The sequence below is a fragment of the Apodemus sylvaticus genome, chromosome 17 (assembly GCF_947179515.1).
Source record: "Apodemus sylvaticus chromosome 17, mApoSyl1.1, whole genome shotgun sequence".
Taxonomy (NCBI): domain Eukaryota; kingdom Metazoa; phylum Chordata; class Mammalia; order Rodentia; family Muridae; genus Apodemus; species Apodemus sylvaticus.
This window is the reverse complement of record NC_067488.1, coordinates 734,017-1,887,449: the sequence shown is the minus strand read 5'-3', so window position 1 is coordinate 1,887,449 and position 1,153,433 is coordinate 734,017. Positions and strand designations below refer to the sequence as shown.

General features: G+C 39.2%; 3 protein-coding genes and 1 non-coding gene across 4 annotated transcripts; 2 read left to right on the top strand and 2 right to left on the bottom strand.

Moving 5' to 3' along the window:
• The first annotated feature begins 152,526 nt into the window (after nt 1–152,526).
• Nucleotides 152,527–157,972, top strand: Tspyl5 (TSPY like 5). Its single transcript, XM_052161334.1, has one exon. It carries the CDS (start codon nt 152,586–152,588, stop codon nt 153,813–153,815), a length of 1,230 nt encoding a protein of 409 aa, XP_052017294.1. The 5' UTR covers nt 152,527–152,585; the 3' UTR covers nt 153,816–157,972.
• A 113,914-nt stretch (nt 157,973–271,886) lies between these two features.
• Nucleotides 271,887–838,784, bottom strand: Cpq (carboxypeptidase Q). Its single transcript, XM_052161283.1, has 8 exons — nt 838,611–838,784; nt 760,707–761,160; nt 702,883–703,090; nt 642,629–642,836; nt 519,410–519,521; nt 421,139–421,230; nt 378,925–379,126; nt 271,887–272,291 (listed from the first exon to the last, which is right to left on the bottom strand). Exons 2-8 carry the CDS (start codon nt 761,137–761,139, stop codon nt 272,128–272,130), a joined length of 1,419 nt encoding a protein of 472 aa, XP_052017243.1. The 5' UTR covers nt 761,140–761,160; nt 838,611–838,784; the 3' UTR covers nt 271,887–272,127.
• Nucleotides 408,882–409,008, top strand: LOC127668269 (small Cajal body-specific RNA 14). Its single transcript, XR_007974045.1, has one exon. It is a non-coding gene; the product is annotated as a small Cajal body-specific RNA 14 (non-coding RNA).
• A 15,771-nt stretch (nt 838,785–854,555) lies between the features above and the next one.
• Nucleotides 854,556–974,530, bottom strand: Sdc2 (syndecan 2). Its single transcript, XM_052161522.1, has 6 exons — nt 974,519–974,530; nt 961,965–962,270; nt 870,488–870,599; nt 863,800–863,933; nt 855,366–855,501; nt 854,556–854,792 (listed from the first exon to the last, which is right to left on the bottom strand). Exons 1-6 carry the CDS (start codon nt 974,528–974,530, stop codon nt 854,629–854,631), a joined length of 864 nt encoding a protein of 287 aa, XP_052017482.1. The 3' UTR covers nt 854,556–854,628.
• Between the last annotated feature and the right edge of the window lie 178,903 nt (nt 974,531–1,153,433).

The following is a 1,153,433-nucleotide window of genomic DNA, read 5'->3' as shown; positions in this document are numbered from 1 at the left end:
CTTGCCCACTTTTCCCTTACTGGTTTTAATGTTCCTTGGTTTGGACTTTTGGTGTTTTGATTATTATGTGATGGGAGAAATTTCTTTTCTTGTCCAATTTATTTGAACTTCTGTAGGCTTCTTGTTTGTTTATGGGCATCTCTTTCTTTAGGTTAGTGAAGTTTACCTCTATAATTTTGTTGAAGATATTTACTGGTTCTTCAAGATGGGAATCTTCACTCTCTTCTATACCTATTATCCTTAGGTGTGGTCTTCTCATTGTGTTCTGGATTTTTCCTGGATGTTTTGTGTTAGGAGCTTTTTGCTTTTTGCATATTTTTGACTGTTATGTCAATATTTTCTATGGTATATTCTGCACCTGAGAGACTCTCTCTCTCTTTCTCTCTCTCTTTTATTGAATATAATTTTCATTTTATTCAAATGGTAAAGCCTTTCCTGGTTTCCTCCATCCCCCAAAACCCCTGATCCCTTCTCCTTCCCCCTTCCAGGTGTAAGCCTCTCCACTCAACCCACTCCTACCTCTCCTTCCCGCAATTTCCCTTTGTTGGGGCATCTATTAAGCCTTCACCTGACTAAGTCCTTCCACTGATACTTGATAAGGCATTAAACTGCCACACTTTTTGCTAGAACCATGTGTACCCCTTGGTTGATGGTTTAGTCCCTGGGAGTCCTGGGGCATCTGGGTGGCTGATATCACTGTTCTTCCTATGGGTCTGTAAATTCCTTCAGTTCCTCCGGACCACCCTCCAACTCCTCCATTGGGAACCCCATGCCCAGACCATGATTGGCTGCTAGCACCTGCCTCTGTATTGTGTAACGTTCTGGAAGGGCCTGTCCGGAGACAACCATGGCATGCTCCTTTTGATACCCACTTCTTGTTGTCCATAATAGCGTCTGGGTTTAGTGACTGTTTATAGGATGAGTGCCCAGGTAGGGAAGTCTCTGAATGGCCTTTATTTCAGTCTCTGCTCCACCCTTTGTCTCCTGTATTGCTCCTGTGAGTATTTTGTTCCCTTTCTCAGAAGAACCAAAGCTCCTCTACTTCAGTCCTCCTTCTTCTTGAACTTCCTTTGGTCTGCCAATTGGAACTTGTTTATTTTGGGCATTTGGGCTAACATCCACTTATCAGTGAGTGCATACCATATGCAGACTTTTATGATTGGGTTACCTCACTCAGGATGACACTTTCTAGTTCCATCCATGGAGCTAGAATTTGCCTAAGAATTTCATGAATTCATTGTTTCTAATGGCTGAATAGTAGTCCATTGTGTAAATAAACCAGTTTCTGTATCCATTCCTTCTTTGAGGGACATCTGGGTTCTTTCCAGCTTCTGGCTATTATAAATAGGGCTGCTATGAACATAGTGGAGCATGTGTCCTTATTGCATGCCGGGGAATCCTCTGGGTATATGCCCAGGAGTGGTATAATGGGTTCCTCTGGTAGTATTATGCCCAGTTTTCTGAGAAATGGCCAGACTGATTTCCAGAGTGGTTGTACCAGCTTGCAGCCCCACCAGCAGTGGATGAGTGTTCCTCTTTTTCCACAACCTCTCCAGTACCTGTTTTCTCCTGAGTTTTTGATCTTAGCCATTCTGACTGGTGTGAGGTGAAATCTCAAGGTTGTTTTGATTTGCATTTCCCTGATGACTAAGGATGTTGCTTCTCTGCCATTCGATATTCCTCAGGTGAAAATTCTTTGTTTAGCTCTGTACCCCATTTTTTAATAGTTATTTGGCTCTCTGGAGTCTACCTTCTTGAGTTCTTTGTATATCCTGGATATTAGTCCTCTGTCTGATGTAGGGTTGGTAAAGATCTTTTCCCAACTTGTTGGTTGCCATTTTATCCTTTTGACAGTGTTTTTTGCCTTACAGAAACTTTGTAATTTTATGAGGTCCCATTTGTCAATTCTTGATCTTAGAGCATAAGCTATTGGTGTTCTGTTCAGGAAATGTTCCCCTGTGCCCATGTGCGCAAGGCTCTTCCCCAGTTTCTTTTCTATTAGTTTCAGTGTGTCTAGTTTTATGTGGAGGTCCTTCATCCACTTGGACTTCAGCTTAGTACAATGAGATAAGAATGGATCAACATTGTTCTGCATGTTGACCTCCAGTTGAACCAGCACCATTTGTTGAAAAGGCTATCTTTTTTCCACTGGATGGTTGTAGCTCCTTTGTCAAAGATCAAGTGACCATAGGTGTGTGGGTTAATTTCTGGGTCTTCAATTCTATTCCATTGATCTACCTGCCTGTCACTGTACCAATACCATGCAGTTTTTAACTATGTTGCTCTCTCTAGTACTGCTTGAGGTTGGGGATACTGATCCCCCCAGAAGTTCTTTGACTGTTGAGAATAGTTTTAGCTATCCTGGGTTTTTTGTTATTCCAGATGAATTTGAGAATTGCTCTTTCTAACTCTATGAAGAATTGAGTTGGTATTTTGATGGGGATTGCATTGAATCTTCATATTGTTTTTGGCAAGATGGCCGTTTTTACTATATTAATCCTGCCAATCCAATAGCATGGAAGATTTTTTTTTCCATCTTCTGAGGTCTTCTTCGATTTCTTTCTTCGGTGACTTGAAGTTCCAGTCATACAGATCTTTCACTTGTTTGGTTAGAGTCACATCAAGATACTATGCATCTTTGTTTGTGGCTATTGTGAAAGGTGTCATTTCCCTAATTTCTTTCTCAGTCTGTTTATCCTTTCAGTATAGGAAGGTTATGGATTTGCTTTAGTTAATTTTATATCCAGCCACTTTGCTGAAGTTGTTTATCAGCTGTAGGAGTTCTCTGGTGGAGATTTTTGGGTCGCTTACGCATACTATATACTTATACATAAATGGTGATAATTTGATTTATTCCTTTCTAATTTGTATCCCTTTGACCTCCTTTTAGTGTCTAATTGCTCTAGCTAGACAAGGGCAGCCTTGTCTAGTCTCTGATTTTAGTGTGATTGCTTCAAGTTTTTCTTCATTTAGTTTGATGTTGCCTACTGGTTTGCTGTATATTGCTTTTATTATATTTAGGTATGGGACTTGAATTCTTGTTCTTTCCAAGATTTTTATTATGAAATGATGCTGAATTTTGTCAAATGCTTTTTCAGCATCTAATGAAATGACCATGTGTTTTTTTCTTTGAGTTTGTTTATGTAGAAGATTACATTGATGGATTTCCATATATTGAACCATCCCTGCATCCCTGGGATGAAGCCTCCTTGATTATAATGAATGATCATTTTGATGTGTTCTTGGATTCAGTTGGCCAGAATTTTTGCATCAGTGTTCATAAGGGAAATTGATCTGAAGTTCTCCTTCCTTGTTTGGTCTTTGTTTGGTTTAGGTATAAGCATTATTGTGGCTTCATAGAATGAGTTGCATATTTGTTCCTTGAGTTTCTATTTCATGGAATAGATCGAAGAGTATTGGTATTAGATCTTCTTTGAGGATCTGATAGAATTCCATGATAAACCCATCTGGTCCTGGGCTTTTTTTTTTGATAGGAGACTATTAATGACTGCTTCTATTTCCTCAGGACTTATGGAACTATTTAGATGGTTTATCTGATCCTGTTTTAAAGTTGGCACCTGGTATGTATCTAGAATGTTGCCCATTTCATCCAGATTTTCAAAGTTTCTTGAGTATAAGCTATTGTAGTAGGATCTTATGATTTTTTTTTGAATTTCCACAGTTTCTATTGTTATGTCTCCCTTTTCATTTCTGATTTTATTAATTTGGGTAGTGCCTCTATGCCCTCTGCTTAGTATGGCTAAGGGTTTATCTATCTTGTTGATTTTCTCAAAGAACCAGCTTCTGGTTTTGTTGATTCTTTGTATAGTTCTTTTTGTTTCTACTTGGTTGATTTCAGACCTGAGTTTGATGATTTCCTGCCTTCTACTCCTCTTGAGTGTATTAACTTCTTTCTTTTCTAGAACTTTCAGGTGGGCTGTTCAGCTGCTAGTGTATGCTCTCTCCAGTTTTTTTTTTTTGATGTACTCAAATTTATGAGTTTTCATCTTAGCACTTCTTTCATTGTGTTCCATAAATTTGGGTATGTTGTGCCTTTATTTTCATTAAATTCTAAAACGTCTTTACTTTCTTTCTTTCTTCTTTGACCAAGCTATCATTCAGCAGAACACTGTTCAAAGTCAACATGTACATGTGTTTTCCATTGTTTTTGTTTGAGCTTAAGATCAGCCTTAGGCTGTGGTGATTTGATAAGGTACATGGAATAATTTCAATATTTCTGTATCTGTTGAGGCCTGTTTTGTGACCAATTATATGATCAGTTTTGGAGAAGGTACCATGAGGTGCTGAGAAGAAGGTATATTCTTTTGCTTTAGGGTGGAATATTCTATAAATATCTGTTAGATCCATTTGGCCCATAACCTCAGTTGGTTTCACTGTGTCTCTGTTTAGTTTCTGTTTCCAGGATTTGTCCATTGCTTAGAGTGGAGTGTTGAAGTCTCCTACTATTATTGTGTGGGGTGCAGTGTGTGCTTTGAGCTTTATTAAAGTTTCTTTTATGAACATGGGTGTTCTTGTATTTGGAGTATAGATGTTCAGAATTGAGAGTTCATCTTAGTAGACTTTTCCTTTGACCAATATGAAGTGTCCCTCCTTATCTTTTTTGACAACTTTTAGTTGAAAGTCAATTTTATCCAATATAAGGATGGCCACTCCAGCTTGTTTCTTGGGACCATTTGCTTGGAAAATTGTTTTCCAACCTTTGATTCTGAAATAGTGACTGCCTTTGTCACTGAGGTGGGTTTCTTGTTTCTTGTATGCCAAAATGTTGGGTCCTGTTTACATATCCACTCTGTTAGTCTATGCCTTTTTATAGGGGAATTGAGACCATTGATGTTAAGAGATATTAGGGAAAAGTGATTGTTGTTTACTGTTATCTTCTTAGTTAAAGGTAAAATTCTGTTTGTTTAGCTATCTTATATTGGATTTGTTGAAAGATTACTTTACTGCTTTTTCTAGGGTGTCTTTTCCCACCTTATGTTGGTATTTTTACCCATTATCCTTTGTAGAGCTGGGTTTTTGGAAAGACATTGCATAAATTTGCTTTTGTCATAGAATGTCTTGTTTTCTCCATCTATGGTAATTAAAAGTTTTGCTGTGTATAGTAGTCTGGGCTGATATTTATGTTCTCTTAGGGTCTGTATGACATCTGCCCAGGATCTTTTAGCTTTCATAGTTCATGATGAGAAGTCTGGTGTAATTCTGATAGGTCTGTCTTTATATGATACATGATTTTTTCTCTTACTGCTTTTAATATTCTTTCTTTGTTTAGTGCATTTGATGTTTTGATTATTATGGGATGGGTGGAATTTCTGCTCTGGTCCAGTCTGTTTGGAGTTCTGTAGGCTTCTTGTATGTTCATAGGCATCTCTTTCTTAAGGTTAGGGAAGTTTTCTTCTATAATTTTGTTGAAGATATTTACTGGGCCTTTAAGTTGTAAATCCTCACTCTTTTCTATACCTATACTCCTTAGGTTTGGTCTTCTCATTGTGTCCTGGATTTTCTGGATGTTTTGGGTTATAAGCTTTTCGAATTTTGCATTTTCTTTGACTTTTGAGTCAATGTTTTCTATGGAATTGTCAACATCTGAGATTCTTTCTTCTATCTCTTGTATTCTGTTGTTGATGCTTGCATCTATGACTCCTGAATTCTTTCCAAGGTTTTCTATCTCCAAAGACATCTCACTTTGTGGTTTCTTTATTGTTTGTACTTCCATTTTTAGATCATGGATAGTTTTGTTCAGTTCCTTCACTTGTTTGTTTGCTTTCTCCTGAAATTCTTTAAGGGATTTTTGAGTTTTCTCTTTAAGGGCTTCTACCTTTTGACCCATGTTCTCCTGTGTTTCTTTTAGGGATGTTTGTGATTCCTCTTTAAGGGATTCTAACTGTTGACCCATGTTCTCCTATATTTCTTTAAGGGAGTTATTTATGTCCTTTTTTGAAGTCCCCCATCAGCATCATGAGATGTGATTTTAAATCTAGCTCTTGCTAGAGTATCCAGAATTTGCTGTTGTGGGAGAACTGGGTTCTGATGTTGCCATGTTGCCTTGGTTTCTGTTGGTAATGATTTTGCATTTGCCTTTGGCCATCTAGTTATCTCTGGTGTTAGCTGGTCTTGCTTTCTCTGATTGAGACTTCTCTGTCCTGTAGGCATTTGTATCTGTACTCCTGGGATTCCCTTTCTCTCAAATGCCCTGCATACAGCTGGTTCTCCAGGATGTATCAGGAGATGGCGTCTTCCCTGTTTCAGACTTGGCAAGGGTCAAATGCCCTGCAGGCTGCTAGTTCTCAATTGTTCTGCTACTGCCAGTTTTTGAATGCCCTGATCTTGCCAGTTCTCTAGAAAGTATCAGGAAGTAGGATCTTCCCTGTGGAGGAAGTGGTGCAGGTCTACCACATCCAATGGAATGGGGTGGTAGTGGGGGAGGAGGGAGGGCTAGAAGGGATAGAAGCAGTGTTGTGATCTGGAGGTTGCTGGGTAATGAGTCCCAGAGTAGCTCTGGGCCTCTAGAGGTGGGGGTGTTCTTATTGAATGCCCTGCTCCTGCCAGTTCTCTAGAAAGTATCAGGAACTAGTATCTTCCCTATGACAGAAGTAGCTCAGGTCTACCACATCCAACCTATGATAATGAAATTAACCAGTCAATTCTTAGAAATTCTATGGCCACAAGCATTTCCCCCTATTTTCTAAGGAGGAAGAACATTTGGCTGGCTTTATAAAGCAGGGGTATGTTTAGGAGTAAAAATGCTGGGTCTACACTTTCTCTTCTTTCCTGAAGATTAAATGGAGAAGTCCCAGGTTCCTGGAGATAGAGATTTCTATTTAAGTAAAAAGCAATTAGGCATCTGAAAAGCATTCTTTGTTTTTCCATAAACATGTTAAAGCTCTAGCTTTTGGAAGAAGTGCCTCTATCACATACCCACATATAGTTTTTTTCTCTTTATACTTGTAATGGCCCTAAGTTTTATATTTAAACTTATGATTTTTTTCATTTTTAATAGGAATATTTATTGTTTGGAAACATCAATGCATTACTTATTGCAAATGGAAGAGAGCATATTAGGATAGTAGACACTATCCTAATATGTGCAAAGTAAGTGTATCTAGACTGAGTTAATATGTTCAGACTGGTGGAGGGCCTTCCTTCAAAGAGTGTAAGGGGGCTGCTATGACTTTCCTGGCTTTGATGCAGGAGTTGAGGTTAATGTTTGGAGGATAAAGCCATTGAACGAGAGATCTATTCTGAGAATCATCTGGATTTTCATATCAGTTAAGCAACTATTCGCTAAGGGGTAATCACAAGGGGAACACTGTTTTGGAGATTAGAGAAATGCAAACATGACTTAGGTTATTTTTTGTTTGTTTTAAAGATGTTTTTCTATTTTTAGGAAAGAAAAGACTTGGAAACAAGGAACTATACAGAGAATAAAGTAGGAGAGGATCCACACATAACACCGGCATATTCTAGATTTAGAGGGTGGGAAGAAGATCATATCATGAAAGAAACTTCATGAAGTTGGGAAACCGGGATCAAAGAATGATTCATCCTCCCTAGAGTGATGGGTCACTGTGTGTGGGTCACTGTATGTGAGTCACTGTGTGTGGGTCACTGTGTTAGTCACTGTGTGTTGATTACTGTGTGTGGGTTATTGATTTGTGAAACCAGATGAAAGGTTAGCAATTCAGGTGACACTGTAGATCATCTGCAACACTAGGCCCAGGACAAAGACTGAAATAGAAATAGAAACAAATCTCCAGGATCATCCCAGCTTCCACATCAGATTCCTATTAGTGTTCTTGGTATCAGAGCAAAAGTCTTGCCTTCAGGGATTGCCAATGGACTATGTGTAGCTATCTGATCACATAAGCCAACCCAAGAGAAAAGCGGCACTACAGGCAGAGATAATTTTATGGACAGTGTAACCATAGTGAGCCTTATCTTCCAAGGGCTTACAGTAGCATACAGGATTACACAGGAGACAGAAACAAGAGCAAGAATTGGGGCTCCATGAAAGCAGCCCAGACTATGTTGGTCGAACTATGGTCCTATTGATTATCATTTTAGAATCAACTGTGCAGAACTTCATTTTTTCCAAAAGAGTTCTTGTTGCTTCAGGAGGATTTTAATCTTTAAGTTGTTCATCAATCAGGCCTGTCTCTGCGCACCAAAGTAACTATAGAGTAAGATTTGGGAGAATTCAGAAGGAAGGACATGAAATAAGATAGTTAGGTGAGTAACTAGGCTCTGTCTTAATAGCTAATAATTTATTAAATGTATACATATGCAAGAGAGCTATATAAAATATGAAGTTTTAAGACCAAATGGGCTTAAGTATTTTTTTTTAATAAGAAAATGAGGAATGAGAGCAAGAGGCAACTTTAAAGGGAAAGTAAATGATTTTTACAAGAAACAAATGAGTCAAAAGAACAGACAGTAGTTTGTGTATCATTTTCTTTGGAAGCTGTTTTAGTTTCTTTTTCCCTGTTGCTATTATAAAATGCTCTGACAAAAACAACTCAAGGGAGGATCCTTTCAGTTTCCATCTGTGCCTGGGACTGATCCTGTGCCATTATACTTCATACCCAAATGCCATCAGGAGAGAGCTGGTCTCCCCAGGAGTGCTATCAAGCCTGTGAACACAGGTAAGACCAATGCTTCTGCTCAGAGGGACCTGCTTGGAAACTTCAGGACACAGGAACTGAGGAGCAGCCTGGGACCACATGTTTCCTGCTTCCATCTGTGCCTGGAACTGACCCTGTGCCACAGTTCTCCATATACCCAAATACCGGCAGAGGAGAGCTGGACTCCCAGAACTGCAGATACACCTGAGAGCACAAGTAAGACAACCACTTCTGCTCAAATTCCTGGCCCAAGAGGGACCATCCCAGATCCATCAGGATAGAGGAACCTAGGAATAGTCTAGGACAGGAACCTTCTGGTTTCTGTATGCAATCCAGAGATGACTGTGTGTCATAGCTCTCCATACACAAATTCCTCCTGGAGAGAACTGGTTTCTCAGGAGTTCTGATACACAGACTTGTAGAAGGGACAAGCCACAGTCAGAGACAGCAAGACCAGCTAACACCAGAGATAACCAGATGGCAAAAGGCAAGGGCAAGGACATAAGCAACAGAAACCAAGGCTACTCGGCATCTAGAACCCAGTTTTCTCACCACAGTGAGCCCTAGATACCCCAACACACCAGAAAAGCAAGACTCTGACTTAAAATTACAGCTCATGATGATGATAGAGGAATTTAAAAAGGACATAAATAACTCCCTTAAAGACATAGAGGAGAACACAGGTAAACAGCTAGAAGCCCTTAAAGAGGAAACACAAAAATTTCTTAAAGAATTACAAGAAAACACAACCAAACAGAAGAAGGAATTGAACAAAACCATCGAGGATCTCAAAATGGAAAGAGAAACAATAATGAAATCACAAAGGGAGACAACTTTGGAGATAGAAAACCTAGGAACGAGATCACGTATCATAGATGCAAGCACCACGAACAAAATACAAGAGATGGAAGAGAGAATCTCAGGTGCAGAAGATACCATAGAAAACATTGACTCAACAGTCAAAGAAAATGTAAACTGCAAAAACCTCCTAACCCAAAACATCCAAGAATTCCAGGACACAATGAGCAAACCAAACCTAAGGATAATAGGCACGGAAGAGAGTGAAGGTTCCTGACTTGAAGGACCAGTAAATATCTTCAACAAAATTATATAAGAAAACTTCCCTAACCTAAAGAAAGAGATGCCCATGAACATACAAGAAGCCTACACAACTCCAAATAGATTCGACCAGAAAAGAAATTCCTCCTGTCACATAATAATCAAAACACCAAATGCATAAAACAAAGAAAGAATATTAAAAGCAGTAAGGGAAAAAGAGCGAGTAACATATAAAGGCAGACCTATCAGAATTACACCAGACTTCTCACCAGAGACTATGAAAGTGAGAAGATCCTGGGCGGATGTCATACAGACTCTAAGAGAACACAAATGCCAGCCCAGACTACTATACCCAGCAAAACTCTCAATTAACATAGATGGAGAAACCAAGATATTTCATGGCAAAACCAAATTTACACAATACCTTTCCACAAATCCAGCCCTACAAAGAATAATAGATGGAAAAGTCCAACACAAGGAGGGAAATTACATCCTAGAAAAAGCAAGAAAATACTCTTTCAACAAGCCCCAAAGAAGATAGCTCCACAAACATAAAAAATAACATCAGAAATAACTGGAAGGATTTTTGATCAGAAACTCAGACCTCACCCATTGTCTCAAGCAACTGTTGTTGTGAACACATGGACGAAGAACTAAGTAGAGTTAACACAGAGACTATGTGAGTGTCAAGGCCCCACAGGGCACCATCTTCCTGTGCTTTGCTCAATCTTGAAATAAAAGTAGGTTAGCAAAGCAGACAGGCCTTCCGCAAAAGCTAGATCCACACTTAATATGAAGACTAGCTGATTTTTTAAATATTATATTAGATATTTGCTTTATTTATCTTTCAAATGGTATCCCCTTTGTGTGTTACCCCTTCGAAAATCCCCTATCCTATTTTCCCTCCCCCAATTATCCCCTCCCTCCAATTTCCTGACTTGCATTCCCCTATCCTGGGGAATCGCCCCATTCACAGCACCAATGGTCTCTCCTTTCATTGATGTCTGAAATGGTCATCTTCTGCTACATATGTAGCTGGAACCATGGGTCCCTCCATGTGTACTCTTTGGTTGGTGGTTTAGTTCTTGGGAGCTCTGGGAGTACTGTTTGTTACATATTATTGTTCCTCCTGCAGGGCTGCAAACCTCTTTAGTTCCATTGGGGACCCTATGCTCATTCTATTGGTTGGCTGTGAGCCATGAATATTTTGATCCACTTTCCAATAAGGATCACAGTATCCACACTTTGTTCTTCCTTCATCTTGAGCTTCATGTGGTCTGTTAGTTGTATCTTGGGTATTCCGAGCTTTTGGGATAATATCCAGTTATCAGCAAGTGTATACCATGTGTATTCTTCTGTGATTGGGCTATCTCACTCAGGATGATATTTTCTAGTTTCATCCATTTTCCTAAGAATTTCATAAATTCATTGTTTTTAATAGCTGAGTAGTATTTCATTGTGTAAATGTACCACATTTTCTGTATCCATTCCTCTGTTGAGGAACATCTGGGTTCTTTCCACCTTCAGGCTATTATATAAATATAAATATAAATATAAATATAAATATAAATATAAATAATATAAATATAAATATATAAACATAAATAAGGTTGCTATGAACATAGTAGAGTATGTGTCCTTATTACATTATGGGTATATCCCCAGGAGTGGTATAGCTGGGTCCTCCGGTAGTGCTATGTCCAATTTTCTGAGGAACAGCCAAACTGATTTCCAGAGTGGTTGTACCAGCTTGCAATCCCACCCCTGGGTTTTTTGTTATTCCGATGAATTTGAGAATTGCTCTTTCTAACTCTATGAAAAATTGAGTTGGAATTTTGATGGAGATTGCCTTGAACCTGTAGATTGCTTAATCCTGCCAATCCACAAGCATGGGAAATGGGGAAGAATACCTTCTGAGGTCTTCTTCAATTTCATTCTTCAGATATTTGAAGTTTTTGTCATACAGATCTTTCACTTATTTGATTAGAGTCACACCAAGATATTTAATATTGGTTGTGACTATTGTAAAGGGTGTATTTCTCTAATTTCTTTCTCAGACTGTTTATCCTTTGAGTATAGGAGGGCTACTGATTTGAGTTAATTTTATATCTGGCCAGTTTGCTGAAGTTGTTTATCAGCTGTGAGTTCTCTGGTGGAGTTTTTGGCTTCACTTAAATAAACTATCATATCATCTGCAAATAGGGGAATTTCAACTTCCTTTCCAATTTGTATCCCTTTGACCTCCTTTTGTTGTCTAAATGCTCTGGCTAGAACTTCAAGTACTATATTGAATGGATAGGGAGAGAGGACAGCCTTGTCTTGTCCCTTATTTTAGTGGGATTCCTTCAATTTTTTTTTTTTTTGATATTGGCTACTGGTTTGCTGTATATTGCTTTTACTATATTTAGGAATGGTCCTTGAGTTCCTGATCTTTTCAAGACTTTCAAAATGAAGGGATGTGGAATTGTGTCAAATGCTTTTTCAGCATGCAATGAAATGATCATTTTTTTCCTTGAATTTGTTTATGTAGTGGATTACATTGATGGATTTTTGTATATTCAACCATCCCTGCATCCCTGGGATGAAGCCTACTTGATCATGGTAAATGATTGTTTTGATGTGTTCTTGGATTTGGTTTGCAAGAAATCTATTGAGTATTTTTGCATAGATATTGATAAGGGAATTTGGTCTGAAGTTCTCTTTGTTTTGGGGGTCTTTGCCAGGTTTTGGTTTCAGCATAACTATGACTTTGTGGAATTAATTGGGTAGTGTTTCTTCTGTTCTTATTTTGTGGAATACTTTATTTTTTTTTTTTTTTTTTTTTTTTTTTTTTTTTTTTTTTTTTTTTTTTTTTTGTCTTTTTTTTTTATTTGATATAATTTATTTACATTTCAAATGATTTCCCCTTTTCTAGCCCCCCCCCACTCCCCGAAAGTCCCGTAAGCCCCCTTCTCTTCCCCTGTCCTCCCTCCCACCCCTTCCCAGTTCCCCGTTCTGGTTTTGCCAAATACTGTTTCACTGAGTCTTTCCAGAACCAGGGACCACTCCTGCTTTCTTCTTGTATCTCATTTGATGTGTGGATTATGTTTAAATGCGGTATATCTACACAATGGAGTACTATTCAGCCATTAGAAACAATGAATTCATGAAATTCTTAGGCAAATGGATGGAGCTAGAGAACATCATACTAAGTGAGGTAACCCAGACTCAAAAGGTGAATCATGGTATGCACTCACTAATAAGTGGTTATTAACCTTGTGGAATACTTTAAAGACTATTGGTATTAGCTCTTCTTTGAAGGTCTGATAGAATTCTGCACTAAACCCATCTAGTCCTGGGGATTTTGGTTGGGAGACTTTTAATGACTGCTTCTATTTCTTCAGGGATTATGGGACTATTTAGATGGTCTTTCTGATCCTGATTTAAGTTTGGTATTTGGTGTCTGTCTAGAAAATTGTCCATTTCATCCAGATTTTCCAGTTTTGTTGAGTATAGGCTTTTGTAGTAGGATTTGATGATTTTTGAATTTCCTCAGTTTCTGTTGTTATATCTCCCTTTTCATTTCTGATTTTGTTAATTTGGATACTGTCTCTGTGCCCTCTGCTTAGTCTGGCTAAGGGTTTATCTATCTTGTTGACTTTCTCAAAGAACCAGCTCCTGGATTCGTTGATTCTTTGTATCATTCTTTTTTTTCTACTTGGTTGATTTCAGTCCTGAGTTTGATTATTTTCTGCCATCTCCTCCTCTTGGGTGTATTTGCTTCTTTCTGTTCTAGGGCTTTTAGGTGTGTTGTTAATCTGATAGTGTAAGCTCTCTCCAGCTTCTTTTTGGAGGCACTCAGTGCTATGAGTTTTCCTCTTAGCACTTCTTTCATTGTGTCCCTTAAGTTTAGTTATGTTGTGAGTTCATTTTCATTAAATTCTAAAAAGTCTTTCTTTCTTTCTTTCTTTCTTTCTTTCTTTCTTTCTTTCTTTCTTTCTTTCTTTCTTTCTTTCTTTCTTTCTTTCTTTCTTTCTTTCTTTCTTTCTTTCTTCCTTGACCAAGTTACCATTGAGTAGAGTGTTGTATAGTTCAATTCTTTCTTCTGTTTGGTTGTGTTCTCTTGTAATTCTTTAAGGGATTTTCGTGTTTCCTTTTTAAGGGCTTCTAGCTATTTACCTGTGTTCTCCTCTATGTCTTTAAGGGAGTTATTTATGTCCTTTTAAATTCCTCTATCATCATCATGAGATGTAATTTTAAGTCAGAGTCCTGTTTTTCTGGTGTGTTTGGGTATCCAGGGCTCACTGTGGTGGGAAAACTGGGTTCTGATAATGCATAGTAGCCTTGGTCTCTGTTGTTTATTTATTTATTTTTTTTGCCCTTGCCTCTCACTATCTTTTTATCTCTGGTATTACCTGGTTTTGTTGTCTCTGGCTGTGGCTTTTCTCTCCTGTGCTCACAGGTGTGTTGTCACTCCTGGGAGCCCAGTTCTCTCCTTGTGGTATTTGGGTATGGAGTGGTTTGACATGGGATCAGCTCTGGGAATCCATTCCTTGCTTTTCTTCATGCAATGGGAATTATTCTCTTCTTTGTTAGAGAGATTTCATAGAGTGTCCAAAATGATTGCATTTATTTTTTTTTTTTGTAGAAATCTTTCCACCAGTTAGAGAAACTTCAGTCTGATTACTTTCCTGTGCTTATGAGAGGGTATGCGAAGGTTGAAGAGACTTTGATTTTGAGTCATCTTCTAAGATTTGCAGTTTTCCTTAGTTTAGAATGCTCAGCATACCAAAGAACAACATTTGGAAGTCTAATAGTCTCCTGAGCAGGATTAAAATAAATCTATATACATTTTTTATTGTATAATTTCAGTGAATTTCTTGAACAAAAATAGAAAGATCAGAGCTAATCTTTTTTAGTAAATTTTTCTTTCATTTATTATATTTGCCTTTTCTAGATTCAGCATTAGAGCTGAGGCATGTGATAATTGGCTATGAGTAGTGAGGATGAAGTAGATCCTGTATAACCATTTGAAATCTCTTACTCTTGATTGGATAGTCCTATAGTGTCTTGAATAGATCCAGGCTTAGCTTAAAAGACAAGTGTCCCTTATATAATAAAATTTCAACTCTAGTTAAACATTAGAATCATATAGGGAGTTTTAAAATTCTGACTCCTCACATCTCTATGAATAAGTCTTGGAATTTGGGACAGGCATTAGTATTTTATTAGAACATTCTTCTGATGACTCTAATGTATAATGATAGTAATTAATTTCTACTTAATTTTTCCTAGAAAAATTCAACAGTCAAGATATACCTAACACTTCCCCTTTTAATACATTTTTTCTGAGTTCTGGGTGAAAAATCTAAATGTGTTTTCTTGGTCTGAGTTCTTAGCCAAGAGTCATGTAGAAGTAACAGTCACTGAGGTTACAGGAGTGATGGTAGGGATGGTGTATTTGCCAGCAGAGGGGCACAGTGCTTTTTACTCATAAATATTTCCTCAGAGATTCACAATCTGACAATGCTTCCTTCTATCAACACATCATTCTGATTAGGTGAACAGAGTGTTGAGCTCAGGCATTTGGAATAGATTTTTTTTTTTCTGCCTAGACTTTTATGTAATACTTCTCAACATTATGCAGACTCCTACATGGGGCCCATATTTCAAAATAAGTCTGTTTTCCAGGAACTTTTTTTCACATTATTTTCAGTTTTTAAAATTTATTTGATATATTCTTTGTTTACATTTCAAGTGATTATTCCTTTCCTGGATCCCCCTCCCCCAAAGTCTCATAAGCCCTCTTTTCTCCCCCTGTTCCCCAGTCCACCCCTTCCCACTTCCCTGTCCTGGTATTCCCCTACACTGCTGCACTGAGCCTTTCCAGGACCAGAGACCACTGGTCTCCTTCCTTCTTCTTGGGCATCATTTGATATGTGAATTGTGTCTTGGGTATTCCAAGCTTCTAGGCTTATATCTGTTTGCCAGTGAGTATTCATTTGAGAATGGGTTACCTCACTTAGGATGATGTTCTCCAGTTCCATCAATTTGTCTAAGAATTTCATGAATTCATTGTTTCTAATGCTGAATAGTACTCCATTGTGTATATATACCACATTTTCAGTATCCATTCTTCCATTGAGGGACATCTGGGTTCTTTCCAGCTTCTGGGTATTATAAATAGGGCTGCTATGAACATAGTGGAGCATGTGTCCTTATTACATGCTGGGGAATCCTCTGGGTATATGTCCAGGAGTGTTTTCCAGGAACTTGATATTTTGACTTGAATCTTTTGCATGATTTAAAAAAAAATTCCAGACTTTTCTTTGGGTAGAAAAATCCAAATTCGAAATCTAGAACATAATTATTTTCCTGCTGCCTGAAGTTAAAAAATTAAAGGGAATTCTCTCAGCAAACACTACCTCATGGGAAGAATCTCGTCCAAAGTCATAAGTATTTTGGTTCCACAGCTGCAATGTGGGAAATTACTTTAATTAATGGTACCCTGAACATATATTCTAATGTAAGCCATTCAGGAACTAGGACTGCACTTTCTAGGCCCTCTTGCTTTCAGGTATGGCCATGTCACTAAGTACTGGTCAATGGGATAGAAACAGAAGGGATATGTCTAAAGGAGACACACAAAATCCCTTAATTTTGATTTTTTCTTGCAAGACTGGCATGTGGACTTCCTTGGTCATGTGGTTGAGAGCAAACTCACAAGACAGAACAATAGATTTTTATCTTGTTGAAACTATAACAGTTCTGACAATTCTGAAGATAAACCAAAGATACTCTTGTGGCCTTCTCGTCGACTATTAGACTACTAAGATAATAAAACCCATAAATTAGAATTTCTCTAGGAGTCTCATGCTAGGTTAAAGCTGGGTTCTGGTGTGGAGAGGAAGGAGCTTGTCTCCTGGAAAATAATTTCCTACAGAGATGACAGCTTGTCAGACAAACTTGCAGGTGGCACTGGAGCCCAGAAAGTGTGACGAGGCAGCGAGCAGCTGACTCCAGCTATGCTTATCTCCTACGTCCTATTTAATCCTAAACCTCACGTCAGGATCCTGAAATATATATTTGCTGCTAGTGAGCCTCCTTGTTCCTCTTTCTGATGTGGTCTTATTGAGTCAGTCTTTTTTCCTGCTTTTCACTGTTACTTGGTTTCTTTAACTGGCCTATTGGGGATGGATGGCCAAGTATAGTTTGTTACAGCTGCCAGGGCCTAGGCTCTGACCATAGTAACTTCAACAACAAAACCAGTGTTATTTTGAGCCTCTGTCACACACAGCACAATTCCTATTCTGTTATATAGTCCCTCAGAGTCATTTTGATTTTATAGATAAGAACTCACCACAGGGTGACCTCAGATTTACTGTATAGCTGAAGTTGTTCCTCCTTATCTACCTCCCAAATGTTGGAATTACAGGTATATAGCACCATGCCAAGATTTCAACATCATAAATATTATGAAAATATATTCTATAGATACTTGACTCCAGGAAGGGGAACTGAGGAGCAAATTTGACTTTTAATTTGGTTATTTCATCCCCAATATTTGTATTAAAGTTGTCTGATTTACCTTAAGGGTAAATGACAGTGCGATGGCATAACATGCGCTCAGCATACACAATGTTCTGGATCCAAATTGCATTGCTCTAGAAATCTTATAGTCTGATTTGAATATATCATGTACCAATGAAAAAATAACTACACGAAAACTAAACAATACATGGGTGTTGATAGTGTCATGTTAGTCTTAGATATATTTAAAACCACAGGTAAGCAGAAGAGAAAAATGTATCAGAAGCAAAGTTTATTACTCTAAGAAGAATAAAAGGATGGCACTCAGGATTTGAAAAGAAGATACTCTCAAGCTTCAGGCATAGTTCATGTGAGAATCATTTATTTAAAATGAGACAGTTGCATCTATATGATTTCTCAGAAGAAAGGTTAGGTTTTAAATTACATGCATTAGCTGCTTTGCCAAAGCCATGCTTCCAAAGGAAAGAGAAATGAGGAAGGCTCTAGAATTGTGGGACAGCATGTTCCACACCATTCCGTATCACATTTGGCCACCATTTGTCCTTGTCTGAGTTGCCAACAATGATCTTTTTGGATTTCTGTTGAGAACAGTGGCTCAATTGTATATTTCATAAGGCACACCTCACTTTCCCCAGAGAAGACAGTCTGCAATATAGCATAGTTAGGAAAGAAAGTAATGAACTGTCAGAGAGGGCAGGTTAGGAGCAAGTTACCAGCTGGCCCTGTCTTCAACCATGTTTTTATTAAGTAGCTATACCCTTTCTGTCTCAGTTCTTTTTGAAATTTATATGCTCCCCTCAGGGTAATAAATGTAATGAAGGCGCTTGGGGGATCTAACCCATTCCCACAGGCTCCGTCTTTCCTGCCACAACTTAGGAAAGACCTGATGGATGCTCCAAATTTACTCCATTTCCTGTTTCAATTCCAGTGCAAACTCAGATATTTCAAGAATACAAACTTTAGCAAAACATATGATACAAAGTTACAGATGGTATTTAATTCCACCCAGAACTGTATTTGGCAATACTACATGAAGTTTTAAAATATTTTAGTACAGAGATGTAAATGTTCTTGTGAATGTTGTCTTTCCCAAGTCATGTGCTTGACTCATTGTCAAATGAAGAGCTAGAAGTGTAGTTCTGTTCCTCATTAGCAGCAGTGTAGAAGTAGGGGATGCTCATTCTCAGGGTTCTGAGTGCTATTTTGATGGCAGGCTTTATAGACCTTGATGTGGGTGTAGGTGGCAGAAACTGTTCCCACAAGGTGAGAGAATGATGGATTTGCTGACCTATTTGTTATCACCACTGAACCCAAGGGAAACTAACATGCAGTTTCTCAGAAAACAAGTATAGAGGTCAAAGCATCTTGTTCATGAAGATCACCAAGTTGGTCCCAGAACTGAGCTCCTCAATCCAGGACATATTATTTTGATCCTTTCCTTTATAAGGAAATAATTTAGAGGAGAAAATGTAGACTAAGCTGATAAAAAGGAAAGGAGGACAAGGTGTAAGAGTTAAAGAATTAAGAGTCAGTTATGGGAGCAAAAAGGCCTGGCTCCAGGATGTGGCCTCCTCAGGTTCTATAGCCCCAGTGCTGTGAGTCACAGCTAAGTCAGCCCCATTGATTCTTGGGTGCCTCTTCGATCCCAGGTCTCTGTCACATCCTCCAAATGCCTCCACCCCCACCTCTGCCAGTTGCAGATTTCAATTCACTTCTCATGGCCATATGACCTTGTCTTCTGTCTTTCCGCACACCTGAGGAGAAGGGGAGGTCAGTGATTGTGGTAGGGGGTGACTTGGAGCAGGGACAGCAGTTAGGATGTAAAGTGAATAATAATAATAATAATAATAATAATAATAATAATAATGATAATAATGATGATGATAATAATAATAGCCAACAATAATCTGGTGGGGGATGGATTTGTAGCTCAACATCCAGTTACAAGATCTTGGCCACTTTTGGATTTCATCATCTATTAGTGAAATTCTCTGCAGTATAATTGCATGGATGCTACAAGTCCCTGATATGCAATTAAGCAGGCAACATTTTGTTGCTCAGAGGGCAAAAAGCAAGGCTACATGCCTCCTGAAATTATAGATAAAAATATAGGTAATTTATACCTAAAAATTATATATAATAAAACAAGATGTCTCTGGTACCTTAAGTGGCTGGTTTCTTTTAAAACGGGCTTCATGGAAATACTGGGACTGCTTAGCCTAGCACATGATACATATATGTTGGCCAGAGAATAGACTTGTATCATATATGGAATGCAATTTAAATGAAGTTAAATATAAAAAAGTATATAAACACACATGAATATAAACACACAAATACACACATACACACTTGCACATATACAGAAACACATGAATAGACACATACACACATATACACAATTATACACACACTCACACAGACACACAAAGACATACACACACACTCATACATACAGACACACAGACATATACATAGATTTACAGACATACACAGACACACGGACACACAGACACACAGACACATGCACACATTTTCTTCTTAGTAAAACGACCAACTCTGGCATTGTCTTTATAGTAAAGGCACACTATTATCCTCAAGACTGCAGGAGAATGAATTCAGTTTACTTGTTAATAGCTCATCTCAAACTTGCTGTGTGCCTTGGAGGACAGATCTAATTGATGATACATTTCTTCTTTTTTCTGTTTTTAAAATGCCTGAGCATATGTTGAGAAGGTTGACTGAGGTTTTAGTCTTCATGTTACAAATAAGGAAATGGCCTCCAGCAGGCTAAGTGGCTGCTCACGGTGATCAGCCAACTGTCACGGGTTAGGTCTCAGCTCCCTCTCTGTGGTTCTGGCCAGGCTGTGTGCTCTTGGGCACTCATGCAGCAGCGTGCCACTCCTCGTGCTTTCATGGCAAGTGACCTACTTATGACTAGGCTCATCACAAAGAAGCCTAAGTGGACACACCTCAGCCTTTAAGAACAGTTAATGCCTTCTCCTTTCAAGATGAACATATAATGGGTGAAATTACTATCTACTGTACCAACTTCTAAAAAAAAATCATCTTAGTGGCCAGTACCTCCCACTATACCCAGGAGCTCTTAGGTCTTCTTGAACCCAAAGAGCTCTCAAGTTTTCACCTGTACCTCAAACAATATACCCAGATAGACATCACTAGATATGGAAGCTGTGTTAGTTCAGGCTGCCGGCATTTCCTTCATTACATCCTTTATAAAGTATATGAGGTGCGGGGAAACATTTTAGTGAATGAGGACGTGATAAAACTGATGAATTATAATTTATTTGAAGGGGAAAATGGAGGTAGAAATGCCATGTCATTAAAAGAAGTGAATGAGGTCTTGGGTAAAGGACAGAATGTGATGCAGAGGGTTACTGTTCAGGAAGACACCCAGAGGCTAATATGTAAATGGAAAATTTTGGAAATATATTGCCAATCAACTCAGGTCTCTATATGATGCCTTTCAAGACTGGTTAAGTCTAAAGATTTCCTTCTTGCTAAAGTAGATAATGTGCAAGATTCGAAATGCAAGCCCTTTCCTCTGTACCTTCAAGACTGCCTTTGCAGCATATTCATGCACGTTGCTGTTTACGTTGTTTGTGTTTTCAGCTATAAGAGTCGTGGGGAGTTGGCATTTGCAGTGATTGCATATTTTGAAATTCAATAATATATGACATGGAAGTCATTGAGAGTCAGTAGTTAAGTTTGCTGTCTACATCTTTCCAGTATTCAGTTTATTTCCGATATATTTTCTGGTTCTAAAAACCAAAGCTATTAATTTCTCATTATCAAACATAGAAAAATATACCATTTTTAATTAATAAAATTAGTTTCTATTTGTTAACATTAAATAAATATTGAAAAAATATCCTGGGCATAGTAGGTGCATGCCTTTAATTTTAACTTTTTTTTTCTTGAGACAGGGTTTCTTTGTGTAGCCCTGGCTGTCCTGTAACTCGCTCTGTAGTCCAGGCTGGCCTCAAACTCAGAAGCCTCTGCCTCCCAAGTGCTGGGATTAAAGGCGTGCACCACCACCACCTGGCTAATTTTAACTTTTGAGAGGCAGAAGCCAGTGATTCTTTGTGAGTTTGAGGTCAACCTGGTCTACATAGCAAGTTCTGAGCCAGGCAGAACTATATTTTGAGACCCTATTAAGAGGTTAGAAGGGTTTGGGAGAAGCTGGGGAGGAGAAACTGTAATCAGAGTATATTATATAGAAAAAATATTTTTAATAAAAATAGATAAATTCTAAAAGCAAAAAAAATGGACAAATATTTCAAGAGTATTTGTAGAGTCACCCTATTTCCAACTGTTTATTTGTCATTGTTCTAGTTTCTTGGTAGAGAAAGCATCGATTTTACTGAGCCTGTAGAAAGGAATGACAGAAGTTAGTGACAAAGCAAATGAGCAAAGGGCCATGGAAAGTGGCACTGCCATGGTTTGTGTGTGGCCAAAGCAGGGAGATGAGGGTCTGATTCAATGCGCAGACAGAGGAGCAGACATTCTGCAGAGGATCAGAGCTGCAGTTTCCCAGGGTCAAATCAAGCCAAATGGTGGACTCTTTGGTTTGATCCCACTCTTTAAAAGGGCTGTAGAAATTCAATGATTAGTTTGCATGGGTGGAAACCAACACATGCATCATTGTCACATGCAGTGAAGAATCAGCACAGAGGAAGAAAGGATGGAGCCTCATGTTTGATATATTTATTTGAAAACTCATATTTATTTATTTTTAGTAATAGAAATAAAATGAGAGAATATGAATTTGGGTGGGTGGGGAGGTAGGGAGGACCTAGGAGAGGTTGGAAGAAGAGAAAATATGATAAAAATATATTGCATGTAAAAAATAAAAAAATAGGTCATAATAACTCAGTAATAACATAATAACTAATTTATAAAATTACTTTATAAACTACCACTAAGTATGTTGTTTTAAGGCATATTTTTATTTTTAGGCATCTTTTCCTCATATTTACATGCTGCTAATGTGGAAAACCATGTGTTACTGAAACTGAAGAAAACACTTTGCTCATTTTGTTAGCTGTACAATCACAATCTCCATACTCCTGTCATCTAGAAACAAAATAAAACATTAACAAAATAAAATCCAAAACAGGTGCTGGAGGAAGCTCTTTCTAGTATTGGAAGGTGCTATGCAAACTGCTAGAAGAGAAAATGAATAGTCCTATCCAACAGTGAAAACTAAAAACTATAATGACTGGCCAGCAGCATATTCCTACTAGAGCACTAGTGGCACTTTTATCTTAGGAGTAACAAACTACTATCTAATTAGATCTAAGGTCCACTTAATAGGAAGTAATTCATTCCTGGTATTGTAAAATTAGCCACATACCCATAGACCTCAGAGGAGATCCCATTACCACTTTTTTTCTAGACTGATAGGATTTTTGACTGCATTGTAAATACTTAGAAGCATACTTAAATGTTGATTCTACCCCTTATCAAAGCAGCTTCTTTTTGCAACAGATGGAGACTATTACAGAAATCCACAAATAGTCAAAATGCAGAGAATATGTGGCCATGGGAGAACCCAGACACAAATGATACATTTATAATGCAACCTGTATCCCAAGGTACAGGGAAAATTGTGGAAGAGGAGATGGAAAGATTGTAAGAGACAGAGATCCAGAGTGCTTTGTAGGCTTAGACTTTTTACAATCTACTTTAATTAGGGTTCTTAAATGTGTTAATCTCCCTTTCAGCCCACCACTCACCAGAGGTAGTGGAAAGGAAGTGTTAAAAGGTCAAAAGTGTTGAGGTTTTGTCTTTTCCTGTCTATTGCAATGCTAAGTGTGGGTCCCCAAGACCTGCAGTCTTCACATAGCTTCTGGGACCCTGCCCCAACTTAATTCAGATTGGTGAAGAAAGATGCCAACAGCTAATAGTTGGATAGAAGAGACATAGGTGGGGTTGAGGTTTGTGGGGCTTGCAGGAGAGAGAATTATGAAAAGGAAGAAGAGAAGAAGCCACTATGAAAAAAGAAGAATGTGTAGGAGGGAGAAGGAGAGCTGACATGTGTCAACAGCCAAGAGAATGTGTGCCCAAAGGTTGCCCGATTGGGTTAAAAGCAACCCAGACCAAACATAGTAAATAGTAAGTGATAACTTGGGGTTATTGATTAGAAAGCATATTCTAACAGAATAAAGGTAGGCAGCTGCCTAGATATTGTGCTAAGACATATTTAAAAATAAATATAAAGGCTGTGTTTCTTTCATCTGGGAACACAAAATGGTCAAAGGCAGGGAAAGAAGTCCTGTATTATTTAGTACATAAAAGAGGAATGCAGACCTGTTTAGAAATAGTTCTTTTGGGTGATTCCAATCTTCATTGTCAGGATATTGGCATTTCAGTTCACATTCATCAACAGTGGCAGCTCAATCCACCTGCAAACACCATTCAAAAATCAGCATCAGCATTTCAGTCCAGAACAAACTTCGAGGCTCCGCCAATCAACAAAAATCCACACAGAAACAGCAAGAAGTTGCCAAAACACCATCAGAAATTCTTTGGTGTTCCTCTCTATGAAGTCATGACAAACGATGATCAGTGAAGAAGTCAAGGTGAATCAATGCCACACTGTGTCATCCACTGTCTGTTGGGTTATATTTTGTCATGTGTCCTCTCAAGTGTCTGGTCTAGCAAAATATCATGTACCCTTATTTTTCAGAAAGGTATCAGAAAAACATGTGTCTGTTCTCAGCAAAAACATCCTTTCATAAGACAGTTTCCATAGATACTCCTCCCTCCTCCTCTGCCACCACCTGTCCAGTTCGTTCAGAGGTAGTAGACCCCTGCCAGGTCTGCCACAGGGAAGACCCCATTTCCTGATACTTTCTAGAGAAACAGCAGCATGTAGGGCATTCAGTAAGAAACACCCCCACTTCTGGAGGCCCAGAGCCTCTGGCTGGGACTCACCACCCAGCAACCACCAAAACCCACCCTCCCTCCAGATTACCACTCCCCTTCTGTCCCTTCTACCCCTTCCTCCTCTTCTGCTACCGACTGCCAGTTTTTTTTTTCCTGATGTGGTAGAACCATGACAGTTCTTCCACAGGGAAGACCTCATGTCCTGATATTTTCTAGATAACAAGCAGCACGCAGGGCATTCGAGAACCAGCAGCACACAGGACATTTGACCCTTGCCAGGTCTGCCACAGGGAAGACTCCATCTCCTGATACTTCCTGGAGACCCAGCTGAATGTAGGCCATTTGAGAGAAAAGGAATCCTAGGACTACAGATACACAGGCCTGCAGGACAGAGAAGCCACAGTCAGAGACAGCAAGACCAGCTAACACCAGAGATAACTAGATGGCCAAAGGCAAAGGCAAGATCATTACCAACAGAAGCCAAGGCAACATAGCAACATCAGAACCCAATTGTCCCATAACAGCAAATTCTGAATACTCTATCACATCGGAAAAGCAAGAGCTGTATTTAAAATCACATCTCATGATGCTGATAGAGGACTTCAAGAAGGACGAAGATCATTACCAACAGAAACCAAGGCAACATGGCAACATCAGAACCCAATTGTCCCATAACAGCAAATTCTGAATACTCTATCACATCGGAAAAGCAAGAGCTGTATTTAAAATCACATCTCATGATGCTGATAGAGGACTTCAAGAAAGATGTAAATAACTCCCTTAAAGAAATACAAGAGAACATGGGTCAAAAGGTAGAAGCCCCAAAAGAGGAAACATAAAACTTCCTTAAATTCAGGATAATATGGGTCAACAGGTAGAAGCCCTTAAAGAAGAAACACAAAAACCCCATAGGGAATTATGGGAGAACATGGATCAACGTGCAGAAGGTCTTAAAGAGGAATCACAAAAATCCCTAAAAGAAACACAGGAGAACATGGGTCAGCAGGTAGAAGCCCTTAAAGAGGAAACATAAAAATTCATTAAAGAATTTTAGGAAAACACAAACAAACAAGTGAAGGAACTGAACAAAACTATCTAGGAACTAAAAATGGAAATAGAAACAATAAAGAAATCGTAAAGTGAGATATCTCTGGAGATAGAAAAATTTGGAAAGAATTCAGGAGTCATAGATGCAAGCATCAACAACAGAAAATAAAAGATAGAAGAAAGAATCTCAGATGCTGAAGATTCCATAGAAAACATTGACTCAACAGTCAAAGAAAATGCAAAATGCACAAAGCATGTAACCCAAAACATCCAGGAAATCCAGGATACAATGAGAAGACCAAACCTAAGGATACTAGGTATAGAAGAGAGTGAGGATTTACATTTTAAAGGTCCAGTAAATATCGTCAACAAAATTATAGAAGAAAACTGCTATAACCTAAAGAAAGAGATGCCCATGAACATACAAGAAGCCTACAGAACTCCAAACAGACTGGACCAGAGCAGAAATTCCACCCATCTCATAATAATCAAAACATCAAATGCACTAAACAAAGAAAGAATATTAAAAGTAGTAGGAGGAAAAGGTCAAGTGACATATAAACGCAGAACTATCAGAATTACAACAGACTTCTCACCAGAAACTATGAAAGCTAAAAGATCCTCGTCAGATGTCATACAGATCCTAAGAGAACATAAATGTCAGCCCAGACTACTATACCCAGCAAAACTTTCAATTACCATAGATGGAGAAAACAAAACATTCCATGACAAAAGCAAATTTACACAATATCTTTCCAGAAATCCAGCTCTGCAAAGGGTAATGAGTGGAAAATTCCAACACAAGGTGGGAAACCATACCCTAGAAAAAGCAATAAAGTAATCTTCTTTCAACAAACCCAATAGAAGATAGCTACACAAACAGAATTCACCTTTAACAAAGAAGATAACTAAGCAACAATCACTTTTCCTTAATATCTATTAGCATCAATGGTCTCAATTCCCCTATAAAAAGACATAGACTAACAGCCTGGATATGTAAACAGGACTCAACATTTTGGCATACAAGAAACACACCTCAGTGATAAAGGCAGTCACTATTTCAGAGTCAAAGGTTGGAAAACAATTTTCCAAGCAAATGGTCCTAAGAAACAAGCTGGAGTGGCCATCCTTATGTTGGATAAAATTGACTTTCAACCAAAAGTTGTCAAAAAAGATAAGGAGGGACACTTCATATTGGTCAAAGGAAAAGTCTACCAAGATGAACTCTTAATTCTGAACATCTATGCTCTGAATGCAAGGGCACCCACATTCATAAGAGAAACTTTACTATAGCTCAAAGCACACATTGCACTCCACATAGTAATAGTGGGAAACTTCAACACTCCACTCTCAACAATGACCAAATCATGGAAACAGAAACTAAACAGAGATACAGTGAAACAAACTAAAGTTATGGGCCAAATGTATCTACAAGATATTTATAGAATATTCCACCCTAAAGCAAAATAACATACCTTCTTATCAGCACCTCATGGTACCTTCTCCAAAATTGATCATATAATTGGTCACAAAACAGGCCTCAACAGATACAGAAATATTGAAATTAGTCCTTGTACCTTATTAGATCACCATGGCCTAAGGCTGGTCTTAAGCTCAAACAAAAACAATGGAAAAAACACATACATGTGGACTTTGAACAATGCTCTTCTCAATGATAGTTTGGTCACAGAAGAAATAAAGAAAGAAATTAAAGACTTTTTTAGAATTTAATGGAACTGAAAACACATCATATCAAAACTTATAAGACACAATGAAAGCAGTGCTAAGAGGAAAACTCATAGCTCTGGTTGCCTCCAAAAAGAAAATGGAGAGAGCTTACAATAACAGTTTGACAGCACACCTGAAAGCTCTAGAACAAAAAGAAGCAAACTCACCCAAGAGGAGAAGATGGGAGGAAATAATCAAACTCAGGGCAGAAATCAACCAAATAGAAACAAAAAGAACTATACAAAGAATCAACAAAACCAGGAGCTCATTCTTTGAGAAAACCAGTAAGATAGATTAACCCTTAACCAGACTAAGGATAGGGCACAGAGGCACTACTCAAATTAATAAAATCAGAGAAAAGGGAGACATAACAACAGAAACTGGAAATTAAAAAAAAATCCTAAGATCCTACTACAAGAGCTTATACTCAACAAAGTTTGAAAATCTGGACAAAATGGACAACGTTCTAGATACTTACCAGGTGCCAATGTTAAAACAGGATCACATAAACCATTTAAATAATCCCATAAGTCCTGAGGAAATAGAAGCAGTCATTAATAGTTTCCCATCAAACAAAATCCCAGGACCAGATGGGTTTAGGGGGCAATTCTATCAGATTTTCAAAGAAGAGCTAATACCAATACACTTTAAACTATTCCATGAAATAGAAACTCAAGGAACACTACCTAACTCATTCTATGAAACCACAATAATGCTTATACCTAATCCAAACAAATCAGACCAAGCTCCATCATGAACATCGATGCAAAAAAAAAAAAAATCAACAAAATTCTGGCCAGCTGAATCCAGGAATGCGTCAATACTATAATTCACCATGATCAGGTAGGCTTCATCCCAGGGATGCAGGGATGGTTCAATATATGGAAATCTATAAATGCAATCCACTGTATAAACAAACTCAAGGAAAAAAACACATGGTCATTTCATTAAATGCTGAAATGACTTTTGACAAAATCCAGATCCCTTCATGATAAAAGTCTTGGAGAGATTGGGAATCCAAGGCCCATATCTAAACATAATGAAAGCAATGTATTGAAAACCAGTAGCCAAAATCAAATTAAACAGAGAGAAACTTGAAGCAATTCCACTAATATTGGGCACCAGACAATGCTGCCCAATTCTCTCCTTATCTATTTAATATAGTACTTGAAGTCCTAGCCAGAGCAATCAGACAACAAAAGGAAGTCAAAGGTATACAAATTGGAAAGAAAGAAGTCAAAATACCACTATTTGCAGATCATATGATTGTATACTTAAGTGACCCCAAGACATCCACCAGAGAACTCCTAAAGCTGATAAACAACTTCAGCAAAGTGGCTGGATATAAAATTAACTCAAACAAATCAGTAGCCTTCTTTTACTCAAATGATAAACAAGCTGAGAAAGAAATTTGGGAAATGACACCCTTCACAATAGTCACAAATAGTATTACATACCTTCGTATGAATCTAACAAAGCAAGTGAAAGATATGTATGACAAGAACTTCAAGCCTCTGAAGAAAGAAATCGAAGAAGGTCGCAGAAGATTGAAAGATTTCCCATGCTCATAGATTGGCAGGATTAATATGGTAAAAATGGCCATCTTGCTGAAAGCAATCTGGAGATTCAATACAATTCCCATCAAAATCCCAAATCAATTCTTCGTCAATCTAGAAAGAGTAATTCTCAAATTCATCCAGAATAACAACAACAACAAAAAAACCAGTATAGCAAAAACTATTCTCCACAACAAAAGATCTCCTGGGGGAGTCACCATTCCTGACCCCAAGCTCTATTACAGAGCAATAGTGATAAAAACTGTTTGGTATTGGTATGGAGACAGGCAGGAAAATCAATGGAATAGAACTGAAGACCTAGAAAAGAACCCACACACCTCTGGTTACTTGATATTTGACAAAGAAGCTAAAACCACCCACTGAAAAAAAAAGCCAGCATTTTTAACAAATGGTGCTGGATCAACTGGAGGTAAGCATGCAGAAAAATGCAAATTGACCAATTCTTATCTCCTTATACAAAGCTCAAGTCCAAGTGGATCAAGGGCCTACACATAAAACCAGACACACTGAAGCTTATAGAGGAGAAAGTGGGGGAAAATCTTGAACACATGGGTACAGGGGAAAAGTTCCTAAACAGAACACCAATGGCTTATGCTCTAAGAACAACAATCAACAAATGGGACCTTATAAAACTGCAAAGCTTCTGTAAGGCAAAGGACACTGTCAATAGGACAAAACAGCAGCCAACAAATTGGGAAAAGATCTTTACTAATCCTACATCCAATAGAGGGCTAATATCCAATGTATACAAAGAACTCAGAGTCCAGAGAGTCAAATAACCCAATTAAAACATAGGTTATAGAGCTGAACAGGTAATTCTCAACTGAAGAAACTCTGAAGAAACTCTGAAATGGCTCTGAAGCATCTAAAGAAATGTTCAGCATTCTCAGTTATCAGGGAATCGCAAATCAAAACAACATTGAGATTCTACCTCATACTAGTCAGAACTGCTAAGATGAAAAACTCAGGGAACAGCAGATGCTGGAGAGGATGTGGGGAAAGAGGAACACTTCTCCATTGTTGTTGTGATTGCAAGGAGGAAAAACCACTCTGGAAATCAGTTTGGCAATTTCTCAGAAAATTAGACATAGTACTATCCTAGAATCCAGCTATACCACTCCTGGGCATATACCCAGAAGATGCTCCTACATGTAATAAGAACACATGCTCCATTATGTTCATGGCTGCCTTATTTATAATAGCCAGAAGTGGGAAAGAAGCCAGATGTCCTTCAGCAGAGGAATGGATACAGAAAATGTGGTATATATACACAGTGGAGTACTATTCAGCTATTAAAAACAATGAATTCATGAAATTCTTAGGCAAGTGGATGGAACTTGAAAATGTCATCCTGAGTGAGGTAACCCAATCATAAAAGATGGCATGTACTCAGTGATAAGTGGATGTTAACCCAAAAGCTCCAAATGAACAAGCTACATTAACAGACCACAGGAAGCTCAAGAAGGAGGACTCAAGTGACGATTGTTTGGTTCCTCTGAGAAAGGGAACAAAATACTAACAGGAGCAATAAAGGAGACAAAGTGTGGAGCAGAGACTGAAGTAAAGGCCATTCAGAGACTGCCCTACCTGGGCACTCATCCTATAAACAGTCACCAAACCCTGACACTATTATGCATGACAAGAAGTGCATACCGAAGGAGCATGCCATGGTTGTCTCCAGAGGGGCCCTGCCAGAGCCTTACACATACAGAGGCAGATGCTAGCAGCCAACCATTTGGTCTGGGCATGAGGTCTGCAATGGAGGAGCTGGAGGGTGGTCCAGAGGAGCTGAATGGGAAGAACAGTGATATTGGTCACCCACATGCGCCCCAGGACTCCCAGGTACTAAACTATCAACCAATGGGTACACATGGTTCCAACCAAAACTGTGGCAGAGGAATGCCTTGTGGGGCATAAGTGGGAGGAGTGGTCCTTGGTCAGGTAAAGGCTCAACAGATGCCCCAACAAAGGGAAACCTGGGGGGTGGGGGTGGGAGGTGGGAGTAGGTTGGGTGGAGGGGCATGTACTTGGAGGCAGGGGTGGGAGGAGGGGTTGGGGGTTTTTGTGGAGTGGGGAAACTGGGAAAGGTTTTAGCATTTGAAATGTAAATGAAGATTATTTTCAATAAAAACAACAACAAAAAAAAACAGTTTCCAGAAAAACATTACCTGAGTCTTCAAAGAAACTGTAAATTTCCACTTCAGTATTAAAGTGATACATAATTTATATGACAGGGAAGCTTCACCTATGAAATCTCAATAGCATAGTTGCCTTAACAAAACCTTCACAATAACATCCATTGACATGCTAATGTGGATGTGGAAATTTCAGAAAGTCCTACCCTTACATGAACTTCTACTGAAGAAGAAACTTAAGGGTTCTTTGGAAAGTCAGTTGTCTTGGATGTTGTTTTGTTAAGGCAACCAGGTCAAGGAATGTTTTGCTGAAGCAGACACAGGTAAAAGAGTGTTCTACTAAAGTAAGCACATGAACACATGTGATGAAAGTATGTCTGCTTTACATTGTGCAGTTGAGCTTCATTTGTCAGGAATCCATAGAAAGAAACACACCAAGAACCTTCTGGTGCTGTGCTGCAGTTTCTTGCTGCTTCCACGGACTCAGGCTGATTGGCAGAGTGATGTCATCTGATACACATGCATATGCTAAGGCAAGACCTTTGGTGAGGCAAGACCTGTGAAGGGCATGTGATGTTTGGAAAGATTATTAATGGGACTCCATAAGTAATGGGCAGTGAAGGAGGTTTGCATAGCTAAATGCTTGTTGGTTTTACATCTTCACTGATCTTTGCTTCACTGAGCATAGCACAGCTGAAAACTTTTCCTGTGTCCCTGGTTCCTCCTGCTGACTTGTGCTGATTCAGCTGAGGCCGGCTGTCTCTGCTAGGTAGAGTCACTACTGTTGATTTGCGTTTGCTATCTCAATTCTGCTGAATTGGAGTGCTGTTGAATTCATAAAGTGTTTGTGAGGGGACTGAGCTGCTGCTGCTGACTTCTGACCTGAACTGCTGATTTCCTGACAACACGGATGGGAGTTGCTCTGAAGAACCATTTTTAAACAGGTATCTCCTCCCAGATTCATTCTTTTCTACTACCTCTGGTGTGTGGTGGGCTAAAATGGAGGTTAAAACTTTTAAGAACCACCGTTAAAATTGGATTTGAAACAACTTGAAGTCATTATATACAGTTAATCAGTGTCTGCTGAGATAGAAAATAAGTTTCTTCAAGGACAAGCTCCATGACAGGATATCCTATCTGAAGTGTTCAATCATAAACACACCTACATACCAGAAATGGCTCCAGTGATGTGTATACGGACACATATATACACCCCCCCACACACACACAGAGGGAGAGGGAGGGAGGGAGGGATGGAGGGGAAGGAAGGGAGGGAGCTGGAGGGACACACACACACACACACACACACACACACACACAGAGAGAGAGAGAGAGAGAGAGAGAGAGAGAGAGAGAGAGAGAGAGAGAGAGAGAGAGAGAGAATTATCATTGCCAACTTAGGCAATTTGTCGAATATTTGTGTGAGCACAGACTGCTTCCTCAACATGAGTGTCTCAGCACTCACCAGCATAATGAGTGGGGCACACTCCAGTATCACCAAGGAAATATCTAGTTGCCCATGAATTACCTTATGGATTCATTATCTCTTCTTACTGTTACTTTTAAATTTTATTTATATTTTCATGCAATATATTTTGATTAATTTCTCTCCTCCGCAGACTCCTCCAATGTCATTCCCCTCCCTTATCCACCCAACTTTATGTTTTCACTTTCTTTCAACAAAACAAAACACTCACAAAATTAAAATCAAAACAAACAAAAAGCCAATAATGCAAAACAGAACCAAACCAAACCAAAGTGAAACAAAAAGTCTGCTTTAAGCTCTATAGACTTGTGTTGGTCACTACTCCATTGGAGATGGGTGGGAGGGAGAGAGAGAGAGAGAGAGAGAGAGAGGGAGAGAGAGAGAATGAGGAGACTGGGTTTGGCTTGGTTTCTTTGAAACTTCAAAGCCCCACCCCCAGTGAAATACTTCCTCCAACAAGCCCACTTCCTAATCTTTTTAATCTATTCAGATAGTAACACTTTGTGGTAACTAAGATTCAAATATATGTGTCTATGGGGGACATTCTAATTCGAACTACCACACACATCCTTCCTTGAATTTTAAATAATTTCTAGGTTATTAACAATATTTAACATGACATAAATGCCATATAAATTGCTGCTTTCAGGAATGATGAGATGGAACGAGGATCTGCCCATGTTCAGTGTGAGCGTAGCCCTGCCCCCCACCCCGTGCTGTCTATATGAGGTTGGTTAAGCATGTGGATACAAAGGCCACAGATTTGAAGGCTGCATCTTCTTGGCTTTACAACAGTGGTCCATAACCTGTAAACATGACTTTGTTTTTTAGAATTAATTTATAATTGTTCATATTTTAATATTATAATTTTGAAGCTATATGTTGAAATTATTTGTTTTCTGAGATCAGATATTACTGAGTAACCTAGACTGGTCCTATGGGCTCAAGCAATCCCACTTAGCCTTCCAAGTAAGTCTTATACAGCCTTATATCACTATATCTGATGCAGTGTTTGTTTTGATGAGTAAAATATAAGTTTATTTGAAAACAGTACAAGATTTAGAGGAGTGTTTTGATCTATTATTTTTCCCAGTTGATGTTACTTTCTTCATTACTGTCATGTTGGAGTTGAAGATCCCTGATTCAGACCTAAGAGGTACAGGAAGCATCACAGCTATGAAAAGTTCAGACGTTTCTCAAGACTAATTAAAAGTTTCAGTAAGATTGCCTGAAGACAGGCATTGGCAGTAGCCTTGCTACTCGCTGTTGCTGGTGTCTATTGGAATGAAAAGGATTCTTTCAGGACACATGGGGCACCATGGGTACTGACTTGACTCTGATTTAGTATAAGACTGCATCAAGAGCTAAGCCTGGAGGTATTCTAAACTGCTTTCAGGTCAGTAGAGACCTACCTAGCTGTTGAGAGTGATAGGGTTTGTGCTGATGTGGTTTGTCATATTTCCTGTGTTTGTGTAAGTGCATTTAATAATTTTAGCTGGAAAACTTATATCAATTCTCTTTTCCCTCTGACTCAATTTCTCATGGTCCTTCTTTCCTTCCCTCCCTCCCTCCTTCCCTTCCTCCCTCCTTCCCTCCCTTCCTCCCTCCCTTCTTTCCTCCCTCCCTTTCTCCTTCTCTCTCTCCCTCCCCCTCCGTCTCTCTGTCTCTGCCTCTGTCTCCCTCTGTCTCTCTCTCTCTGTCTCTCTGTCTCTCTCTCTCTGTCTCTCTCTCTCTCTCTCTCTGTCTCTCTCTCTTTCTCTTCTTTAAAGACAACATCTGTTTGAACCTGGGGCTCACCAATTTGGCCAGTTTGTCTGAACAGTGACTTCAAGAGTTCCACCTGCCTCTGTCTTCCAGCACAGAGGTTAGAAACTCATACAAACTTGAGGATTCAAACTCAAGTCCTGTTGTCAAGTGCAGCAGACACTATATTACCTGAGCCTCCTAGCTCCCATTCATTTCTTAATCTGTTAAATGGAGAGATTTGCATCTCTTTTAATACTTAGAAACTATATGTACAGTTAGACATTATTTTAATTAGTTATTTTAAAGGTGCCAAGAGATGTATAAAGCAACTTTCCTGAAACTACCCTTAGTGACAGACTAGAATTCATTCTTTTCACTAGGAAAACTAATTAGTATTCGAGTTAAATACTATGGAGCTGCATAAAAAAGTATTAGGCTCCCCTAAAATACCTTTCACTCTTCTTTAGAGCACTGCTGTAGAACTTCTGCAGGGTGTTTTGAAGACAGAATATGTCTGGAAAATCCACATTCATCACATGGTATATGGTCTAGGCACCACCTAAAAATATTAGACTCTTCCCTGGTGTTTTACTTTGGGTTGCTATTTCTATGAAGAGATACCACAACCAAGGCAATGCTTATAAAGGACAGCATTTATTGCAGTTTCAAAGAATCAGTCTATTATTATCATGGTAGGAAAATTGGTAGGAAACATGATGATGGAGAAAGAGCTGAGAGTTCTACATCTTGAAGAGAAGGCAGCCAGGGGGGGGGACTATCAAAGCCTACCCCCCACAGTGACACTTCTCCAGCAAGGCCATACCCATTCCAACAAGCCCACACCTCCTAATAGTGCCACTTTCCATGCTGAACATATTCAAACCACTAAATCTAGGGATTGGAAATAGAAGGAACTAGGGAAAGGGTACTTTAATCATGTAGAACATATATTTCCTGAATACTTATGTGCATGCCAGAACTTTGGAGAAGCAAATATGGAGGAGAAGGAGTGTCTTGGCCTTTATCTTCTTTTTGAAGTAGGCAGCCAATTGCACAGACAACTATAACAAAGCAACATTAACATTCAGGAGATTGCCGCAGGCATAACCAGTTGTCAGGTGAGTGTTTATTTCTAGATTCCTTGTCTTCCACTTCATGGAGATCCAAAAAACCTAAATATATAACTTTATGGTTTCCCTTTTAGGAAGGTGTCCATGTGAGTAGTCTTGCTGATAGAATATAGGAAGAAGAGGCAGTTTGGGAGAGTTTTACTTTTCCTTTTGATAGTGAAGAAAGGAAGGAGCTGAGACTGTAGCTTGGTGGTGATCCTGGCACCCATGACTTGTATTTAATCCCTCACATCCTAAGAAAATGGAAGGAAGGTTATCACTAATGTTAGTTATTTCCTTTCTCTTTATCATCAATAAAAATTGTTATGTCAGGGAATCAGTCTTTGTTTTGTAAGCATTTAATGAAAGACTAAGACACAGAGATTCTAGACTTCACATGATCCACTTACTGAGTCAACACCAATGGTGAATTACTACTGTAATATTTGAAAGTTAAACTTTGATTTGGACCCTTATAAATTGGAAGTAATTGTGTGTATTTTCAGAAGACATAAAGCATATAAGTATTCTGGGAGGAATCTCTACCTTCAGAGGCAAGAAGAATTAACTCCTATTCAAAGGTATAGATTTAAGAGTCTGCATGCTGTAAGTTTAAGTTCTGATGCTTATGAACTGTGAGACCTTAGAGAAATCATATAACTTTTGTAGCTGAAATTTCTAAATTTGAGAAACATTAATACAGGGGTAGGGGCGCATCAATTTCAGTGATGCAAAAATTAAATGAGTCTAGAAAGTATTTCCCGTAGTGTCTATAATGTGAAAATTTCTTGACTGGCTCTATAATAAATATCCATTTTGATATTTTAGTAAACGTACAGAGAACACACACACACATATTTAATACATACACACACAACAGCAATTTCCTTGTTATATAGAATGAATGTATATGTTTGTGTAGGCATATGTGCATGCACATATGTATTTGTATGTGAATATGTATGTGTATGTGTATATGTATATCTCACACATATATTTAATAACATGCATGTGTCTACTACTACATTTCAGATGCCCAGGAAAATTATTTTGAACAAATAACTTAGCATCTAGTCAACAAGAATCTCTAAGCAGAGGCTAAGGCTATGTTTGATTCAGAACACAGGACATGAGTACCTCTTTGTAGTGGATTCTACCATCATCTTTTATTCAGGGTTGAGATTCTTATTTCCCAGGTGCTGAAAGCTATGGCATGGCCATTTTTTTTTCAAATTGTTCTCAGCCAAAGAAAAACATCTCACTTGAGGTCAAATGTCCCTTCCTGAGGGCAGTCTACATCTAGTGCTAGTCAGCACAGGGTTATAAATAACAGGCACCTACTATATCTTGAGAGATCTATAAAGGGAATCGCAGTTCCAAAGATCTGGAAGTTTCCATGGAGGTCTTTGTTATGACTGTTTCCAATTGCTTTCAGACAAGTCATGTTCTCTCTTTCTCAGAGATGTTGATTCTGAAAGTACTTTCCAGTGTTTTTTTTTGTTTTGTTTTGTTTTGTTTTTTGTTTTTTTTGTTTTTTTGTTTTTTGTTTTTTGTTTTTTTGCAGGCACATCTCATTTCACAAAGAAACTGAAATTGTTTGGTTCTATTTGTATCCTTGAAGATGAAGACAGTATTTTCTCTCTGGGCAAATTCCTGGCTTGTATGTATATGTGCTTACATTTTGGCTTATGTGACATCATTTCCAGCTAAGATGAACCAGCTTATTCATTCCAGCAAAATATTTATAAACTGGCCACATGCATCAAGCTCTGTGCCAGGCTATGCCCCTGAATCTGTGGGCTTGTTGAGAAGACAGTCATTATTCAAACAAGTACATATGCCTTTTAAGACACAACCATGACAAGTCTGTAAAGGAGAGAGTCACAAGAAATTGAGTCTCTATGGAAGGGGCAGAAAAACATTCTAAGAACTGAGTAATGAGTAGAATGAACTAGCCAAAGAGTGAGGGAAGACCATTCCAGTCAGTAGATCTGGTCTTTACTGGTTCTTGGTAAGAAGCAGTTAATGAGAACTTAAAGGGGGGAAGGATAGCCACAATTTAAACCTAGGAGAAGGCTGTGGAAGGAAGGTCTTCTCACTCACTGCCTCATGTAGGAGTGATTTGATTAGCTGAAGGATTCACTGTGGTCTACTTTTACCAGTCATTCCTCTACTTTGGAAAGGACTACAAGTGACATCTACAGTCAGTAGGTAAAACCAGAGTCTTCTGTTTTTGTTGAGATGGAGCTGCCTGTAGTAAACTTGAATCCTTTGGTTTTCTGTGGGAGGATCTAACCACAGAGAGTCGATCTCTGTCTAGGTCAGCAGTTATTTTCTTGGGGAAAAGCAGTCTGCCAAGTTCTGGTTTCAGATAGTCACAGTGAAAAGAAATGGTCACGTTCAGAGAGAAAATGCAGTTGGATGTCAGAAGCCATATTTCTTCAACCCACCTTGAACAGAAATCAGATTATGGTCTCCATTGTCTGACTTCTTTCTCCTATGTCTCTATTGGCCAACGCTTGGGTGAGGGAAAAAGATGTTATTTATGGAGTCCTCAAAGATTCCAGTGGGTATAGGTTGAGACCATACTGTTCATCAGGGTCCAAGCCATTCAGAGCCTTTTAGTCTTCACCAAGAAGTTTAGATTTAATAAGCAATTCAAACACTTGAAAGGTTCATAAGCAGGAAAGAGCCCTGACCTAATGAACATTTTGAGAAGATACTTCTTGCTCTTGCAGAATGGGAAGGGAGATATTTAATCTTTGGAAGTTCTTTCTGTCTTTGGACAAAATCCTACAAATTAGAATGGGAATATTGGAACAACTGACACAGCAAGAGAAGAGAAAGACTGATCTTGTCAGAGCAGATAGCATCTGAACCAGGGTTCAAGCCCAAGCAGGGATTCTTTAAACTAGCTTGAGAATGAAGCCATTCCAGAACTCATACAAGGGCCACGGACATGGGAATGGACATATCTGGGATGGTCATATTCTTTAGAAAAATAAAATGTTAAGTAACCTAGTCTCCAGCATGGGTTAAATTTCCCCATTTCATATTTTTTTCTATTGAAAATAATGACCAGGTAATTTTTTCAAAATGTCTATTCTATTAATTCACTGCATTCATAAGATGTTAAGACTTTAAATGTTTATCATTTCTAAGTAAACCAGAATAAACACTTTTATCATAGATGTAGCTAATGACTATTAATACTTTTTAAAGACCATAAAGTTCTCCCAAATTTTAGTACAGGTAGTTTTATTGTATGTTTCATCTAGCAGATATTTTTTTTTAAAAAAGTACATAGAAATAATCGTTTCCATCTAAGTAAATATAGTATACCATGTTATCAATCTGCCAAATCAAAAGTGCTTGCCAAGCTGAATAAGTTACAAAGAAGTAATAATTCTGGGTTACACATATTGTGCAGTGTTTTTAAAGTTCTTAAGAATTACCCACTAATGAGTGCCATAGTGGAGGTGACACTTCCCAGTGCTCTAACATGCTCAGCATCATAGGATCAAAGGTGCTCCAAATTGCCCAGGATCATAGGATCAGAGGTGAGGATGACATAACATCTGTCCCAACACCACTGGGCATAATTGGAACCAGAGGAATCCAGGGACAAAGGAACCCCGCCCCCCCCCACCAGTGCCATGGGTATTTTCCAGTCTGGTCTAGTTTAACTTGGGTGGAAACTCTGCAGCCAGTCCCATAACAGCCAGAGGAAGCTCTACTCCTAGGCACTCTAACACACCCAGGATCACAGGAGTGGCAGAACAGCTGGGACAGGGTCCTTCATCCAGGAGCTAGGATGTTCCACAGTCCTCTGTACCAGGGGAGAGCTGGTCTCCCAGGGGTGCTGAGACAGCCATGCAGACCCACAGGAGAAACAAGCTCCAGTCAGAGACAGCAGGACCAACTAACACCAGAGATAATGAGATGGCAAAAGGCAAATTCAAGAATGTTACCAATAGAAACCAAGGTGACATGGCACCATCTGAACCCAGTTCTCTACAACAGCAAGTCCTGGATACCCCAAACTAACCAGAAAAGCAAGATTTGAATTTAAAATCACATCTCATGATGCTGATAGAGGACATATGTAACTCCCTTAAAGAAATACAGGAGAACAAAAGTAAACAGGTAGAAGCCCTTAAAGAGGAAACACAAAATCCCTTAAAGAATTACAGGAGAACACAACCACACAGAAGAAGGAATTGAACAAAAATGGATCTAAAAATGGAAGTAGAAACAATAAAGAAATCACAAAGAGAAGCAACTCTGGAGATAGAAAAGAGATAAGAAAGAAATCAGTAGTCATCAATGCAAGCATCACCAACAGAATACAAGAGAAAGGAGAGAGAATCTTAGGTGCAGAAGATACCATAGAAAACATTGACACAACAGTCAATGAAAGTGGAAAATGCAAAAAGGTCCTAACTTAAAACATCCAGGAAATCTAGGACACAATGAGAAAACCAAACCTAAGGATAATAGGTATAGAAGAGAGTGAAGATTCCCATCTTAAAGGGCCAATAAATATCTTTGACAAAATTATAGAAAACTTCCCTAACATAAAGAAAGTGATGCCCATAAACATACCTGAAACCTACAGATCTCCAAATAGATTGGACCAGAAAAGAAATTCCTCCCATCACATGATAGTCAAATCACCAAATGCTCAAAACAAATAAATAATATTAAAAGCAGTAAGGGAAAAAGGTCAAGTAACAAATAAAGGAAGACCTATCAGAATCATACCAGACTTCTCACCAGAAACTATGAAATCTAGAAGATCCTGGGCAGATGTCATACAGACCCTGAGAGAACATAAATGCCTGGGAAACTATACCCAGCAAAACTCTCAATTACCATAGATGGAGAAACCAAGATATTCCATGACAAAAACAGATTTACACAATATCTTTCCACAAAACCAGCTCTACAAAGGATATTAGATGGAAAACACCAAAACAAGGAGGGAAACTACACCCTAGAAAAAGCAAGAAGGTAATCTTTCAACAAATCCAAAAGAATAGAACCACACAAATATAATTCTACATCTAACAGCAACAATAACAGGAAGTAACAATCACTTTTCCTTAATATCTCTTAACATCAGTGGATTCAATTACCCAATAAAAAGACATAAACTAACAGACTGGATAAATAAATAGGACCCAGCATTTTGCAGCATACAGGAAACACACATCAGTGACAAAAACAGTCACTACCTCAGAGTCAAAGGTCAGAAAACAATTTTCCAAGAAAATGGTCCCAAGAAACAAGCTGGAGTAGCCATTCTAATATATAATAAAATCGACTTTCAACCTGAAGACATCAAAAAATATAAGGAAATACTCATCAAAGGAAAAATCTACTAATTCTGAACATCTATGCTCTGAATGCAAGGGTACCCACATTCATAAAAGATACTAAAGCTCAAAGCACATATTGCACCCCACACGATAATAATGTGAAACTTCAACACCCCACTCTCAGCAATGGAGAGCTCATGGGAACAGAAACTAAACAGACACACAGTGAAACTAACAAAAGTTATGAATCAAATGGATTTAACAGAAATTTATAGAACATTTCATACTAAAGCAAAAGAATATACCTTCTTCTTATTAAACCTCATGGTGCTTTCTCCAAAATTGACCATATATTTGTTCACAAATCAGGCCTCTACAGATATGAGAAGATGGAAATAATTCTATACACCCTATCAGATTACCATGGACTAGGACTAAGTCTGGTCTCAAATTCCAACAAAAGCAATTAACACACATACATATGGAAGCTGAACAACATTTCTCTCAATGATAACATGGTCAAGAAAGAAATACAGAAAGAAATTAAAGACTTTATAGAATTTAATGAAAATGAAGGCACATCATTCCAAAAACTTATATGACACAATGAAAGCAGTGTTAAGAGGGAAACTCATAGCTTTAAGTGCCTTTAAAAAGAAACTGGAGAGAGCTTACATTAGCAGCTTGACAGCACACCTGAAATCTCTAGAACAAAAAGAAGCAAACACACCCAAGAGGAGTAGATGGCAGGAAATAATCAAACTCAGGGCTGAAATTAACCAAATAGAAACAAAAATAACTATACAAAGAATCAACAAAACCAGGAGCTGATTCTTTATGAAAATGAACAAGATATATAAGCTCTTAGCCATACCCACCGGAGGACACAGAGACAGTACCCAAATTAATAAAATCAGAAATGAAAAGGGAGACATAAAACAATGGAATCTGTGGAAATTAAAAAAAATCATCAGGTCCTACTACAAAAACTTATACTCAACAAAATTGGAAAAATCTGGATTAAATGGACAATTTTCTAAGCTCATACAAGGGGCCAAAGTTAAAACAGGATCAGGTAAACAATCTACACAGTCCATAACCCCCAAAGAAATAGAAGCAGTCACTAATAGTCTCCCAACCAAAAAAAGCCCAGTACAAGATGGGTTTAGTGCAGAGTTCTTTCAAACCTTCAAAGAAGACCTAATACCAATACTCTTCAAAATATTCCACAAAATAGAACAGTTACCAATTCATTCTATGAAGCCACAATTATGCTTATAACTAAATCACGCAAAGACCATAAAAATAAAGAGACCTTCAGACAAATTTCCCTTATGAACAGCGATGCAAAAATAGTCAATAAAATTCTTGCCAACCAAATCCAAGAACACATCAAAATGGTCATCCACCATGATCAAGTAGGCTTCATTCCAGGTATGCAGGGATGATTCAGTATATGGAAATCTATCAAGGTAATCTACTATATAAACAAACTCTAAGATAAAAACCACATGATCATTTCATTAAATACTGAAAAAGCATTTGGCAAAATTCAACATCCTTTCATATTAAAAGTCTTGGAAATAACAGGAATTCAGGGCCCATACCTAAACATAGTGAAAGCAATAAACAGCAAACCAGTAGACAACATCAAACTAAATGGAGAGAAATTTGAAGCAATCCCACTAAAATCAGGGACTAGACAAGGCTGCCTACTCTCTTCCTATCTATTCAAAATGGTACTCTAGCAAGAGTAATTAAACAACCAAAGGAGGTCAAAGGGACACAAATTGGAAAGGAAGAAGTCAAAATATGACTATTTGCAGATGGTATGATTGCATACTTAAGTGACCCCAAAAATTCCACCAGAGAACTCTTACAGCTAATAAACAACTTCAGCAAAGTGGCTGGATACAAAAGTAACTCAACCAAATAAGTAGGTTATTCAAAGGATAAACAGGCTGAGAAAGAAATTAGGTAAACAACACCCTTAACAATAGTCACAAATAATATTACATGCCTGGGTGTGGCTCTAACCAAGCAAGTGAAAAATTTGTATAAAAAGAACTTTAAGTCTCTGATGAAAGATATTGAAGATCTCAGAAGATGAAAAGATCGCCCATGCTCATGGATTGGTAGGATCAATATAGTAAAAATTGCCTTTTTGTCTAAAGCAATCTATAGATTCAATGCAATCCCCATTAAAATTCCAAATCAAATCTTCATAGATTTCATAGAAAGAGCAGGTTGAATATTCATTTGTAATAACAAAAATTCCAGGATAGCAAAAATTATATTCAAAAATAAAAGAACTGGGGTAATTACAATCCCAGATATCAAGCTGTATTACAGACAAATAGTGATAAAAATATATTTTATTGGTACAGAGAGAGGCAGGAAGATGAATGGAATAGAACTGAAGACCCAGAAATGAACTCACACACCTATGGTCACTTGATCTTTGACAAAGGAGCTACAACCATCCACTGGAAAAAAGACAGCATTTTTAATAAATGGTGCTGGATCAACTGGATGTCAAGATGTAGAAAAATTGACCCATTCCCATCTCCTTGTACAAAACTAAAGTCCACATGGATCAAGGACCTTCACATAAAACCAGATACACTGAAGCTTATAGAGGAGAAAGTGGGGAAGAGCCTTGAACACATTGTCACAGGGAAAAATTTCTTGAACAGAACAAAGGCCTATGCTCTAAGATCAAGAATGGATAAACGAGACCTCATCAATTGCAAAGCTTCTGTGGGGCAAAGGACAATGTCAATAGGACAAAATGACAAGCAACAGATTTGGCAAAGATCTTTAACAATCCTACATCTAATAGAGGGCTAATATCCAATATATACAAAGAACTGAAGAAGTTAGTCTCCAGAGAATCAAATAAACCTGTTAAAAAAAATGGAGTACTGAGCTAAAGAAAGAATTTTCCACTGAGGAATATTGAATGTCCAAGAAGCACCTAAAGAAATGGTAAAATCCTTAGTTACCTTCCTTAGTTATTAGGGGAAATACAAATCAAAACAACCCTGAGATTCCACCTTACACTAGTCAGAATGTCTAAAATCAAAAACTCAGGTGACACCAGATGCTGGCAATGATGTGAAGAAAGATGAACATTCCTCCAAGCTGATACAACTACTCTGGAAGTCAGTTTGGTGACTCCTCAGAAAATTGGACATATCGGGGCCTAAGGAGCATATACCCAGAAGATTCTCCAACATGTAATAAAAATACATGCTCCACTGTGTTCATAGCAGCCTTATTCATAATAGCCAGAAGCTAGAAACAACCCAGATGTCCTTCAACAGAGGAATAGATACAGATAATGTGGTGTAGTCACACAATGGAATACTACTCAGCCATCAAAAATGACGAAGTCATGACATGCCTAAGATAGGCAAATGAATGGAACTTGAAAATGTCATCCTGAGTGAGGTAACCCAATCATTATAGAACACATATTGTATGCACTCACTGATAAGTGGTTATTAGCCCAAAAGCGCAGAATACCCAAAATGCAATTCACAGACCAAAGTGTGAAGAAGGAAGACCAAAGTGTGGGTGTTTCAGTTCTTCTGAGAAGGAGAACAAAATACTCACTAGAGTAAATATGGAGATAAAGTGTGGATCAGAGACTGAAGGAAAGGCCATCCAGAGACTGTCCCACCTGGGGATCCATCCCAATAAAGTCACCAAACCCCGACACTATTGTGGATGCCAAGAAATGCTTGCTGAATAGAGCTTGACATGGCTGTCTCCTGAGAGGCCCTGCCAGAGTCTTGCAAATATAGAGGCAGAATCTCTCAGTCAACCATTGGCCTGAGCATTGGGTCCCCAATGAAGGAGTTAGAGAAAGGACTGAAGGAGATGAAGGGGTTTCCAACAACTCTATCAACCAACCAGACCCCCCAGAGCTAACAGGGACTAAACCATCAACCAAGGAGTACACATGGCCCCAGCTGTATATGTGGCAGAGGATTGCCTTGGCAGGCATCAATGGGAGGAGAGGTCCTTGGTTCTATGAAGGCTTGATAGATGCCCCAGTGTAGGGGAATTGGGGGCAGAGAGGTTGGAGTGGGGTAGGTGGAGGAACATCCTTATAGAAGTTGAGGGAGGGAGGATGGGATAGGGGGTTTCTGAGAAGGGGAAAAACTGGGAAAGTGGATAACATTTGAAATGCAAATAAAGAAAATATCAAATAAAAAAACATTAAAAAAAAGAATTATCCACTAACACAAATCTCTGACACTTAAGAGTTGGAAGGTAAATTTCACAGTAATGTAATTTTAACTTCCATTTACAGTCATTTTAAATATATTACTATGATGTTTATGTCACAGTGATGCTTTCCAATGTTCACAATTTGCAGTTTCAATTTGTACACATGTAACTCACTAATATATGCGACAATTCTTACTATTGTAAACTATCCCTAAGAAGAAAATAAACCATCACCTTACATAAAACTATAAAAATGGTCTGACTTAAAACAAATTAATGCAACATGATTTTTCCTATTTGAGCTGTTTTCTAAATAGCAATGTGTAACTTTGCCTATTTAATGCATGACAGCTACAACTTTATTCACTGGAAAATTATAATTTTATTTACTTCTCATGCTATGAAAACCTTCAGTGTTGGATCAGGTTTGGCTGAATATATCCAGAATGATCTCCCTAATATTTATATTGTAGCTGTTTATTTTATGGTTATTTTTATTTTTTATTATTTATTTTCTTTTTTGTTTTATTTTTTTTATTCGATATAATTTATTTACATTTCAAATGATTTCCCCTTTTCTAGCCCCCCCACTCCCCGAAAGTCCCATAAGCCCCCTTCTCTTCCCCTGTCTTCCCTCCCACCCCTTCCCACTTCCCCGTTCTGGTTTTGCCGAATACTGTTTCACTGAGTCTTTCCAGAACCAGGGGCCACTCCTCCTTTCTTCTTGTATCTCATTTGATGTGTGGATTATGTTTTGAGTATTCCAGTTTTCTAGGTTAATAACCACTTATTAGTGAGTGCATACCATGATTCACCTTTTGAGTCTGGGTTACCTCACTTAGTATGATATTCTCTAGCTCCATCCATTTGCCTAAGAATTTCATGAATTCATTGTTTCTAATGGCTGAATAGTACTCCATTGTGTAGATATACCACATCTTTTGCATCCACTCTTCTGTTGAGGGATACCTGGGTTCTTTCCAGCATCTGGCAATTATAAATAGGGCTGCTATGAACATAGTAGAACATGTATCCTTATTACATGGTGGGGAGTCTTCTGGGTATATGCCCAGGAGTGGTATAGCAGGATCTTCTGGCAGTGAGGTGCCCAGTTTTCGGAGGAACCGCCAGACTGATTTCCAGAGTGGTTGTACCAATTTGCAACCCCACCAGCAGTGGAGGAGTGTTTCTCTTTCTCCACACCCTCTCTAACACCTGCTGTCTCCTGAATTTTTAATCTTAGCCATTCTGACTGGTGTAAGATGAAATCTTAGGGTTGTTTTGATTTGCATTTCCCTAATGACTAATGAAGTTGAGCATTTTTTAAGATGTTTCTCCGCCATCCGAAGTTCTTCAGGTGAGAATTCTTTGTTTAACTCTGTACCCCATTTTTTAATAGGGTTGTTTGGTTTTCTGGAGTTTAACTTCTTGAGTTCTTTATATATATTGGATATTAGCCCTCTATCTGATGTAGGATTGGTGAAGATCTTTTCCCAATTTGTTGGTTGCCGATTTGTCCTCTTGATGGTGTCCTTTGCCTTACAGAAACTTTGTAATTTTATGAGGTCCCATTTGTCAATTCTTGCTCTTAGAGCATACGCTATTGGTGTTCTGTTCAGAAACTTTCTCCCTGTACCGATGTCCTCAAGGGTCTTCCCCAGTTTCTTTTCTATTAGCTTCAGAGTGTCTGGCTTTATGTGGAGGTCCTTGATCCATTTGGATTTGAGCTTAGTACAAGGAGACAAGGATGGATCAATTCGCATTCTTCTGCATGCTGACCTCCAGTTGAACCAGAACCATTTGTTGAAAAGGCTATCTTTATTATTAATTTTCTATATTCTTTGTTTACATTCTAAAAGCTTTCCCCTTTCCCAGTCCCTCCCCCCATATGTCCCATAAGTCCTCTTCTCTCCATCCATTCTCCTCCTTTTCAACAAATGGTGTTGGCTCAACTGGAGGTCAGCATGCAGGAGAATGCAAATTGACCCATTCTTATCTCCTTGTACTAAGCTCAACTCCAAGTGGATCAAGGACCTTCACATAAAACCAGACACACTAAAACTAATAGAAAAGAAACTGGGGAAAACCCTTGAGGACATAGGCACAGGGGAAAAGTTCCTGAACAGAACACCAATAGCCTATGCTCTAAGATCAAGAATTAACAAATGGGATCTCATAAAATTACAAAGTTTCTGTAAGGCAAAGGACACCGTCAAAAGGACAAAATGGCAACCAACAAATTGGGAAAAGATCTTCACCAACCCTACATCCGATAGAGGGCTAATATCCAATATATACAAAGAACTCAAGAAGTTAGACCCCCAGGGAATCAAGTATCCCTATTAAAAATGGGGTACAGACCTAAACAAAGAATTTTCACCTGAAGAAATTTGGATGGCCGAGAAGCACCTTAAGAAATGCTCAACATCATTAGTCATTAGGGAAATGCAGATCAAAACAACCCTGAGATTTTACCTCACACCAGTCAGAATGGCTAAGCTTAAAAACTCAGGAGACAGCAGGTGTTGGCGAGGATGTGGAGAAAGAGGAACACTCCTTCACTGCTGGTAGGATTGTAAGATGGTACAACCACTGTGGAAATCAGTCTGGCGGTTCCTAAGAAAACTGGGCATGACACTTCTGGAGGACCCTGCTATAGCTCTCCTGGGCATATACCCAGAGTATTCCCCAGCATGCAATAAGGACACATGCTCCACTATGTTCATAGCAGTCTTATTTATAATAGCCAGAAGCTGGAAAGAACCCAGCTATCCCTCAGTGGAGGAATGGATACAGAAAATGTGGTATACATACATAATGGAGTGCTATTCAGCAATTAAAAACAATGGATTCCTGAATTTTTTAGGCAAATTTTTGGAACTGGAAAATATCATCCTAAGCGAGGTAACACAATCACAAAAGAATACACATGGATTGCAATCATTGATAAGTGGATATTAATTAGCCCTGAAGCTCTGAATAATGAAGATACAATTAGCATATCAAATGATTCCCATGAAGAAGGAAGAAGAGGGCCCTAATCCTGGAAAGGCTTGATCCAGCATGGTAGGGGAGTACCAGGACAGAGAAAAGGGAAGGGGAAAGATAGGAGAAATTTATGGGTATTTAAAGAGGCACAGAACACTAGTGGAGAGATGATTTCAAGCCTAGATATTGGTCTAAGCAGCAATATGCTTGGAGAATTGTACTAAATCAACCCAGAATGAAAGCTGGGACATGATCACAGAGAGAATTCTAGAAGGGCAACTTCTAAATGAGTCAGACCAGAAACCATGCATTTTGTTTCAATGTGTGCTTCTGAAAGGTCCGTGTTTTCTCTCCATTACATTTCCAGGATAGTTTTAGAGTTGTAATGATTGCAGATAAACATCCATCAAGCCTGCTTTCCCATCATGCTATCTCCAGTGCATAACTTGCTTGTCTCGGTTGCCCTGGACAGCTCAACATCCCTTCCTGCCCTATGTCACTCACCCTTTCTTTTGTAAGTCTCTCTCTGATTTGCTTTAGTCCTTCAATCCTCTCTTCAAACCCACCCTACTATGCCTTCTGGTTTCCTTGACAGACTTTAGGAAAATCCTTCAGAATATTGATTTATTTTCTGAACATTTTCTTCATTCTCTTGCATTCCACTCAAATGGTGTGAAACTTTTGCCTCTCTACCTTTTTCCTGCTGTGGGCATGGGGATATCATCCCCTTGCTGTTCCCTGGTGCCTTCCAGGCCTTTGCTCTTCCCTAGTGCTCTGGTACCCATAGGGCTCTCCTATGTCCTTTTGCTTCATCTACCTTACTTGTCTGGACGCAATTCTTTACTGATGATTTTCATACCGTCATGTGACTGTTTCTACCCTCCACTTTTCTCATCATTTTCTGTATTTTGAATAGCCACGTAGATGATTGACCTAACCCTTGGCATCATCTAGGGTACTAAAGTCTGTCAAGGAAACCAGAAGGCATAGTTGGACGGGTTTGAAAAGAGGATTGAAGGACTAAAGCAAATCAGAGAGAGACTTACAAAAGAAAGGGTGAGTGACATAGGGCAGGAAGGGATGTTGAGCTGTCCAGGGCAAACGAGACAAGCAAGTTATGTATTGGAGATAGCATGATGGGAAAGCAGGCTTTTATTCCATGAATGTGCAATAGATTATGCGCCACTCATTCTTTCTCTTGCTTACCAGCTTAGTTACATATTTTCACGCCATTGACTCCTTCACCTATCCCCTTCCCCCTGGCACCTCTTGGATGTCTCTCAGAGCTCCAGCCTACATTACTGCCTTTACCTTCTCCTTCCTGCTTATCCAGGTGAAACCCCTATGGGCTTCTCTGTGTGCTTTGTTGCTTCTAGTGGACCTCCATTGGTCATCCCTGGGTTGGTAAAATCCCAGCCACAGCTAAATCTGACATGAACTGGCTGTCAGTCATGCCTAGGAGCTGCATTACTTAACCAGACTATTCATATCACAGCTTCCTAGAGAACCACTTCAGTCTTTGCATTCTCTGCTTTTAGACCACCACTGTTTTGTCCCTACCAATTACAGCCTTATTCCTTTCTTCATGAAGAAAATCAAAGCAATTTAAAGAGAATTCTAGTGGGCTCCTCTAACATACTGGCACCCATTCCTGTGACAGGCCTCCTTTTGTTGTTGAAGTAGAAGTTCTTCTCCCTCCTGAGGCTGACTTTCTATCTGGGACATAGCCACTCTTACCCACTCAAGAAGTTTCTTCCAGTAATCCACCTTGCTTTCTCCTGTATTACACATATTTCTCTTTTGTTTTAGCGACGCACAAGTGTACCGCAGTGCCTTCTAATCTTTAACCTTACATCTTGCTCAGGCCAATTTCATTCTTACCTTTATGGCAGTCTCCTTGGAGCAGCCATCTCTGGGGCTTTCTCTGTTCCTTTCTTTGTGTTCTCTGCTGAATTTACTCCCATGAGGCTTTGCTGCTCATTACTTCACCCCAACTCCATGGCTACACTCATCATCTAATAAGAATCCTCGAGTTCTTATCTCAATGTTTTAGTAGCATTCATCCCCCCAAGAAAGGAGTTTCTTGAGGATCCCTCCCCTTAGCACATGGAAACCAAGTCTTGGGTTGCTTCTGACCTCACTGCCCATACTTTCCTGGTTTCACCTATGGATTCCTCTCTTCATACCTGATCTCTGACAGTTGGATCAGACTGGAGCTCCTTTTGAGCCTCTTTTCTTTTCTTTAGTGTACACTCAGATTCTGTTTATTATTTAACTTACTGCTTTTGGGAGGGAGGTTTTTTGAGACTGATTGTCTCTGTGTAACCTTGGCTGTTTAGTAACTCATTCTATAGACCAGACTAGCCTCAAACTTAGGGATATACTCTGACTCTGCCTCTGGCTCTGGCTCTGGCTCTGGCTCTGCCTCTGCCTCTGCCTCTGCCTCTGCCTCCTGAATGCTGGGATTAAAGGCATGAGCCACCACGAGCCACCACTATCCAGCCAAACTACTCATTGCTTTTTTTTTAAATTATTGATATATTTATTTACATTTCAAATGATTTCCCCTTTTCTGGACCCCCACTCCCTGAAAGTCCCATCAGTCCCCTTCCCTCCCCCTGTTTTCCCACCCAACCCTTCCCACTTCCCTGTTCTGATTTTGTTCTATACTGCTTCACTGAGTCTTTGCAGAACAAGGGGCCACTCCTCCGTTCTTCTTGTACCTCATTTGATGTGTGGATTATGTTTTGGGTATTCCAGTTTTCTAGGTTAATATCCACTTATCAGTGAGTGCATACCATGATTCATCTTTTGTGTCTGGGTTACCTCACTTAGTATGATGTTCTCCAGCTTCATCCATTTGCCTAAGAATTTCATGAATTCATTGTTTCTAATGGCTGAATAGTACTCCACTGTGTATATATACCACATTTTTTTTGCATCCACTCTTCTGTTGAGGGATACCTGGGTTCTTTCCAACTTCTGGCAATTATAAATAGGGCTGCTATGAACATAGTAGAACATGTATCCTTATTTCATGCTGGGGAATCTTTTGGGTATATGCCCAGGAGTGGTATAGCAGGATCTTCTGGCAGTGAGGTGCCCAGTTTTCGGAGGAACTGCCAGACTGATTTCCAAAGTGGTTGTACCAATTTGCAACCCCACCAGCAGTGGAGGAGTGTTTCTCTTTCTCCACATCCTCGCCAACACCTGCTGTCTCCTGAATTTTTAATCTTAGCCAGTCTGACTGGTGTAAGGTGAAATCTCAGGGTTGTTTTGATTTGCATTTCCCTAATGACTAATGAAGTTGAGCATTTTTTTAAGATGTTTCTCCGCCATCCGAAATTCTTCAGGTGAGAATTCTTTGTTTAACTCTGTACCCCATTTTTTGATAGGGTTGTTTGGTTTTCTGGAGTCTAACTTCTTGAGTTCTTTATATATATTGGATATTAGCCCTCTATCTGATGTAGGATTGGTGAAGATCTTTTCCCAATTTGTTGGTTGACGATCTGTCCTTTTGATGGTGTCCTTTGCCTTACAGAAACTTTGTAATTTTATGAGGTCCCATTTGTCAATTCTTGATCTTAGAACATATGCTATTGGTGTTCTGTTCAGAAACTTTCTCCCTGTACCGATGTCCTCAAGGGTCTTCCCCAGTTTTCTAGACATCTAGATTCTGGAAGCTTATGACTTTACATATCACTAAGGACATTATGACTACCAGGAACCTTCTCTCTCTCTCTCTCTCTCTCTCTCTCTCTCTCTCTCTCTCTCTCTCTCTCTCTCTCTCTCCTCTCACAAAAATCAATTAACCTGGGCTCCCTGATGGACCAGACAGGCAGTGTCAGGTACACAGAGATATCCTGAGTCTAACATCACTTGGGACACAGCCTGTCAGGCTTCTGCTTGTGCCAATAAGTCCCATAAGCCCTCTTCCCTCCACCCATTCCCCAGTCACCTCCCTCCCACTTCCCTGTCCTGGTATTCCCCTACAATGCTGGATCAAGTCTTTCCAGGACCAGGGCCCTCTCCTTCCTTCTTCTTGGGAATCATTTGATATTTTAAATGTGTCTTGAGTATTTTCCCTCATTTAGCTAGTAATTTTCTTTATTTCTTTTAATTTTCCCTACTGTCAGGGTGATGTCAGCTCTCATAATGAGTTATGTAGTGCCAATCCACTTACAAGTATATTACTTTAAATAATCCAGGATTTGTGTTCTTGATAACACTTCTATTAAAATTACCCGAGCCCACTCTCACTATTAGGGCAAATCTCTGATAATATAAAAATATTATTAAATGATTATGAGTTCACTAAAAATTTCTCACTTCTTGAGTCATATCCACACAGACACACAAAGAAACCCACAGATGTACAGATACACACAGAAATACACAGATGTACAGACATACATGGACACAGACAGACAGACAGACAGACAGACACACACTCATACACACACACACACACACACACACACACACACACACACACACACTCCAAGTGAACTGATCTTGCTCCTATCTTCCCTGTGTTAGGATTATAGCTGTAAGTCCCCACACTCAGTGTGTGTAGTGGTGGGGATTGAATCTGGGTTCTCACACAGGCACACAGGCTAGAACAGCCCACTTTCTGTGGAAGAAAAATATATGTTATATGTATATGTGTGTGTGTGTGTGTGTGTATCCTTTTTTCTTCCACAGATTTATGTTTACATTTCCTTTTTAGCATTTCCCCCATAGTAAAATATGCAACATAAATTTATTATTGTAACATCATTTAAGCACACAGTCCAGAGGTTTTAAATGTATCCATAATGTTGTATGACCTTAACAGTCATACATCTTCTCACTTTTAAACCTGCAAAATTGAACTTAGTCCTCATTAAACAATTTCTCATTTTCCTCTTACCTACTACCCCCTGAAATCTACTGTTTTGCTTTCTATATTTCTGACTTTTAACTAATCAAAGCACACCACATAAAAGGAGTCATATAGCATTTGTATTTTTTGTTACTGGCTTATTTCACTTAGTACAGTTTTTCTGAGATTCATCAAAAGACACTATGTTGCAGAATCCTCATCCTTTAAAGGCAGGCTGATGTGATTTTATGGATATATCACATTTTATCCTAATCAACCCACCTATTTATTAATGAAGATTTATATACTTCTTCCTTTTGGCTCTTTTGATACTTCTGTCACTCAAATCTGCTTTTAACTGTGTCTAGTGAATTTTTCATTTTAGTTATTATAATTTTCAGACTGAGAAATTATCTTAAAACTTTCTATTTTGTGGGTATTTTTTATTTTCAGATTTTAAAAATTCATCCTCAGAATATATCCCTATTGTTAAGTGGTACATGAGATTCTGCTGGTTTATTGTTATTTTCTTTATCTTTATCTTTGTTTACTTTTGAGAGCATCTTCAAAACAGCTAATTGTTGTCTAGGAGAGCTACCTCCAGGTCTTCTGTGGGTCCCCTTCTCCTTTGAATGGGTCACTTTCCCTGCTTCTTGGTATGCTTGTGATTTTGTTGTTGTTGTTCTTGAAAATAGATTATTTCAATCTAATATTTAAATCTAATAGTGAAAATCAGATTCTCCTTCCCAGATGTCTTAATCACTGTTCTATTGCTGTGAAACGACACATGGTTAAGGCAACTGCCATGCAGGAAAGCATTTCATTGCGTGCTGCTTACAGTTTCAGGGACTTAGACCACGATAATTATTGCAGGGAGCATGGAGGCAGGCAAGCACAATGCTGGTGCAATGACTAAGAGCTACATCCTGATGCATATGCTGGAGGTGAGCTGTAGTAGGAGGGGCATGAGTTTTTGAAACCTCAAAACCCACACCCAGTGACACACTTCCTCCAACAAGGCAGCTTTATAGAATGTCATTAGGAGTTATTCTGTTGTTCTGTTCTTTTAGATCAGTATTATTTGGCTTTACCTTAGGTTCCTAGGCTGTCTTATCTCCGGTTCTTGGTCACTCAACAGTGTCCAGTATAGGTTCCATTTTGTGGAGTGGACCTTATGTCAAGGAAAATTGGTTGGTACCTGTAAATAAAATTATAAATTGTGGCTAGCCTGTGTAAAAAAGACACACAATCAATTTTCTCTCAAGCAACTCTGTAGGCAGGTATAGCCAGAAGCACAGGGAACACAGGAGTGGCAGAACAGCTGGGACAGGGTCCTTCCAGGCTCCATCTGCACCCAGAAGCTGGGTTGAGCCACAGCCCTCTGTGCCAGGGGAGAGCCAGTCTCCCAGGGGTACTGAAACAGGCTTGCAGGCCCACAGGAGGGACAATCTCCAGGCAGAGACAGCAGGATCAATTAACACCAGAGACAACTAACAGAAACCATGGCACCATTAGAACACAGTTCTCCCACAACAGTAAGTCCTGCATACCCTAACACACTAGAAAAGCAAGATTTGGATTTATAATCACAGCTCATGATGCTGATAGAGGACTTCAAGAAGAACATAAATAACTCCCTTAAAGAAATACAGGAGCACACAGGTAAACAGGTAGAAGCCCTTAAAGAATTACAGAAAAACACAAATAAACAGGTAAAGGAATTGAAGAAAACCATCCAGGACCTAAAATTGGAGGTAGAAACAATATAGAAATTACAAAGGGAAACAACTCTAGAGATAGAAGACCTTGGAAAGAAATTAGGAGTCATAGATGCAAGAATCAACAACAGAAGACAAGAGATACAAGAGAGAATCTCAGATGCAGAAGATACCATAGAAAGCATTGACACAACAGTCAAATGAAATGCAAAATGCAAAAAGCTTGTAACCCAAAACATCCAGGAAATCCAGTACACAATGAGAAGACCAAACTTAAGGATTATAGGTATAGAAAAGACCAAAGAGTTCCAGCTTAGAGGGCCAGTAAATTCTTTCAACAAAATTATAGAAGAAAACTTCCCTAACCTAAAGAAAGAAATACCCATGAACATACAAGATGACTACAGAACTCCAAATAGATTGGTCTACAAAAGAAATTCCTCCCATCACATAACAATTAAAACACCAAATGCACTAAGAAAGAAATAATATTAAAAGTAGTAAGGGAAAAAGATCAAGTAACATATAAAGGCAGATCTAGCATAATTACACCAGACTTCTCACCAGAGACTATGAAAACCAGATCCTGGCCAGATGTCATACAGACCCCGAGGGGACAAAAATGTCAGCCCAGACTACTATAACCAGTAAAACTCTAAATTACTATAGATGGAGAACTCAAGATATTTCATGACAAAAATGAATTTACAGAATATCCTGCCACAAATCCAGCCGTTCAAAGGATAATGAATGGAAAACACGAACATAAGGAGGGAATCTACACACTAGAAAAAGCAAGAAAATAATCTTTTAACAAACCAAAAAGAAGAGAGCCACACAAACATAACTCCACCTTTAATAACAAAAATAGCAGGAAGCAGCAATCACTTCTTAGTATTTCCTAATATCAATGGACTCAATTCTCCAATAAAAAGACGTAGACTAACAGACTGGAACCAATATTTTGCTGCATACAGAAACTCACCTTAGGCACTAAGATAGACACAGTCTCAGAGTAAAAGGCTGGAAAATAATTTTTCAAGCAAATGGTCCCAAGAAACAAGCTAGTGTAGCCATTCTAATATTGAATAAAATTGAATTGCAAGCTAAGGTAATCATAAAAGATAAGGAAGGACACTTCATATTCATCAAAGGAAAAATCTACAAAGATGAACTCACAATTTTGAACAACTATGTTCCAAATACAAGGGCACCCACATTCCTAAAGATACTTTACTATAAATCTCAAAGGACACATTGCACCCCACACAATAATAGTCTTATCAATGGACAGATCAGGGAAACATGAACTAAACAGAGACACAGTGAAACTAACAGAAGTTATAAACCTAATGGATTTAACAGATATCTATAGAACATTTTATCCTAAAAGAATATACCTTCTTCTCAGCACCCCTGGTACCTCCTCCAAAATTGCCCATATACTTGGTCACAAAACAGGCCTAAACATATATAATAAGATAGAAATAATCCTATACATCCTATCTGATCACCACAGATGAAGGCTGGTGTTCAATAACAACAAAAACAACAGAAAGTCCACATACACATGGAAACTGAACAACATTCTACTCAATGGTAACTTGGTCAAGTAAGAAATAAAAAAGAAATCAAAAGCTTTTTAGAATTTAATGAAAATGAAAGCACAACATACCCAGACTTATGGGACCCAATGAAAGCAGTGCTAAGTGGAAAACTCATAGCTCTTGAGTGCCAGCAAAAAGAAACTGGAAAGAACATACACTAATAGCTTGACAGCACATCTGAAGGCTCTAGAACAAATACACTCAAGAGTAGTAGACAGCAGGAAATAATGAAACTCAGGGCTGAAATCAACCAAATAGAAACAAAAATAACTATACAAAGAATCAACCAAAACAGGAGCTGGTTCTTTGAAAAAACCAACAAGACAGATAAAACCTTAGCCTTACTAACCAGAGGATACAGAGACAGTATTCAAATCAGCAAATTCAGGAATGAAAAGAGAGACATAACAATAGATACTGAGGAACACCCCCACCCCAAAAAAATCACCAGATCCAACTACAAAAGCCTATACTCAACAAAAGTGGAAAATGTAGATGAAATGGACAATTTTCTAGATAGATATCAGGTACCAAAGTTAAATCAGGCTCAGACAAATTATCTAAACAATTTCATAACCCATAAAGAAATAGAAGCAGTCATTAATAGTCTTGCAACCCAAACAAGCCCAGGACCAAATGGGTTTAATGCAGAGTTCTGTTAGACCCTCAAAGGTGACTAATACCAATACTCTTCAAACAAAAAAAAATCCACAAAATAAATAGAGAAGGAACACTACTCAATTCATTCTATGAAGACACAATTACTCTGATATCTAAACCACACAAAAACCCAACAGAGAAAGGGAACTTTAGACTAATATTCCTTATGAATATCAATGCAAAAATACTCAATAAAATTCTTGCCAATTGAATCCAAGACCACATCAAAATGATCACCCACCATGAACAAGTAGGCTTCATCCTAAGGATGCATGGATTGTTCAATATATGGAAATCTATCAATGTATAAACATTATACATTATAAACAAACTATATAAACAAACTCAAATAAAAAACCCACAGGATCATTTCATTAGATGCTGAGAAAGCATTTGACAAAATCCAACAGCTCTTCATGATAAAAGTTCTGGAACGATCAGGAATTCAAGGCCCATACCTAAACATAGTAAAAACAATATACAGCAAATCAGTAGCCAACATCAAACTAAATGGGGAGAAACTTGAAGCAGTTCTACTGAAATCAGGGACTAGACAAGGCTGTCCACTCGCTCCCTACCTGTACAATATAGTACTCGAAATCCTAGCTAGAGAAATTATCCAACAAAAAGAGGTCAAAGGGATACTAACTGGAAGGGAAGAAGTCAAAGTATCAACTACTTGCAGATGATATGGTAGTATACTTAAATGACCCCAAAATTCCACCAAAGAACTCCTAAACCTGAAAAACAACTTCAACAAATTGACTGAATATAAAATTAACTTAAACAAATCTTCTTATACTCTTCTTATAACCTTCTTATACTCATAGGATGAACAGGCTGAGAAAGAAATTAGGGAAATGACACCCTTCACAATAGTCACAAATAATGTAAAATACCTTGGTGTGACAAGCCAAACAAGCGAAATATCTGTATGACAAGAACTTCAAGTCTCTGAAGAAAGAAATCTAAGAAGATCTCAGAAGATGGAAAGATGTCTCACGCAGGAGATTTTTCCATCCATTGGCAGGATTAATATAGTAAAAATGGCCATCTTTCCAAAAGCAATCTCCGGATTGAATGCAATCTCCATTATAATTCTAACTCAATTTTTCATAGAGTTAGAAATTTGCAATTTGCAAATTTATCTGGAATAACAAGAAAACCCAGGATAGCAAAAACTATTCTCAACAATAAAAGAACTTCTGGCAGAATCACCATCTCTGACCTTAAACTATACTACAGAGCAATAGTGATTAAAAACGGAATGGTTTTGGTACAACAACAGGCCGGTAGATCAATGGAATAGAATAGAAGACCCAGAAATGGACCCACATTCCTATGGTCACTTGATCTTTGACAAGGAGCTTAAACTATCCAATGGAAAAAAGACAGCATTTTCAACAAATGGTGCTGTTTCAACAGACAGTTAGCATGTAAAAGAATGCAAATTGATCCATCCTTAACCAGATACACTGAAACTAAGAGAAGGGGGCTTACGGGACTTTCGGGGAGTGGGGGGCTAGAAAAGGGGAAATCATTTGAAATGTAAATAAATTATATCGAATAAAAAAAATTAAAAAAAAAAAGAAAGTGTAGTAGAGCCTTGAGCACATGGGGGCAAGGGAAATTTTTCTGAATAGAACACCAATACCTTATCCTCAAAGCTCAAGAATTGACAACTGGGGCCTCATAAAATTGCAAAGAGGGTTTGGTAAGCAGGGTGAGGGGGATGGGATGAGGATTTTTGGAGGGGTGATAAGGAATGAGAAGTGTAAATAAAGCAAATATCTAATTGAGAGAGAGAGAGAGAGAGAGAGAGAGAGAGAGAGAGAGAGAGAGAGAGAGAGAGAGAACACAAGTATTTTATTTAGAATGGTCAGATTTTGGAGCTATTCTTATGTCCAATCATGCATCCCTTTTTACTTGCCATTTCTCCTGCTCATGGTCCATCTCCTCTTGTTGCAGACTCTTCCTCCTGTTGTCTTCTTTCTTCTTCCCCATCTCTAATTGCAAACCCCAGCCGGGTAACTGAAACCTGCCTACCTTTATCTACTGCCCAATCACAGGCTTTCACCTTTTACTGATCAAGTAACTTTGGGGGCAAGGCTATATAACATTACTTGGTATGTGTGCAGATCTCCTTGTTAGGGGACAACCAGATCTCAGGGGCCAGCATTTGAATAAGTAGCAGCTTCAGACCAACCCAAACAGGTTACTCACTCAAGTTTTGTTATTGATGGATTGTGTGGGAGAGTGTTGGATCAAGTGGGGAAAGGGAAGGGAAGGGGAGATAGGATGAGGGGGGGATTTTGGGCAGCAACAGCTAAAATTTAGGGCTATTTGTGGGGCCATATGAAAGCCTAATATACTAGAAGATTCTTAAAACATACATATATAAAGCTGATTTAAATGAAATCACCAAATAATTATGGAGCAGAATCCTAATTGTCCATCTCTTGTCAAATGAAGTTTCCAGTCCTGGGAATGGGTTATATCTAATTGAGTTGTTGGCCCAAGGAGACCTGAAGGAACCCCCAAACAACCCACACTATGCTACAATTATAAGTTGCTTTCAAAAAAGAGTTGGCAAGGACCCATTGCTTAAGATAACATGTCCACCACACATTCTTCCATGTTAAATGTGGAGAAAGCGAGCTGGTGCCTACATAGACCCTTCATCTCTATGTTTGAATGTCTTTGGTACAGGAAGGTACACTGCCAACCCATCCACAAACCTTCTATAATGGTGTCCTGCCTGCAAGATATCCTAACATTTAATGTCTCTCCCCAAAAGGGTTCTCTGGCCCTTTAAATTTCCTGGAAGTCACTGCAACCAGTAGAGAACGGGCTTGCAATAATAGAAGGAAAACAGCAATGACTGGCATGTGTTTGTTTCTATGTTTTTGATGAGAAACAGTAATCATTGATCATTGTTTGATAACATATGAAATATTAATTTTAGTCTGTCTTGGATCCTGAAAGCTTTGAGCAGGTTGTTACATGAACCGAATAGGACTCTTAACCAGGGGATTAAGCATAGAGGTAAATATTGGTTACTATGATAACAGTTTGTCTCAGGGTTTCTGTTGATGTGACAAAAGATCATGACCAAAAACAACTTGGAGAGGAAAGAGTTTATTTGCCTAATATAACATATGAATTATCATCGCTTAAGTCATTCAGGAGCCTGGAGGAAGAAGGCGATAGTCATGTAGTACTCTATTGGCAGGCTCTCTAGGGCTTGCTCAGACTGCTTCTAACAGACCAGGACCACCAGCCCAGTTTCTCCAACCACAATGGACTGTGTCCTCCTGCGTCAGTCACTAATTAAGAAAGTGCCTAACAGGCTTGCCTGCTTTTAGTTTGATTCTAGGAAGGCATTTATTTTCAATTGAAGTTCCCTTTTCTCAGATAACTTTAATTTGTATCAAACTGTCAAAAAACTAGGTAGGCCAGAGCTAAAATTAATTAAAACAGCCACAATATACACAAAGCTTCCTGTGAAAATTTCAGGCCTTTGACCAAAGTTTTATAAAATACTTATGCACCATCTAACTATTTTTTTAAAGATTTATTTATTGTATGTATGTGAATACACCGTGGCTGTCTTCAGATACACAACAAAGGGCACCAGATCCCATTATTGATGGTTGTGAATCACCATGTGGTTGCTGAGAATTGAACTCAGGACCTCTGGAAGGGCAGTCAGTGCTCTTAACCACTGAGCCATCTCTCCAGCCACCATGTAACTCAGTTTCAGTCAATGACAAACTGAATATCAATGATGGTTCCATACAACTATGCTACTTTATGATATAATATCTATCATAGTACATGTGCCAGGAATGTACTCTTGTGCCAGGAAGCTGTTTGTGAGCCCCAAAGAACCACCAAGGAGCTGATTCCAATGCAATTGTATTAGGGTCTCTTAATTACAAATTCAAGCTTGGGATCTTTGCCAACCTTGACACAGCAGGATGGGAAGATGGAGCAGACCTGAGCCTTTGTCGGGAAGTAGCAAGCAAACAAGGGGGTTAAGCCAACAGATGGATGCTTTGAAGCAAAGCCGTGAACAATCACACATGTTGTGAAAGTACATCTGAAACAACCAGACTCATCGTTGATTGACTGTTGTTAGGAAGTAGTTATAGAGTGACTTTTGGGTACGGGTCAAGAACAAGCCATGGGGTCTTTCCTAGTACTTTTGTGGGACTTTATAGTGGCTACCCCCAGTTCCCCATCCCCCACTGCTACATGCCTCAGTTCAGTTTCCTGACCCTCTCTACTTCTCCCATCTCCTGTACCTGCTCCTGCTCCTGCCTTTCCCTCCCCTCCTCTCTCCCTTCCAGATCCCTCCCTCCCTCTACCTCCCATGATTATTTTATTCCCCCTTCTAAGTAGGACTGAAGCATCCACATTTTGGTATTTCTTCTTCTTGGGTTTCATATGGTCTCTGAGTTGTATCATGGGTATTCCAAGTTTTTATTTTTTTCTAATATCTAGTAGAAGAGAAAGTAGGAAAGAATCTTGAACACATTGGCACCGGAGAAAATTTCCTGAACAGAACACCAAAGGCTCATGCTCTAAGATCAACAATTGACAAATGAAACCTCTTAAAATTGAAAAGCTTCTATAAGGCAAAGGACACTATCAATAGGACAAAACAGCAACCCACAGGTTAGGAAAAGATCTTTACTAATCCTACACCCAATAGAAGCTTAATATCCAAAATTACAAAGGACTCAAGAAGTTAGACTCCAGAGAACCAAATAACCCTAATAAAAATGGGGTATAGAGCTAAACAGAGAATTCTCAACTGAGGAATCTCAAATGGCCAAGAAGGACCTAAGGAAATGTTCAACATCCTTAGTCATCAGGGAAATGCAAATTAAAATGACACTGAGATTCTGCCTCACGCCAGTCAGAATGGCCAAGAACAAAAACTCAGTTGACAGCAGATGCCATAGAGGATGTGGAGAAAGAGGAATACTCCTCCATTGCTAGTAGGATTAAAAGCTGGAACAACCAATCTGGAAATAAGTCTGGCAATTCCTCAGAAAATTGGACAGAATACTACCTGAGTGTGGGACTGTGAAAGGTAGCCTGTTTTCTGGTAGATCTAGGTTTAAACCCTGCAGACACAGCAGATAACTCTGCAAGTTATAGAGTGAAGGTTGCCACACTCTTAGACACTAGGCTCCTGACATGAGGCCTCAGCTCCATAATTCTGTGGCCACCAGTCATGTAGGGCAATGCCCCAAGCCCTTGGTATTCTGTCTGGACTCCACCCCCACAGTTACCTGGCAACAGCACGGTAGGCCTGGCCTCTCTCTCTCTCTCTCTCTCTCTCTCTCTCTCTCTCTCTCTCTCTCTCTCTCTCTCTCTCTCTCTCTCTCTTTCTCTCTCTCTCTCTGCCTTTCTCTGCCTCTCCCAACCTCAGGCCCACCCTGAGAAAGTGGGGTGTGGTGTGGTTTCACTCATCACACCTCTCCACCAACAATAAATGCTTTAAAACCATGGACTGCCTCTTCTCATCTGGATCTGCCATGCCAGAGCAATGGAGCAGGTCTTCTTCTAAAGAGCTGTGTCTAGTATCATGCAGGAGTCCTCCGCCCACCCCGCTTCCCTCCCTCCCTCGCAAGCAGCTCACCGAGCAAGCTAAGGACTCTTGCTCCCAAGGATCCCAGCATTTCTTCCCCATTCTTTTCCCTTCAGCCCCGGGTTAGAGCCATATTTTTGGTTCCTCACTCTGTTCTCATCTCTTCCACAACATCCATCAGCATCTGTGGTGTCCAAGAGCTAGAACCTGCCATCCCTGGCCTCTGTGTGGCCTGGGGCACTTGGAGCCTGACTCTGGCAGTTTCACAGGGACCTCAGACTGTGCTTCCCCATCCCCAAGCATGGTCCTGCAGCTTCTCACATACCAGTGCCTGCCCAACGGTAGAGTGGCATGCATACAGTCAAACTTCCCGTGTCAGCCTCGCCCGGTGGCCCGAGCCCTGGCCGGATGTGGGCCACCATTTTAACCCACAGCTGGCACTACCAACGTGGGGCAGTACCAGCTAAAGCAACCCTCAGCTTCTCAGCTGGAACCCACACACAGAGACCTACACTGGAACTCCAGATTGCCCAAGACTGTGAAGAATCTGACCTAGTTCAAAAGACCAGGCTTTCCTTTGATCTCTCCTCTCTTTTTCTCCTCTTTCCTTTCTCTCTCTCTCTCTCTCTCTCTCTCTCTCTCTCTCTCTCTCTCTCTCTCTCTCTCCTCTGGCCAGCTTCTTCCCCACATGACATGCTTTATTGCGCCAGCATGGTGGGTCCACATGAGAAGAAGCAGTCGATGGTTTTAAAGCATTTATTTTTGGTGGAGAGTTATGGTGAGTGAAAAGTGGAGGCTGTAGTATTGCTTGAGGTCTGGGATACTAATTCCCCCAGACGTTCTTTTACTGTTGAGAATAGTTTTAGCTATCCTGGGTTTTTTGTTATTCCAGATAAATTTGAGAATTGCTTTTTCTAACTCTGTGAAGAACTGAGTTGGGATTTTGATTGGGATTGCATTGAATCTGTATATTGCTTTTGGCAAGATGGCCATTTTAACTGTATTAATCCTGCCAATCCATGAGCATGGCAGATTTTTCCATTTTCTGAGGTCTTCTTCGATTTCCTTCTTCAGAGAACTGAAGTTCTTGTCATATAGATCTTTCACTTGTTTGGTTAGAGTCACACCAGGATACTTTATACTGTTTGTGGCTATTGCGAAGGGTGTCATTTCCCTAACCTCTTTCTCAGCCTGCTTATCCTTTGAGTATAGGAAGGCAATTGATTTGCTTGAGTTGATTTTATAACTTGCCACTTTGCTGAAGTTGTTTATCAGCTGTAGGAGTTCTCATAAAATTACAAAATTTCTGTAAGGCAAAGGACTCTGTCAAAAGGACAAAACGGCAACCAACAAATTGGGAAAAGATCTTCACCAACCCTACATATGATAGAGGGCTAATATCCAATATATACAAAGAACTCAAGAAGTTAGACCCCAGGGAACCAAATAACCCTATAAAAAATGGGGTACAGATCTTAACAAAGAATTTTCACCTGAAAAAATTCGGATGGCTGAGAAGCACCTTAAGAAATGCTCAACATCATTAGTCATTAGGGAAATGCAAATCAAAACAACCCTGAGATTTCATCTCACACCAGTCAGAATGGCTAAGGTTAAAAACTCAGGAGACAGCAGGTGTTGGCGAGGATGTGGAGGAAGAGGAACACTCCTTCATTGCTGGTGGGATTGTAAGATGGTACAACCACTATAGAAATCAGTCTGACGGTTACTCAGAAAACTGGACATGACACTTCCGGAGGACCCTGCTATAGCTCTCCTGGGCATATACCCAGAGGATTCCCCAGCATGCAATAAGGACATATGCTCCACTATGTTTGTAGCAGCCTTATTTATAATAGCCAGAAGCTGGAAAGAACCCAGATATCCCTCAATGGAGGAATGGATACACAATATGTGGTATATATATATATATATATATATATATATACACAATGGAGTACTATTCAGCAATTAAAAACAATGAATTCCTGAATTTTTTAGGCAAATGGTTGGAACTGGAAAATATCATCCTAAGCGAGGTAACACAATCACAAAAGAATACACATGGAATGCAATCATTGATAAGTGGATATGAATTAGCCCTGAATCTCTGAATACTGAAGATACAATTAGCATATCAAATGATTCCCATGAAGAAGGAAGAAGAGGGCCCTAATCCTGGAAAGGCTTGATCCAGCATTGGAGGGGAGTACCAGGACAGAGAAAAGGGAGGGGGAAAGATAGGAGAATGGATGGAGAGAAGAGGACTTATGGGACATGTAGGGGGGTGACTGGGAAAGGGGAAAGCTTTTAGAATGTAAACAAAGAATATAGAAAAAAAAAGTACAGGCTGGCCATGGCCACATGGAGAGAGGTGGAGCCAGAGTGTGTGTGAGAGAGAGGCAAGAGTCAGAGAGGTAAGAGTAAGAGTACGGACAAGAGAGTAAGAGAAGGAGGAGACCCTTTTTATAGTGGGCCAGGCCTAACTGGCTGCTGCTAGGTAACTGTGGGGAGAAGCATACCTAGCTGTTGCCAGGCAACTGTGGGGAGAAGCATACCTGGCTGTTGCCAAGTAACTGTGAGGATGGAGTCCAGACAGAATACCAGGGGAAATATCTCTCATTTATTTTGATCATCATCACAAGCAACTTGAGTAAGAAGAAGCCCTTCTTCTCTGGGTCAGTTACACTGCTTACTTAGTCTGAATTTTTATTGGCATTATATGATCTTTAGTACTCCCACCAGAATGGCTCATTACGCTCTGATTATGGCATTTCAAATCTGTCTTGCAACTCCAAACTCTTCTGCATTTTTTCTACCAACCAGTTCCAGAGGCCTGAGAACCACGCGGCCAGGCTTACCACAGTGCTGACCCCATTTCTTGGTACCAGTTTTCCACACTGGTAATTTTCTCAGCACTATAAATAAATGCCTGACATGAAGCAGCTTGAGAAGGGAAAGGTCTATTTTGGCTATGGATTGATGGGCTGCAGGGCATCATGGTAGTGAAGGCAGGGCCATTGGAACTGTTCATGGCTGTGGCAGAGAAAGTGTGAGGTGACTCAACATCATGTCTGCAGTCAGGATGCTGAGAAAATGCCTGGACCAGAACCAGGTTATAAAGTTTAAACCTCTCCTCCCTCCCCCAAGCAGTGACTCACTTCCTGTTAGACACCACCTCCAAACATTTTTGTGTTCTTCCCAGACAGCAATGTCATGTGGAACTGTGAAAGCATTTTACATTCTGACCATAACAGATTCCAGTCTGCAGGGCAGTTTTTTCTTCATAAATACTTTGTCATTACTTTCTTAACTGGTCTTTTCTCAAGAGTCATTTTCCTTTGTTTTTAATGGATGTGATGTTGCTAGTTTCTTATGTTGTACTCAATCATTACAAATGTAACAATTCAAGTCAACACAATTGTATATTGCCATGCATTTTCAAAAATTAGTGTAGAACTGGCCTTTCTGGGTTGAAGTCAAAGTATTCAAAGACTATTCCATCTGCAGGCTCTGAGAGTGAAACTCTCTTTCTTGCCCCTTTCAATCATTTTCTGTCTAGCTATATCCCTTAGCTTGTCTGTATTCCATGTGTTAAAACGGGTGCGGCTATGGTGTATAAGAAAGATAAAAGATGCAGAGACCCACAGCCAAACATTAGGCAGAACTTGGGGAGTCGTGGAAGAGTGGGAGGAAGGACTGAGGGCTCAAGGACTCCAAAAGAAGATCTTCAGAGTCAGCTAACCTGGACCCATGGGATCTCACAGGGACTGAACCAAAGAGCATGCAGGTGCTGGCTAAGCCCCTTTGCATATATATAGTATATGTGCAGCTTGGTGTTCATGTGGGTCCCCTAACGATTGGAGCGGGATCTGTCTCTGACTTTGTTGCCTCCCTTTGGATCCCTTTTCCCTAGCTGGGCTGCCTTGTCTAGCTTCAGTGGGAGAGGATGTGCCTAGTCCTGCTGCAATTTGATGTGTTATGAAGGGGCCTTCCCTTCTCAGAAGGGAAGAAGAGGGGAGAATGAGGGGAGAGGGTTTGAGGGTAGGACCGGAAGGAGAAGAAGGTGGTGGTGGGGGGCTGAGATCAATATGAAAGTGAATAAGTAAATGAATTAAGGGAAAACAAATATGTACTTTATATATTGAGTTTCATCCTGTAAAAAATAGTAAAAAATAAAACTATGCATTGACAAAAAAGAAAGAAAAAGGCCCACAACTAAAAAAAAATGAATTAGTTAATGTTTCTACAAAGCCAGATAAAGAATCTTGGTGACCTTAGAATTCAGTGTCCCCACATCCAGCAGATCCCTACAGTCTCTGCTTTGCCGCCACAGTTCCAGTTACTGCTGTAGTTTCCACCCATTTTCCCCTCTGGGGACACTTGGAAATACTGTTTGTGTACTTGGGTACACTGCAGATGGCACCTTTATCACACCCACAAGTCTGCCCCCCTCTAGCCACAGAAAGGTTCTGAAGATGTAGACATTATTCAGCCTACCTCAAGGAGCTTTTACTCTATACATTTTTAATTTGTTTCATCTTTTGAATTGCTGAATTTCTTCTTTTTCTTTTTGTGAGGAAAACTAAGATTTTAGAATTGTTGAAGAATATTGAATTTTAAATGATGACAATAGATAGCAAGAGTGTACTTCGATTGTCAAGGGTGTATTGCTTATGGAAGGCAAGAGAAAAGCTTGTATTTTAGAAAAAGAATGAATTAACAAATGTTTATATAAAGCCAGACAAGAAAAACATTAATACCATTTCACGTAAATTGAAGCAGCATGGTTCACAATGTTAAAAGTGCTTCTGCCATGCCTCTGAGGCAGGCTGAGGAGTAGTTGATGTAACTGTACAGGGTAATAATTAAGCACAACCCTGGAATAGACAGTGGATGCAAATAGTGACTTTTTTAGCAGTATGGGCCAAGGGCTCTCTGCTGTATTTTAACACATCAGCAAAATAGAAGAAAAATATTAAGCCACCCATGAAGCTTTTTGTCTTGGATCCGTGATTGCTTGTTCTTTTGTTATTTATCTTTGCACCAGAAGAGTGTTGCATTTTATTTATTTATTTATTTGCCATGGTCAGGGTTCATAATGGATTTCCCCATGGTTGGTTTTCTCAAGTAGATTTCACTATCAATCTATAGTTGGCCAGCTAGCGTGATAATCTGGATATTTCCTGGAGAGCTTGGCTTCCACCTACGGGCATTCCTTGTATGTGCTCCAGGAAAGTAGTATCGGTTCTGAATGCTCCAATTGCTTGCATCACTGCTGTTTCCTGTGTTTGAACAGAGAACTGAAATCAGTGTGCACAGTATCTGAATATCATTTAAGCATGATAGACTGGATAAAGAATTATAAAACCCTTCGGCCAGCTCATCTCTTTGTGTTTTGAAGTTCATATTACTTTGTGTTTCAAACAATCAAAGTATAAACCATTCCAGGGACATCAAATGTTTTTAATTTGCCCAGCTTTAAAATAAATTAATGGTACATGCAAAACACGTATTAACCTATTTTAATTTAATGAGAAGTCTTCCTGGGTTTTTTCTTACCATTTTTTGGTATAATAATCCGTTTACTTAGGAACATATCTGTCAGAAACAACATTACCACTTATAAAATAAATTATAGACTTTCTAGAGTTTCAACAAACTAGTCAAGCTGCTTCCTACATAGAGTCTTCACCACTATGTCTCAGAGTCTTTGGTACAGGAAGGTACATGGCAAGGTACCAAAGGAGAAACATAAACACAAACCAAGCTACTAACCCTTTGATCTACAAAGGTATCCTGCCTGCAATGTACTTTAGCACGAAAATGGTGGCACAAAGCTTGTGACTGTAGCAAACCAATATCTGATTTTACTTAAAGCCAATTCCACAATATGGGACCCATACCCAAGCTTGAGTGGTCAAGAACCTGAGTCTAAGGTAAAACCAAATACTACTGTTCTACTAAAAAATCCATAGCAATGACATGACATTCTGCTATATTTATAGATCAGTACTGTCTTAGTTAGGGTTTCACTGCTGTGAACAGACACCATGACCAATGCAAGTTTTATAAAAGACAACATTTAATTGGGGCTGGCTAACAGGCTCAGAGGTTCAGTCTACTGTCATCAACACAGAAACATGGCAGCATCCAGGCAGATATGGTGCAGGAGGAGCTGAGAGTTCTACATCTTCATCTGAAGGCTGCTAATGGAAGACTGACTTCCAGGCAACTAGGGTAAGGGTCTTAAGCCCACACCCACAGTGACTCACCTATTCCAACAAGGCCACACCTCCTAATAGGGTCACTCCCTGTGCCAATCATATACAAACCATCACAAGTACCTTGCTCAGCCATTAGAAGAGAAGTGTCTTTCTGCATCAGATGAAAAAAATACAGAGACTCACAGCTAGACAATATGCAGAGGGAGAAACCTTGTACCATTCAGTCCTAAATGGGATGTCTCTATCAAATCTTTCTCCTCAGCATTCAAGGAAGCCCACAGAAGAGGAGACACATGTTAATCAACATGATCAAAGCTCATGTGAACTCAAAGAGACTGAGGCAGCATGCATGGGGCCTGCAAGGGTCTGCACCAGGTACAGCCCTAGAGCCGAAAGAAGTGGACACATGCTTCCCATGCCCAACCCAGAAACCACTTCCAGTTGATAACCTTGCAAATGAAAACTTTGTTTTCTTCAAGGGAGTCATATTGGGGAAACAAAACTACTCTTAAATGTAGGCTTCATGCCCAGCTGTAGAAGACAAACAGAGAATGAACCCAATGGCACCTTTGAAAGTTCCTTCGTTTCAATATGTCAGTTGAGGCTTTCAAAAAATTATCTTATTTTTTGTTTGTATTTTATTTATATACTTTTATTTCTCTCTTTTTTATCCTACAGGTACTTTGTGAATATGTTATAGCTTCCAGGTTACTGTTTTTATGGGAGCCCTTAGTGTGCAAATGAGCAGGTCTCTGTGTCCATCTCTGCTTCTTGTGTTTTTTCCTGTACTCCTTTCCTTTATTTGGCAAGTTATTTTTTGTTTTATATTATCTTATTTTTGTTATAGTCCTATAGAAACCTGTTTCTTTTCTAATGAGAGACAGAGAGGGGATGGCTCCAGATGGGAGGTGAGGTGAGGATAAATTAGAAGAAGTAGAGAGGGGAAATTGTGATCAGTATATAATATATTAGAAATAAATCTATTTATAAAGAGAAAAGGGGACTAGAAAGGCAAGCAAAAGGAAAAAAAAGAGTTAGGGAGGGACACATGAGAAACCCAGGCCATGCCAGGTTGGTATAGCTAGAGCAGAGATGGAGATGGAGATGGTGACAGCTGACAGTTAAAGGAAGGGTCCAGACAGGAGATGCTTCCCAGCATGATAAGGAATGTCACTGGCTTCTGAGAGCAATGGGGGACAAAGGATTTAAAGCAGAGGAGTTTCAAGATCAGGTCTAAGTTACCATGTTCACCTGGGGTGCTGTAGAGAATGAACTTCAGGGTTGGAGACCAGAGACAAGAAGTTCCTTCAGCAAATCCATGCTGCATGAGTAGATACCAGGAGGTTGATCTCAGAAATATTTGGGAGTCCTTAGAACCTGTGGTTGAGGAATGAAGAGGAAGAGAGGCAAGAGTTATCTGCAAAGGAATGACTGGTACTCCCTTTAAGTGGAAAGAAACCATTGTTTCTACTGCTAACTTAGGACAAAAATCTGTACTCATTTTTCAAGGAAGTTTTTTTCTTGCTCTGCACTCAGTCTTAAAATCATATACTATATTCTCTCTCTCTCTCTCTCTCTCTATATATATATATATATATATATATATGTATATATATATATATATACACACACACATACACTAGAAAGTGACATGATCCCAAGATCCTCTTTAGGATTTGATATTTTTGTCCACAGATAAATGATAGTTAAGAATTGTATATTAGGGTTTCTTAGACGATGGGTTGAAATCAATAAAAGATGTGTCAGTAGGCCTTGGATTCCTGGGACTTGGAGGCAGGGCATCTATATGTAGTCTCCACCTTGTGTGATTTTGGGGAGTTATGTGAGCTCCTTCAACAAATGTCTTTAAATATTGACACTAGAAAATACCATAGTCCACATATGAATTATTTATACTGCCATTTATACTTCCAAATTATAGTTCTTTTATAAAGTAAAGATTACGCATATATCAAAATATACCTTGATTGAATCAGATCACATGCATGCTTCATAAACAATCACATGAATTGCTGGACATGTTGGAACCCTGTAAAGCTGTGCTACTTGGTGAATGGAGCAGACGTGTTGCAAACAAGACAGATGCGTGCTTTTTACTTGATAGTTGAGGTGTTGGCAAGTTGGGTGGAATGTGTCTGCAATGGCTGCCTAAGGTCTCTATTCCTGATAGTCTCTTCTGTACATGTGTGGAATAATGTATTTTTGTCTATGTGGGAGCAACTTTTAGAGACCATACTGAGTAAAAGATGACCAATCTAGTCCGGCAAGCTTGCTTGTCAGCCCTCCCCTCTTTCTCACTCACTCATTTGCTTACTTTTATACTCTTTGAGCCTGATGAAACAATCCGCCATGTTGCGAGCTTCCCCACTCAAGGTCCATTTAGAAAGAAACTAGTAATGGCCTCTAACTGTGGACTCTGAAACCAATAGCCTAGAAAGATGAGTCCTGCTAATAACCATGTGAGTGTGAAAGTGCATTCTCTGAAATTTTGTCTGTCTATTACATAAGAGGGAGCAAAGCCTAGTGACTATCGAATCGTATCAGCAATAGACACACTGAGGTTAGGCATGTGACTCCCAAAGGGATCCAGTTATAGCAGAATACACTTCTCCAGTTGACTATGAATTGGTAAATCATGGTGGTGGAGGAGGTGGTGTATATTGAAATACCACCGTCCTAATCAGTGTTCTATTGCTGTAAAGAGATACCATGACCATGGCAATTCTTTATTTTTATTAGATATATTCTTTATTTACATTTCAAATGTTATCCTCTTTCATGGTCCCACCCCCCCAAAAAAAATCCCCAACCCATCCCCTCTCCCACTGATCACCAGTCCACCTACTCCCACTTCCCTGTCCTGGCATTCCCCTGTACTGGAACATCTAGCCTTCTCAGTACCAAGGGCCTCTCCTTCCTTTGATGTCCAACAAGACCATCCTCTGTTGCATATGTGTCTGGAGCCATGGGTCCTTCCATGTGTACTCTTTGGTTGGTAGTTTTGTCCCTGGGAACTCTGGGATCCTGGGTGGTTCAAATTGCTGTTCCTTCTATGGTGCTGCAAACCCTCAGCTCCTTTCTCTAGCTCCTCCATTGGGGACCCTGTGCTCAGTTCAATGGTTGGCTGAGAGTGTCCCCCTCTGTATTTGTCATGCACCGGCAAAGCCTCCCAGGTGACAGCTATTTTAGGCTCCTGTCAGCAAGCACTTGTTGGTGTCCACAAGACCATAGCAATTCTTATAATAGAAAGAATTTAATTAGTGCTTGCTTACATTTTCAGAGGCTTAGTCTATTGTCAGCATGGTACCATACAGGCAGACATGGTGCTGGAGAAGGAGCTCAGAGTCCTACATCCTGGATGAGAGAGAGAGAAAGAGAGATTCTGAGTCTAGCTTGGGCTTCTGAAACCTTCAAGCTCCCCCCCCCCCCACCCCAGTGACCTACTTCTTCCAAGGAGACCATGAATCCTAATCCTTTCAACTAGTGCCACTCCATATAAGCCACAGTTTTCTCTTTTTTCCCAATGTGAAACAATAAGGGCCTTTATTACAAGCTCACGAGTAAGGTCTCTCAGATTCTCACCATCACAATGGGTCAGAATGAGAGCTCAGAGTCTAGGAGTTCAGGATTTTTATTGTGGTTACAGCAAACTGGGGGAATTTCCATATGAGTCAGCAAGTTAATATTTTTAAAAATTGTGTTTCTGGTGTAATCTTCAGGAACCAAACATGGGGACAAAGCTACCTGACAAACAGGATGACTAGGTCATGTTCTCTGCAGGATGTCTTAAGTTGTCTATATGGACCTTGCCCCCGCTATTGCAGCCTAACTAGCTGTTGCTAAAGGCAATCCTATGGGTTGCCATAGGATGCTTACTCAGGAAGACTCTGATTTTCTTCCTGGAATTGGAGGTTAGGCTCTGTACTCACACAAAATGGAGTTGCTTGAGCTTTACACTCCTAGCCGTCAGCACGGTTAGCTGACATAACTACTTTATTTATAGATTCTCTGGTCTCATGTATTACTGTGGCCATGGAAACTAAAACACATTCTAAAACTAACACATACTGAAAGGACAGAGAATAATACAGCCTAACTCTAATGACCCCAAGAAGTCAGAAGTTTAAAATGCTATCTGGCTCCAAAGAAGCTCTAACTCCAGTCTTCTAAGGAGGCCCAAACACTTCACATTCCAGAGCCCGCTCTTTGTGCTCTTTGTTAGAAACTAGGTAAAAGGTCACAGTCCAGAGAGCGCCCTTTAAGAACTAGGCAAAAAGACCTTGAATAGGTGATCCTGGCCCTGTAAGGTAACTGGAAATGAGCTAATTATTTGCTTATCTTGCTTCTCTAAACTGCTTACACCATTACCCACATCCAGGAGTTCACATAGCTATAGACCTCCAACAAAATAAGAAACTAATTGGTCTATGGAGAGCAGGCTCTGATAATTTAAACTGATTGGCCTAAAAACTATAGAGTGGTACAAATCAATTGGTTCGCACCATGCAGGCTCTCGATGCTAAGTAATGATTGGTTTATGATTTGTGGGCTTTGTTATAAACTTATAAAAGCTGTTGCAATTCTGTACTCGGGGTCCACAGTCCTCTACCCCTGCGTGGTGTACAGCTGTGGAACCCAGAATTCTTGAATAAAAAAACCCTCTTGCTATAGTTTCGAGACTGTTTCTCACGAGTGATTTGTGTGTTGCCTTCTGAGGCATGGGATGCTGGGGCACCCTCGGTTTTGGGGGGTCTTACAATACCTTGAGAAACAAACATTTATAATCAACCAGGAGTGCCTTTTTCTGATCTTTGCAGTATCTTTGGATAACTATCAATGCCAAGAGAAATTAGTGCTGTGCCTTCACGTGACCACTTGACCACACATGCTCCTACAGTCACTTGATATTTGATAAAGGAGCTAAAAACATCCAGTGGAAAAAAGACAGCATTTTTTATTTTTATTTTATTTATTTTATTTGTTTTTTTTTTTGGATTTGGTTTTTACGAAACAGGGTTTCCCTGTGTAGGCCTGGATGTCCTGGAGCTCACTCTGTAGACCAGGCTGGCGTCGAACTCAGAAATCCGCCTGCCTCTGCCTCCCAAAGTGCTGGGATTACAGGCATGCACCACCACCGCCTGCTTAAGACAGCATTTTTAACAAATGGAGCTGAATCAACTGGAGGTCTGCATGCAGAAAAATGCAAATTGACCCATTCTTATCTCCTTGTACAAAGCTCAAGTCCAAGTGCATCAAGGACCTTCACATAAAACCAGACACACTGAAGCTTATAGAGGAGAAAGTGTGCCCTTGGACACAGGGGAAAATTTCCTGAACAGAACACCAATGTCTTATGATCTAAGAACAAGAATCAACAAATTGGACCTCATAAAACTGCAAAGCTTCTGTAAGGCAAAGGACACTGTCAATAGGACAAAATGGCAACCAACAGGTTGGGAAAAGATCTTTACCAATCCTACATCCAATAGAGGACTAATATCCAATGTATATAAAGAACTCAAGAAGTTAGACTCCAGAGAACCAAATAACCCTATTAAAAATGGAGCACAGAAAAAAATAAGGTACAGAGCTAAACAGGGAATTTTCAACTGAGGAAACTCAAATGGCTCTGAAGCACCTAAAGAAATGTTCAGCATCCTTAGTTATCAGAGAAATGCTAATCAAAACAACCCTGAGATTCCACCTCCCACCAATCAGAATGGCTAAGGTGAAAAACTCAGGGGACAGCAGATGCTGGAGAGGATGTGGGGAAAGAGGAACACCTCTCCATTGTTGGTGGGATTGAAGCTGGCACAACCACTCTGGAAATCAGCTTGGCAGTTCCTCACAATTTTCATTCAAGCCACAATACCCACTGTATATCCAGAATCTCCCATAGCTGAAGAGAATAGGAACAAGGTTGCATTTGTATTATTTATATCCACAAAGAAATCACAAAGAAAAGATCAATCATTTCATTATTTATCTTAAAATGTAATCAATGAGTGTTAATTAAATGCATGAATAATGAAATGAATGACAAGACTATCAGAGGCCAACTCTGGCAGTGTGTTCAGTGATCTAAGGAAGAGATGCAGGGCTGGAAATTAACATAAAACAGACATACACATACACCTGGTGAAGGAGGCAAGGCTCTAACAACTTTATTTTTTCTCCCATAGCTTATATCCCCCAGCAAAATTTCTCAAGCAGTATAAAAATCACAATGTGATTACATTTTATTTTGCTTTAAGTTAATGATTACAGTAAGTGCAGGTAAAAACCATGTTCCCCAATACCCTTGCATGATTAAACTTTTTACATATTACAGTAAAAAACCCAAATTATCCCTAAGAACACATATACGCTCATGTTTAAATAACTTGTTATAGATTGAGAGTAAAGGGTAAGCAAACAAGGTATTTTTCTCAGGCAGTTCTTTTCCTGGCAGGCTGAAATTTGTGGTTACAAATAAACGATCAATCATTTTATTATTTATCTTAAAAAGTAATCTTATAAACAATCTTAAAATAACCAAAAATGTAAACTTTTATATAAAAAATAATCAGTCATTTCTACTTTAAATCTTCTGGGTGCCTATCTACCCATTAACATTTTTTTTTATTAAAGCATATCAGGAAGCTGAGGGCAAAAATGGGTACAAGAAACTAATCATCATATTGTTCACCAGTCCAGCTTTAGCAAGAAAGGCACATCAGCTGGGCTGTCATTATTTCTGTTCCCTGACCTCAAAGAATTCCCCTGCACACCTATCAAGAGTATGCCATTCTGAGCTTTAAATTGTTCCCCAAGATTTTCTACATTAAAGCTACTAACAAAAACATTTTACCCTAACTTTAACAATAACTTTGACCTAACTTTAATAACAATTTATATCTCCAAGTTCTTCCTGAGGGTGGAATATTTATCTGTTCCATAAACAATACTTGGAAAAAATCAATCACTATTATTGTAAGCACCAATGACACTGCCCAGTGAGGGACTGGAAATCCCCTTAGAGTTTTCAGACAACTCATAGATTATGAGAGATGTGATGACCACGAAGACAACAAACAGAGTGCATCTCCATAACAGTAGAAAAAAGTCCTCAGGACACTTAGTCCTCTAGGCTCTGCCTCTCTGAGGTGCATCCATCCTGATTTTGCTAAACATTGGCCAGCTCTGCATGAGTCCTAAAGCTGTTTGCTCTTACTCTTGCATGGCCCTGGGAAGAAGACCTTATCTTACCGGGATGTCTGGCACTTTCCCAGGAGACATGAGGGCTTTAAAGGGATCCTGGATCTAGAATAAGAAACCATCACAGATGTTCATTTGCTGATCCTCCTTACCTGTAACTCAGGTCAAAGGCTAGTATTCTCTGGCCTCAGTATTCTCATGTGCCAAACAGGAGTCATTGTCTTGATTATCTGTTGGATTGCTATGAAGATCAATGATGTCCTGAATACAAAGTACTTTGTAACTGAGAATGCCAAAAATTGTTAGCTGTTAGGAAATTTGTAGAAACTAGTTTAAAACACTATTTCTCTTAAGTTTTTCCATTCTTCAACTAGGAATTTTTTGATGTAACTCCAATTCATAAAATAAGTTTAGGATATAAATTTCATGCAAAATCTATATTCCAATAAATTTTACTTTTAAAATTATCTGTAAAAAAAAGTATTCTTGTCCCGCACCCAAGAATAGGATGCTTTATTTTTCTTGTGTCTTTAGTCACCTTTGTAGCATTTTGCAGGTTTACAAATGGAAAACAAACTTTTTCAGATGTACTTTCCACAAGTAGGGACATTGTCATTTTGTTTTTATACTATGTTGCTGCTTAGTTTTGTCTCCATGAGTTTGTTTTGTACTTATTGAGATGGCAGTAAACATGTTTACTGACTAAAGGAAGCAGAGGCTTTTAAGAGGGATTCTGGTTGTGTATTCAGCTGTGTTAATGCCCAGGGAACCAGGTCTGCATCATGGGAAATGCAGTAGTAGGCTCTGGATAGCAGCCATGTTGGCCTCACAGGAAGTAGAGAGCAGGAAAGGACAAGATCAGTCTTTTTGGAGCTGCAAATGCTGAGACTCTATCCTACTGTATCCAGAGCTTCCTTTCAGAACACATTCAAAATACATGATAGACATATGTTTTTTAGCCTTTTTCAGATCGAGTCATCAGGTTCCCATGAACGGGTTTACCATGTGCCATGACATGAGTTTAGAAAACGTATCTCACATAGCTTCCCAGACATCATAATGTCCCTGACAAATAGCTAACTTTAGCAGGACTCAGATCAAAATGAGAATCATCTACAGAGCTAAATCTCTATCCCTGCCTCATATCTCTTTCATATGAGATAGGAATTTCTGGTTTCTTTGGAGACTCAGTTGTGCCATGTGATGTTTTTCTGGAAACTGTCTTATGAGGTGTTTTTTGCTGAGAATAGACATGTGGTATTATTATGGAAGTAGCATGGAAAGGGGGCATATGATATTTTGCTAGAGCAAACGAGGGAACACATGATGTTTAGATAGGTTATAAATATAACCTAATAGACAGTGGATGATGCTGGGTGGTATTGGTATACCTTACCATTCTTTGCTGGTCATTATTTGTCGTGACTTCATAGAGAGAAATGTCACCAAAGAACTTCTTGTTCTTGTTTCAGGAGCTTCTTGCTGCTTCCTCAGACTCCACTGATTGGTAGAGTCTCTGGGTTTCTTCTGGATTGACCTAGTGCTTCTGATTCATGAATGATGTTTACAAATGGTTGATATGGTCTTCTAATTTGTGTAAACTGAACTGCTGATATCCTGACAATGCAGATTGGAATTGCTCCAAAGAACTATTTCTAAACAGCTTCACATGCTTCTTTGCTTTATTAACCTTTCATTTCTACCACCTCTGGTGGGTGGTGGGCTAGAAGGAAGGTGAGAGTATTTAAGAAGCCTTATTAAAAGTAGGTTTTGGAGTATTCTGAGAGCAGCCTTCAGAGGAAGATATAGAACTCTCAGCTCCTCCTGCACTATGCCTGCCTGGGGGCTGCCATGCTCCGGCCTTGGTGATAATGGACTGAGCCTCTGAACCTTGAAAGTATTTAAATTCAGCGTGCAGAATGAGGTGGAGAAGATAGTTTACTACAGAAGAACATGAGATGTTCTTGAGAGAATGAAGATCTGGTTTCTTTCAAAGATATCAAATCAGCAGCACTTTATCATTATCTCACGGTGCCAAAGAAGAATATTGGAAGTTGCAAGGATCTAAATAAAGATCGCATAGAAATGGTTGTTGCATAGAAATGGCTGCTGGAAAAACCATGCTCGAGAGGAATAATTTCACTGGCTGTACAGACGTGAGAATGGGTTTCCACGTGCCTCCTTTCTGCTCCATCTCTCAGCTGCACCTTCCTGTGATAGCACCACTAAGAGTTTGGCTTCTTATCAAAGCTGGTTTACAGGCATGATTTGTACCGGTCTGTCACAGTTGATTATTTTCTTGAAAATCTCTGAAAATAAAAATAGGAACCATGGACTCACTGACAACCTTACCTGACTCAAAGAAGCTTTTGGTTTGCTCTCTTTGAAGGCTAATTGCAGTGCTGAAGGTTTGCTGGCTTATACATAACACTACCACTGAGTAGCTTTGCATTTTTTCTGAATATCTATTTTTCTGACATAGTTATGTGAAAATTTTCTCACCGATTTCTTTGTTTTAATGCTCATTTTTGTAAGGATTTATGCTGAAGATACTATAGCTAAAAATCCATTTAATACAAATTATGCTAATCAAGATGCATCCTTTTTTTAAAGTTCAAGTTTCATTTATTAATGGTTTTAATTTGTGATGAATAAATTGGCATAAAATTTTGAATCGTTATTACAGTGAAGGAGAAAAATTACCCATTTTATGATAGTTCAGTAGTCTTACACATGAATTTTCAAAATAAAGAATACCATACTACCAATATTGATAGAAGCAGTTATGTATGTATCATTTTTAGCTGGTTTCACACACACACACACACACACACACACATTTCCCCTTAACTATAGGGAGGATATTTTTTGAGTCTTCAGTGAGTACACAAAACCCAGGACAATACCAAAATCCATAATATAGTCTGTGCTTTTTCATTATATGTATACCGTATATTTTATAACATGTGTAGTAAGATATTAATAATAATAATGTCAATAAAATAGAAGTTACAAGAGTCTTTAATTAAAATACTGCCAATTTTCATGATTGTACTTTGTTGCAATATTAAGTTGAACTCTGATGCTATGACAGTTAATCTTATAAATTAGGTGGGAGCTATAAGTGAGTAATGTATACAGACTGTGTAGATATTACTCATCCCAGCTTGAATAGAGTTGAATAGTGTGAGGTTTCATTTTTCTGTGCAGAATTGCATGTAGTTTACAATACTGGCGTGGATTGTTTATTTCTGACACTTTCATTTACTATTTGGGGTTAACCACGGTAACCAAAACTATAAATGTCAGCTCACCAAAGGTGAAGGTTTAAATTAGAGGGAATTTCTTTAATGTACTTTTAAATGAGTCTTCATAATAACCAGCAACATGGTTATCTTAACAAAACTTATGTGCATTTTTCCCTGTCAAGAGACAAGGAAGAAACACATATTTATTGATGTATGAAAAGTGACAGAAACTGTTGTCACATGGTATATTTTTATCAAAAGAAAATGAAAGTAAATAGTTGTTAGATCAACTCTTATTATGAAAAAGACTTGATTGGAAATAGAGACATAGGTAAAGAAGTTTACCTTGATAACATAGTGCTAATACTACTGGTATGTCATTCAGTGATAGTTTTTATTGGGAGTTGTTCTTTTTTTTTTATTTGATATATTCTTTATTTACATTTCAAGTGATTTTTCCTTTCCTGGATCCCCCTCCCTGAAAGTCCCATAAGCCCTCTTCCCTCCCCCTGTTCCCCAATTCACCCCTTCCAACTTCCCTGTCCTGGTATTCCCCTACATTGCTGCACTGAGCCTTTCCAGGATCAGGGGACTCTCCTTCCTTCTTGGGCATCATTTGATATGTGAATTGTGTCTTGGGTATTCCAAGCTTCTAAGATAATATCTGCTTCTCAGTGAGTGCAACCTTGAGTGTTCTTTTGAGACTGGGTTATATCACTTAGGATGATGTTCTCCAGTTCCATACATTTGTCTAAGAATTTCATGAATTCATTGTTTCTAATGGCTGAATAGTACTCCATTGTGTATGTATACCACATTTTCTGTATCCATTCTTTCATTGAGGGACATCTGGGTTCTTTCCAGCTTCTGGCTATTATAAATAGGGCTTCTATGAACATAGTGGAGCATGTATCCTTATTACATGCTGGGGAATCATCTGGGTATATGCCCAGGAATGGTATAGCTGGCTGCTGGGGTAATATTATTCCCAGTTTTCTGAGGAACCACCAGACTGATTTCCAGAGTGGTTGTACCAACTTGCAACCCCACCAGCAGTGGAGGAGTATTCCTCTTTCTCCACATCATCGCCAGCACCTGCTTTCTCCTGAGTTTTTAATCTTAGCCATTCTGACTGGTGTAAGGTGAAATCTCAGGGTTGTTTTGATTTGCATTTCCCTGATGACTAAGGATGTTGAACATTTCTTTAGGTGCTTCTCAGAAGTTTGATATTCCTCAGGTGAAAATTGTTTATTTAGCTGTGCACCCCATTTTTAAGGGGGATATTTGACTCTCTGGAATCTACCTTCTTGAGTTCTTTGTATATCTTGGATATAAGCCCTCTGTTGGATGTATTGTTGGTAAAGATCTTTTCCCAATTTGTTGGTTGCTATTTTGTTCTTTTGACAATGTCCTTTGCCTTACAGAAAATCTGTAGTTTTAAGAGGTCCCATTTGTCAATTCTTGATCTTAGAGCATAAGCTGTTGAGGAAATTTTCCCCTGTGCCCATGTCCTCAAAGGTCTTCCCCAGTTTCTTTTCTTTTAGTTTCAGTGTGTTTGATTTTATGTGGAGGTTCTTGATACACCTGGACTTGGGCTTAGTACAAGGAGATAGGAATGGATCAATTTGCAGTCTTTTGCATGCTGACCTCCAGTTGAACCAGGATCATTTGTTGAAGAGGCTATCTTTTTTCCACTGAATGGTTGTAGCTCCTTTGTCAAAGATCAAGTGACCATAATTCTGTGGGTTCATTTCTGGGTCTTCAATTCTATTCCATTGATCTACTTGCCTGTCATTGTGCCAATACCATTCAGTTTTTACCACTATTGCTCTGTAGTATTGTTTGAGGTCTGGGATGCTGAATCCCCCTGAAGTTCTTTTACTGTTGAGAATAGTTTTAGCTATCTTGGGTTTTTGTTATTCCAGATGAATTTGAGAATTGCTTTTTCTAACTCTGTGAAGAACTGAGTTGGGTTTTTGATGGGGGATTGCATTCAGTCTGTATATTGCTTTTGGCAAGATGGCCATTTTTACTATATTAATCGTGCCAATCCAACAGCATGGAAGATTTTTTCCATCTTCTGAGGTCTTCTGAGGTCTTCTTCGATTTCTTTCTTCAAAGATGTGAAGTTCCTGTCATACAGATCTTTCACTTGTTTGGTTAGAGTCACACCAAGATACTTTATATTGTTTGTGGCTATTGTGAAGGGTGTCATTTCCCTAATGTCTTTCTCAGCCTGTTTATCCTGAGTAGAGGAAGGCTACTAATTTGCTTGAGTGAATTTTATATCCAGTCACTTTGCTGAAGGTTTTTTTTTTTTTTTTTTTTTTTTTTTTTTTTTTTTTTTTTTAATCAGCTGTAGGAGTTCTCTGGTGGAGTTTTTTTGGGTTCCTTATGTATACTTTCATATCATCTGCAAATACTGATAGTTTTACTTCTTCCTTTCTAATTTGTATCCCTTTGACCTCCTTATGTTGTTTAATTGCTCTGGCTAGAACTTCAAGTACTATATTGAATAAATATGGAGAGAGAGGGCAGCCTTGTCTAGTCTCTGATTTTAGCGGGAGTGCTTCAAGTTTCTCTCCATTTAGTTTGATGTTGGCTACTGGGTTGTTGTATATTGCTTTTATTATGTTTAGGTATGGGCCTTGAATTCCTGTTCTTTCCAAGACCTTTAACATGAAAGGATGCTGAATTTTGTCAAATGCTTTTTCAGCATCTAATGAAATGACCATGTGGTTTTTTTTCTTCGTTTTGTTTTGTTTATGTAGTGGATTGCATTGAAGGATTTCTGTATATTGAACCATCCCTGCATCCCTACTTGATCATGGTGAATGATAATTCTGATGTGTTCTTGGATTCGGTTGGCAAGAATTTGGTCGAGTGTTTTTGCATTGATATTCATAAGGGAAATTGGTCTAAGGTTCTCTTTTTTTGTTGGATCTTTGTGTGGTTTTGGTATCAGCAAAATTGTGGCTTCATAGAATGAGTTGGGTAATGTTCCTTCTGTTTATATTTTGTGGAATAGTTTGAAGAGTATTGGCTTTAGGTCTCCTTTGAATGTCTGATAGAATTCTGCACTAAAAACATCTGGTCCTGTGCATTTTTTGGTTGGGAGACTGTCAATGACCACTTCTGTTTCTTTAGTGGTTATGGGACCATTTAGATGGTCTATCTGATCCTGATTAAATTTTGGTAGTTGGTATCTGTCTAGAAAATTGTCCATTTCATCCAAATTTTCCAGTTTTGCTGAGTATAGGCTTTTGTAGTAGGATATGATAATTTTTGGAATTTCCTCAGTTTCTGTTGTTATTTCACCCTTTTTATTTCTGATTTTGTTAATTTGGGTACTTTCTCTGTGCCCTCTGGATAGTCTGGCTAAAGCTTTATCTATCTTGTTGATTTTCTCAAAGAACCACCTCCTTCTTTTGTTGATTCTTTATATAGTTCTTTTTGTTTCAACTTGGTTGATTCAGCCCTGAGTTTCATGATTTCCTGCCTTCTACTGCTCTTGGGTGTATTAGCTTCTTTGTGTTCTAAAGCTTTCAGGTGTGCTGTTAAACTGCTAGTGTATGCTCTCTCCAGCTTCTTTTTTGGAGGCACTCAGGGCTATGAGTTTTCCCCTTAGCCCTGCTTTCATTGTGTCCCATAAATCTGGGTATGTTGTGCCTTCATTTTCATTAAATTCTAAAAAGTCTTTGATTTCTTTTCTTATTTCTTCCTTGACCAAGATATCATTGAGTAGAGAATTGTTTAGCTTCCATGTGTATATGGAATTTCTGTTGTTTTTGTTGCTATTGAAAACCACCTTTATTCCATAGTGATCTGATAGGAGGCATTGAATTAGTTTGATCATCTTATATCTTTTGAGGTCTGTTTTGTGACCAATATATGGTCAATTTTGGAGAAGGTTCCATGAGGTGCTGAGAAGAAGGTATATTCTTTTGATTTAGGATGAAATGTTCTATAGATATCTATTAAATCCATTTGGTCCAAACCTTCTGTTAGTTTCACTGTGACTCCATTTAGTTTGTGCTTCCCTGATCTGTCCATTGAAGAGAGTGGGGTGTTTAAATGCCCTATAATTATTGTGTGGGGTGTGATGTGTGCTTTAAGCTTTAGTAAGGTTTTCTTTATGAATGCAGGTGCCCTTGTATTTGGGGCATAGTTGTTCAAAATTGAGAGTTCTTCCTGGTAGATTTTTTTCCTTTGATGAGTATAAAGTGGACTTCTGTATCTTTTTTAATGACTTTAGTTGAAAGTCTGTTTTATCTGATATTAGAATGGCTACTCCAGCTTGTTTCCTGTAACCATTTGCTTGGAGAACTGTTTTTCAGTCTTTTACTTTTAGGTAGTGTTTGTCTTTGACATTGAGATGCGTTTCCTGTATGCAGCAAAATGTTGGGTCTCGTTTATGAATCCAGTCTGTTAGTCTATGTCTTTTTATTGGGGAATTGAGTCCATTGATGTTAAGAGATATTAAGTAGTAGTGATTGTTGCTTCCTGCTGTTTTTGATGTAATTTTTATGTTTGTGTGGTTATCTTCTTTTGGGTTTGTTGAAAGAAGATTACTTTCTTGCTTTTTCTTGTGTGTAGTTCCCCCCCCCCCTTGTTGGTGTTTTCCATTCATTATCCTTTGAAGGGCTGGATTTGTGGAAAGATACTGTGTAAAGATGTTTTTGTCATGAAAAACCTTGGTTTCTCCATTTATTGTAATTGAGATATTTGCTGGATATAGCAGTTTGGGTTGGTATTTGTGTTCCCTTAGGGTCTGCATGACGTCTGCCCAGGCTCTTCTGGGTTTCTTTGTCTCTGGTGAGAAATCCAGTGTAACTCAGATAGGTCTACCTTTATATGTTACTTGACCTTTTTCCCTTACTGCTTTTAATATTCTTTTTGTTGTTGTTGTTGTTTAGTATATTTGGTGTTTTAATTATTATGTGACTGAATGAATTTCTTTTCTGGTCAAATCTATTTGGAGTTCTGTAGGCTTCTTGTACGTTCATGGACATCTCTTCCTTTAGGTTAGGGAAGTTTTCTTCTATAATTTTGTTGAAGACATTTACTGGCCCTTTAAGTTGGAAATCTTCACTTTCTTCTATGCCTATAATCCTTAGGTTTGCTCTTCTAATTTTGTCCTGGATTTCCTGGATATTTGGGGTCAGGAGCTTTCCTCATTTTTCATTTTCTTTGACTATTGTATCAATGCTTTCTATGGTATCTTCTGCCTCTGAGATTCTCTCTTCTATCTCTTGTATTCTGTTTTTGATGCTTGGATCCATGACTCCTTACTTCTTTCCTAGGTTTTCTATGTCCCAAGTTGTCTCCCTTTGTGATTTCGTTGTTGTTTCTACCTCCTTCTTTAGATCCTGGATTGCTTTGTTTAATTCCTTCATCTGTTTTGTTATATTTTCCATTTGTTCTTCAAGGGCTTCTCCCTGTTTACTTGTGTTCCCCTGTATTTCTTTAAGGGAGTTATTTATGTCCTTCTTGAAGCCCTCCATGTTGCCCTCCATCATGACCTGTGATTTTAAATCCAAATCTTGCTTTCCTGGTGTGTTGGGTTATCCAGGACTTGCTGTTGTGGGAGAATTGGGTTTAGATGGTGCCATATTGCCTTGATTTCTGTTAGCAATGTTCCCATGTTTGCCTTTTGCCATCTGGTTGTCTCTGGTGTTAGTTGGGCCTACTGTCGCTGTCTGGAGCTTGCCCCTCCTGTGTGTCTGCAGGCTTATCTCAGCAACCCTGGGTGAGCTGCTTTCCCCTAGCACAAATTGCTGTTGTGCTTCCGAGTTCCTGGGTTCAGGTGGAGTCCTGGTGGGGTGTGTCCCAAGTGATTCTCTACCCTGGTGAAACCTGCCTACCAATCTGTTGCGCAGTCACAGAAGCAAACACGGTGGCCTAGACCTACTCTCTTGTAGTTGTATTTGGGTATGTACCTCAGTAGCCCCGATCAGCTCTGGATGCAGGCTGTGCTGGCTGTCTCCTCCTTGCTGGCTTCTGGGCGTATAGCTGGCTTCCTGCACTGCTTGGAGATCTGGGAGTTGTTCTTGGGGTTATCAACAGACACAGTAGTGACTGAAGAGAGATGAGGTGGTGAAAGCCAATTCTACATTGTGCTAATGTCTAGTAGTGTTATATCTGTGTGCAGCAAGGAAGAAGCATAAAGAGTAATGCATTATACAAAAAAAAGTAAGTTTTGGAAAATAAAAATCCACAGTGCTCACAGTGATAGACTTTTTTCTAAATGTTCAGCTTTTGTTTCTTTTGTTGTTGTAATTATTATATCCAGTTTACCTCTATTGTTTTTCTAATCTTATGGCTAACACAGACTGGCTTATTTATCTGAGTCCACTACAAAGGTAAGAATGGAATACATGTTCAGTAAATATGTCTTTGGAATAAATTGGTTAAATGATGAATGGTGACTCATCTTCAGTGGAGCACACAGGAAGAACTTAGAGGAGAGGAGGAGGCTGAGTGAGTCAGCATTTCACTGGGCCAGATGCAGAAGGTATGGGTAAAAACCCTCATTTTGCTCTACAGGCAGGGGCTGACATCAGTGGACTCCATTTAGGCACCACTCTAAATCAGTAGGTTTCAATCTGTGGGTCTCAACCTCTTTGGCAAAACTCTATCTTCAAAAATATTTATATTTCAATTTACAACAGTAGCAAAATTACAGTTATGAAGTAGCAACAAAAATACTTTTATGGTTGGGAGTCACCATAACATGAGGAACTGTACCAAAGGGTTGAAGCTTTAGGAAGGTTGAACACTATTGTTCTACATGATTATTTTTTCCTAATCACTGCTCAGTGTCAGTATGGTTCATTTAAGTGTTCATGCCTAGGGCCATCTCTTCTTTCACAAATGCCCTCATCAAAATTTTTTTTTCTATCGGCACTGAATTTGTTTTCTGGAGGAAAGTAATTTAGAAACTGCTCATCTTGCTCCATAACCAAGGAGACCAAATATACTTCCAATTTTAAAGTACCAATCAGATGATCACCTTGCAATAACACTGATGGTCTCTGGCTCCTTACCAACTCATACTACGCCTTAAATAATTGTGCTCATCCCATTCTCAAGCCGAGGGTGGACGTGGTCCTTGGAGGCTTTACTACTCTCCTAGCTTACTTGGATGTCAAGAATAATCACAAAAACATGGAAAAAAAGATTTAAACTCAGAGTGGTTCAAGAGTCACAGCAACACATGCTGGAATCTATATTAATTCTGCCATTTCTCTCCATAATTTATGGTGCTCAGCTAAATGCATCTGGGATCCTTTAGGTGACATTTCTGAAAACTAACTCTTGGCTCCTAGAACTCAGAAATGGATGGTTAGAAAGACATGATGCTGGAGGAAGTCTAGGCTTAAGATTTCTATTCTTCAGTGCTAGCTCTGATTATATGTGAAAACATCATGTGTATACCCATTCTTGGGGAGGGATGGGATTTCAGATTTGCTTCACAAACCAGCTAGGACATGGAATGTTCAGGACATATCAGGGTCTGTTTTCTAAGATCCAAGTATCATTTATTGTTGAAAGAAAACAATTTTAGATTATATGACAATAGGAGCCTTACAACTTGCATGGGGACCTCATCTAGGGGATGATGATCTTTACAACAAGAGACAACTGTTAAATTGATAGTTACTGACAGGAATTAGTAAGACATGCCAAAGAGAGAGAATAGGCTTTTCATATTAATGTTAATTTCTGACTCCAGGAAGGAGAGTAGTTCAGGGGTGGGGGAGCACAAAAATGCCGACCAAGAAACATTAAATGTCACAGAAGAAGAGAGGGATAATGGAGCTAAGGACAAAGTGTGGTTTCAGATAAGCCTGACAATGAATTCCTTAGGTAAACAAGTGAAACACTGCATGCTTTAATGCTGACCTTGTGATTGGAGTCTAGGAGGCAAGACAGAAAATCATAAGCACATATTAATCATCTATCTCTTTCAACACTAAAAATGATTTTGACTCACAAATATATAAGGCCATGGAAGAAGCCAGAAGGATTGATGTGGTGCCCAAAAATTTCTGAAGGGAACTACTGTCCTGTAAATAGAAGAAAATGGAGAGCTAATGGTGGGTCTAGACCAATGGACAACCTTCCTAAACCTATAACCCTTTAATACAGCTCCTCATGTTGTGGTGAGCCTCAACCATAAAGTCATTTTGCTGCTATTTCATAATTGTAGTTTTTGTTACTGTTAAAAATCTTAATGTAACTATCTGTGTTCTCTAATGGTCTTAGGTGACCCCTGTGAAAAAGGGTCATTCAACTCCCAAAAGGGTCACTGCCTACAGTTAAGGATATTATTCTAGAGGAAGGACTACTCTGGGATTCTTCTAGACAAATGGGAAGAGGCCAAAAGTAATAGGGGCCTTGCACCTGCTCCTAACTAAAGTAAATTGTTGATGAGCTGCTGGCTAGGCGAGCTGTTTGGTTTAATTCCCCCAGGACCCTGTGAGTATAGAAAATCACTGTGTGTGCAGGGTGGACCAAGGCTGGTGATACGGAAGATGCCAAAACACTGGGAACTGGCTAAGAAGTGTCCAGATTGTCTCTAAGTTTGGGTCCCACGGAAGCTGTGATTCCTGTAGTGGACACATCCTCAGGGGTCAGGAAAGAGAGCCTTCCCCTGGGTATCTAGGCATTACTCTTGTCACAAAGAACTCTGTGATGACTCCCTTTCTCTTCTGGAGGGGTCTAGCTGAATTCATGGATAGAGTTGTTTGGATCAGCATTAAGGTAAAGGGAGTGAGGTGGTTTGTATACACAAAGTGTAAGCAGGCATCCCCATCAGTAGTATAAATCCTCAGTTAGCTCCTATGTTTATGGCTTTAGCTGATGAGGTCACCTACCCAGCTGGCTTTGGTTGAAGTTTCCTGTGCCTGCTTTGCATTTAGTAGTTAACCATGGCAGTGGGAAGAGTTTTGCCCATTTGCTATCTAGGGAACATATGGCCAGCTCCAGAAAGCATCAAGACAAAAACCAGGTTTTGTGTGTGTGTGTGTGTGTGTGTGTGTGTGTGTGTGTGTGTGTGTGTGTGTGTGTTTATGTATCTCCACCACATTGAATGCTATTAAAAATAGGCTCTTATGAGCTTGCTGCCCCAGTTGTACAGCTGATTTTTTTTGGGGGTGGAGTGGGAGAGAGAGGAAAGAAATAGAAAGATATTTAATCACTAAAAGCTAAAAAGAATCCCCAAAGGATCAGCCTTTAAAAGCAACTCATCTTTTTTTGCTCAGAAAAATAAGACGGGAATATTTATTTTAGATAGAATCAGAAGATAAAAAATAATATGCAATTCTAACTCCCCAAATTACTCTCAGCTGTTATGCTGGGCAGATATCTAGGTTTTCACATTTAATCATGTGGTCTATGTTGTGGCAGTAACAATGACAAGTATTGAACATCAATTTCTCCACATCAGGTGTTACGTTAATTGTTTTACATATGATTTCTAGCTTGATCTAAGTTATTTCTCTTGATGACAGCAGTATTAACCATGGTTTCCATGTATGACATGAAGCTTAGCAATGAGACGTATTCTGACAAGGATTTACAGGGTAAGGGCTAGGTATGCATGACCCCAAGACCTGAGAGCAAGAAGATGGTTATGAAGGGTTTCCCCTCTCCTTTTACTGTTTTGACTCTATCCCTTCTTTCCAATTCCTAGTCCACAAAGAATCCCATAGTAAAAACACAACATCTCCTCCTGTTCACAGGGTTATTACTCTTCCACAGGGTACTGCAAACAGGAAGTGGAACATTGATCAACTTCTGCATAACATTTATTGAACCTGTGCCACATAATTTGCATTTTTGAGAGACAGACTTGTTTTCTATTTTTATTTTGATTTTATAAATGGTCTTGAATCTTTCTGATGCTTTGTAAAGTTCAGAACTGTGGAAAAGTCAAAGGTACACCCAAGAGGCTGGTACCTCTTCAGAGCTAACATTAGGTCTTGTCAATGAAAACCAGATATGAGATAAAAAATACTGAATAAAGGTTGATTAGATAATATCAGAAGAAAATATTAGTGAATTTGAAGCCACAACTGTAGAAAAATGGGGAGGCTAGAGTTCTCCTTCCCATTCCACCTTTTCAAAGCCTGAGTTTGTTCCCAAGATCCAAGGCTTTGATGTGGTTCAGTGCTGTTAAGATCTGTTTAGCACAGGAGATGTGTCCTCCATATGACCTAGCTTTGTTTACTGAGTTCTTAACTATTATTTTAAACTCACATTTTTAGTCAAGAACGAAGTACTAGTTAGCCTTATTTCTTCTTTTGAAAACTTAGCTCTCCATTACAGAACTTACGTATAAAGAGAAATTATTCAAAACTTGAAAGTGCAGTCAAAGGGTTACTACATGACCTTTCAATGTTATCTAAGGTTGTGTTTCTGAATGTCTGACTTGGTAACATTAAAACAGGGGGACTTAGCCCAAGGCCAGACGAAGTAGAATTTCAGAGGGAAAGGCTTAGGAATCAGTAATTTCCAACAGTTTTAGAAGTACTGATCTTGAAACTTGCAGAAGAGTCCTCTTACTCTCTAGAGAAATGCAGTGTAGTTTGTGCTGTTAATTTTGACTTTCATCAAAAGTTTTACCAGTTTCTATTGAGATTGACATTCTGATTTACTCTGTTCATGTGGTGAGTTATGAGGATTGCTTTAGAATTTTAAAGCAGACAGACTTTTGTTCTTGAAACAAATCTAACCAGACTGTTTTATATAATACATTTGCCTATGCTAGCCTTCATCTGCTAATGTTGTTTTTTAATCATGAGAACAATTTTGCTTCTAACTTTCCTGTGTCACATTTGATATTCATGTTATTTGCGACTCACCATAGACTGGGACAATACACACTATTTTATTATCATATTACTAAAGAAAGTATGTGTGTTGTTCTTTGTCACAATGATGGAAGAGAAAGCATGTATAGAAACCAGTACCAAGTTTGTAGGGGTATTTCTGTGAGATACTTGACTGTGGTATTTCAGGAAAACTGTAGAATGAGTTTGTAACTTTGGGTTGGATAAGTCATTGAATGCTCAGAGGTTAATGAGCTGTTGTGGGAAGTTGGAAAATAATGCTGAAATAAGTGCAGTTGATGGAGGCCTGGTTTGTGAAATTTCAGAGGGAAGTTTCAGAAGTCTCTTAAAAATTCTCATCAGGGCCATTAAATATTTTGAATTAAGAATCTGTGCTTTTGATCAGTTCAAGATGAAGGCCTCAGATATGATTAACAAGAGAATCACAGAAATGAAATATTTGCTTAGTCCAGACACTTGATACTGGTCACCTGGGGCCAAATGTACAGCTGTGATTAAGAAGAGAACAGCACCACTGATGCAAAATATTTTGGGAAATGTTTCCTCAGAGTTAATACATATAGGCAGCTGGATTGGGCAATGTGTGGGTTGGACTGGTTTTGACAGCATGGAAGCAGAAGGATATGAAGGGGTCATGGACAGCAGCTGAGGTTTGGCACTGTAAGAGGCCATTACTAAAAGTGCATCACAGTGAGAACCCAGGACTGAAGGGATCATGGAGACAGGATGGGTATTGACACCATGTGGCAAGATCAGAATCCATGAAGATGGCCCAGGAGAGGCTATTGATCCTTGTACAGTGGAGATACAAGGACTATGGGACAACTATGAATAATAGCAGCAGCTCTGGAGAAGAGCCAGCCTAGTCTATGAGACAACCTATTTGTACTATGAGTGGCAGAGTCCAAAACAGGGAGTGGCTAAAGACTGTTGGAGCCCACTGTGAAGACTGAGAGTGAATCCCAGAAACAGAACATTGGGGTGACGGGTTTCAATTTAAAATATTGGAGTTTTACTTTGCTTTGGTCTCATCGTGACTGTATACTGGGTTTTTCTTATGAAGTAAGAAAGTTTGTTACTTAGTATATATTGGATATTAGCCCTCTATCAGATGTAGGACTGGTAAAGATCTTTTCCCAATCTGTTGTTGCTGCTTTGTCCTATTGGCAGCGTCCTTTGGTTTACAGAAGCTTTGCAATTATATGAGGTCCCATTTGTCAATACTTGATCTTAGAGCATAAGCTATTGGTGTTCTGTTCAGGAAATTTCCCCCTGTGTGAATGTGCTCTTCATCATTATCTTTTCAATTAATATCAATGTATCTGGCTTTATGTGGAGATCCTTGATCCACTTGGACTTGAGCTTTGTACAAGGAGATAAGAATGGATTAATTTGCATTTTTCTACATGCTAACTGCCAATTGAACCAGCAGTATTTGCAGAAAATCTTGTCTTTTTTCCACTGGATGGTTTTATATCCTTTGCAAAGATCTAGTGCCCATAGGTGTATCTGTTCATTTCTGGGTATTCAGTTCTATTCCATTGATATACCTGCCTGTCACTGTACCAATATGATGCAGTTTTTTTAAAATCAGAATTTCTCTGTAATACAGCTTGAGGTCAGGGATGGTGATTCTGCCTGAAGTTCTTTTATTGTTGAGAATAGTTTTCGCTATCATGGGTTTTTTCTTATTCCAGATAATTTGGAAATTGCTCTTTCTAACTCTATGAAGAATTAAGTTGGAATTTTGATGGGGAATGCATTGATCTGTAGATTCAATTTTTTACTATATTAATCCTGCCAATGCACAAACATGGGAGATCTTTCCTTCTTCTGAGATCATCTTCAATTTATTTCTTTCAAGACTTGAAGTTCTTGTCATACAGAGTCACACTAAAGTATTTTATATTATTTGTAAATATTGTAAAAGCTGTTGTTTCCCTAATTTCTTTCTCAGCCTGTTCATTCTTTGAGCATAGGAAGGCCACAGATTTCTTTGAGTTAGATTTATCTCCAGGTACTTTGCTGAACCTGTTTATCAGGTTTAGGAGTTCTCTGGTGGAATTTTGGGGGTCACTTAAGTACACTAACATATCATCTACAAATAGTGGTATTTGATTTCTTCCTTTCCAATTTGTATCCCTTTGACCCCCTTTTGTTGTCTAATTGCTCTGGCTAGGACTTCAAGTACTATATTGAACAGGTAGGGAGAGAGTGGGCAGCCTTGTCTACTCCCTGATTTCAGTGGGATTGCTTCAAGTTTCTCTCCATTTAGTTTGATGTTAACTACTGGTTTGCTGCATATTGCTTTTACTATGTTTAGGTATGGACCTTGAATTACTGACTTATCATTAAGGTGTGTTGGAATTTGTCAAATGCTTTCCCAGTATCTAATGAAATGATCATGTGGTTTTTTCTTTGAGTTTGTTTATATAGTGGATTACATTGATGGAATTCTGTATATTGAACAATCCCTGCACCACTGGGATGAAGCCTACTTTGTGGATGATCATTTTGATGTGTTCTTGGATTCGATGGGCAAGAATTTTATTGAGTATTTTTGCATTAATGTTCATAAGGGAAATTGGTCTGAAGTTCTCTTTCTTTGTGGGTCTTGCATGGTTAAGGTATCAGAGTAATTGTGGCTTCATAGAATGAATTGGTTAGTGTCCTTCCATTTCTAATTGGTAGAATAGTTTGATGAGTATTGATATTAGGTCTTCAAACCTCAGATGACAGCAGATGCTGGCAAGGATGTGGAGAAAGAGGAACACTCCTCCATTGTTGGTGGGATTGCAAGCTGGTACAACCATGGTACAAATGAGTTTGGCGGTTACAGCTATATCAGGCCCTGGTCAGCAAGCACTCGTGGGCATCCACAATAGTGTCTGGGTTTTGTAACTGTACATGGGATTGATCCCTAGGTGGGGCAGTCTCTGAATGGTCTTTCCCTCAGACTCTGCTCCACACTTTGTCTCTACATCTCCTTCTGTGGTTATTTTGTTCCTGCTTCTAATAAGGACCAGAGTTTCCATACCTTGTTTTCTCCTTCTTCTTGAGCTTCATTTGGTCTGTGAATTGTATTTTGGGTATTCCACGTTTCTGGGCTAATATCCACTTTTCAGCGAGTGCGTACCATGTATATTCTTTTGTGATTGGGTTAACTCACACAGGATGATGGTTTCCAGTCCCATCCATTTACCTATGAATTTCATGAATTCATTGTTTTTACTAGCTGAGTAGTATTCAATTGTGTAAGTGTATACCACATTTTCTGTATCCATTCCTCTGTTGAGGGACGTCTGGGTTCTTTCTAGCTTCTAACTATTATAAATAAGGCTTCTATGGACATAGTGGAGTATGTGTCCTTATTATATGTCGAAGAATCTTCTGGATATATGCCTAGGAGTGGTATAGCCAAAACCCTCCAGGGGAAAAATAAAGCATTTTCAACAAATGGTGCTGGTTCAACTAGTGGTCTGCATGTAGAAGAAAGCAAATTGATCCATTTTCCCTGTACAAAGCTCAAGTTCAAGTGGGTCAAGTACCTCCACATAAAATCAGATATGCTGAACCTAATAGAAGAGAAAGTGGGAAAGAACCTTGGACATATTAGTACAGGGAAAACTTTCCTGAATGGTACACCAATGGCTCAGGCTTTATGATCAACAATTGACAATGGGACCTCATAAAATTGAAAAGCTTCTGTAAGGCAAAGGACACTGTCAATAGGACCAAATGGAAACCTACAGATTGGGAAAGGATCTTTACTAAGCCACCATCGGACAGAGGGCTAATATTCAAAATATACAAAGAACTCAAGAAGGTAGACTCCAGGGAACCAAATAACCCTATTTAAAAAATGGGGAACAGAGCTAAACAGAGAATTCTCAACTCAGGAAGCTCAAATAGCCGAGAAGCACCTCAAGAAATGTTCAACATCCTTAGTCATCAGGGGAATGCAAATCAAAACAACCCTGAGATTCCACCTCACACCAGTCAGATGGTTAAGATCAAAAACCCAGGTGACAGCAGATCCCAGCAAGGATGTAGAGAAAGAGGAACACTCCTCCATTGCTGGTGGGCTTACAAGCTGGTACGACCACGTTGGAAACCAATCTGGTAGTTCCTCATCATATTGGAAATAATTCTACCTGAAAACCCAGCTATATCACTCCTTGGCATATACCCAAAATATGCTCCAACATATAAAAGAACGCTTGTTCCACTATGCATATAGCAGCCTTATTTATAATAGCCAGAAGCTGGAAACAACCCAGATGTCCCTCAACAGAAGAATAGATACAGAAAATGTGGTACACTGACACAATGGGATACTACTCAGATATTAAAAATGATGACTTCATGAATTTTGCAGGCAAATGGGTGGAATGAGAAAATATCATCCTGAGTTTCTGAGGCAGTAACTGTCTAAGAAATCCCTAATAATTATGGTTCCCAGGCAAGAAATACCCAATACTTACAACTGTGATTGGGCAGTGGAAAAGGAAGGTGAGCTGAGAATTTTTGATCAGAGTACAGAGGGACAGAGGAAGAGATGGAAAAGAAGAGACAAGATGGAACCTATAGGAGATGAAGAGAAGCCAAAACTACACAGTCTCAGGAGCCATAAGTATTTGGGGTTTCTTAGATAGATGATTAAATAATAAGTAGGATGCGTTTACCCCATCCAGGTGTTACTGAGTTTTGTAACCCAGTTACAAAGTAGTACACATGACATGTACTTAGAGGGTGCCACTCCTCTCACCACAGAATAATTAAAATGCCAAATGCACTAAACACAGAAAGAATATTAAAAGCAGTAAGGGAAAAATATTAAGTAACATATAAAGGCAGACCTATCAGAATTGTATCAGACTTCTCACCAGAGACTATGAGAGCCAGAAGAGCCTGGGCAGATGTCATACAGACCCTAAGGGAACACAAATGCCAACCCAGGCTGCTATACCCAGCAAGTCTCTCAATTACCATAGATGGAGAAACCAAGGTATTCCATGACAAAAACAAATTTACACAGTATCTTTCCACAAATCTAACCCTTCAAAGGATAATGGGAAACACCAATAAAAGCTGGAAAACTACACACTTTTTTGTGTGAAAAAGAGAAATTAATCTTCTTCCAACAACTCCAAAAGAAGATAGCCACACAAACATAAAAATTACATCAAAAATAGTAGGAAGCAACAATCACTGTTCCTTAATATCTCTTAACATCAATGGACTACATTCCCCAATAAAAGGATATAGACTAACAGACTGGATACATAAACAGGACCCAACATTTTGCTGCATACAAGAAACGCATCTCAGTTTTAAAGACAAATACTACCTCAAAGTAAAAGGCTAGAAAACAATTTTCCAAGCAAATGGTCTCAGGAAACAAACTGGAATAGCTATTCTAATAGTCAATAAAATAGACTTTCAACCAAAAGTCATCAAAAAAGACATGGAAGAACACTTTATACTCATCAAAAGAAAAACCTACCAAGAAGAATTCTCAATCCTGAACATCTATGCTCCAAATACAAGGGCACCCTTATTTGTGAAAGAAAGTTTATTAAAGCTTAAAGCACACATTGCACCTCACACAATGTGGGTGACTTTAACACCCCACTCTCCTTAATGGACAGATCAGGGAAATACAAACTAAACAGAGACACAGTGAAACTAACAGAAGTTTTGGACCAAATGCCTTTAATAGATATCTATAAAACATTTCATCCTAAATCAAAAGAACATACCTTCTTCTCAGCACCTCATAGTACCTTCTCCAAAATTGATGATATAATTGGTCACAAAACAGACCTTGAAAGATATAAGAAGATCAAGCTAATCCCATTCTTCCTATAAGATCACTATGGAGTAAGGGTGGTCTTCAATAGCATACACTAGCAGCTTAAAAGCACACCCGAAAGCTTTAGAACCGAAAGAAGCTAATATATCCAAGAAGAGTAGAAGGCAGGAAATCATCAAACTCAGGGCTGAAATCAACAAAAAGAACTATACAAAGAATCAACCAGGAGCTGGTTCTTTGAGAAAATCAACAAGATAGATAAACCTTTAGCCAGACTAACTAGAGGGCACAGAGACAGTATCCAAATTAACAAAACCAGAAATGAAAACAGAGATATAACAACAGAAACTGAAGAAATTAAAAAAAAATCATTTGGTCCTACTACAAAAGCCTATACTCAACACAACTGGAAAATCTGGATGAAATGGACATTTTTCTAGACAGATACCAAATACCAAAGTTAAATCAGGATCAGACAGACCATCTAAATGGTCCCATAATCTCTAAAGAAATAGAAGTGGTCATTGACAGTCTCCCAACCAAAAAAAGCACAAGACCAGATGGTTTTAGTGCAGAATGCTATCAACCCATCAAAGAAGATCTAACACTAATGTTCTTCAAACTATTCCACAAAATAGAAGCAGAAGGAAGACTACCAAAATCATTATATGAATGCACAATTACGATGATACGAAAACCACACAAAGATCCAACAAAGAAAGAGAACTTCAGACCAATTTCCCTTATGAATAATGATACAAAAACACTCAATAAAATTCTTACCAATCAAATCCAAGAACACATCAAAATGATCATTCACCACAATCAAGTAGGCTTCATCCCAGGGATGTAGGGATGGTTCAATATACGGAATCCATCAATGTAATCCACTACAAAAACAAACTCAAAGAAAAAAAAAAACACATGGTCATTTCATTAGATGCTGAAAAGCATTTGATAAAATTCAGCATCCTTTCATGTTAAAAGTCTTGGAAAGAACCAGAATTCAAGGCCCATACTTAAATATAGTAAAAGCAGTTTACAGCAAACTAAATGGAGAGCAACTTGAAGCAATCCCACTAAAATCTGGGACTAGACAAGGCTGCTCTCTCTCCATATCTATTCAATATAGTGCTTGAAGTTCTAGCTAGAGCAATTAGACAACAAAAGGAGGTTTACGAGATACAAATTGTAAAGGAAGATTTCAAATGATCACTATTTGCAGATGATATGATAGTATAATTAAACGACCCAAAAAAACTCCATCAGAGAACTCCTACAACTGATTAAAAACTTCAGCAAGGTGGCCGGATATAAAATTAACTCAAATAAATCAGTAGCCTTCCTATCCTTAAAGGATAAACAGACTAAGAAAGAAATTAGAGAAACGACACTATTCACAATTGTCGCCAACAATATAAAGTATCTTGGAGTGACTCTAACCAAACAAGTGAAAGATCTGCATGACAAGATATCCAAGTCTCTGAAGAAATTGAAGAAGACCTCAGAAGATGGAAAGATCTACCATGCTCATGGATTGGCAGGATTAATATTGTAAAAATGGCCATCTTGCCAAAAGCAATATACAGATTCAATGCAATCCCCATCAAAATACCCACTCAATTCTTCATAAAGTTAGAAAGATCAATTCTCAAATTCCTTTGGAATAGCAAAAAACCCAGGATAGCTAAGACTCTTCTTAACAGTAAAAGAACTTTTGGGGGAATCAATATCTTAGACCTCAAGCAGTATTAGAAAGCAATAGTGTTAAAAACTGCACGGTATTGGTACAGTGACAATGTGCCAATCAATGGAATAGAACTGAAGACCCAGAAATGAACCCTCACACCTAAGGTTACTTGATCTTTGCCAAAAAGCTAAAACCATCTAGTGGAACAAAGATAGCCTTTCAACAAATGGTGCTGGCTCAACTGGAAGCTAGCATGCAGGAGAATGCAAATCGATCCCTTGTCTCCTTGTACAAAGCTCAAGTCCAAGTGGATCAAGGAGCTCCACATAACACCAGACACACTGAAACTAATAGAAAAGAAACTGGGGAAGACCCTTGAGGACATGGGCACAGGGGAAATTTTCCTGAACAGAATACTAATAGCTTATCCTCTAAATCAAGATTTGACAAATGGGACCTCATAAAATTATAAAGTTTCTGTAAGGCAAAGGACACTGTCAATAGGACAAAATGGCAACCAACAAATTGGAAAAAGATCTTTACCAACACTACATCTGAGAGAGGGCTAATACCAATATATACAAAGAACTCAAGCAGTCGACTCCAGAGATCCAAATAAGCCTATTAAAAATGGGGTACAGAGCTAAACAAAGAATTTTCACCTGAGGAATAAGGGATGGCTGAGAAGCACGGAAAGAAATGCTCGACATCTTAGTCATCAGGGAAATGCCAATGCAAACAACCTTAGATTCGTTTTGAGGTCTAACCTCACATCAGTCAGAATGACTAAGATCAAAAACTCAGGAGACAGCAGGTGGTGGAGAGGATGTGGAGAAAGACACTCCTCCAGTGCTGGTGGGATTGCAAGCTGGTACATCCACTCTGGAAATTAATTTAGTGGTTCCTCAGAAAACTGGGCATATTACTACCAGAAGACCCTGTTTATACCATTCCTGGGCAATCACAAAGGAATAAACCTGGTATGCACTCACTGAAAAGTGGATATTAGAAGTATTCCAGAAGCTTGGAATACCGAAGACACAATTCACATATCAAATGATGCCCAAGAAGAAGGAAGAACAAAGTATGGATACTTGGGTCCTTCTTAGAAGGGGTAACAAAATACTCACAGAAGGAGATACAGAGGCAAAGTGTGGAGCAGAGACTGAGGGAAAGACCATCCAGAGACTACCCCACCTAGTGATCCATCCCACATACAGTTACAAAACCCAGACACTATTATCAATGTGCACAAGTGCTTGCTGACTGGAGCTGGATACAGTTGTCACCTGGGTGGCTCTGCTAGTATATGACAAATTCAGAGGGGGACACTCTCAGCCAACCACTGAACTGAGCACATGGAGGAACTGGAGAAAGCACCCAAGGAGCTGAAGGTGTTTGCAGTGCCATAGAATGAACAACAAGATGAACCACCCAGTACTCCCAGAGCTCCCAGTGACAAAAACATCAACCAGAGAGTGCACATGGTGTTACCCATGTCTCCAGATGCATAGGCATCAGAGGATGGCCTTGTTGGACCTCAAGGGGAGGAGAAGCCCCTGGTCCTGGAAAGGCTCGATGCAGCAGTGTAGGGGAATGCCAGGACAGGGAAGCAGGAGGGGGTTGATTGGAGAACAGAGGGAGGGGAGATGTCTTATGTGACTTTGTGGGGCAGGAAAGGGGAAATCATTTGAAATGTAATAAAGTATATTTAATAAAAAGAGGAAAAACAGTTTCTGTTGTTCATCTTTTTTTGGAGGCTATCACAATGCTAGTTAGACCTTTATCACATCCCAAGTTTCTTTACTCTGCTGTCTTTCCTTGTGGTACTTCAGTTGTGTATCATTTGTTGACATCATCCATTTTTATTAACTTGTTTTATTGTTACCAGTCTGTTGTAATATACCATTATGTTTGCAATTTTAGTTGTTGCAATTTTAAATTCTAAAATCATTATTCCATACATTTATATGGGGTCTAGTTCTCTGGTGAAATTTTCCACTCTGTCATTTTTTTAAAAAAAAATCACAGGTAATTATTTTAAATGTCCTTAAAGCATTAATTGGCCTGTTTTTATTGACTAATAGTCCTCTTGGCTTTCATTCATATAGTTCTTTCTTTCGGTCCCTCTTATTAAAGGTCAGTATATGTACATGTGACTTTAATTAATGCTTTTTTCCGTTAACAGGAGTATTTCTACCAGTTGATAAAAAGGGATGACCTGGTTTAACTGAAAATTATGGTTATTCAAAGCTGGATTTTAACTTTGTGATTAGTAATGCATTTTTGTTCCAGTCTTCTTCCCTAAATCAGCCTTGAGGGTCTCATTCATGCTTTCTGTGCATTGTCCCAGCAAAGTTTGCTTTAGGTCCCCAGCACTGGTAGCATCCAAAATATTCTGAAGAGCATTTTCTTTCTGATTTGTATGTGGTACAGCCTGAAAACCAGCAACTTCCCCATTAGAAAGAAATTTTGGACAGAAATTTGAGGCCAATTTAGCTGTTGTTGTCTTTTGCACCCAGATCTGATGAATTTCAGATACCTAACACTACTGCCCCCCTCTAGCCACATGAAACTAGCAAATCTCTGAGAATTTACTTTTTTGTCAGACTTGACTGTGTACAGACTGGCAAAGAGGAGAGGTTCACAAAAATGCCCATCTTCTCTTACTGAGGTCTTAGTCTGGCAACATTTGCCTGCCTGAAGTGATTATTGACATTTTTGTCAGTGGCATCTGCCTTAATCATGCATTCAGCACTGACAACCAGCTTAGTAGGGAAGGTGGTCTGATGAAGGGTGTTCTCTTCTAGCTGGAGACTGAAGGTCTCTGTAATCTATATGTAAAAGATGAAAATTTCATCTGTTATTGAACGCTCAAATTGACAGTGAGTGACATATTTTTTATATGTGCCTCTAGGCATGCCTACTTCAAATGTAACAACATGGTGTGTGCAACAGGGTTCTCTTTGTTTCTTTGGGAATGTAATGACTACACAGAGTTTTATAATACTCAGAAAACAGCAGAGATAACTTTTCATCAGGAGACCATTTTGTAAATTGCTTTGAGGAATTCAAATGTACTGTGCAGTTTGAACAGGTGTTCTGTAGAAAAAAGATTCTTTTCCTGGTTAAATTGCTTTGGGAGATAATAGTTAAACAGAATTTCTTTACAGTATCTCTGAGCACTGTGAATATTATATGATTTGTAAGACTGCAAGCAGAAGTTATGTAGAATTTCCTAGAATTATTTGACCAAAGAGCCCTTTCAAGAGTGACTCATTGGGTAAGTATCACTTTACATACTGTAGTTTGAAAAACACTGGTTTGAGAGGAAAGGAGGTAGGCTGAATGCTCGATGGTTGCTGGCCGTCAAACTTATTCCTCATGTGATGTGCAGTGGGACATCCCATCTCTGATAGTTTTCTCTCATTCAGAAAACAAAGAGGCTCCTTTTGGGAAGCTCTGAAGTCCAAGCTTTTCTGTGATATTGAAGGCTCTGATTGTGTCACACCGTGTCCTCCCTACTCTCCACGTGGACAAGCATCTTCTCTTTTATACATAATGATGTCAACCTGAAGGGATGGTTTTGATCATGGAGAGACATTTATTATCTCCGAATTTGGAAAATATTAAACTGAAGAGATCATGTAGAAAACCATCTCTGACTCTCTAAAATATGTAACGCTGTACCTCTGAAGCACAGAGGAATATGGTTTGCTTACTGAAGTCATTGTAGGGCTTACGCTGTTTGTGCATATTTACTCATTTTGGTGAACTTAATCAGCTTTCTCATGTTTCATAGGAAGCAGGAGACAGGAGAATAGTATTCAGGAGGAGGCTGGAGATTTAACAATAGGCTCGTTCTCCATAAAGTCTAAAAGTTTAGGGTATTGCCCCCCTCTCTCCCTCTCCCTCTTCTCTCTCTCTTTCCTTTCTTTGTTTCTTTGTTTCTTTGTTTCTCTCTTTCTTTCTTCTTCCTCCCTCCCTCCCTCCCCCTCTCTTTCTCTTTCTTAACTTTTTATTGATTCTTTGTGAGTTTCATCTTGCACCCAGTCCTGCTGCTCATCTCCCTGTCCCCTCATATCCTTTGCCCTTGCATCTTCTCCTCAAATAAAAAGCACCTAAACAGACAAACAACAAACAACAAAAACAATGCATAGGAAACATCTCATTGTGGAAGCTGTAATGCATCAGTGTGCCCTACAGTATACCCCTCTGCCCACGTATCATTGTCTGCAAATGTGCATTGCAATGAGTCATTGGTCTGGTTTGAGATCTCTTACTTCTGTGACACCACCAATATTGGATCCTCATCAAAACTCCTAATTATCCTGATTATCCTGTTTTTGCCTTGTGTCATGGAGATCCTGAGCTTTGGAGAAGCAGGACTGACCCTTTCAAACATTCCAACCATTTGCAGATGATACAGATTTTGGGGTGGGCCAACTTTATTTACATTTCTAATGTTTTCTTCATTCCAGGTCTCCCCTTTGGGAACCCCCCCTATCCCATCCCTCTTTCACTTGAGTTTATTAGGGTGCTCCCCCACTGAGCTACCCATTCACATTTTCCCTGCCCTCCAATTCAACTACACTAGGGCATCAAACAACCTCAGGGCCAAGGGCCTCTCCTCCTACTGATGGCCATTGAGTGTATCTGGTTTTATGTGGAGGTCCTTGAACCACTTGGACTTGAGCTTTGTACAGGGAGATGAGAATGGATTGATCGGCATTCTTCTACATGTTGACATCTGGTTGAACCAGCACCATTTGTTGAAAATGCTGTCTCTTTTTCCAAGGGATGGTTGTAGCTCCTTTGTTAAAGGTAAGTGACCATAGCTTTGTAGGTTCATATCTGTGTTTCCATTGATCTACCTGCCTGTCACTGAACCAGTACCATGCAGTTTTTATCACTATTGCTCTGTAATACAGCTTGAGGTCAGTGATGGTAATTCCCCCTGAAGTTCCTTTATTGTTGGGAATAGTTTTTGCTATCTTTTTTTTTTTTAATTCCAAATGAATTTGAGAATTGCTCTTTCTAATTCTATGAAGAATTGATTTGAAATTTTGATGAGGATTCCATTGAATATGTAGATTGCTTGAGGGCAAGATGGCCATTTTTACTATATTAATCCTGCCAATTCACAAGAATGAGAGATCTTTCCATCTTCTGAGATCTTCTTTGATTTCTTTCTTCAGAGACTTGAAAGTCTTGTCATATAGATCTTTCACTTGTTTGGACAGTAACTATTGTGAAAACTGTCATTTCCCTAATTTCTTCTTTCTTCTTCTTCTTCTTTTTTTTTTAGATATTTTCATTTACATTTCAAATGTAATTTTTGAATTTCCTCTTTGAAATTCCCCTATCCTGTCCCTACTGCTCCTGCTTATCAAACCACCCTCTTCCCTGTCCTGGCATTCCACTACACTGGGGCATTGAGTCTTCATAGGACCAAGGGTCTCTCCTCTCATTGATGTCTGACAAAGCCATCCTCTGCTACATATGTGTCTGGAGCCCGTCATATATATGTACTCATTGGTTGGTGGTTTAGTCCCTGGGAGCTCTGGAGCTACTTGTTGGTTCATATTGTTGTTACTCCTGTGGGACTGCAAACCCCTTCTGCTCCTTCGGTCCTTTCTCTAGCTTCTCCATTGGGGATGCTAGAGTCTAATGGTTGGCTGAGAGCATCCACCTCTGTTTTTGTCAGGCACTCAAAGAGCCTGCAGGAGACAGATATATCAGGTTCCCGTCAGCATGAACTTTTGGCATCCACAATAGTTTCTGGGTTTGGTTACTGTATATGGGATGATTCCCAGTCTCTTGATAGCCTTTCCTTCAGTCTCTGCTCCACACTTTTTAATCTGTATCTCCTCCCATGGTTATTCTGTTCCCCTTTGTAAGAAGAACCAAAGTATCCATGCTTGGGTCTTCCTTCTTCTTATGCTTCTTATGGTCTGTGAATTGTATCTTGGGTATTCCGAACATCTGGGCTAATATCCTCTTATCAGTGAGTGCATACTATGTGTATGTGTGTGTGTGTGTTTTATTGTGAGTGTGTTACCTCACTCAGGATATTTTCTAGTTCCATCCACTTTCCCAAGAATTTCATGAATTTCAGTAGCTGAGTTGTATGCTGTATATTGCCTTTACTATGTTTAGTTATGGTCCTTGAATTCCTGATCTTTCCATCATGAAGGGATGTTAGATTTTGTCAAATGCTTTCTCAGCATCTAATGAAATAATCATGTCTCTTTTTTCCTTTGAGTTTGTTTATATAGTGGATTATGTTGATGGATTTCCATTTATTGAAACATCCTTACATCCCTGGGATGAAGCCCACTTTTCATATAGATCTTTCACTTGTTTGGACAGTAACTATTGTGAATACTGTCATTTTCCTAATTTGGATCATGCAGGATGATCATTTTGATGTATTCTTTGATTCAGTTTGTGAGAATTTTGATTATTTTTGCACTGATATTCATAAGGGAATTTGCTCTGAAGTTCATTGATGGGTCTTTCTGTGGTTTAGGGAGCAGAGTAGTTGTGAGTTCATAGAATGAATTGGGTCGTGTTCCTTTTCTTTCTGTTTTGTGGAATAGTTTGAAGAGTATTTGTATTTGGTCTTCTTTTTTTTTTAAAAATTAGATATTCTCTTTATTTGCATTTCAAATGTTATCCGCTTTCCTGGTCCCTCCCAACGTTCTATCTCATCCCCCTCTCTCACTGTTCACTAACTCACTACTCATGCTTTCCTGTCCTGGCATTCCCCTATACTAGGGCATCGTGCCATTTTGGGGCCAAGAGCCTCTCCTCCCTTTGCTGTCCAACAAGGCCATCCTCTGCTATATATGCAGCTGGCACCATGGGTCCCTCCATGTGTACTCTTTGGTTGGTGGTTGGTTCATATTGTTGTTCCTCCTAAGGGGCTGCAAACTCTTACAGCTCCTTCAGTCCTTTCTCTAGCTCCACCATTGGGGACCTTGCACTCAGTCCAATGGTTGGCTAAGAGAAACCATCTCTGCATTTGTCAGATACTGGCAGACCCTCTCAGGAGATGGCTATATGAGGCTCCAGTCAGCAAGTGCTTGTTGGTATCCACAATAGTTTCTGGGTTTTGTGGCTGTATATGGGATGGATCCCCAGGTGGGGCTGTCTCTGCATGGTCTTTCTTTCAGTCTCTGCTCCACACTTTGTATCTCCTCCCATGGGTATTTTGTTCCCCATTCTAAGATGGATCAAAGTATCCATACTTTGCTCTTACTTCTTCTTGAGCTTGGACTCACTGTGGTGGGAGAATTGGGTTCTGATGATGCCAAGTAGCCTTTGTTTTCTTATGTTCTAGTCCTTGCCTCCTGCCATCTGATTATCTCTTGTGTTATCTAGTCTTGCTGTTTCTGGCTGGAATTCTTCCCTCCTGTGGGCCTAAAAGCCTGTGTTAGCACTCCTGGGAGTGCAGATCTATCCTGACAGGACCTTTGTACAGAGGGCTGTGGAATAGCACCAGCTCCTGTGTACAGATGGAGACTGAAAAGGTCCTCTCCCATCTGTTTCTGTGCCCTTTGCACTCCTGGAAAGTCCATCTTTGAAGAGTTATTGGAGAGAAAGTGGAGATGTCACCTCTGAGTCCCAGAGTGGGAGCACTCCTGAGAGATCTCTTCTGGCAGGAACTGTGTACAGAGGGCCGTGGAACAGCCGAAGCTCCTGGGTACAAATGGTGCTCTCCCCTAATTTCTTTCTTAGCTTCTTTATCCTTTGAGTTTATAGGAAGGCTATTTATTTCTTTGAGTTAATTTTATATCCAGCCACTTTGCTGAAGTTGTTTATGAGCTGGAGGGTGTCTCTGACAGAAGTTATTGGGTCATTTAAGTATGCTATCACATCATCTGTGAATAGTGATATTTTGACTTCTTCCTTTTCAATTTGTATACCTTTGACCTCCTTGTGTTGTCTAAGTGTTCTGGATAGAAGAGCAAGTACTATATTGCATAGATAAGGAGAGAGAGGGCAGCTTTGTCTGGTCCCCAATTTTAGTGGGATTGTTTCAAGTTTTTCTCCATTTAGTTTGATGTTGGCTATTGGTTTGCTGTATATTTCTTTTACTATGTTTAGGTATTTCTGATCTTTCCAATGATTGTAACATTAAGGGATGTTGAATTTTGTCAAATGCTTTCTCAGCATCTAATGAAATGATCATGTGGTTTTTTTAAGTTTATTTATGTAGTAAATTACATTGATAGAATTCTGTATATTGAACCAACCCTGCATTCCTGGGATGAAGCCTACTTGATCATGGTATATGTTCCTTTTGATGTGTTCTTGGATTAAGTTTGTAGGAATTTTACTGAGTGTATTTGCATCAATATTCGTAAGGGAAATTGATCTGAAGTAATATTTCCTCGTCGGGTCCTGTGAGATTTTGGTATTAATTTAACTGTGGCTTCATAGAATGAATTGGGTAGTGTTCCTTCTGTTTTGATTTTGTGGAAAAGTTTGAAGAGTATTGGTATTAGGTCTTCTTTGAAGCTCTAACAGAATTCTGTGCTAAACCCATCTGGTCCTGGCCTTTTTTTTTTTTTTTTTTTTTTTTTTTGGAGATGTTTAATGACTGCTTCTATTTCATTAGGGGTTATGGGATTATTTAGATGTTTTATCTGATCCTGATTTAAATTTGGTATTTGGTATCTGTCTAGAAAATTCTCCATTTCATCCAGATTATCCAGTTTTGTTGAGTATAGGATTTTGTAGTAGTATCTGATGATTTTTTTTTAAAATTCCTCAGTTTCTTTTTTTTATATCTCCCTTTTCATTTCTGATTTTGTTAATTTAGATACTGTCTCTGTGCCCTCTCACTATTCTGGTTAAGGGTATATCTATCTTTTTTATTTTCTCAAAGAACCAGCTCCTGGTTTGGTTTTTTTCATTGTATAGTTCTTTTTGTTTGTACTTGGTTGATTTCTGCCCTGAGATCAGTTTTTTCCTGCTGTCTACTCCTCTTGGATGTATTTAGTTCTTTTGTTTCTAGATCTTTCAGTTGTGCTGTTAAGCTGTTAGAGTATGCTCCCTCCAGTTTCTTTTTGGAGGCATTCAGAGCTATGAGTTTTCCTCTTAGCACTGCTTTCATTGTGTCCTGTAGGTTTGGGTATGTTGTACCTTCATTTTCATTTAATTCTAAAAAGTTTCAGTTTCTTTATTTCTTCCTTGACTAAGTTATCATTGAGTATAGGCAGCATTGTTCAGCTTCCATGTGTATGTGGGTTTTCTGTTGTTTTTGTTGATATTGAAGCCCAGCCTTAGTCTGTGGTGATCTGATAGGAGGTATGGGATTATTTCAGCCTTCTTGTATCTGCTGAGGCCTGTTTTGTGACTGATTATATGATCAGTTTTTGAGAAGGTACCATGAGGTGCTGAGAAGAAGGTATATTCTTTTGTTTTAGTATTAGATGTTTTATAGATATCTGTTAAATCCATTTTGTCCGTAACTTCTGCTAGTTTTCCTGTGTCTCTGTTTAGTTTCTGTTTCCATGATCTTCCATTGCTGAGAGTGGGGTGTTGAAGTTTCCCACTATTATTGTGTGAGGTACAATATGTGCTTTGAGCTTTAGTAGTGTTTCTTTTATGAATGTGCATGCTCTTGCATTTGGAGCATGTTCAGAATTAAGCATTCTTATTGGCAGATTTTTCCTTTGATGTATATGAAGTGTCCTTCCTTATTGTTTTTGAAAACTTTTTGTTGAACATCAATTTTATTCAATATTAGAATGGCTACTCCATCTTGTTTCTTGGGACCATTTGCTTGGAAAATTGTTTTCCAGCCCTTTACTTTGAGGTACTGTGTTTCTCTGACACTGAGGTGTGTTTCTTGTATACAGCTAAATCTTAGGTCCTGTTTATATATCCAGTGTGTTATTCTATGTCTTTTTACTGGGGAATTGAATCCATTGATATTAGGAGATATTCAGGAATGGTGATTGCTGCTTTCTGTTATTTTTGATGTTATTTTTATATCTTTGTGTGGGTATATTCTTTTGGGCTTAAAAGATTACTTTCTTGCTTTTTCTTTGGTGTAGATTCCCTCCTTATGTTAGCCTTTTCCATCTATTATCCTTGGGCTGGATTTGTGGAAAAATATTGTGTTAATTTGGTTTTGTCATGGAATATCTATGGAGAGTTTTTCTGAGCATAGTAGCTTGGACTGGTATTTGTGCTCTGTTAGGGTCTGAGTGAGCTCTGACGAGGATCTTTGAGCTTTCATAGTCTCTGGTGAGAAGTCTAGTGTAATTCTGATAGGTCTGCCTTTATATATTACTTGACCTTTTCCCCTTACTGCTTTTAATATTCTTTATTTTGTGCATTTGGTATTTTAAATAATATGTGATGGGAAGAATTTCTTTTCTGGTCCAATCTATTAGGAGTTCTGTAGGCCTCTAACATGTTCATGATCATCTCTTTCTTTAGGTTAGGCATGTTTTCATCTATAATTTTGTTGAAATACTTACTGCCCATTTAATTCGGGACTCATCATTCCCTTCTATACCTATTTTGCTTATGTTTACTTTTCTCATTGTGCCCTGGATTTTCTGGATGTTTTGGGTTAGGAACTTTTTGCATTTTGCATTTTCTTTGACTGCATTGTCAATGTTTTTTATGGTATCTTCTGCACCTGATTTTCTCTCTTTTATCTCTTGTCTGTTCTTGGTGATGCTTGCATCTATGATGCCTGATATCTTTACTGGGTTTTCTATCTCCAGGGTTGTCTCTCTTTGTGATTTCTTTATTGTTTCTATTTCCATTTTTAGATCCTGGATTGTTTTGTTCGATTCCTTCACCTGTTTTTTTGTGCTTCCCTGCAATTCTTTAAGGGCTTATTGTGTTTCCTATTTAAGGCCTTCAAGCTGTTTACCTGTGTTTTCATGTATTTCTTTAAGAGAGTTATTTATGTCCCTCTTAAAGTCCTTTATCATCATCATGAGATGTAATTTTAAATCAGAGTTTTGCTTTTCTTCTTTGTTGGAGAATCCAGGGCTCACTGTGGTGGGAGAACTGGGTTCTGATAATGCTCAGTATTCTTGGTTTCTGTTGCTTATGTTCTTGTTTTTGGCTCTTGCCATCTGGTTATCTCTGGTGTTATCTGGTCTTGCTGTCACTGACTGTGGTTTGCCCCTCCTGAAAGCCTATGTATTGGAACTCCTGGGAGACCAGTTCTCTCCAGGGGGAATTTGGGTATGGACAGCTGTGGCACAGGGTCAGTTCCAGGATGCAGATGTAAACTGGAAGGAGTCTTTCTTAGGCTGTTCCTTTTGTCCTGATGTCCCCTAGAGGGTGGTTCCCTTTAGGATCAGGAATTTGAGCAGAATTGTTTGTCTTATCTGTGCTCACAGGTGAGTCAGCACTCCCGGGAAACCAGCTATCGCCTGGTGGTATTTATGTATGGAGCACTGTGGCACAGGATCAGCTCTGTGTGCATATGGAAACCCATATGGATCCTTTCCCAGGCTGTTCCTCATTTTCTGTGACCTGAGAGTTCTGGGTAGGTCCCTCTGAGCAGAAGTGGTGGTCTTACCTGTGCTCACAGGCTTTTCAGCATTCCTGGGATACCTGCTCTCTCCAGGCAGTATTTGGATATGGAGCACTGTGGCCCAGGATCAGCTTCTGGGTGCAGACAGAAACAGAAAGCCTTTTCCAGTGGTTTTCCCAGAGAGTGTCTAATCACTTTCCAGTCATTCAAGACTTCTTTAACTTTTGAAATAAACCTTTCCCACTCTGTGGTGAAGTCTGTGATCTCAAACATTTCTGACTCAGGCTCACTATCTGCATCTTGTGGAGCAAAATTTTGTCATCTTAACTATGAAACCTTGTGAAGAAGTTTTTCCTTGTTAATTTCTCTATGTCTGTTTGGGGGTTCTAAATGTCTCTTGTGTTCCTTCTTTGTTTCTTTGTTTCTTTTTTTTCCCTTTGGAAAATTTCCAATTATAATTGTATTTAATAGAATCTCTATGAACTTTAAGTTTTCTATTTTGCTTTGCTTGTGTATTTGAAACAGAGTTTTGCTGAATTCTAAGCCACCAGTGACTCTCCTCCCTAAGTCTGCTGAGGGTTGGGATTATAGAAAAGAGTCACTTCACACAGAGGCCTTTAGTTTTTATCTCATCTCATTGTTGTATTAGGAGCTGGTATTAAGTTTTGTCTCTTGATCTTATTTCTGAACTCTTGGACACTGCAATTATTCTTCAGTTTGTTTTCTTTATTAATGTTTAAATAAAATATTTCCTTGGTTTTGTTCTCCATTTGAGATATTCTTCCTGTTGCTTGGTCAAATTTTTTGGCAATAATTTCTAGTGTCCTTTTGAATTCTGCCTGAGCTCCTGCTTGAGTTCCTACCCTGACTTTCTTCAATGATAACCCATGACCTGGAAGTGTGAGCTGAAACAAGTACTTTCTCCTTTAAATTGTCTGGGTCATGATATTTAAGACAGCAACTGTGAAGAAAAGTAGACCCTGAACATAATAAATATTATATATGGCAAACCATGTAAAGGCTATATATGACAAGCCAAAATGATATTTAATAGAGAGAAGCTGAAAGAATTTACTCTTATATCACTAAAAAGCAAAAGATCTCTGCAGTAAAACCTTTAAGACATGGAAGAGAAAAACTAAAGACATTAGAAGATGGAAATATCTCCAAATTCATGCATTTGCAGAATTAATGTTATAAAATGATCTCTAGATTCAATGCAATTTCATCAAAAATTTCACTGACATTTTTCACAGAAATGGAATAAACCAAGGATTTTGGAGGTAGCTTAGTTGATAAATTGCTTTTTTTTTTTTGCTTTTGTTTTTTAATATTTTTATTTTCTATATTCTTTGATGAAGACCTGAGTCTGATTCTCAGTTCTTACATATAAAATAGTTGTGATGGAACATGCTTTTAATCCTAACTAGGAATGAAGAAGTAGGAGGATCCCTGGAGTTCACACCTTTGCTGGTCTAATTCATAAACCCTATGTCCTAGGGAGAGGCTTAGTCTAATACAAACAAAGTTGATAGATTCTGAGGAATGACAGATAGCAGGATTGCTCTCTGATTTACATATCAACAAGGGCTCATGCCACACCCTCCTCTACACAGAGCAAAAGAGTCCTAAGAATCAAATGGAAGCTTTAAAGACTCTGAATAAGTAGAGCAAATCTAAGTTGAAGGTGCCATTTTGGAGGTATCACAATATCTTAAATTATACTACAGAACCATAGTGACAAAGGCCCTGTGAATTGATATGAAAACAGACATAAATCAATGAAATAGAATAGAGGACCCAAAATAAGTTCACACAGCTTCCATTATGTACATTTTGGTAAATGCATAAAAACACTGCACCCATTTTAAGAAAGTATCTTTGAAAAATGGTGCTGAGAAAATTGGATTTCTATATAAAGGAGAATAAATCTATATTCCTATCTCTCAAACGGTGGTGAGGCTATGGAAAAGTGTTGCCTGTTTACTGTTAGTGAGTATAAGCTAGTGCAGTCACTGTGGATCCAATTTGGAGGTAACTGAAGAAAATAAAATTAGAACTGGCTTGTGGCCCAGCTAGACTCTTCCTAGGATATACCAATGAACTCTAAGTCAAAACAACACACCAATATGGCATATCCATGTTCATTGTTGTCTTACTCAAAACAGCCAAGAAATAGAACAAGCCTATGTGTCCATCAACAGCTGAATTAATAAAGATGTTGTGGAATATAAATACAATGGAGTCTTATTTTGCCACAATGAAAAGGGAAATTGCCATTTGTAGGGAGATTGAGGGGGGACACCATTATATTATATTAACTTAAATAAGGTAGACTTTGAGATGAAAATAACTTGTTTTATCTTAGAATCTAAACTTACTAAGTGTGTGTGTGTGTGTGTGTGTATGTGTGTGTATGAGTGGGTGTATAAGTTATAAATGTAAAAAATGGGCAAATGGTGGTGATGGTGGTGGTGATGGTGGTGGTGGTGGTGATGGCGGTGGTGATGGTGGTGGTGGTGGTGGTGGTGATGATGGTGGTGGTGGTGGTGGTGATGGTGGTGGTGATGGTGGTGGTGATGGTGGTAGTGGTGATGGTGGTGGTGATGGTGGTAGTGGTGATGGTGGTGGTGATGGTAGTGGTGATGGTGGTGGTGGTGGTGGTGGTGGTAGGACCAGTAAAGGTGGGACAAGAGAAATGGGAGAAAAACAGTAGGGGAGAGATTAAGGGTTAAGGTGTAAGAACACAAATTCCATTGAGTACTTGTACAGTTGAAAGATTTGCTCATCTTGAGGGGGTAATCATTTTAGCATAGTATTGTTTCAAATTCTAGGGCCTTATGGTATCTTAGGTAGTATCCAGAGTTTAGATATGGCTGGAGTGAAATGAATCTCTCCTTTTAAATAGAAAAATAGGGTGTATGGTATTAGACAAACAGAAAATGAATTTTCAAGATGCATTGTGGGTATAGGAAGACATCTAAACTTTGTGGCTTATTATATCTAAAAACTGAATAAGTGGCAGCAAGCTTCAGAACATGAAGGTTTAGTTTTTCCCCTCAATTATGGTTAGATAGGATTTTTATCGGGGTCCAGGTGCTCCATATCAGGCTGTTCTTATCAGGCTCCATATCAGCATGTTCAAAAGTCATGCTGCTGGATTGAAAAGAGAGCCTACACAAGGACCAATTCACTGAGCTATGTCTATTGTCAAGGTGAACACAAGCCTGGTTTGAGTGGGTGTGAGAGCTTCTTGTGCCCTTGTGTTCTCTTCCTGAAGGAGTTTTCAGTGTGTTATTACCATCGAAAATCATTGGGACAGAAGCCAGGAGCCCAAAGCCTATTCAGGCTAATCATCTCAGTGTATTTAATCACACGACTGTCAGCCTTAGTGTAATCACAGCCAGAACAGGTGATAAATAGTTTCAAAAATGCTACTATCAGGTTCTGTGTTTTCCCAGTTGATGTGACTTGTTTCCTCTTGCAGTAGAGATGATTTTACTGCTATAAGCAAGGAGATCCTCACAATAACTTCAGGAAAAGACTACAAATATGTAGATCATAGTTTCTCCTTTCCGACCAAGAGAGCCATCTCTAATGGAGCATCATGCTCTTTCCTGCTAATTCCAGATAACTGCAGGTAACTGAACCCAATGCTCAATATTTATAGTTCTCATGTGAGTTAACATGTGGTACTTATTGTGTCCCTGACTTTGTGCTATTATGTTCATAGCCCTGTTCTCTCACTTTTTCCATCCACTATCTATCCATCTACCATCCATCCATCCAATATTCATCCATCCATCCAATATTCATCCATCCATCCATCCAGTATCCATCCATCCATCCATCCATCCATCCATCCAGTATCCATCCATCCATCCATCCAGTCAACTTCAGGCATGGACAGGTGGTACACTTGATTGTGTTGAGAATAGTCCAAGTCAGCAGTTAAGATGGTTCAAATAAAATGAGTCAAGTACTGCCCTCCCTTTTTTTTTAGTATTTGATTCAGTTATATAATGAGAAATTTGAATTAAATAAATTCCACGGTTCATTTTCACTCAATGATTTTATGAACAAATACTTCAGAGTCCATCTAAACATGGACTAAAAAAATAATATTTTTTATTTTTTTAATTCATTTATATTTCAAGTGTTATCTCCTTACCAATTTCCCTCTCTTCCAGAAAGCCCTCTGCTATCTCCCCTCCCCTTGCTTCTATGAGGGTGTTCCTCCACCCACCCACCTACCCACTCCCATATCCCTACACTCGATTCCCCTACACTGGGGCATCTAAGGAGTACACATGGCTCTGGCTGCATATGTAGTAGAGGACAGCCATGTCAGACATCAATGGGAGGAGAGCTCCTTGGTCCTATGAAAGTTTGATAGATGAATATTATTTTTAAGTAATATCATCAGCTGTTTCTTCCCTCTAGGAGTTTGTAGCCCAGACAGTGAAAAACTAGCTGTTAGTTCATTATGGTAGGTAATTCTTTTTTAATATATTATTTTATCTTGAATATTTTATACTTGTGTACACTGTATTTTGAGCATCCCCTCTCTCATTCCTCCTTCCAGTTCTACCCAGATCCACTCCCCATCCCAATTCCTTCCCAATTTCATTTCCTTTAATGTTTTTTAATAGCATATTGATACCAATTTGTTCTGCCTACATAACAATAGTTAGTAGGCCATCCATTTGATCAGGGAAAATTGGTAGATATTTTTCTGGCAGTTCTGTTTCTTTGTTTCATAAGTCAGTTTACTTTTTGGACCAAAGTAGTATGGATTCATATAAGCAAAATATCAGAGTCATGCTTGTGCCTCATGAATCAGTTTCTTCTGAACCAGCAAGATGTATGCCCAGTTGCTAGGCTACTATCTCAATTTTATTGATACTCTAGCGATGTAATCAACTGCTCTTGCTTGCTTGCTTAAGAGATGCTTCAGTGAACTTCAATTTATAATATAGCATTCCATCTGATCTTTCTCCTGTGCTGAGGGGAATCTTCCTCATATCTGATATGATATCATGGAGACAATCTGAAAGGTCACAAGGGATGGTACCATGACATTTACTCTTTATTTCTTTGGTTGGCTACCAAACTGAACAACATATTTAAACATTTCAAAATGCAGTGTGTGTGTGTGTGTGTGTGTGTGTGTATGTGTTGTATATGTGGAATGTGTGTATGTATGTGTGTGTGTTGTATATGTGGAATGTGTTGTGTGTGTGTGTGTGTTGTATATGTGGAATGTGTGTATGTGTGTGTGTGTTGTATATGTGAAATGTGTTGTGTTGTATATGTGGAATGTGTGTGTGTGTGTGTGTGTGTGTGTATTGTATATGTGGAATGTGTGTGTGTGTATGCACAGCATCTTCCTGGCTGTGAAAGGACAATCTCAGATGCTGATCCTTAGGCACCTTTCACCTTTAGTTTAAGACAACATCTCTCATTATTCTGGATTTTACTACATTTGCCAGAAGAAAACCATGCTTCTAAGGCTCCCTCTGTCCTTATCTTGCCATCACTAGATTTAAAGGTGTGTACTACCATGCCCACATTTTTTAAAAAACGATGGTTTCAGGGATCTGAAATTTGGTCTTTCTGCTTGTGAAACATGTCCTTTGACGACCAAGTCTTCTCCCCACCTCCCAAAATGCAATGTTTAATGAACTGAGTTATGTTCTGCCTATGTTAGAGAATCAGCAGACCATACTTTTGCTGATGTTTCTATTTTTATTTTCATGCCTTAGTTAATCACTGGCTGTCTTATTATTCATTTACTGAGCTGATTCATTTCCTTTCCTTTTCAACAAAATTTTGAGTTGGATTTCTGAATTCAATGTGGGAATTTTAGTCACATTAAAATGGCAGGTTTTGACCCCAGCATGATTGGGTTTGATTTTAGTTTTCAAAGATAATTTAAGAAGGAAACAACATCCTTTAATAAGGTCAGTTACATAATCAGATAATTAGTCTGAGCACAGAATGTCAACACTGCTAAGAACCTCTAAGTTTATTACTTTAGAGGTATTTCAATGTGGCACATACCATTTAAAGAGAACTTCTCTGTCATAACTTTTCTGTTTAAACACAAGTCCAAACGATTCATTCCATGATTCCCTGATAAATATTTGTTAGGGCACTGGATGAAAAGCCTTTCCCCACTTCACAGACCTGTGGGGATTCTCCACACTGAGAATTAGTATAAAGATGGAAGTCACAGTTCAATTTAAAACTGACAAAGAAACTGCTTTTGACGTTCTGGCTGAAAGATGGAAAGTTGGTAGAAGATGTTGGTAAGGAAATGGATAGATCAAAAAGGGTACAGGGGCCCCACAACCCCATTTTGGTCCTTTTGAGGACTTGGAAGTATTGGTTCTATTTAATGAAGAACATGTTGTTTGGTTGTTTCTGGGTAGAGGATCACAAGGCTGTATGTACCAGAAGACAGAGACTGGTCATAAATGTTCCATTTTAATCCAGCCAGAATTCAAAACTATGTAAAAAGTGTTCTGGATATTGTGGTAATTATTTCAATCATGTAATCACCCTGTTTTTATTGAATCTCTATTAAGCATTTCTAGACTTTGATTCCTTTGGGAAATAAAAGATGATGAATAACTTATTGTACTGGCTGGTTTTGTGTGTCAACATGACACAGGCTGGAGTTACCACAGAGAAAGGAGCCTCTCTTAAAGAAATGCCTCTATGAGATCCAGCTGTATGGCATTTTCTCAATTAGTGATCAAGGGTGGGAGGGCTCACTGTGGGTGGTGCCATTCCTGGGCTGGTATTCTTGGGTTCTATAAGAAAGCAAGCTGAGAAAGCTGGGGGAAGCAAGCCAGTAAGCAGCATCCCTCCATGGCCTCTGCATCAGCTCCTGCTTCCTGACCTGCTTGATTTCCAGTCCTGACTTCCTTTGATGATGAACAGCAATGTGGAACTGTAAGCTGAATAAACACTTTCTTCCCCAACTTGCTTCTTGATCATGATGTTTGTGCAGGAATAGAAACCCTGATGAAGACACTTGTGAAAGTTGGTGGAGCAGCTAAAACCCAGCTTTGGAAGTTTCAGTAACAGAGTGCCCAGAGAGGTCTGGAGTCCTCCTCGGTAATAGAGTAGGCAAGGGAAACTAGATGACCTCTGAGTACTGTTCTCTTCACTCCTGCTGGGTCTGTCCTCATTTAGGTGTCTGTGAGGTGGGACATAAGAGGTAAGGTGGGGCATACTCAAAGTTTCAGATGAAGCAAAGCAACTCCTTGCCTTCTGCTGGTGATCTCTGGTGAACTTTGCAACCATATCCTTCAAGGGAAATGTTCCTGGGAAGAATTTTTCCCTGTTGAGAATAGGTATAAGTACCTGTGGAATAGGTACCAACCTATAACCTCTGTGAGCTGTTAGGAAAGCTGAAGTAAGAGAATAACAGAGATCAAACTGGAAAACTAAGTAAGGTGCTGCCTTAAAACAAAAATGTAAGTGCTGGAGACATGGTACGGTAGTAAAATACCTGCCTAGATGGCTTGGCTTCAATCTTCATCATCTCAGAAAAGATAATGATAATGATAATGATAATAATAATAATAATAATAATAATAAATAGGAGGGTCATTTTTATATTGGATAATTTTTTGGTGGCTCTGAAGTTTGGATTCTAGGCATGCATATGGAGACAATATGGATACAGATAAGACAAAGAAAAATCTGACTAGAGCTCAGACATGATCTAACTGCTAAATTAACCATCTCTGGAACTGCTTAGTGAAGACATCTTGCTAGGGAGATAATAAACACCTATAGCATGTGTTATCCCAATCTACTTTGCTTTATTGTTTATTGAACTTGCACTGTCTAGATGAGGAAGACAAGCTTCTAAAGGAAGTTCTCAGCTGAGTCTTAGGGCTTCTTGAGATTCAATAGGCAGTGATCAGGGGAAAGACGCTCCTGTCAGCTGGAGACACAAAGGGACTGAGCTGTGAGAACCATGTTCATCCTTATAAATGCTTCAGTGTGACTTATAGCAAGAGATGAGCTATACAGAAATACACTGTGCACCAGGAGAAGAAACTTTGCTTTTATCCCCAAAGTCAGCTTTACTTTATACTTATGCAGAACTGATCATCAAATACAGGAGAGATCAGGGAGTTGGTGGTGGCATCAGATAATAAGCAATATAATTTCAATAAGAAATGACAAACAATGCTAGCCAACAACAAACACAGAGGAGGCAAGTTCTGAAGACATCAGAGGCAGGAGGATATATTCAGGTTTAATTTCATTTTTGTGGGAGACAGATTGTATGGCTTTCTCTCTTCTCTCTCTTCTCTCTCTCTCTCTCTCTCTCTCTCTCTCTCTCTCTCTCTCTCTCTCTCTCTCTCTCTTTCTCTCTCTATCTTTCTCAGATAAATATTTATCTAAGTATGTGGGCACAAGCCATAATATAGATGTTGAAGTCAAACTATTGCTTAGGGAGTCAATATTCTCATTCTCCCATGAAGGTCCCAGAAACAGTACTTGGCAGAAAATAACTTTAGCCTTTGGGCCATCTCACCATCCCCTGAAAGACCAACTCTTGAGTGTGATGAATGGGGTTTATTGAGACAGGACATTAATAAAGAAGGAGGACAGGTTGCAGTTGTTGTTCTGCATAGAGGAAATAACTAAGTGTGTGATAGTTTACAGCTACATAGTATAATGTCCTGTCTCTCTCCCTATCTCCGTGTGTGTGTGTGTGTGTGTGTGTGTGTGTGTGTGTGGCATGGGTGTGTATGTATGTATACATGTGTAGGCCAGGGCTGATGTTCAGATTCTCTCATCTAGAGTTCATTACTGATAGACTAGATTAGCTAGCTATGATGCTCCAGGGATCCAGTCATCTCTTCCTTCTGATGCTAGTGTTACAAATTCCTGTGACTATATCTGGCTTTTACGTGGACACTGGGGATTTGAACTCAGTTCTTCCTACTTACACAGCAATTATTTTATTGACTGAGTCAAGGAATACATTGAAAAATGCTACTGGTTTTGGCTAGTAGTATTTTTCGTATTTGGTTGCTTAAGGTATAGGAAGCTGTCATTTGTGACAAATTGTTTGGTGCTAGTTTTAACATTTACATCATCATTCTTGGTAACTGAAAACTCTTTGGAGCCAGAGAGCCAGATCTGTTTTACACATCACTGAATCTCCACTGATCAATTAATTGCTATGAGTGTAGTAGGTACTCACTAAGCACACAATGAGTGAGTGAGTGGATGTTCATCTTGGCATGTTCAGCAGTGCTTACATCTATGAACCAAGTATGGTGGAGGAAATGACAAGGCTGATGCTTGCCACAGTTCCTTTCTTGCATTTTTACAGTCTGGAAAATGATGCCATCCACAGCCTTGCCACTGCTTGCGAGCTGATATAGCTTTGTACAGAATGGAAGGAGACTTGGAATGTGTGTAAATTATTTTCATTGTGTAATAAAGATCTAACATAAATAATTCAAGAGGTAGAAAAGATTATTTTTGACCATGATTTCAGAAGTTTCACCCCATGGCTAGCTGGATCCACTGCTTTGGGCCTTACAAAAGTCAGACTATTTGGGTGAGTATGGTAGAGGCTGCTTACTTCATAACAGCCGGGAGACATAGAAGATGATCTGTGTGGGGGAAGGCTAAGCTGCACTGTTTGAAGACATACAACTGGAGAGCCCTCTTTCTAGCTGTGACCACCCTTCCATAGTTCTAACACTTTCCAGTTTCATATCCAATGTCTGACTCCGTCAGTGGATTAAACTATTGTCCTGACTGTCTTTATAAATTCCTAAAAAGGATTACCTATCAGTGTCTTTTTTTAATTAGTCTTCTAGGTTATAATTCAGTTTAATCAAGATAATACTTACAATTAATGACCATAGAATGGGGCTCTTAGGGTAGAAAGTATAAGCCAGTGTTTTTCAGTGGGAAGGCAGCATATTTGCAAGCAGCTCCTCTAACTTTTGTTCAGCAGGCCCAATAGTTCAAACTATTGTACAAATAATGTGATAAAAAAGGTTAAGTTTAAAAAAAAGGTTAAGCTAATTTGGGTTTTTGAATTTTTTATTGAGCTAGCATGTCATTTTTGAACTTGGGGTTGTTTTGAACAAAGGAACTGTTATAAGAAGTTAGGTTTTTTTTAATGGAATACAAGCTCTATGAGATCAGAAAAAATATTATTTTTCATTCTTTCATGTATCTAATCAATATTTGGCTTTCAATATGTACTTTCTGATGAATAGCTGAATGAATGAAATAGTGAGTGAATAACGGCATGTTTGGCCATTTCCCAGTAAGCTGTGTGCTGTTTTCTCTCAAATCCAGGAAGCAACACCCTTACCATTCTAGATCGTCATCCTTTGATGCTCTGACATGATGTCACATCCTCCATTTCTAGACTTCATGAGGGAAGAGTTTTCATCTAAACTTCCTTTTGAGTTTTCCCCAGTACCTACAAAGTCATTAGTACATAGAAAATATTGATTAAAAGTAGAATTCATTCACTCAAAAATGTTGGTTTAAGTTTGGGAGTTTTGGGCATTTTGCTAGGTCCTACTGATGCCATATTAGCCAATACCCAGTTTCTCAGCCGAAGAGTTTCTACTTCAGGAACCTACCAGATGGTAATGACGACATCACTAAAACCTACAGTAGTTTGTACAAATACCAGGAGAAAAGGTCATAAACAAGAATGGTTCATTCTGTTTCGGGGTGGACATGAGAGTGGCAGAAGGTAATTCAGAAGCAGCATCTCAAAGAGATGCAACAAAAAGAGGACAGAGAAGGGAAAATATATAGGTTGCCTAGGTTGGACAGCTAGGAAAAAATGGTCAATGTGGAAAGTGTGTGTGTGGCGGGTGGGGGGTATTAAACAGAGATGAGAGCCAAAATTACAAAAACAAGAAAGCAGGAGAAGGTACAGGTGTGTTCAGAACTGTGAATGCCAGAGTATAAACCCATGAGTGATGACAATCAGATCCCAGCACTTCAACGCCATATCCTGTTGCCTAGAAAGTACCCAATTGTCAGCACTGAAGACTGAGCTCTGCTTTCTCAGTTCTTTGCAAATAATGACTTTCATGCTTCTAGTCTAATCTTTCTCTAATCTAAAGTGTCTTGAGTTTTGTGCCTGATACTAATCTAAGTGATTACACTTTTCTCCTAATACTGACCTGGTTTCATGACACATAATTCCAATTACTAAATCTTGTTTTCTTTGAAACAAAAAAAGAACTGCATAAGAAACTGATCATTGTATCTGTTGAAGGAACCAAACATTTTGTGGTAAACATGACCATTTTAAGATCCAAACTGTGATCCCTTAAGGGAATTTGTATCCAAAGGGCAGTGCTGTAGACAGCAGATAGCAGGAAGCACTTGGGATGCAAATACTAAATGCTTAAAGGAAAGCATCTCTCTTTTTAAAACATAGCCAAATTCAGAGGAGAGAGAAGTGAAGTTAAAGTCCATCCTTGGTTTGTGATAAAGGCCCATGTGGCCAGAGAGTATAACTTATGAGTGAAAGTATCCTTGGCTTCTTGAATCAGAGTTATTACCTTCCTTAATGAAAAGAGAAGAGAAAATACATTTTCTCATAATGTATTTCTTCTAAGTGGAACTCATGGTTAACTGGTTTTGCTCTGATTTTTCTGTGAGCAGAGAATGGAGAAGAAAGCTTGCAGGATAAGTCAGTCAGCTTTGTTCAAACAGAAGACATATAAGAGAGAAATGAAGATCATATTTTAGTGTATGTGTATGCATATGTGTGTGCATGTGTGTGTGCATGCATGCATGTGCATGGGTGTGTGTGCTTGTAAGCTAACTTGGCCCATATCACTTATCTTTACAATTATGTCTACAATAGAAAAACAAACATCTTATAATTCTTAGGGACCAAAACCCACCAACCAAGCAAAATAAAAACTAATAAAATGCTAGCCCAATAGGACTCCTTTTACTGCCTGACAATGCAATAGGTAGAACCATGTGTTTATGTATGGCTTGAATTTCAGAGCTTTGGGTCATGTCCTTGAGAATATATATTACAAGCAGCTTCTGTATTCTGTGCTGGTGATTTGTATGCCTGTTGGATCCCTCTATTGCAGAAGGTGTGTATCCAGTTTTATGTTGAAGTCCTTGATCCACTTGGACTTGAGTTTTGTGCTGGGTGATAGATACAGGTATATTTGCATTCTTTTTACATTCAGACATTCAGTTAAACACCATTTGTTGAAGAAACTATTTTTTTCATTGTATAATTTTGGTTTGTCAAAATCAACTCTCTCTCTCTCTTTCTTTGTGTGTATGTGTGTGTGTGTGTGTGTGTGTGTGTGTGTGTGTGTTTATTTCTGGGTCTTTAATTCTATAGCATTGGTCAGCCTTTCTGTTTTTATGACAATACCATATGGCTTTTATTACTATTGCTGCTTTTTACTACAGCCTGAAATCATGGATAGTTATACCGCCAGAAATTCTTGTATAGGATTGTTTTGGCTATCCTATTTTTTTCCATATGAAATTGAGAATTTCTTTTTCAAGATATATAAAGAATTGTGTTGGGATTTTGATGTGAATTGCATTGAATCTGTAGATTGTTTTTGGTAGGATAGTCACTTTTAGAGAAATACATTGGTATAGAAGACAGCTTCCTGAATAGAATACTAGCATCTCAGGCACTAAGGACAACGAGACCTTATGAAACTAAAAAGCTTCAGTAAAGCAACAGACACATCAATAGGACAAAACAGCAGCCTATAAATTGGGAAAGATTCTTCAGCAACCCTACATCTGACAGAGGGCTTATATCCAAAATATATAAAGAACTCAAGAAGTTAAAAACTACCAAATGACCCAATTAAAAATGGGGTACAGAGATAAATAGAGAATTCTCAACAGAGGAATGTTGAATGACCTAGAAGCACTTAAAGAAATGTTTCACATCCTTAGTTGTCAGGAAAATGCAAATCAAAATGACCATGAGATTCCATCTAACACCTGCTAGAATGCTAAGATAAAAAACACAAGTGACAGAACATGCTGGTGATGATGTGGGGCAGAGGAACACTCCTCCATTGCAGGTGGGGATAGAAATTTGTACAACCATTCTGGAAATAAATTTATCATTTTCCCAGAAAATTAGAAGTAGTTATACGTGAAGACCCAGCTATACCACTTCTGGGTATATACCCAAAAGATGCTCCACTATACCACAAGGACACATGCTCCATTATGTTCAAAGCAGCTTTATTCATAATAGCCAGAAACTGGAAACAACCTAGATGTCCCTCAAATGAAGAATGGATAGAGAAAATGTGGTTAATTTGTACAATGGAATACTACTCAGCTATTAAAAACAAAGACAACATGAAATTTATAGCCAAATGGTTGGGACTAGAAAATATCATCCTGATGGAAGTAACCCATACCCAAAAAGACATGCATGATATATACTCACTTATAAGTACGTGTTAGCCATAAAGTACAGGATTACCATGCTACATTCCACAGAGCCAAAGAAACTAAGTAACAAGGAGGGCTCAAGAGAGGATGTTTGAATCTCACTCAGATGAAGAAATAAAATAGACATTGGAAGCGGATAGAGAGAGATAACTGGGTGGAAGAAGAGGTGGGGAGGGAGCAAAGGTGGGGAGGGAGCTCGGGTATGGATAGAGTGTGAATGGAGGCTGAGAGGGCTGGGAGAGAGAAGGGAAATTGGTGTGTGTTGGGAGGTATCTCTAGAACAAGTTGTGGACCTGGGACTGGGGAGGCTCCTGGGAGGATCTGTCCCTAGCTGAGACTCCTACCAGTGGGCGATAGGAAGAGTGAAGTGGCTACCTTCTGTAGCCAGGTAGGACTTCCAGTGGAGGGATGGGGACACCAACCCACCCACAAAACCTTTAACCTAAAATTTGTCCATCCTACAAGATATGCAGGGATAAAGCTGGAGCAGCGTAAGGAAGTGGCCAACCAATGACAGGCCCAACCTGAGATCCACCCTAATGGGACAATGCCAGCCTATGACACTATAAATGATAATCCACTATGCTTGCAGACAGGGGCCTGACATAACAGTCATCTGAGAAGCTTCATCCAGCATCTGAAGGAAACAGATGTAGAGAACAAGAGCCAAACAGAGAGTCTTGTAGACAACTCAGGGGAAGGACTGAAGGAACCAGAGGGGTCAAGGACACCAAAAGATCTACACGGAGCCAACTAACCTGGGCCCATCAGGGCTCACAGAGACTGAGCCACCAACCAAAGAGCAGGCGTGGACTGGATTAAGGCCCCCTACATATATGTAACAGGTGTATAGCTTGATCTTCATGTGGGTTCCCTAACAATTGGAGAGGGGGTTACCACTCAGACTCTGTGGATTCCTACCTGTTTGGCTCTCCACATGTACTTATGGAAATCTGCCATGTTTGTGGCTGTGCTTGGTGGTGATTTTGCATAGTGAACAAGTATAAGATAGCCTCTTCTAACCATAAGTCACCAATCAAGCCAGATGTCAACATTTGAAAAGGAAACTAAGGCGCCATCTCTCTCTCTCTCTCCCCACCTCTCTCTGTTTATTTATATCATATTTTTTCCTTTTTTATTAATTTATTCACTTTACATCTGGATCACATCCCCTCTTCCTTCTGTCTCCCAGACCCACCCTCCCATCCTGTCCCCCATTTTCCCCTGTCCTCCTCAGAAAGAGGAAGACCCACATTACTCCTGGGTACCACATCAATTTGCATAAGAACTAAGCACACACTCTCCCACTGAGGTCAGACAAGGCAGTTTGTACAATGTTACTTATATCACTTCCTTCATTTCCTGTTCTTATTCCAGTTTCCATGTCCTGCTTTCACTCCCTCTCAAATTGGTGGTCTCTTTTTGATTAATATAGTTACTGACATGCAAATGCATAAATATAAAACATAGCCTCATGAGTCTGCTTAGTGTGGTTTGTGTAAATAACACCTGAACAGTGATAATATCAATAGACATACTGATACAGAGGGGGAAATCTCAAGAGTTTCTACCCCTAGACAAAGAACTAAAGGCTGTTGAGAGGGACAATAGTCTTCCCTGGCCCTTAATTGGTTATCATTACAAAGTAGTCAGTTCTGCAATCCTATGCAAACCACCCCATCTATTTCTGTCTTGGTTTGTTTCACTATGGTTTCTTCATTTGAAATTGATGAGATTCTTGGGTCTACTTTTCCAGTTCCATAGTCAGCACCTTTGTTACATTGATGAGTCTACCTTGAAACTCACAGCTTATTCTCCAGAGAAGTTAAATGAAGTAATTCTCCATCCAATCTGTCTGCAAGTCCATAATCACCAGGCAGAACTGTTGTACACACCTTTGTGTGGTTTCTTCAACTGCTTTTCTTGTAAAGTCTTCCTAAATACCATGCAAAAGTTCCTTTACTGAGGATTCCTCTGTGAGTGGGGCCTAGAATGCTCTTCTTTCTGGCTCTATTAGATGGACTGCTTCTTTCTAACCTGTTTGAATGGGCTGGGTATGTCTCTTCTTTTTTTGACCACCAACCTTGTTAGTAAGCTCCTAAGAAAGAAGTCCTCTCCCTCCTGGTCAATCACACCACTTCCTTTCATTCACCTTCTATTCTTTCTCTGTTGATGGTAGGATGTGAAGACACAAACATATTTGGATACTGTCAGTGCTTGTGAGAATTTCTGATCAAACTTGCCATAGAAATCAGTTTTTGACTCAGACATCTTAAAATTTCGGTGTTTCTGGAAGCAATTTTTATTGATTTATTTTTTTCTTTGCTATAAGAAAAGTGAATATTTTATGTGAAAAGCTGGTTCCTACTCCTCATTATGTATTCATATTGAGGTCTCTTTTTAGCCATTTAGAATGTCAACATTGTTGAGAACCCTGAAATGTAAAATGAGAGCCAGAACTATCTAATTAATAAATTTGGAAAGAACTTGAGCCATTTTGGTCTTTGGATCAGCCATCTATATCTACATTTCCCTTCCTCATCCACGACCATGATTCTAAACTATAAAGAAAGTTCAGCACTTTGAGTGGTTGATGCTCTGCAGCCATGAAGAACTGATCTGCCTTTGTAGCCTGTAGACTTGGCCATTAAAATGGCTGTTATATTATTACTTCAGCCAGTTTTAAAATTAGCTTTGAGTGAGTTTAAAAGGTTCTTTTCCCTCACCAAATTTGAATTCTTGCCACAGCAATTCCTCTTGATAGAGGCCAGGTCAAGGTCACCCCAGAGGACACCACATTCATTATTACTGTGGTGGGGAGAAATCTGAGATTGCACCTAAAATTTCTAGCTCTCCATATACACACCATACATATTCCTCCCCCTGGTTGTGATAAGGACCCATGCATGTTGAGAAGATGCTATACCTGTGACTAGGCTATATTCTGAGTTAACCCAGAATTAAAGGACAGATTATTCTGGGTGGACATTACTTAAGTGAAAGCCTTGAAAAATAAGATACTTTTTTTTAGCCTGAGAGAGATGCTAGTCTTGATGTGTGCTGCTTTTGAAAAGACACAGGAGCTGAATATTGCCAAGAACCCTGTGCTCTTAAGACCGTTCACATGGTGCAAAAGCTTTACTGCATGCCTGGTAGTGCCAGGGTCTCCCTTTAAATCAGAAACTAACGTTATCTTGTACATAATACACATGTAACTTTCCAAACATTACCCATTTTGTAAAATAAAAAGCTGTCTATTTCAGAATTCCCCTGTTATTGAACGAAGCAACAGCAGCTCATCTGAGAACCAGGTGTGGTGCATTTTTAATATAGGTGTTTATATTTATTTGCCTTTGATATCGAAATAATCGCTTGAGGAAATAATTCATTTGATTTACCAATATTACAAAAAGCCACACAATCTTCTCTCCAAATTTTTATTTTCTCATTTAAAATTATATTGCTTTTGGAGAGAAAAAAAAGAGAGACCATTCATGCCTCCACTGAGGCCCCAGTCCTAGCCAGTGGCTCGATGTTCCTCTGAGTTCTGACTAGAAGATCCAGTTGAGTTGTGCTGGCCTGACAAATGGAAACATGAGATAATAATATTTATTGCTTTGAATTTCTCAGTTACTATTCATTTGTTATGCAGTAGTTGAAATCTGGCATCCATGTGTGAGACAGTCCCTGTTACCTGTGTTAGGGTGAGGTATTTCTAAGTTCTTGTACAAAGAATCAAAGCCATGCACACAACTAGCAAAATAAGAAGGAGTTTTACTCAAAAGCAATGCACAGAGGAGATACCTAGGAAGGAGAAACGGGCTTCTGCAAGATTTGTCTAAGTGTTCCTGATGAGTGCCTGGTGCTTTGTTTAAGAGTCCAGAAGGGGGTGGAGTTGAATTCTAAAAGTGGGGTGTGAATGACATTCTGATTTGATTGGTAGACTGGATTATGTAACCCTTCATTTATTGTGCATATCCTTTCCCATGATGCATCTAATTTTAGTCATATCCATAGGTAAAAGATATTAAATGGTTTAAAAGATATTTTAAGGTTTGTTCATAGGATGCCATTTAACTTACTGCACATGACTTCATTCATAGGACACCACGTGCCCTAGTGCACATGAACTTCAGACTGCTCTAGTTCATCACGCTGCTTTCCTTACAGAATACTTCAAGATGCTGGCAGCACGAAAGGCGACACCTAAGAGGGCTGTCACAGTGTTACTAGGGGTTGTTTGTGTGGAGTGATGGGTTGCTTTGTTTGGAGAAGGGTTTGTATTTGTTTCTTAGTTCAGTCAGGGTACCAGATTGCTAAGCAGTTCTTGAAAAACACCTGTATTCCCTTAATTATATATATATAAAAAAATAGCTGCTGTTGACTCAAGGCTGAAATACTTGCATGGTCTGAAAGTTGTGTCCTTCTCTCCATTCATGTATTGAAGCCCTAACCACAAACATGGAGATCTTTGTAGATGACAACTTTGAGAGATGATTAGACCCCCAGAAAACTAGTTTATCTACTCTTTCTTGTGAGAAAGCAGTTATAAGGAGCCAGAGCAGGGGTCCTGATTGGACTCCATGCCCACTGGCATCTAGATTCTTCATGTCTCACCTTCTAGACCATCAAGAAATAAATCTGTTAATCATAAGACATAAACGCATAATCTATGTATTTTGTCACAACAACCTGAACAGACTAAGAAAAAAGCTTAAAGCTGCCAACCTGAAATTGACACTTCTTACCTTAAAACATTAATATGAGCAATTACTGTCAAAACAAAGGATAATCTCATCAATATAACAAGGGCCCTGATGTTTGAATCTCAGCTCTCAAGTTTCAGGCAATGCAACTTCAGAGAAATACTTAGCTGTTTCCTGCTAAGATTTCCTCATCCATGAAAACATGATAATAACTTTGTTGGAGAATTATGAGAACTCAGTGAGTCAATCCACAATGCTATAAGGTTGCCTGACTCATAGAAAATCATTCTGACTGTTATTTGCATGATTTCTTATTCATGTGACATCCCCTTTCCTTTCCCAACACACAACACGCAAGAAAAACAGATGGAAATCAAGAAGCATGCTAGTCAGTTCTAGTCCAGATATGTAAACTATGCATTTAGAGTAGCTTTTTCTGAGTTACTGGTTGATGGGCAAGGCACTGCCTCTGAAGGTGGTGCCATCCTTGGGCTGGCAGTTCTGAGTTCTATGAGAAAGTAGGTTGAGCAAGCCATGAGAAGCCAGTAAGCCAGGAAGCAGCACTGTCTATGACTTTTGCATCAGCTCCTGCCTCCAGGTCCCCTGTCTGTTTGAGTTTCTATCCTGACTTCCTTTGATAATGAACAGTCAGATAGAAGTGTGAGACAAATAAACCCTTGCGTCCTCAAGTTGCTTTGGTCATGGCTTTTCACAGCAATATTAACCCTAAGACAAGCTTGTACCAGTTGATTAGACTAAGGTATTGATGTGACAGACCTGACCATGTTTGGGGGAAGACTATGGCAGGAATTTGAAACTTTTGGCTAGAAAAGGCATTGAGCTGGAAGTTTAGAAGACAAGAATGTTAAGAACAGTGCAGAAGAGAGAGGCTTGGCTTAAAAAGTTTGATATAGAAGTGTAAAGGCAATCAAGGCCACTTGCTATTTTGAATTAAGATTCTGTCATTCCAGTCAGCTAGGGCTTATGGATCACCCATAATTAACATGAGACCACCACTATTGAAACCTTCATATTACTGAGACAGTTGATGCTGGTTAGCAGGAGCAAAGATGTTGGTAGGGATTAAGAAAAGACCTGTATCATTGAGGCGAAATCTTCTGGGAGGTGTTTCCTCAAGATAAGTACTCAGAAGGTATATTCCAGAAGCAGCCACCGTTGCAGTGGCGACTGAACTTAGTAACCCATATGGTACGGGTTGTGAAGGCATGAAAGGGGGAGAGAGTAGCTGAGGTTAACACTGTGTGGTAGGGATGAAGTCCCAGAAGAAAGCCCAGGATAGCCTAAGGATCAAAGTGCAGCCCACTTGTTGCAAGGAACCCCAGCAATTTTGGAGATGCCAGTGTTAGAGGACAATGACCAAGAACAGAATCAGCAGTGGAGTGGAGCCCACCGAGCTGTGTGTGCTGCAGAGGGCAGAGCTGGAGAAGTGAGCCAAGGCCTTGGAGGCTGCCAGAAGGTTGTAAGTGAAGCCCAGGCAATTGGAGAGTGAGTTATTCACACCGTCTGAATTAGATTTTGCTTCCTTTAGATCATGATTTTGTCCTGATTTTTCCGCTCTTAAGAAAAGTATTTAACTTAATTTTTAAATTTTTAGGATCACACAGCTGAAAGACTGAACTTTTCAAGGAGTTTTTGGATTTTTAAGTAGATTAGATATTTTTAAGAGATGAAACTTTTAATGTTCTTGAATTTGTAAGGATTGTGCGACTTAAAATTATTTATGTTTTCTATAATAGTAAGGATATTGATGTTTTCTCTTGGAAGTACATGAGAAAGGAAATGTTCTAATTAAAAATGATTTGTTTGTTCTAATTAAAAATGAACCTCAATTCAACCCTAAGATATTTTCTTAATGAGTGACCAATGGGGGAGAGCCCAGCCACTGTAGATAGTGCTGTATCAGAGGTGGTGGTCCTGGGTTCTATAAGAAAGGTGAGAAAGCCATAAAAAACAAGCCAGTAAGCAGCACTCCTCCATGGCTTCTGCATCAGCTCCTTCCTTTGAGTTCCTGCCCTGCTTCAGTGCCTGCCCTCACTGGTTTTGATAATGGAGTTTTTTAGAACTGTGAGTGAACCTTTCCCTCCACAAGTTGCTTACAATATGGTGTTTCATCACAGAAATAGTAACCCTAAGACAAATTACATTTGAATCTCACAGATTTGAGCACATAGGGATAATGAACAAAAAGTTTTTCAGTAGAGAAGTTATCAGCAGGCAGGGAATCAAAGGATTGTCTGCTATATACATTCATGTGGTGAGTGGTATTTCTTTCATCCTATTTGATTCAGACACACAGTCAAAAAAGTCCAGCTGGGTCTAACTTATCACATTAAAAATATAATGATTTTAAAAGGGGAAACCTACCTGCCTAGGTTTAAACCCTTTCTATTTTTCAGTTATGCATGTTTACATTTGTAGGGGTGCATGCATGGAGGTAGTTGCACAAGTGGATTGGAGTAGAGTTACATGTGTATGTAGAGATTTGGAGTTGATATCCAGAATCTTGGATAGCTCTTCACCTTATTTGAAGCAAGTCTTTCAAATCAGAGCTCACCAAACCTAGCTAGATTAATGTGCTCAGTAGACTGGGATGAGATCTCTACCTCTGCTTTCTTAGGCTAGAATTACAGATGAGCTAGTTTGCCCCTTCTCCATTTAAATGAGTTCTGGGAATTTAAATTCGGGTCTTTCTGTCTGTGTGGCAAGGGTTTTAATTCACAGTTAAGTTGAGTCCTTTCTCTAGCCCTGCTCTTTGATAATGAATAGTTTATGTGGCTGGGAGTTCTGTGCTTCAGAAAAATGGAACCAAAGGAACTAGCAAATCTAGATATACAAAAAGGATAAACATTTGTCCATTCTAACCAGGCTATGGGATCTGGGATGAGTGCTGAAAGATGACAAGAAGCATAGCATTTATTAATGTCTGTATCCTCTGATTGCTAGACAACAACATCGTGTGTGCCAAGAGGCTTCTAGCTACACTTTCACAACAGCTGCTGCTATAGGTATTTAAAAATGGCGGTTTACAGAAGACAACAGTGAGGCTTGGACCCCTTATGCCTCTGAGCCTTGAGGAAAGATAATAGGATATGGAGTGAGGATTGAAATCCTGATCTGATTGTGAAGTCAGTGCTTAGCAAGAACACCATACCATATGCTCATCAAGACATGGGCCACTATCCATCACACCCTGTCATCAGACCTGAAACCTTTGGACATGACTCTCACTATTCTTCCAGAATCAATTTCCTTGCAAATGAGAAAGTGGAAGTGACACCAGTGGGCAAGAAAGGATGGATGGATAGGGAGTGCCAAGTGCAGGTGGGAAATACTAAAAAGATGGCTTGTGTCCATGACTCTGCAGATGTGCCATGGCTTCTGGTGACAGACACCCATTTGTCCCATGGCCAAATTGTGTGCCTTGGCTCTGCAGAGCTGGAGTAGTTTGGAGCCAAACTATCTATTGCTCAGTGACCAAAGAGGTGCTAAATGATAAAAATCAGCAAGATGAAATCAAATCTTCCACTGCAGTAGAAGAACAAGAGATGTCACATGGTCATTTCTGGGTATCTTAGAGCTTATTGGACTGATTTCCAGTGACTAGCAGGGCCAGAGAGTCAACTGCTTTAATATGTGGACCATAAAGTCTGTCTGTCCTTTGCCAAGGAGTAAACAGCCAGGGTGGAAGGACTCACGGGTCAGTCATTCAACTGCTATTAAAGCTGAAAGTAAAGCACAAGGGAGACACCCCCCCCCCCAATGTTACAATATTTTCAGCTAGAGAGTAAAATCGAAGACCTTTATTGTAAACCGTCTTAATCCTGTTACTAATTTCAATGGGACAATAGACCTTTTGAAATATTGCCTTTTTAGCTGGTACCATGTGTACCCTTTGGCTGATGTCTTAGTCCCTGGAAGCCCTGGGGCATCTGGGTGGCCAACATCTTCATTCTTCCCATGGGGCTGCAAATCCCCCAAGCTCCTCCAGTCCGCCCTCCAACTCCTCCATTGGGAACTCCTTGCTCAGTCCAATGATTGGCTGCTAGTATCTGCCTCTGTATCTGTAAGGCTCTGGCAGGGCCCCTCCAAAAGATAAGCATAACAGCCTCCTTTAGAGAAATGAAGAAAGGGAGAAGGTACTGTCTGTGAGATTGTGCCTGGAAAGCCTGGATGACCTGAAAAGAGTAAGGTCTTTGACAATGTTGCTGATCTAGAGAGAGAAGCATTAGATTAGCTGCCCCCCCCTTGATTTCTTGTAAATCCTAGAAGCCTGAGGGCAAGGAAACCTGGTAAGGTAATCAGTGGACATAGTCTTCCCCATGTTACAGAGCAGAGTGAAGGTAGATCTAGAGAGCCATGCAGAAAAAAATATACTTAACTCCTAAACTAAACCAAAGACAGACAGAAGCCATGCAATTTCAGTCTATAACTGCAGGCTATTCTGTAAATGGTGCATATTTTATTGTCACACAGCAATGCCATTTTGGCCAGCAAATAGCACCCAAATCTATTTCAGGATTTCTCTTGAATTGTGAATGTTGAATGAGAAAATGCTTCCAGGAAATATATCTTCAATGCTTAATTTTCCCAATTCCCATTTGCCCTAATAGTAATTTGGGTTGAAGTCTCTTGTAGTAGGTTTTGAGTCACAGATTAACTAAGACTAGAGAAAGAATTCCAGTTTACTTTCCTTCATATATTTTGTGTGCTTGAAATGGAACAAGATTAAGATTTTAAAAACACAATTCTGTTTTCATTTTGAGGGAAAGATAATCTATTGAGCTATGAAGTATTTTTTGTTCTAGAATTGACCAGCATTCCAAGATATTAATTGGAATAGAGCAAACAACTCCTTTGGATATATTCTACAATATATCCCCAACTTCTAGCATCATGTCTGGATTTTAGATTATTTGATATCTTCCTTTCAAGATTTGACCACAGGGTCTCACTTATACTAAGCAAGAACTCTATCTCCCCAGCCTTAAATGTTTTCTGATCAAACAAAAATTTACTTAAAATGAGGTCATATCGACATTAACAACATTCTGCATATTAGTTTTAATAAAACATGACAGAACTGCAATACATGACATTATGAAGATTGTTTGACTTCTCCAAACCACAACAGTGGCTTTGTATGTATCACTGAATAGCCAAGACTAGTTCTTGAGCTGTGGGTCAGTCATTTTGATGGTTCCTATAAGTACAGTCACTGCCAAATAGAAACTTCCCAATGAGACCCAAAGTGAAATAATTTATCCTTTCAGATTTCTGAATATACAGAAAACCTAGATTTCTGACCAAAGTAGGCACAAGAATAGTCATGTAGGTAGGTTCACTTTATGTAGCCATCTGATTTACACACATCTTCATTTTGGCATTCTCAAATTTCAGCCTCAAGTTGGTTGGAGATTTTTCTAGGATCCAGCCTGCATTGTCTGTCAGAATCCAGGAGCATACACAATACAAAGAGGACAAAATGAACATCTGTTTTCTGATAGCCTGCTTTGGTTGAAAAGCCTAGAATCCAGCATCTCTTAACAATGACTCAATTTGGAATATTTTTAGTTTAGGAGATTAAATCAAGCCACCTACTAAGAAGGTAATCTATATGCTTGATTTTCATTAGGAAAAAGTCTCTGTCTCATTGCCTATTTCTCTGTCTGTCTGTTCATCTGTCTGTCTGCCTGTCTGTCTCCCTCTCCCTCTCCCCCTATCCTCTCCCTCTATTCTCTCCCCTCCCCCTCCCTGTCCCTCTCCATCCCTCTCTCTCTGTCCTAATTTCCTTTGTATATAAACATTATCTCTTCTGTCCTCTGTGTAGTGATGTCATCATAGCTTTCAGAGGCTGGAAGCGTGGGTACCAGGCATTGCTGATTCATCTCTGTGATTCATCTTTTTGAGTCCTGGGGCTGGGAAAGGAGTGCTGTTGTTGAATATCCTTTCCTTGGATGCCTCTTTAATTCTATGGGTATTCATCTCAGGCTTTTTCAGGTGAGCTGTGCATATCTGGGAACTTACATAGCTTCCCCGAAGATGGGCAATCCCAGTGTTGAAGTTCTTAACCTCACTCACACTGAAGCCGTTTATAGTTCAGGTAGCCAGCAGGGTATCCAGCCCAATCCATTCAAGAAAATCATACAACCTTCTCAGCTATGCCACACCTCTTTGTTTTAAGATCAATTATTATAAATTATTAAATTTGTAAAGATGCTTTTAATTCACTGTGATATAAACCATGGGTCTGATTCTTTTTAATTTTAACTTAGAAATTTCCAGATAACAGTAGTCACTGTTTTGGTTATTTTTCCTCCCATTCTTTTCTTCTCTTCCAGTACTACCTCCTGTCCCCTACTTCTAACGTAACGGTTTCCAGCTGTGTAACATTTCATTATGATTCCACCCCAGCCTTTTCTGTAATATTCAGTTGGACTCTTTCCAGGTTCCACATGAGCCACTTATTTATGCCAAAGCATCTGGACTTCAATGCAGCCCTGTAACTACAACAAGGCAAACTTATGAAAGAGCTGACAGTCAGCTGGCTGGCAGGCTGCATCGTCCCGGAAGCCAGAGAGGCATTTATTTTAAAGGAGCATGAGGCAGGCAGAGGGATGGATCTGAGGTGCAGAGGGGACCCACATGAAGTCAGAAGCTCATATTCTGCCAAGCTATGGTTTTATGTATGCTTATGAATGCAATATCATGGGAGCAATAGGCTTGGGATGCTTTTAAAACAGGGTGCTGCTGTTGCAGAATTAAAATAACTCACTGGCCTCCATTTGTACATCTGAAACAGAGATATCAGTGGCCAGTTTTCAACAATGGAAATGTGAACACTCAGGTCAGGAACTCAGGAGTTGTGTAAAACTAAGGACCAAAAGTCTGATTGCTGCTCTCTACCTGCTGTTTTCATGATCTTAGTTAAGCCGTGTTTGTTGGCTTCTATATCTATATCTATATCTTTATCTATACTTTCATGAAATAGAAAGATTTAATAATTTGTGGGTTTTCAAATCTTTTAAAAGTTCAAATAAAAGTCAAAGTAGAATCCTTAAATAGAAACATTGAGTTGGATTATATGTGCACTCAACGCTATTGTGAGAAGTTGTGTTAACTTACAGAACAGCTTTACTATTGGCCACTGAAGTTCACACTCAGAGGGAGGTATGGATGTCAGACATGTGCTTTTCCTCAGTTCAATTATCCTGACTCAAGAGTCAGAGAGCAGATCTCACTTTTTCACCTTTGCTCCTTCTGTATTTTTAATTGGCAGTTGGGCTTTTCTTCCTCTATATTATGGCTACACTCTTCCTTTTGGCTTGCTAAATACTTTGCCAGTCAGTCCTCTCTATTTAGTCTGAATGAGCAATTTAGAATAAGGGCCTTCTAGGTCTTAGGCAAGTCCCAGTGATGAAGGGAAGCGTATGTACCAGTATGTGTTCCCCTTTGATCATTTTGGGAAAATTTTATTGAAGACAGAGGGTTTCTTGAAAATAGTTCAAGATATATCAGATAAGGTCCATTTACCACACCAAATACCTGAATTCTATGAATTGTTTCAGGGAAGCATTTTCTTCATGTAGACCAGAATCTTAAAGGATTTGGGGCTGGAGTGAACCTTTGAAGACCACCACACTCCTCTTCTGTATGAAGCAGCTCCAAACCAATGCAGTTTCACTAGTTAGAGGAAGTCTCCCTTGAGAACAGGTCATAACTCAGAGAATGCAAATATCTTCGGGGGGGGGGTACCTTTGTCTTTTTTGGAGTGTTGAACCACTTTACGCATGAGGAAGGAAATTTTCTGCCTTTCTAAAAAAACCTCCATTTATAAAGGTGGCTACTTATACATAATCCCAAATGGCCCAGAGGTGAGAGTATGCCATGAAGGAACACTTTCATCATCTGGACTCTGGGGTGATTTTAGTGGCAAGGGATCACCATTTTCCAGTAAGGATCAACATATCCACACTTTGGTCTTCTTTCATCTTGAGCTTCTTGTGGTCTATGAGTTGTACCTTGGATTTTCCAAGCTTTTGGGCTAATATCCATTTATCAGCAATTACATACCATGTATGTTCTTTTATGATTGGGTTTCCTCTCTCAGGCTGATAGTTTCTAGTTCCATCCATTTGCCTAAGAACTTCATGTATTCATTGTTTTTAATAGCTGAGTAGTACTCCCTTGTATAAATATACCACATTTTCTGTATCCATTCCTCTGTTGAGGGACATCTGGGTTCTTTTCAGCTTCTGGCTATTATAAATAAGGCAGCTATAAACATAGTGGATCATGTGTCTTTGCTACATGTTGGAACACCTTATGGGTATATGCTAAGGAGTGGTATAGCTGGGTTCTCAGGTACTAGTATGTACAGTTTTCTGAGGAACCACCATACTGATTTCCAGAGTGGTTTTACCAGTTTGCAATCCCATGAGCAATGGAGGAGTGTTCCTCTTTCTCCACATCCTCTCCAGCATTTGCTGTCCCATGAGTTTTTGATCTTGACCATTCTGACTGGAGTAAGATGGAATCTCAGGGTTGTTTTTATTTGTATTTCCCTGATGGTTAAGGATGATGAACATTTCTTAAGGTGTTTCTCAGCCATCCAGTACTCCTCAGTTGAGAATTCTTTGTTTAGCTCATACCCCATTTTTGATAGGGTTATTTGGTTCTCTAGAGTCTAACTACTTGAGTTCTTTGTATGTATTGGATACTAGCCCTCTATCAGATGTAGGATTGGTAAAGATATTTTCCTAATCTATTAGTTGCCATTTTGTACTATTGACAGTGTCCTTTGCCTTATAGAAACTTTGCAATTTTATGAAGTTCCATTTGTCAATTTTTGATCTTAGAGCATAAGCTATTGCTGTTCTATTCAGAAAATTTTCTCCTGTGCCCATGTGTTCAAGGTTCTTCCCCACTTTCTCCTCTACAAGCTTCAGTGTATCTGGTCTTATGTGGAGGTCTTTGAGGGTTCATTTCTGAGTTTTCAGTTCTATTTCATTGATCTACTTGACTGTCCCTGTACCAATACCATGCAATTTTTATCACGATTGCTCTGTAGTAGAGCTTGAGGTCAGGGATGGTGATTCCAATAGAAGTTCTTTTATTGTTGAGAATAGTTTTTGCTATCCTTGGTTTTTTGTTATTCCAGATAAATTTGGAAATTGCTTTTTCTAACTCTGTGAGTTGGAATTTTGATGAGGATTGCAATGAATCTGTAGATTGCTTTTGGCCAGATTGTCATTTTTACTATATTAACCCTGCCAATGTATAAGCATGGGAGATCTTTCCATCTTCTGAGATCTTCTTCAATTTCTTTCTTCTGAGACGTAAAGTTCTTGTCATACAGATCTTTCACTTGATTTGTTAGAATCACAACAATGTATTTTATATTATTTGTGACCATTGTGAAAGGTGCCCTTTCCCTAATTTCTTTCTCAGCCTCTTTATCTTTTGAGTATAGGAAGGCTACTGATTTGTTTGAGTTAATTTTATATCCAGCCACTTTGTTGAAGTTGTTTAGGAGTTCTTTGGTAGAATTTTTGGGATCACTTAAGTATACTATCATATCATCTGCAAATAGTGATATTTTCACTTCTTCCTCTCCAATTTGAATCCCCTTAACCTCCTTTTGTTGTCTAATTGCTCTGGCTAGGACTTTGAACAGTATATTGAACAGGTAGGGAGAGAGTGGACAGCCTTGTCTTCTTCCTGACTTCAGTGGGATTGCTTCAAGTTTCTCTCTATTTAGTTTGATGTTGGCTACTGGTTTGCTGTATATTGCTTTTACTATGTTTAGGTATGGGCCCTGAATTACTGATCTTTCCAAGGCTTTTATCATAAAGAGGTATTGGATTTTGCCAAATGCTTTCTCGGTGTCTAATGAAATGATCATGTCTTTTTTTCTTTGAGTTTGTTTATATAGTAGATTACATTGATAGATTTCTATTTATTGAACCATACTTGCATCCCTAGGATGAAGCCTACTTGGTGGGTGATTGTTTTGATGTGTTCTTGGATTCGGTTGGCAAGAATTTTATTGAGTATTTTTGCATTGATATTCATAAGGGAAATTGGTCTATAGATCTCTTTCTTTGTTGGGTCTTTGTCTGGTTTTGGTATCTGAGTTTGTGCTTCATAAAATGGATTGGGTAGTGTTTCATCTGCTTGTATTTTGTAGAATAGTTTGAAAAGTATTGGTACTAGGTCTTCTTTGAAGGTCTGACAGAACTCTGCATTGAACCCATCTGGTCCTGGACTATTTTTTGTTGGGAGATTATTAATGACTGCTTCTATTTCTTTAGAGATTATAGAACTGTTTAGATCATTTATCTGATCCTGATTTAACTTTGGAACCTGGTATCTGTCTAGAAAGTTGTCCAATTCCTCTACATTTTTCACTTTTGTTGAGTATAGGCTTTTGTAGTAGAATCTGATGATTATTTTGGATTTCCTCAAAACAGCCATGGCTCACAGCTAATCCATAGAATGAGAATAGGGTCCCCAATGGAGCAGCTAGAGAGAGGACCCAAGGAGCCGAAAAGGTTTGCAGCTCCACTGGAGGAACTATAATATGTACCAATCGGTATCCCCAGAGCTCCCAAGGACTAAACCACCAACCAAAGATTACACATGGATGGTTTGATTATAAATGGGGACAATTAATGTTGTTGCTTGCTTCTTTATAAACTTTTATTTTGTTTTTAAAATTTATTTGAGTGATAGAAGGCAAGAAACAGGAGTGATGCTGTCATTACATTTCAATTCCCAGGGGCATTTTGCTACATCTCTGCTCTTCTCTCGGTGTATGCAAGGAAAGATGCTCAGGGACTTCCAGAGTCTCTAATGTTCACAAATCTGTGGAAGGCAGCTGGTGTCCACCATCATTTCCAGGACTGTTCTGCTGCAATGGGTTTCTTTAGCAGTATGCAGGGGCTTGGCATTAAAAGTCTATGTCTCTGAGAGAAGCATAAGTATCCTGTTGTTTCAAACTATAAATCATGCCCTTAACCATATAATTGCAAAATGGAATCAAAACATAGTTCTACTGCTTAATTTGCTTATATTCTCTGTAAAGTATAAGATTAACATGTGGAAGGAGTTTTTTCTACATGTTAGTCAGAGAAAGAAGATCTTTTTCCTTTCTTATTTGGGGCTTGTATTTCTGGGCTTTTTCCTACTCCCTCTTCCATAGATAGATAGATAGATAGATAGATAGATAGATAGATAGATTGATAGATAGATAGATAGATAGAAATAGAGATATAGACATAGACATATAGATATATAGATAGAGATATATAGATATATAGATAGAGATAGAGATAGATAGATATAGATATATAGATATAGATTAGATTTAAAGTTAGAAGAGCTCTGCACCTCAGAGGTATCCTGTTCTGAGTGATAAAAGGCAAGAAACAGGAGGGATGCTGACTTATTGAGCAGTGGCCCTAGAGAAACTTAAGGTTCCAGTTCTTGCATTTTCCACCCGTAGTATCTGAAATCTCAGCACTGGTCAGAGTGGTCTTGGGGTAGACTCCTGCTGTTTTATTTCAATTCAGAATTAGAGCTGGAAACTTTCACAAATTTACTGCCACACAAACTTACTGTATTTAATATTTTGTCTAAACATAGCTAGACACATTTTTTAGCTAGACATTTTATGAATTAGTTCTGAATCATGCCCACAACCAGATGGAGCTTGCTTTTTTTTCAAGGAAGACAAAGCATGAGGTTTGCTTGTCTAATTATGAAAAGCACTGGCCTGAGCAATTACTTAGTTGGTATTCTAATTGTCTTAATCTGTGAATCAGAGGGACCATATGGCCAATTTGATCAATTATACAGGTATTGATTAAGTTGAGGAAGAAAAAAAATGTACCCAAAGAGATATCATTAGTCACTCAGGCTGCTACTTACGTCAGAAGCCTATTAGTTGCTCTATAAACATTTGCAGATATAGTTAATGAGTACAGTTAAGGGGACAGATGTTGTTGAACTATCTAGAAAAGCCTTCATGCTGTAGGGCGGAGAAAACATTTGTGGAGTCCACATTATTCATGGTAAGAAACCAGGGGTAGCATGGAATCTTGTGTGTGGAAAGAAAACCTTTAAAAATAGAGGTCAGGGGTTGGAGAGATGGCTCATCCAGTTAAGAGCACTGACTGCTCTTCCAAAGGTCCTGAGTTCAAATCCCAGCAACCACATGGTGGCTCACAAGCATCCATAATGAGATCTGACACCCTCTTCTGGAGTGTCTGAAGACAATTACAGTGTTTTACATATATAATAAAAATAAGCAAATCTTTTTAAAAAAGAGTGAACTTTAGTAAAAATAGAGGTCATCTTTGAAATTAAAAATGTTCATGTAGAGAAACTTTACTTGGCAATAAATACTACTACTACTATGAATAGTAATGATGATAATAATAACAAATAATTTCTTCTACAAACTGTTCTCCAGGTAACAGCAAGTCCCCATCTGCTTTAATACCTAAGGCAGATCCCAGCTGTGACTCCAGCATCATATTTGTTTTCAAAGGCATCACTAGAGTCTCTTCTTTCAAGCAATTCAAATACTATCCAGACATTTGTTAATGATTGCATGTGAAATTTCAGAAGGGTGAGGGACAGGGCTGTGAGGGGGCATCTGTAAGCTGAACTGAGTTTAGTTTTCAGTGGATTTTACATAATGAGAAAGTCCTCAGGAAAATGGGTGATTTCTCTGCGGCAACAATCACATGGGACTGAGTGGTACCTGCCAGCCTGAGCCAGGATATCCCTGTGCTCACACTTTCCTAAGGTCATGTGATGGGCCTTTTTCTCCCTCTGACCCTGCCCTGGAACCCTGATCCTGGTAATCACCTCCTACACTGTAGAGAAACAGAAGCACAGAGGACCTCTGGTAGGCAGATGAAGTTTTAACTTCACCAGGACTCAGTCTTAATTGTAGTGGGGAGGTCTTGGTAGAAAACAGTTTAAAACAATAGTAATAACTTCTTCAGCCATAATTTTGTGAAGAATTCAAGGAAAGGAAAAGTGATGGAGTGAGCAGAGGAAAAGAGGGAAGAAATCACATATCTCTCAGCAAAGCTCTGTACCCCTCTGGCAGTAGGGGGCAGACAGAATGCTCTAGTCTATTCCTTGTGTGATGTCTACTACAGCTAACACCCAGGCTCCAGGCTCTTCTCAAGGTGAAAAACCATCACAGTGCATGCAGAGGCTAATTGTGTGTTCTTTAAAGTCTGTAACACTTTCCTTTGGTTTGATGATTTGGAATTTGGATCTGAACCACTATGGATTTACTTTTACTGAATGCTGTCCTGCTCACTAGTCTATAATGGTGAGACTTACAGGATATGGTCGATGGAGATGGAGATTGTTAGAATTTCACAAAGGCTTCTCATCTTACTGCTTAGTATTGCAAATGGTTGTGTCTTCTGTAAGAAGCTATTCTTGTCCTCCATCCCAAATAATAATACTAACATTATAAATGTCACTACCCACTGCATCCTCTTTCTATTATTGGATGAAAGTTTAGAATCAAGCTCACGGCATATCACTAGAAAGAAGATGAGTACAAATGGAATGGAGGTATTTGGGTTCTTCACATGTTGTTTATTCTGGATTTCCAAGCTCTTGAATTTCCTTTGTCTTTTGTTTACCTACTAACTTTTAAGGGCTTTTTCAAAAGTCTTACTACAGTGGGGTATTATACTGCAAAATGAATTACCAAAATGGGCATTCTAGAAGACAAGGAGTATCTTAAGTTAAATTAGCGCAAATAAACTAAAATGGAGCAATGAACCCCAAGCTTAATTGCAACATAAACTATTAAACCCCAAGATACTTGCCCATTAAATAAAATTCAGCATAATTACATCATTACACATTCTTCTATGTCTTTAATGTAAATTCCTAGTTCATTAGGGTCAGGGTGAAGTCTTCTAATGGGCTGTTTCACCTTCATTATTTTCAGGCTGGTATATAACATAGGTAGGTTACCAAACAGTTCATTCTCAGTCCTTGCCTCAAGACCTAACTCCATTCAGATTCCAGTCACTCTCTGCAGCAATGTGCTTCCTTCTGTACCAAGTGTGATTCATGCAAAATGTCTACGGATATGAGGGAGAGGTGATTTCATTATACCACTCTTTGCCAAAATTTCCTGGAGCCCAAGACACTGCAGGTCCAGATCCTGATGGAATGTTTTCCTTCTATCAACTTTTCAAGTAGTGATTTTACAACCTCACTTTCTTTTTTCCTATAGCACATTTCTGTACTACTAATTGATGTGTTGTAGTTGGGGAATGCCTTAGTTACCATACTATTGCTGTGATAAAACACTATGAATAAAGTGACTTATAAAAGGAGACATTTAACTGGGGGCTTGCTTACAGTTTCAGAGGGCTAGTCCATGAACATCATGGTAATAGACATTCAAGCATGGTGATGGATCAGTAGCTAAGAGCTAATATCCTAATCTTCAGAGGTTGGGGAAGGTGGAACTGGCCTGGTCTTTTGAAATTTAAAAACTCATAGGTGACTCCATGTGACACATATTCTCCAACTATGCACTCTCCCTAACAGCTAGACCAGCCAGGATCAAGTGTCCAAATATATGGATGCATGTAATAACATATACTATTTATGACTATAATACCAGCAAATACTTTTGAGCAACATAAAAGGAGATGAAAATGAAGACAGAACCATGTCTTATTGTTTGCTTGTTGTTGTTTTTTTTTTTTGCCATAGACATCACACAGCATTGATGACTGAGAAGAAATTTATTTAGGGTTTGGAAATTGTTCAGAGTTATTTACTGCAGAAATAGCTTTAGGGCAATTCAGGGAAAAGGTATTCAGCACTTATCCATAAGTTAAGTTTGGCTTTTATAACTTCTGATCTGCCTGGAGAAAATGCTTGCCTAGATGAGAAGAATTCAAGAACACAATAAATTAAAAAACAATCATTCATTAAAAGCAATAACCTTGCTAGGTCCGATAGTTCAGGCTTTTACTCCCAGTTATTCTGAAAGATGAGGCAGGAGGATCACAGGTTCAAGACCTGCCTGGTAGTACAGAACAAGTTCAAGGCTATTCTGGGCAATTTAGTGAGGCCTTTTATCTCAAGATAAAAAGTCAAAATGAAAGGACAAGGAATACAGATCAGTGGTAGAATGCTTAGATGGCACGCACAAGGCCTGGGACTTATTTATACCTAATACGCTATTGCCCTTATACCCTAATACCAATGAACAAATAAACAAAGTATGCTCAGTAAGTGAAGGTTTCGTGCTTACCCTTCTATGCTCAGTCTATACCCAACAAATGGGAGATTTTCTTGTAGAACGCTTAGTTTTGTTTGTGCAGTAAAATTTACTTGGAATATAATAGCTCTCGACATTTTCTGCCATGGTCGTGTTTTACAAGTCCTTCATTTCCAAAGATTTATTTTAAAAATTCATTCTTGCATGTGGGAGCGGTAGGGTATGTGTATGGGAGTGCAAGTGCCCATTGAGATCAGAAAGAGAAGTTGTATCTCAAGGAGCTGGCGTTACAGCTCTCATGAGCCCCTGATGTGGGTGAGCGGAGCTTATTCACGCTTAACTGCTGAGCCATCTTTTCAGCCTCTTTTAAGCCTTCTTTGAATAGTTTTTGATATTATAAAAAATATAAATAAATTAGATAGTGGGTATGGTCTAGACAATAACATTGTAGTAAGAATGCATTTTCATAATTGCAATATTTACACAATTGGGGTGAACTTAAATTGGCCATTCTAGTGGCCCAGATAGATATAAACCAAGTAGTCATTTGAAATGGTCTCTGTTTACTTCTTTTTATGACCCAAGGACTAAGAATTATCCATCTTGTCACTAATGAAAAGAACTGCTGTGTATCTCCTCTCTTTGCTGGTCTCTGCTGGGTTTATCTGAACCAACGGGTTTTTGAAATCTTTTAATTCCATGTATATATCAATGAGACATGTTCCCTACAGAGTTCTTTGTTGTTCTTTATTCTGAACCATCTGTGGCTACATTGCAAGACCCAATTAGCCTATCTGATCATAGCCAACCTTTATGCTTTCTTGGTTCACAGAATTTATGGCTGTTCTTCTTCCCTTTCAGGTTCTGAGAGGTGTGAATAGGGTCAGTCGTGGGCGTCAGGCCATTTCAGAAGCCCATTTGTTAATGTTCCCCCTTTGCCCCATCACACTTCTTTGGCTGTCCTTTATTGGTGGGAAGCCCTCAGGTAGAACTTGTTTGAACTCCATTTGCTGAGGATAATTTCTCCTTAATCTCACATCTTTGTCTTATTGAAGAAAAGGAATGGAGGGGGGTGTTGTTGGCTCCTCAAGAGTTAGGACCCCTAGAGGGCCACTGTGTGAATTGCTTTTTGGAGATTCTATTCCAGTTTGTCAGTCTCTGGATCTCCTCCAAGCTCTTTAACCTCAGATTGGATAAAGGTCTTTCTCTTTGTGCAATGAAGAAATGGCTCATAATTCACAACGTACTTTTCTTCTATTGTAAATGTTACAAATTCTATGCAATTGCAACTCAAGACAATTTATGATTTACCATATATGCACATACACATATTATTCTAGGTATAGGTTACTATTGCTATGATGAAACTCTGTGACAAAAAGCAAATTGGGGAAAAAAAAGTTTATTTGGCTTACACTTCTACATTCTTGTCCATTACTAAAGGCGTCAGGACAGGAATTCAAAAGCAGGGCAGGAACCTGGAGGTAGGAGCTGATGCAGAGGTCATGGAGGTGTGATGCTTGCTGACTTGTTTCCCATGGCTTGCTCAGCCAGGACCACCACCCACAATGGGCTGGGCCCTCCTCCCACATCGATTACTGATTGAAAAAATGTTCTACAGCTGCATCTTATGGAAGCATTTTCTCAGTTGACGTTCTCTCCTTTCAGATGACTCTAGCTTGTGTCAAGTTGTGATACAACTACCCATCACACACACATACACACACACACACACACACACACACACACACACAGAGAGAGAGAGAGAGAGAGACAGAGACAGAGACAGAGACAGAGACAGAGAGACAGAGAGATACATGGATTTTTTATGGCATAATAGCATTGAAGCATAAACATACATATATATATATAATATGTATATTCATATTTATATTCAATGCTATTATGCTTTTCCTTCTCCTGGTCTATTTTGGAATTCAAACTCGTACATTTAGTTTAAAATTCTCCACCCCCCCCCCAGGTATTTTCCCTTTTCTAGCCTAAAGAGCTTATTAAAATGTTGTTGTTACAGAATAAGAAAAGATTCCAAGAAAGAAAAACACACATGGAAATACTTTAAAATATTCTACAGCTGCTTACATGAATGAATTGAGATAAGTTTGGTGGTCTACTATGGATTTTAGCCTTTGGGGGATCTGAAAAATCTAGGCACATTGTTTAAGATTTTGAGATTAGATAGTTTGGATATTTACCATAAGAGGTTAAATTTGTTTCTCCTTTTCTTGGCTTTGAAAATATTCTCTTGGCACTGATTTCTTTTCCATGCCCTACTAGAATCTGGACGTTAGCTGGCAAAATTCCCCACAGCGTGCAGTACTCACTGCCATCTGACGGGGCTTGAAGTGTCCCTTTAGGGAAGAAGAGAAAAACTCCATTGCTAAAAATGTCAAGTCTGGCATCCTGAAACTCTGCTAGTGAGACTGTAGGAAATGTTGTTCCCTTGGCTTGAGAATAGATTGGAAGTCTGGGATGTCCCTGAAGAGTACTCTGCAACAAAAGGGACTTTTGGTCAAATGTACAGTTTAAAATGTTCCCATAGGTTGATTTAAGAATATAGCTTTTACCAATAGTTTTGCTTCTGTGGAGAAAAGGAGCTACTTTGAATTTAAAACATCAGTTATAAACTCTTTTTAAAAACTCTGCTTAAAGAAACAACCCTGAGATTCTACCTCACACCAGTCAGAATGGCTAAGATCAAAGATCTTAGGTGCTGGCAAGGATGTGGAGAAAGAGGAGCACTCCTCCACTGCTGGTAGGATTGCAAGCTGGTACAACTACTTTGGAAATCAGTTTGGCAGTTCCTCAGAAAACTGGACATAGTATTACCCGAGGAACCAGTTATACCACTCCTGGGCATATACCTAAAAGATTCTCCAGCATGTAATAAGGACACATGCTCTACTATGTTCATAGCAGCCTTATCTATAATAGCCAGAACCACCATATTCTCTCTGGTGACTGAGCAGGCAGGTATAGCCAGGAGCACAGGGAACACAGGAGTGCCAGAACAGCTGGGACAAGGTCAGTCCAGGCTGCTCCTGCACCCAGGATCTGGGCAGCTCCACTGCTGTCTGTGCACCTATCCTGCCAGGGAGAACTTCTCTGCAGGGAGTGATTTGATTCCCAGGTTTAGAGATGAGGCCACCATCTTCTCTCAGGTGACTGAGCAGGTGGGTGCAGCTAGGAGTGCAGGGAACACAGGAGTGCCATAATACCAGAGAGAGGGTCCATCCAGGCCCCACCTGTACCCAGGAGCTGGGAAGGGCCACAGCACTCTGTGGCAGGGGAGAGCCAGTCACCCAAGGGTGCTGAGATAGGCTTGCAGGCCCAAAGGAGAGACAAGTGCCAGGCAGAGACAGCAGGACCAACTAACCCCAGAGATAACCAGATGCTGAAAGGCAAGCATAGGGAAGTTACCAACAGAAATCAAGGCAACATGGCAGAATCCGAACCCAATTCTCCCACAACAGCAAGTCCATGATACCCCAATGCACAAGAAAAGCAAGATTTGGATTTAAAATCACAGCTCATGATGCTGATAGAAGGATTCACAAAGGACATAAATATCTCCCTTAAAGAAATACAGGAGAACACAAGTAAACAGGTAGAAGCCCTGAAAGAATACAGGAAAGCACAACCAAACAGATAAGGGAAATGAACAAAACTATCCAGGATCTAAAAATTGAGGTAGAAACAATAAAGAAATCACAAAGGGAATTAACTCTGGACTTAGAAATCCTAGGAAAGAAGTTAGGAGTCATGAATGCAACAACAGAATATAAGAGATAGAAGAGAGAATCTCAGATGTAGAAGATACCATAGAAACCATTGACAGTAAAAGAAAATGCAAAATGCAAAAAGCTCCTGACCCAAAACATCCAGAAAATCCAGGACACAATGGGAGACCAAACTTTAGGATTATAGGTATAGAAGAGAGTGAAGATTTCCACCTTAAAGGGTCAGTAAAAGTCTTCAACAAAATTATAGAAAACTTCCCTAACCTAAAGAAAGAGATGCCCATGAACATACAAGAAGCCTACAGAACTGCAAATAGATTGAACTACAAAAGAAATTCCTCCCATCATATAATAATTAAGACACCAAATGCACTTAAGAAAGAAAGAATATTAAAATCAGTAAGGAAAAGAAAAAAAAAAGCACTAAGGGAAAAAGGTCAAGTAACTTATAAAGGCAGACCTATCAGAATTACACCAGACTTCTTGCCAGAGATTATGAAAGCCAGAACATCCTGGACAGATGTCATACAGACCCTATGGGCACACAAATGACAACCCAGGCTAGTATACCCAGAAAACCTCTCAATTACCATGGATGGAGAAACCAAGGTATTCCATGACAAAAAACAAATTTACACAATACCTTTCCAGAAATCCAGCACTTCAAAGGAAAATGAATGGAAAACACCAACAAAAGGAGGGAAACTACACACTTGAAAAAGCAAGAAATTAATCTTTTTTTAACAAACCAAAAAGAAGAGAGCCACACAAACATAACTCTACCTCTAATAACAAAAATAACAGGAAGCAACAACCACTTCTCCTTAATATCTCTTAATATCAATAGACTCAGTTCTCCAATAAAAAGACATAGTCTAACAGAATAGGTACATAAACAGGACCCAACATTTTGTTGCATACAGGAAACCCACCTCAGGCACAATGACAGACACTACCTCAGAGTAAAAAGTTGGAAAATAATTTTCCAAACAAATGTTCCAAGAAACAAGCTTGTATCGCCATCCAAATATCAGATAAAATTGACCTTAAAACTAAAGTAATCAAAAAGTTAAAGGAGGACACTTAATACTCATCAAAGGAAAAATCTAATAAGATGAACTCTCAGTTCTGAACATATATGCTCCAAATACAAGGGCACCTACATTAATAAAAGAAACTTTACTAAATCTCAAAGCACACATATACCTCACAAAATAATTTTGGGAGACTTCAACACTCCACACTTATCAATGGACAGATCAGCAAAATACAAACTAAACAGAGAAACAGTGAAACTAACTGAAGGTATGAATCAAAAGGATTTAACAGATATCTATAGAACATTTTATCCTAAAACAAAAGAATATACTTTCTTCTCAGAAACTCATGGTACATTCTCTAAAACTGACCATATACTTGGTCACAAAACAGACCTTAGTGGACATAAGAAGATAGAAATAATTCCATGCACCCTATCAGATTGCCACGGACTAAGGCTGGTCTTCAATAACAACAAAAACAACAGAAATCTCACATACACGTGGAACCTTAACAAAATTCTACTCAACGATAACTTGGTCAAGGAAGAAATAAAGAAAGCAATTAAAGATGTTTTTGAATTTAGTGAAAATAAAGGTAAAACATACCCAAATGTATGGGAAACAATGAAAGCAGTGCTAAGAGGAAAACTCATAGCTCTGAGCATCTTCAAAAAGAAACTGTAAAGAGCATACATTAACAGCTTAACAACATAGCTGAAGGCTCTAGAACAAATAAAAGCAAATACACCCAAGAAGAGTAGACAGCAGGAAATAATCAAACTCAGGGCTGAAATCAACCAAGTAGAAACAAAAAGAACTATACAAAGAATCATCAAAACCAGGAGCTGGTTCTTCGAGGGGAAAAAAAAAACCAACAAGATAGATAAACCCTTAGCCAAGCTAACCAGAGGGCACAGAGACAGTATCCAAATCAGCAAAATCAGAAATGAAAAGGGAGACATAAAAAACAGATACTGAGGAAATCCAAAAAAATCATCAGATCCTACTACAAAAACCTATATTTAACAAAAGTGGGAAAACTAGATGAAATGGACAATTTTCTAGACAGACACCAGGTACCAAAGTTAAATCAGTATAAGATAAATGGTCTAAACAATCCCATTACCCCTAAAGAAATAGAAACAGTCATCAATAGTCTCCCAACCAAATAAATAAATAAATAAATAAATAAATAAATAAATAAATAAATAAAAAGCCCAGGACCAGATGGTTTCAATGCAGAGTTATGTCAGATTTTCAAAGAAGAACTAATACCAACACTCTTCAAATTATTCCACAAAATACAAAAAGACGGAACACTACCCAATTTGTTTTATGAAGCCACAATTACTGATATCTAAACCACACAAAGACCCAAGAAAGAAAGAGAACTATAGACCAATTTCCCTTATGAATATCAATGCAAAATTATTTAATAAAATTGTTGCCAACCGAATCCAAGAACACATCCAACATGAGCAACTAGGCTTCATCCCAGGATGAAGGGAGGGTTCAATAAATGGAAATCCATCAATGTAATCCACTATATAAACAAACTCAAAGGAAAAGAGCACATTTCATTAGAAGCCAAGAAAGCATTTTACAAAATCCAATACCTCTTCATGATAAAAGCCTTGGAAAGATCAGTAATTCAGGGCCCATACCTAAACATAGTAAAAGCAATATACAGCAAACCAGTTGCCAACATCAAACTAAATAGAGAGAAACTTGAAGCAGTCCCACTGAAATCAGCAAGGAGACAAGGCTGTCCACTCTCTCCCTACCTGTTCAATATACTGTTCAAAGTCCTAGCCAGAGCAATTAGACAACAAAAAGAGGTTAAAGGGATTCAAATTGGAGAGGAAGAAGTGAAAATATCACTATTTTCAGATGATGTGATCTTATACTTAAGTGACCCCCAAAATTCCACCAAAGAACTCCTAAACCTGATAAACAACTTCAACAAAGTGGCTGGATATAAAATTAACTCAAACAAATCAGTAGCCTTCCTATACTCAAAGGATAAAGAGGCTGAGAAAGAAATTAGGGAAAGGACACCTTTCACAATAGTTACAAATAATATAAAATACCTTGTTGTGATTCTAACGAATTAAGTGAAAGATCTGTATGACAAGAACTTCAAGTCTCAGAAGAAAGAAATTGAAGATCTCAGAAGATGAAAAGATCTCCCATGCTCATGAATTGGCAGGGCTAATATAGTAAAAATGGCCATCTTGCCTAAAGCAATCTACAGATTCAATGCAATCCCCATCAAAATTCCAACTCAATTCTTCATAGAGTTAGAAAGAGTAATTTTTTTTTTCGAGACAGGGTTTCTCTGTGTAGTCCTGTCTGTAGACCAGGCTGGCCTCAAATTCAGAAATCCACCTGCCTCTGCCTCCCAAGTGCTGGGATTACAGGCGTGTGCCACCACACCCAGCCAAAATTTTCAAATTTATCTGGAATAACTAAAAATCCAGGATAGCGAAAACTATTCTCAACAATGGAAGAACTTCTGGAGGAAGTACCATTCCTGACTTCAAGCTCTACTACAGAGAAATAGTGATAAAAAGTGAGTGGAATTGGTACAGAGAAAGGTAGGAAGTTCAATGGAATAGAATTGAAGACCCAGAAATGAACCCTCACACCTATGTTCACTTGATCTTTGACAAAGGAGCTAAAACCATCTAGTGGAAAAAAGATAGCCTTTTCAACAAATGGTGCTAGTTCAACTGGCAGCCAACATGTAGAAGGATGCAAATCGATCCATTCTTATCTCCTTGTACAAAGCTCAAATTCAAGTGGATCAAGGACCTCCACACAAAACTAGATACACTGAATCTAATAGAAGAGAGAGTGGGGAAAAACCTGGAGCACATGGCTATAGGGGGAAACTTCCTGAATAACACCACTAGCTTATACTCTAAGATCAAGAATTGACAAATGGGACCTTATAAAATTGCAAAGCTTCTGTAAGGCAAAGGACACTGTCAATAGAACAAAACAGCAACCAACAGATTAGGAAAATATCTTTACTAATCCTACATCTGATAGAGTGCTAGTATCCAATATATACAAAGAGTTCAAGAAGGTAGACTCCAGAAAACCAATAATACTATTAAAATTGGGGTATAGAGCTAAACAAATAATTCTCAACTGAAGATACTGGATGGTTGAGAAGCACCTAAAGAAATGTTCATCATCTTTAATCATCAGGGAAATGCAAATCAAAACAACCCTGAGATTCCACCTCACAACAGTAAGAATGGCCAAAATAAAAAAAAACTCAGGGGTCAGCAAATGCTGGAGAGGATGTGGAGAAAGAGGAACACTCCTCCCTTGCTGGTGGGATTGCAAGCTAGTACAACCACTCTGGGAATCTGTTTGGTGGTTCCTCAGAAAACTGGACATATCACTACCAGAGGACCCAGCTCTACCACTCCTGGGCAGAGGAGAAACCAGAGGGGAAACCAGGAAAGGGGATAAAATTTGAAATGTAAATGAAGAAAATATCTAATAAAAAACTCTTCTTAAGTTGATATAGAAGTGCCATTTATATGCAGAGCCTGGAGATACAGTGAACGTAAAAATGGGCCCCTGATATGGCTCAGCTGTGCTATCCTGACACTTGAGTTCAATCCATAGAACACACATAAACACAAACACACAAACAACAATACCAGAAACTCAATGTAGTGGCTTTCCTGCATCTGCAATCTCAGTATGCCTGTGGTGAAACAGGAGGCAGAGACAGGCAATATGTCCAGAAACTCTAGCAAGACAGCATAGAGTACACAGAACAAAAACAATAAGAAAGACTCAGTCAACAAAGCAGAAGGAGGGAACTTACTCCCCCAGATTGTCTTCTGACTTCCACACCTGCACTGTGTTACAATTACACTAACACACACACACACACACCAGATAAACAAATGTATATACTTTAAGGATTATATATAAAAACCCCAAACTACTGGCAGAGTGTAGCAGAGTGAAGTTTATAGGTATCATGGGGGACAAAAAGAAATCATAAATGGAAAAGAGTTGACAATTTCAAATATGATGGCTTTAACTGTGAGAAATGTAAGTATAAAGGGGCTCAGATCACGTGTGGGAGACTAAGCATTTAAAGAAGAAGAAAGCAACAGCACAAAGTTTCTGAGGCAGGAGGCCAGAGTATTAAAGAAGGTATAGGACAGAAGGTTAGAGAGGAAACCTGTTAGAGCTGGAGACTTGCAGGCGACTGCAGGTCTTTTGAGAAAGTTAGGACTCACATGTATTCGGTTGGTTTAAACTAGTTCCAGAGCACCCTCCCTTATCCCAGCTTCTACACTTAAAATTTAATGTGTATAAAAGATGCCAGAGAGCTTGTTAACATTCGTTTCTGATCTAGTAATTCCGAATCTTGAGCATACATATCCTGCCCAACGGCTGGGCTTACTTCTCTATTCTTCACTGCGAGGATGTTGCAGTGTTTGAACCTGGAATGTACACTTAGAATGTTTCTCTTCACACTGGCCATGGATTCTCTCAGTACTCATTTTCCTGTAGCCCGGCTCTAGAATCTGAGGTTTCTCTAGGAGTGCCAAGGCAGGTTGTCCGGCTGCTTCTCTGTAGGCTATGAAAAGTTTCTAGGGCTACCTTCCCAACTACTCCTGTAAACCCTCTGCCTCAAAAACCTCACCTGGAAATCCTCCTCTACTCCTAGAATGGCATTTTTGTTCTATGGGTGTCCTATCCCAATTATAGGAGCTTGGACTCAGGACTGTTATTTCTGGCTGTGGACTGGGATTCGCAGTGCAACTAACTCTATGTAGGCCTGAGGCAGCTGGAGGACTTGGGCCTAGGCAGAGAGTTTGGAATCTGTCAACAAGCTGAACAGCTTTTCTTAGGAGTCACCACAGCCATTTGCAAAGGGCCAACAGATTTTGGTAACATAGGCCAAGGCTGCTTCTCCTTAGCTGTATAGTCTCTGGACTGTTCCTTATTATTCCTCTCCTTCTCTCCTCCAGCTCTTCCTCTTCCTCACTAAGGATTGAATCCAGAACTTCCTACATGCTGAGAAACTGTTTTATCACAGTAACACACAGAAATGTAAGACCAGCCTTCAGTTGCAGTTTTATCAGGAAACCGGGAACAAGAATACCTCCTTCACGAACAGAGATAATGCAAAAAAAAGTATTCAGTAAAATGCCTTGTGTGTATAATTATACAATATAATTGTTGTTGTTGTTGTTACTTTTTATTCTTTCTAAGTCATTTTAGATAAGCATTATAGTTCTGGCGTTCACATTCCCTAGAGGTGAATTGCTGGGACAAATCTTACAATAGAATAATTATATGATGAGACAGAAATGTCGACAACCAATTAATTATGAGAGATGTCACAGAAAATAACAGAAGAGGAAAAATATTTAGAAAATTGATGGAGATTGGTAGTGGGTGCCTTCACAGTACCACTGTAAGGGCACTGGCTCTGTCTTATGGCTCTGTCATGCCTGGGGACATGCTTGCTATCAGTGGTAGAAGATGAGTCAGCAACACTACCAAGGCCAAGTACAAGTGGAAACTAACTTTCTAACAGCAAAATAAGACTAAGGGGTGAGAGTGGGCTGGTGCGCAGCCGCTGCGCGGAGCCAATCACTAGGCACACTGGGTCCTGACGTGGTGACGTCATGGTTGCCATGGAGAGGCCAGCTCCGTAGAGACCCCGGGCTGGTAGCGGCTTGGAAACCTTGTCGTCTGGCACCATGAGCGGCCGTAGTAGGGGTCGAAGGTCTTCCCGCGCCAAAGGCCGGGGCAAGGGTCGGGCCAGAGCTCGGGTCCGGGCCCCTGCCGAAGACGCCTGGAACGACGAAAAGCGGCCTCAGAGCCCGCTGCTCGGGGAGGACGCCGAGGCCGCGCAGGTGCAGGCCGGCGCTGCTCAGGGAGGCGCGGAGCCAGCCGAGCCCCGGGAAGAGGCGGCCTGCCGCCTCCCGCTGGACTGCGGCCTGACGCTGCGGGCACGGGCTGCAGGCGAGCGCGAGCGCGAGCGCGAGCTGCCGGTCCCAGATCCGGACCTGGAGAGGGCCACAGCCCTCGCCGAGCGCCTGACCAGCGACACCAACTTCTTGGGAACCGTGGGGGCCTTGGCGAAGCTGCGACGCGGTTCCCGCATTGGAAATCGGCGAGTCCCCGGGAGGAAGGCCCCAGACACTCGGAGCGCCGCGGGAAGGAGATCTCAGGCCACAGTCAGTGGGAAGCCAAAGATGCCATGCGCCGCTGCTCCCGTGGGGGAGGAAAAAAAGGTGACAGAGAAGCATGCTGGGTTAGGGTCCCCTGTGACAGTAGGCAGCATGGATACCCTGGAGACGGTCCAGCTAAAGCTAGAGACCATGAATGCGCAGGCTGACAGGGCATATCTCAGGCTTTCCCGCAAGTTTGGCCAGTTGCGACTTCACCACTTAGAGCGCAGGAACCTTCTCATCCAGAGCATCCCTGGCTTCTGGGGGCAAGCATTTCAGAACCACCCCCAGCTGTCGTCTTTTCTGAATTCCAAAGATAAGGAGGTATTGAGCTATTTGAATAGACTGGAGGTGGAAGAGCTTGGCCTTGCCAGATTGGGCTACAAAATCAAGTTCTACTTTGGCCGAAATCCCTATTTCCAAAATAAGGTGCTCATCAAGGAATATGGGTGTGGTCCATCCGGTCAAGTAGTGTCTCGCTCAGCTCCAATCCAGTGGCTCCCAGGTCATGATCTACAGTCCCTAAGCAAGGAAAACCCAGAAAACAACGGTAGCTTCTTTGGGTGGTTTTCAAACCACAGTTCTATTGAGTCTGACAAGATTGTTGAGATAATCAACGAAGACCTGTGGCCTAATCCTCTACAGTACTACCTGATCAGTGAAGAAGCCCGTGGAGAGAAAGGAAAGGAAGAAAGGTCAGGTCCTGCAAAACAGCCAGCACGGAGCCCTGAGCCTGCAGGGAGGCAGCCCAACTGACCGGGCACAGATCTGCCCACCACTTCCTGTTGGGCTGACCACGTGGGTTTGGTTGTCTGCCTTCAAATGTGACATTTGTGATAATCTTTGCTTCTCCATGGCCTCACCTTGTCACAGCAGTGTTGCGTGTGTGACAGCCTGACTGTCTGTGAATCAGTCACTTGTGATATATGCAGCTTTTCTCTACCGTATCCAGCCCCTGTTCTTAGCCCTGGCCTTTCCCACTTCTCTTCCACGTGGACATTCTGAGTCCTTGTCCAGATGGATATTCAAGCTATGCTGCTTCGTGGCCAGTCACTGGGCTTTGTGTCCATTTTAGCCATGCATGTTATCAATGGCAAGATTTTCCATTGCCATCACAAAATGAAGCCAGTGCTTTTATTCTGTGGCTATAGAGACACCAATCAAGGTTCTTCATATTTTGTTTCCAACTTCAGCCTAGGGTCCAGCAAACCATTGGGTGTGGATGAAGACAAGGGAAAACAGGAGTATGTTCTGTTCACATCGTACGTCACTAGTGAACTGTCATCAGAATTGGCCATGCCTGGTTGCAGTCAGTCCATTCACTTTTTGGCTAAGTCAAGGTTATTGGCTCCAACTTGTTTATCAAAGACCTCAAGAACTGCCTATGGACCCAGGCACCTTCCCAGTGCATGAGCTACAAACCTACCTTCTGCAGACTTTAGGAAACCTACTGGTTGTCAGACTGGTGGGCAGCCTGGCATTTATGAACATTTGCTTGTTGCTATCATGTTGTGAGTCCTGAGAAAGGTAGGGCCTTGGGCCACACCTTTATCAACTGGATATCTGTGCCATTTTTCTGATTCCTGATTCCTGATTCCTGGGACAAGAAGGAATGCCGAGGAAGAGAGACTTCATTTCTATACCTGTGTTTACATCACACCTCATTCAGCTTAGTGTCCTTCCCTATCAGCCTACCTCTGGACTTCCTGCTTCCCACTTCCTACTTCCTATTCTCCTTATGAACCCTCTCCCAGCCTTTTAAAATAGCATCCCAGCGCAGACAAAAGAATCCTCAGCTAGACTTTTCTACATACAGCTAGGAAGGCAGAAAGGGGCTTCCTTTGCCCACTCCTGAAGTAGGCTAAAATAGGATGAAGAAGACCCAGAAGGCCTCAAGAGAGTCTGTGGTCAGACATAGGTCCTGCATCTTGGGCTTGTTCTATAGTTCTAAAGTTGTATGTATCTGCTAGAATTAGAAACCCTAAGGCAGCAGTGTTGTGATCTCTTCTTGTGTCTTCTGTCTGTTCCCTTTTAGGACCTAGGGGCTGCTTCCTTTTGTCTCATTTGATATCCGCCTGGGTCCCAGCCCACCCCCCACCCCCCACCCCCCGCCTGGGTCCCAGCCCCCAGCTTTCCTGCTCAGTGGTACTTTGCTGTCTTTGCTTCTCAACCCAAATGTACTCACTGTGGGAGAATCCCAAGGTGTTCCTGAGGACAGGACAGGCAGGACCTGTTTTAGATATTTCTGGTAAGTGTGCAGGCTGAGCTGGACCCCTCTCTTCCAAGGTTTGTCTGTATCCTGACTGATCTTCTGTGGAAAGTAGAACTCTGTAAGCAGCCACCATTCTAGTATGGAGGACTTCATTCTAACTTTGACTCAGTGGTAAGGAGTTAATAGGCAAGGGAATCAGGGCAAGATAGGTATGAGCCTGGTATTGAGTGGGTCAGTAAAAACTTGATAGAAATGCCTTGTGAAGCTGCAGAGATAGTGATCCTGTCTCTCAGTGATGAAGGTGACAGAAGAGACCTTACTCAGGGTTGGGAAGGGAGAGTTAAAGGGGTTGTCGGTAAACAAGATGCCTGCACAAGGATGGATTCAGAGTTCTGGGCAATCTCCATCCAGAAGTAGTGTTACTATATTGGGTAGAAGGTGCATCCTAATGTGTGTAAGATTATGCTAAATGCTGTCTCTTTGGCCTCTAAGATTTTAGCCCTTTTTGTATTTTTGCCTAATGAGGAAAAAAGCTGTATAACTTGCTTTTGCTCTCTATTATGTAAATTTCCAAAAATAGGAGTGAAGATAGTGGTCCCTGGACCCTGTGTACCTTCTGCCTAGAAGCAACGAGTAACCTAGTGTCATCTGTAGCTTCTTCCTCCTGCATTTTTAGTGAGAGACCACGTGCATATACCAGTGCTTCTGGATCTGCTTTGGGAGACTGGGGCATTGGGATAAGATGTGCACTCTCATGGTCACAGTAAGTCCATTAATGTCAATTCTGTGTGAATTTATGATTTTTCCAGAAGTAGGACTCATAAATGAGTCTTAATTAGTGGAACTCAAAGGAGAATTGATGAGGATATTCTACTCTCTGCCGTAGTTACAAAAGAAGAGACCATTCTGTTGTAAATCTTCCTATGACCCTGATGTAAGGTACTTGAAATGAAACCTTTTCTCCCATGTAACATAGAGACTTGCATGGACTGTTAGGATTGCTGTGTTCTGTGAAAATAATCAAATCCAGCATAATATTCTCACTGGTTATTGTAGCTGATAATTTGATATCCTGGTAATAATGTGATTATTTCCCTGTTCCTAAGTGGCATAAATACTTGCAAGTATGCATGTACAATGGAAAAAAATAAAAAATTCTTGCATCACTGTTCTATTTAATATTGCAAAGTAGGAATTGGAGGGCTGTGAGGCAGGGGCTGAGCAGAGGCAAAGAGCGAGGGGTGTGTGCTGGCCTAGGTAAGCAGAGCCCAGGCCTCAGGCCTCTGTGACAAGTTACACAAGAATACTTAAATTCCTGCTCCCCAGACGGGGCCCAAAGCCTGACATTTTGTGTGGCTCTAGAGGAAGTAAGTAGTCTTGTTTATAATGAGTTTTCCAGGCACTTCTAATGGGAATTCAATATTTCTAACATCTTGTGAATTTGAATTATGTAGAGAATCCTGCTAGGTGGATTTTGACTTAGGAGTCAGCAGAACCAGGACATATAACAAGCTTCCAGGTGATTAATTGCTGGTGGCATAAGGACTGCAATTTGAGTTGCAACTAAGGTGATTCTAGAAGCCCTTCAAAGAACTAATAAAAAAAAAACAGATAAAAAAATTTTTAAGTCCATTCAAAATAGAGTAATAGTGTTCAACTGTGGTTGTATATTAGAGTTAAAAGGGAGATTTTGAAAAGTACCTCTCTTAGCTTCACACAAAGGCTAAGTGAGAATAAGGAAAGAGATTGGCACAGTCACAAGTGACTCCAAAGCTTTCCAGGTAACTCAACATACTGTTTCAGAGTCAGGCTCTCTGACGCCTCTCCTCTCACATCCAGAGGAAGGAAAATCTCCATCTGAAGCCATCCTCAGTGATGGCCAAACACCATAGAAAATAATTAGAAAAGGAGCTTGGTTTTTAACTGACAAGAAAGTGGCCTTAGGAGCTGGCATGGGGGCTCCCTAGGGAAAGGTTCTTGCTATACCTGAAGTGTGATCCATGGGACCCACATAGGCGAAGCAGTGAACCAACTCCTGCAAGTTGTCCTCTGACTTTCACATGCATGCCACCGTGAGCCCATCCCCCATACGGTAAATACAAATGTGATGAAGAGATAAACTTATATGAAGGTTAAGATGCTGCGTACACGGAAAGGCAGTGTGTGGCACACAGAAGGTGTTGCAGTGTTGGATGAACAAATAAACGTGGGTAAATGTACTAAGTGTGTTCATTGTTTCATATGTACTGCTATATTAGTTTTCTTCCTGCACAAAGTACCACAGACTAGAGGCTACAAAGCTAAAGGAAGTAATCCCTTAGTTCTGAAATCCAGATGCTCAAGATTAAGGGTTGCCAGGCTTTCTTTGGAGGGCATCAGATAGATTTCTTTGTGTCTTCACATGGCCTTTTTGGTATGTCTTATGTCATAACTCATCTTCCTCGGAAGCAAGCCATATATAACTGCGGTCCACCCCAGTGACTTTAAATTCCATTACCCTTTTAAAAAAATAGTCGGTAGATAGTCTGAGGTGCTGGGAATTTGGTCGTCTGTGTGAATGTGGTAGTGGTAGAAGAACATTATCTAGTTGACACCGTTGTACAATGTACATGTTTTGCATAGTATCCAAGGCTTCTTATCTTGTTCCAGGTACTTTTACAGAAACCTTATGGGGTTTAGCGTAATTCTTTCCATACTTTTATAAGGTATAAGGAAATAGGATAAAAAGAAAGCTTAGAAAATAATTTGGGTCAGATCCCAGCATTAAACAGTCTGGTTGAAAAAGCCATACCCATTCTTACAGCTCTTAAATGTAAGTTAGTTACCAGAATACATTCTCGCCCATTTCCAACTACTTATAGAGACAGACTTGTGAGCAAAATTATTTTCTAGTATAAGGATGACCATCACCCACCCTAATGCTCAGAGACCTTATGAGATGAGGAGCTAGTGCCTGGACAGGAAGTTGAGCAGGCTGTGTGTAGGTTAGGGGCAACAACTCTGGGGCTCTAGCTGACTGTTTACTTAGGAAAATGCAGGCCTCTGGTAGCTATGTCTCCAAAGAGAAGTGGGAATGAAAATCTGTATGCAGATTTCCTATACTTGAATATTTTCAAGTAATTAAAAAGCACATTTGCTTATTTTGTGTGTATTCGTGGTGTGAGTGTACCCCAGGTGTGAGGGGTCAGAATTGTCACATTTGTCAGAATTGGGTCTTTCCCTCCCCCACGGGATTGAACCCAGGTTGTCAGGCTTAGTGGCAGGTGTCATCGCTATCTAAGCCATCTCATCAGCCGTAATTAAAACCCAGAATTTTTCTTTAAGCATTTTAAAAATAAGTGTTGCATTAGATTCTCCTTCAGTCTCACTGTCCTCACTGCTGTCTCTCCAGTCATCCTGGTAAGTCCCCCATTCTCCTTTTCTCTTAATGCCTCATCTACTCTTTTGGTCCCATTCAGCACTACTTTTTATCTGATGCTCTCCTATCTAGATATTTTAGTTTTATCCTTATTTTCAGCCATTACTATGCATACATGTATACAAACTAGAATCTATGTAAAAAGGAACTGGGTATGTTTTGGTTTTATGAGTCTGAATTACCCTGCATAATATACTTTTCAGATCCACCTTTTTTTTTTTTTTTTTTTTTTTTTTTTACAAATTTCAATTTTCTTTATGGCTCAATAAAATTCCATTGTGTATATGTACTAAATATTCATTATCCATTTATCTGTTGATGCATATTCAGATTAGTTCCTTTTCTGGCTATTGTGAACAGACCAGTAGGCAAATATCTATCTTTTTTCTTCTGGCCAATATGTAGAGTGTAGAATGAGTAGGCAGCTGCTTGTGTTTTTCAGGTAGGAGTGTACAATTAGAACTTATGCAGAATCCCCATGGCATTCCATCTGGGTCCCATCTAATTGGGCTTATGTCTCTGCACAGGTGCAGAGCCTATACTTTCCAGCTGGACCACTTAAAGCATTATATTGATCAATTTTCTGTCACTATCGTGGAGTACTTAAGGCTGGATACTTTTGCAAGGGAAAAGATTTGTTGCTTATGGTTTTGGAGGCTTTGGTGCAGCTCCTCCTGTCTGCTTCTCATTTTGGCCAGTGACATCATGGTGGAATGTATATGAGAGAGAAGTCACATGATAAAACAGCGAGCTAGGGAGGGCCAAGAATCAGGTATATCACAACTCTGCTTTTTTCAATATCACATTTTTAATTAACAAATTTTTAAATTTTGTTCTTGATATCTTTACCATAGTTTATAGAGCAATGTATACCTAATATAATAAGAAAAGGACAAAACTATAACAGATACAAAAAGGGCCTTAGGAATGTACATCTAATTGACATCTTATTGCACTAATCAATAACTGTATTTTTTTGTAAAACATGGCTATGACAGTCCTGAGGAATAAAGGTTTTCAGTTTAAGCTGTAGTAACATTTTTGATTCCAGATTTTTATAATTTTTAAAATGTATTTGGGATGACTTTCTTAAAGTAACATGTACTTTTCCTGACAACTTCTCTCTTTTTTTTGGAGAGGAGTTTATTTCATCTTATATCTTACATTATGAATGGTAGTCAGGACAGGAAATCAAACATGAACTTGGAGGCAGGCACTGAAGAAGAGGTCATGAAGAAATAGAATTACTATCTTGTGCAGACTGATTTCTTATTCCAGCTGTTCAGGGATGGCACTTGAAATAATGGTAAATCATCAGCTAAGGAAATACTCAATGGCCTATTGCCTGCTAGACAGTCTGATGGAGACATTTTCTCAACTGAAGTTACCTTTTCTCAGTTTGACTCCTGCTAGACAATATATGATAAAAAAAAAAGAAAGAAAAAAGAAGGAATGAAGGAAAGAAAGAAAGAATGGAGAGAGAGAGAGAGAGAGAGAGAGAGAGAGAGAGAGAGAGAGAGAGAGAGAGAGAGAGACTTTTTCAAAGATCCAGCTCCTAGTTTTGTTGATTCTTTGTATAGTTCCTTTTGTTTCTACTTGGTTGATTTCTGCCCTGAGATGATTATTTCCTGCTGCCTACTCCTCTTGGGTAGATTTGCTTCTTTGTGTTTTAGAGCTTTCTACTGTGCTGTCAAGCTGTTAGTGTATGCTCTCTCCAGTTTCACTTGTAGGCACTCAAAGCTATGAGTTTTCCTCTTAGCACTGCTTTCATTGTGTTCCATAAGTTTGGGTATCTTGTGTCTTCATTTTCATTAAATTCCAAAAAAGTCTTTGATATTTATTTCCTCCTTGACTAAGTTGTCATGGAGTAGAGCATTGTTCAGGTTCCATGTGTATGTGGGCTTTCGGTTGTTTTTGTTGCTATTGAAGCCCAGCCTTTGTATGTGGTGATCTGATAGGAGGCATGGGATTATTTCAGCTTTCTTGTATCTGTTGAGGCCTGTTTTGTGACTGATTATATGATCAGTTTTTGAGACGGTACCATGAGGTGCCGAGAAGATATTCTTTTGTTTTAGTATTAAATGTTTTATAGATATCTGTTAAATCCATTTGGTCCATAACTTCTGCTAGTTTCACTGTTTCTGTTTAGTTTCTGTTTCCATGATCTGTCCATTGCTGAGAATGTGGTGTTGAAGTCTCCCACTATTATTGTGTGAGGTACAATATGTGCTTTGAGCTTTAGTAGTGTTTTCTTTTATGAATGTGGGTGCCCTTGCATTTGGAGCATGTTCAGAATTAAGCATTCTTATTGGTAGATTTTTTCCTTTGATGAGTATGAAGTGTCCTTCCTTATCTTTTTTGATAACTTTTTGTTGAACATCGATTTTATTCAATATTAGAATGGCTACTCCAACTCATTTCTTGGGACCATTTGCTTAGAAAATTGTTTTCCAGCCCTTTACTCTGAGGTACTGTGTTTCTCTGACACTGAGGTGTGTTCCTTGTATACAGCTAAATCTTGGGTCCTGTTGATATATCCATTATGCTATTCCATGTTTTTTTACTGGGGAATTGAATCAATTGATATTAGGAGATATTCAGGAATGATGATTGCTACTTTCTGTTATTTTTTATGTTATTTTTATATCTTTGTGTGGGTATATTCTTTTGGGCTTATTGAAAGATTACTTTCTTGCTTTTTTCTTTGGTGTAGTTTCCCTCCTTATGTTAGCCTTTTTCCATCTATTATCCTTTGTAGGGCTGGATTTGTGGAAAGATCTTGTGTAAATTTGGTTTTGTCATGGAATATCTTGGTTTCTCCCTCTATGGCAATTGAGAATTTTTCTGGGAATAGTAGCCTGGGCTAGCATTTGTGTTCTCTTAGGTCTGTATGACATCTTTTAGCTTTCATAGTCTCTGGTGAGAAGTCTGGTGTAATTCTGATAGGTCTTCTTGACCTTTATCCCTTACTGCTTTTAATATTCTTTCTTTGTTTTATGCATTTGGTGTTTTGACGATTATGTGATGAGAGGAATTTCTTTTCTGGTCCAATCTATTCGGAGTTCTGTAGGCTTCTTGTATGTTTATGGGCATCTCTTTCTTTAGGTTAAGGGAAGTTTTCTTCTATAATTTTGTTGAAGATATTTATTGGCCCTTTAAATTGGGAATCTTCACTCTCTTCTACACCTATTATCCTTAGATTTGGTCTTCTCATCGTGTCCTGAATTTCCTGGATGTTTTGGGTTATGAGCTTTTTGCATTTCACATTTTCTTTAACTGTTGTTGCCAACATTTTCTATGGTATCTTTTGCACCTGAGATACTCTCTTCTATCTCTTATATTCTGTTGGTGATGCTTGCATCTATGACTCCTGATCTCTTTCCTAGGTTTTCTATTTCCAGGGTTGTCTCCATTTGCAATTTCTTTATTGTTTCTATTTCCTTTTTTAGATCCTGGACAGCTTTGTTCAATTCCTTTACCTGTTTGTGTTTTTCTGTAATTCTTGAAGGGATTTTTGTGTTTTCTCTTTAAGGTCTTCTACCTGCTTATCTCTGTTTACAGGGGTTATTTATGTCCTTAATGTTCTCTATCATCATCATGAGTTGTGGTTTTCAATCAGAGTCTTGCTTTTCTGGTGTGTTTGAGTATCCAGGGCTTGCTGTGGTGGGAGAATTGGGTTGTTATGATGCCAAGTAGCCTTGTTTTTTATGAGTTATATTCTTGCCCTTGCCTCTTGCCATCTGGTTAACTCTGGTGTTATCTGGTCTTGCTGTCTCTGGCTCTGGTTTATCCCTCCTGCAAGCCTGTGTATCAGTACTCTTTGGAGACCAGATCTCTCTGGAAGAATTTTGGGTATGGAGAACTGTGGCACAGGGTCAAATCCAGGGTGCAGATAGAAACTGGAAGGATCCTTTCCCAAGCTGTTCCCTGGTTCTTGTGTTCTGATGATGCTTGGCAGGCCCCTCTTTGGCCAGGAATTTGAGCAGAAACGTTGGTTTTACCAGTGCTCCCAGGTTTGTTAGCACGCCTGGGAGACCAGCTCTGTGGCATTGGGTCAGCTCCTTCTCTGTGTTTTTCTTTCCCAGTTGTTTCTGTAGGTTATTTTCATTATTCCCCAGGTCTAGTTGAACAAGGACTATGGTCTGAAATTAGCATATAAAGTGAAGGTTCTGATGGACAGTCATCCCTTGCATTTCTCTTTTCTGAGTGTTCCAGTAGTTGAGTAAAATGTTGTAGACCAAAGATGGGGGTGGGGGATGAAGGCTGAAGAACCTGTTTACTCTCTAGCAGGCTGAGTCTGTGTTAAAAAGTACTGACTTCTGTGTTCCATACAAACTCATTTGGAATCAGGAAAGAGCAGTAAATATGAAATCTCCATTGCTCATCTGAGTGAGCCATGGACCTTGAGAATGGTTGATTGCTTAATGTTTGTCGATGTGGGTACCCCTACAGTGTAGGGAGGCAGAATTTTAACAGAGAACACACACACACACACACACACACACACACACACAGAGAGAGAGAGAGAGAGAGAGAGAGAGACCTGAGGTTGACTGTCTGGTCTCAATAGGTCATTATAAACAATTGAGCAAAGCTAAAGCCTGGATTACTGCCCATCCCCAAAGCCAGGCATAGGGTCAACCCCACCCAAACTGCAAGTACTGGTAATAAGAAAGGGATGAAATCTTTTCCAAATAAAAATAAACCACCATTCTAGTACTAGAGGCAGATGGATGATGCTGGACTGGCCTAAATAATAGTTTCCCACTAAACAGAAGCTATCCTTAAGGAAGTAGGTGTGGGTAGGACCAAAACCCTGTTATTCATATAGGGTCTGGATAGGTCTCAAACATCAGGCACTATCAACTCTTTAACCCTGCCTTTTCCCACAGTGTGACAGTCTTTGTGTTGTAGGAGTCTGGTTGCCACTTTCATAACCCACACAGTCTAATCCCTATTTAATTATTGTTCTTCTCTAAGATTTTTGTACTTTCTCTTATTATTTTATTTTGGTGTTCCCTTTAGGAACAGATAATCCAAAAAGTGGCTCCTGTCTGGTAATGTGATACTGAACAACAGAAGAAATGAGGGAGTGGATCCCACTTACAGATGGCAAGGGCGTCTTCAGGGGGCAGAGAGATGGGACCATGTGACATGTGCTAGTGCCTGAGAACTTGAAATAGGATTTTTCATAGACTTTCATCCCTCACCATTCATGGTAAATTGGTTCCTGAACAATAAGGACACCAAAATTGGAAGATGCTGAAGAAGTTCCTTATATAAAATAGAGAGGAGTTTGGAAGTCGTCTGCACACACATTCCTGTATACTTTTAATCATTCCAAGATTACTCACCACATATTCCAGTGTGAAAGCTATGTAAACATTTGCCACACAGTTGGCAGCATGGATGATAGGCCTGTGAAGTCCCATGAGAAGCTATTGGCTATGATGGCTGGTGTGTGTGTATGTGTGTGTGTGTGTGTGTGTATGTAGAGGCGGCAGTCAGTTTTATTCACTGTTGTGCCCCCCTGTGAGGCTACCTGTGTTGTTTAGGGAATAATGACTAGAAAATGCTCATGCACATCAGTATAGACACTATCACTGCTGACCTAATTACAGTTTGCAGTCTGAGTTTTTGGAGCCCTGCTCTGCACATACCATGCGTATGGCAGGCTGCCTGCCTATACTTGAGAGTTTAGTTTTTCTTACCACTCACTTCCCAGGCTCCTGTCTTTTACCTCACCGTCCTCATGGCTCCTGCTCTTGCTGCATGTCTGTAGCTACCCCTTCCCTTCTCTGCAGTATGTTCCAGATTTGACAGGTTATGTGTGAATGGTTACTCCTCATAACTGTAGATGCAGAGGGTTTACAGATGGACGATTATCTTCCAACACTGAGGTGTAAGACTGGCCATGGTCACACAGGCAAAGTACCTGAGACTCAGAGAAATGGCTCAGTTTATCTCAGCATGTTGAGCAGGAAGTAATCACCTTGAATTTATAATAGCATGAAATGGGCTACTGATGAGAATTCCCTCCAAACACGAGGAAGTAAGTCAGAATGGGACATTTGTTTCACACTCCCCCTCTGAAAGGCTCAGGAGTCATTTTGGAGGAGGAGTGAAAAGATATTAAGGTGGTGGACATCCTTAGGGAAGCAGTCAGTATTTGCCAGACATGGCACTGTTGTGCATGTAACTCATAGTGATATGCATCAGCTGCATAAGATCAAGCCAGCAAAAAAAAAACCCAGCATAGATGAAGACAAGCCCATGAAGTCCCACCCCAGCATGGATGATAGGCCTGTGAAGTTCCATGAGAAGCTATTGGCTATGATGGCTGGTGTGTGTGTGTGTGTGTGTGTGTGTGTGTGTGTGTGTGTATGTGTGTGTGTGTGTAGGGGCGGCAGTTAGTTTTATTCACTGTTGTGGCCCCCTGTGAGGCTACCTGTGTTCTTTCAGTAGAAATTGATGATGCTACGTAGACTCAGTAAATGTAAACAAAACAAAAAACACATGGAATTTGGAGGGAGGGTGGTAAGAAGAATTGGAGAGGAATTGGAGGTGGGGGAGATCAGAAACAAGTTTGAGCAAAACACATGAATGCGTGGAATTTTTAAACAATAACAAAAATTTTAAAATAAAACGTAGGTCTGAGAAAAGAATGTGTTCTTGGTGGATTGGACCCGCTTCCTTCTGGACTTGGCTGTGAAGAAGGAAGACATGAGAGAATCAACAGAATTTTAAGGCGTAGAGAGATGCTCAGGGGTTAAGGGCTTTTGTTGCTCTAGTAGAGAATCTGGGTACACCCATGTTAGGTTGCTGACAACTGTCTGTGACTCCAGCTCTGTGGGATCTGATACCCTCTCCTGGTGTCTGTGGGCACTGGCACTCTCCTGAGCACATGCTGCTGTCCCTGCACCCCAATACACATAATTAAAAACAAAAATCTTAAAAATAATGAGAATTTTAGACAAACTTCTCCAGAATGTGTTTTGTTGTTGTTGTTGTTGGTGGTGGTGGTGGTGGTGGTGGTGGTGGTAGTTATTTTTAAGTACAGGGCAGAAATGACAGTGCCAGTAGCAGGATACAGGAGAGGCAGGGTGATTTGGATTGGGCAGCTAAGAGTTCAAGAGGTGACCTTGAGCTAAGTGAAAAAGACCTAGGGAATACTGAGGCATAGAGAGAGAGAAAATAGAAAAAAAGAGAACTTTTTTTCCAATCCACCAAGAACACATTCTTTTCTCAGACCTACGTTTTATTTTAAAATTTTTGTTATTGTTTAAAAATTCCACGCATTCATGTGTTTTGCTCAAACTTGTTTCTGATGTTGATCCTAGGATGGGGTTAAGTGTGGAAGGAAATATATGCTGGTCTAAAAGGAGAGCCTTTCCTGTGCCAAGGCAGGGCCCTGGGGCCAGGGCAAATTGTCTCAGACCTTTGAGCTCATCTGTGGCCAAGTGAAGCTCTGTATGGAGCTGGCTGCAGGAGGATGGTGCCTTGGGAAGATTGCAGGAGAGTGCGGGCTGTGCGGGGGAAGCCAGGAGCTTCAACAGACATTACTTCTCCTTATTCTGAGAAGCAGAAACTAGAGTTTATTGGAGAACCAACTTCCCGGAAGGCTCCTTCAGGAGAAGGGGACCCCGCCTTGCCTGTGGTTAGGGTAGAATTTGTTCTGCTTCCTTTGTGGCGTTCCTCCCCAAAGCTGCATCCACACTTAAAAACGAGTAAGTATCCAGTTTCCAGCCCAACTTACGAGAAGGGGTCTGTTCACTTGAGCTTTATTCTGACTTTCATAATGCTGGAAGAACATGAAAGAGGGGATATCTCAAACAAAAAGAAAACCATTTAAACAGCCAGGGAATTTGCTTTGGATACTTTCTAAAGGGTGTAAACTGGAGAGTCGCTAGCCTGTGGAGATGCTCATCCCTGGACAGTCAACAATCAATGAAAAGTGATCCAAAAGTGTTTCACATGGAAGATTCTCCACCAAAAATTGACTCCCAATGCTTTCACTCCATTTTAAGCACAAGTATGGGGACTTCCTCATAGACACATGGACAACTCCTTACCTTGTGGCTGGCTAGGGCAGTGCTAGTAGGTGCAGCTGGAGAGAGAGGCCTGTATTGCAGAGTGTGGTCTTCCAGAGCTTGGTTTCTCCCTGTCTTGTTTGTGGGCCCCTGCTTTGCATAGTCCTTGCTTTGACTCCACTGCCTCAGAGCACTTGTGGATAGAAGTGGGTCCTCTACCCTTTGCCTTTAGAAGAAGGTGCTACTGCTACCTGTGCCTCTCTTCTGAAAAGGTTTCTGTCTGTTTGCCTTCATGGGAAGGGTAAGAGGCCCACTAGAAATCATAGTGACCTATGAATCCACAGGAGCTACCATGGGGAGTTGTCTGTCATCCCAGTATAGGGCTTTTTAACCAGCCACTCCATGCCTCCAATCACCTTGATAATGTGTTGGACCAGAGTGGGTTAGAAGTCGGAAGGAGCAAAGGAACAGGACAGAGGAGTGGCAGTAATTAGTCCACTGGCTTTACAACAAGACACAAATGTTTGAATCTTGGCTGCAGGATACTGGGCAAGTTGTTTGACCACTCTGAGCACCATTTTCCTGGTGGTATATGAGGGAGAGTGAACGTGTCTTTATGGGTGCAGGATAAGGTCAAAGGTTGATTTGGGGTATCTTGTTCAGTAGCTTTCTCACTTTATTTTATGAACAGGATCTCCCACTGAACCTGAAGCTGAGTGATTAGTTTAGGTTGGTTGGTCATTGAGCTCCCGGGATCTACCTGTCCTGACTCCTCTGCATGAGATTGCAGATAAGGGCTATTTTACATGGGTTCCAGGGATCTGGACTCAAGCCCGTATGGTTTCACAATTATTTTACTGACTGAATTGACTCCCTAGTTTTCTAATCCTTAATCTCATGATAAAATGTGTAGCCTACTTAAAGACTTTAGACGTTTTATATCCCACCAACTACTGTGTGATTTCCAAGAAGTCTCTTGAACACAGACCTTTAGGTCATAGTTTGTGAAAATCCGAACCTGCCTTCAGAAATGGGGCTTACGCTCTGGAGGGCTTGGTAGTTGTAACTGCTGGTTCTCACTGCTACTCATGTCAGCCCACACTCAAAACTCTGGACCTTCAGCAGTTTTGAGAAAAACAACTCATCCAATCCCTTTATGAGTGTATATGCTTGGCCCTGGGACCATGGGAAACAGAGCAGTGGCAGCTTCCTGTCTGTCTCATCCTTGTTTCTCCCATTCCTCCACTCTTGTCCCTGTAGATTACTGAGCTTCTCTCGATTTTCAGAATACTGCAGCTCTCCCCATTCTCACCAGTGTAACCAAGAGCAAGAACAGATTCCACCAAATGTCTTCAAACACATTAGAGAAAGTTGCAAACTACCTTGAGTTAGGTCCTTTTTTATAGTACATTTATCAACACTAAGTAGCAGGAGGATGTTCTGTTACCTTAATGACTCATATACAGTCACCCACATTTATGACCATTTGAAAAAAATAAGATTGTGCATCTAATCACCCAAGAAAGAATATTTACAGGTTGGTGGATCAAAGAGCAAATTTGCTATCCATACATCATCATTTAAATCCATAGGCATCTGTTTTCTTTCTGACTCTCTGGAAGAGGAGCAAAATCTTCCTCATACCCTTTACATGAGGAGACACAATAATTCTTTTATTCACTAGCTGGGTACTGGCATGTATGAGTTCTGAATAGCATTTGAGTTGAGACCAGCTGGGTATCTCTCAGAATTTCTTCCACTCTTCTTGCATAGTTATTCTTCAGCTAAAGTTTAGCCAGGGAAGATGGACATCCAAAAGGAAGATGTCATTCTATAATTTTCTTTGCAGATGACAATGTAATGACATTTTGTCTCCTGGGCTGACAGTAAAAATGCTGGCAGCAGCCTCCAGGAACTTTCCTTTAAGACAAAGCAGCGTAACCACTTTCCTCCCTTTGTCCTATACTTCTCTCATCTGCCCCTTCTCTCATCTCAAATGAGTGTGGGCTGCAGCCTAACCACGGAAAAGCTGGGGACTGGAAGGAAGCCCAGGCTCCTAAAAGTTTTGTGGATTCCCCATGTCAGCTCTGGGCTAGAGTCCTCTAGATATTTCTGTGAAAGAGAAATAAACATCTGTGGTGCTTAAGCCACTGATTTTTTTTTTTGCATCTTTTTGATCCAGGCTGAATAATTATCACACCTGATGTCATGCTGACTGACTCCAAACCGTAGTTGGTTTGCAGAGGCTCTGGGTTCCAGGTTCTTGCTGGATATTGAGGAGGTTTAGATTCTCTTTAGCATACAGGATTTCTGGAAGCAGATCTGATGTGGTATTGGCCCTTTGGATATTTTATTATAGGATGTCATGTGTGAGACAGAGAGGAAGCAGAATATAACAAAAGAAGAGGATAGCCAGCAGTGTTCATGGAGCTGTGGAGCATACTCCCTACAGCAGTATCTCCACCATGACTCTTATGGGATGTCGGTTTCCCAGACAGGTAAGGGATGCCTTTGGGTGAAGTCTGAAGAAACTAGTAGCTGAAAGCAATGGGCCTTTCATTCTAGCAAAGGCTTTTTGGCAGGCTAGTGTTCCAGTATATTTTTTCAGTTTTAACATGGGGATCATGATAATGCCAATCTTGCATAATTTCAGTCAACTATTGTAGTTGCTTGTCTCCTGGAAACCAATTTTGTTGTCTTTAAGCACACTAGGGATACTCTGCCTGTCAAGATGTCTGGGTGGGTGTGTTCTTTCACAGTAGACCTGACCCTGGCTGTTGTTGATAGGATTAACTTCCCAGGAATGTCAGTGTCCACAGCCCTCAGTTGGACACTGAAGACTGTTTTATTGACTCTGTCCTGATGCCCACTCATCTGTTTCATATTAAATTGTGATCAGGGTTGAGAACAACATGGTCTCTGAACAAAACCAGTGAAACTGAATAAGGGCGAAGCCTGGAAAAAGAGAACTGCTGAAGGAAGTTCAGTCATTCCACTCTGAGGAGACAGGACATGTTTAAGCCTTATATCTCCCTATTCTAAAACCTCAGCCCAAAGGTCCTATTAGTCAGAAGCAAATCATGTCAAACCTAGACCTCGTTTGAAGTAGATGATCAGAACGGGACCTTTCAAAGGCTGTCACAGGAATGGCCCCCAGTGAGTTGTGCCTCCTGGTGTCAGTGTGCTTGTGCAGCCTTCAGGCATGGTGACTGTGGCACTAGACGTGTGATTTGTTCTTGGTCACTAACATACTACCAAACAGAAACTTGCTTAGTGTCTAGGCGCTGGGATTTGTAAAGTTAGGACTTGCCTCATAGGAGAATGCGGAAGTGGGTGGAAGAACAGACCTCCTACCGAAACCCTTCCAACCCTCCAGAAATAATGAATTGCTTTGCCTGTGACTTTAAAAAAAAAATGATGTGAAATTCATATAAGATTGGGTCTTTTAGGGACTACAGTTGTATGGCATTTAAAAGTACATTTATAATGTTGTGTGACCATCACCTCACTAGTTTTAAGACATTTCCATTTCTTTAAAATCAGCTATTTCATTAACTAGTCACTCTTCATCTCCTCCCCCATCTAACCCAATCTGCCTTTTTTCCTATGGAGACAGGTTTTTGTAACTGGCTTCTTTCACTTAGCATGATGCTTTCAGTATTTATCCACACTGTATTAGGTATCAGTACTTCACTCCTGCTTGTGCTCTACCAGCATATCAACCTCATGGTTAGTCATAGCGTTGTTCAAAGGAGGAAAACCATCTTTCAAGTGATGAATGGATAAATACAAGGTTATATATATATATATATATAATATATATATATATATGTGTGTGTGTGTGTGTGTGTGTGTGTGTGTGTGTGTGTATGCAGTAGTGGTGAAATTGCTGATAGTTTAAGTCATGGAGTTCAGATAGTTTCTTATAGTTTGTCTTAAAAATGGTTCAAGCAATAACAAGAGATACCAATTCTTAGATGGCCCATATGTCATGAGTGTGAAACACTTTGGATATGTGATACTTTTGTTATAAGAACTCTATGGTTTAGGGACTAATAGTGAGTCCATTTAATACATAAGAAACCATAAAGATTATTTTCCTAGTTTAATCTAGATAGTCTGACTCTAAAGCGCACATCCTCAGGTTTCATTCTATACAAGGTAATCCTTTGAAACAGGCCAGAACCTTGGACTATCTGAAGACATGAACATGTGTCTGTGCTCTGAAAGAGACACAATTTCATAGAATTAATGAAATTTCATGAAAGTTATGGTAACTATCACTTGTAGAAATGAAATTAAAATTTGAACCATATAAAATTGTGATATGTGATTATGACTCAGAATCATTGAACTTTGTAGAAATAATTGTCTATAAAATTGTTGGAAAAGTACAACCATAATAGTATTTAAAATAACACAAGATGATCAATAAGAATGTTTATATAACATGTCCATGGAAAAACTAGACTTCAGTTAAAATAAATTCTGTTAAATACAATATGGATAGAGATAGGAAAAACTGGAAAAGATTTAACAGGACTACTTAAAAGAATTGTTCAGGAATTAAATGGTCTTAATGGAATTTCCTTCAGAAAATCTTTTCAGTACAAATCCATGAAGACAAAAGGGTCATTGAAATGGTGCTGCTCTTAGTAAGAAAGGACCCTAAGGACAGAACATCTTTCTGAATCAGAGCATCGTTTGTTTTTCATAAAGATCCTCTGAACAGGGGGACGTTCTATCTAAGTAAGAGCCTGTCTAAATGGGTCCCTCAGGAATGCCACACTGGCTTTCTCTGATCCTGAGATGTAGAGTCAGCTGCAGAATGCTGGCAACTTACTCCCCATTCAGGGATGTAGGAGATTGACCAGTTGAGTCCCACCCTCTTTAGTTTCTCCTGTTTGGAGGCAGGGCACAAAATAGCAGACAGAAAAACTAGTTGCTCAGAAAATTTGGTGTAAACATTCCATAGCAAGAGCCTTCACCCCTGAGAGAAGGAAGAACATTTCAGAGCTGTGGTCATTTGAATAACAGTGAGAGAGCAACTGGAACCCAGCCAGCAGCAATGCTACACAGCAGGCAGCTTACAGGACCAGAGCGGTCTGAGATCCACTAGAAAGGGGACTGGGCCTGGTTACAATGCTCCTGGACAAAGGGGAGAAGTGTAGAGAACTTATCAATTACTTTCCTAGGGTCCACAAGATCTTCACAGATTATGAGAATATTTATTAGCTATTAAAACATAAATCTTCAAAGCCAAAATAAATAAGTAATTATATGTTCTTTTAAAAGTAACATTGCATCATCTAGCAATGGATGTGTAGAGGTCTCATTAGGTTACTTATAAGTATAGTAATTGTAATCACAAAAATAAAAGTATTTTTAAATTTGAAATTTATGAAAATGGAAGATTCTTTAGATTTTCATTGATAAGCATATGATATATAATAATGTGAATAAATATATTTACAATCATCTGTTTTTATATATGAAGATTACTGATATATTAAAATTTACTTGATATGACATAGGAATGACACATGGCCAAATGGGAGGGAAAGGCAGTTTACTCATTAAAATAATTGAGTAGGGTCTAAAGTTAGTGGCCTTGTCAGTTAGCATTGAGTCTTGATTTTCTCTTTTCTTATTTTTTATTTTAGTTTATCGTTTCTTTTCTTTCATTCATTCATTCTTTCCTTCTTTTCTTTCTTTCTTTCTTTCTTTTCTTTCTTTTTTTTTTTTTTTTTTTTGGATTTTGGATATGTTTTTTTCAAGACGGGGTTTCTTTGTATAGCCCTGGCTGTCCTGGAACTCACTCTGTAGACCAGGCTGGCCTCAAACTCAGAAATCTGCCTGCCTCTGTCTCTCAGAGTGCTGGGATTACAGGTGTGTGCCACCACCACCCGGCTAGTTTATCATTTCATTTTATTTTATTTTTAATGGTTTGAGAGGTTAAACCCAGGGCTTGCGTAAGCAAGACAAGTACCCTAAAACTGAGCTACACCCCAGACTATATTTTTTAATTTTATGTTTTCCTTCATTTGAATTAGCTTTGAGAATTTTGTACAATATATTTCGATAAAATTTACCTTCCTTCCCCAACTTCTCCCATATATACCTCCCATCTCTACACACCTAACTTTTTGTGTCTTTAAAAAAAAATATCCATCAATCCAATTTGTGTTGCCCACATATCACTGGATGTGTGGCCTTCTACTACAATGTGGTTTATATACCAGGGACCATATCTACAAGGAAAAGCGACTCTCCTTCTAGAACCTATAAATTTCTTAGCAGCCATTAATTGCCAATTTTAATAGCTTCTCAGCTAAGGATAAGATCTTGTGCCAACCTTCCTTTTCCTTGCTGAGATATTACGAGCTTGAGTTTGCACAGGTTTTGTATATATTGTGACAACTATTGTGAGTTTATATGTGCAACTGCCCTGCTGTGTTAAACTCTAGAGCAGTGGTTCTCAGCCTTCCTAGTTCTGTGACCCTCCTACTACAGTTCATCATGTTGTGTTGACCGCCAGCCATAACATTATTTTTATTGCTATCTTTTAAATGTAATTTTGCTACTGTTATGAAATGCAATGTAAATATCTGCCTTAGGTGATCCCCATGAAAGGGTTATTCAATCCTCAATGGGGTCGAACCCACAGATTGAGAATTGTTATATTAGAGCCTTTGTTTATTCCTACAAGGAGATGGTTTGGAAGAAATTAAATAAGATAATAGGAAAATATTTAGTTCAAAGCCTATAGGTCATAAAATAGATACTCAACTAAAGGTAGCACTGCTTCTTTCTTTGTTACAGAAATTAATTAGTTCCTCTCATCACAGTTGCAAATAGTCAAGACATGTCTTCTACCAGTTTGAAGTCTCTACCATGGGTTCTCAAACCCATGGATTGAGAACCACTGTTCTAGAGGATAACCAAATGTAGGGTTAGATTTTTAAAAACTACTTTAATAAGGGTTCTTAAGCACTTTATCCTCTCTTTTAGCCCACAACCCACCAGAAGTAATGGAAAGGGAAGGTGGTTAATATGGCAATGGGGGATGTTGACCTGTTTAGAAATAGTTCTCTGGGGTGATTCCAATCTTCACTTTCAGAATATCAGCAGTATAGTTCACACAAATTGGCAGCAGTAGCTTGATCTACTTGCATTCATGAATCAGCAAGGCAGTTTGATCCAGAAGAAACCTTGAAGCTCTGCTAATCAGCTGGAGTCAACAGAAGTCAAGAAGCTGCTGGAATATCATGAGAGGTTCTTTAGTGCATTTCTGCTTACAAAGTCATGACACGTGATGATCAGCCAAGAAGGCAAGACCAACCAATGCCAGAGCACTGTCAGTGAAGACCAGGGTCAGCAAAGCCCAATGAAAACCAGCAGAGTGGCAAGAGGAACCAATGCCCGAGTGTCATCCACTGCCTGTTGCGTTATACTTAGACCCTTTCCAAACATCATATATCCTTTCAAGTGTTTGCCCCAGTGAGACACCACATGCCTCCTTTCCAAGTAACATCCAGAAAACACCACGTCTGTTTTCAGCAAACCATCCTCTCACATGTCTGTTTCAGTAAAGCATCTTCTCATTAGACAGCTTCCAGAAAAACATCATATGACACAATTGAATCTCCAAAGAAACCAGAAATTTTTACTTCAATCAAAGTATTGGTAATACCTTGGTAAGTTTCAGGGAAGGGTTGGTCTATGAGACTTCACTGATCAACTACACTTAAAAGAAGAAACCCATTCCTGGCACTGAGCTTTTTATTTGTTAGTTATGGTTTTTAGTACGTGAATTGTTGTACTGCTCCATTTAAACTTTTTACATGTGTATGTACAATTAGGAAGCATCTACAATAGTAGTTTTTTTGCCAGTGTTCTCCTACTGTAAAGAGACACCATGAACACAGTGATTCTTATAAAGGAAAACATTTAATTGGGGTTTGCTTTTAGTTTTAAATGATTAGTCATTATAACATAGTCATAACAGTCATTGTCATCATAGCAGGGAGCACAGCAGCATGCAGGAAGACATGGAGAAGGAGCTGAGATTTCTACATCAAGATCTGTAAACAGAGGAGAAAGGCTTAGAATGGGCTTCTTGAAACCTCGAAGCTCACCCCTGGGACATACTTCCTCCAAAAGGGCCATATTTCCAAATACTTTCAAATAGCACCACTCCTTGGTGACCAACTATTGAAATCTATGAATCTGTTGGAACCATTCTCATTTAAAACAACACAGTAGGTTTCTATGTGACTTTTTCAAACGATCTTCATAGTCACTTATCCACTCATTGTCTTCCTTCTTTTATACTTCTTTCTTGAGGCCAACATGGTCTAAGCAATTAGAACTTGGTAAAATATTAGAATACAATTACCAAAAAAAACCCTTACAAATGTAGTTTTTAATACTTTCAATGTAGATTGTTATTTAAAAGTATGGTTGTTACTAAATGGCGTTAAAGTTCTCAAAGCAAAATCTAGAAATGGAGTGTTTCAAGTCCCCTATCAAGTGTTCCTATAATCTCTTTTGGAGTAATAGGAACACAGAAGCAGGATGAAGTCATGGCAACAGTCCACCTGTCCTCTCATTTCAGGAGATTCTTCCTATTCAAGACATAAGGGGTATAATATCATTAGAGAAGCAAGGAAGAACTCTGGGAAGAGGAACTCACGAATAGAGCTCTTTTTAAATTCTATATCTCATGAGGGAGCAGACCTGGGCTGTGGCATGAGAGGACAGCTTGTGTGTAGGATATACACTAATGTTGAGCAGTCATTACTTAGACCACAGGAGCTTTTGTTGACCTAATAAATACCCCCATAAACATAGTGCCTTTGCTTTTCAAGCAGGAGAAGTATAAATTGAAGGCTAATACAATGGATGTTGATTTCTGAGAGCCTCACACAGTTTTTTCTTCTTCTCTTTCATGCTGATCTTTTGGAGCAAACAATCAACTAATATAACTTCTGGAGAGAACATGAGAGTTCCTGGTTCCCTCCACAGTACCTACTCCTTTGGAAAGAGAACATCTTCTCTTCATTCTTTAGAAACCAAGTAGAATGCTTCCCTAGTAGATGCTGAGAAGTGAATCCTCCAGACAGCAATCTTGCCGATTTCCTAGGGGTGTTAGGTGTAGTTCATTCTTCACCCATTGTTTTCTTAGGTGTAACATTGCAACCCCTTTGTGTGAACCCGGAGAGGTCCTCATGGCAAGGCCCTCATTCTCTTAGCCATATTCCAGGGACTCTCATTCTCTTAGCTATACTCCAGGGGCTCTTCCATCCTCACTGCACTCACCTCTTTCTTTTCTCTTCCTGGACTTGGAAGCATTATAATAGCAGGCTTCTACCCTTGTAGCACACAGAGTTGCAGGCTAGGGAGGGGAGACCTTACAAGGAGAGATATTAGCTCATTCTGTCTTTGGTGCTAGATGGGAAACTATGCCCTGAAGCATGTACTGCAGATCAAGACTGTGTATGAAAGGCCTGAGAGGTCATTCTCATGGTTGTAAAATAATTACATTTAGGAGTCCAAGATACAGACTGTGGACATCCAATTCTATTTAATTTGTGTATTAAGTGACTATTATGTACCAATTATGTTATCGTGTGTATCTTTCAGGGTAAGGGTGGGGAGGGGTGAAGAGGCCAGCTACTATTCTATGCCTTCTAGTCATGTGGAGGGTCACTGGGTCCTCCGACTGAAAGAGTGCCCTTATGAGAACTTAGAGATAGCAGAGTGACTTGCCAACAGTTTGATTACTGGGACTAAAGCCATTTTCCAACAAAATCCATTTGTTGTGTTGCCATATCTCCACCCATCACTTGTTCCCTGAAGAGTGGCAGAGACGAGGGAGACACAGAAAGCTACAAAAATTAGGTGGAAATTTAAGATCAGGACTTAGAATACTTAAGTTATTTGCATTCTTCAGAGAATTCTGATTAAGCTTGCACCCTGCAAAGAAACATTGTTCTATCTTTTTCTAGAATTTAGAACTGTACATTCTGATTTTTTTACTATACCTCTCACTCTGGCCCCTACAATGCAAGTTACCTTTTACTTATTTTATTTTATTTTATTTTATTTTATTTTATTTTATTTTATTTTATTTTATTTTATTTTATTTTATTTTATTTTTAGAAAAGCTTGTCTGGAAAGTTCCCCAGGCTGGCCTTGAACTCGGAAATCCGCCTGCCTCTGCCTCCCAGAGTGCTGGAATAGGGTCCAGTCTTAGAAGAGTTATCAGTTTCCTTGCTGTCCAGGGTTTTTGGCACCATCTGTGGATAGGAAGGAGCAGGTACAGTAGAAGCATCTGTGTCTGTGAGAACAGTTTGGAACATCTGTGGATTGCTTTTCTGGAGCTGTCCTGGATGTTGATTTTGAGTAAACACCTGGATCTGATAAGATGCTGAAATATACACATATATATTAGAGGTAGAGAAGAAAGTTAAATATGTTTGGGAGAAAAAAAAATCTAAGGTATACATTTGAAACCCTTGGGTCTTGGTGATTGGGGTGAGGAGAAATCTAATCCCAGGGAACAGGGGAGGAATCCTACCCTCTGGATCAGGAAGCAGGTAGAAAGTTAGGCTATTGATTGGCAGCTGTACTTACCCAGATGGAGTCTCTTTGATCCATGAGAGGTAGATCTGAGTGGGTTTCTTGGAGCTTAGAAGTTTACAAAACAGATAAGTTTGTTAACAGCATGAACAGTCTTTAAGATGAGCTCAGGGAAGACAAAAATCTTTTGTGGAGCAGAAGAAGCAAGAAGAGCTTTTTCCTTATGTCTAGAAGACTATATATATATATATATATATATATATATATATATATATATATATATATATTTAGTATAATGAGAATCATTTCAAGTTTATATTTAAAAGACAAAGAAAACTCAAAACCGTGCTGACCTTGTGAATATGATAGTTGATCATATAGTTTAGTATGAGAAACACCTTATGACTATAATTAGAAGGCAATCAAAGGAAACTTGTATTTGTAACTGTGATAACTGATAGTATAGATTTAGCATGAGAAACACTTTAAGTCTATAGTTAGAAGACAACCAGAGAAATATTAAATTTGAGCTTGTAATTATATAGTTGGATCATATAGCAGAATGTTTTATTAGATTTAGGCTAATTTATAAGAACTCCATTGGCAAATGTCAGGATAGTGGCATAACAAAGGGAGGAAATATGAAGCATTTAGTCACTGGAAACTGAGTTTAGATAAGGAAGTAATGGAAGGTTGCCTCTGTGAAAGGTTACATCTGAACTTGTGAATACTTTATCATAAAGCTTGTGAGAAAGGCAGACCTGTCTTCCTTTGATAAGAGGTCTGGTAGTCTTCGTTAACAAATTGACTAATGAGCTAATCCAGTGGTATTACCTCCTTGAGGTAAGGAGCTAGAGGTTTGTTTTCTAGCTGTAGTTAACTTAGCTGTCAATGTTGTCAGGAGTTGGGGAAGAATAAATCATAATCTAAGCATCATATCTTATTAAAATGACAGAGCTTGGTCAGTAGTCCTCTACCTAAATAGTTTCCCCAGGTTCTGTAATCTAATCTCCATTGTAACTTGGGCAGAGTCAGTCTGGACATCAAACACAGAAGTCAAAAAGCTTTTTCCTGGGGGCGGGGGGGGGGGAGTAACCTGGGAGAAATGGCTTACTTTGTCTTAGGCAATATGAGACATTTAACTAAGTGTTCTCTGTTCACAGTTTAGTCTGAGCCCTAGCAGTGGGCAAGGAAATGGTTCAGTATTTTTTAGTGGTTATCATACCACAATCCAGGTAGTCTTGTCACTGTGCCCATATCTTCTCAGAGAACTTGGAGAGGGGATCACTGTCAGGCTTTGGAAGTCTCTGTCACAACAAGCTTAAACATTAGCCCTATTTTTTAGTAGATTTCTGACAAGATTTAGAGACAGTTCTAATTAAGTATATCTGAGTTAGACTATCTGTGTTTAATTATTTGTACTAGAATGTATCTAGTAAATAGAGTACATTGTAACTTAATAGCCTTAGCAAAAACAAGGGTAAAAATATATTTAAGGCAGTGGTCTTTAACTTAAGGAGTGATCTTTAATCCTTTTAATTGTTGTAAATCTTTAAATTAATGTTAAAATCATTATTTACCAAGACAGAATAGAACAAAAACCTTAGTTGGAAAGTGTCTTTGTTGTTCTAAAGACAATGAAGTGGGAACTGCACATAACAAAGATGGGGTAGTCTGGGACTGAGTGCCTTAACCAAGGTGTTGCTGAAGCTACAACAAGTCATGTGACCACCCTTAACTAAGATGATGTTGAACTGCGGAGCTCTACCTGTGGAGCAAAGTCATGTTACACCTTCAAACAGGGCGGCAGCAGTGTTGTGTATCTTAGAGTGAAGTGTCAGAAGCATGGCACAGACCATCATAAAGACAAATCTAAGCAGCGCAGTGTGAGGGGCACATGCGTCAGCTTGGCGATGGGCTGCAGCTGCCAGCGGGAGAAGGTGTAGACAGCCACTTGACTTGGTGTCAAGCCATGGAGCACTGGGTAGTGGGACTGAGCAGGACCCGGGGTGGGTGAGAGGTGGCTGTAGCTGAGCTCTGTCTGACTCTCCCCCTGCTCCACCAGAGCATGCTAAGACCAAATAAGATCTGGAAAGTGCAACAAAGAGTCAAAGGGGCAAGGGGCCAGGAGCCAAGAGAAAGGGGGAGGAGTGGCCAGCAGAGAACGTAAGGGGTCCTAGTCACTGTCATGGAACCAGCAGCAGGAGCTAGAGAGAGAGGGAGGCGGTGGAAAGCAGGGTGAGTTGGTTTCAGTAACGCCTGTATATAGGAATCCTTTTTGGTTTTTGGATTGCTGATAATAATTATCAAGGTCTTTTAAAATGGTAGGTTCAAAAGCACTGTTAAGTAGCCATTTGGAGTCATTATCTAACAGATAACTGGAGAAGACCTGATTGCAAAGGTGGATAAATCTGGAAGTCTTTAAGTCAGGCGCTAGTTTTAGAGGTTTGAGGCAAAATACCCATTGGGTGAGTAGAAGCTAGCAATTTGCCCAGTTCCAGTGTTTAGAGGACAACTGCGATAGCTAGAAACCCAGCCAGGCTAGATTACCAGGTCATCGAGTGTTGAACTGGGGACCTGAGCTTGGACCAGTGCCTGAGTGGCAACGAGGAGAATGGTTCATCCCAGACCTGGGATTTTTGTACTGAAAACTACATCATTACTCTCTGTCTCTCTGTCTCTCTGTCTCTCTGTCTCTCTGTCTCTGTCTCTGTCTGTCTGTCTCTCTCTCCCCCTACCCCCATGTTCATCCCAGGCCTGGGATTTTTGTAGTAGTCAGAAAGAAACGGGGGTGGGAGGAAGGGGGCTGGAGGGGGAGAGAGAGAGAGACAGACAGTCAGAGACAGAGAGATAGAGACAGAGAGAGAAGGCCAGTCATAAAGACTGGATAACTCCATTCCCCAAGTACCCTAGAGGCTGGCCAGCTCTCTCTTAGGACCAGGAGCCTTTTATGCTGACCAGTGGTGGAGAAGGAGCTTAAGAATTTACAAGCATCTGGATGGATAGGTCTAGAGAGCGATCTGATGGCTGAAAGTCCATGTGGTGGCGGGCTTGTAAATCTAAGTTTCAGCAAGTGTGAACCTGCAAGTTTTTAAATCCGAGACATGAAACCCATGTTGTGTTTTAACAAAAAGGAGCCAGGATGTGTTTGATAGATCTTGGTATGGTTAGGTGGGAGGGGTGCCTTGGCGGACCCCTTGGGGCGGTATCCATATGAAAGGTATAGTGTAGAATGGAATTTATATAGGACATGGGGAAGGGCAGTTGAAAAGGGAGTAGAGACAGGGAAAGACAGGGCACTGGGCAGACTGGGGGAGAAAGAGAGAGAAGAGGCTGGCCAGGAGCACTTAGAAAGAGAGGGGCAGGGGGAATGGAGGAGGGGTAGAAAGAGTTCAGGGGTAAAAAGAGAGTCAGAGAGAGAAGGGGCAGAGAGAGCAAGGAGGGACCAAACAGTTCCTTCTATAGCAAACCAAGTACACCTGACTATTGCCAGGTAACTGTTGGGATGAGCCTAGAAGGAATGCTAACAGGGATACTAAGGCCTTCCTTAAAGAGCTGATAATTATCACACAGTCAGTGCTTGGTTGGACTATTATTCCTAAGTGCTAGAAATAGAGACCAGTCAACAGCAGGGGTCTAAATAACATCCAGGCTCATTTTCTTTCATCTAGATTTGGTATCTGGATAAGATACCTAGGTAAATTCAGAATTTATCTAAAAGCCACTGGCTACCGTGGTCTAGGGTTAGGGTTCCGTGTTCTAATCAGAAAAAGCGTGAAGAGGAAAGAAGCAAACCAAAGGGAATTTGAATCCATTTAATTTAGAGAGGCCCCACCAGATCATCTGTTTTTATTGGTGAACCATAATTTCAGAGAAGCTGAGCCATGACATTTTAGCTTTGTCCATTGCTTCTCGGAAAATACTGAGCAGGCAGTAGGCATGAGTACCACACAATCTTTCATGGCAGGTAAACTCTAGGCTGGGTCAACAGTATTGTTTTGGAGCCTGGTATGATGTTCATGTGGGTCCTGGCTCATTGGTATTTGAGCAATGTTACATTGGGATATGTATTCTTATTTTTTTTAGATCAATCTGTAGTTATAAAACTAAAAGGCTTATAATCTTCCTTTGGGGGCTGTTTTAAGATTTAAATGAGAAAAGTCGTGCAAAGCTCAGGGCAGAGCCTGCTACTTGAATAATAGATGTTGACTGGAGGTAACCTTTCTTTGCTGCCCAGCAGGATGGACTCTTTCCTCAATGCAGGCTTTGAATACCACTCATTAGATGCAGCTCACAGTGCAGATCCTCTGGCATAAACTGGTCCAGTAAACTGCTCTGCTTTCAGCTCTCAGCTGCAGTGAGACCTGAGGCAGATATCCGACAGCCCAGGACATCACTCTTGCTCCCTAAGCAGCAGGCAAAGAGGCTCCAGGCAGAGGACAGCTCTGAGTCATGGGGATGTAGACGTGGTGAGGGGCCCAAGGATCTGGGTAGAGGATGCTGGGCTCTGAAATAACATTAGTTCAATGGTGTTTGTGTCAAATACCTAGCACAGAGCATAGTCCCTTCCGGGTTATATCTGTATCTGCAGGAAGCAGGGATTGAGAGGCACTGGGTCTGAGTTGAGCATTTGAAACTTCAAACACCCACCCCTAGTAACACTTTTTTCCAAGCCAGGCTACTCCTACTCCAACAAAGCCATACCTTCTAATCTCTGTCAATTAGTACCTCTTCCCAATGACCAAACATTCAAATATATGAGCCTCTGGGGACCATTTCTATTCAAACCACCACGAGGGGAGTAGCTTAAGCATATGAAATCCTCTTCTCTGGTGGGTGCTTGTAGGTTATTTGACCTAAGACATTGCTCAAGTCCCAGGAGGTAGAACTAGCTGATGCGTGGACAGTTTGGGTCACTTGAGGTAACAAAACCATGATGACAGAATTATGATTTGAGCTCATGGTTGCCTGGCAACACTCAGAGATTCAATCTTGTGTACACACTTGTCAAATAATTGCCTGGGAGCTTAAGTACTAAGTACTGAGTACTGAGACCTTTGAGATGCCTAATTTTTCATTCCCAGTAATGCTGAAGATGTTCCTATGGGTACTAACAATAGCATCATTGTCTCTTTAAAGATTTCATCAAGGTTGCCTGAAACTTCAACTGTATTGATGGGCATTTGGTTCTCCTAAGTTTAGGGAGGAGACAATAAAGGCATTGGTGGGGGAAAAGTGTATATAACTGGCAAGCCAGAGTCTGATTCAGCCTCATGACCAGAGAGCCTGGACATTCTCCTCTCCTATTGATCTTTGATGTTTCCTTTTCTGGGGCACTGTATACCCAGACTGTTAAACAGGAATCTATCCTACCTCACTTCATTCTTGCTGTATTGTTTCTAAGTCATCTTGGCTTTGATTCTGACATAGTGATATCCAAACCTTGGCAGCTCATTTCTTTCCCTCTTTTGGGCTTTAGGAGGCTGTCAATGCCATGTCCATGTAAGAACATTAGAAAATAGTGAAAGTAGCAGTACCTATTCTATAATCACATAAGATTCTCATTATATAATAATGTTTGATAACATAAAAAAATAAAAATAGACACCTGAAAGTGAGTATACTTAAAACACTGACCAAAGCAGATCATAGAAAACAGGAAAATAATCCCCAAATCAAACAATAATTAATTTAAAAGTTAAAAAATAAGTTTATGTTATATTGAACATTATATTGCATATACTAGTTTATACTACCAGCTAATTCTTAGAGAATGAGCAGAGTAAACTTGCTTGCTTGCTTATTTGCTGTGGAGTCAGGGTGACTCTGTCTGTGGACCGTGGTGGCCATTAGCTTCTCTCATCCTTGAGTGCTGGGACTTCAGATTTATACCACAGAGCTGGTAAACTTAATTTGGATATGAAAACAAAAACTTCCAACAAAATTATTTGAGTGCCCGACATTAAATTCTTTATACTTGAATTTTGCAACATGATCCCAAACAAAACACTATTTACAAAATTCTCACATTTGATTCTGTCCTTTCCCACAAAGCTTCATTTAAAGTTATGATATCCAAATAATTTTCTTTGCTGCATCTTATTAACTTTACTCCTTTTCTCTCTTCCTCAGAATCTGACTACTTCCACTCTAACTCCCTGGTCTGTGATATTTTTGAGTTCAAACCCCCCTGAAGAAAGAAAGACCTCTACACTCAGTTTAGACTATAATTAGCCATATTTATAAAAACTAGTGATAGGACCATAATCTCAAGGACAAATCAGACATGTGCAACTCAGAAGCAGGTTAAGGAAGGGTTTTAAAGGCAAATACCAGAAGAATTTCTTGAATGTTTGCATAAGCAGGTTACAAAAGCCACAAAAGCAGTTACTCATATCATAAAAAGTGAATGGTCATGGCTGTCCATTTGAGGGCTGGACTAAGGAACTGACCTTCCAAGAGCTTGAGTCAGAGACAAAATTAGGTAGCAAGATGGATGCTAAGCATAAAATGGAGGGTTTTTTAGTCATCACAGTAGTGACTCTGCCTGAATTGAGCAAACTTTTGCTTCACTTCTATTGATCTCATGAACTGGCCAGATCTGCAGTTTTAATTGACAAATGCTTGCATTATGTTCACACATATTGTGGGGCAGTATAAGTATGAAACTATGAGACAGGAAAGAGTACTTCCTTCATGGTAAAGTGCTTTGGAATAGGGATCAATTTTATAAGTACTGTTAATATAGTAGGAGAGACCTTTGCCATTTTTGTGCTACCCCATATTTTCATACATCATGAAGTTCAAAGGCACTTCCTGTGCTAAACAGTACCCTTGTATTTGTGAAGCACTTGGACATTTCACTGTAGCTTCGCTGCCACCCAGTGAGGAACCATCCTTTTCCCTGTGACTTTTGAAAGCTGAAATGGTTCAAGTAATATACCCCAATCCTCCAAATTTTTGAAAAACAGAGCCACAGTTGGCCCCCTGCATTGGAAGTTGGAAATATTCCCTTTTTCTCTGACTGGTTACAATGGTAGTTTATCCATAAAAGTCCTAAAATACACATATTAGAAGCAATATGTAAGATTCACTGATACCTTCAGATTAGAAATAAAAATGACCCCGGCATGCAATAAGGACACATGCTCCATTATGTTCACAGCAGCCTTATTTATAATAGCCAGACGCTGGAAAGAACCCAGATGTCCCTCAATGGAGGAATGGATACAGAAAATGTGGTATATTTACACAATGGAATACTACTCAGCAATTAAAAAGAATGAATTCATGAAATTTTTAGACAAATGGTTGGAACTAGAAAATATCATCCTAAGTGAGGTAACCCAATCACAAAAGAATACACATGGAATGCAATCACTGATAAGTGGATATTAATTAGCCCAGAAGCTCTGAATTCTCAAGACACAATTAGCATATCAAATGATACCCAAGAAGAGGGAAAGAGAGGGCCCTGGCTCAGAAAAGAGTTGATCCTGCATTGTAGGGGAGTACCAGGACAGGGAAATGGGAGGGGGTGATTGGGAAATGGGTGGAGAGAAGAGGGTTTATGAGACTGATAGGGAGGGGGAAACCGGCAAAGGGGAAAGCATCTGGAATGTAAACAAAGAATATAGAAAAATTTTAAAAAATGTTTAAAAAAAGAAATAAAAATGACAATCCCTTGAAATTCCTTGATTTAATCTTAAGGTTTGCTGATGTATTTTATATCACATACTGCATCAGCTTGCAGTTTCCTCATACTTGTACTTTCCTTCTGGAAGTCTCTGGACTTGCTCACTTACATACCCAGCATAAGAACTGCAGATCTGGAGTTGACAGAGCCCTGATACCCTTTGTTCCTTTCTCATAGCCAGTGGATTCCTACAGAATCTAATCTCTGATGTCTTTTAGGTCTAGCTCTATATCCAGGTCAGATTTCTTCAGTAGCAAAGCTTATTCTTTAGCCTTCTCATAATCAAGTGGCTCCTTAGCTTGTAACAACATCCATTAAAACAGGAAGCATTCTTTGGTACAGAAGTGCTGTTTAGTTCACCTTGACAATATCATTTCATTAGGATCAACAGCCCTCTTAATTATTGACTGTTCCTTAAGCAATAAGATAATGCTTTATTTATCAGGATTTTATCTTCTTGTTGTATAGACAAGGCCCTCTGGTCTACCCAACTCAAATTACCATGAAGAACAAAAGAACTCCATATTTCTGCAGCACTGGCTGTCCATTCATTACAGTTTGCTTTATTAGGCTATCATAGTTTGGAACTATTAGGAAATAGGTAGTAGACTACCAGTGAAGACTGAGACATGACTACTGGCCACAGTGTCCCTGGTACTCTAAGGCAGTTGAGAGAGGGAGGAATTGGTACTTGGGAAAGTCCTAAGGGAAATTTGAGAAAAGAAGGTTGGTTTACTCTGTAGTGGTTTAATGCTTGGCTCAGGGAGAGGCACTATTAGGAGGCATGGCCTTATTGGAGTAGGTATGGCCTTTTTAGAGTAGGTATTACCTTGCTGTATGTCACTGTGGGCATAGGCTTTGAGACCCTCCTCCTAGCCACATGAGAGCCACTTTTCTTCTAGAGAAGCCTTCAGATCAAGATGTAGAACTGTCAGCTCCTCCTGCACCATGCCTGCCTGGGCACTGCCATGCTTCCTGCCATGATGATAATGGACTGAACCTCAGAACCAGTAAGCCAGCCCCAATTAAATATTGTCTTTTATAAAAGTTGCCTTGGCAACCAACAAATTGGGAAAAGATCTTTACCAACCTTACATTCAACAGAGGGCTAATATCTAATATATACAAAGAAATCAAGAAATTAGACTCCAGAGAATCATTATAAATCCTATTAAAATGGGGTACAGAGCTAAACAAAGAATTCTCAACTGAGGAATACAGAATAGTTGAGAAACACCTAAAGAAAAATTCAACACCCTTAGTCATCAAGGAAATGCATGTTAAAAATTCCATCTCACACCAGTCAGAATGGCTAAGATGAAATACTCAGGTGACAGGAGATGTGGAGAAAGAGGAACTCTCCTCCATTGCTGGTGGGATTGTAAACTGGTAAAAGCACTTTGGAAATCAGCTTGGCAGTTCCTCAGAGAATTGGACATAGTACTATTGGAGGATCCAGCTATACCACTCCTGGGCATATACCCAGAAGATTCTCTAGCATGTAATAAGGACACATGCTCTAATATGTTCATAGCAGCTTTAATTATAATAGCTAGAAACTGGAAAGGACCCAGATGTCCCTCAACAGAGGAATGGATACAGAGAATGTGGTACATTTACACAATGGAATACTACTCAGCTATTAAAAACAATGAATTCATGAAATTCTTAGGCAAATGGATGGAACTAGAAAATATCATCCTGAGTGAGGTGACCCAATCACAGAAGAATACACATAGTATTCACTCACTGATAAATGGATATTAGCCCAGAAGCTCAGATTACCCAAGATACAATTCACTGATCAATTGAAACTCAAGAAGAAGGAAGATCAAAGAGTGGATACTTTGGTCCTCCATAGAAGGGGGAACAAAATACCCATAGGAGGAGATACAGAGATAAAGTGTGGAGCAGAGACTGAAGGAAAGGCCATCCAGAGACTGCCTCACCTGGGGATCCACCCCATATACTGTCACCAAACACAGACACTAATGTGGATGCCAACAAGCGCTTGCTGGCAGGAGCCTAGTATAGCTGTCTCCCGAGAGGCTCTGCCAGTGCATGACAAATACAGAGGGGGACACTCTCAGCCAACCATTGAACTGAGCACAGGGTTCCCAATGGAGGAGCTAGAGAAAGGATCCAAGGAGCTAAAGAAGTTTGCAATGCCATAGGAGGAACAACAATATGAATCACCCAGTACCCCAGAGCTCCCAGGGACTAAACTACTAACCAAAAAGTACACATGGAGGGACCCATGGTTCCAGGTGCATATGTAGCAGAAGATGGGCTTGTTGGACATCAAAGGGAGAAGAGGCCCTTGGCCCTGTAAAGCTCGTTGCCCCAGTACAGGGGAATACCAGGACAGTGAAGTCGGAGTGGGTGAGTTGGTGAGCAGGGGAAAGGGGAGGATGGGATAAAGTGTTTTTGGAGGGGAAACCAGAAAGGGGATATCATTTGAAATCTAAATAAAGAAAATATCTAATAAAAACGGTTAAAAAATAAAAATAAAAATTGCCTTGGTCATAGTGTCTCTTCATAGCAATGGTAACCCTAACCAAGACATTCTCCATGTAATATAACTACTTGTGGCTGATGAAGGGTTCTCCGTCTTTTCTTTCCAGTGATGTGACTGCTAGAGCTAGGACTCCCAAGAATCATCTGATTTTTCTGCTTCTTTTAAAATGTTGGCTCCAAATGTGTGGTCTTGGGTCAGGAGGACAGAGGAGTTATTATCGATGGCCAAGACACCAGAGGTATGCACAGCACTTCAAGTTTTGAAGCATTTCCAAAGCCTCTGAGAAAGACAAAACAAAATTTCATTTAAGAACTATAGAATTCACAGCAGTTGGATCAAGAGCCGATTGTGGACATGTTCTCAGTCTTTACTGGGCTCCTTTGTGTGGAAACTGGCATCGCGTTTGCATCTTGTGAGCAGATGAGCAAGCTCAGAAGAACTTGAGCTGCCGTGTATAAGCCAGACACCTGGAGTCTTCCCATTAGGAAATTGGAATGGACTTTCAACAACAGGCTTTGGGTGACGATGACTGTCTCTGAGGCACTGTACAACTGGACACTACAGGTGGCATCATTCCTACCTCAGTTGTCCGCCCAGCAAGTCCAAACTGTGGGAAGAAGAGTGTTGCAAACGGTGAAGAGAAGCAGAAATGGGGCAGCACACGGCTGGGCCTTGACATTTTCTTACTTCAGCCTGTACTTCTCCAGGGCACCCAGGAAGCCTTCCAAAACATTAAAAACAAGACAGTGGCTCCTGCCAGCTACTATAAACCCAGCCAAAAAAACTGACCAGACAGTTATTTGATAAAATATATTTTCTCAGAAAATACGTTAATGGTAACTGCTATTGTGAGAAATCTTGATGTGTTTCATATACTGTAATGATGTCTTTTCTTAATGATAATGTTTTAGTAGTTTGGGAATCTGTTCTGTGTCTCCTAGGGAAGAGGATGGATTAGTTAGCAGAAAGAAAGCCAGTAAAGCACTCAGCTCAGCACTGTCCACACAGTAAGAACTTGCTTCTTTCTTTGATTTTACCACTGTTCTAGTTTGTAGATGATATTTTTCTCCAAAACGATATTAAAGGTTTGGTTATCATACAGGGGATTCAATCATTGACAGGTGGTTGAGTAATTAGGGCACTGGCCTCACTTATGAGTTAATCCATTGATAAGTTGTCAATGAATAGAATTTTAGGAGCGGGGACTTGGTTGTAGGAAGTAGGTCACTTGGAATGAATCTTTAAAGGGTGCACTTTGCCTTGGTCTCTTCCTGTCTGCTTTTGCAGACTGCTCACAATGAGGTGATTGGCATCCTCTATCAAATGTTCTGGTTGCCTTCTTGAAGCAGCAATGCAGTGAAGCTTATGGACATTGGCCGGAAGCCTTTGAACTGTGAGCCCAAATCAGCCTTCCTCTTTTAAGTTGTTTCAGGTGTCTTCATAGTAATGAGTAGCCTGTACTATATGGCCACATTCACTAAAGTATTCCCAAAGCCTATCTTTAATGGAAGTATTTGCCCTGCTTTTTAAAGTGGTCCCACAAGTACCCCATGTATTGAATTGAGAAGCCCCATGCCACGACTCAGACCCAATGGGTGGAAGTTTGAGGGGAATGCTTAGACAATGTATAGCTAAACCCAGTGTTTATATAACTGCTTTAGTGAATCATGGGGAACACAGACCTTTGAAGATTGTAAAATAGTGCCTCTAGCGAGACATGACATGTTTGACAAAATGTCTTCTTTTTCATTTATTTGTCTATCTATTTTTGAGACAATTTTTTTTATGCAGCCAGAATGGCTTTGAACTCTCAGCAATTCTCCTGCTTCCATTATCGGTGCATACCACTTTGCCCTACTGAGGCCATGCCTTATTAATATAAAACTATTCAGGAAAGTTTAAGAATTTTTTGCTCTAAGGATCAAAATATCAGGAGATAAACACGAAGGATAGCTTCAGAGCGGTAGATGGATTAACGGTCCCTGGCTGGGATCCTGTCAGTGCTATGATTTCTCACTATCATTCAGACTTTATTCTGGACCAGATCCAGATTTCAGTTATGAAATTTATCATCTAACTCTCATAGAGTTACTGGAATGGTGCTTCTCAAGCACTCCCGGGGCCGACATGCACGGATGCCTGTGCCTGTGTCACTGCAGTGAAAAACTGTGTTTTCCTTTGCTTTTCACCACATGTGACACGTCATTTGGCTAGTTTCACTACATGTGACATGTCACTTGCCTAGGCCTAGATAGTTTTATTTGAAACGGTGCTGTTCCCATAAACCACAATTCCAAACTCTTAAACAAAAACGAAAACATGATCATCTTTTGGTTTGTTTGATCTTGCTGACGTTATTCCAGGGTCTACAATCTTACTCCTAGAATTTCCAACAGCACTGAAGTCACTCATTTATATGACTAACAGTGGGGTTGACTTTGTCAAGAGAAAGATTTTTTATATAAACATGTATTAGTGTATAGACACACACACACACACACACACACGCACACACACACATACACCCACACACCAAGAAAGAGAGACAGAGAGAGAGACAGAGACAGAGAGAGACAGAGACAGAGAGACAGAAAGAGAGAGTGAGGTGGGGAGCACTACTGGTTTGACAGAAGTGTGGGTCATAGCACAGGTTCATTCATTCTGTCTTTGTTGAATTAGACCTTGACACCCTCACATCCTAGTAACAAAGTCTCATGAGAGTCAAAATTTGTAAGAGTGTAAGAAGTGCATAGCTGTAGCTACGGCAGTGGAGAGGGCTAGCCCCAGGCATCTGCTCTGTCAATAAGAGCAGAAAAGAACTCGAGTTCATGCTGTGGCCTTTTGGTTCCAACTCTGCAAGTTGTTAAATTTTCTTCTGCCTGTTTTCTCCAGCAATCATTCTGAGCTTTGAGTCCACTGAACAGTCAGTGCAAGTGGCTTCCAAACTATAGCTCCTGCAAGGCTAGGTGGAGTCCTTGGAGGTGCCACCCTCTGTGGAGTAAAATGTATCGCAGCAAAAGCTTTGCGTGCAAGGTAATGACCCCATGAAAGAGCCGTGTAGCATCTTACAATGTCCGATGGCGAGGAACAGTCTTCAGGAGCACAGGCTATCACTGGTGTGTCCTTTCACTGTAGAGGAGAAAAATCTAGGCCATGACACCAACAGAGCCAGTCATTTCTTGGAACTGGAGTATAGAAAGTCAAAATTCCAATATTGCCTTCCTGGTCTAGCAAAAACGGTTCAATTTGCTTGCTGTTTTCATACTCCTTGAAAGCTCGGTAATGTTTGACAAGCTGGGCTGTGTAACCATGGAGACGCAGATTTACCAGGCATTTTGCTAGGCAGGACACCAGACACCAGACTCTGTTCAAGCATCCATTTCAGACCCTAGGAAGGCCATGGGACCTGAAATGTATTCTCTTCCCTTGCTGTTCTGCAGTCTTGCTTTTCACGGTTGTTTTTCACCTGCTCCATAATGAATGTCTTAACGAGACAAGGAAAAAGCCCTTCATTCCCAAATCTCCTACAGGGGCCAAGAAGCTGCTGCTCTGTCGGAGAACACACTGATGATCACACCAAGATATCATGAGTAACTGTGATACTCTTGAAGAAGGGTGTTGGTAGCCACAGGTAGCTAGTGACAAGACACCTGAAAATTACTTAGTGTTTGAAATCTAGACAGGCCTATGGCAGAAGAGGAAATCACTGAAAAGTATCTGGCAAAATCCTGTTCCCTTCACAGTGGTCTCCAATGTGGTCTGTCAGTGATATAGGTAGGAAATCTTAGGCTGCCATATGTCTCCCGTTGGAAGACTTGAAGGATGAGACTGGTAACTTGATCCACTAAGAAGAAAAAATAAATATGAGTTTTGCAAAATATTGAGTTTACTGCTGATCCTCATCTAAATTATAGAATAGATTATTCAATAGACAGTTGCGAGATCCTTTTGAAAAAAAGCTAAGGCAGCTGGTTTTGGTGGCCCACAACTTTAATCCCAGCACTTGGGAAGTAGAGGCATGTACTGTCAGTTTACATAGTGTCAGTTTACAGATTGTCAGTTTACATAGTGAATTCTCTCTAAAAAACAAACCATTAACAACAAAAACAATAACACCCAAAAAGCTAAGGAGTCAGAAATATATGGCTTGCAAGTTTCTTTCTTTCCTGCCAATATTGTATATAAGGGAAGCAGTGAATAAAATTGTTTATTAAATAAGACAAAGTAGATTGGAAATGAACAACAATAACACAAATGTAGTCTTAAATTCATCAGAGCCAAGTATGAAAAAAAATACTAGGGAAAAATAAATATTTTAGTATCTGAGGGGACAGAATGATCACAAATAGTTCAGTCCTGGGAGTTCTGAATCAGAACAAAAGAGCAATTGTCAGGTTTTCCCATTCTCTCAACATTTGTCCAAAATAAATAGGAGAAAGAGAAAGAGAGAGAGAGAGAGAGAGAGAGAGAGAGAGAGAGAGAGAGAGAGAGAGAGAGAGAGAGAGAGAAGACAGAGCCAGACAAAGACAGAGACAGAGAGATGAGTTAAGGGGAGAATAGTGCTATATGAATTGATGTTTCAAAAAATTTCCTAGCTCTAAATTCTATGTGGAATTTATTGCATGAAAATTGTAGTTTGTAAGGAATACCAAACAACAAAAGATGTTTCAAAAGATACAAATAGAGCTTTTGATACCATTTCTCTGTGAAAGCTGAAGAATTTGTATTGAATTATAACTTAGGTAAGATTTTTTTTTTGCAAGGAGCCATTATAATACAGAGTAAATAAATGTCTTTAGAGACACAAAAAGGAAACATATAAATATGGAAACTGTTGGCACAGCTCTCTCAAACATCCAGTTATGGAGAAAGTAATAGAAAACGTGACACTGAGAAATGACAGGTATGTCCAAAATCCGTATATTTGATGATGGACAAAGCTAAAAGCATTATATCTCAGACTTGTTGGATTAGTTTTAATATTATAAAACATAGGAATTTGATAAGAATTCTTACTAAAGAGTGTGTATAGGAAATAGTGTGTCAAGTTACTGTTGCAGAAGACTGGTTTTAAAACATTGGTCAGTAATGACTATATAAGTTACTTCTTCATACCTTGGAAGTTTATTTGCCAAAGTATGGATAACGTGACTTACTTTGACTTCCAGTGAGAATTAGATGCCATAGTAATTAGGTACTGTTACCTGCAAGTAGCAGAAAGCCCTAAGGGCAATCATTGAAGTACGCGGTTCCTTTTCCTTCATGCTCTAGACCACTGATGAAGATCCCTCTAATCTTGTTCTCTACCATGATTGACTTCCATTCCTGCTGTCACCCCACAGTCCCAAATGGCTTCTCCCAACACTGGCTTTGCATTCTATCAGGTCAGGAATGCCGTTGAAGAACACTGCTATTTAAATCACTTTGGCCAGAATATCATCAGCACAAGGTGACTTCAATGTGACCCTAGGGCAATCTGGGACCAGGTAGTAGAAACAAAGACAAGTGCAGCATATGTTAATGTCTTGAAAAAAAAAGTTGGTGTAAATATATATGAGAAATCCATCTGGAACAGAAATTTAAATCACTCCTCTGTATTTTATGCAGACCAGTCAAGAAGCCAAGGGTCCTATTACTGACTGGGAAGGAGATGGAGGAAACAGGAATGCTGGAGACAGATAACCACCTCTGACACAGAGATACATGGAACTATGTCTGATGTAAAGTGGGCGTTCAGAAAATGTGGGACTTCTCTCCCCTTTCTTTATACGGTAAAGCAAAACCAGAGGTGATTGCAGGGTGATTGCTGGTAGAGCCCATATTTGCTTTAGAAGTAAAACATTGCCAGCTAATTCAAGCTTATGAACATACATGTACTTGATTACGACATTAGAGATTAGAGGACACCTAATGTATGAACAAGAAAGATTTGGTCTTCATTTTAATAAGAACTGTGTTCTTTTCACTCATACAGTCTTGTCTCAGGGCTGCAGAAAACCACTTCTGAGTGTAGACTCACAGCCTTCGAAACCATGAAAGATAAGTTTCCATTGTTGATAAGTCAACTTAGTCAATGCCACTTTGTTCTAGTAACTGGAGCTAAGCCAGGACGTATTCAGACTGTTGTCTACCACTTCTTCCTCATTGCAGACACTTTCACATACATATAACCGAGCAGGGATTATTTTTCTGTCATTAGCCCAGAGTTTCAGCTTCTCAAGGTTATTCTGAATTCCTGGACATTAAGTCTTTCCAACTGTTAAAAAATTTTCCAAATACTATGGCAGAGAGAGCATGAAGTACATCACAGAACTCAGTCTCTTGAGTTAGAGGTAAAATAAGGTGGGACCAGAGCCGAGTCTTTTATAGGATGTAGAAGTCGAATTTGCTTTGTCTTATAAGCATTATTATAAAATTACTTTACAGGCTTTGGTGAAGGAATATTTTCTTATGAGAATATTAAACTTGCCCTAGAGCCACATTTTCAGATTAGCAAAGTCTCAGTTTGGGCCTCCTGCTGCCTCTTATCTCCTACCCCACTCCCAATACATCCTTTATAGCAACAAGAGCACCGTGAAAGCATACAACAAGTATGTACTCCCTGAAAGCTCAAATGGCTTCTCATCAGAGAACTAAAGCTCTCCCCGGGATCAAAAGGCCCTAATCCAGCTCTTCTTTGTAGTCTTTGACCACACAGTGGTAGGCTGAATGGTGGATACTCAACCCTTACCACACCACAAACCATGTCGGTCTGCTGATTTCTAGAGCCTGTAAATATCATTTTATATGGTACAATGTGTACTTTAAGATAAAGATCTTGACAATAGGATCTCATTTTGGGTTGCCTAGGTGATTCCCAAATGCAGACAAATCAGTCCTTGTAAGAGAAACTCACAAAAACAAAGTCATAAAGAGGTATGGTGATTAAAGAAAGTGATGTGGTCACAATCTGAAGGATACCTGCAGCCACCAGAATTTAGATGAGGTAAGGAACCCATTCTCTCCTAGAGTCTTCAGAGATGCTGTAGCTCAGCTATCTTCTAGAACTATGAGAGAATACAATACATTTTATTGTGTATTTAGTCCATAGCAGCCTGTTAGTATAGCTGTAGGAAATTAAGACACTTTCCTTGACTGTTAAAATTCAGCTATTTGTTTCTTGCTGCTGCAGACTCAGCCTAAATGCAATCCCTTCCTGTGTGCTGCAGCTGAGTGTCCATGCTCAGATACTGGCCCTGCCCAACTCTTCAGTTACTCTTTGTCTGTTTACAGAAGGACTGAATGGCCACCTTATTGAATATAGGGTACTTAGGACAGGGCTTAATAATTTTGCAAGCAGTGCACAAAGGGAGAAAGCAGTTGTTCACTGTGGCCTTTTATTGGACCGATGTTTTCCTCTTTGCTTCTGGTGACTCATCATTTCTAGAGAGCTGTCTAGAGAGACACAGTATTCTATACCTGTACTCCCTATGCATGGCTGCCCAGTTTATAGAGCCCAGTTGATGTTGGCATTTGCACATCCTAACACTACTACATAGTTAGCAGATAGTTTACAGATATAAACCTGAGAAGAATGGTAGATTTGGACTTTTATATACTCATATTTTTATAAGACACAAGATTTCCTTGAAAGAAGGATCACATCAATGAGTCACCAGGCATACAAAGCTAACAGTATGTTTATGTGTGTGTGTGTGTGTGTGTATGTGTATGTCTGTATGTGTCTCTGTGTTATTGAGAGTTGAACTGCAGATATGAAACTTAACATATGCTAGGAAAATACTGTACTATGATGCTATAGCCTCAGCAAGACATAATTTTTTTTTATCTTTTTTTATTGTTATTTTTTTTTATTCGATATAATTTATTTACATTTCAAATGATTTCCCCTTTTCTAGCCCCCCCCACTCCCCGAAAGTCCCGTAAGCCCCCTTCTCTTCCCCTGTCCTCCCTCCCACCCCTTCCCAGTTCCCCGTTCTGGTTTTGCCAAATACTGTTTCACTGAGTCTTTCCAGAACCAGGGACCACTCCTGCTTTCTTCTTGTATCTCATTTGATGTGTGGATTATGTTTTGGGTATTCCAGCTTTCTAGGTTAATAACCACTTATTAGTGAGTGCATACCATGATTCACCTTTTGAGTCTGGGTTACCTCACTTAGTATGATGTTCTCTAGCTCCATCCATTTGCCTAAGAATTTCATGAATTCATTGTTTCTAATGGCTGAATAGTACTCCATTGTGTAGATATACCACATTTTTTGCATCCACTCTTCTGTTGAGGGATACCTGGGTTCTTTCCAGCATCTGGCAATTATTAATAGGGCTGCTATGAACATAGTAGAGCATGTATCCTTATTACATGGTGGGGAATCCTCTGGGTATATGCCCAGGAGTGGTATAGCAGGATCTTCTGGAAGTGAGGTGCCCAGTTTTCGGAGGAACCGCCAGACTGCTTTCCAGAGTGGTTGTACCAATTTGCAACCCCACCAGCAGTGGAGGAGTGTTCCTCTTTCTCCGCACCCTCTCCAACACCTGCTGTCTCCTGAATTTTTAATCTTAGCCATTCTGACTGGTGTAAGATGAAATCTTAGGGTTGTTTTGATTTGCATTTCCCTAATGACTAATGAAGTTGAGCATTTTTTAAGATGCTTCTCCGCCATCCGAAGTTCTTCAGGTGAGAATTCTTTGTTTAACTCTGTACCCCATTTTTAATAGGGTTGTTCGGTTTTCTGGAGTCTAACTTCTTGAGTTCTTTATATATATTGGATATTAGCCCTCTATCTGATGTAGGATTGGTGAAGATCTTTTCCCAATTTGTTGGTTGCTGATCTGTCCTCTTGATGGTGTCCTTTGCCTTACAGAAACTCTGTAACCTTATGAGGTCCCATTTGTCAATTCTTGCTCTTAGAGCATTCGCTATTGGTGTTCTGTTCAGAAACTTTCTCCCTGTACCGATGTCCTCAAGGGTCTTCCCCAGTTTCTTTTCTATTAGCTTCAGAGTAAGACATAATTTTTAATAAAAGTCCATAGAGACTCTCCTACTATTGAAGATAGGATCTAATTCTTCCCCCAGACTCTAAGCTAGCCATTGTGACTAATACGTCTAATAATTTTGATGAAATAATATTGTGCATCTACTGAGGTTATGTCATAAAGAGTGTTGCATATTGCACCTAGGTCTTCTGGAAGCTAATTTCAGAGTGTTCCCTCTTGGAACTGGTACCATATTCTAAGAAGTCTAAGCCACGTGGAGAAGACATGCAGATGGTTCACCTGAATTTACAGCCCACAGCTAGGACCAGTTGCCAGCTATTTGATGAGCTGTCTTGACCCACTCAATAAAGTTTGAATTTGTGCTGTCACAGATGATGGAGGAGTACAAGCCTTTGAAAATCCCAAGGAGGAACTACCTATCTGAATTCAGTTAGCCTAGAAAATCAGAAGTCATAGATTGAATAAATGGCTTGGTTATACAACCAGGAGGGTTTTTTTCATGTCACTAGAGAAGTGTTCCAGAAAAATCTGGGATCATAGGAAATATCTTGACCTAACCACTTGACCTAAAAGGTTGCTCTGATTTGCTATCACCTCATAAGCAGAGTTTATAGAGGACAAAATGAGCAGTGAGGAGCATTTTCTATTATTCTTTAGAGAAACCTTGTGGTCTTCTTTGCCCAGATAGGAGAGCAATTGTTCTAAGTCTCCTAAAGGCCTGAGGACCTTTTTTGTCACAGGAATGCAAGAACCCCAGATGTTGGTCCACCTTTGTGTATAGGTTCATGAGAGGAAGGGAGTACTGGAATTCAAGGCAAATGAGGTCAAACATGGTGAGGTGGACTCTATCTGAGGATTTAGGGAATATTTTAATGACATTGAAACCCATTCACCCATTCAATAATAACTTATTGCAGATATATTTTGCTATGTTCTGGGACCACGATGTATCTGGATATAACTTTCTCAGAGGCTTCATGTTCTAGTCAGGAAGACAGGCTAGTAAATGGGATGGGCGAGTGAGTTGAGGTGGAAGGCACTGATAAAGAGCATGAGCGGAAGAGCTGACAGGACTCCTCTGGATTATCAGCTGCCCTACTCTGAGGCCCAGGTCCTGTAATCTGCCAGGTCTGCTCCATGTATCCTGCTGGGGCCTGCTGATGTGCACAGTACCCTTTTCTGTCCTAGGTGTGAGATAAAGCATCTCATTAGTGTCTTCATTTTGTCTCCAAAAAATTACTTCTATGTGGGTGAATCCTTTTTACTCTGTGTTGTATTACTTTTTCCTATCCCTACTCTAAAATATTTTAAAAAGTGAAAATTTAAAATAATTTACCACAGAGTTCAAAATGGCAGATGGTGACTATAGCCAATTTCCCTTGCCTTCCAGTGTGGGCTTGTCTGCCAAGTAATTTTCATCCATTCCTGGAGCAGTTTTGCCTCCTACTTAACTATTTTCTCCACTTCCCACACACTTGGGATTCTCAAAAGCAATGGCTCTTGTTAGAGGAATAGCTGGTAGGCTGAGTTCTGCCTTAGACTCTCCTTGGAGCTAACTTGTATCTTTACTTGGAAGTTGAATATTTGGTATATGAAACAAGGAGCCATATTGACTTTTATGCCAGTGACAGTAGAACACCTTTCTTCTTTACTACCTATGGTCTAGCCTGAATCAGGTCTTCATTTCTTCCCGGAGATGACACAAAATGACCTTTAGCGATGGTCAAGTACAACTGGAGTGCAGTGGCAGCAGCAGCAGCTGAGGAGGAACTTCTTTCAATCTGAGAAGGGTGGGTGTAAGTCCCCTTCCTCATTTTCTAGTAACCTCTGTGACACTTAGATGGGTAGTGTTTGTAGAATTTATCTGAATATCACACCAGCATGCAACAGTTGTCAGACTTATAAGGGGAGGGATCATTCTATATAGCTAAATGGCAGTATTAAAATTGCTTCATAGAGTTATTACTTTGTATTGAGTATGGTTTTGACAAATTTGAGGATATGTACTTCATAACCTTTACTTGGCTTGAGATATAGAATCTGACTCTATAGCTGCTTTTTTTTTTAAAAAAAAATCACTCAATAGATGAAGATCGGGAATTTCCCAGAGGTGATACAACTTCCAACAGCCTCATCAATTGTTCATTGATCTGCAGAAAGTCAATTCTACATTCAAGGACTCATCCATGGCATTTTGATGTGACTAGCTGGGGTCAGACTGTAGCAATAACCAACACTGATAGAAGCCTCCAGGTTCTAGGAAACAATTTGTGCTAGACTTTTCTCTGAGATCGCATCTTAATCTAGGCAAAGATCCACTCAACTCTTTTTCCCTACTGAGGACAAAGGTCTGGGAAGCATACTTTGTTTATATGGTGAGAGGCCCAGTGTTGGTGCCCGTGCAGCATTGCAATTCCCACTTAAGGGACCCAGGGGTTCAGGAAGTTGTTGTTTTAAGTATATTTGAACTTGCATAAGCAACTGCCAGTGAATGCAGAAACCTTTCCCCTGCTTTGGAAACATTTCTCTTCTTTTCTTTCTTTTTTTTTTTTAATTATTTACATTTCAAGTGCTATCCATTTACCCAGTTTCCCCCTCTCCTGGAATGCCCCCTTCTATCCCCCTCCCCCTGCTTCCACCTGGGGATTCATATTTTTCATGATAATTTTCAATTTTAATGTCTTTCTATATACTTCCTCTCTTTTATCAGAAATGTTTTCAATGTAAATCTTTGATTTTATCACAAATGTTTCTAATTCTACCTTCATTTAATTTAGAGCTTTTATATCTACCATTTTATATGTAAAAATTTCCATGAAATAGTCAATTTTAACGTGTTTGTCTATATAGTTCTTGAATTTTACCAGAAATACTTTCCATGTAAATGGAAATGTTTATAATTCCACCTTCAATCAACTTAGAATTATCTTTATGCCTATCGTTTTATCTATATAATTTCCATGATAATCTTTAATTTTAACATGTTTTTCTACATATTTCTTCAATTTTATCAGAAATATTTTCCATGTAAATCTTCAAGTTTATCAGAAAAAGTTTATAATTCCACTTTCAATCAACTTAGAAATACTTTTATGCCTACTATTATATTTATATAAAATTTTCCATGATAATCTTCAATTCTAACATGTTTTTCTACATTTTTCTACAATTTTATCAGAAATATTTTCCACGTAAATTTTCAATTCTATCATAAAATATTTCTATTTCATATTAAATTAATTTAGCAATGTTTTACATGTCTACCACTTTACTCTTTAATTTTCCATAAGAATTGTCAATTTTAACATGTTTATCTGAAATATTTTCCGTGTAAATCTTTAATTTTATCATAAAGTGTTTTTACTTCCTTTTTCAATAAAAAAACAAACAAACAAGACAAACAAACAAACAAACAAAAAAACCTCATATTGCCACTCTTAGGATTCTGTCTAAACTCCATCCCACAATTACCTGGCAACATCCAGGTAGTCCTGGCCCACTATAAAAGGGGCTGCTTGACCTATCCTCTCTCCTACTCTTTTCTCTCCTCTCTCTCTCTCTTCCCCTCTCCCTCTCTCTCTCTCTCTTTTTCCCTCTCTCCCCCTCTCTCTCTCTCTTGCCTTTTGCCCTCTCTCCCCACTCCATTCCCCCTCTCTCCACATTGTCATGGCCAGCCTCTACTTCTCTATTCTCTCCTTCACTCTGCTTTTCTCTGCTTCTGCTACTCTCTTAACTCCCCTCACCATTCCCTAAATAAACTCTATTCTATACTATACCATTGTGTGTGGTCCCTCAGGGGGAAGGGATGCCCCAGCATGGGCCTGTCGAGGCACCCCCTTCTCCCACACCTCACCACAACCCCATAGAACATATTCTTTACCTCTTTATCTTTTTATAAACACATCAGTCACCAAACTCCGACACTCTTGGAAACATTTCTATGTAAAGAGGCACAGCACATAGATGACAAAAATTAAGACGCACTTTCTAGTTCACCTTGCCATATTATTTAAAACAATTACAATATGATTTTCTTTTCACATAACCATGGAAACCCCACTGAAAAGATTTAATACAATCTATTGTGGGAAGCTTAGGAAGAAATATGCTTCCCCAGTGCCAGAAAACAAAATGAGCCAATCCCTCCTGCTTCATAAAAGGTGTGATGGATGTAAATCATGCATCAGTAATGTCACCCAGCAGGAACTAAGCTTTCTGGGAAAACATTCTAGTGATAAGGGGACTGTTTCTTTCAGAGGTATCTGAAACAAAGCCAATGCCACAGGAATAATAATCTCTTTTGATGTGTCTGGAAATGATTGACTATTTTAGAAAGGGAAGCAAAGCTCAAAGCTTTGTAGTCAACACACTTATTAATGTAATTAATTAATTAATTAATTAACTAACATAATTAATGGCCCTGCTAGGTAACCAGATCCCTGGCCTCTGTGTCTTAGGAAGGAGAGTCCCTCTTGACACCTCTCTGATCAGAGGGAGGGTTTGCCTGGGAACTCTTTGTTAGTTGTGGTATAGCTTTAGGGCTACATTGTTCAACCCTGACCACCTACTAAGACCTCCAGGAGGCATCAGAAAACCCTGAGGCTGAAACCTTAGAAAGGCACAATAGCATTTGAATGCTCAGCCAGAGTGAAGTGTTCCTGCACTTCAATTTCTTCCAGGCCAAACTCTTCATCTGCTTGCTTTTTTGCTTTCCCAGCTAGAGATATGATATCTGAAACCTACAAAGGCTGTTTAGCACCAAACACTGGTTTCTTCCACTTAGTTCTTCATTCTGATATTCGGAGGATGGTGTAGCAAAGAATATTTGAGGTTGGAGGAGCTGGGGAAGGGCTCTCCAGGTACTCTATAGAATTCCTGAAACTTCTTATGACTTTGTAGTTCTTTCTGAACAAAAATTTGCTTTAATACAGGCAGTTAAATACTTAAATTTAAATTCTGAATTAGTTGTCTATTAGGTATGTCACTTAGATAAATGACAGATCATCTGGGTCTTTTCCAGGTAAGGATAATTATTTTTCATTATTGCATGGTTATTAAATGACATCATATAAATATAAAATCTAAATGTTAACTGGGGACTCCTGTCCAAGAAGGGCTAGATAAGATTATTTAAACCTTCTTTCTTGTTGTGTTTGTTTGCTGCTGTAATATAAGGCTGAGTAAATTATAAAGAAAACAAAGTTATATTTTTAGGGATTGAGCAGGTTATATTTAGGATATATATGCATGTACATATATGCATGAAATAAAAACAAAAGAAGAGGCTGTGGAAGGAGAATGGGGAGGGGTAGATAGGAGGGCTGAGAGAGAAGGAGAGGAAAACATGTTATAATTATATTATGATCTCAAAAGTGAAAAAAGAAAAAAACAAGAAAAAGAAAAAGAAAAGAAAGTTAATTCTCACAGCCATGAGTCCAGGAAATCTAAGCTCTAGGCGCCAGCAGGTCTGGTGTCTGCTAAAGGCTGAATTTCCATTTCCAAGATAGTATTCACATGCTGTATTCCAAGAGGAATACTGCTTCCCATTGGGAAGAGCTGGAGAGAAAGAGAGGGAGAGGGAGAGGGAGGGGAAGATGGGGAGGGGGAGAGGGAGGAGGAGAGGGAGAGGGAGAAAGAGAGAGATACAGACAAAGAGAGAGAGAGAGAGAGAGAGAGAGAGAGAGAGAGAGAGAGAGAGAGAGAGAAAGACAGAGACAGAGACAGAGAGACAGACAGAGAAAGATCTGCAAATCCCTTTATTGTCATCTTTATAAATGAATGAGGAATGATATCTTATAATCTGGATACCTTCCATTAGCCTAGATCTCATAACTTTGGTACCACCCATCACTTCATAACCCTTTCACCTACCAATATTACTGCACTCAGGAGTAAGCTCAAATATCAGCTTTGTTAACAAAGGAAAAATATTGTCCTAGGAAGAGAGAATGGTATGCATGCATGGAGGCCCTGATAGAGAGAGGCAAAGAGCCAAAAACTCTGGGAGCCACATCTGGAGGAGAACGAGAAAAGGTTAGGCAGGACCCTGTAGACCTTGGCAAGGGATTTGGATATTGTTATAATTGCATTGGAGAATAACTGAAGAGTTTAGAAGTGGTAATGACATTATCTGATTTGTGTTACTAAGATTTAAACTGTCTGTTGGATTGAAGTGGTGATAGGAAGACTGCAGAGAGAGCCCTGGATACTACTGCTGAGTCTGTTTGCAAAGAGATCATACACAGGGTGACCACAAACATTGGCTTCATTTTCTTTCTTGCATTTTTGAGATGCTTCATATTTCCCAAAGCACCTTATATGTATGTATGTATTAGGTATGCATACATAATGGATATATACCCGTCCCTAAGCAATGAAACACGCATTATCATCTTGCTCCACACTAGTAGTAATAGGCTTTGAAGGCGTTTTCCTGAGAACAACAGCCAAGAACTTTTGGAGCTGACAAATCAAAGAACTGGCCTATAGTGATTAATCTTCATTGTTAAATTGACTGTATTTAGGGTTACTCCTGGGTGTCTGTGGGGTGTTTCTGGAGCACTTTGACTGAGTATGGGTGCACCATTCTACAAACTTGGGTCCTAGACTAAATTAACAATGTAACAGGAAAAAGGGCTAGGAGGAGGAAGCAAGCTGAGTACCAGAACTCACCCATGGCGTCTCCTCGCCAGTGGGAGCAAGCAGCCGCCTCATGTTCTGGCTGCCGTAGCTCAGTCTGCTATTGTCTGTTATGCCATCTCCACAGTGAACTTATAAACCCTTCTTCTTTATGTTGGTTAGACAGGCATGCTATCACAGCACTAAGAAAGTAACACATGAACACCCTTACTCTTATTAGGTCATGCCATCCCAATTAACTGTATAATTATTCCCATTTTATCCTTTTTATTAAAAATAGTTTTTTCTTCTCAGATAATAAGCCCTGAGATGGTATCATGTGATAAGAAACTGTGAACAATGCTGTTGAGTTCTTCTTCTGTTGGCCGTTTGCTGTTGGGCATGCAACCTACCTTTAAGAGTAGTTTGTTTCCCCCATGAGTCTTAGAACGAAATTTTCATTTGCAAGCCATCATTTGGAGATGGCTTATGAGTTAGGGATGGGGCATGTGCCCGCTTCTCCTTTCAGATCTAGGACTCCCCTGGTGCAGACTCGTGCCATTGTTGAACATTAAGGATTAATTTCTATTCCCCAAGAACCATGATTTAAAAGCAGAGAAAGGAAGAAAAGCCCAAGTGAACAGCTGGATGTTTCTATAGGAACAGCATAGGTTATCCAAACCAGGTTCTTTAAGAAGACTCTACTTCCGTGAAATAACCTCAGCTCCATTTCCTTCATCTTTATTTACCCCAGTGTGGTCCACTGAAGGCATTCATCATGCTTCTGGTCTCAGAAGATCTATTTTTGCTCATTAAGCATCAAAGGTTAAGATATAAACAAATCAACACTATACTGAGTGGAAGAAGTAAACATCCCTTCAAAGACTTTTGTTTCCTGGAGAGTGCGCTAAGCTGTAGCCCCCTCCCCTCAAATATGCATTCGCATTCCTTTTTTCTTTTAATGAAAGGCCATCTCCCTGCCAAACCTCAAACACAACCTCGCACATGGCCAGAGGGGCTACAAGTTCCACAGGGGAAGACAGCTTCCAAGGCTTAGTTGTCCTCGCCTGGGGACTCCTCCACTGCAGTCTCTGGCTAGTGCTTAGTAGCTTGCAAACCTACTGAAAAGGGGTTTTAATCACAATTACAGTCTTTCACAGAGATCCCTCCAGAGATGCTTTCCCTCCAGGAGCTTGTTCAGAGCTTTAGTGAAGGGGCAGGCAGCAGGGAGAGTTTTTTATAATCTCACCTTTGTTTCTGTCACCTGGGAGCTCTAGATAAGTTTCAAGGGCCTCCAGTTCTGGGCTAGAGGACAGTAATCTACATTTAGGCGCCTAAGCTGTATTTATTTATTTATTTATTTATGGACTGGGGTTTTGTAAGAATTAATTTACTTGGATTTGTTGTTTTGCCCAATTCACTATTAACTTACTAATCCAGGGAATTATGAATGTAGCCCCCAGGAAAGCATACAAATTAAATGTAGGCTACTGTGGCTTGTGTCAGGTAGAGGACAGTAAACATGGAGAAGAGATAGTCTTCAGGAAGCTGAGGTGAGGGACAGGAAGGTCCTAAACCTAAAGCTGATCCAGGGGAATGTTGAGTGAAAGGTTTGGATTCCGGCTTGGGAAAGCTTCTAAATGCAGAACTGGACTTGGCTGTGCACATTGCAGGATCTTACCTCCTTTCCACTGGCCCTGACCAGGGAGAGAAGTAAGGGGCTTTTATATGTCTGCAATATTGGGCTTCAGTTCTGGGGAGGAAGCTCAGTGGGGACCCTGGCTGCCACTGGCAGCCGGAGAGAAGGCCCTTGGTACACACCTTGCTCTCTAGACTCCTGCCATCTATGACCCTTGTCCTCACACTTGCTCTATTAGGTCATTTCCTGGCTTTTGTGAAAGATTTTCCCAAGGTCTTAATTGTCTTTGTTTTCCTCTCAGGCTTCTTGGACCTCTTGTTTTTCTATTTTCAGCTCTTTTCCTTCTTTGGTGGCCATATCTGCTGGGGCTTGCCTGTGAAATACCAGGTTGGAAACTTAAGAAGCAAGACAGCAGGGGGCGAGGCATTCCTAGGAGGTTGGGAACAAAACAGGAAGGAGGCTAGCAGGACTGACTGCTGTAGTGTAGGGAAGTCTGACTGCTTATGCCAGTCGCACTTGGAACATCCACCAAGACTCAGAGTGGGGACAACGTTTCTATTAAACATATTTTTGTCTGTTCCCTGTGATACTGGAGCCCTCACAGGTTTCTAAGGTGAGGAGTGTATGTTGCTCTCTTCAGAGGGCAGGTAATACTGGTGCTGATTTTCACTCAAACTGAGAATTATGTTCTATGGAGAAAGCATTGGATATATAACAACAGAGAGGGCATACTATTTGTTCTTTTGGAGTGTACTCTCCTTTCTAATGTGCAGGGAGCCAAGGATCTTCCTTCTCCATAACCCTCCATGGTATCAAAGCAACCTAACTGCTCTGTAGGCTGTAAGAGGCCCCATGTCTTTGGGTTGTGCTCAGAATAGGGCACAGCTAGTTTTCTAGGTGACTGCCACACAAAAATACCACAGTAATCTAAATCCTCTACCTGGTATCTGTAGTAAAGGGCTCTGGTAAAAGAACCCTGAGGCATTGCAGAAATGGGAGAAAGGGGATTCTAATATACATATGGTGACATTTACAGTTATGCCAGCAGCTCTAAACCAACTTGCCACAGACCTACTGCTCCCAAGATGATGCCTTCGGCTCATAGTCAGCTGAAAAAACAACAGGAAATATTCGAGCAACCCAAAATATCCTTCAGCAGAAAAAGAGGGGCACCTGGTTCAGGCCAGATGTTGTTTGCAAGGCTGGGATCACTGTGTATACTCCTGGCACACAGATGTCTCTGAGTATAGTGAGACCCTAGGCTTTGTAGCAGAGACGGGCTTGCTGTATTTTTGAAAGAGCAAACCTCAAACTTACTTGACATGCAATGTTTTCTTTTAGAATAGTCCTTGAATCTGCTGGCTACTTTGCATTATATTTTTGAAACGTGTTTTTACACAGGACAATGTGAGCTTATCCTGGGTGGAATCTAGTTTTCTGCATAGGACTGGAGCATTCATTGGGGATTATGTAAAAAAAAAAAAAGGACTCAATAAATAAAATCAAACAATACTTGGTGGATCAAATACTGGCTAGGGGGACAAAAAGATACATTTGTAAGATGAAGTGGTCTCTTTCCTCCTAGGATATAGTGGGGAAATAAGACAAAGTATGTCATAGGCTTCTTTGGTATAGATCCTTCATCTAGAGCGATCCATCAGTTCCAGGGGTGAGCCACATTTGGCAGGTATATGGCTTGAGATCCCTGGATCAGTGTCTACCTGGGCTCTGGCCAGGCAGGTAGTAGACTGGATAAGCAGAAAAAAAATGATTTTATGAAGCTTGGCAAGATGGATGGAAGAAAGCATCTCTTTTGACAAGATCAGAAAATCTGATGTTAAATGCAGACACAATGTCAGAAACTGCCCAGAGGATTGAATCCACTGTGATCTATAAGGCTGGCCATGGATTCCGGTGGACTTCTGGAAGCCGATGCATAGCTCTGGGCTTTACCTTCCTCACCTGAAAGTTCAGCAACATTAACGTTCTGAAATTGTTGGCTTTTATTTATATTAGCTTTTTAGTCTACACTTTGTGGCTTAGAATAACACACATTTGTCTCTCGTGGCTCTGGAAAACAAGTTATCACCAAGTCCACACTGCCTTGGAGGCTCTGGGCATAATCCTTCTTTATCTTTTTCAACTTCTGCTGTCATTTCATTGGAATTGTTTGGCTTGTTACAGTATCTTTCCAAACTCTATTTCCCACTTCTTTTGGCTTTCTCAGTGTTTGCAAATCCTGGGAACACAAGCCATTAAATGTAGGGCCTACCTAATAAATCATGACCTTAAGTTCATTACATTGCAAAAGCCCTGGTGTGTGTGGGGTGGGGTAGGGTAGGGTGGGAGGTCATATATCCATCTAGTATCATATTGTCCTCAATTACTCTCTATTTGTTTTTGAAACAGGGTCTCTCCTAGTAGACTGGCTAGCCAGCCAGCTCCAGAGGTCCTCCTGTTTCCACCTTTTCAGTGTTGGGATTACAAACATTCACAACTATGCCTGGCTTTACATGGATATTGAAGACCAAGTTGTGTAACTTACTTATGGAGCCATCTTCCCCAAATGCAAATGCTATTTTCAAATGAGATCTCATTGACAGATATCAGGATCTGCCTATCTTTGAGTAGTTCAAACTATTTTCCATAGGCAGAAGGTTTCAACTTGCCCAGGGCACACTGAGTCAATTTCTAGGCTATGTCATCTGCCAAAATGGATTTATCAAGATTGGTTGAATTCATAGAAAATGTGTAAATGAAAAGCATTCAGCTCCTTGTTAGTATCTTTGTTACTGGCTTCATACTCTCCTGTCCATCTCTACTGTGCTTTCAGAAGAGTGTAATAAATTATAAACCCAGTCATGAATGCTTCAGAATTCCTTTTCTGAGTTCACTTTGCCTAAAGGACAAACACTTTACTGTAGGATGAGCTAGTTTGTCATGATTTGTCCATTTCTATTCCATTGTTGGTTGAGGGTTAGCTCAGAGCCATGAAAAGAGATATTAGAGGACTGTATAGGTTGGTGAAGGACAACAATTTCCCCCAAGAGCCCAGAGCAATGGAGACAACAGTTACCTGTACATGACAGATACTGTGGCAACAAGTTACCTCCAGACAATACTGAGGAAAAAGTCATCTTGTAGAGGACATGTGACATGGTGACAGGAGTATTTTGTAGAAATACAAACCTCAGGACCTGAGCTTGGTCTTCAGCAACCATGTAAAGCCAGGCATAGTTGTGAATGTTTGTAATCCCAGCACTGAAAAGGTGGAAACAGGAGCTAAAGAAAATAGTTACCAGGGAGAGGGTAGATGGCCTGAGCACAGCAGTCATCTGCAGAGGATGGACAGCACTGGGACACGAGCCACATCTCAGGACAGTTCACATGGGACACTAGTTACTCGCAGGGGACAGATGAGCTGTTGTGTCAACAGAAGTTCTTGTTAAAGAGAAATGTAAAGGTTTGAGTGCATTGTCATTTGGCTCCATGGGCTTGGGCAGATCTCCATTGCATTGGAAACATGAGGAAGATGAGAGTCTTCTTCAGATGGCACCAGGGAAGCATTAAGAGGAAGTGCTTGTGCTGTGAACTTTTGCTCTTTATCCCTTGTATTCCCCTGGGGAGTAGATAGGACACTGCTGCCCATATTGAGGATGGGGTTAATCCATCCTCTTAGTTACTGCATGCTGGGAACAGTTTTACAGAGTCACCTGATGGTGAACTTTGTTATCCTCCCTGCTACTAATCAAGTTGACAATCAATATTGACCATCACAAGTCCATGCCCTGTCAACCTGATTCCCAAATAATTTTCCTTAAATCACAACATTCCGCCCACTACTCCAAATGCCTATGTGAGTCTCATGATGCAAATATAATTATTCTGTTTCCAAGAGGTTACAATGTCATAAGAATTTCCATACTGTCCAAAATCCCAGTTTGAAGCCTCCTCTGAGATCTAGGACAGGCTTGTTACCATGAGCACTTTCTATAAAAGGGAAGGAAAATGTTATATCCTTTCAACATATGATACTGTAGTATAAATATGCCTATTCATAAAGAGAAAAATGGAGCCTGGAAATGAGGCCCAAGACCTAAGCAAGACCAAATTCAAGACAGTGCAAACATTAAATCCTGGACCTCCATATCTGGCATCTGGAGTAACTGGTGGTATGACATGAGCTTCCAAGGGCTTAGATATCACTGCCTTCATGACCACTCTTTCTTGGTCTGGCTTCTCTGGGGGTCCATGACTTTCCTTGGCAGATGTTTCATATTCTTGGCAACCCTAACTTCTTCTGCATCTACATTGCACCTACAACCTTACTTCCACAACTTTATACACTGGCATCTCAAGGACTTCCTACAATAAATCTGACTTTGCTGCATTATGTTTGCATTGTATAGCAACCAAGATAGCAAATATGTCTTGATGTCCTTAGAAATCTGGATGGAGGTAGAGAGCAGCAGAGGGAGTGAATCCCCGTGGACATCTTCGCTACCTGCCGGGGCAGAAAAGCATCACTAGGTTCTGAATTATCCCGAGCTTAAGATCTCTGGGGGTGCAAACCACCAGGGATCTGCCTGTGCCTAGGACCTGAGCACAAAGGCGGTTCATTTGCCAGCCAGCCTGTCGTGGGGCCTGTGTCCTTGAGAATCAACAGAGGGAGTGATTCTCTGCTGCCATCTTTGCTCCATGACAGAGCAGTCAGGAATACCTGGTGCACTGAGACAACCTGCTTGAGGCAAGACTCAGCAGGGCTCCAAAGGCACAAAAGAGGAAGGCAGCATATCAGCAATCTGTGCCAGAGGAAACCCAGTCATCCAGTGTCGCAGAAATAACCTTAAAGGTCCACAGCAGGTTGAAGCAACAGCCAGTGACAATAAGACTGTCTAACACCAGTGAGAACCAGATGGCTAAAGGCAAGTGTAGGAACATTACTAACAGAAACCAAGGCATTATGGCAGCATCTGAACCCAATTCTCCAACAACAGCTAGTCCTGGATACCCCAACACACCAGAAAAACAAGAGTTGGATTTAAAATCCCTGGTCAGGATGCTGTTAGAGGAACACATGAAGGACATAAATAAATCTCTTAAAGAAATTCAGGAGAAAAATGACCAAAAGCTAGAAGCCCTTACAAGGGAAACACAAAAATCACTTAAAGAAATTCAGGAGAATATGGGTCATAAGTTAGTAGTCGATAAAGAGGAAATGCAAAAATTACTTAAAGAAATACAGGAGAACTTTGATCAACAGGCAGAAGTCATAAAAGAGGAAACACAAAAATCTCTCAAACAAATCTCACAAGCAAGTGAAGGAACTGAGCAAAAACATCCAAGATCTAAAAACAGAAGCAGAAACAAATAAGAAATCACAAAGGGAGACAACTTTGGAGATAAAAAACCTTGGGAAGAAATCAGGGGCCATAGATGCAAATATCAACAACAGAATACAAGAGACAGAAGAAAGAATCTCAGATGCCAAAGATACCATAGAAACCACGAACTCAACAGTCAAAGAAAACGCAAAATGCAAAAAGCTTGTAACCCAAAACATCCAGGAAATCCAGGACACAATGAGAAAGCCAAACCTAAGGATTATAGGCATTGATGAGAGTGAAGATTTACAATTTAAAGGTCCAGCAAATATCTTCAACAAAATTATGGAAGAAAACTTCCCTAACCTAAAGAGAGAGAGAGAGATGCCTATGAACATACAAGAAGCCTACAGAACTCCAAACAGACTGGACCAGAACAGAAATACTTCCCGTCACATAATAGTCAAAACCCCAAATGTACTAAACAAAGAACGAATACTTAGTGCAATAAGAGAAAGAGGGCAAGTAACATATAAAGTAAGACCTATCAGAATTACACCAGACTTCTCACCAGAGACCATGAAAGCTAGAAGATCCTGGGCGGACCTCAGGCAGACTCTAAGAGAACACAAATGCCAGCCAAGACTACTATACCTAGCAAAACTCTCAATCACTATAGGTGGAGAAACCAAGATATTCCATGACAAAACCAAATTTACACAATATCTTTCCACAAATCCAGCCCTACAAAGGATAATAGGGGGAAAACACCATTACAGCAAGGGAAACTATACCCTGGGAAAAGCAGGATATTAAACTTCTTTCATCAAACCCAAAAGAAGATAAACACACAAGTATAAAATTAACATCAGAAAAGATAGAAAGCAATAACGACTACTCCTTAATATCTCTTAACATCAATGGACTCAATTCCCCAATAAAAAGACATAGACTAACAGACTGGATATGTAAACAGGACCCTACATTTTGCTGCATACAGGAAACACACCTCAGTGTCAAAGACAAAAACTACCTTAGAGTAAATGGCTGGAAGACAATTTTAAAAGCAAATGGTCTCAGGAAACAAGCCAGAGGTGCCATTTTAATATCAGATAAAATTGACTTTCAACCTAATGTCATCAAAAGAGACATGGAAGGATACTTCTTGCTGGTCAAAGGAAAAATCCAACAAGAAGAACTCTCAATCCTGAACATCTATGCTGTAAATGCAAGGGCACCCTATTCATAAAAGAAACTTTACTAAAGCTCAAAGCACACATTTCACCTAACACAATAATCATGGGTGACTTCAATACTCCACTCTCTTCAATGGACTGATCAGGAAAACAGAAACTAAACAGGGAGACAGTGAAACTAATTAAAGCTTTGGACCAATTGGATTATATATATATATATATATATATATATATATATATAAACTTTTCATCCCAAAGCAAAAGAATATACCTTTTTCTCAGCACCTCATGGTACCTTCTCCAAAATCGACCATATAGTTGGTCACAAGACAGATTTCAAAAAATATAAGAAGATCGAATTAATCCCATGCCTCCTATCAGATCACTATGGAGTAAAAGTGGTGTTTAATAACAATAAAAACAACAGAAAGCCCACATACACATGGAGACTGAACAATACTCTACTCAATGATACCTTGGTCAAGGAAGAAATAAAGAAATCAAAGATTTTTTAGAATTTAACGAAAATGAAGGCACAACATACCCAAATCTATGAGACACAATGAAAGCAGTGCTAAGAGGAAAACTTATAGCTTTGAGTGCCTCCAAAAAGAAATTCGAGAGAGCATACACTAGAAGCTTAATGGAACAACTAAAAGCCCTGGAACAAAAAGAAGCTAATTCACCCAGAAAAAGAAGAAGACAGGAAATCATCAAACTCAGGGCTAAAATCAATCAAGTAGAAATTAAGAGAAACATACAAAGAATCAACAAAACCAGGAGCTGGTTCTTTGAAAAAATCAACAAGATAGATAAACCCTTAGCCAGACTAACCAAAGGGCACAGAGACAGTATCCAAATTAACAAAATTAGAAATGAAAAGGGAGTTATAACAACAGAAACTGAGGAAATTAAAAAAATCATCAGATCCTACTACAAAAGCCTATACTCAACACAACTGGAGAATCTGGAGGAAAAGGACAATTTCTTAGACAGATACCAAATACCAAAATTAAATCAGGATCAAATAAATCATCTAAACAGACCCATAACCCCTAAAGAAATAGAAGGGGTCATAGAAAGCCTTCCGACCAAAAAAAGCACAGGACCAGATGGTTTCAGTGCAGAATTCTATCAGACCTTCAAAGAAGACTTAACGCCAATACTCTTCAAACTATTCCACAGAATAGAAACAGAAGGAACACTACCCAATTCCTTCTACAAAGCCACAATTAGGATTATACCACAACCACACAAAGATCCAATAAGAAAGACAATTTCAGGCCAATTTCCCTTATGAATATCGATGCAAAAATACTCAATAAAATTCTTGCCCACCGAATCCAAGAACACATCCACCATGATCAAGTAGGCGTCATCCCAGGGATGTAGGGATGGTTCAATATACGGAAATCCATCAATGCTATCCACTATATAAACAAACTCAAAGAAAAAAAACCACATGATCATTTCATTAGATGCTGAAAAAGCATTTGACAAAATTCAACATCCTTTCATGCTAAAAGTCTTGGAAAGGACAGGAATTCAAGGCTTATATCTAAGCATAGTTAAAGCAATATACAGCAAACCTGTAGCCAACATCAAACTAAATGGAGAGAAACTTGAAGCAATCCCACTAAAATCATGGACTAGACAAGGCTGCCCCATCTCTCCATATCTTTTCAATATAGTTCTTGAAGTCCTAGCTAGAGCAATTAGACAACATAAGGAGACCAAAGGGATACAAATCAGAAATGAAGAAGTCAAACTATCACTATTTGCAGATGATATGATAGTATACTGAAGTGAACCAAAAAACTCTACCAGAGAACTCCTAATGCTGATAAACAACTTTAGCAAAGTGGCTGGTTACAAAATCAACTCAAGCAAATCAGTAGCCTTTCTATACTCAAAGGATAAGCAGACTGAGAAAGAAATTAGGGAAATGACACCCTTCACATTAGCCACAAAGAGCATGAAGCATCTTGGGGTGACTCTAACCAAACAAGTGAAAGACCTATATGACAAGAATTTCAGATCTCTGAAGAAGGAAATCGAAGAAGACCTCAGACAATGGAAAAATCTTCCATGCTCATGGATTGGCAGGATTAATATAGTTAAAATGGCCATCTTGCCAAAAGCAATCTACAGATTCAATGCAATCCCAATCAAAATCCCAACTCCGTTTTTTCATAGAGTTAGAAAGAATTCTCAAATTCATCTGGAATAAAAAAAAAAAAAACCCAGGATAGCTAAAACTATTCTCAACAGTAAAAGAACTTCTGGGGCAATCAGTATCCCAGACCTCAGACATTACTACAGAGCAATAGTGATAAAAACTGCATTGTATTGGTACAATGTCAGGCAAGCAGATCAATGGAATAGGATTGAAGACCCAGAGATGGATCCACACACCTATGGTCACTTGATCTTCCACAAAGGAGCTGAAAGCATCCAGTGGAAAAAAGATAGCCTTTTCAACAAATGGTGCTGGTTCAACTGGAGGTCAGCATGCAGAAAAATGCAAATCGATCCTTTCTTATCTCCTTGTACTAAACTCAACTCCAAGTGGATCAAGGACCTCCACATAAAACCTGACACACTGAAACTAATAGGAAAGAAACTGGGGAAGACCCTTGATGACATGAGCACAGGGGAAAAGTTCCTGAACAGAACACCAACAGCTTATGCTTTAAGATCAAGAATTGACAAATGGGACCTCATAAAACTACAAAGTTTCTGTATGGCAAAGGACACTGTCAAAAGGACAAGACGTCAACTAACAGATTGGGAAAGGATCTTCACCAACCCTAAATCCGACAGAGGGCTAATATATAATATATAAAAATAAATAACTCAAGAAGGTCGAACTCAGAGAACCAAATAACCCTATTAAAAAGTGGGGTACAGAGCTAAACAAAGAATTTTCACATGAAGAACTTTGGATGGCTGAGAAGCACCTTAAGAAATGTTCAACATCATTAATCATTTAGGGAAATGCAAATCAAAACAACCCTAAGATTTCACCTCACACCAGTCAGATGGCTAAGGTCAAAAAATCAGGAGACAGCAGGTGTTGGTGAGGATGTGGAGAAAGAGGAACACTCCTCCACTGCTGGTGGGATTGCAAGATGGTGCAACCACTTTGGAAATCAGTCTGGTGGTTCCTCAGAAATCTGGGCATGACACTTCCGTAAGACCCCACTATACCACTCCTGGGCATATACCCAGAGGATTTCCTGGCATGCAATAAGGACACATGCTCCAGTATGTTCATAGCAGACCTATTTGTAGTAGCCAGAAGCTGGAAAGAACCCAGGTGTCCCTCAACGGAGGAATGGATAAAAAAATGTGGTATATTTACACAATGGAGTACTATTCAGCCATTAGAAACAATGAATTCATGAAATTCTTAGCTGGAGAACATCATACTAAGTGAGGTAACCCAGTCTCAAAAGATCAATCATGGTATGCACTCGCTGATAGTGGATATTAGCCTAGAAACTTTGAATACCCAAGACATAACCCACATATTAAATGATGTCCAAGAAGAACGGAGGAGTGGCCCCTGGTTCTGGAAAGACTCCGTGCAGCAGTATAGGGGAATACCAGAACAGGGAAGTGGGAAGGGGTAGATGGGGGAACAGGGGGGGGGGAAGAGGGCTATGGGACTTTTGGGGAGTGGGGACCCAGAAAAGGGGAAATCATTTGAAATGTAAATAAAGAATATATCAAATAAAAAAAAAAGACCTAAAAAAAAAAGAAATCTGGATGGAGTTTTTCATGTCTACAAAATTATTATCATGTGGATGATGTCAAAGTCTGATACTCACTTGAACAATAGCAGTGGTCTCTTTGTGCATGGGCAGCTGAATTCATGGAAACGTTTCCTTAAGTGCTACCCTGTGATGGGTCATGGTTCTGTCCCAAAACTGTCTTAAAAGAGTTACAATTCTATCCCTTTGAGCCTGTAATAGGTGGAACCCAGCCAATTCCTGAAATGCCTTCTGGTTGAATAGCATTTTTTTTATTTTCTAAATGTAAATTCCTGCCTTTTAAAAATTTTAAACAGCTTTCATCTCTTCAGTAGCTGTCCTTTCTTTGATCTTATTTCACATGAGCCTTTTTTTCCATGAAAACCTACATTTTCAAACTTTTCAGTTCTGAGATTTGATTCTAAGTTTTATTATAAGCCTAGTTAGCAATAATAGTGTCACAGTCTGAATGCTGAGTTACCTTGAGATTTCTTTCACCAAATCATCACTTACAAATTCAGTCTCACATAAATCTTCTTCTGCTAAAAAATACTAAGAGAACAACCCGTCAAAGCTTAAGGCAATGCCCTGCATGGCATGCCTTCATTGTTATTACCAAAGTTGAATACAGTTGGTTGTGGTGAGGTGAGGACAGCCCCTTGCCACAGAGACTTATGCCAGAAGGTAGTAACCCTTATCCTCCCAGCCCAATACTAGAACATATGTGTCAGAGACAGAGAGAAGTTGGTAGAAGGAATGTAAATCCTGGTCCATTCCTGACCTCAAAGTACTGGAGCTTCCAGTTTCTCTGGATGGCCCATGGCAGAACCTTGAGACACATAGGAGTTTTCAGATTTTAAATAGGAAACATCAAGCTCTTAACCATCTAATGACTACTAGTGCCAAAGTGGAATAACAGATACTAGAAAAGCTGAGTTGTTTGTTCCTGACTAGTGAGTTGAGACTCTTCAAAAATCTTTGACATAAAGAAATCAACACAAAAAGTTGTTAAGTAGCTACCTCATTCAGCCTCAAGAAAGCCAAACTACATATTATTTCTGGCATACTGAGTGTTCTGTACATCTTAGCTGTATTTCAGAGGGGAAAACACATGCAAATCACTGGCATGAGGAAACAGATGCTAACCCTAAGCTTGCCTTCATTCTGCCATTTTTACATAGTTCTGTAGTTGTGCTTGTCTTACATGATATGCGAGCTGTGTCCATCCCAGCAATGACAATGAATGGTGAATAGTTGGAGGTAATTAATTGAATGTTCTCTCTTGTTGAAATTACAGGAGTTAGGAGAAGATTTGGTGGGTAGATGTGGTTAATTCATTGAGCCACTGAATAGAGATGATGATGAAGTAGAAATCTGGAATATTTTCCTGGGATCCAGGCTGTAGCAAACTTAGGCCTGTGAGACAATGAAGGAGATAGTTTGGTACCTTGGTCACAGATTTGATCAGTGACATGGCATATGGATAGAGGTGCACTGCAATGGATGAGCTTTCTCTGGATTCCAGTGAACTAGAGGTAGCTTGGCTTTGATGGAAAAGAAACAATGTCCATTGTCTCTTTTGCTTCTCTTGTATTCATGATGTCTTATAGCTGGGCATTATATCCAGTCTTTAAGAAATCAATGAGGGTAAATGTGTGTTTACATGTGTATATAGGTGTATATGTGTGTGTGGGGGGGGGGGCAGAAGTCAACCTTATGTGTTTTTCAAGTCAACCTTGAATGCTGTTATTCAGGGGCAGGATTTCATCGACTGGGCAAGCTGGCTGCCTGAGAAGTCCTAAGGATCCTCTGTTTCTCCCCGCCAAGTTTTGGGACTGCAAGTGCTTGCTGCTATGACCAGCGTTTGATGTAGGTATTGGGGATTGAATGCAGTAGCTCATGCTTTTGTGACAACCACTTTACCAATTGAATTTTCCTCTTATCCCATGAGAAGAAATATTTTTACTAACATTGTATGAAATGATGTATTTCCAAAACCTTTACTATCTATGGATATAAGATATGTCCATTTTTGAAAAAAAAATCAGCAGCTATTTTATTTCTTTGCAAAGAACTTTAAAGAGCACATTTGCCCTTTCCACCAATTTTTCTTTTTGCAAATGCCTAAAAAGCCTTAATATTATATCGCAGTGAGTGCTCTTTGTGTTGTGAGTATGGTTTTGAGGCTGGACAACACTTGTCCTGGCCACTCTTGGAACTGGGCCTGAACCATATAGAAAAGCCCCTTCGATGGTTGCTTCAGTGTGAACAACGCCATGTTTTCATCTGTTTCCATTTATACCAGTTCTTGAGGACTGGAGAACAAGATCCCTTGAAACAAATGACAGGCGTTTATCCAAAGTGAAACATTCCTCATCCCTGGATGGCTTCCCATGTACACCCCCTTCTGGATAGACAGTTTTAGCAGAGATGACCAGGTCATTTTGAAGCCTAATGCTTTTGGAGGCTAAATATAATATCGCTGGGAAAAAGGCCAACCGCATCAGTTTATTTCCATTTGGCATGTGTCTTGAGGCAAGACTGAATTTGAGAGAAAATGTGGATCCAGCCTGGAGAAGCAGCATGGTAGTTCCAAGCACCAGCCCTGACTGTGCAGACCTGTGTAGAGAGAACCAGACTTGATGCTACTGCCAGTTGTGAGCCCCACAGAGGATAGGCAAGTTATTCACCATGTACTACTGGCCAAGTTCTTCTGGTCTGGAGAATTGGGGGCCTTGGGTGAGTGCCCACCCAAACCTCATTCTAGTAGTTCATACATTTGGAAGAAAATGGAGTTCTTAATGATCTAATGTCCTGCCCCACGTCCAGTTTTGATCCCTTCTTCCCTATTCCACTGACTGACCTCCCCTCTCCCCATGGGTACATCTGCTATTTTACACCTCTGTACTTTTATATATAGTCTTTTCCTTATCTGGGTTGCAACTGGGAAACTAATCTTTCAAAACTCAGACCTGTTGATTCTTGACCTATGTAAGTAGCAGTAACCAGATTCTCCTTTGATTTAGTGCAGTTGTGATTCTTTCCCATAATGTTTAACACATTTTTTCCAGAGTTCTACTTTATCTATAGGAGATCAAAAACCTTGATGGGAAAGATTATACTCATTCATTCATTCATTCATTCATTCAATCATTCACTCATTTATCTGCTCAGTTATTTATTCACTTACTGGGACAGGGCAAGCGATTAGAGATGGGTGAGTAAGATGACATAAATGAGAATGTTTAACTTGTCAATTCTAGACACTGGAGGATTACCACCCTCATTTACAATGTATTGGGTCACTCTGGCCTTTCTCACACCCTCACAGGTAAAATTTATGTGGGCTCATAGAATGAGAAAGTTGTGATATCCTTATACCCTGCCCTTCTAAAAACTTATGGCCATGTCCTGACTGCCCAGCTTCATCTACACAGCTTCCGTGGGCAATCAAGAGAATCAACCGAACTCTTAGGTTCCTACACACTGATCTTCTATCCTGGTAGACATGATATGTTGGGCATTTCATGTCATCATTGTAGCCAGAATCCTGTATGTAGGTTGGGTAGGATACCATGACACCAGCCATGACAAGGCTCATAGGACTAGTTGTTAGTCATAGCCCCCAGGGGAGCACAATCAGAGGGGATGGAAAGTGGAACAGAGAGGTGACTGCCTTGTTAACAGGAGTGTGGGTCCTCTCCAGACATGCTGCCAGTCTTGTTTTCATTCTGTTGCTCAGACTAAGAACTTCCCAGACCCTTCCTCTATGAAGTCTGTCTGCCTTTTGTCAGGCTGATCTGTTTTTTTTTTTTTTTTCTGAATGTTAAAAGAACTGCACCTAAAGGAAACATTTGTACCCAGCCTGGTATGTGATTCCATCTAACACTGGCCATTAAGCATAGACCAGCATTCTGAAACCCTTCATTTTAAATTTTTTTGAAAGTTTCATACATGTAAACAGTGTATTCTGGTCACATAACTTCTATTTCCTCCCTTCATCCAACTGTCCCTAGGGCTACCCCTAGCATAGCTTCCTTCCAACTTAAAGCTGTTTTTTTTTTTTTTTTTTTAATCTCAGTTATACACGATCAGCACAGTTTAGGGCAATGAACTTATATAACCAGATTTTGAGTTTAATCTTTTTATAGAAAAAATTAGATTGATAAACACACATCTTGAGGAACAAAATCCTTTTGCTTTTATATGATAGACTGTCTACTAAGTACTTTGAACAAAGCACTCTCTCAGAAACTCAACTGCAAGACAGATCTCAAAACACAACAAACATTATGTTCCCTACAATGCAAAATGGCTTTACATGTAAACTTCAAAAATCACATGCTGTATATTAAATTTTTAGATTCAAAAATATCCCTATTTCTCTAACCACATGAACAGTAAAACTGAGGGTTTCAGTTAAAGGGAAAATTCATAGCAAAATTCCATTCCTAAACAGTGATTAAACATAAACCTCATAAAGTTGGGTTTGCCTTTGGCCACAGGAGGGTTTTTTTTTTTTTAATTCGATATAATTTATTTACATTTCAAATGATTTCCCCTCTTCTAGCCCCCACACTCCCCGAAAGTCCCGCAAGCCCCCTTCTCTTCCCCTGTCCTCCCACCCACCCCTTCCCACTTCCCCGTTCTGGTTTTGCTGAATACTGTTTCACTGAGTCTTTCCAGAACCAGGGGCCACTCCTCCTTTCTTCTTGTACCTCATTTGATGTGTGGATTATGTTTTGGGTATTCCAGTTTTCTAGGTTAATATCTACTTATTAGTGAGTGCATACCATGATTCACCTTTTGAGTCTGGGTTACCTCACTTAGTATGATGTTCTCTAGCTCCATCCATTTGCCTAAGAATTTCATGAATTCATTGTTTCTAATGGCTGAATAGTACTCCATTGTGTAGATATACCACATTTTTTGCATCCACTCTTCTGTTGAGGGATACCTGGGTTCTTTCCAGCATCTGGCAATTACAAATAGGGCTGCTATGAACATAGTAGAACATGTATCCTTATTACATGGTGGGGAGTCTTCTGGGTATATGCCCAGGAGTGGAAAGCTGTTTTTAAAAATATTATAATTCACGAAATTCAATGTGTAATTTTTTGTAAGGAAAAAATATTTTGCATTTTGGTATTTGCACTTGACATATATTCTACGTTATGTCTTTCAAAATATACTAAATATGTCTTAAAATTGGGCTATACACTATTTTTCATGTTTGATAAATTTTATGCCATCTATTATGTTACTAAGTAAAGGGAAAATCACTTGAAATATAAATACAGAATATATCGAATAAAAAAGGAAAAAATGAACATGAAAAAATATTTAGTAGAACATTTATGTTACGACATGAGTATTAGCTAGACTCTTTTTTTGAATAGTCTAATTACAGAACTCAGCAGGTAGGTTGAGCATGTAGGCTGAGAAAGTAGTTGCGATATGGTATGATCACATTCTTTGCAGACTTGGCTCATCACTCTGGCTCATTTGAGGAGTGTTTGGGGGACCACTGTCCTCCCTGTGAGACATGGCATGTACTTCTAAGTTCACAGGTTCTCAGGAGAACGTGGAGGATCTAAATGGACATCTATTTACCATTGCTCTCTTGATCTTGCATTTCTCCTCCAGCTCAAATAGGCTGGGACTGGTCTTATAAATGTGCTTTCATTCTGTCAGTACTTCCTGGGGATTGTATGGCAGGAAAGCTTTCACTGTGGTGGCTTCATCTCCAAGAAGATGCTCTCCCACACTCCAATCTGAAGAGTCACCGAGCCATTCCTTTTCAAGTTCTGACTTGCAAACCCCAAGCACATGTGAAGGCAGCTTCTGTGCATGCTGGGAAATCAAGCTTCATTCAAGCATTTTGCCCAAGGGCACCTGATTGTCCATGCTGATATCACTGTGTCTTGCTTCATCCACTATGAACAAGAGTCAAGCCTTTGTTCTAAAACATTTATGTACAATGATACTCCCTTAGAATGAAAGTCAGGTAGTAGTGTGCAATGGGTAATGTTAACTCTTGATTTAGAAAAACCTGTAGTTTAAAAATTAAACTGTACCCCTTTGGCATGAATGACTTTGGGTGTATTACATAATCTCTATTGGAGTTGTATTACTTTTCTGTCTTCAAAATACAAAGGTACCAACTTAAAAAGAAACTAGGAAAACTCAAGAAACCACTTTATGTAAGTTATTAGCATCTATACATAAATAGGGAAGGAAAGAAATAAAACTTCAGTAGGAATTTGAAAATATTGAACTAAGAATGATTTCAAGTCTAGCTCTCAAGATTTTGTCTCTTAAGTGGGGAATTGGATTGAACATATTAGTTTTGGAAGGAATGACACAAGAATCAAGATTAACAATTAATAAATGGGATCTCATGAAGCTTATGAAGAAAAAAGCACCATGATTTTAGCAAAGTGGCAGTCTGCAGAATGGGAAAAGACCTTTACCAACTATACATCTGATTGAGAGTTAATATCTAGAATAAATAAATAAAGAACTAAGAAGAAATAAGCAAGAAAACAAATAACCCAATTAAAAATTTGGTGTAGAGCTAAAGCAAATTTTCATAAAATAAAATATAAATGTCTGTAAAATACTTTTTACAAAGTTCAACATCCTTTGCTACCAGGCAAATACAAATATAACTACTTCCAATCTTTATTTTACCCCAGTCAGCATGACTAAGATAAATAGAACAAATGACACCATATGTTGTTGAGGATGTAGAAAAAGGAGAATACTTACATATTACTGGTGGTAGTGCAAACTGGTGCAACCACTATGGCAGTCAGTATGGAGGTATCTCACGAAGCTGAAGATTGGTCTACCAAAGGAGCCAGTTACACCACTTTTAGGCTTACACTCAAAGAACTCTACAACTTAATATAGAGTTACTTCCTCATCCATGCCCATTGATGTTTCTTTTTACAACAGTCAGAAGTTGGAAATAGACTAGATGTCCATTGTTTGATAAATGAATAATGAAAATGAGGAACATTTACACACTTTCACCTTTTAAGAATAATGAAATTGTGATGTTTGCAAGAAACTGGTGGCACTAAGAACAATCATCCTTAGTGAGGCAATCAGATGCAAATAGACAAATAGATTACCTAAAATCTATTATATATGGATGTTAGATTTTAAGCTTTAGATATGTACGTTTCACACAGTATAACCACAGAGATTAAGTAGCCAGTAAAGGACCAGAAGGAAGGAGGAAATCTTCTAAGGAAGTGGTAAAAGGAGATAAAGGAGAAACTAGAAAAGGAGGATTAAATGGGAGGGGGATGGTAAGTCAGGATAAGAGAGGGGAAATGGGAATACTAACAAAAAAGACCTTTTGAAAAGCCATATGAAAGCTACTGTAGAAGCTTCCTAAAATATATACACATGTGAAAGGAAATTAAATGTACCTACCAAGTAAAACTCCTGTTCCAGGAATTTGTTATATCTTGTTGAGTGACTGTCAAAAGGAGTCCCAAAGACCCTGACAAATATCACAGGCTATGGCTAAGGCTATTTGTTACTCTCTACAACCTGATAGTAAGGTTCTACTCTTCTTTTTTCAATATATCCTTTATTTATATTTCAAATGACTTCCCCTTTCCTGGATCACCCCTGCCTGAAAGTCCCATACGCCCTCATCCCTTCCCTTGTTCCCCCAACCACCCCTTCCTGCTTCCTAGTCTTGGTATTCCCTGACACTGCTGCACTGAGCCTTTCCAGGACCGGGGACCATTCCTTCCTTCTTCTTGGGCATCATTTGATATGTGAATTGTGTCTTGGATATTCCAAGCTTCTAGGCTAATATCCACTTATCAGTGAGTGCAATCCATGAGTGTTCTTTTGTGATTGGGATACCTCACTTAGGATGATATTCTCTAGTTCCATCTATTTGTCTAAGAATTTCATGAATTCATTGCTTTTAATGGCTGAATAATACTCCATTGTGTATACATATATCACATTTTCTGTATCCATTTCTTCATTGAGGGACATCTGGGTTCTTTCCAGCTTCTGGCTATTATAAATAGGGCTGCTATGAACATAGTAGAGAATGTGTCCTTATTACATGCTGAGGAATCCTCTGGGTATATGCCCAGGAGTGGTATAGTGGGGTCCTTCAGTAGTATCATGCCCAGTTTTCTGTGGAACCACCAGACTGATTTCCAGAGTGGTTGTACCATCTTGCAATCCCACCAGTTGTGGAGGAGTGCTCCTCTTTCTCCACATCCTCACCAACACCTGCTTTTTCCTGAGTTTTTTTTCTTTGAGTATGTTTATGTAGTGGATTACAGTGACCAATTTCCATATATGGAACCATCCCTGCATCCCTGGGATGAAGTCTCCTTGACCATGGTGAATGATCATTTTGATGTTTTCTTGGATTCAGTTGGCAAGAATTTTACTGAGTATTTTTGCATTGATATTCATAAGGGAAATTGGTCTTCTGACTTCTTTTCTAGGTTTTCTATGTCCCGAGTTGTTTTGCTTTGTGATTTGATTCTTGTTTCTACCTCCTTCTTTAGATCCTGGATTGCTTTGTTCAATTCCTTCACCTGTTTTGTTGTGTTTTCCCTTAGTTCTTCAAGGGCTTCTCACTGTTTACTTGTGTTCTCCTGTATTTCTTTAAGGGAATTATTTATGTCTTTTTTGAAGCCCTCCATAAAGCCCTCCATCAGCATCATGACCTGTGATCCAAATCTTGTTTTTCTGGTGTGTTGGGGTTTCCAGGACTTGCTGTTGTAGGAGAATTGGGTTCAGATGGTGCCATGTTGCCTTGATTTCTGTTAGCAACGTTCCTATGTTTGCCTTTTGCCATCTGGTTATCTCTGGTGTTAGTTGGTCCTGCTGTCTCTGGCTAGTTCTCTCCCTTCCTGTTTCCCTGCAAGCCTATCTCAGCAACCCTGAGTGACCTGCTTTCCCCTGGCACAAATTTCTGTGGTGCTGCTGAGTTCCTGGGTGCAGGTAGAGTCCTGGTGGGGTGTGTTCCAATTGATCCTCTACTCTGGTGATCCCTGCCTGCCAATCTGTTACACAGCCACAGGAGCAAAGATGGCAGCCGAGGTCCACTCTCTTGTAGTTGTCTTTGGGTAAGTAGCTCTGTGGCCCGGATCAACTCTTTTTTTTTTTTTTTTTTGATGGATTTTTTTTATTCGATATAATTTATTTACATTTCAAATGATTTCCCCTTTTCTAGCCTCCCCCCACTCCCCGAAAGTACTGTAAGCCCCCTTCTCTTCCCCTGTCCTCCCTCCCACCCCTTCCCAGTTCCCCGTTCTGGTTTTGCCAAATACTGTTTCACTGAGTCTTTCCAGAACCAGGGACCACTCCTGCTTTCTTCTTGTATCTCATTTGATGTGTGGATTATGTTTTGTGTATTCCAGTTTTCTAGGTTAATAACCACTTATTAGTGAGTGCATACCATGATTCACCTTTTGAGTCTGGGTTACCTCACTTAGTATGATGTTCTCTAGCTCCATCCATTTGCCTAAGAATTTCATGAATTCATTGTTTCTAATGGCTGAATAGTACTCCATTGTGTAGATATACCACATTTTTTGTATCCACTCTTCTGTTGAGGGATACCTGGGTTCTTTCCAGCACCGGATCAACTCTTGATGCACACTGTGAGGGCTGTCTCCTCTGGGCAGCTGTTTATATAGCTGGCTTCCTGAGCCACTTCAAGGTTCTACTCTTGAAAGCATTATTTATGTAATCAAACATGGAGAAATTGAACTTGTGCCCAATTTGAAGCTTCATCCCTATTGCCTGGGATTGAATTTTGCTGGAAAGTACTTTGTATCCATCAGAGGAGAAATGTAATCATAGATATCATCCAGTTACTCACCTTGAAAAACAGTGACCTGTCTGCAAAGATGGTGAAATAATCTGGGAAGCCTGTTATTTTACAGTTGAAGAAACCAAGACTCAGGTAGTTACATGTCTAGAGTCACACGTTCACAAGTGGTGGGACCAAGATATAAGCCAGGATTATGTGGTTTTAACACCAGGTACTCTGCCTTTGCTTTATCCCCCTCTCTGAATCCATTCACCTTGGATCATCAAGAATCAACTTGAGGAGGTAGAAAAATAGTTTGTGTACAGTTGAATATTGACCTTATTATTCTCTTCTAAACCCAGATCAAAGTTTTTTCAGGGATGCGGGCTCAATTAGATAATGCTGAGTCAGTGTGGTTATGTGAGCAGTGTCTGAAATAGCTTTTTAGATTGAGTTTCCTGTTTTAGTCCTCCTCCTTACGCTTAACAGTGAGAGACACCCAGTCATGGACCAGTAGTTGCTGCAGCTCTTGTTCTCAGTCTGAGGCAAGGCTGACTTAGACATTTGGACACTAGAGGAAGGTTTAGGATGCAAATCAATTAAGGCAGAGCCACCCTGGATACAGTCTAATCTTTCCTGAGTTAAAATGATCTTGGAAATTTGAAAACCAGACATATGTTATTGTGTTTATAAAAAGGTAAATGAGAGATTGGATATGTTTTTGGCAGATGTGTGGTAAACTGTTAGAAATAAGCATATAACAAAGGAAAACAAACTTTTAAGATTTACTATAAGCTAACCTTGTGAAAACAAATGAAAGTCAGTCATGTGTGTGTTTATTGAAAATAACGAGGTCAGGGTGGAGGGCTTCTAAAAATTGCAAATTGGTATAATAGCAAGAAAACCTTGAAGTTTACTGTAAACTGACCTTCACACACCTACCAAAAGTTGACATCTGTGTTTACTGCATGAGGAGCTAAATATGAGATAGTAAACAACTTAAATAGAGCACTTTTCTCTTGATGAAGGCCGGAAAGAGCACATTGGGTTATGTTTGGATTCTCACAGTTTTATCAAATGACTGAATTTCAGGAAGTGAACCTGTAGAATTGAAAGTCTGCTTCTGTGAGATACCATGCCCAAGGGTGTGAGCAGTGCACAGGTGCTTCTAAAGAGATGACAGGATGCTATCTGAACATGGATTTCTTCCATAAATTGACCCAGCGACAAAAAAAAAAATTAAATGTCTAAGGGTATTAGAGATTGAGGCAGGCAACACTGGTTGGAGTGTCACCATGGAGAAAGAGACTGAGATGGGAAGGCATCCAGCTGAAACCTTGGCCTGAGGGTTACCTTGATGTAGTTTGATCAACATGTGCCTTAAATGATCAACAGCACATGACTTTGAGGTCTGATGGGTTCATCAGGCAGAGGAGTCCTTAGCAGCTATATAGATGGGCAATATCTTGCCCACCAGCTGTCCAGGGAGCGATGGGCTGGCACAAAGGTTGAGAGTGTATAGCTATAGGGCAGAAATCTAGTTCCACCAGCAGTTGGTAGTACCAGGGAAAGGACAAGAGTGGGAAATCAGTAAGTCCAGAATTTCCTATTTTCAGTCATTCCCTGTGAAATAATAAAAAACTGCCTATTGTCTTGTGCGTTTGTTTCCCTGTTGGGTGTTATACTGGCAGAGGTGAGGACAAGGGGCTTTCCTTCTGAAGAGTTGAGCTGGGTTTGGGAGAAAATTCACAATGTCAAAAAAATTACTCTGTTTTTATTGGCACTGAAAATCCCATAGATTTATAAAATGAAACTCTGAGATGCCCTTTTAAGTGGTGGAGTAATTCAGGTGAATTTCTGGGCCAGTGTAAACATCTCCTGGCTGACTCTGTAGATTGGTGGCTCCATCCATTTCCCTAAAGAAGTGATCTAGCCAACGCCTGCTTTGATGCTACTGTGGCTTCAAGAATCTAGAGGCACAGAGAGTAGCATTTTCTTTCTCTCTCTCTCTCTCTCTCTTTCTTTCTTTCTTTCTTTCTTTCTTTCTTTCTTTCTTTCTTTCTTTCTTTCTTTCTTTCTTTCTTTCTCTTTCTCTCTCTCTTCTCTCTCTCTTTCTTTTTTTGAAATGGAGTCTTCTGTATCCCAGGTCTGTACAGATGAAGACCTTCTGATTCTTCTATTTTTACTTCCCAGTGGTAGGGTTGCAGTCATGTACCTCTGTGCCCAGTTTGTGTGTTGCCGGGGATCAAATCCAGGGACTTGTACATGGTAGACAAGTTCTCTACCAACTGAGCACATCTCCAGACCTATCAAGGTATTAGTATTAAGTAGAGCTGTGGTCTCTTCATTTACTTAATGCATCTGATCCCCAAGTTGGTCTTGAAGTGAGCACTTTCTAATATTCATGGTAAACATCAAAGGAGGTTTTATTTTCACTGTTACTCAAGGCATTGGCTTAGCCCAAGGAACTAAGTTGAAGGAGGCTGAATGTTCCTCAATTCCTGAGAATTGTAACTTTATTATAAAAAACAACTAACAACCAAGCAGCAATAACAACAAAATAACCTACCTGTAATCCCAATATTTGAGAGGTTGGGACAAAGAGGATCATGAGTTCAAAAATTAGTCTGCACTACACAGTAAAATCCCCATATCAATGTCTCCCTACCTCAAAGGCCTTGGTCCATATGAATGAGTTGTGAAATGAGCTCATCTTGGTTTAGTAAGGTGGCTGTAAATGCCATTGTCATGAAGAAAGCAGAGGCAGATCAAACACAAAGAAAACAGTGTAGAAGGTGATACCACAGCCAAGATCAGAGTGAACATGGGATGCTGATAACCGTCTACAGTGAAAAAGGCCTAAAAGACCTTCTTTTATCCCAAAACCTGTGGCAGGACTGAAGCCAGAGTCTGGAGTCTACCTTGACTCTGGACTTCTAGCTTCTAGAACTCTAAATAGAAAACAAAACAAAACAAAACAACTTTCATTTTAAATCATGAAGATGAGTAACTGTATCCATTTTATAGTTATTTTATTCTCTCAATGTGTGTATGTGTGTGTGTGTGTGTCCAGATCATACACCCATTTGTAGCTAGGTTGTGCTGTGTCCCCCGCTTTGTTCTAAGTTGACAGGTATCAACACCCAAGTCTTAGAAGGGCTGCAGCTCTCTCTTCCCCTATCACACTCAGCTTAAACAAGCCACCTGGACTTATTAGACAAGTCAACTTGAATTATTTTTTTGTTTTTGTTTATTGTTCCCTTTCTCCTTCTAAATGATTTCCTTTGGCTGCCTGCCATCACTCGTATTTCTTTGTCATTTACGCAGGTTCCCTTCAGGATGCCTATATTAACTGAAAGAAAGCTCCAAGCCTTAGTAGCAGTATGTTAGACTAGAGCACAGCTGACTGGGAGAAATGAGGAGGTTTTTATTTCTTACTCTGTCATTCACAGATGCACAAAGAGATGATCCAAATGTTTTGCCTACAGGTCAAAGGCTATTCCTCCACAGACCTGGAGCACAATGCTACTTCTCAGGTAATTTTGTATCCTGTCAGCAGATGCTGTCAAATCAGGTAAACTGAAACACTCCAGGGATTTCAAGTGAAGAAAATTCAGCAGGCAGGATTGATTATTAAATCTGCAAAGTGAAAACAGAAAACCACATAAAAACAAAGATTAATAACCTTAGGGAGCTGTTACTCCTTGGGTTCGGGACTAGAGGAGAAATTGAATCCTGCACACTGAAGCACAGGGCCAGTGATTGCTGGAACCATGCTACCGAGACAGCCGTGGAACTATCATGTCAGTCCTGTGGAGTCTGCTGTGTATACCATCATGTCCACAAACATTGCGATCTCCACTGCCACTGCTGCAGGCTGGGAAACATAGCAGATCCCAAAGTGTGAGGGTTGCCTTTGAAGAAAGATGCCTAGAATTTATGGAGAGATAGAATTTATGCGTAGTTACTTGTTTATGCCAAACTAGTAACTATGGTTACAAATCTACATGGATATGCACATATTAAAGAGTGAGTGAGGCCTTTCATTGCTTATTCCATAGGTTCATTTGGGTTTCTATTTGATGCTGTCATTATCCAATACTCTGTAACAAGTATACTAATAATTAGTCTGTTTATCATTTGTACCATTTCTTATAGTCATCTCTACATACAGTTCTACTTCTGTGACCATGTCACCCCTTCCCCTTTTCTTTCTTGTGTCTCTTATACCTGTTACTCAATAGCTACTAAGTGTGCTATGTTAACTAAGGTCCAACTAGGACCTTACATGTAAGAAGTGGATGCAGTTCTGAATGAATGTATATGACTTGGCTATGTCAAGGACCCCAAAGCTTCAGACCTAATGGGAATAGCAAAGCTTTTCCCACCCAGCCACCAAGCTTTCTCTGCTGAAAGTTGGAATGTTGACAGTGTATATAGAAACTACTAACCTTAGCTTTCTCCTGGATGACTGAAACCTGAGGCTACTTCCCTACAGAGGTCTCTTGCCCAGACTATCTCCCCTCAATCATGTTGCATATAATAGATTCACTCAATTTCTAGGGTGCTACTGTCTCCTTTAGAGCACATGGTTAAAGTGATCCAACCTTTTTTGTGGGTGTTTCCATCATTTTATAATTCTCTGTAGCCCCTCTTATGCCAATCTTTAAGCTGTAGTACTTAAGTCATGTTTCACTCCTCATAAATGATGGACACAACAGGTCGTAAAAATAGGGCAAATTCAGTGTGCATACTGAAGGACACTTGTTCCCTTCCACAGGTCTGTCAGGGTAGTCACATCCACCCAAGCTTATTCACTCTTTTCACTGACAGCCTGAGTGAAATGGATGACTAGAGAGGGCACTTCTACCTCTGTGCTGGTCACATGCCTGTCCTGGTGCCTTGAAGGGATGAGCATCCTGAGAGCAACCATGATCTCCCCAGAGAAGACTCTCACTATCGGGAGAATGTGGACTTGGAAGAGCAGCTCACGCTCCTAACTGCAAGGGGGGTGTGGTAGATGGATTTCTTTCCTAGCACCATGAAGTTCTAACTGCTGCCTGTCCTCTGCCACTTACCTCACCACTGCCATATAATCATGAGAGCTTTCTTGCTTGCAACCCAGATGGTCTTCTATACAAAGGAAATAGAAACGTATTTTTCTTGCATATTCACTCTGATCATTTTATTGGTGAGTGCTTAGAGCACTATGGAGAAAAGGATTCTAAGACTCCTAATATTTCTATATGAGAACTATGCTAACAACCATATTCCTATCAACATGCTTTTGAAAAGGCTTGTGGGAGGGACTCTGGTGCCCTTCTATAATTCTAAAGTACCCATGGATATTTCCCTCTTTTTCTTTTTCAAATAAAACAAAACTTTCATTTTCATTACATTTGCCTACCAGAAGACATGATATATCTCATGGTCTCACCTAATGTTAGAGCTAGGTGAATCTTTAGAGAGCATTTCAAATAAGCATCATGTTTTATAGAGAGTGGAATTAAAGTCCCAGGAGGCTTATTTCCCAAAGGCGAAGTACCTCATTAATGCAGCTCTCTTCACTGCCATTTGTCTTCTTTGGGACCTTTGCTTCCAGGGCAGAGAATCTGTCATTATTTTACCTCCATGCTAGTCAAAATACAAAACAAAACAAAGGAAAGCAAAATAAAACAAAGTAAAATGTGGGGTATATATAACCAGAGCAGTGGTGGATCCTAAGTGGTAAGGATGCATGTCTGAGTCTCAGAACCTGGCTCTCTCATTTGCTGGCTGAATAAACATAAGTGACTTAGCAAGCTGAGCTTTGGCATGAGAATTGTGAGGGCTCAGTGCAATGATGAGTAGGAAAAGTAGAGCACTGGGCCTGTTCTAACAGATGTTAGTAGTGATGATTGAGTTGGGCTGAATTATTCAGTTTTGTTCTGAGAGCCTGTGATTAGAGGCACTGTTTGACAATACACTGGAATTTCTTTGAGCTGTCTATAAGGAGTTCATGTTTTCTTCAAGATTGTTTGATTGAATAAGGAAGTCTGTGGAGTGTGAGCCTTTGGCTATCAACAGAACTGAATTCCATACCTATTTCAGATAACACAGTTGTCAATCTCATTACTACTACCACTACTAGTAGTAACTGTCAAGGTGTATCTTGTGATATGGTTTAGATTTTAACAAGCTAAAGTTTACAGAGTACTTTCTGTAATCTCAATTCCATGAATTCCCTGAGGCATAAAATCCGCTTTACCAAAGTTTTTATATCTTTAAACTGGTTTATCTGAACAAGTTGGTGTTTTAGGTTTTGTTTCGTTTTTGTTTGTTTGCTTGCTTGCTTGCTTGGTTTTTTTACCTTTGGTTCCAGGTGATTTCTAGAGGTCTGTTTTGAGGCAGAGAGAGAAATGCTCCAGTTTTTATCAGAGCTATTTATGCCAGGCAGTGCAATGTGGGGAACATTTCTATAGTCTTTCCCCAGCTCCTTATTTGCTTCTTGTGGTGGGGAAGGTGTGAACCTTCTACCTAATCTATCTCCAAAACCTGAGAGTCAGAAATGAAGGCCTTCCATGTAGAGGTGCTCAGGGTGTTTCTTTCTCACAGATGGGTGGGAAATAAGTATAATGGAAGGCAAGCGCAGTTCCAGCACAGGACCAGGAGGACCCTGCTTGCGCTAAGCATACTGTGTAGAGGAGATACCTGATGGGATATCACTTCTAGATGAGTAGGCAGCATTCCCCACTCCATCTACCTTACTTTATTCAGAGAAGTCCCTCAGTTGGATATATAGACTTGGAAATACAGGACTATATGATAGAGTAGAAATGCCTCAGAAGTCATTCTGTACGACTCACTATATGAAAGCCAAAAAGAAGGAGTTGGCTATACCAAGTTCAGTGACAAGGCATTATAACTCTTAGACAGGAGCCAGGGAGATCAAGGCCAGCTGAGATCTGCCCAAACGCCCAGTTCTTAAAATTTATTAAGTTATGTAATGAAGATATGATTGGTACCTCATTAAGAGTAGACACTCAGGAAGTCATTGATGTGGGCCTTATTTTGACTTTCTCAACTGTTCTTTGTTGTTTGTAAGTCCAGTAAGGAAAGAGTAGGGAGCTATCCTATAGAGGGGAGTATACTACAGTGGTGGTGACTCATAGTCTCTGTCTGCTCAGTGTTCGTACTGGTGACGCCTGGCTCTCTTGGGTCATTCCTTCACTTTATAAAGAGCATGTCTTTTTTATAAGAGCACTTTATAAAGTGCATTTCACTTTATAAGAGCATTTAATTTTTAAGTATAGAGATATTAATAAGATAAAAAGATGAAGCATTAATTCATAACACGTAATTTCTAATCTAAAATCCAAGAAAGATCTGTAAAGGGCCTACCCTGCCTACTTCTTTCTCTCACCCATTTGAACTACTGTTTCTCTTGTATCTGACCAGGATTAAGGATTTCATTTGAATTCATCAAGTCTGGGCAAGTAGGATATCTGTTCCAATATGTAAGAAACCATCTTCCCTTTCCTTTATAATTGTCACTATTTAGGCAAGCAATAAGAAGCAGAATCCAAATGAAATCATTTGCGGAAATCAGTGACAACTGCATAGTTGGGCTTCCATTTAAAGCATGTCTGTTTGGATATCCATAAATATGTACATTTTTAAATATATCACTTAATTCAATTATATTATTTGACTTAATGGATGAGGAGAATTAATGGAGGATATTCCCAGGTGATACTCTAGACTAAAGAGTACATCATTTTTAAGATCATACATCAAGTTAGCTCCCTGATTTGCACATGAAAAGACCCAGTTATGGATGTAGCAGACTGGTTGCATGGCAAATTATGAGGAAATGTTTTCTCTTTCTGCAGTCCAGACACCATTTTGATATTAATTCTGTAGGCTGGAAAGCTCTTGTTGCCATTAATTACATCTCGTCAAAACTGGAGTGAATAGAGATAGAGTGTAACAAAATAGGATGAAGCAGAAAATCATGCGGAATGTTTCACCACCTGAATGAGCCTGTAAGAAGCAGACTTGGAAACATTTGTGCATGGAGTCCAGCGGGCTAGTGCATGGAGTGTGAAGCTGTCTTTAAGAACAGAGTACTTGCTGACTGGAACCAGATATAGCTGTCACCTGGGAGGCTCTGCTAGCTCATGACAAATAAAGAGGGGGACACTCCCAGCCAGCCATCGAACTGAGCACAGGGTCCCCAATGGGGAGCTAGAGAAAGGACCTAAGGAGCTGAAGGGGTTTGCAGCACCATAGGAGGAACAACAATATGAGCTACCCAGTACTCCCAGAGCTCCCAGGGAGTAAACCACCAACCAAAGAGTACACATGGAGTTACCCATGGTTCCAGACACATAGACAGCAGAGGATGGTCTTGTTGGACATCAAAGGGAGGAGAGGCCCTTGGTCCTGGAAAGGCTCAATGCTGCAGTGTAGGGGAAATACCAGGACAGGGAAGAGGGAGGGGGTTGGTTGGGGAACAAGGAGAGGGCACTTTTGGGGGAGGGAGAACCAGGAAAGGAGAAATCATTTGAAATGTAAATAAAGAATATATCTAATAAAAGAAAAAAGAGGAAAAAGGAAAAAATGTTAAAAAAAAAAAAGAATAGAGCACACCATTCAGATCTACCTTGCCCTCTTACTTTATAGGAGCAATGCCTACAGAATCACTTCACGTTGATTCCAAAATGTTTCTTTATGCCTTGACTCACAAACTACTTCCAATCAATGTTTTCTGGAAGTCTAATTGTCTGAGAACACTGAAAGAGGTCCATCGTAGTCGAAGTACGCATTTCAGTTCTCAGATGGTCGACCAATTAAAGTTATGTAAAGAGAGCGCTAGCCAGAGCTCAGTCACTGGGAACCTGCTTTCTTTGATCTAAGCAAACCCATGCATTTGCATTTTATTTTGATTTTGGTTCTGGTTCAGCTCTGGAGGCCTCAGAACTTGTCCCATTTGGGAGGAAAGCCAGAGAGGAGGCCTGATGTGTTGGCTTCATCATTCTCCCTGACTACATGCTTGCTTCACTCTTGCTGAGTTTGGGGGTGAAGCTGGGAGGTTGGCTAAATGGTCATTCCCTCTAGGATTTCTGGATTTCTAGAGGCTACTGCTGTGATTTCAAAGGGCTCTCAGTTCCCTTGGTGAATGGAGATACTGTTGGGAAACAAGAGTTTGTTTTTGTTGTGGGTAAGCCTGGTTGGGTTTGCAAAGGAAGTTGATTTTTCAGATTTCAGTCAGCATCTTTGTTACTTGGCAAATTATATATTATGTTCATATTTTTTTTGTCTGCAGTTGACTGAGCTCAGTGTTATCATTCCTGATGTAAGAGGAGAGGCTCTGAATGTTTGGTCCTACAATTTAAGCAATGTCAGTCTTACGTCAGAATCCAGCAGAAGAGGCATTATATAGTATATCAGATAACACCACATTCTGAAACCTACTAGCCCAAATGTTCATGAGCCTTAGAAATTCCTGGGTTGGAAAGCATCCTAATCTCCTTTTCTGATGTACACCCTTTATGATCAGGAACATGCAAGCAAAGCTCTGGAATTAACACAAAAGACAATTATCTGACCAGGAAACATAGGCATTAAATAAGAGTGGCATATGAGCACTTAGAAAATGTGCTGTATGCTCCATTTGAACACATAGAAAATGGATTGATAAAACTTGGTTCTCTCTGTCTGTCTGTCTCTGTCTGTCTTCTCTTTTTCTTTCTCAGTGTGTGTATGTGTGTGATATCATATGGTGTGGTATGTTTATGTGTGTATATGAGAGTGCATGGGTGGATGTATATGTGTTTGTGTGTGGAGGCCAGAGTCCAACCTTGGGAATTATTTCTTAAGCAGCCATCCTAGTTTCTTAGTAGGACCTATGGCCTGCTATAGTCTATAGTCTTTGAGGTTGGCTACCTTGTGAGATATAGTGATCTTCCTGTGTGCACTGGCCAGCACTGAGATTACAGGTGCATATTACCATATCTGGCTTTTATATATGGATGCAAGAGACCCAATTTAGGTCCTTATGCTTATGTGAGCTTGTGTGTACTATTTGAGCTATCCTCCACCCTAGGTCAATTAATATTAAGAGAAAAAATGAAGCCAGGCAAATTAGAAAGACACAGATTATAATTCCCCCAAAATGTAGTGCAAGGTGAAAATAAAATAAGGACCATGGGGCTGTAATATATTAAGAGCTGGCTGAACATAAGCTGTGCAAAAATGAGTTCCAGGCACGTATGCATGGCTCTTTTCTCCTGCCTCTGAATTGGCTGCTGGAGTCCTTCGTCCTGTCCTCTTTCATCACCCTCTCAGTAGGGTATATACGCTCTCCTGACAGGGACTCTATTTGTCTTGCCAAATCACATTCTGAAAAATCAGCTTTACAAACTGAAGCATTAAGGTGACACAAACAAGGACCTGTTAGGAAGTTAAAGTGAATCTGAGAAGCCCCATGGAGCTAGATCATATTTCCCAAGGATCCTGCTGGCTTTTGCCAGTCGAGGTGTCCAGTCTCTCCAGATGGGACTTAGATATTTATGTTCTGGGTCGTAATTGCTTTTGACAACTGCTGAATTCTCAAAGCACGGTTAGAAGCAGATGGAAACTGTCTCCATTATGGAAGTTCTTTCCATTCTCTCATTCTTAGTTTCATGCATTTGTTTTTAAAGTCTTTTGTCATCACCTTTAAATTTCCTGTTTTTTCTTTTCTTGTGAAAGATAAAACTAAGTTTAACCTTGATTACTTTTATTGTTCCCATTGTTCACATGCATAAGAAATATGTTTTCTTGTGAATTTCTCACAAAGACCCTTGTGTTGAGTACTGCAGTATTGTATCCAACACTGTTTTGGAATACTACAGGTGCATGCCACCATATCTGGCTTTTATATGTGGATAGAAGAGATCCAATTTAGGTCCTTATGCTTATGTGAACTTGTGTGTATTATTTTAGTGGGGATACCGTCACCCTAAGTCAATGAATATTAAGGGAAATGACTGCTTCATCTTCTGTTTACAAAAAGCCCATTCTTTAATGAAACAGTTGCTTTCATCTCGAACCAAGTGACCAAATGGTAGTCTCCTATCACCAGACCAGGTTACTGTCCTGCCTCAGTGACTGGATCAACTGGCTTCATCAAAAAGTCTGTCTGGAGTTTTGGTATATGGTTAGAATTCTTAGGAAAGAGAAACTTTCTTGAGTATAGGATTGCCAATCTGTAAGAATGTCAGCTTGGACATTCCAGAGCCATGAGGTAAGAATAGGGCTAACCTAGATAGATCCTGGTTGTGGTAATCATTTGGTATTGTTTGCTGCTGGGATATATCTCAGAAAAATTAAAATGCTCCAGTCACAAAATTTATTAAGTCAATTTAAAAAACATGCAAAGAAATGAGAAAAATCTGATGGGATAAGTTAATGCATAAATAAAGTACAAATAAGGTAGAAGAGCACTGTGTAGTGAAGGGTTAATTCTCAAGGGCTATAGCATTTACAGAAAGGACTGGCTCTTGAATCAGCTTCTTAGAGATGTCTCTGGAGTCTGTGGAACAGTTTGCCTGATGTTTGTGTTCTTGTTTACCTGATTTTGCTACCAGTTTGATAGAGTCAGTGGCTCATGAGTGGATATTTGGCCGTGTGTCATCAGTTTGACCTTAGAGTATGGGTGGCTAAAATAAGGCATACAGATGTTTCACGAGACTGGTTTACAACAGCATGGACAGCAAAGCTTGGTTGAACTTGCTGGTTGTCATTACTTTGTATGAGGAATCATGTATCATTGTTAAATAAGTTAGTATTACACAGCTCCCCTAGAAAGGAGCAACAGAAGCTCTATGTTAGGCCTTCTTAAATGCTATACTACGGAGCTGTCCCCACTGCTGAATTAACCTATATTCTCTATACGTCATAGATTGTAGCCATGAGTAAAGTTGCTTTGCTATTTCTGAGAGTCAGTTTAGCAAATAATTGAACTGAGAGGTGGTGGTGACTTCTCTTACATGGATCACAGAGGGGCTTCTTTAGACTTATGCCACATATGCATTCTACCAGAGAGATATAGGGGCAAGTATTTCTTGTTTCAGGTATAACTTGCTAATAAGTCAGATGACTGAGGACATGATGACCATGGACTAACCCTCTAAACTCTAAGCAAGTTTAAGTTTCCAGTTAAATACTTTCTTTGTATGAGTTGCTGTCTCTTCACAGCAACAGAACAGTGACTGACTTTTTGTTAACTACAAATATATTCATAACTAAATATTGCTAAAATACATTTTAGGTAGTGTGTGTGTGTGTGTGTGTGTGTGTGTGTGTGTGTGAAGTCATTGCTGTGCTATTGGTTTTGTTTTTATTTTTTTAATTCCTCTCCAATATTCATGCATTGAAGCATAATCAGCAGTGTGCTATATTAAGAGGTAGGATTTTTTTGGAGGAGATTAAAACATGGAGGAGGAACCATAATGAATGGGTTTAAGAGCTTTGTGAATGTTTCACACAGCGTTCGGAAGTCTTGTTCATGTTTGAATGTAGCAACAAAATGCCATTCTGGAATTAGAAAAATTTCTCACTATACACTAATGTCAAATATTTGTTCTTTATAAATACTTAGTCTGTAGAATTTTACTACTGCAGCACAACTGGACTAAAGCAACCATTCAGTGCTTTAGTGCTTTAAAAAACTGAGAACTGAGCCAGGCATGGTGGCGCACGCCTGTAATCCCAGCACTTGGGAGGCAGAGGCAGGCAGATTTCTGAGTTCGAGGCCAGCCTGGTCTACAGAGTGAGTTCTAGGACAGCCAGGGCTACACAGAGAAACCCTGACTCAAAAACCAAACAAACGAACCCCCCCTCCCCCCCAAAAAAAACTGAGTACTGGAAGGTCTTGGAGGTGTGGTCCAATATATACAATATAGTCTTTATTTCTGCTGTCATCATAGCAGTACATCAACTTCTTTGGGCTGATTTACTGTTCCTGCTCAATAACAGTAGTCTCTTAGTAGGTTTGCTAAGCTCCAGATATTGTTCTAAACATTTTATAAATTAATTCTGGGAAAGTAATATTTCAAAACTCAGACTTGTTGATTCTTGAGCTATGTAAGTAGAATAAGAATCTGATGAGATGGGGCAATTTTAACTTTTTTTTTCTTTTTACAGCACAAAGGGTAAGGCAAGGATTGCTACTAAAACTTTCCTGATACCAGTACTATAAGTGACGGAATGCCAGGAGTAGCCAGGAGTCACAATTAGAAAACTTATTTCCAAAATTCACATGCTCATAGAGAATGTTAGTCTATCATTTGTCCAGGCCTTGGCTGAGCAAAATAGGAAATGCATTGCACATACTGTTATACATGAGATTTTTGAATGTCAACAGTAGTTAAGCTGAATGTAGATAAAAACTAAAGATTGAAGGTAGACATTTTTATTAACCTGTGGCAAGAGCATTATTTGGCATCATGTTACATAAATACCTTACTTGCCATATGGACTTGAAGGACAGAAATACAAAGGAATAGAGCTGTATCTACTGGTAGCACAGCAAAGTAGATGCTCTTAGAGATGGTTCCGTTGGAATGTATTGTGAGTTACTTAAGATCTTGAAAAGATTCAAGGGAAGGATCAACACTGACAACCTCTTCAGATTTTTCTTATAGTTACGAGTGCACACACACTATGAAGTGGGGTGTTTAAAATATGGGGAAGTCTGGACGCTAGGTGAGACAGAGCAGATATTGCTCAGGAACACACAAGGGGTCCTATTTGTCTCCAGGGTCAGGAACTCTGGCCTGGGAGAGCAGGGAGGAACATTCTGTCCCATGCTGGGAGGGAGTACATCTTAGTGATGGTGAAATTTGAAGCATATGTGCATTTTCTCAGATAAGCTCCTGTATTGTCCATTCTAGGTATCTATTTGCTCTCAAGATATTGAGCATTAGAAGTTGGGTTAGAAACTGATTTTCTGGCTTAAAACTAAAAGAAAACATATTTTTCTCAAACTAAACAAAACAATCATGAAACTTTGTTTTCAAGAGCTTTAAAAGAAAAACTCACATAGTTTCTTGGAAATCAAGTGTTCTTTACATAGAAATTTTTTGAACCACACTGATCACAAGATTATCTGGTATTAAAGATGGTGAGGAGAAAAATGCTGTTCAATGCTGTTCATAAATCTTTATTAATCCAGCAAGCTCAGGGAGAATCTTCATCAAGTTTGTAATTCTATAGAAAAAGAGGTTTTGCTGAACACTGTCAGCTCATCTTACCCCTGGGCCCTTCTCCTGACACTAGTTAATGAATCTGCATTGACAATTATCCCTAAAGCTAATGAACTCACACACAACAATGCTCATGGTCCTGCATAAACCCAAATATTGCAAAATGGTTTCAGATCCTCCCGTTAACCCTGGCCTGGGAGCAAGCCACCTAACATGGCCTCCTGATTAGCCCTTTCACTTGGAATTACTGCAACTACTCAGTTTAGGCTATAGAGTTCTTTTTGTAATTAATCCCTCTTTTTATAGTTAATGGTGCTTGCAGATCTGCTTCTAATGTGGGGTAGCTAGTAACTCACCCTGAGGGCTGCTTCCCAAATATGATATTAAATCATTTCCAAGTCTTTCTGCAGCACAGCAGTTCTTGGAAAGTTGCTTCAAAAGCTAATGGGAAAGGTTTTTGGAACCGAGAAACAAACATCTTGTGCAATTTGATTCCCTTCCTCCCCTTTCTATTTATTCATTTATTTCAACAATGCGCCTGAGTTCATGGCCATTAAGTGGTTCTGTGGCTTAAGCCGTGTCTTCCCACATGTCTGGGACTATCTGACTATGAGTGGCTAGAGACTCAGAGTTCAGAAAACTTGACACAAGAATGATATTGCTAAAAAACCTTCAGAAGCTGAGAAGCTTTGCTCCCTGCCTGCAAGTGCAGAGACCAACTTACTGACGTTCAAAGGAAAAAGCTCAGACTGCTCAACAAATTGAACAATTCTTTAGGTGCTTCTCAGCCATTCAATATTCTTCAGGTGAAAATCTTTGTTTAGCTCTGTACCCCATTTTTAATAGGGTTATTTGGTTCTCTGTAGTCTAACTTCTTGAGTTCTTTGTATATATTGTATATTAGCCCTCTGCTGGATGTAGGGTTGGTAAACATCTTTTCCCAATTTGTTGGTTGTGGTTTTGTCCTATTGACAGTATCCTTTGCCTCATAAAATCTTTGTAACTTTATGTGGTCCCATTTGTCAATTCTTTATCTTAGAACATATGGAAGCTCGGCTCCACTATGAGCCCTGTGGCCTTGAGCAGACTGCTTAGGCTGTAAGGGGCTGAGTTCTCTTATCGTTTAAGTTATAAAATATGGCATCTGATTTAGAGGATTGTGTGAGGCTTTGAGGAGTGTAGTGTGAAAAACAGTTCCTATGGCTCAATAAATACTTTGCATGATTATCCCCGGGAACTTAGAAACTGAGAGGATAAAGAAATGCCTTTGTCTGGGTGGCTAATCAGTATGCCAGGAAGTAAGTTACTTTCATCTGCACGGAGAAACCTCATTATTTTATCCCCATGGGCCATAGAAATATCATTGTTTTATGTAATGTGGCTGAGATGCAGAAGTTTGATAAGCCTGGCTGAGCAGGCATCAGTATCTGGTTTACTTTTTCAAGTTTTGCTGTACTGAAGCCTTTGAGTCTACCCTACAGCTTGGAGTTTTTCCTCTACACCTCCTCATTTTCCTGAAGTTTGTTTAAATGTGTTTCTGACACTTTACCCACAGAAGCCTGATGAAAAGTGTCACAATGACAAAGAAGACCCAAAAGTCTCAGCTTCTGTGCTCATTACCTCATGTGGTAATTTGCAGAAGTTCTGTAAGAGTCACTATCATGTGCTGGTTGCTCAGTAAACACACAGGCTTGGCTGCGGCTCCGTTGGTAGAGTGATTTCCTGGAAAATACATTGCTCTGGGCTTGATTCTTAGCATAAATCAGGCTAGAGAAGAGTATACACCTGTAGTCCCAGAACTTGAGAGGGGAAGGCAGAAAAATCAGAAGTTCAAGGCCAGCTTGGACACACAATGTGTTTGAAGACCACAATATGTGAAATTCTGCTTCAAAAAATTATTGAAGAGAATGACGAAATAGCTCAGCTGGTAACATACTTGCCGTATAAGTATGGACACCAGAATTTACATCCCTTGCATCCACATACAAATCCAGGCATGGTTGCATGAGCCTAGCACCAGGGAGGTAGAGGCTGGAGGATCTTTGGAGCTTGCGGCTCATCCAAGGCCTAATAAAAGAGCTTATCTCAAAAAATAATGTGGAGAGTGATAGAAGAACACACCAGTGAACCTCTTGCCTCCTCTGTGCATGTGTGTGAACAATTCCTTAGAAATGTGTATTGTGCACACACATACATTAACATGCATACAAGTATCTAGCATATACACAGAACAAAACTGTTTAAAAAAATGTACAAATATTTTTCCTGCATCCCACCTAATTTCCATTGACCAAATGGTAAAATCATAGCTTCAGCACACATATCCTTACATGGAGTATTCTGTTATGATGAAGTGACACATGTGTGTCTTACTTCATAAACTTTAACCAGGTTGGGAAATGAACCAGTTCCTGTTCTTAATCATTTCTGTTTACCACTTCCCAACAGAACACTTGTAACAGTTTAGAAAAATTGTCCAATTTATCTTGTATATCAAATGAATAATTATTATGGACTTACATTTCTGAGAAGGGGATACTTAGAAGTAAATGTAGAAGTGTTTCTGGAAAGATGGACAAATGGCCTCTGCTGACTTTCAGAAGCCAGAGAATAGTCAGCAAACTGGTTTGTGCCACCTCTCTGCTTTGAAGGGTTTCAGAGAAAACTGCTACCAGTTGTTCAGTCACCACATGGCAAAACAAAGAGGAAGGACACCAGAAGCTTATTTGAGGGTCTGATTGTGTTTGTGTAGTCAGTAATGTTTCAGGAGGCATTTCTTAGAGGTCTGAGACATTATGCTTTTGATAAGAAAATCACACACACACAAAAACCCAAGTAAAAAAATATATTCCAAAGCAGAGGGATTAGAGGCACATTAACAAAGTTAATATATGTAGTATGCTTCCTTCTTTGACTGTTGGATAACAAACACTTCATACATGTTAGCTTTAACACATTTGCTCCTCATTGATAGGAGTCTAGCATGTAGATTGAAACGGGACTTCCCATAGAAATGCACCTGGGGTCAGGGTGGGGTTAATGGATAAGGCAGAACTAACCCAACAAAGTGGGGAACATTGTAAGTAATAGCATGGTGTCAGGACCACATATACAAAGGGCAGGATGAGACATACTGAAGAATCAAAAACAAACCACAGTGAAACAATGGAGTCTGTGTGAGGCAGAACTGAGAGTGGATACGCTACCAGGGTGGGAACATGCATGGTCTTCTATACTGTGAACATTATGTGCAATGCCAATGGAATCCACTACAAGGCTCTAGCCCTGACAGGTTTGCAATGCATACTTTCCTTGGCCTCAATGAGAGGATGTAGTAAGCAGAGAGCAGCTTCTGTGAATGGAAGATATGTGCTCTTTTTTTATTTCATTTTTTAAACAGTGTCTGAACAAGGCAAACTTTTGTATATGCACTTTCTTTTTTTTTTTCTTTTTTTTTTTCTTTTTTTTTTTTATTATTCGATATAATTTATTTACATTTCAAATGATTTCCCCTTTTCTAGCCCCCCCACTCCCCGAAAGTCCCGCAAACCCCCTTCTCTTCCCCTGTCCTCCCACCCACCCCTTCCCACTTCCCCGTTCTGGTTTTGCTGAATACTGTTTCACTGAGTCTTTCCAGAACCAGGGGCCACTCCTCCTTTCTTCTTGTACCTCATTTGATGTGTGGATTATGTTTTGGGTATTCCAGTTTTCTAGGTTAATATCCACTTATTAGTGAGTGCATACCATGATTCACCTTTTGAGTCTGGGTTACCTCACTTAGTATGATATTCTCTAGCTCCATCCATTTGCCTAAGAATTTCATGAATTCATTGTTTCTAATGGCTGAATAGTACTCCATTGTGTAGATATACCACATTTTTTGCATCCACTCTTCTGTTGAGGGATACCTGGGTTCTTTCCAGCATCTGGCAATTACAAATAGGGCTGCTATGAACATAGTAGAACATGTATCCTTATTACATGGTGGGGAATCCTCTGGGTATATGCCCAGGAGTGGTATAGCAGGATCTACTGGAAGTAAGGTGCCCAGTTTTCGGAGGAACCGCCAGACTGATTTCCAGAGTGGTTGTACCAATTTGCAACCCCACCAGCAGTGGAGGAGTGTTCCTCTTTCTCCACACCCTCTCCAACACCTGCTGTCTCCTGAATTTTTAATCTTAGCCATTCTGACTGGTGTAAGATGAAATCTTAGGGTTGTTTTGATTTGCATTTCCCTAATGACTAATGAAGTGGAGCATTTTTTAAGATGCTTCTCCGCCATCCGAAGTTCTTCAGGTGAGAATTCTTTGTTTAACTCTGTACCCCATTTTTTAATAGGGTTGTTTGGTTTTCTGGAGTCTAACTTCTTGAGTTCTTTATATATATTGGATATTAGCCCTCTATCTGATGTAGGATTGGTGAAGATCTTTTCCCAATTTGTTGGTTGCCGATTTGTCCTCTTGATGGTGTCCTTTGCCTTACAGAAACTTTGTAATTTTATGAGGTCCCATTTGTCAATTCTTGCTCTTAGAGCATACGCTATTGGTGTTCTGTTCAGAAACTTTCTCCCTGTACCGATGTCCTCAATGGTCTTCCCCAGTTTTTTTTCTATTAGCTTCAGAGTGTCTGGCTTTATGTGGAGGTCCTTGATCCATTTGGATTTGAGCTTAGTACAAGGAGACAAGGATGGATCAATTCGCATTCTTCTGCATGCTGACCTCCAGTTGAACCAGCACCATTTGTTGAAAAGGCTATCTTTTTTCCATTGGATGTTTTCAGCCTCTTTGTCGAGGATCAAGTGGCCATAGGTGTGTGGGTTCATTTCTGGATCTTCAATCCTGTTCCATTGATCCTCCTGCCTGTCACTGTACCAATACCATGCAGTTTTTAACACTATTGCTCTGTAGTATTGCTTGAGGTCAGGGATACTGATTCCCCCAGATTTCCTTTTGTTGCTGAGAATAGTTTTAGCTATCCTGGGTTTTTTGTTGTTCCAGATGAATTTGATAATTGCTCTTTCTAACTCTGTGAAGAATTGAGTTGGGATTTTGATGGGTATTGCATTGAATCTGTATAGTGCTTTAGGCAAAATGGCCATTTTAACTATATTGATTCTGCCGATCCATGAGCATGGGAGGTTTTCCCATTTTTTGAGGTCTTCTTCCATTTCCTTCTTCAGAGTCTTGAAGTTCTTGTCATACAGATCTTTCACATGTTTGGTAAGAGTCACCCCAAGATACTTTATACTGTTTGTGGCTATTGTGAAGGGGGTCATTTCCCTAATTTCTTTCTCAGCCTGCTTATCCTTTGAGTATAGGAAGGCCACTGATTTGCTTGAGTTGACTTTATAACCTGCCACTTTGCTGAAGTTGTTTATCAGCTGTAGGAGCTCTCTAGTGGAGTTCTTTGGGTCACTTAGGTAGACGATCATGTCATCTGCAAATAATGATAGTTTGACTTCTTCCTTTCCAATTTGTATCCCTTTGACCTCCTTATGTTGTCGAATTGCCCGAGCTAGTACCTCAAGTACAATATTGAAAAGATAAGGAGAAAGGGGGCAGCCTTGTCTGGTCCCTGATTTCAGTGGGATTGCTTCAAGTTTCTCTCCATTTAGTTTGATGCTGGCTACCGGTTTGCTGTATATTGCTTTTACTATGTTTAGGTATGGGCCTTGAATTCCTGTTCTCTCCAAGACTTTAAGCATGAAGGGATGCTGAATTTTGTCAAATGCTTTTTCAGCATCCAATGAAATGACCATGTGGTTTTGTTCTTTGAGTTTGTTTATGTAGTGGATTGTATTGATGGATTTCCGTATATTGAACCAACCCTGCATTCCCGGGATAAAGCCTACTTGATCATGGTGGATGATCGTTTTGATGTGTTCTTGGATTCGGTTGGCAAGAATTTTATTGAGTATTTTTGCATCGATGTTCATAAGGGAAATTGGTCTGAAGTTCTCTTTCTTTGTTGGATCTTTGTGTGGCTTTGGTATCAGCGTAATTGTGGCTTCGTAGAAGGAATTGGGTAGTGTTCCTTCTGTTTCTATTTTGTGGAATAGTTTGAAGAGTATTGGTGTTAACTCTTCTTTGAAGGTCTGGTAGAATTCTGCACTGAAGCCATCTGGTCCTGTGCTTTTTTTGGTTGGAAGACTTTCTATGACTCCTTCTATTTCTTTAGGCATTATGGGACTGTTTAGATGGTCTAGTTGGTCCTGATTTAATTTTGGTATTTGGTATCTGTCAAGGAAATTGTCCATTTCCTCCAGATTCTCCAGTTGTGTTGAGTATAGGCTCTTGTAGTAGGATCTGATGATTTTTTGGATTTCCTCAGTTTCCGTTGTTATATCTCCCTTTTCATTTCTAAGTTTGTTAATTTGGATACTTTCTCTGTGCCCTTTGGTCATTCTGGCTAAGGGTTTATCTATCTTGTTGATTTTCTCAAAGAACCAGCTCCTGGTATTGTTGATTTTTTGTATGGTTCTCTTTGTTTCTACTTGATTGATTTCGGCCCTGAGTTTGATGATTTCCTGCCTTCTACTCCTCCTGGGCAAAATAGCTTCTTTTTGTTCCAGGGCTTTCAGGTGTGTCATTAAGCTGGTAATGTATGCTCTCTCCATTTTCTTTTTGGAGGCACTCAGGGCTATGAGTTTTCCTCTTAGCACTGCTTTCATTGTGTCCCATAGATTAGGGTATGTTGTGTTTTCATTTTCATTGTGTTCTAAAAAGTCTTTAATTTCTTTCTTTATTTCTTCCTTGACCAAGGTATCATTGAGTAGAGTATTGTTCAGTTTCCACGTGTATGTGGGCTTTCTGTTGTTTCTGTTGCTATTGAAGACCACTTTTACTCCATAGTGATCAGATAGGAGGCATGGGATTAGTTCGATCTTCTTATATTTGTTGAGGTCTGTCTTGTGACCAATTATATGGTCGATTTTGGAGAAGGTACCATGAGGTGCTGAGAAAAAGGTATATTCTTTTGTTTTAGGATAGAATGTTCTATATATATCTGTTAAATCTAATTGGTCCAAAGCTTCAATTAGTTTCATTGTGTCCCTGTTTAGTTTCTGTTTTCCTGATCGGTCCATTGAGGAAAGTGCAGTGTTGAAGTCACCCACAATTATTGTGTTAGGTGCAATGTGTGCTTTTAGTTTTAATAAAGTTTCTTTTACAAAAGAGGGTGCCCTTGCATTTGGGGCATAGATGTTCAGGATTGACAGTTCTTCTTTTTGTATTTTTCCTTTGACCAGCAAGAAGTGTCCCTCAGGGTCTCTTTTGATGACTTTGGGTTGAAAGTCAATTTTATCTGATATTAAAATGGCTACTCCAGCTTGTTTCCTGAGACCATTTGCTTGTAAAATTGTCTTCCAGCCTTTTACTCTAAGGTAGTGTTTGTCTTTGACCCTGAGGTGTGTTTCCTGTAAGCAGCAAAATGTAGGGTCCTGTTTACGTATCCATTCAGTTAGTCTGTGTCTTTTTATTGGGGCATTAAGTCCATTGATGTTAAGAGATATTAAGGAATAGTGATTGTTACTTCCTATCATTTTTGACGTTATTTTTTAAATTTGAATGCTTAACTTGTTTTGGGTTTGATGAAAGGTTACTATCTTGCTTTTTCCAGGGTGAAGTTTCCCTCCTTGTATTGGTGTTGTCCTCCTATTATCCTTTTTAGGGCCGGGTTTGTGGATAGATATTGGGTAAACTTGGTTTTGTCATGAAATATCTTAGTTTCTCCATCTATGGTGATTGAGAGTTTTGCTGGATATAGTAGTTTTGGTTGGCATTTGTGTTCTCTTAGAGTCTGCATGAGATCTGCCCAGGACCTTCTAGCCTTCATAGTCTCAGGTGAAAAGTCTGCTGTGATTCTGATAGGTCTTCCTTTATATGTTACTTGGCCTTTTTCTCTTACTGCCTTTAGTATTCTTTCTTTGTTTAGAACATTTGGTGTTTTGATTATTATGTGACGGGAAGTATTTCTGTTCTGGTCCAGTCTGTTTGGAGTTCTGTAGGCTTCTTGTATATTCATGGGCATCTCTCTCTTTAGGTTAGGGAAGTTTTCTTCCATAATTTTATTGAAGATATTTGCTGGCCCTTTAAGTTGTAAATCTTCACTCTCCTCTATGCCTATAATCCTTAGGTTTGGTCTTCTCATTGTGTCCTGGATTTCCTGGATATTTTGGGTTACAAGCTTTTTGCATTTTGCATTTTCTTTAACTGTTGAGTCCATGGTTTCTATGGAATCTTCAGCATCTGAGATTCTTTCTTCTATCTCTTGTATTCTGTTGTTGATATTTTTATCTCTGTCCCCTGATTTCTTCCCAAGGCTTTCTATCTCCAAAGTTGTCTCCCTTTGAGTTTTCTTAGTTGTTTCTACTTCTGATTTTAGATCCTGGATGGTTTTGCTTAGCTCCTTCACTTGCATGTTTGTGTTTTCCTGTAATTCTTTAAGAGATTTTTGTGTTTTCTCTTTCATGAACTCAGCCTGTTGACCAAAGTTCTCCTGTATTTCTTTAAGAGATTTTTGTGTTTCGTCTTTCATGACCTCAGCCTGTTGAGCAAAGTTCTCCTGTATTTCTTTAAGTGTTTTTTGCATTTCCTCCTTGTTGGCTTTTGTATTCTCCTGGATTTCTTTCAATGATTTTTGTGTTTCCCTTGCAAGGGCTTCTAACTTTTGATCCATTGTCTCCTGAATTTCTTTATGTATGACCTTCATGTGTTCCTGTACCAGCATCATGACCAGTGATGTTAAATCCAAATCTTGTTTTACTGGTGTGATGGGGTATCCAGGACATGTTGGTAGAGGAGAATTGGGTTCAGATGTTGCCATATTGCCTTGATTTCTGTTAGTGACGTTCCTGCGTTTGCCTTTTGCCATCTAGATCTCACTGGTGTTAGTTTATCTTGTCAGTGCTGGACTCACCAGTGCAAGCTGCCCCTTCCCAGTTGGCCTCTGGTGCACAGCTTACCTCCTGCACTGCTTGTAGACAGTGTGCTGCTGCCCAGGCTGTTCAGATCCCAAAGCAGGCACCCGAAGGCTCCCGCTGGGGCCCGCTGGATTCACTGGAGCACCCTGACTTCTCCCAGCTGGCCGCTCAGAAGCCCAGCTAGCCACTTGCAGGACTTGGAGATGTAATGCTGCCGCCCAGACTGATCTCAGTCTGTCTGATTCCTGGAGTACGGAACCAAGATGGATGCTCCTCTCCTGACTGGTGGGAGGCCGAGTTCTGAAGTGGCCTCCGTGCAGGAAAGGCGCCGCACAACTGCAGCTGCTTGCTGTCCGGCTGGTCAGCGAAGGTCAGTGGTCGTGGGCGCAGGGCCTAACTGGTCCCTGTGACGCCTTGGTTCCACTGCTGATGGCCCTTCAGCTGGAGCAGCCACTGCTGCCGCTGCTGCTGCTGCCGCCGCCGCCGTATATGCACTTTCAAGTCCAACCTTTCTGCTAATTTCAAGGGGCTTTGGGCAGTGAGAGATGAGCTCTAGGCCAACTCTGGCTTCCTCTTTTCTATGAGGGAAACTTTAAAATATGCTTAAACAATTTTAAGTTAGCAAGGAAAAAAACAGTTAAACCATGGATGCTTTAGAATATTGCTTTGCCAAATTTATATTTAGAATTACTGAAAGGATAATATTAAAAATAGTTGGTTTTAAGGCTGGGGTTTTAGCTTACTTGGTAGAGTGCCCCCTGAGTATGAGTATCCCAGCAGTATACAAAATATAATTGATTTTAATAATTATTACTTCTGGGTTGTCATTTCTAGTCCATTATTCTATCTGCCTATCTCTGTATCAATACCATGCTGTTTTTTGTTTTGTTTTTTTTTGTTTTTTTTGAGACAGGATTTCTCTGTATAGCTCTGGCTGTCCTGGAACTCGCTCTGTAGACCAGGCTGGCCTCGAACTCAGAAATCTGCCTGCCTCTGCCTCCCAGAGTGCTGGGATTACAGGCGTGCACCACCACCGCCCCGTTGTTTTGTTTTCTTTTTGTTTTGTTTTGTTTTTTTTAATCATTATTGCTCTGTAGTACAGCTTGAGGTCCGGGATGGTGATTCCCCTAGAAGTTCTTTTGTTATTAAGAACTGCTTTTGCTATTCTGGGGTTTTTGTTATTCCAAATGAATTTGAGAATTGTTCTTTCAATCTTTGTGCAGAATTAAGTTTGAATTTTGATTGGGATTGAATTGAATCTGTAGGTTGATTTGGAATTTAAGAAGGAAGACCAAAGGGTAGATGCTTCAATCGATGGAGATATCTGGAAGGGAAAGAGGAGGAGAAAAAAAGGAAAAAGGGAGGAGGAAGGATCAGGTATTGGAAGAGACAGGAGAGAAGTACAGAGGGTCAGGAAATTGAATAGAAGCATGTAGCAGTGGGGGAATGGGAAACTGGGGGTAGCCATTTGAAAGTCCCAGACTCAGGGAAGAAAGAGGCTCCCAGGACCCAATTCAGAGAATGTGAAAGCCATATAGATCCTTGTCTAACAGAACTATTGTTTCCCACCAACATTGAGCATCTTCTATTTTCCTTATGCTCCTCATGTTCCCTTCAGCCTCTGGAGGTATTCATGAATTAGTACAATATTTGCAGCACTGCACAACGTGGCATTTGCATAATTTAATATTTACAATATGAAATAATTGTAAATGAATAAAATGATTAATTAAAAAATTAAAGAAGTTTGTTCATATACTCTCATGGTTAAATAAAATATTAATAAATGTGTTAGACATATTAAAAAATCTCCAAACACCACAAGTGTTGGCTAGATTGAATATAAAAATTAAAACATTCCTATATAGTGGGGATGTAAAATGGCCTAGCCACTGTGAAAACCAGTACAGAAGGATGTGGAGCTCAGTGGCATGGAAGAACTACAGTTACATCTTGCTCTTACACACTCAGTCTGAGATTTTAAATTTGGTGGTATATTCCTAGGTTTTCCAATTTCTAAAATGGGGATATAACATCGGATCTGCCTCATTGCATAGGGTAAGGATTAACTGAAAAAATGCTAGTCAGTTCTTTTTATAAGTGACTCAGAGTGGGTATTAGAAATTCTTTGTATGGTAAGAGAGAGGCTCAGAGATAAGTTTACCTTTGCGATATACTAACTGGCCTTTGAATTAAGGAAACTAATTAGATCAAAGTTTGACTTCATTTTGAATGTCTAAAACCTAGTTAATTGTTCTTTAAATATGGAAAATATGACAAGGCTTTCTGAAGGACATTATACTTGCAGATAATCTTGTAGCTACTGTAATAGATCTGGAATAAAGACCATAATATTAGTAATTAACAATACTGAAGAATGTCTGGTTTTCCTCAAACATTCTAGGACTCTGGTTCGTTAGCAAGCATATGAGTATTCATTTGTCAAGTTTTAAGGGTCCTGGTAGACCCTGATAACCAGGGAAATGGTTTTACCTGAGGTAAGTAGACAATTGATTAGAAGATTTGATTTAATGAGAACAGAGTTCCTCCATCTCATTTTATGTAGAAACTTCATTAACCATTGCCTCTTAGCCTTTGACTAATTTGAAGCATTTCAGGGAGAGGGGAAAATAAAAAAAAATATATAAAGTTAATTTTTTCCTGCTCCTAAAACATTGTTGAGATTTTTAGTTTAACAGAGGCTTGAAAAGTAAGTAAACACTAGTTTATATATCACAAACATTCTTCACTTCAAGTGGCAATTAGTAATAACATTTCAGTCTCAAGTTGTAAAGAGATTTTTATGCTAATCATCACACAGCTGTAAATTATTTGAGATAGCTTTAGAATATGTATATTTCATAAAACAGATGTAGTTATCAAGATGTGTTTGATATTTACTTACATCATCTCAAATAACATCTCAAATTATCATGAAAGGATCTTAAGCAAATGGCTGGGCAGTAATGTGACACACAGAGGAGATATCCTGGAGTTTCAAAACATTGTTGGTCTCATTAGTTTTTGGAAGGGAGGTGGAAGACTCTAGGGAGCTTTAAATCCTTCGCCAATCAGTCAGAACTCTCAAAATCTCTATCAGTTTTTCATTTACTGTATTTAAATAACTTCTATCTCTCCCCCTTCCTCCAACTACTTGCTTTCTCTCCACTCCAGTAAAATTCATAACCTCTTTTTCAATTGTCATTGCACACATATACATATAAAACATAACCTACTAAGTCCATTGATGACATTGTGCCCTTTCCTTTCTATCAATATTTCTTTTTTTTTCAAATTCTTATTTATTTATTTTTTTCTTTTTTTATTAGATATATTCTTTATTTTCATTTCAAATGTTGTCCCCTTTCCTGGTCCCCCCCCCCCCCAAATCCCCTAATCCATCCCCTTCCCCCTACTCACCAATCCACCCATTCCTGCTTCCCTGTCCTGGCATTCCCCTATACTGGGGCACCAAGGGCCTCGCTTCCCTTTGATATCCAGCAAAGCCATCCTCTGCTGCATATGCATCTGGAGCCAGGGGTCCCTCCAAGTGTACTCTTTGGTTAGTGGTTTAGTCCCTGGGAGCTCTGGGGATACTGGGTGGTTCGTATTGTTGTCCTATGGTGCTGCAAACTCCTTCAGCTCCTTGGGTCCTTTCTCTAGCTTCTCCATTAGGAATTCTGTGCTCAGTCCAATGGTTGGCTGAGAGAGTCCCCCTCTGTATTTGTCATGCATTGGCAGAGCCTCCCAGGTGACAGCTATATCTTGCTCCAGTCAGCAAGCACTTGTTGGTATCCAAAATAGTGTCTGCATTTTGTAACTGTATAAGGGATGGATCCCTAGGTGGGGCAGTCTCTAGATGGTCTTTCCCTCAGTCTCTGCTCTACATTTTGTCCCTGTATCTCCTCCAATGGGTATTTTGTCCCCCCTTCTAAGAAGGACCAAAGTATCCATACTTTGTTCTTCCTTCTTCTTGAGCTTCATTTGGTCTGTGAATTGTATCTTGGGTATTCCAAGCTTTTCGGCTAAAATCCACTTATTAGTGAGTACATACCATGTGTGTTCTTTTGTGATTGGGTTACCTCACTCGGGATGATATTTTCAGGTTCCATCCATTTGCCTAAGAATTTCATGAATTCATTGTTTTTAATAGCTGAATAGTATGTCATTGTGTAAATGCACCACATTTTGTGTATCCATTCCTCTGTTGAGGGACATCTGGGTTCTTTTCAGCTTCTGGCTATTATAAATAGGGCTGCTATGAACATAGTAAAGCATGTGTTATACATCCTGGAGAAACCTCTGGGTATATGCGCAGGAGTGGTATGCCCAATTTTCTGAGAAGCTCCAAACTGATTTCCAGAGTGGTTGTACCAGCTTGCAATGCCACCAGCAGTGGATGAGTGTTTCTCTTTCTCTACATCCTCACCAACACCTGCTGTCTCCTGAGTTTTTGATCTTAGCCATTCTGACTGGTGTGAGGTGAAATCTCAGGGTTGTTTTGATTTGCATTTCCCTGATGACTAAGGATGTTGAACATTTCTTTAGGTGCTTCTCAGCCGTTAGGTATTCTTCAGTTGAGAATTATCTGTTTAGCTCTGTTCCCCCTTTTTAAATAGTGTTACTTGGTTCTCTGGAGTCTAACTTCTTCAGTTCTTTGTATATATTGGATATTAGCCGTCTGTCAGATGTAGGGTTGGTAAAGATCTTTTTCCAATTTGTTGGTTGCCATTTTGTCCTATTGACAGTGTTCTTTGTGTTACAGGAGCTTTGTAATTTTATGAGGTCCCATTTGTCAATTCTTGATCTTAGAGAATAAGCTATTAGGTTTCTGTTCAGGAAAATTTCCCCTGTGCCCATGTGCTGGAGGATCTTCCCCACTTTCTTTTCCATTAGTTTCAGTGAATCTGGCTTTATGTGGAGGTCCTTGATCTACTTGGACTTGAGCTTTGAACAAGGAGCTACAAATGGATCAATTTGCATTTCTTCTGCATGCTACCTGCCAGTTAAACCCAGCACCATTTGTTGAAAAGGCTATCACCCCCCTACTGGATGGTTTTAGCTCCTTTGTAAAAGATCAAGTGACCATAAGTTTATGGATTCATTTCTGGATCTTCAGTTCTCTTCTATTGATCTACTTGCCTGTCACTGAACCAATGCCATGCAGTTTTAATCACTATTGCTCTGTAGTACTGTAGAGCAATTGGATATTAGAATGGCTACTCCAGCTTGTTTCCTGGGACCATTTGCTTGGAAAACTGTTTTCCAGCCATTTACTCTGCGGTAGTGTTTGTCTTTGACACTGAGATGGGTTTCCTGTATGCAGCAAAATGCTGAATCTTGTTTACATATCCAGACTGTTAGTCTATGTGTTTTTATTGGGGAATTGAGTGTAGGCCTGCCCACTTCTTTGTCTCTCTTCTTTTCAGCTGACTGAGTTGAACACCTTCTTCTTGAAACACATCTTTGTGTTCCAAGCCAGCCATCTTTTAAGCTGGTGTAGAATGCTTTACATGTCATCCTGATATGCAAGACTACACCATGAGAATCCAGTTCTCAAACAGGCATTCTACAGCTAAAAATAACCAGTATATGTGAAGCAGTTTTAGAAAATATATGAACTTTCCCAAGAATTGATACTTAAACTGGGAGGAGGCCAGGGTGGGTGTGTGCATGTGTGTGTGCGCGCACACACACACACACATATGACTGTAGTGGTGGGGGGAGGGTGTTACCTCTGGTCATCAAGTAATTGAAATGCTTTCTATTTTGCATCTCTGTCACTTGGCTTCTCTGTGTAATCAGCTGGAACAGACTCTGGCCCCAGGGAAAAATCATGCAAACCAGAGGCTCATGTAACTCATAGGCTCATAGTTTAAAATTTCTCCACATTGAAGGAATTCCTTGGGCAGAATAAGCTAGCTTCTGTATGTAAACTTGTAAATCAGGCCAGGTCTAATGAAAGTCCAACTCTAAATAAATCAACACTGACCTATGAAACTTGAAGTCCATCTGAGAAATGACTACAGAGACATATTGTGTGTGTGTGTGTGTGTGTGTGTGTGTGTGTGTGTTTTCAGGGCAGATTCAATTTTTTGTTGGTAGTGTTCTTGCTATGTGAGAATGCTGATTGACTTGGTACCATGTAGCCAGGGTTGGTATTGAACTTGCATTAATCATCTTGTCTCATTCTCCCAAGGGCTGGGATGATAACTGTGCAGCAGCACTCCAGTCTGCAAGCATTTTTGGAAAATATTTTTATTTTCAATTGGCTGAATCTTCAAATCAATCTTATAGATATAGAGGCATAATGACATCACTAAAGCATAGTAATGATTTATTTACTTACACCTCTCCATCTATCAAGGGAGGAATTGCTTTCCATGCGTGAACAAGATTTTTTCTTCTTAAAAGTGTTATCTTCTGATCTTTTCCATTGTATTTTAATTTTCAAAATTCCCATATATTTATATATTTATTATGTGTAGTATATGCATATATGCAAGCCAGTGCATGTGTGAAGGTCCCAAAATTTTACGTTTGATGATTCATAAAGAACCTTTAGGCAAAACAAAATCTAGCATCCATGGTGAGTCTCTAGAAGCTGTAAAAGTTCCCTGGGAATAAAATGACAGTGGGAAAAAGTCTGAGGCATGGGACTTCTTCTATGACTATTGAGATTCCTGACTATCTGGAATTTCTGGTTTTCTCCCCTAGTTTTTTCCAAGATCCACACTAACCAATGCTTCCATTTTTTCAGCATAGACAATTTTGTACACCAAAGAGTTAGAAACACAAGAAAAGATTCAGTAATAGGGTGTTTGTATTGCACATACAAGGACCTGAAAAACTGGCTGTGCTTCCTTTAAATAAGGAAAAGACAGAAGTTCAACAAGCCATTTATGAGTCTCATTTTTATAAACTGCCCTTCAGCATCTGTTGAGGATGGGTTACAGGGCATTCCTTGGACACCATGGATTCTACACCCAGCAATACAAAACTAAAATTAAAAATTAAGGAAAAGCCACCCTAGTTTCTTTGGTTTTAAAAATATTCTTCAAAATAGTGCCAATGCCTAATCCATTGGGTGCTAAATATGACCATTTCTAGGAAATCAGTTTCTAATTTGTAACTCAGAGGCTCATATTTTCAAATTTCTCCACATTGAAGCAGTTCCTTGGACAGAATAAGCTAGCTTTTAATTGCCTTATATGCCAGCTACAAAAATCTCTTTCCAAAGTATCCAGCTGAAATGCAAGCTAGCATAAATTCTAGACTTCAGGGTTTATGTTTTGTTTTGTTTTTAGAATGGGTATTTATAAGATTACCTGCCAGATGATCATAAAAAAGTATATACCAGCCACTCTCTGAAAGGAAGACTTGGGGTCAAACCACCTGACGTAAGTCCAGCTAGCGGGGTGAACTGTAGCAGAACGCGCTTGATCTTCCCTGTGGTGGTGTGGATGTCCCTAGGAGATGAGAACGGAAACCATGAAAATCGAGGGGTAAGAGAAAGGGGAAAGGAAAAACTGCACTGATGCTACTCTAGCAAGTGCTTAGAGCAAAGAGGGTCTTTTCTACTGAAGGGTCTCAGACAAAGGTTCAAGATGCACACTGGATTGGGGGCTGGGAGTTTCAGAGATGGTGGGGAGGGCACAGTGATGTCAACAAGCTCAGGAATCTTGGTGCAGCAGAGCTAAGAGAGGGCTCAGTTTGGGAAGGGGTGTCAAAAGAAATTAAACAGGCAATGACAACATAACCTAGACGCACCCAGAAAGAATGTAGGTAGAGTAAGGGTTCTATTCCAGTCCACTGTGCCTCATAAGGGTGTAAGGTTCATGATTCATCTTCCTGAGCTCACCAATACCATTTATTTATCCTATACTTTGCTAGAGTTTGGGGGTGAAAATGACATCACTTTTCATGCAATTAATCCTGGGAATTTCCATTCAAATGTCTCATGACAGGAAAAAATAGGTATCATACATGCGAGAATATTTAGGCTCAAAGATTAGGTGGTATAGAGCAACTTTGTCAACATAGGAGCTGGGTATAATCTCAACAAAGGTAGTTAACAAAGGTAGTTAAGCTGAAATCCAGGCCATTTAAATACCCTGTGGGGAATATAATTTACCACTGATGATTCTTGTGTTTAGACTGTATGCTCAGCGTCAATGACATGAATAACAGGTCAGACCTTTCTTTCCAGAGGGAGAGAAGGCAGGTGGAGAGCAGATTAAGTCTTTTAACTACCAGGCTTATAAGTCTCCTCAGCATAAAAATGTGTTGGGAAGACATCCTAACAATGTTGGAGTCACAACAGCAATGAGACCAGAGACTTCCCAAATTAACAAGTATGGCAAAGGATCTGTATTTTTAAAATGCCAAAATTAACAAAACAGAAACAGAAATACATCACAATCCACGAACATAATATTTAATGTAGTAAAAAGTCTAACTTAGTTTAAAATAGTCTATATTCATTTAGACAGCAGCAGTTGTTTACCCTCAGAACTGATGCAAGGCTCCAAAGTAGCAGTTTGTTCCACTTCTTGGAACAGTGTCTAGCCCAGATACTGTTACACAGTAGATTGTCTTTAAATTACAAAGGCCTCACATCAACAAGCAAAGGAAGGATATTAGTAAACCAAAATGTAAGGTAGTAATTAATGGCAGAAGGAATAAAATCTTCCTTCTGTACCACAAACCAGCATGAACCTGCCCTAGGCTGAACATGGTTATACAGGTGTATAATCCTAGCATTCAAGAGGCTCAACTGGGGAGATGAAGGTCAAGGTCAGCCTGAGCTGTTAGTAGATTTCATCTAAAAAAAATGACAAGCAAAATAAAAAGAAAAAACCTCAGACAAACAAATAATAACCCAAAACTCTTGCGATACATCAAACATATTACTCTAGGGGGAAAAAACCCACACAATTGAAAAATTCTAGCTACTAAAACCTTGATTCAAAGACAGTATGGGACTCATAAAATTACAAAGTTTCTGTAAGGCAAAGGACACTGTCAAGCAGACAAAATAGCAATCAGCTAATTGGGAAAGGATCTTTGCCAACCCTACATTTGACAGAGGGCTAATATCCAAAATATACAAAGCACTCAAAAAGTTTGACTCCAGGGAGCCAACTAGCCCTATTAAAAATGGGGTACAGAGCTAAACAAAAAATTTTCACCTGAAGAACTTCGAATGACTGAGAAGCACCTTAAAAATGTTCAACATTCTAGCCAGAAGCTGGAGAGAACCCAGATATCCCTCAATGGAGGAATGGATACAGAAAATGTGGTATATATACACAATGGAGTAATATTCAGCAATTAAAAACAATGAATTCATGAATTTTTTAGGCAAATGGATGGAACTGGAAAATATCCTAAGTGAGGTAACGCAATCACAAAAGAATACACTTGGAATGCAATCATTGATAAGTGGATATTAATTAGCCCCGAAGCTCTGAACACTGAAGATACAATTAGCATATCAAATGATTCCCATGAAGAAGGAAGAAGAGGGCCCTAATCCTGGAAAGACTTGATCCAGCATTGTAGGGGAGTACCAGGACAGAGAAAAGGGAGGGGGCAAGATAGGAGAATGGATGGAGAGAAGAGGACTTATGGGACATATGGGGGGGGGGGACTGGGAAACGGGAAGGCTTTTAGAATGTAAACAAAGAATATACAAAATAAATTTTAAAAAATTGAAAAAAAAAGAGGAAAGAAAAAAACAAACAAACCAAAACAAAAATGTTTAACATTGGCGACGAGAGGTGGCGGTCCAGCAGTCCAGCGGAGAGGGCTGCCACCAGTGGAACCAAGATGACAGGGACCAGGCAGGTCCTGAGCCCACTATCACTGGCCACTGCAGGCCAGCAGGGCTGCTTGCGGTGAGTTGCAGCACTTTTTACCGCACTGAAGGCCCATTAGACCTCTGCCTCCTGCCAGCCAGTTTCGAGAGGCGCTCCACCATCTTGGCTCCTGGACGCCAGTGAGATCTGACAGTGCTAGGTACGCAGACATAGTCCAAGGCTAACATCACTTGGCATGAATGACATGGCAAAGGGACTTCCTTCACAGGCACTTGACACTTAAGACTAGAGAAGCCAAATCAGAGGTATGTGGTGGTTTGAATGAAAATGGTCTCATAGGCTGTCTTAGTGAGGGTTTCTATTCCTGCACAAACATCATGACCAAGAAGCAAGTAGGGGAGTAAAGGGTTTATTCAGCTTACACCTTCCACATTGCTGTTGATCACCAGAGGAAGTCAGGACTGGAACTCAAGCAGGTCAGGAAGCAGGAGCTGATGCAGAGGCCATGGAGGGATGTGACTTACTGGCTTGCTTCTCCTGGCTTGCTTAGCCTGCTCTCTTATAGAACCCAAGAATACCAGCCTAGACATGGGACCACCCATAAGGGGCCTTCCCCCCTTGATCACTAATTGAGAAAATGCCCCATATCTGGATCTCACGGAAGCGCTTCCTCAACTGAAGCTCCTTTCTCTGTGATTACTTGGGTCTAAGCCTGTCAGACATTTGCCTGCACCCAGGCTTTGGGCAGCTCTGCGGGCCATCTGTGTGCCAACCCAGCCAGGGGGTTGTTTTCCCTGCAGACTGGCCAGCACTTGCAGGGGTGCACCTTGCCATCTTGGCTACCTGACAGAACCAGTTAACAGACATAGCCCAAGGCTAACATAACTTGGGCCTAAGCCTATCAGGCCTTTACCTGGACTCAGGGCCTGGGCAGCTTAGTGGGCCATTTGTGCACCAACCCGGTTGGGGGATCTTTTGCCCTGCAGAAGGATCAGCACTTGGAAAAGGTCCCCACAGCATCTGCCATCATCATTCCCTGAAGGAGCAGACAGGCAACACCAGGTTCACAGAAACAACTTGGGGCAGGACACATTATGGTTCCAAGGGTACCCAAGAGGAGGGCAGCACATCAACAATCTGTGCCAGGAGAAACCCAGTCATCTAGAGGTGCTGAAATGGCCTTACAGGCTCACAGGAGGTTCAAATACCAGCCAGTGACAAGACAAACTAACACCAGAGATAACAAGATGGCAAAAGGCAAATGTAGGAACGTTGCTAACAGAAATCTAGGCAATATGGTAGCATCTGAACCCAATTCCCCAACAACAGCAAGTCCTGGATACCCCAACACACCAGAAAAACAAGATTTAGATTTAAAATCACTGGTCATGATGCTGCTAGAGGAACACAAAAAGGACATAAACAAATCTCTTAAAGAAATACAGGGGAACATGAATAAGTTAGAAGCCCTTACAATGGAAACACAAAAATCACTTAAAGAAATGCAGGAGAAATTGAGTCAATGGGCAGAAATCATGAAAAAGGAAACACAAAAATCTCTTAAAGAATTAAAGGAAAACACAAACAAACAAACAAAGGAACTGAGCAAAACCAAGATATTCCATGACAAAACCAAATTTATACAATATCTTTCTATAAACCCAGCCCTACAAAGAATAATAGGAGGAAAATTCCAATACAAGGAGGGAAACTACACCCTGGAAAAAGCAAGATAGTAACCTTCTTTTATCAAACCCCAAAAAAAGATAACCACTCAAATATAAAAATAACATCAAAAATAACAGGAAGTAAGAATCACTATTTCTTAATATCTCTTAACATCAATGGACTCAATTCCCCAATAAAAAGACATAGACTAACAGACTGGATAAGAAAAAAGGACCCTACATTTTGCTGCATACAGGAAACACACCTGAGGGTCAAAAACAGAAACTACTTTACAGTAAAAGGCTGGAAGACAATTTTACAAGCAAATGGTCTCAGGAAACAAGCCAGAGTAGCCATACTAATATCAGATAAAATTGACTTTCAACCTAAAGTCATCAAAAGAGACATGGAAGGACACTTCTTGCTGGTCAAAGGAAAAATCCACCAAGAAGAACTCTCAATTATGAACATCTATGTAACCTTCCAGGAAGCACCTAGGCTGAAAGGCATCTTTCATGCCCACTCCTGCCCATAGTTTTGCTTCTGAAGTTTCTTTTCCTTCTAGTCTTATGACGGGTGTTCTAGCTGTGTCTGGTAACTTACAACCTGGAAAAGCACCTCAGTAATGTGAATCCTAACACAGCAGTCACAGACTCAGCATGCAGTAGCTGTCCTGTGGCCTTTCAGTTTTAGACACATTGAGAAGAAATGTTTGACTGATAGAATGCCTTGCTCCTAGTGCTGACCTCTGTATCTTTGTAATTTCACCTTAGGCTGGATAGTCTTTCAACAGGGTGTGGTGATTTAGACGTAGCGGACACACCCTTTGTTTTGGATAAAAAGTTCTAAGAGATCTTGTTTCACTCTTGATCTTATCATGGCCCTCTTTAAGAATGGCCTTTTCCCATCTGTTGAATTCTGTAATTTCTGTTCGCATTTCCACTCCACCATGGTTTCCTTCCAGAACCTGTTCCGAGTTGCCCTCAGTCAGAGTGAGTCCTCCTCATCCACACAGCCTATTGATGTCCTGCAGCACTTGCCCCTGGATGGTTTATTTTGAAGTTCAACCTCTGGACACTTAGCCTAGAGTTCCTGTTGATTGCCCACCATGCACACCATGGTGCCTATTCAGAGATGGAAGCACTGGCCACCAGTCGTGGGAGATGTCCTTTCTCACCTCCAGTTTCCCTCACTGCCATCAACAGCCAACCTTTCTGGTTCTTTTCCAGTTACTCATATTTGGCCACCATACTGGATTGTGCCCAAATGCTCATCTTGCTTTCTCAAACTTGTAATTTGAGGATTTTGTTGTCAGCTTTGGAACGTTCTCTTTATTCTTGAAGATACTACCGTCTGCCATTAGCCGGTGTGACTCCTGCAGCCACTGTTTCTTACAATGCATTCCTATTATGTTTTGTTTTTAAAAAAGGACTATTTTGGTAAATGTTGTTTGAAAACAAAAAACAAAAACTCTTTAATAAGAGCCCGATTCAGATTTTGTTTTGTTTTTCTTTTGTTTTTGTATACTTTGGGGAAAAAGGAAGCTCATTTTCTAAAACATATTGTTAAAAAAGAAATGTGTATGCATGGTGTGCCCCACTGACACTGTTTGCCTGCTGTCCTCTCTTGTGTTCCTCAGCTTTTCTTCATGCATCTTCTGCCCAATTTTGCTGAGTGCTGGTGGGACCAGGTCATTCTGGACATCCTATTGTGCAATGGTGGTGGAATCTGGCTGGGCATGGTCGTTTGCCGGTTTTTGGAGATGAGGACTTACCACTGGGCAAGCTTCAAGTGAGTCCTCCTCTTCGGAACCTTGGTCACGTTTTTGGGTCTGTCTTATTTGTGCTGTACTATGAATGGGTTTTAGTACAATCTCATAATATTGGATGAATACACTTTGGCAAGTGAAGCACTTATAATTGAGATTATTATAAATCCGATTTCAAACATCCATCTAGAAAATGCTGCTGAGATAGTTATTAACATGTCATATCAGCACTTGGGAGATTGAGGCAGGAGGATTGTACAACTTCAAGGCCAGTCTGGGCCATGAAGTGTAATTAATGGCAGCTTGGCATTATATAGTAAGACTCTGTCTTAAAACACACACACACACACACACACACACACACACACACACACACACACACCAAAAAAGGTGTAGAAAGTGCTAAATCATACACGCTTTTGTCTTTTTCACCCTGTTTATTTAAAGGCTCTAAGCATGCTCTTGGTTCAAAATAATTCTCATAGCCACTCCTTTAAATTCATTCACTTCCTTAGCCTGATCATCTCTGGATTAAGTGGTCTGCCCCTAGGGATAGCTTCTCTGATTTTTATCGGACTATTGTTTGAATGAACTCTTCAAAACATTAGCTTCACCACTTCAAATGTCACATTCTGTATTAGAGTTCTGTTACTGTGAAGAAACACTATGACCCCTGCAACTCTTATAAGGAAAAACATTTAACTGGGGCTGCCTTACAGGTTTAGTTCAGTATCAGCATGGCAGCACACAGGCATGCATGGTGCTGGAGAAGGAGCTGATAGAGAATTGTACATCTGGATCTGCAGGTGGCAGGAAGAGAGTAATAGTGGGCTTGCCTTGAGCTTCTAAAACCTTAAAGCCCACCCCCAGTTGCATACTTCCTCCAGAAATGTCACACCTACTGCACTGCAACAAGGCTCCTAAGTGTTACTCCCTATGAGCCTATGTACTGGCTGGTTTTGTGTGTCAACTTGACATAGGCTGTAGTAATCAAAGAGAAAGGAGCTTCAGTTGGGGAAGTGCTTCCGTGAGATACAGATGTGGGGCATTTTCTCAATTAGTAATCAAGGGGGGAGCGCCCCTTATGGGTGGTCCCATCTCTGGGCTGGTATTCTTGGGTTCTATAAGAGAGCAGGCTAAGCAAGCCAGGAGAAGCAAGCCAGTAAGAAACATCCCTCCATGGCCTCTGCATCAGCTCCTGCTTCCTGACCTGCTTGAGTTCCAGTCCTGACTTACTTTGGTGATCAACAGCAATGTGGAAGGTGTAAGCTGAATAAACCCTTTCCTCCCCTACATGCTTCTTGGTCATGATGTTTGTGCAGGAATAGAAACCCTGACTAAGACAGCCTATGAGACCATTTTCATTCAAACCACCACATACCTCTCTGTTTTGGCTTCTCTAGTCTTAAGTGTCAAGTGCCTGTGAAGGAAATCCCTTTGCCATGTCATTCTAGGCACCCAAAGTCTCATGGCTATCCACCAGCTCCTTCTGTACCAGGGACTTGGTCTGCATTCTGGTAACTGGGCTGTTCTGCTTCACTTTGCTGACCATGATTACTTGATAATATCAGGAAGATTATCCTGACTCTAGCTTGAGTGTCACAGCTCTCTCTGTGCTTTTAGGATGACAGTTTGTGTCATCACCATTGCTGCATTGTGCTTAGTTCAACTTGCTGTTCAGCTTGTGGCAGGAACCATGCCGTGGGTGAGGTGAAGAGCCAGGATGTGCTAATGAAAGTAGATGTTTTAATTGCATTAATTTATATCATGAAATATGAGCATTTCCCCAAATCACCCAATATTCTTTCAAAAGATGATTTAAAGGTGTGTATGGTGATATCTTTGTCAACTTATAGACAAACCATAAAATGGGAGCTTTCTCTTTCTCTCTGTCCATTGCTCCATAGTGCTGGATTGGAGAGAGGGAAGCTTATCTCAGGCAAGTGAATACTATGCAAGGTCTTGGTCAGGTTTTCAAGCAATAAATATACACACAGGAATAGTTTTAGAGAACATGTTCAGTTAATGGGGGTGGGGGTGGGAATTTATACCCCTGGGGAGATGGCCAGCGTCTCTAGGGCAAGGTTTGTGTGATTGTGTACAATTGGCCAGGATGGGGTTGTTGGAAGAGGCTTCATCTTCATATTCAAAGCTGAGAGTTGGGATTGCTGGTCCAGGGCTCAAGGAGTGACCTTATAAGGTTAAACAATGACTGAAGTCTGATAACTCTCAAGGTAGTAAATTCTTACTAGGCTTAATGGTGAGAGCCAGCTCTCTGGTACCAGGTTGGGAGCAGGGAAGATAGCCCACTCCTATCTTCCTGTATTTGAGGGTTCTAGGGTTGAAGCTGTCTCAACCCTTCCTCCATGTCTCTGGTCTATTACCATCCCACAGTAAGTGGTTCATGATCATTCAGGTGTTACCAGGATTTTACTGTTAACAAAGGCTACAGTCAAAATTATGACTTATCTGTTTATCTATATGTCCTATCTCTAGTCCCCTCTCCCTTTTTAATTGGCAAGCTTCTTGTAATTAGAGTCCACTATTTTCAGTCTCTCCTATATTGAATGTGTAGATGTATTTATTCATTGATTTCTTGAATCTAATTTTAAATCTTTCTGATTCATCCTATATTAAGTTAAAAGGATTTCTGCCTAATTCTTCTGGAGTTTCTCTTTCCACTGCCTTTTATAGTTCAAGAATACTTGGATGTTGCCATAAATAGAACTTTAGTTTTCCATTTTGACATAGCCGCCTTTCCCAGCAGTAGTTGGACTAAGCCCAGTGCCTGCGTATGCTGAGCAAGTTCTGGACTCCCAAGTCGTTCCCAGTCCTTAGGCTACAGTGATAGCCGTCAACTCACTTGGTATCCCATAAAGTCTTTTTTTTTAAAATAATTTTTTATTTTCTATATTCTTTGTTTACATTCCAAATGATTATCCCTTTCCCGGTTCCCCCCTCCCCATAAGTTCCGTAAGCCATCTTCCCTCTGCCCATTCTCCTTTCAAACCCCTCTTACATTTCTGTCCTGGTACTCCCCTACAATGCTGGAACAAGCCTTTTCATGACCAGGGAGGGCCCTCTCCTTCCTTCTTCTTGGGATTCATTTGATAAGTGAATTGTGTCTTGGGTATTCAGAGTTTCTGAGCTAATATCCACTTACCAGTGACTGTATTCCGTGTGTGTTCTTTTGTGATTGGGTTACTTCATTTAGGATGATATTTTCCAGATCCAACCATTTGCCTAAGAATTTCATGAATTCAATGTTTTTATTTGCTGAGAAGTATTCCACTGTGTAAATATACCACATTTTCTGTATCCATTCCTCCATTGAGGAACATCTTGGTTCTTTCCAGCTTCTGGTTATTATAAATAGGGCTGCTATGAACATAGTGGAGCATGTGTCCTTATTGAATGCTAGGGAATCCTCTGGGTATATGAGCAGGAGTGGTATTGCAGGGTCCTCCGGAAGTGTTATGCCCAGTTTTCTGAGGAACAGCCAGACTGATTTCCAGAGTGGTTGTACCAACTTGCATTCTTACCAGCAGTGGAGGAATGTTCCTCTTTCTCCACATCCTCGCCAACACCTACTCCTGAGATTTTAATCTTAGCCATTCTGACTTGTGTGAGGTGAAATCTCGGGGTTGTTTTGATTTGCATTTCCCTAATGACTAATGATGTTGAACATTTTTTAATATGCTTCTCAGTCATCTGAAGTTCTTCAGGTGAAAATTCTTTGTTTAGCTCTGTACCCCATTTTTTTAAATAGGGTTATTTGGTTTTCTGGGGTCTAACTTCTTGAGTTCTTTGTATATATTGGATATTAGCCCTCTGTCAGATATAGGGTTGGTGAAGACCTTTTCCCAATTTGTTGGTTGCCGATTTGTCCTTTTGATGGTGTCCTTTGCCTTACAGAAACTTTGTAATTTTAAGAGGTTCCATTTGTCAATTCTTTTTTTTTTCTTTTTTGTCTTTTTTTTTATTCGATAGTCAATTCTTGATGTTAGAACATAAGCTATTGGTGTTTTGTTCAGGAATTTTCCCTCTATACCAATGTCCTCAAGGGTCTTCCCTAGTTTCTTTTTTTACTAGTTTCAGTGTGTCTGGCATTACTTGGAGGACCTTGATCCACTTGGACTTGAGCTTAGTACAAGGAGATAAGGATGGATCAATTCACATTCTTCTGCATGCTGAACTCCAGTTGAACCAGCACCATTTGTTGAAAAGGCCATTTTCCCCCCACTGGATGGTTTCAGCCTCTTTGACGAAGATCAAGTGGCCATAGGTGTGTGGGTTCATTTCTGGATCTTTAATCCTATTCCTTTGATCCACTTGCCTGTCACTGTACCAATACCATGCAGTTTTTAACACTATTGCTCTGTAGTATTGCTTGAGGTCAGGGACACTGATTCCCCCAGAATTTCTTTTGCTGTTGAGAATAGTTTTAGCTATCCTGGGATTTTTTTTTCCAGATGAATTTGAGAATTGCTCTTTCTAACTCTATGAAGAACTGAGTTGGGATTTTGATGGGTATTGCATTTGTATCTGTATATTGCTTTTGGCCAACTGGCCATTTTAACTATATTAATCCTGCCAAGCTACGAGCATGGCAGATTTTTCCATTTTCTGAGGTCTTCTTCCATTTCCTTCTTCAGGGACTTGAAGTTCTTGTCATACAGATCTTTCACTTGTTTGGTCAGAGTCACAACAAGGTACTTTATATTGATTGTGGCTTTTGTGAAGGGTGTCATTTCCCTACTTTCTTTCTCAGCCTGCTTATCCTTTGTGTATAGGAAGGCTACTGATTTGCTTGAGTTGATTTTATAACCTGCCACTTTGCTGAAGTTGTTTATCACCTGTAGGAGTTCTCTGGTGGAGTTTCTTAGGTCAGTTTAGTATACTATCATATCATCTGCAAATAGTGATAGTTTGACTTCTTCCTTTCCAGCTTGTATCCCTTTGATCTCCTTATGCTGTCTAATTGCTCTAGCTAGCACCTCAAGTACAAAATTGAAACGATATGGCAAGAAGGGGCAGCCTTGTCTAGTCCCTGATTTTAGTGGGATTTCTTCAAGTTTCTCTCCATTTAGTTTTATGTTGGCTACTGGTTTGCTGAATATTGCTTTTACCATGTTTAGATATGTACCTTGAATTCCTGTTCTTTCCAAGACTTTAAGCATGAAAGGATGCTGAATTTTGTCAATTTTTTTTTCAGCATCCACCAAAATTACCATGTGGTTTTTTTTTCTTTGAGTTTGATTATGTAGTGGATTGCATTGATAGATTTTTGTATATTGAACCATCCCTGCATCAGTGAGATGAAGCCTACTTGATCATGGTGAATGATTATTTGATCTGTTCTTGGATTCAGTTGGGAAGAATTTTATTGAGTATTTTTCCACAGATATTCATTGGAGAAACTGGCCTGAAGTTTGCTTTCTTTGTTCAATCTTTGTGTGGTTTTGGTGTCAGCAAAACTGGGGTTTCATAGAAAGAGTTGGGTAGTGTTCCTCCTGTTTCTATTTTGTGGAACAGTTTGAAGAGTATTAGTTTTATGTCTTCTTTGAAAGTCTGATGGAATTCTGCACTAAAACCATCTGGTCCTGTGATTTTTTTGGTTGGAAGACTTTCAATGACCACTTCTATTTCTTTAGGAGTTATGGGACTGTTTAGATGATCTATTTGATCCTGATTTAATTTTGGTATTTGTTATCTGTCTAGAAAATTGTCCATTTCCTCCAGATTTTCCAGTTGTTTTGAATATAGTCTTTTGTAGTAGCATCTGATGATTTTTTAAATTTCCTCAATTTCTGCTGTTATACCTCTCTTTTTATTACCGATTTTGCTAATTTGAATACTGTCTCTGTGACCTCTGGTTAGTCTGGCTAAATTTTTCTATCTTGTTGATTTTCTCAAAGAACCAGCTCCTAGTTTTGTTGATTCTTTGCATGGTTCTCTCTGTTTCCACTTGATTGATTTCAGCCCTGAGTTTGACAATTTCCTGTCTTCTACTCCTCTTGGGTGAATTAATTTCTTTTTGTTCAAGGGCTTTCAGGTGTGCCTTTAAGCTGCTAGTGTATGCTCTCTCAGATTTCCTTTTGGAGGCACTCAGGGCTGTGAGTGTTCCTCTTAGCATTGCTTTCATTGTGTCCCATAAATTTGGGTATGTTGTGCCTTCATTTTCGTTAAATTCTAAAAAGTCTTTGATTTCTTTCTTTCTTTCTTCCTTGACCAAGGTATCATTGAGTAGAGTATTGTTCAGCTTCCATGTGCATGTTGGCTTTCTGTTGTTTTTGTTGCTATTGAAAACCACTCTTACTCCATAGTGATCTGATAGGAGGCATGGGATTAGTTCGATCTTCTTATATCTGTTGAGGTCTGTCTTGTGACCAATTTTATGGTCGATTTTGGAGAAGGTACCATGAGATTCTGAGAAAAAGTTATATTCTTTTGCTTTAGGATGAAATGTTCTCTCTCTCTCTCTCTCTCTCTCTCTCTCTCTCTCTCTCTCTATATATATATATATATATATATATATATATATATATATATATATATATATATGTTAAATCCAATTGGTCCAAAGCTTTAATTAGTTTCATTGTGTCCCTGTTTAGTTTCTGTTTTCCTGATCGGTCCATTGAGGAGAGTGGAGTGTTGAAGTCACCCACAATTTTTGTGTGCTTTGAGCTTTAGTAAAGTTTCTTTTACAAATGAGAGTGCTCTTACATTTGGAGCATAGATGTTCAGAATTGAGAGTTCTTCTTGGTGGACTTTTCCTTTGAGTAGTAAGAAGTGCCCATCCATGTCTCTTTTGATGACTTTAGGTTGAAAGTCAGTTTTATCTGATATTAGAATGGTTACTCCAGCTTGTTTCCTGAGACCACTTTCTTGTAAAATTGATTTCCAGCCATTTACTCTAAGATAGTGTTTGTCTTTGACACTGTGGTAAGTTTCCTGTATGCAGCAAAATGTAGGGTCCTGTTTCCTTATCCAGTCTATTAGTCTATGCCTTTTTTATTGGGGGAATTGAGTCCATTGATGTTAAGAGATATTAAGGAATAGTGATTATTACTTCCTGATATTTTTCATGTTATTTTTATGTTTGAGTGGTTATCTTCTTTTGGGTTTGATGAATGAAGGTTACTGTCTTGCTTTATCCAGGATGTAGTTTCCCTCTTTGTATTGACGTTTTCCACCTATTATCCTTTGTAGGACTGGATTTGTGGAAAGATATTGTGTAAATTTTGTTTTATCATGGAATATCTTGGTTTCTCCATCTATGGTGATTGAGAGCTTTGCTGGTATAATAGTCTTGGCTGGCATTTGTGTTCTCTTAGAGTCTGCATGAGATCTGCCCAGGATCTTTTAGCTTTCATGGTCTCTGGTGAGAAGTCTGGTATAATTTTGATAGGCTTTCCTTTATATGTTACTTGGCCTTTTTCTCTTACTGCCTTTAACATTCTTTCTTTGTTTAGTACATTTGGGGTTTTGATTATTATGTGATGGGAGGTATTTCTGTTCTGGTACAGTCTGTTTGGAGTTCTGTAGGCTTCTTCTATGTTCATGGGCATCTCTCTCTTTAGGTTTGGGAGGTCTTCTTCCATAATTTCGTTGAAGATATTTGCTGGCCCTTTAAGTTGTAAATCTTCACTCTTATCTATGCCTATAATCCTTAGGGTTAGTCTTCTCCTTGTGTCCTTGATTTCCTGGATGTTTTGGGTTACAAGCTTTTTGCATTTTGCATTTTGCATTTTCTTTGACTTTTGAGTCAATGCTTTCTATAGTATCTTTGGCATCTGAGATTCTTTCTTCTATCTCTTGTATTCTGTTGTTGATATTTGCATCTATGACCCCTGATTTCTTCCCAACGTTTTCTATCTCCAAAGTTGTATCCATTTGTGATTTCTTAGTTTTTTTCTACTTCAGTTTTTAGATCCAGGATGGTTTTGCTCAGTTCCTTCCCTTGTTTGTTTGTGTTTTCCTTTAGTTCTTTAAGAGATTTTTGTGTTTCCTCTTTCATGGCTTTTCTGCCTGTTGACCCAAGTTCTCCTGAATTTCTTTAAGTGATTTTTGTATTTCATCTTTATTGGCTTCTAATTATTTACCCATATTCCCCTGAATTTCTTTAAGTGTTTTTTTGTGTTTCCTTTGTAAGGGCTTCTAATTTTTGGTTCATGTTCTCCCACATTTCTTTAAGATATTTATGTCCTTCTTATAATTCTCTAATAGCCTTATGATATGTGATTTTAAATCCAGATCTCATTTGTCTGGTGTGTTCGGGTATCCAGGACTTGCTGTTGTTTGAGAATTGGGTTTGGATACTGCCATATTGCCTTGATTTCTTTTAGTAATGTTCCTATGTTTGCCTTTTGTCATCTGGTTATCTCTGGTATTAGTTGTTCCTGTTGTCACCGACTGGTGCTTGAAATCCCTGTGAGCCTGTAAGGATATTTTCACACCTCTGGATGATTGGACTAACCCTGGCCCAGATTGCTGATGGGCTGCCCTACTCTTGGGTGCATTTGAGCCCTGGTGTGCCCCAAACAGTGTTATACTCGGTTGTTTCTGTGTACCTGGTATTGCCTGTGTGGTCCATCCTGGAGCCAAGATGGCGGAGGCAGCTGGGACCCCTTCCAAGTGCTCATCACTCTGCAGAGCAAATGCCTTCTGACAGGGCTGGCACACAGATGATCCACAGAGCTTCCCATGCTTTGGGCACAGGCAGAAGACTGGCAGGCTGTTTCCCGAGTGATGTTAAACTCAGGATATCTCTGTGTACTTGGTGTTGCCTGTCTGGTCTGTCTAGAGCCAAGATGGCAGAGGCCCGAGAATTTTACTTTTAACATCCTATTCCTATGGGTACCCAATGGTACATGCTGGTCTCTAATGCTGCCTCATTGATAGATCTTAGCATTTAGCATGTATATGCACACCATTCTGAGAAGACGACCATGAAGACCCTTTTCTTTATTTCCAACTGCCACTTTCCTCCTCCTATCTCTGAGCAGCGATTCTCACACATACATTCTCTAGCCTTTTTCCCATTCTGTACTCATTCAAACTGTCCAACCCACCTCTTCTAGACTCCTCTAGAAAGGTTCATCTCTCAGGCTAGAAAGAGCACAGGGAACACTAAAGCTGTGAATGCAGACCTCTGGTGCAAAAGGCCCATGCCCAGACAGTGTAGGCCTGATAGGTTCCCAGATGGAGATGCAGACAAGGCTCCAGGCCTCCTGTGCTTGCTGTGTTTATTTATCTCAGTCATGTACCTCCTAGAACCTTCTTTCTCATGAGGAAAATTCCTCCTCCACTCCTGGTGTCTTTTCTCCTTCTGACTCCTCTTTCCCTCCCTCACTCCCTACTTCACCAGCAAAAGAAGTTCCTATTCTGCCCTTCAATACTTTTAATCCTGTATGACCATTAATAAGATGGATGCTCTATTTTCTCCTTCTGACAATTCAGTTACATTCCAGTGTGTTAGACATTTTGATATGTCATAGTTTTTACATGATCCATTCTGATATTTGTTTGTCTTTAGTATTTTACTATTTCAGTTTAGATAATTTTACTGACCTATATTCAAATTCATTGATTCTTTCAATGGACTTGTTCAGTCTCAGTCTGCTGTTGAGCAATGACCCTAAAAAATAAAATAAAATAAAATAAAATAAAATAAAATAAAATAAAATAAAATAAAATAACATGCCTTCGCAACCTCCTTACATTGTAATTTTAGTAATTTAATTTTACTATTTTGTAATTTCTGTTATATCTGCTTGGTGTAATTCACTTCTGTTCTTCTGGGAACTCCATTATTCATATAAAATTCTCAACATATTAACATATCTATGATTAATATGTTAAACTTTTGTTTTATCCCTTGACAATAAGTTTTTTTGATCTTTTGTGTTTGATGAGTTTTTGCTGTGTTGCTTTTTGTTTGTTTTGTTTTCCTTTTTGCTTTTTTGCTTTTGATGAATCCCAGGTTGGCCTTGAACTCTCAATACTTCTATCTAAGACTTTCATTTTTTTGGAATTACACGTGTGCACCATCATATACTGCTGGGTTATGTAATTCTTGTGATTGACTGAATATTAACCATTGTATAATGAATTACTGTATAATGTAGCATTGTCTACACAGTGGGTAAGAATTTTTTTTTTTAATCTATAGAATTTTGAGAATATTATTTGTTCTATCTGGATTTCAACCTCTGAAAAGTAGCTGTAAAACATGCCTCTGAGAAACTCAAATATATAAAACATACATGTTAACTGGCAATATCATTTATCTACTGATAGTTCCCTGCACGAATCTTTAAAAGATTTGAAAGAATATATATATATATATTAAATATATCAATAAATATATCAATACTATATATACTATATATAGTATTGATTTTTCTAAATGTAAACTTGTTTTTACCAATTTGAAAATTCCACAAAATGTAAAAATATATTCCATAAAATATGCAAACTAGGTGGTCAAATCGCTTCACATATCCACTTAAAATATTAAGATTATGTAATTTTTTCCTTTTTTCCATAATATAAACCACAAAATTGGTCTCATTACATTTAACTTAATGTTTATAAATTAATATGAAAATAAGAAGCATTTTAAATATTTACTGTTTATTTTTAAACTGGAAACAATATTTTCAAGGTGTGCAGTGGGGATCATTACTTATTCTTGAAACAGGTAAGAAAGTATCAAGGAAAGATGATTAACAGAAGGTATAAAGAAAACTGTGCCCTGTGGATTAAGTGTATAACACTGTTTATGAAGATGGGTGTCGTGAAGATTCCGAGTGGGGATTCCTAACTACAGAGAACAAGGTCCTTTCTTCTTGTTCTCCTTAGGACCTGGGCAGCATTTCTTCCATGTCTGCAACAACATAAGCAACAACAGCCCACACAGCAGCAGCAACATTCATCTGCTTTGGATCCATGGCAGTCATGGTGTCTCCATGGGAGTGATGGAAAAAGAAATATTTGTACAAGTCATCACGCAGACTGGCTCCTGTGGAGAAGAAGGAAAATTGTGAATGTGCTATTTGACAAGCATGGCTGAATAGCTGTTCAGAAACCATTGGTGCCTTCCTACATCTTTTAGCCCACTCTTCTTACTAATTGAAGTGACAAAGAAGGAAGAAATACCCATGTCTTATTATCATGACCAGTAAGATTTATGTGCCAGGCTGTGGAAGAGTTTAGGAATGCCTTGACTTTGATGACAAAACTTGGGAAAAGGTATTTAACACGAGGTTAAGAGTAGAATATGAATTAGGGCTTCAAAGAACAAAAAGTCCAAGTTTCAGCATCAAATCCAAGCCTGGGGAAATGTCCTCTCTAATTCATCCTTGAGCTCGTGCTTGAACTGTCTTATGGAGGAGAAGCTTAAGCTCAGGAGCATCTGGCAGTCTGCTGGAATGTTTTATTATGGCCTGCATGGCACACAGAGAAGACGGCAGACAGCCTCCATGTACATGATTAAGCTGATGCTGTGAAGAGGATGTGTCTATCACTCAATGCAAGGCAGCAGTTCCTAGCACATGAGAAAGCTATGCTCTCACCCTTTTTCACTGCAGTTCTGTTCTACCTTCCAAGGACTCACAGTCCTGGCTTGTTTGTGTACTTATCACTTCTTGGTTTTTGGTAGCTTTATCACAAACACACACACATACACACACATACACTCACACACACACACACACACACACACACACACACACACACACACATACACACTCAATATGGCCAGAACTGTCTATTCTAAATATATTCTGTATCTTGTTATTTTCACTCAGATATATGTAAAATTTAACTACTAGCATGCATTGTTGTTATATATTTCTTTTAAATTTATTGTATCTATCTCATTGTGTAATTTATTAATTATTTCTGTCTCTGGGAATTTAAATCTTTCCAGGTTTCTATAAGCACATGCTATTATCAACATCCTAAAGGGTCAGAATATTGGAGTAGAATGGCCATGCTACAGAGCATATGTGGTTAATTTTATTATTCAATTCCAAACCATTTTCCTTTTAAACTACATGGCCATAGTGGGTATATGAGCTTCCTTTTGATTCATATGTTATCCATATTTGTTATTGCCAAAATATTTTTGCTATTCTGTTAAGTGTCAAACATCACTTCCTTTTCAATTTTCAAGTTACTAATGAGGTTAACTGTTTTTGTATTTTTTTTTTTTTGTTTCATGTTGATATGTGACAGATGACATGTTTTTGATACTAACCTATGGGTAATGTTTACATATATAACATTCAAGTTTGTAGCTCACCTTTCTTTCCTGAACATATGTTCTTACTTTTGATGTAGTTGGATTTGTGAAACTTGTTATGATTGGGCCTACTCAAAATGTTTCACCACCCTTAATACTATAAAAATATCCTACTATGTTCTGAAAGGTTAAACCTTCAATTTTCTATCTTTCTTTCTTTCTTTTTTTCTTTCTTTCTTTCTTTCTTTCTTTCTTTCTTTCTTTCTTTCTTTCTTTCTTTCTTTCTTTCTTTCTTTCTTTCTTTCTTTCTTTCTTCCTTCGTTCCTTTCTTTTTCTTTCTTTGTTTTAATTTAATTTAATTTAATTTTATTTTTTTTATTCGATAAATTTTTTATTTACATTTCAAATGATTTCCCCTTTTCTAGCTCCCCACTCCCCGAAAGTCCCATAAGCCCCCTTCTCTCCCCCTGTTTTCCCACCCACCCCTTCCCACTTCCCCGTTCTGGTTTTGCCGAATACTGCTTCACTGAGTCTTTCCAGAACAAGGGGCCATTCCTCCTTTCTTCTTGTACCTCATTTGATGTGTGGATTATGTTTTGGGTATTCCAGTTTTCTAGGTTAATAACCACTTATTAGTGAGTACATACCATGATTCACCTTTTGAGTCAGGGTTACCTCACTTAGTATGATGTTCTCTAGCTCCATCCATTTGCCTAAGAATTTCATGAATTCATTGTTTCTAATGGCTGAATAGTACTCCATTGTGTAGATATACCACATTTTTTGCATCCACTCTTTTGTTGAGGGATACCTGGGTTCTTTCCAGCATCTGGCAATTATAAATAGGGCTGCTATGAACATAGTAGAGCACGTATCCTTATTACATGGTGGGGAATCCTCTGGGTATATGCCCAGGAGTGGTATAGCAGGATCTTCTGGAAGTGAGGTGCCCAGTTTTCAGAGGAACTGCCAGACTGATTTCCAGAGTGGTTGTACCAATTTGCAACCCCACCAGCAGTGAAGGAGTGTTCCTCTTTCTCCACACACTCTCCAACACCTGCTGTCTCCTGAATTTTTAATCTTAGCCATTCTGACTGGTGTAAGGTGAAATCTCAGGGTTGTTTTGATTTGCATTTCCCGAGTGACTGATGAAGTTGAGCATTTTTTAAGATGCTTCTCCGCCATCTGAAGTTCTTCAGGTGAGAATTCTTTGTTTAACTCTGTACCCCATTTTTAATAGGGTTGTTTGGTTTTCTGGAGTCTAACTTCTTGAGTTCTTTATATATATTGGATATTAGCCCTCTATCTGATGTAGGATTGGTGAAGATCTTTTCCCAATTTGTTGGTTGCTGATCTGTCCTCTTGATGGTGTCCTTTGCCTTACAGAAACTTTGTAATTTTATGAGGTCCCATTTGTCAATTCTTGCTCTTAGAGCATACGCTATTGGTGTTCTGTTCAGAAACTTTCTCCCTGTACCGATGTCCTCAAGGGTCTTACCCAGTTTCTTTTCTATTAGCTTCAGAGTGTCTGGCTTTATGTGGAGGTCCTTGATCCATTTGGATTTGAGCTTAGTACAAGGAGACAAAGATGGACCAATTTGCATTCTTCTGCATGCTGACCTCCAGTTGAACCAGCACCATTTGTTGAAAAGGCTATCTTTTTTCCATTGGATGTTTTCAGCCTCTTTGTCGAGGATCAAGTGGCCATAGGTGTGTGGGTTCATTTCTGGATCTTCAATCCTGTTCCATTGATCCTCTTGCCTGTCACTGTACCAATACCATGCAGTTTTTAACACTATTGCTCTGTAGTATTGCTTGAGGTCAGGGATACTGATTCCCCGAGAATTTCTTTTGTTGCTGAGAATAGTTTTAGCTTTCCTGGTATTTTTGTTATTCCAGATGAATTTGAGAATTGCTATTTCTAACTCTATGAAGAACTGAGTTGGGATTTTGATGGGTATTGCATTGAATCTGTATATTGCTTTTGGCAAGATGGCCATTTTAACTATATTAATCCTGCCTATCCATGAGCATGGAAGATTTTTCCATTTTCTGAGGTCTTCTCTGCTTTCTTTCTTCAGAGTCTTGAAGTTCTTGTAATAGATATCTTTCACTTGTTTGGTCAGAGTCACACCAAGTTACTTTATATTGTTTGTGGCTATTGTGAAGGGTGTCATTTCCCTACTTTCTTTCTCAGCCTGCTTATCCTTTGAGTATAGGAAGGCTACTGATTTGCTTGAGTTGATTTTAAAACCTGCCACTTTGCTGAAGTTTTCAGCTGTAGGAGTTCTTTGTTGGAGGTTTTTGGGTCACTTAAGTATACTATCATATTATCTACAAATAGTGATAGTTTGATTTCTTCCTTTCCAATTTCTATCCCTTTGATCTCCTTATGTTGTCTATTTGCCCTAGCTAGTACCTCAAGTACAATATTGAAAAGATAAGGAGAAAGGGGACAGCCTTGCCTACTCCCTGATTTTAGTGGGATTGCTTCAAGTTTCTCTCCATTTAGTTTGATATTGGCTACCGACTTGCTGTATATTGCTTTAACTATGTTTAGGTATGGGCCTTGAATTTCTGTTGTTTCCAAGACTTTAAGCATGAAAGGATGCTGAATTTTGTCAAATACTTTTCAGCATCCAATGAAATGGTCATGTGGGTTTTTTTTTTTTTTTGAGTTTGTTTTATGTAGTGGATTGCATTGATGGATTTCTGTATATTGAACCAATCCTGCATCCCTGGGATGAAGTCTACAGAAAGTCCACATACACATGGAGGCTGAACAATACTCTACTCAATGACACCTTGGCCAAAGAAGAAATAAAGAAAGAAATCAGAGACGTTTTAGAATTTAATGAAAATGAAGGCACAACATACCAAAATCTATGGGACACAATAAAAGCAGTGCTTAGAGGAAAACTCATATCCCTGTGTGCCTCCAAAAAGAAAGGGGAGGGAGCATACACTAGTAGCTTAATGGAACAACTGAAAATTTTAGAACTGAAAGAAGCTAATTCACCCAGGAGGAGTAGAAGACAGGAAATCATCAAACTCAGGGCTGAAATCAATCAAGTGGAAACAAAGAGAACCATACAAAGAATCAATAAACCAGGAGCTGGTTCTTTGAGAAAATCAACAAGATGGATAAACCCTTAGTCAGAGTAACCAAAGGGCACAGAGGCAGTATCCAAATGAACAAAATTAGAAATGAAAAGGGGGCTAAAACAGGAGAAACTGAGGAAATTCAAAAAAATCATCAGATCCTACTTCAAAAGCCTATACTCAACACAACTGGAGAATCTGGAGGAAGTGGACAATTTCCTAGACAGATACCAAATACTAAAATTAAATCAGGATCAAATAGATCATCTATACAGTCCCATAACCCCTAAAGAAATAGAAGGGTCATAGAAAGTCTTTCAACCAAAAACAGCACAGGACCAGATGGTTTCAGTGCGCAATTCTATCAGACCTTCAAAGACGACCTAACAGCAATACTCTTCAAACTATTCCACAAAATAGAAACAGAGGGAACAATACCCAACTCCTTCTTTGAAGCCTTAATTACGCTTATAGCAAAACCACACAAAGATCCAAGAAAGAAAGAGCACTTCAGCCCAATTTGCCTTATGAATATCGATGCAAAAATACTCAATAAAATTCTTGCCTACCGAATCCAAGAACACATCAAAACAATCATTCACCATAGCTTCTATTTTCATTGTTAATGTTTCCTCACATTGAAAAATAGAATTGGTTCTTCTGTAGGTAGGTTTCTGTTTTCATTTTTCAGTTGTCTATAAAATGTTTTTAATGTGTGTTCTTTCCCATTAACCCACTATTTCAATGTTTTCATATATGAAATTTTCTTGTATGTGAAGGGTTGCTTGGGGATAAGTCTGTCTCTGTGATCTCTTTGTTGACTTCCATGTTAACACTACCCTGAGTCAATTGCTATTACTTAAAAAAGACTTTTTATTGATTCTTCATGAATTTCGCATCATTTAATCCAATCTTGCTTATATCCCAATCTCCCAATTCCCTCATATCTACCCTTTGACCTTGCAATCTCCCTTAGAAACACACACACACACACACACACACACACACACGCACACGCACACGCATACACACATACACACACACACACACACACACACACACACGCACACCCTCCACTACACACAAATAAAATGCAAAGCATAGAGAACATCTCCTCATGGAAGCTGAAATATGTCACTATGTGTCCCACAGTTTACCCCTCTGGTGCACACATCTTGACTTGAAAATGCCCACCAGCATCTGGCAGGACTGTTTCTCTCTCTGTCTCTTCTTCTCCCTCTCCCTTTCCCTCTCCTTCCCTTCTCCCCTCCCCTCTCATCTTCTTTCCTTCCCTTTCTTCTCTTTCAAGTTATGTTTTGATTATTCTTACCCTCTGGTCTTCTAGATAAACTTCATATTTGATTTAATTATGTAGGAAAATTATTTTGGACTTTTAGAAATTATATCAACTTGCATATTAACTTGAGGAAGAAATGCAAAAAATATTTACATTGTGAGCTCTTTGTTTTTGTTGTTCATGAAAATGGTCTGATGCTTTCCTTGTATTTGAGCTTTTTGTAGCCTTTTAATATTTTATAGTACAGGAGTTGAAGAGAATGCTCAGCAGTTAAGTGCACTTAACTCGCTGCTCTTCCAGAGGACGTAAGTTTGATCCCTAGCTCATGGTGGCTCACAACTGTCTGTGTCCCCAGTTTCAGGGACTCTAATTACCAATTATGGTTTTTGGAGGCACCAGAAACACACACAGTATAGAGACATACATGCATACAATACACCCATACACATAAAATAATAATTAACATAAATTCATAATATGATATTCCCTATTTTTTGGTAGTTTTTTTCCTACGTTTTGGTGGTGTTATAAAGCATTTGTAGTCAAAAGTTGCCTTTTATGCTTGAAGCTATTCAGCTTAAATATAAAAAACACATATGACTCATAAGATTGAGTTTCTTTGCTGTCTATGTTCTGGATTAGCTTTCACAATAGATATGAATTCTCTCCTGGTTATTTTATAGGACTTTTTAAAATAAAACTACCTATGTTTGATGATTTCTTTATGATAAAAATGTTAAATAATGACTCAATTTCTTTCATGGCTACTAAGGTATTTAGATTTTGTATTTGTTTTGGTTATCTTTGGAAATTGGCTTCCTAGGAATGTGTGGGTTCTGACCAGTCTTCAAAACAATCAGTGAGCAGGTGTCAGTATACATTCCTTTTAATAATGACATCCAACAGATGTCTCTTCTGTTTCTTTGTATCTGACATAGCTTATAAGTGTCTCTTCTCTTGGTAGCAATTTGTCATTTTTGTTTGTCTTTCAATGAAAAAGTCATCTTGGAGCATTGGGTATACTTTCTATTATCTAGTAGTTTTTCTTTCAGTGGATTTTTTTCTTTTTTTCTTTTTTTTTTTTTTTTTTTTGTCTTTTTTTTTTATTTGATATAATTTATTTACATTTCAAATGATTTCCCCTTTTCTAGCCCCCCACCCACTCCCCGAAAGTCCCGTAAGCCCCCTTCTCTTCCCCTGTCCTCCCTCCCACCCCTTCCCAGTTCCCCGTTCTGGTTTTGCCAAATACTGTTTCATTGAGTCTTTCCAGAACCAGGGACCACTCCTGCTTTCTTCTTGTATCTCATTTGATGTGTGGATTATGTTTTGGGTATTCCAGTTTTCTAGGTTAATAACCACTTATTAGTGAGTGCATACCATGATTCACCTTTTGAGTCTGGGTTACCTCACTTAGTATGATGTTCTCTAGCTCCATCCATTTGCCTAAGAATTTCATGAATTCATTGTTTCTAATGGCTGAATAGTACTCCATTGTGTAGATATACCACATTTTTTGTATCCACTCTTCTGTTGAGGGATACCTGGGTTCTTTCCAGCATCTGGCAATTATAAATAGGGCTGCTATGAACATAGTAGAGCATGTATCCTTATTACATGGTGGGGAATCCTCTGGGTATATGCCCAGGAGTGGTATAGCAGGATCTTCTGGAAGTGAGGTGCCCAGTTTTCGGAGGAACCGCCAGACTGCTTTCCAGAGTGGTTGTACCAATTTGCAACCCCACCAGCAGTGGAGGAGTGTTCCTCTCTCTCCGCATCCTCTCCAACACCTGCTGTCTCCTGAATTTTTAATCTTAGCCATTCTGACTGGTGTAAGATGAAATCTTAGGGTTGTTTTGATTTGCATTTCCCTAATGACTAATGAAGTGGAGCATTTTTTAAGATGCTTCTCCGCCATCCGAAGTTCTTCAGGTGAGAATTCTTTGTTTAACTCTGTACCCCATTTTTTAATAGGGTTGTTCGGTTTTCTGGAGTCTAACTTCTTGAGTTCTTTATATATATTGGATATTAGCCCTCTATCTGATGTAGGATTGGTGAAGATCTTTTCCCAATTTGTTGGTTGCCGATCTGTCCTCTTGATGGTGTCCTTTGCCTTACAGAAACTCTGTAACCTTATGAGGTCCCATTTGTCAATTCTTGCTCTTAGAGCATACGCTATTGGTGTTCTGTTCAGAAACTTTCTCCCTGTACCGATGTCCTCAAGGGTCTTCCCCAGTTTCTTTTCTATTAGTTTCAGAGTGTCTGGCTTTATGTGGAGGTCCTTGATCCATTTGGATTTGAGCTTAGTACAAGGAGACAAGGATGGATCAATTCGCATTCTTCTGCATGCTGACCTCCAGTTGAACCAGCACCATTTGTTGAAAAGGCTATCTTTTTTCCATTGGATGTTTTCAGCCTCTTTGTCGAGGATCAAGTGGCCATAGGTGTGTGGGTTCATTTCTGGATCTTCAATCCTGTTCCATTGATCCTCCTGCCTGTCACTGTACCAATACCATGCAGTTTTTAACACTATTGCTCTGTAGTATTGCTTGAGGTCAGGGATACTGATTCCCCCAGATTTTCTTTTGTTGCTGAGAATAGTTTTAGCTATCCTGGGTTTTTTGTTGTTCCAGATGAATTTGATAATTGCTCTTTCTAACTCTGTGAAGAATTGAGTTGGGATTTTGATGGGTATTGCATTGAATCTGTATAGTGCTTTAGGCAAAATGGCCATTTTAACTATATTGATTCTACCGATCCATGAGCATGGGAGGTTTTCCCATTTTTTGAGGTCTTCTTCCATTTCCTTCTTCAGAGTCTTGAAGTTCTTGCCATACAGATCTTTCGCATGTTTGGTAAGAGTCACCCCAAGATACTTTATACTGTTTGTGGCTATTGTGAAGGGGGTCATTTCCCTAATTTCTTTCTCAGCCTGCTTATCCTTTGAGTATAGGAAGGCCACTGATTTGCTTGAGTTGATTTTGTAACCTGCCACTTTGCTGAAGTTGTTTATCAGCTGTAGGAGCTCTCTAGTGGAGTTCTTTGGGTCACTTAGGTAGACGATCATGTCGTCTGCAAATAATGATAGTTTGACTTCCTCCTTTCCAATTTGTATCCCTTTGACCTCCTTATGTTGTCGAATTGCCCGAGCTAGTACCTCAAGTACAATATTGAAAAGATAAGGAGAAAGGGGGCAGCCTTGTCTGGTCCCTGATTTCAGTGGGATTGCTTCAAGTTTCTCTCCGTTTAGTTTGATGCTGGCTACCGGTTTGCTGTATATTGCTTTTACTATGTTTAGGTATGGGCCTTGAATTCCTGTTCTCTCCAAGACTTTAAGCATGAAAGGATGCTGAATTTTGTCAAATGCTTTTTCAGCATCCAATGAAATGACCATGTGGTTTTGTTCTTTGAGTTTGTTTATGTAGTGGATTGTATTGATGGATTTCCGTATATTGAACCAACCCTGCATTCCCGGGATAAAGCCTACTTGATCATGGTGGATGATCGTTTTGATGTGTTCTTGGATTCGGTTGGCAAGAATTTTGTTGAGTATTTTTGCATCGATGTTCATAAGGGAAATTGGTCTGAAGTTCTCTTTCTTTGTTGGATCTTTGTGTGGCTTTGGTATCAGCGTAATTGTGGCTTCGTAGAAGGAATTGGGTAGTGTTCCTTCTGTTTCTATTTTGTGGAATAGTTTGAAGAGTATTGGTGTTAACTCTTCTTTGAAGGTCTGGTAGAATTCTGCACTGAAACCATCTGGTCCTGTGCTTTTTTTGGTTGGAAGACTTTCTATGACTCCTTCTATTTCTTTAGGCTTTATGGGACTGTTTAGATGGTCTAGTTGGTCCTGATTTAATTTTGGTATTTGGTATCTGTCAAGGAAATTGTCCATTTCCTCCAGATTCTCCAGTTGTGTTGAGTACAGGCTCTTGTAGTAGGATCTGATGATTTTTTGGATTTCCTCAGTTTCCGTTGTTATGTCTCCCTTTTCATTTCTAAGTTTGTTAATTTGGATACTTTCTCTGTGCCCTTTGGTCAGTCTGGCTAAGGGTTTATCTATCTTGTTGATTTTCTCAAAGAACCAGCTCCTAGTTTTGTTGATTTTTTGTATGGTTCTCTTTGTTTCTACTTGATTAATTTCGGCCCTGAGTTTGATGATTTCCTGCCTTCTACTCCTCCTGGGTGAAATAGCTTCTTTTTGTTCTAGGGCTTTCAGGTGTGTCATTAAGTTGGTAATGTATGCTCTCTCCATTTTCTTTTTGGAGGCACTCAGGGCTATGAGTTTTCCTCTTAGCACTGCTTTCATTGTGTCCCATAGATTTGGGTATGTTGTGTTTTCATTTTCATTGTGTTCTAAAAAGTCTTTAATTTCTTTCTTTATTTCTTCCTTGACCAAGGTGTCATTGAGTAGAGTATTGTTCAATCTCCACGTGTTTGTGGGTTTTCTGTTGTTTCTGTTGCTATTGAAGACCACTTTTATTCCATAGTGATCAGATAGGAGGCATGGGATTAGTTCTATCTTTTTATATTTGTTGAGGTCTGTCTTGTGACCAATTATATGGTCGATTTTGGAGAAGGTACCATGAGGTGCTGAAAAAAAGGTATATTCTTTTGTTTTAGGATAGAATGTTCTATATATATCAGTTAAATCTAATTGGTCCAAAGCTTCAATTAGTTTCATTGTGTCCTTGTTTAGTTTCTGTTTTCCTGATCGGTCCATTGAGGAAAGTGCAGTGTTGAAGTCACCCACAATTATTGTGTTAGGTGCAATGTGTGCTTTGAGTTTTAATAAAGTTTCTTTTATGAAAGAGGGTGCCCTTGCATTTGGAGCATAGATGTTCAGGATTGAGAGTTCTTCTTGTTGTATTTTTCCTTTGACCAGCAAGAAGTGTCCCTCAGAGTCTCTTTTGATGACTTTGGGTTGAAAGTCAATTTTATCTGATATTAAAATGGCTACTCCAGCTTGTTTCCTGAGACCATTTGCTTGTAAAATTGTCTTCCAGCCTTTTACTCTAAGGTAGTGTTTGTCTTTGACCCTGAGGTGTGTTTCCTGTAAGCAGCAAAATGTAGGGTCCTGTTTACGTATCCAGTCAGTTAGTCTGTGTCTTTTTATTGGGGCATTGAGTCCATTGATGTTAAGAGATATTAAGGAATAGTGATTGTTACTTCCTATCATTTTTGACGTTATTTTTTAAATTTGATTGCTTAACTTATTTGGGTTTGATGAAAGGTTACTATCTTGCTTTTTTCAGGGTGGAGTTTCCCTCCTTGTATTGGTGTTGTCCTCCTATTATCCTTTTTAGGGCTGGGTTTGTGGATAGATATTGGGTGAACTTGGTTTTGTCGTGAAATATCTTAGTTTCTCCATCTATGGTGATTGAGAGTTTTGCTGGATATAGTAGTTTTGGTTGGCATTTGTGTTCTCTTAGAGTCTGCATGAGATCTGCCCAGGACCTTCTAGCCTTCATAGTCTCAGGTGAAAAGTCTGCTGTGATTCTGATAGGTCTTCCTTTATATGTTACTTGGCCTTTTTCTCTTACTGCCTTTAGTATTCTTTCTTTGTTTAGAACATTTGGTGTTTTGATTATTATGTGACGGGAAGTATTTCTGTTCTGGTCCAGTCTGTTTGGAGTTCTGTAGGCTTCTTGTATATTCATGGGCATCTCTCTCTTTAGGTTAGGGAAGTTTTCTTCCATAATTTTATTGAAGATATTTGCTGGCCCTTTAAGTTGTAAATCTTCACTCTCATCTATGCCTATAATCCTTAGGTTTGGTCTTCTCATTGTGTCCTGGATTTCCTGGATATTTTGGGTTACAAGCTTTTTGCACTTTGCATTTTCTTTAACTGTTGAGTCCATGGTTTCTATGGAATCTTCAGCATCTGAGATTCTTTCTTCTATCTCTTGTATTCTGTTGTTGATATTTGCATCTCTGTCCCCTGATTTCTTCCCAAGGCTTTCTATCTCCAAAGTTGTCTCCCTTTGAGTTTTCTTAGTTGTTTCTACTTCTGATTTTAGATCCTGGATGGTTTTGCTTAGCTCCTTCCCTTGCATGTTTGTGTTTTCCTGTAATTCTTTAAGAGATTTTTGTGTTTCCTCTTTCATGAGCTCAGCCTGTTGACCAAAGTTCTCCTGTATTTCTTTAAGAGATTTTTGTGTTTCGTCTTTCATGACCTCAGCCTGTTGAGCAAAGTTCTCCTGTATTTCTTTAAGTGTTTTTTGCATTTCCTCCTTGTTGGCTTTTGTATTCTCCTGGATTTCTTTCAATGATTTTTGTGTTTCCCTTGCAAGGGCTTCTAACTTTTGATCCATTTTCTCCTCAATGTCCTTCATGTGTTCCTGTACCAGCATCATGACCAGTGATTTTAAATCCAAATCTTGTTTTACTGGTGTGATGGGGTATCCAGGACTTGCTGGTAGAGGAGAATTTGGTTCAGATGTTGCCATATTGCCTTGATTTCTGTTAGTGACGTTTCTGCGTTTGCCTTTTGCCATCTAGCTCTCACTGGTGTTACTTGGTCTTGTCAGTGCTGGACTCACCAGTGCAAGCTGCCCCTTCCCCGTTGGCCTCTGGTGCACAGCTTACACTCTGCACTGCCTATAGACAGGGTGCTGTTGTCCAGGCTGTTCAGATCCCGAAGCAGGCACCTGAAGGCTCCCGCTGGGGCCCGCAGGATTTATTGGAGCACACCGACTTCTCCCAGCTGGCCGCCCGGAAGCCCCCACTAGCCTCTTGAGGGACCTGGAGATGTGGCGGCCACCCAGGCTGATCTGAAGCGGAGAGAGTTGAGCTGGGGGCTTCTGCCTGAGGCCTTGCCCCAGATTGTGTCTGTGGACCAGGTGGAACCCGTGTGCACCCCCAGGGAGCTCCGAAGGTGAATGTTGCTGTGACCTCCCCTGTGCTCCGCTCACTCCGCTGGGCAGCCGATTTCCCCAACCGGGCTGGCGCACACTAGGTTAGCCTTGTCGCCTGGGCCCTGAGTCCAGGCAAACGCCTGGGAGGCCAAGGTCCGAGCAAAGTTCCCCTAGGGCTATGTCTGTTATTTGGGTCCGCCAGGTGACCCGGATGGCGGGCGTGCGCGTCCGCGCTCCGCGAAAGCACCGGGAGAGTCTGTTGTGCTAATAACCTCCTGGGCTGGTTGACACACAGATGGCCCACCAAGCCGCCCAGTTCTTGGGGTCAGTCCTGTGCCTTTTGGGGCCTAGACCCCCGTTTTGTTAGCCTCAGGCTACGCTTGTTAGCAGTCTCTGCCCTCCCGAGCACTCTGGCTCCTGTAGGCAAAATGGCGGCGCGTGCACCGGCCGGGGCAAAAAAAAAACTCCTGGCTGGGTTGGCGCCCCGATGGCCACTCGAACAGCCCAGGGCCTGGGTGCAGGCCAACGCCCGTCTGGCTCAGACCCCTGCGGTGTTGGGCCTAGGATTATGTTTGTGTACCTCAGTCTGACCGATCTCTGGAGCCCGGGATCAAGATGGCGGTGAGTCTCTCCTGACTGGCGGGCAGCCGAGTTCTGAAGTGGCTTCCGTGCAGCGAAAGGCTCCGCAGAACCGCAGTTGCTTGCCGCCCGGCTGGTCAGCGAAGGTCAGTGGTCGTGGGTGCAGGGCCTAACTGGACCCTGTGTCGCCTTGGTTCCACTGCTGATGGCCCTTCAGCTGGAGCAGCCACTGCTACCGCCGCCGCCGCCGCCGCCGCCCGGGAGCATCTCTTTTTTTCTTCTATTAAATTTTTTTTTATTTCAAAATAGTTTGAATGAACCTTGATTTCTTTTTTGATATATATTTTCGTATTTACATTTCAAATGATTTCCCCTTTTCTGCGTCCCCACTCCCCTCAAGTCCCATAAGCCCTCTTCCCTCCCCCTGTTCTTCCATCTATCCCTTCCCACTTCCCTGTTCTGGTATTCCCCTATATTGTTGCATTGAGTCTTCCCAGAACCAGGGGCCACTCCCCCATTCTTTTTGGACATCATTTAATATGTGGATTATGTCTTGGGTATTCAACATTTCTAAGCTAATATCCATGGTATGAGTGCATACCATGATTGTTCTTTTGAGACTGTGTTACCTCACTTAGTATGATGTTCTCCAGCTCCATCCATTTGCCTAAGAATTTCATGAATTCATTGTTTCTAATGGCTGATCCATTGTGTAAATATACAACATTTTTTGTATCCATTCTTCCGTTGAAGGACACCTGGGTTTCTTTCCAGCTTCTGGCTACTACAAATAGGGTTGCTATGAACATAGTGGATTTTTTCTTATATCTATCATTTATTGTCTCTTTTGTTTGTTTTATTACTTGAGCTAAATGCTTGGTTTATTACTTTGCAAACTTTCCTTGTTTCTGGCATACTCCTTAAGACTCCAGTCTTACCTGTTTTGATTAGTGTTCATGGGTGCTCAGTATTAAGTCTTTTTTAGCTTCTAGGTTGAACACGTTATCAACTTACGTTTTATAATAAATATCTTTAATTTAAAAATGGAGTTCCTTTGTTTATTTTTTACTATTAATGTTTAATATAGTTATTATGCAATGTGGACTACATGGCACAAATTCTTTGGATTTTGTTGTGATTTGCTCTGTAGTCTACTGCCATGTCTAATTTTGTAAATGTTCCATATGCACTGCTTGTAAAGTACATATGTCTAGTCCACTGGGCATGTCACAAGACCTGATATTTTATTGTGTTCTTAAAACTTTTAACTCTTTATTGACTTGTTATACATCTGATCTATAAGTATGGGAAGGTATGGACAAAAATGTCCATCTGTAATTTTTAATGTGCTTTATATTGCATAGCTATTCTATAGCTCCAGAATTATGTCTTTATTTTTTTATATTTCAAATCTATATATTTCTATATATTTAAAGTTATGCTCTGAGGGATACATGAACTTTAAATTTTGTCTTTCTGGTAGATTAAACTTTTATTGATTTGTAGTGGTTCTCTTCATGTGTAGCAACACTTTCTGTCCTGAGAAATATTATTTATGATAAACATGCTAAGTAGTGATTCAATGTCTTTCATGATTACTGAGCTCTTTAGACTATGTGTTTCTCCTGTATTTAATCCAGCTCCTGCTACAGGTAAGATGGTCCAGTTGCTTCTTTATGCAGAACACTACACTGCTTTGCCTTTCCCTATTATTGATGGCTCTTTTCCTTATACTGCAAGTGTTTTCAAAATCTGTCTTGGGAATATTTGAGTTGTAGCAGGAGACTATAATTCCCTTATGCATATTATGGTTATTTTTTTAAGTTAGATTTGCTTACACCACCTGACAGTTAGCTCTTCTTTCCTTGTATTTTCTAGATTTCTTCCTGGCCATACTCCCCCACCCCCACCTGCCTTGTCCCCTTCTGGGTTGACTTTCCTCCAGTCTACTCGTTTGAAACCTATCTGCTTTGCTTCTGTTCAGCCCAGAGACTTTAGACATCATTGGTTATATATTTGTTTTAATGATTATAAAGAAGTTTTGCACCCTGGAAGCTATATGCCTCATACCTGTCCTAAACACCCAGGTTCTAAGGGGTTGAAGGTAAAGGCTGGTCCCATATTACCATTGCTGATTCTCACCTTGTATTTATTACTGCTACAAATTTTCTTATACTGCCTCTAGATAATGATTGCTTTACCCAATAATTTTATGGAGGAATGGAATGATTATAAGCTTAGGACATCAGCAGTGCCCTTCCGCTTATTGCCCATAAATTGGTTGTTACACCTGTTCCTGAGACCTCCATTATCCAGGACTCATTTTCCCCCTGATGTTCTAAGTTTCCAAATTTTCAGTGAAAGATATATTCTATTTTCCTGAACTCCTCCCTCTGGAGTGAAGTTGATGTTTCCCAGGGTAAAGCTAGCCATACTTCTACTAAAGCACTAATACAGGCTAGTGAGGGAAGAGAAGCCTAGAAGAACACTCATCAACACTCTGGCAGTGAATGGCTCCTATGCCTACTGGCAACTATCAAACATCGCATGTTAACTGTCAAGAGCTATCAAACTCTTCACCCACATTTAATTGACTTTTCTTTCCTGTGTAGTGACTTTCTTTCTAAACCAGTAAAGCATATTATCTGTCCTCCAGGAGCACAAAAGGCTGAGATCCTGCTGTCCTCCAGCCTGGTAACATAAAACGTATAATGGATAGGCTGGAGCTGAGGTCCATAAATATTTTGAAGGTTGAATCCAATTCAACTGGGGAAATGTTTATTGAATCCTCATAGTCTGAGCAGTTGGCTAAGACTAAAACACTGACAGAAAGGCAGAAGAAACTTCATTTCTATTAGGCTGCTCATCCCCTGCACAAGCTGGGAAGCCTGTCTGTCCTCCTTGCCCCAACTCTGGCCACACAGAGAAAACTCAGGCTAACACAACATCACTCCAAATCTCCACATTTCCAGCAACCCACCCAAAAGTGCCCGCCCAAGGACTAAGTTCTTGACCATGTATGGACACTATCCCAGCTCCTATCTGGTACATCATCACTCCTCCCCTAACCTCTATAGAACTCCCTTGCTTTAGGCCAACCAAGAGCTGCAACCTAATAACCAGGCTTCCTTTATCTACGTTTGGTCTGGTCTAATCTGCACTATATCTTCATCACTGAGGGGGAGGAAAATGCTTTTCAGTTTCCACTGGCCAAAATCTTATTCTGCAGTAGGGAAAGATGCTTGTGAGTTAGAACAACAGCTAGAATGTCATGAATGAATGGCAGGTACTTATGCTGTGTGCTGTCCTTGCTGTTACCATCCTCATCATTTGTTACAACTGTCTTCACACATTTTCCACAACATTGTGAGCTTCCCAGAGTCAGATTCTCTGTTTTGATACCTATTGTGCTACTAATGTCTTTGATATAACACCAAATATAAGTTGGACATATATTTACTTATTGAATGAATGGGAGCTAATTTTATGAATGGACTATGTAGGGTCCTTGTAGGAAAATATGGGACTTACAACAAGGCAACTTGAAGAGTTTACTGAGGAGATGACTTATACAGAATTATTAGTGTTAAATACACTTACTAAAGGATAAAACAAGGCAGGACCAGCCATGGTGGGAAGCCATTGACTGCCTTAGGCTTACAAAAGGAGGGATGGATCCAATAGGAAGGAATTAAAGTGTTTGTTAGGAAAAAAGGAGAGGGGCTGTGGTTGTTTAGAAGCCTGGGTCTCAGAGTCTAACTGATGCCTCCCAAAACTCTTCTGGGTCCCTCAGGGCCAAATCCAACAACAAATCAGAAGGCAATGGGATTTATTAGCATAGTTCATAATAGTTCATCCTCAGAGAGTGATTGCAGGTTAGACGGAGGAGATAAGGGGCATGGAGAGATGAAAGAGGATGTGCAGCACGAGTCCTTGAGATGTCACTAGAGAGCATTGGTTACAAGTATTCCAGGTACATAGAATATGTGAACATTTAAATTTGAGGGACATGAGATAAACTGGGTCAATAATTGTAAGATGAAATGAGAAACTGATGACAGTGAGTCCTAAAAATGTGATGGTGTACTCCATAATTGTACAGCCTTGGCAGCTGTTGGCTGGGACATTAGGGCAACTGTGGCTTCATCTCAGGAAGCCAGAGAAAGAGATCAGGAAAGGCTTGATGACTCCAGAGATGAAAAGGTAAGGATGCAGCTGGAGTACAGTCTGGTGGCAATCTTTCAGCTTCTGGGATTCTCATGGAAGAATGTTAATGAAAATAACCATTCTTCCCTGTGAAAAATGCAGGGTTCGTTAAAAACAAGGAGTTTCCTTACACCACAAGCCCATGGCATACCAAGGAATGTCAAATTTGCACATTTTCTCTGGTGGTACTGTGTCTTCATAGAACTGTGACATTTTAGAATTGCTTGGTAGGGAGTACACACTTCCTAGATTCCAGATAGACCCAAGTGAATTTCAAAGTCACACATACACACAAAAGGACAGAGTCAAGAAATTCATAAAATGGAGTGGATGGAGGATGGATAAGGATACAGAGAGGGGTGTTTACTTCCGGCAGAGTATGATCACTTGGGGCTGGTTTGATTCCATACAGGGCATCTTAAGAATACTGTGAGCTGGCTGATAGAAAAGGAAATCAAATTCCCTATTGGAAAAACAAGGCAAGACATATTGTGATGTCCTTTACAGGCTTCCAAAATTACCTTTGTGTCTTTGATTGAGGAAATCTGGCTGCCAGATGGGTGATGTCTGGTTGCCTTCCTTTAGAGCCTGTGACTTAAAGAAGGTATTTCCTTCTAGGTTCACATGACATTATGCAAAATATAAAATACAAACAACCCAGAAACTTGCCTATCACCACCAAGGAGCTATTAAAAGGCCAATTGACAGTCCTGGAGCTTTGTCTCTATAATTCCACTGAGATACTTCATCACTGGCAGTCACTGATCTAAAGGACCAGCACTGAGGGAGTTCCTGCATTTCAATTTCAGAGAAAGATGGGCAAATGCTAGTTACCTAGGGAGAATTGCATGGTGTCTTTTGACATGTGTTTGAGCTCTGAAACATGAAATGGTCTTTAGAAATGGAAAGCTGCCAAGAGGAGTTTGCTCTAAGAAGTATTCTCCCTTGGAAACAAACTACAAAATTCTGAGAACTTTTCCTGTTGGAGAGTATTTTCAAGAGAGATTTAGGATGTAAAGATGTCAGCCAAAGAGAAGGGGTACATAGCTGAGGGAACAGAGGGAAGTAGGCCTGGGTTCTAACTCAGACTCTTCTGCTTGACTTTTAAAGTTGACTGCAAGGTCATTCCACTTCAGTTTCAATCATAAAATCAGGATTATGGTAGCCAACATTCAAGATGCAGCTGAAGATTAGTAGGTTCTCAATTAAGTCTTTTTTATGTCTATTTGATACCAACAGAATCTCCAACATACCATAGCATCAATGAAATGCCACTTGGAGGATTTAAAACCCTAATTTAATCAATCAAAATTCTGATTATTATTCAAAATGATGGAATGGTTAGACCATGAAATCTGTTTTATGTGACATTGCCTTTACCCTGATTTAAATGAGTTTTTCTCTTCTCCTTCCCCTTCCCTGTTTTCCATACCTCTGTATTTTTCTTGCAAACACTCATCTCACAAGAAGTACATTCCTACTGTGATATTAGGTAAAACCTCATTTGTGACTATCAGGAGATTCTCATTCTACTAAATACTGTTCACAGTGTATAGTCCTTACAGGGACAGAGTGGTAATGTTCATGGCGTATGTGCAGAATAAGAACAAATACTTGTTTTCTAAAAATATATGTAGGTAAAACCAGAGTTTCCACATAGCACCTGTTTGGGTGTCATCCCTCACACATATGAAATCAATAGGTTTTCATGAAAAAAAATTTAAAAATTTATGTTATGAAAACTTTTGGAAACTTTCTCCCTGTACCAATGTCCTCAAGGGTCTTCCCCAGTTTCTTTTCTATTAGCTTCAGAGTGTCTGGTTTTATGTGGAGGTCCTTGATCCATTTGGATTTGAGCTTAGTACAAGGAGACAAGGATGAATCAATTCGCATTCTTCTGCATGCTGACCTCCAGTTGAACCAGCACCATTTGTTAAAAAGGCTATCTTTTTTTCCATTGGATGTTTTCAGCCTCTTTGTCGAGGATCAAGTGGTCATAGGTGTGTGGGTTCATTTCTGGATCTTCAATCCTGTTCCATTGATCCTCCTGCCTGTCACTGTACCAATACCATGCAGTTTTTAACACTATTGCTCTGTAGTATTGCTTGAGGTCAGGGATACTGATTCCCCCAGATTTTCTTTTGTTGCTGAGAATAGTTTTAGCTATGCTGGGTTTTTTGTTGTTCCAGATGAATTTGATAATTGCTCTTTCTAACTCTGTGAAGAATTGAGTTGGGATTTTGATGGGTATTGCATTGAATCTGTATATTGCTTTTGGCAAAATGGCCATTTTAACTATATTGATTCTACCGATCCATGAGCATGGGAGGTTTTCCCATTTTTTGAGGTCTTCTTTCATTTCCTTCTTCAGAGTCTTGAAGTTCTTGTCATACAGATCTTTCACATGCTTGGTAAGAGTCACCCCAAGATACTTTATACTGTTTGTGGCTAATGTGAAGGGGGTCATTTCCCTAATTTCTTTCTCAGCCTGCTTATCCTTTGAGTATAGGAAGGCCACTGATTTGCTTGAGTTGATTTTATAACCTGCCACTTTGTTGAAGTTGTTTATCAGCTGTAGGAGCTCTCTAGTGGAGTTTTTTGGGTCACTTAGGTAGACTATCATGTCGTCTGCAAATAATGATAGTTTGACTTCCTCCTTTTCAATTTGTATCCCTTTGACCTCCTTATGTTGTCGAATTGCCCGAGCTAGTACCTCAAGTACAATATTGAAAAGATAAGGAGAAAGGGGGCAGCCTTGTCTGGTCCCTGATTTCAGTGGGATTGCTTCAAGTTTCTCTCCATTTAGTTTGATGCTGGCTACCGGTTTGCTGTATATTGCTTTTACTATGTTTAGGTATGGGCCTTGAATTCCTGTTCTCTCCAAGACTTTAAGCATGAAAGGATGCTGAATTTTGTCAAATGCTTTTTCAGCATCCAATGAAATGACCATGTGGTTTTGTTCTTTGAGTTTGTTTATGTAGTGGATTGTATTGATGGATTTCCGTATATTGAACCAACCCTGCATTCCCGGGATAAAGCCTACTTGATCATGGTGGATGATCGTTTTGATGTGTTCTTGGATTCAGTTGGCAAGAATTTTATTGAGTATTTTTGCATCGATGTTCATAAGGGAAATTGGTCTGAAGTTCTCTTTCTTTGTTGGATCTTTGTGTGGCTTTGGTATCAGTGTAATTGTGGCTTCGTAGAAGGAATTGGGTAGTGTTCCTTCTGTTTCTATTTTGTGGAATAGTTTGAAGAGTATTGGTGTTAACTCTTCTTTGAAGGTCTGGTAAGAATTGACAAATGGGACCTCATAAGGTTACAGAGTTTCTGTAAGGCAAAGGACACCATCAAGAGGACAGATCGGCAACCAACAAATGGGGAAAAGATCTTCACCAATCCTACATCAGATAGAGGGCTAATATCCAATATATATAAAGAACTCAAGAAGTTAGACTCCAGAATACCGAACAACCCTATTAAAAATGGGGTACAGAGTTAAACAAAGAATTCTCACCTGAAGAACTTCGGATGGCGGAGAAGCATCTTAAAAAATGCTCAACTTCATTAGTCATTAGGGAAATGCAAATCAAAACAACCCAAAGATTTCATCTTACACCAGTCAGAATGGCTAAGATTAAAAATTCAGGAGACAGCAGGTGTTGGAGAGTGTGTGGAGAAAGAGGAACACTTCTCCACTGCTGGTGGGGTTGCAAATTGGTACAACCACTCTGGAAATCAGTCTGGCGGTTCCTCCGAAAACTGGGCACCTCACTTCCAGAAGATCCTGCTATACCACTCCTGGGCATATACCCAGAGGATTCCCCACCATGTAATAAGGATACATGCTCTACTATGTTCATAGCAGCCCTATTTATAATTGCCAGATGCTGGAAAGAACCCAGGTATCCCTCAACAGAAGAGTGGATGCAAAAAATGTGGTATATCTACACAATGGAGTACTATTCAGCCATTAGAAACAATGAATTCATGAAATTCTTAGGCAAATGGATGGAGCTAGAGAACATCATACTAAGTGAGGTAACCCAGACTCAAAAGGTGAATCATGGTATGCACTCACTAATAAGTGGATATTAACCTAGAAAACTGGAATACCCAAAGCATAATCCACACATCAAATGAGATACAAGAAGAAAGGAGGAGTGGTCCCTGGTTCTGGAAAGACTCAGTGAAACAGTATTCGGCAAAACCAGAACGGGGAAGAGAAGGGGGCTTACGGGACTTTCGGGGAGTGGGGGGGGGCTAGAAAAGGGGAAATCATTTGAAATGTAAATAAATTATATCGAATAAAAAAAAAAGAAAACTTTTGGAAAGATATCCAATCTCTGAATTTCAAATTCAAGTGTGTTATTTAATCAAATACATGGCTGTTGTGCTGTGTAAAGGCTGCACACAGGCAGCCAGCTGTGGAAAATCCATTTCTCCATTGTAAACAGATTTCAAGCAGTCTGAAGCACATGATTTAATTGCAATGGAATGTATTACGAGCTTTCCCTTGATCATAATAATTATGAGGTTAGAGAAGAATGTTGTGTTCTTAATATATTCCCTACAAAGAAGAGTCTCCTTAGGATATATAAAGAGCTAAAAATACATTTAAAATTTAGTTAAAATTATTTTCTCAGCTACATTATCATGTGAAAAAACATTATGAAAACAATTAGAAAGTCGATTCATAGAATTTGCAGGCATTTAATCTCTCTTTGCAAGGAGGCACTTTAATCTCTATTAAATCTTATGGAAAATTAGAATCAGGAGTAATTAATGAATAGCTTCCTAAACCATAGCTTCTCATAAGGGAAAACAAATCATAGGAGATGAAAAAGAAAAAGGAAAACAAAATACAGGCTCAAGTAAGAAAGGAAAAGATCCCCAATCCAAACATTGTTAAAAGCATTACAGTTTGAGTTTATAAACTTTTCACCTACCCAAGAACCTCCAAGCTTATACTCAATGTTTCCAGAGTGTGCAGGGGACAATTCTGAGCACATACTTGAGGTCAGCACTGAGAATCTTGGTGACCTCCAGGTCAGAGGGTGGCAGAACTGTGGGACACTGAACTATCTTCCATAAAGCTGAATAAGTGGACAGTAGCAGTAGGACTAGCACTAAGAATCCTAGTAAGGCTTCATCCAGTACTACAGGATGGTAGTTTTAGAGCCATCCTATGGGGAAATAAGAGGGGTTATCATCACTACCCAGTGTTTCCTGTGTGCCTGGAGCTCTTTGGAAATTATTTCATTTAAGTCTCTAAGTGACACCATGAGCAACTGATTATCACAAAACAACACAAAACAGCAGCAGATGGACAGTAGTCATGAGGCTTGTCTAACTTCACAGAGAAATAGACAGTGCAGATAGGAGTCCAGCTTGGGTTTCTCTGATTTAAAACATTCTGTGTACCTGACCTCGCTGCCCTATCTCAGGATATCAGCCTCTGTGGGAATTTGGCTGATTTGACTCACTCCACTTGCTGCCCTGGTACCTGCCTGTTCCCCAGATCCACCCTAGCTCCCATTTTGACCTTTTGATAAGGGAATAGAAATTTGAGTTGGAAGTATATAGGATCATGAAGGAGAGTTACATTCATAAACTAGGCTCAGACAGCCTGAGACCATTTGGCAGAAAATGGATGTTCACTGTGGCCATACCACCCTGAAACACCTGAGCTTCTTTAATCTTGGAAGTAAGAAAGGGTGAATTTGGGTCTCATTGGACAGGACTGCCAACTTTCTTGAGATTTCTCAACTATCTGAAGTAACCCTAACCTCTAATCACTCATGATGTTCTTTGTGCTGATTTTTTTCAATAGCATTTTAAGACTAATTTTTAAAACTGATATACCAACAATAAAATTAAACATAACAATGGAGTGCCACGAGACGCTTCAGCAATATATCTGTGCATATTTACATGTTAATTTGATTCTGTCATTTTTTTCCATTTCTTCATGATGAAACATCCACTATCTTTTTCTGCCTTGTAAGACCTATATAATTGTTACCACATACTCACTGATCCATTTATCATTCTTTACCTGATTAGTGATGGAGAAGACAGGGGAGAGGGTAGAATAAGGAGAATGCACCATGAGGGAAGATGCACCATGAGCACATGGCCAGGAGGAACAGCAAATATTTGGAGAATACCACTGGAAAGGTAACCAGGCCAGCAGTTAGAAAAGTACATTAAGGGTAATTGTCAAAGCCAAATAAAATAAGCATAGTCTAAGTCTCATTTATTTGCACACTAGTTGGGGATAAGTTTAACTTGGTTATACTACACCCACCAACCCCTCTTTCACACCCTTTGCAGTATGTATGTAGTGGTTGATGTTACAAGGGTCAAAAGAATTTGGATAAATGAATTAATACACTTGCATATGTACATATATGTATATTTATTTGTAATTTGTCTCTGAATATATAAAAGTTGCTACTCCCTCAACACCTACCCACTCCTGAATAGTTATTCCTTTTTCCCCATGATCAACCTTACATCACCTAGATGACTAGGCTCATTTTCTTTGACTTCATTGTTTTATTGTTCTGTGTGTCCTGATTAATATAGCAATAAACTGGCAACCCTCTCTTTGAATTTGTCTCTCTTGTTTTCTAACAAAAAGTAATGCTGTCCTTTTTTTGGATGACTGATTTTACTCATGATTATATATCAGTCCTAATCTATTGTTTTCTGCTTGGATTGCATAGATTTACTGACGACTTTTCCTCCATGGTCTAATGTCAATGCAGCTCTTTACCATGTGGGCAGATGTAACTCAGGTGTAAATTCCCCACACACCTGGAAAGTGACACTTTCAAAGAAAATATGACTAAAGGGGTTTGTTTATTTTATTTCTTTCTAAGGCTTCCCTCCCACCCCTATGATAGCCACATTGGGAGAAAAAATACTCTGTGAATATGGACATTTGGACCTCTGAAGACTTTAATGATTCTTTTCCCCAGGGTGGCATTTACAATGAAAGTTTTACAATTATCCTGGATTTGAGTAATTGTGTTCAGATGGATTTTGATTTCTGGTTACAGATAAAGATACAAAGTGCTTCTGTATTGAACAGCAGGTTTTAGCATTATGTAACATTTGAATTTGATTTTCTTCTTCCATCTCTGTATAACCCACCTCCTGCTTTGTTGGCAATCAGGATTCTAGGAATTAGTTGGACCTAATCCAGATCCAGACCTTCTGCTTTGTACCTGTGCTGAGCTTGCTTTGTATCCCTAATCCATTCAGCACACCCCAGTTGCAGCTCGACTCTCCAGGTTTTCTGACACACAGGATTACAAGTGAGACTCCAAACCATGCCCCAATAACTGCGTTAACTAGGTAGGACCTCTGGGACTCCTGGACACAGATACCCCACCCAGCTAAAGACCGTGCTCCTTCCTGTGTGCACCTATGCCTGAAACAAAGCCTCTGCTCTGGATCACCATCCATTCAGCCCACATACCAGTTGCAACTCAACTGCTCCAGGGGTTCTGACACATCCAGGATCACAGGATCACAGAATCATAGGCTCACAGGCGGAAGGAGAGTCAAAGATGCAACCATCACCAACAGAATACAAGAGCTAGAAGAAAGAATCTCAGGTGTAGAAGATAATATAGAACACATTGAGTGTGGATGCTTCAATCCTACATTGACGGGGAGCAGGATGATGAGGTAGAGAGGAGGAAAAGGAAATAAGGGAGCAGTATCAGGTACTGGAGGGGACAGGAGAAAGGTAAAGAGGGTCAGGAAATCAAATAAAAATATATAGCAGCGGGGGCATAGACACCATTGGGTCCCAGACTCCAGTTGAAAGAGAGGCTCCCAGGACCCAAGAAGGATGAATTTAGCTGAAATACACAGTGAAGGGGAGACAGAACCTGTAGAGATCACTTCCAGTTGACAAGTACAGCCCTTGGTCTAGGGATGGTGCCACTCACCCATCTCAAAGTTTTTAACCCAGAAATGTCCCTGTCCAAAGAAAGAACATGGACAAAACATGGAGCAGCGACTGCCCCATCGGGGTTCTGTCCTGTCTGCAGACACCAAACCCTACACTGTTGCTATGTTGACACTGACAAGAGAGCCTTGCTGTCAGGACCCCCTGATGTGGCTGTTCCTTGGGAGGTTTGGCCAGCAACTGACTAATGCAGATGTAGATTCTTGGAACCAACCATTAGACTGAGCTCAAGGACCCTGGTGGGGGAGCTGGTGGAAGGACTGGAGGAGCAGAAGGGCATTGTAACCCCATAGGAAGAACAACATCAGCTGGTCCAACCACCTAGTGCTTCAGAAGACTAGACCACCAACCAAGGAGTGTACAGGGAGGGATCCATGGCCCCAGATACATATGTAGCAGAGGATGGCCTTGTCTGATATTAATGGGAAGGGAGGCCCTTGGCCCTATGGAGTTTTGATGCCCCAGTGTAGGGCAATGCTGGAGCAGTAGGGAGGGAGAGTGTGGGTTGGGGAACACCTTCAGAGAGGCAAAGGGGAGGGAGGAGAGGAAGGATGTGAGATGGGGTGGTTGTGGAAGGGTAACTGAGAACTGGGATATCATTTGAAATGTAAACTAATGGAATGAATAATAAGAAAAGAAGGAAGGAAGGAAGGAAGGAAGGAAGGAAGGAAGGAAGAAAGAAAGAAAGAAAGAAAGAAAGAAAGAAAGAAAGAAAGAAAGAAAGAAAGAAAGAAAGAAAGAAAGAAAGAAAGAAAGAAAAGAAAGAAAGACATCCACATGTGCTGGTGTGATCTGATTCCTCTAGATTTAAAAGGTGTGTTGCCATAGATTTCAAGGGAGTAAGGTTTTTGTTTGTTTGTTTTAGAACTGAATCTCAATCTGTAACCCTTGCTGGGCTGGAACTCATGTATCTCAAGAGAAGAAGACAAGTAACAGTCATTTTTCTGAGTATTGCAGGACTGGTAGCATTTAGAACTGGAGTTAGTCTTGAGAAGTTGGCAAGCCCTTCCAGTTACATAATCCTATGAATCTCTGCTAATCCTGCAAGAAGTATACCACAGTTCTCTTAAGAGGACCCAATAGAATGTGACTATAATTAAGTTATACTGGATTACAAAGAGAGATCCAATCACTTTGAAGCATAAAATAATTTTAGGAGGCTATGTAAATTTGTTTCTGTAGTTCCCCACAAAAGGCATCTGGGACAACTGAACTGGGGTCTGGAAGGACAAAGAGTCTAAGCCAAAATGAGCTTTTTACAGTCTTGAGATTCCAAGGTGTCAAGGTCACAAGAAGCTGTAACATGAATCACAGGAGATAAATATAATACAAACCATACTACTATATTTGTGTGTATGTGTGTATATGATGTGTGCATGAAGTGTTGATCCTTGCTTTTAACACTGATATTGTTTTCTGCTGCAAATGACAGGCTAACTACACTTGAGCTTCCTGGTATTCTTCTGTCTGACTTTCATCTTGCTGAAGGGGCACTGGGATTTCAAATGTGTGTTAACATGCCCAGATTTTATATGAGTTTTTCAGATCTGAATGTAGTTCTTCCTGTTTGTATGAACATTTTACAAATTAGTTCATGTCTCCAGTCCCCCAACTGTATCCTAAAAGACACATTACAATATGCTAAAAACTTAGTCACTAAGGAAAATATGTATCATATGTAGGAGAATGAGGATGGTGTCCCATGTATAGACTTATAGGCAGCTCTAATAGTGAGAAAAACAGCCTCTCTGGAAGCCTATATATTCTTCTTATTTTCTAGTTTTGCTTCTGTGCCAGGGCAGATTTATCCAAAATGAATGTGTCTGTCTATACTTTTGTATAAGAGAGTTGGTTACAGAAAGATGACAAACTACTTAGTTAATATTATGAAATGTTAGTGAGGTTTCCCTAAAATCAGTTTCTGAAAGAAGAATTGCAAGGATACAGATATATTCAACAATCTTTGTGCTAAACAATAATTGTTACAGGTAGAGAAAGGACATCTACATTGGTGAAAAGCTGGATGAACGTTAGTTCAATAGTTCTATGAGACTGTATTTGTTTATTCAAGTAGCCTTGTGTTTTCTTGGACATTTGTCAGTTTACCCTTTGCTAGCAAAATGCAGCTCCTTTATCTGATTTTGTGATAAAGGGATGTAATATATTTACAGCAAACTTCAAAAGTAGAGCCTGTAACCCAGCTGTAAATGGATTCATCATGAAAAGTTTTCTCACTTCCAGAAGAAAGGAAATAATGATCCAAGGAAAAACCTGGGAAATGAATATGCATTTAATGCAAACACATTTCACTTAAAACAGTGTTTCCTGGAATATCCACTAAATGCCAGTAGTCATGAAAATAACCCTGGTCCAAGGTAAGACACAGTGAGGCTACATATTTGAAATACAAGTTTAAGATTTAATGTAGGTAAATTACCAATTCTACTTATGGCTGACCCTCATTAATTAATTTTAGGACAATCTTCCTAAGTAAGAAATTGTGGTTATTCTTAGTAGCCATCACAAATAAGATCACAGTACATCTGATTAACTGTTTCTGTGGTAAGATAATATCGAGTTATACATTTCTGTGTGTAAAAGGGACAAGTAGTGACAAAGGGACTAGTGGTGACCAATGCTGCATTCTGGGGGAACTCTTCATTAGATGACCCATCATTCACAGTCAAACTGCCAAGATATGGGCTAGGTGGTTAAAAAAACAAAACCAACCAACCAGCCACCACCACCACCACCACCACTGCCACCACCACCACCACCACCACCACCACCACCAACAACAACAACAACAACAACAGCAACACTAAAACCTGCAGATCTTGAGATACCTGCTGCAAACTCAGAAATGCTTCCTTTAAATGTTTTGACAATAGGCAGAAAGTCTGCTCTTCTTTACCAACTAATTAAGGTGCTAAGAAGGCTTAATTATGGGCAATATGAACCATGAGACTTGAGCTAGTTCTTGTTTAATTTCATAGAGTAAAGAAGTAAGCTTTGCGCTGCTGTGGATGGGTTAAATGGCTGCTCAGGATGACCACAGCATTTACCATTCACTCATCACTGTGTGACAAGCTAGCAAATTCTCCCTAACGTCACTTGCACAGAGGGCTTATGTGAATGGGACCATGTTCATTCCCCTGAATTCCTACTGTGCATCCACACCCTGGGGAAAGAGTAGCAGGCACAACTTCTCAGGTCTTCAGGGAGATTAAAAGCTAGTGGAAGTGAGGCTGACTGGAAAAACAGAAGGATGCATCTACAAACACAAGAGAGTGTGCAGATGAAAACCGAGAAGAAAAAGCAAATGTTTCCCCTTCCCCCAATTGATTTTAATGCAGTACTGACTCTTATGGGTGGGTGAGTGGTAGCTCAGAGTGTTTCTCTGTGGGTTCTGGGGGCAGTATCAGTACTTTTGGTCTCTAGAATAAGTGACATATAGCTTAATCCTGAATGGAAATAACAAATTCATCATTATAATCATGACTAAATTCTCCTAAATGTTTTCTATGATCTATGGCTTGTACTAATACTTACATGCACTATCTTATCAAGAATTCAGTGATTCTGTAATTACTATTATCCCCCATTTTACAGATGAATGAACTCTATCTCTTATAATCTCAAAAATTATGAACTTTCTGGAACAGTTAAATTTGTTAACACAGAGGAATGGATAAAAAAAATGTGGTATATTTACACAATGGAGTACTGTTCAGCCATTAGAAACAATGAATTCATGAAATTCTTAGACAAATGGATGGAGCTGGAGAACATCATACTAAGTGAGATAACCCAGTCTCAAAAGATCAATCACGGTATGCACTCACTGATAAGTGGATATTAGCCTAGAAACTTTGAATACCCAAGACATAATCCACATATTAAATGAAGTCCAAAAAGAATGGAGGAGTGGCCCCTGGTTCTGGAAAGACTCTGTGCAAGAGTATAGGGGAATTCCAGAACAGGGAAGCGGGAAGGGGTAGATGGAGGAACAGGGGGAGGGAAGAGGGCTTATGGGACTTGCGGGGAGTGGGGACCCAGAAAAGGGGAAATCATTTGAAATGTAAATAAAAAAATATATCAATAAAAAAATTTGTTAACACAGCTTAGAATTACATGGGAAGAGAGTCTGAATGAGGGATTGTCTATATTGGGGTGCCCTGTGGGCATATCTACTAGTTGATGTGGGAAGATCCTGTCTACTATGGCCAGCATCATTCCCTAAAGGATCCTGAACTTTAGAGGAATGGAGGAATTGAGCTGAGTAGCAAGCAGCAAGCGCGCAGCAAGCGCACACATGCATTTCTATCTTCTGTGCTCTTGACTTTGAGTATAATGTGAACAGAACTTTTAAGGTTTTCCTGCAGTGATGGAATATAACCTGGGATGGTAAGCTAAAATGAACTCTTTTCCACCTGAGTTTCCTTTTATGTGTGTGTGTGTGTGTGTGTAATGTATATGATGCATATGTATATCACTGTAACAGAAATGAAACTAGAACTCGTTCCTTGATTTCAACAGACATTTGATCTAGACCACTGGTTTGGTCTGCCTGTCACCAGTGGGTTTCCAGGACAGTTGTTATCCTTCCTAATTTTTAGGATTCCCTCTCTATGGAGAAATGATTCATACATTTGAGATTTTTGTTTCCTCATAAACTGCTTCAATGATTGTCTAATGTTCAAATGACTTCATTAAAGAAACAATGCATCTTTTATCAGATTAATTAATAAAAGTTCTAATATATGTCTGTTGATCCTGTTTGGATGCAGAGAAGGGCTTGTGCCTATAGAGCACACAAAGAACATTAGAGAAACCACAGAACATTAGAGAAACTAAGAATGCAGAGGCCTCTCCTGAATTGAGGAATTCCTTGTTTTCTGACACAAAAGCTGTGAGTGATGTTGTTAATGACCTTGTGACATTTTGCTATCTGTAGAGGCAGATATCACCCACCTTTTGCTATAAAGACCCCACCCAGATCCCCCAGAATGTTTGTTCTACATTCTCCCTGAGATCATTAACTTTAGATCACAGTTAATAGATCCGTTGTTAGGTGAAATGTCATATGTATTTTATGGCAAGAGGACCTCTATACTGTCTCAGTCAGAGACCACACTAGATTCTAGGCCTTGTATTTATAGAACCCACCCTCAGGGTAACATGTATTTTGCAAAGGAGTTGCTATGTAGTTATACTTTAAGCTTTATTGTGAACTTGGAATTGGAATGACTCTAGAAATTTTTGTCTAGGTTGATGAAGTCAATCTTAACCTAGTTTTTATTCTCATTTCTTTGTTTGTGGCTGCTTTCCTTGATACATGAAGAGACTCCCTCAATCCTGTCCTTGAATACCTCCATTAACAAGAATCTCGTTGCTTGCTTCAGTAGATCAGTCAAATTGCTTTCCAAGAAAGTTTGTATTAAGTATCCATTACATTAAGAAATGAGCCAAGGGGAATAGTTTAAACAAAAAATTGTGTTAGATTTGAGGAGGTTCTAATGGGGTGCTAGAACTTGACCAACAAAAGTTATATAAGTACTATGGGGACAAAAGTGTGAATTCCAACTGCAATGATCACATAGATCAAAAGAACCCAAGCTAATCTTCTAATCAAAGGCATTTACACTATTTTGAAATATTGAGAATCAATAAGACAATAGTAAGTACTAACACTGCCTCAATTATTAACCATAAAATGTTGCCTTTTTATATACAATTTTCATGCCATAAATTTATTCATAAAAAGTTTTTAGTAATTTAAAAATTTTGCAAATTGTGTTTTGATATTTATCCCTACCCCAATTCTCCTAGATTTACCCCATTCCCTTCCCCCACAAACTTTTTGTCATCTTTTTTTTTTTTTAATCACCAGTCAAGTACAATTTGTGCTGCCCACATATCTGTGAATGTGTGGTCTTTTACTGGAATGTGGGTGAGTTACCAAGGGCTATAGTCTTAAAGAAAACTGACTCTTCCTATCAATTACCAATGGCTTCTTGGATAGAAGTTGAGAGAGACTTCATGACTACGTCCCCTCTCCATGTTTATTAATTTATATATTACAGGAAGAGGACAAACACATATTTTTTTTAAGGGTTGAGAATTTCAGTCTATTGTTCTTTGTACCTCAACCAGTTGAGGATCTCTATGTTAGTTACCATCTATTTTTGGTGAGAGTTGAGAGACGTATTAATTTCTATGATTTTGGATGAGAGATGTAGTAATATATGGGTATAATAAGTGATTAGAATTGGTTTGATACTATATCACTTCAGCAGAATAATAGTAGTAGGCTCTTTCCTAGTGACTATGATGTTTTTAGTCACAGCTTCTTGATCCTGGCAAAGATTCTGGTATAGCTTTCATCTTTTGTATCAGAACTTAACTTCATTTAATAAGCAGTTGGTTCCTTATTTAATATTTGTGACATTCTTACACCAGTAAGCTTATCTTGCCAGGCCAGTCATTATTTTATCTCATAGAGTTCAAAGTGGGTAAGATTAGTGATGGCTTTTCTCCATTGGTAATATGGATAGCATCTTCCAGCACTAGAAAAACTAGACAATAAGGATGAAGCTTCTATATCAGCCCCAGCTTCATGTTCAATGACTCAAGCACGTGTCTTCTGCAATAAGGTCTTACTATCAAGTTTTGTAGGATAACTGATTAATTTAAAGTATATCTTTGACAAACTGGGACAAGCACATATAGCTGTGTACTTTCCATTGCAGTGAAGATGCAGAAAACTTACATCACTACCAAAGGTTTCTCCTAATCTTTCTTTAGTTCAGTCTTTCCTGCTCCAGCCATGGGAAACCACAGATGTGTTTCATTTTAGTGATGATTAGAATTGCCTTTCTCAGAATTTCACATGAATGGAAACAAACAATATTTGTGTTTTGTGAAATTCTTTCTTGAGAGACTTGAAGTTATTGTCATACATGTTTTTAACTTGTTTGGTTAGAGTTACCAGAAGATATTTTACATTATTTGTGGTTATTATGAAAGTAGTTGTTTCCCTAATTTCTTTCTCAGCCTGTTTATCATTTGTATAAAGAAAGGCTACTTATTTATTTGAGTTAATTTTATATCTGGGCACTTTGATGAAATTGTTTATCAGCTGTAGAAGTTCTCTGGTAGAATCTTTGGGGTCACTTATGTATACTATCATATCATCTACAAATAGTGATATCTTTATTTCTTTGCCAATTTGCATCCCCTTGATCTCTTTTTGTTGTCTTATTATTCTAGCTAGCACTTCAAGTACTATATTGAGGAGATATGGGGAGAGTGGGCATCCTTGTCTTGTCCCTGACTTTAGTGGGATTGCTTCAAGTATGGCTCCACTTAAATTGATATTGGCTGTTGGTTTGCAGTAAATTGCTTTTATTATATTCAGGTATGGGCCTTGAATTCCTGATCTCTCCAATACTCCTTTTTATGGAAATCTGCCTTTTTATTATTTATGTATAGACTCTTTACACATGAGATCATGGTAAACAGATAACAACTAAATTAAACTTGTTAACTTGGCTCTAGTTCCTTTTGTTCCTAAAGAAATTAAACTAAACATTTAATAAAAAGGATAAAATATATTTATTGAACTTATAGACACAGGTAAAATAAATCGAAAGTGATAATATGGGTCTGAATCTTTCTTTGGAGTAGGTAACTTAAGGATATATTCCTAAGTTATAATGTCTATAATTTTTTAAAAAAATTATTAGATATATTTTTTATTTGTATTTCAAATTTTGTCCCCTTTCCAGAAAATCCCCTAATACATCCCTACTCCCCATTCTCATTAATCTACCCATTCCTGATTCCCTGTCCTGGCATCCCCCTGTACTGGGGCATCTAGCTTTCTCAAGACCAAGGGATTCTCCTCCCTTTGATGTCTAACAATGCCATCCTCTATTGCATATGTATCTGGAGCCATGGGTCCCTCCATGTGTACTCTTAGGTTGGTGGTTTTAGTCCCTGGGAGATCTGGGGGTACAGAGTAGTTCAAATTGTTGTTCCTCCTGTGGGGTTGCAAGCCCCTTCAGCTCCTTGGGACCTTTCTCTAGTTCCTCCATTGAGGACCCTGTGCTCAGTTCAATGGTTGACTGAGTGTCCCCCTCTGTATTTGTCATGCACTGGCAGAGCCTACCAGGTGACAGCTATATCAGGCTCCTGCCAGCAAGCACTTGTTGGCATCCACAATAGTGTTTTGTAACTATATATGGGATGGATCCCTAGGTGGGGCAGTCTCTAGGTGGTCTTTCCCTCAGTCTCTGCTCCATACTTTGTATTTCCTACTGGGGGTATTATGTTCCCCATTCTAAGAAGGGACAGAATATCCATATTTTGTTCTTCCTTCTTCTTCAGCTTCATTTGGTCTGTGAATTGTATCTTTGGTATTCTAGAGTTCTGGGCTAATATGCACTTACCTTGTATGTTGTTTTGTGATTGGGTTACCTTACTCAGGATGATATTTTATAGTTCCATCCACTTGCTTAAGAATTTCATGAATTCATCATTTTTACTAGCTGAGTAGTATTCCATTTTGCAAATGTACCACATTTTCTGTATCCATTCCTCTGTAGAGGAATATCCAGGTTCTTTTTACCTTCTTGCTATTATAAATAAGGCTGTTATGAACATAGTGGTGCATGTGTCCTTATTACATGCTTATCCTCTGAGTATAGGAATGCTACTTATTTGTTTTAGTTAATTTTAGATCCAGCCACTTTTCTTTAGTTGTTTATTAGCTGTAGGAGTTCTCTGGTGTAGTGTTTGGTGTCCCTTAAGCATAATATCATATCATCTACAAATAGTGATAGTTTCACTTCTTCCTTTCCAATTTGTATCCCTTTGACCTCCTTTTGTTGTCTAATTGCTCTAGCTAGAACTTCAAATACTATATTGAATAGATATGGAGAGAGAGGGAAACTTTGTCTAGTCTCTGATTTTACTGGGATTGCTTTAAGTTTCTTTCCATTTAGTTTGACGTTGGCTACTGGTTTGCTGCATATTGCTTTTAGTTTTTTATTAGATATATTATTTATTTACATTTCAAATGTTGTCCCCTTTCCTGGTCCACCCCAGAAAGTCTCATAACCCTTCTCCCCTCCTCCTGTTCCCCAATCAATCCTCTACCTCTTCCCTGTCCTGGTATTCACCTATACTACAGCATCAAGCCTTTCCAGGACCAAGGGCCTCTCCTCCCTTTGATGTCCCACAAGGCCATCCTCTGCTGCCTATGTGTCGGGAGCCATGGGTAACTCCATGTGCACTCTCTGGTTGATGATTTTAGTTCCTGGGAGTACAGGGTGGCTCACATTGTTGTTCCTCCTATGACTCTGTAAACTCCTTGAGCTTCTTGGGTTCTTTCTCTAGTTCACCCACTGGGGACCCTGTATTCAGTCAAATGGCTGACTGAGAGTAACCCCCTCTGGATTTTTCATGCACTAGCATAGCCTCCTAGGTGACAGCCTTATCCAGCTCCAGTAAGCATGTACTTGTGGGCATCAATAACAGTGTCTGGGTTTTGTAACAGCATATAGGATGGATCACTAGGTGAGGTAGTCTCTGGATGGTCTTTCCCTCAGACTCTGCTCCACATTTTGCCTCTGTATTTTCTTCTGTGGGTATTTTGTTTCCCTTTCTAAGAAGGACCAGAGAATCCATACCTTGTCCTTTCTTCTTCTTGAGCATCATTTGATATCTGAATTGTGTCTTGGGTATTCCAAACTTCTGGGCTAATATCCACTTATCAGTGAGTGCATGCCATGTGTGTTCTTTTGTGATTGGGTTGCCTCACTCAGGATATTTTCAAGTTCCACCCATTTGCATAAGAATTTCATGAATTCATTGTTTTTAAAAGCTGAGTAGTATTCGATTGTATAAATATACCAAATTTTCTGTATCCATTCCTCCATTGAGGGACATCTGGGTTCTTTCCAGCTTCTGGTTTTTATATATAGGGCTACTCTGAACATAGTGGAGCATGTGTCCTTATAACATGCTGGAGAATCCTCTAGGTATATACCCAAGAGTGGTATAACAGGGTCCTCTGGTAGTATTATGCCCAGTTTTCTGAGGAACTGCCAAACTGATTTCCAGAGTGATTGTACTAGGTTGCAATCCCACCAGCAGTGGTGGAGTATTCCTCTTTCTCCAAATCCTTGCCAGTACCTGCTGTCTCCTGAGTTTTTGATCTTAGCCATTCTGACTGGTGTGAGGTGAAATCTCAGGATTGTTTTGATTTGCATTTCCCTGATGACTAAGGATATTGAACATTTCTTTAGGTGCTTCTCAGCCATTCGATATTCCTCAGGTGAAAATTCTTTGTTTAGCTTTGTACCTCATTTTTTTAATAGGGTTATTTGGTTCTCTGGATTCTAACTTCTTGAGTTCTTTGTATATATAGGATATTAGCCGTCTGTCAGATGTAGGGCTGGTAAAGATCTTTTCTCAATTTGTTGGTTGCCGTTTTGTCCTATTGACAGTGTCTTTTGCCTTATAGATACTATAATTTTATGAGGTCCCTTTTGTCAATTCTTGATCTTAGAGCATAAGTGATTGATGTTCTGTTCAGGAAATTTTCTCCTGTGCCCATGTGCTCAAGGCTCTTCCCCAGTTTCTTTTCTTTTAGTTTCAGTATGTCTGGTTTTATGTGGAGGTCCTTGATCCACTTGGAGATGGTCTTAGTACAAGGGGATAAGAATGGATCGATTTGCTTTCTTCTGCATGCTAACCTAAATAGTGATAACTTTACTTCTTCTTTGTCAGTTTGTATCCCCTTGATCTCGTTTCATTGTCTTATTGTTCTAACTATAACTTTGAATACTAGATAGAATAGATATGTGGGGAGTGGGCATCCTTGTCTTTTTCCTGATATTAGGGGGATTGCTTTGACAGTTGGGCCATACCATTTGTTGAAAAGGCTATCTTTTTTCCTGTGGATGGTTTTAGCTCCTTTGTTAAAGATAAAGTGACTATAGGTGTGTGGGTTCATTTCTGGGTCTTCAATCCTATTCCATTGATCTACCTGCCTGTCCCTCTACCAATACCATGCAGTTTTAACACTCTGTGCTTGAGGTCCAGGATACTGATTCTACCAGAAGTTCTTTTACTGTTGAGAATAGTGTTAGCTATCTTGGGTTTTTTTTGTTATTCCAGATGAATTTGAGAATTGCTTTTTCTAATTCTATGAAAAATTGAGTTGGAATTTTGATGAGGATTGCATTGAATCTGTAGATTGCTTTTGGCAAGATGGCCATTTTTACTATATTAATCCTGCCAATTCATGAACATGGCTGATCTTTTAATATTCTGAGATCTTTGATTTCTTTTTGCAGAGACTAGAAGTTCTTGTCATACAGTTCTTTCACTTGTTTGGTTAGAGTCACACCAAGATCTTGTTTGTGACTATTATGAAGGGTGACACTTCCCTAATTTCTTTCTCAGCCTGTTTATCCTTGGAGTAGAGGAAAGCTACTGATTTGTTTGAGTTAATTTTATATTCAGCCACATTGCATTTTAATCAGCTGTAGGAGTTATCTGGTAGAGTTTTTTGGGTCACTTAAGTATACTATCTTATTAGAGAAAAATAGTGATAATTTGACTTCTTCCTTTCCAATTTGTATCCCTTTAACCTCTTTTTGTTGTCTAATTGCTCTAACTAGAACTTCAAGTTCTATATTGAATAAATATATATAGAGACGACAGCCCTGTCTAGTCCCTGATTTAAGTGGGATTGCTTCAAGTTTCTCTCCATTTGGTTTGATGTTGGCTCCTGGTTTGCTGTATATTGCTTTAACTATGTTTAGGTATGGGCCTTGAATTCCTGTTCTTGCCAAGACTTTTCACGTTAAAGGATGCTGAATTTTGTCAAATACTTTTTCCGAATCTAATGAGATGACCATGTGGTTTTTCCTTTGAGTTTGTTGATATAGTGGACTACAGTGATGGATTTCCATATATTGAACCATCCCTGCATCCCTGGGATGAAGCCTTCTTGTTCATGGTGAATTGTCATTTTGTGTTCTTGGATTCAGTTGGCAAGAATTTTATTGAGTATTTTTGTATCAATGTTCATAATGGAAAGTCTGAAGTTTTCTTTTGGTTGGATTTTTGTGTGGTTTTGGTATCAGTGTAATTGTGGCTTCATAGAAAAAGTTGGGTAGTGTTTCTTCTGTTTTAATTTTGTGGAATAGTTTGAAGAGTATTGGTGTTAGGTCTTTTTTGAAGGTCTGATAGAATTCTGCACTAAAACCATCTGATCCTGTCCCCCTTTTTTGGTTGGGAGGCTTTCAATAACTGCTTCTATTTCTTTATGGGTTATGGGACTGTTTAGATGGTCTATCTTATCCTGATTTAACTTTGGTATTTGGTATCTGTCTAGCAAATTGTCCGTTTCATCCAGATTTTCCAGTCATGTTGAGTATAGGCTTTTGTAGTAGGATCTGATAATTTTTTGAATTTCTTCTGTTTCTGTTCTTATATCTCCCTTTTCATTTCTAATTTTGTTAATTTGGATTTTGTCTCTGTGTCCTCTGGTTAGTCTGGCTAAGGGTTTAATCTGTCTTGTTGATTTTCTCAAAGAACCAGCTCCTGGTTTTGTTGATTCTTTGTATAGTTCTTTTTGTTTCTACTTGGTTGATATCAGCCCTGAATGTGATGATTTACTGCCATCTACTCCTCTTGGGTATGTTAGATTCTTTCTGTTCTAGAGCTTTCAGAGTTGCTGTTAAACTGCTAGTGTATGCTCTCTCCCATTTCTTTTTGGAGGCACTAAGAGCTGAGTTTTCCTCTTAGCACTGCTTTCACTGTGTACCATAAATTTGAGTATGTTGTGCCTTCATTTTCATTAAATTCTAAAAAGTCTTTGATTTCTTTCCTTATTTCTCCCTTGACCAAGGTATCATTGAGTAGAGCATTGTTCAGCTTCCATGTGTATGTGGGATTTCTATTGTTTTCTTTGCTATTAAAGATCAGCCTTAATCTGTAGAGTTCTGATAGGAGGCAAGGATTATTTCAATCTTCTTATATTTGTCGAGGTCTGTTTTGTGACCAAGTATATGGTCAATTTTGGAGAAGGTCCCATGAGGTGCTGAGAAGAGGGTATATTCTTTTGATTTAAGTTAAATGTTCTATATATTGCTGTCTATTTTGTCCACAATTTCTGTTAGTTTAACCATGTCTCTGTTTAGTTTGTGTTTCCCTGGTCTGTCCATTGATGAGCATGGTGTGTTGAGGTCTCCCACATTTATTGTGTGAGATGCAATGTGTGCTTTGAGCTTTAGTAAAATTTCTTTTATGAATATGGGTTTCCTTGCAGCTGGAACATAGATGTTCAGAATTGAAAGTTCTTCTTGGTAGATTTTTCCTTTGATGAGTTTGAAAAGTCATTCTGTCTCTTTTTTGATGACTTTTTGTTGAGCATTGATTTCATCCAATTTTAGAATTGCTTGTTTTCTGGGACTATTTGCTTGGAAATTAGTTTTCCAACCTTTTTACTCTGAGGTAGTATTTGTCTTTGACAGTGAGGTGCATTTCCTGTACATAGCAAAATGCTGGGTGTTATTTACATATCCAGTTTGTTCGTCTATGCCTTTTTATTGGGGAATTGAATCCATTGACTAGTGTTTGTTGCTTCCTGTTATTTTTGATATTGGTTTCTTGTTTGTGTGGTTATCTTCTTTTGTGTCTATTGAAAGAAGATTACTTTCTTGCCTTTTCTAGTGTGTAGTTTCCCTCCTTGTGTTGGTGTTTCACATCTATTATCCTTTGTAGGGCTGGATTTCTGAAATTATATTGTGCAAATTTGGTTTTATCATGGAATATCTTGTTTTCTCCATCTATGGTGATTGAGAGTTTTGCTGGGTATAGTATTCTGGGCTGGCATTTGTGTTCTCTTAGTGTCTGTATGAAATCTGCCCAGGATATTCTAGTTTTCATGGTCTCCGGTGATAAATCTGGTGTAATTCTGATAGGTCTGCCTTTATATGTTACTTGACCTTTCCCCCTTACTTCTTTTAATATTCTTCCTTTGTTTACTGCATTTGGTTTTTTGATTACTATGTGCCAGGAGGAATTTCTGTTCTGGTCCAGTTTGTTTGGAGTTCTGTAGGCTTCTTCTTCTTCTTCTTCTTCTTCTTCTTCTTCTTCTTCTTCTTCTTCTTCTTCTTCTTCTTCTTCTTCTTCTTCTTCTTCCTCTTCTTCATCATCATCTTCTTCCTCTTCTTCATCATCATCATCTTCTTCTTCCTCTTCATCATCATCATCATCATTTTCTTCTTCTTCTTCCTCTTCTTCTTCATCATCATCATCTTCTTCTTCATCATCATCATCATCTTCTTCTTCCTCTTCTTCATCATCATCATCATCATCATCTTCTTCTTCTTCCTCTTCCTCTTCTTCTTCCTTTTCTTCTTCTTCCTTTTCTTCTTCTTCCTCTTCTTCTACCTCTTCTTCTTCTTCTTCTTCTTCTTCTTCTTCTTCTTCTTCTTCTTCTTCTTCTTCTTCTTCTTCTTCTTCTTCTTCTTCTTCTTCTTCTTCTTCTTCCTCTTCCTCCTCCTCTTTCTTCCTCTTCCTCCTCCGCCTCTTTCTTCCTCTTCTTCCTTCTCCTTCTCCTCCTCCTTCTCCTCCTCCTCTTCTTCCTCCTCCTCCTTCTTTTTTTTCCTTCTTGCTTTTTTGAGACAGGGTTTCTCTGTTTAGATATGGTTGTCCTGGAACTCACTTTGTATACCAGGCTCTCCTCAATCTCAGAAATCTACCTGCCTCTGCATCCCAAGTACTAGGTTTAAAGGTGTGTGCCACCACTGCCCAGCTTCTGTAGGTTTCTTGTATGCTCATGGACATCTCTTTCTTTCGGTTAGGGAAGTTTTCTTCTATCATTTTATTGAATATATTTACTGGCCCTTTAAGTTGCAGATCTTCACTCTCTTCTATACCTATAATCCTTGGGTTTGGTCTTCTCATTATGTCCTGGATTTCCTAGATGTTTTTGGTTACAATCTTTTTATATTTCGCATTTTCTTTGACTGTTGAGTCAATGTTTTCTCTGGTATCTTCAGCACCTGAGATTCTTTCTTCTATTTCTTGTATTCTGTTGTTGATGACCCCTGATTTCTTTCCAATGTTTTCTATCTCCAGAGTTGTCTTCTTTTGATTTCTTTATAGTTTCTATTTCTATATTTAGGTCCTGGATGGGTTTGTTCAGTTCCTTCACTTCTTTTTATTGTATTTTCCTGTAATTCTTTAAGGGATTTTTATGGTTCCTCTTTAACAGCTTCTATCTGTTGACCCTTGTCCTCCTGTATTTCTTCAAGGGTGTTATTATACCCTTCTTGAAATCCTCTTTCATCATCATGAGATGGGATTTTGGATCCAACTCTTGCTTGTTGGTGTGTTGGGGTATCTGAGACTTGCTGTGGTGGGAGAACTGGGTTCTGATGTTGCCAAGTAGCCTTGGTTTCTGTTGGTAGGGTTCTTATGCTTACCCTTTGCCATTTGGTTATCTCTGGTGTTAGTTTGTGTTGCAGTTTCTGACTGGAGTTTTTTTCTCCTGTGGGCCTGTAAGCCTGGGCCCATACCCTGGGAGAACAACTCTCTTCTGGCAGGGTCTGTGCACAGAAGTCTGTGGAGCTGCCTGGCTCCCTGGTGCCAATGGCAGCTAGAAGGCTCCTGTCCCAGCTACTCCACTGATTGTATGCCCTGTGTGCTCCTAGCTGTTTCCTTCCAAAGAGCTATTGGAGAGAAAGTGGAGATCTCACCTCTGCGCTCAGAAGTGGAGGCGCTGCTGGAAGATCACTCTCTCCTGGTGGGCTGTGCACAGAATGCTGTGGAGCCACCAGGCTCCCTGGTACAATTCTGATTGGAAGGCTCCTGTCCTAGATGCTCTACTGATCGTGTGCCCTGTGCACTCCTAGCTGTTTCCCTCCAGAGAGACATTGGAGAGAAAGTGGAGATCTCACCTCTGTGCTCAGAAGTGGAGGCACTGCTGGGAGATCACTCCCTTTGGTGGGCTGTGCACAGAAGGATGTGGAGCTGCCTGACTCTCTGGTGCAAATGGGGACCAGAAGGCTCTCCAATACCTTTAATATAAAGAGGTGTTGTATTTTGTTAAATGCTTTTTCTGCATCTAAGGAGATGTATTTTTTCTTTGAGTTTGTTTATATAGTTCATTATGCTAATAGATTTTCATGTGTTCAACTAACCTTGCATCCTTTGGATTTAGCCTACTTCATTGTGGTGAATGATGTTTTTGATATATTCTTGGATTCGGTTAGTTAGAATGTTATTGAGTAATTTTGCATTGATATTCATAAGCAAAATTGGTCTGTACTTCTCTTTCTTTGTTGGGTCTTTGTGTGGTTTAGGTGTCAGAGTAATTGGGGCTTCATAGAATGAATTAGGTAGTGTTCCTTCTGTTTCTATTTTATGTAATAGCTTGAGGAGTGTTGGTATCAGGTCTTCTTTGAAGGTCTGGTAGAGTTCTGCAATGAAGTCACCTGACCCTGTACGTTTTATGCATGGGAGGTTTTTAATGAGTTCTTTTTTTTTTTTTTTTGAGGGGATGTGCACCTGTTTAGATAATTTGCCTGATCTTGATTTAACTTTGGTATTAGATATCTGTCTAGATGAAATAATCATCCATTTCATCTAGATTTTCCAGTTTTGTTGAGTATAGATTTTGTAGTAGGATCTGATGATTTTTTTTTAAATTTCTTCTGTTTCTGTTGTTATGTCTCCTTTTTTATTTATGATTTTGTTAATTAGGATACTGTCTTTGTGCCCTTTAGTTAGTTTGGGTGGAGTTTATCTATCTTGTTGATTTTCTCAAAGAACCAGCTTTTGTTTTCATTGATTCTCTTTATCATTCTCTTTGTTTCTACTTCATTGATTTTGGCCCTGGGTTAGGAATGTGTCATAGCCTATGTGTGGAAGTTAGAGGAAAAGTTTTAGGATTTATTTCTTCACTTCCAAATTGACCAGGTAGGGTCTCTTGTTTTTAACTATACAGTGTACTACAAGCTGGTTGCTCCATTAATCTCAAGGTGTTTTTCTTGCCTCTACCTCCCACCTTGAAGAAGAGTTACAGTTAGGATCAACTACTGATTGGATAATATATAGGATTACAGATGCACACAATCAGCACCTGGCATTTTATATGGGTCCCAGGATTCAAACTCATGGCTTCATTTTTTTCATAGCAAGAACATCTTACTCAGCGAGCTATATCGCTTGCCTATTATATAATTTTTGGACTCCTCAATACTGGAATCTTTCCACACAGCCCATGCTGGCCTGAAACTTGCAATTCTACTGCCTTAGCTCCATAAATGCTGGGATGACAAGCATATATTATTGCATCTGCTCCTTCCTTTCTTTTAATTGTAGTTAATTTCTTCCCAAGTTGTAGATTATCTTATTTATGTTTTGTTACTTATAAATTATTTTTTAGTAGTTTCTCTAGAATTGATGATATTCACTGTAAATAAAAGTTTTTGCCAAGATACAATTCACAGTCCAAATGAAGCTCAAAAAGATGGATGAACAAAGTATGGATACTCTGGTCCTTCTTAGAACGGGGAACACAGGAGGAGATACAGAGACAAAATACGGAGCAGAGATTGAGACCTTCCAGAGACTGCCCAACCTAGGGATTCATCCCATATACAGTTACCAAACCCAGACTCTATTGTGGATGCCAACAAGTGCTTGCTGACAGGAGCCTGCTATAGCAGTCACCTGGGAGACTCTGCTAGTGCATGACAAGTACAGAGGTGGATGCTCTCAGCCAACCATTCAGCTAAGCACAGGGTCCCCAATGGAGGAGCTAGAGAAAGGATCCAAGGAACTGAAGGGGTGTGCAGCACCATAGGAAGAACAACAATATGGGCCACCCAGTATCCCCAGAGCTCCCAGGGACTAAACCACTAACCAAAAAGTACACATAGAGGGACCCATGGCCCCAGATGCATATGCAACAGAGGATGGCCTTGTTGGACATCAAAGGGAGGAGGAGCCCTTGGTCCTGAGAAGGCTAGATGTCCTAGTATAGAGGAATACCAGAACAGAGAAGTGGGAGTGGGTAGATTAGTGAGCAGGGAGAGGGGGGATGAGTTAGGGGATTTTTGGAGAAGGGGGAACCAGGAAAGGGGACAACATTTAAAATGTAAATAAAGAATATATCTAATAAGAAAAGTTTTTGCCAGGTCTGCACTTCATATATTTATAAATCTTAGAATAGTGTATTTGCATCTTTTTTCTTTCTTGTTCATTTCAATATTGTTATCCTACATTTATTTCCTTGTATTTATAAATCTCATATGTATTATTCTTTTTGCTTTAAAGAGTTGCATCCTTTTTAAAGACATTTCACAAGCTAGAATGTCTTTAGAATTGCTGACTTATTTATCTACTTATAAATGCTTACAATTTATAACATAAAGTATTTTTTACTGGATGGCAGGTATCAGAAATTTAGTACTGTTTTTGAAGCTCTGAGCCATATCTTGTATAGTTTTATTTTGACTTGATACACTTTCTTTAACTTTCTTACCATATGGGTTTTCTGATGAAGGGCTTCATCATCCAATTTTGTTTTTTCAAAAAAATGTATGTCAGAGAATTTTTAATTTCATCATAATTTTAAAGGTGTACTTTTGCTGATTATTTTAAGTTGAAGTTGGTAAGATTTGGTTTGAGTACTTTAAATCTGCCACCTCTTTGATAAAACTCCTTGATCATGCTTCTGCAAGACCAGAGAAGCAATTTCTGTGGGGATAAGAATGCCTTTAATCCCAGCACTTGGGAGACAGAAGGCAGGCATATTTCTGAGTTCGAGGCCAGCATGTTCTAGAGTTAGTTCCAGGACAGCCAGGGTTACATAGAGAAACCAAGTCTTGAGAAACAAACAAACAAACAAACAAACAAACAAACAAACAAACAAACAAGAATACCTGTTAGGAACAGACTTCCAAAGAACACTTCCCATAATGCAAAATATGAGTTTCTCCTACATTGAGATTAGGTAGGAAGAAACACTGTTTAAAAATGTATTCATTTCATTCATATTACCCATGAAACAACTTACAGACCATATGAAGGACAAGAAAAAGTAAGACCAAAGTGTGAAAGCCTCAGCCCTACTTAGAAGGGGGAACAAAATAATCACAGGAGGTAGAGGGTGGGTGGGACTTGGGAGGATGAGGACTGGGAGAGGAAAAAAGTGGGCAGGATCAGGTGTGCGAGGAGACCGGGAGATGTACAGAGGGTCAGGAAATTGAACAGAGGTATGTAGCAATGAGGGATGGGGAACTGAAAGGCAACAACAGAAAGTCCCAGACACTAGGAAAGCAAGAGGCACCCAGGATCCAACTGGGATGACATTAGCTGAAATACTCAGCAAAGGGAAGAGAGAACCTGTAGAGACCATATCCAAAAATTAGGCACGGCTACTTTGAAGGATTGGACCACCAACCCCTCTCAAAATTTTAACCCAGAATTGCTGTTATCTAAAGGAAATAGGGGGAAAGTGTGGAACAGAGATTGAAAGAAAGACTATCCAGGGATTGTCCCGCCCGGGAATCCATCCATATGCCACCACCAAACCCAGCCACTGTTGCTGATGCCAAGAAGTGCTTGTTGACAGGAGCCTGATATAGATGTCTCCTGAGACGCTCAGCCAGAGCCCTACTGATACAGATTGGAATGCTAGCAGCCAATCACTGGACTGAGCAGGTGGACCCCAATGGAGGAGTTAGGGGAAGGACTGAAGGAGCTAAAGAGATTTGCAACACCATAGGAAGAACAACAGTATCAAACAACTAGACTCCCCCCTCCCCAGAGCTCCCAGGGACTATACCACCAACCAAAGAGGTAGTGGGACACACCACCTGAAGGTGACCCATGGCTCCAGTTGCATGTGTGACAGAGGGTGGCATTGTCTGTCATCCGAGAGAGGGGAGGCCCTTGGCCCTGTGAAGACTTGATGCGCCAATGTAGGAGAATTCTAGGACAGTGGGGCAGGAGTGGGCAGGTGGGTGGGGGAGCACCCTCATGGCGGCAGGGGGAGGAGGGGTGGGATGGGGTTGTTGGAAAGGAAACTGGGAAGGGGGATAACATTTGAAATGTTAATAAACAAAATAATCAATAACAATTTTTAAAAAACAAACAAACAAAAATGTTTGTATGGCTTCCACAGAACACTGGGTTTTCTTATAAAAGTCAGTGATTGTTTTTACCTTAGTCACTGTTACTCAATGTTTTTCTTATTCATGTTTTAGAGAAATTCTCACTGCTGCTTCCTATCAGGTTGCTTATAGTGATTTGCTTGTTTAACCTGCTCGGTTGTATTGAGTTTGCTGAATACTCCAGTGTGTAGATCTTAATGCATGCAAAAACCTTTGAGCATTTACAGGGACTCATGAAGTTGACCTGGCCTAGCTGTCTTAAGAAGCATGCATCATGTTTTTCAAGTTAGAGTCCTTGGTTCCTTGGGTACGATGTGGCTTTTACTTCCTGAGAAACCAAGGCACCTTCTCAAGATGTGAAGCATTCATGACACTTGGTGTTTCTCTGTATGTTCCCTTAGATGTTAAGGAAACATAGAAGCTTGACAGGACAATTGGTCTTGGACATTAATTTTCTGTACCCTGTATAGCTTGCAATCAAATTGTTTCCTGGTAACTATAACTGCACTGATCCTGGCAAATGCCACTATATTATTTTTCTGATAAGAGTATTAAAAAGTCTGATTTCATGAAATAAAACTGTCACAGTAGAAGTTGTCCTGTTGCTCCTCCAACTCAAGCCTGATTTAATTTCTCACCAGCCACATCAGGTAGCCTTGGCCACATCAGGTAGCCTTGGCCACATCAGGTAGCCTTGGCTGGGTGAGTAACATGGACACTTTCAGGTGTGAATAATTCGTTTTCTTTTCTTGTTCTAACATCACCCTGACAGTGTTGGGGAGTCCACTTTTACATGTTGTGCTTGTTAAACATGTTCCATTGCCACAGAGATTTTCATTTTTATTAATATGGTTCCTTCTGTCTTCAGTTTGAACTGCTCCTAATGTTATCTTTTAAAGTTCATAGTCATTTACTTGGTTTAATTCGCTGATGATCTCATTAAATGACTTTTAAATCTTCATACATTTAAAATGTGAACATTTGCTTCCCTTAGCTTGGGGATCACAGTTCTCATCTTAATGATGTCTAGTATATTAAAATACTTGGCAGATGTTGCCCAGTTTTCCTGCTTTTAATGACTTGTATGGCCCAAAGGGTTAGTTTTATTATCCTCTCAGACCTAGTCTATATCTACCATCTTGTTCTTGGCCCTACATGTTAGCACCTGACAGTTGCACTGTTAGTATGGAACTGTGTGTTTAATTTCATAAACTATATGGACCTCCTTGTCTTCTGAATTTTGTATTGTGTAACAGTGTCTGTGGAATAATAGTTCACATCTCTGAGCATTAGTCTCACTATATGTAATATAAGAATAATAAATAATTTCACTTAACATATTGGCTTGATTTTCAGTGACTAATGAGTTAGAATGTTGCTCAGCACATTAGGTAACGTTCGCTGTGATAGTGGCTTTTAGTGCTGTCATTATTACTTATAAAGTCCAGTTGGTTGATCTTTTCTCTTTTTATGTAAATATAAATTTAGTTAATAAAATCACATATACATTATGTAATAAACATAATATTATCACATAAGCTTGTTAAGGAATTCTGTACTCCATCTATCTATGATAATCACAAATAAAAAGTAATATTAAGTTCTTAGGGTAAGAAGAAAAGGCCTTTGACAAAAGCTGCCTCCTAATAGCTAAGAGGACTATAAAGTATGCTATTTAAAAAAAAAAAAAAAAACCTTACAATACAGGTTCATGCTGAAAAAGCATAGGTGTAGAGAGCTTCTAATAAGCAAAATTTATTGGCACTGTGCTCTAATGGCAACAGATTGCTGAAGGAACATGGGAGTAAACTTATTTGTAAATTAAAGGATCATTTTGTAAAGCAAATGCCTATCACCCATCTGCCTATGCCTTAAACGTTGGGACCGCAGCATCTCTCACTGAGCTGCAGGAGAGCTGATAATGTTCAGTGTTCCCTCGAGTGCCTTGTGGAAGTATTTTCAGCCCCATTAGAATTGCTCTCAGGAACACCTTTCCTGGAGTTTTGAAGAGATTCTTGATAAATAGGAGGCCCTATATTTACATACATTATGCAAAGATTTTTTTTATTTTTGTTGTTTTTTAGCTATGCTTGTGTGTTCTTAAGCAGCCTGCATGAGTCTCACAGCTATGAACCAACCATACATTCAAGTTTTAACATAAAGAAAAATTTTTGATATTTTTTTCTGCAAATCACCCATGTGTTGGCCTTGCTGCTGTTCTGTATTGAGAGTAGTCTGGTCTCATCTGCCCAGGGCTCTTCTCTCTTGGATTAAAATGTCCAGCTTGGTAATCTCAGAAGATACTGGCAGGATCTGAAGTACATGTCTTGTAAATGTTTAATGACAGTCTTCAGAGGATCAGGGGATGAAGAAGCAATTAAAACTCAAACTCCTGACTGCATAATGTGATTCAGTCAGATTCTTATGTAGTAGTCTAACTCTTGAAGCACCACAGTGCAGAGGTCTGTATACCATTACTAATCCAAGTAATCCCCCACTGCTGTCCCTACAGGATAGGGTTAGTACCAGACAATAGCACATCACTCACTGCTCTGAGTCATCTTACAGCATCAGCCTGATAATACTTAGAGTTCAGTCTTTCCTTCAAAAAAAGATCAGTGCCTTTGTTTCTTATCTATCTACACAACAACATTTGGGCAAGGGAAGAAGTTTTATTTTCTATTTGCATTCCTGTTAGGTACATTTCAAGAAAGAGCAAGACAGATAGGAAGAAAGGAATGGAGAAGGGAGAGAGATGAGAGATGGGAGTATTTGCTTGAGATCACATAGTAATACAGATAGAGATCTTAAGAGAGACTTGGACTTTAGTCTATCAATCGTGCAGCCATTCTATTTGATCAGGGTCAGTAGAAAATATATATTGTTAAAGGCAGAAACTAATGTGATTATACCCTCTGTATTGTAATCAACTATTCAGTTTTGTTATTAAAGCATGAAATCAATCATATTTATATACACATATATGAATGGATATGTATAATTGATTTTTAATGAAATTAAACATACATATTATATATGCTATGCATAGAATTATATATAACAAATACCCATGCTCATGTTTTTTATTTTAGTCACAGATCATGGTTTACAGCCTTGGTGCTAATTCATGACTCATGATAAATGTGCCTTTGAGCTATAAGAACAATTCCATGATAGTGTCATGTAACATTCATTTATGTTTCTTGTACTGTCACTAAATGATCAGGAGACTTCCGTGAGTGCTGTTAATGGATTTCTTTTTATTTTCTACATGAAGAAACCAAGAGGCAAACTTACTGGTCCAAGACCAGGCGGTAATGAAGTGTGAAAATTGTTGCATATGTTTTGTGACTTTTGTTCCTTCTCTGGTAGCTTTTTTCATTACAATTTGTATCTTTACTTTATTTTCCCAGATATTAGCTGACTCATGGTACACATTAAAGACAGTACCTAGAAACAGAAATGACATAAGACAAATTTATGTAGCAATGTTTTAATGAAAATATTCTGATCAAAGGCTCTCAAGAAAACAGTGCTGTGTTGGTTCTCTTGGTTATTTCTGAATTTCTAGTGATTTTATAGGTGATGCATACTATGAGAAATGAGAATTTACCTCCTATATGTATTTTAAATTATTTATAAAAGTTATCAAATAATAAAAAATATTAGGAGTGGAGATGCTGAATAACTGGCTGACACATTGATCTATGAGGGTCAAAGTTAGAGGTGGAATCAGCACCTGTTGGGTTCACGTGGGTCCTCTGATTCATTACATTATTGCTGGAGTCTTTCAGAAACAACACAAGTGAAACTAGACAGACCTTTGTGGTTCATTGTAGCTCACTAGCTGGGCACAATGATTTTCTTGATGTACCAACATTATCCAGATAAACTGATGAGGAGGACTACTGGGTGTTCAGTAGCCTTTAAGATGAGTAGTTAGGAACCATGATTTCTAAAATGTCTTCTCTTTTAGAACAGAGTAGGTAACAGGGCCACCAAAGGGCTTGCTTTGCCTACAACTGAGGGGTTTCTTGGAAAACAGAATGTGAATACTGAAGTCACAAAGGTCCCAGGGAATTCTGACTGTTCATATTAACTAGTTAGTAAATATTTATTGGATGAACTGACCATTCCTGTTAACTATGCATCAGTGGAGTTGATTCCCATCTAGAATGTGCACTAGGATAATAGGGAAGGGGCTGGGGTAACAAACAAACAAAACCAAGAGTGGTTTCCAGTTTACTCAAGACACCCAACTCATGACTGTAGAAAACCAGACCCATCTGTATGAAATATCAGTGCAGAATGTATATATATATATATAAATATATATATATATATATATATATATATATATATAATTGTAAAGGAAAATATGTATCAGTTTGGATTATTAGTGGTACTTCTCCCACTCACTAGTAAAGTTGTATTATCCATCACTTAAGAAACACATGACAGCACAGACATTTAGTTCTGATCATTAGGGAAAGCACTTAAAGGGCTATACAGAGGCTGTGCTATAGAGAGCACAGCACAAGTTATAGGTGATTACCAATTTCAACAGAGAAGTGATAGCAGTGGTAGCCAGCATGGGGTCCACAGCAGGTTAGCATGATAGTGCTGACTTTCTACACTCAGAACTTGAGGTCAGAATCACCTCCAGAGAATTCCCTCAGACCTCCAGTCTCACCTCTCTGATGAAGACTGTAAATTTGGGTTTCCTGGAGACTTACATGGATTTCCAAGGTTTGGTTCATTTGTTTCTGTGGCCCCACTGAAACCCAAGTCCTCTGTAAGTGAATGGATTTGATCTTTCTATGAAGGTACTTCTATTACACTACAGGTCAACTATTCTCCTCATCCAGCAGAAAATTGTAAATACCACAAGGGCCCCCATAGCCCAGCAATGGAACTACTGCTAAAGCATCGCAGTAGTTCCATTGCTGCGTTGTCAACCTCAACTGACCAACAATGTTTCAGGAAAGTGGTACATAGTGTTTCAAACTTCTCCATAGAGACATTCTCTACTGAAGATTTTATTATAATTTTCATTTGCAGCTGGTGACTGTTTACTTAAGACCTTGGTTATGAAGATTCAGTTTAAATATTCATCAGTAAATTCTGCTGCCATTACATGCTGGCCAAGCACAGTAATGAATCTGGCTGGCTCTTCACAATTTGAATCAGCATCCATAGCAGACATTCCTTCTGACTAGCAGGCAGCCTTAAGGAATTCAGACATCTAGCTAGCCCCTCTCCATTTCCTCCGGAACCACAGATAAACTGTAGTTCTTAAGACATGTCCCTCAATGGAGGAATGGATACAAAAAATGTAGTATATATACACAATGGAATACTATTCAGCCATTAGAAACAATGAATTCATGAAATTCTTAGACAAATGGATGGAGCTGGAGAACATCATACTAAGTGAGGTAACCCAGTCTCAAAAGATCAGTCATGGTATGTACCCACTGATAAGTGGATATTAGCCTAGACACTTGGAATACCCAAGAAGAGGGCTTATGGGACTTTCTGGAAGTGGGGAGCCAGGAAAGGGGAAATTATTTGAAATGTAAATAAAAAATATAATGAAAAAAAAAGACAGGGAATTCTCTAGTTTTTCTCCTCTAGAAGTCTTACTGTCTCTCTCCCATTGTGATTTTTCTTTGCACTGCACACTGTTCTCTTGTGTGCTTGTTGTGCATGCATAATCTTTCCATTTTGCAGCATGTGCTTTGTTTTGTGTTTAAAATCCTTTACAAATTAAAAGGCCAATTGTCATTATGCCTTTTTATTTTGTGTAAACCAGATTTTCAAAGTAGACCCTCCATTTCCTTAGTGAGTGATAGCAAAGAGGTGTAGACATAAGTTAACAATGGTCACTGAGATGTCAGACAGAAAGCCAGTCCATAGCACAGTGCCAGTGAGACTATAATTGGCTAAAGTACTCTAGATCACCAAAAAGTCAGCCAGCACAAGATTGGGGTAATGTGGGCCCACAACCTTAAAGAAAACTGTTTGAGGTTTCTTCTTCTTCTATAGATTTCCTGTGTTTTCAGCGGACTTAGACTTGCGCTTGCTGCTATAGCTTTTGATTACAAAACTCAACAGTTAGGCAGTGCGGGTACCCGTAATTATCTTTGTAATTAGATTATGCCATACAGTGTATAGTCAGGGTTGTAACTTTACAAGGAGAAGAGGCACACCAGAATAGCTTTTGCGCTAACTGTCTTTGCTATGAACAGGATGCTGGGAAGTCCTTCCAGAAACAACTAGGAGGCATATTGCTGGTCTTTACATGCTGCTTTCCCCCATCTTTGTTTCAGCATATTTCAGTTGTGAAGCAGAATAGAAGAGAGGAAGAGTGCTGCAGAAGAGGGATATACTAGAAACTGCCTAGGAAGAATTCTAATTTCTGTCTTGTGCTTTGTGTATTTCAGAATGAAAATTCTATACTCGTTAAACTGCCCATTGAGTGAACAATACAGGGAAACAAGGTGGGGTTTAGGAAGCTGAGAGGGTGGAGAAGAGGCAGGTCAAAGCAAAGACACAAAATTAGGACATTGTTTTTTTTTTTTTTTTTTTAAGGACTGCAAAATGTTCAAATAGAGAGGAGAAAATGTGTAGACTACAAGAAAGAATGTAGGGATGCATCATTCCATGTGGGAAACTGGCAGCAGCATCACCATTGTAGACACAGAAAAGTAATAAATTAGGACACGGGATGACTAAACATTTGGTATTTTCACTTCATGTACAGAAATGCACTGAATCTATTGGAATAAAATTACTACCTACTAGACAAAACAGTGAAACAGAGAAAAGAAACATGCTGGCCACCTTCTGTGTACCAGGTGCTGCAATGTATTGTCTTCCCATTTCATCCCAACATGCAGTTCTGTGGAGATCAGGTCTCCTTTAGAGATAAGCAAAAATGCTTAAGGAGACAAGCATCCCAAGTTCAAATATTGCTCAACAAACCGTATAGGTCGATCTTGAGGACAAACTGCAGTCCCTCTCTGCAAACTGCAGTGTCATATGGGACAAAGTCCTACAATACTCCAGAATGGGAACCAGCATGTTTTGATGACCAACACGTGACACTCCCGTGGAACATTCTCTCCTTTGCTCATCACTTATAACGTAATTTCACTCACAAGCAGACAGGTTGACTGACACAAAGTGCTAGGCTTCTTTAAAGGATGCTTGGAATCAGCACCAATAAAATTACCCATTTGTGGAGTATATGGAACTGCAGTATCCTTCTTTAACAGGAGATCTTATCTGAAAGCTCTAGGGAAAGAAACTTGGAGGTTTCTTGTGTACACATCCATTATGTTCATGGTGGGTGCTCTGGTGATCTTTCTGCATCTAAAATACATATGTCTCCATAGATAGAATGGGCCTGGCTCTTAGGACAGATCTGAATTTCAGTAATTTAGAAAACCATTGTGTAAAGTCAATAGCTTTCAGGGTCCTTATATGAGCCTAGGTTAGAGGTCACCAGATAAATTCTTTTCCTTGATTGGGGGCTTCAGGAGAAGAAGAGAGATGAAATGTGAGAACTAGGTATGATTATCTCCTGTTGGAGTAGACAGATCAGGTGACTTTTACAAGGTCTCTCTCTGCTAGGAATGCACCACCGGTGCTAGCTGTATATGGAACCTGCCACCCTGCAGCGCCCATTTCATAGAACTGAGCTGTTCAATCTTTTGCAAATTGGTGATTTAAGCAACTATATTATAAGTCTGTTGTGACGTCACAGCAGTAAATTTTGCCCCCATACTCCCACTACTTGCTTTATAGCCTATAGCTGCTTCTCAGCAAATTCATTCTTCCTTTTATTACAGACCTATTTCTGTTGCTTCCATCTGAAGGAAATTCACCTTTCCTATACTAACTGCCCTTTCTCCATTTACCATCAAACCTCTTGTTTCCTTACCTGCTCTCTTCAATTCTTCATTCATGACTCACTTTCTGTCTCCCTCTTACTGTTTCCTTAAAAATAGCACTCGCCAAAAAACCTGCTAGTCACTGAAACTAATGGGCAAGGGTGTCTTTCTGAAAGACTCTTCTCTGACTTAGACTCTGCAGGGGATTTCTTCTCCCAAATGCCCCTACTTCATGGACTTCCTTTTGTAGTCTTCTCTGAAAATTTTCATATCCTCAGCCCCTCCCATCTCTGATACCTCATAAATTACTGGGGCAGCATTTTATCAAAGTAATGATATGTCTGGACCTAGTCCGAAACCCAGGACATATGAAACTGCCTGAAGCAGGGCTTTCCTCGTTTCTTGGTTGTTTACTCAGTTTCATTTTATTGAGTTTGGATTTGCAGCATTAGCTATAAGGTAGAATAGGTATGTGTAGTGATGGAGCCTTATAGGAGCTTAAATGGAGAGGTATGGGGAATAAGAATGAGTATCACTATCAGTCTCAAAGGAAGCATGGCTAGGACTCTAAACATTAGAGGTGGTTGTGGAGCAAATGGAAACCCCATAGGTGGAGAGGAGAGAAAGCCCTGGGGGAAGCCACTTTGGAAAACAACTTGGCAAGTTTTACAAAGTCATAGATATTTTCCAAGAAGAAAATAAAGCACATGCTTATAAACTACTGGTATCAGCATATATACAACTTTGTGAATAGATGCCAAAAACTGAAGAAGAGTTATCTATATAGTGGCAAACCGTACAACCAAGTTGTAGTTTGTGGACATTATTCAATATTGTTCAGCAATAAAAAAGAATAGATTTTCTGGGACTGGAGAGATGGCTCAGTTGTTAAGAGCACCAACTGCTCTTCTAAAGGTCCTGAGTTCAATTCCTAGCAACCACATGCTGGCTCACAACCATCTGTAATGGGATCTGATGCACTTTTCTGATGTGCGTCTGAAGACAGCTACAGTGTACTCACATAAATAAAATAAATGAACCTTCAAAAAGAATACATTTCCAATAAATGCCACAGTATGAATGAATAACGAAAGGCCACGGTGTTGAATGTGTGCTCTCCCTGATTCAAGTTCAAATTCAGGCAAAGAAATCCCTGGCAACACTATTCAGAACAGTATTGTCTCTGAGAGATATTGGGGTTAACTGAAATGGAGTGAGGAAGAAGGCTAGGGTGTTAGAAATGGATCTTTATTTGGATATTTTTTGCACAGGCTACATGATTGTCAAATGTTATCAAACTTGACACTTTTCCATGCACCAATTACATCACAAAAACATGAACTGAAAAGAATTCCAGAAAAGGACAAAACAACCACATGGCTTCACAGAAGTGCTTCTTTGACTAGACTTCGTGGAGAAGAAAGTTTAAAGAAGCTCCCTTCTTAGGAAATGCAATCCAGAAGGATGAAGCAGAAACATGGAGGTGAGAAGCATCTGAGGTGTATTGTAGGGGACAAGCCACAAAGATGGGTATATATGCCATACTGGTGGGTCTCTCATAGGTGCTAAAAGCACTAATTACATATTCTGTAAGATCTGCCAAGAAAGAGAAGGGCAATTGGATGGTAAAAGGATTGAAAGGGGCCTCTCTAGTGAACATTTTCTATAAAACAACATTGCTATATTCATATCAAGAAAAAATCAATTCAAAGTAAGAAAATGAACTGTGTTCAGATTTGTTATAGTAAATATATTGTGGTTATACTTGGAGTGAAGATGTTTCATAATGGCAATTAAACTATGTGGGCTATAAACATATTTATATTCAGTACATAAAAAGTAAAGTCTAGAGAATTAGAAATGAAAAGAAAAAATTTTGATTGTTTTTACCAGAAATTTGTGATTGATATTTGAGGAGACAGATATGTTTGTCTTGATTGGAACATTGCACAGATGCTTTACATAAACAAAACATAATTAGTGGCTGATTGATACGGAAAATTTGTATGCATTAAGATTAAAATATTTTAAAAACAGTTGTTTGTAACATGGTTATGTCATGGAGGAGGTACTAGGAAGACATCTAATTTTGGTCTCTTAATTAATGGTCATCAGTTGAGCAGGGTTCTGTGGACCTTGATTTTTCACTGGAGGAAAAAAGGGAAACTTGCTGCACTTTGTCAGGAAAGAAGATGAAGAACTGAGTGAAGATGGAGAAACAAATCGCAGAGCAGTAATGCACATACTGGGATCCAGATACAGTGGCAAGAATCTGATGGTGACAAGGCTGGGGTCTAAGAAACACAAAGAGGATGTGGAACATAAAGAGTTTGCCCAGGGTTTTGCCTAAGATATATGTGATCTATAGTATTATGGCACAGATAAGAGTGGGGATGCTATCAAGACTGGGAACTGAAAGGCACCAGGAGTGAGAGCACACAGTGGTTGCTGAGAGCACAGTGGAACGTATCATGGCTGTGACAGGGATAAGACAAGGTAGGCACGATGTGGTTAAGACAAATTGTCTTGGAAGGCAAGAAGAGAAGCAGGCACAATAGCCATAAGAAAGTTGGTAAGTGCAAGATAATGCTCTTAATCAAAGGGATTTCAGGGTCAAGATGTCTATGGACACAGCTCTAGATAATGACAAGTTAAGAAGTCTGGTGGTCAAATCAGCAACCAACAAATTGGGAAAAGATCTTCACCAACCCTACATCAGATAGAGGGCTAATATCCAATATATACAAAGAACCCAAGAAGTTAGACTCAAGAAAACCAAATAACCCTATTAAAAAATGGAGTACAGAGTTAAACAAAGAATTCTCACCTGAAGAACTTCGGATGGCGGAGAAACATCTTAAAAAATGCTCAACTTCATTAGTCATCAGGGAAATGCAAATCAAAACAACCCTGAGATTTCACCTTACACCAGTCAGAATGGCTAAGATTAAAAACTCAGGAGACTAACTTCTTGAGTTCTTTATATATATTGGATATTAGCCCTCTATCTGATGTAGGATTGGTGAAGATCTTTTCCCAATTTGTTGGTTGCCGATTTGTCCTCTTGATGGTGTCCTTTGCCTTACAGAAACTTTGTAATTTTATGAGGTCCCATTTGTCAATTCTTGCTCTTAGAGCATACGCTATTGGTGTTCTGTTCAGAAACTTTCTCCCTGTACCGATGTCCTCAAGGGTCTTCCCCAGTTTCTTTTCTATTAGCTTCAGAGTGTCTGGCTTTATGTGGAGGTCCTTGATCCATTTGGATTTGAGCTTAGTACAAGGAGACAAGGATGGATCAATTCGCATTCTTCTGCATGCTGACCTCCAGTTGAACCAGCACCATTTGTTGAAAAGGCTATCTTTTTTCTAATGGATGTTTTCAGCCTCTTTGTCGAGGATCAAGTGGCCATAGGTGTGTGGGTTCATTTCTGGATCTTCAATCCTGTTCCATTGATCCTCCTGTCTGTCACTGTACCAATACCATGCAGTTTTTAACACTATTGCTCTGTAGTATTGCTTGAGGTCAGGGATACTGATTCCCCCAGATTTTCCAGCCATTAGAAACAATGAATTCATGAAATTCTTAGGCAAATGGATGGAGCTAGAGAATATCATACTCAGTGAGGTAACCCAGACTCAAAAGGTGAATCATGGTATGCACTCACTAATAAGTGGATATTAACCTAGAAAATTGGAATACCCAAAACATAATCCACACATCAAATGAGGTACAAGAAGAAAGGAGGAGTGGCCCCTGGTTCTGGAAAGACTTAGTGAAACAGTATTCAGCAAAACCAGAACGGGGAAGTGGGAAGGGGTGGATGGGAGGACAGGGGAAGAGAAGGGGGCTTACGGGACTTTCGGGGAGTGGGGGGGGGCTAGAAAATGGGAAATCATTTGAAATATAAATAAATTATATAGAATAAAAAAAAATTAAAAAAAAAACTCAGGAGACAGCAGGTGTTGGCGAGAATGTGGAAAAAGAAGAACACTCCTCCACTGCTGGTGGGATTGCAAATTGGTACAACCACTCTGGAAATCAGTCTGGCAGGTCCTCAGAAAACTGGGCACATCACTTCTGAAAGATCCTGTTATACCACTCCTGGGCATATACCCAGAGGATTCCCCAGCATGTAATAAGGATATATGCTCCACTATGTTCATAGCAGCCCTATTTATAATAGCCAGAAGCTGGAAAGAACCCAGGTATCATCCCTCAACAGAAGAATGGATGCAAAAAATGTGGTATATATACACAATGGAGTACTATTCAGCCATTAGAAACAATGAATTCATGAAATTCTTAGGCAAATGGATGGAGCTGGAGAACATCATACTAAGTGAGGTAACCCAGTCTCAAAAGATCAATCATGGAATGCAGTCACTAATAAGTGGATATTAGCCTGGAAAACTGGAATACCCAAAACATAATGCACACATCCAATGAGGTACAAGAAGAACGGAGGAGTGGCCCCTGGTTCTGGAAAGACTCAGTGTAGCAGTATAAGACAAAGCCAGAACAGGGAAGTGGGAAGGGGTGGGTGGGAGAATAGGGGGAGGGATGGGGGCTTATGTGACTTTTGGGGAGTGGGGGACCAGAAAAGGGGAAATCATTTGAAATGTAAATAAAAATATATCGAATGAAAAAAAAAGTCTGGTGGTAACAGGGTGAATAGCAGTGACATGCAGCAGTGCTTAGAGTCATGAAGTCAGATTTTTAGAAGAGAGACAGAAAATGACTGAAATCCTTAAGGTAATAGGGCAGAGCTTTACTACTTAGTATGTCTTTCTCTTATGGTACTCGCTATATTTAACCCTGATATGGATTGGATATAAATTGCCCCCCACAGACTCATGAGCTGAGGCCCTGGCCCCTAATTGGTGCTCCTATTTTGGGAGGTGTAAGAAACAGTAGAGTGGGGCCTCTTTGGAGAAAGTAGGTCACTGGTGGCATGGCACTGTAGTCATCTCTGTTTCCCTGAGTGCCATTAGGTTAACAACTTTGCCATGGTACACATTCATTACCATGGTGGCATTCTAACTTACTGTGGGCTCTGAAATAGTGGAGCCAGGTGACCAGTGAATGAAACTTTTGAAACCACGAGGCCAAGGTAAGCCTTTCTACCCTTTAAATTGTTTCTTAGGTGTTTATTACAGTGATCAAAAAACATCTAAGATAAACCCCTCTTTTTTATTAGATATTTGCTTTATTTACATTTCAAATATTATCTCCTTTCCTCATTCCCCCCCCCAAACCCCCTATTCTATTACCCCCCCCCCCACACACACACACCAAACTCCTCTCTCACTTTCCAGAACCTGGCATTCCCCTACACTGGGGCATCAAGTTTTCACAGGACCAATGACCTCTACCCTCATTGATGTCTGAAAAAGCCATCCTCTGCTACATATGTAGCTGGAGACATGGGTCCTTCGATGTGCACTCTTTGGTTGGTGGTTTAGTCCTTGGGAGCTCTGGGGGAACTGGTTCGTGTATTTTATTGTTCCTCCTATGGGACTGCAAACCTCTTCAGCTCCTTGTGTCTACTTCTATATTACCTGTGTGCAGGTTTATGCCATATGATGCAGTGCTGGTGAAGGCCAGAAGAGGGTTATGGATCTCTTGGAGCTGGAGTACAGGTGGCTATGAGCCACCTAAGATGGCTGTTGAGAACCAAGGTCAGGCTCTCTGTAAGAAGAGCAGCTGATGCCCTATTTTTGGTTGTTTCTATTTTCTTTGTTTTTATTGGATGGTTTATGTATTTACATTTCACATGTTATCCCATCCTTTCTTGGTTTCTACCCTGGAACCTCCCTATCACATCCACCCTCCTTCTGCTTCTACGAGGGCGCTTCCCCTTCCACCCACCTACTCCCACCTCACCACCCTGGCATTCCCTTACACTGTGCAATGAGTCCTTCACAGGACCTAGGGCCTCTCCTCCTATTGATGCCAGACAAGGCCATCCTCTGCTACATATGCAGCTGGAGCCATGGGTTCCTCTATGTGTACTCTTTGGTTGGTGGTTGAGTCCCTAGGATCTCTGGGAGTCTGGTTGGTACGTATTGTTCTTCCTGTGAGGTTGCAAATCTCTTCAGCTCCTTCAATCCTTTCTCTAGCTCCTGCATTGAGGACCCTGTGCTCAATCAAATGATTGGCTGTGAGTATCTGCCTTTGCATTTGTCAGACTCTGGCTGAGCCTCTCAGGAGACAGCTATAACAGGCTCCTGTCAGCAAGCACTTCTTGGCCTCTGCAATGGTGTCTGAGTTTGGTGCCTGTATATGGAATGGATCCCCAGTCTCTGGATGACCTTTCCTTCAGTCTCTTCTCTACACTTGGTTCCCCTTTAGATAGGAGCCATTCTGAGTTAAAAATTTAACCCAATCAGAGGCCATGTCTAACCTCTGGATATAGTCGCTACAGGTTCTCGCTTCCCTTTGTTGGGCATTTCAGCTAATCTCATGCCCATTGTGTCCTGGGAGCCTCTTGCTTTTCTGGCATCTGGGACTTGCTGGTGGCTAACCTAATAACCCAACCCCCCATTGCTACATACCTCTGTTCAAATTCCCAACCCTCTGAATATCACCCCCATCGCCTCCTATACCTGATCCTACCCACATTTTTACCCTCCCCCACCTCACTTTTTCCTAAGTCTCTCTCACCCTCTACATCCCATGAGTATTTTATTCTTCCTTCTAAGGACAAAAGAATCCACATTTTGATCTTCCTTCTTCTTGAGCATATGGTGTGTGAATTGTATCTTGGGTATTCCAAGATTTTGGGCTAATATCTAAAATATTCTTGTATTCTTTTGTGACTGGGTTCCCTCACTCAAGATGATATTTTCAAGTTCCATACATTTGCCTAAGAATTACATGAAGTCATTGTTTTTAATAGCTGAGTAGTACTGCATTGGGTAAATGTGCCACATTTTCTGTATCCATTCCTCTTTTGAAGGACATCTGGGTTGTTTCTAGCTTCTGGCTATTATAAATAAGGCTGCTATGAACATAGTGGAGCATGCATCCTTGTTATAGGTTGGAGCTTCTTTTGGGTATATTCCCAGGAGTGGTATAGACAGCAGTATGATGTCCAATTTTCTGAAGAACCACCAGAAAGATTTCCAGAGTGGTTTTGCCAGTTTGCAATCTGATAAGCAATGGAGGAGTGTTCCTCTTTCTCCATGTTCTCACCAGCATCTGCTGTCACCTGAGTTTCTGATTTTAGCCATTATGATTTCTGTGAGGTAGAATTGCAGAGTTGTTTTGATTTGCTTTTTCCTGATGACTCAGGATGTTGAACATTTCTTTAGGTGCTTCTTAGCCATTCGATATTTCTCACTTGAGAATTCTTTGTTTAGCTTCTGTACCCCATTTTTAATAGGGTTATTTGGTTCTCTGGAGTCTAATTTCTTGAGTTGATTTTATATTTTGGATATTAGTCTTCTATCAGATGTAGGATTAGTAAAGATCATTTCCCAATCTGTTGGTTTCTGTTTTGTCCTATGGACAGTGGTCTCTGCCTTTTTATGAGGTCCCATTTGTTGATTCTTGATCTTAGAGCATAAGCTATTGGTGTTCTGTTCAGGAAATTTCTCCCTGTGCCCATGTGTTCGAGGCTATTCCTACTTTCTCCTCTATTGGTTTCTGTGTATCTGGTTTTATGTGGAGGTCCTTGGTCCACTTGTTTTTGAGCTTTTTACAAGGAGATAAGAATGGATCAATTTGCGTTCTTCTACTGACCTCCAATTGAAACAGCACCATCTGTTGAAAAAGCTGTCTTTTTCCACTGGATGGTTTTAGCTCCTTTGTTAAAGATCACGTGACCATAGGTGTGTGGGTTCATTTCTGGGTCCTCAATTCAATTCCAATGATCTACCTGCCTGTCATTGGTACCTGCCTGGTATCAATACCATGGAGTTTTTATCACTATTGCTCTATAGTACACCTTTATGTCAGGGATGGTGATTCCTCCAGAAGTTCTTTTATTGTTGAGAATAATTTTGGCTACCCTGGTTTTTCTTTGTTATTCCAAATGAATTTGTAAATTGCTATTTCTAACTCTATGAAGAATTAAGTAGGAATTTTGTTAGGGATTGCATTGAATTTGTATATGGCTTTTAGTAAGATGGCCAGTTTTACTGTATTAATCCTACCACTCCATGAGCATGGGAGATTTTTCTGTCTTCTGAGATCTTTGATTTCTTTCTTCAGAGACTTGAAGTTCTTGTCATACAGATCTTTAACTTGTTTGGTTAGAGTTACACCTAGGTATTTTATATTATTTGTGACTATTGTGAAGGCTGTCATTTCCCTAATTTCTTTCTCAGCCTGTTTATCCCTTGAGTATAGGAAAGCTACTGATTTGTTTGAGTTAATTTTATATTGAGCCACTTTGCTTAAGTAGTTTATCAGCTGTACAAGTTCTCTGGTGTAATTTTTGGGATTACTTAAGTATACTATCATCTGCAAATAGTGATATTTTGTGACTTCTTCATTTCCAATTTGTATCCCTTTGTCCTCCTTTTGTTGTTTAATTGCTCTGTCTAGAATTTTGAGTACTTTATTGAATAGGTAGGAAAAGAGTGGGCAGCCTTGTCTAGGCCCTAATTTTCATGGGATTGCTTCAAGTTTCTCTTCATTTAGTTTGATGTTGGCTACTAGTTTGTTGTATATGCTTTTACTATGTTTAGATATGGGCCTTGTATTCCTGAACGTTCCAAGACTTTTACCATGAAGGTGTATTGAATTCTCTGAAATGCTTTCTCAGCATCTAATGAGACTAACACATAGTTTTTTTTTCCTTTGAATTTTTTTATACAGTGGATTATGTGATGGATTTCCATATACTGAACCATCCCTGCATCCCTGGGATGAAGCCTACTTGATCATAATGGATGATCATTTTGATGTGTTTTGGATTTGGTCTGTGAGAATTTTATTGAGTATTTTCACATCAATATTCATCAGGTAAATTGGTCTGAAGAGAACTTTCTTTGTTGGGTCTTTGTTTGGTTTAGGTATAAGTGTAATTGTGGCTTCATAGAATGAATTGGGTAGTGTTCCTTCTGTTTTTATTTTGTGGAACAGTTTGAAGAGTGTTGGTATTAGAACTTCTTTGAAGGTCTTATAGAATTCTGCACTATACTCATCTGGTCCTGTGCTTTTTGGGAGTTGGGATACTTTTACTGACTGCTTCTATTTCTTAAAGGGTTATGAGACTATTTAAATGTTTTATCTGGCCCTGATTTAAATTTGGTCACAGGCATCTGTCTAGAAAATTGCCCATTTCATCTATATTTTCCAATTTTGCTAAATATAGTCTTTTGTAATAGGATCTGATGTTTTTTTTTTAATTTCCTCAGTTTCTGTTGTTATATCTCCCTTTTCATTTCTGATTTTGTTAGTCTGGATACTGTCTCTGTGCCTTCTGGTTAGTCTGGCTAAGGGTTAATCTATCTTGTTGATTTTCTCTAAGAACCAGCTCCTAGCTTTGTTGAGTCTTTGTAAAGATTTTTGTTTTTTGTTTCCACTTGATTGATTTCAGCCCTGAGTTTATTTCCTGCCATCTACTCCTCTTGCGTGTATTTGCTTCTTTATGTTCTAGAGCTTTCAAATGTGCCACCAAGCTGCTAGTGTAAGCTCTTTCCAGTTTCTTTTTGGAGGCACTCAGAGTTTGTATTTTTATATTAGCACTGCTTTCTTTGTGTCCCATAAGATTGGGTATGTTGTGACTTCATTTTTATTAAATTTAAAAATGTCTTTAATTTCTTTCTTTATTTCTTCCTTGATCTAGTTATCATTGAGTAGAACATTGTCCACCTTCCATGTGTATGTGGGCTTTGTGTTGTTTTTGTTGTTATTAAAGACCAGCCTTAGTCCATGGTCATCAGATCAGATGCATGGGAGTATTTCAGTCATCTTGTATCTGGTGAGGCCTGTTTTGTGAACAAATATTTGGTCAATTTTCAGAAGGTACCACCAGGTGCTGAGAAGAAGGTATATTCTTTTGCTTTTGGATGAAATGCTCTTTAAATATCAGTTAAATACATTTGACTCATAACTTCTGTTAGTGTCATTATGCCTCTGTTTAGTTTCTGTTTTTATGCTTTGAGCTTTAGTAAAGATTCTTTTATGAATGTTGATGTCCTTTCATTTGGAGCATAGATGTTTAAAATTGAGAATTCTTCTTGGTAGATTTTTCCTTTGATGAATATGGCATGTCCTTCCTTATCTTTTCTGGTAATGTTTTTCTGGCAATTGACTTTTGGTTGAAAGTCAATTTTACTTGATACTAGAATGATATTACTCCAGTTTGTTTCTTGGTACCATTTTCTTGGAAAAACTTTTCCAACCTTTTACTTTGAGGTGGTGTCTATCTTTTCACTGAGTTATGAGTCCTGTATGCTGCAAAATGCTGGGTCCTGTTTATGTATTCAGTCTGTTAGGTTATGTCATTTTATTGGAGAATTGAGTCCATAGATGTCCAAGGAAAACAATTGTTGCTTACTGTTATTTTTGCTGTTAGAGGTGGAATTTTGTGTGTTTCTCTTCTTTTAGGTTTTTTTTTTTTGATTACTTTCATGCTTTTTCTAGGGTGTTGTTTCCCTCCTTTTGTTGGAGTTTTCCATCTATTATTCTTTGTAGGGTTGGATTTCTGGAAAGATATTGTGTAAGTTTGTTTTTGTCAAGGAATATCTTGGTTTTTCCATCTATGGTAATTGAGAGTTTTGCTGTATATAGTAGCTTCGGCTGGCATGATTGTTCTCTTAGGATCTGTATGACATCTGCCAGGATCTTCTGGCTTTCATAGTTTCTGTTGAGAAGTTTGATATAATTCTACTAGATATGTCTTTATATGTCACTTGACATTTTTCTCTTATTCTTTTCAATATTCTTTCTATGTTTTGTGCATTTGGTGTTTTGATAATTATGTGATGGGAAGAATTTCTTTTCTGGTCCAATCTATTTGGAGTTCTGTAGGCTTCTTATAAGTTCACGGGCATCTCTTTCTTTAGGTTAGGGAAGTTTTCTTCTATAATTTTGTTGAAGATATTTACTGTCCCTTTAAGTTGGGAATCTTCACTCACTTCTATAAGTATAGAAACCTTCAGAACCCTTTGTACCTTTAGGTTTGGTCTTCTCATTATGTCCTAGATTTCCTGGATGTTTTGGGTTAGGAACTTGCATTTTCTTTGACTGTTGAGTCAATGCTTTCTATGGTATCTTGAGCATCTGAGATTCTTTGTTCTATCTCCTCTATTCTGTTGGTGATGCTTGCATCTATGACTTTTGATCTTTTTCCCAAGTTTTCTATCTCCAGGATTGTCTCCCTTTGTGTTTTGTTTTTATTGTTTTTATTTCCACTTTTAGATACTGGATGGTTTTCTTCAATTCCTTAACCTGTTTGGTTTTGATTTCCTGTAAGTCTTTAAGAGATTTTTGTGTTTCCTCTTTGAGGTTTTTCTACCTGTTCACCTCTGTTCTCTTGTATTTCTTTAAGGGAGCTATTTATGTCCTTCTTAAAGTCCTCTATCATCTTGAGAAGTGATTTTAAATCGGAGTCTTGCTTTTCTATGTGTTGGGGTATCCAGGGCTTGCTGTTGTGGGAGAACTGGGTTCTGATGATGCCAAGTAGCCTTGTTTTCTGTTGCTTATGTTCTTGTGCTTGCCTTTCACCATCTGGTTATCTCTGGGTTAGCTGGTCTTGCTGCCTCTGACTAGAACTTGTCTTTCCTATGAGCCTGTGATCTTAAGTATGTCAGCACTCTTTGGATACCATCTCTCTCTGGGTAGGAGATGTGTGGAGAGCTGTGCCACAGCCTTGGCTCTGGGTCATAGATGTACACAGGAAGGATCCTGCCCCTGGCTGTTCTGTGTTTCCTGTGCCCTGTGTGCTCCTGGCAGGTCCCTCTTTGAATAGTCATTGGAGCAAAACTGGTGGTCTCACCTGCAAGTTTAGGATCGACAACACCCCTTCGATGCCTTCTATCTTTGGGAGAAATTCTCATTTGGAGAGCTGTGGGACAACCTGCAACTGATGCTCTTAACTGCTAAACAATACTCAGGCTCCCACAACCCCCTTTTATTCCATGAAATTGAATGCTTTTGGGGACAGGAAGCTTCTGTGAGTAAGTCAAAGCTTCTGTGAGTAACACAAACAGTTTCTATCCACACTTTATGAATGGGGATGTGTCGCCCTGCCATATGTCCCCAACTGTCATACTTCCATTCAGGGTATAATTTGGCAATGTATAGGGGCACACAGGTGTAGTGTCTTGTGTTCTCATGCTAATTATGTTACCCAAAAATTTACCCACACTTGGCTCTCATTGAGAAATAAAGATGCCAGCAGCCAGTGGCTAGACAGAGAGACAGAGGCAGGACTTTTAGTATTCTCAGGCAAGAAATGCAAAAGAGGGGTTAGAAAGGAGTCCTCTAAGAGAAGGACATAGCCTTACCATGCTGGGAAGGTGCAGGAGGGAGAGATGGCTGAAGTATAGGTGCAAGGAGAAAGTGGCCCCAGAAGGGCTGCCCAGAAGGCCCTTGGCCCACAGTAGAAACCCAATACCATAAGTGCATTAGTGTATGATTGAGGGCCAAAACTAACTTTTCCAACTCTCTACACTCCATCCCTGGCAGAGAAATGGGAAGAAGTCAGGAATTCTTTGCTTGGGAATTCTATTTGCTTCCCTGTGTGTCAGTGGAGGCTTTCTGTTCTGTTGGCACCCCCAGTGAACACAGGGCTTAGGACTTAGCTCTCCCAATTTTACAAACATATGGATTCACACATATAAATTAAAGAAACAAACTTGTCACTTTGCACAAATGCAAGCCTTCTACTCTCTACCAATGTATAACACATGCATTTCTTCTGTGACCTTCATTAGCATTCAGGTCAGTCACTTCTTATAGGCATGACCTTGTATAGGGAAATTATTATTAATCTAGGAAGTATTCTGTCCTTCTGGTAGTAAGGAAGAGGAGAGGGACTTTCAGGATTCAGTGAGGAAGAAGTTGGGGGTTACAGAGTTTTATGTTTTATGTAACTACATCCTGGAATCCAAGCAGAATCACCAAATGACTGTCAGATCTCATCTGATGGCTATTGGATGAAAACACCATATAAGAAAATTATGAATGGTATTTTCAATAAGTATTTTGGAAGTGCAATATAAATTCAGCTTTATGATATCAAATCACGGATTTCAAGTGTTTCCTTCTAAAATCTTATTTCAAAGATCCATAAAGCCATCTTTCACCTGTAGTAAGGTACAATGGAAGCCTCAAACCCATTAATAAGTTGCACTAGCACCGAAGAATCAGGAAGTATCTGCCTGTATTATCTGTCTAGTTCTTTAGTTTTAGTTCTTTTTGTTTTCAAAGAGGCAGGATCCCAAGCATATAGATTTGTACAGGATCACAAACACACAGGACAGCCTGAAACCCACCAGGCTAGCCTTGAAACCACAGAAACCAAGCTGTTATCTTTACAGGCTTGTGCCACCATTTCTGGCCTCCTAATTACGTAAGTTTCTAGAAAAAGTACCAAACTGTTATGCCTGTAATCTACTGAGAATATTACAGCTTATATAGCTATGCTACTGTTTGGGCTAGAATGGTTTATAGTAGCTCAAAGGTAGAAACAGTAGAAATGCCTATTAGTGAGGAATAGGTAGCAAAAGGCTGTTATACAACAGGATATTTGGTCTTAAGATGAAATTCTAATACCTGTTAGCATACAAGTGAATCTTAAAGTTATTGTTAAGAGAAAATGACAACAATTTGGGTGATTCTACTTTTACAAATGGAAAGAACACTCATAGAATAGTCACTCAGAATATAGAAAAGAATAATGGTAGCTTTCTGGAGCTAGATAAACAAGGAAATGGAAGACTGAATTTTATTATTTCGTGGGTATAGTGTTCAGCATGGGAAAATAAAAGATGATGGTAGTGATGGACAACAATATGAATGTATTTAATGCTACAACTTCATCTTAAAATATTTAAAACCGTAGACTTCAGATAATGTATATCATGCCACAATGAGACAAACTCCAAAATTTCAGTTGTAAAATGTAATGCTATGTGATCCTTGCTAAGGTCATAAACCTGCTGATGCTGTGAAAGTAGAGAGCTTGGCGTGCTTTCCCTACCTGCCATGGGCTGGTGTTGCTGAGACCTAATGCAGAGTGCAGAGCTCAGAGGACTCTACCTGCTGTGGATTGTTGTGATCGCCATCTTACCCTGTAAGCAGTGTTTTTCCACTTACACACTGAAAAGTCAGCTATGCACTTTTATTCATGAAATTTTGCTCAGTGTGCCCTTTCTAAAGAGGACTTTTATTAGTGAAATTAAAGGTGTATGTTATATGTGGATTCACAGAAATACATTAGAGACACTATATAGCTGCTATATGACAGCACAGGATCTCATTAAGTCTACAGGCTTTACTTTCAGGAATGGTGACCTTAGTTAAAGCCCTCAAGAGTTAAGAACTCTGAAGAATCCTCAGTTTCTAAAATTAGCCAAATGACTAACAGAATCCTGTGCCTGGAATCTTCACTTGTCTTGACTGAATATCTTGTACAAGATACTGTCCAGAAATCTCAAAGTATAGATCTGGAACACATTCAAATTTACCAAAGAGTCATAAAGTCTCTGCAAGTTTTTTGCTAATTAGTGCTTGCTAAGAGGATGCTTTACATGTAATGATGCTTGTCTGAGATTTTTGCTCATTGACACCTAGTGATAAACTTGTCAGCAGAGTTGCAATCCTAACCTCAAAACTTTCTCAGATGTGGTTAAGATTGCTCTAGAGTCACACATTACCAGATTGCTCAGCTCATGCTCAGCAGGGTACAGGCTAGTGGGAAATTCTAGTGTCAACGGACATATAAGCACTGAAACCATAAAGTATTGGCTTATGATCAGGTTGAGTCCTAAGAAGTTACATTGAGGTAGTATCGCTAGCCCTCCTTCTTGACTTCAGAAATAAGTGAAACAGAAACAATACAATGCAAAACAAAACCTCAGAGTTCTGAAGCTCTCAGTGATCTTCCTAAGGAACAGAAGGAAAATTTTAATATCTATTACTTAGAAGACATTGCATATTGAGCAACTGTGTTATATCAGACATGTAATAGGTACTTTAACACAGGACTGATAGAACAAATATCCCCAAGAAACAGGTACTGTGCACGTGTTTTAAAGAGAGATCAACTCCATTTACATACTGCATCTCTTAACATTCTTTGTAAGATGCTGGCTGTTTGATTGAAACGCTTTCCTCTAACTATCTTGGCCAGGAAAGGTATGTGAAGAATGACTGAAAATCCTAAAGACAAATGCTCTGCTCAGACCTCTGTAGGATGAGAACTTGCCCTCTAATTCCCCTCAGGTGGGCTGTCTCTGAGTCATGGTCTGCACTGTCTCCTGGATCTTCTCTCTTACCCAGAGGCCCATGGGAGAGACCTGCTGGCTAAAATCAGGTGAGTCATTTCTTACCATCTCCTCATTCCATTAGTGCTTCCTGGAGTCATCTTTCAGAGAATTACAAGTCATAAGTACATATTTTAGGAAATGGTTTTAGGAATCACACCCAGGAAAAATGTCAGATCTCCCATAGTAAATACATTAGCTGTCAGACTGCAGAGCTAGAATGTGACCTGAGTTTGAGTTCATGTACTTCTGTCCTGACTCACTCACTAATTAGTTCCTGCCTTTGCAATTTCAGATAGGAAAGAGAAGGAGTTGGTAAGTGGTACAGAAAGCCCTTAGAGTGTTATAAATGCTTTCTTTAGCCTCTCAGGTCCCCCTGCCCTGAGAATTGATACCACAACTCTCCATTTTTCCAATAGGAGGATTATTTTATCAGTGTTAAAAAATCTGATTAGTCATTTCAGTAAGTTCAATAACTATCTCCACAGCCTCTAACCCTTTAGCTCACAAGTGCTACTTTACCCTTATTTGGCATAAGAAACTTTGAAGATATTATTAAAGATTTTGGACAGGGAATTATCTTATTTTAATATAATCACAAGGCTTCTTTTGAGAGGGACTTAGAAAGAGTCAGTCTTTTTCTTGCTGTGTAATAGTAAAAAATGTAACACGAAGGGACGACAGACACAGGGAAATATGTTATATGCTCACTAACAAATACATAATAGATGTAGTTTAAATGAAGTTATGCCATATGTGGTGATAATGTTTTCTGCAACACCACAGACTATCTAAAACCAACCCAGTGCTAAGCAAGAGAAATATCTTTGAGTTGTTGTTCATGTGAATTCAACAGACTCTCACACAATAAATGAAGTTGCTATTGTTCTTGGTTTTCTTGGTTGCCTCATAGAACTTGAAATTAAGACCTATTGTTGACGACACCATGCATACAGTACTTGGAAGAATTGACCTGGAACTGATCTGGAGGCCTCCTCCCTTGGGACCAGCTCTCATCATATTGGAAAGTGTTTTGAAAGATGCCAAAAGAGAAAAGCAATTAATAATCCTATCCAGCTGCAAAACATATAAACCAGAAAGAATCACTTGACAAGGTATCACCAGTGCTGCGATAGTGGCACTTATATCTTGGGTACAACTAACAGCTGTCTATCTGGACATAAAGCCTATTCAATAGCAGGGAATTCATACCTGCAAGGGAAAATATAGATAAATACCCATGATTGGAGGAGAGGCTATATAACTCAGAGGAGAATATACTATTTCAATTTTCCTAAAGCAATATAATTTCTAACTACATTCTAAATACTTATCCTAGTGTCTACAGATTATGGTGTACTTTCATAAAATAAGCTTGTTTTTGCAGCATATGGAATCTATTATAGAGGTCCCCAACTGGCCAAAATGCAGAGAAGAAGTGTCTGAGGGGTACTCAGGTGCTGTAATCCAACTCCCACATTTAAAGTTCAGAGGACTCTGCAGAAGTGGGTGGGTGGAAAGATTGAAAGAGCCCGTGCACTAGGATGATTGCTGCTAGATGGTATCTTCTAGTCATGGCAGGGATGCTGCTCCCATGAAATCTTAACAACACAATTATAAAAGACCTATATAATAACACCATCAATGGGCATGTCAAAGGGCACCACAAGGTCCGAATTCCTGTATAAAGATCTACAGGCAATCAAAGTCTGCTGAAAGAGGAAGAGTCCATTTTCTTCAGGGGCAAGCTCCCCATACAATCCTAGGAGGTCAGCTCTAAACACACAGACATATATGCAACATTACATGGATGAAGTTGGTTGGTGGTGTGTGCATGTGTGTGTGTGTGTGTGTGTGTGTGTGTATGTGTGTGTGTAAACAATAATAATAAAAAGTGGTCATGGATTTGAGGAGTAAGGGAGCATGGGAAGAATTCGGAAAGAGAAAAGACTATGCATGATGTAAACACAGTACTGAATAAGGAAAATTTAAAAGAATGAAAAATTCAAATTAAAAACAAGGGAGTCATAGGTAACATAATATTCTGGCAACAATAAAGCAAATAGCTGGTGGTGGTTTTGTAAGGTGTCATAGAACTGAAAAACTTTTCTTATGACCATTTTAATGTGATAGTGGAATGTGGTAGTCATGTGTCTATGACAATGAAAATATAAGGTTGTGCTGCTAGTGTCACATAAATAAAGCATATAACCATGTATACCACATAATGACTACTGTACTGGCAAGGAAAATAAAGGCAAGTAGATGAACTTTCCCTGGGGACTCCAGCTGACACATCCCTTTCTGACTTTTGTCCTCTACAATTGTAAAAGAAAAAAATTTGTGTTGTTAAAACCATTGGGCTTGTGGTGTTTCATTACAGCAGTAACAGGAATCTACCACAGTCAAGTAGGCACTGCCAGTTATAAGAACACATGATGCCCATTCAGCCTTTGCAATGTCTGGGTATAGCACTGGGTGTCTTTATGCCCCAGTTGGCTAAGTCTCCCAGCAACGTCTTGTAAAAACTAGTTTTAATATCCTCATTGTCTAATGGGGAAACTAGGGCTAAGAGATACGAAACTCGTAACAATGATCTAATACCCCCAACCCATGCTGCCTATGAAGACACTGAAATCCAAGCGCTGGAAACTGCCATGGAAGGGAGGTTAAGTGGAGGACACTCACTACAGTGATGCTCACACTCAGTGATGTGGTGAGCAGAGACAGAGCCAAGCACAGTGCCCCACTGAACACAACTCTCTCCGGTTTTCACCTTTTTGTCTCCAGAACTTCTTCCTATTGTTCATGCTTCTGTTTAAGGGAAGATTATCTCAGGCAAAGACTACTAATGAAGAAAATTGAATGATTAGATATTTTCATGTTAAGATCTTATCTTCTGTCTTCAATAGAATTGGACTCAGACAAAACTCCCCTTGCAGCTTTCTTTGAAATCAGAAATGGGTTTGCAACCCCAGAAAGAGACATACCCTTTTCACCCTTTTTCATTTTAAGTATATTTTGTAGCAAAAGAAAAAACTCAAGATTGCATCCTATTTGAGGGGAATGGGATTTGACTGGTTCACATAGACCATGCCCTTCAAACTGTGCTCTACTATATACTTTCCAGTTTGCTTGGTTATATGCTTCTCTAGCACACTCCACGTAAGAATCATGGGAGGTGTTTTCACCAGTCAAAGAAATAAATAATGAATTAACAAAGGACCCAATGATCAAGGAAAACAGTATGTGAGAAGTGAAGACAGGATTTTCACCTATGGTCTACATTTATTTATTGATTTATTATTCAACCAGTTGCATAATGGTGTCATTAAGAATAATGGTGTGTGTGTGTGTGTGTGTGTGTGTGTGTGTGTGTTTAATTCTGAAACTTTGTAAATCCACCCTTTACTCCACAATAGGAAGGAGGTTTTATTTTGGCTCTATCAATGCTGATCTATTGGTATTCAAAGCATAGACAGAACTCTAAACTCATAAAGACTTAATGCTCCAATCAAGATTCAGTTGGAAAAAATGTGTGATAAACTGGTTGTGTCTGTTTTGGATGCAGGATAAGGGTGCTTTAATATTCCTGCATATGGCCAAAACTGTCTGCTAAACTTTACCAACTATGTATATTGTCAACATTTGTTTCAGACAGAGTCATGATTTACTGAACTATTTCTTTTTTGCTTTATTGAATATCATCTTCATTTACATTGCCAATGGTCAAACCTTTCTCAATTTCCCCCCTACCCAAAGAACACCAACCCCTCCTCTCACCCTGTCTCCACATATATGTCCCTCCACCCAACCCACTCCCACCTCCCCCCTTCGATTTTCCTTTGTTGGGGCATTTATTGAGCCTTTACCTGACCAAGGACCACTCCTCCCACTGATGCCCAACAAGGCATTCCTCTGCCACATTTTTGGCTGGAACCATGTGTACCCCTTGCTTGATGGTTTAGCCCCTGGGAGTCCTGGGGCATCTGGGTGGCCAAAATCATTCTTATTCCCATGGGGCTGTAAACCCCTTCAACTCCTCTGGAACAACCCTCCTGTTCCTCCATTGGGGACCCCAAACACAGTCAAATGGTTGGCTGCTAGCGTCAGCCTCTGTATTCGTAAGGCTCTGGCATGGCTTCTCCAGAGACAGCCATGGCATGCTCCTTTTGGTATACACTTCTTGTCATCTATAGTAGTGTCGGGGTTTGGTGCCTGTTTATAGGATGAACCCCCAAGTAGGGCAGTCTCTGGGTGGCCTTTACTTCAGTCTCTGCTCCACACATTGTCTCCCTTATTGCTCCTGTGAGTATTTTGTTCCCTTTCACAGAGGAACCAAAGCACCCTCACTTAAGTCCTCCTTCTTCTTGAGCTTCCTGTGCTGGGTGAATTGTAAATTGTTTATTTTGAGCTGTTGGGCTAACATCCCCTTATTAGTGAGTGAATACCATGTGTGTTCTTTTATGATTGAGTTATCTTGCTCAGGATGACACTTTCTAGTTCCATCCATTTGCCTAAGAATTTCATGAATTCATTGTTTTTAATAGCTGAATAGTACTCCATTGTGTATACATACCACAGTTTCTGTATCCATTCCTCTGTTGGAGGACATCTGGGCTCTATCCAGCTTCTGGTTATTATAAATAAAGCAGCTATGAACATAGTGGAGCATGTGTCATTATTACATGTAGGAGCATCTTCTGGGTATATGCCCAAGGGTAGTATAGCAGGGTCCTCAGGTAGTACTATGTCTAACACTTCAGAAATCGCCAAACTGATTTCCAGAGTGGATTTAACAACTTGCAATCCCACCAACAATGGAGAAGTGTTCCTTTTTCCCCACATCCTCTCCAACATCTGCTGTCCCCTGAGTTTTTCCTCTTAGGCATTCTCACCGATGTGATGTAGAATATCAGTGTTGTTTTGATTTCCATTTCCCTGATAACTAAGGATGCTGAACATTTCTTTAGGTGCTTTAGAACCATTTGAGTTTCCTTAGTTGAGAATTCCCTTTTGTTCTGGAGTATAGTTTTTGCTATCCCGGATTTTTTTGTTATTCTGGATGAATTTGAGAATTGCTCTTTCTAAATCTATGAAGAATTGATTTCGAATTTTGATGGGGATTTCATTGAATCTATAGATTGCTTTCGGCAAGATGGCCATTTTTACTATATTGATCCTGCCAATCCATGAACATGGGAGTTCTTTCCACTTCTAAGACCTTCTTTAATTTCTTCCTTCAGAGGCTTGAAGTTCTTGTCATACAGATCTTTAACTTGCTTCGTTAGGGTCACACCTAGTTATGAAATATTACTTGGGACTATTGTGAAGGGTGTCATTTCCCTAATTACTTTCTCATTTTGCTTATCCTTTGAGTAGAGGAAGGCTATTGATTTCCTTGAGTTAATTTTATATCCAGTCACTTTGCTGAAGTTGTTTATCAGCTTTAGAAGTTCTCTGGTGGAAGTCTTGGGGTCAGTACTATCATATCATCTGCGAATAGTGATAGTTTATCTTCTTTCTTTCCAGTTTGTATACCTTTGACCTCCTTTTGTGGTCTGATTGCTCTGGCTAGGGCTTCAAGTACTATATTGGATAGATAGGGAGAGAGTGGGCAGCCTTGTTCAGTCCCCAATTTTAGTTGGATTGCTTCAAGTTTCCCTTTGTTTGACTTGATGTTGGGTACCGGTTTGCAGTATATTGCTTTCACTATATTTAGGTATGGGCCTTGGATTCCCAATCTTTCCAAGACTTTTATCATGAATGGATATTGGATTTTGTCAAAAACCTTTTCAGCATTTAATGAAATGACCATGCATTTTTTTCCTTTAGTTTGTTTATATAGTGGATTACATTGATGGATTTCTGTTTATTGAACCATCCCTCCTTATCCCTGGGATGAAACCTACCTGATAGTGGTGAATTATAGTTTTGATGCATTCTTGGAATGGTAGGCCAGGATTTTGTTCAGTATTTTTGCATCAATGTTAAAGAGGGAGACTGGTCTGAAGTTCTCCTTCCTTGTTTGGTCTTTGTTTTGTTTACATATAAGCGTTATTGTGGCTTTATAGAATGAGTTGGATAGTGTTCCTTGAGTTTCTCTTTTGTGGAATAGTTTGAAGAGTATCTGTATTAGCTCTTCTTTGAAGATCTGATAAAATTTCCCTCTAATCCCATCTGTTCCTGGGCTTTTTTTTTGGGGGGGGGGGAATGGGAGCCTATTTTTTTTTTTATTCAACATATTCTTTATTTACATTTCAAATGATTTCCCCTTTCCTGGAAGGTATCATGAGGTACTGAGAAGAAGGTATATTCTTTAGCTTTAGGGTGGAATGTTTTATAAATATCTGTTAGATCCATTTGGTCCATAACTTCAGTTAGTTTTACTGTATTTCTGTTTAGTTTCTGATTCCATGATTTGTCCATTGTCAAGAGTAGTGTGTTAAGTCTCCCACTATTATTGTGTGGGGTCCAATGTGTGCTCTGAGCTTTATTACAAATTCTTTTATGAATGTGGGTGCCCTTGAATTAGGAGCATAGATGTTCAGAATTGAGAGTTCATCTTGGTAGACTTTTCCTTTGACCAGTAAGAAGAATCCCTCCTTATCTGTTTGGACAACTTTTGGTTGAAAGTCAATTTTATCTGATATAAGAATGGCCACTCAAGGTTGTTTCTTGGGACCATTTGCTTGGAAAATTGTTTTCCAAACTTTGACTCTGAAATAGTGACTGTCTTTGTCACTGAGGTAGGTTTCTTGTATGCAGCAAAACATTGGGTCCTGTTTACATATCCACTCTGTTAGTCTATGTCTTTTTATAGGGGAATTGAAACCATTGATATTAAGAGATATTAAGAAAAAGTGATTGTTTCCTACTGTTATCTTGTTAGTTAAAGGTGAAATTCTGGTTGTTCTTCTATTTTGTTTGTTGAAAGATTACCTTATTGATTTTTCTACAGTGTGGATTCCTGCTTTGTGTTGGTATTTTCCACCCATTATCCTTTGCAGAGATGAATTTGTGGAAAGATATTGTGTACATTTTCTTTTGTCATGGAAGGTATTATTTTCTCCGTCTATGGTAATTGAAAGTTTTGCTGGGTATAGTAGTCTGGGCTGACATTTAGGTTCTCTTAGGGTCTGTATGACATCTGCCCAGGATCTTCTGGCTTTCATAGTCTTTGGTGAGAAGTCTGGTGTAATTCTAATAGGTCTTCCTTTATATGTTACTTGACTTTTTTCCCTTACTGCTTTTAATATTCTTTCTTTCTTTAATACATTTGGTGTTTCGATTATGATGTGATGGGAGGCATTTCTTCTCTGGTCCATTCTGTGTGGAGTTCTGTAGGCTTCTTATATGTTCATGGGCATCTCTTTCTTTAGGTTAGGGAAGCTTTCTTCTATAATTTTGTTGAAGACATTTACTGACCCTTTAAATTGTAAATCATAGCTAGCTTTCTTCTATACCTATAATCCTTAGGTTTGGTCTTCTAATTTTGTCTTGGATTTCATGGATGTTTTGGGTTACCAGCTTTTTGCATTTTGCATTTTCTTTGACTGTTGAGTCTATGTTTTCTATGGAATCTTCAGCATCTGAGATTCATTCTTCTACCTCTTGTATTCTATTGTTGATGCTTGCATCTATGACTTCTGAATTCTTTCCAAGGTTTTCTATCTTCAAAGATGTCTCACTTTGAGATTTCTTTTGTTTCTATTTCCATTTTTAGAACCTGGATAGTTTTGTTCAGTTCCTTCACTTGTTTGTTTTTGAAGTTCTTTAAGGAATTTTTGTGTTTCCTCTTTATGGATTTCTACCTTTAGACCCACGTTCTCCTGTGTTTCTTTTAGGGATTTTTGTGATTCCTTTTTAAGGGCTTCTACTTTGACCCATATTCTCTCATATTTCTTCTCGGGATTTTTTTGTGCTTCATCTTTAAAGGCTTCTCCCTGCTGACCCATGTTCTCCTGTATTTCTTTAAGGGAGTTATTTATGTCCTTCTTGAAGTCTTCCATCAGCAATATCAGATGTGATTTTAAATCTAGGTTTTGCTTTTCTGATATGATGGAGTATCCAGGATTTGCTGTTGTGGGAGAACTGGGTTCTGATGGTACCATGTTGCCTTGCTTTCTGTTAATAATAATCTTGCATTTGCCTTTGGCCATCTCGTTATCTCTGGTGTTAGCTACTCTTGCTGTCTCTAACTTCTCTGTCCTGCAGGCCTGTGTTTCTGTACTCCTGGGATTCCCTTTCTCTCAAATGCCCTGCAAACAGCTAGTTCTCCAGGAAGTTTCAGGTGATAGGGTCTTCCCTTTGGCAGACTTGGCAAGGGTCGAATGCCTTGAAGGCTGCTATTTCTCAAATGTTCTGCTGCTGCTGGATCTCAAATGCCCTGCTGATTCTGGTTCTCAAATACCCTGCTCCTGCCAGTTCTCTAGAAAGTATCAGGAAGTAGGATCCTCCTCTTGTCAGAAGTGTTGCCTAGTCTACCACATCCTGCTGAGCTATTTCTACAAATATACAAGTTTTACCTCTGCCTCTTTAGTAATTTTCTTAACATTTTAATCATCAAATTATACTCTGTGTTTTCAGAAATATAGAGGAACAATGACTTTAATTTGAGAATATAGTTGAAATGAAGTTTAAGTCAATGCTTATTGGATTCTCCAAAGATGAATATTATGTATGCCTAGAATCATGTAACAGAAATAATGTTCTTTGTTATATTCCTTAACAAGTGTGATATTTTAATCAAATTCCTTTGATGCCTTGATGAATAAATACATTTTTTAGTTCCTATAAACTAACTTGTAAAAGAAATATATACAATTTATAAAAATTCAGATTAATCACAAATTTAGCTTTAAATTATTTCTAATATTTATTCATAATTTTAAAAAGAATTTTCTTAGTTCTAGTTTGAAATCACTCAGGTAAACAATCACTCAGCGGCTTTCCTTTTTCACCAATTTCCTCCTGGGCATAGTTCTCTAAACTATCTTCTCACTCCATGAAAATGACTAGAAACAGAAGGCCAACAAGAACATGGTAGTTATCAATGAAAACAGTAATAATACCATCTTTAAAAACCTCTTTAAGTATGTATTAATATGTATATATAATATATACATATACATCATATACACATACATATACATTTGTTTGCATGTGTGGGTGCATGTGTGTATAGTGGCTTGTGTTCTCATGCTAATTATGTTACCCAAAAGCCTGATAGCACTGTCCCACATTCAGGATTAAAGGAAGCTTGTTCCTAGTTGTTTTTTAACTGGTCAATAAAGTTACTAGCAGCCAATGCCTGGGCATGGAGACAGAGGTGTGCTTTTTAGGATTCCTGGGAAGAAAAGGAGGAGGAGAAAGAGAGGATTCTGTCATAACTAGGGAAAAGGAGACAGACCACACTGAAAAGGTACAGGATGATTAGATAGCCGACATGTAGGTGCAGGGGGAAAGTGGCTTCCAGAGGAATACTTAACAAGGTCCAGGGCAGCAAAGAAGCAAAGATAAAATATAAATTTAGTGTTAACTTAGGCATATCGTGTTATCCATGTGGAGTCAGGGAGTGGCCCAGCCATTGAGCTGGTTAAGGTATTTAAAATATAAGCCTGTGTATATCTGTCTTTCTTTTGGGAATCTAGAATATTGGGGTGATAAGGAGAAGTGAGCATGTACCTACCAGAAAGTATAAAGTGAAGCAAAATACTACCACAGCATTATACACACATATAAATTGCACAGTCCCAATTATATATCTAAAACCAGGCTGAGGGAGGTGGCTTATCCAGTTGCTGCATGAATGGAAGAACTATGACACAAATCTAAATGGTGTTTGTATGTTTATTACCCATACTTGGCTCCTCTTCCATCGCCTGACTGCTGTGATCAGAGCCAAGCCTCCTTTTACACTGTACCACACACATTCCGTTCTGCATGGTTTCTTTCGTATTTTCTTTTTGTGTAGTTGAGTTTGACCATGTACATGTCCTCTACAGTTCTGATTATCTTCACCATCTTCATCAAGTCCTCATTATCTTGAAAACTTTCTTTCCTATAGCTTCAATGCAGGATGATTCATTGTGTGCTGCTTGAGCTCTACATACTCCACAGTCAATACTTGAGGTCTCTACCATTCGCAGGTTCTGCTTGAAGGCACTAGGAATTCATCAATGACAACGACATTCTCTTCTGGAGCTTATGTTTCTGTTGGATTCTCACCTCTACACTTTATGCCTATGTTTTAATCTCTATAACAACAGTAACAAAGCTTGAGTTTACTATGCCTATGATGGCACAATGTAATTTTACTGCTGTGAGGCTTACTGCAGAATCAATAACATGTCTGTCTTCCTGATATGGGTACAAAACTCCCTGATATCAGAGACTCCACAAGTAAATAGTGGAAGCAAGATCATGCCACACTTTTCCACAATTTGTCTTTATTTTCTAACTCTATGAAATCAACATTAGCATATGGAAATTTTATGAATTCTTTCAGAGAAGTTTATAAGGGACCTGTAAAGAGAAACTGCCTAGAGGTCTGTTTCCTATATAGGGGAAATTAAGATCCGAAATACATATTTCTCAGAGATACGTGTCAGACATATTTTAAGACATTTTGAATTAGACAGAAAGTGCTCACCAAGGAAAGAATCTCTAAAGTCAAGAATATTGTGCTATTTTAAAAACCTCAGCTGTCTCTACCAGTCTTTTTATCAGTCCATTTAACATCTGAATAGAAGAAGTCTATGATCTTTCAAAATAATCAGAATAAGTAGACTAATGAAAGGAACAGGGGCTTCAGTACAGGCAATGCTATGTGCTCACCGAAACATTTTACTTTCTTTTGGCTAGACAAGAAGATAGAGTAGAGTCATGTGATATGCTCTGGCCAACAGAATTTGTACAGAGGTTGCACATGTTATTTCCAGAGCTGCATCTGAAAACCTGGAAAACATCTCCATTTTTTTTATGGATGATCAGATGCAGAATGACCAGTGGAGAACTTCAAAACTCTGAGGCCTTTAAGGCCCAACTAGGCCAATGAGATGCAGGAAGCTGGATGACTGCTTATTCCACCATATCTCCTCCCAGAGCACAAGGACAGACTGATACCACTGAAATTTGTCATAACTAGATGCTTCCTGTAAGCCAAAAACATAGGTCTGTTTATCCCAGTTTCCAATATTGCTTACATGAGTAGTTTTGTCATTGGGAGCTTGAACTCTCTTATTTATAAGGGTAAGTGGGGCAGAAAATAGGGGATACTACTATGTATATATTGGTGATGCATATGTTGGATAAATAATTATTAAGTGGTTTTTAAACTTTTATTGATTCTTTGTGAATTTCACATCATTGTCTGGATACTAGTCATCTCCCCATCCCTCCATATCCACCCTTGCAGCTTATCCCCCAAAGGAAACAAAAGCCTTCTATTCCTCAGGCTCCTCTCCAGTGCCATCCCTGTAATTCTTTCAGACAGGTACAATTATGGATCAGAGTTGTGACTCTGGGATGGCCCCCCTCTCCCTCATTTGAAGCCATGTCTTCCTGCTGGAGGTAGGCTCTATAATTTTCCCTCCATACTGTCAGGCATTTCATTTAAGGTCCCTTCCTTATAGTTCTGTGAGCTGCCTCCCAGGGTTCTGGTGCATTTTGGAGGGTCAAACCAACCTACTATCTCCTGAGGTTGCCTGTTTCCATTCTTTCTGCTGGTCCTCAGGGCTTCTGTCCTTTTCCTTCTCCCAATGTCAGATCAGGTTTCCCTCTCCCCGTCCCAAAAGCCCCCCTCAAATGGCTCTAAAGCACCTAAAGAAATGTTCAGCAACCTTAGTTATCAGGGAAGTGCAAATCAAAACAACACTGAGATCATCACATTTTAAGATGATAACTAGAAGCAATGCAGTGAGAATAAACTCTGAATGCTTTCACCAAGGCAACAGCATGATGAATGAAGTAGCATCTACATTCTGGGACAGAATTCATATGAGATTTAATAAATAGAAATAATAGAAATAATAAATAATAGAAAAGGTGAATCTCTAGAAACTTCAAGAAGTAGAAGAACAAGAGTTCAAAGGTGCTATCTACTAACCCTTAGTTATATATAACATGCAGAGATATGAGGTTCAGAATCTCTAGTAATGTCAAGAAATAGAAGATAAAGAGTTCAAAGGTCATAGCAACTAACCTCTAGTGGTGGAGTATAAGGAAAGGAATCTAAAAAGGAGTAAAGAGTGAGTTGAAATACTCAGGAAGATGAATTTCTAAAGAAGTGGAGGTGGCCCTTCACTTACGATGGAGGCTGTGTCTCAATCAATCCCATGTAAATAGAAAATCAGTCTGGTAGAAATGCCCAGAATGCTTCTAACCAACTACACTTCCTATTTTAGCAACCTGGAACACTGTAGGCAACCATGATCTTGATACTTACCGAGAGCTTCTTGCTTCTGTCTAGATCTGAAAGAATCAGAATAAACATCTAGAGAAAAGGTCAAAATTCTAAGCACATATTCTACAAAATGCCTAAAAATTGTACATCAAATCATCATAGTCAGTCTGGGACTGTACAGCTTCAAAATGATGACAACTAAAAAAAATTAATTTTAAAAGATTGAAATGAACTTTCAAAAAAACAAGGAAAGGGCTATAATGGGCTCATCTGAGGGGGCTCATCTGAGTGGGCTCATCTGAGGGGGCTCATCTGAGGGGGCTCATCTGAGTCGCCTCATCTGAGGATCTGAGGGGGGCTCATCTGAGTAGGCTAGTCTTAGGTTGCCAAAACAAAGGCTTTTAGATAGGCCTTTTTTTTAAGGTCAGAGTCTGAAGTTGCTGTAGATGAAATCTAGGCTACTGTGAGAGAAGGAATGAGGGAGAGTAGGAAAGGTTTTGGTGCAAAGAAAAGAATGGTCATCCAGTCAAATGAAAGTGTATATCTGTTTTTAATATAAAAGACTTGAAACATGTTATTTTGAAGGAACACTTTAGCCAAAATAAAATTGAATACATAAGATAAAAATAGTTGCCAGATTGATGTGTATGGGGCTGTGAAGGAACAGTACCCACAGCACAGCACAGCACAGCACAGCACAGCACAGCACAGGGTAAGAACAAGGACACACATCCTGTTGTAAGAGTAGGAATAGATGGTAGAATTTATGGTTTTTTTCTTGAACATGTGGGCACAAGGAGAGCAGGAAAATGACACAAGCTGGGACACTGGGCCAAGGCACTGAGTGCACACACAGGTAAGATGTGAGGTGTCACTGAGAGCCACATTAGGACTAGAGGCCAGGTTATCACAGAGGTACCGAGTCAATAATGTACCTGTGACCTATCCAGGAAGTTGCTGGCTATCTTAAATGTATAGGGCCAGAGCAGAAGATGAGGGAATTGGCCTAAAACATTTGACCTCTGTGGAGAAAGCTCATGCCATGATGTATTTAATGACTTCCTTAGTTTGAGATTTCATAATGGGATTTGCAATTATGAGATTTGCAAACCTGCAAATCATCTAAAATTTCCCCAACACTGCTGAATACTAATCCATCTAGCTAGACACTGCAACCTGAAAAGAAATTGGAGCCTTTAAACTAAATTCTCTCTTGACACTTGAGAAATGAATAAAGAACAAAGTGCCCAATTCTTAGTCCTTGAAGAGTCAAACACAAAAGTGTTTTATAAGAGTGATCAAAAAAGAATTTTGTTCTTGTAATACTTATTCTCAAAGTAGGAAAGAAAAAAATGAAGGCATTTGCACTTAATACTGACAGGAGAGGAACTTCTCAAGGATGTTCTTGTCTTGCGATACCTTTGACCATATGGAACTCTATGGTCAACACCTAATAGATACCACAGAACAGACTATAGCATCGCCATTATGACTCCCAATGGTCTAGAGGGTGTGGTGATTCGTTATGACACACTTTAGATTTAAAGCAGAAGGCAAAAAATAACTGACTCTCCATAAAGGCCTCCACCTTACAAAGAACGATAAAAGCAAGGAGTGAGAGCTTATTGTCATTATGACTAGATTTGGAGTCATCTAAGAGACAGACCTCTGGGCATGTCTATAAGGGTATCTCTAGAAAGTTTTAGATGAAGAAGAAAAACCCACCCTGAATGGTAGCAACATCACTTCAGGGGCTGGGTTATAAGACTGTATATAAAGATAAATAGAACAAGAATATCAGCTTTTAACTCGTGGCTTCCTGGCTATAGAAACAATGTGACAAACTACCTCATGATTCTGTTTCCATCTCTTTCAGGACGCAATGGACTTTGAATCCTCATACTGTAACAAAAATAAACTTTCATTTTGAAATGTTGTCAGATATTTATTTCAAAGAAACAACAAAAGCATTTAATACAGCGATGGACACAAGTTCAGCCTTCACTCTTACCTGTGACATAATTGGGTTTTCCTGACACCTCATGAGAAAGGTTCTCTACCAGATTATTCTGGAGATGGACATTTGGAAAGGAATGATCTCCTAAGACTCAGGCTTAATTCTATGTTTGTATGAAAGTGAACACTTAAAGCCTTTAAACTTTATAATTCTGAAGGTAAGCACAGGGACAACAGACTTCTGATGGATTTTGAAGATACAGTTGTTAAAAATGCTGCACACAATTTCCTCCTAGAATTTACATTCCACATATATTTTTTCCATAGTTGCAAAGTAAGGAAATCTTTCTGGAACATTATCTGCTATTTACCATAATTTTAGCAGTCCATAACTTCAGTAATAAGGGGTAAACAAATACAATTTGTAAATAGTCTCCAGGAACATAAACAAATAAATGGCAGAAATCATGTGCCTTATTGAGGTTTGGTTGTAGAGCTATTCAGGAGAATTAAAGCTCCTCTAGGAGCACTAAGAGGTTCTCTCTCTCTCTCTCTCTCTCTCTCTCTCTCTGTCTCTGTCTCTCTCTCTCTGTCACACACACACACATCCCTTGGCAGAAACCTCATTACTTTTGCTCTTCCTTACAGTTTCCCCATTGACTTAGTGTTTTCAGGGAAAAGACTTTTTATTCTTACTAATCCTAAGGCCCAAGACAAGCAAATACATTCCCAAATGCCAGGAACATACATTTAAGATCGGGTCAACTGACTGTAAATGAAAAATACCAAAGATAAGTTTAAAAATATAGCACTTCTAAGAAGAACCTGAAATGAAATGAAAATTTTCATATTTGTTATGAAAATATCTATTCCACAATTGATTTTATATTACAAAGACAGGAGATAAAAGTGAAAAAAGAGAAGGGGAAGGAGGCAGAAGATAAGGAAGGGAGAAGGGGGGCAGGAAGAAGAAGAGGAGAAGAGGGAGGAGGAGGAAGAAGAGAAGCAGCAAGAAGAGGACCTGACAAGCAGCTCCTGTTGCTTATCAACTAGCCTGATGTTTGCAGGGAGGTGAAGGTATTGAGAAAGAGGTCCTTACAGATCCCTAAGTTATCTCATGGAATATCGGTATCAGACTAGGTCACGTTGCTTTTGTGACAAGCTGGATCAAACCATAAACTTTCTAATGCCATCGAAGCTCAGAGAAAACACGATCACTGCACAGACTTTCAAGTACCAAATATTCCCATCCTCAATAATGTGACTGATTGATCATTGCTTCTTTACCTTGTGAGACTTGGATCTCTTTTCCCTGAAGCTATGAATAATTAAGATGGTGGGATTGCATCCACTTCCTGATCAAATGCAGTCTAAATGAACACCCGATTCCCTGGAGTCTTGCCAACCAGGAGCTTAACCCAAACCCAACATTCTAGATACTGCTTGGCACCCTTTCACTGAGAGACCTCAGGAGCTTCCATGTGTGTTCTTGTTCACAGAAACAAGTGTAAACCCACTGTATTCAGCTACAGGTGTGCTTTCCTGATCTCACCTCTGGGGCATCATTTTAATGTGAGCATGCTCTGCGGTGTGTGGGGAAGATAAGAGGAATAAAACCATGAGGGAGAGGTCACAGTGAGGGAGGGCAAGCATGCTTCCCTATATAGCTTCGAATCTCAGAGGACAGCGTGAGAGATCTCTGATGTTCAGCACCTCTCCCTCTCTTGCCTGTGGTTTTGCATGCAGTCACTCACACAGACTCAGCTACTGCCAGGAAGGGGATTGCAATGGAACTTGACGTTTATTCCACACAGCCTAGGCTAGCTTACAGCTGGTTACTATTCATTAGCCAAATATGGTTGACCTCCTAGGTTCTGAGTGTGGGAACTATGAGAGTTCCAAGGATACCCATTAGATGGCAGTTAAAATAACATGACCTTTAATCTGGCATCCCCAGGTCTTTGTTGAAACAAAGAGAACAGGGTGAAGATAAAATAGGAAATTAATCGGGAATGTCTCCAAGGAAGTGGTTTTACAAAGTATCTAACACAGAGGGAAGTTCTTATAAAACATGAAGAAATGCTGAGCTTTCTATTGGTATTTGCTTTCTGGAAATACGTTATTTATATAACTATACCCCCATGGAGAAACTGGCTTATTTTGCAAATGTGGCCCCAAACTGGTCAGAACTTTTGCATGGTGTGGTAGGAGGTAGAGATGGTTATCTCACTTGCACAAGGAAACATGAGCTGAAAACATGAGCTATAGTACTAAGTCTCAGAGTGTGGTGAGAGCAATGCTGAACACCCGGCTCTTCCCACTTCACACCACTCTCAGCATTGCCCTAGTGCTTACTCTCTTGAAACAGCCTCATTGTTATTCTTTTGGTTTGGACTTGATAATCGTAGCAAACCTAGGATAACACTTTCTAGAGTATGTGATTCTCAGGCCACTACAATAGGTGTTTTCTGCTGCGAAAAATTAATAAGCCCATTCTGATCATCAAAGGATGGTTTGCAGGTACTCTGTACTCTCTCTCTCTCTCTCCTGTATGTATATGTGTATGTCTGTGTATATGTGCGTATGTGTGTATGTGTATGTATTTATGTGTGTGTGCACATGCATGTGTGCACATGCTCATATTCCCTTGCATGTGTATAGAGGAGAGAGAGCAGTATCAATGTTAGGTGTCTTTCCTGCTCACTCTTCACCTTTATGTGTTTCGGTAAGATCTGTCACTTGAACACATGGCTTGTCAATTCAGCTAGTCTAGCTAGCACCTCTGTCTCTACCTTTGTGTGCTGACTGGGATTTTAAATAGGATGCCATGTCCTCATGGCATTTAAATTTATGATCCAAAATCAGACCCTTAGATTTGCATAGAAAACACTTGATCAGCTGAGTATCTCAGCCCAGACTTCTATATTTAGTATCTGAGAAATGGGACTTAGGAATCTGCCCTTGTAACAGCCAGCTTTGTCTGAGAGTTTTACCTAATTTGTTTTGAGTATTACTGCTCCAAGGGTTGGTAAGTGCTTTCAAAAAGTAAGTCGTAATTAAAGAAGAGGCCAAAAGTCCATCCTATTGTTTGTTGAATTCAATACTCTTGTTAGAGTTGCTGACAAGTGTTTAAATATGGAATAACTTGTAGGGGGATTTCCCCTAATTATTTTATTGGCTAATAAAGACAACAAGAAGCTAATCACTGGGCAAAGATATAAGGAGGTGGGTTTTTCTGGGTCCAAGAGAGAAAGAGGGGACACTGGAAAAAGAAGCAGCTTTTCTTTGAGGTGGAGAGTGAGAGGACATGTAGGATGTAGGCCACGGAATTGACAGACCTGGCGGGGCGTAGAATTTCCATCGGGATGATGAGTTTAGGACAATAGATTCTGTGCCCAGCAGTTGTGTCATTCTGGTTAATTTTAAAATTAATATTGTCTGGTGTTTTCCATTTTTGACCATTCAGGTGGGCAAGTGAGAGAGTGCAGCCGCATGCCGCATGGCCGCCATGGCATCTGCAGAGCCAAGCCTGGGGAGTGAGGTGGGAGGTTGGTTCCCAGGAGGAACGCCTGCTGGGTGGCTTAGCAAAGCCAGCCAGAGAAATGGTGGTGATCAAGGTCCTGGGCTGTTGTACTAGACTTCCTAGACAGAACAAGCTTGGTTTATTTTAAAATTACAAGCTACAGCAGCTGGTCAAAATTTCAGGTGTACTCCTCCTTTTCAATGATTACAAAATAAACAGATCTCGACAAAAAGAGATAGTTTTTTCCACATTCTTTTGTAACAAGGCTTCTGTGCCCACAAGAGAGAAACTCCTGTGTATTGGCTGCAAATCAGAAGGATTACTTTACTACTGGGTAATCTCCAGCCTGGCCTCTATTGGAGGACAGACTATAGAATATGCTACAATCATTACAATTGCTTTTAGGCTCTGAGTTCAGGAAAGTTGTGACAACATCAGGGCAAACTGGGGGATGACATTTTCTTAACAGCAGGTGTTGAGCATTTGGAAGCAGTGATATCATTACCTGGAGTGTGTTTAAACAGCAAGGCCAAAAATAGAATTTATTTTGATGCAACTTGTCATTTTATAAGACACAATCTCTTTTTCTATATAGTTTTAAAAAGTGATTTGTTCTGTTAAGATACCATGGCCAAAATCTTTGTAAGCTTATACAAAAATCTTTTGTAAGCTCACACAGACTACACAAGGGAAGAGGGAACCTGTACCAGGACCTCTGAGGTTAGGCACTTAAATCTCAATTATTCTAATTTTCACTCTTGAAGCAGGTAAATTTGAGTCCTTCAACAACTATATAGCATCTGAAAACTCACAGAGAAATCATACACACATTTTTGAAAAAGTCCTTTTACCTTATGTGGTCTGTAATAAGGTAAGTGATTTATGTAGAATTTCTTCATAGAAAAGACTCATTAGGGACTTAACTATAACACATCCAGTTAAACAGCTTGTGTCAAGTGAACGAGACCCTTTCCCTGAGTGGTCACCTTGAGCACAGATGCTTACAATCTGCTCCAAGGTGAATAAATCAAGGCAGACAGATACTTATAAAATTGAAACACGACTGATCTAAGTGAAAACATACATTTTTACTACATTACCAGCTTTGAAATAAGAATGGTGAAAATTAACTAAACTTAGGTGAAATTTGTTACCATTGCTTTCATGGCTAATTCTTTTTTAATATTTTTAGGGAAAACAAAGAAGTATGAAGTATGTCACGGAAGTACTTTTCTTTTCAAACATGGTGGAGACAAGATAAACACACAATTCTCTCTCATCTCTCTTTGCATTTCATTTCAGTTTGGATGTATCTTATCTAATAATGAGGTCAAATATTCTTTGTGAGAAAACATTTTCAATAATATCTAATAAAATGTGCTTGTATATTACCATAACTAGAAATATTTCATTTTGATGGAGGGTTTTAAATTCCTAACTTCCTTTTAAGCCAGATGCCGCACACACATTTTTAAAAATTAATTAATTTATTTATTTACACTCCACATTTTATTTCCCCTAATCCATCCTCTGACTGTTCCATATCCCATACCTTCTTCCCACCCCCTGTCTCCATGTGGATGTCCCCATCCCATCCACCCTGACCTCTAAACTCCCTGGGGACTCCAGTTTCTTGAGGGTTAGGTACATCATCTCTTAATGAACACAGACCTAGTAGTCCTTTACTGTTATGTGTTGGGTGCCTCATATCAGCTGGTGTATGCTGCCTAGTTGGTGGTCCAGTGTTTGAGAGATTTTGGAGGTCCAGATTAATTGAGCCTGCTGGTCCTCCTACAGGGTCACCCTTCTCCTCAGCTTCTTTCAGTCGTCCCTAATTCAACAACAGGGCTCAGCTGCTTCTGACCACTGGTTGGGTGCAAATATCTGCATCTGACTCTGTTTCATTTCATCTGTTTATTGGGTCTTCTGGAGTGCAGTTATGACAAGTTTCTTTTTGTGAGTGCTCTATAGCCTCAGGAATAGTGTCAGGCCTTGGGACCTTCCCTTGAGCTGGATCCCACTTTGGCCTGTCCCTGGACCTTTTTTCCTTGGGCTCCTCTCCATTTCCATCCCTGTAATTGTTTCAGAGAGGAACATATATGGGTCAGAGTTGTGACTGTAGGATGGCCCCCCTCTCCCTCATCTGATCCCCTCATCTTCCTGCTAGAGGTAGGCTCTATAAGTTCCCTCTCCCTACTGTCAGGCATTTCATCTAAGGTCCCTCCCTTTGAGTCCTGAGAGTCTCTCTACTCCCAGGTCTCTGGTGTGTTCTGGAGGGTCGCTCCAACCTCCTATCTCCTGAGGTCGCATGTTTCCATTCTTTCTACTGGTCCTCAGGGCTTCAGTCCTTTTCTCTAGCCCAATACCAGATCAGGTTCCCCTCTCCACCCCTCTAACTTGTCCCCCTGCCACACTTACTTTCCCTCTCTCTCCCCCCCACTTGTGATTGATTTCTTCTTCCTCCCAAGTGGAACTGAGGCATCCTCACTTGGGCACTTCAGCTTGTAGACCTTTTTGAGTTCTGTAGACTGTATTTTGGGTATTTTGTACTTTTTTGGGGCTAATATCCACTTATTAGCGAGTACATACCATGCATATCCTTTTGGGTCTGAGTTACCTCACTCAGAATGATATTTCTAGTTCCACCTATTTGCCTGCAAAACTCAGGATGTCCTTGTTCTTAATAGCAGAGTAGTACTCATTGTGTAAATGAACCACATTTTCTGTATCCATTCTTCTGTCTTGGTACATCTAGGTTATTTACAGATTTTGGCTATGACAAATAAAGCTGCTATAAACATAGTGAAACACTTGCTCCTGTGACATGGTAGGACATCTTTTAGGTATATTCCCAAGAGTGATATAGCTGGGACTTCAGGTAGATTTATTTCCAGTTTTCTGAGGATCCTTCAAATTGATTTCCAAAGTGGTTATAATCCCACCAGCAATGCAGGAATGTTCCTCTTTCTCCACATGTATTGTCACCTGAGATTTTGATCTTAGTCATTCTAATTGGTGTAAGAAGTAATCTCAGGGTTGTTTTGATTTACATTTGTCTGATCACTAAGGAACATTTCTTTTATTATTATTACTATTATTTTCTACATTCTTTGTTTATATTCCAAATGATTTTCCCTTTCCCAGTTCCCCCCTCCCCATAAGTTCCATAAGCCCTCTTCCCTCCACCTGTTCCCCATTCGACTCCCCTCCCACTTCTCTGTCCTGGCAATCCCCTACAATGCTGCATCAAGCCTTTCCAGGACCAGGGCCCTCTCCTTCCTTCTTCTTGGGAATGATTTGATATGTGAGTTATGTCTTGAGTATTCAGAGCTTCTGGGCTAATATCCACTTCTCAGTGACTGCATTCCATGTGTGCTCTTTTTGTGAATGAGTTACCTTACTTAGTATGGTATTCTAAGGAACATTTCTTTAGGTGCTTCTCAATCATTTGAAATTCCTCAGTTGTGAAATCTTTGTTTAGTTCTATATCCCATTTTTTGATTGGGTTGTTTGGTTTTTTGGTGATTAACTTCTTGAGTTCTTTATATATTTTGGATATGAGCTGTCTATCTAATGTAGGGTTAATGAAGAATTTTTTACAATCTGTAGGTTTCCAATTTGTCTTCATGGCTATGTCTTTTGCTTTACAGAAGCTTTCCAGTTTCATGAGGTCCCATTTATCAATTCTTGATCTTACAGTGTGAGCCACTGGAGTTCTGTTTAGGAAATTTCCCCCTGTACCAATGAGTTCAAGGCTCTTCCTTACTTTCTCTTCTATTAGATTCAGTGTATTAGGTTTTATGTTGCGGTCCTTGATCCACTTGGAAATAAGCTTTGTGCAAGGTGAAAAGTATGGGTCTATTTTCATTTTTGTTTTACATATCTACAGCCAGTTAGGCCAGCACCGTTTGTTGAAGATGCTTTTTTTCCCCTATTGTATATGTTTAGCTTCTTTGTCAAAGATCAAGTGCCTGTAAGTGCACTTTATTTTTGGGTATTCAATTATATTCCATTGATGAACATGTCTGTCTCTGTACCAATACCATGCAATTATTACTATTGCTCTGTAGTAAAGCTTGAGGTCAGGGATGGTGATTTTCCCAGCTGTTCTTTTATTGTTAAGAACTGTTTTTGCTATTGTGTGTTTTTTTGCCTTTCCAGATAAATCTGAAAACTGCTCTTTCCATGTCTTTGAATAATAGTGTTGGGATTTTGATGGGGATTGCATTGAGTCTATAGATTACTTTTGGTAGAATGGTCATTTTTACTTTGTTGGTTCTGCCAAACCATGAGCAGGGAGCTCTCTCCATTTTCTGAGATCTTCTTCAGTTTCTTTCTTGAGAGACTTGAAGCTATTTTCATACAGGTCTTTCACTTGTTTGATTAGAGTTACCCCAAGATATTTTATATTATTTGTGGCTATTGAGAAGGGAATTGTTTCCCTAATTTCTTTCTCAGACTGTTTATCATTTGTATAAAGAAAGGCTATTGATTTATTTAAGTTAATTTTGTATCTGGGCACTTTAATGAAGTTGTTTGTCAGCTAGAGTAGCTCTCTGATAGAATTTTGGGGGTAGTTTATATATACTATCATATCATCTGCAAATAGTGATACCTTTTTTCTTCTTTGCCAATTTGTATCCCCTTGATCTCTTTTTGTTGACTTATTGTTCTAGCTAGAATTTGGAGTACTATATTGAATAGGGAGAGTGGGCATCCTTATCTTGTCCCTGATTTCAGTGGGATTAATTCAAGTATGTCTCCATTTAATTTGATATTGGCTGTTGGTTTGCAGTATATTGCTTTTATTATGTTTAGGTATGTGCCTTGAATTCCTGATTTCTCCAATACCTTTAACATGAAGAGGTATTGTATTTTGTGAAATGCTTTTTCTACATCTAAGGAGATGATCATGTAATTTTTTTCTTTGAGTTTGTTGATATAGTGGATTATGTTAATGGATTTTCATATATTAAACCCATCTTGCATCCCTGGGATGAAGCCTACTTGATTGTTGTGAATGATGGTCTTGATGTGTTCTTGGATTCAGTGTCTAAGAATTTTATTCAGTAATTTTGCATTGATATTCATAAGTGATTGGTCTGAAGTTCTCTTTTTTGGTTGGGTTCTTGGCACACAGACACTTTTTAACCAGGTGCAGACTGATTAAAACACACCTCCTGTTAGCAATAACCTTTTGTGTTTTCTATTGAGATATTTTCAAATTAATCTTTCAATATTTATATTGAGAAATCCCAGTTTTTGTTAGTTCTCAGATATAATGTCAGCCTTTGCATTTGTGATGTCAAAGAAGAGAACAGGAACAGAACAGAAGTCCCGCACACGGCTAATTTAATTTTCTTCTGATACACAAAATTGATACAACTGGATTCCTAATCGAAAAACTTTCAAAATTTAAAACTCTGTCTTGGCTTTCTTAATCTACTATTTAGAATATTCTGTTAACTAACATTAGAACTAAGATGTTTTAGGAAGAGTTCTGTACTCTGGGGTAACAGTGGCCCACTGAGGAGAAGTACAGCTCAGCTTGGTTCTCCTGCAGTTTCTCACAGGACAAGGCTGTTGTTCCCTTTATCCTATGCTGTTTGCAGCTTTTATCAGAGACAATAGACTTGGAAAGACAGAGAATGTCCCTACTGCATATTTATGAGACAGTTGTTAGCAGGTACCAGTGGAAGCTAGGCTATTAACCACTATCGATGAAATCACCAGTATCTTTGGCCTCAATCTTGACCTTTTTCTCCTATTTTTCTTTCACCCATTGAATAGTTTGTTCTTTATATAATTATTAATAATATTAACAAATCCTCACTATGACTTAAAGCATCAATTATGTTTTAAATATAGTAGTGTCTATATGGGCATGTAAAGACAGGAGTGTTAAATATTTAGCTGAAAATGAGGGAAATGATCAATATTTAAAGAAGGAAGGGAGCCGGGCACGGTGGCACACGCCTGTAATCCCAGCACTTGGGAGGCAGAGGCAGGCAGATTTCTGAGTTTGAGGCCAGCCTGGCCTACAGAGTGAGTTCCAGGACAGCCAGGACTACACAAAGAAACCCTGTCTCGAAAAAACAAACAAACAAACAAAAAAACAAAACAAAACAAAACCCCCCAGAAAACCAAAAATAATAATAATAATAATAATAAAGAAGGAAGGGAGCCAGGGAGCATCCGGATATGTTACTAGATTAAGCTTTACTTTTATAGGGTCTCAGTGCTTCCTGCATAATGTGAATATAGAATGAAAAATGCTGTATTTTTTCTTGTTAGGAAGAGTGTTAAGAGAATATGCATAGCCTCACAGAGGGTCCCAATAACTGGCTTAAGCACAATAAAAAATCTGACATAAATACTGACTGAAGAACATGAAAATATAAAATCAGAATTAAACAGTATTTCAAAACAGAAAAAAATCCAAGAGAAACCAAGAAATTTGCTATTAACCATATACAAGTAATGAAAAGGCTCTTATAAGAAGGATTTTAAGTGAGCAAATGAAAACATTATGCTCATTACCTGTGTAGTTTCTCTTTGGTCTTACATACACACACACACACACACACAGAGAGAGAGAGAGAGAGAGACAGAGACAGAGACAGAGACAGAGAGAGACACAGAGAGATATGCACATACACATATACACATACATACACAGACACACAAACACAGACATAAACATACAGAGACACACACAGAGAAAGAGAGAGAAACAGATACACACACGATACATAGAAGTATACACTGATACACAAACACAGACGTAGATACACATACACATATATAATACATGCATACACACATTCAGATCATCTGAGCTACAGTTCTGTCACAGAGGACTGAAGAATTTTAAACCAATGACAGAAGTTTTGCTTCAATAACTAAACTAATAACACTGGCTTATTCATGGGGATTTTGTGCCAAGCATTTACCTAAGGTGATAATCTTTATCTAAAAACATATAATTAATCTCATAAATTATTATTAGTGTTTTCTTATTTTTTTTTAGCGTTCCAAAATGTTAAATGCCTTACTAAGAAAAGTAGCTGAGTGAATTTTAAGTCAATCCCCTTAATCCAAACTCTTATTGTTTAACTACACCTAACCCAGTGGTTCCTCATTCTGACTGTACTTCTGAATCCCCTGGAAATATCCTAAACAAAGTGTAGTCAGTATTTAGTTCTCATATTCCTTGTTAATTATTTGAGATGCTACTGTTAAAACACCATAATCAGTGGTCTAGTCGCAAATGCACACATGAGAGTCTCAGAGAAAAAGCCACAGAAACAGCAGCATAACAGTTATGGAAGCCATTTGGGTCATTTTGTCCATTGGTATAGTTCTACTAGAGATGTTTCTGTTAGCCTGGTTTGTTTTGTTTCTTCAGTTCTATTTTGCTCTTGGGCAGCATGCATTTTCTATTTTCAGAGCCTTGAAATATGCATGAATAATGGATAAAGGCTCAAACTGTTGTCTTTTCTGCTTCCTGTGTTTAAGCCCTACATTAACTCTTTAGGACAGAACTTGTATTTTATGTGTGATATTGACCTGCATTGATCTTACATGTTAACTATGACTTCTCTCCTTATTATCTTTCTGATTTTGCACGAGGAAATGCTCTCAGATGAGTCTCAATGGCTTCATCTGAAAATCGGTTAAAGAATAATACACTATATTTTAGAAGGTTCTTAAAAGTCACCTCAAAAGTTATTGAAAACTTCTGTTATTCATATTTGCAGTCTTGTTCCTATGTGTCTTAGTTACATTTTTACTGCTGTGAACAGATACCATGACCAAGGCCACACCTATAAGAATAACATTTAATTGGGGCTGGCTTACAGGTTCAGAGGTTCAGTTCATTATCATCAAGGCAAGAGCATGGCATCTAGGCAGGCATGGTGCAGGGGAACTGAGAGGGCTACACCATCATCTGAAGGCTGGTAGTGGAAGACTGTCTTCCAGGAAGCTAGGAAAAGGGTCCTGAAGTCCAAGGCCACAGTAATACACCTATTCCAACAAGGCTACCCCTCCTAACAATACTGGGCCAAGCATATACAAACCATCATATTATGTTATAAATAAAAGGCATTTAACTCAAGAAATCATAAATTCCAGATATCAAAACAAAAGTAACATTCAGAATAATAAACATCACAGATTAACAGAAACTTTTACATCTCTAGGAGAAGAACTATACAAAGGACAAAAGGACCCACGTGACTTCCTTAACTGTTAGGCTGTGGCTTCTGTTGCTCTTTTTCTGAGACTCTCATGTGTGTTTTTGGGAAAAGCACTGATTACGGTGTTCCATTGAATGCTAGGATTTGGGGCAACAAAGGAAATCCAGATGTAGCAACAGCAAGGTTAAGTACAACCTTATAGTCTTGAACTTAAATTGGAAAATTTATTACTAATAGAATTTCTCTTTTGAGAATAAAACAGTTGTCTAGCTACTAACAGACTTAGAGACACCAGCCATTTTTGGCAGGAACAAATACATACAGAGCTCAGTCTGAGGCTCTAAATACCATGAACTTGTAAAAGTAGTTGGACTCATTGACGAAATGGCTGATTCTCGATCTGGGGTAAGAAATGTACAAGATGGTCTGGAACATTTGTAAAGTTATGGAATAACCTAGTAACTCTGAAGCTCATGCTAAAGCCATTTGGGAGAAGTCAATGAAGCTTCTACTGGACAAAGATGGTACAGTTCAGGCATCATTAAAAATAAATTCACAATAGATGAAACATCAAATGTCTTGAAATTCATCAGTTAATAATGATACAAATAAATGAATTCCTCATCTTTGGAAGATACTAGGGAACAAAAAGATGGATTTTAAAATGTGTAAACAAAGGAAAGAATGAATGATAAATCCTTCCTTCCTTTCTTTCTTTCTTTCTTCCTTCCTTCCTTCCTTCCTTCCTTCCTTATAAATAACATCTCTGGGTTACCAAAGGAAACCATATTTTTTATTAGATATTTTATTTATTTACATTTCAAATGGTATCCCCTTTCCTGACCTCCCAGAAACTCCCTATCCCATCCCCCTTCTCCTACTTCTATGTGGTTATATGCCCACCCACCCAACCCACTCTTATCTTCCCTACACTGGGGCACTGAGCCTTTACAGGGACAAGGGCCTCTTCTCCCATTGATGCCTGATAAGGTCATCTTCTGCAACATATATGGCTGGAGGCATGGGTCCCTCCATGTGTACTTCTTGGATGGTGGTTTAGATCCTGGCAGCTCTGGTTGGTTGATATTGTTCTTCCTATGTGGTTGCAAACTCCTACAGCTTCTTCCGTCCTTTCTCTAACTCCTCCACTGGGAGCCCCATGATCAGGTCAATGGTTGGGAGTGAGCATCTGCCTCTATATATATCAGGCTCTGACAGAGCCTCTCAGGAAAAGGCCATTTTTATAGGAGTATTTCAAATGATTAACAAAGAATGTGAGAACTGAAATATATTATTAAGATTATGCTCCAATAAAATGGATATGATGATATAAATATATGTGAGAGAAATGTATATGAGAGAAAATATACAAGAGAATTTATATATATGATATGAATTTATATACATATATACCATATATCATATATCTATATACCTTTATATAGCTCATATATATACATAAAATATAAAATTATATATATGAGTTTAATATCTATCATTAGATAGATAGATAGACAGACAGACAGACAGATAGATAGATAAATAGATAGATAGAGATCTATATTGGAGAAAGGAAAGAGAAGGTATTAGGTGTTCCTGCTAATGTGAATAAGCAGAAGCCCTGTGTTTCTATCTCACCATTCAGAATTAGACTTGAGTCAGAACAAGCCACCTGAAAGTGCAAAAAAAAAAAAAAAAAACAGATAAAGATATAGTCTATGAATTATAAGAGATTTCATAGGCATGTCAGTCACTTGTATTATTTGAATCTTATTGAAATTTTGGGTCAACTCAGAATAGTTTTTATTTAATTCACTCTATTAAAGTGAATTTAACTAGAAACATCTGGAAACTATCTATATAATAGAATATGAAAAAAGTCCTAAAATATTTTAGTGGAAATTTAGTTCATTGTTGTGTATGCAAGTCTTTATTTATGAGAGATACAAATTATTTACAAATAAATTGATGCCATATTGGGGATTTTCATCTGGTATAAAAAGGTCTATTTGTGGCTGAAATGAAGTAATACTACCCGTGAGTAAAACTGTCCCTAAGCTAAGTTATAGGCACATGGAGGGCACATTGTGCTATTTTTATCTTTTCGTATTTGTTTGACATTTTCTGTGGGAACATATTGACAGTGGTATGAATTGAACCCAGTGCTATGCATAGATTAAAGACACACTATGGCACTTAGCTACATCTCTAGTCTTATAATAGCATTTTTCTTATAAAGAGTAGAATTATTTACAATCATTGGATATAACTAAAAAATGCATCAAGCTGGTTACATTTCCTCACTTCTTTAATGCTAGAAATGGATTCTATTGGGTTTTAGATCATTTCAGACATTTTTTTCATAGAAACTTAAATGTAGCTTTATTTAGTTTCCACGATGAAGCCATTTTTCTTGTTTTTATGATTATGTAAACCAAATCAGTTGGTTCTCAGTTGTGAGGCCCTGGAGAGAAAAGGCCATTTCTTATTTTTGTATTTTCCATAATTCATACATAATATAGCTACCTATTGTATGCAGTGATTAAATAGAGCCCAGGCTTATGAGGTATTAACTTAATGGAATTTCCACTTTATTGTGATGAGAAAAAGACATTTTAAAGAAACTGTGCTTTGAAGTTTGAACTTCTCCCCAGCTATATGCCACTATATACCATCTTGAGATGCTAAATCGAAGCATCAAGAAGCCATAGTTCCACTTTGCCACTAGGTCACAAGGGAATGTGGTCCATGCAGTAGTATTGTATGCCATGTTGTTATGTTACTAGGACATGACGTCTGATAGGCAGGTTTGGTGAATAGTACATTTGTGACTCACAATATTGTCACCTTACAGTGAGTTTTTTGGTACATAATTCCACAATAATTCAAGAAGCCCCCATGCCACCAAGGATAATATACAACAAATTGAGAGTCAAATGTATAGGAAGGAGATTCCAGAAGAGCCAACCTTGAGACTATTAGAGGGAAAACTAAGGAAGCAAAGCCATTCCACCAGGACATGTTATTAGAAGCCATGGAAGATGTATTCTAATGGAAGATGGAACATAGTATTCATGGGTCATTCTGATGCTCAATATGGAACAATCCAATAACACTTAAAGCAAGTCTTTCTAACATGTTGCTTCTTCCTTAAGCTCCCATTTAATTGCATAAGTATTACACTATGCTTCCTTCCTATTGAGTGTGATATGGGCATCCCTAGCTTTCTAAACTCATAACATTTTCCACTAAGCACTCTCATGCTGAAGACTTATGGCTTCTTGGCATAAGAGTTTTCAACCTGAAACATATGGCACTTGTACATCCGCCTGGATACTTCAACTGATCTCACTGCCTATTGTTGTAGAAAATATTAAAAAGAACAGCAAGTTCCCATCCTACAACGGGCACCAGCAGGCCACATGGCTGCAGCCCAGTGTTCTCATCTCAGCAGAATCTCTGGCCCGAGTCTCCCAAGACATTCCCACCAGACTCGCTAAGTTCCCTTGGCAGGTTGTTGCCACACCAGCCCCATTCAATAACTGCCCACCTCGCAGTTATAATATCACAGATATTATAATACCAGATATCACAATACCCAGTAACCTGGTAAAATTAGAACTATTGAAACTTATAATTAACCAGTCAGATTTATATAACAATAAATCATCAATTCATGAAATTATCATCAATAATTTCAGAGCCAAATGATGATATAAGCTGCCCACCTAGATTAGAGAAGTTACCATAATTATTCTGTCCCTATATGATATTATATTTATCTGTTGCTATTTAAAGCCATGCTGAATCTGAATCATCCTGTTCATCCTTCATATTGCTTCCTTCTCTTCCTGTGTTCACCATATCTTTGCTCTGCCTCCCCTTTCCCTGCCCCATCACAGGCTTATTGTTGTATTAATAATTAAATTAATTGGACATTAAAAAATCTAGATACAGCCTATAACTTCCCAGATAAACTGCCCAGATGAACTTCCCAGAGAAGACTGTCTCCTGACTGCTACTGGCCTGGTTTCTATTATCTCCTCATTAGGAATATCCTTTTCTACTTCTGTCTATTCAAAATGACAATTTCATCATCAATACCCAGCACCATCTTGTAGCATTTTCCTGTGCTCTATCATAGGACTCTGGAAGGCATTTCATGTGTGCTACTTATGGGAACATTGTACAAAATATCTGACTGTTACTGTTACTTAAATTTTTTTGTGTCCTTTTAACTTCCAGATCACTATATCTAATCATTAAATGTTTATGTTCCAAGTAATATTGGGCCGTGCGGGTATATAAAAAAGATTCACAGTCTAGTTAATGAGACACCACACAAAATACATTAACTTCCCAAGTGAAAGTTTGCATTTTAGTTTTCAATAAATATTCTGGGCAACACTAAAAGATATTTCATAAGTCATGATGTAAAAAACTAAACCACTTTTATACTGTAGACAGCCCCTCTTCACCTAATCTGCAATCAACCTGGGAGGCTGGAGGCTTCTACTGAAGTTGAAGAAAATCTGCTTTAAGGAGAAGAGTATAAATGCTCATTTATTCTGAGGTTGATGAACAACTTGAGGCATTGACATGGGTGCTAAACAGATACTTTTAGAAGATAGAAGTCAAGGAATAGTAATTCAAGAGTTCTGACTCACCCAGGCTAAAAAGGGAAAAGGGAACCAACAACTAAACTTACTTAATAAACTTACTGATGTCATATATATATATGTGTGTGTGTGTGTATGTATATACACACACATATGTATATACACACATATGGTACATATACAAATATATATATACATATACACATATATAGGATATATTCATACATATACATATATATGTATGTATATATGCCATTCTTATTTTACTTTTTTGCAAGTCTATTTCCTCTCACTGTTACTCCTTTAGTTCAGTCTTCAAGAGAACAGATAAGGCTGTCTATCTTCAGGGTCTACACAGTCTCTTGCTTATGCTAAATACTTAAGATGTGCTTACTGCATAATTTCCACAGCTCTTTACACAAGAGACTGAGAATTTCTGCCATGAATTAGAGAGCTCCCTTCTAATGTTTTCAGAGAGGTGTGAACTCCTCAATGCAGAACATTAATGGTCTTTGCAAACTACTGGACAGAATGACTTCACCACACACATCTCCCATTTAGGGACAGTGGGGAGCACAGAACTGCTGGGGTGTTATATTCTATTTCATGATGAGAAACACAAAATACGTATTTTGGATCCAAAGTGAGAACCTGGAACCTACTATACATGAGTATATCCACCTGTGTCCTTGCTAACTGCGTTTTTAGAGCCTTTCAGAAGAAAGGCATTTGGAAATGTCAAAATAGAAAGTTTTAGCTTAGTTTTGTTGATATAAAGCATTGAATAAAAATAAGGAAGACTGAAAATATGCAAAATCCTAAATAATATGTATATGTTGTATCTCAGTGGAGTCTGGGCAAAGACGAAAGAAGAGAACATATGAATTATCGAAAATAATGGAATATGTATGGGTGAAGGCCCATGTTATGGAGCCATGTGGTCACTGAGGTGGGCAGCCCACTCTAGTTAATAAGTTTGTCTCATAGTATTCTACTTAAGGATGACCAGATTATTACTCCCACAAAGTTTGACCTTGTTTACATAACATTGACTTATGAACACTTTAGCGAGGGACAGACACTTCTCCTCAAGCATGAAAATTATGTGGCATTCTCACTGTTTCACACTTATAAGAGCAGGACAAGCACCCAAGGGGAGGTAAGGTTAGTTTGGTGAACAAGTTCCAGTGAGAACTGCTCAAACTTCCGAAGATGAGAGAAAGCTTGAAAACAGGGGAAATAATGTGCTGAGTCATGGAATTAGCTGTTGATAAGAGAATAGGGAATGTCCATATACACAGAAGTGTAGGAGCAGAAGGAGGGTCCAGGAATCCCCATTTGACTGGACAACTAGGAGACACCCAGAAAACCATAGAGGAGCCACACAAGACATGGGATGGAACAAGAATGGCTTTATATTCCTGACTAAGTAGACACTGAACTTACGTTTAACTGTTTACTCAATGGACATCCTCATCTTAAACATTTTCCTATGTCAGGAAGCAATGCATTTTTCAGTGAATATTGGGAAGGGTCCCACTTATGCTTGGAAGTAATATTTGATCAATATTCATTAATTTTGGTATTTCAACTATGCTTTGTTAGTATGATTCAATTTAGTCAAAGACAGTGGTCACAATTTTTATCAGTGAAATGGAAGAAAGCATGTTTTATTAATTCTTGAAAGAGTTCCTCCCTTTGAAAAAGAGATATCAATTATAGAAATTCTTTTTTATGATCATACAATGTAGAAAATATGCTGCTTTTAATAACCACAGCATTCCAAGGAGAGTGGGATGAAACTTGTAAGATGTGTGGTGTGGTTGGAAAACTAAACTGAGCAGTGAGTTTGGCTAGGGACTGATTTCAGTGCTGAGAAAGCACTTGCATAGCTTGTGCAAGGCCTTGGGTTTTATCTATAGTACTGCAAAGGTGGGAAAAACAGCCAAAAGCTCTGGCTTTCTTTGTAAAAATGCCTTTACTATCTTCTGACTTGGATCTTCTGCTTTATTTTCTAGATCAAAGCATCCCAATTGTTAGGTAGATTTCAACTTAGAAAGTTTACAATGGAGTAAGCTAATAAGGGGTTAGGAAATTCAGAATATAGGTTGATGTGGCTGAAGGAGGCCAGGGAATGAGTGAGTTCTGTTGAGAAAACGTCTATGGTGAGAGGAAGAGCTAAGAAAGAGGCATCAGGGCATAGAGCAATTCATCATGAACAGAGCTTCAACTATGTTGGCGTGGTCTGGACTGTGTGGAGGTTGGGGATTGTGATGTCAGTCTATAAGAGAGGAAATAGAGGAGGAAATACACATGAGTGGGCTTGAGACTCCCGGGTCACCATCTACACTTTACAGATACGCTAACCAAGCATCACTAATTAGACCATGTTGCATTCAAGGGATAGATCTTGTCTGTATTCATCTCTGACTCCCTGGTGCCACACAGCTAATGACTAGTAACGATACTGAGGAACAAGTGAGCCAAGTTTAGAAAGAATACCATATCTTTCACTTTATATTTAGAAGCTCTGAAACAGAAGGTCTACAATTCAAGTTCTACAATTCTTCTAGAATACCATACAATAAGGAAAGACATTAGAAAAAGGTTGCATCTTAGATCCTGTAGCCAAAGAAGAAACTTACAGGGAGAACTGGAATAAGAGGAGCCTCATTCCATTAGGCCACACCAAAAGGGCATCTAATTTGTGTGTGTGTGTGTGTGTGTTTCTGTCTTTAAAGGAATTTTAAAAGGATCTATTTGAGCAACTGAGAACCATCTGCTTCAGTACTGAGACAATCAGAACAACAACAACAATGACGACGACGATGATGACAACAACAACAACAACAACAACAACAACAACAAAACAGATTTTTATTACATTACCCAAAACCCACACTGAAAGAACTGAAAGTCTATCTGGCTTTAACAGAGATAGTTTAGAGACTAAGGTTACTGCCACTCTTATACTATTACTGACAGAGTCAGGGTACAGACTACTCACTATTTTATATAGGAAAACCATTGGTGTACTAGATGGTATGTTTATAAACATTTTCACTGGTAAACTATAAGGCAAGTTTATAGACATCTCTCACTTACCTTCCCTGTAAGGGATGTGATCCCACTTGTTCCAGCCCAATGCATACATTTTTCTTTGGATATTTTATGGGATTTTTTTTTTAACTCTCAATATCTTTTATTTTCTTCAGACTCTTAAGAACAAATATTTGTCAAGAAAGTAATTATTTCAATGTTTTAGTTTCCTCTCTTGGGTCAGAATAACAAAAATTCGAACATGTTCCCCAAATTAAACTAAAAGCTATAGAATATGTTTAAAAAATAGAAAGAATTGACCTTAAAGTTGAAGAAAAGATCAGAGAGTACAGGAGGTAGGGTATACCTAAACTCCTGATAACCCGCGACCAAGGCTGTATGTGCTACTGAAGGATAAGCTCTGGGTGAATATCAAAGTGCTGTGGAAAATCAGAGTGCCACAGACTGCTGTGGCCTGTGCACAGATTCATAAATATGAGTGAACTCAGACTATGCTGAAAGAGGAGGGGAGAATAGCCATGGTAGAGGAGGCAGGGGAGTGGCCTGGGGTTGAGATCCTTAGGGGGGAGCTTGAGTGGAAAGTGTACCCAAGACACTTTATATTAACTCTCTTTTGACTGAAATCCTCTATTTTTGTTACTTAGTTCATTGTCAGTTGGATTATTTTCCATTAAAAGTTTCAACCTACTCAACAAAGGACTTCCTACTTCCTCAAAGACAAAATTTCCATAAACTGGCTTACTTTTCTTCAATAATTAGTGAAAATCATGCAGAATTTTTATTCAATCTGTGCTCTCAATAACTATTTTTTTCTATTAATCATATGTGAAACAGTTAAGAAAAACTGAGGCCCAGTCATTAAGAAGTTTCTTTAGATTATGGCTATTTAACAGATTTAGAGTATAGTAAGAGGCCATACGTGTTTATTTCAATAGAAGAAATGAGAGAAAAAGAACAAAATACAGTTAAATATGAAGTAATGCAAAGCATAATTTAAATAGCTTTTAAAATCCTATCCTTAGGGCATGTGACCACACATAAAATCAGCATAATGTATTTTCCTTCAGATCAGTTATGATGATTGCCTTTTTCTGAAGTTCTGGAACTTTTCAATTTGTTACAGAATGAGCAGTCCCACTGTTTCTTCCAGGAATAACCAAAATTGGAAACAACAAAAGATAGCTTAGGGGTGAGAAGATAACTCAGCAGATAAAAGCACCTACTGCCAACTCTAATGACCTAAGTGCAGTCTCTGGTACTTAGATGATGGAAGGAGAGAACCAATTCCCAGAAAGTTCTCCTATGATGTTCAGATGAGTGCCTGGGTAAATGTACACACACACACACACACACACACACACACACTTACATACACAGAGGAATGCACACATACATGCACAGGTAACATTATTTGTTTGAAAGATAGCTTTTTGGTAGCAGGGGATAAGCATCAACACTGGGTTTCCATCTCATAATACAGGAAAGAGCAATGAATCCAGGGAAACATTTGTAGTCATCTAAAATGAAACACTGATTCTATAAAAAAAAACCCTTGCTGACCTAGAGGAGAAAGGAGGAGAACAAGGAATGTGGAGAACGATAAGCAGTTATTTACAATAACAAACTCCTTTCTCCCAGGGGTAAATGATTCCAAGGAGCAATGGGCTGGAATCCTTTGCATAAGCAAAAGCTGAACAAGATAAACATTTAGGCACTGTCTGAGTCTAGGAAGACCATCAGCATTCCAGACTCCTCTGTGTTGCTACATGATGTGGAGGGAAACGCCATCAGCCTTGACACCAGATGGTCTGATATCAGGGTGACTGGATTCTACAAGTCATTTAATCTCTCTGAGTCTGCTTCACCATCTTTAAAATAAGGATAATTGTACCAGCTTCCAAAGGATGGTCTCAGATTAAAGGCAGTAGTTTAAAAGAAGCTTGACTCGGAGTTTCATAAATAGTGGAAGATCAATAAAGTTGATTACTAATTCAGCTAGTTGAATTAGCTTACTAATTCAGCAGCTGAAACAGGATCATATTCCTCATTCCACTTTCTTATGTGAAAAATCAAGCCTGACTTTGCTGAGGCCCAGAGGGATCTTACTTATCTGATTGCATCATATGAAAGTAATTAATCTACCTGTTCATTTCATACAGATCAATGCCTATGAAACATAGACCTGTGAAGGAATAAGTCAAGGGGCTTTCATGATCAAACACAGTAACACAAGGTGGTGGGAAGGGGGGGTGTAATTTTTTTTTTGTCCAATTCTGCCGTGGATTTTAGGTCCTCCTCTCCTTTAGCTACTCCTGATCAGTCTCCAGTCTGACTCACTCTAAGATACTAGCATTTTCTTCACAGCAGCTGAGTTGGTTCTCATTGAAGGCTCACTAAGGAAATTTAAAATTTGATCAAATGATTTTGTTACACTCAGTACAAGCCTCCATCCTTATACTGCATATCCAGATCATATTATAATGTTTTGGATATGTCCAGGCATTGTGCACCATTCTAAATGGAAATATAGATTTCAGAGAATTTCAAGATTTGTTTAAATATCCATAGTACAAATGGAGAGAATTCAAGTCTCTTATTACAATAAAGAAAAGACCTTTTAATTTTTAGCTATTGATATTTACTATGCCTTTGAAGTCCACAGTATCTCAAGAATGGGCTTTTTTTTTTTTTTTTTACAATTTAAATCTAAGCAACTCTTGGTGAGATCTGTTTTTCTGAGCAGGAAACACAATGGCAGAGGTGGACCTGGAGAACCTGTTTTCAGTTCCTCTAACATATGAGAGTTTCAGAAACAGTTAGTAGCTCAAAGGCTAGGCTTTGCATTTATAAAATTCAAATGCAGAACAATTTGCAGCAGAATCTGTAGATCATCTTTTTGATTATAGATATAATAGCATTGGAAGTACAATGTAGGTTCATTAATAATACCTGAAACTATTAGCATGGTAGGTCTTGGATAAAGTTGTGAAGCAGCACAAATTAATGGAGAAAAGTTCTTGTGTTCTTTTCCCATAAACTCTTAGGTATATTTGCATTTTGTAATTTCATCCCTGTCCCCAAGGGCTTAGAACTTCTCTTCAGGAGATTCACACCACAAATCACCAATCAGGGCAATTCAGTTTATACACATCTCTGTTCTTTAGGGTGCATGTGTGTGTGGTGTGTGTATGTGTGTCTGTGTATATGTATATGTGTATGGGGTGTGTATGTGACTGTGTGTGTATTCTTATGTTTATGTTTATAGTGTGCATGTGTGTGGTATATGTGTGTATGGGATATGTGTATATGGCATGTGTATGAGTATGTGAGGGGTACATGCGTATGTGTATGTGGAATGTGAATGTGTGTGTATGTGTGTGTGTGGTATGTGTATGTGGTGTGTGTGTGTGTTTGTGTGTGTGTGTATGTGTGTGTGTGTAGTCTTTCATGTGCCAGTGTTCATGTTGAGGTCAGAGGACAATTTATGAGAGCTGGTCCTCTCCTTCCATGTGGGCCCTGAGGATTAAACTTATGTGTTAAGTCTTAATGGTAAGTGACTTTTTCCATTGAGCTATTTTGTTAGTTTTGTGTCAACCTGTTTAACAGAAGCATCAAGGGAAAAAGCAATTGTAAGGAAGAATTCCAACCTCAGAGAATCTCTTATTGTGAAGTTTAGATACAACAGTGTCTGTGTATAGCAATATCAGAGTAAGTGAAGATTCCCAAGGGTATTAGCAGCAATGACTGTTTTCTACTTCATTTCTCAAAATTTGGGTGCGAAATTACAAAACATGTATCTTTAAAAACAAATCAAAATCAAAGAGCAGATGTGTAGGCTGAATCCTAGAATCATTCACTACAGATCTCAGAGAGTGAAGAACAGAGGATGAACACAATCAAAATGAATACCATTTTCCCAGCCGTGAAAGTAATTACAACATACCTTAGTGATAAAAGGATAGGACTCCATGCCAGTGGCTAGTGCTAGTAACCCCCGGGATACTTAAATAGAGATGTTATTTTAAATTGTTGACAGCATACAGGAACATCTCCTTCATTTTTGGTCTTACCGGGCACTCCAGCTTGGATCCAGAAATTAATATCAGTTCCTTCTCCATCACTAAAGACCTTGGTAACATTGAGGGGTTTCAGGAGATTCATGACTTCTTTCATGATAGCCCTGGCCTTGTCACTGCCGGTGAACTGCAGTCCAGTGGGTAAGAAGGTTCCTGAGTCAGCCTCCATCACCAAACTGTACTTGGAAACATTTGCCTAAATAAAATTTAAAAAGATATAAATGTTTGATTCCCATCTGCTACTTCTGTTCTATCAAATAAATCACCTTCTTACAGATTATTGTCAAAAGTATGTCACTCTGCCTTGATCAATATCTACTCTGTGTATTTCCTGATAGTTCTCATATGTATAATTTCCTATCCTGAGGTTCACCAAACCTAAGAGTTACAAAAAATATAATGGAGCAAATGTAATAAAATTGCTCCATTATTTTTACTAGCAATAATAGTTTTTGAACCATTTTGCTTAAGGCATTTTTTTTTGTACTAGAATGTGCTGTGCACTTGACTGGAAGAGAAAGCAATCATCATTCTTACCCAACTATGTACCCTGTGAGGTAAATAGAGCATCCAAATGTCTTGCTGCTCTAGTAAGACAATGTCCACTAGGGCAATAATGGCACAATGTCATGAAAATAACCAACCATGTTCTGGTTTCAGTCCTGCTCCAGGAGATATAACCAATACTTAGTGCCATTATCAGGTCATAAACCCATGGCTGGATACCTTGTATCTCCTAGGAGAGAATTACTATTATTTTGCTAAATTGACATGGTATTAGACTGACTTCTAATAACTTATTATGCCTATAGATTTGTGCATTTTTCACTCCTTATCAGAGAAGCTTCTTTTTGTGTTAGGTGGTGAGTGTTACAGAGAACAACAACAGGCCAGGGACAGAAAAGATTGCATAATCCTCCATTCTAGATTAAATATACCACACCTCATGCTTCCAAAACTCAGGAGTAATTGTCTGGGGCAGGGACACTCTAAAAGCCAGATGTGGTGGGTGACTATAAGAAACAGTGTCTTCTGGGCACAGCAGGGCACATGAACTCATAGCAGTTGTGACAGCATATACAAGATCTGTGCAAGCCTGTGCCAGACCAAATCACAGCATATATAATGGTGCTGGGCACAAAATTCTATTCTAGTCTTAGAGTGACTGGCAATTCTTAGCTGTTGGAAGAAAAGTAGTCAGTTTTCTGTAATAGGATACCCCCTGGTAAGGTGATCATGTTCCAGTGGAAGGCTATATATTCAAGGATATATGGGCAGCACAAATTAGTCTTGATAGAAAAAAACAAAAGACAAGTTGAAAGTGTTAGATCTGAGAAGTGTTGGGGGAGGAGTGACTATGACCATAACACACTGTACAAAATTCACAAATCAGTAACAAACTTAAAAAATAAAATTAAAAAATTAAAATCAAACTTAAAAACTAAGGTTAATAAAGCAGGATCCTATTCATAGTTGTGTCTTCATTTAATTTTCAGTGAAAGTTCCAAGGTGCTTATAATAAATGCAGCTATCTTTGCTCTCAGATGTAGCGACCTCCTTATGCTACCATCATTTGAAATACTAATGGGCAACATATTTATATTTATGATCTATATTAAGTATTCATTTAACTGTATATTGCTGCAAGGTCAGCAGGTGGACATGTAATTTGGCAGTCTGAATCATTTTCTCTGCTCTACCTCTACTCTAAATACTGCAGAAAGGAGAAAAGTAAAATTATAATATATCTTGTAAATGACAATAGAATTAGGCTATCTTGTATGTGTGAGTCCCAAATTACAAGCAGATCCTTTGTATCCAACAAGAAAGGCAGGTGAAGTTCTCTTAACTGTTCCAGGCTACGGTTAAAAGTGGAGCTTGTTGGCATCTTAGTGGCACTAAAGAAAAGCCTGGTGAGATAGACATGACTTTGGAATCATTATATTCCATTTCTTGTACAGCAACTGGCACTCCTGACTACCAAACAGAATGACTACCCACTCTGTCTCTCTTCCTGTCAACACAGCTTGAGCCTTGCCTTTTCTGTCTGTAGAATGTGATAAGTGTCTTTACCTAAGTTTGAATGTGAACTTATAGCCTCTTTAAAACAATAGGAAGAGTGGTTGCTGGACTCTAACTTACCAGGACTTCTAACACATCTCTTAAATCCTTTCTGTTTTCTGAATTGCAAAAGAAGGGAAATCTCAGAGACAAGGACTTTGAAATTTGGAATGTCACTGTGAAGTTACATAGAATATTGATGAGTACTCAAAGCAGGATATAAATAATGGAGCTTCTAGAGGTAACACAGGTTGTGAGCAGGAGAGCCAAAGAGCTTTTGAATTATCCAGTCTTGATTTGATCTCATGCTGGTCCCATGTCTGATCTCACGCTTACCAATCTTTACCTATGTGCCTTTTGCATTTGAGGTAAACTCTCAGTTTATGCTTCAATGAAATGGGGATGATAACCATACCCAGCTTATGGAATTTGGAGAAGTTCAGGCTCAGACACAAGGATCATTTGATGAACAGCAGCATCACTGGTTTTACTGTGCACCAGTGCATCTCCGTTTTTTAGCACCAAGCATCTCAGTATTTCAAGGATGGTGCCAGGGTAAAATATGCTGTTTGCTAATTATGATGATAGACAGTGGGTCTGCAGGCCTTCCTTCAAGCCAGGCATGTGTGAAGTGCTTTACATATCATTCCATGGCTTGCTAAGATAAGCTAGTAAAGTTTGTATACAAGGGCATACAGGTTTGCATACTGAGGCTGAGTCAAGTTACCAAACCTGCTCAGAGTTACCTAGCCAGGGAGGAAAGCATGTGGTGTAGATATAGCCCAGTTCTGTCATTTATGGCTTTGTGTCCCATCTCCAGAGGCCCACTTTTAATTCCAAGTCACAAATCTTTACTTTTAAGTCAGAAATACAAAGAATGAAGTTTTAAAAATGAGTAGGTTTTAACTTTTACATGATCATAATACAAAGTCTATTCAGCTAGAATTTATTATCTCTGCTAATAAAGTAATATAATTAAGCACAGAGAGGAGTGAAAACACAAATAAAAACATCTTGCTACACAATTGTCTTCCAATTAGGAATCAAAGCATAAAATAATAAAACTTCCCTTCAAGCTAAGTAAAACAGGATGTGTACAGATATCAGCAAACCAGAATCCTGGCATAGTAAAGAGATGCTTGATTTCCATTCATGTATGGTACCATTAGCTATTGCTAACTTGATAGCAGTATGCTATTGTTTTCTACTTCTGTATAAACATTGCCATATGTTTCCTATAAAGGAACAAGAAAACAAGCCATCCACCATACATCACACCTCCTTTTCTCCTGTTATGAAGTCATCTTAATCTTCATGTCCAGGGAAGGTGTCAGGGCACCCTGCAAAAACTAAGTGGAACTACTGCCACTCAGGAATGTGTTGTCATCACACATGCGTATTCTTTATCATGAGCAGCTTGGTGTAGGTAGGGAAAGCTGATCACTGCTAGTGACAGGACCCAATACCATGCTCTACGGACTTGCTTCCTTTTCAGTGTGTGGGGCAAGATATTTGTTACTTGTTTACAGGGCATAGTGAAAATTCTACTTCTTGAGACAAATGCTTGGTTGCTGAGATGACCAACTCCGATTGAAATAAATTGAGACATCCAGAGGAAATGTCTAAAGAACTCAAGGACTAGTTAGGATATGATCTGTAACCTGTACTGCCCTCTTAATAAGCTGTCTACTAGGAGTCATGAAAGCAATTGCTCATTATCATGCAGTGTACATAACCCAAAGCGGAGAAATGTTTCTGTGACCAGAAAGTCCTCGGATCAGTCACCGTATGCTCCAGGTCAGGGGTTCATAGCTATCACATGCTACAATCACATCCTTTTCTCCACTGTTCCTTTTCTTTTTCTTAAGCAACCTACCTACCCAGCCAAGAGCAAGTTAGGAACCATTAGCATTCTTTGGTGGCAATGCAAGATTAAAAAGAAGGAAACTGCTGAAAATACATATTGAATGTTTTAAATTACTTGCCTTATAGCATAAACACAAGGATGATGTGTGCATTCTTTGCTTTCATGAAATTTCAGGCAATTCTTAAAAAAAAGACATGTGCTCCATAACTTATCCTTTTCTCTATAAAATTAGCTTTATTTTTGTTTTATAACTTAACTTTCTTATAGCATAGAGAATATAATTCATGAGAAAATTATAACAAATTTGTGTCTATTTTCCCATGTTTCTCAACATATCTTTGATTTTTATTTAAAGTGACACTAAAATCTCCAAGTCAAATGAAAAGAAAAAAGTCTCTTAATTACTTGAATTAATAGTATAGCTTCTTCACTTTAATCTTCAAAGAAGCTAGATACTGTACTGACATGGGACAGTTGGTTCCAGCACAACTTTCTGGCTATTAAGGCTTTACAGATGATGGTGGCAACACTATTTGGTCAGGTGATAAATTCAAGAAAAACTTCAAAAGTAGACCATTTCATGTGTGCTGGGTGGCTGCAATCATCTGCCACTGAACCAGAGACTGTGGTTCCAGGATGGAAGACGTTGGCTCCTTACAGAGCTCTGATCCAAACCCAGTCCTGCCTGGAGGGAGGGTAGAGAAGCATCTTTTACTGTAGGACATCATGAGCAGGCTTTGCTTTCTGGTCAGGTCTACCCTGGAGTTCAACCTTTGTGTTCTTTTATAGACTCCAGCATTTGGTGTTGAGCAGGTGTAGGTACCCAGCAGAGAGTAGAAAAAGATTAATGACAAGGACAAGAGTCACGTGTTACTTTTCACTTGACAACTAAACTACCTGAAGCTTGAGGTGATGGGCAGCTTTGTAAGCTTACACTAGTATTAAAATTGCAGGTACCTATTTCAGTTTAGTTCCTCATCATGCTGAAGATAGGAGCAGAATGAACAACTCCCTGAAGCCCACACCTATCACTCAGTGTGTGTGCTCAGAAGTGTTCTACTGTGGGACAATCCTTGTCCCATTTTTATAGTATCATTTGAAGCACTTTGGGTTTCAGTGAATTCTCCTCCTGTGTTAGTCAAAGCCCCTAAATGTATTAAGACATATGATTGCTCCATAAATGTCAGTATGGCAACCATAATGAGTCAGCAGGCTAAAAATAAATAATGTGCATCAGCTAAAAGATATATTTTAATTACATAGAAACTAGTATTCTATTAATTCCACTATTTACAAAAGAAAATATTTAGGATATTTCATAAATAGGCTTAAAAGGGGCTTATATGTCACATTAATGGTCTACAGTTTTATTACTGATGTTGCAACACAGCTGGTGAAAGTCATGGGACTCAAGATCCCGCACTGGTATTTTGATTTCCTCTGTGACATATATTGGCCCAGTACTTCATGGCTTCATACTCATTGCTATCTACAGCTACAGAAATGTCCCACACAGAGGCTAAGGCCAGCTTTCTCTCATCCTTTATCAGTCCCTTCCTGCCTCATTACACTGTCAGTCTCTACTCATCCCTACCAACTTTCATTCTCCAGGTTCAAACGTTAGATCTGAATTCTCAATGAGAGAAACACTTTTCCCCCTTTGATCCACTTCCTTTAACACCAGGATCTTTTACGGAAACAAAAAGGCCTGGCTTTGTACTTGATGATGAGGATGTGGTAGGTAGCAGAGTGCTTTCTGGTCAACTTTACCTGCCCTGCTCTTGGATGGGAAGCCTACATCAGCTTCTTTAAGCGTTTCTAAGATTACTTCTGAGTTTATTCTCTTATGGCCAGACATGTCATTAAAAAAATGTATATTAGTCAAGGAAGAGAACAGATCAGAATGATTGAGTATCTATCTATCTATCTATCTATCTATCTATCTATCTATCTATCTATCATCTATCTATCTGACATATGTGTACAAATATGGATATATATATAAAGGAAATTATATAATATATTACATATATTATATATAATGGAAGTTTATTAGATTGGCTTACAGGCCATGGTTCAGCTAACTCAACAATGACTGCCTATGAATTGAAGGTCCAAGAACCCAGTTGTTCAATCCATGAGGCTAGATGTCCCACCTGGTCTTCATAGTATATATACACTGGAATTCTAAAGAAGTAAACTCCAATATCAGTGACAATGGGGTGAGAGAAAACAGACAAAAAGAGCTTCCTTCTTCCATGTCCTTTTCAATATAGGCTGCCATCAGAAGGTGTGGTTCAGATTGAAGGTGGATCTTCCCACTTCAAAAGATTTGGATTGAAGGTTTTTCATCTTCCACCTCAAAGATCTGGATTAGAAATGGCTCTTCCAACATCAAATGATTTCATTAAGAAAAAATACTTCACAGGTGTTTCTGATCACTTGGGTTTTAGTTAATTCCAGATGTGGTCAAGTTAACAACAAAGAATAGCCATCAATGATAATTTTCTTGTCTTGCAAAAAAAGGAGACTAATTTATACTTAAGAATCAGCACAGTCCAAAGACACTCCAACTCAGATCATGACTTTTTTTTTATTGAAAAGGGAAGAAAAAACATTTTATGATAAAATTAAAGATTTACATGGAAAATATTTCAGATAAAATAAAAGAGATTCATAGAAAAACACATTAAAATTGACAATTTTCACGGAAAATTAAAGAGTAAAGTGGTAGACATGTAAAGCATTGTTAAATTAATTGAAATAAGAAATAGAAACATTTTATGGTAGAATTGAAGATTTACATGGAAAATATTTCTGATAAAATTGTAGAAAAATTTTAGGTGTTAAAAATTTTAAACATGTTAGAATTGAAGATTATCGTGGAAATTTTTATATAGATGCAATAATGGTAGGCATAAAAGTATTCCTAAATTGATTGAAAGTGGAATTATAAACATTTTCTGATAAACTTGAAGATTTATGACTTTTCTTCTTCAAGGAAAATAGACAGCATTTGTGCACTTTGTGGTTTTGACCACATCCCCATATGCTTTATTTGTTTAAATACCTTTACTACTAATAGTAAAGATCTGAAATATAGCTTAAAAGTTACTTTCTGAATGGAAGCATCATTTGGAAAGCATTACTTTCTGACAGGAGCATCAGAGTTCTTAGTTCCCTAAATGGTCTCTGAACCTATAGAGAAAAGCACGTCACAGCCCGATCTAATATACTGGTCTGTTGTACTTTATTACATTTGTGTTTTCTCCTTTTTGCTCCAGTAAAAATTCAAGGTCTCCTACAAGTAAAGGTCCTAAGGCCACATTAAGAGCCAGGAAATTCTCAGCCAGGCAGTGGTGGTGCAGCCTTTAATCCCAGCACTTCGATGGCAGAGGCAGACTAGTTTCTAAATTCAAGGCCAGCCTGGTCTATAGGGTGAGTTCCAGAACAGCCAGGGCTATACAGAGAAACCCAAACCAAACCAAACCAAACCAAACCAAACCAAACCAAAACAAAACAAAACAAAACAAAACAAAACAAAACAAAACAAAACAACAAAAATAAAGAGCCAGGAAATTCTCAAGAGCCGAGAACCTAGAAAAGGCCAGGGACAACGCTGTGTGTATCTTTGCTTCATCCCCAGTGCAGCAGCATGTATGAGAAGCTCAATAAATACTGCAGGGGAAAGGTGAACCTGCAACTACGGAAGTTTAGACAGGACTTGCTGACACCAAGAGGATACAATGCAGCTCTAGCTGTGGCTGCTGAGGTAAGTGGGAAGTTAAAGTGAAGCCCTACTGAGCTTTCATTATCTTGCAAAAGAAAGCCAACTTATAGCTCCTTGAAGCAGCTGTTGCTGGCGCCTCTTAGTCTGTTTGTAATCTTAGGAGCCACTTAGGCTCAAAGAGGAGGGTTACAAGTTCAAGGTCAAATTGGGCAACTGAGTGAGTCCTTTCCTCACTAAGACCTGAGGGTAGGGCAGGGAGAGATGGTTTAGAGGTTTAGAGCATTGGATGCTCCTGCAAAGGATCAGAATTTGGATCCCAGAACCCAAGGGCATGTCATAGCCACCCGTGCCTCTGGCTGCAGGAATCTAATGCCCTCATCTGAGTTCTGTGAGCACATATGCAGCATGTGTGTGCATCCATCAATAAAAATGAGAATGCATTTCTACAAGCTCGAAGAAGGCTGAGTATCAAGCTCTGTGTAGAGGTCTTGACACACTGACCAAGGCTCTAGGCTTAGTCCTCAGAAGTTTGAAAAGAAAAACGCAGCAGAGAGTTTTTCCAGAATTAATTTTTACGGGATTTTGAAGCTCTTTATAATGATGGGTACTGGATAAAATAATTGACGTCTCCAGGGACACTGTTAAAAGGTGCAGAAACCTTTAATTTTAAAACATTTTTTCATATACATTGGTCATCGATTAAAGTGAAAGGCAAAATATTAAGTTTTATTTTATTAGGTAAGTTTATTCAAGGAGGAAAATGTGTTTATTTGATAGCTACTAAGAAGAAGCTGAGGAGTGGGTGGCCAAGCATCCTTATTAGCCCTGGGCAGACCTAGTTTTCTTGCCTATCTCAATATGATTATTAATGCACCCCCCTCCCCTGCAGAGATATCTTGGTTTTAACAGTAAATCATACTGGTGATCTGTGAAGTGTGTCATTTACAAAGACCTGGATAGCATGGCAGGGGCCAGAGCTCACCAGAAGACCCTGACTAACCTCATATGTGATGAATTCTAAGACTATGTGACAAAGGCAGAAGGAAATTATGGGAAAGCCTGGGTCAGACTTTGATAGACAAGGTGATATTGGTCCCAAGAAAAAGCCCCTATTCTGGAAGTTCTGGTGAGTTGAGAATGATGTCTGTTTACAATGTATCCCTAGGTCCTAGACAAGAAGATCCTTAAAATACACAGCAAAGGAAGAAATGAAGCAGCATCGACTTCTGCATCCAAATAGTACTCTTGAGATATGTCAGTTTACAAAAGAGGAGCAAGGTATATACAGTTTAAAAGCATAAGGCAAATATGCTCTACAGGTAGGTTGCCCACAAATATCAACTGTCCGTCCCGGCATTTCATAGGCAATTACAAAACATTCCAGGCCTGAGATCAAAAGTGATCATGAAGCCGCAAATGCCAATTGCCACACTTGGCACTTGGCCTCTGCCTGAAAATACCCTCAGCTTCTGGGATCTGAAACCTCCAGCTCTCTTTGTGCCTTACTGGATGTTCTTTCTTTGTCTTTTACTCTTTTATCAAGGGCACTCTGTCCTTGGGTATTGGGTGTTCAGAAACAATATAAAAGCACCTTGACTCCCCTCAGTTCATGCTTACTCTGCTGGGAACTGCAACCTTTTTAAGGGATTCTACTTTGTGATGAAATCTTTCGCCTGGATTTCACTTTAAGATTAATATAGCTGTTCATGTATCAGTTTCCTATGCTGCTGTAACAAATCACTATCATCTAAAAACCTATAATAACAACCAAAAAATGTTCCTTTTGTCATGAAGTGAATCTCGCAAGGCTGAAGTCAAGGTGTTGGTACTGCTGATGAGCTGCTGCTGTCTACATTCCTTGGTTCATAGACCCATCACAAGCCTTTTCTCTTCCCATCTGACATTACAATGCTTCTTTCTGCTGTGGTCTCCTTACCTCTAGGAGGAATAACTTAGTAAACAGCAAAAGCACTGAGTTCACTGATAGCCATTTTTGACACTGTCACCAATCCTGTCACTCTACTTTCTACATCCACCTGAGCTTCAGCAACCCGGCTAAGTATCACTGTCCTGTAGGAGTGCTGAAATAGTGTCCAGATCATTTCCACCTTGACTCCTCTGTAGGGGTCCTGTTCATTAATTGGGTTGTGATCTATCAGTAAAGATGCCATGGGTCAATTGTTGGCCAGAAGGAATAGGCAGGACTTCTGGATTCTCACAAGCAAGCAGATATAAGAAGAGGGAAAGAGTTTTGCTGTCCTTTGGAAGGAGACAAGCCAATCAGCCATGTGAGATCTTGGGTGAAATGACCACAGGCTCTTTCTAGAGGTGGGAGGTTGGGGATGTTGAACTGGAATAAAGATGGCTGAGCAACGGAAATTGAGTGCAGATTTAGGATCCTGAGCTGGGAGTACTGGGAAGCAAACACTGCTTGAGGCAGATTGGCAGCATCCTGCAGTTGAGTCAATAAGGCAAGTTGAAATTGAACAACTGTGTGCATCCGTCTTTTTCATCTGTGGATCCAATATTCTCTGGGCAGGGGGCTGGTAGCATGGTCTGTTCCTGGAGCTTAGTTTTAGTAGCAAAAGGTATATGCAACAACCCTCACCATTCTGCAGCCTCTTCTGCACACAGTAACCTTGTTAATGAACCTATGCCAGGGGATGTTACTCTTCCCCTCAAATGCGCTATGTGTGTTTCACCTCAGAGTTCCTTTGCTCTTCGTGCCCACACTCAACTACCACTGCAACCCTACCCTCTCCCATCCAACCACCTTCAGTTTCTCATCATTTGTACTAGTTCACTTTCTCTGACTTCGGATTTTCTCACTCTACCTCCAGATTTCTGCAAGGCCCTGCCAAAAATGTCATCTCTTAGACATTGTCTTTTAGTCAATGTCATCTCTTAGACTTTCTGGCTACCTCTTATGAAACAAGGCTTTCACCATTGCTCTTAATAGTATTCTTTACTTTCTTACTCAGCCTTCCTTTTCTCCTTGAACATTAAAATTCCCTTTTATTATACTCCCTTCCTTCCCCCATCTCTCTCATCTTCCCTCCCTCTTTTCTTCCCTTCCTTTGTTCTTTCTGTAATGCTCTTACCAGACCTTTATCCAGGATAGCCCTCTGACTTTTTTCTAACAATATGTCCCAATGACACATGACAATAGACAGCACACCTTAAGAAGCTTGTGGCTTGAACATGTTTTATGTGATAGTGGAAAGACTACCACAGGGAGACTTCATCTTGTATAATAGTCCCACGACAGATGTATACAGAAACTACATTAAAGAAGCATATCACCTGGAAAGAACAGCCTAGGTTACAGTTACTGTCACAGGCAATTGTGTTATCAGGCCTGTTCTATATCTTCCTAAAGAGCACAAGAAAGGAATTTGTGCTTCTTACACTAAAAACTCCATTCTTCATATATATAAGTGAGGCCACCTCAGACTGAGCAACTAGTCAAATGGTCAGATGAACATAGTTTACTGGCTATATGGTTTACTACTTAAAATGCAAGACACTCAATTAAATAAGCAATTCTGAAGAATTTAGATGCTCATAAGATCTGTAATAATATTCCAAGGAGTCTGGAATACCAGCAAGAACACACATGCTCAATAGGTTTTAAATGAATAGGTATCTCCTATTACCACTTAAAGAAAATATATGTGTTTAGATAGAAATTGGCTGGGTAAGCAAGTTAGAATTTTAGCAGTAATTAAATTAAGGAGTCATGTTTAATTTTGTTCATGTGTGGAAATTCCTCTCTGTTGAGCACAGGTCTGACCTCTGAACTTGAAATGTCTAAATTCGTTTTTGATTCTCAGGCTTCTTCAGTGAAAGAATGGGAGAGATGTCATGATTAGGAAAGAATATGAGGAAAGTGATGCTAGTGATTTGGTTTATAATTTAAGAAGCCATGGATTATCTATAAAATGTGGAAAATATTAAAAAGGAGAATGAGCAAGTTATCCATAAGATTATCCCTAACTAAGGAAGCTGGCTGGCTTGTTGGAAGGGACAAACTGGTCCATCAGATGGCTTTAAGGGGCCAGTGGACAAGTGTCTTGGTGAAAGTGCTTCAGTTCCTGAACTCTTCAGTCTATTCTTAGCTCAGCAGCAGAGCCATCATTTGACCAGTTGTTAGTATAGATCACAAGTCTGTCCTGCTCATGAGTCTCCAACTGTTTCTATCTGACTCAGACAAGTGGTCCAGGAGACTTGACTAGACTCAGCTGCTTCTTATTAGTGATCCCCCCAGCGCCCCCACCCCCGCTGCCATTTTTTGCTTCTTTCCTTTCTCTGCTCCACTTTAAGCACACATGCTTCCTTCCTGTTCTCTTGAGCGCCAAGCATGGCCCTCCATCAGTATCCCTGCCATAGCCTGCTGCTTTCCCTCCACTCTTCTCTTCTGAATACAGACATTTTTACGTCTTTACTCTGGCAACACCACTGCACAAATTCTTCTTTAAGATCAAACATCCTCCAATATCCCTTTCCCTGCTTTGTCTTATCTTTCTCTCTTATTCAGAGCTCATCCTTGTCTGTGCGGTCTTCGACTTATCTAGCCACTTTATTATCAGTCATTACTTGACTGGACACCAAGAGAAAGATGAACTTAAAAGAATGTCTGACACTTAGGAAACTTGAGAGGACATACATGTGTTGAGAGAAAGAAGAAATACATGTATGCATGCATCTTTTATGTCTAAGCACATGCATGTATATAAGACACTCATATATATAAGCTTAATTGTCATGAACACAAAAGCAAGTTCTATGTTGGGTCTTGGTGATCAAGGTGCCAATAACAATTTTCAGTCTTTCAATATGTCCTGTCCTGCCACAGTTCTCAGGCTTTACTGTGTATTTTATAAAGGTCCAAAAATATATAAGGTTTGATAAAATATTATAAATGCTAAAAATCAGTCCTTCTACTCACAGAAGTTGAGAGCAAAAATGTGATTTCTGTAGGTTGGGAGGGCCGAGGAGATAGCACACATGGGAAGGGTGACTAGTGGGTACTTAAAAGTTAGCTAAAGGCACAAAGTCCTAGTAAGCTACTGTCCCAGGCAATTGTATTATCAGGCATGTTCTATGTCTTCCTAAAGAGCACAAGAAAGGAATTTGTACTTCTTACACTAAAAACCTGATGTGTTTGAGGAGATAGGACTTTAACCATATCTAAATATTATGCTTCTCATCCATGGATCAAAGCATTCATGTTAACCCCTTTGTAAGTGTGACTATACATTTTTATGTGTCAGACAAAAAAAGTTTAAAAGTAAAACAAAAGCACAGTAAGAAAAAGAAAAAGTATAGGAGATAAGTCATCTACAAAGGCCAACATGAGGATCTCTGTGGGTGATGAAAATGTCCTGGGTTGTCTGAGATGCTGTTAACATATTTGTTAGAGTTTTAGAGGATGTTGTTTGTGGAAAATTAGCCAAAGGCACATGAGAGGTCACTTCTTATGACATGGGAATGAATTAATATTTTATTAGAATAAAAAAATACTTTGAAAGCAATTATGTAAAAATACTTTATGTAAACTATTTGGTATGAGGTTGCCTTTAAAAACGATCATAAGTTATCAAAACACAAGTGAAATTTATAACATCCTTTTAATAAGGAATGATATGGTAATCTTACTTGAAGGTTGAGCAGCAATGACTTCTTAGGTGAAGTCTGGATCAAGCATGTCCTTGACCAGGCAGACCCTGTCTTTATTTCACCACCTGAGATGAACCCCACCTTGTGTTAGATTTACTGAAATGAAATGGCTTCCTCTCACAGGAGGGCATGGAGACAAGTGAAAGGAAGAGGACTGCCACGTGAAACTCTAAATGGAGTTTAACAATATTAAAAACACATTTTAAAACCTTATGGTTTGTCATGTTAAAGTTGGTACAACATGAGGCTAATAACACTCAGTATAATTAGCAAGACTTAATTACAGGAATCAATAAATGTGTCCTGGGTCTACTGGGAGCTTTAACAATTGCTTTTCATACTCCCCGAGTTTTAAGGTAGTCAGGCAAAATGAAGGAAAATAATAAACAGATGAGGTAATTTGACTTTGAAAAGAGTTAAGATAACTTAATAGGTATATTTTAGATAAAAGGAGGCTAAGGAATTATAGTGATTATAGGGAGAGAGCCAAATAGGTGTTTGCAATGAGCTAAGGGGGATGAAGAGAAACAAATTTTCTTCTCTGAGAACAGTAATAAACAGAAACAGCAATCATCAGAAGGGAGGAAGAGAAAATAGCTAAGGTAGAAAATAGCTTCAAATGTGCTAGAAACAATGGCTCCTCTGAGAAGCCACCTGAAGAGCACTTGGGAGTATAGAGGAAGAAAAATCCAAGGTGAGGGAAACCAAAGAGTCAGTCAAGCCCCTACCCTGTCCTGGTCCTTCCTGCATTCCTGCCTCCTTCATCCAGTGTCCCTTGTGTTTGAAGACTGCAGATACCTAGGCTAGGTGTTTAAGTAATCCATCTAAGAGGTGACTGGCCTCAGAATAGAGTGGATACTGCAATTCTCATGTCCCTTGTGACTGTTAACCAGCAGCAAGTGCTACCCTTGAATATTTGCAGGTTCTAATGATATTTGATGTGCTTCTTGGCCAGGGGATGGAAAAAACAAGGGGAAAGTTACTTAGCTACTCTAGCCTTGGTTGACGTGTAAAATGGAGGATTATTCATAGTTATCTTGCAGTTTTATTAAGGCAGAAGTTCTTAAACTGGGCTGTGCTTGGGAATCCATAGATCTGGAGCAGCTCTGGGAAATTGAAAAGGAAATACTTACATATTTATTTTTCCTAAAGTGCAATAAGGTATTTAGACTTATTTAATATAATTTGTTGATATTATAATATAATTACATCATTTTCCCTTTTCTTCCCTCCAAGTACTGCAAGGGACACCCCCCTCACATCAATGGGCTCTTAGAATTTCTTTAGATTACAGAGGTTAGCAACAAACCACAGGGGACCTGTCATTTTGTCAGCTACAGATGCCACAGATGTTTTCATGATATGTTAGGTGTGCTGCAAAAATAAACTTACATGTTTATCACGTTAAATTTATGGCAGCAGTTTAATCATAGTTAGAGTTATTTAATAAAATTTAAACATTACACATAAAATGACTATAAATTCAATTTACAAATCAGGTAACTGATTTTTAATATTATTCTTTTCCTTAAAACATTGTGCTTTTTATTTTATATATTCACAGCCAACGTAGTTCAGGGTCCATGCAGTGGTTATAGCTCTCTGGTGGTTGAATGGTAGCTTTATTAATAATAAAGATTAACTGTTGTTATTTTTATTCTTTTTTCAGTAGAGTTATTTTGTACTGGACACTGTAAATTAGGTTCTTGTTTCTGTTCTGTAATAGATGAAAGAACTTGTCAACTACCTGATCTTTCTTAGGGTCATGCCATCTTTAGCAAAGGAGCAATTACTCTGAAGATTCTGAGACTTTTTTGCATATATTCAAAAGTATATCATATGCTTACTTTGTTCTATGGAGACTTATGATTACTATCTGGAAGAGTGGCTTATAACTAGAATGTTAAGTCTTGTCCCAGAAAGGATACCTTTGAGAGGGAAAGGAAACAATTATGACAAAATAGTGCGTTGAAACTAGACTATCTTCAGGACATTGCGGGTGGGGGGAAGAAATTGCTTAAATTCTTTTCTAAAAATAAAAAAGGAAATAAAAAAGTATTTTTCTGATACTTTGTATCTTTCATTCTTAGTACTACAAAACTTAATAAACATGCCCCACAGTGCTTTGATTATAAGATCCACATTTTCCCACCAATTTTAACATTTTGTAAACTGGAATGTATCATGTATTCCACAGTATGTTGCCAAATTCCAGATGAGGAAACAAACTATGCTGTGAGTTGATCCTTACACTGCCTGTTCATGTACAAAGTTTCTCACTGTGGGAATTCATTGCACCCTCACTTAAATTTGTTGTACTTCTGTCAACTGAGACCACTGAATTTTAAACTTGAGTTCCTAATAAGTCATTAAAATTTTCATAAAGTCTTCATGCATAGAGAAGATTGTTCTTTCTACATGAGGGAGAGCAACTGGAAACAATAGCTCTTTGGTACAGATTCTTGATTGTTCAATGGGAATAAAGATTAGTGGCTTCAAATAGGAATCCAGAGAGGTCTCCTCGTTGTGTTTTGTAAAATTTGTATAGCCCGGTATGGTGCGGTGGGAGGGGATTCAGGCTGAGGCATCCCTTCCCCTGAGAAACCAGCAATACCATGGGTATAGTGTAGAATGGAGCAAGAGAGGGAGAGAGAGAGAGAGAGAGAGAGAGAGAGAGAGAGAGAGAGAGAGAGAGAGAAAGAGAGAAGAGAGAAAGAGAGAAGTGGAATAAAGGAAGGAAAAGAGAAGAGAAGAGGAGGGAGAGGAGAGGAGAGGCCTGCCAAGAACACATAGAGAGAGGGAAGAGGAGGAAGGGGCAAGAGAGGAGTCAGAGAGGTGGCGTGAGCAATGTGGGGCCAAACAGTCTCTTTTATAAAGCCAAGTCTACCTGCCTGAATCCAGATAACATGTCCATAGCTCCCTCACTATTTCAAGGAAAAGTATGGTTTTTAAAGATTTATTTTTATTTTTAAATTCATGGTCATGTATGTGTGCCTGTGTGTATATACCATGCGTATGAATGCCTGTGAAAGCCAGAAAAGGGCATGGATGCTAGGAAACAAACTCTGGTCCTTTAGTAGAGCAGCAAGTTTTTAATATATAATTGGAACATACAAATATAATTCATTTAAACAGGAGTAAGATGGCCATTTAAAAGGCAACTCTAAGAATCATGTGTAAAAGAGAAGTACAGATTTGCTCATTGGAGATGTTGGTGGATACCTCATGGTATCTCTTGGGTCCCCATCAGCAATAATTTATTCAGGTAAATGCCATTATCTTATTTGAATGATAAAATATTGTCTGGAAAAGGAGTACATAATATATGCATAAATATAAAGCATGGAGGTCGCCAGCCACCACCTTGCACATGCAGCTCAATCAGGTACGCAGAGGGCACCAGAATGAAGTATTGCCTAGGACACAGCCTGCCTGGGTTCCTTCCACCCCAGGGAGCCAGGCAGCTCTACAGTTGCCTGGGCAGACACCCTGCAGGAGCGTCTGACCTGCAGTGGGTCCCACAGTTAGACAGAGGCCTGCAGTCTGAGATCACCAGCCACCATCCTGGCTCTGGCAGCTCAGCCAGGGAAGTGCCTGACCTGCAGGGAGTCCAGCAGTTAGACGGAGCCCTATGGTCCGAGGTATCCACCATCTTGACCCTGGCAGCTCAGCCAGCTCAACCAGGGGAACAACTGAACTGCAGGAAGTCCCAAGGCTAGATGGAGCTCTGGGGTCCAAGGTCACCACCATCTTGGCTCCTGTGACCAAGCAGCCAACTCAGCCAGAGACCTGTCCCACATCTAACACAGGGAAGATCCCACTACCTAATATTCTCTAGAGAACCAGCAGGAGCAGGTTAATCACCACTGCCCCTTTCCATCGGATGTGGGAGACCTGTGGCAGATCTGACATGGGGAAGATCCTACTTCCTGAAACTCACTCAAGAACAGACAGGAACAGGGTATTTGGTAGAATGTGGGGCATTCGAGAACCAGAATCAGCAGAGCATTTGAAACCCAGCAACAAGCCCTATCCTGGGCTGTTGGCCCTACAGAGTGATCAGCTCTTGGAGGGGATCCACACGGCATCCACCATCTTTACTACCAGGTGGACCAGACAGGCAACACCAGGTACACAGAGACAAATCGAGTATAGCATTGCTTGGGACAGGACACACTAGGGCTTCAATGACACCAAAGAGTAGGGCAGCAAATCAGCAGTCTGTGCCAGGGGAAACCCAGTCATCCAGAGGTGTGGAAATAGTCTTACAGACCCACAGGAGGTTCAAGCAACAGCCAGTGACTGCTGTCACTAACCAACTAACATCAGAGATAACCAGATGGCAAAAGGCAAATGCAGGAACGTTACTAACAAAAATCAAGGCAATATGGCAGCATCTGAACCCAATTCTCCAACAACAGCAAGTCCTGGATACCCCAACACACCAGATAAACAAGATTTGGATTTAAAATCACTGGTCATGATGCTGTTAGAGGAGCACAAAAAGGAAATAAATAAATCTCTTAAAGAAATACAGAGAAACAAGAATAAGTTAGAGACCCTTACGATGGAAACACAAAAATCACTTAAAGAAATTCAGGAGAATAGGGGTCAACAGACAGAAGCCAATGAAGAGAAAACCCAAAGATCACTTAAAGAAATGCAGGAGAAATTGAGTCAATAGGCAGAAGTCGTGAAAGAGGAAACACAAAAACATATTAAAGAAATACAAGAAAATACAAACAAACAAGTGAAGGAACTGAGCAAAACCATCCAGGATCTAAAAACAGAAGTAGAAACAACTAAGAAATCACAAAGGGAGACATCCTTGGAGATAGAAAACCATGGGAAGAAATCAGGGGCCATAGACGCAAATATCAACAATGGAATACAAGAGATGGAAGAAATAATCTCAGAAGCAGAAGATACCATAGAAACCATTGATTCAACAGTGAAAGAAATACAAAAAACAAAAAGCTTCTAACGCAAAACATCCAAGAAATCCAGGACACAATGAGAAGACAAAATCTAAGGATTATAGGTATAGATGAGAGTGAAGATTTACAACTGAAAGGTCCAGCAAATATCTTCAACAAAGTTATGGAAGAAAACTTCCCTAACCTAAAGAGAGAGATGCCCATGAATATACAAGAAGCCTATAGAACTTCAAACAGACTGGACTAGAACAGAAATACCTTCCATCACATAATAATCAAACCCCCAAATGAACTAAATAAAGAATATTAAGAACAGTAAGAGAAAAAGGCCAAGTAACCTTTAAGGGATGACCGATTAGAATTAAACCAGACTTCTCACCAGAGACCATGAAAGCTAGAAGATCCTGGGCTGATCTCATGCAGACTCTAAGAGAAAACAAATGCCAACACAGACTACTATACCCAGCAAAACTCACAATCACCATAGATGGAGAAACCAAGATATCCCATTATAAAACCAAATTTACACAATATCTTTCCACAAACCCAAACCTACAAAGGATAATAGGTGGAAAACATCAATACAAGGAGGGAAACTACACCCCGGGAAAAAGCAAGATAGTAAACTTCTTTTATCAAGCCCCAAAGAACATAGCCACTCAAATATAAAAATAACATCAAAAATAACAGGAAGTAATAATCACTACTCCTTTTTTTTATTTAGTTGTTTTTTTTTTTTTTTTTTTTTTTTTGTGACAAGGTTTCTCTGTATAGCTCTGGCTGTCCTGGAACTCACTCTGTAGACCAGGCTGGCCTCAAAGCCAGAAATCCACCTGCCTCTTCCTCCCAGAATGTTGGGATTACAGGCGTGTGCCACCACCGCCTGACCACTACTCCTTAATATCTCTTAACATGAATGGAGTCAATTCCCCAATAAAAAACAAAGACCTACAGACTGGATACATAAACAGGATCCTACATTTGGCTGCTTACAGGAAACACACCTCAGTATCAAAGACAAACACTACCTCAGAGTAAAAGGTTGGAAAACAATTTTATAAGCAAATGGTCTTAGGAAACAAGTCAGAGTAGCCATTCTAATATCAGATAATATTGACTTTCCACCTAAAATCATCAAAAGAGACATGGAAGGACACTTCTTACTGGTTAAAGGAAAAATCCAGCAAGAACTCTTCATTCTGAACATCTATAGTCCAAATGCAAGGGCACCTTCATTCGTAAAAGAAACTTTACTAAAGCTCAAAGCACACATTGCACCTAACACAATAATTGTGGGTGACTTCAACACTCCACTCTCCTCAGTGGACAGATCAAGAAAACAGAAACTAAACAAGGACACAGTGAAACTAATCAAAGCATTGGACCAATTGGATTCAACATATATATATATATATATATATATATATATATATATATATATATATATATATATATAAAACATTTCATCATAAAGCAAAAGAATATACCTTTTCCTTAGCACCTCATGGTACCTTCTCCAAAATCGGCCATATAATTGGTCACAAGACCTTAACAAATATAAGAATCAAAATAATCCCATGCCCCTGTCAGATCACTATGGAATAAGCGTGGTCTTATATAACAACAAAAACAACAGAAAGCCCACATATACATGGAGGTTGAACAATAATCTACTCAATGATACCTTGGACAAAGAAGAAATAAAGAAAGAAATCAAAGACTTTTTAGAATTTAATGAAAATGAAGGCATAACATACCCAAATTTATGGGCACAATGAAAGTAGTGCTGAGAGGAAAACTCATAGCCCTAATTGCCTGCAAAAAGAAACTGGAGAGAACATACAGTAGCAGTTTAATTGCACACCCGAAAGCCCGGGAACAAAAAGAAGCTAATTCACCCAGGAGGAATAGAAGATAAGAAATCATCAAACTCAGGGCTGAAATCAATCAAGGAGAAACAAAGAGAACCATACAAAGAATGAACAAAACCAGGAGCTGGTTCTTTGAGAAAATCAACAAGACAGATAAACCCTTAGCTAGACTAACCAAAGGTCACAGAAACAGTATCCAAATTAACAAAATTAGAAATGAAAAGGGAGATATAACAACAGAAATGGAGGAAATTCAAAAAATCATGAGATCCTACTATAAAAGTCTATACTCAACACAACTGGAGAATCTGGAGGAAATGGACAATTTCCTATACAGATACCAAATACCAAAATTAAATCAGGTTCAAATAGATCAATTAAACAGTCCCATAACCCCTAAAGAGATAAAAGTGATCATAGAAAGTCTCCCATCCAAAAAAAGCACAGGACCAGATGGTTTTAGTGCAGAATTCTATCAGACCTTCAAAGGAGACCTAACACCAATACTCCTCAAATTATTCCACAAAATAGAAACAGAAGGAACACTACCCAATTCGTTCTACGAAGCCAAAATTATGCTGATACCAAAACCACACAAAGATCCAACAAAGAAGGAGAACTACAGGCCAATATCACTTATGAATATCGATGCAAAAATACTCAATAAAATTCTTGCTAATCAAATCTAAGAACACATCAAAACGATCATTCACCATGATCAAGTAGGCTTCATCCCAGGGATGCAGGGATGGTTCAATATACGGAAATCCATCAATGCTATCCACTACATAAACAAACTCAAAGAAAAAAAACACATGGTCATTTCACTAGATGCTGAAAAAGTATTTGACAAAATTCAGCATCCTTTCATGCTAAAAGTCTTGAAAAGAACAGGAATTCAAGGCCCATATCTAAACATAGTAAAAGCAATATACAGCAAACCAGTAGCCAACATCAAACTAAATGGAGAGAAACTGGAAGCAATCCCATTAAAATCAGGGACTAGACAAGGCTGCCCCCTCTCTCCATATCTTTTTAACATAGTTCTAGCTAGGGCAATTAGATAACATAAGGAGGTCAAAGGGATAAAAATTGGAAAGGAAGAAGTCAAACTCTCTCTATTTGCAGATGATATGATAGTATACTTAAGTGACCCAAAAAACTTCGCTGAAGAACTCCTACAGCTGATAAACAACTTCAGTAAAGTGACTGATTATAAAATCAACTCAAGTAAATCAGTAGCCTTTCTATACTCAAAGGATAAGCAGGCTGAGAAAGAAATTAGGGAAATGATACCCTTCACAATGGCCACAAACAATATAAAGTATCTTGGTGTGACTCTAAGCAAACAAGTGAAAGATCTTTATGAGAAGAACTTAAGATTTCTGAAGAAGGAAATCAAAGAAGACCTCAGAAAATGGAAAACCCTTCCATGCTTGTGGATTGGCAGGATTAATATAGTAAAAACGGCCATCTTACCAAAAGCAGTCTACAGATTCAGTGCAATCCCCATCAAAATCCCAACTCAGTTGTTCAGAGTTAGAAAGAGCAATTCTCAAATTCACTGGAATAACAAAAAACCCAGGATAGCTAAAACTATTCTCAACAACAAAAGAAATTCTGGGGGCATCAATATCCCGGACCTCAAGCAATACTACAGAGCAATAGTGTTAAAAACTGCATGGTATTGGCACAGTGAGAGGTAGGTGAATCAATGGAACAGGATTGAAGATCCAGAAATGAACCCACACACCTATGGCCACTTGATCATCGACAAATAGGCTGAAAACATCCAATGGAAAAAGGATAGCCTTTTCAAAAAATGGTGCTGGTTCAACTGGAGGTCAGCATGCAGAAGAATGCGAATTGATCCATCCTTATCTCCTTGTCCTAAGGTCATCTCCAAGTGGATCAAGGACCTCCAACCTCCACATAAAGCCAGACACACTGAAACTAAAAGAAAAGAAACTGGGAAAGACCCTTGAGCACATGGGCACAGGAGAAAAGTTCCTGAACAGTACACCAATGGCTTATGGTCTAAGATCAAGAATTGACAAATGGGACCTCATAAAATTACAAAGTTTCTATAACACAAAGGACACTGTCAATGGGACAAATCGGCAACCAACAAATTGGGATAAGATCTTCACCAACCCTACATCTGACAGAGGGCTAATATCCAATATATACAAAGAAGTCAAGAAGTTAGACTCCAGAGAGCCAAATAACCCTATTAAAAATGGGGTACAGAGCTAAACAAAGAATTTTCACCCGAAGAACTTCGGATGGCTGAGAAGCATCTTAAAAAATCTTCAACATCATTAGTCATTAGCGAAATGCAAATAAAAGCAACCCTGAGATCACACCAGTCAGAAGGGCTAAGATTAAAAACTCAGGAGACAGCAGGTGTTGGTGAGGATGTGGAGAAAGAGGAACACTCCTCCACTGCTGGTGGGGTTGCAAATTGGTACTATTAAGTTCTAATCCCTTGACCTTCCCTAACTGAAATGACAAAACAGCCTGATTACTTCCCATTTGACTCCGGAATATAATAAGGCTTTGGAAGGAAAACAAATCATTTAACTCTGTGGAATGGGGGGCATTCCACATTCTATTAGCCTGCAGTTCACACTTGAAGAGCTGGTCCAAATCTTTTCCCTGTGACAGTGCCTCTAACTTGGTGAATAAGTTTTATTAAATGAAACTCTAGGGATCCATGAGAACAAATATCGCCCCTGTCCTTAACTAGTGAAAAAAAATGCTGTTTAATTTGAAAATCACCCTGACTGTGAGACCACAGCCTGCCTTTGTTGAGAGGCATTATTAAGTTCCCTGAATGTGAATTGTTATTTATATGTGTTCAGGTTTGCTTGGGTATAAACCTCTTTAGAAATTGATTTTTTTTTAGGATTTTTTGGTCATATTTTTTATTAAATATATTCTTTATTTAAATTTCAAATGATTTCCCCTTTCCTGGTTCCACCCACCCCCAAATGTCCCATAAGCCATCTCCCCTCCCCCTGTTCCCCAATCAACTCCCTCCTGCTTCCCTGGCCTGGTATTCCCCTACACTGCTGCATCTAGCTTAACAGGATCAGGGGCCTCTCCTCCCTTTGATAGCCAACAAGGTCATCCTCTGCTGCATATGCATCTAGAGCCATGGGTAACACCATGTGTACTATCTGGTTGATGGTTTTGTCCCTGGGCGCTCAGGGAGTACTGGGTGGCTCATATCTTTGTTCCTCCTATGGTACTGCAAACACCTTCAGCTCCTTGGGTCCTTTCTCTAGCTTCCCCATTTGGGGGCCCTGTGCTCAGTTCAATGGCTGGCTGAGAGTGTCCCCCTCTGGATTTGTCATGCACTAGCAGAGCCTCTGAGGTGACAGCTATATCAGGGTTCCTTCAGCAAGTACTTGTGGGCATCGATAATAGTGTCTGTGTTTTGTAACTGTATATGGGATGGATCACTAGGTGGGGTAGTCTCTGGATGGTCTTTCCCTCAGTCTCTGCTCCACACTTTGTCTCTATGTGGGTATTTTGCTCCCCCTTCTAAAAAGGACCTGAGTATCCATACTTTGTTCTTCCTTCTTATTGGGCATCATTGAAGTATGAATTGTGTCTTGGGTATTCCAAGCTTCTGGGCTAATATCCACTTATCAGTGTGCAAATACCATGTGTGTTCTTAGGTGATTGTGTTACTTCACAGAAGAATGATATTTTCCAGTTCCATTTGCCTAAGAATTTCATGAATTCATTGTTTTTAATAGCTGAGTAGTATTCCATTGTGTAAATATACCACATTTTCTGTATCCATTCCTCTGTGGAGGGATATCTGGGTTCTTTCCAGCTTCTGGCTATTATAAATATGGGTACTATGAACATAGTGGGGCATGTATCCTTATTACATTCTGGGGAAACCTCTGGGTATATGCCCAGGAGTAGTATACCAGGGTTCTCGGGTAGTATCATGCCCAGTTTTCTCAGGAAAGGCCAGACTGATTTCCAGAGTGGTTGTACCAGCATGTAATCCCATAAGCAGTGAAGGAATGTTCCTCTTTCTCCACATCCTCACCAGCACCTGCTGTCTCCTGAATTTTTTTATTTTAGCAATTCTGACTAGTGTGAGGTAAAATATCAGGGTTATTTTGATTTGCATTTCCCTGATTACTACAGATATTGAACATTTCTTCAGGTGCTTCTCAGCTATTTGATATTTCCCAGGTGAAAATTCTTTCTTTAGCTCTATACCCCATTTTTAATAGGGTTATTTGGCTCTCTGTAAGTATAACTTGTTGAGTTCTTTGTATATCTTACATATTAACTTTCTGTTGGTTGTAGGGTTGGTAAAGATCTTTTCCCAATTGGTTGGTTGCCATTTTGTACTATTGACAATTTCCTTTGCCTTACAGAAACTTGGCAATTTCATGAGGTCCCATTTGTGAGTTCTTGATCTTAGAGCATAAGCTATTGGTGTTCTGTTCAGGAACTTTCTCCCTGTGCCCATGTCCTCAAGGGTCTTTCCCAGTTTCTTTTCTATTAGTTTCAGTGTGTCTGGTTTTATGTGGAGTTCCTTGATCCACTTGGACTTGAGCAAGTTTCAGTTTGTCTGGTTTTATGTGGAGTTTCTTGATCCACTTGGACTTGAGCAAGGAGATAAAAATGGATCGATTTGCATTCTTCTGCATGCTGACCTCCAGTTGAACCAGTACCATTTGTTGAAATGGCTATCTGTTTTCCACTGAATGGTTTTAGCTCTTCTGTCAAAGATTAAGTGATCATAGATATGTGGGTTCATTTCTGGTTCTTCAATTCTATTCCATTGATCTACCTGTCTGTCACTGTACAAATACCATGCAGTTTTTAACACTATTGCTCTGTAGTATTGCTTGAGGTCCAGGATACTGATTCCCCCAGAAGTTCTTTTACTCTTCAGAATAGTTTTAACTATCCTGGGTTTTTTGTTATTCCAGATGAATTTGAGAATTGCTATTTCTAACTCTATGAAGCATTGAGTTGGGATTTTCATGGAAATTGCATTGAATTTGTATATTGTTTTTGGCAAGATGGCCAATTTTACTATATTAATCCTGCCAATCCATGAGTATGGGAGATCTTTCCATCTTATGAGGTCTTCTTCAATTTCTTTCTTTAGATGCTTGAAGTTCTTGCCAGGCACATCTTTCACTTGTTTGGATACAGTCACACCAAGATATTTTATATTAATTGTGACTTTTCTGAAGGGTATTGTTTCCCTAATTTCTTTCTCAGGATGTTTATCCTTTGAGTATAGGAGGGCTATTGATTTGTTTGAGTTAATTTTACAGCTGGCCACTTTGCTGAAGTTGTTTATCAGCTGTAGGAGTTCTCTGGCGGAGTTTTATTGGTTGCTTAATTATACTATCATATCATCTGCAAATAGTGATAATTTGACTTCTTCCATTCCAATTTGTGTCCCTTTGACCTCCTTTTGTTGTCTAATTGCTCCAGCTAGAACTTCAAGTACTATGTTGAATAAATATGGAGAGAGAGGGCATCCTTTTCTAATTCCTGATTTTAGTGGGATTGCTTCAAGTTTCTCTTCATTTAGTTTTATGTTGACTACTGGTTTGCTGTATATTGCTTTTAATATGTTTGGGTGTGGGCCTTGAATTCCTATTCTTTCCAAGACTTTTAACATGAAAGAATGCTGAATTTTGTCAAATGCTTTTTCAGCATCTAATGAAATGACCATGTGGTTGTTTTTCTTTGAGTTTGTTTATGTAGCAGATTACATTGATAAATTTCTACATAGTGAACCATCCATGCATCCTGGGATGAAGCCTACTTGATCCTGGTGAATGATCATTTTGATGTGTTCTTGGATTTGGTTGGCAAGAATTTTATTTTTGCATCGATATTCATAAGGGAAATTGGCCTGAAGTTCTCTTTCTTTGTTGGATCTTACTGTGGTTTTGGTATCAGCATAATTGTGGCTTCCTAGAACAAATTGGGTAGTGTTCCTTCTGCTTCTATTTTGTGGAATAGTTTGAAGAGTATTGGTGTTAAGTCTTCTTTGAAGGTCTGATAGAATTCTGCACTAAAACCATCTGGTTCTGTGATTTTTTTTATGATTAGGAGACTTTCAATGACTGCTTCTATTTCTTTAGAGGTTATGGGACCATTTATATGGTCTATCTGATGCTGATTTAATGTTGGTATTTGGTATCTGTCTAGGAAATTGCTCATTTCATCCAGATTTTCCCGTTGTGTTGAGTATAAGATTTAATAGTAGGATCTAAATGTTTCTTGAATTTCCTCAGTTTCTGTTGTTTTATCTCCCTTTTCATTTCTGATTTTGTTAATTTGGATACTGTCTCTGTGCTCTTTGGTTAGTCTGGCTAAGGCTTTATCTATCTTGTTGATTTTCTCAAAGAACCAGCTCCTGGTTTTGTTGATTCTTTGTATAGTATTTTTGGTTTCAACTTGGTTGATGATCAATCCTGAGTTTAATGATTTCCTCCCTTTTACTCCTCTTGGGTGTATTAGCTTCTTTCTGTTCTAAAGCTTTCAGGTGTGCTGTCAAGCTGCTAGTTTAAGCTCTCTCCATTTTCTTTTTGTAGGCACTCATGGGCTATGAGTTTTCCTCTTCGCACTGATTTCAGTGTGTCCCATAAATTTGGGTCTGTTGTGCCTTCATTTTCATTAAATTCTAAAATGTCTTTGATTTCTTTCCTTATTTCTTCCTTGACCAAAGTATCATTGAGTAGAGAATTCTTCAGCTTCCATGTTTATGTGGACTTTTTGTTGTTCTTGTTGCTATTGAAGACGACCCTTACTCCATAGTGATCTGATAGGAGGCAAGGGATAAATTCGATCTTATTATATCTGTTGAGGTCTGTTTTGTGACCAATTATATGGTCAGTTTGGAGAAGATACCATGGGGTGCTGAGAAGAAGGTATTTTCTTTTGATTTAAGATGAAATGTTCTATAGATATATATTAAATCCATTTGTCCTAAAACTTGTTAGTCACCCTGTGTCTCTCTTTACTTTGTGTTTCCCTGATCTGTCCTTTGAGCAGAGAGGAGTGTTGAAGCCATCCACAATTATTGTGTGAGGTGCAATGTGTGCTTGAAGTTTTAGTTAAGTTTCTTTTATAAATGAGGATGCCCTTATATTTGGAGCAGTTGTTCAGAATTGATAGTTCTTCTTGGTAGATGTTTCCTTTGATGAGTATAGAGTGTTCTTATGTATCTTTTTTGATGACTTGTAGTTGTCATCAAGATGACATTTCTATCAAATAGAAAGTCTATTTTATTGGATATTAGAATGGCTACTCCAGCTTGTTTCCTGGGACCATTTGCTTGGAAAATTGTTTTCCAGCATTTTACTCTGAGGTAGTGTTTGTCTTTGACACTGAGATGAGTTTCCTGTATGCAGTGAAATGTTGGGTCCTGTTTATGTATCCAGTCTGTTAGTCTATGTCTTCTTATAGGGGAATTGAATCCATTGATGTTAAGAGATATTAAGAAATAGTGATTCTTGCTTTCTGTTATTTTTGTTGTAATTTTTATGTTTGAGTGGTTATCTTTTTTTGGGTTTATTAAAAGAAGATTAATTTCTTGCTTTTTCTAGTGGGTAGTTTCCCTCTTTTGTTGGTGTTTTCCATTCATTATCCTATGTAGGGCTGGATCTGATAAAAAATATTGTGTAAATTTGTTTTTATCATGGAATACCTTGTTTTTTCCATGTATGGTAATTGAGAGATTTGCTGGAAGCCTGGATTGACATTTGTGTTCCCTTAGGGTTTGTAGGTTCTTCTGTCTTTCATAGTCTGTTGAGAAGTCTGGTGTAATTCTGATAGGTTTACCTTTATATGTTCCTTGACCTTTTACCCCCACTGCTTTTAATATTCTTTCTTTGCTTTGTGCATTTGGTGTTTCAATTATTATGTGACAGGAGAATTTTCTTTTCTGGTTAAATCTATTTGGAGTTCTGTAGGCTTCTTGTATGTTCATGGTTATCTATTTTTTTAGGTTAGGGAAGTTTTCTTCTATAATTTTGTTGAATATATTTACTGGCCCTATAAGTTGGAAATTTTCACTCTCTTCTATACCTATGATCCTTAAGTTTGGTCCCCTCATTTTGTCCTGGATTTCCTTGATGTTTTGGGTCAGAAGCTTTTTGCATTTTGCATTCTTTGACTGTTGTGTTAATGATTTCTATGGTATCTTCTGCATCTGAGATTCTCTCTTCTGTCTCTTGTATTCTGTTGTTGATGCTTGGATTCATGACTCCTGACTTTATCCCAAGGTTTTCTATGTCCAGAGTTGTTTCCCTTTGTGATTTCTATATTTTTTTCTACCTCCATTTTTAGATCCTAGATGGTTTTGTTCAATTTCTTCACCTGTTTTATTGTGTTTTCCTATAGTTCTTTAAGAGCTTCTCCCTGTTTTTTTTGTGTTCTCCTGTATTTCTTTAAAGGAGTTTTATTCCCTTCTTGAAGCCCTCTATCAGCATCATGACCTGTGAATTTTAAATCCAAATTTTGCTTTTGTGTTGTGTTGGGGTATCCAGGACTTGCTGTTGTGGATGAATTGGGTTTGGATTGTGCCACACTGCCTTGATTTTTGTTACTAACATTCCTCTGTTTGCCTTTTCCATCTGGTTATCTCTGGTGTTAGTTGGTCCCGATGTCTCTGGCTGGTGCTTGTGCCTCCTGTGTGCCTGCAAGGCTGTCTCAGCACCCCTGTGTGACTGGCTCTCCCCTGGCACAGAGTGCTGTGAAGCTGCCCAGGTCCTGGGTGCAGGTGGGCTCCTGGTGGACTGTGTCCCAAATGATCTTACACTCAGGTGTTCTCTGTATTCCTGGCTGTTCCTGTCTGCTCAGTCACAGGAGAAAAGATCTAGAAATTGATTTTAAGAAACTTGCCATTAAAAGAATCCTGAAACTAATGCCAGAAAACTGCTAGTTGCTGTGGGCAATCCCAAGTTTCTAGACTGACTACAAGAAGAAAGACTTCTGAAAGAAAATGGGGCAGCTGGAAAAGATCTTCTGCCACGAAGAAGTGGCAGATACTAGCCTCTAAGGAGTGCTGTCAGGCCAGAGGACACAGGTAGGACCAGCCCTGCTGCTCAGAAGAACCTGCCCTGAGTCCTCAGGTCACAGGAACCAAGGGACAGCCTGGAATGGGAGTCTTCAGGTTTCTGTCTGTGCCCAGTGCTGATCTTGGGCCACAGAGCTACATACACAAATACCGCCAGGAAAGCTGGTCTCCTAGGAGTGCCTACACACCTGCAAACACAGGTAACACTACCACTTCTCTTTAAATTGCTGGCCCCAGAAGGACCCGCTCAAAGTCATCAGGACACAGGAACCAAGGAACAGCTGGTGACAGGACCCTTCTGGTTTATGTCTGTACTCCAGAGCTGACTCTGCACCACAGCTATTCATACCTAAATACCTCCCAGAGAGAACTGGTCTCCCAGGAGTATTGACACACAGGCATGAAGTACAGACATGCCACAGTCACAGACAGCAAGAGCAGCTAACACCACATATAACAAGGCAAGCATGAGAACATAAGCAACAGAAACCAAGGCTACTTGGTATCATCAGAACCCAGTTCTCCCACTGCAAAGAGCCCTGGATACACCAACACACCACAACAGCAAGACACTGATTTGAAATCACTTCTCATGATGATGATAGAGGACTTTAAGAAGGACATAAATAACTGCCTTAAGGAAATACAAGAGAACAGAGGTTAACAGGTAGAAAACCTCAAAGAGGAAACATAAAAATCCCTTAAAGAATTACAGGGTGTGACTACTGTACCTTGTATTGATTGCATGCAACTGTAGTCTGTCATATACATCAAACAACAAAACAGATGGTTCCTGCTGACAGGATATTTATAGTCGTCAGATTTCCTGTGTAATAAATCCATACATAAAAAAAGAACTATGGGAAAACAGAACCATACAGGTATAAGAATTGAACAAAACTATCCAAGATCTAAATGTGGAAATAGAAACAATAAAGAAATCACAAAGGGAAACAACCCTGGAGAGACAAAACCTATGAAAGAGATCAGGAGTCATAGATGCAAGCATCACAAACAGATTACAAAAGATAGAAGAGAGAATATCAGGTACAGATAACATAGAAAACATTGATACAACAGTCAAACAAAATGCAAAAATGCAAAATGTTCCTAACTCAAAACATTTAGGAAATGTAGGACAAAGTGAGAAGACCAAACCTAAGGATAATAGGTGTAGAAGAGAGTGAAGATTCCCAACTTAAAGGGCCAGTAAATATATTCAACAAAATTATAGAAGAAAACTTCCCTAACCTAAAGAAAGAGATACCCATGAACATACAAGAAGCCTACAGAACTCCCAATAAATTGGACCAGAAAAAATTCCTCCCATGACATAATAGTCAAAACACCAATTGCACAAAGAAAGAAAGAATATTAACAGCAGTAAGGGAAAAATGTCAGGTAACATATAAAGGCAAACCTATCACAATTATACTAAACTTCGCACCAGAAAATATGAAAGATCCTGGGCAGATGTCAATCATGCCTAGCCCAGGCTACTATACCAAGCAAAACCCTCAATTACCATAGAGGAAGAAACCAAGATATTCTATAACAAAAGCAAACTTACACAATATCTTTCCACAAATGAGCCCAAAAAAGGATAATAGGTGGAAAACACCAACAGAAGGAGGGAAACTACACCCTAGAAAAAGCAAAATAGTAATCTTCTTTCAACAAATCAACAAGAAGATAGGCAAACAAAAATAAAAATCTCAAAAATAACAGGAAGCAACAATCACTATTCCTTAATATCTCTTAACATCAATGGACTCAATTTCCCAATAAAAAGACATAAAGTAACAGACTGGATATATAAACAAAACCCAGCATTTTACTGCATACATGAAGCACATCTGAGTGTTAATAAGACACTACCTCAGAGTAAAAGGCTGGAAAACAATTTTCCAAGCAAATAGTCCCAGGAAACAAGCTGTAGTAGGCATTCTATTATCAGATAAAATCGACTTTCAACCAAAAGTCATCAAAAAAGATAAGGAAGGACACGTTATACACATCAAAGGCAACATCTACCTAGAAAATCTCTCAATTCTGAACACCTATGCTCCAAATGCAAGGGAATTCACATCCACAAAAGAAACTGTACTAAAATTCAAAGTGTACATTGCACCTCACACAATAATTATGGGGAACTTCAACACCCACTCCCATCAGTGGAAGAGCAGGGAAACACAACATAAACAGAAACACAGTAGAACTTACAAAAGTTATGGACCAAGTGGATTTACCAGATAATCTATAGAACATTTCATCTTAAATCAAAAGAATATGCCTTCTTCTCAGGTCCTCATGGTACCTTCCCCAAAATTGACCATATAATTGGTTACAAAACATACCTCAACAGATATAAGAAGATTGAAATAATCCCATGCCTCCTATCAGAACACTACAGATTAAGGCTGTTCTTCAAAAGCAACAAAAACAACAGAATGCCCACATACACATGGAAGCTGAACAACACTCTACTCAATGATAACTTGATCAAGGAAGAAATAAAGAAATTAAAGACTTTTTAGAATTTAATGAAAATGAAGGTACAACATAACCAAACCTACGGAACACAATGAAAGCAGTGCTAAGAAGAAAACTCATAGAGCTGAGTGCCTCCAAAAAAATCTTTAGAGAGTATACACTAACAGTTTAACAGCACCCCTGAATGTTCTAGAACAAAAAGAAGCAAATATACCCAAGAAAAAGAATCATCAAATAATCATCAAAACCAGGAGCTGGTTCTTTGAGAAAATCAACAAGATAGATAAACTCTTAGCCATACTAACCAGAAAGCACAGAAACAGAACAAAATCAGAAATGAAAAGGGAGATATAAAAACAGAAACTGAAGAAATTCAAAAAAAAATCATTAGATCCTACAACAAAAGCCTATACTCAACACAACTTAAAAATCTGGATGAAATCAATAATTTTATAGAGAGATACCAGCTATCAAAGTTAAAACATGATCAGATAAACCATCTAAACAGTTCTATACCCCCTAAAGAAATAGAAGCAGTCATTAAAATCTCCCGACCACCCCCCCAAAAAAACAAAAAAACCCCAAACAAAAACAACAACAACAACAACAAAACAGGACCAGATGCTTTTATTGCAGAGTCCTGTCAGACCTTCTGAGAAGACAAAATAACAACATTCTTCATGCTATTCCCCAAAACAGAAACAGAAGGAACACTACCCACCTTGTTCACAATTGTGCTGATACCAAAACCACACAAAGATTAAACAAAGAGAGCTTCAGAACAATTTCCCCTATGAATATCGATGCAAAAATACTAAATAAAATTCTTGCCAACAGAATTGAAGAACACATCAAAGTGATCATTCACGACCATCAAGTCTTGGAAAGATCAGGAATTCAAGGCCCATACTTAAACAATATACAGCAAACCAGTAGCCAACACCAAAAATGGCCAAAAGCAATATACAAATTCAATGCAATTCCAATCAAAATTCCAACTCAATTCTTCATAGAGCTAGAAAGAGCAATTCTCAAATTCATCTGGAATAACAAGACACCCAAGATAGCTAAAACTATTCTCAACAATAAAAGAAGTTCTGGGGGAATCCGTATTGCAGACCTCAAGCAATAGTGATAAAAACTGCATGGTATTGGTAGAGTGACAGGCAGGTAGATCAATGGAATAGAATTGCAGACCCGGAAATGAACCCACACACCTACGGTCACTTGATCTTTGACAAAGGAACTAAAACCATCCAGTAGAAAAAAAGCCTTTTCAACACATGGTGTTGGTTCAACTGGTGTTTAGCAAGCAGAAGAATGCAAATCTATCCATTTTCATCTCCTTATATAAAGCTCAAATCCAAGTGGTTCATGGACCTCCACATAAAACCAGAAAATAATAGAAAAGAAAGTGGAAAGAGCCTCAAGCACATGGGCATAGGGCAAAATTTCCTGAACAGAACCCCAATGGCTTATGCTCTAAGATAAAAAAAATATTGACAAATGGAACCTCATAAAATTACAAACCTTCTGTAAGGCAAACAACACTATCAATAGGACAAAATGGCAACCAACAAATTGGGGAAAGATCTTTACCAAGCCTATATCTGATAGAGGGATAATATTCAATATATACAAAGAACTCATGAAGTTAGACACCGGAGAGCCAAATAACCTTATTAAAAATATGGAACAGAGCTAAACAAAGAATTCTCAACAGAGGAATACTGGATGGCTGAGAAGCCCCTAAAGAAATGTTCAACATCCTTAATCATCAGGGAAATGCAAATCAAAACAACCCTGAGATTCTACCTCACTCCAGTCAGAATGGCTAAGATGAAAAATTCAGTTGACAGCAGATACTGGAGAGGATGTAGAGAAAGAGGAGCACTCCTCCATTGCTGGTGGTATTGCAAACTCTGGAAATCAGTTTGGCAGTTCCTCAGAAAATTGGACATAGTATTACTACCTGAGGACTCAGCTACACTATTCTTTGGCATATACACTGAAGATGCTCCAACATGTAATAAGGACACATGCTCCACTATGTTCATACAGCCTTATTTATAATAGCCAGAAGGTGCAGAAGGTGGAAAGAATCCAGGCGTTCCTCAACAGAGGAATGGATACAGATAATTGGGTATATTTACACAGGTATTAAAAACAGTAAATTCATGAATCTCTTAGTCAAATGGATGGAACTAGAAAACATCATCCTGAGTGAGGTAACCTAATCACAAAAGAACACATGGTATGCACTTGCTAATTAGTGGATATTAGCCCCAAAGCTTAGAATAGCCAAGATACAACTCACAGACCACATAAACTCAAGAAGGAAGACCAAAGTATGTATACTTTGATCCTTCTTAGAATGTGGATCAAAATACCCATGGTTCACAGCCAACCAATAGACTGAGCATAGAGTCCCCAATATAGGAGCTAGAACAAGGACCCAATCAGCTGAATAGGTTTGTAGCCCCATAGTAGGAACAATAATACATACCAAACAGTTCCCCCAGAACTCCCAAGGACTAAACCACCAACCAAAGAGTACACATGGATGGACCCATGGCTGCAGCTGCACATGTAGCAGAGGATGGCCTTGTTGGACATCAATGGGATGAAAGGTCCTGAGAAGGCCTGATGCCCTAGTGTAGGGGAATGCCAGGACAGGGATGCGGAAGTGGATGGGTTTGTGAGTAGGGGGAAGGGGCATGGGATGGGGATTTCGCGAGAGGAAACCAGGAAAGGGGATAATATTTGAAATGTAAATAAAGAAAATATCTAACAATAAAACAAAAGAAAATGGGAATAAAGTTCTAATCTTGTGCTTAGGGTGTATTTGTGTGTGAATGTGTGTATGTGAGTGTGTATATATGTATATCTGTGTATTTGTATGTGTGTAAATCTGTGGGGGTATGTGTGAATGAATATATGTGTATATTTGTGTGCATATGTGTATGTGTGTATGTGCGTATGCATGTGTTAGTGTGTATGAGTATGTGTGAATGTGTGTTTATGTGTTATACACATATAGGTGAGTCAGCAGGAATTACAGATGAGGCCTTATTGCTAAGGAGGTTAGAAAACCTGTCTCCACTCATCACTACCAGGAGACAATGATAGAGTTGGGAAGATGTACCACCAGGACTTGGGTGCTCAATCCTATTTGAGTGACCCTTAAGAGAGTTTCAGAGAGAAAGATAGAGGTCTATGGCAAGTCCACAGCTTGTGGTCAGTGCTGGGCTCCATGGTTCTATTGCTGTTTCCTTGGCTGAGCTGCTGCTCTCATAGTAACCTGGTTTTAACAATGCTGATAGATTTGGACACTGTTCCTTAGGGTACTGGCCTCCTCAACCTAGCCCTGACTTTTAGGCAGGCCTGCAGGGTTCTGATCTATCCAGAGACTCATTCCATTTTGGACAGAGCACACTCTGAAGTTGTATGAGCCATAGAATAGAGGTAAAATCACCCCTGCTAGATATAGACAGCAATTTCCAGGAGGGCTACTGATTGATGGAAGGCCTACCATTTTTCTGGTCTCTTAGGAAGAGACTTTCTCCTGCTTTCCAGTGATATTAATTCAGGTTGAAAAAGAGAAAAATATATAGCCAAATAATATCCTGACTTAATCTGGGATATGGTAAGGAATTAAGGGCCTAGACACACTGTAGTGTTTGTTTCTTTATAAGCCCCTTCTTTATGTGTAAACTTTTGAAAAAAGATACTTTTAAAATTATATTTTACCATATTGTTATTAAATTTAGCTATCTGAATAGAGCATCCTGTTCCTGCTTTAATAAACATTGGGTGCTCCACAGTGGTACAGGCCTATCGTGCCAGCACTCAGACACTCTGAGCAGCATAAGTTCTAGACTGGACCTCACAAGCAACCCTGTTTCAAAAATAAAAACAGAACAAACAACAAAAACTAAGCTGGAGGAAAAGGGGGGAAATAGGAACAGGAGGAGGAGGACATTTATTGTTTGTTTTTGGGAAAGGGGAAGGGGGATGGTCCAGTATATAGGGTACATGAGGACCTGAGCTGGATTCTCAGTACCAGTGCACATGCCAGGCATGGCAGAACATGTGTGCAAACCCAGAGCTGAATGTGCTGTCAGGAAGAACAAGTGAACCCTTACAACCAAGTCAGTGAGCTCCAGGGTCATTGAGATCCTTCCTCAAAAGTGTAAGGATATTTAATGTTAACCTCTAGTCTCCATAGACACAGGCATAGCTGATAATACCTCATTTGATGGGGTTTTATGAAACTCAAACTGCAAAATTTAAAAATCAAACATTATAACACAACCTAATCCAAAGACTAATTTGATGCATACTTGTTGAGGAATGAGGTAGGACAACATTGTCTTAGCTTTTCACCATCATGTTCCTATAGGAGCAGAAAACTGAACTGCTATTCCTAACATCACAGTGTCTCCAGTGTGAGCTGAGGTGTCTTCAGATGCCTTTGTGATGTCATTTGAAGTACAAAGTGTGCATGTTGTGTATTCAGAACCAACATGCCAGGTAAGTTGTACTGCTGATGACAGTTCCAGACAGAAGCTATGGACTCATTATTTGTTTGAATTTGATTAGTCTCCAGCTATTTCCCACTCAGAAACCTTTTGTTATTGCCACATTTTTCATGACCTCCACTTTAACTTATGCAATTCCATATGGGGTAATGACCCATAATTTCAGAGGCTGTGGTTTAGATGACAGGCAGTAGAAGATAACTTAAGATTAAGATTAAGTAGAAGATAATTAAAATTGTGCTGGTGATTCCAAAGTAGGTTGTTGCCTCTGTAACTCAGTGAGGCTCGAGTCCACGTAATGGAGTAATTTAGTCCCAAATGTGCTGACTCATATGGGTCACTTTTGAGCCCAAGGCATGACACTAATTTCAGATTTGTGCTTCCTGGAATGTCAACTTGATTTTCTTGGGAAATTCATGCACTAGATAATGCTGCTGTCCCTTCCAGATCAAATAATGACCTGGGTAAGCAAAAGGAGGCACTGAGGCAGAAATTATTTGTGCCTTGTATTCAACCTCTAGCCAGCCAGTTAAGTAGACTGGATACAAACTAATGCCCTTCCTCGTGGCTTTAAAGCTATAGAAAATAAGATGCTATGCCAGTCACAAAAAGGCAGTTGTTTTATTTGGTTTAGTAAGTGAAGCAGAGAAATCAGGATATTATTTTTTACATGTTTGAAACTATAGTTAAGCCAAACTCCACATGCTTTGAAACCAAAATAGATAAGTAATATAAATATTACCCAAGTTGTAGGGAAGGTTTTATAATCCAAGAATAGGGCACAAGTCCATTGCAGCTGCCACAGCCTGTGGTTGCATTTAAAACTACTATTTTCTTTTCTTTGTAAAAGAAGAAAATTAGGTACAAAATTCTTACAGGATCACTATGTTCATCATATGAACATATACAGTATGCTGTATCAGTTATGTGCAAATAAAAACTACAAGTCCAGATAAAAAACAAACAGATAAAATTTAAGCTACTTTTGTAATATGCTTGGTTGGTTAATGCAAATATTAAAACATTGAACGAAAAACACAAGATCCTTTAAAGCCAAGTAGCACTGACCAGAACCAAGCCTTCTGATGAGACAGGCTGTGAGCTTGGGAGATTGTGAACTTGCAAAGCTGTGTGGTGACATTGGTCACATAGAAGAAGGGCACAATGGTGTCATACTCTGGTAGTGACACTCTGACCACATTAAAAATGTTTGGGGGCAATAGGGTTACAAATTAAAAATTACTATGAAACATACTTTCCTGGATAATGTGAGCAAGTCTCCTTGGATTTGTAACATACCCCTTTTAAAATGAGCTGTAAAAGTTAATGTGGGTCAGGAAGTTAGCAAACACTTTATTACTAAAAAAAGGTAAAATTTTTTTTTGTAAATTTATGTAAGGAGGAAATTTTGTTTCTCAGCACTAAAAACGTAGGAAATATTAAATATAATTGCATATATTCATTTTAACCTTTTTCTGTTCTTAAGGTAGAGTTAAAATAAACTGATGTATTTAGAACGATTATCAATCCCATCCCTCATTGGATAAAACCTATTTAAAATATTGCCCTCATTAATGACTACCAGAACACACCAGTGTTTATTACCCCATGATTCAATTGCTAGAAGTCTGTGCAATAAATCAGGATGTTAAATATTTTTCATGCCAGACTAAAACACATCATTCTATTTTATTGTACTACTTCATGGAATGAAGCCTTCTTAAAGGCCAGATTACCTTGCTAATTATAATTATGCTAGAACACATTTTTTTTTTGGTCAAAATGTAAGAAATTTCAAAATGACATCAAATACAGTTGAAATTAACTTAGTTCCCCTAATCCTTTGTATATTTTAGAACATGAGAAATGATATGCTGACCTCCTAAGAGAAGGGAGGAGAAAAACTCTGTTCCCACAAAAATCTGATTGGACCAATTGCATCTGGGCCAACATCATTTGATTAATTAATTTGAAAAATTGAGAAAAGGATCCTATTTTCAAAATGCAAAGTTAAATTCCACTTCTACAAGTCAACTTTTATTCTCAATAGTATGTTCTTTGTATGGTGACATTTTCTTCTAGTAAATATGAGCTGGATTCAACTTGTAGAGTAGTTCACATTTTAAATAATCACTTCAAGAAGCAATGATGCAAAGGGCCTTTTATCAGGCTTTCTCATGCTGTCTAGCTGAGCAGTAAGGGGTCACTCTCCTTTCTAGTATCCCATTGGGTTCTCACAGCCTTGCTCTCCTGTAGTCCCCTTAGTAAGATGTCAGTTGAGGCTTCAACGGCTGTTGCAGGATTTTCCCTATCCAATCACATTAGGGCAGCAGAAGGCCTGTGATTGGACAAGAAAAGCGAGGCGTGAGAAAGGTCACAGGAGAAGGGACAAGAACCGAAATGGCTTCGGATGTGGACCTGCGTGGCATTTACTAGCCACAAATAGCTCTGTTTATATAAGGTTAGAATTATTGGGATAAAGCTTTTATCATCAATTGGCTCTAAAATTACTGTATTAACATCCTGTAAATTAAAACATTATACATAAATGTGATTGGTTAATTAAGTTTTAAGACTTTTGATTTGCTAGGTTACTGGAATGTGTGTCCACTGATTACAGGGGTTTATGGCGGAGAGAAAACACATCTGGGATGCTGTGGGAGCAAGCTCTGAGAAAATAGCTCAGTAGCAAGAACACACTGAGCAGGACCTTGCCAGGACATGGTGGTGTGGCCTGGCGGGGCAGGAGAGATGGCAGGTTCTTTTTAAATATTTACCGCAACAAAAGGCTACCTTTCCATAACCTGCTATGCCAAAGCATTCGTCCACATGAAAACAATATCACCTCAGATATCATAAATCAGTTTAAAGAGAAATGTCTTCTATAGGCTCACGCATTTGAACACTTGGTTCTTTCCAGGTGTTGATGCTGTGAGTGGGTTATAAATCCTTCAGGAGGTTCAGCTTTGCTGGAAAAGTTATGTTTCTAGGGGTAGGATCTAAGTATTAAAGGCTTTTCCTGCTTCCTGCTTTCTCTCTGCCTCCCAGTGCACATTAAATGTTATCAGCCAGCCTCTTGCTACTGCTGCCTGCTTTGTTGCCTCTGGACCCTCCCTCTGCGACTGTGAAACAGAATAAACTCTGTGTTCTAAAAGTCAGATTTGGTCATGGTATTTTGCACATCTACAGACAAGGAACTAGTACACAGCCCAAACTCATGTGAGTAAAAAAAAAAAAAAGCCCTAAGTTCTCTAAATTATAGAACAGTAGAATCAAGACAATCAGTCTGATTGTAATGATTGAGGAGAGGAGAAAGAGACATTAGAGTAGAAGCAAGACATTTTTCTAGTCCTTCAGAATTACACCTTCAAATATCTATAAAATATGATACCTACAGGAACCACCCAGCATGTGAAGGGCACCGTAGTATATACTGGGAAAAATAGGAGCAGCTGGGACGCTTATGTGTCATGGGTGAGGATATAAATAGTTAAGCTCCCATTTCCTAGCAGTTTTTAATGAAACTGAACATAGTTCATCATATGATCTAGCTATTCGTCTCCTAAAATGTAAAGTTATTATATGTCCATCTAAACAACTCTACAGAAATGTACATATCACCTTTATTTGTGATAGCTAACACTAGAAAGAGCACAAATGTCCATCAACAGAAATACCATGTTTTCTTCTTCTGGAGGAAAAAAATAGAAATTGGGTTTATTCACACAACAAAGAACTACTCAGAAAGGTGCCAATTCCTATTAATAAAGCAACTTGACAGATTCTATATCTATACTGCTTAGTGAAAGAATCTGGATTAGAGATTACACACTGTATGCTTATATTTACATGAAGATCAAGGCCAGGCATAACCAAACTGTGGCAATAAAAATAAAGTCAGTACAGTATTTGTCTTTGGTGGAGTTGACAGGCGATTTGAAGGAGTATAAAGGAACGTTACAGCATGATGGGCACACTCTCCAGTCACATGATTGGCCCATGTGATGATTACCAGAGGGGCTGGCTAGTTTTATGTTAACTTGACATAAGCTACAGTCACCTGAGGTAGGACAAAATGCCTTGACACTGACAAAATGCCTCCATAAAATCAGACTGTAGACAAGTCTTTAGAGCATTTTCTTAATTAGTGATTAATGGGGGAGAGCTCAACTCATAGCAAAAAAGTGTCTGTTTTCTATTATTTTACCTATGAGCTATTGCCAAAAATCCAAGTATATTCTTTTTTTCTGGAACATTTTCTTCCCTGGATAGAACATTTTAGATACTGCAATAAAATTCCATGTGAATTTTAAAATTCATAGACTAAGCACAAGTTGTTTTATCTATTTCACAATAAGTTAATGATTTTTCAGGAGTTTAGTAAATGTCAGCAGGTATTATAATAATTAAGCTAATATTTTACAAGATAGCATAATTATAAATGTGACTATTAATCAGAATATAATATTGAAAATCAGTCTGGGCAATGAATTTTGTCCTATCATTTAATTTTTATATGTATATATTAATAAAAGCACATTATTAAGGCATATTTACTAAGAAAATGATAGTGAATTTCTTTCACTCTCATAAGGATTAACTAAACATGTTCATTAAAATATTTCTTTAGGCTATTCATTGAGGAAAAGATTCTATAAGTGGAAAATAAAATTACGTTCAGAGGAACAAAAAGTCAAAAACAATAATTTTTTACAAAATATTTCTCTTCACAGCTCTTCCCAGGTATTCTGAGCCAGCTGTGCTGTTAAACTCTACCCAACAAGAAGGAGAAGACTGTGGCTGCAGCTTTATAATACACTACCTCCATGCAAAATACTTGCTGTTGAATATAATCCACAAAAAATATACAAATTTTCTTTCCCTGTAAAACAGTACAGAGATTATCAAATGGAAATACTGTGGAACTGTAATTTTATCATAAGATTGGGCATCTTCTATAGAGAGCCCACTGGTGTAACTAATGTAAAAGTTATTGTTGTAAGTCTAAGAGCAATGACTAAGCTTTTGTCAAGTAAACACTGATGTGGAAGGGTTGTTCCAGTTCTTGTTACTGTTCTATGACAAAGGCCCTCTACTGTGATGTTATATGTGAACTGTCACCAGTGGCCAACATTGTAGATAGCCTGTTTTATCCACACTGCTGGGATTTATGAATTGTTTATACATTCATTCTTGTATGCATTTTCACAGTATTTTATGTGTAATGGTGTTTTGTCTGCATGTTTGTCTGTGAACCTTGTGCTTGTCTGGTACACATAGAGGTCGGGGAGGGCATCAGATCCTTAGAACTGGAGTTCAAGGAGATTGTAAATTAGTATGTGGGTGTTGGGAATAGGAGTTTGGTCCTCCTCCTCTTTCTCCTCATCCTTCTCCACAGCAGGCATATACACACTTCCTTCCTCTGTTCACCTGGGGACACTCAAATAGCTTCTCTTTGAGCTAATAATATTCAACTTGTTCTCAAAGTTTCCCATCCTCATACATTTTACCCTTTAAATGTTGTTCTCCATAGTAACCCCCATCTGCAGTGTTAAAGGATGTTTGTAGATTAGAAAATCTTCCACAGTAGCCTTCTTTATGCCTGAATTTAATATCCGACCAGGAAATCCTCTCTGTTCCCAGTTCAGAGATCTGTGGTTGATTCACTCCCACCACCATGAAGGTTATGCTGCTGGTTGGCTCCGGGTGTCAAGGCCTCAAATCTCAGGACTTCCAGGAGGATTTGTGTCACAAAGGCAGAGGGCTTGGCTCAGTGGGGAGGCTATAGTTACCTATCACTTGTCATGCATGAGCACAGCAGAACTATTAGGACTCTTAAGAAAATGGCAAGATTCAACTGAGAGTTTTCTAGGGCAGTAAGTATGATGTTGGTTTATGCTGATATTACAAATGTTAGTGTTCAACATATGCTGGCTAATTTTACCTTATGTAGCTCATAATACTGGGAAGCACCAATTCCTCCTTGTTCTTCTGCAGTCCAGAGTACCAGGCGCAGAGTCCTCTTTGGACGCAGCCCTGAGAAAATAATAAAAGGCATCTGTCAATTTGTTTTGAATGTTTTTAAAATGGTGGAGATCTCATCAGCACTCATCTCTTGCTGGTGTTATCATTCATACCTGATTCAGGGTAGAGATGATGACACAAGCGTACAGTTTCTATATAGTAATCTCTAGGGCAGGGTAAAAGTGAAAATGATTATGGTCAATGTCATCTGCCGGGTCTCGTGTGGGGTCAAGTTGTGTGAAGTATTTATTATACCAATCTAGAAGAAAATTTCAGGAGGAGCCTAAGATCTTAAAGCCTCCTAGAGCTGTCAATTGGAACCAAATCACTTAGCAGTATTTCAGGATACAGTGAGCAGGGATTCTGAAGTCACCTTAGCATGAATCCAAGGGCATGGTTCTCATGCTTTCCCCAGGAACTTAATAGCTAAGAGGCTGATGCAATGTCTGTGGTTAGTCATGGCCGTGTACTGAAAAACAGAAAGCATTCCCACAAGGTCAATGAAATGTAATTGAATGAGCCTGTCATTCTCCACATTACTTCACTAACAGCATGGCAACCACTTCATGGATTTGCAAAATAATGTGTCTAGATAGTCCCAGACTCAACTTATTAATTTCTACATTTTAATTATATAAACAAAATACATAGCAATTTAGTAGAAAACTATGTTTGGATTCTGAGGTTCCATCTTTACTTCTGCTAGAGATCAGTAGTATGATCTTCTCTTACATTACTGGACAGCAATAGTAACAACCCATAGTTCCTAGTGTGATCACACGGAACAACCACCAATGCCCTCCAGTGTGTGAAGATGCTGTTGCAGGATGCTTGACAGATGAGGTACTTGAATATACTTAGCATAGTAGTTCTCAGCCTTCCTATATGCTGCAAGCCTTTAATATAGTTCAGTTTCTGAAAGGCTCATGCAACATTATTAGAGAGGAAGAAAGAATGTAAAATACAGAAGATAGGGAGGAAAGCTGTGAATTGCCATCTTTCAGACAGGACATAGCCCTTGGAATCATAAAATTACAACAGCTGCAGTGACTTGCACTAGGCCTATACAAGATCAGCCATATATTCAGTTAGTGTTGGATAGCAAGGGGACCACAGTGTCTTCTACATTGCTCATTACTAAGTTTTTGGCTACTGACTGAGTCTGGGAGTGAAGCAGTCATTCAGTTGTCTATCCACCAATGAATCCATTGTGCTCCAGTGGATAACTCCAAAGTTGTGGTTACACAGTTGGTCTGGATTTAATTCAGTTGGTCACAAAACAACAAGAATACATAAAAGAGGGAGGAGATTTGTAGGGAAATTGTGTGGAAGGTAACAGGAGTCATAGGGAGATAAGAGAAGGTGGGAAGAAGTGAGAGTAATCCAAGTGCATTAACAAGTGTGGAAAACTAGAATATTTTTTAGTATGCAACACTGGTACTTATGACTCTTTGTTGCACACACACATAAAAAGCTTATTTGACTTACATAATCTTCAAGCACATCTTTTCCTCTTTCCTCTTTTCATTTTCCTTTTCTTTCTTTTTTCCTTTTTGTTCATTCTTTCTTCCTTCCTTCCTTCCTTCCTTCCTTCCTTCCTTCCTTCCTTCCTTCCTTCCTTCCTTCCTTCCTTCCTTCCTTCCTTCCTTCCTACACTTCTTTAAACTTCTCTACATCTAATATCAACATGGTATCCTGAATTATTAAAATGATGGACTTCTTTAAAAGAATAAACAGTATAGGACACAGAAAACTCATTTTCAAAGTAAATTCTCTGAAGATCCCTGAAGATTGAATGCACCATTTGAAAGTCACTATCACAAAGAGAAGTCTCCCTCATATTTCAAATTGGTCAGAGGGCCAGTGGAGTCATATTAATGTAGTATGGAAGTAACCTGTTTGAAGTAAGTGATATAGAGACCTCCAAAAGACATAAACATAGTTGTACCTAAAATAAACCATGCAGAGCCCCTTTGAGTCCATGAGAAGACCGGCTCGCATTCATACCTGCTTCACAGAGTGAAGGGCCCATGGGAGAAATGGAATCCAGGAGTTTAGCTGATACCTAAGTGTCTTAGAAGTCTCTTTTCACTTCTACAGTCTGATTGTTGCTAAACTGAGAAAAATGGATGGTATTTCATCCATTGACTTGGACCTTTGGCTAATGTGCCATTTTGATTCCTAAGCCCCCTAATTCCACAAGGAACAATGTGTTAACCCTGGGGTCTGAAGGAACTGTGTTTCATTTCTGCTCTACCATCTCTGAATCCTGATTTCTTCTACACAGTAAAAAACAATGATGACAACTTCATGGGATTATTAGGAAAATTAATGAGATAAAACATAAATATGTTTCAGTCATAGGTAATGAGTTTTTTATTGAATATCATCTTCATTTACATTGCCATGGTAAAACCTTTCTCAATTTCCTCCCTCCCCAAAGACCCCCAACCCCTCTGGAGACAACCATTGTATGCTCCTTTTGGTATATACTTCTTGTTGTCCTTAGTAGTGTCAGGGTTTGTTTACTGTTTACAGGATGAATCCCCAGGTAGGGCAGTCCCTGGGTGGCTTTTACTTCAGCCTCTGCTCCACACATTGTCTCCCTTATTGCTCCTGCGAGTATTTTGTTCCCTTTCTTAGAGGAACCAAAGCACCCTCACTTAAGTTCTCCTTATCCTTGAGCTTCCTGTGCTGTGTGAATTGTAACTTGTTTATTTTGAGCTTTTGGGCTAACTTTCCGCTTATTAGTAAGTGCATACCATGTGTGATCTTTTGTGACTGGGTTGCCTCACACAGGATGACACTTTCTAGTTTCATCCATTTGCCTAATAATTTCAAAAATTCATTGTTTTTAATAGCTGAATAGTACTTCATTGTGTATTTATACCACAGTTTCTGTATCCATTCTTCTGTTAAGGGACATCTGGGTTCTTTCCAGCTTCTGGCTATTAAAAATAAGGCAGCAATGAACATAGTGGAGCGTGTGTCCTTATTACATGTAGGAGCATCTTCTGGGTATATGCCCAGGAGTGGTATAGCTGGGCCAGCAGGTAGTATTGTGTCTAATTTTCTGAGGAATCACCAAACTGATTTCCAGAGTGTTTTTACCAGCCTGTAATCCCACCAACAGTGGAGAAGTGTTCCTCTTTCCCCACATCCTCTCCAGCATCTGCTGTCCTCTGAGTTTTTCATCTTAAGCATTCTGACTGATGTAAGGTGGACTATAAGTGCTGTTTTGATTTGCATTTCTCTAATAACTAAGGATGCTGAACATTTCTTTAGGTGCTTTAGGGCCATTCAAGTTTCCTCAGTTGAGAATTCCCTGTTTTACTCTCTACCCCATTTTTTAATAGGATTATTTGACTCTCTGGAGACTAACTTCTTGAGCTCTTTTTAAGCATTGGATATTAGCCCTCTATGAGATATAGGGTTAGTAAAGATCTTTTTCCAATTTGTTGGTTGCCGGTTTGTCCTATTGACAGTGTCCTTTGCCTTACAGAAGCTTTGCAGTTTTATGAGGTCCCATTTGTCAATTCTTGTTCTTAGAGCATAAGCTATTGGTGTTCTGTTCAGGAACTTTCCCCCTGTGCCCATGTGTTCAAGATTCGTCCCTTCTTTCTCCTCAATAAGCTTCAGTATGACTGGTTTTATGTGTAGATCCTTGATCCACTTGGACTTGAGCTTTGTATAAGGAGATAAGAAGGGGTTGATTTGAATTTTTATGCATGCAGATCTCTAGTTGATCCAGCACCATTTGTTAAAAATGCTGTCTTTTTTCCACTCGATGTTTTTAGCTCCTTTGTCAAATATCAAGTGATGATAGGTGTGTGGGTCTTCAATTCTATTCCATTGATCTTCCTGCCTGTCTACATACCAACACCAAACAGTTTTTATCACAATTGCTCTGTGGTAGAGCTTGAGGTCAGGGATGGCGCTTCCCCCATATCTTTTGTTATGGAGAATAGTTTTTGCTCTCCTGGGTTTTTTGTTATTCCAGAGGAATTTGAGAATTGCTCTTTCTAGATCTATAAAGAATTGATTTGGGATATTGATGGGGATTGCATTGAATCTGTAGATTGCTTTTGGCAAGATGGCCATTTTTGCTGTATTGATCCTGCCAATCTATGAACATGGGAGATCTCTACACCTTCTGAGACATTCTTTGATTTCTTTCTTCAGAGGCTTAAAGTTCTTGTCATATACATCTTTCACTTGCTTCATTAGAGTCACACCTAGGTATGACATTATTTGGGACTATTGTGAAGGGTGTCATTTCCCTAATTTCTTTCCCATCTTGTTTATCCTTTGAGTAGAGGAAGGCTACTGCTTTGCTTGAGTTAATTTTATATCTAGCCACTTTGCTGAAGCTGTTTATCAGCTTTAGAAGTTCTCTGGTGGAATTCTTGGGGTTGCTAAAGTATACTATCATATCATCTGCAAATAGTCATATTTTGACTTCTTCCTTTCCAATTTGTGTACCTTTGACCTCCTTTTGCTGCCTGATTGCTCAGGCTAGGACTTTAAGTACTATATTGAATAGATAGGGAGAGAGTGGGCAGCCTTGTCTGGTCCCCAATTTTAGTGGGATTGCTTCAAGTTTCTCTCCATTTAACTTGATGTTGGCTACTGGTTTGCAGTATATTGCTTTCACTCTGTTTACATATGGGCTTGGACTCCAGATCTCTCTAAGACTTTTATCATGGGATGCTGGATTTTGTCAAAAGCCTTTTCAGCATCTAATTAAATGACCATGTGGTTCTTTTCCTTTAGTTTGTTTATGTAGTGGATTACATTGACAAATTTCTGTACATTGAACTATCCCAGCATCCCTAGGATGAAGCCTATGTGAATTATAGTTTTGATGCATTCTTGGATTTGGTTGGCCAGGATTTTGTTCAGTATTTTTACATCAATGTTGATGAGGGAGTTTGGTCTGAAGTTCTCCTTCCTTGTTTGGTCTTTGTTTGGTTTAGGTATAAGCATTATTGTGGCTTCATTGGACGAGTTGGGTAATGTTCCTTGAGTTTCTATTTCGTGGAAAAGTTTGAAGAGTATTGGTAGTAAGTCTTCTTTGAAGATCTGATAGAATTCCCCACTAAACCCATCTGGTCCTGGGCTTTTTTTTTAAATTTTTTATTTTATTTTATTTTATTTTATTTTTTGATGGGAGACTATTAATGACTGCTTCTATTTCCTCAGGACTTATTGGAATAATTAGATGGTTTATCTGATCCTGTTTTAGCATTGGTACCTGGTAAGTATCTAGAAAGTTGTCCATTTCATCCAGGTTTTCAAACCTAGTTGAGTATAAACTCTTGTAGTAGGATCTGATAATTTTTTGAATTTCCACAGTTTCTGTTATTATGTCTCCCTTTTCATTTCTGATTTTCTTAATTTGGATACTGTCTCTGTGCCCTCTGGTTATTCTGACTAAGGGTTTATCTATCTTGTTGATTTTTTCAAAGAACCAGCTCCTTCTTTTGTTGATTCTTTGTATAGTTCTTTTTGTTTCTGTTTAGTTGATTTCAGCCTTAAGTTTTTATTATTTCCTGCTCTCTACTCCTTTTGGGGATATTTGCTTCCTTTTATTCTAGAGCTTTCAAGTGCATTGTCAAGCTGTTAATGTAAGCTCTTTCCATTCTCTTTTTGGAGGCACACAGAGCTATGAGTTTTCCTCTTAGCACTGCTTTCATTGTGTCCCATAAATTTTGGTATGATGTGTCTTCATTTTCATTAAATTCTAAAAAGTCTTTAATTTCTTTCTTTCTTTCTTCCTTGGCCAAGCTCTCGTTGAGAAGAGCATTGTTCAAGGTCCATGTGTATGTGTGTTTTCCCTTGCTTTTGTTTGAGCTTAAGACCAGCCTTAGGCCATGGAGATCTGATAAGATACATGGAATAATTTCAATATTTCTGTATCTGTTGAGGCCCGTTTTGTGACCAATTATATGGTCAATTTTGGAGAAGGTACCATGAGGTGCTGAGAAGGTATATTCTTTTGCTTTAGAGTGGAATGTTCTATAAATATCTGATAGATCCATTTAGTTTATAACTGCAGTTAATTTTACTGTATCTCTGTTTAGGTTCTGATTCCATGATTTGTTCATTTTTGAAAGTGGGGTGTTGAAGTCTCCCACTATTATTGTGTGGGGTGCAATGTGTGATTTGAGCTTTAGTAAAGTTTCTTTTATAAATGTAGGTGCCCTTGTGTTTGGAGCACAGATGTTCAGAATTGAGAGTTCATCTTGGTAGACTTTTCCTTTGACCAGTATAAAGTGTCCCTCTTTATCTTTTTTGACAACTTTTGTTTGAAAGTCAATTTTATCCAATATAAGAATGGCCACTCCAGCTTGTTTCTTCGGATCATTTGCTTGGAAAATTGTTTTCCAACCTTTGACTCTGAAATAGTGACTGTCTTTGTCACTGAGGTGGGTTTCTTGTACGCAGCAAAATGTTGGGTCCTGTTTACGTGTCCAGTCTGTTAGTCTATGTCTTTTTTTATAGGGGAATTGAGATCATTGATATTAAGAGCTATTAAGGAAAAGTGATTGTTGCTTACTGTTATTTTCTTAGTTAAAGGTGAAATTCTGGTTGCGTATCTATCTCTATTGGATTTGTTCAAAAATTACCTTGTTGATTTTTCTATGGTGTGGTTTGCTGCCAACAAAATGCCAACAGGCATTTTTCACCTATTATCCTTTGCAGAGCTGGGTTTATGGAAAGATATTGTGTAAATTTACTTTCGTCATGGAATGTCTTGTTTTCTCCATCTATGGTAATTGAAAGTTTTGCTGGGTATAGTAGTCTGGGCTGAAATTTATGCTCTCTTAGGGTCTGTATGACATCTGCTCAGGCTCTTCTGGTTTTCATAGTCTCTGGTGAGAAGATTGGTGTAATTCTGATAGGTCTGCCTTTATATGTTAGTTGACTTTTTCTCTCACTGCTTTTAATATTCTTTCTTTGTTTAGTGCATTTGGTGTTTTGATTATTATGTGACGGGAGTTATTTCTGCGCTGATCCAATCTGTTTAGAGTTTGTAGGCTTCTTATATATTCATGGGCATCTCTTTCTTTAGGTTAGGGAAGTTTTCATCTATAATTTTGTTGAAGATATTTACTGGGCCTTTAAAATGTAAATACTCGCTTTCTACTAAACCTATAATCCTTCGGCTTGGTCTTCTCATTGTTTCCTGGATTTCCTGGATGTTTTGGGTTACAACCTTTTTGCATTTCTTTGACTGTTGACTGTGGAATCTTCAGCATCTGAGATTCTTTCTTCTATCTCTTATATATTCTGTTGTTGATGCTTGCATTTATGACTCTTGAATTATTTCCAAGGTTTCCTATCTTCAGAGATGTCTTACTTTGTGATTTCTTCGTTGATTCTATTTTCAATTTCAGATCCTGGATAGTTTTGTTCAGTTCCTTCACTTGTTTCTTTGTTTGTTTTTCCTGAAATTCTTTAAGGAATTTTTGTGATTCCTCTTTAAGGGCTTCTACCTGTTGACCCATGTTCTCCTGTGTTTCTTTCAGGGATTTTTGTGATTCTTCCTTAAGGGCTTCTGCATGTTAACACATGTTGTCCCATAATTCCCTATGGGATGTTTGTATTGCCTCTTTAAGGGCTTCTACTGTTTGATCCATAATCCCTTGTCTTTCTTTAAGGGATTTTTGTGTTTCTACCTGTTGGCCCGTGTTCTCCTGTATTTCTTTAAGGGAGTTATTTATGTCCTTCTTGAAGTCCTTCATCAGCAATATGAGACGTGATTTTAAATCTAGCTCTTGCTTTTCTGATGTGAGGGAGTATGCAGGATTTGCTGCTGTGGGAGAACTGGGTTCTGATGGTGCCATGTTGCCTTGGTTTCTGTTGGTAATGGTCTTGCATTTGCCTTTGGCCATCTCATTATCTCCAGTGTTAATTGGTCTTGCTGTCTCTATCTTCTCTGTCCTGCAGGCCTGTGTTTCTGCACTCCTGGGATTCCCTTTCTCTCCAATGCCCTGCAAACAGCTGGTTCTCCTCGAACTATTAGGTGATGGAGTCTCTCCTGTGGCAGACTTGGCAAGGGTCAAATGCCCTGCTGGCTGCTATTTCACAAAAGTTCTTCTGCTGCCTGTTCTCATGCTCTGCTGATGCTGGTCCTTGAATGACCAGCTTTTATCAGTTGAAATGCCTTACTGGTGTCAGTTCTCCAATGACCTGCTCCTGCCCATTCTCTAGAGAGTATCAGGAAATAGGCTCCTCCTGGATAACCTGCTTCTGCCTGTTCTCTATTGAGTATCAGGTAGTGGGATCTTCCTTGTGCCAGATGTGGCACAAGTCTACCACATCTGACAGTATAGGACAGTAGTGGCAGAGGAGGGAGGGGTATCAGGGAAGGAAGGGGAGCCATGTTTTGGAGGGTTGCTGGGTAATGAGTCCCAGAGTGGCTTTGGGCCTCTGGGGGTGCAGAGTGATTCTTACCAGATAATCTGATCCTGCCATATCTCTAGTGAGTATCAGGAAGTGGGATCTTCCCCATGCTAGATTTGGCACAGGTCTACCACATCCATCAGAATGGGGTAGTGCCAGCATAGGAGGGAGGGGTATTGGGGAAGGAAGGGAAGTGGTGTTCTGGGGGTTGCTGGGTAATGAGTCCCAGAGTGGCTCTGGGTCTCTGGGGGTGCAGAGTGATTCTTACCAGATAATCTGCTCCTGCCAGATCTCTAGCGAGTATCAGGAAGTGGGATCTTCCTCTTGCCGGATGTGGCACAGGCCTACCACATCCAATCCAGTCATAGGTAATGTTACATAGCACACATATCAGTCATATTCTCTGGAACATAGTATTCTTTCAGGGACTGTTTCTTAGTTCTTCTGTGCCTAACTCTAGATGGCTTCGCATCTGGTGACAAGTGTCCAGAATGGTAGATCCAAGACAAATCTTCTTGCTTATCTTTCTTCTACACAGCCTTAGGACACCTCAAATGTATAGACTCTCAGTCATGGAAAATTCAGATTTCAGTTAATCTGTAGAAAACACAGCCTGTTTTACAGTGAGATGCAAGTATACCTCTGCAAGAATATATTTCATGACAAACATAAAGAACTTCCCCACTTTTCAGGTATGAACAGTCAGAATACATTTTATGGATGAGGTCAAAGGTAAATATATCTGAGCATCAAATGAGATTAATGCATTATTTTAACTTTAATTTCATCTTAAATTTCAATGTATACTTTATTTAAATGAAATATCTTAAATCCAATCTATTTTTCATTTTTATGTATTAATTGTGTATATGTGCCTGTGCATACACACACATACACACACGCAGAAGAGAGAGAGAGAGAGAGAGAGAGAGAGAGAGAGAGAGAGAGAGAGAGAGAGAGCAGAAGATGACAATTTATGGAAATTTGGTTTTATCTTTCCACCATGTTGCTTGAGCTGAGGTCATCGGGAGTGAAGGCAAAGTGTTTACCTTTACTCACTGATCCACCTTGGTATCTCCAAGCCAGTTGTAAAATCCATGTATTTTAAGTATATAAAATGACAGTATCCACAACTATTATAGGAATAAATCAATAGCAGCAGCAAAGATCAAAGCAGGGATTCATTCTACAGAAGCAATGGGGATCATAAAGCTCAAGCACAGTAATGCTATGTCCCAGTTCTGGGTGCTGCTCAGTGGGATGCAAAGTTCAAAGCAAGCACATGAACTGAAGAAGGATGGAGACCACGTCTAGCTGTAACCATGTAGGCATTGTGATGTTCTGAGTTTTCACCACAGAATGGGCCATTCACTGAGTTTTTGATGATTACCTCCACCCTGTTTGACAAACAGCTGACATATTTGTAACTTTTCTCTGTAAGAACAATTGTCAAAACTTCATTTTGGGTTACCAATGTGATCTACCTGCAATTTATTTTTATTTCATCCAGAAAGCAGTGGTGATGGGGGGATAGCACCTACAACAAAAGATGAAAAGAAATCTGTTTAATAGTGGGTTTTATTCTTGAATTTATAGGCAAAGAAGCTGAGACAGTACTAACTAGTAAATGGAAAAGGTCAATTGGCTGACCCATAGTCAAACTAGGAAAATGGCAAAGCAAAATAAACTTGACTTTCAACAAAAACTGAAATTAAATCTTCTTGTAGATACCTTTCTCAAATCCTGACTTCTAGAGAAACTATAGGTCCTCACACCCACATCCTTCTGTCTCCCACCCTTTGGAACTTTGACTAAGTTCTGCCTTCTGTGACCTGATTTTGAAGAGCATGCATATGTGGCTCTTACAGAGGTAAACTCAAACTAGCTGAAAAATGAGGCAATTGTCTAATCCCTTTTGGCAGCAGGTTGAAAGAGAAAGCCTACTCTTAAAAAGATACTTTTGGCATAGGCATTACCAATGTTTTTGTGTCTAAGTTACAGAGATGGTCTGGGAGCATATGGACTGAAGGAGCATAATGTGGCTAAATGCATGGGCTGGGGTTCTATTTTCACATTAAGCAAGTCAGACAATTTGTTATATAATGGATGAGAACATTATCATTGATTTTTTTTTAAAAAAGGGAAATGGACAAAGATTAAGATTAATTAATCTAGTGAAGAAAATTGTACCTATTCTTTACAAGCAGGAGCAAAGAATGATCTTGAAAGATCTTTGTTCTTGGAATAGTTACTTTGTCTCTGTCTCAGTTGTATAAATATAAAGCAACCAGGCACTTCATTGGTGTACTGGGTCAAGGCAACAGATTAAAAAAAATGTTTGTCGAGATGTATTTACTTTACTTTATATGTATGAATGTATGTGTACCATGTGCTTGCCTACTTGCCTGTGGGAGTTAAGGGTGGTTGTGAGCTAACATGTGGGTGCTGAAAATTGAACCCAGGTCCTCTGCAAGAGAAACAATCAGGTGAAACATCTCTTCAGCCCTGAAACAGAGTTTTTCCTGATTTATTATTTCTTTTAGTTTTTAGGTTATAATTATATAATTTTTCTTTTCCCTTTCCTCCCTCTAAACCTTCCTCTTTGCTGACTGTCTTAGTTAGGGTGCTGTGAACAGATACCACGACCAAGGCAACTCTTATAAGAGCAATGTTTAATTGGGGCTGGCTTACAGGTTCAGAGGCTCTGTCCATTGTCATCAGCATCCAGGAAGACAGAGTAAAGGAGGAGCTGAGAACTCTACCTCTTTATCTGAAGGCTGTTAGCAGAATACTGACTTCTAGGCACCTAGAAGTAGGGTCTTAAAGCCCACACCAACAGTGACATACCTACTCCAACAAGGCCACACTTCTAAATAGTGCCACTCCCTGGGCCAAGCATATACAAACCATCACACTATCTTTCAAATTTGTGGCTTATTTTTACATTAACTGCTGTCATATGCATATAAATTTGTGTGTGTTACATATTCCTAAATATAACTTGTTTATTCTGTATATGTTGCTACCTTCAAAGCAGTTTGAAGCAATGTGATGATATTTATATTATGCTTATGGAATAGGTTATAATACTAAATAATTTTTATAATTCAAAGTGAGAGTCCTACCTGAATATAACAATTAGGATCCTAATATCCAGAAAAATCACTATTAATTACAGGAGCCATGTGACTACCAGTGTGTGCTGGACCATTTATAGGCTAATCCAGTTTTCCACTCATACTTTGTTTATTCCTTTCATCCTAAACTATGATCATTGCTTATTAGTATTGAAAATGCTATGCTTCCTATTTCAGATCATTGGTCTTTTGTATATATTCCTTTTTACTGTCTCTAAGTCCCATTTGCCTTTTCTATTTGGTCAATTTCTACTCATTCTATAAAGTCCATTTTAATATTACTTTCTCATATACATAATACATATACATATACATAACACATATACATATACATACACATACACATATACACTTTCTCAGATATAACTACAAGAGAAGTAATGAATTTCTTGATTTTCTCTAGAATTTTCTCTATGTTTTTATTTATTTTTCAACATATGGCTGCCCTGAAACTCAATCTATAAACTAGGCTGTCATTGAACTCACAGAGATCTACCTGACTCTGTCTCCTGAGTGCTGGGATTAAAGGTGTGTACCACCACCACCCATGTTATATATTCATTTGTTTAAACCACACTTCAATGGTAATCTTCCAAATGTACTACTAGCTTTCTGAAATTTATTAATTTCATACCCTAGAACAATAGCAAGCATTTAACAAATACTGAATAAATGTCAATTGATTGCCAAACAGACAGGCTGGATACATTTTTGAAGGATAAATAAAAGGTGCTATCTTGTCATCTAAACCATGCTGTATCTATTCATTTCAGGCTACCAAGCCTGAACATCAGATTAAAATCTAGTAGCCAAGGTGATTAACCGGGCTTCAATTTCTATGTCTGCTTCAGCCACCATTGCATGTTCTCTTTTCTAGCACAGCTAGGCCTTGTCAAAGTGCCTCAATAGCTCTTGTTGTTCAAGTCATTAAATAAATACATAATGGACACAGAGATCTTTTTCTAAGCTAATGGACTTAAATAATAGATATTTTCATCTTAAGTTCCAACTGAGTCTATATTTTACCTTGATAATTTTAATAAAATTTCAATAAAATCCTTTGTAAATTTAAAGCTAAAGGAAACTGAACAAAACCCCATAAGCATATTTCTATCTTTCTTTTTAACTTTTTATATAGTACTTTACAAATATATAAATGGTGATTTATATATATAACTTTATACTCATTTCCTACTTAAGTCATGGAATATATGGTCTTATTATAATCAACGATATTCAAGAAAACAGACTTTTACTACTTTTTAGCTGATATATAATTGATATTTAAAGTTTTTACTCAGTGATCAAAAATAGACATACTTAGTCTAAATGATATAAACACTTTTAAGCTCTTCTATTACTTTTGGATTTTACTTTTATTTTGGGAATCAGAGTATTTCTATGTAGTCCTTTCTTGCCTGGTACTTGCTTTGCCTAGGCAGGCCTTGAACTTGTGGTAATCCTCTGAGCAGTGAAAATAGTGGTGTGTACCACCACGCCCAACTTCTATTCTTTATCCTTCCTTTTTTTCTTTCTTTCTTCTTCCTTCCTTCTGTCTTTTCTATTACAACAACAACAACTACTACTACTACTACTACTTTTACTACTACTACTACTACTACTACTATTATGACTACTATTACTGCTACTTCTACTCCTCCTCAAGGCTTTAAAGACAGATGAATGGTTTACATTCTTAACAATTACATATGAGAATATTCAGTTTTACTTAATGCAGACTTTTAAATCCCATCTTTTGTTTTTATGTATCTTATATCTACTTTTTTCTATGAAAGAGAGTTTCACATGTGCATCTATACACAATTTGTAACCTATTTTAACTTGATTTTGACAAATGTTGGTCTTTGACTTGATGCCTGATTAGATGTGTGAGTTTATATTTCTTATCGAAATTGCCTGACAATAGGGCTTTCTCATCAACATTTTTTTTAAAAAAAAGATGTTTGTAACATATAGCAATTACAAGCCTGATCTACTTGTCTTCTTAAAATATGTGATTTCTTTTACCCTGTCATAGACTGATCTTATAGATAGGAGAAATTGAGAAGCTGCTTGAACTCTGTATCATACTTTTACTAAGTATTCTGTTTCTGCATACACCATCTAGTTGGGAACTTCACATACATTTTTAAAAAGTCATAAACCAAGTAAAAGTAGCACAAAAACTCCTTTATGAATATATGTCTAACAATATGGCTTTACATTTTACTTTTATTTATTTAATTTTTGTGAATAGGAAACTGTTACAAGAAGGAGAATACTTTCAGAGAAGAGTAGAAAGGAGAAAAGTAACTCAGCTCCCACAAATATTCAAACATAACGACATTCTGGCATCCCTTTCAGCCTCATACAGCATTTGTATTTTGCTGCAGAAGTTGCCACTAAGCGGCTTTTGTTACCTCTTCCAAAGCTCCCTATTCATGGCAAGAGAGAAGATGCTATCTGCACTTTCAAGAAGTTGCCATGTGCAGAAAATTAGTCGTGGGATTATCTGTACATTATTGTAACATGAATATTTTAGTCCTTTGTTGACTTTGACCACAATAAGGACATTTTTTCTGTTGGTTTTTCTTACATTTACTTTTCAACATAGCGCATTGATCAGACCAATTCATATTCTGAATGTGATTCTAAAAGATCAACATAAAAAAAATGTCCTCAGAATGTTTTCCTTACACTTTCATGTGGCAGACATAATGAAGCCCCTGACTTGCTGTGTGACCAAATAACCATTTCATCCAGTTACCTGTCTAATATTGCAAAGTTAATCCTCAAACCCCACTTGGATTACATCATTGGCTTCATAAAACTTCAGTTGCTGAGCATGGTGGTACTCACCTTGAATCCCTGAACTTTGGAAACATGGAGGAAGACATGCATTATAGGTTACCCTTGGCTACTGAGCATGATCACTCCTGTTACCTATAGCTTTATTCCAACATTTTTGACAACACTTCTCTAGCAGTAAACAAACTTTGAGTAGAAATCACCATATATGTGTATTTATATAAATATTGCACATCCAACATTGTTAATAAAAGCAATTGCCTGTAACATTCATATCTTTTTCTCTATAAAGAACACATATCTTCCTGTTCCAGTGGATTTTCATACACATTCTTGGGTTTTGAAGGTCAATTATCTTGGGACATCTCCAGCCCTATGAGAACTTATTTACAGCTACAAGGGAAGGTTCTCTACTTCCTCTGCAGTTCAGAGCTATCACTTCTTGGGTCTACCAACTTAGAAATTAATCATTGGTAATTCACTTTCTTTGGGGAATTTTTATAGACAGTCACTGGTAAATTAAGGAGCTCCATTCACATTTCTTAAGTTATACATCAGTATAACTAATAAAATTTGTATTAAGCTTCAAAGAGTTATAGATTAAAAATTTAAAGCATTAGATTTATTATCAGTTACATTTAAATAAAGGACAGCAGACCCTGGGGATTAGGTAAGTCAGGAGCAAGTGGGATAGGTAGAATCAGACTTAAATATCCAGTTTCCAGTAGAGCTATGATGTTATAACTAATGAATTTATAAATACTGACCCTCCCAAGAAGAATTTGGCCTCTCAGAAGAAATGCTCTTTTTGCCCTTATGAAAAGTGTGATACACTTTTAAACATTGAAAGTATTTGTCCTATTTGGCTCTCATCTTTTAGAGACCTGGTGTTCTCTGAAAAGGAAGTGGAAGGGGGAGAGGGGAAGTCAGGGGAAAGCTTGGTGGAGTAGAAGAAAGAAAAGGGGTGGTTGGGATGTATTTTATGAGAGAAGAATCATATTTTCTGGGGGGAGAGGGGAGGTGGAGGAAGATAGGAGGAATAAGGGAGAAGAAAACTGTGCTTGTTGTGTATCATGGATTGTATGAGAGAAGAATCTATTTCCAATTAAAAAATAAAAAAAAACAAAAGAAAACATAGGAGTGAGGTACTTTTGCACTCTCAAGATGAGAGAAAACTTAGAGCAAATTTAGGGATATTTATATTAAATTTCTGTGTTCCACATTTGAAGAGACAAGAGACTTTTATGGTCAAGGTAATAGATTATCTAAATTTATGCAATGTTTGCTTTCCCATATGTATAAAAGCTGAAGGGTAAGGGAGAAATTCTACATAGCCTGTCAAAACTATTTACAGGAGCTTGTAAAAATTTACTTAATACCTTGGGGGATTATTGTCTGGGAATGACTATCCGAGTTTATTTGTTGCCGTTCTATGGTTAAGTTTATAGGAGTACATTCAGTCTGTGAACACTCCACTCTTGAAATGAAACCAAAGTCATGTAGAATTATGTGCTTCATGTGGGAAGGAATGTGATGCTTCCATTCTAAGCACTTTTCCCAGGACCTCTGTCATTAAACCTTAAAAATCAATCTACTGAAACTTTTCTATCTCCATGTAGACACCAACATATAAAAAACATCATTGCCTGTCCTAACTCATTTAGTTCTAATTCCCACATTGCTTAATTATTTAAAAGATCATCAGTGTTAAAGCACAGGCATACATTTAACTACATTCTAAGAGAAAATTGTAATTCTATGATAGGAGAAGTGAATGTACATATAAATAATATTCATTTGGCATCAATGTGTATAAATAAAAAGATTAACTTGTAAAGTCAAGCCCATAAAAGTTAGTTTTATTCATGCAGCAAGAAGGAATTGGGAACTGAAGAAGTCATGTACATTAAATTTATGAAAGTAATATTCTAAAGGACAAAAAGTAAAGTAAGAAAATCCGATATTATTGCCATAATCAGTGTAATCACTATTGTAGGCACTTAGAGAACATGCTAAAAACAAAACCTAATTAGACAATACCCTGGCCCATCCCAGAAGACCCCCTGCACCCAACCAATGGACAGAAGCAGTTGATACCTGCTGTTGAATTAGGGAAGGTTGAAGGAAGCTGAGGGCAACCCTATAGGAGGACCAGCAGTCTCAATTAATTTGGACTCCCAGAATATCTCAGACACTGGATCACCAAACAGGCAAGATACACCAGCTGACATGAGTCCCCTAGCACACATACAATAGAGGACTGCCAGGTCTGTGTTCATTCAGAGATGACTCACCTAAAACCTCAAGACTGGAGGCCCCAGGGGGTTTAGAGGTCAGGTGGGGTGGGGGATAGGGACATCCATGTGGAGACAGGGGGATAGGGACAAACTATGGGATGTGGAACACTCAGAGGGTGGACAGGGGTTGGCAGGGTGGGAAATAAAATGTGGATTATATAAAAATAATTGATAAAAAATATTTTTAAAAAATCGAATTAAAAAAAGAAGTGTTCTGGAGCTGATCCTGGACCACAAGACTCTATACACAAATACTGCCAGGATAGAGCTGGTCTTTCAGGAGTGCCAACATTCCCATGAGCACAGGTAAGACAACCACTTCTGCTCAAATTCTTGGCACAAGATCTCAGAGCAACCAGGATACATGAACCAAGGAACACCCAGGGACAGGGTCCTTCCGGTTTCCATCTGCACCCTAGAACTGACCCTGTGCCCAGCTCTTCATACACAAATTCCTCCCAGAGAGATTCTGTCTTACACAGGATTACGGGATAGATAACCCACAGTCATAGAGAGCAAGAGCAGCTAAAACCTGAGATAACTAGATGAACCAGATTGTGAGAGACAGGGGCAAGAACATAAGCAACAGAAACCAAGGCAACTTGGCACCATCAGAACCTAGTTTTCCCATCACAGCAAACCCTGGATACCCCAACACACCAGAAAAGCAAGACTCTGATTTAAAATCACATCACAAGATGATGATAGAGGACTTTTAAAAGGACATAAATAATCCCCTTGAAGAAATACACAAGAGAACACAGGTAGACAGCTTGAAGTCCTTAAATAGGAAACACAAAAATCTCTTAAAGAATTACAGAAAAACACAACCAAACAGGTGCAAGAATTGAACAAAACCACCCAGAATATAAAAATGTAAATAGAAACAATAAAGAAATCACAAAGGGATTTGGAGATAGAAAACCTAGGAAAGAGATCAGGAGTCAGCAAACATCACCAACAGAATACAAGAGATAGAAGAGAGAATATGTGGAGCAGAAGATACCATAGAAAACATTGACACAACAGTAAAAGAAATTGCAAAATGCAAAAAGCCCCTAAACCCCAAAATTCAGGAAATCCAGGACACAATGAGAAGACAAAATCTAAGGATAATAGGTATAGAAAAGAGTGAAGATTCCTAATTTAAAGGCCCAGTAAATATCTTCAAAAAATTATAGAAGAAAACTTCAATAAACTAAAGAAAGATGCCTAAAAATCATACAAGAAGACTACAGAACTCCAAATAGATTAGACCAGAAAAGAAATTGATCCCATAATATAATAGACAAAACACCAAATGATCAAAAAGAAGAAATAATATTAAAAGCAGTAAGGGGCAGAGAAGGCGGAGTTGCCATCTTTGTCCCCAGTTGGACCAGACACCACCCCAGGTACTGAGCTATCCTGAGTGTAAGACCTCGGGGACGCAGACAACCAAGCTGCAGGCTGCCACCTGCACCTAGGAACTGGGAGAACAGCGGTACCTCCATGGGCCAGCTAGACGTGGGTACTGTGCCCTGCAGGAGGAAATCGATCAAAAGTTAGGAGCCCTTACAAGAGAAACACAAAAATCATTAAAAGAAATTCAGGAGAATATGGGTCAAAAGATAGAAGCCAATAAGGAGGAAATGCAAAAATCATTTAAATAAATAGAGGAGAAGATTGGTCAACAGGCTGAGATCATGAAAGAGGAAACACAAAATTCTCTTAAAGAATTAAAGGAAAACACAAACAAGCAAGTGAAGGAGCTGAGCAAAACCATCCAGGATCTAAATACAGAAACATAAACAACTAAGAAATCACAAAGGAAGACAACTATAGAGATAGAAAACCTTGGGAAGAAATCAGGGGCCATAGATGCAAATATCAACAACAGAATACAAGAGATAGAAGAAAGAATCTCAGATGCTGAAGATACCATAGAAACCATGGACTCAACAGTCAAAGAAAATGCAAAATGCAAAATGCTTGTAACCCAAAACATCCAGGAAATCCAGGACACAATGAGAAGACCAAACCTAAGGATCATAGTCATAGATAAGAGTGAAGATTTACAACTGAAAGGGCCAGCAAATATCTTCAATAAAATTATGGAAGAAAACTTCCCTAACCTAAAGAGAGAGATGCCTATGAATATACAAGAAGCCTACAAAACTCCAAACAGACTGGACCAAAACAGAAATACCTCCTGTCACATAATAATCAAAACCCAAAATATACTAAACAAAGAAAGAATATTAAAGGCAGTAAGAGAAAAAGGCCAAGTAACATATAAAGGAAGACCTATCAGAATCACACAAGACTTCTCACCAGAGACTATGAAAGCTGGGTAGATCCTGGGTAGACCTCATGCAGACTCTAAGAGAACACAAATGCCAGCCAAAACTACTATATCCAGAAAAACTCCCAATCACCATAGATGAAGAAACCAAGATATTCCATGACAAAACCAAGTTTACCCAATATCTTTCCACAAACCCAGCCTTACAAAGGATAGTAGGAGGAAAACACCAATACAAGGAGGAAAACTTCACCCTGGAAAAAGCAAGATAGTAACCTTCTTTCATCAAACCAAAAAGAAGATAACCAATCAAATATAAAAAACTATCAAAAATGACAGGAAGTAATAATCACTATTCCTTAATATCTCTTAACATCAATGGACTCAATTCCCCAATAAAAAGACATAGACTAACAGACCGGAGACATAAACAGGACCCTACATTTTGCTGCATACTGGAAACACACCTCAGTGTCAAAGACAAACACTATCTTAGAGTAAAAAGCTGGAAGATGATTTTACAAGCAAATGGTCTCAGGAAACAAGCCGGAGTAGACACTCTAATATCACATAAAATTGACTTTCAACCTAAAGTCATCAAAAGAGACACTGAGGGACACTTCTTGCTAGTCAAAAGAAAAATACACCAAGAAGAACTCTCAATCCTGAACATCTATGCTCCAAATGCAAAAGCACCCTCATTCATAAAAGAAACTTTACTAAAGCTCAAAGCACACATTGCACCTAACACAATAATTGTGTGTGACTTCAACACTCCACTCTCCTCAATAGACCGATCAAGAAAACAGAAACTAAATAGGGACACAGTGAAACTAATTGAAGCTTTGGAGCAATTAGAGTTAACATATATAGAACATTTCATCCTAAAGCAAAAGGATATACCTTTTTCTCAGCACCTCATGGGAACTTCTCCAAAATAGATCATATAATTGGTCACAAGACAGACCTCAACAAATATAAGAAGATTGAAATAATCCCATGCCTCCTATCAGATCACTATGGAGTAAAAGTGGTCTTCAATAGCAACAAAATCAACAGAAAGCCCACATACACATGGATACTGAACAATACTCTACTCAATGATACCTTGGTCAAGGAAGAAATACAGAAAGAAATCAAAGACTTTTTAGAATTTAATGAAAGTGAAGATACAACATACCCAAATCTATGGGACACAATGAAAGCAGTGCTAAGAGGAAAACTCATAGCCCTGGGTGCCTTCAAAAAGAAAATGGAGAGAGCATACACTAGCAGCTTAACGACACACCTGAAAGCCCTGGAACAAGAAGAAGGTAATTCACCCAGGAGGAGTAGAAGACAGGAAATCATCAAACTCAGGGCTGAAATCAATCAAGTAGAAACAAAGAGAACCATACAAAGAATCATCAAAACCAGGAGCTGGTTCCTTGAAAAAATCAACAAGATAGATAAGCCCTTAGCCACACCAACCAACGGGCACAGAGACAGTATCCAGATTAACAAAATTAGAAATGAAAAGGGAGATATAACAACAGAAATGGAGGAAATTAAAAAAATCATCATATCCTAATACAAAAGCCTATACTCAACACAACTGCAGAATCTGGAGGAAATGGAGAGTTTTCTGGACAGATATCAAACCCCAAAATTAAATCAGGATCAAATAGACCATCTAAACAGTCCCATAACTCCTAAGGAGATAAAAGGGGTCATAGAAAGTCTCCCAAAAAAAAGCATGGGACCAGATGGTTTTAGTGCAGAATTCTATCAGACCTTCAAAGAAGAGTTAACACCAATACTCTTCAAACTATTCCACAAAATAGAAACAGAAGGAACACTACCCAACTCATTCTACGAAGCCACAATTACGCTGATATCAAAATCACACAAAGATCCAACAAAGAAAGAGAACTTCAGGCCAATTTCCCTTATGAATATTGATGCAAAAATACTCAATAAAATTCTTGCCAACCAAGAACACATCAAAACGATCATCCACCATGATCAAGTAGGCTTCATCCCAGGGATGCAGGGATGGTTCAATATAAGGAAATCCATCAATGCAATCCACTACATAAACAAACTCAAAGAAAAAAAAAACCACATGATCATTTCATTAGATGCTGAAAAAGCATTTGACAAAATTCACCATCCTTTCATGCTGAAAGTCTTGGAATGCACAGGAATTTAAGGCCCATACCTAAACATAGTTAAAGCAATATACATCATACCGGTAGCCAACATCAAACTAAATGGAGAGAAACTTGAAGCAATCCCACTAAAATCAGGGACTAGACAAGGCTGTCCTCTCTCTCCATATCTTTTCAATATAGTACTTGAAGTTCTAGCTAGAGCAATTAGACAACATAAGGAGGTCAAGAGGATACAAATTGGAAAGGAAGAAGTCAAGTTATCACTATTTGCAGATGACAGGATAGTCTACTTAAGTGACCCGAAAACCTCCACCAGAGAACTCCTACAGCTGATAAACAACTTCAGCAAAGTGACTGGTTATAAAATCAACTCAAGCAAATCAGTAGCCTTCCTATACTCAAAGGATAAACAGGCTGAGAAAAAAGTTAGGGAAATGACACCCTTCAAAATAGCCACAAACAATATAAAGTATCTTGGTGTGACTCTAACCAACATATAAAAGATCTGTATGAGAAGAACTTTAGGTCTCTGAAGAAGGAAATCGAAGAACACCTCAGAAACTGGAAAAAATTGTCATGCTCTTGGATTGGCAGGATTAATATAGTTAAAATGGCCATCTTGCCAAAAGCAATATACAGATTCAATGCAATCCCCATCAAAATCCCAACTCAGTTCTTCTTAGAGTTAGAAAAAGCAATTCTCAAATTTATCTGGAATAACAAAAAACCCAGGATAGCTAAAACTATTCTCAGCAGTAAAAGAGCTTCTGGGGGAATCAGTATTCCAGACCTCAAGCAATACTACAGAGCAATAGTGTTAAAAACTGCATGGTATTGGTAAAGCAACAGACAAGTGGACCAATGGAATAGAATTGAAGACCCAGAAATGAATCCACACACCTATGGTCACTTGATCTTCGACAAAGGAGCAGAAAACATCCAGTGGAAAAAAGATAGCCTTTTCAACAAATGGTGCTGGTTCAACTGGAGGTCAGCATGCAGAAGATTGCGAATTGATCCATTCTCATCTCCTTGTACTAAGCTCAAACTCCAAGTGGATCAAGGACCTCCATATAAAACCAGACACACTGAAACTAATAGAAAAGAAACTGGGGAAAACCCTTGAGGACATGGGCACAATGGGAAAGTTCCTGAACAGAACACCAATAGCTTATGCTCTAAGATCAAGAATTGATAAATTGGACTTTATAAAATTACAAAGTTTCTGTAAGGCAAAGGACACCATCAAAAGGCCAAAATGGCAACCAACAAACTGGGAAAAGATCTTCACCAACCCTACATCCAATAGAGGGCTAATATCCAATATATACAAGGAACTCAAGAAGTTAGACCCCATGGAACCAAATAACCCTATTAAAAAATGGGGTGCAATTAAAAACAATGAATTCATGAAATTTGTAGGCAAATGGTTGGAACTGGAAAATATCCTCCTAAGTGAGGTAACCCAATCACAAAGGTATATACATGGAATACAATCACTGATAAGTGGATATTAACTAGCCCAGAAGCTCTGAATACCCTAGACATAAGTAGCATATCAAATGACTCCCATGAAGAAGTAAGGAAAGGGCCTTGATCCTGGAAAGGCCTGATCCAGCATTGTACGGGAGTACCAGGACAGAGAAAAAGGAAGGAGGTGATTGGAGTATGGGTGTAGAGAAGGCTTATGGGACATATGGGGAGGGGGGAACTGGGAAAGGGGAAAGCATTTTGGAATGTAAACAAAGAATTTAGAAAAGAAAAAAAAAAGAAAAATGTAGTAAGGGGAAAAGGTCAAGTAATATGTAAGGGCAGACCTATCAGAATTACATAAGACTTCTCACTAAAACTTGGCAGATGTTATACAGACCCCCAAGAGAACAAAAATGTCAGCCCAGGCTACTATACCCAGAAAACCTCTCAATTACCATAGATGGAGAAACCAAGATATTCTACAACAAAAACAAATTTACACAATATCTTTCCACAAATGAGCCCAACAAAGGATAATAGATAGAAAACACCAACAGAAGGAGGGAAACTACACCCTAGAAAAAGCAAGAAAGTATTCTTTCAACAAACCAAAAAAGAAGATAGCCACACAAAAATAAAAATATTATCAAAAATAACAGGAAGCTACAGTCACTATTCCTTAATGTCTCTTAATATCAATGGACTCAATTCCCCAATAAAAAAACAGAGTAACAGGCTAGGTATATAAATAGAACCCAGCATTTTGCTGCAGACAGAAAATGCATCTCAGTGTCAAAGACAGATATTACCTCAGGGCAAAGGGCTGGCAAACAAATTTCAAAGCAAATAATCCCAAGAAACAAGCTGGAACAGCCATTTTAATATCTAGTAAAATCAACTTTCAACCAAAAGTTATCAAAAAGGATAAGGAAAGACACTTTATACTCATCAAAGAAAAAAAAAATCTACCAAGAAGAACTCTCAATTCTGACCATCTATGTTCTAAATGCAAGATCACCCACATTCATAAAAGAAACTTTACTAAAGCTCAAAGCACACATTGAACTTCACATAACAATAGTGGTAGACTTCAACAACTCATTCTTATCAATGAACAGACCAGGGAAACACAAACTAAAGAGAGACACATTGGAACTAACAGAAGTTATGGATCAAATCGATTTAACAGGTATCAATAGAACCTTTCATCCTAAAACAAGAATATATTTTCTTCTCAGGACCTCATAGTACCTTCTCCAAAATTGACTATATAATCAGCCACAAAGCAGGCCTCAACAGATGCAAGAAGATTGAAATAATCCCATGCATCCTATCAGATCACCAAGGACTAAGGCTGGTCCTCATTACAACAAAAACAACACAAAGCCCACATACACATGGAAGCTGAACAATGCCCTACCAATGATAACTTGGTCAAGGAAGAAATAAAGAAATTAAAGACTTTAGCATTTAATGAAAAGGAAGGCACAACATACCCAACCTCATGGGGCACAATGAAAGCAGTGCTAAGAAGAAAACTCATAGCTCTGAGTGCTTCCAAAAATAAACTGGAGAGAGCATACACTAGCAGCTTGACAGCACACTGAAAAGGCCTAGAATAAAAAGAAGCAAATACATCTAAGAGGAGTAGATGGCAGGAAATAAATGCAGGGCTGAAATCAACCAAGTAGAAACAAAGAACAAAAAATTTACAAAGAATCAACAAAACCAGGAGCTCGTTCTTTAAGAAAATCAACAAGATAGATAAACCCAGACTAAGCATTGGGCACAGAGACAATATCCAAATTAACAAAATCAGAAATGAAAAGGGACATATAACAACAGAAACTGAGGAAACTAAAAAAATCATCAGACCTACTACAAAAGTCTGTATTCAACAAAATTTGAAAATCTGGATGAAATGGACAATTTTTCAGGCAGATGCCAATACCTAAATTATATCAGGATCAGATAGACCATCTAAACAGTCTCATAACACCTAAAGAAATAGAAGCAGTCATTAAAAGTCTCCCAACCACAAAAAGCCCAGGACCAGATGTGTTTAGTGGAGAATTCTATCAGACTTCAAAGAAGACCTAACTCTACTACTCTTCAAACTATTGCACAAAATAGAAACAGAAGGAACACTATCCAATTCATTCTATGAAGCCACAGTTATTCTGCGTATTCTTCCGTGGTGTCTGTCTAATCAGGAACTTGTCACAATTTCCTTTTATAGAGGACTTCATACGAGATTTTTTTCTACTTCTATCATAATTAATGCTCCAAAGAGATTCCAAGAGTTTATAAAAACTCGTTGAGTACATATTACTTTTAGCTTCAGAAGATATTATGTATTTTTAAGAGGCATGTAACTATTATAAATTATTTTGATGACCTAAAAATGCCAATCTGGAGATGTATATTTTAAAATAAATTTTATTAGTTTAATAATAATGAAAAAAGAAAAAGAGAAATGTTCTGATCAGAGTGAAGGGGAAGGAGGGACCAAAGGAGGAAGGAAGAGTGGCTGGGGAGAGAGGGGGGAGGGACGAGAGCACACATTGTTTCAAGAGAAGAATGGAAGTATAGAAAAGAAAGTTAATAAGGACTGGAGACAACTGAAGTGCATATAGGAATAGTAGGGAAAGAGTTTATAGTAGTATCTTTGTGACATTAGAGATTGCTAGTGTTGAGAACAGAATGTAGAAAGAAGTGGCCAAGATTTATTGGGCACTGAGTCCTGGGCTGGTATGCTGGTTCACTTTCAATGTCAATTTGAATAGTCTGAAAATCACCTATAAGACATATTTCTGTACATCTATAAAGGCATTTCCAAAGGGACTAACTGAAGAGGATTTCACACTCCATGCACTGGTGTCCTCATCCACAGTCTGGGAACCCATACTAAATGAAATGGGGAAAGGAGACAACATGGTGAGAACCAGCATTCTTTTCTGTTTCCTTTCTGTGTCCACAGTATAACTGACATCCTTACACTCTTGATGCCATACAGCATAATGGACTATGTGCTCTGAAATCATTAGCCAAAAGAAATCCTTCCTCTCTTACTAAGTTCCTTTTCAAGTAAATAGTCACAACATTAAACAACAACAACAAACATCATCATCATCACTATTAGAGAACATTGGTACCAAAAACTGAAATTGTTCCTATGAGGAACTTGAACATGTGGTTCTTAGGCCTTCTGAAATGGCTTGCAGGAGACATGCAACATCTTTGGCTCTGTGGTAGACTATAGATGTTCTAGAACTTTGTAGTCAGAACTTAAGTGATATAGGAGTTTAGATAACTAGAATGCTGATAAAAAATAAAGACAGTAAAGACTGTGCTCAAGAAGGTTCAGAAGGAAACAAGGACTCTATGAGGAGCTGAGTTAGATGCCATTCATGGAATATTCTAGCAAAGTATCTGTATGTGTTTTTCTTGTGTCCTAAAGGCTTGAGGGAAGTTGAATACAATGAATACAGACTAAGTTGCTTGGTGAAGAAAATTTCAAGACAAATAAGCTACATCCTTGTTACCAGTTACTACATTTATGAGAGAGAGAGAGAGAGAGAGAGAGAGAGAGAGAGAGAGAGAGAGAGAGAGAGAGAGAGAGAAAACAAAGTGTGGCAAGGGAAGGAATGTGAATCCAAGTATAACTGAATATAAGATGGGTTTGGGCAAAGTAGATATAGTTGTTGGAGAGCACAGCACCATTGAAAAGAAGACTCACTTTGCACTGGGGCAACAAGATAACCACTGGGAGGGTAAGTAATCCCACTACTCTTTTTTCCCCCTCCCCAATCCCATTACTCTTTACAGGCTCCAGGGCATATACAGCAATGCAAATGCCTTTGTGTGGAGAGTGTCTAAAAACACAGAGCCTTCATTGTACTCTCCTGGAAAGTAATTGCCTAATGAAGGCTCAGTTATGAATAGAAAGAGAGACTAGAAAATGGTTCAAAGAGACAAGACTATCAAACTGAAAGCAGAATTTGGTTTTATCCCTGTGAGGCTGACATGGAAGATAAAGGTCAAGGAAATTTGCACCAAGGATTCAGAAATTTATGAGACCTGCATGGATCTGTTGAGTGGGTGTTGAAGGAGGAACCTAAGTTGTGGGTGAAGAACCTAGAACAGTAGAAAAGCAACAAAGATGGGCTGTCTGCCAGGAAAGGGAAGTTCCAGGAACTGGCTTACATGTGGTCATGCAGGCTGAAGACTACAGATCGGAAGGAGGGGCTACCCATGCCTAGTATGGTATGTACAATGCCATGATTAGACACAGGTGTCAGACAGAGCTATAGGGTTCTGAATTTGCCTTGTTGTTCTTCAGGTCTTATGTTAGCCTAAATTTTCCTTTTTGTATTCCTGTTCCTCTAGTTTGGAATGAGAATGTGTATTCAATGCCATTTTACAATGAAAGTATATAACTTTCCTTTTGATTTTACAGTGTGTATAGTTAAAAGATTACCTCAACCCTTGGAGAAGACTTTGAACTTAGCCTTCTAAACAACATTGAAATATTTAAAACTTAGGAGATTGTAGAAAATGAACTAAATACACTTTACCTTTTATTATAGCTATGAGCTTCTGAGGACCCGGAGTAGAATAGTATAATTTAAAAATGATGTCTTTGAATATCTAGTTGACAAGAGATAGATTTAGGATGTTTAATCTTCATTATTGACTTCAATAAAGACAATAATCACCATCTAGAAGACACACTTGTGGATATATTTGTAAAGGTGCTTTAAGAGAGATTTAAAGGAAGAGTGAAACCACACCATTTTCCAAGCTAAGGGGCCCCGAAGGAATCCGAGAGGAAAATGAGAAATCCTGATAAGCAAAGCACTCATTTCTTTCTGTTTCTCAATTGCATGCGCAACGTGACAAGATGCCGTATCCTCATGCTGCCTTCCAGATGATTAAAGTCTCTCAAACCATGAATCAAAACAAATGCTCTTACCCTGAAATTGCTTGTTTCTGTTTAGGGACATGTTCAGAGTAATGAAAGCTGAATATTCTACTATGATGCTTACAGACAGTATCTCATGGTCTTGACATAAATGTTATTTCATTTAGTTCTGAGAAACCATTTTTATTGGATTTTTTTTTAGAAATAATAAAACTGAGAGGGAGAGAAATTAAACTACTTGCCCTTAACACTTGGTAACTGGCAGAGCCAAGATTGAGACCCAAGGCAATCTGGTAGGAAGCCATCTTCTCAACAGCTTCATGCTCCTGCCTTTCCAAATGATAAGTGACACTCAAAGTCATGGCCAATCCTGAACAGTCCCTGGTTTCTGTTTCCATTCAGGGGAAGTTTTTATATACTCTAACAAGGCTTCATGTGTTCCTATTACTCAGAGGTCTGTGTTAGTATCTTCAAACACCAGTTGAAACTGTCCAATTCCCAAGAGCCAGTTTCTATTAATTTGAATAAAGGTTTGGCCACTGAAAGTGGGAATACAAAGATGGGTATTTTGTATATGCTATCTTAGGTGCCCTGCAATTGGTCCCTAAGATGATGATAATCACCAGATTCATAGCAATGAGGATAACACAATGTTAAACCATCACGTCCAAAACTTGCTACTTATTTTGGATATGTAGGAAACAGAAAAGAATTATACCATTCAAATGTATGATTCAAAATGTGCTTGAGCTACAGGGAACTGAGCTCCAGAAAATCTAAGGGATGAATCTAGGAAGTGCGTAAGCCTAACATCCAGGTTAAGTCATAAACAAAATGAATGTCCAACACCAAAAAAAAAAAAAAAAAAAAAAAAAGCCATAGGCTTTTCAAAAATCAAGATATTATTATAGTCAAGACTGTTGTGAAAATAATAATTGTTATTATTAAAAAATATTGTTGGAATAGAAAAAGCACAATATTATCTTAAGGGTTTTAATTTCTTCTAATTAAAACTAATTTAAAAACATTGAGCGTTTGTTCTTTTCTACAGTGGGGATGATTATACTTGAGTTTGAGTGATGACTGAGTTTAGGAGTTTGGGGGACAGAGGTAATCAAGGCTCACATTGCTGGAGATCAACTATGTAACTGTGAAGATACTTACTGTGGCATCATGCTGTTAGAGACAGTGGCCAATGGTTAACAGGTGACATGTGGGGCAGAGAGGAATGGGGTGCACTCGGCAACTAAATGCTATGTCAGACACTGTGGTCATTTCTTTCCAGACATCATCTCATTTGTTTTCTACAACAATCATATTGTACTTGAGACTATGATATCTGACTACCACATCCCTAAGTAATAGATAAGCAAAACAAGGTTAAGAGAAGGCAATTACTTAAACAATGCCACAGGGCTAGTCCACATTAGAGGCTGAAGATGAATTCAGATTTTGTGTTAATCGCACTGTCCAAGTCTCTTTGAGATTACCAAGACTTAGAACTCCTTATATGAAGAAAATCTCTAATGTAAGAAAAAAAATTACTTAGTATAAATACTGACAACATGGGCAGACAAGGGAGGTAGAATGTCAATAAGAATGTACAAAAACTGAGGAGTTTTCTCTTTTTTGTTTTTGTTTACTTTTAGTTGTTGTTTTTTAAATTTTATTTATTTATTTTAAACTCCAGATTTTATTCCCCTTCCAGTTTACTCTCTGACTGTTCCACAACCTATACTTTCTCCCCTTGCCCTAACGCCACAAGGATGTCCCCACCTCTACTTTAACCCCCACCCCACCAGACCTCTAAACTCCCTGGGGCCTCCAGTCTCTTGATATCATCTTCTCTGACTAAACTTAGACTCAGCAGTCCTCTGCTGTATATGTGTTGGGGGCCTCATATCAGCTGGTGTATGCTGCCTGGTTGGTATTCCAGTATCAGAGATCTCAGGGATTGCAGATTAATTGAGACTGTTGGTCTATAGGGCCCCCCTCTTCCTCAGCTTGTTCCAGTTTTCCCATAATTCAACCACAGTGGTCAGAAACTTCTGTCCATTGGTTGTGTGCAAATATCTGCATCTGACTGTTTCAGCTGTTTGTTGGGTCTTTTGGAGGGCAGTCATGATAGCCCCTTTTTCAGAGCATTCAAAAATAGTGTTAGGTCTTGGGACCTCCCGTTGAGCTGAATCCCACTTTGGAGCTGTTGCTGGACCTTCTTTTCCTCAGGCTCCTCTCCATTTCTATTCCTGAAGTTCTTTCAGACAGGAACAATTATAGATTAGAGTTTTGACCATGGGATCACAACCCCATCCCTCACTTGATGCCCTGTCTTTCTGCTGGAGGTGGGCTCTATAAGTTTTCTCTCCCCAGTGTAAAGCATTTCATCTAGGGTTCTTGTACTGGCTGGTTTTGTGTGTCAACGTGGCATAGGCTGGAGTTATCACAGAGAAAGGAGCTTCGGTTGAGGAAATGCCTCCATAAGATCCAACTGTAGGGCATTTTCTCAATTAGTGATCAAGCAGGGAGAACCCATTGTGGGTCTGGTTGTCTTGACTGGTGGTTTTGGGTTCTATAAGATAACAAACTAAGCAAGTCAGGGGAAGCAAGCCAGTAAGACCCATTCCTCCATGGTCTCTGCATCAGCTCCTGGTTCCTGACCTGCTTGCATTCCAGTCCTGACTTCTTTTGGTGATGAACAGCAGTGTGGAAGTATAAGCTGAATAAATACTTTCTTCCCCAACTTGCTTCTTGGTCATGATGTTTGTGCAGGAATACAAATCCTGACTAAGACAGTTCTAGAGGAGCTTTTACTTTTAAAAATTCTCTGTCTCTGTCTCTTTGTCTCTGTCTCTGTCTCTCTCTCTCTCTGTATGTGTGTGTGTGTGTGTGTGTGTGTGTGTGTGTGTACATATGCCCTTTAACTAATGTCCACATGCCTTTATGTGTAGGTCACAGGGAATCCTTGAGAGTTACCTCTTAGGTCATATCCACTAATTTTTAAACATTTATTTTCCTGAGCCTGTTTATATATATATATATATGCTTGTATATAGGCATGCATGTGTCACAGTACATTTGTGGAGATCAGAGAGAAAATTTTGCTAATCACTTCTCTTCTACCATGTGGGTCCTCAGGTTCAAACTCTGTCATCATCTTGGTGGCAAGCACTTTTACCCACTGAGTGATCCAGCTTAATTTTTTTGTTGTTATTATTTTGAGACAGGTCATCCACTGGCCTGTAACTTACCAAATAGGCTGTACTAGCTAGCCAGAAATCTCAGGGATCTCCCTTGCTCGACTTCAGCAGCTTTAAAGTTGCAATTGACGCCAAGTTCTTCTTTCTCATATGTGTCCCTGGGATCTAACTTATTTCCTTATTCTTGTTGTGCAAACATGTTAGGAAATGAATTATTTCATTAGTCCCAAGATAAATATACCTTTCAAATGTACTGAGGTGTCAGTTTCAGATCACAGATTTCCAAAGTGTCCCAGTAAATTTATGTGAACAGAACATTAAAGAACAAAGATGTTCAGTAACAAAATGAAACTTGATTACTCATTCCATTTCAGCTCAGTAGGCTGAGCCTTGTGAAGTTAAGTCACATTTGTGGTCACACTCATATCAACAGAGAGAAACAGAATTTGAAGTCACACCATTCCATATTAAGTACTGGTAAGGGCCTTCATTCTATAGGTATCTATGTCCTCAGTTGTTTGAGGATAACTTTCTTGGGGACAGTCCTATGTATGGAAGAAGATATTGACAAATTCATTGGGTATATAGTCAAGAGGTTCCAATAAGAACAGCTGTAGTCTGAGATACTCGCAGCACTAAAAAACAGAAGGGGAAGAACTCTTCCTTGATTCTGCATTCACCCAGGCTACAGCTGAGAGCATATTGTTCATATTTTGTATGAACATAGAACATGTTCAAGTAAATATCACCACATTATTAGACTAGTGAGCTATTAATTCTCATTCCTTGGCTTTCCTAGGCTTGATTCACCACCATGTTGATTCAATTTATTTCTGTGTGTTGGAGTAGGAGATTAATAGCAGAAAACATCAAATTGTTCTGAACAAATAATTTAATCTTTAAATTCTTCAAAGGACAATCAACATTGAAGGTGCTCTAAAGCATAATGATGTCAGGTCATTTTCTCCAACCAGGGGAAGGCAGGCAGTTCTCACATGTCACAACATACATGCTCAAATACTTCCACTTGGCAACAGTGTTTGTTTAGTCATTTGTTAGCATTGAAACTGGAGTACATTCTGTCAATTGGTCTAAACCTAGTTTTGGTCAGAGTATTTTATTTTGTCAGCACTAAGTAACAGGACAAGAGTGAGTCTTTGTGTGTGTGTGTGTGTGTGTGTGTGTGCATTATAGCCCAAGGGTAATGTCAAATAAATAACTTGTGCCAGTGCTTCACAGTCTATTCTTTATAGCATTAAAACATTTACTTTATCCCCTTGAATTTCCAAATAAGAAAATCCAGCCTGTCTCTTATTATTAATGATAGCAATTTCTTTTCTTATCTAGAAATGCATGCTGTGCCCAGACTTAGAATATCTGAAACTCTAAAAGCAAAGCTGTATTCTTGCTGCCCAAGTTTTGCAGCCAAATCATAATACACTCTGAAAACGTATACACATTGTAATTTTCAAAACCAGCCTCTGCTCTGGTATTTCATTAAGTAAAAGTATTTTATGAGGACAGTGTCAAGTTGTCCTGTGATCTTCCACATCTTGGTCTGCTAAGTCATTGTCTTCAATTAGCAAACTATGGACACTGGCAGGTTTGAGAACAGACACTTCATGGAAAATAAAATGTAAGTCAGAAGGCAGCAAGTTTTCAGAAACATTTGAAAACGTTGTTGTCTCTCAGGCATAGCTGAGACATTTTCACAAGGTCAGCCTCCTTTATTGGCTGCCAGGGGCATTGTGGGAAGACACTAGTACTCACAGTTTATTTTTTGTAATTTATTTTCTATACTCTTTGTTTACATTCCAAATGCTTTCACCTTTCATAGTTCCCACCCTCCCCATAAGTCCCATAAGGCGTCTTCCCTCCGCCCATTCCACAATCACCCCCTCTCATTTCTCTGTCCTGGTACTCCCCTACAGTGCTGGATCAAGCCTTTATAGGACCAGGGCCCTCTTCTTTCATCTTCTTGGGACTCATTTGATATGCTAATTGTGTCTTGAGTATTCAGAGCTTCTGGGCTAATTAATATCCACTTGTCAGTGACTGTATTCCATGTGTATTCTTTTGTGCTTGGGTTACCTCACTTAGGATGATATTTTCCAGTTCCAACCATTTAATTAAAATTTTCATGAATTCATTGTTTTTAATTGCTGAGTAGTATTCCATCGTATAAATATACTGTATTTTCTGTATCCATTTCTCTTTTGAGGGACATCTGGGTTCTTTCTAGCTTCTGGTTATTACAAATAAGGCTGCTATGAACATAGTGGAGCATATGTCCTTATTGCATGCCAGGGAATCCTCGGGGTATATGCCCAGGAGTGGTATAACAGGGTCCTCTGGAAGTGTCATGCCCAGGTTTCTGAAGAACTGCCAAACTGATTTCCAGGGTGGTTGTACCAGCTTGCAATCCCACCAGCAGTGGAGGAGTGTTCCTCTTTCTCCACATCCTTGCCAACACCTGCTGTCCCCTGAGTTTTTAAATTTAGCCATTCTGACTGGTGTGAGGTGAAATCTCAGGGTTGTTTTGATTTGCATTTGCCTAATGATTAATGATGCTGAACATTTCTTAAGGTACGTCTAAGTAATTTGAAATTCTTCAGGTGAAAATTCTTTGTTTAGCTCTGTACCCCATTTTTATTATATATATATATATATATATATATATATATATATATATATATATATTCTATATTCTTTGTTTACAATCCAAAAGGTTTCCCCTTTCCCAGTTCCCCCATCCCCATATGTCATATAAGCCTCTTCTCTCCATCCATTCTTCTATTTTTCCTCCTCCATTTTCTCTGTCCTGGTACTCCCCTACAATGCTGGATCAAGCCTTTCCAGGTTTAGGGCCCTCTTCTTCCTTCTTCACGCAATAAGGACATATGCTCCTCTATGTTAATAGCAGCCTTATTTATAATAGCCAGAAGCTGGAAAGAATCCAGATATCCCTCAATGGAGGAATGGATACAGAAAATGTGGTATATATGCACAATGTAGTACTATTCAGCAATTAAAAACAATGAATTCATGAATTTTTTAGGCAAATGGATGGAACTGGAAAATATCATCCTAAGTGAGGTAACCCAATCACAAAAGAATACACATGGAATACAATCATTGATAAGTGGATATTAATTAGCTCTGAAGCTCTGAATACTAAAGATACAATCAGTATATCAAATGTATGCCATTTTTAATAGGGTTATTTAGCTCTCTGGGGTCTACCTTCTTGAGTTCTTTGTATATATTGGATATTAGCCCTCTGTCAGATGTAAGGTTGGTGAAGATCTTATCCCAATTTGTTGGTTGCCATTTTGTCTGATTGACAGTGTCCTTTGCCTTATAGAAACCTTGTAATTTTATGAGGTCCTATTTGTCAATTCTCGATCTTAGAGCATAAGCTATTGGTATACTGTTCAGGAACTTTTCCCCTGTGCCCATGTCCTCAAGGGTCTTTCCCAGTTTCTTTTCTATTAGTTTAAGTGTATTTGGTTTTATGTGAAGGTCCTTGATCCACTTGGAATTGAGCTTAGTACAAGGAGATAAGAATGGATCGACTTGCATTCTCCTGAATGCTGACCTCCGGTGGAACCAGCACCATTTGTTGAAAAGGTTATCTTTTTTCTACTGGATGGTTTTAGCTCCTTTGTCAAAGATTAAGTGACCATAGGTGTGTGGATTAATTTCTGGGTCTTCAATTCTTTTCCATTGATCTACCTGCCTGTCACTGTACTAATACCATGCAGTTTTTAACACTATTGCTTTGTAGTTCTGCTTGAGGTCTGGAATAATGATTCCCCCAGAAGTTCTTTTACCGTTGAGAATAGTTTTAGCTATCCTTGGTTTTTTGTTATTGCAGATGAATTTGAGAACTGCTCTTTCTAACTCTGTAAAGAAGTGAGTTGAGATTTTGATGGGGATTGCATTGAATCTGTATATTGCTTTTGGCAAGATGGCTATTTTTCCTATATTAATCCTGCCAATCCATGAGCATGGAAGATTCTTCCATTTTTTGAGGTCTTCTTCAATTTCCTTCTTCAGAGACCTGAATTTCTTCTCATACAGCTCTTTTGCTTGTTTGGTTAGAGTCACAACAAGATGCTTTATATTGTTTGTGGCTATTGTGAAAGGTGTCATTTCTCTAATTTCTTTCTCAGACTGCTTATCCTGTGAGTATAGGAAGTCTACTGATTTGCTTGAGTTGATTTTATAACCAGCCACTTTGTTGAAGTTGTTTATCAGCTGTAGGAGTTCTCTGGTGGAGTTTTTTGAGTCACTTAAGTTTACTATCATATCATCTGCAAATAGTGATAGTTTGACTTCTTCCTTTCCAATTTTTATGCCTTTGATCTCCTTATGTTGTCTAATTGCTCTAGCTAGGACTTCAAGAACTATATTGAAAAGATATGGAGAGAGGGGGCAGCCTTGTCTAGTCACTGATTTTAGTGAGATTGCTTCAAGTTTCTCTCCATTTAGTTTGATGTTGGCTACTGGTTTGCTGTATATTGCTTTTACTATGTTTAGGTATGGGCCTTGAATTCCTGTTCTTTCCAAGACTTTTAGCACAAAAGGATACTGAATTTTGTCAAAAGCTGTTTCAGCATTTAATGACATGAACATGTCATTTTTTCTTTGAGTTTGTTTATGTAGTGGATTGCATTGATGTATTTCCATATATTGACCCATCCCTGCATCCCTGGGATGACGCCTACTTGATCATCGTGGATGATCGTTTTTTATGTGTTCTTGGATTTGGTTGGCAAGAATTTTATTGAGTATTTTTGCATCAATATTCATTAGGGAAATTGGTCTGAAGTTCTCTTTGTTGGATCTTTGCGTGGTTTTAGTATCAGGGTAATTGTGGCTTCATAGAACTAGTTGGGTAGTATTCCTTCTGTTTCTATTTTATGGAATAGTTTGAGGAGTATTGCTGTTAGGTCTTCTTTGAAGGTCTGATATAATTCTTCACTAAAACCATTTTAGTCCCGTAACTTTTTTATTTGGAAGACTCTCAACGACCACTTATATTTCTTTAGGGGTTATGGGGCTGTTAAGATGATCTATGTGATCCTGATTTATTTTTGGTATTTGGTATCTGTCTAGGAAATTGTCCCTTTCCTCCAGTTTCTCCACTTCTGTTGAGTATAGGTTTTTGTAGTAGGATCTGATGATTTTTTGAGTTTTCTCTGTTTCTGTTAATTTGGATACTGTCTCTGTGCCCTCTGATTAGTCTGGCTAAGGGTTTATCTATCTTGTTGATTTTCTCAAAGAACCAGCTCCTGGTTTTGTTGATTCTTTGTATGATTCTCTTTGTTTCTACTTGGTTGATTTCAGCCCTGAGTTTGATGATTTCCTGTCTTCTACACTTCTTTTTGTTCCAGAGCTTTAAGGTGTGCCATTAAGATGCTAGTGTATGATCTCTCCAATTTCATTTTGGAGGGACTCAGGCCTATGAATTTTCCTCTTAGCACTGCTTTCATTGTGTCCCATAAATTTGGGTATGTTGTGCTTTCATTTTTATTAAATTCTAGAAAGTCTTTGATTTCTTTCTTTATTTCTTCCTTGACCAAGGTATCATGGAGTAGAGTATTGTTCAGCTTCCATGTGCATGTTGGCTTTCTGTTGTTTTTGCTGCCATTGAAGACCATTCTTACTCCATAGTGATCTGATAGGAGGCATGGGACTAGTTCAATCTTCTTATATCTATTGAGGTCTGTCTTGTGACCAATTATATGATCGATTTTGGAGAAGATGCCATGAGGTGCTGAGAAAAAGGTATATTCTTTTGCTTTAGGATGAAATGTTCTCTATATATATCTTAAATCCTATTGGTCAAAAGTTTCAATTAGTTTCACTGTGTCCCTGTTTAGTTTCTGTTTTCCTCATCGGTCCATTGAGTAGAGTGGAGTGTTGAAGTCGCCCACAATTATTGTGTTAGGTGCAATGTGTGCTTTGAGCTTTGGTAAAGTTTCTTTTACTTATGAGAGTGCCCTTGCATTTGGAGCATATGTGTTCAGAATAGAGAGGGTTTTTTGGTGGATTTTTTCTTTGATAAGTAATAAGTGTTCTTCTGTGTCCCTTTTTGATGACTTTAGGTTGAAAGTCAATTTTTATCTGATATTAGAATTGCTAGTCTGGCTTGTTTCCTGAGACCATTTGCTTGTAAAATCGTGTTTCAGTCTTTTATTCTGAGATAGTGTTTGTCTTTGATACTGAAGTGTATTTACTGTATGCAGCAAAATTTAGGGTTCTGTTTATGTATCCATTCTGTTAGTCTATGTTTTTTTATTGGGGAATTGAGTCCATTGATGTTAAGATTTATTAAGAAATAGTGATTATACTTCCTGTTATTTTGATGTTATTTTATGTTTGAATGGTTATCTTCTTTTGGGTTTGATGAAAGAAGGTTATTATCTTGCTTTTTCCAGGGTGTATTTTCCCTCCTTATATTGGAGTTTTCCACCTATTATCCTTTGTAGGGCTGGGTTTGTGGAAAGATATTATGTAAATTTGGTTTTTTCATGGAATATCTTGGTTTCTCCATCTATGGTGATTGAGAGTTTTGCTTGGTTTAGTAGTCTTGGCTGGCATTTGTGTTCTCTTAGATTCTGCATGAGATCTGCCCAGGATCTTCTAGCTTTTATGGTCTCTGGTGAGAGTCTGGTGTAATTCTGATAGGTCTTCCTTTATATGTTACTTGGCCTTTTTCTCTTACTGCCTTTAATATTCTTTCTTTGTTTAGTACATTTGGGGTTTTGATTATTATGTGACAGGAGGTATTTCTGTTCTGGTCCAGTCTGTTTGGAGTTCTTGTATGTAGGCTTCTTGTATATTCATGGGCATATCTCTCTTTAGGTTATGGAAGTTTTCTTCCATAATTTTTTTGAAGATATTTGCTGGCCCTTTCAGCTGTAAATCTTCACTCTAATCTATACCTATAATCCTTAGGTTTGATCTTCTCATTGTGTCCTAGATTTTCTGGATGTTTTGGGCTACAAGCTTTTTGCATTTTGCATTTTCTTTGACTGTTGAGTCAATGCTTTCTATGTATCTTTGGCATCTGAGATTCTTTCTTCTGTCTCTTGTATTCTGTTGTTGATATTTGCATCTATGACCCCCGATTTCTTCCTAAGGTTTTCTATCTCCAAAGTTGTCTCCCTTTGTGCTTTCTTAGTTGTTTCTACTTCTGTTTTTAGATTCTAGATATCTTTGCTCAGTTCCTTCAGTTGTTTGTTTGTGTTTTCCTGTAACTCTTTAAGAGATTTTTGTGTTTCCTCTTTCATGACTTCTACCTTTTGACCCAAGTTCTCCTGTATTTCTTTAAATGATTTTTGCATTTCCTCCTTATTGGCTTCTATTTGTTGACCCAAATTCTCATGAATTTCTTTAAACTATTTTTATGTTTCCCTTGTAAGGGCTTCTAACCTTTGACCCATTTTCTCCTGTGTTTCTTTAAGAGATTTATTTATGTCCTTCTTGTGTTCCTGTAACAGCATCATGACCAGTGATTTTTAAATCCAAATCTTTTTTTCTGGTGTGTTGAGGTATCTAGGACTTGCTGTTGTCAGAGAATTGGGTTTCGATGCTGCCATATTGCCTTCCTTTCTTTTAGTAACGTTCCTAAGTTTGCCTTTTACCATCTGGTTATCTCTGATGTTAGTTGGTCCTATTGTTACTGTAAGCCTTTAAGGCTATTTCTGCTCCTCTGGATGACTGAGTTTCCCCTGACACAGATTGCTGATGGGCTGCCCTACTCTTTGGTGCAGTTGGAGCCCTGGTTTGCCTTGCCCCAAGCAATGTTATACTCTGGTTGTCTCTATGTACCTAGAGCTGCCTGTCCTGTCCAACTTGGAGCGAAGATGGAGGCAGGGATCCCCTCCAAGTGCCTATTACTCTGCAGGGCAAACAACCCAAAACTGCCCAGGTCTTGGGCGCAGGCAGAAGACTGGCAGTCTGTGTCCCAAGTGATGTTAAACTCAGGATATCTCTGTACCTGGAGCTGCCTGTCCTGTCTGTCTGGGAGCTGTACTCAGTTTCTTAAGCACAATTTGAAAAGATGGCTGCATGTCCTGGGTGACAGTGATTTTAATCAACAAAACAACAGTGTTTTGGAGAGTGATGAGATTCTGGTAGATGTTCCATACATGTATCCCCCCTAGCAATGAGAAATTTTTAACCCTTGCTTGGTCTGGCACAGTACAATTCAATACAAAGCTCCCCCACCTCATAAGCAGAAATGTTAGTGTAGGCTCAGACTCACATATAGAGTTACATTGGTTAGATTTTTGTCAACTTCACACAAATTAAGGTCATCTGGAAAAAGGGAGTCTCATGTAAAAAATGTCTCAAAAGATTGGCCTGTAGGAAAGGCTATACATATTTTTGATTAATAATTAATGTGGGGGTCCAGCCTGCTGTGGTAAATGCCATTCATTGTCAGGTGGCTCTGGGAGATGTAAATAGTAGTTCAATTGGTTTCTTCTTCTATTCCTGCCTCTGGGTTCCTGCCCTATTTAAGTTCCTACCTTGGCTTCCTTTAATGACCAAATCTGATCAGGATGTGTAAGCTAAATAAATCATTTTCAAGGATCCAAGAAAAATTTTAGACCAGTGTTCTATCATAGCAATGGAAAGCAATCTATAACAGAAGCTTAGGATAACTCCATAGTGGGTTCTAGTGATGGAACCTAAAAGAGGACAAGGCTAGTTATGTCTCAAGCAAGGGTTAAGCTTTTCAGTCAAGAGAGGTATTAAAAAGTATACACTGTATAGAATTCTGGGAAATAAAGTCAAAATCATTGAATTGCACTTTTATTTGCCAAAAGAAAATCTTCATATTAATAACAACTAAACTTCATTTTATTGATGTAGTATTGAGGTGAAGGGAGTTTCCCTGGGGTCCTATAGTTAGAACTTCTGTAACAACAAATACTGTGGAATATCAATGTCAGATCCATTGGCTGTAAGACCTCATTCATGGTTCCTAACTTCATTGATTCTTTCTTGAATTCTGTTTCCTTAGAACTAGAATAACTATCTTTTTTCATGGAAGTGTTTTTTCTTTATGTGTCTATGACCTAATGGATTTACCCTGACTTGAAAATCATGGAGAAATGTTGTTGGGGATCTACGGGCAAGGAAGCTGGTCCACATCCTGAAGGACTTTCCTGAAGGCTGATAAAGTCAGACCTCCTCTAGATGTTTTGTATGAAAATTCCATACAAAGCTCACTCTGCTGTCCCTACAAAGTTCAAAAGTAGAAGCAGTGTGTACTTTGAATCCAGACAGGAAGGTAAAGAGGAAATATCCCTCAGCTATGTTCTCAGCAACTAAGAAGACTAAGTTCTGGCAAAAGGAAATCTATAGGTATTAGAGATAAGTAATTCTTGTATCTTGGGAATCTAGAGGGTTTCTGGTTTCATAGAAAAATAACATGAGGATAACTGACATCCCAGAGATGTCATATTTGAATTTACATAAATGTTTGAATTACATAAACTTGTAGGAGATGACATATGGGAATGTTTGTGCATGTATAATATGTATGTATGTATGTATGTATGTATGTATTTATTTATGTGAACATGTGTCAGGTTTGTGCACGCACATGCATGTGAAAGCTAGCAGTTGCTGTTGTACATGCTTTATCATGATGCACTTTCTTTATCATGCCCACCTTATTTTTTTGGAGAGATGGTCTGTCAATGGATGTGAATCTCAATGATTTGGCAAGATTAGCTATCCAGCAAGTCCCAGAGCTTCCTGTCTTCACTGCCTCAGCTATGGGATTGCAAGCATACACCCTCATGCTTGATTTTATATATAAGGCCTATGGATCCAAACTTCGATCATCATCCTGTATGACAGTTACTTTATCCACTGAGCCACCTCCCACAACAAATCCTCTCAAGTTTACCATTCTAGACTACAACCACATGAAAAAAAAAGTCATGATATTCCCTTACATTTTTCTTAAAAATTCTTTAAAATAAAAGTATCATAGAATAGTCACTAAGAATTTGAACTTCAAATTTGACTTTCATTAAAATCTGGACACCATTTATCATACTAACTAGAACCACATGGCTTGCACCCAGGGGCTTATCTTTAAGCTTTGGGTTACCTACGTGGAAATGAAAAATGAGTTAGTTCTACCAGCCTTTTGGAAATGCTATGGGGATAAAATGAGAATCATCTTGAAAAGGTGTCCAGTAATTACTCTATAAATGTAAGCCTCTGATAGGCTAGTGTTAACATATGCCTTCTTTAAGATTAATTATTTGTTTCTTGGTTCATCCTTATTATGTCTTTTAGTAAAACTAGGATGTTTTTTGTTCTTTTTCATTGGCTGGTAAGATAATTGTATAAGCAACAGCAGAAAACAAATTCAAATATAAGAAAGCTTTATTACAAAAGAACACAAGCATAGATCCGTACAATCCAGGGAAGCTTCAATGGTATTTCATAACTCCTCACCAAAAACAGCAAGAAGTTGCCATTCATGTTACAAAGCTCTTTCTGTAGCGTTAATATAGAAAGAGGTTTTAACATCTAAGTATGTTTGGCATTCTTGCCCCGTGCTTAACATGTTCATATATCCTGCTTTAATTATAGACAGTATTCATCAATTCTCTCCCACAAGGGATTATTTGGAATTGTATAATAAAATTTATGCTTTAAAATCTTTTATATTTTCAAATCTTTCTCTTTTCTTTAACTTGGGAAATATCTAATTTTCACGATGTAATTCATAAAGTCACTCCTTGATATTCTTTTTTTTTTTTTTTGGAAATAAACCATTTATTTTTTTCTACTAAGATTTTTAAAAATCAAAATTACTATATATTTTTATTCTAATAATTTAAACTGGTTTTCTTTTGTGTATGCACATTATTATGTCATACTGCTACTTTACAAACTCTCATTATTTATATTTTAAATTGTTATCGAGCTGGCGGTGGTAGCGGCAGCACAGCAGTGGCTGGTCCAGCTGAAGGACCATCAGCAGTGGAGCCAAGGTGACATACGGTCCAGTTAGGCCCTGCGCCCACGACCACTGACCTTCGCTGGCCAGCCGGGCTGCAAGCAGCTGCGGATTTATGGTGCCTTTCACCACACAGAAGCCACTTCAGAACTTTGCCTCCCGCCAGTCACAAGAGAATCGCCTCCATCTTGGTTCTCAGACTCCAGAGATCAAACAGACTGAGGTATGCAAATATAACACGAGGCCAACATCGCGGGGGTCTAAGCCCGACGGGCGTTGGCCTGCACCCAGGCCCTGGGCTGTTCGGGGGCCATCGGGGTGCCAACCCAGCCAGGAGGTTTTTTGCCTGGGCCCTGCCCATGCGCGCGTAGGGGGGGGGTGGTGTCTAGGCCCCAACAGGCCCTGGACTGACCCCAAGAACTGGGCTGCTCCATGGGCCATCTGTGTGTCAACCCAGCCAGGAGGTTGTTAGCCCAGCAGACTCTCCCTGCACTTTCAGGGAGCACACACGCAGGCACACATGCCCACCATCCTGGCCACTTGACAGACCCAATTAACAGTCATAGCCCGAGGGGAACTTTGCTCAGACCTTGGCCTCCCAGGCTTTTGCCTAGACTCAGGGCCTGAGCAGCTAGGCTAGCCTTGTGTGCACCAACCCAGTTGGGAGATCAGCTGCTTGACAGAGTGTTCAGCACACTGAAAAGGTCCCCGCAGCATACACCCTTCATCACTCTCTGAAAGGAGCAAACGGGCACCATCTGATTCACAGACACAATCTGGGGCAAAGCACACTAGGACTGCAAGGGCACCCAAGAGGAGGACAGCACATCAGTAATCTGCTACAGGGGAAACCCAGCCATATAGTGTTGCAGAAATAGCCCCAGAGTCCCTCAGGAGGCCCAAACACCAGCCAGAGACAAGACCACCTAACTCCAGAAAACAAGATGGCAAAGGGCAAATGCAGGAAAACTACTAACTGAAATCTAGGCAATATGCCAGCATCTGAACCAAACTCTCCAACATCAGCAAGTCCTGGTTATGCCAACACACCAGAGAAACAAGATTTGGATTTAAAATCACTGATCATGATGCTGCTAGAAGAACACAAAAAGGACATAAATGAATCTCTTAAAGAAATACAGGGAGAAATGAATAAGCTAGAAACCCGTATAATGGAAACACAAAAATCACTTAAAGAAATGCAGGAGAATAAGGCTCAAGAGATAGAAGCCAATAAAGAAGAAACGCAAAAAAAAAAAAAAAAAAAAAAAAAAAATGCAGGAGAACCTGAGTCAACAGGCAGAAGTCATGAAAGAGGAAACACAAAAATCTCTTACAGAATTACAGGAAAACACAAACAAACAAATGATGGAACTGAGCAAAACCATCCTGGATTTAAAAACAGAAGTAGAAACAACTAAGAAATCACAAAGGGAGACAACTTTGGAGATAGAGAACCTTGAGAAGAAATCAGGGGCCATAGATGCAAATATCAACAACAGAATACAAGAGATGGAAGAAAGAATCTCAGATGCCATAGATACCATAGAAACCATTGACTCAACTGTTAAAGAAAATGCAAAATGCAAAAAGCTTGTATCCCAGAACATCCAGGAAATGCAAGATACAATGAGAAGACCAAAAACTAAGGATTATAGGTATAGATGAGAGTGAAGATTTACAACTGAAAGGGCCAGCAAATATCTTCAACAAAATTATGGAAGAAAACTTTCCCAACTTAAAGAGAGTGATGCCTATGAATATACAAGAAGCCTATAGAACTCCAAATAGACTGGATCTGAGCAGAAATACCTCTTGCCACATAATAATTAAAACCCCAAATGCAGTAAACAAAGAAAGAATATTAAAGGCAGTAAGAGAAAAAGGCCAAGTAACATATATAGGAAGACCTATCAGAATCACACCAGACTTCTCACCAGAGACCATGAAAGCTAGAAGATCCTGAGCGGATCTCATGCAGACTCTAAGAGAACACAAATGTCAGCCAAGACTACTATACCCAGCAAAACTCTCAATCACAATAGATGGAGAAACCAAGACATTCCATGACAAAACCAAATTTACACAATATCTTTCCACAAACCCAGTCCTGCAAAGAATAATAGGAGGAAAACTCCAATACAAGGAGGGAAACTATACCCTGGAAAAAGCAAGATAGTAACCTTCCTTCATCAAACCCAAAAGAAGATAATCACTCAAATATAAAAATAACATCAAAAATGACAGGAAGTAATAATCACTATTCCTTAATATCTCTTAACATCAATGGACTCAATTTCCCAATAAAAAGACATTGACTAACAGACTGGATAAGGAAACAGGACCCTACATTTTGCTGCATACAGGAAACACACCTAAATGTCAAAGACAAAAACTACCTTAGAGTAAAAGGCTGGGAGACAATTTTACAAGTCAATGGTCTTGGGAAACGAGCAGGAGTAGCCATTCTAATATCAGATAAAATTGACTTTCAACCTAAAGTCATCAAAAGAGACACTGAGGGACACTTCTTGTTGGTCAAAGGAAAAATACAACAAGAACTCTCAATTCTGAACATCTATGAGCCAAATGCAAGGGCACCTTCATTCATAAAAGAAACTTTACTAAAGCTCAAAGCACACATTTCACCTAACACAATAATTGTGGGGGACTTCAACACTCCACTCTCCTCAATGGACCGATCAGGAAAACAGAAACTAAACAGGGACATAGAAAAACTAATTGAAGCTTTGGACCAATTGGATTTGACTGATATTTCTAGAACATTTCATCCTAAAGCAAAAGAATATACCTTTTTCTCAGCACCTCATGGTAACTTCTCCAAAATCGACCATATAATTGGTCACAAGACAGACCTCAACAAATATAAGAAGATCGAACTAATCCCATGCCTCCTATCAGATCACTATGGTGTAAGAGTGGTTTTCAATAGCAAGAAAAACAACAGAAAGCCCACATACACATGGAGGCTGAACAATACTCTACTCAATGACAGCTTGGCCAAAGAAGAAATAAAGAAAGAAATCAGAGACTTTCTAGAATTTAATGAAAATGAAGGCACAACATACCCAAATCTTTGGGACACAATGAAAGCAGTGCTAAGAAGAAAACTTATAGCCCTGAGTGCCTCCAAAAAGAAAATGGAGAGAACATACACTAGCAGCTTAGCAACACTCCTGAAAGCCCTGGAACAAAAAGTAGCTATTTCACCCAGGAGGAGTAGAAGACAGGAAATCATCAAACTCAGGGCTGAAATCAATCAAGTGGAAACAAAGAGAACCATACAAAGAATCAACGAGTCCAGGAGCTGGTTCTTTGAGAAAATCAACAAGATAGATAAACCCTTAGCCAGACTGACCAAAGGGCACAGAGAACGTATCCAAATTAACAAAATTAGAAATGAAAAGGGAGATATTACAACAGAAACTGAGGAAATCAAAAAAATCATCAGATCCTACTACAAAAGCCTATACCAACACAACTGGAGAATCTGGAGGAAATGGACAATTTCCTTGACAGATACCAAACACCAAAATTAAATCAGGACCAATAGATCATCTAAACAGTCCCATAACCCCTAAAGAAATAGAAGGGGCCATAGAAAGTCTTCCAACCAAAAAAAAGCACAGGACCAGATGGTTTCAATACAGAATTCTATCAGACCTTCAAAGAAGACCTAACACCAATACTGTTCAAACTATTCCACAAAATAGAAACAGAAGGAACACTACCAAATTCCTTCTACAAAGCCATAATTACGCTGATACCAAAACCACACAAAGATCCAACAAAGAAAGAGAACTTCAGACCAATTTCCCTTATGAACATCGATGCAAAAATACTCAATAAAATTCTTGCCAACCAAATCCAAGAACACATCAAAATGATCATCCACCATGATCAAGTAGGCTTTATCCCAGGGATGCAGGGTTGGTTCAATATATGGAAATCCATCAATGCAATCCACTATATATACAAACTCAAAGAAAAAAACCACATGGTCATTTCATTGGATGCTGAAAAAGCATTTGACAAAATTCAGCATCCTTTCATGCTTAAAGTCTTGGAAAGAACAGGAATTCAAGGCCCATACCTAAACATAGTAAAAACAATATACGGCAAACTGGTAGCCAGCATCAAACTAAATGGAGAGAAACTTGAAGCAATCCCACTAAAATCAGGGACTAGACAGGGCCGCCCACTTTCTCCTTATCTTTTCAATATTGTACTTGAGGTACTAGCTCGGGCAATTAGACAACATAAGGACATCAAAGGGATACAAATTGGAAAGGAAGAAGTCAAACTATCATTATTTGCAGATGAGATGATAGTCTACTTCAGTGACCCAAAAAACTCCACTAGAGAACTCCTACAGCTGATAAACAACTTCAGCAAAGTGGCAGGTTATAAAATCAACTCAAGCAAATTGGTAGCCTTCCTATACTCAAAGGATAAACAGGCTGAGAAAGAAATTAGGGAAATGAACCCCTTCACAATAGCCACAAACAGTATAAAGTACCTTGGGGTGACTCTTACCAAATATGTGAAAGATCTGTATGACAAGAACTTCGAGACTATGAAGAACGAAATAGAAGAAGACGTCAAAAATTGGAAAAACCTCCCATGCTCATGGATCGGCCGGATTAATATAGTTAAAATGGCCATTTTGCCAAAAGCAATATACAGATTCAACGCAATACCCATCAAAATCCCAACTCAATTCTTCACAGAGTTAGAAAGAGCAATCCTCAAATTCATCTGGAATAACAAAAAACCCAGGATAGCTAAAACTATTCTCAACAATAAAAGAAATTCTGGAGGTATCAGTATCCCTGTCCTTAAGCAATACTACAGAGCAATAGTGTTAAAAACTGCATGGTATTGGTACAGTGACAGGCAGGTGGATCAATGGAACAGGATTGAAGATCCAGAAATGAACCCACACACCTATGGCCACTTGATCCTAGACAAAGGGGCAGAAAGCATCCAATGGATAAAAGATAGCCTTTTCAACAAATGGTGCTGGGTCAACTGGAGGTCAGCATGCAGAAGAATGCGAATTGATCCATCCTTGTCTCCTTGTACTAAGCTCAACTCCAAATGGATCAGGGACCTCCACATAAAGCCAGACACTCTGAAGCTAATAGAAAAGAAACTGGGGAAGACCCTTGAGGACGTCGGTACAGGGGAAAAGTTCCTGAACAGAACTCCAATAGCTTATGCTCTAAGATCAAGAATTGACAAATGGGACCTCAAAAAATTACAAAGTTTCTGTAAGGTAAAGGACACCATCAAAAGGGCAAATCAGCAACCAACAAATTGGGAAAAGATCTTCACCAACCCTACATCAGATAGAGGGCTAATATCCAATATATATAAAGAACTCAAGAAGTTAGACTCCAGAAAACCAAATTACCCTATGAAAAAATGGAGTACAGAGTTAAACAAAGAATTTTCACCTGAAGAACTTTGGATGGAGGAGAAGCATCTTAAAAAATACTCAACTTCATTAGTCATTAGGGAAATGCAAATCAAAACAACCCTGAGATTTCACCTTACACCTGTCAGAATGGCTAAGATTAAAAATTCAGGAGACAGCAGATGTTGCCGAGGATGTGGAGAAAGAGGAATACTCCTCCACTGCTGGTGGGGTTGCAAATTGATACAACCACTCTGGAAACCAGTCTGGAGGTTGCTGCGAAAACTGGCCACCTCACTTCCAGAAGATCCTGCTATACCACTCCTGGGCATATACCCAGAAGATTCCATAGCATGTAATAAGGATACATGTTCCACTATGTTCATAGCAGCCCTATTTATAATTGCCAGAAGCTGGAAAGAACGCAGATATCCCTCAACAGAAGTGTGAATGCAAAAAATGTGGTATATATACACAATGGAGTACTATTCAGCCATTAGAAACAATGAATTCATGAAATTCTTAGACAAATGAATGGAGCTGGAGAATATCATACTAAGTGAGGTAACCCAGACTCAAAAGATGAATCATGGTATGCACTCACTAATACGTGGGTTTTATCCTAGTAAACTGGAATACCCAAAACATAATCCACACATCAAATGAGGTACAAGAAGAACGGAGGAGTGGCCCCTTGTTCTGGAAATATTCAGTGAAGCAGTATAGGGCAAAACCAGAACAGGGAAGTGGGAAGGGCTGGGTGGGAAAACGGGGAGGGAAGGGGGCTGATGGGACTTTGGGGGAGTGGGGGGTCCAGAAAAGGAGAAATCATTTGAAATGTAAATAAAAAATGTATCGAACAAAAAAAAAGAAAAAAAAATTGTTATCTACATATATGATTGGGGACTAAAATCAGGGCCAATACATTATAAGTTATACACTAAACCAATGAACTACACCTTCAGCTTCCCATTCATATTTATGTGTGTACTTGTTATGTATGTATGTATGTATGTATATATATATGTATGTATGCATGTATGTATATATGTATTACTTGTGGGGGCTATGTATGCATAAAAGGTGTGTGTGTTTGTGTCTCTGTGTGTGTGTATGTGGTGTACACACTTGAGTATGTGTGCATATTCAAAGTTCAGAGCAGAATATCAGATGTCATTATCATTCTTCTTTCTATTGCCTCGAGAATCACTCACTGAATGAACAGATTGACATTTTAACCAAGCTGGTAATCAACAAGCTTTTGTAATTTTGTGTGTATGAAGATTTAAGAATATATTCTCAAGGTTCCTCCTCATTAGTATCACCCCATGTAAGTTAGGGCAAGATGGCATGCTCATATTCACAGATACACAAGGAATGGAAGACTGGGGTGGAAGATAAGAGTGAGTGAAGGTTGGGAAACAAGAATAGAGTTGATGCAGACTTCATGGGATGCTAATGTTTTGTCTCTCAATTTGGAATTTAATTTAGTTAGATATAAATTTTAAAGTTTCCAGTTTGTCTTCATTCCCTTTGCCTAACAAAACAACCCAAGACTTAGTACCACTCTTAATACCTGTACTAATAATGAATAGATGGATGAAAACTGGGTAATAAGGCCTTTAAATGCAAATGGTTGGCAGGTGAAATGGCCATTGCTGGAATTGATCATTGATTCCCCTCAAACTCCATATTTCCAAATTGAATATTTTTGAAATTAGCAGTTTGTGATGTATTATTCATTGAAATGCAGCTTTTATCTTTAAAATCTTTACTTATGTCAAAAGTTTGTCTTTCAGTTCAGTAGTTGGAATTAAAGAAATCTAATCTTTTAATATAATTGTGAAAAGAGTGTAAAAAGAAGCATGAAAACAAAATGACAACAATAACCTAGAACTTCTTACTCGATAGGAACAAGAGAAACCAATCTCCTAACTGAAATGGGCACTGTTACCCAATCAAGTCAGCAAAACTCTGGGTGTGGTCAAAGCCAGAAGAAAATGAAATCACAGGACTTGAACTCTTTGGGGAAAAATAACTTTTTTTAGTTTCCCATAATCTGTCTATATGAAAACTTTGACTCTTCTAGCTGAAGTGACTTTTCCTTTTCCTTTTCCTTTTCTTTTCTTTTTTTATTGAATATAATCTTCATTTACATTTCAAGTGCTAAAACCTTTCCAAGTTTTCCCCCTTCCAGAAAAACCTCAACCTGTCCTCTCACCCCTGCCTTGAGGTATATGCCTCTCCACAGGACCCACTTCTACCTCCATCCACCTAGAGTTCCCTTTGTTGGGGCATCTATTGTGCTTCAGAGGACCAAAGACCTCTCCTCCCACTGATGCCAGACAAGGCATTCCTTTGCCACATTTTTGGCTGAAACCAGGTGTACCCCTTGATTGATGGTTTAGTCCCTGGGAGTCCTGGGACATCTGGGTGACCAACCTCATTGTTCTTCCCATGGGGATGTAAATGCCTTCGGCTCCTCCAGTCTGCCCTCCAATTCCTCCATAGGGGACCTGTCCCTTCCCCCACAGCATTGAGCTGGACTTCCCAGCCCATTTGCGACATTCTTGGCTGGCAGCTCCTAGCCTTCTGCTGGTGTTATCTCTGGCCTTTGTTCAGCTGTGAACAATACAGCTGCTTTCACCTTGACAACCAAGGCTATCTCAGGGCAGTCTCACCTGGAGACCAGCAGCGATCTGCTAGACAACCCGCTGAGAAGTGGAGCCAAGGAGTTCTCGACCTTCTCCTTGATGTTGGGGGGGGGGGACTGGTTGTTTTCTAAAGACTATGTATTTTGGCTAAAATATAGTAAAGTCAGTCTCTATCAGCAACTGTTGTCTTGACTCATTTCTCTTTCGTCCCCTTCCCGTTTATCCCCAGAATTCTCTTCCAGGTCTCCAGTTCACATGTGGCCGCGGGCAGCTACAGGGACCAAAGGTCCAATGGTTGGCTGCCTCTATATGTATAAGGCTCTGGCAGTGCCCTTTCAGAGACAACTGTAACAGGCTCCTTTCAGTATGCACTTCTTGTTGTCCATAATAGTGTCTGGGCTTGGTGATTATTTATAGGATGAATCCCCAGGTAGAGGGCAGTTTCTGGGTGGCCCTTCCTTCAGTCTCTGCTCCACAGTTTGTCTCCATAATTGCCCCTGTGAGTATTTTGTTCCCTTTCTCAGAGGAACCAATGCACCCCCACTTCAGTCTTCCTTCTTCTTGAACTTTCTGTGGTCTGTGAGTTGCAACTTGTTTATTTCGAGCTTTTGGGCTAACATCCACTTATCAGTGAGTGCATGCCATGTGTGTTCTTTTGTGATTGGGTTACCTCACTCAAGATGACACTTTCTAGTTCCATTCATTTGCTTAAGAATTTCATGAATTCATTGCTTTTAATAGCTGAATAGTACTCCATTGTGTATATATTGTGTATACTACAATTTCTGTATCCATTCTTCTGTTGAAGGGTATCTGGGTTCTTTCCAACTTCTAACTATTATAAGTAAGGCTGCTATGAGCATAGTGGAGCATGTGTGCTTATTACATGTTAGGGCATCTTCTGGGTATATGCCCAGAAGTGTTATAGCTGGGAATTCAGGTCTAATTTTCTGAGGAACCGCCAAAGTGATTTCCAGAGAGGTTTTACCAACTTGCAATCCCTCCAACAATGAAGAAGTGTTCCTCATTCCCCCACATCCTCTCCAACATCTGCTGTCCCCTGAGTTTTTCATCGTGGCCATTCTGACCAGTGTGAGGTGGAATTTCAGTGTTGTTTTGATTTGCATTTCCCTGATAACTAAGGATGCTGAACATTTCTTTAGGTGTTACAGGGCCATTCAAGTTTCCTCAGTTGAGAATTCCATTTACCTCTGTACCCCATTTTTAATAGGGTTATTTGACTCTCTGGAGTCTAACTTCTTGAGTTCTTTGTATACATTGGATATTAGCCCTCTATTTGATGTAAGATTGGTAAAGATCTTTTCCCAATTTGTTGGTTGCCGTTTTGTCCTATTGACCGTGTCCTTTGCCTTACAGAAGCTTTGCTATGAGGTTTCATTTGTACATTATTATTCTTAGAGCATAAGTCATTAGTGTTCTATTCAGGAAATTTCCCCCTGTGCCCATATGTTCAAGGTTCTTCCCCACTTTCTCCTCTTTAAGCTTCAGTGTGTCTTCTTTTATGTGTGGAGCTTGATCCACTTGAGCTTGAGCTTTGTACAAGGAGATAAGAATGGGTCAATTTGCATTTTTCTGCATGCTGACCTCCAGTTGATCCAGTACCATTTGTTAAAAATGATGATTTTTTTTTTTACACTGGATATATTTTAGCTCCTTTGTCAAATATCAAGTGACCTTAGGTGTGAGTGTTCTTTTCTGGGTCCTCAATTCTATTCCATTGATCTTCCTGCCTGTTTCTGTACCAATACCAGACAGTTTTTATCATATTGCTCTGTCGTAGAGGTTGAGTTCAGGGATGGTGATTTCCCCAGGACTTCTTTTGTTGTGGAGAATAGTTTTTGCTATCTGGGAGTTCTTGTTATTACAGATGAATTTGCAAATTGATCTTTCTAACTCCATGAAGAATTGATTTGGAATTTTGATGGGGATTGCCTTGAATCTGTATATTGCTTTTGACAAGATGGCCAGTTTTACTATATTAATTCTGCCAATACATGAGGATGGGAGATGTTTCCATCTTCTGAAATCTTCTTATATTTCTTTCTTCAGAGACTTGACATTCTTATCATACAGATCTTTCACTTGGTTGGCTAGAGTCACACCAAGGTATGTAATATTGTTTATAACCATTCTGAAGGGTGTCCTATCCCTAATTTCTTTCTCAAGTTGTTTATCTTTTGAGTATAGGAAGGCTACTGATTTGTTTAAGTTAATTTTATATCCAGTCACTTTGCTGAAGTTGTTTATCAGCTTTAGGAGTTCTCTGGTGGAAGTTTTGGGGTTGCTTAAGTATACAATCATATCATCTGCAAATAGTGATATTTTGACTTCTTCCTTTCCAATTTGTATACCTTTGACCTCCTTTTGTTGTCTGATTGCTCTGGCTAGGATTTCAAGTACTATATTGAATAGATAGGGAGAGAGTGGACAGCCTTGTCTGGTCCCCAATTTTAGTGGGATTGCTTCAAGTTTCTGTTTATCTTGATGTTGGCTACCAGTTTGCAGTATATTGCTTTCACCGTGTTTAGGTATGGGCCTTAGATTCCCAATCTCTCCAAGACATTTATCATGAAGGGATGCTGGATTTTGTCAAAAGCCTTTTCAGCATATAATGAATAGATCATGTGTTTTTTTTCATTGAGTTTGTTTATCTAGTGGATTGCATTGATAGATTTCCATATATTGAACCATCCCTGCATTCCTCAGATGAAGCCTACTTATTCATGGTGAATTATTGTTTTGATGCATTCTTGGATTCAGTTGGTCAGAATTTTGTTGAGTATTTTTACATCGATGTTCATAAGGGAAATTGGTCTGAAGTTCTCTTTCCTTGATTGGTCTTTGTTTGGTTTATGTGTAAGTGTTATTGTAGATTCAAAGAAAGAGTTGGGTAGTGTTCCTTGAGTTTCTTTTTCTTTTTTCTTTTTTCTCTTTCTCTTTCTCTCTCTTTTTCTTTTCTTTTCTTTTTTTTTTGTTTTTTGTTTTTTGTTTTTGTTTTTGCTTTTTTTTTTTTTTTTTTTTGGTTTTTCGATACAGGGTTTCTCTGTGTAGTCCTGGCTGCCCTGGAACTCACTCTGTAGACCAGGCTGGCCTCAGACTCAGAAATCTGCCTGCCTCTGCCTCCCAAGTGCTGGGATTACAGGCATGTGCCACCATGCCTGGCTGTTCCTTGAGTTTCTATTTTGCTGAATAGATTGAAGAGTATTGGTATTAGCCCTTCTTTGAAGATCTGATAGAATTCCCCACTAAACCCATCTGGTCCTGGGTTTTTTTTTTGATGGGAGACTACTAACAACTGCTTCTATTTCCTCAGGACTTATGGGACTATTTAGATCCTGTTTTACCATTGGCACCTGGTATGTATCTAAAAAATTGTTCATTTTATCCAGATTTTAAAATTTTGTTGAGTATAAGTTCTTGTAGTAGGATCCGATGATTTTTTGAATTTCCACAGATTCTGTTGTTATGTCTCCCTTTTCATTTCTGATTTTATTAATTTGGATATTTGTCACTGTGTCCTGTGGTTAGTATGGCTAAGGGTTTTTCTATCTTGTTGATTTTCTTGAAGAGCCAGTTCCTGCTTTTCTTGACTCTTTCTATAGTTCTTTTCATTTCTATTTGGTCAATTTCGGCCCTGAGTTTGATTATTTCCTACTGTCTACTCCTCTTGGGTGTATTTGCTTCTTTTTGTTCCAGAGCTTTTAGGTGCACTGTCAATTTACTAGTGTAAGCTCTCTCCAATTTCTTTTTGGAGACACTTAGAGCTATGAGTTTTCCTCTTAGCTCTGCTTTCATTGTGTTCCATAAGTTTTGGTATGATGTGTCTTCATTTTCATTAAAATCTAAAAACTCTTCAATTTCTTTTTCTTCCTTGACCAAGCTGTCATTGAGAAGAGCATTGTTCAAACTCCATGTGTATGTGTGTTTTCCATTGTGTTTGTTTGAACTTAAGACCAGCCTTAGGCCATGGAGATCTGATAAGGTACATTAAATTATTTCAATATTTCTGCATCTGTTAAGGACTGTTTTGTGACCAATTATATGGTCAATTTTGGAGAAGGTACCATGGCGTGCTGAAAATAAGGTATATTCTTTTGCTTTAGGATGGAATGTTCTATAAATATGTTAGATCCATTTGGTCCATAACTTCAGTTAGTTTCATTGTGCATCTGTTTAGTTTCTGTTTCCATGATTTCTCCATTGTTGAGAGTGGGTGTTGATGTCTCCCACTATTATTGTGTGGGGTGCAATGTGTGCTTTGAGTTTTAGTAAAGTTTCTTTTATGAATGTGGGTGCTCTTGCATTCTGAACATAGATGTTCAGAATTGAGATTTCATTTTGGTAGACTTTTCATTGACTAGTATGAAGTGTCCCTCTTTATCTTTTTTGACAACTTTTGGTTGAAAGTTAATTTTATCTGATATAAGAATGGCCACTCCAACTTGTTTCTTGGGACCTTTCCTTGGAAAATTGTTTTCCAACCATTGAAGCTGAAGTAGTGACTGCCTTTGTCACTGAGGTGGGTTTCTTTTTATGCAGGAAAATGTTGGGTCCTGTTTACATAACCAGTTTGTTAGTTTGTGTCTTTTTTATTGGGGAATTGAGACCATTGATGTTACGAGATATTAAGGAAAAGTGATTGTTGCTTACTGGTATCTTCTTTGTTAAAGGTGAAATTCTGTTTTTATGGCTATCTTCTTTTGGGTTTGTTGAAAGATGATTGCTTTATTGCTTTTTCTAGTGCATGGTTTTCTGCCTTGTGTTGGTATTTTCCACCTATTATCCTTTGTAGAGCTGGTTTTGTGGAAATATATTGTGTAAATTTGTGTTTGTCATAGACTGTCTTATTTTCTCCATCTATGGTAATTGAGAGTTTTGCTGGGTATAGTAGTCTGGGCTGATATTAATGTTCTTTTAACTTTTGTATGAGATCTTCCCAGTATCTTCTAGCTTAATAGTTTCTGTTGAGAAGTCTGGTGTAATTCTGATAGGTCTGCATTTATATGTTACTTGACCTTTTTCCCTTACTGCTTTTTTTTATATTTTTATTTTCTATATTCTTTGTTTACATTCCAAATGATTTCCCCTTTCCCGGATCCCCCCTCTCCATATGTCCCATAACCCTTCTTCTCTCCATCCATTCTTCAATCACCTCCCTCCTTTTTTTCTCTGTCCTTATATTCCCCTCCAATGCTAGATCAATCCTTTCCAAGATCAGGACCTTCTCCATACTTCTTCATGGGAGTCATTTGTTATGCGATTTGTGCCTTGGGTATTCAGGGCTTCTGGGCTAATTAATATCCACTTATCAGAGATTGCATTCCATGTGTATTCTTTTGTGACTGGGTTACCTCACTTAGGATGATATTTTCCAGATCAAACCATTTGCCTAAAAATTTTGTGAATTCATTGTTTCTAATTGCTGAGTAGTATTCCATTGTGTAAATATACCACATTTTCTGTATCCATTCCTCCTTTGAGGGGCATCTGAGCTCTTTCCAGCTTCTGGCTATTATAAATATGGCTGCTATGAACATAACGGAGCATGTGTCTTTATTGCATGCCGGGAAATCCTTTGGGTATATGCCCAGGAGAGGTATAGCGGGGTCCTCTGGAAATATCATGTCCAGTTTTCTGAGGAACCACCAGACTGATTTCCAAAGTGGTTGTACCATCTTACAGCCCCACCAGCAGTGGAGGAGTGTTCCTCTTTCTCCACATCCTTGCCAACACCTGCTGTCTCCTGAGTTTTTGACCTTAGCCATTCTGACTGGTGTAAGGTGAAATCTCAGGGTTGTTTTGATTTGCATTTCCCTAATGACTAATGATGTTGAGCACTTCTTAAGGTGCCTCTTGGCCATCCAAATTTCTTAAGGTGAAAATTCTTTGTTTAGATCTGTACCCCATTTTTTAATAGGGTTATTTGGTTCCCTGGGGTCTAACTTCTTGAGTTCTTTGTATATATTGGATATTAGCCGTCTATCTACAGATTCAATGCAATCCCCATCAAAATCCCAACTCAGTTCTTCACAGAGTTAGAAAAAGCAATTCTCAAATTCATCTGGAATAACAAAAAACCCAGGATAGCTAAAACTATTCTCAAAAACAAAAGAAATTCTGGGGGAATCAGTATCCCTGACTTCAAGCAATACTACAGAGCAATAGTATTAAAAACTGCATGGTATTGGCACAGTGACAGACAAGTGGACCAATGGAATAGAATTGAAGATCCAGAAATGAACCCACACACCTATGGTCACTTGATCTTCGACAAAGGAGCCAAAAATATCCAGTGGAAGAAAGATAGCCTTTTCAACAAATGGTGCTGGTTCAATTGGAGGTCAGAATGCAGAAGAATGTGAATTGATCCATTCTTATCTCCATGTACTAAACTTCACTCCAAGTGGATCAAGGACCTCCATGTAAAACCAGACACACTGAAACTAATAGAAAAGAAACTGGGAAAGACCCTAGCGGACATGGGCATGGGGGAAGTTCCTGAACAGATCACCAATAGCTTATGCGCTAAGATCAAGAATTGACAAATGGACCTCATAAAATTACAAAGTTTCTGTAAGGCAAAGGACACTGTTAATAGGACAAAACGGCAACCATCAAATTGGGAAAGGATATTCACCCTTACTGCTTTTAATATTCTTTCTTTGTTTAGTAGATTTGGTGTCTTGATTATTATGTGGCTGAGGATTTTCTGTTCTGGTCCAGTCTCTTTGGAGTTCTGTAGGCTTCTTGTATGTTCATGGGCGTCTCTTTCTTTGGGTTAGGGAAGTTTTCTTCTATAATTTTCTTGAAGATATTTACAAGCCTTTAAGATGTAAATCCTCACCATGTGGCAGAACTGGCAGGGGTCTACTACAGCAGAAGGAACTGGGCAGGTGGCTGCAGAGGAGCAGGTAGAGGGAACTTGAAGTGTGTTTTCTAATAAACCAGTACAACCAACATTATGAGCTTTAATTTGCCCTGCTAAAGGGGCCTTAACTAGTGGAGAAAAAACTAAAAGGGGGCTTATGAGTGTTTTTCATCAAAATGGAGGTGTCTCTGGGAGAGACTTTTCCCTTGAAGCTGAGAAAACATTTGAAGAGACTTTCCAAACAGACAACCCCAGATGAAAGTCTGCAAAACAGACTTATGACTCAGTTATAAATTCTGGTGCTCTCATGCCATTGTAGAACTCAAGGTGAGTGATGAAAAACCTGGGACATTTCATAAACAAGGCCAGGCATCCTCCATGTAGAATTTTTCCAGATGGTGGACTAACTTACTCTACTAGTAACAAGCTATCTCCATTCTAGTCAGTAAACCTGCCAGGACTCTTGGGGAGAAATGTGTTTGAAAGCATTTATCATTCAGTAAATTCCTTCTAATATTATGACCGCATCATTTAATTGTTGTTTGGGGAGAGAAGCTAGAAACAGGCCTAAAACAAAATTAGTTGAAAATCACAATTTATAGATAAGAACATATAACTGGTTAAACAGAGGATCAATTGCAAAATAAATCTTAATGGATAGTAGTACTTGTGAAATTAAAATGTTGAGAGTCCTATTCCTTCCTATACTCGAAGCAGATGTATATTTTGGGCCCCAAAACTATATTTTTCTAAATGACTTGTATGATAAAATTAAATTTAAACTTAAATTTGTTAATTTGACTTATTTTGTGCCCTATTGATACCTCCTATGAATACAGAAGTCCCATAAATAGTTCTATAAATAGAAACCACAGAAAAACAAATACTGTAGAAGAGAAAAGATTTTAAAGGTAATGTAAATCTAAAACCTGGTCTTCAAATCCTTTGTGTGACTCTGGGATCACATGGCCCTGTAAGTTTCATTTTTTAAGGCCAGCAAATCCTTTTCTTCAAAACCAAATGTCTCCAATGAAAAGATGGATCCCATCTCATTCTCACCTCTACCCATATTGATCTGATCAGATTCTTACCTTTCTATGATAGTCTCAATAGGATTTAGAATCATGGATACAACTATATAGGCATTTCTAAGATAGATTTCTTTAGATAAAGTTAATTGAGATGGAACCATCTGTCCTAAATGTGGGCAACACCATCCCATGGACTGTAGTCGTGGACTGAATAAAACAGAGAATGGGAGCTGAGCTGGGGCATCCCTGCCTGACTCCATAGGCAGTGAGACCAACTGGGTCACATTCTAGCCACAACACCATCACTGCTAGAAAGGACCCTTGTCACTGAAACCATGAATCAAAGTGAACTCTTTCTCGATTTGCTCCTTCCTTCCTTCCTTCCTTCCTTCCTTCCTTCCTTCCTTCCTTCCTTCCTTCCTTCCTTTCTTCCTTCTTTCCCTTCTTTCCTTCTTCCTTCCATGCTCCCTCCCCCTCTCTCCTCCTTCCTCTTTTTTCTTTGTTTTCTCTTCTTTTTTTGCTTGTTTTTTTTTTTTTGTTTTGTTTTGTTTTGTTTTTGGTATTTGATCACAGTAACAAGATAAGCAACTAATACTGAAAATTGACACTGAAAAGTGATGCAGTTGCTGTGATAAACCTGGTCATATGATTTAAAAGCCTTCAGAAGTGCTTAGCTGCAGACAGGTGGAAGCATTTGGAGGTTTGAGCTAGGGAAGCCTTAGAATCCTACAAGTACAGTTACTTTTAGAATTTTGAAAGAATGGAGTTTTGAGAGAATAATGGGCTTTGGAGGCCTAGCCCATGGATTCAGATGGAGTGAGGACTATCAGGAAGAGGTTGGAGGCTATCTATATGATATTTTGTCAAAAGAGTGTGGTTTACTCTGCCCATGGTGCTCAGTGATGCTAATGAACAACAGGATTGGAATATTTGTTTGGTGGAGGGTTTTCTGGCTGTGGTATGGATATTGCTCATTGTTCTTAAGCCAGAGAACATTCTACAATGAGAGAGAGAGAGCAAAAGTAGAGAAGAAGAATACAAAGAATATGTAATGTGGTGAGGAAAACAAATATCTAGATGATGTTAGGGTCTACACATAGAAGTCTCCTCTTGTGAAAATCCAAATGCATTGGAATGGGAAGGACCCAAACTCAGAATGGCACTGAAAATGTTCTCTGTCCCACAAAAGCAACTCCCTAGGGAAATGTTTCTCCAAGCTTAGCTCACAGAAGCTGATGCAACTGTGGTCCATGGGGAACAGACTCTATCCTGAGCTAGTAGCAGAACTTGGCAGTACCATTTATATAGTACTATTTTTATAGGCACAAAATATATGATTTGAGGGGGCCATGCAGTATTATTGAGGGGGGGATCATAGAGTCTTATATTATATTATGTTTCCAGAAAGCCATTGTAGCCAAAGAATGTGTGGTATGTTTGTAGTCTCTACTAGGAGTACCAAGAGGCCACTGTATGAAACTGTGAATGCTGAGTCTGGCATGGCCTTGGGGAAGGCAGGGGCCAGAGTGTACAGAATGATAGGGTTCCTGCCCCTGAGACTGAACCAGTAGATGTGAGCTTCCACAAGTGTTGATGCCTGCTGGGGGCATAAGCCTTGTTTGTATAATAAGGTACATATTTTACATTCCTCATTTAAACAATGTCCCTCCTGTTAAGGTTAGTGACTCCATGATAATTAGATAGGATCAGTCCAGGAAGTGAAGGTGTGGCTAATGTCTCAGCAAAATGGTAAACACTGGGACCTTCAGGACAGCCCTTAAGGCTGTGGCAAAGAACTCTAGAAACATGAGTTTCAAAATATATCATTTTTCAACTATGCAAAAATAAGGATGCAATATGAATTATGAGAAGCTTTATGAATCTAAAGGAACAGAGGCAGCTGCATTAATGAGCAGAGTGTCAGAAACATACAAAGACAGGCAGATACAAATGCAAGCAGATTTCTGAGTTCAAGGTCAGTCTAGGACACAGTGAGTAGAAATGCTAATTTCAGAACTGGGTCCCAACCAGCTAGTTTATCTTCTGTATTTAACAGAGGCAGGAAAATTTCTAAATTATTTTGCAAAGTTAAAAGAACATTTGTGTTTGCTCTCTTCTAAGAATTAAGGGGCTGAAATAACAGGATGCTGATTCATCAGGTAATAAAAAGGAAATATGAAATAAATGACTAGATTGATAGGAAAAATGAAAGACTGGCCCTATGATCTGCGGGAAATGAGCTATCCAGACAATTTTTTTTTTTTTTTTGATTTTGGTTTTTTCGAGACAGGGTTTCTCTGTATAGTCCTGGCCGTCCTGGAACTCACTCTGTAGACCAGGCTGGCCTGGAACTCAGAAATCCACCTGCCTCTGCCTCCCAGAGTGCTGGGATTACAGGCATGCTCAACCACTGCCCAGCGAGAATTTTTTAAAATAGCAAAAGAGAACTGCTTAGAGAACTGTCTCCAAACTGGGTGGTGGTGGTACACGCCTTTAATCCCAGCACTTGGGAGGCAGAGGCAGGTGGATTTCTGAGTTCTAGGCCAGCCTGGTCTACAGAGTGAATTTCAGGACAGCCAGGGCTATACAGAGAAACCCTGTCTCGGAAAAAGAGAGAGAGAGAGAGAGAGAGAGAGAGAGAGAGAGAGAGAGAGAGAGAGAGAGAGAGAGAGAGAGAGAGGGAGAGAGAGAGAGAGAGAGAAACTGTCTTCAGCACAACATAGAGCTGTTTAGAGATCTGCAGAGAAAGCAGATCAGAGAAAGAAAGAAAGCATAACACAGAGAAGGCAGGCTGGAATGCTGTCTCCAGGAGAACATAGGCTGCCAGCTTGGACTCACAATTTGACTTCGAGTCCTTAGTTTTTAGTTTTTGCTGCTCTCAGACACCTGTACTCATAATAGCCTCCAACCCGAGACCGGTCCTTCACATGTAAAGATGAAGCGTAAGTTGCAATGGAGACCTCCAGGACATTGGAGATGGTAGAACTATGGGATTCCTGCTGAAAATGCTGAATATAAGGAGAAGAGCCTACACAAGAGAAAGGTTCTGTATGCTGTACCAGCAGAAATGGGAAAAGCGACTACCCAATCCCTTTGAGACTTGGTCATTTTTTCACAAGGCTCAGACATTGGACACAGCTGCAGGATCTGGCATCTGCTCTGCTGGGGTTCAGTCTTTCTTTGATTTAAGCATGTCAAGCATTCCTTTTGGAATGGGAATGTTTATTCTGTGATGTTGCAGATTTATTTTATAGAGGCTTACAGTTAAGACCTTGCCTGGGTCTGAAAAAGAGACTTAGACTTCTGGCTTTAAACAGGTTTGAAAGTTTTAAAAACTAGGGGGATTTTTTAAATTAATTTGAATACATTGTGTATTATGAGATGGTCAGAAATCTGAGCCCCAAATTCAGGTATTGATTTGTTTATGAGACATTGAGACATTTCATATTCCACATAACCAAACCAAATTTGTTTTATCCATTTGAACTTTTAAAATTTGTGTTTATTCTTTATTAATTTAAGTAAATGAATTTTTCCCCAATATAGTTCTTTTTGCATTTACTATTTTACTTAACTGTCCATCAAGACATCAAGTCAGAAACCTTAGAGTTGCTTCAAAGCTTCTCTCAGTCAGATATTACAAATAATTAACACCAATGAGTGTTCTCTTTTACATATGTTTGCCAAGTATTTATTATATGTTAAGCACTCATAAGATATATATACATATACACATACACATACACATACACACACACACACACACACATACACATACACATACACATACACATACACATACATATACATATATATATATTTGCTGCAGTTAATTTTTATGATAATCTTATAAGTATTATTTTAGGAACTCTTAGAAGTACCATCACACTCTCCTCTTAAAGTGGAAGTAAATGGAAGCATAGATTAGTTACTTCTTGGAGTAATCAAAAAAGAGTCATGTTGTCCCAGTCTTAATCCTGATAGTGTAAGTTCTAGAACAGTGGTTCTCAACCTGTGGGTTACTTCCTCTTTGTCCAACTTCTATCTCCAAAAATATTTACATTATAATTTATAACTAGCAGAATTAGTTATGAAGTTCCAACAAAATAAATGTATTGTTGGGAGTCACTACAACTCGGGGAACTATATTAAAGGGTCACAGCTTTGGAAAGGTTAAGAACCATTGCTCTAGAACATGAAGCTCATTTTCAAACCCAAGGGTGTTTAACAGTCTTATCCACTGTGCTAATTATCAAGACCAATACAACTTGATTCCTCAGCCTTTTCCAAATAAGTCTCCTCTGTAGCATCTCAGTACTTTCTGGCTTATGTACGTCTGTTTATCCACTAAGACTAGATTCTAAGCTTTATGAAGATCAGAATAAGTATAGTTTGTGCACTCTAGTGCTTGGAACTTAGCACAATGATTAGCACTTGGCTGATTACTTCCTGTAGTTTCTGTACTTCATGGCTTTTTGAACACAGGTGTTTTCTGAGTCTTTCCAGCATTTTTATAAAGATTTCTAAGGTATTAGATCATAACTGCTGCTTCAATTGTCAGAACTTGCAAATCTCTATTTTATTTCAATAAACTTGACTTTTTCTCATGAAAAACCCAGTATAGGTTGGGCATTGAATACTTTCTATTACATTGTCTTTCATTCATACTCCAGCTCACACTCCTCCAATCCTTTATTTTATATATTAACTCACAAAGTTGTTTCCAAGGTTTGTGAGGCTTAGAAGAAGAATATAGCCCTAGTTAGTCTGGTCTTAGGAAGTGCCACTTCACCTACCTCATGGTTTGAGATCACCATCAGCCCTCAAACTAACAGAAATAGAAAATGAGAGAAAAATAGAATGTTTACGAACTATTGATAATTTATTTTCATGGATTTTGATTACCTAAACTAAACACCTCTTTGCTTGAAATAGCTAGACTAGTTTATATTGCTCTTATTGATTCACTTTTAGATAATAATTCTATAACCTAAGCATAATAATTATAAAGAAGATACACATTATCTATGTTTATATACTTAGTGTATAAATATTGGTTTTACTACTGTGGTGGTTTGAATAAGTATGGCCCCAATAGGCTCATGTGTTTGAATGCTTGGAAGTGGCACTTGAAGTGGAAACTTAAGGGTTCTTTGGAGAGTCAGTTGTGTTGGGTGGTGTTTGGCTGGAGCAAACACATGAAGGAATGTTTTCCTGAAGTGGACATAGGTAAGCAGACTCACAAAAAAATGTTTCACTGAAGCAGACACAGGAGAGAGGATGTACTGCTAAAGCAAACACAAAGTAACACATGATGAAGGATTCTTTGCCAACAATATACATCGCTTAGTTGAGCTTCATTTGTTGGGACTTGGCAGACTTGGGCTGATTGGATCCACGTGCTGAGACAAGACCCATGCTGAGGCAAGGCACATGAAGGACATGGCCATATTTAGAGGGTATACATAGGACTAGACAGAGTGATTGAGACAGTCTGGCTTGCTGGTACAGCTAGCTGTGCAATGCTTATGGGTCTCGAGTCTTAGCTGATCTTTGCTTTGAGAGAGGCACAGTGGAGAGCTTCTCTTGGTATTCCTGCTGATCGCCCCCCCCCACCCCCCTGCAGAAAAGGGCTGAGACTGAGGCCTAGCTGTCTCTGCTATGCTGTGCCACTGCTACCCAATTCTACTGAACTGGATTATTGGTATATCCATGAAGTGTTTGTGAGTGGATCGAGCTGCTGCTACCTGCTAACCTGTGAACTGAACTGCAAATTTCCAGACAACACAGACAGGCATTGGTCCAAAGAACCTTTCTAAACAGGTCTATTTCCCCCATATCCTTTCTTTTCTATCACTTCTGGTGGGTGGCAGACTACAAGAGAGGCTAAAGAGTTTAAGAACCATCATTAAAAATAAGGTTTGCAATATTAAAGTCACAGGCTCTATTTTAGGAGGAAGGGCCTTGTTAGAGACAGTGTGTCAGTGTGGAGGTGGGATTTGGGGTCTAAAATACACTCAAACCATGCCCAAATGGGATAGTCTCTACCTGTTGCCTTCCAATTAGGATGTAGAACACTTGGCTCCTCTAGTACTGTGTCTGCCTTCACTGTAAGTCAGACTCAAATTAAGTGTTTTTCTTTACAAGAATTTTTGTATTCATGGTGACTCTGAGCAGCAATAGAACCCAAACTAAAACAACTTGATATGAACAAATATTATTTTATATAATTTTGATGTCTAGACTTAGTGTTTGGTTTATATACCTACTGACTAATATTACTTGAAATAACAAATGTGAGAGTAAAGTTTAAAGTAGCATTATTGTCTTTAACAACAAGAGAAAAACAAAATTTTGTTGGTATAGAACCCATTTGTGAAAAAATTTATTTTTGTTTTTTTTTAATATTTTTATTTTCTATATTCTTTGTTTACATTCCAAATGATTTCCCCTTTCCTGGATCCCCCCTCCCCATATGTCCCATAAACCTTCTTCTCTCCATCCATTCTCCAATCACCTCCCTCCTTTTATTCTCTGTCCTTATAGTCCCCTCCAATGCTAGATAAATCCTTTCCAGGATCAGGACCTTCTCCATACTTCTTCATGGGAGTCATTTGTTATGCGATTTGTGCCTTGGGTATTTAGGGCTTGTGGGCTAATTAAAATCCACTTATCAGAGATTGCATTCCATGTGTATTCTTTTGTGACTGGGTTATCTCACTTAGGATGATATTTTCCAGATCAAACCATTTGCCTAAAATTTTTGTGAATTCATTGTTTCTAATTGCTGAGTAGTATTCCATGGTATAAATATACCACATTTTCTGTATCCATTCCTCCTTTGAGGGGCATCTGGGTTCTTTCCAGCTTCTGGCGATTATAAATAAGGCTGCTATGAACATAATAGAGCATGTGTCTTTATTGCATGCCGGGGAATCCTTTGGGTATATGCCCAGGAGAGGTATAGCAGGGTCCTCCGGAAGTGTCATGTCCAATTTTCTTAGGAACCACCAGACTGATTTCCAAAGTGGTTGTACCATCTTACAGCCACACCAGCAGTGGAGGAGTGTTCCTCTTTCTCCACATCCTTGCCAACACCTGCTGTCTCCTGAGTTTTTGACCTTAGCCATTCTGACTGGTGTAAGGTGAAATCTCAGGGTTGTTTTGATGTGCATTTCCCTAATGTTGAGCACTTCTTAAGGTGCCTCTTGGTGATCCAAATTTCTTAAGGTGAAAATTCTTTGTTTAGATCTGTACCCCATTTTTAAATAGGGTTATTTGGTTCCCTGGGGTCTAACTTCTTGAGTTCTTTGTATATATTGGATATTAGCCCTCTATCAGATGTAGGGTTGGTGAATATCCTTTCCCAATTTGATGGTTGCCGTTTTGTCCTTTAACAGTGTCCTTTGCCTTACAGAAACTTTGTAATTTTATGAGGTCCCATTTGTCAATTCTTGATCTTAGAGCATAAGCTATTAGTGATCTGTTCAGGAACTTTTCCCCCATGCCCATGTGCTCTAGGGTCTTCCCCAGTTTCTTTTCTATTAGTTTCAGTGTGTCTGGTTTTACATAGAGGTCCTTGATCCACTTGGAGTGCAGTTTAGTACATGGAGATAAGAATGGATCAATTAGCATTCTTCTGCATGCTGACCTCCAACTGAACCAGCACCATTTGTTGAAAAGGCTATCTTTTTTCCACTGGATGTTTTTGGCACCTTTGTCGAAGATCAAGTGACCATAGGTGTGTGGGTTCAGTTCTGGATCTTCAATTCTATTCCATTGGTCCACTTGTCTCTCACTGTGCCAATACCATGCAGTTTTTAATACTATTGCTCTGTAGTATTGCTTGAAGTCAGGGATACTGATTCCCCCAGAATTTTTTTGTTGTTGTTGAGAATAGTTTTAGCTATCCTGGGATTTTTGTTTTTCCAGATGAATTTGATAATTGCTTTTCCTAACTCTGTGAAGAACTGAGTTGGGATTTTGATGGGGATTGCATTGAATCTGTAGATTGCTTTTGGGAAGATGGCAGTTTTAACTATATTAATCCTGCCGATCCACGAGCATGGCAGATTTTTCCATTTTCTGAGGTCTTCTTTGATTTCATTTTCATTAAGTTCTAAAAAGTCTTTAATTTCTTTCTTTATTTCTTCCTTGACCAAGGTACCATTGAATAGAATATTGTTTAGTCTCCACGTGTATGTGGGTTTTCCGTTGTTTTTTTGTTGCTATTGAAGACCACTTTTACTCCATAGTGATCTGATAGGAGGCATGCGATTAGTTAGATCTTCTTAATTTCTTGAGGTCTGTCTTGTAACCAATTATATATATATATATATATATATATATATATATATGTTAAATCTAATTCGTCCAAAGCTTCAATTAGTCTCTTTGTGTCCCTGTTCAGTTTCTGTTTTCCTGATCAGTCCATTGAGGAAAGTGCAGTGTTGAAGTCACCCACAATTATTGTGTTAGGTGCAATGTGTGCTTTGAGCCTTAATAAAGTTTCTTTTATGAATGAGGGTGCCCTTGCATTTGGAGCTTAGATGTTTAGGATTGAGAGTTCTTCTTGTTGTATTTTTCCTTTGACCAGCAAGAAGTGTCCCTCAGAGTCTCTTTTGATGGCTTTGGGTTGAAAGTCAATTTTATTTTATATTAGAATGGCTACTCCAGCTTGTTTCCTGAGACCATTTGCTTGTAAAATTGTCTTCCAGCCTTTTACTCTAAGGTAGTGTTTGTCTTTGACCCTGAGGTGTGTTTCCTGTATGCAGCAAAATGTAGGGTCCTGTTTACGTATCCAGTCTGTTAGTCTATGTCTTTTTATTGGGGAATTGAGTCCATTGATGTTAAAAGAGATTAAGGAATAGGGATTGTTACTTCCTGTCATTTTTGATGTTATTTTTTACAATTGATTGGTTAACTTCTTTTGGGTTTGATGAGAGAAGGTTACTATCTTGCTTTTTCCAGGTGAAGTTTCCCTCCTTGTATTGGTGTTTTCCTCCTATTATCCTTTGTAGGGTTGAGTTTGTGGATAGATATTGGGTAAACTTGGTTTTGTCATGGAATATCTTAGTTTCTCCATCTATGGTGATTGAGAGTTTTGCTGGATATAGTAGTTTTGGCTGGCATTTGTGCTCTCTTAGAGTCTGCATGAGATCTGCCCAGGATCTTCTAGCTTTCATAGTCTCAGGTGAAAAGTCTGGTGTGATTCTGATAGGTCTTCCTTTATATGTTACTTGGCCTTTTTCTCTTACTGCCTTTCTTTGTTTAGTACATTTGGTGTTTTGATTATTATGTGACAGGAGATATTTCTGTTCTGGTCCAGTCTGTTTGGAGTTCTGTAGGCTTCTTGTATATTCATGGGCATCTCTCTCTTTAGGTTAGGGAAGTTTTCTTCCATAATTTTATTGAAGATATTTGCTGGCCCTTTAAGTTGTAAATCTTCACTCTCATCTATGCCTATAATCCTTAGGTTTGGTCTTCTCATTGTGTCCTGGATTTCCTGGATATTTTGGGTTACAACCTTTTTGCATTTTGCATTTTCTTTAACTGTTGAGTCCATGGTTTCTATGGTATCTTCAGCATCTGAGATTCTTTCTTCTATCTCTTGTATTCTGTTGTTGATATTTGCATCTATGTCCCCTGATTTCTTCCCAAGGCTTTCTATCTCCAAAGTTATCTCCCTTTGAGTTTTCTTAGTTGTTTCTACTTCTGATTTTAGATCCTGGATGGTTTTGCTTAGCTCTTTCACTTGCTTGTTTGTGCTTTCCTATAATTCTTTAAGAGATTTTTGTGTTTCCTCTTTCATGAACTCGGCCTGTTGACCAAAGTTTTCCTGTATTTCTTTAAGTGATTTTTGCATTTCCTCCTTATTGGCTTTTGTATTCTCCTGAATTTCTTTCAATGATTTTTGTGTTTCCCTTGTAAGGGCTTCTAACTTTTGATCCATTTTCTCCTGAATTTCTTTAAGCATGTCCTTCATGTGTTCCTGTACCAGCATCATGACCAGTGATTTTAAATCCAAATCTTGTTTTACTGGTGTGATGGGGTAGCCAGGACATGCTGTTAAAGGAGAATTGGGTTCAGACGCTGCCATGTTGCCTTGTTTCTGTTAGTGATGTTCCTGTGTTTGCCTTTTGCCATCTAGTTCTCACTGGTGTTAGTTGGTCTTGTCAATGCTGGACTCACCAGTGCAAGCTGCCTCTTCCCAGGTGGCCTCTGGTGCACAGCTGACCTCCTGCACTGCCTGGAGACAGGGTGCTGTGGCCCAGGCTGTTCAGATCCTGAAGCAGACACCTGAAGGCCCCCCAGGGGCCTGCTAGACTCACTAGAGCACACTGACTCCTCCCAGCCAGCCTCCCGGATGCCTCTCTTGCCTCTTGCAGGACCTGGAGATGTGGTCTTGCAGCCCAGGCTGTTCTGGATCCAGAAGCGGAGATCCGAGGGCTCCTGCCAGAGGCCTTAGGACTGGAACCTAAGCTCAGTCCAGCTGGAGCAAGCTGTGCGCTCCCAGTCAGCTTCTGGGTGCAAACCATGTCTCCTGCACTTCCTGGAGACCGAGTGCAGTGGCCCAGGCTGTTCAGAACCCAAAGCAGACACCTGAAGGCTCCTGCAGGGGCCCACTGGACTCACCAGAGCACACTGACACCTCCCAGCCAGCCTCCTGGGTGCCCCTCTTGCCTCTTGCAAGACCTGGAATTGTGGTGTTGCAGCCCAGGCTGTTCTGGATCCCCATTTTTGTTTTAAACTAAAATTATCTATATTTTTCAGTGATGGATAATATTTTTGAGATTCTAAAAGTATAATATTCTTACCCATGTGGGCTCTAAAGGACAGAATCAATATTATTATTTTTGTATTTAACATACTTGATGACCTGCAAAGTCATAATACACTGAACAAGAGTGACCATTGAATTTGGAAATCATTATATTTAGCTATGAAACTATTAGCTTCTGTTCAACTCTAATTTAAGAAACAGATATTTATGGAGACACATTCATGCAATAAAAGTATCTTAAAGCTAAGTGCCAAAGTTAGAATAATACAAACAATATTATGTCATTATAGAAATGTATGTGCCACGGATACTTTGTAGGACCTTCATTCTTCCCATCTGAAGGTGATTTTAGATAGACAGAAATATTTCCATGTTAATGACGGTGGTGGAGATGAATTAATTTCTGGGGATGATGTATGGTCAACTCAGGTAGCCTAGCCATCCTATCCTATAGAGATTCAATTCCTGCCTGAATTGAGGCATTCATCATTGTGCTCTGCCTACTCATGTCAGTGTCAACAAATGAAGGTCATGTTACTCCCTACAATTTGTGTTAACAGGAGCTGTGCATACAACAGGCTACCTGAAGGCTAGATGTGCATGACATGATGCACTTAAAATGAGCCAGTATGAGGCTAGAGTCTATAAGTTTGCTTTTCATCACATTTTAATTTTCATTAAAGAAAGGAAAGGAAATGAAAGTCAGTAGAAACTCACCTTCACTGGAGTACACGTGGTTGGATTTTATGCTCCCCAATTCTGAATGTATATTCTTTCTGATTCATCACAGCAGCTCTTGAGGATGGCAATATAATTATCTCCATTATACAATAAGCAGAATTGATTATATCTTTCTGTATCAAAACCTGAGAAAAGCTTCTTGTCCTTCTCAAACTCAATATCCCCATTTGTGAATTGTGACCAATACAATTTTGCCTGCATCTAGGCTTTCCTTATACATGTAATTCTTCTCAGAGTTTTCTTTCCTGAATAGATTAGCAAAAATAGACATATCTTGTGTCAAGATCCCATACTTTAGTTTGGCTCTCAGAGTCTGTAGTGATGGGCTTTAAAATAAGAGTCAATCTGCACAATCCAGACCTTGTCAGATACTGCATATCTAAAGAAAGAAGCTACACTTCACATAGTACTTTGAGAAATACATTTTTGCCACTAACATTACTCCTATGAAAGGCCAAAGAGTGACCAGTGATAATACTAGAGTTCAGCTTGCTATTGATGATTGCTGAAACACACTCATCAAGTGACACAGAATACACCTATGTAAAGGCCAAACCCATTCACTTTGTGTGCCAGGTACTGAGACCAAAGAAGGATCTACAAGGAAGTAGCATAAACTTTGGAAGTCACTCATTTATGACCAGGGTTAGTGGTTGGTCACTATTCACTCTAGGGACTTTTCTTCCCTCTGTTTCGTCCTAGGGAAACAGAGTGGAAAATGTCAATCCAGACTAACTCATACTTTAGGGCTAGCAGTTCTCAACCAGTGGGTTGCTTATGAATTCTGGGGGGGGGGGTAGTAGGTGGGGGAAGTCAAGTGACTCTTTCAGAGTCACATAAGACATCAAAAACTACAAATATGTACATTATAATTCATAACAGCAAATGTACAGTTATGAAGTAAAAACAAAAATAAGTTTATTCTGGAGGGGGTCACTGCAACATGAGGAACTGTATTAAAGAGTCACACCATTAGAAATGTTGAGAATCACTGCTCTAAGGAAACAGAATAGGAGTATTAAAGATGTTAAGAATCAATAACAGTTCATACATTCTCTAAACTTCTGTAACTTTGTCATCCCCAATAAACACGGTGCATGCCATCTTGAAGGCCCAGTTCTGGAGATGTAATAATGAATAAGGCCCCCACTGTCACAAATATGGTAATCCAAATGTTAAATCATTGTGTAGAGAATAGCCTTAGTATTATTAATAATATTTAATGGATGAGAAGACTGAAGCTGGGATTGGTCAGAGTTTTTCAAAGTTTTTAAGACCGTAGATAGCACACCAGATCCAGCCATCTGGGCATTCATCCATGCAGTTCAAATCAAGGGTTCTTTTGATACAGCTCTACTGCTCAGCTGAATGTGGTGAATATTTAGGGTGTGAAAAGACTAAATCCATTATCATTGATTCTATGATTATATTGAGGCTAGTAGCCTTGGAATCTTCCTTCCTTGGACTTAACTTATGAGTTTGTTGTGTATATTGGTTACCTTGTTCTGTGAGTCATAGATATTTGTTTGGTTGGAAAAAATTGTGATCCTCATTAGAACACTTGGTTATCTTAAGGGTCAGCTAACACCAGACAGTAGATGTGTGAGTTGAATGTTCTACCTTTCTTTAAAGAAGAGATTCAGACAAAGCCAGTATCAGTAAGATCTTTAAAGATTTCTTCCAACATTAAGAGAAAGTATTCCTTGCTCTGTATCCACAGAAGAGATAAGACAAAATGGTTGTTCTTGTAGGTAACTCCTGGAAGATGGAATGAGAAGACCTATTTGGAGAAAATTATCCAGCAGGGAAATGGAACTGAGTTAGTATGGTGGACTACAGGGCGTCCCGTATTATAAGTCAAAAAAATTCTCCTGTAGATGATCTTGAGACTTCCTTTCACCTCTGTCAACTGAAACTGCTTTGACTTCAGATTTATCAGGAACAAGAGGATATATCTTTCTGGTTAAAGGTTCAAGAGGAAGCAGGAAACAACTCACAGAGCAAATAGAATTCCATCCTATTAATTTCAGCTTGCTAAAATTCCTGAAATCCAGAGTCAAAAAGCTGGGTGGATTACTATTAGATACAAAGGGCCTCTGGTATTTTATTTTAACCCCAAGACTTGCCATTGAAGGATAGTGAATGTAAATAACAGCTTACCTTCACTAAAAGGCAAAACAAAACAAAAAACAATAATTAACAGATAAAATGATAATTTATATGGAAGAAAGGTTAGCTAAAAACTGGGATCATAATCCCACGTGGATCCATTGAGTTGTGTCTCTGCTGGGTGGGCCAGATGTTATTGAGAGTGAGTGTGAACAGGTATCAAAACAAAACAAACAAACAAACAAACAACAAGAATAGTCCTAGGCTCCCTTCCCTTCCTTCCCCCATGTCCACATTATCTCCTACTAGATTCTTCTTGTTCAGTGTTCTGTCTCCCTTCAGTAGAACCATCCTGGGTAGCAAGCCTTTAGATAGCTGGCTTCTGGGGAATCTTCTCGCCTTGAAATTGTAATGTTGAAGATTGAGAAAACTCAGTTCCCATACCTGCTTCTCCCCTCTCTACTGCATATGCTTTTAATATAAGATATACTTCTAGTTACATCAACATCATGCCCAATAAAACTAATTACCCACACTTGATGCTCATTCTTGCAGTCTTCATTTAGAGACTCAGAGAGCCTGTCTTCTATAACTGTCACCTGTATATCCTGGAACATGAAAGGAATTGGTATGCAGAAACCATGGCATGTACCTATCATGGATATAATTCACACAGCACATACTGTGCCTAAGTCTCATCAACACCCAAGCAAACATTATTGTTTAGTAAATATGCAGTTACACAAAGCCAATATTTCACAAAGAACTTTGATATAAGTGAATAAATTCATCTTCAAAGTCTGAAGATACCCATATACATTTATAAAATGAAATTTCCTAAGGCACGCTTTGAGGACCGCTATGCCATGTCCTTGTTGTATATTCATCTGCAAAGTGTCTCTGCTGTCTCCTCTCATCTAACAAGTGTCTTTTAGGAATGCCAGATCCTCTTGACAGGTAGGTGGGTGAGTCCAACTTTCTTCTCCTGGTACTCTGAGGGCTTGAACTATTGACAGGACTAACTCTGCCCTAAATCACATGAGATAAATCTTCCTAAGTTGTGATGTCAATGAGTAAAGTGTGGTCAAAGCTAGACATTTCTTGAGGTTTCAGGCAGTAAAGAACAGGGTAAGGAAAGCAGAAGGGCATTTCTTCAAATCAGCTCATCTTCTCACACATAGTACATTGTTTCCAGTCTGGAAGATATGGAAAGAAAATAAAAGCTCTAGACATATCAGAAGCCCTAGAAAGAAGATCTGCACTGAGCTGAGGATGAATGAATCCAATGAAGTTGGTCTCACTATGGAGACGTTAAAGATTGTTTTCTTCTGCTTCTATCCTTCAGGAAGTAAAAGGTAAGAAAAATGACCTGGTTTAAAAAAAAACACATCTGACTTTTAGCACAGAAAAGCACAAATTACCCTAAGGCTGAAGTAGTCAGACCTAGAACAACAACAAATCTGGAATTCTCTGACTATATATCAACTACTTGCACATGTTTTTAAAATCTAAAGGAATCCCTATACAGTTGTTAGACAGTGTGGAAAGGTGGAAAGAAATAGCACTTGAAGGTGATCACAGCAATTTGCATTGACAGGATGGCTCCTTCCGGGAATTCACTCCATGCCACTGGATTACTTGTTATAGCTCTCAGAGAATTATGAAAACCCACCACCACTATCATTGCTCATTCCCATATTGACAAACTATTAAATGAGATATGTGGAAATTAAATGAGATAAGAGGAAATAATTACCACTTTAGCACCTGGTAACTCCCTGAAAGTTTTCAGTTAACACCTGTGTGTGGCGCTTAAGATGGAACCAAGGTAGGAAAAATGAAGACTAAATGATCAAACAATTAAAAAAAAAGCAGAGTTCAAAACAGTTTAAATATGGAACTGCATCCTGTCTCTCCACATATGTGTGCTTCCCTGAGCCTGGTTCTGTGGTCCTTGGCTGTGTGTCATTTTACATTCTTACTAACTCTCCTTTGGTCAAAGAAACTCATTCTTACTAATTGTTTTTGTGTAAGTAAGGGACTAAACCCCCTTGTTGGCTAGCTCCTGTACTCCCTACAGCAAGAATTTTTCATGCTCTGCCTTATGCACCCATCCTAAAGCACCTGTGTAGGGTCAGTTCTAGTATATCTGACAATCTTGAGTTTTACATTTTGTTGGGTATAGGCATGCAAGAATTAAACATATCTGAAAGTTCATATGTCATGATGGAAAGGAGCACACACGAAGCAGTGCATCAGAGACATGGTGAGTAAGCAGTGGGCAGCAGTGCGGTGAGTAAGCAGTGGGCAGCAGTGCGGTGAGTAAGCAGTGGGCAACAGTGCGGTGAGTAAGCAGTGGGCAACAGTGCGGTGAGTAAGCAGTGGGCAGCAGTGCGGTGAGTAAGCAGTGGGCAACAGTGTGGTGAGTAAGCAGTGGGCAGCAGTGCGGTGAGTAAGCAGTGGGCAGCAGTGCGGTGAGTAAGCAGTGGGCAGCAGTGTGGTGAGTAGGCAGTGGGCAACAGTGTGGTGAGTAAGCAGTGGGCAGCAGTGTGGTGAGTAAGCAGTGGGCAGCAGTGCGGTGAGTAAGCAGTGGGCAGCAGTGTGGTGAGTAAGCAGTGGGCAGCAGTGCGGTGAGTAAGCAGTGGGCAGCAGTGTGGTGAGTAAGCAGTGGGCAACAGTGTGGTGAGTAAGCAGTGGGCAGCAGTGCGGTGAGTAAGCAGTGGGCAGCAGTGTGGTGAGTAAGCAGTGGGCAACAGTGTGGTGAGTAAGCAGTGGGCAACAGTGTGGTGAGTAAGCAGTGGGCAGCAGTGCGGTGAGTAAGCAGTGGGCAGCAGTGTGGTGAGTAAGCAGTGGGCAACAGTGTGGTGAGTAAGCAGTGGGCAGCAGTGCGGTGAGTAAGCAGTGGGCAGCAGTGTGGTGAGTAAGCAGTGGGCAACAGTGTGGTGAGTAAGCAGTGGGCAACAGTGTGGTGAGTAAGCAGTGGGCAGCAGTGTGGTGAGTAAGCAGTGGGCAACAGTGTGGTGAGTAAGCAGTGGGCAGCAGTGCGGTGAGTAAGCAGTGGGCAGCAGTGTGGTGAGTAAGCAGTGGGCAGCAGTGTGGTGAGTAAGCAGTGGGCAGCAGTGCGGTGAGTAAGCAGTGGGCAGCAGTGCGGTGAGTAAGCAGTGGGCAGCAGTGTGGTGAGTAAGCAGTGGGCAGCAGTGTGGTGAGTAAGCAGTGGGCAGCAGTGCGGTGAGTAAGCAGTGGGCAGCAGTGTGGTGAGTAAGCAGTGGGCAGCAGTGTGGTGAGTAAGCAGTGGGCAGCAGTGTGGTGAGTAAGCAGTGGGCAGCAGTGCGGTGAGTAAGCAGTGGGCAACAGTGCGGTGAGTAAGCAGTGGGCAGCAGTGTGGTGAGTAAGCAGTGGGCAACAGTGTGGTGAGTAAGCAGTGGGCAGCAGTGCGGTGAGTAAGCAGTGGGCAGCAGTGTGGTGAGTAAGCAGTGGGCAACAGTGTGGTGAGTAAGCAGTGGGCAGCAGTGCGGTGAGTAAGCAGTGGGCAGCAGTGTGGTGAGTAAGCAGTGGGCAGCAGTGTGGCAGATTTAGTGGAACACAAAATGTCCTGTCATGCACAAAGCAAATAGCAGCCCCAAGACGAGGATTCTGCACATTTCCATGGGTTTCTTTCTCATATGACATCCTCCTGTGCCTACTCTAACCCTTCAGAAAGCACAGAATCAGCCATGGTCACCATCACACCCATACCATTGTCTTTATTTGAAAGTGACTCTAAAATCTTCATTCACATAAATTAATATTTCCTTTCAGGTAGCACATATAAAGACAAGTATAGAAATATGATTCAAAGACCTATGTAACAAGAGCTATATTGTTCATCCCCTCTAGCAAAGTCCATTTTAAAACTAAGCTCTAAATACGGAAACAAAGAGAAGACTCATCACTTGATTGTTTCCTAGCTAGCTCTCTCTGTCTCTATAGACCTTTTGGGATTCACATTCTTCGCACTGCCTGCCCTTTGTTGCCAGCCTGGCTTCAGAGTAAGACCAAAGGTGAGTGGCATAAGTAAGTTAGGTCTGGAACTAAAGATTTGCTTCTTTTTTTTTCTCTTTTTTTCTTTTTTTTTCTTTTTTCTTTTCTACATTCTTTGTTTACATTGCAAATGATTTCCCCTTTCCTGGTTCCCCCTCCCCATAAGTCCCATAAGCCCTCTTCCCTCTGCCCATTCCCCAATCAACCCCCTCCCACTTCTCTGTCCTGGTATTCCCCTACACTGCTGCATCAAGCCTTTCCAGGACCAGGGCCCTCTCCTTCCTACCTTCTTGGGAATCATTTGATAAGTTAATTGTGTTTTGGGTATCCGTTGAGCATTCCATTTAAGAGAAAGAGGGTGGCAAGAATTAATCAGGCATCTTAAGAAACACCAGTTAAGAGGGCAAACTGCTATCAAAGAAGACTCAAGTTCAGTTTCTAATTCCCATGTCAGACAACTCAGTGCCTGTAACTCAAGCTGTAAGAGATTTAATGCTCGCTTCTGGCTCCTGTAAACACCTACACTCATGTATACATAGCTATACACACATACACACATAACCACTGACTAAAAATAAACTAAAATCTTGAAAACAAAAGAATACTGGGTAAATTTTTCTATGATATGTTTGTGCAATAAGCAAAAGGTCAACTCCATGAAAGGGAGATGGCCAGGAACCAGAAACTGGATAGCCCAAAGACCTGGAATAGAATCAAAGAGGACTGTCCAGAAAAAAAAAATCAATAAAATGAGATTCTGCCATGCTCATAGATCAGTGCCTTGTCCAGTCATCATAAGAGAGGCATCACCCTGCCACAGATGGGAACAGATGCAGAGACCGATGGCCAAAAATTAGGTGGAACTCAGAGAACCCCACAGAAAAGGGAGAAGAAGGGTTGTAAGAGCCAGAGGAGTTAAGGATACCAGGAAAATATTGCCCATAGAATCAACTAAGTGGAGCTCATAGGAGCTCACAGAGACTGAAGTAGGGCCTGCATAGGTCTGAGCTTAGTCCTCTGCAAATATACTGTAGTTGTTTAGCTTGGGTTTTTTTTTTTTTTTTTTTTTTTTTTTTTTTTTTTTTTTTTTTTTTTGAGACTCCTAACAGTGGGACTAGGGGTGTCTCTGATTCTTTTGTATACTTTTGGAACCCCTTTCTTCTTGCTGAGTTGTCTTGTCTAGCCTTGATATGAGAGTTTATGCCTAGTTTTATTGCATCTTTTTATACTATATTTGGTTGCTATACATAGGATGCCTACTGTTTTCTAAAGTAAAATGGAGAAGAAGTGGATCTGGGGGAAAGAGCAGGTTGTAGAAAGGAACTGGAAGAAATTGAGCAGGGGCAGGGGGAGGAAAGCAGTCTGGAAATATTATATGACAAAAGAATAAATAAAAACCACAGTGAAATAAGTGAACTGAAAACTGACTGCTTAAGGTTCAATTACCAAAGAGAGGCAGAATTACTGATACACCATAAAAGAACACACTTGCTTTGGTGATCTGGGACTTTGTAATGTGACACAAAAATAAAATTAGGATTATTTGTCAAGGGTAGCAACAAAGTGATTTTATATGATTCTCTCTTGTTGGTTTTAACAGCATTATTTAGATGTTACTCAATGCCCAAACCTAGACTTCTTAGGAACTGCATCATCTTCCTCTATAGATGCTACGGCCAGGTCCAAGAGGGAGAGAATAGAGACCACCAGTCACCAGTAGCTAAGCCTTACCAGGAAAGAGGATGACAAGCATTCCTCTTTCTAGGGCTTTAATTGGTATCTTTAGGATAGCATTTCCAAAGCAGGGATCATTAGGGAGAATGAAGGAATCCATTTCAAATAATCTAAAATAAGATACAGAAAAATCAGTTCTTTATGAGTTATAAGAGTTCTGTGAACACTAATTGCTCAATTTAATTTAGTTTTGATTAGAAGAATATCAACTTGCTACTGTAATAACTATCACCACGTGATATTTGAGATTGTAATTGTTATAAATTTTTATGATTAGATATGTGGCAATAAATTATTGCTAGTTAACATATTTATATTTCTAATTTTAAACGATCATGTAAAGTATACATGAAAAATCTAAAAATACAAGTGAGAGCAGATGGTAATTGGTTAGGGACTGCTGGTCCTTTTAGTGTCACTGTTATCAGCCTTCCTTAGCCCTGTCCTTGCTGTCACACACTGAGTAAGGCTGTGACACTGAAGACAGCCTGTCCTAATTTTTCAGATACATTCATTGGAGTTTTGAAACAGGATGTGTTCATCTGGCCGATTGAGCTGATACAGAAACAGGGAGCCCTATGGCCAAAAAAAAAAAAAATGTGGAAATACTTACAAATTTTCATACTTATAAAATTCCAAACTCTTATTATTCAAAACATTACATGAAAAGAAAAAAGAAATGAGGGTTGAGGGTCCCACGTCTGCTCTGCCACACAAGTTGACCATGCTTACCCAACACCCTCGTTGGCCAGGTGTTGAGACATAGGGCATCCCTGGGATATCGCTCTGTGGGTGGGGAAGCACAGTCTGAGGTGCTGGACAGCCCATCTGGTCCTCAGGCTCTCGGACACCCAGGGGCCACTGGGATCCACAGAAGGAATAACTGCGAAGGGAGTGGGGGGCCTTTGGGCTGGATCTAGGCTGGATCTAGGCTGGGGCCAGGGGGTGAGCTCCAGTTGGTCCCATAAGGAGAGTTCTTGGCTGTGTGGTGGTAGAGAAGTCTTGGGCTTGGCCTTGGCTTGGTAGTTGCTGTGGCTGGGAGCCAAGAGAGGCCTTCTCTGGGAGATTAGAAAGCTCTATAGGTAAAGGTCTCCTCCATGGCTCCATGATGGATCCTGATGAAAGAGGCAGCCATGGTTTTAAGGCATTTATTGTCATTTATTGTTATGGCAGAAAGTAGATGAGTAAAACCATACCCTACTTCTCAGGGTGGGCCTGAGGTTAAAAACTTTTTGCAGGGAGGGGTGTCTGGAAAGGAAAGCTTATTGGCTAAGCCCCCCAGTCCTTCAGGTACCTCATTAAATAGAGATCTGACTTGAGCCAATGCAATCACATGTCCTCTATCTGTGAAGGGGCTTGAGGTATTGCCCTTTTGTGACTGACAGCCACAAATCTATTGGGGACTGTGGCTAGTGGCAGGGGCTACCTGAACAGGCGAAATGCCTACTATCCCTTCAGGATTTCCAGGCTTTTGAGCCTTAGCTCAACTGGGAACCAAGATACCTTTCACAGTCCCACAAAGATAAAGGAAGGTGAGAAAAAGGCAAAGAAGAGGGGGAAACCAGACAAGGAGAAGAAATTCCCAGATTCTAGAGTAGAAAGTGATAGTTGGTGACACAGTAACCTGCGCAGAGACAAGGCCTCTAAACACAGCAAGCTGACTCACACAGAAACCTTCAGGGACATGGGCAGATGCACAGGGCCTTCATGGGGCTACCATAATGGGTCATGTAGTTGAAAGATGTAGACATACATCTACATCCCTAAGCCTAAAAGCTATCTTCAATTGATAACTACTTGCAAATGAAAAATTAGTTTTCCAGCATAGTCTTACTGGGGAAACACATCACTCTTAAGGGTAGGCCCCATGCCCAGCAGCAGACAACCAACAGAAATTCAGTATCTTTGGATGCTCCTTGTCTCATACTGCTGTATTTGGGTTGTTTTTTAATTAAACATATGCATATATATTATGGCTTGCAGTTTTTCCTGGGACTTCTGTGTCTGTATCTGTTTCTTATCCTTCTTTGGCTCTTTTACATTTGTTTGTTTTCCTTTTTATTAGATATATTCTTTATTTGCATTTCAAATGATTTCCCTGTTCCTAGTCCCCCAGGCCCCCTCCCCCCTATCCCTGTGTCCAAAAGTCCTATAAGCCATCTCCCCTTCCCCTGTTCCAATCAACCACCTCCTGCTTCCCTGGCCTGGTATTCCCCTACACTGCTGCATTGAACCTTTCCAGGACCAGGGGCCTCTCCTCCCTTTGATGTCCAACAAGGCCATCCTCTGCTGCCTATGTGTCTGGAGCCATGGGTAACTCCATGTGTACTCTCTGGTTGATGTTTTTGTCCCTGGGAGCTCTGGGAGTACTGGGTGGCTCATTACTTTGTTCCGCCTATGGTGCTGCAAACCCCTTCAGTTCCTTGGGTCCTTTCTCTAGCTCCCCCATTTGGGACACTGTGCTCCTTTAAATGGCTGGTTGAGAGTGTCCCCCTCTAGATTTGTCATGCACTAGCAGAACCTCCCATGTTACAGCTATATCAGGCTCCAGGCAGCAAATACTCGTGGGCATCAATAATAGTGTCTGGGTTTTGAAACTGTATATGGATAGATCACTGGTGGGGCAGTCTCTGGATGTTTTTTCCCTCAGTCTCTGCTCCACACTTTGTATCTCCTTCTGTGGGTACTTTGTTCCCCCTTCTAAGAAGGACCAGAGTATCCATACTTTGTTCTTCCTTCTTGTTGGGCATCATGTGATATATGAATTATGTCTTGGGTATTCCAAGCTTCTGGGCTATTATTCACTTATCAGTGAGTGCATTCCATGTGTTTTCTTTTGTGATGGGGCTACCTCATTTAGGATGATATTTTCCAGTTCCACCCATTTGCCTAACAATTTCATGAATTTATTGCTTTTAATAGCTGAGTAGTATATTCCATTGTGTAAATATACCACATTTTCTATATCCATTCTTCCGTGGAGGGACATATGGGTTCTTTCTAGCTTCTGGATATTTTAAATAGGGCTGCTATGAACATAGTGGAGCATGAGTCCTTATTACATGCTGGGGAATTAACTGGGTATATGCCCACAAGTGGTATAACAGGGTCCTCCGGTAGTATCATGCCCAGTTTTCTGAGGAACAGCCAGATGGATTTCCAGAGTAGTTTGTACCAGCTTGCAATCCCATCAGCAGTGGAGGAGTGTTCCTCTTTCTTCACATCTTCAAGAGCACCTGCTGTCCCCTGAGTTTTTGAGCTTAGCCATTCTGACTGGATGTGAGGTGAAATCTTAGGGTTGTTTTGATTTGCATTTCCCTGATGAATAAGGATGTTGAACAGTTCTTTAGGTGCTTCTCAGCCTTTCAATATTCCTCAGGTAAAAATTCTTTGTTTAGCTCTGTACCCCATTTTAATAGGGTTATTTGGATCTCTAGTGTCTAACTTCTTGAGATCTTTGTATATATTGGATATTAGCCCTCGGCCTGATGTAGGGTTGGTGAAGACCTTTTCCCAATTTGTTGGTTGCCATTTTATCCTATTGACAGTGACCTTTGCCTTACAGAAGCTTTGCAATTTTATGAAGTCTTATTTGTTGATTCTTATTCTTAGAGCATAAGCTATTGGTGTTTTGTTCAGGAAATTTTCCCCTGTGCTCATATGCTCAAGGTTTTTCCCCAGTTTCCTTTCTATTAGTTTCAGTGTGTCTGGTTTTATGTGGAGATCCTTTATCCACTTGGAATTGAGCTTAGAGCAAGGAGATAAGAAAGGATTGATTTGCATTCTTCTGCATGCTGACTTCCAGTTGAACCAGCACGATTTGCTGAAGAGGCTATCCTTTTTCCACTGGATGTTTGTAGCTCCTTTGTCAAATATCACGTGATCATAGGTGTGTGGGTTCATTTCTGGGTCTTCAATTCTATTCCATTTATTTACCTGCCTGTCACTGTACCAATACCATTCAGTTTTTTAACACTATTGCTCTGTAGTATTGCTTGAGGTCTGGGATACTGATTCCCCCAGAAGTTTCTTTACTATTGAGAATAGTTCTAGCTCTCCTGGCTTTTTTGTTATTCCAGATAAATTTGAGAATTGCTTTTTCTAACTCTGTGAAGAACTGAGTTGGGATTTTGATGGGGATTGCATTGAATCTGTATATTGCTTTTGACAAGATGGCCATTTTTACTATATTAATCTTGCAATCCACGAGCATGGGACATCTTTTCATCTTCTGAGGTCTTCTTCGATTTCTTTCTTCAAAGATTTGAAGTTCTTGTCATATAGATTTTTCACTTGTTTGGTTAGAGTTACACCAAGTTACTTTATATTGTTTGTGACTATTGTGAAGGGTGTCATTTCCCCAATTTCTTTCTCAGCCTGTTTATCCCTTGCATATAGGAAGTCTACTGATTTGTTTGAGTTAATTTTACAGCTGGCCACTTTGGTGAAGTTGTTTTTCAGCTGTAGCAGTTCTCTGGTGGAGATTTTTGGATTGCTTAAGTATACTATCATATCATCTGCAAATAGTGATAATTTGACTTCTTCCTTTACAATTTGTATCCCTTTCACCTCCTTATGTTGCCTAATTGCTCTAGTTAGAACTTCAAGTACTATATTGAATAAATATGGAGAGAGAGGACAGCCTTGTCTAGTCTCTGATTTTAGTGGGATCGCTTCAAGTTTATCTCCACTTACTTTGATATTGGCTACTGGTTTGCTATATATTGCTTTTTTACTATGTTTAGATATGGGCCTTGAATTCCTATTCTTTCTAAGACTTCTAACATGAAAGGATGTTGAGTTTTGACAAATGTTTTTTCTGTATCTAATGAAATGATAATGTAGTTTTTTTCTGTGTGTTTGTTTATGTAGTGGATTACATTGATGTATGTCTTAGTCAGGGTTTCTATTCCTGCACAAACATCATGACCAAGAAGCAAGTTGGGGAGGAAAGGGTTTATTGAGATTACACTTCCATGTTGAAGTTCATCACTAAAGGAAGTTAGGACTGGAACTCAAGCAGGTCAGGAAGCAGGAGCTGATGTAGAGGCCATGGAGGGATGTTTCTTACTGGCTTGCTCAGCCTGCTCTCTTATAGAACCCAAGAATACAGCCCAAGAGATGGCACCACCCACAAGGGGCCCTCCCCACTTGATCACTAATTGAGAAAATGCCCCACAGTAGGATCTCATGGAGGCACTTCCCCAACTGAAACTCCTTTCTCTGTGATAACTCCAGCCTGTGTCAAGTTGATACTCAAAACCAGCCAGTACAATGTATTTCCATATATTGAACCATCCCTGCATCCCTGGGATGAAGCCTACTTGATCATGGAAAATGATCATTTTGATGTATTTTTGGATTCGATTGGCAAGAATTTTATTGAGTATTTTTGCTTTGATATTCACAAGGGAAATTGGTCTGAAGTTTTCTTTCTTTGTTCGATCTTTGTGCGGTTTTGGTATCAATGTAATTGTGGCTTCATAGAAGAAGTTGGGTATTGTTCCTTGTATTTCTATTTTGTGGAATAGTTTGAAGAGTGTTGGCGTTGGGTATTCTTTGAAGGTCTGATAGAATTCTGCACTAAAACCGTCTGGTCCTGTGCTTTATTTTTGGTTGGGAGACTGTCAATTATTGCTTCTATTTCTTTAGGGGCTATGCGACTGTTTAGATGGTCTATCTGATCCTGATTTAACTTTGGTATTTGGTATCTGTCTAGGAAATTGTCCATTTCATCCAGATTTTCCAGTTGTGTTGAGTATAGGCTTTTGTAGTAGGATCTAATGATTTTTTTAATTTCCTCAGTATATGTTGTTATATCTCCCTTTTCATTTCTGATTTTGTTAATTTGGACACTGTCTCTGTGCTCTCTTGTTAGTCTGGCTAAAGGTTTATCTATCTTGATTTTCTCAAAGAACCAGTTCCTGGTCTTGTTGATTCTTTGTATAGTTCTTTTTGTTTCAACTTGATTGATTTCAGCCCTGAGTTTGATGATTTCCTACCTTTGACTCCTCTTGGGTGTTTCAGCTTCTTTTTGTTCTGTCAGATGGAAGTACCAACATAAATCAGAACAAAGGGAAAACAAACAAATGTGCCCTCAAATAAATCCTAGTGAAAGTGCCAACTATCGTGTGATTAGATTTGCAATAACAAGTCTAGGGCACAGAGGTATAGTATCATCCTAGTTCTAGAAAAAAGCAACTCTTATCTGTATTGTCACACCTGATTACACAGCATTAAAAATAATTCTAATTAAGAAATGAGGAAACAAAGGCAAAGGACAATTAAAAATTACAAAGAAACAGTTCAAAAAGGATAAAGAAAAAAAAACCCTTCATGCTAACCAAGTAATAATGTGTCTGTGGAGGGCTTAGACATAGGCCTAAGTAAATCCCTAGTTTATAGTGGTATATATGGTGAGAAATGTGTGTGTGTGTGTGTGTGTGTGTGTGTTTATTTGTGTGTGTGTGTGTTTGTGTTTGTGTTTGCATTTGAAGAGCATATACTGAAACAATCTGTATACTGGCTGCTTTTGTGTGTCAACTTGACATAGGCTGGAGTTATCGCAGAGAAAGGAGCTTCAGCTGGGGAAGTGCCTCCATGAGATCCAACTGTGGGGCATTTTCTTAATTAGTAATCAAAGAGGGAGGGGCCCTTATGGATGGTACCATCTCTGGGCTGGTATTCTTGGGTTCTATAAGAGAGCAGGCTGAGCAAGCCAGGGGAAACAAGCCAGTAAGGAACATCCCTCCGTGGCCTCTGCATCAGGGCCTACTTCCTGACCTGCTTGAGTTCCAGTCCTGACTTCTTTTGGTGATCATCAGCAAATATAGAAGTATAAGCTGAATAAACCCTTTCCTCCCCAACTTGCATCTAGGACCTGATGTTTGTGCAGGAATAGAAATCCTGACTCAGACAATCTGTAACTATTATCTCATTTCATCAAGACCCTCATCAACACAAATATTTACATATTTTGAGAAAAGCACAAGAAGGATAAATACATTTCTAAATAGTAGCATGAAAATAAAGGATGGGGTAAGTAAACCAGGTAATTTAGTAGAAAGTGAAAAGAAAGAAAGAGGAAAATAAAAATACGTCAATATGAAAATTTTTGGAAAATTACAAAATCAGTAAGCACAAAGAGGGTAAACAGAACAAATTTCCCAACATCTGATATGGTCAGGTTGGAGAGCTTTAAAATCTAACTTGATACTTTTTACCACAAAGTCAACTAGAGAACAATGACCTTGAAAAATTGAAGCTAGAGCAGAAAAAGAAAGGCTATTTAGAAGAGAGTGCTAGTCCTGTGATATATATAGAAGTGAAAGCAAACCTGCAGAGGATGACATGTCTAAGAGTAAAGAAGAGCTATAGAGTCAAATGCATGAAGCAATGAAGTCTCAAACCACATGAAATGCAAAGCTGTGGAAAATGCAAGGGAGAAATTTATAAAATCTCAGTTCTTATGGGAACTTTTAATACAAGTATTCCAGGATCTGATAAAGAAAGCTCTACTTTCTTTATCATCATACATGAGTTTATTAAATGATGGTATTAGGTTTGCTGCAATAAAACTAATATTAAACCTATTCTGTGAAAGGGGAGGTTAACACATCATCTTTACTAAGTTAACACAACCCAGTTTTGAAAAAGAGACTAGGTAATAAACCAAAATAAACTCTCAACAAATACCAAAGAATTAATATTCTAGAGACTATGTTATGTCCCTTATCCAACAGAAGTGGAATTCAATAACTCAGACACACTGTGTTATTAGAAATTTAAGGAAAATTGCAATAATTAGAGTTAAAGAAGGAATCATAAAGAAAATTCTCCATATTTTAATTTAATGACTATTCTATTCAGAACTTGTGAGAAGTCAACCCAATGCTCAGAGGTACTTATGGACACAAGTGTATATGTTAGAAGACAAAGACCAAGTTATTGGGTAACTAAGTGTACCTCAAGAAGGCAGAAGTAAAACAGAATAAGTCTGACTACAAATATCATTTATGTAAGTTCAAATCATAATACCATGTGATAATATTTTGTTTATACTTATAGAGTAATGTGAAAACAACCACAGACTACAGGCAACTGTGAGTTACAACTGAAGAGAAGAGGGGACAGTAGGTAGAAATGTCCAAACTAGATGTCAACCATGACTATAATGTTTTATCTCTTCTACAGCAAGGATCTGAAACACACATTGCAAATTTTAGCACTTATGAAATTTAAGCCAATGTGGTTGTTTATTTTCCTCTGCCATTTTTTCTTTTTTTATTCGATATATTATTTATTTACATTTCAAATGATTTCTCCTTTCCTTGATCCCCACTTCCCACAAGTCCTATAAGCCCCCTTCACTCCCCCTGTTCCCCCATCCACCCCTTCCCACTTCCCTGTTCTGGTATTCCCCTACACTGCTGCACTGAGCTTTTCAAGGACCGGGGGCCACTCCTTCATTCTTCTTGGACATCATTTGATATGTGGATTGTGTCTTAGGCTAATAGTCCCTTTTCAATGAGTGCATACCATGAGAATTCTTTTGAGACTGGGTTACTTCACTTAGGATGATGTTCTCCAGTTCCAACCATTTGTCTAAGAATTTCATGAATTCATTGTTTCTAATGGCTGAATAGTATTCCATTGTGTATATATACCACATTTTTTGTGTCCATTCCTTTGTTGAGGAACATCTGGGTTCTTTCCAGCTTCTGGCTATTATAAATAGGGCTGCTATGAACATAGTGGAGCATGTGTCCTTGCTACATGCTGGGGAATCCTCTGGGTATATGCCCAGGGGTGGTAATGCCCAGGGGTGGTAAAGCAGGGTCCTCCAGAAGAGTGGTGCCCAGTTTTCTGAGGAACCGCCAGACTGATTTCCAGTGTGGATGTACCAGTTTGCAATCCCACCAGCAGTGGAAGAGTATTCCTCTTTCTCCACATCCTCACCAACACCTGCTGTCTCCTGAGTTTTTAATCTTAACCATTCTAACTGGTGTGAGGTGAAATATCAGGGTTGTTTTGATTTGCATTTCCCTAATGATTAATGATATTGAACACTTAAGGTACTTCTCAGCCATCTGAAGTTCTTTAGGTGAAAATTCTTTGTTTAGCTCTGTACCTCATTTTTTAATAGGGTTATTTGGTTTTCTGGGGTCTAACTTCTTGAGTTCTTTATATATATTGGATATTAGCCCTCTGTCAGATGTAGGGTTGGTGAAGATCTTTTCCCAACTTGTTGGCTGCCGATTTGTCCTTTTGTTGGTGTCCTTTGCCTTACAGAAACTTTGTAATTTTATGAGGTTCCACTTGTGAATTCTTGATTTTAGAGCATATGCTATTGGTGATTGAGAATCACTGTTTACAAAACTCCACTGTTTACAAAACTTCACAGTCTTTAGTGAACTCCAAAGTGATCATCACTATGAGGGCATAGCCACTGCCATGCACACCAACATTCTGTCACCATTGAATTTGCCATTTCTGAAACTCTCATAGACATATGTTTTGTTCACATCATGTTTCATGTCATCCATTTCTTTTGATAATGATCTGAGTTCCAGTGATCTTCCAGAGGTAAGAAAATACGTAGTAGGCACACAGGATATATTCAGTAATTAATTGTATACTCCACCATGCTCAATGAGAACAACAGAAATGGCGTTTTTAAATAAAAATTTTAGATTTTATAAACACAAACAATATTATTTGAAAACTTTTTCTATAAAATTTTTATATGAACAACAATTATATGTAAATTACTCCACTTAAAATCATCCAAGTATAAAATATGAAACCATATATTCTTTTCTTCACAAAGAGTAATTCTGGGTTTTTTTTTTTTTTTTGGTTTTTTGGATTTGGGTTTTTTTTTTTTTTTTTTTTTTTTTTTTTTTTTTTTTTTGAGACAGGAATTCTCTGTGTAGCCCTGGCTGTCTGGGAACTCATTCTGTAGACCAGACTAGCCTCAAACTCAGAAATCCGCCTGCCTGTGCCTACCAGAGTGCTGGGATTACAGGCATATGCCACCACCGCCCGGCCACAAAGAGTTATTCTAATATAAAGATATTCACAAAATATTTCTTTGTTCTAATGTTCACTTGAAATGGGATGGCTCAATAGATATATTATCCATAGAGAATGTAACAGGTATGTACATTATATTTTCCCATATACATTCATTATAGTACATGTCTGAATAGTTTAAATTGCACTCCAAATATATTCCTTTCAAAAGATGCCATTATAACAACAACAACAACAACAACAACAACAAACCCAGTAATACAAGCATAATTCCTTGGGATTCTTTGCATGAAGACATTCTGAGAACCTCCTGAGTCTGTGGATACTTGATATTACTAAAAGCCAAGAATCCTTGAGAATTTGGTCATCAAATATACTATAGACAGCACAAAAATCTCTGTCTTCTCTGAGTTGGTGTTTTTTTTTCTAACTTTAACAACTGACTTAGCAATAAGTTGCATAGCCCTTTGTAGTTTCACCCTATTCTTTCTTTCCCACAAGAATATAGAAACTTCCTATATAAAATATTACTTATGTGGATGCCATTGACAGAGGAAAGGATAAGAAAAGAGAATAGTCTCCCCTTCATCAAGTTACAGGATGTCATTTTAATTCCATATCACATTTACAAGATATCTTTTACACATTCTTCACCATAGCAACAAGTGAAAACCTACTCCTATATTAATTTTATGTACAGCCATGGAGGACTTTGTTCAGGACCAGCCATTCTTCTCTTATTTAAATTGTATTTTTGCTATGGGCTTGGGCCCAGGTCATGCTGAATTGGTAATGGTCTATGAACATGGAAAATTGAAAGTTGAACTGTTGGTGAGGTTACTTTTTCTGCTGGACCACCTGCATCTGTTACTACTACTACTACTACTATTACTACTACTACTACTATTACTCTTAATGACTTAGAAAAGGCTAGTCACCATCTGAATTATTTCAAATCATCCTATCAACTATTCAAGATAAATTGTTCTCATTGTAAACAACAGTAACAACAACAAGAAACCAGAACTATAGGAACCAGAATCATTTATCTAAGATAATATAGCCATTACCACCATAGGCTTTGAATCCAAGAGATTGTAAGACTGAGGGCATGATTTTCTGACTATGCAGGCTGCCACTCATGTACCTTCAAATTTTGGGAAGTGGGGCTGAAGGATTGAAAAGTCCAAGATAACTGGTCATCTCATAAGTTCTAGAGATGCTGGTGTCAGGTAAGAATATGGGCTGACCATTAGCTAATTGGTGATGTTGATTTAACATGAGAACATTGGCAATATTAAAAACAAGCCATCTAATATTAGTCCACATCTTTCAACACTTTAGACAATGATTACATACCGACTAAATACTCTTTGTTCACATTGCTTGCATATGAGAATGATTACAGATTTACAGGGAAAGATGCTACTTCTATGTTTGCAGATGATTTTCAACCTTGAAGGTTGAAACCTTGACATTTCACCATCTTCAATAAGATCTGTGAACCTAAATCTAAAGTGTATGTTTAGAAAAGTTTACTGGAAGAGAACTCCCTGGAAGATGGTGAAACCACAGCTTTTGAAAGTGCAAAGTTAGCATGATGTAGAAAGTGTGGAGGCAGAAAATGGCACCCCAGGAATACTATCACTTCCTCTTTGATGTATTTAGCTTAGTGAGGTAGAAGCTGACTAACTTAGCATATGACAATAAGCTATACTTAGTAACTCAGAAACTGTGTCTTAAAATAGTTGGAATCTCCATGCTCAGTTCCTCAATATCTTTGTGGTGTTGATCACACCATTTTAGAAGTTTAAACATAATTTACCTGAATTTTCATTTCAGAAAGAAGTACTATCATGTCATCTCATACTTTAAAATCTTTAATGGCTCCTACTTCCTACAGCATCTTCACACTTTGCATATAGCCACTTCACAAGTTGTCATTTTTTATTTGATCCACTTCCTACCACATCTTACTCAGCCATTTCTTCAGATTTACAAAAATATCCTCTGTTCCTTAAACTACAGACATCCACAATTCTGCTGTTTTTCTTTGTTCTGCTACCACGTACATTTTTGAGGTTTGGCTTAAATGTCCTTGCCTATGTGAGGCTCCCAGACCACGAGCTCTTGGCAGAAGGAACTGTATTTCTCCATTTAATTTGCAAGTTATGACATGGTCACTTACTGACGTACAATATCCTCCTTGTAAGCCGCCACACTGGACCCCAGTGATGCTGCTTCAGTGAGGTGTCTAGTTCTTCCACACATATTTACCCTGGGCTTGCATGGTCTCTATACTTGAGTGTAGGAAATTCATTCAGACACCCACCCTGAATTGTTGTATGTTATGGTCCCTCTTCTCCAAGAATCTATTGCTTTACTCACCACTGCCAATTATAGAAAATGAAGATCAATGGGACTGATCCTCTCTTAGCATTCATGACCTTCCCCATTGGTTATCAGAAAGTGATAACCAGAATTGGAGGCCTCTGTTATGTTGTACACTAAAATGGTACATTCTAATCAAACGATAAAATAGTAACCACAACATTCAAATAGCCTCTAGCTCTAAAATGACTACAGATTCTCCCATACCACATCCAAATTACAAGGCAAATCAGTTTAAGAGTGTCATTTTTGACAAATCTTATTTTATCTCATAGACATTCTATACAGATCATTTTATACACAAGTTGCCTTCTATATATGTCAGCAGAAATGCCTATGTCAGCTGAATGAGATGTAAGGATGTCAAGTGTGTTACTAAAGCTTACAAATGAATTTGAATCTCAGAATAAGTTCTCAGCAATTTATAGTCTTAAAAAATGTTTTCCTTGAAAGCTAGACACTATATAACTTATCAAACTAGGAACGACATATTTGAATGAAAACATGAGAAGATCCCTCTAATGGACATGAGAAAGGGCCACAAATGCCCATGACCATAGATTCTCTTTCAGAAGTGAGCAAGAAGGGGAAACAAGAAAAAGGATGAATGTAGTTTTGACATTTCTAATTCCTCAGTCATTACAGGCATTTGCTTCACATTAGGCAGTTATGAAAAGACAAGATCAAAATTTTCTCAGAAAAAAATAAATACAAACCACCACTTACACATTAAATTTTAAATTAATGAAAATTAAACTGTAAGGTGAGGGAACATTTAAATACCTTAAAGAACTTGATTTCCTGTACAGGATTACAAGTGACTGTATTACGCTCTGAAAGTAGTGAAGATTAGTGACTTCTTGATCGAGGGTTATTAGTTTCCCATCTTGTGTTTGTAAAATAATTGTGAGGGAAGATTTCAAAGTAGGACAGAGTGAACAGGGTTCCTAAACTGTTTTAAGATAAAACTTTCCTGTAGAAAAAAATCAGATTATAGAAAAACATAGCAGATGGAAGACATAATTTTTTATTTATTTATTTATTTTATTTTTTTGAGACAGGGTTTCTCTGCGTAGCCCTGGCTGCCATGGAACTCACTCTATAGACCAGGATGGCCTCCAGCTCAGAAATCCACCTGCCTCTGCCTCCCACGTGCTGGGATTAAAGGCATGTGCCAGCACCGCCTGGCCTATATTTTAACTATTCCATTTATTTTGAATAAAACAGACTAGGAAAGTATGGAAAAGGAGTTATCAGGTAAAGTTTTCTCTAAGTTAATATAAATGATCCTTAAGCATGGCCTCTATAGGTCAATTATGGAACCACTACATGGTCCTGAAGGTAGTAGCCAGGCAATTTAGAATGAAAATAGATCTAAATGCCTTGGGATTTACACAGTGAAGTCCATTTTGTGATTGCTTGTAGAGTCTTCTTTATTTTTATCTCAAAAAGTCCCAGGACAGTGTTCAAATGCCCATTCTTTTAACAAATATATTTCTTTACAAAGAAATTACTAAGAGGCAGTTTGTAAACCAATCTGTTTATAGTATATATTTTTTTCTTTTCTGTATACTATCTCTTGATAGGTTTAGAAAGAGGCTTTTTTTGGAGTCAGACTGAGAATGATAGTCCAGTGAAACAACATTCAAGGGGGTCTATCAGGAGTACTAGGGTTGGAGTCAATAGGCTTGATTTAAATTTTCCACTGGACAGACAGGGCATGTGACTTTCTTCTGCTTTGCTTTCTTCTGTACAGTGACTGTCACAACAGTTATATCTGCTGCTTGAGGCTATTAACAGGAAGAAATGATTATGTCTACACTGGAGGATTTAGCACATCACATCATAAGCAGACACAATTGGTACATTTAGTACAGTCAGAGGTCTGACAGTTTAGGATGAGTGTCATTCAAAGTGCAATCTCTCTTCTCTGGTGTTAGCCAGTCCCCATATGGGCTCAGGGCCCCTAGAACCTCTAGTCCTACAGTTTAAATGACTTCATTGGAAGCTGATGACTGTTTCTGTATATCAGTTATACTGAATTGCATTTCCTAGTGATTTTCCAAGGCAGATCTGAGAAGAACTTGGACAAAAACACTTTGTCATCTTTGTCTTCATTTCCATGTAAGAGCCCTTGCACAGGAGATGACTGCATAAGGCTTTAACAGAATGAACACCTTGATATATATTTGACTATCTTCACTGGAATATTCTGGATCAGGAAGGCCTGGTGATTTTTCTATAAGTCTCCCCACTTCTTACTTCTGCCTGCTAGTTATGTCAACAAAGTACTCATTCTAATAGTAATATCAGAATTTTCCCTGTCTTTTTATCTTTCTTCTGTTTATTTGTTTTCAAGAGGAGGATGTTGGGAACACTTTTGTCTTTATAAAAGTAAAATGTACTTATTATACAAGAACCTGACACTGACAGATCAAACCACTCTACAACCTTCAGCTGCTATCCAGGAATATTCCTGACACCAGGTTTCTCTTTTATAATATATGCACTGCTGAGAATTCCACATTTTGTCTTCTTGTATTGCAGGAACTCCTATTTATCTTTAAACAAACCTCGAGCACTCAAGAATCAGCATGTAGTTTGCCTCACCCAGCCAAACTACATACAGCCTTCCCTCAACAGGTACCCAAAGTAAACTGAACATGTCACAGTTATGGAGCATTTGCAGCAATTTTATAGATGATTTTGAATCAAACATCTCTTCTGTTTCAAAGATGTCAAAGTCTATGGCTACTTCTTGTTGGTCTAGGCATCTAGGATACAGATATTTTATTAACACATCAAATGCTTGAATGAGTGAGGAAAGAAGCATGCAAATAAATATCTCTTATGAAACTGTGGTGACAATTTGGGGACTTTGATTTCTTGAAAAACCACATCAGTAGTGTAAGAATATGTTTTCATTTAAATCCCAGGTGTGGGATATGGGACTGCTTCAAATTGTCCATTGAGTAAGATTTGCCAGCTGCAGATAGTTTCTGTGATTATGTGACATTTGGAATTCTGGGGACTTTTCAGAGAATATATAAATGATAGGGTTCCAAGAGGTGAGGTGGGTTGTTGGCTGTTATTGATTGTGATTTGTTAAGTAGTAGTTATGAAGAACAAGAAGAGGAGGAGGAAGAAGAGAAGGAAGAGGAGGAGGAGGAGGAAGAGGAAGAGGAAGAGACAGAGGAACAAGAACAAGAAGAACAACAAGAAGGTGGCACTGGTGAAGGGAAAATTAGAAATCCTGACAGTGAAGATCAAACTTGCCCCAAGGAACTCAACTCCTCTAATCAGGAGGAAACAGTCAAGGGATAATGTAATCCCCATTCTGACCCCTGACTTTATTCAGAGAGCTCTTTTCTTCCCCCTTCAATCTTTTTTCTCTCCTATCTAGTATTAGGGGGTTGAAAGGGTAGAGAAAGGGCGGAAAAGGGAGGAAGAAAAAAGAAGCCACAAAGTAGTCAAAGAAACAGATTCTCACACTTGATAATAATCACAATGGGGAAGCTCACATTTCACGTTTTTAGAAATACCTTTCTGTTGTAAGACATTTCTTAACCATTCGCATGGAGGCAGTGAGAAGCCAGTGATTGGAGGGGAGAAAAGAGGAGGAGCTAAGAGAAATGAGAGGAAGAGAGAGAGAGAGAGAGAGAGAGAGAGAGAGAGAGAGAGAGAGAGAGAGAGAGAGACTAGGCAGAGAGGGAGACCTGGATATCCAGATGGCTTCAGATGTTTTTCTGGTGTTTTGGAGAGGTTAGAAATATTGGGATAAGACTACTGTAAATTGGCATTATGAAATTGGGAGTTTCTTATACATAAATATATTTGGTTAACTATTCAAGTTTAAGAGTCATGCTTTACCGGATACTTGGAAGGAGTGGGTGCTGGGCAGAAGCGTGGGACTCCCACTGTTTACAGAGTCTGTGGCAGAGAGGAAACACAGATGGGATGCTGTGAGAGCAGGCTGGGAAAGATTGGCTCAGCTGCAACAGTGAGAGCTGGCCTGAGTGAGACCCACCGGGACTTGGTGCAGAGGCCTGGTGGGACCGTACTCTTTCATAATGTTTACCCAATACATCTTTCCTATGTCCCACATTTCAAGATCCAGGCAATGCTCCTCCTTTTTCTTTCATTTCTCTAGAATCAAAACTCACGAATTCTATCTTCATAAAAAGTGATAAAACTGGAAGAATTTTGGAATAGAAGGTGGTTTATTTTTTGACTAACAAACTGTGAATTATAGCAGTTTTGGCCACAGGCTTTCTCCACTGACACCAGAATGTTCCAGGAGATGACAAGATGACATCTCAAATAAACAGTGTCACATCCAGTAAAACACACTCACACATACACACACACACACACACACACACACACACACACACACACACACACACAGGATTCAATAGCACTCCACAACAAATCCCCTGCTATTGACAGTTACTTAGGAATGACTGATTACACTTATAAAATGCAAATGTCATTAGACTAATTGAATATAATTTAAGCTGATGGCTTGGGAAAAAGAGTGAATCTGTAAGAGTTGTAAAGTAGGGGGCTTACGGGACTTTAGGGAGTGGGGGGGGCTAGAAAAGGGGAAATCATTTGAAATGTAAATAAATTATATCGAATAAAAAAATTTAAAAAAAAAGAAAAAAAAAGTAGGAAGACAAAGGACAGGACAGTAGAAGACGAAATCTTAAACAACGATTCTCAAGTATCAGAGATCCCCAGTGGACCAACACTTCAAATTAACAAGCCGTTGAGGGACTCCGATGTTCAAGCTGCCCAACATCTCATCCAAGGGCGAGCATCCAAGAGGAGTGTCATTTTCTCGGAAAAAGATTTCCACAGAGCTTTCATGATTTACCAGTTAAACAGTTTAGGCTCAATATGATTAAGTAATATAATTATGAATCCTTCTTTTGTTTTCTTCTTCTTTTGTGTCATATTTTTACTTCTGTTTTCTTTCTTTTTAGTGGTGTTGAATATCAAACTCAGGATACTAAGTACATGTTCTAATACTGAACTCTTCTCATTCTCCAAGCTCATCTAGAATTACAGGTGCTCATACAGAACTAGTAAGTCACACGCTGGATCCAGACCTTCATGTTAAAATACATAGATAATCTAACAGAAACTTAAATTCAATTTTAGAATTCTATGATGTTTATTCTTTCAACAGGATGTCTGCACAGGAAATGATCATAAAATATCTAAGACTCAATAAGTTTTATATAAAATGGAAAGTATGAAGGATTTCTTAGGCTTCCATCATACAGGAGGATGGGTTCTTAAGTGCCAAATGGAAAGAAAAGAATGTGTTAGTGACTATAGCCACTAGTTCTAGAGTTGCACTATTATAACTAAAACACTAAGAAGACAGAGCAGTCAGTAATGGGGCTATAGGTTAGAAAACACGATCTTCTCTTGTACTAGATTTTTTTTCAGAGTCATGCTTATTAAATTATAAAATATAATATTTATTAAGAACTTGGGTTGTATCAGGCCCTGTTGTAAATAGATTACGCTAATGCTTCATTTAATTTTCTAAACAGGCATGAGAGATAGAAACTATTATCATTATTACATAGATGGGAAAACTGAGGAACAAAGAGTCAAAGCAAGTTACCAAAGTTTAAGTTTAGGTAACTAGGAAGTTGTTTATCTGAGGTATGAATAAAACAAGTGGTCTAGTGCCAGTGTCCTGTGGGCTTCTGTTTCTCTGTTTCCTTTTGGTTTTTGGTTTTGTTTGTTTTTCAAGAGTATTTTTTTCCCTGTGTACCCTGGCTGCCCTGGAACTTGCTGTGTATAGCAGGTGTTAGGGTTTTACTGCTATTAGCAGACACTATGACCAAGGAAACTCTTGTAAGGATACTATTTAATTGGGTCTGGCTTACAGGTTGAAAGTTTCAGTCCATTATCATCAAGGTGGGAGCATGGAAGTTTCCAGGTAGGCATGATGCAGGGGGAGCTGAGAGCTCTACACCTTCCTCTGAAAGCTGCTATGAGAAGACTGGCTTGAGCAAAGCTAGGACAAGCGTATTAATTAAAACCCACACCCATAGTGACACACCTACTCCAATAGTAACATCTCCTAATAATGCCATGCCCTAGGCCAAGCATACACAAGCCATCACACCAGGATAGTCTCTAATTTAGAGTTCTGCCTACCTTTGCTCTCCAAGTGCTGGGATTAAAGGTATGTGCCTCTATGTCCAGCTTAGTGTCCTGTGTTTTTGATACTGTGTCAATGCTGCCTCATAACACATACTTGAAAGAAATGCTACTTTTTATTTTGCAATTTAAGTTGTATTTTTATATGAATTCTTATGAATCTTTCAGAGATTAAAGCTGTGAATTTAAAACATGGAACAAAACCAAAACTAACAAAATACTCAAACAACAGCAAATTCTGAGTTCAGTGTTTTCAGAGGTAGGATACTCCATTCACTATGCCTGCTATTTGACATGTATCCTTGAAATTGAATTGAACTCAATTATCAGGAATTTGGGGTCTCATGTTGAGGACCAGAGCACTGAGATTCAATATGTAGAGATGACCTGATTTTTGTTTCAATCTAGAGCAAATAAAATACCCTGGAAGATTACCATTGAATAGGAATGAGAAGCATGAAGTCCAGAATGTTCAGATGACCTGCCCAAGACCAGGACAGCAGTCAGAGTGACCTACAACCAAAGTCAGGTGAACTACTTGCTGTTTTTATTCCACCACTCCATTTCTATCAAATTGATGAAACATAATGAAATAAAATTGATTTCCAGAATAAACATCTGTGTTCCATAAGGACAAATGTTTGATTTTTTTTTGCATATTTTCCCAAAAACTCATTTCATTTTGGAATAATTCAGAGAGAAATAGATCAAAAAGAGACAGAAAGGAGGGAGGATTACACAAAATCTAGATCTCTGAGTATGTACATTTAGGTTTTAGTTGTTGAGCAATTTCTCTCTTTAACCTTACTCAGTTGTAAAAGTCAGCACTGTAACTACTTCTCTGTTTACAACAGTGTCTGTGGGCAAATGTGGAGGTCTCTAGCTCTGTGCCAAAGCTCTTAGAACACAGAGCATGCTCTAAACCTCTCTGTGTGCCAAGCTTCTACAAAAGGCTTTATAGAAAGCATAGCATCTACTCAATGCATCTTTTCTATCATGTAGGGTAACAATGCTGGAATGCTAAGAATGTGCAAATGGAGATTTCTAGTTTAATTATTTTCCATAAGATCCTGTGTCAAATACCTAGAGACATTTTATTAGCTTATTTATTTGTCTGTCAAACTAGAGCAATTGTTCTTACCATCCATCCAAGGACATTTGACATTATCTAGAAACATTTCCACTATTAAATTTTTTTCGGTGGTAATGGTAAATGAGAGTGGCAATTAGTGGGTAGAGTCTGAAGATGTCATGAAATCCCAAACTGTAATCTAAAAGTGCCAATAGTGCCAAGGTTGAGAAATATCTATATAAAACTATTACATAAGCAGTTTTTATTTCTATATTTTAAAATACAAGTAAAACACAGTTTATACAAATATAAATTAAAATGCCACACCAAAGATTTTCTGAAAACAAGACCATGTCAGCAATCTACAGTTAGAAAGATCAACAATATTTTCTTTTTGTGATGGAGTCTCATGTAGCCCAGGCTGTTTTTGGACTCACTATGAACCTGATTACTAAAATGATAGGCATGCACTGCTGCCATACACATTTTTATGAATTTTGGGGGATCAAACCCATAGTTTCATACATGCTAGGCGGCATTCTATTAATTGAGCTGTATCTAAGATGAATAATCTTTGATTGACCTATGAAGAAGACAAGAAGACCCTGTAGAAGTGGCAAGAAATCATGAGCTTGGAGACATATATACTTAAGCAATGAATGTTTTGACCTTTATGTTACCTGAAACAGAATTTGTTCAACAGCTACCATCCAGGACATTCTGCAGATGAACCATGTCAAAACAACCATTATATGATTCAGACAATGAACTCTTGATTCAGGCTATTCTTTTGTTTCTAACTGCCCCCTATATCCACCCTTTTAACTGGCATATTAAAAGAAAATGTACATTTATTTGCAAATATGGTCATCAAAGGGAGCTGCTATTAGCAATGTCTTGCAGTGTCTGCTCCTCTTAGCCATATCTAGGTCAAGTTTCTCCTACCACGACTACAGGATCATTCTTTTACCATTAACGCATTTTCTAATTTCCATGAAGAATTATTGCCTTTCTCTACTACTCTCTCAGCCTTCTCCTATCTTAAGGGGAGAATATAATTTGGGAGAAGTTGGTTATTCTCTGCATTTTTCCATGCATGGTTTGGTAAAATCTCCATTGATATGGTTACATGTGTTCTGGTTTTATTTGCTTGTTTATTTTTTCCAATGGATGAGAATAATATTTACTTTAAATACCTGGAGTACAATTGAATAACAATTTCTTTAAGAGATAAGTTATGTCTTATTCTTTAAAGATAAGAATAATTCTATTCTTGGAATAAACTGAGAAAAAAAATATATAGACCACAGGAAGTTCTGTGAACATACCACAAAAATGACTCCATTATGGAATTTCTATATAGAGTCGACATATCACTACTGAGATTACCACATATTAGTGTAAGACTTTCTAAACACTTACCAAGATCTTTAACAAGTGAGAGTGCTTCCCATGATATGAAGGCTCCACCGCCATCATCCAGGGCGCCCTGCCCAACATCCCAGCTATCCAAATGTCCACTGACCAGGACAACCTAGAATAAATGATAAAAAAGAGGAAAACACTAAGAGTGACATTAAAAAAAGACGCATTCAGGTATGTCAAACAGTAAGATAAAAATTCATATATTTGTCTTAAAATGTGTCTGAGACGCATATTGCTCTTAGTAGGAAACTAGGTATAACAAGAACAGTACAATTCCATGTTCATCTTCAGAATGATAAAAGTCTTCCCCTTGTGCCTTTCTATTAATAATATTATAGATGTTGCTTTTATTTCATCAGAGGAAGGGATGAGATGAGAGCTGTTCCCAAACATTACAAATACACTTGAACTGAGCCCAGAGCATTTCTATCTAACTATACATAGGCCGAGGCCTGGATGCTTCTAGCTTCCATACAATCTGATCTTCTGCAAGTCCAGATCTTGAAGGCTTCAGCTTCCAGCCTCTGTCTGATAACCTAGGCCTAGAATGATTCAGCCTACTCTGAGACTTCCTGTTAAAGAATCTCACTTTTTACCTCTTTCTGAACTCTGGTAGCTGGCTGAAGTCAGCTGTTCTGGCTCAAACTCCTCTCTACGCTGCCTAATTCAATCGATTTCTCCTGGATTTTGACTGAATTGTGCTGCTTGGAAAAAACTACCCCTGAACTCCACAAACTGAATGGAACTGCATGAACTTGACTGAACTCAACTGTATTCAAATGAACTTCCCTGACTCCTCTCTCAGCACTGCTCTTAAGTAGCCTCTCTTTCTGTCTGTTCCTATGAGTGTTGGCCATACCCTGTCTCTGACTCATTCTATCGGATATTTCTACGATTGATCACTTTGTCTGCCCTTCAATTAGATGTCATAGTTTGGGATTAAAGGTGTGTACTAAAGGCCTGTCTGTAGTCCAGCCACAGAGATAAAGGTGTCTACTAAGGGAGTGTCTATATTCCAGTTGAATCACATAGGCCCAAGTCTTTGGATTTGACACTTGCCAGAATAGCTATGTTTCTGGATTAAAATTCCTCTCTATCTTCTCCTTTCTGTTTAAGCTAAAAATTGTACACAGTTTAACTATTACAGTATAATATAATCTTGACTGCTAAGGGAATTAATTTATTGCCAACTGATTTTTCATAATTTTATGGCTTAAAGTAAAAATTACATAAAAAGGAGCTTAAGAATTCAACCATATTCTCAACTGGTTATTTATTTTAGAACACATATAATAAACATATCAAATTTAATTTAAATGAAAATGAGAACAATAATTTTTAAAATTATTGTGATTTTTACATTATGAATTACTTTGATATATGTAAATAAATAAGACTTAAAACCTAGATATAATTGAACAAAACATTTAAGAGAGATCTCTTTTTAGGGCAAAAAGAGAAACATAGAGATTATATTATAAAGTTGAAATCTCTGTAAATTAAATAGTATTTAAAGGAAAATTAGTAATTTTATTTCAGAAAACAGAACATGAAAGTGATTTCACTAGAACTGAAATAAACTTCTTCTTTCATGGCAGAGATAAAATCCAAAGTCTCATGAGTGACAGAAAAGTGCTATACTGCCAAGTCATACACATAGATGCTAGTGAACTAAAATGTATGTGCACATCTCTAACAAGCTGAAGTCCAAGAAAAGTGGTACAATGTCAATATCGTTTGGATATAAAAATATCCTTGTCCCTATGCATCGCATAATATGCAAAGAGAGATCAGAGAGATCAGAGAGCTAGATAATGACTTTAGGAAAAACAGCTTCATCAACTTAAAGTAGGCAAGTTTCCTAATAGATGCGGAAAAAAAACATAAAGAAAAGTAGTAACTTAGACTTTGCAAAAATTTAAAAGTATCTCCTCATTCATGGACCCCTTTAAGAGAGTGAAAAGCTATTTTACCAGGGGAAAAATACATGTCTATATACAGTAAAGAACATGCACACCAGAATGCTATACAACTACCCTCGAACACCATTTTACATAAGGACTGTGTGTAAGAACATACACACAGACTCAGAATTCTTACTCCTAGTTGTATGGTGTAATGGCTGGCTTTGTGTGTCAACTTGACACAGGTTGGAGTTATCACAGAGAAAGGAGCTTCAGTTGGGGAAATGCCTCCATGAGATCCAGCTGTGGGGCATTTTCTCAATTAGTGATGAAGGGGGGAAGGCCCCTTGTGGTTGGTACCATCTCTGGGCTGCTATTCTTAGGTTCTATAAGAGAGCAGGCTGAGCAAGCCAGGGGAAGCAAGCCAGTAAGGAATATCTCTCCATGGCCTCTGCATCAGCTCCTGCTTCCTAACCTGCTTGAGTTCCAGTCCTGATTTTCTTTTGTGATGAACAACAATGCAGAAGTGTAAGCTGAATAAACCCTTTCCTCACCGACTTGCTTCTTGATCATGATGTTTGTGTAGGAATAAAAACCCTGACTAAGACATATGGTGTATGCAGAAATGTATGTATGTGTATACTTTAACCAAGACCATTTTCATAACAGAATATGAATAACGCTGCCCTCATTTGAAAAGGAAAACATCTAAGTGTCTGTTAAAAGTAGAATGAACAGATTATATTCATGAGTGGAACACCACACAACAGTAACAACAAACAAATGCAATGCATACTAAACAGCAGCAAGAATAAAATAAGCCAGATATCAAATAATACTGTGCATATCTCCATCTACATAAAGCATAAAACCAAACAAATCAGGGAAGTGTTCTCCTGTGTCAACAAGTATGGGAAAATGGAAGGAGGTACAAGGTGAGCTTTGTGGAACTATCATGCTGCTTCTGATGTGGGTACTAGTTATGCAGGTGTGTTCAACTCATACAGTTAGCACGCGTGACAACATTAAGCTCAACAAATTTTTTTAGAAATTAATGTACAGCAAGCTGTCAGAGAACCAAAGCTGAACCAATATTCTTCATGGCTAACATGAAAATTCACCATTACTTTGGGGAAAGAGTTTGTGGCCAATAATATCACTGTGACCTCTGCACTGACTATTCATTGAGCAGGCGAAAGACCTCCTGATGACTTACAGGCAACCCAGCCTATTATGACTTCATTGTAGTCACAAACAAGGATAATGTCCCAGTCTAATAAATGGCCATATAATGAACCCAAATGAATTGTTTCCAAGGGGGAATTGAAAACAAAACAAAAAATAAAAAGAGCATGTTGACATAGCAGAGTCTTCTGACTTAGCAAGTGGTGTCATCCAGAGAAGTCAGGGGGAGATCTGTCAGCATCCTCACAGCCCAGGACTATTGTCCTATGAAGACTGCAGCAGGCTAAAATGTCAGAATGTGTTTTAATTAACGTTTTCTTAGTTCATTCAGGAGTACCTACATCAAGGCAGCCAGTATTTTATATTTCTGACTTCTTCCACAATCACTGAAATCATTTTCTAACTATATTTCTTTGTGTCTCTTAGAAGCTTCCACTCACCAGATAGCAGTTGCTACTTACATTAACAGTTATGACATGAAAGAAGTTTTGGAGTAGTAAAAATCTAAATTATGAAACATATGATCAGAACTTTGGCACAGTGCTATAGAAGAAAAAAACATATCATTTAGATTGTGAGAGTTTGAAACATTTTTCAAATCATAAAATGTTGGTTATAATATTATAATGATGATTATAATATAAATTCAGTATTTATTTTAATAGGGTAACAACAAAAATATCTCTAATTTAGTAGCATTTTAAAAGAAAATTTGAAATTTTCTCATTGTTAATGTTTCTACCTATTTATATAGAAAATGGCAGTGAAAATTTCCTTCTAAATAGTATCAGACCAGTCTCTATTGAAACCTAGAAGACCATACAGAAAAATATACAAATCACAGGACAGCTGAGAACCTACACTAGATCAGAGTCAGGCACTAATGAGCATTAATTTTAATAAAATTGGATCTGATTTAAGCAAGCAAAACAGGAACAAATGACCCAGAGTAGCAGTAACCTCAACTCTTCACAAAATTTAGCCCATGGTAAAAAGGAAATATCATCATTTCATCCTAATTCCCTAGAGCATAAGCAGTACCCACAGCCAAGAAAGCAAAATTGGGGTATCCCCTCTCCCTGTGTGCTGCCACCTGAGAGTCAGGCAGAGCTCTGATCAGTTCCTCCTTTCAAGTGACCTTTCCATTACCTTTCTTTTAAATTCATTAAACAGTTAAGATAACTGAAAAACAACACCCCCCCCCAAAAAAAAACAGCCTTAACAAGATAGTATGAAGGCAAATGTGGAGTCTAGTGCTCTGAAATGTGTGTTCTCTGTGAAGTATACATTAACATACCTCTAGTAGTTACCAGAGGAGTGAGGGAAAGTGCTCAGTAGGAAGACACTGAATGCAAGGCAGTCTAGGGAATGAGGTTGGGACAGTGTAAGCCCTGACAGACCAGTGTGGCTTGAAAGTGGAGGAGAGAATTAAGGTAAGCAGAACACACAAATGCACCCCCTCTTCTGCTATTGGGATGTCCTCTGACTCTAGATCCAAGTGGATTTGCCTGGTTAAAAGACAAATAAGTACAAATACATGACAGAACCAGAAAGAGAAAATGGCCTGGGAAACTGTGGATTTTTATGAAAATATTCTAATGTGATCCATCAGAGAAAATATCACGGTCTTTTACACATGTTTTCCGTCAACAATTTTATTGAGTGCTTACTCTGTGCTAGAGATACAGAAATAAGTAAATATTCTGAGTGAATTGCATTCTGGTGAAGGAGACCAAAACAAAGTAAATAAATATAATGTAAGTGCCATTTTCTATGGTATAAAGACAAATCTCAGATCTAAGTGGCTGAGACAGGTTGATCACCTGTGTGAATCCAGTTGGTTTATATAGCAAGTCTATGTTATAAAAGAATAAAATGAAGGAGATGTGGAGACAGAGGGAAGGGCAGAGAGCAGAGAAAACAGAAGGGAGAGTGACAGAGATAGGAAGTTCTCTCCCTAAGGGGATGGTATGTGAATATGGAGACATAACATTTTAAGCAGCTTGAAAACATGTGTAGAAGCTCTGACTGGAAACAAGGAGAGCACATTTGAAAACTGATAGGAATCTGGTGACTTAAGTATAACAAAAGTAGTTGCTGGAAAGATCTAACAAGCCACAGAGGAGAATTCCACTCTAACTGATGTGGGAATCACAGAGCATCCTGTTTATGTGCACCAGTCACCGTTAGTGGGTAAACTGTAAAGAACGCAGAGTAAAAGAGGAGGGCAAACAGTCTTATTTGCCAAAACTAAGTCATCCAAAATCAGTTTATGAGGAAAACCCAAAACAGTCATAGAAACATTGTCCCTTCCCAATCAATAAGCAAAAGCAAAATAATCCATAAAACAACTTTCTGAAAAGCCATTCAATTTGATCAAGAGGGCTAAATCTCAGGGGATAACATGAACTCCCCAAGAAGAAATGAGATAGCACACTGTTAGCCTTTAGCAGAGAAATGGGGAAAAACTGGCTAAGTGGGACCAGTGGAAATACCAAGCAATGTGTGACTTGGAGTCAGCACAAATACTTAGAATCCATGAAACCATTAATATCTTAGTCACTGTTCTACTGCTGTGAAGAGACACCATGACTATAGTAACTCTTATAAAGAGTTATGCAATTGGAGCTGGTTTACAGTTTCAAAGGTTTAGTCCATTATCAGCATGGTGGAAAGCACGATAACACACAGGTAGGCATGGTGCTGGATATGGAGCTAAATGTCCATTATTTTGATCAGTCAGAAGTGAGAAGGGAGAATAAGGCTTGGACTTCTGAAACCTCAAAACACACCTCTAGTGACATACTTCCTCCATAAAGGCCACACCTCCTAATCCTTTCAGATAATAAGCATTTAAATATATAAACCTATGGGGGCCATTCTTATTCAAACCATGAAGATTAGGTACCCATTTTCTAGGTCTTTCACACAGGCCTGCAAACAATGACCCCAAGAAAGACCAGGGGTAGGGCAGGGAGAACCTCAGAAAATGCCTTGGTGCCACCACCAGGATCTGGATACTGCTGGAAGGCAGGTCACAAACATACTTCCAAGACTCTTTGTCCCCCCCCAAATGACATGAGAGATGGCACCCATAACAAAGTCCTCACATCCAGGATACTACAAGAACAGGTTACAGACATCTAGTTCTGTGGTGTAGGAAGTCGGAATATGGGTGACCCAGGAAAGAAATACTAAGAAAGTTCACTCTTGAGATCACTCTTGAGATTCCAGGGCCTGGCTAGGACCGAGGGAAGAAAAGAACAAGAAACCAAAAAACTATGCTTTCCAGACCAGAATCCTGAGCCTGAGTCACTGACAGACAGAACAGTATGCAGCTGGGGAAAGGTGTAAGGAGACAGGCACATGGTAAGGTGCAGACACGCAAAACTTCTCAGAGTCAAGGGTGAGACAATGACACTGGGTCAGCAATCCAGACCCAAAAACAAAAACAGAGGAGCTTTAGCTTGCAAAGAATGAGAACACCAAAGTTAAGAACAGAATTGATATTCAAACCTAGCTGTATGCTGAATAGACTCATCCAGCTCTCTTCCTAATAATGGCTACAGAGAAGGTGCATTGACAATATTAGTGGCAGGTTCTCCTGGTCTCCTACACATGATATCTAGTATCTGGTAGAAATGGTGAACTACAAAGTAGGCAAAAAATATGACCTGTTGTTACTGAATGTAGTATTCAGCAGGGCTAGACACAGATATTATTAAGACATTTAAGCTATTAGATAAGGATTGCTGTAAAAATAAATAAAATGTTTGTAGATCTAATGAAAAGATTGAGAGTTTCATTAGAAATGTCAAGATTATAAGACTGAACTATATATGCTAAAAATACCCCATAGTTATACACGACTTAATATTTAGATTTGCATGTTAAAATGTAAACTTTTAAAGTTTTATAGCTTTAGCAGAGTGCAGGAAATATTTTAAAACAAGGTACAATATGGTTAGACTTCAATGTCAACTACTGTATTTGGAATCACCACACATATGTCTTTGTGGAAATTTTCAGAGATGTTTAACTGGGTAGGGAAGCCCCACCCTGAATGTAGATGGGATCTCAGATGGAATAAAACTAGAAGGAAAACTGCAGAAAAGCCCTGCCTTTCTCTACTTACTGGTCAGTACTATTGATCAATCTTCCTCTGCCACCCATAACCAGCATGGACTCAACCCCTCTAAACTACAAGCCAAATAAAACCCTCCTCTTTTAACCTGCTTCTTGTCACAGAAAAAAAAAAGGAATTTGGTACAGAACGCTTGGTACCAGAGTTGGGGCTATTGCTATGCCAACTTGACCAAGTGGATTACAAACATTTGGAACTGGTTTATTGGGAAACTTAAGAAAAGTTAAGATCTGTTGCATACACAATATCTAGAATATTATCAATAAATTTTAATGAGTCATCTGGTAGGAATTTGGAACACAAGAATGAAAAAATACATGTTGTACTGGCTAGTTTTGTGTGTCAACTTGACACAGGCTGGAGTTATCACAGAGAAAGGAGTTTCAGTTGGGGAAGTGCCTCCATGAGATTTAGTTGTGGGGCATTTTCTCAATTAGTGATCAAGTGGGGAGGGCCCCTTGTGGGTGGTTCCACCTTTGGGCTGGTGCTCTTGGGTTCTATAAAAGAGCAGGCTGAGCAAGCCAGGGGAAGCAAGCCAGTAAGAAACATGCCTTCATGGCCTCTGCATCAGCTCCTGCTTCCTGACCTGCTTGAGTTCCAGTCCTGACTTCCTTTAGTGATGAACTGCAATGTGGAAGAGTAAGCTCAATAAACCCTTTCCTCCCCAACTGGCTTCTTGGTCATGATGTTTGTGCAGGAATAGAAATCTTGACTAAGACACATGTAGAGAGAAGCTATATCTTAGGAGGTTTCATTCATGTGGAATAAACACTGTATCCGGAATGGTGGAAAGGCTATTCATGTGACTCTGTGACAAAGGATCTGACTGTTTCTGCCATGTCCTGAGATACTGAGTGAGGGTTACATGAAAAAATACATACTAAGTTATTTGGTAGGGAAAAATTCATGACAGCATGCATCCAGGTTGTGCTGTGTTACTGCTCACTGCTCCTGGTATGATCCATGACTAGAGATAATATAAAGAAAAGAGAAATAAACTATTTGGTGAGAAATGAATAAGTGACGTTATGGTTGTAGGCAATCACAAGAACAGCTGTCACTGTCACTATCAGAGATAGGTTGCTCCTGTGACAGCAATTATCCTTCATTTTGCAAATATATTGCCCAACAGAATTTAGAAGCATACCAGGTCTGTTCGCTTTTGGTTTTGTGTTTTATCATACCCCTAGGTTTAGCTTTGTGACATGTATTTTATACTATTTCAGGAGTCTCAGGGCTACAAAATTTGATAGTTGACATATTTCTGGTCTCAGGGAACCCTAAATTTATAGCAACAAAATAATTGTTTGAAAAATATGATCTATAAAAATGAGGAAGAGAACTCACACCCAAGTGCTGCTGCTGTTGTGCTCCTCTGGCTGCTTCAGGACAAATGACATGGAATCCACTTTTGATTTTTTTCTTTAATACAGAACCTTTTACTAGACAGCAAAATTGAATCTGCTACATTATGGCTATACATGCAAGTTTAATAAGGGCTTTCAGCATTGATTGACATAGGCAAGTTTGTAATCTCTAAAGAGTGTTTCCCTACCCACAGAGTAAGAGTCATAATACAAACCTACCTGTGAAAGTAAAATATGATGATGATTTATCCTTATCATCATGCCTGGCACAAATATGAACTCCTTAAATATTTGCCCTTTTGCTCTTGTTATATCAAGATACCCTTGGAAATTGTACACAGTTCTCTCTTGGAAAGATTTCCTTGGACTTTTGTAGAATAAGCATAGGTTCCTACAGATTACTTCACCAGGAGGTATCCATGGTAGCACTCTGTGTGCTGCTACTCTGAAGTAGAGTCTGTTAATCACAAGCACATGTTATTTAGGAATGTGACAAATATTTTTAAATGTTTGCTGAGGCTTCCACCACCCACCTGGTCCTTTCTGCTGGGACAGACTCTTGGCTGGTCTGCTCCAGTGAAGACACTATCTCCTGATCCATCCTAGAGAACCTGGTGCACTCAGAGCAGTTGGTAAGAATGCACTCCCCACCTCTGGAATCCCAGAGCTGCTACTGGGGGCCCGGGAGGACTTGGGACCCATAAGCCACCAAAAACCCTCTTGAATACCACTCCTCTTCTGTCCCCCACATGCCTTCTGCAGTCCACTCATTCCTTTCTGCTGGGGCAGACTCTTGGCTGGCATACTCCAGAGTAGACACCATCTCCTGATCCATCTTAGAGAACCTACTGTACGCAGAGCAGTTGAGAACTTGCTGTACTCAAAGCAGTTGATAACCTGCTGCACTCAGAGAAGTTGAGAACCTGTTGCACTGAGAACAATTGAAGCAGCTGCACTCAAAGCAGTAGACCCAGTAGTCTGAAGGCCTCCCAGGAGATCTCCTGCAGCCAGGGGTAAATCTACTGCAGCCAGGGGTAGATCAGTACCATCCCTGCACCTGTAAAGAGCCCCTGTTGGAAGGCCCTATAGGTGGTCTGCTAGAGCCAGGGCTACAGACCTACCAGGAGACCTGAAGTAACCCAGGGTCAAAAGAGGCAGACTCCAGAAAATCATCCAGACTAACAAACACCAGCTATGTGCAAAAGGAAAAAGGCAAGCATAAGACCATAAGCAACAGAAGCCAATATGTGTGGACATCATCAGATCCCAGTTTACCCACCACAGTAAGCCCTGAATACAACAGCACACCTGAAAACCAGGAAGCTGACCCAAAATCCTATCTCATGAAAATAATAGAGTCCTTTAAGGAGGATATCAATAACTCATTGAAGGAAATATAGGAAAATACAGGTAAAAAGGTGAAGAAATTGAATAAAGTGATCCAACTCCTAAAAGTGGAAGTAGAAACAATAAAGAAAACACAAATGGAGGCAAACCTAGAAATGGAAAAACCTAGAAAAGAGATCAGGAATTACAGATGTAAGAATTGTCAATAGAATACAAGAGATAGAAGAGGGAATCTCAGGTGTAGCAGATACTGTAGAAGAGATATACATAACAGTCAAAGAAAATGCAAAATGCAAAAAGCTTCTGACCCAAAACATACAGGAAATCCAGGACACAATGAGAAGACCAAATCTAAGGACTAAAGGTATAGAAGAGAAGGAAGATTCCCAAGTTAAAGGGCCAGTAAATATCTTCAGCAAAATTATAGAAGAAAACTTCTCTAACCTGAAGAAAGAGATACCCATGATCATACAAGAAATCTACAGAACTCCAAATAGACTGAACTCAGAACAGAAATTCATCCTGTCACATAATAATCAAAACACCAAATCCAGTAAATGAAGAAAGAATGTTAAAAAACAGTAAGGGAAAAAGGTCAAGTAACATATAAAGCAGACCTATCAGAATTACACCAGACTTCTCAGCAGAACTATGAAAGTTAGAAGATCCTGGGCAGATCTCATACAGACCCTAAGAGAATAATCATGCCAGCCCAGTCTACTATACCCAGCAAGGCTCTCAATTACCATAGAAAACAAGATATTCCACAACAAAACCAAATTTATATAATATCATTCCACAAACCCAGCTCTACAAAAGATAACAAGTGGAAAATACCAACACAAGGAGGGAAACTACACCTTAGAAAAATCATGAAGGGTTTTTCCCCAGTTCCCTTTTTATTAGTTTCAATGTGTCTGGTTTTATGTGGAGGTCCTTGATCCACTTGGAGTTGAGCTTAGTACAAGGAGATAAGAATGGATCAATTCGCATTCTCCTGCATGCTGACCTAGAGTTGAACCAGCACCAATTGTTGAAAAGGCTATCTTTTTTCCCACTAGATCTTTTCTGCTCCTTTGTCAAAGATCAAGTGACCATAGGTGTGCGGATTCGTTTCTGGGTCTTCAATTCTATTCCATTGGTCCACTTGCCTGTCACTGTGCCAATACCAGGCAGTTTTTAACACTATTGCTCTGTAGTACTGTTTGAGGTCTGGGATACTAATTCCCCCAGAAGTTCTTTTACTGTTGAGAATAGCTATCCTGGGTTTTTTGTTATTCCAGATAAATTTGAGAATTGCTTTTTCTAACTCTGTGAAGAACTGAGTTGGGATTTTGATGGGTATTGCATTGAATCTGTATACTGCTTTTGGCAAGATGGCCATTTTAACTATATTAATCCTGCCAATCCATGATCATGACAGATTTTTCCATTTTCCAAGGTCTTTAATTTCCTTCTTCAGAGACCTGAAGTTCTTGTCATATAGACCTTTCACTTGTTTGGTTAGAGTCACACCAAGATACTTTATATTGTTTGTGGCTATTGTGAAGGGTGTCATTTCCCTAACTTCTTTCTCAGCCTGCTTATCCTTTGAGTATAGGAAGGCAACTGCTTTGCTTGAGTTATAACCTGCCACATAGGCACAGGGAAAAAGTTCCTGAAGAGAATACCAATAGCTTATGCTCTAAGATCAAGAATTGACAAATGGAATCTCATAAAATTACAAAGTTTCTGTAAGGCAAAGGACACCATCAAAAGGACAAGACAGCAACCAACAAATTGGGAAAAGATCTTCACCAACCCTACATCGAATAGAGGGCTAATATCCAATATATACAAAGAACTCAAGAAGTTAGACCCCAGGGAACCAAATAACCCTATTAAAAATGGGGTACAGACCTAAACAAAGAATTTTAACCTGATGAAATTTGGATGTCTGAGAAGCACCATAAGAAATGCTAATCATCATTAGCCATTAGGGAAATGCAAATCAAAACCCTGAGATTTCACCTCACACCAGTCAGAATGGCTAAGGTTAACTCAGGAGACAGCAGGTGTTGACAAGGATGTGGAGAAAGAGGAACACTCCTTCACTGCTGGTGGGGTTGTAAGATGGTACAACTACTTTGGAAATCAGTCTGGCAGTTCCTAAGAAAACTGGGCATGGCACTTCAGGAGGACCCTACTGTATCTCTCCTGGGCATATACCCAGAGGATTCCCCAGCATGCAATAAGGATACCTGCTCCACTATATTCATAGAAGCCTTATTTATAATAGCCAGAAGCTGGAAACAACCCAGATATCCCTCAATGGAGGAATGGATATAGAAAATGTGGTATATATACACAATGGAGTACTATTCAGCAATTAAAAACAATGAATTCATGAATTTTTTAGGCAAATTGATGGAACTAGAAAATATCATCCTAAGCGAGGTAACACAATCACAAAAGAATGCACATGGAATGCAATCATTGATAAGTGGATATTAATTAGCCCTAAAGCTCTGGATACTGAAGATACAATTAACATATCAAATGATTCCCATGAAGAAGGAAGAAGAGGGCCCCAATCCTGGAAAGGCTTGATCCAGCATTGTAGGGGAGTACCAGGACAGAGAAAAGGGAGGGGAAAAGATAAGAGAATGGATGGAGAGAAGAGGACTTACAGGACATATGGGGGGGGGGGGGTACTGGGAAAGGGGAAAGCTTTTAGAATGTAAACAAAGAATATAGAAAATAAATAAAAAAAAATAAAGCCACATGGAATCTGAAAAAAAAAGAAAGAAAGAAAATGCACGAAGATAATGTTTCAACAAACCCAAAATAAGATAGCCACATAGATATAACTACACCTTTAACAACAAAAATATCAGGAAGTAACAATCACTTTTCCTTCACCAATGGCCTTCCATTGCCTCTCACTGTGCCAAGACCCTCAGCTGCTCTTCATGACCCTTTCATGCCTTTAAAACCAGTACCATCTGGGTGACTCTTACACAGTACCAAGTCCAGCCACAGCACAAAATACAGCTGTGGCTATCTCTGGAACACCCTCTCTGTGCTCTCAGAAAACACTTCCCAGAAGATTTCATCTCAGTGATGCTGGTCTCCTCTTAATCACCGCTAATTTCTTAGCTCCAGCTAACCAGCATCAATAGTCCCAGTAACACAAAGGTTTGCTTTAGTGGTTCTAGTATCTTGTTACTCAGAGCTGATTCTTCAGCCCTAGCTAACCAAAACCACAGAATCTTCACAATCAAAACATGGCCACTGTAAGAGTCTTTAATCTTCCCTCTGAAATTTCACAAGCCAGGCCTCCATCTTTTGCACTGTTCTTAATATTATCTTCCAAGCTCCTACAGAACATTCCATCGAGCTCTTAATATTCTAATGGCTTTTCTAGCTCAAAGTTCCAAAGTCCTTCCACAGTCCTCCCCCAAACATGGTCAGGTTGTCACAGGAATACTCCACTACACTGGTACCAATTTGTCTTAGTCAAGGTTTCTATTCCTGCACAAACATCATGACCAAGAAGCAAGTTGGGGAGGAAAGGGTTTATTGAGCTTACACTTCCATGTTGCAGTTCATCACTAAAGGAAGTCAGGACTGGAACTCAAGCATGTCAGGAAGCAGGAGCTGATGCAGAAGCCAGTAAGGAACATCCCTCCATGGCTTCTGCATCAGCTCCTGCTTCCTGACCTGCTTGAGTTCCAGTCCTGACTTCCTTTTGTGATAAGCAACAATGTAGAACTGTAAGATGAATAAACCCTTTCCTCCCAAACTTGCTTCTTGGTCATGATGTTTGTGCAGGAATAGAAACTTTGACTAAGACAAGTATATTCTTTATTTACATTTCAAATGTCCCCTTTCCTTGTTCCCCTCTCCCCGGAAAATCCCATAAGCCATCTCCCCTTCCCCAATCAACCCTCCCCTGCTTTCCTCTCCTGGTATACCTCTACATTATAGCATCAAGTCTTTCCAGGACCAAGGGCCTCTCCTCCCTTTTGGGGTCTAACAAGACCATCCTCTGCTGCCAATGTGTCTGTATCCATGGGTAAATCCATGTATACTCTTTGGTTGATGATTTTGTCCCTGGGAGCTCTGGGAGTACTGGTTGAGTCACATTGTTATTCCTATTCTCTTAACATCAATGGACTCAATTCCCCAATAAAAAGACATAGACTAACAGACTTGATACGTAAACAAGACCCTACATTTTGCTGCATACAAGAAACCCATCTCAGTGACAAAGACAGTCACTACCTCAAAGTCAAAGGTTGGAAAACAATTTTCCAAGCAAATGGTCCCAAGAAAAAAGGTGGAATAGCAATTCTTATATTGGATAAAATCGATTTTCAATGAAAAGTTGTCAAAAAAGATAAGGAAGGACACATTATACTGGTCAAAGGAAAAGTCTACCAAGATGAACTCTCAATTCTGAACATCTATGCTCCAAATGCAAGGGCACCCACATCCATAAAAGAAACTTTATTAAAGCTCATTGCACACATTGCATCCCATGCAATAATAGTGAGAGACTTCAACATTCCACTTGCAGCAATGGAGAAATCAAGGAAACAGAACCTGAACAGAGACACAGTAAAACATACAGAAGTTATGAACCAAATGGATCTAATACATATTTATAGAAAGTTTCATCCTAAAGCAAAAGAGTATATCTTCTTCTCAGCACCTCATGGTACCTTCTCCAAAATTGACCATATAATTGGTCAGAAAATAGGCCTCAACAGATACAAGAATATTGAAATAATTCCATGCATCCTATCAGATAGCAATGGTCTAAGGCTGGTCTTACTTTCCAACAAAAACAACAGAAAACACACACACATATGGAAGCTGAAAAATGCTCTACTCAATGATAACTTGATCAAGAAAGAAATAAAAAAAATTAAAGACTTTTTAGAATTTAATGAAAATGAAGACACATCATACCAAAACCTATGGGACACAATGAAGGCAATGCTAAGAGGAAAACTCATAGCTCCAAGTGCCTCCAAAACAAAAATGGAAAGACGTTACACTAGCAGCTTAAGAGCACATCAGAAAGCTCTAGAACAAAAAGAAGCATATACCCAAGAGGAATAGACAGCAGGAAATAATCAAATTCAGGGCTGAAATCAACTAAATAGAAACAAAAAGGACTATATAAAGAATCAACAAAACCAGGAGCTGGTTCTTTGAGAAAATCAACAAGACCCTTGACCAGAATGACCAGAGGGCACAGAGACCATACCCAAATTAATAAAATCAGAAATGAAAAAGGAGACATAATAACAAAAACTGTGGAAATCCAAAAAATCATCAGATACTACTACAAAAGCTTATACTCAATGAAACTGGAAAATCTGGACAAAATGGACAATTTTCTGGACACATACAAGGTGTGAAAGTTAACAGGATCAGATAAACAACCCAAATAGTTGCATAAACCCTGAGGAAATAGAAGCAGTCATTAACAGTCTCCCAACCAAAAAAAAGCCCAGGACCAGATGGGTTTAGTGGAGAATTATATCAGATCTTCAAAGAGGATGTAATTCTAATACTCTTCAAATTATTCCACAAAAGAGAAACAGAAGGAACACTACCCAATTCATTCTATGAAGCCACAATTATGCTTATACATAAACCAAACAAAGACCAAACAAGGAAAGAGAACTTCAGACCGATTTCCCTTATGAATATTGATACAAAAATAATCAATAAAATTCTTGCCAAATAAATCCAAGAATACATCAAAACGATCATTCACCATACTCAAGTAGGCTTCATTCCAGGGATGCAGGGATGGTTCAATATACAGAAATCCATCAATGTAATCCACTACATAAACAAAGAGAAGGAAATAAACCATATGGTCATTTCATTAGATGCAGGAAAAACATTTGACAATATTCAGCATCCCTTCATGTTAAAAGTCTTGCAAAAATCAGGAATTCAAGGCCCATACCTAAATATCGTAAAATCAATATACAAGAAACCAGTAGCCAACATCAACCTAAATGGAGAGAAACTTGAAGCAATCCCACTAAAATAGGAAACTAGATGCTGCCCACACTCTCCCTAGCTATTCAAAATAGTACTTGAAGTTCTAGATAGAGCAATTAGACAAATTTACAAATTTGTCTAATTACAAATTAACAAAAGGGGGTCAAGGGTATAAAAATTGGAAAGGAAGAAGTAAAAATATCACTATTTAGGCAAGTGGGTGGAACTGGAGAATGTCATCCTGAGTGAGGCCACCCAATCACAAAAGAACACACATGGTATGTACTGTACTCACTGACAAGCAGACATTAGTCCAGAAGCTCAGAATACCCAAGAAAAAATTCACATATCAAATGATGCCCAAGAAGAAGGAAGGAAAGGCCCCTGGTCCTGGAAAGACTCAGTGCAGCAGTGTAGGGGAATACCAGGACAGGGAAGTAGGAAGGGAGTGATTGGGGAACAGGTGGAGGGAAGAGGACTTATGGGACTTTTAGGTAGGGGGGATCCAGGAAAGGGGATATCATTTGAAATGTAAATAAATAATATATCGATTAAAAAAATAAACAACCAAATAATATTTATAAAATAAAGCAGCAAATAGTACTTTGAGAGAAAAATGACACTGACCTTCAACACCTAATGTAAAGAAATAATGTGTATGTGTGAATATGTGCTTGTTTGTGTGTGTAATATTAAACTGAAGTAATCTTTATTTATTTATTTTTTGCTTTTCTTTATTTATTTTTATTCAATACATTATTTACACTTCAAATGTTCATTGTTCAGCTTCCATGTGTATGTGGGCTTTCTGTTGTTTTTGTTACTATCGAAGACCACCCTTATTCCATACTGATCTCATAGGAGGCATGGAATTACTTCAATCTTATATCTGGTGAGGTATGTTTTGTGGTCAGTTATATGGTCAATTTTGGAGAAGGTAACATGAGGTGCTGAGAAGAAGGTATATTCTTTTGATTTAGGATGAAATGTTCTATAGATATCTATTAAATTCATTTGGTCCAAAAGATCTGTTAGTTTCCCCCTGTCTCTGTTTAGTTTGTGTTTCCCTGATCTGTCCCTTGAGGAGAGTGGCGTGTTGAAGTCACCAACAATTATTGTGTTGGGTGTGATGTGTGCTTTAAGCTTTACTAAAGTTTCCTTTACAAATGAGGGCACCCTTTTATTTGGAGCATAGATGTTCATAATTGAGAGTTCTTCCTGGTAGATTTTACCTTTGATGAGTATAAAGTGTCCTTCTGTGTCTTTTTTGATGACTTTTTGTTGAACGTCTATTTTATTGGATATTAGAATGGCTACTCCAGCTTGTTTCATGGGACCATTTGCTTGGAAAACGGTTTTCCAGCCTTTTACTCTGAGGTAGCGTTTGTCTTTGACACTGAGATGGGTTTCCAATATGGGTCTTCTTTAGGAATCCAGTCTGTTAGTCTATGTCTTTTTATTAGGGAATTGAATCCATTGATATTAAGAGATATTAAGGAATAGTGATTGTTGCTTCCTGATATTTTTGATGTAATTTTTATGTTTGTGTGGTTATCTTCTTTTGGGTTTGTTAAAAGAAGATGAATTTCTTGCTTTTTCTTGTGTGTAGTTTCCCTCCTTTGGTTGGTGTTTTCCATTCATTATCCTTTGAAGGGCTAGATTTGTGGAAAGACACTGTGTAAATCTGTTTTGTCATGAAATACCTTGGTTTCTCCATCTATGGTAATTGAGAGATTTGCTGGATATAGCAGTCTGGGTTGGCATTTATGTTCCCTTAGGATCTGTGTGACATTTGCCAAGGCTCTTCTGGCTTTCATAGTCTCTGGTAAGAAATTCAGTGTAATTCTGATAGGTCTACATTTATATGTTACTTAACCTTTTTCTCTTACTGCTTTTAATATTCTTTCTTTGTTTAGTATATTTGGTGTTTTAATTATTATGTGACTGGATGAATTTCTTTTCTGGACAAATCTATTTGGAGTTCTGTGGGCTTCTTGTATATAAATGGGCATCACTTTCTTTAGGTCAGAGAAGTTTTCTTCTATAATTTGTTGAAGACATTTACTGGCTCTTTTAATTGGAAATCTTCACTCTCTTCTATACCTATAATCCTTAGGTTTGGTCCTCATTTTGTCCTGGATTTCCTATAATGTTTTGGTTCAGGAGCTTTTTGCATTTATCATTTTCTTTGACTGTTGTATCAATACTTTCTATGGTATCTTCTACATCTGAGATTTTCTCTTCTCTCTCTTGTATTCTGTTGTTGATGCTTGGATCCATGACTCCTGACTTTTTTCCTAGGTTTTCTATGTCCTGAGTTGTTTCCCTTTGTGATTTCATTATTTTTTCTACCTTCATCTTTAGATCCTGGATGGCTTGTTCATTTCCTTCACTTGTTTTGTTGTGTTTTCCCTTAGTTCTTCAAGGACTTCTCCCTGTTTACTTGTGTTCTCCTATATTTCTTTAAGGGAGTTATTTATGTCACTGTCAATAGCACAAAACAAAAACCAACAGATTGGAAAAATATTTACCAATCCTACATCTGATAGAGGCTAATATCCAATGTATACAAAGAAGTCAATAAGTTAGACTCCAGAGAATCAAATAACCCTACTGAAAAATGGGGTACAGAGCTAAACAGTGAATTCTCAACTGAGGAAACTAGAATGACTTTGGAGCACCTAAAGAAATGTTCAAGATCCTTGAGTTGTCAGGGAAATGCAAATGAAAACAACCTGAGATTCCACCAGTAAGAGTGGCTAAGATGAAAAAGTCAGGTGACAATAGATGCTTGCGAGGATGTGGAGAAAGAGGAACACTTCTCCATTGTTGGTGGGATTGCAAACTGGTACAACCACTCTGGAGAACAGTTTAGTGGTTCCTCAGAAAATTCCACACAGTACTATGTGAGGATCCAGTTATTCCACTCTTGGGCATATACACAGAAGATGTTCCAACATGTAATAAAGACACATGCTCCACTATGCTCATAGCAGCCTTATTTATAATAGCCAGCAGCTGGAAAGAACCTAGATATCCTTCAACAGAGGAATGGATACAGAAAATGTGGTATATTTACACAATGAAGGACTACTCAGCAATTAAAAACAATGAATTAATGAAATTCTTAGGCAAATGGATGGAACTAGAAAATACCATCCTGAGTGGGGTAACTCAGTCCTAAAAAAACAAGCATGCTATGCACTCACCAAATAGATATTAGCTCAAAAGGTTAGAATAAACAAGAGACAATTCATAGACCACTTGAAGCTCAAGAAGAAGGAAGACCAAAGTGTGAATGCTTCCGTTTTTCTGAGAATGGATCATAATACTCACAGGAGCAATTATGGAGATATAGAGATATAGATACAGAGACTGAAGGAAAGGCCATCCAGAGACTGTCCTACCTGGAGATTCATCCTATAAACAGTCACCAAACCCCGATGCTATTATGGATGCTACTAAGTGCTTGCTGAAATGAGCCTGATATGACTGTCTCCTGAAGGGCCCTGCCAGAGCCTTACAGATGCAGAAGCAGAGTGTAAGGACTGTGTGCGGGGTCCTCAAGTTAGAAGAGGAGTTAGAGGGACAACTGGAGGAGCTGAAGGGGTTTACATCCTCATGGGAAGAGTGATGATGTCGGCCAACCAGATCCCCCAGAGCTCCTAGGAACTAAGCCATCAACCAAGGGATACACATGGCTCCAGCTGCATTTGTGGCAGAGGAGTGCTTTGTTGGATATTGGTGGGAGGAGAGGTCCTTGTTTGTATGAAAGCTCAATAGATGCCCCAGTGTGTGGAATTCAAGGGTGGATAGGTGGGAGTAGGTTGGTTGGAGTGGTATCCTCATGGAGGCAGGGGGAGGGAGGATGGGTTGGGGGTTTTCTGGGAGGCAGGGAAAATGGGGAAAGGGAGTAACATTTGAAATGTAAATGAAGATTATATTCAATTAAAAATGTTTGCAGAGATCAATTAAAAAAAGTATTAACTGATATGTTTGAAAACATATGTGTCCTAAGAGATTTGGGTTACATTCTTATTTGTGTAATGCATTGTAAAGGGTGAAAAGTTATAGCTTAAGCAATCACAGATACTTAGCCATAGCTCAGGAACCTTGGGATTACTCAGTAACTAGGAAGCAGTAGGTTCAAATCAAAGTCTTCACCATGTACCCGGAATTAGTTTCTTCTGGTTTTGATGGCACCTATTTCAAGTAGATTGTAATAACAAGTGTTGGTGTTGATATTCTGTCTAAGCTCTACCCCACACGTACCTGGCAACAGCCAGGTATGCCCCGTCCCATAGACATGGCCCACTATAAAAGGGGCTACTTTCCCCTCCTCTCTCTCTTTCTGCACTCTCTCCCATCGCTCTCCCACCTCTCCAGCCCTCTTGGGCTGCCCACCCCCCCCTACACGTGGTCATGACCGTCCTCCACTTCTCCATTCCTCTACTCTCTCTCTGCCTCTCTAACTCCCATCCTCTGGCCTGAATAAACTCTGTTCTATACCATGTCTGTGTGCATGCTTGGGCATGGGCCCGCCTGTGCACCCCCTTCCCCCACACCACCATGTCACATTCTCTAAACCCCCCTCTCTCTTTTTTTAAGCCCCTTCATTGGTGCCGAAACCTGAAATGAACCCTTCAAATGATGCCGTGACTAGGACCGAGAAACACTGATGGTAAACTGACCATCCCCACTGGTCAGATAGCCGCGTTTGCCTAAACTGTCCTTACTCCCCTCTCCTAGTTCTGTCCCTCTGGAACAAACAGTCTATGTTTGTGCCACGGCAGCATGCGCCCGCCTGCTGCTGTGCAAAACAAGCAGTTCTGCCACACAGCCACTATTGCTCTGGTGTCCCGTTCCCTGCCTGCCAAGCCCCTGCCGTGGTCCTGTCTGCAGGAGACCGTGGCCAGTGCTCTGTGCCAGTGCTAGGGTACAAAACAGGCTACTTGGGTACTTTCTTTTCCAGCCCACCAGGAACAGCTAGCTCTTTTACCTCTGTGTCCTTGCTAGGATACAAAACAAGCTACTTTGGTATTTCCTCTTCCCAGCCACCTCAGGCTATGACTTCCACTGCTGGCAGGAAGTCCCACCCTGCACCTGCACAACCATAAAACCTTTCTCCTGCTACAACTTTTCCCACTGACACAGTTCTGCCCGCAGGACTGTTGTGAGTCCAGCCACCACAGCACAGTGGGGCCTCATGCTAATGGTGCTCCTGCAGCCTCTGCAAGCGGTGGGTGGGTCTCAGAACCAAGCAATGCTGCACAGTGCCACACAGTCCCACCACCGCTCTCAGAGCTGCACTGTTTTTGCTCTTGCAGGTGGGTTGCAAGGACTTGGATGCCCAATTCCTGCAAGTGCATTTACCTCCCACATGTGTGTGCCTGTCAGGTTCATATTTCTTCTACCAGATTACAAACTCAAACAAAGACTAACCATAATAATAAATAACCTTTAGCCTTCAAATGAAGCCTGGCCAACTTCTTTTGAACTAAGGCTTGTTTCTCATGCCCAGTTCCAGCTAACATTCCTGATAAAACATTTAAGCCCTTGGGTGTCTCCTTACTCAGAAGCAACCTAGACTCCCTCTTAGCTTCTACAGCTGCTGAAGACCCGGTCCAGGCCTGGCCACTTCTCTGGGCATTCTTGGAATTCCAAAGCCCCTAGAGACTCTCATGACAGTTTGAGTCTTTAGCCTGTCTGTACCATGTTGCTAATATATTCTCAGGATGCTGAAATTATAGTTAGCAACTTTCCCCACCCACACAAAGGGTTGTAACTTGTCTTTAACCATATATACCGTATATTTTTTAAAATTAACAGCCTGGTAAATGATAAAGGATCTAAGCCTCACCTATCCTGTGTCCTCACACCTTTAACTTCTTTGTTCCTCTAGCCTGCATGCTCAAGTTGATGTTAATGAGCCTAAATCTGCCTAGACAAACTCATTTTCTGTCACCACAATTTAATCCATTGCTTCCAGATTTCTTACTCTGATCCTAGCATCTTTACTAACCAAAATACTATACTTTCCTCTACCTGTACAACCTGTAAAAGCTACTTAAGATCCCCATTCCTATCCTCTCTTAACTATTGCTCTTCTATTTTGCACTCAATCTTTTCAGAAATTTGCTATTAAATTTAAAACAGACAGGATTCCCAAAGGCCTGACAGCTTCTCCCAGTAGGTCTCAGAAGAAAGATGTGAACACCATTACAGGATGCTGCAAAAAAAGAGTGCAGTGGACAAGACCAGATATCTTGAGTCAAATGACTTAGCTAAACAAAGGTAAGCCTTTTCTCATGTGATGGGTATTCATTCCACAGAGAAAAAGCCCTGCATCTTCTGTGCTTGAAAGCCAGATTGACAGCCAAAGCTGCCGTGGAGACCAGAGACCACAGAGAACTGCTGGCTACTGGAATCTGTCACTTTTTAGTAATATAACTGCTAAATTATTGTTCATTCCTCAGACTTCTGACTACATTGACAGCTAGACAGTTATCTCCTTACCTAAACTGTTTCCAATAAATGCTTCTTATTTCCTTTTCTTGCTCTGTCACTGTCCTAACATCAGAGTTCCTATAGATTTGCCTAACTCTAATAATAAATATTCCACTATACGATCCAACTTTCAGCCCTATTCCTTCTGATCCACAAAAGGCTCATCTTAAAGACTGTTCATGTGGTTAACTCATGTTGTTATCTCTTTAATAAACTTGTTAGCTACAGAACATCTACTGAGATCTACTGCTTATGAACCAAATAGGCCCCATCCAGATAAGTACATCTGCCCAAGTTCCCACTTTACTACCTATTCCAAAGGGTGGAATTCCTCTGGGTTTCAATTGTACATCTTAAAAAATTTTCCTTTCTCCCAAATGTACTTAATCTTATTCCCTACCTATACTAATATGTTCCAACATCTTGTCAAGTCCAGGCCCTTGCTACATCCAGGACAGCTCCAGAGAAGCAACCTCAGATGCTCCAATCTCCTCTCAGCTTCTCTAGACACAGACAGCTTCTACTGGACCTGTTCTGAGTGCAGATGGCTCCACAGACCCTGGACAGCAAGTAAATAGCCAGTCCTCCTGAGACTGGACAAACACTCCACATACCCTTTTTATCTAGTTTCCCCAGAGACACATCACTCCCAATGTCAGCATGAAGTAACCAGATATCTCGAGCACATCCCTATTCCTGCTTCGTCATCACCTCTTTCATATTTTTCTTTTTTAATTAAACAAATACTGGAGTATGTTGGTATTCTGCCTATGCTCCACCCCACACTTACCTGGCAACAGCCAGGTATGCCCTGCTCCATAGACCTTGCCCACTATAAAAGGGGCTACTTACACCTCCTCTTTCTCTCTGTGCTTTCTCTTGGGCTTCCCTCTTCTCCCCCTTCTCTCTATGTGGTCATGGCGAGCCTCCACTCCTCCATTCCGCTACTTTCTCTCTCTCTCTCTCTCTCTCTCTCTCTCTCTCTCTCTCTCTCTCTCTCTCTCTCTGCCTCTATAACTCCCATCCTCTGGCCTGAATAAACGCTATTCTATACCATGCCTGTGTGCGTGTGGTCCCTCAGGGGGAAGAGGTGCTTGGGCATGGGCCCGCCTGGGCACCCCCTTCCCCACCTCCATGCCACATTCTCTAATCCCCCTCTCTCTTTTTAAGCCCCTTCAAACAGAACTGAGAATACTGGGTGTGGCATGACTGTCCTTCTAGCTGGGCTTGACTACAGGGAGAAAACATCAACATTCTGACATAGTTTATGGAAAAATGAGACACATAAGCTGCCATTAAAGGCATTTCCTGATACCACATTTGAGCATCTTGTGAGAGACGTAACTAGGAGTAGAGAGTGGAAGAGAAAAGGGAATGAAAGGGAAATGTTAATTTTTATTAGCATTGCAGATATTTTTGATGCGGCACTGTTTAAAGATCAGGAAGAAGATGTAGTGACCATTTTATGTTTATCTAAGATCTAATCATTTATGATTTAAGAGCCTTATATATTCCTTCAGCAAACTGAAATAAAGTAGGACACATCATAATATTACCTTTGAACTCCTTTTCCTTGAGAGTGAAGATCATGACCTTTAGAGGTTGACAAGCCCAAATATGATCTTTCCTTATGTCCTTGACTGAGGACTCCCAGGCAGCTCTTGAGCTGTTGAAGTGCCCATTTCAATGTATCAAAAAGGAAAACTTATCTGTCCCTACTGCAACAGCCATTGCTCAGTGTCCTTCTTGGAACAAGAGGTATGTTCCATTTGTCTAGTTTTGTAATCTGCCTGAGACTTTAATCTGTTTTATCATTATCTGAATATCTCCAAAATAAGAATGTTATATGTTGTTATTGATATGGCTTTGTCTGATAGCAGTTGTGAAGCAGTTGGAGGATAGGGGATAAATGGGAAAAACCTGAGTGTGACGTTGGTACCAAACAAGAGGAGTGACTGGGATAGCAGAGCACAGAGCAAAGATGTGACTTTTTACAGAGCTGAAGGGTGACAAACAGCAATTGAAACAGCCCCAAGCTGAGTAACCTATGTTATTGGTGGCATTACTGGGTCAATAGAGCCCATGGACTCTATTACATGCGAAACAGGTAGCCACTGCTCAGACAAGTCATTTATCTTGGTTGGTTCACACAATGCCTTCACAGAAAGGAGACTTAGAGAGATAAGAGAGTAGAATGATAATATTGTCACCTTCCTCAAGAAGGGAACTTATTTAGGAATAAGTAGAAACTAGTAGATGGAGGATTCACATCAGGCAGACGAGATGAAATGGGAACAAACACAGCAGAAGAAGCACTGTGTTTTAGTCAAAAGTATTATATCACTAGAGCAGATTATTTTACACATGGAAATACCTCCAACTTCAGATCTAACTTGAAAATGGTACTAAGTTGGTTATAAGTACAAAACCTCCATGCTGGTGGGCATTCAGAAACTGCTCAATCAAACCTTTTATGGGATAAAACATTCCGATTAAATCAATTTCCTGATTAGCTAGATCAGATTTTTAAGATAGAGTTTAGGTTTTCTCTTTACACTCAGCATCCTCATGGACATTCCCACCTTTACTTTGTAGACCACCATGCCCTCTACCTATGTTGAACCTTGCTAGACTGGAGCACTTTGCATCCAGAAGTGCAGGGCCAAGGTTGCCTTGATCACCATGCAACTTCTACTGCCTTATGTCACTAAAGAGTCTCCAGGGCATCCTGCCATTTTTTTTTTTTTTTTTTTTGGAGGGAGGTGTCATTGAAAATAGCAGAAGAGAAATCTGATCCCATTTGCTTAAAATACTCTCATTCTATATACAAGATCATGGCAAAGGAGCTCTCCATGAGCAACACAATAAAAAGCACTGGGATGCAAAGTGAGTCCCTTACCCTTGGAAGGAAGTGGAGTTTATACCTTTAGGCAGTACCTAAAATTTTGGAGTATTTTCCACTGTCCTAGCCACTTGAAGAAGTCAGGAAAAAGTAAGTGTGCTAACACTGTAACCTTTCAAAAGTGCAACTATTTAAAAAGAGTACACTGGCCATGTACTGTTCAAACAGTCTAAAACAACGAGCAGCCTGACATTTTTCAAACAAATATTTTAAAATGCATGTCCACATGTGTGCTGGAAATTAATGTCATTTGTTCAACAATAATAGACTTGATTCATATTCAGTCTCATATAGTGGATTATTTTTTCTGATTTCATTAAACCTTCGAAAGGTTACAGCTGGTTGACATATGAAAAGCTTTACACCTCGAAGAGAGAGAATTACAGCAGGCCCTTGGTTACACAATTAGTCCCCAGAAGAAGCAGAAGAGCAGAGAACTGTATTCCTCACCCTCACTGATTATATATTCAAGTTTTATTATGCCAAACAACATAAACAATGGCCACAAACATGAGGCTTTGCATAGGAGGTTCCCCTTGGTGGCGAGCTCTGAAGTGGGCCTGAGGAGGAGTCCTTTGTAGTGAGTTCTGAAAACTTGAATCTGCAAGCCAAAGCTATAAAATATAAAGGTGGCAGGCACCACAGTGAAATCACATATGCACTCTTGGTTGGCAAGCAGGGGATGTGCTTACCAAGACACAAATCTGGATTTAGCTAAACCATATTAAAAGTCATTCTGTAGTTTCCTTTATCAGATTGCTAAAACCAACCAACCAACCAACCAACCAACCAACCAACCAACCAACCAACCAAACGAAAATGTTTAATAAGTAGTTTATTGGGAGTGACAGAAAGGCTGTGTGACTCTAGAGAGATTAAAGTGAGACTTTATATATCCTTATCAGCCTACTTGTATTAGGAAAAAAACTGTTTGACCATTAGGAAACATATCATGATCAATGGGGGTTTCTTTAGGGTTTCCATAATCACGAAAGTGATTTCTCCAAAAGGAGCTTTAACAGACACTCACTCACAAAACCTTCTCTCCTGAGAGGAAGAGTTAAACAAAGGCCCATTGTACTGTCATGTCTTGAGTGATAAGTTCTGAAATTAAGCCCAGTATACAGTAGAAGTTAAAGTGATTGTGCCTATCTTGCTTTCTGAAAAGCCTCATAAGTATTTGTGTTGTGTTTCTTTTATGCCTCTTATATGTTTATTTCCTTTATCTTTTGAAATGGAAGCTTCTGTGCACTACCAGTGCCTTTAATGACTTTGTTTTCATAAGAAGCAGGAGGGCCAGGCTGCTACTTTCTTGCTGCAAGGCATTAAATAACATTACTTAACTTCGTTTTATATCAAAGCAAGGATAACAATTATTCTGAAAGTATTAGTTGTCATGGTAGCTGAATATCTACAAAAATGATGACAAGGCCTGGAACATAGTGGCCAATTATAAATGATTTGCACTCATTTATTATTTCAGTCACGGCTATATGTTATATGCTAATAGATCCCACCTTGATAGGTAGAAGGGGAAACCTTTCAAATTTTTGATAATTTGCCTCCAGGTTCTTAATCTTTTCTAATTAAAATTCCATCCTGAAAGTATCTCTTATTCAATGATTAAGTGCTAGAGGGCTTTCTGAGTGAAGGTCTGTGTATATCGGAAAGACTAGTTACAGATTCCAGCTATCATTCAAACCACTGCACCAGAGGGAATCCTCCAGAAAGTTAAGTTTGCAGTAAATGATATACCTACATTCTCCCAGATAGAGTTCAGTGGGGTTACCCAAAGGTATATCAAAGGAATTCTTGTTTTCCACTCACATTAAGATTACACTAAAAGTCAGTTTATGAAGCAGAAGGGAGAGGTATTCAACTGGTATCAAGTGTCACTTCAAAATCATCTATACCTCCTGCACAAATTCAGGTGGGCAGGTTCCACCTCAGACCTAATGAATCAGAATGTGATCATGGATCCCAGGAGGCTACATTTCTACCAAGCATCCAGATACCTGCTTTATCACTTTGACTACCTCAGGAACAACTCCAGGAAGCCCAGCTCAGGTAATAGAGGTGATCCCCAAACCTGTGCTGTTGTGGATGGAACTTTCTAGTTGCACAGCAGAGCTTTAGGTTATTTAATTCTGTTCATCTCTTTTTACAACCTAGGGGTCCATTTCTTTACTTGCTTTGCATCCTTATAGTTTAAGCAAGCAAAATAAGCCTATAAATCATAGTGGGACCAAAGGAGGACTCTGGGCAGAGGAGGATTCCCTTAGAACTTGGATGTAAGAACGATGTCTCTGCTGAATCCTTCCTTACTGGGTCACCTAGCAAGATTATCCAGTTTCCAATTAGGAAATCACCCATTTGGCCTTAGGCAAAACCTCTAAGCAACCCAGTAACTTCAGAGCATTGAGGATAGCTAAACATGGCAAACAGTTTGCTGAAAGTAGTTAACCTATAAAATCACCTTTAGCAGTCCTTTCTGCTGATGAGAGAATCCAAACTGTTTCTATAAATTATAAATCAATTTATACCTCTCTCAGTGATCCAGATGAGGTAAACAAGCTAATATTCACTTGAGAAAAGGGAGGGTAGCAAGCACAAGGGTAAACATGCCAGCACAGACATTACCACTGTCACCAGTAGAGAAATCCAGAGTTTCAGTAGCAAAGTGCATGGCTAAATGTCTTCCTCTTTCAACATTAGTTGCACATTCCTTCTCCATATTGGCTCCTTTTTTTACTTGTATATTTTAGGAAATGAAATGTAGTTATACTTGGTTATACTCAGCTGTGCAGGAGGACCTACTGATGCACAGTGAATACAAGGTTGGGCCAGTGGTGCTCATTCTATAATCAAGGCCTGGAAGTTTTTCCTTCAGTAGTTTTAAAATTACAGTTCCTGGGCATGCTCCTGGAAGGTAGGGGAAAGTCATATCACCTCTGGTAGGAGTGAAGGGTGGTATTTGGAATTACTTGGTAAATGCTCTCCTGTCCCACAGTATTAGCTGGGAAACCCTCAGCCTTGAACTGTCCTATATATCTATCTGCCCAATCTTCCTTTGAAGCTCACTAACAACTCATTACAAATGGTCATGCTTTGGACTTGAGCCTACACAAACAACTCTCTACAGAGTGTTAACTGAGGCAATATATGGACAGCTCAAAGTCTGAGGGTGATTTACATGCTAGCCAGCCAAACTAGAAGATTAAAGAAACAAGTCACCCAGGCAAGCTGTGGCATGCAAATAAAGTTTATAAATGAGAAAAACATCAAGGTTATAATGGAGAGCACAAGGCTTGCACAAGTTCAGCCAATCCCAACAGATCATTAAAAGCAGTTCTCCCCCATCCCACTGAGTCTGTTTTCTGATTTGAAAGTTACATAACCCTGGCAGCAGCAGAACCTCAAATTCCAACCATTACCCACAATCCATTCAGCTAACTACCAAGCACCAGAATATTTCCATGGGAGAAGAATGGGGGTGATTTTATAAGTCCCTAGGTTTTCGTTAATGTGAATTTCTCAGATTTTGTAGGTCAGAGAAACACTGTGTGATAACTAGCTCTTGCTTGTGTGGAAGAGAAAGCATGCCACACTGTAAAGAGCTGACGTCATCACAAAACTCTTAGAGAAAATGGATGGAGAATATGAAAGAACACAGAAAGTGAAACAACAACAACAACAGAAAGTAAAATGAATTGGCCGGCTACTTCATATCTCCTGAAAGGATCAATCAAGAAGTCATATAGAGTATTTAATTACCAAACACTAATTCCAGTAACAAAGCAAACTTCAGTTTCTGGAACTGAAAATATTTTGTTGCATTGATTCATTCCTTCATTTAGCAAATGCCAGGATTGACATGAACTCAGAAAATACGGATACTTGGATTCCCTCTCTGCCCCTGAGAAGCACTGTCTTCTCTTCAGCATTCCCCTGTAGGATACACTGACAATTCATATTTGTTTTCTGCACTAAGCACTAGTTACTAAATGAAAATATAAAAGATGGAAAGAAATTAGGACATAGAGAAGAATGAAGGGAGGGAGCAAGGGAAAGGCACAGGGAGAAGTTCCTTCTTACTACAAACACAATTCACCTTGCCATGCAGCTCAGGGTGATCCAGAGCCCAAAGAACCATTGCTTTGCATCTGTCTCCCTGTAAGCTCACTTTTCCATATAGGCCCAATCCAAACTTTCAGTTTTATGAATTGGACTTTATATTCACCCTACTAGAATCACATTTATTTTCAAACCGAATGAATTAAAACATGCATTTGGTATATTTCAATGTCTTGACTACCTTGAAGTGTATTTAGAATGTTCCACTGTCAACTTCAGAGAACAATAATGAAAATAAAATAGGTCAAGAAAAGGAAAAGACTTTTTATAAAGACTACTAGCACTATTTTTCTGAGGATTAAAATGTTTATGGAAAAAAGGGGGGGATCTATTCCTTTCACTTGGCAACTCTGATCAGAAGAGTAGTGATGAAAAAGATTAAGATATCTCAAAATACAGTGCATCAGGGAGGGCAAGGAACAGCCAGAGGCCATACACAGCCCTGTAGGAACTTAAGCTGGCACGACTATGGAAAATGGTATTACAGAGCCAAGCTCAATATCCATACATCTCAAGACCAAGAAATTTTATCCCCAGATTTTGCCCTTATGGCCTCTTTTATGAATGTTCTAGAAGGCAGAGGCAGAAATGTTCATAGATATAATCCTTTCAAATGTCTGAAAAGAACCACAAAGCCTATTACCAGTGGCTTGAGGAGGAACTCTTGGCATGTTCATAGGAGTAGTATGCTTAGAAAATAAGTGATGTTTCTCTGCAAACAGCAAAATGGATGCACTGCTTAAAGCAAATGTAGAAAGTAATAGTAATTGTAATAGTAACTTTATAATGCTGCCTAAAATAACACCACACAACATATCATTTAAAGATTCACAGAGATATGAAAATATTAGCTTTAAAATTATAAGAGGGCTCATAATCCCTCAAAACTTAGATTGGTGAATACAGGATAAAAGGCACAAATGATGAGTGGAGAGGAACCTGAGGCAGGGTCAACAGGGGAGGTCCTAGGGAGAAGACTAAGGATGATCATGGTTTTTATTTGTCTTCATAACTTGCAGAAATAATGTATATCATCTAGGGGACACACACACACATACCACACACATTCATACTCACACATACACACACACATACACACACACACATACACACACACATACACACACACACATACACACACACACCACACATTCATACACACACACACACATACACACACACCACACACATTCATACACACACATACACACACACATACACACACACACATACACACACACATACATACACACACACATACACACACACATACACACACACCAAGCATTACATTCACATTTTTAAAATATTCTAATATCACATAATGAAATATTTCACAATGAATGAAATAGATCAATTAGTTCCATATGCACTGATTTTGAAAAGATTTCAAGGCAAACTATCCAGGTTAAAAAGCAGAACAAGATCATGGCACAACCTTGCTTCTATAACAAACAGAAAGAAAAGCCCAGAAAACTTCCTTTCAGGAGCCTGGCCTGCATAGAGTGGATTCCCCAGCTTTTCATTCCCGTGGGCTCAGTCAGTAGGGAGGAAAGTGGAAGGAGTACACTGTTGTGTCACTTCTTTGTAAGGCCTTTCTCCAGATCCCCATATCCTAGTCAAGGAAAGTCCTTCCGATGCTACTTTGTGCTTTCCCTAAGTGTTCCACTTTCCTTGCACACAATTCTTTTTATTAAATCTACATTAAGTGAGCCTAATTTGAGTGTACTATCTGTTTCTTACCAGGATTACAACTAATATGTTAATCTCGATAGGAAAGTGTAAATAATAGACTCAAAAGATATGCAAATGAACTGGCTGGTGTAAGGGTATTGCCAAAGTCAACATCCACACAGTTCATTGAATGTGGAGAGGTCCAGCTGGTGCCCATATGGAGCCTTCACTATTACATTCTAGTCTCCCTAGTGTGGCCAGGCACTTTGCAGACTATCAACAGGAAAGCCAAGGCACCAACCCAGCCACAAACTTTTGACCTACAAATTGTCACGCCTGCAAGGTGTGCTTAAGGAACTTAACAGAACTTGTAGAATGGCTGACCAATGTTTGATTTAGCTTGAGGCCTACTCCAGGAAAGGAAGCCCTTGCCACTGCTTGGATGGTGAGGAACTGGACTGAATGAGACCTAGAATAGAAGCAAACATGACTGGTTTTAAAATGAAATAAATAAATGAAATGGTTCTTAATAATATTCTGCTATACTCATAGCTCAGTGCCTTGTGTAGTAGTCATCAGAGAGGCTTCATCCAGCAGCAGGTGGCAGTGAATGTAAAATCTTGCAGCCAGACATTGTGTGGATATAGTCTAGACTGGAGGGGAGGTCTCCATCTGGTTCCTCCCATTGGAGCTCAGTAAACTTTGCAGAATAGAGAAGGAAAGATTGCAGGAGTCAGAGGGAGAACATGGGTCACTGAATGAACTAAGCAAGGTGCATGTGGTCTCGGAGACGGAAGCAACAAGTGTGGGACCTGCAGGGGTCTTCTGCACGTGATCTACTGCATGTGTGTTACAGCCTTTAGCTTGTTGTTTTTGTGGCAATCTTTACTGTGGACATGGGTGTATCTTTGAGTTGTTTGCCTGCTCTTGGAACTCTTTTCCTCCTGTTGTTTTGCCTTGTCCAGTCGTGGTGTGAGGGCTTTTGCCTTGTCTTATTGTAGTTTTTGGTTGTGTTTGGTTGTTATTTCTTGTAGAGATGTTCTTTTTTTGAAGGCAGAGAGGGGAAGTGGATCTTGGGGAGAGGGGAAATAGCAGGAAACTGGGAGGAGTAGAGAGATGGGAGACTATGGTCAGGATGTATTATATGAAAGAAGAATCTTGCCTAATAACAATAATAACAACATCAATAATAACAGTAACAACAACAACATACAAATGTGATGCATGCTCCAAAAAGCAAGAATTGGCAGAAGAAAAAAATACTGTTTTTACATTCATATTTCTGCATTACATAACTTATTTCTAAGAGAAGACTTGTCATATATTTGAGTAGAATAAAAATTTAAGGGTTTGGTGTGGTAGCACACACCCTTAATCCCAGCACTCATGAGGCAGAAATAGGCTGTTTACTGTGAGTTTGAGGCCAGTGTGATCTACAGAGGGAGTTTCAGAAAACCCAGGCTGCACAGAGAAACTGTCTCAACAAAATAAAACAAAAAATAATTAAGGGTTCCATAATTACTATTTTTTCTGAATGCACAAGTGAAGTAGTTTGGTTAACACACACACACACACACACACACACACACACACACACACACACACACACACACAAAGCAAACCACTTTTTGTCTTCTTACACAGTGCCCAGAACAGCCCTAAATGGCACAGCTTAAGAGAGGCTTATAGGAATTCTGTTCTTGCAGTTGAGCAAACAGCATACCTGAAGCATCTCAGAAGTCGTGGTACTGAGAAGAGAGAAAAACCTCCTAGGGCAGATCAACAGAGGCCCATAATGCAGGGCATCATAGTTCCCAATGACCACAGGGGCAGCAAAACTAGCACAGTTACTCTGTCCTTTTGACAGCACTGTGTCAGGCCCCAAATGATCAGTACCATGGAGTCCGGACATTAGAATCACATCTGCCTGCATGATTTTTTCCTAATGTTTGACAGACTTCACAACTGAACTCATTGACTATAATGCTAGGCTGACTAGATGAGACTACCAGAGCAAGGATAGTTAACAGAACCTCCTTACCCCAGGCTGAGCCTCCTCCCACCCAGCTCATTCTGCCTTGAAAATCAAGGTCTACCTAACCTAGCTTGATTTTCCTCTGAAACATTTTTTTCTAATTGTGAAAGTGTGAGTTTAATGCTCTCCTCCTTATATGGCTCTTACATACTACATAACCCCTCCATCATAATATGTATTATACCAATCGAAGTCCATTTATCTGCATGAACCCCCTCATTAAATCATAAGGTCTTTGAGGGCAAGGACTAGGCTTTTAAATCACTTTTCAACTATTAGGATCACTAGAACTGAGCATGGTTTCATTGATTATTGAAAGAAAATAGGAAGTGTGGAAGCAAAGGAGGGTTCAGAGAGAGGAAAACAAAGGCAAGGAGAGAGGGAGCTAAGATCTCACATCTTACTGGATGTGATATACTACTGAGTCCATAGATATGACAAAGCAACATTGAGCAACTTGTTTGGCTGCTATGATGTTCTTGTAAGCTAGTCTATCAGTGTAGACGAATTAATGTAGTCTTCAATGTACCCTGAACGATTTAGTTACACAAACCAAGGTCTTCCCTTAGTGTTCAGGATCTCTATGTTCCTGACACTTAAAACTTTCAAAACCCTGATTAATGTACAGGTAATAATATTCCTACTAAAATAAATTAAATAATACATATACTGGAAAAAGATGGAGGGATTGTATTGGCGAAGCAAGAAAATGTAATAACTTGATTTCATTTATTTCACTAACTACATGCTTATCTGTGGCCACATCCCTTCATAAATAAACAATAAACCTATGATTATGAATGCCTCACTCTTCTTAAGCTTGACACACTGTGATTCCAGCCATGCTTTGAGGGTGGGAAGAAGATTCACAGGAAAATCCGCAGAGAGCTTATTTTGCAGAATTGCTAAGTGAGGTGGGCATGGGATCTTGCTGACATGACCTGTGAAGAAAACACAGCAAAAGCAGGAGTGCTGACAAGATCAATGGATTTACAGGCTAACTTCAAAGACTTAGTGATTTTGCCAGTGTCAGCCCTGATTAACAAAGGAGCAAATCAAAGTCAAAACTTCTGAATTGCCCATTTCTACAAATAAGGTTTCTCCAGAGGGGCAAATGAAGGAAAGAGGGGTCTATGGGACATGGCTCCTCTGGTAAAGTTGTGCCTTCCCTGGAAATCCCTCTTCATTTAACTATCCCTGTCTAAATCCTACCTGAACTTCAGCACACGCCTAAGGTCATTCTCTTCCACAAAGCCTTCACTGCTCAGTGATACCTTCCTTTTCCTTAATATAGCTCTCTCCTATATGCCCCTCATTTAAATATTATTTCAATCCTGTATGGGCCTCTCTGCACTGATGGGAAATACAGAGAATTTCAGTAATGTGACCAAGGATGTGAGGCTTCCCAATGAAAGTCAAGAGAAATTTGGATCCCCAATCTCCACATTAAATGCTCTTCCCGACCTTGTATTGATGATACCCAATTCTACTTTCCCTTCATGGTTCATAATGTTTTCTTGCACGTGTTAAATTTACTATGGCTGCATTTAGGTTCCTCATGGAGATTCTCTTGAATAACTGTTATTATGTTGTAAGGGAAATCACTAGGTTCATTTTGTATCTGAAATACAGAGGGTCCAAGTGACTTGCTCAAGATCACAGAGCTAAGAACAGGAAGAAATACAATTTGGAGCAAGGATAATCCAGTTGTGCCCATTTTCACTTTCTCTACCATCAAACACACTGTCCACCATCATCACTGCTGCTACTGAAAAAACAAAAGAAAGTTTAAAGTCATTTCCCTAAATTCTCCTTACCCTACCATATATCTGGTACTGTTCCCATTCTGTAGATGAGGTTGCTTCACCAGGAGGTCTGTGCTGGTAAGCAGGTTCTCTTATGCTGCCAGTGCTTATTTGACAGACCCTGGTGCTTGAGAATACTACATATTCAGTTGCTTCTATTGGATCAGAAGTGATTTGATGGGTAGCTGTAATTAATGCATGCTAATTGCTAATTCAATCATCACTCAATAAATAAAGTTGACTAAAGTCCAGAAGAAGCATTTGCTGATGGCACTGAACCACTTTTTCTTTCATCCCAGCCCCTGCTCTAGCCCTTCAATAAGAAAGCCACATCCACTTTAGTCAGAAAAAAAAATGGCCCTGGGCTTCAGGAGAGCAGCAGTGAATGGGGAACAAATTCCTTTAGACTGAGGCTCCACACTTGACATGATGTCATCAAATCAGGCATTCATGGCTTTGTTAGGGCCTAGTCAGAGGGCAAACCAGAAAAGGGGATAACATTTGAAATGTAAATAAAGAAAATATCTAATAAAAATTCCAGACAGTCTGATAAACATTTTCTGAAAAAAAAAAAAAGGCAAACCAAAGCTACTTTTATAGGATAGAGCAGAACATCTGCCAAGATTTTCAAATCACTGATCCCTGCTACTAGAGCTTTTGGTGGATTTTTGCAAACTTCTTTTCCAGTCATCCCCACCAAGCCATACCTGACTGTACAGTATTAAAGAATTGACAAAAATAATCTTTTTAATCCCTCTTGACAATTGAAGAATAAATTTACATGAAAGCAGAGAATGGTGAACTTCAGACACAGCTTTTATATTGTGCTCTTACATGCATTTCCTACCACAATATTAATTCCACCTTCCTGGCCACTTTCTTCTCAGGAACACATTTATTCAATAAGTATTTGCTATATATCTATATTAAGAATCAAGCACTCTCCTGGATACTAGAAAATAATGGCAAAGAAATAAAACCCATCTCAATGAAACTCTCCTAACTGGAGGAGGCTACTTAGGATGCTATTTGTACCCTTTGGGGTCAAAGCACATGAAAATTAACACATCAGCTAAACTAATATATATTTTACAAAGCAGGAATGAGGGTTCAAGACTATAGATCCATGATTCCTGATGACTGGAGTGGTTTGGGGCTAAGTTTCAAAGACTAGAGAAGAATTGGTTTTGTATAATGAGATGGCATTTGGAAAAACATATTTGGTACAATCTTGTTACATGGAGTAGCTTTATAAAGTGTAGTAATGGAAGTAATATTAAATAAAATTATGTTTTTAAAGCATGCATACCTTACAACACTGCCTATATAAAATTGGGCTGGGGAGGTGTTTTAGTGGGCAAAGAACTTGCCACATAAACATGAAGACCAATAGTCATATCCCCAGCATTCACATTAATGCTGGATGGCCATGGTAGCCTGCCTGTATTCTCAGCACATGGGAGACAGAACAGAGCAATGGGAGAAATTCTTCATATAAGGTGAAGTATAATCAAAGACAACAGGAGATATTCACTACTGGCCTTCACCCATACCAAGCAAGTATACTTGGACCTGTGCACTAACCTGTGTCCCCACACAAGCTAAATATGCCTGTACACAGGCACATCACACATATACATACATATACCAGACAAAAATCAAGGCTATGATATTAGAATAAACTATGCAATAAAAGATAATCAAAATATTCATGAGAACACTATATACAAACTTCAAGTAGATTTTACAGGGAAAAGAGAGCAAGGAAACCAGGTGGAGATTTAACCATCATATATAGGGGTTGTTGTGTATGCTTTCTTTTCATTCCTTGGTGCTTCTGTACTTAGGGTAGAATCTGAAACAAATACAGTGGAATCTTAGAATCTGCTCAGTGTTGGTTGTGACTATATACATTCTTGTCTTCCTGATTTCTGAGAGTTTTCAATTTGTATGTTTGAAATACGTTTACTTAAAATAATAAACAAACACTGGGACAGGTTAGAGATCCAGAAATTCAGAATAAATATCCCAAATTTCCCTCTACCAAAGTTACCAATTGGCTAGAAGAAATAGTCCAGTGAGATATACAAGCATTGAAAGCAAAAGGTCAGCTAGTACCAGGAAGATCTTGATCTGCTCAGAAATTTTGCAGGAAGATATACTTTGGTGTTTCATTTCTTTTTTTTTTTTTCTTTTTTTTTATTCAATATAATTTATTTACATTTCAAATGATTTCCCCTTTTCTAGCCCCCCCCCACTCCCCGAAAGTCCCGTAAGCCCCCTTCTCTTCCCCTGTCCTCCCTCCCACCCCTTCCCAGTTCCCCGTTCTGGTTTTGCCAAATACTGTTTCACTGAGTCTTTCCAGAACCAGGGACCACTCCTGCTTTCTTCTTGTATCTCATTTGATGTGTGGATTATGTTTTGGGTATTCCAGTTTTCTAGGTTAATAACCACTTATTAGTGAGTGCATACCATGATTCACCTTTTGAGTCTGGGTTACCTCACTTAGTATGATGTTCTCTAGCTCCATCCATTTGCCTAAGAATTTCATGAATTCATTGTTTCTAATGGCTGAATAGTACTCCATTGTGTAGATATACCACATTTTTTGTATCCACTCTTCTGTTGAGGGATACCTGGGTTCTTTCCAGCATCTGGCAATTATAAATAGGGCTGCTATGAACATAGTAGAGCATGTAACCTTATTACATGGTGGGGAATCCTCTGGGTATATGCCCAGGAGTGGTATAGCAGGATCTTCTGGAAGTGAGGTGCCCAGTTTTCGGAGGAACCACCAGACTGATTTCCAGAGTGGTTGTACCAATTTGCAACCCCACCAGCAGTGGAGGATGTTCCTCTTTCTCCACACCCTCTCCAGCACCTGCTGTCTCCTGAATTTTTAATCTTAGCCATTCTGACTGGTGTAAGATGAAATCTTAGGGTTGTTTTGATTTGCATTTCCCTAATGACTAATGAAGTTGAGCATTTTTTAAGATGCTTCTCCGCCATCCGAAGTTCTTCAGGTGAGAATTCTTTGTTTAACTCTGTACCCCATTTTTTAATAGGGTTGTTCGGTTTTCTGGAGTCTAACTTCTTGAGTTCTTTATATATATTGGATATTAGCCCTCTATCTGATGTAGGATTGGTGAAGATCTTTTCCCAATTTGTTGGTTGCCGATCTGTCCTCTTGATGGTGTCCTTTGCCTTACAGAAACTCTGTAACCTTATGAGGTCCCATTTGTCAATTCTTGCTCTTAGAGCATACGCTATTGGTGTTCTGTTCAGAAACTTTCTCCCTGTACCAATGTCCTCAAGGGTCTTCCCCAGTTTCTTTTCTATTAGCTTCAGAGTGTCTGGCTTTATGTGGAGGTCCTTGATCCATTTGGATTTGAGCTTAGTACAAGGAGACAAGGATGGATCAATTCGCATTCTTCTGCATGCTGACCTCCAGTTGAACCAGCACCATTTGTTGAAAAGGCTATCTTTTTTCCATTGGATGTTTTCAGCCTCTTTGTCGAGGATCAAGTGGCCATAGGTATGTGGGTTCATTTCTGGATCTTCAATCCTGTTCCATTGATCCTCCTGCCTGTCACTGTACCAATACCATGCAGTTTTTAACACTATTGCTCTGTAGTATTGCTTGAGGTCAGGGATACTGATTCCCCCAGATTTTCTTTTGTTGCTGAGAATAGTTTTAGCTATCCTGGGTTTTTTGTTGTTCCAGATGAATTTGATAATTGCTCTTTCTAACTCTGTGAAGAATTGAGTTGGGATTTTGATGGGTATTGCATTGAATCTGTATAGTGCTTTAGGCAAAATGGCCATTTTAACTATATTGATTCTACCGATCCATGAGCATGGGAGGTTTTCCCATTTTTTGAGGTCTTCTTCCATTTCCTTCTTCAGAGTCTTGAAGTTCTTGTCATACAGATCTTTCGCATGTTTGGTAAGAGTCACCCCAAGATACTTTATACTGTTTGTGGCTATTGTGAAGGGGGTCATTTCCCTAATTTCTTTCTCAGCCTGCTTATCCTTTGAGTATAGGAAGGCCACTGATTTGCTTGAGTTGATTTTGTAACCTGCCACTTTGCTGAAGTTGTTTATCAGCTGTAGGAGCTCTCTAGTGGAGTTCTTTGGGTCACTTAGGTAGACGATCATGTCGTCTGCAAATAATGATAGTTTGACTTCCTCCTTTCCAATTTGTATCCCTTTGACCTCCTTATGTTGTCGAATTGCCCGAGCTAGTACCTCAAGTACAATATTGAAAAGATAAGGAGAAAGGGGGCAGCCTTGTCTGGTCCCTGATTTCAGTGGGATTGCTTCAAGTTTCTCTCCGTTTAGTTTGATGCTGGCTACCGGTTTGCTGTATATTGCTTTTACTATGTTTAGGTATGGGCCTTGAATTCCTGTTCTCTCCAAGACTTTAAGCATGAACGGATGCTGAATTTTGTCAAATGCTTTTTCAGCATCCAATGAAATGACCATGTGGTTTTGTTCTTTGAGTTTGTTTATATAGTGGATTGTATTGATGGATTTCCGTATATTGAACCAACCCTGCATTCCCGGGATAAAGCCTACTTGATCATGGTGGATGATCGTTTTGATGTGTTCTTGGATTCGGTTGGCAAGAATTTTATTGAGTATTTTTGCATCAATGTTCATAAGGGAAATTGGTCTGAAGTTCTCTTTCTTTGTTGGATCTTTGTGTGGCTTTGGTATCAGCGTAATTGTGGCTTCGTAGAAGGAATTGGGTAGTGTTCCTTCTGTTTCTATTTTGTGGAATAGTTTGAAGAGTATTGGTGTTAACTCTTCTTTGAAGGTCTGGTAGAATTCTGCACTGAAACCATCTGGTCCTGTGCTTTTTTTGGTTGGAAGACTTTCTATGACTCCTTCTATTTCTTTAGGCTTTATGGGACTGTTCAGATGGTCTAGTTGGTCCTGATTTAATTTTGGTATTTGGTATCTGTCAAGGAAATTGTCCATTTCCTCCAGATTCTCCAGTTGTGTTGAGTACAGGCTCTTGTAGTAGGATCTGATGATTTTTTGGATTTCCTCAGTTTCCGTCGTTATGTCTCCCTTTTCATTTCTAAGTTTGTTAATTTGGATACTTTCTCTGTGCCCTTTGGTCAGTCTGGCTAAGGGTTTATCTATCTTGTTGATTTTCTCAAAGAACCAGCTCCTGGTTTTGTTGATTTTTTGTATGGTTCTCTTTGTTTCTACTTGATTGATTTCGGCCCTGAGTTTGATGATTTCCTGCCTTCTACTCCTCCTGGGTGAAATAGCTTCTTTTTGTTCTAGGGCTTTCAGGTGTGTCATTAGGCTGGTTTCATTTCTAAGACATATCCAATGAAGCACCTTCTTTTGGAACAATTTTACTGTAGAACTCTTTTTGGAGTGGGCCTGTATAGGTAGGTGTGAGATGGCATCGAAAGCCGGAGTCTCTATGCTGAAGACAGTCATCTGTAGTTTGGCTCTTAATGCTCTCAAGGCTCTGTTAATTAAATTTTTTGGTGAAATGAGACTTTCAGAAGGCAGCACATAGAGGAGGTCTTAAAGGCATTGAGGGTATGCCCTTGAACAGGATAATGAGTTTCTAGTATGTTTTTTTAAAAATATTTGCTTCCTGATGAACAATTTTGATTTTGCTATGATATTAGTTCTATAAGTGATATGTTGTTCTGCTACAGTGCCAAAGCAATGGAACCAACCAGTCGTGGACTCAAAGCTCTAAAACTCTGAGATCAAAATCACTTTCTATCTGTATAAGTTAATTATCTCAGGTAGTCTATTACAGGGAAGGAATGCAGACATTGCAAAGACTAATTGTCTCAGGGCTCAACTACAGCATGAGATAGGATAATTGTAGGTACTCAGGAAGGGGACTCCAGATAAAGAAAATGAAGTCATGTTCTAATCAACTAAGATGGCAGCTGTGCCCTATGTTCCTTCTGTTGTGTTTACTCCTTCACTAAAACCCATACTTTCTTAGCTGAGGCAAACATAGGAGACAGACATGGAGCAGAAAAGTGATGTTTCAATTTGGTAAATCAAACAGCAACAAGAGAAAGAATGGAGCTACAATACAAACAATCAAGCAATCAACAATGTAGGGGAATCAATGGTGAAGCCATTTCTCCAGGGCCACCGTAAATCTGCAGAACCAAACTTCCTTAAGTGAGCATGGGCCTTCTTGTGGTGCAATAGTAAGACTGAAGGGAAACAACTTTTCTTTGTTTTTTTTTTATTTGATATTTTTTATTTACATTTCAAATGATTTCCCATTTTATGACCCCCCCCCCGACTCCCCAAAAGTCACATAAGCCCTCTTCCCTATCCCTGTTCTCCCATCCACCCCTTCCCACTTTCCTGTTTTGGTTTTGCCCTATACTGCTACACTGAGTCTTTCCAGAACAAGGGGCCACACCTCCATTCTTCTTGTACATCATTTGATGTGTGGATTATGTTTTGGGTATTCCAATTTTCTAGGCTAATATCCACTTATTAGTGAGTGCATACCATGATAAATCATTTAAGAATGGGTTACCTCACTTAGTATGATGTTCCATCCATTTGTCTAAGAATTTCATGAATTCATTGTTTCTAATGGCTGAATAGTACTCCATTATGTATATATACCACATTTTTTGTATCCATTGCTCCATTGAGGGAACCTGGGTTCTTTCCAGGTTCTGGCTATTATGAATAGGGCTTCTATGAACATAGTGGAGCACGTATCCTTATTACCTGCTGGGGCATCCTCTGGGTATATGCCCAGGAGTGGTATAGCAGGATCATCTGGAAGTGACGTACCCAGTTTTCTGAGGAACAACCAGACTGATTTCCAGAGTGGTGGTACCAATTTACAACCCCACCAGCAGTGGAGGAGTGTTCCTCTTTCTCCACATCCTTGTCAACACCCGCTGTCTCCTGAGTTTTTAATCTTAGCCATTCTGACTGGTGTAAGGTGAAATTTCAGGGTTGTTTTGATTTGCATTTCCCTAATGACTAATGAAGTTGAGCATTTTTTAAGATGCTTTTCAGCCATCTGAAGTTCTTTGGGAGAAAATTCTTTGTTTAGCTCTGTACCCCATTTTTAATAGGGTTATTTGGCTTTCTGGGGTCTAACTTCTTGAGTTCTTTGTATATATTAGATATTAGCCCTCTATCTGATGTAGGGTTGGTGAAGATCTTTTCACAATTTGTTGGTTGCAGATTTGTCATTTTGATGGTGTCCTTTGCCTTATAGAAACTTTGTAATTTTATGAGGTCCCATTTGTCAATTCTTGATCTTAGAGCATATGCTATTTGTGTTCTGTTCAGTAACTTTCCCCCTGTACCGATGTCCTCAAGGGTCTTCCCCAGTTTCTTTTCTATTAGCTTCAGAGTGTCTGGCTTTATGTGGAGGTCCTTGATCCATTTGGAGTTGAGCTTAGTACAAGGAAATAAGGATGGATCAATTTGCATTCTTCTGCATGCTGACCTCCAGTTGAACCAGGACCATTTGTTGAAAAGGCTATCTTTTTTCCACTGGATGTTTTCAGCTCCTTTGTCAAAGATCAAGTGGCCATTGGTGTATGTGTTCATTTCTGGATCTTCAATCCTATTCCATTGATCCACCTGCCTGTCACTGTACCAATACCATGCAGTTTTTTAACACTATTGCCCGGTAGTATTGCTTGAGGTCAGGGATACTGATTCCCCCAGAATTTCTTTTGTTGTTGAGAATAGTTTTAGCTATCCTGGGTTTTTTTATTTATTCCAGATAAATTTGGGAATTACTCTTTCTAACTCTGTGAAGAATTGAGTTGGGACTTTGATGGGTATTGCATTGAATCTGCATATTGCTTTTGGCAAAATGGCCATTTTAACTATATTGATTCTGCCAATCCATGAGCATGAGAAATTTTTCCATTTTCTGAGGTGTTCTTCCATTTCCTTCTTCAGAGTTTTGAAGTTCTTGTCATATAGGTCTTTCACTTGTTTGGTCAGAGTCACACCAAGGTACTTTATAATGTTTGTGGCTATTGTGAAGGGTGTAATTTCCCTACTTTCTTTCTCAGCCTGCTTATCCTCTGAGTATAGGAAGGCTACTGATTTGCTTGAGGTGATTTTATAACCTGCCAGTTTGCTGATATTTATAGAACATTTCACCCTAAAGCAAAAGAATATACCTTTTCTCAGCACCTCATGCTACCTTCTCCAAAATCGACCATATAATTGGTCACAAGAAAGCCCTCAACAAAAATAAGAAGATGGAACTAATCCTATCAGATCACTATGGAGTAAGAGCGGTCTTCAATAGCAACAAAAACAACAGAAAGCCCACATATACATGGAGGCTGAACAATACTCTACTCAATGACATCTTGCCAAAGAAGAAATAAAGAAAGAAATCAGAGACTTTTTAGAATCTAATGAAAATGAAGGCACAACATACCCAAATCTTTGGGACACAATGAAAGCAGTGCTAAGAGGAAAACTCCTAGCCCTGAGTGCCCCCAAAAAGAAATGGGAGAGAGCATACCCTAGCAGCTTAATGGCACACCTGAAGGCTCTGGAACAAAAAGAAGCCAATTCCCCCAGGAGGAGTAGAAGACAGGAAATCATCAAACTCAGGGCTGAAATTAGTCAAGTGGAAACAAAGAGAGCCATACAAAGAATCAACAAAACCAGGAGCTGATTCTTTGAGAAAATCAACAAGATAGATAAACCCTTAGCCAGACTAACCAAAGGGCACAGAGAAAGTATCCAAATTAACAAAATTAGAAATGAAAAGAGGGATATAACAACAGAAACTGAGGAAATTCAAAAAATTATCAGATCCTACTACAAAAACCTATACTCAACACAACTGAAGAATCTGGAGGAAATGAACAATTTTCTAGACAGATATCAAATACCAAAATTAAATCAGGACCAAATAGATCATCTAAACAGTACCATAACCCCTAAAGAAATAGAAGGGGTCACAGAAAGTCTTCCAACCAAAAAAAGCACAGGACCAGATGGTTTCAGTGCAGAATTCTATCAGACCTTCAAAGAAGACCTAACACCAATACTCTTCAAACTATTCCACAAAATAGAAATGGAAGGAACACTACCCAACTCCCTCTATGAAGCCACAATTACGCTGACACCAACACCACACAAAGATCCAACAAAGAGAACTTCAGACCAATTTCCCTTATGGACATCAATGCAAAAATACTCAATAAAATTCTTGTCAACCAAATCCAAGAACACATAAAAAACGATCATCCACCATGATCAAGTAGGCTTTATCCCAGGGATGCAGGGATGGTTTGATATACAGAAATCCATCAATGAAATCCACTACATACATAAACTCAAACAAAAAATTACATGATCATTTCACTGAATGCTGAAAAAGCATTTGACAAAATTCAGCAAACTTTCATGCTTAAAGTCTTGGAAAGAAAAGGAATTCAAGGCCCATATCTAAACATAGTAAAAGCAATATACTTCAAACTGGTAGCCAACATCAAACTAAATGGAGAGAAACTTGAAACAATCCCACTAAAATCAGGGACTAGACAGGGCTGCCCCTCTCTCCTTATCTTTTCAATATTGTACTTGAGGTACTAGTTCGAGCAATTAGACAACATAAGAAGGTCAAAGTGATACAAATTAGAAAGGAAGAAGTCAAACTATTACTATTTGCAGATGATATGATAGTCTACCTAAGTGACCCAGAAAACTCCACTAGAGAACTCCTACAGCTGATAAACAATTTCTTTGTCTTTTAAAGAGTAAATTAAAAACAAAATCACTTGAAATATTTTGTTTTGCTGCATAGAGTAACTATAAGGAATCAATGTCATCCTTGATCCCTGGAATTCTCCATAGTGGGAAGACTGGTACCAACTATCCAATAACACAATCGGATCTGATTCAACAAGGCCTTAATAGGGAAGAGTGCCATGGGCCTGAATGTGTGTATAATGCAAAGTTACAATGGACTTTTATATATAAATATCCATTGCCAGTAGAAAGAAGAGTTTGGATGTTGTTTTTTCTTCTGTACCACCCACCAAAGGAATTAATAGAAAGGAAGTTTGTAAGGTGTAGAATACTGACCATTATCTTGGCCATGTGAACATCTCTATGTTGTATGCATAACACCTTTTGTCTGACAGTATTGAAAAGCCTGGTTCTCACAGACACATGTCTAACTTTCTAGTTCCCCATCAATGTTTTGTTATTATCCCAGAGCCCAGAAAGATAAAATAATCTCAGTTTTTACCCTTTTCCTGGCATGCAAATGACATGTGTGTTTGCATTGCTGAGAGGGATGGTAAATACATCTTCTGAATATACTAATCTGGAAACGCATTGCTGATAGACATGAGAGACTTCTACATAATTGCGAAAAAGGAGTGCATTTGAATTCTTTTTTTTTTAAATTCTACTCCAAGTTAAAGTTCATTTTAAAATGGGAAGTCTCGTGTATCCATGTAATTCCAGCTCTTGGTAAGATGAGACAGGAAGTTCATAATCACTATGAGTTTTAGATCAGCATGCCCTACATAGTGGGTTTGAGGCAGCCTGGACTACAAGCTTTTAGTATGTGTGCTAAAATCCATATAACCACAGAGGCTAAATACCCAGTAAAGAATTATGAACGAGTAGAGGATCTCCTAAGAAATGGAAAAGAGAATGCACTGTGAAGAATGAATGGGAGAGACTGGAGTGGGAACACTAAATGGGGAGGGGGTAGAAAAAAGAGTCAAGGAAGGGACTATTGGAAAGGACAAACACTATGTGCTACTTAAGAAGCTTATTAAAATATATACATATATAAAAGAAATATAAATGGAGTTACCAAACAGTGAGGGAGAGAATGCTTCAACTTGACAACTTACATCACCAAGGAAAACCTCCAGTGGCAGAGGGGTACATCTAGTTGAATCATTGGCCAAAGGGAATCATGAGCAGTACCAATCATCTCATGCTATTGCCAAGTATATGGATTCTCTCCAGAAACTGATGCTAAAGCCCTATCACTGAAATCAACACTTGTATTATCAAACATGGAGAAATCCAGCTGGTACCTAACTAAATGCTTCACCTCTACTTACTAGTGTTCACGGTACTGGGCGTTACTCAGCACACTGCCAAAGGAGAAAAGTAAGACCAATCTAGCTACAAACACTGTGATTGACAACAGTGATCTGCCTTTGAGAAATGCTAGTTCAATAGAGGTGTAAATATTGTGGGAGTAACCAAAAACTATCTGATTGTAATTAAAGCTAACTATGTAACATGAAACATGTCTGGCATTGCTAGGATGGGTAGAACCTGAGACTGTATAGACCGTGATCCTAGCAGAAAACTAAACGCCCCTCAGGCATTTGGAAAATATGCTGAAAATAGAGAAGAATGATTGTAAGAGCCAGAGGGGAAAACCCTCAGTGCCATTACTCCCCTCCCAAACAGCTTTCTCCAGACATAACTGGGCTCACCCACATATGAACTCACAGAGACCGTGAGAGCCTTTACAAGGCCCACACAGATTCAAAGCAGGTAGTCCCATTGCTGACAGAGCAATGTGGACATGGTCTCCTACCCCTAACCCAAAAACTTTCTATACTTTATAATTGGTACCCACTCGAAAAGAAAAAGTGAATCTTCTCCAATGGAGTCTTATTGGGTATAATAACCACCCTTCAGGGTAGGTCCCATGCCAAGTAGAAATTCAACACAAATGAACTCACGTTAATTTGTAGGTATTTTTCATCCCATATTACTCTGTTTGGGCACTTTTTGTCTTAATTGTCTTTTGCTTATATATTTTGGTTTCTAATTTTGTGTTTGTGTATTAAAGAAAAAATTTTATTGTCTTGTTTGCTTTTTAAAGAAAGAGATTTAAAAGGGTATAGAGTTAGGTGTAGAGGGGGTTGGAAATTTTTGAAAGAAGTTGGGGAAGGAAAATGCCTAATCAGAATATATTGTATAAAAATTATTTTCTATAAAAAAATCAAAACCAAATCCAAATAAACAAGCTCACTATGCCCTGTAAAGCATGCCATCTTTACTATAATTGGATAATTTCCTTTCAGAGAGTGTGTTCAAACCATGTGTAGTGAAGAAGACCTAGCCAAAGAACCAAACTTCTTAGAGAGCCATATGTGAATGAGATTCCTTGACAATAAGATGAACTAATGAATAGGTTTAACTTTTCTATTCCACCAATAAACAAACAAATGATCAAACCACTTAAAATAATGGAAGACAAATATTTTCTTGACTCCTCCCATGAGGATATCCTATAATTTTTAATTGGTACCTTCCTTCTGGACATTTAAAGGAACATCTGTTCCTTCCAGTCCTGGAACTTTTGTGTGTTGATTCTTTGACAGTGGGTTCATATGAATATTTGAGATCTTAGGAGATAGAGGACTACATTTTCATTTTCATTTCTTTTGCCATAGAAACACCAATAATTTCTGAATATGTCTCAGAAAACCTCTATGTCCTATTTCATTTCCTGACAGCAAACTTCAGAAAGGTTAAGATTCTCCCTTCCTGGTTTCTGGCTGACCCAGGTGGAGATATTGCTGTATTTCACCTCAAGATTTGACCCTGGTATAGCTCCCCTCTGAGTCCTCAGTTCACATAAAAGATTGCTCTAAGCCAAGGGATTAAAGAAATCTTTGCCTAAGGAAGTACTCCAACACACAGCTATGGAATTCTCTATCTTGTTTTCAGTGGATTTTTTTCAGTTGGAAGCAGGCTTGAGTAGCTGCATCTCAGAGTATAACTCACCTGTTTGCCTGTCGACATGCTGCTTAAACAAGAGACTATTTCTACAAGATAAGGACAAACATAATATACAAGTAAGCATGAGTCAGTGAAAGATTCTTAATTGGAGAGTCACTGAACTATGTTTAAAACTACTTTGAGAACACAGAACTGCATTAGAGAATTAAATCAAAGAGGAATCAATAGAATAGACTGCTCACTAGCCTGGCACTGTAGCTGAGAAACTGGCATTGAGGCAAATACATGGAAGAGCTAGAAAGATGAACATATTTGCTTAATCTGATGACTCAGGATACAGGATTTATGCACATCACTGTTTCATGACACAGTCATACTAAAACGATATATAAGCACTGTGATGTATCTTTGCCCACCAAGCCTTTAGTAGGGTTATCCTACTGCCAAGAAAATATGGTGTAAATGTATTTTATTCCATGGTCTCTCAATGGTCTGGTTCTGTCCCTGTATTATTTTAAGAAAAAGAAACGAAACACACTGGCTTTTAAACTATCACTAACTTAAGCCAAAGTGATCTTCCATTATTCCTGAGCCTGAGAATGACCTCAATATAAAGGCAAGTGCAACTACACTTTGCACTTGCCTATCCAAGTAATTATTGGATTACCCAATAATTACTTGGATAGGCAAGTGCAAAGTGTAGTTGCAAGTGGAGAAGAGCCTCTTCTGGGAATAAGTTACAATTAAAATATAGGTCTAAGGTAATTTACAATTTCTTAAAGGCTAATTGGGTCAAGGAATTTAGGTTTTGCTTGTTTTCAGATTCAGCAGAAAGCCTCCATCCCCTAGATTCTTGAAACTAAAATCAGATGCACATCCAAAAAAATCATTTGTCTAACATGCTGCCCTCAGACTCCTAGAATAATGTCCCTTCCTCTATGTATGGGTTCCAGAAGCCTGTCCTGCAAGGTGCTCTCAGTTGGAGCCCAAAACCAAGTGGATGCCTCTCTTCCTTGGGAGACAGCAGTGTGGAGAATCCAGCAACTTGGCAGAGCACAGCTGGAGCCTGAGGGCGAAACCCTCCAGGTTGTTTGCTCTCAGCTCTGCCACGGCAGAGCTTGGAGTTACACAGCTTCACTATGGTTGCCTATTCAGAATACCATGAACAGGAGACCTGGTTGTGATGCAGATACATTTCACCCAAATTATACGCTAGTCTATTTGCTACTGAATGTGAGATCACCCATATTTTCTCTAATTGTGTGAAGTTACCATCACTCTGTCTCTCTCAGCCTCTGTCTGTCTCTCTGTCTCTGTCTCTCTTCTCAATTTCTCTAATATCATCATTTAAATCAGTGCCAAATTCATAGCTTATTCTTTTTTTTTTAAGGTTTTTTTTTAATTTTTTTTATTCGATATAATTTATTTACATTTCAAATGATTTCCCCTTTTCTAGCCCCCCACTCCCCGAAAGTCCTGTAAGCCCCCTTCTCTTCCCCTGTCCTCCCACCCACCCCTTCCCACTTCCCCGTTCTGGTTTTGCCGAATACTGCTTCACTGAGTCTTTCCAGAACCAGGGGCCACTCCTCCTTTCTTCTTGTATCTCATTTGATGTGTGGATTATGTTTTGGGTATTCCAGTTTTCTAGGTTAATATCCACTTATTAGTGAGTACATACCATGATTCACCTTTTGAGTCTGGGTTACCTCACTTAGTATGATGTTCTCTAGCTCCATCCATTTGCCTAAGAATTTCATGAATTCATTGTTTCTAATGGCTGAATAGTACTCCATTGTGTAGATATACCACATTTTTTGCATCCACTCTTCTGTTGAGGGATACCTGGGTTCTTTCCAGCATCTGGCAATTATAAATAGGGCTGCTATGAACATAGTAGAGCATGTATCCTTATTACATGGTGGGGAATCCTCTGGGTATATGCCCAGGAGTGGTATAGCAGGATCTTCTGGAAGTGAGGTGCCCAGTTTTCGGAGGAACCGCCAGATTGCTTTCCAGAGTGGTTGTACCAATTTGCAACCCCACCAGCAGTGGAGGAGTGTTCCTCTTTCTCCACACCCTCTCCAACACCTGCTGTCTCCTGAATTTTTAATCTTAGCCATTCTGACTGGTGTAAGATGAAATCTCAGGGTTGTTTTGATTTGCATTTCCCTAATGACTAATGAAGTTGAGCATTTTTTAAGATGCTTCTCTGCCATCCGAAGTTCTTCAGGTGAGAATTCTTTGTTTAACTCTGTACCCCATTTTTTAATAGGGTTGTTTGGTTTTCTGGAGTCTAACTTCTTGAGTTCTTTATATATATTGGATATTAGCCCTCTATCTGATGTAGGATTGGTGAAGATCTTTTCCCAATGTCTTGGTTGCCGATTTGTCCTCTTGATGGTGTCCTTTGCCTTACAGAAACTTTGTAATTTTATGAGGTCCCATTTGTCAATTCTTGCTCTCATAGCTTATTCTTAATTCTAAATAGGCAGATGCTAGTCGCTTCATACCAAAGGAATGTTAACTTCTTGATATTGAATTTCCTGACATTCGATTTATGCTACTATGCCAATATTAACTTCATTTAATTTAATTGCCTTGGTTTACCTTCTTTTGGAAAAGCACAAGGAGGAATGTTATTAGTGTATACATGCCCCAGAGTTTGAAACTGAGAATACTTTAAGAAAGTGCTTTCTGATAGGCTAAGATGGACACATCAGCCCATGAAATGAACTGAGTCAGTGCTGGTCTGTAAAGCCCTGTGATGAACTTTAGTATGTGGGACCCACCAGCGGGAGGGATAAACTAGAGGACTCTAACAAGCTTCCTTGCTCCTGTAGTTAAATAAAATGCTTCTCAGGAGTATTTCTACATAAAGGCTAGTGACCAGGGCAAACTCATTACTATCTAAAAGTGGAGTAACATTCAATTTGAGGTGCAATAGTATGACTTGAGATCTGAAAATCAGGTCTTTCCTGGCATTAGAAAGCTTCAGTCATCCAGAGTGACACAGATGTAGCCTTACTATGCTTTCACTTCCAACAAAACCTTCAGCCTCAGGAAACTTGCAAGGTCAAGCACTATTGGATTAAGATTCTCCCAGAGACTTTATGTTTCAGCTTTGTGACGAACAGAAAGGGGACCCACCATGCATATCTTCCCTGGAAAGCATCACCAGGAAATTGAGCTGGTATCTGAATCATTCCTTCTGCCTTTCCAGGGCATTAGTTAGAGACTTAGAATGATTCAACAGGAACCCTGAGAAGGGCAGAACACTGCCTTCTACTCTGAAAGCAGTATATAAATGGAGTCACATGGAAATGAGGAATATTTAATTCCTCAAAATTGCACAAGCATACTCAGAAAACAGTTCCAAATGTTTGTCTTTAGTCTGCTACTCAGGTTTCTCAAGTTGTAGCTCAATTCCCTTTGCTCCATTACTGAGTTAACCTGAGATAATCTCTCATGTAAAAAACAAAACCAAACAAACATAGTAGACTGAAAGCAACAAGAAGACACAAAACTAGATGCCAAATTCTCCAGGAAACATCTTCTTTTGTTTCCAACAAGGAGTCTGCAAATAGTAAGCATACCATCAACAACTGCAGAAGGAATGATTTGTTCAGAAGACTTTTCTACCTGCAACAACATTGACAGAAAAATAAAGATTGAAGCTACAAGGAGATAAATAAATATTATAAGTAGCTTTAGCTGACCAAAGAGGGAGGAGCAACACCCAGGATGAATTCCCTTTGTGGGTATTTGGACTGAATGATCAGAAAGCTGTCGGTGTCATTTGTGAATTAGAAAGGTCAAGCTAGCTGATCTTCAGACTACCTTGAGCCAGAATGCAAGGTCAGTTAAAACTATCATTGCAAGATACAGCCATAGTTACCTGGATCTTTGATTTAAGGATGTCAGGTAGCTAATATTTCTCAATATTGGCTGTTCAGTGTAACCAACCGAGATTAACAAGGCATAAACCTGAATTTTCACTTCAAGTTGCTCATTCAAATGATCTGGTGTACACCCTGGAGAATAAAAAGCAGTTTGACAAGCCCACCAGCTTCATTCAAGAATATAAAGCATTAAAGTGACAGAAACTAGGGAATCCAAATATCAGTTATAAAGCTTTAACAATATTTAAATGTAATAAAAATCCAAATATCAGTTATAAAGCTTTAACAATATTTAAATGTAATAAAAAAGGAGACGCATTCTTGATATAAACCCCATATGTGTTTGATAAACACACATAGAGCATCTATAAATGAATTCCAATGGGCTAATTTACTGACATTTTATTCTATACAGCTCATTTTAATATTTCTTGGGATGTAAATCTAAAGTGGATTACTTTTTCATTTATTCAACAAGTGTTCATCATATATCAATTAACAATAATTACTTTTTCCAAACTCAGTAATCTGATGATGTGTCCAGTAGAAGTGATTATATAAAAGGGTGCCTTGGTGGCTAAAGGATGTGCCTTGCAAGCCTGAGTACCAGTCTGGAGCCCAGAACCTACATAAAAGCTGACTGGGTGTAGGCTTTGATGGCAGAAAAGGAAAGGGAGAAATGTAACTATATAATCCCCAAAATAAACATAAATAAGCAGGACAATAAAAATAATATGGATGGATAGTACATACCTGTAGCATGCGCACTTATGTGCTCACACACATGAAAATTAAAACCAAAAAAAGAACAATGTAAATTGATTTTAAAAAGGTTAATGAGAATCTTTTTGATGGGCCCCAAATAGATAGTATTTAAATGATGGCACTGGATATCATTAACTAGAGAAGTATTTATTTGTATATTTTCAATCAGTTCCATAGGAAATGGTATATGAAGTTCACCAACCAAGTCTTTAACAGCACATTATATCTGATCAAATTTACCTCTACCTTTGTTTTTAAAATGAGCTGAATAATTATTTCCTTTTCAACTTACAGTTTAAGGCATCTGCATATTTAGACCTAGTCAGTGCATGTGTGAGAAATCAAACTGCACTAGCCACAGTCATGTATGATACAAAGATGTCATCTTTGGTAAGAGAGATGTGGGGATAGGGTAGAGGGAGGGCAGGTCATTGCACAACAATTACCAAATATTCATTTCAAATGACAGGTAATAGATCAAAAGGGCATGAGGAATGAGATTACAATGAAATAGGCAGTGGCACTGGGTCATAATGCTTCTTTTGTCTGCATAAATCTTCTGAAAAGAGGTTGTAGAGAAAGGGATTCCATATGTATTTAAGAAATGAGTAAGTCCATATCTAGAGACATGGAGCAGAGCCAATTCCACTGGCTTGCCCCACTTTACTAAAGGGTGGAATCCAAACCCTTCTATAGGAGGTGGGTGAGATAGTTGTCAGAGACTAAGCAGAAACCATCGATGTTTGACTCCTCAGCCTTGAACCTGCCTTTGAAAGCACTTGCATGTTTCTTTTCAATTAGTTTCAGTGTGTCAGGTTTTATGTGGAGGTCCTTTGTCGAAGATCAAGTGACCATAGGTGTGTTAGTTCATTTCTGGGTCTTCAATTCTATTCCATTAATCCGCTTGCCTGATATTGTACCAATGCCATGCAGTTTTTATCACTATTGCTCTGTAGTAAAGTTTAAAGTCTGGGATACTGAATCCCCCTGAAGTTCTTTTACTGTTGAGAATAGTTTTAGCTATCCTGGGTTTTTTGTTATTCCAGATGAATTTGAGAATTGCTCTTTCTAGCTCTATGAAGAACTGGGTTGGGATTTTTATGGGGATAGCTTTGAATCTGTAGATTGCCTTTGGCAAGATGGCCATTTTAACTATATTAATCCTGCCAATCCATGAGCATGGAATATTTTTCCATTTTCTGAGATCTACTTCGATTTCCTTCTTCAGAGATCTGAAGTTCTTGTCATATACGTCTTTCACTTGTTTGGTTAGAGTCACCCCAAGATACTTTATGCTGTTTGTAGCTATTGTGAAGGGAGTCATTTCTCTAATTTCTTTCTCAGTCTGCTTATCCTTTGAATATATAAAGGCTACTGATTTGCTTGCATTGATTTTGTAGCCAGCCACTTTGCTGAAGTTGTTTATCAGCTGTATAAGTTCTCTGGTAGAGTTTTTAGGGTCACTTTAGTGTACGATCATATCATCTGCAAATAGTGATAGTTTGACTTCTTCCTTTCCAATTTGTATCCCTTTGACTTCCTTATGTTGTCTAATTGCTCTAGCTAGGACTTCAAGAACTATATTGAAAAGATATGGAGAGAGGGGGCAGTCTTGTCTAGTCCCTGATTTTAGTGGGATTGCTTCAAGTTTCTCTCCATTTAGTTTGATGTTGGCTACCGGTTTGCTGTATATTGCTTTTATTATGTTTAGATATGGGCCTTGAATTCCTGTCCTTTCCAAGACTTTTCGCATGAAAGGATGCTGAATTTTGTCAAATGCTTTTTCAGCATCTAATGAAATGATCATGAGCACAGGGGAAAAGTTCCTGAATAGAACACCAATAGCTTATGCTCTAAGATCAAGAATTGACAAATGGGACCTCATAAAACTACAAAGTTTCTATAAGGCAAAAGATACTGTCAAAAGGACAAAACATCAACCAACAGATTGGGAAAGGATCTTCACCAACCCTAAATCCGACAGAGGGCTAATATCTAATATATACAAAGAAATTAAGAAAGTAAAACCCAGAGAACCAAATAACCCCATTAAAAAGTGGGGTATGGAGCTAAACAAAGAATTTTCACATGAAGAACTTCGGAGAGCTGAGAAACACCTTAAGAAATGTTCAACATCATTAATCATTAGGGAAATGCAAATCAAAACAACCCTGAGATTTCACCTCACACCAGTCAGAATGGCTAAGGTCAAAAACTCAGGAGACAGCAGGTGTTGGCGAGGATGTGGAGAAAGAGTAAACTCCTCCACTGCTGGTGGGGTGGCAAATTGGTACAACCACTCTGGAAATCATTCTGGCGGTTCCTCCGAAAACTGGGCACCTCACTTCCAGAAGATCCTGCTATACCACTCCTGGGCATTTACCCAGAAGATTCCCCAGCATGAAATAAGGATACATGTTCCACTATGTTCATAGCAGCTCTATTTATAACAGAAGAGTGGATGCAAAAAATGTGGTATATATACACAATGGAATACTATTCAGTCATTAGAAACAATGAATTCATGAAATTCTTAGGCAAATGGATGGAGCTGGAGAACATCATACTAAGTGAGGTAACCCAGACTCAAAAGATGAATCATGGTATGCACTCACTAATAAGTGGATATTAACCTAGAAAACTGGAATACCAAAAACATAATCCACACATCAAATGAGGTACAAGAAGAAAGGAGGAGTGGCCCCTTGTTCTGGAAAGAGTCAGTGAAGCAGTATAGGGCAAAACCAGAACAGGGAAGTGGGAAGGGTTGGATGGGAAAACAGGGGGAGGGAAGGGGGCTGATGGGACTTTCGGGTAGTGGGGGTTTGGAAAGGGGAAATCATTTGAAATGTAAATAAAAAATATATCGAATTAAAAAAAGAGTGAAAAAAATAAAAACACTCAGATAAAATAAGAAAAAAAAGAAAGCACTTGCAGTTTCAGAAAACAGAACTGGGTGCACACTCCTATTCTAGGGGCTGTGTCTGACAGTAGGGCTTGCACTGCAAAAGCTACTGGGAGGGTATCCTAAAAAGGAAGGGGTCTTAATGCTCATGGAATAACTACTACCAAAGAAGTAAGAGTCAGGGAATAAATATCTTAGCTGTACCATTCTTCACTTGAGACAATTCTTAGATATGCTACATAAAATTTTCCAGCATGTCCAAGCCCACCCAAAGGCATAAAGCAGTAAAATAATCTCTCATTCCCTCCCTCCCTCCCTCCCTCTTTCCCTCCCTCCCTTCCTCCCTTCCTCCCTCCTTCTCTCTCTTTCTCTCTCTCTCTTACTATTCCCTCTGTCTCTCTATCTCTCACACATACAGCATATTCACACACATCTATCTATCTATCTATCTATCTATCTATCTATCTATCATCTACCTTTTATACATATAATATATTTTGGTCTAATATACTTCCCATTCTCTTTCCTCCACTTCCTTCCCATCCCCTCCCAACAATTTTCCTTTTCAAATTCATTTGTTCATATTTTATAACCCACAGTGTCTGCTTAATGCTATTTTTATGTACCAGGATATATGACAATATATTGGAGCATCAGAAGCCTTGCCATATCCTTGAAGAAAATTGACTCTCCTCAGTTAGGGTTAGGGCTTCAGGAGCTGCTTCCCCACCCACACTTGTATATTGGTTGGCATGATCTTGTGCAAGTAGTCCTGGACATTGTAAGTCCCTAAGTACTTGTCATGTCTGACAAATGGTGTTTCACTTCAGACTTTCACGACATCTGGCTCTTATAATCTTTCCACTCCTCTTCCACAATGATTCCCAAGCTTGGGAGCAGAGAGTATGATATAAATGTCCCATATTTGGAACTGAGAACTCCACATTTCTTATTCTCTTGACAGACAAGTTGTGGGGCTCTGTAATCATCGATTCCCGACTAAAGAAGCTTCTCTGATAAGGGCTAGACCCTGTATTAATCTTAGTATGAACATAAGATCTTAAATTCCAGCTTATTACTGTCTACTTAGCAGAGTAGTAGCAGTTGCTTTTCCCTATAAACTATAGCAGTCAATGAATATACTTCATTATTTTCTCCTTCATTGTTACTTCTCCTTTCTTTTCTGGAATCACCCATAAAATAAATTAGTCACATTCAATTCTTAGTATAAGGTGTGTTTTTGAAGAGCCAAACAAAGACAAAACAAATAATTGATCATATTAACTTCTTAAGTTTACCAGAGAAATAGCTTTGAGAACATGCAATGCATAAACATAAAAAGTAGTTATTGGATGGATGGATGGATAAGTATGCACTAATGGAAACAATAAAAATAAAATATTAGGTCAAAGACAAAAATACCTTAGAGTAAAAGGATGGAAGACAATTTTACAAGCCAATGGTCTCGGGAAACGAGCTGGAGTAGCCATTCTAATATCAGATAAAATTGACTTTCAACCTAAAGTCATCAAAAGAGACACTGAGGGACACTTCTTGCTGGTCAAAGGAAAAATCCACCAAGAAGAACTTTCAATTCTGAACATCTATGTGCCAAATGCAAGGGCACCCTCATTCGTAAAAGAAACTTTACTAAAGCTCAAAGCACACATTGCATCTAACACAATAATTGTGGGGGACTTCAACACTCCACTCTCCTCAATGGACCAATCAGGGAAACAGAAACTAAACATGGACACAGTAAAACTAATTGAAGCTTTGGACCAAGTGGATTTGACTGATATTTATAGAATATTTCACCCTAAAGCAAAAGAATACACCTTTTTCTCAGCACCTCATGGTACCTTCTCCAAAATCGACCATATAATGGTCACAAGAGAGACCTCAACAAATACAAGAAGATCGAACTAATCCCATGCCTCCTATCAGATCACTATGGAGTAAGAGTGGTTTTCAATAGCAACAAAAACAACAGAAAGCCTACATACACATGGAGGCTGAACAATACTCTACTCAATGACACCTTGGCCAAAGAAGAAATAAAGAAAAAAATCAGAGACTTTTTAGAATTTAATGAAAATGAAGGCACAACATACCCAAATCTTTGGGACACAATGAAAGCATTGCTAAGAGGAAAACTCATAGCCCTGAGTGCCTCCAAAAAGAAAATGGAGAGAGCATATACTGGCAGCTTAATGACACACCTGAAAGCCCTGGAACAAAAAGAAGCTATTTCACCCAGAAGGAGTAGAAGACAGGAAATCATCAAACTCAGGGCTGAAATCAATCAAGTGGAAAAAAAGAGAATCATACAAAGAATCAATGAGTCCAGGAGCTGGTTCTTCGAGAAAATCAGCAAGGTAGATAAATCCTTAGCCAGACTGACCAAAGGGCACAGAGAAAGTATCCAAATTAACAAAATTAGAAATGAAAAGGGAGATATTACAACAGAAACTGAGGAAATCCAAAAAATCATCAGATACTACTACAAAAGGCTATACTCAACACAACTGGAGAATCTGGAGGAAATGGACAATTTCCTGGACAAATACCAAATACCAAAATTAAATCAGGACTAAATAGATCATCTAAACAGTCCCATAACCCCTAAAGAAATAGAAGGGGTCATAGAAAGTCTTCCAACCAAAAAAAGCACAGGACCAGATGGTTTCAGTGCAGAATTCTATTAGTCCTTCAAAGAAGACCTATCACCAATACTCTTCAAACTATTCCACAAAATAGAAACAGAAGGAACCCTACCCAATTCCTTCTACGGAAGGAAGCCACAATTACGCTGATACCAAAACCACACAAAGATCCAACAAAGAAAGAAAACTTCAGACCAATCTCCCTTTTATGAACATCGATGCAAAATTACTCAATAAAATTCTTGCCAACCGAATCAAAGAACACATCAAAACGATCATCCACCATGATCAAGTAGGCTTTATCCCAGGGATGCAGGGTTGGTTCAATATACGGAAATCCATCAATGCAATCCACTACATAAACAAACTCAAAGAAAAAAAACCACATGGTCATTTCATTGGATGCTGAAAAGGCATTAGACAAAATTCAGCATCCTTTCATGCTTAAAGTCTTGGAAAGAACAGGAATTCAAGGCCCATACCTAAACATCATTAAAGCAATATACAGAAAACCAGTAGCCAGCATCAAACTAAATGGAGAAAAACTTGAAGCAATCCCACTAAAATCAGGGACTAGACAGGACTGCCCACTTTCTCCTTATCTTTTCAATATTGTATTTGAGGTACTAGCTCAGGCAATTAGACAACATAAGGACGTCAAAGGGATAGAAATTGGAAGGGAAGAAGTCAAACTATCATTATTTTCAGATGAAATGATATTCTACCTAAGTGACCCAAAAAACTCCACTAGAGAACTCCTACAGCTGATAAACAACTTCAGCAAAGTGGCAGGTTATAAAATCAACTCAAGCAAATCAGTGGCCTTCCTATACTCAAAGGATAGGCAGGCTGAGAAGGAAATTAGGGAAATGACCCCCTTCACAATAGCCACAAACAGTATAAAGTATCTTGGGGTGACTCTTACCAAACATGTGAAAGATCTGTATGACAAGAACTTTAAGACTCTGAAGAAAGAAATGGAAGAAGACCTCAAAAAAATGGGAAAACCTCCCATGCTCATGGATCGGCAGGATCAATATAGTTAAAATGGCCATTTTGCCAAAAGCACTATACAGATTCAATGCAATACCCATCAAAATCCCAACTCAATTCTTCACAGAGTTACAAAGAGCAATTATCAAATTCATCTGGAATAACAAAAAGACCAGGATAGCTAAAACTATTCTCAGCAACAAAAGAAAGTCTGGGGGAATCAGTATCCCTGACCTCAAGCAATACTACAGAGCAATAGTGTTAAAAACTGCATGGTATTGGTACAGTGACAGGCAGGCAGATCAATGGAACAGGATTGAAGATCCAGAAATGAACCCACACACCAATGGCCACTTGATCCTCGACAAAGAGGCTGAAAACATCCAATGGAAAAAAGATAGCCTTTTCAACAAATGGTGCTGGTTCAACTGGAGGTCAGCATGCAGAAGAATGCGAATTGATCCATCCTTGTCTATTTGTACTAAGCTCAAATCCAAATGGATCAAGGACCTCCACATAAAACCAGACACTCTGAAGCTAATAGAAAAGAAACTGGGGAAGACCCTTGAGGACATCGGTACAGGGAGAAAGTTTCTGAACAGAACACCAATAGCGTATGCTCTAAGAGCAAGAATTGACAAATGGGACCTCATAAAATTACAAAGTTTCTGTAAGGCAAAGGACACCATCAAGAGGACAAATCGGCAACCAACAAATTGGGAAAAGATCTTCACCAATCCTACATCAGATAGAGGGCTAATATCCAATATAAACAAAGAACTCAAGAAGTTAGACTCCAGAAAACCGAACAACCCTATTAAAAAATGGGGCACAGAGTTAAACAAAGAATTCTCACCTGAAGAACTTCGGATGGTGGAGAAGCATCTTAAAAAATGCTCAACTTCATTAGTCATTAGGGAAATGCAAATCAAAACAACCCTAACATTTCACCTTACACCAGTCAGAAGGCTAAGATTAAAAATTCAGGAGACAGCAGGTGTTGGTGAGGATGTGGAGAAAGAGGAACACTCCTCCATTGCTGGTGGGGTTTCAAATTGGTACAACCACTCTGGAAATCAGTCTGACGGTTCCTCTGAAAACTGGGCACCTCACTTCCAGAAGATCCTGCTATACCACTCCTGGGCATATACCCAAAAGATTCCCCAGCATGTAATAAGGATACATGTTCCACTATATTCATAGCAGCCCTATAATTGCCAGAAGCTGGAAAGAACCCAGGTATCCCTCAACAGAAGAGTGGATGCAAAAAATGTGGTATATCTACACAATGGAGTACTATTCAGCCATTAGAACCAATGAATTCATGAAATTCTTAGGCAAATGGATGGAGCTGGAGAACATCATACTAAGTGAGGTAACCCAGACTCAAAAGATGAATCATGGTATGCACTCACTAATAAGTGGATATTAACCTAGAAAACTGGAATACCCAAAGCATAATCCACACATCAAATGAGGTACACAAAGAACGGAGGAGTGGCCCCTTGTTCTGGAAAGACTCAGTGAAGCAGTATAGAGCAAAATCAGAACAGGGAAGTGGGAAGGGTTGGGTGGGGAAACAGGAGGAGGGAAGGGGACTGATGGGACTTTCGGGAGTGGGGGTCCAGAAAAGGGGAAATCATTTGAAATGTAAATAAATATATCAATAAATTTTTAAAAAAACCTGTTTGTTTTAAGCTAAAACAATGACGGTTTTATTATTATTGCTCTGTAGCACAGTTTGAAATCAGGGAAAGTAATACCTTGGGATTTTCTTTATTGTACATAATTGTTTTATCTACAGTGGAATTTTATTTCTACATATGAAGTTACATATTCTTTTAAGTTTTGAAAAGTATTCTGTTGTAATTTTGATAATGATTAAGTTGAAAAAGGAGATTATTTTTGATTAGAAGGCCATTTTCATTATGTTGATCGTACTATTACATCAGCTCTTGAAATCTTTCTGTCTTCTGACATCTTCAATTTATTTTCAATGACTGAATGTTTTTACTATACATGTTTTTAACTTGCTTGGTGTTTGTTACCACAAGATTTTTGTATAATTTGTGGCTGTTGTAAAGGGTGGTTCACTAGCAATTTCTTCCTTGGTCTCCTTATTGATTCCATATAGGATGGTTATTGATAATTTTTAGTTAGTTTAGTATATGCGACTTTGGACTCACTTATTTATATTATCATGTCATCTGTGAATGGTGATATTTTGATAGCTTCCTTTTCAATTTGAATTCCCATAAACTCCTTTTCTGTTTTATTGTTCAATCTACAACTTCAAGTAATATGTTAAATAGTTCTGGTGATAGTGGAAAAAAATAAATAAAATAAAAAAATAAAATATTAGTACATGAACCATGTCAGACAGTAATATTTGAAGGCAAACAAAGAGAAAAACTATCAAAGAAGAGGGTATTCTTAAAGAAGAGGGTACTATTGGTTAGGCTTTAGAATCTAGGTGACGAATCCCTGTGGGAATACGTGCCAGTGCAGGAGTGGAAAGGAGGCATTTCATAGACTCTTAAGGGTGCACACATTTAAAAAGAAACTCTTTCATTTTCTCAGAGCACATGTTTAACTTTCTAGCCAAGGAAAGATTCAATTTCATATTTTATATTGCTTCCTTAAACTTCTTCTCATCATAATTTTAACAACTTTGACTTAACATATTACTTTTAACCTTGAGGTATAATTCTGATTCCTGCAGAGATGATATTTAAAAACTCAAGTAAGGATAATTTAGACCCAAAGAAAGAGAATAACAAACCTTCAAGGTGGTAGAAAGTTTCTCTGTGCCACTAAGAAGCTTTCTGTGTCCTTGACTAAAGCTGATCATTGCTAAGATGACTTCAAGGTGTAGAAGCACAGGCTCATAGGATTCAGTGTTTCAGAGTTACTTCAATTGCACAGTCCCGATACCGTCTCACTTTTGAAATTGAGCTAATCTTGGGTTCAATACTCTATTGATAACTAGAGGACTCCTCTGACACTGCCATGGAAAGTCTCAGTGGTGTTAGGAAAACCACTCATGTATCTGTTCATTCTAGAGATACTGATCTTCAAATACATGATGACCTCGATGGTGACACAGTCACTTGAGTGGTGCCTCTACTTAGAATGGGAGTGACTAGATGGAATATGGTTAAAACCTTTACAGATAAAGGAGGATATCACATTTCAAAGGACTCCAGAATGACGGAAGCATTGGTTTACAAATTATAGATTTGTTCCTAATTTTTTTAAGTCCTACTAAATAGAGAGTAAAAACCATTGTCCCTGTTTCATGTGGAGGTCACTAGTCAGTCAAATAGTAGCCAAACCCATCCTGCAGTTCAGGCAAAGTATGTAGAATTTACAACAATCTATCCCAGTCCAAAAGAAGAAAAGAGAAACAAATTTAATCCTTGTTGTCTGATGAACTCCCACTGTCCAGATCACACTCTGCTGAGCAAACAACTCCACAGGCCCTGCTTGGAAAAGCATTTGGCCGTCAGCCAAAGTCTTGCCCCTTACCCTCAAGCCTCAATTTGTCAATTTGTAAAAAGAAACAGTTGGGTCAGTTTTAGGGGCTGAGCATGGCTAGGAAGAGGGGATTGTTGTAGTTACTGTTTGTAACTGTTTATGACTCAGTTCCAGGGAAGTCATACTTTGGAAGCATCTTTCTCATAGTTACATATTCTGTCATCACACAGAAGCTACATTGGCCTCTGGAATTAATTTTTTAAAATTAAATTTTAAAAAGAAAATTTAAAATTTACTGATATTCTTAGGAAGAAATATGAAGTGGTCTACATTCCTTGAAGTCATTTTTTAATGATGGACAGAGAATCTATGGTTTCTAAATAGGTAAATATTTAGTTTGTTAAACAATTAATCTGCGATTGTTTTGAAAACATAGGATTGAAAAAAAAAGACACACACATATAGCCTAAAAATAATGAGAAAATGCCAAATCAAATGCATCACTCAAATGTCCCCTTCCTATCTACTTTGGTTTTCTAAAGGTTGTATCTAATATAAACACTGGTAAAATTTAAACTGTGAATGGCTGTCACAATGAAATTAAGGTTACAGGAGACTATTCATATCAGATTTATTTCTATATCATTTGAGATGTGCATTTGTAAATTTCTGCAAAAATAATTCTATTGAAGGAGAACATTGTGGGTATGGGAGAAGGCACATCTGTAGTAAAGCTGAGAGGCTGAAGTACAATCTCCTCAATTGACCCCGCTGGCTCCAAACTGTGCTCAGTTCAGCATGCTGTCCAGGCTCAAGGCTTGTAACAGATTCTCTCTCTCTCTCTCTCTCTCTCTCTCTCTCTCTCTCTCTCTCTCTCTCTCTGTGTGTGTGTGTGTGTGTGCGTGTGTTTTGTAAATGAATATTTAATGCTGATCTACATGGGAAATGTCAAAAGTACTAAAACAAAATAATAAACATCACTATTTTGCTCTTTACTTTTGAGAAAATAATGACAGTTATAAGGTCATAATGACATAAGGAAATAATGACAGTTAAATATGAATGATTTTAAAAAAATGCTCTTTTCATATCTGTCAAATCTGTAGATTTTTATTAGCCCTAAACAAGATGACTGTCCATATTTTTAAATGGAAACTTGCGACTTAGACAAGTGCAGTTACTCCACTTCCTCCAGGAGAGGAAATAGGGAGAGACGCAAGGCGTGATGGTCACTTAGAGAGGAGTTTAAATCAAATTACCTGAGCCTGTCCTTTGAGCCTTTGTGTGTCTACACAGATTTTCTGAGCTCTACTAGCTTTCTCTGTAGGTGGAATTAATAATAATAATAATAATAATAATAATAATAAATAATATAACAAAGCAGGATGTGGTTCCGTTGATCTATGTGTTTTATAAGCTAACTATAAGCAATAACATAAAATATGAAATACTAGTCCAAAATGTGCTCATTAATACCAACTGTATGAGTGTTGATAAGGCTGCTATGACTGAACATCAGAGATTGGGGGAAGAGGACAGCAGGCATTTGCTTTCTCACAACCCTAGGGGATTGGCAGTGGAAGTTCTATGTGCTGCAGAGTTTACTTCCCAAGCCCCTCTCTAGCTTGTCTATGGTTGTGGTCATTGCTTCATTAAGTGGTTATGTCCTGACACACACCGGGTGTCTCTTCGTTCCATTTCTTTTTCTTATAAAAACAAGAAATCTGTTCAATCATTCCTTACTCTAATGCTCTAATGGTCCCATTTTTACTTAATTATCTCCTACTGGGCCCTAAATATTTAAATATTATCACATTTTGAGCAACTATAGGTTGGGCTATGTTTGGAATTAAATCCTAAATAGATGTTAGCCTAGAACTGTACCTAAATTGATATGTTTTGATATGAAAATGTATCGGTCAATGCTGGGACACTGAGCCTATACGGACAGCTGTACTGCTAACTAATTAGCAGAATGCCAGAATTAAATTGTAGCATTTGTAGAGAACGATATGCTAAAACTATTAAGAAAACAAGTCCATTACCAAACAGCACATTTATTTACACCAATGGCCTCACAACATTAACCACTAAATGGTGTAGCTAATGGATTTTAGATCATAAGGAATGATTTGCACAGCTACTCTTTGCTTTGCCTAATAGAATAGTCTTTCAATTTAATTGGGCTCTATGAAGTAAGGGGCCACTGCTTCCCCCGATTGCTATGTTCAACTCTCAATATTTTTCACTAAACTTTTCAAATTATTTCTGATAACTATCAAACAAATACTCCTAGATATTATATTATTGGTTAAGGTAAATAACATCTAATATAGACAACAATGAAAGCTTACCACTTGTAGATGTATGCCAAGTACTTTATATGTTACCTGTTTATGCCTCATACATGCCAATAATGCACACCTTATCTTAACACAGAAGAACCATCAGTGGAACCATCTCAAGGCTAATATTAACAAACCAACCTCAAGGCTAATATTAACTAAATCAACCTCCAATGTTAGCATGTGTGGAGAGTACAAGCTGATATGATCTGACAAGAGCAATTTACTTCTATGGTCGTCCCCCAAGAACATACTGTCTAGTCTACCAGGTGTTAGGAAAATATTAGAGAAATCCCAATTAGCAACCTACAAATTATCTCTTCAAAATTAGAAAGGCCATTGAAAACAAGAGAAGTATTAGAAATATGTCACTTCAGAGATGTGACTTACAAATGGACTACAGATCCTGAGGAAGATTCTGGAATAGACAAAGGACATTTGGAAAAAATTGAGGAACCGGAATAAAGTATGGAACTTTACCTCAAGATAATGTTTCAGTATCGGTTGATGGATTGTAGTATGTACCATACTGATATAAGACATAAGTAGCAGAGGGCACAGAGTATAAGAAAGTTTGGAACCCAGTACTATTTTCAAAGTAATTTTTCAAATTTAAAATGTCTAAAAATAAAAAAGAAATGAGATATAATGAGCATATTGCTCTAGTTAATCTCTACTTTCTTCATTTAAATGTGCAAATATCTAAAACTGATAAGAAATGAAGAAGAGAAATGGAGAATACTAAGTTTTAGTTTTAATTTTTTTGAATACTAAAACCTTAGAATTATTTTTAAAATATATATTTATTTATTATTTATTTATCAATAATTTCCTGCTGTGTTTGATTATATTTGTCCACAGTTCCTCTTCCTAACTCTTCTAAGGTCTATCCCTTACCCACCTCCTTTATGAATCCAATTTATGCTGCACATATACTTTTGGGTATGGATCTGGTCACTAGAGTGTGGTCAACCTTCCAGGAACCACATCCTTAAAGAAAAATAATCTCTCTTACTACTGGAAACCTCCAGTTGTCCAAAGATCCTCAGTTATGGGTATGCTCCACAAACAACTTCTCAATCTGTGTAAGGATATTGAATTGTTACTGGTTTGAGATAATTTTGTATCCAGTTACTTTGCTGAAGTTATTTATCAGATATAGAAGTTCTGTAGTAGAATTTTGGGGGTAATTTATGTATACTATCATATCATATGCAAATAGTGATGCCTTCACTTCTTTGCCAATTTGTATCCCTTTGATCTCCTTTTGTTGTATTACTGCTCTAGTTAGAACTTGGAGTACATATTGAATAGATATGGGGATTGTAGGCATCCTTGTCTTGTCCCTGATTTTAGTGGGATTGCTTCAAGTATCTCTCCATTTACTTTGATATTGGCTGTTGGTTTGCCATAGATAGCTTTTATTATGATTAGGTATGGGCCTTGAATTCCTGATCTCTCCAATACTTTTAACATGAGGAAAAGGAGGTCCAGTGACAGGCCCAAACTGAGATCCAGCTCATGGAGAGGGCCCAAGGCCTGACACTATTACTGATGCTATTGTGTGCTTACAAACAGGGGCCTATCATGACTGCCCTCTGAAAGGCCCAATAAGCAGCTGAAAGAGTCAAATGCAGCTATTTATACCCAACCAATGGAGAGAAGCTGGTGACCACTGTGGTTAAATTAGGGAAAAGCTTGAAGAAGCTGAGGAGGAGAGTGACCCCATAGGAAGACCAGCAAACAGTCTAAACTAACCTGGACCCCTGAAATCTTTCTGACACTAAGCCACCAAACAGGCAGCATATACCAGCTGATATGTGGTCCCCAACACATGTACAGCAGAGGACTGCTGGGTCTGGACTCAGTCATAGAAGATGCACCTAACCCTCAAAAGATTTGGGGCCCCAGGGAGTGGGGAGGTCTGCTGGGTGTGGTGTGGTGTGGTAGGGACATTCTCTTAGAGATGGATAGGAGATGAGGTATGGGATGTGGAATAGTCAGAGGGTAGACTGGGAGGGGGATAAAGTCTGGACTGTAAAAAAGATTAAAGAATATATATGGACTTTAGAATCTTATAGAACAACTTTCTCTGTGCTTTCAAAATGCTTTAGGCATTATGACATATAAGTAGGGAAAAGAAAATGTGGACTCTATAGGACACTGTGACCAAACAACTCAATTTTTGCCAATTAAAACTAAAAGAAAGGCAACTTGTGGGCAGTTTATATAATCCAAGGTTAAATTATGCACCAGACCCTGAGCAAATATGGGAAATGTTTAGAGGGTTCTGCTCAAAGCTCAAGTTCTCAGAACAGAGGCAGAGAATTTGAATGATCTATCTCAATACATTTGACCACCTCTAGGCAGTAGAGACCTGTGTATCTTTACTGGCGTATCACTGAACTTGAGTGCAAAGTAAAAGGCAGAGTTCTAAGAATAATTAAGGTTTTGTTACCAGAAGACTTAGATGCTATACAGCCTGAAATATCTGCTGCCTGGGTACTTCAATGAACTTAACAATCCAAAAAGAAGATTGAGACAAGCAGAGTATTTAGAACCAAACATCCCTGTACTGGCTAGTCTTATGTCAACTGGACACAAGAGTAGAATTATTTGAAAGGAGGGAACCTCATTTTAGAAAATAAGAAACATAAAATCTGGCTGTAAGGCATTTTCTTAATTACAAACTGAGAAGGGAGGGCCTGGATAATTGTGGGTGGCTCAATCCCTGGGCTGGTGGTCCTGGATTCTATAAGAAAGCAGATTGAGAAAGCCAGGGGAAACAAGACAGCAAGTAACATCCCTCCATGAACTCTGCATAAACTCTTGCCTCTGGGTGCCTGCCCTGCTTGAGTTCCTGGCCTGACTTCCTTTGATGAAGAACTGTGATATGGAAGTGTGTGCTGAATAAACTCTGTCCTCTCGAAGTTGCTTTGATTATGGTGTTTCAGTATAGCAATACTAGCCCTACCTAAGACAACCACCTATTAGAGAATGGTGGAGAGAAAGCACAAAGCAGCAGGTGTTACTTCCAAGGGTTTCCAGCAAGGTCTTCCTCCAATAATGGCAGCATAGTGATGAACAACAGACATAAACAACTGCGAGACATCCTACAAAATACATTACATGAGAGGAGAAGACAAATTATCTGGAGTTTATCAAGAATCAGTTCACATGGTCCATATGGGTGACTTATGAACTTCTTTCTCTTTTCCAGACCTTATTTTTGAAATAGGTTGAGGTTTGTAATATATGTAAATTCATTAATGAATATTTAATCTTAAGCACGCTTCAGAGATAAGTTAGAGTAATTTTGAATGTCCAACTTCATGGCTCCTTTTGACAGTGGAACTTGTCTGGTAATTTGGAAAGCGTCCCTCTGATCACTTCCTCAGATGTTAATGTTAGAGAGCCCTTTGCAGGATACAGTTTTACTCCTTTGGACTGTGCAAGGGACTATCATTTGCAGGAATGCATGTCACAATAGAACCTCTAACCTTCAATTTCAGCTTACATAAACAAATTCTTCCAAGCTGTTCATTTTTATTTCATCAGAGACTTATTCCTGGGATCCTAGTATACCACTTCCTGTTCTGCAGCCTAGATCTGTGGGACCATTTATGGTTAGTTGGAGTCAGCAAACTTGGTTTAAAATTAGCCTGGCAGAATTCTGACCAAAAATTACTTATGATAATTTTAAAATAAACATCCACAAATAACAAAGTGGGGCAGGGTTGTCTTCCCTTCACTGAAAACTAAGATGTAAATGTAAAGGAAAATTCTAAAACTGCTACTATTAAAAAATGTTAAGTCAATAATCATTTTTAACCCTGCTTAATGTATAGATGATTAGACATTTATATCTGTTCATTTTCTACCACCAATACTCGCTGAATGAACCCAAGAGCATCCCTTAACTCAATTTAACTCTTGCCTCCATAAAGTTCTCTGTAATGAGGCATTCAGGGAATGAATCAAGGCAAATTTTCCCCTTATATCTAGGCTGTTGCCTTTTTATACTTAGGTTGCTATGTCCTTTCATAGAACTAATCAAAACAGAAAAATAATATTACCCAAAGAAAAGCTGTTTTCTTATTTAAATTAAGGTACTTAATAACATTTTTCAAAGCAAGTTAAAAGGGTAAGTATTTTCAGTATTCATTTAAATATTATTTTATTTAATATTTAAATGAATTTAAAGTAATATTTTGTCATGAAAACCAGTAGGATTTGTCCTTCCTGTGTATCTCAGTAAATCCTCACAATCCCCCAACACACATGTGGCATTTACTGGCAGAACCTTGAACACAGTAAAATGAATAGGAATATATTTTTCTTAAAGGCCATGTATATTGTAAACTGGGTATTTATTATTGTGCAATTCCTTTTTAGTGGTATTCAAGGTAATCACCTGGGTATGTAAATAGCAAAGTAATTGCTAAAAGCAAATAACCACAATACCTCTTTTCTTTTCTTTTGTATTTTTTTTTTGCACTCGGCAGGGTTTAGACTATTAACAATAATTTATAAATAGCCAGATAGGTCTCCATACCTCCACTCTGAAAACTTCAGCTGACAGGGACTTCTGAGAGTTTGAAAATAGGGTATTTACAAAACACAAGTAATTTCCTCTCATCTGGAAATCACATCTGTAGTATTGTCCAGATAAGAGATTAGAAGTATATTCCCATAAAGCTGGGAGGCGTGGAGTGGAAGGGGCTCAGACCCTGAAGAAAGGAAAATCCAATCCATTTAAGTTCTTCTTCCTATACCAAAGTCTTGGCCCTTTGTATAAAGTCAAAGTCAGGGTGATAGCAAAGCTTTCTACACTTCACTGACAGTTAAGAACAAACTTAGCCATATGCTAAGGAAGCATATGGAGTTAACAACAGATATTTGCTATTCTGGAAATGTCACAATGATAATGTGGTTAGATCAGTAAGCTTTAGAATCCAGTGCAAAAAAGCAAGGGGTTATATGTGTTATGACCATGTTTAAAAGTGCTGCCAGCTCCAGCAGCAGCAGAGACAATGGTCCATATGTGTGGTACATCTGGAGCCACATGTGGCTGCCTGATTGCTTTGCTCAATATGCCTGTGTGCTTAGTAGAATTAAGGGCTGTAATGCAGATTTCTCTCTAGGACTGGTACTCACTACGATTCCCCAGCCCCAAAATCATTTTTCTATTTTCTAAGAAACATCAAACATCATTTCTATGAAAAGGAGAGCACACGCCGGTACATAGGAACTCATATGTGAAGGGGAAGTAGGGAGAGTGAAGCAGGAGAGAGCAGAAGAGCAGACAGCCAGGAGGCCGCTCCTGAGTAAAGACGGAGCCCCTTCACAACTCTCCACAGAAACTCCTCCATCCTGCCTTGCTCTCCTCACATGCAGCTCAGCTCCGCCCACTTCAAGATGAAGGGGTAATTTCAAGGGAGCACATATGGAATCATTCTGCGTAGCAGAGGGAGGTTTGATCTCTGAGACTATTTAAAGATCCAAAGCCTGCAGCACTATAACCAGGTTGTTTCACTTAATAGTCCTTTGAGGTAGGCCAGATTCTACTGTTTCCTTTAAGAACTGGCAAAGGAATTCACATCCATTTATGTTACCATTATTCCAATTAAGCCCTAAAGAAACTATATAAAACATGTGTTTGGCCAGCACATGCCTGATTTAATACAATTATGTAAAAATAATAACCTGTTTATGTGCCCCTGAGTGCTCAAAATAGCTTTACCTTTTAATGTGCTTTTTAATAAGTATTTTTAGCCATCATAATTATACTGGAACTTTTAGAGGTATTTGACTTTTAAAGCCTAGATTAAAACAAACAATATGCTCACAAAGATGTACTTGGCATATACAAGATATTTCCTAATGCAGATGAAGAACAGAGAGAATGCCTCTGCCACCTTGCCCACAGTGAAAGGCTAAGGAAAAGAGTAATCTCAAATAAAATAGGGGGTAAAACTGGAGAAATAGCATTTCTTACTTCTTTCAATAAATCCATTTCACGTGTTAAAGAATTTCTGCATGACACTCATCTAGCAAAAGCTTCCTAATGAAGAAAACACATCATAAAGAAATTCTTCATGGATTTGGGGGTGTGATTCATGGATGGGGCACTGTGCCACTCTGTAATTGAGGTCTGTGCCGCGTCATTGATCCTTACTGTGTCCACCAGCACCGAGTACTACGATGGTCACTTTAGAGATAGGCCAAGTCTGACTTGGAGTATGCATTCGATGTCCAGTAGTCAGGCTGTCAAACCTGGACTCATCCTTAGGGTTGGCTGACTCTTTGGCCCACATTTCTCTGATCAGAATAGGGCTGCTTCTGGGCTGTTTTGTAAACCTGGGTTCTATAAAGTATCCACAGACTTTGCAAAAAGAAATGGCAAAGGAGACAGAATCAGGCCACATGAGAAAAGCTCCAAATGTTAATGCTTACATTTAATATTTTTTACGTGGTTTCCTACCTAAGGTTTCCAAGATTGAAATATTTAGCTTTATTGTTGAAAAGGACTGGTTTTCAGGAACTTGTGTACTACATCACAGTGCAGGAAGCTCGGTGACAGCATGACGGCAGGAGTGAGGGCCTTACACGGGAAAGGCAAGATGTAAGGGATGCCACTATGGTGTTGTTGTCATGAGAAATAACTAAACCACACTGGGAATGAATAGAAGCCCGCCGCCAGCTGAGCGCAGAAGGAGCTTCCCATCTGGGGGAGGTAAGGATAGGAAGAAGCAACCTTGGGGCTCAGGCTTCTCTCTTTTTGCCTAATTTTGAGTTCTCAAACCTTCACTGAGAACATGTACCAGCCTAAGCCTTACTAACTTGGAACTGAAATTTGGCAACAAAATGTGGAATCTCTTCACTTATAAGCTACTCATTCCCATGTGAACAGAAGAGCTTCTTTTTTTTTTTTTTTAGATTTTATCTGATATGTTTTGTTCTGTTTTGTTTTGCAACTCTTCTCATTGCCAACCTGCAGGCTCATGCTCTGTTCTTTTACTTATCCAGGGGTCTAAATACACACAAATTACAGAATATTGACATATGTCAAGAAAAATGCTTTGATTACCTCATCCTAAAATAATTCTTGATCTAGTAAGATGGCTCAGCAGGTAAAGGGACCTTCCACCAAGCCTGATGGATGACCTGATTTCTGTTGCTAGGGTTCACATGGTCACAGAAGAAAAATACTTCAATAAGCTCTGTTTAGCTTCCATGTATGGATTGGGGCATCTATGTATACAAAGACATGAACAAAGAGACATACATACATGCATACATACATGCATGCATACATACATACATACATACACATATGATATACGGACAGACAGATACATATACAGACACAAACACACATGCACACACACACGATGCAGTAGACACTAAAAATGTCTCAACCATAGTTATTAAATGATAGGTATTGTTGTTGCTTTATCTTTCAGTCATGTCCTATATACATTCGTATAAAATTGATAGTCCTTTCAGGATCACCTAAAGTCCACAAGATCTGAGTCTAGCAGATCTAGGTTTAAGCTTTCAGCAAGACAATAACAAGAAACCGGGCTTTTCAGAGCTTCTACTTCCTCAGCTGTAGAATGAGAGTAAGGATAAGATGGCAACACTGTCTCATCATGTTGAATGTAAATACATGTATTAAAAGTACTTTGAAGATTTCTAAAAAACAAACAAACAAACAAAACCAGAAAAAACTAGCATACAAATGGTCATTATTATGGCTATCACTGCAAAAGTAAATTTTCCATTCTTTGTTTTTTTCTTATTCATATGTCTTATTGTTCTAACTAGACCTCAAATAGTATATTAACTAGGTAAGGTTAGGGTTATAATACTAGTTTTGTTCTTTTTTTCTTTTTTTTTATTTATTGATATATTTTTTATTTACATTTCAAATGATTTCCCATTTTCTGGGTCCCCACTCCCCAAAAGTCCCATAAGACCTCTTCCTTCCCCCTGTTTCTCCATCTACCCCTTCCCACTTCCCTGTTCTGGTATTCCCCTATACTGTTGCACTGAGTCCTTCCAGAACCAGGGGCCACTCCTCCATTCTTTTTGGAAATCATTTAATTTGTGGATTATGTCTTGGATATTCAAAGTTTCTAGGCTAATATCCACTTATCAGTGAGTGCATGCCATGGTTGATCTTTTGAGACTGGGTTACCTCACTTAGTATGATGTTCTCCAGCTCCATCCATTTGTCTAAGAATTTCATGAATTCATTGTTTCTAATGGCTGAATAGTACTCCATTGTGTAAATATACCACATTTTTTGTATCCATTCCTCCGTTGAAGGACACCTAGGTTCTTTCCAGCTTCTGGCTACTACAAATAGGGCTGCTATGAACATAGTGGAGCATGTGTCCTTATTGCATGCTGAAGAATCCTCTGGATATATGCCCAGGAGTGGTATAACAGGGTCCTCAGGAAGTATCATGCCCAATTTTCTGAGGAACCGCCAGAGTGATTTCCAAAGTGGTTGCACCATCTTGCAATCCCACCAGCAGTGGAGGAGTGTTCCTCTTTCTCCACATCCTCACCAACACCTCCTGTCTCCTGAGTTTTTGACCTTAGCCATTCTGAATGATGTGAGGTGAAATCTCAGGGTTGTTTTGATTTGCATTTCCCTAATGATTCCAGTAGAAAAAAGATAGTCTTTTCAACAAATGGTGCTGGTTCAATTGGAGGTCAGCATGCAGAAGAATGTGAATCGATCCATTCTTATCTCCTTGTACTAAGCTCAACTCCAAATGGATCAAGGACCTCCACATAAAACCAGACACACTAAAACTAATCGAAAAGAAACTGGGGAAGACCCTGGAGGACATGGGCACAGGGGAAAAGTTCCTGAATAGAACACCAATATCTTATGCTCTAAGATCAAGAATTGACAAATGGCACCTCATAAAACTACAAAGTTTCTGTAAGGCAAAGGACACTGTCAAAAGGATAAAACGTCAACCAACAGATTGGGAAAGGATCTTCACCAACCCTAAATCTGACAGAGGGCTAATATCTAATATATACAAAGAACTCAAGAAGGTAGAACCCAGAGATCCAAATAACCCCATTAAAAAGTGGGGTATGGAGCTAAACAAAGAATTTTCACATGAAAAACTTTGGAGAGCTGAGAAACACCTTAAGAAATGTCCATTCTTAAGAATGGAAAAATGTGGGGCTGGAGAGATGGCTCAGTGGTTAAGAGCACTAACTCTTCTTCTAAAGGTCCTGAGTTCAATTCCCAGAAACCACATGGTGGCTCGTAAACATCTGTAATGAGATCCAATGCCCTCTTCTGATGTGTCTGAAGACAGCTACAGTGTATTCATATAAATAAAATAAATCTTTAAATAAAAAAAGAGTGGAAAGATGTCAACAAAGTGTCTAGATGTAACATGGAAAGAATAGTCTTGAAATAGTGTCAAGTGAAACATGGCTTCTAATTACAGTCCACCACGAATAAGACATGGGGCAAAGCACTGAGCCTTTGTGGAATAGCATTGTTTCATATATCATGAACACACACACACACACATACACACACAGAAAGAGAGAGACAGACAAGCAGACAGACAGACAGACAGAGAAAAAGAGACAGAGACAGAGAGGCTCTGGTCCACATATTTCCATTAATCCAATAGCAAACTCCATAAGAAGTTCCCTGCTACTCAATGCCAGAGGGGGAGAGGACCAAGTCACTGAAACTCAATGAGGACTCCAAACACAGCACAGTGGCTCAGATGCTACCCTGGTCTGCTCAATGCCAGGAGCAACTTGATCAAGCACTGTAGAAGGGAAAGAGAGTGATTGTGGTGTTGAAGGAGATAGTTTGAAAGAGTTATAATTTTATAAATCCTATAATTTAATTAACTTTTCTACTTTGAAAAAGCATAAGTAATCTGAAGTGGCTATGTTTTCTATTTCTACATGATCCCTCTCCACAAATGTTTATTTTCCATTGACCAGGCAGGATAATGACCAAAGATCCTAAGATGTCCACTCCCACCCCTTCTCTGGGGGATGGATGTGACTCATAGCATTAGGCTATTATAACAATCTCTCTTTTCACAAAAACACTGGTCAATACCAGCAGCATGATCACATCATTTGCTTCCAATAGTGTGAGAAAGAACTGCCCACACACTCCCTAGCTCTGAAGACAGAAAATAATCACAGTTCTCCATCTCATCTCGCTAACAGAAATGTTCATGATCCTTTGATAGTAGTATACGAAGAAAAGGACAAGAAATTCTCCTCTCTGACCAGTGCCTCCACTATAAGGAAAAAATCAGAGGAGGGATGCCTTGTGGCAAGCACAGGCCCTGAGATCCATTTTATTCCAACTGTTGCTGATGTAATTGTGAATTCCTGCTGCATTTATAATTAAGAACAGAACAGATGGTAATGCTTAGTATTAGGCAATAAGGAGTGGTCATTGAAACAATCAAGAATGCCAGCAGTTTATATGATATCACAGGGACAGTTTACCATAACAAAGTTTTATATCCATGGAAAAATGGGTATTAAGCCCCCCTCACTCTCATCTTCTCACAGCTGTCCCCTTGTTGAAGACACATTGCAAATCTTGGGAAGACTCCAACCTTTTGAAAATTGCTGGTCATATCTTGGCTTTATTATGAGCAGTCATTACAACCAGCAGAACATGAAATTCAAGATGTAATATTCACCATCTATAAAGAAAAGCAGTTGGGAAGGCATTGGAGAGTCACTGGGAATCATACCAGTATGGTATGGGTGTTTTGGGGAGGGGGTGGTTGTGAATTCTAGAATGGCTCAAGAATATTGCCAAAACCCTTGTTCTGAAAAGACTCAGTGAAGCAGTATAGAGCAAAATCAGAACAGGGAAGTGGGAAGGGTTGGGTGAGAAAACAGGGGGAGGGAAGGGGACTGATGGGACTTTCGGGGAGTGGGGGTCCAGAAAGGGGGAAATCGTTTGAAATGTAAATAAATATATCAATAAATTTTAAAAAAATAGAAAAAAAAGAATATTGCCAAAAGCCCAGACATTCTGAAGATTATAAGGGTTACTTATATTGTCACACAAAATGAAGCAAAACATCTCTTCCTTTCTGTGGTGGAGGGTTATCAGTGTGTGTAACCAAAAGGGCAACAGAAAGAGTTTATTTATTAGCAATAGAAATATCAACTAGGTTTTAAGAAAATCTATTTCCTGCTTCCAACCTATGCATGGATATTTTTTGTCTCTGATAATGTGAGCTTTCTAAATACTTTCTCAGTCTCCAAATTTGCCTAGAGATTGTTCATCTCCCTTTAGCCTGGCTTCTGTTTTACCAGGACATTATGGGGGCAGTTACTCTAAAGCAGTGTAATACTCTATGCCAAAGTGCGCTTGTTTCAGGCTGCTGATGTCCTTTATTGTGTCTGTCTTCTCGGTAGTATCTGATACATGCCAGTCTCAGTCAATGTTACTACTACTAAAAGACAAATGGTAGCAGAAGACTCATGTTCACATTTAGTATATCTCAAGGCACTGAATTAACAGAATTCTGTTATAATAGTGCTATATATCAAAGAATGATGATGGAAAAATAACAACCATAAAATATATAATTACAGAATGATTTTCCCTACCCTAATAATCTTCATCCCCTCCCTCTCTTACACACACACACACACACACACACAAAGGATCAAATAAAGAAATAATACAGAATAAAGGCAGTGCATAATAGTGTAGAGGCTTGAGAATTATCAATAAAAATGTTGAAAATATGTGAACTCATTTTCTGCTTGGATGACCATTAAGAAAATGCTCTCAGCTTCCACATATATGACAGTGGTCACACCTTGGATTCATTATGGTATAACTGCTGGGAAAACAAATGAAAGTCATTTCATAGCATCTTTCCAATCTTTCTCAATCAATGGTATGTGAGTAAATGTAGGATTGTCCACACTGCATATAGTCTTCTGATCCACCCAGGCTGTAGGTACAGAATACTAAAAGTCTGTATTTCTGTACAGAAATTTCTGTGTTTCTGTAAGAAATGGAAACAGGAGCACAACATTGCCCAAAGCAATCCTCAGATCTAGACACAAGGTTGAAGTTGACACATAACATTCAGAATCACAGAGTTTAGTCATAGCTCTGGGCAATTAGTAAATTAATGGGCAGTGACAATTTCCACTTTGAAAGTTCTGCATTCCTGTCCTGTAGTATTAACTACAGACTAGACACCAGTCCATTTCCTTATCTGATAGCATCTGAGCAGGAATACAAACCTGTGTCTCTCACAATGGTCACCATACACATAGTTTGAATTGTTTTATGCTTGTATTGGAGAAATTTATAATACATAAGAACTTTCTATCTTAGACCAGGAGCAAAAGTGCCCTAAGCAATGATCAAAGAAGCGTGAATGTAAGGAAAGATTACCTAGATTTGAGATCAGGTTCAGTTATTTATTAGTTATTAGACATTTTGACTCTAGTACCTCAGTTACCACATATGCCAAACATTATTTAATAGTAATAACTCCACATGATTCAGAAGTTTCTATGAGAACTAAATTATTTCAACATATCAAATAAAATATGTCTGCCATGGAGTCAGTATCATAGAATGAATATTCATTATTTCAGGCATCTATTCTGCAGTCTGACTATTATTTCCTAGATCTCTGCCTGGGACCCTGTCTTTATTCTCAGTCTTGTAGCTAGAGTATCATTTCCAAGATGGATTCCTGGACCACATGGCCACTAACGTCTCAGTTCTCTTCTGATATTAGTCCAAATACCTGTGATAAGTAGGCCATTTAGACATTTTGCTAGCTTGTTAAAGAACACCAGAACAATCACATAAAGATCTTGTGAATAAAAACACAAATTGGTTGTCAGTCTGCATTGCTTAAGTCTCTTGGAGAGGGCCCACAGCTTGGCTCTTGGCCCCTCAAAAATAAGATTATTAGAACGCTTCAATGAAAAAGTGACTATGAAATGACAGAGATCATTGTAGTCAGTGACTTCAGCAGCTAACTCAGAAATAAAAGACAGTATTCCTACACAGGATGCATCGCTAAAACATTGCCTCAATTCATGAAACAACTTTGCTCTGGATTTCAGGACATCACCCAGCCCCCTTCCACTGTGCCTTAATTTTAAAAGAAAACTATGTCTCTGTCAAATCTCTGTGACATCCAGGATGTGGCAGATGCAAATCATTTAAATACAGACACTTGAGCTATTGTAGATACCATCATCAAAAAACTTGGTAATACTTTCTGTTGGTAGGAAAGCACAAGAATACCAAGAGCTTTTCCATGGTAAGGTCTCCAGTTTCTCTTTGTGATATTTTACCACTAACAACTGTAGCTATGCAAGACAGTCATATCTAGCTTTAACTTAACTTTAGCACAGTTAAAGGTAAGTGTCCATTCTTTTAATCATATTCTACTCTAAACCATATTTTCAGTACTCTTTTGTTAATAATGGCACTATCATCTCATGTACAAACAAAGGCATAAGATGGGGAAGGAGCTCTCTCTCAAACAGATAGAATAAATTTGGTCCCTTGATCTCAAAAAAGGTGGGGGGACATAAAGAAAGGAGAAGGGGAAGAACGCCTTTCTCAGTGAATGATAATTGTTTAAGATTGTGTTAATTGCTTTGAATTGTTTTAATTATCAGAATGCAGATGGTTATAAGTTTGATGGTAATAGTATCACAAATGTTCTATGAGAGAGGTCAAAATAGAGAAAGACTAAAGAAAAGGGAGACTGCTAATTTGAATCTGATGCTTTCAGGTTGCTGGACCAAGGACATGCTACTTTGGGAGAGAGGCTCTGTGTGTTAACAGGAAAGATGAAAAGGCTTTGGACCCCTTCCAAAGTGACTTGGGTCAGATATGAAACAGGAAGACATCCCCTGAAGATCTTACCTACAGACAGAAAAGAAAAATTCAAGAAGACCAAACAGGACAGGTAACACGCCATGCTGATCCCTCAACATGGGAACAGCCCTGAAACTGGCTTATACCTAAAAATATCTCTAGCCAAAACTTCAGTTAACATTAGCCATTATATCTTGTTGGTTATGGCATCCTTAAGAATCATCATGCCATCTTTCACATTGTATGAATGAAGATTTAGTACAATTGGTTACTGATCAAATTAACTCATCAAAAAGACAATTGTCTTTCACCTGCTCAAACAAGGAGCAAAAATTCATCCTTAACTGATCTGTACACCTTTTACAATCTATACAAATATCTTTGTAGAACTAAAAATTGGTTGTAAGAGTCATCTATTGCAGAATGAAACACCAAGAAATAGCTCTGACAAGCTTCATCCTCAGGGATGCTGAAAAGACCCGCTGTTCCAGCCCCTTGCCTGATTCTGCCTCTCCTGATGCTGTTTCCAGAGCCTTGCTCCCAGAGCACCTGCAGGAATAGCTGCTAGTTCCTGATGACCCTAATTTATAAAGCCTTTGAGACAGATCCAGGCAAAACTTCAGTTAAACTTTGAACTTTCTATGCATCCAGAGACTGGATAACAAATGCTAAAGCTAGCTTTCTCAAGTCTAATCAATTTGTCCAATTTTCCTAGCCCTCCCACCCTTTAAAAAATAATTCATGGCCCCATTCAACAGGAAAAAGCCATGGAGAGTCATCATCCCTATTCCTTAGTTTGGAATGTCTGATGATGGTTATTTTACAAATTATAGATAGGTTTATAAGGGATAAATTTTATAAGGGATAATTTAGAAATGGTCATAATTTTGGACAGGGAGGAAACTAATGAAGAGCTTAGACTTGGGGATTTCTGTCTTTCCCTTCTTCTCTATCCTTTCTTATGTAAGGGGAAGGGGTAGAAAAGAGAAAGGAGGATAGAGTAATAATGTAAGAAATTAGATTTATAGGATAGATTACTAAATTTACTCATTTATTTATTTTTTATGATAGAATTGAAGATTTTTTTATTCAATATATTTTTATTTACATTTCAAATGACTTCCCCCTTTCTAGCCCCCCCACTCCCCAAAAGTCCCATAAGCCCCCTTCCCTCCCCCTGTTCTCCCAACCACCCCTTCCCACTTCCCTGTTCTGGTTTTGCCCTATAATGCTTCACTGAGTCTTTCCAGAACAAGGGGCCACTCCTCTGTTCTTTTTGTACCTCATTTGTTGTGTGGATTATGTTTTGGGTATTCCAGTTTTCTAGGTTAATATCCACTTATTAGTGATTGCATACCATGACTGATCTTTTGAGACTGGGTTACCTCACTTAGTATGATGTTCCCCAGCTCCATCCATTTGCCTAAGAATTTCATGAATTCATTGTTTCTAATGGCTGAATAGTACTCCATTGTGTATATATACCACATTTTTTGCATCCACTCTTCTGTTGAAAGATACCTGGGTTCTTTCCAGCTTCTGGCTATTATAAATAGGGCTGCTATGAGCATTGTGGAACATGTATCCTTATTACATGCTGGGGAATCCTCTGGGTATATGCCCAGGAGTGGTATTGCAAGATCTTCCAGAAGTGAGGTGCCCAGTTTTCTGAGGAACCGCCAGACTGATTTCCAGAGTGGTTGTACCAATTGGCAACCCCACCGGCAGTGGAGTAGTGTTTCTCTTTCTCCACATCCTCGCCAACATCTGCTGTCTCCTGAATTTTTAATCTTAGCCATTCTGACTGGTATAAAGTGAAATCTCAGGGTTGTTTTGATTTGCATTTCCCTAATGACTAATGAAGTTGAGCATTTTTTTAAGATGCTTCTCCACCATCCAAAGTTCTTCAGGTGAAAATTCTTTGTTTAACTCTATGCCCCATTTTTTAATAAGGTTATTTGGCTTTCTGGGGCCTAACTTCTTGAGTTCTTTATATATATTGGATATTAGCCCTCTATCTGATGTAGGATTGGTGAAGATCTTTTCCCAATTTGTTGGTTGCCAATTTGTCCTTTTGATGGTATGCTTTGCCTTACAGAAACTTTGTAATTTTATGAGGTCCCATTTGTCAATTCTTGATCTTACAGCAGATGCTATTGGTGATCTGTTCAGGAAATTTCCCCCTGTACCGATGTCCTCAAGGGTCTTCCCCAGTTTCTTTTCTATTGGTTTCAGAGTGTCTGGCTTTTTGTGAAGGTCCTTGATCCATTTGGAGTTGAGCTTAGTACAAGAAGACAAGGATGGATCAATTCACATTCTTCTGCATGCTGGCCTCCAGTTGAACCAGCACCATTTGTTAAAAAGGCTATCTTTTTTCCATTGGATGTTTTCAGCCCCTTTGTTGAGGATCAAGTGGCCATAGGTGTGTGGGTTCATTTCTGGATCTTCAATCCTGCTCCATTGATCTGCCTACCTGTCCCTGTACCAATATCATGCAGTTGTTTGTTTGTTTTTTAACACTATTGCTCTGTAGTATTGCTTGAGGTCAGGGATACTGATTCCCTCAATATTTATTTTGTTGTTGAGAATAGTTTTAGCTATCCTGTGTTTTTTGTTATTCCAGATGAATTTGAGAATTGCTCTTTCTAACTCTGTGAAGAATTGAGTTGGGATTTTGATGGGTATTGCATTGAATCTGTATATTGCTTTTGGCAAAATGGCCATTTTAAGTATATTAATCCTGCCAATCCATGAGCATGAGAGGTTTTTCCATTTTTTGCGGTCTTCTTCCATTTCCTTCTTCAGAGTCTTGAAGTTCTTGTCATACAAATCTTTCACATGTTTAGTAATAGTCACCCCAAGGTACTTTATACTGTTTGTAGCTATTGTGAAGGGTGTCATTTCCCTAATTGCTTTCTCAGCCTGCTTATCCTTTGAGTATAGGAAGGCTACTGATTTGCTTGAGTTGATTTTATAACCTGCAACTTTGCTGAAGTTGTTTATCCACTGTAGGAGTTCTCTAGTAGAGTTTTCTGGGTCACTTAGGTAGACTATCATATCATCTGCAAATAATGATAGTTTGACTTCTTCCTTTCCAATTTGTATCCCTTTGACCTCCTTATGTTATCTAATTTCCCAAGCTAGTACCCCAAGTACAATGTTGAAAAGATAAGAAGAAAGGGGGCAGCCCTGTCTAGTCCCTGATTTTAGTGGGATTGCTTCAAGTTTCTCTCCATTTAATTTGATGCTGGCTACCAGTTTGCTGTATATTGCTTTTACTATGTTTAGGTATGGGCCTTGAATTCCTGTTCTTTCTAAGACTTTAAGCATGAAAGGATGCCGAATTTTGTCAAATGCTTTTTCAGCATCCAATGAAATGACCATGTGGTTTTTTTTCTTTGAGTTTGTTTATGTAGTGGATTGCATTGATGGATTTCCGTTTATTGAACCAACCCTGCATCCCTGGGATAAAGCCTACTTGATCATGGTGGATGATCGTTTTGATGTGTTCTTGGATTCGGTTGGCAAGAATTTTATTGAGTATTTTTGCATCGATGTTCATAAGGGAAATTGGTCTGAAATTCTCTTTCTTTGTTGGATCTTTCTGGTCAAAGGAAAAATCCACCAAGAAGAACTTTCAATTCAGAACACCTATGTGCCAAAAGGAAGGGTACCCTCATTCATAAAAGAAACTTTACTAAAGCTCAAAACACACATTGCACCTAACACAATAATTGTGGGGGACTTCAATACTCCACTCTCCTCAATGGACAGATCAGGAAAACAGAAACTAAACAGAGACACAGTGAAACTAATTGAAGCTTTGGACCAATTGGATTTGACTGATATTTATAGAACATTTCATGCTAAAGCAAAAGAATATACCTTTTTGTCAGCACTTCATGGTACCTTCTCCAAAATAGACTATATAATTGGTCACAAGACAGACCTTAAGAAATATAAGAAGATCGAACTAATCTCATGCCTCCTATCATATCACTATGGAGTAAGAGTGGTTTTCAATAGCAACAAAAACAACAGAAAGCCCACATACACATGGAAGCTGAACAATACTCTACTCAATGACATCTTGACCAAAGAAGAAATAAAGAAAGAAATCAGAGACTTTTTAGACTTTAATGAAAATGAAGGCACAACATACTCAAATCTTTAGGACACAGTGAAAGCAGTGCAAAGAGGAAAACTCTGAGCCCTGAGTGCCTCCAAAAAGAAAATGGAGAGAGCATACACTAGCAGCTTAACGACACACCTGAAAGCCCTGGAACAAAAAGAAGACAATTCACCCAGGAGGAGTAGAAGACAGGAAATCATCAAACTCAGGACTGAAATCAATCAAGTAGAAACAAAGAAAACCATACAAAAATCAACGAATCCAGGAGCTGGTTCTTTGAGAAAATCAACAAGATAGATAAACGCTTAGCCAGACTGACCAAAGGGCACAGAGACAGTATCCAAATTAACAAAATTAGAAATGAAAAAGGGGATATAACAACAGAAATCCAAAAAATCATCAGATCCTACTACAAAAGCCTATACTCAACACAACAGGAGAATCTGGAGGAAATGGACAATTTTCTAGACAGATACCAAATATCAAAATTAAATCAGGACCAAATAGATCTTCTACACAGTCCCATAACCCCTAAAGAAATAGAAGGAGTCATAGAAAGTCTTCCAACCAAAAAAAATCACAGGACCAGATGGTTTCAGTGCAGAATTCTATCAGACCTACAAAGACCTAATACCAGTACTCTTCAAACTATTCCACAAAATAGAAACAGAAGGAACACTACCCAATTCCTTCTACGAAGCCACAATTACGCTGATACCAAAGCCATATTAATTTACTCTTATAAAAATATTTTATTGCCATAATCTTACATTGGTAAAAGTCTCTAAATTTTGATGAGATTTGCAGTTATAGTTTCTTACATTGGCACATAATTTATATATTAATGCAGGTTTAAAGTTTTAATTGGTATAACTATTTTCATTTTTATAAAAATTTAAAATTAACTTTGTTACTCTTACATAGGCATTGTGCCCATGCAACTCATTCAAAAATACAAGGTTTAGACTTAGTCCTTCTAATATCCACTATTGCAAACTGTTTAGGATGATTAAGTAATCTCATGGTAATATTACTAATATTAATAATAAAGTATTTTCAATATTATTCAAACAGTAAGTAGCTAAGTGTAGACAAGTTTCAACAGCTCAGATATACTATATATAGTTAGTCTTCAAAAGCATCAGAGATCCTCAAAATATAGCATTTATTTTATTAATAGATCTTTTGACTAAGAGACATGTCTATTCTTGACAGTTCCTCCTTCACAATTCAAAGAAGATACTGGGCATTCTTATCTCCATATGGAGTTGCTCCAATTGTGGCAAGGTAGCCACTGGGCAAGCATTGCTCTAACTTATCTACAGACAAAAAATATTGTCCAGGCAAGGACACATGATGTGGGACAGTTGACAGCTTAGCTCTGCCAATATAGGGTAAGGTAATCCTTCATGATTCCTGCTTCACTTAAAGTCTGTCAAATGGTTCTTGACCAGAAGGCTAAAGACAAATGCTCCAATGTTATGAGGTTTATAGAGGATTGTCTAAGCAGTCAGCTGTCTCTACAAATTGTTTAAATTTTGGAAGCTAGGTCTTTATGCTTCCTATGTATTCAGGTAATAATTCATTCTCAGATCTCTGATGGGGTTGAAGACTCGTTTTAGTATCATAATTAGACTTAACTTGCTTAACATTAGGGAAGATGCTCTAGATTTGAAGGGATGGTTTTCAGATGGTAATGGAAGTTAAAATCAAAACAAAATTAAGGTATAGGATTGTAAATTTTTTATGTTAGGATTGATGAGAGAGTACTACATCTAAATTGACAAAATTGATAGATTGGGCATTATAAATATATCATATACTATATTTTGTATAATTGTTATAATTGTGTTTAATTTATATCTGAGCAAAAAACAGCCTTTTGTAACTGGACAGAAACGGGAAAATGTTATGGGTTTTGTCTAATGCTGCTTTTATTATATTAATTTGGGTCATAGAAACTGCATGCAAATCAAACATCTACACATAAGTAACTGAGGTAACCTTGCCCCAGTTGCTTTGGGTTAGTAAATAAAGTTACTGGCAGCTAATGGCTAGGCAGGGCAGACAGAGGTGGGACTTTTAGGATTCCCAGGCAAAGAACTGAGGAAGGAGGAAGGCAGAAGGAGATCTGTCATACTAGGAGAAGAAAAACTAAGATGCCATGCCTGAGAAGGTGCAGGACAGAGAACATAGCTATTATGTAGGAGCTGGGGAAGTAAGGCCACAGGAGGTCTAGCTCAGCAAAGATGGAATATGGGATTTAATGGGGAAGAATGCAGGAATATTGAAAAGAGTTGGAATGGCAATGTGGAGGTTAGGAAGTGGCCCAGCCATTGGCTGCTGGCAACCTTATTAACCAATCAAAACCAACTAGGGGCAGTGTTCCCTCTGTGTCTTACATGTGTAAATTCTCATGCAATTTTGGGGACCCAAATTATGATGAAAAAAGCAGCATTAGGCCAAATCCACAACACTGTGTCTATGGTCTGATCCAAAGTTCCCAGAAAATGAAGCCTCCTCTTTGTCATCCTGTGTCTCCCATGCTGACCTCTTGCTCTCATATCTTGTCTTCCCAGATCTAATGCAGAAATGAAATAAACACTCACTTTCACGTTCCTATGTAGAAACATACTCCAAACTCCAATAAATCTATGTCCAGTCCAACTGAGAATAAATGTAAAAATTTCCAACTTGAAGTTTTTAAAAGATTTGACCACAAAGTCACATTTTAAGAGGCTATGGACTATAGTTTTTTTTTATTCGATATATTTTTATTTACATTTCAAATGATTTCCCCTTTTCTGACCCCCACTCCCCAAAAGTCCCATAAGTCCTCTTCCCTCCTCCTGTTCCCCCACCCACCCCTTCCCACTTCCCTGTTCTGGTTTTGCCCTATACTGCTACATTGAGTCTTTCTAGAACCAGGCCACTCCTTCATTCTTCTTGTACCTCATTTGATGTGTGGATTATATTTTGGGTATTCCAATTTTCTAGGCTAATATCCACTTATTAGTGAGTGCATACCATGATTGATCTTTTGAGACTGTGTTACCTCACTTAGTATGATGTTCTCCAGCTCCATCCATTTGTCTAAGAATTTCGTGAATTCATTGTTTCTAATGGCTGTGTATATATACCACATTTTTTTGCATCCATTCTTCCTTTGAGGAATACCTGCATTCTTCCCAGCTTCTGGCTATTATAAATAGGGCTGCTATGATCATAGTGGAACACATATCCTTATTACCTGCTGGGGAATCCTCTGGGTATATGCCCAGCAATGGTATAGCAGGATCATCTGGAAGTGAGGAACCGCCAGACTGATTTCCAGAGTGGTTGCATCAATTTGCAACCCCACCAACACTGGAGGAATGTTCCTCTTTCTCCACATCCTCCTCAATACCTGCTGTCTCCTGAATTTTTAATCTTAGCCATTCTGACTGGTGTAAGGTGAAACCTCAGGGTTGTTTTAATTTGCATTTCCCTAATGACTAATGAAGTTGAGCATTTTTTAAGATGCTTCTCAGCCATCTGAAGTTCTTCGGGTGAAAATTCTTTGTTTAGCTCTGTACCCAATTTTTAATAGGGTTATTTGGCTTTCTGGGGTCTAACTTCTTGAGTTCTTTGTATATATTGGATATTAGCCCTCTATCTGATGTAGGGTTGGTGAAGATCTTTTCCCAATTTGTTGGTTGGCTGTGGACTATAGTTAAGGTTTCTGATATTCTAATCAGGCTTCTTTGTTCAAGATCAAAGGGACATGCATGATACAAACTTCATGATCACTTCCTCTCAGTGCTCAGCGTGCTAGTAAGGTGCTTTCTTTTTTATATTACAGCACCTTAACTTAGCCATAAGCCTTCACTCACTAGAATATATAAAATCTTGGTCTTAGATACTTGCATACAGAGACTTCCTAGAAATCTCATTTATAATTCTATATAATCTTCTTATCAAATCTAGTAAATTCTGTTGCATTTTTGATGTTCTTTCCACTTACATTGGAACATCTATTAATATGCTAGACCCTAACTATAATGTATCATTAGAGGGAGGACTTGACTGTGGAGAGCATGGCTGCTGGTAACTTTGTGAACTGTCAATCTTTTTACTCCACATGTGCTTCCAGGCCCAACCTATTAGAGATTTGTATTGGCTGGTTTTGTGTGTCAACTTGAAGCTGGAGTTATCACAGAGAAAGGAGCTTCAGTTGGGGAAGTGCCTCCATGAGATCCAGCTGTGAGGCATTTTCTTAGTTGGTGATCAAGGGGAGAGGGCCCATTGTGGGTGGTGCCATCACTGGGCTGGTAATCTTGGCTTCTATAAGAGAGCAGACTGAGCAAGCCATGGGAAGCAAGCCAGTAAGAAACATCCCTCCATGGCCTCTGCATCAGCTCCTGCTTCATGACCTGCTTGAGTTCCAGTTCTGACTTCCTTTAGTGATGAACAGCAATGTGGAAAATATAAGCTGAATAAACCCTTTCCTCTGCACCTTGCTTCTTTCATGATGCTTTGTGCAGGAATAGAAACCCTGACTAAAACAAGGTCTGGGAATCTATAGTGCCACTGATATTAAAGAGTTGATTTTAATTGCAGTATTTTAACATATCAACAGTAGACCTACAACTGCTTTTGGCTAATTCATTATTTCTATGGCTGATTTATTTTTCAAAAGAAAAATGCACCTCCAGTTATGCATTTCTTATCTCCTCCATGGAATGTCCATTTTTGCCTTTACTTCTTTAGGATAAATATGTTTTCCTCCTAAAACTCCTAATTTTTAAAGGCAGTGGCAACACTTGGCCAAAGCTAATCAGAAATAACATTTCAAGAAATGCTTTATCAACCCCATTTTGCAGAAAGAAAAACTTTGCCTGAGATTCTAAAATATCAGTATGTTCCCATGGGTCACTAAACCCAGGGCCCTCTGTCTGTCCTTGACTCTGGTCAAGATTCAATATCTTCACATGAGCCATTAGAAGCACAAATATTAGGAGAGGGTGCCATGTTCAAAGGAAAGAATGTAGGTAAAGACATCTTTCTCAAGCTCTTATTTCTTTGTTTTAGGTCTTATAAATTTTTATTCCTACACATTTCTCCTAAAATATATAGTTAAAAGTAATTCTGTCTGCAGAAGGAGGGTCACATACAGATTAAAATTAACTTTAAACCAAAGCCATATAATTTTTGAAATGCCCTCCTGTGACTTCAATACTTTTTCCAGCAGAAAATAAACAAACAATAAAGCAAACATGGGGGAGGCAAGGCTGGAGAGATGACTCTCTGGTTAAGAGAACTGCCTGATATACCAGAAGGACTTGGGCTCATTTCCCAGCACTCATATGGATGCTAGCAACCATCTGTAACATTGGTCCCAGGGGATCCAACCATACTTTTCTGGCTTCTGCAAATACTGCATATACACAGTTCACAGAAAACATTTAGAAAAATGCTCATATATACAAAATAAAAATAAATAAATATTAAAAATTCAAATATTGAATTTCACTTTTCTTTCACAGAGGTAATGTTTCACAACTATGTAATGAAAATTATGTTCAGTGTGTCAGCACCTCCACAAACTTAAAGTCATATGTAGGTTGAGACAGATGGTAAGCTCATGCGTTCCAGAGACTAAGTCTGGCTAGATCTGCTAAATCTCCATGTACTAGTTCTGTGGGTACTGACACATTCCCTAAGCTCTTTAACCTTTCCACTTCTTATCTATAAGATAAGATCAATAAAATTGCATGATAATGCAGTTATTTGAGAGATTAAGTGGGGGTTTAACAATAAATTCCCTAAGACATAGTAAATAGAAGTGAGTTTCACAAGAACTATTTTGGTGACTTTTATTCATTACGAAACTATGAGAATCTTCCTATTTGATGTATTGTTCCTCAAAACACCATGTTTTATAATGGAAAACAATGAGAGAATACAATACTGATTTTTATGACCATTTTTAGAGAAGATAGGTGTGGTGATATGAAGCAATAAAAGCAATGACCTAGAAGACAGGACATAGGTGTTCTATAACTTTTTTTGTTGTTGTTTAGGAAGATCCACTGTGGAAACTATGTTGAAAATGTTTCACAACTTCTGGTGGTATTTAATATATGACTTTTCTTTGATTGTCTATTAATTCACTCATTTTCATTTGTCGTTGTTAATCACTTTTGAGTGAGCACTGCATACCCAGAAATGAGGCATGGCATTGTGGCAAAAAGGAAGCATTGCACATGGATGGATGGATGGCAAAGATTTCTTGAGGTTGGTCACATTTGAGCATGCCTTTGAATCATCATTGACAAGATATTATCACTATTTAGTAAATCATTTCATTCAGGTGAAAATTCTTTGTTTAACTCTGCACTCCATTTTTTAATAGGGTTATTTGGTTTTCTAGAGTCTAACTTCTTGAGTTCTTTATATATATTGGATATTAGCCCTCTATCTGATGTAGGGTTGGTGAAGATCTTTTCCCAATTTGTTGGTTGCCGATTTTCCCTTTTGATGGTGTCCTTTGCCTTACAGAAACTTTGTAATTTTATGAGGTCCCATTTGTCAATTCTTGCTCTTAGAGCATACGCTATTAGTGTTCTATTCAGGAACTTTCCCCCTGTACCAATGTCCTCAAGGTTCTTCCCCAGTTTCTTTTCTATTAGTTTCAGAGTGTCTGGATTTATATGGAGGTCCTTGATCCATTTGGAGTTGAGCTTAGTACAAGGAGATAAGGATGGATCAATTCACATTCTTCTGCATGCTGACCTCCAGTTGAACCAGCACCATTTGTTGAAAAGGCTATCTGTTTTCCATTGGATGTTTTCAGCCTCTTTGTCGAGGATCAAGTGGCCATACGTGTGTGGGTTCATTTCTGGATCTTCAATCCTGTTCCATTGATCCTCCTGCCTGTCACTGTACCAATACCATGCAGTTTTTAACACTATTGCTCTGTAGTGTTGCTTGAGGTCAGGGATACTGATATCCCCAGAATTTCTTTTATTGTTGAGAATAGTTTTAGCTATCCTGGGTATTTTGTTATTCCAGATGAATTTGAGGATTGCTCTTTCTAACTCCGTGAAGAATTGAGTTGGGATTTTGATGGGTATTGCGTTGAATCTGTATATTGCTTTTGGCAAAATGGCCACTTTAACTATTATAAATCCTGCCGATCCATGAGCATGGGAGCTTTTTCCATTTTTTGAGGTCTTCATCCATTGCCTTCTTAATAGTCTTGAAGTTCTTGTCATACAGATCTTTCACATGTTTGGTAAGAGTCACCCCAAGGTACTTTATACTGTTTGTGGCTATTGTGAAGGGGGTCATTTCCCTAATTGCTTTCTCAGCCTGCTTATCCTTTGAGTATAGGAAGGCAATTGATTTGCTTGAGTTGATTTTATATCCTGCCACTTTGCTGAAGTTGTTTATCAGCTGTAGGAGTTCTCTAGTGGACTTTTTTTGGTCACTTAAGTAGACTATCATATCATCTGCAAATAATGATAGTTTGACTTCTTCCTTTCCAATTTGTATCCCTTTGACCTCCTTATGTTGTCTAATTGCCTGAGCTAGTACCTCAAGTACAATATTGAAAAGAGAAAGAGAAAGGGGGCAGCCGTGTCTAGTCCCTGATTTTAGTGGGATTGCTTCAAGTTTCTCTCCATTTAGTTTGATGCTGGCTACCGGTTTGCTGTATATTGCTTTTACTATGTTTAGGTATGGGCCTTGAATTCCTGTTCTTTCCAAGACTTTAAGCATGAAAGAATGCTGAATTTTGTCAAATGCTTTTTCAGCATCCAATGAAATGACCATGTGGATTTTTTCTTTCAGTTTATGTAGTGGATTGCATTGATGGATTTCCATATATTGAACCAACCCTGCATCCCTGGGATGAAGCCTACTTGATCATGGTGGATGATCATTTTGATGTGTTCTTGGATTCAGTTGGCAACAATTTTATTGAGTATTTTTGCATCGATGTTCATAAGGGAAATTGGTCTGAAGTTCTCTTTTTTTCTTGGATCTTTTTGTGGTTTTGGTATCAGCATAATTGTGGCTTCGTAGAAGGAATTGGGTAGTGTTCCTTCTATTTCTATTTTGTGGAATAGTTTGAAGAGTATTGGTGTTGGGTCTTCTTTGAAGGTCTGATAGAATTCTGCACTAAAACCATCTGGTCCTGTGCTTTTTTGGTTGGAAGACTTTCTATAACCCCTTCTATTTCTTTAGGGGTTATGGGACTGTTTAGATTATCTATTTTGTCCTGATTTAATTTTGGTATTTGGTATCTGTCAAAGAAATTGTCCATTTCCTCCAGATTCTCCATTTGTGTTGAGTATAGGCTTTTGTAGTAGGATCTGATGATTTTTTGGATTTCCTCAGGTTCTGTTGTTATATCCCCTTTTCATTTCTAATTTTGTTAATTTGGATACTTTCTCTGTGCCCTTTGGTCAGTCTGGCTAAGAGTTTATCTATCTTGTTGATTTTCTCAAAGAACCAGCTCCTGGATTCGTTGATTCTTTGTATGGTTCTCTTTGTTTCCACTTGATTGATTTCAGCCCTGAGTTTGATGATTTCCTGTCTACTACTCCTCCTGGGGGAATTGGTGAAGCCACAATTATGCCTACATCAAAACCACACAAAGACCCAACAAAGAATGAGAACTTCAGACCAAGTCCCTTATGAATATTGACACAAAAATTTTCAATAAAATTCTCACAAACTGAATCCAAGAACACATCAAACCAATAATCCATCCTAACCAAGTAGGCTTCTTTCTAGGGATGCAGGGATGGTTCAATATAATGAAATCCATCAATGTAATCCACTGTATAAGCAAACTCAATGAAAAAAATCACATGATAATCTCCTTAAATGCTGAGAAAGCATTTGAGAAAATTCAACATCCCTTCATCATAAAAGTCTTGGAAAGATCAGGAATTCAAAGCCCATACCTAGACAATATTAAAAGCAAAATACAGAAAACCGGCAGCCAACATCAAACTAAATGGAGAGAAACTTGAAACAATTCCACTAAAATCAGGGACTAGACAAGCCTGCCCACTCTTTTCCTACCTAGTCAACATAGTACTCAAATCCTAGCCAGAGCAATTGGGCAACAAAAGAACGTCAAAGAAATACAAATTGGAAAGGACGAAGTCAAAATATTACTATTTGCAGATGATATGATAGTACACTTAAGTGACCCAAAAAATTCCACCAGAGAACTCCTAATCCTGATAAACAACTTCAGGAAAGTTTATAGATATAAAATTAACTCAAACAAATCCATGGCCTTCCTCTACTGAAAGGATAAACAGGCTGAGACAGAAATTAGGGAAATGACATCCTTCACAATAGTCATATATAATATAAAATATCTTGGTGTGATTCTTACCAAGCAAGTGAAAGATCTGTATGACCAGAACTTCAAGTCCCTGAGGAAAAAAATCTGTGAAGATCTGAGAAAACAGAAAAATCTCCCATGCTCATGGAGTGGCAAGATTAATATAGTAAAAATGGCCATTTTGCAGAAAACAATCTACAGAACCAATGAAATATTGATCAAATTCCCAATTCAATTCTTCATTGAGTTAGAAAGAGCAATTTCAAATTCCTTTGGAATAATTAAAAACCCAAGATAATTAAAAGTATTCTCAACAATAGAAGAACTTCTGGGGGAAATCACCATCCCTGACTTCAAGCTGTACTAAAGAGCAATAGTGCTAAAAACTACATGTTATTGTTACAAAGACAGGAAGGTTTATGGAATAGAATTGAAGACCCAGAAATTAACCCACACACCAATGGTCAGTATCTAAAATCATCCAAATGTGGAAAAAAGACAGCATTTTGAAAAAAATGCTGCTGGTTTCAACTGGTGGTTATCACATAGAAGAATTGATACATTCTTATCTCCTTGTGCAAAGCTCAAGTCCAAGTGGATCAAGGATCTCAACATAAAACTAGATACACTGAAACTACTAGAAGAGAAAGTGGTGAAGACCCTCAAATACATGGGCACAGGGGAAATATTCCTGAACAGAACACCAATGACTTATGCTCTAAGATCAAGAATTGGCAAATGGGACATCATAAAATTGCAAAGCTTCTGTAAAGGAAAAGACACTGTCAATTGGACAAAACAGCAACCAATAGATGGGGAAAGTATCTTTACCAATCATACATCTGATAGAGGGCTAATATCCAATATATACAAAGAACTCTAGAAATTAGACTCCCTCCATTCAATCAAATAACCCTATAAAAAATGGGGCACAGAACTAAACAAAGAATTCTCAACTAAGGAAACCCGAATGGTTGAGATGCACCTAAAAAATGTTCTACATCCTTAGTCATCAGGGACACACAGATCAAAACAACCATGAGATTCTACCTCACTCCAGTCAGAATAGCTAAGATCCAAAACTCAGGTGACAGCAGGTACTGGCAAGGATGTTGAGAAAGAGGAACACTCCTACATTGCTGGTGGTATTGCAAACTGGTACAACCACTCTGGAAATCAGTCTGGGGATTCCTCAATAAATTGGACACAGTACTACCTGAGGACCCAGCTATAGTACTCCTGGGCATATATCCAAAAGATGTTCCAACATATAAGAAAGACACATGCTCCACTATGTTCATAGCAGCTTTATTTATAATAGCAAGAAGTTGGAAAGAACCCAGATATGTTCAACAGAGGAATGGATACAGAAAATGTGGTACATTTATACAATGATGTACTACTCAGCTATTCAAACAGTGAATTCATGAAATTCTTAGGGAAATGGATAGAACTACAAAATATCATCCTGAGTCAGGTAGCCCAGTCACAAAAGAACACACATGGTATGCACTCACTGATAAGTGGATATTAGCCCAAAAGCTAGGAATACCTAATATACAGTTCACAGACCACATGAACCTCAAGAAGAAGGAAGATCAAAATGTGGTTCCTCAGGCCCTTCTTAAAAGGGGCAACAAACTATGGGAGCAAATACTGAACAAAGTGTGGAACAGAGACTGAAGGAAAGTCAGGAGACTGCCCCACTTGGGGATCCTTCCTATATACAGTCACCAAATGCAGACACTAGTGTGGAGGTCAAGAAATGCACGATGAGGGGAGCCTGATATAGTTGTCTCCTGAGAGGCTGTGCCAGAGCCTGACCTATACAGAGGTGAATGCTTACACCCAACCATTGAACTCATCATAAGTCCCCAGTGGAAGAGTTAGAGATAGGACTTAAGGATTTGAGGGAGTTTGCAATCCCATAGGAAGAATAACAATATCAACCAACCAGAGCTCCCAGGGTCTAAACTATCAATCCAGGAGTACACTAGGAGGGACCCTTGGATCCAGCCATATATGTAGCAGAGGATGACCATGTTGGGCATCAATGGGAGAAGAGACCCTTGATCCTGTAAAGGCTTGATGCCCCAGTATAGGGTAATATGAGGGCAAGGAGGTAGAAGTGGGTAGGTGGGGGTACACCTTCATAGAAGCAGGAGGGGGATGGGATAGGAAGTTTCTGGGGGAGAAATCGGGAAAGAGGATAATACTGGAAATGTTAATAAATAAAATATTCAATAAAAAAGAATAAAAAATTAAATGGATTAAATTAGGAGTTTATGGCCTTCCTAATGCTGCAACTCTTTAATACAATTTCTTATATGTGCTGACACCCACACATAAAATTATTTTTGTTGCTACTTCATAACTTATTTTGCTACTGTTATGAAGCATAATGTAAATATTTCAGAGATAGGGATACCTAACAACAGGCCACACTTGCTAGAAATCCAGGTAGGCTGCCTACCCATAGACCTTGTCTAGTCTCTGGGTGACTCCTTTCTGACACTATTCCCATTTTACTTCCCATCATCTTTGTCATATCCTGGACACCAACTCAGGGAGAGACTCCCTGCTGACCATGCAGGCTATCCGAACTCTAGTCCCCAACTTGGATGGAGAACTCATGTTCAACCACAGGCTAAATAGTCCTGAAGACCATAGAGGAAACAGAAACCAAGGAACAACACACCCATCCTACAAAAACAAACCCCAAAATCAGGACCTAGATTTATAATCACTCCAAACTCAGTTGCCTTGACACCAACTTAAGAACAAAACAACAGCCAGAATGGTATGTCTCATCAGAACCCAGCTATCCTACTATTTCAAGCCCTGTGTATTAAAATAGATCTGAAGCATGAGAAAAAGACTTTAACACTAATTTTATGACAATGATAGAGATCCTTAAAAAAGAAGTGAATAAATTCCTTAAGGAAATCAAGGAAAAGACCAAAAAAAAAAAAATGAGGAGGAAATGAGTAAATTCTTTAAAGAAGACCAAGGGAAACAAATAAAAACAACAGTCAATGGAAACCAATAAAACTGCTTAAGTCATGAAAATGGAATTAGAAACAATAAAGAAGACAAAGACTGAGGAGGGAATTCTGGAAATGGAAAGTCAAGTTATGTGAACAGGAACTATAGACACACAAGCATCACTAACAGAATATGAGACATGGAAGAGAGAATTTCAGGTGTTGAAGACACAATAGAAGAAATGGATGCATAGATCAAAGAAAATGCTAAATCTACAAGATTCTTGCAAAAATATATAGAATATTTAAGATACTATGTAAAGGCACATACTCAAAAATAATAGGAATAGCAGAAGAAAATATTTTCGAATAATAGGAATAGCAGAGGAAAATATTTTCAAATGAAATCAGAGACAAAAATGTCTAACTTAAAGAAGGAACTGCCTATACAAGAAGTTTATTTATACCAGATAAATTCGAACAGAAAAAAACAGCCCCCCAGCCACACAATAATCAAGCACTAAATTTATAGAACAAATAAAGAAAAATGTTAAAAATGGAAAAAATCAAGTAACATATAAAGGAATGCCTATTAGAATGACACCTGAGTTCTCAATGGAAACCCTAAAACCCATAAGGGTCTGCATAGATGTCCTGCAGACTCTAAGAGACCAGAGATGCCAGTCCAGACTACTATATCTAGCAAAACTTTCAGTCACTATAGTTGGAGAGAACAAGATATTCCATGCTAAAGTCAAATTCAAAGAACCTCTACTTACAGACCCAGCTCTACAGGAAATACTCATAAGAAAATTCTGATCCAAGGAGGTTAATTACATCCATGAAAACACAGAAAAAATTATCTCACATCTTAATAAACAAAAGAAGGGAGAATACACACACACACACACACACACACACACACACACACACACACACACACCACCCCATCCCTACCATCCCCACCATCCCTGTCACCACCACTAACAACAACAAACTTAAAAAATAGGAATTAACAATTATTAGTCATAGATATATTTCATTAGTAATTGAATCAATAAAATTACCAATTAAAAGATACAAATTACCCAATAAAAAGATACAAATTAACAGCATGGATGGGAAAACAGAATCCATCCTTCTGTTGCATACAAGAAATACTCTTCAATATCAAATATAGACACTGCCACAGGAAAAAAAAAAGGATCAAAAAAGATTTTCCAAGCAAATAGACCTAGCAAGGTCATGAAGCCATTCTAATATCTAACAATATAGACTTCAAACCAAAATTAATAAAAGAGATCAGGGCAAACATTTCATACTCAGCAAAGGAAAATATCTACTAAGACAATGTCTCAATTCTTAACATCATTGCGGCAAACACATTTTACATTTATAAAAGAAACTCTACTAAAGGTTAAATCACACATTAATGCTCATGGGATAATAGTGGGAGACTTGAATTCTCTACTCTCACCAATGGGCAGGTTATTCAAAGAAAAGCTAAAGAGAGAAATACTGGAGCTAACGGACTCCAACTTGACTTAACAGATGTCTTCAGAACATATCAACAAAAGAACATACATTCTCAACACCTCACTGAACTTTCTCCAAAACTGACCATATACTCAAGTCACAAACATAATCTCAGTAGCTATAAGAAAACTGAAATAATTCCCTGCATCCTATCAGACTACCAGAGGTTGAAGTTTTATATCAACAACAACAGAAAACTTACAAACACATGGAAACTGAACATGTACTGAAAGAAATATGGGTCAAGAGAGAAATAAAGAAACAAATAAAAAACATCCTAGAATTCAATGAAAATGAATGCACAACATATCCAATCTTATACAACACCATAAAAGCAGTGCTAAGGTGAAAGTTAAATGCACTAAGGGTCTACATGAGAAAAATTGAAGATATCTCAATCTAGCAACTTAATAGTACACCTGAAAGCTCTAGAAAGCTTTCTAGAAACCACATCCAAGAGAGTAGAAAGCAAGAAATAATAAAACTGAGAGTTGAAATTAATAAAGTAGAAACAAAGAGAACAATATATGAATCAATGAAACAAAGAGTTTCTTTGAGAAAGCCAACAAGATAGACAAATCCTCATCTGAACTAACTAAAAAATGGAAAGAGAAGATCCAAATTAACAAAATCTGAATTGAAAAGGGGAACATAACAATAGACAGCAAGAAAATCCAAATAATCATTAGATCATACTTTAAATACTTGTGCTCCATTAAAAAAATGGAAAATATAAAAGAAATTGACATTTTTCTTGATTGATACTACTTTTCCAAGTTAAATCATGATCAAACAACTTAGCTAGACCTTTAAATCCTAAGGAAGTAGAAGTAGCCATTAAAAGTCTTCCAAACAGCAGCAATAACAACAAAAACAAGCCCAGGGACAGGTTGTTTTAGCACAGAATTCTAACAGGCTTTCAAAGAAGAGCCAATGCCAATATTCCTCAAATTAGCCCACAAAGCAGAAACAAAAGGAAGGTTCTAGAAACAAAGGGATAGTTTTACATATGAAAATCAGTCAATATAATCTGCCATATAAACAAAGTGAAAACCAAACCAAACCAAAATAAACCACATCATCATCTTATTAGATGCTGAAAGTTTTTGACAAAAGAAGGGATGAGGTCAATAATACAAGTCAGAGCTCATGCTGGTGAGGATGTAGGGTAAGGAAAACCTCCCACATTAATGCTAGGATTGCAAACTTCCACAACCACTATGGAAATCAGTTCCTCAGAAAACTGGGAATAGTTCTACCTTATGACCTAAGCTTTGGGCACATACTCAAAGAACATTCCATCGTACCTTAACTATGTTCATAGCAGCTTTATTCATAATAGCTAGAAACTGGAAACAACCTAGAATGGATAAAGAGAATGTGGCACATTACCCAGTGGAGTATTACTCAGCTGTTAAAAAATGCTGACATTATGAAATTTGTAGGCAAATAAATGAAACTAAAAAATAATCATCATGAGTGAGACAATACACACCCAGAAAAATAAACATATAGGTGGATATTAGCTGTTATATAAAAAATAATCATACTACAATCCATAGATCCAGAGAAGCTATATAACAAGGAAGTATCAAGGGTGGCCACATAGATCTCCCTAGTAAGGGAAAGTATAATAGATTTTTTTTTTGTTAGGTAGCCTGGTGGTGTGGATGGAGACAGGAACAGGAGGGACAAGTTTGGGGAGGGAGGGATAGATGGAGAAAGTATGGGGGAAAGCAACTAGATTGTGCCTGTCTGGAGGGCATTGTGGAAACGCAGTGGAAACTTCCAGAACTTATGAGGGTGACCATAATGAGGACACCTAGTGATTGAAGACATGAACCTCAACTGGATATCCTCTGTAACCAGGCAAGACTTCCAGTGTTGGAACTTGGACACCAACCTAGCCACAAAACCTTTGACCCACATCTTGTCCTGCCTGCAAGATGTGCTGGGACAATGGTGGCTCAGAGCTTGTGGGAGTGGCTAACCAATGACTGGTCTACCTTCAGACCCAGGCCATAAGAGGTAGTCCATGCCTGATACTGTTTAGGTGGTCAGGAACCAGAAGCTGGCTGTCCCTACCTACTGGTCATCAGAGATGCTTCCTCCAGCAACTGATGGTAGCAGATTCAAGGACTGATAGCCAAGTAAGATTGCATCTTGTTACACAGTGTTCTATTGATATTACAAGGAGGCCTATTATTTCCTGAAGGGAAATGGAGGAGCAAAGGATCTGAATGAGAGGGAAGGTAGGGAGGTAGACGGAGGTCAGGGTGTATTATATGAAATAGAAATAAATGAAAAGACAAAAGAAGGAAAAATAAAAGAAAAATATTTTTGGGCATAGAATTTTGCCTTGGGGTCATGGTCCAAAGGTTGAGAAACACTGTACTTAAGTCTCATACAATAGCCATCATTTTCAGAGCATCAGGCAATTTATACTTCTGAGGGTTAATAAGAATTGCATGAGTGATCAGCAGTGGAACCAAGGTGACAGGGACCTGGCAGGCCCTGCTCCTGCTACCACTGACCATCGCTGGCCATCCAGGCTGCAAGCAGCGGCAGATTTACAGTACTTTTCACCGCACTGAAGCCACAATCAGAACTCTGCCTCCCGCCAGTCAGTTACAAGAGACTCTCCACCATCTTGGTTTGGATGACACTGAAAAACGACAGCCCCAGGTACACAGACTTAGCCTGAGGCTAACATCGTGGGGGTCTAAACCCGACAGGCATTGGCCTGCCTCCAGGCCCTGGGCTATTCAGGGGCCATCGGTGTGCCAACCTGGCCAGGAGGTTCTTTGCTCAGCAGTCTATCCCTGCACGAGTGCCGCCATTTTGGCTATGGGACGCCAGAGAGTTCTAGCAGACAAAGCAGGCTAACAGTCATAGCCCAAGGCTAACATAGTGGGGGTCTAAGCGTACCAGGCATTGGATTGCACCCAGGCCCCCTGGGCTGTCCAGTGGGCCATTTGTGTGCCAACCCGGCCAGGAGGTTGTTAGCTGGGTAGACTCTCCTGGCACTTTCAAGGAGCGCGCAGAGGCCACCATCTTGGCTACCAGACAGAACCAATTAACAGTCATAGCCCGAGGCTAACATAGCGGGTGTCTAAGCCTGCCAGGTGTTGGATTGCACCCAGGCCCTGGGTTGTCCAGTGGACCATCTGTGTGCCAGCCTGGCCAGGAGGTTGTTAGCCAGGTAGACTTTTCCGGCACTTTCAGGGAGCTCGCACACACTCCACAATTTTGGCTACCAGACAGAACCAATTAACAGTCATAGCCCACGACAAACATTGCTCAGGCCTAAGCCTGCCAGGCTTTTGCCTAGACTCAGGGCCTAAGCAGCTAGGCTAGCCTTGTGTGCACCAACCTGATTGGGGGAGCAGCTGCTCGGCAGTGATCAGCACTCTGCTGATTCCCGCAGAAAAGGTCCCTGCAGCATACACCATCAGCACTCCCTGAAGGAGTAAACGGGCACCACCTTGTTCACAGACACAATCTGGGGAAAGGCACACTAGGGCTCCAAGGGCACCCAAGAGGAGAACAGCACATTAGTAATCTGTGACAGGGGAAACCCAGCCATCCAGTGTTGTGGAAATAGCCCTACAGCCTCACAGGAGGAACAAACATCAGCCACAGACAAGAGCAACTAACGCCAGAGAGAACAAGATGGCAAAGGGCAAATGTAGGAACGCTACTAACAGAAATCTAGGCAATATGGCAGCGTCTGAACCAAACTCTCCAACATCAGCAAGTCCTGGATACACCAACACACCAGAAAAACAAGATTTGGATTTAAAATCACTGGTCTGATGCTGCTAGAAGAACATAAAAAAGGACATAAATGAATCTCTTGAAATACAGGGGAACATGAATAAGCTAGAAACCCATATAATGGAAACACAAAAATCACTTAAAGAAATTCAGGAGAATAAGGCTCAAGAGATAGAAGCCAATAAAGAAGAAACGCAAAAAAAAAAAAAAAAAAAGAAAGAAACTTAAAGAAAGAAAGAAAGAAACTTAAAGAAATGCAGGAGAAAGTGAGTCAAATGGCAGAAGACATGAAAGAGGAAACACAAAAATCTCTTAAAGAATTAAAGGAAATCATGAACAAACAAATGAAGGAACTGAGCAAAACGATCCTGGATCTAAAAACAGAAGTAGAAATAACTAGGAAATCACAAAGGGAGACAACTTTGGAGATAGAAAACCTTGGGAAGAAATCAGGGGCCATAGATGCAAATATCAACAACAGAATACAAGAGATGGAACAAAGAATCTCAGATGCCAAAGATACCATAGAAACCATTGACTCAACTGTCAAAGAAAATGCAAAATGCAAAAAGCTTGTATCCCAGAACATCCAGGAAATCCAGGACACAATGAGAAGACCAAACCTAAGGATTATAGATATAGATGAGAGTGAAGATTTACAACTGAAAGGGCCAGCAAATATCTTCAACAAACTTATGGAAGAAAACTTCCCTAATTTAAAGAGAGAGATGCCCATGAATATACAAGAAGCCTACAGAACTCCAAACAGACTGGATCTGAGCAGAAATACCTCCCGCCACATAATAATCAAAACCCCAAATGTACTAAACAAAGAAAGATTATTAAGGGCAGTAAAAGAAAAACGATGAGTAAGATAAAGGAAGACCTATCAGAATCACACCAGACTTCTCATCAGGAACCATGAAAGCTAGAAGATCCTAGACAGATCTCATGCAGACTCTAAGAGAAAACAAATGTCAGCCAAGACTACTACACCCAGCAAAACTCTCAATCACCATAGATGGAGAAAGCAAGATATTCCATGAAAAACCCAAATTTACACAATATATTTCCACAAACCCAGCTCTACAAAGAATAATAGGAGGAAAACTCCAATACAAGGAGGGAAACTACACCCTGGAAAAAGCAAGAGAGTAACCTTTTTTCATCAAACCCAAAAGAAGATAACCACTCAAATATAAAAATAACTTCACAAATAACAGGAAGTAATAATCACTATTCCTTAATATCTCTTAACATCAATGGACTCAATTCCCCAATATAAAGACATAGACTAATAGATTGGATAAGGAAACAGGACCCTACATTTTGCTGCATACAGGAAACACACCTCAGTGTCAAAGACAAAAACTACCTTAGAATAAAAGGCTGGAAGACAATTTTACAAGTCAATGGTCTCAGGAAACAAGCCGAAGTAGCCATTCTAATATCAGATAAAATTGACTTTCAACCTAAAGTCATCAAAAGAGACTCTGAGGGACACTTCTTGCTGGTCAAAGGAAAAGTCCACCAAGAAGAACTTTCAATTCTGAACATCTGTGCTCCAAATGCAAGGGCACCCTCATTCGTAAAAGAAACTTTACTAAAGCTCAAAGCACACATTGAACCTAACACAATAATTGTGGGTGACTTCAACACTCCACTCTCCTCAATGGACCAGTCAGGAAAACAGAAACTAAGCAGGGACAGAGTAAAACTAATTGAAGCTTTGGACCAATTGGATTTGACTGATATTTATGGAACATTTCACCCTAAAGCAAAAGAATATACCTTTTTCTCAGCACCTCATGGTACCTTCTCCAAAATGGACCATAAAATTGGTCACAAGACAGACATCAACAAATCTAAGAAAATCCAAACTTATCCCATGCCTCCTATCAGATCACTATGGAATAAGAGTGGTCTTCAATAACAACAAAAACAACAGAAAGTCCACATACACATGGAGGCTGAACAATACTCTACTCAATGACACCTTGGCCAAAGAAGAAATAAAGAAAGAAATCTGAGACTTTTTAGACTTTAATGAAAATGAAGGCACAACATACCCAAATCTTTGGGACACAATGAAAACATTGCTATGAGGAAAACTAATAGTCCTGAATGCCTCCAAAAAGAAACAGGAGAGAGCATACAGTAGTAGCTTAATGGCACATGTGAAAGCTCTGGAACAAAAAGAAGCTAAAATTTACCCAGGAGGAGAAGACAGGAAATCATCAAACTCAGGGCTGAAATCAATCAAGTGGAAACAAAGAGAACCACACAAAGAATCAACAAAACCAGGGGCTGGTTCTTTGAGAAAATCAACAAGGTAGATAAACCCTTTAGCCAGACTGACCAAAGGGCACAGAGAAAGTATTCAAATTAACAAAATTAGAAAGGAAAGGGGGGATATAACAACAGAAACTGAGGAAATCCAAAAAATCATCAGATCCTACTACAAAAGGCTATACTCAACACAACTGGAGAATCTGGAGGAAATGGACAATTTCCTTGACAGATACCAAATACCAAAATTAAATCAGAACCAAATAGATCATCCAAACAGTCCCATAACCCCTAAAGAAATAGAAGGAGTCACAGAAAATCTTCCAACCAAAAAAAGCACAGGATCAGGTGGTTTCAGTGCAGAACTCTATCAGACCTTCAAAGAAGACCTAACACAAATACTCTTCAAATTATTCCACAAAATAGAAACAGAAGGAACACTACCAAACTCCTTCTACAAACCACAATTACACTAATACCAAAACCACAAAAATATCCAGCAAAGAAAGAGAACTTCAGACCAATTTCCCTGATACAAAACATCAATGCAAAAATACTCAATAAAATTCTTTTTAACCGAATCCAAGAACACATTAAAAACGATCATCCACCATGATCAAGTAGGCTTTATAGCAGGGATGCAGGGTTGGTTCAATATACAGAAATCCATCAATGCAATCCACTACATAAACAAACTCAAAGAAAAAAACCACATGGTTATTTCATTGGATGCTGAAAAAGCATTTGACAAAATTCAGCATCCTTTCATGCTTAAAGTCTTAGAAAGAACAGGAATTCAAGGCCCATACCTAAACATAGTAAAAGCAATGTACATTTTTATAGTTCACATAGTAAAAGCAAACTGGTAGCCAGCATCAAACTAAATGGAGAGAAACGTGAAGCAATCCCACTAAAATCAGGGAATAGACAGGGCTGCCCCCTTTCTCCTTATCTTTTCAATATTGTACTTGAGGTACTAGCTTGAGCCATTAGACAACATAAGGAGATCAAAGGGATGCAAAATGGAAAGGAAGAAATCAAACTATCATTATTTGCAGATGATATGATAGTCTATTTTCGTGACCCAAAAACTCCACTAGAGAACTCCTACAGCTGATAAACAGCTTCAACAAAGTGGCCGGTTATAAAATCCATTCAAGCAAATCAGTAGCTTTCCTATACTCAAAGGATAAGCAGGCTGAGAAAGCTTAGGGAAATGACACCCTTCACAATAGCCACAAACAGTATACAGTACCTTGTGGTGATTCTTACCAAACATGTGAAAGATCTGTATGACAAGAACGTCAAGACTCTGAAGAAGGAAATGGAAGAAGACTTCAAAAAATGGAACAATCTCCCATGCTCATGGATCAGCATGATCAATATAGTTAAAATGGCCATTTTGCCAAAAGCAATATACATATTCAACGCAATACCCATCAAAATCCCAACTCAGTTCTTCACAGAGTTAGAAAGAGCAATTCTCAAATTCATCTGGAATAAGAAAAAACCCTGGATAGCTAAAACTATTCTCAACAACAAAAGAAATTCTGAGAGAATTAGTATCCCTGACCTCAAGCAATATTACAGAGCAATAGTGTTAAAAACTGCATGGTATTGGTACAGTGACAGGCAAGCAGATCAATGGAACAGGATTGAATATCCAGAAATGAACCCACACACCTATAGCCACTTGATCCTAGACAAAGGAGCTGAAAATATCCAATGGAAAAAAGATAGCCTTTTTAACAAATGGTGCTGGTTCAACTGGAGGTCAGCATGCAGAAGAATGCAAATTGATCCATTTTTATCTCCTTGTACTAAACTCAACTCCAAATGGATCAAGGACCTCCATATAAAGCCAGACACTCTGAAGCTAATAGAAAAGAAACTGGGGAAGACCCTTGTGGACATCGGTACAGGGGGAAAGTTTCTGAACAGAACACCAATAGCGTATGCTCTAAGATCATGAATTGACAAATGGGACCTCATTAAATTACAAAGTTTCTTTAAGGCAAAGGACACCATCAAAAGGACAAATCTGCAACCAACAAATTGGAAAAAGATCTTCACCAACCCTACATCAGATAGAGGGCTAATATCTAATATATACAAAGAACTCAAGAAGTTAGACCCCAGAAAACCAAATAACCCTATTAAAAATGGGGTACAGAGCTAAACAAAGAATTTTCACCTGAAGAACTTCCGATGGTTGTGAAGCATCTTAAAAAAAAATGCTCAACTTCATTAGTCATTAGGGAAATTCAAATCAAAAGAACCCTGAGATTTCACCTTACACCAGTCAGAATGGCTAAGATTAAAAATTCAGGAGACAGCAGGTGTTGGGGAGGATGTGGAGAATGAGGAACACGCCTCCACTGCTGGTGGGGTTGCAAACTGGTACAACCACTCTGGAAATCAGTGTGGTGTTTCCTCAGAAAACCGGGCACCTCACTTCCAGAGGATCCTGCTATACCACTCCTGAGCATATACCCAGAGGATTCCGCAGCATGTAATAAGGATACATGTTCCACTATGTTCATAGCAGCCCTATTTATAATAGCCAGAAGCTGGAAAGAGCCCAGGTATCCCTCAACAGAAGAGTGGATGCAAAAAATGTGGTATATATACACAATGGAGTACTATTTAGCCATTAGAAGCAATGAATTCATGAAATTCTTAGAGAAATGGATGGAGTTGGAGAGCATCATACTAAGTGAGGTAACCCAGTCTCAAAAGATCAATCATGGTATGCACTTACTAATAACTGGATATTAGCCTAGAAAACTGGAATACCCAAAACATAATCCACACATCAAATGAGGTACAAGTATAATGGAGGAGTGGCCCCTGGTTCTGGAAAGACTCAGTTTAGCAGTATAGGGCAAAACCAGAACAGGAAAGTGGAAAGGGGTTAATGGGAGAACAGGGGGAGGGAAGGGGGCTTATGGGACTTTCGGGGAGCTGGGGGGGCTGAAAAGGGGAAATCGTTTGAAATGTAAATAAGAAATATTCGAATAAAAAAAGAGAAAGAAAAAAAAGAATCGCATGAGTAAGGTGTACAGTCACAAGGATATACAACATGTAGCAAAATCACAGTTCTCCATAGAGACAGTTGAATAAGAACAGCTGAAGTAAACTCACTCCTATCAACTACACCTGGGAAGAGTATGAACATACATTCCAAGAACAACTCTATGTTTTGAAGAAACTGAGGCTGTAAGACTCATTTCTTGTTTTCATGGAGTTTTCTCACAAGTACTCATAATTCCCTTCGCAAAACTCCATTCTTGGACTGTATTGTGACAACAAACAAGGGGGCAGGGAGAAATTGCTTTGTATAAATTTGGTTAGAATAAATTTGGAATTCAATATTGTAATTTTACAAAGAGATGAGGCATGACTAAGGAAGAACATGCATTAACTTCCCATAAAGGCTGCTAAAATTTCCTAGGACATTAAATTAAGATTAACCTTAAATTAAGAAACAAGAATGTGCACAGAATAAGAATATGCTTCATCTAATCATTCATGCCTAATTTAGTGAGCAATATAACAATTATGGCGTGTCTGGCACATGACCATGATGCTCATCAAAACTGTACTAAGGTAGCTCTTGTAGCCATGAGGGTATGACGCTTATCCCTTCCCAAGGTTTCCAATGATTATCATTTAAAGTTGCCCAATATCACAAAACATGGAAACAGTCAAAAAGACAAAAACAAAATCGTCTATCTATCTATCTATCTATCTATGTATCTATCTATCTATTATCTTCTATCTATCCATCTACTATCTATTTCTATATATTTACCTATATGTATACTTAAATACATGTGTGTGTGTGTGTGTGTGTGTGTGTGTATTTCACTTAAAGATTCATGTTTGGTCATATATCTAGTAAGAGGTTAAATGAATTATAAAAGTATTATAAAATATCTAAAACTCTTCTTCAAAGGATATTTTAAAGGATCTACCTTGTATTTGTGTGTGTGCATGTTTGTGTGTGTGTGTGTGTGTGTGTGTGTGTGCCCAGAAAGGCCAGAAAAGAATGTCAGATCCCCTGGAGCTAGAGTAAGAGACAGTTGTGAGCCTTTAGATACAGGTGCTGGGGAGAAACCCAACGTGGATCTCCTGGAGGGGCAACACAAGCTCTTGAACGCTGAGACATTTCTTCAGGCCTATACAGCCTTCTTACTTATTGTGATTAACAAGAACTGCTCCTACCTCTAGAAATTTGTAACTTGCAATTGATTACCTAGAGTTTTCTATGCATATCAAGTTTTGGTTTAAGGGCTGATCACTGTGGGAAATACATATATGGTACTCCATAGTCAATCAATGAACGAGGTATGGCATAGAATAACAAGTAGATCTGGGAATTTCGATTTCTAAAGACTCGTCAATGTCAAGGAACATTTCATTGGTTATAAAGTGTTGTTTTCTACCTGATTGTTTTAGCAGCACTGGAGCAGTGAGGGCCAGGGAACCCCAGCTGCTCCTCATTTGTTACTGTCTTGGCTCCACATTAAGCTATAGTCTTCACAACATGTGCCCAGACAGTGAAGTAACCAGACAAAGCTGCTGTTCTGAATAGCCCGAACTCCTCAGATGACAGCATTCTATGAGTTTTGGGTTTGAAGTAAAGCTTCCCAACATTGTTTTAATCAATTTCCTATCTTCCAAACTAATTCATAAGGATCAAAATCACTACGTGAACAGTGGTTGTTACATTGTAAGATGATGAATTCCTCAAAATACAATTCATTTTTTTATTTTTTATTATCCTACATTGTGCAGTTTTGTAGGTGTGCTAGCATGGCACATGCTCATCCATGTGTGCACACAGCCACATGTTTGCCTAGGACATCTTTCAGTGTTTTTAGCAATTTGTTAAACTCTTGCTCATATTTCTCATCTTTACTACTCAGCTTTTGTGACAGCTCAGACACAGTTATTCTTTTGTGTGTATCGTGTGTTATTGATTCATGTATATTATTTCTAGAAGGCTTTAGTTTCTTAGCACACAGATCTCTATCTCTGGCCTAAGAGTCATCTCAATATGGCAGTTGGCATCTACCTTAGCAAGTGACCTAACAGAGTGTGCATAGAGAAAAATGCACTGCTTGTAAGCCACATTGCTTTTCTGCTCAAGTCTTGGACACCTTGCATGACTTCTGCCTAATTTCACTCATTGGAAGTCAGTCACTAACATCTTTTCACATATAAAGCAGAAGAACTCAACTCTGCCTCTCAGAAGGAGAAAAAAAACACTTTGGGCACATTCAAACAGTCCAGCATTACTTTAATCACTTCACTGTCCTGTTATAATTTCTTACTTACATGTCAACACTTTAGGTGCACTTCTGGATACTCTTAAATGTATTTATTCTATGCCATATAGCAGTGCAAGGATATGTTCAGTGACTGAATTAAGTTATAGAAAAATCACACTCTGTGTTTTCATTTTGGGGCTAAGGTCTCTTGCATCGCAGACTGTTCTTAAAGTTGTCAAGTAGCCAACTTTTTGGTGCCCCTATTTCTCCCTCCTGTGCACTGGCATTACAAGTACCACCACTCTTATGTATACAGTATTCTGCCTGCATGTATACCTACATGCTAAAAAGGGGCATCAGATCCTAGTATAGATGGTTATGAGCCACCATGCGGTTGTTCAGGATTGAACTCAGTACCTCTGGAAGCTCAGCCAGTACTCTACCTGTCAGCCATCTCTCCAGCCCAAGTACCACCACTCTTATTTTTAATGCAATGTTGTGGATCAAACCCAGGGCTTCACACATGATACTCCCAGTTCCACAAAGTGTGTTTTTTTATATTCTACTATGGGGCATGTATCTGACTTTAGTTGTTAATCACATTTAAACCTTCATTGACTTCCTTACCTTTAAAGTGAAGACCATAATAATCAGCTCTGTTCAGGGACTGAGGAAAATATATATAAAAGTATACTTTAAATCACAAAATATGCAGCAATTAATAATGAGTCAGCCAGGATACAGTGCTACAAGCCCATAGAGCTACAGAGGAGCTTGAATTCATTCCAGAATTTGCTGCCTTCATTAACCAGCAACTACTAGACAAGGATCCTTTCTTTTATCTTTATGGTTTCTGCCTCAGAATGATTCCAATTCTCATGTCCTGTATATGCAGGTATTCAATAAGCATTTTCTACCTCTGATACTGATGGTTGCCTCCATTTTCTTTTATTCAGTGTACAACAGAGGGAATTCTTTAGGTATATGTATTTTTACAAACTAGAAATTGAAAACTATAAGGTGAAGAATGACTGAGAACATAGGCTAATGAATAGGTCAGACATGAACTGAAATCCCAGTTTTGCTGGCCAGCTGCTAAGCCCTGTGATCCCTTGCTACATTGTTTCCTTTGATGTTTATATGGAAATAGTAAGTTTACTTACCATGTGAAAAGAGTTTAGAATGTCATCAGTGCTAAGTGCTCCTGGGAATGTGTACTAGTCTTATTCTAGAACTAGGGCTTTTATCACATTTTTCTGTCATTAATTAGGGCAAGGTGTGCTGCCTTTGAACTACATCCCTTTGCATGCAAGTCCCATTTGGCACACCAGAATGACTTGAATACAGGAATGAGTAGTCCCCAGGGTTTGTCCTGCCTCACTGGGTGGCAGTCTACTGAAAACAGCTGGGACTGTTTCCATTTGCTCTTTAGCTTAGCCCAGGGGCATGCAGGGCCATAAGCATATTTCAGAAATTTGAAAAATAAACAATGAAATGTCTCATGTTTGCCACATGGGTCTTTTTCCTCCCATGATTTAGTTTGGCTGGTTCTCAATGATAAAAAGTTTACAAGAAAGAAAAGAAGGAATGGATTTGACAGTATAAATCTTTCTACCCTCATCCCCCAAAATATTCCAACACAAGGTTATGATGTGAACAAATGTTCTAACCAATATGTTCATGAATGTTTTAATAATTACTTTGCTCGTGAAAGCTTTACCTAAGTTGGTAAAATGTTCTCACCCAGGCAGAGCAGCCTCCTCTACTCTTCAAGTTTTTCCAAATCATCAGGACATGTGATACATTCAGACAAAGGAGAAACATGCATTCAGGGACTGTCTCTAAATATTCAATTATGTATGAAATGAGTCTGTCCACCTGGTCAATTCCTTCAATGAGAATCTTGTTTGTTCTGTCAATGGAAATCTTGACAACATCAATGTTGGAGCAGTTTCCAAACAGATTGCTCAGCTTTTCAATAATTTATTTAGAAAAACATATAAAAACAGACCAGGGCTTTTTTTCAAGGTTATTTTACAGCATACCTTCATTAAGGCAAGGTTAGTTATTAGATGGATTTGGAAATTACAGGAAATTACATCTCACCCTTCTTTGGTCCTTTCAAATGTATTCTTTTCTCTTTTTGGAATATATCCTGTCCACCTCAACCTAATTCCTAGAAGCACTAGTATATTTAAGTTTTACTCTCTCCAGAAAGCCTTTCTTAGCATTGTTGGCCAGGATGGTATCTCTGAAATGAGTCTCCATGGTATTGTGAACTGACAAATGATGGTACTCATGGCACACACACAGCTCATGAACACACTTCCCATGCACCGCCGATGTTGTTTAAGTGTCAGTGTCTACTATGCCCCTCAAAAAGCAGTGAATCCCATGACATTACCCAGCACAGAGCTAGGGCTCAAAAAGAACCTGTGGGACTATGGGATAAATGCACAGATCCTCCTTCTCACATGGCCTCTGCATCTCCTTCTTCTCTTTTTTATTCAAACTTCAAAATAACTCCTGCCAATTTAAGCTTTAAAATGTTTCCCAGACCATTCTCTTTCCTAACGCTGCTTCAGTTTTCTTAGCTACAGGCCTGCTGACTAAAGCTCAACTGTGCATAGTGGCCTGAAATCTGTGACACACAGATCCACTTCAAATGCCTAGTGACTTCAGGCAGTGACAGGGACAGTGCCTACAGTGTAAATGGGACTTTTCCTCCTAAGGCAGGCCATCAAGTTTTATACTCCTTGCCTTTTACAGTCTGTCCTCTGTTGTAGCAAAAGTTAATGTTTATATTCAGACAGACAACACAGCCTACAAAGTCCAAGACCCAGGGTTTGAAGATAATGTTTACTAAATTCTATACGAACTTGTTACCAAGCCTGTAATGTACTAGACATGTAAAAACTGTGATAAATTAATGAATAATTGGGGGAGGAAAGAGTATGGAAAAAATAACACACCACTATTTCTTGTGACTTTATCTCACTGTTTCTCAACATAACGTTAATGTTGGATGTTAAGATACTTGATGAAAACAATATTCTTTGGGTAAAATGGAGAGCACAGCAGAGCTACTCCTTAGAGATTCCCAATGCATGCTAACATATTAAAATTAAATGAAGGCAAAATAAATATCCACAAAAGAGAAAATGTTTGTTTGGAATAGGAGAACTGTCAACTATATTTGAATTACAGACTAAAACCATGTTAACACCCCTTCACTGTGCAAGAGTTCACTCTTTCTCATGTCTCACTACTATCCAGCATCACATGCCATGTACCATGTGTCTGCCATACATTTTTTTCTCAAAATAATTTTTAATGTTTTTACATTTTAATATATTTATATGGGTTGGTTTACAATATTTTGTCACATTTGTCCATGCATAATGGCAATTTTAACACATATGATAATTATTTGCATCGAGGATCATTAGTTTATGAGGTATTTATTATTTGTATTCCAGAGCAATGAAGTATAATTTCTAGTATCCTTTTTATGTGTTTTGTTTTGTGTTGCTTGAGACAGAATTTCTCTGAATAGCTCTGGCTGTTCTTCACTCTGTAGACGAGGCTGGCCTTAACTCAAAAATATACATACTGTCTCTGACTCCTGAGTGCTGGGATTAAAGGCACACGGCTAGCTATGATGCAGCTTTTAAATAATAATATTTTAGGTTTGGCAATGACCTTTGGCTTTTCAAGCAAAGTCCTCTCTATAGACAAAGGATTAAGTGACTGTGTTATTTAAGGTTACTATTGCTGCAATGAAACACCATGATCAAGCAACTTAGGGAGAAAAGGATTTATTTGGCTTATATTGCTGTTTATCATCAAAAGAAGCCAGGAGGGGAATTAAAATAATGCAGTAACCTGAAGGCAGGAGCTGATGCAGAGGACATGGAGGACCATTTCTCAGTCTGCTTTCTTATAAAGCCCAGGACCACCCGCCTAGGGACTGCACTAACCACAATGTGCTAGGCTTTCCCACATTAATCATTTAATTTTTTAAAATCAGGTATATTCCTTATTTACATTTCAAATGTTGTCCCCTTTCCTGGTTCCTCCTACCCCCCAAATTCCATAAGCCATCTCCCCTTCCCCAGTCAACCCTCCCCTGCTTCTCTGTCCTGGTATTCCTTTACATTACGGCATTAAGTCTTTCTAGGACCATGGTCCTCTCTTCCCTTTGGTGTCTAACTAGACCATCCTCTGCTGCCGATTTGTCTGGAGCCATGTGTAACTCCATGTGTTCTCTTTGGTTGATGGTTTTGTCCCTGGGAGCTCTGGGAGTACTGGGTATCTCACATAGGTGTTCCTCCTGTGGCTATGCAAATCCCTTCAGCCCCTTGGGTCCTTTCTCCCACTTCCCCATTGGGGACCCTGTGCTCAGTTCAATAGCTGTCTGAGAGTGCCCCCCTCTATATTTGTCATGTACTAGGAAAGCTTCCCAGGTGACAGCTATATCCTGCTCTGGTCAGCCAGCACTTGTGGACACCTGCAAGAGTGGGTTTTGTAACTATATATAGGATGTATTCCTGGGTGGGGTAGTCTCTGGACAGACTTTTCCTCAGACTCTGCTCAAACTTTTGTCTTTGTATCTCCTTCTGTGGGTATTTTTCCCCTTTCTACAAAGGACCCAAGGATCCATACTTTGTTCTTCCTCCTTGGATATCAATTGATATGTGAATTGTATCTTGGGTGTTCCAAGCTTCTAGGCTAATATCCATTTATCAGTGAGTGTATACCATGAGTATACCTTGTGTGATTGGGTTACCTCACTCAGGATGATATTCTACAGTTCCATCCATTTGTCTAAGAATTTCATGAATTCATTGCTTTTAATGGCTGAATAGTACTCCACTGTGCATATATACCACATTTTCTGTATCCATTCCTCCATTGAGGCACATCTGGATTCTTTCCAGCTTCTGGCTATTATAAAATGGGATGCTATGAACATAGTGGAGCATGTGTCCTTATTACATGCTGGAGAATCCTCTGGGTATATGCCCAGTAGAGATATAGCAGGGTCCTCCAGTAGTGTCATGCCCAGTTTTCTGAGGAACTGCCAGACTGATCTCCAGAATGGTTGTACCAGCTTGCAACTCCACCAGCACTGGAGGAGTGTTCCTCTTTCTCCACAACCTCTCCAGCACGTGCTGTCTCCTGCGTTTTTGTTCTTAGCCATTCTGATTGGTGTGAGGTGAAATCTCAGGGTTGTTTTGATTTGCATTTCCCTGATGACTAAGGATGTTGAACATTTCTTTAGCTGCTTCTCAGCTATTCAGTATTCCTCATGTGATAATTCTTTGTTTAGCTCTGTATCCCATTTTTAATAGGGTTATTTGCTTCTCTGGAGTTTATTTCAAACCTCAAGCAGTACTACAGAGCATTTTAAAAACAGCATGGTACTGGTACAGTGACAGGCAGGTAGATCAATGGAATAGAATTGAAGACCCAGAAATGAACCCACACACCTATGGTGACTTGATCTTTGACAAAGGAGCTGAAACCATCCAGTGGAAAAAAAGATAGCCTTTTCAACAAATGATGCTGGCTTAGCTGGAAGTCAGCATGCAGAAGAGTGTGAATTGATCCATTCTTATCCCATTGTACTAAACTCAAGTCCAAGTGGATCAAGGACCTCCACATAAAACCAGACACACTGAAACTAATAGAAAAGAAACTGGGGAAGAGCCTTGAGCCCATGGGCACAGGGGAATATTTCCTGAACAGAACACCAATAGCCTATCCCCTAAGATCAAGAATTGATAAATGGGACCTCAAAAAATTACAAAGTTTCTGTAAGGCAAAGGACACTCCCAAAATGACAAGACGGCAACCAACAAATTGGTTTACATTGATGGCTTTCCATATATTGAACCATCCCTGCATCCCTGGGATGAAGCCTACTTGTTCATGATGAATGATCATTTTGATGCGTTCTTGGATACAGTAGGAAAGAATTTTATTGAGTATTTTTGCATCAATATTCAAAAGGGAAATTGGTCTATAGTTCTCTTTCCTTGTTGGATCGTTGTGTGGTTTTGGTATCAGTGAAATTTTGGCTTCATAGAATGAGTTGTGTAGTGCTCCTTTGTTTCTATTTTGAGGAATATTGTGAAGAATATTGGTGTTAGGTCTTCTTTTGAAGGTCTGATAGAATTCTGCATTAAAACCATCTGGTCCTGTGCTTTTTTTTTTTTTGGTTGGGAGACTGTCAATGACAAACTCTATAGCTTTAGGGTTTATGGGAACCTTTAAATGGTCTACCTGATACTGATTAAACTTTGGTAGTTGGTATATGTCTCAGAAACTGTGCATTTCATCCAGATTTTCCAGTGTGTTGAGTATATGCTTTTGTAGTAGGAACTGATAATTTTTTTTTGAATTTCTTCAGTTTCTGTTGTTATTTCTCCCATTTCCTTTCTGATATTGTTAATTTGGATACTGTTTCTGTGCCCTCTGGTTAGTCTGGCTAAAGGTTTATCTATCTTGTTGATTTTCTCAAAGAAGCAGCTCCAGCTTTTGATCTTTGTATAGTTCTTTTTGTTTCAACTTGGTTGATTGTTGTACCTTCATTTTCATTAAATTCTAAAAAGGTTTTGATTTCTTTCCCTATTTATTCCTTGATCAAGAGATCATTGAGTAGAGCATTGTTCAGCTTCCATGTATATGTGGGATTTCTGTTGTTTCTGTTGCAATTGAAGGCCACTTTTACTCAATAGTGATCTGTTAGGAGTCATGAAATTTGTTCAATCTTTTTATATCTGCTGATGTCTGTTTTGTGACCAATTTTATGGTCAGTTTTGGAGAAGGTACCATGAGGTGCTGAGAAGAAGGTATATTCTTTTGCTTTAGGATGAAATGTTCTATAGATATATATTAATTCCATTTGGTCCAAAACTTCTGCTAGTTTCACTGTGTCTCTCTTTAGTTTGTGTTTCCCTGATCTGTCCACTGATGAGAGTGGGGTGGTTAAGTCATCCACAATTATTGTGTGGGGTATGATGTGTGCTTTAAGCTTTAGTAACATTTGCTTTATGAATAATGGTGTCCTTGTATTTGGAGCATAGGTGTTCAGAATTGAGAATTATTCCAGGTAGATTTTATGTTTGATGAGTATAAAGTGTCCTTCTTTGTCTTTTTTGATGACTTTTGGTTGAAAGTGTATTTTATTGGCTATTAGAATGACTACATCAGCTTGCTTCCTGGGACCATTTGCTTGGAAAACTGTTTTCCGGCTTTTTACTCTGAGGTAGTGTTTGTCTTTTACACTGAGATGAGTTTCCTGTATGCAGCAAAATGTTGGGTCCTGTTTACTTATCCAGTCTGTTAGTCTATGTCTTTTTATTGGGGAATTGAGTCCCCAATTGATGTTAAGAGATATTAAGGAATAGTGATTTTTGCTTTTTGCTATTTTTGATGTAATTTTTATGTTTGTGTGGTTATCTTCTTTTGGGTTTGTTAAAAGAAGATTACTTTCTTCCTTTTGCTTGTGTGCAGTTTCCCTCCTTTGGTTGGTGTTTTCCATTCATTATCCTTTGAAGGGCTGGATTTGTGGAAAGATACTATGTAAATTTCTTTTTGGTTTCTCCATCTATGGTAATTGAGAGATTTGCTGGATATAGCAGTCTGGGTTGGCATTTGTGTTCCCTTAGGGTCTGTATGACATCTGCCCAGGTTCTTCTGACTTTCATAGTCTCTGGTGAGAAGTCTGGTGTAATTCTGATAGGTCTACCTTTATATGTTACTTACCCTTTTTCCCTTACGGTTTTTACTATTCTTTCTTTGTTTAGTATATTTGGTGTTTTACGTATTATGTGATAGGAGGAATTTCTTTTCTGGTCAAATCTATTGGGAGTTCTGTAGGCTTCTTGTATGTTCATGGGCATCTCGTTCTTTAGGTAAAGGGAATTTTCTTCTATAATTTTGTTGAAGACATTTACTGGTCCTTTAAGTTGGAAATCTTCACTCTCTTCTATACCTATAATCCTTAGGTTTGGTCTTTTCATTTTGTCCTGGATTTCCTGTATGTTTTGGGTCAGGAGCTTTTTGCATTTTTCATATTCTTTGATTGTTGTATCAATGCTTTCTATGGTATCTTCTATGTCTGAGATTCTCTCTTCAATCTCTTGTATTCTGTTGTTGATGTTGATGTTGTTGATGTTGATCCATGACTCCCGACTTTTTTCCTGTGTTTTCTATGTCCCAAGTTGTTTCCCTTTATGATTTCATTATTGTTTCTACATCCATCTTTAGATCCTGGATGGCTTTGTTCAATTCCTTCACCTGTTTTGTGTGTTTTCCCTTAGTTCTTCATGGGCTTCTCCCTGTTTACTTGTGTTCTCCAATATTTCTTTAAGGGAATTATTTATGTCCTTCTAGAAGCCCTCCCTCAGCATTATGACCTGTGATTTTAAGTCCAAATCTTGCTTTCCTGTTCTGTTTGGGAATCTAGGACTTGCTGTTGTGGGGGAATTGGGTTTGGATGGTGTCATGTTGCCTTAGTTCTTCAAAGGTTTCTCCCTGTTTACTTGTGTTCTCCTGTATTTCTTTAAGGGGGTTATTTATGTCCTTCTTAAAGTCCTCCATGAAGCGCTCCATCAGCATCATAACCTGTGATCTCAAATCCAAATCTTGCTTTTCAGGTGTGTTGGGGTATTCAGGACTTGCTGTTTTGGGAGAATTGGGTTCGGATCGTGCCCTATTGCCTTGATTTCTGTTAGCATCATCGTTCCTATGTTTGCTTTTTCCCAATTGGTTATTTTTGGTGTTAGTTGGTCCTGCTCTCACTGGCTGGTGCTTGCCCCTCCTGTTTGCCTGCTAGCCTATCTCAGCAATCCTGGGTAACCTGCTTTCCCCTGGAACAGATTGCTGTGCTGCTGCTGAGCTCCTGGGTGCAGTTGGTGTCCTGCTGGGGTGTGTCAAGTGATCCTCTATTCTGGTGATCCCTTCCTACCAGTTTGTCCCTCCACACTGTCACAGGAGCAAAGATGGTGGCACCTCACCTCCAAGTGCAGGACTTCCTCTAACTTCCTCCCTGCAGAGCATACAATGTCTGGCAGGTTAGATGCCCAGGTGGTTGGCTGCCTGTGGATCTACTGAGCTCCTGGGTGCAGTGGGAGTCCTGGTAGGGTGAGTCCCAAGAGATCCTCCACTCTAGTGATTGCTGCCTACCAGTCTGTCCCTCCAGACAGTCACAGGAGCAAAGATGTTGGTGCCCCACCTCCAATCATGGGACTCCCTCCAACCGCTTCCCTTCAGAGAAGATTGCAGGATGAGTGCCCAGATGACTGTGAGGCTGCCCAGCTCCTAGGTGCTGGTGGAGCTCTGGCGGGCTGTGTCCTGAGTGATCTTTCACTCTGGTGTTCCCTGCATACCTGATTGACCTGTCTGCTTGGTCACAAGTGCAAAGATGGTGGCCCAGTGTCAATTTATAATAAAATGAAAAAAATAAAACACTTCCCTTCATTGTGGTGAACTCTGTAACCCAGTTCAAACCAAATTCAAAATAATTTAAAACAATTTGCATTTTCTAATCCTCACTTCAGAAAACTTTCTTTAGTACATTAAATTTTTTAAAGAAAATTACATTTCCCACACTTTAGAAGATTTGGAAAACTCCAAACATGAGAGACTCCTAAAATGATTGTTTTAATGACTTGTTGGGTAAGGTCTATTTTAGTTTTTCTATGTAGTCATCTTAGTGTAGAACTATGTGCCTGATGACTGGGAAGAGTGAAGGGTGTGAATAGAGTCATAGACAAGAGCGTAAACAAGATCAGATCAGTAGGCCAAGGAATTTCACAAGTGGCATTTCACTTGACAGAGGAAGATCCATAGAAAAATGGGCCGGACACTGGCAAGCAACCAAGGGGAACTGACATCATGTGTGTGCCAGGCAGAGAGCAAAGGGATAGTATATACAAGAGATACATTAGAATGATTTGTGCCTAAGATAGAGATGTCAAGAGGAATATAACTGAAGAGAGATACAATTTTTGCTGTGTGGTGACATGGTAAGGACAGCAAAATTTAGATTCTGATTCAACTTCCATTCTTTAGCTTTGACTTTTTGCTTTAAGGTATTCCCAGGTGGAATGGAATCACTTAAGGGTAAGATGAAATGGCCAGTCTTGAACCTAAAGATGTGTCCCCATCATGCTTCTGGGTGTTCCTTTAGATGGGTAACTCTGGGGCTTAGCTCTGCGATCTGAAAGTCATGAGTCCTCATTTTCTGATTCAGTTGATGGGTTTTGTATCAGACCTCTATTCTGTTATTTTTACATTCTGAAGTCCAATAAAACCTGTGTGTACTATTGGCATTTGGAAAATTCTGTGTTAATCCCTATTAGATTTACAGATGAATTATGCAACAGAGTTCTGAAGTGTCCTAATGTTACATCAATTTCACACACACACACACACACACACACACACACACACACGCACATGCACATGCATGCACATACACACCCACACTTTGGCAGACCTGAAATTCACTACAGTTTTGTCATGACTTTTTAGATAACATAGAAAGTTTCATATATACTTACTTACATTCACTAAGTAAGTGCACACAATTGATATGTAGTGGGTCTTGTTGATGTTACTGCTGAAAAATGCCTATTAGCTAAATCAAGGCTACCTTCAACTCCCCCCCCCCCATTCTTGATTTATCCTGCATGGCCAACATGAAGAAGAACTAAAGGTAGTCAAAAATATTCTATCTTATTGGGATAATTGCCTCCAATTATCAGCACAACTATGTTTTAATGTGCCATGACACAATGTAGCAAGGTTATACCAGTGATAATTTAGCAATCCAAACCATCAAAACTAATCTTTGTGCCACCATCAGCACCAACAAGAATGAAATATGGTGGAATGATTTTTGAAAGGTTTGCCAGAATTTAGGGGAACAGAGTTTCATCAGGCTATAAAGGGACAGAGATGTATAGGCCTTATTACTGTTTCCAACCTTTCCTTCCCTCTATTGCTATTTTCTGTTCATGTCCTCTTCCTTAGGACTTCCTCCCACCAGACCCTCCAATATTCTCCACTTCTTGGCATCTGCATTTCAGCCACTCTGATTACTCCCTGTAGCATTTACCTTCATCACAATTTTTGTCTAATAAGGAGTAAGAGAAATGTGTCTAAAAGTAAGCAAACAACATGCTTGTGGACATTACCATTACATGCATCTTTGAGCTTCATTGAAAAGAATAGTAGGAGGTTCGTAGAGGCTAGAAGAAGAATTAGGAAAGAAGCAGGCAAGGGTCTAGAAGAGATCATTTAAAGTGTGAAGGGAAGATGGGAAGAGGCTATGGGAGCACAGTTAAAATATGTTGAATGTTATAACATGAATAGAATGTTATGCCTAACTATAAATCATTGATAGGAGGAATTGGAAAGCAGTATCAGTGGGTAAGAATGCATACTGTTTTTGTGCAGGACCTGAGTTTGATTCTCAGCATGTACATTGGGAAGCTCTCAACTGCCTACTAACTCCAGCTCCAGGGTATCAGACACCCTCTTCTTGCCTCCAAAGGCACCCACACACAAGGTCAAATACCTGAATATAGACACAGTGTATCAATAAAACTTAAAATAAAATAGCTTTAAAAAAAGAAAAACAGGAAAAACCTTGTACCAGTGCTGATAGGTGAATATAGCTCTTTCAACAGACATAAAAATCTGAATCCAGAAATGAGGAATGTGGAGATGTTGCATTCAGGCTTTAACATATTGAGCTACATTCAAATATACCCTGCACACTACTGAGTATAGCTAAACCAAGAGAATCACAATCATGTTCTTAAAGGGCAGTATATTTTCTAGATTTTATATGAAAATTAAGAAAATATTCATAACCATTTCTTTCTTTACTTACTTTCTTAATTTTAATGAAAATAAACATGGTTTGAAAAGCTATTGTGTAACCAGCTTCAGGATAGGAATTAGAGAAAAGGAAAAGAAAATAAATAAAATGTAGTTTCAATTTTAAGTGCTTGCAAACTTCAGTGAAAACTGGCATCATAACAGTGTCACGGCACATTGAGATTAGGAGGGAGTTACCAGAGAAGACTTTCTTGGAGACACAGAAAAGAGGTTATGGTTTACTTAGGCTCATTGACAAATTTAACCAATCTAATGGGGGATGAAATGCTTGCCATTGCTTTCACAGTGATATTGAGAAAGTTACAAGGAACATTGTTCCCTAAATACGGTCATAAAGACCGAAATCTAATAAAGAAATATAAGGAATGTGTATTTCTTCTGCAGGAGTCATGCAGTTACTTTTTTGTTGGAGAAATTCTATTAACTTGTTTTGTACATATTCATAATAACATATTTAAGACCAACTCTATGGAGTGCGATAGAGACATGCACATTTTATCTTTAGTCTCAAGAACATATATATATACATATATATTCACATGTCAAGAATATATGTGTCACACGTGTGGAGGTCAAAGGATGACTTGTAGGGAGAAGTCCTTGCCTGCCACCTTGTTGAGGAGGGCAGCATTTCTCTTGTGCTTTCTACTCTAGGTTAGCTTCTTGGCAAACTGAATTCCATGTCTCTGCTTCCCATCTCACTTTAGAAGTGTTGAAATTACAAATACATTCAACTTCATCTGCCTTGTTCCATGTGTTCTGGGAATTTGAACTCAGGTTGTCAAGTTTGTACTGCACACACTTTAACCCAATGACCCACCTTCCTAGCCTCAGATTTCTAGAAACCCTGAGATTTCTAAAAACACTTATCTACCCATCTGGAAAAGATGAAAGTAGAGAGTGAAGCATCTTAATAGAGTCCAGTGTATTTAATACTCAGACTACTAGGCAATGAAATGAAAACGTAAGTCTACAGAAAGACTAGATCACCAATATTCAGAGAGACTTTATTCAGAACAGTCAGAACCTAGAAATCAGTACATACCCACCAACTGCTGAGTAGATAGGCATATTGTAATGAATCCAAACAAGTACTATTTGGTGACATAAAATAAGAAACAATTCAAAAATGAGTATGTTCCAAAAGTATTGCATTGAGTTTAGAGAAGCCTGGCAGATTGTATGATTATATTACATGTGAAATTCTAGAAGATAGAAAATCACAGTTAGATATCATATTAGCATAGTTCCAGGGATGTATATCACTGGAATGATGAGAAAATGAAGAAAAGACAGACACACAGACATTCAGAAAAGCTGGGGTCAGATAGGCTGAGCTTTTTGATGGGGAAAATGAAGTGTCGTGGATGTTCTCCATGATTAATCTTGAACAGGGAAGTGGGTTTCTTGTATACAGCTGAACAAATATGTGGGTTTCTTACATACATATAAACAAGGAGGAAGTCTTTTTTATGATGTACAGCTGGATTAAAGAAGCAAGTTTAGCTAATCTTATTAGGAACAATCTCTATTAGAAAGCATGTCATAAATATCTATTCAAAAGAAGAAAGATATGGTAGACAATTTCTGCACACACTATCAACAATCTCACAAGGATGAATGGAAGGATTTGATATTTCCCTTGAACACCATCAGATAGGGAAGGGTTTTTTCACTTCCACAGGTCTGAAGTATGACCGTGTCACATTTACTTAGCACTTCACTACTGAGGACCTCCTTCACTCCCCATAATTAGAAGTAGAAAGTCATTGCTTGCTAATGGGAAAAAGGTAGAAAAAGAGACCCAAGGGAGGCTTTGATGAAAACAGTTTCTTTCATGACTGTAGTAATGGTTACTGAATATGTTTGCAAAGCACATTCAGTTATATACTTAAATTGATAATTTATTGCTTACATATAGAGACTTCAACTAGCCCAACTAGAAAATGCACATAGCTTCCTGGGAGCTGGTACAGCCAGAACTATCTGAGCCTTAGGATCTCAAGAACTCTACCTAATGCCCCAGCCTCAGAAACTGATACATCATGGCTTCTACGGAAAGGATCACATAATGCACAACCTGGCACACATGCTAAGGTTCAGTTTCTGCTGCCTCACCCAGAAAGCTGCAAATAGAATCTCAGTGAAGATCATACTGTGAGGTCCTGATGACTCTTAATTGGGACTCAGGGTCTGAGCTATTCTGCTGTGATCAGCTTCCCAAAAGGAGAAGAAGATGGATTTCCTTTTTTTTTCTCAACATTTCAAGTCAGTTTCTCAATGGTAACTGACTCAATATTGTTGAGATCTTGTTTTTGTCATGGGTAATAATGGGTAATAATGCCCTGTGCAGTAGTCTCACTACTCCAACACCAGGCATAACTCTTCAACATTTCCTTCACCTTACTGGCATTGTCACAAAAATATAAGTGTAACATTCTGAATAACTTGGGTTTTCAGAGTTATAGTTGCTACTAAGATTAATACCAGATTATCTATAAAACATTGTTGCATATTTTGTATCCTATTAAATCTATTAAGTACCTATGATGTGCCCAACACATGCAAGCTATCTGGTGGATTCTGTCTCATCTACTTTTCTCAGTAATTCTTCTATTGATTTATGTTTTCATAGAGATCAGCAACATGCTCATTTCTTGCAGATAAGTTTTCTAAATCCTAGGAATTAAATATTGCATTATTTACCATTTGGCTAGTGGATATTTGCTTCTAAGATCATTGAAAATATACATGGAATCCAGAATCTGCTCTTGAACTGTGGACTAAAGCTTGATCTTGGTATTTCCCTGAACATAGGTATTTTCATAGCCACTTGTGCCTATGTGCAGAACTAGAACAGTGGGTTTCTATATAAAAGTGGGTTGCTTTCTAATGAAGGAACTAGATTCTGTACTATTGTACTTTGAAATTATTTTTAATATATTTGTAAAATTAACACAGTGTCAATCGTTTGCATGAATTCTCATTCTAAAGAAAATATATGCAACTTTCTCTACTGTTCAAATTAAACCTCCATACTATAGATTCTATTCTGACCTTGAATTTATCTTCCCTTCTTTAGCATAGAGAACATTTTAATGGGAAAAATATATGATATTCAGGCTTTAATGAGTCTATGGGGACCATCTCCATAGACCCATGCTCTCTTCATATAGCTATTCTAAATATGGCCACCTGATCAGGATGCATTTTACCAGAAGGCACAGCCTCCTGCTTCACTCACTTCCTCTGGATACTTGCTCCCAGTGATCTCTGCGACAGTGTTGAAGGAATCAGTATCTGGATAGGTCTTTGCTCCCATTTCCAGGTGAATGACAATTTTGTTCCCACGAGAAGCCATTCGTGACATCATTTCTGCATCTTCTACTGTGATACAGGCTGTTGGAATCTTGGGCAAACCATCTTGATATTCCTGAATACCTGTGTGAGGACTAGAGAAGAGGAACCACCAGATTAGCTCAAATGTAAAAACTGATTGAAAACCCTTTTATATTGACCCTAACTTTCACTGATTTTTACATATTCAGAGTAGGAACATTTGCCTTTTATATGAAAATATCTTTTAGTCTTAATAAAACTGTATAAAATTAAGTTAAATAATTATTTCATTTAAAAATTACATAATATATTTATAATTTGGATAAACCTAGTATGAAAAGTTGACATAATCTCTTACAGAGAGTGACATTACTGTCATAATTAAGAAGTGAATACACAGTGGCGGCGGCAGCAGCAGCTCGTCCAGAGGAGAGTGCCACCACCAGTGGAACCAAGGCGACAGGGACCAGGCAGTGCTAACATCCCTTGGGTCTAAGCCTGCCCTGGGCAGCTCGGTCGACCATCTGTGTGCCAACCAGGCCAGGAGGCTGTGTGCCCTGCAGACTGCCCAGCATTTGCAGGGGTACATGCCACCATCTAGGTTACCAGATGCCAGAGAGATTAAACAGACAAAGCCAGCTAGCAGACATAGCCCGAGGCTAACATTGCTTGGGTCTAAGCCTCACAAGCTTTGGCCTACACCTGGCTCTGGGCAGCTTGGTGGGCCATCTGTGTGCCAACCTAGCCAAGAGGTTGTTTGCCAAGCAGACTGCCCAGCACTTGCAGGGATGCATGCTGCCATCTTGGCTACCTGATGAAAGCAGTTAGCAGACATAGCCCAAGGCGAACATTGCTCGGGCCTAAGCCTCTCAGGGTTATTCCTGGACTCAGGACCTGGGCAGCTAGGCCAGCTGAGTGTGCACCAACCCGGTTGGGCAGTCTGTTGCCCTGCAGAGGGATCAGCACTCGGAAAAGGTCCCCCCAGCATCCACCATCATCACTCTCTGAAGGAGCAAACAGGCAACACAAGGTTCAAAGAGACAACTTGGGGCAGGACACACTAGAGCTCCAAGGGCATCCAAGATGAGGGGAGCACATCAGCAATCTGTGCCGGGAAAACCCAGTCATTCGGTGTTAGGGAAATAGTCTTACAGGTTCACAGGAGGTTCAAACACCAGCCAGTGAAAAACAAGACCAACTAACACCAGAGATAACAAGATGGCAAAAGGAACGTTACTAAGAGAAATCTAGGCAATATGGTAGCATCTGAACCCAATTCTCCAATAACAGCAAGTCCTGGATACAACAATACACAAGAAAAACAAGATTTGGATTTAAAATCACGGGACATGATGCTGCTAGAGGAACACAAAAAGGACAAAAATAAATCTATTCAAGAAATACAGGGGAACATGAATAAGTTAGAAGCACTTACAATGGAAACACAAAAATCACTTAAAGAGATTCAGGAGAATAAGGGTCAAGAGACAGAAGCCAATAAAGGAGAAACACACACACACACACCTACACACACACACACACACACACACGCACACAAAACTTAAAGAAATGGAGGAGAAATTGAGTCGACAGGCAGAGGTCATGAAAGAGGAAAAACAAAAATCTCTTAAAGAATTAAGGGAAAACACAAACAAACAAGTGAAGGAACTGAGCAAAACCATCCTGGATCTAAAAACAGAAGTAGAAACAACTAAGAAATCACAAAAGGAGACAACTTTGGAGATAGAAAACCTTGGCAAGAAATCAGGGGCCATAGATGCAAATATCAACAACAGAATACAAGAGGTAGAAGAAAGAATCTCAGATGCTGAAGATACCATAGAAGCCATGGACTAAAAAGTCAAAGAAAATGCAAAATGCAAAAAGCTTGTAACCCAGAACATGCAGGAAATCCAGGACACAATGAGAAGACAAAACCTAAGGATTATAAGTATAGATGAGAGAGAAGATTTACAACTGAAAGGGCCAGCAAATATCTTCAACAAAATTATGGAAGAAAACTTCCCTAACCTAAAGAGAGAGATGCCCATGAATATACAAGAAGCCTACAGAACTACAAACAGACTGCACCAGGGCAGAAATACCTCCCATCACATAATAATCAAAACCCCAAATGTACTAAACAAAGAAAGAATATTAAAGGCAGTAAAAGAAAAACTCTGAGTAACATAAAGGAAGACCTATCAGAATCACACCAGACTTCTCATCAGAGACCATGAAAGCTAGAAGATCCTGGGCAGATCTCATGCAGACTCTAAGAGAACACAAATGTCAGCCAAGACTACTATACCCAGCAAAACTCTCAATCACCATAGATGGAGAAAGCAAGATATTCCATGAAAAACCCAAATTTACACAATATATTTCCACAAACCCAGCTCTACAAAGAATAATAGGAGAAAAACTCCAATACAAGGAGGGAAACTACACCCTGGAAAAAGCAAGATAGTAACCTTCTTTCATCACACCAAAAAGAAGATAACCACTCAAATATAAAAATAACTTCACAAATGACAGGAAGTAATAATCACTATTCCTTAATATCTCTTAACATCAATGGACTCAATTCCCCAATATAAAGACATAGACTAATAGATTGGATAAGGAAACAGGACCCTACATTTTGCTGCATACAGGAAACACACCTCAGTGTCAAAGACAAAAACTTCCTTAGAGTAAAAGGCTGGGAGACAATTTTACAAGCAAATGGTCTCAGGAAACAAGCCGGAATAACCATTCTAATATCAGATAAAATTGACTTTCAACCTAAAGTCATCAAAAGAGACTCAGAAGGACACTTCTTGCTGGTCAAAGGAAAAATCCATCAAGAAGATATCTCAATTCTGAACATCTTGCACCAAATGCAAGGGCACCCTCATTCGTAAAAGAAAATGTATTAAAGCTCAAAGCAAAAATTGCACCTAACAAAATAATTGTGGGTGACTTCAACACTCCACTCTCCTCAATGGACTGATCAGGGAAACAGAAACTAAACAGGGAAACAGTAAAACTAATTTACTAATTTGAACCAATTGATTTAACTGATATATATAGAACATTTCATCCTAAAATAAAAGAATATTCCTTTTTCTCAGCACCTCATGGTACCTTCTCCAAAATCGACCATATAATTAGTCACAAGACAGACCTCAACAAATATAAAAAGATCAAACTAATCCCGTGCTTCCTATCAGATCACTATGGAGTAAGAGTAGTCTTCAATAGCAACAAAAACAACAGAATGTCCACATACACATGGAGGCTGATCAATACTCTACTCAATGATACCTTGGTCAAAGAAGAAATAAAGAAATCAAAGACTTTTTAGAATTTAACGAAAATGAAGGTACAACATACCCAAATCTTTGGGACGCAATGAAAGCAGTGCTAAGAGGAAAACTCATAGCCCTGAGTGCTTCCAAAAAGAAACAGGAGAGAGCATACACTAGCAACTTAATGGTACATGTGAAAGCTCTGGAACAAAAAGAAGCTACTTCACCCAGGAGGAGTAGAAGACAGGAAATCATTAAACTCAGGGCTGAAATCAATCAAGTGGGAACAAAGAGAACCATACAAAGAATCAACAAAACCAGGAGCTGGATCTTTGAGAAAATCAGCAAGATATATATACCCTTAGCCAGACTAACCAAAGGGCACAGAGACAGTATCCAAATTAACAAAATTAGAAATGAAACGGGGGATATAGCAACAGAAACTGAGGAAATTCAAAAAATCATCAGATCCTACTACCAAAGCCTATAGTCAACACAACTGGAGAATCTGGAGGAAATGGACAGTATCCTGGACAGATACCAAATGCCAAAATTAAATCAGGATCAAATAAATCACCTAAACATTCCCATAACCCCTAAAGAAATAGAAGGGGTCATAGAGAGTCTTCCAACCAATAAAAAACAACAACAACAATAAAAAAAAAACCAAACAAGCAAACAAAAAACAGAGGGCCAGATGGTTTCAGTGCAGAATTCTATCAGACCTTCAAAGAAGACCTAACACAAATACTCTTCAAAATATTCCACAAAATAGAAAAAAAACCAACACTATCCAACTCCTTCTACAAACCACAATTACGCTGATACCAAAACCACACAAAGATCCAACAAAGAAAAAGAACTTCAGACCAGTTTCTTGTATAAAAATGGATGCAAAAATACTCAATAAAATTCTTGCCAACCGAATCCAAGAACACATAAAAATAATTATCCACCATGATCAAGTAGGCTTCATCCCAGGGATGCAGGGATGGTTCAGTATAAGGAAATCCATCAATGCAATCTACTACATAAACAAACTCAAAGAAAAAAAACCCACATAATCATTTCATTGGATGCTGAAAAAGCATTTGACAAAATTCAGCACCTTTTCATGCTTAAAGTCTTGGAAAGAACAGGAATTCAAGGCCCATACCTAAACATAGTAAAAGCAATATACAGCAAACCGGTAGCCAACATCAAACTAAATGGAGAGAAACTTGAAGCAATCCCACAAAAATCAGGGACTATACAAGGCTGCCGCCTTTCTCCTTATCTTTTCAATATTGTACTTGAGGTACTATCTTGGGAAATTAGACAACATAAGGAGGTCAAAGAGATACAAATTGGAAAGGAAGAAGTCAAACTGTCATTATTTGCAGATGATATGATAGTCTACCTAAGTGACCCAAAAACTCTACTAGAGAACTCCTACAGCTGATAAACAACTTCAGCAAAGTCGCAGGTTATAAAATCAACTCAAGCAAATCAGTAGCCTTCCTATACTCAAAGGATAAGCAGGCTGAGAAAGAAACTAGGGAAATGACCCCCTTCACAATAGCCACAAACAGTATAAAGTACCTTGGGGTGACTCTTACCAAACATGTGAAATATTTGTATGACAAGAACTTCAAGACTCTGAAGAAGGAAATGGAAGAAGACCTCAAAAAATGGAAAAACCTCCCATGCTCATGGATTGGCAGGATTAATATAGTTAAAATGTCCATCTTGCCAAAAGCAATACACAGATTCAACGCAATACTCATCAAAATCCCAACTCAGTTCTTCATAGAGTTAGAAAGAGCAATTCTCAAATTCATCTGGAATAACAAAGAACACAGGATAGCCAAAACTATTCTCAACAACAAAAGAAATTCTGGGGTAATCAGTATCCCTGACTTCAAGCAATACTACAGAGCAATAGTGCTAAAAACTGCATGGTATTGGTACAGTGACAGGCAGGCAGATAAGTGGAATAGGATTGAAGACCCAGAAATGAACCCACATACCTATGGTCACTTGATCTTCAACAAAGGGGCTGAAAACATCCAGTGGAAAAAAAGATAGCCTTTTCAACAAATGGTGCTGGTTCAACTGGAGGTCAGCATGCAGAAGAATGAAAATTGATCCATCCTTATCTCCTTGTACAAAGCTCAGCTCCAAATGGATCAAGTACCTCCACATACAGCCAGACACTCTGAAGCTAATAGAAAAGAAACTGGGGAAAACTCTTGAGGACATTGGTACAGGGGGAAAGTTCCTGAACAGAACAGCAATAGCTTTTGCTCTAAGATCAAGAATTTACAAATGGGACCTCATAAAATTACAAAGTTTCTGTAAGGCAAAGGACACCATCAAAAGGACAAATCAGCAACCAACAAATTGGGCAAAGATCTTCACCAACCCTACATCTGACAGAGGGCTAATATCCAATATATACAAAGAACCCAAGAAGTTAGACCCCAGAAAACCAAATAACCCTATTAAAAATGGGGTAAAGATCTAAACAAAGAATTTTTACCTGAAGAACTTTGGATGGCTGAGAAGCATCTTAAAAAATGTTCAACATCATTAGTCATTATGGAAATTCAAATCAAAACAACCCTGAGACTCCACCTTACAGCAGTCAGAATGGTGAAGATTAAAAATTCAGAAGACTGGAGGTGTGGGCGAGGATGTGGAGAAAGAGGAACACTCCTCCACTGCTGGTGGGGTTGCAAATTAGTACAACCACTCTGGAAATCAGTCTGGCAGTTCCTCAGAAAACTGGGCATGTCACTTCCGAAAGATCCTGCTTTACCACTTCTGGGCATATACCCAGAGGATTACCCAGCATGTAATAAGGATACATGCTCCACTATGTTCATAGAAGCCCTATTTATAATAGCCAGAAACTGGAAAGAATCCAGGTATCCCTCAACGGGGGAATGGATGCAAAAAATGTGGTATATATACACAATGGTGTATTATTCAGCCATTAGAAACAATGAATTCATGAGATTCTTAGACAAATGGATGGAGCTGGAGAACATCATACTAAGTGAGGTAACCCAGTCTCAAAAGATCAATCATGGTATGCACTCACTGATAAGTGGATATTAGCCTAGAAACTTGGAATACCAAAGACATAATCCACACATCAAATGAGGTACAAGAAGATCTGAGGAGTGGCCCCTGGTTCTGGAAAGGCTCAGTGCAGCAGTATAGGGCAATACCAGAACAGGGAAATGGGAAGGTTGGAGGGGGGAACAAGGTGAGGGAAGAGGGCTTATGGGACTTTTGGGGAATGGGGAGCCAGAAAAGTGGAAATCATTTGAAATGTAAATAAAAAATATATCAAATAAATAAATAGATAGATAGTAGATAGATAGATAGAAAGATAGATAGATAGATAGATAGATAGATAGATAGATAGATAGATATAGATAGGTAGACAGACAGACAGACAGATAGATATAGATAGGAAGACAGACAGACAGACAGACAGACAGACAGACAGACAGACAGACAGATAGATAGATAGATAGATAGATAGATAGATAGATAGATAGATAGATATAGATAGGTAGACAGACAGACAGACAGATAGATATAGATAGGTAGACAGACAGATAGATAGATAGATAGATAGAGAGATAGATGATAGATAGATAGATAGATAATAAAAAGAAGTGAACACATGTACAGAATTCAAGGGAGCCTCTGATACCCACTAAAGATAGAGACAAAATCTACATGGGCAGCAAGAAAGTGATTCAGATTCTTCCAGGTCTGGAGTTACTTTCTGGCACTTAGTCTCCCTTTTCTCTTCCAAACACAAAATACAGAATATACAAACATTGTAATAATGTAGAAAGTTACACAAAAAATGGTAAAACAACAAGAAATATTTGTTGCTATGAGGAACGCAGATTATTTTACCATAGGAAAAGGAAATCTATCATATTTACGACACTAAATAAGATAATTATGTATGATGGTTAATCTGTATGTATTTATGTCTGCATGTGTGGGTCCACACACAGGTAAACACACATGAATGTACATGAACAACTGTATGTATACATATATGTTTACATATGGAGACCCGAAGTTGATGTTAGGTATTTTTCTCTAGAGATTTTTGCTCTGCTTACTGAGGCAAGATCTACTGATGAACCCAGAACTTGCTCTTCATCTAATCTCGATAACTACCATACACCTGGAGATCCCCTGTTTCAGTCTCTTGAAGTTCTGGGATAATAGGATGGCAGGCTGCCCTGTCTACCCAGCTTTTATATGCTTACTGAAAATCTAAGCTCTGGTCCTTATACGCTTATGCCAAACACTTTGATCCCTGAACGATCTCCCTGGCCTCTATGACAGTGTGTCTTAATTTTCAATTTGCTTGGAGAGCTACCTAAAATGTTAGTAAAGAGGACTTCTGAGTGTGAGTGTGACTGATCACATTTCCAGAAAAGAGTAACTAGAGGAGAAGATATAAATGCAAATGATGTCACAAAAATTGGGCATCTCACATAAAAGAGGACTAAGTCCTTAACTACAGAAATTCTGTTCCACGGCTGCCATGAAGTGAGAACCCTTCTCATGTGCTCCTTCCATTGTGATAGTATGCCTTATCTTCACCACATCAAAATCGCTAAAATCAACCATGGATGGAAACCATAGAACCAAGAGCCAAAATAATCCTGTTCTATTTTAAGTTCTTTATCTCAGGTGTTTGTCATGATGACTGAAATTCTCCATAACCTAGAAAATTAGTTAAGATCAAGATGCTAACATCGAAAGTATACAGTGTTAAATACATAAAAGACATTCAAAGAACTCAATAATGAAAATAAAATCCAATGGAAGACCAGATTCAATAGATAATTCTTCAAAGAAGATAGAAGTGTCATAAGAACATGAAAAGTTTCTATACAGCCTCTCTATAGGGAAATGCAAATCACAACCACATAACCATGAGATGTTACCTCACACTCACTAAAGTAGCTTTGCAAAAGAGGACAGATAGACACAAGTCCTGGGGAAGATGTAGGGAAGGTGGTATACTCACTCACTGCTGACAGGAATGTAAATAGCAATATGCTCTGGCAAACAAGTTACAGCTCCTCAAAAATTAAAATGTCCTTAGCATCTGGAAAGTAGCCACCACTGTGTGGCTTTGAATACTTGGGCCCAAGTGTGTGTTGCTATCTTAGGAACACTATGACTTGTCCTTAAAGGCAATACCCATGTAAGGTACAAAGCCAATCTCTCTGTGTCCTGATCTTACAGACAAGTAAGGAACTTCCTCCTACAAGCTCTTGTCTCCATGAGTTCCAACATGCCTTCCCTGAATCTTCCCTGAAGTTGCTTTTGTCAGCTATTTTGTGCCAAGGAAAACAACTAATATAGCATATGACCTAGTGTGTGTGTGTGTGTGTGTGTGTGTGTGTGTGTGTGTGTGTGTGTGCATGATATATAACTGCAGGATTCTTTTTAAAGATTTTTTTAAAACTTTTTTTTATTAGATTTTACTTTGTTTACATTTCAGATGTTATCCCCTCTCCTCATTTTCCCATCAAAAAAACCCATATCCTACTCCCTCCCCCTGCTCACCACCCCTTCCCACTTTCCTGACCTGGCATTCCATACTCTGGGGTATTGATCCTTCACAGGACCAATAGCTGGACTTTAATTTTTATTGAAAATAGATTTTTTTCTCACAACATATAATAGCATTTTTCTTAACAGCCAAAAGGTATAAATAAGGATATCCATCAACTAATATCCATGGGTAAACAAAATATGGTATATTCATACTGTGGAATAATATTCAACCATTTAAAATGATGTTTCAGTACATGTTGCAGCAGAGCAGATGAAGTTTGAAAACATTATGGTAAGTGAAAAAAGATCCAAAGAACATATGTTATAAGAAGCTACTTATATAACATGACCAGGGCAGACATATCTTTGGAGATCAAAAGTAAACTGTAGTTTTGTTTATGAATGGCAAACAGGAAGGCAATGTGAGTGAATGCAAGTAGGTATGGAGTTTCTTTGGGGTGATAATGAAAATGTTCTAACATCAGTGATAGTGATTTACAACCCTGTGAAAATATCAAAATGACTGTACTACACAAGTTGAAGGCAGATTTCATAACTTTTGGATTATATTCAAATAAAACATCCATCTATAAAATTAAGACATAAGTTCCATATTTTAAATGAGAGAATCTTGGTATTCTTTGTATTGGAAAATTTTGTATCTGTATACCTACTTTATAAGACATATGATAGTACACACAAAACATTAAATGAGCATGTAAAAGAGACCTGCAATTAGGTTCTAAAATCTCATTAAAATTATTGTGCATAATTAGACAAAAGTGACATAATTTCAATACAGCTGAATATGTTCCATTTATCTACATAATATACAGGCAATGCCTAAGTATGTAAGTTCGAAATTTCCTACCTGATAGCCACACGTACCTCTAATGTCTTTAAAGCTAATCACCTCTGACTAATTCTTTTCTAAAGGTACCAGTTTCTTAGTGTTCCTGAGGATTTTGAAATCTTTAAGGCTCACAGCACTCTGGGAGCTCAGTCACCTGCTGAGATGGAAAGCATGCAGCCAAAGGACAGTTATGTGTCTTCAGGGGGAATGTGCTGAGTTTCATAGGTGCAAATAACACATTGGCTAAATATACTCAGGGAGCTTGAGCTCAGAACTGTTTCTGAAGAAAGAATGTGGCCATTAGAAAGGCTTGCAGACAGAGCTGTTGAAGCTGCAGCCTCTTGTATCTGAACTTTTAAAATTACTTTATTAGAGATGTTATTAAAAAATACTTCCTCTATTTAGTAGAAAAACTTGAAAGGGGATCAGGGATTGGGGCAGAGAGGGGAGGAACGTGATGGTACCCCATGGTTGGGGAAAAGGACTGAAATTCCAAAGGCCAGCAGAAAGAACAGAAACATGCATCCTTGGTAGGTAGGAGGTTTGGGGAACCCTCCAGAATGTACCAGAGACCTGGATGGTGAGAGACTCTCAGGACTCAAAGAGAGGGACTTTAGATGAAATTCCTTCCACTGGGGAGATGGAACTTGTAGAGCCCACCTCCAGCTGAAAGACAGGGCATCAAGTGAGGGATGGGCTTGCTATCCCACAGTTAAAACTCTGACCCATGATTGGTCTTGTCTGAAAGAACTTCAGGGATGGAAATGGAGAGAAGCCTGAGGAAAAGAAGGTCCAGAGACAGGCCGAAAGTGGGATCCAGCTGAAGCAAACGCCCCAAGATCTAACACTATTACTGAGGCTATGGAGTACTCACAAAAAGGATTGCCCTCTGAAAGACTCAACAGGCAGCTTAAAGAGTCAGATGCAAATATTTGCATCCACCCAATGTATAGAAGCTGCTGACCACTGTGGTTGAATTAGGGGAAAGTTGGAACAAGCTGAGGAAGAGGGGGACCCTGTAGGAGGACCAGCAGTCTCAATTAATCTGGACTCCTGAGATCTCTCAGATACTAGTACATGAACCAGGCAGCATACACCAGCTGATATGAGGCCCCCAACACATATACAGCAAAGGACTGCTGGGTTTGGGTTTAGTCAAAGAAGATGCACCTAACTCTCAAGAGACTGGTGGCCCCAGGGAGTTTACAGTTCTGGTGGGGTGGGGGTGGGGGTGAGGACATCCTCGTGGAGACAGGGTATGTGGTGGAGGTATGGGATATGGAACAGTCGGAGGGTGAACAAGAAGGTGAATAAAATCTGGATTTTTAAATAAATAAATAAATAAATAAATAAATAAATAAAACTAATTTGAAAGTAACTCACTTGAAATAATTACAGTTGACTTCATTGTATTTTTTTAAAATCTAATACCCTAAAAGTAACTTTTTTCAGACTTTAAACTGTCATTAATAATAGTAAAAGTAAATTCACTTAGACTCATATTGTCATTAACTGTACAAAAGCACAAAAGTTTCTATCATATAATTTTATGAAGAGAAAAACTAAAACAGTCTACCTCCCCACGAGTTAGGAACAAAAGGCCTGCCCAGGAGAGAAGGAGGGGCTACCTTTTATTCCAAACTTCAGCAGTTCAGATGAACAGAGTAAAAAAGGGAGAAATAAATCAGATTCCTAAATCTATTCCATAGTTGTGGGGGTTAGGGAGGTTACCAATAAACATGATCCATATCTTAAGCACTACAGATCCCAGTGAGGAGATATTCTATAAGCAAAGGCTTGGAAAGGATCATCTTACCCAAACCGAAAAAGGCAGCCAACATGGCCAGCGTGTGAAAAAGAGGAGGATAGTCAGGATGCTGAGAAGAAAAAGAAACTCTGAATATTTATATCCATAGCACGTAAGAGCATTTTCAGGCTCCTCTCTCTAAAATACAAAATAAATACAATATAAAATGTTTTATATAGGTCCCTATAAAACATATGAGTTTTTAAATAGCTAAATTTTTCACTTCACATTTTAGCATTTAAAAAGTATGACATAAATATTAAATTTTCTGCTATGCGATTTGTAACTCAGGCTCAATATCACAAAGCACATGTTTCCCATTTGATTTTCTTTCTTCTTAGAAAAGTTTTGCTTATTTATACTCATGTTATCACATTAATTTTGCTGTCCTCTCATTTCCTCTTCTAATATAATGTATCTGTAGCAGTACTAAGCAAGATGAAGATTTATAATAATAAAATATCAATGTATGTGGTTTATTAAATAGTAGTAATAAGTGTGATAAAGTACTGAGGGAAACAAAACCATTTGGCAGGTGTCAACTATAACCTTAGCCAAAGAAATGCCCTGTGTGACCAACTACCTACTGTTGTCTGTGTCAGCTCTAAAAGCCCTGGAACTAATTTATGTGGTAGTTTGACTATGCTTGGCCCAAGGAAAATGGCACTATTAGGTGTGGTCTTGTTAGTCAAAGTGTGTCACTGGGTAGGTGGGATTGGAAGGCTCCTAGTACTCAAGCTATACCCAAGCTCCTCCTGGCTGCCTGTGGAAGAGAATCTCCTGGGTGCCTTGATCAAGCTTTAGAACTCTCAGCAAGTTCTCCAGCACCAAGTCTGTTTACACACTGCCATGCTTCCTGCCATTGTAATGGACTGACCCTCTGAAATTGTAAGTCAGCCCCAAGTAAGTATTTTTCTAAGAGTTGCTTAGATCATGGTGTCTCTTTATAACAATGAAATCCTAAGATACCTTACAACTCATAGCATATGGTATTTCTTAACTTTTTGGCTAAGATCAAGTGAAGACATTTGAAATTTTTAACATTTATTATTCATTGAACTTCAAAATAAGCATAAAATAGAGATGGGGAGATACCTCAGTGAGCAAAGATTTAGCTATCCAAACATAAAGACCTCAGTTCAAATGCCCAGCACTCATACCAGTTTGTGTCTGTGATCCCATTTCTCCTATAGCCATATTGTAGAGACAGGAGAATCCCAGAAGATTATAGGCTATGTAGTCTGGCTTAACAGAAGTGGGTAAGAGAGAAACCATGTCCCAAACAAGATAGAAAGAGAGGCCCAACAAACAACCAAAGTTCTCCTCTGACATGCACTTGCATATATGCCCCCACACTCACACATGTGAATGCATATATACACATATACATCTTACGTGCATTCCAGAAAGAGATAGGCAGTAGAGATGATGAGAGAGACTTGGGGAAAATATATATGACAGAAAGCACCAATTAAGCACCTAAAAGAGAAAACACAAGAGATGTATTTTCAATGTACAACCCAGTGGGAACAAGTCTAAGAATGCTTATAACATAGAGAGAGATGCATAGTTAAGCCTGGCCCCATTTCCCCACTTGTGGAATTCACACATATATTTGTCTCTCTAGGTGCTCAGATAAAGAGTTAAGAAGCTTACTTTACTAAGTGTTCCCTAAGCCCCATTGGCTGTGCAAAGGTTACCACACATACTTCTTCCATCTCATAGAGAAATGGGCTTTGTGAAATACTGATTCATCCTCTCCCAAGAAAGAGTAAGACAAGAATATAGTTTGTGGCATTCAAGTTTAGTCTATTAAGATGCTAGCCTTAATATTTCTATCCATCCTGCATAGAGATCTCCACTCACTCTCCCTACCAGAAATAGTCCAAACCTGTGTTATAGAAAATCTTTTGAAAGATAGTCATGGTTTTGTTCTTTCCTTGTCATCTGCTACCCCCTATAAATCCTAGTCTACTACCCCACACAGAGACTTCTTACTTAATTGAAGATATTTTTCCTTCTCTAGTGTGGATACTCCAGGCATTCTGCCCAGGTGGTTGAGTATTTTGTTTGAGGTTCAATTTGATAGATCTTCCTGGAACCCTTCTGTAGCCACTTAAGTAACCTTGGAGATAACATTTCTCCACAGATCTCCCTATATTATACTGTAGCCAAGTGACTTAACATCACACTTTAAGTTTTTAGAGATGATTGAGAATATCTTTGTCATCAATAAATGTATTCATGCTGAATATTTTAATCATAAAACAGAAATAATATGCAATAAAAATTTTTTAACAAAATAACATTATTTTATAAGATTTTTAAATAAAACAATAATCATCAAAACATATTACTAAAAACATATTACTAATAAATATGGATTTCAGATAAAATTTACTTAAAGCCTTGTAGAATGGACAAAAAGGAAAAAATAAACTCTACAACATACATTAATATAACCACAGATCTTTAAAATGTAAAATGTAAGGAAGTATGAATTAAAATAAACTTTTTAAAAACTAAATGTTGGGTCTGAAGCTATGTCTTAGTTGGTTAAATGCTTGTTTTGCAAGCCTGAGAACCTTGAGTTAAACACAAGAATTCACCTTTAAGAAGCCAGATGAGCCAGGCAATGGTGGTGCACGCCTTTAATCCCAGCACTTAGGAGGCAGAGGCAGGCAGATTTCTGAGTTCAAAGACAGCCTGGTCTACAGAGTGAGTTCCAGGACATCCAGGGATATACAGAGAAACCCTGTTTCAAAAAACAAAAACAAACAAACAAACAAACAAACAAACAAACAAAAAGCCAGATGAAGCAAAGCACACCTGCAAACCAATACTGGGGAGGTATTGACAGGAAGGCATAATTTGCTGGCCAGACAAACTAACCTTCAAGCTCTAAGTTTAACAATAGACCCTGACTCACAAAATATTGCAACTGAGGTCCAACCTAGCATCCACCTCAGTCATTTACAAATATGTACATACATATATACACAATACAAACACAATTATGTATGCATATACATCCTCTAATAAATTAAAGTATCATTAAAATTGTTTTACATATATTTATTTGTGTGTGTGTGTCTGTGTGTATATGTGTGTGTATGTATGTGTGTGTGTGCACGCGCGTGCATGCCTTCGCACCATGTATGTGTCTGATGCCTATATAGGCCAGAAAAGGGTGTCAGATCTGAAACTAGAATTACTCAAAGTTGTGAACAAACTGGGGATTTAACCCAGGACCTTTGCAGGAGCTTCCATTAATTCTACTTAGCTAGTGTGAGGAATATGTGTGTCCAGTATGTGTGTCCCCCAACTATTCCCAAGTGCTTTCCTCCATAAAGGCTGAAAAGTCCCAAGCCATTTTCCAGCTTCTTTACATGGGCACCTTATAAGAAGTTAGTCCTGTAAGATGTAGGATTCTGGCAGAGATGGCCAGAAAGCATATTCCTACACAGATATCACAGCAAAGGTTGAGAGAAGGAGTTATGTCCTTCTCTAGAACTTTGAGTAAAAAGTACCTCATAGGTTCATTCACTTGGATCATTGGTCACTAGGAAGTGAAACTGAAAGGACTTTAAGGCTTAGGAGGTAGGGACTTTTTGGAGAAAGTGTGTCACTAGGGGTGGATTTTGAGGTTTCAAAAGGCCAGGTCAGGTTCAGGCCCTCTCACTGCCTGATGGATCAGGATATAGTTCTTAGATATTGCTTCGGTGTCTGCCTGCATGCCACCATGCCTCCTGACATGATAGTAATGTACTAAACTTCTGAAACCATAAGCAAGCCCCTAATTAAAACTTTCCTGTATGAGAGTTGCCTTGGTTGTAGGGTCTCTTCACAGCAACAGAACAGTGACTAAGACCCCTTCTCTCTGCACCTTGCTGTTTCTTCTCATTTAGAGAAGAATGGATGTCTAAAGGACCAGCAGTTGTTTATATTCACATATTACCCCGCACAAAGAAGAAATGGACAGAATGAGGCTGGACTTCTCACAACATAACAAATCAGTTATCTACTGTGATTTTCTGTGAAATATTAAACCCCTAATTTTTGTTTATTTTGGGGGGATGGCTGTGTAGATTTTTATCATTATATTTTCTATATTCTTTGTTTACATTCCAAATGATTTACCCTTTCCTGGTTCCCCCTCCCCATAAGTCCCATAAGCCCTCTTCCCTCCCCCCATTCCCCAACCACCCCCTACCATTTCTCTGTCATGGTAATCCCCTACAATGCTGCATCAAACCTTTCCAGGACCAGGGCCCTCTCCTTTCTTCTTCTTGGGAATCATTTGATATGTTAATTGTGTCTTGAGTATTCAGAGCTTCTGGACTAATTAATATCCACTTGTCAGTGACTGCATTCCATGTGTATTCTTTTGTGATTGGGTTACCTCACTTAGGTGGATCAAGGACCTCCACATAAAACCAGACACACTGAAGCTAATAGAAAAGAAACTGGGGAAGACCCTTGAGAACATGGGCACAGGAGAAAAGTTCCTGAACAGAAGAACACCAATAGCTTATGCTCTAAGATCAAGAATTAACAAATGGGACCTCATAAAGTTACAAAGTTTCTTTAGGCAAAGGACACTATCAATCAGACAAAATGGCAACCAACAAATTGGGAAAAGATCTTCACCAACCCTACATCCAACAGAGGGCTAATATCCAATATATACAAAGAACTCAAGAAGGTAGACTGCAGAGAGCCAAATAACCCTATTAAGAAAATGGGGAACAGAGCTAAACAAAGAATTATCACCTGAAGAATTTTGAATGGCTGAGAAGTACCTTAGGAAATGTACATCATTAATCATTAGGAAAATGCAAATCAAAACAACCCTAAGATTTCACCTTACACCAGTCAGAATGGCTAAGATTTAAAAACTCAGGAGACAGCAGGTGTTGACAAGGATGTGGAGAAAAAGGAACACTCCTTCACTGCTGGTGGGATTGCAAGTTGGTACAACCACTCTGGAAATCAGTCTGGCAGTTCCTCAGAAAACTGGGCCTGACACTTCCGGAGGACACTGCTATACCACTCCTGGGCATATACCCAGAGGATTCCCAGTCATGCAATAAAGATACATGCTCAACTATGTTCATAGCCGCCTTGTTTATAATAGCCAGAAGCTGAAAATAACCCAGCTGTCCCTCAATGGAGGAATGGATACAGAAAATATGGTATATTAACACAATGGAATGCTACTCAGCAATTAAATACAATGAATTCATGAAATTCAGGCAAATGGTTGGAACCCCTATTTTTTCTAAACTGCTGCAATGAATAAATTTATGTGTCAACTTAACAGGAGTACAAAATACTCCAGCATTTGATCAAACATGCAGTCATGCCCATTAAGGTGTTGATGGAGTCACTACTGTTGGAAAGGGAACTCTAATGTACATTGTGTGGGTTGATGTAATGAGTTAACCGAGGAGAGGGACAGATCAAAAGCTAAAGGGAAAGAGTCAGATGAAACAAAGCTTAGGTAGCATGACTCAAGTCTCCACAGTCCTTTATGCTTCAATTCTCTTGCCTACTCCTACCTGAACTAATCACCTTGAGGCCTATAGTTTTTCCCTTGGTTAACTTTTCATACAATTTCCTGCATTCATGCTCATGTTCTCTCTCTCTCTCTCTCTCTCTCTCTCTCTCTCTCTCTCTCTCTCTCTCTCTCTCTCTGTGTGTGTGTGTGTGTGTGTGTGTGTATGTGTGTCTGTCTGTCTCTCCTCCTCTCCTCTCCTTCCCTTTTTCCTTCCCTCCATCTTTCACTTTCTCTCCTTCTCTTTCATATTCTGATTTTCACTCTCTCTGTTCTGCATCTCTAGAGAATCCCAACAGCTGGTGTTAGTGAAATCATCTTTTATTTATACCTGAATACATTCTAATGTTAGCAGGAACCAAAGTAGATAGGTTAGTGCATTAGGTTTTTTTTTTTATAACAAATAGTAAACATTTCTTTTTACAAATGTATCATATCCATTTAGTAAATCTAAATTGAAATTATATCAAATGAAAACTAAAATTCATTATTATTTAAACTGTAGGGGAATTGCACAGACACCCAACATAAGGAAGACTGTAGCCTGCTCTGTCTGTATAGAGATTCCTTACTATGTAGCAAAATCAGGCCTTTTCTCATTAAGAGGAGGCTTTTCACTGAAACATGCAGTGTCTTTTGCATCCAATAGCTTTACAGAAAAGGGATAATGTTCTATGTGTGCCCAACTACTAGCCCATCAAAATAAAATATGCAAAGAAATGTTAGACTTTCTGATGGACAGTTCCAGACAGTTAAGAGCAACAGTCACTCAATTCACTGGGTACTTGTTATGTGCCTGCCACTGCCCTGTGTTCTCCGTGCACTGGTTCATTCGTCAGTACCCCAACCCTGTATGGGTTTTTACTGCCTCATTTTAAAAAATTAAAACACAGAGGGACCAATAGTAGCATACCTTGAAGATAACCATGTTAGAATTAAAACCTAGTAAGAACTGGAGTCATGCCCTTGCCTTCTATTGGATCACTACTTGATTATAAGGAAGTTTTTATTCCTTTGCCATCTTTTATAGTCCTTTGACAGAGACTGAATACTACAGTGCCTAGAAGGTAGTGTGGTGTATAGATAGTTGCTCTCAACACCACCTATATTGTGTGCATGTTTACAACTAAGTGCCACATAGCACTGCTTTTGATCACATATTTTATACTCATTTATGCATCTTTGTTTTTCTAAATCATTAGCTCCAAGAGAACAAAGACATCATTGGTTTTGATTTCATATATGGAGTTTCTACAGCATTATTTTGCTCCATATTCATGCTCAGAAAATACATATTAAATTTGCAAACCTGTGGTTTTTCAATTCACTGGTCATCATAGACTCGTCTCCTTCAGCTTTGTTTTTATCAATTATCCAGGTACACTTTACTGTTTACCAATCCTGGGTCAAGAATAGCACAGAAGGCATGTCTGCCAGAATAGATTACTGCCTTCATCCTCCACAATGTCTGATTCTGAAGACAAAAGTACCCTGACTTTTATTTCCAACAAACTCCAGAGCAATGTCAAGGTTACTGGTGCACAGTGTTGGAGAGTTGGAAGCTTTTTCAAAGAAATGGGTCTGTTTAAAGTCAAATCTCTGTCTGTGGAAAAACAGTGTTCTCCTGGGGCATTCACACTTATAAAATCATTCATCAATATGCACTGGTGCACTCCCATGCACCCATCATTAACAGAAGTACCATGGAGTAATAACTTCCAGCTGTTAAGAAACTGACACATACATGATATCAAGTATAACTATTATTATAGACTTAACAAATGTAACAAAAACCTATTCAAATTCACATAACAGAAAGAGTGATGGCCCTCTAAGGCTGTCACTGTGGTAGGATACATACTCACTGCAGTTATCATTCATTTCTGTAAACATTTTAAGAACTTTCCCCCCAGAAATTGCCTGCAGAACATCTGGCAGCCTTCCAAGTCATTTAACAAAAGTGCCATTTAACAAAATTGGCACTTAAGAAAAGAATTGATTCCTTGAAATAGTGAAAATAAATGATTTGTAGTTTAACCCAAGATATATCATAAAAATTAATCTCATTTTACATTTTCAGCTCATTAATAGATTCTAAAGACAATTTCAAAATGGAAATATCAGACATGTTTACATCAGTGGCACCTGTGTTGGAAAGATGTGTTTAGATTTACAGAAGTTTTTTATATAGTAATACTGATTAGTTGTATACATTCTAGTGTATTTGTTTTAAAATATGTTAAAAATAATTTACTAAAACACTGTTTTTTAACGTAGCAACAAGTTGGAGCTGGAGAGATCCTGGGTTCAATTCTCAACACCTACATAACAGCTTACTGTCTCTAACTCTAGTTTCCAAGGATACACACCCTGTCTTGGCTTCCAGGAGCAGCAGGCATACATATGATGCAGGCACATACATACATGCAGGCAAAACATTCATATGCACATACTTATTTATACACACACATTTATTTATATAAATATAAATAAATGCTTGTACACTTTAAGTATCTACAAGCTAAAAAAACCTTGGTAATAAAGAAATAAATTATGATGTTCAATTTTAATGGAATATTTCACAGCCATTTAGATGTTAACTGTGACATATAGGTAATAACATGAAGTTTTTCTATGAATAATGAGAACATGGTTTATGTGTAAACCATGGCAAACATATGAAACAGAACAAACTATGGTATAGTGAAAAGAGTTTAGGATAGAGGAAATGGCACATTTATTTTTCGTTTGAACTTGACAGGAAAGAACAAATGGAGGACAGTAAAGTCATTCCAGCTAACTAAAACCACATACAATCATATCATGAAGAATATTTAATGCTCAAGAAAACGATGAACACATTTGAAAATATTGTACACATTTATTATACATATATAGATGTAAATGTTTCCAGTAAGTATGTCTAGAAAAACAAATAAAAAGGTAAAGGTAGATAGTGTCATCATGAGTTTTCTAAATTTATGAGAAGATTAATGTTACATTTATAATCAGAAAATATGAAACATTTTAAGATAAATGTGAATCCATAAATGTGATGTCTTATTTTCTTTTTTAAAGAATTTGTTGTGTGTGTGTGTGTGTGTGTGTGTGTGTGTGTACGCGCGCGCGCGCACACACGTGCATCACATGTGTACCTGTCTGTCTGTTTGTCTGTCAGACTGTTGGCCTGGTGTCACATGTGTGTAGCCTCCTACGGAGACCAGAGGATGGTGTTGATTCTGTTAAACTTGGAGTAGCAGGCAAATGTGAGGCACCTGGTGAAGGTGCTAGGAATCAAACTCAGCACTCTTAAAGAACAGTCAGCACTCTAACCACTGAGGCATTTCTCCAGCTCCTCTCTGATTTGAATTTGAACAGATAGCAGTCCAGTGTCATGTTACAGGGCTGAGAGGCTGCTTGGGAACACACTGAGCTTTAGCACTGCCTCCACTACCCAGAGAGAGACTGCCTGCTAGGGGTGGGGAAGGGGGGAGGCAAGTGAGGAGAAGGAAAAGGGTTGTGGGCCAGGGAGAGGGTGGGAAGGAAGGAGGAGGGAGGAGGGAGGGAAGGAGGCAATTTCACTGCTTTTCTATTCTCACAGTCTAGAGGTTCACTGGCAGCTCTAATGTTCTGTTCTTCTATTTTTCTACTCCTTTCTCCAAATATCCTTTCCTAAATAGCCTTAAACTAATTAACAATGATGAGTTAGGCAGACGAATTTTTTTTTTGGGGGGGGGGTGTAGGTCTATTACAGAGCTCCGAGGAATCAGAATCTGTTCCTCCATTCCTTTCCCATAGTCTCAATTAATCCCCTAGTGTATGAAATAGAATAAAAGCTTCTATGAAGAGTAAATATCTTTTGGACAAAGTAGAATGAAGAGATATATAAAAGGTGTGCAGAATTTACTATTTGTTGGAGTTTTGTCTAAGCTCCACCCCACACCTACCTGGCAATAGCCAAGTATGCCCTGGCCCACTATAAGAGGGGCTACTTGCCCCTCCTCTCTCTCTTTGCTCTCCATTCTCCCACACACTCTCACCTCTCTGCCCCTTGGGCTCTCCTCCCCCCTCTCTCCACATGGTCATGGCCAGCCTCCCTCCACTCCACTCCACTTCTCTACTCTCTCTCTCTCTCTCTCTCTCTCTCTCTCTCTCTCTCTGCCTTTCTCTACCACTAACTCCCACCCCCTATTCTGAATAAACTCTATTCTATACCATGCCTGTGTGTGTGTGGTCCCTCAGGGGGAAGAAGTGCCGGGGCAAGGGCCTGCCTGGGCACCCCATTCCCCCACACTGCCATTCCACACTCCCTTGACCCCCATCCTCTCTTTTAAGCCCTCACACCCATCCCCTATTTTGAATAAACTCTATTCTATACCATGCCTCTGTGTGTGTGTGGTCCCTCAGGGGGAGGAAGCACCAGGCAAGGGCCTGCCTGAGTACCTCCTTCCCCACACCGCCATTGTCACACTCCCTTAACCCCCCCCCCATTCTCCCTTTTTAAGTCCCCTCATTTGGTGCTGAAACCTGGGATGAGAAACACCATGGGGTACACTTGCTTAAGCCTCTTTCACCAGGAGCTTCGCTTCTGGATAGGTAAGCCCCCCACCCCCACTGGTCAGAGCAACAGTTTACATAGCTCTAGCCACTGCAGGGCAGCAGCTTTTCTGTTTTCTTATGGCTTCGAGGCAGTAGCACACCCCCCCCCCGTTTGCCTCCATGGGGGGGGGCTCTCCACGGCATGTCTGATGTCCGTTCCCCACCCGCTGAGTGGTAGACCATGGCCAGTGGTGATGCAATGTGCCATTGACCTGCGCGAATAGTAGGTTACTTGTGGCACTGCGGCAGTGGGCTTGCGGAGTGCCCCCCCCCCCTCCGCCATTGCTAGGTTACACAACAAGCCACTTCCCAGCTTGTCCATAGCCCCTGAAGACTTGTGCAACAGCCCATGCCTTCATCTTGGCTATTCTGTTGTTGTGATTATAGTTCCAGGACGCTGGATTTATATCTAACAACATTCCTACTTACTCCTCCCTCACCCAGTGGATGCTACTTGTCTTCGACCATATATTTTTAAAATTAACAGTCTGGTAAATGATAAAGGACCTAAATCTCACCTATTCTGTGCTCTCACATCCTTAACTTGTTTGTTCCTATAGCCTGCATGCTCAAGTTGATGTTAACGAGCCTAAGTCTGCCTAGACAAACTGCCTAGCCAAACTCATTTTCTGTCACCACAATTTAATCCATTGCTGCCAGCTTTCTTACTCTGATCCTAGCATCTTTACTAACCAAAGCAATATGCTTTCCTCTACCTATGCAACCTGTCAAAGCTACTTAAGATTTCCATTCCTTTTCTCTCTTTAACTATTGCCCTTCTATCTTATGCTCAATCTTGTCAAAAGTTTGTTATTACATTTAAGACAGATAGAATTCCCAAAGGCCTGACAGCTTCTTCCAGGAAGTCTCAGAAGAAAGATATGGACACCGTTACAGGATGCTGCATGAAAGAGTGCATTGGACAAAACAGAATACCTTGAGTCAAATGACTTAGCTAAACAAAGGTAAGCCATTTCTCATGTCATGGGTATCCATTCAACAGAGAAAAGCCAGCATCTTCTGTGCTTGAAAGTCAGACTGACAGCCAAAGCCGCCATGGAGACCAGAGACCACAAATAACTTCTGGCTACTGGAATCTGTCATTCTTTAATAATATAACTGCTAAGTTATTGTGTATTCCTCAGACTTCTGACTACATTGACAGCTAGACAGTTATCTCCTTACCTAAACTCTGTTTCCATTAAATGCTTCATATTTTCTCTTCTTTCTCTGCCATTGTCCTAACATCTGTGCCCCTGTAGATTTCTCTAATAATAAATATTCCACTATATGATCCAACCTTCAATCCTATTCCTTCTGATCCACAAAAGCTCATCTTAAAGACTGTTCATATGGTTAACTCATGTTGTTATCTCTTTAATAAACTTGTTAGCTACAGCAAACCTACCCATATCTACTGCTCATGGACCAAGTAGACTCCATTCAGATAAGTACATCTACCCAAGTTCCTACTTTACTACCTTTCCAAAGGGTGGGATTCCTCTGGGTTTCAATTTTACATCTTAAGAAAATTTTCCTTTCTCCCAAATGTACTTAGTCTTATTCCCTACGTATACTAATGTGTTCCAATATCTTGTTAAGTCCAGGCCCTTGCCATATCCAGGACAGCTCCAGAGAAGCAACTTTCAGATGCTCCAATCTCTTCTCAGCTTCTCTAGATGAAGACTAGACTTCTACTAGGCTTCTACTGGACCTGTTCTCCTGACCTATCCTCAAATGGCTCCACAGACATACCCTGGACAGCAAGGAAGCAGCCAGTCCTCCTGAGACTGGATAATCACCCCCCATACCCATTTCTCTGGGTTCCCCAGAGACACGCCGCCCCAATGTCAGCATGAAGCAGCCAGATCTCAACAACAACCCTATTCCTGCTTCGCTGTATTCGCTGTCACTTCTTTTCTTTTTTCTTTTTCTTTTTTACTTAAGCAAATATTGGTGTATGTTGGTATTCTGTCTAAGCTCCACCCCACACCTACCTGGCAATAGCCAAGTATGCCCTGGCCCACTATAAGAGGGGCTACTTGCCTCTCCTCTCCCTCTTTGCTCTCCACTCTCCAACATACTCTCACCTCTCTGCCCCTTGGGTTCTCCTCCCCCTTCTCTCCATGTGGCCATGGCTGGCCTCCACTCCACTTCTCTACTCTCTCTCTCTCTCTCTCTCTCTCTCTCTCTGCCTTTCTCTACCACTAACTCCCATCCCTTATTCTGAATAAATTCTATTCTATACCATGCCTGTGTGTGTATGTGGTCCCTCAGGGGGAGGAAGCACCAGGCCAGGGCCTGCCTGGGCACCCCCTTCCCTGCACTGCCAGTGCCACACTCCCTTAATCCCCCCATCCTCCCTTTTAAGCCCCCTCACTATTCACAAGGAATTCCACAAAACAAACTGAATTCTTGTATGTGTCATGAAAAAAAGTGGGTGATGACAGAATGAGTCCCTTTAAGGTGGGGGAGTGGCTACGAAGAGCTGGAGGGTGGCTCAAAAATGTTTAGTTAATGTAAAATACTTGCATCTGGCACTTTGAAGTAGGCAAATGTAGCTTTTTTAACTACAAAGTCATAGTATAAACAGGGCATTAGTAGAAAGGCATTTTATAAACATGTGAATAATGTGTTCCTCAGGCCTAAGCCTGAACATTTTAGTTCAGGAATCAGCTGACAACAGCTTAAAATCCATCTCTGATTAAAACACATTTCAAGCATAAAACCCTCTAGTATCTGCTGTGGTCTCAGATAGCACAGACATGTGCTTTAAAATGTCACACAGTATGGTCACAACAGTATGGTCAGGTTCAGACTTCAATTTTAAATTTAAGATAAGCCATCAAACACATGCAATCAAACACTTAAAATTACTAATCAGAGACCATTATTTACTTACTTGGGGACACAGTTTAACTTTGGAGGGAAACTAGTACCTATGATTCATATTTTTGAATCATTTAAATGCCATCCCATAGCTAGTCAATTTCCCCATAATCTTCTCAGTGTTAAGGTAAATTCTGCTTTTAAGAAACAAGAGAGATTTAATATTAGAAGTTAGTTTCCTAGCTGCCTTTCAAGAATATCATACAATCCAATATCCTAAGCTGCCTGGTGTAGTGACTTAAAAATGGCAACAATTCCCAGTGTACTTCATAAGCCTTCTGCTCTTATGGAGGTATAAACTGTTCACTAGATCTGTCATTAAACAAAACATCCAATTCCAGAATTTAAACATTTGGCTACCATGTCAATCTTTGGAATTAAAAAATGACTAACTGAGAAAAAGGAAGAAAAAGATATTGAGGATTAAGCTTGTTCATTCTAGCCTCTTCATCATGCATTAGAAATGTTGGATTAACTTTTAAAAATGCATTATTAGCCATTTATGTGAGCTAGTCTCATGCGAAGCAATAAGAATAGAGTACAGCCACATATAAAACAAATGTATATTATGTTTTCAAACAACAAAAACAATGACTCATTTTTCAAAAACTTAAGGTTTATATATACCAAATGGAGACATTGTCAAGGTTTACGTCTATTATTTAAGACCAAGATGTATTATCAGTGTTTCTCTATTTCTAGTACTTAATAGACAAACCCTGATATGTACACAATACATTCTTAAGCACTTGAGAGAGGGAGAGAATGATGGAAAAGAAGTACATTATATCCATTATTATCTTCACTACTAAATTTAAATTTAAGATTCACAGCTTGAATTTAGGAAATATTTAACCCTCCTTTTATACCTATTTTTTTCTATCAATTCTCAAGTTCCACAGGTCTACTTAATCTGTATCTTTAGATTTTTTAACTAAGTCTTACAGAGAGTTAGTCACAAAGCAACTCTAAAGAGAGCTCAGATTAGAGGCCAGTGCATGCAAAATCCCTTTTGGTTCAAATGAATGGAAGTTGAGTATGATGGGAATTCAATAAATGGCCACCTTCTACAGAGAAGCATATTGACTAAAATCAAGAGAAGAGTTCTGGGATCCTGACAAGTTCACTTGAACAAAGCACAAGGCACGTGTATACAAATATTCCTGATGTTGCTTGATGCCTAGTCAAATAGGTGTGCAGAGTCTCCTCTTCTCTTCCTTCCAAAGGTCCAGACTCTACTGGCGACTATTTACAGCATTTGCCTCTCTTCTCCAGACTGACTCATAGGGACTTATTGAAGGGAAATATAGTCCTTTCAAGTGACCAAACCTGGAAGAGTTCTGTGAAACCAGGAAACCCACAATTCTATTTGGAACTCTACAGACATGGGGTCACATTATAAACCCGGGACCAAAGTTTAAATCTGCCCTCGATGCCAACCATCGACTGAAGCTAGCTTTCTGAATCAAGCTAAGTCTCAGACTCTTTCTCCATGAAACAAAGAAAATACTAAATACAGTGATACTGAGTCGTCAGGATACCTTACATACAGAATACTTCTGTGTAATTTTTGAAATACAAATGACAGCTGTCATTATATTTACAGGGCCACCTGTCTTAAGCAATCAAGGGCCATCACTCATAGATTATACTCTAGTCCTCACCTCATGCTTTCTTCTACAGATCCCACTCCTGTTCAGTTACTTTATTGATTCATTAACACATCTAACATTATAATTATCAGAATTTGCTAAGTGTTTTCATAAAGATTATATTTTATGATTTCATAAAATAGGCATTTAGAAAAACAAATTAAGACATTCTAGTTAAAATTTAAGTAATTTCCCCAATATCACATAGCTAGCAATGAAAAGAATTGGAATTTATAAAAGTTTTCCCTTAAGCAAATAAATAGTTCATTTGGAAACATGTTGTCTCTGCCTCCTGTCCCTGTGCTATGCCTCATTCCCTGCACTATTCTTCCAATTAGCTGTCATATTTATTTCCATTTGTTTGTAAATACAGAAACCAGGTAGATTTAGGACAGTTTTAAATTTTTCTATAATAAAAGAATTCGGTATTTTATCTTTAATTTAACTGACATTTACAAAGGTACTCTTTTGTATTTGAAAGATGTGGTGGTTATATTTGTTACTGTTCTGTATACTGCTCTTGACCATTCCCTGTTGGAAGTTCTTGTAAACTTTCAAACCTCTTTTGATCCATGATGGACTAGGATAATTCTCTCCAAAGAGTCTATGCTTTGCAGTCCTCCTCTTTTCTGATGTAGAAAAGGAAATACTTTGTGTGAGATTTTTGTAAAGTCTCTTAAACTTTCAGGGCACTGTGAAGCCTTAGATAACGTTATCATCTGCTCTAGCTGAGAGCCTTTAGATGGAAATGTTCCTGGACCTGAACATTTGTGACTGGTTCAGGGAAGACAGACTCCTCTGCGAGGGACAAAAGCATGCTAGCCCTGGTTAGAAATCTGGTTAGAAAGAGAGCAGGAAACATTGTCTCTTTCCAACCCTTTCCTCTTGGGATGAACTGTCCTTTAAGCCTTCACATTTTTTTCAATAGCAGTGTAGAGCTATCCATATACCTATATATCTATCTCTATATACCTTTATGTAAACACATATGGTGTATATCAGGACAAAGAAAATACTAGTCATTTCCACTTATAATTATGAAGACCAAGAAGAATTATACATACTATCAAAGTCTGTCAAAATAATTTTATTTGAAGATGCACAAATACGAGTTCTAGTATTCACAGTTTGATATTTATGCAGGTTCACCATCTGTTCAAACTTTAAAAGCCATTAAATGATTCTTTAACTAAGGCCATCCATCCTCCATGGAATTCCTTGGCAGTTCTGTACCTGGCACATTTCAATGTACAGCTGCTTGCCTGAGAAGAGTCTAACACCACCACAATCACTCATTAAAAATTGAAAACAAGTCTTGGAGCTAGAACCAACACTTCTCTGAAACACTAAATAAGATCTCATTATGTATTTTCACAAAGCAGACACAATATTATTCCATTCCTGACTATAAAAACCATTGGAGCCTCCTGTCCTTTCCCATTTCCAGCCATGCGCAAATGAAAATAGCTGCCCTCATTAGCTTCAACCCCTCTTCCTGTACTCACTACCTTCATTCCACCTCCACATCATTTCAACTTCTCCCTTTTCAACCTACAAACAATTCAACTATCAAGATAACTAGGTAAAAGGCCAAGTTTCTCACCTACATCTAAACCTCCAACTAGGACCTTGTTTCCAAGCTCGCAATACTCGTCTCCAGTCAGCTCTACCTAGATTAGTGACCGAACTCAAACCATTATTCTTTCCCTGCTTCAGACTGTTTTTTTATATACATATAAACACTGTTGGCTAGAAATTGTAGAACTCAACATTTATTCACTTGTTTCCTTCATTTCTGAATGGGTTAAAACTCATTTTTGGTGCAATTAAATTGCAGTGAAGTGGAAATTTTGTTAGATACCCAGTTGTCTCATGGGTACTTTTCTGAAAACTGCCTTATGAGAGGATGTTTTCAGCAAACATATGGGAGGAAGTTTTGCTGAAGCAGACACACGAGAGTATGTTTTTGTGACAACAGACACATGGTGTTTTTCTGGAAGCTGCACAGTGAAAGGGCAAGTGATGTTTTGCTGTAGTGGATGCGTGAGAGAACATATGCTGTTTGGAAAGAATATAAGTATACCCCACCTGACAGTGGATGATGCTCTGGCATTAGTTTGCCTTGCTGTCTTCACTGATTTGATTTTCTAGTTAGAACCATTTTTTAATGTGTCAAACAAAAACCTCTATTTTTATACCATAAGATGTTAATACATTTAACAAAAGCAATATTTTACTGCTGTGAGTTTTACAAAGTAATAATCCAGATCCATTTTGAGTAGATGGTTGATGATTCTTCCTCATTTACACTTCACAGACATAATGAATTCATTATAATAATGTAAACAAATAACTTTTCCCTAAGGGGTGAACTTGAAAACTTCAGTCCATTATTTCAGTGTTGTGAAATTTTTCCTTAAAATTGTAAAATTGTAATTGAATAAAAATTACAAGGGTCAAGAAGGCTGGACTTCTGGGTCTTGGGGAGAAAGAAAAAATGCAGATGTCAGAGATGGTCTTTTGGACAGCGGGAGCAAGGGAGGCAAATAGAATGTAGGAAGTTGGAAGCTGTCAGTCTAGGATCTTCCACTCAAGGATTTATAACACAGATTAGTTTATAAAATTAGTATGCTAGGTTCTATGTCCAGTGATTGTGTTTACCTGTTGATTCTAAACTAAGATTGTGTGGTATTTTCCTTCATGTGGTGGCTCAACTGGGTTCCAGAGAGAAAGGTAATGGTGGCAGAGTGTGGGTGTGCAAGAGTGCGTGGTTGTGCAAGAGTGCATCCAGCCAGCCACAGGAATTTGAAAGCTGGCCTGGCATGACAGCAGCCAACCATGGAAACTTAGTGAGCCTGGTGGAAAGAGAAGCTTCAGAGCTCCAGAGAGGCAGAGCCAACCTGGGCGAGACAGGCTCAGGGTAAAAGGAAAGAATATAGTCTCGGCCTGTATGCCAGACTGGAAATGTAACGAGGCTGCAGGCCAGTGCCTACCTGGCAACAGCATGGATTGGTTTTTTAATATTTCATAGCATATTTAAAGACTTGAACTTCTCTGTGGACTTCCTGGTGGGGAACAACTTCTTTTAGGAGATGGAGATCTAGATTTTGATCCGCTGCTTCTTAGTCATGAAATAGACCTGGATTTTGATCTCAGCCTTGAGTGGGATTAGAAATACATCCATCCTATTACAGAACTAGACCTAGATCTTCTGAGTGAAGCTGATGGTGATCTAAGAAGAGATACAAACCTTGATTGTGGAGAAGATGCTGATCTTGACCTCTTTATCTGGGTTCTGCTGTATGAGTGATAGTATCACCTTCCCCTGGATTGGAAATGTGATCTAGATCGTGACCTGCTTTTTCTTTGTCAGCTATAGTGATGACAGTCCCAATGTTCCTTTTTACCAAACTAATAGCATCTATCAATTGCATCAAAGGGATGATGATGAACAGGTGGCTTATCAAAACTAGATCTCTGAGTCATGCCTGTTGGTAGTTTCAATCTTCACTCAATAACTAAAATCACTTAGTGATTTAGTTAGTGAGATGTAGTCCTCAACCTGCACCTTCTTAATCTTCAAATTCCACACAGGCAAATCCTTGAGTATTCCTGGCAATCCATATAGTTCTTAAGGGCATATAGTAACTGAATGCCCATTCTAACTTTCCTTTATCAGGCCCAGTTCCTAGGTTACCAAGATATACCTTGGCTTCTCCTCCATACCTGTGATGATGACTGACCGTGTACTCTGCAATCGCTTGCAATGCTCACAGTTTGAGTCACACTGAAGCAGATGCACAACCTCTTCTGCCAAGGATCCCTGCCTCACTAATCTTTGCTTGTCATAATTTCATAGAGAGAAATGTACCATAGAACTTTTAGTAGTTTACTGGCTGCTTCTTGCCAATTCAGTGGACTCTGGAGATCTGGAAAGCCTCACAGTTTCTTTGGATGGAACAGTTGCTGATTCATGTTCAGTGTTTTGCTAGTGGATTGGACTGCTGAAAACAAAGATGGCCGTGACCTCAAAGAACTATTTCTGAGCAGGTCCACATCCCCCTGGTCCTATTAGCTATCTTCCCTACCTTTGGTCAGTGGGCTATAAGGGAGGTCAAAGCATTTAAAAACCCTTATTAAAGTAGGTTTGAAAAAATAAATGCCTACATTCCTATTATTACAGTGTCTTCAAGGAAGAAATTTATTCCTTTCCTATGGAAGTTTGATGGAATTTAGCATGAGGATGATATAACAATTCCAGTTCAAAAGTTCCTTCCACTTCACACATGGATTATTCCCAGGGTCCAAACAGACTGGATCTGGACCCACATAGCAGATGAACAGGGTATAGAAGTAGAATCATAATGAACAAAATGGGGGTACCTCAACTGTCTTCTAGGTTAAACTGTGCTTAAGAGCAAAAACCATTGCATATTTCTTTAGAACCAAATTTTGTCATATAGGTATTGATACAGGAAATGAGCAAATATGGTCCTTATTTTAGATAGTCACATTTTTGTTTGAACATCAGAGTTTTTATTTTTGACATTATAGGTGACCTTACAAATAATCAGGTGTTTTCTACCATGCTCCTTAATTAGTGGTCCCAACACTGTATATTTTACCTGTAAAATAAAACATCACCAACATCAGAATATAATTTCCAACTCTATATCTAAATCAATTCACTGGCCAAAATTTCAGTGGCTTTTTAGTGCCAGTGATACTAAATCCATATTCCCTAACTTGCTCCTTGGTACCGCCCAACTTTTGATTATACACTCCTTTCCTTATCTAACACTATCTAAAGTTGATGCAGCCTAAGTTTTTACTAAAAGAACTCTTTCCATTTATTGAGTTGTCATAGTTTTGCTGCAATTATTCTAGATTATAGGTCATCTTTATACATACACACAAATGCAAATCAATGTTATATTTTCATTTTAAAGATGAATAATCTTTGACTCAGAGAGATTAAAAAATTAATTAGAAATGAACATCTGGTATTAACACAGTATGTAACCTTAAGACTCACTATTTCTCTGTGTTTTCTACCCTAACCAGATAGCACACACCAATATCCACACATACTATCTTCTTCATGGCATAGCCCATCCTTTTGCCCTATCTATGATGCCTATATCCTCTATCCCTAGGAGATCCCATCATTTGTTGACTTTCCAAACATCTTTGACTGGTTCAAATACTAACTCCTTTATAAACACCTTTCTGATTTGTTCATTCTCTTTCTTTCCATTTCTCTTTCCTTAAAGCCAAAGCCCTTTCCCTCTGAATGCTCATAATATTTTGTTTTTCCTTTAATGTCGTCATTATATTAATCTTCTGTTTTGTGTGACTGTATCCCAGCCTGTCCTCCAGGTTGGCTTTCCATTCAGAGTTTCGAACTCATATGTTGGTCACGTGAAGGCTGGCTGTGAGTAGCGTCAACACTTAGCTATCCTGAGGAATCATCTAGCTTGCATTTAATGAATAAATCTGAATTTCAACATGCTAGGCTTGCTTCAGAATAGGAACGTTTGCTTTTAAGCCCATCTCTATAATCTGTTGGGTTGCAGTTCTTTGCAAACTTCTGGTGCCAGAATTAGCAAAGAGAAGTAGAAATGTGAAAAACTGTCACTTTCAGTGTTCTTACATCTTCAGGGTCATAAGGCATTGAGAAATAGATTTTGAAAGTTAGTAACTTGAACAGCCTTCCTCAACCAGTATTACCCTTCTTTCATACAAATGCTTCCCTCTCTGTTCTGACATTTTTCCATGAACTTGGTAACTCTTTACAATTGTCTGCTTTTTTGTCATAAGACTGTAAACTGTGAATAAAGAGCAAAGCACTGGGTATATAATTATGTTCCTAATTAATGCTATTTGGCTTAAATTTTCTGTATTCTAAAATGTTCATGTTGAGTTAGAATTCCAATCTAGTCAAAATATGCCATGCAACATAAACATCCATGTTTCATTCATTTTTCTGTCATGAATGCAAAGCTCTCTGTAAAACAACAATTCAGCATTTAACAACAGCTTATAAAGTATGCCAACTAAATAGCTCCAGAAGAAAGACTACTTTGTTTCTGCATTTTCCTTTACTATTTTTCAAAGATTAAAACTTATGGCTCACACAGGCACACACAAATACACATCAAAAATTTTAGTTCAAAACAATCTAACACTTGTTATGAATATATTGACTTCTAAAATCCATTCACTAGATTTGAAAGTAAATACTACAGTTTCCTATTTCAGTATAAAGCAGCAGTGTTAATCTACTTAAAAAGAAGAAAGAAGTAAAGAATTGTACTTTAGAATTTTGTGTTAGTATCCAAAGACTCAAGATGTCTTCTACAGCTTATCAGCAAAAAGTTTAATTCTCCCCTGGAGTAAAAGGATCCCCAAAATAGCCCTCCCAGTAGACCCATGCTGAGAGCTGGAGGAGCTCCTACAGGCTGACATATTTGCATACCCCATGTGTATGCCCTCTAACCCTTTTGATTACTTACCATCAATAAATGGCTGTCTCAGAAATTCACTTTCCTCTTGCCTAATCTGCTGAGCCAAAGGGCTTCTGAGAATCAAATTCAGGGAAGCATATTCAAAATCCAAGTGAGCCACCCAAAGGAAGACTTTAAAGGAAGCATTTGGAAACTTCTTCAATACAAATAAATAAAGCTTTGAGCCAATGTGCTCTCAGTACAATAATAGCTAAGATTTTCAACTGGGAAATAGCCTGTGTTGTAAACACACTATTCTCAGTGATTTTCTTTTCTACTGAACTTCTCTCCTTTGCCTATATCATTCTACTGATATCTCAGAGAACAGGCTGAACTCCTACAATCCATTTATAGTCATTTAGTACATAGCAAAAGTATTTACATGCTCTTGAAAGGGACCAACAAGAGGAGTATGGTAACATGTCAGGAGACCTACCCTAGTGAGCTCATTCTTTTTATTAGAAACATTGAGCCCCAGTATGCCCAATGCCTTTGAAAATTACAGCCTTCTCTTGACACTGCATTTAGGTTGATTATCAGACATAATAAAAAATAAAATAAAATAAAACAAAACCCCATCTTCACTTCTGATATGTGCAGAGAGACATTGGAACACTCAATCCTAAATGGGATGTCTTTATCAAACCCCTCCCCTGAGGGTGTAGGGAGCTATGCAAAAGAAGAGGTTTTTAAAAAGCAGCACATTTAATATGTGAATTGTGTCTTGGGTATTCCACGCTTCTAGGATAATATTCACTTATCAGAGCATGCATATCATGAGTGTTCTTTTGTGATTGGTTTACCTCACTCAGGATTGAGTAAGAACAAAGTATGGATCCTTGGTCCTTTGTAGAAAGGGGAAAAATACCCACAGAAGGAGATACAATGACAAAAGGTTGAGCAGAGTCTGAGGGAAAGACCATCCAGAGACTACCCCACCCAGGGATGCATCCTATATACCGTTACAAAATCCAGAAACCCTGGTGGATGCGCACAAGTGCTAGCTGACCAGAGCCAGATATAGCTGTCACCTGGGGGGCTCTCCTGGAATATGACAAATACATAGGGGGACACTCTCAGCAAGCCATTGAACTGAGCACAGGGTCCCCAATGGGGGAGAGAAAGGACCCAAGGAGCTGAAGGTGTTTGCAGCACAACAGGAGGAACAATATGAGTTACCCAGTACTCCCAGAGCTCCCAGGGACAAAACCATCAACCAAAGAGAACACTTGGAGTTACCCTGGCTCCAGACTCATCGGCAGCAGAGAATGGCCTTGTTAGACACCAAAGGGAAGAGAGGACCTTGATCCTGGAAAGACTTAATGCTGTGGAGGAATACCAGGACAGGGAAGCGGGGGAGGGTTGATTGGGGAAGGGGAGATGGCTTATGGGATGTTTGGGGGAGGGGGAACCAGGAAAGGAGATGATTTTGAAATGTAAATAAAGAATATACCTAATTTTTAAAAAAGCAGCACAATAATTCTATTTCTTTTAAGTGCTATGGAAAAGAAACAAACAATACTCAATTGACCTGCCCTGCAGTTCAGTGCTACAGAAGCACAGTCAGCAGTCTAAATCTGAAGAGAACTATAAGCCTCCTGATGCAGTGTATTAAAATGATTAGTCCTGAACTCAATCTGCCAGGAGATAAAGGAACTCTGAATCACTATAACTTTGAAAAACAATATTTAGAATTCCAACTAAAAGATCCTTAGACAGAGAGACAATACACACACACACACACACACATACACACACACACACACACATATATATGAAATTGAAAATAAAACAAATCTGAAGTAGTATTATATAGAAAAGATTTATAAACTAAGTTCTTAAAAAATACTTATAACAATATACACATACACACCAGTGTACAGGGTAGGAAGATCTGGAAGAATATGCATCACATCTAAGCATTGTTTATATCTAAGGATATAAGGATATAAGGATATATAAGGACTAGAGAAGGGTATTGGAGATAATCAAGAGAAACATTCATCTGTATTATCCAAATTATTAATATTTTCAAACTAACTCTAAGGCTAAGTCAAGTAGTTTGATGGTCTTATAATTATGGTTATGCACATAGCTCCCTGTATCACAGAAAACACTAAACTCATAGCATCAGCCAGGAGGTTAGTGACCCCCCCATACACCCAATCATTATGTCTAATAGTGAAGGAGAGAGCTTAAGAAATGGAAGCATAAGAAAGCATGCAGAATGATACCAAGTAAATTCTGGTAACCCCAAAAATATAACCTCTTTCCTTTCTCCTTGCAAACATTTATTTTATTAATCATTTTCCTTGAGGTACTATTTCATGTATATATATTCTCTGCCTCAATACTAGGTACCCTATCGACAGATATGGTATAGTACTGGGTATTCCTGCCTTATACCTAGCAGTGTGTGTTCATATGGAGGATAGTCAGCATATGATTTTACTCTTCTAAACCAAAATGAAGGTACCTCTGAGTCACCATGCATGGAGACAATCAATCTGGAATAATGAAGTTTACATATACCCCTGCTTAGAATGTGCTAAACTCAAGTTTTCACATCATAAGACTCTTTGTCACTCATGTATCCAGAGTTGGCTTTCTGATCAGCCTTGTTCATCTACTAAATGGGTCAATATCAGAAAAAGATAGTGACAAAAAAGCCATCCTTTATGAATAGCTCACAGTAAAAAAACAAGAAATAGAACATGTACAATAAATAGCTATTGACTCCCTGACAACCAAAACGCCTTTTCTGGTTAAAACATGTACAAGAGTCATCTAAGGGTGACTAGACACAGCTATGCAACCAAGCATTCCTCAATAATTCCAGTTAGGGAAGACTTTCATTTCTCATTTTGATAACTGACCAACAACCCTGTGAAATCTCTCCATGATAGTTCATCTTTGAGGATAAGATGGCTTAGGAGCACACAAATCTCTTCTAAAAATTTTCTGTTCAAAGCAGATGCCGTGGAAGAAATTACTTCATAAGAAGAGGTCTAAATATGGTCTTTTGTTTTGTTGTTGTTTGCTTCTTCTTCTTCCCTTTTTTAATGAGCATGTAGATGTGCTTTCAGTCCCTCCCTCTGTCACTGCTTTCTGACACTCTTTGCTCATTGATTTTGAGCTCTCTTCTTACAAATTTGACTTTTCCCTAGTGACCATGAGGCATTATCTACTTCTAAATTTACAGCAAGACAGTGTGTAGTGTGGACTAACCAGTACTATGAACAACTAGCCAGGGGAGCAGAGAGATTATAAGTCTGTCCAAGCAGAAGTCCACAGATCTGTGAATTGCCAACCTGTATGAGAATGGACAGGCTTGGCCGTGTTTCCTAGAAACTAATATCACATAAATAAAAATAAGTGCTGATGGTATACCAAGACAAGGTGCAGTTTCCTGTATCTCTTGGGAACATATTAACTTGTACAAAGATGGTACAAGCCCATTCTCGTTCTCTCAGAAGTTACAACCAGTAGTACAGGAGAACAAAAAAATGATAGTTGTTTTATCATAACTTCTTTCTTCGTATTTTTAATCAAGCTGTTATCAAGATCAGAAATAATGCACACAATTACTGTCTTCCCCCTCCACCAGAATATATGTCTACAGAAGCTGTTTTTGGCTTGTTCTCCTTTGAAATCTCAGCCTTAGCACAGGCCTTTTTTATACTATGTAATCAATTAGTATGTATATACCCATCAAAACATTAGATCCTACTCTTAATACCTCATCTAACGAGGGGATCAAATAAGCTTCCTTTTTTTTTCTCACCGTAGCTACAGCCTAGAAGGAAGGAAGACACAAAACATAAGTATGCAATTAGAACAACTTTAGATAAAAATAAATGCCCTTGAAAATAAACTTCAGCAGTTACTCTTAAAACTTTTATTTCTCTTACTCCCACATACCTAACCCATCAGGGAGACCCCAAGGCTCTGCCACAAAATAACTAAATCTCCCTATTGTGTACTGCCCATTACTTCCATCCTTGTCTAACTATTCTAAGGTCTGACCTGGGATAGAGCAACAATTGCCTAAGTGTCTGTTCCTTTTGTTTTCATTCCTATTCTTTATAGGCTGTATCATACCAGAAGGCAGGGATCTGACTGAACCAGAGGTAAGATCATAGGACTTCTTTGTTTAAAATCAAATTTTAAAAGGCTAAAATGCAAGGCTAAATCAGAGCTTTCCTAGACTTCTATGAAAATCTGACCATGCCAACCTTTCTGCTCTTTCTCCCCTTTCTTCCCTCTGCCTCTCTGTTTCAGTATTGTGGTTTTCTTTCACTGCCTAAAGGACATCAATGGGTCTCTCCACTCAATCCTCATACCAGCTGTTCTTTGCCCAAACAATTGCTGCCTGAGGTCTCTGAGTGGACAGTTTCTTCCTAACACTCAACTCTAAGTTCAATGTGGACGTCTAAAGAGATCTTTGTTAGCTAATATAACTAGTGTAATATCTCTTATCTCCTAAAAGCATGAAACTCCATTAATCTGTTTTACTTTTGTGCCTTTGTCAGTTTTTGAAATGTTCTTCATCTGATTATTTCCTTCTTTTTGTTCCCATCATTATGTGAGGCACATGATGGAAGAGTTGTTGTTCACTGTTTATAGTTGCTGTACATTCCTGGTTCCTCTTGTAGAGTGGGCCTTCTATGAGTCTGTGAATAAATAAATGAGAGCAACTGCAATTACTAAGGAAGAACCTATGAAAAGTGGTTTTAGAGTTGAGGTCTCAATGAAAGAAACAAGTGAATACTTTCATGAGAAAGGGTATGAATGTATGATTTCCATATCTAGAATCAATCTATCTCTAAGAGTCAGGAATTCTCCTATGATCTTTGGCCCTTGATCCTATGGCACAGTACCATAAATCTCTTGTTACCTGCTTGTTTGATTATTGTCTATTATTCTGAGCTGAGCATATACCTGTTTATGACTAAAAGCATCTATGATAGTGAACTTTATGAGTCAATTTGATTGGGTTACAGGACATCTAAATACTATGATACAGTAGTTTTATTCTTTGAAAGTGCCTTTGGGTGGAGCTAATATTTATACTGATAGATTAAGCCGAGCACATTCTTAGTGCAGGTAGGCATCATCTCAACAATTAAAGACTTGAACAGGAAAGAACAAGCTAGGCTTTCTCCCCAGGTAAGAATGAATGTCTCCCATATGACTACCTTCAAGGGAAGATGTCAGTTTTTTCTGCCTTTATAACTAACACAAATGTGACATCTTCCAGATGGATCATTCTATCAGATCCTTTGTCTCCTAGAGCTTGGGACTCTAAGAAGATTCATCCAGTCCACCTCTAGCTTATTGACTCAGACAGATCTTGGGACTTGTTTGTTTGTTTCTTAAAATGAAGACACAATCCAACTTTTCTGGATGGCTTCTATGCCATTTTTATGAATGTCCTACAGTAAAGGAGATGAAGATCCATCTTTGTGACAACATTCTTCTCTTCTCCCTTCTGTGAATATCCTCACAGTTGAGAGAGAGAGAGAGAGACAGAGAGAGAGAGAGAGAGAGAGAGAGAGAGAGAGAGAGAGAGACAGAGAGAGAGAGAGAGAGAGAGAGGGAGCGCATAAGCAAGGTTCACTGACCAACTGACCATTTCCTCTGAGTTCTATTTTAGGCTGTCAATGAGTCTTCAACCCCTGGATTAAATGTACAATTAATTAATTAAATGGTAACATCATTAATTTGGTTATTGGTATGGGATGTCTAATAGTAAATACACATGATTTAGTAGAAAATTAAATAATGAGGAGTGTACACTCTACACTATTGGTGCATTATTTCTTCACTCACAATAAGCCCTTTCCACGAGCCTTCAAAAATATGTAAATACAGAGAGGAAACATACAAGGTGAAAAAGTTAAGCTTCTAATGTGAACAAAATACTGGCCTCAAATAAAAACCCTGGATGCCCAGCATTATAAACATCTGCTGTATTTGTATACCTAAAGCATTATCTTAGGTTGCTCCTTTGGAAGGTCTGTAGAATCCCAGTGCAAGACTGAAGAGACAACTCTTACTACAAACACATGCAGAGAGTAAATGTCACATGAATTACCAGTGTTCAGAGGAGAAATTCCCTCTGTGTCTGTAAAGGTTGATCTTTCTCGGGGTTGATCTGTTTTCAGGGTATGGAAAGACTATAATGATTTATAGATTACAGCCTGGCCTTGAATTTTAGATAGTTTTGCCTAGAAGACAAAAAGCTCATCTTCCATTAAATATCTCCCTATGGCAGTTATGTCAAGTAGATCCAATTAGATACTTCAGGTATATAAAAATTTGAGATAATGTTTAAAAACATTTTTGGACATATCTTCACAAGAACTACCAAACCTTACCTGAGGTTGGAAACTATTAACATGTCCAAATTTTCAGTTTAAGTAGCATACCTGTTTATTAAACAATGAATGAGCCTCATAATCTCAAACTGAATCTGGGAAACATCCACAGTAATAATCCCGAGGAACAGTTAAGCACTAGTTAGTCTTTTGATTGGCTGTAACTATGCCTTGTGCTGAGTCACTCTCATTTTCTTTCATGACAAGTTCTAAGAACTTCATCTGTATCTCCTATATGGGTCAACCATGGGTAAACAAGAACAGGAGAATGAGAGAGGCCATCTGAACGATGAGCTGGAAGTCTTAATGGAATTTCTCCAGCTGTGCCATCTGCTGTGCTCTGGCACTTGTCATCCAGATTGCTCTTCTACTGAACAAATTTAGTTTCCTCCAGGCAATCCAAGATAAATGAGCTCATACTGACTATATGATGACTGACTATATGGAGAGTAAAGGCTTTCTGAGAGCTCTGACTTGGAGGACAGGATACAGAGAAAGGTGACAGAAGCAAAGAAGAAGGCAAGCAGATAGGATGTGCTCAGAGAGAGAACTTTAGTACAGAGGCTCAGGGCACTTTTATATTCACTTTCAAATCTAATGTCATAGATACAAAAGGAAATCACCATTCTGCGTCATGTTTCCCTTGGCAAATACGACTGAATTTATCAAATGTGAAAGTGCCACAAATAGCATCACCTTCCCCTTCTCATGTGAATTTGCATGTATGATTCTGTTTAATGTGTATGATATTCAGTTTTTGTTGTTGTTGTTGTTAAGAAGGGAGTAAACTGCAGCAGAGAAATCCAACCTGCTTCTGACAGCATGACCAATGTGCTTTCTTCATCCCAGCTGGACTGAGACTCAGTAACAGACAAGTAGAGGAGTGATTTCATTAACCATGTCTTGATTTGGGGGCTTACATATCTGCAGATTTGTTTATTCCTCCTTGGATCTTGGGGAACTGCCATCATGGTTAAAAAAAAAAAAAAAAGAGCAATGAGCCTAGCAAACCAAAGATGTGACAGGGTCAATGTTTGGAAAAAATCCAAAAAAAAAAAATTACCAGGAAGATGCTACCTGTGCCTTGGTATTACAGATTGGAAAATAACAACAAATATTACTTGTTAGATGCTATTCACCACAGGAAACTAAATAAAGAAGACAGGTGAGGAAACAAAAGGAGGGGGAGGCAACACATGAACAACAGAAAAACAAGCCAAAGTTTTATTTAAAGTCCACCTTCTAAAGAAAAAGGATGTAAGACACTAGAAGCAACTCCAGACTTATCCAGTGTTATTAATGTACACTTATTGGACCTGTTTAAAGGTTTGCTTTCTCTTTGCTCTGGCTTGATCCTGTAACCTCCAAAGTGCAGGTATTCAACCTTAATGGTCAATGTTTATTAAAAGATGACCATGTCTCAATGAAGGGAGCTTAAGGACTTGTAAAAGAGGGACCAGGCACCATCCTACTAGATACCTATTCATCCTCCACCATATGAAGATACAGCATTTCTCAGATAGATCTAGCAACTATACTCCATCTCAACAGACACTAAACCTGCTGTGTCCTTGATCTGAATCATCCAGAATTCCAAATCATTAAGAAAAAATCTGCCTTTTGATTATAAACTATCCATTTTATAGTATTCTAAGACAGCCACACAAATAGCATAACACATTCCAGCCTGGTCTTCTCAATTGGATCACATCGTGACCTCTATTGTGACCATTACTGAAACAGATTATACAAAGAACCTGCTCGGTATTAGGGGTTTGCTTGCTTTTCTTTTCATTTGCAGCAAAGTTGGATAAAAACTCCCTTAAGTTAGAAAATGGGTCATTAAACAACTTTTTCTCCAAATGTCTCAGGACATGATTTTCATTTAGCTGCTCAAACACAAATGGATGCAAAGTTCTCTGACTCTGAATGATCATGTAAATGTTCAGTTGGGATGATAATCACAAAGCACACAATATTTTAAAGCTGGCAAAAATGTTAGTTCTTTTCTCTCTCCATTTTATTGAATTGAAATATTTCTCAAGTTTATAGCAGCAAAATCCAGAGCAGTACAGGTTAATAGTTAGGTATGCATCCATATAGTTAAATTTTCTACAGGGAATAATTCTAATTGAAGGTAAAATAGTGTAATGTCATAATACCTCTTAGGGATATTTATAAGCATTGGAATACCCTTTGAAGAGTTTGTAGATGAACAGGCTTTTCAATGTGCCATGGTGTTATGAATACAGACAATGCTAAGCAACTTGAGGAATGTAAACAGTGAAGACCTTCCTCACATCTTCTCTCCTTTAACAGGAAGAAATGACATTTTGCCAGTCTTGCCTCCAGGGAGATTAAAACCTCACGCTCCTGGGGAAGGCCAGGCAGCTAATATATAGGCTCTTTCCATCGTGGGAAATCTTACCTTTGTATAAGCTGAGTTTTCATTTCTTATGAGAGTTCAGGCTACAGTTCTTTTTGCTACAGTCCTATCAAAATGACCCAACACAACTGTTATGAAGCACTTTAGAATGTACATTGAATATTCTAACATTCTCAGAGGGGAGGGTAGAGAGATTAAATCAATGCATATCCAAATAAATTGACATGGAATTATGGGAGAATAATTTTTATTTGGCAAGTATTTACCCATGAGACTTGCTAGAAAAGAAAAATATCATCAGGAAGTAAAGCACATATCCTTGGTCTGACCTTCACAAGCTGAGCAACCTTCAGTCCAGAGCTCTGGCTCTGTAAGATAAAGTGGTAGACTGGCTGTTCTCTAAAGCACTCAAAAGGAGTAAAAATGGGAGAAAGCTTCTTTTGAAATGCCATGCATCAAACACTGGAGATGGCCTGTAACCAAGCTGTAGGTAAGAGGGAAGGCTGAGGGGAAGGTGTTCCCAGCTGACATCTGTGATAGGGAAGGCTGAGGGGAAGGTTCCCAGCTTACATCTGTGATGCAGCACGGGGACAGAAGCAGCCGCTGATGAGCCTCACAGAAGCAAACTTTTAAAATCAATCTGTTTTGATGTCCCTTCCCTCATTCTCTCAATCACTTTGGGCAGCAAAGAATGAACTACAGATGTTGAGATTTTTTTATACTATTTAGTCCCTTGTAAAGTGTCTTTAAAAGTTCTTTCTTATTCGAAATAAGTGAGGATTTATACCCAAAGTTGTATCTGAAATGCAGCATTCTTCTAATTAGAGGGGCTCCCACACTATCTAAAAGCATCTACCTCTATAAAACTCAGGCCCTCTTTCAGCCTGAGCTATATGAGACACTTAACAAATGCTTACTGAATCAGTGAATGGGTAACTAAAGTTAGAATATATTAAAAATTAAGTTCACCAAGATGTCAAATGTTTACTTTCCAGAAGTATATGTGGGCACAGGCATCCATGGAGTTATTGATAGGCATTATTGATAGTTCAATTGCTGTCCAATGTCAGCTTCGCTTCATGGCCACTGATGGCATTGGGTGGTAAGGGTCAATAGGCAGCTTAAATTGTCTGTACTAGATCATTGATGTGAGGCAAGCTCACCCAAAGATGCATCCTCAAAGCCTCTGAAAACCCACTCTAAAGTTTTTATTTGTCCTGGAAATTCACCGACAAATTCAAGTAAAAGAAAGGGGAAAAACCAATAGCAACAAAATGTCAGGGAAAACTTAAGCTACTGCCAGAACTGAAATTGTTGCTTGCTTGTGTTAAAGATTACTGGAAACTCTGTATGAAGCAGAAGAGCCTCCATTGTCATACATGAACATTAATAACATGAAATTAAAATAACGTCAGGAATTATTGTCCCAAAGCACCCACTGTTAGTAAAAAAGTTCAAAACTATAATCAAATCATAACCACAGTCAAGAACAGAAAGAAAATAATACAGATTAGCTCATTGTTTGCTTTCTATTTCTCATCTTCCCTTCTTTGTCAAGAAGGTCAAGGAATCTTTGTCAGGATTCCTTGCCTAGAGACTGGTGCTACAAAACTTAAAACAATCCCCACAGAAATGGCCACAGGCCAATCCACTGTAATCTTTCCCTGAGACTCTCCCCAGGCGATTCTAGTTTGTATAAAATTGACAAATAAGCTAGCCACCACAATCCTGCAAACTGACAAAAGTAGCAAGTATGCTCAGAAGCCCTAAGGGAAAGAGGATAGGAAGTCAGAAAAGCATGCTAAGAAACAGTAAAACCGAAATAATAACTGAATTAGTAAGACACTTGCAATTAACAATAACGGTGAATGATTCAGGCAAGGATCATCAATGGGTGTTAGAACATTAGGATTCAGAAATCTCAGATCATCTTTCCATATGTCAATGACTTTCCACCCTTGGCAAATTTTTCTTACAATGAAGAAATTAAGATGTAATGTCTCTGACAAGAATCAAGCATACTTGTCAATAAAAAATGATATTATTTGGCTCCATGTGCTAGAATAGGTCAGTGCCTTAGTTAGGACTTTACTGCTATGAACAGATACCATGACCAAGGAAACTATTATAGAGACAACATTTAACTGGGACTGGCTTAACGGTTTAGAGGTTCAGTCCATTATCATCAAGGCAAGAACATGGCAGTATCCAGGCAGGCATGGTACATGAGAGGCTGAGAGTTCTACCTCCTCATCTGAAGGCTGCTAGTAGGAGACTAACTTCCAGGCAGCTAGGATTAAGATTTTAAAGCCTACACCCACGGTAACAAATTTCCAACAAGGTCACACCTCCAAATAGTGCCACTCCTTGGGCCAAGCCTATTAAAACCATGACATTCAGCTCCCTGGCCCCCATAGACTTGTTCAAATACATTAGTCTATGGGGGCCATATCTAGCAATAACACAATAAAAAAGTACATTTACTCCAACTCCCAAAGTTCCCCTAGTCTAGAGCAGTATCAACAATCTTAGAAGTTCAAAGTTTCTAATGTCTCTCCTGAGATTCATCCAATCACTTAACTGTAATCCCCAAATTAAGACAGGAAACCAGCTGGGCAAACTCTAATCTCTGCATCTCCATATCTGATGTCAAAGCAGTTTTCAGATGTCTACTCCATTTTCATCTTTGTTGACTGCAAGAAACTTCTTTTCCTGGGCTGGTTACACTCCCTGTTAGCAGCATTCCTCAGGAGATATCCTATGGCTCTGGACTCAAAAATCATGGGTGAATCCAAGGAAGCTTCAATGTTACAGCTTCTTGTTTCAATGTTTGCATCCACACATGATCCTCTGGGCTCTTCCAAAGGGCTGGATTCAATTCACCTGCTCTACCCTCTGTAGCACTCTAAGCTCAGGTGGATCCACTCCACTACTGCTGCAGTTCTTGGTGATCTTCCTATGGTACTGGCATCTCAAATACACTGGAGACTTCTACTGCAACTAGGCTTCACCAATAGCCTCTCATAGGCTCTCTTCATGGAGCCAAGCCTCAACTCCTTTGCATGACCCCTTCAGTCCTGGGCCATCAACTGTAACTGAGGCTGTACCTTCACCAATGGCCTTCCATGGCCTTTCACAGTGCTATGTCTCAGCTGCTCTTTATGACCCCTTCATGCCTTCAAAACCAGTATCACCTGGGTGACTCTTAAACATTACCATGTACACCTGCAGCATGAGGTACAACTTTTGGCTATCTCTGGAACATAGTTTCTTTGTACTTTTAGATGACATTTCACGGAAGATTTCACCTCAGTGATGCTGGTCTCTTCTTAATTGCCACTAATTTGCTAGTGCCAGCTAACCAGCATCAGTTGTCACCGTAGTCCCTTCTATTTTTCATTCTTAAGCCAGAGCCACATGGCCAAAGATGTACTGTTCTGCTGCTGGTTGGGGCTGTAACCTGCCCCCCGCCCCACCCCTCATTCTATTACCAGCTTTCTGTTTTCTGACTCACTACCTAAACTTGACTTTCCTGGAACTTGCACTGTAGATTGACCTTGAACCCAGAAATCTGCATGGCTCTTTCTCCTGTGGTGCTGGAATTAAAAGCATGTACAACCATGCCTGGATTTAAGCATGCCTGGATTTCTTCTCTTAGAAATTGCTCTTTACTAGGCTGGCCTTGAACTCAAAGATCTGCTTGCTTTTGCCTCCTGGGATTAAAGACTTGTGCTAATATGTCTGGATCTAAATTTAGATGGGTGGAATCTTGCCCCAAGGTCATTACTCCACTAATTCATTTTAATGTTCTTGAACAAAGGATTGAGCTCCATTTCACTTCCTGGTACCCCTTTAATACTCTAACCATATATTTTGTATTTTCCTTTTCTCAACTTGCTATGCTTGTTGAGAAATGAGTTTCATGAAATTTAACCAGAGAACAGTTTCTGCTGGGTTCTTGTGATATTTCCTTTGCCAATGTAATTAATATAATTCTCTTTACTTTAGATTCTTCAGACAATGGCAGAAAGCAGCCATATTCTTCACCTAAATACCACAAAAATAGTCTCTCGGCCATGTACTAAAATTCTTCTCCACTGAATCATCTTTTGCCAGGCCTACACAGATCAAGTCATTCTCAGTAACAAAGTCTTTCATATTCTTATTAGGATAGCCCATTAAGTCCCACTTAAAACAGCCACTGTTTTCCAAATCCAAAGTCCCCAAATCCACATTGTTCCAAACAAAAGCATGGCCAGACCTAGGACATCAATTACCCACTCCTGGTACCAACTTCTCTCTTAGCTAGAGTTTTACTATTGTGAATATACACCATGTCCAAGGCAACTCTTATAGAACCACATTTAACTGGGGCTGGCTTACAGGCTCAGAGGATTAGTCTATTATCATCAAGGCAGGAGCATGGCAGTGTCCAGAAAGATTTGGGACTGGAGTTGCTGCAAGTTCTACCTCTTGCTCCAAAGGCAGCTAGGAGAAGACTTGCTTCTAGGGAGGTAGGATGAAGGTCTTAAAGCCCAAACCCACAATGACACACTTCCTCCAACAAGGCCACACCTACTCCACAAAAGCCACACCTCTAATAGTGCCACTCCCTTGCCTAAGAATATTCAAACCATCATATTCCACTCCCTGGCTCCCTATAGGCTTGTTCAAACACATGAGTCTATAGGGGCTATACTTACTCATATAATAAAAATTACATTTAGTCCAACTTCGAAAGTCCGCATATCACAGTCTCAACAATGTTAAAAGTACTGAGTTTCATCTGAGATACATCAAATCACTTAATTGCAATCCCCAAAGCAAAACAGGAAACCAGCTGAGCAAACTCCAAATTCTACATCTCCATGTCTGATGTCAAAGCAGTCTTCAGCTCTCCAACTCCTTTTTCATCTTTGTCTACTACAGTAAACTTTTTTCTCCTGGGTTGGTTCCACTCCTTGTTAGCATCTTTCCTCAGCAGATACCTGAAAACTATGGCATCTTGAACATCTTGGGGTCTTTAAGTCAACTTCAACTTCAGGGCTTCTTGTTCCAATGTCTGGGATTCACACGTGACCCTCTTCTAAAAGGTGTGGGTCATTACTTCAATCTGCCCTCTGTAGCACTAGGCACTGGTTGACTCCACTCCACTGCTGCTGAAGTTCTTGGTGATCATCTCATGGTACTGGCATCTCCAATATACTAGGGTTTCTGTTGCAACTATGCTTCACCAATACCCTTTCATAGGCTCTATTCATGGTGCCAAGCTTCAGCTTCTTTTCATGACCCCTTCAGTCTTGGCCTATCAACGGCACTAAAGATGTATCTTCACCAATGGTCTTCTGTGACTTCTCACAGCTCCTAGCATCAGCTGATTTCCAGGACCCCTTCATACCTTCAAAACCTGTACCTTCTGGGGGATTCCTATAAACTACCAAGTGTACCTGCAGCATGAGGTTATACAACCTTGATTATCTCTAGAAAACAGATTCTTTGTTTTCTCCCAGATTTCACCTCAGTGATGCTGGTCTTTTTTCAATTATCACTTATTTCTTAGCTCCAGCTTATGAGCATCAGTTGTTTGAGTAGTCCCTTTTATTCTTGACTGTAAAGCAAGGGCCACATAGTAAACCTGCTGAGCTCGGCTGCTCACTGGGACTGAAACTTGTCCCCTGCCCCCTATTTTATTACATTATTACTAGTTTTCTGTTTCCTAACTCCTTCACTCTCTAAGCTTGGCTGTCATGGAACTTGCTCTGTAGATTAACCTAGAACTCAGAGATCTGGATGCCAGTTTCCTAAATGCTAGTCTTAAAGGTATGGTCTACCATGCCTGAATTTAAGCTTTTCTCTACTTAGAACTTGCTATTTACTAGGCTGGCCTTCAACTCAGGGATCTGCTTACCGCTGTCTCCTAAGATTAAAGGTGTGTGCCACTATGCCTGGACCTAAACTTCGCTGCATGGGATCTTGTCCCAAATTCCTACTGTCCTAATCTGTTATCTCCTAGAACATAGGATTCAACTACATTCTACTTTCTGGTGCCCCTTTAATACCTGAAACATATACTTGGTATTTTTCCTTTTCAGCTTGCTCCTTTTCATTAAAACACTATTCGTAAGAGTGAATTTTAGTAGCCAAACAAGAGAATTTATACCAGCCTGTTCTGAAACTTCTATTTTTCAAAGAAATTAAACTAAATCTCTTTACCTTAACCTCAGGCAGACTCTTCAGACAATGGCAAAAACCCACCACATTCTTTAACAAAGTACCACAAAAACAGTCACTAGGACACATACTGAAATTCTTCTCCACTGAAACTTTTTGGGCCAGGCCTGCACAATTCAAATCACTCTCAACAACAAAGTCTTCCATATTTCTACCAGGATATTCCATTAAGCACCACTTAAAGGATTCCAAATCCAAAGTCCCAAAATCCACATTGTTCCAAAGAAAAACATGGCCAGGCCTAGGACATCAATTACCCACTCCTGGTACCAACTTCTCTCTTAGCTAGGGTTTTACTACTGTGAAACACACCATAACCAAGGCAACTCTTATAGGATAGCATTTAATTGGGGCTGGCTTACAGGATCAGAGGATTAGTCCATTGTCATCAAGGCAGGAGCATGGCAATGTCCAGAAAGATTTGGGACTGGAGTTGCTGCAAGTTCTATCTCTTCTTCCAAAGGCAGCTAGGAGAAGACTGGCTTCTAGGGAGGTAGGATGAAGATCTTAAAGCCCAAACACACAATGACACACTTCCTCCAACAAGGCCACACCTACTCCAAGACGCCACAACTCCTAATAGTGGCAATCACTGGGACAAGCGGTTTCAAATCATCATATTCAACAAACTGCCAATATGAAAAGGAAACAGATGAATAAACATATAAGTTGTGAAGATAAAGAATAAATAAAATATAATGTTAGTGTTTGTTTCTCCAGTCATATAGCTAATATTATAATCCACCAATCATGATGATATTAAATAAGCCAAGTTTTTCCTTCCCTCTTCCTTGCCTTCCTCTGTCCTTTTATTTTCCTCTCCCTTGTAGAATACATTCATTTCCTCTCTTCTTTTAACTACAACCAATCACTAGTGAATAAACCTATCAGATACTACTGTCCTTATGTACTTATCATTAACTATGCAGGGCAGATAATAACTCAGTCTGTAAAGTATTTATTTACATGAGGATCTGAGTTAGATTCCCTGCCCATAGTAATCCAAGTATGGGAAGCAGAGATGGCTAGATACCTCATGTTTGAAGGTCAGCCAGCTTAGTCTATATTGAAAGTTCTAGACAGGTGAGAGAACCTGTTAAAAACATGAATTAAACAGCCTCTGAGAACCAGTACCTAACATTGTGCTCTGGCTTCTACACCCCTGCACATACATGGGCATTCTTACCTCAACACACAAGCAAGCATACACACAAAATAAAATTTGCTGTGTACTATTATCCTATTTAGCTAACACAAAACTCTGTGCCATCTTGTAGATGAAACTGAGACACATGGAGATTCAGCAATTAGTAAGAATAAGCATCTGGCAAATGAATTAACAAACTTCCAGGTACTCTGAACCAAAACTCAGGACCCATAGTATAGTTCCTGACTCTCTAAAATGAAATGGGTAGGATGCCTCTCAAACCACATGAAGCAGTAATCTGAGTGCAACGATTAAAGGCTATTTGGGAATGACAAACAAAGACAAGAATTACCTTCCCAAAGTCTCAGAGTAGGGGAAAGAAGAAGAGGGTGAGAAGGAAAAACTGTAGCATTCTGTGTGTGTCTTCTCTGGCTTTCCCTGTGGGATCACAGTGGCCTCCACCTGCATAAGTGATGAGAATTGGCACTGGAGTTGATTACTGAGCATCTGTTATGGGTCTCAGAGTGCATTAAATAAAAACAAAGTGAGGGAGGAAAAGAGCCTGTAATCAAGACTCTCCCAGTTGCATTGTATTTAGAGTGGCTTTTCTTTGTTTTGCACCAGCAGACACATATGCCCACCCTACTCCATAGCAACCATATTTGTAAACAGTTTAAATCAAGCTTAGTAGATAATTATCCTAAGGTCACAGTGAAGAACAAACTGCCAGGACATCAAAACACCAAGACTATCTAAATATGAATTATGCAACATATTTTTCATTAAAAAAAGGAGTAGTAAGCTTTATTTTTGCTCCATGAGAACAGTTGGCTTTCAAAATAGATCTTTTCAGAGGTTTCACCTCAGCTCAGAATGTTTTAAGTTGGGCTCCTGATTACAAAAGCATTTATGTGAAATCTCATTGAGACCCTTTCTTAAGATAAAGAATATTTTATAAATTGGAATGACTTTAATAGCCATTACTGTAATTATGTAATTTATCAACTCCATATTAATATCATTATAGAGACTGATTTATATAGCGTTTCACATCTTTCTCACCAAATGGTATAGCATTCTTGATGTCTCTGACACTTCATAGTCATCACCTTGATGCATTTGGATCTCTCCACAGCTCAATGTTTCATCAACTCTTAGTCAAGTTAACCTAATTGCTTCTTTTCCTCTTCTGTTTTTCTTCATTCAGGCTATCAATACAGAACACCAGTGGTTCTCGACTTTCCTAATTCTGCAACCCTTTAATGCTGATCTTAATGTTGTAGTGACCCCCAAAATAAAATTATTTTGTTGCTACTTCATAACTGGAATTTTTCCAGTTATGAATTGTAACATAAATACCTGATATGCAGTGCTTGAGAATCAATGCAGTGCACAAAGGCCATATAATAAAAACAATAGCAGGTCAGATTTATGAAGCCAAGTATCTCAGTATCTCATCTCACCCCAGTGAATTCTTACCCTGGGTGATCATAAAGTTATCAAAACAATGTAATAGAGAGTCTTTTGCATCCTTGGCTGAATGTAAATATCAGATAAAGGGGGCTGTTTCACAGTTATCTCAAGCTTAAAATGTCTAAAAAGTCATTATGTTTGCCCCTAAAGTCTAAAGCACTGCACTCTCCCAGGCAGGAATCCTTAGAATAAAGACTAAACTCAATTACGTATAGCCACTAGCTGATAAGATCAATGAGAGAAATACAAGAAAAAGAGGGTACCGACACTAGGCGCTGTGAACACACACCTTACCAGAAAGGACTTCGGTGGGTCTAATTTGTTTAGCTAACGTTTTCCTACAGAGTATGGTAGATAGGTCACTAGATCTGGCTTTACTTTAGAATCCACAAACCCCAATTGTTATATAATACATGATTATTTTAAAAATTCTTAACTCAACTGAGTATAGACTGATGTCAGAGCATTTCTAGTTTGTATTTGAATTGTTCATATTACCTTGCTACCCTGTCCCAATCATTTATGTGCACATGCTGTAGTTATCTGGAAGCCTTGTCAAGTCACTTGCTGGACTCCAACCACAGGCTTTTCAATTTGGATCTCCGGTGGAGCCTAAAGGTATATATTTCAGCAAAGTTGTAGTTGCTGATACCATCCCAGGAACTGGGAAGAGGGTAGCAGCACATTCATTCCCTCTGAAATAAACGAAAAGCTCTCCAATATGACACTCTGGATTCTTCAAATATTTTTGCTTCTGCTCACCCCAAAATTATATTGCTCTGATCCCTGAGTAGACTTGGCTTCAGCTAAACTTGTCCACCTGTATATCTTCCCAATACATCATGCACTCCAATTTTTCACCTTGATCTTACATAGAATGCCTTTATTCCTTCTTGTAGATTATATGCCAAGGACACACTGTCAGTGAAGTGCGGCCAAGATTCCTGTTATATCCTCTAGACTCCTACACGAATAACTCCTCAGACTGATGGAGATGAAATAATGAACACAGAGTTCAGTTCAAGAAGATATGAGTTTGATTCCAGTTCTTCATAAGCTGTGTAACTTGGTATGCCATTTACCTACTCTGAACTTCTTAAATATAAGCATTAGTTTTTACTTCCTTTGAGTTCCATAAAGAATTAAGACAATTTAAACCATAGCAAGTAGCATCATAAAATTCAGTTTGTAGTCATTGTCTTCTTTTATACTTTTGCCTAAGCATGCATTTCAAACTACATATAAAATCCATTTTTATTTGCCTACCTAGATAGAATATTTCTGAAGGAACAACAGTATAATGGTGACTAGGGCTTAGAAGATAGTGCTTTCACTAAAATGTTTGCTTGTCAGTATGTCAATCTGATCTCCATAGTTTACATTAAAACAAAACAAACAAACAAACAGCAACCACAACAAAAGCATGTATAAAGGCATATGGTTATGATCCCAAGTCTGGGAGGAAAAGATAAATGCGTTCCTGAAGCTTCATGGCCAGTCATCCTAACCCATCTGAAAAGTTTCAGGCCAATGAAAGACTCAGATTGTTCATCAAAAAGGGTAGATGCTGACTACCTGAGGAATGAGGAATAATACCACTGAAGGTACAACACTGGAGACTTTCTTCTAATATCCAGACACCCAGAGAGAGAGAGAGAGAGAGAGAGACAGACAGACAGACAGACAGACAGACAAACAGACAGAGACAAAGACAGACAGAGACAGAGAGGAGAGAGAGGAGAGGAAGAAGAGACAGACAGATAGACAGACAAACAGACAGACTGAGAGATGTCTCACTCATCCTATTAGGGCCTGTGGAATTTGTGGAAAGTTCTCAGTAAACATTTAATTAAACTATGCTAAATTTCTGAACTAATCCAAAACAAATGGCTCCATAATGCTGTTTTATTCTATAGAACTTCTTTGTAAGTAATTATAGTTATAATTTAAATATTTTTCATTACAAAAATAGAGCTATTTAGCATTCAGAAAAACAAAGAAGCTCATGACCTCAAAGGTGAACAAAAGGTAAGATCCTTACAAAAGTATCAATAAAATGAAAGGTCTCCTTTTTCCTCTAAATTTGAAGACAGAATCTCTAATCCTGGTAGCTAAAAAAAATAACAAAAGAGCATGAAGGTGATGCTGTCAGAAAGCAATGGGCTGTCTGTTGAAGACATTGCATAGTCATATGTCCTTCCAAAATGGGTCTTGGTATGAGTGGTTACACTAAATACTGTTCAGAGTGACCAAATGAAATGGTTCTGTGAGGACTCCTGAATAATGAAGGCAAACAACAATGGATTGCAATGCACAATCTGTTCTCTGGCATTGCTAGCTTCGGCTGCATTACAAAATGGAGTCTATTTCCACCCTCTTTCATAGAGCTTCTGGGGAAAGCTTTGTCAGAGAGAAAGGAACTATGCTTTTCTAATTACCAACTCAAAACATCATTATTCATAAGTATTTTTCACAAAATATATTTAAAATTTAGACATTTGGATAGTTTCTTTCAAATATGAAACAGAATATTCCAAAAAGACCAAGATACTCAAATCTTACTATGAGGAATTTACATAGCATGGTGAGTGAACAGTAGGAACTGGGTCTGCTGGTTTGTTATCATCACTGTTATGATTACTCTACAATCTCAAACAAGTTCATTTCTTAAATAGATATTTCCAGAATCCTACATTACAACAAATGTTATGTTGCATATTACAAATAGATTTTATACATTCTAAACCTTTCTCTGTGTGTATGTGTATGTATGTTTATATGCATGTGTGTAGAATCAATGTCTTTCTGAAACTTAGAGCACAGTGTGTGTGTGTGTGTGTGTGTGTGTGTATTCAGACAATTAGGAAAACTGAAAAGTTTTTGTTTTTGTTTTGTTTTACCAAATTAATTTTCGTTGGAAATAAAGATAATCTGGATTTCTCTGCCTCCAAGAATTGGCACGCCAGACAAGAGAATGTGTGTGAAGATGTGAAGGTGATATGCTATTTCTGGACCTAGATAAGAATAACCATGGGAAAGCCTTCCTCTGAGCTAAAAGCTTCCTATCGGCTTCTTGTTCGACTCCATGCAGAAGACTCAGGTCTCCAAGGTGCAGAGCTCTAAGACGGAAAGAAGTAGCTGCCCTCTGTTAACAGGTTTGTGAGCAATACAAAGATTTTTTATTGTATTAAGTGACTGAGATGTAAAGGTGCTTATTAGCAGTAGTCTATGCCATCAAATCCCATGCCAAAACTGCCATTGGCACATTAGATCCAGAGGGTATATAGGATAATGTACAAAAAAAGGGAAGATTACCTAACTATGACTGAGAGTCAGAGAATGTTCTCCAAAACAAAGGCCTAACACAATGAAGGATGACAGTGAGACAGTGGAGGGAGAAGAGAAAAGATGCAATGTTAGGAAGCTATGCACAGTTCTAAAGACATACTGGGAAAAGTAGGGCTGTTCTACTTGTATCTTCTGGAATGCTGGGCAGAAATCTTGTTGACTACTGGAAATAAGGCCAAGGAAAGAGAAAAGTCTAACTAAGGACTGTATGATGGTCAGGACAGACCTCAGGAAGAAGAAACAGTTAGGTGGATACATGAACCTTGAGCTCATGGCAGAATATTTATTAGAGCTGATAGAAAATGCTTAGATAGAACATTTTAGTCAAATTCATCTGGAATAACAAAAAAAAATAACAGGATAGCTAAAAGCTATTCTCAACAGCAAAAGAACTGGGGAAATCAGTATCCTGGACCTCAAGCAATACTACAGAGCAATAGTGTTAAAAACTGCATGGTATTGGTACAGTGACAGGCAGGTAGATCAATGGAACAGGATTGAAGACCGAGAAATGAAGCCACACACCTATGGTCACTTGATCTTTGACAAAGGAGCTGAAACCATCCAGTGGAAAAAGAGATAGCCTTTTCAACAAATGGTGCTGGCTCAACTGGAGGTCAGCATGCAGAAGAATGTGAATTGATGCATTCTTATCTCCTTGTACTAAGCTCAAGTCCAAGTGGATCAAGGACCTCCACATAAAACCAGACACACTGAAACTAATAGAAAAGAAACTGGGGAAGACCCTTGAGGACATGGGCACAGGGGGAAAGTTCCTGAACAGAACACGAATAGCTTATGCTCTAAGATCAAGAATTGACAAATGGGACCTCATAAAATTACAAAGTTTCTGTAAAACAAAGAGCACTGTCAATCAAACAAAGCGGCAACCAATAAATTGGGAAAAGATCTTCACCAACCGTACATCCAACAGAGGGCTAATATATACAAAGAACTCAAGAAGTTAGACTCCAGAGAGCCAAATAACCCTCTTAAGAAATGGGGTTCAGAGCTAAACAAAGAATTTTCACCTGAAGAACTTGGAATGGCTGAGAAGCACGTTAAGAAATGTTCAGCATCATTAGTCATTAGGGAAATGCAAATCAAAACAATCCTGATATTTCACCTCAAACCAGTCAGAATGGCTAAGATTAAAAACTCAGGAGACAGCTGGTGTTGGCAAGGATGTGGAGAAAGAGGAACACTCCTCCACTGCTGGTGGGAATGCAAGTTGGTACAAGTTACAAGTTGATTACACTCTGGAAATCTGTCTGGCAGTTCCTCAGAAAACTGGGCATGACACTTCTAGAGGACCCTGCTATACCACTCCTGGGCATATACCCAAAGGATTCCCCAGCATGTAATAAAGATACATGCTCCACTATGTTCATAGCAGTCCTATTTATAATAGCCAGAATCTTGAAAGAACCCAGATGCCCCTCAATGGAGGAATGGATGTAGAAAATGTGGTATATTTACACAATGGAATACTACTCAGCAATTAAAAACAATGAATTCATGAAATTCTTAGGCAAATGGTTGGATCTGGAAAATATCATCCTAAGTGAGGTAACCCAATCACAAAAGCACACACATGGAATGCAGTCACTGATAAGTGGATATTAGCTCAGAAGCTCTGAATACCCAAGACACAATTCACATATCAAATCATTCCCAAGAAGAAGGAAGGAGAGGGCCCTGGTCCTGGAAAGGCTTGATGCAGCAATGTAGGGGATTACCAGGACAGAGAAGTGGGAGGGGGCTGATTGCAGAAAGGGCGGAGGGAAGAGGGCTTATGGGGCTTATGGGGAGGGGAGAACTGGGAAAGGGGAAAGCATTTGGAATGTAAAGAAAAATTAAAAAAAAAAAACATTTTAGTCTGTGGCCACAGAAATAGGGAGAAAAAGAGAGAAACAAGGAAGATATGCAAGATATTTCCGATTCATTCACATTGAGGGAGAGAGGCCAGTGACTGGAGGGAAGAGAGCAGGAGGAGCTAAGAGAAGGAGGCAGAGAGAAAGGGAACCTGGGAGCTGCACAAGGAAGCAGAGGACAAGACACAGATCCAGATGGTGCAAGATGTCTTTCTGGTGTGCTGAGAGGTTAGAAATATTGTGACAAAACTTTATCATTGTAATTTGGCATTATGTAAGTGGGAGTTACATATACTTAAATATATTTGGTTAACTACTCAAGTTTAAGAGTCATGCTTTACTGGATACTTGGAAGTAGTGAGTACTGGGCAAGAGAGTGGGAACTGCTGGGTCTTGGAGAAGAGTCTGGGTGGGGTGGTACTATATTTTAGCAATTTCCCACTACATTTGGTGAACCAGTGTGGGGCATATTTCCACTAGAAACCTGAGATTATTAGTTTAAAGTTTAGAGCTTTTCTTTTTTTCTTTTTTGTTTTTATTAAGTGAGTAACTTAAGTGCACCAAAATCAGGTCATGTGACTCAAATGCACCAAGTTGAAACAAAGGAAAGACTGAGAATACTGAGGACCCTGAGGGACACTTCTTGCTGGTCAAAGGAAAAATACAAAAAGAAGAACTGTCAATCCTGAACATCTATGCACCAAATGCAAGGGAAAACAGGTCTTAACAGGATACTCAAATTCTAATGTGGGTGCCACAAGAATTCTGGGTTTAAATCTTGCTTTTAATTTTAGCCATTCTGACTCTAGAAATCAGTCTGGCAGTTCCTCAGAAACTGAGCACGTCACTTCCGTAGGACCCTGCTATACCACTCCTGGGCATATACCCAGAGGATTACCGAGCATGTAATAAGGATACATGCTCCACTATGCTCATATCAGCCCTATTTATAATAGCCAGAAGCTGGAAAGAACTCAGGTGTCCCTCAACAGAGGAATGGATACAAAAAATGTGGTATATATATACACAATGGAGTACTATTCAGCCATTAGAAACAATGAATTCATGAAATTCTTAGACAAATGGATGGAGCTGGAGAACATCATCCTAAGAGAGGTAACCCAGTCTCAAAAGATCAATCATGGTATGCGCTCACTGATAAGTGGATATTAGCCTAGAAAATTGGAATACCCAAAACATAATCCACATATTAAATGAGGTACAAGAAGAACGGAGGAGTGGCCCCTGGTTCTGGAAAAGCTCAGTGCAGCAGTGTAGGGCAATACTAGAACAGGGAAGTGGGAAGGGGTGGATGGGGGAACAGGGAGAGGGAAGAGGGCTTATGTGACTTTCAGGGAGTGGGGGGACCAGAAAAGGGGAAATCATTTGAAATATAAATAAAAAATAAATTGAATAAAAAAATGTGAAGAAAAAACTCTTGCTTTTACTAGCTGATTATAAGTGTGTACAGATGTAAGGGTGAATCAATTGTGTTAAGTTAGAATAAAGATAGTTTATTTCACTGGTTTTAGATTGTTTATAGTTGAACTAGGACAGGGAAGTAGTCACTGACTCTACAGTAGAGTATAGTGACAACAATTGCCTACTTAGCTCATGTATTAGTTATTAAAATCTGTGGCTTGAGTAGAGAGCTCAACAGGTAGGTGTTACAAAGGAATAACAGAATGGCTGCTCTGGGTAGAGAGCCAAACAAAAGGTGATATAGCTTGCTTGCCTAGCCAGAGGAAGCTCACAGTCTCTTTAATGTGGCACACACGTGGAATTTTGGGTGTCTTTTCCTCAGTGGCTGGGTAAGAGCAGCCTAAGCAGAGGCTCAGACAGTATTTTAGTTTGATATAGCTTGGTTACCAGGCACAGGAAGCGCATATTCCTTTTAATGTGGCCCACACGTGGAATTTTGGGTGTCTTTTCCTGCTTGGCAGTATAGTAAACATCTAAGTAGAGACTCATACAGTATCTTAGACCATTTCATTTGTTTTAGAGTGTTTTGATTTTCATAATGGGTATGATGTTGAGTTTTGTGGTTATATTATTCCTCTGCGAAAGAGGTCAAAATGAAAGTTTTTCTGGTTACTGGCTCAAGGATATGCTAATTCCAGAAAAAGTTTCTGTCTTTGTGTTTTTAAAAAGGGTGATTAGGCTCTGGACATCTTTCAGAGCTCTTTGGATCAGAAATGATAGAGGGAGACCTCCAGAGGAGGTGGTGAATGAAAGATGAGGAAATGCAGATAGAAATATAAAATATGCTGAACAGAAACTGGGTTTTTGAAACAAACTATGATGAAAGAAAGGAATTTTGCTTCATCTTGATTTTTACTTTTGCAGATGAAAGAAGTAAGTATGCTAGCTCTCTGAATATATCAGTATTCAGCTCTCCGAAAGGTTACTTTCCTGTGGAGACATGAAAACAAATGATGCCCCATCTGCATGGTCCTTCAGGTTGATGTCATGGTATGTACGCGTGAAGGTACTCAAAGATATGGTATGTCATGGCTAGCACTAGCATTATTTTTACATCCATATATGTTGCCAAAATGGGTTATAGTGTTAAGAGGTCAGTGGAATGTTGACTATACAAGTCCATGAAAACGTAAAATCAGTCTAGATTTAGACACATGAAGAAAAGAGGCGTTTACACAGTAAAAGTTGCTGTCCCCAAGCTTCAAAGGCCCATGCTGATATTCTCACTCCAGCCTGTAGTCTAGGTTTCCAGATGTCTTTATTATGCTGAGAGAAAAATAAAAAAAATCAAACAAATAAAAAACATGCCAATGAGCCCTGGTATGTATTATGTCATCCCGGAATACATTAGTCTTAGGAGCTATAGTTCTTTAATAAAGGTTCATGGCTAGGTTCCGGTTTCACACAGCAACAGACTCATCCCATAATTTATGCCTCATGACAAGTGAAATCATGGTGAATGACCACAGATTGCTGAGTGTGTTATTCCAAGGAGTAGCTGAGGTATTCTGGGAAGTAAGCTAGCCCCATTTGGATTTCTCTCCTGGGAAAACTAACCATCCAAAGGACATGATTCAATTATTATTTCAACAGTCTTGAATCCATTAAAGACCTAACAAAGAGCATTATTTTTAGCTCCATGATACTGGTGTAACTAGAACTTCATTCACAAAACTCATAGTGGGCAATTTTTTAACCTATACTATCCTGCTCCCCAAGAAGGAAATCTTATCCCTGTAAAATAAAAATTCTCCATTCTCCACTTTATACTTCTGTACAACTGTTTTCTGACTTTGAATCCCAGGTGATGAGTACTAATTAAGGTCAACCAGCTGTGTCCTCACAGCTCCAAATAGCAGTTTTGCAGAATATAGTTTTCCTTTATAATAGAAGCCAAAATCCAGTTCTGGAACCTAAATAAATTATTTTCAATTGCTTCTGCATTTTTTTTTTTGATATTTCAGTCCAGGCTGCATTTAAGAGGGGCTTCTTTTCTCTACTTTTTCCAAGTATTTTATTCATTTATATCAGTATGTGTTTGTGCCATGTATGTCTATTAAACCAGGCCAAAGAGATGCATGGTAGTTTTTAGAACTTTTATCCACTGCAATACTGTCTTTCTATGACTAAGATTCAATGAAGCACCTTGACCTGAGAATGTTGGTGCATGTTGTCTCAGGAGACTGAGGCAGAAGAATCATTTGAGTTCAATAGTTTACACCCAGATTGGGTAAATAGTGGGAGGTAGGGGCAGAAATATAACTCTTAAAAATTAAGAGTAGGGCTTCAGGGGTTAAGAGTACCTATTGCTCTTGTAGTTGAGCAGGTACCCACAAGGCGCTTCACAACCATCTCTAATTGTAGCTCTAAAAATAAATACATTCAGGCAAATGCTATGCACATAAAATATTTTAAAGTAATACAAAGTAAACAAATATGTTGCCATTACCTCAGCAGGGTTCTATAAAAGGCAAGTCTTCTATTTTCCTCAGATAACACCAACCAAACATTTATTTATACAGAAATCTATAGATAAGCAAGTATTTTTCCATAAGTTTACTTTATTTAGGCTTAAAAGGCATTTTATGGATGTGTAATTATTCACTTCTCTGTATAGGAGAGTCACGGGGCCAGAGATGGTAAAGAAACACAATGAGTTCACACAGTTGTTCAGAAAGATCTGTTTCTATGACAGAAGAGACATTCCCATCATGTCACACACTATGTTTTTATTTGACTTCTGTAGCAACATTGAAAACAGCCTGACCTCCTCTGCAGTTATTAATTTTGGATGAAGCACAGAAATTAACTCAGCTCTCCCTCCAATAAAATACATAGTATGTTAATTATAGAAAGAATGTTATGGGATCATTTTGAATGTGGAAAACCTTTCTTAGGAATTCATAATGATGCTTGGAATCCAAAAGAGGCCAAAGAAAATATTACAATGAAATTATCAAAAGTGGGATGGGGAGGAGATTCCATGAGCTATCATATTTTAATTTGGATGGTTTGCTTTTATTTCATAATGTCTTCTTGTTCGTGCAAAACTAATTTTTGAAGGTATTTCAAACAAATGTCACAACTCACCTATAGATGGAAAAGGAAGCTACTGACCGAATGAGGGATGCCACAGCCCCCACCTTGGCAGCTTCCACAGCTCCTTGTACCCGGTACTGCACTGTCTTCCTGTAGCCAGTGTAAGGCTGGTTATAAACAATGATCTTTCCTCTTGCCTCTGATGCCCTTCTTTGAAGTTCATCAAAAGAGGCCACCACCAGCACTTCTGCTGTGATGCCTAGAAGTAAAAGATGAACAGATTAACTTATGATTTCCCAACAGCCAGGTGGAATTGGTATACAAAATGTCACACATATTCTGTTGCTAGATCTGGCAAACGGAGTGGAGAAGATTGAAGTTTGAGAGCTAGTCACCATGGGAGCAAGACTGCAAGTTAGTCATCTTCCCTAGAGGGATACAACACATTCAAAATAATATAACATATAACTCTAAGTGTTTCAGCTCACTCCAGCAGCTGGCATTAAGTCACAAATTGCTTGAAATAGCACTTTTCCTTCATATGCTAAGAAATAATCTGATTTCATCAGAAGACAATATTTTTTAATTGCATTTCCTAAATCTTAACATTAATGACAAACATATTTACCCCTTAACTTTGGTATGTTACTAAACATTCTCAATTTCAGTAGAGGGCAGTAGCCCAGGAAGAATGTGCTTAGAAGACAATGTCTTTCATAAACCCAACTCTTAGCAAACAACATTCCTTCTCCTCAGAGAAAGTAAGCTTGTTTTTGTTTCTTCTTTGGATAAAAACACTCCAAAGGATGTGTGCATCACAATGTAACTCTTCACCAAAAATTACACTAACATCCTTCAAAAAAAAAAACCCTAAAAACTTAGAACATAAAGCTAGGCAGTGGTGTCACAGGCCTCTAATCTCAGCACATGGGAGGCAGAGGCAGGCAGATTTCTGAGTTTGAAGCCAGTCTGGTCTTCATAGTGAGTTCCAGGACAGTCAGGACTACACAGAGAAACCCTGTCTCAAAAAAACAAAAACAAAACAAAACAACAACAACAAAAAACTTAGAACATGTAACAATGCCCTAGAATCTGTTTGATGGGCTCACTTCCTTCCTCATACTTCTTTCCCACTTTACCATACCTTTCTGATTAAAGAAAAGCATTCTGTCTTCAAGAATTCAGGCAAACTCATAAAACATTTGCATATATGTATATGTATATAGATAGATAGATAGATAGATAGATAGATAGATAGAAGTATACATACACATATATACATGCATACATGCATACATATACACATACATACATACAAATACACATGTATGCACATACACATATGTACCCTTATATACACAAACACACACACATATATATGTATATATACTTATACACATGTAATACACATTCACATACATACTCACATATAACACATATACATGTACACACACTCAGACATACACACACCCACATGCACTTATAGAGAGGAAAGATGTAGTGCCAAATCTAACAAAGACATCAATTCTGGTTTTGCTTAATGTACATACTAGGAATTGATTTTAAGGCCTTGCTTGTGCTAGCCAAGCACTTGAAGGCTAAGCCACATTCACAGTTCCTAACATCTACTACTCTATGACTTTAGCCATGCAATCATTAAATATATCAGTAATTTGAAATAATGTATATATATATATATATATATAAGTTATATTTTCTTTTTTTTCTACTTTTTTTTATTCGATATAATTTATTTACATTTCAAATGATTTCCCCTTTTCTAGCCCCCCCCCCCACTCGCCGAAAGTCCCGTAAGACCCCTTCTCTTCCCCTGTCCTCCCTCCCACCCCTTCCCAGTTCCCTGTTCTGGTTTTGCCAAATACTGTTTCACTGAGTCTTTCCAGAACCAGGGACCACTCCTGCTTTCTTCTTGTATCTCATTTGATGTGTGGATTATGTTTTGGGTATTCCAGTTTTCTAGGTTAATATCCACTTATTAGTGAGTGCATACCATGATTCACCTTTTGAGTCTGGGTTACCTCACTTAGTATGATGTTCTCTAGCTCCATCCATTTGCCTAAGAATTTCATGAATTCATTGTTTCTAATGGCTGAATAGTACTCCATTGTGTAGATATACCACATTTTTTGCATCCACTCTTCTGTTGAGGGATACCTGGGTTCTTTCCAGCATCTGGCAATTATAAATAGGGCTGCTATGAACATAGTAGAGCATGTATCCTTATTACATGGTGGGGAATCCTCTGGGTATATGCCCAGGAGTGGTATAGCAGGATCTTCTGGAAGTGAGGTGCCCAGTTTTCGGAGGAACCGCCAGACTGATTTCCAGAGTGGTTGTACCAATTTGCAACCCCACCAGCAGTGGAGGAGTGTTCCTCTTTCTCCTCACCCTCTCCAACACCTGCTGTCTCCTGAATTTTTAATCTTAGCCATTCTGACTGGTGTAAGATGAAATCTTAGGGTTGTTTTGATTTGCATTTCCCTAATGACTAAGGAAGTTGAGCATTTTTTAAGATGCTTCTCCGCCATCCGAAGTTCTTCAGGTGAGAATTCTTTGTTTAACTCTGTACCCCATTTTTTAATAGGGTTGTTCTGTTTTCTGGAGTCTAACTTCTTGAGTTCTTTATATATATTGGATATTAGCCCTCTATCTGATGTAGGATTGGTGAAGATCTTTTCCCAATTTGTTGGTTGCCGATCTGTCCTCTTGATGGTGTCCTTTGCCTTACAGAAACTCTGTAACCTTATGAGGTCCCATTTGTCAATTCTTGCTCTTAAAGCATACGCTATTGGTGTTCTGTTCAGAAACTTTCTCCCTGTACCGATGTCCTCAAGGGTCTTCCCCAGTTTCTTTTCTATTAGCTTCAGAGTGTCTGGCTTTATGTGGAGGTCCTTGATCCATTTGGATTTGAGCTTAGTACAAGGAGACAAGGATGCATCAATTCGCATTCTTCTGCATGCTGACCTCCAGTTGAACCAGCACCATTTGTTGAAAAGGCTATCTTTTTTCCATTGGATGTTTTCAGCCTCTTTGTCGAGGATCAAGTGGCCATAGGTGTGTGGGTTCATTTCTGGATCTTCAATCCTGTTCCATTGATCCTCCTGCCTGTCACTGTACCAATACCATGCAGTTTTTAACACTATTGCTCTGTAGTATTGCTTGAGGTCAGGGATACTGATTCCCCCAGACTTTCTTTTGTTGCTGAGAATAGTTTTAGCTATCCTGGGTTTTTTGTTGTTCCAGATGAATTTGATAATTGCTCTTTCTAACTCTGTGAAGAATTGAGTTGGGATTTTGATGGATACCCATCAAAATCATTGAATCTGTATATTGCTTTTGGCAAAATGGCCATTTTAACTATATTGATTCTACCGATCCATGAGCATGGGAGGTTTTCCCATTTTTTGAGGTCTTCTTCCATTTCCTCCTTCAGAGTTTTGAATTTCTTGTTATACAGATCTTTCACATGTTTGGTAAGAGTCACCCCAAGATACTTTATACTGTTTGTGGCTATTGTGAAGGGGGTCATTTCCCTAATTTCTTTCTCAGCCTGCTTATCCTTTGAGTATAGGAAGGCCACTGATTTGCTTGAGTTGATTTTATAACCTGCCACTTTGCTGAAGTTGTTTATCAGCTGTAGGAGCTCTCTAGTGGAGTTTTTTGGGTCACTTAGGTAGACTATCATGTCGTCTGCAAATAATGATAGCTTGACTTCTTCCTTTCCAATTTGTATCCCTTTGACCTCCTTATGTTGTCGAATTGCCTGAGCTAGTACCTCAAGTACAATATTGAAAAGATAAGGAGAAAGGGGGCAGCCTTGTCTGGTCCCTGATTTCAGTGGGATTGCTTCAAGTTTCTCTCCATTTAGTTTGATGCTGGCTACCGGTTTGCTGTATATTGCTTTTACTATGTTTATGTATGGGCCTTGAATTCCTGTTCTCTCCAAGACTTTAAGCATGAAAGGATACTAAATTTTGTCAAATGCTTCTTCAGCATCCAATGAAATGACCATGTGTTTTTTTTTTTCTTTGAGTTTGTTTATGTAGTGGATTGCATTGATGGATTTGCGTATATTGTACCAACCCTGCATTCCCAGGATAAAGCCTACTTGATCGTGGTGGATGATCATTTTGATGTGTTCTTGGATTCGGTTGGCAAGAATTTTATTGAGTATTTTTGCATCAATGTTCATAAGGGAAATTGGTCTGAAGTTCTCTTTCTTTGTTGGATCTCTGTGTGGCTTTGGTATCAGCGTAATTTTGGCTTCGTAGAAGGAATTGGGTAGTGTTCCTTCTGTTTCTATTTTGTGGAATAGTTTGAAGAGTATTGGTGTTAACTCTTCTTTGAAGGTCTGATAGAATTCTGCACTGAAACCATCTGGTCCTGTGCTTTTTTTGGTTGGAAAACTTTCTATGACTCCTTCTATTTCTTTAGGCATTATGGGACTGTTTAGATGGTCTAGTTGGTCCTGATTTAATTTTGGTATTTGGTATCTGTCAAGGAAACAACCACTCTGGAAATCAGTCTGGCGGTTCCTCCAAAAACTGGGCACCTCACTTCCAGAAGATCCTGGTATACCACTCCTGGGCATATACCCAGAGGATTCCTCACCATGTAATAAGGATACATGCTCTATTATGTTCATAGCAGCCCTATTTATAATTGCCAGATGCTGGAAAGAACCCAGGTATCCCTCAACAGAAGAGTGGATGCAAAAAATGTGGTATATCTACACAATGGAGTACTATTCAGCCATTAGAAACAATGAATTCATGAAATTCTTAGGCAAATGGATGGAGCTAGAGAACATCATACTAAGTGAGGTAACCCAGACTCAAAAGGTGAATCATGGTATGCACTCACTAATAAGTGGATATTAACCTAGAAAACTGGAATACCCAAAACATAATCCACACATCAAATGAGGTACAAGAAGAAAGGAGGAGTGGCCCCTGGTTCTGAAAAGACTCAGTGAAGCAGTATTCGGCAAAACCAGAACGGGGAAGTGGGAAGGGGTGGGTGGGAGGACAGGGGAAGAGAAGGGGGCTTACGGGACTTTCGGGGAGTGGGGGGCTAGAAAAGGGGAAACCATTTGAAATGTAAATAAATTATATTGAATAAAAAAATTTTAAAAAAAGAAATGTTCAACATCCTTAGTCATCAGAAAAATGTAAATCAAAATGACTGGGAAATCCTACCTCATAACATTCAGAAAGGCTAAGATCAGAAACACAGGTGACAGACGTTGGCAAGGATGTGGTGAAAGTAGAACACTCCTTCATTGTTGGTGGGACTGTAAGCTAGTAAGAACACTTTGGAAATCAACCTGGCAGTTCCTGAGAAAATTGGAAATAGTTCTACCTAAAAACCCAGGTATACCGCTCCTCAGCATATACCCAAAATATACCCCATTACATAATAAGGACACAAGACACTGTTCATATCAGTCTTATTTATAATTGCCAGAAACTGGGAACAACCCATATGTCCCTCAAAAGAAGAATGGATACAGAAAATGTGGTACATATACATAGTGGAGTACCACACAATAACTTCATGCAATTCTCAGGCAAATGGATGGAACTAGAAAATATCATCTAGAGTAAGTTAACCCAGATACACATGGTATATACTCACTAATAAATGGATACTAGCTCCAAAGCTCACAATGCCCATGATACAACCTTCAGAGCATATGGAGCATAGAAAAAGGAAGACTAGGTGGTGAATGCTTCAGTCCTGCATTGAAGGAGGAACAGGGTGATTGTGGGAGATGGAAGGAGAGGGGGACAAGGGAGGGAGAAAGGAGGGGGAGGAAACAAGGATGGCAGTATCAGAAACTGGAGGAGAGAGGTACAGAGGGTCAGGACATTGAAGAAAAATAGCTAGCAGGAGGGATGAGGAACTTGGGATAGCCATTGGCGGGTCCCAGACAGCAGAGAAACATGAGACTCCAGGACCCAACAGGATTGACTTTAGCCATAATTCACCGAGAAGGGGGAGATAGAACCTATGGAGACCACCTCCAGTAGATAGATAGGAACAGCTGCTGGTCAAGAAATGGGGCCACTGACCCATTTCAAAGTTTTTTGACCGAGAAATATTCCTGTCCAAAGGAAGAACAGGGAAAAAATGGAACAAAGACTGAAGAAAGGGTCAACTTGGAATGGCCCTACCTGGGCAACATCATGTCTGCAGACAACAAACCCAACACTGTTGCCATGGCCAAGAGGCACTTTCTGACATGAAACAAGTGTGGCGGTTCCTTGGGAGGTCTGGCCACCAACTGACCAATGCAGATGCTGATGCTTGGAGCCAACCATCAGACTAAGCACAGGGAACCTGGTGGGGGAGCTACAAGAACTGAAGGAGCAGAGGCAGATTGCAACCACACTGGAAGGACAACATAAGCTGGACTGTCTACCCAGTTCTTCCAAAGTCTAGACCACTAACAAAGGAATGTATCTGGAGGGATCCATGGATCCAGATACATATGTAGCAGAGGATGGCCTTGCCTGACAGCAATGGGAGGGGAGGCTCTTGGTCCCTGGGAGGTTTGATGCCCCAGAGTAGGGGGATGCTGGAGCCATGGGGCAGAGAATATGGGTGGGTGGGGCAGCACTCTCATACAGGCAAAGTAGAAGGGGAGGGCAGATGTAGAATCGGAAGTTGGTGGAGGGTAACCATGAAGTGGGATATGATTTGAGATACAAACAAATGGAATGATTAAGAAAAAACATTAAAAAATTACAAAAATAAATAAAGATTGAATGGATAAATCCAACATTATGTGCAAACAATGGGATAATGTTGGCATCTGGATTAATGCTACTAGAAATAAAGCTACATTTCTACAAAAATTTTTTATTAGATATATTCTGTATTTACATTTCAAATGATTTCCCCTTTCCTGGATCCTTCCTCCCTGAAAGCTCCCATAAGTCCTCTTTCCTCCCCCAGATCCCCAATCTACCCCTTCCCGTTTCCCTGTCCTGGTATTCCCCTACAGTGCTACAATGAGCCTTTCCTTGACCAGGGGCCTCTCCTTCCTTCTTCTTGGGCTTTATTTGATAGGTGAATTGTGTCTTGGGTATTCCAAGCTTCTAAGCTAGTATCCACTTACCACTGAGTAACACCATGAGTGTTCTTTTGTGATTGGGTTACCTCACTTAGGGTGATATTCTCCAGTTCCATCCATTTGTATAAAAATTTCATGAATTCATTTTCTTTAATGGCTGAATAGCACTCCATTGTGTATATATACGACATTTTCAGTATCCATTCCTCTATTGAGGGATACTTGGGTTCTTTCCAGCTTCTGGCTATTATAAATAGGGCTGCTATGAACATAGTGGAGCATGTATCCTTATTACATGCTGGGGAATCCTCTGGGTATATGCCCAGGAGTGGTATAGCGAGGTCCTCCTGTAGTATCATGCTCAGTTTTCTGAGGAACTGCCAGACTGATTTCCAGAGTGGCTGTACCAGCTTGCAACCCCCACCCCCATCCCCAGCAGTGGAGGAGTGTTCCTCTTTCTCCACATCCTCACCAGCACCTGCCGTCTCCTGAGTTTTTCAACTTAGGCATTCTTACTGGTGTGAGGAGAAATCTCAGGGTTGTTTTGATTTGCATTTCCTTGATGTCTAGAGATGTTGAACATTTCTTTAGGTGCATCTCCACCATTTTATATTCCTCAGGTGAAAATTCTTTGTTTAGCTCTGTACCCCATTTTTTAATAGGGTTATTTGATTCTCTGGAGTGTGCCTTCTTGAGTTCTTTGTATATCTTGGATATAAGCCTTCTGTCAGATGTAGAGTTGGTAAAGATCTTTTCCCAATTTGTTAGTTGCTGTTTTGTTCTTTTGACAATATCTTTTGCCTTACAGAACTCAATAATTTTATGAGGTCCCATTTGTCAATTCTTGATCTTAGAGAACAAGCTATTGGTATTTTGTTTAGGAAAATTTCCCCTGTGCCCATGTCCTCAAGGGTTTCCCCAGTTTCTTTTCTATTAGTTTCAGTGTGTCTGGTTTTATGCAGAGGTCCTTGATCCACTTGTACATGAGCTTAGTACAAGGAGATAAGAATGGTTCAATTTGCAGTCTTATGCATGCTGACCTCCAGTTGAACCAGCACATTTTGTTAAAAGGCTATCTTTTTTACACAGAATGGTTGCAGCTCCTTTGTCAAAGATCAAGTGAGCATAGCTTTGTGGGTTAATTTCTGGGTCTTCAGTTCTATTCCATTGATCTACTTGCCTGTCACTGTACCAATACCATGCAGTTTTTAACACAATTGCTCTATAGTACTGCTTGAGGTCAGGGATACTGATTCCCCCAGAAGTTCTTTTTCTGTTGAGAATAGTTTTAGCTATCCTGTGTTTTTTGTTACTCCAGATGAATTTGAGAATTGTTCTTTCTAAGTCTATGAAGAATTGAGTTGGGATTTTGATAGGGATTGCATTGAATTGGTATATTGCTTTTGGCAGGATGGCCATTTTTTACTATATTAATCCTGCAAATCCAAGAGCATGAAAGATTTTTCCATCTTCTGGGGTCTTCTTGGATTTCTTTCTTCAAAGACTTGAAGTTCCTGTCATACAGATCTTTCACTTGTTTAGTTAGAGTCACACCAAGGTACTTTATATTTTTTGTGGCTATTGTGAAGGGTGTCATTTCACCAATTTCTTTCTCAGACTGTTTATCCTTTGAGTATAAGAAGGATACTGAGTTCCTTGAGTTAGTTTTATGTCTTGCCACTTTGCTGAAGTTGTTTATCAGCTGTAGGAGTTCTCTAGTAGAGTTTTTTGGGTCACATAAGTAGATTACCATATCATCTGCAAATACTGATAGTTTGATTTCTTCCTTTCCAATTTGTATCCCTTTGACCTCCTTATGTTTTCTAATTGCTCTAGCTAGAACTTCAAGTACTATATTGAAAAGATATGGAGAGAGAGTGCTTCTTTTGGTTGGGAGACTGTCAATGACCACTTTTATTTCTTTAGGGGTTATGGGACTATTTAGATGGTCTATCTGATCCTAATTAAATTTTGGTATTTGGTATCTGTCTAGAAAATTGTCGATTTCATCCAGATTTTTCAGTTGTGTAGAGAATAGGCTTTTGTAGTAGGAACTGATAATTTTTCTAATTTCCTGAGTTTCAATTGTTATTTCTCCCTTTTCATTTATGATTTTGTTAATTTGGATACTGCCTCTGTGGCCTTTGGTTAGTCTGGCTAAGGGTTTATCTATCTTGTTGATTTTCTCAAAGAACCAGCTCCTGCATTTGTTGATCCCTTGTATAGTTCTTGTTGTTTCAACTTGGTTGTTTAAAGTCCTGAGTTTGATGATTTCCTGCCTTCTACTCCTCTTGGGTGTATTAGCTTCTTTCTGCTCTAAAGCTCTCAGGTGTGCTGTTAAGCTGCTAGTGTATGCTTTCTCCAGCTTCTTTTGTAGGCACTCAGAGCTATGAGTTTTCCTCTTAGCACTGCTTTCATTGTGTCCCATAAATTTGGATATGTTATGCTTTCATTTTCAGTAAATTCTAAAAGGTTTTGATTTCTTTATTTATTTCTTCCTTGACCAAAGTATCATTGAGTAGAGCATTGTTCAGCTTCCATGTGTATGTGGGCTTTCTGTTGTTTTTGTTGCTATTGAAGACCACTCTTACGACATAGTGATCTGATATGAGGCATGGAATTAGTTCGACCTTCTTATATCTGTTGAGGTCTGTTTTGTGGCCAATTATAGGGTCAGTTTTGGAGAAGGTACCAGGAGGTGCTGAGAAGAAAGTATATTCTTTTGATTTAGGATGAAATGTTATATAGATATCTATTGAATCTTTTTGGTCCCAAACTTCTCTTAGTCTTATTGTGTCTCTGTTTAGTTTGTGTTCCCTGATCTGTCCATTGAGGAGAGTGGGATGTTGAAGTCACCCACAATTATTGTGGGGAGTGTGATGTGTGCTTTAAGCTTTAGTAAAGTTTTCTTTACAAATGAGGGTGACCTTGTATTTGCGGCATAGATATTCAGAATTGAGAGTTCTTCCTGGTAGATCTTTCCTTTGATCAGTATAAAGTGTCCCTCCGTGTCTTTTTTTGATGACTTTTGGTTGACAGACTATTTTATTGGATATTAAAGTGGCTACTCCCGCTTGTTTCCTGGGACCATTTGTTTGGAAAACTGTTTTTCAGTCTTTTACTCTGAGGTAGTGTTTGTCTTTGACACTGAGATGCAACAAAATCCTGTATGCAACAAAATGGTGGGTCCTGTTTACTTATCCAGTCTGTCAGCCTAGGTCTTTTTGGGGGGCAATTGAGTCCATTGATGCTAAGAGAGATTAAGAAATAGTGATTGTTGCTTCCTGCTATTTTTGATGTAATTTTTATGTTTGTGTGTTTATCTTCTTTTGGGTTTGTTGAAAGAAGATTAATTTCTTGCTTTTTCTAGTGTGTAGTTTCCCTCCTTTTGTGGTTTTCCATTCATTATCCTTTGAAGGGATGGATTTGTGGAAATTTGTGTTTGTCATGAAATACCTTGGTTTCTCCATCTATGGTAATTGAGAGATTTGCTGGATATAGCAGTCTGAGTTGGCATTTGTGTTTCCATAGGGTCTGTACGACATCTGCCCAGGCTCTCCTGGCTTTCATAGTCTCTGTTGGAAAATCTGGTGGAATTCTTTTTATGTTGCTTGACTTTTTCCCTTACTGCTTCTAATATTCTTTCTTTGTTTAGTACATTTGGTGTTTTAATTATTATGTGATGGGAAGAATTTCTTTTCTGGTCAAATCTATTTGGAGTTCTGTAGACTTCTTGTATGTTCATGGGCATCTGTTTCTTTAGGTTAGGGAAGTTTTCTTCTATAATTTTGTTGAAGATATTTACTGGCCCTTTAAGTTGGAAATCTTCACTCTATTCTATACCTATAATCCTTAGGTTTGGTCTTCTCATTTTGTCCTGGATATCCTTATGTTTCAGGTCAGGAGCTTTTTGCATTTTTTTTTCATTTTCTTTGACTGTTGTATCAATGCTTTGTATGGTATCTTCTGCATCTGAGATTCTTCTATCTCTTGTATTTTGTTGTTGATGCTTGGATCCATGACTCCTGACTTCTTTCCTAGGTTTTCTAGGTCCTGAGTTGTTTCCCTTTGTGATTTCATTATTGTTTCTACCTCCTTCTTTAGATCTTTAGATGGCTTTGTTTAATTTCTTCACCTGTTTTGTTGTGTTTTCCCTTAGTTCTTCATGAGCTTCTCCCTGTTTACTTGTGCTCCCCAATATTTCTTTAAGGGAGTTATTTTTGCCCTTCTAGAAGCCCTCCATCAGCATCATGACCTGTGATTTTAAATCCAAATCTTGCTTTCCTGGTCTGTTGCAGAATCCAGGACTTGCTGTTGTGGGAGAATTGGGTTTGGATGGTGCCATGTTGCCTTGATTACTGTTAGCAAAGTTCCTATATTTGCCTTTTGCCATCTAGTTATCTCTGGTATTAGTTGGTCCTGCTGTCACTGGCTGGTGCTTGCCCCTCCTGTGTGCCTACAGGCCTAGTTCAGCAATCCTGGGTGATGTGCTTTACCTTGGCACAAATTGCTGTGGTGCTGCTGAGTTCCTGGGTACAGGTAGAGGCCTGGTGTAGTGTGTCCCAACCCATCCTGTACTCTGGTGATCCCTGCCTACCAATCTGTTATACAGTCACAGGAGCAAAGATGGAGGCTGAGAACCACTCTCTTGTAGTTGTATTTGGGTATGTGGCTCTGTGGCCCCAATCAAGTCTGGTTACAGGCTGTCCTTGCTGTCTCCTCCATGCAGCTGGGTGGATATCTGTCTTCTTGTACCACTTGGAAATGGTGTGCTGTGGCATAGGATGTTCCCAATCTGGAGGCAGAAACTAGAAATCTTCTGCCAGAGACCTCTGGACAGGATCCTCCGATCTACTTCAGAGAGTTCTGCAAAGCTCTATTAACACCAGCAGAACACTTTGAGATATTTCCAGACACTTCTCAGTGGATTTCCCTTCTTTGCTGGGCTTCAAAGCTCTAGGGGTAACAAGTCATCCCACTGTGCAATCACGTGGGCTGAGTTCCTGGGCGGCTGCAAGCATGCTTGGGGACCTCAATGATCCCCTGCATCCAGGAGCAGTGAAGCAGTGAATGTGCTCTTCTCACAGTCTTACAGTCTTACAAATATTCAAAATTAAATTAATAGAAGGCTGTTTCTTCACTACATTGTATCATTCAAATTCCATTGATACATGAAAGATTGGAGACTTCAAGAGCCTTAAACCAAGTTTGACAGCACAGAGGCCAACATAAATATTTGTAATATCTACAGGCCAAACCTAGCACCACAGACTTGGAATAAGAGGCTGGATTAATAAATTTTCCTGGAGGCAGAGTCCTATCTGCTTCCTTTGTCTGTTTTATCCTATCATCCAATCACTATTAAAACACTGATAATTTTCCACTTAGAAATCAATATTGATTGAAATCATGTCTCCTGTCCCATACTGCTATATGTTCCCATTTTAGGTCATTATGAGCTTTATTTCAGACTTGTATGAACCCTGCCTCCTCAGCACTTCCACATCTACTGGCCTCTCTGTCTCCAGCTCAGCTCATTCAAAACTCCACAGCGCTTCAAGCTAGGACTCCATAAACCACTGAGAAGTTGGATCTGTCCATGGCATCTCTTCTGTCCTCCTTTTACACTGCTCACCTTTCAGCCTGCCATTCTAAGCCTGTCTGCATCTACAGACATACTTTTATTTTTGACGTCACCAGGACTAACAATATTCCCATTCTCTTTCTCTGCTAAATTTGCTCATGATTTCTTTACTCACAGTCTTGTACATTATATCTTATGGGCCCCATTTTATCAACTTTATCACCAGAACAGGTTACTTATCCACCGGAATCCTGTTGAAAATCACTGCTATTTCCAGTTCCATCCATTTGCCTAAAAAATTCATGAATGCTTTATTTTTAATTGCTGAATAGTACTCCATTGTGTATATATACCACATCTGGAAAATATCATCCTAAGTGAGGTAACGCAATCACAAAAGAATACACATGGAATGCAATCATTGATAAGTGGATATTAATTAGCCCTGAAGCTCTGAATACTGAAGATACAATTAGCATATCAAATGTTTCTCATGAAAAAGGAAGAAGAGGGCCCTAATCCTGCAAAGACTTGATCCAGCATTGTAGGGGAGTACCAGGACAGAGAAAAGGGAGGGGCAAAGATAGGAGAATGGATGGAGAGAAGAGGACTTATGGAACATATGGGGAGGGGTACTGAGAAAGGGGAAGGCTTTTAGAATGTAGACAAAGAATATAGAAAATAAATTTTAAAAAATTTTAAAAAAGAAAAGCACTGCTATTGAAAATCGCTGCTTTAAAGAGCTTTTTCTGTACTCCTCTTTTTTGTTCTATCTTCTCACTCTCAAAGCTATTAAGGCATAAGTACATCTATCTTTTTTCCACTGGATGGTTGTAGCTCCTTTATCAAAGATCAAATGACCATAATTCTGTGGGTTCATTTTTGGATCTTCAATTCTATTGAAGGCTGTTCGGAATCCTAGGTATAGCCGTGTGAGAGACAAATAAAACTCTATTTGGGGTTCTCTTTCCCCAAAATTGTCTACTTGGGATGTGGGGTCATGATTGTTTTGCAGAACTAATACAGTGCTTAGTAGTGCATGAGCACAGTTGGTCACTGTGTGAAACTTGATTGAAACTGCTCCAAATAATATATCATTCTCTATGTCTAAAATTTATCCAACTTGACCTATAAAATTTGATAGTCTTTTCATAGTAACTCAGGAACCTGGTTCTCATACCACTCCCCCAGGGCACATCTGTAAATCAAGAGCTCAAAGACACTCAAGGCAGTCTAAGTAGAACTATTAATTTCAGGTGTAGGAACTCAGATACTAGAACATAAGAACATTTGCCTAAATATCATTTCTTTACACACAATTCTGCATCTAATATTAAAACAAATCCATTTCTGATTTTGTTAATTTGGGTACTGTCTCAAATTAGAAAGAACAATTCTCAAATTCATCTGGAATACCAAAAAACTCAGGATGGCTAAAACTGTTCTCAACAGTAAAAGAACTTCTGGGGGAATCAGTATCCCCAACCTCAAGCAGTACTACAGAGCAATTGTGTTAAAAGCTGCATGGTATTGGTACAGTGACAGGCAAGTAGATCGATGGACTAGAATTGAAGATCTGGAAATGAACCCACAGAATTATGGTCACTTGAGTTTTGATAAAGGAGCTACAACCATCCAGTGGAAAAAATATAGCCTCTTCAACAAATGGTCCTGCTTCAACTGGAGGTCAGCATGCAAAAGACTGCAAATTGATCCATTCTTATCTCCTTGTACTAAGCTCAAGTTCAAGTAGATCAAGAACCTCAAAATAAGATCAGACACACTGAAATTAATAGAAAAGAAACTGGGGAAGACCCTTGAGGACATGGGCACAGGGGAAAATTTGCTCAACAGAAAACCAATAGCTTATGCTCTAAGATCAAGAATTGACAAATGGGACCTCATGAAACTACAAAGCTACTCTAAGGCAAAGGACATTGTCAAAAGAACAAAATGGCAACCAACAAATTGGGAAAAGATCTTTACCAACTCTACATCTGACAGAGGACTTATATCCAAGATATACAAAGAACTCAAGAAGGTACACTCCAGAGAGCCAAATAACCCCCTTAAAAATGGGGGACAGAGCTAAACAAAAAATTTTCCTGGAGGAATATCGAATGGCTGAGAAGCACCTAAAGAAATGTTCAACATCCTTAGTCATCAGGGAAATGCAAATCAAAGCAACCCTGAGATTTCACTTCACACCAGTCAGAATGGCTAAGATCAAAAAGTCAGGAGAAAATGCATGCTGGCAAGGATATGGAGAAAGGAACACTCCTCCACTGCTGGTGGGGTTGCAAGCTGGTATTACCACTCTGGAAGTCAGTCTGGCAGTTCCTCAGAAAGCTGGGAATGATACTTCTAGAGGACCCACTATACCACTCCTAGACATATACCCAGAGGACTCCCCAGCATGTAATAAGGATACATGTTCCACTAAGTTCATAGCATCCCTATTTATAATAGCCAGAAGCTGGAAAGAACCCTTAGCCAGACTGACCAAAGGGCACAGAGAAAGTATCCAAATTAACAAACTTAGAACTGAAAAGGGAGATATAACAACAGAAACTGAGGAAATCCAAAAAATCATCAGATCCTACTACAAGAGCCTGTACTCAACACAACTGGAGAATCTGGAGGAAATGGACAATTTCCTTGACAGATACCAAATACCAAAATTAAATCAGGACCAAATAGATCATCTAAACAGGCCCATAATGCCTAAAGAAATTGAAGGAGTCATAGAAAGTCTTCCAACCAAAAAAAGCACAGGACCAGATGGTTTCAGTGCAGAATTCTATCAGACCTTCAAAGAAGAGTTAACACCAATACTCTTCAAATTATTCCACAAAATAGAAACAGAAGGAACACTACCCAATTCCTTCTATGAAGCCACAATTACGCTGATACCAAAACCACACAAAGATCCAACAAAGAAAGAGAACTTCAGACCAATTTCCCTTATGAATATCGATGCAAAAATACTCAATAAAATTCTTGCCAACCGAATCCAAGAACACATCAAAACGATCATCCACCATGATCAAGTAGGCTTTATCCCGGGAATGCGGGGTTGGTTCAATATACGGAAATCCATCAATGCAATCCACTACATAAACAAACTCAAAGAACAAAACGACATGGTCATTTTATTGGATGCTGAAAAAGCATTTGACAAAATTCAGCATCCTTTCATGCTTAAAGTCTTGGAGAGAACAGGAATTCAAGGCCCATACCTAAACATAGTAAAAGCAATATACAGCAAACCGGTAGCCAGCATCAAACTAAATGGAGAGAAACTTGAAGCAATCCCACTAAAATCAGGGACTAGACAGGGCTGCCCCCTTTCTCCTTATCTTTTCAATATTGTACTTGAGGTACTAGCTCAGGCAATTCGACAACATAAGGAGGTCAAAGGGATACAAATTGGAAAGGAAGAAGTAAAACTATCATTATTTGCAGATGACATGATAGTCTACCTAAGTGACCCAAAAAACTCCACTAGAGAACTCCTACAGCTGATAAACAACTTCAGCAAAGTGGCAGGTTATAAAATCAACTCAAGCAAATCAGTGGCCTTCCTATACTCAAAGGATAAGCAAGCTGAGAAAGAAATTAGGGAAATGACCCCCTTCACAATAGCCACAAACAGTATAAAGTATCTAGGGGTGACTCTTACCAAACATGTGAAAGATCTGTATAACAAGAACTTCAAGACTCTGAAGAAGGAAATGGAAGAAGACCTCAAAAAATGGGAAAACCTCCCATGCTCATGGATCAGTAGAATCAATATAGTTAAAATGGCCATTTTGCCAAAAGCAATATACAGATTCAATGCAATACCCGTCAAAATCCCAACTCAATTCTTCACAGAGTTAGAAAGAGCAATTATCAAATTCATCTGGAACAACAAAAAACCCAGGATAGCTAAAACTATTCTCAGCAACAAAAGAAAGTCTGGGGAATCAGTATCCCTGACCTCAAGCAATACTACAGAGCAATAGTGTTAAAAACTACATGGCATTGGTACAGTGACAGGCAGGAGGATCAATGGAACAGGATTGAAGATCCAGAAATGAACCCACACACCTATGGCCACTTGATCCTCGACAAAGAGGCTGAAAACATCCAATGGAAAAAAGATAGCCTTTTCAACAAATGGCGCTGGTTCAACTGGAGGTCAGCATGCAGAAGAATTCGAATTAATCCATCCTTGTCTCCTTGTTACTAAGCTCAACTCCAAATGGATCAAGGACCTCCACATAAAGCCAGACACTCTGAAGCTAATAGAAAAGAAACTGGGGAAGACCCTTGAGGACATCGGTACAGGGAGAAAGTTTCTGAACAGAACACCAATAGCATGTGCTCTAAGATCAAGAATTGACAAATGGGACCTCATAAAATTACAAAGTGTTTGTAAGGCAAAGGACACCATCAAGAGGACAAATCGGCAACCAACAAATTGGGAAAAGATCTTCACCAATCCTACATCAGACAGAGGGCTCATATCCAATATATATAAAGAACTCAAGAAGTTAGACTCCAGAAAACCAAACAACCCTATTAAAAAATGGGGTACAGAGTTAAACAAAGAATTGTCACCTGAAGAACTTCGGGTGGTGGAGAAGCATCTTAAAAAATGCTCAACTTCATTAGTCATTAGGGAAATGCAAATCAAAACAACCCTGAGATTTCACCTTACACCAGTCAGAATGGCTAAGATTAAAAATTCAGGAGATAGCAGGTGTTGGAGAGGGTATGGAGAAAGAGGAACACTCCTCCACTGCTGGTGGGGTTGCAAATTGGTACAACCACTCTGGAAAGCAGTCTGGCGGTTCCTCCGAAAACTGGGCACCTCACTTCCAGAAGATTCTGCTATACCACTCCTGGGCATATACCCAGAGGATTCCCCACCATATAATAAGGATACATGCTCTACTATGTTCATAGCAGCCCTATTTATAATTGCCAGATGCTGGAAAGAACCCAGGTATCCCTCAACAGAAGAGTGGATGCAAAAAATGTGGTATATCTACACAATGGAGTACTATTCAGCCATTAGAAACAATGAATTCATGAAATTCTTAGACAAATGGATGGAACTAGAGAACATCATCCTAAGTGAGGTAACCCAGTCTCAAAAGAACACCCGTGGTATGCACTCACTGTTATGATATGGATATTAGCCTAGAAGCTTAGAATACCCAAGACACAATGTACATATCAAATGGTGCCCAAGAAGAAGAAAGGAATGGCTCCCAGTCCTGGAAAAGCTCAGTGCAGCAGTGTAGGGGAATACCAGGACAGGGAAGTGGGAAGGGGTGGATTGGGGAACAGGGGGAGGGAAGAGGGTTTATGGGACTTTCAGGGAAGAGGGATCCAGGAAAGGGAAAATCACTTGAAATGTAAATAAAGAATATATCGAATTTTTTAAAAAATGGAAAATGAAAGTCTCTGCAAGAAAAAAAACCCAAAAAACAAAAAAACAAACAAGCAAAAAAAATCCCCTCCCCCAAAAAAACAAATCCAAAGGAGAAGAAAAACCTAAAACTGAAAGAAGTGCCACAAAAATGTCAGAGAGAGAAACATCCAAATTACCAAACACTAAGGGAATTTCCTGCAGTGACAGAGACATTTTACCCAGAGCTGATATCTGAGCCACCAGTCATATGTGACCACTGAGTACTCAAAAAGTACCTAATGTGACAGAGAAACTAAAATTTTAATGTTACTTAACAATAATTAATACATGTTTACATTTAACCAGACACATGGAGGTAGAACTCTCATTCACTACAGCACAAGTCATTAAAAGAGAGGCCACAGCTGAGACCATCATGACTGGCCACAAGGGACTTGGTAATGACAGTCCGACAACAAATGTGAGTCATGATGATGACCTCCAGAGGTCACAAACCAGGTGACAGTACTCAGAAGCTACATTTTGGAAGGCAGGATGTGCACACCACACATCATGGGAAGAAATTAGCTCAACTTGAATGAAATAAAACAAGGCCACCTAGAAATCTTCTCTCATCCATGTTTTGACAGCTATACCAAGGGAAATACCTATGCCTGTGAATAGCTGCTCTCCTTCTTACTGTCTCTCCACGCCACTCTCCCATTCCACAAAGCTACTCACGAAAGCCTCTAAGAACATTGTGACAGCCACAATAAGGCATACCCTGAAATTTCTATTCATCATAACTGCTTCCTATTACCAACTTCTTAGTCCACTAAGCATCCTTAATTTTTCACAGCCCTTAACAGAGTGTAAATGCATCCAATATCATAATATAAGGTACATGTGAAGCAAAACTTTTGTCTTTGTCATTCATAATTTATGAATGTAAAATAGGACTCATCTGTGTGTGTGCATATAAACAAAAATATGAGGACCTACAAATTCATATTTCCAAGAACCTTTCATAATTCTGTTAATCAGAGAGTGCTAATACTAACGTCTATATATGAGTATGTTGGTTACACTAAGGCTCATAACTCTCCAGAGTATTTTATGGAACTTGAGCGTAGAGAGTCAAGTTTATATGACAAGTTGTTATTAAAGATAAAATTTGAATACTGGTCATTTGCATCCTAGGGACATGCACTTCTTGTTAATGGCATTATTATGTCCTATGAAAAATGTAAAATATATGAAAATAAAAGCTTAGGGGTTTTTTTTTTTGTTCATTTTTAAGGGGAATAAAATGGAAAAAGAAACACCTATATGAGATCTGCCCAGACTTACCATCAGTTATTTTCCCCACAAATCAGGAGCTGTTACTATAGGTAAAGGCCCAGATTGGCAATATGGTAGGCAGGAGAGGGGCTTTACTCTTTGGCAATGATTTTGCACCAAATGCTGCAACTCTTTAATACAGTTCCTTATGCTGTGGTAATCTCCAATCACAACATTTTTTTCATTCTTACTTCATAACTAATTTTCTACTGTTATGAATTGTATGAGAATATCTCTGGTTTCTGGTGGTCTTAGGAAATCATTGCTAAAGGGCTGTTTGAAAAAGACCCATGAGATGCCACCATCTTTGCTCCTGTGACTGTGTAGCAAACTGTTAGGCAGAGATCACTAGAGTAGAGTATCGCTTGTAATGAGGCCCACCAGGACTCCTGCACCTAGGAGCTGAGCAGCAAAACAGTCAGCCAGCTAGGCACCTACCCTGTCAGGAGTCATCTGCCCTGCAGGGAGGCAGGTAGATGGAGTCTTTTGCTTGGAGGTGAGGTACCACTATCTTTGCCCCTGTGACTGTATAGAGGGGCAGACTGGTAGGTACGGATCACCAGAGTAGAGGATTGGTTGGGACACATGCTGCCAGGACTCCACCTGCACCCAGGAGCTCAGCAATCTGTGCCAGGGGAAAACAAGTCACCCAGGTTTGCTGAGATAGAATTGCAGGTACACAGGAGGGGCAAGCACCAGCCTGTGACAGCAGGACCAACTAACACCAGGGATAACCATATGGAAAAAGGCAAACATAGGAACATTGCTATCAGAAATCAAGGCAATATGGCACTATCCAAACCCAATTCTCCCACAACAGCAAGTCCTGGATACCCAAACACACCAGGAAAGCAAGATTTGGATTTAAAATCACAGGTCATGATGCTGATGGAGGACTTCATGAAGGGCTTCTAGAAGGACAAAAATAACTCCCTTAAAGAAATATGGAGAACACAAGTAAACAGGGAGAAGCCCTTAAAAAACTAAGAAAAAATCCAACAAAACAGGTAAAGGAACTGAAAAAAGCCATCCACAATCTAATGATGGAGGTAGAAACAATAATAAAATCACAAAGGGAAACAACTTGGGACATAGAAAGCCTAGGAAAGAAGTCAGGAGTCATGGATCCAAGCATCAATAACAGAATACAAGAGATAGAAGAGAGAATCTCAGATGCAGAAGATACCATACAAAGCATTGATACAACGGTCAAAGAAAATGAAAAATGGAAAAAGCTCCTGACCCAAAACGTACAGAAAATCCAGGACAAAATGAGAAGACCAAACCTAAGGATTATAGGTATAGAATAGAGTGAAGATTTCCAACTTAAAGGGCCAGTAAATGTCTTCAACAAAGTTATAGAAGAAAACTTCCCTAACCTAAAGAAAGAGATGCCCATGAACATACAAGAAGCCTACAGAATTCCAAATAGATTTGACCAGAAAAGAAATTCCTCCTGTCACATAATAATTAAAACACCAAATGTACTAAACAGAAAAAATAGTAAAAGCAGTAAGGGAAAAAAGGTTAAGTAACATATAAAGTTAGACCTATCAGAATACACCAGAATTCTCACCAGAGACTATGAAAGCCAGAAGAGCCTGGGCAGATGTCATATAGACCCTAAGGGAACACAAATGACAACCCAGCCTTCTATATCCAGCAAATCTCTCAATTACCATAGATGGAGAAACCAAGGTATTTCATGACAAACACAAATTTCCACAAATCCATCCCTTCAAAGGATAATGAATGGAAAACAACAAAAGGAGGGAAACTACACGCTAGAAAAAGGAAGAAATTAATCTTCTTTCAACAAACCCAAAAGAAGATAACCACACAAACATAAAAATTACATCAAAAATAGCAGGAAGCAACAATCATTATTTCTTAGTCTCTCTTAGCATCAATGGACTCAATTCCCCAAGTAAAAAGACCTAGGCTAACAGACTGGATATGTAAACAGGAACCAACATTTTGCTGCATCCAGGAAATGCATCTCAGTGTTAAAGACAAACACTATCTCAGAGTAAAAGACTGTAAAACGGTTTTCCAACCAAATGATCCCAGGAAACAAGCTGGAGTAGGACATTCTTAGATAGAGCCTAAAGGAACAATGAAGACTGTAGGAAAAGCAGGGGAAGAAATTTCTAGAGAAGCTTCAGAACAGGTTCAGGATTCTGTCCATAACCAGAAACAGATCTAGAAAAGTATTGTATTATTTCTTGTCCCTTATGCCATCTTGTAAGTAGAGAACACATCCCAACAACTATCTGAACATTTCATTCTATTTACTGCAAACATTGATTCTGTCCTTGGCAAGGAACTTGGACTGGGCAGTGAACTATGAATTGGCAAAACTTATGCCACAGTCAAGTGGGGTCCTTAAGAACTCTTATATTTGGCTACATATCTTAGGAAGTTAATGTCTTCCGCAACAAGAATGACAGGACCCATTTGGAAGCTGCTCTATCAGTTAAGTTGTGCCACAGAAACAATATCTAAAGCAGAAACAAAGGTATCATCAACTGACAGTAGAAGCCTATATCCAGATACAGAGTGGAGCAGGGCATGGAGTCAATGGTCAATTAATCAATTAATATTGGTGGTTTGATGAGAGGATGGCACTTATTCCAATGTTACTAAGAACTGACTAATGCAGAGATCCTGAACTTGAAATTTCAGTTGAAGTGATTTGCAATCCATGTCAAAATCTTATGATACAGAGAGTCTTGTTGACTTCCAATAGCTAGGCATCCAGATGTCCTTCTAACAGAAATAAGAAGCTATGTCATAGTACTAAGCAATTTGTACACTAAACTGCTTCACTACTTCATTTCCAAATGCATTTTTTCTTTGAATTTCATTGTCACAAACCAAGGGAAAAAGTGATAGGCACTATTCCACTTGTGTTTACATTAGGTAGAAAATGATGTTATTATAGTGCTATATCAGAGAAACAAAATATATATGACAACTCAGTATTCCAAATGGGCTTTATATTTAACTACATTTTAAGCTTTTGAGTGTACTGTGCTTTTCTCAGACACATAAAACTTGTATAAAAAAGTCTGCACCAAAACAGAATTTCTGTCTCAAGTCATAGGAAACCTATTAAACATTATGATTAATATTAATGTAGCTTGACACATAAAGGCGATTCAGCATGGTAGAGGTGATATAAATATAAGTACCATATTTAACAATTTCCTGGATGTCATTTTATAAAATCCTTTTTAACCTGAGGCACAAAAATTTAAATTCAACTATTGTTATTAATCTTGCTATAATTAAAAGTGAATACCATAGACATTGCAAGAGTACTGCCCATACCTTGTACTACAAAGAATGGAGACAACAAAAACGAGGAAGGACATCCATCCCATTTTATAGGGAAGACAACGAGTGGGCAAAAGTTCAATTTTCTAATGTGAAAATCAGTAATATTTGGGTTTAAATTCAGATCAGGATGCTTCCAATAAATACTCATTACTACTCAACTTGTTTTCACCATATTTTTTAATATTTCTAGGTCAAGTTTCATTACAGAAATGAATAAATACTCATGAATGCTGGTAATGTCTGAGTTGTAGCTATCACATACTATCTATTGACATATCTGCAAATGACAGAAAATATACTTCAGTTGCATGATAATGCCTGGATATGTGGAAAGTGATTGGACTGGGTACAAGTATTTGCATAAGATGTGCTGTCCTATCTAATGATACCTTCATCTTCAGTGTCTGTGTGGAGCTCAGGTTCTCCCAGAGTCTTCCATCCTTATAACAAAATCACAAAGGGAGACAACTTGGGACATAGAAAACCTAGGAAAGAAATCAGGAGTCATGGATCCAAGCATCAACAACAAAATACAAGAGATAGAAGAGAGAATCTTAGATGCAGAAGATACCATAGAATGCATTGATACAATAGTCAAGGAACATGAAAAATGCAAAAAACTCCTGACCCAAAATGTCCAGAAAATCCAGGACAAAATGTGAAAACCAAACCTAAGAATTGTAGGCATAGAAGAGAGTGAAGATCTCCAAGTGAAAGGGCCAGTAAATGTCTTCAACAAAATTATAGAAGAAAACTTCCCTACCCAAAAGAAAGAGAGGCCCATGAACATACAAGAAGCCTACAGAACTCCAAAGAGATTTGACGAGAAAAGAAATTCAACCCCGTCAAATAATAATTAAAATACCAAACTACTAAACAAAGAAAGAATATTAAAAGCAGTAAGGGAAAAAGGTCAAGTAACATATAAAGTTAGATCTATCAGAATTACACTGGATTTCTCACCAGAGACTCTGAAAGTCAGAAGAGACTGGGCAGATGTCATGCAAACCCTAAGGAACACAAATGCCAACTCAAACTGCTATGTCCAGCAAATCTCTCAGTTACTATATATGGAGGAAGCAAGGTTTTTCATGACAGAAACAAATTTACACAGTATCTTTCCACAAATCCAGCCCTTCAAAGGATAATGAGTGGAAAACACCAACAAAGGGAGGGAAACTACACACAAGAAAAAGGAAGAAAGTAATCTCTTTTCAACAAACCCAAAAGAAGATAACCACACAAATATAAAAATTACATCAAAACCATCAGGACGCAACAATCACTATTCCTTAATATTTTCTAACATCAATGGGCTCAATTCCCCCAATAAAAAATATAGACTAACAGACTGGATTCCTAAACAAGATCCAACATTTTGCTGCATACAGGAAACACATCTCAGTGTCAAAGACAAATACTACTTAAGAGTAAAAGGCTGGAAAACAGTACTCCAAGCAAATGGTCCCAGGAGACAAGCTAGAGTGGCCATTCTAATATTAGATAAAATAGACTTTCGACCAAAAGTCATCAAAAAAAAAATATAGAAGGCCACTTTATACTCATCAAAGGAAAAATCTACCAGGAAGAACTCTCAATTTTGAACATCTATGCCCCAAATAAAAGGGCATCTGCATTCATAAAGAAAACCTTACTATAGCATCAAGCATACATCACATACCACACAATATTTGTGGGGGACTTAAACACCCCATTCTCTTCAATGGACAGATCAGGGAAACACAAATTAAACAGAGTCACAGTGAAACTAACAGGAGTTTTGGACAAAATGGACTTAATACATATCTATAGAACATTTCATCCTAAATCAAAAGGATATACCTTCTTCTCAGCACATCATGGAAACTTCTCCAAAACTGACCATATAATTGGTCACAAAACAGACCTCAGACCTCAATAGATATAAGACGATCAAACTAATACCATGCCTCCTATCAGATCACTATGGAATATGGGGTCATCTTCAATAGCAAAAAATTAAAATAAAATAAAAAAGCCCACATACACATGGAAGCTGAGCAATTCTCTACTCAATGATACCTTGGTCAAGGAAAAAATAAGGAAAGAAATCAAAGACTTGTACTTAATGAAAATGAAGGCACAACATACCCAAATTTTGGGACACAATGAAAGCAGTGCTAAGAGGAAAAGTCATAGCTCCCAGTAGCTACAAAAAGAAGCTGGAGAGATCATATACTAGAAGTTTAACAGAATACCTGAAAGCTTTAGAACAAAAAGAAGCTAATACACCCAAGAGGAGTAGAAGGCAGGAAATCATCAAACTCAGGTCTTTAAGCAACCAAGTTGAAACAAAAAGAACTATACAAAGAATCAACAAAACCAGGACCTTGTTCTTTGAGAAAATCAACAAGATAGATAAGCCTTTAGCCAGACTAACCAGAGGACACAGAGACTGTATCCAAATTAACAGAATCAGAAATGAAAAGGGTGATATAACAACAGGAACTGAGGAAATGCAAAAAATTATCACATCCAACTACAAAAGCCTATACTCAACAAAACTGGAAAAACTGGATGAAATGGACAATTTCCTAGACAGATACCAATTACCAAAATTTAATCAGGAACAGATAGACCATCTAAATGGACCCATAACCCCTAAAGAAATAGAAGTGGTCATTGACATTCTCCCAACCAAAAAAAGCACAGGACCAGATGGCTTTAGTGCAGAATTCTATCAGACATTCAAAGGAGACCTAATGCCAATACTCTTCAAACTATTCCACAAAATAGAAACAGAAGGAACATTACCCAACTCACTCTATGAATCTACAATTTCGCTGATACGAAAACCACACAAAGATCCAACAAAAAAGAGAAATTTAGACCAATTTCCCTTTATGAATATCAATTCAAAAATACTCAATAAAAGTCTTGCCAACCGAATCCAAGAACACATCAAAACAATCATTCATCATGATCAAGTAGGCTTTCATCCCAGGGATGCAGGGATGGTTCAATATAAGGAAATTCATCAATGTAATCCACTACATAAACAAACTCAAAGAAAAAAAAAACCACATGGTCATTTCATTAGATGCGGAAAAAGCATTTGACAAAATTCAGCATTCTTTCATGGTAAAGGTCTTGGAAAGAACAGGAATTCAAAGCCCATACCTAAACATAATAAAAACAATATACAGCAAACTAGTAGCCAATATCAAACTAAATGAAGAGAAACTTGAAGCAATCCCATTAAAATAAGGGAATAGACAAGGCTGCCATCTCTCTCCATATTTATTCAATATAGTACTTGAAGTTGTAGCTAGAACAATTAGACAACACAAGGAGGTCAAAGGGATACAAATTGGAAAGGAAGAAGTCAAAATATCACTATTTGTAGATGATATGATAGTATACTTAAGCGACCCAAAAAACTCAACCAGAGAACTCCTACAGCTGATAAACAACTTCAGCAAGGTGGCTGGTTATAAAATTAACTCAAAGAAATCAGGATCCTTCTTATACTCAAAGGATAAACAGACTGAGAAAGAAATTAGGGAAATGACACCCTTCACAACAGCCACAAGCAATATAAAGTATCTTGGTGTGACTCTAACCAAACAAGTGAAAGATCTGTATGACAGGAACTTCCAGTCTTTGAAGAAATAAATCCAAGAAGACCTCAGAAGATGGAAAAATCTTCCTTGCTCTTGGATTGGCAGGATTAATATAGTAAAAGTGACCGTCTTGCCAAAAGCAATCTACTGATTCAATGCAATACCCATCAATATCCCAACTCAATTCTTCATAAACTTAGAAAGAGCATTTTTCTAATTCATCTGGAATAATAAAAAACCCAGGATAGCTAAAACTATTCCAAACAGTAAAAGAATTTCTGTGGGAATCAGTATCCCCGACCTTAAGCAGTACTACAGAGCAATTGTGTTAAAAACTGCATGGTATTGGTACAGTGACAGGCAAGTAGATCAATGGAATAGAATTGAAGATCCGGAAATGAACCCACAGAATTATGGTGACTTGATCTTTGATAAAGGTGTTACAACCATCCAGTGGAAAAAAATAGAGCCACTTCAACAAATAGTCCTGCTTCAACTGGAGGTCAGCATGCAAAAGACTGCAAATTGATCCATTCTTATCTCCTTGTACTAAGCTCAAGTCCAAGTGGATCAAGAACCTCCACATAAGACCAGACACACTGAAACTAAAAGAAAAGAAACTGGGGAGGACCCTTGAGGACATGGGCACAGGGGAAAATTTGCTCAACAGAAAACCAATAGCTTATGCTCTAAGATCAAGAATTGACAAATGGGACCTCATAAAATGAATGAGTTTCTGTAAGGCAAAAGATATTGTCAAAAGAACAAAATAGCAACCAACAAATTGGGAAAAGATATTTACCAACTCTACATCTGACAGAGGGCTTATATCCAAGATATACAAAGAACTCAAGAAGGTACACTCCAGAGAGCCAAATATCCCCCCTTAAAAATGGGGGTACAGAGCTAAACAAAGAATTTTCACCTGAGGACTATCGAATGGCTAAAGAACTGTTCAACATCCTTAGTCATCAGGGAAATGCAAATCAAAACAACCCTAAGATTTCACCTCACACCAGTCAGAATGGCTAAAATCAAAAAATCAGGAGAAAATACGTGCTGGTGAGGATGTGGAGAAAGAGGAGCAGTCTTCCACTGCTGGTGGGGTTGCAAGCTGGTACAACCATTCTGGAAGTCAGTCTGGCAGTTCCTCAGAAAGCTGGGAATGATACTTCCAGAGGACCCCGCTATACCACTCCTGGGCATATACCCAGAGGATTCCCCACCATGTAATAAGGATACATGCTCCACTATGTTCACAGCATCCCTATTTATAATAGCCAGAAGCTGGAAAGAACCTAGATGTCCCTCAGTGGAGGAATGGATACAGAAAATGTGGTATATATGCACAATGGAATACTATTCAGCCATTAGAAACAATGAATTCATGAAATTCTTAGACAAATGGATTGAACTGGAGAACATCATCCTAAGTGAGGTCTCAAAAGAACACTCATGGTATGCACTTGCTGATAAATGGATATTAGCCTAGAAGCTTAGAATACCCAAGACACAATGTACATATAAAATGATGCCCAAGAAGAAGGAAGGAGTGGTCCCCAGTCCTGGAAAAGCTCAATGCAGCAGTTTGGGGAAATACCAGGACAGGGAAGTGGGAAATGGTAGATTGGGGAATGGGGAGGGAAAAGGGCTTATGGGACTTTCGGGTGGGGGGGATCCAGGATACGGAAAATCACTTGAAATGTAAATAAAGAATATATGGAATAAAAAAATAGAATTTACCCTGAGGAGGATTTAGAGAAAAGGAACCCATGGACATTTTGAGGGAAGGGAAGTTAGCAGAGTCATTATGGAAAACAGTATTGAGATTATTCAACAACAAAAACAACAACAAAATACAGAACAACTGTATAATTCAGGATTTTCAGAAATTCTACATCTCAGTGTATTGTGAGGCTGTGGAATCATGGGCCAAGCAGACATATTGGTGCCTACATGGACTAAAGTTCTGTTCACAGTAGCCAAGACATGGGAACTGGATGAATGGGTTAAAGTATGTGGTATGCCTATACTTGATAAAGTGTCAATATGAATAAAACTGAAGATCATTAAATGAGCTAATCACAGAAAGTAAAACCACATAATATTTTCATGTATAATCTATAAAGATGGAACTCAAAGAATAAAATAACCACTACCAGAAACTGTAGAGTAGGGTATATTAGTTTATTTTCCTGTTGCTGTGGTAAAAATACGATGATAAAAGCAACTCCAGAGTAAAGTTCATCAATACAGGGAAGGCAAGGAAGCAAAGACCTGAAAAAGACAGTTATATTTGTTCATAGCTAAGAGCAAGGAACAATGAATTATGCCTGAACATGCATGCTTGTATTTGACAGTTCCTTTCCTCACCTCTACAATCCAGAAACTCCCATAGAACTGATGACGCCATTCACAATGGGTGAGTCTTCCCATCTGAATTAATGTATTAAGATAATCCCCCATAGGTCAATCTAATCTAGGCAATCCCTCACTGAGTCTCTCTTCCCATATGATTCTATGTCAAGTTGATAATTAAAACTCACCATCATAGAGAACATCACGGAGAACATCAGAAAGATGTTGGTTGGTCCATAGACACAAAACTTCAGTTAGAGTATAGTAAGTTCAAAAATCTACTGTACACCATGGCAACTATAGTTAAAAGTATATTATATACCTAAAAATTGTTGAGTTCATTTTAAATGCTCTTAAACTAAAATATGTAAATGGTACATATGTTAAATAGCCTCATTTAACTGTTCTATGATGCATATAACTATCAAAATGACATTTTATTATATATATATAATATATTATATAATTAATATATTATATATTATTATATATATAATATATTATATAATTATATAATAATTAATATAATAATATTAATAATAATATTATATAATTAATTAATTATAGGAACTTTTTTATTTGGGAATTAGATGTGTTCCACAGTACATGAAATATATGACAACCGTATTTTTCAAATATTTACTGAATGAGCTTTTAAGATATTTCCTTTGTCTCAGATTCTGATAAGATATGCATTACCTTGTCTGTATGCCTCCTTGCTCTTGACTGGCAATCTGGATGCAAAGCTCGGCGGTACCACACTTGTCTAGTACGCACAAGTCCCTATGTTTGTTTCAGCAAAAATGAACAAAGTAATTAAGGAAAGTAAAAAGTACTGAAACTGTGACTTAGACTATGAGAACTTCTGGGATAAAAGAATTCACTATGTCTGCATACCTGTCTTGTGAATGCCAGTGACATAGTCCATTCCTGCTTTCATAGCCATCCACTCAACTGCATTCTTTTATAATGTCTGAGCTTAACCACTCATTCTTCTTAAGGATTTGTTGTTAGGTGGATCACTTAAATTCAAATTCATCAAGCTTCATTTCATGTCTTTATACAACAATAAAAGTATACCAACAGTGTCAGCATGAAGGGAGAGCATGTGTTAAACTGTCATCCAAATTAGACAACCACTAGAGCGAAACTCCTCGTCCCACCTTCCTGTTCTCTCTAGCTGCCCTAATTTCTGAAAGATCTGCCTTTTCTCCTTCCCCATTTTTCATTTTAATACCCTCAAGACAAACAAGAGGAAATCACTGTTAATTTGTGCCTCAACACCTGACAACTATTTATTCACTGAAGCCTCACCCTGATCCTGACATCCCTTTGCATTTTAGCATTGGAATTTTATTTTTATTGTCAAGGTATATGGGCATAATCAATTTTATGAAATATCACTTTTTAAAAAGCCATTGTTTCCTTTATGCTTTGTCTTTGTATTTCATGCAAAGTATCTCAGGAAGGACTGTGAAGCCCACATGCCAGGACCTAGATTTGTGTGTGTGTGTTTGTGTGTGTGTGTGTGTGTGTGTATGTGTGTGTGTGTTACCCATATACTCACTGGTACATAGTCAAACTCCCAGTGACCAGCTTCTTAAAGATAATTGAATTCTATTCCTGCTTCTCTTCCCCCATCAGAAGACATCAACTTTGAAGAGCTTTACTTCAGCATCTTTATCACACTTTTTAAGGACTCTCTTCAATAACTTCCCCTCTGTACTGTTTCTATGTGGGAGTAGGTGAGGAAAGTAAGCGTTCAGTGTTTTTCATTCTGCACTCATTAACACCACTGCAAAAGCAGCTTCCTTGCTCCTAAGAGCAGTTGGCCCAGATCGTGCACTGCCACATGGTTTTCAGTGGCAGCACTGACCATGGACATCCACACGGCTTTTGGTGGCAGTACGAAATATGAGCATCAGCATGGCCTTTGTGGGTAATGTGTGACTACAGACACGAAACTGGCCCCTGGCTGCAGCATGGATCACCACTCCCTTCTGTGACACCTGTACCCTGACTGGTATGTTGCATGTATTCAATAAAAGTCCAATGAATAAAAAAAAAAAAAAGGATGGCTCAAAAACCATTTGTTAAAATAATATAAAGGTCTGATTTGGGGAAATGCAAATGTTTTGGTTAGTGTTTTATTGCTGTGAAGAGACACCATGAAAATAGCAACTATTTTTAAATGTATTTATTTATTTGCATCCCAAACAGTGTTTCCCCTCCTGGTCCCTCCTTTAGAGAGCCCTCCCCAGCCTCCTCTCCTTTTCCTCTGAGATAGTGTGCTCCCCACCCAGGGGTATCTCCTCACCATAGTACATCAAGTCTCAACCTGATCCTCTCCCACTGAGGCTAGGCAAGGCAGCCATGAAGACTAAGCTACATGTCTGCTACATGTGTGCTACATGTCTGCTACATGTGTGCTACATGTCTGCTACATGTGTGCTACATGTCTGCTACGTGTGTGCTACATGTCTGCTACGTGTGCTACATGTCTGCTACATGTGTGCTACATGTCTGCTACATGTGTGCTACATGTCTGCTACATGTCTGCTACATGTCTGCTACATGTGTGCCTGGGAACTCAGTTCAGCCCATGGATGTCCTTTGGTGGTGGCTCAGACTCTGAGAGCTCACAGGGGTCCAAGTTAGTTGACACTGTTGGTCTTCCTGTGGAATTCTAATCACTGTCAGGGCCTTGAATTCTTCTCTCCAACTTTTCTTTAAGGGTCCCCGACCTTCACTATCATGGATGGACATGCTGCTGTTCTTGTGAACCAATTCCCTAATGAATAAAGGAGCCAATCACTAGGTGAGTAGGCATGACTAACGAGTTGGATAGAGGAAGAGAGGAGGCAGGAGAGAGTTAGGCTCTTTGGAACAGGCACAGCTATGGGTAAGATGTAGCTGCTAGTTTTCCCGGTATCATGGCATATCCACAAGGATTCGCCAACAGCGGAGTCAGATTTTTTTTCAATTATTTTCTTTATTTACATTTCAAATGCTATCCCCTTTCTTGGTTTCACCCCCCAAAATCTCCTATCCCTATCCCTCCCCCACCCTACCCCCTGCTCACCAACCCACAAACTCCTGTTTCCCTGTCCTGGCATTCCTAGGACCAAGGGCCTCTCCTCTCTTTGATGTCCAACAAGGCCATCCTCTGCTACACATGCAGCTGTAGCCATGGGTCCCTCCATGTGTACTCTTTGGTTGGTGGTTTAGTCCCTGAGAGCTTTGGGAGTACTGGTTGGTTCATGTTGTTCTTCCCATGGGGCTGTAAAACCTGAGGAATCAAAATTTAATAAGGCTTACAAGATTAGGTTTTAGTTGTTGTGCCCAGAGATTGAGTTACCATTGTTTCTGAACTAAGTTTGTGGTGCACTTTTCTTCATGCAGAAGCTCATCTGGGTTCAAGAGAGAAACATATGGTGGCAAAGTATGGGTTTGGCAGGTGTACACCAAAGGCCATGGGGGATTTGAAGTACTGGGTTAGCATAATAGTGGGCACCTAGCAAGCTATGTGCAGAGATCATGGGAGTTCTGAGAGTCTCCACAAGATAAAAACAGGTTGGCCATTGACTGCCAGTGAATGGCCAGCCAGGCAGCTGGGGCAGAGAGTTGGAGGCACAAGCCTGTTCTATTTTTTAATATTTCCCCACAACATTCCACCTAATGTTTGGCTATGGGTATCTCTATTTGTTTTAGTTCATTGTTGGATAGATATTCTCAGAGGACAGCTGTGTGAGGCTCTTATCTGCAAGCATAACGGAATATCATTAATAATGTCATAAATTGGTGTTTGTCCATGGAATGCCTTCTGAGTTGGATTGGTTTTTGGCTGGTCTCTTCTTTGGCTTCTGCTCTATTCCTAAATTTCTTTTAGACAGGATAAGTTTTGGGTCAAAAGTTTTGTGGGAGGGTTGGTGTCCTTATTCCTCCACTGGGGTCCTGACTGACTATAGGAGCTGGCCTCTTCAGCTTCCATGTCCCCACTGTTAGGCATCTAGGCTAATGTCACCTGCGTTGACCTGGAAGCCTCTCCATACCAGGTCTCTGGGACTTCCTGGAGCTTCTCCCCTACACCCATCCCAGGTAGCTGCAGATTTCCATTCATTCTCCTGGCCCTCTGTGCTTCTTTCCGGTCTCTCACTACTCCCAATCCTGCCTCCCTATTTCCCTGCCCCTCCCCTCTCCCACTCATTTCCCTCCCTCCTACTGTCATTGCACTTCATATAAAGGAAGCATTTCATTGCAGCTGGCATACAATTTCAGAGTTTTATCCCATTATCATCATGGTGAGAGGCATAGCAGCATGCAGGCAGATGTGGTGCTAGAGAAGGAGCTGAGAGTTCTACATCTTGATCTGCAGTCAACGGAAGGAGACTGTATTCCACACTGGACATAGCTTGAGCATGTAAGATCTCATAGCCCCACCTCCTACTGTGACATTCTTTCGCTAACAATGCCACAACTACTCCAATAAGGCTACACTTCCTAAAAGTGCCACTTTCTATGGGTCAAGCATTCAAATACATGAGTGGTGGTCATTTCTATTCAAACCACTAAAGCAAACATCTGGAGTCAGATCAATATATTCATCTTTGATACTTGTAACTAATATCTCCAAGGCCAAAAGATTGTTTCCTTCGACATATATACTCTGACAGCACTCCACTCCTGGAACATCCATTTTGTGCCAAAAGTCTGGCTTCCAAGTTTCTGACCCTTCTAGTGGAAAACATATTGTTTCTAAAATAATCAGAAATAGAGATGCACTTGGTTGGCCTCACAGAATTCATAACACAGGTGATAAAGAGAACTGTAGTCTTGCATTCCACTGAGAGGAGAAAAAAACAGACCTTAAGGAAAATAATTAATTGATTTTTCTATCAATTAAAAAATTAAATCCTAACTTATCTGAAATTAGGTTTTCTAGTATCAGCCTTGCCTTAGGTAAATGGAGAAAATAATTTCTTTCTTTCTTTCTTTCTTTCTTTCTTTCTTTCTTTCTTTCTTTCTTTCTTTCTTTCTTTCTTTCTTCTTCTTCTTCTTCTTTTTTTTTTTTTGTTGTTGTTTTTAGAGACAGGGTTCTCTGTGTAGCCCTGGCTGTCCTGAAAGTCACTCTTTAGACCAGTCTGGCCTGAACTCAGAAATCCACCTTCCTCTGCCTTCCAAGTTCTGGGATTAAAGGCATGTGCCACCACTGCCCAGTGAGATAATAAATTTTAAAATTGTGTTATTCATTTAAGAAGTCCTCAATACTTGGTTAATTCCCAAGAGGAATTTCAAAAAAAAAGCATAGCTCATTTCTTATCTTGAAGTAACATAAATTAGATCAGAAACATAAAATAATTAAATCACACATAGCACAAAGGAATGTGTTTCAGTGCAGAAGAATCCAGAGAAGGAAGGCAAAATTCCTGAAAGGACTTGCCTCGTGTGAAAATATAAAACCTACAGATTCTGTACTGCCTATTGCCCTTGATGTATGCCAGAAAGGTTTTTTTTGTTTTGTTTTGTTTTGTTTTGTTTTGTTTTTAGGATGGTATGGTATATATTCTCTGGTGTTTGATATGCCAAGAGCTTTTAAAAGTTACAATATCAGGGAGATACCTGATAATATCTTCAGACTCAGTATTGTACTAAACATTTGATGATAGTGGTCAGTCCTGATATATTCATTGATTTCCTATCTGCCTACCTGTTTTTTCTTTCAGAATTTAATAATGAATACTGAGAGAATATACTCAGATATTTTAATCAAATATAACATAATACTTTATACAGATAGCACCTAAGCAAGCATTGCTCTCTCTACCTTTCAATGAGTTCAATCCTGGGCAATAAAATATATAATTTCACAGGTTTCAATTCATCTAGCCTTACTTGCATCCCACCAGAAATGTTAAGCATAATTCTTGACTACATGAAAATCAAACAAACAAACAAGCAAGCAAACAAAAACAGTTGAGATAAAACTGAGGCTCAAATTTGAAATTTGAAAATGGTAAAGGACATGCCTAGATTGGAACTAGGTTCCTTCAGATTTCTACTCTTCATGTTATGGTGCTTAAAGAGTAGTGGGACAACTGAGTTAGAAATTCACAAAAGGAAATCCCATATTATTTAAGAGCCATATCCTTCTGACTTGACCCCATGGGAGCAAAGCCAGAGAAAGAAGACCCTCACTCTGTACAAGGCCCAGACCACTGTCAGATCAGGCACCAAACATCTGCACATTCTCCTACAGAGTAGACTTAAACTAAGGTCAGGAATCTGGATGCCAGATAAGCTTGAAGGAAGAGAGTTTCACATGGCTTAGCACTTCCAACATCAACTTCTCATTTTTCTCTTAGCTATCCAGGTAGCAACAACTTCACTATCATAGGCCTATATCATGAACCAGAAGGATCTTACAATAGACTATGATGACTCTGTCCTGTTTTCAAGGACTTGTTATCTAAAAAGGTATACTTGGTGCTTCATTCTTCCCTTAATCCTACTGCTTTTATCCAGTTTTGTGTTTACACTTCAGCTACTCAAAACAATCTAAGAACAAGAATCCACTTTTCAATTCCATTATTATTCACATCTTTCAAGACATACTCACAGAATTAATGTCAAAAGTAAAGGTCTTCATAAATAGTTCTATAAATTAATAATAATTATATTTACTAAATATTGTTTCTGAAGATGCTTTTAATCTTTTTTAAAAATGCACATAAATGCAAAGGCAATTAAAGATGCATGACTGAATAACATCATTTCTGTAGTATTACATCCCAGTATGGGTAACAAACAACTGGGAAGCAGGCAAATCTCTAAGAAGTTCTTAGAGATTTAACCCAATTAAATTTACCCTAATTAAAAAATGAAGTATAGATCTAAACAGAGAATTCTCAACAAAGGAATCTCAAATGGATGAGAGGTTCCTAAAGAGATGTTCAGAGTCTTTAGTCATCAGGGAAATGCAATTCAAAACCAAGCTGAGATTCCACCTTATCCCTGTCAGAATGGCTAATAGCAAAAACTCAAGAGAGAGCATATGTTGGTGAGGTTATGAAACAAGAGGAACATTCCTCCACTGCTGGTGGGAGTACAAACATGCACAAAGATTCTAGTAATCGATTTGGTGGTTTCTCCACCAAACTGGAAATAGTTTACCTGAAGACCACTCCTGGGCTATATCACATCACCCAAAAGATGATCCATCCGCCATCTCACAAGGATACTTGCTCAACTACGTTCATAACCACTTTAATACTGAGAAACTAGAAACAAGTTCCCTCAACTGAAGAATGGGTAAAAATATATATATTGTGGTCTATTTATACAACGGAATATTACTCAACCATTAAAAACAAGGATATCATGAATTTCACAGGCAAATGGATAGGACTAGAAAATATCACCCCAAGTGAGGTAACCCAGACCTAAAAGGACATGCCCTGTATGTATGCATTTCTGAGCTGATAATAGCCATAAGGTACAGGATAAGTATGCTGTAATCAACAGGGGCAAAGAAGCAAATAATAGTGAGGGACCAAGGGAGGATGGTTGAATATTCCTCAGAAGGGGAAACAAAATAGATATCAGCAGTTGATGGAAGGAGGGAACATGGTTGGGGAGGAGTTGGGGAGGGAAGCAGGAGTAGAGGACAGCATATGTAGGGAGAGCAGGAGAGAGAAAAGGGAGATGAGGGGGAAAACTCTAGAATGTGCCATAGACCTGAGATGGGGAGAATCTCCAGAGGGTCTAGGGGAGCAACTCTAGATAGCAGTGGGTATGTCCTGGATTTAGATTGAATGCCATCTGAAAATCATCCTCTCAAATGTGTTCCTCTCAAAGTAAAAAGCCTGGGTTGGCTAGGAGACTGTAGTATTTCAATCCTGTCAGAAATCTAAGAACAACTGATAATAACTGAAAATATATAGGAAGCCTAAACTTAGCGAATATATAAAGACTGCTGAAAACCTGGACAGTCCTTATTTCAAAACGTTGGAGCATTGATCTTCAGCCTACTGGCCAGTGTCATTTGACAGACGTATTTGTAACACAGAATTTTGAAGGGCTGATTACCCTGTTTTGGCAGAGATTATCAGTTGACTATCCTTTTTCTGGACAGTATTTTTTCTGAAGATGAAATGAGCCAATTGTTGCCTAGTGGCTCACTCACCACAACTGGAGCAACTGCAATTGATTCTCAATTTTTCTTTGAATCCAAAAAAGGGAAAGCTGTAAAGAGCAGACTAGTCTCAACAACAAGTGAAATAAATAATGTTAAACATCATATTCTGTGGATTTCTGATGTTTTTGAAAACCAACTATCTCTGTAAAGTAATCTGGACTGTTGTCCATTAACTACTCATATCTATTTCTAATTGAAATCTTGAAAACAGGGGGCTGGAGAGATGGCTCAGCGGTTAAGAGCACTGACTGCTCTTCCAGAGGTCCTGAGTTCAAATCCCAGCAACCACATGGTAACTGACAACCATCTGTAATGAGATCTGATGCACTCTTCTGGGGTGTCTGAACACAGCAGCCATGTACTTACATATAGTAAACAAATCTTTAAAAAAAAATCTTGAAAACATTCTAACAATAAACCCAGAGCCATGAATTTGCTATTAGGCCCCAAATGCAAAGGCTTAAACATTTCAGATCTGTTTATAATTACAGCAATAGAAGAACTGGGTCTAAGCCCTGTACTTACAAATTTTTAGTATCAATAGAAGAAATTTATACCAATGAAAACCTTGATTTTTGCATCAAAATAAATTCTGTACTAAAATAAGAACTTATGACTTCAACTGAGAGACCCCCAACTCAATGTTTTTAGACCTCTAAACTAGTCCAGCACAGAGTAACTTGTTTTTCTGCTTTCAGCTTGAGAAAGATAGCCCACCCTGTTCTAGTTCCAATGTTTAACTATACAATGCCCCAAGGACATTTGCTCCAGATAATCTCTAACCTTCCTTACTTCCTCATTCTGTACTTCCCCATTCCTTGCATGTTTTGACCTCAACCCCTTGCCTTGTGAATTGTGTCCTCCAACACTTGTCTTGTGATTTTTCCTCTTTAAATACCCCTGACTTCAGTTGCACAGGTTCCTCAGTCCTCTACCCTGCATGGTGTACGGCTGTGGAACCCAGAATTCTGGAATAAAGAAATCCTCATGCTATTGCATCGAGATCATTTCTCGCGAGTGATTTGGGTGTCGCCTTCTGGGGCGTGGGGTGCTGGGGCATCCTTGGTTTTTGGGGGGTCTTACATAACTTAGTAACAATTATAAAGATTTCTACCAAATGAAATTATGTTTATATAATCAATTCTATTTCCTCCCTGTTCCAAATATGACCATTTCTACATTTCCTAGAAAGACAACCTATTAATGACCATCTCCAGCCCCAAATCCTAGAGACCTGGGTCAACTATTCTTCATAACTTCTTCAAGCTTAATATGGGCATTGAGATATTATGAAGTGGGTTGGGAAGGGTAGGGAAAATAGGATTGATTAGCCTCTGATGTCTGTATTTTGGCTGGATCTGGCTGAAGTCCAGGACATCAGGAGTTCAAGCAGGTCAATTCAGCATGTTTGACAAGGAGCCTCAACAAGGCTGTATTTTCTGTAATATTCAAATCTCAAAGCAAAATTTTAGTATCATCAAGATAACCTTTTTGTTTAATTCTCTGGAGTCTAGTTCTCTGGGATATCTTCCTCTATCAAATCTGATCCATATAATTCTGGAAGGTGTAAATATCTTAATCACCTTTTCCAAAAACACAAAAACAAAACCTTTTCCCCAAATCAGCATTTCCTTGAGCCAATAATCAGAAAACCCTTTATTTAGACCTCTTTCCCAGAGGAATACTATAACCACAAAACTCAAAATCATACCCAATATGAAAATCAAAACAATCTATAATAAATGAAATAAACTAAGATATTGCAAGAGCCTCTACTTAGGCTTTTCCTATCTTGCCAAGGAGGAAGAGATGCCCAAAATTGCTGTGAGAGACCATGTTAGACAGAATATGAGCTTCCTCTGGCTTAGTAAACAAACTATATCATCTTTCTGTTTGGCTCTCTGCCGAGAGCCACAGACATATTTTATTAATAGCTGTTGAAAGAAGGCAATGGTTATCACTGCATTCTCTACTATGAAGTCATTGACTACTATTCTCTATCCTAGTTCAGATTAAAGCAATCTAAAACAAATGAAGTCAACTAAAATATTGTTTGTGCCTATACTACGCCATTCTAATTTGCCATGTCAGAATATTAGCCCAAAAGTCCTGTGAAATGTGAGTCTCCTGCAGACTTTATTATACCATCTTTAAGACAACTGATTCACACGTCCTCTAATATCTGCCTATAGGAAGCAGATAGTTTATACTTGTTAAGCTCTCTGTCTAGAGCAGACATCCTGTTATACCATCTATCTGTTGTGCTCTCTACCTGGAGCCTCAGACTTCTATTAATTAATACCTGGTCGTAGCAGGTGATTATCACTGCTCTCTCTACTTGGAGTCAGTGACTAGTATTCCCTCTCTAGTTCCGAACCGCAGGTGGAATTTCCCAGGTAATTTGGACAGAATCTGAAAATAAATTTATCATAAAAGGAAATAATCCTAATTTTAAATTCACAGTTTAATTCCTCTGCTCTAAGAGGTAGGCAAATTCCATTGTTCTCATAACTTAAAGCTACCTGCTATTTGCCACAGTAGGGGTCCTCAGCATTCCTAGGCTTTCCTTTGCTACAACTTTGTGCTTTTGAGTCATGTGGCTCATTTTTGGTGCTACTCAGTTACTCACTTAACAAAACAAAACAAAAGAAATAAAATTAAAAATAAAAATAAAAATAAAATAAAACTCTCTCAGGCTAATAATCTCAAGTTTCTAGTGGACTCTTGACCAGCCATCACGTTAGGTACGCTATCTGTTGCAGGAATTATTAAAAAGATCCCATCAACTCTCTTTCCCTGCAGGGTCCACCTCAGTGAGGAGCTGTTCTCTCCCAGCTCGCTCCCACAGCATCTTAGCCGTGTTCTGCCATAAACCCCTTTAATCAGCAGACCCACATTCTAGTAGCCAATTAAATCAAAACTCTTAAGCTTAATTAATTAATCAGATTTATGTATAAATAATATTACAATTTACAAGAGGCAGTTGATAATGATAGATTTTTCCCCCCAGTATTTTTAACCTTATAAAATCTTAGCTATTTGTGGCTAGTAAATGCCACACAGGTCCACGTTGGAAGCCATTTCTGTTATCCTCCGTTCTCTCTGCCCCACCAACTTCTAGCTCTGACTCCCTTTACCTGTCCTATCACAGACCTTCCACTGCCCTAATGATTGGACATGGAAAGTCCTGCAACAGATAGGGACCCTGAAATGGCCACTCTCTGAAGCCAGGTGGTAGAGGAGTAAGGATAGCAGCCTACCTACAAAATCTTTGACCCAAAACGTGTCCTGCCTATTAAGATGTTCAGGGACAAGGACGGAGACTGAGAGAATGGCCAACCAATGACTGCCTCGAACTGAGACCCATACCAAGGGCAAGAACCAATCTGTGACACTATTAATGATACTCTGCTCTGCTTGCAGACCTAACATCACTGTCCTATGAGAGGCCTTGCCCAGCAGCCAATGAGAAGAGATGCAGAGACTCAAACCCAAACATTAGATGGAGCTCTGGTAGTCTTGACTGAAGAGCTGGGAGACAGATTGAAGAACTGGTAGAAGACAGGAACTCTACAGGAAGACCAACAGAGTCAACTAACCTGGACCCTGGGGACTCCCAGACTGAATCACTAACCAGGGTGATCTAGCATGGACTGGATCTAGACCCCCTGCATGTATGGAGCAAGTGAGCAGCTTGGTCTTCATGCTGGTCCCCCAATAATGACCTGGGGCTGTTCCTCAGCCTGTTTGTTGCCTGCCTTCCTATGAATCCCCTATCCCTAAATAGACCACCCTATCTGGCGTCAGTGGGAGAGGATGTGCCTAGTCCTGCAGCCACTTGTGTGCAGGAGGTAGAGGTGGGGGTGGGGGATGAGACGGGGTGTGAGTGGGGATTTGAGGGTGTGTGGTATTAGTTGGGGGATGACAACCCCTTCTCAAGAGAAAGGGAAGGTAGAATGGGAGAAGGACTTATGTCAGGGAATATTAGGAGGATAGAAAGGGCTGATGTTGTGTTTAAAGTAAATAAATAACATAATAGAATAATTAATAATAATAATTTCTTTAAGGTAATTAAATATTATGGCTGAATAATATCATTTCTGGAGTGTTATAATCCAGTATGAACATTAAACAACTGGGAAGCAGTCAAATTTCTAAGAAATTCTCATGCTGCTTTTATTTGGGAAAAGAGAGATGAACAAGGAAATAGCCATGGGAAAATGTATAATAAAATAAAGTCATTTCCTTAAATGTGAAATTGTTAGATTAGATTGAAAAGAACCCATTTGGTTAAAAAAAATGCCATATTTTGCTTTGAGAACTCCAGATAGAATTGCTTAATTTCGAGGCTACATGTGACCCATGGATACACTGCTGAAGCACAGTTGGCAGCTGGAAGGCTCTGTCTCTAGAGAACCTTCCTGACCCCTAAGTCTCTGGCGAAACCGGTTCTTGTAGATTTCAAGTTGAACCCAAGAGAAGCAGGAGAGCTCAAGTCTCTGGGCCTTGAGTCTGCCTGACCTCAGCTGGAAACTAGTCCTGGATCACCCTGTCCTAGACAGGATGCATGTTTTGGGTCTCCACAAAGGCAACCAGAACCTCACCCTGGGTCCTTTCAACCTCAGCAAGATCTGGGCCTGGAGTCACCTGCAAGACCTTAAGAGTCTGAAATCCCTGCAACAAGAGCAATCATCCAAATATCTCCACACAGGGAGAACTAGACTCTGAGGCAACCCGCGCTAAGGAGGAGGTGATCCCAAGATCCCCCAGCCTCCTCAGAGCCAGCAAGCACCAGTCCTGAGCCCCTCTCAGACAGCACAGGAACTGACATTCCAGGCACCTAGCTCCCAAGAGTGCCAGTTGGAGCCAAGCAAGCTGCCCCCTGCTGGAGAGACAGTGACAGTACGTCTCGGCCTAAAGAAGGGAGCTATAGCTTCTCCCCAGGTCCCAGAGTCCAAGAAATCTTTTCATTATAATGAAAATAAATTCATTGAAATACAAAATTAAAATATAAAAAGAAAATATAATTTCATATAAAAATAATAATATACAAAGAAGGAAATTTTAATTTAAGTTAAGGAAATATTAAGTTAATATTCCAACGATCAGAGTTACTAATACGGATTTCTAAATAAAGTCCATAAAGAAAGATTTGGAGCTGGGCGGTGGTGGCGCACGCCTGTAATCCCAGCACTTGGGAGGCAGAGGCAGGCAGATTTCTGAGTTTGAGGCCAGCCTGGTCTACAGAGTGAGTTCCAGGACAGCCAGGTCTACACAGGGAAACCATGTCTCGAAAAAAAACAAAGATTTGGTTTAAATTCAAGTTCCATTCCCTTTCCACTTCCTCTGACTTTTACAATCACTCATGGAAAAAACTAATTTATATTAAGTAAATAAACATAAGCATTGGGCTTATTCCTTAAACAGTTCACATACTAACCAGAAACACATTTGGATATTTATGTATGCTCCACAAGTTAGTGGTCCTCAGTATATTATTTGAAAGCTTAAATCAGTAAGTCAGAAAATTGTTTAAATTGCTTACCAAGATGAAATCATGGGATTAAATGATCTTGAAATAGAGTTCACTTATTAAAAGTGATTATAATTTATAATTTTATTTCTATTATAATCATCTCATTGGTGTAAATATTTGTATTATATGCTATATCAGTACAATATGTCAGTATCTCTTGTGTTTCCTTGTGAATTCTTATTTTTATCCTACATGGGAGAATAGTCATACTATATACAACAGCATTTTGATTAATTCTTAATATAACTAAAAATGTATGTGGCTAATTAAATTATCTTCACTTTTGGTTCAAATCATAGCAACATGTTAAGTAGAAACTAAAATAATGATGAATAGAGGCACCAAGGATGGTCAATATCTCTTTCTTTAGTGCACAAGACAAAATATATTTTTAATGTATATATTCTTTTTTGTTTTTTTATTCGATATGTTTTTTATTTACATTTCAAATGATTTCCCCCTTTCTGGCCCCCCACTCCCCAAAAGTCACATAAGCCCTCTTCCCTCCCCTTGTTCTCCCATCCACCCCTTCCCACTTCCCTGTAATGGTTTTGCTCTATATTGCTTCACTGAGTCTTTCCAGAACAAGGGGCCACTCCTCCATTCTTCTTGTACCTCATTTGATGTGTGGATTATGTTTTGGGTATTCTAATTTTCTAGGCTAATATCCACTTATTAATGAGTGCATACCATGATTGATCTTTTGAGAATGGGTTACCTCACTTAGGATGATGTTTTCCAGCTCCATCCATTTGTCTAAGAATTTCATGAATTCATTGTTTCTAATGGCTGAATAGTACTACATTGTGTATATATACCACATTTTTTGCATCCATACTTCCATTGAGGGATACCTGGGTTCTTTCCAGCTTCTGGCTATTATAAATAGGGCTGCTATGAACATAGTGGAGCACGTATCCTTATTACATGCTGTGGAATCCTCTGGGTACATGCCCAAGAGTGGTATAACACGATCCTCCAGAAGTGATGTGCCCAGTTTTCTGAGGAACCTCCAGAATGATTTCCAGAGTGGTTGTACCAATTTGCAACCCCACCAGCAGTGGAGGAGTGTTCCTCTTTCTCCACATCCTCGCCAACACCTGCTGTCTCCTGAATTTTTAATCTTAGCCATTCTGACTGGTATAAGGTAAAATGTCAGGGTTGTTTTGATTTGCATTTCCCTAATGACTAATGAAGTTGAGCATTTTTTAATATGCTTCTCAGCCATCCGATGTTCTTCAGGTGAAAATTCTTTGTTTAGCTCTGTACCCCATTTTTAATAGGGTTATTTGGCTTTCTGGGGTCTTCTTGAGTTCTTGGTATATATTGGATATTAGCCCTCTGTCGGATGTAGGGTTGGTGAAGATCTTTTTCCAATTTGTTGGTTGATTTGTCCTTTTGATGGTGTCCTTTGCCTTACAGAAACTTTGTAATTTTATGAGGTCTCATTTGTCAATTCTTGCTCTTAGAGCATACACTATTGGTGTTCTGTTCAGGAACTTTCTCTCTGTACCGATGTTCTCAAGGGTCTTCCCCAGTTTCTTTTCTATTAGCTTCAGAGTGTCTGGCTTTATGTGGAGGTCCTTGATCCATTTGGAGTTGAGCTTAGTACGAGGAGATAAGGATGGATCAATTTGCATTCTTCTGCATGCTGACCTCCAGTTGAACCAGCACCATTTGTTGAAAAGGCTATCTTTTTTCCACTGGATGTTTTCAGCTCCTTTGTTGAGGATCAAGTGGCCATAGGTGTGTGGGTTCATTTCTGGATCTTCAATCCTGTTCCATTGATGTGACTGCCTGTCACTGTACCAATACCATGCAGTTTTTTTAACACTATTGCTCTGTAGTATTGCTTGAGGTCAGTGATACTGATTCCCCCAGAATTTCTTTTGTTGTTGAGAATAGTTTTAGCTATCCTAGTTTTTTTGTTATTCCAAATGAATTTGAGAATTGCTCTTTCTAACTCTATGAAGAACTGAGTTGGGATTTTGATGGGTATTGCGTTGAATCTGTATATTGCTTTTGGCAAAATGGCCATTTTAACTATATTAATCCTGCTGATCCATGAGCATGGGAGATTTTTCCATTTTTTGAGGTCTTCTTCCATTTCCTTCTTCAGAGTTTTGAAGTTCTTGTCATACAGTTCTTTCACATTTAGTAAGAGTCACCCCAAGGTACTTTATATTGTTTGTGGCTATTGTGAAGGGGGTCATTTCCCTAATTTCTTTCTCAGCCTGCTTATCCTTTGAGTATAGGAAGGCTACTGATTTGCTTGAGTTGATTTTATCACCTGCCACTTTGCTGAAGTTGTTTATCAGCTGTAGGAGTTCTCTAGTGTATTTTTTTGGGTCACTTAGGTAGACTATCATATCATCTGCAAATAATGATAGTTTGATTTGTTCCTTTCCAATTTGTATCCCTTTGACCTCCTTCTGTTGTCTAATTGCCGGAGCTAGTACCTCAAGTACAATATTGAAAAGATAAGGAGAAAGGGGGCAGCCCTATCTAGTCCCTGATTTTAGTGGGATTGCTTCAAGTTTCTCTCCATTTAGTTTGATGCTGGCTACCAGTGTGCTGTATATTGCTTTTATTATGTTTAGGTATGGGCCTTGAATTCCTATTCTTTCCAAGACCTTAAGCATGAAAGGATGCTGAATTTTATCAAATGCTTTTTCAGCATCCAATGAAATGACCATGTGGTTTTTTTCTTTGAGTGTGTTTACGTAGTGGATTGCATTGACGGATTTCTGTATATTGAACAAACCCTGCATCCCTGGGATAAAGCCTACTTGATCATGGTGGATGATAGTTTTTATGTGTTCTTGGATTCGGTTGGCAAGAATTTTATTGAGTATTTTTGCATCGATGTTCATAAGGGGAATTGGTCTGAAGTTCTCTTTCTTTGTTGGATCTTTGTGTGGTTTTGGTATCAGCATAATTGTGGCTTCATAGGAGCTGGGCAGTGTTCCTTCTGTTTCTATTTTGTGGAATAGTTTGAAGAGTATTGGTGTTAGGTCTTCTTTTAAGGTCTGATAGAATTCTGCACTGAAACCATCTGGTCCTGTGCTTTTTTTTTGATTGGAAGACTTTCTATGACCCCTTCTATTTATTTAGAGGTTATGGGACTGTTTAGATGATCTATTTGGTCCTGATTTAATTTTGGTATTTGGTATCTGTCTAGGAAATTGTCCATTTCTTCCAGATTCTCCCGTTGTGTTGAGTATAGGCTTTTGTAGTAGGATCTGATGATTTTTTTAATTTCCTCAGTTTCTTTTGTTATATCCGCCTTTTCATTTCTAATTTTGTTAATTTGGATACTTTCTTTGTGTCCTTTGTTCAGTCTGGCTAAGAGTTTATCTATCTCGCTGATTTTCTCAAAGAACCAGCTCCTGGATTCGTTGATTCTTTGTATAGTTCTCTTTGTTTCCACTTGATTGATTTCAGCCCTGAGTTTGATGATTTCCTGTCTTCTTCTCCTCCTGGGTGAATTAGCTTCTTTTTGTTTCAGAGCTTTCACTTATGCCATTAAGCTACTACAGTATGCTCTCTTCCATTACTTTTTGGAGGCATTCAGGGCTATTAGTTTTCCTCTTAGCACTGCTTTCATTGTGACCCAAAGATCTGGGTATGTTGTGACTTCATTTTCATTAAATTCTAAAAAGTCTCTGATTTCTTTCTTTATTTCTTCTTTGGCCAAGGTGTTATTGAGTAGAGTATTGTTCTGCCTCCATGTGTATGTGGGCTTTCTGTTGTTTTTGTTGCTATTGAAAACCACTCTTATTCCATAGTGATCTGATAGGAGGCATGGGATTAGTTCGATCTTCTTGTATTTGTTGAGGTCTGTCTTGTGACCAATTATATGGTCGATTTTGGAGAAGGTACCATGAGGTGTTGAGAAAAAGGTATATTCTTTTGCTTTAGGGTGAAATGTTCTATAAATATCAGTCAAATCCAATTGGTCCAAAACTGCAATTAGTTTTACTGTGTCCCTCTTAGTTTCTGTTTTCCTGATCGGTCCATTGAGGAGAGTGAAGTGTTGAAGTCACCCACAATTGTTGTGTTAGGTGCAATGTGTACTTTGAGCTATAGTAAAGTTTCTTTTACAAATGAGGGTGCCCTTGCATTTGGATCATAGATGTTCAGAATTGAAAGTTTTTCTTGGTGGATTTTTCCTTTGACCAGCAAGAAGTGTCCTTCCATGTCTCTTTTGATGACTTTAGGTTGAAAGTCAATTTTATCTGATATTAGAATGGCCACTCCGGCTCATTTCCTGAGACCATTGGCTTGTAAAATTGTCTTCCAGCCTTTTACTCTAAGGTAGTTTTTACTCTAAGGTGCAGTTTACCTCCTTGGATTGGAGTTTTCCTCCTATTAATAATAAGTTCAGTATGTTGGAACAGTAATTCTTGATTCTCATGAAATAATTTTAATCGAACACCTCAAAACATGTTCGGAATGTCCTACCCACTGCATGTACCTTGAATTATAGTACAAATTTACACACTTCCTTAAGCATGTAAAACATATCCATTTACTTGATCTTACAACAGCTCCATAATGTTCTACTGACTAAAACCCATAGGCCAACACTGACCTATGATCACAACCTTCCAGAGATGTGAACTCCATCAGGCTGATGATAGTCCATACTGTGATTATGGATATTACTGCAGGTGAAGGTGAGGAACAGCCTAAGAGGAAATTAAGCTAAAGGACTTCTACATAAATATTGGTGCCTTGGACCTGATCATGTTCTGTGAGCACCATGCATGAATAAGCAGGGATGCACATATATCCCAAGGTTGATATAAGAATGGCTTTCTTTCAAAGGCCTGATACTTGAATTACAGAAATTTTGTCCTAATTCAGTCCTCGAAATTCTTATAGAAAAATCTTTGGTTGTTTCTCTCTAGGGAGGGATAAGAAATAAAAGTACTATCAGAAATGCCAGAAGCTTCAATCTTTGAGAGAAGAGGGCTGTAAGCTAACCTTTTGATGATAGGGATCAAGAAACTTTCCATGCTCTATGAATCTGAGATCCTGTGCTCCTATAGCAAACTCTCCAGTGAACCAGGCCTCACCTGCCCGCTACAGTTCAGCCACCAGCCCCTACTTCACTGTGCTGTGGATCTTAATTTTCTTTCTTTGATTAAAAAGTACTTTAGGAACCTTAAAAAAAAAAAAGCTTTCCACCATTTTCTCACAAAATATGACTTGGTCATATTATCTTTCCAACCTTCCTGAAATGACCAACAAATTGACACTAAGTTTGGCTAAACCAAACAGAATACAAATGAAGGCAAATTAACACTGTCTGGATGCAGATGATTTAGTACAGTAACTTGGAAGAACAGCAACAGCAAGAAGTCCCAGCTTTGGCCAGGGCCACAGTAAGTGTGCAGTTCTTTGAGAGTCATGAGTCCTTCATAGATCACAAGGAATCTGGGTCAAAGAATAACTGGTATTCAAAGTATACTATCTAAAATTAATCGTATACATTCTATAGTGATGGTTTCAAGATTGAGCCTATGGGAGACTATGGTTATATTTTCCTTCAGGAAGCAAGAGCTTTGTGAGAAGGCAGTATCAGAAACGGCAAGATGAATGACTTGCAAAATAAACAAAGTTCAGTAGAAAGAAGGAAGACCACCCACTGTACAGAAGTAAAAGAATGCCCATCTGCTTCTGTATGGAATGTTGTCTAGAAAGGATTCGTGATGACTTTACATGTTTTCTCTAGCCGAAGCTACAGAGAGTCAGAGACCAGTAGGGTAGTAAAGACGATTTCTCCCTCACTGCAAAAGCTTTCCTCTATCACAGTACTCCTTTCCATGCTTTCCCATTTTATAGAATCATGATGTGTCGATCCTAAAAGAAATAACACAGAAAATACACAAGAGCTCTGAAAGTCTGTATTTTACCATCATTATTTCTGCATTTTTCCTTAAATGTGCACCAATTGGACTCAAATGTATTACACTCTACCATATCTTTTCCCTTTCCTGATGGTTGTTTTGTCTAACTGAAGTGTTCAAAATATACATATTTAAATGTTGATCATATATACAAGTGCATAAATATAGTCTTATTTGCATATGTTTCGTCTTAATATAAATGTTAGGACACTATACTTATATTCCCTGAACTTACTAAAAAAAAAAATCCAGCAGTGTCTTATTCATCTTGATGTATGTAACCCTAGCTCACCATGTTTACTGCTTTCTATATGTCCTTGTCTAAGTCTGATCTGGTTATGAATTGTTCTCCTGTGAAAATAATCTCATGTTTATGAACAATACTGTAGTAAATACTTTTAAATGTTTATTAAATTAAATAGTCTAATTATTATGAATGGGTCTTTCATGATGTGTAACTAGAGTCAAGGAATGCTTGCTTGCGTTTCTATTTCTCTAACCTAAGAGATAACATCCTCATGGTGGCACTTAGAGCTTCTGCTTCCCCAAGTCAAGTTTTTAAAAGTCTTCTGAAGGCTTAACATTATCTTGATTTTATTAAATTGTCAGTAAATAAATAATTTTGTGAAGGGAGTACTCTGAGAAACTAAGGAACCATGGAAATATTAGAAGAAACAGACACTACTGTACTATCCCTGCAGCAAATTAATGAAATTTATGCTGGTCTCACCCTACAAAGATCCTCAGTTCTAAACTCTAACTTAGCTCATGTCTTAGTGTTTCTATCACTGTGATGAAACACTATAAGCAAATAAACAAGTTGGGAATGAAGAGGTTTATTTGGTTTACACTGACATATTGTTGTTTATCATCAAAGAAGTCAGGACAGGATTTCAAATGGCAAGAATATGAAGGCAGGAGCTGATGCAGGAGCTGTGGAAGGGTACTGCTTACAGACTTGCTCTCTATGGCTTGCTCAGCCTGCTTTCTTATAGAATGCAGAATTATAAGGCCAGGGATGGCAACACCCACAATGGACTGGGACCTTCACCATTAATCACTAATTAAGAAAATTAGTACCGACCTATGTATAGCCCAATCATTTTCAGGCATTCTTTTTTCAATTTAACCTCCGTTCTCTCCAGTGACTCTAGCTTGTGTCAAATTGACATAAAACTAACCAGCACAACTGCACACCTGTCAACTTGATACACAGACATTAAACCACAACCTTCCTTCTTTCCTTCCTTCCTCCCTCCCTCTCTCTTCTTTCTTTCCTTTCTTTCCTTTCTTTCCTTTCTTTCCTTTCTTTCCTTTCTTTCCTTTCTTTCTTTCCTTTCTTTCTTTCTTTCTTTCTTTCTTTCTTTCTTTCTTTCTTTCTTTCTTTCTTTCTTTCTTTCTTTCTTTCTTTCTTTCTTTCTTTCTTTCTTTCTTTCTTTCTTTCTTTCTTTCTTTCTTTCTTTCCTGATTTCTTTCTTTCATTCTTCCTTCCTTCCTTTCTTTTCTTTTTTTATTAATCATTTTTATTCCTTTACATTTCACATGATCCCTTTTTCCAGATTCCCCTTCACAAAAGCCCATCACATTCCCTGTCCCCTTTGCTTCTATAACGGTGCTCCTCCATCCACTCACCCACTCCCACTTCAGCTCCTTCAGTCCTCAGCTCCTTCACTCCTTCCCCTACCTTTTCCATTGGCATCTCCAGGGTTAATATCGATGGTTGGCTGTGAGTATCTGCACTTGTGTTAGTCAGATACTGGCAAAACCTCTCAGGGAACAGCTACACCAGGCTCCTGCAGCAAGTGCTTCATGGCATAAGCATTAGTGTCAGGTTTGGTGTCTATAGGTGGGATGGATCCTGAGGTTAGGTGGTTTCTGGTTGGCCTTTCCTTCAGTCTCTGCTCCATTTTTTGTCCCTGTCTTTCCTTTGGGCAGAGACATTTCTGCGTCAACAACTTTTAGATGGGTGGGTGGCCCCATCCCTCAACTGGGGGCCATGCCTATCTACTGGAGATGGGCTCTCCAGATTCTATCTCCCATTTGTTGGGTATATAAGCTAAAGTCCTGGAAGCCTCTTGCTTCTCTGGCATCTGGAACTTTCTAGTGGCTACCAATTCCCCATGCCCTACTGATAAATATTTCTATCCAATTTCCTGACCCTATCTACTTCTCTCCTGTCCATTCCCATACATAATCCTGTCTCCACCTTTTTCTCTCCCCTTCCTCTCTCCTTCCCAGGTCTCAATCTCTTTCTAACTTCTGAGATTATTTTGTTCCCAGTTCTATGTAAAATTGAAGCATCCACACTTTGGTCTTCCTTCTTAAGCGTCATATGGTTTGTGGGTTATGTCATGGTTATTCTGAGATTTGGGGCTAATAGCCACTTATTGGTAAGTAGATACGATGTATTCTTTTGTGACTAGGTTACTTCTCTCAGAATGATATTTTCTAGTTCCATCTATTTGCCAGTGAATTTCATGTAGTCATTTTTTTAAATATCTGAGTAGTACTCCATTGTGTAAATGTACCACATTTTGTGTATCCATCCTCTGTTTAGGGACATCTGGATTGTTTCTAGCTTCTGGCTATTATAAATAAGGCTGCTATAAACATGGTGGAGCATGTGTCCATGTTATATGTTAGATAAACTTCTGAGTATATACCCAGTTGTGGAATAGCTGGGTACTCAGGAAGATACATTTCCAGTTTTCTAAGGAACTACCAGATTGTTTTCCAACATGGTTTTACCAGCTTTCAATCCCACCAGCATTGGAGGAGTGTTCCTCAATCTCCACATGCTACCCAGCATCTGCTGGTTTTGATCTTAGCCATTCTGACTGGTATAAAGTGGAATCTCAGGGTCATTTTGATTTGCATTTCCCTGATGACTGAGGATTTTGAATATGCTTCTCTGCCATTCAAATTTCCTCAATTGAGAATTCTCTTTTTAGTTTTATTCCCATTTTATTAGAGTAATGTGATTCTCTGAAGTCTAACTTGAGTTTTTGTATGTTTTGGATATTACCCTTTATCAGATGTAGGGTTGGTAAAGATCTTTTCCCAATCTGTAGATGGTCATTTGTCCTAATGACATTGCTCTTTGACTTAGAAAAGCTTTTCAAATTTATAGGGTGCCATTTGTTAATTGTAGATATTAGCACATGAGCCACTGGGGTTCTGTTTAGGAAAATTGTCCCTGTGACAATATGTTTGAGGTTCTTTCCCACTTTCTCTTCAATTAGGTTCATCATATCTGTTTTTATGTGAAGATCCTTGATCCATTTGGACTAGAGATTTATACAAGGAGATAAGAATAGATCCATTTGATCCAGGCAGTGGTGGCACATGCCTTTAATCCCAGCACTTGGGAGGCAGAGGCAGGTGGATTTCCGAGTTCAAGGCCAGGCTGGTATACAGAGTGAGTTTCCAGGAGATCCTGGGCTATACAGAGAAACCCTGTCTCAAAAAGAAAGAAAGAAAGAAAGGAAGGAAGGAAGAAAGGAAGGAAGAAAGAAAGAAAGAAAGAAAGAAAGAAAGAAAGAAAGAAAGAAAGAAAGAAAGAAAGAAAGAAAGGAAGGAAGGAAGGAAGGAAGGAAGGAAGGAAGGAAGAAAGGAAGAAAGGAAGAAAGGAAGAAAGGAAGAAAGGAAGAAAGGAAGAAAGGAAGAAAGAAGAAAGAAGAAAGAAGAAAGAATAGATTAATTTGCAACATTTAGACTGCCAGTTGACCATCATCATTTATTGAAAATGCTGTCTTTTTTCCCACTGAATGGTTTTGGCTCCTTTGTGAAAGATCAAGTGACCATAGGTGTATGGTTTCACTTCTGGATCTTCAGTTCTGAAGATCAGGTAGATCCATTGATCTACCTGCCTGTCTCTGTACCATTATCATGTGGATTTTATCACAATTGCTCTGTAGTACAGCTTAAGGTCAGGGATGGTGATTCTGCCAGAAGTTCTTTTATTGTTGACAATAGTTTTAGCTATTCTGGTTGGTTTTTGTTATTGTTTATTATTATTATTATTATTCCAGATGAATTTGAGAGTTGCTCTTTTTATGTCTGTGAAGAACTGACATGAAATTTTGATGGGAATTACATTGAATCTGTAGATTTCTTTTGGTAAGAAGGCCATTTTTACTATATATATATATTTTTTTTTACCATGACATTTTCTTTTTTTTTATTCGATATAATTTATTTACATTTCAAATGATTTCCCTTTTCTAGCCCCCCCACTCCCCGAAAGTCCCGTAAGCCCCCTTCTCTTCCCCTGTCCTCCCACCCACCCCTTCCCACTTCCCTGTTCTGGTTTTGCCGAATACTGTTTCACTGAGTCTTTCCAGTACCAGGGGCCACTCCTCCTTTCTTCTTGTACCTCATTTGATGTGTGGATTATGTTTTGGGTATTCCAGTTTTCTAGGTTAATATCCACTTATTAGTGAGTGCATGGTATGCACTTATTTTTACTATATTAATCCTGCTGATCTATGAGCAAGGGAGATCTTTCCACCTTCTTTTTTTTTTTAATTTTCTATATTCTTTGTTTACATTCCAAATGATTTCCCCTTTCACAGTTCCCCCTTCCCCTTAAGTCCCATAAGCCCTCTTCCTTCTACCCATTCCCCAATCACCCCTCCCATTTCTCTGTACTGGTACTCCCCTACAATGCTGCATCAAGCCTTTCTAGGACCAGGGCCCTCTCCTTCCTTCTCCTTGGGAATCATTTGATATGTTAATTTTGTCTTGAGTATTCAGAGCTTCTGGGCTAATTAATATCCACTTATCAGTGACTGCATTCCATGTGTATTCTTTTGTGACTGGGTTACCTCACTTAGGATGATATTTTCCAGTTCCAACCATTTCCCTAAAAAATTTCATGAATTCATTGTTTTTAATTGCTGAGTGGTATTCCATTGTGTAAATATACCACATTTTCTGTATCCATTTCTCCACTGAAGGACATCAGGGTTCTTTCCAGCTTCTTGCTAATATAAATAAGGCTGCTATGAACACGGTGGAGCATATGTCCTTATTGCATGCCAGAGAATCCTCTGGGTATATGCCCAGGAGTGGTATAACAGGGCATGGAAGTGTCCACTGAAAGTGTCATGTCCAGTTTTCTGAGGAACCACCAGACTGGTTTCCAGAGTGGTTGTACCAGCTTGCAATTCCACCAGCAATGGAGGAGTGCTTCTCTTCCTCCACATCCTCACCAACACCTGCTGTCTCCTGAGTTTTTAATCTTAGCCATTCTGACTGGTGTGAGGTGAAATCTCAGGGTTGTTTTGATCTGCATTTCCCTAATGATTAATGATGTTGAACATTTCTTAAGGTGCTTCTCAGCCATTCAAAATTCTTCAAGTGAAAATTCTTTGTTTAGCTCTATACCCCATTTTTAATAGGGCTATTTGGGTCTCTGGAGTCTACCTAAGCTCAACTCCATGTAGATCAAGGACCTCCACATAAAACCAGACATACTGAAACTAATAGAAAAGAAACTGGGGAAGACCCTTGAGGACATGGGCACAGGGGGAATGTTCCTGAACAGAACACCAATAGCTTATGCTCTAAGATCAAGAATTGATAAATGGGACCTCATAAAACTACAAAGTTTCTGTAAGGCAAAGGACACTGTCAAAAGGACAAAACAGCAAGCAACAAATTGGAAAAAGATCTTTACCAACCCTACATCCGACAGAGGGCTAATATCTTTCCATCTTCTGATGTCTCCTTCAATTTCTTTCTCCAGAGACATGAAGATCTTGTCATATAGATCTTTCACTTGCTTGATTAGAGTCACACTAAGATATTTTATTTATTTTTTTATTGATATATTTTTTATTTACATTGCAAATGATTTCCCCTTTTCTGGGTCCCCACTCCCCATAAGTCCCATAAGCCCTCTTCCCTCCCCTTATTATTCCATCTGCCCCTTCCCACTTCCCTGTTCTGGAATTCCCCTATACTCTTGCACTGAGTCTTTCCAGAACCAGGGGCCACTCCTCCATTCTTTTGGACATCATTTAATTTGTGGGTTATGTCCTGGGTATTCAAAGTTTCTAGGCTAATATCCACTTATCAGTGAGTACATACCATGATTGATCTTTTGAGACTGGGTTACCTCACTTAGTATGATGTTCTCCAGCTCCATCCATTTGTCTAAGAATTTCATGAATTCATTGTTTCTAATGGCTGAATCGTACTCCATTGTGCAAATATACCACATTTTTTGTATCCATTCCTCCGTTGAAGGACACTTAGGTTCTTTCCAGCTTCTGGCTACTACAAATAGGGCTGCTATGAACATAGTGGAGCATGTGTCCTTATTGCATGCTGAAGAATACTCTGGGTATATGCCCAGTAGTGGTATAACAGGGTCCTCAAGAAGTGAAATGCCCAGTTTTCTGAGGAACCCCCAGACTGATTTCCAAAGTGGTTGCACCATCTTGCAATCCCACCAGCAGTGGAGGAGTGTTCCTTTTTCTCCACATCGTCGCCAACACCTGCTGTCTCCTGAGTTTTTGACCTTACCCATTCTGACTGGTGTGAGGTGAAATCTCAGGGTTGTTTTGATTTGCATTTCCCTAATGATTAATGATGTTGAACATTTCTTAAGGTGTTTCTCAGCTCTCCGTAGTTCTTCATGTGAAAATTCTTTGTTTGGCTCCGTACCCCACTCTTTAATGGGGTTATTTGTTTCTCTGGGTTCTACTTTCTTGAGTACTTTGTATATATTAGATATTAGCCCTCTGTCGGATTTAGGGTTGGTGAAGATCCTTTCCCAGTCTGTTGGTTAACATTTTGTCCTTTTGACGGTGTCCTTTGCCTTATAGAAACTTTGCAGTTTTATGAGGTCCCATTTGTCAATTCTTGATCTTAGAACATAAGCTATTGGTGTTCTGTTTAGGAACCTTTCCCCTGTGTCCATGTCCTCCAGGGTCTTCCCCAGTTTCTTTTCGATTAGTTTCAGTGTGTCAGGTTTTATGTGGAGGTCCTTGATCCATTTGGAGTTGAGCTTGGTACAAGGAGATATTTTATATTATTTGTGACTATTTTGAAGGATGTCATTTCCATAATTTCTTTCTCAGCCCTTTTATTCTTTGAGTAGAGGAAGGCTACTGATTTGTTTGAGTTAATTTTATATCCTGTCACTTTGCTGAAGTGGTTTATCAGCTGTAAGAATGAATTCTCTGGTGGAATTTTAGGGGTCACTTATGTATACTATCATTTCATATACAAATAGTGATATCTTGACTTCTTCCTTTGCAATTTGTTTCCCTTTGACCTCCTTTTATTGTCTAATTGCTCTGGCTAGAACTTCCAGTACTATATTAAATAGGTAGGGAGTAAGTAGGCAGCCTGATCTTGTCCCTGATTTTAATGGGATTTCTTCAAGTTTCTCTGCATTTAGTTTAATGTTGGCTATTGGTTTGCTGCATATTGTTTTTATTATGTTTATGTATGTGTCCTGAATTCCTGATCTTTCCAAGACTTTTAACATGAAGGTGTGTTGTATTTTTTGAAGGCTTTTTCATCATATAATGAGATGATCATGCAGTTTTGTTCTTTGAATTTGTTTATATAGTGGATTACATTAATGGATTCCTTATATTGAGCCATCCCTGCTTCACTGGGATAAAGCCTACTTGATCATGGTTAATGATGGTTTTGATGTATTCTTGGGTTTGGTTTGCTAAAATTTTATTGAGTATTTTTGCATCAATATTCATAAGGATAATTGGTCTCACATTCTCTTTCTTTGTTGGGTTTTTATGTGGTTTAAAATACATTAAACAATAAAGATCAATTTAAAAACAGATCAATTAAATATTTATAATTATTTATTAATTAAATTATAATTATATTATTAATTAAAATATAAAATATTTACATTTTAAGTTTATTTTATTGTAATAAATGTGTTATATGTGATAGGATATATATGTGTATACATATACATACACACACACATATGAAGAGAAAGAGAGAGAGAAAGAGAGAGAGAGAGAACACTTATCACTAAGTTTAAAATCCTGAGTTTGATCCTCAAGACCACCATGGTAGAGGAGAGAACTAATTTCAACACTGTATCTCCATATGTTCATACAATATACCCATACTTACATACACATATACGCACACACAGACACTTGCATATACACACACATATATACACACATAAAAATTAATAAAATAAAAGGCAACAATAAAAATCATGGAAGGATACTAAGTGTCATTTATCATTAGTAAAATGCAAATCAAGACCACAGTGAGGTACTGTTAGGTAACTATAAGGACCAGATAAATTTGCATGTATATGGGGGCAATTATACATTATTAGTGAGAATATAAAAAGGTGCAGCTTGCAGAGAACAGTTTTGAAGTACTTCAGTAAATTAAATCTGGAGCTACTATATGACCCATAAATTTTTCCCCTCAGTATATAAACAAAATTAATGACAATATATCCACATAAACTTGTGAATACATATATGGTGGTATTCATGATAGCAAAAAGTGGTAACAGCCAAAAAGATGACACTGACTGATAAAGACAACTAAAATAAAATACCTTTTTTCAACAAAATGGAGCACTTACATATGCCACAGCACAAATGGCAGAGAAACATAATGCTGAGTAAAATATGTCAGTCACAAAAAACCAAAGACTGTATATTCCATCCATGCACCATGTCCAGAAGGGGAAAATTCGCAAAGACTGAAAGCCAGTTAGTGGCTTCCTGGATCTTGGGGAGTGAGGCTAGATGGGTAAATGCAACTGCATTATGAGGTCTTGGGGAGAGCAATGAAATATTCAACAGCCAGAATGTGTTCTACAATCTAATTGTTTTAGAATTAGACTGAACAATTTTGTGAATATACTAAAAATAATTACATGTATATTTCTAGTTGGTAGATATTCTAGTGCATGACTTTTTAATAATGATTTTTAAATAAACTGACTATATTTTTACTGGATCCTGACATAAGAGAAAGTCAAAAAATACAAATATTTTCTCTGACACAGGAAACTCATCTTGAATAGTTTCAAGTTTTACTGCTAACTGGCTATCTATTCCATATCCAGACATTAAACTAGAGCCAGGGTGCTGATACTATGTTGTTGAAAGTCATACAGCATAGTTTCTTCCTGAAAAGAAATGGAAGAAACAGAAAAAAAAAGAAAGAAAGCAGATATCAATTGTATAGATTACCAGAGGACTGGACAGTGGGTACAACAGAAGACTACTTGCTTAGCAAGTTTAAAGCTCCAGAATCCCCGAAAACAGGTATCTGGGACACATACCTGTAATCCCCAGAACTCAGGAGGTAGAATAAGAAGATCACAAGTTGAAATTCACCCTTTGATACATAGTGAATTTAAAACTAGCCTAGGTTATATGAACTCCATGTGTTAAAAACAACTTAAAGGGAGAGAAGGAGGAAAAGAGAGAAGAGATTAAGTTAAAGAGTACAACCAACTAAAAAACAAACAGTACCTCCTGGGGGCGTCCCAATGCTGCTGCCAAGACCTAAGATAGCCATCTTGTGAATTCGAGGCACCAGCATCACTGCAGACTCTTCTCCTCTCTCCCAGTGGGGTATTCTGACCTGCTCCAGGTGGACATTTTCTAGCCCATCTTGCTGCAGGTTTTGATACATGATTTGGATAGCTTTCTCTAGGTTCTTAGAGCCACTCAGTCTGGGTCCAACAGTATCAACTAGAAGTCCCAAACGCTCATAGGACCGGTTCTGGTATTTACCATAAACAGCAAGGTTGATAATTGCTTTAGCAACATCTTCATAGTTGGCTATTTCTTCTTTTATTTCTCGAAATGTTCGCTGGGAAGCCCCATTCTTGTATATAGCTTTTCCAGAGCCCAAGGATAAAAGGGGAACAACAGCAACCAACAGGAAGAGAAGGAACCTCATTGTTCCTAGTTGGTTTTCTTCCTGAGAGAAATAAATAAGAAACATGTTTTAGGAAAAAATAATCTCAGAGGCATCTGCCCATAACACATGGCCTGCTTTCCTTTTTGTCTTCCTTTTCCAATCATCATCCAACCTCCCCCATCATATTCACGCAATAAAGTCACTATGAATAGACAGGCCAAAGAACAGTGCTTGGCCTCCTTATTACTTGTTATCTAGGGGTTTTGTTATTATGAGAGAGGGGGGGAGAGGGAGAGGGAGACAGAGAGACAGAGACAAAGAGGACAGGGGGAGGGGAAGAACAAGCAATGGTCAAAGATATGTTTGCTGCATGTCCCCCTTAATGGAACTCTAGCAAACTGGGTGTCCACTTTCCCTCTGCCCAATGGGCTCTTTCTTCTTTGCCTGGAAAACTTGACCTTTGAGGACATCTCAGATGTCATTTTTTTCACAAATCTCATTTCCACTAAAGATACCAAATTCTTTTTTTAACAATATTTATTGAATGTCAGGTATAGTCCAGGAACTTTGATATACTTTTAGAAGGAGAGAACTAAAACAAATGAAGAAACAAAGATGGGGACTTGTTATTTTTCAACTCTATGATATACATTACCTACAGGTTAATAATTAAAACAGTGCATGCATTTATTTTATGATTGTTATGCATCAGATGCTGTCCTGTGTACACTCCTCTTGTTATTACATTTAATCCTCACAGTAACTCAGCTTCAGGAGGCAAACTCTTATGAACTTTGTTTTTTATAAATAAGAAACTGGAGCACCAGCACAGAGAGATTAAGGAACTGGAAATATATAGCATTTTTTCCCAGTTCTAAGCTCTTTGCTAAACAGTACTACTCATTTAGCACTGCAGAGAGTTCAAGTCCACAATAGATAATACAGATGATAAGTATATGTAGTGCTGCTCAGTTTAGAACTCAATGGTCCCATGGGTTCATTTATCTTCATTAACACTAATCAGAATTTAAAATTCAATTCCTCATTAATTCTAGACATATTTCAAGTACTCAGTCGGTATATGTTACTAGTGGCTGCCACCACACACAGCTCAAACCAAATTATTGTCATGGCAGAAAGCTTGGATAATATCGAGTCAGACACTTTTTAATTGTGTAGACATTCCAGCTCAACTATCCCTTCCAAAAGACATGTCAACATTTAATTGCCATCATGACAGCTATTGGGAAGTGAGACCTTTAAGTTTAAGTCTTGAAGGTTCCATCCTGTTGAATGAACCAATGTTGTCATCACAGGAGTTGGCTCATCATAGCCTCTGCTAGTCTCTCTTTAACCACCTGCCCTGTCTTACAATATGCTTTGTTATGATAATGTTATGATAGGATAAGAAAATCCCTCTATCAGGTTTTCCAGCCTCCCAATCAGTAAGCCTATACATTTCTATTTATTATTAATTACATAGTTTGTGATATTGTGTTGTGAAAAACAAAATAGACAAATACAAGATTTTCAAACCTAATAAAAAAGTGTTTGCATTTCCTTTCATTTATCCAATTCATTGTTACCTTATTTTACAAAAATATTACTCTGAAAAACATTAAAAAGTCTATAAATTACTTCTCTACCACTGATATCAGAAACACAAACTGCTATGCAGATACATTTCAAATGCAATTGATAAACAATATATTTTTAAAATGGCATCAGCAATGTCTTTAAACTTGTCTTTCCTTACCCCTTTATCTCTCTGTGTCTGTCTTGTTCTCCTTCCTTCCCTCCTTATCCCTCTCCTTGCACCACATATGTATATTTCTAATCTTGTAGACATACATCATTTGAAATGTAGCCAATCCAAGCTGAGATACTTTTTATTATGTAATTGCAGAATGCACTACTATTTTTATTTTAAAACTGTAAATGTGAAAACAAAAGTATTCCAGATATATTAGATTACTTAAAATATATAATTAATTTCAATCATTTGTTTTTATTCCTTAATGTATCATTTAGAAAAATTAAATCTTTCTCTCATTTTAGTCAACAATGCTATAGCTACATTTGGTTTTATATTGTTCTTAAATTCCCAGTGCTTTCAAACCTTAGAGTTGACACTAACATCCATTCTATTACATTTCAAGTCTCTTCTCCCCACACTATGCCCACCTATATTCACTATTTAATGAGAATGGTTTAAAAATAAACTCCCACGAAAACCTGTTTAACCAAGCCTCTGAGATGTTTACATCATCTGTGTTTCCATCATAATTAATGTTAACAGCTATGTGTGTATACAAATCTATCTCCCCAAGCTCAAAATGCAGTAAGAAAAAAGACCAGCACTGGACTTTCAATGGCAAGATCCAATATAGTCACTTGGGACCTTTTCATTTAAGTAATAAATAAGCCTTTAATCTCTTTAGGTCTTTCCCTCTGTCCAAAAATCCCTACTTCTGGGGGGAGAGAGGGTTTCAATTTATATATTTAATTATTCATTCATTCATCCATTCATTCATTTATTTGTTTGTTTGTTTATTTATTTATTTTGGGATGTTTATGTCTTTCCTAGAACAAAATGGTTTTTGTCAGCTTTCTTAGAGCATGAGAGTAGCCTTCCCTCCTTCACAAACAATCTACAGGAATAAAAACTTGCTACAATATTCAATCATTGTGAAAATTATGACAACTCTGCATTGTAGCTGACTTTCTCATAAGTATTATTATACTATGGTTCTTTGATTCTATAACTACAACACCCATGCACACCTTTCAAGGTTAAATTTTGCTAAACATTCAAAATAATGAAAATATTTCACTAGACTACATTTTTTGACAGCTCACTAATGCCCTGGCTATGAGTTTGGACTACAGAACAGAAGGAAGCTGAGCGACGGCGGTGGCAGCATGCATCAGTCTCTGTTCCGGATTGTCGCAGTGACCACTGGCCTTAAGCTCCTGGCGCTTTCAGTGTTCCACTCTGATGGACTTTACCCTCAAACTATCAAAAACTCACACTTTCTCTTAAGTTGCTTTTAGGCCCTAACCCTGTCTATCAATTCATTTGACAAAAGTTCACTGAGCCACTATAAACTGGAGACTCACTACAAAAGAACTAAAGAACTGGCAAGGATAAGAAGAGATGGAGTGAGGAAGCGCTGTGACTGAAGGAGTTGCAAGGTCCAAACAAACAGAAGTTGAAACTCAGTAGGAAACAAATGCGTAAAGGGAGGGAAGCTTTACAAAATGTAGCCAGACACAGCAAAGGACATGACAAACAATGGATAAAGTAGAAAGAAAATTACAGGAGACACAGAAGCAACAGGAAGTAAGTATCTCCCAGGAAAACATCCACCATAGGAAGTTCCAAACAGATAAAGCTAAGGCCCTGGAGGGCTGTGGCAGTGCAGGCAATGAATGTGAACCTGCATTCACCACCATGAGGTCAGGAAACAATCTCTTCAGATCTCCAGTATACCTAGGTGGTAAGGACAGAGACTATATACTTATACATAGACTTATAGTACTAAGTACTTATATATAGACTTATATACTTATATATAGACTATATACTTATGTATAGACTTATAGTACTAAGTACTTATATATAGACTTATATATTTATATATAGACTATATACTTATATATAGACTTATAGTACTAAGTATTATATTGGGACCGGGGCAGCATGTAAAAATACCTTAAAATTCTCAAAAGATATATTATTTATTACCTATAGGCTATTCTATAAATTTCTCATGGGGATGAACTAAACATGTTGTACAAGTAGACAATGTACAAGAATTCAAGTATATGTGTATTATACAAACATAGTCTCAGGCAACCTTGGAGCACTATGTTAGAAAGATTTGTTTTGCATTTTTCATATATTGTCCACATAAGTCATAGCTACAGTCTCTTTCATAAAAACAGAAAAAAAAACATTTAGGATGTCATTTTCATTATTTTCTAGTTAAATCCAAAACAAATGTAACATTTTTTGTACTATGAATTATATCCTGATAATAGATTTATACTTTGAGGAAACAAAGCATAATCTTTTGCTTCTAGTTCTAAATATTTTTTCCTGAAAATTCATTGTTTAAAATTGTCTCAGGTTCTGTTAAAACTTATAGAATGAATACATTAACAAAATAGAAAAGGCAAGGGAGTGGGCTGAAAGCTGATAGTGAGATTTAGAGTCATCTGTTCTTGTTTATTTTTATTGTATCGGTGCCTTCTTTTCTAAAATCTGAATATAGCAGTTACATAAAAACTTAAATATTTTCACTTAATCTTAGACTGATGAGTTAGGATTCCTTTTCATAAATACAGCTCTAAGTCTTTAATCAAGAGCATGGGTCAAATAAAAAAGACCAGAAAAGCTAAATCCTAGCACAGACACTGGCCCACAGAGGTTCACTTCACAACTCCTGGGAACTTATCTGGGTTTAGGGTGGGCTACCTTTAGTCATCCTAATGAAGAAGTTTGCATTAAATTAAAAGATTAATTAATACTGGCCTGCCAGTTCCTACAGCTCGCTCCCCAGTTAGTTAGTTATTCAAATTAAGACCTTATTCTATGCCATATAACTGCACTAAATCTGGGGAAAGATAAAAACCCAAGTATAACTCAAGCTTCCACTACTAACAATGAAAACTGAATGGCACACTCAATGTTCTTTCTTTCTTTACCAGCTGAACCTCAGATAGGCTGAGTACAAAGTGTCTAGCTCAGTTACTTAATCTAGTTGTGCTCTATAAAGATGTCCATACCATCAGGAAGCATTTTGGGTATCCTATTGTAGATGGCAGCTATCTTGAATAATAAGAATCTTACCAGGAGCTATACATACATGGATGGCAACTTTTGTAGGAAAGACTCTCCTATACTTAGATAGTTCTCTTGGTGGTGTTTCTCATTGTTCTGTTGTATGTTCTTTGATTTTGAGGCAAGGTCTTGATATAAAGCCCTACCAAGTACTCTCACTGTGGATCAGAGGCTATTCATGGACTCATAGCAAAACCACAGCAAACCCATTGTCTTAGCTTCTCAAATGCTGAGATCACAGGAATGTATCACACACACGACAGTTTTTAATTTTATTTTTAATATTAAAGTCCTGTTATCTTAGCCTTAAAGATAATCCTATTAGACATTTTTGTATGGATATAAGATAATAGATCTTTTCAAGAAATAATTATTCTGCTGTTTTGTTCAAAATTTTACTGAGAGCTGCTAAACACCAACACCCATACCATGCGCAGCACTGAAACACTGCTACCACACCCCAGGATGCCTGCCTCTATCACTGTCACATTGATCATAGGAACCTATTTCATTTCTCTTTTTTTCTACTGCACAGTTCATGTTTTAAAAATCGGTCATTATAAATCACATTTCTTTAATATCTTCTTTACACGACAACCATAACAATTGATTATTTAGAAATATACATAGAGCATCTGTGATAGTCATTTTAGGAATCTAAAGCAATCACTTTTAAGGAATTGTTGTGTCTCACAAGGTGGGGAACTAATTATTTAACTCAATTGGTTTAAACAATTCTCTTCCTCCCCCTTCCTAAATTTCACTTCTCACCAAAGAAAATCTTAATGACTCAGTCCCACACAGACTTAAATAGAAGCACTTGATCGGCATGGAGGCATAGATCTCTTTATTTTTATAAGCATGGGTACAAGTCCAAGTCATCCTTCCTTGCTCAACAGCAGAACAGCACCATTCCTGTTACTTGAGAGAAGATGCTAATTTAACCAGTGTCACTCTAGTTTTATGCTCTTCTAGTCTTTGAACACAGTTCCACAGCCCAGTTTCTTACACATGGTCTACAGTTTCCCTGGTCCTCACAAAAGTCTAAACATCTAGCACCAGATACAGATTCTTTGATTCTAAACCTCCCAATACTAGTCTATTCCCAAAGCTAGTCAATACTTAGGAAAAACATTGGATTCTCTCTCTCAGGGGGAAGAGGTGAATAGTTGACACTACTTATCACTGACTTTCTTCTTGACTAACTGCCCTTCTTTCTACCCTTACATTCACTTCATCAGCTCTGAAACTCATCTTATATTGGAACCATGCCCCAACCAATCTCACCATCTTGCATCTCGTATGTTTTCTAGCTGGACTGCTGTTTTGCTACAAGATTTACATAAAATAAAATTGAATCACCCTCAGGTCTAAAATATGTTTCACACTATCTGTTATTCAGTATCACAGTTATACTTTCTGCTGTGATTTGAATAGTCGCATCTTCTCCAAAATTCATGTTGAAATTCCATTCTCAATGCAATTATTAAGAGGCATTGTTTTGGGAAGATGATTAAGACACAAGAGTTCTGCTACCACAAATACTCATTAGTACCCTGATTAAATGCTCTCTTGTTCTTCTGTCTATTCCATCATATGAGGACATCATACTCATCTACTCTGGAATATATAGTAACTAAATTCAGCCTTGAAGACAGATGCTAAGACCAGATATTCCATGTTAGCATTGAGATCTTGGACTACTTGCCCCAGATTTATGGAAACAATTCTCTTATTTAAAAGCAACCCAGCCCGAAGGATTTTGATAAAGCAATACACATCTGTGAGTACAACTTGCTAGTCTTCATAAGTCCTTATGTTTCAGCCCTGGCATACTAGTTGCCATGGTGTATGGATAATCTTTCTGTATCACTGTTTTGCTTACTTTTTTCCTCTATACAATGTAGCATTTCATCATATATCACTGAAGAAATTGGTCATGATGCAAGGTGCATTTATCAGTCTCTAAGGCATAGGTATAGCTTATTATTGCACATAATATGTTACTGTTTTCTGTCTATTACCATGCTAAACTATAAAACACTTAGTAGTTATAATATTTCACTACTATATTAATATTTCATATAAAATATTGAATAAGTTCAATATTTTATAAAACTTCGTTGAACATATTCTCCTCAAGGAATGTGTCTTTTAAAACTCACATATCAAATCATTCCCAAGAAGAAGGAAGGAGAAGACCCCTGGTCCTGGAAAGGCTTGATGCAGCATTGTAGGGGATTGCCAAGACAGATTAGTGGGAGGGGTTGATTGGGGAATGGGCAGAGGGAAGAGGGCTTATAGGACTTATGGGGATGGGGGAACCAGAAAAGGGAAAATCATTTGGAATGTAAACAAAGAATATAGAAAATAATAAAATAAATTTAAAAAAAGAAAAAAAAGGAATGTGTCTTTTTCTATACACACAAATAAAACCACAATATCTGTCAATAAATATTTATAGAATAACAATGCACTCATCAAACAAGTAGTCTTATTTCATAATAGAAATATATGACTCCAATTCATCACTTTCACAATTACTTTTTTTAGACAAGACATAGATTTTTCTCCTTTAAACATGGGTATATTCATAACTTTCTCCCACAGAGGGCGTCAAGAGACATAAACCTTGGTCCTGGTTGTCTCTCTCTAGATATATGACCTTGAACAATTTATTTGAAGTGTCCCTTTATATGTTACATGTAAAATAGGGGCTACATTTCAGCTCTAATATTTATTATGCATTTTCTGAAATATTTAATACCAATCACACTTTTCTTTACATTCCTTGCTACCACTTAAGTAAATCACCTTAGATCAAACTCTTTTTGTAAATTATTTTATTTGTTTACATTTCAAATGTTATCCCCTTTCCCAGTATCCCCTCTGCAAACCCCCTATCCTATGCCCCCTTACCCTGCTTCTATAAGGGTATACACACTCCCACCACACTGACCTAGCATTCCTCTAGACACTGGAGCATCAAGCCTTCACAGGTCCAAGGGCATGCCTCTCATTGATGCCAGATAAGGCTCCTTCATCTCTTTGTCATTCCCCTTCCTCATACATTGGGGTCCCTATGCTCAGGCCAATGGTTGGCTGTGAGCACCTGCATCTGTATTGGTTAGAATCTGGCAGAGCCTCTCAGGAGACAACTATATCAGGCTCCTGTCAGCAAGCACTTCTTGGCATCAGCAATAGTGTCTGAGTTTGGTGTGTGCATGTGGGATGGATCCCCAGGTAGGGCAGTCTCTGGATGGGCTTTCCTTCAGCCTCTATATGGCCCTTCCTTAGGTCTCTGTTCCACTCTTTGTCCCTGTATTTCCTTTAGACAGGAACAATTCTGGGTTAAAATTTTGAAGATGGGTGGATGGTCCCATCCTATGACCAGGGAGTCATGCCTATCCTCTGGATATAGACTCTACAAGTTCTCCCTACCCTTTATGGGATATTTCAACTAACGTCATCCCAGTGGGTTCCTGGAAGGCTTTTGCTTTCCTGGCATCTGGGACTTTCTGGTTGCTACCTCAGTTCTCCATCCCCCTACACACCTCTCTTCAATTTCCTGACCCTCTGTACATCTCCTCCATCTCCTCCCATACCTGATTCTTCCCTTCTTGTTCCCCTTACCCTCCTCTCTTCTTCAAAGTCCCGCCCACCCTCTACTTCCCTTGATTATATTGTTCCCGATTCTAACTAGAACTGAAGCATTCACTCTTTGGTCTTATTTTGTCTTGAGCTTCATGTGCTCTGTGAGTTCTATCATGGATTGTCCATGCTCTTTGCCTAATAGCCACTTATCAGTGAGCACATACTATGTGTGTACTTTTGTGATTGAATTACTTCACTCAGGATGATATTTTCTAGATGCATCCATCGGCCTGCGATTTTGGTGGTCTTTGTTTAGTAGCTGAGCAGTACTCCATTGTGTAAATGTACCACATTTTCTGTATCCATTCCTCCAGAGAACCCTGGCAATGAGATAGGGGGTTTGCAGAGAGGAAACTGAGAAAGGGGATAACATTTGAAATGTAAACAAATAAAATAATTTAAAAAGAGTTTGATCTAAGGTGATTTAGTTAAGTGGTAGCAAGGAATGTAAAGGAATCCAGAGGGGCATCTGGGTTTTTTCCAGCTTCTGGCTATTATAATCATGGCTGCTATGATCAGAGTGGAGCATGTCTCCTTATTATATGTTAGAGCATCTTCTGGGTATATGCCCAGGAGTGGGACAGCTGGGTCCTCAGGTAGTACTATGTCCAATTTTCTGAGGAACCACCAAACTTATTTCCAGAGTGGTTGTACCAGCTTGCAATCCCACCAGCAATGGAGGAGTGTTCCTCATTCTCCATTTCCTGCTGTCACCTGAGTTTTATTTTAGCCATTCTGACTGGTGTGAGGTGGAATTTCAGGGTAATCTTGATTTGCATTTCTCTGATAACTAAAGATGTTGAACATTTCTTTAGGTGTTTCTAAGCCATTCAGTATTCCTCCTTGAGAATTCTCTGTTTAGCTCTGTTCCCCATTTTTTGAGTTATTTGGTTCTCTAGAGTCTAACTTCTTGGGTTCTTTTTTATATATTGGATATTAGCCCTCTATCAGATGTAGGATTGCTAAAGATCCTGTATGTATCAAAATTCTGGGTCCTGTTTACATTTCCAGTCTGTTAGTCTATGTCTTCTTATTGGGGAATTGAGTCCATTGATGTTAAGAGATATTAAGGAATACCGATTGTTACTTCCTGCTATTTTTCTTATTAGAGGTGGAATTATGTTTGTGTGGCTATCTCCTTTTGGATTTGTTGAAAGAAGATTACTTTTTTGCTTTGTCTAGAATGTAGTTTCCCTCCTTGTGTTGGAGTTTTCCATCTATTATCCTTTGTAGGGGCTGGATTTGTCAAAAGACATTGTGTAAATTTGGTCATAGAGTATCTTAAATTACCATAGATGGAGATCTATGGTAATTGAGAGTTTTGCTGGGTATAGTAGCCTGTGCTGATATTTGTGTTCTCTTACAGTCTTTATGACATCTGGCCAGGATCTTTTAGCTTTAATAATCTCTGGTGAGAAGTCTGGTGTTAATTCTGATAGGTCTACCTTTATAAGTTACTTGACCTTTTCCCCCTTATTCTTTTAATATTCTTTCTTTTGTGTATTTGGTGTTTTGACTATGGTGGGAGGAATTTATTTTCTGGTCCAATCTATTTCGAGTTCTGTAGGCTTCTTGTATGTTTGTGTGCATCACTTTCTTTAGGTTAGGGAGGTTTTCTTCTATAATTTTGTTGAAGATATTTACTGAGCATTTAAGTTGGGACTCTTCACTCTCTTCTATACCTATTATCCTTAGGTATAGTCTTGTCATTGTGTCCTTGATTTCTTGGATGTTTTTGGTTTAGGAGATTTTTTGAATTTTGTGTTTTTCTTGGACTGTTCTGTCAATATTTTTTTAATGGTATCTTCTGCCCCTGACATTCTCTCTTCTCGCTCTTGTATTCTGTTAGTGATGCTTGCATCTATAACTCCTGATCTTTTTCCTAGGTTTTTTTTTTTTTTTTTTTGATCTCTAGGATTGTCTCCCTTTGTGATTTCTTTATTGTTTCTATTTCCATTTTTAGATCCTGGGCATCTTTTGTTCAATTCCTTCACCTGTTTGGTTGTGTTTTCTTATAATTCTTTAAGCAAGTTGTTTATGTCCTTCTTAAAGTCCTCTATCGTTATCATGAGATGTTATTTTAAATTATAGTCTTGCTTTTCTGGTGTGTTGAAGTATCCAGGGCTTGCTGTGGTGGGAGTACTGTGTTCTGATGATGTCAAGTAGCCTTGGTTTCTGTTGCTTATGTTCTTGCACTTGCCTCTCACCATCTGGTTATCTGTGGTGTTAGCTGGCCTTGCTTTCTCTGACTGTGACCTGTACTTCCTGTAAGCCTGTGTGTCAGAACTTCTGGGAGATCAGCTCTCAGAGGGATTTGGGTACCAAGAGATGTGGCACAGGATTAGTTCTGGGGCTCAGAATGAAACCAAAAGGATCCTCTCCTTGGCTTTTCCTTGGTTACTCTGTATTGATGGTTCTCCGTGTGTCACTCTTGGGCCAGGAATTTGAGAAGTGGGGGTCTTACTTGTGCTCTCAGGTGTGTCAGTACTCCTAGGAGACCAGCTTTATACTGGCGGGACTTGGATGTGGAGAGCTGTGTCACAGGCTCAGCTTTTGGCCTCAGATGGAAACCGGAAGGATCCTGCCCCGTAGAATAAACTTTTAATTGGTTCATCTTTTAAAGTTATTACTCAATCTACTGACTTAATGTCTCCTCCCACAAGCCAATGGAAATTGAACTTATTAAGATGATTAAGAATGTCCTTGCTTCTAAATTCAATGAGTATATTTCTGTTCTGTCATTTCTCAATACATAGCTGAGATCTGAGGCATCAGCATGGCTGCCAGCCTCCATGTTCACAACTTCTTTTTAGTCTCTGTTCTATATTCACAGCTTTTCTCCTAGAATTCTTTGCCTCTCTCAGTCCTTTAAACTTGCTTGTTTATTGGCCTCCTAGTCCCACTACAGACTCTAAGTTAAGAGGAGTTTTCTTCCAAGACATTATGTAAAATTGCTTGCTTGAGCTTACTCATGAGTTAAGAAGTTCCTAAATTCCAAAGGCATCTTAAGCTCAACAGACCCACAGCTTAATAACTTTTCCTCCATAGTCACTTCTCTCTGAACCCTTATTCTAGAAGAAGAATGATATATCTATCATTCTGGGACTGTTCTAGGCCCCCACTTTCATCTCAACATTGCATCCACCTAATCACTAAGTTCTATCACATTTAATTTCTAAGCATCATTAGCACCTACCACTCCTCTCCAGGCTCTCTTCACCTCTTTATTTTCTGGACACCTTATCTGAATCTGAGCTATCACAACCATCTCCATCTTCCTTTCCTCCCACGTACTCTGCTTTCTACAGCAGTTATCTTACTATTCAATTTTCCCACTTTTCTTTCCAAATATTTCAGAAGGCTCCATTACTAACTTTGAGATAAAATATCCAGCTTGAGACATCCAGGCTCATTACCTGTTCATCTTAATCTTACCTTTTCATAAATCAGCAAAGATAATTCTTCAAAACCTTAGCATATGCCTAGACACTTTTCCTTTGCTAATCATCTGTCTTGTAACTCCTATTAATCCTTAATTGGGACTAGCTTACAGGTGAAGAGTTCGGTCCATTATCATCAAGGCAGAAAGCATGTTAACATGCAGGCAGGCATGGTGCCAGAGAAGAAGCTACATCTTGTTCTGAATGGAACTAGGTGAAGACTATCTTCTAGGCATCTAGGATCAGAGACTCAAAACCTACCCCAAAAGTGACACACTTCCTTCAACAACTATACACTGCCTAATAATGCCATTCCCAGGGCCAAGTACACTGAAACCACTACAGTTCTGGAATTCCTGACTATAGATACAATGTGAAAGCTATCTCAAACTCCTCCTCACTATATCTTCCTTGCCATAATGGATAAAATCCTTCAATATGTAAACCCAAATGAAAATTCCTTTCTTAAGTTGCTTCTTATCAGGTATGTATTATTTATATAGTCATAGCAATGAGAAAATTAACTGATATAATAGACATTAAAGCCATACTAATTGAAATAGTTTTCCTATTTTTTCACATGAAGAGGAACGGGGGCAAAACAGGAAGAAAAATGAAAGAGCCAACACAACCCTTTCTTAAGTGTACCTTCAATTCTGCTTAGAAATCAAAAGCAGAGGAGTAGATTTTATACTAAAGAAAGCCTCCCTAGGAGCAGCTGGTAAAGCCCAAATACATTATACCAATGACATCAATGAAAAGTTCCTGGATTTGCTGTTACTCTAGTTACAGAGATAATGTCAAAAAGATGCTCTCCTGAGGAAATAAAAGGGCACAACAGAAGTGCATGTACTGGTTTTGTAATGGCTTATGTGTTCTGTAATTGTTCAAAAAGGAAAAAGTAAAACCTACTTATCTGACTGACATGCAAAAAGTTTAAAAACTCTACAAATATTCCTCATACTTATGTTTACTTCTGGTAACAGCCACAAAGGAGAGAAACACAATTATGTATATTTGTTTAAATAAGTGAGGAAAGACTGCTGCATGCCAGCTCCCACCTTAGGTTAAGACTCACTTGTATCAATAACTTAATTTTTGACAAGAGCTTGATAGGGAATCTACTACTTAATATAGCACACTCAACAATTGTGTCTTGTAGAAAGGGGGGACTGAAGAAAAGAGAGATTAATCCTAATAGATGGGCAAAGGGACAACTCATAGTATTCATAACATTCCCTTTCTGCTTCCATAGGTCCTGAAAGCTACAGCAGAGGCTCAGAAGCAGGGCAGTGGGTGGGCATACTGATGCCTGACCAGGAGAATGTCTGGAGGGATGGCATGATGCATGGAGAAAGATCCAATGTAGAACCTTCTCTTCTCACTGGCTGCATCGAATGGCTCATGACTCTGTGAAGATGACAAACTGTCTTCATTTTCCCTTCTTCTTCATCCAATCAGAATAAGCCAGAGTCGAGGCCAGAATAAACCCCTTTGGGAAGGGGCTTGGGGAAGGGAGTCCTGATAGTCTACTGTCTACACATTAGTGTTGAACATTTTTACTTTTCTATATTAGAAAACTGGTTGAGTTCACTGCCCCCCCCATTCTTTTCTTTATTCCTTTAAATCAACAGGCGTATGTTTATACTGCTCACAAAGAAATATAATTGTCATTCAGATGATTGAATGTAACTCTCTTTTGACATCGTCATAATAGGACTGAGATATATGAATAGGAAACTCCATTGCTTGCTTTTGAAGAAAAGAAATATGGATAAATAACAATGAAAAATCAGCTGATAACCTTACACCAGACTTTGTATTTTGAGCTTACAAAATCTGTTTATTAAATTTAAAGGTATAGCAGGGAATCATTGAGGCCTTCAGTAGCAAAAGACTGACCATGAGTGTAGTTGACCTGACAACAGTACTTGCTGTCTGTAACATGTACACATACACACAACTAGTGTTCCTACCAAGCATAACCATTCAGCAGACGTTCAGATAAATCATAAAAGTACATTTTATTCCATTGGTGGCTAAATTTAAGTAAGCAAGTCTGAGCAATAGCATGTCTAAAGTCTTAACTGTCTTAGGGAAGGAAGACTAGAATAAGGAAAATGGAATTGTAGTCTCATAAAGTTGTGTTTTCCTACTACTAGGACTTCCAATATGAGTAATAAGAAGTACTTTATTTTTGCCAATAAAACCACTGAAGCATTTAAACTGATTGATATTTGAAATTTTTTACAAAGTGCCTCAACCTCTTCCAGAAGCAGAGGAGCAAGTATGGACTTAAGTCAGACAAAATGCAAAAGTCTTCCAAAGATGCAGATGCAGAAGCTAGAAAGCTCTGGGAAATCCATATATTTAGTTACCATCCCCCAGAACAAGGTTCCTGTGATCTGCTGCCTTCATGGGTTTAAGTGGGTAAACAGTATGCTTGTACAAGCTATGCTCCCCTGAACTGAACTGGCAAATAAGTTCTAAGGAACAATGGCAGAGATTGTAGCAATCTCTCCTGGTGTCTGTATTTTAGCTTCTCTTCCTTTAAATAGGCCTCCTCATGCAGGCAGAAACATGGAGTCAGAAAACTTCTCAATGAAGTTTCCTTAACACCCAGTTCTTATACCAGCCCAAGTCAAGGAGGCCTATTCAGCAAGCCATTTATTGCAAGATTTGCTATTAAACCTGTCAAACAGACATATGTCAAAATACCGCTTCACTAAACAGCTGTTAAGTTTCATGAGCTTAAAAAGGAAATACCGTCTAGCTATATGCTGCTGACAAAAATCACCAATGTTTTAAAGTCCAATATTCAACTACACTTTTCCCTAAATCCTAACATTTGCTCTCTGCTATGAAGCTACCACATGGCACCATTGGCAAACACTGGCTTGAGAGCACACAGATTTGTTTCAATAGGCTGTTCCCTCCTCCATCAGTGAGTGTAGAGCGTCTGTGGCTATAGGCTGCAAACAGGAGAAAGTACTTCTCAGTGATGTCAGGGGAAATGAATGTGATGATTCCTCTCTTTCCCAATGGTCACACATTAATCAAAGGTTGCAAAAGAAAAGTGTTAAGCTAAATAGATTCACAGTTATGGATCTAAAACAATTACTCAAAATGCTTAGTCAGTGTACAATAAAACCATTGCTGCATTACATCAGTTTACCAGGCAGTAAAATTACATGGAGAAGACAGAACATTCATAACACTTTCTAGATTTCTAGGAATGGAGGACACAGGGGATAAGAGAAGGTGATTGGTAGCAGAAAATTAAAATGGTAGCAGAAGAAAAGTAAAACAAAACAAAAAAAATCACTGGAGAGACACTGAGACAACTTTGGAGTGGGAGACAAAGACCATGGTGTGAGAAAAACTCATCCCAGCCCAGGGGTAGGGGGTTGGGGTGGGAGATTGAGGGCAGAGAACTGGAAAGCAGCTGGGAAACCAGCTGAAAGTGATTTTTCTTCGCCAGCAATTTCCCTGTTCAAAGGGTAATTTTTATGGAGACAGGCACATTTATCAGATGACAAAGCATATATAACTAAAAAGGATGATAATGATGTATCTTCGATCCCAGGTCGAGACTGCAGAAGTAGATAGGGAAGACTGGCTGCCCTTGGGGAGAGTTGAAAAAAATGGCTTGGATGGAAGACAGGGAAGACACTGTGGAGCACCTTCATGTCTGTGATTTATTTCCCTGATGTCTTTCATTATGAAGATAAAAAATCCAGAGTGGGATCATTCTATTCATTGTTATGGGAAATGAGGTGAGGAAACACTAACTTCAGAATAATCACCTCATAATTGCCTGGCGGTCCACTAAATCTGTGAGGTATCACTCTGTTTCCTAAATGCAGTGTGTTTGATTTCCCTCCAGAGAATGCAGGAAATTGTAGCCTTTGAAACAGATGAGAAATTTTGGATAACATCTGATTCTATTGGAAAGCCCCAGGGTAATGAGTCGGCAACTTGCAGCCCACCCAACAGTGTCTGATACACTTAGTAGCAGATGAGGAGAAGTTTGTTGTGACAGCTGTGTAGAAAGAAAAGGGAGGGGGGGCTGTCTGGAGGTTAGATGGATTTGAAACATGAGAAAGTGATCCGGCCTGGAAAACTCCAGAGTCTTCTCAGGAAGAGAGAACACTCAGAAAGTGGACAAAAGAAACAGACTGGAAGCAAGCACGCCCAGCATGCTTTGGAGTTTTCTGCATAGCTTCCTTTGTGGAAAATGCTCACTGGCCAAGCGCTGGAACCACTGTTCCTTGCAGGGCATATTCACACGGAGAAAATGCTGAATTTTTCTTAAAGAATTCTTTACTCTTTCTTTGCCCTCACCAGACTATATGCACTCAGCCCTGTGCTCTCCCCTCGCCAAAATGGCCCTCTTTCATGACTTCCCTCACACAGAGCGTGACAACAGATGACAGGCACACTGGTGTTGTAGCCTACACACAGGCCTACAGATACCCTGCTGGGAAGAAGACTAGTTCAGAAGACCAGCCTTCCCCCTCCCTTAATGAAGTGTTGTGTGCTGCACAGAAAAGGCAGGAACATGATCCAGGCTGGCTTCAGAGAGAAAAGACTATAAATTATTAGAGGCAGAAAGACAAACACCAGTCGACAGATGGCCACCAGTAACCCTCAGAATGTGCAATATGCTGTGCAGACCACATTCCTCACTTCATGGAGGCTAGAGGAAAGGGGAAATGGAAGATAGAAAACCAGTACTGCTCATTCTCCAGGCTAGTAATAGCCTGGTTGCCTTACCTAACCTGACTTAGCCCTCAGAAGCATGCAGTGGGAGAAATTACTACTGCCAAAGCAGAGAGCTAAGAGGCAGAAGACTGCTCTGAGGTAACCCAACTCACTTGCTGTAGAGCCTGCCTAGTCTCATGGTTTCTGTTCTGACTTGCATATTTTTTCCACAGTCCATACTGTTTTAATTGATCAGAGCACTTAGCAAAATAAAGAGCAGTTAAGCAGGTTATCCATGTCCTATTTCCAGAATCCCATTTTAGAGTCTCTGTGGTACTCACATCACTGAACAGAATGTGGCTATGGAGTTCTAAAACAGGGTGTTTAAATGCAAGTAATACAGAACCCTGAAGTGCTCTTAGCTCCCCAGTTGAAAATGAATGTTGCGTTAGGATATTAGTGTCTGTCTACAGATTTTCTGTGTTGTTTCTCTTCCACAGTAAAAACCAATTTCTCCGTAACAGTTCCCCAGACACCAATCATTCACACTCTGTCTCACCACTTCAAAATTGTTTAAGATCTCAAATATTTTAGGGGACATATTTTTTCCTTTTAGGGATGTGGATAAAATGAGGTCCAAATTACCTGAACTGGGTCACTGGGAATAATTATGGGATCTATGTCAGAGAACCCCCCACATTCCTGTTTCAAACGTCCTGGTTCAAAAAGTGCTTCCACACTAAAACAAACAACCTAACCCATGGGGGATGTAAAAAAATCCATGTCTGGAGCAGAAGGCAGGACTGGGCTATCATCCCCAACTCTGACAAGTTAGCAAAGTCTAAGCAGTCTACAAACCTAAAAATATGAGGTCAGCAAAACAACCACATCTGGACCACAATAAATCTGTTCCTAGTAACTTTGCCTCTCATGTTTCAAACTCACTTAGAACTTAGGTACACATTTCAACAGACACAGATACAAAGGCTGGATTTTATTGGATTCCATACCCAAAGTAGGGAGCTAACTATGGACTGGAAATGGTAATCTGTGGCAACTGGACACAAAGCTGAATGTGCATGTGATTCTTAGGCCTGTTCTCCAGAGGGAAAAGTTAACCATTCTCAATTTATCTTAGTATTCATGTGGGACATGCTCTATACTTAGGGTTCTTAACACCTTGAGGAGTCTCTTAGTATCCCAACTACTTGGACTGAATAATTTCTGAAGTTTACTAACTTCAATGCCCGTGGAACTATGGACTCTTGAGAGATGCCCACTGCAGTCTTACTTTGTTGTTTACTTTATACTTCAATTCTTTGTACATTGGTTCAAATGTTTCAGCCACTTTTTATCACTTTCATTGGAATAGGTATATTGTCATACAATGAATTAAATACATTTAAAATGGTAAGATTTGACATGTTTTTTAATTCATGAATTCATTACTTCAGTTAAGATGAATGTATGCTCATTAAGTAAAGATCATGACATATGTTAATGTACACCCTCCAAAAACTTTGTCATGCCCCTGGCAGTTCCTTCCTCTTAGTTCTCCTTGTATCCATGGCACAATGGAAACACTAATTTGTTTTTTGTTACTATGGATTAGCTTTTATTTCCTATGATTTTATATAATTGGAATCATACTATATATGTCTGCATATTTCCTGCCTTGTTTTTCTCATGCTAATTATTTTATAATTCATGCATGTTATAAATTCATAGTTTATTATGTTTTGATGGCAAATAGCATTGAATGGAATATAGTATGGATTTACTACAGTTCATACATTTATTCACCTATATTTGGGTTAGTTCCTATTTGAAGCTATAACAAAAACATACATAATATTCATAAATATCCACATACTTTCTTGTGTCCTTATCAGAAGAGAAAGTTAAGGCACATCAATGTCCAAAGGAGAAAAAAAGGAGAAAAAAGAGGATGGCCTTACAAAGGGCAGAGCTCCAATGAAAAACTATAGATGGCAACAATTTGATACCAGACATCTTGGTTTTTAAGGACAGAAAATTATCTTTCTAACAAAACCATTTAGTCTATAAAGCTTTTTGATGACAGTTCTAGCAAACTAATATGGCACATCTCTCACCACATAGAGCAATCAACTCAGTGTGATTCCTAGACCAAAATTTAAAACACAAAACTACAGAACCTTTTACATGATATCTTATAAACTTACAAGTCTTCCCTTGTGCAAAGATTTCTCAGCTATAACACTAAATAATCGACTCCTAAAGAAAAAGAAACTTCAAATGCTTTAGTCCAGGCTTCCTCTCTAGGAAGCCTCACACAGAACACTTGTCCATAAAACATCGAAACAGAGCTTCCTCTGGAGGAATGGAGCCCTGGGCTCTGTTTCTTTCATCCCTACTTACCTTCTTCTGTAGCCTCTAAGGTGACTATGAATGATTTTACAGAATCTATAATCTCAAATAAAATAAACTTTGGAGACAACTAATTTTATTAGTCTGATGTTGAGATCTTCTCAAACCAATAAAAAGTCTTTTATTGAGAAAGTAGTGTCATATGATGTAATAGGTACTCTCTTACACTGCTTTTTTTCAGACACAGGAGGTAGGCATATTATCCAGTCATATGTGAGGAAATTTAGACTTTTACAACTGGTGTATGGTCTTAAGCCCACACGCCTTACAGTTCCAGTGTTTAGGGACACCTCATAGACAGTGGCCAGAAACTATGCTCATGCCAGTTTAAGACAATGACCATATCATTCTTAAACGATGGGAGCTTTGGTGCTCCAAGAAAACTAACTCTAACTAAATACGGCCAAGGATATGATGCTTATAAAACCACCACAGCGTATGATAAAGATGGTGACAGTATTACTGGTTTGGAGGAATTCCACCCTCAGGTACACACCCCTTTCTGCCACCAAGTAAGTGGTGGCACACAGGGATCTGCGGCGAGTGAATTTCAGTTGGCTAAACAACATTCAGAAGAGGGACAGAGTGGCAAACAGGCTGAAAATGTAGGAAGGACACCCAAGTAATACAAAACTCTGCTTAGATACAAGCCCTACTGCTATTAGTGATTGCTTTACTATACAAACTGTATTGTCCTAAAGTCCTAAGAACTTCAGTTACATTGTCTGAATTCTTATTGAGTCAAGAATCTCAGTGAGTCAAGAATCACAAACATGATATGAGAGAGTAAAAGGAGCCTAGAGGAGATTTAAAATATTGTCAAAACACACAAGAAATGAGGAAATGAACACCAGTTCACACCTAGATTTGCAACTACAGAGTTCATTCTTTGAAGTAAACACATTGATAGCCTACCTCTTCTCAGGCAGAGGAAGTGCAAAGAAAATAGGAAAACTCAGTCTGCCATTTGTAACCTTCCCAGTCTGTTGGCTAGGACCAAAGCAGGTCCTTTACCACCATCCTGGGAATCTTGCTGTGGGGCTCCCTTCTGGAGAAATCAACACTGAAATAGGGATCTTCAGCACAGGCGCAGAGAGCCTTGGATGAGAAGACAAGGAATCTCATATGCAAGGCAGCTTCCCCGTCTGGCATGTCCTCTCCCTCTGAATGGAGTTTCAAGATTCTGGCCAGCTTCTGTGTATCTGGAGCTGATATGTGGCTTAATTCCTATAAGCCAAAAACCCAGCCAGCACAGACTTTGAAGCAATAAACCACCTTGGATCAGAATACCTTAAAAAGAACAGGGAAATGTTTGTCAGCCACACTTAAGCAGGTTGGCATCTGCTTATTGAAGGTTCTGATGAGAAGTTTTTATCTGGAAGTTGTTAACAGCTGTTTATGTCCCATGAAACATCAGGCGAGTGCTTAGCCACACAACAGTTTCATCAACACACATTCTGAGACTTTTATAGTTTCAGTTTTTCCAGTAGACTTTGCCTTTCTCTGACATAATTACAAGTTCCATATTTTTGCCTGGAGGCAAAAATGTAAATCATTTCCTGCTATACCACAACTTCCCAGCACTAACTATAAAAGGCAGAGCTGCATAGCATTTCAAATTAAAAACATCAGTTTTCTAAATGTGTGTATCATTATGATGTTTACCAATGAAAGTTTGCTGGTTCAAACCTAGTTCCTGTGTATTTCAGGCAAAAGCTTGCTGGCATGGAGCAGAAGCTGGGCAGTATAGCCAACAACTTGCCAAGTTTTTCTTCACTTCAAGTCCATTATGAGTTCCTTCAGAACTTTTTTATGGGACTCCAGATACTGTTTCTAATACCTCACAAGCAGCAGGAGCTACACTACTCTTTGTTAGTTGAGTCTTTCTTGGGCCCCTGAGAAAACCGTGCCTCTTCTCATTAGTGTTACAACACTGCCACTGAGTCCTCTCCAGATCAGTTGGGGAAGCAGAAGGTAATAACATCAGACAAACCCCTGTAAAATCTTCATCCCTTCACTGACAGTCTTATACAAACCCCTTCACTACTCTGAACCTGCATTTGCTTCTCTATCAAGTCTTTTTACTGACTTGCAGAATTCTTGTGACATGGGTTTTTAATAGTCATTAGCATAGAGTAAATGCCCAATAAATGTTATCTCCATTTACTTGCTCTGTCCTTATCCTTGTGATACCTAGTTCAAAGCCTGACAGTAGGCTTCTTCAGACTTAGAGAGTTATAGAGCAGAGAGCAAAGTTTATAACCACAGCTCAAGAAATCAAAAAATTGAAGTGATCTTGAAAACCATGGTGTTGGGCTACAAAGATGAATTTTTTTCAGTGACAAGCACTTGCTGACCTTGCAGAAGAGGTTGGTTCAGTTCCCAGCACTCACATCATGTAACTCACAGCTGCTTATAACTCCAATTCCAGGGGATCTAATGCCTTCTTCTGGCCTCCATGGTCTGTAGCGTATATACAGACACTGAGGCACATATACCAATAAAATAAATAAAACTCTCTTTTAATGATGTGTTGAACATATTCGTTGGCCCAATTCAATACACACTAAAAGGATTCATGCAGTTAGGACCCGGGGTATTAAATCCAGAGAAAGTTGGTTCCAAATGCAGCTCTACCATAATTTGCTGTGTGTCCCTGACAAAGTTATCTAAACTCTTTAAGGCATGGCTTCCTAGTGTGAAGTTAGGAGGTAATAGTTATGCCTCTTTTGCAGGGTTTTGAAGAATATTATGTTAGATCAAAGCACTGTAACACTGATAAGAAGCATGTGCTAGAGCCTTCCAGTTTCTGTCTGCAGCTGGAGTCCAGTCTCCGTGACAGGGCTCCATACCCAGGTGGCACAGGGAGAGATCTACTCTCCCAGGAGTAGAGAAAGGCCTGTGAGCACAGGTAGAGCCACCCGTGCTGCTCAGAAGAACCTGGGCAGAACCCTCAGGGCACAGGAATCCAGGGCAGGCCTTGTACAGGAATCTTCCAATTTCTGTCTGCACCCAGAGCTGATCACGGGCCAGAGAGCTACATATACAAATACCACCAGGAGAGAGCTGGTCTCCCAGGAGTGCCTGTATACCCATGTGAGCACAGGTAAGACCACCACTTTTTCTCAAATTCCTGGCCCAAGAGAGACCCTCTCAGAGCCATCAAGAAATAGGAACCAAGGATCAGCTGGGGACAGGATCCTTCTTGTTTCTGTCTGCATCCCAGAGCTAACCTTGTACCACAGCTCTCCATACCTAAATTCCTCCCTGAGAGAACTCATCTCCCAGTACTGGCACACAGGCTTGCAGGACAGAGAAGCCGCAGTCAGAAACAGCAAGACCTGCTAACACCAGAGATAACCAGATGGCAAAAGGCAAGCTCAAGAACATAAACAAAAGAAAACAAGGCTACTTGGCATCATTAGTACCCTGTTCTCCCACCACAGTGAGCCCTGGTTACCCCAACACACCAGAAAAGCAAGACTCTGATTTAATCACATCTCATGATGATGACAGAGGACTTTAAGAAGGATATAAATAACTCCCTTAAGGAAATACAAGGGAATACAGTTAAACAGGCAGAAGACCTTAAAAAGGAAACACAGATATCCCTTAAAGAATTACAGAAAAAATGCAAACAAACAGGTAAAGGAACTGAAGAAAACCATCTAGGATCTAAAAATGGAAACAGAAACAATAAATCACAAAGGGAGACGATGCTCAAGATAGAAAACTTAGGAAAGAGATCAGGAATCATAAATGTAAGCATCACCAACAGAAAACAAGAGATAGAAGAAAGAATCTCAGATAAAGAAGACACCATAGAAAACATTGACACAGCAGTCAAAAAATGCAAATGCAAAAAGCTCCTGAACCAAAACATCCAGGAAATCCAGGACAGAATTAGAAGACCAAACCTAAATCCTTAGAGGATTAGAAGAGAATGAAGATTCCCAACTTAAATGGCAAGTAAATATCTTCAATACAATTATAGAAAACTTCCCTACCCAAAAGAAAGAGATGCCCATGAACATACAAAAAGCCTACCAAATAGATTAGACCAGAAAAGAATTCCTCCTGTCACATAATAATCAAAACACCAAATATACTAAACAAAGAATATTAAAAGCAATAAGGGGAAAAGGTCAAGTAACATATAAAAACAGAGCTATCAGAATTACACCAGACTTCTCACCGGAGATAATGAAAGGCAGAAGATCCTGGGCAGATCTCATTTAGACCCTAAGAGAACACAAATGCCAGCCCAGACTTAACTCTCAATTACTAAGGTTAGAGATACTACGATATCCCATGACAAAACTAAATGTACACATTATCTTTCCAAAAATCCAAGCGTACAAAGGATAACAGATGGAAAATGCCAACACAAGGAGGGAAACTACATCATAGAAAAAGCAAGAAAGTAATCTCCTTTCAACAAACACAAAAGATTGCAACCAAAAAAAAAAAAAAAAACCTAAAAATAACATCAAAAATAACAGGAAGCAACAATCACTATCCCTTAATATCTCTCAACATCAATGGACTCAGTTCCCTAATAAAAAGACATAGACTAACAGACTGGATACTTAAACAGGACCCACAATTTGGCTGCATACAGGAAACCCACCTCAGTGTCAAAGACAAATACTACCTTGGAGTAAAGGGCTGGAAAACAATTTTCCCAGCAAATGGTCCCAGGAAACAAGCTTGAGTAGCCATTCTAATATCGGATAAAATCAACTTTTAAACAAAATTCATCAAAAAGACTAAGGAAGGACACTTCATATCCATCAAAGGAAAAATCTACCAAGAACTCTCAATTTTGAACATCTATGCTCCAAATGGCAAGGGCTCCCGCATTCATAAAAGAAATATTACTAAAGCTAAACTAAAACATTGTACTTCACATAATGATTGTTGGTGAATTCAACACCCCACTCTCATCAATGGAAAGATCATGGAAACACAAAATAAAGAGATAGAGTTAAACTAACAAAGTTATGAACCAAATGAATTTAACAGATATCTATAGAACATTTCACCCTAAAGCAAAAGAATATACATTCTTCGCAGCACCTCATGGTACCTTCTCCATAATTGACCAGATAACCAACCACAAAACAATCCTCAACAGATATAAGAAGATTGGAATAATCCCGGGCCTTCTATCATATCACTATGAATTAAGGCTGGTCTTCAATAGCAACAAAAACAACAGAAAGCCCACATATACGTGAAAGCTGTACAATGCTCTCCTGAATGATACCTTGGTCAAGGAAGACATAAAGAAAGAAATTAAAGACTTTTTAGAATTTAATGAAAATGAAGGTACAACATATACCCAAACTTATGAGACACAATGAAAGCAGTGCTAAGAGGAAAACTCATAGCCCTGAGTGCCTCCATAAAGAAATAGGAGAGAGCATACACTAGCAGCTTGATAGCACATCTGAAAGCTCTAGAACAAAAAGAAGTAAATATACCCAAGAGGTGTAGACAGCAGGAAATCATCAAACTCAGGGCTGAAATCAACCAAGTAGAAACAAAAGAAAGGAACCATACAAAGAATCAACAAAACCGGGAGCTGATTCTTTCAGAAAATCAAAAAGATAGATAAATCCTTAGCCAGAGTAACCAGAGCAAACAGAGATAGTATCCAAATTAACAAAATCAGAAATGAAAAGAAAGATATAACAACAGAAACTGAGTAAATTAAAAAAGAATCATCAGATCCTACTGCAAAAGCCTGTACTCAACACAACTGGAAAATCTGGATGAAATAAACAATTCCCTAGGCAGATACCAAATACCAAAGTTAAATCAGGATCAGATAAACCATTTAAATACTCCCATAACCCCTAAAGAAATAAAAGCCTCCATAAAAATCTCCCAACCCAAAAAAATATATATATATTCCAGAACTAGATGGGTTTAGTGCAGAATTCTATCAGACACTGAAAGAAGACCTAATACCAATACTCTTCAAACTATTCCACAGAATAGAAACAGAAGGAACACTACCCAACCCATTCTATAAAACCAAAATTATGCTGATACCAGAAGCACACAAAGATCCAACACAGAAAGAGAACTTCAAAACAATTTCCCTTATGAATATAGATGCAAAATACTAAAAAAAAAAAAAAAAAAAAAAACAACACTCCTCCACTGCTAGTGGTGTTGCAAACTGGTACAACCACTCTGCAAATCAGTTTGGCAGTTCCTCATAAAACTGAGCATGATACTACCAGAGGACCCCATTATACCACTCTGGCATATACCCAGAGGATTCCCCAGCATTTAATAAGGACACATGCTCCACTATGTTCATAGCAGCCCTATTTATAATAGCCAGAAGCTGGAAAGAACCCAGATGTCCCTCAACGAAGGAACGGATACAGAAAATGTGGTATATTTACACTATGGGATACTACGCAGCTATTAAAAACAATGAATTCATGAAATTCTTAGGCAAGTGGGTGGAACTGGAAAATGTCATCCTGAGTGAGGTGACCCAATCACAGAAGAACACAAATGGTATGCACTCAGTGATAAGCAGATATTAGCCCAGAAGCTAGGAATACCCAAGAAACAATTCACATATCAAATGATGCCCATAAAGAAGGAAGGAGAGGCCCCTGTTCCCAGAAAGTCTCAATGTAGCAGTGTAGGGGAATACCAGGGCAAGGAAGTGGGAAGGGGTGGATTGGGGAACAGGGGAAGGGAAGAGGGCTTATAGGACTTTCAGGGAGGGGGTGCAATGAAAGGAAAGGGGAAATCATTTGAAATGTAAATAAACAATATTTCTAATAAAAGAAAGAAAGAAAAAATAAATAAAAGAAAGGGAAAAGGGAAAGGGAAGGAAAAGGAAAGAAAAGAAAGAAAAAGAAAAATAAAGAAATAAATGTTTGGATTAGAAAATAGGATTTTCTGCCTTCAAGGAATATATTTGAGAATAAATAATAGGTGTAATCTTGGTGTAAAAGGATGGGGAAAGTTATTCCAAGCAAATTTGTATAATTCATTGTTGTTGGGGGTCTTAAAATTATTCTTTTTTGAGGATGTGGCCACTGGTAGGGTTCCTTTGCTCTGTTGCATGGTTCTGCATCCACACAAATATGATGTGCCCACACCACTAACTGGATTTAGATGGATTGTTGTGCCCTTCCCCAAGCCCTGAGTGGGCTCAACAGACCTTAATTGTTTGCCACAGTCAGTCTTCCCACCTAGGTGGTAGTCTCCTGCCTTGCCCACCTGCAGCTTCCTGCAGAAGCACACTGCCCACCCCCCCCCCCCCGCCAGCTTGTTTTGCAGCAGTATCCAGCTGAAACAAAGCAACAAGATCCGGCTGAAACTGGGAATGGGCCTTTGGGTTTTCCCCTTATATATTCAGAGTTAAAAATCAAACTTTGAGCCTTGATTAGAATCTTTGTCTTGGCTTGTTATTTCTCTCACCTGCCCATCTTATTTCTCCTTCCAGGTATGTCCAGTTTTCTGTGGCCACTGAATGACTACAGGTTGCCAAAAACAAAATACTAAATTGGGAGAAGGGTGTCAGCTGGAAATAGACAGAAGTGGAACAGAGAAATGGAGTGGAGATATGATCATTTTCTATTTTGTACACATATGAAATTCTCAAAAATAGAGAATAACTCTTTAAACTAGCAAACTAAATTCAAGATCAAAATTTTTTGAAGGCCAGACACCAGAAGTCTCATAGAATGTGCTACAATATTATCCTGACTCATTTTATCTTGGAGTTTTAAGTCCTTGATTGCAAGGTCTCACTCAGAAATTTCTAATTTTTTTAAAGATTATATTGTTTTTCATAAGATGCTCAAGAGCAGATCTTAAATATCATCTACCATGATAAAGTCAGTTTCATTCCAGACAGTTGAAAATATATGAATGATAAATGTAACCCACAACATAAGTATACTCAAAAAGTAATTTAACATGAGACACAGAAAGGGCCTTTGATAAAATCCAGCATTGGATTATATAATAATTATATTATATAATATTATATAATAGTCAAGGAGAGGCTGGAAATTGAGCAAACATGTCTCTACACAAGAAAACTTATTCATAGCAAATCCTTAGCCAATACCAGCCTAAATGGAGGAAACTTCAAAAAATTTCAACTATGCTCAGGATCAAGGCAAGAATATATACTTTCTTCACTGTTTTATTTGTCCATTTGTTTTGTTGGCTTGTTTGGTTTTTTATCTTTCATTGAACACATGTTTGTAGTCATATATTATGAACATGCATGATTTTATTCATACAATATTTTGACAGATTTCTCTCCCCCTACTCTTCCTATTTCCTCCCTACCCTATTTTTGTCCAGATCCATACTTTCTGTCTTTTATTAAAAAATGAAGTTATCTAAGAAATATTAATAAAATCAAACCAAATAAGATAAAATTAAACAAATTGGAATATGGCAAAACAACCAAACAAGATTAAGAGCCAAAGGAAAACTATAAGGAATACTTCTAGTCACAGAGACACACATTAAGACACAAGAATCCTATAAAAACCCCAATCAGGAGGCAATATGGAGGAAGTATATATGAAAAGGAACCAAATGTAGAGTGGGGTGCTCTGACTTAGCATCATAAGACAAAGAAGCTGCAAAGATATCATTGAGTTCATTTTGTGCTAGCTGTCTACCACTTCACTCTTATTAATACATCGCATGAATTCTTAGTTAAAGCAAGTAAGACAAGGGAAGACAATAAAGGAGATATAGATAGGAAAAAGAAGAAAAAATGTATATATGTTTGGAGATGATATCTTTATGTAAGTGGCTCCAAATATTCCACTAAAACCTTTAGAGTTTCTAAAACCTAAAGAATTTCAGCAGTGTCAGGACATAAAAAAATTAATAGCTTTCCTACATACGAAAGGCAAACCTCAACAGACATTTGGGAAGCAATATAATTCACAATATCCACAAAAAAAGATACAAGACAACAAACTAGGAAAATGAAACAAAAAAGCATTTGTACAGGCCCTGCTCTCTCAGTTCTCTGGGACACCCCCACCTGCCTTGAAAAGTCTGCTTTGTTCTCCATTTTCCTGCCACCTCTCAACCCATCATCCTCAGACCTACGATTCCTGAACCATAAAAATCTGCATATCCTGAATCATACAGACTTGTTGATCTGGAACCATACAGGCAAAGGATACCCATCAGAGGCCAGCCATACCAGAACCATTAAGGTTAACCCCCCCCCCCCCAATACCTACTACAACAGAAACATCCAGGGACCAAATCTATTCAGATGGCTTAAGGCCCTGGGGGGGAAAAACACATTCAACAAAAGCTAAGGCAATATGACACCTTCAGAGCACAACTACTCAACTACACCAACCCTTGCATATCCTAACACAACCAAAGCACAAGAAAATTACCTTATATTTAATCTTATGATGATGATAGAGGCCTTTAAAGAGGAAATGAATGCATTCCTTAACAAAATACAGGGAAACAGAATTGAACAGATGAAAGAAAGAAATAAAATTGTTCAAGACCCATAAATGCAAATAGAAGGAAAAAAGAAAAAAGGATAAAACTCACAAAGTGAGGGAATCCTGGAGATGGAAAACCTAGGGAAGTGAACAGGAACATCTGATGCAAGCATCACCAACAGAATATAGGAGATGGAATCTCAGTTGTACAAGACATATTAGAAAAAATTGATACATTAGTCAAAGAAAATGTTAAATCTAAAATGTTCATGAGACAAAACATCCAGGAAATTTGGGATACCATGAAAAGACATAACCTAAGAATAATATGAAAATAAGGAGGTAAAGAGTACAAGCCCCAAGGTCCAGAAAATATTTTTAACAAAATTATAGAAGAAAACTTTCCCAACCTAAAGAAAGACATGCCTATAAACATATAAGGAGCTTATAAAGCATCAATCAGACTGGACCAGAAAAGAAAATCCTCCTGCCACATAATAATCAAAACACAAAACCTACAGTACAAAGAAAGACTATTAAAAGCTGCAAAGGAAAAGGCCCAGGTAACATGCAAGGGCAGACCTATCAGAATTACACCCAACTTTTCAACAGAGACTCTAAAAGCAAGAAAGGCTTGGACAGATATCTTGTAACCTCTAAAACACAGATGCCAATGTTGACTACAATACCCAGCCAAACTCTCGGGATCAAGTGTGAGGAAGGCAGGAGAGATGGCCAGATATTCATGAAAATGAATGGAAATCTACAACTGATGGGGCTGGGAATGAAGGGGCATCTCGAGGATGTAATAGAGTCCTGGGGTAGGGGAGCCTCCTAAGAATTAATGGGAGAGATGGTAGCTTTGACCCACAGCATTTGGAATATGGAACCTAAAGAGGCCACCTCCTGTAACCAGGCAGGAACCCCAGTGGAGCAACAGGGACACCAATGCACACTTTTGACCAAAAATTTGTCCTGTCTACAAGAATGTGAATAAGGGGTGTGGAACAGAGACTAGGGAAATGGGAAACCAATAACTGGCCCAATTTGAGACTTATACCATGGGCAAGCATCAATCCCAGGCACTATTAATGATTCTCTGAAATGCTTATAGTCAGGAGTCTATAATATAGCTGTTTTCTGCGAGCACCTGATTCACACAGATACAGAGACCTACAGCCGAAGAGTGGATGGAGCTTGGGGACTCTAAGGGAAGAGTGGAAGGAAGGAGGCCTGAAGCAGAGAGGAACTCCACAGGGAGAACAACAGTTATCTAACCTAGATTCTTGTGTCTCTCAGAGACTAAACCACCAACCAAAGAACATAAACAGACTGGACCTATCCACCACCACCCCAGCCCCCTGGTCCCTGCACATATGTAGCAGATGTTCGGCTTGTTCTTCATGTGGGTCCTGAACAACTAGATCAGGGCCTATCCCAGAAGCTGTTGCCTGTCTGTGGGATATATTCTTCTAGCTGGGCTGCCTTGTCTGGCCTCAGCAGGAGAGGATACACCGAGCCTCACAGAGACTGATGTGCCAGGGTGGGGGAGGATACCTTGGGGAGGCCTCTACCTTCTCAGAGGAGGAGGGAAGGATTGTGGAAATGGGTGTCCTGGAGGATCAGTGAGTGGGATGTAACATAAACTATACACACACACACACACACACACACACACACACATATATATATATATATATACATATATATATATCTTACTAGCAAGAAATGATATGGTTATTTTTCTAGAAAATACATAAGCAACCAAATAATAATAATAATGTATTCAACAAACTGTCCAATTTCTGAACATATAATGAATATTATTCTCTTTCCTAGATATTAAATATAACCAAGTAGAAAACAAAGAGGGCAAAGGCTTACAAGGAAGAATTTAGTTGACAGAATATAGACAAGTCAAGTGAAAAGATATAGATTGCTCCTCAAATATAAAAAATAGACAAGTCAATTATTCTCAAATTAGTTCCTATAGTAGAATAATGATAAGCATTGAATTTGCCAAACCCTGCATGCATAGATAGCTAATTTTTAAAAAAGTAATATCAGTAAAAATATAATAAGGATGAAAAGTGTCAATGATCAGCCAGAAGTACAGCATCAACACTCAACTAAGAAATGGACACCACTCACACTCTTCCTCGAGGAAGGGTCACTCCTTTTAGCATGGTATCAGAAAGTGAAAACCATAGAGTGAAACCTCAGGAATCACAAAGTAGGCAACCCAGGTCCCATAGGAGATGATGAATAGGCAAGTCAGGAAATACAAAAGTATTACCAAACACCTTCAAGTGGGAAATTAGGAAGTCATCTTGTAGGATCCTGACCCTCGGTCAGTGGTACTTACTTCAAGAACCACCACCCCAACCCCTCCAACCCTCCCAACCCCTCCCAACCCCCGAGTGAGACAATGAAGTGTAGATTGATACAATAGTAGGTTTATTTTACAGCATGTCAGGGTTGACCTTCAATTAGTCCCTCAAGGCAAGTGACTAGAAGCTGACCCCGAAAGGCTATTTTAAGCAGTTTTTATACTTTTTAGGGGCTCAGGTTACATCAGCAAGGTTACAGTTCAAACTTATTGGCTAAGCATATTGACCTTTAATTCTATTAGCTAGTAAGCATGACATGAATTTGAACTCTACCTAGGACTTTCCACAGAGTCAGGTGACTATCAGTCAGTACATTCTGAGAATTTTTTACTTAAGAATGTTCCTTAAGAATGTAGAGGGAGAATGGAACTTGGCCTAGCCTTGACCCCAGGTGGGAGCAGGAAGCTGTAAGGAGGGTGTGAGGCTGGAAAAAGGCCTAAGGTCCCTCATTCTGATTGGCTTTGACAGGACACTTTTGCTCAGTTGCAGCACTACTACTTAACCTAGATGGTACCAATCTGAAGGAATTATACTTTCTGTAGGTAGTGATATAGACAAACATTATCAGTTATTTATAAATCAAGTATACTATGTGAGAAATCTGTCATATTAAAATATATCAAAAGAAAATATCTAACAACAGAATCATACATAATTGTTTGGTGGCTATACATTTATCTATGTTTTGCAAAAATTAATCATAAACTGCCTGATTTCATAAATAGCTTTAAAAACTCTGACTATACATAATATACCTTTCCCCCCTGTTGTTACTACAATGTTTGCATAATATTCTCTTGTAAAGATAGATGACGTGAATGTTTCCCTGTCCTAGGATCTTTAGGAGGCGGTAAATAAATATCATAATACAAACATCTTTAAATAGTTTTCAGGTTACTTCCTAAAAAATATTAACTAAAGTGGATTTAGTGTGGAACGACAGTATAAACCTGTAAGTTCTCAATATACCTTATAAAACTATACTCCAGTAAGATGGCACAGTATATTTGCCTCTACCCTGCATCAAAAATAAAGTGTCTGCTCCAACACCTGAGCCACACCCAGTGCTGCAATACTCTCTTGACTTCTGTGTCCTGGACTTCTCTCATTCTCAAGGGTTTGCTGCTGAGGCCGGCTTGGACATGCAAGTGATGGCTGACATGGTTCCTGCTCCTGGAACACAGCCAGCAGGGCGGGGGCCTCTGTAAGTGTTGATATCTGCTATGGGTGCAAGGCTTGTCCATATTATAATATACATAGATTCTTGTTCCTCTTTTGAGGAATGTGCTTTTTGCCAAGGTTAATGACTTCTTGCTAGACATGCATGAGTCCTGGAATGGAGGATGTGTATAATGTCTCAAGAAAACGGTAGAAGCTGTAACCTTCAGGACGGGCCTTAGGGCTGTGGAAAAGAACTCTGAAAACACAAGTTCAAAAATATATAATTTCTCAACTATGCAAAATACAAGGATGCAATATGAAACGTATAAGGAGCTTTGCAGACCTAAAAGAACAGATGGAGCTGCACTGTGAACCAGCTTGTCAGAAAAATACAAAGGCAGGTAGATACAAAGGCAGACAGATTCCTGGACTCAAAGTCAGCCTGGAACAGATCTAGATGGGCCCAGGCATGGTGGAAATGGTAATTTCAAGATAGGATCCCAACAACGATGACGGCCACACGGATGCCCCAGGACTCTCAGGGACTAAAACATCAACCAAGGGGTACACATGGTTCCAGCAAAAAAATATGGCAGAGGAATGCCTTGTTGGGCATCAGTGGGAGGAGTGGTCCTTGGTCAGGTGAAGGCTCAATAGATGCCACAACAAAGGGAAATCCGGGGGGAGAAGAGGTGGGAGTGGGTTGGAAAGGAGGGCATATACTTGGAGACAGGGAGTGGGAGGAGGGGTTGGGGGTTTTCAGGGAGGGGGAAAACTAGAAAAAGTTTTGCCATTTGAAATGTAAATGAAGATTATATTCAATTAAAAAAAAGATAGGATCCCACCCAGCTAGCTAATTGCCTCTGCTTTCAAAGGCAGACAGATCTCTGAATTCACTTGCAATGTTTTTGTTGTGGTTGTTTTGTTTGTTTTTTATGTGCTTGCTATCATTTTCTAAGAATGGGGGGCCTACGGGGGAGCTGGGGTCATGGAACGATGATTCAATGATTCTCAGGATAATCAAAGGGGAACCTGGAGAAATGATTGAATTGATACGTAAATAAAATACTTATCTTTTGGTCTGCAAAAGATGAGCTATCCAGAGAGATTTTTAGAATTGCAAGAGCTGTTCCTAGACATCCCTTCCTCAGAATTCTTCTCCAAGTCAAGGTTGGTCCTTGACATCTTGCCGGTCTTGAACTAAGATTTCTTCATAGTCTAGAGTGTGCTTTCAAAGCAATAGGCTTCACTAAATCTATAGCTGTAGAAGGCCTTTGCCATTTATTGACAAATATCTTAGAAATTTTTATAACATTATGGCTCTTTAAAACTGATCTTTACCAACTGGGGCATGTTTTGTCTCTAGACAATGAATAGGCAAATATGAGAAAAATACATATATATATATATATATACATATATATATATACACATATATATATATATATAAAACATGACTTCCATTTTTCTGAATGCTAACTAGAATATTAAAAGCAGAATAAAGTGAACAAAAATTTAAAACAGCATCAGTCCATATGAGACATATATTACCAATGTAAAAGAGACCCCAATCATCTCCTATAGGCAGCATACATTATCCTCAACATGATTCTTCATGGTTTCTTTTAATTTTATTATCTTTCAAAACCTACTTTAAATGATGGTTCTTACATGTATTAACCTCCGTTCTAGTCCACCACTCACCAGAAGTAGTGGAAAAGAAAAGATATGGGGGAAGTGGACCTGCTTAGAAATAGTTCATTGGGATAAATTCCATCTGTATTGTCAGGAAATCAGTAGGTCTGTTCACAGGTCAAAAGTGTCAGCTTGATTCAGTTGTCAACACTTCAAGGATATTCCAGCAGTCCAGTTAGCAGTGTTAGCAAATCCTAACAGGAACAGCCTGGCCTCAGTCAAATCAGCATGAGTCAGCAGGAGGGATTAGGGGTACTTTTTTGCCATGCCTCACTTCTTAGAGAAGAGGCAAAGAAGCAAGACCAAGAAGCCTTTCAGCAAGCCAAACTCCTCTCCTGGTCCACTGAGTACTATTTATATTCCCTCCAATCATCACTTGTCCTCCACGGGACTTACCTTACCACTTATCTTACCTCAGCATGTGAGTCAGTCTTAGCAAAACTCCACAAGAGTCTGAATCAGCTGACATCACTCTGCTGCAGCATAACACCAGAAGTTTTTTTTTTGCTGTGTTTCTCTTTATGGAGTCATGACAAAAGGAGCTCAACTATGAAATTTAAGGCAAACCAATACAGGGGTGTCCTTAGTGAAGAGTACTTCATCACATGTCCTTTCACATGCTTGCTTTAGCAGAACAACCTTTCTCCTGTGCCTGCTTCAGGAAAACAGTCCTTCACATGTTTGACCAAGAAAAACACCATCCCAAGCAATGGTCTTTCAAAAGAACCCTTAAGTTTCCACTTCAATCCCGAAACAGTCAAACTGTTCCCAAGAGCAGAAGGAAGCCAGGCTGTAAAGATTATACTAAGACATAAGATTCTGTATTCTAGGTTCTACTAAATGTCATAAGGATAGGAAGATTCTTGAGAAACAAACATCTCAATCCAAAAAAAAAAAAAAGAAAAAGAAAAAGAAAGCAAGCAAGAAAGAAAGAAAAGAAAAGAAAAGAAAAGAAAAAGAAAAAAAGAACATAAACCAAAGAAGTTCTTATAATCAATTACTGAACACCAACCAGGTTTCCAGGTTTCCTGCTAAATACATAGAGACAAAGATGAAAGATATAATAACCCAAAAAACAAAAGAGTAGAAACAGGAGGATCATAATTACTATTCAATATAAACAAATTCACCAAGTAATGTTGAAAATATATAGGAGGAAGTAAATGATCATTTCTGTGGGGTCAAGGAAAATATCAAGCTGTAAGTGTGCTGGATCTCAAACAACAAGGGGGTAGAAAGGCTTCCTTGGTAGACGGAGCCACAGGGGCATGCCATCCTACCGTGAGGTGCCCAGTGACCAATGTATTTTACCGTTTGAATCATATAACAGCAAGCTTTGTGATCTGCTACCAATCCAATTAATTAACATGTAGTACTTTCTTGACTTCAGTTATATTTATACAACTATTGTTGGGGGCATTTTTCTTCACTTGTCTAACAACAAGATAAAAAACAAAACAAAACAAACAAACAAAAAACAAGGTAAATTCAAATCCCAGCAAACACGTGGTGGCTTACGACCATCAGTACAGCTATAGTGTATTCATATACATAACATAAATAAATAAATTGTTAAGAAAAACTCAAAGATATATAAATAAATAATTTTTCCTTTCTTTTTATTTAACATATTTTTTATTTACATTTCAAATGATTTCCCCTTTTCTAGCACCCCACTCCCCGAAAGTCCCGTAAGCCCCCTTCTCTCCCCCTGTCCTCCCACCCACCCCTTCCCACTTCCCTGTTCTGGTTTTGCCCTATACGGCTTCACTGAGTCTTTCCAGAACAAGGGGCCACTCTTCCTTTCTTCTTGTCCCTCATTTGATGTGTAGATTATGTTTTGGGTATTCCAGTTTTCTAGGTTAATATCCACTTATTAGTGAGTGAATACCATGATTCACCTTTTGAGTCAGGGTTACCTCACTTAGTATGATGTTCTCTAGCTCCATTCATTTGCCTAAGAATTTCATGAATTCATTGTTTCTAATGGCTGAATAGTACTCCATTGTGTAGATATACCACATTTTTTGCATCCACTCTTCTGTTGAGGGATACCTGGGTTCTTTCCAGCATCTGGCAATTATAAATAGGGCTGCTATGAACATAGTAGAGCATGTATCCTTATTACATGGTGGGGAATCCTCTGGGTATATGCCCAGGAGTGGTATAGCAGGATCTTCTGGAAGTGAGGTGCCCAGTTTTCGGAGGAACAGCCAGACTGATTTCCAGTGTGGTTGTACCAATTTGCAACCCCACCAGCAGTGGAGGAGTGTTCCTCTTTCTCCACACCCTCTCCAACACCTGCTGTCTCCTGAATTTTTAATCTTAGCCATTCTGACTGGTGTAAGATGAAATCTCAGGGTTGTTTTGATTTGCATTTCCCTAATGACTAATGAAGTTCAGCATTTTTTAAGATGCTTCTCTGCCATCCGAAGTTCTTCAGGTGAGAATTCTTTGTTTAACTCTGTACCCCATTTTTTCATAGTGTTGTTTGGTTTTCTGGAGTCTAACTTCTTGAGTTCTTTATATATATTGGATTTTAGCCCTCTATCTGATGTAGGATTGGTGAAGATCTTTTCCCAATTTGTTGGTTGCCAATTTGTCCTCTTGATGGTGTCCTTTGCTTTTCAGAAACTTTGTAATTTTATGAGGTCCCATTTGTCAATCCTTGATTTTAGAGCATACGCTATTGGTGCTGGTTCAACTGGAGGTCAGCATGCAGAAGAATTCGAATTAATCCATCCTTGTCTCCTTGTACTAAGCTCAAATCCAAATGAATCAAGGACCTCCACATAAAGCCAGACACTCTGAAGCTAATAGAAAAGAAACTGGGGAAGACCCTTGAAGACATCGGTACAGGGAGAAAGTTCCTGAACAGAACACCAATAGCATATGCTCTAAGATCAAGAATTGACAAATGGGACCTCATAAAATAAATTTTTAAGAAAAACTCAAAGATATAAACTGAATTCGGTGATTTTTTTTTAATTACTAAGTATTCATAGGCTAAGGTCTTATATTGTTATGTTTTCCATAATATTATCTCATTAAATAGAGAATAGGTTTGTATCTTAACAAAAAGATGATAGCTAATTAGCCACCTGCATCAGCTTCTAGCAGAAGGATTCCCAGAAGGATGAGGAGATACTTGGAGCAAAAGCCATAAAATGTACAATTCTCTAGCTGGAGTGATGACTCAGCGGTTAAGAGAACTGACTGCTCTTGCAGGTCCTGTGTTCAATTCCCATCAGCCACACAGTGGCTCACAACCATCTGTGATGGGATCTGAAGTCCTCTTCTGGTGTGTCTGAGGAGAGCAACAATGTACTCACATACATACAATAAATAAATTAATTTTAAAAAAAGTACAATGCTCTGCTGGATAGTCATGAGTATGTGAGTAAATGCATATATAATATATATAATATATGCATTTAAAAACCCTCCATTTACTATATATATAATATATAGTAGAATATATAGGAGAATATAGGAGAATGCTTTCTATGTTTTTGTGTCTGTTTTTCACAACAAATTGTGAAATCTCTGATGACAGCATGAAGAGCAAACTTGAACAAGAAAATGTAGACTATTCTAGTACAATGCAAGGAGAAATAGAACTACAGCATATCATAAGCATCGTAAGTCAGCATAAATAATAAGACTGGTACATATTCATCAGGTGCTAATTACTTGATCTGGAGCAAATAAAGGACCATTAACAGTCTCGTACTAAATAAGTGTAAAGACGTGTAAAATGAAATCCAAATGATGGCTCTCTTATTCAGAAAGTCATAGACTATCAGTGCTCAAAGGAACCTTAGCAATTATACTGTCCAGATAAAACCAAACTTCAGTCCTCATGGTTGGTTCCAAGTCAGGGGGCTTTGGTGGAGTCTAAGAATATGGACTTTACCCAATGTGGTGAAGCCAGAATGTCCAATCTTTAAAGACTTGTAGCTTAATTTTGAAAGCAAGATGTTTCTCTAGAGCAGGATTTCTCAACCTTTATGGGTTACAGACCCCCTTTGGGGTAGAACAACCCTTTCACAGGAATCATCTAAGACCATCAGGAAAAACAGTTCTTATAATTCATAACCATAATAAAATTAAAGTTATGAAGTAGCAACAAAAACAACTTTATGGGTGGGGCCACCACATCATGAAGGGTTGTAGCATTAGAAAGGTTCAGAACCACTATTCTAGAGTGTTCCTTTTCATTTTATTTTTCAGTATGGTGGTCACAGCTCTGGTTCCAACATTCTTACTTCAACTGTAAAAGAAATGTCAATGTTTGTGCACATTCCAATATGTTCTTTACATTGATTACCATGTGCTTAGCCCAGAACAACAAAGTACACTAATTCCCATGTTTTTGCAGTTTCAGAGAACTTAAAAAGCAAAGCATCAGAAACTCATAGGAATATTTTGGAACATAATATATGACTAGTAAAGTTGTAGAGCTGAAGATGCTAGAACTCTAACACTAACTATCAACTTACAACATTTTTACGCATCAGTGTCTTTATATTCTCTAAGGTTCAATAGTAATTTCCCTCATTATCCAAAGTTTCAGTTTTCTGCACCTAATTTAGTCTGAAAATACTAAATGGAAGATAACAGAAACAATTACATTTTGGATTGAATGCTGTTCTGGCTAGTGGGATAAAAATGACTCATTTAATCCATGTGACTCTTAGCCTTGTCTAGTGTATCACATCATAAGTGCTACCCACTTGACAGTCACTTAGCAGTCTTCTCAGATACTATCATGGTATCACAGTACTTGTATCCAAATAACTACTATTTTTGCTTAATGTCCTTAAAGCACAAGAGTAATGAAGCAATTTTGACATGCACAGAAGAATGAAAGAGCAAAATGTGCTTCTATTGCGAAAAGGTGAGTTTATAACAAAATATCTTGGAAGAGAGAGACCACATTCACATAACTTTAATCTCAAGATGAAATTCTTATGGTAATTCTATTTTATTGTTAATAAAAATATCAATCTCTAATTTTGCCTAAGTCATAAGTTAAATACTATATATGTATGCACATATACAAAAATGTATATAAGGGTCAATATTATACATAGTTTTAGTCAGTCCAGAGAACTCAGTGGTAAGAGGGAACTTGGGGATGAGGCCTAAAGATCCCAAGAGATGCTATAAGAAACAGTTATAAAACTGCCTTTCCAGGATTTAAAGGAGCAAGTCAAAATAAAAATAAAACTGTGTAAAATTCATCATACACTTCAGTCTCCACTCTGCCCAGAGAAAGACAACACAGGCTGAGACACGGGTCAATGGAATCATCTAAATACTCTGGATTAGACTGTGAAAGAAGGAAGTGTGGCTATTCACAGTAGCAATGACAAAAATAAATGCACAAAAGGAATATCCACAAACAGGCCTCTTGATGTAAATGTCACTGAGAAATTGGCTTTTTTTTATTCTTACAGGCTCCTGGCCACCACAGAGCAGAGTATGTCAGTAATGTAAAGTGCTCAGTACAGGCATTTTTCTTGCAATGAATTCTATTTATTAAAAGCTTGTTATGAGATAATATATTTTAATTATCATTTGTACTTAAGGTCAGCTACGGATTTCTTGTTAATATTATATTAATATACTATTAATAACCACTTAATTTTTTAATTCTCAGCTCCAACATGTCTAATTAATGAGCCCTTTGCTGAATTCATGTTTTAACTCTATTAGGCACTCATAATGTGTTTCTTTTTCACCAAAACAAACACAGGTTGCCAAACCTGCACCTTGTTAAGCCCCTACCTGGATAGGTCATAGAATCCTTATATAAAGACAGACCAGCTAATTTCACAATCCAGTAGAATTTTGAAAGGTATATATTTGGCAAACTTTGGCAGATTTAAATAAACTGACAAACACCAAAACAGGTGGTAATATTCACCTTATATGAGCCTCTCTTATAAACTACAACTTCTCCCTTCAAGAAGAAGCTATCGTGACTTGTCATGCCCATCCAGTGACAGAATGCTCTCACTACCACAGATGAAGAGCGCACTACATTTGAGAGTTTCATTGTGGCAGTGACTCATTGTTTACTGACCAGATAATCTTCCTGTGATATAATCAGTGGAAAGAGCAAGAGTTTTTAATTCATTCAGAACTGAAAATAACTCCTCATTCTGGCACATACTGGCTTTGTCTTTGAGTATCTTCTTTAACCTCTTTGATTACCAACTTCCTGCTCTATAAAATAAGGATAATATCCCGACCTCTTAGTGGTTTGTTTTATGCATTAAGTTGCAATTGAAAGGAACCGAGTAAGTTTTCTGGCTCACACAGTTGCTCACTGGATAAATCACTATTCTAAGCATTTGCTTCAGCTGCACCTCCTGGCATCACCGTCTTAATCCTTCCTTCATGTTCATAGAGCAGCCCTTGAAATGCAGCTGTGGAGAACATGTTCTGAAACTCTTCTTCACCCTGCTATCTCCATCAAGCTTCTGCATACTTTTAAAGAATGTTTTATTGATTCTTTCTGAGTTTCACATCATTCACCCCCAAACCCATTCATTTTCCTGTCCCTTTGTATCTACTGTTGGCCCTTGTAAACCCCCCACCTCCACCCCCACCCCCGCACAATAAAATAAAATAAGAGAAAATTTAAAAAATTGTGTCGTAGAAGTTGTCATATGTCTCTATGTCACAGAGTGTACCTTTTTGTCCATCTTGCAAATGTTCATCGCAATGAGCTATTGGTCTATTTCAAGGCCTCTGGCTTCTGCTGCACAATCTATATTTTGTCCTCACAGGGACTCCTCTCAGGTATCCTGCTGTTGCCCTGTGCCAGGGGTCTGCTGGACTGGCCCATTCAAGAGTTCCAGCAGATCATAGATAGGGTAGATGTTGGGGTGGGCCTAGGATTTTAACTCACTTAGCCCACCATCTCTCCTGGGCCTGCACCACCAGGGTAAGTTCTCCAGCACTGCCTCAGCTAGCTCACGTAATTCTGAAGCCTGTAAGGGGTTTCTCTACTCCCATGATTTGTGCGCCATCTCACCAACCTGATGCAGCATTGCAGGTGTCGAGAGGCAAGGAGAGCAGAGGTTATTTCCTCCCTTGCCCAAACCACCCCTTGGCAGAACAAGGATGGGGCAAGCTCTCCCATGCTCACTCACTGCCCTGTCATCAGAGTCAACTGCACTATGCTGCCCAGAGCTAACTCTTCACAATGCCTCAGGCAGTAATTCAAACCATGGACATCTGCCAGGCCTTTCATGATAACACATGCTTGACACATCAACACAAATCCCAGTTGACATAGGTCCATGAACACAGGCAAAAAAAAAAAAAAAAAAAAAAAAAAAAGTTGCTAAAGAGTAGCAAAGAATTATCAAGGAATTTTTTTATATTTGAAAATTCAAAATATATCTCCAAACTACTCAAGAGAATTAGAACAAAGATTGAAAATATATAGAACTGAAAAATTTCAAAATAATAATCAAAAACTGGATTCACAAGATTAAAAAATATACAGTTTAAAGCATCAAAAGTAAATATATACATGAATGAATTTATATGGCCTTAAATGCTTATAGCAGAAAATAAGGAATTTTGAAAAATTGATGACCTGCTTGGTATAGCCCAGCATATACTTATAGTTCCAGCATCCAGAAGGTTGAATTTAAGACATGTTAGAGTTACAAAAAGAGACTATTTATTTATTTATTATTTTTTACTTATTTGCTTTTTTTTGAAGTTTTTTTTCTTATTTTATTAGATTTTTCCTTTATTTACATTTCAAATGCTATCCCTTTTCCTCATTACCCCTCCAAAAACCACCTATCCCGTCTCCCAGCCCCCTGCTTACTAATATCCCCCACCCCCACCCCCCACTGCCCCACCCCCATTTTCCTGAGCTGGGATTCCCCTACACTGGGGTACCTTCACAGGACCAATGGCCTCTCCTCTCATTAATGTCTGCAAAGGCTATCCTCCTTAGTCGGAGCTGAGGGTCCATCTTTACTTGGTGGTTTAGTCACTGGGAGCTCTGGGGTTACTGGTTGGTACATATTAATGTTCCTCCAATGGGGCTGCAAACCTTTTCAGCTCCTTGGGTCCTTTATCTATCTCCAACATTGGGGACCCTATGCTCAGTCCATTGGTTGTCTGAGAGCTATGGGTGTTTTGATCCCCCTTCTAAGAAAAACCAAATTATCCACACTTTGGTCTTCCTTCTTCTTGAGCTTCATTCATGTGGTCTGTGAATTGTATCTTGGGTATTCTGAGCTTTTGGGCTGATATTCACTGATCAGTGAGTGTATACTATGTGTGTTCTTTTGTGATTGTGTTACCTCACTCAGGATATTTTCTAGCTCCATCCATTTGCCTAAAAATTTCATGAATTCATTGGTTTTAATAGCTGAGGAGTACTGCATTGTATAAATGTACTGCATTTTCTGTATCCATTCCTCTGTTGAGGGACATCTGGGCTTTTTTCCAGCTTTTGGCTATTATAAATAAGGCTACTATGAATATAGTGGAGCATATGTCCTTATTACATGTTGGAGCATCTTCTGGGTATATGCCCAGGAGGGGTGAACCACCCCATCTCTGTTCTGCTATGGGATGGTTTGGGCAAGGGAGAAATTGCCTCTGCTTTCCTTGCCCCTCAAGACTTTTGATGCTGCATCATGTGGGTGAGTTGACCACAGATATGAAAGACTAAGGCAGATTCATGAAGGAACATTTTGCTGAAGCAGACACAGGAGAGAGGATGTTCTGCTAAAACAAGCACCTGAAAGGACATGATTAAAGTCCTTTCTTAGAACACTAATCTTTTCTTAAATCAAAACAAGCACCAGAGTGTGATAGAAGTGCTAAGGCAAGCAGCAAAGGACAAAGCTACATTGTCACACATTGCTCTACATGCTCTGAATATCAGACCACTTAGGTTATCACACATTGCACTGCACGCTCTGAGTATCAGACCACTTGGAATTCAAGATTACACACAGAGAGTGAATGGCATGTTGGCAACAACAGTGAGATGGGGAAAGAGCAGACAAAGGCAGACAAGCCAGAGTTCCATGTAAAGGTCACAAGTGAACATTCCATGGGCTAACACAGGTCAGATCGATTTTGTTTGGCCTGCATAGGATTTTTCCAAATACATGATCATTTGTTGGCATGCAAAGGGTAAGAGGCTTTGCATAGACATCTGTATTTCTAATTTCTTCTAGGAAATTAGAAGATATTGGGGCCTCCATGAGGGGAGCTACCTGAAGTCCCCCATGGTCCCACCTCTGCTGATAATGCTATATCAACCCTGGCCTTAATCCTGAAACTTCCTAGCTGTGGGAAATATTAAAAATTGACCTGCCAACCCTTCATGAGTTCTGACCACACTCCTGAAAAGACATTTAAGACCCAAAGCATAACAGCCCCTGACCACAACACATAAAGTAGGCCCAAGTCTTAATTCTTAGAATAGCACAATCATTACCATAATTGGAAAGGTGCAGATTATCAGATAAACAATTTGTGGGTTTTATCCACAGTACTAATATGATCAATGAATAAGACCATGGTGTTCAAAATTATGATACCAATTCTGAATCAAAAATTTTAAATTTATAATTAAGCTATTATTTTTGAATAAAAAATTGGTCTTCATGAACACAGAAACTCAAATCCAACTTCACTGAAATGAATGAAACATTTATGTGGAAATGGATGTCCAGTTTAGCTCTGCCTCACACAGATTATCCGTGAAGGCTTCTATGTACTCACACTTCACTCAAGACCAGATCCCTCGTCTCTAACCCTCAATCAAATCTTTCCTCTCCAGTGCTCACAGAATACCCAGGCAGAAAAGCCACAGGAAGTACAGGTAGCACACAAGTTGAAAGACACGGAATAGAAAACACCCAACTGAGTCACTGGTTCAGAACCCGAGACTTAAGAAAAATTCCACAGGTTAACTAAGCAGAAAAGGCCACAGGCTGAAAATAAACATTAAGTCTACAGAAGATTTGGACAGGAAAGATCATGCCTGAAAGCAGGTTCCAGGTAACAAAGACTGGATCACCAGTTGTCCAAAAGCTTTACTTCGATCCACGTGCTGCCACTCAAGTGCTGGTATTCATTTCAGACCACTTTCCTGAAACAAAAATCTGTGTATGTACGATTTCATACTTGTTGCCTGAATGACATGCTCCATGTCATTATTTTTAATTCAAGGTTTCCAAATCTGAATACCTGAATATTTAAGGAATAAACAATATAAATAGTGCTGCTTCTGAATAATAGTGCTAATATGCCAAATTGTCAGCTCAATGAAATGGTATTTTGATATTCCAAGCATCACTAGTCAATCTTCCAAACAATGTTGAATACATGAATAAGTAAAACAAAAATCTGTTTCCATTTCACAATGCCCTTTATGGATCAGAGACCATTTATATAATTTCCCTAGTTCTTGAATCTTAACTTTTTACCCTATTGTAGCCTAACAGACTATATATGACACCAGTAAGTAGATTGCAATCCCTGTGTTTATCTCAGAGTTTTGGTGTCATTATAGTTTGAACATTAAATGTCCCCACAGGGATGTGTCTAGCTCTCAGTTAGAACACTATTTTGGAGGGTTTTGAAAACTTTGGGCGATTGGACCTAGCAGAAGAAAATAGGATATAAGATCATGTCTTCTGGAACTCTGATTTTCTGTGCTGCTCTCTCTGATTGAAGAAGGTCTGGATCCCTCCATACCCTCCTGACATTCTGCTTTGCCACATATACAAAAGCCAGGAGTCAAGTGACTATACACAGAACCTACTGAGTTCATGTGCAAGTCAACCTTTCTTCTTGTGGAATTGTCTGTATCAGGTATTTAATCACACCAACAAGGAATTAACACAGTGAATAAATAGTTCACATATACAAGACAGATGGACATTAATTTTTCAGACAGTAATAATGGAAAAAATCTATAGAGCAAATTATTTTTCATTTAAAATTTTCCATAGCTATAAATGGCACAAATACAAGGAAACTCAGAACAAGTTGCCTAATTTACTGGGTCAGCAGGTTGGCTCATTAGGTCAAGGCATTTACTATACAAACCTGATGACCCAAGATCTATCCATGGATTCCACGTAAAAAGATGAAAGACCTGACTCTTCAAAAGTGTACTTTGATATTCACATACTGGCCACAGAATATGCACATGCACAAAACTACACACTAATAATTTTGACATTTTTAATGTTTTATGATTAAGTTGGAGAGAAAACATTGATTTCTAGGCTCATTCATATGTTTCTTAAAAGGCAAAAAAACTAGACCGGGTTATCTCATGGGTTTACAGTAACCATTACTGCATTTATTAAGTCATTCATTCACTTGACAACCATTAACTGAGTACCAGCCATTTGTCAAGTACCACATTGTCTGTGAAATTTTATGAACTAAAGAAATAAAACATATGTAGTGGGAATACCTGGCAAATGACTATATTGATTTGAAAAATATTAATTTATCTAGTAAAACTTGTGAGGCAACATATATTTAATACCATTTTTGCCACCAAAATGTGACTAAGCCTTATTGTTCAAAGCAGCTCTACAAAGTTGCTATGAATACTGAACTAAGAATTCCTTCCAGAGAAATACAAGGTTGAGTTTATATGAGTCTCTTGACACAACATTTTTATATCATCTTGTTCTATGAGGGTTTTTTAAGGCACGATATTTAATACTTATTGACTCATTAATGCTGCACTTAGAGCCAGCAGCACCATCTCTAAGGTATGAAAGAAGATTGTGGAACACAAAATACTTCTGCATAAGGAGCATAGGCCTCCACAGCACTACACTTCGGGCCATTTCAAACAGTCACACGGAATAAGCAAAACATATGGGAGTTGGGGGAAGATACTAAGTACACCACAAAAAGAAATGTTTGTTTATAGCTTGGGAGAAGGAAGAGAGGAGATTTGGCAGCAACTATGTGAGGGGTGGAATAAAGAAGAAAAAATTATTTGGTATTAACTTGATTTTGCCATTTACTGGCTGTGTGGTTCTGATGGAATTTACTTCATTACTCTGTCTCAGTTTATCCTTCTCCAAAATGAAGATAATAATATTATAGCATTTGTTTTAATTGAAGCTTAAAAGAATTACCTGTACAAAAAGTGTTTGGTCAAACCCCATCTAGGCACAAAATAAGCACCATTTATGTTAGCTAATAAAAATAAACAGAGTTCTATCCATTTATCTAAGAATTTCATGAAGTTATTGTTTTTAAAGGCTGAATACTATGCCATTGTGTAAATGGACAACCTTTTCTGTATTCATTCCTCTGTTGCAAGACATCTGGATTCTTTCTAGCTCATGGCTATTATAAATAAGGCTGCTATGAACATAGTGGAGCATGTGCCCTTGTTACATCTTGGAGCCTCTTTTGGGTATATGCCCAGGAGTGGTATGGCTGGGTCCTCAGGTAGTACTATGTCCAATTTTCTGAGGAACCACCAAACTAAATTCAAGAGTGGTTATACCAACTTACAATCCCACTAACAATGAAGGGGTGTTCCTCTTTCTCCACATCCTTGCCAGCATCTGCTGTTACCTGAGTTTTTGATTTTAGCCATTCTGACTGGTGACAGGTGGAATCTCAGGGTTGTCAGGCCAGGAATGTGGGAGTGGGGGTGGGTGGGTAGGGAAACACCATCATAGAAGCAGTGGGAGGAAGGATGGATAGGGGGTTTTCAGAGAGGAAAACAGGAAAGGGGATAACACTTGAAATGTAAATAAAGAAAATATCTAATACAAATTAAAAATATAAATAATTTTTTTAAAAACTTTGGTAAAAATGACATAAAAAATAAACAGAGTAAGGCAATGGAGTATTATCTTAAACCGTCAGAGTTTAAAAATACATCCCTGCCAGAAATCCAGGGCGGGCACTCGATAGCTACAGTTTCTCTTTATCTGCTTTTATGGCTTTCTCTCCCCAACCATTGTTTGCCTGGTTCCTTCTGTTTTCTCCTTGCCTTGACTGCAGACACTGCCAGAAGCCTGTCCAGGACACTGAATGTTCCTTCATTCAAGAGTTTGCTCACCTAAGGTAAAGTTTGCTTTAGGGGTGAGTTGCTGTCTTAGCTAAGAATTTTATTTATGCGATGGAACACCATGACCAAAAGGGAAGCTGTGGAAGAAAGGGTTTATTGGTTTTACACTTCTACAGTGTAGTCCATCACTAAAGGACGTTAGGACGTGGACTCAAAAAGGACGGGAACCAGGAGTCAGGAGTTAATGTAAAGGCCATGTAGGGTTGTCGTTTATTGCCTTTTTCCTCATGGTTTTCAGCCTGTTTTTTTTTTTATAGAACCCAGATCCACAAGGCCAAGGCTAGCACCACTGTCAGTCAGCTAGGCCCTTCCATTGATCACTAGTTTTAAAAATGCCTCCTGAAGGCATTTCCTGAATTGAAAGTCCCTCCTTTCAGATAACGTTAACTTGTGTCAAGGTGACATAAAACTAACTAGAATAATTGTCCTGGTGACATTTTCTTCAAGGTAAGCCTAGCAATGTTAAATGACCAATTCTTTCTTGTGCCTGGGCCAAAATGATTGTCTACAGGAAGAGGAGCCCACCAAATAACCATGCAGGCCTACCCAGAGCCTCTTTCCAAGTCAGTGATGGAGTTTACGGTATGCGTTGCCATCACAGACGTCAGTATTTAGTAGTCAATAGAAGGGAGAAGTCAGAGAAAAGAAGCTAGAGACAACAGGAAAAACTTGAAGGCAGATGAGCTGGTGATGACAGTGTTGGGGCATTCTCAAGAGTAAGCCTCCTAAATGCATGTCCAAGCTAAACCATATGAGAAATATTAGGGGAAAGCCAAGGAAGAGAAGGTATGAGAGACAATTGCTACGATGTAAGAGTCCTCTGTCTGTAGATTGGGCAAAAGATGAGATCAGAGACATTAATGCCAACCCTGAGTGATAAAGATTTATCTGGCAAGATGAAAATCCTATCCTGCCTAACTCTACAGGGCCATGGTTGCCAAGGAGCACACTCACATGGCTAAGAGCAGCTCATTCCCACCATCGTTCATGTTGCATGGGTGGCACATTTGCGGACTGACAGCAACCCTGTCTCCGATCTCCTTGGATCTTCCTCATCTTTGGATCAGGACAAGAGGCCCTTTATCATGGATTTTATAGAGCAAGCTTCTCACTAGCTGCCTTTAAACTTACACTGTGAGTATAAAATGCTTTGACAATATCCTGACCTCATGAAAAAATAACATTCTGGATGCAGAAAACACTACTTTTCAGATTTGGTACATCTACCTTCCAGAAACCGCAAAGCTGCATCAAGCATTAAACCTCTTTTTATTATTATTATTATTATTATTGGATATTTTCTTTATTTACATTTTAAATGTTTCCCCTTTCCAGGTCTCCCCTTCAGAAACTCCCTATCATATCACCCCTCCCCTGCCTCTATGAGGGTACTCCTCCACCCACCCACCCACTCCTGTCTTCCTGCCCTGGCATTCCCCTACAGTGGGGCATTGGACACCCTCAGGCCCAAGGGCCTCTCCTCCCACTGATGTCCAACAAGGCCATCCTCTGCCACATATGCAGCTAGCACCATGGGTCCCTCCATGTGTATTCTTTGGTTGGTGGTCCAGTCCCCGGGTGCTCCAGCGGTCTTGTCTGGTCACCTTGTTGCTCCCTATGGGGCTGCAAACCCCCTCAACTCCTCCATCTGGGACCACTTCACTCAGTGGTTGGTTGCAAGCATACACCTCTGTATTTGTCAGGCTCTGGCAGAGCCTCTCAGGAGACAGCCATATCAGGCTTCCCTCAGCTGGCACTTCCCAGCAGCCAAAATATCATCTAGAAACGGTGGCTGTGTATGGGATGGATACCCAGGTGGGCAGTCTCTGGATGGCCTTTCCTTCAGTCTCTGCTCCACACTTTGTCTCCATATTTCCTCCTTGAGTAATTTGTTCACCCTTCTAAGAAGCACTGAAGAATCCACATTTTGGTCTTCCTTCTTCTTGGACTTCATATGGTCTGTGAATTGAATCTTGGGTATTCTGAACATTAGGCCTCTTTTTAATCATATTTGTCTTTAGTCATAACAAAAAACACTACTTCTTTTGAAGCAACTATGTTTCAGGGTTCATACTGGCCTCTTTCTGGAACGTGCTTCATGTGTTTCTCCCCAACATTTCGGGGACCCCAAAGTTACCATCTAGCTCCATGCTACTATAAAAGAGACTAAGGTAAATAATTGTCAAGTAATGTGGAGAGCAGTAGCAGACCAAGCATCCACTTTCACTGCATAGTATATGTACAAAGGTTTGTACAGTCTTCTCACAATGGGATAAAAATGCAAAGTGGTTCCTTTTCCTCAGTCTCTAAAGCAGCAATGGTATACTGAATCTTACCTAGAAGCCACCACTCCATATAGCTTTGAGTGGGCATGAAGTGGCTAAGAGAATTGGAAATGAACATCAAGGGTTTGAACACCTACTCAAAACTGAAACAATGTCTTTTTCCTCTCTGTGTCTTTAAAAGAAAAAAAAAAGATTGTTTTCTCATACTACATATCCTGACTGTATTTTCTCCTCCCTATCCCTCCTGCTTCCTCCCCATCTCTCCACCCTTTTGTATTTACTCCCGTTCTCTTTCTTACTAGAAAAAAACAGGTATCTTCAAGATAACAACCAGACATTACACACACACACACACACACACACACACACACACACACACACACACATGATGAAGCCAAAACCTTCATATTTAAACCCAATAGGAAAAAAAGGGATACTAAGAACAGGTTAAGGATTGAGAAATGCACAGTTTTTATAGGAATCCTATAAAAATACTAAACTAATAGCTAAAGTTATGCCTATAGGACCTAGTGAAGACCCATTTGGCCCTGTGGTTGTTTCAGTCTGTGTGAGTTCATATGCTACCTGCTGAGTTGATTCAGAGGGCCTGTCTTCCATCTTCTCCAACTCTCACAATCGTGTGGACTTCTCCTCTATGGGAATCCCTGAGCTATTAGGGGAGGAATCTGACAGAGACTCTAGTTTAGACTCTCTACATGTCTGGCTGAGGGTCTCTGCATCTGTTCTCAAAAACTGACAAAAGAAACCTCTCTGATGACTGAATGAGGGACTTATCTATGAGTATAGAATAATATTAGTAATCATTTTCTTGATTTTTAAAACACCACTATACTATAAATAAGGCTGCTATGATCATAGTGGAGCATGTGTCCTAAATGCATTTAGGAGCATCTTCTGGGTATATGCGCAGGAGTAGTATGTCTGGGTCCTCGGGTAGTAATAGATTCAATTTTCTGAGGAAGAACCAAACTGATTTGCAGAGTGGTTGGACCAGCTTGCTATGCCACCAGCAATGGAGGAGTGTTCCTCTTTCTCCATATTCTTGTCACCTGAGATTTTGATCTTAGTCATTCTGACTGGTGTGAGGTGAAATCTCAGCATTGTTTTGATTTGCATTTCCCTGATAACTAAAGATGTTGAACATTTCTTTAGGTGCTTCTCAGCCATTCGAGTTTCCTCAGTTGACAACTCTTTGTTTAGCTCTGTAACCCATTTTTAATAGGGTTATTTGATTCTTCTTGAGTTCATTGTATATATTGGATATTAGCCCTCTATCAAATATAGGATTGCTAAAGATCTTTTCCCAATCTGTTGGTTGCTATTTTGTCTTATTTTGTCCTTTGCCTTACAGAAGCTTTTCAATTTTATGAGGTCCCATTTGTCAATTCATGTTCTTAGAGCATAAGCTATTGGTGTTCTCTTCAGGAAAATTTCCCCTGTGCAGATGTGCTAGAGGATCTTCCCCACTTTCTTTTCTATGAGTTTCAGTGGCTCTGGTTTTACCTAGAGATCCTTGATCCACTTGACTTCAGGAAATAATAATGTATCAATTTGCATCCTTCTACATGCTGACCCCCAGTTGAACCAGCATCATTTGTTGAAAAAGCTGGCTTTTTTCCATTGGATGGTTTTAGCTCCTTTGTCAAAGATCAAGTGACTATAAGTCATTTCTGGGTCTTCAATTCTATTCCATTGATCTATCTGCCTGTCACTATGTTAATACTATACAGTTTTTATCATAATTGCTTTTTACTATAGCCTGAGGTCAGGGATGGTGATACCCCCAGAAGTTCTTTTATTGTTGAAAATAGTTTTCACAATCCTAGGTTTTTTGTATTACAGATGAATTTGGAAATTGCTCTTTCTAATTCTATGAAGAATTGGAATTTTGATGGGAATTGCATTTAATCTGTATATTGCTTTAGGCAAGATGGACATTTTTATTATATTAATCCTACCAATCCTTGAGCATGGGAGATCTTTCCATCTTCTGAAATCTTCTTTTTGACCATCTTTTCGTCTCTAATTGCTTTGGCTAGAACTTCGAGTACTATATTAAATAAGTAGGGAGAGAGTAGACACCATTGTCTTTTCCCTGATTTTAGTAGGATTTCTTCAAGTTTATCTATATTTTGTTTAATGTTGGATACTGGTTTGCTGCATATTGCTTTTATTAGTTTAGATATGTGCTCCACTATGTTCATAGCAGACTTCTTTATAATAGCCAGAAGCTGGAAAGAACCCAGATGTCCCTCAATGGAGGAATGGATACAGAGAATGTGGTATATTTACACAGTGGATTACTATTCAACTATTTTTTCCTTTTCTAAAAATTAGATATATTCTTTATTACATTTCAAATGATTTCCCCTTTCCTGGTTTCCACACCCCCTAAAGTCCCATAAGCCATCTCCACTCCCCCATTCTACAACAAATCCCCTCCCACTTCCCTGTCCTGGTATTTCCCTACACTGCTGCATCAGGCCTTTCCAGAACCAGGGTCCTCTCCTCCCTTTGATTGTCCAACAAGGCCATCTTCTTCTGCCTATGTTTCTGGAGCCATGGGTAACTTCATGTGTACTCTCTAGTTGATGGTTTTGTCCCTGGGAACTCTGGGAGTACTGGGTGGCTCATATTGTTATTTCTCCTCTGGCACTGCAAACCCCTTCAGCTCCTTGGGTCCTTTCTCTAGCTCCCCAATGGGGGACCCATTGCTTAGCTCAAAGGCTGGCTGAGAGTATCCCCTGCTGTATTTGCCATGCACAAGCAGAGCCTCCCATCTGACAGCTATATCCAGCTCCAATCAGCAAGTACCTGTGGGCATTAATAACAGTGTCTGGGATTTGTAACTGTATATGGGATAGATCCCTAGGTGGGGTAGTCTCTGGATGGTCTTTCCCTCAGTCTCTGCTGCACACTTTGTCTCTGTATCTCCTCCTATGGGTATTTTGTTCCACCTTCTAAGAAGGAACAAAGTATCCATACTTTGTTCTTCCTTCTTCTTGGGCATCATCCCATATGTGAATTATGTCTTGGGTATTCCAAGCTTCTGGGCTAATAATCTCTTATCAGTGAGTGCATACCATGAGTGTTCTTTTATGATTGGGTTACCTCACTTAGGATAATATTTTCCAGGTCCTCCCATCTGCCTAAGAATTTTATGAATTCGTTGTTTTTAATAGCTTAGTAGTATTCCATTGTGTAAATATACCATATTTTCTGTATCTATTCCTCCACTGAGGGACACCTGGGTTCGACTATTATATTATAGGGCTGCCTTGAACATAGTGGGGCATGTGTCCTTATTACATCCTGGGGAATCCTCTGAGTATATGCACGAAAGTGGTATAACAGGGTCCTCTGCTAGTATCATGCCCAGTATTTTGAGGAACCACCAGACTGATTTTCAAAGTGTTTGTGCTAGCTTGCAATCCCAACAGCAGTGGAGGAGTGTTCCTCTTTCTCCTCATCCTTGCCAGAATCTGTTGTCACCTAAGTTTTTGATCTCAGTCATTCTGACTGGTGTGAGGTGACATCTCAGGGCTGTTTTGACTTGCATTTCCCTGATTACTAATAATGTGGAACATTTCTTTTGGTGCTTCACAGCGATTCAATATTCCTCAGGTAAAAATCTTTGTGTAAATCTGTACCCCATTTTTAATAGGGTTATTTGGTTCTCTGGGGTCTAATTCTTGTGTTCTTTGTTTACATTGGTTATTATCCCTCTATTAGATGTAGGGTTGGTAAAGATCTTTTCCTGATTTGCTGGTTGCCATTTTGTCCTATTGACAGTGCCCTTTGCCTTACAGAAACTTTGTAATTTTATGAGGTCCAATTTGCCAATTCTTAATCTTAGAGCATAAGCTACTGGTGTTCTGTTCTGGAAATGTTCCCCTGTGCCCATGTGCTCAAGATTCTTCCCCAGTTTCTTTTGTACTAGTTTCAACGTATCTGGTTTTATGTGGAGGTCCTTGAACCACTTGGACTCGAGCTTAGTACAAGGAGATAAGAATGGATTGATTTTCATTCTTCTGCATACCAGCCACCAGTCGAACAAGCATCATTTGTCGAAAAGGTATATTTTTTCTACTGAATGGTTTTAGCTCCTTTGTCAAACATCAAGTGACCTTAGGTGTATGGGTTCATTTCTGGCTCTTCAATTCTATTCCAGTGATCTACCTGTCCGTCACTGTACTAATACCATGCAGTTTTAACCACTATTGCTCTGTTGGACCTCATCTGGAGGTCAGGGATACTGATTACCCCAGAAATTCCTTTACTGTTCAGAATAGTTCTAGCTATCCTGTGTTTTTTGTTATTCCAGATGAATTTAAGAATTGTTCTTTCTAACTCTATGAAGAATTGAGTTGGTATTTTGATGGGGATTACATTGAATCTGTATATTGCTTTTGGCAAGATGGTCATTTTTATCATATTAAGGCTTTCAATCCAAGAGTACAGGAGATTTTTCCATCTTCAGAGGTCTCCTTCCATTTCTTTCTTCAAAGACTTGAAGCTCTTGTCATACATATCTTTCACTTGTTTGGTTAGAATCACACCAAGATATTTTATATTGTTTGTGGCTGTTGTGAAGAGTGTCATTTCCCTAATTTCTTTTCAGCTTGTTTATCCTTTGAGTATAGGAAGGCTACTGATTTGTTTGAGTTAATTTTATATCCAGCCACATTGCTGAAGTTGTTTATCAGCTGTAAGAGTACTCTGATGGAGTTTTTGGGTCGCTTAAGTATGCTATCATATCATCTGCAAATAGTGCTAACTTGAAGTCTTCCTTTCCAATTTGTATCACTTTGAACTCCTCTTGTTGTCTATTGTTCTAGCTAGAACTTCAAGTACTATATTGAATAAATATGGAGAGAGGGGGCAGCCTTGTCTAGTCCCTGATTTTAGTGGGATTGCTTCAAGTTTCTCTCCATTTGGTTTGATGTTGGCTACGGTTTTGCTGTATATTGCTTTTATTATGTTTAGGTATGGGCCTTGAATTCCTGTTCTTTCCAAGACTTTTAACATGAAAGGATGCTGAATTTTGTCAAGTGCTTTTTCAGCATCTAAACAAATGACCATTTGGTTTTTTTTACTTTGAGTTTGTTTATGTAGTGGATTACATTGATAGATTCCCATATATTGAACCATCCCTGCAACCCTTGGATGAAGCTAACTGGATTGTGGTGAAAGATGGTTTTGATGTGTTCTTGGATTCATTTGGCAAGAATTTTATTAAGTATTTTTGTATCAATATTCATAAGGGAAACTGGTGTGAAGTTCTATTTCTCTGTTGAATCTTTGTGTGATTTTGGTATCAGCATAATTGTGGCTTCATAGAACAAGTTAGGTAGTTTCTGTTTCTATTTTATGGAATAGTTTGAAGAGTATTGGTGTTAGGTCTTCTTTGAAAGTCTGATATAATTCTGCACTGAAACCATCTGTTCCTGTGCTCTTTTTTGCTTGGGAGACTTTCAATGTCCGCTTCTATTTCTTTAGAGGTTATGGGATCATTTAAATTGTCTGTCTGATCCTGATTTAACTTTGGTATTTGGTATCTGTCTAGGATACTGTCCATTTCATCCAGATTGTCCAGATGTGTTGAGTATAGGCTTTTGTAGTGGGATCTAATGATTTTTTGAATTTCCTTAGTTTGTTGGTAGATGTCCCATTTTTTATTTCTGATATTGTTAATTTGCATACTGTCTCTGTGCCCTCTGGTTAATCTGGATAAGATTTTTTTAAATTTATTGATATATTTATTTACATTTCAAATGATTTCCCCTTTTCTGGACCCCTACTCCCCGGAAGTCCCATCAGTCCCCTTCCCTCCCCCTGTTTTCCCACCCAACCCTTCCCACTTCCCTGTTCTGATTTTGCTCTATACTGCTTCACTGAGTCTTTTCAGAACAAGGGGCCACTCCTCCATTCTTCTTGTATCTCATTTGATGTGTGGATTATGTAAGTGAGGTAACCCAGACTCAAAAGGTGAATCATGGTATGCACTCACTAATAAGTGGATATTAACCTAGAAATCTGGATAAGATTTTATCTATATTGTTGAATTTCTCAAAGAACCAGCTCCTGGATTTGTTGATTCTTTGTATAGTTCTCTCTGTTTCAACTTGGTTGATTTCAGTCCTGAGTTTAATGATTTCTTGCCTTCTACTCCTTTTTTGTGTATTAGCTTCTTTCTGTTCTACAGCTTTCAGGTGTGCTGTTAAGCTGTTAGTGTATGCTCTCTCTAGCTCCATTTTGAAGGAACTCAGAGCCATAAGTTTTCCTCTTAGCACTGCTTTCATTGTATCCCATAAATTTGGGTAAGTAGTGCCTTCATTTTCATTAAATTCTAAAAAGTATTTGATGTCTTTCCTTATTTCTTCCTTGACCAAGTTATCATTGAGTAGAGAATTATTCAGCTTCCATGTGTATGTGGGATTTCTATTGTTTTTGTTGCTATTGAAGACTACCCTTACTCCATAGTGATCTGATAGGAGGCAAGGGATTAATTCAATCTTCTTATATCTGTTGAGGTCTGCTTTGTGACTAATTTTATGGTCAGTTTTGGAGAAGGTACCATGCTGAGAAAAAGGTATATTCTTTTGCTTTAGGATGAAATGTTCTACAGATATCTATTAAATCTATTTGGTCCAAAACTTCTGTTAGTTTCACTATGTCTCTGTTTAGTTTGTGTTTCCCTGATCTGTCTATTGAGGAGAGTGGTGTGTTGAAGTCACCCACAATTATTGTGTGAGGTGCAATGTATGCTTTAAGCTTTAGTAAAGTTTCTTTTCTGAATGAGGAACATAGATGTATTTGGAGCACTGATGTTCAGAATTTAGAGTTCTTCTTGGTAGATTTTTCCTTTGATGACTATAAAGTGCCCTTCAGTGTCTTTCTTCATGACTTTTGGTTGAAAGTCTATTTTACTGGATATTAGAATTGCTACTCCAGCTTATCTCCTGGAACCATTTGCTTGGAAAATTGTTTTCCAGCCTTTTACTCTGACTTAGGCTTTATCTTTGACACTGAGATGTGTTTCCTACATGCAGCAAAATATTGGGTCCTGTTTACATATCCAGTCTGTTAGTCTATGTCTTTTTATTGGGGAATTGAGTCAATTGATGTTAAGAGATATTAAGAAATAGTGATTGTTTCACCCTGTTATTTTTGTTGTAATTTTTATGTTTGTGTGGTTATCTTCTTTTGGGTTTGTTGAAAGAAGATTAATTCCTTCCTTTTCCTAGTGTGTAGTTTTCATCCTTTTGTTGGTGTTTTCTATTAATTATCCTTTGAAGGGCTCAATTTGTGGAAAGATATTGTGTAAATTTGTATTTGTCATAGAATACCTTGGATTTTCCAACTGTGGTAATTGAAAGATTTGTTGGGTATAGCAGCCTGGGTTGACATTTGTGTTCCCTTAGGGTCTGTATGACATCTGTCTAGGCACTTCTGGATTTCATAGTCTCTGGTGAAACGTCTGGTGTAATTCTGATAGGTCTACCTTTATATGTTACCTGAACTTTTTCCTCACTGCTTTTAATATTCTTTTTTGTTTAGTTCATTTGGCTTTTTAATTACTATGTGACAGGAGGAATTTCTTTTCTGGTCAAATCTATTTGGAGTTCTGTAGGCTTCTTGTATGTTCATGGACATCGCTTTCTTTAGGTTAGGGAAGTTTTCTTCTATAATTTTGTAAAAGACATTTACTGGCCCTTAAAGTTGGAAATCTTCCCTCTCTTCTATACCTATAATCCTTAGGTTTGGTCTTCTCATTGTTTCCTGGATTTCCTGAATGTTTTGGGTCACATTTTTGCATTTTGCATTTTCTTTGACTCTTATGTCAATGCTTTGTATGGTATCTTCTGCATCTGAGATTCTCTCTTCTATCTTTTGTATTCTGTTGTTGATGCTTGCATCCATGTCTCCTGACTTCTTTCCTAGGTTTTCTATGTCCAGAGTTGTTTCCTTTTTATTGAGCTTCCTGTGGTCTGTGATTTATATCTTGTGTATTCTGAGCTTTTAGGCTAATATATATTTATTAGTGAGTGCACCCCATGTATGTTCCCTTGTGATTGTGTTACCTTTTTCTTGTGTTTCAGCTATGTTGGAATAGTCAGGACCTGCTATGGTATGATAGCTGGACTCTAAAGGAAACTTATTTCCCTGACTATTATTGTGTTCTTATCTAGGCATCTGTGTTTGGAATGGTTATAGGTCTAGGTGCTATTTTATGGATTTGTCTTTGTTGGATGACTATTTTGTTCTCTGTCTTCTCTGTCCTCTCTGGATTTTTGATGAATGTGATTGCTATGTGTTGTCTGCTCAGCTAGTATTTTTACTCAGAATGCCTGCTGGTTTTGGAGACTCAGATACAGTGAGGAGTAGGGGGAAGGAGTTTAGGAAAGGATTGTCTGTGGGAACCACAGGAGATGTAGACAGGGAAGGGAAGCTGCAGCTTGGTTTCTACTGCAGTACTAAGGATAAATCTGAGGGGTTAGATCCGGAGGAACAGAGAAACAGGAGAAAGTCTGTAAACACCCTACCTGGTCCTCTTTAAATCTTTTGCCATTTATGGGTGGTGCACTATTGGGTATGGGTGGGGGCTACTGTCATAGTTGTAGTAGTTATAGTAGTAAGGACAACTTGACAAACTTTTACTGACTTATGTAGAAGTATCTGACTCCAATTACTTGTAGTTACATTCAAAATAGTTGCATTGATACATTCTTATCCTTATCTTGGCACAGTTACCAACTCTAAGCTAAATAAAAGTCATAGTTAATACATTGCAATACAAATTCTATCTAATTTCCTCATATTTACCTTGTGTTTCAACTTTTGTTTTAATTTAATGAGTCACAGACACGAAAACTCTGGTTAAAAATTAGTTCCAAAGATAATGAAAGATCTAAAATTCTAGTAAAAATATCAAGTCTATAAAGGCCCATACTTTTAAAATGTACTTCAGCCTCAATTAGGACAGTCCTATGAGTCACTTACAACCAAGGGCATAAACATTCCCTTGCATTGGATGCCTTTCAAGCCTCAGGACTGTCCTACGATCTGAGACACACTCCAACCTTTGCCAATATCATTCTTACAAATGAAGCCTTCTTTTTCTCAATCATATACCACCTACATTTTAATGCCTATATCCTCTAGTCAATTCTTACCACAGAGACCTTTATATTCTCCAAACCATGAGACTTAATTGTGTAATTGTTTTGCATGTTTTTAATTTTTCTGTCTCTTCCATAGCTTCCACGAGGATTCATTCAACCAATTTTTCATTCTATTTTCTACCATGTTTCTGATATTTCTGAGTAAAAGGAAAGGGTCACATTTCACAGAACATAGCTTTTCATATGTATAAGCCTCAATGGTTTTGCTTGCTATACGAGCATTATTGTATTTAAGGACCTTAGAGGATGACTTCTATTCAAGCAACGTAACATCCCAAGAATAATCCCAGCGAATACATTTTACAGCAGTGACCAAGATGTTTCCACTTACTTTTTGTTTTAACTTATAGTTTGACTAAATATAGATCATGAATTATAAATTAAAGTATAAATGCTTAAAGGAAAGGGTAGAACAGTTTGTACTCTGAAGCTCCTAGAACACTGATATACATGAGAAAATACTCTGTAAATATGTGCTAAGTGTCTGAGTGAGGTGACACCCTAAGTAGACAGACTTCTTCAGTGGATTACGGGTATGCAAAAATACAGTGTCCATATCAAAAGGCCTATCTGTATAATCTTATTTGAAAAGACCTTTGAAAAACAACTAGAGTACAAAGCTTAAGAATAGGACATCCTGGGTTACATGTTACTCTTTAAATTCAGTGACAAGAATGCTCACAAGAGATAGTGGTAGAGAAAATACAGAGGAGAGAGGGAAAATAGGCATTGACTTAGTTACTTTCCTATTGCCATGAGAAAATACCATGACTAAAGAACTTATTAAAGAAAGCATTTGATTAGGGAGTTGTTTACACCTTGGAGGGTGAGTCAATGCACATCAATGAACATCAGTCAGGAAGCATGGTAGCTGAAAACATATCTTGTCTGAAAAAGGCAGAGAAAAATAGACTGGGCCTGGCATGAACTTTTGAAATCTCAAACCCTTCTGCTAGTGACACACCTACTCTATACTTTCCAATCCTTTCTAAAAAACAGTTCCACCAATTCAGAACCAAGAATGAAATATTTGAGCCTATGAAGGCCATTCTTATCCAAACAACTCCAGCCATGAAAGACTAAGGTAGATATTGGGACTCATAGTAAAACCATAAATCAAGGAATGTCTGGAGCCACCAAAAGTTGAATGAGGCAAAGAAGTATTCTCCTCTAGAAAGTATTCTCCTCTTGCTGGCATCATGATTTAAGACTTCTGCTTTCTGTATTTGTAAAGGAATACATATTTGTTCTTTTAAGTTCAAGACAGACGGAGGAAACCAGTAGTAGAAGCTTCTGTAGATTTATTCTTCTGTTCAGAAAATATTCTCTGAGATGTCATTATAAAATATACACTGTGGTAGACATATCATACATATAACGATGTCTCCTTCATAGATATTGCCTTGAGAATCTTGTATTCGAGAAGCAATTGTGTTTGCCATCTGGATTTGGAATGTAAGTTATGGTAAGACATTTCATGCCATACTTCACAAAAGACTACAGATATGAGTCATATGCACATATCATAGAAACAGGAACTCATAAGATGGCTCCGGAGCCATAGGGAAAATAAGTCAAGAAAAGTCTTTTCTAATTCCCATAGCTTGGGGAGACTGAGTAAGAATTATGTCATTATTAGACCAGGCAGATATTATTTGACCTTGAACTGGGTATATAGTATACCTTGTCACAACTTAAGAGTTGAAAAGGGAGGTTGAAAGAGCACCTGCAGATCCAGAGAAGGGATGAGGTGAACAAACATCTTTCTTTAAAGTAAATGTTACACCCTGATAGGAAAGGCTAATAATTATTTGTTAGGACCAATGAGGAAAGGTGCATGAACTGGCAAAAAGAGACTCTCTGACTTTAACTTGGCACATAAGAAAGCAAGTAACAGAGGCTGAATAACAAGTCAGATATGCAAGGCATATTTTCAGTAGTTAAGATAATACAGTATAGATGAAAGTAAGTACTAAAGTTGTATACATATAAAAATCCACAAGGCAAATCTATGTTTTCTCCCTAGACTTTGTGTGTGTGTGTGTGTGTGTGTGTGTGTGTGTGTGTGTGTGTGTGTGTGGTTAGAATAGCCTATTACTCATAGGACTGTGATAAATAAGATAATATGATATTAATAAAACACAGAAATTATCATGATATCAATAAACAAGATAAGTGATGCTACCTTCATAATAGCATGATGACATACTATTTTACAACAAGCTTTCTTTAATAAGTGGAGGTATGCTATACTTTAATCATAAAATTATAGTGTAATGAATACATATAGAAGTAATATAACTACTACTGTATTATTCTTGCCAGGTATTATATGCTAATACATCATTACATATGGTATACTTTTATATGACTGGCAGTACAGTAAGCTTGTTCAGACCAGCATCTCACAGACATGTGATTAATACATTTCTCTACTTGATAATGATTGTGACAAGGTTAGTTGACAAAAGAATTTTCAGCTCCATTATAGTAATATGAGACCCCTGTCATATCTGTAGCAAATCATTTACCCAAACATTATTATTAAGTACATTACAGTAATTATACAGAATTAAAATAACTAATACCAAAACAAGTAATAATAATAGTAACAAAATGTAATAAATATGTTAGGAGGCTTAACATGCAGTTTTCTATAGACCAAAAAATGAGAGGCAGAGCTACTATTAATGCTGCTGTGAGAGGAAGAATCAATAGTAGGGACAGGCTTCTGGATAGGTTTTTCCATACCTAGTGGTCAGACCCGAAGACATGTTCATATGAGCAGCATTTAAATGAGACATACATAAAACATACATACATACATATATACATACATACAACCATATTTACATACATACATATATACATATGTAACTAATATAATTAAGAAAATATCATTAATTTGAGGGGTAGTTGAGGGAGAGAGAAGTTGGAGGAGGGAATATATGGGTATAAGTAATATAAATGTAGTACTCATGTATGAAATTCTTAAAAATTTATTTTAAAAAAGTTAGATCAAGAATATGGGCAAGAACTGGGGAAGAGCACTGAGCACATGGGCACTGGGAAAATTTTCCTGAACAGAACACTGACCAAAGGGCACAGAGAAAGTATCCAAATTAACAAAATTAGAAATGAAAAGGGGTATTTAACAACAGAAACTGAGGAAATTCAAAAAATCATCAGATCCTACTAAAAAAGCCTATACTCAACACAACTGGAGAATCTGGAGGAAATGGACAATTTCCTAGACAGATACCAAATACCAAAATTAAATCAGGACCAAAGAGATCATCTAAACAGTTCCATAACCCCTAAAGAAATAGAAGGGGTCATAGAAAGTCTTCCAACCAAAAAGAGCACAGGACCAGATGGTTTCAGTGCAGAATTCTATCAGACCTTCAAAGAAGACCTAACAGCAATACTCTTCAAATTATTCCACAAAATAGAAACAGAAGGAACACTACCCAATTCCTTCTATGAAGCCACAATTCTGCTGATACCAAAACCACACAAAGATCCAACAAAGAAAGGGAACTTCAGACCAATTTCCCTTATACACATTGATGCAAAAATACTCAATAAAATTCTTGCCAACCGAATCCAAGAACACATAAAAACCATCATCCACCATGATCAAGTAGGCTTTATCCCAAGGATGCAGGATTGGTTCGACATACGGAAATCCATCAATGCAATCCACTACATAAACAAACTCAAAGAAAAAAAAACACATGGTCATTTCATTGGATGCTGAAAAAGCATTTGACAAAATTCAGCATCCGTTCATGCTTAAAGTCTTGGAAAGAACAGGAATTCAAGGCCCATACCTAAACACAGTAAAAGCAATATACAGCAAACCGGTAGCCAGCATCAAACTAAATGGAGAGAAACTTGAAGCAATCCCACTAAAATCAGGGACTAGACAGGGCTGCCCCCTTTCTCCTTATCATTTCAATATTGTACTTGAGGTACTAGCTCGGGCAATTAGACAATATAAGGAGATCAAAGGGATACAAATTGGAAAGGAAGAAATCAAACTATCATTATTTGCAGATGATATGATAGTCTACCTAAGTGACTCAAAAAACTCCACTAGAGAACTCCTACAGCTGATAAACAACTTCAACAAAGTGGCAGGTTATAAAATCAACTCAAGCAAATCAGTAGCCTTCCTATATTCAAAGGATAAGCAGGCTGAGAAAGAAATTAGGGAAATGACCCCCTTCACAATAGCCACAAACAGTATAAAGTACCTTGGGGTCACTCTTACCAAACATGTGAAAGATCTGTATGACAAGAACTTCATGACTCTGAAGAAGGAAATAGAAGAAGACCTCAAAAAAATGGAAAAATCTCCCATGCTCATGGATCGGCAGGATCAATATAGTTAAAATGGCCATTTTGTCAAAAGCAATATACAGATTCAATGCAATAACCATCAAAATCCCAACTCAATTCTTCATAGAGTTGGAAAGAGCAATTCTCAAATTCATCTGGAATAACAAACAACCCAGAAGAGCAAAAACTATTCTCAACAACAAAAGAAATTCTGAGGGAATCAGTATCCCTGACCTCAAGCAGTACTACAGAGCAATTGTGTTAAAAACTGCATGGCATTGGTACAGTGACAGGCAGGCAGATCAATGGAACAGGATTGAAGATCCAGAAATGAACCCACACGCCTATGGCCACTTGATCCTCAACAAAGGGGCTGAAAACATCCAATGGAAAAAATATAGGCTTTTCAACAAATGGTGCTGGTTCAACTGGAGGTCAGCATGCAGAAGAATGCGAATTGATCCATCCTTGTCTCCTTGTACTAAGCTCAACTCCAAATGGATCAAGGACCTCCACATAAAGCCAGACACTCTGAAGCTAACAGAAAAGGAACTGGGGTGTCCCTTGAGGGGACATGGGGGGAGGGGAGTTTCTGAACAGATCACCAATAGAGTATGTTCTAAGATCAAGAATTGACAAATGGGACCTCATAAAATTACAAAGGTTCTGTAAGGCAAAGAACACCATCAAAAGGACAAATCAACAACCAACAAATTGGGAAAAGATCTTCACTAACCCTACATCAAATAGAGGACTAATATCCAATATATACAAAGAATGCAAGAAGTTAGACCCCAGAAAACCAAATAAACCCTATTAAAAATGGGGTACAGAGTTCAACAAAGAATTTTCACCTGAAGAACTTCGGATGGCGGAGAAGCATCTTAAAAAATGCTCAACTTCATTAGTCATTAGGGAAATGCAAATCAAAACAGCCCTGAGATTTCACATTACACCAGTCAGAATGGCTAAGATCAAAAATTCAGGAGACAGCAGGTGTTGGTGAGAATGTGGAGATAGAGGAACACTCCTCAACTGCTGGTGGGGTTGCAAATTGGTACAACCACTCTGTAAATCAGTCTGGCAGTTCCTCAGAAAAGTGGGCACGTCACTTCCTAAAGATCCTGCTATACCACTCCTGGGCATATACCCAGAGGATTCCCCACCATGTAATAAGGATACATGCTCCACTATGTTCATAGCAGCCCTATTTATAGTAGCCAGAAGTTGGAAAGAACCCAGGTATCCCTCAACAGAAGAATGGATGCAAAAAAATGTGGTATATATACACAATGGAGTACTATTCAGCCATTAGAAACAATGAATTCATTAAATTCTTAGGCAAATGGATGGAGCTGGAGAACATCATACTAAGTGAGGCAACCCAGCCTCAAAAGATCAATCATGGTATGCACTCACTAATAAGTGGATATTAACCTAGAAAGCTGGAATACCCAAAACATAATCCACACATCAAATGAGGTACAAGAAGAACGGAGGAGTGGTCCCTTGTTCTGGAAAGACTCAGTGAAGCAGTATAGGGCAAAACCACAACAGGGAATTGGGAAGGGGTGGGTGGGAGAACAGGGGGAGAGAAGGGGGCTTATGGGATTTTCGGGGAGTGGGGGTCCAGAAAAGGGGAAATCATTTGAAATGTAAATAAAAATATATTGAATAAAATAATTTTTTAAAAAAAGAAGTTAAAAAAAAGAACACCAATAGCTTATGCTCTAAGATCAAGAATTGACAAATGGGACATAAAATTACAGTGTCTATAAGGCAAAGGACACTGTCAATCAGACAAAAGGGCAACCAACAAATTGGGAAAAGATTTTCACCAAGCCTACATCCAACAAAGGGCTAATATCCAATATATATGCAAAGAACTCAAGAAGTTAGACTCCAGAAAGCCAAATAGCCCTATTAAAAATGGGGTACAGAGCTAAAAAAGAATTTTTGCTCTGAAGAATTTCACACCTGAAGAATTCCGAATGGTTGAGAAGCACCTTAAGAAATTTTCAACATCATTAGTCATTAGAGAAATGCAAATCAAATCAACCCTGAGATTTCACCTCACACCAGTCAGAATGGCTAAGATTAAAAACTCAAGAGACAGCAGGTGCTGGAGAGGATGTGGAGAAAGAGGAACCCTCCTCCACTGCTGATGGGATTGTAAGCTGGTACAACCACTCTGGAAATCAGTCTGGCGGTTCCTCAGAAAACTGGGCATGACACTTCCGGAAGACCCTATTGTACCTCTCCTGGGCATATACCCAGAGGATTCCCTGGCATGCAATAAGGAAACATGCTCCACTATTTCATAGCAGCCTTATTTATAACAGCCAGAAGCTGAAAAGAACCCAGATGCCCCTCAATGGAGGAATGAATACAGAAAATGTGGCATATTTACACAATGGAGTACTACTCAGCAATTAAAAACAATAAATTCATTAAATTCTTAGGCAAATGGTTGGAACTGGAAAATATCATCCTAAATGAGGTAACCCAATCACAGAAGAACACACAAGGAATGCAGTCACTGGTAAGTGGATATTAATTAGCCCAGAAGCTCTGAATACCCAAGGCACAACCCACATATCAAATCATTCCCAAGAAGAAGGAAGGAGAGGACCTGGGTCCTGGAAAGATTTGATGCAGCAATGTAGGGGATTACCACAATAGAGAAGTGGGAGGGGCTGATTGGGCAATGGGCGGAGGGAAGAGGGCTTATGGGACTTATGGGGAAAGGGGGAACTGGGAAAGGGGAAATCATTTGGAATGTAAACAAAGAATACAGAAAAAACAAAACAAAACAAAACAACAGGGGCAAAAACCTCATGGTGGTATGTTCTTACCAGTTCCCTAACCTTACATACACAGAACTCCAACCTTCCAGCTTCTTTATTGACAGAGCTATGAGATACTATTTAGCGGCATTATGGGATTTCAAAATAGAGATTAGTCACTTATTAGTCTCTACAAGTTTTGGTGAATCTATGTCATTGATTCTAGTTTTCGTGATTCAATTCTGGCCAATGAGCCACAAGGGATGTATTTGTTTCTCTGTTCTTAGGAAGAAACCAAAAAAGAAAAGGGGGAAGTGAGGACAGCATTTTCCCTGTCTCTTGATATAGCTACAAGTAAGTTTTCCCTGTATGTGCAACCAGAAAGAAATAACCATGAAGAAAAGACCATGTGCTTAGGATGGCAAAACAGGAAAATAAAAATGTAAAAGCCTTTATACCATTATTTTATCTTCTTAATTTCTCCAACAAATGTATACTTCATGACTATTCTTAAGATATTCCCTTCATGGGACAGGCAGATAAAACTTGGCACTTAAGAATATACACTTTTCAATTTGCAGTGTGATTATGATCTATAAAATAGTCCAAAACAAACAACAATGAAGATCTACTGGTTCTTCTATAAAGACCTTTAGATTATTTTTGTTCTTAAGCAAATCAATTCCCAAACATCAAAAGGATTTTGTCTTCCTTTACATCCAAGAATAAACTGTTTTTCAAAGTCACTTAATATTTTACCCAAACAAAAATAAAGTTTTGTTTTATCTTACAAAACAAAAATAAAATTCTCAAAGTTTTATGAGAGAATAGGAAGGGAACACCTCCTCCCTCTTCCAAGCATAATAAAGGAAAATTTTGTTTTTATGTTTTGTGTGAATCTCTTTCCTCTTTAGAACAACTACCTTAAGTTGTAACCTAAATGTTTGCAGTTAGACAGTGTGCATGGTAAAAACAAATCTTCCTAGCCTACTTGAGTTATATAGTGTCAAGAGACAGACCTGAACAAGAGTTGGTCAACCTAACCAACATGGCTCTAGACACCCTGTTAGTAGTAGATTTATAGGTGTGGCCTCTGGCTACCCACCATGTTTCCTCACTTCCAGGTTTGTTTTTCTTTTATTTTGCTTTGCTTTTTATCTTTACTGTATTCCTCCCCTTACTTCTCCTGCTCTGATCTAGAATTTTTACCATTTGACCCATTGTGGAGCTATAAGAAACCATCTTTTCTATGGTAGTGTCTTCTCTTCTGTTGGCTTTTGCCACACCTAAGTAAAAGTTAAACATAATTAAAAGGATATGGATGTTACAGAATGAAGCTGTTTGCATTAGCATGAGTAGGATGTAAATTTTATCCACGAGATACTGGAAGTTTATATTCAGAGTATAGAGAAGAAAGACTGTCTCAGGCATGGCATGGCATGGTATATAGTAATAGAGAGAGATCAGTCCATATCAGACTATTTGGACTCTGAACCCAGAATCACACTCAGCTCATATCAGTGCCCACCTCCCAGGAAATCCTTTGTCTTTCTTGAGTAAGCCCCCCCCCCCACCCTCTTGCTTTCTCCTCTCCCTTCCCACCACTCTTCATGCCACACACTTAATTGTAACTTTGCTTGGGTAACACCATTTCCAGGATGCTTTTCTTGACCTTTGCCCTCTCTTTTCACAGGTCATGAACCTCTTTTTCTGTGGTGTCATTGAGCTCTCTCCTTTCCTCCATCAAAGTATCTCACAACCACAAGTTAAATTACCTGGGTTAAGTCACTGAGCTAAAGGGAAAGATGGTTATCATATGGAGAACCTGACAGTCTGTTAACTCTTCAAGTGAACCATCTCCATCATCTTTATAATCCATCCATTTGTCAGCACATGTGTGACCCAGAGCTACCAGATGGACCTTCACTGAGGGAAGAGCATTAACCTTCAGTCTATCCACAATCCATCTATCTACACCACCACTTCAGAGTATGAATAATCCACAACTGCATTTGATTGCTAATTACTCCAACAAGGTTTACATGAGCATCTTAGAATTATTTCTGGCTTAACTCCTTATCCCCTTCACTTTTCTCAGAAAAAAATTAAATTTTCTTTGTTCATAACACCAACAGTCATATCACCATGTCAAATTCTGCTTTAAACTAAGTGTTTGACCCAAGTTGTAACCTCTGTTTTGCTGGACAACCCTTATATTTACCTTCAGTTGATACCTATCAGATTCTCCTACAGCAGCTGTTGCAAAATTCTCCCACTCTCCTTAAGCTCTGAATCCTACCCCTTCTATCCCTCGGGCTTAGAAAAAGCTCCTCTCTTCATAACTGAGGTTTGTATCTCTTTATTTTCAAAGCAATTCTAGCCCCACCCCCATCTACACACTGTTTCTCAGCTCTCATCCAAGGAAGGAAATGCCAATCAGCCATCCCCAGGACAAAATTTTGGACCCACATTGTACCAAATATCTGGAATTTTCCCTATCATTTGCTCCTTTCCTTTATCACAATGGAATGTGTAAACCTTGTCAGTCCAAAGAGTCTTTTGTGACTTACTAGTATGAATTGAACATTTATAGGATTCTACCAAGAACTAACTTCTATTTAAAGCAGTTTATAAATACTATTTTATTTAATACTGATGACAATCATTGATACTTTGATGTGATATTATCTATTTCATTGATTAGGAAACTTGTGCTAGGGAAATCAGAAAGTTTACACAAAGATACAGAACTTGGTTAGTCTTTTCCCCCCATTAATATAGTACAACTTTTCCAAAGATAAACAAGAGGTTTCTTGATTCTTGTCCTTATGTTCTTCTGCTATCTTTGTGTTCATTGCTGTTCTCATTACAGACAATTATTTAGCATTTCTGTCAGCAAAGATAGGGATCCACAAATACCACACATAACTTCCACTGATATTTCTGGAAATGTTTGTTAAAGCATTGAAAAAACAAATTTTGCTTTTATAATATTTAAAATATGTCAGTACTGCTATTCTCTCATTTTTTTTCAGAAGCAATGATTTTCTTAAGCACTCCAAGCATAAGCAATTTTAAAAATCCAAAGAAATTAAAACTCTAGTATGCTCTTTGGTTTGAAAGTGCTTGTCACCTGAGTATTTTTCTTTAGCTACCTCACCCAGCTCTATGACCAATAGTTTGACACAGTTTTTACAGTTTTCAAGAGGATCTTTGTCAGAACAACAACAAGATCAAGTTCATAGAGGAAGAGCTTACAAGAGTTTCAGCTGCAAGTAACAGAGGCCACTGAGGGAGCCAAACCTGAGGAAGCAAACATTTCTTCCATTGACAAGGGTTTAATTGGACATTTTGAGAAGCCAGTGTCATGTATGCTTATGTGAATGCTTTAAAAGTTGTTCACAGTGTAGTTTTGTGCCAGACAGGCTCCAATGCCAAGCCAGCAAACAGCCTCCCATTTATTCTGTTGGCCCCAACTTTTAAAGATCCAACTTTTAAAGGCTCCCTGAGCCTTGTAAATTTCCACATCTAAAGGGCCATCTGTGCATTCAAGGCAGCATTCTTCTTCCCACATGGGCACACATCAGTCCTTCCCTTGTCAATCTTGCTACTGCATTCAGAAAAAGAATTAGAAAAATAACTTGAAAGGTGTTCTCTCCATCTCTAAAAGCATAGAGTGGAATGTTCAGTAGTTTTTAGAAACAGACTCCAGGTTCTTTCTCTGAATTAAAATCTTGACTGTTTTGAAATGTCCTTCTGTTATTCCCATTGCCAGGGAAAGATTTCTCAGCTAAGAGATAAGCCCACTGTTACAGATGATCTATAAAGAAGCAGTGCTTTATTGAAAGAATAAAAAGAGGATATTAACAAGTGAATCTGTAAGCATTAGGTCATTAATATCTGCCTAAAAATGCAATGGAGAAAATATGAAGAATATTACCAATTGTTATGTTGATTTTACTTTGTCTCCCTGTTATCAAAAATCTTTCTCAAGTGAAACTGTTAAACTTTTGAGATATTTTCCACAGTGGTTGCACCATCTTACAGCCCCACCAGCAGTGGAGGAGTGTTCCTCTTTCTCCACATCCTTGCCAACACCTGCTGTCTCCTGAGTTTATGACCTTAGCCATTCTGACTGGTGTAAGGTGAAATCTCAGGGTTGTTTTGATCTGCATTTCCCTAATGACTAATGATGTTGAGCACTTCTTAAGGTGCCTCTCGGCCATCCGAATTTCTTCAGGTGAAAATTCTTTGTTAAGATCTGTACCCCATTTTTAATAGGGTTATTTGGTTCCCTGGGGCCTAACTTCTTGAGTTCTTTTTATATATTGGATATTAGCCCTCTATCAGATGTGGGGTTGGTGAATATCCTTTCCCAATTTGATGGTTGCCGTTTTGTCCTTTTAACAGTGTCCTTTGCCTTACAGAAACTTTGTAATTTTATGAGGTCCCATTTGTCAATTCTTGATCTTAAAGCATAAGCTATTGGTGATCTGTTCAGGAACTTTTCCCCTGTGCCCATGTCCTCAAGGGTCTCCCCCAGTTTCTTTTCTATTAGTTTCAGTGTGTCTGGTTTTACATGGAGGTCCTTGATCCACTTGGAGTGAAGTTTAGTACATGGAGATAAGAATGGATCAGTTCGCATTCTCATGCATGCTGACCTCCAATTGATCCAGCACCATTTGTTGAAAAGGCTATCTTTTTTCCACTGGATGTTTTTGGCTCCTTTGTCAAAGATCAAGTGACCATAGGTGTGTGGATTCATTTCTGGATCTTCAATTCTATTCCATTGGTCCACTTGTCTGTCACTGTGCCAATACCATGCAGTTTTTAACACTATTGCTCTGTAGTATTGCTTGAAGTCAGGGATACTGATTCCCCTCAGAAAACTGGACATGAGACTTCCAGAGGACCCTGCTATACCTCTCCTGGGCATATACCCAAAGTATTCCCGGGCATGCAATAAAGACACATGCTCCATTATGTTCATAGCAGCCTTATTTATAATAGCCAGAAGCTGGAAAGAACCCAGATGTCCCTCAAAGGAGGAATGGATACAGAAAATGTGGTATACTTACACAATGGAATACTACTCAGCAATTAGAAACAATGAATTCACAAAATTTTTAGGCAAATGGTTTGACCTGGAAAATATCATCCTAAGTGAGGTAACCCAATCACAAAAGAATACGCATAGAATGCAATCTCTGATAAGTGGATATTCATTAGCCCAGAAGCCCTGAATACCCAAGGCACAAATTGCATAACAAATGACTCCCATGAAAAAGTATGGAGAGGGTCCTGATCCTGGAAAGGATTGATCTAGCATGGGAAGGGAATATAAGGACAGAGAAAAAGGAGGGAGGTGATTGGAGAATGGATGGAGAGAAGAAGGTTTATGGGACATATGGGGAGGGGGGATCCGGGAAAGGGGAATCATTTGGAATGTAAACAAAGAATATAGAAAATAAAAATATTAAAATGTAAAAAAAAACTTTTGAGATATTTTTATGTGTGTGCATATACACACACATGCATGTATACATGTATGTAGGTACCTTTAGAAAGCAGAAGGCATCAGATCCTCTAGAGTTACTTACGGCTATGATTTACTCAATGTTTGTGCTGGAAATCAAAACTTAATCCTCTGTAAGAACAACAAGTACTCTTAACTACTGAGAAAAATTTAAATGTTTAAAGCCTCAAACTGGGTATATACATTATGAGCCTCTATCATTTATTAAGAGTAGTTAAGTGTATACAACAAGAGAGTCTTAGGGATAAAGATGTTCTGCGTTCTTCCATAATGCTAACATCAAATCAGAGAAATCAGAAGTCACATGTAAAGATACCATCTTATAAAGACAAACAAAAGACTTAAACTCATTGTTACCATACCTCCACCATCAGTTCCAACATAAAAAGCTTGCTAGTCACTGCTGCTGTCCTTACTACAGCAAACTGAACTAAGCAAGCTGAACACCAATACTTTCCTTAGCTCATAAGAGGACTGAAGGGTGAATACACATTCTAAGATTGAAGAGATGGACAAATCCAGAGTTATAGTCAATATTTACTCATTTGGACAATAGCCACCAGAGCCCTTTGCAGGCAGGAACATGGAAATGACAATTTTGAAAATGTGCTGGGAACTGAATCCAACATATAGTAGAGTGGAAGTGTAAAGACCCTGGAGCCCTGGTCTTTCTGTTGGAGGCAGCCACCAATTTGGGCAATCACAAGGCAACTACAGTAAAACGTACCTATGATCAAATTCCCAACACCAAAGGAAAATTCCACAAATGATATCACATGTTATAATCCCATTGCGGTTAAGCAGAGACTGGGGGTTCATGGTTGATTGCTGGCCAGTCTAGCCAAGTCAGTGAGCTCTAGGCTCAACTAGAAACCCTGTCTCATGAGCAGATAGTCACTGATGAAAGAACTCAACGTCTACATATGACATCTACATTCACCTTCCCACTCTCAAGAATACCCCCAACACCACAAACACTACTTTACACACTACAAATAAATAACTGTACATATCTGCCAACAATGTATGTATTTTTTAGTTTTCTGTGAGAGTTTCAAATAAAGGAAGGGTTTATTTTGACTTACAATTCAAGCATGAAGTCCATCATGAAATAGAAAGTCATAAAACAGCAGAGCTTAAGACAAATGGTCACTTCAGCCCATGCAATGGTGTTGCCCACAGCTAATGTGTGTATTCTATCTCAGTTAAACTAATCTACATAATTCCTCACAGGAGTGTCTGGAGGCCTGTCTCCTAGATGATTATTAAAGGATCACAAATACCCCTTTCTTATACAAAAGTATTTATATCTATGTCAGCAGTATGAAATGACTCTGGGTCTATATTTGTTTTGGGTTTTTTTGTTTTGTTTTGTTGGTTTTTTTTGTTTTATTTTTGTTTGTTTGTTTTTTAGCAAAAATCCTTGCTGCACACAGGAGGACTAGAGTTTAGATGTCCAGAACCCTCTTATTTCCCAGGCAGTGGGAAAGTGTACCAGAGAGTGGTAGGTAAAAACTAAAAGCTTATTTTGAACACAGGGGAGAAACTAGCTTTCTGTTCCAGGTAACTATTCTTCTAACAGCAACAGAATTACAAACTATTCTCATCTTCTTCAGTTTGTTAACAAGGGATAAGAGATTACTGATGTATAAGTGCTAACAGAGAGGTTAATTTTATTTTATAAAAAAAAGGCATTGGAAGGTTCTGCATTGAGTGAGGAATTGGAGGGGGAATAAGATAAAAAGAAAGGGGTTATTATTAGGACAAAACCTTCAGAACACTTGGTAAATTTTATGATAAACTGTTAGTGAGAGAAAAAACAAATCCAGTGTGATTCTTGGAGCAGTATCCGGCTCTTTATAGAAATGACTACATCAGTATAGTATCTTACAAAGAATCCCTTTGCACTTGACTGTTGCAGGAAAGATCAGTAGCAGATGCAGATAGATACTTTTATCCTTCTTTTATAAATGAAAACTTTAAAACTCAGGTGCCTCTTTTTTTCTTCTCTCATGGCTGACAGTAACTCACAACCTTCTGACTTTTTTTTTATTCGATATATTTTTTATTTACATTTCCAATGTTTTCCCCTTTTCTAGCCCCCAACTCCCCAAAAGTCCCATAAGCCCCCTACTCTCCCCCTGTCCTCCCACCCACCCCTTCACACTTCCCAGTTCTCAACCTTCTGACTTTTAGTCCATGACAAAATCTATTATCTCAGAGCTTTGCTTTGCCTTAGAACTTTTTGTAGTATGTTTTTTTTGTTGTGTTTGTTTGTTTGCCTGCTTGCTTGTTTTTCTGTATGTTCTAACTGCCAACCACATAAAGTGGAGAACTAAAGCAAATGATATTTGGGGGCCAACAGAGTCAAGAGCTCTGGGGAGAAGGCTAGGGGCTGGAGGATTCCTAGTGCCAGCACTCTGTGAGGAATAAGGAAGCTCATGAAGGATGGTGAATTAAAGACTGTGAATGCCAAATTATGCTTTCAACAGAATGGAGAATATCCAGTATAAAACACTCTTATGACTTGATCTTCAGCAAGGAAGATGACTTTTTTTTACGACACTGATAACCTTTTTATATAAAAGTGATCATTCATTGGTAGATAGAGTAAAAAGATGTCAGACTTCTCAGTACAGAATTTGCTTAAGGTAAGATACACCTGTGATAATTGTGCATCATATGTGTAATATGTGAAGATTTGAGTATCAAGAATTAAGGAGATAATCTGGGACTGAATCCTGGAATCATCAAATACCTCTTAAAGTATATGGAACATGATTTTCATGTTCAATAAATACACTTACCTTTACTCATTGAACAATATAAAACTTAGTTTGGAAATGGAAAATAAGTCTAGACCTGGCACTGCCCTCAGTCTAATTGTAAGGACCCATAGGAGAATTTACATGTAAATTCATCCATACAGTGGGCAGAAACAGGGAAACTAGAAATTCATTATTCTTGAATCCATATCAGTACTAAAATAAAATAAAATAATTTATTGCATTGTATGTGTGGTAGGTGTTTTGTTTGCATGTGTATGTGTGGTAGATGTTTTGTTTGCATGTGTATATATGCAGGTGTTCATGCCTATAGAAGCCCAAAGTTAACATCCAGAATCTTCCTCCATCTCTCTAACTTATTCATTGTGTAGGTTAAAAAATCTGAACCCAAAACTTTCCAGCAAAGTGAGATTTGGAAAACAAAGAAGCTATGTAGTGTGCTGCAGAGATCCTCTATCTGTACCTTCCGAATCCTGGAATTACAGGCATGGCAATGCACCCACCCTGCATTACACTTGAGTATAATTAAGGATGTGGTAGTTCACTCTCTTCTCAAACTCAGTATTCCATTCCTTATCTGGTACATAGCACATACTCAGTAGACTGTTGAGATATTAATGTTTGCTGAATAAAATAATAACTAGGGTTATACTTTGCTACATCACAGAAAGGAGCCCAGAGTTAAATGTGGTGACTGATACCTATAATCCTAGCACTTTGGAGACTCGGGAACCTGGGCTGGTTGCAGCAAGTGTGAAGGCAGCCTTGGCTACATAGTGAGCTCCAAAGCAACTGAACTACAGAGTAAAAAATTGTGATAAAACAGAAAGGTTGAAAAGAGATAAAAGGATAAAGGAAAGAAGTAGCAAAAAAGGGAAGGGAAAAATGATGAAATGAAGGAAGAAAGAACATGCCCAGAAATAAAGAGAAAGGAATAATAATCCAAAATGGAAAGCCCATGAATGGACTGCTTGCTTTTAAAAGCTAAGTGGTTTAGGGAAGTACGAGTCGGGGCCGAGAAAGCACATTTTAAAGCTCCAGCTCCAGGGCAAGTAATAAAAGTTTCTGCTTTAACTTTTTTTCATAATACTGTGAGCAATAGGAACGTCTACTCCATCACACCGGCCTCAGGGCAGAAAGCTCCCTCCTCCTGAGCTAAATCAAACTGTCAAGGGCTTTCAGATTTCCAGGCACAGACCATTGGTCTCTGCCTTCCATGAGGCTAAACCTGGCAGACAATAGGAAACAAAATAATTTCCACTTACTTTATAGGCTACTCTCTCTCTCTCTCTCTCTCTCTCTCTCTCTCTCTCTCTCATCAATTAATTATAAGGGTGCTGCAAGGCCATTTTACATTCCCAGTGTTCACTATTAGAAGGATGGCAACTAGCCTCTTACCAAAGATATAAAGTCAGAATGCACACACACACACACACACACACACACACACACACACACCACCACCACCACCACCACCAACAACAACAACAACAACAAACAATGCTTAGATCTCATGGTGCAGCGCCCTTGAATGCTAGTCACTAAGCCATCAATGTCACCTACTTTAAATTCCCTGAATAAGTAAAAGTATTAGGATGCATGAGCATTAAGGTTGAAAATGTCAAATCATGGTGGAACTAACACATTCTTATTTAGTTTTTGTTTTGTTTGTTTTGAGACTATCTCATTTGGTTGCTCACACTGTCCTTGAACTCATAACAATTCTTATCACAATTACAACTGTGAGTCACCATACCTGTCTGACAAGTGTGTGTGTGTGTGTGTGTGTGTGTGTGTGTGTGTGTGTGTGTCAGGTTGGCAGCATGTGCCTATACCAACTAGCCATCTTGATGGCCCTGACTGAAAATGTTTAAAATAATAAAATAGCAAAATCCACCTTAGTAATCCTACACCTCAGCTCCCATTTTCAGTTCACTGGATATGGAAACAATTTCAAATTTTGAACATATTCCAAGACACATGAAAACCAGTCTTCCACACCACACCACACAGGCTTTCACAGCAGACATTGATCCTATCTGCTTATGTTCTGAGTCTTGGCTCCCTATTTTTCAAGTACTATTTCTGCTAGTTAGGTCAAAAGGAGTTTCAAGTGTACCTTGCTCTTAGGTTTATGGTGAGGATTAATAGAATAATATAAGTAAGAAGTTTAAATGAACAATAAGTATGTGGTCAGAGTACCATAAATATTAACTTATACATTTCATAGCTGAATGACACATGAACCCACAACTGGCTATTTGGGAAAAGTACCTGAGAAAGTATATCTTTTTCACTAAACAAAACATTTACTCTACCAGATAGACTTGAAATAAGTGGGTAACAATACCCACTGGCACATGTCTGTGATTCCAGCACTAGTAGGGTAGAGACAAGTGGATTCCTGGAGGTCACTGGACAACAGATCTAGCTGAATCTCCAACCCTCCTCCCCCCAACTGTCCAGGACCACTGAGATGTGCTGTCTCCAAAATTTAAAGAATAAAACCTTTGAGGAAGAGACATCTGTTAACCACAGGTCCATGCACTCACATGTACACACACAAACACACACACACACACACACACACACACACACAGAGAAGTTAAAATCTAAAGAGAATAAGTGACAATTCAAAGTCACTATTTTTGGGTTTTTTTTGGGGGGGGGTGGAACTTGGGGTTTAGGAAGCAGAACTACATCGGTGGCCAACAGTATTAAAGCACTCTATGTATCATGCACACAAATAAATTACTTTCCTCACTGTGACATATTTAGTTTTCTTCATTCATCTTCAACTCAGCCAGCTTTTGTCTAAGGAAAATAGACATTGTTCATCGTCTTAGATTAAAGAGAAATGTCTGGATTTACATACAAGTCAGCGACATCGTTCTTTGAGATGTACCTTTGTACTTTGCAAATCCATTAAATATTGTGGTGACAAAGATGACTCAAAATCAAAAGTGGGGGAGAATAAAACACAAGCAAGAAAGAGCTCAGGTATATTTTGTTTTAAGCAAAATATATCAAACACAGCCAGTGTGGATAATAAGGTGCAGGAGTCTAGTGACTAACAACTACATAGAGTCAAACTCCTCTCAATTAACCACAGAGATTGTGAAACACTTAACTCAGAAAACAGAGTCGAAAGCAGTGTGTCTGATGTCTCCATTTCATATTCTCTGAGCTAGTCACATATTTCCCTCGCCCTGCTCCGTTTCCTATGCATTTGTCCACTTAATTCATTCCGTTCTACTTCACAGTCAATTATTGGTTATTGAGTACCACTATGTATGACAAGTCAGGAAAATGGGGTCTTTTATATCAGAATTGAAAGTACAGAACAAGATAGAAAGTGAAAGAAACCCCCAAAGCTCTACGACCTGACCCTGGTAAACAAGCCTCTTGGAAATCAGTGAAGTGGAGAAAATTCCAGATGGGGGCTGGAACTCCTAGGCAGTTTAGGGGCGGGGTGGGGAACGTTGAGGAAGAGACAGGCACCTGCAGCTTTGGGCTCTGCCTCTGGGTTTCAGTGTGATCACAGGCAGCCTCAGCCTATGCCAGGGCCAGCCTGGTCAGGAAGCTCTCTGGAAATCAAGCCCGATTGCCTCAGCCCACCCTCCCGCCTCGGGGGATCCGCGGTCACCCACGCCCGGACGCACGCACCTAGTCACGAGGCTCTGCGGAGCAGCAGCTGCAATGCCGGCGGCTGAAGGCTGCAGTCTACTGGCACGTCCGGGGGCGGGACTGGAAGGTCACTGAGAGCCCTGGATCCAGAGGGCAGGCCTCAGGAACAGCCCCCCAGCGAGTCTGCAAGCCTGGCTTCCTCAAGTGGAGCCCTCCCTGCCCGGTGGGCGGTGACAGTGGTGCAACTGTCAGCCAGGCTCGAGGCCTGGGCTTTAACAGAGGCTGTGGCTGGCTGGACCCTACCCTACAAGGTGTCTGTCTCCCTGAGCCTGGCTTCTAGAGACCTTGTTCTTGGAACTGGCAAACTCCTTCAAGGGAAGCAACTCAACAGATATTTTGTACATGCTAGTAATCACCCAGCACTAGGGAGGATGGATACGCAGGAAGATAGTCCAAACTTTGAGGCTTAGCAAGGACTACAGAATAAATGACACCCTGTCTCAAAAACAAGGCAAGGCCCCTTCCTTAATGGTTGAGGGACTGTAAAGCAGGAGGTGATCATGAAGGCAGAGGGCATGATCTAAACTAGGACATCAGAAAGTCATTGTCTAGACATTATAAGACAGTATCAGGGAAAGAAATACGCTTTACTGCTCTCGCAGCACATGTACATGTATTTTTGGCCCATTCACTCATTCATTCATTCATTCACTTTACATACTGAGCGCAGCAGCCCCTCTCCTCCCATCCCCCCTTCCCACACCCCCTGTCCTGTCCTCTCCCGTTTTCCTCTGAGAAAAGGGGGGATTCCCCCTGGGAACCAATCTACCCTGAAACGTCTAGTCGCTGAAGGACAGAGCACATCCTCTTCCACTGAGGCTAGACAAGACAGCCCAGTTGGGGTAACAGGATCAGGGACAGCCCTAACTTCAGTTGTTTGGAAGTCCAAGCTGCAACATGTGCACATGTTAAGTCCAAAGTTCTTTGTGTTTTGGTAAGTCCAAAGTTCTTGGCTTAGCCAGATTCTTATCAAAGTTACCATTGTAAAATACTTTCCAGTTCCTGTCTCTCCTCTTACACACACACACACACACACACACAAAACCAAGGAAAAACTTAGACATGCTGATACATGTGTGTATTCTCAGAACACAGAAAATGAAGACAAGGATATTTTGAACTGCAGGCTACCGCAGGCTACATAGGTACATGCTAAGAAAAAAGAAAACTCACATGCTTAAGAAAACAGGAAAGAAAAAGTTAAACATATACAAAGAAAATCATTTCAAGTTCTTTCACCTATGAACATAAAATAACAATCCCTCTAAACTTTTACTAGTTATGTTGCCTTCCACAAAGAATCACCTCTGTGAGTTATTAAAGGGTTTTTTCAACATGGTTCTTGTTATGTGAAATATTTAAAAAGTAGACCCAGCACATTCCCGTGCTCATTCCTCTAACTCTCTGCCCAGCAGCCTGGCCAGCCATGCACTGGAGATTTGGAGATTCATTGTTCTGGAGCACGCGAAACATCTCTACCCAGCTGGCTAGGTTCCCAGTGGAGGGTCACTGGCCTTTGTGGAGCACCTGAAGCAAACCCACGCTTGGCTGCCATGCCTTTCTCTCTTGAACCCAGACAAACCTCCACACAAAGCAAAATGCAAAACAAACTTAGTTTAGAGACAATGACAACTCAATCTCTGGGCACAACAACTAAAACCTAATCATGTAAGCCTTATTACGATCTGATCCCACCAATGGCAGATACTTGCAGATCTACCATGATACTAGGTGATGTACTCTAGCAGCTACATCTTACCCCTCTGCTGTTCTGGTTCCAAAAGGACCTCCCTCCCTCCTGTTTCCTCCCTTCCTCCCTCCACCCTGGAAGTCCTGCTGACTCACCCAGTGATTGGCTCCTTTATTCATTAGTGGATTGGTTCACAAGAAGCCACCTGAGGACACGACTCATTATTCATTCCAGACAGTCTCTCCCACCAAAGCAAGCAGCACAGAGCCATCCACAACAGATACTCACTGGCCTTTCCGCAAATGGTCCCTGGGGGGCCATATCTAGCCCCACTGTTACATTCTTTTGAAACTATCTTTGATGAAGAATAAGTTGTATTAGTTTCAATATCCTACAACTGCTAAATTTGTAAAATGCAATTAATAATCTAGCAGAGGTAAATGAAAAGCTATAAAATGACAAACTAGTTTTTGTGTAAAAACAAGCATACAGGTTACAAGTAAAATACTACCTTTTTTACACTTCTAGATGCTTCCTCTCAACTTCTGTATTTAGCTCATCATGCACCAACAAAAACATCCCATAGACTGTCTCCCTGAGTATAGTTTAGATGGCAGTGACTTGCTCATGCTGTGTCAGATGTGTTGACTGTCGACACATACTTCCCAGCCTTTTCTTCCATCGTAGCCTTCATCCACTCAAAGGATAAACAGAGAAAGAAATTAAGGAAATGATATCCTTCATAATTATCACAAACAATATAAAATATCTTGGGGGTGATTCTAACCAAATAAGTGAAAGATCTGTATAACAATAACTTCAAGTCTCTGATTAAAGAAATCAAAGAAGACCTCAGAAGATGGAAAGATCTCCCGTGCTCATGGATTGGCAGGATTACTTTAGTAAAAATGGCCATCTTGCCAAAAGCAATATACAGATTCAATGCAATCCCTATTAAAATTCCAACTCAATTTTTCATAGAGTTAGAAAGAGCAACTCTCAAATTCATTTAGAACAACAAAAAACCCAGGATAGTGAAAACTATTCCCAACCATAAAAGAGCATCTGTGGGAATCACCATCACTGACCTCAGGCTGTACTAGAGAGTAATAGTTATGAAAACTGCATGGTATTGGTACAATGACAGGCAGATAGATCAAGGGAATAGAATCGAAGACCCAGAAATTAACTCACATACCTATGGTCACTTGATCTTTGACAAAGAAGCTAAAACGAACACATGAAACCATGTACACTGAATCTAACAGAAGAGATAGTGGGGAAAAAGCATCAAACACATGGGCACAGGGGAGAATTTCCTGAACTCAACAATAGCCCCAGCTCTAAGATCAAGAATCAGCAGACCTCATAAAATTGCAAGGCTTCTGTAAGGCAAAGGAAGTGTCCTTTGACAATAGGACAAAATAGCAAGCAACAGATTGGGAAAATATCTTAACTGATTCTACATCCGATAGAGGGTATCCAATGTATACAAAGAACTCAAGAAGTTAGACTCCAGAGAACCAAATAAACCTATTGAAACATGGAGAACAGCGCCAAACTGAGAATTTTCAACTGAGGAAACACAAATTGCTGAGAAGCACCTAAAGAAATGTTCAACATCCTTAGTCATCAGGGAAATGCAAATCAAAACAACCCTGAGATTCTACCTCACACTAGTCAGAATGGCTAAAACCAAAAACTCAGGATGGGGAGACAGAGGAACACTCCTCTGTTGTTGGTGGAATTGCAAGCTGGTGCAACCACTGTGGGAATCAGTCTGGCGGTTCCTCAGAAAATTGGAAAGAATACTGCATGAGGATCCACCTATCCTTGGCATATAAGCAGAAGATGTTCCAACAGTTAATAAGGAAATGTGCTCCACTCTGTTCATAGTAGTGATATTTATTGTAGTCAGAAACTGGAAACAACCCAGATGTTCATCAACAAAGGAATGGATATAAAAAATGTGGTACAGTTGCACAATGAAATACTACTTATCAAAAACAAAGACTTCATCAAATTTGCAGGCAAATGAATGGATGTAGAAAATATCATTCTGAGTGAGTTAACTCAGTCACAAAAGAACACACAGGTTATGTAATCACTAATAAGTGGATATTAAGCAAAGTGAGTGGAATACTCACGATAAAGCTCAAGAAAACCAAAGAATAGATGCTTCAGTCCTACTTAGAAGGCGGGTGTGTGTGGGGGGGGATAATCAAGGGAAGTAGAGGGTGGGAGGAAGGTGGGTAGAAGGCAGGAGGGGAGGGGAAAAAGAGGTGAAGAATCGGGTGTGGGAAGAGATGGAACAGATGTACAGAAGGTCAGGAAATTAACCAAAGGTATATAGCAATGGGGGATGGGAAACTGGGGATAAGAACCAGAAAGTCCCAGACACCAAGAAAAGAAGAGCATTCCAGGACTCTGCATGGATGATGTTAGCTGAAATATCCCACAAATGGGAGCGGTACCTGTTGATACCATATCCAGAGATAAGGCATGGTATCCCGGTTGAGATATGGGGCAAGCCACGCATCTCCAACATTTTAACCCAGAATTGTTCCTGTCTAAAGCAAATACCGGGACAAAGCCTGCAGCAAAGACTGAAGGAAAGGCTATCCAGAGACAGGAGGAGAACTCTTCTCGTCACTTGTGAGGAAGAAAACACAAAAACAAAGCACATTTCACATCCGCCTTGGGCTTTTATTCTTTTCAGATTGTTGGGCGCAAAGAGATGGCTGCAGAAACCTGAATTTTAAATTTATGAATGGAAAGTTGAACAGATGTTAGCAATCAAGATGGCACATAAATTTTTTTCATACCACGTTTATAGCCCTTTCTCCTTCACATACATGAGAGATGTGGGTCATAAAAGGGTAGCTTTTGATCTTGGGGACAGCCTGTATCCAACATTGTGCTTATGTGGCACAATAATAGAAATACTGAAAGAACAAAATAAGAAAACACTAATCATCATCCTGTATAAATGCTAAATGCTTATCTGCTGAATGCTCAAATGTATCTGTAAGGAAACCATCAACCATCTGAGCATTTTTAATGTTTTAAGTAAAACATTAAGTGAAATTGAAGCCTGGGGTTTGGAGGAATATCTGCAGACACCTAGTTTCTTTAATTTCATTTAGATTTGATGTAATAAAAGTTGGAATTTTTTTTTGGCTTGGTCAAAGATCCCAGACATACAAGGTCCTCCAAAATTTCTCAGAAAAATAAGAGTCAAGAAATAAAGAGCTAATAATTGTTGTGAGGCTAGAGATAGGACTAGGAAATAGAGGTGGGGTTTGTACTGGGGGAGGGGTGAAATGAACCAAACTTCATGTAGGTTCTTCAAGTAATATCTCCTCTCCCTTCACCAGGAATATAGTTTAAGATTCATAGTAGATCCCATCTATGTGATGTTTTAATTATCGAAAATGTACTATAAAGCATAACCAAGAATAATAAATGAGAAACTAAGCTTTGACAATAACTAATAATGAAGCAAAACAAATACAGTGATATGCTATAAGCATGTATTTAAAATATAGATACATATTTCTGGAATTCTTCATTTAATATTTACTAACAACACTTTCCTATGGGCAGCTAAGAAAGGGTGGGGAAATTAGCATACACCTAAACTGAAGGAAAAGGCTGATATTGCCTTAAAATACAAGTCCAGAAGTAAATATATGTTGAACTTTACAGAAATGCAAAGGCATGAAATCAATCAGTGGTTTGGATGGATAAGATTCACAACCATCCTGAGAAGGGAAAGTGTGGGAACTTGTACTATCCAGAAGAGTATCAACTAGGATCTGTTAGAAAACCTTATTGAGGGCTGGAGAGATGGCTCAGCAGTTAAGAGCACCGACTGTTCTTCTGAAGGTCCTGAGTTCAAATCCCAGCAACCACATGGTGGCTCACAACCATCCATAATGAGATCTGATCTCTTGTGGTGTGTCTGAAGACACTGAAGACAGCTACAGTGTACTTGCATATAATAAATAAATAACTCTTTTTTTTTTAAAAAGAAAACCTTATTGAGTGAACCTTCAAAAAGTAGAGACCACACACAGTCTAAAAGTCAGGTTATTAGGAATTGTAATGTGCTGCCAACAAGCCCATTGGTCACAGAGATTACCACTTAGAGACTGTCCTGGCAGCTGGAGAGATGGATCAGCAGTTAAGAGTACTATACTCAAAGGATAAGCAGGCTGAGAAAGAAATTAGGGAAATGACCCCCTTCACAATAGCCACAAACAGTATAAAGTATCTTGGGGTGACTCTTACCAAACATGTGAAAGATCTGTATGACAAGAACTTCAAGACTCTGAAGAAGGAAATGGAAGAAGACCTCAAAAAATGGGAAAACCTCCCATGCTCATGGATCGGTAGAATCAATATAGTTAAAATGGCCATTTTGCCTAAAGCACTATACAGATTCAATGCAATACCCATCAAAATCCCAACTCAATTCTTCACAGAGTTAGAAAGAGCAATTATCAAATTCATCTGGAACAACAAAAAACCCAGGATAGCTAAAACTATTCTCAGCAACAAAAGAAAATCAGGGGGAATCAGTATCCCTGACCTCAAGCAATACTACAGAGCAATAGTGTTAAAAACTGCATGGTATTGGTACAGTGACAGGCAGGAGGATCAATGGAACAGGATTGAAGATCCAGAAATGAACCCACACACCTATGGCCACTTGATCCTCGACAAAGAGGCTGAAAACATCCAATGGAAAAAAGATAGCCTTTTCAACAAATGGTGCTGGTTCAACTGGAGGTCAGCATGCAGAAGAATGCGAATTGATCCATCCTTGTCTCCTTGTACTAAGCTCAAATCCAAATGGATCAAGGACCTCCACATAAAGCCAGACACTCTGAAGCTAATAGAAAAGAAACTGGGGAAGACCCTTGAGGACATCGGTACAGGGAGAAAGTTTCTGAACAGAACACCAATAGCGTATGCTCTAAGAGCAAGAATTGACAAATGGGATCTCATAAGGTTACAGAGTTTCTGTAAGGCAAAGGATACCATCAAGAGGACAGACCGGCAACCAACAAATTGGGAAAAGATCTTCACCAATCCTACATCAGATAGAGGGCTAATATCCAATATATATAAAGAACTCAAGAAGTTAGACTCCAGAAAACCGAACAACCCTATTAAAAAATGGGGTACAGAGTTAAACAAAGAATTCTCACCTGAAGAACTTCGGATGGCGGAGAAGCATCTTAAAAAATGCTCAACTTCATTAGTCATTAGGGAAATGCAAATCAAAACAACCCTAAGATTTCATCTTACACCAGTCAGAATGGCTAAGATTAAAAATTCAGAAGACAGCAGGTGTTGGAGAGGGTGCGGAGAAAGAGGAACACTCCTCCACTGCTGGTGGGGTTGCAAATTGGTACAACCACTCTGGAAAGCAGTCTGGCAGTTCCTCCGAAAACTGGGCACCTCACTTCCAGAAGATCCTGCTATACCACTCCTGGGCATATACCCAGAGGATTCCCCACCATGTAATAAGGATACATGCTCTACTATGTTCATAGCAGCCCTATTTATAATTGCCAGATGCTGGAAAGAACCCAGGTATCCCTCAACAGAAGAGTGGATGCAAAAAATGTGGTATATCTACACAATGGAGTACTATTCAGCCATTAGAAACAATGAATTCATGAAATTCTTAGGCAAATGGATGGAGCTAGAGAACATCATACTAAGTGAGGTAACCCAGACTCAAAAGGTGAATCATGGTATGCACTCACTAATAAGTGGTTATTAACCTAGAAAACTGGAATACCCAAAACATAATCCACACATCAAATGAGATACAAGAAGAAAGGAGGAGTGGCCCCTGGTTCTGGAAAGACTCAGTGAAACAGTATTTGGCAAAACCAGAACGGGGAACTGGGAAGGGGTGGGAGGGAGGACAGGGGAAGAGAAGGGGGCTTACGGGACTTTCGGGGAGTGGGGGGGGGCTAGAAAAGGGGAAATCATTTGAAATGTAAATAAATTATATCGAATAAAAAAATAACAATAAAAAAAAGAGTACTGACTGCTCTTCAAAAGGTCCTGAGTTCAAATTTAAGCAGCCACATAGTAGCTCAAACCATCTGTAATGGAATCTCACGCCCTCTTCTGGTGTGTCTGAAGACAGTTACAGTGTACTTACATATAATAAATAAATTTTTTTAGAGAGAGAGAGAGAGAGAGAGAGAGAGAGAGAGAGAGAGAGAGAGAGAGAGAGAGACTGTCCTGGCTCTGTGGAATCTACCATGATGAGTTGTCTTCTAGTGGAGTATGATATTATCATCACTAGTTTCCCTGCCCTGTTTTTATTGCATTCAATACTCCATCAGTCTATTCTCCATAGCATAATCAAAGCAAATTGTGACATGATTCTCTAATGAAAACTATCAGGTTGCATCAGAACCCTCAAGGGTGGACTCCAAAATCTGTTCACAAATTGACTAATGACACCCATGCCTGCTGAATGTGTGTGTGTGTTTTCATGTGTGCTTGTGAGTATAGGAGGATGAGTATGCATGTGTACACAAATGAGCATGATAGGCAGAGGTTGATAATAGGTGTCCCTATCAATAGATTTCTGCCTTAAAATTTTAAGTTTTAGATTCCACTTACTTATTTATTTTCTACATACACGCGCGCGCGCGCACACACACATACACACTGAACTTGTGGAAGTCAAGAGCAACTTTTGAGAGTCATTTGTGGTCATCAGGTATAGGGGCAAGTATTTTTACCCAATAAGCCATTGCTCCCTGATTATTCGACTTAATTTTGACACAGGGTTTTTCATTGAAACTAAAGCTTGCCTATTGGGTACTTTAAAACTGGGCTGACTCCAAGGAGTCTTCTGTCTCTGCCTCCCCAGAGGTATTATAGATACATATTTATGGTTTTGGCTTTTTACATGTGTTGGGGTCCCAAATGCAGAATTTTATGCAAGCACATTTCTAACTGAGCCACCTCCTCAGTCCCCATCTGATGAAATGGAGAACCATTATTAAGCCTAAAGACTTCTCGTTGACTCAAAAACTTGCAGTGGCGGTCCAAGCCACCATAATAGATACTAGGGCATGTGTGTGTATCTCTTCTGATCTGTAGATGATCTGTTGACTATTCACCACACTCCTTTTTCATCCCACTACTGGTCTTGGATCTTACTGTTCCTACTGCTTAACCTGTTTCTGAGATCCCAGATCTCCTCTGCTCCCCTCCCTTATCACCTACTATGCAATTTCTTGTCACTTTCAGCTCTGTTGAAGTGTCTGTCACCTTCTTGCTAAATTTCAGCCCAAACTTGATTACTATCTCTCTCTTCTAAGGGCCTAGCACCATACTGGCAGACAGTACCCAGGCAGCATTTGGTAGAGGAATGACTACAAAAGCATCTAGACTTGGTGGTCTACCAGATGCCAGCTTGTTTGTTCAGGGTGTCCCCTCTATTTCCTCGGTGATGTCAGCAAGCACACACGATTCTTATTGCTATCTGTAATTTACATATGAAAAGGTAAATTAGCTAAGTGAAAAAAAGTAAAAGGTCCTAAAAATATTAGAGGCTAAAGCATAGTGTTATCAGAATAACACTTTTTCACGATCCCCATATACTGGTCATTGTCTGGTCAACAAGGAAATGAGGTACATTCTTAAACTGTCTTTCCTTTTCTCAGAACTTGGTGGCAGAGGAAATGCAGAGGTACTCTGGTGTTTACCTAAGCAGAATATAATTAAGGAAGCTGAGTCCTTGTTTTCAAGGACCTCAGGACAATGGTCTAAGAGGGAGAACCAGGTATCTCTGTTTGCTGAAGAGTTCATATGTTATAAACAGATAATAGTTATGTCTCCTGGTTGTATAAACAGTTATTTCTTTGCTCAGTTATTTTCTTTAAGAACAGTTAATATTTCGTCACTGATGACCAAGCAGAAAGAGTTACTCAAACTTACTTATTCACTAGTTCACCTCTCCACACACTGTGTGCTTTGCCTAGTAGCTTCCCAAATGACAAAACTGCATTAGAGTAGATCTGGTAATGCCTCACCTAAAAAGATAGACTGATACCAGACAGGACCAGACCTGTCCTACTCTGCCACTTACCTCTGCAAGTTATCTAATATACTCCATGGCTTTTAATACCATCTGGAGACCATTCACTACTGTGGGATCAGTGGGAATCGAAGGAAAACAGCCCATGCTAGGAAATGCAAGGGAGAATTTATTCACTTGTAAACATGTCAGAATAGCTATAAGAGCCAAATGGGGAAAGTGTCTGAAAGTTGCTACCTTCTCTGGGGCTAGAGAGAAGATGGGAAGTAGACTCTGACAGCTAAAGAATCATACAAGCCAGGCCCATGTGAAAGAACTTGCCTAGTCAGAATTAAAAACCACAGGAAAGATTGTTGGGGTTTTGTCTAAGCTCCACCCCACACCTACCTGGCAATAGCCAGGTATGCCCCGCCCCAGAGATCTGGCCCACTCTAAGAGGGGCTACTTGCCCCTCCCCTCTCTCTTTGCTCTCTGCTCTCCCACACTCTTTCACCTCTCTGCCCCTGGGGCTCTTCCCCACTCCACATGGTCATAGCTGGCCTCCACTCTCTCTCTATTCTCTCTCTCTCTCTCTCTCTCTCTCTCTCTCTCTCTCTCTCTCTCTCTCTCCCCTTTCTCTCTACCTCTCTCTACCACTAAATCACATCCCCTACTCTGAATAAACTCTATTCTATACCATGTCTGTGTGTGCGTGGTCCCTCAGGGGTGGAGGTACCCAGATAAGGGCCCGCCTGGACACCTTCCCCCACGCCGCCTAGCCACACTCACCTAACCTCCTATACTCCCCCCTTTTAAGCCCTTTCAAAGATGTGTTAGTGATAGAGGTAACCCCACAACAGAGTGGAAACAAGGCTCTCTAACTTTATTCCTTCTAAAATTATTTTTAGATGTTGATTTTTATTTCAAGTCTCTCTTTTTCATTTCTAACCCATTTCTTTGATTTCCCACTACCTATCCATGAATGTTTAATAATGCTCTCTAATTTAACTGGACCTATAAGAATTCACAACAGCAGTAGGTACACCCCTTCTTCACCCATGGCTCAACTTTCTTACTTAGCTTCCCTTATTTCCTGTTCTTCCAAACTTTTAGCAGCATCTTGTGGTTTTGACACTCCAAACAATAGACTACCTCTCCATTTAGACTGCTCCATTTCCAAAGTCACTACATTTCTCTTGAGAATATAATAATGACCTCTTAACTACACCCATAGTGTCTACTTACACGTATGCAGGTAGAAGTTCTGTTAGATTTTGAGGTCAAAGCAATCAGCAGGGCCTTTATTCTAAGCCTGCAGAGGCCATTGGAATTTCATGAAGCCAGTCTATCTTCTGTGAGGAGACTAATATATAAGAGAGCAAACAGTGGAAGAGGAGACCAGCTAGGAAGTAATTCCATTTTTCAGCCTCCTTCTCTCACCTCTTTCTCACTGATTCCTCCCTCTCAGAGACTCATTTGTAATCCCTGTTCCTCTAGCAGGCCGAGATCATACTATTTCTATGGCTTCCCATAGCCTGGAAGGCCTGCTTGTTCTGGCTTTAGCATAACCGGCCTTGCTCTCTGGATCTTTTCTGACCATAGAATTCACGACAGCTGTACACATCTCTCCTTTTAGCCACAAAGTAGGAGTGCATGTCTCTGTTCCCTGGACCTTAAGTATAGTATATGACTTGATTTTGCCAATAAAATTGTGATATAAAGACACATAGCTCTGCTTTGGCCCTTTTCCTTCTACTCCATAATTTTCCTTGGTTGGGATAATGGCTACTCTAAAGGCCCTGGAGTAAGGACTGCAATTGTCTAAAGCACAATTTACCAGTTTATCTGGAGGTAGCCATCTGTTTTGGAGCATATCCCCACAACCCCAGCACTTGAGATTTGAAGGTAGGAAGACTAGAAGGTGAAAGGTTAAGGTAATCCTCACTGCATAGGGAGTTTGAGGCCAGCTTTGGCTACATAAGACACTGCAAACAAACAAACAATAACAATAAAACAAACAAAGAGCAAAAGAAATTGTTTGGCGTTTGAAGTGACTATGACTTTGAGATCCTTACCACAGAATACCTAGTACCTCCCTATTCTTAGTCCTTCAGACTGCATTATGTCTGTAGTAGACATTAACACCAAGGGAATTGCTCTACTTGTTAACTTCTTATACATTTTTGACTTAATCTGTCTATATAACTCATCACTGTGTCCCCAACTTCCTGAAGTGTCCTAGGCATTCAGTAAGCAAATATTTGTTGATTCAATTTCAATTGCTTGCAAAAACAATTTATACTTCTACTATTTCACTAACAAAACTGGATCCAATAAGTCCTGAGCTCAGTGTTGCTCAAAGTACCAAAACCTAAATCTTCATTTTGCTAGTATAGAGCTGGACTGGCAGCTTGGGTTACAGCCTTCCATGAGCTAACAGGAAATCAAATTGCTTCCAAAGCCACCAAGATTCTTTGGTTAGAAAAGGGGTCTGCTTCAGAGCATAGGGAACAAGAAATGAGGCTTTAAAATCCTTAGAGTGTCATCACCTCAGTCAGAACGGAGTGGGAAAAACTTCATTTGAATGTCATTTTCACTATTAATTCTACCTGTTTTCTGTATGGCCTAATCTAACTTCTCAGAAATGACCAAGTCTCAAATTTCACAATTAATGTAAGATAGTAACACCAAACAGGATACTAGCTAATCACTTTAATATAGAGCAACCACTTTTCTTTTCTTTTTTTCTTAAACCACTAACTTTTTTTTATTTGATATAATTTATTTACATTTCAAATGATTTCCCCTTTTCTAGCCCCCCCACTCCCCGAAAGTCCCGTAAGCCCCCTTCTCTTCCCCTGTCCTCCCATCCACCCCTTCCCACTTCCCCGTTCTGGTTTTGCTGAATACTGTTTCACTGAGTCTTTCCAGAACCAGGGTCCACTCCTCCTTTCTTCTTGTGAGCAACCACTTTTCATTTGTTTGACTGACGTTTATTGGAAACTGCTAGGGATCTCACAGTTGCTTGCTAGAGACTTAGGGAGACTCTCACACTGAACATTGCCCTTGTTTGCTTGTTGGCTTTCATTTTGGTGGATGGTGAGGATATAACCCAGGGCTTTTTGCATACATATATGGCAATAAAGGCAAGAGATCTATTAAAATTTGTCAGAACTACACCCTTAGACCCAACCCTAGCACTTCAACTCCGTCCTAGACTTTGTTCTGGGGAATGTGTCGTTGCTACATTGCCCAACCTGGCCCCAAATTCCTGGACTGACATGACTATCCCCAACTTAGTCTCCAATGATCCTGTAGATATATGTCATCCAAATATTTTTAAAAACATACTGCTTCTACTCTCTTATTTAACTGTAATAAGGTTAAAGAGATCCCAATTACCAAATTAGTTTGCTTTGTGTTTCTGTGATAAAATATTGACCAAAACCAACCTAGGGAGGAAAGGGCTTATTTGGCTTGTATTTTCCTGACATAGTTCATTATTTAGGTATATGATGCCTATAAACTAGTTACAATTATATCTACACCCTACATCAACTGTACTGACTACAGTATATCCTCAACAAGGACACTGCATCAAAGATAAATGGTGTTCCCCAATGTAAGTTCACTGGGCACATGACAGGAAGTTATCAATTATTAGCATTGCAGGCAGTTTCTGTATTGTTCCAAGTTCAGGTACTTTTTTTAACCTGTAACGAAAATTTTTATTTATTCTTTAGTGTGTTCTTCCCATTTGCCCACCATGAGCTAAACACAGGGCAGATGGAATGCTGCAGTCTCTAAAACAAAAAGCAATACTCACATAGGTAGTTCGTTCACATGCGCTTTAAAAAGCAGGAAATTATACACTGGTTTTAATATTTCTACTTTACCAAACTTTTTTCTGAACTTAGTAATGACTACTAACAGTTTTTATGATATTATTTACCATATCTTTAAAGTTTAAAAAACAAAACTAAGCAAGAGAGTACAGAAAACTGGATGTGAGTCTATACAATGGGTTACTTTCAGCACAACAGACTTTATTTTGGCACTTTAACAAATTTGCTTTACAGCAGTGACAAAATATTTGCCAGGATTTTATCCCCTGGCATAGATATTCCAAGCAAGTTATTCTATAAATAGAATTCCACTGTTTCACACAGTTAGAGGTATACCCACTACATTCTCAGCCTCTGCAATTGAGGGGCATTGTGCAGCTTTGGAAGGGCCCATCATTTCCTTTTAATCCTAAACATGGTGAATTACGGCTGTAATTGGACAGGAATTTAGGAATTAAGGCCATTAAGGATTCAGACATAGCACTGTTCCAAGAGTTACTTTAGTTTTGTTTGAATGAGTTCTGTGACAAGCCCAGGGAAGGTGCTCAAACAACGTAGGCAAACTTTATCAAAGATAATTTTATGCTGGAAAAGTTGCGGTTTTTGCTGTCTTCTTTCTACTTCCATGGCTCACAGTTTAAAACTGAAAACTAAGGGTAAAATAGAAAACAGAACAGAAAAAGGAAATGCTTTGTTCAGTACCCAATTGGGGTACCTCTGGGCTTCCGTCTCCTCCTCTGGCATTACTTTTTTCTAGAAACATCCACCCTAAGCAGTCGGGCTCTCATTTACCACACAGAGCCTCCCTCCCCTTCCCTCCTGCCCCATGGAGTAGCTGCGGTTGTGGCTCACAGGGTTCTTCTGCAGGGGAGCTTTGACAAGTAAGCAATTTTATAGGGCTGTTCCCCACACACCTACTTCTAGAAAGGTTGCTTCTCTTCTTTGGAATTTATACCTTTAAGAGTTAATTGCAAAAGAAGGCATCTGTCTCAATGTTGTCAGTAGCTACACTACGAAGGTTGCAAGCCTTGCGCTTGCCAGGACAGCCCTGGCAGTCATCCTATCCCTGCACCCAGATCCATGCAGGACAATAGATACGTTTCTTTCCTCTGACCAATTCAGACGTAAACCTGGTAATGCACAGCCCCACTGAGGGGCTCTTTGGTCTTGATTTACAGACACCATGGGATACTCAGAAATCAAGCCCACAGAGTCACTGAGAGCAGACGGTCGGTTACAGCAAAGGGGATATGTACATTTGACAAGAAATGTACAAAATTTAGAACAGTGGCATTTTCAATATTAAGCCATGTGATTTATTCAGTAGTTTTTTTTTGTTCCCAAATTACAATTTATGTCTATTCATAAGACTACAAAAGTTATGATTAGAATTGTCTGTGCTTATAAAATACCAACTCTTTTTTTAAATTGTTATATATACTTATTAACACCAGTCTGCAACAAGTTACATAGAATCATAGGCACTTTAAAGGCTTAAAAAGATGTTTACAACTTAAATGCATTTTTAAGAACAAAAACTGATCTTTTTTTTAAAAAAAAAAAAAAAAACTTCTCTCTTGTACCTTCAAATTGCAAGAAATTAACAAGTACAGTGGCCAAAGGTATCTGCAGCAACTTCTCAAAATACTGTTAGCATCTTTGGGTTTGCTGAGGCTTGTCAGTTATGTCAAATCCTCCCAAAAGAAGATCTGCTTAGATAGCTAGGACTAAACAGTTTCGTAGTAATAATCCAATTCTACACATTAATTTGCCTTTGCAAATCTGCCTGAAGCTATAGATAATGAAAATCAAAGCGAGTGTAAAATGGATAGTCTGACATTTAAAAAATTACATAAAGTGGAGGTTATGGTTAACATATTTGAAAAAATCACATATACACTAAATTACCATTATTGTAATCATTCAAAGACAAATTGCACCATGACAGCTTCAAAAGGCATAAGGTTTTGTTTTTAAGGAAGGGGACAAGAAGGGAGGGCAGGGAAGAGGGACAAGAAATAAATTAATGAAGATCAACTTGGTTAGTTCAACTGGAGACCTGCTGACGAGCGGAAACAGCAGTCATCTTTGAACCAGAGGATAAACACAATAATTTTGTATTTGCACATAGATGTTCAAATCAATTCCATGAATGTCAAGAGTTTTCATAACAATATTTTGCCACTGCTATTCACAGAACACTCAGATGATAAAGTTTTGCTTTTATGTCATTCTAAAGAAATACATGAAAATTTTAAATACAATGGGATTTTTATCATTAAAGGGCCAGTATGGCTCTGTAATGAACAAAACAGATAACAAAGATCTTCATTATTCTATGCCAAAGCTTTATTTTGAAAAGTTCGGTGATCTCCTAAATAGAGACACTAATTGGGAGCTTTATGCATAAAACTCCTTAGTGGGTGCCTTCTGGTAAGCTGCGCTCGATGGCTTGCGTTCTCCAAGGTCGTAGCTCCCTTCATCTTTCTTCCGCATGCGGTACACCAACAGCAGGATGAGGAAAATGGCAAAGAGAAAGCCAATCACACCTCCAGCAATGACGGCTGAGACAAGAGAAGGAAAAGAGGAGGGTTAAGGTTTTCAGGATTAGTGTAGCCAGTTCCAACCTACAGGTATTTTTATAAAGGATTTGAGAACTCAAGTTTTAAAAAGAATAATCTGGAGTCATTCTTATCATGTCAGCAGCAACAGCAACAGCAGCAGCAGCATCTGTGTCTTTTCCTTCTTCTGAAGCTGGGACTGAACTCTGGAGATCACCTGAACTATGACTATCTGACTGGCATCTCCTGCCCTGCCCCCATTCGACAGTTCTTGGCCTATTCAATTTACTACTTCAAGCTCCTGCCATTTTGATGTCCTCGCCATGATGGACTGTAACCTGAAATTGTTTCCCACATTAGCCTCTTATCAGTGGTTGGCTGAGGGATAGACTAAAGGAGTTAGCAGAAAATAGACAGCGTAGTCCTAACCTCTCACCTGTCATTCTGAAATAAAATGCCTGGAGATTGCTCCCAGAAGGCCAGTAATGTGCAGTGTGCTTTCATTTGGCCACTGAATGCCACCTGTCTCAGGAAGGCCTCTAAGTTCCTTCCCACTTGACACTGCGGGCAACTCACCTGCTAGAACTTCTGTCCGTTTGAACAGATTGTCTGAATGTTTCTCGGTGTACACATCTGTGCTTTTTACAGCAGGGTCCAGCTTCTCTTCTGCCTCTGAGATGTCAACTTCCTCCTTGGCAGTTTTGTCAGGTGACTGGTATGGGAAAGAAAGAAAACACAAATGTCTTTCAATATGTGCTGGGAAGAAGAAACACTCCTAAGTATGTTACTAGTTTTCTTTCTACAAAAATAAGTTTATTAAATATCATTAATAATAATGTGGATGATGTTTATATGCCAGTTGGTGAGGCCCCAGTTTGGACCCATGTAGCTTGTGGTTCTGGTAGATGGAGGCAAGATGGGTAGCTAATGAATTCATAATATAAGAATGATATGCATAGCTGCTTTAGTTGACAATTCTCAGAATCTTTACTTTCTGGGCAGGGAAGACTGCCACTGCAGTAAAGTACTTGATTGTTTGCAAGCATGAGAACCTGAGTTTGTGCCCTTGAAGTCATGTGAAAGCACTGTTTTGGGGGAAGGATAGAATCCTAAGGCTCTGGCCAGCTTGCTAAGTGACTTCTAGTTCATTGAAGCAGACAACCTCTACGCTCTACACACACACACACACACACACACACAGTATTCTGTATCATTTGGTCTGCTGATTTTGTGTGTGTGTGTGTGTGTGTGTGTGTGTGTGTGATTTAAAGTCCCTCAGATAATGGTGTGGTTTGAGAAACCTTTATTTAGAAAAGTTAAGATTCTGATGACCTGCTGTTTTCTAACAGGTGAATTTCTTTCTCATTGGCTAACACTACTAATTGGAAAACACTGTCAACTCTTTAAGCTATGTCTTAGTTAGAGTTTCTATTGCTGTGGCCAAACACCATGACCAGAAAGCAAGTTGGGGAGAAAGGGTTTATTTGGCTTACACTTTCATATTGCTGTTCATTATTGAAGCAAGAACAGGAACTCAAACATGGCAGGATCCTACTGGCAGGAACTAATGGAGAAGCCGTGGAGTGGTGCTGCTTACTGGCTTGCCTCCCCTGGCTTGCTCAGCTTGCTTTCTTATAGAACCCAAGGCCACCCACCCAGGGATGGCACCACCCATTATGGGCTGGGCCTCCCCCATTAATCACTAATTGATAAAATGCCTTATCATCATTTGGAAATTCCTTAACTGAGGCTCCTTCCTCTTTGATGAGTCTTTAGTGTCAGGTTCACACAAAACCAGCCAGCACAAGATACAAAGTAAGTAGACACTGAGTCTCCTCCCTAGCCAAACCTATTCCAGTTTTTCCTACAAATTCCCAGCCATCTTAAGCAAAGTAATGTGAATTATTCAGTTGCTTTGAGAAGGTTAGAATACATCCTAGTAAAGAAGGCAAAAAGATCTAAGAAAATGATTCGTTTTCTTGGACTGCTTCAATGTCATCTTTATGTCTAGAAAAATCTAGACAAGGTTGATTCACTTGAACTCTAGTGATCAGTGGGAATCAACTGGTATTCGTTTCAGTGATCAGAACACACAAGGCTTCCACCAAACACAGTAATAACATGTGATAGAGTCATTTTCCCCCAAGCTACAAGAAACCCTGTACTTCATAAATCTTAAGCTGCCATAGTTTCCATAAATTATAATTTCTATCACTGTATAAAAGTTTCACTGTTCTCTGTCGGAGTATAGAAGAAAACACGGTGGGTCCTAAGTCTTACTGTTTCCATGAACAGCAGATGAGAGAAGCCTGCTGGCCGTATTTTGTAGGTTCTCCCCATTTTCTTCTTACAGGATTCCCATCAGTAATTGGTTATCTGTCAGGGTGGGCAGCAGATCAAAGAATGGCTTATTGAGTTCTCATCAAGGAAGCACATGCTTTCTTGTTCATTAGCATCACTTTGGTTGCTATGCTTTTGAAAGTCAGTAAAGAGAAGAGAAAAACAATAAGAAGGTGGCATGATACCCATGCGGATCCAGGGAAAGATGCGAGCGAACACTGTAGCAAATGAGAAAGATACTGAAGCTTTGACCCCAAGTTTATGTAATGCTTATCATCTTCATGATTAAGATAAGCCACAAAGCTTTACCTGATAATATTTTAAGTCCCTAAAGTCATTTAAGAGTTGACTTGCTCAGTTCTCTTTGATCCAACTTCTGAATAAGAAGGACACAAAATAATTAATCCAAGTCATGATCTAGAAGGCTCTCCACAGAAATCACACTTAGAAGAGAGGTCAGTCAGTAAATAAACCTCAAGGTGCTCTAGACAAAGAAAATATTTATAAAGTGAAATGCTCAATTAAACAGAAGAAGCACAAGCTTTATGCTTCTATGATGTGGGAACTACAGCCTAATACGGAGTCAATCTGAAACAGCTCTCACATATATGTCTATGTAATTATGAAAAAGGAGCACACATAATTGAGTGCAGCCAAATGAAAGTTTATTGAAGCCATGTCTGGATTCTAGGTTTCACAAAAAGAAGAAAGGTCTCTTTCTAGTCTTCAGTCACATAGCTGTACAACACAGTAGATAGAATATCTATACTCAACAGAAATGCCACTGTGAGACCTATTAAAATACAAAATTTTCACTAATGGCAAGGTTTAATCTAAATTTATCATATAACTATAAAACAGAAAATTACATTGCTGCTATTGCCATTCATTATCACTATCTTCATCATGGGCACCTAGAGCAATGTTTGATATATATCTAATAAAACTGCCAGGAATGGATGAATTCTTGCCATCTCATTAAACAGAACTAAAAATCAAATATTTGCGTTAAAATGTTCAGGCATCTCTAATTTCTAAACTCATTCACCAAATGTCTGTTAATAAAGGCCAATTCATTATGTTTTTGGGCCAGTTTCCACAAACTTAAATCAATTTTCAATCCTTACTTGTCATTAATGCATAAATCTTTATCAAACTGGAGTTTGTTTAGGGTAAAACTATTAAAGATTGGAAGCCAAAACTTTCCCTAGAGAGTTTCTGACTCTGAGATATTGAGTCTTAATGCTCACTGAATTGAAAGCATTGTTATAAGAGAACAAGTAAAACTATGGAAAAAACCAAGCTCATCTTTCCACAGGCACACAAGCTTCATTTAATTCTGCCATACCTGCCTGCTCTGACATCTTCAGCAATCCTACCATCAACAGCACCTGCTGCTTTCTCTTCTCTTCTACTCATCTTCTTTATTCATTCAACTTAGAAACCAATGGAACAGCTCCCAGAAAATGCTAGGTATGTCTGCTGCAGTTCTCACAGTATCTCCTTGCCTTCCTGTTTCCCGGCTGTGGAATGGTTCTGCTGGCAATACTGCCAATGCCTTGTTAGCCTAGAGAGAGTGTTAATCCACACAGAGCTTAGCTCTTGGCTACTGCATGTCAGCAGGGAGCTATGTGCTATGACTTCATGGTCCTATGAGTTAAGAAAATCAAGAAAGAGGAGGAACAGGTAATGTACTGAGTAAGAAAGTCCTGCTTGTGTTCCTGCTAGCACAGGGGTGCTTGTTATTCCACAAAACCCACATGCTGCAAGAGCTTGGCAGCATCTTATTTGTAAATCAACAGATGGGCGAATTGAAAAAGAGGATACTTGTGTTGCGAAGTTTTCATAAGCAGCATGCCATCCCTATAGTGTGTAAAGTCTACCACTAAATCATTACGCATGCTCAATTTGGTGAACGGACCTCATCTCTTCTGCGCCACCAAAACCAATTAACGCTTACACAGTGAGACAAGAAACAAGGCCTCGTGTGCCTACTACATAATATTCACATCTAATCTTTCTTTCTTCCTTTATAATTGTTATTTTTTATTATTTTCAACACAATATATATTTTTATACAGATCATAAAAATGATGGACATGTTATTAAATGAACATAAAAAATAAAGTCTTTTTGTTTGTTTTGTTTTTAGTAGAGCTTAAAATCTTGGCTCTTAATGTGGTACAAACCCAAAATAAGAACAATTTTTAGACATCGGAGTTCATTGTAATAAAGCTGTACTTTAATGTCCCTCACATCATCAAATAATTTTACCCCCAAAGTAGCAAAGAGTTGATGGTTCTGCTGTGCCAAGGAATGAATTGTAGGCACAAATATTTGGATACAGATTTCCTGCTATGGTCAAAGCTATTTGACTTGAGTGATGGTCATCATTCTCAGCCATCAGGGAACAGGTTACATTCATTTAAGAAATGGTGTGTGTACTTCCAGAAGATCCTGCTATACCACTCCTGGGCATATACCCAGAAGATTCCCCAGCATGTAATAAGGATACATGTTCCACTATGTTCATAGCAGCCCTATTTATAATTTCCAGAAGCTGGAAAGAACCCAGGTATCCCTCAACAGAAGAGTGGATGCAAAAAATGTGGTATATATACACAATGTAGTACTATTCAGCCATTAGAAACAATGAATTCATGAAATTCTTAGGCAAAAGGATGGAGCTGGAGAACATCACACTAAGTGAGGTAACCCAGACTCAAAAGATGAATCATGGTATGCACTCACTAATAAGTGGATATTAACCTAGAAACCTGGATTACCCAAAACATAATCCACACATCAAATGAGGTACACAAAGAATGGAGGAGTGGCCCCTTGTTCTGGAAAGACTCAGTGAAGCAGTATAGGGCAAAACCAGAACAGGGAAGTGGGAAGGGTTGGGTGGGAAAGCAGGGGGAGGGAAGGGGGCTGATGGGACTTTCGGGGAGTGGGGGTCTAAAAAAGGGGAAATCATTTGAAATGTAAATAAAAAATATATCGAATAAAAAAAAAGAAAAAGAAAGAAAAAAAAGAAAAAAGAGAGAAATGGTGTGTGTGTTAACATGGTCTATCCATGAAGTCATTCATCAACTGTTTCAATGTACAATGGTTTTGCTTGGAGGGTGGCACAGATATTAGGCCAGGGTAAGATTATGGTTCATTAGCTGTGATGATTTTGAAAAGCAGTCATCTCAGAAAAAGAGTCATCTTCAAAACTAATAATATAAATATCAAGCAAAACTTTCAGCCTCATTCTTTGTTGTTCTCTTATAAGCTACCTCACAAATTAATTGTCTACTTTTCTTTTGGCTGTATAAATAATTTTGAAATATGTAAGCTGTTCTGAAAACCATAGTATAGTATAAAAACATCAAATAAGCAATCCTACTTATAGAGAGACTGAGATAGGAGAAGCATGATTTCAAGAACATTATGTAGTAGACAGCAAGACACTGTCACATACAAACAAGCAGAAAGTGTATAAGGATTATACAATATTTTATATGTTTCTCCAATTACCAAATTAGAACACTGGGTGACAGCCAACAGATATCTAATTCCTCATATTTTTGAATTTCAATTGATTAGGATATGTTGGTAATATTAATTTTCCTATTAAGGGATATTAAGAAAAGGTGATTACTTCCTCTTATTTTTGTTGTTAGAAGTGGAATTATGTTGGTGTGGGTTTCTTGAAAGATTACTTTCTTGCTTTTTCGAGGGTATTGTTTCCCTTCTTGTGTTGGTGTTTTCCATCTATTATCCTTTGTAAGGCTGGATTTGTGGAAAGATAGTGTATAAATTTGGTTTTGTCGTGCAATATCTTGTTTTCTTCTTCTATGGTAATTGAGAGCTTTGCTGTGTATAGTAGCCTGGCCTGGAATGATTGCTCTCTTAGGGTCTGTATGACATCTGCCCAGGAACTTCTAGCTTTCATAGTCTCTGGTGAGAAGTTTGGTGAAATTCTGAGAAGCCTACCTTTATATGTTACTTGATCTTTTTCCCTTACTGCTTTTAATATTCTTTCTTTGTTTAGGGCATTTCGTGTTTTGATTACTATGTGATGGGAGGGATTTCTTTTCTGCCAAGGACTATTTGGAGTTCTATAGGCCTCTTATATGTTTATGGGCATCTCTTTCCTTAAGTTAGGAAAGTTTTCTTCTATAATTTTGTTGAGGATATTTACTGGCCCTTTAAGTTGCGAATCTTCACTCTCTTCTATACCTATTATTCTTAGGTTTGGTCTGCTCATTGTGTCCTGGATTTGTTGGATGTTTTTGGTTAAGAGCTTTTTGTATTTTGCATTCTCTTTGACTGTTGTGTCAATGTTTTCTATGCTATCTTCTGCACCTGGGATTCTCTCTTCTATCTCTTGTTTTGTTTGTTTGTTTTTTAATTTTTTATTATTTTATTTTTATTAGGTATATTCTTTATTTACACTTCAAATGTTGTCCCTTTTCCTGGTTCCCCTCCCCCCAAAATCCCATAAGCCATCTCCCCTTCAACCCATCCCCGCTTCCCTGTCTTGGTATTCCACTATACTATGGTATCAAGGACCTCTCCCCCATTTGGTGTCACCTAAAACCAGACACATTGAAAGTAACATGTGAAAAAACTGGGGATGGGCCTTGAACACATAGGCACAAGGGAAATTTTCCTAAACAGAACCCAATAGCCTATCCCCTAAGATCAAGAATTGACAAATGGGACCTCATGAAATTACAAAGTTTCTGTAAAGCAAGGATACTGTTAACAGGACAAAATGGCAACCAACAAATTGGGAAAATATCTTTACCAACCCCATATCTGACAGAGGGCTAATATCCAAGATATACAAAGAACTCAAGAAGTTAGACTCCAGAGAGCCAAATAACCCTATTAAAATTGCGGTACAGAGCTAAACAAAGACTTTTCACCTGAGGAATATTGAATGGCTGAAAAGCACCTAAAGAAATGTTCAACATCCTCAGGGAAATGCAAATCAAAACAACCCTGATATTTTACCTCACATGGTTCAGAATGGCTAAGATAAAGAAGTCAGGAGACAGCAGGTGCTAGAGAGGTTGTGGGGAGAAAGAGGAACACTCTTCTATCTCTTGTATTGTGTTGGTGATGCTTGCATCTGTGACTCCTGATCTCTTTCCTAGGTTTTCTAGCTCCACAGTTGTCTCACTTTGTGATTTCTTTATTGTTTCTAGTTCTATTTTTTAGATCCTAAATAGTTTTGTTCATTTCCTTTGCGAGTTTGACTGTGTTTTTCTGTGAGTCTTTAAGGGACTTTTGTGTTTCCTCTTTAAGGGCTTCTATCTGTTTACCTGTGTTCTTCTTTATTTCTTTAACGGAGTTATTTATGTCCTTCTTAAAGTCCTCTATCATCATCATGAGATGTGATTTTAAATCTGAATCTTGCTCCTCCGGTGTGATGGTGTATCCTGGACTTGCTACGGTGGAAGAATTGATTCTGATGATGACAAGTAACCTTGGTTTCTTTTTGTTTATATTCTTACACTTGCCTCTCGCTATCTGGTTATCTCTAGTGCTACCTGCCCTCACTATATCTGACTGGAGCCTGTCCTTTCTGTGATCCTGGTTGTGTCAGAACTAGTCAGACTCAAGCTGTCTCTGTTATCCTGTGATTCTGGGATCCTGTGATCCTGAGATCCTGGGTGTGTCTGAGCTCCTGGGAGTCAAGATGCCTCTGCGACATTGAGATCCTGGTGTGACCAAGCTCCTGGGATCTTGTGATCCTGTGATCCTGGGCATGTAAAAGCTCCTGGGAGTGGAGCGTCCTCTGAGTGTTGTGGAACTGGTTGTGGAGTTTGCAGCCAAGTCTGATCAGAGCACCAACCCAGACATACTGGAAGGAATCTATGCCACTGCTCTAGTGGAGTTCCTGAGTGTCTGTGTCCTGCTGGTCCCAGTTAATCTCGGTGTTGGGACAGATGTTGTGTGTTCCTCACTTCTCCCAATGTTTCTAATGATGCAAGAAATTTGACTAGATCCAGGATTCAATACTTAGGCCCTCAATGGTCACTAATATCCAATTTCCATATTAAATAGCTTACCTATTAGTATAAGACTAGCTAATTGCAATAAAATGCTAACAAGGTAAAAAAAAAACTCAGTGTTTTCATTACTTAGGTGTTTTCCCTGTTCTAAGTCCAATGGTCTCATTCTTATTAAGCTCTCACAACAAATAAATGCAGCTTCACCAGATGCAGGTGTATCTGAGAGTAGAGCAAGGGTATTCAACACTGACAGTGGGTGTAGACACTCATTGAGACCTTAAGACAGGCCCCAAATCCTCCCTCCTTAACCTGGTCCAATGGATCTAAAATTTACAATGTTTTTTTTTTTTAAATGAGAAAAAGAAAATCTGACTCTCAGCTAAGTAGCTTAAGAGTTTGCTTTATAACTGGCTACAGAAGTTCTGTAAGGAAAAGTGCCCTGTTAAAAACAATATATTCATAAGGAAGATAGACCTAACTGATAAGGCCAGTAAGTAGGTCAACCGTAAAATATTGGGAGAAAGAGCAAAGAGTCATTTACAGCAATACAGTGGAAGGGCTATTAGCCCTGATATAATTTTATGTGAGGCCTATCTCACAGAAAACTGTTCTGTGAAGTCAAAAGACAGCAGTATTCACAATGGCAGACAACGCACCTCGGTCTGAGCAGGTGTAATGCTTTGTGTCTTCAACGTCATGGTTTCCACTTTTGGAGCAGCACTAGTGAGTGAGATCCTTGGAATCAGCCGGGATGTTGTCATATCTGGACTCTCTATGTCTTCATCAGCTCCTAGGAAAAAAGTGAAGATGAGCTGATCATGTGACTTATGACCCCGATCCGTACATTATCAGGCAGTGTTGAAGAATGTTGATTCAGAATCATTCTCTCAAGTTACCAGGCTTAAGTTTCTAGCATAAATACACCTATGGACTTCAGTAAGTTTGCAGGGCCACTGGGTTCATGGCAATTTTTGTTCAGCGAGAAAGAGTGTTAATGCACACAGTGCTGAGTTCTTGTCTACTGCATGTCTGCAGGGAGCCATCCTTGAACCCTCTCCAATAGCCCTGCTTCTCTTGCATGTTCAATCTCTTCTGCTATGTGATATTTTTGACACCTTAAAACCAAGAAACTAAGCCAAACACAAAAAGTGTAAACTCTTTTACCTGACTGCCTATCTCATGGCAAACCTCTGTCTTCTCTTACATTTTATAGTCAACCTTCCCAAAGATGGTGTGGTGTGGCCCTTCATCAGCTCCTGTCTTCCCCATGCCCTCTATCTACCTGCCCCTGCCATCCACTACTGATACTTTTTGTTAAGATCATCAATGTCTTCCATGTTGGCATATCCAATGGCTTTATATTTAAACTCCCTTAAAGAGCCCATCTCGTTTTGGTTGGATAAATGTCCCCCAAAGCCCATGTACTAGACTGGCTATCAACACACAATGCTATTGGAAGATAGTGAAACCTTTAAAACAATGATTCTCAACCTTCCTAATGTTGTGCCCTTTAAATACAGTAACTCAAGTTGGAGTGACCTTTAACCATGCAATTATTTCATTGTTGCTTTATAGCTGTAATTTTTCTATTGTTATGAATTGTAATGTGAATATCTGATATGCAAAATATATGTTATGTAACCCTCAAAGGGTTTGTAAGCCACAGGCGGAGAACTGCTGCTTTACAAGGTGAGGCTTTGAGGAAGATCAGTCACTGGGATTAGTCCCTTCAACAGTGTATTCTGACCATGACTTCTTCTTGTGTCTCTTTTATTAACTGACCCCCACAAGGCACTCCAACCATGATGCTTCCCTGGCTATAGGCTCCAAAGCAACAGGTCATTCTATCATATACAAAGCCTTCAAACCTTAAATTTCCTCTTCATTAACTTGCTAATTTTAGATATTTTGTTATGGTAATACAAATCTGACTAACACATTCCTATGACCATTCTACACTCTGAGCTGCCATGTCCTTGATACACTGTATTTCTTTGATAATTTACAACTTTCCTATTTTCTCCTACTTTTGTGCTATTATAAACAGATATATTTATCCTCCTTCACTAAAATGGCAGATAACAAGCACCCTTTATGACTAAACTTTAGTCCTCTTTTAAGATTTTTAGTGTGCATGTGTGTGAGAGCATTCTTTAACACCCACAGGGCCTATGAGTTTAATAACAATGATTTCTCCTTATGCTATGCCCCATTCCAAGTTCATATGTAAAAATGCTGTCTCCACTACAATATTAAAAAAAGGATCTGCCTTGTGAACAAATTAGCACCTTATAAAAGAGGACAGTGTGAACTTGTTTGTCCATTCTATCAAATAAAAATGTGACAAGAACCTTCTGTATCACCTCTGAAGCAGAAAGAAAACACTCACATATACTGCACCCACTGATGACTTGATCTTTGACTTCCCAGCCTGCAAAACTGTGACTGTGACCAACATACTTATGCTGTTTTTTAAGTTACCTACTCTAAAATATTTGGGTATAGTATCCCAAATGGATCAAGATGACTTAGAACATGTTTTACAAATAAAATGTTTGTAAATATTTCCAACAAGGAAGACACTGGTGATCTTAACAAAAAGTATCAGTAGTGGACAGCAGGGGCGGGTAGATAGAGGGCATGGGGAAGACAGGAGCTGATGAAGGGCCACACCACACCATCTTTGGGAAGGTTGACTATAAAATGTAAGAGAAGACAGAGGTTTGCCATGAGATAAGCAGTCAGGTAAAAGAGTTTACACTTTTTGTGTTTGGCTTAGTTTCTTGGTTTTAAGGTGTCAAAAATATCACATAGCAGAAGAGATTGAACGTGCAAGAGAAGCAGGGCTATTGGGGAGGGTTCAAGGATGGCTCCCTGCAGACATGAAATAGACAAGAACTCAGCACTGTGTACATTAACACTCTTTCTCACTGAATAAAAAAATGAATGAACAAAATGAATGAAATTTGGAAAAAGAGATAAAGGGATAAAGGGAAGTGAAATCATAGAAAGAAGTGTTATTTACTTACTATTTATTTGGTTTTTTGTTTGTTTTTGTTTTTTTACTGTGGTGTTGCTAGAATGAAGAATGTCTGTTTCCACATTAAACAGGGTGCTTAATAAATAAGTGCTCAACGAATAACTTAACTACCTTCTGCATGTCTTAATTTTCCAATAGGTTTCTTATTTCATTCTCACAAACATTCCTGTTTTGTTGTGTCCCCTTCTTGTTTTACTATTACAACATCTCCTAACCTCTTGGAGTTAATTTTTCTGTACATTTTCTTCTTTTGCTGAGTTCCCTCTTCCTTTTGAGGCTTTCAGGTCTCGTCCAGCTCAAATCCTTTGAATTTTGTGTCTAAAATGCACAGTGTTTTCAATAGCAAGGACTTCACTTGAACTTCTTGGGGAACAAGCTGTATTGTTTTAGGAGTCTCTTGAACTCCCTTGATCAATTCTATGCTTTATTTTTAATAATCAATCTGTGGATGGTTAACCTATGGTGGAGGGAAGGGTCTATTTGTTTCTTAAGGAGATTTTCAACTATTTACCCTGAAAGCATACTTCCACTGCCCATTTATGCCATCATCTCTAGGCCCTTGTGGCCTTCTGCAGCACTGTGGTTTCTGTCCTGGTGCTTTCCGGTTTTAAATATCCGCTCAGTCTTTTCATGTCTGCCAAGACTGGTGCTGCGCAACCACGTGCTTCCGTGGCTTTCACTGGGGTTATTGTGTCTCCATTCTGATGAGTTCACGTCCTACTCTTTTAATATCATTTTATCTTTAATGTGGCAGATTTTCTGCTCAATTTGTGATCTTTAACCAAAAGTCCATTATTTAATTTCTGTTGGGCAGTACCTTCCGTTGTCACCAGTCACACGGCATTATCATGATTTTTTTTTTTTTAATTTCTAGAGTTCTAGCTGGGCGGTGGTGGCGCACAACTGTAATCCCAGCACTCTGGGAGGCAGAGACAGGCGATTTCTGAGTTCGAGGTCAGCCTGGTCTACAGTACAGAGTGAGTTCCAGGACAGCCAGGGCTATACAGAGAAACCCTGTCTCAAAAAACCAAAACCAAAAAAAAAAAAAAAAAAAAAAAAAAATTCTAGAGTTCTGTGAATGAATTCTTGCTCTCTTGGGTGTGAAAAACATATTTTTCTGTGTGTGTTTTAAAAGTTTAGCCCTTGGTATGGAAGGCTTCACAAAGGCTCGTGAAGCTCCCATTTTGAAATTATATTTATGTAATGTAGGTTCCTTCTTTTTGCAGGAATGTACTCTCTGGGCCTTCAGACATCTTGTTCCGGGACATTTGCTTTCCTATGGGTAGCATGAGAGGAAATAGGCCAGGTGGTACTTTGAGCAAAACACTGATTGATTTTAGTGGGCATTTGTGAGGCAAAGCCTCTTAATGGTAAAATAGGGTTTTCCAACACAAGAGATAAAACACCAAGGGCTGAAAGGCAAGGCCTCCTCTCAAGCTGCACTTCTTGCTTCCTGGTCCTTTGCTTTCTGAGAGCTTCACACGGTACAATGAGAGCAAGCTCCTTCATCTCTCTGCACCATGCACTGTCTCAAGTGAAAGTGGAAATGATAACAGAACCAGGGATATCTATCATCACGGAGTTGTTTTATGGTTAAGGCATTTCCTAGCACAAAGTGCTTCACAAATTTCACTTACATAGACTAGTTAAGTGAAAAAAAAAATATCCATAGCAGAGCTCAAGGTAGTTTCTAAAACCAAGAACAATTCTTTTTCTGTTTGTTTTTTTTTTCATTCAGCAAAACTTACCTAAAGTTAGATCTGGCTGGAGAAATTTGCCCACATTTACGCCTTATCTCTGTCTGGTCCACATGATGAATGGGTTAAAGGCTTGAAATGTGACACTCCAATAACTGGAGGGGGCAGGGAGGAGGCATATACCCATTTCCCTTATACTAAATGTAAACACAGTCTTGGAAAAGGTCAGAAAAATGAGTTGAGCAACCTCTAATGATCCCCAACAACCCTTGAATACTAAGATCTGTGAAGAAATGGGGGACCACAAAGATGTATATTTATTGTTTCCCAGGACATTTTTAAATGGGTTACAAGGCACTTTTGAGATGCTAAACAAAAGAGGTATCATGAGTGAAAGATATTAATAGTGTTGTGGACTTCAAAGAGCAACTCTTTCACACTTATTCTGCATATGTGAGATTCATCACACTCCCTTGAATAACTAAGTCTATTTTTACAGCAGGATGTTACTAGGTCAGCTACTGCCTCTCATCTTTTCAGATTGGTCATTTTCATACTGAAACACAATTATAAGTCTAGATCCTCACCAGAAAAAAAAATTGACCTTCATTTGTTCTAGGACATTCTGAAACCTAGGCCAACTGCATTGGCACATATTTATATTCAGAATAGTAATTGCTACCATAGTTAAATCTTATCTGCAAAAAAAAAAAAAAAAACACTCTAAGAAAGAAAGGTCTTGCTAAGACTTTTTCTATATACTACACACCAGATATTTCTGGTTTGGCTGCTGACTACATATTCAGTTCTTCCCTTCTCTCAGTATCTTAGGAGCCATTCCTGGCACAGGTGAAAGATTTCCAGGTAAGATATATTGGGGAAAAGTGTCCAGGCACATTTATTCCTCCTTATACCTATACCCTCTGTAAAATGTTGATACTTGTCTCAATTAAGAGGTACAACTTGGGTCTGGAAACACTGTTCAGTTGTTCACATGTATGGGGCTCTGGGTACTATTATTTGAATACGAAATGTGCCCCCACAGCCTCATGTATTCCACCCTTGGTCCATAACTAGTGGTACTATTTTGCAAGGTATTATAAACTTTAGACAGCAGGAGAAGTTTACAGCAGGGCATTCCTTGGAAGTTCTATACATAGTTATCACTGCCTTCTACATTATCTGGTTCCTGTCAACTATGAGCTGAATGGGCTCCTCCATTACATATTCCAATTGTTATCTTCCACATAAGTACATGGGACCAAATAAATCAACTACAACTAAGAGTCTTCTTCTCTTGTGATACTTCTTTCATCCACTTGGTCACAGGAATAAAGCTAACATACTGGCTTTGATCATTGTACCATCAACACACAGACATGCACTCACATTCATATGTACATGAGTGCACACATGCATATGCATGCACCCACACATAGAAATGATGTTGTACCAAACTGTAAGTTTAGGATTAGATTTTTGTTTCACTCTGAAAATATGGCTGGCCACCTGGAGATTGAAGGGCCATATGGACTAAAGCCAAGTCTGCTCAGTTTTCTCAGACACATGACAGAGTTAAGCCAAAATCAGCCAAACTTCAGCTGCCAACACATGTAGAGCCAGTCCCTAACTGGAAAACATGCAGAATAATGAATTAACTAAATGCCCACTGCTGCAAGGTTCTGAGTGTTGGGATAGTTTGTTAGGCAACATTACAGTGACAATAGATAACTAATACACTGAAGAAGTCAACGACATAAATCTACCTTTATATTACACGGCTGCTATACTCTTCTTCTCCTACTTTAAACATACTTTAAAAGCCTGTGGAGTTTTTGTTTCTGTGTATAGTCTTAACATGGAACAGGCATTTTATGAAACTGATATGTGAAGGATTTCTTGAAGGGTGGTTTCTATGACCATACTCTGAAATTTTTAACAATAAAACTGAAGGCTAATACCTCAACTCCATTTATCCATAAAAAATTTTATATGGTTGTGGTAGTCTGAATAGGTATAGCCCTGATAGACTCGTGTGTTTGAATGTTTGGCCATAAGGAGTGGCACTATTAGGAGGTATGGTCTTGTTGAAGTAGTATGGCATTATTGGAAGAAGTATGTCATTGTGAGGGTAGGCTTTGAGGTCTCTTATGCTCAAGCTATACCTAATGTGGCACTCAGTCTCCTGCTGCCTGCAGATCAAGATGTTGAACTCTGGCTCCTCCAGCACTATGTCTGTTTGCACACTACCATACATGTTGCTATGATGATAATTACTAAATCTCTGAAACTGTAGGTCATCCCCAATTAAATGTTTTCTTTTTGAGCTGCTGTCAGGTATCTCTTCATAGAGATAAATCCTTAACTAACTCAGTGATAAATATAGTTATTTATTTCCATGTTGTGAATAAGGAAACTGAGACTCAGCAAAGTTAGATTTCAAAGTTCTCATTAGCTTAAGTTACAAAGAAGTGGAATTTGTACCCCCCACACACACACCATGCTTAGACTGTGGCATAAGCACATGCTGTGCTTGTAATGAAAGAAGAAACAGCAAAATGTGTGCATACCCAGGCACAGAGAATGGCATCCAGCAGGCAGCCTTACCTGAGCCAGAGGCAGAAGAATAGTCATCATCATCAATAGGATATACTCCTGAAGCTTCCTCAATGGAGCCATTGTCAAGGTACATGTCCTTATCAGATGTCAGCTCTGCTCTCTGAGAAAGGAAAGAGAAGCAATTCCGGATGGTCAGATTAAGAAAGGCTCTTCTCTGTCCACTGTTCAAATTTTGCATATGCTGTACTGAAGGCCTGATGCTCTACAGCTGTGCTCTGCATCCTCCTGTCTAGCCACACTTTACCCAAGACACCTGGCAACTTATATGAATCAAAGCCTGAACACACACACACACACACACACACACACACACACACACACACACGCTAATCCCTGGGAGAGCTCATGTGGCCTAATCTTACAGAATAATGACAGCACAGACATCCAAGTCTGGCACAGGCTTAGATCCTTCCACCCCACTCCACTTACCTGAGTATCTGCTGTCCGAAGTTACTAAACCATCTCAGACATTCACTCTATCAAAAATGAGATTCCTTGATGATTAATGCTAAGCTACAGAATGCCTAAACCATTTAAGACTTTCTTGGACACATAAAGCAAGGTATTATGATGTTAGGCTAAATAATCACTTAGGGACCTATCAAGGCACACTAGATACTCACGGGCTTGGCCATGCTTGGCTTTCTCACTACAGATTGCTCTCCAGTTGCTGGGGAAGTCCAGAGATTTCTGTACAGAGCAGATTCACACTGACACCAGGTAAGGCAATCTGTGTGGAATAGGGCCTGTGGGGCTCATCAGCCAATGGTGAAAGCCCAAGGCAAGCCTACTTCTCAGGTTTGCTGGCTTAGCAAAGTTTAATGACAAACACAGATAAACCCACAAGAGTACTTTTTCTTGTATTACTGGCACTTGGTGATAGCAAGGCATAAGCTTGATGTGGAAAGGGATTGAGTCACCAAATATCCCATTTCCAGAGCTTCTCAGCTTTTCAATATGAGGCCATGAATAAAATTCACTCTAATCTTGCCAAAGAAGTAACTTGCATGAACTGCAGACAGAGATGGAATCTTTTTTTAAAGGATTTAGTCAATTGATATTTTACTACCAGTATCTTAAACTAGCAGCTTTTGGAACAGATGACATTCATTATTGTCCTATTTGTAATAATCAAATTGGATGTTTTGTCCTTCACAGGAATTATTAAAAAATTGTTCCCCTTACTATGTTGGTTTCCATGAGATTTCTACTAAAAATAAAACTTGGTTTCAGCAGTCAATATGAGTGAACCTCCATGGGAAAACTAACAAGTACACTCTGAACAGAGGACACTTTGTCCTCTCAAGTTTCAGGAGCTAGCTGGAGAGGCAGGAGGATGTTAAATGTGAGCCTACAATCTCCATAGGCCTTGATGCCAAGGAACAAAGAAGGATGAGAATCACTTTGAGATATCTCACTGAGAGGCCATAGCCTTTAGGGATTGGGATTAAGGATTAGGCTGGTTTGCAAGCATTAGTAACACCCCTTCCACAGCAGCCAAGAATGTTCTGGAGCAGTCCTGCCACACAATTAGAGATTTTTGTCTGTAATCTGAGGCAGTTTTACAAAATACTAGTGCCTGGAATACAGTAGGTGCCCAGTGTTGTGATCATGAAAAGAGAAATAGGCATAAGAATATGTTCTATGATGGGGTGGGGGAAGGGGTGCCTCAGCAGGCCCATGCCGAGGTATCCCTTCCCTTGAGGGACCAAACACATGGTATAGTATAGAATAAAGTTTATTCAGGGCATGGGGAGAGGAGTTAAGAGGGTAGTAGAGGCAGAGAAAGGCAGAGAGAGGGAGAGAGTAGAGAAGTAGAGGCCAGTCATGACCACATTGGGGGGGAGAAGGAAGGGGAGGGAAGGGAAGAGCCCAAGAGGGCCAGAGAGAAGCTAAGAGTAAGAAAGAGTAAGAAGCTAAGAGTAAGAAAGAAGAAAGAGTAGGAAACTTTTTCTAAGTAAGAAACCTTTTGTTGAACTAGTTTGCGCTCCTGCCTGTTTTTCAAAACACACCGACTTCTCTAGAGAAGTTCCCTACTTATGAACTTGCTTTTCTGACTTTGTAGCACATGCACTGGGGAAGATAGAGGTTTGCTGTTGTTTCTAACTGGCTCATGTGTATTCCCCTTGCCTCTGGATGAAAACAAAGTGTTGACACAGATCTGAAATAACCTGTATGACCTTGTTCTTTGTCCAGCTCAAAGTGCATGAGTACTCAATAAATATTTGTCAACTGAGACTACTAAATTACACTGGCTTAAGCAACCTTTGACTCAGGTTTCAATAACATACATTGTAAGACCTCTAGGATCCTTATAATTAAAAGCTCTTGAATTCAAGCCTGGGAGAAAACCTGTCCCATACTTTCCACACTTCCGCACTGCATCTACTTAAGTGACCCAGGGTCGTTAAAGTAAGATGAGGATTTAGAAACCAGTTTCTCTTTTCTTAACACCAAATGTTCTTTCTCAAAGAAATGTGACATGACAGTGTTAATAATGAGATAATTAATTCTTATATACCAATCAAGTTTCTAGCACTAGATGATCCAGTTATGAGGACAAGCATTCTGTTGCAATGCTTGGTAGGTGGGATTCTCCACGAGAATCCTAGCAACATCATATTTTAGCACACTGGGTAGCATGACCAGCCACTGGTCTAAGAGGTGACTGCAGGGATTGGATTACTATAGGACTTGCGATAGGGCCAGGAGATATCTAGAGACAGAGTCTGGTTGAAGCCACTTTGGTCCTATAGCACCAGGATAGTTCAGAGCTGTCCAGATGTCTGATGTATTTGGGGGCAGCTGAAAGTATTTGTTTCTCCATCATCCATTGGGATGCAAGTAATTTTGAAATCAAATTAAAATCATACCTCCCACCCCCTACCCTCACCCCCCCCTCTCATTTCAGGAACATTGCCAGCAAAGTGGGGATCAAACACTTTCTACAGAGTCCACTTTGAGAGCAAAAAACGGACCTTTTTCACATGTGGCATGTTCTACGAACCCATTCCCCTGAAATGCTTTCCCAAACAAGACAAATACCATTTCTGAACTCTTCATACCCCGTGTTGGTAAAAGATTTTGCAGTTAACGTGCTGAAAAGGCTAATAAATTGTATACCTGCATTCCCTTAAAATGTGATGTGCATCTCTCTACGGCCATGCTAAGGGGATTTTCCACATTGATGAACATCTACTCCCCGTTACAGTATATGCTCTGCACATTGCACAGTGGTTCAATGGCACAAGGTAACTGCGTGGAAGTGACTGGGAGGAGAAACACAGAGGCAGCAGTAGAACTGGGGGATTTCATACAGAGGCTGTTTAATTCGGGTCTCACCATGGCTATGAGGAGGAGCTCATGCCCTTGACTAATAGGGTACAGAGAACAAAACTGGCCTTTCATACCTTCCCCTTCTGGGCTGCTCTAAGATGTAAATTCAGGACCAGAAGGGAAGCTGTGGAAAGCATGGAACTAGAGGAAACCTGCTAGAGACTGAGCTAGGAGGAACTGTCTCAACATTTCCTTCTCTACTTAACACTCTACCAATTCAATCCCCCTTATGGAAGATGGGGATGCCTAGAGCCACAGGTGCCTGTTGTCTTTAATTAATTTTGAGAAATATCTGATCTTTAAAATGCAACAGAAAGGGCTGGATAGATGGTTCAGTGGTTAAGAGTGCTGACTGTGCTTCCAAAGGTCCTGAGTTCAAATCCCAGCAACCACGTGGTGGCTCACAACCATCTGTAATGAGATCTGACTCCCTCTTCTGGAGTGTACAGTATACTTACATTTAATAAATAAATGAATATTTAAAAAATGCAACAGAAAAAAAGAACTCTTCGGGCACAGATGCTCTTGTCATCAAACAAACCCTTGGGTATTTACAGGCACTAATTTTAAGGGTTTTTTAAAAAGAGACTTGTCTACTATCTAACAATTTCCCAAGTTTATACTATTTTCCTATATATGTTCCATCCAAGCCATTCATAGAAAAATGTGGAGTTGCATAGGGAAAAAGTCTAAAAACCTATTCTTAAGAAACTCTTAATTCACAAGTACATCAAATAGTACTTGGAGGTCCTTAGTTATACAGAAAGTTCAGTGGTGTGTGGTGTGGTAGTGGTGATGGTGGTGATGGTGGTGGTGGTGGTGGTGGTTTGTGTGTGTGCATGTATGTATTTGTGTGTACATGTGCATTGTATATCTGTTAGCACTTGTGCATCCATATGTGTGTGATTGTACAATAGTGTTTAGGGAAGGTGAAGCCTCATAAAAGAGTGAACACGAGCAAAGTTTAATATATATGAATGAAAATATAGTAAGGAAATACTTGATTCTGTATTCTAACCAAAAGTTAACTTAAAAACTAATAAACATAGCTCAGGTGAAGATGTAAAGTAGTAGCAGAACCTGTGTCAGAGTCTTCTGCATCCTTCTTTGCCTATACCTTGCCTACACAAATACCAGTGTACTCTGGGAGGCAGCAGGTGAAGAAGGCTCAACAAAGAGAACTCAAAGTTTCCTGATTTGCTGAGTGTTAGGCCTTTTAAAGACAACCTAGTTGACTCCACATCTGGGAAAAATAGATCCACATTTTCTTGCCTTTACAGAAGGGTGTGGTGAGTTAGCTTCAAATGTAAGGAGGGCTTCTGGGAGAAAACCTAACCCATTAAGAATGTCTCCAATAAGCTAGCACTTGATGGTGCTCACGTGCAATCCCAGCACTTAGGAAGCTAGAACAAGAGGATCAATTTGTTTGTCAAATCAAGCTTAAGGCCACTCTGGCTACATTGTGAGAGTCTGTCTCAAAACAATAACCACCACCACCACAACAACAAAGAAGGAAGCAGCTAAAGAAGGAAAGAAAGTAAATGCATAGTGTCCTAATTTTCTCATCCACAGAAAAACTAAATGCCTCTAATGAGCCAACAAAGCACCAGTCTTAGGGAAAAATGCAAATGTCTGAAATTTGTTTTTAAAAGTAACAGTGAGTGGTGCATGGCACTGACTGGGACATTTCTCAGTGCTTCAAAAAGAACAGCATTGCTGGGCGGTGGCGCACACGCCTTTAATCCCAGCACTTGGGAGGCAGAGGAAGGCAGATTTCTGAGTTAGAGGCCAGCCTGGTCTTCAGAGTGAATTCCAGGACAGCCAGGGCTACACAGAGAAACCTTGTCTCAGGGAAAAAAAAAAAAAAAAAAAAAAAAAAAAAAAAAAAAAGAACAGCATTCAGTCAAAAGCAGTCAGATTTCCTAAGCCAAAATTCTCAAGTAAGATTTTGCTTTAATACAATGTTCAGTACAATAATCAACCAACACACACACACACACACACACACACACACACACACCCTTTACTTAAGCTAAAACACCTTGCCAGGGTATTTAAGGCCCCTGAACACTAAATAACACAGTAGAAAGGTTTCTCACTGCATGGATGCTGATATATAAATACAGCACTACAAAAGTATTTGGTTTTCCACTGTGTTGTTTATTGATTCTACCAAATACTTCCTGGTTCAATAACTTGCTTGTTAGATAAATTTAAAGGAACAACTTATATTTGTGTGTCCAGATAATCTTTCATGCTTATTTAACAAATGAAGCCACCTTCTTCTACTACCATGCATTAGAGTACACAAACAGGGTGTCTGTTTTCCAGTCTCATGTCTCTTGAATATAGAATTTGGTGACAATGAGTAACCCCAATCATACATAGTATTGAGTATGTGTTCATCTTCTGGCAACCACATCCCTGGTATTTTATTCACCAAAACTAGGAATCCCTTGGTTTTCACAGTCTACATTTTCATGGTGAAGAACACTTAATTGAAGAAAGCAAGCAAGAAAAACATTCAAATCTCTGCACCTAAATTCTTGACACATCTCTTTCTTTGTAATAGTTTCAGAGAAAACCTTATTAAAAGAAAAATATCCTATCTGGAGACAATTTTCACTTGTTGCCCTTCTGAACTTCTAAAATTTAAAACCACTGCATTGCAAATCCCAATTAATATATCTGATTTATAAAGTCCTTTCTGTGGTTAAGGAAGTAGCTCTTTGGTAGATCACTTGCTTAGCATGTGTAAGGTCCTGGATTCAATACCCAATATCACAAACAAATCCTAAAACCAGTCGCTTTATTGCTCATCCTAAACAAAATAAGAGTTTTCTTCCTTGGAAACAACCACAGCAGAAAATCTGACCACAGGAAGAAAGAAAAACATGGCCAGAATACCCTGGCAAGCCATATTTCTGTTTGCAGTGGTGGCTTCAGATTCCCAAGCCAGGGAAGAAGGGAAGCATCCTTTGTGTTGAATTAAATTTGTTGGCAAGAGAAACAGGGATCTCCAAAGCAGTGAACAGTAAGGCAGCACCAGAGATGGTGAGTGGGTTATGATGAATATGCATGACACATAAAACGAAAATGTCCATTGCTTGCAGATGTCCTCTGTTGTGTGCCTGATTCCTTTTTAGGAGTAAAAGAGAAAAGCAGGATGTTTGCAGCTATGTTATTATAAGTATTACTGCCTTTCACCCTCCCAAGCTTGAATATTCCAGTATTTATTTTGATATCCTTTTGATTTACTTAGACTACAGTAAAAATAGAAGAACTGTGAGCTAAACCTAAAAGATCCAAGTTTGGAGAAGGTCGGTATTAATAAATTCTAACTAAAGTAATGAGATGTTCTTTCTTGGTAGAGTTTGGCAGGAGATGGGGGGAAACATATTTGGAGTTTATTTCTCATTCATAATTATTCGTGAAAACTATCATTATAGACCAGATTCTGAGCTAAGCACAGGAGCCATCTACCTCTAGTTTGGATTTAATAGTTCACTCTAAGGAATTTTTCAATACCTACAATTCTTGGTTCATATGTATTCTCTACTCAAATCAGGGCTGACAGTGCCATGGAAAACTTATGGGATAGAAAGGTGGGGATGACCTTGACTTGAAAGAGCAGGTAGATGCTGCAGCCAGTGCTGGGCAGGAACCAGAACTCTCAGGCCTGCAGCAGTGGCAGATGAGTTCCCACTCAGTGGTGTTGTAGGGAGCTGAGCTAGAAGTGAGTCAGAAGTAAGGTAAGTATCTAACTCTATTGCCGCTGTAACAAGAATACTGTGCTATCTAACCAATGCTAACAGAGGCTCTGATCCTTAGAAATCACCTTGGCTTTTATGGATCTTCCAAGCTTGGGGGTGGGGGTTGGGGGGAGGAGCATATGAAGTTAGGCGAAGTTGTGAGGGATTATGGAAGAAGTTGAAGGGAAGGGAGTGGGTAATCAAGACATACTGTATACATAGACTTCTCAATAAATAAATAAAAATTAACAGATAAGAGAGAGAGGGGATGTGGGATGGGTGCAATTCTGTTGTGCTAGGTTCTGTTTTTTGAGTACCTGAAAAGCACATTCATTATCTTGTGAAATGAGAAGAACAATATATTCATGGACAGTAATATTATTTAATTCATAGCTATGCATGACATGCTGGCCAAAGTCTGCAAAACCCTGAAAGGAAACCTAACTCCCTGGGAATCTGCCAGTCCCTTTCTGATCTGCCTCTGCCACAACTTATATCTATCTATGAAGATACCCTAACATTCTGTTCATAAGATCACATAAGCCTATGCTGTGTGGTTAGAGAGGATGAACTGGGTAAAAAAGAGGTGACAAATGATAAAATTATGTGCTTTATTAAAAAATTTGTAAGAATCACACTAAAGAAACTGCTTTTAAGAGGCAGCATATTTTGTTATTTTTTTTGCCCCAAAGGAGGATAATATTCGGTAATTAAAAGTACCGTTTTGAATGCTTATCCCTAAACACCACTTTGTCACAGATAAAACATTCAGTTTAATAAAAATATGAGAGATTAACAAAAGTAAATCTTTTAGTCATATCTGTCTTATCATCCCAGAAACTCAAAGATTTCTTTCTCCTATTTAAGCCAAGAGCAGTGGAAGCTACCAGCTGATTCCTCCAGGGTTTTTCACAAGTCGTACTGAAGGTTTCCTTTCGTGTTGATCCAGCATCCGAAGGTGCTGACTACACACAATGATGCAAATATCACCTACTCTCTACATATCCTACTCTAAGCAGAATCTTCAGTGTGTCCAAAGTGACTAACAGATGGCCTCACTGAGTATGTACAAAAACGTTCACTGCCCACGCATGGTACCCGACCTCTACCATGAGGACAGTGGGGAAGCTGAGGCAGGAGAGTCACAAGTTAAAGGCCAGCTTTGGCTACACAGTGAAAACCCGTCAAAATGTCTGTTTTCAAAATGAAAGTCCATACTCAGTTTCATCTTAATTATCCAGAGAATTCATTTGGCACAGAAAAAGAATTGGTGCAGATCAGCATGTGGCCTGAGTATCGAGGCCACTGCGGCATGTGTGAAATACCAAAGGGAGAGAGATGTGTTTACTCCCCAACAGCCTGGCACAGCAACAAAGTATGGTACTTAGAGAGTGAAGGCTGGGGAGCGATCCCTCGACAGTGCCCCTAGTTCTGGATGGGGATCCCTAGCTCTGCCGGTGCTCTGAAACACACCCATACTTCTGACTCTCCTTGCAGCCTCTTGCCCTTGTGCTGTTGCCTTTACAAAAGCAACTTGTCTCTTCCTCCTGCTTTGGAGGCTGAAGACCGATTGCAGCGGCCAGGGCAACCGCACTGGCATGCATGCCAGTCACTCCCCACCTCTGCCACTGTCTCCTGCCTTGATGCTGCTGTGCCACTGGCGATGGCTACACTTCTTCCACTGGTCACATTGTAGGGCAGCCCCCATGGAAACCCATTTGGAACTGTTCAATCTCAGACCAAAGAATGCTGTTTTTAATACAGATTATTCTTTTAGACCCTGTACAAAAGCAGCTGTAAACAATCGTGCTGGGATGGTGGGGACTCTGTAAAAAGCTGCCATTCCAAAAGCCTTAGTATTAATTCTTCTTCTTTTCATAGTTTTTAAGAAAAAATGTAATGCTAAGAAACCATAATCAATTCTTCTAGATTTCTCTAACATGAAACACTATTTAAATTACACACACACACACACACACACACACACACACATACACACACACACCATAGCACATATAAGAAAGTCATCTGATACACTGACTTTTGTTTAAGGGGGACAGAATGTTGTTTTTTTTCTTTGTAATGCCAGTTGAATAAACCCAATAATTGTTAAATACTGACTAAAACATGGCTACTCTTATAATAGTTGTTTAGCAGTCAAGAGTGGCTTAAAGATTGAATGGAAAGTCTTCATTCAAGATCTGGCATTTCAAATTCTCAATTTTCAAGATAACGTATTATTTTCTCGGTGCTGTATTTATAGTCAGTTATGTTTCAAGTGGTCACACCCTGACTGAACTTCCAAATACTAAATATGTTAAGTCTTTTTACAGGAAGTATGGTAGATACATTATTCTGTCAAGTTCACTTTTTGTAATTAGGTCTCTTCAAAACTTGGGCTTTTCAAAAGGAAAGAAGGCAATATTTAAAGTTTTAATGTACAGACAGAACAGTTTTGCATTTGCATCTAAAACCACATTTTAAAAAATCACTAATGTCAAGAGCCCATTTCCAGATTAGACACCAAGGAAAAGCACTATTTAATACAATGTTTGTTACTGGAGCTTTTGTTTCAAAAACAAAACTGAGACTGAGAAAAAAGTGAGACTTTATTAAAATACTACACATAAGATGAAGATAAAATTGAAATCTAATTGAAGTGACAACCTGTAACACTATGCGCCAGTGTGACACCCATCATGGGAATGAAATTAGATCTGACCACATCAAAAGAGCTAAAGAAAGACAAACTTAACTGTTATTTGCTCTGCTTTCAAATAATAGTAATTTTAATTTCAAGGAGCTAGCTACAATCTCTGTGGCACATGTCCACTATTCATTCAAGCTTCACAGTCCTGGCATGCAGCAGCTACCACAGCTTTTGGAAGAGATGGGACACACAACCTTCTCTGTTTTTCGATGAGAAAGTTGAACTCCCTCTCCACATCTATCCTATCCCCTCAAATTCACCCAACTAAATTAGCAAAAGTCGAGAATTCTGTAGGACTCCTTAACTTAACAAAGCCTATAGGACTGTTTTCAAGCCAGCCATCCTGGGGATGTCACCTAGGGGCATGTCACAGCTTCACTGGACTGGGCAGCCTTTTTATTCCCAGTGAGTCATTTAAAGCAACATTTCACCCCTAGCAAACAAATCTCTTGGCTTCATCTCTTCTGTTGTAAAGTGACGATGGCACAAAAGAGCTAAAGCATTAGAGAAACCAGAATCAGCTTGGTCAACTAATTCCAGTCCCATCCTCCAGTTGGAATGCTTTTATGTGAATCAGGGCTATCCAGTGACAATTTCTGCACTGGAGGAAATTTCTGCATCTGTACTATTCAAAATGATAACCATTAGCCACAGCTACTGAACAGTGGGAAGGGAGCTAATCAATTAAGATCTTTGATTTTTTTATTTGCTTTTAATAAATTTATGTTCCAGTAGACACACGTGTCTGGAGGCTACTGACACAGAACAATGTATTTCTCGGAGATTTGAGATTACAGTTAAAAGTCTGGGTCTTCAAAAGACACCTACTAATCTGCTAATCTTCTCCTGCTTGGATAAGGTGCTTAAATGTATGTTTGCAGTAGTCAGTGCCTAACAACTTAATTGCCCTGTCTATAACAATTTATCTAACTAGATCATTTAATGACTATTGCTTCAACAACTTTTATGTACAGAAGCCTGCTATCATTTGATTAAAAATACCACAGTAAAGACCAGAGATATAGTTCAGTGTATAAAGGTGCCTGCTGCCATGAGGACTTGAGTTGGATCTCTAGGACCCATGCGGTGGAAGAGAGAATAGACAGCCATAGTTGATCTTCTGACCTTCACACAAGTACTACCACACACACATTTTAAAATATACAGTAGTAAGTTATGTGAATGATAGATAAACTGGTCCATGAAGACACTGGAATATTACTCAGCAATGAACACAAATGAGTTATGGAGAAAAATTATGACTAGTATCTTGCTTAACAGAAAAAAAAAGCCAATATGGAAAGGCTATGTATCACACGGATTCTATTTCAGGATATTTTGTAAAAGGCAAACCTATACAGATATTAAAAATAACTGTAGTTACCAGAGAAATTGGCATTACAAAAGAGGAAAGATTAACAGGTACAGAATGTTGTATTTGGGGACAATGAAATGTCCTGCATTATCCCATGACAGTGGACATGTGACAATGTTAAGTTATCAAAAACCCACAGAATACTTCAGTGTGAATAACCAACCTTAACATCAACTCTAAATTATCTTCAATAATCATGTCTCAATACTAGTTCATTGATTGCAAAAAGTATGCCTCACTAATCTCAGATGTATTAGTGTACAAAAATGGGGAAGGAAGGTAGGATGTAAAGGTTAGCCTTAGTTGTCAACTTAACACAGCTCTGAAATACCTTGGAAGAGAGTCTCAACGAGGCATTATCTACATTGGGTTTTCTGACCAGTAGACAGATCTATCCAGAATTTTCCCAATTAGGTTAATTCCCTAGGCAGAGTGCACTGAAATGTATGAAGAAATTGAACTGAACACAAGAAAGCAGGGCAAGAGGACATGCGTCCATTACTCCCTGCTCCTGACTGCGCATGCTGTGTGAATTGCTCTTTTACGTTCCCGCTGCCTTGGCTTCCCTGCTAAAATGCACTGTCACCTGGAGTTATGACCCAAAATAGACTCTTTCTCCCCAAAGTTATTTATGTCAGGACATTTTATCACAAAGACGGAAACTGAACTAAAATGAGGGCATGTGATACATTATGTACTATCTACTCAGTTACTCTACAAACCTAAATGTTACAAAAATTATAGCTATTAATAATTACAAAACCAGATTTGTAGATAATTTCTTAGGCCTCCCGCATATTCTGAACCGTAGCCTGGGTTATGATGCCTACTAAAATATCATCTCACTTCCTACTGATGGAACACAAATACATAATATACATATACATACACATACACACATACATATCATTATCATAATATATTACTTATTGAATTTAGATATGTGATATTTCCTATTATTTTAATTTTTCTATATATTTAAGAATTTACAACTAAAATGTGGAGGTGGGAGACAATTACAGTTGAAAATTTTTCACTGCTTTCATTCCAGTTAGAGGAACAAGCTGAATTTCACTAAGAATTATGCCAGTTTGTAGGTAATTGTGGCTAAGGATGCACATGAAAGGTGGAGTGGTTATCAGATTGTCTTGGAGAAATTGTCTGTGGCTCTCAACAGGTCACGTTCTAAATGGAAGAGGATTCTTTAAAAAAAGAAATGGAAAGAAAAATATAATGTTTTAGGTGTGGTTTTTCCTGAAGGCTCATGAGCTGTATAAAAGGGCCTGAGTTTTTGTTGTTTAATTATTTTGTGTGGGGTTGGGGTCCATATGTGCCACAGCATAAATGTGGAACTCAAAGGCAAAAACTTGCAAGACTTGGTCCTCTCCTTCTACCACATGTGTCTTGAAGATCAAACTCAGAGTATTAGGTTCACAGTAAGCACTTTTCAAGCTTGTAGGAGCTTTAAGAAGGAGACCAAGCAGGATTTTTAGGTCACTGGAAGAGTTTCCTTCCAACAGGATTAAAGTAGCCCTTGTAGCAGCCTTGGACTCTTTCTTAAAAACTGAATTGTTGTAAGAAGGAACTTGAGTCTTCCAGCTTCCTGTTTGGTGATGGAAAGTCTCCTGACACCTGACACTCTAGTCACTGTGCTGCCTCACTATGGGTCAGCAACAGAGCTGAGATGCTGACAGCACCATGCTTTTGAATTTCTCAAACACTGAGCTAAACGAGCCTCTCTTCTTTTATAAAGCTAGCCTGTGTTTGTTATTTCTTTATAGAAACAGAAGAAGAATCACTAAGGAGAAATGCCTTAAAGTACAGAAGGTGTCTTCAAAGGGGAAAAATAGAATCAATCAAGATAGAAACTTTGCTTATCAGAATTGTATGTACAAACAGTTCTTTGGTACCTTTTCACTGGACAAACATATCAGATTCACAGAACAGAAACAATTTCTATATGTATGCAGCTGTGATGGAATTCCTATATTTATTCAAAGGCTACAAAAACTAGAATTGAAGGCTTAAAAAAGAGAAGAAAAGAAAATACAAGTTGTAAGTTACCAGGTTGGGGGAGTCCCTTCACCTTCTCAAAAATGAGAAGTTATCACATGGTTATAAAGACAATTTCAACTCAAGCTGCAGACTTCAGATTTGTATACTTTTCTATTATACTTCAGTACAATGTTGATTCAAATACTTTTAATATTTTAATTTAAATTTAAAATTAATAAGTAATAAATTTATTTGTGCATGTGTATATCTATGTTTGTGAAGCTTATTTTAGGTGTACATCCACACGTGTGCCACTTGTGTGTGGAGGTTGAAAGTCAACTACAGATGAGCATCACTTTTTAAAACCTACCCACCTTGGGTTTTTTTGAGTCTACTTCTAAGACCTGCAGATTACTGATTAGGTCAGGCTGGCTGGCTGGCTACCAAGCAAAAGATCTCTAGTCTCAGTTCCCATTGCCTAGATTACAGATACATACCACCATACCTAGATTTTTACATAGGTGCTCTAGGGAAAAAGGTTCTTATCTTGCCTCTTAAATTTTACTAAGTGAGCTATATTCCCAGTGCCCATTTCCTAACGCATGCTTGCAATTGCATACATTTATGGCATCCATATTGGATGCATCGTGTGGCTCTTTTCTAGACATGCCTATATATGTGAGAGACAAATCAGAAGCACAGCCTGAAATTCGAAGAACACTGGGGAGTCTTGGCACCTTACAGAAGCAAAGCAAATCCTCTCCACCTCATGTTCATAAAGAAGAACATTTTTGCTTACTAGTTGTTTCAAACATACATATAATGTATTACATTTTTCTATAGTCTATAGATTCCCCCCGCCCCCAAAGTAACCATGGAACAAGGCTGTCTCATAAAACAAGGAGGCTAGACTGAAGCCTAGACACCATCAATAGGTAGCTCTGAAATGATTGTTGTGAGACTTTTATCATGATGGAGTAATATTCCCAAGGCTGCAGAGTCAGCAGATCTGGCTTGTTTCTCAGCTAGCTAAGATTTAATTCACAGCCATCATAGATAACCTGATTGCCACCTGAGGGACAAACTGAGATACTTTTGCGGGGTGTTCTTAGGAGACAATTAGAGTTTAAATACTGAACAGTCCAATCATAGCAGCTCTAGATAAATTATTCTTGGACCAGAGGCTGTTGCAGCCACCTCAAATTCAGAAAACCACAGGAAGCTTTCCTATGGTGGATAAAGGAAGCAGTTTATAGTTACAGTGCTATTTCTTTTCTGTGCTGCCCTGGGGGCTCTGCTATTTACCCAAAGGACCTATGGTGTGCCTGTCCAAACTGGAGACTTTAAGGACTCCCTAGGCTAATGATTCAGGCTACCACCATGCATTTAGGCCAAGAGATAATACATGTATTTACTGAGAGCCTACTGTGTGCAGCTGAGAAATGGGACAATGGGACAAGCCAATAGGAGTTACTGCAATAAAACTTGGAAATAACACTTGACAAAAAATTATTTTTCAGCCAAAATAGTTCGGTTCTTGAAGTCCTCTGGCACTCCAAACTGCAAATCAACATGTTAGATATGGGGGAAGAGAACCCAATCTGAAGCCAGTAAAAGCCTGCACTGGGGATAAAATTGGAGCAAAGATTGAAGCAATGGCTGACCAATGACCCACCCAACTTGAGATTGATCCCATGGGCAAAAAACAATCCCTACCACTATTAATGATCCTCTGTTATGCCTGCAGACAGGAGCCTCTCAGTCTTCTGAGAGTCTCTGCCCAGCGACTGACCAAAACAGATGCAGAGACCCACAGCCAAACATTAGATGGAGCTAGGGGAGTCTTATGGAAGAGTTGCAGGAAGAACTGAGGGACCCAGAGAAGATAAGGACGCCACAAGGAAACCAACAAAGTCACTAATTTGGACCCTTGGGGGCTCCCATAGACTGATCCACCAACCAAAGAGCATACAATGACTGGATTTAGCACCCCCAGCCTCCCCACATATGTAACAAATGTGCAACTTGGTCTTCACACAGGTTTCCCAACACCTGTAGTGAGGACTGTCTTTGAACCTGTGGATCCTGTTCCACTAACTGGGCTGCCTTTTCTGGCTTTCGTGGGAGAGGATGTACCTAGTTTTGCAGTGACATGAGGTATCAGGGTAGGTTGGTACCCAGGTGGGAGGAATCACCCCTTTCTCAGAGGTGAAGGGGAAGGGTGGAAGGCCCTGTGTGGGGAGAAACTGTGAGGAGGTGGGAGATGCTGGGACTGGTCTGGAGGTAAAGTGAATAAATAAATTAATAGGGCAAGGAGGGAAACGTATAAAAAAAGATACAGAAGACAAATCAGCAAGAATTTATTTTACAACACTTACCTGGACCTGCTGAACTCTTACTCTCACCACAAATGTAATGGTTTTATATCTTGCAGCAACTTTTTCAAGTTCATATAACCTCAAAGTTTAGATAGCTTGGCCAAAACCGACAAAAAACCTGCACTGAAGCTCTGAGGTTGAGTGTATCTATACAATGAAAAAATAGTAATGATTGACTCCAAGATTTCATGGAAAGGCTAAAGAGAGGAAGTAGTTCATGTAAACTGCAAGAGGAATCCACACAAACAATTCCTTCTACGTATGAGGCTGTACTTGCCCTGTTTGGCATAGGCAATGTGCCAAGTACAAAGAGATTACTTGGAACTGAACCAGGTGGCCAGATTGAATGGCCCGTTGAGTGTTAACTTGGATTCCATGACAGTAATCCTACAGAGATGGCCCATCATATACAGAGTTGAGCAATCTTCTAGAAAGTGTATGATCACTTCTAGATTGTGGCTTATATGTCTACAGGTATATAATATGCAAAAAGACTAAGAGCTGGTTTTAGCAATTTAATTTACACCACACCTAGGATGTGAGGCAATATCCAGAAATTCCAGTGAAGCACTCTGTCTAGTGAATCTGAAAATTCAACATTCCTGAAGAACCCGCAGTGATCTCTCTACTTCCAAGAACCAGGGATAATGCTGAACACTATGAGAGTATGAGAACAAAGGAGTGCCTAAAATCACTGTTAAACCCAATGACCCCCTACACAAAGCCAAGAAATATTACCATGGAATGAAAAATTACAAGGTATTAGATGGATGGCCTTTAATAGAAAGCCAAATAAACTATTTCCTGCCTAACAATGCTCCCCTACTGAGACAGTCAATCCTTTAATTTTCTTGTCCTGTGCCAAGACCTCTCTGGAAAGAGAATTGTACCTGCACAGTAATAATGATGGCCCTGGTGACTTGACTGTGTTGGGATCCAAAGGTTCCAATAATACATTTATCTCTCCTTCTGGGCTCCATGAACCACCATGCTAAGGCAGAACTTGACCACAGTGAAAAGATTCAAGGTAAGGCTTTCCAAGTTCTTACTTTTTGTGACAGTTTTAATGTATCCCAAGATCTATAAAAAAATCAATAAAAATATTTCATATGCTTTTTCCACACTAAGTCTTCATATCCAGCATGTGTTTTACGCTTGCAGTATTTTATGGTGTGGCTTAGGCACTTATCTAGTGCTCAATGGACATATGTCAGTGTACTCACAGTGGCAAGTTGTGGCATCTTATTTCCTATTTTTCTTTTTACAAATGATATTACTTCCAACCATTGAGGTAAAACTCAATTTCACATCTCTACTTTCAAAAAATGGAACAGTCACAGTGTATGGTTGTTGGTATTAAATTAATTAATACCTACAGAAGATTTGTGGAGCATTTAACACATAGAAAGCATTCAATTAATATTATCTACAATTAGGGCAGAGATACCACAATTAGGCTACAACTTTTATGGCCTCATTTTCATTTATTTAGCAGGTACTTAATCCTTTGTAAGTGTGAAGCACTGTGTGTGTCTACGAAGCCGTTGCTCTCAGCTTATAGTCACATAGACAGACAAGAGCCATGTACAATCAGGAGGAAGATATTATATTGTACACGAGAATATCAGAGGAGAAGAACTAGCTCAGGTGAATGAGAGATAGGCAAGTAATCTCATGAAGGAAACGATACCTAGACTGAGAACACAGCAAGAAGGAGGGGTGAACGGATGTGAAAGTGTGACCTCCCCCTGCCCACTGCTCTCAAGAATAGCGGCCAGCAACCTGACCACCCACCTCCTGAAGAACAAGAAGAACCGATTTCCAGCCTTCAGGGTAGGGGCTTGGCCTACCTTTGTAGCTTGAGAAAGAGGGCATTAAAGATGGAGACTTGAACCAGAAGCCATGTGTTTTTGTGTCTCTCCATGTGTTTTCTCTTGCAACCCGTTCCTTACCCATCTCTCCTTCCAGAGAACCTGCTGTTAGAATGTGTGAGCTGGACTCTACATGAAAGAGCAACTACAACTGCAACTCAAGTATCAGCCTGTGAACCTTTCCATTCCCTCATGGCCACTTTCCTTGCTCGCCACACTTTATTGTATCTGCTCTGAGTTTGTCTGTCTACATAGATGTTTCCCTGTCACAATGCTGTACCTTCTGTTTTCTCTCCTAGAAGTAAACAGCTACAACTCCAAAATGGTGGCCTTACTTACCATCCTAGACCTAAACATGCTAAGCAGTTCCTGATGTCAACATGTACACACCTGTTTACATTTTCTGACCAGTTCAGTTTACAGACCTACAAATGCAAGAGAGGATGGTGCATTGTTTCTACCTATGAACCTAGCATGATAAGCAAGAGAACCAACTCCAGATACTCCCTTTGATAAGCATTTGAGTACCCTTGACCCATATAGAACACGACCTACATAGCAATCACAGACCCAGCTTGGCCTTTACTAGAGATCACCTTAGTAACTGGGCAATTTCGTAGGCTCTATGACAGGTTACATCTGACAGGTAAACTATAAAATACATTCATTCAAATTGATACCTTTCTCATTTAAACCTGATCTTCAGGTTGACCAACAGTGTCATTTATTAGAGAACATTTTCAACCCCAGAAGGTATGCTATAAGGGTAATTGCTATAAGAACTTCTGATGGAGACCCTGAGTTAGGAGCCTTGGGTGTCATATAACTTTTTAAAAAACACAGCAAACAAGATTGAGGCTGACATTCAAGTTCACTGATGCTAAAATTATTACCACTTTGCACCAGGTATGAGGAACACTAGGAACCAGGAATTCAGCCTGAATAAGGAAGGTACAGGGGAAAATACTGAGCTTCCCTGTGAGCCAGACCTGACCAGGAGTTGAGATCAGCAATATGTAGGAGTTGTCTTTTTTAAAACATGGGGCCATACCACTAACTGCCTTCTAGAGTAGTTACAAGAATCACCAGCACACAATACATTGAATAGTGTGGGTGAGTACTGGACATTCGATAGATATGAGCTCCAATGCTCACAAAGTGAGGAGCAAGGCTTTAGCAATAAAAATGAGTTCATGAAAATATATTCAAGGCAAGGAAATTACCTCTGTGAATTTTTTTATTGGCTAAAAGAAGGCAGAAGATGACAATGTGTAAGACCTAAAAGAAAACACCATTTTCTCTTCACAGCACAGATAACTGGTAATTCATCCCTGTCTTTTTGCTAACAAAATTATTGATTTCAGTTCTTGATTACATTTGGATAAAAATTGTTATAGGCCAGAGTTACTGATAAACTGTCACATGTGAGTTTTGAAAAATATGGATATTTGGGCAAATATATACATATATATGCATGAACATGAACAGAGAATCATACTTTCCCATAAACAGAAATGCTTAAAATGATGAAAAAAGTTATTTTAAAAAAAAATAAAAATTAAGTTTAAAAAACTAGATGTTTTTTTCTGGTGTTTTCAAAAACCGGCAAAAAACTAAAACTAAAACTAAAAATAAAAAATTGGTAGTATGTATGCTTACTATATATACACTACAAAAATTTAGTAGGCATGAAAGTTATTATGTGTATGTATGGTGTGTGTGTGTGTGTGTGTGTGTGTGTGTGTAAAGCATATTATATACAACAAAATTCTCCTATGATTCACATTCATTATTTTCCCAAATATGTGAGCAGAACATGTGAAAACCATTACACCACACTCCTTATCATCCTAATGAATGAACCATTGTGTCTGTTTTCAGACACACACACACACACACACACACACATGGAGTTTTATAACTGTACAGTGCAGGGTTTAATTAAATGCTCTAAATAGTTGAGAAATATCTAAAAGTCAGGAGAGGGTGTATGTGCTAAGATCAAGACTATATCAAAGTCAATCCCAACAATCTTCATGAAGTGTACATTTAAATGACCAGTTCCAATTTCTTAGGGGACCATCAAAGAAGTCAGGACAAATTCTGCCATCAAGGGCAACAATCACGATCAATCAGCATGTATCTCCATCTGCAACTCAACTCTGTAACTCTTTCCCATTATACCAGCTAATTCTCCTTGAGCCCAGAGGAGGTAGAGCAGGAAGTGGTTATCAACAACTGATGAGACTGAGTTCCTCAGGTCCTAGTCATGTTCACGTAGCTAAAACAATTGTGTAAGAGTCAGGATGGAAATTGACTCAAGACTCATAAGCCATGAGGCATATCTTCTGTCCTATGTACCGAATGTAACTCTAATGCTCTGTTGACAGATCACTGAACTCTTTAGAAGTTCTCAGATTCACAAGCTACTCTATTGCCTCTCCCTGTCTCCAACTCTCCCTGGTCACAAAAGAAGCGGAGCTGAATTCTAAATTTTCCATTTCTCCGTGGCAGTTACCCCTGCAGCCTTTCTAACCTGGTGTCTCTACTGCTTTGGAAGGTATTCAGTGTTTCTGGGTCTGACTGGTGGCATGACAAAGAACCCACCACACTCATCACAGTACTCATTGTTGAACCTGTTGCTGGCCTCCCAGGGTTTTGGCTTTCTGCTCCCTCATCTCATTGGTCCCTCCTGGTTTGTACAATAAAAGACTACATATGCATACCATTTTAGGACAACAGATGCCAAACACTGTTTACCAGAAGTGTTACTCTATAAAGCTAAGACCCTATCTGAGTTCACATCTAGGATGCAGACAAACATGAAAATTCTTTTCATTATGATAATCCCCTGAAGTCCTGAACTATCTTCTGAATCAAAGAAGTCATATCAGGATGGTTTCATCAATGGCTGTGTTTATCAAGACTTAACTGTATTCACTCATAAAACAAGAGGTTGAGCTTGACCACTGCTAATAAAATTTTTATCTCTAAGACTGGAGAGATTTTTTATAAACTGGAAAATACATTCTATCTCTACCACATGAAATCAAAACAGACATCCCGGTTTAAAACAAGTTTCAGAAATAAAAGTATATCTATGGATATTCTCATGTAAGGAAAGCAAGCATAATTGAAACTACAGTAATTTTAAATGCTCATGACAGAAAAAGATAGACAGAGTCAAAGCTTGAAGAGATCAACTAAAATACAACAGTAGATAATTAACTTTTCTATATGATCTCAAATTCCAAGTCCCCAAACAGTGGGCAAGGAAGGAAAAACTCCATTACTCCGCTGGAAGCTTGGAATAAACAAGACACAATTCACATATCAAATGATGTCCAAGAAGAAGGAAGAACTGAGTATGGATATTCTGGTCCTTCTTAGAAGGGGGAACAAAATACCCACAGAAGGAGATAAAAAGTATGGAGCAAAGACTGAGGGAAAGACCATCTAGAGACTACCCCACCCAGTGATGCATCCCATATACAGTTACAAAACCCAGACACTATTATCAATGCCCACAAGTACTTGCTGACTGGTGCCTGATATAGCTGTCATCTGGGAGGCTCTGCTAGTACATGACAAATACAGAGTGGGACACTCAGCCAGCCATTGAACTGAGTACAGTATTCCCCAGTTGGGGAGCTAGAGAAAGGACCCAAGGAGCTGAAGGGGTTTGCAGCTCTATAGGAGGAACGATATGAACCACCTAGTACCTCCAGAGCTCCCAGGGCCAAAAATATCAACCAGATAGTTCACATGGTGTTACCCATGGCTCCAAATGCATAGGCAGCAGAGTATGGCCTTGTTGGACATCAAAGGGAGGAGAGGCTCCTGGTCCTGGAAAGGCTCAATGCAGCAGTGTAGGGAAGGGAACACCAGGTCGGGGAAGTGGGAGAGGGTTGATTAGGGAACAGGGGAAGGGGATATGGCTTATGGGACTTTGTGGGAGGGGGGAAACAGGAAAGGGGAAATCATTTGAAATGTAAATAAAGAATATATCCAATTAAAAAAAGAGAATGAACCTCAGAAAAATTCTTCCTAGCTCAAAACATTTCTTCAGAAAATTGTACTTTAGATCACACACCCCAAAGTCCAGAGGTATGTAAGAGACTTATTTCAGTCCTGCTCAATAATTAGAGGGTTCTTCATATTTTCATCTTCAAGCCCTTCACAAAAGAAACTATTAAGTAAGATTCTTTCACCTCTCTGTGCGAGGCACTATTACATGTCACAAACAAATGGCTGTAGTCAATTTGTAATCTAGTCCAGCAAAATGCAACCATAAAAAGAAGTGGAAACCCTGCTCTCCTTACTGACTATCCTCTCATAAAAGCTTCAAATGATCTCCTAGAATTTTATTTATGGCCAAACATATCTTTCCAAAGATAAATCAGTTAAAACGTCTCTAATGGCTTCTGCCCAAGCCACTAGTCTATGTACCCATGGCCACACCACTTTTCAAACCACCACTTTCTCCTCCGCCACAAATAGTACAGGCAGCTGACACATTCATTTTGACAGATATAAAGAAATTATCTCTACCATTTAGTGATCAAACTAAAACAAAAAGTCTTCCCATCACTGCTAGTGAGGACATCTACCTCGATTACTGGGTATAACTTCCAAGCCAGGGAGCTACAAGACTGCATTAGCTTGGGAACAGAAGCAACTCCCAAGAAGTTTGCACAGCCTGGCAAGACTATCTCCAGAACACAAGACTACAGATTGGAAACTGGAAATTAATGAGTATTTGTGACTAAGCAAATGTCCTCCCCTAACATGCAGAGGGACACAGAAGTCAGCTCTCAAGTACACAGCACATTTACGAACATAGGGTTTGTGAGCTAGTGAAGAACAGGAGTTGATGTGTATTTGAATTTACCCCTTCTGGTGCAGTCTCCTGAAGGACTATGAGTAACCAATGGCCCCTATGTCAAATTTCTCCCACTTCAACAAAGACTGACATAAAAATCAGCTCTAAAAGAGAGGTTTCTTTTGTTGGTAGTAGTGGGATGGGTAATTTTTTGTTTGTTTGGTTGGTTTTTTTTTCTCCTTGGCCCATAGATTCATTAGGGAAGTTTCAAACAATGAGCAGTTTGGCTGCATTGCTTCTGGGCCTGTGGCAAAGCAGCTCCACTAGGGCAGGAGTGTGAGCAAACTGCTACCTCATGGAGATTGGGAAGAAGTTTGATTGGAAGATAAGAGTAGTTACACCCAGTATCCCAAAATCCCCTTCAAGGACACTGTCTTGGTGACCCATTTCCATAGACCCACCTCTTAGCGTTTCCACCAGTTTCCAGCCGTGTCAAACTGAGGCTGACATACGGATTTTAGAGAACATTTCAATAATGTCCATCTTTGTGAATTAGATGCACCTTTAACCAAAATGTACTGGATAGGAATCACAGTCCTTCCACACCAGCTTTGAGACATGCTTGGAAGACTGGTTCCCAAGCTGAGGTTTCTATATTAGCACCGGCAGCAGAAGCAACAGCAACAGCAGCAGCAGCATCTGAACTCTTGACAGAAATATAAATCCCCAAATGTCACCTCAGGCCCAACAAATCAAAAGTTCTGGGAATTACCACAGGGATCTATGTTCTTGCGCTCTAGTGGGCCTGCTGAACACTCTAGTTTGAGGACAGCTGGCTTAGAATTTGAGTTGAACAAATAAAAGTGAAAAAAAAAAAAGAAGATATTTGTAGGAAGTAGGGAGGTTAGGGAAACAGCTAGCTTGGGTAACTAAGAACATGAAAGAATGTCCAAGAAATGAATATCAAAGTTGGGCATATGTCAGGGAATTTAGGACACTGAGTGCTAGGCTAGAAGGTTCAAACCAATTAGATACTAGAAGTTCTCAAAGCTTTAGAGGCTATAAGGATGAGGTAGAAAGAGCTAAGGAAACTAGATAGAGAGCTGTCAACAAAGTGGACTGGATCAAGATAGTGGATAACATAAGAGAGGTTTGTCCGAATTCAGAACTAAAACCCTGGCCATGGGGACACTGCTGGTGCTGTTTACAGAAGTATCAGAACAGAGCATGGGTTTGGAGGTCCTCTGTCTATACTCCACCCCCACAATTACCTGGCAACAGTCAGGTAGGCATGGCCCTCTATAAAAGGGACTGCTTGGCTCCTCCTCCCTCTCTTACTCTCTCTCTCTCTCTCTCTCTCTCTCTCTCTCTCTCTCTCTCTCTCTCTCGCCTCTTGCCTCCTTGCTCCCCCTCTCTCCCCATTCCCTTCCCTTCCTCCCTATGGTCATGGCCAGCCTCTACTTCTCTACTCTTTCCTACTCTCTGCCTTTCTCTGCCTCTACTACCTTCTTAACTCCCTTCCCCATGCCCTAAATAAACTCTATTCTATACTATACCATCCTGTGTGGCCCCTCAGTGGGAAGGGATGCCTTGGCATGGTCCTGCTGAGGCACCCCTTCCCTCTTACTTCCCTCACATTTCTTTCTCTTTTTATGATCACAACACTGACTGTTAGTTGTTGTCTGAGTAATAGCAAATGTCAAGTATAAACATCTGCCAAGAGGTGGAAACAACTGGGGCAATAACTGGAAACAGCAGCATCGTAAAAACAAATTCAGAGTGATACATGTTGAAATTACAGTATGAAGACAACAAATAGATTAGGTAAGATGCCAAGCTTGAATGAAAAAGAAGGCAGAGGAAAGAGGAACAGGAGAAGAGGGAGAAAGAGAAGAAAAGAGAAGGAAGAAAGAGAATTACAAACCGAATAAACCTCTCTTAGTCTCTAATCTCTCACTCTATTCACCCGGCATGAAAAGGAGAGCCATCCAAGTCCCTAAGTGAAAAATACAAAATTTAGGCTAGTCTGTAGACACAGAGAAGAATGTGACAGATTATGCACAGATGTGATCATTTAGGTTACTTGAAAACAACTTTAATTTTAGTTCAGTTTTCAGTAGTGTGGAGAATTGACGATGAAAACTTCCAGTTTTAATTGTTCGTGTGGAATTACTGGTTCTAGTAGCTAAGGCAAAATTCACTCTAATGATCTTATCATTTAGAATGTGTGTAAGGGGGGGCTAGAAAAGGGGAAATCATTTGAAATGTAAATAAATTATATCGAATAAAAAAAAAGGAAAAAAAAGGGGGAAAAAAAGAATGTGTGTAAGGAATGAGAAGCCTATGGGAGAAGAGTAAAAAAATAAAACTGTCTTACTATGGCAAAGTGCCTTCTATTCTGATATTCATATAGGAACAATCACCAGTGGGGTATCCTCCAGTTCTCTCTGTCACCTTGACTCCCAACTGATCATGGCCTTTAGAAATCCTGTCAGAGATAAGGAAGGAAAACAACCCCAGAGACAATGGCACTCTGTTCAGCTTCTAGTAACTATGGGTGAATATGCCCAGAATAAGGCCTTCATATACATAGTCAATTGGTCTTTGACAAAAAAGCAAACGTAAGACAGAGTTATCTTTCAGCAAACAGTTCTAGAACACCTGATCATGCACACTATATAAACAAGAAAAACAAGATCCAAATCTTACATAGTTTATATAAATTAACTCAAATGCCACATAGACCTACACAGAAAAGAGAAAATTATCAAACACCAGAAGATCAGCATAGGAGAAAATGTGACCATGGATATACAACATTTGAGATACAACACTGAAAACCATGGTACATGAAAGAAATAATTGATAAGAAATATCTCAATCAAATTAGAACCTTATACTCTGCAAAAGACATTGTTGAGAGAATGAGAAGGCATGCCAGACTTGAGGAAAGCTACTCGTAGAGGACACAATGGAGGACAGTTACACAAAGGCAGTAGAGTGAGTTGCCTGCCTTTTTCCTGGAGGGTCCATCCATCTAGCTATTATGAACCAGTATTTTATATGGCCTTCATTCTATCTCTTTCCCCTTTCCTATCCATCTGAGATACATCCTTAGATCGATGTAGCCACCCCCTTCCTATAATAGCCCATGTAAATTAACATGTATTGGTTAGTTTTTGTCAACTTGACATGAGCTACATTCATCTGGGAAGAGGGAGTCTTAGTTAAATGCTTCTATGAGTGCAGCCTATTGTAAGTCTGTGGGGCATTTTTAAAAATTAATTATTGATGTGGAAGGGTCTGGCCCACTGTGGATGGTACTACCCATAGGCAGGTGGTCCTGGGTTGTACACGAAACCAGACTGAGCAGGCTGTGAAATAGCGTCCACTATGGTCTCTGCTTTAGTTCTTGCTTCCAGGTTTCTGGCCTCCTTAAGTTCCTACCTTAGCTTTCCTCAATGATAGACTATGATCAAGGTGTGGAAGCCAAATAAACTTTTTCCTCTGCAAGTTATTTTTGGTCACTGTTTTTCACAGCAACAGAATGCAACTAATATAACAAATAACTGATAAAATAGGTTTGGTAAAGATGACATAGAGTATGGACACCATTGTTATATCTTTGATATTAGACCACTGTACCATCTAATAACTATGAAGTCAACAATTTGTATATGAGTAACAACTATCTGTAGAATATACTCACTCAAAGTTACACTACACACACTGACAAGTAAAGATGCCTTGAATTCCCGATGTCTTACTCAGGGTTTCTAGTCCTGCACAAATATCATGACTAAGAAGCAAGTTGGGGAGGAAAGGGTTTATTCAGCTTACACTTCAACACTGTTGTTTGCTACCAAAGCAAGTCAGGACTGGAACTCAAGCAGGCCAGGAAGCAGGAGCTGATGTAGAGGCCATGGAGGGATGTTTCTTACTGGCTTGCTTCCCTTGGTTTGCTCACCCTGCTCTCTTATAGAACCCAAGAGTACCAGCCCAGGGATGGTACCACCCACAACCCCCCCCCCCTGCTTGATCACTAATTGAGAAAATGCCCCACAGCTGGATCTCATGGAGGCACTTCCCCAACTGAATCTCCTTGCTTGGTGATAACTCCAGCCTATGTCAAGTTGACACACAAAAACAGCCAGTATAATTGTCCCTTGTCAATTTGACATACAAACACATCACTATTAAGCAAGCCTCAACCCTTACTTTCTTATTCATCCCCAAGATCTAAATAACTTTAAAAGTCCTATAGTCTTTGCATATTAAAAGTTCTATGTCCAGTAACTTTTAAAATACAAAAGTCTTTAAAAATTCAAAGTCTCTTAACTGTGGGCTCCTCTAAAGTACTTTCTTCCTTCAAGAGTGAAAAATATCAGGGCATAGTCACAAACAAAAAGCAAAATCAGACTCCAACTGTCTAATATCTTGAGTTCAACTCACGGTCTTTGGGCTCCTCCAAAGGCTTGGGTCACTTCTCCAACTCTGCCCTTTGTAGCACACAGCTTGTCTTCTAGGCACCAGCTGCCTGTACTCCACTGCTGCTGCTGTTCTTGGTGGTCACCTCATGGCACTGGCATCTCCAAAACACTGCTGTCTTCTGCTGAAACTAGGTCTCACAAATAACCTCTCATAGGCTCTTTTCATGGTGCAAAACCTCAACTCCTTTGTATGACCCATTCAGTCCTGGGCCATCAATTGCAACTGAGGTTGCACCTTCACCAATGGCCTTCCGTGGCCTCTCACAGTGCTGAGCCTCAGCTGCTCTTCATGACCCCTTCATGCCTTCAAAACCAGTACTGTATAGGTTACTCTTACATATTACTAAGTCCACCCACAGCACAAAGTACAACCGTGGCTATCTCTGGAACACAACCTCTGTGCTCTCAGAAAACACTTCACAGAAGACTTCACCTCAGTGATGCTGGTCTCTTTTTAATCACTGCTAATTTCTTAGCTCCAGCTAACCAGCATCAATAGTCCCAGTAACACAAAGTTTGCTTTAGTGGTTCTAGTCTCTTGTTAATCACCGCTGATTCTTCAGCCCCAGCTAACCAAAACCACAGAATCTTCATAATCAAAACAGAGCCCTGAGAAGAGTCTTTAATCTTCCCTCTGAAATTTCACAAGCCAGGCCTCCATCTTCTAAACGCTTCTCAACATTATCTTCCAAGGTCCTCCACAACATCCCACAGAGCTCTTAACACCGAATGGATCATCTAGCCCAAAGTTCCAAAGTCCTTCCACAGTTCTCCCCCAAAACATGGTTAGGGTGTCACAGGAATATCCCACTAAGCTGGTACCAATTTGTCTTAGTTAGGATTTCTATTCCTGCACAAACATCATGACCAAGAGCAAGTTGGGGGGAAAGGGTTTATTCAGCTTATACTTCAACACCATTGTTTGCTACCAAAGGAAGTCAGAACTGGAACTCAAGAGGTCAGGAAGCAGAGCTGATACAGAAGCCATGGAGGGATGTTTCTTTTTATTTATTTTTTCAATTTTCTATATTCTTTGTTTACATTCTGAATGCTTTCCACTTTGCCAGTTCCCCCCTCCCCATCAGTCTCATAAGCCCTCTTCCCTCCACCCATTTCCCAATCACCCCCTCCCATTTCCCTGTCCTGGTACTCCCCTACAATGCTGGATTAACTCTTTTCAGAACAAGGGCCCTCTCATTCCCTCTTCTTGGGTATCATTTGATATGCTAACTGTGTCTTGAGAATTCAGAGCTTCTGGGCTAATTAATATCCACTTATCAGTGACTGCATTCCATGTGTATTCTTTTGTGATTGGGTTATCTCACTTAGGATGATATTTTCCAGTTCCAACCATTTGCCTAAGAATTTCATGAATTCATTGTTTTTAACTGCTGAATATTACTCCATTGTGTAAATATGCCACATTTTCTGTATCCCTTCCTCCATTGAAAGGCATCTGGGTTCTTTCCAGCTTCTGGCTATTATAAATAAGGCTGCTATGAACATAGTGGAGCATGTGTCCTTACTGCATGCCAGGGAATCTTCTGGGTATATGCCCAGGAGAGGTATAGCAAGGTCCTCCGGAAGTTTCATGTCCATTTTTCTGAAGAACCGCCAGACTGATTTCCAAAGTGGTTGTACCATCTTGCAATCCCACCAAGAGTGGAGGAGTGTTCCTCTTTCTCCACATCCTCATCAACACCCGCTGTCTCCTGAGTTTTTAACCTTAGCCATTCTGACTGGTATGAGGTGGAATCTCAGGGTTGTTTTGGTTTGCATTTCCCTAATGATTAATGATGTTGAACATTTCTTAAGGTGCTTCTCGGCCATCCGTATTTCTTCAGGTGAAAATTCTTTATTTAGCTCTGTACCTCATTTTTAATAGGGTTATTTGGTTCTCTGGGGTGTAATTTCTTGAGTTCTTTATATATATTGGATATTACCCCTCTGCCGAATTTAGGGTTGGTGAAGATCCTTTCCCAATCTGTTGGTTGCCGTTTTGTCCTTTTGACAGTGTCCTTTGCCTTACAGAAACTTTGCAATTTTATGAGGTCCCATTTGTCAATTCTTGGTCTTAGAACAGAAGCTATTGGTGTTCTGTTCAGGAACCTTTCCGCTGTGCCCATGTCCTCAAGGGTCTTCCTCAGTTTCTTTTCTATTAGTTTTAGTGTGTCAGGTTTTATGTGTAGGTAAAGGCACAACTGAAAGCCCTGGAACAAAAAGAAGCTAATTCACCCAGGAGGAAAAGAAGACAGGAAATCAAACTTAGGACTGAAATCAATCAAGTAGAAACTGCAAGAACCATACAAAGAATCAACAAAACCAGGAGTTGGTTCTTTGAAAAAAATCAAAAAGATAGATAAACCCTTAGCCAGACTAACAAAGGGCATAGAGACAGTATCCAAATTAACAAAATTAGAAATGAAAAGGGAGATATAACAACAGAAACTGAGGACATTCAAAAAATTATCAGATATTACTACAAAAGCCTGTATTCAACACAACTGGAAAATCTGGAGGAAATGGACAATTTCTTAGACAGATACTAAACACCAAAATTAAATCAGGATCAAATAGATCATCTAAACAGTCCCAAAAGCCCTAAAGAAATAGAAGAGGTCATAGAAAGCCTTCCAACGAAAAAAAGCACAGGTCCAGATGGTTTTAGTGCAGAATTCTATCAGACTTTCAAAGAAGACTTAACACCAATACTCTTCAAACTATTCCACAAAATAGAAACAGAAGGAACACTATCCAACTCGTTCTACGAAGCCACAATTACGCTGATACCAAAATTCACAAAGATCCAACAAAGAAAGAGAACTTCAGGCCAATTTCCCTTATGAATATTGATGCAAAAATACTCAATAAAATTCTTGCCAACTGAATTCAAGATCACATCAAAATGATCATCCACCATGATCAAGTAGGCTTCATCCCAGGGATGCAGGGATGGTTCAATATATGGAAATCCATCAAAGCTATCCACTACATAAACAAACTCAAAGAAAAAAAACCACATGATCATTTCATTAGATGCTGAAAAAGCATTTCACAAAATTCAGCATCCTTTCATGATAAAAGTCTTGGAAAGTACAGGAATTCAAGACCCTTATCTAAACATAGTAAAAGCAATATACAGCAAACCGGTAGCCAACATCAAACTAAATGGAAAGAAAGTTAAAGCAATCCCACTAAAATCAGGGACTAGACAAGGCTTCCCCCCCTCTCCATATCTTTTCAATATAGTTCTTGAAGTCCTAGCTAGAGCAATTAGACAACATAAGGAGGTCAAAAGGATACAAATTGGAAAGGAAGAAGTCAAACTATCACTATTTGCAGATGATATGATAGTATACTTAAGTGACACACACACACACAAAAAAAACTCTACCAGAGAACTCCTACAGGTGATAAACAACTTTAGCAAAGTGACTGGTTACAAAATCAACCCAAGCAAATCAGTAGCCTTTCTATACTCAAAGGATAAGCAGACTGAGAAATAAATTAGGGAAATGTCACCCTTCACAATAGCCACAAACAGCATAAAGTATCTTGGGGTGACTTTAACCAAACAAGTGAAAGACCTATACGACAAGAACTTCAGATCTCTGAAGAAGGAAATCAAAGAAGACCTCAGAAAAATAGAAAAATCTTCCATGCTCATGGATTGGCAGGATTAATATAGTTAAAATGGCCATCTTGCCAAAAGCAATCTACAGATTCAACACAATCCCCATCAAAATCCCAATTCAGTTCTTCATAGAGTTAGAAAGAGCAATTCTCAAATTCATCTGGAATAACAAAAAGCCCAGGATAGCAAAAAAAAATCTCAACAGTAAAAGAACTTCTGGGGGAATCAGTATCCCAGACCTCAAACATTACTACAGAGTAATAGTGATAAAACTTGCATAGACAGGCAAGTGGATCAATGGAATAGGATTGAAGACCCAGAAATGAACCCGCACACCTATGGCCACTTGATCTTTGACAAAGGAGCTGAAAACATACAGTGGAAAAAAGATAGCCTTTTCAACAAATGGTGCTGGTTCAATTGGAGGTCAGCATGCAAAAGAATGCAAATTGATCCATTCTTATCTCCTTGGAGGGATGTTTCTTACTGGCTTGCTTCCCTTGGCTTGCTCATCCTGCTCTCTTAGAATTCAAGACTACCAGTCCAGGGGTGGAACCACCAACAAGGGGCCCTCCCTACTTGATCACTAATTCAGAAAATGCCCCACAGCTGGATCTCATGGAGGCACTTCCTCAACTGAAGCACCTTGCTCAGTGATGACTCCAGCCTGTGTCAAGTTGACACACAAAACCAGCCAGTACACCGGCTTTACTGGGGTCCACTGAGAATCTGATATTTGCTTATGTGCACAGCTGAAAAGTTCCAATATAAAAGACGGACTCTTTCTGATTCTGTCTTTATTGATTTTTATTTTTATGTGCATTGGTATGCCGCTTGCATGTATGTCAGTGTGAGGGTGTCAGATCCCCTGAAACTGGAGTTATAGACAGTTGTGAGCTACCATGCGTGTGCTGGGAATTGAACCCTCTGGAAGAGTGGCCAGTTCTCCAAACCACTGAGCCATCTCTCCAGCCCGTGATTCTGTCTTTAACGGACAGAAGTCTTCATGTCTTCTCTATGTGACTAAAATGCATTAACAATCTCCATCTTCCAGCTTGAGCAAGCACATACCAGATACACTTTTACATAGAGAACAGGGTATACTAAAGACTACACAGACCAAGCTGGCTGGTTGTTTCCCTACTAATATATGTGGTAGCTATTATCTCTTTTAAGGTCCAGGGTCTCATCTCCTGTATGTAGAGGCCGTATATACTACAGAGTTATGCAATATATTACAGATTGCAGGGGCAGGAGCGGGCAGAAGGAGGAACTGTGCTGATGAATGTGGCCTTAGGAAGGTGGTGGAATGGTTCAAAACTTAGACTGTGATGCTGTACAGACTTGACTATAAACTGGTTAACTGTATACCTCTTCAGTGGGTGTACCATATGGTCTATGAAAGATATCTCTATAAACCTGATGAAAAATCAGAAATTTAAAAGAGAAATTATATTTCTGATATTGCCATCTTCAAGAAAAAGCATCACCTCAGACACTAGCATCTTGCTGAGTTGGAAGGAAACAGAAGAAAAGGCTTCTAATGTGTTTGAACCTAACTATACCAGATACATTCAGAGAAAGGAGGCAAAACAAAATCTGTACAATAAATACATCTTTGCATCATTCATTTACTCTTCCAACCATTCACCCACTCACCCATCCATCCATCCCTTCCTCCTTCCCACTACCCAGATGTATTTAGAAAATAGCAGGCTATGAAATGACACAGTTATGCATCCATAGAGCATAGGCTTGCATTTAAAGCAATCATGTAAAACTTAATTTTAAAAAAGCCTAGATATAAATCCAAAGATGCCTGGCATCAGCTTATTAGAGAGAGCTCAGAACCAGTCAGATCAAGAATCTTTATACAAAACTGCAGAAGGGCAGTTGTTCTTACCATCTCTCCAATATTTTAATGTCAAGTAATAAAGTCATAAAAGAGAATATCACTGTGAGTTTTTAAAAGGACATAAATGGCTATATCATTTATATGATCCATTATTGGTATGTACAGTTCTTTGTGCCAAAAAAAAACCAAAATGAGGAAAATGTTCTGATATTGATTGATGCTGGTATATTGTAGCCTATCTCTACAATCTCCTTCTACCTTTTCTCTTCCCAAGAGAAGGCTGCTACTATAAGTAAACAGAGACCCAGCATTAATTCATTAAGGCAAAGTCATTTTTAAAGTTTAAAATCTACTTTGTAAAGCATAACACGAATCAATTATTCTTCTAATAAGTGAATCACTATCTGAAAAGATTCCTTGTAAAGTCAAAACTGTATAAAACTTGCATGGACAGCGTATGTACTCAGAGGTTAGTGATCAAAATATTACGTTTTTCTAAAATCAGGAACAATGGAGATCTTGTCCTACAAGTATGTTTTTTAAAGTTGTAGCCCCAATCACAGCTCGCTCTCTTTTAAACCAATGAAGCCAAACCTATTCTTTATCTTATTGCAATTTCTTCCTAAACGCAAAAGGATATTTTGTAAGAATAATGGTGCAGATGTTTACAACACTGTTAAAAAATTGCAACTTACATTATCCCATGCCTAAAGTCAGCTTTCTTTCCACTGAGCTGATTATAAAACAGCTATTCAGGAATTCCTGAAATACCTTCAATTCTTCTTCACTCAATACCAAAAATCCCTTAGAAGATTAATGAATTGGAATGTTGAAATTACTTGTTTAGACACCAGAGAAATTTCAACATTCATAATGTCCTGACTCAAGGGAGGTATGGCAGGAGGAATGTTACTTCACTTTCTATGGAAAGTGGCAATCAACAGCAAACAGTAGAAACCTTCTACAGAACAAGGAGTGCAAAACAACAAAATCAGGTCTTCAAAATATACAAAATGCCACACTCCTCCAGTCAGAAACAAACACCACAAACTCATGTCCCCTTCAGTTTCAAAGTTTGAAGTAAAGCAGGTGACTTTACAATGATAATCAGAATAAACCCTTACGAGGGGGAGAGAACTAAGGAGTGAGCTGCTCACTTCCTCTCTTAGTTTTATTTTGTGCTTTAATTCCTAAACTTTTCCAAGATTTGAATGCAACTACTCACGTTAAAAAAAAACAAAACAAAAACTAAAACTAAAACAAAATTCAGTCCGGAGTCCAAAGTTAGATTATCTGAGTCAAATGTGTCATCTGTCTAGAGATTTAGATTCTTGGTTTAAGCAACCTGACACATTCAACAGGTCTAAGAGGTCACTTTTTGTTTTGTTTGGTTCTTAAGGTAAAGTGAAAATTGGCTTCACGGTGATAAATCATAGCTGCCTGAAGTCCCTTCCCTCCGTGGTTGGGAAGAATGCAGCCAAAAGCATGGTAACAAGACACCACTTGCTGCCCTCTTGATTTTGAAACCTTTGGCCGAGATCAATAACATGGGATATGATTGAAGAACTTCAATATATCAAAACAAGGAGATAAACAAAATTCTAGGCCTCTAGACAGGACATAGTCCCAAGATGGAGTTCAGAATAAAAACAAGTTATATTTTGATATTAGACACTAGCATCAGTATTTCCTACCTATTTCACCTGCAGGTGAGGCATTGACTGGAATACAATTTGGATGTCAGGGCTTCTGTCTAAGCCCATAGAGAGCATAGCACCATCATTCCTGTGTACCCGATTCTTCTGCCAAACAATGGGATTTGATGTTTTAGCCAAACCAAGAGGTATTCACACACTCTAGGGAGGCAGCAAATTGTGGATCTCTGCCAACCAGGTCCTTGCAGCCCCATACTCTGTGCCCAACAAGAAACTGGCTGATGTTTCAGAAAATAGGAAAGAGGAAGAAAAGATTGGAAAGAGGAGATACCTGAGAATACCTATTCTAGGAAAATGCAAATGAGCACAAGAGAACATGACTCCTAAGTCCAAAGGAACTGAAGCAGAGGGAGCCTGGAGACTTCCCAGGGTACAGAGTGAGGTCTGCCCAGTGAGCTGGGCTAGGGAAGTCTTTTTGGTGGCTGATGTCCAAGTGTTTACAAAATGACCTGCCTGCACTTAGAGAGAAACAAGCTCAATCTCTGGAAAAGCCCATCAGAATCTGAACGAACCACCCTGAAACCATATTGCACTTGGTAACAGAAGTGTGATTGCATAAGATTAGGGATCTACAGCTACTTGGGTTTTTCCTGGACCCACCAATCACAAAACTTGGTCAAATAACTGAATTGTTGTCTCAGCTTTTCTTCCATGTGAATGACTGATGGTCATGTACCTGACTCAGGAGATGGCTGCAAAAGTTCAATGACTTCAGGCATTGGCTGCTGAGAGGATGGGTTTGCACAAAGTAAACACCACAGAGAAATGATTATCCCCAGTCATTACCCTCTGATGATGAAGCCCGTTACATGATGTGGCATGGGAAAAAGGTAAGTTTTGTAGTTCCTGAGGGTTGGGGGTAAAGGTGGGAGAGCCTTTGAGGTTTGCTGGCCAGCCAGCCTACATGACTAGATAAGCTCTAAATTGGTACAGATGCTTATATAAAATGGCAAGGTAGAGAGCTCCTGAGGAAGAAGACCTAAACACATATGTAACTACACATACACACAAACACATATCCACACAGACCAAAAATTGTGTGCTTTGACTAGGAAAATGGTAAGCATGACCAGACTCTCATTGAATCATATTTCATAGGGGTTTCCAGGAAGAATGTGATGCAACCCCTGGCAGCTGTGACATGAACTTTGTACCTAAGCTACCTGCCTAAGGTAGGTGTGGGACCAAGAAACTCTCTCCAGAGTCACAGTACTTGAACCAGGCAAGGTTCCCTGGAGAAAATCACCTATTATCTCTGCTTACTGCCCTTGCCAATGGGGAATTGTGTTGATCACAAGGGAAGCCAGAGGCAAATTGTTCCTGAGGTAACTCCTGACTTGGGAAAACCTGCAGATCTCAGCAGACGTGACCATAGACAATGCAGGGAAAAAAACAAAAAACGGGGTCAATAATCAGGAACCTAGGAAACTACTAGGAAGAGCCTTCATTAGGATGCCACTTGACCTTTGCCATTCATGGGTGAGCCCTGTATAAGAGGCTCAGTAGGGAACACTCAGAGAAGAGCATGGACCACAAACCATGACCTGTTCCAGTTTTCTAAGAATCACTGCAGGTATACTTCAACTAGATCTTATAAAAATTTTTTTTCTGACTGAACATGCCTAGAGAGCAGGGGTTTGTTCTTGGAAATTCTTACTACATTATTTCCTAAGGAGCCTGGGCATCCTTGTTTTTAAAGGAATTAGTCCCTGTCAGTGAGCATGTGACATGTACCTGTTGTTGAATACTGAAGCCACTATTTCATCAGCATCTTTTAAAACAGTTGCATGGATGATAAAAAACACCACCAGTAATTCAATTTAAATGAATTGAATGGAAATGAGTTGGAATTTGTCTCTCTTTGAGAATAACTAAAGATCCTGCACATGTGTTTGGATTATAATTATTCTAAAAGCCTCAAAGAGCTGGGGCAGATACCTGGTTTCCATCCTGATTTTAATTTTTATATTTAACAGCATAGTTATGAATCTGAGATCTCTAACAAGCTTTTTGAGTTTCTATTTTCTGAGAAGCAGAGCCACTCCTAGCCCAGGGAACCTCACTGTGTATTTGGGACTACTATATAAACCAGGGAGACCCTAAAATTCCAAGTGTAAATTTCCAAGCCCAGCTTTCTGGTTCAACACTTAAAACTCAAAAGCTAGAAAGGTTGTTACATACCAATCTGTCAGTGAAAAAGGCACACCTATTACCACATTTCAGCAGAAATAGCATATTTTAAATATGCTCATAAGAAATAAAAACAGCCTCAATACCTTAATGCTATTCACTGAATTCCTAAATATGTTTTTAAGAGATGCAACTATATTGTGGCAGTGTATGAGAAACCTGTATGAAGTCGGCTAGAATGGAATTTTCTTTGATGGGAGATACCATGGTAACAGTCTGGTGAAGCTACCCTAAATAAATAAAGGAAACAAATGAATAAGCAGCAAGCATTCCTCAAAATATTGGCTCCCGTTAGCCTATCGGGTGGAGGAGGAGACTGCTTCTATGTATCCATCAGTTGTCCTCCTCCCAGAGCTGTGCAGCCACCAGTTCCTTCCCAAGCTGTAGCATTTACAGTCCATACAGAGTTCTCCATGATAAGACTTCGTTTTCCAGGGCTACCTATATGATAAGGTTTTTGCTATTCCATCCTGAACCATTTTTGTTTCCTTTGTGTCTGATTCAACAGTCAGACATGTTAGAAAAAAAAATAAAAACAATTTATTTTGTTTTCTCAAAGCCAAGACTTGTGGTAGGCAGAAAATGCGGAGGAGGAAAAATGATGGGGGAAATTTGTAAACAGTCAAATTTGATTTTAAACAACATGTCCTTTTTTATGTTTTCCAAACAATATGTCTCCTCAGTTTTAGCACAAAAGAGTTTCTGTTGAACACTGTCTTTAGATTCCTGCACTTAAGACTTCTCAAGAAATGTTTCTGACAGATACAATTTGTATAGCAATACAAGACAGAAGAGGTTCTTGGGCACATTTCAGTTCAATGCTGGTGAAGGAAGTTTGCACAACACAGTATTAAGCAGTGATTCCCATTAAATGACACATCTTATACCCTGTGTGCATTCCTTACTCAGCTATGTTCAGCTGCCCTGTTCCACATACAGAATTGGGCCTACAGCTTTTATATATACAAACACATGGCTCAAGGGTTTTGAAGACATACATCTGTGTATTACTTGACATCAAGCCAGTAAAGTCCAGAACTTTCAACTCTGCAAAGTCCTCCTTTCAAGTATACTGCCAAGTAAGTTTTCCTTCTTCAAACTGATGTTTTAAGCTAGATTCAGACTTTGTAGTCTCAGTCTCAGACTCAGGCTCAGCTGCAGCCACCCCCCAGACCTCTGCACTAAAAGGCAGTACCACAGTGGTAACATGAAACATAGGTTAAAAATGAATTTTTATAAACAGGCCAAATACACACTCAAGCCTGAACACACAAAAACAACTCCTCTGACAAGATGAATCACACCATATTTCTACAGCAGAAAAAAATTTGTGATTCTGAGACTTGTCTTTTTTCTTGACAGTCCTTGTTTGGGAGGACATCTGTCATGCAGCAGACATTACAGCTTCATGACCATTTTTATAATTGGAAATTACAATTGGCAACAGAAAAAGGACATTAAAGGTCTAAAAAAATAGCACTCAGATCTCACCAGGAACAAACAGGAGGCTGTAAGAGGTTCCCTTAGAAATAGAGTTACAGGTAGTTGTGAACTGCCCAACATAGGTACTAAGAAATGAACTCAGGTCCTCTGGAAGAGCAGCAAGTGTTCTACTGAATGGCCTGTCAAGCCTCTGCCATTTGTAATCCTTATGAAGAACTCACTGAACACTATCCCTGTTGGCCTGACACACAAGCCACATAACTACTTCCACAAATAGCCCAATGCAGAACATTGGTGGGGAAGGGGTCTACAAGTTTATGGGAGAGCTTGAGTCATAACTAGGCCTTCTAGATCCACATTCGCAGTGACTCACACTGTAGTGGAACTGTAGAAGTCTTTTCTTGTGTAAAGTAATGAAGAGGATTTTCACATGTATGACTGAAACTTGAGATGCAAGCAGACTTTCCACAGGAGGCCAGCGCCATCACTGAAGCACTGTCAGCTCAAAGCTTCAAGACACAGTTATAAATTGAAAATGGTTAGCATCTTATATCAACTCAGATATAAGACTATTCATTCTGACACAAAGAAGTTTTGCAAATCAATAGACCATTTAGAAGTGGCCTGTTTTCATTCTAACACAAGTCACTTTTTTAAAAACTGTCACACCTAATATATCAGGCTCCAGTGTCTGTGGAAGTGCCAGTTCAGAGAAGCTTTGCTTATTGTAATGTTACTATTGGCAGAGGAAGTTCACAGCAGGATGCTCAGCAGGTCCATAAATCAATATATGGAAATCCAAACAAAAGGCTTATTTAGCTTCTTTACCAAAAGCATTTTTTATTCCACAAAGGAATCAGAAGCCAGAGCCTGGTCAGAGGGTAACTGTTCGGATGAATCTTTAATGAAACACTTGAGGAACCCATTCACACAAGATTCTGTTTCATACACCAGCATTTTCCTTCCAGCTGAAAAGCTGATTGTAATTCAGCTCCTCATTGTTAAAATTGCTCTCCCTTTGTACTTCAGCCTCAACCAATGACACAGCTCCTGACGAATCAGAAAAAATTTATCATACGTGCTACAAAACACGTCCCTTTTTGTTTCCCTTTCCCAGTTAATGATGGCAACCCACCTACAAAGAAGCAAATGGAGTGTCTTCTACAAGACAGCCAGCTCTGCCTTCCCCAGACATATCTCATGACTGTTTTGTCTTCTTTGACAAACCTTAGTGAGGGCATATTTGAGGATCTAGTCAAGGCTATGGCCTTTCTTCTCCATAAAGCAAACATCTGTACTATTCTATGATTTCAGGGAATTGGTTCAATGGCCTTCAGTATATTTAGGCTTCATGGTCCCAAACGAAATATCTCTACAAGCTCAATCTCTAACTCTGGACTATCTGGCGTACCTATGAGGCTCTCTATTACCAGACCTGTAGAGAAATAGATTTAAAAGCTTGCCTTTTGAAAACATTTCAATGAATGACAAATGAAAAACAAAACAAAACAAAACAGAAAAAAAAAAAAAACACCACAATCCAAAACCAAATCAAACCAGACAAACAAACAAACGAAAAACCACTTTGGAATTTCTCAGCAATTCTCAGCTGCCTATATCTTCAGCCCTAGAAAAGGTTTACCTTGAATTTCTGCTTGCTGTTTCTCTCTTGCATGAGCAAACTCTTAGGGTTCCTCAGCATCCCTGATAGGGTCTCCCAGGTACAGCACTAGACTCCACTTATCTGAATCTCCACTGCAAGCTGTAGGTACTGCCATCTGAGGCGTGGTTTCATAAGGCAAGGCGGGGTTCCAACATTCCAAGCACACTTAGGTTCCTGCTGACAGCGCAGGTCCCAGGAGATAACTAATCCCAGATCACCACACTGAACAGAGTTTCGGGGTAGAAAAAAGCAAGAGTATGGATGACTACCTAACTCACTTGATTCTAGGGCATCTGCAGATCTACGGAGATCAATCTTCCACTGAAACATGGTTACGCTTCTGTTGCCACATTCTTTTCAAATGCCATGTGTTCTTCCTGGCCTTGGAGTTTATCCTGACTCCCACTTTTGTAAAAGAATAATCTCCTCTCTCCTTGCCTACATCTTAAACTTTTCAAAACACCTGCCTCAAACTCCCTTATTCCTGAATACTGTTTCTAGTCTTATGTCTCTCTTGGTTAATTTTTGTCTGAGTCCTGACATCAGAATGACTTTAGTAGGGAGGGAGAAGGGGAGACATTATTAAAAATACCATTCAATCAGCATTCAAGAAACAATATATATAATTAGAACTCTCATAAGACACCAACGACTTGGCTATCGAACATTCATTTAAATCAATAACAATAAAAACCAACCAAAATATTTCCAGAACTGTTTCCTAGGCAAGGAAGAGTTGAAATAGTAAAACCTATCTCTTAGCTAATGCAGGAGTCAAATCAGGAAGGCTAGTCAGCTATGATCCAACTTAGGCCATCAGGATATACTGGTAACAGGAGACGGCTCAGTGAGCTTACAGAAGGAGCACACCTCTGCACCTCCCCACATGTGACATCATGAAGTGGTAGGGCAGCCTTCAGATAATGCAAAATAACCAACTGCAAAAAAATACAATTATGTTCCTTAATTATCTACAATCCAGATTATAATTATACTAAATAAGGTTCTTTGTAACATTCATGTACTTTAAAAATCTACAATTGCTTCATCTTTTGTAAGTGGGTATAATTATCTCTAAGCCCATTCATACACTAAATTTTTTTTTAAAAAGTCAGAGAATTTCCTAGTGCGGCTGCTGCACTGAGCGAGGTGGAGCACATCACGAAGAGTAAGGAACGGCTGCCTTTGAGCAGTTCGCACAGCCATGCAGGGGAAGTGTAAGAAAGACAAACCAGGAACACGGTCACCCTTCTCACTATTATTCTGTGTAGAAAAAAACTTTCTTCACTGAAGAAGAGAAGAAACTATTTAGTAAACAGATTTGCTCCAGTCATGCATTCCCCTTGAAATCTCAAGCAGGACCCATACACCCTTGAGTTATCAACGGAGGTCACCTGCCCCACTTCTTGTGTCTCTAGAATACTAAGACAGATATGCAGGGAAATAATGTGACAGAATTGTTTAGGACAAGTAGAAAAAACCTTGGGTACTTATTCGTTCTCTGCTATAAAAAACAGGCCACACTTTGTCACTGGAGAGACATTAATAATCTCCAATTAAATAGGCATTAGCCATGTCAGCTTCCAACTTCAGAGCTTTCTCCTTACCCAAAACATTCATTAAGTATGGTCTGCGGTGCTGGATACTGCAAAGGTCAAATTTCAGAGTCCACAACCTCTTTGAATTTAGATTCTAAGATGGAAAATGATGTGGATTGTAAAATCAAAGATACATACAGAAGAAATAAGAGATGTAAAAGAACACACCAAGATGGAACAGTAGTGCTGGGTTTGGAAAAGAGCAGAGGGCATGCCAGTAAGTGGAGAAGGTTGCTGGCAGAATGCTATGGCTGACAGAATGCTATGACTCTGCTTGGGATACAGAAAGGATATAGCAGCTCTGCACGCTAGAAGCAGGAGCTGATCAAAAGTGAGTCACAAAGAGAGCACTACAGTTCTTTTCCCAGCCAGGTTATGTCTGAGAACCAATTGAGAATCTGTGTTTCCTTGAGCTATCCTGTGCCCTGGTTCAAACAGCACCATAATCTCACTGTGATTCATTTGTGAGGCCCCTCAAGTCTGGTAAACTTTTATTCCAACTACTGGAGAACATTGAACAAAACACAATTGTTCAACGAACATCAGTATACAAATAACTGTGGTAACTGCACATAAAATCTACCACCTTAACCACAGAGTTCAGTAGTATCATGTACATCTATGCTGCTGTGTAATCACCATCCCATATAACTCCTTCTGAATTTTCCTCATCTTGCTACATTAACATTCATAAACCAAACACTAACTTTCTGTTTCCATCTCCTAATCCCTGCAGCCCCAGTTGTTGTTTCTATTTCTGTAAAGGAAACTGTTCTAGTAACTCACAGTGTAAGTTTGGGGCTTTCTCTTCCCAGTTTCTTTCAATTATCATAATGTTCTTGAGTTTTACCTCCCTAGCAGTGAATGTCGATTTTTCTTTTCTTTAAAAATAAAACATTTTTTGAGACAAGACCTCACTGAATATCCATTAACTCAAAATATGCATGCTTCAGACTCCTGATGGCTAGAATTAGAGGCGCACAGCACCACACCTAGTTCTTCTACTCTGGGATTAGAGTTGCACATCACCACACCTAACTTGTCCACTCATTGTGTTCAGCACATGTTGTTTACTGCTGTAAATGTGTTTGGAATCAATGAAGGAGCTATACTTCAAAGACAGGAACATACTCACATTCAGTGTGACAGGTACTTCAAATCTCTTTCTTGTACTGAATATAAGATTTTATATTTGCTAGAGAAACAGAGATATGTTGGAAATCAAAAAATCAAAAGCAGGTAAGAAAATGTTTCCCCAAGGCTGTCCTCAAATTCCTCCATCAAGCAAAATGGAGAACTTAATCCCCTTGGCCTGTGTGAACTGAAACTTTTCTGGAAAAGTGCTTTGCTTTTCCCAGCTTCTATATGAATGCATCCACTCCAGTACTGCTCTAAGACTTCCGTTACTGACAGCTTGGGGGCACAACTCTTCATCTGGAAAGAAAGAAATCACTGCTGGAAAGATAAAGAGTACTAACTCTTTCAAAGTCCTGGTTTTGATGAGCCACAAAGGTTTGTAAAACAGGTGTGTTTGAGGGTGGCAGAGTAGGACTGTCTCTACAAGAATGACTCCCCACCCCCAAAGAGGCAGTGACTCAACATTTGTGCTTGTCTGAAAGACTAAGGTCTAAGAAGCTCTTTTTTTCCTTTTGCATCATCTTAAGATTCTGAATATAGATATGTTATCAGTTACCTTTCTCTTGGTGTGATAAAAACCCCTTCTAAAACAACTCATAGATGGAAGAACTTATTTGGACTCCTGGTTCCAGACAGGAAATGTTTATCCCCATCACAGGTGAATGGCCACAGGCAGGAGAGGTGACTGCAACAGAAGCTGAGGGACATATCCTAAATCTCGAACTGGGATGGCAAGAGGCTTTGAAACCTCAAAGCCAAACTCTGGCCATGTGCTTCCTTTAGGCAGCCCACTCCTAAGTCTCCCCAAACAGTGAACAACTGGGGATCAAGTATTAAAATACCAGAACCTATGGAAGAGATGCTCGTTAGAACACGACAGGATCCAAAAGCATAATTATAAACAATTTTCAACTTCTATAACAGAACTCATCTTGTTTCTTTTTCTTAGTAGGCATTGGGACTTCTTGGGCACTTGATGTAATTATCTCAGTGGACTTAAGTGTAATGGACCTGCTTTAGAAGTATATCTTTTAACGATATGGCCTATTTTTCCCATCCAAACTCATTGGTCAGAACTGCTTTCATTTAGTTATATCCTATGATGTCCTGAGAGTAGAATAGGGTAAATTATACCTTGTTCCAGAAAAGACACCTTCACAAACTGGTGCTTAGATTTAACCACAGGAATAACCAGCAAAAGCTATAAAGTTTATAATATTTATAGTATAAATGGTGCCAAAGCTATTTAACACAAGGTTTTTGTTTCTTTGTTTGTTTGTTTGGTTGGTTGGTTGATTGGTTGGTTTTGTTAGGTTTTTAAGGGAAAATGAAAGAAGACAGTATTTAAGATAAAACAAAATATATTTTATATTTCTTTTAAAAATCAATGAATCATTGGGAAAGAAACCAGCATCTTTAATGGAGCAGGATCATTTTTTCCCACTTTTTACATTTTCTATATTCTTTGTTTACATTCCAAATGATTTCCCCTTTCACAGTTCCTGCCTCCCCATAAGTCCCATTAGCCCTCTTCCCTCTGCCTGTTCCCCATTCACCATCTCCCATTTCTCTGTCCTGGTACTCCCCTACATTGCTGCATCAAGCCTTTCCAAGACCAGGGACCTCTCCTTCCTTCTTCTCGGGAATCATTTGATATGTGAATTGTGTCTTGAGCATTCAGAGCTTCTGGGGTAATTAATATCCACTTATCAGTGGCTGCATTCCATGTGCATTCTTTGTGATTGGGTTACCTCACTTAGGATGATATTTTCCAGTTCCTACCATCTGCCTACGAATTTCATGAATTCATTGTTTTAAATTGCTGAGTATTATTCCATTGTGTAAATATACCACATTTTCTGTATCCATTCCTCCATTGAGGGACATCTGGGTTCTTTCCAGCTTCTGGCTATTATAAATAAGGCTGCTATGAACATAGTGAAGCATGTGTCCTTAGTGTATGCCAGGGAACCTCTGGGTATATGCCCAGGAGTGGTATAACAGGGTCCTCTGGAAGTGTCATGCCCAGTTTTCTGAGGAACCGCCAGACTCATTTTTTACATTTGGTTTCCTGCAGTACAGTGCTGGACAAGCACCAACTCTCCTTAATATATGTTCATTTTTTAAGTATTAGCAAAAAAAGCAACATTATCAATGTTGCTTTTCCCATCCTAATATAAATGTTTAAAGTTTCAAATTCAACCAGGTAATAAGTCACTAGACTGTGAACCCACAAATATTTAAGGCTTGACCATGTGTGCAACCTCATAAGCACAAATCTAGTTTAGAAGATCAGTAAGGAAAAGTAAGCACTCAAATGTGTTTGAAGAAAATACTTTAATGTCATCTCTTCCATGCTGAGATGTATTTCATCTTTGAAAACATAGGAGATTAAAGACTTAATGGTTCATATAACATTAGATAATATTGCATGCCTGCCACGAATTATTGGCAAGATGGTGACAGGTCTTGATTTGTCTTCTAACACTCAAAAGGAAAACCAAAAAGGATTACAGTATGAACTATCTTTTGACCAAAATTAATCATTTGTTTGCTTTTCGGGGTACGCAGAGTATTTTCAAATAAACAGCTTGAAATCTTCTAAAAACAGTCTAAATCAGGCATCAAATAAACACAGCTTATTTTGTAATTACCTCCTATAGAATTCCCCATTATCCCCTTTAAGATTACTGTTTACAGATAAGGTCTTGGCCAGCACCCTAGCAGTGCTGACCAGGATGTGAAGCCACAGACTTAGCCAGCAATTTTGTGTGTGTGTGTGTGTGTGTGTGTGTGTGTGTGTGTGTGTTGTGGTTTGGTTTGGTTTGGTTTGAACTTCGTTTGGGGTTTTATTTTCTTTGTTTTAATGATGCTTAAGGCAAATGAATCTCTCTAGCAATTGTTCATCGCATGGCAAAGATTTGATTGAATCCTTAATATTATATTCATAGCTCAGCAATGAAGATTCTTCTAAAATATAAAAGCATAGGTGAATGAAGAAGTTGCCATGGAAACTTCCCCTCCTTCAACTTTTAACAATTACAGAACTCATGTCTATCAATTTTTATACTGTAGAATTTGAGGCAAATAACTATTTTAAAAAACTAACACATTTGAAGATTTTTTAAATAATGAAAAAGAAAACCCTTCATCTGTCTTAGGAAGATTTTACATCGAAATCATATAAGCTTAAACCACTTTAAGCTAGTTAGAAAAAAATATTCACCTGTAAAATTTAAACATATTAAAATTTGTTATATAGTCTGAAATCGAATTCTGGGAATGAAACGTAGGGGTCAATCTGTCCCCCAAGATATGGCTTCCCTGATGATCCTCAGGGACGAGGAGATCTTCAAGTATACCAGTTTTTATTGGGTAAACCTTGCCCCACAAGTTTATTGCTCATTGACTAACAACAATACCTACAGCCTGGGCATAATGCATAACATATATCTTAACTTTCCATATAACACAGCCTACAAGAAGTAAGAGTTTGTGTACGATACACATCACTTCTAAATGTTCAGAAACCAATTAAGCCTGAAGTCTGGGCTCTTTTGTAAATAAAAAGAGGAAGTTGACAGCTCTAAATGCATAGTCCCCTAAGGAATGGACAAAATTATCTATATTCCACCCATTATCTTTAAAGCCAATGACACCAACATAATATACAGGGTTCATTACAATAGTGTTTGAAACCAATAAAATAATAACAATCGTCCAAAGTTAGAACCGCTCAGAGAGAAGGTTATCCACTTTGTCCTGACTTGCAGGCAGTCTTCCCACTCTCATTATGCCTCCGCTGCCATTTTCTCTGATGGAGACTCCACACCCACAAAATGCTTGTACCATGTTCAGTTGTCTCTTAAGTATGCTATTTTCAAACTATTTCTGAGAACTAGAAGTAGCTCTGGATATGAAGACATCGAATCCTCTGAACTTCAGACTAGGGACTTCAAGCAACTCAAGAAGTGTCATGTTCTACAAATGTAAGATTTCAAATATCAAGCAGCTCCAGAAGAAGGAAGCTCCCCAAACCATTGTCTTAAAAACACGAGGGGACTTTCAAAAGCAGTAGCTTTCTTTCTTTGCCTTCTATTCCCTCCTGTAATATTTATAAATTCTTTTGGTGAAGAGAGAAGCTACAAATCTTGCTAATACAGTATAATCTCCCTATTCTTCTAAAAATTAATTTTAGTCATTAAGATAAATCAAGTCCTACTACTTTTCATAATAGCATCCCACAAAGTTGTGACAAAGCGCCAATAAGGAGACCAGCTGACTCCCTCCTTCCCTTCTTTCTTCTTCAAAGTCTTGCTAGGAACCTAGTCTGGCCTTTAATTGGAGATCCTCATGCCTCAATTTACTAATTATTAGGCTTATGGGCATGTGTTACTAATTTTATAAAGAGGCATTATAACACATGCTAGATCATGCCTTCATTATTTCATAACAAGATAAATTGATAGACAAATTATTATACTGAATTTGGCTGCTGTCAGATTGGACTGGCTACTGAAATACCTAAAGTCTGATGAACTTTTCAAGCTATGTTGATTTCTACAAGGTACTCATAACTCCAGCCAAAATCAGACTATCTCTGATAGATACTGAGGTAAAGACCATAGTAAGGAACTCTAAGGAGATCCCAGAGGGCAGAACTCCCTCCTCCCTGATATCTCAAATCAGGGAGTATGGCAGAGCACAAACTCCACAGAGTACAGACTGTGTCTGACCCTTCACGGCTATATCTCTAGGACCTACAATTCAAAGCCCTTTAGGCTTAAAGACAACATTCAAATATTATGATGACCACATTTGTTTCTTATGAAACATAACTGAATAGGGCAGTGACCATACAATGAGCAGCCTTCACTTCACTGTTGCTGTCTGTTTTTTAGTTAGTTTGTTTTATTTATTTCTGTCTTGGAGTAGAGAAGACACAAAAAGAAGGAAAAAAGGAAAAAGCTAAGATAAGTCCCTTTTCAAACTTCTCACCCATAAATTCAATACTTCTCAGGGAAAGGACATCTGAGTAGTGCATCTTCATACACGTTAGGAGACTCTGGCTGACGGACAGAACCACCCTGCTTTTGTCCTATTCTTTTAGCATCACGGCTTTGAGCCCCACAAAAATACCAATTTTTATGATTCATAAGATGGACTAATGTAATCCTTAACTGCCTTAGCTGTGCTCTCATGTCTCTTATGCATACATTCTTCAAGGCAGACATGCTGATGTGTTCAGAGAAAGCCCGGTTATTGTGACGTATGGAAGGAAGGTGAGACTTTTCTATGTTTGGGGACGAGATGCAAAGCATGTGACTAACAATGTGGTAGGTGGCCCTGACCTCTGGGGATGACACTCGATTCTTTACATTTGTCATTTGATTTCCTAAAATGGGCCTGAAGCATATCTCAGAAACCCCTCTAGGTTGTCAAGGGTTTAGGTTGTCAACTGACTAGCAGGCATTTTCAAGTTAGTCAAAGCAAGGCCTCAGATAGGAATTAGCATCTTCTTTCCCTCATCTTCTGGTCCTGAAGGTCAAAATGTCTTGCTTTGGAGAGAAAATTTTTAATAAATTAGCTGCCATTCATAGGATTACTAGACTCTTATACACAAATAAAGGGTGTCTGGGTAAACATGAATTTCTGAAAACAACAAACATTTCTTAGCTTATATCCAAACAGTAGATGGGATATACTTAAATTAAACTAATTAGCTAAATAAAATGAAAAATAGATCCACTTTAAATGAACATTCTGATTTACATGGAACCACTATTTAAGGTACGAAGCAACAAATGGCTAAGCAGCTAGAGAAAGGACAGAGGTCATGATAGGGTTAAGGGAAGGACAGACTTGGGAGACAAAGCTAAGGATGGAAGAAGGTTCAGGTGGCAAATGCATGCCTCCTGCACAAGCACAGGGAGGCCTTGAGTTCAGAGCTCCCAGATGTTGTTGAAATGATTGAATTCCCAGCCAAGGTTTCAAGGTTTCGAGGTTTAGACCTCGCCTTAGTCTATTTAAGTTCTGGAGTGAAAGACACACACAACCTTTATATTTACAATGAGGCCTAAACAGCACACACACTATGTAGGCAAATACCTACCTTTTATGTTATTAGAATCTACTTTTGTATCAATAACCTTGAATTGTTACTTAATATTCACGATGTGTCATCTGGGCTGCTCGTAACCCCACTCAGCCAGCCCACACGGCCATCTTTCCTTTATCCACACCCCATCGTGACTTGATCTTTCTCTTCTTGCTGCTGCCTTTGCCTTCTTCTCTTTCTCCTCCTCCTTCCTTCTTCCTCCTCCTCCTCCCTTCTCTTCTTCCTCCCCCTTTCCTCTTCTTTCTTCTTCCTCCTCCTGCTCCTGTTCTTTCATCCTCCCTCTTTCTCCCCCTTCTTCCTCTTCCGCCCCCTTCCTTTTTCTCCTTCATCTTCCTCCAACCCCAAGCCTAGGAAACCTAAACCCCACTGAAGACTTTTCTGCTAAGCTATTGGCTGTTGGCATCTTTAGTCACCAATCAGAAAAACTTGGAACAGGGTCACAGGGGATAAGGCTGGGGGTGGGGGCACACAGCTTTACAACAGACAGGAAAGGACAAAATCTCAACACCTGGACCCACGTAAAAGCTAGGCATAGTAGCCCCCAGTGCTGGGGAGACATAGTCAGACAAATAGTCTAGCTGAAATGGTTAGATCTGAGTTCAATGAAGACCATAATTTTTAAAAAGAAAAAAAAGAGGGTAGAGCATAATACAGAACTTCACTTCTTGCCTTCATATACACAGTAGATGCTGGCAAGAATGTGGAGAAAGAGGAACACTACCATTCTTGGCAGGATTGCACGCCGGTACAACCACTGCGGAAATCAGTCTGACTGTTCCTCAGAAATTTGGACATAGTATTATCTGAGGACTCAGCTATACCACTCCTGGGCATGTATCCAAAAGATGCTCCAACATCAAGAATACATGCACCACTACATTCATAGCAGCCTTATTTATAGTAGACATAAGCTGGAAAGAACCCGATGTCCTGTTTTGTTTTGATTTTTGTTTTTTGTTTGTTTTTGGCTGGGAACTTTTAATGACTGCTTCTATTTCTTTAGGGGTTATGGGGCTGTTCAGATGATTTATCTGATCCTAATTTATCTTTGCTACCTGGTATATGTCTAGAACATTGTTCATTTCATTCAGATTTTTTGGTTTTGTTGAGTATAGGCTTTCGTAGATGGATTTGATGGTTTTTTTTAATTTCCTAGGTTTCTGTTGTTATGACTTCTTTTCAGTTCTGATTTTGTTAGTCTGAATAATGTCTCTGTGCCCTCTGGTTAGTCTGGCTAAAGTTTTATTATCTTGTTGATTTTCTCAAAGAAACAGCTCCTGATTTTCTTGATTCTTTATATAATTCTTTTTGTTTCTAGTTGATTGATTTCAATCCTGAGTTTGATTATTTCCTATTGTCTTCTCCTCTTGGGTATATGTGCTTCTCTTTGTTCTAGATCTTTCAGGTTTGCTGTCAAGCTTCTAGTGTATGCGCTCTCCAGTTTCTTTTTAGAGGCACTCAGAGCTATGAGTTTTCCTTTTACCACTGCTTTCCTTGTGTTCCATAAGTTTTGATATGAAGTGTCTGTATTTTCATTAAATGTCTATAAATCCCTTCTTTATTTGTTCCTTGACCAAGTTATCATTGAGTAGAGTGTTATTCAGTTTTCACATGTATGTGGTTTTTCCATTGTTTTTGTCATTATTTTTAGACCAGCCTTAGTCCATGGTGATCTCATAGGATGCATGGGATTATTTCAATCTTCTTGTATCTGTTGAGGCATGTTTTGTGACCAATTATATGGTCAATTTTCAGAAGGCACCATCAGGTGGTGAGAAGAATGTATATTGTTTTGTTTTAGAATGAAATGTTCTATAGATATAGATTAAATCCATTTGGTCCATAACATCTGTTAGTTTTACTGTGTTCCTGTTTAGTTTCTGTTTCCATGATCTGTCCATTGCTGTGAGTTGGGTGTTGAAGTCTCCCACTATTATTGTGTAAGGGTCAATGTTTGCTTTGAGCTTTAGTAGAGTTTTTTATGGATGTGGGTGCCTTTGCATTTGGAAAATAGATGTTCAGAACTGAGAATTCATTTTGGTAGATTTTCCTTTGACGAGTATAAAGTGTCCTTCCTTATCATTTTGATAACCTTAGATTGAAAGTCAATTTCATTCCATATTAGAATGACTTCTTTCTTGGAATTGTTTGCTTTGAAAATTGTTTTCCAAATTTTTACTTTGAAATAGTGTCTGTCTTTGTTACTGAGGTACATTTTCAGTATGCAGCAAAATGCTGGGTCCTTTTTACATATCCAGTCTGTTAGTCATTGTCTTTTTATTGTGGAATTGAATCCATTGATGTTAAGAGACATTAAGGAAAAATGATTGTTGCTTCCCATTATTTTTGTTATTAGAAGTGGAATTATGTTTGTGTGGCTATCTTCTTTTGGATTTGTTGCAAGATTACTTTCTTGATTTTTCCCTCCTTGTGTTGGAATTTTCCATCTATTATCCTTTGCAGGGCTGAATTTGTGAAAAGAGATATTGTATAAATTTGGTTTTGTCATGGAATATCTTGGTTTCTCTACCTATGTTAATTGAGAGTTTTGCTGTGTATAGTACCCTGAGCTGGCATTTGTGTTCTGTTAGGGTCTGTATAATATCTGTCTAGTATCTTGGGGCTTTTATACTTTCTGGTGAGAAATGTAGTGTAATTCTGATAGCTCTACCTTTATATGTTACTTCACTTTTTTCCCTTACTGCTTTTAATATTCATCTTTGTTTTGTGTATTTGGTGCTTGGATTATTATGTGACAGGAGGATTTTCTTTTCTGGTCTAGTCTATTAGGAGTTCTGTAGGCTTCTTATTTGTTCATGGGCATCTCTTTCCTTAGGTTAGGTAAGTTTTCTTCTATAATTTTGCTGAAGATATTTATTGGCCCTTTAAGTTGTGAATCACCACTCTCCTCTATACCTATTACCCTTAGGTTTGATCTTCTCATTTTGTCCTGGATTTCCTGGATGTTTTGAGGTAGGAGCTTTTTGTATTTTGCATTTTCTTTGACTGTTGTGTCAATGTTTTCTATGGTATCTTCCGTCCCTGAGATTCTCTCTTTTATCTCTTGTATTCTGTTGGTGATGCTTGCATCTATGACTCCTGATCTCGTTCCAACGTTTTCTATCTCCAGGGTAGTCTCTATTTGTGATTTCTTTATTGTTTCTACTTCAAATTTTAGATCCTGGATGGTTTTGTTCAATTCCTTCACCTGATTGCTTCTGTTTTCTTCTAATTCTTTAAGTGATGTTTGTGTTTCCTCTTTAAGGGATTCTACCTGTTTACGTATGTTCTCCTGTATTTCTTCAAGGGAGTTATTTATGTCCTTCTTAAAGTCATCTATCATCATCATGAGATGTGATTTTTTTTATACTCATTTTTTTTATTTTCTAAATTCTTTGTTTACATTCCAAACGCTTTCCCCTTTCACAGCTCCCCCATCCCCATATGTCCCATAAGCCTTCTCTACACCCATTCACCAATCACCTCCCTCCTTTTTTTTCTGTCCTGGTACTTCCCTACAATGCTAGATCAGGCCATTCCAGGATTAGGGCCCTCTTCTTACTTCTTCATGGGAATCAGTTGATATGCTACTTGTGTCTTGGGTATTCACAGCTTCTGGGCTAGTTAATATCCACTTATCAGTGATTGAATTCCATGCGCATTCTTTGGTAATTGGGTTACCTCACTTAGGATGATATTTTCCAGTTCCAACCATTTTCCTACAAATTTCATGAATTCATTGTTTTTAATTGCTAAGTAGTATTCCATTGTGTAAATGTACCACATTTTCTGTATCCATTCCTCCATTGAGGGACATCTGGGTTCTTTCCAGCTTCTGGCTATTATAAATAAGGCTGCTATAAACATAGTAGAGCATGTGTCCTTATTGTAAGCAGGGGAATCCTCTGGATATATGCCCAGGACTTGTATAGCAGGGTCCTCCGGAAGTGTCAGGTTCAGTTTTCTGAGGAACCGCCAGACTGATTTCCAGAGTGGTTGTACCATCTTGCAATCCCACCAGCAGTGGAAGAGCGTTCCCCTTTCTCCACATCCTCGCCAACACCTGCTGTCTCCTGAGTTTTTAACCTTAGCCATTCTGACTGGTGTGAGGTGAAATCTCAGGGTTGTTTTGATTTGCATTTCCCTAATGACTAATAATGATGAGCATTTCTTAAGGTACCTCTCAGCCATCCAAAGTTCTTCATGTGAAAAGTCTTTGTGCAGACCTGCACCCCATTTTTAATAGGGTTATTTGGTTCCCTGGGGTCTAACTTCTTGAGTTTTTTGTATATATTGGATATTAGCCCTCTGTCGGATGTAGGGTTGGTGAAGATCTTTTCCCAGTTTGTTGGCTGACGTTTTGTCCTTTTGACAGTGTCCTTTGCCTTACAGAAACTTTGTAATTTTATGAGGTCCCATTTGTCAATTCTTGGTCTTAAAGCATAAGCTATTGGTGTTCTGTTCAGGAACTTTTCCCCTGTGCCCATGTCCTCAAGAGTTTTCCCCAGTTTCTTTTCTATTAGTTTCAGTGTGTCTGGTTTTACATGGAGGTCCTTGATCCACTTGGAGTTGAGCTTAGTACAAGGAGATAAGAATGGATCAATTCGCATTCTCCTGCATGCTGACCTCCAGTTGAACCAGCACCATTTGTTGAAAAGGCTATCTTTTTCTACTGGATGTTTTCAGTTCCTTTGTCCAAGATCAAGTGACCGTAGCATTTCTGGGTCTTCAATTCTATTCCATTGGTCTGCTTGTCTGTTGCTGTGCCAATACCATGCAGCTTTTAACACTATTGCTCTGTAGTATTGCTTGAGTCTGGGATACTGATTCACCCAGAAGCTCTTTTACTGTTGAGAATAGTTTTAGCTATCCTCAGTTTTTTGTTATTCCAGATGAATTTGAGAATTGCTTTTTCTAACTCTATGAAGAACTGAGTTGGGATTTTGATGGGGATATGAGATGTGATTTTAAATCTGAATCTTGCTTTTCCAGTGTGATGAAGTATCTAGGACTTGCTATGGTGGGACAACTGCATTCTGATGATTCCAAGTAGTCTTGGTTTCTCTTAGTTATGTTCTTGAGCTTGCCTCTTGCGATCAGGGTATTTCTAGTGCTACCTACCCTCACTGTCTCTGACAGGAGCCTGCCTCTCCTATTATGTTGGTTCTGTTCCTCAGAGTCCAGCTGTCTCTGTGATCTTGTGATCCTGTGATTCTGTGATCCTGAGATTCTGAGATCCTGGGTGTAGGAGCTCCTGGGAGCCAAGCTGCCTCTAGGATCCTAAAATCCTGGTGGGACCAAATTCCTGAGATCCTGTGATCTTATGATCCTATGATTTTGGGCATGTTAGACCTTGTGTTGGTCCAGTTTCCTCTGGGTGTTGTGGAATTGGGTGCAGAAGCTAGCGTCCAAGGTCTGCTCAGGGCACCGGCTCACACACAAAGGAAATACTTTTAAATCTATATATTTAATTGCAATAGAATTTACTAATACTCTACTAGTTAAAATTTTCTATTAATATTTTGTTTTTGCCTATTCTCCAAATAGAATGTTAACATGTATATAAATAAAAGAAAAAAATCTATATTTAACATAGTTGTAATAGTAATAGAATTGTAGTAAACTGATGTTTATAAGTGTAACATGCTAATCTAGCTATTAATCACTCCAAACTTGTTTATAAGAAGCACAACAGCTCAGTAAATTTCCCTCTGATGTTTTCTACCCAAATAATTGTATAACATATGATCATACTTCATGGATGTACTATGTACTAATTTATTGTGATTCCAGAGCTCCACAATCACACTTCAGAGGATTAAAATGCCAAAAGTCAATAAAAACTCTTTTCAGAACACCAAGAAAGTGAGGCATTTTACTAAAAAGTGGATTGAAAACACTAAAGATCAAGAAAAAAAATGCATGTGATGATTCCGAGCAGATTTTTTCCAACCAAAAAAAAAATCTGTTTTAAAAATATACACAGGAGCAAATATGTAGATAAAGTGTAGAGCAGAGACTGAAGGAAAGGACATCCAGAGACTGTCCCACTTGAGGATTCATCCCATATACTTTCACCAAACTCTGACACTATTGTGGATGCCAAGAAATGTGTGCTGAAAGGAGCCTGATGTGGTTGTCTCCTGAGAGGCCCTTCCAGAGCCTTACAAGTACAGAGGCAGCCGGGCAGTGGTGGCGCACAGCTATAATTCCAGCACTCTGGGAGGCAGAGGCAGGCAGATTTCTGAGTTTGAGGCCAGCCTCCTCTACAGAGTGAGTGCCAGGACAACCAGGGCTATACAGAAAAACCCTGTCTTGAAAAAACCAAAAAAAAAAAAAAAAAAAAAAAAAAAAACCCAAAAAACAAAAAACAAAAACAAAAAACTAACAAACAAACAAACAAAAATACAGAGGCAGATGCTGAGTGCAGGCTCCCCAACAGAGGAGTTAGAGAAAGGATCGAAAACGGAGCTGAAGAGGTTTGCAACCTCATAGGAAGATCAACAATATCAAACAACCATAGCCCCCAGAGCTCCCCAGAAACTAAGACATCAACAAAGGGGTACACATGGCTCCAGCTGCATATGTAGCAAAGGACTGCCTTGTCAGGTATCAATGGGAGGAGAGGCCCTTGATCCTATGAAGTCTTGATAGATGCCCCAGTGTAGGGGAGTCGAGGGTGGGGAGGTAGGAGTGGGGTGAGTGGAGGAACACCCTCAAAGAAGCAGGGGGAGGGAGGATGGGATAGGGGCTTTCTGGGAGGGGGAATACTGAGAAAGGAATAACATTGGAAATGTAACTAAAGAATAAATCCATTAAAAAATCTGTATTAATAAGGAGGTCAAAGGGATACAAATCGGAAAGGATTAAGTCAAACTATCACTATTTGCAGGTGATATGATAGTATACTTAAGTGACCCAAAAAATTCTACCAGAGAAATCCTACAGCTGATAAACAACTTCAGCAAAGTGGCTCGTTACAAAATCAATTCAAAGCCTTTCTATACTCAAAGGATAAGCAGACTTAGAAAGAAATTAGGGAAATGACATCCTTCACAATAGCCACAAACAGCATAAAGTATCTTGGGGTAACTCTAACCAAACAAGTGAAAGATCTATATGACAAAAACTTCAGATATCTGAAGAAGAAAATCTAAGAAGACCTCAGAAAATGGAAAAATCTGCCATGCTCATGGATTGGCAGGATTAATATAGTTAAAATGGCCATCTTGCCAAAAGCAATCTACAGATTCAACACAATCCCCATCAAAATCCCAACTCAGTTCCTCATAGAGTTAGAAAGAGCAATTCTCAAATTCATCTGGAATAACAAAAAACCCAGGATAGCTAAAACTATTCTCAATAGTAAAAGAACTTCTGGGGGAATCAGTGTCCCAGACCTCAAACATTACTACAGAGAAATAGTGATAAAAACTGCATGGTATTGGTACAATGTCAGGCAAGCGGATCAATGGAATAAGATTGAAGACCCAGAAATGAACCCACACACCTATGGTCACTTGATCTTCGACAAAGGAGCAGAAAACATCCAGTGGAAAAAAGATAGCCTTTTCAACAAATGGTGCTGGTTCAAATGGAGGTCAGCATGCAGAAGAATGTGAATTGACCCATTCTTATCACCTTGAACTAAGCTCAACTCCAAGTGGATTGAGGGCCTCCACATAAAACCTGACACACTGAAACTAGTAGAAAAGAAACTGGGGAAGACCTTTGAGGACATGGGCACAGGGGAAAAGTTCCTGAACAGAACACCAATAGCTTATGCTTTAAGATCAAGAACTGACAAATGGCACCTCATAAAATTACAAAATTTCTGTAAGGCAAAGGACACTGTCAAAAGGACAAACCGTCAACCAACAGATTGGGAAATGATCTTCACCAACCCTAAATCTGACAGAGGGCTAATATTTAATATATACAAAGAACTCAAGAAGTTAGACCCCAGGGAACCAAATAACCCTATTAAAAAGTGGGCTACGGAGCTAAACAAAGAATTTTCACATGAAGAACTTCAGATGGCTGAGAAGCACCTTAAGAAATGTTCAACATCATTAATCATTAGGAAATGCAAATCAAAACAACCCTGAGATTTCACCTCACACCAATCAGAATGGCTAAGGTTAAAAACTCAGGAGACAGCAGGTGTTGGCAAGGATGTGGAAAAAGAGGAACACTCCTCCACTGCTGGTGGGATTGCAAGATGGTGCAACCTCTTTGGAAATCAGTCTGGCAGTTCCTCAGAAATCTGGGCATGACACTTCTGGAGGACCCTGCTATACTACTCCTGGGCATATACCCAGAGGATTCCCCGGCTTGCAATAAGGACACATGCTCCACTATGTTCATAGCAGCCCTGTTTGTAATAGCCAGAAGCTGGAAAGAACCCAGGTATCCCTCAATGGAGGAATGGATACAAAAAAATGTGGTATATTTACACAATGGAGTATTATTCAGCCATCAGAAACAATGAATTCATGAAACTCTTAGACAAATGGATGGAGCTGGAGAACATTATACTAAGTGAGGCAACCCAGTCTCAATAGATCAATCATGGTATGCACTCACTAATAAGTGGATATTAGCATAGAAATGTGGAATACGCAAGACATAATCCACATATTAAAATCATTTAAGAGGAACGGAGGAGTGACCTCTGGTTCTTGAAAGACTCAGTGCAGCAGTATACCAGAACAAGGAAGTGGGAAGGGTTGGAAGGGAGAATGGGGGAGGGAAGAGGGCTCATGGGACTTTCGGGGAGTGGGGAGCCAGAAAAGGAGAAATCATTTGAACTGTAAATAAAAAATATATGGAATTAAAAAATCTGTTTTAAACTAATAGGATGGAAAGTTCTAGGCATCTCATTACAAGGAAGGAATATGTAAATAGGCATGGGGGTGGGGAAGGCAAACCACAGTGAGTCAGGACAGGTTAAACACAGAATCTACATCTCTTAGCTAAGTGGCCACAAGGGACATCTAACTACAAACATACAAGGGACTGAGAATAACAAAGGAAGATAGAAGCATTCAGCAATCCTAAGAAAAAGAGAAAATAATATTTAGGAAAGAAACTAGAAAGAAAGCATCTGACATCACCAACCCCAAATAAGAAGCTTCTAAGGCCCACCACAGGCTGCCTCATAAGCCTTCAAAATAAGCACAGAGAAAGTACAGCAGGATGCTAATACTCTCAATAATGACCATGGGTGTGAGGGGTTCTCTCCCACTTAGACTTTAGGTGCTTCTACACCATTTGGTATTCCTCAGTTGAAAATTCTTTGTTTAGCTCTGTGCCCCATTTTTAATAGGGTTATTTGGTTCTCTGGAGTCTAACGTCTTGAGTTCTTTGTATATATTGGATATTAGCCCTATGTCAGATGTGGGGTGGGTAAAGATCTTTTACCAAACTTTTGGTTGTCTTTTTGCCCCATTGACAGTGTCCTTTGGCTTACAGAAACTTTGTAATTGCCTGAAGTCCCATTTGTCAATTCTTGATCTTAAAGCATAAGCTACTGGTGTTCTGTTCAGGAAATGTTTCCTTATGCATATGTGCTCAAGGCTCTTCCCCACTTTCTTTTCTATTAGTTTCAGAATACACATGGAATGCAATCACTGATAAGTGGATATTAATTAGCCCAGAAGCTCTGAATACTCAAGACACAATTCACATATCAAATGATTCCCATGAAGAAGGAAGGAGAGGGCCCTGGTCCTGGAAAGGCTTGATCCAGCATTGTAGGGGAGTACCAGGACAGAGAAGTGGGAGGAGGGTGATTGGAGAATGGGTGGAGAGAAGAGGGCTTATGGGGAGGGGGGGAACTGTGAAAGGGGAAAGCATTTGGAATGTAAACAAAGAATATAGAAAATAAAGATAAAATAAAAAGAATTTGAATATCCATTCAGTTATCTGCAGGAACCATGGAGCCAGTTTCCCCAACACAAACATTAATTATGATTTTGAAATACTTTATTATCTATAAAACTTACAAAATTGTGTATCTTAAAAGACTTCCCTGTATAAATCCAGTCACAACTAATCTGTTACATATTCACAGAATTCCTACTTCTATAACAAGCACAGCCACAGGAGGAGCCTAACACTGAACCAAAATATCAGGAAAGAGCTATAAAGCAAAACATGCCTAGGCCATATACACAAGCCAGGAATCTCTATGCCACATGATGTGTAAACACGGGCCAGATGTTCAGTTTGATAAGCTCCATTTGAACCTTTCTGGGACTTACTATCTACAGCCATGAAATTAGGTCACTGACCCCTAATCCACAGGCTATGTAAGGTCCAACTCTGGCAGTATGTGTGCAAAGAGCTATATTTATACCTTTGTCCTAAAGGATCTTATTTCTTCTTATGTCTTATACACAGTCCCCTATGTATAAGACAGGGGTCTTCCTCTGATTTTACATGTGGAGAAACTTAAGCCTAAGCAATGTATGAAGGATCCTACCAATGAAGCATTTGTAAGTTCTCAGGAACAAAGTTGGTGTTGACTTTGCTAGTGAAAATAGGTACTAAGTAAGTTCTATAAGACTTCCATACCCCAGCTTCTTTCTCAGTAAGCGATTAGTTAACTTCTCTGGATGATGAAGAGCTGGAAGAAGGTTTTGTCACCAAAGAGCTTGTAAGAAAAGACAGCAGAGAAACTACCTAAATGTTGTCCCGCCAGAACAAGACTCTTCTTGAGCCCTAAACAGCTATTAAATAAGAACAATCAAGTGATGGTAGAGATGTAAAAGATAGGGGAACAGGATAGCACTGGCTTTACCCACAAAGAGTAGGCTCTTATAAGAAACACTCAGAAAATTAAGTATACCACTCCAGTTGTATACTTTTGTATACAACTTTAAGGTTGTAAAGGTTGTACTTTAAGTACAACTAAGGGTTGGAGGTCCATGACTCTAATTGAATCTGGGGAAGAGAGACCATTAGAGCTGCAACACATAACAGTAGATCTGTAATAATGGAGCATACTTTCTTATGGTGACCAAGACCAAAACAGTGTTATCTCTGCCCTAAGATCATCATGCATTAGCCAAAAGTCTTGCCACCTTTGAATCTAAAGTAGCAAAAGATACGGCAGAGCACATCATGGAGAAGAGAATGGGCATCTTCAAACATTTGGAGGTTGAAATCATCATGAGGATGTGTAGGAAGGAGGGTCACAAGGAGTTCCATTCATCAGTCTACAGTGACCTTACGTGTAGAACATGTTCCTTTATAACTGTGATTCGAGGTCTCTGGTATCCTCTAAACCGAAATGCAAATTGAGTTTACCTTTTAAAAATCTTATTTCACTTGTATTCTAGCATAATCAGAGGAAGTCATTGGAGCAGCCAGGCGTGGTGGTACATGCCTGAAGTCCTTCATGGAGAGGTAGAGGTGGGGGATCAGGAGTTCAAGGACAATGCCAGCCTAGGTTAATTGTGATGTCTTAAAAACAAGACACCACTGAGAGAGAGAGAGAGAGAGAGAGAGAGAGAGAGAGAGAGAGAAGACCCTCTTGATTATCCAGACATCAAGTTTTGATCACAGAAAAATAAGAACCAAGCACTGAGCTGCACAAGTGGCACTTCATTAGGTCTCATTAAACAGCCCAGTGAAGCCTGCAGGTATTTATGTATTAGGCGTATCCATGGCAACACTCTGACTCCTATTGGTGAGGAAGAGTGCGGAGGAATGACTTTTAAATATCACCAAAGCTTGCTGATACCAAGCTTTGCAGGGTATGCCCATTATTCCCAGACACCTTACAATCATTAACCACAGAGAGGAGAGGATGGGGCAAGAAAACAAACCCCAGTGCTCTGCATTGGAGACTTCCTAATGCAACTTTCAACAAGGCACTTTAGAAATCCAAAACTTAAGTATCTAAAACCAGAAAAGATGTTATCCTAAACTGAAGCATCTAAAATTAGATTTGAGTGGTGGTTTTCACTGAGTTTTTTCCCGGTTGTTAAGGTATAGTGTGTGTGTGTGTGTGTGTGTGTGTGTGTGTGTGTGTGTGTGTGTGTAGACTTGCAAGCATATCTCACATGCTTAACAGATGTAAGCAGAAATCAAAGCAGTGCTGCACGAAGCCCTGCACAGTGGCTTCCTGAAACAAAGGTTGGTGATTTATAATGGCATCCCCAGAGTGATATATGTGCACATTAGAAAGTTAAATCTTACAAAAAAAATGTTCAATCAATTGTATTTGGGGTTCATCTGGCTGCAATTTCTGCCTGCAGTCTTTAAACTGTGGGACAACTTAGCACCACACAGGCACTGGATTCACTTCAGGGTCTATGGTCCATGAACTGTGGCATTCCTCACATAGTTTCCCAAAGCAAGGACTGTAGTACCAGCTCCCTACTTCTCAGTTCACTGTAGAACATTCCCTGCCTTTGATGTGAAAGAAAAACACTCCACTTTACAATATTACAAGGACTGGAAATTTTTTTTGAAGGAAGTCAAAACAACAGTGCTCCTGAGGCCACCCTGATAGTCTTCCCAACCATGGGAGACTATCTTCAAGTAATAAAAACACCAAGAGTTCACCTCTCCATAAAACCTAGTATGCCAAGGGGGAAAAAAAAAACATTTGAAAGTTTTCCCACAGTTATCCTCAAACAGAAAATCCAAGTCATTTTCAGATGAATAGGTGTACAAATTGTTAAGAATTTCTCTATTCTTTAAATGCTTGGACAATTTGTTGTTACTAAACATATGTTAAGCCAGCATTTTAGAGCATTGTTGTTTTCAATTATTTTTTTCATCCCCTTCCCAGCAGGAATTTGAAGCTATAATAGCAATTCCACAGTCACCTCCTACTGAATAATTATAATTGTGGACCAATTAAGCTAATCACTTTTCACGTATTTTTATCAAGTTTTATCCAGTTTACAGGTGTAAATCTCTCTTGGACTGCTAAGAATGAAGGATCCTCTCAGATGGTACCCAGGAATCTTCTAGAGAAGCAAAATCAACTCCTAGGAAAGTTCCTAAGTAATACTTCCAAAAATGTTATTTGAACAGGGGCCAGATATCTTATCATAAAGAACTCCTGTAAGTCAAACTCTCAATTTCCTATTAATGTGGCTGAGTTTAAACAGAAATACTACCAAATCATCTAAAAAGGAGATTCCAAAAAGTACAAGATTTTAGATGCTTAATAATCCATCACATACATTTTTGGAAAAAAAAAAGAGTAAGGAGTAAGATGATGTATATAGCTATCTTAAATCCTAGCATTTGGTACTGTAACAGGGACCACTAAGGATGGGAGAAATGAGTCCAGAACCACTAAGAGAAATCTTCCTTGAAGAGCCACATGTCTTGGTAAGGAGGAACACACCTCTAGCCAGACATCGAGAGATAACAAGAGGGTGAATGCCAACCTCAGACAAAGACAGCAGGTAGGAAACACACTTCAATTGTGTTCAGCTACTCCAGGGAGAGCCATTCCAGTTCCTAGACAAGTCCCTATCTGATAAGTCACCGTCCGATGGGATTTCCAACCTAGCTGACAGTTTAGAAGCAATTCACACAGACCTTCAGTCTGCTCATTTTGCTCTCTAAAAACTGAATAGCACAGCTTAATAACAACTTCAAAAATCCACTACAGATCTACAGGTTACTTCCTCAGCATTAGCAGTCCAAATGGATTCTCCAAAGATTGCATAGTAAATATCTCATGAACTAGAACAACTGTCTACAGAGATTACCACTTAAATTCTCCCTCAGATTTAATTCTTATCAAAGGAACAGCATTAAAAACCCTGGGAGATTTAAGAGACACAAGAAAACAGAACAAGATTCTTTTAATGTGTTAGTTTTGTTTTGTTCTTGATTGTTTGTTTCTTTGTATCTTTATTCACTTTAGTGTCTTTGGTGTCTTTAGAATCCAAAACTGTATCTCTGGTAAACAGTACTTTTTTCTGTCCAGTCTTTTTTTCTAGGTGGTAACAGAGAACTCAGGTCATTGCTTGATGTGTTCACTTCCCAGCAACAGGGACTTCAAAACCCTAACCAATGAACCAAATACATTCTGATGAGATGACTGAATAAAACCACTTCTAAAACCACAGCTGTCTGGAAGATGCTTTTCCTATATGTGGTATCAAAATCTTGGGAAAAGAATAAGTGCAAAGGAAAATAATCTGTAGCATCTCAGTAAAGAATCTAATTTTTATTTTTACAGAAAAAAATAGAACCACAGAACAGCTACACACTGGGTTTACACTCAACCTTGAAAAATGGACAGAGTAGTTAGAGATCCCACCATTAAGAAGTATAAAACATAAGGCTGTAGAGACAGATTAATCAGTAAAGTGGCTTTCACAGAAGCATAAGAATCTGAGTATATGAATGCACATATAAAAACTGAGTGTGACTTCCAGGTGCCTATAATCCTGTTGCTGAAGAGGCAGTGATAGCAAGATCCATAGGGCTCAATGGTCAGCTAGTTTAGTCCATTACTGGTAAACCCTAAGTCCCAGTAAGAGACTCTGTCTCAAAAAATAAGGAAGAGAAACAAGTCAGGAAGACACCTATGTCAAACTCTGGCCTCCACACCAAGCACATATACAAATAAACAAGCACACAAACACAAGACAGTAATTATAAAAATATGTTCCAAAAATATGAGAAATTTCAGTGAACAAAACCACGCTGTTTTTGTTTTGTTGTTATTATTTGTTGGTTTGTTCTGTTGCTAGTTAAAACTCTTTAAAGCAACAGTATCAAAAACCCTAACCTAAAAGCATAATCTTTTAATTCGACAAAGAAGAAAGCATTCACTAATTGGTTTGCTGGTTTGCATTTAATGTGTTAGTTTCTACATGAAATCAACCCCAAACACCTAAAGGAATAACTCTATAGTTCCTTCTAAAACCATAAAGAGGGGACTCATTCAACACTCAATAGAGATGTTACACAAACAGCAACATATTAGAGAACTCAAGATTGCCATCTTCTCTGACAAAGCCTTTTGTTACCTGGACAGCAACACACACTCATTCTGAAACACCTACTTTCTCTAGGCTGCAGCTCATATTTCTCCCAAAGTGTAGCCCTGGGCCTCATACAACTGGAGTTGAACAAAGAATCCATTTCATTAAAGAATGCTCATTCTCAATGAAGCTTTCTTAGGTTCTACTTTCCTTTCCAGTACCTGCTCTGCCTTTAAATATCATACACAGAATTTACAGCAATGATCCATCCACTCGTCATTTACACACTGATAGAATGCTACTTGAAAGAAAAATATCCCAACAAGCTCGATACAATGATCAACATACAATTCTACAATGCCATTTTTTAAAAAAAGTATTTTATACATATATGCATTTTGTCTGCGTGTGTGTGTGTGTGTGTGTGTGTGTGCGCGCGCGCGTGCGCGCGCGTATACTACATGCATTCCTAGTGTCCACAGAGGAGAGCAGGAGAGCAAAGGGCTCTGGAACTAGAGTTTGATTGGCCAGTTGTAAGTGGTTATGTGCATGCTATGAACATGAATCCTTAGGAAGAATAGCTAACGTTACTATTGAGCCATCTTTCTAGTCCCTGTGCTTTTCTTATTTTTCGAAAATATGTTTTTTGTTATTTTTAACTATATGAATGCATGTATGTCTATATATGGGAATGCACACATGTGGGCGGATGTCCTTGGAGGCTGGAGACATTGAATCTCTGGGTGCTAGAGTTACAGGAGATTGTGAGTCCAGCAATGTAGGTGCTGGGAACTGAACTCCGGTCTTCTGCAAGAGCAGTATATATTTTTAACCATATCTCCAGCTTCTAATGTTTCTTCTGTAAGATCAGTTTTCAAAAACATGAATGATTATCTCAAGGCAAGTATAACAACTTCGGAAATGTGGTGCTAGATGGGGTACTTCAGTTCTAATTGGGGAATGGGAAGACATGATTTTCTCTGTGGTAGTTTGAATGAAAATGGACCCCAAAGGCTCATATATTTGAATGCTTGGTTCCCAGTGAGTGAAGCTCTTTTGGAAGGACTAGGATCTGTCTTTGTGAAGGAGGAGTGCCATGGGGGCTAGGCTTTGAGATTTCAAAAGCTCATGTTATTCCCAATTTCCACACACTCTCTGCCTCATACATGTGGGAAAAAAGTTCTCAGCTACTACCCAGTGCCATGTCTATCTGCCTGGTACTATGTTCCCCCATGATGACGGTCATAGATTCACCCTCTGAAACTGTAAGTTCCCATTAAATGCTTTGTTCTATAAGTTGCCATGGTCATACTGTCTCTCTTCATAGCAATGGGAAAATGACTAAGACGATCACTTAACTTCTCTGATCCTCTGCCCTCCTCAGCTGCTGGTCCAGTCCTTTATCCCCCAACCCCACTACCAGCTCTGCAAAGACAAACACTATTCCCCAGCTCTTCTTCAGCTTTGGCTCAAAGCTCCTTCAAATTCAGTCTCCCAAAAAGTCATCTACTTCTGACCTCCACATTTTCTAGGCTTTAGTCCTTGGTTGTCCCTGGAAGAGTCTTTTGTTTAAAAAACAGCTCTGAAGTTCCCCAGGGGCTGAGGGTTAATGCAGGTCTCTTAGAGCAGGATGTGCATAATCAGACTCAGCCAGCAGCTGCTGAGCTGGAGCTAATCCTTAGAGGACAGCTCAGCCCTGCTGTTCTCTGGAAGTGAGATTGCCTGGCACCAGGCCTGCTCCTGCTGCTGGGCCTCCAGGTTTTCAGCACACTGCAAACAACATCATCTGTGGACTCCACTCTCAAAATGCCAACAGATTTCTCTGTTTTGCTTTATCAAGCTGCCTCTCCAGATGCAAGTACTTCAAACATAAGCCGGGTTGGTGTCCACACACTAAATATCATATATAAATGATGTGGGGGTGGGAAAGGTGCCTAGAGAGCTCTGGATGTGAATGTCTGTTTTTACAGAACTGTTACCATGCCTGTGTTCACATGAACAGGCAGTATTTCACACAACAGTAAAGGTGAGTCAAAGATCCAAAGACACCACTAAATATATAGCTCTGGTGTAAATAAATATACACCACTAATCCCAAAAGAATGTTTCCCTGTAGGTATAACTCATCTCTAATCCAATCCCATGGTGTGCAAAAATAAAAATGATTTGGCTTTGTTCTCTTGGAAATATAACGTGACTAACAACCTACCTTTCGCAAAAATGTTTTCTTCTTTTAGGCTCAATAGAAGGAATTGTAGTATGCATTTTAAAAATGAGAAGGTCAAGAGCCCTCAGTGCACGAGTCCTGCCAGAAGAGAGCTGTTCTCCCAGGAGTGCTCTCACTCCGGGATCAGAGATGAGCTATCCACTTTGTCTCCAATAACTGTCAAAAGCAGGACCAGCTAGGAGTGCACTGGGTGAGGGAGCAATGAAGCAGTGGCCCAGGATTCTTTCAGTCTCCATCTGCATCCAGAACCTCAGCCTCTCAGCCTGTTCCACAACCCACCATACACAGGTCCCACCAGAAGAAAGCTGGTATCCCAGGAGTGCGGACACAGGCTTACAGCCCCACTGGGTGGGAGGGGGAAGACAAGCTCCAGACAGAGACAGCAAGACCAACTAACACCAGAGATGAACAGATGGTGAAAGGCAAGCACAAGAAACATAACAACAGAAACCAAGTCTACTTAGTACCATAAGAACCCAGTTCTCCTGCCACAGTAAATCCTGGATACCACAACAAACCAGAAAAGCAAGATCTGAAATTAAAATTTCATCTCATGATGCTGATAGAGGACTTTAAGGAGATAAATAACTCCCTGAACGAGGAAAAAAAAAACTTAAAGAGGAAATGCAAAAATCCCTTAAAGAATTACAGGAAAACAGAACCAAGCAGGTGAAGAAATTGAACAAAACCATCCAGGATCTAAAAATGGAGGTAAAAACATTAAAGAAACCACAAAAGGAGACAACTCTGGACATAGAAAATGTAGGAAAGAGGTTCGGAATCATAGATGCATCACCAACAGAATACAAGATATAGAAAAGAGAATCTCAGGTGCAGAAGATACCATAGAAAACATTGACACAACAGTCAAAGAAAATCCAAAATGCAGAGAGCTGCTAACCCAAAATATCCAGGAAATCCAGGACTCAATGAGAAGACCAACCCTAAGGATAATAGGTATAGAAGAGAAAAAAGGATTCCCAACTTAAAGGGCCAGTAAATATCTTCAACCAAATTATATAAGAAAACTTCTCTAACCAAAAGAAAGATGTGCCCATAAGCACACAAGAGACTTACAGAACTCCAAATAGATTGGACCAGAAAAGAAATTCCTCCTGTTACATAATAGTTAAAACACCAAATATACAAAACAAAGAAAGAATATTAAAAGCAGTAAGGGAAAAAGGTCAAGTAACATATAAAGGCAGACATACCAGAATTTCTCCAGACTTCTCAGTAGAGACTATAAAAGCCAGAAGATCCTACACAGATACCATACAGACCCTAAGAGAACACAAATGCCAGCACAGGCTACTATAGCCAACAAAACTCTCAATTACCATAGATGGAGAAACAAAGATATATTCCATGACAAAACCAAATTTACACAATATCTTTCCACAACTCCAGCCCTTCAAAGGATAATAAATGGAAAACTCCAACATAAGGATGGAAACTATACCCTAAAAAAGGCAGGAAAATAATCTTCTTTTAATAAACCAAAACAAAGAGAGCCCCATAAACCTAATTGCACCTCTAACAACAAAAATAACAAGAAGCAACAATCACTTTTACTTAACAACTCTTAATATCAATGGACTCAATTCTCCAATAAAAAGACATAGACTAACAGACTGGATATGTAAACAGGACCCAACATTTTGCTGCATACAAGAAACCAACCTCAGTGACAAAGATAGACACTACCTCAAAGTAAAAGTCTGGAAAACACTTTTCCAAACAAGTGGTCCCAGGAAACAAGTTGGAGAATCCATTCTAGTATCAAATAACATCGACTTTCAACCTAAAGTTATCAAAAAAAAAAAAAAAGATAAGGAAGGAACACTTCATACTCATCAAAGAAAAAATCTACAAAGAATAACTCTCAATTCTGAACAGCTATGCTCCAAATACAAGGGCACCCACATTCATAAAAGAAACTTTAATAAAGCTCAAAGCAAACATTGCACCTCACACAATAATAGTGGGGGACGGTAATACCTTACTCTCATCAGTGGAGAAGTCATGGACACAGACACTAAACAGAGACACAGTGAAACTAACAGAAGTTATGAACCAAATGGATTTAACAGATATCTATAGAACATTTTATCATAAAATAAATGAATATCATGGTACCTTCTCCATAACTGCCCATATAATTGGTCACAAAACAGGCTTCAACAGATGTAAGAAGATTGAAGTAATCCCATGCATCCTATAAGCTCACCACAGAATAAGGCTGGTCTTCAATAAAGACAAAAACAATAGGAAGCCCACATACACATGGAAGCTGAGCAATGTTCAATTCAATGATACCTTGGTCAAGAAACAAAGAAAGAAATTAAAGACTTTTTAGAATTTAATTAAAATGAATCCACAAAAATCCCCAAACTTATGGGACACAATGAAAGCAGTGCTAAGAGGAATACTCATAGCCATAAACTAGCAGTTTGACAGCACATCTGAAAAATCTAGAACAAAAAGAAGCAAATACACCCAAGAGGAGTAGATGTCAGGAAATAATCAAACTCAAGACTGAAATCAACCAAGTAGAAACAAAAAGAACTATACAAAGAATCAACTAAACCAGGACCTGGTTCATAGAGAAAAATCAACAAGATAGATAAACCCTTAGCCAGACTAACCAGAGGGCACAGAGACAGTATCCAGATTAACAAAATCAGAAATGAAAAGGGAGACATAACAACAGAAACTGAGGAACTCCAAAAAACATCAGATCCATCTATCAAAGCCTTTACTCAACAAAAATGGATAATCTGCATGAAATGGACAATTTTCTAGACATATACCAGGTACCAAAGTTAAATCAGGATAAGATAAACCATCTAAACAGTCCCATAACCCCTAGTGAAACAGAAGCAATCATTAATAATCTCCCAACCGAAAAGAGACAAGGACCAGATGGGTTTAGTGCAGAATTCTATCAGACCCGAAAAGAAGACCTAATACCAATACTCTTCAAACTGTTCCACAAAATAGAAACAGAAGGAACACTACCCAATTCATTCTATGAAGCCATAATTACTCTGATATCTAAACCACACAAAGATTCAACAAAGAAGAACTTCAGACCAATTTACCTTATAAATATCGATGCAAAAACACTCAATAAAATTCTTGCCAACTCAACCAACAAATTGGGAAAAGATCTTCACCAATCCTACATCAGATAGAGGGCTAATATCCAATATATATAAAGAACTCAAGAAGCTAGACTCCAGAAAACCAAACAACCCTATTAAAAAATGGGGTACAGAGTTAAACAAAGAATTCTCACCTGAAGAACTTCGGATGGCGGAGAAGCATCTTAAAAAATGCTCAACTTCATTAGTCATTAGGGAAATGCAAATCCAAACAACCCTAAGATTTCATCTTACACCAGTCAGAATGGCTAAGATTAAAAATTCAGGAGACAGCAGGTGTTGGAGAGGGTGTGGAGAAAGAGGAACACTCCTCCACTGCTGGTGGGGTTGCAAATTGGTACAACCACTCTGGAAATCAGTCTGGCGGTTCCTCCGAAAACTGGGCACCTTACTTCCAGAAGATCCTGCTATACCACTCCTGGGCATATACCCAGAAGACTCCCCACCATGTAATAAGGATACATGTTCTACTATGTTCATAGCAGCCCTATTTGTAATTGCCAGATGCTGGAAAGAACCCAGGTATCCCTCAACAGAAGAGTGGATGCAAAAAATGTGGTATATCTACACAATGGAGTACTATTCAGCCATTAGAAACAATGAATTCATGAAATTCTTAGGCAAATGGATGGAGCTAGAGAATATCATACTAAGTGAGGTAACCCAGACTCAAAAGGTGAATCATGGTATGCACTCACTAATAAGTGGATATTAACCTAGAAAACTGGAATACCCAAAACATAATCCACACATCAAATGAGGTACAAGAAGAAAGGAGGAGTGGCCCCTGGTTCTGGAAAGACTCAGTGAAACAGTATTCAGCAAAACCAGAACGGGGAAGTGGGAAGGGGTGGGTGGGAGGACAGGGGAAGAGAAGGGGGTTTGCGGGACTTTCGGGGGGGGGGGCTAGAAAAGGGGAAATCATTTGAAATGTAAATAAATTATATCTAATAAAAAAAATTCTTGCCAACTGAATCCAAGAACACATCAAAACGATCATCCATTATGATCAAGTAAGCTTCATCCCAGGGATGCAAGGATGGTTCAATATAAAAAAATCCATCAACATAATCCATCATTTGTTTATATAGGGAAATCTATATAAGGGAAAACCATCCATTAGATCCTGAGCTGAGAAAGAACTTGACAGAATCCATCAACCCTTCATGATAAAAGTTTTGGAAAGATCAGGAATTCAAGGCCCATACCTAACCATAGTAAAAGCAATATACATCAAACCAATAGCCAACATCCAACTAAACAGAGAGAAACTTGAAGCATCCCACTTAAATCAGGGAGTAGATATGATTGCCTGCTCTCTCCCTACCTATTCAATATTACTTGAAGTCCTAGCCAGACCAATAAGACAACAAAAGGAGGTCAAAGGGATACAAACTAGAAAGGAAGAAGTCAAAATATCACTATTTGCAAATGATATGATAGTATAATTAAGTGACCCCAAAAAGTCCACCAGAGAACTCTTAAACCAGATAAACAACATTAGCAAATTGACTGGATATAAAATTAACTCAAACAAATCAGTGGCCTTCCTCTATTCAAAGGATAAACAGTCTGAGAAAGACAATAGGGAAATAATACTCTTCACAATATTCACAAGTTATATTAAATAACTTGGTGTGACTCTAACTAAGCAATTGAAAGATCTTTATAACAAGAACTTCATGTCTCTGAAGAAAGAAAATGAAGATCTCAGAAGATGGAAAAATCTACCATGCTAATGGATTGGCAGGATTAATATAGTAAAAATGACCATCTTGCTGAAAGCAATCTACAGATTCAATGCAATTCCCATCAAAATTCCAACTCAACTCTTCATACAGATAGAAAGAGCAATTTGCAAATTCCTCTGGAATGACAAAAAAAACCAAGGATATAGAAAACTATTCTCAACAATAAGAAAAATTCTGGGGGAATCACCATACCTCAAGCTACATTACACAGCGATAGTGATAAAAACTGCATGGTATTGACACAATGACAGGCAAGTAGATCAATGGAATAGAACTGAAGACCCAGAAATGAACACACATACCTACAGTCACTTGATCTTTAACAAAGGAGCTAAAACCATCCAGTGGAAAATAGCATTTTCAACAAATGTTACCATGTTTCAACAAATGTTTCAACTGGTGGTCAGCATGTAGATGAATGCAAATAGATCCTTTGTACAAATAGATCTACTTGTACAAAGCTCAAGTCCAAGTGGATCAAGGACCTCCACATAAAACCAGATATACTGAAACCAATAGAAAAGAAACTGGGGAAGAGCCTTGAGCACATTGGCACAGGGCAAAATTTCCTGAACCGAATACCAATAGTTTATGCTCTAAAATCAAGAATTAACAAACGGAACCTCATAAAATTGCAGTTTCTGTAAGGCAAAGGACACTGTCAATAGGACAAAATAGCAACCAACAAATTGGGAAAAGATCTTTACCAATCCTACATCCATAGAGGACTATTATCCGATATATACAAAGAATTCAAGTAAGACTCCAGAGAACCAAATAACCCTATTAAAAATGGGGTATAGAGCTAAGTAAAGAATTCTCAACTGAGGAATACATAATGGCTGAGAAGCACCTAAAGAAATGTTCAACATCCTTAGTTATCAGGGAAATGCAAATCAAAACAACCCTGAGATTCCCCCTCACACCTGTCAGAATTGCTAAAATCAAAAACTCAGTTGACAGCAGATGCTGGAGAAGATGTGAAGAAAGAGGAACCCTCCTCCATTGTTGGTGGGATAACAAGCTGGTACAACCACTGTGGAAATCAGTCTGCTGGTTCCTCAGAAATTTGGACATAGTATTATCTGAGGACACAGCTATTCCACTCCTGGGCATATATCCAAATCATGCTCTAACATATAAAAAGAACACACAGAACAGTATGTTCATCGCAGCCTTATTTATAATAGCCAGAAGCTGGAAAGAACCCAGATGTCCTTCCTCAAAGGAATGGATACAGGAAATGTGGTACATTTACAGAATTCAGTACTACTCAGCTATTAAAAATGAATTCATGAAATTCTTAGGCAAATGGATGGAACTAGAAAATACCATCCTGAGTGAGGTAACCCAATCACAAAAGAACACACATGGTATCCACTCACTAATAAGTAGATGTTAGCCCAGAGGCTCGGAATACCCAAGATATAATTCACAGACCATATAAAGCTCAAGAAGAAGGAAGACCAATGTGTGGATACTTCAGTCCTTCTTAGAAGTGGGAAAAAATGGGAGGAGATATGGAGACAAAGTGTGGAGCAGAGACTGAAGGAAGACCATCCAGAGACTGTTCTACCTGTGGATCCATCCCATATAGTTACCAAGCCCAGAAACTACTGTGGATGCCAACAAGTGCTGGCTGACAAGAACCTGATATAGCTGTCTCCTAAGACGTTCTGCCTGTGCCTGACAAATACAGAAGGAGATGCTCTCAGCCACTCACTGGACTAAGCAAAGAACCCCGCCCCCAATGGCAGAGCAAGAGAAAGGTCCCAAGGAGCTGAAGCAGCGCCATAGAAGGAACAACAATACAAACCAACCTGTACCCCCAGAGCTCCCAGAGACTAAACCATAGACTAAAGAGTACACATGGAGGGACCCATGGCTCCAGCCACATATGTAGCAGATGATGGCCTTGTTGGATAGCAATGAAAGAAGAGTCCATTGGTCCTGGTCCCAAGGCTAGTTGCCCCATTGTAGGGGAATGTCAGGACAGAGAAGTGGGAGTGGATGGGTTAGTGAGCAGGCAGAGGGGAAATGGGATAGCAGGTTTCAGAGGGGAAATGTGGAAAGGGGATAACATTTGAAATGTAAATAAAGAAAATATCTAATAAAAATAAATGTAAAAAATAAGAAGGTCATCATTACAAAGTTTTCTTCGTTGGAATTTTAGATCAACTATGCAAATCATTTTTAAGTATTTACTTTTATTATGCTTTATTTATATGCACGTGCATGTGTGGATGTGTGCTACCTGTGGATGGGTTCTAGAGTGGGAGTTACAGGTAGCTGTGAGAGCTGTTGTGAGTGTGGAGAACCAAGCTCAGAAAAGCCTTGCAAACCCTTAACTCATCTCTCCATCCAAAGCTTCAACACTTTTCAATTGCACATTCTCTGATTGACTTACTCACTAATGAATACATATAATTTTGAAATATTTTGAGAAACACATTGCGACTTAAGAATCCATACTATAAATTCCATTTGCGAATTATATTTTAGAATTTGAAAACTTCATTAAAGACAGTGAGGGGAGAAAAATAACCTTGCAAATCTTCTTTATGTTTTCTAGACAGTTATCTGGAGAATGGGAAAACGGGAAAAGTTGCTTTTATCACACAGAAATGATAAGCACCAAGCTGCTTCTGCTTCTGCCTCCATCTCCTGCAGCCTGGTTCCCAACAGACTTCTGCCACTGTGCATGGCCTCACAGAGCCTGCCAGCTTCCAAAGAAGACAGATACACTGTTGCTTCTGTTATATGTGCAACTTGACAATGGTCTGAGTTGGTGAGTGACAAAAAGCCAGACTGTATGAACTCTAGGAAGGAAAAAGTAGTTTCTAACCTGAGTTTCCTGACCCTTACATGATTTCATTGGTGCCTATCATGTAAGCCTCACACAGAAAGCTTAGCTTGAAGTCAATGGTAGAATGAGCATCTCAGAAGGAATCCCGGTTCTTGTGGCATAGTACAGAGCAGTGAACTCTTGGACAAGCTGGGACAGTGGCTCACTCAGCTGTACTCCTTTGTGGTCTGCACTACCTGACTCCTTTGGAGGCCCTCTTCCTTCCTCATCACGTCCACGTTCTGAGCCTTGCTTTTGCCTAACTATCCACCACCCCCCGCCACTCTTCCCCACACACACACCAGATTCATGCTTTTCCGATTCACATGAGAGAATAAAATAGACCACTCTACATGGCAGATGCCTTTCAGACTCCTTGAAAGCTAAGACAATGTGTCAAACTGCAGTAGTTATGTTTTCCCCAACTAGACATTTGGCATTAGTGCAAGCTGATCCTAAAATTCCACAGTTCTCCTAAAGACAACAAAAGATTCCTAGGCTCTGTCAAACCAAGTCATCAACACAGGAACCAACATGCATGCTAAGCTGCTCAGCACACGATGTCAAACTGTAAGAGCAACAACACCTTCCACAGCTACAAGGATCTGGGAAAGGAGAGCTGATTTCCACGGCCAGAGGATGTACAGTATCTCTTCTGAACACAACTCAAGCATAAGCCCTATTAGCCACCGCTGTGTAGTGGATTATTCTTAATCTGCCTGCCATTTAGAAAGCTCTTCCTTATATCCAACCCAAATCAATCTCCTCAGAGCTCCCTGACGCTGCTTCACATCAGTGTCCAAAAGAACGGGAGATCCAGGAAGATAAAATATCTAGGCAAGTCATCACATCTGTCCAGTAACGTTCGTTACTGTTTAAGTTTCTAGTAAAGTAAAATCCAAACCTCTTGTACCTAAAACTAATTTTTTCATTTCAAAGAAAAACTATTTTTTTCATTCAATAAACACAAAGGTCTTAACTCAATGAATACTAAGCACATCTGTAAAAAGTTCACGGTATGGAATTTGTTAGAACCCTCTGGATTCTCTGTTTGTATTTGTACCTCATGGCACGAAACAACAAAAGCAGCCTGGTAAAGACGCACAAGAGTAGTTAACGCTCAGAGGAGAGAAATAGCAGATGCCAGGAGGCATATCGCAAATGTCCCCTCAATATTTATTAAACCAACAGCAGTGTTTGGAATAAATCTTATTAATAGGATACGCAGAGTTCTGGCAAATAAAATTTCAGTTCATTTGCATCAGATGTGCCTACAATCCCTATTTTTATTAAATAGACAATAAGCATTCAGTTGAAAGGCTTGAAGTTAGTGTGCTACTCAACTATTGTGTATTACTTTTTTATCACTGAAAACATCAAAAGTCTTCTTTAAAGCATTACACAGAATATGTTGAAGACTTCAGCTGCTTCTAAGTCTAATTTTACTCTTTACATCATTCCCGAAAAATAATACATTTAGCTTTAGAAATCACTTCTTATCTTTTGTACTCTTAATAAGGTCTAAAAAAACATATTAAAGTACAAAAAAAGCTTGAGAAAGAGATGGGAAGTGACTTCAAACCATTATTTTTATAAAACTCATTGTTTGGCTATAAGCTTCTATACATTTGTAGGAATTAGACATTTAACTCATTTAATTTAGGGTATTTGAAAAAAGCATTTTCCAAAAGTAAACCAGTCTATCTCCACCTTTATTCAAATTTACCAACCACTAAAGCAAATGATGCAATGCTCAAAAACATCCCAATACAGCCAACAAATGAACTTGTTACCACAGAACCATAATTTCTAAATGTTCCAAACTCGAAGATGCTGAAAGACAGCAATGGCTTTTGTCTACTTTAGGCCCCACACCAAGTTCTCTACTTCTGTTTCTTGCCAACTCTTTAAGCATTTGGTACAACTCAGTTTGCACTAAGGCTGTTATTTAATGTGTCAATGAACAGACATAGACATGAAGGGTGAGAAGGCCTGAACCATATTCATGCTGGTGCCTCAGGATTGTGAGACCAAGGCAGATGACAGTGTGAGGCACCCATTTCCTTCATTAAAGTCAGGATCAGGTTTGACATCAAAGGGAAGTTACAATAGGAAGTCAGAACACAGGCAATGGAAGGAGATGATAGGAGATGGGACCCATTCCACAGTATTCCCCCTTTCTCCTCAGGTAAGAATCTGTCCATCTATCTTTGGAATCCTTCCTTCTGGACTATCGCCCATGAGGTTCAGGTGATGAGTTCTCCATATGTGGTTCCAGCTTGGTGCATGTATTCCAGGCCAAGGAAGGGTCAACAAGAAGCCAATCTGTGGTTCTTTGTAGAGTAGTTGACAGAGAGCTGGTAGAGAAAGGGGTCTTTCTGCAAATGCTGAGAGGAGGCTGTTAATTCAGAGATGCCATACTACATCTTGATACACCCAGGGGATTAGTTCTACTGGCCCATCAATATCTAAAACTTGCCCTTTCTCTTCAGATGTAAGTAGGCACATTTCCTTGTGTATGGAGACCGCATTCTCCACCATGCTTGGCACCATTCTGAACAAGTGACTGAGTTCCAATCAGTGAGTTATGAGGAGAGTGATGTTTTACACTACTGGGCTCTGGTCCTCTTGATTCTTTCTTGGTTGGTAAACTAAGTGAGACACAGCCACCCTGGACTTAGCCAGTGAGATCTGTATAAGAGCAAGGAAGAACTTTCTCACCTATCTTTGCATTATTATGCAAAAAGGAATAAATCTATTTAAGCTGCTATATTTGAGGATATTTCGTAATAACTTAGCTGTTACCTTAATTTTTTTCCAGCCAGGAAGTGATGCTAACAAAGGGGCACAGAGATGAGAAGCAGATCAGACCTGATTCTTTGAGACAATCACAGTGTACTCTTGGTGCAGCCATACCTGAAGCCAGCACCTTTTCACCCTTCCATTATGGGAGCTAAGATGTTCCTTTGCATTCACCGGCTTTAAAGTGTGGTTTTCATTATGTGCTTCTGCAAAGGTTTTAACTGCCACCATTCACCTCCCAGTGGCTGACAGACTGCCACCATTACAATACTCCTGGTCCTAAGCAACTGCTATGAAGCTGTCCTTCACTCTCTGTTGGTTGCCTTGCAAGTAACTGTCAAGCAGAAGCCAAAACAGTTGTTCTGCCTCCTCACAAAACTTGCAAATTAAAGTCATTCTAGAGGTTGACTTCTATAAAGGAAATTCGTTATTTCTATAAAGTAGCTTTTCCACAAACTCTAATGTGCTTATGAGTCACAGAAATCGTGTTAAAATGCAAACTGTAATTTAGTAAGTCTCAATGGGGCTCGAGAGTCTGGATTTCTAGCTAGCTTTCAGATGATGCTCCTCTTTGCTGGTCTAGGCCACATTTTAGGTAGTAGGGTGCAAAAGCACCGGCCTCCAAGTCTGAGTACTGCAATCTCTCAGGCAGCTGCAGAGATTGAAATAAGTATCTAGGACCGATAGCCAGGAGTTCTCACTTAACTGCCCAATCTCTCATCGAGAGCCAAAGGTCAGCTGATCTCCAAAGCTAGCTAGCACCAGAATCCTTCTGAGGAATGTCTGTAGATCTCAGCACACAGCACCTTTCTGTCCATATGACTACCTATAGACTATTGAGAAGTAAGGAGAATGATGTGTGGGTGTGGAAGGAGGCACAAAAATCTGTATTTCACACACATTCCTGACTGGGGTAGATGTTGTTGGCGCACAGACACTGACAGCTACTGGTCCAAACTCAAGCTGGATACACCAACTCAGAGGCCTCAATATCTACTGAGGAAAGCATTGTTACATAATAATTACATTACATCAATGTTCTGGGATACTAACCTACCTATCAGGGATACAGTGGAGGGAGAGGGAGAAGGAAATCCTACTTCTACTCACTTGATTCTAGGATTAAGCTACACTGTGCTCAATACTTTTTGAAGGAACATATATTTAATCCTATCCTCATCAAAAACTAGGCCATAATATTGAATATCATTCCACATACAAGACTTATGGGATTTCTAAACCTCTATTAGCAGCTTTCTCAGAACATTACTCTTCTCTCAAATCTAGACAGACACATATGAAATAGCAGTTTCTTTTTTCTTTCTTTCTTTTTTTTATTTTCTAAATTCTTTGTTTACATTTCAAAACCCTTTCCCTTTTCCCAGTTCCTCCCTCCCCATATGTCCCATAAGCCTTCTCTACACCCATACTCCAATCACCTCCTTCCTTTTTCTCTGTCCTGGTACTCGCCTACAATGCTGGATCAGGCCTTTCCAGGATTAGGGCCCTCTCCTTACTTCTTCATGGGAGTCATTTGTTATGCTACTTGTGTCTTGGGTATTCAGAGCTTCTGGGCTAGTTAATATCCACTTATCAGTGATTGTATTCCATGTATATTCTTTTGTGATTGGTTTACCTCACTTAGGATGATATTTTCCAGTTCCAACCATTTGCTTACAAATTTCATAAATTCATTGTTTTTAATTGCTGAGTAGTATTCCATTGTGAAAATATACCACATTTTCTGTATCCATTCCTCCATTGAGGGACATCTGGGTTCTTTCCAGCTTCTGGCTATTATAAATAAGGTTGCTATAAACATAGTGGAGCATGTGTCCTTATTACATGCCGGGGAATCCTCTGGGTATATGCTCAGGAGTGGAATAGCAGGGTCCTCCAGTAGTGTCACGTTCAGTTTTCTGAGGAACCTCCAGACTGATTTCCAGAGTGGTTGTACCTTCTTGCAATCCCACCAGCAGTGGAGGAGTGTTCCTCTTTCTCTACATCCTCACCAACACCTGTTGTCTCCTGAGTTTTTAACCTTAGCAATTCTGACTGGTGTGAGATGAAATCTCAGGGTTGTTTTGATTTGCATTTCCCTAATGACTAATGATGTTGAGCAGTTCTTAAGGTGCTTCTCAGCCATTCGAATTTCTTCAGGTGAAAATTCTTTGTTTAGATCTGCACCCCATTTTTAACAGGGTTATTTGGTTGCCTGGGGTCTAACTTCTTGAGTTCCTTGTATATATTGGATATTAGCCCTCTATCAGATGTAGGGTTGGTGAAGATCTTTTCCCAGTTTGATGGCTGACGTTTTGTCCTTTTGACAGTGTCCTTTGCCTTACAGAAACTTTGTAATTTTATGAGGTCCCATTTGTCAATTCTTGATCTTAGAGCATAAGCTATTGGTGTTCTGTTCAGGAACTTTTTCCCCTGTGCCCATGTCCTCAAGGGTTTTCCCCAGTTTCTTTTCTATTCGTTTCAGTGTGTCTGGTTTTACATGGGGGTCCTTGATCCACTTGGAGTTGAGTTTAGTACAAGGAGATAAGAATGGATCAATTCGCAATCTTCTGCATGCTGACCTCCAGTTGAACCAGCACCATTTGTTGAAAAGGCTATCTTTTTTTCCACTGGATGTTTTCTGCTCCTTTGTCAAAGATCAATTGACCATAGGTGTGTGGATTCATTTCTGGGTTTTCAATTCTATTCCATTGGTCCACTTGTCTGTTGCTGTGCCAATACCATGCAGCTTTTTTTTTTAAAAGATTTATTTATTTAATATATGTGGGTACACTGTCACTGTCTTCAGACACACCAGAAGAAGGCATCAGATGCCCGTTACAGATGGTTGTGAGCCACCATGTGGTTGCTGGGATTTGAACTCAGGACCTCTGGATGAGCAGTCAGTGCTCTTAACCGCTGAGCCATCTCTCCAGCCCCTACCATGCAGTTTTTAACACTACTGCTCTGTAGTATTGCTTGAGATCTGGGATATCGATTCCCCCCAAACATATGAAAGAGCTGTATGAGACGAACTTTAGGTCTCTGAAGAAGGAAATCGAAGAAGACCTCAGAAAATGGAAAAATCTGCCATGCTCTTGGATGGGCAGGATTAATATAGTTAAAATGGCCATCTTGCCAAAAGCAATATACAGATTCAACTCAATCCCCATCAAAATCCCAACTCAGTTCTTCTTAGAGTTAGAAAAAGCAATTCTCAAATTCATCTGGAATAACAAAAAACCCAAGATAGCTAAAACTATTCTCAACTGTAAAAGGAGTAGCAGTTTCTAAGTGGTAGTGTTTTAATACTATCCTACAGAGCAACTTTGAAAACCTTTGAGAAATCCAGAATTTTTTTTAAGATTTATTTTTTTATTATATGTGAGTACACTGTAGCTGTCTTCAGATACTCCAGAAGAGGGCATCAGATCTTGTTATGGATGGTTGTGAGCCACCATGTGGTTGCTGGGATTTGAGCTCAGGACCTTCAGAAGAGCAGTCAGTGCTTTAACCACTGAGTCATCTCTCCATGAAAGGCCTTTCTTTCCTCCTGTGTCAACTAAAGACATCCCTCTTTTAGTTAACAGAAGGGAAATGGTGGTTTCAGGGTTGAATGAGGGCAAGCATTCTCCCAAATTAGATATGTGAACAAAGTAAACTATGAATAGATTCGATAATGGGCTGCAGCTTCTTGCTTAAGTTCAGATGTCTTGTGCCCAGCACAGCCCGAAGCCCTTTCTTTCTCCCTCAATGGCAAAAAATGGCACTGTCTGGAAGGCAGCAGCTTGAACCAGGATTATGGCACAGCACTTAAGTCCAGGTATTATAAGAAGATAATCTTGAAACCATATGTATAAGACTTAACACAAGATAGTGCATTCAAACAAATCCTGAACTCCATTCCAGCCAATCCCACAAGTCATCCATTCAGAGTATACCCTGGGGCAAGTCTAATAAACTGACTAAACATGTTGTCTGCACTAGGACAAACATCCACTGTTCCTCTAAAAAAAGCTTTCCCTAATAAATGTAAATGTTTCCAATGTTTTGTGTGTTCACAAAAGATGTACATTATATGTATGCTGGTGCATGTATATATGTGGGTGAATCTTCATTTGGACACCCCCTCTTTCTATTTTCAAATGACAGCTTTTCTTTTAAAACAAAATTAATTTCCAAACATATTATCTTTTATCTGATGAACTCCCAAATCTACCATAAAACATGGAAACAACTACTAAAAAGCACAGACAGCAGATAGCCATTTCAGTGTGGGAACGAGAGGAGGTTGGAAAGAACAAGGCCCTGCCATTGTGGTCCTAGGGCTTGAAGTCTTGCCTGCCAGAGACGTCCTAGGACACAGAAGGCAAAAAGGCATCTCACACAAAGGTTCTCAAATCTTCTAGAAAGTAAGACACACCTGAGGAGTTTCTTAAACACCAAGGGCGGGCCCCATCCTAGTTTCATGCATGTGAGGCCTAAATGAAAAAAGGCACTGTAGGAAACAGAGTGTCACTGACTAGAGCTCATGAGTTTTCTCTTCCCTCCGTCTCCTGAATGTTAGAATGATAAATAGGATCAACCAAACTCCACATGTGATACTCTAAATCGTGAGTTCGCAACACTACTCTATAATAAAACCTCCAAGACTCAGATGACAAACCTATTGAAATCAAAACACTCCCTCCTTCCACCAAAATAAAACAAAACAAAACAAACAAAAACAGAACAAACGACAACAACAAAACCGCCATAAAATGAAGAGGACAAAGAAAAGGGGAAAATTCATAATTTTCCTCTGATGGTTTTACCTGGTTAGTGGCACCACCATCTCCAGCCCTCATCCCCATTACTTATTTATAGGCCTGTCTTGTCTGATGAATATATTTTATGAGCCGTCCATTTGAACCATCACCAGCACTAAGACTGCAAAACTTTAGAAGACTGCAGAATAGTCTTCTAAACGTTTGGCTTGCCAGTATTAACTCCTAACCATGCCATTATCTCAGAGAGGTTGCCACTGTGATTGATAACCTTCTTATAGATGTGAACACTAAGATCCTGATACGTTGCTTGACATTTCCACAACACGACAGAAAACAGCAGACCTAAAGTTTAATGAGATTCCCATTGAGACTCGGGAGTGCAGCTCAGTGGTAAGAATTTAACCTTGATTCATATGGTTCCAGATAAAATCTCCAATATCCCAAACAAGTTTATCCCTTAGCTTCCCCACCATTAAAGGGAAGCATGTAGATAGACCCCATCAAAGCAACATATGATATGTTGGTAAAAAAAAAAAAAATCTCGGAATTCCAGTGGCCAAAATAATTAAGGTAGTCAGGGCAAGTAAAGGAGCTGGTGCTTTGTCATACCAACATGCATACCCATTAGGTGAATTAAAATTAGAAACACTGAAAGTTTCACTCCATTCCTGATCAATTATAGTATCATAATAGGGGCTTGATGCCAGCCAGAAAAACTGAAGCTCTAACTTGGAGTGTAGGTTACAACCTTGGTAAATCACCGTGCAGAGCAGTCAGGTGACAGTCACAAATAATGAATGGAAAGTACAGATCACATTCCTAACTCTAAAGTAGTAGATCAAAGTCAGTCACCTTGGTTAAATTCTCTTTAAAAATCATCCCACGGTGTGGAGAAAGAGGAACACTCCTCCACTGCTGGTGGGGTTGCAAATTGGTACAACCACTCTGGAAATCGGTCTGGCGGTTCCTCCGAAAACTGGGCACCTCACTTCCAGAAGATCCTGCTGTACCACTCCTGGGCATATACCCAGAGGATTCCCCACCATGTAATAAGGATATGTGTTCCACTATGTTCATAGCAGCCCTATTTATAATTGCCAGATGCTGGAAAGAACCCAGGTATCCCTCAACAGAAGAGTGGATGCAAAAAATGTGGTATATATACACAATGGAGTACTATTCAGCCATTAGAAACAATGAATTCATGAAATTCTTAGGCAAATGGATGGAGCTAGAGAACATCATACTAAGTGAGGTAACCCAGACTCAAAAGGTGAATCATGGTATGCACTCACTAATAAGTGGATATTAACCTAGAAAACTGGAATACCCAAAACATAATCCACACATCAAATGAGATACAAGAAGAACGGAGGAGTGGCCCCTTGCTCTGAAAAGACTCAGTGAAGCAGTATTCGGTAAAACCAGAACGGGGAAGTGGGAAGGGGTGGGTGGGAGGACAGGGAGAGAGAAGGGGGCTTACGGGACTTTCGGGGAGAGGGGGGCTAGAAAAGGGGAAATCATTTGAAATGTAAATAAAAAATATATCGAATAAAAAAAATCATCCCACAAACTTCTTTTCTGAAACATGGCTGAAGCCCATGCACTTGTATGCTGCAGTAATTAAGGAAAGCAGTCTTCAAGAGCAAACTGTGCAGAGAGTAATCTACTTTCTGTGCTGGTAAACAGAACAAGGGAAGGATCATTTTCCCCTGGGCCATAGGCAAGCTTGACTCACCTCCTGCACACTGCTGACATATTTTTAGTATAAAAATCTGAGGAATGCTCTTTATCCCTCTAACTATAATAGCCACCTTTTCCTCATCAGAAAACCACAGCGTTAACTCGCAAGGGTTTTGCATATTAGTTCTTATCTCCAGAAAGCTTTTATCTCCACAGTATTCCTAAAATTTGCCATTTGACTTGATTTCAGTCCCTGCTCCATCATGCTCTTCCAAATCCCTGCAATCTTTCTCCCACAACTAGCTAGAAGGTCTAGAAACCAGCAAAGGAATTAGCAAGAGTACAGGTTTTGCTAGGAATGAGTAAGTTAGCTAAAAATCACCTTAAATTATTCATATTACTCAAAGCACGTGAGCCACAGTGCTGGTGTGTACTGCATACAACACATGTTCTGTTGGTGTTTCAGCTCTTCACATGAATGTCAGAACAGTACCACCAGGAATCAGGAGAAGCCAGAAAAGAAATGCTTGATGTCAAAAAAAGGGGGGGAAAAGAAAATAAAATACTAGTAGGTCAAACCACTTAGGTTAAATTATACGTTGGCACCTTGGTCAAGCTGCTAAACCTCTCTCGATGTTTAGGGTGTCACTTTCTAAACATTAGATCCAGGGACCTGTGAGATAGCTCAGTAAGAAAAAAAAATGATTGCAGCCAAGTCTGGGGACCTGAGTTTGATTCTCAGAACCTATATAGTAAAAGAAGGGAAACAACTCCTGAAAGTGACCCTCTGACCTCCATATACCCATGTACACACACACACACATAAATTAAAAATCAATGATAAAACAAAACATGGCTGGATGTGATGACACATGCTGATAATATTATTACTAAGGAGGCTGAGGTAGGAGGATTCCAAGCCAGCATAGGCTATGTAATGAGACTCTGTCTCAAAAAACAAAAGTTAGCCAAGCAGTTATTTTTTAAAAGTAATTAATCCAGGTGCACCATCTAATTGTTACAAGGATTGAGAAGGAAGAGTCCAAAAGAATACAAGAGAATTATCCTAATGCTACTACTAAGTTCTTGATATAAGCTGGCTATATACAAGGGACATCTTGACTCTGAGAGCCTACAGTATACATTATATGGAGATTGTGACTGACTAAAATATAAAGTCTCTTTCTTCTCTAATGTAAATAGCAACAGACTCTAGGCAACACTAAACGGTTTCTTGCTTTTGCATCTTCTTTATATTTTATTCTTCTGAAGGCTTTCTTTGGTGAACAGATAGGAGAAAATACAAAAGCCTACAACACAGTTCTGATGTCTCCCTCCATCATGCTGGTGTTTTGACGCAGGCTCTGCTTTCCTAGAAAAGTAGTAACTTAACTTCCTGTCAGTGGATTGTGTTTCTGGGTTTAAAGTTTGAATAGTAAAACCCTCCTCCAGTTCTGGGGTCTTTTCCTTGAGGAGGCAATTACAGAAATAATCAGCAAGATCTTTTACACCCACTAACTTTTTCCTGCTGATAACGTTTTACAGAACCATAGTAATAATATCCACAATCAGGATATTAATAATCCATCAACTTTATTCTGTCATTCCTAATTTATAGCATATGTATGTATTTGGGTTGGAGTGTGTGTGTGTGTGTGTGTGTGTGTGTGTGTGTGTTTCTCATTCTCTACACAATTCCATCACAAATCCAGGATTGCACGTAGTATATGTAGCCAGAGAATATGTAGATATATAAATTCACATATCTATATATAGTCTAAAATACACAGTGACTTACTATACTTATTTTCAAATTCTACTTTTTAATCTGTTATAAAGTCTCCCAACTTATTTACATTTTACAAATACATTTTTAATGGATACATGAAATGTCGTGTACATGAGACCCTTTTATTTAGTCATTATTATATATTCAGGTTTTCTTTTTTTAACACTATTATGAGCAGAGCTTAGATGAGCACATTTGAAAACACTGTTTATTCAGTTATGATAATTCCCTCTGGATAGGCCTGGAGTGGTAAAATCACTACTAGAAATTTGGGATTTGCCCAGTCCCAGTGAAAACAATCAGAGATAATAAATGATGTATTTTCTCCTGTCAGCTGAGTATTAGCACGTGCTTCGTATTTCAGCATAAACCGTGGTTTTACCAAGATGGAAGCAAGAGCTAGCTGGCTGTTACGGACATTCTGAGCCTTTTTCACGTAGTGTTTATCACATCAGCTCATGAGTTGTGCATGACAAGCTCCTCCTTCTTAGGAAGCAGAAAAGCAGGAGCTATAACTAACACATGGCATAGGGCATAAATATGCCAGTTGCTAAAAGATCCTATGTATTTTACCTAACAAAATCCTAAGAAATTATTTTAGCATGGTTCATTTAGCATAGTGACAATACTGAGCTCAGAGATTAATAAATATGCCAATGCTACAGGGTAAATGCATCCTACACCAGGCCAAGTCTAGAATCCCAGCTCTGAGCTGCCCACCAAAGAGCCTGCTGCTTCCCATTCTTGCTTGTGTTCTCCACAGTACCACAGCACTGCTGAAGAGGGAAGCAGTAGAAGGCTGTATGGGGTCTAAGGCTTCCCAAATACCATCAAGTCATGCTTACCTCTATCTATAATGAAAGTTTATCCCACCCCATCAACTAATCATGATGCTACATTAACTTGTGAGCATATGGGAAAACACGACTTGCTGGCTCACGAGGTATTCCAAGCAATGAAACCAATCAGCGTACATGATGAATGCTATGTTCACGCTAACACATCATTGATGGATACCACCAATGATTTACTATTCTGAAATGTGAGAGTATCACTTGCTTCAATAATAAACTCAAAACTATCCCACTTGAAACATATTTACAAAATAAACATATATAACTTTGATTTAATTTAAAAATAAAATTTTAAACTCAAAAAATCACTTGGCGAGGACTTGATTACATATTAATTGGATTAATCTAAGATTTCCCCAATGATTCCCTTGAAAGAAGAAAAAAAAACCAAAACACCCTAAATATTAATGGCAGAAAGTTTCTCCAATACATCTCTGTCATTCTATAGATGACCCACAGGACACAGTCCTTAAGACTGTGTAGGCCATGTGGGCCTGGTCCAAAGATGGCAAATATTTACTTCAGTAGTATTTCAGTTCTAAGGAAAAGTTATACAAAACATAAGCTGTCACTTTTCATAACTCTTTGTAGTTTTCCTTTAATAATCATAAATTTTGCTCCATGTGTCATTTTCCTATGAAACCCTATATATGAACTGCAGTGCTACTGGTATTTCATACACTAGGAAAAACAACAACAAAATACTGTGTAAAGGTCACACTGTTCCTGCATCTTTTTAACATTTTTCATAAAATAGCTTTCATAAAATAGAAAGAAAATGGAAAGCATAAGAGTTTTCTCAGTTAGGAGGCCAGGTCGTGAATGGGTATTCTTCACTCTGATGCTGAGGAATGTAAGTGGAAAATCTCTGTTGACTTCAAGTTTCTTTCCTTCGCCCAGGCATACCAGCTCTTTCAGATATTCCAAGAAAGAATAAACATTCACAATTCAATTTCAATCCTGTCCCAGTTCAGAGTACCCTACCTCATCTTGTTGTCTAAACTCAGCCTGCCTAAAAACAGATCATGAGTGTTGTTTATCTCTCTCTCTCTCTCTCTCTCTCTCTCTCTCTCTCTCTCTCTCTCACTCTCTCTCACTCTGTCTCTCAACAATGTACCTCTATGCATCCCTGTCTATCGGCATGGCTCAAACTCACAAAAAAATAGCCTGTCTCTGGCTCCCAAGTGTGTGTGTGTGTGTGTGTGTGTGTGTGTCTTTAAATAGGAGCTGAAGATCCAATAGCTAAGGGGAGAGCTTCTTCCCATTTCCAACCCTGAAAAAACAGTAAAACACTCTCCTGGGTCCCCATATTTACTGACACCTTTGCTTCTAGCATCACACCACCATGCGACAGAAGCCTAACACCTCTGTTTGGTCTCTAGACCCAGCTGAAGAACACAAGAGCAAGGGTGAATGAGCACTGCTAACATGCTAGGTGTTTGTATTTGTGTACTGTTCATGTTTCTCACTACTTCTGAATCTCTCACAATGATGAGGATGAGGCAGGAAGGACACCATGCTACAAGCTGGCCCAGGCCACTTAGAGGTGGTGGATTCAGAGAACCCCAAGCATCCTGCCATTAGTGATGCCAGCAAAACTGCATTGAGGAAAAGTGCCCATTAATCACTCACGTCTGCCAAGCCCTCCAGCACCCTGGCTAAAAGTCTCAGGATTAATAACGCTTTACCAGTTCTGACTCCTACCTGAATTCTGTGCTGTCTGGAGCAGCGTTATAGACACCACCACTTCCCTCACATGCTGCCTGTCTCTATGGAAGAGACACAGAATATTAAAGGTAAGAGATATTAAAGAACATTTATCTGTATTTCCTAGTCAAGAACACAAGCTAAAAGAAAGGAAGGAGGAAAACTATGTCATATCTTCTGCCATTCATAGATGCCCTTACTAAAATAAAATCATAAAATCATTTGGGGGGCCAATTCACTCACACAAATGCATTGTTAAGTGCTTGGAACTTTGTATTTGTGTGAGCTCTGACATAATAAATGAGTGGCAAGCACTGTCACAGAAACCCAGGACTGTTGGCTTCCCAGTTGTGCTCTAACCCAGTCACAGCTTAAAGGTCTGGATGGGCTACAAGGACAGTCCATAATTAAGGAGTGACCTGTGATTCAGGGGCAGATGACTCATTTTAACCATTAGAGATGCTTTGTAAAAGATACAAATTACCCAAACACACACACACACACACACACACACACACACACTGAGGCTCTGTCTGCATAAATTGGAGATAAACTCGTTAGATTTGTATTTGTATGCACTTCCCATGACCTTGTCAGTCTGTCTTGCTACTTACAGGAGCATAAAAGGGGGTTGGACTGGAACAATCATGAAAAACTATTGAAGCTGAGGTCTAATGAACAGAATACTAAAGGAGGGATGCTTAAATTCTGTGTCTAAGGAAGAATCACAACAGTGACCAAGAAGGAGTGCCCAGGAAGCAGTGTTAGCACGGAACAGCTAATGAAGCTGGCCAATGAATGCAGACTATAAACCACGATGGGTATACAAGGTAGTTTCTGGACTACAGGCAACATCTCAAAGTGATAAAGGGCAAACCACAGAGCAGACCAGCACCAGACCAAGGATGGTAACTATACAGCTACTAAGAAGATGCAGAGGATTTGCAGGCTTGCTCACTGCTTAATCCCAGCACTGAGCAGGAAAATCTGCCTGCTGGCAAGAGGAGGGGTCAAGACACTGGTGATTTTAGAGGCAGGGTATAGACGGGAACCATGAAAAATGAACGAATCACGGATTTCTTCAAAACTCCGGTTGATGAGGTTAGAATTAAAACTTTTGAGGCAGCCTAAAAACTTAAAACAGGATGGCCTTGTTTTCAATCAAAGCTCTTCTTCATGCTGTGGGCTTTCTTCTAAGATTTTATATTGGCTCCTACTCCATGAAAGAATGAGATGACTTTGAGATACTGGAATGTATTGTTGGCACAGGTATGAATGGCAAGCCTTCTTTCTACCTTGGGAAGGAGAGAATGACGGGCAAGATTGTTTAACTTGGTTTTCTGGCAGAGGAAGGTCAGCTTCTGCTCACAGGCATCCCTCCCAGGACCTGCTGGGTCACAACCAGCAGGCACACCAATAGCACAATGGCTTGACTAGATTCCCTGCAAATGACAGATTCCTTGCAAAAACTCCTTAATGACAGAGTTGACTGTGCTCAGCTTAGCCAGCTCAGTCTCAGAATAGACAGTCCCAAGAAGATTCCAAACTACCCATGATCAGGTCTGGGAGTGTCCTGAAGGCTTGAAAATTAGTTTTGCTTTTTGAAAAAAAAAAAGCTAACTGACGTTTTAAAATTCTTTCCTAACTTATGATTATCGTAGGTGTCTTCCAGGTGACCATGTTACACAGTCCATTCTTAGGCTGCTGTTTGAATGGCAGACAACACCAGAACAAAGCATACTACTTTGATTTGAATGTCATACAATGACATGAATCAAAGTATCATAAATATGCAAAAGTACTACTATTGATTAGCATTTTTAAATGAAATGAAAAAGGTATTCTAGTTCCCATAAGCAAGAGTTGAAAGCCATACTCAAATTCCTTCTTGAACACCCATCTTCTGAGCTTTCCTTCTTAAATGACAACTCTCTACTGCTAATGTTGAACTGAAAGATAAAGAGCCTTTGTTTCTGTCAAACTTTCCAGCTCAAGTAATTTGCCCCATTAGAACTGACAAAAATACATTTAAAGAAAGACTGCTAATAGCTATAGTATTTCAGCTTTAATTTCCTTTCTAGTGCAAAGTTTCCAGAGCCTGGCTTTCATAATGCCTTTTGAGGTACTGCATGGCTCCAAATGACTTGACAGTTTCTTTTAATTTACAGACATCTAAGAATGTTTATAAAATTCCACCAGTTCAAAATGCTTCCTTTCCTTAAACATATTTTTAGTTCAAATTATATGTTTACAGCAGTCTGTACTATATCATTTCTAAGATAAACGGTCATGTAAAACATTGACATAAGCCTAGTAACACATCACTGCTGCCCACACTGTCACTTTCCCTTCACCATCCTTCCAACAGTGAAGGTCTTCAGCTGCCAGCGGAAAGCATGAATGGGTCCCTAGAGCCAGGCTTCCCTGTTGTCTCCATTTCCTCAAGAAGAGGCCCCTAGTTCCTTTCCCTAAACAGTTTTGAACCTTAGTGCCTGAGAAGCTTTTCTCCCTCTAAGCTAAGTATAAAACTAAAAAAATCACTAGCTGCAGATATTTTTCCATTCTTGCCAAAAGGAGTCTGAGCTCAGACAAACACTACTTTTAAATCCCAGAACACTACTGCAGTTTCCAAATTAAAATACAAAGTGCTGGAAATAATGTTCTGTAATAGCTAACTTTAAAAACAAAATCATGTCTTTCAAGTCTGGGTATATTTATGCCACTTTAGGTGAAGCAAATGCAGGCAGAAAAGCAATGTAAATGGACGATTAGTTAGTTTGGGTTTTGAAACAGTTTTTACTGAGAAAGACTGACTCACTGCCCAACAAAGGCTATATGTAGGATTCTCACTTTGACATTTTAAAAATCTTTAATCATCCTTTGAATGATAGTTCAAGGGCTCAAAATAGAATCTTTCCAATAAAGCTGCTCACTTGGAAAACATTCAATTATGTTCTGAACTGAGAAAATGGTAGAGCCCCAAACATAAGAGATTTCATGGAAAATCTGGCAGAGAGGAGACAAGCACCCTTAAGGGAAACAAACAACAGCAAACCCCACGAGGCCTTAAGAATCTATCAAAACCACACAAAAGCTCCAAAGGGCTGTTTTCCTAACAAATCTGTGAACCAGGTTCTGCAAAGAAATGTCCCCAACTCTGCAGTTGATGAGATCCTCTCTGGAAAATAAATTAAGCTGTTCCTTTGCCTGTTTTGCACAGCTATGTAATGCTATGGTTGTTGCTGCTGTTTGGTGCTGTTTTGTTTTCTCTGAAATACACACAGAATAGCTCCAATTTAGTTTACAGCAAGCCAAAGTTCAGAACTAGCCAAGAGAGATCACTAGTTTCAATGGATTAAACATCGTTTGCCTGTGAGAAATTCCAGTAAGTCTCAGAGTCGTGTTTTTATGCCTCAATCACTCCAACATTCACCTAACCTATGATGATTCTAAATCCTCCAGACTCGAACTCTGGACAGTGATCTGCTGGCCCACACAGCAGCACCCCTACCCTACCCCACCCCTGATCACAAATGTCCATCTTCTGCTGAATGCCAAAAGGTTTCCCAATCGTGCAAGGGTCAAAAGAGGAGGACACTAGCTAGCCCAGCTAAAGGTTTTTCCATTAATTCAAATTGGGCAACTTGCTGGACGCCAAAGGAATGGCATAGGAACCAACAGTCAAGGAAAGAGGAGCACTCCCTGACTGAGCCAGCAGTCCTGGGACTGTGAGCCAATAGAAGCTGCCTGGACTTCCACCTGCCAAAACAGACCCGTAGTGGCCCAGGTAGGGGCCGCCACACTAGTCGAGGGCACAGGAGTGCGTTCATTGGGCAGAGAAACAAACTCCAAACCCAGAAACACAATCCTGACCAGAAATCAGGTTCCCACTGGCACAGAGAGGGAAGGATGCTGGTAGTGGAAGAAGAGTCTCACTGGAACATGGGATCCATGGGATCAGGAGGTTGGTAGAAAAGAAGCCTTTATCCCCCAGCAACCATAGGCTCTGAGGGCCAAAGCAATGTCACAAGCACCCTCATCTTTCCAACTTGTGACATTCCAGAGCCACCTAGATTAAGATTTCATCTCTTTCCTACAGCCCCAGCTTCACCCCACGAGGAGGGTTCGTGGAAGACTGAAGAGGCCAGAGAGCCCGGGCCTGTTCCGGAAAGCTACAGAATAGACCACCGGCTGCTAGTCCACATAGTGTGGATGACTTGTTCCAGCAATAGGGGGGTATTAAACAAATGAACTTTAGAAACTTCCTCTCCCAATACTCTGTTTCTTCAGTATGGACCCTATTTCCCTAAACTTGCCTACAGTCAAGCCGAAAGCCTGGAGTAGGGGGATGGTGTATATAGAAACAGATCCTCCCTAAAGTTTCCAACTTATCCCTGGGGCTTGTCTAGCGCCCAGAGCTTACCGGATCCTTTCCTGGCCCTTAGTGGTACACTAGTAATCTGCAACTTTTAGCCCTCTGTCCTTCCTAGACCACATCACAAAAACCCCGAAGGCAGAAAGTTGGAAATGACTTTAAGGACCTTTGGAGTCACTAACCTCCAAGTCTTGTGCTCCCACCCCTGAAGACCCTGAAGACATGGGGTGGGGGTAACTCCCTGTAGCAACTCGATTGTGCAAGAGGGCAAAGGAAGAGACCAGGGCAAGTGGTGGAAAAGCAAGCTCATTTGTCTCAATAGATCCAAGGCAACCCCACGTTCAGGGGTGGTGGATCCCCCAGGTGGCGCTCCCCAATTACCCGCTGGCTCCTCTAGTTGCCTGGGCACCCATTAAAGCGCGCGTCCCCAGTTAGGCCCACTCACCGTCTCTGCGGACACACAGGCCATCAAGCCCAAGGTGAGCAGGATCAACGCGCGCTGCATATTCCCCGGGAGCCTGGCTTGTATCAGGATAAAATGAAGCCCAGCGCACGCCGAAGAAGGCCTAGAAAAGATGGGAACTGAGCCGCGTCCAGGAGAGAGGATTGGGCTCGGATTCCGAGCTCTAGCAGTCTTCTCTGGTGCCTGCTCTTGCTTTAGCGCTGCGCCCCGGAAACGCTGTGCCTTCTCACTTGTTGGCTTCTGCACTCCCAACCCAGAGTTGCTGCTGCGCCAGGCTGTTTTCTTGGTCTAGTCCTACTCGCCGCCGTGCTTCCACTCCGCGGACTCGGGTATCTGGGTCGCAGTGCTGTCTGATTTGAAGCAAGCAGTCAGTGGGTTGAAACCGAGCTGCTGCTGAAGTTTAGGATGCCTAGCGGCGAGGACGCGCGATCCGCGGGGCCGGAGCGCCAGGAGTATCTGGAGTACAGCAATCCGCAGCTGGGCTAGTGGCTGGGCTGCAGCGCCCCTCCTTCTGCGCGCCGCCGCCCCCGGGTCCTCCCCTCGATCTTACCCCACCCCCCTCCGCGTCCTCAGCCTGGTCCTAGTCCTGCTCCGCCTCCGCCTCTACCACCCCCACCTTTCCTCCCTCCCAAGCTAGCAGCTCAGGGTTCCTCCGGGCGACTGGGGAAAAGGCGGTTGCCAGTAGTCCATGATAAACCCGGGAGAAATTCTTACGGGATTACACTGCGATTGGCAGCTCCCAGAGCCAGTGGGAGCTCGCAGCTCCACGCTGTGGCTGCTCGGGGAACGTGCCTCTGAAAACCTTAGAGCTCTTTCATTTTCTCTCTCCTTCTTTCCCCTTCCCAACACCCTCTCCTCTCCCCACCATCGTTCTGTCACCCTTTCCCTTTCCTTCTCCTTTACTTCGCTTTAATTTTCTAAAGAAAAATCAATGAAGGTTTGATATGCATACTGAGCCATTTCTGACTTGTGAGGATTGGGTCACCAGAAAGCTGAGAGTCGGGGAAAAAAATGAGAAAGTTTATAGATCCCCTCCAAGCATTTACAATGCCCGTAGGTCACCAGATCATGTCGACTGCAATTCAGAAACGACAAAAGTAATTGTAACAAGTTCGTGTTCAGATTCTCCTCGGACCCTTCTCCCGTTCCCCACCTCCACCCCATCTGCCCCCAACTCCAACCCCCAGCCCCTGAAAAAGCAAAAAACAAAGTTTCTTAAAACCCAAAACACAACAGCTCCAAAGCACAACTTCATTAAAGGCTTACAAATCATTTTTGCTGCTCACATTTTATCACCACACACACACATACACACACACACACACACACACACACACACACAAGAGGCCATAGCCATCTTAGAACTCAGACTAAACTGTAGTTACTTCCTAAGTGACTATTACAATGCTTTAGTGATAAGTCACTGTTTTAAATCTCAAAAGAAAAAAATAGCAGGAGAATCATAACTCTTTAAGACATCAACTCTGGCTCAGATAATTAATTCCCAACTTTCTGGTTCTTATGAGTAGCCTAAGGCACTGACAGCCAAGGGAGGACAGAGAAGGGTGCAACTAGTGGTCATCAGAAAGGTCTCGAAAGATGAGAATTATGAAAGATGTTTCTACATCTGCTAAGTGAAGTTTTTATAAAACTTCGTGGAGACTAAAATCCAGTTGAATTTTGTGAAATATATCTGATAAGAAAATATTCTGAATAGACTAGCGATCATTCTCCATATATTCTGAGGTTCTCCAGCTGATAAGCTGGACTTTGAGGGGTAAAGCAAGAAAATATTCTTAACTGATGTCTTCTAAGAAGCTTTCATGGTGTTGTCTCAGAAGAAAAGATCTAAGATGAGGGTCCGTGATAAGACTCAGCAGGTTTAGGCAGCTGCTGCCAATCCTGACCACCTAAGTTCTATCCCTGGAGCCCACATGATGGAAAAAAGAAAATCGGTTCCCAAAAGTTGTTTTCTGACTACTACATGTGTGTCACAGCATCACACATGTACATGTAAATATATGTGCTTAAAATTGAAAATCAGAAAGCATATAAAAGAAATAAAATGTAGAGAACCAAAAAAATTTAAAGAAAACTGGACTTATTTTCATATTTTTATTTTTTCATATGTGTATTTTGTTTGCCTGCAATGTGTATGTATGTCTGACGTGCACCTGCAGTGCCCAGAGAGGCCAAAAGTGGTCATCAGAACCACTGGAACTAGAATTACTGAAGATTGTGAGTTGCTAAGTGGATTCTGGGAACTGAACTGGGGTCTTCTGCAGGAGCAGCACATGCTCTTAACTGCTAAGCCATCTCCTTAGGCCCAAAAACCAGAAAGAATTTTAAAAATAGAAATAACTGCCATTGAAGACACAGTGTTTCACCTAAGATGGCAAATTGGACACTGTCACTAGTGTATCGAATGACAGTTAAAACCATGGATAAACAGGTGCTTCATCCTGACAAGCATGCGAAGCCACCAACAGCAGCACGATGTCACTTCTCAGGTCTTGGTTGTTCTCCTATTTGCTGGTCCATGGAATGGTGTGGGTATACGCTAGAAATCAATTTGAAGGACTCAGCCTGAAAGTGATAGAATTTGAAAGCAAAGGAAACCCAATTAGCCAACTATTAATCCCTCATTGCTAATAATGGCAGGTAAGCTAAGGCTGTGGAGAAAATCTGCACGCACTCCAACCAAAATCTATTTGTAGCATTGAATTTTCACTGTTTCTCTGCCTCCATCAGCCTTCATCAGGGAAAGTGGCTGGTTTCAGTTATACAAAATCAGCATGGTGCTGATGTTGAGCAAAATTCACATTTCCAGTAATAATGAAACAGACAGGAAAGAAAAGAAACTTTAAAACACATAAATAACATAAATTATCCCTTGAGTAAGATAGGAAATGAAACTGTTGAGTCCACTTACCTAGTACATCAGTACAGTTCTCAAAAGGCAATCAGGAAACATGCATGGCCATCCTGCTACGTGCTATCTGAATAGTGAACTTAAATCATTAAAAATTTAGTGTAAAAGTTGGTGATATATATACTTGTGCAATCTCAGTACTGGCTAGTCTAATGCACGTCGATTGCAATTTCAAGGTCAGCCTTGGCTACATACTGAGACTCTAACTCAGGCCAAAACAAAACGTGGGAAGGAAAGCAACCAAAAGGACAAAAAATAAATAAAATAATGTTGTACAAACACTGTTTTGCAACGTGCGTACACTGTAAAATGATGAAATCAAGCCAATTAGTTACCTCTTTTTTGTGATGAAACAGCCTTAAATTTTATTCTCTTAGCTGTTTTTAAAATGCAATAAATTTTTATTAACTGCATCCAAAATAGTTATAATAGAATTCTTAAATTTATTCCTCTTGTCTAAATAAAATTTTGAATCATTTGGCTGACATCCACCCTGGCTCTGGTAACCATTGTTGTATGGTTATAACTGAATTGTTATAGGTTCCACATATCAGTGAGGTCACGTGATATTCTGTGCCTGTCTTCATTTAACAGAAGGCCCTCCAGGTTCAAGTATGTTATCACAAATAGATCATGAGATTGCCTCTTCTCAAAGATGAATAACACCCCATTACGTATACACAGTGCACTTTCTTTATCCCCAGGTCTACTTCCATTAGTATCTTCAAGATACCTTAGATTCCTTAAGGCAAATTTCTCTTCCCTTATTAAAAGCTGTTAGAAGAGTGTTTCTTCAAAGGAGGAGTTGATCTGGGGGAGAACAGAGAGAAGGGGCTAGGAGGAGTGGAGGGAGGGGAAACTGCCATTGGGGTGAACAGTAGAGGAAGAAAAGCATTTATTTCATTGTTATCAACAAAGAAATTCAAATGAGGCCAAACTCTGACTGCCTTATCTTCATTCCAGGCTGGTATGAAGTTCTTGCTATTTAGTGATCAATGATGAATGGATAGGTCCTTATCAGTCTGAATAAAGACAGACTCTTAGAACTCGGCTTCCCGCCAGTCAGGAGAGACTCACCTCCATCTTGATCCCGGGCTCCAGAGATCGGTCAGACTGAGGTACACAAACATAATCCTAGGCCCAACACCGCAGGGGTCTGAGCCAGACGGGCGTTGGCCTGCACCCAGGCCCTGGGCTGTTCGAGTGGCCATCGGGGCGCCAACCCAGCCAGGAGTTTTTTTTGCCCCGGCCGGCGCACGCGCCGCCATTTTGCCTACAGGAGCCAGAGTGCTCGGGAGGGCAGAGACTGCTAACAAGCGTAGCCTGAGGCTAACAAAACGGGGGTCTAGGCCCCAAAAGGCACAGGACTGACCCCAAGAACTGGGCGGCTTGGTGGGCCATCTGTGTGTCAACCCGCCCAGGAGGTTATTAGCACAACAGACTCTCCCGGTGCTTTCGGGGAGCGCGGACATGCACGCCCGCCATCCGGGTCACCTGGCGGACCCAAATAACAGTCATAAACCCATAGGGGAACTTTGCTCGGACCTTGGCCTCCCAGGCGTTTGCCTGGACTCAGGGCCCGGGCGACAAGGCTAACCTAGTGTGCGCCAGCCCGGTTGGGGAAATCGGCTGCCCAGCGGAGTGAGCAGAGCACAGGGGAGGTCACAGCAACATACACCTTCGGAGCTCCCTGGGGGTGCACACGGGTTCCACCTGGTCCACAGACACAATCTGGGGCAAGGCCTCAGGCAGAAGCCCCCAGCTCAACTCTCTCCGCTTCGGATCAGCCTGGGTGGCCGCCACATCTCCAGGTCCCTCAAGAGGCTAGTGGGGGCTTCCGGGCGGCCAGCTGGGAGAAGTCGGTGTGCTCCAATAAATCCTGCGGGCCCCAGCGGGAGCCTTCAGGTGCCTGCTTCGGGATCTGAACAGCCTGGACAACAGCACCCTGTCTACAGGCAGTGCAGAGTGTAAGCTGTGCACCAGAGGCCAACGGGGAAGGGGCAGCTTGCACTGGTGAGTCCAGCACTGACAAGACCAAGTAACACCAGTGAGAGCTAGATGGCAAAAGGCAAACGCAGGAACGTCACTAACAGAAATCAAGGCAATATGGCAACATCTGAACCAAATTCTCCTCTACCAGCAAGTCCTGGATACCCCATCACACCAGTAAAACAAGATTTGGATTTAAAATCACTGGTCATGATGCTGGTACAGGAACACATGAAGGACATTCAGGAGAAAATGGATCAAAAGTTAGAAGCCCTTGCAAGGGAAACACAAAAATCATTGAAAGAAATCCAGAAGAATACAAAAGCCAACAAGGAGGAAATGCAAAAAACACTTAAAGAAATACAGGAGAACTTTGCTCAACAGGCTGAGGTCATGAAAGACGAAACACAAAAATCTCTTAAAGAAATACAGGAGAACTTTGGTCAACAGGCTGAGGTCATGAAAGAAAAAACACAAAAATCTCTTAAAGAATTACAGGAAAGCACAAACAAGCAAGTGAAGGAGCTAAGCAAAACCCTCCAGGATCTAAAATCAGAAGTAGAAACAACTAAGAAAACTCAAAAGGAGACAACTTTGGAGATAGAAAGCCTTGGGAAGAAATCAGGGGACAGAGATGCAAATATCAACAACAGAATACAAGAAATAGAAGAAAGAATCTCAGATGCTGAAGATTCCATAGAAACCATGGACTCAACAGTTAAAGAAAATGCAAAATGCAAAAAGCTTGTAACCCAAAATATCCAGGAAATCCAGGACACAATGAGAAGACCAAACCTAAGGATTATAGGCATAGATGAGAGTGAAGATTTACAACTTAAAGGGCCAGCAAATATCTTCAATAAAATTATGGAAGAAAACTTCCCTAACCTAAAGAGAGAGATGCCCATGAATATACAAGAAGCCTACAGAACTCCAAACAGACTGGACCAGAACAGAAATACTTCCCGTCACATAATAATCAAAACACCAAATGTTCTAAACAAAGAAAGAATATTAAAGGCAGTAAGAGAAAAAGGCCAAGTAACATATAAAGGAAGACCTATCAGAATCACAACAGACTTTTCACCTGAGACTATGAAGGCTAGAAGGTCCTGGGCAGATCTCATGCAGACTCTAAGAGAACACAAATGCCAACCAAAACTACTATATCCAGCAAAACTCTCAATCACCATAGATGGAGAAACTAAGATATTTCACGACAAAACCAAGTTCACCCAATATCTATCCACAAACCCAGCCCTAAAAAGGATAATAGGAGGACAACACCAATACAAGGAGGGAAACTTCACCCTGAAAAAAGCAAGATAGTAACCTTTCATCAAACCCAAAAGAAGTTAAGCAATCAAATTTAAAAAATAACGTCAAAAATGATAGGAAGTAACAATCACTATTCCTTAATATCTCTTAACATCAATGGACTCAATGCCCCAATAAAAAGACACAGACTAACTGACTGGATACGTAAACAGGACCCTACATTTTGCTGCTTACAGGAAACACACCTCAGGGTCAAAGACAAACACTACCTTAGAGTAAAAGGCTGGAAGACAATTTTACAAGCAAATGGTCTCAGGAAACAAGCTGGAGTAGCCATTTTAATATCAGATAAAATTGACTTTCAACCCAAAGTCATCAAAAGAGACTCTGAGGGACACTTCTTGCTGGTCAAAGGAAAAATACAACAAGAAGAACTCTCAATCCTGAACATCTATGCTCCAAATGCAAGGGCACCCTCTTTCATAAAAGAAACTTTATTAAAACTCAAAGCACACATTGCACCTAACACAATAATTGTGGGTGACTTCAACACTGCACTTTCCTCAATGGACCGATCAGGAAAACAGAAACTAAACAAGGACACAATGAAACTAATTGAAGCTTTGGACCAATTAGATTTAACTGATATATATAGAACATTCTATCCTAAAACAAAAGAATATACCTTTTTTTCAGCACCTCATGGTACCTTCTCCAAAATCGACCATATAATTGGTCACAAGACAGACCTCAACAAATATAAGAAGATAGAACTAATCCCATGCCTCCTATCTGATCACTATGGAATAAAAGTGGTCTTCAATAGCAACAGAAACAACAGAAAACCCACATACACGTGGAAATTGAACAATACTCTACTCAATGACACCTTGGTCAAGGAAGAAATAAAGAAAGAAATTAAAGACTTTTTAGAACACAATGAAAATGAAAACACAACATGCCCAAATCTATGGGACACAATGAAAGCAGTGCTAAGAGGAAAACTCATAGCCCTGAGTGCCTCCAAAAAGAAAATGGAGAGAGCATACATTACCAACTTAATGACACACCTGAAAGCCCTAGAACAAAAAGAAGCTATTTCACCCAGGAGGAGTAGAAGGCAGGAAATCATCAAACTCAGGGCCGAAATCAATCAAGTAGAAACAAAGAGAACCATACAAAAAATCAACAAAACCAGGAGCTGGTTCTTTGAGAAAATCAACAAGATAGATAAACCCTTAGCCAGACTGACCAAAGGGCACAGAGAAAGTATCCAAATTAACAAACTTAGAAATGAAAAGGGAGACATAACAACGGAAACTGAGGAAATCCAAAAAATCATCAGATCCTACTACAAGAGCCTGTACTCAACACAACTGGAGAATCTGGAGGAAATGGACAATTTCCTTGACAGATACCAAATACCAAAATTAAATCAGGACCAACTAGACCATCTGAACAGTCCCATAAAGCCTAAAGAAATAGAAGGAGTCATAGAAAGTCTTCCAACCAAAAAAAGCACAGGACCAGATGGTTTCAGTGCAGAATTCTACCAGACCTTCAAAGAAGAGTTAACACCAATACTCTTCAAACTATTCCACAAAATAGAAACAGAAGGAACACTACCCAATTCCTTCTACGAAGCCACAATTACGCTGATACCAAAGCCACACAAAGATCCAACAAAGAAAGAGAACTTCAGACCAATTTCCCTTATGAACATCGATGCAAAAATACTCAATAAAATTCTTGCCAACCGAATCCAAGAACACATCAAAACGATCATCCACCATGATCAAGTAGGCTTTATCCCAGGAATGCAGGGTTGGTTCAATATACGGAAATCCATCAATACAATCCACTACATAAACAAACTCAAAGAACAAAACCACATGGTCATTTCACTGGATGCTGAAAAAGCATTTGACAAAATTCAGCATCCTTTCATGCTTAAAGTCTTGGAGAGAACAGGAATTCAAGGCCCATACCTAAACATAGTAAAAGCAATATACAGCAAACCGGTAGCCAGCATCAAACTAAATGGAGAGAAACTTGAAGCAATCCCACTGAAGTCAGGGACCAGACAAGGCTGCCCCCTTTCTCCTTATCTTTTCAATATTGTACTTGAGGTACTAGCTCGGGCAATTCGACAACATAAGGAGGTCAAAGGGATACAAATTGGAAAGGAGGAAGTCAAACTATCATTATTTGCAGACGACATGATCGTCTACCTAAGTGACCCAAAGAACTCCACTAGAGAGCTCCTACAGCTGATAAACAACTTCAGCAAAGTGGCAGGTTACAAAATCAACTCAAGCAAATCAGTGGCCTTCCTATACTCAAAGGATAAGCAGGCTGAGAAACAAATTAGGGAAATGACCCCCTTCACAATAGCCACAAACAGTATAAAGTATCTTGTGGTGACTCTTACCAAACATGCGAAAGATCTGTATGACAAGAACTTCAAGACTCTGAAGAAGGAAATGGAAGAAGACCTCAAAAAATGGGAAAACCTCCCATGCTCATGGATCGGTAGAATCAATATAGTTAAAATGGCCATTTTGCCTAAAGCACTATACAGATTCAATGCAATACCCATCAAAATCCCAACTCAATTCTTCACAGAGTTAGAAAGAGCAATTATCAAATTCATCTGGAACAACAAAAAACCCAGGATAGCTAAAACTATTCTCAGCAACAAAAGAAAATCTGGGGGAATCAGTATCCCTGACCTCAAGCAATACTACAGAGCAATAGTGTTAAAAACTGCATGGTATTGGTACAGTGACAGGCAGGAGGATCAATGGAACAGGATTGAAGATCCAGAAATGAACCCACACACCTATGGCCACTTGATCCTCGACAAAGAGGCTGAAAACATCCAATGGAAAAAAGATAGCCTTTTCAACAAATGGTGCTGGTTCAACTGGAGGTCAGCATGCAGAAGAATGCGAATTGATCCATCCTTGTCTCCTTGTACTAAGCTCAAATCCAAATGGATCAAGGACCTCCACATAAAGCCAGACACTCTGAAGCTAATAGAAAAGAAACTGGGGAAGACCCTTGAGGACATCGGTACAGGGAGAAAGTTTCTGAACAGAACACCAATAGCGTATGCTCTAAGAGCAAGAATTGACAAATGGGACCTCATAAGGTTACAGAGTTTCTGTAAGGCAAAGGACACCATCAAGAGGACAGATCGGCAACCAACAAATTGGGAAAAGATCTTCACCAATCCTACATCAGATAGAGGGCTAATATCCAATATATATAAAGAACTCAAGAAGTTAGACTCCAGAAAACCGAACAACCCTATTAAAAAATGGGGTACAGAGTTAAACAAAGAATTCTCACCTGAAGAACTTCGGATGGCGGAGAAGCATCTTAAAAAATGCTCAACTTCATTAGTCATTAGGGAAATGCAAATCAAAACAACCCTAAGATTTCATCTTACACCAGTCAGAATGGCTAAGATTAAAAATTCAGGAGACAGCAGGTGTTGGAGAGGGTGCGGAGAAAGAGGAACACTCCTCCACTGCTGGTGGGGTTGCAAATTGGTACAACCACTCTGGAAAGCAGTCTGGCGGTTCCTCCGAAAACTGGGCACCTCACTTCCAGAAGATCCTGCTATACCACTCCTGGGCATATACCCAGAGGATTCCCCACCATGTAATAAGGATACATGCTCTACTATGTTCATAGCAGCCCTATTTATAATTGCCAGATGCTGGAAAGAACCCAGGTATCCCTCAACAGAAGAGTGGATACAAAAAATGTGGTATATCTACACAATGGAGTACTATTCAGCCATTAGAAACAATGAATTCATGAAATTCTTAGGCAAATGGATGGAGCTAGAGAACATCATACTAAGTGAGGTAACCCAGACTCAAAAGGTGAATCATGGTATGTACTCACTAATAAGTGGTTATTAACCTAGAAAACTGGAATACCCAAAACATAATCCACACATCAAATGAGATACAAGAAGAAAGCAGGAGTGGTCCCTGGTTCTGGAAAGACTCAGTGAAACAGTATTTGGTAAAACCAGAACGGGGAACTGGGAAGGGGTGGGAGGGAGGACAGGGGAAGAGAAGGGGGCTTACGGGACTTTCGGGGAGTGGGGGGGGCTAGAAAAGGGGAAATCATTTGAAATGTAAATAAATTATATCGAATAAAAAATAAAAAAAAAGAAAAAAAAAAGACAGACTCTTGATACACTTACTAGGTTCACATGAATTCACATCATCAAAAAGTTATTTAGATGGGGGAGGGCAAATTTTAAAACAAAAGAGGTCTATAATTATTGAATTTTCTTAGGAGAAATGTTTTCCTGTAGAATTAGGTATTTCAGATACTCAAAACAAAAAATGATGATTGATAGATAGATAGATGATAGATAGATAGATAGATAGATAGATAGATGATAGATAGATAGATAGATAGATAGATAGATGATAGATAGATAGATGATAGATAGATAGATAGATAGATAGATAGATAGATAGATAGATAGATAGATAGATGGTAGACAGACAGATAGATAGATAGATAGATAGATAGATAGATAGATAGATAGATAGATAGATGATAGATAGATATAGAGATTCTTCAAATGAAATAGTGTTAATACTGTGAATGAATACATACAAACTACTGTTGGCCATTACTTCACTGAATTTCTTCTCTAAGAGATCTATGATATAAAGTTCTCAAATGTTCAGATATGAAAATGCTACTGACCAAATGAAATGAATGACAGGTCCGGTGGCCATTCCTAAAAAATTATTAGGTGAGCCAATATGTCAAAAAGCTAGATAAAGCAGGTTTGTCTGTCACTTGACATGGCAGGCTATGCCCTTGACTTAAGCAACAACAGTAGTTTGAAAGTCATTTCCACAGAATTTTGGATTCATTATTTACTATTTTATTATTATTAATTGTGTGTGTGTGTGTGTGTGAGAGAGAGAGAGAGAGAGAATTAAGGCATGCATGAACTTCTGTGTGTTTAACTCCCCCCCCCCCAGGATCAAATATGCTTTTTCTCCTTTGTCACTCCAAGAGGTAACGGTTTGTCTGCTGAGCTGGTGGCTATCTCTAACACACTAGATCTCTGGTTAAACATGTGTGTGGCCACACCTAACTTTTACATGGGTTCTGGGAATCCAAAGTCAGGTTCCCATGCTTGTTCTCTACTGAGTCACCCATCGTCTGCTTCCACTAGTTACTTTATTCATAAAGGCGTGACACATTGAATCCAGGCCTCCGTTTCTTCATCTGCAGATTGACTACCCTAGAGTTAATGTAAAGAGTATATGAAGTAATAATCCAAATTACTTAATAAGTTACTTGGCACGTGGTGAGTTTCATATAAATGCTAGTAGTGTGTTATCCATTGTCATGTCAGTACAGTTATTACTTTCTCTGCCTAGAAGAACCTGTCTTCTCACCTCTATTTGAAGTCAATTCCTGAGTGCCCCTTAAGCATCTGTTTAGCAGCAATCCCATTAGCAAAAATATCTGAGTTCCTACTATGAGTTGTACACCTCCAAGAAACTTTCCATTACACCCATGGATTAGATAACAGACTTTCAGACAATTAATAAAACTTACTCTTAGAAAGCTGTTCTGCTGTTTAGCTAAAAGAATAGGAAACATTCATGACATTAGGAATGAATAGGAAACAAAAGTACACTCCATTATATCATGTAATGAAAGTTCTATGACAAGCTGAAAATAAAATAAATCCTTGGAGAAATAGTATAAAATGTCAAAGCTGAAAGCCCTGAAATAGAGATATGAAAATCAAATTGATTAAAAATCACCTCCTTGACATAGGAATGATAAAGCTACTTGGGAGTTTGAGGCAGAAAAATCACAAGTGCAAGGCCAGCCTGGACTACTAAGTTGAAGGCCACCCTGGGTTACTTAGTGAAATCCTGTCTTGAAACAAAAGGTAAAAGTAGGACTAGGAGTTAATATAGCAACTCTAGTACAATGCTTGCTTAGCATGTTTGAGACCCTAGGTTCAACACTCAATACTGCAAAGTGATGATGATGACGATGGTAGTGGTGGTGGTGCCAGCAGTGGCGGCTACAGCAGCAGCAGAGGAGGATTTGTAGGACGAGCAGCAACAGCAACTTTAGGAAAGGAAAGACATGCACTCTTTCATAGTCAGAAGTTAAATGTCTCCATTCCTCATAGCACAAATGACAAAGCCTGGGCAGTTCTTCATAATCAAGGCACTGCTGCAAGCCCAGTACCCCAAAGGCACATGCCAGTGCCTGGTAGACTATGAACCATGCAAGCAGCAAACATGAATCACTCCACCTTTACCTCTCTGTTCATCTAACCCAGTATGGACACACATTCACATATATGACAGTCACACAAAAGGTTTTGCTGTATATTTTTTCTTGTTTTACATAATAGGAAACACACTTTCTTGCTTTCTTTATTTTTTTGAACACCAAGTTCCTTGATAGAACTTCCTACCATCTTCCTCCTGGTTTCTTTGGGTAGGTGTTTCCTGTTTGATCCACCCCTTTCCCCATAGCATGCTGCTTATTCCAATTGACTTCCTCACACACACCGGTAAACAATGTTATAGAAATACCTTTTGCATATTTCTTTACAACATCGTGTTATAGGACATCATGCTAGGGGACCTCATATTATTGGACATCATGTTAGAGGACATCATTTTAAAGGACATTATGTTAGTGGACCTCATGTTAGTGGACAACATGTTATTGGACATCATGTTAGAGAATATCATGTTAGTGGACATGTTATTGGACATCATGTTAGAGAACAACATGTTGGTTGACATCATGTTAGTGGGCATCATGTTAGTGGACATCATTTTAGAGGACACCATGTTAGTGGACAGCATGTTTGTGGACATCACATTAGTGGACATCATGGTAGTGAGCATCATGTTAGTGCACACCATGTCAGAGGACATAATGTTAGGACATCATGTTATAAAACATATTTTAGAACATCATTTAATTTGACATCATATAAATGTACATCATGCTTGTGGACATCATGTTAGTGGATATCATGTCAGAGGACATCATGTTAGTGGACATCATGTTAGAGGACATCATGTGAGTGGACATCATATATGTGAACATCGTGTTAGTAGATATCATGTTAGTGGACATTATGTTAGTGGATATCACGTCATAGGACATCATGTTAGATGACATCATGTAAGTGGACATCATATAAGTGGACATCACATTAGTGGACATCATGTTAGAGAATATCTTGTCAGAGGACATCATGTTAGATGACATCATGTTCATGAATCTCTTGTTAGAGGACGTCATGTTACTGGACATCATGTTAGAGAACATCCTGTTAGTCGACATCATGTTAGAGGACATCATATGAGTGGGCATCATGCTAGTGTACATCACGTTAGTGGTCAGCATGTTAGAAGACCTCATATTAGTGAATCCCAGATTAGTGAAAGTCATGTTAGAGGACGTCCAGGCAGCAGGAGGTATCTTTCTCCTCCCAGAGCATGCATGCTGAGTATGAATGGTCAGCTCACTACTCAGGTTATCTGGAGATTCCTAATGGCAAATGATTCATAGAATCTTTTTCTGCGTGAATTCTATTTGGAGTTGGTCAACTCCAAATATTTTTAATTAATTTACTATTTTTCTCCTTCTACATGGTAATACATCTTTTTCTTAAAGCTTTTCTATGACTGCTATTTTATTATTATTATTATTATTATTATTATTAATTACTTCCCAACTGCGGTTTCTTCTCCCTTCTCTCCTCCAAGTCCCTCCCCCATCCTTACCTCCATCCACTTCTTCATTTCTCTTCATAAAAAGGCAGGCCTCCCCTGGATATCAACCTGTCAAGCCTTGTCAGGTTGCAGTAAGAATAGGAAGCTCCTCTCCTATTAGTTCTAGACAGGGCAACCCACTAGGAGGCAAGGGTTCCAAAGGCAGGCAACTCAGTCAGAGACAGCACCTGCTCCCATTGTTAGAAGTTGCATAAGAAGACCAAACTATACAACAGTAATGTATTATAAAGATCAGTCCCATGCAGGCTTCCTGGTTTGCAATTCTGTCTTGGTGAGGCACTATGAGCCCAGATTAGTTAATGTTGTGAGTTTTCTTGTGGTTCTCTTGACTCCACTGGGTCCCATAATCCTTCCTCCCTCTCTTCCACAGGATTCCCCAAGCTCCACCTAATGTTTGGCTATGAGTCTCTGCATTTGTTTCCATCAGTTTCTGGATAAAACCCCTCTGATGACAATTGGGCTAGGTACCAATCTATGAGGACCATAGAATATCATTAGAAATCATTTCATTGACTCTTATCTTCCATTTGTGTTTGGTTCTATCTGAGGTCTCTGGGCTATCCAAACTCTGGATCCTGCCCCTCCCTCCAGGAAATGTCAAGGGCTGGCTCCCTCTCATGGCATGGGAGTTCAAGCTGAACTAACCATTGCTTGACCACTCCTACAATTTCTGCACCACTTTTATCCCAGCATATCTTGCAGGCAGGACAGTGTAGATCAAAGGTATTGTGTCTGGGTAGGAGTACCAGACTCTCTAACAGAAGAAGTCTTGTCAGGATACAGGAGATGGCTGGCTCAGGCTTTGGATTCCCCATTGCTAGTAGTCACTCTCATAAATTCTTGGGAGTTTCCACTGCACTAGGTTTTTAGCTCATCCAGTTGACTGTCCCAGTAATTTCCCCCCTCCCTTCTTCCTCCCTCAACCTGATCACTCCTATTCACATTTCCAACCTCCAATCCAGACTACTCCCTGCATCCACCAACAGTGACTATTCTTCTTCACCTTCACAGTGAGATTCGCGCATGCCCTCTTGAGTCCTCCTCATAGCTTCTCTGGGACTATAGATTTTAGCATGGTTATCCTTTATTTTACGGCTAATATCAACTTGTAAGTAAGTACATACCATGTTTGTCTTTATGTATCTGGGTTACCTTACTCAGGATAAACTTTTGTAATTCCATTAATTTGGCAGTAAATTTCATAGTGTCATGTTTTTAACAGCTGAATAATATTCCATTTTGTACAAATACCACATTTTATTTATCCATTTTTTGGTTGAGAGACATGTAGGTTGTTTCAAGTTTCTCACTATTATGAATAAAAATGCTATGAACATATTTGAACAGGTGTCCTTGTGGTATGGTGAAGTGTCCTTTCAATATATACCCAGGAGTGGTACAGCTGGGTCTTGAGGTAGATCTATTGCCAATTTTCCCAATTTTTGGAGAAACTACCATTTGACTTCCTTAATGACTGTAAAAATTTACACTCCACCAGCAATGGAGGAGTGTTCCCATTGTTCAGTATCCTCGCCAGCATGATAAGCTTTTACATGTATTTTTTGATCTTAACCATTCTGATAAGTGTAAGATGGAATCTCAGAGTCATTTTAATTTTTGTTTCCCTGATTGCTAAGAATGTCAAATGTTTCTTTAAGTGTTTCTCAGCCATTTTAGATTGATCCATTGAGAATTCTCTCTTTAGATCTGTACCCCCTTTTTAAATTAAATTATGTGGTTTGTTGATGTCTGGTTTCTTGAGTTCTTTATATATTTTGGATATCAGCCCTCTGTCAGATGTGGGTGTTTGTCTGTGTTCCTTGGAGATATGTGGGGCTCTGGTCCAGCTGAAGTGGCCAAAGAGTTGTGTTCTCCAAGGGGGAGGAGGCATCAGATCAAAAGAGGCTGTCAAATCTCTTCCATAGCTGCTGCTCTTCCAGAGTTGGTGGCAGGTGATGGAATGCCAGTGGGCTCAGTTCACAGCTAGGAGCCAAGGTCTGGAAGTGGCTGTGGTAGGCTCAAGCAGTTTCCAGCTGTGAAAGCTTTGGGAGAGAATTCTCTTCCCCAAAGAATTACAGCTCTATAAGACAAACACTCTCAGATGGTCTTTGATGAGATACTCATGAGCTTTAGTCCTTGTGGACAAGTTCTTATATGTTTCTTGTGGTGGGTTGGAGTCTAAAAGCAGATGCTTTCCATTGTGTTGGTTTGAGATGTTAGGGATGTCTCATCTGCATGTGGAGGGACTTTGGGGGTGCCCCCACATGAATGATTGTCACAGTACTCTCCATGGGGAGTTGTGGTCATGAGTTCCAGGACAGGAACTTAGTCAGGAGTAGATGAAGCACCTACCTTTCTCAGATGAGAGAATAAGGATTTCTGAATCCACTCTACTTTATCAAGTTTTGTCTGATGACACAGTCTACTGCCCAGTTGGTGAAGATCTTTTCCCATTCTGTCAAATGCCATTTTGTCTTTTTGATAGTGTACTTGGCCTTATAGAAGCTTGTTAATTTCATGAGGTCACATTTATCAATTGTTGATCTTAGTGTCTGTGCTGTGGGTATTCTGTTCAGAAAGTTGTAGTGTATATAGTTTTTTATTCACTTGGATTTGAGTTTTGTGCAGAGTGATAGATATGAATCTATTTGCATCCAGTTCATGATGATATCCAGTTCAACCAGGATCATTTGTTGAAGATATTTCTTTATTTTCCATTGTGTAATTTGGATTCTTTGTCAAAAATCAAGAGTATATAGGTGTGTAGATTTATGTCTGGGTATTTAATTCCATTCCATTGATCAACCTGTCTGTTTTTATGGCAATATCATGCAGTTTTTATTGCTATTGTCTGTAGTACAACTTGAAATTCAGGGACAGTGATACCTTCCAAAGTTCTGTTATTGTGTAGAATTGTTTTAGCTATTTTAGGTTCTTTGCTTTTTTTATAAAAAGTTGAGTATTTTTCTTTCAAGGTCTGTAAAGAATAGTGTTGGAATTTTGATGAGAATTGTCTTGGGTTTGTAGATTTCTTTTAATAAGATGGCCATTTTTTCTGTGTTAATCCTGACTGTTTATGACCATGGGAGACCTTTTCATTTTTTAATATCTTCTCCAAATTCTTTCTTCAAGAACTTGGAGTTCTTGTCATACAGGTCTTTTACTTGATTGGTTAGAGTCACACCAAGATATTTTATATTACTTGTTGCCATTATGAAGGAAGTTGTTTCCCTGATTTCTTTCTTAGCCCAGTTGTTGTTGTTGTTGTTATATATTGAAGGACTACTAATTTCTTTTAGTTAATTTTATATTTAGCCACTTCATTGAAGGTGTTTATCAGCCGTAAGAGTTCCCTGGTAGAATTTTTGAGGTCATTTATATATGTGTATACATCATATCATCTGTGCATAGTGATACTTTGAATTCTTCCTCATAAAATGAATTTGACAGTATTCCTTCTGTTTCTATTTGGGGAATAATTTGAGAAGTATTGATATTTGAAAGTTTAGTAGAATTCTACACTAAAAACATCTGGCCTTGCTTCTATTTTTTGAGAGGAGCTACAGTTCTATTTAAATTGGTTATCTGATCTTGATTTAACTTTGGTAACTGCTACCAAGAAAATTGTCCATTTCTTTTAGATTCCAATTTTGTGGAGTAAGGGTTATAGAAGTAAGATGAAATGATTCTATGGATTTCCTCAATGTCTTTTGTTATGTCTACCTTCTTCTAATATTGTTAATTTGGATATTCTCTGTCTTTTAGTTTGGAGTAGGATTGTCTTTCTTGTTGATTTTTCTCAAAGAAATATCTCTTCATTTCATTAATTCCTTGTATGGTTTCTTTGTTTCTATTGTATTGATTACAGCCCTCAGTTTGATTATTTCTGCTCTCTACTCCTCTTGAGTGAGCTTGATTCTTTTTATACTACACATTTCAGGTGTGCTATTAATGGCTAGGATGAGATTGCTCTGAATTTTTATAAAGGCACTTAGTGCAATGAATTTACTTACCTCTTAGAATCATTTTCATTTTCTTCCATAAGTTTGAGTATGTTGTGCATTCATTTTCATTGAATTCTAGGAAGTATTTAATTTCTTTTTTTTTTAATTTCTTCCTTGACTCCATAGTCATTCAATAGTGAGTTGTTCAGTTTTCATCCATTTGTAGGCTTTCTGCTGTTTTTGTTGTTGAAATCCAGCTTTAATCTGTGATGGTTTGATAGGATACAGGGGGTTATTATATTTACTTGTATCTGTTGTGACATGCTTTGTAACCAAGTATGTGTTAAAATTGGAGAAGATTCCACGAGGTGAGTGAATAAGGAATATTCTTTTGTGTTTGGGTGAAAAGTTTTGTAGATATCTATTAGGTCCATTTGATACATAATGTACTTTAGTTCCACTATTTCTCAGTTTAGTTCCTATCTCAGTGACCTGCCCATTGGTAAGAGTAGGGTGAAGCCGGGCGGTGGTGGCACATGCTTATAATCCCAGCACTCTGGGAGGCAGAGGCAGGCGGATTTCTGAGTTCGAGGCCAGCCTGATCTACAGAATGAGTTCCAGGACAGCCAGGGCTATACAGAGAAACCCTGTCTCGGGAAAAAAAAGAAAAAGAGCAGGGTGTTGATGCCTCCCATTATTAATTTATGTGGTTCAATGTGAGGTTTAAACTTTAATAATGATTCTCTTGTAAATGTGGGTGCCATTGCATTTGAGGCATAGATGTTCAGAATTAAGACATCATCTTGGTGTAATTTTCCTTTGATGAGTATGTATGAAGTGTATGAAGTGTATTTCCCCATCTCTTGTTTGGAATGCTATTTTGTTAGATATTAGAGTGGCTATACCAGCTTCCTTTTAGGGTCCATTTGATTGTAAAACATTTTTTCAGGACTTTACCCTGAGGTAGTGTCTATCTTTGTGACTTAGGTGTGTTTCTTGGATGCAACAGAATAATGGATCTTATTTTTGTTTTCTGTGTCTTTTTATTGGGGAATTGAGTCCATTGATTTTGAGAGATATTTATGACCAATTATTGTTAATTCCTGTTATTTTGATATTGGTCATAGTAGTGTGTGGGGGGGGTGTTTCTCTTCTTTAGGTTTTGCTGGTATGAATTAATCATTTCTTGTATTTTCTTGCGTGTAGCTATCCTCTTTGTGTGGGGGTTTTTCTTCTAGTATCTTCTGTAGGACTGGATTTGAGGAAAGATATTGTTAGTTTTGTTATGCAATACCTTGGTTTCTCCATCTTCGGTGATTAAAAGTCTTGCTGGGTATAGTAGTAATCTGGACTGACACCTGTGGTCTCTTAGTGTCTGCAATACCCTTACCCTAGTTCTTCTGACTTTTACAGTCTCTGTTGAGAAGTCAAGGGAAATTCTAATCGGTCTACTTTTCTATGTTACTTGGCCATTTTCTCTTGCTATTTTTAGTATTCTTTCTTTTTTCTTTACATTTACTGTTTGACCATTATATGGCAGGATAATTTTTCTTTTTTGTCCAACCTATTTGTTGTTCTGTAAGCTTCTTGTTTATTTATATGAATATCTTTAGGTTACGGACATTTTCTTCTATTATTTTTGTTGAAAATATTTTCTGGGACTTTGAGCTGGGAATCTTCTTCTTCTATTCCTATTATTATTAGACTTGGTCTTTTCATAATGTTCCAGATTTCCTGGATGTTTTGTGCTGGAACTTTTTAGGTTTAACATTTTCTTTGACTGATGTGTCAGTTCCTTATTTCATATCTTCTATACCTGAGATTCTCTCTCCTGTCTCTTGCATTCTGTTAGTCGCACTTGCATCTGTTTCCTTTCACTTACCTAGGTCTTTCTATCTCCAGGATTCCCTCCGTTTGTGTGTTCTTTATTGTTCACACTCACCATATAACTAAGTATGACCGTGAATTCCCATTTCTTTTACTTCTTACTACTAGGATTGCAGGTATGCACTGCTATACTTGGGTTTTATGTGGTGCTCAGAATCGAAATCATGGCATCATGAATGGAAAGTTAAGCTAAATCCTCATCCCCATTTCAAAAGATTTAATAGTTTTCTTGTAGATTATATGAAGTTCTTGTTAAATCCCCATTGCTTACTATCTCATTATTGTACAAGACCTTTTATTTCCATTGAGCAACCTACTGGTAAGATAGAGAAAAAAGATCTCTCTTTAGGTATTTGTTCTACATAATAGCATCTTACTAAATTCTTTACTGATATCCTCATTCCTTTTTAATAGTCTCAGGGATTTCTAGGTTTAAAATGATATCATCAGCTAAAAATGGGACTTAAACATTTGTTATTGTCAGCACCAACTATGTTTTTCTCATTTATTAAACATAGATTATTTTCTTGTAAAATATCTAAATACAGCTTTCCTTATTTTTTCCTCCCATTTTTCCCACCTGGATTCACTCCCTTCTGTCTCTCATTTAAAAAGAAGAGGCTTTGGGGGTGGTAGCAAAACACAAAATATGATAAAGTAAAAGTAAAACCATCATATTGAAGTTAGACAAGAGGAGCTAATAAAAATTTTGAAAGTTCTGATAGAAATCACAAGAATCAGAGACCCACTCATTTACACATCCAGAAGTCCCATAAAAGTAATAAAATGTAAGCTACAGTACATTTGCAGAAGCTTGGAGTGCTGGACAAGTTATTAAATAATAGAAGTTTGTATAATGAATTCTTGGTTTTAATGGAAATTATTTTAGTGAGTCACAGTTTATCATTTTACTTTATATGTTTTAGTTTGGTTTCAGTATAACCATCTGTTCATCAAAATATTTATCTATGTTGAGTTTTTATTAGAAAAGACTAGAGAATTTTACTGATGTCCCTTCAGTGCTTGCTAACATTGTTTTCTGAATTTTACTCCTCAGTTTAAGGTAATAGAATCTACTCATATTCCCAGAGAATTTTTTGATAGCTCCCATGTTTCTTGAATAAAAATCTCTTCTTGTTATCAGAGCACTGTTTTCAACTTGCTAATGTCTCCTTCCTAACACTTTCTGCTAGAACAGGTCATGCCCTTTAGTTACACTGGCTGTGTAAAATTAACTAGAGAGTGCTTCCTCTCTCTCCTGGACTAATTTGAGTTGCATCAAAAGGTCATTTCTACACTTCCCAAACACATTTGGACTGGAATCTGTTCAATGACAGCTTTCAATTCTTTCTTCTGTCATAATTGGTCTATTCAAGTTTAATATTTCTTTAGGGTCAGTTGTTGACCTTTGTATTTTGCCACAACATTACTGTTTTCTGTCAGGTTTTAACATTTATTCCCATTGATTTTCTTCTAGAGTAAGCAGTCTCTCCCCAATCTCTCTTGCACCTGTCTCCCTTTCATTTGTATCTCCTGCATCTGACTCCCCTGCATCTGTCTCTCCTATCTCTGTCTCTCATCTCTTTGGCTCTTACTTCTCTTTTACTCATCAGAATCCTGAAGGATTTTTAAACAAATATTACTAACATTTTTTAAGCTTTTCATTTATCTCTCCATACTATTTATTTTCTTTCTCCTTTATCTTGTGGATCTCTATTTATTGTTTAAGTTAATCATAAAATGTATAAAGTAAATTTTAAGTTCTATTATTTCTGTCCTTTCATGCACACACACATGTACACAAAACATTGGAAAGAATATATTCTCTTGGCAATCTGTCTTTTCTAATTATGGTCTTATAGATTTTTCCCAGTTACCCTCAGAATCCAGAGATGTGGTATGCATGTGGACTGTGCCATTAAGCTTGCAATGTAGGTCTTTCTCTGCAGATACCTGGATTAACTTTAAAAATATTTTTCTTTGTTTTTTTAAATTAGGTATATTCTTTATTTACATTTCAAATGTTGTCCCCTTTCCTGGTTCCCCCTCCCCCGAAAATCCCATAAGCCATCTCCCCTTCCCCAATCAACCCTACCCCACTTCCCTGGTATTCCTCTACACTAAAGCTTCTTTGTTTTGATATATATGTTTCCTTTCTTGAGCTGATTTTTGTCTGTAAAGTTTATGTAGAGATGGCATCCAGTTTTGTTTGGTTTTTGGTTGTAACTTTCCATTTCCCTCACTGTAGCTTGATTCTGTTTGTGGGCATCCAGATCTTAGGAGCAGTGAGCATTCTCTGATTTGGTTTACCTTCTGCACTTTTTATTGGGACATGATGCTTTTATTGCTTTTTGCATTTATTTTTAGTAACTTTGTCATTGTCACCATTATTTTGAGGAAGTGAACTTTAGTCAATTCAAATGCTTCTACAAATTTTAAAACCTTTTTAATGTCTTCTGTCCCCTCTAGCACCTCTACTTTCTTAGGTGAGTAGTCTTTTTTCTCTTCCTGCTCTTCTTCTGGCTCACGTGCTGGCAAGCAGAGTTTTTGGGATGGCTGAGTAGAATAATATGTCTGTTTTTGTATGCAATTTCTTGAGAAGGACATCTTTATTGCTCCATAATGTGGGCATGTATAAAGCTGTTATATGCATCCATGTGCAAACATTTATGTGTACATAGGTTTTCAAATCTTTGGGGAATGATTCTTGAAGCATATAATAGGGACATGTTTAGATATTGAAAAATTGCAGTAACTATATTTTTTTGCTCATACCAGCCATGTATCCGCACCAGCATTTGGTGGTATCAGTATTTTCATCTTTATAGTAGAAGTGTACTAGCATTTTTCCACTGTTTGCTCACATCTCTTTAATGGCACATGATATAACATGTCTTTGTATGCTGTCTATGCCATATCTACATCTTCATTGATAATGTTTTTGGCCCATTTTTAACTTGGCTATTTATTTTCTTATTGTTAAGTATTAAAACTTCTTTTTTGGTTTTTTTTTCTGGTTTGGTGAGTTGGGTTTGTTTGTTTATTTTTCAGACATAACTTCTTTGTGTAACAGACCTGATGTCCATGGACTTGCTCTGTAGACCAGGCTGGAATCAAACTCACAGATATTCACCTGCCTTTGCCTTCCAAGTGCAAGTATCAAAGGCATGTACCACCACTGCTTGGCATGAGATCTTAATATGTTTAAAGAACAATCATTTGTCAGGTGTGTGTTTAAAAACCATTTATTTCAGTTACAGGAGTAGTGCTAGAGACAGAATAATGCAGGCATCCTGCACCTGACCGATATATTGAAGCCTAATCCCCAATATGATGGCATTTGTTGGTGAAGCCTTCTGAGAAATAATTAGGTCATAAAAGACCCCCATCCCCTCTGCTATGTGATAATACAGAGCAAAGAAGTATCTCTATGAGCCAGGAAAGTTCTCCCCATAATAATTGTTTGTATTCATTGCCTTCACATAGGAAGAATAACAATAAAGCAGTAAGTTACCTTTCTTTTTGGAGTCAAAGTGGACAAGATCATTCTACTCATTGTTGGGGACACAATGTACAGTAATTGCAAAAGATTGGTCATCAGATCATAGGAGTGAAAGAGTCTTCAGCTATAGAACTCAGCAGCTACTTTCTAGCGTAGTTTCACCTGGTTTGCCCCTGAAAGATCACTGTTGGGCTCATTTCAAATATTTCTGAAGAAGGTTTCCCGTTCTAACCCCTGACTCTCTTATAAGAACGTTTTTCCTAGTCATAGAACCATGCTCATCCCCTTTACTTTGATTCCTATAAGAAAACAACTAACTGTATTGTAATAACAATTTGCATGTGTATCACAAATTTCCCTAAAGATCTAAGCCTAAATTAGTTTAAATTATCATTGTAGATAAAGGTTTTGAACTTGACTTCATTACAAACTTTTACTGGCTTATGAAACATTTGCCTCTTTTGTGCCATGTCATATCATGCATATGCAGATGGTAGAAGTCATCAATAGCATACAGAACACTGATGGTTTAATAATAAAATATCATGTTTATTATAATTTTAGTTAAGCTCAACTCAATTTATTTTACTTCTAATGAAACTATTTGAGGGAATAAATATACTGATATAATTGGAAACTAAATGTTTTCAACAAAAACAACAGGAAAGAAACAAAAGCAGAATTTTAAATTGTAGATTTCATTATCGATGTTTTTAAAAGCAGGAAAAAATGCAAAAATAATCAAATGGATAGTGATATCATTTAGCCAGTGGTTCATGTTAACAGAACAAGACTGTCTGGTTACAACTAAAGTACAAAATCACAGAATTGGAGAATGACTCTATTACTAAAAGTAGTTTGTGCTTTTAGTTATACATTTTTTATTAATGTAAGTGAAGAAACCTACCTAAGTTGTATAAAACGTTTTACACATATTTACAAGTGTGGTGTATGTATCTGTGTTGTGTGCATGCTCTCATGTCTAGGGATGTATGTGTATATGCAGGTGCATATAGAGGCTGAAGTTGATATCAGGTGTCTCCATTGATGATTTCCACCTTTTATTTGAGACAGACTCTCTCATTTGAGGCCAGAGCTTAATGACTTTTTGGTATTCAAGCTAGGCAGCTTGCTCTGAGGAATCCTATTACTCTGCCTCCTGCACTCTGGGATTACTGGCAGGTCATCATATCTGGCATTTACATAAGTGCTGGGGATTTGAACTCCAGTCCTAATGCTTGAGCAAAAAGCACTTTCCCTGCTGAGCCATTTTTTCAGCCATCCAAATCTTTTAAGAAAGACCATAAATTCTGGAATTCTTCCCTGGTAAATGTTCTTGGTATCTCTTGGTGTGTGTGTGCTTCTAACAATCCCTCAGATCCTTTGGCATAGGCCAGAGGATACTTTTTTAAAGATTTGGGCTTGCGTTATAATTCTAAATTTAAGTGGGATCAAGGTAAGTCAAGAGGTAAGTCATCAAAGCATACAGGAGGCTAGGTGGAGGCTACTGTTGGTGGCTTGGTTGTATTTATGAATAAAAGGAAATGGTAGTGACCAGCTAGGTGGTAGGGATATCAAGAGGATATATGATTTTACTTCTTGTTGCTTAGCAAATCTGTAAAATAGTAATATGGCTAACAGCAATCTACAAGAAAATTTAGTTGTACTTAGCCCAAACTCATACAAATATTGAAAATTAAACCTTCAGTAAAAGCACATGTGTCAGGGGAAGTTAAGAGAAAGAAGGACCCAGCATCATTCTTGGATAAGGAAGTTTGAGGACAGTCTGGGTTGTAAGAGATGTATTTTTTCAAAAATTAAAGAAAAACAGCCCCCAAAATGTTGAAATTGAATAAAAATCTAAAATTGGAGGCTATATTCTTTGAGGATTAGTTAATAAACTAGACTTTACATTTTTGTTTTATGTTTAGATGTATAATCACAGCTTTTTTCTTCCAGGGAATTGGAAGCTGCCCAAGCTCTTTGAGATTCTGATCAAAGAGCTCTAGGCTTCTTGTTTTATTGTATGGTGATTTTTGGACAATTTGTTTTGCTTTGTCTGCTTTTCTTTAATATTTTCAATTGGGGTTACCCTATATTTTTACAAAACTGTGTTAGAAACAAAAAATAGTATGATTTAGTATTCTGTGATGTATTTGCTAACATAAGTCCTTATTTCTCCTTGAAGTAGTTATAAGGCATCTGGGTTCTGCTCTGTCACCCTTTTTTTTTTTTTTTTTTTTTTTTTTTGGTTAGATTAAAAAGGATAAAGCAAATAATTTCAGTCAACAACTCAGCAAATAATGTCCTACATATACAGCCTATATTGTGTGCCTGTCTGTGAGGGGTATGTGAACATGGGTGCAGGCAGCCACAGAGTCCAGCAAAGGGCATCAGACCCACTAGATGATTGCAGGTGATTGTGAGCCACTAGACATGGGGTCTGGAATGCAAATTTGGGTCTTCTGAAAGAGCAGTAATTACTTTTAGCCACTGAAACATTTTTCCAGTCCCATTCATGTATATTTTAAAGAAAGAAGTTAATAGGGAGAGAAAAATTATCTTATCTGCCCTTTCCAAGTTGCATCTTTATTCTACAACAAGAAGATAAAAATTTTAAAAATACATTAAAATTTCTCAACATGGAAGTGTCAAAACATTTTGCTATTATATCCGAAGCACGGAAACTATACTGGATAGTTTTCTCTCCTTTCTTCTGTATCTCGCCTGTTATTTATCCGTTACTGTATTTAGCAGCATTGGGCCTTACCTGTGCTAGGAGAGCACTCTATGATTGAGTTCCCTCTGAGTTCCTTTGTAACTGTCCCTTTGATGCTTAAGCATCTCTGGTCCAGCCATCCAGAGCTGCTACAGTTTCTCCATAGCACTGTCATCCCTGGTGTTTGGCAGGGCTGGAGAAGAGTCCCTACCTGGGAGTCAGTTCAGAGGCAGTTCCCATCACTTAGCTGGGTTGTATCTGGTTCCTGGCAACTGTTCAAAAACCTCTAGAAGGCAGTGGGTGAAAGGAAAAGAAGCAAATGGATGTTGATGAGTCACTGATGACCTGTCCTGTCCTGTACAGTGGCAAGCAATCAGTCATTATTGGACACTCCTTTTATTTCATTTGTTTTTGACCTGAAAAGTACTGCTCGTCAGATTTACTATCCGTACTGGCTAGTTTTGTGTGTCAACTTGACACAGGCTGGAGTTATCACAGAGAAAGGAGCTTCAGTTGGGGAAGTGCCTCCATGAGATCCAGCTGGGGGGCATTTTCTCAATTAGCGATCAAGGGGGGAGGGCCCCTTGTGGGTGGTTCCACCTTTGGGCTGGTGTTCTTGGGTTCTATAAGAGAGCAGGCTGAGCAAGCCAGGGGAAGCAAGCCAGTAAGAAACATCCCTCCATGGCCTCTGCATCAGCTCCTGCTTCCTGACCTGCTTGAGTTCCAGTCCTGACTTCCTTTAGTGATGAACTGCAACGTGGAAGTGTAAGCTCAATAAACCCTTTCCTCCCCAACTTGCTTCTTGGTCATGATGTTTGTGCAGGAATAGAAACTCTGACTAAGACACTATCGGAACTACAGGGAACATACATGTAATCAGTGTCTTTTCAGGGACTGTGTCCACTTTTCCCCCTACTGAGACCAAAATTAATGTTCTCATAGCTCTCAAAGTTATTTTCCAATGACCAGACTGATTTTCTGTTTCGATGTTTTAAAGATGTCACAGGGGTAGAGGTGGTGTGCTTCCATTTACAAGACAATGAGATGAACAAGATATTTTCTGAGACAGAGCTTGTCTTAGATGGTGAGAAAGTAAGGGAGAGAGACAAACATGCAAACTGCAACAACAGTATTAAAGGAAAATCATAAAGTATTGAGATGCTGTGCAGTTACATATTTAGCATTTTATAAGCTGATGTAAACCAAAGCAAAAGGCCAATAGTGTGAATTGCTGAGATTTTTCAGAACCTAAGAGTTTATTTAGCTCATCACTGTGTGTTTGACCTCTTCAGGAAAAACTACAACTTTATTAGTCTTATTCCATTCATTTTTGCATCAACACATCGAGCTTTAAAGTTTTACTTTAACATCTGAAACTCAAGGAGGCCTTAAGGGAAAAAAAGAAGTGTCACTTTTTTCTTTTTCCCTTTATTCCTTCCTGCCTTCCTTCCTGCCTTCTTTCCTTCTTCCTTCCCTTCCTCCCTCCTCTTCCTTCCTTCCTTTATTTCCTTCCTTTTTCTTTCCTTCCTTACAAATGGCCTTGGTGACATCTAAGGTTGGCTTGAAAGTCACATTATGTGTGAACAGAACACAATGACAATCTGAAGATGGGCAGATAAGTACAGTCTAAACATGTGCTTTCCAATTAAGTGCATGCTGGCCTCATGTCGGCTCCAACTAGACCTTTCTGTACCTCCAGCCCCATTCTCCTTCCTCCAATTTTCTGCTTATTGGTTCTTGGCTTCATACTGTGAGCCTGAACCAACCTCAACAAGTGTCTTAAGGCCATAGATAACATTTACCCCGTGTTGCTTGGAAACAGGAACCAGAGAAGACAGTCATCACTCATGGAGGCACTTTTCGGCGTCGGAGAAGAACACAGACTGGCACAATTTGAACCCAATCTTTTTAGTGTCTGTAGCAGGAGAACCTTTTTACCCTGTGACAGCATGAAAGACACCCATTGCTATCTTCAAGGCTGGATAAGTGAACCTAAACAGAGTGAGGGCCTCTCCTGGCCAAAATCAACAAGATTCAACTTTCAAAACAGCCTCTTCATAAGCCAAAGTGACAAGCATATCACTGCAGGCAAATGAGTGGCAAGATATCTAGGGCAAGGGAACCATATCTATGTCAGACTGACATGGGAATCACCATCTTGTTTTCAGAATAGGAGAAGCATTCTGATCTGGCTTCCAGCCTGGGATGGATTCCTCTGAAGTGACTTGGCAGAACTCTCCTATTGATGGAAGTGCATGTTAAATTGGGGAACAAAGTTTGCCAGCATGAACTACTGTACAGAGCCATTTTGGGGCCATCATGTACATGGTTTGAATTTGACATTGGTCAAGGACAATCCCTGGCTTAGGGCAGGAATCTGCCCTTGGGACATAATAGAGAAGTAGCTTAAAGCAGGAATTTTTGTCCTAGGGTGGAGAAGCTCAGAATGAAGGTTAAACTCTTTGTTCCTCCAGGTCTAGGAATTCCTGAATTAAGCAGGTGACCCACCCAGCTGCCAGAGCAGTCGAGACAAGAACCTCCAGGAGAAGCTAGACAACTTCCACCGGAACTCAACCTGGAGTCTGGGGGGAAGGGTTTGCCCAAACTGTTAAAAGGTCTGACCGCCATTAAAGTTTTGGCCTTGATCAGTGAAACATTGTCCTGGCCCTCCTTCTTTTCGCCCCTTCCCCATCCATCCCTCAGCTTCTGTTCCAGCAACCCAGTTCGTAATAGCTGCAGGCAGCTATGGAATACAGCAAACTACCAGCATGAACTCAGCATAGGATGAGATTAAGAATAAATTAAAACAAATGCTTACACAGTGTGGTGCTTCCTGCATTCTAACCACTACTGTGAGCCTTTCCTTTAATCAGATGTTTAAGGTTCACAAGAATCCAATGAGGTAGGTACTGTTCTCATTCTGAGTTATTGACATAAGGAAATATTGCTTACTTAATTGCAGTTGTACACCAAACACATGACTGAGTGAGTGTTGAATCCAGGTGGCTTACTTTGAGTCTCCATACTCATTGTCCTCCCTCATTGCCTTCCCTATTTAGCAACCACTCTGACTAAATTGTAGATTGGGTATAAACTTTCCTGTGAATGATGTGCCAAGTACCACAAACTTTGTAGCTTAAAAGCAACCCCATTGTCATCTTAGAGTCTGATAGTCTTTAGTAGTTTCTATTCCATTTCAAGGTACATGCATGTAATCATTTGTTCATTCATTCAACAAATATTTTTTACTATATTTCCTAGATATATGAGGGAATAGCTTAGCTATTTAGAAATCAGCATGCTAGTAAGACTTAATACACTCCAACAAAATAATTAAAAATTCAATTTTAAAAACATACTTTGTGTATATGTATAGCATATGCATATGAATGTGTTCATATGTATGCATATTCAAGTGGGTGCGTGTATGTATGTGTATAGAGGCCAGAATGTAATGTTGAGTGCCTTCCTCCATCTCTTTGCACCTTTAAACATTTTTTTGCAAACCTTAGACAAGAACCCCAGTAAAAGCAAAGGGCCTAGGCTAGATAGATGGTTCACCAGGTAAAGGTACTTGTTTCCAACTCTGACAATCTGAGTTCAATCCCTGAGATCCATGTTGTGGAAGGAGAACCAACTTCTAAAAGTAGTCCCTTGACTTCCACACTCTTGCTACAATGAGCACATAAGTATATACAAATACAAATGTACATATACACATAGGCAATAAGTAAAAAAAAGATAAAAGAATAACACAACTTCTTACTCCCCTTTCTTTAGACACTAATAGCCTACTTTTGTTCTCCATTTTTATTATCTAATGAGCAAACTCAGATAAATAAAAACAAAATAATTTCCCCTTTTTCTGGCTGGCTTTATCACTCATCAGAATATTCCTAAGATTCTGATAGGTTATTTCCCTGCCAGCAAAATGAGACAACTCAAGCCAGATTGGGCAGCTGTTCTTAGATGAGTTCACTGGCCCTAAGGATTGAGGCAAGGGGAGTTGCCCTGGGGAGGGGAATGTAGAAGAAAGAAAGAAAGGGCATGTACAGAAATAAGAAAGAGAAGGAGGATGGGGAGATAGAGAGCATGAGGGTGAGAAGGGGCAAGGAGATCAAAATGTCTGAATTATATAGGGAAGAGCTCTAGAGGAAGAGCACCCTAGCCCATGGGCTGGGAAGTTCAGGGCTGGAGGCAGGATATGCCAGGTAGAGAATGAGGGATGTTGAGAGGATCTGCAAGCCAGGCTTTGCTACAAAAAATATGCACCTCAGTCCCTTGTCTCTTACATGAAACTTTGATCTGTTCCTCTGTGGAGAACTTTTCTTCTATTTACCTTTATGTCTTTCAGAACTGAGAAACCTTCTCTACACTACCAGGGCCCATTTCAACTTTTTATTTTTCTGTTCTTTACATAGATTTCCTAGTACTTATATTTGAGTTCTGCAGTGGAACTTTTAGCTGTTTAGAGGGTTAATGATTCAGTGTGAGCCAGATGCCAGTAAGAGTCAAACTACTTGAAAAGTCAACTAGTACATTTCTAAATGTTTTGTGCTACTTATAAACTCAATCTGTACAAAAATTAATAATAATCTATTGTAAACATGAGCACTGAAAGCCATTCCTTCAAGATAGAAAGCTTTATGATGACATCAAACACCCCAAATTATTTTAAAAAATTTTATTTGCTTCATGCCAAAGGACAGAGTGAAATTTTATAGCTGTGTTATGATTACACATAAAATTTAGGCCTTTATCTCAAAAGAAGTCCCATAATTTATAGTTTCTATCTTTTAAAAACAGGATGTTTTTCAACTTCATATTTATACAGAAAATTGATGCTTTAAAGTAAGTTTTGGTCAGAAGTTTAGGCTTGTTTTCATCAGCACAACAACTAAAGCTCAGAGCTCTTTTTAAAATTGTTTTATGAACTAACAATTCATCATTTCTGTGAGTAAAGATGTCTCTTGAGTTATTATTTGTGTGAATGAAGCAGAAGTTATGGGATTGATGGCTTAACTCCTAAAACAGCATCACATGCCACTCCCCCCCACAACCACATGTAAACAGCTTTAAAAATTTGTTAGTAAGAAGCTATTAAACCTATATTGGTTTGTAGCCAATAAAATGGCAAGGTGGCAGTGAGGATTTAATAGGGTACAACTCACATGATGCTTACACAGGACACATCACAACATATCTACTAAGTGCTCAAAATGTTACCCATTGACTACACAGTCTTCTCACAAAGTGGTGAAATGCCTGTTCGGAACAGAATTCTTCCATTCCTCTAAGTAGGACTAACCACGTAAAAACCACAAACAATAACACACACAAAATAGGAAGTAAGTATTCCTCACGCACTTCCTCATGCCTCAGACTTGCTAGGTTATGGTGCCCACATCTCATCATGTCCCAACCCACTGACTTAAGGCCCTGGTACTCATATTAATCTGGGTAGAAGATAAAATGTCTATCCCAGGTCTATAAGTTTCTGTCAAATTACCAGATAATCTGAAAAAATCAGGATCTCCAGGCTCCAGACATTCTCATTCTTCACAGTTATATTCCTACACCAAGGCAATGTTTGGAAACACTCTTTTCTTATGTAAGTGCTGCCAGACCTCTGCCATACTTTCTAGTTCAGGGAAGATGAGGTGTTATATCCAGGTTCTGCAATCTTGTGACCTGGTCTAGAAGCCAAGTCAACTACCCATTTTTTTAAGTCTGTGATTTCAGAAAATTTATTCATTTCCTCCAATTCCCTCATTTTAAATTGAGAACAGTATATAGTATAGTTTTTAAGGGCCATTGTAAAAATTAAGATAATTACTATAAAGCATTTGATATATTGTAGGCACAAATTTGTGAAGCTATAACTGTCTAGACAAATGAGCAGCTGTCAAAACAGTGGGTTTGTGTCAGTTTCAGTCTATGTGCTGAGCTGGCCTCCTCTCTTTACAATGGTAACTTTCTCCTCTTCCCCCTTCCTTTCCTCCTTTTCTTCATTCTCCTCCTCGTCCCCCTCCTCCTCCTTCCTCTTTTAGTAACAGAAAGTAATATTTAATGGACAAATGGTATACTTGAAAGTAGAACTTCTTTGAGGGCATTCAGTCTTATACTTAATGTCCTTTCCCATAGCTAAGATGACTTGGTTCTTTTCTAGTCTTCTTGGAAAGACTGTGGTCAGTGCCAGAAATCAACTTTGTAGATTAGGCAATATGACTCTTAGAGTAAAGCATCAGTTAAGCTTTGTCTCCTGGATCCTGTGTGTGTGTGTGTGTGTGTGTGTGTGTGTGTGTGTGTGTGTGTATGAAGCTGAGAATATGACTTAATGGGTAAAATCCTTGCAGTACATACAGGAAGATATGAATTCAGATCCCTAGAATCCATCTAAAAGTCAAGTATAGTGATGCATTCTGTAACTCTAGCAATGGGTAGAAAAAGATAGCTCCACATTGGCTGACTAGCCAGACAGAACACTAAAACAGTAATCTCCACATTCAGTGAGAGACCCAAGTAACTGCCATGGGCTGGTATGTGGTGGTTGAAAGAAAGACCCCCAAGTTCTAGCTTTGATCATGCTGACCTGGGGAGGCAAGAGGAAGGATAGCCAATTGCTTGCTCCAGACACATTGACCTTGGGTGGCCAGAAGAAAAGTACACAAGAACATGCCAAGAACGCCACTTCAATGGATAAATGGATGATTGAGAGATACAAAAGTTGGAGAGATGGAAAAGAAAGTGACGCTAAGGTCGATATACTGTGGAAAAGGTAGAACTAGCGATTCAATGGCAGTGAGGAACAGGCATATTTGAGGAGGTTATAGTGAGGTCCTGGCCTCAGCTGTTTCTAAGGGCCTTGTCTAAGTTCATGGCTGTGATCTGTGGCCTGAGATATCACTCAAAGTTTAAGCAGATGTCTGTGATCAGGGGCTGCCACTGGAGACCATGTGGATATCTGAGGGCCATGTTGCCCCTGGCAGCAAAAGTACAGATAAGCAGATTCCCAGAACATGTGAGCAAGAGAGCTGCCCCTGCCCCTAGGCTGCTGTGAAGTGGCTTGGGCAAGGGAGAGAAGCCCTCCCCAAGATCTGAGGTCATGAGACAGGGAGAGTTGACTCTACCCCTCACCACTGCAGCACTTGGAAAACCAGCTCTGCTCCTTGCCTGTGAAGCACAGTAGAGATGGCCCTGTTGGCAAATGTGCAGATAAACTGGCCCCATGTACATGAAAGCAAGAGAGGTGACCTTGATCATTGCTGACTGTGGCATTGGGTGAACTAGCCAAGGCAGTGCTGGAAAGCTCACCCTTGTGGTATGGACACAGGCGAGATGGGAGGCTGACCAACTCAGATACCTCTCAAGCCCAGATCCAGGGCTTTGAGTTGAACCACCCCAATATCTGCCCTATTTATGATCTGATGGAACTCATAGCTGGGCCAGTATTGCAGATCCAAAGCTACGGGATGTCCATGACCTGGGGCAACAACAGGATACCTAAAAGGAGTGTCCCTGTGAGGACCCAGTACAGATTTGTATAGCAGAAGCCATCGTAATGAACATTTGCAGTTAAAGACATGTGGACAAAAGGATATACTGCTGTTTGTGAACATGGACACACTGACATACTTGTCAGTGACAAGATTTTTTTAATTCTATCCTATTTTATTGTCTTTTGGTGGGCAGAGGTTGCAAGGATAGAGGGCAGATATAAAGGGACAGGGAGATGAGTTAGGATTGAGGTGCATCTCAGGAACTGAGCACATAGGCGGGTTTTGTCTACCAGCCTGCCGAGCTTGGGGCCCGTGTCCTGCCCAGGAGCTTGGAAGGAGAGAAGCCCCATGGCCATATTTGCTGCCTGCTGGGGACAGAAAAGGATCACTAGGTACTGTACCAACCTGAGCTTTAGATTTCTGGTGGTGCAAACCGCCAGGGGTCTGCCTGCACTCAGGAACTGAGCACGTAGGCAGGTTTTATCTGCCAGCCCGCCGGGCTTGGGGCCCATGTCCTGCCCAGGGAGCTTGAAAGGAGAGAAGCCCCGTGGCCAGATTTGCTGCCGGCTGGGGATGGAAAAGGATCACTAGGTACTGTATCACCCTGAGCTTTAGATCTCTGGGGCTGCAAATCTCCAGGGGTCTGCCTGCACTCAGGAACTAAGCACATAGGCAGTTCATCTGCAAGCCAGTCCATCACAGGACCTGTGTCCTATGTGAGAATCAACAGAGGGAGTGACCGCCACCACAACATCTTCGCTCCATAATAGAGCAGAGAGAGAACACCTGATTAACCTTGATAACCTAAGTATAACATTGCTTGAGGCAAGACTGAGAAGGGCTCCAAAGGCACAAAACAGGAAGGGAGCATATCAGTACTCTGTGCCAGAAGAAACCCAGTCATCCAGTGTTGCAGAGATAACCTTAAAGATCCACAGTAGGTTGAAGCACCAGCCAGTAACAATAAGACCATCTAACACCTGGAAGAACCAGATGGCTAAAGGCAAAAGTAGGAACGTTACTAACAGAAACCAAGGCATTATGGCAGCATCTGAACCCAATTCTCCAACATTAGCAAGTCCTGGATACCCCAACACACCAGAAAAACAAGATTTGGATTTAAAATCACTGGTAATGATGCTGGTACAGGAACACATGAAGGACATACTTAAAGAAATTCAGGAGAAAATGGATCAAAAATTAGAAGCCCTTACAAGGGAAACACAAAAATCATTGAAAGAAATTCAGGAGAATACAAAAAACAATAAGGAGGAATTGCAAAAACCACTTAAAAAAATACAGGAGAACCTTAATCAACAGGCAGAAGTCATGAAAGAGGAAACACAAAAATCTCTTAAAGAATTAGAGGAAAACACAAACAAGCAAATGACAGAACTGAGCAAAAACTTCCAGGATCTAAAAACAGAAGTAGAAACAACTAAGAAAGCAGAAAGGGAGACGACTTTGGAGATAGAAAACCTTGGGAAGAAATCAGGGACCATAGACACAAATATCAACAACAGAATACAAGAGATAGAAGAAAGAATCTCAGATGGCGAAGATACCATAGAAACCATGGACTCAACAGTTAAAGAAAATGCAAAATGCAAAAAGCTTGTAACCCAAAATATCCAGGAAATCCAGGACACAATGAGAAAGCCAAATCTAAGGATTATAGGCATTGATGAGAGTGAAGATTTACAACTTAAAGGGCCAGCAAATATCTTCAACAAAATTATGGAAGAAAACTTCCCTAACCTAAAGAGAGAGATGCCCATGAATATACAAGGAGCCTACAGAACTCCAAACAGACTGGACCAGAACAGAAATACCTCCTGTCACGTAATAATCAAAACCCCAAATGTACTAACCAAAGAAAGAATACTTAGGGCAGTAAGAGAAAAACGGCAAGTAACATATAAAGGAAGACCTATCAGAATTACACCAGATTTCTCACCAGAGACCATGAAAGCTAGAAGATCCTGGGCAGAGCTCATGCAGACTCTAAGAGAACACAAATGCCAGCCGAGACTACTATACCCAGTGAAACTCTCAATTACTATAGATGGAGAAACCAAGATATTCCATGACAAATCCAAATTTACACAATATCTTTCTACAAACCCAGCCCTACAAAGGATAATAGGGGGAAAACACCATTACAATGAGGGAAACTATACCCTGGAAAGAGCAGGATATTAAGCTTCTTTCATCAAACCCAAAGAAAATAACCACACACGTATGAAATTAAAATCAAAAATGATAGGAAGCAATAACCACTACTCATTGATATCTCTTAACATCAATGGACTCAATTCCCCAATAAAAAGACATAGACTAACAGACTGGTTATGTAAACAGGACCCTACATTTTGCTTCATACAGGAAACACACCTCAGTGTCAAAGACAAAAACTACCTTAGAGTAAAAGGCTGGAAGACAATTCTACAAGCAAATGGTCTCAGGAAACAAGCCGGAGTTGCCATTCTAATTTCAGATAAAATTGACTTCCAATCTAATGTCATCAAAAGAGACATGGAAGGTCACTACCTGCTGGTCAAAGGAAAAATCTAACAAGAAGAACTCTCAATCCTGAACATATATGCCCCAAACACAAGGGCGCCCTCATTCATAAAAGAAACTTTACTAAAGCTCAAAGTACACATTGCACCTAACACAATAATTGTGGGTGACTTCAACACTCCACTCTCACCAATGGACCGATCAGGAAAACAGAAACTAAACAGGGAGACAATGAAACTAATTGAAGCTTTGAACCAATCGGAGTTAACAGATATATATAGAACTTTTCATCCCAAAGCAAAAGAATATACCTTTTTCTCAGCACCTCATGGTACCTTCTCCAAAATAGATCATATAGTTGGTCATAAGACAGACCTCAACAAATATAAGAAGGTTGAAATAATCCCATGCCTCCTATCAGATCACTATGGAGTAAAAGTGGTCTTTAGTAACAGTAAAAACAACAGAAAGCCCACATACGCATGGAAACTGCACAATACTCAATGATACCTTGGTCAAGAAAGAAATAAAGAAAGAAATCAAAGATTTCTTAGTATTTAATGAAAATGAAGGCACAACATACACAAATCTATGGGACACAATGAAAGTCGTGGTAAGAGGAAAACTCATAGCTTTGAGTGCCTCGAAAAAGAAATTCTAGAGAGCATATACTAGAAGATTAATGGAACAACTGAAAGCCCTGGAACAAGAAGAAGCTAATTCACCCAGGAGGAGAAGAAGACAGGAAATCATCAAACACAGGGCTGAAATCAATCAAGTAGAAACCAAGAGAACCATACAAAGAATCAACAAGACCAAAAGCTGGTTCTTTGAAAAAATCAACAAGATAGATAAACCCTTAGCCAGACTAACCAAAGGGCACAGAGAAAGTATCCAAATTAACAAAATTAGAAATGAAAATGGAGATATTACAACAGAAACCGAGGAAATTCAAAAAATCATCAGATCCTGCTACAAAAACCTGTACTCAACACAACTGGAGAATCTGGAGAAAATGGACATTTTCTTAGACAGATACAAATTACCAAAATTAAACCTGGATCAAATAGACCATCTAAACAGACCCATAACCCCTAAATAAATAGAAGAAGTCATAGATAGCCTTCCGACCAAAAAAAGCACAGGACCAGATGGCTTCAGTGCAGAATTCTATCAGACCTTCAAAGAAGACTTAACACCAATACTCTTCAAACTTTTCCACCAAATAGAAACAGAAGGAACACTACCCAACTCCATCTTTGAAGCCACTATTACTCTGATACCAAAACCACACAAAGATTCAACTAAGAAAGAGAATGTCAGGCCAATTTCCCTTATGAATATCGATGCAAAAATACTAAATAAAATTCTTGCCCACAGAATCCAAGAACACATCAAAACGATCATCCACCATGATCAAGTAGGCTTCATCCCAGGGATGCAGGGATGGTTCAATATAAGGAAATCCATCAATGCAATCCACTACATAAACAAACTCAAAGAAAAAAAACCACATGATCATTTAATTAGATGCTGAAAAAGCATTTGACAAAATTCAGCATCCTTTCATGCTAAAAGTCTTGGAAAGGACAGGAATCCAAGGTCCATATCTAAACATAATAAAAGCAATATACAGCAAACCAGTAGCCAACATCAAACTAAATGGAAAGAAACTTGAAGCAATCCCACTAAAATCAGGGACTAGACAGGGCTGCCCCCTCTCTCCATATCTTTTTAATATAGTTCTTAAAGTCCTAACTAGAGCAATTAGACAACATAAGGAAGTCAAAGGAAGAAGTCAAACTATCACTATTTGCAGATGATATGATCGTATACTTAAGTGACCCTAAAAACTCTACTAGAGAACTCCTACAGCTGATAAACAACTTCAGCAAAGTGGCTGGCTACAAAATCAACGCAAGCAAATCAGTAGCCTTTATATATTCAAAGGATAAGCAGACTGAGAAAGAAATTAGGGAAATGACCCCCTTCACAATAGCTACAAACAGCATAAATTATCTTGGGGTGACTCTAACCAAACTAGTGAAAGGCCTATATGACAAGAACTTCAGATCTCTGAAGAAGGAAATCGAAGAAGATCTCAGAAAATGGAAAAATCTTCCATGCTCCTGGACTGGCAGGATTAATATAGTTAAAATGGCCATCTTGCCAAAGGCAATCTACAGATTCAATGCTATCCCCATAAAAATCCAAACCCAGTTCTTCATAGAAAGAGCAATTCTCAAATTCATCTGGAATAACAAAAAACCCAGGATAGCTAAAACTATTCTCAACAGTAAAAGAACTTCAGGGGTATTCAGTATCCCAGACTTTAAACTCTACTACAGAGCAATAGTGATTAAAAACTGCATGGTATTGGTACAATATCAGGCAAGTGGATCAATGGAATAGGATTGAAGACCCAGAAATGACCCAACACACCTATGGTCACTTGGTCTTCGACAAAGGAGCTGAAAGTATCCAGTGGATAAAAGATAGGCTTTTCAACAAATGGTGCTGGTTCAATTGGAGGTCAGCATGCAGAAGAATGCACATCGATCCATTCTTATCTCCTTGTACCAAGCACAACTCCAAATGGATCAAGGACCTCCACATAAAACCTGACACACTGAAACTAATAGAAAAGAAACTGGGAAAGACCCTTGAGGACATGGGCACAGGGGAAAAAGTTCATGGATAGAACACCAATAGCTTATGCTCTAAGATCAAGAATTGACAAATGGGACCTCATAAAACTACAAAGTTTCTGGAAGTCAAAGGACACTGTCAAAAGGACAAAATGTCAATCAACAGATTTGGAAAGGAACTTCACCAACCCTAAAACCAACAGAGGGCTAATATCTAATATATACAAAGAACTCAAGAAGGTAGAACCCAGAGAACCAAATAACCCCATTAAAAAGTGGCTCTGGAGCTAAACCAAGAATTTTCACAAGAAGAACTTCAGAGGGCTGAGAAAGACCTTAAGAAATGTTCAACATCATTAATCATTAGGGAAATGCAAATCAAAACAACCCTGAGATTTCACCTCACACCAGTCAGAATGGCTAAGGTCAAAAACTCAGGAGGGACAGCAGGTGTTGGCGAGGATGTGGAGAAAGAGGAATACTCCTCCACTGCTGGTGGGATTGCAAGATGGTGCAACCACTTTGGAAATCAGTATGGTGGTTCCTCAGAAAACTGGGCATGTCACTTCCTGAGGACCCTGTTATACTACTCCTCCTGGGCATATATCCAGAGGATTCTTCAGCAATAAGGACACATGCTCCACTATGTCCATAGCAGCCCTATTTGTAGTAGCCAGAAGCTGGAAAGAACCTAGGTGTCCTTCAGCAGAGGAATGGATACAAAAAGTGTGGTATATTTACACAATGGAGTACTATTCAGCCATTAGAAACAATGAATTCATGAAATTCTTAGACAAATGGATGGAGCTGGAGAACATCATACTAAGTGAGGTAACCCAGTCTCAAAAGATCAATCATGGTATGCACTCACTGATAAGTGGATATTAGCCCAGAAACTTTGAATACCCAGGATATAATCCACAAATTAAATGATGTCCAAAAAGAATGGAGGAGTGGCCCCTGGTTCTGGAAAGACTCAGTGCAGGAATATAGGGGAATTCCAGAACAGGGAAATGGGAAGGGGTGGATGGAAGAACAGGGGAACGGAAGAGGGCTTATGGAACTTGCGGGGAGTGGGGACCCAGAAAAGGGGAAATCATTTGAAATGTATATAAAAATATATCAATAAAAAACTTTCATAATCACACATAAATGAAGAATATTAAACACTCTCTTTTATAAAAAAAAGGATTGAGGTGTATAATCTGAAATTCACAAAGAATCAATAATAAGTTCAAAAATGTAAAAGAATGATAGAAGAAAACACTGTACCCCCACCTCTGATCTCTACACACTCACATATGAATAAAAGCATCCTCATGCACACACACACACACACACACACACACACACACACACACATTCCTTCTAAGAGTTGGTATTAGAATTAAGTGTACCTTATATGTCTAGAGATACAGCAGGGTTCCTGATGGATAATAGTGCTAATAAATGTTAACTGGTAAGATTATCATTGTTATATTCATCTCTTCTACTTCATCTAAATGCAGTAAAGTCCATGCCAAGTGTTCAATGTGTAGTCCCCATTACAGGAATTTAGAAGAGTTGCTTCCAGGGCTTTAGGAAAAATGACTACTGGATGTAGGGATAGATAACACAGGAAGAGATGTTGTGAAGCAAGTAGATTCTGTGACTTCCCTATGAGTCCAAGATATGGTGCAGACTCTAATTCATCCATTCATCCAGAGAGTGACCAAGTTTATGCAACTCTCATTAGAGTGGATAGTTGGGTCTCAAATAAATGTGTATTTGTCTAGCATGTTCCATGTCCACAAACACTCAAACCTTCTTGTCACCCACTTCTCTTTGTGTTGTTTTGTATATCTTTTATGTTACCACATTGCCATACTGCCATGGTTTTCTCATGTAGGAAGGAGAGCATGTGACTCAAGACATAAAACTTGGGTTTTAACTATAGGTGTCTTCCTGAATTTCTGGTCACACTCTATCATCTATAAAGTAAAGGTGATGACACTGGTCCTTACTTACTCTCTCCCTTACCCATTTGAGGATTAAAAAAAGGAAACAGATTCCAAAAGAAAGTAGAACTCTGCACTTTTAACTTGATGTTAAAGCTGCTGAAAGAATGTCTTTAAAATGAACAAATCCCTTAAAGAATAGAAAGATTTTTGAAGGTCAGTGAAGAAGACAGTCTAGACTTGCCGTGTTTGTCAGTATACATGTTTAGAATTAAAGGAAAACATCTCACACAAACAGATATTCCTTGGAAATTCACAAAGAATATCAGGTTGTATGGAAATGCTTGCCACCAGTTAGTTGAGAGAACAGCATAGCATTTTATTACAAATGCCACATGGAAACATCAATTAAAGGTATCCTGAATTTGGTGCTTTAATAGGGCAGACAGCACCTGGCTCCTGTTAATCAGACAGGATGATCGAGTGGGTATGGATTTTGATAATACAATAAAGCACATACTAGGTGCTTTATTGTATTTATAGCAAGATGTGAGAGAGGAAAAATCAGGGAGAATAGCAGTATTAAGAAAAGAAATAGCACCTACCCCACCTTTCTCCTCCCCCACTGGCTGTCCCATTTTTTCCAATGTTGTAGACCCACGCCAGTTCTGCCACAAGGAAGATCCTATTTCCTGGTACATTCTAGAGAATCAGCAGCACCCAGTGCATTTGGTAAGAACCACCTCCTACCTCTGGAGAACCAGAGCTGCTGGCTGGAACTCACTACCCAGCAACCACCAAAACTCACCCTCCCTCCAGATTCCCACTCCTCTTCCATCCCTTCTACCCCTACCTCCTCCTCCACCACTGCCTGTCCAGTTTGTTCAGCAGCACCCAGCATTTGAGAACCAGCAAGACCCAGGGCATTTAAGAACAAGCAGCATGAAGGGAATTTGAGAACCAGCAGCACCCAGGGAATTGGAGAACCAGAAGCACATAGGGAATTAGAGAACAAGCAACATACAGGACATTCAAGAACCAGCAGCCTACAGGGCATTCAACCCTTGCCAAGTATGCCACAGGAAAGACCTCATCTCTTGATACTTCCTGGAGAACCAGCTATATGTAGGGCATTTGAGAGAAAGGGAATACTGGGAGTACAGATATATAGGCCTGGAAGACAAAGAAGACACAGTCAGAGACAGCAAGACCAGCTAACACCAGAGATAACTAGATGGCCAAAGGCAAACACAAGATCATTACCAATAGAAACCAAGGCAACATGGCACCATCAGAACCCAGTTCTCCCACAACAGCAAATCCTGGATATTCCGTCACCCCGGAAAAGCAAGAGCTGGATTTAAAATCACATCTCATGATACTGATAGAGGATTTCAAGAAGGACACAAATAACTTCCTTAAAGAAATACAGGAGAACATGGGTCAACGGGTAGAAGCCCTCAAAGATGAGACACAAAAATCCCTTTAAGAAATACCAGAGAATATGGGTCAACAGGTAGAAGCCCTTAAAGAGGAAACACAAAAATCCCTTTAAAAAATATGGGAGAACATGGGTCAATAGGTAGAAGCCATTAAAGAGGTAACACAAAAATCCTTCAGGGAATTATGGGAGAACATGGATCAATAGGCAGAAGCCCTTAAAGAGGAATCATAAAAATCCCTAAAAGAAACACAGGAGAACATGGGTCAAAAGATAGAAGCCCTTAAAGAGGAAACACAAAAATCCCTTAAAGAATTTCAGGAAAACACAAACAAACAAGTGAAGGAACTGAACCAAACTATTCAAGATCTAAAAATGGAGGTAGAAACAATAAATAAATCTCAAACTGAGACATATCGGGAGATAGAAAACCTTGGAAAGAATTCAGGAGTCATAGATGCAAGCATCAACAACAGAATACCAGAGATGGAAGTAAGAATCTCAGATGCTGAAGATTCCAAAGAAAACATTGACTCAACAGTCAAAGAACATGCAAAATGCAAAAAGCTTGTAACCCAAAACATCCAGGAAAGCCTGGACACAATGAGAAGACCAAACCTAAGGATTGTAGGTATAGAAGAGAGCAAATATTTACACCTTAAAGGGCCAGCAAATATCTTCAACAAAATTATAGAAGAAAACTTCCCTAACCTAAAGAAAGAGATGCCCATAAACATACAAGAAGCCTACAGAACTCCAAACATACTGGACCAGAGCAGACATTCCTACCATCATATAATAATCAAAACACCAAATGCACTAAACAAAGAAAGAATATTAAAAGCAGTAAGGGGAAAAGGTCAAGTAATATATAAAGGCAGACCTATCAGAATTGCACCAGGCTTCTCACCAGAGACTATGAAAGCTAGAAGATCCTGGACAGATGTCATACAGACCCTAAGAGAATATAAATGTCAGCCCAGACTACTATACCCAGCAAAACTTTGAATTACCATAGAGAGAAAACAAGACATTCCATGACAAAAGCAAATTTACAAAATATCTTTTCACAAATCCAGCTCTACAAAGGATAATATGTGGAAAATACCAACACAAGGCAGGAAATCCCACCCTAGAAAAAGCAATAAAGTAATCTTTCAAAAAACACAATAGAAGATAGCACAATAGAAGATAGCACACAAAAAACACAATAGAAGATAGCACAATAGAAGATAGCACACAAACAGAATTTCACCTTTAACAAAGAAGATAACAGGAAGCAACAATCTCTTTTCCTTAATATCTCTTAACATCAATTGTCTCAATTCCCCAATAAAAAGACTTAGACTGACAGAATGGACACATAAACAGGACCCAACATTTTGCTTTCTACAAGAAAACCACCTCAGTGACAAAGACAGTCACTACTTTAGAGTCAAAGGTTGGAAAACAATTTTGTAAGCAAATGGTCCCAACCAACAAGCTGGAGTGGCCATTCTTATATCAGAAAAAATTGACTTTCAACCAAAAGTTGAAGGAATGGGATGGTGAGAGAAACTTGAAGCCAAGAAGAATTCCCTGTTCAAGGCTCAAAGTTTATTGGGGCAGTCTCCAAATATATAGGTGTGTGGGGGGGTGGTGGTGGAGGACCTGGCTCCAAAAGCTGGAAACAGGTCTTCAGAACTGGTTTGCTTGCTCAGAAGGAGACTGGCATCAGGTGGTGGCTAGTGTCTCTCAGGAAGCTGCAGGTCCTTGGAGAACAATGGGCAAGAGCTCCGCCCTAGGTGGGAAGCAGTGGCCAGCCTCAAGTTCCGAAACTCCCACTCAAAGGCTGGGGGGAGGGCACAATTCCTCCCTTTTTATTAGTTTTAACAACCAAGTAGATAGTCATCTTTCAAAGACGGTGGGCATTAATTATGGAGTGGACGGATTGACCTGATCCTCCTAAATATTTAATGGTGTCTTTTTATAGAGGAGAGGATTTAGGCTTCCTTGTTGTCTAAGGAATACCTTTAAACACCAACCTTTATGCAATCAGGTTTGCTTCCCAGGGGACTCAGAAGCAGAAAACATGGTCCTCCTCTTGCAGTGGTTTGCCTTGCACCTCTCATTGGTGCCCATATTGGCTTGTAAGCAGACACACACAGATCTGAGTTCTATGTGGCCCCTGAAAGGAGATCCACTTGTATAGATTTTGATACCAGAGAATCAATTTGTGCCAAATGCTATGTAAGTGTCTTTTAACAGACATGCCAATTTTTAATCCAGGTGAGCCTGGGTGGAGGCAACCAGTCTGCTTAAAATAGAAGGTCAGGAGTTAGAAGAAAAACAGAATTAATTTTTGATGGCCCAAGGTATCTAATTCAGTTGCAAATTAGTGATTTCCAGACACCAAGCCTGATTTCCCAGTGTGGGGAAGTGACTTTGAGAAACAGTTGCAAATTATCTGCTATCAAACACAAAAGCTAGCCTCTGGGGTGGGGGAGGTAGCTTTGCGAATCAACAGATAAACTGTTATTTCTCAAAAAGAGTGGAGACTATATTTTAAATTAACTCATCTGGCTGATAAAGATTATTAGCCATCTTTATAATTGGAATCTCCAATATTGCATTTATGTCTAGATCACTCCATGACTGAGTCAACCGATCACATCAAAGTAGAGAGAACAGTCATTATAACTCCTCCTTTGGGTTAATTTTTCTAAGTTAGTTTTAACCATCTTCATGTTCTGTCCCACAAGGACTAAAAGCTTGAAGCAAGGCAGTTTATCTAATCTGGGACATAGGCAAGTAAAGTCACCGTTGTCAGGGAACTCAGCAAGCCAACAGGTCAGCATTATCTTCAGCATGCCACACCAATCACTCTGGCAGCTAGCATGCTTCTTCAGCACTTTGTGAAAAAAACACAAACGTACTTTCTTTCACATATTAAATCAGGATCATGCCATATGCCAATAAGTGGATTCTTCCGTCTAACCTAGGCAAGAGCATGTCTAGTTATATATAGGATGCTATAAACACTCAGCAAGGAGTTTCTTGGCATCCAAATTTTAAAATTTTCTTAAAAATTTACAAGCATAATTTATGCAAGGGAATATAATTCCCCCTTTTAGTTTTTTAAAAAGATATTGTATTAAAGTTTTACAATACCTCATCCTTGAGGATTATAAAGAATTAAATTGTCAAAGACATCTCAAATGTTTGATGACTATAATAAATAGCTACTTCCATTATCTGTTTTAATCTAAGTTGGAACACCAAGCATAGACAATAATGTAGGCAATTATGTAAACATAGAAAATAAACAGCATTTTTAGTTGGTTTCCTGTTAGAACAGTTGCAACTAGAAAGCCTAAAAATGTATTATTAGTCACCTGCACATATTTTAATTTTCTAAAATGAGAAATATGAGTACCATTTATTTGTAATAATTGATTAAGTCCTTTAGAATTAACACCATTATGTGATACAGGCAGAAATTGAGGACACCAAGAACAAGTCTTTACAATTTGATGTGCACATTTTCTAAAAATATAAAATTATTCTATTCTCAAGCCATTGCTATTTTGATGATGTAAAGAATATGGTTGTATGGCCAATTGTTCCTATGTAAGGCCTATGTAAGACCTAAGTCTGCCTGGGATGCAAATCTCTTGTGACCTTGCCTTAAGGGGTCTTGTCTGGGAAATCTAGAATGATCTCTTTTTTAAAGATTTATTAATTTATTATATGTAAGTATACTGTAGCTATCTTCAGACACACCAGAAGAGGGTGCCAGATCTCATTACAGGTGGTTCTGTGCCACCATGTGGTTGTTGGGAATGAACTCTTAATTTTTTGGTTGTGAGCCTGCCCTTTAACAGCTAAGCAAACTCTCTAGCCCCTGGATCAGCTCTTAAATGTCCAGAGGACAGTCATTTAAAGGAACATATATCTTTTTTTAAACTTGAAATGTATTTGTATAAATGATTATAAAACTTAAGAATTAGCAGTATATAAAAAAGGAATAATTTTAAGCAATTGTAAGCCATGATATATATATTATCTATCAATATACAAATTAAAGGCTTGATTTTTAACATTTTAAAAATAGCCACTACATTACCCAAGTCAATTATCTGTGCTGAAGCAGGGGGAAACTCAAAGAGTAAATATGTGATCCAATTACATGAGCTTCACTCCTACAGTAGAGATATTCTTTATGGGATGCATGTATAAATCTATAGAAATATAAAGGCATGCATGGAAACTAATTTTAACAACTTATCATTTGGATAACAAGTATCAACTTTGCCTAAAAGGCAAAATATTCAGCAATGATCAATTTGATTGCCATTTGAAACAAGGAACAAATGTTTCATCAGGTTCTTAAGACATTCCTTTTAAAATACTTTCATAATTTTATCTTACAACACTTTATTAACACACCAACTCCAGAATGAAATAGATGCAGGGCTGAATCATCCTGACTGGGACTATAATACCTCTGAAGGTAGAGGGCAGCTGCAGGGCTCTGGTGGCAGGTCTCAAGTGGGCCAGTAGGCACCCCACCAATTTGGCCAAGGTAAGAGAAGTTCTTCAGGGGGGAAAAGGAACCCCCTTCTGTGTTTTTAGAAGAGCTTTTGGAGGCTTACAGATGATACATACCTTTTGACCCTACCTCCAAGGGTCAACAGGCAGTAGTAGCCATGGCTTTTATTCGACAATCTGCCTCTGATATTAGGAGAAGGTTGCAGCACATGGAGGGTCTGCAAACCCTATCTTCTCAGGACCTAGTTAAGGAAGCAGAGAAAGTGTACCATAAGAGAAAGACTGAGGAAGAAAAGAGAGCGAGAGAAAAGAAGCAGAGGAAAGAGAAAATAGATGAGATAAAAGGCAGGAAAGGAGTTTGACAAGGATTTTGGCTGCAGTAGTAGGTGACAGGGAGGCTTATAGAACAGAGCAAGGAAACCGACAGACAGGGTACCTGAACAATGCAGGGCTGAGAAGACCTCGGAACTCTGGAGGAGTTGTTCTACAACCTTTAGATAAGGACCAATGTGCATATTGCAAGGAGAAGGGACATTGGGCAAGGGACTGCCCCAAGAAGAAACTGGGTGCCAAACAGCCCAAGGTTCTCACTCTAGAAGATGATGATTAGGGAAGACAGGGCTCGGACCCCCTCCCTGAGCCTAGGGTAACTCTAACTGTAGAGGGGATCCCTATGGACTTCCTTTTTGACACTGGAGCAGAATTTTTGGTTTTAAAGGAACCATTGGGAGAATTAAATAAAAAAAAAGATAGTGATTGGGACCACTGGCCAGTGGTCTTCGACCACTGACTGTAAGGTTGATCTGGGAAAAGGTCAAGTAACTCACTCCTTTCTCGTCATCCCTGGGTGCCCCATGCCATTATTGGGGAGAGATTTATTGTCAAAATTAAAAGCCCAAATAAGTTTTTCCTCAAAAGGAGCTATAGTCAATTGGCAGACCCCCACTTCTATGATTTTGGCTTTAAAACTAGAAAAAGAATACAGATTGCATGAGCCTCTGGCATTGCTGGGCAAGACCCTGGGCAGAGCATGGCTGGAGAGGTTCCCCGGAGGATGACCAGAGAGAGGGGACATGGGAGAGGCTAAACGAGTGCCCTCTACCATCCCTCTATCATCGTAAGCCTAAAGATTGATGCAATCCCCACCGGGGTCTGACAATACCCCATGAGCAGGAAGGCCCGAGAGGGCATCAGACCTCACATCCAAAGACTCCTGCAACTAGGCATTCTGGTTCCTTGTCAGTCTCCCTGGAACACTCTGTTGCTGCCAGTTAGGAAGTCAGGTACCAATGATTACCGACCTGTACAAGATCTAAGAGAAGTTAATAAAAGAGTGCAGGATATCCATCCTACTGTCCCTAACCTCCACAACCTGCTCAGTTCTCTCCCTCCAGACAGATGTTGGTATGCAGTTCTGGACTTGAAAGATGCATTCTTTTGCCTGAGACTACATCATACAACCCAGGCTATCTTTGCTTTCAAATGGAGAGACCCAGATTCGGGACAGGCTGGACAATTGACTTGGATGTGTCTGCCCCAGGGATTCAAAAAGTCCCCTACTCTTTTTGATGAAGCCCTCCATCGGGATTTGGCTCCATTTAGTGTGTAAACATCCTGGCTGAAGAAACTGGAATACGGAATGATGTCACCGACCAGCCCTAGCCAGGGTGCTCTCATTGGTACATGGATGGCAGCAGCTTCATGGTTGAAGGTAAGCAGAGAGCTGGGTTGCCGGTGGTGGATGGGAAGTGGGCCATCTGGGCTAGCAGCTTGCCTGAAGGAACATCAGCTCAAAAGCCAGAACTGATTGCACTCACCCAAGCCTTGCAGCTGGCAGAAGGAAAGACTGTGAACATCTACATGGACAGCAGGTACACTTTTGCCACTGCTCACATACATGGGGCAATCTATAAACAGATGGGGCTACTCACGTCTGATGGAAAGGACATTAAAAGCAAAGAAGAAATCTTGAGTCTGATAGAAGCCATACATTTGCCTAGAAAACTGGCCATTATATGTTGCTCCAGCCATCAAAAGGGCCAAGATGCAATTGCCAAAGGAAATCAAATGGCTGACATGGCAGCCAAACAAGCAGCTCAAGGGGCCATGATTCTTATAGCCAACCAGGGGACTAAAAAGTCCAAAGACTATTATGACATCAGAGAGACCAGTTTCAGGTACACCCCCAAGGATCACTGCCAGATGGAAAAATTAAAAATAATATATAGCTACATTCCCTATGGAGTAGCGGAGACAGAAGATGGGAAGTCTATCTTACCCCAAAAAGAGGTACAACACTCTGTCACCTATTTGCATCAATTAACCCACTTGGGAACAAAGAAATTAAAGGACATTGTACGCCACTCCGACTATCATGTTATGGACCTCTCGGATATTGCTCAAGAAGTAGTTCAAAATTGCACAGCCTATGCTTTAACCAATGCTGGACATCATATAGGCACACCTGGTAAGCGCCTATGGGGAGACAGGCAAGGAGCGTACTGAGAAGTCGACTTCACAGAAGTCAAACCAGCAAAATATGGTAACAAATATTTATTAGCCTTCATAGATGCTTTTCAGCATGGGTAGAGGCTTTCCCCACAAAAAGGGAGATAGCCAACGTGGTGGCAAAGAAGATACTAGAAGAAATTTTCCCGAGATTCGGCATTCCTAAGGTAATTGGATCTGACAGTGGACCTGCATTCATTGCCCAGGTAAGTCAGGAACTGGGGATTAATTGGAAATTACATTGTGCTTATAGATCCCAGAGTTCAGGACAGGTAGAAAGAATAAATAGAACATTAAAAGAGACCTTGACTAAATTAGCCTTAGAGACTGGCGGGAAGGACTGGACAGCCCTCCTGCCCTTTGTCTTGTTCCGAGTATGGAACACCCCAGGGAAATTTAAACTCACCCTGACACCTCTTTCTCCCAACCCCTGCTTGATTGGCTCTTTAACTGGTCAGAAAGGATGCCTGGGAACAGCTCAAAGAGGTGTACGATCCAGGAACCACAGTTGTACCACATAAGTTCCAAGTGGGAGACTCCACCCTGGTCCGGCAACATCAAGCCCAGATGGAAAGGATCTTACCTGGTACTTCTAACTAGTCCCACTGCCATCAAGGTTGATGGTATCCCGGCTTGGATCCACACATCTCACGTCAAAGTGCCCCCCTTGCAGCCCGAGATGACTCCTGGAAGCTGGAGCAGATTGATGATCCTCTTAAGCTGTGCCTATGCCACCTGCTCACCACTGAGGAATAGCAACCCCCACCAGCCTATGACCCTTAAATGGCAGATCACTCCAGAGCTATTGGGAACTACATGAGCAAACTCAGAGAGAGACTAAAAAAAAAAAATGCCAACAGGACAGAGAGGCCACCCAAAACTGGTATGAGGGTTGGTTCAGCAAATCACCATGGATGACGATTTTGCTTTCGGCCCTGACAGGCCCCTCAATGATTTTGTTCCTTCTACTAACTATAGGACCTTACATAATTAATAAGTTAATTGCTTTTTGTAGACAAAGAATTAGTGCTGTACAGATTCTTATGTTGTGCCAACAATATCAGAAGTTAGAAAAAGACAACGTAAGATATGTAGAATCAAAAATTTAATTATCTAGTTCTATTATTAGAACTACTCACTAGAAGAAGTGGGGAATGAGAGACCCCCCAACTCTATATTTTTAGACCCCCAGCAACTAGCCTACAACAGAGTAACTTGCTTTTCTGTTCTCATCCTGAGAAACCGTTAACCTAAAAGTTAACACTCCCTGTTCCAGGAACTAGCTCACATTCTCGAGGCATCTGGCCCTTGCTCAATGTTTAACTATGTTTGCTCACGATATCTTGTAACCTTCCACTGAGCCATGAACTGCTGCCTGACCTTCCTTTTTCTTTGTAGTTTTTTTTCTTTGAATCACTGCCTAAACCTCCCATTTTCTTTGTAGTTTTTTCTTTAAAAACTTCCGAGTGCAGCTGCTCAGGGTCAAACTCCTCTGCCCCATGCGGGTTATGAGCTCGACCCTAGTGCACTGATTCCCCTGAATAAACCATGTGTGCTTGCATCAAAAATGATCTCTCGTGAATTTCTGGGGCATCATACTATCCCTAGACCAGAGTGAGTGTCTCCCAGAATTCAGCAGTGTTTCATACCCAACTCATTCTATGAAGCCACAATAACACCTATACCTAAACCAAACAAAGACCAAACAAGGAGGAGAACTTCAGACCAATCTCCCTCATGAACATCAATGCAAAATACTCAACAAAATTCTGGCCAACTGAATCCAAAAGTGCATAAAAACTATTAAGGCTTCATCCCAGGAATGCAGGGATGGTTCAATATATAGACATCCATCAATGTAATCCACTACATAAACAAACTAAAGGAAAAAAAACCACATGGCCATTTCATTAGATGATGAAAAGGCTTTTGACAAAATCCAGCATTCTCTTCTTAGAGAGATCAGGAATCCAAGGCCCATACCTAAACATAGTGAAAGCAAAATACTGCAAACCAGTAGCCAATGACAAATTAAACAGAAAGAAACTTGAAGCAATCCCACTAAAATTGTGGACCAGACAAGGCTGTCCACTCTCTCCCTATCTATTTAATATAGTACTTGAAGTCCTAGCCAGAGCAATCAGACAACAAAAGGAGGTCAAAGGAATACAAATTGGAAAAGAAGAAGTCAAAATATCACTATTTGCAGATGATATGATTGTATACTTAAGCAACCCCAAGACTTCCAACAGAGAACTCCTAAAGCTGATAAACAACTTCAGCAACATGGCTGGATATAAAATTAACTCAAACAAATCAGTAGCTTTCCTCTACTCAAAGAATGAACAAGCTGAGAAAGAAATTAGGGAACTGACACCCTTCACAATAGTCACAAATAATAGTACCTACATTGGTGTGACTCTAAGGAAGCAAGTGAAAGATTTGCATGGCTGTACAGAGCCATATTGGGGCAGTCTTGCACTTGGTCAGAGTTTGACTTTGGTCAAGGTTAACTTCTCCCAGTTAGCCAGGATCCTGCTCCACCTAGGGTGGAGCGCTCGAAGTAAAGGTTAAGTTCATTGTTCCTCCAGGTATAAGAATTCCTGAATTAAACAGGTGACCCACCCAGCAGCCGGAGCAGTCAAGACGAAGACCTCCAAGAGAAGCTAGACAACTTCCACCGGAACTCAGCCTGGAGTCTGGGGGGAAGGGTTTGCCCAAACTGTTAAAAGGTCTGGCTCCATTAAAGTTTACGGCTTTGATCAGTGAACATTGACTTGGCCGGAATTTCTTTTCGCCCCTCTTCCCTATAACCCCAAAATTCTCTCAACAGGTAACCCGGTTTACATGTGGCTGCGGGCAGCTACACATGGCAAGAACTTCAAGCCTTTGAGGAAAGAAATCGAAGATTTCAGAAGATGGAAAGATCTATGTTCATGGATTGGCAGGATTAATATAATAAAAATGGCTATCTTGCTGAAAGCAATCTACAGATTCAATGCAATCCCCATCAAAATCCCAAATGAATTCTTCATAGATCTAGAAAGAACAATTCTCAAATTCATCTGGAATAACAAAAAACCCAGAATAGCAAAAACTATTCTTCACAACAAAAGATCTCCTGGGGGAATTATTATCCCTGACCTCAATTTCTATAGAGCAATAGTGATAAACAATTGTTTGGTATTGGTACGCAGACAGGCAGGAAGGTCAATGGGATAGGATTGAAGACCCAGAAAAGAACCCACACACATATGGTGAATTGATATTTGACAAAGGACCTAAAAACATGCAGTGGAAAAAAGACAGCATTTTAAACAAATGGTGCTGGATCTACTGGAGGTCAGCATGCAGAAAAATGCAAATTGATCCATTGCTATCTCCTTGGACAAAGCTCAAGTCCACTTGGATCAAGGACCTACACATAGAACCAGACACACTGAAGCTTATAGAGGAGAAAGTGGGGGAGAATCTTGAACAATTGGCACAGGGGAAACATTCCTGAATAGAACACCAATGATTTATGCTCTAAGAACATGAATCGAAAAATGGAACTTCATAAAACTGCAAAGCCTCTGTAAGGCAAAGGACATGGTCAATAAGACAAAACAACCAACAAATTAGGAAAAGATCTTTACCAATCCTACATCTGATAGAGGGCTAATAGCCAATGCATACAAGGAACTCAGGAAGTTAGACTCCAGAGAGTCATATAACTCTATTTAAAAAATGGGGTACAGAGCTAAAGAGGGAATTCTCAACTGAAGAAATTTGAATGACTCTAAAGCACCTAAAGAAATGTTTAGCATCCTTAGTTATCAGGAAAATGCAAATCAAAACAACACTGAGATTCTACCTTATACTGGTCAGAATGGCTAAAATGAAAAACTCAGGGGACAGCAGATGCTGGAGAGGATGTGGGGAAAGAGGAAGACTTCTCCATTGTTGGTGGGATTGCAAGCTGGTAAAACCACTCTGGAAATCAGTTTGCTGATTTCTCAGAAAATCAGACATAGTACTACCTGAGGACCTAGCCATACTGCTTGTGGACATATACCCAGAACATTCCCCCGCATGTAATAAGGACACATGCTCCACTATGTTCATAGCAGCCTCATTTATAATAGCCAGAAGCTAGAAAAAAACCCAGATGTCCTTCAAAAGAGGAATGGATACAGAACGTGTGATATATAAACACAATGGAGTACTATTCAGCTATTAAAAACAATGAACTTATGAAATTCTTAGGCTAATGGATAGAACTAGAAAGTGTCATACTGAGTGAGGTAACACAATCATAAAAGAACGCACATGGTATTCACTCACTGATAAGTGGATGTTAACCCAAAAGCTCAAAATAAACAAGTTACAATTCACAGACCACAGGAAGCTCAAGAAGAAGGAGGACTGAAATAGGGGTGCTTTGGTTCCTCTAAGAAAGGGAACAAAATATTCACAGGAGCAATAAAGGAGACAAAGTGTAGAGCAGAGACTGAATTAAAGGCCACCCAGAGACTACCCTACCTGGAGATTCATCCTGTAAATAGTCACCAAACCCAGACACTATTATGGACAGCAAAAAGTACATACCAAAAGGAGCATGTCATCGTTGTCCCCAGAGCAACCCTGCCAGAGCCTTACACATAGAGAGGCATTTGCTAGCAGCCTGGGCATGGGGTCCTCAATGGAGGAGTTGGAGGGTGATCCGGAGGATCTAGAGGGGTTTACAGCCCCATGGGAAGAACAACGATGTCTGCCACCCAGATGCCCCCAGACTCCCAGTGACTAAACCATCAACCAAGGAGTACACATGGTTCCAGCCAAAAGTGTGGCAGAGGAATGCCTTGTTGGGCATCTGTGGAAGGAGAGGTCTTTGGTTAGGTGAAGGCTCAATAGATGCCCCAACAAAGGGAAATGGAGGTGGGGATGTGGAAGTGAGTTGGGTGGAAGAGCATATATTTGGAGGCAGGGCGTGGGAGGAGGGGTTGGGGGGTTGGGGGAGGGAGGAAACTGGAAAAGGATGTAGCATTTGAAATATAAATGAAGATGATATTCAATAAAAAGAAGAAAGGAAAAAAAGGAAAGAAATAAGAGATAACAAGGAGCCAGGCCAACATGGAGATTCTAAGCCCTGCTCTCAACTTTGTGCAGGGAAATGGCTCAGAAGCCCATACCAGAAACACTACAGTGAACCATAGCCACACGTGAGTCTTATCATGTCAGAGAGATGTGCTATTCTACTGATCTTGATCTATTCTATCTTGAGCAATGCTAAATTGCTGAGCTCCTAGGAATTAAGAACATATTTTCTTTATTAGTTCTTTTACATGCATGCATACAACAAAGCTAAACAGCTCTTCTTCATAATCGACTGTCTAAGTTTATTTTCTGTTGCTGTAATAAACACCATGACCAAAAAGCAATTAAAGTGCACCATTGACAGAAACTAAGACAGGAACTCAAAGCAGGAACTGAAGCGAAACCAAGGAGAAATGCTTCTTCTTTCTTACTTTCTCTGGCTTGCTCATTTACCTTTTTTATACAGCCCAGGCCCACCTTTTCGAGGTCCCTACCACATTCCTGCACCCATTAGCAATTAGGAAAATGCCTCAAAGATACATCCACTGGCCAACCTGTTGGAGGCAATTCCTCAGCTGAGACTCCCTCATCCTAATCTAGTTTGTGATAAGTTGATAAAAACTAACCAGTGCTGTGACATACTACAATACAGAGAGAGAGAGAGAGAGAGAGAGAGAGAGAGAGAGAGAGAGAGAGAGAGAGAGAGAGAGAGAGAGAGAGAGCTTGTTTTCAATGAGATTTGCCTTTAGGAAAAGAATTACTTTTTTTTTTCAGAATCAGAAAAGTGGTCCTGCAATAGTCCTATCAAGGCTGTCTGTACTCGTCAGTCAACCAAAAACAAAATACATCAGAGAATGAGGAAGCATCATGAGTTCTGCTCAGTATGCGACTCCTCTTCAAGTGCTGCTGTTATATTCATTCTCCATAGCCTTGGAGTCAGCATTCTCCATGTCTTAAGCATAAATGTCCTTAATCATCATTTTTCCTCTGTACTGCTGAACACCCATGAACTTCTGGTTCCTGAAGGACCCTATGTGGTGTACTACCTTTAAACTTTATTCTGACTCAAAAATTTGCACTGGGTTTGATGAGATAGCTTATTTGGTAAAGATGTTTACTGTAAAGCCTGCCAGGCTGAAACTTATCACTGGGACTGAGAGGGTAGAAAGAGAGAACACCCACATAAAGTGTCCTCTGACTTTCACATATGTACTCTGGCATGCATACACTTGTATATAAACAAACAAACAAACTTTTTGCCCATGACAAAAGAATAAAAGTTCAGGCTAAAACCTAATGAATATATTGTCAATTAAAGATTCAAAAACAAATGACAGACTCAGAATCTAAAAGAATATTCAAAAGTCAACAGTAAGAAAATAGACAAAAGGTAAGAGTAAGAAACAACAAGAATAAACTAGAATGGTAATGGCACAAAACCATTTACATAAACTAGAATTGAGGACCCTGAAAGAAACTCATAGTCTTATTCACAACATTTTTGGAAGAAGTCTCAAAATGTTAATTGGAGAAGCTCTCCATCTAACAGTGGTGAGAAAACTGGATATCAACAAGTAGAAGACTAGAGCTGGATCAATGTCTCTCAGTACAAAATGTGCACTCAAAATGGGTCAGTGACTAATGTAAGACTTAACATTCCAAAGTTGCTGAAGAAAATACAGAAAATAATTTAAGATATAAATATAGGCAAGGTCTTCATGAAAAGACTCCAGCTACACAGAAAGTAATTGCAAGAATAGAATAAGATTGCATGAGATTAAAAAGTTTCTATACAAAAGAAGAAACAATTGTGAGAGTAAAGCAATAGCTACAGAATGGGTGGGGATCTTTGTTAACTAAATACATGAAAAGAGAATGTTGTCTAGCATTTCACAAATTAAACAACTAATTTTCATACAGTCAGTAAGTGGACAAATGAATAGGAGAGATATATTGCCAAAGATGTATAAATGGTCAATAATTATTTGAAAACAGATTAAACATCCTTAGCCATAAAGAAAATTCAAGCTAAACTTTCACAGAGATTCTATTTTATTTTAGGCATAATGTCTATAATTTAAAAAAAAACAAAACCAAAAACAAAACAAAAACAACTAATACAAATATTGAACAGGATGTAGGATAAGGGGAACCCAACTTATAATATGTTGGAAAAGAGGAACCCCCTCACACCATTAGTGGAAAAGTAAACTAGTGAAGTCATGATGAAAATCAGTATAGAAGCCTCCTTAAAAATTGAAAATAAACATAGAGGAGCATGTGTCCTTATTACATTTTAGAGAATCTTCTGGGTATATGCCAAGAAGTGGTAGAGATGGGTCCTCTGGTAATACTATGTCCAATTTCCTGACGTATTGTCAAACTGATTTCCAGACTGGTTGTACCAGCTTGCAATCCCACCAGCAATGGAGGATTGTTCCTCTTTATCCACATCTTCGCCAGCATCTGCTGTCCCATGAATTTTTTATCTTAGTCATTCTCACTGGTGTGCTGTGGAATCTCAAGGTTGTTTTGATTTGCATTTCCCTGCCGACTAAAGATATTGAACATTTCTTTAGGTGCTTCTCAGCCATTCAATATTCCTTTGTTTAGTTCTGTACCACATTTTAATAATGTTATTTGGTTCTCTGGAGTCTAACTTCTTGAATTCTTTGTATGTATTGGATATTAGTCTTGTATAGACTGTAAGATTGGTAAAGACTTTTTCCGCAGTCTGTTGGTTGCCATTTTGTCCTATTGACCTTTGCCTTCCAGAAGCTTTGCGATATTTTCAGGTCCCATTTGTCAATTCTTAATCTTAGAGCATAAATTATTGGTGTTCTGTTCAGGAAATTTTTCCCTGTGCATATGTGCTCAAGAGACACATGCTCTACTATGTTCATAGCAGCCTTTTTTATAATAGCCAGAAGTTGGAAAGAACCCAGATGTCCCTCAATAGAGGAATGGATGCAGAAAATGTGATGCATTTACACAATGAAATACTACTCAGCTATTAAAAAAATGAATTCCTGAAATTCTTAGGCAAATGAATGGAACTAGAAAGTGTCATCCTGAGGTAACCCAATCACAAAACAACATACACGATATGCCCTCAATGATAAGTGGATATTAGCCACATAGTGGATCTATGCTCTTGGAATACCAAAGATACAATTCAGAAACCAAACAAAGTTCAAGAATGTATAGATACTTTGGTTCTTCTTAGAAAGAAGAACAAAATACATGTGGAAGGAGATACAGAGACAAAGTGTGGAGCAGAGGCTGAAGGAAAGACCATCCAGAGACTGCCCCACCTGGGGTTCCATCCTATATACAGTCACCAAACCCAGACACTATTGTGGATGCCAACAAGCGCTTACCAACAGGAGCCTGATATAGCTGTCTCCTGAGAGGCTTTGCTAGTACATGACAAATACAGAGGTGGGTGCTCTCAGCCAAGCATTGGATTGAGCACGAGGCCCTTAATGCAGGATCTAGAGTAAGGACCCAAGGAGCTGAAGGAGCTTGCAGCCCTATAGGAGGAACAACAATATGAACCAACCAGTATCCCTGAGAGCTAGCAGGGACTAAACTACCAACCAAAGAGTACATATGAGGGACCCATTCTCCAGCTCTATATGTAGCAAAGGATGGCTTTGTTTGACATCAAAGGGAAGAGAGGCCCTTGGTCCTGAGAAGGTTCAATTCCCCGGTATAGGGGAATGACAGGACAGAGAAGCAGGAGTGGGTGGGTTGGTGAGCAGGGCGACGAAGGATGGAATAGGGTGTTTTTGGAGGGGAAATGAGGAAAGGGGAAAACATTTGACATGTAAATAAAGGAAATATTCAAAGGATAAAAAATAGATCTACCATAAGAAAAACTGAAAATAATAAGTCTAAGCTGGGTGGTAGGGGTATAGGACTTTAGTGCCAGCGCTTGAAAGACAGAGTCAGGTGGATCTCTATGAGTTTAAAGCCAGCCTGGTCTACAGAGTGAATTCTAGGACAGAGAAACTCTGTCTTGAAACAAACCCCAAAAGCTGTACATAGTAGATGGTGATCAACACAATGATCTAGAACTAGCCAAGATTTGGATGAGAGATTGTAGAAAACTCAGCCCTAAAGGGAACTTGTATACTGCAACTTGCGTTGTATGATTTAGAAGTTATTGTGGAAGAAGGGGCATAAAGACTGTAAGTGTCTGAGGCAGTAGAGAGCTGCAAGAAAATAGTATCTCCTGAACACACCGAGGCAGCTGCATATATGAACTCACAGTTGTATTATCATGTGCAAAACATGTGCAAGCCCATGCTAGACCAAATCCCAGTGATGAAGGAGGAACTGGGGATATAATCCTACCCCCAAGTCATGGAACTATTGGCAATAGTTAGCTGCTAGGAGGGAAAGACTATTCTAAGAAAGTATTACCCAGTTAGTTACCTAGTCTCTGTACATATTGATACACATTATAATGACACACATCCAAGAATATTCAGGCAGCACAATTTTGTCTCAGTGGATTTTCTTTTAATGACACAAAGGTAAGGAGGGTAAAATGAGAAACAGTTGGGGATGGGGATGAATATGATCAAAACATGTTGCATAAAACTCGCAAAGAATTTATAAAAATAATTATTTAAAAATTCCTAAAAATAAAACTATGATATGATTGAGATATACCACACCTAAAGTAGATCTAAAGGAATCTAAGTCAAATACTTTAGGAATCTTTCACATTCATACAATAAGCAATTTTAAGACCAACATCTATGCTCATCAACCGATATATACATTTTAATATGGTATATTACATAATGGAGTTTGATTCATCCATTAAGAAGAATGGAATTGTCCCTCGAGTCTGAACCCTGTGCCCTGAGTAGACCTTGGGTACTGGTGCAGCACCCAGGCCCACAACACCCAGAGGAAACTGGACTCTCAGGTGCTTTAACATGCCCAGGATCACAGGAGAGAAGGCCACAACATCTGCCCTAACACCTGGAGTAACAGCACACCAGGATCCAGGGATATGGGAACTCCCACAAAGCCAGTGGCACAGATTCCTTCCCATCAAAACCTTCTTCTGGAGCAGACCTGGGGTGATGACTCTGCACCCACTCTTAAAATACACAGAGAGAGCCTGACTCCCAGGTGCTCTGAAATGCCCATGTTCACAGAATCACAGAATCACAGAGGAAACTCAAATCCCAGGAGATCAGATATACCCAGGAGCACTGGAGTTTTGACACATTCAAGATCACAACATCTTTCCCAACACCCAGCATAACTGGAATGCCCACAGAAACCAGGGAAATACAACCTTGGCCCAGCCGGAGGCATGAGTTCCTTCCAGCTTGCACCTGTTCCTGGAGCAAACGCAGGGCAACACACAGAGAAAGCTTGACTTCCAGGAGCTCTGGCACAGCAGGAACTCAGGAGCTTAGTCACACAAGTATTTCAGGATCCCAGAGGCAGCTTGAATCCCAGGAGCTATGACACACCTAGGATCTCACCATCACAGGATCACAAAATCAGGGGATCACAGAGACCACTGTACTCTGAGGAGTTCTGACACAACCAGAATCACAGGAGGAACAGGCTGTGTCATCAAGCTAGGGTAGCATGAGAGATAACTAGATGGCTAGAGGCAAGCACAAGAAGATAAGCACCAGAAACCAAGGCTACTTGGCATCATCAGAACCCAGTTCTCCCACCACAGTAAGCCCTGGATATCCCATCACACCTAAAAAGCAAGATTCTGATTTAAAACCACTTCTGATGATGATAATACAGGACTTTAAGAAGAGCATAAGTAACTCCCTTAAACAGATACTGGAGAACACAGGAAAACAGGTAGAAGCCCATAAAGAGGAAACACAAAAATCCCTTAAAGAATTACAGGAAAACACAACCAAACAGGTGAAGAAATTAAACAAATCCACCCAAGATCTAAAAACAGAAATAGAAACAATAAAGAAATCACAAGGGTAGATAACCCTGGAGAAAGAAAACCTAGAAAAGAGATCAGGAGTCATAAATGCAACAGAAACAGAAAACAAGAGATAGAGGAAAGAATCTCAGGTGCAGAAGATACCATAGAAAATATTGATGCAACAGTCAAAGATAATGCAAAATGAAAAAGACTCCTAGCCCAAAACATCCAGGAAATCCAAGACAAAATGAGAAGACCAAACCTAAGAATAATAGGTATAGAGGAGAGCAAAGACTCCCAACTTAAAGGAACAGTAAATATCTCCAACAAAATTATAGAAAAAAACTTTCCTAACCTAAGAAAGAGATGCCCATGGACATACAAGAAACCTGCAGAACTCATAATAGACTGGACCAGAAAAGAAATTTCTCCTGCCAAATAATGACCAAAGCACCAAATGCACAAAACAAAGGAAGAATATTAAAAGCAGTAAGGGAAATAGGTCAAGTACCATATAAATGCATACCTATCAGAATTAAACCAGACTTTTCCTCAGAGCCAGAAGGTCCTGGGCAGATGACATACAGACTCTAAGAGAACAATGCCAGCCCAGGCTACTATATCCAGCAAAACTCTCAATTAACATAGATGGAGAAACTAAGATATTCCATGACAAAACCAAACTTATACAATATCTTTCCACAAATCTAGCCCTTCAAAAGATAATAGATATAAATCTCCAACACTAGTAGGGAAACTACACCCTAGAAAAAGCAAGAAATTAATCTTTCAACACACCCAAAAGAACAGAGTCACACAAACATAGTTCTACATCTAACAACAAAAATATCAGGAAACAATAATCACTATTTCTAAATATCTCTTAACATCAATGGCAGAAATTCCCAAATAAACAAACATAGACTAACAGACTGGATACTTATACAGGACCCAGCATTTTGCTGCATGCAGGAAATGTACCTCAGTGAAAAGATAAGACACTACTTTAGAGTAAAAGCCTAGGGAAAAAAATCCAAGCAAATGGTCCCAAGGAACAAGCTGGAGTAGCCATTCTAAAATCAAATAAAATTGACTTTTAGCAAATACAGAGGTGGATGCTTGCAGCAAATCATTGGATTGAGCATGGAGGACTTAAAGAAAGGACTGAAGGAGCTGAAAGGGTTTGCATCCCCATAGGTGAAACAACAATATGAACCAACCAGAAAACCCAGAGCTCCCAGGCACCAAACCAACAAACAAAGAGTACATATGGATGAACCCATGGCTCCAGCCTAACAAGTAGCAGAGGATGGCCTTGTCCGACATCAATGGGAGTAGAGGACACTGGTCCTGTGAAGGCTCGATGCCTCGGTGTAGGGGAATGCCAGGACAGGGAAGCAGGAGTGGGTGGGTTGGTGAGCAGGGGAAGTGGGAATGGTATTGGGAGTTTTCAAAGAGGAAACCAGGAAAGGGAATAACATTTGAAATGTAAATAAAGGAAATATCTAACAAAAAATACCAAAAAAAAATCAAAAAAGAAAAGGAAGGACACTTCATACTCATCAAAGGAAAAAACCTACCAAGATAAACTCTCAATTCTGAACATCTATGCTCCAAATGCAAGAGCACACACATTCGCAAAGAAACTTTACTCAAAATGCACAATGTATGTCACACAATAATAGTAAGAGAAGTCAAAACTCCACTCTCATCAATGGACAGATCATGGAAACAAAAACTAAACTGAAACATAGTGAAACTAACATAAGTTATGATAGAAATGGATTTAGCAGATATATAAAGAGCATTTCACCCTAAAACAAAAGAATATACCTTCTTCTCAGCACCTCATAGTAACTTCTCCAAAGCTTACCATATAATTGGTCACAAAACAGGCCTCAGAAGATACAAGAAGACTGAAATAATTCCATGCATTCTATCCCATCACCACTGACTAAAGCTGGTCTTCAATAATAACAAAAATAACAGAGACCACATAAACATGGAAACTGAACAATGCTCTACTCAGTGATAACTTGGTCAAGGAGAATGGCAATCCTATAGGAGGTCAAGCAGTCTCAATTAATCTGGAGCACCAAACAAGCAGCATACACCAGCTGATGTGAGGCCCCCAACACACATAGAGTTGAGGACTACCAGGCCTGTGTTCATTCAGAGATGATGCACCTAACCCTCATGACTCTGGAGGCCCCAGGGAGTGTAGAATTCAGGTGGTGTGAGGGGTGGGGACATCCCCATGGCAATAGTGGGTGGGGAGGAAATATGAGATGTTGAATAGATGGAGGGTGGACAGAGGTGGGGAAAATAAAATATGGAGTGTAAAAAATTAAGTAAGTAAGTAAAAATAGAAAGAAAGAAATTAAAGACTTTCTAGAATTTAATGAAAGTGAAGGCACAACATACCAAAACTTATGGGGCACAAGGAAAACAGGATTAACAGGAAATCTCCCAGGTCTAAGTGCGTCCAAAAAGGAAATAGAGAGGGCACACACTAGAAGTTTAACAACTCATTTGAAAGTTCAAGAACAAAAAGAAGCAAATACACCCAAGAGGAGTAGAATCTGGAAATAATCAAACTCAGGACTCAAATCAAGGAAGTAGAATCAAGAAGAACTATACATAGAATCAACAAAATCAGGAGCTGGTTCTTTGAGAAAAACTAACAAGATAGATAAACCCTTAGCCAAATTAACCAGAGGGCACAGAGACAGTATCCAAATTAACAAAATCAGAAATGAAAAGGGAGACATAAGAGAAACTGAGGAAATTTTTAAAAAAAATCAGATTCTACTACAAAACTGTAGTACTACATATACTAAAAAACCTGGAAATTCTAGATAAAATGGACAATTTTCTAGACAGACACCAGATACCAAAGTTAAATCAGGATCTTTCCCATAAAGAAAGAGCAGCAGCCATTAAAATTTTCCCAAACAAAAAACAAAACAAAAACCCAGGACCAGATGGTTTTATCACAGAATTATATCATACCTTCAAAGAAAACCTAATGCCAACACTCTTGAAATGATTCCACAAAATAGAAACAGAAGGAACACTATCCAATTTGTTCTATGTGGCCACAATTTCGCATATGTCGAAACCACACAAAGACCTGACAAAGAGAACTTTAGACCAATTTCCCACATGAATATTGATGCAAAAATATTTAATAAAATTCTCGCAAACTGAATTCAATAATACATCAGAATGATCATACACCATGATCAAGTAGGGCTCATCAGAGGAATGCAGGAATGGTTCAATATACAGAAACCCATCAACATAATCCACTATATAAACAAACTCAAAGAAAAAAACACATGATCATCTCATTAGATGCTGAGAAAGCATTTGACAAATTCAACACCCCTTTATGATAAAAGTACTGGAAAGGTCAGGAATTCAAGTCCCATACCTAACCATAGTAAAACAATATACAGCAAACAGTAGCCAACCTCAAACTAAGTGGAGAGAAATTTGAAGCAATCCTACTAAAATCAGGGAATAGACAAGGCTGCCTACTCTCTCCCTATCTACTCAATATAGAACTAGAAGTCATAGTCAGAGCAATTACACAACAAAAGGATGTCAATAGGATTCATATCAGAAAGGAAGAAGTCAAAGTATTACTATTTGCAGATGATATGATAGTATAGTTAAGTGACCCCCCAAATTCCACCAGAGAACTCCTAAATCTGATAACTTCAGCAAAGTGGTTGGATATAAAATTAACTCAAAGAAATCAGTGGCTTTTCTCAACTCTAAGGATAAACATGCTAAGAAAAAAATTAGGGAAATGATACCTTTCACATTAGTCACAAATGATATAAAATACTTTGGTGTAACTCTAACCAAGGCAGTGAAAGATCTGTATGACAAGAACTTCAAGTCGCTGAAGAAAGAAATAAAAGATCTCAGAAGATAGAAACATCTCCCATGCTTATGGATTGGCATGATTAATATAGTAAAAATGGGCATCTTGCCAAAAGCAACGTATAGATTGAATGCAATCCCCATCATAATTTCAACTCAATTCTTCATAGAGTGCAAAAGAGCAATTTGCAAATTCATTTGGAATAAGCAAAAACCCAGGATATCGAAAACTATTCTCAACAATAAAAGAACTTCTGGGGGAAACATCATCCCTGACCTCAAGTTATATTACAGAACAATAGTGATAAAAAAAAATGGATGGAATTGGTATAGCGACAGTCAGGTAGATCAATGGAATAGAATTGAGGACCCAGAAATGAAGCCACATACCTATGTTCACTTGATCTTTGACAAAGGAACTAAAACCATCCAGTGAAAAAAAGACAGCATTTTCAACAAATGGTGCTGGTTCAGCTGACAGCCAACAAGTAGAAGAATGCAAATTTATCCATTCTTATCTCCTTGTACAAAGCTCAAGTCCAAGTGAATCAAGGACCACCACATAAACTTAGATACAGTATAACTAATAGAAGAGAGAGTGGGGGTGAACCTTGAAAACATGGGCACAGGGGAAAACATACTAAACAGAACACCAATGGCTTATGCTCTAAGATCAAAACTCAACAAATGGAACCTCATATTATTGAAAAGCGTCTGTAAGCCAAAGGGCACTGTCAATAGGACAAAATGACAACAGATTGGGAAAAGATCTTTGCCATTGCTACACGTCATACAGGCCTCTTATCCAAAATGTACAATGAACTCAAGAGAACCAAACAACCCTATTTAAAAAATGGAGTTCAGAGCTAAACAGAATTGTTAAATGAGGAATATAGAATACCCGAGAAGCATCTAAAGAAATGTTCAACATCCTTAATTATCAGGGAAATTAAAATCAAAACAACCCTGAGATTCCACTTCACACCAGCCATAATGGTTAAGATAAAAAATTCAGGGGACAGCAAATGCTGGCTAAGATATGGAGAAAGAGAGACATTCCTCCACTGTTGGTGGGATTAGAAGCTGGTACAACCACTCTAGAAATCAGTTAGGCAGTTCCTGAGGAAATTAGACATAGTGTTGCCTGAATACTCAGCTATATCACTCCTAGGCATATACCCAGAAGATGGTCCAACATATAAGAAGGACACATGCTCCACTATGTTCATAGCTGCCTTATTTATAACAGCCAGAAGCTGAAAAGAACCCACATGCCCCTCAAAAAAGGAATGGATACAGAAAAATGTGGTACATTTGTACAATGGAGTATTACTTGGATATCAAAAACAATGAATTCATGAAATTCTTAGGCAAATGGATGGAACTAGAAAGTATCTTCCTATGTGTGTTTACCCAGTCACAAAAGAACTCAAATTGTACGCACTCCCGGAATACCAAAAATATTATTCACAGACCACATGAAGCTAAAGGAGAAGTGTGGATGCTTTGGTTTTTCTTAAATGGGGGAACAAAATACACACAGGAGGAAATACAATGGCAAAGTGTGGAGTAGAGTCAGAATGAAAGGCCATCTATAGACTGACCCACCTGGGCATTCTTCCCATAGTCATAAATCCTGACACAACTGTGGATGCCAAGAAGTACTTTCTGACAGGAGCCTAATATAGCTGTCTCCTGAGAGGCTCTACCAGTTTCTGACAGGTACAGAGGTAAATACTCAAAGCCAAACATTGGACTGAGTATGGGGTTCCCAATGGAGGAGTTAGAAAAAGCACTGAAGGAGCTGAAAGGGCTTGCAACCCCATAGGAAGAGCAACAATATCAACCAACCAGACCATCCAGAGCTCCCAGGGACTAAGCCACCAACCTAAGAGTACACATGGAGGGACCATGGCTCCAACTGCATATGTAACAGAAGATGGCCTTGTCATGCATCAGTTGGAGGAAAGGCTCAATGCCCCAGTGTAGGGGAATGCCAGCCTCCTGTGAAGGCTCAATGCCCCAGTGTAGGGAAATGCCAGCCTCCTGTGAAGGCTCAATGCCCCAGTGTAGGGGAATGCCAGGGTGGAGAGGCAAGAGTGGGTGAGTGGGGGAACTTTCTCATAGAAGCAGGGTGAGGAGGGATGCAATAGGAAGTTTCTGGGGGGTGGGGACCAGGAAATGGGATAAATTTGAAATGTAAATAAAAAATTATCCAATGGAAAAATGAACATCTTAACCAAAAGTATGTTAAATATATAAAAATATTCCAGTTATAAAATATAGAGGAAGTCTGGCACCATGTGAAAACAAATATATGAATAAAACAATATAAATCCATGTTGAAAAATAGAATATATTTTTATACAATCTATTTTGATCTAGTTTTATCCTTCCTTTAGCTGCTCCCATTTCTCTCCAAATATTTATGCAGTTAAACTGAAGTTCATCTGTGTATCTGTCTACGTATTTATCTACCTACCTACCTACCTACCTACCTACCATGTTCATCTGTAAAAATAAAAACCCACAAACACAAAAAAATAAAACAAATAAGAAAAATGCCAAAAATGGGGTTAAAATGTAAAAATCAAACAAAAACCCATTGAGTGTAATTTGTTCTGGCAAAATATTCCTGGACAGTAGGCTGGTCTGGAGAGTGATTCAGTGATACACTTTAGGAAAACTGCTTTTCACAAGTATCAACTTTAAATATCTTCATGATCAGGGATGGGAAATTTTTGACCTCAGTTCTGGCACCTTGCCTACCTTGGACCTGTGGGGAGGCCTTTTGTGATTTCTCCTGGTCCTTGTGAATTCATATGTGCATCATATGAATGCTTTGTTACATCTGAAAGGCACATTTTTCCTTTCAGTAATCCACTAGCACTGACTCTTGCAATCTTTCCACATCTTCTTCTACATAGGTCCCTGAGCCTTGAGAGAAGTTTGATGAAAGCATTCTGTTTAGGTCTGAGTGCTCCAAAGAGTTTCACAGTCAGTGCATGTGATCCATTCGTATGTATCTAAGCTGATTCCCATCTACTACAAGAACTTTACTCTGGAGAGGTTTGAGGGAAGCACAGATTATTGAGAATAACAATGTGTCATTAGCAGTAATTTGATTATCATGTTCTTTTAGCAGAATAATAATATTAAACTTTCTAGTAGGTCTAGTAGCCCTAGGTCTTTTGACACTTTACCAGTATGAGGAATGTGTTCCACTTATAGAGTGATCCTTTAGTCCTATCAAAGTGGTTGGTTATTCTTGTAACTTTGGTGCCATCATTGTACTAATATATCTTTAACACAGAGCACCTTTGTATGCTCCCGGATTTATTTCTGGGAGGTATTAAAGGTTACCAATCTCCTCAGGTAATGTGTACAGTGCCTTTTATCACCAAAAATACAAGTCAGTAGGGGAAATTCTTCTAGATAGGCATAAAAGCTCAACTTCATTGGAAAGTGTTGTCATAAATAATAGAGACATTCAGGTTATGGATAGCAATTAATAGACTTTACACATTTCTTGTGATATTTGTGGATTTGATGAGATTTCTTTAGCAAATAACTTAGTAAAAAATTCTGAGAATGTACATTCTTGTAAAGTAGGTTTTACTTGGGAGCATAGGATATCTAGATGGGGCATTGTCTTAGTCAGGGTTTCTGTTCCTGCACAAACATCATGACCAAGAAGCAAGTTGGGGAGGAAAGAATTTATTCAGCTTACACTTCCACACTGCTGTTTGTCACTAAAGGAAGCGAGGACTGGAACTCAAGCAGGTTAGGAAGCAGGAGCTGATGCAAGGTCATGGAGGGATGTTGCTTAGTGGCTTGCTTCCCCTGGCTTGCTCAGCCCCTCTCTTATAGAACCCAAGAATACCAGCTCCTGGATGGTACAACCCACAAGGGGCCCTCCCCCCTTGATCACTAATTGAGAAAATTCCCCACAGTTGGGTCTCATGGAGGTACTTCCCCAACTGAAGCTCCTTTCTCTGTGATAACTCCAGCCTGTGTCACGTTGGCACACAACACCAGCCAGTACAGGCATTGTCTCCTGGATTGTATGGCAGCTCTGTTTAGATTTCTTTCATGTGTGTATTTATTTTAGGAAGCTTCTACAGTAGTATGTTTCTATTAGGCTTTTCAAAACGACTTTAGTGTTGCTTGTCTTTCCTCATAAGCCTCCCTTTCTCTTTTATCATACCTCCTGTCCAACTGATCCTTCTATTTTAGGTCCTCCCTTTACTCTCAACAACACCATCTATCTTCTATTTTCCCCTTCCTTGGGAAACATTTTCCTCTTCCCTGATCTTCTATAGATATTTGCTTTATTGCAAAGAGATTAGAAGATTAAATAATTAATATCCAAATGTAAGAGGAAACATACAGTATTTGTCTTTTTTCTTTGGGATACATCACATAGGACTTTTCTCTAGGTGAATTTCATTTGCCTGAATATTTCTTTTTTTTTTCCCTCGAAATTTTATTTTTTCATTTTTATTAGATATTTGCTTCATATACATTTAAAATGATATCCCCTTTCTGTGTTACCCCTCTGAAAACCCCCTATCCCATCCCTCCTCCCCCTGCTCATTCCCTCCCCAATTTCCTGAATTGCATTCCATTATTCTGGGGAATCAAGCCTTCACAGGACCAATGGCCTCTCCTCTCATTGATATCTGAAATGGTCAACTTCTCCTACATACGTAGCTGGAGCCAGGAGTCCCTCCATGTGTACATGTGGGTTGATAGTTTAGTCCCTGGGAGTTCTGGGGGTACTGGATGGTGCATATTATTGTTCCTCCTACAGGGCTGTCAATCTCCTCAACTCCTTGGGTCCTGTCTCTAGCTACTCCATTGGGGACCCTATGCTCATTCTATTGATTGGCTGTGAGCCATGGGTATTTTGACCCACTTTCTAATAAGAATCAAAGTATTCACACTTTGGTCTTCCTTCTTTTTGAGCTTTATGTGGTCTGAGAGTTGTATCTTGGATTTTCCATGATTTTGGGCTAATATCCACTCATCAGTGAGTGCATACCATTTGTGTTCTTTTGTGATTCAGTTACCTCTCTCAGGATGATATTTTCTAGCTCCATCCATTTGCCTAAGAATTTTATGAATTCATTGTTTTTAATAGCCGAATAGTACTCCATTGTGTAAATGTACCACATTTTCTGTATCCATTCCTCTGTTGAGGGACATCTGGGTTCTTTCCAACTTATGGCTCTTATGTATAAGACTGTTATAAACATAGTGGAGCGTGTGTCCTTATTACATATTGGAGTATGTTCTGAGTATATACCTAGGAGTGGTATAGCTGGGTCCTCAGGTAGTATTATGGCCAATTTTCTGAGAAACTGCTAAACTGATTTCCAGAGTGGTTTTACCAGCCGGCAATCCCACCAGCAATGGAGGAGTGTTCCTCTTTCTCCACATTCTCTCTGGCATTTGCTGTCCCCTGAGTTTTTGATCTCGGCCATTCTGACTGGTGTGAGGTTGAATCTCCATGTTTGGATTTGCATTTCCCTGATGATGTTGAACATTTCTTTAGGTGTTTCTCAGCCAGTTGAGAATTCTTTGTTTAGGTCTGTAGCCCATTTTTAATAGGGTTACTGGGTTTTCTGGAGTTTAACTTCTTGAGTTCTTTATATATATTGGACATTAGCCCACTATTGGATGAGGAATTGGTAAAGAGCTTTACCCAATCTGTTTGTTACAGTTTTATCCTATCGACAGTGTCCTTTGCCTTATAGAAGCTTTGCAATTTTATGAGGTCTCATTTGTCACTTCTTGATCTCACAGCATAAGCTATTGGTGTTCTACTCAGGAAAGTTTCCCCTGTGCCCATGTGCTCCAAGTTCTTCCCCACCTTCTCTTCTTTTTTTCTTAAATATTTTTATTTTCTATATTGTTTGTTTACATTCCAAATGATTTCCCCTTTCCCAGATCCCCCTTCCCCATATGTCCCATAAACCTTCTTCTCTCCATCCATTCTCCAATCACCTCCCTCCTTTTTCTCTGTCCTTATATTCCCCTCCAATGCTAGATCAATCCTTTCCAGGATCAGGACACTCTCCATACTTCTTCATGGGAGCCATTTGTTATGCTAATTGTTCCTTGGGTATTCAGAGCTTCTGGGCTAATTAATATCCACTTATCAGAGATTGCATTCCATGTGTATTCTTTTGTGATTTGGTTACCTCACTTAGGATGTTATTTTCCAGATCAAACCATTTGCCTAAAAATTTTGTGAATTCATTGTTTTTAATTGCTGAGTAGTATTCCATTGTATAAATGTACCACATTTTCTGTATCCATTCCTCCTTTGAGGGACATCTGGGTTCTTTCCAGCTTCTGGCTATTATAAATAAGGCTGCTATGAACATAATGGAGCATGTGTCTTTATTGCATGCTATGGAATCCTTTGGGTATATGCCCAGGAGAGGTATAGCAGGGTCCTCTGGAAGTGTCATGTACAGTTTTCTGAAGAACCGCCAGACTGATTTCCAAAGTTGTTGTACCATCAGTGGAGGAGTGTTCCTCTTTCTCCACATCCTCGCCAACACCTGCTGTCTCCTGAGGTTTTGACCTTAGCCATTCTGACTGGTGTAATGTGAAATCACAGGGTTGTTTTGATTTGCATTTCCCTAATGACTAAGGATGTTGGGCACTTATTAAGGTGCCTCTCGGCCATCCGAATTTCTTCAGGTGAAAATTCTTTGTTTAGATTTGTACCCCATTTTTAATAGGGTTATTTGGTTCCCTGGGGTCTAACTTCTTGAGTTCTTTGTATATATTAGATATTAGCCCTCTATCAGATGTAGGGTTGGTGAATATCCTTTCCCAATTTGATGGTTGCTGTTTTGTCCTTTTAACAGTGTCCTTTGCCTTACAGAAACTTTGTAATTTTATGAGGTCCCATTTGTCAATTCTTGATCTTAGAGCATAAGCTATTGGTGTTCTGTTCAGGAACTTTTCCCATGTGCCCATGTCCTCAAGGGTCTTCACCAGTTTCTTTTCTATTAGTTTCACTGTGTCTGGTTTTACATGGAGGTCCTTGATCCACTTGGAGTGAAGTTTAGTACATGGAGATAAGAATGGGTCAATTCGCATTCTTCTGCAAGCTGACCTCCAATTGAACCAGCACCATTTGTTGAAAAGGCTATCTTTTTTCCACTGGATGTATTCGGCTCCTTTGTCGAAGATTAAGTGACCATAGGTGTGTGGATTCATTTCTGGATCTTCAATTCTATTCCATTGGTCCACTTGTCTGTCACTGTGCCAATACCATGCAGTTTTTAACACTATTGCTCTATAGTATTGCTTGAAGTCAGGGATACAGATTCCCCCAGAATTTCTTTTGTTGTTGAGAATAGTTTTAGCTATCCTGGGTTTTTTGTTATTCCAGATGAATTTGAGAATTGCTTTTTCTAACTCTGTGAAGAACTGAGTTGGGATTTTGATGGGGATTGTGTTGAATCTGTAGATTGCTTTTGGCAAGATGGCCATTTTAACTATATTAATCCTGCCAATCCATGAACATGGCAGATTTTTCCATTTTCTGAGTTCTTCTTTGATTTCCTTCTTCAGAGACCTGAAGTTCTTGTCATATAGATCTTTCATTTGTTTGGTTAGAGTCACACCAAGATACTTTATATTGTTTGTGGCTATTGTGAAGGGTGTCATTTCCCTAACTTCTTTCTCAGCCTGTTTATCCTTTGAGTATAGGAAGGCAACTGATTTGCTTGAGTTGATTTTGTAACCAGCCACTTTGCTGAAGTTGTTTATCAGCTGTAGGAGTTCTCTGGTGGAGGTTTTCGGGTCACTTAAGTAGACTATCCTGTCATCTGCAAATAGTGATAATTTGACTTCTTCCTTTCCAATTTGTATCCTCTTGACCTCCTTATGTTGTCTAATTGCTCTAGCTAGAACTTCAAGTACTATATTGAAAAGATATGGAGAGAGAGGACAGCCTTGTCTAGTCCCTGATTTTAGTGGGATTGCTTCAAGTTTCTCTCCATTTAGTTTGATGTTGGCTACCGGTGTGATGTATATTGCTTTAACTATGTTTAGGTATGGGCCTTGAATTCCTGTTCTTTCCAAGACTTGTAGCATGAAAGGATGCTGAATTTTGTCAAATGCTTTTTCTGCATCTAATGAGATGATCATATGGTTTTTTTCTTTGAGTTTGTTTATGTAGTGGATAGCATTTATGGATTTCCTTATTTTGAACCATCCCTGCATCCCTGGGATGAAGCCTACTTGATCATGGAGGATGATCGTTTTGATGTATTCTTGGATTCGGTTGGCAAGAATTTTATTAAGTATTTTTGCATCAATATTCATAAGGGAAATTGGCCTGAAGTTCTCTTTCTTTGTTGGAGCTTTGTGTGGTATTGGTATCAGCATAATTGTGGCTTCATAGAACACATTGGGTAGAGTTCCTTCTGTTTCTATTTTGTGGAATAGTTTGAAGAGTATTGGTGTTAGGTCTTCTATGAAGGTCTGATAGAATTCTGCACTGAAGCCATCTGGTCCCGTGCTTTTTTTGGTTGGGAGACTTTCTATGACCCTTTTTATTTCTTCAGGTGTTATGGGACTGTTTAGTTGATCTATTTGATCCTGATTTAGTTTTGGTGTCGGATATCTGTCTAGGAATTTGTCCATTTCCTCCAGATTCTCCAGTTGTGTTGAGTAGAGGCTTTTGTAGCAGGATCTAATGATTTTTTGAATTCCCTCAGTTTCTGTTGTTATATCTCCTTTTTCATTTCTAAGTTTGTTAATCTGTATACTGTCTCTGTGCCCTTTGGTTAGTCTGGCTAAGGGTTTATCTATCTTGTTGATTTTCTCAAAGAGCCAGCTCCTGGATTCATTGATTCTTTGTATGGTTCCCTTTGTTTCTACTTGATTGATTTCAGCCCTGAGTTTGATGGTTTCCTGCCTTCTACTCCTCCTGGGTGAAATAGCTTCTTTTTGTTCCAGGGCTTTCAGGTGTGTCATTAAGCTGTTAGTGTATGCTCTCTCCATTTTTTTTTTTTTTTTTTTTTTTTGGACGCACTCAGGGTTATGAGTTTTCCTCTTAGCACTGCCTTCATTGTGTCTGATAGATTTGGGTATGTTGTGTCTTCATTTTCATTACGTTCTAAAAAGTCTTTATTTTCTTTCTTTATTTCTTCCTTGGCCAAGGTATCATTGAGTAGAATATTTTTCAGTTACGATGTATTTGTGTATTTTTTGTTGCTATTGAAGACCACTTTTACTCCATAGTGATCCGATAGGAAGCATGGGATTAGTTCAATCTTCTTATGTTTGTTGAGGACTGTCTTGGGACCAATTATATGGTCAATGTTGGAGAAGGTATTATGAGGTGCTGAGAAAAAGGTATAATCTTTTGCTTTAGGATAAGATATATATATCCTAAAGCAAAAGATATATATATATGCTAAATCTAATTGGTCCAAAGCTTCAATTAGTTTCACTGTGTCCCTGTTCAGTTTCTGTTTTCCTGATCGGTCCATTGAGGAAAGTGCAGTGTTGAAGTCACCCACAATTATTGTGTTAGGTGCAATGTGTGCTTTGAGCTTTAGTAAAGTTTCTTTTATGAATGAGGGTGCCCTTGCATTTGTAGCATAGATGTTCAGGATTGAGAGTTATTCTTGTTGTATTTTTCCTTTGACCAGCAAGAAGTGTCCCTCAGAGTCTCTTTTGATGACTTTGGGTTGAAAGTTAATTTTATATGATATTAGAATGGCTACTCCAGCTTGTTTCCTGAGACCATTTGTAAAATTGTCTTCCAGCCTTTTACTCTAAGGTAGTGTTTGTCTTTGACCCTGAGGTGTGTTTCCTGTATGCAGCAAAATGTAGGGTCCTGTTTACGTATCCAGTCGGTTAGTCTATGTCTTTTTATTGGGGCATTGAGCCCATTGATGTTAAGAGATATTAAGGAATAGTAATTATTACTTCCTGTCATTTTTTATGTTATTTTTTAAATTTGATTGGTTATCTTCTTTTGGGTTTGATGAAAAAAGCTTAATATCCTGCTTTTTCCAGGGTGAAGTTTCCCTCCTTGTATTGGTGTTTTCCTCCTATTATCCTTTGTAGGGCTGAGTTTGTGAATAGATATTGGGTAAACTTGGTTTTGTCATGGAATATCTTAGTTTCTCCATCTGTGGTGATTGAGAGTTTTGCTGGGTAGAGTAGTTTTGGCTGGCATTTGGGTTCTCTTAGAGTCTGCATAAGATCTGCCCAGGATCTTCTAGCTTTCATAGTCTCAGGTGAGAAGTCTGGTGTGATTCTGATAGGTCTTCCTTTATATGTTACTTGGCCTTTTTCTCTTACTGCCTTTAATATTCCTTCTTTGTTTAGTACGTTTGGGGTTTTGATTATGATGTGATGGGAGGTATTTCTGTTCTGGTCCAGTCTGTTTGGAGTTCTGTAGACTTCTTGTATATTCAAGGCGATCCCTCTCTTTAGGTTAGGGAAGTTTTCTTCCATAATTTTATTGAAGATATTTGCTGGCCCTTTAAGTTGTAAATCTTCACTCTCATCTATGCCTATAATCCTTAGGTTTGGTCTTCTCATTGTGTCCTGGATATCCTGGATATTTTGGGTTACAACCTTTTTGCATTTTGCATTTTCTTTAACTGTTGAGTCCATGGTTTCTATGGTATCTTCAGCATCTGAGATTCTTTCTTCTATCTCTTATATTCTGTTGTTGATATTTGCATCTATGTCCCCTGATTTCTTCCCAAGGTTTTCTATCTCCAAAGTTGTCTCCCTTTGAGTTTTCTTAGTTGTTTCTACTTCTGATTTTAGATCCTGGATGGTTTTGCTTAGCTCCTTCACTTTCTTGTTTGTATTTTCCTGTAATTCTTTAAGAGATTTTTGTATTTCCTCTTTCATGACCTCAGCCTGTTGACCAAAGTTCTCCTGTATTTCTTTAAGTGATTTTTGCATTTCCTCCTTATTGGCTTTTGTAGTCTCCTGAATTTCTTTCAATGATTTTTGTGTTTCCCTTGTAAGGGCTTCTAACTTTTGATCCATTTCCTCCTGAATTTCTTTAAGTATGTCCTTCATGTGTTCCTGTACCAGCATCATGACCAGTGATTTTAAATCCAAATCTTATTTTTCTGGTGTGATGGGGTATCCAGGACATGCTGTTAAAGGAGAATTGTGTTCAGATGCTGCCATATTGCCTTGATATCTGTTAGTGATGTTCCTGCATCTGCCTTTTGCCATCTAGTTCTCACTGGTGTTAGTTGGTCTTGTTGTCAATGCTGGACTTGCCAGTGCAAGCTGCCTCTTCCCAGCTGGCCTCTGGTGCACAGCTGACCTCCTGTACTGCCTGGATACAGGGTGCTGTGGCCCAGGCTGTTCAGATCCCAAAGCAGACACCTGAAGGCTCCTGTCTGGGGCCTGCTGGACTCACCAGAGCACACTGACTTCTCCCAGCCGGCCTCCCGGGTGCCCCTCTGGCCTCTTGCAGAGCCTGGAGATGTGGTGTTGTAGCCCAGGCTGTTCTGGATCCTGAAGTGAAGATCTGAAGGCTCCCGCGCCAGAGGCCTCAGGACTGTAACCTAATCTCTGTGGTGCTGACCCACTGAAGCAAGCTGTGTGTTCCCAGTCTGCCTCCAGGTGTACATCAAGCCTCTTGCACTTCCTGGAGACCAAGTGCTGTGGCCCAGGCTGTTCAGACCCTGAAGCAGACACCTGAAGGCTCCCACTGGGCCCTGCTGGACTTACCAGAGCACACTGACTTCTCCAAGCTGGCCTCCTGGGTGCCCCTCTGGCCTCTTGCAGGGCCTGGAGATGTGGTGTTGTAGCCCAGGCTGTTCTGGATCCTGAAGCGGAGATCTGCAGGCTCCCACCAGAGGCCTCAGGACTGGAACCTAAGTTCTGTGGGGCTGACCCACCGGAGCATCTGTCTGTGTCCTCCCAGTCTGCCTCTGAGTGCCCCCACCTTCTCTTCTATTAGTTTCAGTGTGTCTGGTTTTATGTGGCGGTCCATGACCTACTTGGTCTTGAGCTTTGTACAGGGAGATAAGAATGGATAAATTTGCATCCTTCTACATGTTGACTGCCAGTTGAACCAGCACCATTTGTTGAAAATGCTCTTTTTTCCACTGGATGGTTTTAGCTCCATTGTCAAAGATCATGTGACCATAGGTGTGTGGGTTCTTTACTGGTTCTTCAATTCTATTTCATTAATCTTCCTGCCTGTCTCTGTCCCAGTACCATACATTTTTTTACCTCTATTGCTTTGTAGTAGAGCTTGAGATCAGGGATGGTGATTCTGCCAGAAGTTCTTTTATTGTTGAGAATAGTTTTTGCTATCCAGGGTTTTTTTGTTATTACAGATAAATTTGGAAATTGCTCTTTCGAACTCTATGAAAACTTCAGATGGAATTTTGATAGGGATTGCATTGAATCTGTTGATTGCATTAGGCAAGATTGCCATTTTTACTAAGTTAACCCTGCCAATCCATGAGCATAGGAGATCTTTCCATCTTCTGAGATCTTCAATTTTTTTTTTCAAATACTTGAAGTTCTTGTCATACAGCTCTTTCACTTGGTTCGCTAGAGCCACACCAAAGTATGTAATATTATTTGTGACTATTGTGTAGGGTGTTATTTCCTTAATTTATTTATTTCTCAGCTTGTTTACACTTTGAGTAGAGGAAAGCTACTGATTTGTTTGAGTTAATTTTATATCCAGCTACTTTGCTGAAGTTGTTTTTCAGGTTTAGGAGTTCTCTGGTGGAATTTTTGGGGTCACTATTATATCATCTACAAATAGTGATACTTTGGCTTCTTCCTTTCTGATATGAATCCCTTTGACCTCCTTTTGTCCTCTAATTGCTCTGGCTAGGAATTCGAGTACTATATTGAACAGGTAAGGTGAGAGTGCACAGCCTTGTATAATCTCTGATTTCAATGGGATTGCTTCAAGTTTCTCTCCATTCAGTTTGATGTTGGCTACTTTTTTGCTGTATATTGATTTTACTATGTTTAAGTATGGGCTTTGAATTCTTGATCTTGCCAAGACTTTTATCATTAAGAGGTGTTGGAGTATGTCAAATGCTTTCTCAGCATCTAATAAAATGATCATGTGGTTTTTTTCTTTGCGCTTCTTTATATAGTGGATTACATTGATGAATTTCCATATAATGATGAACCATCCCTACATTCCTGGGATGAAGTCACCTTGATCATGGTGGATGATCATTTTGATGTGTTCTTGGATTCTGTTGGGAAGAATTTGATTAATTTTGCATCAATATTCATGAGGGAAATTGGTCTGTAATACTCTTTCTTTTTTTGGGTCTTTTGTGGTTTAGGTATATGAGCAATTGTGGCTTCATAAAATGAAATGAGTAGTGTTCCATCTCTTTCTATTTTGTGGAATAGTTTGATGAGTATTAGTATTAGGTCTTCTTTGAAGGTCCAATAATACTCTGCATTGAACCCATCTGTTTCTGGGTTGTTGTTTTTTTTTTTTTTTTTTTTTTTTGGTTTTTTGTTTTTTTTTTTTTTGGTTTTTGTTTTTGTTTTTGGTTGGGAGAATATTAAGGACTGTTTCTGTTTCTTTAGGGGTTACGGGGTTGTTTAGATCATTTATCTGATCCTGATTTAACATTCAGATACTAACACTAATCCTATTGTTAGCATTAAAGGCAGAAATAGTGGCTGAGAATATCATGAGAACTTCCTGGGGGACATCTAGAGTGAGACATCCATGAGACTTTGTAGGATGATGGATAATTTTCACCTCCTGATAACACTTTCATCCATTGTACTTAAGAGTGCAAAAAACAAACAAACAAACAAAAAACAGGCTTAATTCAACTCTTTTTCTTTGCTGTTTTCTAATCAAGCCAAGGATCTTCACCAGTGGCTACATATATTTCTGTGAACAGAAATGATATCCACAAGGTACTCACCAGATGGCAGAGTCTTCCTCTAGTTGAGTGGCAGAAACAAAGAGCTGGTTCAGTGATCCCTGGGACCCCAGTTCTGCAAGCACCAACCCACTCCCTCAGTTTCTTGTGGTATAACTGATTTCTACCCAAACCTGCTTTTCCCACCTTCTAACCTAGAACAGTTCTAAACCTGGGGTTCTCACCTAAGGCTGATGGTTCTTTTGGTAAAATGAAGAATTTCACAGATGGCATTCATTCATGAATTCATTTATGCATTCATTTCAAATCCATCCCTAGTTTTAAAATATTTGTTATTGATTCCTTTTGTTATTTTACAATTTTATCCATGTATATAATATATTTTCATTGCTTTCTTACTCTTCTTTCTATTTTAATTTTCTCCCATCCCTATCAAAACACTTCATCCTTACCAGCCCATTCCTACCAGATTCATGACTTAGTTGTATACACATTGGTGACCCAAGAAGGCTCTGGTGGATAGTTCCAATCTAAAGGTCACACATCAGTTATGGAAGTTCAACAAGGTTAGGAGTATGAGTTGAGGTATTCAGAAAATATCATAGTTGCCCCACCTGTTCAATACCATTGCTTGTTCAAACGAAAAGAAAATCAACAGCGTGATCATCTTTCATTTTGATAAGACATAGAAATGTCTGCTTTTACTCTGCAAATTCTTGACTTTACTGAACCCAGGACCCAGGACAAGCCTCTCCATACACATAAAAACTCATGTTTTAATTGGTATTTTTTGCTTGCTATTATTTTATAACATTCACTGATTTACTATTAAAAAGGCACACTGTTCAGCATAAAAATATATTAAGCATACAAAGAAGCAAAGCATTCCCCAACATCTAGATAAACAAGGAGAGTGTACTTGGTATTTCTCACAGTTTCTTTCAATTTTTCACATGTATTTTGGGGGTGTGGAGGGTGTACAGACCATGAAGCAATGTGTAGAGGTCAGAGAAAAACTTTCAAGAATTAGTTCCTTTACCAATATGTTGATCCTGGGAACCAAACTCAGGTCATTAGATGTGAAAGCAATTTTTTTTTTAATTCGATATATTCTTTATTTACATTTCAAATGTTTTCCCCTTTTCTGGGTCCTCACTCCCCGCAAGTCCCATAAGCCCTCTTCCCTCCCCCTGTTACTCCATCTACTACTTCCCACTTCCCTGTTCTGATATTCCCCTATACTGTTGCATTGAGTCTTTCCAGAACCAGGGGCCACCCCTCCGTTCTTTTTGGACCTCATTTAATATGTGGATTATGTCTTGGGTATTCCAAGTTCCTAGGTTAATATCCACTGTGATACCATGATTGATGAGTGAGTGAGTGCATACCATGATTGATGTTTTGAGACTGGGTTACCTCACTTAGTATGATGTTCTCCAGCTCCATCCATTTGTCTAAGAATTTCATGAATTCGTTGTTTCTAATGGCTGAATAAAACTCCATTGTGTAAATATACCACATTTTTTGTATCCATTCCTCCATTGAGGGACACGTGGGTTCTTTCCAGCTTCTGGCTACTACAAATAGGGCTGCTATGAACATAGTGGAGCATGTGTCCTTATTGCATGCCTGGGAATCCTCTGGGTATATGCCCAGCAGTGGTATAGAAGGGTCCTCCAGAAGTGTCATGCCCAGTTTTCTGAGGAACCTGCAGACTGATTTCCAAAGTGGTTGCACCATCTTCCAATCCAGCAGCAGTGGAGGAGTGTTCTTCTTTCTCCACATCCTTGCCAACACCTGCTGTCTCCTGAGTTTTTTACCTTAGCCATTCTGACTGGTGCGAGGTGAAATCTCAGGGTTGCTTTGAGTTGCATTTCCCTAGTGATTAATGATGTTGAACATTTCTTAAGGTGTTTCTCAGCCCTCCAAAGTTCTTCATGTGAAAATTCTTTGTTTAGCTCCATACCCCAATTTTTTTTTTATTTGATGTAATTTATTTACATTTCAAATGATTTCCCCTTTTCTAGCCCCCCCCCACTCCCCGAAAGTCCCGTAAGCCCCCTTCTCTTCCCCTGTCCTCCCTCCCACCCCTTCCCAGTTCCCCGTTCTGGTTTTGCCAAATACTGTTTCACTGAGTCTTTCCAGAACCAGGGACCACTCCTGCTTTCTTCTTGTATCTCATTTGATGTGTGGATTATGTTTTGGGTATTCCAGTTTTCTAGGTTAATAACCACTTATTAGTGAGTGCATACCATGATTCACCTTTTGAGTCTGGGTTACCTCACTTAGTATGATGTTCTCTAGCTCCATCCATTTGCCTAAGAATTTCATGAATTCATTGTTTCTAATGGCTGAATAGTACTCCATTGTGTAGATATACCATATTTTTTGTATCCACTCTTCTGTTGAGGGATACCTGGGTTCTTTCCAGCATCTGGCAATTATAAATAGGGCTGCTATGAACATAGTAGAGCATGTATCCTTATTACATGGTGGGGAATCCTCTGGGTATATGCCCAGGAGTGGTATAGCAGGATCTTCTGGAAGTGAGGTGCCCAGTTTTCGGAGGAACCGCCAGACTGCTTTCCAGAGTGGTTGTACCAATTTGCAACCCCACCAGCAGTGGAGGAGTGTTCCTCTTTCTCCACACCCTCTCCAACACCTGCTGTCTCCTGAATTTTTAATCTTAGCCATTCTGACTGGTGTAAGATGAAATCTTAGGGTTGTTTTGATTTGCATTTCCCTAATGACTAATGAAGTGGAGCATTTTTTAAGATGCTTCTCCGCCATCCGAAGTTCTTCAGGTGAGAATTCTTTGTTTAACTCTGTACCCCATTTTTTAATAGGGTTGTTCGGTTTTCTGGAGTCTAACTTCTTGAGTTCTTTATATATATTGGATATTAGCCCTCTATCTGATGTAGGATTGGTGAAGATCTTTTCCCAATTTGTTGGTTGCCGATCTGTCCTCTTGATGGTGTCCTTTGCCTTACAGAAACTCTGTAACCTTATGAGGTCCCATTTGTCAATTCTTGCTCTTAGAGCATACGCTATTGGTGTTCTGTTCAGAAACTTTCTCCCTGTACCGATGTCCTCAAGGGTCTTCCCCAGTTTCTTTTCTATTAGCTTCAGAGTGTCTGGCTTTATGTGGAGGTCCTTGATCCATTTGGATTTGAGCTTAGTACAAGGAGACAAGGATGGATCAATTCGCATTCTTCTGCATGCTGACCTCCAGTTGAACCAGCACCATTTGTTGAAAAGGCTATCTTTTTTCCATTGGATGTTTTCAGCCTCTTTGTCGAGGATCAAGTGGCCATAGGTGTGTGGGTTCATTTCTGGATCTTCAATCCTGTTCCATTGATCCTCCTGCCTGTCACTGTACCAATACCATGCAGTTTTTAACACTATTGCTCTGTAGTATTGCTTGAGGTCAGGGATACTGATTCCCCCAGATTTTCTTTTGTTGCTGAGAATAGTTTTAGCTATCCTGGGTTTTTTGTTGTTCCAGATGAATTTGATAATTGCTCTTTCTAACTCCGTGAAGAATTGAGTTGGGATTTTGATGGGTATTGCATTGAATCTGTATAGTGCTTTAGGCAAAATGGCCATTTTAACTATATTGATTCTACCGATCCATGAGCATGGGAGGTTTTCCCATTTTTTGAGGTCTTCTTCCATTTCCTTCTTCAGAGTCTTGAAGTTCTTGCCATACAGATCTTTCGCATGTTTGGTAAGAGTCACCCCAAGATACTTTATACTGTTTGTGGCTATTGTGAAGGGGGTCATTTCCCTAATTTCTTTCTCAGCCTGCTTATCCTTTGAGTATAGGAAGGCCACTGATTTGCTTGAGTTGATTTTGTAACCTGCCACTTTGCTGAAGTTGTTTATCAGCTGTAGGAGCTCTCTAGTGGAGTTCTTTGGGTCACTTAGGTAGACGATCATGTCGTCTGCAAATAATGATAGTTTGACTTCCTCCTTTCCAATTTGTATCCCTTTGACCTCCTTATGTTGTCGAATTGCCCGAGCTAGTACCTCAAGTACAATATTGAAAAGATAAGGAGAAAGGGGGCAGCCTTGTCTGGTCCCTGATTTCAGTGGGATTGCTTCAAGTTTCTCTCCGTTTAGTTTGATGCTGGCTACCGGTTTGCTGTATATTGCTTTTACTATGTTTAGCATACCCCAATTTTTAATGGGGTTATTTGGTTCTCTGGGTTCTACCTTCTTGAGTTCTTTGTACATATTAGATATTAGCCCTCTGTCATATTTAGGGTTGGTGAAGATCCTTTCCCAATCTGTTGGTTGATATTTTGTCCTTTTGACAGTGTCCTTTGCCTTACAGAGCAAACTTTGTAGTTTTATGAGGTCCCATTTGTCAATTCTTGATCTTAGAGCATAAGCTATTGGTGTTCTATTCAGGAACTTTTCCCCTGTGCCCATGTCCTCAAGGGTCTTCCCCAGTTTCTTTTCTATTAATTTCAGTGTGTCAGGTTTTATGTTTTATCAGGTCCTTGATCCATTTGGAGTTGAGCTTAGTACAAGGAGATAAGAATGGATCAATTCACATTCTTCTGCATGCTGACCTCCAATTGAACCAGCACCATTTGTTGAAAAGACTATCGTTTTCCCACTGGAAACTTTCAACTCCTTTGTCGAAGATCAAGTGACCATAGGTGTGTGGGTTCATTTCTAGGTCTTCAATCCTATTCCATTGATCCGCTTGCCTGAAATTGTACCAATACCATGCAGTTTTTATCACTATTGCTCTGTAGTAAAGTTTGAGGTCTAGGATACTGAATCCCCCTGAAGTTCTTTTACTGTTGAGAATAGTTTTAGCTATCCTGGGTTTTTTGTTATTCCAGATGAATTTGAGAATTACTCTTTCTAGGTCTATGAAGAACTGGGTTGAGATTTTGATGGGTATTACATTGAATCTGTAGATTGCCTTTTGCAAGATGGCCATTTTAACTATATTAATACTGCCAATCCAGGAGCATGGAAAATTTTTCCATTTTCTGAGATCTTCTTCGATTTTCTTCTTCAGAGACCTGAAGTTCTTGTCATATAGGTCTTTCACTTGTTTGGTTAGAGTCACCCCAAGATACTTTATGCTGTTTGTGGCTATTGTGAAGGGTGTCATTTTCCTAATTTCTTTCTCAGTCTGCTTATCCTTTGAGTATAGAAAGGCTACTGACTTGCTTGAGTTGATTTTGTAGCCAGCCACTTTGCTGAAGTTGTTTATCAGCTGTAGGAGTTCTCTAGTAGAGTTTTTTGGGGGCCAATTAAGTATACTATCATATCATCTGCAAATCGTGATAGTTTGACTTCTTCCTTTCCAATTTGCATCTCTTTGATCTCCTTATGTTGTCTAATTGCTCTAGCTAGGACTTTAAGAACTATATTGAAAAGATATGGAGAGAAGGGGCAGCCTTGTCTAGTCCCTGATTTTAGTGGGATTGGTTCAAGTTTATCTCAGTTTAGTTTGATGTTGGCTACCGGTTTGCTGTATATTGCTTTTACTATGTTTTGATATGGGCCTTGAATTCCTGTCCGTTCCAAGAGTTTTAGCATGAAAGGATGCTGAATTTTGTCAAATGCTTTTTCAGCATCTAATGAATTGATCATGTGGTTTTTTCTTTGATTTTGTTTATGTAGTGGATAGTATTTATGGATTTCAAAGCACACATTGCACCTAACACAATAATTGTGGGTGACTTCAACACTCTACTCTCATCAATGGACCAATCAGGAAAACAGAAACTAAGCAGGGAGACAGTGAAACTAATTGAAACTTTGGACCAATTGGGTTTAACAGATATATATATAGAACTTTTCATCCCAAAGCAAAAGAATATACCTTTTCCTCAGCACCTCATGGTATCTTCTCCAAAATCAATCATATAGTTGGTCACAAGACAGACCTCAACAAATATAAGAAGATTGAAATAATTGCATGCCTCCTATCAGATCACTATGGAGTAAAAGTGGTCTTTAGTAACAATAAAAACAACAGAAAGCCCACATACACTGAAACTGAACAATACTCTACTCAATGATACCTTGGTCAAGGAAGAAATAAAGAAAGAAATCAAAGATTTTTTAGAATTTAATGAAAATGAAGGCACAACATACACAAATCTATGAAACAAAATGAAAGCAGTGCTAAGAAGAAAACTCATAACCTTGAGTGCCTACAAAATGAAATTTGAGAGAGCATACACTAGAAGATTAATGGAACAACTGAAATCCCTGAAACAAAAAGAAGCTAATTCACCCAGGAGGAGGAGAAGACAGGAAATCATCAAACTCAGGGCTGAAATCAATCAAGTAGAAACCAAGAGAACCATATAAAGAATCAACAAAACCAGGAGTTGGTTCTTAGAAAAAATCAACAAGATAGAAAAACCCTTAGCCAGACTAACCCAAGGGCACAGAGAAAGTATCCAAATTAACAAAATTAGAAATGAAAAGGGAGATATTACAACAGAAACTGAGGAAATTCAAAAAATCATCAGATCCTACTACAAAAGCCTGTACTCAACACAACTGGAGAATCTGGAGGAAATGGACAATTTCCTAGACAGATACCAAATACCAAAATTAAACCAGGATCAAATAGATCATCTATACAGACCCATAACCCCTAAAGAAATAGAAGGGGTCATAGATAGCCTTCCGACCAAAAAAAGCACAGGACCAGATGGTTTCAGTGCAGAATTCTATCAGACCTTCAAAGAAGACTTCACACCAATACTCTTCAAGCTATTCCACCAAATAGAAACAGATGGAACACTACCCAACTCCTTCTACGAAGCCACAATTACACTGATACCAAAACCACACAAAGATCCAACTAAAAAAGAGAATTTCAGGCCAATTTCCCTTATGAATATCAATGCAAAAATACTCAATACAATTCTTGCCCACTGAATCTAAGAACACATCAAAACGTTCATCCACCAGGATCAAATAGGCTTCATCCCAGGGATGTAGGGATGGTTCAATATAAGAAAGAAGGTTTTTTTTTTTTAACCCAGCAAGCCATCTCAATGACTTCTAACAGGGTTTTTGTGAGCAGCATTTATTCATATTTTGAAATAGAGTTAGGATGACATTGCATAAAATGTTGTTATATTTTCACATAGAACTTACTAATCATACCTGTTTGTTCATTTGAGCAGTGTAGTACTTTGACAGTTCTTGTCGCAAATAATAGGCTTAATATCCCCTTATAAACAAGACATGACATTGTGTCTGCCCCATTGCATGGGTAAATTCCTTACTTCATTAAAACTGTGCTTGGACATAAAGAATTCTAAGGAGATACATACATATGCACTCAATGATACGTGGATATTAGACCAAAAGTTTGGAATACTCAAGTTACAATTCACAGACCATATGAAGCTCAAGAAGAAGGAAGACCAAAGTATGGGTGCTTCAGTGCTTCTTAGAAGGGGGAACAAAGTACTCACAAGAGGAAATATAGAGACAAAGTGTGGAGCAGACACTAAAAGAAAGGCCATCCAGAGACTGCCCCACTTGGGAATCCATCCCATATACAGTCAACAAATCTGGACGCTATTGAGGATGCCAGGAAGTGCTTGCTGAGGGAGCCTGATATGGCTGTCTCCTGAGAGGCTCTGCCAGAGCCTGACAAATACGGAGGCGGATGCTCACAACCAACCATTGGATTGAGCACAGGGTCCCCAATGGAGGAGATGGAGAAAGGAATGAAGGGACTGAAGGGGTTTGCAGCCCTATGTGGGGAGTAACAGTATCAATTGGCCAAGGGACTAGACCACCAACCAAAGAATACACACGGAGCAACGCATGGGTCTGGCTGCATTTGTGGCAGATGATGGCCTAGTTGGACATTTGTGGGAAGAGCAGACTTTGGGCCTGAGGGGATTCAATGATCCAGTGCAGGAAAATGCCAGGGATGGAAGGCATGAGTTGGTGGGTGGATGGGGAGCAGCCTCATAGAGGGAGGGAGTGGGGGGAGCTGTATTGGGATTTTCCCGAGGGGAGATCTGGAAAGGAGATAACATTTGAAATGTGAATAAAAATCATATCCAATAAAAGAAAAGGGGGGGAATATTGACAACTTAAATTTAAGAGAGAAAGAGAGGGGGAGGAAGAGAGAGAGGGAAAGGGAGAGGGAGAGGGAGAGGGAGAGGGAGAGGGAGAGGGAGAGGGAGAGGGAGAGGGAGAGAGAGAGAGAGAGAGAGAGAGAGAGAGAGAGAGAGAGAGAGAGAGAGAGAGAGAGAGAGAGAGAGAGGGAGAGGGAGAAAGAAAGAAAGAAAGAAAGAAAGAAAGAAAGAAAGAAAGAAGAAGAAAGAAAGAAAGAAAGAAGGAAAGAAGGAAGGAAGGAAGGAAGGAAGGAAGGAAGGAAGGAAGGAAGGAAGGAAAGAAAGAAAGAAAGAAAGAAAGAAAGAAAGAAAGAAAGAAAGAAAGAAAGAAAAAGAAAGAAAGAAGGAAGGAAGGAAGGAAGGAAGGAAGGAAGGAAAGAAAGAAAGAAAGAAAGAAAGAAAGAAAGAAAGAAAGAAAGAAAGAAAGAAAGAAAGAAAGAAAGAAAGAAAGAAAGGAAGAAAGAAAGAAAGAAAGAAAGAAAGAAAGAAAGAAAGAAAGAAAGAAAGAAAGAAAATGTAAAAAAGAATCCTACAGGTTCTTTCATGTCTTTCCAGTCATTCCATTTGACCCTTGTACTTCCCATCTAATGCATGGCAATCCTGCAGTTCTGAGTCGACTTGGGTTCTCAACAATAGGGTTCAACAGTAGTGCCATGGCCCTAACACAGACCTGATTGAGAATTTCTATCTTCACTCTTTCTGTTTGACTTTCAGGATGCTATTACTTTTTATCTCCAGGGCAGGTGAGTCCCTGGCCTAAGAAGCCACCCTATCCATCTCCCTAGGCATTCCTGCTTCCTATGCATTGGGGTGGACTAGACCATTGAGAACAAACCCTAGGTTCAAACCCAGGGTTTTAGATACATGGCTTTGATGAGAAAGTGAATCAAAACAGATTTAGGAAGTGATGAGCCAGAGATGGTTTTTTGTTGTTGTTGTTGTTTGAATTTTGATATGTGCATGTGTGTGTGTGTGTGTGTGTGTGTGTGTGTGTGTGTGTGTGTTTGCATGTGTGTGTGGTGTGTGCATTCTCTGCTAGGTGTGCATGTGCAGAGACTAAAGAGATCAAGCTGTCTTATATCACTCTGCCTTATTGCCTTGAGACAGGGGTCTCTCATTGAACCAAAAGCTCACCACTTTGCCTGCCTCCCAGAATCTGCCTCCAGTTCTGAGTTTATACATGCAGCCATGTCAGCCATGTCTTTTATGTAAGTGCTTGGGATTCAAGCCCAGGTACTCTTAGTGTATGTGTAGCAAGCTCTGTTACTCACTAAGCCATCTTCATTGCCTCTATATTCTTCCACCCTACCCCTTTTTTTCTTTCTTTTCTTTTTCCAACTTGAACTTCAGCTTCATTGGGTATGTGTAGCTCCTACAAATCCTCTCTCCTATGCTCTTTTTCTACTATTTCCTCTTCTCTCTGCTCCACTTGGCTCAGCTATTTGTCTTATTTATCTCTATATCCATCTTCTTTGGCCCTGTCTGGCACATATTAATTGTTCCAGAATGCTGTTTGTTGATAAGTACTTCTAAACTTCTGCTCATTATCTGTCTGACTTCTCAAGATAAGATGTCCCAGTGTTTGAGTGATATACACATGAAATCAGCTCAGTTCCTGAGGCTTCCTTCTACAATGTCAAGGGCAGAGTCAGTGATGCCAACATTCACTCTTCCAACTGGAAACAAATGAGCAGCACAGAGTGGGAAAAGAGCCTCCATCATTTCCAGATCATCAGACTGTATAAGAGAGTTTCTAAATCATATACATGAAACCATTGCCTCCTGTGATGGGTATCATGGTGACACATTTGGCTAGATCATTAACTGAATCGTAGTGGATAGGAGATAATAAGATGTCCATGCTGCTGGCAGGACCATCCTAGTGGTACTTGAGGGATGCTACCTCTGTCCAGTTCCTGTTAAGAAACGTGAGACTTCTGCTAAATCTTTAATACTCTAAATGAGACCTCAGGAGCTTCAGCTTGGCATGGGTTGACTTTATAAAGAGCTACAAACTATTTTCAATACCAGATCTCAGTAGAAAATTTCTCCATATATTGTCTGTTAACTCTATGATATTTGTCTCCATTATCTCTCTCTATTCTCTGGCAGTTGGGAGGGTTGTTTTGACACAAAATACATACAGATTATTCTTTAGGGAATTATTGATTCAGCATGAAAAGGCCCTGCTTATATCATGGGATACCTAGCTTATGTAGCAGGGGCACTTGCCACATTTGAAACAGAAACAGGAAACCATTGAAGACTCGTAAGAAACACTAAGCAGTGATATCAGCTCCATTTTAGGGTAGTGACAGATTCAGGGACCCTGAACTGATCAGTATGCATAGAATTGGAAGTCACATGATGCTTAGAAATCTCACTAGGACATATGCATCACAGTGAGTGGTGTAAGCTGAACCCTGAAGGTAGAGAAAGTGGGAAGTTTGGAGAACAGGGAGAAGCCACCCATGCAACACTTAGGTGCAATCCTGAAAAGTACCCAAAGGAAGTTTAATATTTGTACCTGGTTTTGAAGGGTATCAGTGTTTCCTTATGTGAAAGATTCATCTGCCTTTCCAGATTTCAAGGTGCACAGTGATGGGGATACAGGGTTATATCTAGTTTAGGATGAAGGAAAACCAGTTGTGATGCCTGGGATTTGTAATCCCAGGACTTGGAAGGTGGAGTCAGGAAATTCATTAAGCTGAAACTGCCTGGATTCCACAGAACTCAACTTTGTGGATATTGGTTCTTTTCAATCCATGACAGAAATATAACTTTTGTTTCCACTGTTAAGCACTTCACATGCTTTAAATCATGTCATGCTGTAACTATAATCATTCCATCATGTTGCAATGGAGGGCACTGAGGCATGGGTGATGCAAGAACTTACCTAGAGTCATATTAGTTCATGGAGGCAGTGCTGGGACTGTGGAATTTGCAAGTCTTAGTCTGTGGTCTACCCCTTATGATAAGGCGACACTACTTGGCTATAAAGATGATTTGCAAAAACATCTTGGCCTGAATCCCACTATTGCAGTTACTATTAGAAACCAGCACTATGCACATGTCTCTCAGGTTCTATCTCATCTCAGTGCCTCTGGTGTCTTTGTTATTCACTCCTTGGATAATCTGAGATATTTATCTACATGAACCTTCTCTTTACTTTTGAGTTTCTTGGTGTTCTGTTTGATAAAATGCACCAACTGACGAACATGAAATATAAAAGATATTCATGAACTTAGAAACATGGGGTCATACGGAGCATCACTGAATGCAAGAAAAGTAGTCATTAATATTTCCTGACCTCTTGCTAACTCTAGCAGAGTAGGGGTCTATTTATACATTATCTATTTATTCACAAAACTTTCTGAGGAAAATTATCCCACTTGACTTAGATTAATTTAGCTACTAATCTGCAAAGATAAGGTCTGGCTATATCCAAAACGTATGATGTTGATTTGTGCTGTGCTCAGATCTCTGCTCATATAGTCTAACCTTGCATATTCAATATGGGAGCATATGATAGTCTTGTTATTGATGTCATGTGGTAATCACATTGTTAGTACTTCTGGGACATTTGGAAGTCCTCCTTAAAATGTGTTGCTTTATGTGCCTTTTCTTTCCATTTGAAAGGTACTTCATTTAAAATCATTTTTCAAGTGAGAAAATTGAGGCCCAGAGAGGCTCATTATGTTGCCCAAAATCCAGCTATTAGCAAGGGACAAGCCACTGTTTGAAACCAGTTTCAAGTGGTCTGATTCTGATCCAGTCAGCCACTCTGCTCACCTGACCACCAGCAGCAGTGGGCCATTCCATATCCCTGCCAATGGAAGCTTAGTCTTTAATTAGCTGGAAATCTTCAAAGATATGGTTTTGATCTCTGATAGCTGTAGCCTGAACCTTAATCCTGCCAGATGTCCTGCAAATATCCTGCAGATCTATGCCTGTGGTTACCAAGGAGACCAGGTGGGAGACTCAGTGCCAGTCAGTCAGCTCTGTAGTGAAAATCGCATGGCCAACAAGAATTCAGAATTTACTTTTCCATATCATTAAATCTACTGAAATCATATTAGTCAATGGATCTGACTTCCCTGCATTCCCAGCTGTGAAACCTGTCCCCAATAGTATGCACAAAATACTGTCTTCTGCAACCACTGTTCATTGAAGGGATCAAATGCCACACTGTTTCATAAAAAGAATAAACACAGTATGTCTACATGTCTGATGGACTTAGAACAAGAATATATTACAGTGGAAATTTGGGAGGTGATCAGGGAGAGTCCAGAGTCTAGGGAAAGTTGGGATTGCTAGGGAATAGGGAATTGAAGGCTAGCTCCTCTTCATAGACATCAGGGTGACATACAAGCAGACATCTAATGATGGCAGACTAAAAACTGCACCTCCTGTCTGCTATTAACAGGCAGGTGAAAGCTGTGAAATTGTTTGCTCAGAACTCTTTGGAAAGTCCAAAAGTTGGGATTGCTAGGGAATAGGGAATTGAAGGCTAGCTCCTCTTCATAGACATCAGGGTGACATACAAGCAGATATCCAGTGAGGGCAGACTAAAAACTGCACCTCCTGTCTGCTATTAGCAGGCAGGTGAAAGCTGTGAAATTGTTTGCTTGGAACTCTTTGGAAATTCATTTTTGCTTTGTTGTCAGAGTTTAGTAGTTAAAAATAGCCATATCATTGGAGAAGGAAAAGGATATTTTGTTGAAGTGTTAGCATTTCTACAGCCAGAGTAAAGGAGCAAATTAATCTGGTCAATTTAAGCCACCAAGGTAACCAACAAGAAGCAATTTTCTGAGATACCTAGGCCTTGTATTTGAATTACCTGCTGTATTTAAGTTAATTCTAGGTAATCCCTTAACTGGTTCAAGTCTTGAAATCACATTGAATGCTTAATCTGTGAATATTAGGGAGATTGTTACACTACAGCATATTGTTCATGTTTCACAATTCTTCAAACAGAACTCATATTTGCTACTCTAAAAATAAAATTGTCCTTTCATGGTGTTATAAAGTATCACACATACATCAAGTGAAACTGAATTGTGGACCATTCTATCTCTTAGAGTTGCTGGGGAGAAGACTAATGCTGCTCTGGTGTGTTGGCTTTTGAGGGTAGCTTTTCAGCTTAATTTCTGCTTTTAATACTGTTTGTTTCTTTCTATTTTGAAATCTGGCCTATAACATTTCATGGAGAGATTCTTCTTGAGCATATTTCTATTTACCTGTTGCATTGGGATATCCATCTCATTTTCTAGATTTGGAGAATTCAACACTATTGTCTCAGTGAACAGATTCTCTCTCAGTGCCAACCATGTTTATCTTAGCGGTTTTCTGAGCCCTTTGTGTTTTGTATTTGGTCTCTTGATCCCAGAATTCATGAATGTTGTGGTCATGCCTCCTTGTTCATACATTTGCCATTATTTTTTCCTGTTTTATTGCATTCAATATATTTTTTATTTACATTTCAAATGATTTCCCCTTTTCTGGCCACCCACTCCCTGAAAGTCACATAAGCCCATCTTCCCTCCCCCTATTCTCCCACCCACCCCTTCCCACTTCTCTGTTCTGGTTTTGCCTTATACTGCTACACCGAATCTTTCCAGAACCAGGGGCCACTCCTCCGTTATTCTTGGACCACATTTGATATGTGGATTATGTTTTGGGTATTCCAGTTTTCCAGGCTAATATACACTTATTAGTGAGTGCATACCATGATTGATCTTTTGTGACTAGGTTACCTCACTTAGTATGATGTTCTCCAGCTCCATCCATTTGCCTAAGAATTTCATGAATTCATTGTTTCTAATGGCTGAATAGTACTACATTGTGTATATATACCATATTTTTTGCATCCATTCTTCTGTTGAGGGATACCTAGGTTCTTTCCAGCTTCTGGCTATTATAAATAGGGCTGCTATGAACATAGTGGAGCATATATCCTTATTACATGCTGGGAAATCCTCTGGGTATATGCCCAGGAGTGGTATAGCAGGATCTTTCAGAAGTGACAAGCCAAGTTTTCTTAGGAACTGCCAGACTGATTTCCAGAGTGGTTGTACCAATTTGCAACCCCACCAGCAGTGGAGGAGTGTTCCTATTTCTCCACATCCTTGCCAACACCTGCTGTCTCCTGAGTTTTTAATCTTAGCCATTCTGACTAGTGTAAGGTGAAATCTCAGGGTTGTTTTGATTTGTATTTCCCTGATGACTAAAGAAGTTGAGCGTTTTTTAAGATGTTTCTCCGCCATCCGAAGTTCTTCAGGTGAGAATTCTTTGTTTTTTAATAGGGTTATTTGGTTTTCTGGGGTCTAACTTCTTCAGTTCTTTGTATATATTGGATATTAGCCCTCTATCTGATGTAGGGTTGGTGAATATCTTTTTCCAATTTGTTGGTTGCCAATTTGTCCTTTTGATGGTGTCCTTTGCTTTACAGAAACTTTGTAATTTTATGAGGTCCCATTTGTCAATTCTTGATCTTAGAGCATACTCTTTTGGTCATCTGTTCAGGAACTTTCCCCCTGTACCGATGTCCTCAAGGGTCTTCCCCAGTTTCTTTTCTATTAGCTTCAGAGTGTCTGGCTTTATGTGGAGGTCCTTGATCCATTTGGAGTTGAGCTAGTACAAGGAGACAAGGATGGATAGATTCGCATTCTTCTGCATGCTGACCTCCAGTTGAACCAGCACCATTTGTTGAAAAGGCTATCTTTTTTCCATTGGATGTTTTCAGTCCCTTTGTCGAGGATCAAGTAGCCATAGGTGTGTTGGTTCATTTCTGGATCTTCAGTCCTGTTCCACTGATCCGCCTGCATGTCACTGTACCAATACCATGCAGTTTTTAACACTATTGCTCGGTAATATTGCTTGAGGTCAGGGATACTGATTCCCCCAGAATTTCTTTTGTTGTTGAGAATAGTTTTAGCTATCCTGGGCTTTTTTGTTATTCCAGATTAATTTGATAATTGCTCTTTCTAACTCTATGAAGAATTGAGGTGGGATTTTGATGGGTATTGTGTTGAATTTGTATATTGCTTTTGGCAAAATGGCCATTTTAACTATATTAATCCTGCCGATCCATGAGCATGGGAGGTTTTTCCATTTTTTGAGGTCTTCTTCCATTTCCTTCTTGAGAATCTTGAAGTTCTTGTCATACAGATATTTCACATGTTTGGTAAGAGTCACCCCAAGGTACTTTATACTGTTTGTGGCTATTGTGAAGGGTGTCAGTTCCCTAATTTCTTTCTCAGCCTGCTTATCTTTTGAGTATAGGAAGGCTACTGATTTGCTTGAGTTGATTTTATAACCAGACACTTTGCTGAAGTTGTTTATCAGCTGTAGGAGTTCTCTAGTAGAGTTTTTTGGGTCACTTAAGCAGAAGATCATATCATCTGCAAATAATGATAGTTTGACTTCTTCCTTTCCAATTTGTATTCCTTTGACCTCCTTATGATGTCTAATTGCCTGAGGTAGTACCTCAAGTACAATATTGAAAAGATAAGGAGAAAGGGGGCAGCCCTGTCTAGTCCCTGATTTTAGTGGGATTGCTTCAAGTTTCTCTCCCTTTAGTTTGATGTTGGCTACCGGTTTGCGGTATATTGCTTTTACTATGTTTAGGTATGAGCCTTGAATTACTGTTCTTTCCAAGACTTTAAGCATGAAAGGATGCTGAATTTTGTCAAATGTTTTTCAGCATCCAATGAAATGACCATGTGGTTTTTTTCTTTGAGTTTGTTTATGTAGTGGATTGTATTGATGGATTTCCGTATATTGAACCAACCCTGCATCCCTGGAATAAAGCCTACTTGATCATGGTGGATGATGGATTTTTATGTGTTCTTGAATTCGCTTGGCAAGAATTTTATTGAGTATTTTTGAATCGATGTTCATAAGGGAAATTGGTCTGAAGTTCTCTTTCTTTGTTGGATCTTTGTGTGATTTTCGTATCAGCATAATTGTGCCTTCATAGATGGAATTGAGTAGTGTTCCTTCTGTTTCTATTTTGTGGAATAGTTTGAAGAGTATTGGTGTTAGGTCTTCTTTGAAGGTCTGGTAGAATTCTGCCCTGAAGCCATCTGGTCCTGTGCTTTTTTTTATTTTTTTTTTATTTTTATTTTTATTTTTTTTTTGTTTGGAAGGCTTTCTATAACCCCTTCTATTTCGTTAGGGGTTATGGGACTGTTTAGATGATCTATTTGGTCCTGATTGAATTTTGGTATTTGGTATCTGTCTAGGAAATTGTCCATTTCCTCCAGATTCTCCAGTTGTGTTGAGTGTAGGCTTTTGTAGTAGGATCTGATCATTTTTTGAATTTCCTCAGTTTCTGTTGTTATATCTCCCTTTTCATTTCTAATTTTGTTAATTTGGATACTTTCTCTCTGCCCTTTGGTCAGTCTGGCTAACGGTCTCTCTATCTTGTTGATTTTCTCAAAAAACCAGCTCCTGGATTCGTTGATTCTTTGTATGGTTCTTTTTGTTTCCATTTGACTGATTTCAGCCCTGAGTTTGATGATTTCCTGTCTTCTACTCCTCCTGGGTGAATTGGCTTCTTTTCGTTCCAGGCCTTTCAGGTGTGTTGTTAAGCTGCTAGTGTATGCACTCTCCATTTTCTTTTTGGGGGCACTAAGGGCTATGAGTTTTCTTCTTAGCACTGCTTTCATTGTGTCCCAAAGATTTGGGTATGTTGTGCCTTCATTTTCATTAAATTCTAAAAAGTCTCTGATTTCTTTCTTTATTTCTTCTTTGGCCAAGGTGTCATTGAGTAGATTATTGTTCAGCCTCCATGTGTATGTGGGCTTTCTGTTGTTTTTGTTGCCATTGAAGATCACTCTTACTCCATAGTGATCTGATAGGAGGCATGGGATTAGTTCGATCTTTTTATATTTGTTGAGGTCTGTCTTGTGACCAATTATGTGGTCGATTTTGGAGAAGGTACCATGAGGTTCTGAGAAAAAGGTATATTCTTTTGTGTCAGGGTGAAATGTCCTATAAATATCAGTCAAGTTGAATTGGTCCAAAGCTTCATTTAATTTAATTGTGTCCCTGTTTAGTTTCTGTTTTCCTGATCGGTCCATTGAGGATAGTGGAGTGTTAAAGTCACCCACAATTATTGAGTTAGGTGCAATGTGTGCTTTGAGCTTTTGGTAAAGTTTCTTTTATGAATGAGGGTGCCCTTCCATTTGTGGCATAGATGTTCAAAATTGAAAGTTCTTCTTGGTGGATTTTTCCTTTGACCAGCAAGAAGTCTCTTTTGGTGACTTTAGGTTGAAAGTCAATTTTATCTGATATTACAAAGACTACTCCGGCTCGTTTCCTGAGACCATTGGCTTGTAAAATTGTCTTCTAGCCTTTTACTCTAAGGTAGTTTTTGTCTTTGATATTGAGGTGTGTTTCCTGTATGCAGCAAAATGTAGGCTCCTGTTTCCTTATCCAGTTTGTTAGTCTGTGTCTTTTTATTGGGGAGTTTAGTCCATTGACGTTAAGAAATATTAAGGTATAGTGATTATTACTTCCTGTCATTTTCGATGTTATTTTTATATCTGAGTGGTTATCTTCTTTTGGGTTTGATGAAAGAAGGTAACTATCTTGCTTTTTCCTGTGTGCCATTTCCCTCCTTGTATTAGAGTTTTCCTCCTATTATTCTTTGTAGAGCTGGGTTTGTAGAAAGATATTGTGTAAATTTGGTTTTGTCATGGAATATCTTGGTTTCTCCATCTATTGTGATTGAGAGTTTTGCAGGGTATAGTAGTCTTGGCTGACATTTGTGTTCTCTTAGAGTCTGCATGAGATCTGCCCAGGATCTTCTAGTTTTCATAGTCTCTGGTGAGAAGTCTGGTGTGATTCTGATAGGTCTTCCTTTATATGTTACTTAGCCTTTTTCTCTTGCTGCCTTTAATATTCTTTCTTTGTTTAGTACATTTGGGGTTTTGATTAAGATGTGACGGAAGGTATTTCTGTTCTGGTCCAGTCTGTTTGGAGTTCTGTAGGCTTCTTGTATATTCATGGCCATCTCTCTCTTTAGGTTAGGGAAGTTTTCTTCCATAATTTTGTTGAAGATATTTGCTGTCCCTTTCAGCTGTAAATCTTCACTGTCGTCTATACCTATAATCCTTAGGTTTGGTCTTCTCATTGTGTCCTGGATATCCTGGATGTTCTGGGATATAAGCTTTTTGCATTGTGCATTTTCTTCGACTGTTGAGTCAATGGTTTCTATGTTATCTTCGGCATATGAGATTCTTTCTTCCATCTCTTGTATTTTGTTGTTGATATTTGCATCTATGGCCCCTGATTTCTTCTCAAGGTTTTCTATCTCCAAAGTTGTCTCCCTTTGTGATTTCTTAGTTGTTTCTACTTCTGATTTTAGATCCTGGATGGTTTTGCTTAGCTTCCTTCACTTGCTTGTTTGTATTTTCCTGTAATTCTTTAAGAGATTTTTGTATTTCCTCTTTCATGACTTCTGCTGTTTGACTCACTTTCTCCTGCATTTCTTTAAGGTTTTTTGTTTGTGTTTCTTCTTTATTGGCTTCTATCTCTTGAGCCTTATTCTCCTGAATTTCTTTAAGTGATTTTTGTGTTCCCATTATACGGGTTTCTAGCTTATTCATGTCCCCTGTATTTCTTTAAGAGATTCATTAATGTCCTTTCTGTGTTCTTCTAGCAGCATCATGAACAGTGATTTTAAATCCAAATCTTGTTTTTCTGGTGTGTTTGTGTAGTCAGGACTTGCTGATGTTGGAGAGTTTGGTTCAAATGCTGCTATATTGCCTAGATTTCTGTTAGTAGCATTCCTGCATTTGCCCTTTGCCATCTTGTTATTTCTGGCGTTAGTTGGTCTTGTCTCTGGCTGGTATTTGTGCCTCCTGTGAGGCTATAGGGCTATTTCTGCAACACTGGATGGCTGGGTTTCCCCTGTTGCAGATTGCTGATGTGCTGTCCTCCTCTTAGGTGCCCTTGCAGCCCTAGTGTGCCTTGCCCCAGGTTGTCTGTGTGAACCAGGCAGTGCCCCTTTGCTCCTGCAGTGAGTGCTGATGGTCTATGTTGAGGGACCTTTTTCGAGTGCTGGTCACTCTGCTGGGCAGCCTATCTCCCAACCGGGTTGGTGCACACAAGGCTAGCCTAGCTTCTGAGGCCCTGAGTCTAGGCCAAAGCCTGGCAGGCTAAGGGCTGAGCAAGGTTCCCCTCGGGCTATGACTGTTAATTGGTTCTGTCAGGTGGCCAGGATGGTGGAGTGTCTGTGTGCTCCCTGAAAGTGCCGGGAGAGTCTGCTAGGCTAACAACCTCCTGTCCCGGTTGGCACACAGATGGCCCACCAAGCAGCCCAGGGCCTGGGGTCAGTCCAAGGCCTGTCTGTCTTAGACACCACCACCCCCACCCCCCACCCCCGCTATGTTAGCCTCGGGCTATGACTGTTGGTGGGCAGCTTTGCCTGCTTGAACTCTCTGGCATCCCGTAGTCAAAATGACGGCATGGTGGCATGCCGGGCCGGGCAAACAACCTCCTGGCCGGGTTTGCACACCGATGCTCCCCCCAACAGCCCTGGGCCTGGGTGCAGGCCAACGCCAGTTGGGCTTAGACCCCTGTGATGTTGGCTTTGGGTTATATTTGCATACCTCAGTCTGTCTGATTTCTCTGGCGCCAGAGATCCAAGATGGTGGAGAGACTCTCGTAACTGACTGGAGAGAGCCAGAGTTCTGATGTAGCTTCTTTGGGGTGAAAGGCTCTATAAATCTGCCACGGCTTGCAGCCCGGCTCTATATTTGCCATTATTGATGATGCTTGACTGCAGTATTTCTAGACTTTTTCCTCAGTCCTTTTTATTACCCCCTTTTCCTTGATGAGCCTTTCCCCTGTAGGTGAAACTTTTCCCTGTGGATGGGTTCTGTTTTATTATTCACCAGGCATTTCATTTATAACAATTTTCTTTCAAAACCTCAATTACTTTACTGTTTTTCTTCCATATTGCTGATGTACTCATCTGTATCTCTGGTATTCTTGTCTAATTTAAATTTTATTTTGGTATTTATGTATTATTAATAATTCCATTCATTTACATCTCAAATGATATCCCTCTTCACAGTTACCCCTACACAACCCTCTATCCCACAACCTCCCACTCCTCCCTCCCATTTGCCTCTATGAGGGTACCCCCCCACACCCACCCTCTAATGACCCTCCCACATCCCTCTACACTGGGGCATCGAGCCTCCGCAGGACCAAGAGCTTCCTTTCCATTGATGTCAGACAAGGCCATCCTCTGCTACTTATGTGTCTGGAGCCATGGATCTGTCCTTGATTGGTGGTCTAGTCCCTGGCAGTACTAGGTAGTCAGGCCAACTGATGTCCTATTGGGTTGCAATTCCCATCAGCTTCTTCAGTTCTTCTGCTAGCCCCCTCCCCTGACCAGGATCCCTGAGCTCAGTTTGATAATTGGCTCCTAGCATCCACATCTGCATTGGCCCAGTGCTGATTGATCCTCCCAAGGAGCCACCACATCAGGTTCCTGTCAGCAAGTGCCTCTTGGAAACAGCAACAGTGTCGGGTTTGGTGTTTGCAAAAATGATGGATCCCCAGGTAGGGCAGACCCCAGATAGCCTTTCCTTCAGTCTCTGCTCCATTTTTTGTCCCTGTTCTTCTTTTGGATAGGAACATTTCTGAGTTAAAAATTTGAGATGGGTTTGTGGCCCAATTACTCGTCAAGGGGTTGTGCCTATCTACTAGAGATGGACTCTACAGGTTCTATCTCCCCTTCTCTGCTAAAATCATCTCAGTTGGGTACTGGGAGCCTCTCATTTCCCTGGTATCTGGAACCCACCAATGGCTATTCCACTTCCTCATCCTCCCTGTAACAAATTTTTATTCAATTTACTGACTATCTGTACCTCTCTCCTGTCACCTTCAGTGCCTGATACTGCCCCACTTATTTCCTTGGCCTCCTCTATCCATCCCAGGACCCCCCCCCCCCCGCCTCCACCTTCCACAATCAAGCTGTTCTTCCCTCAATGCAGTACTGAAGCACCAATGTTCTGGTCATCCTTCCTACTAAGTTCCATATGGTCTGCAAGTTGTATCATGGGCATTATGAGCAGTTGGGCTAATATCATTCTCTCAATTATTGTAGATGGAGAAACCAAGGTATTCCGTGACAAAACAGAATTTACACAATATCTTTCCACACATCCAGCCCTACAAAGAAAAATATGTGGAAAACACCAACCCAAGGAGGGAAACTACACACTAGAAAAAGCAAGAGAGTAATCAACCCAAAAGAAGAGAGCCAAACAAATATAACTCCACCTCTAACAACAAGAAGAATAGGAAACAACAGTCACTTTTCCTTAATAACTTTTAACATCAATGAACTCAATTCCCCCAATAAAAAGATGTAGCCTACAGACTGGATACATAAACAGGACTTAGAATTTTGCTGCATATAGGAAATGTACCCCAGTGACAAAGACAGACACTACCTCAGATAAAAAGGCTAGAAAACAATTTTCCAAGTAAATGGTCCCAATAAACAAGATGGAATAGCCATTCTAATATTGAATAAAATCAACTTTCAACCAAAAGTTATCAAAAAATGATGAGGAAGAACAGTTCATTCTCATCAAAGGAAAAATCGACCAAGATAGACTCAATTCTGAACAATTACGCTTCAAATGCCAGGGCACCCACATTCATAAAAGAAACTTTATTAAAGCTCAAAGCACAGATTGCACCTCACATAATAATAGTGGAAGACTTCAACACCCCACTCTCATCAATTGACAGATCATGGAAACAGAAACTGAACAAAGACACAATAAAACTAACAAAAGTTATGAATCAAATGGATTTAATAGATATCTTCAGAACATTTCATCCTAAAACAAAAGAATGTAATTTCTCCTTAGCACTTCATCATATCTTCTCCAAAACTGACCATAAAATTGATCACAAAACAGGTCTCAACAGACAGAAGAAGAATGAAATAATCCCATACATCCTATCAGATCACCACACAGACTAAGGCTGGTCTTCAATAACAATAAAAACCACAGAAATCCCACATAAACATGGAAGCTGAACAATGTTCTACTCAATGAAAATTGATAAAGAAAGAAATAAAAATATTCTAGAATTTAATGAAAATTAAGGCACAACACACTCAAATTTATGGGACATAATGAAAGCAGTGCTAAGAAGAAAACTCATAGCTCTGATTGCCTCCCAAAAGAAACTAGAGCAGCTTGACAGCACATCTGAAAGCTCTAGAACATAAAGAAGCAAATACACCCAAAAGGAGTAGACAGAAGGAAATAATAAAAGTCAGGGCTCAAATCAACCAAGTAGAAATAAAAAGAACTATATATAGAATCAACAAAACCAGGAGCTAGTTCTTTAAGAAAATCAACAAGATAGATATACCCTTAGCCAAACTAACCAGAAGGCACAGGGACAATATCCAAATTAACAAAATCAGAAATGAAAATGGAGATATAACAACAAAAAATGAGGAAATTAAAAAAATAATCAGATCCTACTACAAAACCATATACAAAATAAAACTGGAAAAACTGGATGAAATGGACAATTTTTTAGACAGACACCAGATACCAAAGTTAAATCAGGATCAGATAAAACCATCTAAACAGTTCAATAATCCCTAAAGAAATAGCAGCTATTAAAATCTCACAACCAAAAAATGCCTAAGACCAGATAATTTTAGTGCACAATTCTGTCAGACCTTCAATAAAGACATAATACCAATACTCTTCAAACTATTCCACAAAATAGAAACAAAAGGAACACTATCCAATTCATTCTATGAGGCCACATATGTAAACGACACAAAGAACCAAAAAGAAAGAGAACTTCAGACAAATTTCCCGTATGAATATTGATGTGAAAGTACTCGATATTCTTCATACAGTTAGAGCAATTCTCAAATTCATTTGGAATAAAAAAAAAACTAAAAAAAAAAAAAAAAAAAAAAAAACACCCAGGATAGCAAAAACTATTCTCAACAATAAAAGAACTTCTAGGGGAAATCACCATCCCTGACCTCAAGTTGTATTATAGAGCAATAGTGATAAAAATGCACAATATTGGTACAGTGACAGGCAGGTGAAGTAATGGAATAGAATTGAGGACCCAGAAGTGAAGCCAAACACCTATAGTTACTAGACCTTTGACAAAGGAGCTAAAATCATTCAGTGGAAAAAAGATAGCATTTTCAACAAACGGTGCTGGTTCAACTGGCCTTCAACATGTAGAAGAATGCAAATTGATCCATTTTTATCTCATTGTACAAAGGTCAAGTCCAAGTGAATCAAACACCTCCACATAAAATTAGATACACTGAAACAAATAGAAGCAAAAGTGGGGAAGAGCCTCAAACTTATGGGCACAGGGGAAAACATCCTGAAGAGAAAACCAATGACTTATGCTCTACAATCAAGAATCAACAAATGGAACCTCATAAAATTGCAAAGCTTCTGAGAGGCAAAGGACACTATTGATAGGACAAAATGGCAACCAACAGATTAGGAAAAGATCTCCACCAATCCTACATTTGATACAGGGCTAATATCCAATATGTACAAAGAACTGAAGAAGTTAGACTGCAGAGAACCAGATAACATTATTTAAAAAATGGGGTCTAGAACTAAACAAAGAATTCTCAAATGAGGAATATAAAATGGTAAAGAAGCACCTAAAGAATTTCTGGGGGAATCACTATCCCTGACCTCAAGTTCTACTAGAGATCAATAGTGATAAAACCTGCATGGTATTGGTACAGTGAGAGGCAGGTAGATCAATAGAATAGAATTGAAGAGCCAGAAATGAACCCACACACCTATGGTCACTTGATCTTTGACAAAGGAGCTAAAAACATCCAGTGGAGAAAAAGACTCATTTTCAACAAATGGTGCTGGTTCAACTGGCAGTTGGCATGCAGAAGAATGCAAATCAATTCACTCTTATCTACTTGTACAAAGCTCAAGTCCAAGTGAATCAAGGACCTCCACATAAAACCAGATATACTGAAACTAATAAAAAAAAGTTTGGGGAAAGAGCCTTGAGCACATGGGCACAAGGGGAAAATTCCTGAACAGAATACCGATAGCTTATGCTCTAAGATCGAGTATTGAAAAATGGGACTTTGAGGAAGCAGCGCACTCTGGTGAGTCCGGCCCTACAGAGCATAGGATCCAGTCCTGAAGCCTCTGTCAGGAGCCTTCAGGTCTCAGCTTCGGGATCTGGAACAGCCTGGGCCACAGGATCCAGTCCTGAGGCCTCGGGCAGGAGCCTTCCGGTCTCCACTTCTGGATCAGGAACAGCCTGGGCCACAGCACCCTGTCTTCAGGAAGTGCAAGAGGCCAGGTGTGCACCCACCAGGCCAGCTGGGAGGAGGCAGTGTGCTCAGGTGAGTACCAGCCTGCATAGGAGAGGATCCAGTCCTGAGGCCTCTGGCTGGAGCCTTCCAGTCTCCGCCTCTGGATCTGGAACAACCTGGGCCACAGCACCCAGTCTCCAGGCAGTGCAGGATGTCAGCTGTGCACGTGAAGACCAGTTGGGAAGAGGCAGCTTGCACTGGTGAGTCCAGCATTGACAACAAGACCAACTAACACCAGTGAGAACTAGATGTCAAAAGGCAAATGTCGAAATGTTACTAACAGAAATCAAGGCAATATGGTAGCATCTGAACCCAATTCTCCATTAGCAGCATGTCCTGGATACCCCCAACACACCAGAAAAACAAGATTTGGATTTAAAATCACTGGTCATGATGCTGTTACAGGAACACATGAAGGACATAAATAAATCTCTTAAAGAAATTCAGGAGAAAATGGATCAAAAGTTAGAAGCCCTTACAAGGGAAACACATAAATCATTGAAAGAAATTCAGGAGAATACAAAAGCCAATAAGGAGGAAACACAAAAATCACTTAAAGAAATACAGTAGAATTTTGGTCAACAGGCTGAGGTTATGAAAGAGGAAACACAAAAATCTCTTAAAGAATTACAGGAAAACACAAGCAAGTGAAGGAGCTAAGCAAAACAATCCAGGATCTAAAATCAGAAGTAGAAACAACTAAGAAATCTCAAAGGGAGGCAACTTTGGAGATAGAAAACCGTGGGAAGAAATCAGGGGACATAGATGCAAATATCAACAACAGAATACAAGAGATAGAAGAAAGAATCTCAGATGCTGAAGATACCATAGAAACCATGGACTCATCCACAATGATCAAGTGGGCTTCATCTCAGGGATGCAGGGATGGTTCAATATAAGGAAATCCATCAATGCAATCCACTACATAAACAAACTCAAGGAAAAAAACCATATGATCATTATGCTGAAAAAGCATTTGACAAAATTCAGCATCCTTTCATGCTAAAAAGTCTTGAAAAGAACAGGAATTCAAGGCCCATACCTAAACATAGTTAAAGCAATATACAGCAAACCGGTAGCCAAAATCAAACTAAATGGAGAGAAACTTGAAGCAATCCCACTAAAATCAGGGACAAGACAAGGCTGTCCTCTTTCTCCATGTCTTTTCAATATAGCTAGAGCAATTAGACAACATAAGGAGGTCAAGGGGATACAAATTGGAAAGGAAGAACTCAAATTATCACTATTTGCCGATGACATGATAGTCTACTAAGTGACCAGAAAACCTCCACCAGAGAACTCCTACAGCTGATAAACAACTTCAGCAAAGTGGCTGGTTATAAAATCAACTCAAGAAAAATGGCACCTCATAAAATTAGAAAGTTTCTGTAAGTCAAAGGACACGGTCAATAGGACAAAATGGCAGCCAACAAATTGGCAAAAATCTTTACCAACCCTACATCTAACAGAGGGCTAATATCCAATATATACAAAAAACTCAAGAAGTAAGAATCTAGAGAACCAAATAACCCTATTAAAATAGGCTACAAAGCTAAACAAAGAATTTTCAACTGAGGAATTTCAAATGACTGAGAAGCACCTAAAGAAATGTTCAACATCCTTAGTCATCAGGGAAATGCAACTCAAAACAGCCCTGAGATTTCACCTCACAGCAGTCAGAATGGCTAAGATTAAAAACTCTGGAGACAGCAAGTGCTGGCAAAGATATGAGGAAAGGAACACAGATGGTACAACCACTCTGAAAATCAGTTTGTCGGTTCCTCAGAAAATTGGGCATAATACTTCCAGAGGACCCTGCTATACCACTCCTTGGCATATAGCCAGAAGATGCTCTAGCATGTAATAAGGACACATACTCAACTATGTTCTTAGCAGCCTTATTTATTATATCTAGAAGCTAGAAAGAACCCAGATGTACCTCAACAGTGGAATGGATACAGAAAATGTGGTACATTTACGCAGTGGAATACTATTCAGCTCTTAAAAACAATGAATTAATGAAACTCTTCAGCAGATGGATGGACCTAGAAATATCACCCTGAGTGAGGTAACCTAATCACAAAAGAACACAAATGGTATGCACTCACTGATAAGTAGATATTAGCCCAGAAACCTGGAGTGCCCAACATACAATCCACAGACCAAATGAAGCTCAAGAAAAAAGGAGGAACAAAGTATGGATACTCTGGTACTTCTTAGAATGGGGAACAAAATACCCACAGGAGGAGATACAGAGACAAAATATGGAGCAGAGACTGAGAGAAAGGCCATCCTGAGACTGCCCTTATTAGGGAACTATCCCATATACTGTTACAAAACCCAGACACGATTGTGGATGCTAACAAGTGCTTGCTGACAGAGCAGGATATAGCTGTCACCTGAGAGACTCTACCAGTGCATGACAAATACACAGGGGAAAACTCTTAGCCAACCATTGAGCAGGATCCCCAATAGAGGAGCTAGAGAAAGGACCCAAGGAGCTGAAGGGGTTTGCTGAGCCATAGGAGGAACAACAATTTGAACCCCCCAGTACCTCCAGAGCTCCCAGGGACTAAACCACCAAGTAAAGAGTCCACATAGAGGGACCCGTGGTTCCAGATGCCTATGCAGCAGAGGATGGCCTTGCTGGACATCAAAAGGAGGAGGGACCCTTGGTCCTGAGAAGGCTAGATGCCCCAGTATAGGGGAATGCCAGGACAGGGAAGCAGGAGTGGGTAGATTGGTGTGAGCAGGAGGAGGAGGAGGCATGGGTTAGGGGATTTTTTGGGGGGTGGGGAGCCAGGAAAGGGGACAACATTTGAAATGTAAATAAAGAGTATATCTAATAAAAATATTTCTAAGTTAAAAAAAGAAAAAGAAAGAAGAAAGGAAGGAAGGAAGGAAGGAATGAAGGAAGGAAGGAAGGAAGGAAGGAAGGAAGGAAGGAAGGAAGGAAAGGAAAAAAGAAAGAAAGAAAAAGATAGACATGCTCAACATCCTTAGTCATCAGGGAAATTCAAATCAAAACACCCCTGCGATTCCACCTCACACCAGTCCAAATGGCTAAGATCATATACTGAGGGGACAGCAGATGCTGTCTAGGACATGGTGAAAAGGTGATACTTCTTTGGGATTATCATTGTTGGTGTGATTGCAAGCTGGTACAACCATTCTGAAAGTCAGTTTGGTGGTACCTCAAAAAATTTGACATAGTGATACCTGAGGACCCAGCTATACCACTCCTAGGCATATACCCAAAAGATGCTCCAACATATAATAAGGATACGTGCACCACTATGTTTGTAGCAGCCTTATTTATAATAGCTGGAAGCTGGAAAGAACCCAGATATCCCTCAACAAAGGAACAGATACAGAAAATGTGGTACATTTACACAATGGATTACTACTCAACTATTAAAAACAATGAATTCATGAAATTCTTAGGCAAATGGGTGGAACTAGAAAATACCCTGAGTGAGGTAACTTAGTCACAAAAGAAATGCACTCACTGATAAGTAGACCCAAAAGCTCAGAATACTTAAGATACAATTCACAGATCATATGAAGCTCAAGAAGGAAGACCAAAATGTGTGTTCTCCAGTCCTTCTTAGCAGGGGGACACATAGTCATGGGAGGTAGAGGGCGAGAGTGCCTTGGGAGGAATAGAGGAGGGGGTATAGAAAAACGTGGGTAGGATCTGGTATGGGAGGAAAGGGAGAGTGATATTCAGAGCGTCCGGAATTTGAACAGAGGTTTGTAGCAATGAGGAAAGGGCAACTGTGGGTAGCCACCAGAAAGCCCCAGATGCCAGGAAAACAAGAGGCTCCCAAGACCCAGTGAGGATTAGATTAGCTGAAATGCCCAACAAAGAGGAAGGAGAAGCTGTAGAGACCATATCCAGAGGTTAAACAAGGCCCCCGTTTAGGGGAGCCACCCACTCATCTCCAAATTTTTAACCCAGAATGACTGCTGTCTGAAGGAAATATGGGGACAAAGTGTGGAACAGAGACTGAAGGAAAGTCCACCCAGAGAGTCTCCCACCTGGGGATTCATCCCATATAGAGTCAACAAACCCAGACACGCTGGGGAAGCCAAAAAATCCTTGATGACTGGAGCCTGTAATAGCTGTCTCCTGAGAGGCTCTGCCAGAGCCTCACATACAGAGGTGGATGCTCACAGCCAACCATGGGATTGAGCACTAGCACCCCAGTGGAGGAATTAGAGAAAGGACTGAAGGAGCTGAAGGGGTTTGCAACCCCATAGGAAGAAAAATAATATCAACCAATCAGACCTCCCCCCCAGAGCTCCCAGGGACTAAACCACTAGCCAAATAGTATACAGGGAAGGACCCATGGCTCCAGCTGCATATGTAGCAGAGGATGGCATTGTCTGGGATCAATGGGAGGAGAGACCCTTGGTCCTGTGAAGGCTTGATTATTCAGTGTAGGGGAATAACAGGGCTGTGAGGTGGGAATGGGTTGGTGGGTGGGGAAGCACCTCACAGAACCAGGGTATGGTGGGATGGGATAGGAGGATACTGGAGAGGAAGCAGGGAAAGGGAATAACATTTCAAATATAAATAAATAAAATATCCAATTTAAAAAAACCCATTGTATCCATGTTCTTTCTGCTTCAGAATTTATGGTCATGATTTGAAAGATGATTAAATCCCCAAAATGGATAAAAAAAAAACTTACTTTAAAATATCCATGATTTGATGTGTGTGGGGGAGATAACAATTAGTTGAGTTTTGAAGCATCTAGTATATTTTATTATAAAAATGAGAAAGCATCATTTTTTTATGGAATGTTGATTGCTTAAAAACCACAGTCTTTGAATAAACCTATATTGGTTTAATGAAGTTTTCCTGTGATTAGTATAATTTACTGCAATTGTGTTCAAACTCCAAATTATGGGTATTATGCACATGAAATACAGCCCTGGTTGAGGCAATTAGTTTAATGACTTTCCTGATGGGAAATGAAGCAGGGACTGCACTGATCAGGGCTTCCCTTTAGTACGTGATATGAGGCTAGCACATGCCTTGCTGGCTCTTCCAAGGCAGGTCTTCACTCTCTTGTCCCAATTACTTTCTGCCTTTTCCTTTTAAAGCTTATGATGTTTTGCTAACAAAACCTCCTCTAGATGGTAGCTTAATGCCTTAAATTAATATCCTTAAGATGCACAATGCAGGCCTTCCACACCATTCATTTTGGTAATACTACTGTTACCTTGTACACTCAGTCATATTATTTGTCTTCTGAAAATTCTTGGGGCAGGAGCCAGAGGTTTGATAGCTTTTCTTGGTCGTTCTTCCAGGTAAAGAACCAGGACCTGTTGAAGTGCTTGCTGAGGGTATAGGAAATATAGAATGGGTAGTAGAGGAAGGTAGTTATAAATACCAGTTAAGGTCATGTGACCACTTATAACTAACCTGAGGGTTTTTGTAATATTTTGCTAAGGATATATTTGTACAGATATTGTGTTTTCTTTTCTCAATTTTTTAATGATGTAATATAACACCAACTAAAAGATTATCACTGGTTGCCATACTTAAGGTTTTTTTGGTTTTTTTATTTGATATATTTTTTATTTACATATCAAATGATTTCCCCTTTTCTAGCCCCCCACTCCCCGAAAGTCCCGCAAGCCCCCTTCTCTCCCCCTGTCCTCCCACCCACCCCTTCCCACTTCCCTGTTCTGGTTTTGCCGAATACTGCTTCACTGAGTCTTTCCAGAACAAGGGGCCACTCTTCGTTTCTTCTTGTACCTCATTTGATGTGTGGATTATGTTTTGGGTATTCCAGTTTTCTAGGTTAATATCCACTTATTAGTGAGTGCATACCATGATTCACCTTTTGAGTCAGGGTTACCTCACTTAGTATGATGTTCTCTAGCTCCATCCATACTTAAGTTTTGAGATAACAAAAGAATGTCCCTCAAGGGACATTGCTACCTATGACCTGGTTAAATACATAATGTGTTTTTTATTATATGAGAGATAGTAATATCATATTAGGCATAATTATGACCTACTTATTTTTTCCATTTGGAGATTAAGTATAAGGAACTATTATTGTGTATCAATTTGATAAGGGGTAGACTTGACTAAGTCTAGAATTGAGTAAATTGAAGTGGTTGATTACTCCTGGTTTCTTTTCTTTATTAAATCATTTGACATGAGAAGACTCTCTTTTAATCAGGATATTTGAGGTGGGAAGATCCACCTTTGATCCAAATCTTTTTAGATGGGTAGATGAATCTTCAATATGGTCCACATGGCATGGAAGAAAGAAACTTTCACTCTTTGCCAGATTGGTCTCACTTTGGTTGGCCTATCCATTACTTCACTACCATTAGGGCCAACTTCTTTTCTGGCATATATAGAATACCAACATCATGGACTAAACAACTACCTGATTCTTTGACCTTTGACCTTTGACAGCCATTGTTAGACTAGCTAGACTACAGATTGTAAGCCATTCTAACAAACTTTTATATACTATCTATCTATCTATCTATCTATCTATCTATCTATCTATCTATCTATCTATATCCCATAAGCTTTATTCCTTTAGTGAAACTAATACAAGAGAAGAATTCAAACCCAGCCTCACTGTTCAGTTTGGCTGTTGCTACCTAGAAGACACGTGTATTCTATTTCATTCACTGCTCTCTCTGTTTCTCTCTCTGTCTCTCTGTGTGTGCCTCTCTCTGTCCCTGTCTCTGTCTCTCTGTCTCTATCTGTCTCTGTCTCTCTCTCTGTCTCTCTCTCTCTCTCTCTCTCTCTCTCTCTCTCTCTCTGGATCCACCTTTGATATATATCTTTCTCTCTCATTTTATAGCCAATGGTGTCTTCATAGTAAAGATACTACTCCCTTTGCCTACCAAACACGAGGTGAACAGACATGTTCTAGCATACACAGCTTTTCAGACATATCATTTTCTGGCTGGTCTCCCTTCCTTTGGTCTGGCCTTCCTACCACTGATTCTCTTATAGATAGAACAAACTCCTGAAGTATGAGTTGAACCATGATGTTTTTGCTTAACCAACATATAACTTCATTTCTCAAACTTATGCATTTACCTGACTTACCCAAATGAGGGCAGGACATTTTGTTAAAATGAATACATTAGCTGTAGTACTTGAGGCAGGTCTGAGATGTTGCTTGTCTAACTAGTTGTATAACAATTTCCTTTGAGATTGAAACATTACATCCTTCCAGGAAGCTCCTTAATCAGAATAATAAACAACTCAAAATAGCTTCAAGAAGTCCCTGAAACTGACCAGATTCACTAGGCCCTTCCTTCTGAATATTAAGCAATAAAGCTTCTGAAAGTTGCTCTCAGATAAACAAAGCTTCAAAGAAGACTCTGAGACCACACAAGTTGAATGGAAGAAACAGAAACTAACCAAGTTACCTGGGAGAGGTTTAGACTACAATTAATTGGAAAGAACACTCTCCAACTTATTGAGCTGTCTGCAAGTATGTTATGTCCAGATCTTGAGGGCCCCAGAGACCTCCAGGAATCCAATGCCTACGCAAAGCCAAAGAGTCTGCATTCAAGCTCAGACTTAGACCCCAACCTCTTTACTGCAGTGGATGAATGTGAAAGTCCCCAAGCTGGTGAAGCCTTGCCTTTTTATTAGAGTTACAGCAGGGTAAGGGACTTTCCAACTTGGCAATTACAGGATTAGTTGACATTTAAAAATTATGGCTTGATTTCTATTGTCTAGTGATGATTTCAGCTTGGTATGAAAAATAGAAGCTAGCTTAAACAATCTATTTTAAGACATAGGAGCTAAGAGCTCCTATGAGCCCCTAAGAACTGATTGGGTGTTACTAAGGGTGGAACGACTCTTCTTCAGAGGAATTGTGGTTGTTGCTAGGGGTGCCTTGGTTCCTGGAACAAGTTAGGGTTTTTCTAATAAATTAGTTCAATTGAGGTCAAGATAAACATAAAATGGAGTCTAAAAGTAAGATGGGGTTTATAATGTTAAGCAGGGCCCTTCATTCCCCCTTTCACAAGTACCATAGAGGGCCCAATCGTGGGTCTTCTGTAACCATGGTCTCAGGTTGTTTTAGTTGATATTGAGACTTAAGGACCTAAAGTTGTACAGCACTGACTTAGTCTTTGGCAAAGTTAACTATTCTATTAAGAATGCAGGACCCAAAAGTAAGTGGTACAAGCAATATAATGAGTGGGCCAGACAAAGAGTATATCAGAGGAATTAACCATGTGGACCCATTGAACAGACTCACACCATCATCATCACTGAGACTGTTCTCTCTCTCTCTCTCTCTCTCTCTCTCTCTCTCTCTCTCTCTCTCTCTCTCTCTCCCCCTATAATCTTTTTCTTAGTTCAGCCTTGTTTTCTCTAACAACCCCAGTATAGTCTGAATATACACAACATTCTTCTCCAAGGGCCACATATAGTCCCCATTGCTGCTGGAAGAGTAGGTCCAAGTCCCTTTGGTTTTGCAAAACCACTTCATCTAGGGAGGAAATAGACTTTTTCAGAGCTATTATTGACTTGTCTAGTATTTGGACATCCCCCATCAATTTCCTCCAGCAAGGAGCAACAGTAATGAGCACCCTGTAATAAGAAGGTTGTGGCCTCTGTTTGTATAGCTCCTACTATAGCAACACCTAACAGCAATACTCTTCAAACTATTCCACAAAATAGAAACAGAAGGAACACTACCCAATTCCTTCTACGAAGCCACAATTACGCTGATACCAAAGCCACACAAAGATCCAACAAAGAAAGAGAACTTCAGACCAATTTCCCTTATGAACATCGATGCAAAAATACTCAATAAAATTCTTGCCAACCGAATCCAAGAACACATCAAAACGATCATCCACCATGATCAAGTAGGCTTTATCCCGGGAATGCAGGGTTGGTTCAATATACGGAAATCCATCAATACAATCCACTACATAAACAAACTCAAAGAACAAAACCACATGGTCATTTCATTGGATGCTGAAAAAGCATTTGACAAAATTCAGCATCCCTTCATGCTTAAAGTCTTGGAGAGAACAGGAATTCAAGGCCCATACCTAAACATAGTAAAAGCAATATACAGCAAACCGGTAGCCAGCATCAAACTAAATGGAGAGAAACTTGAAGCAATCCCACTGAAATCAGGGACCAGACAAGGCTGCCCCCTTTCTTCTTATCTTTTCAATATTGTACTTGAGGTACTAGCTCGGGCAATTCGACAACATAAGGAGGTCAAAGGGATACAAATTGGAAAGGAAGAAGTCAAACTATCATTATTTGCAGACGACATGATCGTCTACCTAAGTGACCCAAAGAACTCCACTAGAGAGCTCCTACAGCTGATAAACAACTTCAGCAAAGTGGCAGGTTATAAAATCAACTCAAGCAAATCAGTGGCCTTCCTATACTCAAAGGATAAGCAGGCTGAGAAAGAAATTAGGGAAATGATCCCCTTCACAATAGCCACAAACAGTATAAAGTACCTTGGGGTGACTCTTACCAAACATGTGAAAGATCTGTATGACAAGAACTTCAAGACTCTGAAGAAGGAAATGGAAGAAGACCTCAAAAAATGGGAAAACCTCCCATGCTCATGGATCGGTAGAATCAATATAGTTAAAATGGCCATTTTGCCTAAAGCACTATACAGATTCAATGCAATACCCATCAAAATCCCAACTCAATTCTTCACAGAGTTAGAAAGAGCAATTATCAAATTCATCTGGAACAACAAAAAACCCAGGATAGCTAAAACTATTCTCAGCAACAAAAGGAAATCTGGGGGAATCAGTATCCCTGACCTCAAGCAATACTACAGAGCAATAGTGTTAAAAACTGCATGGTATTGGTACAGTGACAGGCAGGAGGATCAATGGAACAGGATTGAAGATCCAGAAATGAACCCACACACCTATGGCCACTTGATCCTCGACAAAGAGGCTGAAAACATCCAATGGAAATAAGATAGCCTTTTCAACAAATGGTGCTGGTTCAACTGGAGGTCAGCATGCAGAAGAATGCGAATTGATCCATCCTTGTCTCCTTGTACTAAGCTCAAATCCAAATGGATCAAGGACCTCCACATAAAGCCAGACACTCTGAAGCTAATAGAAAAGAAACTGGGGAAGACCCTTGAGGACATCGGTACAGGGAGAAAGTTTCTGAACAGAACACCAATAGCGTATGCTCTAAGAGCAAGAATTGACAAATGGGACCTCATAAAATTACAAAGTTTCTGTAAGGCAAAGGACACCATCAAGAGGACAGATCGGCAACCAACAAATTGGGAAAAGATCTTCACGAATCCTACATCAGATAGAGGGCTAATATCCAATATATATAAAGAACTCAAGAAGTTAGACTCCAGAAAACCAAACAACCCTATTAAAAATGGGGTACAGAGTTAAACAAAGAATTCTCACCTGAAGAACTTCGGATGGCGGAGAAGCATCTTAAAAAATGCTCAACTTCATTAGTCATTAGGGAAATGCAAATCAAAACAACCCTAAGATTTCATCTTACACCAGTCAGAATGGCTAAGATTAAAAATTCAGGAGACAGCAGGTGTTGGAGAGGGTGTGGAGAAAGAGGAACACTCCTCCACTGCTGGTGGGGTTGCAAATTGGTACAACCACTCTGGAAATCAGTCTAGCGGTTCCTCCGAAAACTGGGCACCTCACTTCCAGAAGATCCTGCTATACCACTCCTGGGCATATACCCAGAAGACTCCCCACCATGTAATAAGGATACATGTTCTACTATGTTCATAGCAGCCCTATTTGTAATTGCCAGATGCTGGAAAGAACCCAGGTATACCTCAACAGAAGAGTGGATGCAAAAAATGTGGTATATCTACACAATGGAGTACTATTCAGCCATTAGAAACAATGAATTCATGAAATTCTTAGGCAAATGGATGGAGCTAGAGAACATCATACTAAGTGAGGTAACCCAGACTCAAAAGGTGAATCATGGTATGCACTCACTAATAAGTGGATATTAACCTAGAAAACTTGGATACCCAAAACATAATCCACACATCAAATGAGGTACAAGAAGAAAGGAGGAGTGGCCCCTGGTTCTGGAAAGACTCAGTGAAACAGTATTCAGCAAAACCAGAACAGGGAAGTGGGAAGGGGTGGGTGGGAGGACAGGGGAAGAGAAGGGGGCTTGCGGGACTTTCGGGGAGTGGGGGGGCTAGAAAAGGGGAAATCATTTGAAATGTAAATAAATTATATCGAATAATAAAAAAAAGAAAAAGAAAAAGAAAAAAAAAAAAACCTTGGCTGCTTTGTCTGCCTTTTGATTGCCATTTGGTCACAGTGGTAGTTGCCCATTTGTGGCTTGTGCAATGAGCAATCGCCAACTTCTTGAGGAGCCAGAGGGCTTATAATAAATCTAAAATTTCTTGCTTATATTAGGTAGTTATTCCTTCTGCCATAAGCAGCCCCCTTTCTTGTTAAATGGTTCCTTGAACATGAGCAATGGCAAAAGCATCCTGGCTATCAGTATAAATACTAACTCCTTCTCTTAGACCACATTGAGGGCATTTGTTAGGGGAATTACTTCTGCTCTTTGGGCCTAATTGAAAAGCTGAGAATCCATAGTCAACAGAACCCTACTGACCCAAGGTACCTCCTGTCTTGAGGTCAGATTTTCAGAATAGGCTCTTTTTCGGTCTCTGACAGACAGCATTGACTCTCCTTTAAAAATGTAGTCCAAGTGCATTACCTTCTGTTGATATAGTTGAGCCTTTTTGGCTGATGCTCCATACCCCAGGTCACCTAGAGCTACCAGTAAGTCTTCTGTGTTTTGCTGCCTGGCATTCTTCCAGGGTCTTGCTGCCACCAAGAGGTCATCTATGGTATTGTAGGAGGGTGGTCTGGGAATATTCTTGACAGCATTCACTCAGGTCCATACTAATTCTGAAGCCTCATTGGTAATTCTTTCCCTCTCTTCTCTGGTGAAGAGACTCTGCAGCAGTTGCTAACAATCATCACAAGTAGGTTGGTGAGTAAAGATTACTGAATACAGGAGAGCTACAAGGGCACTTTGACTATCCAAAAAATTGGGGTTCTGTATCTTCTAGTTATATTAATCACTAGTAAAGAAAGGCCAGTATTGCATGGATTGGCTCCTCTGGTCATCTGGTGACCCCACGGTGCTAAGTGAGAGGGCCACTCTGGTGTCTCTGCTGTTTCATGCCTGATCTGTTCCCTAGCAACCTTTCTTCTGGTATGTGGAGAGCTAATTAAGGGTGCAGCCATCCCTCCTGCACCTGCTGGTGCTTCTACCATTTCAAACCCTTCCAGCACAGGCTGTGGGGTATCAGAGGCCAGCACCTGTTGGTGGTAGGGGGTAGGAAAGAAAAGAAGGAAATCTGCACCCTCAATATCCTACAAAACAGGATAGAGGAGGAGTGTTGGTTTAAGTTTCTCTATCTTGTCTTCTTTCACTAAGAGGATGTGTCTCAGAGGAAGGAGCAGCTTCAGCTAGTCTGGTGAGTTGTCCACGAGGTCACTCCAGATATAAGGGACCTGGCCTGCATGGACATGCAAACTATAAATGACATTCTTGATTCTCCATACTGTGAGGTGGTCCCAAAACCTCTCAAGGGGCCATACAACATGGAATGCTGGCCACTCTGACTTTCAAAATGTGACTAGCCTGTTATTCCTAATTTTTAGCCCTAAGTCTATAGCCCTAGTCATAAAGTCCTTAAATCTGTAGAGGAAAAAGAATCAAGGGAACTGTCTGGGTCTATCCCATTGTCCTAATTTCAAAAAGAATTAAATACAACACAACATGAGAAAAACACAGACACATTAATGTCTATTTGTGTGGGATACAAAAAGTCAAAGTGAGACAATGGCTAAGTGCCAGTGGAGCAGGCATGACATGGAATGTCTCTCCTAAGAAACCAAGGGGATTTGGTCCCCTACTAATGAGTCAGGGAAGTTCTCTGGCTTTGGCTGCCTCGGGGGGGGGGGGGGGGGGGGGGGGGGGGAGGTGGGGGATGGGGGGGTGGGTTCAGCATGTCTGCTGGAATCCTGTGTGGCAGTTACTAATTTACCAGTATACAGAGTTACTAAAAAGAGACAAACATTAACCAAGGTACAATTATCTGTGATCTTTGACTCTATGAGTCTGGGGACCTGGGGGTGGGGGCGGGAGGCACTTAGTGATCCCAGACAAGCCCCCGAATGTTATGGCCATATCACAAGATCCCACTCAGACTACTACCAGAGACCACCAGAAATCCAACACCTATTCAAAAGCAAAGAGTCTTTATTCGAGTTTGAGCATAGACCTTCTAACCTCTCCAATGCAGTGTGGAAGGTCCCAACCTGTTGGAGCCTTACCTTTTTATTATAGTTACAGCAGAGTGATGGACTTTCTAACTTGGCAGTTACATGATTGGTTGATATTTGAAAACTGCAGTTTGGCACATTTCTGTCAGCTAGTAATGATATCAGCTTGGTATGAAAAATAGTGGTCAGCCTAAGTAATCTATTTTAAGACATAGGTGCTTTCCCCTTCAGAGCTTACTAAGGGTGAAATGACTCCCCTACTCGTTAGGGGAGTTGTGGTTGCCAGGGATATCTTGGTTCCTAAAAGCAAGTTGAGATTTTTCCGGTAACCAAGTTCAATCTAAGGGCAAATTAAACATAAAATGGAGTCTAAACATAAAATGGGGTTTGTAATGTTAAGCAGAGCCCTTCACAGTATGCTCCAGAACTCCAGGTTTATAAGCTGTCATCTGGATTTAGATTCAAGTGCTTCTGAGTTATTTCTGCTTCTGTTAGAAACCCCTTACACATACTTCTGTAAATAACCCCAAATACACATGGGTTCACCAAGTTGGACTTTAGTAATATTTGTAATTTGTTCAGTCACAGACTTCCTATCTGAGGAGTGAGTAGATGTGTTTCATCTCTACAGAAAATTTTTCATCACAATGCTAGGTCCTCTTTGTTTAATGAAGCTCATATTTCCTGTACATTAATTTGATATAAAGAAATGCAACATGGCTCAGGATCATATAACTAGAAAGAACCATAGAGTAAATCGTCTCTGACTTTGAAACCTATACCCCCAAACACACACACACACACACACACAACCTAGTGCTCATCTGCTTGCACAAATGACTGTGGAATGCACAGCATGGGCCATGTGAGGGTAGGATTATTTGTCTACGATTTCTCTTCTACATAGGCTATAAGCTCTGACATATCACAGACTGGGTGTGATTGATTTCTGTAGGCCTGGGGCCTGATTTGTCATGCGCTCTTGACTATTGCACCTATGTTATTTTACTGATCTGTTCAGTATTCAACAGCCTTCCTAATTTAAATCAGAAAGAAAGACTGGAAGGAAAAAGGGAGGAAAGAAAAGAGAAAGGAAGGCCCATGAATATGTTGACCATATTAGGCTGGATCTCCTGCTTATCAATCTGTACAAGCTGATAAACTGCCTCTGCCCTTCTTCCCCTAACCCCTTTCTTACCTGCTTGAAGAAAACTCAGGCTAGCATGCCATCACTCCTTGTCTCCCCATTTCTGGCTACTCATGAATGCCCACCCAGTGGCTCAATTTTTGTTCATGTATGGACACAATCTCACCTCCTAGCTTGTACATCATCACCCCAAGTCCAAGACCCATAAAACATCCTTGTTTTAGCCTGGATGTGTGATTTCACTGACCTCTACCTGTGAGATCTGTGAACCCACCTGAGAGCTGCCTCCTAGTAAACCTGCCTTTATCCAATTTAGTCTAGTCTAATCTGGTCTTTCATCAAGGGATTGAAAAATCCTATCAATAGCATGGGCAACAGCAATAAGGACTGTTAGAAACCAAAGGACTGAGGCCTTTTTTTTTTTTCTGTTGTTCATTTTTAGATTATTTTAAAATTTTGTTTATATGTGTGTTTTTGCACAAGTAGTATTTGCACATTAATGAAAGTGACCACTGAGGCCAAAGAGGTTTTCAGATCCTCTGAAACTGTAGTTTAACCCAGTGTGATTGCTGGAACCAAATTCCTGTCAACTATGAGAACAACTCACATTCTTAAACACTGAGCCACCTCTCTAGTTCTAGGCAGAGAGTCTTGCCAAGTTACTTTTCAGTTTCTCCTTTTGTTATAATTTGTAGGATATTTGTGTGTGTGTGTGTTTGTGTGTGTGTGTGTGTGTGTGTGCATGCTCTTATGTATGCACTGTGTCACTTTCTATCTTTTGTGTTACTTTGGTTGCAATTAAACACTTGAATTTATTTAAATTACTTTAGCAAATATTTAACTAATCTACCAAACAGACCCCCCTGACTCTCTCTCTCTCTCTCTCTCCCTCTCTCTCTCTCTCTCTCTCTCTCTCTCTGTGTGTGTGTGTGTGTGTGTGTGTGTGTGACACACACAAATCTGTTCTAGTTTTTATTGGGTAAAGAAAGTAATAAATTAAATAGAAGACATTTCTTACCTCAAAAATAGATAAAATTCTGTTTAGGATGGGCACCCAAATAATGCTAAAGAGAAAACAGAAGGAGAGGAAAGAATAGTGTGGGAAAAGTTATTAACAGAAACTTGAATGGTAAAATTTTGTCATTCTCAAATGTGCCTGATTAGCATGGCTAGATTTCCCCCTGAATTAATACTTTAAAGATACACTTTATTGACACACTGGAAAGGCTTCCATGCAGTCAGCATGATCTAGCAATATAAATAAATCTACATGGCCTTCATAAGTGGAGCTTGATTCATAATCAAATTCCTTAAAAGCAGGCATGCTGTTTGTTCTGGGCATTTATCTTAAGACAATCACCATGGTTAGGTATCTGGTCCTCTTAGCAAAAGCTTCATTATAACATTGTTTATAAAGACTTTAAACGCAAAAAAGGCAAAACTTTAATCCATAGGAGATTAAGTAAATTATTCCAAATCTGAATAATTGGAGGTTATTTAGCTGCTGGATATGAAGTTACAGATTATCATCACTATTTTTTAATGAGGAAGGCTAGTTATAACCTAGAATATTTCAGATGACTTCCTAAGTAGGCGAAGCTTGAGGGTGCTTGTGTACGAACAGATAAAACTACTGAAGGTACTCTCTGGTGATATGATTAGACAATTTTTTCTTTATACTTTCATGTCTGCATTTTACCTCATGTCCCCAAAGTAGGGGATTTTTGTTGTTGTTGTTTTGCTTCTTAATGAAGATGTAAAGATGTCAACATATTCAGTAGTTCTATTTTAGTCTGCTATCTAGTTACCAAATAACTTTCTGAAGACTCAAGACACCTCAAAGGAAATCTTAGAAATGTTCCCATCTTGAGTAAGTCACACTCTTTCCCATTATCAGCCAATGTCTTCATTCCTTAATTTCCAATACCTGTTATTTTCCTGACTCTGCTTTTAAACCCATCCTAGGTAAAAGCCATCTTATCTCAGTCTGCTTTCTCTTGATCAATGTTCCCCAGGAATAGTCCATCATTAGTACAAACATGCCATCTGGTTTCCCCAAAGATAATTGCCCAAATTTGTTTATTTCTGTGTATTTCTTCTGTTTGCTGGGTATTTGACACATAAATTTGGATTCCTTGCACCACCCCAACCCCCAACCTCCCCCTCCCCACCCAGCCTGTTTGGTTTTTTTGTTTTTTTGATTTTTTGTTTTTTTCAGAAGTGTTGCTGTTTCATTGCTCACTGTTTTCCTGGGTGCCAACATAGGTAAGAAGAGAGTATCATATGCCTGGCCACACATGAATCATTCTACCTTCCAGAAGCTCAGATAAGAGCATCTCTGGTTTGGGAAAATTCACTCAAGCATCTGGTTTCTTTTCTCAGCATTGAGTCAAGAACATTTAGGTGGAATGTCAGTAGGTAGGTTTGAAACAAGTCAAGGCAAGAGCCTTCAGAAGACAGTCTTAAACCAAGGGACAGATGTCTGAGCTCAGAACAGAGACATTGAGGCTCACCTTTGATTCCATTTCTTTGGTCATTGTGATGATTTGTATATGCTTGTTCCAGGGAGTGGCATTATTGTGACCTCCTCCAGCCCATTGTTCTCAAAGCATAGCAACCAGCAACCTGACCTCTGGTCTCCCGGCAGAACAAGCAGAACCAGTTTCCAGCCTTCAGGGGAGGGGCTTGGCCTGCCTTTTCATCTTGGGAGAGATGCTTTAAAAAGTTGAGATTTGAGCAAGAAGTCGTGTCTGTCTCCACGTGTTTTTCCTTGCCACCCTGTTCTCTTCCCATCTCTCCTTCCAGAGAACCCGCCATTAGTATGTAGCTGCTGGACACTGCACATTATTAGATGTGTACACATTATTTGGCCTTGATGGAGTAGGTGTGTCACTGTGGGCATTGGCTTAAGACCCTTATCCTAGCTGCCTTAAACCAGTATTCTGATAGCAGCCTTCAGATGAAGATGTTGAATTCTCAGTTTCTTCTAGACCATTCGTGCCTGGGTGCTGCCATGTTCCCACCTTAATGATAATTGTCTGAACTTCTGAACCTCTAAGGCAGCCCCAATTAAATGTTGTCCTTATAAGAGTTGCCTTGGTCATGGTGTCTGTTCACAGAAGTAAAGGCCTATCTAAGACAGTCCTGTAAGGGATGTTGCAGATGTTGCATAATGCTTCCAAAACACAACAATTTCAGTTCACCACATATCATATGGTATTGTTTCATCACACACACACACACACACACAAACACACACACACCAAAAATAAAAGAAAGAAAAAGCAAAAAGAAGGAAACCCTTGCTAGGTTTCAACAAGCAAACAGCAGAACCTGAATTTTCTGATTCCAGCAAAGTCCCTGAATGTGTTCCCATGACCTCTTTTTATGTAGCACCCAGCTTCGATTATGTTTCATTAGGCAGCAGGAGTCTGCTACAGGGCCCCATCTGCTGGTGCCCTGTCTCATGGTGAGTCAGCCTGCTGCCTAATGACAAGCAGTGGAGATTGCATTCCTTTTTTTTAATTATATATTTTTATTTTCTATATTCTTTGTTTGCATTCCAAATGATTTCCCCTTTCCCAGTTCCTCCTTCCCCATATGTCCCATAAACCTTCTTCTCTCCACTCATTCTCCAATCACCTCTCTCCTTTTTCTCTGTCCTGATACTTACCTCCAATGCTAGATCAAGCCTTTCCAAGATCAGGACCCTCTCCCTACTTCTTCATGGGAGTCATTTGTTATGCTAATTGTACCTTGGGTATTCAGAGCTTCTGGGCTAATTAATATCCACTTATCAGAGATTGCATTCCATGTGTATTCTTTTGTGATTTGGTTACCTCACTTAGGATATTATTTTCCAGATCAAACCATTTGCCTAAAAATTTCATGAATTCATTGTTTTTAATTGCGGAGTAGTATTCCATTGTGTAAATATACCACATTTTCTGTATCCATTCCTCCATTGAGGGACATCTGGGTTCTTTCCAGCTTCTGGCTATTATAAATAAGGCTGCTATGAACATAATGGAGCATGTGTCTTTATTGCATGCTGGGGAATCCTTTGGCTATATGCCCAGGAGAGGTATAGCAGGGTCCTCCAGAAGTGTCATGTCCAATTTTCTGAGGAACCTCCAGACTGATTTCTAAAGTGGTTGTACCATCTTACAACCCCACCAGCAGTGCAAGAGTATTCCTCTTTCTCCATATCCTCACCAGCACCTGCTGTCTCCTGAGTCTTTGACCTTGGCCATTCTGACTGGTATGAGGTGAAATCTCAGGGTTGTTTTTATTTGCATTTCCCTAATGACTAATGATGTTGAGCATTTCTTAAGGTGCTTCTCGGCAATCTGAATTTCTTCAGGTGAAAATTCTTTGTTTAGATCTGTACCCCATTTTTAATAGGGTTATTTGGTTTCCCGGGGTCTAACTTCTTGAGTTCTTTGTATATATTGGATATTAGCCCTCTATCATATGTAGGGTTGGTGAAAATCTTTTCCCAATTTGTTGGTTGCCGATTTGTCCTTTTGACAATGTCCTTTGCCTTACAGAAACTTTGTAATTTTATGAGGTCCCATTTGTTAATTCTTGATCTTAGAGCATAAGCTGTTGGTGTTCTGTTCAAGAACTTTCCCCCTGTGCCCATGTCCTCAAGGATTTTCCCCAGTTTCTTTTCTACTAGTTTCAGAGTGTCTGGTTTTATGTGGAGGGATTGTATTCCTACTTGGATGAGCACTTGGTGGCTTTTCTGCTTCTTGAAAGCCAACTCCATTGTGTAAATATACCACAGTTTCTGTACCCATTCCTCTGTTGAGGGACATCTGGGCTATTTCCAGCTTCTGGCTATTATAAATAAGGCAGCTATGAACATAGTGGAGCATGTATCCTTATTACATGTAGGAGCATCTTCTGGGTATATGCCCAGGAGTGGTATAGCTGGGTCTGCGGGTAGTACTATGTCTAATTTTCTGAGGAATCAGCAAACTGATTTCCAGAGTGCTTTTACCAGCTTACAATCCCACCAACAATGCAGAAGTGTTCCTTTCCCCCCCACATTCTCTAGTATCTGCTGTCCCCTGAATTTTTCATCTTAGCCATTCTGACTGGTCTAAGGTGGAATCACAGTGATGTTTTGATTTGCATTTCCCTGATAACTAAGGATGCTGAACGTTTCTTTAGGTGCTTTAGAGCCATTTGAGTTTCCTCAGTTGAGAATTCCCTGTTTAGCTCTATACCCCATTTTTAATAGGGTTATTTGATTCTCTGGAGACTAACTTCTTGAGTTCTTTGTATACACTGGATATTAGCCCTCTATCAGATGTAGGGTTAGTAAAGATCGTTTCCCAATTTTTTGGTTGCCGTTTTGTCCTATTGACTGTGTCCTTTGCCTTACAGAACCTTTACAATTTTATGAGGTCCCATTTGTCGATTCTTGTTCTTAGAGCATAAGTCACAATGGAGTACTATTCAGCCATTAAAAACAATGAATTCGTGAAATTCTTAGGCAAATTGATGAAACTAGAAAGTGTCGTCCTGAGGTAACCCAATCACAAAAGAACACACATGGCATACACTCACTGATAAGCGGATATTAGCCCAAAAGCTCAAAATAAGCAAGTTACAATTCACAGACCACAGGAAGCTCAAAAATAAGGAAGACCAAAGTGGGAGTGCTTTGGTTTGCCTTTCTTGGAGATAGCAAATAAAATGTTCACAGGAACAACTATGGATACCAAGTGTGGAGCAGTGACTGAAGGAAAGGCCACTCAGAGACTGTCCTACCTGGGGATTCATCCTATAAACTGTCACCAAACCCTGAAACTACTGTAGATGACAAGAAGTGGACACCAAAAGGAGCCTGTTATGATTGTCTTTTGGAGGGGCCTTGCCAGAGCCTTACAGATATAGAGGTGGATACTAGCAGCCAACCATTGGACTGAGTGTGGCATTTCCAATGGAGGAGTTAGAGGACGGACTGGAGGAGCTGGGGGGGGGGGGTGTTGCCGCCCCATGGGCAGAATGATTATGTCAGCCAACCAGATATCCCAGAACTCCCAGGGACTGAACCATAAACCAAGGGTTCCAGAAAAAAGAGTGGCAGAGGACTGCTTTGTCGGGCATCATTGGGAGGAGAGGTCCTTAGTCCTATGAAGGCTCAATAGAGGTGAAATCAAGTGGGGATCATGGGAGTGGGTTGGGTGAAGGAGCATATTCTTGGAGGCAGGTGGTGGGAGAATGGGTTGGGGGTTTTTGGGGAGGGGCAAACTAGGAATGAATAAAACTTTTGAAATGCAAATGAAGAATATATTCAATAAAAAATAATAAAAAGAATGCTGTATTAGTCAGGGTCCTCTAGAGTCACAGAACGTATTCCCTAGATCATTAGGGAATTTGCGATGACTTATATCTCACTGTCCAACTCCCCAACAATGGTCAACAGCAGCTGTGGATGGAAGTCCAAGGAGGCAACAAGGCAAGGAAGAGTGAGTTTCTCTTCTTCCAATGTCCTTATGTAGGTTTCCAGCAGAGGGTGTGGCCCAGATTAAAGTCTTGTGCCACCACACCTATAATCCCAGATGACCTTGAACTCAGAGATATCCTTGCCTTAATCTTCTGGAATTCATATTCTTCAAGATCTCCATGCCAGAAATTTGTATCTCTGAGCCTCCAGATTAGGATCTTAGGTGAGCCTTCCAATTCTGGATTGTAGTTCATTCCAGACATAGTCAAGTTGACCCCAGGAATAGCTATTACAATCCAACCCTTGTCAACTTGACACAAATAATATCTAATGTCCACATGAAACAATAACAAGGTCATGAATATGCTTAACATGATATAACTATTCCTCGTACAATCATAAATGCATTTGTAAATTTACAATGGGGCAATGTCCCTTGGGAAGATTTCTTTAGGGTCTCAACTTAAATGCCCATTGATGTTAAAGAAATTGGAAGAAAGACACGTGTATTCTTAACAAAATAAGACAGAAACATTCATATTACTTTATAATCCTCATTTCTGCAACTGGTTACATGGCCTTAGCTGGTATTTATAACTACCTTCGTTTACTACCCGTTCTGTATTTCCTTCACCCTCCGCAAGCACCACAGCAGGTCTTGGCTTTTTTTCCTGAAGGATTGACCCATACCTTCATTCTTGATGGGTCTGCATCCTTTGTCATCCTGCTTAGATTAGGCTGTTGTAGTTTCCCACTGACTTTAATCACAGGACATGGTAGTACTGATAGATGCCCTAAGGAATCTCCTGCACTCCAGACATAACCTTGCTTACCTCCATTGTGGAGAGGCAATCCAATTTCCCCATGGTAATCTGGATCTATCACCCATCCTAACACTGTTATTCCTTTCTTAGCCTGTTGGCTTAAGGACATTAAAAGCCCAAAATGACCAGGGGGAAGTCTGAGCTTCCAAAAATTTTCCTAGAGGGTCACTAGAGTGATAATGAGTGGAATTATTCCCTTTTCCACCCCTTGAATCTTGACCCAATAGATTCTGACTATGAGCGTAACTATACCATATATTGAACGCTGATTCAAAGCATATACTGCCTTCTGAAGAACTCTGCCAGTCCTCCATGCTGCTGCCTCCAAATTGGTGCTGTAACTGTGTCTTCAAAAGGCCATTCTATCTTTCTATCAGACCAGCTGCTTCAGGATGATGGGAAAAATGGTAAAATCAGTGGGTTTGAAAGAGCAATTTTGAACTTCTTGATTCAAGCAAGGCAGTAAGAAACATCCCTCCATAGCCTCTGCATAAGCTCCTGCTTCCTGATCTGCTTGAGTTCCAGTCCTGACTTTCTTTGGTGATGGCTAGCTGTGTAGAAGTATAAGCTGAATAAACACTTTCCCTGACAACTTCTTTCTTGGCCATGATGTTTTGTCCAAAAATAAAAACCCCAACTAAGACAGATGCCTAGTGCTGGGAAGGAGGAATGGTGGAATAGACTAACAAACAGACTGGATATATAATCAGGACCCAACATTTTGCTACATACAAGAAATCCACCTCAGGCACAAAACAGAAACTACCTCAGAGTAAAAGGATGGAAAACAATTTTCCAAGAAAATGGTCCCAAGAAACATAATGATGTAGGATCCTAATATTGAATAAAATTGACTTTCAACCTAAAGTAATCAAAAAAGATAAGGAAGGACACTTCATACTCATCAAAGGAAAAATCTACCAAGATGAATGCTCAATTCTGAACATATATTCTCCAAATACAAAGGCACCAATATTCATAAAAGTAACTTTAATAAAGCACAAAGTGCACATTGCACCCTACACAATAATAGTGGGAAACTTCCACACCCCACTCTCATCAATAGACAGATCCGGGAAACACAAACTAAACAGAGAAACAGTGAAACTAACAGAAGTTATGAACCAAATGCATTTAACAGATATCTATAGAACATTTTATCCTAAAACAAGAGAATATGTCTTCTCAGCACCTCATGGTACCTTTTCCAAAACTGACCATAAACTAAGTCACAAAACAGACCTCAGCAGATATAAGAAGATTGAAATAATTCCATGGACTCTATCAGATCACTACAGACTAACAACAAAAACAACAAAGCAGAAAGCCCACATACACATGGAAACTGAACAATATTCTACTCAACAATAACTTGGTCAAGGAAGAAATAAAGAAAAAAATTAAAGACTTTTCAGAATTTAATGAAAACAAAGGCACAGCATACCCAAACTTATGGGACATAATGAAAGCAGCGCTAAGAGGAAAACTCATAGCTCTGAGTGCTTCCAAAAAGAAACTAGAAAGAGCATACACTAACAGCTTAAGAGCATAGCTGAAGGCTCTAGAACAAAAAGAAGCAAATACACCCAAGAGAAGTAGAATGTAGGAAATAATCAAACTTGGGGCTGAAGTCAACCAAGTAGGAACAAAAAGAACTATACAAAGGATCAACCAAACCAGGAGCTGGGTTCTTTGGGAAAAAAAAAAAACAAGATAGATAAACACTTAGCCAAACTAACCAGAGGGCACAGAGACAGTATCCAAATCAGCAAAATCAGAAATGAGAAGGGAGGCATAACAATAGATACGAAACAACAACTGAGGAAATTCAAAAGATGATCAGATCCTACTACAAGAGCCTATACTCAACAAAAGTGAAAAATCTAGAGGAAATAGATTTTATAAACAGATACCAGGTACCAAAGTTAAATAAGGATGAGATAAATGATCTAACCAATCCCATAACACTTTTTTTTTGTTTTTTGTTTTTGTTTTTGTTTTTTTCCTCTTTTTTTTTATTCCATGTATTCTTTATTTACATTTCAAATGATTTCCCCTTTTCTGGGTCCCCACTCTCTGCAAGTCCCATAAGCCCTCTTCCCTCCCCCTGTTCCTCCATCCACTCCTTCCCACTTCCCTGTTCTGGTATTCCCCTATACTGTTGCACTGAGTCTTTCCAGAACCAGGGGCCACTCCTCCATTCTTTTTGGATATCATTTAAAATGTGGATTATTTCTTGGGTATTCCAAGTTTCTAGGTTAATATCCACTTATCAGTGAGTGCATACCATGATTGATTTTTTGAGACTGGGTTACCTCACTTAGTATGATGTTCTCCAGCTCCATCCATTTGTCTAAGAATTTCATGAATTCATTGTTTCTACTGGCTGAATAGTACTCCATTGTGTAAATATACCACATTTTTTGGTATCCATTCCTTTGTTGAGAAACACCTGGGTTCTTTCCAGCTTCTGGCTACTACAAATTGGGCTGCTATGAATATAGTGGAGCATGTGTTCTTATTGCATGCCAGGGAATCCTTTGGGTATATACCCAGGAGTGGCATAGCAGGGTCCTCTGGAAGTGTCATGCCCAGTTTTCTGAGGAACCTCCAGACTGATTTCCAGAGTGGTTGCACCATCTTACAATCCACCAGCAGTGGAGGAGTGTTCCTCTTTCTCCACATCGTTGCCAGCACCTGCTGTCTCCTGAGTTTTTGATCTTAGTCATTCTGACTGGTGTGAGGTGAAATCTCAGGGTTTCTTTGATTTGCATTTTCCTAATGATTAATGATGTTGAACATTTCTTAAGGTGTTTCTCAGCCCTCCGAAGTTCTTCATGTGAAAATTCTTTGTTTAGCTCCGTACCACACTTTTTAATGGGGTTATGTGGTTCTCTGGGTTCTACCTTCTTGAGTTCTTTGTATATATTAGATATTAGCCCTCTGTCAGATTTAGGGTTGGTGAAGATCCTTTTCCAATCTGTTGGTTGACATTTTGTCCTTTTGACAGTGGCCTTTGCCTTACAGAAACTTTGTAGTTTTATGAGGTCTGATTTGTCAATTCTTGATCTTAGAGCATAAGTTATTGGTGTTCTATTCAGGAACTTTTCCCCTGTGCCCATGTCCTCAAGCGTCTTTCACAGTTTCTTTTCTATTAGTTTCAGTGTGTCAGGTTTTATGTGGAGGTTCATGATCCATTTGGAGTTGAGCTTGGTACAAGGTGATAAGAATGGATTGATTCACATTCTTCTGCATGCTGAACTCCACCATTTCATGCATTGAACCAGCACCATTTGTTGAAAAGACTATCTTTTTTTCCACTGGATGCTTTCAGCTCCTTTGTCGAAAATCAAGGGACCATAGGTGTGTGAGCGCATTTCTGGGTCTTCAATCCTATTCCATTGATCCCCTTGCCTGACATTGTACCAATACCGTGCAGTTTTTATCACTATTGCTCTGTAGTAAAATTTAAGGTCTGCGATATTGAATCCCGTGAAGTTCTTTTACTGTTGAGAATAGTTTTAGCTATCCTGGGTTTTTTGTTATTCCAGATGAATCTGAGAATTGCTCTTTCTAGCTCTATGAAGAACTGAGTTGGGATTTTGATGGGGATTGCATTGAATCTGTAGATAGCCTTTGGCAAGATGGCCATTTTAACTATATTAATCCAGTCCAGGAGCATGGAAGATTTTTCCATTTTCTGAGATCTTTTTCAATTTCCTTCTTCAGAGATCTGAAGTTCTTTTCATATAGGTCTTTCACTTGTTTGGTTAGAGTCACCCCAAGATACTTTATACTGTTTGTGGCTATTGTGAAGGGTGTCATTTCCCTAATTTCTTTCTCAGTCTGCTTATCCTTTGAGTATAGAAAGGCTACTGATTTGCTTGAGATGATTTTGTAGCCAGCCACTTTGCTGAAGTTGTTTATCAGCTGTAGGAGTTCTCTAGTGGAGTTTTTTGGGTCACTTAAGTATGCTATCATATCATCTGCAAATAGTGATAATTTGACTTCTTCCTTTCCAATTTGTATCACCTTGACCTCCTTATGTTGTCTAATTGCTCTAGCTAGAACTTCAAGAACTATATTGAAAAGATATGGAGAGAGGGGGCAGCCTTGTCTAGTCCCTGATTTTAGTAGGATTGCTTCAAGTTTCTCTCCATTTACTTTTATGTTGGCTACCAGTTTGCTGTATATTGCTTTTACTATATTTAGATAAGGGCCCTGAATTCCTGTACTTTCCAAGAGTTTTAGCATGAAGGGATGCTGAATTTTGTCAAATGTATTTTCAGCATCTAATGAAATGATCATGTGGTTTTGTTCTTTGAGTTTGTTTATGTAGTGGATTGCATTGATGGATTTCCTTATATTGAACCATCCTTCCATCCCTGGGATGAAACCTACTTGATCCTGGTGGATGATTGTTTTGATGTGTTCTTGGATTCAGTGGGAAAGAATTTTATTGAGTATTTTTGCATCGATATTCATAAGGGAAATTGGCCTGAAATTCCCTTTCTTACTTGAATCTTTGTGTGGTTTTGGTATCAGCATAATTGTGGCTTCATAGAAGGAGTTGGGTAGTGTCCCTTCTGTTTCTATTTGGTGGAATAGTTTGAAGAGTATTGGTGTTAAGTCTTCTTTGAAGGTCTGATAGAATTCTGCACTGAAACCATCTGGTCCTGTGCTTTTTTTTGGTCCGAAGGCTATCTATGACCCCTTCTATTTCTTTAGGGGTTATGGGTCTTACAGACCATCATCTATTTGATCCTGGTTTAATTTTGGTATTTGGTATCTGTCTGAGAAATTGTCCATTTCCTCCAGATTCTCCGGTTGTGTTAAGTACAGGCTTTTGTAGTAGGATCTGATGATTTTTTTAATTTCCTCAGTTTCTGTTGTAATATCTCCCTTTTCATTTCTAATTTTGTTTATTTGGATACTTTCTCTGTGCCCTTTGGTTAGTCTGGCTAAGGGTTTATCTATCTTGTTGATTTTTTCTAAGAACCAGCTTCCTGGTTTTGTTGATTCTTTGTATGGTTCTCTTGGTTTCTACTTGATTGATTTCAGCCCTGAGTTTGATGATTTCCTGTCTTCTCCTCCTCCTGGGTGAATTAGCTTCTTTTTGTTCCAGGGCTTTCAGTTGTTCCATCAATCTTCTAGTGTATGCTCTCTTGAGCATTTCTTTTTGGAGGCACTCAAAGCTATGAATTTTCCTCTTAGCACTGCTTTCATTGTGTCCCATAGTTTTGTGTATGTTGTGCCTTCATTTTTGTTAAATTCTAAAAAATTTTTTATTTCTTTATTTCTTCCTTGCCCAAGGTATCATTGAGTAGAGTATTGTTCAGTTTCCATGTGTATATGGGTTTTCTGTTGTTTTTATTGTTACTAAAGACCACTTTTACTCCATAGTGATTTGATAGGAGGCATGAAATTATTTCAATCTTCTTATATTTGTTGAGGTCTGACTTGTGACCAACTATATGATCAATTTTGGACAAGGTACCGTGAGGTGCTGAGAAAAAGGTATATTCTTTTGCTTTGGGATGAAAAGTTCTATATATATCTGTTAAATCCAATTGGTCAAAAGCTTCAATTAGTTTCACTGTCTCCCTGTTTAGTTTCTGTTTTTCTGATCAGTCCATTGATGAGAGTGGAGTGTTAAAGCCACCCACAATTATTGTGTTAGGTGCAATGTGTGGTTTGAGTTTTAGTAAAGTTTCTTTTATAAATGAGGGCACCCTTGTATTTGGAGCATAGATGTTCAGGATTGAGAGTTCTTCTTGTTGGATTTTTCCTTTGACCAGTAAGAAGTGACCTTCAATGTCTCTTTTGATGACATTAGTTTGAAGGTCAATTTTATCTGATATTAGAATGGCAACTCCGGCTTGTTTCCTGAGACCATTTGCTTGTAGAAATGTCTTCCAGCCTTTTACTCTAAAGTAGTTTTTTTGGTTGTTTTTTTTTTTTGTTTGTTTGTTTTTGTTTTTGTTTTGTTTTGTTTTGTTTTTTGACACTGAGGTGTATTTCCTATATGCAGCAAAATGTAGGGTCCTGTTTACATGTCCAGTCTGTTAGTCTATGTCTTTTTATTGGGGAATTGAGTCCATTGATGTTAAGACATATTAAGGAGTAGTGGTTATTGCTTCCTATCATTTTTGATATTAATTTTATACTTGTGTGGTTATCTTCTTTTGGGTTTGATGAAAGAAGTTTAATATCCTGCTTTTTCCAGGGTATAGTTTCCCTTGTTGTAATGGTGATTTCCTCCTATTATCCTTTGTAGGGCTGGGTTTGTGGAAAGATATTGTGTAAATTTTGTTTTGCCATGGAATATCTTGGTTTCTCCATCTATAGTGATTGAGAGTTTCGCTGGGTATAGTAGTCTTGGCTGGCATTTGTGTTCTCTTAGAGCCTGCATGAGCTCTGCCCAGGATCTTCTAGCTTTCATGGTCTCTGGTGAGAAGTGTGGTGTAATTCTGATAGGTCTTCCTTTATATGTTACTTGCCCTTTTTCTCTTACTGCCCTAATATTCTCTCTTTGTTTAGTACATTTGGGGTTTTGATTATTATGTGACAGGAGGTAGTTCTGTTCTGGTCCAGTCTGTTTGGAGTTCTGTAGGTTTCTTGTATATTCATGGCCATCTCTCTCTTTAGGTTAGGGAAGTTTTCTTCCATAATTTTGTTGAAGATATTTCCTGGCCCTTTAAGTTGTAAATCTTCACTCTCATCAATGACTATAATCCTTAGGTTTGGCCTTCTCATTGTGTCCTGGATTTCCTGGATGTTTTGGGTTACAAGCTTTTTGCATTTTGCATTTTCTTTGACTGTTGAGTCCATGGTTTCTATGGTATCTTCGGCATCTGAGATTCTTTCTTCTATCTCTTGCATTCTGTTGTTGATATTTGCATCTATGGTCCCTGATTTCTTCCCAAGGTTTTCTATCTCCAAAGTTGTCTCCGTTTGTGCTTTCTTAGTTGTTTCTACTTCTGTTTTCAGATCCTGGAATTTTTTGCTCAGTTCTGTCATTTGCTTGTTTGTGTTTTCCTCTAATTCTTTGAGAGAGATTTTTGTGTTTCCTCTTTCATGACTTCTGCCTGTTGATCAAAGTTCTCCTGTATATTTTTAGTGATTTTTGCATTTCTTCCTTATTGGCTACAAACTTCTGACCCATATTGTCCTGAAATTTTTAAGTGATTTTTGTGTTTCTCTTGTAAGGGCTTCTAGCTTTTGACCATTTTTCTCCTGAATTTCTTTAAGAGATTCATTTATGTCCTTCATGTGTTCCTCTAACCGCATCCTTACCAGTGCTTTTAAATCCAATTCCTGTTTTTCTGGTGTGTTGGGGTATCCGGGACTTGCTATTGTTGGAGATTTGGGTTCAGATGCTGCCATAATGCCTTGGTTTCTGTTAGTAACATTCCTACGCTTGCCTTTAGCCATCTAGTTCTCACTGGTGTTAGATAGTCTTATTGTCACTGGCTGGTGCTTCAACCTATTGTGGACATTTAGGGCTATTTCTGCGACACTGGAGGACTGGGTTTCCTCTGGCACAAATTACTGATATGCTGCCTTCCTCTTTTGTGCCTTTGGAGCCCTGTTCAGTCTTGCCTCAAGAAATGTTATCCTTGGGTTGCCAAGGTGAACCAGGTGTTCTCAGACTGCTCTGTTATGAAGCAAAGATGGTGTGTTGGGGGGTCACTCCCTCTGTTGATTCTCACGTAGGATACAGGCCCCACAACCGACCGGCTTGCAGATAAACTGCCTATGTTCTCAGGTCCTGAGTGCAGGCAGACCCCTGGAGATTTGTACCCCCCAGAGATCTTAAGCTCAGGATAATACAGTACCTAGTGATGTTTTTCTACCCTGGCAGGCCACAGAGATGGCCATAGGGAGTTGCTCCCTCTGCTCTTCTCCCCACAGGATGCAGGCCCCACAACCTACCAGCTGGGAGATGAACTACCTGTTTGCTCAGGTCCTGGGCGCAGGCAGACCTCTGGTGGTTTGCATCCCCAGAGATCTAAAGCTCAGGGTGATATAGTACCTAGTGACGCTTTTCTGCCCCAGCAGGCAGCGAATATGGCCACTGGGATTCTCTTCTTCTGCTGCTCTCCAGGCAGGACACAGGCCCCATGCCCAGCAGACTGGCAGACGAACCGCCTATGTGCTCAGTTCTTGGGTGCAGGCAGACCTCTGGCGGTTTGCATCCCCAGAGATCTAAAGCTCAGGGTGATACAGTACCTAGTGACGAGAATATGGCTGTGGGGATTCTCTCCCTCTGCTGCTCTCTAGGCAGGACACAGGCCCCACACCCCCATAACTATTAAAGAAATAGAAGCAGTCATTAATAATCTCCTAACCAAAAAAAAAAAAAAAAAAAAAAAGCCCAGGAACAGATGGGTTCAATGAAGAATTCTATCAGACCTGCAAAGAAGACCTAATACCAATAGTCTTCAGACTATTCCAGAAAATAGAAACAGATGTAAGACTAGCCAATTCGTTTTATGAAGCCACAATTACTCTGATACCTAAACCCCACAAAGACCCAACAAAGAAAGAGAACAATAGACCAATTTCCCTTACAAATATTAACTCAAAAATACTCAATAAAATTCTTGCCAACTGAATCCAAGAACACATCAAAATGATCATCCACCAGGATCAAGTAGACTTCAACCCAGGGATGCAGGGATGGTTCAATATATGGAAATCCATCAATGTAATCTACTATATAAACAAACTCAAAGAAAAAACACATATACATTTCATTAGAGGCTGAGAAGGAATTTGACAAAATCCAACATCTCTTCATGATAAAAGGCTTAGAAAGATCAGGAAATCAAGACCCATACCTAAGCATAGTAAAAGGAATATACCGCAAACCAGTAGCCAACATCAAACTAAATGGAGAGAAACTTGAAGCAATCCCACTGAAATCAGGGACTAGACAAGGCTGTGCACTCTCTCCCTACCTGTTCAATATAGTACTTAAAGTCCTAGCCAGAGCAATTAGACAACAAAAAGAGGTCAAAGTGATTCATATCAGAAAGGAAAAAGTCACTATTTGCAGATGATATGATAGTATACTTAAGTGACCCCAAAAATTCCACCAGAGAATTCCTAAAGCTGCTAAACAACTTCAGCAAAGTAGCTGGACACAAAATTAACTCAAACAAATCAGTAGCTTTCCTCTACTCAAAGGATAAACAAGCTGAGAAAGAAATTAGGGAAATGTCACTCTTCACAATAGTCACACATAATATCACATATCTTGGTGGACTCTAACAAAGCAAGTGAAAAATCTGTATGACAAGAACTTCAAGTCTCTGAAGAAAGAAACTGAAGATCTCAGAAGATGGAAAGATCTCCCATGCTCATGGATTGGCAGGGTTAACTTAGTAAAAATACCAATCTTGCCTAAAGCAATCAACATATTCAATGCAATCCCCATGAAATTTCTAACTAAATTTTTCAGAGTGCAAAAGAGCAATTTCTAAATTTATCTGGAATAGCGAAAAGCCCCAGAAAGCAAAAACTATTCTCAACAATAAAAGAACTTCTGGCTTTATGTGGAGGTCCTTGATCCATTTGGATTTGAGCTTAGTACAAGGAGACAAAGATGGATCAATTCGCATTCTTCTGCATGCTGACCTCCAGTTGAACCAGCACCATTTGTTGAAAAGGCTATCTTTTTTCCATTGGATGTTTTCAGCCCCTTTGTCGAGGATCAAGTGGCCATAGGTGTGTGGGTTCATTTCTGGATCTTCAATCCTGTTCCATTGATCTGCCTGCCTTTCATTGTACCAATACCATGCAGTTTTTAACACTATTACTCAGTAGTATTGCTTGAGGTCAGGGATACTGATTCCCCCAGAATTTCTTTTGTTGCTGAGAATAGTTTTAGCTATCCTCTGAAGCTAATAGGAAAGAAACTGGGGAAGACCCTTGAGGACATTGGTACAGGGAGAAAATTTCTGAACAGAACACCAATAGCGTATGCTCTAAGATCAAGAATTGACAAATGGGACCTCATAAAATTACAAAGTTTCTGTACGGCAAAGGACACCATCAAAAGGACAAATCGGCAACCAACAAATTGGGAAAAGATCTTCACCAATCCTACATCAGATAGAGGGCTAATATCCAATATATATAAAGAACTCAGGAAGTTAGACTCCAGAAAACCAAACAACCCTATTAAAAAATGGGGTACAGAGTTAAACAGGGAATTCTCACCTGAAGAACTTCGGATGGCGGAGAAGCATCTTAAAAAATGCTCAACTTCATTAGTCATTAGGGAAATGCAAATCAAAACAACCCTGAGATTTCACCTTACACCAGTCAGAATGGCTAAGATTAAAAATTCAGGAGACAGCAGGTGTTGGAGAGGATGTGGAGAAAGAGGAACACTCCTCCACTGCTAGTGGGGTTGCAAATTGGTACAACCACTCTGGAAATCAGTCTGGCGGTTCCTCTGAAAACTGGGCACCTCACTTCCAGAAGATCCTGCTATACCACTCCTGGGCATATACCCAGAGGATTCCCCACCATGTAATAAGGATACATGCTCTACTATGTTCATAGCAGCCCTATTTATAATTGCCAGATGCTGGAAAGAACCCAGGTATCCCTCAACAGAAGAGTGGATGCAAAAAATGTGGTATATCTACACAATGGTGTACTATTCAGCCATTAGAAACAATGAGTTCATGAAATTCTTAGGCAAATGGATGGAGCTAGAAAACATCATACTAAGTGAATTAACCCAGACTCAAAAGGTGACTCATGGTATGCACTCACTAATAAGTGGATATTAACCTAGAAAACTGGAATACCCCAAACATAATCCATATATCAAATGAGGTACAAGAAGAAAGGAGAAGTGGCCCCTTGTTCTGGAAAGACTCAGTGAAGACGTATAGGGCAAAACCAGAACGGGGAAGTGGGAAGGGGTGGGTGGGAGGACGGGGGGAGAGAAGGGGGCTTATGGGACTTTCGGGGAGTGGGGGTCTAGAAAAGGGGAAATCATTTAAAATGTAAATAAAAAATATATTGAATTAAAAAAAAAAAAGAATTTCTGGAAGAATCACCATCCCTGACCTCAAGCACTACTACAAAGCAATAGTGATAAGAAAAAAAAAACTGTATGGTATTGATTCAGAGACAGGCAGGAAGATTAATGGAATAGAATTGAAGAACCAGAAAAGAACTCACACACCTATGGTCACTTGATCTTTAACAATGGAACTAAAACCATCCAGTGGAAAAAAGACAGCATTTCAACTGGCAATCAACATGTAGAAGGATGCAAATTTATCCATTCTTATCTTCCTGTACAAAGCTCAAGACCAAGTAGATCAAGGACCTCCACATAAAACCAGATACTCTGAATCTAATAAAAGAGAAGGTGGGGAAGAACCTGGAGCACATGAGCACAGGGGAAATTTTCCTGAATAGAACACCAATAGCTTATGCTTTGAAATCAAGAAATGACAAGTGGGACCTCATAAAATTGCAAAGCTTCTACAAGGCAAAAGACACTGTCAATAGGACAAAACTGAAACCAACAGATTGGGAAAAGATCTTTACCAATCCTACATCTGATAGAGGGCTAATGTCCAATATATACAAAGAACTCAAGAAGTTAAACTCTAGAAAACCCAATAAACCTATTAAAAAATGGGGTACCTGGGTGCTCTAGGAGTACTGGGTGGTTCATATCATTGTTCCTCCTATGGTGCTGCAAACCCCTCCAGCTCCCTGGGTACTTTCTCTAGCTTCCCCATTGGGGACACTGTCCTCAGTTCAATGGCTGGCTGAAAGTATCCCCCTCTGTATTTGTCATGCACTAGTAGAGACTCCCAGGTGACAGCTATATCCGGTTCCCATCAGCAAGTACTTGTGGGCACGATATTAGTGTCTGGGTTTTGTAACTGTATATCGGATGGATCACTAATCAGTGCTCCCAGAGCTCCTAGGGACAAAAACATTACCCATGGCTCTAGATGCATAGGCAGCAGAGGATGGTCTTGTTGGACATCAAAGGGAGGAGAGGCCCCTGGTACTGGAAAGACTCGAAGCAGCAGTGTAAGGGGAACACTAGGACTGGGAAGTGGGAGGGGAGTGATTGGGGAACAGAGGAAGGGGAGAGGGCTTATGGAACTTCCGGGGGGTGCCAGGAAAGGGGGAATCATTTGAAATGCAAATAAAGAATATATCAAAAATGGGGTACAGAGCTAAACAAAGAATTCTAAACTGAGGAATACCAGATGGCAGAGAAACAAGTAAAGAAATGTTCAACATCCTTAATCATCAGGGAAATGCAAATCAAAACAACCCTGAGATTTTACCTCATACCAGTCAGAATGGCTAAGATGAAAAACTCAGGGGACAGCAGATGCTGGAGAGGATGTGGGGAAAGAGGAACACTCCTCCATTGTTGCTAGGATTGCAAGCTGGTAAAACCACTCTGGAAATCAGTTTGGCAATTCCTCAGAAAATTAGACACAGTACTACCTGAGGACCCAGCTATACCACTCCTGGACATATACCCAGAAGATGCTTCTACATGTAATAAGGACACATGCTCCACTATGTTCATAGCCGACTCATTCATAATAGCCAGAAGATGGACAGAACCCAGATGTCCTTCCACAGAGGAATGGATACAGAAACTGTGGTATGTATACACAATGGAGTACTAGTCAGCTATTAAAAACAATGAATTCATGAAATTCTTAGGCAAATGGATTGAACTAGAAAGTATCATCCTGAGTGAGGTAACCTAATCACAAAAGAACACACATGGTATGCACTCTCTGATAAGGGGATGTTAGCTCAAAAGCCCAAAATAAACAAGTTACAATTCACAGACCACAGGAAGCTCAAGAAGGAGGACCGAAGTGGAGGAGTTTTGGTTCTTCTGAGAAATGGAACAAAATACTCACAGGAGCAATAAAGGAGACAAAGGGTAGAGCAGAGACTGAAGTAAAGGCCATTCAGAGACTGCCCTACCTGGGGATTCATCCTATAAACAGTCACCAAACCCTGACACTATTATGAATGACAAGAAGTGCATACCAAATGGAGTATGTCATGGTTGTCTCTGGAGGGGCCCTGCCAGAACCTTACACATAGAGAGGCAGATGCTAGCAGCCAGCAATTTGACTGGGCATGGGGCCCCCAATGTAGGAGTTGGCGGGTGGTCCAGAGGAGCTAAAGGGGTTTACATTCCCATGGGAAGAACAAAGATATCAGCTACCCAGATGCCCCAGGATTCCAAGGACTAAACCATCAACCAAGGGGTACACATGGTTCCAGCCAAAAATGTGGCAGAAGAATGCCTTGTTGGGCATCAGTGTGCGGATAGGCACTTGGTCCTGTGAAGACTCAATAGATGCCCCAAAAAAGGGAAATCTGGGGGGAGGGGGGTGTAGGAGTGAGTTGGGTGGAGAGGCATATACTTGGAGGCAGGGGGTGGGAGGAGGGGTTAGGGATTTTGGGGGGAAACTGGGAAAGGTTTTAGCATTTGAAATGTAAATAAAAATTATATTCAACTAAAAAAAAGAAAAAAGAAAAAAGAAAAACTCAGACAAATTAAGATGTTAATTTTTGGCTGAGACAAATAAGCCAAGCCAAAGAAATCTGTGACCAGGACAGCCTTGAAAGCTACACAACATGTAGACTTGTGTCATGAATATCTGTTACCATCTTACTTAGTATTTTATTTCCCAAAAAAGTAGATGACCAACATCCCTTTTTCTGTTACAAATTATGCCATGAGCATCTATTGCTATCTTACTTACAATCTATACTTCCCAAAGTGGGTGGCCTTTTCCTATCACAAATATCTCTTTTTCTCTAAATGGAAGTGTGTAGAAATTTTTTTCTCAGTTCATTGCCTTTTCTGTGAATACAAATGTTTCATTTACTTCTGGAAATTCTGCTACCAGCCCTCAGAAGCTATATATTCATCCTTGTCCTAGGTTGATATATCTGAGAAGCAGACTCATGAATGAACCCTGTGGGGGCTTATCCCAACAGTCCTGAGGATACAGGAGACAGAGAGACAGAGAGAGAGAGAGAGAGAGAGAGAGAGAGAGAGAGAGAGAGAGAGAGAGAGAGAGAGAGATCAGGGGTGAACAAAGGGAAAAAAAGGGAAACATGAGGCTAGCTTCATATTTGCCTTAACTAAGTCCTGGAAAGTTCAGGAGCCAGCACAATCCTTGCAAGATCATGACACATAAATTCATATGACTGCACAATAGTATCCATACGTAGGTGGACACTGAGAAAGTCTACCTCTGTAACTCAAGCAAGGAAGTTTCCTAGGCAGAAACAGTTACTGAGAGAAAGCAATGACAGATAAAGTCTTTCCACCCAACATGTTCCCTCAAGCCAAGTCTATACCTCATTCATTGAAAGGGACTAAGGAGATAAGTCAGAGTATCTATGACAGTGTTTAATTTGTATGCTAGAGCACTAGTGTTTGCCAAAGCAGTGGTATCTGCTAATCTCCTCTGATCCCCTGATAATAAACATCCATTGCAATTTGGATGTAGAAGTATCTAGGCATAAAGTATGCTATCTAACTTTTTTTCTGAGGTAGTTTCAATAGGTATGGCCCTCATAGACTTAGGTGTTTGAATACTTGGGCCATAGAAAGTGGCACTATTAGAACGTGTAACCTTGCTGGAATAGGTGTGGCTTACCTTTATTGGGGTTCTGAAGTTGCTACAGACTTACCAGTTCTTCAGTCTGGTGGCATGGTCCACTGTCCCACACTACTCTTCCACTTTTCTAGGACAACTGTGTAGCATGTTCTAAGTCATGGACTTGGGTGGATTGTGACTACAGAGACACGCCCCTGGCCTTACCTAACCTTATAAAGATACTTGTTCCTGACATAGAGAGCATCTCTGTAGAGGAGTAGGCCTTTTTTCTTGGCAAAAACCACAATTTTCCTAGATTCCCACACTTTGTGTTAGCAATGATCTAAATGTCTCTACAAACAGTGAATTAGAGGGCTATGAGTCAGTTATCCCAGGAAAAATGCAAGATTAGGTTCTTCCCACTCTAGTCCCAACATGTGATCAATAAGGAACCTTGCTTCCTGTGTGTCTCTGATTAAAGATGCTTAGACACTGATGATTTACAGGCCTTGACCAGCAACCCTGGTACCTTGTAAGAAGTAAGTTAAGGTGCAGATTTGAAACTCACAACCTCAGAGTGAGTGATGATCCTGACACTCAAGGAGAATAGAATCTGGCTCAGAAGTGGGGTATGCACAAACATGCCAGAACCATAGATAACTGTATAGCTGGCCAGTCATCATGTCAGGAAAATGAGAAGGAACCCAGAGCCAGATTGATTCTTCATGGAAGAGAAAGCAGGGAGTGTGTCTGAATGAACCAGAAATGCCCTCCCGATAGCAAGTCCTTATAAAGAAGAGAACCTGGGCTCTAGGGAGACAGAAATTTTGTAAGGAAAGAAGGCTTGGTGAGATAAAAAGCTCCTTTTTTCTTCCTGATTTTGTTTCAAGTTTGTATTCCATGTAGTAGTCACAATTTTAGAAAGGTCTTACCATGTGATTATAAACTGATTAACTTTTCTTGTTATTGTCACAGGAGAAAATTTAAAAAAATAAACAGGGTTCATTTGGGCAAAGGCAAGTGCTTTGTGGAATAATTTACATTCTTGGATAAAATTTTTATTACCCCAGGTCGGAAATTAACATGGGGATTCTGGTCAGTTCTTTGAAAGGATTAAGTAATTTGGCCCAGCTTTTAGAGCCATGCAGCTAGAATTAACATTTCTTAATGCTATTGCCACTTTATTTTTTAACAGGTAGACTTTGTTTTTTAGAGTAGTTTCAGTTTCCATGAGAAGTGAGCAAGTCAGAGTCTCCGTGTGTCCTTCCCCTTCAGACATTCATAACCTCCCCTTTTAGTACTTGTTCTATTGCTACAAGAGAGACCATGACTAAAGGACTTAGTTTAAGTCTTGTTTACAGTTTAGAGGTTTAGTCCACTAACATCTTTGCAAGGAGCATAGCGGCAAGCAGGTAGTCACGGTCCTGGAGGAGTAGCTGGAACTACATCCCAATCTGCAGGTCATAGACAGGGAGGCCTGATGGGCCTGGCAGGAGCTTTTGAAACCTCCAAGCTCACCTCCAGTGACATATTTCCTCCACCTCCTAATCCTTATCATCTTTCAAACAGTTCACACCTGCTGTCTAAACATTTACATATATGATTTTATGTGGGTGGGTGGAGGGGCATTCTTATTCAAACCACCAGACTCTCCTACTAGCAACATCTGCCAAGGAGAGGTTCATTCACACAGTCAGTAAACTTATTTAGATCAATCAGTGTTACCCAGGGTCGTAGATTGCATTAGAGTTGCCTGATGCTGTTGCATTGTACAGTCTTTAGGCTGGGACACATGTGTCCAGAGGACACGTATCTACTGTGTTATGCAGAGAACTTTACTATGCTTTAAAATAATCCCCTGTACTCTATATCTTCACATGTTCTGGCAACCACTTCCACTTTTAACTGCCTCCATCATTTGCTTTTTCATATGATTGGAATTGTACAGTGTGGAGCCCTTTCAGATTGCCTTCTTTCACTTGGTAATGCACATTTAACTCTCCCCAGAGTCTTTACATAGCTCAAGAGCTTCTTTTCTTTCACTGTTGAAAAGTATTTTATAATCCAAGAAATCATAGTTGTTGGATGTATCCATTCACCCTCAGAAAAATATAGTATTTTCTTCTAAGTTTGGATGATTATGACAAAGTTCTTACAAACATCGTGAGGGTCTTTTGTGAAAAGATGCTTCCACTGCTGTAAGGAACCAATTTGATTTCTATGTTATGTGGCAAAATTTTTCATAGAAACTGCCTAACTATGCATTCTCCCAGCAGTGAAAATATGTTTTTTATATCCTTGCTAGTACTTGACATTCTTAGTGTTATTGATTTTTACTACTGTGAATTTTTCTCTTAGTTTTCTATTGCTGTGCAGAGCCTGTCTGACCACAGCAATGCTTTGAAAGAAAATGCTTTTATGAAAGAGAGCATTTAATTGGAGCTTGCTTAAAGATTCAGAGGCTTTCTTCATTATCAGTATGGCAGGAAGCATGGTGGCATGCAGGCAGACATGGCATTGGAGAGGTAGCTAAGAGTGCTAAGTTTGGATCATAAGGGAACAGGGAGTGAAATAGAGAGATAGAGAGAGAGACAGAGACACAGAGACACAGAGAGAAACAGAGGCAGAGAGAACATTGGTGCTTGCTTGAGCATTTGAAACTTCAAAGCCCACTCCTAGTGATACCCTTCTTCCAACAATGCCACACCTCCTAATAATGCCATTCCCTGGTGACCAAGCATTCTAATCTATGAACCCAGAGGGACCATTCCTGTTCAAAACACAATTGTTATGCAAATTAGTTAATTGTTTATTTGCTTGGGGCAGTATGTGTATATGTGTGGCACCATAAATGTGGAGAGGAATAGCTAGAAGCACACAGGGTGAATGATCAGTGGAGCAGCTGTGACAGGAGCCTTCGGGTCTCATTTTGCACCAGGGAGCCAGGCTACCCCACATCCTTCTGTGCACAGCCTGACAAGAGAGAGTGATCTCCCAGAAGTGCCTCCACTTCTGAGCATGGACATGAGATCTCCACCTTCTCTCCAATATCTCTCTGGAAGGGAACAACTAGATGTGCACAGAGCATACAATCAGTGGACAGGAGTCTTCCAGGTGCCATTTACACCAGTGGGACGAGCAGCTCCACAGCCTTCTGTACACAGACCCTGCCAGAAGAGAGTTGGTTTCCCAGGAGTACAGACTCAGGCTTACAGTACCACGGGGGGGGGGGGGGGGGGGGGGGGAACAAGCTCCAGTCAAAGACAGCAAGACCAACTAACACCAGAGATAACCAGATGGAGAAAGACAAGAGCAAAAACCCTACCAAAAGAAACCAAGGGTACTTGGCAACATCAGAACCCGGTTCTCCCACCACAGCAAGTCCCAGATACCCTAGCACACTGAAAAAGCAACAGTTGGATTTAAACTCGCATCTCATGATTCTGATAGAGGACTTCAAGAAGGACATAAATAACTCCCTTAAAGAAATACAGGCGAACATGGGTCAGCAGGTAGAAACGCTTAAAAAGGAAACATAAAAATACCTTAAAGAATTACAGGAAAACACAAAGAAACAAGTGAAGGAACTGAACCAAACCATCCAGGATCTAAAAATGGAGGTAGAAACAATGAAGAAATCACAAAAGGAAACAATTCTGGAGGTAGAAAACCTTGGGAAGAAATCAGGAGTCATAGATGCATGTTGTACCACCAACAGAATACAAGAGATAGAAGAAAGAATCTCAGGTGCAGAAGATACATAGAAAACATTGACATAACAGTCAAAGAAAATGCGAAATGCAAAAAGCTTGTAACCCAAAAACATTCAGGACACAATGAGAAGACCAAACCTAAGGATTATAGGTATAGAAGAAAGCAAGGATTTATACCTTAAGGGCCAGTAAATATCTTCAACAAAATTATAGAAGAAAACTTTCCTAACCTAAAGAAAGAGATGCCCATGAACATGCAAGAAGGCTACAGAACTCCAAACAGCCTGGACCAGAACAGAAATTCCTCCTGTCACATAATAATCAAAACACCAAATGTACTAAACAAAGAAAGAATATTAAAAGCAGTAAGGGGAAAAGGCCCAGTAACTTATAAAGGCTAACTTATCAGAATTACACAAGACTTCTCACCTGAGATGATAAAAGATAGAAGATCCTGGGCAGATCTCATACAGACCCTAAAAGAACACAAAAGCCAGCCCAGACTACTAACACCCAGCAAAACTCTCAATCATTGTAGACGGGGAAACGAAGATATTCCATGACAAAACTAAATTTACACAGTATCTTTCCACAAATCCAGTCCTACAAAGGATAATAGACGGAAACTGCCAACACAAGGAGGGAAACTACAGACTAGAAAAAGCAAGAAAGTAATCTTCTTTTAACAAACCCAAAAGAAAGTAACCACACAAACATAAAAATTACATCAAAATAACAGGAAGCAACAATCACTATTCCTTAATATCTCTTAACACCAATGTACTCAATTCCCCAATAAGAAGACAAAGAGTAACAGAAATATTTTTGATGTAAATTTTCAATTTTATCAGAAAAAGTTTATAATTCCTCTTTTAATTAATTTAGTAATGTTTTTGTGCCTATAATTTTATCTGTATTATTTTCCATGATAATCTATTTTAACACATTTTTCTATATATTTCTTCAATTTTATCAGAAACATTTTTTCATGTAAATCTTCAATTTTATCAGAAAACATTTATAATTCCACTTTCAATCAACTTAGAAATATTTTATGCCTACCATTTTATCTATTTAATTTTCCATGAAATAGTCAATTTTAACGTATTTGTCTATATATTTATACAATTTTATCAGAAATATTTTCCATGTAAATCTTCAATTTTATCAGAAAATGTTTATAATTCCACTTTCAATCAACTTAGAAATATTTATACCTACATTTTATTTGTATAATTTTCTATGAAACACTAAATTTTAACGTATTTTTCTATATATTTCTTCAATTTTATCAGAAATATTTTCCATGTAAATCTTCAACTTTATCATAAAATGTTTTTACTTCTTTTTTCAATAAAAAAAATCCATATTAAGCTAAAAAAAAAAGAAATGTCTACTACTTTGGGAGACAGGAAGTAAAAAATTTAATGGAGTCTGTGAAATAACCTGATCCAGTTCTTACATTTTACAGATGAAAAAAGCCAATCATAAACTCAATCAATAAGCATTCCTTAATTAGTGGCCTTCAGATCAGATTATCAACAAAGGGTCAACAGACACAGTACCTGATATACCTGATCTTTGAATCTCTATTTCTTCATCTATGAATTGCAATTGTGTATAATAAACCTCAGAGGGAGTTGCCTAAAGATGATGCCTGGGCAGCACTGATCCTGCCCTTTGCCAGAAAAATGCTTAGTAACTGGCTGTTATTGTCTTTGGTTAATGTTGATGCTATTGCCAATGCCACTGTTGTTGTGAATAGCCTTGGAACAAGACTTTGTACCAGGAGTTGTCCATGAAGTGATTACTGACTTCTATACTAAGTTATCATTTCAAAAGAAATGAACGACACATCTCTTGATTTTTGAATTGATATTTGCAAGTTCAATGAGAATACTTACTTCAAACCCATAGAGTTTTCTAAAAATGCAAAATAATAACCAACTCTGTGGATAAATGGGAAATGGTATTCCTAGGACTGACAAATATTAATATTTACACTGTGACAATTGCATCTTTTTCTATGCTATGTCCCTGTTGCCCATATTTATGTTTTTTTCTCCCTAAATTAGCTTTGCAAAAATACTGACAAGCTCCTTGCCAGAAACCAAATGTACTTCTCACCTTTCATTTCAACCTCTGACCCTAGAAAAAGCAAGAAAATAATCTTTCAACAAACACAAAAGAAGATAGTCACACAAACAAAATTCCACCTCTAACAACAAAAATAACAGGAAACAACAATCACTATTCCATAATATCTCTTAACATCAATGAACCCAATTTCCCAATAAAACGACACAGATTAACAGACTGGATATGTAAATATGACCCAGCATTTTGTTGTATATAGGAAGTGCACCCCAGTGACAAAGACAGACACTACCTCAGAGTAAAGAGCTAGAAAACAATGTTCCAAGCAAATGGTCCCAAGAAACAAGCTGGAGTAGCCATTCTAATATTGAATAAAATTGACTTCAAACAAAAGTTATCACAAAGGATAAGAACACGTCATACTCTCATTAATGGACAGATCATGGAAACAGAAACTAAACAGAGACACAGTAAAAATAACATGTTATGAACCAAATGGATTTAACAGATATTTGTAGGACATTTCATCCTAAAACAAAAGATTATACCTTCTTCTCAGCACCTCATGGTACCTTGTCCAACATTGACCACTTAATTGGTCACAAAACAGTCCTCAACAGATACAAGAAAATTGGAATAATCACATGTCTACTATCAGATCACCAGGCTGGTCTTCAATTACAACAAAAACAACAGAAATCCCAGATGCACATGAAAGTTGAACAACATTCTCCTCAATGATAACTTGGTCAAGAAAGAAATAAGGAAGAAATTAAAACATTTTAGAATTAAATGAAAATGAAGTCACAACATACCAAAACTTATGTGACACAATGAAAGCAGTGCTAAGAGAAAAATTCATAGCTCTGTGTGCCTCCAAAAGAAACTATAGAGAGCTTACACCAGCAACTTAACAACATACCTGAAAGCTCTAGAACAAAAAGAAGCGAGTACATCGATGATGGCAGGAAATAATTAAACTGAGGGCTGAAATCAACCAAATAGAAAGAAAAAGAATCAACAAAAGCAGGAGCTAGATCTTTGAGAAAATAATTTCAGCCTCTGCCTCTGAAAATGTCAGTGAAAACAGGAGAAATGGGGCCTTCAAGAATCTCTTGATTTCTAGGGGCGGCGGCGGTGGCAGCAGCAGCAGCAGCTCATCCAGCAGAAGGGCCACCACCAGTGGAACCAAGAAGACAGGGTCCTGGCAGGCCTTGTGCCTGCTACCACTGACCATCGCTGGCCAGCCAGGCTGCAAGCAGGGGCGGAGTTACAGCGCCTTTCACTGCACAGAAGCCACATCAGAAATCTGCCTCCTGCCAGTCACTTAGACCTATCAGAATCACACCAGACTTCTCACCAGAGACCATGAAAGCTAGAAGATCCTGGGCAGATCTCATGCAGCCTCTAAGAGAACACAAATGTCAGCCAAGACTACTATACCCAGCAAAACTCTCAATCACCATAGATGGAGAAAAGAAGATATTCCATGACAAAACCAAATTTACACAATATCTTTCCACAACCCCAGCCCTACAAAGAATAGGAGAAAAACTCCAATACAAGGAGGAAAACTACACCCTGGGAAAAGCAAGATAATAACCTTCATTCTTCAAACCCAAAAGAAGATAAGCACTCAAATATAAAAATAACATCAAAAATGACAGGAAGTAATAATCACTATTCCTTAATATCTCTTAACATCAATGGACACAATTCCCCCAATAAAAAGACATAGACTAACAGACTGGATAAGGAAACAGGACCCTACATTTTGCTGTATACAGGAAACATACCTCAGTGTCAAAGACAAAAAACTACCTTATGGCTGGAAGACAATTTTACAAGCCAATGGTCTCAGGAAATGAGCCAGAGTAGCTATTCTAATATCAGATAAAATAGACTTTCGACCTAAAGTCATCCAAAGAGACACGGAAAGACACTTCTTGCTGGTCAAAGAAGAAATCCACAAAGAAGAACTCTCAATTCTGAACATCTATGCTACAAATGCAAGGGCACCCTCATTCATAAAAGAAGCTTTACAAAAGCTCAGGGCACACATTGCACCTAACATAATAATAGTGGGTGACTTCAACACTCCACTCTCCTCAATGGACTGATCAGCAAAACAGAAACTAAACAGGGGCAAAGTAAAATTAATTGAACCTTTATAAAAATGGGATTTGACTGATATTTATAGAACATTTCACCCTAAAGCAAAAAAAAAAAAAACCTTTTTTCTCAGCACTTCATGGTACCTTCTCCAAAATCGACCATATAATTGGTCACAAGACAGACCTCAACAAATATAAGAAGATCGAACTAATCCCATGCCTCCTAACAGATCACTATGGAGTAAGAGTGGTCTTCAATAGCAAAAAACAACAGAAAGCCCACATACACATGGAAGCTGAACAATACTCTACTAATGACACGTTGGCCAAAGAAGGAATAAAGAAAGAAATCAGAGACTTTTTAGAATTTAATGAAAATAAAGGCACAACATATGCAGATCTTTGGGACACAATGAAAGCAGTGCTAAAAGGAAAACTCATAACCCTGAGTGCCTCCAAAAAGAAAATGGAGAGTGCATACACTAACAGCTTAAGGACACACCTGAAAGCTCTGGAAAAAAAAGAAGACAATACACCCAGGAGGAGTAGAAGACAGGAAATCATCAAGCTCAGGGTTGAAATCAGTCAAGTGGAAACAAAGAGAACCATAGAAAGAATCAACGAATCCAGGAGCTGGTTCTTTGAGAAAATCAACAAGATAAATAAACCCTTATCCAGACTGACCAAAGGGCACAGAGAAAGTACCCAAATTAACAAAATTAGAAATGAAAAGGGCGATATAACAACAGAAACTGAGGACATTCAAAAAACCCCATATCCTACTACAAAAGCCTATACTCAACACAACTAGAGAATCTGGAGGAAATAGACAATTTCCTAGACAGATACCAAACACCAAATTTAATCAGGACCAAATAGATTATGTAAACACTCCCATAACCCCTAAAGAAATAGAAGGGGTCATAGAAAGTCTTCCAACCAAAAAAAAAAAGCACAAGACCAGATGGTTTCAGTGCAGAATTCTATCAGACCTTCAAAGAAGACCTAATACTAATACTCTTCAAACTATTCCACAAAATAGAAACAGAAGGAACACTACCCAATTCCTTCTATAAAGCTACAATTACACTGATACCAAAACCACACAAAGATCCAACAAAGAAAGAAAACGTCAGAACAATTTCCCTTATGAACATCGATGCAAAAATACTCAATAAAATTCTTGCCAACCGAATCCAAGAACACATCAAAACGATCATCCACCATGATCAATTAGGTTTTATCCCAGGGATGCAGGGTTGGTTCAATATACAGAAATCCATCAATGCAATCAACTACATAAGCAAACTCAAAGGAAAAAAAACACATGGTCAGTTAATTGGATGCTGAAAAAGCATTTGACAAAATTTAACATCCTTTCATGCTTAAAGTCTTGGAAAGAACAGGAATTCAAGGCCCATACCTAAACATAGTTAAAGCAATACACAGCAAACCGGTAGCCAACATCAAACTAAATGGAGAGAAACTTGAAGCAATCCCAATAAAATCAGGGACTAGACAGGGCTGCCCCCTTTCTCCTTATCTTTTCAATGTTGTACTTGAGGTACTAGCTAGGGCAATTCGACAACATAAGGAGGTCAAAGGGATACAAATCGGAAAGGAAGAAGTCAAATATCATTATTTGCAGATGATATGATAGTCTACCTAAGTGACCCAAACAATTCCACTAGAGAACTCCTACAGCTGATAAACAACTTCAGCAAAGTGGCAGGTTATAAAATCAACTCAAGCAAATCAGTAGCCTTCCTATACTCAAAGGATAAGCAGGCTGAGAAAGAAATTGGGGAAATGATAGATACCCTTCACAATAGACACAAACAGTATAAAGTACCTTGGGGTGACTCTTACCAAACATGTGAAAGATTTGTATGACAAGAACTTCAAGACTCTGAAGAAGGAAATAGAAGAAGACCTCAGAAAATGGAAAAATCTCCCATGCTCATGGATTGGCAGGATTAATATAGTTAAAATGGCCATTTTGCCAAAAGCAATATACAGATTCAACGCAATACCCATCAAAATCCCAACTCAATTCTTCATAGAGTTAGAAAGAGCAATTCTCAAATTCATCTGGAATAACAAAAAAGCCAGGATAGCTAAAACTATTCTCAACAACAAAAGAAATTCTGGGGGAATCAGTATCCCTGACCTCAAGCAACTACTGAGCAATAGTGTTAAAAACTGCATGGTATTGGTACAGTGACACGCAGGCGGATTGATGGAACAAGATTGAAGATCCAGAAATGAACCCACACACCTATGGCTACTTGATCCTCGACAAAGGAGCTGAAAACATCCAATGGAAAAAAGATAGCCTTTTCAACAAATGGTGCTATTTCAACTGGAGGTCAGCATGCAGAAGAATGCGAATTGATCCATCCTTGTCTCCTTGTACTAAGCTCAACTCCAAATGGATTAAGGACCTCCACATAAAGCCAGACACTCTGAAGCTAACAGAAAAGAAACTGGGAAGAACCTTGAGGACATTGGTACAGGGGGAAAGTTCCTGAACAGAACACCAATAGTGTATGCTCTAAGATCAAGAGTTGACAAATGGGACCTCATAAAATTACAAAGTTTCTGTAAAGCAAAGGACACCATCAAAAGGACAAATCAGCAACCAACAAATTGGGAAAAGATCTTCACCAACCCTACATCAGATAGAGGGCTAATATCCAATATATACAAAGAACTCAAGAAGTTAGACCCCAGAAAACCAAATAACCCTATTCAAAATGGGGTACGGAGCTAAACAAAGAATTTTCACTCAAAGAATTTCAGATGGCTGAGAAGCATCTTCAAAAATGCTCAACTTCATTAGCCATTCGGGAAATGCAAATCAAAACAATCCTGAGATTTCACTTTACACCAGTCAGAATGGCTAAGATTAAAAATTCAGGAGACAGCAGGTGTTGGTGAGGATGTCTAGGAAGAGGAAAAGTCCTGGGGTTGCAAATTGATACAACCACTCTGGAAATCAGTCTGGCGGTTCCTGAGAAAACTGGGCTGGGCATGTCACTTCAGGAGGATCCTGCTATACCACTACTGGGAATATACCCAGAGGATTCCCCAGCATGTAATAAGGATACGTGCTCTACTATGTTTATAGCAGCCCTATTTATAATAGCCAGAAGCTGGAAAGAACCCAGGTATCCCTCAACGGAAGAATAGACACAAAAAATGTGGTATATATACACAATGGAGTATTATTCAGCCATTAGAAACAATGAATTCATGAAATTCTTCGACAAATGGATGGAGCTGGAGAACATCATACTAGGTGAGGTAACCCAGTCTCAAAAGATCAGTCATAGTATGCACTCACTGATAAGTAGATATTAGCCTAGAAACTTTGAATACCCAATGCATAATCCATTAAATGATGTACAAAAAGAAGGGAGGAATGGCCCCTGGTTCTGGAAAGACTCAGTGCAGCAGTATAGGGGAATACCAGAACAGGGAAGTGGGAAGCAGTAGATGGGGAAACAGGGGGAGGGAAGAGGGCTTATGGGAGTGGGGAGCCAGAAAAGGGGAAATCATTTCAAATGTAAATAAAGAATATACCGAATAGAAAAGAAAAAGAAAAGAAAAAAGAACAAAGGCCAGGAATTTCACAGGCTGAGAACTGATTATCAGAGCAGAGGCTGGGAAGCCCAGCTCAAAAGCTGGAGGGGGGAAGGAACAATAAATCATCAAAATATAACAATTCTAAAAGGATGTATTCAATAGGGCATTCATCAGAGGCTAATGTCATATTCCCCAGAACAGGTTAATAAATCTTTATGTTCAGTACTCTCAACTGCTGAGCTAACTTCCCAGACCCATATGGTTAATTATTATTTAACATTTGATGTCTGGGTTTTTTTTTTATAAATCTTCAATTCATAAAATTAAACTATTTTAATTCTAATTAAGGCTTTCTTTACTATATACTGAAACCCCCCCTCCGATGGCACATGTGCAGTCATATGAAATTTTATTGTTGGGAAAGTTTTTATCTATTGTAACAATTTTATAAATTATTAAAAAAATTAAGCATTGGTTTCCCTGGAAATAAGGTCATATTAGTGACTTCCATCTCAAGGGATGGTTTTGTACCCATTATTCTTTCTTAAGGTCTCGGTGTAGGCTACCAGGAACCTGTCATTAAGAAAAGGAATGAAAGAGAACAAAAAAAAAATTATTGCCCTGAGAACTATGGCTCAATATGTTTGCTCTAGCGAGTTCCACAACCAGTTCTAGGAGACCTCCCTTTTTTTTGATGTCTAATGCCTCAATCTGTGGAACTTGTCACACAGATTCTACTGGGGCTGGTGTGGTATTGAAGAGTATTGGTATTGGGTCTTCTTTGAAGGTCTGATAGAACTCTGCATTAAACCCACCTGGTCCTGGGCTTTTTTTGGTTGGGAGACTTTTAATGACTGCTTCTATTTCTTTAGGGGACATAGGACTATTTAAATCGTTTATCTGATCCTGATTTAACTTTGGTACCTGGTATCTGTCTAGAAAATTGACCATTTCATCTAGATTTTCCAGTTTTGTTGAGTATAAGCTTTTGTAGTAGGATCTGATTTTTTTTAATTTCCTCGATATCTGTTGTTATGTCTCCCTTTTCATTTCTGATTTTGCTAATTTGGATACTGTCACTGTGCCCTCTGTTTAGTTTGGCTAAGGGTTTATCTATCTTGTTGGTTTTTGCAAAGAACCAGCTCTGCTTTGATTGATTCTTTGTATAGTTCTTTTTATTTCTACTTGGTTAATTTCAGCCCTGAGTTTGATTATTTTTGTGCCATCTACTTCTCTTGGGTATATTTGCTTCTTTTTGTTCTAGAGCCTTCAGATGTACTATCAAGCTACTAGAGCATGAGCTTACCAGTTTATTTTTGGAGGCACTCAGAGCTATTAGTTTTCCTCTTAGGACTGCTTTCATTGCGTCCCATAAGTTTGTGTCTTCATTTTCATTAAATTCTAAAAATCTCTTTCTTCATTTCTTCCTTGACCAAGTTATCGTTGAGTAGAATGTTGTTCAGTTTCCATGCATATGTGGGCTTTCTGTTGTTTTTGTTGCTGTTGAAGACCAGCCTTTGTCTGTGGTGATCTGATAAGTTGCATGAGATTATTTCAATCTTCTTATATCTGTTGAGGTCTGTTTTGTGACTGAGTATATGGTCAATTTTGGAGAAGGTACTGTGAGGGGTTGAGAAAAAGCTATATTCTTTTATTTTAGGATAAAATGTTCTATAGATATCTGTTAAATCCATTTGGTTCATAACTTCTGTTTGTGTCACTGTGTCTCTGTTTAGTTTCTGTTTCCATGATTTGTCCATTGATGAGAGTGGGATGTTGAAGTCTCCCACTATCGTTGTGTGAGATGCAGTGGGTGCTTTGAGCTTTAGTAAAGTTTCTTCTATGAATCTGGGTGCCCTTGCATTTGGAGCATAGATGTTTGAATTTAGATTTCATCTTGATAGATTTTTTTTCCTTTGGTGAGTATGAAGTGTCCTTTCTTATTTTTTTTTTTGATTACTTTAGGTTGAAAGTCGATTTTATTCAATATTAGAATGGCTACACCAGCTTGTTTCTTGTGACCATTGCTTGGAAAATTGTTTTCCAGCCTTTTGAGGTAGTGTCTATCTTTGTACCTGATATGAGTTTCCTCTATGCAGCAAAATGTTGGGTCCTGTTTACATATCCAGTCTGTTAGTCTATGTCTTTTTATTGGAGCATTGAGTCAATTGATATTAAGAGATGTTAAGAAAAAGTGACTGTTGCTTCCTGTTATTTTTTGTTATTAGAAGTGGAGTTATGTTTATATGGCTATCTTCTTTGTGGTTTGTTAAAAGATTATTTTCTTGCTTATTCTAGGGTGCAATTTCCCTCCTTTTTTGGAGTTTTCCATTCATTATCCTTTAAAGGGCTGGATTTGTGGAAAGATGTTGTGTAAATTTGTTTTTGTCACGGAATACCTTGGTTTCTCCATATATGGTAATTGAGAGTTTTTCTGGGTATAGCAGCCTGGATTGGCATTTGTGTTCCCTTAGGGTCTGTATAACATCTGCCCATAATCTTCTGGCTTTCAGTCTCTGTCAAGAAGTCTGGTGTAATTCTGATAGGTCTGCCTTTATATGTCACTTGACTTTTTCCCTTACTGCTTTTAATATTCTTTCTTTGCTTAGTGCATTGGTATTTTGATTATTATGTGACAAGAGGAATTTCTTTTCGGGTCCATTCTGTTTGGAGTTCTGTAGGCTTCTTGTATGTCCATGGGTATCTCTTTCTTTAGGTTAAGAAAAGTTTCTTCTATAATTTTGTTGAAGACATTTACTGGCCTTTAAGCTCGAAATCTTCACTTTCCTCTATACCTATAATCCTTAGGTTGGATCTTCTCATGGTGTCCTAGATTTCCTGGATGTTTTGGGTCCAGGAGCCTTTTGCATTTTGCATTTTCTTTGACTGTTATGTCAATGTTTCCTATGGTATCTTCTGCACCTGAGATTCTCTCTTCTATCTCTTGTATTCTGTTTGTGATGGTTTCATCGATGACTCCTGACTTATTTCTTATGTTTTCTATCTCCATGGTTGTCTCACTTTGTGAATACTTTATTGTTTCTAGTTCCATTTTTAGAATGGATGTTTTTTTCACTTCCTTCACCTGTTTGGTTGTGTTTTCCTCTAATTCTTCAAGGAAGTTATTTATGTCCTTTTTAAAGTCCTCTTTCAGCATCATGAGCTATGAGTGTAAATCCAAATCTTGCTTTTCCAGTGTCTTGGTGTATCCGGGACTTTCTGTTGTGGGAGAACTGGGTTCAGAGGGTGCCATGTTGCCTTGGTTTCTGTTGCTAGCATTCTTAGGTTACGTTTGCCTTTCTCCATCTGGTTATCTCTGGTATTAGTTGGTCCTGCTCTCTCTGACTGGATCTTGTCCATCTTGTGGACCTGCAACCCTTTCTCAGAACCCCTGGGAGACCAGCTCTCCCATGGCACAGAGGGCTGGGGCTCAGCCTAGCTCCTGGGTGCAGATGGAGCCCGGAATGACCCTGTCCCAGCTGCTTTGCCACTCCTGTGCCTAGCTCTATACTCTTACCTCTTTTGCATTATGGTTATACTATGAGCTGGTCTACAAAATATTTACCCAAATATTTCTTCATATTCAGATTTTTTAAAGAAACGTTACTTGTCTGACAATCAACAGTGAAATTCTCCTTTTTCTATATATGGTATTCTACTGAAGATGCCTCAAGCAAACTACCTACTGCTAAAACAGCTGATCTGTGTGCTATTAAAAATTCAAACCTCTACCAGGAATCACCTAGACACCCTCATCTTATCTGTCCACATAGCCCCTCATGTGCTATGGATCCAACTTACATGAACTCATTATTTGGCAATGATCTCTCAAAAAAGGGAAATCTGATATTTCCTTTGGGAACAAAGTACTCTTTGTGATGAAGAAATTGGGACTATCTCAGAAAGTCCAGTGACGTTAAATGACAACCTAAGACTGCATGCTTTTGGCGTGGGAGATGCATTGATCTATTTCAGGAAACATTTGGAAGGGAGATTATTATTGTAGTTTGAAGGAAGAAAATCATGTTTTGTTGTTCTTTCTTTCCTTCCTTTTTTTCATTCTTTTCAGATATTGATTTTAGATATTGATGTTTTAGCCAACAATATGCTGTGTGTATATTGGTAGACCAAGAAGACTACAGAAAATGTGAAAATAATCCCTATTACCTAGTGTCTTGTTTGTCTGTATTCTATTGTAGCTGTACTTTGGAGCACATGATGGTTGTGCTTAATCATGGTGAGACCAATAAATGTACATAAATATATACATAAATAACTATATATAAGATATATACATACATATAACATGTGATATAATGAATAACAATGAAAATATAGTGTATGTTATATAATATACTTTCTGGTATTTTATTAATAACTCCCACAATTCTGTGTTTGAAGAAACTGAGGCTACAAGATTCACATCTTGTTTTCCTGGAGCTTTCTCAGAAACATTCAGAATTCTCACAACTCCACTCTTGAATTGTGTTCTGAAAATGTGCATAACTGTTTCTGTTTTCAGAGCTTGCATGACTTACCATGGAGTAAATATCCTCAGTTTACTTCACATTGTTCAAGAGGAACAAACTGATTCTCTCAGCTTTGTAAAGTAAATTATATTCAAATTTATAATTGCTGATAGAGAAATAATGTTTGAAGATTAACTATTTTTCTTACTCTTTTGGTTAAGGGTGTGTTCTAAGGGAGTAAGTAGAATGTTATTTAAATACAGAGAAAAGAATCTGTATAATCACAATCACCTTTAATTGACAGAAATACTGAAGCCTTGCATCCATGGATACTTCTGTAATTTACCTCAGTCTATCTATTCCCATATTACAAAATTTATCAATATATATTTTGAGTATATTCTAAAAAGTAATAAACATTTTTATTTTTCAAATTCTGTAATAAGGAATTTAAAGACTGCTTTTTCTATTCAAGGAGTGAGGGAGCCCTAGGGCATGGAAGACCAGGAGAGAAAAACCATCTAAAATAAGCAAACAAAGCTCAAATAAGTCACTGAAACTTAGGCAGGAATCACAAGGCCTACATGCATCTATAAGGATCCTCTGTGTATATAATAGGCATGTGTAGATAAGTGAGTTTCTGATCTTTTGCTATGTGTTGGGGCTCTTTAACTTTCTGTTTGCTTAGCTCATCCAACTTTAATATAATGGTTTTATTTTCTCTTACTGATTTTTACTTTGTTTCATTATGATGTTATGTCTAAGAAGCCTGTTCTTTTCTAATGAGAGAAATAAATGGACTGGAAGCAGATATCAGAGAAGGTGTGTGCATATGTGTGTGTGTGTGTGTGTGTGTGTATGTGCATGCGCGCGCACGTGCATGTGCGTGCCCATGTGTGTATAGGGTTGAGAAGAGCTGAGAGGTGTAGAGGGAGGGAAAATTATCAGAATGTGTTGTATGTCAAAAGAAAATATATTTAATAAAAAGGAGGAAGAAAATATTATTCATCTGAAAAAAGGGAAAATAAAGACCTAATGTTTAAATCTCAACCTTTAAATAATAGCAATAAAATAAAATAAAATATTTTATTTTTATTACAGTGGTTTATATAGTGAATTTGTAGATGATAGAATGAATCCATGTAAAGAATGTATGTTATACTTAGCTATGATTCTGAAATAAGCTATAATTGTGATGGGAAATATACAAATTTTCAATGCTGTGTTACTTCCCCGTGGATGAATCTTTCTGACTCTATTCAGTAAACCAAATTAAGTTTTAAAGTCTTCTATGATTTCTGCATTTTGGTCTCTAATGTTCACAGTGCTAATGAAGTTGAATGTTTACATGTACCTTTGATATTTTAAAAAAGAATTAGGTATAGAGAATATTTGGGAATGAATATGTATTTCAAAAGGTTTTGTAGAAAATTCCTCCTTTTCTTGAACAGATATTATTACTGATATTTATCTATAATTTGTATATGTATATTATTATATGTGTATATGTATATATTATAATATCACATATTTTTATGAAAATACATTATTAATAAAAATAGCCATGGTTCAACAATTGTTAAAAGAATACAATTTTAAAGGTAAAAGACTGAAGGACATGAAATGCTCTTGTCACTTTGTTAGGTCATGAGCCTTTGAATCTTGACATCACAATGACCTGTCATCCTAGCTACTGAACAATCCTCAGACTTTAGTGGTTGGTACACTAACTACAGTCTTCAGTTTGGTATTTAGTGCCTCGAAGAAAGCAATAATCCCCCATCCATTGATTGGGTCTCGATTCCAGGCTCCACTGTAAATGTATGTATGTAATAACTAATTTGATTCCTATAATAGTCGAATGGAATCAGGATGTGTTCTATCTTGATTATCCAGATCATGGAAAATAGCTTTTAACTTGGCAGTGGCTTCATATAAGGTTGCTCATTAGCAAAATTCTGTACCAATACCCTAAAGAAATAAAGTTATCAAGTAAGGAGAGCTATGCTTTGAGCTTCCAGGAGAATGCTTTCTATAAATCTTCAAAAAATACCTATCCTGAACATGAGAGAGGCATATTTTCTAGACTATCTAATTGTTTTTATCCACTATGAACACAAACTTGCCTTGTAAACTGTGCAGACTTCAACCTAAAACCTATAAACTCTGGTTTTCAGCAATTTTTTATTTTTTCAAGATATGTTGTTTTTAATATTTTAATGTTCATTCAGATAGAATCATTTTCCACATCTTAATTTACTTTTAATTTTGATTATCATGAAACTGAATTGGTATTTTTGTAAAATTTCTTTACAATATTGTTTAATGTGTGTGATGATAACCATCTTTCTCCTGACTTGTCTAATCTCATGGCTCTTAAATGCTTTCTACATAAAAGCTGGTGTCTGTCTACATAGTCTTTGAAAGAAATATGGTATGTTTTGGGCAGGGTGATATTCATTTAACACATAATTTAGTATTTGAATTGTATGAGCATGATACAGTGGAAAACCACCAAAACAATGGCTATCAATTTGTCTACTGATCTATCATTTATATGTCTCTATATTCTATCTCTCACCTACATAACTTTCAAATACATATGTTTGATTGTGAAAATGTGTGATTCCTTACAAAGGCTTTCAGTTCAACAACTGGTTGAAAAAAAATTGAAGCCACTAAGGAAAAGAAATGTGTCTCTTTGTCAGATGACGTGACCCTTAGACTATTGACATCACAATGGTCCTTCAGCCTGACTTCTACAGAATCCTCAGACTTCAGTAGTTTGTATCCCAACTGTAGTCCTCAGTTTGGTGTTCAGTAGGAGGAAGGCAAAATAAAATTTCAAGTCCACTGAAAGTTTCTCCCTTCCAGGCTCTGTAGAAAAGGTACTTTTATAACTAAAAAATATGGTTCTCATGATAGACTAATCATATCAGGAATTGTTTTCTCTTGATTCATCTAAATCATATGAGCTAACTCTCAACTCACCAGTGGTTCCTTGAAAAGGTGGTCATTGGAGGAATATTCAGTACCAATCTTCTATAGAAACAAAATTATATGTAAGGAGAGGTATGGTTTAAGCAGGAAAACACTTTCTGTAAATCTTAAAAACATAATCTGTCCAGGTTATGAGTGAGGATTATTGTATGAGCAACCCAATTATTTTAATCACCATGACTACAACAACTTTTTTTTTCATTCAATATATTTTTTATTTACATGTCAAATGATTTCCCCTTTTCTGGTCCCCCACTCCCCGAAAGTCACATAAGCCCCCTTCCTTCCCCCTATTCTCCCACCCAATCCATCCCACTTCCCTGTTCTGGTTTTGCCTTATACTGCTACACTGAGTCTTTCCAGAACCAGGGGCCACTCCTCCGTTCTTCTTGTACCTCATTTGATGTGTTGATTGTGTTTTGGGTATTCCAGTTTTCCAGGCTAATATCCACTTATTAGTGAGTGCATACCATGATTGATCTTTTGAGACTGGGTTACCTCACTGAATATGATGTTCTCCAGTTCCATCCATTTGCCTAAGAATTTCATGAATTCATTGTTTCTAATGGTTGAATAGTACTCCATTGTGTATATATACACCATATTTTTTGCATTCATTCTTCTGTTGAGGGATACCTGGGTTCTTTCCAACTTCTGGCTATTATAACTAGGGCTGCTATGAACGTAGTGGAGCATGTATCCTTATTACCTGCTGGGGAATCCTCTGGATTTATGCCCAGGAGTGGTATAGCAGGATCTTCTGGAAGTGAGGTGCCCAGTTTTTTGAGGAAGAGCCAGACTGATTTCGAGATTGGTTGTACCAATTGCAACCCCACCAGCAGTGGAGAAGTGTTCCTTTCTCCATGTCCTCACCAACACATGCTGTCTCCTGAGTTTTTAGTCTTAGCCATTCTGACTGGTGTAAGGTGAAATCTCCGGGTTGTTTTGATTTGCATTTCCCTGATGACTAATGAAGTTGAGCATTTTTTAAGATGTTTCCCTGCCATCTGAAGTTCCTCAGGTAAGAATTCTTTGTTTAACTCTGTACCCCATTTTTAATAGGGTTATTTGGTTTTCTGCGGTCTAACTTCTTGAGTTCTTTGTATATATTGGATATTAGACCTCTATCTGATGTAGGGTTGGTAAAGATCTGTTCCCAATTTGTTGGTTGCTGATTTGTCCTTTTGATGGTGTCCTTTGCTTTACAGAAACTTTGTAATTTTATGAAGTCCCATTTGTCAATTTTTGATCTTAAAGCATACACTATTGGTGTTCTGTTCAGGAACTTTCCTCCTGTACTGATGTCCTCAAGGGTCTTCCCCAGTTTCTTTTCTATTAGCTTCAGAGTGTCTGGCTTTATGTGGAGGTCCTTGATCCATTTGGAGTTGAGCTTAGTACAAGGAGACAAGGATGGATTAATTCACATTCTTCTGCATGCTGACCTCCAGTTGAAACAGCACCATTTGTTGAAAAGGCTATCTTTTTTCCATTGGATATTTTCAGGCCCTTTGTCGAGGATCAAGTGGCCATAGGTGTGTTGGTTCATTTCTGGATCTTCAGTCCTGTTCCACTGATCGGCCTGCATGTCACTGTACAAATACCATGCAGTTTTTAACACTATTGCTCGGTAATATTGCTTGAGGTCAGGGATACTGATTCCCCCAGAATTTCTTTTGTTGTTGAGAATAGTTTTAGCTATCCTGGCTTTTTTGTTATTCCAGATTAATTTGATAATTGCTCTTTCTAACTCTATGAAGAATTACGGTGGGATTTTGATGGGTATTGTGTTGAATCTGTATATTGCTTTTGGCAAAATGGCCATTTTAACTATATTAATCCTGCCGATCCATGAGTATGGGAGGTTTTTCCATTTTTTGAGGTCTTCTTCCATTTCCTTCTTTAGAGTCTTGAAGTTCTTGTCATATAGATCTTTCACATGTTTGGTAAGAGTCACCCCAAGGTACTTTATACTGTTTGTGGCTATTGTGAAGGGTGTCAGTTCCCTAATTTCTTTCTCAGCCTCCTTATCCTTTGAGTACAGGAAGGCTACTGATTTGCTTGAGTTGATTTTATAACCTGCCACTTTGCTGAAGTTGTTTATAAGCTGTAGTTCTCTAGTGAAGTTTTTTGGGTCACTAAGTTAAACTATCATATCATCTGCAAGTAATGATAGTTTGATTTCTTCCTTTCCAATTTGTATCCCTTTGACCTCCTTATGTTGTCGAATTGCCCGAGCTAATACCTCAAGTACAATATTGAAAATATAAGGAGAAAGGGGGAAGCCCTCTCTAATCCCTGATTTTAGTGGGATTGCTTCCAAGTTCCTCTCCATTTAGTTTGATGCTGGCTACCAGTTTGATGTTTATTGCTTTTACTATATTTAGGTATGGGCCTTGAATTCCAGTTCTTTCCAAGACTTTAAGCATGAAAGGATGCTGAATTTTGTCAAATGCTTTTTCAGCTTCCAATGAAATGACCCTGTGGTTTTTTTCTTTGAGTTTGTTTATGTAGTGAATTGCATTGATGGATTTCCGTATATTGAACCAACCCTGCTTCCCTGGAATAAAGCCTACTTTATCATGGCGGATGATTGTTTTTAATGTGTTCTTGGATTCCGTTGGCAAGAATTTTATTGAGTATTTTTGCATCGATGTTCATTGGTCTGAAGTTCTCTTTCTTTGTTGGATCTTTGTGTGGTTTTGGTATCAGCGTAATTGTGGCTTCATAGAAGGAGTTGAGTAGTAGTCCTTCTGTTTCTATTTTGTGGAATAGTTTGAAGAGTATTGGTGTTAGGTCTTCTTTGAAAGTCTGATAGAATTCTGCACTGAAGCCATCTGGTCCTGTGCTTTTTTTGGTTGGAAGGCTTTCTATGACCCCTTCTATTTCTTTAGGGGCTATGAGACTGTTTAGATGATCTATTTGGTCCTGATTTAATTTTGGTATTTAGTATCTGTCTAGGAAATTGTCCATTTCCTCCAGATTCTCCAGTTGTGTTGAGTACAGGCTTTTGTAGTAGGATCTGATTATTTTTTGAATTTCCTCAGTTTCTGTTGTTATATCTCCCTTTTCATTTCTAATTTTGTTAATTTGGATACTTTCTCTCTGCCCTTTCGTCAGTCTGGCTAAGGGTCTATCTATCTTGATGATTTTCTCAAAAAACCACCTCCTGGATTCATTGATTCTTTGTATGGTTCTCTTTGTTTCCACTTGACTGATTTCAGCCCTGAGTTTGATGATTTCCTGTCTTCTACTCCTCCTGGGTGAATTGGCTTCTTTTTGTTCCAGAGCTTTCAGGTGTGTCATTAAGCTGCTAGTGTATGCACTCTCCATTTTCTTTTTAGAGGCACTGAGGGTTATGAGTTTTCCTCTTAGCACTGCTTTCATTGTGTCCCAAAGATTTGGGTATGTTGTGCCTTCATTTTCATTAAATTCTAAAAAGTCTCCGATTTCTTTCTTTATTTCTCCTTTGGCCAAGGTGTCATTGAGTAGAGTATTGGTCAGCCTCCATGTGTATGTGGGCTTTCTGTTGTTTTTGTTGCCATTGAAGACCACTCTTACTCCGTAGTGATCTGATAGGAGGCATGGGATTAGTTAGGTTGAGGTCTGTCTTGTGATCAATTATATGGTCGATTTTAGAGAAGGTACCATGAGGTGCTGAGAAAAAGGTATATTCTTTTGTTTTAGGGTGAAATATTCTATAAATATCAGTCAATTCCAATTGTCCAAGCTTCAATTAATTTTATTGTGTCCCTGTTTAGTTTCTGTTTTCCTGATCGGTCCATTGAGGAGAGTGGAGTTTTGAAGTCATCCAAAATTATTGTGTTAGGTGCAATGTGTGCTGTGAGCTTTAAGAAAGTTTCTTTTACGAATGAGGTTGCCCTTGCATTTGGCGCATAGATGTTCAGAATTAAAAGTTCTTCTTGGTGGATTTTTCCATTGACCAGGAGGAAGTGTCCTTCTATATCTCTTTTGATGACTTTAGGTTGAAATTCAGTTTTATCTGATATTAGAATGGCTACTCTGGCTCATTTCCTGAGACCATTGGCTTGTAAAATTTTCTTCTAGCCTTTTACTCTAAGGTAGTTTTTGTCTTTGACATTGAGGTGTGTTTCCTGTATGCAGCAAAATGTAGGGTTCTGTTTCCTTATCCAGTCTGTTAGTCTATATCTTTTTATTGGGGAGTTGAGTCCATTGACGTTAAGAGATATTAAGGACAAAAAAAAGAGATATTAAGGAATAGTGATTATTACTTCCTGTCATTTCTGATGTTATTTTTATATTTGAGTGGTTATCTTCTTTTGGGTTTGATGAAAGAAGGTAACTATCTTGCTTTTTCCAGGGTGTCGTTTCCCTCCTTGTATTGGAGTTTTCCTCCTATTATTCTTTGTAGAGCTGAGTTTGGAGAAAGATATTGTGTAAATTTGGTTTTGTCATGGAAGATCTTGGTTTCTCCATCTATGGTGATTGAGAGTTTTGCTGGGTATAGTAGTCGTGGCGGACATTTGTGTTCTCTTAGAGTCTGCATGAGATCTGCCTAGGATCTTCTAGCTTACATGGTCTCTGGTGAGAAGTCTGGTGTGATTCTGATAGGTCTTCCTTTATATGTTACTTGCCCCTTTTCTCTTGCTGCCTTTAATATTCTTTCTTTGTTTAGTACATTTGGGGTTTTGATTATTATGTGATGAGAGGTCTTTCTGCTCAGGTCCAGTCTGTTTGGAGTTCTGTAGGCTTCTTATATATTCATGGGCATCTCTCTCTTTAAGTTGGGAAAGTTTTCTTCCACAATTTTGTTGAGGATATTTGCTGGCCCTTTCAGTTGTAAATCTTCACTCTCATCTATACCTATAATCCTTAGGTTTGGTCTTCTCATTGTGTCCTGGATTTCCTGGATGTTCTGGGATACAAGCTTTTTGCATTGTGCATTTTCTTTGACTGTTGAGCAATGGTTTCTATGGTATCTTCGGCATCTGAGATTCTTTCTTCCATCTCTTGTACACTGGAAGCCCCAAGGAGTTTAGAGGTCTGGTGGAGGGTGGTGAGGAATGGGGGATGGGAGGTAGGGATGGGGGTAGGGACATCCTATTGGAGATATCAATAGGGAGGAGGTATGGGATGTGGAACAGTTGGAGGGTGGAAGGGGAGAGGAATAAAATCTGGAGTGTAAAATAATTAATTAATTAATTAATTAATTAATAAACAATTAAATAAAGCTTCAAATGGCAGAGAAATACTTGAATCAGGGAGATATAAAACAAAACAACTCTGTGGTTCTATCTTGCACCTGTCAGAAAGGCTAAAATAAAAAACACAGCTCATGCTGGCAAAGATGTGGAACAAGAAGAACATTCCTCCCTTGCTGCTGGGAATGCAAACTTGTATAACCACTGTGGAAATCCATATGGTGGTCCCTCAGAAAATAGAAATCAATCTACATTAAGAGCCAGCTATTTTACTCCTGGCTATATACCCCAAAGATGCTCCAACATACCTTAATCACACTTGCTGAACTGTTTAATTAATTAATAAACTCCAGTTGCAGGTTCTCTACCTGCCCCAATGTTCTGGGTTCCCAAATGAAAGATGCACACACAGCCCTTCTAGTTTGGCATGCCTTAAGCAGTACAATAGCTGTATCATTGTTTAACATCCATGCGGTTAATCCACCTCCCACTGATAAACCTGGCTTATGACTTACTAAATTCTGTATTCTGTCTTAGCTGCTCTGGACCCAGAGCACTGGGCCACACCCTCATAGACCCTTTACATGGTGACCATGCCTCTCCTCTACTCTCTCCCTTAGTGGAAGATCTCACTTCTTCTTCCTAGTCCCAAGCCAGAAAAATCTAAATCCCTGGCTCTATCTGCCCTGCCCAGCTATTGGTTGTTGGCATCTTTATTTACTAATCAGAACAAACTTGGGGCAGTTTCCCAGAAGTTCCTGCACATTCTCTTCAGCAAACCATTTTGGAGACCCAAATTACCATTGGGATGCAAGCAGCATTAGGCCAAACCCACTACAATGTTCAGAGCAAATCCAAAAGAAGGAAACCAAACAAACCTAAAAATAACATCAAAAATAACAGGAAGCAACCATCATTATTCCTTAGTATCTCTTAACATCAATGGACTCAATTCCAGAATAAAAAGACATAAACTAACACACTGGATACTTAAACAGGATCCAGTATTTGGCTGCATACAGAAAATGCACCTCAGTGTCAAAGACAAGCACTACCTCAGAGTAAAGGGCTGGAAAACAATTTTCCAAGCAAATAGTTCCAGGAAACAAGCGGGAGTAGATATTCTTATACCACTCCTGGGCATATATCCAGAGGATTCTTCAGCATGCAATAAGGACACATGTTCCACTATGTTCATAGCAGCCCTATTTGTGGTAGCCAGAAGCTGGAAAGAACCCAGATATCCCTCAACAGAATAATGGATGCAAAAAATGTGGTATATATACACAATGGAGTACTATTCAGCCATTAGAAACAATGAATTCATGAAATTCTTAGGCAAATGGATAGAGCTGGAGAACATCATACTAAGTGAGGTAACCCAGTCTCAAAAGATCAATCATGGAATGCAGTCACTAATAAGTGGATATTAGCCTGGAAAACTGGAATACCTAAAACATAATCCACACATCAAATGAGCTACAAGAAGAACGGAGGAGTGGCCCCTGGTTCTGGAAAGACTCAGTGCAAGAGTATAGGGGAATTCCAGAACAGGGAAGTAGGAAGGGGTGGATGGGAGAACAGGAGGACGGAAGAGAGCTTATGGGACTTGAGGGGAGTGGGGACCCAGAAAAGGGGAAATCATTTGAAATGTAAATAAAAAATATATCAATAAAAAAAGAATAAAATCGACTTACAAACAAAAGTCATCCAGAAGGATAAGAAAGGACACTTCGTACTCATCAAAGGAAAAAATTACCAAAAAGAACTCTCAATTCTGAGCAGCCATGCTCCAAATGCAAGGGCACCCACATTCATAAAAAAAACTTTACTAAAGCTCAAAGCACACATTGCACCTCACACAATAATTGTGACATACTTCAACAGTCATCAATGGGCAGATCAGGGAAACACAAAATAAACAGAGACACAAATGAAACCAACAGAAGTTATGGAACAAATGGATTTAACAGATATCTATAGAACATTTCATTCTAAATCAAAAGAATATACTTTCTTCTCAGCACCTTATGGTACTTTCTCCAAAATTGACCATATAATCAGTCACAAAACAGACCTCAACAGATATAAAAAAGATTGAAATAATCCCATGCCGCATAACAGATCACTACAGATTAAGGGTATAGTCTTCAATAGCAACAAAAACAACAGAATGCTCCCATACACATGGGAGCTGAACAATGCTTTACTCAGTGATAACTTGGTCAAGGAAGACATAAAGATAGAAATTAAAAGACTTTTTAGAATTTAATGAAAAAGAAGGTTAAACATTCCCAAACTTATGGGACACAATGAAAGCAGTGCTGAGGAAAACTCATAGCTCTGAGTGCCTCCAAAAACAAACTAGAGATAGCTTACACTAGCAGCTTGATAGCACATCTGAAAGCTCTAGAACAGAAAGAAGCAAATACAACCAAGAGGAGCAGAAGGCAGGAAATCATCAAACTCAGGGCAGAAATCAACCAAGTAGAAACAAAAATAACTATGCAAAGAATCAAAAAAACCAGAAGCTGGTTCTTTGAGAAAATCAATAAGATAGATAAACCCTTAGCCTGACTAAGCAGAGGGGACAGAGACAGTATCCAAATTAACAAAATCAGAAATGAAATGGGAGATATAACAACAGAAACTGAGGAAATTTAAAAAAAAAATCACCAGATTATATTACAAAAGCCTATACTCAAGACAACTGGGAAATCTAGATGAAATGGATAATTTTCTAGAATGATATCAAATACATAAGTTAAATCAGGATCAGATAGACCATCTAAACAGTCCCATAACCCATAAAGAAATAGAAGCAATTTAAAAGTCTCCCAACCAAAAAAAGCCCAGGACCAGATAGTTTAAATGCAGAATTCTATCAGACCTTCAAAGATGACCTAATACCAATACTCAAACTATTCCAGAAGGAACACTACCCAAATTGTTCTATGAAGCCACAATTATGCTGATACCAAAACCACACATAAATCCAACAAAGAAAGAGAACTTCAGACTAATTTCCCTTACAAATAATGATGCAAAATGATCATTCACCACAGTCAAGTATGCTTCATTCCAGGGATGCATGGATGATGGTTCAGTATATGGAATTCCATCAATGTAATCCACTACATAAACTCAAAGAAAAAAAAAAGCACATGGTAATTTAATTATATGTTGAAAAGGCATTTAACAAAATTCAGCATCCCTTCATATTAAAAGTCTTAGAATGATCAGGAAGTCAAGGCCCATACATAGTAAAAGCAATATACAGGAAACCAGTAGCCAAAATCAAACTAAATGGAGAGAAACTTGTGGCAATCCCGCTAAAATCAGGGACTCGACAAGGCTGCCCTCTCTCCCTATCTATTCAATATAGTATTTGACGTCTTAGCTAGAGCAATTAGACAACACAAGTAGGTCAAAGAGATACAAATTGGAAAGGAAGAAGTCAAACTAACACTATTTGCAGATGATATGATAGCATACTTAAATGACCCAAAAAACTCCACCAGAGCACACCTGCAGCCGAAAAACAACTTCAGCAAAGAGGCCAGATATAAAATTAATGCAAACAAATCAGTAGCTTTCCTACTCAAAGCATAAAGAGGCTGAGAAAGAAATTGGGGAAATGCCACCCTTCACAGTCATCACAGAGAATATAAAGTATCTTGGCGTGACTCTATCCAAACAAGTGAAAGATCTGTATGACAAGAATTTTAAGTCTCTGAAGAAAGAAATTGGAGAAGACATCAGAAAATGGAAAGATCTCTCCTGCCCATGGATTGGTAAAATTAATATAGTAAAAATGAACATCTTGCCAAAAGCAATAAACGGATTTAATGTAATCCCCATCATAATTCCAACTCAATTCTACAGAGTTTGAAAGAGAATTCTCAAATTCATCTGGAATAACAAAAAACCCAGGATAGCCAAAAGTATTCTCAATAATAAAAAAACTTCTAGGGGACTCAGCATCACTGACCTCAAGCTGTACTACAGAGCAATAGTGATAAAAAATGCATGGTATTGGTACTGTGGCAGGCAAGTAAATCAATGGAATAGAATTGAAGATCCAGAAATGAAGCCATACACCTATAGTCATTTGATCTTTAACAAAGGAGCTAAAACCATCCAGTGGGAAAGACAGCATTTTTCAACAGATGGTGCTGGTTCAACTGGCAGTTGGCATGCAGAAGAATGCAAATGTAGAGAAAGAGGAACATTCTTCCATTGCTGGTGGGAATGCAAGTTGGTACAATCACTCTGGAAATCAGTCTGTCTGTTACTCAGAAAACTGGGCATGATCCTTCCAGAGGACCCTGCTATACCACTCCTGGGCATATACCCAGAGGATTCCCTGGCATGTAATAAGGACACATGCTCCACTATGTTCATAGCAGCCTTATTTATAATATCCAGAAACTGGAAAGAACCCAGATGTCCCTCAATGGAGGAATGGATACAGAAAATGTGGTATATTTACACAATCGAAAACTAGTCAGCAATTAAAAACAATGAATTCATGAAATTCTTAGGCAAATGGTTGGAAATGGAAAAGATCATCATAAGTGAGGTAATTCACTCACAAAAGAATATACATGGAATACAGTCACTGATAAGTGGATATTAGCCCAGAAGCTCTGAATACCCAAGACACAACTAACAAGTCAAATCATTCCAAAGAAGAAGGAAGGACAGGGCCCTGGTCCTTGAAAGGCTTGATCCAACATTGTAGAGAATTACCAGGACAGAGTAGTGGGAGGGGGTGATTGTGGAATGGGCAGAGGGAAAAGGGCTTATGGCACTTATGAGGAGGGGGGAACCGGGAAAGGGAAAATCATTTGGAATGTAAACAAAGAATATAGAAAATAAAAAAGAAAGGTCATCTAGAGACTGTCCCACCTTGAGATTCATTCCATATACAGTCACCAAACCCACACACTATTGTGGATGCCAAAAAAAAAAAAAAAAATGCTTGCTGAAAGGAGCCAGATATGGTTTTCTCCTGAGAGACCCTTCCAGAGCCTTGCAAATATAGAGGCAGATTCTCACAGCCAACCATTGGACTGAGCACAGGTTCCCCAATGCAGGAGTTAGAGAAAGTACTGAAGGGTCTGAAGGGGTTTGCAACCACATAGGAAGAACATCAATATAAACCAACCAGAACCCCCAGAACTCCCAAGGGACTAAGCCATCAACCAAGGGATACACATGGCTCCACCTGCATATGTAGTGGCATATGCCTTGTCAGGAGGAGAGATCCTTGGTCCTATGAAGACTTGATAGATGCCCAGAGTAGGGGAATTGAGGGTGCGTAGGTGGGAGTGGGGTGAATGGAGAAGAAGCAGGGAGGGGGGATGGGATAGGGGGTTTTCTGGGGGGTGAACAAGGAAAGGGGATAACATTTGAAATTCAAATAAAGAAAATATCCAATAAAAAATAAAATAAATGTATAATCTCTGAAAGTAGAAAATACAAAGTGAGAAGAAAGCTAGCTTCCTTGTCTCCATCTCAGAATCCTTTCCTTCCAACTTGAATTTAAAAAGAAACATTAAGTCTAAGGCAGGAATATTTAATGTGTTTCTTTTTTGTTAATTTTGTTTTCTTTTTTTCTCTTACTGTCACAGGTGCTTGCTGGTTAGAAATCCAGGCATTTAACTAAATTTTTGGTAGTTATCTGGTAGGTATACAGAAAACCAACCAAGGAGCCTAACCACTTCACAGGAACTTAAAACAAGACAAAAGCAATGAAAAAGTCTCCTTTGCTTCATTTCTTAACATGCTGCCTTCACATTCGTAGGTTTGGTTGTGCTTTCTTTTCTCTGATCGTAACATTATAACATTTTCTTTACCATGCATTTAATAACTTCAAGAATAGCCAGTATTGCCACTGCTGAGAGCTCAGCTCCGACACATGAAAGACATCTTATGTGTTTCTGGCCAATGGATAGCCTTCTTCAAGGAGATGCCAAATATGTGGGATGAATGTTAATTCACTTGAAATAAAATAAATTGTTCATAAAAATAACTTTCTATCAACTCGTCACTTGAGTCTTAGGAACTCTAGGTGGATAGCATACTGATTCTGGATTTGGACTAAGGTAGCTCTTTCTCTATTCTATTCTGAACATTTTCAGAAAATTCATTAGGTAAACAAAGGTAAACCTGGATTTCAGATAACCTTAAGAGACCTTCAACCTTATGTAGTCAATTGTAACTTAGGTAGAGAGGTTGAGATGGATTTTTCTAGGGCTTGCCAAGGAAATCTGCTGAGAAGCCCAAGATCTGCAGTTCCATCCAACCAGAACTGCAGAATGACAAAAGTTGATGTGTCCAATTCAAAACAAGTAGTTGGTAGGCCATTTTAGGCACAGGGTACAACAGAACACTGCCACATTTCCTGGAATCTCCTGTTTTTATAAGAAAGATTGAAAGATATATTTGTCTGGCCAAATCAGAAGTTGGTTTAGGTTTTTCCAGAAGCCTCAGCTTGTAAGAGACCTTTTCATCTTCCTGCTCTTCATCCTCCCTGGCTTGGTCTGCATACTTCTCATCTCATGGTGCTGGTATGCCTGTTGCCCCATGGGCCATTACATCCAAGTTCCAGAGGAGAACAAGAGAAAACAAAGTAAGTTCACACCAATCCAAGCTCCTGTTTGAAGGAGCACTCTGATTTCTTATTCCTCATACTTTCTACTTGTATCACATTGCACAAACTTCATCAAATGAGAATTTGAATGCTAGGGTTATTTTTTTAATCTCAGAATATTTCAGGTCCAAAAAAGTTAAGTTTTTATTAGTATACCAACAGAAGAAATAGATATGAGGTAAACAACAGAGGTTGGCCCTCTGCGTGAAAAATGGAAAAATAAGTCATTAGACATCAATCAATCAATCAATTGATATTACAGACTTTGTCAACAAGACTGGGAAAAGGATAAAGAGAGGTTTATGCTCCTGGTCCTCATACCTCCTGCTAATTCATGCAGATTCAGCTGAGGCCTGGCTGTTGCTATTAGGTTGTGCCACCAGTGCTGCTATCCTAACACTAGTGAACTGGACTGCTGGTATATATGTGAAGTGTTTGTGAGTGGATGGAGCTGTCACTGCTGACCCCTGTGAATTGAACTGCTGATTTCCTAACTAAGTAGATGGGATTTGCTCCAAAGAACAATTTCTAATCTGGTCAATTTCCCTATATCCTAATAAGCTTTCTTTTCCACTACTTCTGGTGGGTGGTGGGCTAGAAGGGAGATTAAAACATTTAAGACCCCATATTAAAAATAGGCCTTTCAATGCAGCCGTATAGGGGAATACCAGGACAGGGAAGTGGGAAGGGGTTGATTGGAGAACAGGGGAAGGAAGGGGGCTTATGGGACTTTCAGGGAGGGGGGAATCCAGGAAAGGGGAAATCATTTGAAATGTAAATAAAGAATATATCTAATAAAAATAAATTATATAAAAGAATAAAGCAAATAATACATTAATATTAAAAAATAAATAAAAGTAGGCCTTTATTAGCTTACAATGGTCCTTACAGAATTGGGCTGTATCAGAAATAATACAAGCAGAGTTGAGTCCAGTGGTCAACTTTTCCTCTAAAATGATACCCAGATACAAAAGAACATCCCGAATGACAAGAGAATTTTATTGAATAGGATATTAAGGCACTGTGGCCAGTGTTTCACACCTGTCATCTCATCTGGTCCTCATTTGTCTTTGGGAAAGCTTTTCTGTAATCCTAAACTCAGGCCCAGTAAGGAGAAGTAACTCCTTGACCAAACATACCCCTTGGTAAAGAATGGACTGAACTGCAATGCAGGCAGTATGCCTGATCCCACTGTACATTTATAGCTTGAAGCTTAAAAGTCCCACAAATCATGTGTTTTTAGTGCCTGGTCCATGGACACTGAGAATTCTTAAGCCTTGTGGAGGTGAGTCTTGGTTGTCATAAATAGATTGTTTTTTTTTTTACTTTATTTTTTATTCAATATATTCTTTATTTACATTTCAAATGATTTCCTCTTTCCTGGATTCCCCCTCCCCCAAAATCCCATAAGCTCTCTTCCATCCCCCTGTTCCCCAATCAACCCCTTCCCACTTTTATTAAGGGCAGGCTGTTAAAGATTTTAACCTTTCTTCTGGTTCTAATATGTGAGCATTCTCTCTCCCCCTTCTTTCTTTTTCTACCCCCATCTCTTTCTCTCTTCTTAGTCTTTCACAATGTAGAGTCTCCTTGCCATGCTCCTACTACCATGAACCTCATGATGTTGCACATGGCATAATGATCAGCACTCTCTGAAGCTATTGACAATGGTTAGGGTCTGGGAGAAGTATTGCCAAGTGGTGCCTCTTACTGAAAGACTGGAAATTTGGTACTCACACAAGTTTTCAAAGGCAAAGTGGTAACTTTAGTTTGGATAAAGTGATAGTGCAGATTACTGAAGAGACTGCAAAGATTAACAGTATGCACATGAGTGGGTGGATTCAAGGGTGCTAATGTTTAGGGCTTCCTCATATAGGGTCCTAGAGGAGTTGGTTAATAAGTGACATGGTTTGGGTGGTGCCCTATTTTGACTGACAGATTAGGCCACCTGTTCATTTTTACTATTCCATGTGTTTATTCCTTACTGCATGTGATTTAGTCATGTGCATGCTCAGTTATATATAGATATTAATGGTAAATAAGGAGTTCTCCATGAAACATTCCTAAGAGGACATAGTTTTGTTTTACTGCATATGTACTCAAAACCAGTTCAGGCCAGATCTGTCCTTCTATTCCTATACACAATGTGTTAGAATACACTTGAATTGAAACTAAATTTGATCATTACCAGGGGCAGGGAAATTTACACTATTGTTAAGAGATGGGAGTACATGCAGCCTTATGCAGATGGGGATCAACAGAGTTCATATATTGTGAGGTAAAATGTTTGGAGTCGAATATGTGTACATAGTGTAAAGGAGCTAGCTTTTCATGCGAATAACAAGATGGGGAAATATACAATCAAACCTAGAAGGGGGTTTCATGGTACTAACTAAACTGACTATGCTTCTGTCTCAAAACCAGGAGCCTAACACAAACTTTCTTCCCATAACATGTTTCTGTCAAGTATTTTAGTAACAGTGATGGAAATATAACTGAACTGACACAAATGACCAAGGTGGTGGGGAGAATGAGAGTGGTAGCTACAGACAGCAAAATGGAAACAGACAAGAACCACTTACCTCACATGTACATAACTCTCAAATGCAGTGTGAGGTGGGATTTTTAAAGGTAAGCTAGAGATATTACATTCCATATCTTCTAATTTATATTCACCCTTACATTCTAGCCTTACATTCTAGCCTGTTGGAATACTTTTAGACTTAAAAGGTCAATGCAATATTAAAGATTAAGTAACTTTAATTTCGTGTCAAATACACACATCTGGCAGACAGGGCATACCTTTATATAAACTTAAAAGACAAGTCAAGTTACAATTCTCTTTTAATTCAGCATTTAAGTTGCTTTTTTACCATTGTTCACAAATGGAACACGCTGGCCTGGCTTCTGAAAACCAAGAATATGAAGGGAAATTCATGACATCTGAACCAATTTTCAAGGTTGAAGGATTTAGCAGTTTCAAAGACCATACAGCTAATCCTGGGAGAAAGGAAGTTCAAAATGTCCTGGCTTCCTGGCCAGAAGATCCATTGTCCCTTTCAAAAACACTCTTCAGAGACTCTAGGGCTTCTGAAAGGGCAGTCATCAGGAGAGAACAATTGGAAGTCATCGTTTGCTAGAAGCTGGTGCCTAACAGCCTGTGCATTTCTCACATGATTGTGTCCTATACTATGCTAGCCAAGCATTTCCTTTAGCATCCAGGTTTGTTATCCTCACTTCTTGTTTTTCTCCATTCTCAGGGAATTATCCAAGATTCATAGCCAGCTGTCACCACTATATTTTTCTCTCTATCCTTAGTCATACTCCTATATATGGAAACCATTATCACATAGCTGGGATACATTAAAAAGTGTTTAGTATATTTTGATGTTTCTTAGGGATGTTTCATCCCTAGGATGAAGTGGCAGCAACAGAAGTGTGTGTGTGTGTGTGTGTGTGTGTGTGTGTGTGTGTGTGTGTGTGTGTGTGTTTAGAACTGCACACTTTTTATTTCAGTGAAGGTTTGATCCCTTGGTAATTTGGACAGCAAAGTGAAGCTTAACTGTTTAGAAAGCATCTTCAGCTGATTGCCTAGAAGGAAAGTTGAAAGTCATGATGGGACATTTTTCCCATGATGAAAGAATTCAAATGCCTTGCACATTTGAACATTTTCTCTGCCTAGAATGAGTGACTCAGTCACAAGGTGAATGCATCTTGAATAAATTGGAAAAATTCAGTTGTTCAGACTTGTCTTTTGGCAGATGATATTCTTACGCTAGGGATGCCAGGGGGCTTCAGGAAAGCTTAGGGAAAGCTTGAATCTCTTCAGGGAACCATGAATCAAATTGCCCATTCTTTTGTCATTCTGTAGCCAAATTCTTTTTTATTAGAAACAACGCCTCCTAAAATATAAGTTGTAGCACATACTTATAATCCCAGCACTCAGATGGGTGAGGCAGGAATCACTGGAAATTTAAGGCTAGCCTAAGCCCCATATATTAGGTTCAAAGTCAGCCCCAGTGACTTCCATTGCATGGATGATGAAGTCCAAACTCATTGAAGAAATCTGAATGGTTAACAAACATCTAATAACTGGGTTTTAATTCAAGTCCCCATGGTTAAATTGTGAATGGAAAGGCTAAATGAGAGGCTATAGTCTTCAGAGCTACAGTCTAAGTGAGGGTCTCTGTCATCATACAAAGAATTAAATGTAATGATACAGGTGTCAATCTTTTTTGGCTCTTATTTTTAAAAAGGCCACAGTCCAGTACCTTAAGCAAAAGATTCTTACTTCTAAGCCCAAGCTGAAGGTGCTGATAGACCCAGTACCTGGTTAGGGCTTTCTGACTGGCTGCTGTCTTGTATCTTCACTTGCTGGAGGGGAAGTAGGAGGATCTGTGTTTATTTTCTAAAAGCACTAAGCTTATGATGAGTCAACTGCCCTCAAGACAGTAACTAAATCTAGATCCTACTAGGTACTGCCATTCTGGGAGCAGGATGCATGAGTTTTCAGGAAGTGCAAACATTTTACCCTAGAGATCAGTGGCCTCACATCCACCCACATGCACATGTACAGCCTTCATGCCTCCCAGGAGGTCCTCAGTAATTAAGACAGGGATGAGAATCTTGCCCAAATACCCATACCAGCTAGGACAAACCACTGGAGTCCAGATAACTTAGGACCCACCTTCCCCTCATGCTAATCCCACAGCTTCACCTTTCTTCAAGCAACTTCCTACACACGCTAGATGAGAGGCTAGTTACCTTCCCACACTCCACAGCTTGTGTGCCTCCCAGGAGGCTCACACTAACCAGGAACACAACCTGGCTGCCTCCCAGGAGGTTTGCAGTAATCAGCAACACAGGAGGCCTGCTCTAATTAGAGACACAAGAGGCCCACCCTAACCAGATATAGCAGAGTCTGCCTCTAAGGAGGCCAACTGAGGTCAGTCAGGCAAGTTAACAGCAGAGATAAGCAGATGGCCCAAGGTAAGTGCAAGATCATAAAAAATAGAACCCAATACAATCCAGCAACACCAGAACCCAGTTCTCCCACCACAGCAACCCTGGATACCCCAACATGCCTGAAAAGCAAGATAATGACCTAAAATTCCATCTCATGAAAATTATGGAGGACTTTAAGGAACATATAAAGAATTCCTTTATATGTTTATAAATATTTATAAATATTTTAAGGAACAAATAAATACAGGAAAACACAGTTAAACAGGTAGAAGCCCTTAAAGAGGAAACAAATAAATCCCTTAAAGAAATAAGGAAAATATAATCAAGCAGGTGAATCAATTGAACAAAATGATCCAAGAAATAGAAACAAAAATAGAAACAATAAAGAAAACACAAATGGAAGCAACCTTGGAGATAGACAACTTAGGAAAGAGATCAGGAGCTACAGATGCAATCATCACCAAAAAAAAAAAAAAAAAAAATAGAAGAGATAGAAGAGGGAATCTCAGGTGTAGAAGATACCATAGAAAATATTGACACATAGGTCAAAGAAAATATAAAATATAAAAACCTCCTAACCCAAAATATCCAGAAAATTCAAGACACAAGTGAGGTAACTCATTCACAAAAGAACATACATGGAATGCAGTCACTGATAAGTGGATATTAGCCCAGAAGTTCTGAATACCCAAGACAAAACTCACATATCAAATCATTCACAAGAAGAAGAAAGGAGAGGGACCTGATCCTGGAAAGGCTTGATGCAGCATTGTAGGGGATTGCCAGGACAGAAAAGTGGGGAGGGATTGATTGGGGAATGGCCGGAGGAAAGAGGGCTTATGGGACTTATGGGGCGGGGGGGACTGGGAAAGGGAAAATCATTTGGAATGTAAACAAAGAATATAGAAAATAATAAAATAATAAAATAAAAATAATTAAAAAGAAAAAATAAAATATAAAAAGAAAATTAAAAAGAAAAATAATAAAAAAGAAAAGCTCAAGTCTAAGAATAATAGAAATAGAAGAGCTTGAAGAATCCCAGTTCAATGGGTCAGAAAACATCATCAACAAAATCATAAAAGAAAACTTCCCTAACCTAAAGAAAGAGATGGGTATAAACATGCCAGAAAACTAAACATCAAAAAGATTGGACTAGAAAAGAAAATCCTCTTATCACATGATAATCAAAACACTAAATGCACAGAATAAAAAATATTAAAAGCTGTAAGGGAAAAGGGCCAGGAAACACATAAAGGCAGACCTATCAGAATTATACCAGACTTCTCAAGAAAGACTCAAAAACCCAGAAGATCCTAGACAAATGTCATCCATATCCTAAGAGAATACAAATGTCAGGCTAGATTACTATAACAGCAAAACCCTCAGTCATCATAGATAGAAAAATCAAGATACCCCATGGCAAAACAAATTATACTTTCTACTAATCCAGCCCTACAGAGGATACTGGAACAGTACAATACAAGGAAGGTAACCACACCCAAGAAACTCCAAAGAAGTCACATAATTATTATGAAAGAAGACACACATAATACCACCTCCAGAAAAAAAATAACAAGAACTAAAAATCATCCATTTTTAATATCTCTCAACATCAAAGTACTCAAACCCCAATAACAAGACACAGGCTAACAGACTGGATTCATAAGCAGAACCCAGCATACAAGAAACACACCTCAGTGACAAAGACAGACACTATCGCAGAGTAAAAGGCTGGAAAAAAGTTTTTCAAGCAAATTTTCCTAAGAAACTAGCTAGAGTTGCCATTCTAATATCCAGAAAAATAAACTTTCAACAAAAAGTTATCAAATGAGATGGGGAGGGACACTTAATGAATCAAAGGAAAAATCCATCAAGAGAAAGTCTCAATTCTGAACATCTATGCCCCAAATGCAAGTGTACACACATTCATAAAAGAAATGTTACTAAAGTTCAAAACATACATAAAACCCCACACGATAATAGTGGGAGACTTCAACACCCCACTTTCACCAATGGGTAGGTCATTGAAACAGCAACTGAACAAAGACACAGTGAAACTAATAGAAGTTATTAACCAAGTGGATTTAGCAGAGATCTACAGAACATTTCAGCCCAAGACAAGAGAATATACCTCTTCTCAGCACCTCATGAAACCTTCTCCAAAACTGACCATATAATTGGACATAAAACAGGCATCAACAGATACAAAAAGATTAAAATAGTCCCTTGCCTTCTATTGGGTTACCTCAGACTAAGGCTAGACTTCAATAACAACAAAAACAACAGAAAGCCCACATACTCATGAAAAACAAACAACTCTCTGCTCAATGATAACTTGGTCAGGGAGAAAATAAAGAAACCAAGGACTTTCTAGAATTGATAGAAAATAAAGACACATCATACCCAAACTTATGAGGCACAATAAAAGCAGTATTAAGAGCAAAATTCATAGCACTAATTGCTTCATAAAGAAATTGGAGAGATCCCATACAAGCAAATTAACAGCACACCTGAAGGCTTTAGAGCAGAAAGAAGCAAACACACTCAAGTATAGTAGAGGGCAGGAAATAATCTGACTTAGATCTGAAATTGACCAGGTAGAAATAAAGAGAACTATACAAAGAAGCCACAAAACCAAGAGCTGGTTGTTTGAGAAAATAAACAAGATAGATAAACCTTTAGCCAAATTAACTAAAGGGCACAAAGACAGTATCCAAATGAACAAAATCAGAAATGAAAAGGTAAAAATAACAACAGAAACCGATGAAATTCAAAAAAAAAATCAGAACCTACTGCAAAAGTCTATAAAACTTGAAAATCTAGGTATAATCGATGATTTTCTAGACAGATACCACATACCAAAGTTAAATCAAGATGAGGTAAACTACCTAAATAATCCAATAACATGTAAGAAAATAGAAATAGTCATCAAAAATCTCCCAACCAAAAAGAGCCCAGGGCCAGATGGTTTTAGTGCAGAATTCTACCAGACTTTCAAAGAAGAGCTAATACCAATACTCCTCAAACTATTCCATGAAATCAAAACAGAAGGAATACTACCTAATTCATTCTATGAACTCACAGTTACTCTGATACCTAAACTAAATAAAGACCCAACAACCTTCAGACCAAGCTCACTTATGAATATTGATGTAAACATACTCAATAAAATTCTCACAAACTGAATCCAAGAACACATCAAAACTATCATTCACCAAGGATCAAATAGGCTTCATTCCAGGGATGGTTCAATATACAAAAATCCATCAACATAATACATCATATAAAGGAACTCAAGGAAAAAAGCCACCCAATCATCTCATTAGATGCTGAAAAAGTCTTTAACAAAATACAACACCCCTTCATGCTAAAAGTCTTGGCAAGATCAGGAATTCATGACACATACCCAAACATAATGAGAACAATATAAAGCTAACCACCAGCCAACATCAAATTAAATGGAGAGAAAATAGAAGCAATTCTATTATAATCGGATTATAGAAAAGGTTGCCCATTTCCCCTATCTATTCAATATACTGCTCAAAGTTCTAGTGAGAGCAACTAGTCAAAAAAGAAGATAAAAGGGATACAACTTGGAAAGGAAGAAGTCAAAGTATTACTATTTGCAGATTGTATGATAATATGGCAACTGCCAAAATTCCACCATAGAACACCTACAGCTGGTAAACATCTTCAGCAATATAGCGGGGCAGAAAATTAACTCAAACAAATCAGTAGCCTTCCTTTACACAAATGATAAACAGGCTGAGAAAGAAATTAGGGAAACAACACCCTTCACAATAGCCACAAACAGGATAAAATATCTTGGTGTAACTCTTACCAAGCAAGTAAAAGATCTGTATGACAAGAACTTCAAATCCCTGAAAAAAAGATTGAAGAAGACTTCAGAAGATAGAAAAAAAAAAACCCATGCTTATGGATTGATAGGATTAACATAGTGAAAATGACCATCTTACAAAAGCAAACTATAGATTCAATACAATCCCCATCAAAATGCCAATACAATTCTTCACAGACAGGGAAAGAGCAATTCTTAACTTCATATAGAAAAAACAAAATTCTATGATAGACAAAACAATTCTCAACAATAAAAGAATGTCCAGGAGAATTACCATCCCTGTCCTTATCACCCTGCATGAAGCTCAAGTTAAAGTGGTTCAAGGACCTCAACATAAAACTAGATACACTGAATCTTATTGAAGGAAAAGTGGGAAAGAGCCTCTCACTCACTGGCCCAGGGATAAATTTCCCAAACAGAACATCCATGGCTCAGGCTTTAAAATTAATGGGACCTCATGAAAGTGAAAAGATTCTGTAAGGAAAAAAAAAATAGGACACATCAGCAACCTACAGATGTTGGGGAAAAAAACTTCACTCAACAACTACAGAGGCTAATCAAAAGATTTAAAGAAGTCAATATGCTAAACTCCAAAAAATACCCCAATTTAAAAATGGGATACAAAACTAAACTGAGAATTCACAAAAGAACAATCTTGAATGGCTGAGAAGCACTTAAAGAAATGTTCAAAGTCCTTAGTCATCAGAGAAATGCAAATGAAAATGATCCTGAGATTCCACCTTACACTAACCAGAACGGTCAAAAACTCAGGTGACAGCACCTGTTGGTGAGAATGTGGAAAAGAGGAACACTTCTCCATTGGTGGTGGGATTGTAAACTGGTACAACCACTCTGGAAATCGATTTGGAGGTACCTCAGAAAATTGGAAATAGTTCTACCTGAAGACACAGGCATACAACTCTTGGGCATATAACCAAAAGATGCCCCACCATATGCCAAGGACACATGTTCTACCATGTTCACAGTAGCCTTATTTATAATAATCATAAGCTGGAAACAAACCAAAGGTCCCTCAACTGAAAAATGGATACTGAAAATATAGTAAATTTACACAATGGAATACTATTCAGCTATTGAAAATGAGGACATTATGAATTTTGCAGGCAAATGGATAGAACTAGAAAATATCATCCTGAGTGAGGTAACTCATACCCAAAAGTACATACATGGTATGTACTCACTAGTTAGTGGATATTAGTCAAAAAGTACAGAATACCTAGGATTAAACCCACAGACCAAGTGAGGATGTTTCAATTCCACTTCGAAGGGGGAAGGAAAAAAATCACAATAGGCAGAGGGAGGGAGGGACTTGGGTGGGAGAAGAGCATGGGAGGGGGAAAGGGGAACAGGATCAGGTATGGGGGGGGGGCAAAAGAGAAGCCCAGAGGACCCAGAGAATGAGTGGAGATGAGCATGGGGAAATGGGAGCTGGGGGTTCCCTCTAGAAAGTACCAGAGACCCAGGAGGTGTGAGACTCTAAGAACTCAATGTGGTGACCTTAGCTAAAATGCCCAATATTGGGGAGAGGGAACAGAAGTCCACCTGCAGTAAACAGACAGGGCCTCAAATGGAGGGTCAAGATTACTGACCCACAGCCAAAATTTCTGACCCAGAACTGCTCCTGTCTAAAAGAACTGCAGGGACAAAATGGAGAAGAGACTGAAGAAAAGGCAGTCCAATGATTGGCCCAACTTGGGATCCATCTCATGGGAGGGCACCAAGGCCTGCACTATTACTGATGTACTTAAAGACAGAAGCCTTGCCTGGCAGTCCTCTGAGAGTCCCTACCAGCAGATGACTGAGAAAGAAGCAAATATTTACACCCAATCATTGAAGTGAATTTAGAGATCAACCCCATAGGAAGGCCAGCAGTCTCTACTTACCCAGACCCCAGGGAACTTCCAGAGACTGAGCCACCAACCAGGAGCACACATGTGCCAGCCCAAGGTCCCTGGCACAAATAGAGCAGATGTCTGCATGGTCAGGCCTTAATAAAAGAAGATTCATTTAATCCTCAATAGCCTTGAGGCCCCAGGGCAGGGGGAGGCCTGATTGGGGGAAGAACATCCTTTTGGAGGAAGGGGGAGGGGAATGCAATGAGGAACTGAGGAAGAGGGGCCTGAGGGGGGATAACAACTGGAATGTAAATAAATAAAATAATAAAAATAGAAATAAAAAGCATCCACCCTGTTAGAATATAATTACCGTTATATAATTACCATGGAAGGTAAGATAGACTGAAGGAAACACATTGTACCTGTGGGTCTCTGAAACTCTGACGATGCAGTCAGTGCTCATAAATAGCTTCCTCCTGTGATTGTTGATTCATTGGAGCTCAAAACAGTGAGGAGACATGTTACACCACAGACCAGGAGGACATACATGTGGTCAACACCAGACTGTCATTTGTTAGTGATGTTATAGGATAGGTCTGAGATAGGAGTTGGAGGAGAAGACTGAGGAAAGGCTGGAAGGGACACAAAGCAACATTAGATAACTGACGGCCATATTAGAAGTCTCCAAATTTCCTTCTGAAAAGATGGGAATCCACCCCTTGGGCCAAGGTTCTGGGAGTGAATCCAGGGATCATGCGTGCCAGATAAGTGTTCTATTACTGGGTTATATCTCTAGCCCTCTTTATAATTTTTTACCAGCATTCTTAATATACTCCATAGAACATCTTCTCAGCCTTCTTCGACTCCCCGCTCTCTGTGTTGGAGACTAGACTGGCACTGCTATATACTCCAAAGGCTAAATTCTGTACCACAAGACCTGATTGCCCCAAGAGGAATAATTTCTCACATATGCCAGTTTTTGTTGTGCAAACCTTGCTCTCCATGTTAATTTGTCAATAAAAGCCCTGTGATTGGGCTGTAGAAAGAGGTAGGCAGATTTTAGTTCTCTTTTGCGGGGTGGGGATGGGAGGATCCTAGGAAGAGACAGAGAAAAGAGACACAGGGAGGAGGAAGCAGCCTTGAGAGGAGATGGACCATGAACAGGAGAAACAGAAAGTAAAAAGGGACATATGACTGGGATGTAAGTCAGAACAGTTCCAAAGCCCGCCCAATCTAAGCTTATAGTTTGCAAATAAAATACCTGGATTGTGTGTCTTTTATACAGGCCAGCTAGAATTTATAATTCCTTTATACCACTGATCCCTCTTCCAACGTTAGCTCTCCAGACAGTTAATGTATATCAATGGAGTCACCCATTCAGACATAGTAGAAATCTTTTCTAAAGTCTCCCACTCAGACATGGTAAAAATCTTTTCAAAAGTCAGTTTTGGGGTGTTTGAATTACAGTTGATATCCGGCCTGTCAGCACCAGGGAACTAGCCTGGGAAAGACCATACTTGTTTAACATAGGGAGTAGCAAACCTTTCATCTGTGCAGAGATGTAAAGTGGGTGAGTGAAGAACTTTGGACAGCTAGTCAATTGGTAGGAAACCAAGCCAGATAAACACTCCTGGGTGAGCCCTATGCCAGCCCTCATATGGGGACCCTTTGCTCATTGTTTTCTGCAGACTTTGTTACATTGCTCATTCTACAAATATGTCTTGTATGTGCCAGGCTCTGTACCATGATTTGCAGACAATGAATCAAAAGGAAAGACAGACTTAAAGCTATCGATATACAACCCCACAGGAATGATGAAAAACAAGTAAATAAAATTAGGATTTGGCCTGCACAGTGAGTCTCCATGCAAAAGAAATAGAGATTGTGTGTAAGAAAAAAAATAACATTAAAAGGTCAAAAGTTGAAAGAAAAGAGTTTTGTGAGAGGCCACATCAAGAGGATTTGATGCTTTTGGTATCAAATGCTCTTTGATCTGGGAGGAATGAGCATAATGTGCTTAAGACACACTTTTAATTAAGCAATGTGCATTTCCGGTTTATCAACCTAAAACTAAGAAAATAAGAAAAATGATAAAAAAGAATCTTCAGTCAGATTATATCAACTCAGGCAACTAGTTTGATAAATTAATGAAACCCGCCCGCACCCCCCCCCATCTAGGTAGATGCATTCTTTAGATAAATAATTGCATTTGTATGTTTGTTTATCTGTGTAGGGTTTGTTTTTGTTGTTTGATACATATGTCAATCTGCTATAAAAAACGCCATAGAGAAGCACCTTAAGCAAAAGGTATTTATTTCTAAGCCCAAGATGAAGGTGCTGATATATTCAGTTTCTGCTAAAAGCTCTCTGACTGGCCACTATCTTACAATTTCTCCTTGTAGCCTGTCTTGGCATTCAATTTGTAAACTTCCCTCAGCTTCTAAAGTACTGGAATTGCAGAAATGCACTACCATATCTGGCTCGGATGAGTAACACTTTGAAGTATATTTCAAGATCGGCTTAAACTTTTTTCCCCTTATTTTTTATTTTTTCCTCTCTCCCTCCCTTCCTCCCTCCCTCCCTCCGTCTCCTCTCTGTCGGTCTGTCTGTCTGTCTGTCTCTCTCTCTCTCCTCTCCTTCTTTCCTTCTTTCCTTCTTTTTTTTCCTGTTGCGTGTAGTTTGAGAAACTTGCTCTGCCTTTGTCCAGGAGCTGTTGCCTGTGTTCTGGCACCTCCGGGCTCCTTCTGTCCCAGTTAGCTCCAGGATTGATGGCAATCAGCCCCGACTTCAGTTCCTTTTCTAACTGCCTTTGCTCCAGCTTGGCTCTTCTGCCAGCCCCAATCTGGCCTCTCTCTCTACCCACCTTTGCTCTGACTGCTCCACCAGCCCATTCCCTAGACCCTTGCTCTGGGAAAGGTCATGTTACCAGCACCAGCTGAGACCCTTGAATCCATATATAAAGGACACACAGTCAGCTTGTCACTTTACAGCTTGCCTTTCATGGCACAATTGCTGGGCACAGATACTGCCTGCCTAGAAATGCATTGCCCTTACCAATTTATTACCTTCTGTCTCTCCCGCCACCAGAGTGGTTTGCATCAGCTACCACCACCCCCCCCCACACACACACACACACTGAACATCCTTGGTCACCGCCCATATCAAAGACTGAGACCTTACCTGACTGCTACTTTCTTCTCATTCCTAAGCGTGGCAAAAAAAAAAAAAAAATGGCCCTCACTTTTTCCTCCAGGGACCTATACTTCCCACTCAGCAATTGGCTCCTGGCCTTCTTTATTGAGAAATCAAGAACCAATTAAGGAACTAGACCTTAGCAACAGAACCTTCCCTTATATCTTCCTTTGTTTTTTGTTTGGTTTTCTTGCTTTGGTTTTTAACTTAGGGTCTCATTCTGTAGCCTATGCTGTCTTCAATCTCATGGTGATCCTCCTGCCTTAACTTCTGAGTGCTGGGATAATAGGTATAAGATAGCATACCCCCCCCCACTTCATAAAAAGTGCAAGCTAACCTCCAATTCTCTATGTAGTTGAGAATGATCCTTCTGCCCCCCATTCTGTCATGCTGGTGTTACAGGGCACATCACTACACACAGTTTTATTCTGTGGTAGGGATCGAACTCAGGGTTTTGTACACAGTAGAAAAGCACTCTACTGACCTAGCTAGACTTACAGCCTCCTGATTTAAGTTTCTTAAGCTTATATTGGAACTGTGGAAAGGAATTCTAAAGTTCCCTCAAATATTCTTGCTGGTGGCTTCACCATATTCTCCCAGATACTCAAACACTATAACTCTTCCTGATATGAGATTTTTCTCAGATATAATTAAAGTATCAAATCAATTGATTTCAAGCAAGGAAGCTTACACTGGACTTGGGGGGTTGAGTAGATGTTGATCTAATCAGGGAGACCTTAGAAGGGATTGGATTCTTGCAGGTAAGAGATTCAAGGGTGTGATAGTTTTGACCCTAGGGCAGTACATCGGTGGAGGAGGTCTCTGCAACTAGCTTTGAAGATGAAGGAGTCAGTGTGATGAAGAGTGTGAGATGATTTTAGAAGCTCATACTGTCATCCACCAATGAAATGTGCACTTTGGTTCTATGGCACAATGAATTGAATACTTCTACAGCTCCATGCTGAGCTCGTGCCGTGGACAACAGGAGGACAGAGGGGGACAGACAGTCGCTTTGTGGAGACAAGTTCTGCTCATCTGACAAGGTCAAACCACAGGAGTCCCTCAGGTGGAGAACTTGGCTTTATTGTTGCTCTCAGACCACCACGGAAGGACCTCTTGTGATAGAAAACCTAAGTATTGCCATAGGTTTATGAGACATTCCATATCATGCAGTAAGGGTTCCTTGTTTTCAGTGTGCAGAAGTTCAGGTCTGGAAAGGAGGGAAAGCCAGCTAGGTAACAAGCAGCTTGTCCTTGAGTCACTGAGTGAAGCCCTGCCAGGTGTAGAGAAGAAACTGCTGTTCGTATGCATCTATTTTTCTGTCCTGTCTCATGAAGATGTAAACATGGTATGCACTGAACATTGAGTCTCATTCATGGTCCTCATGGAATCTTCTCAAGCTTTTTCTTTTTTCTGAGGGGCTTGGTGTGTCAGGACAATTTTACCTGACTACTATAAAGGTATATGCATGCCTTTTTGTACACGGCACAAGAAGGTGTCCTGGCAGCTCTGTGAAGTTTGTGCAGAAGTAAGTCCAGAAAGGATTACTTACCTTGAGTAAGCTATTTCCACTGATACCCACACATGAAGACCAATGAGGTAATTGTTTCCCGGGTTGCTGAATGGCTTGTCAGACATGAAAGTGTTAGCTTATTCTCTTCATCTCATCAATTAGGGATGGTTGTGGAGGATTCATGACATAAGGACCTTGGGCAGAGGAAGGAGGAGGACCTTGTTCAAAGTCAAAGGCAGTTAAATATACCTACACAGTTTACAATGTCTTTTAAAGAGATGAGCAGATAGAAATCTTTTATTTAAAATTCATATTTTCTACATAATCATGTCTACATACTCATGATGGCTAGTACTCTGTCTTGTAATTTTTTCTGATGTTTCCCTGAATTAAGGATTAACTCTGCACATGTGTGTGTATTGTGTTCTCTAATTATAAACTCAGTGGAATACAGACCATGTGTTACTCTTCTTTACAGTTCCTAAGGCATCTTCCTGTCTAGTTCAGCAATCCATTACCCTATCAGAATTAAGGTCTCTTTAATTATCTAATGTTTTAATGTTCATTTTATTAGTTTAAAGTGAAATTCACAAATAAGTTTTAATTAAGAATACCTTATTAGTTAGAATATCCTAGTGCTAAAATAAATAAACCTTATGTTATTTAATGGATTCAACATAACAGAAATTTGTTTCTGTTCCTATGACTGTACAAACAAATAAGTAATTTATGGGAAAAAAAGAAAGAGATATACAGAAGTGTGTGTGGAAGTTTTATGCTCTAGTCTTAGAAGATGAATATTTTACTTCAGCTCACAGCCATTAGCAAGAAGTTAGTCACATGAAACAATCTGCAATGTGATTGGGTAACAGATTCTTGTTGTAGAGACAAGAAATAGATGAAGATGTGCATCTCAGTGAGCATCTAGAAGTTCCTGCCAGAAATATAATGTTCTATAATAAAAAAAGTTAAAAGTTATAATTAAAATAATATAACATTAATTATGTAAGTCTTTAGGATGATGACACTAGAGGGCATGAACCAAACACTATGTCCTTGTGAAGATGTGAGGAATCATCTGACTGCGAAGGTTGTTGATATGGTTGGTGGGCCTTGAATGTTGTGTTAGTGTCTAACACATTCTTCTTACTTTACCATATCTAGCAGCAGTATCCCTGCCAGTGACAGAGTTCCTGAGATGCTGAACAACTCTTGGTGAAAGTCTAAACAAAGAAGTCCTCCCTAACATATACAACCAATGCATTCTTGTAAAACCCAATGCATATTAGAATTCTGCAAAGCTGATTTGCCTTTCAGGGAAAATTAATGCCTGTAGGCTCAAAAAATATAAAATTTATTTTAACTATATAAATATCCAGTGAGAAACTGGGAGCCTGTGAGTGGTGAGAGCTAACCTTACATTGTGAAGTACTCTTCAGAATGCCTCAGCACCCTTCTGCTGAGTACTGGTAGACACACACAAATCATTATGACAACCAAATGCCCTTTGGTGAATTTCCCAAGGTGAGTCATTGGCCTTACTCATTCAGTGCTTGTTTTAGTCACACATGGGTACATTAGTAAGTGAATAAATACACCAATTCACTAACACAAGCATGTAGATATAAAGTAACGAATATGAATATAAATGGATTGCCAGTCTTGTACTTTGCAATCTTGCAAAGTAGGTATTAACATCCCTCTGTACAAGGAACAAAGTGAGATTTTGAAGATGATGCATCTAGCAATGTGCTCTCTCATGATAAAAAAGCACTCAGGGCTGGAACTGACATGTCTAGACATGACTCCAGAATGCACAATATTTGTTTGGCCCATTTATCAGATATGCATTTATCCATAGAGATTTAAATCTGTTTAGCACTTAGTAAAAGAGTATTCTAAACAGTAGGAAAATAAGTATGCACTAGACCCTCAGGCTTTTCCAGTTTACTAGCATTCTCTTATTTACATTCAAATCAAATATGCTGTCCAGTGAGAGAATGAAAGAGTAAATAGTCCTAAAGCTGAGAAACAGTGAAGATACCACAGAAAGATAAGTTAAGACAGTCTAACCAAGGTGACACATTAATATTTGTTTGTTTTGGATGATCCTGTCTCATTCTTGAGTCAGGAAAAAAAAAACGCTTGCTTTTCATATTTAATTCAGAAGACTATCAATGTATTTTCTGTTTCAAACAGTTTTCAAAACATTACCTTAAACTATCAGTTTTCTATGTGTTGCATGTCTGTATCTGGTCTCTTTAATGGGAAAGTACCACAAAAACTTCACTGGGTTCTTTGGACAACCAAAGAAAAATGTAGCCTGACACATATTCTCAGCCTCTATCGTCTCTTTCCTGACCAGAACAGTTTCTGCCATCTTGCCCTGGCATCCTTTCATCTTCCGTGTTGGTTCCACATTGTGTTTTGTTGTTGTTCCTGTCCAGCTTCATTTTGATGGTAAGGCCATGGGAGTCAGCTTTCTGTCGCTTTCCGTCATCACTGACAATCACTGCAGGACAGTCCTACAGCAGTGCCCACACAGACACTTTTCCAGCCACCATCTCTCACTGCCTTGAAAATCGGACTGGCAAGAATGAAGATGTTCTAAAGAGATACATGTGTCTTCCATTTGAACTCTTAAGACAGTGTTATTTCCCCAACCCCTAAAAGAAATCTAGAAACATGACTTTTGAGAATCTTAGGCTGAATAGAGAAAAAAGGCTGAAGCCTGGTACCGATCAGGGGAAAAGGTGTTGTCTCTAGAAAATAGATTTTACTTAATTTTTGATGATTTGTCAGAACACCTTGCTGAAGACAGTAGAGTTCAGACAATGACAGAGGGAGGGGCTAGACCTTGACCAGGACTACTTAGATATTCATACTCCAGGCCCTCTATTTAAGCCTAAATCTCAGTCAGGACCCAAATATAAATTTAAGTGTGTGTGTGTGGGGGGGGGGTGTCACTGGACCCTTGAATCCCTCCTTCCAGTGAGGCCACATTGAATAAATTTTTTCTGCTTTTCATTATGACTTGCTTAGTTAATTAGTTTATTGTGGATACTCAGATGAAATTGGCTTGTGCATGTTACCGGGCTCAGACTCTGACCTTAACAGTTCTAAGAGGCTCTGGATGATCTAAATACATTTCTTGAAAAGAAAGAAAGGAACAAATGGTTGGCCTCACTTTCTTGGTTTCCCATCAGAGCTCTTGTATAAGAGCATTTTTTGTGTGTTAATGCTGAGTCTATCCCTTTTGGTACCTGCTGGAAGATGTGTCTCAGATCCTAGTGAATCAGGACAGTGGCAGAGACGGAATCCTGAGCTGTCAAAGGCTCATACTAAGATCCAAAACAGAAAACAAAACAAAACAAAAACAATGATAGATAAACTGAGTTTTTGCTGTATCATTCTGCTTATCTCTGTGTGCATGTGCGTGTGTGTGCATTCGTGCGTGCGTAGAATTTATTTTCACTCCTCATAACTGCACCAGCATCTAAACCCTTGGGGAGGATGTGAGCCACCTTCTTTGGCTAAGACAAGTTATACTGCTGAGGCCATGGATGGATGGATGATCCACTCCATCAGAGCAGGCCTTCTAACCCTTGTAGAGAATTTTGATGAGAAACTGGTCAAAATTGACAAGGAAAATGCAATCTATGTAAACCCATAGATAGGGACATTTCTAGACTCTATCTTGTGAGGGAGATGTAGTATGGCATGCAGGAATTTGGAGCTTTCACACATAGACCCTAGACCAGCTCCCAGGGTGTCCCTTCTGTCCCCTCAGTGAAAGAGGAAGGGTAGAATGAATCTGTATCAAAAGCTGATTAAGTAGGCCCTGGAGAGGAACAAACGTTGTACTGTGTGAACTAGAATCTTTACTATTTAGCTCTCTGGATCTGATTTCTGTTTTACTGTCACTGAGCCTTAAGCAAAGTTCATTCATTTATTTAAAAAAAAAAAAAAAAACACTGAATGACTGTTGCAGTCATAGAGTTGGTATCTAGAATGTCAAGATGAATGACACAGATACAGAGGTGAGCAGACTAATAACACCCAGGTTTGTTCTTATTGTTGTTTATATGTTTTGCCTTTTATTTCATATTATTTTTGATATGTGATCTTAATATGTTGCCCAGGTGAGACTTTAATTAGTGGACTCAACTAATCCTTCCACTTCAATTCCTACATTCTGGGGCAGCAGGTGTGTACCACTGTATCAAGTCATTCTCTCTCTCTCTTCCCTCTCTCTCCCTCTCCCTCCCTCCCCCCTTTCTTCCTCTCTTTTTCCCCTTTCTCCCTATCTTCTGTCTTCTTCTATAGAGATCTTCTCCTATCTCTGTTTGTCTTTCTCTTGTTGCAGTTTATTAGATAGACTTCTCAACACAGAATTAAATATGGTGGTTATCTTGCTGTGAAAAAGCACCATAACCATGGCTACTATCATAAAAGAAAGCATTCAATCAAGGTTTGCTTACAGTTTCAGAGGGTTTTTTTTAAAAAAAAATTTTGAATATATCATTAGTCTGTTTTTAATTTTTAATTAATTTTTTTAGACTCCATATTTTATTCCCCCCACACACAACCCTCCAACTGTTCCACATCCCATACCTCCTCCCCACTCCCTTGTCCCCATGTGTATGTCCCCACCCCTTAGCCCACTGGAGACTGGAGCCTCCAGTCTCTTGAGGGTTAGGTACACCATCTCTAAATGAACACAGACCTAGTAGTCCTTTACTGTATGTGTGTTGGCGGCCTCATATCAGCTGGTATATGATGCCTCTTTGGCGGTCCAGTGTTTGGGAGATCTCGGGGGCCCAGATTGAGACTGCTGGTCCTCCTATAGTGTTGCCCTTCTTCTCTTCAGCTTCTTTCAGCCTTCCCTAATTCAACAGCAGGGGTCAGCTGCTTAGGTCCATTGGTTGGATACAAATATCTACATCTGACTCTTTCAGCTGCTTGTTGGGTCTTCCAGAGTGCAGTCATGTTAGGTCCCTTTTTGCAAGCACTTCATAGCCTCAGTAATAGTGTCAGGCCGTGGGACCTCCCTTGAGTTGGATTCCACTTTGGGCCTGTCACTGGATGACCTTCTTTTCCTCAGGCTCCTTGCCATTTCCATCCCTGTAATTCTTTCAGACAGGAACACTTATGGGTCCAAGTTGTGACTGTGAGATAGCCACCCTCCCTCATTTGATGCCCTGTCTTCCTGCTGGAGGTAGACTCTATAAGTTCCCTTTCTCTACTGTTGGGCATTTCATCTAAAGTCCTTCCCTTTGAGTTCTGAGAGTCTCTCACCTCCCAGGTTTCTGGAGAGTACCCCCAAACTCCTACGTCCTGAGGTTGCCGGTTTCCATTCTTTCTGCTGGTCCTTTGGGTTTCAGTCCTTTTCCCTCACCCAATACTAGATCAGTTTCCCCTCTCCCCTCAACTCCTCCCACCCCATCCACTTTCCTTCCCAGGTCGTTCCCTCCCTCCCCACTTGTGATTGCTCTTTTCTCCCTCCCAAGTGGGACTGAGGTGTCCTCATTTGGACACTTCAGCTTGTTGACCTTTTTGAGTTCTATGGACTGTATCTTGGGTATTCTGTACTTTTTTTTGCGCTAATATCCACTTATTCTATTTCATCAGGATGCCTTTGTCCTGAATAGCTGAGTAATGTAAATGAACCACATTTGCTGTATCCATTCTTCTGTCATGGGGCATTTAGATTGTTTCTAGCTTCTGGCTATTACAAATAAGGCCACTATGAGCATAGTGGAACATGTGCCCCTATGGCATCATTTGGGTATATTCCCAAAAGTGGTATAGCTGGGTCTTCAGGTAGATCTAATTCCAATTTTCTGAGTAATCTCCAAATTGATTTCCAGAGTGGTTGTACCAGTTATACAAATTGGCAAAGAAGAAATAAAGGTATCACTATTTGCAGATCATATATATGACAGTATACATAAGCAATGCCAAAAATTCTACCAGAGAACTTCTCCAGCTAATAAACAACTTCAGAAAAGTGGCCAGATATAAAATTAACAATTAAATCAGTAGCCTTCCTTTATACAAATGATAAACTGGCTGAGAAAGAAATTAGGGAAACAACTCCTTTCACAATAGCCATAAATAATATAAAATATTTTAGGGTATGTAGTGGCTATTCCTGGTTGTCAACTTGACTATATCTGGAATGAACTACAATCCAGAATTGGAAGACTCACCTGTGATCCTAATCTGGAGGCTGAGAGATCCAAGTTTCTGACCTGGATCTTGGCATGGAGATCTTAAGGCATAGCAGCTTGAATTCCAAAAGATTAAGACAGGGAGATCTCTGAGTTCAAGTTCATCTGGGATTAAAAGCATGGT

What these genes read in the sequence shown, in the direction of transcription:
- Tspyl5 (XM_052161334.1), top strand. Translation starts at nt 152,586, where the DNA reads ATGAGCGGCCGTAGTAGGGGTCGAAGGTCTTCCCGCGCCAAAGGCCGG.
- Cpq (XM_052161283.1), bottom strand. Translation starts at nt 761,139, where the DNA reads ATGAGGTTCCTTCTCTTCCTGTTGGTTGCTGTTGTTCCCCTTTTATCC. An exon ending in CATTGGGACGCCCCCAGGAG is followed by an intron (nt 703,091 to 760,706) that starts GTACTGTTTGTT and finishes TTTTACTTCTAG; the next exon opens with GCATCACAGCAGAAGTGCTG. An exon ending in GCTTCCTTTTCCATCTATAG is followed by an intron (nt 642,837 to 702,882) that starts GTGAGTTGTGAC and finishes CCTCTTCTCTAG; the next exon opens with TCCTCACACAGGTATTCAGG.
- Sdc2 (XM_052161522.1), bottom strand. An exon ending in CCTGTGTGTCCGCAGAGACG is followed by an intron (nt 870,600 to 961,964) that starts GTGAGTGGGCCT and finishes TTCCTTTCTCAG; the next exon opens with AGAGCAGAGCTGACATCTGA. An exon ending in TTCTTCTGCCTCTGGCTCAG is followed by an intron (nt 863,934 to 870,487) that starts GTAAGGCTGCCT and finishes CTTTTTTCCTAG; the next exon opens with GAGCTGATGAAGACATAGAG.